The sequence below is a fragment of the Antechinus flavipes genome, chromosome 4 (genome assembly GCF_016432865.1).
Source record: "Antechinus flavipes isolate AdamAnt ecotype Samford, QLD, Australia chromosome 4, AdamAnt_v2, whole genome shotgun sequence".
NCBI classification, from domain to species: Eukaryota; Metazoa; Chordata; class Mammalia; order Dasyuromorphia; family Dasyuridae; genus Antechinus; species Antechinus flavipes.
The window spans coordinates 393216850-394370282 of NC_067401.1; the positions used below are offsets into that span (position 1 = coordinate 393216850).

The 1153433-nt window shown below is 32.9% G+C and overlaps 3 protein-coding genes and 1 pseudogene across 6 annotated transcripts; 2 read left to right on the forward strand and 2 right to left on the reverse strand.

Annotated features, from left to right (window-relative positions):
• The first annotated feature begins 14631 nt into the window (after positions 1 to 14631).
• Positions 14632 to 51530, forward strand: F13B (coagulation factor XIII B chain). Its single transcript, XM_051998717.1, has 11 exons — positions 14632 to 17736; positions 28392 to 28577; positions 29932 to 30108; positions 30784 to 30960; positions 34143 to 34322; positions 34413 to 34598; positions 35305 to 35487; positions 45173 to 45379; positions 47697 to 47879; positions 48598 to 48808; positions 50645 to 51530. Exons 1-11 carry the CDS (start codon positions 17550 to 17552, stop codon positions 50676 to 50678), a joined length of 1911 nt encoding a protein of 636 aa, XP_051854677.1. The 5' UTR covers positions 14632 to 17549; the 3' UTR covers positions 50679 to 51530.
• A 63664-nt stretch (positions 51531 to 115194) lies between these two features.
• LOC127562765 (complement factor H-like) lies at positions 115195 to 233205 on the reverse strand. The gene is made up of 23 exons (XM_051998718.1): positions 232729 to 233205; positions 202106 to 202291; positions 201638 to 201743; positions 197195 to 197271; positions 196317 to 196508; positions 193130 to 193300; positions 191508 to 191681; positions 182098 to 182313; positions 165665 to 165841; positions 159926 to 160105; positions 158311 to 158487; positions 156395 to 156571; positions 154686 to 154868; positions 154378 to 154557; positions 139836 to 140000; positions 136370 to 136546; positions 134794 to 135003; positions 132425 to 132598; positions 130674 to 130850; positions 125894 to 126070; positions 119582 to 119764; positions 116673 to 116883; positions 115195 to 115447 (listed from the first exon to the last, which is right to left on the reverse strand). The coding sequence occupies exons 1-22, from the start codon at positions 232784 to 232786 to the stop codon at positions 116687 to 116689; spliced, it is 3714 nt and encodes a 1237-aa protein (XP_051854678.1). The 5' UTR covers positions 232787 to 233205; the 3' UTR covers positions 115195 to 115447; positions 116673 to 116686.
• Positions 233206 to 305180: 71975 nt separating this feature from the next.
• Positions 305181 to 888225, forward strand: KCNT2 (potassium sodium-activated channel subfamily T member 2). 4 transcript variants are annotated; one of them, XM_051998719.1, is made up of 29 exons: positions 305181 to 305864; positions 472560 to 472639; positions 478263 to 478362; positions 505273 to 505321; positions 505919 to 505978; positions 527109 to 527183; positions 528470 to 528553; positions 531466 to 531560; positions 636938 to 637118; positions 639279 to 639443; positions 642369 to 642505; positions 645146 to 645209; positions 662545 to 662653; positions 690851 to 690959; positions 742356 to 742505; positions 743735 to 743964; positions 747097 to 747310; positions 748995 to 749100; positions 758225 to 758397; positions 766150 to 766221; positions 770381 to 770515; positions 798399 to 798510; positions 830158 to 830259; positions 832658 to 832741; positions 834106 to 834234; positions 844615 to 844635; positions 851706 to 852006; positions 879854 to 879938; positions 885200 to 888225. In XM_051998719.1, exons 1-29 carry the CDS (start codon positions 305770 to 305772, stop codon positions 885309 to 885311), a joined length of 3429 nt encoding a protein of 1142 aa, XP_051854679.1. In that variant the 5' UTR covers positions 305181 to 305769; the 3' UTR covers positions 885312 to 888225. The 4 variants fall into 4 exon arrangements, with proteins under 4 accessions (XP_051854679.1, XP_051854681.1, XP_051854680.1 ...); XM_051998721.1 differs by lacking the exon at positions 766150 to 766221; XM_051998720.1 differs by lacking the exon at positions 844615 to 844635 and having other exon boundaries at positions 305183 to 305864; positions 885200 to 888223.
• A 139781-nt stretch (positions 888226 to 1028006) lies between these two features.
• Positions 1028007 to 1030627, reverse strand: LOC127561593 (transmembrane protein 9B-like; annotated as a pseudogene).
• Positions 1030628 to 1153433: the final 122806 nt, after the last annotated feature.

A 1153433-nucleotide genomic window follows, 5' to 3' on the forward strand; every position in this document is an offset into this window, starting at 1 on the left:
GTCTGTTCTTGATCTGATTGCATCATTTTCTAATTTATCTCTTTGTTTCCTCTGCAGTAATAATATGAGATATTTTGTCAGAAACTGCTAAACTCTAAATAACAAAGTAAAGTGACTACCTGAAAAGTATCATACATCCAACTCCCACATACCTATGCTAAGAAAAACCATGAATTTGCATTAGCTTAAATAATAACCTGTAATATTCTCTCTAAAATGTAATGTTCTCTGTTGAATTTTTCTTGGGGTCTCTGGGAGCAGCCTTTGTTTCAGTTCAGTAATCACAAGTACAGCAAGGTGTCTTTATTATCGCTTTCAAAGTCTTGTCTCCTTTCCTGGAGCCCAGTTATCTTTCTTAGAGGCCTGTCTCTCTCCTTGGTTCAGAGAGCTTGAGCTTCCGCCTATCTTCTTTGCCCTCCGAATCTCTCCGAATCCAAAGGTTTGTGTTTCAGCCTCCAGCCACCAGAAAGGTGGACGATGGAACGAATCTTTCTCAGCCTCCAAGAGCTTCTAGTGTGTTTGTCTTTTTTGGCCCTGAGAGCTTCTAGCTTATCTGCTCCACACTGAGTATACACCAATCATTATATCACTAGGAAATCATTACTTGTTGTAGGATTAAATCAGTGCTAAACTAGATTTAACCACTGTTTTCTCAATTCCATTTAGTACTTTGTTTCAAGTTCTAGCCCATAACATCTCCTGCTTTCTTTTGTTTTTAGAGCATGGGTGGTCATGACCTCCCTGACTTCTCAAGGAGGTGAGAACCCCAAAAAAGAAGGTGATCACGCCTTCCTTGACTGCTCAAAAAAGGGGTGAAAACACCATAAAAGGAGGTGATCACACCTTCCCTGATGTCTCAGGAAGGGAGATGAAAATACCAAAGGAAATGGGAAATCAAATCAGATTAGCAGGTTTATGAAGGGTTTCATTCTTAAAACAGTTATACATAAATCCATCAATATGGGAAATATTACACATAATTACATAAATTACATAAGCACATAGTAGCTCAGGCTAGTAGTGATGTAACAAATAATCAACATGATGGATTATACATGTCCATAAGTCATAGAAATAGTTCAAAAAGAATCTATTATCCATTACTTCATGTGCCAGGAATCCAATGATTCCTACAAGTTTTGAAGTCCTGCAATAGTCTTATCATGACTCAGAGAATCCAATGATTCCTTCAGATTTTGAAGTTCTGTAACAGTTTTATTATCAGCCATACTCTTTGAGTGTCAGATGTTTCTTAGGTCTTTGTTGTGAGGTTTTTCTTTTTTTTCTGTCTCTCTCTGATGGATAAGGTGAATACAGCTCGTTGGCACCCATCTGATTCCTTTTCCATCTGTAAAGCTATAAGCAAACCCTTTCTCCCAAGCAGGTAACCTATCTTGTCCCTTCTATTTTACCACTTTCTGGATCTCTCCTCATCACCTGGCAATTACATTGGAGCTGCTCAAACTGGACACTGCCCTGCTGTTGGGTTAAAAAAGCCTATATTCTCCCCAGTTGTAATCCCTTTCTGCTATCTGATTGCTTTTCTGCTGATTGATCATGTAATCCTTTTCTCCTATCTGATTGCTTTTTTCTGATTGATCACAGCAGAGTCCTGAACTTCGAAAGGTGTAACCTCAACTGCCATCATGCCCCACCTGTCTTTTGTTTTGATATCTTGAAGCTGGGTCCTGCCTCTCATTTCTCTGGGTCAATCTACATTCTTAGGCCCAGTGGAAACCTCAGTTGCATTTTGGACAAAGGGGTTTTAGGTCTTATTCTCTCATCCTGTCCTCTCACTCTATCTCTATACCTACGTTGAACTCTCAGATGTCCTATTTTTCCACATTGAAAGCATTGACGACTCTTGCCAAGAGGGACCCTGTCTTCCCATGTTCATCATCATCTGAGTATAACAAGCATTTGTGCCTACTGTGGCACAGCATCTTATGATCTCCTCTAAAGTAGCATCCTTATGTAGTCTCCATGTAATTCTTCTGCAAACCTCATTAGCTTTTTCCTTAGCCAGTTGTCTGATCATAATTCTTATAGCTGCATTTTCTCTAGTAGTTCTTGTAACAGCTGTTTGCAGACACCCCACAAAATCAGCAAAAGGTTCATTGGGACCTTGCTCTATTTTTGTGAAAGTTCTCCATCTTTTTCTGGGAGGAAGCACTAAGCTTTGATAGCAGCAGCAATTTGCTCCTACGCTGCTATGGGGTAATTAGTCTGTGCTGAATTGTCTGTATACTGATCTACACCTTCTAGTTGGTCAAAGGTGACTTCTATATTGATTTCGGTTTGCCTATTTCGTTGGGCTTGTACCCTGCATAGTTCATTATATTCTGAAAGCCACAACAAATTTTGTCCAGGTTCTAAACATGTCCTTGCTATGGATTTCTAGTCACTAGGGGTTAAGATTTCATAAGCCAAATTCTCTAGTAACATCTTAGCATAAAACGATGTAGCCCCATAAAGAGTGCAGCCCTTTTTCAAATCCTTAATTTTTTCCCGATCAAAAGGAATGTATCTTCTCCTTTGTTGACCTGAAGAGTCGAGGTCTTCAATCACAGGGTATGCATTTATTAAATCAGAGAAAGCCTGTCCTTTTTTTGCCTTAACCAGTGTCTTTTGTAATCTTGTCATAGGCTGCTTCATAGGTGGTGCTGATTATTTTACTGCCTCTCCCCCTCCTCCTTCTCCCTCTACCCATGAAGGGTTAATTGAGGAGGGAGGATCATGAGATGAGGAATACCCTAATGGCTTCTGCTGTGAAGCACCACACTCAGAATTGTACTTAACGCCATTCTTAATTGATTTTTCATCCTTTTCACCTAGTTTATCAATTTCTTCCCCCTCCTCTTTTTGCTTTTTTCTTGTTCTAATGCTTATATAATTTCTTAAAGCCAGTTGTATTAAATTATATGTATAAAGTGTTTCTTTGGAAATTGAGTCAGGTCCATTATCATTATAGTATTCACAAAATACTATACTAATTGCTCTTATACTAATTTCCATTCGTCTGGATTTAATTCTTTTTCCTTAGAGAACCAAGGAGATGTGTACTGTACTGTTTCTAAAAGTTCAATGATCTGCTCCCAAGTTACAATTAAACCTTGATTTTTTTATTAGTTTGACCAAGCTTTCGATACATTTTCCTTTTGGTGGAGAAATCTCTTCTCTAAACATTTGTCCCATTTTAGTTGGAATACTACTTTAGCCCTTTACAAAGTTTCCTTCTTGTACTTACCCTAATTTCTGGGTCAGGGAGACTTTCCCACTAAAATCAGGATCATGTCAGCCTCATGTTCGGATGCCAAAATGTAATATTTTTTCTAAAATAAAATGTTCTCTTTTGAAGTTTTCTTGGGTTCTCTGGATTCTTGGGAGCAGCTTTCGTTTCAGTTCAGCTCCTGCCCCCAGCTTCTTGAGGCCTTCCTGAATGTGTCTTGGTTTCTGTGGAGAAGGCAGGAGGACACCACCATCTCTGTCTTCCAGTTCTGATTCTGGCTGAATTTGTCTCAGCTTATATGCTCTCTTATCATAGGTGTGAATCTTGTGGAACTATATTAAGTACTAAGTACATGTACTGAACTAGAGAACTGTTAAGCACCATGCTAAACAATCATTGTCTATATCAATTCCACTGAGAGCACTTGTAAGAATCCTTTGTTTCAAGTTCAGAGTTCTGGCCCATAACAGCAACCAATTATTCTAAGAAAAAATTGCAGGAAGTGACTGCCACAAAAATATGTCATGGTCATAATCACCTCATCCTGCAAGATCACAGCCTTGCTATTCTGTCTCATTTCCTCTGCTTCGCTAATTGAAGGGTAAGACCACAAATTCCAAGACCTCTAAAATTCAACCCAGTAAAATTTTATTTCTCACCTGGCTGTACTACTCATCATTTCTTGATGTCACTACAGCCCTAGACTGAATACCTTTGGAGGTTCTTCTCTCCATTTTTCAGGGTGTTGTCATTAGATTATAATCTCTTTAAGGGTGGAGACTGCCGTTCTTTTGTTCTAAGTATCCATCATAGTTAAAGCACTTGGCACATAGTAGAGCTTAATAAATGCATTATTCACATGACTATGAAGTGAACCAAAATGAATAACCCTCTGAGAAAGCCTGAAGTGCTGAAGGAATACTGGGAGAATTAAGACTCAAGGGCACTGATATCCAATACTCTTTTCTTTAGAGCCTAGAGAGAGCTCTGGAGTTCCAGGACTTAGAACTTAAAAAATTATAGTTCCCTAATCTTGCAAGGGCCTAGTATGCTAACTAAAAGTGCAGCAAAGGTAGACACTGGCACTAGCACAAAACATGAATTTAAGAACTCATGCTGGAGAGATGAATAAGAAAACAACCAATATCAAAAATAACTGCAAATCTATAAGACACCTCTTCCCCCAAAAAAAGCAAGAAGGTAACATTCACAATATGAAGTAGAGGCTCAAGGGAAAAATGGATTTTTCACAATGACTACATGAATAGGACAACACACTTTGTCTTCAAGCCTTACTCCACCATTCTGTGGCAATAAATACATATCTTTGGTGGCAGCTAGGTGGCACAGTGGATAAAGCACCAGCCTTGAAATCAGGAGGACCTAAGTTCAAATCTGGACTCAAGACACTTAATACTTCCTAGCTGTGTAATCCTGGGCAAGTCACTTAACCCCAATTGCCTTAGCAAAAAACAACAAAACCCACATTTCTCAATTCTACCCAGCTACTCTCTAAGGAGGGGAATGTATAGGAGGCTGGGATCAAACTACCTGGGGTGGCTGCACAGAGAACTAAAGAATGAGGAACTTGGGAATGAAAACTATAGAATGGAAATTGGTATCTAGTTAAGACAGATCTTGGCCCCAGAAATCTCTTGAGTAGTATTTGAGGATGTTAAAAGTGAATTCTTGAATATAAGAGGAGGTTGAGAAAGTTTTTAGTTTCAGTTCCTAAATGCAAGTATTCCATCATAGGGAATGAAGTGAGAAAGTGATAGAATAATATAAGGAGAAAAGACTAAAACTATCAAAGATCTCCAATAAAACAACTAAAATCTAGTGAACAAGCAGATAAATGAAAACTGAAGAGAAAATGGCTGCTAAGGTATCTAAATGATTATATCTTCAAATGTATTGTAAGAAAAAATGCATAGGATGACATAGGAACATAGCAAAATGCTCCTGAATAATGCAAAAGAGAAATAAGAATCTTTTTCTTTTATAGCTTTTTATTTACAAGATATATGCATGGGTAATTTTTCAGCATTGACAATTGTGAAACCTTTTGTTACAATTTGTCCCCTCCTTCCCACTCTCTCCCCCAGATGGCAGGTTGACCAGTACATATTATATATCTTAAAGTATATGTTAAATACAATATATGTATATATGTCCATACAGTTATTTTGCTGTACAAAAAGAATCAGACTTTGAAATAGTGTACAATTAACCTGTGAAGGAAATCAAAAATGCAATCAGACAAAAATAGAGGGATTGGGAATTCTATGTAGTGGTTCATACTCATTTCCCAGAGTTCTTTCACTGGGTGTAGCTGGGTCAATTCATTACTGCTCTATTGGAACTGATTTGGTTCATCTCATTGTTGAAGAAGGCCACATCCATCAGAATTGATCATCATATAGTATTGTTGTTGTATATAATGATGGCCTGGTCCTGTTCATGAGAAATAAGAATCTTTAAAGAAGCAAGAGGGGAACAAATGGCAGAATTTATGATCTGCCCAGTAGAAATATGTAGTGGAATAGAAGAACTTCAATCCACGGTGGTAATCTGTCAAAGAAGAGAAACAGAACAACTAATTGAGAATATAAATAAGGAGTTAAGAATCTGGAGAAGCAAAGATCAATAACAAAAGAGCATGTTTCTCCTATACAAGCAAAATCCATTGATTTCAAAGACAGACTCTGTAGAGAGAACTTAGGCCTCTCCATTGAACCCAAGTCAAAAACCTAAATATCATGACTCAAAATATAAGAAAACTGCTCAGAACTTTGAATATAGAAAAGAAAGTAGCAATTAAAATGATCATCCCTGGGGAAAAGAACAAAAACCTATATTTTGAAGTATTAAAATAACTCCTCAGACTGGCTAAGATGACAGGGCAAGATAATGATAAATGTTGGAGGGGATGTGGGAAAACAGACACTAATGTATTGTTGATGGAGTTATGAAACGAACCAATCATTCTGGAAAGCAATTTGAAATTATGTTCAAAGGGCTATAAAACTGCAAACCCTTTGACCCAACAGTACTACTACTGGTTCTATATCCTAAGGAAGTCATAAAGGAGGGAAAAGGACCCATATGTGCAAAAATTTTTGTAGCAGTTCTTTTTGTGGTAGCAAAGAATTAGAAAATGAGTAGATGCCCATCAATTGGGAAATTACTAAACATGTTGTGATATAGGAAGATAATAGAATATTATTGTATAAAAAATGATTTTAGAAAGGCCTAGAATGATTTACATGAGCGAAACAAGCACATTTTACACAGTAGCAGCAAGATTGTGCAATGATCAACTATAAACTTAGTTCTTCTCAATGGGTTCAGTGGTTCATCTGTACCCAGAAAAAGAACTGTGGAGATTGAATGTAAATCAACTGAATACCATGTTTACTTTTTTTTTTCTGATTTTTTTCTTCTTTTGTAGTTTTTCCCTTTTGTTCTGATTTTTCTCTCCCAACATGACTCATAAAGAAATGTGTATTTTTAAAAGTTAGTACACATGTATAACCAGAAAAAAAAAAACAAAAACAATTTAAAAAATTTTTGAAGAGTTGGAGAAGAGCAAGGAATTTTTTTATTGGACTACATCACTGAGTGAAAAAGGAAGGAAAGAATTAGATAACTAAGCAGGAAGAAATAAAGGAAGTAAATAAAACTACAAAACTAGGGGAAAAGGTGACAAATGAGAATGGGGGGGGGGGGCGGTGGGTGAGATAAGAGGAAATTCCAAAAGAATAGAGTTGCCTGAAGTTGGATTAAGCAAAAATAATTTTAGGGACAAAGAATTATATTAAAAGAGGAAGAGGAACAATAATTTCCAATTTAGGAGAAAACTCTGCTAAAGGCAAATTAAGTGAAATATAAATTTAACCCATAAAATTAAACCCATAAAACCCATAAATAAAAATGGATTAAATAATCCCATATATGAGAGTTAGAGATGATATAAGGAAAAAAAATCCTGAATTGTTTAATAATGTAAATATCCTTTTAAAAAATAAAGATATACAGAAAATAAAAATCTACCATAAATAGGTGAATCTAAGAAAACAAGAATTGCAGTTACACCATCTGACAAAACAAAGACAAAAATTCACGATGTAATAAAGATAAATTATGTAATGCAAAAGTATCCATAGATAATAAAAAAATCAATTTTAAACATTTCAAATTCATCTAAGCTCATAAAGGAAAATTTAATAAATACAACTATCCTTTTTTGATATGTAATGTATTATTTAATTTATAAGTTACCAAAAAAAACCCTCAAAGTTCAATATCGCCAAAAGATGGTAACAGGGAAATCCATCCCATTCAAAATAACTACAAAATGAAATTTATTAGGGAGCTTCAGCTATGAAAACACATGAAATACTTGCATAAATTCAATTACAAAGTACTCCTTAAAAAACAAATGTCTGGGTATTCAAAGCTCATGACTGCATGGTGCAAATATAAAAATTGCAAGACTGTCAAATACCAAGTAATAAAATTAATGCAATAGCAAACCATTAAACTTTATAGAACTCCATAAATAATGAAAAAATGCATTTGGGAAAATAAAAAAAAAGTAGAATGTTAAGGGAAATGAAAAAAAAGTAATGAAAGATGAATAGCTATATCTCAAATTATAAAGGAGCAGTCATTAGAAATTTTATCCCCCACTTCTATGTTTTTGCTTAGGATATCTCCCAAGTTCTTCCTCCAAGAACTGGCACATTTGCACAGTGCATCATTGCTCAGGCAACTTCCATATATGTATTCAATTTAATACAAAAACATTTAGTAAGCACCTACTTTCTTCCAAGCCCTCTGCTAACTTTTGGGGGTACAAAAAGAGGCAGAAGAAAAGGCAGGGAGGAGATTTCATGTAGAAGGTGAGATTTTAGTTGGGATTTAAAGGAAACTGGGGAGGCAGTTAGTTGGAGTGGAGAAGAGAGGGCATTCCAGGTTTGCGGGAAAGCCAGAGGGGAAAAAAAAATGCCAGGAGATGGAATGTTTTGTTCAGAGAAAAGACAGGAGGCCATTGTAAATGAATTAAAGAGTACATGTTGAGAAGTAAGGTCTAAGAAGCCTGAAAAGAAGGAGAGAGTTAGGTTATAAAGGGTTCTGAATGCCAAAAATAGCATTTTGTATTTGCTCTTGGAGGTAATGGGAAGCTCTGGAATTTATTGAATAGAAAAATGACATAATCAGACCTGAATTTTAGGAAAACCCATTTTAGTGACTGAATAGAGAATGAATTGTAGTGGAGAGAGACTTGAGACGGGCAGATCTACCAGCAAGCTATTTCAATAATCAAGGTGTTAGTTGATGAAAATGTCAGAGAAGATCAAGGGGCATATTTAAGAAATGCTGCCAAGGTAAAATCATCAGACTTTGGCAATAGGTTGGATATGATGGGTGAGAAATAGTAAGGAGTCCAGAATGACAATTCTGTTGAGAGCTTAGGGGTCTGAGAGAATAATGTTGCCTTCTATAATAATAGGGAAGATAGAAAGTGAGGGAGGTTTAGGGGAAAAGATTAGTTCTCTTTCGGACATGTTGAGTTTGTCTAGTTTACATCTAGTCTGAGATGTCTGAAAGGCAATTGGAATTGTGAGAGTGGAGATCAACAAAGAAATTAGGGCTGGAAAGATAGATTAGAAAATCATCAGCATACAGACGGAAATTAAACCATTGGAACTGATGATATTACTAACTGGAGTACTATAGAGGAAGAGAAGAGAACTAGGCAACTTATTGCTTCGGCAGGGTTAAGATGATGTAGAATGGAAGGGCTTTTAAAAAATGGTGAAATATATAGATTGCTTGTAGCTAGTTCCAGTCTCAAACCATGTAGTAAGAAGAAGCTTTTTTTTTTTTTTTTTTTTTTTGGGTTGGCTACACAATCAGAACTTAGATCAAGCGTATAAGTCAACCTTGTCCTTGACTTTTTCATGATCTTTAGCTACACTGTAATGATTTGGCTTCTTTGCTGAAATCAGTCAGAAAGAGAGAGACAGAGACATAGAGATAGTAAGGGAACATACTCTGGGGCTTTCTATCAATGCCTTGTGGTCCCAAGAAGGAGACCTTACTCAGTGATTTCTGCATTTCTTTTTTTTTTCTCTTCCAAGTGAAAGAAATGGAATCTTTTACTTTATGTGTTTTCAAAGGTCAGGTGACCAAGCGTCCAGGATCCTTCACATCTGGGGTCTTACCACCAGCTCCTTATCATGCCCCACAGAATAACGACTGACCTTGCATGAGTGACCTTCAGGATCTAACTCAGTGGTAACTGAGATGAAGACCCGTTCAGCAGTTATGCTAACTTTGAATTTAAATTTGAACTCTGTGGAAACAAGGTAGAAATTGAGGTAAAAGTGAGACCAGGATTAGGGAAGGAAGAGTATGTCCCTGAGATTTTGTGAGGGAAAATTTTGTTATTCCCCCTCCTCCCCACTCCCGTTATATATATGAAATTAATACTCCTCTGTAAAAGCTAATTTATGTAAGTGGTTTAATGGTACTGGGGCATTAGTTACTGGCACCTAATGTTGACATACAAGGACTACTGAGAACTTGTAAACACAGTTAATAAAATACAAAGCACTTGATGAATTGGATTTAGGAACATTTAGCAAATAATTACTAATACAATACTAAGAGAAGTCTTTAACATATTGGGATTTTCACTGCTTGAATGGACATGAAAGCACTTGTTCCATTCTGCACCAAAGCTAATTTTCACAGAGAAAACCAAAAAATTTATGCAGCTTCTTCACTCCTCACCAAGTTCCTTTTGAGCTCACCCATGGCCTGAGTTCAATTCTTAATTTTCTTGGAGGCTTTGGATGTAGGAGCTTTGACTTTGTGGTCATCTTGTGAGTATGTTTCGCTCCTTCCTTGTTTTCCATAATTATTTCCAATAGTCAGAAACTTTGTTTTCTGCTTATTTTCCTAGCCTGTTACTCTGCTTTTAACTCTGTTAAAGTAGGATGTTGTTTCCAGGGTGCGAGGGTGCATTGTTTCAGGCTTCAGGGTTTTGTGCAGCTGTTTTCAGAAATCCTCCCAGGAATCTGACCACAAGCCCTTTTTTCTGCCCCCATAGCTGTTAGGTGTGTTCTGCCCCACTGTGCTGGGGCTTCACTGGCCTGGGCTTCACTGGGACTGCATACCAGACTCCTACCTTATTGTCACAGGCTCTCTCCAATCTGCTGAGTCCTCCCTGGGCTAAGTCCCAGAGTCCCAGAGATAAGAGGTAAAGAAGCCTCCAGCACTGCTGCTGACTTAAAAGTCCTGTCTCGCTGTTACTGGAATCTGGGCTGGAGCCGGGCCGGGGTCAGACGTGTGCTGAGATTGCACCCAGCTTCTCACTATAGTTCCACAGACCTTTTCTGCTGACCTTCCAGCTCCTGTTTGGTGTCTCAGAGTTGAGAGATCTGGAAGCCACTGATTTAGAGGTTGGGCAGGGCCAGGGCAGGTTCTGGATCTGGGGCTGGGGCTGGTTCTGAACGCGGGATTCCCACTCTAATGTCACAGACCTTTTCTGGAGAACTTCTAAGTTGCTTTCGGCTAGAAAATGTTCTCCATTTTTTGGGGTGTTCTGATGCTCCAAAATTTGTTTAGAATCATTATTTAATGGGCCATTTTGGGGGAGAGATTGGACAAGCTCCTGCCTTTTCGCCACCATTTTGGCTCTGCCTTTCTCATAGTTCTTAAAAAACAAACTTCTCCCTTGCAGCAAAGCCTAAGAAGATATTGGATAGTTTGACTGACTTTTAGGAATCTCCTTATATTTGAAATACATTTATTGAAGTAAGTTTTTTTTTGCTTTTTTTGGGCCGGGGGGAATAGTATTTGGATAAATTGGGAAAGCATATATAATTTATGCTAACTGAAATTTAATGGGTTTGGAAGTAAGAAATGTTAAACAATTTTACTTTAGACAATATGTTGTCTAGAAAAAATGAAATAACATTCTAAAATTTGTTTTATTTAGAAAAGTTTTAAGTTTAAATGTTTATAAAAGTTTTGTTTTAAAAGCTTTGCAAGTGTCATCCTTATTGTTTGACTGTAACTAACTCAAGTTACCATTAGATGTCAGCATAACCTCAATTTAACATGTGTGTATATTACTATACTAAATTATTCAGTTTTATACAATTACATTTAAACTGTATACTCACATTTCCTGAGAGAAATCCAACTATCCAGAGTTGAACAATTTCACAGCAAGGTTTTATTTTGTTTTAAAATTGTTCAGACCATTCATTTAATCAGTATAAGCAATTCCCAAAATGGAAATTTCTTCCTGTGGTGTAAATCAACACTTTTCTATAACTTATTGTCTTAAGAAATGATTTGGAAGTATTGAGAAGTTAGATATCTTTCATATAGTCACACAGCCAATGTATATTTGAGGCAAGAATTGAACCCAAATTTTCATGATCCCAAAGCCTAGAATTTTTACTTTTAAAAGAGATTAATTGACATCTAACTAACATTTGTAGGCTCCATTTTGTTTATCTCTTTGAAGTATATGTTATTGCTGCTGCTGTTGCCATTGCTGTTTACTTAAGTTAGCTTTATTAAAAAACATTTTTTTTTCCTTTGTGAATTGTCCTCTCTACAATTCATTTTAAGGCTGCTCCTTTTTTGGGCTTTGCTTGTCCAAGAGTTAAACTATCCCAGATTGTGGTATTGCTTGTTGCCTGCTAATGGGACTATCTCCTATAATGTGTCTTTCCTATTGCTGTGGGAGAACACTTTGTTAGGAGTCAGAGAATATTCCCACAGGAATCTCTTTGAATCAAGGCTTTATTTTGCCAAAGCAGGTAGGCCAAATAGTAGAGATAACTCTTTGGCAATTGGGCAGGGGTGAGGGTGGAGAGGAGAGGGAAAAAAGTTTATATCCATAATTATGGCTCTCAGTCAGATTAGGAATACTCAAACCACTAAAAACAGAATCTTTTTCAAACAGATGCTTAGTCACAGGATCTGTTAAAAACAGAGTTAGTCAAAACAGCAACTGGTTGCTTGGGTTCAAGGTTCAGTTTATGGGACAAATGTTCCTTCTGTGGACCCAGCAAGTCTAAACATAATCTTAGTGATTTCAGAAAATATTGGTGTTAATAATTTTCATAAATTAGTCAAGGGCCCAAGGTTAGGGTCCAACATGTCCATCTTTTCATAGCTCTTTCTTGATTTTTCTTTATCTTTCATTATTCATAACTCAGTTAATTGTTACCATGTATTATACACAAGCCCTCTTTACCTATCCCACTTTCTTTAGTTCTTGCCCAGGTACGTCAGGAAAATATTTTTTTTTCCCATTCAACCTAACTCTTTTTACAGTTTTAAGTCCTCCCTCTGTCCAATAATAAACCTAAAGAAAAAGTGAGGCATCCATACTTTCTTAGAAACATTTTTTGTGGAAGTCACTAGTGCATTGTCCAAATACCAATTTGGTTAATAATAGAAAGAGAAATTGGTGGCACCAATGGACTTTGCTCTATGGACTTGGTTTTTACTCAAATTTAGGATGTTAATTTTTCTCCTCCTTTAAAGGTTGTCAGAGTTAATTATTTAACAACTCTGCTTTTCCCTATAATGTCAGGATATTAAAATAATGTTGGGCAATTTAATCTTCCTATTTGAGTATAAATTGTTGAATGATTTAAGTGAAATATGAAAGTTATGTTTAAAAAGAAATATAGATAACTACTGTAAATGATTAACTTTTTTCCAGAGAAATTCTATATATGTTCATTAAGAAAAACTTCATTGTGCTTTCAGCATAGTTCATGGCTTTGTTAAACCAGTGAAGATGAGGCTAAAAGGATTGGCTTTTACCATGATACTGATTTTTTCAGGAGAACTCTTTGCAGAAGGTAAAATTATACCCTTTAAAAATATAAATCTAAAATATCTAACCTGTGTGTTTGTGTGCTCTTGTTGTCCTTTTGCCCTCTGAAAAACATTATTATGTTCTCTGTAAATATTATTTTCCTTGTTATTTAGCATAGATATTTTTCCTTGAATGAAATGGTAATTTTTCTTTACAAAAAATTACCTCATTAAAAAAAAATTTCAAAAGTTAGGAATAATAAAAGAATCAGACATTGAAATAGTTGACAATTTTTATAAGAAGTTGAATCTAATCCAAATACCATTTATAAAATTTCAGTATTTTGACCTTATAGTCTATATAACACAATAGATTAATATGACAAAAATGTCCAGAAGAATAGAAATGTTTAAATTGACCTAGCTTCACAACAACCTCAAAAAAGATGGTATTGCTAGTATTATCTTCTTTTAATAAAAGAAAAAACATGTTACTAAAGTTTGAGTAATTTGACTAAGATCACACAACTAATAAGTATTAGAGCTACCTCTTGTAACCAATTTGCATATTAATACTTTTATATATTTTGCCCTGTCATCCTTTTTATTTCCTTTTGTGCCTCATTCTTAGAAGTATCAATTCATGAGAGAGGAACTATAGATAGAAGCAGAGTTATATGGAAGAAATTGTTCTGTATACCAATTTGTGCAGTCCAATTCTACCACTTAACTTCCCCATGATGATTCTCTTTATTATTAGTTTCACATCTCATCCCTCAATTTATAATCTCTCCAATTCTTGTGGGTACCAACTACTCTTAGGAGCTTTCATTTCCAGTCTCTTGATGCAACAATTTTTTTCTATAGAGATAAAATTCTCTCAAAAATTGAGAAAGAAAATGTTTTACCAAACTCTTACTTATGAGACAAATATAATCCTAATGCATAAACCAGGGAAGGGTAGAGAAAAGAGAGAAAGACCAATATAGATTATAGATTATATTATTATAGACCAATATGATTAATAATAAATCCAGGCAAAAAGGGACTGCAACAATATATCTCCAAAACATCCATTATGATCAAGGTGGATCTATTATCCCTTATCTGTAGGGGAATAATATTTGGTTTTATATTTTTGTATTGGTTTTCTACCTTATCCTGGGTATCAAATTCTTATCCGAGATATTTGGTACAAAGGTGTTTTTTTTTTTTCTCAGTCAACTACTATTCTTTTTTATCTGAATAGCATTTTGCTCACACTAAAGTTTTTCAGTTTCATGTAATAAAAAATTATCTGTATTAGTCTTTGTAATTGCTTCCATTCTTTGTTTTGTTAAAAATACATCCTCATACAGAGCTGTGAAAAATATATGGCCTCTTTCCCTTCTGATTTTTTATGATAAGATCTTAAATATTTAGTCAGTTATTCATTTGCAATTTACTATGAAATATGCTGTAATTTGTTCATCTAAATCTAATTTTTGCTAAGCTGTTTTCCTATTCTTGCCACAATTCTTTATTTATTCCTTTGGAATTAAGGAGGGCATGTTCTTTTTCAAGATTTTTACTAAGTTGTTTTATTATCTTTTTTTAAACATCACCAAGATTTTCTCCAATCTCAATTCCACCATCTCTCCTTCTGAAATACTCCAAATAATTTAGAAAATGCAACAGATCAAATCCTGATGAGGAGATTTCAGAAAATTCACAATCATTTCTGCACAGAGAAGCACACAGTTCGGTGGACACTGGGGAAGGGGTGTATCCATTGTTCTGTAGAGCATTGCAATGAAGAGAGAGACAAGGCAATAAGAAAAGGGGAGGTCCTAGAGCCATACAGGGTCACATCATGTAGAGTACCAGAACAGATGTCAACTGAAAGCTTTTTCACTCACTATCCTGCCTCAGTTATAGATAGATCCAGGATAGACTGAGAAAAGATCTGTCCTCAAGGGTGAAGGGATAAGGGTATTCAGGAGTAAGAAGTGGTGGAGTGTAAGGCTGATTTTCATAATCTAGTGCTAATAGTGTGGTTTAGACCCTACAAGAAGAGTAGTGTCTCAGTTCCAGACCAGCCTGAAACATGTAAGGAATAACTATGGTAGGAATACCAGACCAAAAAGAAGCTTTACTTATGTCCAAGTAAGAATTCTCTAAAAATTAGAATGGATCAAATAGAAGTCAATGATCCCATGAGAAAACAAAAAAAAAAATTCAAAACAAAGTTAAGAGACTAAAAAGAAAATGTAAAACATCTTATAGCAAAACAACTGAGCTAGAAAATAAATCAAGGAGAAAATTTTAAAAAAAACTCTTAGACTGTTTGAATGCAATGACAAAACAAAACAAAAAAAAGGAAACTAAACACAATATTTCAAGAAATTTTAAAAGAAAATTATTCATATATTTTAGAATTTAAAGGCAAAGTGGAAGTAGAAAGCATCTACCAATCATTTCCTAAAAGAAACCCCCAAATAAAAATGTCAAGAAGCATTATAGGTAAAATCTAGTACTTCTAACCAAATTAAAAAATTCCAAGCAGTCATAAATAATTTAAGAATGAGTAGCCATGTCAACATCACACACAAGTTAGCAGTCACTTGTATTAAAGAAGGAGAGGCCTTAGAATATGATGTTCCAGAAAGGCAAAGGATATAAGTTTACTGCCAGGGATAACTTACTAGTAAAACAATATAATCCTTTTTGGGGAGATTATTTGTTCATTCATTTTTAGTTGTGCCTGATTCTTTGTGACCCCATTTTTATTATTTTTTTTGCTAGAATATTGGACTCGTTTGCCATTTCATTCTTTAGCTCATTTTATAATTGAGGAAATGAAGCAACAGGGTTAAGTAATTTGCCCAGGATTGCACAGCTAATAGGTGTATTGAAAATGCCTTCCTCTTTCCAAGTACAGTGCTCTATCCACTATATCATATAGCTGATGAATCTATAATTCATCATATAATTGCTGATGAAAATTCGAGAGCCTCATAGAAACTTTCAAATTTAAATACAGGAGTTAAGAAAAACATAAACAGATATATACATATGAATAATAAGGGACTAAACAAGAACAAAGTACTTACAATCTTATATGGAAACATACATGTTTCCCTATCATTGTCTGGAATGATAGAGAAAGATTAAATAGAAGGGCTGAGAATGGTTATGATATAGCTTAATGTTCTTAAGAGAAGAGTAGGAAAAGAGGAGAAAAGAACAATATAGAGATTGGGAACAAAGGAAAAGAAAGGTTAGGGAAATATGGAGATAGCTTTGAAAAACTTAGGCACTTGGCAAAATGTTTGTGGCAGCCCTGTTTGTAGTGGCTAGAAGCTGGAAAATGAAAGGATGCCCATCAATTGGAGAATGGTTGAATAAATTGTGGTATATGAATGTTATGGAATATTATTGTTCTGTAAGAAATGACCAGCAGGATGAATACAGAGAGGACTGGCGAGACTTACATGAACTGATGCTAAGTGAAACGAGCCAGAACCAGGAGATCATTATATACCTCAACAACGATACTGTTTGAGGATGTATTCTAATGGAAGTGGATCTCTTCAATAAAGAGAGCTTTAATTGATCAAAGATGGACAGAAGCAGCTACACCCAAAGAAAGAACACTGGGAAATGAATATAAACTGTTTGCATTTTTGTTTTTCTTCCCAGGTTATTTATACCTTCTGAATTCAATTCTCCCTGTGCAACAAGAAAACTGTTTGGTTCTGCACACATATATTGTATCTAGGATATACTGTAACCTATTCAACATGTAAAGGACTGCTTGCCATCTGGGGGAGGGAGTGGAGGGAGAAAGGGGAAAAATCGGAACAGAAGTGAATGCAAGGGATAATGCTGTTAAAAAATTACCCTGGCATGGGTTCTATCAATAAAAAGTTATTTAAAATAAATAAATAAATGAATAAATAAATTTAAAAAAAGAAAGAAAGAAAGAAAAACTTAGGCACTTGGGACAGCTGGATGGTGCAGTGGATAGAAGATCAGTCCTGGAGTCAGGAGGACCTCACTCAAATTTGGCCTCAGCTACTTGATGCTAACGGTGTGACGCCAGACAAGTCATTTAATATTGATTGTCTTACCATACACACAAAAAAAAGACTTAGGAACTTGAATCAATGTAATAATCAACCACAATTCTAAATGACAAATATTTAAATATGTTACCCCACCTCCAGAGATAGATGAAGTACTCAGTACAGATTGATACACACATACATTTTACACATATTTTTCTTTAGGTATAAGCAATGTTGAAATTTGTTTTGTTTGTTTATACATTCTCAATTGGGCAGAGGTTAGGGATGGTGTGGAATGGGAGGAAAAGAGAATTTTTGTTGATTAAAAATAAAATCTTATTAAAAAAACCCCAACAATATAAAAATAAAATCTTTCTCACTCACCTCCACTTTTTTTAGATATATCCTGTGAAATGCCTCATGTTGAAAATGGAAGGATTGCTGAATTTTACTATACTTTTAAAAATCATTACTTTCCAATGACCCTGGACAAAAAGCTTTCTTTTTTTTGCTTGGCTGGATATACAACTAAGACTGGGAAACAAGAAGATAAAACTACATGTACATCAGAAGGATGGTCTCCAAAGCCAGAGTGTTTCAGTAAGTCAGCTTTCATTTCTCAACAAAATGTTTTTGATTATGAATGCAATTAATTTGAATATGTCAGGGACAAAATAAAACTTTATGAATTGCTTAATTTAAAAAAGCATGTAGGATAGAAAATAGAATCTGGGCTTAGAGTTAGGAAGAGGTATCTTCATATACTTCCTCAGATACTCCTGTGAGATTATGAATTATAATACTTAATTCTCTAAGTGCTTCAAGCAATTCTCTAGGATTTATCTATCAAATCACAGATAAATTGCAGGGATTGAATTCTATATTGGTGGAAGAAGTGTCCACATCAGGATTTTCCCTCTAGAGAATAACTAATGGTCATAAAGCAAGTCTGAGGACTTGACACAAAAATAGATTGGCTATTGATAATTTAGATGTCTGCTTTCAAAAACTATAATCTATCAGTTGGGAAATGGTTCTTAAATCTCATAAATTTGAGTCAGTTCCCTATATCTCTCTAAATTGAGATATTATTGTCACAAAGATTCCCCTCCCTGCATTTATCTGTTCTCTTCTAATTTTAGATGCATTAAAAAAATCTTTTTTATTTTAATTGATGAAAATTATTCATTTTAGCTCTTGTGAACTTTTCTATTTCTTGTTTATTAATGAATGTATCCCCTATCTATTTATCTGACAAATGTAACTTTAATTTCTTTGTGAAGTCATATCTGGTGTTGTATCCATTTGGAACTTATCTTGGTATCAATATGGGATTCTGGTTTATAACTAACTAGTTTTTATCATATTGATGTCTAACTTTCTCTGTGGTTTTGGTAAAACAATTAGTCCAAACCCCCATTTCTGGGGTTTTTGGATTTATCAACACTACTACTGTGCTTAATTCTTTCTATGTACTATGTGCCTAATCTATCCCACTGTTCAGATTTTCTATTTTTTAACCAGTAAAAACTTAGCTTTTTTTTTTTGATGATTATGACTTTGTAGTATAATTTGAGATCCCATATTACTAGGCCCCTTCCTTCTACTTTTTTTTCATAAATTCTTTGATGTTCTTGGCTTTTGTTTCTCTAATTGCATTTTGATATTATTATTTTTTTAGTTCTATAAAATAAACTATGGTAGTTTGATATGTATAGACTCAACTAAATTAAAAGATGATACCATATTTATTAGACTGCCTAAACTTACCTATATTTTCTGTGATCATTTAAAATGGAATTTGTCTTTCCTTGCTGCATTATGTTAGTAACAGAAATGATGATGATTTCTATTGGTTTATTTTATATTCTGAAACTTTGCTGAAGTTAGGTTGTCTGATTTTGTTTCCTTTTTCTCCTATATTTATTACTTCAACTTCTTTTTATTGTTTGAGGGCTGAAGCTAATATTTTACAATTATGTTAAATATTAACGATGTTAATAAACATCTATTTTTACTCCTTTACAAAGGTCTTAGCTTATCTCCATTACAGGTAAAGACAACTTTAATTTTAGATACTTAATTACTTATCATTTTAAGGAAAGCTCCATTCATTAGCTTTCTAGTATCTTAGGAAAAAAAAAAAAAAACAGGAATGGATATCCCATTTTGTCAAGTTTTTTCTTCATTGATATAATTGTATGTTTTTTGTTGCTTTTATTATTAATTTTCTCAATTATTTTTAATTTTCTTGATATTGAATCAACTCTTAATTCCTGATATAAATCTTCCCTAATCATAGTATCTCTCACCTTGCTTCTATGTTGCTATATATTCCTTGATAATATTTTATTTAAATTTCTTTCATCAGTATTCATGAGGCATTAATCGAAGAACTGTAATTTAATGGTTTTATAAGGATTTTTTAGCTGCATGGCCAGTTCATTGATTTTCCTTTTCTTCTATCTATTAATAAAAATATTTTGAGATGTGAATTTCCCCCCCAAGCACTTTTTTGTTTGCATCCCAAAAGTTTAAGTATGTTGTTTCATTGGTTTTATTGCCTTTAATGAAATTATTGATTGTTTTTATAGTTTGTTCTTTGACATATCCTTTCTTTAGGATTAAAATATTTTGTTTCCAATTAATTTTTAATCTTTGTTTCAATGGCCCTTTATTGAATATAATATTTTATTTTATTGTAATTGGTTAAAAATGAATTTAGTAGTTCTGCTTTTCTGCATTTATCTGTGTGATTTTTATGCCCTAACACATAGTGAATTTTTGTGAAGGTTCTATATAAAGTTTAGTAATAGATATATTCCTTTCTAGTTCCATTTAATATTCTCTATAGGGTTTTTGTATATAATTTTCAAAAAATTCTATTCAGACTATTTATTTATTTATTTATTTGGGAGTATAAGGGAGGGTTAGAGAGAACTGATAGGAATAAACTAAGTTCCCCTAGTTTTACAATATGTTTCTTCTTATAAATATTTTTTTTTACAATATGTTTCTTCTTATAAATATTTTAGTTTTTCTTTTAATAATTTAAATGCTATATCATTTGGTGCATATATGTTAGTAGTGATATTAATTTATTAGCTATAGCTATTTATTATATAGCTATGAGATTATTAATTTTTTTCACTTGTGACCCCTTTTTGCTTAAGAAATTTTTAAGCAGCCCTAGGGATATAGGTATATATAATAAATATACAAATCAAACATTTACTGACAATAAATCATAAAGAAATTTTTTAAAAATAATTCTTTGGTATACATATTTTATCATTTACTAGAGATGAAAGCAAATTTGTATAATAATGAGGTGAGTATGCTTGTTTTATTTTTACATATAAATTAAATCTTGGAAGAATAGTGCTATCTTATTGGAAGAATTGCTATCTTTTGAATTTGTTTTAATATTTCTTGAAGTTTCATAAAAAAAATTGTTACTGTTACCAAATTTTTTGCAACCTTCACATTCACTTACATGACCCCACATGGGGTTGTGTCTCACAATTTAAGCAGCTTTGATCTGTAGTGCTTTTCAGGAAAATACAGCTTTTAATTAGGACTATTTTTGCTGTTGTTTTGCTGAGATCATATTTGCTACTACTGACTTTATTTTTACTTTAGTTGATTCATAATATATTCTTTTTAGCCCCTTATTTTAATTTTGCATATTTTTCTGTTTCAAGTATGTTTTTTATAAACAACATAGATTCTGGCTTGTAGTTCATTTTGCTACCCTATTCTATTTTATGGACGAGTATATACAGTCTACATTTACAGTTATGATGGTTAATTATGTGTTACCCTTAATTTCATTTTCTTATATTGTTTCTTTCTTTGTTTCCTGATCTCTCTTTAAAAGAGATTTTTTTTTTTGCTTCTGACTAATCTTTTCTTTGATGCACAATCCCTCCGATTTAACCATTCTTCCTTTCACTTAACACTTTTCCCTCCTTTATCCCAGTTTTCTGAAATGTATTTCTGAGCCCAATTGTGTGTCTATTTTTGTATTCTTCCCTCTTCTGACCAGTTAGGTGATGGTAAGATTCAAGTTTTGTCTGTACTCCCCACATCTTTTTTCTTATATAGACTTCGAATCACATATCTCATCTACGTAAAATAACTTTCACATTTTTCTTCTTCCTTCACCATCCTCCCAGTGTATTCTTCTTCCTCTACTTTTCCATCCTTTTTAAGATCATTAAAACATAATCAATCTTCAGTCCTCTATCTCATTAGACTTCATTTTTGACTACTAATAATGATAATTCTGAGGGAATATATATGCCATCTTTCCATATAAAAATGTAAAATATAACTTTGTTAAATCCCTTGTGTTAACTCACTTATAATTACTATTTTGATATTTTTCTTGAATCATGTATTTGAATATCAAAATTTCTACTTATTTTGGTCTTTAAAAAAAATCAGAAATGCTTAGATGTAGACTATTTCTTTAGAAATCTTACCCCACACACACACACATACCCCAATTCCCTTAAGATTATACTGTTTTGTTGCTAAGTTATTTTTGGCTGTACAAATGGGTCTTTGCCTTCTGGAATCCTATTCCAAGTTTTCTGCTTCTTTATTGTAGTGGTTGCTAACTCATAAGCTAATTGTGCTTCCTTAGTAATTCATTCTTTCTTTTCTGGCTTTTTTCAATATTTTCCTTTGGTATAGAAATTCTGGATTTTGGCAGTAATGTTCCTGAAAACTTACATTTATGGGTTTCCTTCAGAAGGTGATGAGTGGATCATTTCAATTTCTAGTTTTCTCTCTGAGATCTGGGCAATTTTCTTCTATGACTTTTTTGAAATATGATATACAGACTCTTTTTTTGATCATGGCTTTTAAGTAGTACAGTGATTCTTAAGTTTGCTCTCATTAATCTTGATTTCCAGGTGTGTTTTTGCTGGGAGATACTTCACCTTTCTTCTATTTCTTGCTATCTTTTGAATTTGTTTTAATATTTCTTGAAGTTTCATTAAAAAACTTTCATAAAAGTTTCATTAGTTTTTATTTGGTTGATATAATTTTCGGGGAAAGCTTTGTACTTCTTGTGTCAAACTGTTAATTCTCTTCTATCATTATTCCCTTTCTCTATATTCTTCCCTTCCCTTCCCTCTCCTCCTCTCTCCCCCCCCCCCCATTTTTTCCTTAACTTCCGTCATTTGGCTTTAAAAAAATCACTTTTTATCCCTCCTTTTTAAACTCTTGCTTTTACTATTTGGAGAATTCTGTTTGGACTTCTGTCCAAATTGTGTTTTCCTTAGAAATTTTTGTTGTAGATGTTTTTGCATTATTCTCTTCTGGATTTGTGTCTTGAGTTTCCTTGTCACCTCTTACTGGTGGAATTACTTTTGTGATTGCTTATTTTTCCAGACTATTTCTGGACTTTAGACTTTATGCTAGTGCTGATTTCTGTACATTTCTGGGAGGAAAATCTATTCTAATCTTTCCTTTGCATCTTTTCACTGCTTTCCCAGCTTGGGCTTACGTGTAAGCTATGTTCCCAAATGATATGATTCATGGACACTATTCACTGACTTACTGGTTTGAGTCTGGCAAATTCTTGATGTAGAGTTGAATCTATTGCCTTGTCCTTGTTTGCTATTGGATTCAGAAAATTGCTATTGGATTCAATCACTGTTATCCTGGTAGAAAGTGCTACAGGTTTAGAATGACCTTTTGTTTGTTTGTTTTAATAAGTAGTATTTTATTTTTTTCAATTACATATAAAGACAGTTTTCAACATTCAATTTTTATAAGATTTTGAGTTCTAAATTTTTTTCCTTCCTTTCTATTCCCTCTTCCCAAGAGGGTAAGCAGTCTGATGATCAGCATTTTTTAAAAAATATGACTATAGATAGATTAAATTTATTTATCTGAAAATTGTCATTTATATCTTTGGGCCATTTAGCAACTGGAGAATGACTTGTACTTTTATAAATTTGATTCAGTTCTATATATATTTGATAAATGAAGCCTTTATCATAGACGTTTCCTATAAAAATTTCTCAGCTTTCTGCTTTCCTTCTGATTTTGATTGCATTGGTTTTGTTTTTGAAAAGCTTTTTAAATTTACTGTAATCACAATTATTCATTTTGCATTCATTTTTATTTGCTCCCTATCTCTTGTGTGATCATAAAGTCTTCCCTTCTTCATAGACAGATAAATTATGTCTTGCTCTCCTATTTTGCTCATGGTATTTCTATGTCTAAATCTTGTACCCGTAATCTTGTACCATGTGATAATGGGCACTCTTGTTTCATCCCTGATCATATTGGAATGTTTATTTCCATTACAGATTATGCTTAATGATGCTATTAGATAGATACTGTCTATCATTTTAAGGAAAGTCCCACTTATTTCTGTGCTATGTAGTATTTTTAGTAGAAATGATTGCTGTATTTTGTCAAAAGCTCTTTTCTGCATCTATTGAGATAATCATATGATCTCTGTTTTTTTTTTATTGATATGGTCAGTTATGCTAATAGTTATTTTCTTAAGCCAGCCCTGCATTCCTGGCATAAATCTCATTTGGTCATATTGCATTATCTTGGTGATAAATCCCTATAATCTCTTTCTAATATTTTATTCAAAATTTTTGCATCAATATTAATTAGGGAAATTGGTCTATGATTTTCTTTCTCTGTTTTGACTCTTCCTGATTTAGGTATGTATCAGTACTATATTTGTGTCATAATTTAGTAGGACTCCTTTTTCCAGGTATTTATATTGTATCAGAATTAATTGATGCTTAAATGTTTGGTAGAATTAACTTGTAAATCCATCTGGTTCCGGAAATTTATTCTTAGGGAGTTCATTGATGGCATGTTCAATTTGTTTTTCTAAAATGGGATTATTTAAGTATTTTATTTTCTCTTCTATTAATTTGGGTAATTTACATTTTTGTAAATATTCATCCACTTAACTTATATTGTCAGATTTATTTGCAAATAGTTGAGTAAAATAGCTCCTCCTAATTATTGCTTTAATTTCCTCTTCATTAGTGGTGAATTCACCTTTTAAATTTTTATTCAGGTAATTTTTTGGGGATACATTAATCAAAGGTTGTTTTGTTTTATTGTTCTTAGGTTAATAGTTGTTTTATTTTCAGTTTTTAAAATTTCTCACTTGTTATAATGTCTAATTTGGCATTTAATTAGGGAGTTTTAATTTGTTCTTTTACTAGCTTTTTTAGTTGCATACCCAATTCATTGATCTGCTCTTTCTCTATTTTATTCATGTAACAATTTAGAGAGATAAAAACTCCCCTAAATAATCCATAAATTTTGGTATGTTGTCTCATTATTGTTATTCTTTTTGATGTAATTATGTATTCAGTGTTTCTATGATTTATTGTTTGACCTACTCATTTTTTAGTATCATGTTATGTAGTTTCCAACTAATTTTTAATATATTTTTCCATGGCCCTGTACTGCACATAATTTTTATTGCTCATGATCTGAAAATAATGCATTTAATATTTCTGCCTTTCTTTATTTGATTTTGGGACTTTTAAGCCCTAATGGAAGGTCAGTTTTTGTGTAAGTGCCATCTATCACTGAGAAAAAAGATATATTCTTTTCTAATTCCATTCAGTTTTTTCAGAAGTCTACCATATCTAACCTTTCTAAAATTCTGTTCAACTTCTTAATTTCTCTCTTGTTTATTTTTAATTCATTTAGTTCTGAGAGGGGGAGCTTGAGGTCATCCACTAATATAGTTTTGCTGTCTATTTCTGTAATTCACTTAATTTCTCCTCTAAGAATCTAAATTTTATAGTACTTGATGCATATATGTTTAGTATTGATATTAATTTATTATTTCTGATACCTTTGAGCAAGTTTTAGTTTCCTTCCTTATATCTTTTAATTAATTCTATTTTTGCTTTTTCTGAGATCAGGATTGATACCCCTGATTTTTTAAAACTTCAGCTAAAGCTCAATATATTCTGCTCTAGTCTTTTATCATTACTCTCTGTGCTTCTCTGCTTCAAATGTTTCTTGTAAATAATGTATTGTAGTGTTCTAGTTCCGCGCCCCCCCCCCCCAATTCTGCCATCCACTTCTGCTTTATAGGAGAGTTCATCCCATTCACATTCAATTATAATTCTATTCTCCATTCTATTTTCCTCTTGTTTGTACTTTTTTGTCTCTCCTTTCACTCTGTCATTCCACATCATTGTTTTGCTTCTGACTCTCATTTCCCTCAATTTGTATTCCCTTCTATCAGCTTGCCTTTCCCCTTTCTTTTCTCCCTTCCCTTCCTACTCCCCTATAAGCCAAGATAAGATTTCTTCATCTAAATGTGTATGTTGTCCCCTTTTGAGCTAAATTCAATAAGAATAACGTTCAAACAATGCTTGCTCTCTATCTTCTTTTCCCCCACAGTAGGAGTATTTCATGCTTCTTCATGTGATATAATTACCCATTTTGATTTACCTTTTCTTTTTCTCTCAGTACAATAATTTTTGAACTCCTTAATTTTTTTAATGTCATATCAAAATCAACTTATACACATACCCTCTGTCTATATATGTTCCTTCTTAACTATCCTAATACAAATATTGTTCTTAAGAGTTACATGCATCATCTTCCCATGTAGTATGTAGACAGTTTAACCTTATTGAATACCTTTTGTTTTTTTACAAATCTTTTTTATGCTTCTCTTGAGTCTTGTTTTGAATATAGAATTTTCTGTTTAGCTCTGTACTTTTTGATCAGAAAAATTTCAAAGTCCCCTTTCATTGAATGACTATTTTTTCCCATGCTCAATGTTACTGGGATAGTTGATTATTGGTTATAATCCAAGATCACTGCTTTCCAGAATATCTTATTCCAAGCCCTTCAATCCTTTAAGTTCTAAGTAATCCTCACTTTGGCTCCTTGATATTTGAATTATTTCTTTCTGGTTGCTTGCAGTCTGTTTTCCTTGATGTTCTGGAATTTGGCTAAAATATTCCTTGGAGTTTTCATTTTGAATTTCTTTCAAGAGGAGATTAGTAGATTCTTTCAGCTACTATTTTGCTCTCAGTTTTAGGATATTTGGTCAATTTTTCTTGATAATTTCTTGAAAGATGCTGTCCAGGCACTTTTTTGGATCATGGCTTTCAGGTAGTCCTTTAATTCTTAGATTGTCTCTCCTGAATGTATTTTCCAGGTCAGTGGTTTTTCCAATGAGGTATTTACATTTTCTTCTATTTTTTGTTATTTTGATTTTGTTTGATTGATTTTTGTTGTCTGATAAATTTGTTAGCTTTCTCTTGCTCATTTCTAATTTGTAAGAAATTATTTTCTTCAGTTAACTCTTGTACCTCCTTTTCCATTTGGCCAATTCTACTTTTAAAGAAGTTATTTTCTTCAACTGATTTTTTTTCATTTGACCAGTTTAATTTTTAAGTTGTTTTCTTCAGTCAATGTTTGTGGTTCCTTTTTAAAGATGTTGACTCTTTTCCCCCACAATTCTCTTACATAATTCTCATTTCTCCCCAATTTTTCTTTTACTGTTCTTACTTGATTATTAAAATCTTTTTTGAACTTTTAAAATTTGTATTCCCTTCTGAGACTTTGCGTGTGGATATTTTAACATTGTTATCCTCTTTTGTGTTTATATTTTAATTTTCCACGTTGCCAGAGTAGTTTTCTACAATCAGAACTCTTTTTTGGGGGACATGTGTGTTTATTTTAAAATTGAACTTTGTTCCTGGGATACAGGGAGCATTGGTTGAAGTTTCTTGTAATGGAAACTAGGGACTTGATCACTGACTTTGTGCCTTGCAGCATCTGGAACTGACCAGTTGCCCCCTATGCTAGGGTAGTCTCAATTGTCATTTAAAAGATGAATGATCCTTTTCCACTCCGTAACAGGGGCCCTCAGTCTTCACTTGAAGACCTTAAAAAATAGCAGACTCTTCTCTGGAGACAGTCAAACCTGGTCTAATTTTGCCTGTTGTGCCCTGTGTTCCAGGGCTGGAAGTTTGCCTCCTAGGCTGGGACTGGAGGTTTCACCGCTGGTTTGCTATGTGGGGCTTCATGATTACCATTCTCTTCTATAGTTAAGAGCCTTCCTCCTGACTTGCCTAGACACCACTTGAGATGGCTATGTCCCCCTTTTATCCAAGTGAGACAGAACTTTCTTGAAGCCCTTCTAAGTTATTTTGGCCTAGAAAATTGTTTCCCTCCATCTTTTTGTGGATTCTGTCGCTCTTAAATTCTCTTGGAGGCTTAATTTAACATTGTTTCCAAGGGAAACTGGAGAGAATTAAGGTAACTTTCTAGCTCCTCTCTGCTATCTTAGCTCTGTCCTTTAGGCTCCCCTTTGTTCTAAAACTCTTGCCCTAGTTATTCCACTGTAGACTTCAGTTTGGGCTGGAGGCTAGAATGGAGTCCCCACTCCATTCCTGGGATCAGAATTATCCATTCATTGGTTGGTTGTACTGCAACTAATTCTCTCTGCTAAGTGCAAATTCCCTTTTACTGTCCCCAGTCCAATTCAGAACTGAGTAGTGGATATTTCTGCCAGATGGCATCTGTTCTGCATCTGTACTATTTTAGAGAACTACTCCATCCACCCAGTATCTCTTTCAGCCTTTGTCCTTCTTGTCCTAGTACATAATCTTGGTTCTCTGTCAAGTCTTTAGCCACTGGATTGCTTTACAAGCCATGTACTCTTTTCTGGACAGATTCTGTCCTCAGAATATACCTACCTCTCTGTTTGTCCTCCTAATCTGACCTGGGCTAGAAAAATGAGTCTTTATGACTTCCTAGATTTCTCAATGAGAATTTGTTCTAGTGCATTTTCTAGATATTTGTGAAGGAGATTTGGTGGGAAGCTAGGATATACTCCTTTCTGATATTCTTACATCATGATTCTGTTTGATACAATATTTTGTAACACCATATTTGATAAAGATAGTTGATTTATTCATCTTTAGTGACATGGAAGAAAGAAGTTTGGATTTGTATGTATAGAGACAGGAAATGCAAAATTTTAAAATTAAAAGCATCTTTGCATGTCCTATTGTTTTTTAAAATTATTTTATCTGGAAAAGTTATTCTAACTTCTTAGAATCTAGAGTTTTTCAAAATTTAATGAGAGCCTAAGAAATTTAAACAATTAAATTCAAATACAATTTAATTTCCCTCCACTTCCTTAAATTCATCATTTATGTGCAAAAGAGCTTAATTGCATTATTAAAACTGAGGTAAAATATTTCTTTTTACTACAGAAAAATGTAACAAACCAGTCTTGCATAATGGCTTCTTTTCTAATCAGAAGATGTTATACAAAATTCAAGAAACTCTTCATTACAGATGTACTTCAGGATATAAAACTACTGGAGGAAAGAATGAAGAAGTGATACAATGTCTTTCCCAGGGATGGTCTTCTCAACCAAGTTGTAACAAGGAACTTGGTATATGCTTCTGAATTCCTTCTGATATGTCTAGATAAGTTCCTTTACTGTTATTACTTTTTTTTGGAAGGGGTGTGTGTGTGTATGTGTGTGTGTGTATGCATGTGTTTATAGGTAAAGTACAATCTTCCCCTGAGACTAAAGCTATTGAAAATTAAGGAATATTATGAAGACTTTTATTGAAGAGACAGGCATTCAGATGAAAAAAACAAAGGTTAAAGAATTACTTTGGGGATCATTTAAATGTTGGATAAATATTTTAACCTCTCCATTACTCTGACAGCATGATAACAGTAACAAAACAGTGAACTTAAAGTCAAAAGATCTGAGTTTAAATCTTGGCCTTTCTCCTTACTACTTGCATGATCTTTGTAAAATGTGGGAGCTGACCTAGGTGGTCACCATGGTCTGTTTAAAATAGAAATCTTATTATCCCATACCTTTACATATAAGAAGGGCAGCAATTTATTTGATAGCCCCCAATCTTCCAAAATATAGCTTCATGTTAAAAGAGAACACCTTTTTTTTTAATCTATATGGATTTATAATTGATACATTTTAAGTCTATGGAAGGTGTACAATAGTAATAGCAGCTATAAGATTCAAACTGATAGCCCTTGATTACAAGTCAAATGATTTTTTAAAAATTATTGTGAGTCTCAATTGAGTTGGAAGGAGAGCAAAGAAAAATAATTTTAAGATGTAGTATACTTTGGGAAGAGAATAGTATGGCCTCTGTGCATACTGCAGCTTTTTGGAGCCACAGGTAAAAGATGGATGACACGAGGACAACAAAGATGGATGAGTGGCCCTTAAAAGGGCTAATACTAGAGGTCTAGTCCTTAGAGCTTGGTCAGACGTTGAAGATGCCAAGATTATCCTAGGCCATACCTCGTCTTGACTTTTGTCTTGCTATTGAACCTTGATTACTCTGGAAGACAGAGGCTGATGACTGTGCAACTCTACTTCACTTAAATCTAACTCATATGTAAGTCAAGATATCACCAAGTGATGTCATTAGTCCTCTTTGAAAATGAAAAATGAGTAACAACAAGAATAGGATGAAGTGGAGCAGTAGAAAGTAGTCATGCTCAAGTGAGTGGATGAAAGAATGAAGAAAGAGAGAGTAATGAATGTCAAAGATTTACATCAAGTGCTTAGAAATGTTTCTAAGCTTACCCTGGCCAAATATTATTCAATATCAGTAGTCCAGGATTTTGAGATTTCTTAGTATTCTACATTAAGTGATAATAGATTTGAAGGTTTTATGTATATGTGTCTGTTTGGTGGTGGTAGTTTGTTTTTCCAGAAAGTGACCTCAACATGAAATTTTTTGGGAAAATATTTTTATTAGAAACCTGCATGGTCCCTGAGTTATATAATGGGAATTACTCCACCATCCAGAAGATCTTCAGAATAAAAGAGAAACTGCAATATATGTGTGATGATGGATACTTTACTCCTGGGGGAAAGAGATTTGAAGAGGCAGAATGTCATCCATATGGATGGTCTCTCACTCCAAAATGTACCAGTAGGTGATAGCTTTGAAAAAATTTCCTTCTGTTAAAAATTTTTTCCCTTTGTTCTCTTTCATTTTATATAATCTATCTTATTGATACATACTATATTTCATAGGCTTTGCTTTGTTTTTAGCTAATGATAGTGAAAAGATATGGACTTCAAAAATTTAATAGAGGCAGCTAGATGGCACAATGGATAGAACACCAGACCTGAAGTCAGGAGGACTTGAGTTCAAATCTGACCTCAGACACTTAATACTTCCTAGCTATGTGATCCTGAGCAAGTCACTTAACCCCAATTGTCTCAGCAAAAAATATTGATACAGTTATGAGGGGAGACCTTTAAATTCTATTTTAAAAGTTACATTAAGGAACCTAGTTGTGTCATCTTTAATAGAAGCATTTTTGGACATCATCAAGTTTCATTTTTTTTAAATTTTAAAATCCTTGAATGATTATTATGTTATCATTTAGAAATAGACAGTAAATACTTATTAAGTGTTTAGTATGTATCAGACAATGCTAAGAGATAGTGATACAAAAAAAGGCAAAAGACTATTCCAGGTTTCAAGGGACTCACAGTCTAATGGGGAAAACAATATCTGAACAATAACATATGTAAACATTAAGTGAATTTTCTTTGTTGCTGACATTAACTTCTTGATATTTTCATTCATTGTTTTCAGAATTAACCTGCTCTCCTTTAAGAGTAATAAAAAATGGACACTTTGATCCTGTGAAGAAAGCCTATGAAGAGGGAGATGTAGTTCAGTTTTTCTGCCTTAGCAATTACTATCTCAGTGGGTCAGATTTAATTCAATGCTATCATTTTGGATGGTACCCAGAACCTCCAGTGTGTGAAGGTAATTTTGGTTTTTTACTTAATATTCATAAACATTAAAATAAAATTTATCAATTTGAATCTGTAGGAGCTTTCCGAACTCTGAAATAAATCTTTAATGATTTCTAAATTTTGATTTAGTAATGTAAAATTATAAATGTTTACAAACACTCATACATGATATATAGTAACTTTACATATACATCACATATGTTAAATAATAACATATATCATATAAACACATATATACACATATACATACATATATATGTATCATTTCATTTCATTTCTAATAAGTACATCTATCTGCCACTATCCTTTCTGCAATTTGTAATCCTAGTTGTCTGAGACACTGACACTTAAGATGATTTGTCTAGGATCACAAAATCAGTATATGTTGGAAACAAGGCTTGAATCCATATCTTCCTAACTCTGAGCCAAGCTCTTTATCCATGCTGCTTTTCTAAATGTTTTGATAGAATCTTAAAATAATGAACTCTTAATAATTGCAAGAAAGTATAAACCAAGAGATCTCAAAATAATGTGGTAGATTGGTGTTGACAGCAACATTTAGCATTGCATCTTGAGTGCTAGACTTTTTTACTGCTGTACATAACACCTGAATGATTATTTTTAAATGGCTTGGTTCTTAAATCATGTTTATGGTCAAATTCAGTTGTTTCCTTTATGAGGAAATACTGTGTTTTTGAGCCACTAAAAGCTGACAGTTTCTAAGATACCAAACTGCAACTGACATCTTGGCAACTTTTATCCTTTGCTTTGAATTCTGTATTGTGGAATTAAGTATAGTAAATCTCTCTTCCTTGTGGCATTTCTTCAGATACTTAAATACAGTTATTATGACCCTCTTGAGTCCTCTCTCATTTAATCATTAATTTAAAACCTTCACCATTTTGGTGATCTTTCTTAATCTGTGGTACTTAGTTTAGATGTAACCTAACCACAAAATGGACCATTTCATTGTAGAAAGTTATTTTTATTTATTTATTTTTCGTGATCTTCCACCTATTAGTCCTCCCCTCTAGCACCACAAAGAATAAGTTGTAGGCTTGTTTTACATTGTATTTCTTCCAAATTTTGAAGATAGTTCTCTTTTCTCTCCTTTAATTTACTTTTTCTAGACTAAATATTGAGTTCTTCCAGTCATTTTTGCCCTGGAACCATGTATACAAGTGTAGGGCATAGACCTAAATTATGGAATTGATAGCTTTATGTAACAAAGAATTACAATTTTTACTTAAAAATTTAATACTGCAGAAGTAGAAATCACTTTTGCTTTCATATATATGTATTTGATATTGAATTTATGCTACAAACATTAATTTAACTTTAATCATCATTGAAAAGGCAAAAATTAGTCTTTGTTTTCAGCCTTGAAGAAGATTGTAATAACCTGTATAAATCTTTTATTTATTTATTTTCCATTTATTCATCTCTTATTTATTTACTTACCATTTTATTAATTTTTAAATTATTTATTTTATATTCCTGATTAGGATGAAAAATAATGTATTATAACCTTATGGCAAAAAGTATTATGCCCCAGTGATTTACTTTGTTGTCTTCTAAGTAGATATTTTTTTTTCTTGAATATAGATTCACTTAAAGTTTGTTCCAACTCTCCAAACCAATGGTCTTGCCTATTATGTATCATAATAAGAGTTGCATAATGGTATGATTTTTTTTGGGAGAGAATTGTTGGAATAGGAAACTGTCATTTTCTCTATCCATGTAGACTTTCAACTGTAGCTTTTTTTTTTTTTTTAAAGCATGGATTGTTAACCTGGAGTCTGTTAATCTATTTTATAAATATTTTATTTATTTCCTTTTTAATCAAATGCATTGTATTTTAGGCATTTAATAATATTATTATGAAGATTCCCTAGGCCTTATTAGGTGGCCAAAAAGGCACAAAAAATAAGTTCTTCTCTTTTAGAAAATGTTTGAGAACACTAAAATTTGGTGACTTACAGGCTAACAATGCTATTATGTAAGAGATGTGAGATTTAATCACATCTCTTACAGCCTCCAAAATCATTCCTCTTTCCACTAGCAATTTTAGCTCATAATAATAATAATAACTCACATTTGTTTGTTAAACAAGTAAGAATTTATTAATCCCTACAATATACCAGACAATGTGCTAGACATACAAAACAGAAGTCTCTGCCCTCACATAATTTACATACCATTCTCTTTTGCAATGTAATTTCCACAAGGACATGTGGGCATATACACACATACACATGCGTAGACACAGTTGCATATAAAACATACGTGTGTATATAATAACATATATACATTTACATAAACACATATATTCTTGTTTATATACAAAAATATAGTATTGTGATGTGGTAATCAGGATTTTTCAACCCTTCCTATTACTATCACTCTAATTTTGAATCATTACTCAGATGTATTTTCTGGTCTAAACACTCTACTTCCATTCTGGAAACTAATATCAAAAGATCTGTAATTCTCATTATCTTTTTTTCAGCTCTGAGAATCTAGTCAGAGAAAGTGTTCTGGAAAAATACTTTATTGTAAGGTTTATTTTAATGACTTCTGAAAGTTAGTTCTCTCTCAGCTGCTTCTTCCCAATTTTATTTTCAGCAAGCACATTCCAACAATAAAATAACAATAGTTAACTGTTTATAAAGACAAAGTAGACATTTAAAACAAAAAAAGATAAATAGACTTTCCTCTTGCCCAGAGGTTCCTAAAAAGAGAATCAAGGGGAGAAAGATCTAGTATTATTGCTTTGGGACAATGATATAGTTTTTAGGGGTTTCAATGACAGAATTTCTCAAGCCTCCCTGCAAGAATCTTGGACTATGGCTTTGTGTCAGCATTGGATCTACATTCCCAGGTTCAAGAGTCTTTCTACAGCTCCTCTTTCTCTTGTTTCTTTCTCTTCTACTGGTCCTATCAGTAGTTGAATACATCTGAGTCTGTCTCCTGAATAAAGGAACTGACTTTTAAACTACTTTCCTTACAATTACTTGAAGTGCAAAAAATCATTACCCATATTTTTTAATATGAGGAAACTGAGACTTGTAGAGGTTAAGTGACTTAATCAGAGTCTCACAGCAGCTGGTACCAATTTTTCTGATTGTAGTAGAATTCCCCTTCCCCCCACCATGTCTTATATAACTAAATGTACAAGTTTCTTTTCTTAAGAAAGAAGAAATAGATGTCCTCCGCCACCATTGCCCCCAAATGCCAAAATGCAAACTCATTCCAATACCTTCCGGCATGGAAAAGTAATTCACATAGAGTGTGAGCTTAACTTTCTAATGGAAGGATCAGAAGAAATACGCTGTGAAAATGGGAAATGGACAGCGCCTCCAAATTGCATTGGTTCGTAATAATCAGTCAAGATTTGACCAGAACATCTTTCACATAAGTAGAGTCTTTTCTCTTTTATTTGTGGGGATTTTTTTCCCTTAGAAATAAAGGATAAAATACAATGTGGGGAACCACCTACCATCATGAATGGTACAGCAAATCTTCTTTCTAAGATTTATTACAATGGGGATAAAGTGACATATACTTGTGAAAATGGCTACCATCTGAAGGAATCTGATGAGATAATTTGTAAAAATGGAAAATGGACTCTACCTCCCAAATGTGTTGGTAAGTATGTTATATTCAGGATAGATGTTATGGTTGATTAGATCAATATGCCTTCTGGTTTAGCAAATTTAGTTATGTACCTCTAGCAAGCACGTATTGGTTGAATTAGTTATGAATAATTTACTGTCCTACCAACTCTTATACTTGGGATACTACTCTTCACATTATGCTAAGACTAGAAGTAATACTGTGGTTTATGAACAACAGGAAACAATAGATTGAAAGAGGACATTTGACTAGGATTGTTCTTGTGATCAATGTAATTGATAGTTTTCCTTACTGAAACAAATTTTAATTCAAGATACTCCTAGAGCAGGGCTTTTTTATATCAATAGACAAAGTTTTTCAATAATATTCTCTATAATCAGAAATCCAAATGTGAATTTCATGAATTTTTTCATATTTATCTGTTTATAGTGAAATCTAGCACAGTGTACCATTCATCTTAAAGTGACTTAATAAAGACCTGTTGAGTTGCATTGAATGGAATGGTGAAATATTTATTTAAATGTTACCTATTTAAATATAGATTTAAAAAACTATAATACAAATTCTGCTCAGGTTTTACTGATTTCAAGATCTGTTCTCTAAGCACCATGATAAATGATTGTTTTTTGAATAAAGTTTTAAGAAGAATGAAAACAGAAGAAATTATGCATTTAATGAATGCTTGTTACATTATTTCAACAATTAACCTTTTTCTTAGAAAACAATGAAAACTGCAAACCACCACCTGAGATTGAACATGGGATTATTGTTAATGAATTATTGCCAAGCTATGTAACAGGGTCCTCAGTGGAATACAGATGCAATATATATTACTTATTGAGTGGATCCCCAAAATCGCAGTGTGTACAAGGAAATTGGTCAACTCCACCTATTTGCTTAGGTAAGATCTTTCTATTGTGTATGTTTTAAGTAATAGTCTTCTTGTATCTTCCATGTTATGATAGAAAATAATTATTTAAATCTTTTTTCCTTTGCATTTTCCTCATCATTTCTCCTAGATGAAAATTCCCCCAAGCTTCACCTAATGTGTTGTTTTTATTTTTTTAAATAGATTTTTGATCTTTTGCTTTTATATTGCCTAAAATTTTCCTATCTATTCCTTTCTTTTCCTTCTTCCAGAGAACCATCTTTTATGATAAATTTTTTTAGAAGGAGAAAATAAGGGAGAAGAAAAATTCATCAAAATTTCAACAAAAGGTCAATGCCTGAAAAAACATATTTGATATTTCCTATCCCTCAGTCTGTTTCCTCATTTTTTCAAAGTAGTAGAGAGGGGTTGGGAGAGAAACTTCTTTATAGTTCTTTTTTTTAGGCCCAACTGTGTTTTGTATAGTTTTGCAACATTCATTTTTATTGGTTTGTGATGATTATTTCCATTTAAATTATTTTAGTCATGAATATATTATTTCTTGGCTCTGTTCATTTTTCTGGGAGTCTTTCAAATCTTATCAACAAGCATTTATTATTAAACACTTATTCTGTTATAGGCACTATGCTAAGTGCTAAGCATGCACAGAAAGACAAAATAATCTCTGCCCTCAAGCAGCTCACAATTATGTTCATAATTTCTTATACCATGGTAAAATTTCATTATATTCATATACCACACTTTGTTTGGCTAATCAACAGATATTAATTTTGTTTCTAGTTATGTGTTAAAACAAAAATTGCTGCTAAAAATGGTTTGTAAATAGAGAGCTTTTCTCTTTGCCAATGTCTTCCTTGGGGTATAGGTCTAATAATGGAATTTCTGAAAAAAAGAATATGGACATTTCAACCACTTTATTTACAAAATTCCAAGTTATTTCTCAGAATGATTATTCACTTCTCAGATTTACCAACAATGAATTACTGTCTGTTTTCCCACAAACCTCCAATATTGATGTTTCCATCTTTTGTCATCTTTGCCAATTTGCTGAGGATGAGGTAAAATCTCAGGTTTATGATTTGTATTTCTTTTCTTCTTAGTGATATAGATTATTTTTCTTCTATTTGAGAAAATTTTACAATTCTTCATTTGAGAACTTTTGGTTCATATTCTTTGTCCACTTATCTACTAGAAAAATGGCTTTTGGTTTTATAAAATTCTTTTAATTTTCTATATAACTGGAATGTCAAATCCTTATCAGAGATATCTGAGTCAAAATTTTCCCAGTCTATTTTCACTTCTTATCCTAGATAAATTAATGCTTTTGTGCAGAAACTTCTCAGTTTCATGATATTAGAATTATCTGTCTTAAAATTTTCATCACATTTTTTTACTTAAGAATTCACATCCTACCTATAGTTATGAAAGATACATGAATTGTTTCTCTTTAAATTTTATTGTGGTATGATATTGAATATTTAGGAGATCAAAGGCAGAAAATTTTAGGATTATTGTCTTTGGGTATCTTGGAATTTCATATCTGTTTTGAATTTATTGTGGAATATGGAACAACATTTTGCCAAAGATTAATTTTTATTAGACTCTTTTCTAGCTTCTCCTAGTAGTTTTTGTCAAATAGGTAATTCTTTCCTAGGTAATTTATATTTGAGGATTTATTGAACACTCAGTTGTTTGTTAAGTTCCATTAGTTCTGATGAATGTATTGAGAATAAAAAATTCTGAATTTTGAGTCAAAGTATATGAGTCTGATTCCCAGCTTTTCCAAGTTTGTATGTGCCCTAAGGCAAGTCATTTATCCTTTCTGGGTCTCAGATTTCTCATACAGAAAATTAGGGAATTGGATTAGATGATCTTATAAAGTCCTTTATAGCTTTAATTCTATGATCATATGATCCAAAAGAAGCAACAGAAGACTAAAGAACATTAGTTCTATGTTTGTATCCAATAAAACTAGTTACCAGAAAAACCTTAATACTTGATAGATAATAAGTGAACTTAGCTTTTTATTTTGGTGTATAAGCCTATTTCCCTTTCTGTTCTTCTATATTCTTATTTCCATTCAGCTTAATTCTATGACTCTCTAGTTCCTTTTATCTTCTGTTTTACCTTTCCATGGCACTTCAAAGCCCTATACTTGATTGTTAAACAAACTTCTCTTCTTCCTTGGTATTATTACTTTATTCTTTTTCCATCTTCTGGTAACTACAGAAACCTGGCTTTCTCCAAAAGATATTATTTGCCAGGCTGCTCATTTCTTACCTACTTAATCACTGATTGGGTCATTGTCTCAGTCAAACTGAGACCTGTTAAAGGCCTCAGGTAAAGGTCTCTACTGCATCCAGGACCATTTCAAGTTGTTCTGATCTGTGTCTTGCCACTGGACTTGAATGGTTCTGGAGTTTAAAGTGAGATTGGTGATCTTGCATGGCCCTCCCTCACTTAAATCCAATTCACTTGCATAATATTGGCATCAATTCCCCAATATTATGGCATTCTTCAAGAACAAAGGACAAACAACATATCGTAGGTACTCTTTTTAATTTTGTTTGTTCCTTCTTTTGTGCTCCCTGTAACTGAGCCAAGAAAAGGAATAAGTAAACTATCTGTTCCTCACTGCCACTTCAAGATGCCTTGTCATCATCATTTTAGGGAAATCTCTCTTGAGATTCTTTCCAACCTACTTATGCATACCTTTGGTTTTGTGAGCTACCAATATCAAGGTTAACCCATCTTCTTTTTTTTAAGAGTACTTTATAAAACAGATCTGGCTCAAAATCTGTTCAACCCACTTCTTTCCCCAAGTACATGGGGATTTACTTTTCTTCAGCCACATAGAGATTATGGAAACACTTGATTTTTCATTGTTTGAAGGCATGAGACAGGTTGTAAAAATTTCAAATGATACATAACTATATGGGATAACCTCTTTAGGAGCAATATTTATCAGTTAGGTGACAACTATCAGTAATAAATCTTGATAAGTCAGATTGGCAATGGAGAATTAATGGAATAACTGGTTAGGAATCTCTCATTAACCCAATTATTTGAATGTTATAATCATAACAATTAGTATAGTAGATGGAGAATTGACCCTGAAGTGAGAATTGGATTCCAGTTCTGCTTCTAATATTTAGTAATTGTGAGACCATTGATAAGTTAAATAATCTTGGCGTTCGAGGAAACTCTAAGACTTTAAGTCGCAGATGAGATAGAAAATCTGCATTGATGGAGAGAGTTTCTATACTAACAGTTTCTACATTGCATGAGATGATAGATCTGAATGCCAAAAAAAAAAAAGGTACAGCAACATCAGAATTTATGTGTTGATCACAATTGTTTTTTACTAAGTCAATTCAGAATGTGCATATACTTTATATATTAATGTCCAAAAACATTTAACTATTCAAATTGATCTGAGAGCTTGTAAATTTGAATATTTTCATTGAGGATTATTGCCATTCATTTTTATCTGCTCATTTTTTGTTGCTCTTGTCCATGTCTTCCAATAAGATCATGACAAAGGATTTACTCAACATGCTGGAACTTATCCTCTCTATTTTCAACTTATCAAGGATATTGGTAGAACTCTTGGGGTATTCTCCTAGTATCTATTGTTCTTACTAAATAACAAGTCCCTCTGATCTTTTACTTCAGTCTCCTCATCCACACCCTTTTCTCAGTATGTATTTCTCCGCTGTCCTCTTTGTGAAATCATTTTCAATTCCAAAGTCACTGTATTCTTCTGTGACTCAATGTAATACATTATATCCTGAACTATTGTGGAAATTCCTGGAAGAGAAATTTGTAAAAACTCAAGAGTTTAGCTAAACTGTCCACACAGGAAAAATCAAGTGAATAAAGAATATTGCCCAAATTATGAAATGGGTCTAGATAATCTGTAGTTTGTTCATACATATAAGTATGTGTATATACACATATGTATATTGTCAAGATTTTTAATGATCTCAGACTTCTAGGAACAAAAACTCATCTCTCATCTTTTTTTTAAATACTTCAGAACAATGTACCTCCAGAACAACATTTTAAATAAGAACGATTTTGGTTTGTTAAGAGTAATGAAATCAAGACTTCTGAAAATTGAAGGAGGCAACCCAGGAATTTCTTGCCAGGGAGTTGGGGTACATTATTACTTTTCACCCACAAAGCTAATGTATCACTAGACTGGTTGGTAGTAGGATCATTGACTTGTAGAGAGTATAACTTGGCTAGATTGTAGTGGTGGGAAGTAAAGAGAGGATGTTTTCTCCTTCTCATTGTGTCTTCTTAATCTCCTCCCCTCAATAAACTTTTTTTCCTTCTCCAAGTCTTAACCTTAATTGTAACTTTGTTTAGGCTTGTGATTTTAAGAAAGGAATCTGTATATAATTTTTCTTCATGAAAAGCAGTTTATTTAGAAAGATCTACTGGTATGGAAACCATATTTTCACCCTTAGTGAGTATGAAAGATTGGAAAGTATTCCTTGCAACTCATTAGTTACCTGTGGAATTGCTTTTCACAACTAGCAATAAGGCAGCCCAGAGGCTGGGAAGCAAAAAATCTCAGGATTTATGTTCACAGTTTTCTTTGGACAAAGGAGGGCCTTCAGCAAAGGAGTTATATTTCTAAGTTTCAGTAAGTCCAGTACTTGTGATTTCCAAGTAAAGTGCTTGTCAAAAACACAAGACTTCCTTTCTACATTATCAGTGAAGTCTCTTCAGAATCTACCCAAGCACCTTCTAGGTATATATGGGATGGGATGAGATGAGGCTGAGGGGACCAAAAATACTAGTAAGAAGAAAGGAAGGATAATTGGGACAGCATATTTTGAAAAGATCCACAAACTAAGAACAAATCATTAAATTTAATTTTATCTTGAAAAATGCTTTGTTTTAAAAGCCTGTAGGCTCTGCACATGGCTTTGCTTCAGTGTCCCCACCTACACATCCTGTAACAAGAGCCTAACCCTTTACTTTTTCATTCTTTTAAGAAGCTTTAAATACATACAAAGAGACTTTTTTGATGGAGTCTCTGGGTAAAACTGACAAAGGTTCTGAATATCTGTTTTTCATTGTTTCAACAACCAACCAGCAGTAGATTTTCTCATCATGTTTTTGATAAGCTGTCAGGTATGATCTTGAATAGTAAGACACTAAGACATCACCCTGAGAGCTGTGCTTGGCACCTTGTTTTCTGGTGCTATCTGATCCACAGTGGCCATTCTGAGGGCATCAGAGAGAGGGAAGAACAGTCCAGTTGAAGGGCACACTGAAGTTCTGTTTCCAATTATGTTAGGACAAATTACCTAGGAGGTCATATGATTCCATTTGCATCTATGGGTTAAAAAACTTTCTAAAGATTTCTGAAAAGAAGCATATGGATTTAAGGCCTTAAAGTAATTGTTGGTAAAATAAATCTGCCATCATTAGATTACCTGAACCTGAATATTTAATAAAAAAGCATTTATTAAGCAATGCTACAATTACTGTGCCAAAATTGAGATAGTCCCTGGTCTGAAGGAGCTTACATTCTAATTAAGGAAATCAAGACATAAAAAGGAAGTTCAGTTGCACAGTAGATGAGAAGGTCTGAAATCCTAAGGTTTATCAGAATTAATAGCAAGATCTGGGGGTCCTTAGGTTATAGATGAACTATTAGTTCAGTTGACAGTGGAAAGAGGAAGCAGTCTGGAAGTTTTAGTGGCAGACTAAGGAGAAATGGTAAGGTCTACAAGTCCTCCAACTCATTGAAATGAATAGAATTGGTGAATGCTATATAATTCTAGCATTGTGAGTTTACAAACAGTGCAGATGGGAAGATAAGGAGGACAAGGCATGCCCCAGTGATGAAGGACCTGTCCACCACCTGACCATCAAAACAAAATTTATTCATGAGATTGAGTACCCATACTGTTAAATTTTTATTATCTGACAAACTGTTAATCTGTTTAATTACTAAAACTGATTATTGGTCTTTGAACTAGAATGCTGAAATTAATATCAATACTCTTAAAGTGTATAAACGTTGAAACTGGGTCACTTTATTGCAGTAATTGATGCTCATTGTAATTTTCAGAGAGATAAATGTTAAATTCTTATTAACACTGAAAAAATATTTTATTAAGTACTTCATTTCTATACAAAAGGCAAAACGAGTTTATATTCTAGAACTCAACGTTATCTCAACTAAATGTTGAAGAATTCTGTTTAGGATAGCATTTTTCTCTATGAATCATTTCAGATGCTTTTGAATTTAGATAAGACATATTTTGCTTGGATTTTCTCTGATAAGAATTTGAGAGTAGAAGGAAACTTAAATGAGTAATGTATAAGGTAGCTCATAGAATGTTAATGGGTTTTTGTTTGTTTTATAAATTTAATTTAAAAATCAAGTTTGAAATTCTCTTCCTTCTTCTAAATGCTCCTCTACTCATTCAGAAACAATCAAAATGATATCATTTATATATGTAAAATAATGCAAAACATATTTTAATATTTATTTATATCTCAAAAAAGCTAAAGAAAATAAAGCAATTTGTAGTTAGAGTTCACCAATTCTCTGCAGGTGAATAGTATTTTTTCTTTCACCTTGAGTCCTTTAAAACTATTTTGGATAATTAAGTTGATTGGAGAAGCCAAATTTTTCACAGTTGGCCATCATTATAATATTGTTGTTACTATGCCCAATTGTTGTGAGTCCAAATGTTGGAGTTTGTTCTTCTCAATGCACAGCTGGTTTAGAGGCTTAGAGCCCTTCGGATGTCTCCAAATCCAAAGGTTCTGTCCTTCAGCCTCTGCCTCTGCTTTCTTCTGCCTCCAACCAAGACAGAGATGGAAGGTCTCTCTTATCTCCTTCTGGGGAGCCCAGCCACCAACTTGCCACGGAGAGAGGGCTTCTGGCGTAGCTCCACTGAAATCCATCAAAGTGTTCTCTGCACCAGAGTCGTTCCTCTCGAGTCCAGCGCGATCAGCCAGCCAAGAGGAAAAAATGTATTCTGCCATAGATCCCTCATCGCTGGCCTTTTATATGCCTCTTCTGAGAGAATGGGATTATGGGTTTTCTCCCATAGTGCTCTCTGGCCCAATGAGCTTTAAGGGAGGTGTAGAAAGTGTACTTTGTGAAGCTAGCATACTTGTGGACTCCAGTGAGTAAAGATGTGAACACAAGCCTTGTCTTAATTAGTTCTACTTAGTACCTTGTTTCAGGTTCTGGCCAAAACAACTTCTTGTAAGATTAGATCAACTCTAATTACTTAGCAGTTAGTAAGGATTCCAACACCCAATGATTTTCTTCTTCTCACTTAATTTTGCATTAGTTCATAAGGTCTTGCCACGTGTTTTGTCATTTCTTATAGCACAATAATATTCCATCATAATTATATGCCAGGATTTGTTCAGCCATTCTCTAACTGATGAGCATTGCCTCAATTTCTAATTCTTTGCCACCACAATAAAAAAGCTACTGTAAATATTTTGATACATATTGGTCCTTTTTCTTTTTCTTTGCTCTTTTTGAGGGTAGAGGCCTAGGAGTGGTATTGCTAAGTCAAAGGGTATGCAAAGTTTTATAACTCTTTGAGCATAATTCCAAATTTTTGTCCAGGATGGTGAGAGCAGTTTAGTACTCCAGTTTATTAATGTACTTATTTTTCCTCATCCTCTGAAATGAGTAAAAACCCTAAAAGACAAGAATTTTTAGGCAATAGATAATAATCTATTAATTAGGCTAGCTAAAAATAAACAAATTAATGGTCAATGGTTTTTCTTGATAAACCTTTAATTCCTTTCAAAAGGGAACTCTCCCTACAGATGAAAATTAATACTGATTGGTAGACACAGTGAGGAGGTAGACTAAACATTTTCACTCTCTCCTGCTGAGAATGTGACTTGACCATAAGATTGAGCAGGTCCAAGGCATCTGGGCAGGGAAAATCATATCCATCTAGAACTCTCTAGTAAGTTTTTTCCCCCTCAAGAGCTGAATGGACCCAAGGGACCAAGAACAAGATGTTCTCCCAGAAAAAGGCTTATTCAGACTGAATTCTGTTTATATTCTAAACAGAAATTAAGTTTCCTAGTTAGCTGGACTCCTATGCCTTAACTAGCATGTGCTCTGAGGGGTAGAAGCAAATCTCATCGCACTCAGTCATTCCCATCAGCAGCTGACTGACATTTTCAGGAGTTATGTGTTAATAGAAACTAAAGCAAAAAGGTAGATCACAAATTAATAATTAATTATTAATATAGTGTTAACATTAATTTTTCTTATCCCTCTAATATTTACCATTTCTGATAGATATGAAGTAGTACCTCAGAATTGTTTTAATTTGAAAAATTTTTAATAAGTAATTACTTAGAGCATTTTTACATAAGGTTATAGATAGCTTTGATTTTTTTCCCCCAAAATTATCTTATCCCAAAATATATTTTATCCCCAAAATATCTGACTATTTATCAATTGGGGAATGGCTTTTATATTCATAAATTTTACTCAGTTCCTCCACCTATTTGAGAAATAAGTTCTTTGTCAGAGAAACTTGATATGAAATGTTTTGATATATAATTTTCTGGAGTACCTTTTAACAAAATATAGTTTTTCTGATTCTCTCTTTTAATTAGATCTATTTTTACTTTTGCTTTGTCTGAGATCATGATTGTCACCATGTATTTTTATTTTAGTTGAAGCTTAAATATGCTTAATGCTCTAGCTCTTTATTATAACTGTGCTTCAATTATGTTTGGGTAAACAGCATATTGTTTGATTCTAGTTTCTAATACATTCAGTTGTTGCTTCACATTTATGTTTACTAATTGCATTTTCCTCCATCTTATCTACTTGTTTATGCTTCTCTCTTTTTTATCCTATTCTTCCTCTAAATATTTTGTACAATATTTTAATTTTTAATTCAAAATTGATTTAAAATTTAATATATAGAAAATAACTTTTTAATCACTTTTCAAAATATATTGTTTCTAGTTTCAGATTCAATACTACCCTTATTTTTTCCTAACTTTTAATTTTTCCATAAATTTCTAATTTAGGATTTTTATCTTCCACTATATTTCCCTAATATATTTTTTCCTTCTTTTGTCTAGTTCTTCATTGCACTATTTAGTATTTTCCAACTATGTTTCAGTCTATTGCTATTGTTTCTTTCTCCTATACATTAAAAATCATAACTACTATTATTAATCTTATATTAAACATTTTTTAAGCCATCACCCTAGATTTGGACTTGTCTTTCCCCCCTGAACTCAAGTTTATACTTTTACCCTTTTAAAAACTAAATTCATTAAATGCTTTGATTGATTTATCAACACCAAAAATTTGGTTAAAATTTGATCTGAAAAATTGGATTTTCTTTTGGTCTATTAGTTTCGTGGTTTTTGTATTCTCATGTCCCCCTCGCTCCCCAATTTCTTTTGTTTAGATTGTAAGCCGTCCAAGCAGGACCATTTCTTTTTCTTTTTTAATTACACAGCTTCTGTGTTACCATTATGAGTGCTAAAAGATAAATGGTTTGTGTATATGATGGGTTCCATATATATCCCCTGGCAGTACTAAGAAGATTAAGAAGATTTTAAAGAAAATCTTTAACATAAGATAGCATAAATTAAAATAATGTGTCAGTGGGGGGGGGGGAGAAAGTATGTGAAGACTTTTTTTTTTGTCTTGCAGAGCCATGCATTATTAATGTTGATCATATGAACAATAATAACATAGAAATGAAATGGAATACTGAAGGAGAGAGATATTTTTTACACGGTGATATTATAGATTTTATATGTAAACAGGGATACAATTTATCACCATCAACCAAGCCTTCTGAACTGATAGTACAGTGTAACAGAGGAGAACTGAAATATCCAACATGTGTTAGAAAAGGTAGGAGTAATTTTGACAATTTTTTATTAACCTATGATCTTTCTTTGGATTGTTAAATCTTTCTGAGCCTCAGTTACAGCCATAAAATCACAGGTTTGGACTAGATAAAATAAAATTTCAGAACTATAGTAATTCTAACATCTGGGGCAAGTAGGAATAGGGGTGAGAAGTGTGGGTAAGACTGAAGGAGACAAATTAGATATGAGGACACAGGTCCAATGGGAGGGAGAAACACTGGGATATAACTTCTTTTGGAGACTTATGGGTCTCCTAATACTAGGAGTGCGCCTAATACTAGTCCCACAGTTCATGTTTAATGATGGAACAAAATGAGCTAACTCTTTAAAGAACTAACAAAAGGAGGATTACTTGGCTATATAGAGCAAGAATATGCAACATGGATACAGTTGCAATGTGACAGAATTGCTGGAGAGTATATTGACTAGGGTACTGATGTCAATCACCACTCACTAACAGAGATAGGGTAGAAAGACTGAAGTTTGTCACATTAGCAAGATGGTAGGCTTCACTGCACACTAACCAGTAAGTCCTGAATGTAAGTTTTGGCAGCTTTATCTAAAAGGGGAATACAAAAGTAGAATAGGTACAATGGGATTTTACAGAGAGCAGATGGATTTCCACATCAGAAAACAGACAACAGAAAAAGAAGATAAGGATGTCTGCACCAGAAAGATCAGGGAACTAGCTGGTTAAAATAAGAGCTGTCTCAAGCTTGATTTTTGCAACTTGAATAGGGTATATAACCTCCAAGCAAACAGTGTTAGAAAGTTGGGGTAGAGGTGGGTTTTTTTTTCTTTTTAATGGAAGCAAGAAGTCTGAAGCAGAAATTCTTTTATCATAGCACTTAACATCTTATACAGGCCCCTTTCATGTCCACATGGCAGCTCATCTCTTCAATTGTTCAGGGTATGGTCTTTAGATGAAAGGCCCTCAATCCTATTATGGTGGAACCTTTTATGACCATAGGAAACCAGAAATCTATTTCAAAACAGCCAAAGGCAACCAGGAATCTATATTAAGGGAGCTAAATCCTTTCAATACTTCATGCTGGCTTTGTCTTAACCCATATAGGGAGGGAAGAGTGGAACCTAGGTAGATATTGTTCTATGAAAACCCTAGAACACAGACAGGATTTTGAGGGAGGGAACAAGGTAGGACTGGATAGGAGTGGGGAGGTCTTGTAATCACATCTTAGCAAGTACCCATAACTTTTCAGTTTTTTGTATTAACTATTATTAAGTAGTTATTAAGTATTTACTATGAGCCAGGTACTGGGCTTATTCTTTACAAATATTTATCTCACTGAACTGAGATTAGGGGAAAGGTACCTGCCTTAATTCATTAATGATTATTTAGGTTTCTGATATTGAAAGAAATGGGTAAATTCACCTTCCAGTTCTTAAGTTTTTCTTTATTAGGATCCATAAAACATATCTATGCAAATGGACTCATAGTAAATAACAATTATATTGCTCATGTGGTATTGAAAAACTTTTGCTGCAACAAAGATGACCTACAATAGAAAAAGTGTATAAAAGTGTCTTTTATGATTATTGAGAAGTTATCAATAGAAGAGGTTACAGTAAAACAAATATACCAGCTTATGTAATATTGAGTTGAATCAAATCAAGAAGAATTTAGTCAGTGCCTACTATGATGTTTCAGGTACTATGCTAAACATTAGCTATGAAAGCTAGCATTAAAAGGGACTATAAGAAAACAAGCATACAGCCTCTATGCTTTAGAAGAACACTGTTAGGTGGTATTGTAAGATAGGTACTCTCAAGTCTCCTTTCTCAAATTGTTCTTAGTTAAAGTATGGTGGTGAGAGACAGAAAGACAAAAAGACAGGGAGAGACAGATAGGAAAGAAGGAAAAGGAAGGAAGGAAGGAACAAAAGAAGGAAGAAAGGAAGGAAGAGAAGAAGGAAGGAAGGAAAGGAGGGAGGAAGAAAAAAAGAGAAAGCATTTCCTTAGAGAATAATTTCAAGGAAGAAATTAGTAGATTTTCTTTTTTTGGACCAGTTATGAATAAGAAAATACAGCTGTAAACATTAAATTTTATATGTATAAAAGCTAATTTAAATGTTAGAAGATGACATTTTAAAAGTAATATATTATTGATGATGATATACTTGGGATCTTTGATAAAATTTTTGAATTTCATATTTAAAAAAAGGTTAAATGGTTTAAAGGTCTTTTGTCTTTTAATTGCCTAACGATTTGAAGAATAATCATTTTTTTTGACTGTCTTCTCAATTTGATATAAACAACTTAAATTATTTTTTTGTGTGTAGAATTTGAAGGAAAATGTGGGTCTCCTCCAATAATTAGACATGGCATTGCTATTGGCTCATCACAAAAGAGTTATGAAAATGGTTCCTCAGTAGAATACAGATGTTTAGATTATCATTTCCTGCAAGGATCTAAGACAGTCTATTGCTTGCAGGCACAGTGGACAACACCACCATCATGTTTAGGTATGTATTTATTGAACTATTTTTATTCAATTACACAAACTGTACTGAATATGGGTTTGTATATAAAACAAACAAAACTTCAACCAGCTTCTTTTGGGCATATGTGCCATTCTATATGCCAAGAACATTTTGACTTGTTTCCTACTTAGAATAGCTGTAAACAGCTGAAAGCCTCATCTTGTCTATGTTAGATATCACTTGGAGTACATTGGAAATCCATAAATATTTACATCTTAGCATGATGTAACTGAACTTGAATTCAGAACTATCTATATAGATTCTTTTAATTATTATTTATTTTTGAGGCCCTTTTAATTCTCATTTCTTCCACTTAACACTGTCATAATTCTCAGCAATGATTTCTTCCTCACTGAAAATCAAAGATGGGAAATTGTCCAGTATCCAATATAGGACTAGAGCCTGAGGAGTTAATTTTAGCTGGTCTCAATCATCTTAGAAAAGGAATACCTGCCTGACAACATAAGTCTTCAATGATCCTTTTTCTATTTGGATTTTCTAAATGGATTTTAACAGTTTACCTACTCTGATAGGCAGGAGCTATGTGACTTAAAAAAATAAGTCGCTGAAAATCAACTAAGGTAGACTTGTCAGTGACTAAAACAAAGAGTAGGAAGGGCGTTCTAGATTTTTTCTTTCTGTTATATTAGTACAACTTTTGTCTTTCATTATTTCCTTTTTAATCTCTTTCCCTCTTTAGAACCTTGCGTGTTATCTTCAACTGAAATGGAAAATAATAATTTACATTTGAAGTGGAGTTTTGACAACAGGCCTTATTTTTTTCATGGCGAGTACATTGAGTTTCTCTGCAAAAGGAACAGTTTTCTAGCGGCATCTTTTACAGAATCTGAATTGAGAGTGCAGTGCAACAGAGGACAATTGAAATATCCTCAGTGCATTGAAAGAGGAAGGTACGATGAGATCTCTAGCACTACTTCTATGTTTGCATAATCATTTTTTAGTCAAAGAAGGCTGTCATATATACTGCAAAGGGGCCTGCACTTGCAGTCAGGAGACCTGGATTGGAACTATCACTTACTAGCTGTCTACTCATCTTTCAGACTGTAGACTTTTCCATAATTGAGATAGGGTTAGAATGCTTGCACTTTTATATTTGATAAGGTTATATTTGAAGAAAATATTATTTCCATAGTCAGTGTTCCAAATCTCACCTCTGCATCTTTTTCAAGTTATTCCCTCTTAATGCTCCCACCCTAGTGTAGTGTGCTCTTCTTTTTCTAAAATATAATAGTTCTCTGTGGAGCAGGTTTCTTGGGGGGCTTCTGGAGGCAGCCTTAGTTTCAGTTTAAAGTAATAATCACCTCAAATGCAGCCAGGGATTAAAGTACAATCCTTTATTGTCTCTTCCAAAATAGCCCGGTAAGCTTTCCTTGGTTCTGACAGTTCTTGTTGCTAGTCCTTTGCCTCTGCTTCTGCCAGCTTCAGCCTCTCCTCTTCCGAATCCCCAATTCTGCCTGACTGCAGTCTCTAGCTTCTCAATCTCCTCAACTAACTCCTGACTGAAGCTCTAAGACCTTCTTATATATGATCTCTTGAAGGTGTGAACCCAAAGGTTGACTCCTCCTCTGAGAGAGTGGGATTGTGGGAGGTGTAAACTTGTGAATCTCATACTGAATCCTGATTTGTGAATCTCCCAAACTTGTGAACTAATGTGTGAGCTAATATGTGAACTCTCAAAAGTGTAAACACAAGCATTTTTTTCAATCAATTCCATTGAGTTAACACTTTGTAAGGATTCTAACACCCTAGTCTTTACTATCTCTGGTTTTTAGAATCCTTATCTTTCCTCAAGGCTCAATTCAGGAACTATCTCTTCTATGCAATTTCACTCTTTTCCCCAGTTGTTAAGGTTGACTCTCTCCTTAAATTATTTTGCATTTATTTATTTTTGTAAAATTTTATCCCTCTAATAGAATGCTTCCTGGAAGGGCAGAAGTGTTTAATTTTATTTTGTATTAATTAACCTTTTACTGCTTAGTCGAATTGAAATATATTTTACATAGGCTGCTAAAACTGCAAAGGAGCTTAATTGATTTGTCCATTCCATAGCCAATCCATTTCATAGATAATGAAACTGAGTTTCAAAGAACCTAGCTACTAAAGGTCAGGATCAAACATTAGTGACAATGATAAGACTTTTACTCAGGTATTCTGACTTTGCATCTGGTGTATTATATATATATACACATACACACACACAGAGACAGACAGACAGACAAACAGACAGAGAGAGGGAGAGAGACAGAGAGACAGAGAACAAAGAGAGAGACAGAAAGAGAGACAGAGAGAGAGAGACAAAGAGAGAAGGAGAGTATACTATGCTGCCTTCTTTTCTTGAGTAATATATAAAAAAGTTTCAATTCTGTTTAGATGACTAGAAATCATGGACAGCATTGGCACATCTTCCAGAAGCACTATCTTGAATGAACATTCCCAGTACATTACAAACCTAAATATTTAATATATGATATTGACAAAATTTTTAGTGATTAAACTTTGTCATCTCAATAATGTATAGTAATAGTCCTAGATGGTTATCATAAGAACTGATGAATTTTTAAGTAGTTCTTTGAAATTAATAGGTACTTTAACCATGTATGACCACTTGCCAACATTGCTGCGTCATCAAGAAAAAATAATTCTTTAAATAAAAGATTGACAAGTTAAAATGTTAACTTTTTAGTTAGTGGGAACAAAGCTCATATATATTCTTTTTCTTTTTAAAGGATTCAATACAATCAACAACCATTAAGGATATGAAAAAATGATGGAAAGAAGAGGTATATTTGAGAGCATCATAAAATGCAATCTACTTAAAAAGAATAAAAATATCACTTAAAACAAATTATTAATTAGCTATTTACAGCTTTCAATCAAAATGATATGTTCTGAACATTTTCTCATTGTTTATAAAAAGTTTATCATAGAAACATGAAAGGGATCTTAAAGCACACTTAATCTATTCCCTTCATTTTAAAATGAAGATTCATTAGCTACTGAAAATCTATATCTTTAGTGCACAGGGGATACAAGTAGTACTGGGCAGCAGTTGTCATGAATTTTACTCATGCATACCTTTTGAATGTAAAACACAACAGGGCAAACTGCTGTACTTTCACTATGCAAACACATGCCTATCTCTCACATGCATATTATGCACATTTGTACAGGTAAGCCTTTCTTCATTTGATATTCAAAAATTTTGAACTTCATATTTATTACAGAATTGAAATAAAGACTAAATGGTGTTTTGCTTATTCTGGAAAGATAAAGCTCTGTCAATAATATAATCCTAGAATTTATCTAGAGTTTGTAACAATATCTTTCTTCTAATTGATCGGATACTCTTGCATAAAGCTCAACAAAAACTGACTCCAAAAAATATAAACGGAAAAGAAATGAGGCAAGACAGCTATGTGTGTTTTTCCAAATGAAATATGAGAAGGATCTAAAATTAGCAATAGTGCCACAATGAATGATGCAAATTTTATTGTCTACTTTTGTGGGGTTCTGTTTTACTTTGTTTTATTGCCTTTCATTTTTTTTTACCATAATATAGAGTTCTTCAGATATTATTTCTACCAATGAAGATTTTTCAATTAAAAAAAGAGATTTATTTACCTAATATTTAGGGATTTTTTTTTTTTTGCTTAATCTAAAATTTGTAGAGAATAATATAGAGTAAAACCAATTATATGAAACAGTATCTTATTGGATCTGCCAAAATAAATTTCTCATATAAAAGAGATCTCTTTTTGATAAGGAATAAAGAAGAACAAGACAGAGGAGAATGATATTTGTTGAAAGTAGTTCATGTGCTTAATTCATTATATTGTATTTTCCCCATTTTATGGTCACAAAAAATTTGCTTAAAAAGTCAGCTGTAGGCTAAAACTTACAAATTCTAAGGGTCCTCTTAAGTGGTAAAATGAAGGATACCAAGAACCAAAAAAATGAAAGGCAACGAGCTGAATCAAAACACTAGAAATTATTTAAAAAATGTTTCAGCTTTGTTTGATTTGATAATTAACTCTTTCATTGTCTGTATGTTCCAGTATGTAGTACAAGCAATTCCTAATTGCTGTGTTAGGATGCAAAATAGTCTCATTTCTCATAATGTCTAAAATTATACTTTCTTCTAATGGGGGTGTAGTTTAGTACATTTAGCTCAAGTCCACTCTCAAGATTTCTGCCATCCAACTCTGTTTTCAGAGTGACTTTATCACTAGGTTATAGAGCATTCTATCATTAAGAATAAGGTTTCAACTTGATACATTTGGGTGGATCAATCACTAAATCATTTAGTATGCAACTGTGCATTTAGAACTTGACTATTCTTGATTTTTGTTTAGTACAAAAAAAATCCAGACATTTAATATAGTCCAATACAGTTCATTCTGGTTCAGTCTGATCAGATCTAGTCCTAATTGTTTCACTCCAGTTCTATCTTATTTAGACCAATTTAATTACGTTCAATCCAGTCCAAATAGGTTTAATCCAATTCAGTCTCATCTATTACAGCTTACAAACATGTCAATGTCTTTTCCATTCTTAGTAAATCCTAATTTGTTTTGTTCATCTTTATCTCTTCTCCTCCTTACAAAACTCTCTACAATATATGATTCTACTTTATTTTCTCTTACTCTCTCCTTAACTATCTAAATAGTCTGGCTTCCAGCCTCATCTTCTAAATGTCTCTCTCCAAAATTACCAATAATCTCCTAATCAACAAATCTTAATGGCATTTTTCTAATCCTTATCCTTCTTGATCTTTCTGCTGTTGTTAACACTATTATTCTCTACTCCTTGATACTGTCTTCATGCTAGGTTTTTATGATACTATCTATCCCAATGATGTGATTTTATACAGTTTAATTTTTATACATACATACATACATACATATTATATATATGTACATATATATAGTATAACTTTTATACAGTTATTTGTATGTTGTATCCCACATTAAACTGGGAACTCCTTGAATGTTTTTACCTTTCTCTCTAAATCTAATGCTTACAATCAAAAAGGTTGTTCACTTTTTCTTGGGACATAGATGCTATTTTGGCATCAAAATCTGACAATAGTGAAATATCATCAATACTCTGGAGTATTGGAATGCTAAAACACTCTTTGGACTTTTTACATTGATAAATTCTTGGAGGTTCCACTTTACCTAAAATGGAAGCAAACAAAAGCAAAGACTCATTTCTTGGAGACCTTGTGGCCTTAGAGGAGAAAGTCCCAAGGCTTTCTCCTTATAGCACTATCCTCACTGAACTCCATGAATGAAGAGATCCCTGAATGAGGTGAAAGCCAATGATTCTATGGCTGAGATTGACAGATCTTTTTGAATCCCTTTGCAATTTTTTGATCATCACTCATGAACTGTTTGCAGAACCATCAAACAACAATGTTGTTTCAAGAGGAGAGGAAAAGTTTGGAATGAGAAAAAAAATAAAAGTCATTGGAAACCTCTGCTTCTGAGGTCAACTAGTATGGCACCAGGGCTCTGAATTAGAGATCAAAGATTTACCCACATGACTTTTGCCCTGGGTAATCCAAAACCTTTTGATTGTTCTGCCTAGTTCTTCACAAAGGCACTTAAAAATTTCAAGGGGAAATGAAGAATTCATAGAAGTTTCTTTTTCATCTGTGAAAAACAGTAAGATCAAAACATTTGAAAACATTATACATTAATTTGACCTCAGGGGAACCAAAGAAAGTTGTTAAATTTTTTTTTTAAAACATAGCTACTCTATATAATTCTGTTCCATTGAACAAACATTAAGTGTATGCTATATGTAGCATGCAACAGCTGCTATATATTCACTGAGAATACAAAGATAAAAAATGACATTGTACCCTGATCAAGAAGCTTTTCTGCTGGAGAGAATACATAGTAAATATACAAATTTAATCATTTACCTGAGATAAATGGGAAGCCCATGTGCCCATTGCTTTTCTTCTACTTTGGGAATGTGAATCTTCACTACAGGATAGTTCCAAACATTAGTCACTTGAAATTAGCACTGTATATTATGTTGCCATTGGATGGAATCTGTTATCTATTTTTACTATTGTTTTATGATAGTATGTAGTGCTAAAAGAAAAAAAAATGAAAATATGTTGCATTTCCTTGCAAATCTTAAAAGTTGTCAAAGTTTTCAAGAGTGGTGGGAAAACTAAAAGGATAGTATTTATGTTTACTATGTTGCTCTCATATAACTTGGAAGAATAAATAATTACAGTTAATCAAAAATGTTTACTTATATGGATCAAGGATCTCATGGATATGTCTGTTCTCTCCATTGGTACAGTACATAAATTCCCCTTGCCTTTCAATTCTCCATCAAGCATGTATGCTAAGTGCTGGATTATCTCCTCTAATATTTTTAAAATCTTAGGCAAGTAATAATGCGTTGCTGTAGTATATTTCTGTTCTTTTTTGTTGTGGTACTGATCCACTTCCATTCTATTTATTTTTTACTTGGCTACCCAACAATTTATTGAAGAAGAGAATTCAGAAGGAGGGATAGTCAATAAAATAAAGAAAGGTGCTTTGTTATTTTAAAATAAACATGAAAAATACTTTATGTGAACTGATTCTTTAAGCAAGTTTGTTTTGCTGAATTTAAGTGTTTTACCAATAAATGATAAACAACAAGATTTTAATCTTCTCTTTCCTCTAATTGGCAAAACAATATAAATTTAGAAGAAAAATTACATTAAAGAGAATATATTGTATAAGATTACACCATCACCAATCTAATCTCTCTAAATTATCAACTTTAAAAAATGGGAAATGGACAAAACAATAGACATTGACCTTGAATATCACCATTTCTTAAAAACATTTAGCAAATATATACCAATTGCCACAGTAAACCAAAAAAAGAATCCTAAGGAGGATAATAAATAATTGTGAAATTGAACAGAGCTGTTTTAATTTATATAACATTTATTCTCACCACCATTGATTTCATGACCATCACAAGTGAACTCTATTACCTAAAAATATAATGTGCTATTGTAGGAAATAGAAATGATACTCATGTATTTTTACCATATGGTATAGTTGAAATTGCACTATGTTTGGAGAGCTGCTATTTCTTAACTTGCATATCCTCAGGGAAGTAATTTATCTTTCTGGTCTTCAGTTTCTGTATCTATAAAATAAAGGAATTAAAACAGATACATCTCCCAGCTCTAAAGTCTATTATCCTGCAAATTTGAAGTGAGTGGTTGGACATGACCCAAAGATTACAAAAAAAAAATCATATTGGATGTGACATAATTTAAAGGTATAAGAAATTTGAATTTCAAGACATTCAATATTTCTCTTTGGGATATCTTGAAATTCAAAGCTCTTACACTTTATATAAAAATATTTTAGAAGAATAGAAAATATTTTATTGTTATAATAATTATAATGTCAATTATAATTGACACATGCCCCAAGTACTTCTGATGATGTCTTTCCACATAGACACTCTGGGTATTCTGTTCCCAGGTGAGTTGATGTATGAAATGAAAATATCCTGAAGAGACTGTGAAGAATGGCTAGGTATTCTGCAACTGGCTAACCATGTAGTTGAGAGAAGCCTCTTTTAAGTGAAGGGTAAGTGGAACTTTGAAGGCATTCAAAAGGTAACTTCTTCACTCAGAGTGTCCAATGAGAGACTGTGGTATAAAGATAAAGGCATTGTTGTCTGATAAAGCACTGTGGCCACCCGGAAATAGATTTCAGTTGTATTAGGAACATATCTTAACTCCTCCTTCCATGCAAATTTGGCCAATAGTGTCAAGGTCTTCCTCAAGACTTTGTTGGTATAAAGGTGTATAAGTTCATACAGCAGTATGTTACTTCTTCATTGGCTAAGTAGTAAGTCATTAGGGAAAAGCTCCCAGAGCTCTCCAAAGCTTAGCTGGCGGATCATATGGTACATCTTGGAATGCAGCCAAAAATAAATTACCCTGCTAAACTGAGCATTTTCTTTCAGGGAAGAAGATGGACATTCAATAAAGCTGTTGAATTCCATGTATTTTTGATGAAAAGACCAGAGCTAAACAAAAAATTTGACCTCCAAATATAGAACTCAAGAGATGTAAAAAGAAAAAAAAAACTCTTGAGAACTATATTTCTATTATGGGTATACATTTAGAATACATGCATAATCTAATTTTACTGTTATAATATAAAAAAGAAACTAGAGATGGAAAGGGGATTGTAACAGGAAAAAAAGAGAAAGTGGAGGTAAAATGAGAGAAATTATGTCTCAGGAAGAGGCAAAAAAAACATATTATAATTAAGGGAAAGATGGGAGGGTGATGAATATTGTGTGAACTTTACTCTCATCAGATTTGGACCAAAGAAAGAATAGTAGATATATTTGGTTTCACCGAGAAACATCTTTCCTCTTATAGAAAAGTGGGAGGGGAAAGGGGAAAAGGGAAGAAGTAGGCTGAACAGAAGGGAAAAGAGAAATAGTAGAGGAAAGGTATAAGAAGGGGGGAGGGTGTCTAAAGGGGGAGGATTGCTTGAGGCAAGTAGTGCTTATAAGTAAAATACTGGGGAGAAGGAAAAGAAAAGGAAAGAGAAAAGTATAATTTGGGGTTAATAAGATGGCAGGAAATACAGAATTGATAGTTTTAACTGTAAATGTGAATGGGGTGAACTCCCTCATAAAATGTAAGCGGATAGCAGATTGGATTAAAAGCCAGAATCCTACAATATGTTGTTTACAAGAAACACATTTAAAGCAGAGTGATACATACAGAGTAAAGGTAAAAGGCTGGATTAGAATCTATTATGCTTCAGATGAAGTTAAAAAAAAAAAAAAAAAAAACAGAGGTAGCCATCCTGATCTCAGATCAAGCAAAAGCAAGAATTGATCTGATTAAAAGAGATAAGAGATATCTTGCTAAAGGGTACCATAGATAATGAAGAAATATTAATATGAAACACATATGTACCAAGTAGTATAGCATCTAAGTTTCTAAAGAAGTTAAGAGAGCTGCAAAAAGAAATAAACAGCAAAACTATAACAGAGAGAGATCTCAACCTTGATCTCTCAGAACTAGATAAACCAAATCATAAAATAAATAAGAAAAAAGTTGAAGAGGTAAATAGAATACTAGAAAAACTAGATATGATAGATCTTTGGAGAAAATTATAGACCAATCTCCCTAATGAATATTGATGCAAAAATCTTAAAATATTAGTAAAGAGATGACAGATAATCATCCCCAGGATAATACAAAATGCCCAAGTAGGATTTATACCAGGAATGCAGGGCAGATTCAATATTAGGAAAACTATTAACATAATTGACTATATCAATAACCAAATTAACAAAAATCATATGATTATCTCAATAGATACAGAAAAAACATTTGATAAAATCCAACACCCATTCCTATTAAAAACATTAGAGAGTATAGGAGTAAATAGATTTTTCCTTAGAATTCTCAGTAGCATCTATTTAAAACAACCAGTAAGCATCATATATAATGGGGATAAACCAATAAGATCCCAATAAGATCAAGGGTGAAACAAGATTGCCCACTATCACCATTACTATTCAATATTGTATTAGAAAAGTTAGCCTGAAAGAAGAAAAATAGATTCAAGGAATTAGAGTAGGTAATGAGAAAACCAAATTAACAAGTTTTGCAGATGGTATGATGGTATACTTAAAGAACCCCAGAGATTCTACTAAAAAGCTATTAGAAATAATCCACAACTTCAGCAAAGTTGCAGGATATAAAATAAATCCATCAGCATTCTTATACATCACTAACAAAATCTAACAGCTAGAGATACAAAGAGAAATTCCATTTAAAGTAACTGCCGATAGTATAAAATATTTGGGAATTTATCTGCCAAGGGAAAGTCAGGAACTATATGAACACAACTAAAAACCACTTTCCACAAAAATAAAGTCAGATCTAAGTAATTGGAAAAACACCAAGTGCTCTTGGATAGGTCGAGCAAATATAACAAATATGACAATACTCCCTAAATTAATGTATTTATTTAGTGCTATACCAATCAAACTCCCAAGAAACTAGCTTAGCGAATTAGAAAAAATAACAACAAAATTCACGGGAAGAACAAAAAGTCAAGAATTTCAAAGGAATTAATGAAAAGAAAAGCAAATAAACATGGCTTAGCTATATCAGATCTAAAACTATATTATAAAGAAGCAGTCATCAAAATCATTTGGTACTGGCTAAGAAATAGACTAATTGATCAGTGGAATAGATTAGGTTCACAGGACAATCTCAGCTAATGACAATTTAGTATTTGACAAACCAAAAAGCCCCATATTTTGGGATAAGAATTCACTATTTGACAAAAACTGCTGGGAAAATTAGAAACTAGTGTGGCATAATGTAGGCATAGACCCACACCTAACACTGTATACCAAAATAAGGTCAAAATGGATTCATGATCTAGATATAAAGAAAGATACTATGAACAAATTAGAAGAACATAGAATAGTTTACCTCTCAGATTTGTGGAAGAGGAAGGAATTTGTGCCAAAGCAGAACTAGAGATCATTATTGATCATAAAATAGATAATTTTGATTATATTAAGTTTAAAAGTTTTTGTACAAACAAAAGTAATGCAGACAAGATTAGAAGGGAAGCAATAAACTGGGAAAACATTTTTACATCCAAAGGATCTAATAAAGGCCTCATTTCTAAAATATATAGAGAATTGACTCAAATGTATAATAGTTCAAGCCATTCTCCAATTGATAAATACTCAAAGGATATGAACAGACAATTTTCAGATGAAAAAATTGAAACTATTTGTGGCCACATGAAAAGGTGCTCTAAATCACTATTGATCAGAGAAATATAAAGCAAGACTACTCTGAGATACCACTACACACTTGTCAGATTGACTAAGATGACAGGAAAAAATAATGACAAATTTTGGAGGGGATGTGGGAAAACTGGACACTGATACACTGTTGGTGGAACTGTGAACAGATCCAACCATTCTGGAGAGCATTTTGGAACTATGCTCAAAAAGTTATCAAACTGTGCATACCTTTTGATCCAGCAGTGTTTCTATTGAGATTATATCCCAAAGAGATCTTAAAAGAGGGAAAGAGAACTACATTTGCAAAAATATTTGTGGTAGCCCTTTTCGTAGTGGCAAGAAACTGGAAACTGAATGAATGCCCATCAATTGGAGAATGGCTGAATAAATTATGATATATGAATGATATGGAATACTATTGTTCTGTAAGAGCAACCAGCACGATGATTTCAGAGAGGCTTAGAGAGATCTACATGAACATATGCAAAGTGAAATGAACAGTACCAGGAGATCATTATTCACAGAAACAACAAGACTATATGATGACCAATTCTGATGGGACATGACTCTCTTCAACATTGAAATGATTCGGACCAGTTCTACTTGTGCAGTGATGAAAAGAACCATCTACACCCAGAGAGAGAACCATGGGAACAAAAGGTGGAATACAACATAGCATTCCCACTCACTCTGTTATTATTTGCTTGAAGTTTGTTTCTTTTTTCTCAGTTTTTCTTTTTTCTTCCTTCTTGATCTGATTTTTCTTGCACAACCGGATGGCTGTGTGAATATATATACACATATTGGATCTGGCATGTATTTAGACATATTTGGCATGTATTGGACTGCCTCCTGGGTGAGGAAGCAGACAAGGAAAGAAGGAGAAATTTTGTGGCAAGTGATTATGCAGGGGTCAATGTTGGAAAAATTATCCATGCATATGCTTTGTGAATAAAAACCTTTAATAAAATTTTTTTAAGTCATATAATAAAGATAGAAGAAAAGTAAGAAAATAAAGAGAGGTATGCAAGAAAGAGTCAACAGTTTGGAAAACTAAGGCACTTCCTTTAAAAAAAAATACAATTGGCCTAATGTAAAAAAAAATCTATTCATAGGTAAACCATGCCTAAATTAGTCTACTTGTTCAGTGCCATACCAATCAAACTGCCAAAAATTATTTCATAGAACTAGAAAAAAATAACAAAATTCATCTGGAAGAACAAAAGGTCAAGGATATCAAGGGAATTAATGAAAAAAATACAAAAGATGATAGCTTAGCAGTACCAGACCTAAAACTATATTAGAAAACAACAGTCATCATAACCATTTGGTACTGGCTAAGCAATACAATAATGGATAAGTGGAAGAGATTAGAAACACAAGACACAAAAATGAAGGCCTATTATAATCTAGTATTTGATAAAGACTCAATCTCCAGCTTCTGGGTTAAGAATTTGACAAAAATTCTGGAAAAATTGGTGGAAAAACTGGAAAATAATGTCAGACATTCAGCATAGACCTACATCTCTCACCTGATACCAAAATAAGGTCAAAATGGGTACATGATTTGGGCATAAAGAGCAATACTATAAGCAAATTAGGAAAGCAAAAGATAATTTACCTATCAATCTTTGGAGAAGATCTAATTCTTCACAAAGAAGAATTAAAGAATATTATGAAAGACAAAATGGACAACTTTGATTACATTAAATCAAAAGGTTTTTGCACAAACAAAACCAACAGAAATAAGATTAAAAAGGAAGTACAAAGCTGGGAAATTTTTTTACAGCCAGTGTTTCTGATAAAGGTCTCATTTCTAAAATATATAAAGAACTGAGTCAAATTTATAAGAATACAGTAATGGATAAGTGGAAGAGATTAGAAACACAAGACACAAAAATGAAGGCCTATTGTATTCCCCAATTAATAAATGTCAAAGGATATGAACAATTTTCAGATGACAAAATTAAAGCCATCTATAGTCATATGAAAGAAATGCTCTAAGTCCTATTTATTAAAGAAATGTAAATTAAAATAACTCTGAAGTACCACTTCACACTTCTTAGATTGGCCAAGATGACAGGAAAAGATAATGATAAATGTTTGATGGGATGTGGGAAAACTCGGACACTAATGCATTGTTGGTGAAGTTATGAAATGATTCAACCATTCTGGAGAGCAATTTGGAACTATGCCCAAAGGGCTGTCAAATTGTGCTTACGCTTTGATCCAGCAGTGCCACTATTGGATCTGTATCCCAAGGAAATCATAAAGGAGAAAAAAAAACCACATATGAAAAAAAAGTTTGTAGCAGTTCTTTTTGTGGTAGCAAAGAATTGGAAAAGGTGTAGATGTCTCTCAAGTGGGGAATGGCTGAACAAGTTGTGAGAAGATAATGAGAAATTATTGGTATGTAAAAAATGATGAACAAGCTAATTTTAGAAAAGCCTGAAAAGATTTACATGACCTGATGCTGAGCAAAACAAGCAGAACCAGGAAAACATTTTACACAATAATAGCAAAAAAGCCATGAAAGATGTAATTCTTCTCAATGGTTTAGTGATCCAAAGCAATCCCAATAGACATCTGCATTCACAAAAAGAATTATGGAGACTGAATGTAAATCAACACATGATATGTTTACTTCTTTTTTCTGTTTTTATTTCCTCTTCCATGATTTTTCCCTTTTGTTTTGATTTTTCTCTCCCAACATGACTAATTAAACAACGTGTATTAAAAATAAATAAATAATATTTTAAAAAGAAGAGTATTTTAAGGAACCAGATGTGGTAAGCATCTACTGATATCACACATACACACACAAAATTTTATTCCTGAATTAAAATTTAAAATATTAGAACTCATTGAATGTGAATATAGTAACTCATTAAGACACATAATCATTCTGGGTCTTAGTTTCTTTAATTTAATTTAATATTTTTTAAATTTATTTTTAAATTTTATTTAATTTTTAATTTATTTAATATTAATTTAATTTTAATATTTAGTTTTATTTAATTTTCATTTTTTTCATTTAAAAATTTATTTAATGATTTTTCAATAAATAAATAAATTAAAATGATTTTTAATATACTTTACAGCTCTCAATCCTAATATGATGAAACTCAACAGAATAGACTATAGAAAGTCTTAAACAAACAATAGATACCTTAACAGTGGATTTTTAAAAAAATATTTAATTTAAAGAAGGAAGAATGAGGGAAAACAGAAGGATAAAAAATATTCATTAAAATTATTTATCTGGAAAAATATTTGGATTCTAAGCAAATGAAAGTAATGGATATTGAAATTAGAGAAGAGAAAAAATTCAAGAATTATTGGGCCACCTGAAAATTATGAAGGAGTAAAACATCTTATTAGTGTATTTCAGCAAATTGTCCAGGAAAATTTTCTAATTTGCCATATAAACTTCATGAAAATAATGATAAGGAAATGATTTTTACAAATAGTTAAGAATAAAGATTTCATTTATTACATAATCATAGGAATTTTAGTATTGGAAGAAACCTCAGTGGTCATCTAAATTTAATCTATATCCAAAAACTGAGTCCCTAGAACATTTAAGAACTCTTTAGCTTCTGTTTGAAGATTGCCAAAGAAAATAAGGAAGTGAACTATTGAGGCAGCCCATTTTAGATTGTTTTAATTGGTAGAAAGCTTTTCTATCATGAAAGCCAAATTTGCCTCTTTATAATAATTATTAATTGCTCTTAGTGATGTCCTCTGGGGGCTGATAAAATAAATTGAATCTCTTTTCCTTAAAAATGCTCAAATATTTGAGAAGCAATAATATCAATTATCTGGGATCTTCTCTACTTCAGATTTAATTTTCTTAACTGTTTCAAGTTTGTATGACATAAATACTAGGACCTTCATTATTTCACTTGACCTCTACAATGTCACATTGACAAGGACATCTGATGTCATTGGTCCTCTTTGACAATGAAGAACAAACAACATTTTTCCTAATGTGGTGTCTAGGAATGGACTCTATAATCCATATGTAATCTTACCAGAGAAGATTATGGTAAGATTATCTCTTCCCTGTTTCTGGGAGTTATGCCTTCTTTTTAAGGAAATCCAAGACTGAATTATCTATTATGCTACCAAATCACGTTGATGAGAGACCCTCAGTTTAAAATCCTGTGATTTCTTCATCTTGTAATATAAAGTCAGTTTTGTTAAAGCTGTGAACTTCACATTTTCCCCTACTAAATATCATTTTATTAGATTTAATCCACTGTTTTAGATTATAAAGACCTTTTTGGATCCTTAATCAGTGATGCAGTATGCTAGCTATCTCTACTGGCTTTGTATCACTTGATTTTATTAATAAGCAAACTCTTCTTTGAGGTCTACTAAATAGGGACATATAACTTTTGCCACATCCTAGTGACAGTTGCTTACCAGTTTCCAGGTTATTTTTCTCTATTTATTGATTGGAGAAGGACTCTTAGTCTTTTTTGTTTATTTTCATTTTTTTTCTTTTTTTTAAATTATAGCTTTTTATTTTCAAAATATATACATGAATAATTTTCAACATCCACCCCTACAAAACCTGTTCTAATTTTTTCCTTCCCCTCCTGCCCCATCGGAAAGTAATCCAATATGTTAAACATATAAAATTCTTCCATACATGTTTCCACAAATATCATACTTCACAAGAAAATAAGATCCCAAAGGAAAAAAATGAAAAGAAAACAAAATGCAAGCAAACAATAACACAATAAGTGAAAATACCATGTTGTGGTCCACATTCAGTTCCCATAGTCCTATCTCTGGATGCAGATGGTTTTATTCATCACAAGACCATTGGAACTTGTCTGAATCAACTTATTGTTGGTGAGAACTATATCCACCTGAATTGATCATTGCCATATATAATGATCTTCTGGTTCTGCTCATTTCACTTAGCATCAATTCATATAAGTCTTTGCAGGCCTTTCTGAAATCATCTTGCTGATCATTTCTTATAGAACAATAATATTCCATAACATTCACATACCATAACTTGTTCAACCACTCTCCAATTGATGGGTATCCACTTAGTTTCCAGTTTCTTGTCACTACAAAAAAGGCTGCTACAAATATTTTTGCACATATGAGTCCCTTTCCCTTCTTTATGATCTCTTTAGCATACAAGCCCAGCAGAAACATTGCTGGATCAAAGGCTATACACAGTTTGATAGCTCTTTGGGCATAGTTCCAAATTGCTCTCCAGTATGGTTAAATCAGTCCACAACTCCACAACAATGCATTAATATCCTAGTTTTCCCATATCTCCTCCAACATTCATCATTATTTTTTCCTGTCAATTTAGCCAATGTATAGTGGCACCTCAGAGTTGTTTTAATTTGCATTTTTCTGATCAATAATGATTTGAAGCACCTTTTCATATTAGAAATGGTTTTAATTTATTCATCTGAAAATTGCCTATTCATATCTTTTGATCATTTATTAATTGGAGAATGGCTTGAATTCTTATAAATTTTAGTAAATTATCTCTATATATTAGAAATGAGGCCTCTATCAGAATCATTGAATGTAAATTTTTTCCTAGTTTATTGCTTCCCTTCTAATTTTGTTTACATTGGTTTTGTTTGTACAGATTTAATATAATCAAAATTATCCATTTTGCATTCAATAATGTACTCTAGCTTTTCTTTGGCCACAAATTTCTTCCTTCTCCACTGTTATGAGAAGTAAACTATTCTTTGTTCTTCTAATTTGTTTATAACATTACTCTTTATGTCTAAAACATTAATCCATTTCAACCAGATCTTGGTATAGAGTGTTAGGTGTGGGTCAATGCCTAGTTTCTGCCATAGTAATTTCCAATTTTCCCAGCAGTTTTGTGAAATAGTGAGTTATTATCTTAAAGCTGAGGTCTTTAGATTTGTCAAACATTAGATTACTATAGTCACTCACTATTTTGCCCCATGAATCCAACCTATTCTACTAATCAACTACTCTATTTCTTAGCCAGTACCAAATGGTTTTGATGACCATTACTTTATAATAAAGTTTTAGGTCTGATACAGCTAGGCCACCTTCATTTGCATTTTGTTTCATTAAGTCCCTGAAGTTTCTTTTCTTCTTCCAAATGAATTTTGTTATTGTTTTTTCTAGCTCTGTGAATAATTTCTTGGGAGTCTGATTGGTATGGCATTGAAGATAGTATTGTTATTTTTGTTATATTATCTTGGCCTACCCATGGGCACTTGACATTTTTCCAAGAGATTAGATCTAACTTTATTTGTATAGAAAGTGTTTTGTAATTGTGTTCATATACTTCTTGACTTTATCTTGGCATTTAGACTCCCAAATATTTTATATTATCTACAGTTATTTTAATTGGAATTTCTCTTTGTATCTTTTGCTCCTGGACCTTGTTGGTAATGTATAAAAATGCTGATGATTTATGTGGATTTATTTTGTATCTTGTAACTTTGCTAAAATTGTGAATTATTTCTAGTAGTTTTTAGTTGATTCTCTAGATTCTCTAAGTATACCATCATGTCATGTGTAAAGAGTGATTATTTGGTTTCCTCCTTACCTATTCTAATTCCTTTAATCTCTTTTTTCTTCTCATTGCCAAAGCTAACATTTCTAATACAATATTGGATAGTAATGGTGATAGTGAGCAATTTTGTTTCACCATGATCATATTGGAAATGTTTATCCCTATTACATCTGATGCTTGCTGATGGATTTAAATAAATGCTATTGATCATTTTAAGGAAAAGTTCATTTATTCCTATACTCTGTAATGTTTTTAATAGAATTTGGGTGTTGTTAGTCTTAAACATTTGAATCAATTCTTTACATATCTTGGGAATTGAACTTTTATCAAAAGAACCTGTTGTGAAATTTCCCTGCCCCCCCATTATCCGCTTTTCTTCTAATTTTTATTATATTAGTTATTTATGAAAAACTTCAATTTTATACTATCAAAATTGTTTATCTTATTATGATACTATCTTTATAGTACTTGCTTAGTTATGAATTCTTCCCTTATATTTAGATCCTAAAGGTAATTTCCAAGTTCCTTTACTGTGTTTATGATATGACCTTTAATATCTAGGCTTTGTGTCCATTTGAGGTTTATCTTGGTTTATTGTGTATAATGCTTATCTAAACCTAATTTCTTCCAGTTTATTATTCATTTTTTTCTCAGCAGTTTTTGTTAAGTAATTAGTTTCCCCCCCATAATTGGGGTCTTTGGGTTGATAAAACACTGTTACTGTATTTGCTTCTGTATATTGTTTACCCAAATTATTTCACAGATTGAACCACTCCTTTTTAAAAACAATACCAAGTTATTTTAATTATTAATCTTTTGTAGTACACTATCTGGTACTGATAGGCTCCCTTCTCACTTTCAAAATTACTACCCTTGAAGTTTTTTTACCTTTTTTTCTCTAAACATATTTCATTATTATTTTTTTGAAGTCTATAAAATTGTTTCGGTAGCTATTCAGAGAACAGAAATAAATGTTGGATTTTTTAAAAAGTTAAAATATATTGATATCATTGCATGATTTTTATTACTTATTAACAAGGTTTATTATATTCATAGGCTTCTTTAGGTTAAACTAACTTTGCATTCTTACTTTGCAATTCTAACTTTGCAGTCATGTATTGTTTTTTTAATAGGTTGTAGCTTATTTTAAAACATTTATTTATATTAAAATTCAATAAAGATATTGTTCAGAAGATTTTTTCATTGCTTTGTTTATCTGTAATTTATGTATCAAGACAATTTTTATATCACATAAGGTAATTGAAAGGGTATCTACTTATTATTTCAAAAAAATTATATGGTTTTGTAGAAAATGTATTAGTATAATAAATTGTGTATATCTCTAAATTATCAGTTTGTTAATGTAAGAAAATATACCTTTGTGAAATCTCTAGTGTGAATTGGGATTATCAACACATAGGGAACTGTCACATTGACTTTTCAAAAAGATAAGGGAATCAATGAAAGGAACTTGTGCATAAGCAAAGAACTGATTGCAAAAATACAAATGAAATGAACCTTGATAAGAAGTGACCATTCCACCTTAAAAGTTGTGATAGAGGAGAGAAAACCAAGCATTGTGTGACATAAACAGATAGGGGTAATGGATATAATTTTCAGGGAGATTGATTTCAGGTATATTCAAGGAAAAACTTCCATCAAGTAGTGGTATGTTAAGGACTGCTTCCTTAATAGGTATTGGATTCCCTCTTCTTAGCAGTCTTCAACTAAAGAATGATTGCCTTTTTAGAGCTATTGTAGAAGAAATTCTCCTTACAAACAAGAAATAGATGTTTTGAAGTTCTCTCTAATTCTGTGATCCTGTGGGTTACTTAGAAATTTGCTAATATCCATATCTGTATGAATATTAGCAGTTATATGTGGTGAGCTTTTTCTTCTCAAAATGCAGCCAGGTGATAAAAGTTCAGATCTTTTATTATCTCCAATATAGCCCGGTTAGCTTAGAGGCCTATCTCTCTGCTTGGTTCCAAGAGCTCTTGCCACTTTGTCCTTTGCTTCTGCCTCTGCTTTCTTCAGCCTCCAGAGCCAGCACCGCTCTTCATGTCATTCCGGTGAAATCTCGACTTGTAGCTTCTTCCTCTGAAGAACTTCTTCGACTGGCCCATTGGCCTATTTATGCTCCTTCCAGAGAGAGGGATTATGGGTTTTCTCCCATAGTGCTCTCTGGCCCAAAGAGCTTCAAGGGAGGTGTGAACTCATTGAACTCCAATGAGTAAAGGTGTGAACACAAGCCTTGTATTAATTAGTTCTACTTAGTACCTTGTTTCAGGTTCTGCCCAAAACATCTTCTTGTAAGATTAGATAAACTCTGATTAGTTAGCAGTTAGTAAGGATTCCAACATCTCCCCCTTTCTTTTGTTAGATGAAAACACCAAAGGAAATAGGAAATCTAATCAGATTAGTGGGTTTCTGAAGGGGTACACATAAATCCATCAATATGGGCCAGAACTTTGTAACCGATATACATGGTATACATAAATCCATCAATATGGGAGGCATTATACATAATTTACATAAGCACATAGCAATATAACACAGGCTAGTAGTAATGTAACAACATGAATCAACCTGAAGATTTACACATGTCCATAAGTCCTAGAAATAGTCCATAAGCAATCCATTGTCCATTAGTTCATGTGCCAGGAATCTAATAATTCTTGTAAGCTCTGAAGTACTGCAAAAGGTCTCATCAACAATTTTTCATCTCAGGGAACCCAATGATTCTTGCTGGTTTTTCAAGAACTAAAACAGTTTCATCTTGTGTTAGGAAATCCAATGACTCCTGAAGATTTTAAAAGTCTTTTTAACAGTCTTCTTGTCAGCCATTTGATTCTTTCTCCATTTGTGGAAATGTAAGCAGATCCTCTTCCCCAAGCAGTTAATCTAATTCCCTTCTATTTACCAAATTTGGGGTTTCTCCTCATCATCTGGTAATTACATTGGAGTTGTTTGCACTGGATACTGCCTTGTTGTCTTAAAAGGTCTGTATTCTTCCCAACTGTAATCCTGATTGCTTTTCTGTTGGTTATTGACATCAGAGTTCTGAATTTCTAAAGTCTCTCTGGGTGTAACCTCAGCTGCTATCATGCCCCACCTGTCCTTTGATTGATACTTTGGAGCTGGATCCTGCTGCTCATTCCTCTGGGTCAATATACATTTAGAGGCCCAGTGAAAGCCTTGATTACATTTTGGACATGGAGTTTTGGGTTTTCTCTCACCCTGTCTTCTCACTCTATCTCCATTTCTACAATGAGCTCTCAAATGTCCAATTTTTCTGCACTGAAAACATCGACGAGTTTCTCTAGAATTCCTCTGCCAAGAAGGACCTTGTCTTTCCATGTTCATCATAGTTTGGGCATAATAAGCATTTATGTCCACTGTGGCACAGCGTCTTATGATCTCTTCCAAAGGAGCTTTTTTGTCTAGCCCCCATATAATTCTCTTGCAAATCTCATTGGCATTTTCCTTAGCCAAATGTCTAGTCATTATTTCTGTTGCTGCATTATCTCCAATGGTTCTTATTACAGCTGTTTGTAAACGTCCCACAAAATCTGCAAAAGGTTCATTGGGACCTTGCTCTATTTTTGTGAAAGCATTATTTCCATCTTTCTGTCCAGGGAGAGAATTCCAAGCTTTTATTGCAGCCTTAGAAATTTGCTCATACACTGTTATGGGATAATAAATTTGTTCTGAATTCTCTGCATACTGACCTTCACCAGCTAGTTAGTCAAAAGCAACTTGTACAATAGCTCCTGTTTGTCTATTGCGTTGGGCTTGAATCCTACATAATTCATGAAACTCCAAAAGCCACAATAAATTTTGTCCCGGTTCTAGACAAGTTTTCGTTATGGATTTCCAGTCATTTGGGGTTAGGATTTCATAAGACAAATTATCCAGTAACATCTTCACATAAGATGATGTAGCCCCATAAAGAGTGCAACCCTTTTTCAAATCTTTAATTTTTCCCAAATTAAAAGGAGTGTATTTTCTCTCTTTTTGACCTGAGGAGCTGAGCTCTTCAATCACAGGATATGCATTTATAAAATCAGATATATCTTCTCCTTCATTTTTTGCTTTAATTAATGCTTTTTCTAATCTTGTCAAATTCTGCTTTACAGGAGAAGCTGACTGTGTTTCTGTCTCTCTCCCTCCCCCTTGTTCCATACATGAAGGGTTAATTGCAGGGGGAGGGTCATGAGATGTGGAATCATCTAATTCCTCCTGCTGTGAAGTATCACACTCAGAATTGTAATTAACTCCATTCTCATCTGATTCGTCCTCCTTTTCACCTAGTAAAGTTGGCACTTCTTCCTCCTGTACTTTCCTTTTCATCATTCTATCACTTAAATAACTTCTTATAGCCAATTGTATTACATTATATGTATTAATTATGTCTTTGGAAATTGAGTCAGGTCCATTTCTATTATAAAAAAGATCCTCTCTTTCTAATGTCCACTGCATTGAGTTTGAATTAGATCTGTAGCATTCACCCAGTTTTTCTCCAATTAATTTCCATTCATCTAAATCTAATTCCTTTTCTGTAGAAAACCAAGGACATATGTACTTAACGATTTCTAAAAGTTCAGTGATCTGCTCCAAAATTATAATTAAACCTTGGCTTTCCATAATTTTGACAATGCTCTCTAAACATTTTCCTTGAACAGAAACAGGCTGTTTTCTAAATATCTGTCCCATCTTAGCTGAAATTCTACTTCAACTCTTCTAACAAAATTTCTTTGTTGCACTCACCCTAATTTCTGGGTTGAAGAGTCTTTTCCACTGGATCAGGATCAAAGGCTTTTCCACTTGAATCAGGATCGGAGCTTTTCCACTGAAATCCACTGAGGGGGTCTGTTAGCCCCATGTTCAGGGCGCCAAAATGTTGTGATCTAGTTCAGATGGATCTGAATCGGTCCCTGTTCAGGCGCCAAAATGTTGTGATCTTTTTCTTCTCAAAATCCAGCCAGGTGATAAAAGTTCAGATCTTTTATTATCTCCAATATAGCCCAGTTAGCTTAGAGGCCTATCTCTCTGCTTGGTTCCAAGAGCTCTTGCCACTTTGTCCTTTGCTTCTGCCTCTGCTTTCTTCAGCCTCCAGAGCCAGCATCGCTCTTCATGTCATTCCAGTGAAATCTCGACTTGTAGCTTCTTCCTCTGAAGAACTTCATTGGCCTATTTATGCTCCTTCCAGAGAGAGGGATTATGGGTTTTCTCCCATAGTGCTCTCTGGCCCAACAAGCTTCAAGGGAGGTGTGAACTCATTGAACTCCAATGAGTAAAGGTGTGAACACAAGCCTTGTATTAATTAGTTCTACTTAGTACCTTGTTTCAGATTCTGCCCAAACCATCTTCTTGTAAGATTAGATCAACTCTAATTAGTTAGCAGTTAGTAAGGATTCCAACAGTTATACCTCAAATAAACGTCAAGAGAATTCAATTGCTGGGAGACATTTGGTTCTCTCCAGATAGAAAACTCATAGTTCTGGAGCAGATGGTTATTTCTCCTTTTGATATAAAAAAAACAAAACAAAACAAAACAAAAAAAAAACTTTTCCTCTGCTCCCCTAAGTAGTTGTATTTTTGATACCACAAAGAGATGTCTCTAGAACATACAGCATAAAAGTAGTGATGTCTTATTCTCCCATTCATCCCTTGCTCATTGTCTTCAGTGAAATTTCTATACCCTTATGTGGGCTGTAGATTCCCTTTGGGTTATCTCTATCTAAGAGTATTTCCCATTGACCATTCTGTAAAATTTGTTATGTTATGAATATAATGTAGTTTATTCACTGAGCTTCAGAAATACTATCATTGACTGTACTAAAGCTTACATGATAAACCAAAGAAATGCCGAGAAGACAATGAATAAAATTTCAGAGAGCTAAGAGAGATGATGGTGGACCAAACTTCCAATAATACAGTCCCCAGAAGTTTTTTGTGCAGTGTTTATTTAGATAAACTTTATTTATGTTGCTATAATAGTATGAATAAATATTTCCAAACAATCAGGTGACAGACACATAATACAAAGAGTACCATAAAAGGGGAAACACACAAAGAATAAGATAAGACTAATGAACTAAACACAGTTTGCTTAAATCTTAAAATGAAAATTTGTGAAAGAAATTGCTTAAAAGATTTTTTCCCTTTTTCTTCAGGTTCATGTTTCTAGAAAGACAATGGAATATTAAATCAAATTTATCCTTTGTGGATATGAATTTGGTCTTCTCTGATTGTGTAAGATCCCGTTTCCATTTTCCATTCCCATGTAAATTCCATGCCAGTTCTAAGCAAAGTTTATCTTCATGTTTTTGATGCCCTCCCATTTTTCTTTTGTATTTTACATACTCCCAGGTGTCTAGTGTCCTCATGCCAGTATTTAGTTGTCCAATGGCTTACATATAAAAAAATCGCCCAACCTCCCTTCCATAATAAAATTTACATTTCCTGGCTTCTGCCCATGCTTTGGACTATGGCAATATTAGGTATGTTAATCAGGGTTGATTACAAATATGTTACCACTTGCAGTTAGTAAGTACTTGAATCTAGTTAAAATTCATAACACTCAAAAAAAAATCTAAATTATGACTTAAAGCTACGATTTCAGGCATGCTAGAAGGGAAATCTGAGCAGGTAGGCATATTTGTTCACTCTGTAGTAAACCAAAAAGTCATTTATCTACTCTATCTACACATATGACTTGCTTTGGGGATAATGATCTCTCTTGTTTAAGACTCCTTTCCCAATCACCTTTCCCTTGAAATGAATTTTGTAAAGCAATGGAGTGAATCTGATTGTGAAGAGGTTTTGAGTCAGCTTCCCTGAAGCATGGAGTCTGGGTTTAATGAGTAATTGTGCTCTAAGTTCTCTGCTTCTCCCTAGATATATTCCTCCTCTGTCCCTACTTGCTCTGAAGATGTTAGTTTTGGGCCCAAGTGTGATGAAAATCAATGGATTACCCTAGTTTGAGTTATCAATCTATGATCTCATTGGATCACAGGATCTTAGTACCATGGATTTGAGTTGAAAGAAACCTTAGAGATCATTGAGTTTGTAACTCTCACTTTGCAGGTGAGGAAACATTCTAAAAGAGGCTAAATGACTTGTCAATTTGTAAATGTCTTATGTAGGGTTTAAACTCACTTTCAGTACCAGGATATAGAGAACTTCAGTGCGATGTCCTTTTACTTTTTAGAATCTGACTTCCCATTTGGGTTTTCTACTAAATGCACCAAATAAAAGGATTCTTTTAAGGGATACTTTAAAATAAAAGAATCCAAATAAAATGATACTTTTAACATTGACTTAATTAAATTATCTAATTTTTCTGTTTAGTTTCAGCCACAGACTCTGAGAGCTACTCTATTCTACTTTACATCTACTCTAGTCATACCAGACAGCTTACTCTCCCTCTAGTGTTTTTTTTTTTTTTTCTGATTCCTTTTCTTGGCTCATCCATATAATCCCATCTTTTAAGACCCATCTCAAGTGCCGTTTCTTTTCATACTCTTATTAGATAGTGGTGCTTTGCTTCCTCAGAACTCACACAATACTTTGTTAACTGTAAGTATTGCCTGGCCTAGAGCTATCATTCAAGTGAGCAATTCCTGTGGATAAGAGACTTGTCATTCCCTCTACCACCACCATCACCACCATTGTCACTCATTGACTAACTGAAATCACATGAAGGTAGTTCCAAAATCTCTGGAAATAGCAATGCTTTCTAATATTCATTTTTCTAGCCCCTAAGATCCAGGGCTCTGCTTCTAACCCAGTCCTTGTAGCTTTCATCAACACCTTGTGCTGGTAAGATCTGGCATCTTTCTTTTCAGGTGCTGAAGTTCCAACATCTTCAGCATATACAATTATTTTAAAAAATTAATAGCAAAACCCTAGATCTATCAAATGGTTTAAATTCAGAAATGTCTATGGTTTCATCAATGGAAATGACACTATAGAAGCTACATCACCATCTGTCTTTATGAACCCTCAGGAACACTAAATCTTTCCATTTCATTGTAGCTATTATTTTATTTGCTCTCTTCTCTCATTAGTGAGGTCATTTAGAGCAAGTATTATGTTTTTTTCTATTTCTATCTTCAGGGCTTAACATAGTGCTTTGCATATGTTAAATGCTTAATACATGAGCTTTCATTCATTTATTCAATTCATTTATTTAATTTTTCATCCATTTCATTCAATTCATTCATTCATTCATTTGCAAACTAAACTTCAATTCTAAATCACTAACTAGCTAATCACCATTTCTAACTATCTGTTCTATAAGCATTTGAATATACTGAAAACAAACTCATTACTTTTCCTCTAAAACTGGTTCTCTTCCTAACTTCCCTATTTCTGTTAAGGGTACCATCATGTTTTCAGTCCCATTGATTCACAATGATAGTCAACATCAGTCCTTCCCTCTCCCTTAATATTTCCATCCCATATCCAATTACTTACCAAATCTTGGCAACCTGAGCTCCAAGAAATCGCTTCCAAATCTATTCCTTTGTCTATAATTATTAGGTCTTGTCTCTTGTTTATGAAAGTATTACTTTCTTGCCTGGTTTATTGTAGTGGCTTCCTAATTTAGTCTCTTAGTTTTCTCTGATTTTTCCAATTCATCACCTCAAAGTTCCCAAAGTGATTCTCTTAAAGGACAGATATGATTATGTCACTTCATAGGTCAAAAAGTTCTAATGGATTCCTGTTGCCTTTATGACAAAATAAAAACTTCTGTTTTCTCTTAAAAGCTTTGAACAATCTGGTTCTATGCTACTCTTCTAGATTTGTTGTACATTATTCTTCTCCATACTTTTTCTGTTCTAGTCAAACTTTTCCTCTCTTGTCCAATAGGAGCATGGGACCTTCTTATGACTATTTAGGTCACTGATGGTGATAACTTGTACCATTTCTTCCTGCCCAAATTAAGAAGAAGCTTGTCCAACTGTTGTGGACATATTCCTTACTTCACTCAACTTGTAAGCCTACTGACATATTATTTTGTATATTTTAGCTTATGTGTCACATGTCAATCAATGGAATCATTCTGTATTTGGAATAACTGTTCTAGAATGACTGAACATCTGACCTTACAAAAATAGAGCCCTCAAAAGAAGAGGCATCTCAGATTGTGGAGAAGATCTGAATTCCACTTCATTAGAGGGAATTATGAACTCTTTAATGAAAGGTTTGCCTCAGTCTCTCTTATTGTAAATGGGAATAATTTTAAACTCCATATTACTCTTTATCCCTGAAATAATGTATAACAACTTAACACCTTGGAATTGACAAAAGAGTCTGTTAGGTTCACTAAAGATGATATAAAACTCTGCTTTTTCAAAAATGATAGTTCTTTTTCCATTTATCATTAAAGAATGGGATCGATTTTGTACATTAAAACCTTTCAGAACATTTTGTCACTACCATTATTCCTCCATTTTTTCTTTGACCACTTTGTACCTCTTTCTTTAGGTTTCATGATAAATATTATCCCAAACTGTTTCCTCTTCAACTTTTCTCACTACTTCTTCATCTCTATCCCCAACCTTTTGTGGTGAATGTTTTGAAGGTTTTGTTCTTGGTAATTTGATCTTGTTCTATGTTCTTCAATGAATCTTCCTACTTTTATGATTTACAGTGCTCAAATTCAGTTTGCTTAATGATGTTTCATCTTAGTGATCTTTTGTTTTCTGAAAGGTAGAGGAACTGGTGAAGGAAGCTGTTATTCTGGGGGTGATTTTTTATTTTTTTACTGAGGCAATTGGGATTAAGTGACTTGCCCAGGGTCACACAGCCAGGAAGTGTTAAGTATCTGAGGTCAGATCTGAACTCAGGTCCTCCTGCCTTCAGGGCTGGTGCTCTATCTACTGTACCACCTAGCTGCCCCTGGGCATGATTTTTAAAACAGAATATGGTTACTGACCTCAGGGAGATTATAGTTTCAATGTTGATTATATAATATATGTAAGATACTCTTCAAACCTTAAACTTATCTATTTTACTATGTTGATATTTTGTTCATTTATTTCTCCCTTATTCATGTAATTAATTGCATTTATTTTTGTCCATATTATTTGTGGTATATTTGTATTATAATTTCTGCTTCAGTTGATAACCATCCAAATGGTCTTGAATCTCACCTCTGGTTTATATTTTTCACCATATGAGTATATCTTTTTTTGATATATGATAGTTCTTTGCTCCCTAATGTAGAGAAGACAGAAGAGTAATAGGTTTTGGGAAGATGGTTAATTTGGTTTTAGAGTATATTAACTGATATGATTATGTAACAGTTGAGATACAGAAAAGAAATGAGATTATAGCTTAAGATTTGGACACTACCTCCAAAAAAATGATAATGGGGGGGTGGGGAGGGAGGAGAAGTAGCTAGGTGGTGCAGTGGATAGAACACCAGCCCTGAAGTCAGGAGGACCTGAGTTCAGATCTGACCTCAGACATTGAATACTTCCTGGCTGTGTGACCCTGGGCAAGTCACTTAATCCCAATTGCCTTAGGGGGAAAAAAGATAGCTAAAGACATAAAAGTACATTAATTACCTAAGTATAGGGAAAGGTCAGGAGTATCAAGAATCAAACTTTGCAAATATATAAAATAAGTGGGCAAATAAATGAAGGAAATAGGAGAAATAAACTAGAATATCATTTTCTTTTACCACTTATCTAATCCCATATCTTCTTTAAGCCAAAACTCAAACCTCCTCTTTCATAAAACTTTAAACGGCCTTAATAACCTATAATGATCTCCATTTCTTATTTATATTTTGAATTTCTCTAGTATGTATTGATTATACTATCCATTCAGCAATAAAATACTTCTCATTTTGTCTTTTTTTGTTTAATAGATTGTAAGTTTCTTGAGTGTGGTGTTTTTCTTCTTTAAAATAATATATAATGGTTGTTTCTGGGAGCAAGTTTCTTGGGGAGGTTTTCTGGAGGCAGGCTTAGTTTCAATTAAAAATAATTACCCAATGCAGCCAGGTTCTAAAAGTTCTGATCTTTTATCATCTCTAATATAGCCTGGTTAGTTTTCTTAAGAGGCTTCTCTCTCTCTCCTTGGTTCTAATTAGGAATCTTGAAGTAGAAGTTTATCTTGGACTTAAAAGAAGCGAAGAAAGCTAAGAGGTGTATAGGAGGAAGGAAAGCATATCATATATGGGATATTTATAATTTTATAATCTTCCTTAAGTTTTTTTTCTTTCTCTCAATTATTTCAAATTTATCCTTTTGTTTGTACATAGTTGATTCCATACTGTGCTCTCCATTAGATTGGGAGATTCTTGAGGACAGGAAATGTCTTGTATTTTTCTTTGTATCCCCATTCTTAGCACAGTACCTGGCACACAATAGGTGCTTAAAATTTTTTTATTGATTGACTAGCCAGTCTTTTTCTTACACTGGAGAAATCTCTAGTCTTCTGACTTCCTCTTCTGTTTGGTAACTGTATACTTGGACTATAATTTCAGGAATGGCCCCAGCCATGTTTCACTTTATTCCTCATTTGACAATTCTTCCTTCTCACCAATTCCTTTGTCCTGGTGTGGGGACTCTCACTCCCCTTAAATCTTCATTTATAGCTCCTCTTTTTGAGTTGTGTTTAAATGAAGGTAGAGATTGTCTTTTTTATTTTTATTTTTATAATCAGAGTTTAGCAAATGCCTGGCATAGAGCAACTTGGAAAGTATTTACAAATGTTCTATCTATCTATTCATCTATCATCTTTCCATCTATAGAAAGTAGAAATTCTATGGAAAAATGGAAATGCCCAGAAATAAGTCTAATTTGACATTATGTTCGAAAGTTAGTCATTTAATTTTACTTGTGATTCTTTACTATAAAATCAAATAAATTTGAAGTTGAAAAAATTAATATAAAAGGGAATAATGCTTACTGACATATCTAGGATACTCCAACTTTTTTTCTAGACATTGTACTTGAAATTGTGATATTTGTAAGTCTTTCTGATATCCCACATTGCAAGAAAATTGAGTGATACTTCCAGTTTTAGTATACTGTTTTTCTGATATTGTCTACTTCGCTTTTATATTGTTTTCCTATAAGTCTTCTAAGGTTACCATGAATGATTTTGCAAATCAGAGGGAAAGAATAGTAATTTATAATATATGCAGCTAACATAGTTTGCAGAGTTTAGTAAATGAATAATGGCAGTAGCTTTTAATAACTGGAATCAGAAAACAAAAGGTAGAACATTGTGTGGAAATTTAGAGACTGGTTTCTGCTACTAGTCTAAGGTCTCTTCTGAAAGCTAGTAATTGATCATTATTCTTGTCAAATTATCTGCCTCCTTCAAAAAAAATTGGCTGCAATTTTCTATTTTCACCTCTGAGACTCTAAACTCTTGGACTTCTGGCTTCAATTTGCTTCAGAGAGATATGCTATCAATAGCTAAACTAATTCAGAAATAAAAAAAAGAAGCGATTTGCCATCTCAGAGAAATGGACTCTGTTCTGTAATGTTCTGACTAGCTTTTTGGAGAGCCTTCAGACTAGCTTTGATCTCAGCAGAATAATCACCATGAGAATAGTCAGGGATAAAGTCCAAAGTCTTTATTGTCTCCTTCAGTCTCCCAGTCTGTGTCAGCAGTCTCAGTCAGTCAGCCATTCAGTCAGCCAGTCAGCAATCTGCACATCTCCTGTTTCCGTCTGACTCTGACCTCTTAAATTATTACAATATTACAATTAAATCAATTCATCATACTGAATATAAGCCAATCATTATATCCCTAGGGAACCAATTATCTCATCAATTCCATCAATATCTTGTTGTAGGATTAAATCAATCATACTGAGCCTTAAATATACCTTTTCAGAGTTCCTGACCTCTACATGTTCAGCGCCCAAATTGTCTTCTTTTGAAAAAAGAAAAGGGAAAGCATTCCCTTCCCAAGTTGTATTTAAGGATTTTACTTCAAATGAAGCTTTGATAGTTCATGACTATAATATGGTATTAAATGTCACATGTGAAAAAAAGACAGGCATCTGTGATGTGGTGAACAGAAAAAAGTATGCTTGGAAACTGTCTCTATTTGTCCACATGATTTGTGCTTCTCATAAATCAAAAGCTCATGAGAATATTGGTAAGGTAAGGAGTTTGAGTAACAATTGGAAGACTACTTAAAATTATCTTCAATCAAGAAATATTTGTGGAGGAATATGTGTGAGGCATTGTGTTAGGTGTTGAAGAAGGAATAGATCAAAAAACATTTTTTCTCATCTCAAGGGGCTTACAGTATTCTCAGTAATCATAATTAACCCAGTACTTATTAAATAAAAATTATGTGCAAGGCATCTCAATCACTTGCAATAGCCAAGAATCATTGCTATGCTTTGTTTACTCCATGCACCAACAAACTATTCCAAGCATTCCTAAACATGATGGAGAAGCCACTCAATAGACACATCACTCTAGAGGATTCTTCCATTTTAGAAAAGGATTGAAATTTGTATTCCACTGATGATCCTGAGGAATATTCCTTTACCAAGAAGGAGGTGACATCTCCATGGTAAATAAATTAAGTTTTTTGATTTTATTTTACAATTTGTGACTTGAGAATAACTACTGTGGTGGCTGTTATAGCTGCAGTGGGAACTGCTGTGAATAAAATAATGTTTTTGTTTTGAAAAAGATAGAATGAATGTATTGGACAACAATGAAATAGTTGAAGCATTCCCAATGAAAATACCAATGTATTTTGTGATTTATGTTAAGTATTAAAAAATCCAGAGAATAATGTATTGAGAATTCTTGGAAGAAATCTCACTACCTTCAGGCAAATTATACCAGATTAATTATAAAGAAATGACTTTGAGAAAGCTTAGCTTGAGGCACAGTAGATTTCTCAGTAGTCAAAAAACAGTGTTTACTATGCAGTAATAATTAAGGTAAAGAAATAGACTAATAACCAATCAACAAATATATATTAATAAACTTTGGTATTTGAGGCAGTGTATTAAGTATGATGGATTCAAGGACAAAGTTAATTTAACTTCATGTACTCAGGGAGCTTGCATTCTATTGAGTGAGACAATGTATACGTATATGTGTGTGTATGTGTATGTAAACTCAATATATACAACATATATGAGATGATTTCCAATTCTATGCCTTTAAAATAAGTTTCCTATAGCCAGTAACATTTTTCATCATTCAGAATTTTATACTTAATTTGTTTAGGTTTCACTCTGAGATCTAAACCATCTTTTATATCACAATAAAATAGTTGCAGAAGGCATTATTGAACTAAATTAAAGAAAATGGATATATTATCCTGTTTAAATTCTGAGATGCTGACAAATATATCTGTAATATTTAGGTGGGTGATGATTTGCCTTTGACTCAGAATCTATATTTGTAGTCAAGTGTTCTAGTTCATAGTGCATTAAGTAAAATGTAAACTAACAGTGGAATGATGATTCCTAGATTGAATCATCTTTCAAAGGAGAAAAGTATTCTACTATTTGCATTCTACCATGCAAGAAAATTTTGTGAATCTAATTTCCACTTTCTTTCTTAAAGTTTTTAAAACAAATATTTGTTGTTTTAATAAAAACAGTTACTTTAAACTTTTCGCTTTTGAGACTAAATGATGTTAATTCAGGTCACCAAGCTAGACAATAATGAATATAAGGAAAAACACCTTTTGAAATATTTATTGCAGATTTTTTTAATAATGTAGCTTTCTGATACCACTGTCAGTAATATTGCAACAATTGAAAAAATAAATGACATCTTGAAGAAATTAAGGTGGAAGTCTTAAAAACAGATCCATAATCTGCTATATTAATGCTTTATAGAGCTGAAATTCAAAATGTTTGTCATGGGCACACAGGATAAAAATATGGTGAATAAGAAAGACCCTCTGTTTTTTCTTTCTTAATTTCAATTGTATCATTTTAATAGACCTTTATTTTGAGTGTAAAATGGGAAATTACATATAGCACTTATGTTTTGCCTTCTTGCACAAGGTTAATCAAAAGCTAAACAGACCTCCTAAATAGTGTCTTCATATGGAAAATAGTTCACATTCAGAAGCTCAGGTAACCTATTTGAGTCATTTCTCTTTGACAAATGATATTTCTCCCTGCTTAGTCTTGTAACAAATAGGTTTTAAATTGTAATAAAGGATTGTTTATTTTTTTCCCTATGGAAAAAAGTACAGTTAGTTGAGGTGGGGGCACAGGCAACATTCAGGAGGATAGATTACTTGAAGAGCTGTGGGACTAAGGGTGAAGACCCTAGGTTACCATAAGACTGCTGTTCACTTAGCCATCTGTAGGAGAGAATATGTTCCATGTCCTGCTTATCATTGTTAACATTAAATTCCAGAGAAGGTGCCTATCAGCACAAACAAAGGAAGTTTCCTTACCTAGAAGTTCCATACATCAATGAAATCACAAATTCAATCTCTACCCTATTGTCTGAGAACCTTGCCTCATATTTTACTAAAAAAAATCATCAAGAGCTCCCTCTTCTCATCTCCTATCACCAAGAAACCTTCTGCCACTATCTTCTCTTCAATTAGATGGTATAATTGATAGAATGTCAAGCCTAGTGTTAGGAACTCCTTGTAGTCTGTGGAGTTGTATTAAGTGGGTACTGAAGGGCTAAAAGATTTGCCTATGGCTACACAGCCACTATGTGTGAGAAACATGGTCTTGGAGATCAGTCTGGTGGTTTAGAACACACGGTTACATGTTGGGGACTCCATCCATATTCTACACTGCCATATCATTGAATTAGATCCCTCCAGGCATGATGGTCTTAGCATGTGTATTCCATCACAGATCTTGCTTTATATTCCTACATCTCTGGTGTGATATCACCATTTTTAACAGATGGTAGGTATAATATTCTTTATTTGGCAATAAAATGGTGCAATCAGGAAAATAAATTTTGAACATGTCCTCATACCTTGAAATTATTGTTGCCACTAATATTAATCTGAATGATTTATAATATCACTGTAATTCTGGCTGGATGTTCACAGGAAGCCTTCCCAAATCCTTCTGAAGTCTAGTGCTTTCTCTTTGTTGAATATTATTCTTTTTAAGTTGTTCATACATATTTGTCTGCATAATTAGAATGTGAGTTCCTTGAGGGTAAAACCTGTCTTTTGCCAATCTCAGTCCCTCTAGTGATGAACACAGTATCTGGCACATAATAGACACTTAAAAATATTTATTGACTAACTAATTTTTAATTTCTTATTCAAACACCCATCTTCTCCAAAACATATATGCAGACTCAACCCACATCCACTCTCCCTCTACACAAATTTTAACTATGTAGAGCTCAAAACTAAAGACATAGTGGTGAGATCTGTCAACAGTTGGTATTTACTCACTTAGCCTTTGAGAATCCTAGGATATTCTGATAAAATGGTAGGGGATCAGAGTAAGACATCAGTAGAGAAAGAGATTTATCCCTCCTAGTTAAAATGAAATAAAAAATTGAGCAGTGACCTAGAGTTTTTTAATGTAATATAAGCAAAAATAAATGTAAATTTAAAAAAAGGTATATGGAAGGCACAGATAGGGGATGAAGAATTGAGCACTTTGGTGAATTAAACAAAAATGCTATTGACAATGTGGTACTTATCATTAGAAGTATTTTATATTATAATATATTATAATGGCAGCACTTTCTCATATTTGCAGAGAACTGGGAATAAAATAGATACACACAAATTTATAATAGCTGAACAAATAACAGTATTAAAATAGGGGATTGGAGAGGATGTGGGTTTATGATTTCATATAAAGAGCTTATAAAGAAATCTCTCTACCACTTCAAGTTGATATCTTTTCTGAAACTTGAAGTCTTATAGAGTTTTCTACAGCCATATATCAAGCTCAACAATTTTTAAATTATCTCTTCTGGTTCTATTTTTCAGATCAGTTATTTTTCCAGTGAGATATTTCACATTATTTTTCTATTTTTCCCATTCTTTTGGTTTTGTTGTGTCTTGACTTCTCATAAAGTCATTGGCTTCCATTTTCTCAATTCTAATTTTTAAAGATTTTTTTTCAGTGAGCTTTTGTACCTCCTTTTCCATTTGACCAACACAACTTTTTAAGCGGTTCTTTTCTTCAGTGGATTTTAGTAACTCTTTAGCCATTTGACCTATTCTGTTTTCTGAAGTGTTATTTTCTTCAGTATTTTTATATCTCCTTTATGAAGCTACTGATTCTTTTTCCCCATAATTTTCTTGTATCATTTTAATTTCTTTTCCCAATTTACCTCTATCATTTTTACTTGATTTTCAAAATCCTTTGTGAGGATTTCCTTCCATGGACTGAGACCAATTCATATTTTTCTTGAAGTTTTGGATGTAGGAGATTTTACTTTATTATCTTCTTCTGAGTGTTTTTTTTTTTTTTTTGATCTTCCTTGTCACCATAGTCACTTTCTATAGTCATACTGTTTTTCACTTGTTTGCTCATTTTTCCAGTCTATTTTTTGACTTTTAACTCTTTGCTAAAGTATGGCTCTACTTCCAAAATGTAGAGTGTACTGTCACAAACTTCAGAGTTTTTGTGCAGCTTTTTTCAGAGATAGTTCTAGGAATTTGTAAGTTTTTAATTCTTCCAAGGTGGTACAATCTAAGGAAAAGTATTAACTATTGTTAACTATTAACAAGCTCCAGGTTCCTGGTGCTTTTCTTTACATTGGTACCCATACCTAGGATTGTGACCCAGATCTGAATATGGGCAAAGCAATAGAGTCCTGCCTCAATGTCAGGAAAGAAAGTTTGTAATCTCCTTCTAATCAACTGTTTGACTCCTCCCTTCCCTTTCCTCCCTCCTTTCCCCTCTCCACCCCACCCCCCCAGATTTTCTGCTGGTTTAGCTCTCTGGAACACCTGCTGTCATTGTGTATTCAGTGGTAACCAAGAACAACTCCTCATTTCCTGGGGCCCCATCTATGCCAGAGTAGTCTTTACCATATTGTGCTCTACTGTTACCTGGGTATATTAAACCTTTCCTGATAAACTTCTCAGTTGTTTTTGACTGAAAATTATTTCACCCTGTCCTTTTATGGGTTCTGCTACTCCAGGAATTATTTCATTAACATTATTTGAAGGTGTTCAGAGGCATTTGGGGAAAACTCAGGCATGTCTCTGCCTTTTCTTAGCCATCTCCTTCTCAATTACTTTCACTTTGGTTTTTAAATTTAATTTAATTATTTATTATTTTTAATTTAATAGAAAATGGAAAGATGGAAAGAAAAATAAAACAAAACAAAGCAGAACATTGTCATGTTCTCAATAGAATATCAAAGGGAACTTATGGGCATTCATTCAGTTTCCAGTTCCTTGTTACTACAAAAAAAAAGGCTGCTACAAACATTTTGAACATGTGGATCATTTTCCCTTTTTCATGATCTCTTTGGGATATAGATTTAGTAAAGACACTGCTGGATCCAGGGATATGCACAAAACAGTCTATTCTTGAGAAAAGAAGAATGACACATTTTTGGAATGTAGCTCAGGTTATACACAACTCCTTAGTGAAAGGTGGGCCCCAAATCTAATCAGTTCACCCAGGGTAAATTCATTGTAAGTCTATTTTGGTGATTTATAATCCATGCTATAAAGCTTATTAAACTTTGGTTTATAAAATTCCTTATGACTATTAAAACCCTGATGATATTATTTTTCGTAATCCATTTGGGGATTTTTCTAAAACAAAATCAAATCTAAATAATAACAACAACAGAGGAGTTGTGTCGAGGACAGTTGTCCCAAGATAGTAAATTGAGCATTCCTTTTATCTATTGAGTATTTAATAAATGTCTACCATGTACTAGACACTGTCCTAGGAGCTGGGCACACAAAGACAAAAATAACATAGTCCATACTCTCAAGAAACTTACACTATATAAGAGGAGAAACCATGCACATATATAAGTATAAACAAAATGAACAGGAAAATAAAACATAATTAAGGGAGAACACTACCAGTATCTAGCTGACTCAAGAAGATTCCTATAGAATGTGGTGTTAGAGTTGAATAAGACTAAAAACTGAGGAAAGAAGGCAAGATCAATGATATCTCCCTCCTCTTCTGGACTGTCTTTGTTCTATGTATAAGTGAAAAAACCATCCCTTTTATCCTTTTTCATGTAACATGTAGGCTTTTTCATAATAGAGAGCAAATTGTTTACTTGTATATTTACATACTTGTACATATTTACCTGATTCTTAGTGCAGTTTCTGAGATGTAATAAGAACTAAATAAATCATCTATCATCTATCATCTATCTTATCTATATATCTACCTACCTATCTACCTTTCTATCTCTCTCTTTCTCTATCACTTATTTGGAATACCCAGAAAAAAAATTATATATATTATATATAAGACTGGCACCTTCTTTGCATCTTATAATCTTAGAGTTGCCTGTAGACTAATTGATAGGATCACATATCCACTATGTGGCAAAAGCAAGACCTGAACTCAAGTCTTCATAACTCTGAAGATATCTATATATTCACTACATTACAGTGCTTCATACTGTCTTCATATACTTGTTGATTTGAATGAAATATAGCCTGTTTAAATTCATTTTACATATAGAGTATTTAATTCTTTGTATCTTCAAATATCTGAGTACAACAAGTACTGAATATATTCTTTTTAAATTGATTAACCTTAAGGAAAAAATTTTAATACTTGCATTTTTCTCAACTCAAACTAACTGAAAAATTTAAGCAGGGTTACAGTTACTTTGAAATTTAATTTGAAGTTGAATGTGTCTCTTTATTTCTAGGAAACAGTGGGAAGAACCAACCCTAACTAAATATAACAATACCACACAGTTAATTTTTTTTACCAGCTTTAAAGTTTATGAAGTATTTTATTCAAAATAACTATGAGATAGTTAATTTTATTATTATAGCTGTCTCTACCTCTTTCATAGAAACAAATGAAAGAGGTGATAACAAGTGTAATGGTTATTTAATAGGGAAAGAAACAGACAAGAAATTAAGAGAGAAACCCAAGATGACAAAAATAATATGTTATGATTTGAATTCAGATCATCTAGACATAAAACCTAGTAATCTTTGTCCTACATCACACTGTGTGATTTTACCTCTTTTCCCAGACTTCGCTATGGTGGCCTTATCTTAAAGTGGTATTTAATTCTTGTCATTTCTCAACTTCTTCCTATCAACATCATAGTTAAGTCACAAATTTAGATCAGAAATACCTTTGCAAGGAATGGAGAATCTTTAATATCAAAAATATCTCCATATTTCATCTATCAAAGTTATTTGGCTTCATGTAGAGGCCTTTAGTTCATTGTTTTGCAGTTGTGTCCCACTCTTTGTAACCTCATTTAAGAGTATTTTGAAAAAGATGTGGCTAAAGGGTAATTAATCTGTACTGAAATTTCTGCATAAGAATCTACACCTGTTAAGTGGTCACAGGCGTTTGGAGGATTAAATCTACTTTGACTATTTTGTTGAGGTTTTATCCTCCAGAGCTCACTATATTCAGAGAAAGCCACAACAAGTTTTGTCCAGGTTCTAAGCATGTCCTTGCTATAGATTTCCAGTCCCTAGGGGTTAAGACTTCATATACCAAATTCTGTAGTAACATCTTAACATAAGCTGATGTAGCCCCATAAATAGTGCAAGCCTTTTTCAGGTCTTTGAGGATTTCCATATCAAAAGGATCATATCTTCTACTTTCTTGACCCGAAGAGTCAAACTCTTGAATCACTGGATACATTTCCAGTTGCAAATCACTTAAATTCTGGCCTTCTTCCCTGGTTTTAAGTATTGCCTTTTGCAATCTAGTCATAGGAGGGGATGATTTTTTGGGGGGGAGGTGTTGATGGTATCACAGCCCCTCCTACTACTCCTTCCCCCTCCATCCTGGAAGGTGAAGTTGATGGGAACCTGTCAAGAACCAGTTCCAGTTTAGGCAGGGTTGAAGCTGCTCTGTGAGAGGAGAATCACCCCACCCTTCACCCTCACTTAACTCCCTTGCCCTCTGGTGATGTCACCTTTAATTCCTCATTTTGTCCTCTTCATTTTCCTCATATTTCCTCATCTGGCCATTCTGAAAACTTTTCTTTTTTCTATAATTTACAGAATTTTTTAAGGCCAATTGTATTATGTTGTATATATATAGTGTTTCTTTGGAAAGTGACTCGGAACCATTATTATAATATTCACATAGTTGATTTCCTACAAGTTTCCAATTATCTAGGCTTATCTCTTCTTCCTCAAAGAACCAAGGGGACATATGTTTTAATGAATCCAGGAATCCATCACTCTGCTCCCAAGTCATAAATAAGCCCTGTCTCTTTATCAGTCTGAGTATGCTTCCCGCAGATCTCCTTTGGAGTGGGGTTGGGGTTGGGGCTGGGGGAGAATCTTTTCCCAATATTTGCCCCACTTCAGCTAGAAAAGGATACTAGTTTATTCCTTAACAAAGTTAAGTTCCCTGTTTGTCTATTTAAATACTCACCCTATTTCCTGGTCACTAGAGATTTCTTCAGTGAAGTTAGGGTCCTCGGTTCCCTAGGCGCCAAATGTGACGACTGGGCTAGCACCCAGGACACTCCAGAATCAGCCGAAGTCAGGATAAGCAAAAGTCCTCAATCTTTATTCTTGGTCTTAGACGCAGGATTGAACAGGATGGAAGCAGAATCTCTGCGACCACCTTCCCCCAAGTCTACCACCAAGAGTGTGTCCCTGGCTAGCTTTACTCCACCCCCTAGTCCATCCTACAATCCTCTATACACCAATCATTGAGCCAGCATGGATAGTGGAAAGGACCATTTTCCAAGCATATGCCCACAGAGTATTGTCCAATCAGTAGTTAGCCTCAGTGCATTAATTCAATAGTTTCAGCCCTCTACAGTATGCTATATTATCATATTAATTAAACTGTCCAGAGACATAATCACTGCAACAATATGGTGATCCAGTCAATTTCCCTCCAGAACATGTTATACAGCTTGAGCCTATATTTTGAAATCCTTCATGAAGTTGATAGTGCACTGCTTCTCTAGACAGATAACTCTGCTCAAAACTGATATCAGCATTATCAAACTCTGGAGTCACTTCACATTCTGTGTCTGAAAGGGGAAAAAAGTCATAAGATGATTATATTTGATGAGGTAGTTCAATGAATTATCATATTTGAGTAAGTTATTTGTAATATTTCCCAATAAATAAAAAATTACCTAAACAAAAAAATCCTACACTTAATATGTTTATGAAAAATTGTCACATTTAGAGTAAATTACTTGTAGTATGTCACAATAAAATCCAAATGGCCTAAACAAAAAATCCTATACTTAGATAATGTGTTTGTGAAAAATGTTAAATGAACAAAATGAAGCTAGATTAACCATGGAGAACAACATGATGTGATGGAGGAAGGGGGACCTGACCTTGAGTTATAACATTTGAATTCCTGTTCCAGCTTTGTCCTTTATTAGATATGTGGCCCTAGGGAAATTTCTCATGCTCATCTAATGCCATCATTTTTAACAGATGGTGAGGTGCTGCATTCTCTGTCAGTAAATGGTGCATTTGGGGAAATTTTCAATATTTTGCCAATCTGTTAATTAATTGTAGTTCCCATCAACTCTTAAGATGATAATGTCTTTGATGACAATATTATATGAGTTCCAATCATATAGCATTACTCATTCTCTCTCCAAAACCATTTTAATTATGCAGTTTTTAAAACTAAAATGATGATGGTGTCTGCCAGTACTTGTACTCTGCTGGCCCATTTTCCCAATAACCATGTTCATCTTAATGCTAGAATGAATCAACAGAGTAGGACATTATTAAAGAAAACATCAGTCCCAAATAAAACAAAACAAAACAAATACAACACCAATGAGAGAAAGGGAAAACTTCCCTTGATATTTCTGCAAAGATAAATAGAAAGATGAAAAAAACTGGGTTCAAATCATGACTTACCTTTGGGTCCTAGTATATTTTCTGACATCTTTGATGTTATAAGATCACTTTGATATATGGGAAAAATAGAGAGGCCAATAATCTTTCTCTGACAATTTAATAATACTTTAAGGAAAATAAATGATCAACATGTTGCCATCCATAGAGATGAAATTGACATCTCTTTAAATGATGGGGTCATTGATGACAATGCTTCTTATGTACTGCTAATGTTTTGTTTGATGCTTTTCCTCAAAACTAAAATCATTTTAGTGAAATCTGCTGTTCTGCCCTGCTAGGAGTCATCTCTAAGCTACAATGAGGCATTCAAGATGGGCATGAGTGGAAGCAGAAAGTAGAATTCCAAATTAAAACACATACACACAAGCCTTATGATTGTAAAAAAAACTGAATACACTCTTTGGTTTTCCTATGAATAAAGGATAAATGAAAAAGTCAGGGAAGGTAGAGGAAGAAAGAGAGAAAGCAGGAGAGATAGAGTGAAAGAATGAATGAAGACTTTAGGCACAAGCAATGTGAAATTTCATGACAACTTCTACTGCTCCTCTTCAGTATGTCTGTCTGCTTTCTAAATTCTTTTAATCCCCATTTTGGCTTGTGCCCTTTACAAGCCATCCCTAATTCCTTATAGAGAGCAAGTTAAATCCTACTCATCATTCTATTCTGTGCTTCCTTTTCATACTATATCTTCTTTCTTGCTTTTTTTTTTTAAAGAATGGTATTTTGAGTTGCCATCAGATGTTGTCACTAGGGTTTCAAATCAAAGACTGCACAGAAGAAAGAATAAGAAGAAAGTAACAAAAGTTTGCTCATTAAAATTTAGAGTTTAGCTCTAGAAGAGATTTTTGTGTGAATAGATACTTTCAAGGAAATGCTGAACATCCTAAATCTCAAGTCTTGACAGTCAAAAACACAGCTGAATACTATCTTATGAGAGAAGAATTCACTGAAAAGCATATTCATATAATGGAACACTATTGTGGTCATCTCATGGAAATTCAGTCAGTGAATTATGTGTTCTGGAGAGACAGCTTTATATAGAGACCTGGAATTACTGGAAATACAGTCACCAGGGCCAGATGGGAACATTTTGAGTTAATGGTTTACAAATTTTAACAACATATTCTTTCCCTCACTTCCTATTGCTTTTCTTTTAGCAAGGAAATATTTTTTTTGACATACTGTTACAAACAGTACTTTTCTATCACATTATATAGTAAGCAAACTGCTCTAGTTTGAGTCAGGAGAGATGGCTTCTTTTCTTGGAACTAATTGTAATAGCTATTGACCATACACAATCCATGTCTGTCTTTGCACAGAGCCTTCTGTGCTTCAGTTTCATCATCTGGGATGTTGGGAATAATGCTGTTTGCCCTGTGCTCATCAAATGGCTGACACAAGGAACATGTTTTGACATCATCATCTATGAGTGATTACTACGAGCTTTATTTTTTGGTTCATATTGGTATTTGTGATTTTGCATGCTTGAGGAAATCTCTTAAACAATGCAGATCATCAACTCATCTGCAATCCATACTTTTTAGAGAGATGAGAATTGAAGGGTTAAAGGATTTTCACAGGGTCATAAGTATGGGTGAGAAATATGGTCATAGAAATCCATTTACTAATTTTTCTCCCAATAAAGGGTGGGATAAACATACCTTTTACATTTGGGGTGTTCTGCCCACATTCATTAGCATGTATTTTACCAAGTTCCTCCAGGCTGTTATGGTCTTGGTCTCTGTATTCCACTGCAGAACTTACTGCATATTCTGACATGTCCAGTGTGATGATTGTCACTGTTTTCAACAAATGGTGGGACTGTATTCTTTATCTACTATAATAAAATAACTCATTCAAGAAAATAAATTATCAACATGTCATCATCACTGTAATCTTAATCCATCTCAAACCCAGTGCTTTCCCTCTATTGATTACATCCTATTTGTCTTGTTTATAGCTTGCCTGTACAGTTGTTTTCCATAAAACATAAGGGGTTCCCCTTAGATGAAAGTAGGATGATAAGTATTCCATAAAAATTTGCCCTCAACTTATTTTTATAGAGTTAATGAAAGTAAAAGAAGAGAGGTGAATTTTTTAGGCAGTCTGGTTTTGGCATCATATATTTAGGACATTTTCCTACAAAATCTAATGATTGGGATAAATGGTTTTTTTTTTGTGTGTGTTTTAATCTTAATTTAATACATACTTTATTTGCTTGTTTGTTTATTTATTTTAATTATAACTTTTTATTGACAGTACATATGCATGGGTACTTTTTTACATTATCCCTTGCACTCACTTTGTTCTTCTGATTTTTCCCTTTCCTCCCTCTACCCCCTTTCCTAGATGGCAGGCAGTCTTATACATGTTAAATATGTTATAGCATATAGATACAATATATGTGTGCAGAATTGGATTCAGAAGGTAAAAATAACCTGGGAAGAAAAACAAAAATGCAAACAGTTTACACTCATTTCCCAGTGTTCCTTCTCTGGGTGTAGCTGATTTTGTCCATCATTGATCAGTTGGAATTTAATTAGATCTTCTCTTTGTCAAAGATATCCACTTCCATCAGAATACATCCTCATACAGTATCGTTGTTGAAATATATAATGATCTCCTGGTTCTGCTCATTTCACTCAGCAATAGTTCATGTAAGTCTTTCCAAGCTTCTCTGTATCCATCTTGCTGTTCATTTCTTACAGAACAATAATATTCCATAACATTCATATACCACAATTTACCCAACCATTCTCCAAGTGATGGGCATCCATTCAATTTCTAGTTTCTAGCCACTACACACAGGGCTGCCACAAACATTTTGGCACATACAGGTCCCTTTCCCTTCTTTAGTATTTCTTTGGGATTTAAGCCCAGAAGTAATACTGCTGGATCAAAGGGTATGCACAGTTTGATAACTTTTTGGGCATAATTCCAGATTGCTCTCCAGAATGGTTGGATTCATTCACAACTCCACCAACAATGCATCAATGTCCCAGTTTTCCCACATCCCCTCCAACATTCATCACTATCTTTCCTGTCATCTTAGCCAATCTGACAGGTGTGTAGTCTTAATTTGCTTTTGTCTGATCAATAGCGATTTGGAACACTTTCATGTGAGTGGTAATAGTTTCAATTTCATCATCTGAAAATTGTCTTTTCATATCCTTTGACCATTTATCAATTGGAGAATGGCTGATTTCTTATGAATTAGAGTCAATTCTCTATATATTTTGGAAATGAGGCCTTTATCATAACCTTTAACTATAAAAATATTTTTCCAGTTTGTTGCTTCCCTTCTAATCTTGTTCACATTAGTTTTGTTTATACAAAGGCTTTTTAATTTGATGTAATCAACATTTTCTATTTTGTGATCAATAATGATCTCTAGTTCTTCTTTGGTCACAAATTCCTTCCTCCTCCACAAGCCTGAGAGGTAAAACTATCCTATGTTCCTCTAATTTATTTATGATCTCATTCTTTATGCCTAAATCATGGACCCATTTTGATCTTATCTTGGTATATGGTGTTAAGTGTGGGTCCATGCCTAATTTCTGCCATACTAATTTCCAGTTTTCCCAGCAGTTTTTGTCAAATAATGAATTCCTATCCCCAAAATTGGGATCTTTGGGTTTGTCAAACACTAGATTACTATGTTATTGACTATTTTTTTCCTGTGAACCTAATCTATTCCATTGATCAACTAATCTATTTCTTAGCTAGTACCAAATGGTTTTGGTGACTGCTGTTTTATAATATAGTTTTAGATCAGGTACAGCTAGGCCACTGTCATTTGATTTTTTTTCCATTAATTCCCTTGAAATTCTTGACCTTTTGTTCTTCCATATGAATTTTGTTGTTATTTTTTCTAGGTCATTAAAATAGTTTCTTGGGATTCTGATTGGTATAGCCCTAAATAAATAGATTAGTTTAGGGAGTATTGTCATCTTTATTATATTTGCTCAGCCTATCTAAGAGTACCTAATATTTTCCCAATTATTTAAATCTGACTTTATTTGTGTGGAAAGTTCTTTTGTAATTTTGCTCATATAATTCCTGACTTTCCTTTGGTAGGTAGATTCCTAAATATTTTATGCTATCGACAATTATTTTGAATTTGTATCTTTTGTTGTTGGATTTTGTTGGTGATGTATAAAAATGCTGAGGATTTGTGGGGATTTATTTTGTATCGTGCAACTTTGCTAAAGTTGTGTATTATTTCTAATAGCTTTTTAGTAGAATCTCTGGGGTTCTCTAAGTATACCATCATATCATCTTCAAAGAGTGATAATGGTTTCCTTGTTACCTACGCTAATTCTTTTAAACTCTTTCTCGACTTTTATTGCCGAGACTAGTGTTTCTAATAAAATATTGAATAATAATGGTGATAGTGGGAAATCTTGTTGCACTCCTGATCTTAACCGGGAAAGATTCTAGTTTATCCCTGTTACATATGATGCTTACTGATGGTTTTAAATGGATGCTCCTGACTATTTTAAGGAAAAGTCAATTTATTTCTATACTCTCTATTGTTTTTTGTTTTTGTTTTTGTTTTTAGGAATGAATGTTGGATTTTATCAAATGCTTTTTCTGTATGTATTGAGATAATCATATGGTTTTTGTTAATTTGGTTATTGATATAGTCAATTATGCTAATAGTTTTCCTAATATTGAACCAGTCCTGCATTCCTGATATAAATCCTACTTGGTCATAGTATATAATCCTGGGGATGATTTTCTGTAATCTTTTTGCTAATATTTTATTTAAGATTTTAGTATCGATATTCATTAGGGAGAATGGTCTATAATTTTCATTCTCTGTTTTTGTCCTACCTGGTTTAGGTATTAGTACCATGTCTGTGTCATAAAAGGAATTTGGTAGGACTCCTTCAATCCCTATTTTTAAAAATAGTTTATATAGCACTGGAGTTAATTTTTCTTTAAATGTTTGGTAGAATTCACATGTAAATCCATCTGGTCCTGGGGATTTTTTCTTGGGCAGTTGATTGATAGCTTGTGCTATTTATTTTTCTAAGATGGGACTATTTAACCAATTTATTTCTTCTTCTGTTAATCTGGACAAGCTATATTTTTGAAGGTATTCTTCCATTTCATTTAAGTTATCGAATTTATTGCCATAAAGTTGGGTAAAGTAACTCCTAATTTTTGCTCTAATTTCCTCTTCATTAGTGGCAAGTTCTCCTTTTTCATTTTTAAGACTAACAATTTGAGTTTCATCTTTCCTTTTTTAAATCAGATTTACTAAGGGTTTGACTAGTTTGTTGTTTTTTTCATAGAACCAATTCTCAATTTTATTAATTAATTCAAGAGTTTTTTTTTCTTTCAATTTTATTAATCTCTCCTTTTATTTTTAGAATTTCAAGTTTAGTGTTTGACTGGGGGTTTTTAAATTTTTTCTTTTTCTAGCATTTATAGTTGCAAGCCCAACTCATTGACCTTCTCTTTCTCTATTTTATGCAAGTAGGCCTCTAGAGATGCAAAATTTCCCCTTATTATTGCTTTGGCTGCATCCCACACATTTTAGTATAGTCTCATTATTGTCATTTTCTTGGGTGAAGTTATTAATTATGTCTATGATTTGCTGTTTCACCCAATCATTCTTTAGTATGAGATTATTTAGTTTCCAATTATTTTTGGTCTATTTTCCCCTGGCTTTTTATTGAATGTAATTTTTATTGCCTTATGGTCTGAAAAGGATACATTTGCTATTTCTGCTTCACTGCATTGGAGTTTGAGGTTTTTATGTCCTAATATATGGTCAATTTTTGCATAGATTCCATAAACTGCTGAGAAGAAAGTGCATTCCTTTCTATCTCCATTTAGTTTTCTCCAGCAATTTATAATATTTAACTTTTCTAGTATTCTATTTACCTCTTTGACTTCTTTCTTATTTATTTTGCAGTTTGATTTATGTAATTCTGAGAGTGCAAAGTTGAGATCTCCCACTATTATAGTTTTGCTATCTATTTCTTCTTACAGCTCTCTTTATTTTTCTTTTAAGAATTTAGATGCTACACCACTTGGTGCATATATGTTTAATATTGATATTGCTTCATTATCTATGCTACCCTTTAGCAAGATGTAGTGCTTTTTCTTATCTTTTTTAATTAGATCAATTTTTGCTTTAGCTTGATCTGAGATCAGGATGGCTACCCTTGCTTTTTTGACTTCACCTGAAGCATAGTAGATTCTGCTCCAACCTTTTACTTTTACTCTGTATATATCGCCCTGCTTCAGGTATTTTTCCTGTAAACAACATATTGTAGGATTCTGGCTTTTAATCCATTCTGCTAACTTCTTCCTCTTTATGGGGGAGTTTACCCCATTTACATTTATGGTTAAAATTATCAATTCTGTATTACTTTCCATCTTGTTAACCCTACTTATGCTTTTCTCCTTTCCTTCTCCCTTACCCTCCTCCCCAGTATTAAACTTTTGAGCACCACTTGCTTCTCACAGCCTTCCCTTTCTATTACCCCTCCCCCTACCTTACAATTCCTCCCCCATCTTACCCCTTTTCCTCACAATTTCTGTATTCCCTTCTGTTATCTTACTCCTTGCCCTTTCACTTTTCCCCTCCCACTTTTCAATGAGGTGGAAGCCGTTTCACCATTAATCAAATATGTCTAATATTTTTCTCTTTAAGCCAATTCTGACAAGAGTAAGATACACACTATGTTCATCCCCCTCCATTCTTTCTCTCGGATATGAGATGTAGTACCCCCACTTTATCTTTTTTTGGTACAATTTCCTTTCCACTTCTAGTTTCTAGAACAAATTATACATGTGTTCTTTATATATCTTTATAACAGAAATATAGTTCCCAAGATTTCTTTTTACCATTTTAGGTTTCTCTTGAGTGTTATATTTGGAGATCAAACTTTTTGTTTTGTTCTGTTTTTTCATCAGAAATAGGTGAAATTCACTTATTTTGTTGAATGTCCATCTTCTTCCCTGGGAAAAAAAATGCTCATTTTGGCTAGGTAAGTTATTTTTGGCTGCATACCAAGTTCCTTAGCTTTTTGGAAAATCAGATTCCAGGCCCTTTAATCCTTTAATGTGGATGCTGCTAGATCCTGGGTAATCCTTATTGTGGCTCCTCTATATTTGAATCAGTTTTTTCTAGCAGCTTGTAATATTTTTTCCTTGATTTGATAGTTCTGGTATTTAGCCACTATATTTCTTGTAGTTTTGATTTTAGAGTCCCTTTCAGTAGGTGATCGATGAATTCTTTCAACATCTATTTTACTCTCTGCTTCTATAACTTCTGGGCAGTTCTTTTTGATAATTTGAAAATAGTGTCCAGGCTCTTTTTTTTCATCATATTTTTTATGGAGTCCAATAATTCTCAGATTGTCTCTCAGATCTATTTTCCAGGTCTGTTGTTTTGCCAAGAAGGTATTTGACATTTTTTCCATTGTTTCTTTTTTTTTTTTTTGGTTTTGCTTGACTGATTCTTGTTGTCTCCTCAAGTCATTCAATTCCATTTGTTCAATTCTGATTTTCAATGAAGTATTTTCTTCACTCACTTTTTATTATATCTTTTCCCAATTGTCCAAATGAGTTTTTAAATGAGTTGTTTTGTTCTATAGAATTTTTTCCATTTTGCCAATTTTATTTTTTAGAGAGTTATTTTATTTTTCTAATTCACTAATTCTGTTTTTCAATGATTTGATTTCTTTATCCACCCTCTCTTTAAATGAGTGGGATGACTTAAACAGACTCTCTTGCCAAGCTTCGCTTTCCTTTTCCTAATTTTCTTCTAGCTCTCTTGTGAGAGCGTTTTTAATTTCTTCTATGAGAATCTTGTATATTGAGGACCAGATCATGTCTCCCTTTGGGGTATTCATCTGGAGATAGTCTGTTTGTAGTCTCCTCAGGGCTAAAGTCTGCTCTCTGTCCATATAGAAGCTATCAATAGTTAGAGTCCATTTTAATTTTTTGCTCATTTTGTCAAAGAAGAATCAAAGAAAACAAATTAGCAAAAAAACAAATGCAGTCTGCTTTTTTTTGGGGGGGGGAGGGGAAGGGGACTGGATGGTATTACTGAGCTTTCTCTACAGACTGGGGGGAGTGGGGGCAGCAGTGAGGCACTAGCAGGATAGCAATGGCTGTGCTGCATCTGTGCTCTGAGATTCTGAGCCACTGAGAGCATTCTGAGACACTCCTGGTGGGTGTGGCCAGGTTACAAGAGACCCTAGCTTTTTGGGGTTATGTTCTTTACTTCCTGTGTTTATAGCTCCTCTGCTAATCTACTGGCTTTCTTCCAGGGCAAAGTATCCACACTATGGTAAAGATTTCTCTGCAGAAACAGCTGAGATCATATCCCACCTTCCTAAGGTCAGCTCAAGGTGGGCTGCCTGCCATGCTCTCCCTGCCTGCCCTCAGTCTGTGCCTGATCTAACTATCCCTACCTACAAGCCAAAGCAGACAATTTCTGGCAAATTTCAAGCATATCTTCTGTTGGGTAATTATTTGTGGGTTTTTTTTCAGTCAAGCACTAATTCCGAGGCCTTGTCATGAAATAAATTCTGAGAGCAAAAGACGGAGATTAAGTAGATGTGTGTGTCTTCTCTGCCATCTTGGCTGGAAGTCTTCTGAGATAAATGTTGATGGAAAAATGATTAATTCTTACAGATACATCTGGTTACTTCAACTGTCCTTCTTAACATTGTACTCAAAATTGTGATGTTTATGAACCTTCTGATAGCCATTACAAGCAAGTTTAATGAAACTTCTAGTTTTAATATACTACTTTTCAGATTTTGTCTAAATCTGTTTTATATTCTTTATATCTTCCAACCTTTAATGGATTTCTGGTATTATTTCAGACATGGTTTCTAAAACACTGATGGCAATAATACCATTGGAGTTCAACTTGCTCAGATCATATTTGAAGTATTAGATTCTGTTCTAGATACTATATTTTAAAAAGAATAATCTTCTTAATAGATATGAGTTCAAGAATGCCTAAAGGAAGCTGACAAGTATGGGAAGGAGAATGGATAACATGACCTAGAAGATGGGCTGAAGTAATTAGGGATTTAGCCTAGAAAACATTTGAGGGAGAGAGATATAGAAGCAATTTACAAGCATTTGAAGAGCTATTTATCAGATAGAAGAGAAATTTAGACTTGCTTGACATAGGAGGGCAGTTGAGCAAAAGGTGACAATTATAGAGAAGTTGGATTTTAGCTCATTTTTCTCTTTCTTGGTTAGATATCAATGGAGATCTTTAAACTGAATCCCCACTTTTAAGAAGTGTTATAAAGTTGATTCCTATTAAAACACAAGTTAGACTAAATAACCTCTAAGATTTTTTCCTTCTTTGACATTCCATGACTCTGTAAAGGATATATGATATAAAATGATTACTAAAAGAAAATTGTCATTTCCTGCCACTTAAAACAAAGATCATTTAAAATGAGAAATCCACTCTTTATATACAAATGACATTGCTAAACTTTACGGTCTTTCCTTTTTAAGTGAGCAAAACATTTCCCTGAATACTTTATACATTTTCTTATTAAATTCCTTCCTAAGGAGAGCTATAGTAAACTTCTGCCAAATTCTAGTTCAATAATTCTGAACTTATAAAAGTTAAAGTAAAATAGGCCTTATTAGCTTGCCAATAAAAAGCTTATAAGAATGAATACAAGCATGACCTTGTTTTACTATTTTTAGAAATAACTTCATCATTAAAATTTTTTGAAAATCAACACAAATTTGAAGTTAACTTTGAAAAATTAAAAAATGTGGCCATTCAAATAAATTTAATTGAATAAATCCACAAAGAGAAGACCCATATGAAGATATGTAGTAGTCTCTTAAATATGGAAAACAATAACTGTGTTTCTTCAAAAGATAAGGAAATTCCTTGCATATTTGAAGTATTCAGTTTATAGAAATAATAATTCATGGTAATCTTAGAATTTTAGCATGGGAAAGAACCCCAGAAATCATCTCTTCTAGGGATTCTTAATATGGATCCAGAGATTCCCAAGTTGCCCATCAAGGGTTCTGTCAACATGAATGCGATTTAAAAATTTTTATTTTCACTAACCACTGCCTACAATTTAGCATTTTGTAAAATGGTGGATTAAAAAACCCATTATTTTGCAAAGGACTCCTCACAGGGGCCTTAATGCTGAAAGGTTAAGAACTCTTGATATAGTCTAATCATTTCATTTTACTGTCAGAGAAACTAAGATTTTACTGTCAAGTTATTTATGAAGTCACAAAGATAGAGGCAAAACTGGAACTAGAACTAATGTCTCCTAAGTTCTAGTTTATTGCTCTTTCTTCTATAGCTTTCTGAAACACATTGGTTGACTATTCAAAGCAAGATTTATCTATAGGTGAAAATAATTTGTACAATTTTAAATTTGTTTAAATTTGTTTGTATCATCATTTATATAATAGTAATAAATTTGAGGAGCTTCGAAAAAAACCTTCTTTTTTATGATAGAAAGTATGTTACTTCTTAAACTTTTCTTACACACTCTGGCTTAGGTGTCCATTCACCATTATTGCAAATTATTATTGGTGATTTTAGATTCAAAATTGTTCTCAGACTGATAATAGTCATTCTATTTCTAAACTCTTTGCCCTTTCCTGAGAAGACAAAACATCCATTCTGAAGTCACTGAGGACAATTCACAAGCCTGAATCTTAAAACAAAAAGCAAAATACAAAGATGTCATATGAGCTATAGAAACTTTTGAACAATATTTTTGAAAATTATTTGCAAGATTTAAAAAAATATCTTTCCCAAATGATTTATATCTTTATCACAGTCATAGGAATGAATAGTAATCCCTCCCAACACTATTCCATTTCTTATTGTCTATGATAGAGAAGAATGATATTTAGTGATTTCTAGGAAGTGAAAGATAATGGTTATTTTCATCTACCTATACATCTGGGAAACACAGTTTGATTTCACTTTGAAATCCAATTTGGACTGAAGGGTATATCCTGATATAAACGGAATTTCAACGAAATCTCCTACTTCTAGATACCTGCTTTCATTTTGGAATCAATTTTTTTTTCTTTTCTGTGTCATTTCTTCTACTGTAACAAAACATGGATCTGAAAAGAGAGATTTAGTTCCAAAGTGTGAGTACTTTATCATTAGAGTTTTTAGGTCTCCAAGTATAGATTACCATCATGTCAAATAACTTTCTAGTTTAGAATGCTTCTGATAAGAAATTCTCCTAGAAGCTCAAAAGGGCAGACCTTCTCTTTATTTCCTAATGCTCCTTTGGTTCTTTCTGGTTTTTTATCTCTCTCTAGAGGAAGTATGCTATTATTAAACAAACCTTGAAATTGGAATTGGAAGACCATAGTTAAAATTCAGGCTCTGATACCAACTGTGTGACCATTTTGCTTGCATGTTTCAATTTCCTCATAATAAAATGGTAATAATAAGACTTGAACTAGTCAAAAGTAAAACATTTATTAAGAGTCTATTTGTGTCAGGCCTAAGCTATAATATCAGGATACAGATAAAGACAAAAAAAGTCCCTACTCCCAAGAAGCTCACACTCTAATTAGAGGAAGAATGTATAATCAGTTAGGTACAAATAAGCTCGCTCTCTCTCTCTCTCTCTCTCTCTCTCTCTTTTTCTCTCTTTCTCTTTCTCTTTCTTTCTCTCTCTCTTTTTCTCTCTCTTTCTCTCTCTCTCTCTCTCTCATATATATACATATATATATATGTATTCATATATACATTATGTGTTATGTTTATGTTATAAAATGATGAAATGGAAATAATTTTAGAGGGAAGGCATTAGCACCAAGGGGGAATCAGTAAGGATTTCTTTCAGAAAGTAGAATTCAAGCAGAACTATACATACCATGTGTAGACAACTTACCATTGCTTCTCCTGGTTGGGGAGAATAGCGGGGATAAATCCCCCTTTTCTTTCCTTTTGCAGCAAGGTATATCAACTATGTCAAAGAACAAGTCCTCAAGAACTTCCAGTTTTTGAACATACCAAGCTTGCTTTTAGAGACAATGAAGGCAACTTCTTCCCAAATAAGAAGTTTCCTGTGTCCTATTATCTTTACTAGAGGTGCCCCTAACTCATGTTTCTAATATTCTTCTTCTAGTTAAGTACTTTAATAAGTCAAACAAGGAAGCTAGGAACACTTTCATCCATATCCCCAATTGTGGACTGTTTTCTAGTAGCTTGGGGAGGACCATGAAGTTCAATAAGTACAGTTCTTAATGACCTTTCCTAATGCTAGGAGCACTCTGAATATAAACTCCTAGATGCAGAGTTTAGACACTCCCAAATTTAAGTTGTTTTTTTTTTTCTTTTTTTATAGGGCCAAGACTTTTTGGATGTTCCATTTCATACCACATGAATCTTTTTTTTTTTTCTGTTTTCTATCTTTCTCATGACTTTGGTTTGAGATTTGTGATTTCTATCATCATCTGGAGTCCCGGGTTCTCTAGGTAGCTTTTTGAAGAACTCCCTTTTCCAATGCAGGACAGAACCTTCTCTGTTAAATGTAGACTTAGAGAGTTGCCCAGATCCCTGAAAAGTTAGCAGTGCTGTTCTAAATGTATTAAGATTGGGGCAGCTAAGTAGTACAGTAAATAGAGCATTGGCCCAGGAGTAAGGAGAACCTGTCACTACTTTATGAGGATACTAGCTATGTGACTTTGAGCAAGTCAGTTAACTGCTTTGCAAAAAAAAAATACTAAAATCAGAACCTTGCTTTAATGATTCAAATATTAGGCCAGAAGCATTGTGGTATACTGTTGACTGGCACTAGTACACATAGTCAGAGTGCATAATACTTTTTCTGTAACACTTTTGATGCAAATAAGCTTGACCAGGTCCTTGTTGCCTAGAAGAAGTGGACTGATCTGGAGTGACTGATAAATATACTAGGATGCAGTCCCTGATACCAAGGAAATTTTGCATTTAGCCTTGTTTGATTTATCAAAAAAATGGTGCATTTGTTAAGAGACTCCAGATCATCTTTTCTTGTGTCTCATAAATTATACATTCCTTAGAAGCTACAAGCTAACCAGCAATTAGGCTATTATTGTCAGGATAGAGCTGACCTTTTAGGGAATGAATAAAAATGAAGCTTCCTTTTCTTAGGGCCAGATATACATATGTATATATACTTATGATATATACATTCATACATGTTCATAAATATACATATACATTTGTATAAGCACACACCTATTTACAGGTATATATGTATAAATATAACATGTTACTCTAACAGATATACACACATGTGCTCTAACATTCATTCTGTATGAATGAATATGTCCCTATTGTGTATAAATTATCCAATAAAACATATTCAGCTCAACCTAGTGCAAGGTTAAATTTATGTTCCTCACAATCCTGAACTTGACTCTTTGTGGCTTTAGAAGAAGAAGAAGAAAGCTGTATTCCAATTAGTATGGGGTTTGAATTGATAGAAAAAATGGTTTTGTTGTTTTTGTTTGCTATTAATGGCCATTTTGACCTCAGTCTTAGATCTGTATAAGATTAACACTTTCATGTGGGTTACACAAAGCCTGTACATTTATTTCCCACTTGCTTCCATTCTATGTTGTGTAAAGTTGAGAAGCATTTATGTCTCAGAGATTTGCAAAAGGTGATCATGAAGTTTCCTAATTGATCATTGACTTGTTATTCAGTAGATATACAAAAAGGCCACTTTTCTTACCTCTTCACTTTGACTGAAATGTATGGATTGCTTTAAAATGCTTTCTGAGAACTAGGTGGGGGAAGGCCAGCAAACTCCATTCCCCCATCTGTCATGGGCACATCTGTTTCTGGTGTATGCTCTTTCTTTTGCTCAAGTGAATAAGCATTTTGAGTTGAGAATGTCTAGTTGATCTTGTGTTTCAAAAAGTCTGTAGGTTTGTGACTACACTAGCAGAGGCAAAAATGAGATATGCTGGTGTGGAGTATCTCTTAAAGCACCTAGGCTTATGGAAGTGACCTTAGGGACCAATTAGTCCAAACACTCCATTTTACAGATGAGGATACAGATCTAGGAAGGTTAAGTGACTTGAGTAAGGTCACATAAGTGCCAGAATCAGAATCTGAACTAAAGTTTCCTGACTGAGATCCAGAGATCATTGTGCTGTACTGTGCTGCCTTGCAAGAAAAAAAAATAATCTGCATCAATGTAAAGGATGGATTAGAATAAGTGAAAGAATAAAAGTGGAAGGATAAAATAGGAGGTTTTGCTAATGGCTAACAAAAAAATACTAGAATCTTACATGTATTTCAGTGGTAGGTTTTAGAAAGCTATTCCATGGCCCTCACTAGTCTAAATGAAAGGTTTTATTTCTGTGGTGGAAAATGTAGATACTTGGCAACTGAAATTTCACATACTATATAGTATGTGAAATTTCACTTACTATAAGGTTCCAGTGAGTGGTAATATGGACAGAGGGCAGTGGGTCTTAATCTGGAGTCCAGAATTCAGAAATAGATAAATTTCAAGTGATCTGTGAACATGGAAGGAAAAATATTACATTATTTTATAATTTTTATTAGCTCCTGACTAAAATAAGCATTTCCTTTAATAATGAATGTAGATAAAAACCTATTCTGAGAATAAATCCATACTGCCAAGTAAGCCCATCACACACACACACACACACACACACACACACACACACACACACATAGGTTAAAAACTTCTGGCACATGACTACAGTAGTGAGAATAGAGAATGATAGATAGATCAGGAGAAAATAGTGGTAGAAATCTGGAGATATGTTAGAGAAAGCTCATATCTGCTCATGAGACCTGATTTGTTAAATTTTCAGCATGAACATTTAAATGGACTCTAGAAATTAACAAACACTATAAATTAAGACTGGTTTTGATGTTTTGTTGATTGTCTAGGTAAGAAAGCAATGGAAAAAAATACCAATAATGCACATGAAATTTAAAAGTATGATTTTTGTTTTAAAAAAGGGAGCAAGTATTACATCTTTACTAGCACAGAACTGGTGATAGAATCTAAGAATTAATCTGAGAGATAGTTTAGGTAGCACAGTATACAGAGTTTTAGGTCCAGAGTCCAGAAGATCTGATCTCAGACACTTACTGTGTGACTCTTAGCAAATCATTTAACCCTGTTTACCTTGGTTTCCTCAAATGCAAAATAAGCTGGAGGAGGAAATGGCAAACCACTCTAGTATCTTTGCCAAAGAAAACCTTAAATGGGAACATGGAGAGTTAGACTTGGCTGAAAATAACTAAATAACAACAGGAAGTAATCAATATAATATAAGAAATGAGGAAAGAGAAAAGTGAAAGAGTAATCCATAACTTCAAAGAGAGAAAATCTGAGTGAGTGGTAGTACTAGAAACAAAAAAGCCTGGGAACACGGTGAGGGGGAAATATAATAAGCTCTATTTAGGGCACATTGAATTTGAAGCGTTGGGTGAAATATTTGTGAAGAAACAGGTAATGTCTGGAAATATAGTTACTGCAAAGCTGGGAATAAACTTATGTTTATGTGTCTGATTAGTTATACGTTCACAAAGGACAGAAATTCTGGAGTTTCCCTTTAGTAACCTCATCTATCTGGTATTGTAATATGCAAGGAATGGCTGATATGCACAGATTGGGAGAAAGAAATTATATAATAAAATATATAATAAAATTATATAATAAATATATAATAAAAGTTGAATGGAGTCTGTGTTTTATTAATTATATTAGAATTCTGTGGCCCAATCTGCTTCTCAGAGTACTCTGCTAGTAATAGAATGGATGTTCAATCATTGGTATAGACAAAACAATCCTTAGGGTCTGGAAAACCAGGCAATCTATACAAACCTCTTCCTCTTCTTCACTTAGTGCCTCAAGTAAGAATATGTGGCTCTTAGTTATCTGTGCTAGAAAAACAACAACAACAACAACTGAGGCTCCAATATACTTAATTAGACTGAAAAGACCTCAGTTATTAAGGCAAAGCAAGTATAAAGGCCTCTACTCTTTCATGATCCCTAAATCTTGTAAATTATTATTAGTGTCACCTCTTCAAGGAAAGAGACTATCTCATATATGCAATTACATTTCCAGCACCTATTACAATAGGTATTTACTAGCAAATAGAAGATATTTATTAATAAATTATTGTAAATAAATTGGGTATCCAATTCTTTCAAGCTATTAGTTTTTAATATAACACTATAGTTATAAAAATGCCATCTGTGCTCTGTGGTGGTTGTTACAGGGGAGAACATAGCATGATTTGCTCCAGGCCCTGCATTCATAGTGATAACCCTAGAAATATATCAGTTAAGTAAAAACATCCTAAGATTAATTTGCTATCTCTAACAGGTACAAAAGATTGGGGAGTATCCTGTTAGATTCAACTCCTGAACATTCCTGGATTATCAGGATTTAGACTTCTCTGAAAACAAACTACATTGAGAGTAATGAAGCAATTAAATTTTAGGTACAGAGAAATAAAACATTCCTATGAAAAACACACCCTCATGTTTTCTTCTCTAAATTTTGTTTTTAAATAACTGAACTGTTGGTAGGAGTGCTCACAAGAATGAGACCAGAGGGTCATCCAAATATCCTGAAGATATTTAAAATGTTGATACAATATTTCATACACATATATACATATTACATGTACATTACTACAAAATTGAATATATGATATATGCACACCTACATTATCTGCTTCAGAGAAATATCTTAAATTTATAGCAAACAGCCTATTATAATAATATAGGATAATAAATTTATATTAACTTTTAAAATCTTTTTTACTTTTTGAGATTTAATTACTTGAGTGACTTTTTTATTTGAGCAAAATATTTTGTTTTATTTTATGTTTGAGGAAAAAAAAAGTCAGTTGAGAGCAAAAGTGGTTAGCAAAAGTAAGGCAACATCTGGCACATTCTTCCTATTTCTATTTGTAAGCTTAAAAGCCACCTAAACAGTCCTTAATTTGGGAGAGGGTAATAAAGAGAGATCTGTTTAGTTTTCTGTTTAGTTTGTCTTCTTCAATGTTTTAATGGGTTAATGATCTCATCATGCAAATATCCCTTTTGGCATTGATTGCAACCTATGTGCTTCTGTAGATCTTTCACAGAGCATCCATTAAATTTATTGGGATCTCTCAATCTCTCTCTGCATTTCATGGGTTCTGAAGCAGCACTCAGATTATCCACCTATTATCCTTTATTCTTGTTTCTCCAGCAAATATGTGTCTTGGATCTCCCACAAACTCTATAGACAAATTCCAAACAGAATTTATAGAAAGGTACTTTACTGAGTTGTAATGAGATGTTTCGCCTAATAAAATATCTACATGTGGGTATTTGTGTGTGTGTGTGTGTGTGTGTGTGTGTGTGTGTGTAAGTTTGATTTGCATATATTAGTATCTGTGAAATTAAATAAAAAGGCAAAGAAAATGAGGAGACATGAGAACTATTCAATATTTTCTTTTTAAAACATATCAATAGATAGTTTTCAACATTGACCCTTGCAAGACCTTGTGCTCCAAATTTTTCTCTCTCTCCCTTTCCTCACTCCTCCTAGATGGCAAGCAATTCAATATACATTAAATATGTGCAATTCTTCTATACATATTTCCACACATATACATATGTGTCATGCTGCACAAGAAAAATCAAATCAAAAAGGGAAAAAAAGAAAAAATAGCAAAAGGCAAGCAAATAACAACTAAAAAATAAAAATCCTATGTTGTGACCCACATTCAGTCCCCATAGTCCTCTTTCTGGGTGCAGATGGCTCCCTCTATCACAAGACCATTGGAACTGGCCTGAATCACCTTACTGTTGAAAGAATCCATGTCCATCAGAATTGATCATATATAATCTTATCATTGCTGTGTATAATATTCTCTTGATTCTACTCACATCACTTAGCATCAGAGAACTATTATTTTTGAATAAATATATTAAATATATTGTATAATGAATAAGTCTGATTTTTTTAGAGTGATCTATCTAGAAATGGATGGGACTCTTTAATCTTTACATTTTTATGAAGATATAAAGGTGTCAAAGAAACTCAAAAGCTTTGAATATGACAGAATGAAACTTTACTTGAAATAATAGTATAAAATGGAGATAGAACATCAGAAAAATCTAGGCTTAATTAAAACATACCTTGAAAAAGTTATATAAAACACATCTGAGAGAATTGATTTTCTGTCTAACCTACTATGCTCTCAATGGAGCTAAATGAAATCTCTGAAAACAAAGATCAGATTTTCATCCTGTTCCTAAACAAACATTTTTTTCAGTAGTTATTCATCTAAGTTGTATGTAATTTTCCTTATTCATTTCTTTATGTACTATATGTGTCTCTGAAAGATGTAGAGAATACATATTTACATGTTATAATTAATAATAAGTGTTCAAATTTACATTTTCCAAAGTAATCAAGAATATAAAAGACATTTCTGCAGTAAAACTGTAAATTACTGTTACCCACTTCTATCCACAATGCAGGGCAATAACATATGATTAGACGTGGAGACTACTAACCCTGAGTAAATTATTTCAGACTCTGAATGAGGGAATGGAACTTCTCAACTCAATGGGATATTTTAAATCAGAGATAATCAAAGTAAGCTCCTTTGGATGTAGAATGGATGGAGTGGGAAAAGCACAAACAGAGGCAGAGAGAACAGTAGCATTGGAGGACATTTTTTAATGCGAGCTGGAAAGAGAATTGGAATGATTGAGAGCTTCTCCTAACTACTCTGCTTATTGAGAAAATTCTTCTGGGAGATGATGGAACTGCTTTTTCACAAGGCACTTTAGAAATAAGATGAACTACCCCACTCTCTGATTTTCTCTGTATTATTATTGTTGAACTTTTTTTTATTATTACTAGGCATTTTCCTGTTCTTTTAAATAGTTTGTTCACTGTTTTGATATAACTTTAAATTGGATTTCTCTTGATAAAGATAAAATTTGATCTCATTTATTTTATTTGAGTGAATATTTTTCTTTGCATGAAGTTGAAATGGGGAGGGACACCTAGTGGTTCCCCAATTCATATATTAAACAGGTCAGGGATTTTCATCTTGGGGAAAACTATTATGGAATTTTTTTTCTCTGAGCAGTAGTTCTAGAATTATATTATGATGTTTTAATAAGAAGAGTTATGCTGATGTTTTAATAAACTCCCCAAAAGATCAGAGAGGAAAGCTATTAGATTTGGGTCAATTCATTCCAACTTAAAATTTTAAGTAGGCTCTTTGCCTGTAGCAGAGTAGATTTAAAAATTGATGCATGAGGCAAGAATCTACAGCTCTAGAAGTAAGAGAATGAAGAAGGGAGAAAGGAAGTATATGACTAGAGATAAGATAATGCCCAAAGCCAGCTACTGGCAGGAAATAGGGATATTCTTAGAGTAAATGGCCTTTTTAATTATCAAAAAGGAAGAAGGAAAGTTTTCCTTAGCTAAATCATTTTCTATAGCATAACCTGCTGGTTACACAAAGACTTAAGGTGCTCCACAATTTGCTTCATACCTGCTTTTCTGGATATGTTTTTTTCTTTTCCTCCCTTCATATAATCCAAGATCTATTTTAATTGAATTCTTACATATTCCTTGATTTTATCTTGCCCTCTTTATTTCTGTGCATTTACATAGGTTTTCTTTCATTTCTAGTTTGGGTTGTAGATTAGCAGTAATACTCATTGAGCAGTAATTTAAAATCTTAATGATTCTAATTTCCAAAGTAGAAGAAAATGAAAAGAACACAAACTCAAATGCTGAATCATGAAGTATACATATTTAGAAGGACAGATGAGGAAATGAAGTCAGAAAATGAGATTGAGAAATAAAAGTATGAAACAGGGGATTATAATGCTTCAGAAGCTAGATCAGGAAAGAGTTTATAGATTCAAAGGATAGAGGAAAAACTCTTGAGAGCCCCTTGCAACTATTTTCTCCATCTTTCTTTTACTCATTAGAAATGGTCCTACTTCTGGGCCATTTTCCACAATCTTATTGAAGAGGGGACCCTAGAACTCAGAAAATCCTTGAAGATTTTCTGAGTACCAGGATCCCCTCTTCATTATCTCCTCAGATTTTAGAATCCGTTATATGCTGTTCCTCCCCTTCTGTTCCCTCCCCCTACTACTTTTCTCAGTCTTGGAGCTGATCAGGTTCAAAGTTTTATTCTGTGTGGGCTCTGTTCCTTGTAGTCATACTGTGTTTCCCCGATAATAAGACACTGTCTTATTATTTTTTTGGACAGGAAAAAAAAACACCAGAGGGCTTATTTTCAGGGGAGGGCTTATTTTAATGAACATTGACAGCAATTTTAACAAACAGGTAAATGTGAACAAAAAAAGTACCTTTATTCAATAATGATCATGTCATCTTCTTCAACAACATTGTCATAAGTGTCCGTACCCTGAATTCCATCCTGGATGTCTTGCACCTCTATTTCCTTCAGAAGAAGTGGACCCATTCTGTCATGTCCAGCAATATAGCTCTCTTTAAATGAACATATCTTGTCCAGGTAACCTGCTCGTAGTGCCTTGGTGACACAGCTGTCAATAATTTTATCCCATGACTTCTTCACCCAAGTCACAACTTCTTGCAGACAGGGCTTCACAAAGTTTCCATGCTGATTTCTTTCCATTCTATTTTCAATGTAGTCATTGACTTCCATGCGCAAATGGTCCTTGAATGGCTTGTTTATTGCAATATCAAGGGTCTGGAGATAGGCAGTCATTCCTGCAGGAATCATTACTTGATCTATTCTTCTCTCTGCAAGGAAGTTCTTCATTTCTTTACCGCGATGAATGCTGGCTGAATCCCAGATTATCAGACCTCTTTGGTTACCTCATATAACAAGTGGCAGCATTAAATCAACCCACTTTCTTATAACGGCTTGTGTACACCAGGCTTTTTCGGTTTCAAGAACGTAAATGCCTCATACATGTTCAATCTTATCTTTCTTGCCCTTACTGATGATTAGAGGTGTGGCTTTCTTTCCATCCAAATGAATTGCCAAAACACAGGTGATCCGTGCAGACTGAATAATAAAACTATGACCATCAGTCCTTCTTTTCACTACATCATGTCCCTCAATAATGTTTTAACCCCATCATGCTCTCTGACTGCTCCTTCTATCCTCCATGATGCCCCCTGAGTTCTTCTTTTATCCTCCATCATGCCCCTTCACTCCTGCTTACATACCGGGTTTTTATGTTGTCCTGCCTCAGCTCTCCTCTGCGGCACTGCTCTCAATGGTGCCAGCAAGCAAATCACTGGGGAAGAACAGGATGATGCGCTCACTGCTGCAGCTCTGATTAGATGCAGCTCGGAGCGCGGCCTGCGTTTCACCTGGGGGGGGGGGGAGGGAAAGAGGAGGAGAGGGACGGTGCATACAAATGGTACCATAATGTAGCGTGTAGTGCAGGGGATCACCTTTACTACAGTAGCAATCTCAATAGGGCTTATTTTCAGGGGAGGGCTTATTTTAGAGGAATCTTACACAGTAAGGGGAGGGCTTATTTTCAGGATAGGTCTTATTATTGGGGAAACATGGTAGGTTAAGCCCTAAAGGCAATGACTAAAGATGTAATTTTCCCTTTGGATTTCAATGGATTAACAAAGTGTTCCCTATTGATATGTATAAGTGGGGTGGTACATATGTCAGAATTGAAGGCTACTGAACTTGTCTTGAGTTTTGTTTTGTTTTGTTTTTGAAAGAATTGGCTTGCAGTGATTTTTTTTCAGCTCCTCTTCTAGCACAGTATTCTCACTTATCTCTAGTTGTGGTGGAAGAAACTATGTTTTACATTTCATACACTCCATCAACTTTCAGGAATCTCCTCCCAACACTCCCAAATATAATCTGCTAGATTTTTAATAAAATTGATTGAATTACATTGTCCTCAAATAAAGCTAGAAATGTCATACACTTGCTTTATGAAAAAGATTCAAAATTAAATTTCATCTTATAAGCATGAAGATAATATATGGTATAAGTAAAAGACAGGAATACAGGTAAAGTTTGTTTGTTTTTAGCAGTAGCCATGGCTGCTATCTTGTGTTTCCCTTAGTGATCAAAAAAGTGCCAGGGTTACACCAAGACCTCAATAGATCTATGATCACATGGTTGTGAATACTTTCTCAGTGGTATAGATTTCAGTTTATCAAATGTCTTCTTATTCTGTGCAATTCTTCTTCATAGCTTTGCTCATTTTTGATAATCTGTGTGAATATGGACTTTTTGTTTTTTGGCAAATTTTGTATGTAATAATCTGATCACAAGGATAGTGTTCAATACTCACTACACTTAAACAAATGGGGAAAAATGATTAAGATTATAAAATTCCTTGAGAGACTGGGTAATATATTTTAACATTTCCTACAGCAGTTAGACAATGAATGATATGTTTAAAATAGATGAAAAATTGTGTAATAGAGACCTAAATAAATTCTTTTTATTTTCTAGAACAGAAACTGACTAAACAGTCTCTTTCTGTAGTAAGGAAAAGAGATAGTTGCATTATTTCTCTGTCCCTGAAGTTACTGATTGTCACGGACAATTCAATACCAAACTATAATGAAGTGCCTGGAAAATATGTAAAGACATGAAATGGGAAGAGGGAATTTATTTATAATTTCATTCATATAAGGAGCTCCTGGGTGAGAAAATCTTTCCTATCAAAACAAGTCAGGACTTTCTCTGCTTCGTGTAGCTCTAGAGTTGCTTAGTATGCTGAGCAGTTAAGTTCTTCTTCCAAATCACACAACCAATGTGTGTCCAATATAGACCCTGTACAAAAGTCTTCCTGGCTTCAAGTCTAGTTATCCACTTTATACTTACACCTCTCTTGAAATCATACAATAATAAAAATATTTCTTGAATAGATACATAGCAGAACTTAGGGAAAAAGAGACCTTGGCTATACAGAGTAAGACAGATGAAAAATTTTGCAGATAGAATTGATAGGATTTGGAAATGGATTAGATGAGACTAGTTTAAGAGAAAATGAGTTGGGGATGATTACAAGATTGAGGACCCATACAATTGAAAGCATAATTAATGTTATAGCTTGAAATATTCTTTTTTTGAATCAAGATTATACTCAATATTGTTGGTTAAGTCATTCTTGGATGCAACCCAGCTTCTTTGCTTTTTAAAATATCTTTCAAGATCTGTGGTGTTTTAGTGGAGAAACTGCTAGGTCTTGTGAAATCCTGACTGCATTTCCTCAGTATTTAAATATTTTTTCTGATTGCTTGTAATATTTTAGGAGAAGGAAAATTAAGTATAGAAAATGAATTCATTTGGGAGTCTTTAAAAATCTTGAAAAAACATTCAACTGTCATTTATTAAGCACCTATAAAATGTCTGCATGGTGCAAAGTGCTGAGAATATAAGGAAAAGCAAAAACAAATAATCTGTCTCCTAAAGGAGCTTACAGTTTACTGGGTAAGAGTATATACAGATAATATACAAACAAAATATTTGCAGAATAATTTGGAGAAAGATAGGAAAAAATTAATAAGATTAAGGGGAAATAGGAAATACTTCTTGAAGAAGATGGGACTTTAGTTCAAACTATGAGACATCTGAGTAGAGCTGTCCACAGGCAAATGTTTATGAGACACTTGATTTCAGGAAACAGATTGATAACAGATATATAGATCTTCTAAGCTTTCCATAAAACAATAACTTATCTAGAGATATAAAATTTCCCCTAATAATTACTTTGGCTGCATCCCGTAAAATTTGACATATTGTCTCATTATTGTCATTCTCTTGGATGAAATTATTGATTGTGTCTATAATTTATTGTTTCATCCACTCATTTTTTTAGGATTAGATTATTTAGTTTCCAATTAATTTTTGGTCTATTTTCCCCTGGCCTTTAATTGCATGTGATTTTCATTGTGTCATGATCTGAAAGGAATATATTTACCATTTCTGAAATTTTACTTCACCTCAAGTATAGTGGATGGACTTTGCCTCAATCAAACTGAAGCCTGGGAAAGAATCTTACCTTAAAAAGGTCATTGTATCTGGGACAATCCTTTGGTACCATGATTATGGATCTCTGATAATTGAATTATTTCTCTCTAGCTACTTATATATTTCTTCTTGGTTTCAGAAATTTTTGGATTTTAATGTCATGTTTCTGGGAGTTTCATTACCTCTTTCAGGAGGTATTAGATAGATTTACTCAATGTCTGTTTTACTCTTTGGTTCTAGGATATCATGACAGCTTTCTTTTTTAATTTCTGAAGTATGATGTCCAGGTCTCTTTTTTGATCATGGTTTTCAGAGAACTCAATAATTCTTAATTTTCTTTCCTGGATTTATTTTTCCAGGTTAGTTCCATATTTTCTTCTGTTTTGTAGTTGTTCTTTTGATTTTGCCTGATTGAGTCTTAATATCTCATGTAGTCACTGGTTTCTATTTGTCCAAATCTAATACTTTAGGAGTAATTTTCTTCAGTTTTTTAACCTCCTTTTAAATTTGATCAGTTTTACTTTTTAAAGAGTCCTTTTTATTTTTTGCTCATCTTTTCCAACTTAATTCATTACTTTTAACCTTGAACATTGCTCCAGGATGGAAAGGATATTGTTTCAAGTTTCTTCTGATAGAGCATGCAGACTATGGTTATTCATTTACTGCTGCTCTGCTGCTACTTAAGTTTTGCAGGGGACCATCCTGCTATGCTAGGACTACCAGTGGCTGGTGCCTTCCCTTGCCTTTTCTAAGAGGGTTATATATGTGGAAGGACATAAGTGTGAGGATGCTGCTGGTGCTGGTGCTGCATGGTGCTGCTGTGTGATGTCTAGGAGCTCACCTGGTTTTGTGATAAGGGTTGGCCTGGTGTTGGCAGCGACTGTTTGCCCTTTGCTGTGCTGAAGCACATAGTAGGAGTTGGTGCTGGCTTCTGGTTGCCCACCTAGTACTATGTTTTTGCATATAGGGGTCTCATGCCAGGCTTGAACTTGTCTGGTGTTACTGGAAAGCAGGGGTTTGAGTCAGGGTGTGGGAGCCAGATGCCATATGGTGCCTCAGGCTTCTGGCTTAATAGCTCAACTGTAAGTAAAGGTGGTAGGGTGAGCCAGCAGTATGGGGGAAAGGACTCCTGTTTCACAAATCTCCAAAAGTATACTAAACTCATAAAGTCCTTTGGTTCTGTTCTTCTATGTTACAAATCTTTATTTCAAGAAAGCAATCATATCTCTCAAAATCTTTGACTAGATAAGTGTTCTCAGTTCCTTTAATTAATGACTGATTGGAAGTCAGAATCTTGATGCCTATCAATATCTTAGTTGGACAGGTTCCAGTATATTATTGTACTTCATATGCATAGTGTTCAAAAGTGAATACAATATTTCAGATGTAATCTGAACAAGACAAAACACAATAGGTTGAAATGATAGCATTTCCTACTTTCCTTCTATTAAAAAAGTCTGAAGTGTCTATATAAGTTGTGAAAAAGGTAGTAATTTACATTGGCAGAAGGAATAATTCACTGGAAATTGCCCAAACTGATGAAGTCACAAATCTGTTCAAAAGAAAATATCTCAATTAGCTTTTATGGTAGCTAAATTACATTGCACATTTCCTCAGCCTCTACTCAGAATCCATGGTTATTTTCCAACCTCAGATACAATTCAACAATTTCTTCCACAAAATCTCCTTATATAAGTCTCCCTTTCTCAATTATTTTGTATGATCATTTGCTTGCTTGTAATAGTCATCTTCCTTCCCCCTTCTGCTATATTTTTTAAGACCAAGATGTTCTTTAATGTTTGCATCCACATTGCCTATACAGGGCTTTGCTCAATCCTTGTCAAATTGAATAGAAACATATTAAACTAGCAATATATTTAAAAATTGAACTATTTCTATTCAACGTACAATCTAGATATGTATCTTCTTAATTATCAGTAAATATTGATGTTTTTGAATCTCAGTTTATAGATTTAAATTTATTTCTATTACATTTAATTTGAATGGATTTAATTTGATGGTCAATTAAGCCAAGTATTTTCAAAATCCCAGTTCTCTCATTTAATGTGTTAAATAGAAATTTGATAAATATTTGTGTCCTTAAGTGAGTGACTAATAAAAAATGGTGCTAAACATATGGCTGGATTTATCCCTGAAGCATTCACCTGGAGACTTTTCTTCTAGCTGATTGCTACCATTCATAATTAGTCTTTTGTCTAGGAATTCAACCAGTTGCAAACTTAACTAACTCAACAATTATGTGATCCCCAATTCTCTGTCTTATCTCCAAGTATCTCAGGAAGGACTTCACAATGTTTTGCTATGATAAATAAGGCTGAATAGGCCTTACTGGCCTAGTAACCATATTAAACAAAGGAATTCTATTAATCTTATATTACCTATTTTTCATGTAGTCATTCTCTTTTTGTGATCATTGCTTCTGTTTCTAGATAATCCATAATTTCTTTCTGATGATACGTTAAAATATTTTGCTAGGAATGGAAGAACATTTTCCTGGCTCATGACTTGTTGATTTCATACATTGAATTTTTTAAAACTGGGATAATATTTGGGTTTTTTTCTGAAGCATCTTTCTTTGTCTTTATGATCTTCTGATGATCAAGAACAATCATTAAACATTTTAATAAAGAAAACACTGGCTTGTTTAGATAAAATGAGCACTTGAAAATTAAATGTAACCAAAGTTATTGCACACCCCCAAGACATACTTATCTTCCTCTGAAGACTGCTAATCTTTTGGATTTAGTACAGAATAAACACCCTGAAATTTACTCCATAAGCATATAGAGAAGTTATGACTCCAGGTAGTTAAATAACACAGAGTTTTCTTAAAGTGAAGATTTTATTGATACTTAATGACTGTTTCATTCTTTAGGTTTGTGCTTTAAAAAGTGAACATTTCAAAGTCAGAAGTATATTGAATGAATGATGGACCATCTGAGTAAATACAATTAAATCAAAACATTTATCACAATGTAGAAAGTAGTTAAATAGGACAGGTTGAAGCTGAGCATTTGTCACAGTCATGATTTCCAAATGGTAGTAAGAATCCTGCATTATCTCCATAGCTGAGTTCCTAAGGAAATAATATAACCAAAAGCAAAAAAAAATAGTAAGTGGATGAAAATATTCCCCATAAACAATCAAAGAATTTGTATAGAGGAATGGTGCTATAAAAATGCTTCAGTATTACATTTTTGAAAAACAAAACATGTAGAAAGTTTTGGAAAGGCAGAAGACAGAACTGTTTGTTCAGGACAGATTTGTTTTAATTGATTAAAGGAGATTAAAGAAGTTTCTATTAAAAAGAAATTCTCTAAAGATAGCATAAAGTTTGGCAAAAAACAGATTGTCCTTTGTTTCCTTCCATTTATACCTGGCCTATATCATTGTTTCTTTAAATGGGTCTTGACATATTGATATAGAGTGAAGAAACTCTAGCAACAGTGTTAAGAGAAGTGGTGTTAATTCCATTATTCTCTTCTGTATGTTGAATACTGTCTCTCTCTTTCTTACCATTGCCCCATCCAATCGTTCCATTCCCTATAGGACTTTGAAAAGTTTAATAAACACAACTGCAAACTGTATACAATGATGGTTCATATTACAATGAAGGTGTCACAATCTCTTAGCAAAGTTAAACTAATTAAATCATTTTTTGACAAAGGGAAAAAGAGTTGTAGAACCCATGTTATGTCTTCTGATAATGAGAATTTGTTAATGCTCTTTTTTTTTTTTTTAAGTGTCAGGACATGGGAAAGATCGTCAATCTTTGTCCTAGAGATTTTGAAAATAGGTCAAATAATAATCTCTTAGATTCTTAGAACTGAATTGGGTGGATTTATCATCTCCACATCTTTTCATCCTGATGATAACATTGAAATATTACAGTAATAATATAGAGAGCTGAAACTCCTGAGTTGTTGCACTGAGGTTGGTTCAAGCACTTAGGGCTAATTACTGATAGACAATACTCTATGGGCATGTGCTTGGGGAATGGCCCTTCCCACTATCCTCTGGCTCAATAATTGGGGTATACAGAGAATTGTAGGAGGGACTAGGGGGTGGAGTCAGACTAGCAAAATCACTTTGGCGGTGGATGAGAAAGAAGGAGATCCTGCCTCCATCCTCTTCACTTCTACCCCTAAAGATCAAGAATAAAGACTAAGGACTTTTGCTTATCCTGACTCCAGCTGATTCTAAGATATCCTGGGTGTTAACATGGTCATCACATAATAAGAATATCAACAAATAACAACAGAAGTCATATCAGAAAAGGTTTGAAATAGTTTAAAACTCACCATAGTGAATTCTGTTATTCACATCTGGGATAAATGATTTCCCCTTCTATACACACTGTTCTTAAAGGAGGAGATCCTGAAGATAAACGATATCCCCTTTTACAACTAAATTCAGTCTCTTGTCCTGTTTTTGAATAAATTTTTTTAGTTTCTCTCCATCTAAGTTCTAAATTATTTTCCTGCATCTTTTCTTTTGATATTGTACATGCCTCTGAAAGATAAAAAGAATATGTTACAAGTGTTAATAACTGTGTACTACTTTACATTGCAAAATAATTGGGAATAAAGAACATTTCTACAGTGAAAAATGTCATTTTCCCATTCAATTCTATCCACAATGCTGAACAATAAGACACTAAATTCTGAATAATTATTCATAATCAGAACTCTGACCAGTCTTGGTAAGGGCCTTTTTTTCTGTCCTCAACATAAGATGTGCTTCCTTTCCATAAGAGTCAAGTGACTACCTTCACTGTGCTTTTCAGTCCATACCTAAATTGGATTGGGCAAAAAAGACAGGCCTTAGGAGAGGGTAGGACAGCAGGGTCATTGGTACTTTTGGGTTGTTCAGTGGTTTAATTCATGTCTAACTTTTCATGACACCATTTGTAGTTTTCTTGGGAAAAATATTGAAGTTGTTTGCCATTTTCTTCCCCAGCTCATTTTGCAGATAAGGAAACTGAAGCAAACAATATTAAGTGATTTTCCCAAGTTACTTAGCTAGTAACTGTTTGAGGGTGGATTTGAACTCACATCTTCCTGACTCTAGGGCTAGAGCTCTATTCATTCCACCATCTAGCTGTCCATGTATTAAGAAATTTTGGGAGACAGAAAAGACAACAGGACACTCTCTTCATATTTCAGATTGTCCTTAGAATTAATCTACTTGTTTTTCATACCCACCCAAGATCTTACCAAACCAATTGTGCCCCAGATGCTAGGAATCTTTATTAGTGCTTGGCAGCTTTTACTTGAAAATCATTCTTGCTAATTTAGGACAGATATTCCCATTGTCACATATATTGCCCATTCCATATTCTCTCACATTTGGTTAGATAGTCTTGAACCAGGTAATTATCTGAATAAACTGTGGTGCCATTTTAACAGTCTTATTCTTAAATGTACTTGGCTTCTTTTAAATAACTGGATACGGATAGAATTACTGATGTGATAGAATTACCAAATTACCATAGGTTAAGCCTGATACCAGGCTTAACTCTGGGTCAACTTCAGACAGATAAATCCTTCTTGTAAGCAATTGGATTTTGCCTGGTGGATACTACTAGAAGTGATGCTAAGAATGTGTAGCATAATTCATTACCAGAGAAGCTTCTATATATAATTTCATGTGTTCATGCTTTAGTCTCTTGGAGGAAATGCTGCCTTTAGCAATAAGGCAAGGAGAGAATAAAGGGATTCAATAAGAGCAAAAAAAAAAGTTACAGATTTTAGGGCATATATTTAGAAAATTTGAAGAAAGAAAATTAACCAAGAACACATGGCTACTCAATATTATCCAGATAGAAAGCTTAAAAAAGCACTTTCAAGATCATTACTAAAATAAGAAAAAATCAAGAAAAAGAGAAATAACATAGATTAAAACTTCAAAATGTTTCATATACTTAGCACTAATTTTCCAGGAGACATGTATGACTTATATGAACAATTATCATTAAGAATTACCTAATATTAATGCATGTAAATGATCATTAAAAGCAAAATTTTCAAAAATTGATATAAAATATAACAATATCAATCAATCAAAATGATTTGATAAAATGAAAAAAATTCTCTATAAGAACAAGTGAAGAAGAATATAAATTGGGATTATGAAAAAAGAAAAGAAGAATTGTATCATCGGATAACATATAGCAAATAAGTTATTTCCAAAATTATTTAATGCTCAATATAAAATAAATTTATTTAATACTCAATAAAATAAGTGTGGAACAGAATAGCTCATTTACATTTAGAGATATAAGACCATTTCATGTGTGTGTGCTTTTTTTTTTTGGGAGGGGGGTTGTTCTATATAGTCAGCATGTGTCAGAACCTTGTACCAGGTATTATAAATATCATCTGTGTCCAATGTCTTGAATAAACTATTTCCATCTTTCTTCCTTGGTGTTATGTCCTTTCATAATTTCCCAGAAATATATCACCATTTCACTATTTTTGGTGTCCATACTGATTTACAAATAATCAATGGGAATTATGAATACAGAGAAAATAGAAAACAAAATCTCAGAGAATATCTATTCTTCACCAAATATGTGCAATAATTATCTTCATAACAACTTTGAGAAGTGATCAGATGGCTTCCTTGGGAAGTGACTGTTCCAAAATCTGTCTTTTGAAGACAATAAAATAATTTTTTTTGAAATTTTGAAAATGAAATAAAAATCAATCAAATTTGCATTTCCCTGAGTAACCAGCAAAGTGCATTAAAATTGTATGAAGTATCTTATACATTATGCTGTGTTAAAATTTAAATGGGTAGTAAATGATCTTAGGGGGAGTTAATTTGGTCTCTATTTTCAAATATGAAAGATAAAGAAGATTTCTCCTTGAATATAAGGGGAAGGAAACATATGATTTCTTTTTCTCTTAAATTATCGATTCCAGCAATGAGGACATGATCAAATTGGAAGGAAAACCCTGAGCCACAAGTCTTTAATAAAAACAATTCTTAGCATCATGGCAGAAGTTTATTATATTGGATTCATTGGTCATGACAACAAGCATGGGTACCCATATATTTCTTGGAGGTTTACCACTGAAGTTTGTTTTGTTTATTGAGATTTACTCACCTATAATACTATCCTGTGACATTTTAAGTATAAATGCCAACTAATCAGATTCTTTATTAATGACATTTTCCTTATGTACTAAGTCTATTTAGCACATACCTAGGCATGTTGGTTTCTCTGTCCATTCTCCATTTTTGCATGTCACAAATTTGGAACCCCGAAGCACATAATATTGTTGACATCTGTACTCCACTCTTGATTCTGGAGCATACTCAGGTAACAAGAGAGAGATGGTGTCTCCATTACTAATAGATGGAGGTGGTCCACATTTCCCTGTTTCCTCTGAGAATGAATTTACAGATAGGAGATAGAATAAAAACAAGAAACATGAATTTGATCACTATCCCCTCTCCCTCAGTTTCTCAAGGTAGTTAACCCTGCAGCACATGTATTTAAATTCTAATTTGCATCAAAGTGATTTTTGTATATGACTTACTCTCCACCCATAATCGATGTACATCGATTATCTGTCCTCCATTTCCACATATCCCATCCTGATTCTCTTATATGATCTAACACTCATCTTTTGTAAATGGCTATGAAGTCAGTCAGTCAATAAATATTAATTAATCATCTACTATGTCCAAATCATTATATACACTGCTAGATAAAAGAATAAATAGGGCCATCAATCAAAGGAAAGCATCCATGAAGATGAGAATTCTGTTTGGTAAAGAAAACTAATGGGGCAGTTAGGTGGTACAGTTGACTGAATTCCAGTCCTGCTGTCAGAAAATCCTGAGTTAAAATCTGGCCTCAGAGACTTTAGTAGCTGAATGACTGTGTTTAAGTCACTTAAACCTATTTGCCTCAGTTTCTTCATCTATAAAATGAGCTGGAGAAGAATATGGCAAACCATCCCAGAATTATTACAAAACTCCCCAATGGGATCAAGAACAGTTGGATACAGTGGAAAAATGATTAAACAAAATGAGGAGTAAAAAAGAACAGAAAACCTGAAGGAAAGAGTAGTGTTAAGAATCTTAGACTTCCTTATTTCTAAAATTAGCCTTCTATCTAAGTACACATTGCAAAATCTTAGATTCCTACTTTAAGCCAATAACAAAGAATTCATGATTTTCATTTATCTTCATGGAGAATGAAGATAACACAATGTAACTTTTCTCAGAAGTTCTGTCTTTTTAAAATATACTTTGTGATGTTCAAAAAATTAAATAAAGAATTATCCAGGATCAGCTGAATGTCATGAAAGCAGGAAAAACTCCATCACTTTAATTGCTTGCTCAAGGACTAGTTATCAGAAAGGAATGAGTAACAGCAAGTTTAGTTTCAAGTCAGGAGAATAGGCCTTTTTAGTTATTAACTTAAGTCACTCAGATAATCATAACAAGTAAAAAATAATAACAAAAACTCATTGTGGAAAGAATTGGAATGATGATTTTTAAAATATAATATTTAAAATAGATTAATGATATAAATAGACTCAAAGCCAAATACTGTAACTTGTTACAGGTCACATATGTTGTAGCTAGGATTTTAGGACTTAAAAAGCACTTTACATATCAGATTTGATTCTCAAAACAATACTGTTATTATATTATTATTTCTTTTTTTTTGTATATAAGGCAATTGGGGTTAAGTTACTTGCCTAGGGTCACACAGCTAGCAAGTATTAAGTAATCTGAGGCCAGATTTTAATTTAGGTCCTCCTGATTCCAGTCCTGGTGCTTAATCCATTATACCATCTAGCTATCATTATTATGTTATTTTTTAAAGTCACCATTTTACAGATGAGGAAACTGAAACAGCAAGATAAAGTGTCTTGCTAAGGATCACACAACTGTGTGATGCAGGATTTAAATTCAGGACTTTCTGACTCCAGAGCTTGCTTCTATAATACATAACAAGTATGTGCCTCAACTAATAAATTCAGAAATTTGAAACAGAGTGAGGTGACTGAGATGAAGAATAAAAAAGTGGAGCACTTCATTTGAAAATACTCCATAGGTGTTTTAGACCCTTTATCACTAGATTATAACACTACAAGCTCCTCTCATGAGTTGTTGTTTTCAGGAACAATATTAGTTCTAGAATTAGAATACTAGTTCATAGAGTTTGTTTTATTTCTGTAAAAATCAGTGCCTGGTCTTCAAACTTGATGAAGAAAATTATAATTGGCTTAGGTAGCATAAGACCACTTGGTAATAGCGCTACCATTGTGACAAATACAGTGTGGTTTTGTATCAACAAATAAGTAAGCACACTCAGCAACTCTGTCATTATTTACTCAATACACTATAACTTTTATCATATTTCAGAAAGAAAGTGGAGGAAGAGAGGAAGGAATATTTGTAGTGCTGCTTTTTCCACCAGGGTCCTATGAGCACTGGCTGCCAGAGTCTTGCTACTGTGTATAAAGAAATATCTTAGAGACTGTAAATGAAATCAGAAGCTGTTGGTGAATTTGTTTTATAGATTAAGCACCAGCCAATTGTTTGATCTGCTCTGTGTTTAACATTTTAGGTAGTTTACATCATATTCCAACACAGAGAAATGCATTATAACAGGAAAAGCCAACCCCCCCAAAATAGTTGCTCAAAGTCACTATATCACATCAAAAGAGGGGAAAAGGTTTATCTGCTTCACAAATTTGCTCTCTTTCCTACAAAGATATTTAGCTCTGTGCTCAGCATTCCAATGAGATAAACAATAAATTCTGGGTTTTTAAAAATCTGTTTTTTGTCAGAAGTTGCAAGGAAAGCCCATAGTATTCAGGGTTATCACCTTGAACTCCTCTCATGCTTTCTCTATAGGATCAAATATAAAATCTTTTGGGAGCCCAAATCATTCATGATATTCCCTCTCTTACAAACATTTGTAGTTTTTTTTAACTTTACCTCCATCCACTCTATGATTCAGTGACAGTGATATCCTTGCTGTTCTTTTGTTCTCCAATATATTTTCCCAACAAGTAATCCTCAGTTATATGCAGTTTTTTTAACATTTATTTTTAAACATTTTGAGCTCCAAAGTATTTGCCTCACTCCCTCTCACTCCCTCACTCCTTATTTCAAATGGAATTTCTATTTCTATCTCTTGCTTTTGGATTTTGTTGGTAATATATAAATATGCTGAGAATTTATATAGATTTACTTTATATACTGCAACTTTGCTGAAGTTGTTGTTTCAACTAGTTTTTCCATCGATTACCTAGAATTCTCTAAGTATACCATCATCTTGTAGAATGTTCTCTTGTCTAAAATATAATTGTTCTCTGAGAGCAGGTTTCTTGGGGGGGGGGAGCTTCTGGAGGCAGCCTTAATTTCAGTTCAGTGTAATAATCCCTCAAATGCAGCCAGGAGTTAAAGTCCAGTCCTTTATTATCTCTTCCAAAGTAGCCCAGTTAGCATTTTTAGAGGCCTATCTCTCTCTCCTTGGTTCCAAGAGCTCCTTTGCTAGTCCTTTGCCTCTTCCAGCTTCTTCTGAATCCAAAGCCTCCAACCCACACAAAGGTGATATATATGGAATGAATTGACTCCTCCTCCCAGAGTGGGATTGTGGGTTCTCTGTGATTTGTGAATCTCCTCCACTGAATGCTGACTTGTGAATCTTCCGAAGTCTTTAGTTGACTTGTGGGCTTCTGACTTGAGAATCTCCTCGACTTGTAAGTCTCCTGACTGAATCCTGACTTATGAATCTCCCTGAATGCCTATCAATTCCAGGGATTTAGCAGCTTGTAAGAATCATAACAATCTTGTCTGCAAAAAATCTTACTTCTTCATTGTCCATTTTAATTCCACCCATTTCTTTTCCTTTTCTTTTTGCTTTGATGGCATTTTTGGAACAATATTGAATAATAGTAGTGATAGTGGCTATCTTTGCCTTACCTCTGATTTTATTGGGAGGTTTCTAGCTCAATCTCATTACAGATAATGCTTGCTGATGATTTTAGATAGAAATTGTTTCACTGCCTCCTTCACTTGAGTTTAAACTCTCACCTTCAATAAGGAACCTTTATTTCCTTTTGTTATTGTCAATAAATCCTGTATATATCTTTTTTTTACATAGTTGTTTATATGTTGTCTCCCCCATTAGGATGTGAGCTGATATCAGAGATTATCTTTTTCCTTCCTTTATAGCTCTTAAAATAATGCCTGGCATATTATGGGCATTTAATAAATGTTGAGTGTTCATTCATTGGTTGCTACCTTTCTTACTATGTTACTGTTCAGGTTTTAAAGTCTTTTAAAAATTAGGAAATCAATCTAAAACAGGATGATTGCAAAAAAAAAAAAAAAACAGATTCCAAGGGGTGGTAAAAAAAATTGGATATAAGTCAAAGTCCAAAGATAGAGAAGTGAATTATTCTTCATTTATCTGCTATATTTGTAGCTTTCCTCTGCTTTCATTTATTATCTGTGAATTGGGAATATGAGTTCTATTTACCCCCCAATTATTATGGGAATTGAATGAGAGAATATACTTCAAAATGTTATGACAGAGAACAAAAGTTATGCAAATAGGTGTTATTACCAAACTGGGAGGTAGAGGGAAAGATAATCCATACAAAGTACAGAGGGTAATAATAAAAAAGTAGAAACTACTGGCTTCTGCAATATCAGATAGAGGATTCAAAGTGTGAGAATACAAAAATATGGCTCAGGTAGTAAAAGTGATTTTCAAAAATAATAAATAGTTAATTTTTAAAATGATTAATTATTTCTTCAAAGTCATTACTTATTAGCAAAATCAGAGAGATGGGAAGATAGTTATGGATTCATGGACTTTCTATATAATATATGATTAGAAAAAGTCTCTATTTTCACATACACATAAATATATCATTATTTATCTATATCTATCTATATTTATATCTATCTATATAGATATAGATATATAGACATAGATACATATAGATATATAAATATATATATTTAACATATAGCTTGTATATATGTGTGTATATATATATGTGTGTATATATATATATATATATATATATATATATATATATTCTTATAACAAAATGTTAGTGACTTTAAGGAGAGCACACTATATCTCTAGGCTGGTGATTGTTTACTATGGCACTTCCAGCTCAATATAAAATAAAGTTGCTAAAGATTTCCCTGGTCATTGACCTAAATGGGTATTTCTTGCTCCTAAAGAGTCCAAACATAGCTCCGTCCTTCTAAATTTACAAGAAGGAATATTGCAAACAGAAAATTTATATTTTCCAACAAAACCTTTTTAAATATTTATCTCACATAAGGCCACTCAGGGCCCTCTCAAGGAAGGAGGTAGTCAAGGTACTTTTATTTCTGTTCCTCAAATATTACTTAATTTCCATCTTATATATTTGTTGGTGTTGTTTCTTACTAAATTGATATACCCCAATCCTTGGCCCCTTCATTCAACTTTGCTTGTTCAACTCCTTTGTCCTTTGGATCCCCCAAGGCCCACAATTAATGCCACCTTCCCTATAGAATCTTTTCTAATTCTTTTCTCTACAATCAATTTCTTCCTGCTCTTGAGAAATACAGAACTTTATCTCCATCATTCTGGTTTCATATTTTGCTATGTATTAAAATTATAAATTTCTAAATCATTTGAACTGAAAAAAAGACTTTAGAGGTAATTTAGTCTAAGTTTTCATTATATAAAAAATGAATAAAATGAAGACAAAGAGGTTAATAAATAAGTTCCCAAGTACATAAAACTCATGGTAGATACAAGTGAGCCCATCATGACAAGCAGCCTTCTTACACTAGATTTTCATTCTTCCCTATGGCCTTGGCATTTTGAAGATCATTTTGCACTTTTTTTTTTCCACTTGGTCAGTTCCTCGAAGAATCTCCATTTTAAGGCAAGTACCTAAATTATATTTAGTTATATTTACTCCTTCATTCCTTTTTTCCCCCCTCCATTCCTTTGTAAACTCAATTCCTGATTCTTCAGTCTTTTATTTCCACCATGCCCATTGGATCCCTTGCCCCTTTGATTTCAATTTCTATTTTCCCTCTTTCTTTCATGTTCTTGTCTTCCCCATTAGAATATAATGTCCTTGAAGGCAGGGATTATTTTTCTTTTTTATTAGATTTGTATTTTCAGTGCTTTGCTCAATTATGGGCACATAGTAACCACTTCTGCTGACTTTCCATTGCTATCCTATTACTAAAATCCCCCCCAAAATGTGAAGATGAACTTATTCTTTTTGTTCTCATACCAAATAGGCATCCAATAATTATTAACTGAGAGTTATTTAGTTAACTATAACACAGTGGTGGGTCCATTCTCTCCAAAGGATCTAGTTTGAAACATAGTTGCTATATTTTAAAAGTAATATTTACATGAAACCTCTCTATTTTTTAAAATAATCATGGCAAATCATATACTTCATTATCCCCCTGATACTTTTATTTATTTATTTTAAAGTAAACTATCTTACTATACCTTTGCACTGAGGAAGTTCTGTCCAGGTCTTATTTGTACAAGTTATGTATGATTGTCCATACATTTTAAGAGATCGAACACACTTGTAACTCACTCTGTCACCAGGTTGATAACGTTCCTTTAAACCACTAATAATTTCAGCATTTTCAATTTGGGGTGCACTTTCACAAGATTTATCTAAAAAGGACCAAAGAAGTATAGCTCTAATTAATTTTGAAATTAGTTATTAGACATGAAGGTCTTTGGAGAGAGAATACAGTTTCCCACATTATTGAAATATATGAAAAGAGTTTTGAAGGCAAATAGAAAACCCTGGACATGCAAATAAAATCTACAAAAAAAGTAAGCAAAAATAACAAAGAAAGTAGAAGAAGACATTTTATAGTAGGTGTATTCTTTATACAAGGTTTATAGAGAGACAGATAAAAATCATACAGAATTTGAGAAATTAGGAACTAATTACAATATGCTTTGTTTTGGAGGCCAATGAAATACTAAAGAAAGATTACAGAATCTATTAAAGAAGAGATGACATCATTATCAAGAAAGAATTGATTTCAAAATTTATAGATTCAAAGTCACTCTCTAACATTATGCCAAATTGTTGACCAGAATTGAATCTGCAACTATATTACTTTCCCCAGTTTTATAAAGTGAAAGTTTTATCCTATTTTTCATGAGCAGTAAATTTGTGAAATTTTCCATATTTCCATGCTAATACTATTAAGATTAAAAAAATCTCAATAAGTAACTAAAAAGTATTTGTTAAATAATTATAATTATCCAAAAATGTCCATTTGAATCTGGAAAATAAGCTTTTGTATTCAGAACTTTTTTTAAAAAAAATGGAAAGAAAGCACACTAACTTGGGAGTCTTAGGTATTAGGGGTCTAGATGAATACTTGTCATTGTCAATCTAGATGATTTTAAGGATTTAAGGATTTTAGATTCCTCTCCAAAGGATGGACATTTCACCTATATTTGATTAAAATGTTAGAAAAGCAAACTGAGAAAGTAAAGGAAAAGTAGAAAAAATAGAAAGGTGCTAAACCTGATTTCATCAGGACTTTTTTTTTTGGCAGATCAAATCTATTTAACATTATTTTTACAGTTCTAGTAAGTAAGTAATCTACTAAGTAAGTAAGAATCTACTAATTATCAATTAGTCAGACTTATTAAAATAGCATTAGAGTAAGGAGATTTACCCCAAAACTTATGTTTAGATATCTAGACTACATAATTTACTAAGGCTAATAAAACTCACTACAACTAGTAGAAAAATTTATTTTTTATCCATACTCAAAAATAAATAGATATAGATATGGATATAGAGTTACTTACTCAAATTTTAAGCAAGTCAGTAAAATGAGATGTCCTTGGGAAATCAGCAAACCAAGAATGGGAATGAACAGTGGTGGCAGTGGCAGCTTTCAGAATACCCAGGTCACAGGAGGTCTCTTTCTTAGCAGTGAGAAAGATCTCTGTTGCTTTAGCAACACTAGAGTTTACCACTACAGTGGGAGAGGACACTCCTAACTAATAGTGCTTATGATCAGGTCCTTAGAAAGATTTCTGAAAATAGCTGCTCAAAATCCCTGAAACTTGGGACAATGCACCCTCTACCCTGGAAACAGAGCCCTACTTTAACAAAGAGTTAAAAGCTGAAAAATGGGCTAGAAAAATGAGCAGACAACAGAAAAAATTTCTGACCATAGAAAGTTACTATGGTGACAAGGAAGATCAAAATATATGAATTTTCAGAAGTTTTGAGTTCCAGATTTTTTCTCTCATCCCCAGGTCCATTGCAAAAGCACATGTGAAATTATGCAAATAATTTCCATAAAACTAATGTAAAAATTGTTTTGACTGTAACTGGGAAAAATAAATAAATTTAGGAAAAATACTTAGCAAGTGATTGGATCTATAACATGAGGCAAATTGAAGGGTTGAGAATAATTCAGTTATAATAAAGCTGTGACACTAGAAAAATAGTGATGCCTCTAACTGAATTAGGGAAGTTTAGAAGAAATTTAGAAAGATAAGTTCAGTTATATAAATGTTGAGTTTGATATGTCTCTGGGATAGCAAATATGAATTGTCTAATTAGGCATGAAGGATAGCAGCACAGGAGAGAAATGGGTTGGACATAGAATTTTGTGATTTCCATGCAAAAGAGCTATGATTGTCCCATGTCAGTTGAGGAAAAAGACACATAGAAAGACAGACCGAAATATAGATGCATGAAGAGAAAGAGAAAGACACAGAGAGAAGGAAAGAAAATAGAGAAAAAAGCAGAACATTATAAAATATCTTCAGTTATGGACTAATGAGCAAATAAAGGAGAATGAGAAAGAGTAAGCTGGACAGAGAGGAGACATGCCAAAGGAGAGTAGTTTCACAAAATCCAAAAAAAAGACACTATCCAGAAAGGGATAATAGTGAACAATATCATATATATGTAGCATACAATTTCAGAACTGGTACTTAGGAAGAAAAATTCTGATTTGGCAAGTAAGAAGACTGACAGCTTTGGAAACAGGAATATCTCTGCTAAGTGATAAGATTGGAAGCTAGATTGCAAATTATTGAGAAGAGAGAGAAACTATAGGTTCCCCCCACAATTTGGTTAAGGAAAGAAAGAAGAGATATTGATTTGAGGATTTTTTTGTATCCATATTTTCATTTTGATTTTGCTGCCACACACACACAAAAATGGAGCATTGATTTTGTTAAATTTAGTGACTATCCTTGTATAATTTCAAATTGTTTTCCAAAATATTTGCATCAGTTCACAATATCACCCACAAAGAGTTAATGCAACTATACTCATGCAGTTTCTCTAAAACTGATTCTTTAAGATTTGAAATTTTTTCTTTGTTAATTTGATGGAAATGAGTTTAGTCTTCAGATTTTATATAGTTATATGTTATGACAGAAAAGGAAACTAATAAATGTTGAAAGAGAAGTGGGAAAACCAGAACACTAATGCAACTATTGGTAGAGTTGTGAACAGATCTAACAATTCTGGATAGCAATTTGCACTAGGCCAGAAAGCTTATAAAATTACATATTGCTACAGCAACAATACTACTACTATGTCTATATCCCAAAGAGAAAAAAAAAAGTAGGAAAGAGGACCTTTGTGTACACAAATATTTGTAGCAGAACTTTTTGTGATAGAAAAGAAATTAGAAATTAAGGTTTATGTTCATCAATTTGGGAATGGGTGAAAAAGTTATGATATATGATTATAATACAATTCTATTGTGCTATAAAAAATGACAAGCAGAATGATTGGAAAGACTTACAAATGAAGTAAGCAAAACTGGAAGAACATTGTATACAGTAAATCAATATGATTCATTATGAATGATGTAGCTATTCTCAGCAATAAAATTATTCCAGACAATTCCAGAGCATTCATAATGAAAAATATCACCTAACTCCAGAAAAAGAACTAATGCAAACTTAATACAGATGAAGGGATTTTATTCTTTCACTTTGTTTGAAGGGGGATGAAAAAATGTGCATGGGACAGAGACAGGCCAACAATGAATCAATGAGCAGGAAAGGAGCAAAAAATGTCACCATAGAAATGTTTAACCAAAAGAACACTTGCATTGGTCATAGATTATGAACAAAGAATAAGTATGTAAATGCTATATGTTCCAATGATACTTTCAAAATATTAACAGAAAACAAGGAAAGCCCCTAATGTTCAAGATTCTATGGAAATAATTGTACCAGTATCATATAAGATGGGAAGATATGAATGGATTTCAATCTACATAATTGGAGAGAACTTTCAATAAGAGAACATAGCTACTTGACCTGAAATATGGACAAAAAGCTTTTTCAAATGTCTCACAATGGAGCTATGTATGCATAGATTGAAATCTGTATCATTCATTGGATTTATATCAATAAAATGACAGATCTCCTAAAGTAAATTTCAAATTTTTCAAGAGTTTCAAATTATAGATGGGAAGAACTGTGGAACTAGAAAGAAGATAGTAAGTCAAGATTGAAAATATAAAATGGAAAGTCAACCATGTACAAGGGAGAGTGAAAAGCTTCCTAAGAAAATTTTAAAACTAGCTCTCAGCTAGAGGAGACACTGATGATTAAAAGAAATTTTAAAAAGTAGGGAAGCAAAGGACACAGAAGAAGGAGAAAGCCAAGAATATGCAATGTTATGCAAGTTTAAAGAAAATAACAAAGAATTTAATCAATAGATTCAAAGATATCAGAGACATTTGTAAGAATGAAGACAAAAACGAAACCATGTTTGGTTGGAACTATGCAATGGTTTCATTTCATTTCATCCCTCTGACTGAAGGCTGGATCTCAAAACTCTTTTTAAAAAATTACAATAGAAATATTACTTAAATATTTTTGCAGAAATAAATTGTATTATATTAACTCATATTATTTCAATTCAACAAATATTTTAAAAGGACTTGATGCATAAAGAACCTGAAGAAGATACAAAATTTAAGTTTCTGCCAAAATTTTAGACAGTTGCTTCTTTCATGGAGCTCATGATCTCATGAAGCAATTTGTTTTTAACCACTTTAAATCCATTAATTTATTCACTTTGAATTACAGTGATTAGCTTAATTATTTTTAGTAAGATACAGTATATAGAAACTCTGTATTGGAATCAGAGTGACTTAGATTAAACTCTCATCTGTGATCTCTACTGGTTGATAAAATTCCTTGTAATTATCTAGACACATTGAATCACTGGGGAAGTGAAATAATCCAAACAAATTAGTACCTCTGCATTGTGGATCCCCTTTCCAGTGGCCTTCTATACAAGTTACTTCAGTTAAGCCTTCAGGCTGGAAATTTTGTAAACACTGATAAGTCACTTTGTCCCCTGGCAAATAATAGTGTGTTAAAACACCAATCATATCAGCATTATCAAACTGGGGTGGAGGTGCACATTTCACATCTGAAAGAAAAAGTATTATTTGTGTAATTAATCATATTTTAAAGAAAGATGACCAAATAACTGTGATAGTACCAACTACAATACCAACAATAGTAATAATACCAACAAAATATACTTTTATTCTGTAATGCACTTATGTTAATACCTCTAAAAAGTGTGATTTTATCACTGGTTTTTCCCAGGAGCAACCTATCCAGATATAGGGATGAAAGGGGATCCAAAGTTAAATGAAAGTATTAAGTCCAGAAAAGAGCCATACTAAGGACACTAGTAGCAGGAAAAGGGACTTGCAACAGACAAGAGCTACTTAAGTTACTTCTATGACAAATGTGTTCTCTATACCTACACCTTTCTGTAAGTCTACTTGTTGAGTTTGTGCCTACCCTCACCACTGACTCTATGTGTATTTATGGAAGGTTATGCTCCAAATATTTAGGGAGGTGTTTGTTCTTTGTTCCAATCTAACTTTGCCATCTCAGTAAATAATTTTTCCTTTAAATTTTTTAAATTAACAAGCATTTACTTTTTGTTCTTCCCATCTTGCCTTTATTTATATTTACATATAAATTTTAATATTCATATATTTATTACATTTTGTATAAAATTTTTAAAAAATCAAATACTTGTAACAAATATACTTAGTCAAGCAGAACAGATTCCTACATTAGCTGTTTCCAAGTTGAAGCTACTGACCAATACTCAGTAAAGCACACTAGATGGCATTAAACTCCCAAGCTTCTCAGAATTACCCTAGAACCCTGAGTATAAACATAGATGTTAGCCAGTCTCTAAGGCTGGAAGAATGAGTCCAAAGGAAGTGCTACAATAGTCACCTGCTCTTTTCCTTGAAATGAGTAGTGAAACATATGTAACATTATAGAAACAGAGTATCCAGAATCAGAGATTTGACTGTGAATCTCAAATTTTACTGTTATCTGTGTAACACTGGAAACTCACTGATTTCTCTGAATCTCAATATACTTATTTTAAGGTGGACTTAAAAGTAAATCATAGATACTCTGTCTAAATTATAAATTCTTGAAACAAAGAAAGTGAGAATTATCAGCATCAGTATAAAGCAAGTTTTATTCTGCTTTTTTCCTTATGGAAAAGTATGAGTTTAAGCTTAAAGAAATTATCTGATATCTGGGAATGTGTCCACACACTCCTTTGGTTCTTTGGGGATTATTAACTTTGTGCAGAGTAAAGTTAATATAAGGAAACAATTAGAATTTGTTGCTTTATTTTCTGTCCCCAGTATACTGTGATGCATAAAAGAAATTGTATACATCATTTGACTTTTAAAAGTCAAATTATTAAGAGGACAATCTATTTGATGACCGTTAGGTTGTTATGTTACAATTATTCTCTATTTTGCATTGAATTTTCAGCTTTCTAGTGAACATCTGAAACACTAATTGAAAAGATGTCTTTAGGAATTCATATCTAGTTTTGCAATTTATGTTTCATATTATTTTGGTCATGCTAGGTAGGATTACTATATCAGAAATAACTTCTGAGCTAGATTTAAGTATTCAAAAAATGTTCTGGAAAACAAAAGAAGAGCTCGCTACCTTTACACTGTGGTGGACTAGGCCAAGTTCCTCCAATACATTCTATAGTTGCTGGCCCATTGATGCTGAAACCCTCAAAACATTTGTATGTCACTCCTTCTCCAAACTCATAAGTGTCTAACTCATTAAGAATGATACCATTTTGTATTAGAGGTGGTTTTCCACATGGAAGTCCTGAAAAAGAATGAAAAAAGTCATTAATTTTAATTTTGAATAGACTATATATCTTATTTCAATCAACTAAGTTAATTGGGAATAATATTAAGTTTTGACCAAAAGCTATAAAATAATCAAAACTTGTTTATTTTTCTGGTGAAATTGGAGGAATAACAACCAGACAATGTCATCTTGACATTTATTGAAATGGAATCCAACATGATAGCTTTATAGAAGGCCGCTTTAGAGGCAGCTAGGTAGCAGGAAAGCAGGACTTAAAAGTCTGAGTTCAAATTAGCCTCAGATAATTTTTGCTATGTGACTATGGAAGTCACAACCTCCATCTACCTCAGTGCCTTTAATGCCTTTATCTGTAAAATAGGGATAATAATAATAGCACCTATCATGGAGGAAAGTTGTATGGAAAAACTGAGCTAAAGCTTATGAAGTGCTTTAAAGTACATTTATACACTTTAAAGTATATAAAGTACACTTACAGTACTACATAAACATTAGCTATCACTATTAGAACATTCAATAGCAAAATAAATAAGCATAGTTATGCAGTAACACTTTCACTTCTCTCTCTTTCCCCCCCCCCCCCCCCCGAGGCAATTGGAGTTAAGTGACTTGCCTAGAGTCACACAGCTAGGAAGTGCTAAGTGTCTGAGGTCAAATTTGAACTCAGGTCCTCCTGACTTCAGGGCTGATGCTCTCTCCACTGTACCACCTAGCTGCCCCACAGTAACACTTTCAAAGTGTGTTTTCAAATATTTTCATCTGATTAATAATAATTGATAGTTTTATGTTGACTTGGAATTTGCTGAGTACTTGCATTTTTGTCTCATTTGAGCTTAGTAATAAATCTGTGAGGTAGATACAGAGGGATTCTTATTTTTCCATTTTCCATTTTACAAATGAGGAAATCTGAAATTTAGAGAGGTAGGTTGATTTGCTCAGGATAATACAGTTAATAAGTATTCGATATGGGGGCAGCTAACCTAGCTAGGTTAGGTTGCTTTAGCAAAAAAAGAAAAAAAGTATTAGATATAGATTTCAACATATGATCATTTATATTCTAATTCCAATATTTATACAGGTAAGATTCTTGTTATTGTCTTCTTAGAAAAATATGCTGCAAGTCACTGTGTCCCATGACCATGAATGAACATTATTAAAGAGAATGTAGGCAATCTATCCCTGATATTCTATCAATCTCTTCCCACATAGAAAATTTCACTCACTCAGCAATCATTGTACTACATTTTGGGGATACAAGACAAGGTCAAAGAGAATATGTGCTTTTACAAGCTCAGTCTAATGAGGAGATAACATGCAAACAGCTAGGGACAAACAAGACAAATGCAAGATCAATTTGAAATAATTACTAGAAGAAAGACACTAGAATTACAGGAGATCATGAAAAAATTCTTGTAGAAAGTCAGAGGAACTTAAAGGAAGTTGAGAACTAAGAGGCAGAAATGTAGAGAAGAGTATTCAAGACATGGGAGAAAGAAAGTGAAAATGCACAGACTAATATTTATCAGTGTTAACAGTTGATGGAAAAAAGCCATACATACAGAAAAGGCATCATGGTATATGAACAAAGCTTTGGAGTCCATCTATACATAACCAGATAGCACTGAATAGTCCAAAGAGCTGTCAAATGAGAGATAGAAGAATTCCAGACCTCATTCTGCTATTAAATTGCCATATTACAGTGATTAATCTCTATAGTCCTTTTGGACCTCAATTTACTCATCTTTGACTGAGATGACTGAGAGGAATGAAAATAGTAGAAGTTATGCCTCACATTTAAATATTTTTTAAAGTTCACAATGTAATTCACTTACTGAAGCTTTGAATAGATAATGTATAAGATACATATAGCTAGAGAATACATTTTTATTACCCTTAACTATTTTTTTCCTTTTAATAATTGGTAAGTACAGAAGTATATGACAAGGCAATAGTGGGTGAGTAGAAAGAATTGTTCTTCTGAGTCAAGAAAACCGAATTCTGATTGTCTAGTTGAATAATAATCAATATACTTTGCATCTGCACTAGGCAATATTTTCCCAACTGATTTGTAAATTTCTAGCACAATGCTTTGGCATACTACAAGCAATTAATACATTCTTGTTGACTGATCCTATTCTGAATATTTAGAGCTACAAATTTGTATAAAAATATTCTCCAAGAAGTATCATTACCAACACAATGAGGAGATGAGCTCCATTTTCCCATATTGCATGTTATCTCCTCTCTTCCTACCATCTTGAAACCTTTTTGACACATATAATTTACTGTAGTGCCATGTGCATAGGTACTGGATTCTAAATTGTCATCATCTGCTTCTGAACTTCTTACTGGGTTAATAGCTCCATATGGTATAGCAGATGGTTTGGAACATGGCTGTTTTTCTATATGGAAAAGAGAACATAGTTATAAAACATAGTAAAAATATAACTATAAAAGATTTTTTTTAAATCCTCTTGAATTTAAAAATAATGGCAACTTTTTATTTTATTTTATTTTTTAATTTTTAATAGCTTTTTATTTACAAGTTATATGTATGGGTTAATTTTACAGCATTGACAAGTGTCAAACCTTTTGGTCCAATTTTTCCCCTCCTTCCCCCCACATCCTCCCCTAGATGGCAGGATGACCAATGCATGTTAAATATATTAAAGTACAAATTAAATACAAAATAAGTATACATGTCCAAACCGTTATTTTGCTGTACAAAAAGAATCGGACTCCGAAATATTGTACAATTAGCCTGTGAAGGAAATCAAAAATGCAGGTGGGCAAAAATATAGGTATTGGGAATTCAATTAATGATTTTTAGTCATCTCCCAGAGTTCTTTCACTGGGTGTAGCTGCTTCAGTTCATTACTACTCCACTGGAACTGATTTGATTCATCTCATTGCTGAAGATGGCCAGGTTCATCAGAATTGATCACTCATTTCACTCAGTAATGGCAACTTTTTAAAAAAATATATAAAATATGTTATAGAAGTAGGGATATGGAGATCCCTGATTTTAAGGCCAGAGAATTTGAGTTCAAATGTTAGCTTTTTTTCTTTATTGCCTAAGTAGCCCTAGGCAAATTGTTTACATTCTCAGTCACAGGTTTCTAATCTAAAAAGGGATGTTATTGGACTTTACATGACCTCTAGAATTCTTTCCAATTCTAGATCTGTGATCTCCCTTCTTTCTTTCTGTGATTCCTCTTTCTATCCACTATTTAACCCACATGACTGACTCTTTCTTTGTTGTGGAATATAGAAGCACCAGATAGAAGCAAAAATATAGGTATTGGGAATTCAATTAATGGTTTTTAGTCATCTCCCAGAGTTCTTTCACTGGGTGTAGCTGCTTCAGTTCATTACTGCTCCACTGGAACTGATTTGATTCATCTCATTGCTGAAGATGGCCAGGTTCATCAGAATTGATCACTCATTTCACTCAGTAATGGCAACTTTTAAAAAAATATGTAAAATATGTTATAGAAGTAGGGATATGGAGATATATTTTCATATAACTTTTCATATAATAGGAAATAATACAACAGTGTTGTCTTCTGTCTCACTTTCCTGAGCAGTTTTCTAAGAAGCAAATTTGCTCAAAAAGTAATTTAGAGTAAATTTGCTAAACAATAATTTAGTTCCAGGGGATTTAAAAATTATACTTTTTTAATTGTCACATAAGCCACTAGAAATTACATGTAGAGGAGTCAACATTACTTTGAAGGAAGATTATTTAGCAAGATATTAAGTACTAACCAATGCAACGTGGTAATGAATTCCATTGTCCATCTTTACATATTATCTCTTCTTGTCCTCGGAGAAGGTAATTTTCTTTACAAATAATAACTATTTTTTCTCCATCCTGGTAGCTCACAGTTGTGGTCATATCCTGAGCATTAGGTATTTGAGGTGGAGGAGCACATAATTTCATTTCTGGAAGATATTAATATTGTGTATTACATATCTTATTATTAACAATTACGTTTAACTTGTATATCAGGGGCCACATGCACAGAACTCATGCCAGGTTCATGTTGAATGATGACATCCTATAAAAGTTATACAAAATTATTGGTCTAATTATTATAAGAACTATCTATTTACTCTCTACATTTCCTAATAGATGTTTTCTCTCAATATTTCTGTGGATCTCTAAATTACAGATAGCTTTGGCAACTCCTCACTAAATGCTATTCCTATGATTCATGATAGTGAGACAGTGACTCTAGCAGTTTCTCCTCTTGGGGATAGAATTCAACTGATGTTCTGGCTAATAATTATAAGATTCTTAAGGACAAGATTAAATAAATGTGGAAATACTGGACAGTTGATGATTAATTCTTAGGTTATGTTAAGTCAAGAAGCCAGGGAAAAATAATCCCAGTATTCCTTAACTGCCTTTTGCTTCTGCAATGATGATGGCAAACTGGAAGGACAGGGATCATATGGTTTCTGGGCTACCTGTAGATATCAGTTTAACCACTAATACACTAAATGTGAAATGGTTACTATCAAATTAACCCATCCCTAAAGAAATTGAATCATCTTAGTCTAGACTTTGCTGTTATAAACAGAGCCAGAAGACAGAAGAAAATTGCAATCAAATAAATGATGTGTTCACAACTTTCTGTAGAAAGATAACTAATAGAGTTGGTACAAAAGGTCTTAACATGCATTGAATAGCAAGGGGACTTCATGCAAAACTTGCTCAGATTGGAGGCATTCTTGGCTCCTTTCTCCTTCTCTTTCTTCATATTAAGTGTTGATGATTCTATTTCCATAATGTTTTTGACTTCTTCCTCCTGTCCATTTTCAGGGTCATTATGGCTCTCACAAGCTCTTAGTAGACTATTATTATACACTATTGAATAGTTCCCCTACAGCTAGTCTTCCTTCTTAGGAAATCCTCCATATAGGAGATTACTGAAATAATCTTTCAAATAAACAAGTCTGAAAATGTCTCTTCCTTGTTCAGTATCATTCATCAATTTTCCCCTGTCTCTAAAACATAATACAAAATCATTAGCCTGGCATTATGGAACTTTGCAGATCATTTTATATTAACTCCCCATTCTCTAAATTTTAGCAGAACTACACAAACTGTTCTTCTAACTCATTTTCCCATGTTCACACTCTACTTATTTGAATTTGCCACATTCTAGAAGGCACTGAATATCACAGTGGACAGAGGACATGGTTTGGCATCAGGAAGATATGAATTCAAATCCAGCTCCAGACATTTCCTAAATGTATGACTTTGAGTATGTGACTTAACTGTGGTATTCCTCAGTTTCCTCATCTATAAATCAGGAATACTAAGTATTTCCCTTTACTATTGTACTAAACAAAATAGAGAGCCATGGCTTTTGATGAATAGTCAGATCTGGGTTTAAAGAAAATCACTTTGGCATAAATGTGAAAAATAGACTAGATCAGGGAGAGACTTGAATCAAGGAAACCTTGAAGAAGGCAATTACAGCAGTACAGGTGAGAAGTATTGATGGAACTAGGGTGATAATTTTGTATGTGGAAAAAAGGGGTCAGATATAAGAGATGAGGGGACTCAAAAGGCAAGATTTGGTCACTGTTGGCTATGCAGGATGAAGGAGTGTGAGCCATTGAGGCCTATTTCAAGGTTTCACATGTAGGAGAGTGGAAAAATGGAAATTTCTTTAATAGTAATAGGGAAGTTTGGGAAATTAGAGTATTGGGCTGTGTGTGTGGAAAAAAATTAGTTTAGTTATGAATATATTGAGCTTGACATAGTTTCAAAGCATCTAGCTTAAAATATCCATTAGGGAATTAGTGATGTGTAACTAATGTTAGAGAAGAGAATGGACTTTTTATTTAAGAATCATCTGCACAGAAATGCTAATCAAATCAGTGGGAGCTAGTGAGTTTACTTGGCTTAGTACAGTGACTAATACATAGTAGGTGCATAATAAATGATTACTAAATGAAAAAGAATGATTTTAGAGAGGAAGGCCCAGAATAAAGTCTGAGCAAACATCCATGATTATGGAGAATGAAATAAGTGACAAGTCACTAAAGGAGACTGAGATGAGCCAATAAATGAGACAGTGGTTAGAGGAGAGTCAGGATTAAAACTTCCAGAGAGGAGAGAATGCAGGATAAGTTACTCAATAGTAGCAAATTAAATAGGATTGAAAAATATGGGAACAGAGAAGAGACTACTAATTAAAAATATAAAATACAAAAAATACCAATGAAAAGGTCACTGGCAACTTTGGAGAGAACAATTTCAATTGAGTGATCATGTTAGAAGATGATTGCAAGAATATTGAATGAGTGAGAAAAAAGAAAGTATAAACAATAAATATTAAGAGCTTTTCCTAGAAATTTGACTGAGAAAGGGAAGACAACTATAGAGATTATTCAAGTACCATTGAAAGATTTGAAAGATGATAGAAGCCCCTTTATACCTCTTATAAACCAAGTATTATTTCAAGATTTAGCTCATGTTCGGACTTCTGTGGGTCCCTATCCCCTAAGAGATTATTATCATTTTCTCCCTCCTCAATTTATCTTGTATTTATTTTCCTACATATATGGTAAATTATTTCTAGTAGAAAGGAAATTCATTGAAAGAATAATTCATATTTATCTTTGCATACTTGGTAACTTACAGTTCTTTGTATGTAGCATGTAAATGATGCTTATTGAAACACAATCCTAAGTAAAAGGTTATTGTAAGACATAAATATCTATGCTCCTAGCCTCTAAATGACTGATTAGAATTAATACCAATATTGGTAACTGTTATTTGTGGCTAGCAAAATCTCACTGAGGTCAATAAAAATGTTAGCAAGTAAAAAGAAAGTTAATATATACATGTCATATACCTATACAGAATAGCTCATCAGAAATAATGGAAAACAAAATAACATTAACATTTCCCCATTTATATTTAAGACAAAAATAGTTGGTATGACCAATTTTAAAAATAAATTGTTGGCCTTGTGTGAAGCCAGAAAAGCCAAAACATTCTGTAACTTTGGCTTTCATATTGGCAAAACATGGATAATAATACTTGAATTATCTACTTCACAGGATGATTTTGGGAAAAAAAAAACACTTGAAAATCCCAAAATGCTACAGAAATCTTTTGCATTGTTATGGGTGTTTTCTAAGTTTTCTATTTTGTGTTTTTTTTTAAGTTAAAGAAGTTTTATTTGCTTCAAGGAATTAAGAAAAGACTTACTTGGACATTGTAGTTCAGGAAGCCATTTCCCATTTGTACATTTTGTACTTATGAATTCTGAATTCCAGTTACATCTATAATTAACAGCAATATCATCTGATACATCGAGGTTGACTTGCAAATCTTCAAAAAATTTTGTTGCGCATCTCCCAAGTAGACTTGTTTCTAAATAGAAGGCAAAAAATTTAAAATTAGGCTATGTCATTTAAATCAGAGGCTTCAAATATGGAATCCACAGGCTCAGTGTTCATTAATTCATTCAATACATTTTACTTTAAGTCCAACTTAATTGAATTCCAATTGCAAGCATCAAGAGAAGTTTCATTGACAAGGTTGAATTGAATTGAGATTTGAAGAATGAATAAGGTATTAAAAAGCAAATATTACACTAGGAATGAAAGATATATCATCCATGTTAAATAAAGGTAAAGTACTAACAAAGTTGGTAGCTAACATACAATTAAGCCAACATAGGTTGGAAAACGTTTCACTAAATGGAATTATGCACTGAATAAATATTTCTGGTTATATTGGATGATATGAATTTTAGCTTTAATACAATACAATTGAAACCTGCTGATTAGAATATCTGTCAATCTGTTGAGATTTTTGTGCTTTTTATATTTTTGGTGGAAAGACAAAAAAAATTTTATATAAAACAAATAGAAAACTTAATATTGCTCTCATATTGACTTAAAATATTTATTACCAATACCAACATATATAGTAACAGTCATATTTTTGTGAACTGAGCAGTTGGAAAAGTTTAACCCATGAAAATGTTATATTAATTTCTACCCTAAATTTAATAGCAACAAGAAAGTTTTTAGACAGTGAGCTGTAGGTATGAATTCCTTTGTTTTGTTATAATGATTCTCAAATGGTTGGAGTCAAACTGTAGGAAATAGGATAGCATACTAAGACTTAGAGCAGATTAGATTTCCCCACCACCACCACTACCAACAGAACAGTGAATGCTAAAAATGTACCAGAAGAAACAGTGATAAAGAAAACCAAATATCTATGAGTTTTTTTATCCAGTCCTGAATTTCACCAAAAGACTTGACAGGATTTTATAGAAATTTTGAGCATGTAAAGTCCAAACTGAATGGAAGATGATGTAAGGAAAAGCTAACCAGGTAGGAGTCCAAGCCATAGGATTCAGGCAGCCCAGTATCTGGACAATCAAAAACCCAAACCAAAGCACAAATTTTAGGAGGAGAAAGGGGCAACGCAGCCCCTAAGAAGCAAAACATCCTATGGTCTCAAAATAAGCCTGCTATTTATAAAGATATCTTTCTGGAACCTGTCAGAACCAAAACAAACAATAAGCCAACTGTAGATTTAGAATCAGATAACTAGAATCTGACAGTCAGCAAGACTCTTAAGTTTCAGAATGAATGAATGATTTTAGGATATTGAAAAGTCTTGGTGAACAATGCAGAATGAAGTTAACAGAATCAAGAGACTGATTTATACAATAACAACAGTATAAAGATACTATGACATAGTTAAGAACTCCAGTTACTGAAAGGACTATTTGTAATTCCTGAAGACTTATGATGAAGCATGCTATTGACCAGATATAATGGGCTTAGAATTCAGAATGAGACAAATATTTCAGGACATGGCCAATGTAAATTCTCCTTTTCTCAACTAGACATATTTTTTACAATGATTTTGTTTTTCTTTCCTATTTTTAATTGAGGTGGTGGGTGGGCAAGATTGAAAATTATTTTTCCTCCTGAGGCAATTGGGGTTAAGTGATTTGTTCAGAGTCACACAGCTAGGAAGTGTTAATTGTCTGAGACCAGATGTGAACTTTGGTCCTCCTGACTTCAGGGCTGGTGCTCTATCCACTGAGTCATCTAGCTGCTCCAAGATTAAAAATTCTTAAGTAAAAATTAAGTATTTTCAACTTGGAGATTAATTGTATCCTAAATAATTGATAGAGCTAAGAAGTCATAGAAATAAGAATTTTCATTAAAGAAAAGACAACAATAATACAATATAGAAAAACTTAATGATAAAATAAAAGTACTCAATAATGGTTATTTATGTCTTCAAATCCTTTCATTAAAAAAGAGAAATGGAGGGTGGAGCCAAGGTGGTGGAGAGGATGCAAGTGTTTTTTCTGAGCTCTCCTCTATCCTCAAACTACTTTTTTTCAAAACTCAGCCTCTGAATTAGTGCTTGACTGTCAGAACCCACAAATATTGGGAATAAAACACATTACTAACAGAAGATAATCTCAAAATTCACCAGAAAAAATCCATTTTGGCTCGTAAGCAGGGATAGAATAGGGCTAGGCCAGGCACAGACTTAGGCAGATAGGCAGTGAGAGCATGGAGAACAGTTTATGCAAAGCAGATCAGAGAAAGGTGGAGCGTAGTCTCTGCCAGTAGAAAATCTGCAGGGAGAACTTTACCACAGTGTGATCTACTCTGCCCTGGCAGCAAGCCAGTAGATCAACAGAGAAGGTATAAACACAAAAGGTTAAAGTCTCTCAAAATCTAGCCACATCCATCCAGCACTAGCAGGGACTAAGCATGATCTCAGCAGGCAATCACTAATCCCAATGCAGCCATTGCTGTCCCACTGCCATTTCACTGCCATTTCCTGTTGTCTGTAGAGGAATCTTGGAAAGGCCTCACTGCCCCATAAGCAGACCATAGTATTTTTTGTTTTTTGTTTTTAAAATGAGTAAAAAGGCAAAGCAGGCTCTAACTATATATAGCTTCTATATTGAAAGAGAATAGATTTCAAACCCTGAGAAGACTAAAAACAGTCTGTTTCTAGATGAAAATCCGAAAGTGGATATTATCTGGTCCTTACCACATAAGGCACTCACAGAAGAAATTAAAAAGGCTCTTGAAAGAGATCTAGAAGAAAAATGGGGAAAGGAAAGGGAAGCTTTGCAAGAGGATGTCCAAAGAGATGACATACCAAAATGTATGGGATGCAGTCAAAGTGGTAATAAGGGGAAATTTCATATCTCTAGAGGCCTATTTGCATAAAATAGAGAAAGAGAAGGTCAAGGAATTGGACTTGCAATTAAAAATGCTAGAAAAGAAACAAATTAAAAACCTCCAGTCAAACACTAAACTTGAAATTTTTTTTAAAAAAAGAGAGATTAATAAAATTGAAAGTAAAAAAAAAAACTATTGAATTAATTAATAAAACTAAGAGCTGGTTCTATGAAAAAACCAACAAAATAGTCAAACCCTTAGTAAATCTGATTTAAAAAAAGAAAAGAGGAAATTCAAATTGTTAGTCTTAAAAATGAAAAAGGAGAACTTGCCACTAACGAAGAGGAAATTAGAGCAATAATTAGGAGTTATTTTGCCCACTTTATACCAATAAATTTGATAAATGAAATTGATGAATACCTTCAAAAATATAGGTTGCCCAGATTAACAGCGGAAGAAGTAAATTGGTTAAATAGTTCCATGTTAGAAAAAGAAATAGAACAAGCTATTAATCAACTCCCTAAGAACAAATTCTCTGGACTAGATGGATTTACATATGAATTCTACCAAACATTTAAAGAGCAATTAACTCCAATGCTATATAAACTATTTGAAAAAATAGGGATTAAAGGAGTCCTACCAAATCCCTTTATGACACAGACATGGTACTAATACCTAAACTAGATAGGACAAAAACAGAGAATGATCTCCCTAATGAACATTGATGCAAAAATATTAAATAAAATATTATCAAAAAGATTACAGAACATCATCCTCAGAATAATACGCCATGATCAAGTAGGATTTATACCAGGAATGAAGTGCTGGCTCAATATTAGGAAAACTATTAACATAATTGACTATTTCAATAACCAAATTAACAAAAACCATATGATCATTTCAACAGATACAGAAAAAGCATTTGATAAAATCTAACACCCATTCCTATTAAAAATACTAGAATATAGGAATAAATAGACTTTTCCTTAAAATAATCAGTAACATCTATTTAAAACCATCAGTAAGCATCATATGTAATGAGGATAAACAGGAACTATTCCCAATAAAATCAGGAGTGAAACAAGGTTGCCCACTATCACCATTACTATTCAATATTGTATTAGAAATGCTAGCTTTGGCAATAAGAGATGAAAAAGAGATAAAATGAATTAGAGTAGGTAATGAGGAAACCAAATTATCACTCTTTGCAGATGATATGATGGTATACTTAGAGAACCTCAGAGATTCTACTAAAAAGCCATTAGAAATAATCCACAACTTTAGCAAAGTTGCAGGATACAAAATAAATCCACATAAATCATCAGCATTTTTATACATCACTAACAAAATCCAACAGCAAGCAATACAAAGAGAAATTCCATTTAAAATAACTGTTGACAGTAGAAAATATTTGGGAATCTATCTGCCAAGGGAAAGTCAGGAACTATATGAGCAAGACTACAAAACATTTTCCACACAAATAAAGTTGGATCTAAACAATTGAAAAAATATTAAGTGGTCTTGGATAGGTCAAGCAAATATAATAAAGATGATAGTTCTACCTAAACTAATCTATTTATTTAGTGCTGTACCAATCAGACTCCCAAGAAACTATTTTAATGACCTAGAAAAAATAACAACAAAATTCATCTGGAAGAACAAAAGGTCAAGAATTTTAAGGGAACCAACGAAAAAAAATCAAATGAAAGTGACCTAGCTGTACCTTATATAATACTATATTATAAACTACTATAAACCAACTATTATATATATATATATATATATATAATATATATATATATATATATATATATACATGATATAATATAAATACAATATAAAATATATATAAATTATAATACCATATTATAAATACCAAAACCATTTGGTATTGGCTATGGAATAGACTAGTTGATCAGTGGAATAGGTTAGGTTCATAAGACAAAATAGCCAATAACTATAGCAATTTAATGTTTGACAAACCCAAAGACCCCAACTTTTGGGATTAATATGTCAAAAAAAAAAACAACTTTTGGGATAAGAATTCGCTGACACTGCTAAAAAAATTGGAAATTAGTATGGCAAAAACTAGGCATTGACCCACACTTAACACTTGTACACCAAGATAAGATCAAAATTGGTTCATGATCTAGGTATAAAGAATGAGATTATAAATAAATTAAAAGAACATAGGATAGTTTACCTTTCAGACCTGTGGAAGAGGAAGGAATTTGTGACCAAAGAAGAACTAGAGATCATTATTGATCACAAAATTGAAAATTTTGATTATATCAAGTTAAAAAGCTTTTGTACAAACAAAACCTTTGTACAAAACAAACTATTGTCTGTTTAATGCAGATAAGATTAGAAGGGAAAATTGGGAAAATATCTTTACAGTTAAAGATTCTGATAAAGGCCTCGTCTCCAAAATATATAGAGAATTGACTCAAATTTATAAGAAATAAAGCCATTCTCCAATTGATAAATGGTCAAAGGATATGAACAGACAATTCTCAGATGAAGAAATTGAAATTATTTGTTCCCAATCACTATTGATCAGAGAAATGCAAATTAAGACAACTCTGAGATACCACTTCACACCTCTCAGATTGGTTAAAATGACAGGAAAAGATAATGACAAATGTTGGAGGGGATGTAGGAAAACTGGGACACTGATGTATTGTTGGTGGAGTTGTGAAATGATCCAACCATTTTGGAGAGCAATTTGAAACTATGCTCAAAAAGTTATCAAACTGTGCATACCCTTTGATCCAGCAGTGTTACTACTGGGTTCATATCCCAAAGAGATCTTAAAGAAGGAAAAGGGACCCACATGTGCAAAAATGTTTGTGGCAGGCCTCTTTGTAGTGGCTAGAAACTGGAAATTGAATGGATGCCCATCAATTGGAGGATGGCTGAATAAATTGTGGTATATGAATGTTATTGAATATTATTGCTTTGTTAGAAATGACCAGCAGAATGAATACAGAGAGGCTTAGAGACTTACATGAACTGATGCAAAGTGAACTGAGCAGAATCAGGAGATCATTATATACTTTAATAATACTATATGATGATCAATTCAGATGGAAGTGGCTATCTTCAATAATGAAAAGATCCAAATCAATTCCAACTGATCAGTAATGAACAGAACCAGCTATACCCAGTGAAAGAACACTGGTAAATAAATGTGAACCACAACATAGCATGTACAGTCTTTCTGTGATTATTAGCTTGCATTTTTGTTTTTCCTTCCAGGTTATTTCTTACCTTCTTTCTAAATCCGATTTTTCTTTGTGTAACAAGACAACTGTATAAATATATATACATATATTGTATTTAACATGTACTTTAACACACATGTATGGGACTATCTGTCATCTAGGGGATGGGGTGGAGGGAAGGAGGGAAAAAGTTGGAACAGAAGTTTTTGCAAGGGTCAATGTTGAAAAATTACCCATACATATGTTTTGTCAATACAAGCTATAATGAAAAAAAAGGAAGAAAAAGAGAAACAAATTAGGTATGCAATTGAAAATTAGAAAACAGAAAATAAAGAACTCAAAACATATATGAAAATAAAATTTCTGAAACTCATAGAACAGATTAAACCCTGATAAACAAAATTAAGAGGACTTAAAATTTTTAATAAAATAGTTTAAAGGAACAGTCAAGGCAAGAAGGAATTATAACCTATACTGATTAAATTTTGAGTAGAAAGTGGCTCACTTTGAAGAAAAATCTGATAAACATAGAAACTAGAAGCTTCCAGAATAGACTGGATAGGTGGATAAGTGAAATGAATAGTAAGCTTGGGTGTCTGGCAAGTTGTTGATACTCTCAACAATAATAGGAAAGTAAGAGGAGAGGTTTGTGAGGAAAGGCGATGACTTCTATTTTGGACATACTAAGTTTGAGATAAGACATCCAGTTGAAGGTAATGGAGGATTGGACCTTAGAAGGACTGGATAAGCAAATACGAGAATTATTTGCATAGATGCAAATTGAACCCACAGTAAGTGATGAATATTTGTTCTCAGGATCATGAGAGAGCCTGAGAGGAACTCATGACTAGGGTGTGCAACATATTTAATGTTCAAGTAGACATTGAAGTGATCAAATACATAGTAAGGAAAATAAGAGAGAGTGATTTCATGAAAAGTCAGGAAAAGAGAAAATATTCAGAAGGAGGCAATCAACAATGTCACATTCTAAAGAGGTCAAGAAGAATGGGGACTGAAAAAAGGTCTTAGGTATTGTCATTAAGAGAGCTTTAATAATTTTAGAGAAGTCATTTTCAGTTAAGCTAGATCATAGAACACTTAATGCAGATACAAAGTTGAGATGAAGAGAAATGGAGGCAATTTTTAATGAATGGTCTTCTGAAGAGGTTTAAAGAAGCAGGAGGAGAAGAAATATAGAACTAAGGGTGATGGTTCAATTGAATTTTTTTAAAGAACATTGATAACTTGCTTTATATTTTACAGGATATATTGAGGCTATTTGCCACAAGATTTTTCTTCTCCCTTTTCCCTCCATCTTGTTTTGTTCATATGACTTCTTCTCATAACTTCTCCTTTACCTCTGTCTCAAATGAAAAGGTACCTCTATTGTTTGCCAACATTAACTCCTTCATCTATATACATGATTTCATTCCATACCATCCTTCAAATGGATTATCCCCTCTGTCATCCCTTTACCACCATTTCTTTTTAATTTCTTATGTTTTCCTAGATTCTTCTCTACTGCCTACTAACATATCCATATTCCCCCAATACTCAAAAAACTTTTACTTGATCCTTCCATCTCCAATAATTATCATCATACTTTTCTTATCCATTTTGTTGCTAACTCCTTGGGTGGGGGGGAGATTTACAATAATGACCTCCACTTTCTCTCCTCTCACTCTTTAAACCTCTCATAATTTTCCAAACTCATCATTGCACTAAACTGCTTTCTTCAATATTACAAATTATATTTTCTCAATCTTCATTCTTCTAGATATCTTTCAGCCTTTGATACTGCTGATTACCCTTTCTTCCTTTATACTCTGGTCTTAATTTCAGTTATTTATATTAACTTATCCAGGGCAAAGTCAACTCATTTCTCTTTTTCCCACTACATATAAAATGAGAGATATGAGGTAGAAGGCCACTTGGCCCCTGTATACTCCAAATTTATGATAAGACATTTATTTCTAGCTAAGGAAGAGAATATCCTGGAAGAAAGTATAGCTATTATGAACAGACCAGGACCCCATTGAACTATTCCAACATGATGTTCCAACTTCCAAAATAAGTTTTAGAGTTTAGAGTCAATAAAAGATTAGAGAGAGATATTTGTCTAGCCTAAGGTGGCTTGAGTGGGTATAGGTCCATAATGTGTGGCAGGAGCAACAATTGTGGGACTTGAAGAGTGGTCATAGAAGCTGCAGCTTTGGGAACTCTCAGTCTAAAGGAAGTAAAAAAAAGTCAGGTGACTAGTCAGAAAGATTACAGGGACCTTTGCTAGCCCTGGTGCAACTGGTATTGATCAAAAACTCTATTGCCATAAGAACAGTTCCATGTAGGCAAGGAAGTTTCCAACTGGTAATTCTTCCTAGATCAAGAGGAGTACTAGCATTTGTGGCTTCAGGAAAGAAGACAATCTGGTCATAAGACCAGTACCAAGGGCACTAATACTTGCAGGTACAGGACAGCAATGGCCATTCCTAGGTATAAATGAGATGACAGATCAAGAGAGCAGTGACCACAACCTCTCCCAAAATAACACCACCTGACTAGAATCTTAGAAAACTTAGATATAATAGAGTACTGAGAAAATTGAATGAGAATAGAAAGGAATATACCTTTTTCTCAGTAATGTATGGAACTTATACAAAATTGACCATGTATTAAGGCATAAAAACCTCACATTCAAATGCAGAAAGGCAGAATACTAAATATATCCTTTTTACATCTCAATGTAATAAAAAATTACACTTAATAAAGAGTCAGGAAAAAACTAAAAACTAATTGGAAATTAAACAACCTAATGCAAAAGAATGAGTGATTCAAACAACAAATCATAGAAACAATCAACAATTTCATACAAAAAAATGTTGGTAATAAGACAACATATCAAAACTTGTGAGATGCAGCCAAAACAGTTCTCAGGGAAAATTTTATATCTCTTAATGCTTACATGAATAAAACAGAGAAAGAGGAAATCAACGAATCAGGCAACTAAAAGATAGAAAAAAATTTAATTTCCAATTAAATGCCAAATTAAAAATTGTGACAAAGGAGAGATTAATAAAACTGAAAAGAAAAAAAAAACCTATTGAACTAATAAATAAAACCAAGAGGAGGTTTTATGGGGGAAAAAAACACAAGGTAACATCACCTTGAAAGCACTAAAATCTTAGAGATACCTGAATCTCCAGGATGAAAAAAGCCTAAATTTTGCACAGTGCTTCTCTACACTAGTTGAACAGAGGTCAATTTTAATAAAGTTCAAACTGAAGAAATAGTTCGAGGAAGTTAGCAAACCAATCAAAATAGAGAACTTGATCATAAAAAAAAAAAGCTGTGGTAAAAGAGATCAAGACACAAGTTAAGAAAACAAAAATGTCAAAACAGGTACAATGAAGACGTCAAAGAATAATGCTAATTGGAGCCCAACCATCAATAATTCCTTGAAGAGATAAGAGTGGTAGAGGAAAAATTGGACAAATAAATGAGAGTGATAGTATGAAAAGAGAATAAACTTTGTGAAAGACACACAAAAATATACCAAAGAAACTAATAACTTAAGAGAGAAATCTACTTTATATGCCAGTCATGTTAATATTATTTTAGATGCATGTATATGGATATGTTAATGTGAATATATTTATGTCTGTACATATGTGTGTATGTGTATGTATATAGGGTAAGTATGTTAGAGATATATGTAAAGGTGTAGATATGAATATACATCTTCAGGGAAGTGGTGGGGCTATGAAAAGGGGGGAAATAAAGTAAAAAAATAAAGTAAAAAAAATGTAGAACAGAAGAATAACGTATAAGGAAGCAAAGATGAACAGTCATGAATATAATGTTTTTTATTATTACATATACTTTTCTGAAAAGGCAATTTATTATTACATATTTTGAAAATCCCCTTCCCCCCCGTGTTCCACAGAACATGTAACAATGCTTTATTTTTATTTTTCTGTCTTTCTTTTTCTATTATTTTTAAATTTTGTCTTTAGTTTTAGATAAACAAATAAAATTTAAAAATAATAGCGACTTAAAAAGGAGATTTGGCCTAGTGTTAAAAAAAGATAAAAATTCATCAAAGAAAAGAAAATTTAATTAGAATACATGAAATGGATGGTGGGCAGGAAAGGTACAGTAGTTTACTGAAGAAAGTAATTCCTTAAAAATTAGAATTGTATATGTAGAAACTCATAACTCCACAAGACATTAAGAAACAAACAAACCAAAAAAACCAAAGTTCAAATGAAAAAAAAAATAGAAGAAAATGTGTAATTAACATATATTGAATTTCTTGCCATTGAGGGGAAGGGGTTGGGGGAACAGAGGGAGAAAATTTGGAACACAAGGTTATGCAAGGATGAATGTTGAAAATTATCTATGCATATGTATTGAAAATAAAAAGTCTTAATAAAATTTTTATTTAATTAAAAAAAAAAAGAAGAAAATGTGAAATATCTAATTGGTAAAACCAATGATTTGGAAAACAGATTGAGAAGAGAAAATTTAGGAATTAATGGACAACCTGAAAATCATAATGAAAAAAGACTCTCTACATAACATTTCAAGAAAATATAAAAGAAAACTCCCCATAGTATCCTAGAAACAGAGGGTAAAAAAGAAATTAAAAGAAATCCATCAATTATTACCTGAAAAAGATCTCAAGATGAAAACTCCCAAGAATATTATATTCAAATTTCAGATCTGCTAGGTGAAGAAGAAAATATTGCAAGCAGCCAAAAGGAAACAATTCAAATATTATGGAAACATAGTCAGGATCATGCAAATGGAGAGCTTAAGATATGATATATTGAAAGACAGAAGAGCTAAAGATTACAACTAAAGTCACCTACCCAGAAAAACTGAGTATATTTTTTAGTGGAAAAACAGTTTTTTAATGAAATAGAAGACTTCTGAGCAAGAAAAAACCAGAACTAAATAGAAACATCCAAACAAAATACTCAGGAGAAACATAAAAAGCTGAATATAAAAAAAGGTAAACATGATGAATTTAATAAAGTTAAACTGTTTGTATTTCTTTATGTTATATGCAACTCCTAAGAATTTTATCATTACTAGGGCACTTAGAAGTATATATAGGCAGAGGGCATGATTGAATCAGTAGATAGGGGTATAGCAAATCAACTATATTGGGATGATCTAAAATATATTTAAAAAAATAGGAAAACAAATAGGAATGCACTGTGGAGACGAGGAAGGGAGAGAAAGAATGGGAAAATTTTTATTTTATAAAAAAGAAGCATAACTAAGAGCTTTCAATATGGAGGGAGAAATGAAAGGGAATTGGGCAATGCTTAAACCTTCCTCTCACTGGAATTGCTTCAAAGAAGGAAGAAGGAACACACACACACACACACACACACACACACAGACTCAGGTAAAGAAGTCTATGTTATCTAAAAAGGAAATAGGAGGGGAAGGGAATAAAAAAGATAGGATGGTGATCAAGGGGAGGGTAGATTAAGAGAAGCAATAGAACCAAAACAGGTTTTTGAACAGGGAGAGGATAAAAAAGAGAAGGATAAATAAAAGAAAATCAGATGAAGGGGAATACATAATTAGTAATCATAGCTATGAATGCAGATAGAGTGAAATAATCCATAATATGGAATCATATAACAGAACTGATTAGAAACCAGAATCCAAGAATTTGTTGTTTACAAGAGATACACTGAAAGAGAAACATACACAAATAAAGTTAAAATAAAGGGTAGAGCATTATCTAGTTGGGTCAATTGAAGTAAAAAAAAAACAATCATGACCTCAAACAAAGCCAAAACAGACATAGCTAAAAGAGATAATCAGGAAACTAAAAGATAGAAAAAAATTTTTACAGCCATTTTCTATAACAAAGGCCTCATTTCTCATATAGAAAACAGTCAAATGTATATATACATATAAAAATAAGAGCCATTCCCAAATTGATAAGTTGTCGAAAGTTATAAATAGCAGTTTTCAGAAGAAGAAATTGAAGCCATCTATATTCATATAAAAAGCTTAAATTACTATAAATTAGAGAAGACAAATTAAAACAACTCTGTGGTACCACATCACGCTTATAAGAAATGAGAAATGCTAGAGGGGATGAGGGAAAATAGGTACATTAATGAATTGTTGATAGAGTAGCAAATTGATAGAGAATGGTCTGGAACAATTCTCATAGTTTTATAAAATAGGGCATACTCTTTGATCCAGCTATATTACTATGAAAAGGGAAAGAAGCTAGATATATAAAAAATATTTACAGCAGATCATTATGTGGTGTCAAAAAAAAGAAATTGAGATAATGCTCATCAATATGACTCCATAAGTTATGGCATGTGATTTTGATAAAGTAATATAATGCTATAAGAAATAACACGGGAATTGGTTTCAGGAAAAAAAAAATGTGGCAAGACCTATATGAATGGATGTAAAGTTAAGTAAGAAGAACTGGGATATCATTGTGCACAGTAACCACAATGTTGTAATGATCCACTCTGAAATTCTTGGCTACTCTCACCAATACAATGATCCAAGACAATTCCAAAGCACTTATGATGAAAAAATATTAACTACTTCCAGAGAAAGAACTGATGAACTCTAAGTTTAAATTGATATATAATTGTCTCACTTTATTTGGGGGGGTTTGTTTTATGATATGGCTAATATGGAAATATGATTTATATGATTTCACATGTTTAAAAGAGATTATATTGTTTGTCTTAATGGGTGGGGAAAGTGTGGAAGGGAGGGAGAAAATTTGGAACTCAAAATTTAAAAAGGAAAAATGTTAAGAATTAATGTATTTTTTAAACAAGGAAGGGGTACATGGTGCCATCTATAGTTGACATAGCTCTTTATATTTCATATTGTGAAATTTTTTTACAATATGGATTGTGAAAAGTATTGTAAAGATGAGTTGTGGACTTCAACTGGTTATTTGTACTAATATAGGGAGAGAAAGAAAGGGTTCTCATTGGATAAAATAAATGAGGGAAAAAACCTCAGAAATTCAAGATTTATTTACCCTTTAGAAAAAAAAAATTCTAGGGGTAGCTATGTGATACAGTGTAATAGTGCACTTGATTTTCAGTCAAGAGGACTTGAGTTCGAATTTGATGTCAGATATATGACACTTAGTAGTGTGATCATAGGCAAGTTACTCCCTCTCCCAAAAGAAAATAAGTTCTGTTTTTCCACCCTTTTATGGTAGTATCTGGCAGAAAATTATAACAATAGCTAGCTTTTATTCAACACTTTAAAAGTTTACAAAGAACTTTACATATCTCATATAATCATCAAAGCAATCCTGAAACATGCTTTTATTATCCCTATTTTGTAGTTGTAATATAGAAAAGAGAACAGGTTTGACCAAGATAACAGAATTAATAAGTATCTGGAGTAAGATTTAGACTCAAGTTTTGTTGGTTCTATGTCCCAAACTGTATAATTTAGACCAACTAATGTAAGTTCAATTGGAAAGGGTTTTGCATGGATGAGGGCAGCAGGGGTTGCCCAAGAAGGGTAAAGTTTTTTTCTGTAATCACATTTTTCTATTTTTCCTCTCTCAAGTGGAACACTGTATTGTTTAAGTCCATTTTCACAATAGCTAGGATATGTAAGAAGTAAAGATGCCAACATACATTGTTATTTTGCCCAACAACAGTCCCAATTCTTTTTTTTTTCAATGCTCTTAAAGAAAACACAGAGTAGTATTGTTGACAATTTTGGGAACTGCAGAAAGAAAGAAAATTTACATAGGAAGATGACAGTTTCTTGTGGCCACTTACACTTCAGAATAATTTTCAGCAAGAGAGTAGAAGTTTAAGGAGTTCTTTTCTAAAGTTTACTTCTTATTTTGAAGACTACTACATGATTCAACAGATAAGATACCTTTGAAATGAATTTTACATAAGTGTGGCTATGAAACATTTGTCATGTTATCCATTGCATATTAAGTAAAAAGTTTGATTAATATTTTAATTTTAAGAGATATTTCATGACATGAAACCTTGCCAAATAAAGGAATAGGATTTACATGAGATGAATAATTGCAAAAAAAATTAGGTTTATACTTCTTTATAAAGGGAAACTTTGCAATACAAAAAGACTCTGGGAATAATATATACTTGTCAAATTCAGAAGCATATATGTGCTTATTTTGCCACACTAATTTTGAATTTACTAATTAATGTGTCATTAATTAATAATAATCAACATATTAAGACATTACCTTAATATTATTTCAAATATAATTTTTAAATATTACAAAGAAATATAAATATTTTCTGACAAAAGGTTGTGGACAATATCAAAATTTTAATCATTTACCAATGCATGTAGGGAGTTGTGTCCAATTTCCATGACTACATGTAATTGTCTTGCTTCCAACCATTGTAAAATTATTTTCACAGCCATATTCCACTGAAGCCCCGTGAGTATTTGATAGATTAATAGTCTGAACATGACCATGGACAAGTTCAGGTACTTCAGCACATCTTCTTTTTTCCTCTATGTAAATTAGACACAAATATGATTAAATTATATTTCAAAAATAAAATCCCTTTCCCTATATATACCTGTATATATGTGCACACCTGGACAAAATAGGTATACAAATGTAGTTTACAATGCATTACCAACACAAGTGGGTAAGGTTGTCCATTGTCCATCATTGCATTGTATTTTCTTTGGTCCTCTCATTTCAAATCCAAGATCACAATTATACTCTACTACATCTTTATGACAGTATGTCTTTGGGTTTGAGTCCTTAGGTGCCCCATTCACAAGTTCAGGTGGCTGCTGACAACATTTTACTCTCTCTATAATAGAAAGGCAATATAAGTATTTTTATAATTGTATACATCACTGGATTATTGATTTAAACTTAGAAGAGATCTCAGAGGTCATTGAACCTAATTCTCTCATTTTACATTTGGAGGTCAGAGAACTTAAAGAATTTGCTTAATATTATACAAGCAGTAAATAGTGAAGCTAGGATTCAAACTTGGGACCTCTGACTCAATCTAGTACTCTTCGCACTGAACTATACTTGATTCTGTCATCCAGTCTTTTACCTACCAACACTGCCCAGTTTGATATTCTCTGAAAATTTTATGAACATGATATCCAGGCCTTCATCCAAGTCACTAACAAAACTGTTAGACAGCAAATAGTGAGGCACAACTCCCTAGAGACTTTGGTGGTGCCCTCCATCCAGGATGATGGCTAACTCCATTATACTTTTTGCATTTAGCCATTCAAACAACTCTGAATACATCTGCTTTTAATGTTACCTAGCCTCACATCTTTATATACTACATGAGTAGCATAAGAAATTTTTATCAAACCCTTCCATTACAATTTACTTTAATGATTCTTTTCTTTAGCAGTTTCTTACCACTACTCTATGCACAGTTATCTTTATAGTCAGTTATGACCTGGACAAATAGACTTTCTGATCAATTTGCTGTGCATCACATGGGAAGCCCAAAACAATATACAAGTAGGACAGCAATTGCTATCATGCCTATCCTTAGGTCTGGGGGATCTGGTCCAGTTAACTTGAAAACAAATTACCAACAAGTCTATCTAGACACTGACAAAACAATGAATCAATTCCTGATTAGTGGGGAGTCCTCTGCCCTACCAGTAGAGAAAACACTATACATAAATCCTATGTTACACTAATCTGTGCTGTGATATGCTAAAATTAATTGACTGAATTCTTTTCTACTCCTGTTCTCCCCAGCTGAAAAGGAAGAATATCTAATCCAAAAGAACCTATGTACTTGGCTACCATAGAGACAATTCTAATATTGATTAAATTGACATACTTGTAGATTTTTTGGTTTCTTGTCCAACTGGTGCTCATACCTCGATGTACCACAACCCTGGATTACTCCCACCATGGACTTCCTCCACTCTTACCCACATACTTATGAATGAATTTAGAGAAAATCATTTAACCATGCTAATTAACTTACTGTATTTCCTTTTATTTCCTCTAGACCATATAGAACGTCAAAAAAAAAAAAAGAGAAAGAAACACAGCTTACATACTCAATATAGATAGAAAAACTCTTCGTAATATCCCACTGAGCTCTTTGGAGTGGATTTTTCTTTACATATAATAAAATTCAAATGTTAAAATGAAACATCTTCTTAATCAAGAATGTCAATATCACTCCTCTTCTAATACTTTAATTTGTCTTTTTAGTAAGCTAAAGCAGATATGAATGATCACATACTAACCTAAAATATTTTATAGGAAACCTACAGCAAAGATACAAAGTTGTGTAAAAATTATGCCATAATTACTATCAGGAATTTGAGAAGAAATGTTTACGTTTACATGTAGGAACTCTGGGGGACCATCCAAAGTGGTAACACTGCACTGAAAGTGGTCCAACTAGTTTAAATCCATTGATACATCGAAATGTCACTACATCTCCAACTTTATATTTCTCTTGCCTGAGATCAGGATACAAATTTTGTTGTAGAAGAGGGAGCCGACATGCTTTTTCTAAAAATAAAAACAAAATAGTGTTTTAATTTTTTAAAAAGTCCATCAACAAATAATTTATTATGATCTAAAACATTTTAAGCCAACAATCTAACTAACTAAATATGCAATTTTACTTAGTGTTTATCTGGTAAATATCAATGAAATAAAGGTCTCTTTTTCTCAAATATATTAGATTAAATAAGCTAATGGCAGTGGAGAGGTATAAAAAGAGGATGTATAGAAAACAAAAGTAACATAAAGATAATTTTTTTGTGAGTGGGTTGGAATTAAATGACTAAGTTGGAATTTAATTTCAGTATTGGAAGAAACAAGTGGGAAAACAACCTAGAAAATGAAATCTTGGAAAATTATTTAAAATATAATATGTTTGTTCAATAGAAAAAGATATGTTTTTGTAAAGATCATATAGGTCAACTCTCTAATTAGACTGATGACTAAATTAAAACATCATGTAGCCATTAATTGATAATCTAAAATCAGATTATTGTACATTATTGTACAATGTCCTTTTCTAATTATTGAAAAAACAACATACAATACATATATACATTGTGCAAGTATGTTTATACATAATACAATCTCTGATTTAATCTACAAACATATTGTATAATACTCAAAAATATGGTTCTTGAATGTTATTTGTTTTATGAAACCTCATATTTTAAATTATATTCAGACATAATCTAAACCATTGATTTATATCATAAAATTTGACATGATTTTCCATAGGAAAAATATTTTGTGACATTCTGAAGACATGACATATTAAATCATGCATTTAAGGTATATTTGTGACAAAATAATGCTTGAGTCATTAAAATATGAACGACCAGCAATTTCTAATGTAAAATACAATAGTTTAATGATTTAAAGGAAAAATAATGACAATTTAATTAGAAAAGATGAAGTAAACACACTGAATGTAAAGGGGCTGGCAGCTACAAAGACTGTCAAACCTACTTTGGAGATGAAGCAACTTCAGGAGGAACTTCGACAAGAAGTCTAGAAAGTCCCCAGTGGCATTGGCACCCACATAAAAGAGCCAGAAGATGAAAGACATTTTGATAATAAGCATTAATGTCTGAATTTATTTAGGGAGTGACTAGTAACATTTGTAAAATGCTTTTAATATTCAAATATTATTCCTCAACTCATCTAAATGCTTGCATTGCTCACCAAAGCATTCTTATATGCTAGCTCTTTAGGCTGATCTGAAAAATGTCTATTTATTTCTATCCGAAATAATTCTGTAAAAATAGCTTATATTATGAGCATTAATTTTGGAATTAGTGTGATTATCCAGAAATCCATCTAGTAGAAATGACTTGACAACTTCTTCTGTAGATACTGCATCTCTCATTACCTCTAGAGCAATATGACTTGGAAAACAAAGTTTTTTTCCTACTAAAATGTTATCAAATAATTCAATAGCTGAAACTTGGTTTTGTCGAAAATAAAATGATGCATGACTATCTGTCTTGATTCTGAAGAACCACTTGTCCTGCCTCTGAAGCCTCATTCATAGGTGGCCCCCTTTTTCAGAATAACATGATAGTGGGCACTGTGATAGTGGGAACCCTTTTATCTCTTCAGCCTCTTAACTAAGCACTTTGCTAAGTGCTTAGCACATAGTAAGTTCTTAATACTTTTTTTTGTTCATTGAAAACATTAACAATTGAAATCCATTCATCCATGTCCCGCCCAACTTTTGTCTTAACTCAGCAAAAGTAACTTACCATAGCATTCAAGTACTGTAGGCCAATCATCAGTATCACATACTTTGAAACCTGTAGTTTTTCCACTTGTGATTTCATATCCATCAAAGCATTCATATTCTAATTTTTCCTTAGGCTTCAGAAATGTCTTATTTCCCTTATATCTGGCATTTTCAAATTGTGGAATTTCACAAATTTCTAAATGAAAAGAAAAGTTGGAATTTTGTCTCTGATGTAGCCTCATATATATTTAAACTCAGCAAATCATACCTCACAAGAAGCCATGTCTTCATTGCTGGGTTTTTAAAACAAAAATGAAATAAAGTACTGTACATTAAACAATAAGCCACATATTTTGCCATTTCTCCCTCTGGAAATTGAATTTCTAGGAATCCATTTCAGGACTTTATCCAAGTGCATGTTTCCCAGAGGACAAAGGTTTGTGAACCATATATTATCTATCTCATAATATTATGTCTAAATTAAGTATAGAATTTTGAAAATGTTTCATATAGATTGCCAGCTTTTCTAAGAGAAATCTAAAATCAAAAGGGAGTACGTGACTAATACTTATTTTTTGTCATATCCTACGAATGTGGCTCATAAAGCACTAGGAACAGAAACCTCATTTTTACAAATGTTATCAGTAAGTATTAATCTTCTTGTGCTTCTCATGCCCAGTTAAAAACCTAAGAGCTTTATTGTAATGATGGTCTTTTTTCAGGATACTAAGGCATCATTTGATATGCATGAAAATTAATAAACTGAACTAATGTGATTAATTGTCTTTAGGAATTAAAGTGATTGAATTCCCAACTTGTGAAAACAAGTGAATACTAAGTGAAAACTTGATCATCAAGGAGAATTGATTAGCATATTTGCAGGTTGAGGTCTCAAGTTCAAACCCCAAATTTATGAGCTACCTATCTGGTGTCTTGAATAAAATCACTTAAGATCCTTTGGCCTCAGGTAACTTATCTGTTTGAATAAAATAAGGAGGAATGAACTAGATGATTTTTAGGAGTTCTTCCAGTTTTATTTTGTAATACAATAAGCTATGTATTAATATGTGAAATTTTTGCTCATGAATCACAAAAAGGGAGAATGTAAAGTAAAATTCAAAAGGTAAAATAAGAAATTAAAGATAAACAGTAAAATCTGAGCTGCCATTTATTACTTAGACTTCATTATAGATAAATCCTTGTTATCTATTTTTCATACTGAAAAAATGTGTCACAAACTGAGATTATGCAAGATTATAATCTTTGGAGTCATTCTTATAAATTTAATCTCAACTAGGCTTTTATTTGTAGCATGTTTATCAGATACCTACTATAAGACAAATTTTGTGATGGAGTTGAGAATATGAAGATTAAAATGAAATTACCTCTTTCAAGAATTTTATAGTTGATTGAGGAGACAATATGTGCATATATATATATATATGTATAAGTACATACAAAAATAGAAGAGGCTGACTTTCAAATTTATAAGCATTTAAAGTGGGCTCATCCAGACAATATCTGCCTCTTATAGAATCAAATGAAACCATTCTTTCCCTAGAGGTGAGGTAGAGTAGAAGATGTATCCCTAACTACCTTCAGGAATAGAATAAATAAAACACTAAATTACTCACTGATACAACTTGCTTGATTTAACCATCCATGTTGCCCACATTTGATAAATCCTTCTTTTTTTCCATCTCTTGTTGCATATCCTTCTTTACATTGATATCTTGCTACTGTATTGACAGGATAATGTGTTTTTGATTCAGAAAAAAATCCATTATTGAAATAACTTTGCACTAAGCATATTTCTGAAAGAGAAGGATTACAAGCAAATTATTGACATTGGGCTCCTTACTGTCTTTATACAAAACCAATAAATAAAACAATGGTACCCCCCCCAAAATGAGTCAGTTTTATAAAATCCAATCTGCTTCACTCGTTGATGACCTGAATAAGGTATCCTATTAACAGTCACTTCTCCCATTGTCGAGACCTTCCCCATCATGAATCGAGAAGCCATAGTCTACTCCTGGTAGTCTGAACCTCTGAGGAAGTACACAGTTACTGACTATTAGGTTATTAAGGTCAATGGCCAAGGAAGATGTTTTGGATGGTGGCTCTGATCTTCCCATGGAATTCTGATGCAGATAATATTTTCATCAGTGTTTCAGGAGAATCTGGAATGACTTGGGTATCTCTAATATCCTAAGGCAATCATGAATTTGCTAGGATTTCCCACAACCAATCTGTTAACTTGAGAATTTCTAGACAGAGTTAATTTAGTCCAGAATGGGATTTTTCTCCATCACTGCAATTTAAATACCTTGAGGCAGCTGACTACTGGACTGTGATCTGCAAACCACAGGACATTAACATTTCAGATTTGTAACATACTACAAGAAGAATCTAGTCTGGCTCATAATGAAGTAATCATCCTCTCTAAAACATTCTCCATGCCTAATAATCAAGCTTGTTATTGAAGATTTCCATTTATTTGGAGTTTATTACCTGGGAGGCTAGCCCATTCTACTTTTTAAGAGCATTAACTATTAGTTACCTCCAACCTTTGTCTTCCTCTTTGCATGTAGACCTGTCCTCTAATCAAAATAATTCTAGTCCTTCTTCCATATGATATCTCTGCCTCACACTCAGTCATTTAACAAACATTTCCTACATGCCAACTACTGTGCTTAAGCATGACAATAGAGACAAAAAAGTCCCTATTTTTAAGGAGTTCAATTCTTAAAAGGAAGAATATTCCATAAATAACTAAGAACATCCAATATGCGATGGATAATCTCAGAGAAGAAATTGTTAGAAGTTGGGGTGACTAGAAAAGACTTCCTGTAGAAGGTGGAAATTGAACTGGATCTTGAAGGAAGACAAAATAACTAAGAGATCCAAGTAAGGAGGGCAACATTCCAGACTTGAGAGAACGGCAAACACAAAGGCATAGACATTAAAAGAGGTCAGTATAACTCCATGTCTATAGTATGTAGAAGGAAATAAAATGGAAGAAAAGTAGAAAAGTTGAAAATAGGACAAGGTTCACTTGTGAAAGACTTTAACTGGCATAGAACTTTGTCTTTAATTTTAGACATATTAAGGAGCCATTGGAGTTTCTTGAGAAGGGAAATGACATTTTAAAAAATCATTTTCTCTGCTTATTAAATGACAGATTGGAGTGATGAAAGATTTAAGGCATGGTGACCAACCAGAAGGCTAAAGTAATAGTCTAGCAAATGGTAATTAGGACCTTAACTTGGATATTGGCTATGAGAAGTGGGAAAAGGAATGTACATGAGATATGTTGTGAAAATTGAAATGACAATATCTAGCAAGAAAGTGAATATATAGGCTTGGTGAAAGTGAGCTGCTGATAATAACTGGGTTGTGAGCCCCCAAAACTGTGAAAATGGTAATGTTCTTGATGCTCCCATGGAAGCTTAGAAGAGGGGAGGGTTAGGGATAGGGAATATAATTATTTCTGTGATTGACATAATGAGTTTGAGATTGCTATGAAATATCTAATTTAAGATATCCAAAAATTGTTGGTAATTTAGGACTTGAGCTTAGGAAATATATTAGCACTGGAGATACAGAGCTGGGATTCATCTGCATAGAGATGATAATTTAACTCCTGGAAGCCAATGAGATCACTAAGTGGTATATTATAAATGAAAAAATAAAAGCGGATGGAGAACAGAACTTTCATGAACAATAGGTGTGTGATGTCAATAAGGAGTAGTCATAGAGGTATTGACCTATTGATGTAGTAGACCACTAAAACAACCAGAATTCTTCCACATTACCTATTCTCTCATTTAACTCCCCCATGCATCTATATAATTGAAATCCTTTTAAAAATTATATATGCCTTTACAATTGACATCTAAAGTAGATTCTAAACTTAGAGAAATATGGATCACCATGGGGAAAGAATCTGTTCCCTACACCTAATTTAGCTCTGAAAAATATGTTTCTCAAGACTCAGATTTGAGATAACTAGCCACTGCAGTACAGCTATATATGTGAAAGTGGTTAAGAAAAGGAGAATGTGTGAAACAAGGACTATCTTTTAATGACCTCATATCATTAGCATTTCAATGAGTTATTTGAAAGGATTTCAATATTAGAGGTTTCTATTTTTAAAAATTTTATTTCTTAAGATCTATCTTATAATGTTAAGTCCCTAAAATCAAATCACCAATTAGATGACTTAAATCATAGAGTTTACCTTAGAAGAAATCTTTCTGTAATATCCTGAATATATATTTTACATTTTTGTTAAATACCCTGACAGATTGCCTCTTCATTTCTCAACAATGCTTATTTTAATCGCTTTCCCAAATGGGATTGTGGAAATATCATATTTCTTGATTTTTTGTACAAGTACTAAAATAACATTCAGCCTTTCAAGCCTCAGCATAACTGCCATCTACTAAGATAAATCTTCTTTGATCATCTTAAGTGTTTGCTTTGATCTCTCTCTTCAAATTATCATGTACCAACATAGTTACATGTTCTAGTCCTCCAACAGCATGTGAACTACATATTAGTGGGGATTTATTTTTATTTTATTTGTCCTATCCTATCACCTTAGATAGTTTGGTGCACAAAAATTTCAAAAATGATTATTAGAATGGATTTGTAATAATTCATAATATCTCGATATTTCCTCTATGTCCTTTCTCTCCTTGTATTCTTTCTCTTCTTTTTCTCTATTTCTTCCTTTTTTAAATTTTTTATGCCTTTTATTTTTTAGTTTCCTCCATCTTGTCCTTCCATAGTTTCCATGCATGTGTCTGTTTTTCCTTTCCTTTCCTTGATATTTTTCACTTATTCTTTCATTTCCTTTGTTCTTTCAATTCCTGCCTATTTTCTTTCCTTTTCTTCAACTTTCTCTTCTAATTTATCTTTACTTTTTTCCAAATCTTCTATGGCTTTCTGAACTAAAGACAGCAACCTATTTGTTGAATCTTTTTTGTATTGAGTATTGATATAAGTAATTGTAGTGTCTCTGTGAACAAAATAATTGTGAATTGTTATCCAAGACATCGTTTGACCCTCAACCACATCTCTTCCTTTCTGATTTGACTGTTTCATTCTCTTTGGGAGACGTGTCTGTCCACTTGCCTTCTCTAGGCTATTTCAAAAGGCACTGTTAAGAGTAGGGAGGAAAAGTAACTTTATTCTACCAAGAAATAATAGCAGTACTCAAGAAATTATTTTGTCCTAAAAAAAAATCTATATAGACAAAACTCTAGTTGTAGACATTTTGAAAATAGATCTCTTGACCCACATTAACTTCAACTTTATGACTCTTGTCAATTGTCCTTAATGTGAAGAGAGCCAACCTTACAGAAAAATTCACAATTTTTTTTTCTCAGAGCTCCTTTTAAAGATTGCTAATTCAATGGCAAATAATACTTTATGTCAAACTATTTTTTCCTATATGTGACTGAGTAATGAAGAGAGATGTTAGGCTTATTTGAGGGATTCACCATTGCAGAATCACTTGTTTGTAGAACACTTGAATGTTGGTAATTGATTAAAAAAAAACTTCTAGCAAATATTCTTGTCATTTCCTGAGTTATGACATATTTCATCTATGGAGAACATTAAGGCTGATGTACTTCACTTCTACCATTACAATTATTTCCTCTAGCAACTGTTGCTTTGTGTGTGGAAAGAAAAATCAGGAAAAGGAAAACATGATCTTTCTCCATAAATGTTCCCTGGGCTCCATCAAGAATAACCATAAGATAGAAAAGAGAACCCCATCTTCCTGTACAAAAAGAATATAAGAATTCAAATATATAATTTCTTCTATAGGCTTGGGGGGGGGAACAAAGTAAAAATGGTTCATTCAGAATTTTTGTTCCACATATGGAACAACAAAGAATTTCCTCAGCTCATCAGATAACTTAGTGTTTTTTTAATGAAAAGATTAAAATTCAGCCTATGTAATCCCAGTATCTCCCTTCTCTTATTCTGAATAAAGTCACATATGCAAAAAAAACAAAAAAACAAAAAAAAACCTCTTACATTCTTTGTCTCAAAAAAAAAAAAAGTAAAGACCATATGGTCTTTTAAACCATGCCTTTCAAGCTTATTGCACATTATTGTTCATGCACCCTACATGACATCTAATCTGGCCTTCTTACTGTTTAGCCTGTGCTCAACACCTCAGCTTCTCTCTCTGTTTTTGCCTAGGCTGTGGCTTAGTTCTGGAATACTCTCCTTCTTTCATTGTCTTATGAAATTCCTCTCTTCCTTCAGAGAAGGGTTACCTTCTATAGGAAGCCTGTCTGTATATATTTTTTATTTAATTTTTCTGGTAATATGTTGTTTCCCTTCTCAAAAATCTATGCCCTCTTTGAGACCATTGTGCCTAGCACATGGTTAGAACCTTGATAAATTGTTGCTGAAAAAAAGAATGTATGTATGTATGTATCTATTTAGATATATATATATACACACATATATATGCATATAATTATGTCAAAAAAGAACAAAAATATGAATCTATCACATGTAGTTAGCATAGGTTATATTATTTTAAAGTTTTTAAAGTACAAAATGAGGAATAAACAGATATTTGCTAATAAATCTGATATATTTTGGTATTATGTCTTATAGCTTGTTAAATCATTTGCTTTGTTCATCTTTATATGAAGTTGTAAAACATTTATACATAATGAGATAGTCTCTCAAGTTTGATACCAAATGTCTTGTGTCAGGCTTACACTTTGAGGTTCCTGCTCTAACATTTTTTGGAAGGAATTGTTGATTAAACAGTTCTGCATTTTCCAGAAATACTTTGTCATTTCACTGAACAGTTTGCTTTGTGTTTTTTCTTGTAGAAGTCATTTGCTCCTTCAAGTGTCTTTTCTCCCAGGCTTCTTTTCTCCAAAGCTCTTCTTAAAACCAACCTTTTTTTTCAGTCAAAGACCACAGTATGGTTGGAGAAACCTAAAGAAGATGGCTTTCACAGATTCCATTTTTCTTTTCTCAAGCTATGGTATATAAACTTCTGAGAGGTGGTTGTATGAAGTTTGAAGCAAAGGATTACACTGTTAAGCATTGCTGAAGGATGGTCACATGTCAAATTTTTAATAAATTAAACTAGTTTGGCAGCAGGAGAAATAATGGTAATTGAATATAACTGAAATGTTGTTCAGAGAGAATGGAAACAAGACACAGAGTATTGGGACAGTTTTGGAAAGTTAATGAAACCAGAAAAGTAAGAAATCAAATGATTCCTGTGGAGGCCCATGACACAAAGGTGACCCCTTCTATCGATGATTTGCTTTTTAAAAACAACATACATACAGTGAAGACTGCCAATCCCATAGATTACTTACTGATCTTTTTACAATTTGTTTCAGTAGACCAGCCTTCTTTGGTACAGATAATTTTGTCTTGATTATTTGGAAGACTGTAGCCTTTGTCACATTCCACTGTTATTTCTTCACCTTCCACATAATGACCTTTTTGGGGCCAAAAATGACCATTTGATATTTTATAAAGGATACACTTTCCTGTAGATGAAAAAATTAAAGAACAAACAAATAAAGAATTAGAACATGAAATAGTATGTTAAAAAAGAGAAAGGCTCACATCCATATTTGTAAGAAAAAGAGGGCAAGTTATAAAGAAAAAAGAAATTCATTAAACATTCATTCAATGTAAGGTGAGAGAAGATATTCATTAAATTATGTGTAGGTGTTGTGATAAACATTCCATTCAAGTGAAGAAGACAATCATATATATATAATAAAATAATAAACATTAGAGAATTAATAAAATGAATATAAAGAAATTAAATACAAGGTATAGTGTGAAGGAAAGTATAAACATTTTTGGAGAAGACAAAAAATTTCATATAGAAAGTAAGGCATTAACTATGTTTTGAAGCGAGGGATTTTTATGAGGTCAAGTAATTAAAAATGCTTTCAAAGCATGGGTAGCTACTGCAAATGCATGAATTGGGATAGAGAATAAAATAAGTGAGGAACAGAGAGGCCACTTTGGTCTGTGAAGTAAAATTCAATGAGATTGAAAAAATAGGTTGGTACCAGGTTGTAAAGATCTTTAAAACTAAAAGGGGCATTCTGGGAAGATGGAAGAATAGACCAGAAATTTCTAGGCTCTCCAACTTTCTTCCACAAAAAGATAAAACATTACCATGAAATGAATGTTGAGTAGTAAAAGGGGTAAAGTAGCTGTCCTCCCTGAGATCACTTGACAGAACCCCAGGAAAAATATGACCTCTAGAAGCTTAAGTTTTGGCTCATGAAGTGCAAACATCACCAGGTTGGCTTTGTTAAATTAAAAAAAGCAGGCATGTTTCATCCCAAAGTAGACTAAATTTCAAAAAAATTCACATCAGGAACTTTCAGCTCATAAACTTTTACTTCACAAATTTTTGCTTAAGAAACAACAGAGGCTGAGTGGGGGAAGATTGAAGGACAATCCCCATTCCCATACCCCATTTCTGGATGCTAGACTTAACAATGCTTTCCAAAAGTGATCCCACACTGTGACTGTGAGTAAGGAGGAAGCACATTTCTGCTAGTACAGCAAAGGGCAAGAATATTTTCTAGACAGCATAATTGGGTGTCCTAACTGTGACTTAGAGGAGAAGAAGAGTACCTGAAGTTGAGCCACAAGAAAGAATTCTGAAAGTAGCAGTAAGGAGGATCTGAGATATAGGACATCATTATGCACAACCGAGGATTTAAACATGATTGCAGACTTACATAAACTACTAAAATAATTTTTTAAATATGAAAAACAACCTGACCATAGATAACTATTTTTGGTAAAAGATCTGGATTTAAAAAAAAAGATCTATATTCATAATGAGATATAGTATGGTAAAAAAGCAACTCAACCCTAAAAATAACATGGAATGATCAGAAGCACAAAAATAGGTTTTGAAAGATTTTTAAAAGGAATTTTAAAATAATACAATAGAAATGGAGGAAACATTATGAAAAAATAAAAGCAATTTAAGTAAATTATTAAAAAAGTTTAACACTTAGAAGTTCCCAAAATTTTAGGAAGAAAATAACTCTTAGAAATAGAATTGGGCAAGAGCAATAGAATGACATTATAAAATGCAAAGAAATAAGAAATTAGAAAAATAGGGAGTGGAGTCAAGACAGTGAAGAGAAGATACTGATCACCTTCTGAAAGAGATCCTCAAATGAAAACTTTGGGGAATATTGTAGTCAAATTTCCAAATTTACAAATAAAGGATAAAATATTGCAAGCAACCAGAAAGAAGCAATTCAAATATCAAGGAGCCAGAATCAGTATTACCCAGGAAATAGAAGGTTTTATATTAAATAACTAGAGGGCCTGTAATGTGATATTCCAGATGTCAAAAGAGCTTGGACTACTATGAAAAATCAACTACCCAGCAAAAGTGAGCATAATCTTTAAGTAGAAAAGATGGATATTCAATGAAATATAAAACTTTTAATAATTTCTGATGAAAAGAGCAGAACAAAATAGAAAATTCAATTTTGAAATACAAGACTCAAGAGAAACATAAAAAGGTAAACAAGAAAGAAAAAAAAAACTAAAATTATTTAAAGGTTTCCCAACTTGGGAAAATGATACTTGTAATCCTTGAGAAGTGTATCTGTATTATGGCAATTAGAAGGGAATATATTTTGACAAAGCATGTGAGCATAAGCTGAATTTGATATGATGATATAAAAAAGAAATTGAAGAGTGGAAAAATTGCACTGGAAGAAGAGTAAAGGGGAGACAAAGATGGGGTAAATAAAATCATATGAAGAGGCCCAAAAGACCTATAACAGTGGGGGGAAAGAAAGGTAGCGGTGAGTATTTAAACTTTAATCTTACTGGATTTGGCTCAAGAAGAGAATAACAACACACTCAGGTATAGAAATTTGTCTTGCTCTATAGAGAAATCAGAAAAAGATAAAAGAAAAGGGAGTGAGGAGTAGAAGGAAAGGAAAAAATAACCGAGGAAAGGGAAAAGAAAAGGAAGAAAGACTGATAGAGTAAAGGGCAGATTGATGGAGTTGAGAGATCAGAAGCAAAACACTGGTGAGGAGAAATAGGGAGAAAAGAGAGAAAAATTATAAACAAGAGAAAATAGGATCAATGTGAATTAGATTAATTTTCCCATAAAAAAGAAGCAGATATCAGAGTGAATAAAAAAGCAGAATCCTACGTGTTGCTTAAAGGAAACAATTTTGAAATAAAGAAATACCACAGAATAAACGTAAAAGGCTGGAGCAGAATATATTAAGCTTCATCTGAAGTAAAAAACAACAACAAAAGTAACAATTATGATATCAGATAAAGCAAAAGAACAAAAGAGATAAGGAAGGAAAGTATATCTTACTAAAATGTACCATAGACAATGAAATAAAATCAGTACTAAATTATTTGTACCAAGTAATATAGAATCCAAATACTTAGAGAAGTTAAAGGAGTTACAGGCAAAAATAGATGGCAAAACTATACTAAGGGGCAACCTCATTCCCTCCTCAGAACTAGATAAATCTAATGAAAAAATAAAGTTAAGGAGGTGAATAGAATGGGAGTAGAAAGGAATATACCTTTTTCTCAATGGTATATGATATCTACCCAAAAGCTGACCATATATTAGGGCATAAAATCTCACAATCAAATGCAGAAAGATAAAAATATTAAATGCAGCCTTTTCAGATCATATCGCAATAAAATTTATCTGCAATAAAGGGCCATGGAAAAATAGACTAAAAACTAATAGGAAATAAAACAATCAAATCCCAAAGAATGAGTGGGTAAGACACCAAATCCTAGAAACAATCTGTAATTTCATCAAAGAGAATGAAAATAATGAGACAACATGCAAAACATATAGAATACAACCAAAGCAGTTCTTAGGGGAAATTTTATACCTTTAAATACATGAATGAAATAGACAAAGAGAAACATATTAAATTGGGCATATAACTAAAAATGCTAGAAAAAGAACAAATATACCAAATTAGAAATTGGAGAGATTAATAAAAGAAAAGTAAGAAAAATATTGAACTAATAAATAAAATTAAAACTGGTTTTATGAAAAAGAAAAACAGTAAAATAGATAAACTTTTGGTTAATTTGAGTTTAAAAAGGAAAAAAAAATTACCAGTATGAAAAATGAAAAGAAAGAATTCACCATCAATGAAGAAGAAATTAAAACAATAATTTGGAGCTATTTTGCCCAACTGCATGTCAGTAAATCTGATAATCTAAGTGAAATCAATGAATATTCACAAAAATATAAATTGTCCAGATTAACAAAAGAGGAAATAAAATATTTAAATTACTACAATTTAGAAAAATTAAACAAACCATCAGTAAACCTCCTAAGAAAATATTCCCAGGGCCAGATCGATTTGCAAATGAATTTTACTAATCATTTAAAGAACAATTCATTCCAATATTCTATAAACTATTTGAAAAAAAATAGCCAAAGGAATCCTACAAAATTCTTTTTATAGCACAATTATGGTATTGATATCTAAACCAGGAAAAGCCAAAACAGCAAAAGACAATTACAGACCATTCTTCCTAATAAATATTGACGTGAAATTTTTAAATAAAATATCTATCACTATGCTGGATAGGATTTATAGCAAGAAAATGGGACTGGTTTAATGTTAGTGAAACCATTAGCATAATGGATTGTATCAGTAACAAAACCAACAAAAATCATGTGCTTATCTCAATGGATGCAGAAAACGGCTTTGACAACATACAGCACCCATTACTATTAAAACACCACTGAGCACAGGAATAAATGGAGTTTTCCTTTAAATGACAAGCAGTACCCCAAATTATCAGCCACCATTATCTGTAATGGGGATAAGCTAGAAGCCTTCTCAGTAAGATAAGGGATGAAACGAGGATGCCTGTTATCACCACTATTATTCAAAATATTTCTAGGCATGTTAGTTTTAAAAATAAGAGAAAAAAAAATTGAAGGAATTAATAATTTGCAGATTACATGTTGGTATAATTAGAGAATCCTAGAGAATCAATGAAAAAACTAGTCAAAATAATTAACAATTTTAACCAAGTTACAAGATATACAATAAACCCACATAAATCATCAGTATTTCTATACATTAATAACAAAGCCCATTAGTAAGAGAAAGAGAAATAATTCAAAATAAGAGCAGATATAAAATATTTGGGAATCTACTTGTAAAACAGACCTAGGAACTGTATGAACACAATGACAAACATTTCACACAAATAAAGCAGACCCACACTTTAGAAAAATATTGAGGACTTCCGGCTAAGATGGCGGAGAGGAAATACACTTCTGTGTAACCTCCGTGTTTTTCTCTCACTATTCATTTCATTTCATGCCTCTGAATTAATGCTCGACTGAAAAAAAACCATACAATTACTTACCAAGAGAAACCATCCTTGAGACTCGTCAAGAAAGGTCTGTTTTTGCGCGAGGGCGGGGATGGTATTTGGAAGCAGTCTGCGGGCAGCAGCAGCTGCAACCAGAGCACAGATAGCAGCTCAGAACCGGGTAGAGCGGAGAGGGGGTGGGGCGCGATCGCAGCCGTCTCTGCGGGGAGAGCTTTGCTACAGGAGCAAGTCAGCAGCCCAGCAGAGAAGCTAAAAACACCGGGGGTGAAGAATACAACCCCAAACAGCTGGAGTCTCTCGGGACCTGGCCACCCCTCCCCCACAGTGTCTTAGCCCGCTCGGATCTCAGAGCGCTCGGATCTCAGTGCCCAGGCGCCATAGCACAGTAGGACCCGTGCCTCACGAATACCCTGCCCCTCCCCCAAAGAAAGCAGCCTCCATTCAAGGGGTTTTTTTCCTTCTGTTTCTTTGATAGTTTGTCTTTGATAAATAGACAGAATGAGCAAGAAACTGAAAAAGAATTTAACCCTGGATAGCTTTTATACAGATAAAGAGCAGACTCCAAACCCTGAGGAGACTAAAAACAAACAGTCCCCAGGTGAATCCCCGAAGGAGGAGACCTCATGTCCCTCAGCACAGATGAATCTCATGGAAGAAATTAAAAAGGCTCTCACAAGGGAGCTAGAAGAAAAATGGGAAAAGGAGAGGGAGGCTCTGCAAAAGGGGAAGGAGGCTTGGCAAAAGGCGAAGGAGGCTTTGCAAAAGGAGAGGGAGGCTTGGCAAAAGAGCCTGGAGAAGTCAGTTAAAGAGAGAGTGGATAAAGAAACCAAATCCTTGAAAAATAGGATTGGTGAACTGGAAAACAAAATTGGCGAAATGGAAAAAAATTCCACAGAACAAAAGAACTCAATTGGACAATTAGAAAAAGATCTTAAAAAAGTGAGTGAAGAAAATACCTCACTGAAAATCAGGGTCGAACAATTGGAATTGAATGACTCGAGGAGACAAGAAGAATCAGTCAAGCAAATCCAAAAAAATCAAACAATGGAAAAGGATGTGAAATACCTTCTGGGGAAGACAACAGACCTGGAAAACAGATCCAGGAGAGACAACCTGAGAATCATCGGACTTCCAGAAAAGTATGATGAAAAAAAGAGCCTGGACACTATCTTCCAGGAAATTATCAAAGAGAACTGCCCAGAAGTCATAGAAACAGAAGGTAAAATAGTCATTGAAAGAATTCATCGATCCCCTACTGAAAGGGATCCTAAAATCAAAACACCAAGGAATATAGTGGCCAAATGCCAGAACCCTCAGGCAAAGGAAAAAATACTGCAAGCGGCTAGAAAAACCCAATTCAAGTATCAAGGAGCCACAATAAGGATCACCCAGGATCTGGCAGCATCCACATTAAAGGATCGAAGGGCCTGGAATATGATATTCCGAAAGGCTAAGGAACTTGGTATGCAACCAAAAATAACTTACCCAGCGAGATTGAGCATCTTTTTCCAGGGAAGAAGATGGACATTCAACGAAATAAGCGAATTTCATCTATTTCTGATGAAAAAGCCAGAACTTAACAAAAAATTTGATCTACAAGCACAGAACTCAAGAGAAATCTAAAAAGGTAAAGATTAATCTTGGGAACTATATTTCGGCTGTAAAGATGTATAAAGAATACATGTATACCTTGTTCTAGAAACTAGATGTGGAAAGGACATTGTACTAGAAAAAAGGGAAAGTGGGGGTACTACATTTCATGAAGAGGCAAAGAAAACCTAGTATATCTGAGAGAAAGAATGGAGAGGGATGAAAATAGTGAGTATTTTACTGCTTTCAGAATTGGCATTAAGAGAAGAATTTTAGACATATTCAATCTATGGTGAAACTTCTCCCACCTCATTGAAAAGTGAGAAGGGAAAAGTGAAAAAGGAAGGAATAAGCTAAGTGGAAGGGAATACGGTAACTGGGAGGGAAAGGGGCAAGTTGGGGGGGGAACTTTAAGGAGGGGGGAGGGATACTGAAAAAGGGAAGGCTGTGAGAAGCAAGGGGAGCTCACAAGCTTAATACTGGGAAGGGGGATAAGGGAGTAAGAAGGGAGAAAAGCATAAACCGGGGTTAACAAGATGGCAAGTAATACAGAATTGGTCATTTTAACCATAAATGTGAACGGGGTAAACTCCTCTATAAAGAGGAAGCGGTTAGCAGAATGGATTAAAAGCCAGAATCCTACAATATGTTGTATACAGGAAACACACCTGAAGCGGGGTGATACATGCAGGTTAAAGGTAAAAGGTTGGAGCAAAATCTACTATGCTTCAGGTGAAGCCAAAAAAGCAGGGGTAGCCATCCTGATCTCAGATCAAGCTAAAGCAAAAATTGATCTAATCAAAAGAGATAAGGAAGGGCACTATATCTTGCTAAAGGGTAGAATGAATAATGAAGAAGTATCTATATTAAATATATATGCACCAAGTAGTGTAGCATCTAAATTCTTAAAAGAGAAATTAAGAGAGCTGCAAGAAGAAATAGACAGTAAAACTATAATAGTGGGAGATCTCAACCTTGCACTCTCAGAATTAGATAAATCAAACCACAAAATAAATAAGAAAGAAGTCAAAGAGATAAATAGAATACTAGAAAAATTAGATATGATAGATCTCTGGAGAAAATGTAATGGGGACAGAAAGGAGTACACCTTCTTTTCAGCAGTTCATGGAACTTATACAAAAATTGATCATATATTAGGACATAAAAACCTTAAACTCAAATGCAGTAAGGCAGAAATAGTGAATGCATCCTTTTCAGACCATGATGCATTGAAAATTACATTCAATAAAAAGCCACAGGAAAGTAGACCAAAAAATAATTGGAAACTAAATAATCTCATACTAAAGAATGATTGGGTGAAACAGCAAATTATAGACATAATTAATAACTTCATCCAAGAAAACGATAATAATGAGACATCATACCAAAATGTATGGGATGCAGCCAAAGCGGTAATAAGGGGAAATCTCATATCTCTAGAAGCCTATTTGAATAAAATAGAGAAAGAGAAGGTCAATGAATTGGGCTTGCAACTAAAAATGCTAGAAAAGGAACAAATTAAAAACCCCCAATCAAACACTAAACTTGAAATTCAAAAAATAAAAGGAGAGATCAATAAAATTGAAAGTAAAAAAACTATTGAATTGATTAATAAAACTAAGAGTTGGTTCTATGAAAAAACCAACAAAATAGACAAACCCTTAGTAAATCTGATTAAAAAAAGGAAAGAGGAAAATCAAATTGTTAGTCTTAAAAATGAAAAGGGAGAACTCACCACTAACGAAGAGGAAATTAGAGCAATAATTAGGAGTTACTTTGCCCAACTTTACGCCAATAAATTCGACAACTTAAATGAAATAGAAGAATACCTCCAAAAATATAGCTTACCTAAACTAACAGAGGAAGAAGTAAATATCCTAAACACTCCTATCTCAGAAAAAGAAATAGAACAAACTATCAATCAACTCCCTAAGAAAAAAACCCCAGGACCAGATGGATTTACATCTGAATTCTATCAAACATTTAAAGATCAATTAACTCCAATGCTAAATAAACTATTTGAAGAAGTAGGGATTGAAGGAGTCCTGCCAAACTCCTTTTATGACACAGATATGGTACTGATACCTAAACCAGGTAGGCTGAAAACAGAGAAAGAAAATTATAGACCAATCTCCCTAATGAATATTGATGCTAAAATCTTAAATAAAATATTAGCAAAAAGATTACAGAAAATCATCCCCAGGATAATACACTATGACCAAGTAGGATTTATACCAGGAATGCAGGGCTGGTTCAATATTAGGAAAACTATTAACATAATTGACTATATCAACAACCAACCAAACAAAAACCATATGATCATCTCAATAGATGCAGAAAAAGCATTTGATAAAATCCAACAGCCATTCCTAATAAAAACACTTGAGAGCATAGGAATAAAAGGACTTTTCCTTAAAATAGTTAGGAGCATATATTTTAAACCTTCAGTAAGCATCATATGCAATGGGGAAAAACTGGAACCTTTCCCGGTAAGATCTAGAGTGAAGCAAGGGTGCCCACTATCACCATTATTATTCAATATTGTATTAGAAACACTGGCATCTGCAATAAGAGTCGAGAAAGAGATTAAAGGAATTAGAGTAGGCAATGAGGAAACCAAACGATCACTCTTTGCAGATGATATGATGGTATACCTAGAAAACCCCAAAGATTCTACTAAAAAGCTATTAGAAATAATTCATAATTTTAGCAAAGTAGCAGGATACAAAATAAATCCCCATAAATCCTCAGCATTCTTATACACCACCAACAAAATCCAAGAGCAAGAGATACAAAGAGAAATTCCATTCAAAATAACTGTTGATAGCATAAAATATTTGGGAATCTACCTACCAAAGGAAAGTCAGGAATTATATGAGCAAAATTACAAAAAAGTTTTCACACAAATAAAGTCAGACTTAAATAATTGGAAAAATATTAAGTGCTCTTGGATAGGCCGAGCAAATATAATAAAGATGACAATACTCCCTAAACTAATCTATTTATTTAGTGCTATACCAATCAGACTTCCAAGAAAATATTTTAATGATTTAGAAAAAATAACAACAAAATTCATATGGAACAATAAAAAGTCGAGAATCTCAAGGGAATTAATGAAAAAAAAAATCAAATGAAGGTGGTCTAGCTGTACCTGATCTAAAATTATATTATAAAGCAGCAGTCACCAAAACCATCTGGTATTGGCTTAGAAATAGATTAGTTGATCAGTGGAAAAGGTTAGGTTCACAAGACAGAATAGTCAACTATAGCAATCTAGTGTTTGACAAACCCAAAGATTCTAAATTTTGGGATAAGATTTCATTATTTGATAAAACTGCTGGGATAACTGGAAATTAGTATGGCAGAAATTAGGCAAGGACCCACACTTAACACCACATACCAAGATAAGATCAAAATGGGTCCATGACCTAGGCATAAAGAACGAGATTATAAATAAATTAGAGGAACATAGGATAGTTTATCTCTCAGACTTGTGGAGGAGAAAGAAATTTGTGACCAAAGATGAACTAGAGACCATTACCAATCACAAAATAGAAAATTTTGATTATATCAAATTAAAAAGCCTTTGTACATACAGAACGAATGCAAACAAGATTAGTAGGGAAGTAACAAACTGGGAAAACATCTTTACAATTAAAGGTTCTGATAAAGGCCTCATTTCCAAAATATATAGAGAACTGACTCAAATTTATAAAAAATCAAGCCATTCTCCAATTGATAAATGGTCAAAGGATATGAACAGACAATTTTCAGATGAAGAAATTGAAACTATTACCACTCACATGAAAGAGTGTTCCAAATCACTATTGATCAGAGAAATGCAAATTAAGACAACTCTGAGATATCACTACACACCTGTCAGATTGGCTAAGATGACAGGAAAAAATAATGATGAATGTTGGAGGGGATGCGGGAAAACGGGGACACTGATGCATTGTTGGTGGAGTTGTGAACGAATCCAGCCATTCTGGAGAGCGATCTGGAATTATGCCCAAAAAGTTATCAAACTGTGCATACCCTTTGATCCAGCAGTGTTTCTATTGGGCTTATACCCCAAAGAGATACTAAAAAAGGGAAGGGGACCTGTATGTGCCAAAATGTTTGTAGCAGCCCTGTTTGTAGTGGCTAGAAACTGGAAAATGAATGGATGCCCATCAATTGGAGAATGGCTGGGTAAATTGTGGTATATGAATGTTATGGAATATTATTGCTCTGTAAGGAATGACCAGCAGGATGAATACAGAGAGGCTTGGAGAGACCTACATGGACTGATGCTAAGTGAGATGAGCAGAACCAGGAGATCATTATACACTTTGACAACGATATTGTATGAGGATGTATTCTGATGGAAGTGGATTTCTCTGACAAAGAGACTTAACTGAGTTTCATTGGAGAAATGATGGATAGAAACAGCTACACCCAAAGAAGGAATACTGGGAAATGAATGTGAACTATTTGCATTTTTGATTTTCTTCCCGAGTTATTTTTACCTTCTGAATCCAATTCTCCCTGTGCAACAAGAGAACTGTTCGGTTCTGCAAATATGTATTGTATCTAGGATATACTGCAACATATTTAACATATATAGGACTGCTTGCCATCCTGGGGGGGGGGGAGGAAGAAGGGAGGGGAAAAAACGAAACATAAGTGATTGCAAGGGATAATGTCGTGTAGAAATTATCCTGGCATGGATTCTGTCAATGCGAAGTTATTATTAAATAAAATAAAATTTATATATAAAAAAAAAAGAAAAAAAAAAGAAAAATATTAATTGCTCATGGATCAACTGAGCCAAAATAACTAAAGTGAAAATTCCACCTAAATTGATTTACTTATTGAGTGATGTACCAATCAAACTACCAAAAAACTATATTGTAGAATAAGAAGAAATATTACCAGAATTCATGGAAGAACAAAACATCAAGAATATCAAGGGAATTTTAAAAATGCAAAGGACAGAAGCCTAGCAGTCAGTCATCAATATCATGTGGTATTGGCTAAGAAATGGAGTGCTGCTAAATCCAGACTCCAGCTTCTGGTTTAAGAACTTACTATTTGACAAAAATTTCTTGGAAAACAGGAAAATAGTATGGCAGAAACTTTGCATTGAGTGAATGAAGTGAGTCAAATTTATAAGTATACAAAACATTCCCAAATGATAAATGGTCAAAAGATATGAATAGACAATTTTCAGTTGAAGAAGTTAAAGCCATCTATAGTCACTATTGATTAGAGATGCAAATTAAAATAACTCTGACATATTACCTCACAACTATCAGATTTACTAATATCAGAAAAGGAAAATGATAAATATTGGGAAGGATGAGAGAAAATTGGAACATCAATGCAAAAATGATGGAGTTATGAATTGATCCAATTATTCTGGAGAGCAATTTGAAGCTATGCTCAAAGATCTATAAAACTTTGATCCAGCCTTTGATTTACATTACACTTTGATCTAGCAATACTACTACCTGTTTTGTATCCCAAAGAGATCATAAAAAAGGGATAGGGACCAACATATACAACAACTACCTTTGTGATGGCAAGGAATTGGCCAACTTTGAATATAAGTGGGATGAATTCCCTATCAAGCAGAAAAGAATAGCAGAATGGATGGAAAATCAGAACCCAATAATATGTTCTTTAATAGAAACATGCTTAAGAATGAGAGATACACGCAGAGTTAAAAAAGAAGGTTAAAATAAAATTTATTATTCTTCAGCTGATACCCAAAAAAGCAGGGGAAGAAATCATGATCTCAAAGTTAAGGCTTTATAAGATTTGAGAAAAACAGAGTAACTACATTTTAATTAAAAGTCACATAGACAATAAAGCAATATTAATACTGAATCAATATGCACTAAATACTATAGCACCTAAATTTTAAAAAGAAAACTTAAGTGAATTACAAATGGATATAGATAGCAGTGAGAAAATTTAGTTTTCCTCTCTTAAACCTAAGTAAATCTAACAAAAAGTAGAAAAGAAGTCAAGAAAGTAAAAATAAAATTTAGATAAGTTAGATAAGCTAGATAACTGGAGAGAAATGAATGGAAACAAAAAAGAAATATATATTTTTCATGGTGGTTTATGGTATCTTTACAAAGATTGATCATATAATTGATCATAAAATTTTATATTTAAAATGAAAACATTAAAAGGATTCTCATCAGATAAAATGCAGTCAAAATTATATTTCCTAAGGGAAACATAGCTTGAAAACTAATTTAAGGTAAAACAAACTAATTTTAAAGAATAGGTAGGTTAAAAACAAATTATGGAAACAACCAATATGATATTCAAAGACACCAAGAAATAATAAAACAAAATCAAAGAAATGGAAAAAATGGAAAAGGAAGTGAAATATCACATCTGAAAAACAATTGATTTGGAGAACAGATTGAGGAATTATAAGAATAATCAGACAATATGCAATTTAAAAAGAATATTGATATAATATTACAATAAATTATTAAGGAAAAATACCTTGAAATTTAAAAACAAGGAGCCAGTGTAGAAATAGAAAAAAAAAGATATTCCAGGATGAAGGTTTTCAGGAATATCATAGCCAAGTTTCAAAGCTTCCAAGTTAATAAGAAAGTATTGGAAGCAACAACAACTACAGAAACAATTTAAAAATAATAAAGCTACAATAAGAATTATACAAGATTCAGCAGCTATGACTTTAAAGGACTTTAGGTTTTGCAATACTATGTTCCATAGAGCAAAAACCTAGGGTTACTACCATGGGTAACTTATCCTGCAAAGTTAAACACATTTCTGAATGAAAAAAAAAGGACATTTAAGAAATTGAAAAACTTTCATTTTTTTTGTGACAAGAAGTCCAGAATTTAAGAGAAAATCTAATATAATAGGATACAGAAGAAATATAAGGTAAACATTAGAAACTAGTTTTAAGGGATTCAATGAGTTCAAATTGTTTATTTCTTATATATGAGAATATTATTGGTACTGTCATCATTATTTGGGTAATTTGAAAGAAAGGACTGATCAGGTTAAGATGACTTTGATGGGAGTGATTCTAAAAAAAACCAAAACTGAATTGAGAGGAATAAAAAACAACTAAGTATCTCATACAAATGAGGCATACAAGGAAAAAAAAACTGTTACAGAAGAAACTAATAAGGGGGAGACAAGGAGTACTGAAACATTACCCATTGGGAATGGGTGAAAGAGGGAAGAATCTTTATATATAAAAAGGCATGAAGGTCTTTGGAAAGAAATAAGGGAAAGGGGATAAGATGGGGGAAGAGTATAAGAGAGGGACTTATAGAGGAGTGGGTAGGTTAGGGAATAGGAGGGCAAGGTAGTGGATGGAAGTAAAGCAGAGGAGTAAGGAGGACTAGAGGAAATAGGGTAAGAAGGATACTGAGGAAAAATAAGAAAGAAGAAAATATGATTTAGAATATGAATGGGATGAATTTACCCATAAAATAGAAATGTATAATAGATTAAAAATTTGAATTCAACAATACGGTGCTTTCAGGAAAACACCATGAACATGAGAAATATATATAAAGATAAAAGGTAGTAGAATTTATTATGTAAAATAATCAGGGTTAATAATTACAAGCTCAAAGTTAAAGCTAAAATAAATTTAATCAAAAGGGAAAAATAGGGAACCTACTCTATATATCAGTGATATCATTCAATATTATCTTAGACTATCTAAAATAACTAAACAGTTCAAATCCCTTTGTGTATACTTACCAGACACAAGAACTATATGAATATCACTATTAAAAAACTTTTCATGTACATAAATTCAGATCTAAATAATAACTGAAGTAATATTTATTATCCATGGACACTTAGAGCCAATGTAATTTTTTAAATGACAATTTTATCTAACTAATCTATTTAATGTCATCCCAATTAAATTAGTAAAAAAAAAAATTCTTACTGAGTTAGAAAAAATACTAAAGTTTTTTTGGAAGGAAAAAAAGGTTAAGAATTTCAAAGACACCAGGGCAAAGAGATGCAAAGAAAGTAGACTAAGCAATATCACATCTTAAAATACATTATTGTGTCAAATGAGTTATCTCAATTATTTTAAATTTAAATAATTTTGCACAAATAAAACCTATGTAGTGAAGAAGAGAAAGAATGAGAAAATTGGGGGAAAGCTTTCACTGACAATCTCTTAGACAGGATGGGATTGGGTTGGAATATTGCTGTTTTTTAGGAAAAGATAAGCCATCTGGCTTAGAAAAACATTGAAAGACTTGAGTTTATGAAGAAAGATGATATGCACCTTCAGAGAGACTGATGACAATTGGAAGTAAGCACAATATGGATCTCCATATATGTGTATAAGTGTATATGTGTATGTACATGTGTGTATTTGGACAGTGTTCTTACCAAAACCAGAAAAAGTGAAAACAGAAAAAAACACTATAGACCAATTTCCCTAATGAATATTGCTGCAAAAAATTTAAATAAAATACCATAAAGAGATCACAGCAATATGCGACAAAGATCATTCCCAATGGCCAGACAGGATTTACACCAGGAATGTAAAGCTTGTTCAATATTAGGAAAACTATCAGCATAATTGAGCATACTTATAACAAAACCAATAGAAATCATTTGATTATCTCAATAGATAACAGGAAAAAATTTTCAGTAAAATACAACATGCTTTCCTACTTAAAACATAACAGAACATGAAGCTTTACTTAAAATGACAAGTAATTTTTTTTAAATGAAAAGTAATATTTATCTAAAATAACTAGCAAGGATTATCTGTAATTAGAATAAACTAGAATTCTTCTCAGTATGATTGAGTAAAACAAGAATGCCCATTATTACCACTATTATTCTAAATTGTACTTTAAATGTTAGCTATAACAGTGAGGGAAGAAAAAGAAATTGAAGTAATTAGAACAGGAAATGAGGAAACAAAACTCATTCTTTGCAAATTTGTTGGTATACATAGCGAGTCCTGGAGCGTGAGCTAACAAATTAGTTGAAACAAAAAATTCAGTAAAGTTGTAGGATATAAAATAAATGCACATAAATAATCAACATTTCTATATATTATTATGAACAAAGCCCAGCAACAAGAATAGAAGAAATTCTATTTAAAATAACTATAGACACTAAAAATCACTTGGGAATTTACTTGCAAGACAAACCCAGGAACTATATGAACACAATTACAAAACACTTTTTATACAATTAGATTATATCTAATCAATTGGGAAAAAAATAAATTGCTCTTGAATAGGCTAAATCAAAATAATAAAGAAAATTCCATTTAAATTAATCTACTTATTGAATGGCATAATTTTATACAGATAGTAAATAACCATAGTAATTTAGACTAAGACTGAATTAAAAATTTTCTTATAAATTAAAGACAACTCAGAAGACAGTGTAACAGTCATACTGTCAGACAATAAGCACTTCCATAAGAGAATAGACAGCACAATAAGGGAAGCAGAAAGTGATACCAGAGTTCAGTGATATTGAACATAGCAAATTTCATTTCATGGTAATGAGTTATGAAGGGTATATGTGCTATTTTAAAGAGAGTTGAGAATGTGTAAAATTCATTGGTTTTCTTTTTGCAAAATTATCTTTCTTCTGGTAGATCATATCCAATGTGTATTTGGAGAGAATCCTAATCTTCTGTAAATGTTCAATGAGGATATCACAAAGTTCTTACTGTTATGAAATGTTATTTCCTTTCCAAATATAATCTAGGACTTCCTATCACATGTGCCCCTTACGATTAAGTTTAAAGAAGCATACTCACTAAGGCATTTTGGCATTGGCGACCATCCTCCTGGAGTACATGAAAATCTTGTCCAATAGTCTGAGGGACGTGCATAAGCAGATACATAATTTTCATTACAACGGTAGAACATCTCTTTTCCAATAGATTCTGGAAAGAAACTTCGAAAGTATTCCTCGGAATACCAAGACTTATAAAGTTCTCCATTTTCAATTTCTGGATAATCACAAGGTCTCACTTGGGGAAAAGTAAAGTAAAAATAAATTATTTTTCTCATCAAAAATTCAACTGGATAATTTTAATTTCTTATTATGAATGCATATAATATAATAGAATATAACTGCACTCTTTTCATTTGAAATCTCAGAATATGGATAGATTTGGAATCAAAAAGTCAGAAGGAATTTGAGAAAGTTATCTCAATTCAATTCAACAAATATTTTGAAATTCCTATTACATATAAGACACCATACTATGCAAATAGAATGCAAAGACAAATGTAACATTTTTTGCCTTTGAGTATTTATATTCCACCAGATTCTCTGAGAATGATAACATCTAAAATGTATGAGATGGTTGGTAATTGTCTCCTTTTAATGTTTCTCTGGAGAGATTCTACAATTTCTCAATAATCCACCCCAGGATCAAACACATTTCTATAGGCTTCGCCAAAAAGAGTTTTTCACTTTTTAATGACTCATCCACATTCACCTCAAAGGTACAGTTAATTTTGAATAAAAATATTAAAATATTATCTAAACTCTTTCCAGCCTTTTCCTTCATGAATGAATAAATTAGAATGTAAATCATTTCTTCAAGGAACAATACTTATACAAGGTTGGCCAGGAAATAATTACTATATACCTAAAGAGATTAAAATAAGAAGGTTAGTCTGGATGTTACATCAGTCATTAGTTATGATATGGAGATGTTTTGTTTATATAGAATGTCTACTCCAACTATACTCTTATCCCTTGGCCTATATGACATCATTGTCTTGCTTATCTTTGTTTTTGTTTGTGATTATTCCTTCTTAGTTATCTCTAGGCTTTGAGCAGGCTGTTTTTTCTCTTGGACATACTTTTCCTCACCTTTGCTTTCTTAAAATGCCATCTTCATTAAAAACTTAGGTCAATAGCTATCCCCTACATGAAACCCCCAAGTTGTTAGTATTTTTTCCCATTTCATCTTGTGAAATATGAGGATATAATGAAATTTGATAATCATAGTTTACTATTCTCAGATTTTTTGATAGGGGGAGGAAACTATATCATCCTTTTCTATAGGAATGAAATTTCAGATTAAACAAAAGCCAACACAAGAAAAGCTTTTAAAAATACATTTAGAGAGAGGGCAGAGCCAAGATAGTAGAGAGGACACATGCTTCTTTCTGAGCTCTCACATTAATACCCTCACATTAATTACAAAATTCAGCCTATGAAATAGTGCTGGACTAGCAGAATGTACAAATGTTGGGAGCACAGCAAATTACCAGCAGAAGATAATTTCAAAGATGACCAGAAAAGGTCTGTTTTGATTGGGTGCATGCATGGGAGGAAGCCAGACACACTCAGGGAGGCAGAGCACAAAAGCCAGTCCATGCTGAGCAGATGGGGGTTTGAAAGGAAGGCAGGTTGCAGTCTTTGTAAGGTGGAGAATCTATGGGGAGGACTCTACCACAGTGATGACTACTTTGCCCTAGTTGCAACTCAGTAGATCAGCAGAGAAGTTACAAAACATCCAACACAAATGCAAAGGTAAAGAGTGTACCCCAAATCTCCAGAGTCTCATGAGACCTGGCCACACCCACCCATCACTGGGAGTGACTTAGTGTAATTCCAGCACAGCTGTTCTCACTTCCTGTTCGATAGAGGAAACTTGGAACCTCCTTGTCCTAAAAGCACAGATCCCAACTTTTTTTTAAAAAATTGAGTAAAAAGGCAAAGCAGGATTTAACTATAGATAGCTTCTATAATGAAAGAGGGCAGATTTCAAACCCTGAGGAGACTAAAAGAAGATTGTCTGCAGACGAAGACATAAAAGGTGATATGACCTGGTCCTCACCACACAAGGCTCTCCTAGAAGAAATTTAAAAGAATCTTAAAAGAGAGCTAGAAGAAAAATGGGGTAAGGAAAGGAAAATTCTGTAAGAAGGTTTGGAAAAGGCATATAACTCATTAAAACAAAGATTTGATAAAGTGGAAAAAGAAAATAAGTCCCTGATATGTGACATGGAAAAGGCAAAGAACTCCCAGGAAAATAGGAATTTTTGTGTATTGGAAAAAATTAAAGAACTCTCAGGAAAACAGAATTTGTGAGTTGGAAAAAAAATAACTCCTTTAAAAAATTGATGAAATGGAAAAAAAATTCTATAGAACAAAATAACTCACTTTAAAACACAATTGGACAAATACAAAAAGAAGTAAAAAAGGTAAATGAAGAAAATAATTCATTAAAAATCAGAACTGAACAAATGGAAATGAATGACTCAATGATATATCAAGAATCAGTCAAGCAAAACCAAAAAAAAAAAAAAATGAAAAAATAGAAAAAAAAGTTAAATACTTGGGAAAACAAAAGACTTGGAAAATAGATCTAGGAGAGATAATCTAAGGATTATTGGACTCCCTGAAAATCATGATGGGAAAAAAGAGCCTAGACACTATTTTTCAGGAAATCATCAAAGAGAACTGCCAGATGTCATAGAATCATAAGGTAAAATAGCCATTGAAAGAATTAATCAAACACTTCCTGAAAAAGATCCCAAAATGAAAATTCCAAGGTGTAATGTGGCTAAATTTCAGAACTATCACACCAAGGAAAGAATATTACACCAGCCAGAAAAAAAAAACAATTCAAATACCGAGGAGCCACAAAAGGGATTACTCAAAATCTGAAAACGTCTACATTAAAGGATTGAAGGGTCTGGAATCTGATATTCTGAAATGCAAACAAACTTAAAATCCAGTCAAGAATAAATTACCCAGCTAAACTGAACATTTTCTTCCAGGGAAGAAATGGGTATTCAATGAAACAGGTGAATTCCATTTATATCTGATGAAAAAAACAGAGCAAAACAAAAAATTTGACCTCCAAATATAGGATTCAAGAGAAATATAAAAAGGTAAAAAGAACTCTTGAAAACTGTATTTCTGTTATGGGTATACATAGAGAGTACATGTATAATTTGATTTTACTGTTATAACATCAAAAAAGAACTAGAGGTGGAAAGCAGATTGTACCAGAAAAGGGGAAAAGTAGAGGTAAAAAGAGGTAAATTGCATCTCATGAAGAGGCTAAGGAAACCTATTATATCTGAGGAAAAGAAGGGAGGGGGATGAACATTGTGTGAATCTTTCATCAGATTTGGCTCAAAGAAAAAATATTGCATTGGTTTACAGAGAAATTTCTCCCACCTCATTGATAAGTAGAAGGGAAAAGCATAAAAGAAAGGGGTAGGCTAAATAGAAGGGAATACCAAAATAGTAAGGGAGGTTCAAGGTTCAAGGAGGTAAAGGTTCAAGAAAGGGGGAGGGACTCTAAGGGGGAGGGAGAGATTCTAAAGAGAGAGGGTTGAGTGAGGCAAGTGGTGCCTATAAATTTAATACTGGGGATAAGGGATAGGGGGGAAAGGAAAGAGAAAAGTATAATTTGGGGATAATAAGATGACAGGAAATACAGAATTAGTACTTTTAACCATAAATGTGAATGGGGTGAACTCTCCCATAAAGCAGAGGCAGATAGCAGACTGAATTAAAAGCTAGAATCCTACAATATGTTATTTACAGGAAACACATTTAAGACAGGGTGATACATACAGAATAAATGTAAAAGACTGGCGCAGAATCTATTATGCTTCAGGTGAAGTAAAAAAACAGGGGTAGCCATCCTGATCTCAGATCAAGCAAAAGCAAAAATCAATCTAATTAAAAGAGATAAGGAAGGGCATTATATCTTGCTAAAGGGTAGCATAGATAATGAAGCAATAGTGATACTAAACATATATGCACCAAGTGGTAGAGCATCTAAATTCCTAAAGGAGAAATTAAGCGAGCTGCAAGAAGAAATAGACAGCATAACTGTAATAATGGGAGATCTCAACATTGCACTCTCAGAACTAGACAGATCAAACCACAAAATAAATAAGAAAGACGTTAAAGAAGTAAATAGAATACTATAAAATTAGATATAGTAGATCTTTAGAGAAACCTGAATTAAGACAGAAAGGAATATATTTTCTTGGCAGGTCATGGAACTTATACAAAAATTGACCATATATTAGGACATGAAGACCTCAAAATCTAATGCAGAAAGGCAGAAATAATAAATGCATTCTTTTCATATCATAATGCAATAAAAAATACATTTCAATAAAAATCCAGGGGAATAATAGATCAAAAAGTGATTGGAAACTAAATGATCTCATCCTAAAGAATGAATGGGTGAAACAGCAAATCGTAGACACAATAATTTCATCCAAGAGAATGATAATAATGAGACCACATACCATAATGTGTGGGATGCAGCAAAAGCAGTAATAAGGGGAAATTTTATATCTCTAGTGGCTTATTTGCATAAAATAGAGAAAGAAAAGATCAATGAATTGGGCTTGCAAATAAAAAAGCTAGAAGAAGAGCAAATTAAAAATCCCCAATCAAATACCAAATTTGAAATTCTAAAAATAAAAGAGATTAATAAAATTTAAAGTAAAAAAAAAAACCTATGAATTAATAAATAAAACTAAGAGTTGGTTCTATTAAAAAAAAACAAAATAGATAAACCTTTGGTAAATTTGATTAGAAAAAGAAAAGAGGAAAATTAAATTGTTAGTCTTAAAAATGAAGAGGGAGAACTTTCCACTAATGAAGAGGAAATTAGAGCAATAATTAGGAGTTAATTTGCCCAATTTTATGCTAGTAAATTCAATAACCCAAGTAAAATAGATGAATACCTACAAAAATATAGGTTGCCCAGATTAACAGAAGAAGAAGTAAATTAAACAGTCCCATTTTAGAAAAAGAAATAGAACAAACTATTAATCAACTCCCTAACAACAAATCCCCAGGACCAGATGGATTTACATGTGAATTCTATAAACATTTAAAGAACAATTAACCCCAATACTATATAAATTATTTGAAAAAAATAGGGAATGAAGGAGTCCTACCAAATTCCTTTTATGACACAGACATGGTACTGATATCTAAACCAAGTAGGACAAAAATGGGGAATGAAAATTAGACCAATCTCCCTAATGAATATTGATGCAAAAATCTTAAATAAAATATTAGCAAAGAGATTACAGAAAATCATGCCCAGGATAATATACCATGACCAAGTAGGATTTATACCAGGAATGCAGGGCTGGTACAATATTAGGAAAACTATTAGCATAATTGACTATATCAATAACCAAATCAACAAAAGCCATATGATCATTTCAATAGATGCAGAAAAAGCATTTGATAAAATCCAACACCCAGTCCTATTAAAAACACTAGAGAGGATAGTAATAAATGGACTTTTCCTTAAAATAGTCAGGAGCATCTATTTAAAACCATCAGTAAGCATCATATGTAATGGGGATGAATTGGAACTATTCCCAATAAAATCAGGAGTGAAACAAGGTTGCCCACTACCACCAAAATTCAGTATTGTATTAGAAATGCTAGCCTCGGCAATAAGAGTCAAGAAAGAGATTAAAGGAATTAGAGTAGGTAATGAGGAAACCAAATTATCACTCTTTGCAGATATATGATGGTATATAAATCTAGAGAATCTACTAAAAAGCTACTAGAAATAATCTACAACTTTAGCAATGTTGCAGGATACAAAATAAATCCACATAAATCATCAGCATTTTTATACATTGCTAACAAAATCCAACAGTAAGAGATACAAAGAGAAATTCCATTTAAAATAACTGTTGATAGTACAAAGTATTTGGGGATCTATCTGCCAAGGGAAAACTACAAAACACTTTCCACACAAAGTAAAACCTAAACAATTTGAAAAATATTAAATGCTCTTGGATAGGTTGAGCGAATATAATAAATATGACTATACTATCTAAACTAATCTATTTATTTAGTGCTATACCAATCAAACTCCCAAAAACTATCTTATTAACTTAGAAAACATAACAACAAAATTTATCTGGAAGAACTTTTGTTGAATTTCAAGAGAACTAATGAAAAAAAATCAAATGAAGGTAGCCTAACTATACCAGATTTAAAACTGTATTATAAAGCAGCGGTCATCAAAACCATCTGGTACTGGCTAAGAAATAGACTAGTTGATCAGTAGAACTAGATTCACAGGACAAAATAGTCAATAACTATAGCGATCTAGTGTTTGACAAACCTAAAGACCGCAGCTTTTGGGATAAGAATTTACTATTTGACAAAAACTGCTGGGAAAATTGGAAACTAGTATGGTATAAACTAGGCATTGACCCACAACCTAACACCGTATACCAACATAAAGTCAAAAATGGGTTCATGATCTAGACATAGAGAATGATACTATAAACAAATTAGAAGAACATAGACAGTTTACCTCTCAGACGTGTGTAGGAGGAAGGAATTTGTGATCAAAAAATAACTAGAAATCAATAATGATCACAAAATAGAAAATTTTGATTATATTAAGTTGAAAAGTTTTTATACAAATAAAACTAATGCAGGTAAGATCAGAAGGGAAGCAATAAACTGGCAAAATATTTTTACATTCAAAGGCTCTGATAAAGATCTCATTTCTAAAATATAGAGAGAATTGATTCAAATTTATAAGAATTCAAGCCATTCTCCAATTGATAAATGGTCAAAGGAGATGAACAATTTTCAGATGAAGAAGTTGAAACCATTTCCAGTCATATGAAAAGGTGCTCCAATTATTGATCAGAGAAATGCAAACTAAGACAACTCTGAGATACCACTATATACCTCTCAGATTGGCTAAAATGAGGAAAAGATAATGACAAGTGTTGGAGGACATGTGGGAAGGCTGGGACACTGCTACATTGTTAGTGGAGTTGTGAATGAATACAACCATTCTAGAGAGCAATTTGAAATTATGTTCAAAAAGTTATCAAATTTTGAATACCCTTTGATCCAGCAGTGCTACTACTGGGCTTATATCCCAAAGAGATATTAAAGAAGGGAAAGTGACCCACATGTGCAAAAATGTTCTTGGCAGGCCTTTTTGTACTGGCTAGAAACTGGAAATTGAATGGATGGCCATCAATTGAAAAATGGCTGAATAAGTTGTGGCATATGAATCCTATGGAATATTATTGTTCTGTAAGAAATGACCAGCAGGATGATTTCAGAGAAACCTAGAGAGACTTCATGAATTGATGCTAAGTGAAATAAGCAGTACCAGGAGATCATTATATATGGCAACAACAAGATTATACTATGATCAACTCTGATGGATGTGGCTCTCTTTAACAATGATTTTGTTCAGTAAAGAAGAGAATAAGCTACACCCAGAAAGAGAACTATGGGAAATGAATGTGAACTACAACATAGCATTTCCATTCTTTCTGTTATTGTTTGCTTGCATTTTTGTTTTCCTTCTCAGGTTTTTTCTTTCTTGATCCAATTTTTCTTGTGCAGCAAGATAACTGTATAAATATGTATACATATATTTTATTTAATATATACTTTAAGATTAACATGTATTGGATTACCTGACATCTAGGGGAGGGAGTTGGGGGAAGAAGGGGAAAAGTTGTTAACAGAAGGTTTTGTAAGGGTCAGTGTTGAAAAATTACCCATACATATGTTTTGTAAATAAAAAGTTATAATAATAAAATAAAAAAATACATTTAGAGAGGCAGCTAGATGGCACAGTGGATAGAGCACTGGCCCTGAAGTCAGGAAGACCTGAGTTCAAATCTGGCTTCAAACAATACTTCCAAGCTGTGTGACCCCTGGCAAGTCATTTAACCCCAATTGACTTAGCAAAAAAAAAAAAATTTAAAAAGAACATAATTTTTAAACAGATCTCATAGTGATATTTTTAGTATTCATACTCTCATTTCTGAATAACACATGACATCTAAGTATAAAGTAGCAGTATTAGTTGTTTCTTTTAAATACACTAAACTTCAAACATTCATTTGTAGAAATTGTTAGGATTATGATGGTATTTCCCTCACTCAGAATATTTTTTTAAAGTTCTATATTAAAAATTCCCTCATACTCAATTTGTAAGTCATTTTGAGAGAAGAGAAAACAGAGTGGAGAAGACTTGTAATTTCATGCTATAATTTCCAGTGAATAAGTCACATTTTAACAAAGCAAATCAGCAACTGCACTTCAGTTTCAAATTTTAGAATGTATCTTGGGGTACCGAGAAGCTAAGTGCTTTTATCAATCACATGGATAGTATGTTTTGGAAGCTTCAATTGGTTTGGTTTCTTGGAAGAGACTTGTGATTTTACTGGTTTAGAGACTCCTGTTAAAAAATTCAATGCTGATTAGATATTTCTTCTGCAGTTTACAATTTTAGAGGTTTTTCTGTGAGGAGAGGTTAAATGACTTTGCTGAGGCTCATGTTGCCAATGTAATTCAGAGGCAGAATTTAAACTGTAGTCAAACTCTCATTATGCTACCTTATGGTTATAGGTCATGTCAGAAAAAAAACCTAATTAGTTAGATGTTGGATATCGAAGCAATTTTTATTTTTTAGAATGAGACAATACCTTAAAATGTGCCTACTGATTTATAGTTAATTTGTGACTTGAATTGATACAAATTTTTATATCAAGAAAATAATAAATTCTTTATTTCAATGAAAAACAAATATAATTTCAGGTGCTGGTTTCTTATTTTATTAAATTTATAATCATTTCCCTGAATTCTGGCCTTTGAGAATTAGCACACTTTCATCAATCATTGATCTAGTTCAGGCTCTCCACTTTTTGTCTAGACTATTGCAATGGCTCCCAAATTTATCTCTCTGCCTCAAATATTTCCCTTTTCCAGTTTGTTTTTCACATGGTTGCCAAAGTAGTTTTTCTAAAGATCAAGTTTAATCATGTCATTTTAATCAATAAAACATATATACTTGAGAGACTTTTCTCTTTCATTCTGTTATGATAAAGCAGCTAGATGGCATAGTGGATAGAGTACTAGACCTGAAGTTAGGAAGACCTGGGTACAAATACAGCTTTGCACATTTAACACTTCCTGGCTGTAATGACTCTGGGCAAATCACTTAACCCCAATTGCCTTACCAAAGAAATAATAAAGTATGTGTCATGCTGTTCTGATGGAGCTAGGTAATTCCAAATTACTGAACGATGGCTACATATAGGATTGATATTACAAAATCAAGAAAACCAGATGTGACTTAAAATGTTTTTAGATCAAATCAACAATTTCATAGTTTTCAAAATAGGACAAAGAATGAATGAAACTTACAATTACATCTTGGAAGAGGTGACCAGCCCTCAGGGGTACATGTTGCTTTGTTTCCAGTAAGTGGTGGGTAATAATTTTCTTTGCATGTAAATGAGATTTCTTCATATCCTCTATATTTGTTTGCCTTAGGAAATACATTCCCATTAGACAGATGTGGGGGATCACATGTGATTTCTAAAAAGAAATATGTAATTAGGTCAATTAAAATATAGGGTTACCAGTCCATTAAGATTATGAAATATACCAAATAACCCAATAGATTTTAGTCTCGCTCACTAGCAGCATTTAAATTCCTCTTCATTCAGAATGGTTAAGTCATGCTATATTCTAATAACTCATATGGCCTTTTTGAAAATCAGTATATTCACCATAGATGACTAATTTTCATATCATTTTGATACAGAAAATATATTGAACTTATTTTTATAGTATTTAATAATCTTTCAGTATCTCAGAATCAACATTATGAATATAAATCATATGTATATGGCATATATATACATATATTATTATGTATGTATATGTAACAGTAGAAAATGAATGTTTTTAGCTTCTTGGTTGTAGAAAGTTTTATTTTTAAATTCCAGATGAATGGAAATTGACCTAATTAGGTTATATTAATGATAGGTTTTCTCTATTAACATTGTTAGTCAATTCCTCATCTCACCATGGAAACTGGGCTTTGTTGCTTGTTGCTTGACATGATAGTGCTGGGAGATTTAAAAGTCTTGTCACATGGTATAAGATAGCTATGTACCTAACTTTGTGGATCTCTTCCTTGGTTTCCTCACATTCTTCCCCATGTGTGCTATGAGGATACAAAGTTTATCCTTTGTATCTTTTATCTACTAATCATAGGTTTTTTTTTTTCTGCTAGAATAACAGAATAAATTTTTTCTCTATTTCACGTAAGAATCATTCAAATAGTCGAAGATAGCTACCACATTCTTCTCTGTTTTTTTCTTTACAACTAAAAGACATTCAAATCCTTTAACTGTTTTATGACATAATTTGAAAACTCTTCATCATCAGAATAGCTCTCTTTTGGATATACATTTATTTGTCACTATCACTTTAAAAATGCACTGATCAGAAGTAACTACAATTTTGGAAATTCATTCTTTTTAGTGAAGACTCCTGTGACTGTCCTGATCTGGATACTAATACATTTGTTTTAATGATGTGATTATTATGTACAAAATTGCATAATTGGGTTATATTAATCTTGTGATCCATTAAACCCTTGTCTCTTTCAGATAGCCTGCTATCCCCAAAATCTTACCCATCTTATGCTTATATGATTTTCTAGGCTTGTATGTAGAAGCAAAACTGTGTAGGAAAAAAAGTTCTATTTTTATCTGTCATTAACGATCTTCTATGACTTTGAGAAAGTCCTTTATATTCTTTAGTTCCAAGTTCCCTTGCTTCACAAAAAAGAAGTTAGACTAGATGATCTCTAAAGTCTTTTCCACTTCAGTAAATACTAACAACTTTCATCTTACTAGTTTTAAGTATGCCAAAATAACCATTCTATTGAGAAGTAGAATAGTTTTAAAAGCAACTAAATATGCAATTATTCAATTAAATAAAAATGAATTTAGATAATAAAGATAAATAATGACCTATACATAATAAAGCTGGACTCCAACCATATTTAGTACACGTGGAATCTGCTCTTTCACCATGTGCAAAACCAGGATTGCATATATATTGCAGCCGTTCGTTCTCCTTGTAAACTGCCTTCCCACCTAAAAGTTTTCCATTCTCAATTTCTGGTACTTCACAGGAAATTCCTAATAAAATAGAGAAAATATCAAAATGTTTTTAAATGAATAGCAAAATAATGTTAAAAGAAACTAATCATAGACATAATATTTAAAACAATAGTTATATTAGTTGAACAGATAAGTAACATAAATCTTACTCAATTCCTTAATATTTCATTTGTCTTTCTTTTTATCTGTTTCCTATGACTGCTGAAGGATTTAAAACATATTGACAAAATTCATTGCATTAGAAGAGTCAGGAAAATGAGAAAGGGAAGAGGAGTGAAGGAATCTTATTTTAATCAGAACTGACTCAAAGAGGAAATAACATACACACTGGAGAAGGTAATACAAAAAGAAAGGAGGCGATAGAAGAGAGAGCATATTAGGGGAGGAGGTGGTCAGAAATAAAACCTTTTTGAGGAGGGAATGGGTGAAAGGAGAGATAGAAAATATAAAAAGAAGGGGGGAAATACAGTTAGCAATAGTAATTGCAAAAAGAATTTTGAAGCAAGTTTCTCTGATGAAAGCTTAATTTCTCAAACATTTAGAAAACTGAGTCAAATTTATTTAAAAAAAAATAAGAGCCATGTCTCAACTGATATATGATCAAAAGGTATGAACAGTTTTCAGAACTAATCAAGTTATTTATAGCCATATTTAAAAATACTCTAACTCACTATTGATTAGAGAAATGCAAATTAAAACAATTCTGAGGCACTACTTCATACCTATTGTTGACTAATGGGTCAGAAAAGGGAAATTATAAATATTGGAGGAAATGTGGGGGAAATGAGGCATTGTTGATGGAATTGTGAATCATTCAACCATTCTGTAGAGCAATTTAGAATTATAACCAAAGGGCTGTAAAATCATGCATATTCTTTGACCTAACAATACCATTACTAAGCATGTATCCCAAATGAGATTTTAAAAAATCTAAAAAGAACAAAGGACTTATATATTAAAATATTTATATTTATAATTTTCTCAGGGCAAAGAATTGGAAATTGAGGAGGTGCCCATTAATTGGGGACTGGCTCAATAAATTTTGATATGTAATTATAATGGAATACTATTGTTGTATAAGAAATGATGAGCAGGATGCTCTCAGACACACCCAGAAAGTCCTCTATGAGCTCAAGCAAAGTGAAATGTGTTGTGTACAAATAGCAATCTTCTGGAACGATCAGCTGTGAACAACTTTGTTCTTCTCAGCAATACAATAATCCAAGATTACTCTAAAGGATTTATGAAAAATGCATTCTATACCAAGAGAAACAACTGATTGTATCTGAATACAGATTGAAACATGTAAAAAAAACACTTTATTTTCTTGAGGATTTTCCTTTTTTTTTTTTTTTTTTGGGAGGGGGTGGATCTATGTTTTCATTCATAACATGATTTCTTTTACAATTTTCTTGTCAGATTATAATGAAGAAAAAAGACTGATAATACACTTAACATTATTTTAATGTTCATTGCTTTGGACATTAATGTTATATTTCTGTAATGGAGAAGAATAATATGAGATATGGAGTAAAGGGAGCAGATTTGTTTTCACCTTGTTTGCTTTGAGATTACAATGTTTTTCAGATAGCTTGCCATAAAAGAGTAGAATTGAAAGGAAAAGTTCAATATTAGATAGGCAATTTAGAAAGAGAACGATCTTTAAGAGACCACTAACACATTTTGGTGAAAGTTGCCAATAACTTTAATTATGTTGATGGTAATAGTAATGTAAAGAAGGCGTATATGCAACAGATATTTTGGAAGTATAATTAGCTAGACTTTACAACACATTAGATGTATGGTTTGCAGTAGGAGGAAGAATAAAATATTATGTTCAGTTTACATATACATATTAGGAGAATGTTAATGGCATCAAAAATCAGGCTAGTTGTAGAATTTAGAATGAGAAGGAATGCAGATTTTAATTTTTAAGTTGATATTAAAATGCCACTGAACTATCTAAAAGGAAAAGTCTAATAAGCAGCTTGCTAGTACAAACTGAAACAGAGATCAGATAGCATGATTTAGGAATTGATTGCTTATTGGTCATAGATAATCATCTGCATAAGAAAAGATATAGAAGTAGGTGAAAAGGTAGAGTGAGAAAATAAGCAAAATGAGAACAGAACATTTATTAAAGGGAGGTGGTAGAGAAAAATGAAAATGAACCAATCAAGAAGATAGAGAAGGACTAGAAAAGTGAATAAACTAAGAGAATCTCTGGGGAAGTAAAGAGAAAATATCAAGGAAAGAAGAGTTAATCCATATAGTTAAATATTATAGAGAAGATGAAAGAAATGAAGAATGAGAATAAGCAATTGAATATAAGATTAAAAGGTAATTGATAATCTTTGGAGAAGCAATTTTAGTAATGGAGGTGAAAGCAAGATTTTGAAAAGATATAGGGATAACTCATGGTGAGGGAAGTGAAAGAGAAATATAGATTAAAGAAATAAAGAAAATTATGAAGAAATTTATCATCACTTAACCCCAATTGCCTCAGCAAAAAAAAATTAACAAGGAAAGGATGAGTAATCATGGGATGGCATTTTTAGAGATCAGTGGAATAGAATTGAGGAAAGAAGAAAAGGAAGAGAGTAAAGAGAGAAAGCCAAAGAAATTAAAGGGAGAGATGGAAACAGAATAACAGAGAAAGAGAGATAGAGAGACAGAAACAGAGAGACAGAGGGAGGCAGAGACAGAGACAGAGATATTCACATGAAGATAAATAAAAAATGAAATGCAAAAAAAAATTAAGAGAGAAATTGCTTACACTCTTGATTGGCATCTAAAAGCAAGAGTAATCTTCTGGTAAATTATTTCTTGTTGTAATTGTTAATGAATGGTAGCAAAATCATAACTGTCTAAGACAAATATCTTAACCATCTTCACACACACACACACACACACACACACACACACACACACACCCTTTAGCATTCTCTTTATATTATACACATAATCCAAAAAAATTCTAAATTACATAAGGACAAGATGTAAATGAAGCCAAATAAAAGTAAACTTTTCTTACCCACACATTGAGGTTCTTGTTCATTCCAATCACCACTTGTTGAGCAGTGTATTTCTCTAGGCCCCTTCAGCTTAAAACCTGGATTACATTCAAACTGTACTACCTGGCCAAAAGTAAATTCCTCTTCTGGGTCAAGTGAACTTGTGACAATTCTTCCATTCTCTGGTGCTGTCACTGGTAAGCACTTAACCACTAAAAATGTAAACATATACTTATAGAAGTAGTTAAATAATTTGCAATATCTATTGTAAATGAAATTCTAACGTAAAAATGGATTTATAAAATAACAAAATTATTTGAATATTTCAACCGCAGAGATTTTAAGACTGATTATATCTATAATGATATAATCTATGTTATTTAACCAATATTTATAATATCCATCTTTACTTCATTAAAAAATAACATTGTTTTTTTTTAACTTGGATGCTAATAAAAAGAGCATTGAATTTTAAATCAAACAACATGGATTTAAATGTTGCCTCATTTTTCTAGCTATGTGACTTTGAGAAGCTAATATGGACTTCTATGGATCAATGATGAAGAGGTCGGAATAGGTGGCTCTAAGGTCTCTTTCAAGTCTAAAATTATGATTTATAGTCTATGATAATCTTCAGTGTTCCTAAAAGTCTAAAAATAATAATATTCTAATTGCAAGTCTGTATGATGGTTGTGATGAATTTAAATGCCTGAAACATTAAGAAACACTAGTTACCATTTATTTATTATTGGCTACAAATATAAGCAATGGTGAATTTTATTTTTAAAAATATGTAGCAAAGAAGTTTATTGATTTATAGGAATATTAAGCATAAGGAAATGTTTATTTAAAATTCTCATTAAAATCATTATAAAATATATTTGTCACACAAATGTACCTTCACAGAAAGGGACATCATTGCTCCATCCATCTGCTTCACATACACGAAAATTGACTGGACTTATTAATTGATATCTGTAAATATAAAGCAATTGAAAGCAAGATCAGGTTTGTGTGTGGTTCATAGCACTTTTGAAGCACCTTTTAAAGAAAAATAACAATTGAATATTAATTAGCTTGTGGCCAAAATTCCTTTCAATGAAAATAAAATTTCATAGTTCAATGATATAATAATAATAATGATAGCTTGCTTTTATATAGAAGTTTAATGTTTGCAAAGTACTTTAAAATATCTAACTCTATCTCACAACAAGCTTTAAAATTATTGTTATTATTAACTCCATTTTGCAGATAAAGAAACTAAGGAAAACAGAGAATGATTTGCATGGGTAACCCAGCTTGTAAATGTTTGAGGTCAAGTTTGAACTCAGGTCTTTCTTCCTGATTTCACATATAACAATTTGTACACTGTGCCATGTAATTTTGAGTACTCCTTCAACAAAGCATTTTTGCAACCAATTCAAGACATGCTTTATAAACAATTGTCTCTGTCCTTGATAAATCCTCCATGTGTTGTCCAAAAGAAATGGGTGGACTGGATGAAGAAGTATAGACTCAGTGTTTCTTGAGGCCTTCAAGCTAGATTTCTTGATATAGTGTAGATATTTGTAAATAATATAGGCTGCCAATCAGGTATTAGTTCACTTTTGTTGAATAATTAGACTTGCTCCTTTTCTACTAATACATCTCCCTGATGACATTATTTGTCATTAGCCTTGTTCAGTTTTTGTTGATATTAATCATCCCAGGGGATGGAGCCAAGATGACAGAGAATAGACAGGACTTTGCCTGAGTTCTTTCTGGTTTCCCTCAGAATCAACACTAGATCAAGTCTCTCAATGGATTTTAGAGTGATAGAATCCATGAATATTTAAATGTGACAAATTTCCAGCAGAAGATATCTTGGAAGGATTCAGGAAAGATATCTCAATTGGGCAAGGGGGATGTGGCCCAGTGCAGCAATTCAGGGAGGTCCTGGGTGGAGCAGCCCCATGTGAGGAATCTAATAGGAGGCTCTTAACCAAAATACAGTAGTGTTAGCTACTCTGTCCTTGTTCAGAAGGCCAGTGGATAATCAGACTAGTTATGAAACCAAATAGTATAGCAAATAGTGATCCCCTAATCCCAGCATAACAGGTAGGACTTGGTCAGGCCTATCCAGAACAGGGGAGAAACATGCTTCAACCCCAGCCCCAGTGCAGTGTGAAGCTCCTGTTGCCCTGTAAAGTAAGTTTGGGACAATCTTCCCTGTGTCCTAGGAACAGACCTTAACCTTTAAAAAGGAGCAAAAAAACCAAAAAGAGCTCTGATTATAGATAGCTATTGTGGAGACAGGGAAGAACAGAACTCAAATTCTGAGGACACTAAAAACAAACCACCTCTAGATGAAGTGTCAAAGAGGGATATAACTGGTATTCAACTCAAAAGATTCTTTTAGAAGAATTTTAAAAAGATATTTTAAAGAATTAGAAGAAAAATGGGGAAAGAAAATGAGAACTTTGCAAGAGTTTGGAAAATGGAACAGAAATTAACCAAAGAAAACAACTCCTTAAAAAATACTAGATTCTAAAAAATTTTTTTAAAAATACTGAAGACAACCACTTGTTTAAAAATAGATTTGGTGAAATGGAAAAAGAAAATAACTCCTTAAAAAATAAAATTGGTGAAATGGAAAAAAATCCAATGAAAATGATTCAAATCTAAAACAAAATCCCCAATGGGGAATTTTTTAAAAGTGTAAGTGAAGGAAGAATAATATTTCTAGAATAGCACTTCCAGATATCAAAGTCTATTATAAAGCATTGGTCAATAAATTTATATTGTATTAGTTTAAAAAGTAGAGAGGAAAATGAATGGAATATATTAGACAAAGGAGAATTTTAAACAAAGAAATCAGTGACCCAATTTTTGATAAACTGTAAAACAAGTTTCTGTGGAAAGAGCTCCTTATTTCATAAAAATTGCTAAGAAAACTGGAAAGCTAACTAGAAAAAAAAGTATTGCAATATACTTTATATCACACATATAATACATAATAAATTATAGATGGATGTATAGCCTTAATATTAAAAATCATAAAACAAAAATAGAAAAAGACAACAGATTATATGGTTTAATAGATATATGTAGAAATTATATTCTTCATCAAATAAGTGATTGAGACAGTTATAGAAGATAAAACTCTGATTATATGAAATAGCAAAGCTTTGATACAACACAACTAATGAACTTAGGATAAAAAGTGAAGAATACAATTTTGAAAAAAAATTGTCAAAATGGATGGATATTCAAGATATGTAAACATCCTCCTTCAACTCTATTGTTCAACAAAACAAAGAAAATCCATAAGCCTTTTCACAATTGTTATTGTCAAGGGAAAGGAATATACATACACAAAATTACAACCTATTAGTAATCATATGAAAGAATGGTCCAAATGACTATTACTAAGTAAATTTCAAATTAATATAACACTAAACTTTTGATCTATAATCTAAAAACTGATAAATATGACAAAATATAGGAACAGTCACTTTTTTGGAGGGGTTATGGAAAGATAGTTACACTACTAATAAATACATTGTTGCTAGAACTGTAAATAATTTCAAATATTTTGAAAATTAATTAATAATCAAGAAAGTAAAATAAACAAAATAGCTATTTAATTCAAAGATTCCACAATTAGGCATGTATTTCAAAGAGGTTGTATTGATATGATGAAAGTTATCAAACCCAGCAAAATATTCATAGCAGCACTTTTTGTGATGGCAAAGAATTGGAAACAGCATAATTTGGATACAGCCTAAACAAATTTTGGTATATGAATATAATAGAATATTTTGCATTAGAAATGATGAATATAGATAAACATAATATGATTGTTATGAAATGGTGCAAAGTAAGTAAACAGAGTTTAGAAAGCAATATATACAATGATTACAGCAATATATAAAGAACCCACCAAAAAAAAAAAAGAAAGGGAAAGATGAAAAATTAGAAAGGACAATATAGCATCAAAAGAGACATTAAAAAATGATAGTGGGGCAGCTAGGTGGTACAGTGGATAGACCACCACCCCTGAAGTCAGAATGACCTGAATTTCCATCTGACCTCAGACACTTAACACTTCCTGGCTATGTGAGCCTGGACAAGTCACTTAACTCCAATTGCCTCAGCCAAAAAAAAAAAAAAAAGATAATGCTATCCTTTGCAGAGATAGGAAGTCAACAAAGAAGGTAGAGTATACTTTTTCAAACTTTTTTTTATCTATAGAAATATTACTTGTTGCATGGAATAGTTCTATGGAAAGGAAAGGGAAAAAGCTACTGGGAGAAATTTTGGTGATTAAAAAATAAATCTATAAAATTTATTTTAAAAGGCAAAATTAGAAAAAATGGATTTGGCAGGTCCTCATAAAAACATATTTAGTACCAAAAATTTACCAGTTAAAGTCAATCTGCTAAAAAATGAACATCATCATTTTAAGCAAATAATAAAAATGTTTCTTTGGAACTTAATCTTTAAAATTAAATTAACAATAACAAAAATAATTAATTTTGCATTTTAAAGCAAGCTATGTTTACAATTTTTTCTATTAAATCAAAGATGACAAAATGGTGATTTGGGGAGTGTCATTTCTTGACAAATTTAAGTGATTACATGTCTGACTTTCTCATAGAAGGATGAAAAGCAGGTAAACATTATTATAAAGCAAGAATATTTGAAAACTAATTCCATAATTTTCTTTTTGGCAAGGAAATTGGGATTAAGACTTGCCCAGTCACACTGCTAATAAATGTTAAGTGTCTGAGATCACATTTGAATTCGGGTCCTCCTGACTCCAGAGCCATTGCACCATCTATCTTTTCCAAGAACAGATTTTATAAGTGTTCTATTAATTAGTGAATATTTTCAAGTGAAAAATATTTTTGCTGCCCCATTCCATTCTGTAGAACAGCCCTATGGTACAGTAAAAAGCCCTCTTAAGAGGAGGAAGATCTAAGTGCATTATATATTTCAAAATATAATAGTTTTGTCACCCCAAGAAAGTCACGAAACCTCTGAGTGCTCCATATACCTCTCTAAAATTATAAGATCCAGAATTTTGCCCTCACTAAAACCTTTCACTTTTGAAATTACACTGACACCTAAACCACAAAGATGACAGGTTTCCAACAAAATAAGACAACTTCCTAACTGCAGGCATTTGAATAATGACACTAGTATAGCTAGAACCTCAGTGTTTACCCTTTCATCATTTACTATCTCACCATAATTCTTCTGCTTACATATCTCTAAAATATGTTTTAAAAAAATTTATTAGTTTATCTGTTCACTCTGATAATTTTGCTACCAGTAGTTTAAAATTCTTTACACCTACCCTTCATTACATTTATATACAACCCGGGATCCAAATAAAAATTCAGTATCTTCCAAAAGTTCAAAAGAACCAAACGGAATATCTCCAGGGTGACCACAGGGCTTTCCTAAAATAAAATGATAAAATATAAAATAATGATATGGCAAATAAAAATATCTTTTTTTGTCCCTGTTATTGAGTGAGATGAACATAACTCTGCATTATGCAGAGACTTGTTTTTTGGTAGATGTCCTAGAAATCAATTTTTACATAGTGGGAGCATGCTTGAAATTTCTCTATAGACAAATACAAAGCATCTTATAATAAATATTCTGGGGTTTTTTGCAATAATTCAGTAAAATTATTTCTTTTTAGGAACATAACTTTTTATGTAAAACACCATAATGTTTAAATTTTTCAACATATTGAAAAGAATTTGAAGTATGCATCTAAATAAACAGAAATTATATAAAAACAAGAAATACTCACTCATACAAACTCGAGATGGGTAAAGAGACTCCCATTTTCCATGCTTACATTCCATTACTATACTTCCAAGTGTTCTATATCCAGGTCGACATTTGTAAGTAGCACGTGTACCTTCTGGATATACTGACTTAGACCATGTCCCTGATAGAATTTCTGTAGGTTTTCTTGGAGGAGCATCATTACAGTCTGTGGGAGGGAGGGTGAGAAATGCCAAGTTAATTAACTAAAAATAAAAGAGTATAATTTTTGAGCTGCAAGAGATCACAGAGCTTCCTTCCAATGAGTTTATCTTACATATAAGAAAACTGAGGTTTATTCATATAAGTAAAGTGAATTGCCCAGGATCAAACATCAATTAATAAGTTAGGTTAATTAATAGCAGAATGTGGACCTAAATGATCTTCATACTAGAGTGCATAACCATTAGAAAGGGCTTCCTTCATCATCATAGTGAGGACAAGAGCTGAAATAAAAAGTATTTTAAGGTTTGCAACAACTTTGATTTCACAATAGTAAGATTCTATTATTATTCTCATTTTACAAATGAGGAAACTGAGACTACATAGAAGTTAAGTGACTTGACTATGGTCACATAGTATGTATTTGAAGCAGAGTTTGAATTCATATTTCTGATTTAAAGTTTAGAATTCTACATACTATATATCAGGGCTTCTTAAACTTTTTCCACTAAGTTTTTGCATGACACCAATTATATAGGCATATTAAATTGGTATACAAATCAAACTTTAATCATAATAAATCAGAATTTTGTGACCCTCTCATTCAGTTATATGGTCACACATGGGATCATGACTCACAATTTAAGAAGCTTCACACTATATCATGCTACTTCTTATAAGAGGAATTATGTAATTAAATAAAAGTATGGCCTTTATCCATGTATGCAAAATTCTCTTCAGAATTTAAAGCTGTATATGAATGGTTATTATGTATTCATATTATTTACCAAATTCATATTACAATTGATATATACTTAGAGTATGTATTAAAATTATTCTACCAGTAGTACTCAGATTCTCATATACCTAACCTGAAGAGTGATTCACTTTTGTCTATGATGGAAGCACATGGAATAGTGAGGAAAAATGTGCTTGACTCATACTAAGTACTACATAAATATTATTATTCTTAGATGAGGACATATACCTAACCCCCAATACCAGCCAAATCAGCTCAGATGATCAATTAAGCGCTTTGTTATTATTATCACCCTTTTACAGAAGAGAAAGCTGAGACAAATCAAAGTGATCTGACTTGGCGAGGTTTATACAAATAATAAGTGTTTAAGGCCACTTTGAACTTAACTCTTTCTGAGTCCAGGTCTAGCATGCTTTCCACTGCACCACCTATCTGCCTCTAAAACATTTCTAAAACTATCAGTTCAAAATAATGAGTAGACAACCATGAAAATAACTACAGCTTATGTAATAATATTGATTGCACAGGATGGGGAGATAAAGAATTTCTAAAAACTTAATAAGATACTCCAGATAAACATACATCCTGACATATGGTGTCTTTAAGAAGAAAAATTGGAAAAATATGAGAATGGTGAGATTTGTGTGAGAGTACAGTTTAGAAAGGATGAATTAGAAGATCAATGATTTGTTGAAAACACAGCAGCCTCATGTCTTTACACCAAGAATACTTTATCTGAAAAAAAATAAGCATATAGTGAATATATGAAACATTAAATAGTAAACAAAAATGTAACATTATATTTTAACAGATAAGACATATCAATATGGTAGTTATCCTTGAATCAGCTGTCTTTATATAGTCAGATCACTTATCTATGAGAGAAAATATTGAAAGTAATACAAAAGTAATAAAACAAATATTACTGAGAAAAATATGATGCACAATTGAAACAAGAAATCAGAAATATTTCAAAAGTAACTGAAAATGAAGAATTGGAAGTAAGCAACATAAATTATGTCAAATTGATTATAATTATAATTATATACAGAGGTTTAATCATTACAAGGCCACCAAAAGAGCTCAGAAAGACTCCTACTCATCAAATACTTGACTTAATCAACAAAGTAATTTCAACCAAATGCAATTCCAGTTTGGAATGTAAATTCAATTTATAAAATAATGCCAAAAAATGACAATAGATAATAATAAGCAGTATCTGTAATGGGCTGAGGCTTGAGTTGATGCACTGAGGTCCCAAGCACATGAGGCTAAATAGTAATTGGACCATACTCTATTAATATGTAAGCTTGGAGAAAGAATGGCCCCCACCCACTCTTTGTGCAAGTCCTGATGTGTTGTATAGGAAATGACGATTTTGGTGGGTGGAGGCAGGGGAGTGGAAAAGTAAGGGGAGGAGAGACTTTTGGGACGGCCATTGCCACGGTTGCCTCCACGGTTGCCTCCACGGTTGGCTCCACGGTTGGCTCAGCTCGCATCGCTCTCTCTTAGCTGGCTTCCTGTCGCAACTGCCTATATTTGCTATTGCAATCTTTCTTGCCTATATTTGCTATAGCAATCTTTATTCACCTCTTCACTTCAATAAATATTGAAGATTTTTCCCTTAACCTGAATTCCTGACTCCGGCTGACTTTAAATACGCGGTCATTACATTTGGCGCCCAACGTGGGACCTGATAAGATATACACCTTTTACACCAATACACAAATTAATGTGTGTTGTGAGACCATCCCAGAGTGGCAAATTTTATTAGCCATGGCTCCCAATTTTATACATGGGTCTCCATTAAAGATAACCAGACTTTTACATAATTGGCGATGGATTCTTGAAGAAAAAGTTTCTAAAGTTCCTCTTAAAGGACCAACTATCTTTACAGATGCATCCAAAGACAATATTTGTGCTGTATACTCTCATGACTTAACTATAAAGAGAGTAGTCAGAACTCCTTTTCAGTCCACTCAGCAGAACGAATTATATGCAATCATGTTAGCTCTCACTTATTACCCAGGAGACATAAATATAATATCTGATTCAGCCTATTCAGTAGGTGTGGTACAAAGAATTGCCACAGCCCAAATAAAATTTGCAGCTTCTAATATATATCAGCTCTTTAAGGAACTTCAGGAGCAAGTAAGAAAACATCCAGGTAAGATTTATATCTTGCATGTCCACTCACATAGTGGACTCCCAGGCCCTATTTTTGATGGGAATTCAAAGGCAGATAGCCTTTTAACTATGTTAGCCAGTACGCCTTTATTTCAGGAGGCCCAGGAATCCCATTCTAAGTACCATCAGGCTGCTCAAGCTTTGCGTTTACAATTTGGGATTACAAAAGAGGAAGCTAGGAGCATAGTAAAAAGCTGTACAGCTTGCCTTCCTTTCCATGCTCCTACACTGCCTCCAGGGAAGAACCCTCGTGGTTTGAGACCCAATGAAATCTGGCAAATGGATGTGACCCATTATAAATCTTTCGGTCGTCTGTCTTTTATCCATGTTGTGGTAGACACCTTTTCAGGATTCACTTTTGCCATACCAGCAGCAAAAGAGACAGCCCGAGTGGTCACTGAATTCCTCATGCAAGCATTTGCCATTATGGGTGTGCCACAAGCAATAAAAACAGACAATGGTCCTGCATATACCTCCAAACATTTTGCACACTTTTGTGCACAGTATAAGATTTTACACACCACTGGCATACCCTTTAATCCTCAAGGACAGGCAATAGTAGAGAGGAGAACCAGAGATATTAAGACGCTGCTCCAAAAACAAAAGAAAGGGGGAGCCACAGGTAACCCTAGAGAGCTTCTAAATCTAGCACTTTATACTATTAACTTCTTGATTTTTGACAAAGATGCACTGGCTCCGGCAGACAGGTTTTATAACCCACCGGAAGGGCAATGTCCAGTGCGAGCAGCTCCACTATCTTTAGATAATCGCCAGGTGATGTGGAGACACCCAGAAAGTGGTGAATGGAAGGGACCAGATAGGCTAACTGCTTGGGGGAGAGAGTTTGCTTGTATCTCTACAGGTGGAGAAGGAATCAGATGGGTGCCAACGAGCCGTATTCGCCTTGTCCATCGCAGAGAGACGGAGCAGACCCTTGAAACGAAGGAGAAGACCCAAGAAACATTGGGTGGTTCTGTTGCTGATTGTGCTCACCATTGAAAGAGTGTGGCAGTTATGGCGTTTGACTCATGGACATAGAAAATCATTGGACTTCAAAACCCTCAGAAATCATTGGATTCTCTGAGACAGTAGATTGTTGTAGGACTTTAAATCCTTCAGGAATCATTGGATTCTTTGAGACATAAGACTTGAAAGCCCTCAGGAATCATTGGATTTTCTGAGAAATGATAAGACTGTTACAGGACTTCAAAATCTGCTGGAATCATTGGATTCCCTAAGACAAAAAGACTTTTGCTGGACTTCAAAAACTTGGGGGGATCATTGGATTCCCTGATATGTGAAGCAATGGACAATAGATTGGTTTTGGACTATCTCTTGGCTGCTGAAGAGGTGTATGTGTGACTGCTGTTTACATACTCTCCTTCTAGGACTTCTGGCAATCTTTTACAACACAATGTTGATTTATATTGTTTGTTATACCGTTACTTGGGTGTATAATTCATGTTTGTTACACCACATCAAGCCTGCACTGACTGTGGGGAGAGTCATCACTAATAGTCTCTGCGTTGTTGCTATGTGCTATGTGTTCCCATGCTGATGGGTTTGTGCATAATAAGACCCTTGAGCCCAGAAACCTGCTAGCAACCCCACTTCCCTTTGGTGCTTTTCATCTCCCTTCCTGAGATGTCAGGGAGGGCGTGATTATCTCCTTTTTAGTGCTTTCACCTCCCTTCCTGAGAAGTCAGGAGGGTCGTGATCACTTCCTTTTCAGTGCTTTCACCTCCTTTCCTGAGAAATCAGGGAGGGTGTGATCACCTCCCCTTGGGGGCTCTGACCTCCCTGAAGAGTCAGGGATGGCATGATCACCTGTGTTCTAAAACAAAAGAAAGCGGGAGATGTAATGGGCTGAGGCTTGAGTTGATGCACTGAGGTCCCAAGCACATAAGGCTAAATAGTAATTGGACCATACTCTATTAATATGTAAGCTTGGAGAAAGAATGGCCCCCACCCACTCTTTGTGCAAGTCCTGATGTGTTGTATAGGAAATGATGATTTTGGTGGTGGAGGCAGGGGAGTGGAAAAGTAAGGGGAGGAGAGACTTTTGGGACGGCCATTGCCACGGTTGCCTCCACGGTTGGCTCCACGGTTGGCTCGGCTCGCGTCGCTCTCTCTTAGCTGGCTTCCTGTCGCAACTGCCTATATTTGCTATCGCAATCTTTCTTGCCTATATTTGCTATAGCAATCTTTATTCACCTCTTCACTTCAATAAATATTGAAGATTTTTCCCTTAACCTGAATTCCTGACTCCGGCTGACTTTAAATACGCGGTCATTACAAGTATCATGTCATAAATCTAAAATAGAGGATAATACAAATTAAAGTAGAACTTAGGTGTTATAGCTAAAATTGTGACATGAAAGGTTGTAGAGGAGTTTTTTTCACATAAAGCCCTGTAAATATCTGAAAAGAACACCAGAAAGACCAATGACAGAGAAAAAAAAAAGAAACAGAAGCAAGTTTCTCCATTCAATCTAGAAATGCATGAAAAATATCCAGAAGTAAATAGAACCTGATGTGCCAGATAAGCCAATGCTTAAAAAGGAAACTAGTTGAAAGGAATGCAATTGAAACTGTATATACTCCACTTTATTCTGTATTATTTATTAATTGTTGGTTGCAGATTGTTTCTAATAACTGGAATCACTATTTATTTAAAGGATAGTTTGATTTAGTTGATTACTTAACATTAAAAGGTATGACCATAATCAAAACATAATTTCTTCCCCCTCCCTGCTCTAAACTGCAACTTGAACATTTCTCCCAGAAGGGAGAGGAAGCAGATAAATGCTTGGATTGATAAGGTGATTTGCCTTACCATCAGTAAAGGATTACTTAACACTGGAATTTCTAGAGAATAATGATTAATTATGTGTTTTACTTGTCATAGATCTTGAAAATCCCCTCTTTATTAAGTCAGGTTAATTGTAAGCACCCTACTTTTACAAACTTTATAAAATATTGTACTGCCTGTTTTAATACATTTCTAGTCACTGAGGGGCCACTGATCTCTACAACTGGCAACTGATCAGAACATTTGTGCCTCTATTTCTCTTCATCACAGATTTTTATCAGCCTATGATGGGATTTCAGCAAGGGCCCCTACTCCTTCCTTCCCCGCCACAGACTTCCCTTCAGAACTCCTTTTAGTGAACTGTTCTAGAGGCTAAACTTCTCCTCAGGTCTCAAGCTAAATTTTCTCTGAGCAAAGCTAAATTCCCCCTTTCTTGGGGATGATTTAGGTAAGCCTCTATTTTATGGGAGATAATTTAGATTTAGTCTCTAATCTGCTTTTATTCTTCTCAGTAAAAATAAGTATTTTAAGATAGTAAGGGAAGTCTTTTTTCAGGCAAAAGATACTCTAAGCTTCAGTTTTAGTAAACTTACTCTTTCCTGTACATATACTTTCACAAAAAATCTCAAGGAATAGAATTTTAACTTTAGATGTCTCTCTTTTCTATATATATTTCCAATACTGGCCATGTTGGAGATTGCCAAGATAAAAGGCAGATACAAAAACTATTTAGAAGCTAAATTTGTTATTGCCTACTGAAAATGTCTAAATTATGAATTGGATGTTTTAGGAGTATTTTGATGAGTTTTAGGATCTCAATAAACATTGTAAAATTTGATGAAAACAAATATTCACAGATCACAGCTCAGGAGACTAGTAAACATTATGTTTTCCTAAATCATATTGCCTTAGAAGAACTAAAAACTAAAAGATCCCCAGAATTATCTCTGAAAACAGCCTCATAAAAAACATGAAGTTTGGAACAGTGCTCCTTCCACTCTGGCAGCAGAACCCCACATTAGCATAGAGTTAAAAGTCAAGAAATAAGCCGGAAAAGGAGTAAAGAGTATTAAAAGGTCCTAACTATAAGAAGTTACTATGGTGACAGGGAAGGTCTTTTGACACAAACTCAAAAGAAGAAACCAAAGTCAAAATTGTGACATGCAAAGTCTTAAAGAAAAATTTGAATTGGTTGTAGGCCATGGAAGAAAAGGATTCTAAAAATGAAATAAAAGAGGTAGAGGGAAAATTTGAAAGACAAATGAGAGTGATATAAGGAAATCATGAAAAAAAGAGTCAAGAACTTGGTAAAGGAAGCACCGAAAATACTGAAGAAAAAAAAAAAAAAACACCTTAAAAGATAGAATAGATAAATGGTAAAAAGAAACAAATATTGAATGAAGAGAAGAATGTCTTGAAAAAGAATTGGCCAAATGAGAAAAGATATACAAAAATTATCCAAAAAGAAAAATTAGCCAAATAGGGGGAAAAAAGCATGAAAATACACTGAATAAAAAAAATTCTTAAAAATTAGAATTGGCCAAATGGAAATGGAGGTACAGAAGTTCCTTGAAGAAATAATAACAATTTAAAAATTAGAATTCAGCAAGTGAAAATAATGACTTTATAAGCTATCAAGAAACTATCAAACAAAATCAAATGAATGAAAAAAAAACAGAAGGAAATGTGAAATATCTCATTGGAAGAACAACTGACCTGGAAAATAGGTTTGGTAGAGATAATTTAATAATTATTAGACTACCTGAAAATCACAATAAAAAATCCTATAAATCATCTTTCTAGAAAATATCAAGGAAAATTGTGTTGATATTCTGAAAACCTCCTAAAAAGAGATCCTAAAATGAGAAATCCCATGAATATTATAGCCAAATTTTAAAACTCCCAGGTCCAAGGAGAAAATATTATAAGCATCCATAAAAAATTTTTTTTAGTGGAACCACAGTCAGAGTAATATTGCAAACAGCAAAAAAAGAAACAATTCAAATATGGTGAATTCTCAGTCAGAATAACACACAATTTAGCAGTTTCTAAATTAAAGAATGAGAAGATTTGAAATAAATCTTCCATAGGGGAAAAGAGCTAGGATTATAACTAAAAATCACCTTTCCAGTAAAGAGAATCTTCAGGGGGGAGAAATGGGCATCCAATGAAATAGAAGACTTTTAAGTATTCCTGATGAAAAGACCAGAGCTGAATAGAAAATTGCCTTTCATATACAAGTATAAAAAGGTTAACAGGAAAGTGAAATCATGGAGGATTCCATAGGGTTCATCAATTTGTATTCCTGTATGGGGAAAATTATACTTGTAACTCTTAAAATCTCTCTTATTATTAGGGCAGTTAAAATGGTTATACTTTAGAAAGAGAATGGGCACAAATTGAATATGATAGGATGATTATTTAAAAATAAAATAAAATTAATGGATGAGAAAGGAATACATGGAGAAGGGGAAAGGTAAAGGTAAATTATCTTATAGGGGCACAAAAGAGCTTTTATAGTCGTGGGGAAGATGGAAATTGAAGGGAACTCATGAACCTTAATCTCATTGTAATTGTCTCAAAGAGGAAATAACATATACTCAGTTGGGTAGAGAAATCTCTATTACCTCTTGAAGTAGAAAGGAAAAAGGATAAGAGAAGGTATGCTGATAGAAGAGGAAATGAGGAAGGTTAAAAAGGTAAAATCAGAAATTTAACACTTTTGGGAATGGATGGGGTGATAGGAGAAAGAGAGAGAGAGAAAGAAAGAGAGAGAGAGAGAGAGAGAGAGAGAGAGAGAGAGAGAGAGAAGAGAAAGACAGAGACAGAGACAGAAAGACAGAGAGAGAAAAACAGGGGAAAATAGGATGGAAGGAAATACACAGTAATCATAACTGTGGAAAACAATTTATGGCAAGTTTCTCTGATAAAGACCTAATTTCTCAACTATATAAACAACTGTCAAGTTATAGAAATAAGATCTATTCCTCAAATCCTCAAAAGTGATCAAAAGATATGAATAGGAAATTCTCAGATGAAGCAAAGTTATCTATAGTGACATGAAAAAAATGCTCAAAGTCCCAGCTTCTTAAATTGTGGATTGTGACTCCATATGGGGCCTTGTAACTGAATGTGTGGGGAGGAGTCACAAAATTATGAATTATCATTAAATGATTAATTTGTATACCTATTTTATATATTTATATGCCTGGGATTATGAAAAATTTCTTAAAAAAGCAGTTGCAAGTAGAAAAAGTTTAAACATCTCTGCTTTGAATAGCTATCAATTAGAGAAATGAAAATCAAAACAACTCTGAAGTATCATCTCACATCTTAGATTTGATAATATGATGAAAAGGAAAATGATAAGTGTTCAAAAGGCTGTGGGACACTAATGCATTGTTGTTAGAGTTGTGAACTGATCCAACTATTCTGGAGAACAATTTGTGATTTTTCCCCAAAATGGTTTTCCAAACTATTTTCCAAAATAGTTTTCACAAACTATTAATACCCTGTGATTCAGCAACACTGCTTCTAGATCTATATCCCAAAGAACTCATAAAACAGAGAAAAAAAATAAGATGTACAAAAATATTTATAGTAGCTCTTTTTATGGTGGCAAAATTGGAAATTGACTGAATGTCTATCAATTAGAGAATGGTTGAACAAGTTGTGATATATGAATGTTAGGGAATAATATTATACTACAAGAAATTATGAGCAGGTAAATTTCAGAAAACCATGGAAAGATTTACAAGAACTGATGCTGAACATAATAACAGCTAAATACAACTAAATATAATAATTATATGATGATTAACTATGAATGACTCAGCTTTTCTTAACAATTTATTAATCTAAGACAATTCTGAAAGATCAATGAAGACCAATGTATTCAGCCCCAGGGAAAGAACTGGTGGAATCCAAATGCAAGTTAAAGCATACTTTTTCTTCATTTTTTTTAATCTGCTTTTTCCACAACGTGACTAGCATGGAAATATGTTTTGCATAACATCAATTGTATAAACAATATCAAATTGTGTGCCTTCTCACTGAAAGACCTTGGAACTCAAAAATTAAAAAAAAAATTCTAAGAATTATATTGAGAGGAGAAAGATGGTATAATTCTTGAAGTGAGAAGGAATTCCAGTATGACTCCCAATACTTATACTAGCTATGTGACTCTAGGATAGTCACTTAACTCCAATTGCCTCGAAAAAAGGTAACAAAGTTATGGATCACCATTTAGATCCCCAAAAGAAATATTAACAGATTAATAAGTTTGTAAAAAAAAGTATTATTTTTACCTGTATTTAGGGGGAAATGAAATATTAAATTAAAGAAATGTGATAGAGGAAAGACTCCTTCTCTGACCCAGATGGTGATAGATATCGAGGGAACACATGTGTCATCTCTCCGTTTTAGAATGTAAACAAGTTTGTCCTTTTTAAGTCCTTTATAATTACTAATTCATTTACTATTGAATGTGTTTTGATTCCTGTGTTTGTACTTCAAAGTTTCTTTGCAGAGCTCTATTTTGTTTTATCAGAAGTGCTTGGAAGTCCTCTATTTAATTGAAAACTCATTTCTTCCTTCCTCCCCCAAAGAAATAATGCAAAATTTCATCAAAGAAAATAACAAGAATGAAAAAGATAGACAATTAATAAAACTTTAAAAAGGGAGGAAAAGAACAAAGCACAGATAGTGGAGTAAAGGCGGGAACTCACCTAATCTTACCCCTAAATTGCTCCAAATTCCTTTAAATAATAACTCTAAACAAATTTTATAATGTCAGAACAGCCAAAAAGATGGAGTAGAAATTTTCCAGCCAGAGACAACTAAGAAAGTCAGCAGAAAAGGTCTGTGACATAAAAATGGGAATCCAGCATGCAGTCCCACAGTCTTGGCCCTGGCCCCATGCCAGCAAAGTAGGAATGAGTCTAGTGACCTCTGAATCAGCAGAATTATAGCTGGCTTCCAGACTTGTTAGCCCAAGGACAACAAAAAAGATTTGTAAGGTCAGCAGAAAAGGACTGTGGAATCAGGGTAGGAGCCCATTGTGCAATTGCAGTGCAAACTGCACCAGTACAGTCCTGGCTGCAGCCTTAGCCCCTGTACCAGCAAAGTGGGGCCTTTGAATCAGCAGCAATATTGGCAGTTTCTAGACTTCTCAGTCTAAAGAAACCAAAGAAAACTTGGAAAGTCAGCAGAAAAGATTCATCAGTAGAATAAGAGAGCTTTTAGAAACCAGCAAACCAAAAGTGGGAGTGGGCAGTGGTGGTGGCAGCTTCCAGAAACCTCAGCTCACAAACATTCATTAGCAGTAAGGAATGTCTCTGTTGCTTTAGCAAACTAGATCTTATAGCTATAGTGGAATGGGAACACTCCTAATTCCAAGACAGAAAATAGTTTTTGTGGTCAGTTCCCTAGAAGGATCTCTGAAAACAGCTGTTTAGAACTACTGAAGCCTGGGACAATGCACCCTCCACTCTGGCTTTGTTAAAGCCCTACTTTAACAAAATATTAAAAGCTGACTAATACACTAGTAAAATGAGCAGAGAACAGAAAAAGTTTCTAGCCTTAGAAAGTTACTATGGTGACAAGGAAGATCAAAATACACACTCAAAAGAAGATAACAAAATCAAAGCTCCTACATTCAAAACCTCCAAGAAAAATAAAAACTGGTCACAGGATTTTGAAAATCAAGTAAGATTTGATAGAGGAAAAATTAGGAAAAGAATTGGAGTGGTGGAAAAGGAAATAACAAAAACCTAATTAGGAGAAGAACACCTCAAAAAAGCAAAATTGGCCAAATGGGAAAGAAAGTACAAAAGCTCACTAAGGAAAATAATTTCTTAAAAATTAGGATTGAGAAAATGGGAGCTAATGACTTTATGAGAAATCAAAATACAATAAAGTAAAACAAAAAATGAAAAAAAAACAGAAAAAAAAAGTGAAATATCTCATTACAAAAACAAGTAATCTAGAAAATAGATCCAGGAGGATGATTTAAAAATTATTGGTCTACCTAAAATTCATGCTCAAAAATCATGATCTAAAAACACTGAGTTGAATATGAAGGGATATCTTTTAAAAATGAAATTAAGTTTCAGAGAGGCCTGGAGAAATTTACTTGAACTGATGCTAAGTGAAATGAGCAGAACCAAGAAATCATTGTACATGGCAACAACAAAATTATATGATGATCATTTCTGATGGACGTGGCTCTTTTCAACAATGAGATGATTGAAATCAGTTCCAATGATCTTGTGATGAAGAGAGCTATCTATACCGAGAAAGAGGACTGTGGGAACTGAGTATGGATCATAACGTAGCATTTTCACTTGTTTTTGTTGTTTGCTTGCTTTTTATTTTTTTTTTCTCATTTTTCCCCTTTTTGATTTGATTTTTCTTGTGCAGCAAGATAATTGTATAAATATGTATGCATCTATTGGAATTAACATTTTTACCATTTTTAACAAAAAAAATGAAATTAAGAGATGAGAGAAGAATGTACTGAAAAAAGGGAAAGAGAGGAGTAGAATGGTTAAATTATCTGACATAAAAAGAGACAAGGAAAAACTTTTCCAGAGAAGGATTCTGGGAAGATAGCAAAATAAGTCAGTAAACTTTGAGCTCCCCAGTTTCCCTTCACAAGTAAAACAAATTTTTTACTCCCTGGTGAACATAGACCAGTGAATAATCAAGAAGATTTGGGGCAGAACAGGATTCCTTCTGCCACAATCCAAGATCTGAAGAAAGACCACAGACTGTGGATTAACCTGAGCCTCAGCAGAAACCACAGAAACTTTCATCTCCTAGTTTGGGGTCTGAGCCAAGAAGACTATAACATTTACTGATTAGGAATGCCAGGTCCAGTGTGATGCGGAGGTATGGACCTGGGCAAGAAGGAGCCAGCATACCTAGTGAATGCAGAAGCAATGGGCATGGATGCTACTGGCTGCTGACACTTTTAGGAGGGGAAAACTTTTGGTCTGGGGTTCTAGGTCAGAGGGGAGAGCTAAAGTGAAGCTAGAGGCACCATCCCTGTCACTCACAATTAGAAGTGTGTATATTAATACTTTTCATTAAAAAAAAAAATGAACCAGCAAAGAAAATACAGCCATAGAAACTTATTATGAGAAGTTACTATAAGAAACTTACTATAGAGGAGACTAAGATTCATCTTCAGAAGAGGACACCAAAGTAAAAAAAAAAAAAAAAAAAAAAAAGCTTCATCTATCACAAAGAATAACGTAAAATGACTTCCTGTTCAGAAAGAATTTATAGAAGAACTCAAAAAAGAATTAAAAATCAAAGACATTGAAGAAAAACTGAAAAATAAAAATAAAAACTATCCCATAAAAACAAGAATATTATGAAAAAAGTATACAAAAAGGAGATACATACTCTTAAAGATGAAAATAACTTGAAAAAACAGTGCGATGGAGCCAAGAAAGCAGAGAATATATAGGTCTTTGTCTGAGCTCTTTGTGGCTTCCCTCTGATCAACACCAGATCAAGTCTCTGAATGGGTTTTGGAATGACAGAGCTCACAAATATTTGGAGTGTAACAAATTTCTAGCAGAAGATATTTTGGAAGAACTTCAGGAAAGGTCTGTCTCAATCAAGCAGTGGGGAACATTGCAGGCCAGCACAGGATGCAGTGCAGTGCAGTGTAGTATTGGGAGATCTAGGCCAGAGAGGCTTTTATTTGCTTGAGGAATCTAGCAGGAGGCTTTTATCCAAAATACAGCAGTATTTGCTACTCTGTCCTGGTTCAGAAGCCAGTGCATCAGCAGACTAGCTATGGGATCTCCAACACAACCACAGAAGGCAAATAGTAAGCTACTGAACCCATAAAGTGGAACTTGGCCATGCCTACCCAATATGGGAAGGAAGTCATCAGCACCAGGACCATAGCAGTATGAAACTGCTGTTGGCTGTAGAGGAAGCTTGGGACAATCTCCCCTTTATTCTAAGAGTAGGCCACAACCTTTAAAAATGAGCAAAAAAAGCAAAAAGAGCTCTGACCATAGATAGCTTTATGGAGACGAGGAAGAACAGACCTCAAACCTGGAGGATACTAAAGGCAAAACATCTCCAGATGAAGCCTCAAATGTTGATATAAGTTGGTCTTCATCTCACATGACTCTCTTAGAAGAATTCAAAAAGGATCTTAAAACAGAGTTAGAGTAAAAATAGGGAAAGGAAATGAGAACTCTGGAAAAGAAAACACAAAAAAATTGTTCAAAGAAAAGCACTCTTTAAAGAATAGTTTTGATGAAATGGAAAAAAGCAAATAACTTCTTGAAAAACAGAATTTCTGAAATGGAAAAAACCCAGTGAACAAAAAGACACATTTAAAAGTTCAAATGGACAAATGTAAAAAGAGATAAAAAAAATCTAATTAAAGAAAATAATTCACTAAAAATTAGAATTGAACAAATGGAAGTGAAAGACTCAATGAGACATCAAGAATCAGTCAAACAAAACCAAAAAAAAAAAAAAGAAAAGAAAAGAAAAAGTAGAAGAAAATGTAAAATATATTTTTGGAAAAACAACTGATTTGGAAAATATATCCAGGAGAGACAATCTAAGAATTATTGGAATATTTGAAAACCACACCAAAAAAAGAGAGCTTAGACACATCTTTCAAGAAATCATCAAGGAAAACTACCCTGATATGCTAGAATCAGAAGGTAAAATAGTCATTGAAAGAATCCACTGATCATCTCCTGAAAGAGAACTCAAAGCGGAAATAACATACATACTCAATATGGATACAGAAATCTATCTTACACTGCTAGAAAATAGGAGAGAATAGTATACAGGAAAGGGGGAAGGTGATAGAAGAATGGGAATATTGGGGAAGGGAATGGTCAGTAGCAAAATGCTTTTAAAGAAGGACAGAGTGAAAGAGAGAAAGAGAATAACATAAATGGGGAGGGATATAATCATAAGAGAGAGCAAATCATAAGTGACATTATTACTTAGCAATGGTAATGGTAAAAAGAATTTTGAAGTAGTTTCTCTGATAAAGTCTCATTTCTCAAACATAGAAGGAACTGAGTCAAATTTATAAAAAAAAAAAAATGACCTATGCCTCAATTGATAAACGATCAAAAGACATGATCTATGCCCAAAGAACTATAAATTCATGCATAACTTTTGACCTAACAATGCCACTATTATCTATGAATTACAAAACAGATTTTTTAAAAAGATAAATTTGCAAATTATAGAAACATTTAAAGAACAATTATTTCCAATACTATATCGTGTATATAATATACTTTAATATATAATATATTATATACTTTAATATATATAATAACAAAATAAGACACCTTCTTTCTAATCTTTCTATACAATACAAATGCCTAAACTAGAGAGAGACAAACCAGAGAAAGCAAATCACATATCATTATAGCTAATGAATATTGGCACAAACATCTTAGAATGATATACAGCAACATCTTAGAATGAAAATACACCAATAGCTGGTGGATTTTATACCAAGTATACAAGTTTGATTAAATGTAAAAAATATATAATATTTCTCATTAATAATATAAAAATAAAGATTATATATCAATAAAATAATAGATGCTTTGGCAAAGATGCTTTTGGCAAAATCTAATAACCACTCTATTAAAGACACTAGAAATTCCTATGAATAATAAGATTTTTTTTTAACTAACAGAGCAAACATTACATATGATAGTTAAAAGCCAGACCCAAATGTAGTCAGACTTTGGGAGTTTAAGTTCAATATTGGAATAAATTAAGACATTTTTAGGTTATTTGACAGCTAATAAGAGAATTTCTTAACCATTTCAGAAGAATATTACATCAAGGATTGATCATTGGTTCAACTTGATTCAACTGATCAAAGCTCCCATGCCTGAAGTTGCCCATGGAAATATACCAGTTAAATATCAGAGTATCTCTGGAGCTCTCTATAACTGTTCTGTACTCCATCTATGAGAAACTGACATCAATAGTTTGAGTTAGTCCCTTGAGTCAACCAAACATCAACGAAAGACTCACTAATTTTGAATGCAATAGTTCTCTGAAGGAATGACTGAATCTGGGAAAGTCTCTGGCATAAATGAACCCCAAATCTAAACAATCAAATATATGATAGCTAATGACGAATCTTTGTAACTCAGAATTGTTTTCTCAATGAAGGAAAAGAGGATAAGAGGAGATAAAAGTCAGAAACTAAACACTTTTGAGGATGGATAGAGTCTGACATTACTATGTTTATCTGAGGTACCTTGAGGAAAAAATTCATTACTTCACTGTCATTTCATTGTGTTCTATCTCTAATTCACTTAAATGCTGAATATATTGCTCAAGATTTTATTCAGTTTAACAAACTTAAATTCGTACAAGCCACATGATATACTAAATTCTGGAGATACAAATACAAAATAATACAAACCTTGCCCTCAGGGAACTCACATTCTATATAAATAAATTAATGGAAAATTAGTACAAAGTCACCTCAAATAAAGATGAAGGGATTGTACTAATCATCCTAGATTTAGGAAAGAACATGTTTAGGTAGTGACACTTGGGGATCCCAAGTGAAGAAAGTATTCCCTGAATAGGAAAGAAAAACCTTTGTGAAAGCACCCAGGAAACAGAATACTTTTAACAGGAAAGGAACAAGTAGGCCAAACTGAGGGCTTTAATGCATTTTAATATTTTGTTGGGAATGTGAGAAATCACAATTTTGTTTTGAACTCCCCCAACAAAATATGCTTTTAAACTTTAAATTAAAACTAATGTTGGAAAGTTACCAGGAATCAACAGAGGTTTTCCGACAGTGACAGTGAGCATTCTAAAGAAAATTTAATTCTTGCCATAGTGTAGACATTTCTTGGATAACTTATTACGCACATTTTGTAATTTCTACTATTTTTAAAAATGGACCATGACAAAATACTTTTGAAATCATGTAGATTCAATGCTCTGAGATGAGTATTACCAAGAAATTACTTCACCACTATTTCAGATATAGGCAAAACTTGAAGAGTCCACTAGAGGGTATCCATGGTCTATCAGAAAAAAAATTGTCACAAAGTTGATTACCTACTTTGTTTCTGACTTTTTTCCTCTTATAGAATAAAAATTTAATGTTTTTTTTTTTTTAAACTGGAAAGCAGTTAGTAGTGCACCATTATGAAATACACATTTTTCCTATTTGCCATTCCTAACCTTCATAACATTCTATTTCCTTGGAGTAGGGGAGGAATTAGATAATTTCCAAACCAAACAGCAGGATTTTAGCTGGAGGAAACTTTATACACACACACTAAAAATATTACAGATTTAGGCCTTTTCCTTTTCTTAACTATCTGCGATGACACACACAAATTTTCTTCCCTGAGGGAGTGACTGAATCTGAATGAGAAATAGGAAAGTCCATGTCCTAGGTCTAAACAAGCAAATGATATTCATAATAGATCTTCAAACATCATGTTATAACAAAGATGATGAAACTTCTTACATTAGTCTCCAATTTTCCTCACTGGCCAGGAAGCATTATCCCGTACTGTAACAATTTATTGTTGTTCCTTAGCCTACCAGTCAAAACCTCTCTCTTGGGAGTTCTATAGTGATAGAGTTGGGATGATACAAAACCTTTGCCACATGTAAGGTCTCTGAGGATCTGTCCTCTTTTCCAGTAGAAGCTGAGCAGAAATTTTCCCTCTTGTTATCAGAAAACTAAACCCTTTTCAATAATACTACGTACCTTGATTCTCTAAGCCCTCCCTGAGAGAAGTTGTATCAGCAGCAACAAAGAAATTAATCAGTATCACATTACAGTAAACAATGGGCTATAGTAATCAATCAACAAACATTTATTAAACATTACGTGCCAGACACATTGCCTAGAAATGGAGATACACAAAGTGCTGCTCATAGTTTAATGGAAGGGACAACAAGCAAATAAACATGCCCAGATAAGCAATATGCCAGATAGAAACACAAAGTAATCAAAATTATTAAGATCTTAGAATTTAGAGGATAGAGAAAGCTTCTTGTGGAGGAAGATTCTGCAAAGATGGCAAAGTAGGTCAATAAATTTCAAGCTCTCCATATTTCTCCCACAAACAGAACAAATTTGCTCTTCAGGGTGAACACAGACTAGTGAAAAGCAAAGTAGAATTGGAGCAGAACAGGGGTTCTCCTGGGACAATCTGAGAACAGATGAAAGACCCCCAGGTGAGGGGTCTGCGAAAGTGCAAACACTTCCAGGCTAGCTCCACAGAAACATCAAGTGGGGATCCCTTGGGTTAAGCTAGGTGTGACTGGAACCTCAGCAGGAACCATAGACTTTCACTTTCTAGACTGCTTGTGGAGTCAAGAATCTGAGTGCAGGTAGATTTAGGGAATCTCTGCAGATTAAGAACACCAGGTGCAGCTGTGCTGCAAAGATACAGCTCTGGGCAAGAAGGAACCAGCACACCTGGGAGAAAAGAGGCAGCAGGGCAGAGATATTGCTGGGTGTGAGTACTTGCAGGAGGGAAAAGGGTTTGGAGTTTCAGGTCAGAAGGGAAAGATAAAGTGAGGCTAGAGATAGCACCTCTTACCCCACAATTAGAGGTGCTTACACTAATACTTTTTACTTAAAAAAAAAAAAATTGGCAAAGACGAAAGACTCCAACCACAGAAACTTATTATGGGAATAGGTTAAGAATGGGATTCATTTTCACAGGAGGACATTGAAGCAAAAAAAAAAAAAAAAAAAAAAAAAAACAAAGATTCTTCTACCCCAAAGAGTAAACAGAAATGGCTCCCATTTCTGGGAGAGAGAATTTGTTTAAAAAAAAAAAAACGAAGAAGAAGAAGAAGAAGAAGAAGAAGAAGAAGAAGAAGAAGAAGAAGAAGAAGAAGAAGAAGAAGAAGAAGAAGAAGAAGAAGAAGAAGAAGAAGAAGAAGAAGAGAAGAAGAAGAAGAAGAAGAAGAAGAAGAAGAAGAAGAAGAAGAAGAAGAAGAAGAAGAAGAAGAAGAAGAAGAAGAAGAAGAAGAAGAAGAGACTAAAAATCAAATGGGAGAGATTGAAGAAAAACAAAAACAAAAATAAAAACCATTCAAGAAAAACAAGAAGATTATTGGGGTGGAGGGGAAATTAACCAATTTTCCCAAAACAAGGGACAGAGGTTTAAAGAAAAAAATAATTATTTGAAAATTAGAATTGGGTAAGGAGAAGTCAGTGAATCTATAAAAGACCAAGAAATAACAAAACAAAATATAAAGAATGAAAAAATAGAACAGAATGTGAGAAAGCTCTCTTGTAAGAGATGATGGTTTTAGTTGGGAATTCACAGAAGTTTCAAAAGTCAATAGATAAAGATGAAAAGGGAAGGCATTCCAAGCATGGAGAATAGCCAGAGAAAACAGTTGGAGCTGAGAGGCAGTGTCTTCTTTGTGGAACATCACTGACATCAATGTTACTGGGTTGAAGAGTAAGTATGGGGGAGTAAAGTATAAAGAAATAGATTAAGACAAAAGAGGCTAGATTATGAAGAAATTTGAATGCTAAACAGAGGAGTTTGTACTTGATCCTGGTGGTGATAATAAGAGCCACTAAACTTTCCACATTATTCTCCATTTTCCATTTGCTGTTCTGCCTGTTTTGACTCCATATAATGTTCCTCTCCTGCTCCCCACCATTTTGGAGCTTCCTTTTTGTATACTGTCTTCCCTCATTAGATTGTACTTGAGGGCTGCGGGGACTATCTTTCTCTTTCTTATTTGTATCCCCAGAGTTCAGCACAGTGCCTGGAACATAGTGGGCATTTAATAAATGTTTATTGAATTAAATTGAATTTGAAATTATACTTATCTAAGAACAAGGGAAAGCACTAAAAGTTTCTGAGCAGGAAACTGATATAGTCAGTCTTATTTTTGGGGAAAATTATTTTGGTACTTGTAAAAAAAGTGGATTAAAAAGGGAGAGATTAGATAAGGGTGATCAGGTAAGAGGTTATTAGAGTTGTTTATGGAAGAAGTGATAAGAGACACAATAACTAGGTGACAATTTGAAGGGAGAGATGAGAAACTATAAAAGAAATACTGTGGAGATCTCATAAACAAACTCAGCACTTGACTAGATGTGAAGGATGAATGAAATGAAAGAATCAAAGGTTTTTCTGTTCTTTCAAAAACAGGTAACTAAGATAAAGCTTATGCCACCAACAAAAATAGGGAAGTTAGGAAACACTAAAAGATTTTCTGGGAAAGATAATGAGTACAGTTTTGGATTATGTACTGGGATGTGCTCAGTAAGGAAGAGATGTCCAGGAGAAAGGCAAAAATGAGATCCTGAGGAAAAGAGGTTGGGTACAAATAGAAAGGATGGGAGAACTACTATTAAAAAATGAGAGAATCTTTGTGAAAGCCATGTGAGAGAAGAAAATTGAGGAAAGTGACTAACATTGTCATATGGTAAATAAAAATCAGGGGAGATGAAACTCAGAAACAGTTACTAGATTTATCATGTAAGAGGAAAGAGACTGACAGCTTGAGAATGAAAATGACTATCAAACATGGAAAGAACAGTTTCAGTAAAATGATGGAGTTTGAATCCAGATTAAAAGGCTCAAGGAGAAAGTAAAAATAAGGAAGTAAAAGGCAATTTTAAGACTTTCTAGGAGTGTAGTAATGAAATAGAGGAAAATATAGACTGACAGCTTGAGGAGATAATACAATATTATATATACATATTTAATATATACATATACACATATACACACATACAAATATAAGATACATACTAGATATATGTATATGTATGCCATTTTTTGTAACTATATTTCGTTCTAATTCCAATTCCACATTTTAGAATTCTTCCTTCCTCAAAAGCTTTGTTCAAATCACAACTTCTTCATTATCTTCTGGAGTTGTTCTTTCCCTTCTTAAATTTTTCTAGTACCTTGGATGAATACTTTGTCTTTATCAGCGTAAACCACATATTTCACGATTTATATGCTTGTCATATTCCCTGTGGGAGATTTTAAACTCCTTTTGTGTATGAACTATGTCATTTTCATCTCTGTATCTCTTGCATTTAGCATAGTATTGAATCAAATTGTCACCAGTATGTCATTCCTTTAAAATTAAGATACCTACAAATGCAAAAAGAAAGTGTATACATATATATATATATATATAATTTGTTGTTGTTGTTATTCAATTTGTTTTATTTCTGGTGCTAAATATTCACCTCCTCCAACCATTGAGAAGGTAAAAAATACAAAATCCTTTGTAATTTGAAGCAATGCAAAACAAATTTCTACATTAACTATATTTTTTTTCCTGAGGCAATTGAGGTTAAGTAATGTGCCTGGGGTCACACAGCTAGGAAGTGTTAAGTGTCTGAGATCATATTTGAACTCATGTCCTCTTGACTTCAGAGGACTAACTACTGCCCCACCTAGCTAGCTCAATTAGCAATATTCTTAAAAAAAGAAGAAAAGAAAGAAAGAAAGAAAGAAAGAAAGAAAGAAAGAAAGAAAGAAAGAAAGAAAGAAAGAAAGAAAGAAAGAAAGAAAGAAAGAGTACATACTTAAAGAAAGAAAGAAAGAAAGAGTACATACTTAAACTGACACTCTAAATCCATAGCTTCTCTGTTTGGGGGTGAATAGCATTTTTCATTATGAGTCCTTTGGAACTATGAGTGAGTCACTGTTGATTAGAGTCACTATGTCTTTTATACTTGATTATCTTGATAGTATTCCTGTAACTATGTTAGTTGTTTTACTGAGTATATTTACTTTGCTTTGTATCAATTTATATATATATGTCTTGCCAAGCTGTTTTTGTTTTTGTTCTTGTTTCAAATTATCCCCTTTATCATTTCTTATAGCATAATAGTATTTACACATTTATATATCATAATTTGTTTAACCATTTCCCAACTGATGGGCAACCCCTCATTTCTAATTCTTTACCAACACAAATAAAAAAAAAATTAAACTAAAGCTTTTAGTTTGTATGTGTAGACACAATTTATTCTCAGTCAACAATCATTTATAGCAATGTACAATCCTATATACTATTTGAATTATTTCCTATTTTCAAAAGGACTTGAAGCAATTACTTTGCCCATTTTCTTATAAAATAGAAGCATTCAGATTTTAAGAAATTATTGTATTAACTTTTTTTTTAACAGCATTATTACCCTAAACATTGAAATTAGTTAAGTTCTATTTAGTGAGAAAAAGAACAGGAAGAAACAAAAAGAAACTAGGGATGATTGAAAACAGGACTTACATTAGCCTTCAAAAATTCAATGCCAAATCTAATTAATCTCTTGAAAACAGATTTTTTGAAATATGCCACATATATGAATAATTTATAATCCCATTATGAACTACTGTTACAATTATATGCTATCTTTACATGAACAGAGTGAGTTTTTTCTAATTCTTAATTGTTATTTTAGGTTAATACTTTGACCCTCTTCAATTTAGATTTTAATTTATAATTCAGAAATACCCATACTATATTTTTAAAATATAGTAACTGAATTTAATGACACATATATGTAACACACACACATATATATATGGTATTTAATAAGAGTCTAGCATATTCTTTTTTTTTTCCATCAAAGGATATAGATAATAATACACCTAGCTTCACATCTAATAATAATATACCTATGTTTAAATCTAATAATTGTAAATTATTATATATTTATATATAACAATTATCTTATATATTATATATGCATATATAGAATTATTATGCATAAAATACAAAAGATAATTCCCCAAACTAAATTTTTATTATTAAAATCATGTCACATGATACTTTGAAAGCTTTTTTATATGGTTATTTAGTAGATACTTATTGTGGTGATGTAATGCTACTATATGTGCCAACTATAGCTCAATGTGCTGTACTGAAGTAATCATACTAAGGTATTTAGGGGCTGAGAGGACTTGAAATAAATGGATTCCATCTTTGACCATCCTCATGGGTTCCCTGCTTCTTCACTCCTCCACTAAGACCAAGGATTTGGGCTGGTCCCAAGATCCTCCAGAGAGCTAGACTGGATGGTATATTTTGGCACTCCAGGATGGGGGCTCTAGAAAGCATAGTACATTTTGGCACCCCAATTTGGGGGCTCTAGAAAGCACACTACATATGTCCATCTGTTTATGACCCTATTTGGAGTTTTCTTGGCAAACATACTAGAGTGGTGTGTCATCTCCTTCTTTTCTGTTTCATTTTATAGAAATGTATGTTTCCTCTATTTTGAGGAAACTGAGGTAAACAGAGCTAGATGAATTGCCAAGGTTACACAGTGTCAGAGGCCAAGATTGAACTCATAGGTTTTTTCCCTTTGTTTTTAAGGTTTACATAAGTTTAAAAAACTTTTTTTTTGTTTTTTGCTTTGCCAACAATAACAAAAAAAGCATTTTAAATAAAATTCAATCTTTTAAAAATATTTTATACTGTTTCATTTATTTCAGTGCTTTTCAAAATAAAGATTTTTTTTGCCCCATGGGGGTTGTGTCTACTGACCTAGATGATAGTTTCTAACAAATAGGTGACACAACTGATAAAAGTGCTGCTTCTGAAGTCAGGAAGACCCAAGTTCAAATCTGCCCTCAGACACTTCCTAGCTGTGTGACCCTGGGCAAGTCACTTCACCCCGTCTGCCTCAGTTCCTCATCTGTAATATGGACTAGGGAAACAAGTAGCAAAGCATTTTAGTAACTTTGCCAAGGAAACCTCAAAGGAGCTATGAAGAGTTGGATATAACTGAAATGATTCATCAACAATATAGATAGCTTCATGGATGAAGCCCATTTCTTAGTAGCAGTCAGGATAATTTCTTTTTATGGATCTCTTTTCCTCTCTTTTCATTTTTCCTCTCACCACATTTTGTAGATATTTTACTCCTCCTCCTCCAGCTTTCAGAAACGTGCCAAATGAATTTGAGATGAGAGTAGATTCTATTTAATCTACACCTATGTATACCTACATATACTCTGTGAAATAGAGATATATCATTCCCCACCTCCAAAATCTTCCTGTATCAGTTTACTAAGTTCTTAATATTACAGATTCATTTCTTTGATTAATGCCAGCAGCATTAGGATACAATATTAGGCCATCAATACTTTATTATCAATCAATCAACCAACAAAGTTTATTAAAGACCTACTATGGATCAGGCCCCAGGGATATCTTGAATTAGTTTATAAATTCCAGGAATAAAAACCTCACAGCTATAAAATAAGAATAAGAACAAAGTCATTGCTGTTGTGGATGGGTGAAGAAAGTCAAATATTTGGAGGCATGAGACACAGTCTTAAAAAGAATAATAGCTAATACACATCTAGTATTTTACAGAGTTATAGCGAGGAGCATATGAGAAAATATTTGTAGTCTTTGGCAAACCTTCAAATGATATATGTTAGCAATAATTTACTAGGACTATATCTATTTTTGTCATTTAATCCTCAAGATAAAGCATATTCTTTAGTGGGCCTTCAGAGTTCAACAGTAGAAAACTTATTCAAAAGGGTTCTGGAACCACCCTAAATCCCTGACTTTGAGGCACAAATGATCCTAAGAGGTTGAGATTAAGTATCTATTGTAGCAGCAAGAAGTTTTCTGTTTCTTTGTGCCCCAATCCTTTGGGATGAGGCCCTAAGGTTGGGCTGGATTTTGAGTTTAGGCTTTCTATTAGAGTTCTTCCACCTTCTCCCACTCCCTGCTTTCTCTCTACTCCTCAGGATTTGGAGCAAGAGGCTCTGACATTCTCTCCAACTGACTTTGATGCTCACTCTACATAAACCTCTGAAGAAGGGCTCTATTCAAATGGGAACCAAATGGTTCCTTAATAGGCAAATTTCCATTTCCTGTGTCCCTCATCTCTGTACAAGGAAGTTATGTGCTAAGGAAAAAATTCTGTGTCCCTTCTCTCGATTCTTATATCCCACCTGAGTCCTTCACTTCCATATATTATCTTAGTCCTACTATATCATTATATTTCCTAGATTCTTGGCTCTAAAGCTAACAAACTCTCCTTCAATTTGAATTTCTGCCCTCTCTCCATCAAAATCAAGAAGAATGAGGATTGTTTTTTAAAGGCCTAGATTTGGCAATTAAAAGATCATTAATAATTTTGGAGAAAATATCTTCAGTTGAATAATGAAAAATGAAAACCAGATTGTAGAAAACTTAAGAAGAGAGTTAGAAAAAAAGAATGCCTTTTGTAGAAAGTCTTCCTAAGGAGTTTACAGAAGGGAGAAATATAAGGGAATCTGCATTCATTAAGGAACTACTATGTGCCTGGTACTGTGTTAAAGCACTTTATAAATATTATCTGACAAAAGAGATGACAGATATGGGACATTATCTACCAGAGGTAAATGGATCAAGGGGGTTATTTTTTGGGGGGGAGGGAAGGGAGAGGGAGGAAATGGGAGACAAAGACTTTGTAGGCAGTAAGAAAGCAGCCAATAGGAAGATTGAAGATTAATGACAAGATGGGGATGATAGAAGGAGCAATCTTTAGAGAAGATGGGAGAGCAGATTGCCTTGACAAGGGGCATCACTTTATTACTTAAGATGGGTGAAATGTGGAAGGCAATGGGTGATATGAGATGAAGAAGAAGAGAATAGCACTTGCTGAAATATGAGACAATGATTTCAATTAAGAAAATAAAGGGAAGAGGTACCATAGGAAGATTAGGGGGGAAATTAAAAAATTTGAAAAGCCGCTGTGGTGAATGGGAGAGTGATTCAATTAGGGAAATGTAAAGGAATTGCTTTTCCATATTCACTTAAATTTACTTGAAAGTTTAGCTCAGATATCACTTTTTATCACTTTCCTAAACCACTAATGCAATGGTAATGCAATCTTCCTCCTGAAAGTATAGTCAATTCTCAAATTTTAGGAGTAACACTCCAAGAAAACTGCATGAAAATCAGAATGCAAATGTTAATATATCAAACCTATAGAAAATAATACATTTTCATGGCCAAAAATAAGTATTCTTTCACTAGAGATTGTTGAAAATACCCTTTTCTGAATACAATACTTTATAACAAATCTTTAGTTCTGATAATATGCACTGTTCCTACACTAGTAACTATGAAATAACTCATAAAATATAGTACTCAAAAAAATTGTTAACATTTTTCGTTAGTAATTCCTTAGAATTCTGTGACTTTTTCTGCTAACATCTAATTTTTTTAAAAAAGTTTATTTCATACAATATTCATTTTTCAATGTACATGAAATCTACAACCATACATTTTTCCTCCTTTTTTTTTTTTTATTGATACAATGCATCATTGATTTGCTAACACCAAATTCTAGGAGATAATGGTTGCAGACATTCTGGTATGAAATTTATCTAACACTTTTATTTTCTAACTAAGCTGAATCAATGACTTTGTACACTTGGTATTAGAGTCCAAAGGACTTGCACTATTCTTTGTGGACATAATTGCAACACAAAGTTTGAGTTTGAAAGGCAAACAAAAGAAATATGCAATAAATGTATAGGGAGCTCTGTAAAGCAATACAGTGAACAAGATCAGTGAAGCACTTAGTAAAATACCCAGTTGTTCCACCAACAAGTGTATTATGCCTTAGTTTTTTTTTCCATCTACTGCAGTAAGCCTCTAATTTGAAATTGCCAGTGCAAATGTAAATGTGGATATTAATAAAATCACACAAATGTGAGCAAATATTGAGGATTGGGTGTATTTCATATTTATCTTCTAAGTAAGCTTCTTAAGACCAACAGCTTTTCTTTTCCAAGTCAGTATTTTTACCTCCAGTTCCTACTATTGCTTTGCATGCTGTAAGTGCTTTAAAATGTTTATTAAATTGCATTGGACTTTAAAAGCTTTAAAGGCTTTACTATCCCTGTTTTACAGATCAGAAAACTGAAATTCAGAAATGTAAAGTGATATCCACAACATATGACTTTAGAGCTCAAAGTTGCTTTAGAAATCAATTTGTCCAACCCTCGCATTTTATAGAGGAAGAAACTGAAGCCTAGAATGGGTATGAGTATTTGCCCAAGAAATCATAATATTGTGAAAGGTAGGGTTGAACCCCAGATTTTCATTGCTCTTTCCATTATTACATAATGATATTTCCTTTCAAACAATCAGATAAAAGCTACATTTGATGGATACCAAAGCAACAAATCTTTCCAGAGGAAAATGAAATTTGATTTTGGTATCAGATCAAAACAATATGAATTATCTTTTTCTAGTAACCATTTTGGATATATCAGAAAATTACAGAGATCACTTGGCCACATAGTTGCTAAGTGGCAGAGCTAGAACCCAAACTCAGTTCATACAACCACAAATTTAGAGTTTGAAAAAACCTTATCTAATTTAAATATGTCCCTCAAGATTTCTAACAATGCACCACAGAATTCATTTTACTAAATATTTATTCCACATTCTGTCATCAACTTAGAGGAGTCTTGTTTAATTCAATACCACATCTAGTTCAACCACCTTATTTCACAGATAAAAAAACTGAGTCCCCTAGAAGTGAAGAGACTCACTCAAAAATCACATAGATAGTAAATACCAGAGCCATTATTCTAATTCAGATTTTCAAGCTCCAAGTTCAACACTTATTCCATCATATCTTTCTGACTTTTTCCTCCTTTTCTGTTCTTCTATTATACCATTCTGTTTCTTTGACTGGAACATCAACGTGGGGCATACTGGGAAGTCATGGAATATTAGGAAAAGGAGCATAAAACACTAGGAGAAAGGTATTGAAAGCAGAGAACAGAAACCAATTTTTGCCCATTTATAATTTGTTATAGTGCCCATCAATGAACTTATGGAAGCTAAACATAAAGAAAGAAAAGAGGGTGAATAAAGGATAAGATTTTCCCAGAGCATTAGTCAAAGACATGGAAATTGAGAATAGAGACAAAAAGTTTTACCATGGAAAATAGAATGTGCAGAGCTTGTTATTTTTTCTTGATTTGAAGCAAAACAGTCTTCAAAAATGTGTTTTTCAGTATAGTAGATCACAATGAACCCTCACCTATCTGACTATAGAAATCTGGTTGAGTCACCCAGATATTTTTGTCTGGAATTAAAGGTAAAACAAAAATACAGAACAAGATCCAAATATAAAAGGGGGCTGGTAGGATGAAATTTCTTAAGTGGAGAAGGACTAGGATGAAGAAATGTGGCTTTAAGTAGCAGCACAGCATACTCCACAAAATTGTTATGGACATGGATGAGAACCATGATTAATAGCATAACAGTGTATAACAGGAAGCAATAGAGAACAATAATCTATTCTATTCAGATTTCCATATATATATGATTGTTCTCAGTCCTGAGCAACCTTAAGTATTTGAGTTTCCACATCTATACTTTAAAATAATCTTCATTTTTCAAAAATGTTAGTCAAATTCTTATTTGACATTTTTGTAAAATAAAGTGGAAAAATATGGGATACATGATAGACCTATCAGATAAATCCACAAAAATTTGGACTAGATATGCCTAAAGAAATTTCTGATAATTTGCCAAAGGACTCTGCCCTCAAAACGGTACAGTTGCTTCATCTTTTATCATCAACAATTTAGAGGAGTTCCATATAATTCAATTATATATATATATATATATATTCTACTCTATGCACAATAGTAAATTAGGTGCTAGAAATATAAAGATGACAATAAATGAAGTTCTTATTCTCAAGGAGATTATATTCCACTAGGAGAGCTAAAACAGATAAATAAATAAAGCAAAAAGTAAAATCTTTTTTTTTTTTTTTTTTGCATAGGATAATGGGTTTTAAGAGAAATTAAAGGATAGTTTTGTCCTTAGCAAAGAAAGGAGAGAAGTAAGCATTTGCAACTTTTCTCTACAGCCAAGCTGGGTCATTGTAAATATATTTAACTTTGTTTTTATTGTTGTTGAGCCATCTTTCCATTTTTGAAAGTTGTATTAGGCTCTCTTATTCATGTCATATATGTAATCAATTAATATGTACTATTTATTTGATCTTCTTTTATGCTCCCTACCCCTACTACTTATGATAATATCTCCTCATTGCCACCTACCTCATAAATATATAGATAGAAAATGGAACATTTTAAAAAAAGAAATACACAAATGGATAATGTTCCAACTCTTTAGACTTTACATTCAGGATACTTTAAAAATTGGCACCACACTACCAGTCCAATCTTTGTGCCCATTACTTGCTTTGTACATCCTCTTATCTTTCTTATCTGAACTGAATTACCAGATCCCTCATTCTGCTCTTCACCATCTCCATCCCATCTTTAAGATGACTAATGCTTCCCTATATTAATTTATTCCCCTCACTTATTATTTCCTATGCCTGGAATTTCCACTAATACATTCCCTACCTCTACACACATACATGCTTGCTCATTGAATCCTTAAATCAACCTTTAAATAAAGAGTTTCTAACCTGGGATTAGTGAAATTTTAAAAGATACATATAAAAATGATATGTAGATAGCACATTTCTGATAATCAGAAGAAAAATAATAGTTGACATCTATATAGTGCTTTAAGGTTTGTAAAATATTCTACATATATTATCTTATTAGATCATCACCAAGATAGGTACTAAGGTTATAATTGTCCCCATTTTGTAGATGAGTCAATTGAAGCCCAGAGTAATAATGTGAATTGTTCAGTCACACATTTAGTCAGTGCAAGATTTGAATCCAGATCTCTGTTGACTTCATATTCAGAACTTTTCATATTATATCATGATTTCCTCCTCAAATTACCAAAAATGCTTAAAGTAATTCAATGAAATTGATATATCAAATATTAATAATAGTTATCACTTATCTTAGATGTACCATCAAAGTAAATGCATCAATTTGTTATGAAATGCTAGAACTCACTTAATATATATATGATAAGCCAAATTTATTCATCAGTTTTCTCACTACAATGAGAAAGGCATGTCTCATTCTGTTTTCTTACCAGAATATTGCATTTTGTAGATTATTTTCATAAAATTTATATTAAAAAAATAATTCCTTGAAAGGACTCTAATTATCAAATGAAATTATTAATTCATAGGTTGACTTTTCTACTAACTTGAATTGATATTTTTATAGAAGTATTATAAAGTATTTCTGTTCATAATATATTTGAATTATTTAAAAAAAGAAAACCAAGGGCATTGGAAATTGAAAAGAAATACATTGATTTCTAGACAGAGATACCATCTAGATTAGTTAACAACCCAGTACTTATAGTGTGGATTTTTACTATTAATGGGATTTCATGTAAAAACCCTAGAAAAATAAAACAATAACTCAGCAAAATAAACTTTTCCAGCAATATTTTAATTAATGAATCAAGAATGGGTACTTTTTGAGAAACATAGTAATTCAAAAATGACTACTTAAAAATAACTTTATAATATTTACCTGGAAATCAATAATGAAAAGAAACATCTAAATGTGCTACTGAAACAGTTAACAGAATTCTGGCATATTCATATGTGCATGAACTATAGAACAAAATTTTAATTATAATCTTTAATTTGATCTTCCTAGTCCCTCTCCTCTTAGCACTTCTCTGTAAAGCATGTTAACAAATGTTTCTTAATTTCTTTAGAAGGAACCAAAAGGTAAGATCCCCTTACCTTGTGCAGCACAGATAGTCCAAAATAGAAGTAAAACAATTTTTACTGCAAATTTCATTGTTTAGACCTGGAAGCAAGATACATTTAGGAGCTAAATATTGCTGAGACTGTGTAATATTCTCTTCTAACTGCTCCAATTGAAATCTTGTTTCAAGCAGAAGTTGAAAAAATCCTGCCTGAATAAAGTCCACTCACCAAATGTTCCACCTACTAGAAACTTGAGCAAAGCTAAACAAAACAAAACAAAAAAACCCTCATCTAACAAATATCAAATCACAAAACTTAACAAATCTTCACTTATTCCTTGCCAGAATTCTGAACAGAATTCTCTGTGTTTTCTCACTGTTAAAGTTGTGACCTCCACTATGATATATTATTTTAAAAAAACAGGCATGTTCTCAGTTGGATTATTTTCAAGTTCACAGATTGTGCAAAAATCAGTTAAAGGAAACTTTCTGTATAAACCCCACCTCTTATTTACTGCAACTAAATGACTACTTAATTAAATCTATTCAAAAAAGAGAGCAGTAAGAGGAAGAAAGGGAAAGTAAATAGTGACCTTGTTTTTTATAATCTTTCATTTACAATACTTCAGATTGGCCAATGCTTTCACAATTGACTCAGATAACTTGTGTAAACTTTGTGAGGAATGCAGTTTTGACCTATCCTGTTGCCTGCTTCTTTGGCAACACTTTAATTTTATTCCCACCCCAGCAATATTATATTTATTTTTAAAGCAACTGATTCCCACTCAGTCCCAATAAATTGTGTAATAATCAAAAACATGAAAAATAGAAAAACCAGTTCCTAAAGTACAAAAATCTGACAAAACACACTTTTTCCTTTTTCTCCATCCAGCATAATTTTATATGTGTTTTATTTCCCAAGTCAATGTGTTGCATTTTTTTTCTCAGTTAGGCACAGGTACTGGATTGGTTATACTACTATCAGGAAGAAAAAAAAAAGGAAACAAAAGATATAGAAAAGTAAGTTATATTTGAAATCTCAGCCATCATTTAAAATTTTTAAGTAATGTTCTCTAATGATACTTGTTTTAACAAGATATATTCATTTCATTCTTCCATTTACCCTTCCAAAACTGCCATCTTAGCCTTGCAATTATCTCTAAAGTGAATATCAGTACTTCTTATAAAACATTTACAATGTGCAAAAACACATTGAAGAAATAGAAAATTTACTAAAACAAAGTCTTGCTCTAAAGGGATTTATTATACACTACAGTCATAATTTAAATTTGGGTAAAAAAGAAAATCACATGGAACTCACTTATTTTTTTTTAAGATCCTTTTATTAGCTTTAATAACTACAAGTTTTCTCTTGATACATTTAGTATATTTGTATATCTTGGAGGAAATTTGAGGTATAGGACAATATTAAATTAATTCTAATTTAATTAAATTAATTCTAATTAATATGTTTGATCTGTTATTACAATGCATTTATTTGCTAATTTTCTTTCATCATGTTTCTATGAAACATTCTATTTATCCCATCTTTTTATTTCATTTAATTTTTAATTTTTCAAGCATTTTTTTTCCACCATGTTCTCCACTCACTGAAAAAAAAAGAGAAAGAAAAAGGCCTGTGAAATTAAGCACTGTCAAACATAACAAATTTCTATGTTGGCCAAACTCAAAAAGATGTCTCATTCTTTATTAGTTCATCATTTCTCAGTCAAGTCTTAAGTTCTCTGGAGTCATGATTGATCACTGTGTTTAGCAGAGTTCATGTCTTTTAAAAAAATATTTTTGAAAATGTTGGTATTATAGGATCAATTGTTCTCTTTGTTTCGTCCTTTATTGAGTATAATTGTTATTGCCAATTATCAGCTCTCTCTACCATTCCTTTTGCAGCTATCATTTCTGACTGACTGGAACTTAAAAAAATAAGTCATCCTTCCAGGCTTGTTTCATGGATTGGGACTTTGTGTTAGGGCCAGGCTCTGTTTACTTCTATCAGGTCTATCAGAAGGCCTATATTCCTAACCTGCTTTGTCTGGGTCTTGCTATATGTTAGATACTGAGCTCTAGGTTTTGTAAGAATCATAAGCACAGTTTTGAATAGAGAGCTGCAAATTTTCAGCAAACCCCCATGAGTTTGGAACAAGTGATTGTTCTTATTCTTGAGCTTTCTAGACTCTGGGGCTTCTATTTGCTTCTAGGCTCCATAGCTGCAAACTTGCCTCTGCTTGGTGCTCCCTGGGAAAGTAGTTGGTTCTGTAATGCCAGAGAAACTGAGGCAGGAGAGAGATTAGAGAGTTTTTAATATTTTATTAATTGGAGAGCATAATTGACTGGACAGGACTCTCATCTCAAATTATCCAGTCAGACAGAGATTAGGATGGAGAGATATACTGGTACCAAGGGATCCATGTTGGTCCCAGGGCTGGAGAGGACTGTCATCTCAAAGAATCCAGCGTCTAGCATCCAACGATGAATGGGAGAATCTCAAACTCTTAAATACCTTTTAGAAACAAAGAAGAGGGAAAGGGCGCAAAAACTTCTGTCAGGATAGTGGAGGCCATAAATCCTAAAAACCAGAGACAGGATATCTGAATACACAGAAATAAAGATGTCACTGAGGTATCTTGGAATATTTTAGGGGATATTGTAAATTCTGGAGGACAGAAAAGAGTCAGGAGGTCTACTCTCTTGTTTATCTTGCTTGCATTAATAATTTATAAGCCCAGAGCAAATGGTCCCCAATCCCTCTAAAGGGGGAATTTTACAGCTTAGGGGATTGAGACAGAACAGTTAAGGAAACGGAGACAAGGGAAATAATGCAGGAAAACTGAGTAAGGACAGTTAAAGAGAACTGTGGCAAAACAGTTCCAACTCCTTTCAGCTTTCTGGAAGTTTAAGAAGGCACAGGATTGAGTTTATGATCCACTTTTGATATGTTACTTGCCTAGAACTCCAGGCCTGAAGTTCATTCGTACTGTTTGTGATCTTGCTGGACTAGTTAAGAAGACTGACAATTGTCTCTGGTACTACAAGTGTTTTTGGACTAAGTTGGAGCTCTGGGGATTGAAATCCATGATACCAACATATACCAGAATTCCAGAGTTACTCTCTTAGTCATTTGCTTGTTTCCATGTTGTGATGGAAAGATGACTCACTATAATTTCTCCTTCATTAGCTGACTTTCTTCTTAGATTGTTTTTGGAGTAGTTCTGATCTATCCTCCTATCTCATAGACATAAAGATAAAAAGAAAATATATATTTTTAAAACCATTTCAAATATGACCTTTTTAATAAGCAAAAATTAGTTTTCCTATTTGAGTTTATAAATAGTGCTATACTTGGGTTTCAAAAAAGATTCAACTAGTGGCTTATTTATTTATTTATTTTATCTCTTGTGTTTGAAAACTAGGAAGTTATATTTTAAGAGAAAAAGTAAAACTGAACAAAACTAACTCCCCAAATTAAAAAAAAAAACTTAACTTTAAATTTCCCTTTCTAAAGAAAATCTAGAATTTAATGACATTAATTAACAACAATTAGGTCTAGGTTGGAGAACAAAAAACACAAGATGCAGCAGTTACTCAGATTTGTTTTTACTGATGATGGTAATACTAATACTCATTATTTTTTCAGGCTTATTTTAATGACTAAAAAACAATTTGATCCTACTTCTATTCCTATTAGCTTAACATTGACTTGGAAATATATAATATTTCTATTACTATTACTAAATAGTAAAATAATCGTACCAAATTTACAACTTGTCATGAATCCTATTTAAAGAATGAGGTGACAGTGATGATGATGGTAATGGTGGTGCTGATGTTGATGGTGGTGAAAATGATGTGGTATAGCTCCTGGGGAGAATGTAGCAATAGGCCTAAGTTTGTCCAGACTTGGAAGTGCCACAAACAATGCTGGCTGTCGGATAATAAACTGTTAGTAATAACAAAGTTTCTGAGGCAATCTAAGCCAAGGAATTCATTAGTGGGGTGCAACTCCACCTCTAAACCACAGATGTCAAAGATGGGATACAACTTCACTTGTAAGCTCTAGAATTCAATACTACTAAATTCCACCTTTAAGACTACTTCTCAATTCTACTTAAAAGTCATAGAATTCAATAATGGGTACAATTCCCACCTCTGCCACTACTCAGTTCTACCTCTTAGTCATAAAATTAGCATATCAGTAACTTGAAATATCTGATCTTTCTTTTTTTCCTATAAATTTATCTTCTTGTTTCTGATTCTTTGCTAAATGCTTTATGGAACTTAGCCCACTGTTAGCAGCATAATAAATCTTTGTCCCTTAACTTGGAGCCAAACTGAGTTTGTGAATTCTTTTGCCATACTCACAACACCAACCTGGGGACCCCATTATTGTTGGAATGTCTTCTGTCTCAACAAAAACATCATTTCAAAACGAATGCATATTACTAATGCAATTGTACTGATACATTTTTAAAAATTAAGAAAATTATTTTTAATTGATGTCACCATACAAAATACTCATACTCTATAAAGTCTCTAAGTCTCTCCAGTTGTCTTGATCTATGTCTTACAACAGGATCCAGATGGATCTGGAGGGGAAAGTGAGGCAGGTTAACTTGCACTGCCCTCCCTCACTTAAATCCAATTCACTTGCATATCCTAGCATCACATCCCTGAGGTGATAGCATAGTCTTCTTCAAAAACAAAGGACAAACAACAACCTCTGTGAGTAAAATTGGCCCACAAACTGGAATTGATCAATTAAGAGACTCCCTCTTTTTCCTTCCCTTCCTTCTTTTATCCCTCCCTCCGTCCTATCCTTCCTTCTTCCTTTGTATCTCCAGGGCCTAGAACAATGCCTGAAATTAAGATATTTCAAATATGTTTCTTGAACATGTTGAATTGAAAGCTATGATAAATTTATCATTCGTATGTCATAGTTTCAGGCTGTACGAGATAGCTATGATTGAATACCACAACTATAAGACAAGAACTTGCTCCAATCATTATTTGTCATTTGGATTTTTTTTAGCAGAAATATCTATGTATTATCTATGTTTATATAACAATACTAGTTACAAGATTTGGAAGCATCAGGGACAACTTTGATTCACTGAAATTCAATTTCTATGGTATTAAATATATATATATATGAAAAATGGATAGAGAATAGGAAACTGAATGTTGAGTAAGATTATCAGAAGCAGCATTAATGTTTTTCTTATTATATTCTGGAGATACAAATATATATAAGATAATGATCTTCTAAAGTATTTGTAATAGAGTAGAGAGATAGGACATATATGTTAAAAAAGGGAAATAATAATAGCTAATATTTATCTAACACTTATTATATGCTCAATACTCTGCAATTATTATTAGCTCATTTGTCCCTCACAACCCTACCAGATAGGTCTTATTATTGTCCTCATGTTATAGATGAGGAAATTGGGACAAAAGAAAGTTAATGATCTTCCCTTGGTCACTTAACTTGTAAATGTCTGACAATGGATTTAAATTTAGGTTTTGTTGACTCTAGGTCTATCACTGTATGCACTGCACAGACTAAGAAGGCATATGTTTCAGTTTACATGAGTGGGAGAGAAAATAAATACTTCAGGTATATCAAAGAGAAGAGGATCATGGAATGCTGGGGTTGTCCAGAAAGTCCAGAATTGGAGCAGACTTTTAAGAAAAGTAGAATTAGTGTTGGAGAGAACAGAGAAATTGTGTAGCAGGAATTTTTGCTGAGTAAGAAGGATCGACTTTTGATAGATAGTGAATGAATGTTTCAACTTAATTCAGTAGGCATTTATTAAGCATTATTATATGCTTAGCATTATGCTAAGTAATGGAACTACAAAGAGAAAAGCTTCCTTCAGAAGCTTACAGTTTCTACATAATGTTGCCCTGACCAATATTGTTTTTACAATAATGTCATTACATTTTATTCAAAACCAACAAATTGTGGTAAATCTGATGGTTAACTCAAAGTTTCTCAAATTATGGATTGCGAGCCCATATGGGTAGTGTCACTGAATGTAGGGACCACAAAATTATGATTATCAATAAATGTTTGATTAGCATATTTATTTTATATACCCAAGATCATGTAAAATTGTGTTGGGCAAAAAGGGTATGAGAGTGGAAAAAAATTTGGAAAGCCCTGGTCTGACTCTGTAACATTATTTCCTTGAATATTATATTTTCTTTGAACAAATTCATGATATTGGGTAGGCTAGCATTCAACATGTTTATAATTTGGGGTCCATAAATATTTGTGAATTATAGATTTTAATTCCTTTATGTATTGGGAAATAACATTTAGCTTGAAGATAATGAAGAGACAAAGTTATTATTTTTTAAAGAAGTGTGTGGTAAAACAGAGTGATAGATGTTACAAAATGACCCAATCTAGTGGTTGTGAGAAAACATTAAGAGCAGCTGTTCTATCATGACATATGGCATGTTTATCATTCCACTCACCTACTGAATCTCTGCCACTTGGAAATTATTTGTACATCTGCTCAGATAGATATAATTGGTAGATTCTCTTTGGAAGTTTTGCTAGTGGTATTTGCATTTGACACATCCTTTTAATTTACTCTTTATGTTTCAGGCCTACCTTAGCTTTCATAGATTTGTAAGTCTATCCCTGGCACAAGCAGTGTCTTATCTAACCTTTATGTTCATAATTAAAGCTTTTGTTTAACCCTAATCTTTGTCTAAACTTAATCTTGTCTGAATTCATAGTCCTGTCCATAATTGAGCTAGTGCAAATCCTTGATTTCCTTTGCCCTGGTTCAAACAGTATTATCTTAAAATATGAAATATATTGAATCATGCTGAAATTTTCAATGGACTTAAATCAACCTTAGAAATGAACTTAAATAGATCCATAGCACTACAAACTTTTTAAAAAAATCATCCATCGATTTGCATGCGATAGTGGATATACAGATGACTTTAAAACTAAGAAGATCTCGGTTTGAACTCTCTGCCTTTGATACATACTGATTGTGTGATCCTGGTTAAGTATCTTCCTTTCTTAACACTCTGCCTAACAAACTGTTTCAGACAATGAGTGGCCACAAAATTTCCAACCTTCATTGGTAGAAGGAGATCCCTCATCTGAGAATTCCTTTTACTAATAAAATCAGAAATCCAGTCTCTTTCCCTGTTTTTCTTCCTAATGTCTAGAATTATATGATTAATTGGAATCAGGTAATTATGACTACAAAAACAGGCTGTGATTTAATTTAATTTGTATTTACATTAAACACTAAAATTTAGTGCTATGATTTCTCATTTCAAAACTATAGTTTTAGAAAGTCAGATAAATTATTTACTGAATCATATCAGAAGACTTTAGAAAAAAGTGAATTGTGATATGCTCTCATGGGTTGAAAGGAAATGTTTAAATGTTAAAGGAATCTAAGTTCATGTTTAGTGGATAAAATACGAACCTTTCTTCTTGATATATGACTCCAATGGACATCATATCAAAGAGGAGGCTCCAATTTTAGTTTCATCTCTTATTTAGATGTCTTATTGAATCCTGCACTTAAAAGAGAAAAAGAACTTCGCAGCAGGTGAAATATAACTTAAGAAAGAAAACCTTTGACTGAAAAATGGAAATTTTCTCAAATTTCCAAAGATCACAAAATGTCATTCTAAAAGAACTTCCTAAATGACAGTTTTACACAAAGCCACCATCTCTTGCAGTTAACAGAAGGCAATAAGGTTTGAAATTCAATACGAGAATTAGCATTTCATTTGACCAATAGGGGGAGAACTCTACTCATTCCCTGAGAATACTATCCAGTTTTCTCATTTAAGATATTTTTGCAGTGAAATGATTAGAAATAATTTTATCATTGATGTGATGATTGATGGTTTAAAATGTGGAGTTTGGCACCAAATATCGTGGCTCAGGAACCAAAATCATGTATGTGATGGAGACACCAGATGATACAAGAGTTGGGGTTTGGTCATGTGAAGAATTCAGAATGGCCATTCTTTTTTGGGAAAAGGTAGATTTATTTAGGGAAGTGGTTACAGACAAAATTAAGGGATATATTAGACACCAGGAATGGTAAATATGAAATAGAGTGGGAGAGCATATAAAGGGATTTAAATAATTAATGATGGAAAGTACAAGTTTCCTAGTGGAACTTGCCATTTCCCAGGAGAAAGGAAACACCCCATGAGGTTGGAGCATGCCCTTAACTGGCAGGCTAAATCCTGAAAGGGGCATAACACCCCCAAAAGAGTGAGTGAGTTATAAGGAGGAAAAATGGGGTTGGGAATAGTGGAATTAGGAGAGATGCTATGTGGCATGGGGCAAGGGGAAGGGAAAAGACACCAGGAGGTACAGTGCCATGGTGGACTGACCCAAAGGAAAGCAGCAGCCATGGGATGGAATTTTACAGGGAAAATTTAATGTAAGGGACATGACTGAGATTTCTGACAAGACATGGCAAAATGAGACTGTTCCAGACCTCTGCAGGAAGTGAGTCTTAGGAGTCTGACATAGCTTAGATTTCAGGCTGGATCACTTCCCCAAAGATGGAATTATGGTGCTAAACTGTTTTCTACCAGAGCTTCTCCCTGCCAGCCTCAGAGATCAATTCCTCTGCTAACCACACCTAATACTGAAGACTTCATCAATCATAGTCTCCAATTCTTTTTACATTAAAACTTAGCAATTTGAACTCTATCCAGGATAAAAATGCCATATAGGAAAGTACAAAGATTAGGGTATTACTGCTTGTACATAATTGACCTGAAAAATAAAATAAACATTTATGTTTTGTTCCACTTAGTGATTCTAGATCTGGGACATATTTTAATGATGTCTTCCTTCTATAGATTATTGGGATGAGAATTACTACTCCAACATAAAAATCATGGAATACTTACTTGTCTTATACAAGATTAAAAAAATTTATTTTTCTGAACATTGGAACTAAAGAAAAAAATGGCAGCAAGAAATTAATTCTCAAATTGTAGTAGCACAGCTGGGTAACAATTCCTCTGCTTTTAAGGAATGATGTTCAAAGTCAAATGTGATTTGTTTTTGAGAATCTAATGGTTGCTGGAGATTGTTGAAGTCCTGAATTAGCAGTATCTTACAAATAGGTAGGACAGAATAGTCTTTCAGGCTAAATGAAGTCTGCGTGGGATAGAGATCACCTGCTCAAATAAATCAAGGAGATTTCTCAAGATAAAAACAGAAAGAAATTTTATTACAATCTTCTGAGAAAGGATATCTCCCTTCCAACAAGCAGTCAGACAAGGAGAGGTGAGGTACAGGAAGCAAAGAATGATTATATTCAGGTCTAGGGTAACAGTCTTTATAGGCTGGACCTTTGCTGTGATTAGTCTGGACAAATGACCTCACATTCTAAGTCATAAATGAGGAAAAACCTCTAAGCCAATGGCATCTTTAGGATGACTAAATTACCTTATATGGGAGTTTTAATGCCAAGGTGGCCCTAACTTAGTCTCACAAAGAAAAGAGCTATATGATCACATTTTTTGTAAACCACATGATTTCTGGAGAAAGAAATTTGGGCCTAGGACACAGCTGACCTTCACTCAATTTTGAGAACACTATCTCCATCTTGTAAGATAGCTTTTACAATTCACTTCATTCAAGCCTGATAAATGTGTCTGTTTAATCCTTCTGTCATTTTGAGATCCAACCACCATAATGATAAATGATTGATAAACTATCTCAATCTTCTACAAATGGAGCTAGCTATAAAGCAAAACTCAACTGCATTATGTTCCCAATTTAATTTTAACTATGACATATTTATAAATATGAAAAAATGCATTTGGAATATGGAAAGTTGGAAATACACTAAGATGTCTTTTCAAAAATAATGTGGCAAAAAATGTGTGTCTAAGTAGTAAACAGAATAATAGATTGCAAAGCTGATTTAGTCACTTAACATAAGTACTTTTTTTCTGGTGTAGATTTGCTTTTCTACCATGTGCTGAATTTGAATGATAATTTTTCCCCCCATAGAAAATAAATCGGGGGAAGGAGGATGAAAACTGGATTTGGTCCACTGATTTCAGTGGAAGAGGGAAATTCTAGTCTGAAAAATTCGCCCACTGATATAAATTAGCAACATATCTATCTTATATAATCCTAAAGAGTTTTCCCTAGGCACAAAGAGGTTAAGTAACTTTCTTAAAGTCCCCAAAGGCGTAAATATCAAAAACAGGGGTTAAAATTGCATCTACTTCATGCTAACTAGTGGGAGAAATGGATGGGCATTTGGTTTCCGCAGTTATGAAATGAAACTTAAAAAACTGAAACCCACAGGGACATCAAGGAATAATCAAGGATGGAAGCTATCTTCCCCCAAAAGAATGTAAGCTCCTTGGGAGTAGGGACTGACTTTTGTTATCAGGGGTGGTGGCTTGAGATTTGAAAAGAATCTTTTATTCTTTGTCCTTAGTCCTCCTCTGTTACCTTCCCCTCCCTTCTAGAATGGAAGCTTCTTGGGGGCAGGAACTGGCTATGTAATGAGAGGTAGAGATTTATGTCAAATACCTTCTATAATATCCAATTAATGGAGAATCAGGGGAGGAACCTGTGCTTCAGAATAGGAAATAAAATGCTGCCTTTGGAGTTTCAAAGTTGTGCTTAGTCATCTAGGCACCCCTTCTTACAAGAAGGTAAAATAAACCTTTCCTGTATTCATCAGTGAGTCAGCAGAGTTCTTGGTAAGATATTTTGTGTCTTACACTAGCTTTATAGTTAGTACATCATGCTCATTCTTTTTACTTTCTAATGTGCTGTCTTGAAGTTCTCATACTGTTTTTCACTGGGCAAGAGATCTTGGCTGGAGGTGTTGCTTTTCTGGAATTTGCATAGCATGGTGAATGTATATAGTCCCTACCTTGTGGACTATGTTTACATCCTTGGCTAGCAATTTGTAGACTCTTTCAGAAAGAACCAGAACCCTTATGAAAAGACCAACAGAAAGCCTCTTTGCTTCTGCTTCTTCTGAGTATTAGCCATTCTACTTACAATCTCTGACACAGCAGGATCACCTCTAGGCTCAAAGTCCTCTTTCCTTATAAGTGTTTAACATACATTTTTGGAATTTAGGAATATATGTCCCTAAAATAACCTCTCTAGAATGTGTAAGCACAACTTTTCCTCCAGTTACTCACTTCTCTTGCAATAACTCATGGTTGATTAGAGAAGGAAAGGATGGGGTGGAAAAAGAAATTCCTCCTTCCCTACTTGAGGAATTCTAATTATGAGTCCTCCAGAATTTAGAAATTCATTAAGAGTAGAAATTTCCCCTTAATTTTCCTCTCCAGTCTCTCAACCAGACACTGTCCCTCCTTCCATACTCCTTTTAAAACCCTCGGTCTCTCCCATTTGCCTGAAAAATTCTTACTCAAAGGCAAGTCCATTGTCTCTGCCAATCATCAGTCTCATTTCCTGATGTTTTCATATGTAAATTAAACACTCAAAATCTGAAAAGGTTTTTTTGCCTCACATTCTTAGAAACTGCAAAAATGCTTATTCCAGATCTGATCCTCTATAATTTTACCAAATTGTTTGGAAGACTCAATTGGTCAGGCTTCCCCTGATCACCATTCTATCTCCTACCTACTATGAAAACATAATGTTAAAGTAAAATGAGTTTCTTTTACATTTTAATTCTAGTTTATATAGAATTTTAAATTCCCTTAGATCTTCAGCAAACATAGATGAAGCACAATCTAAATCAGAAAGCTATCAGATTTTGGAAAGAAATAACCCAAGGTCTTTTGGTTTTGACCACAAAACCTACAATTTCTGGTAGATCTCGAGCTCAGAAGTTCTGACCTTCAGTGGGCTATGATAGTGGAATGTAGCACTAAAATCAGCAACAATATGGCAAAATCCTGGAGAGGAAGGATCAGCTTCCCTAAGGACAAGTGAAATAGTTCAGGTCATAAATGGAGAAAGAAAAATCTCTCAGGATGATCTATAGTGGGATCACTATCAGTAGTTGCTACATTTTCAGACAGTGAGATGGAGAGGCCCAGTATTAAATAGACAAAAAAAAAAAAATAAGAGCTCAATAACTGTCTTAGAGAGTTTCCTGAGCCCCAGAAAGGTTGTGAATTGACCAATATCATGAAAGTATCTTGAGAGGTGGCATTTGAACTGAATTCTCTTTGATTTTAAATCCATTTTCTGACCTCTTCTCTATATTACATTGCTTATCAATGGCAATCAAAGAGAAATCACAAAAATTTAATGCAATTTTCATGAAACTGCTGCTTATAAATTGATATACTCTGGTGTAATAGAGATTTAAAGATTTCAAGCTAGAAAGGTGTAAAAGTTGAGCCAGACCTAAAAAGAATGTTATATTTTAGACTAATAAAAAGAATAGGGCATTCTAGATATGATAATACCTAGAATTTCAGTTAGGGTTTCATCAAATTTAGTTAACTCAAAGAAACCTCCTCTGGGGATCTAGCAATGCCTAATGGTAAGGAGAATGGTGCCCATATTACTTATGTAATATCATGAACATATAAAACATGATTTAAAATTCAGACTGAAACTGAAACTCTGAGCAAAGTCTATTTAGGGGTCTAGTTGTGGGCTTGGTTATTCCCTACTTAACTGCTGCTGGAACTCTCTATATATCAGATTCAAAATAGATCTTCATTCTGTTATCTCTTCAATATTAAATCTTGCTCTGATCTAGTAAGAATAGATTATCATAGACTCTTTAGCCATTTATTGTTTATTTAGCTAGCTACTTTATTCTTCATTATTCTTCATAACCTTTAGTCTAACTTGTCTATCTCTTCTTGTAGCATTATTCAACAAAAGACTTATATTCAAACAATTAATAACTGGAACCCCATTATAAAGTAACAGAAAAATAGAGGAACTGCCATTTAGTGAAGGCATCTACTATCATTTCATAACCCTCTCCCTGCGATAGTGGCAGGTTCACCAGTGATTTACAAGTGATAAAATTCACCAACATTGTTTCCTAGGGTTATTAAAGAATGGAAATAATTTGAAAAAAATATTGCTTTTTCCCAATTGAGTCCACAATCTAGGTACAGAGTTCATAATTTAAATATCCTATGAACATCATAATGGACACAAGGACACCAGAAATTTTAGCTGCTAGTATGTGGTTAATCTCCATTTCTTTTTTTAAAGATATATTTATGCATGAGCAAATATATAAAGGGAAGGTAGATGGCACAGTGGATAGAATGCCAGGCCTGGAGCCAGAAAGACATCTTTCTGAGTTCAAATCTGACCTCAGACACTTACTAACTATGTGATCTTGAGCAAGTCACTTAACTCTACATGCCTCAGTTCCTCATCTATAAAATAAACTGGAGAAGAAAATGGTAAACCATTTCAGAATATTAGCCAAGAAAACCCTAAATGAGACATGACTGAAATGATGAAACAAATTTATAAAACCCTGTTCATAATAAATTCCCTTATCATAGAGGCTAAGGAATAATTGTCTCAGAGACAGCTTAATACTCTTCAGACTAAGTGAATAAATTTAACATGATTGCTCAAGAAAATCACTATGTTATCCAAGTATAACATGACTTTTCCTTTTTCTACCATCAAATTTATCCTATTCTCACTTCACTCTTTGCTCAGTCCAAGGAAACCATGTCTCCATTTCATCATTAAATATATATAGATATACATATGTGTGTATATATGTAGATATTTATACATAAACATACACACATAAACATAGACATACAAAATATGTATCTATTTATAATATATGTATCCACATATGCCTATAGTAACAAAAGTCACCAATACAGTATATGTATGTATACATATATATATTAAACACCATGTTTCTATTTTGGCCAGAAATCCTGAGGGTCTTCTCCTCTGAGTTTGATTTTTTTGGGGCTAAGTAGAAAAGGACATTTTTTTTTTTTGCTTCAATTTTTACCTAGCCTTAATTACTGAATGGCCATTGCTTCAGTCAAACTGAAACCTGTGAAATAACTTAGCTTAAAAGTAGACCAAGGTCTCCCACTGCATGTAGGGCCATCTCCAATCATCTTGATCTTATATTGCCATTGGACCCCATGGCTCTGGAGAAGAAAGTTAGGCTAGTGACTTTGCACAGCCCTCTGTTACTTAAATGCAATTCACTTTCATGTCATGGCGTCACCTCCCTGATGTCATGTTCCTCTTTGAAAACAAAGGACAAACACCACCAAAATATATTCAGATATGCATATACATGTATATTTATAGAAAATACATTATCACAATAGCATGCATATGTATATACATATGTATTAATATAGATCTCTATATATATTACTTACTATATAAAAATGGTCCCTGTTTTCAAGGAACTCATTCTACTAAGGGCAACAACATAGGAACTGCTAGATACAAACTATAAATAAGATACTTATAGGATAAATTGAAAATAGAAGAGAGGCATTAGCATTGAGTGATTGGGAAATACTTCTTTCAAGGAAGCATGAATGAATGACACAGCTGCATTTATATAGAACAAAGGATATATAACCATATTCAAAATCATCATCTGGCTAAAAACTATCTTCCCACCTATCTCTTGCCTAGAAATAGATAGATAATAGATAGATATATTAAAATTATAGGGATCCAAACAATAAAACAATCAAAGACTACATGTGGAGAGAAAGTTTCAGGGTCTTATAAGCAAAATATATACAGAAAACAAGAGATTTAATGAAAAAGCAGTAATTAAGAGTTTACTGTGCATGAGACAATAAAATTTAGACTGCCCTGATAGCACTTGAAATAGCTAAGTTTATCACTTAATTAGAAAGATTGGATGAAGAGAGGAATCGGCCTTGTGGATTTCATGAATGTAGGAAATTCAAAAATAAGAAAACTCATTCTACCAATACATATTGGCATCTGCCCCATAACTGATAGTTTTAAAGGGCTGTTCATAACAATGAGAGATTGTACTCTTCAGGATGTTAACTTAGGTCTTCTGGTTCCAAGGACAGCTCTCTAGTTATAATGCTGTGCTCCTTCTCATAAAGAATAATTAGTTTAAATTTAAAACTACAAGATGGTTGATCTTCCTTCTTCCTATAATTGAATCCTAAGTAATCTTTTCTTAATCCCTTACACTAACTCACCCCACCCTTCCCACTATATACACAGATCTCAAAGTGTCCTGCATTTTTTTCCTCTCTAGTATACTGGGATTTTGAGGATAAACAAAAATTTACTCATTACAATTCTTCAAAGAGCTCATAATGTGTGAATATGAGACTGTAATATTTGTACTACTCAATTAAATATATTAGCATTTCCATTTTTCATAAAGGAACCAAACAATGGATTAGTACAATGACTAACCAATCAGGAGGACTTCTAATGCCCAGCACTGCTTGATATACTGGTGGTTCTTTGTGAAGTAAACTTTAGCTAAACTCAGAGATGTCTGTAATTTGCTTAATTAGCTAAACTCAGAGATGTCTGTAATTTGCTTAAATCATTCCTGACCAATTCATAGAGAAAAGAAAATATCTTGCTTTCTGCCATCTAAAGAACAAAATTCCCCCTACCTTCTAATTTATTATATTTATAAATATCTTCTCCCTAGACTCTCACTTCCTGCATGACTTCCCAATTTATTGTATTTCTCCCTTAACTCTGATTTAGTCATAAATACCTCAAAAAGTAAAACTAAAAATATATAAATACCTCAACTTTTCCCATTCCCTCTGATCAGAACAGTATCTAACCTCTCCATCTTGCAAGCTTCTCAGGCAATTAATGCAGTTCTGGAACTTTGATCATTATTTGTGGAAGGATATGTTAACCTGTATCCCAGGCCATCACTCCTTTATGTGTTTTGTTATTGTTCCATTGCTTCAGTTTTGTCTGATTCTTCCTTATCCCATTTTTTTTTTTTTTTTGGCAAAGATACTACAGTATCTTTCCTTCTCCACTTCATCTTACATATGAGGAAACTGAGGCTAATAAGGTAAAGTTATTTGCTCAAGGTCACACAGTTAGCAAGTTTCTAAGGCTAGATTGGAAATGGGGTCTTCTTGTCTTCAGTCTATTAACTCTATGCACTGTCCCACTTTGCTATCCTTCTTTATGTGTTATTTTACCCAATTAAACTCTAAACATTTCAAAACCAGGGATTGTTTATGTTTTTGTATCTGTGTTCTCACTTTCAATGTCCCTGAATGTAGTGTTCTTGGTTGATTTTCTGGAGATCTCTGGACCAGCCTACCTTTTCAGTAGATTAATCACTATGAGAATAGCCACGTGTTAAAGTCCAAATCTAGTTTCCTTGCCTGGGGCCTGGGCCAGCTTTCTGGAGAGCCTTTCAGACTGGCTTTGGTCTCAGTGGGGAAAGTTCAGGAGGCCAGCCACCAAGGTGGTATGAGATGAAGTGAATGAATTTGTCTCTCAGTCCCTGGATCCTCCAGGATCCAGGAGCCTGACTGAAGATGGAATGAATCTTGTCCAGTCCTTGCTGACTATTATATACTCTATTATAATTACATTATCATAGGTGGGAATCTTACGGAACTGTATTAAGTACTAAGTACATGTACTGAACTAGAGAACTATTAATCACCATGCTAAACTAGATAACCATTGTCTTTATCAATTCCACAAAGTTAGCACCTTATAAGAATCCTTGTTTTAAGAACAGAGTTCTGGCCCATAACACCTGAAAAACTTTGAAACTGATTATATGACATGGGAGATATTTAGCACAGGAGTCTCCAGCATGGGATGCCCTAACAAAAAAAGATCTGTGCTCTATGAGCAAAGCAAAATTAAATTCAAAGAAAAATGAGAAATGCAAATTTAAAGTATCTACCCCAAATGTTCACATGTACTATTTGTGCTGGACCTGCAGTAGAACATTTCACATTCATATTGGTCTGATATAGCCAGCTGGTTGAACACAGTGTGACTCGACTCTAACATAATGAAATCATTTTGGTCCTCTTTCAGAACAAAGGACAACAACCAATCCTCAGGTGTGATAACATTCATTCCTTTAGTGAGTTCAGCCAGAGACAAAGAGTTTACTCTATGGACCAGAGATTACTCATTGGTGTTTACATCATCCCCTCCCTTTCAGTGATCTCTTTTTCTCCCTTTTCAATTTGCTCAATTTCTTCCTATCTTTACTTTTCTTTTATGAAAACCAGTCTTCAAGAAAGTAATATGCACTAAGATGCAAAATGTCAACCTGAATTTTTTTATGAAAACAGTCAATGCAGTCAAATGGAGGTCTTTAATCAGGGCAGAGGGGTTATAGTTTGTAGTAACATATAGCAAATACTGAACTATTCAAGGAGGCTGGGAATGGGATTTATACAAAATTCCGAAACAGAGAGAAGACTAGGCTGCAGGTAGGAGGAGTCAGGCATCTCACAGTTTCAAATAATTTATTTTATACACATGCCAAAGTCTATAAAAGAAACTTGAGAATCTGGGGAGGGGAAAATTTAGGAGATTTACAAAATTGTCAGAGGCCAGAGTAGAATGTCTGGTCAGTCCCTGAAAATTCATTGGCCTGGGCAATGAAACCACTTCAGAATCAGTCAGTATTTAGTCAATTGTGCTTACATTCTCCAATTGATAAATGGTCAAAGTTTACACACAATTTTAAGATGAAGAAATTAAAGCCATCTATGGTCATAAAAAATGATGTAAATCACTATTAATTAAAGAAATGTAAATTAAAACAACTCATCTCACACCTCTCAGATTGATTAAGATGACACTAGATGGTGTTCTGGATCTACAAGAATGTCAGAGGTTAAAATGGGCCTCCCATACAGAAGTTCAAGGGACTAAGCTTAATGTTTTTCCAAGGTACAATATGGATTCTAAGAAGTCCTAATGGGAGGTTCTTCACCCAATTCTCTCCTCTCCAGGAATAGTTTATAAGGACTCGCTTAAGGGTGTGATTCATTTTCTCTACCTTCCCTGAAGACTGAGGCCACTAGGAAGAATAGAGATGATAAGTAATCTTAAATGCCTTAACCACATTTTGAGTTATTTGAGAAATGAAGGTTGGGCCATTGTTGCTTTGCAAAGAGCTGGGCATGCCAAAAACAAGTTCCCACTAGCTTGCCTGTGGATCAGAAGCGGGACTGAGAGTGTTTGGAATCACCCAGAAGGAGAAAGGGTGTATCCTCTTTCTTGGGCAAGGGCTTGTTCCTGCAAGCTATATGAAGGGGTGAAAGAATCAGGGAGTTGGGGAATTAAAGGCGCCATGGTCAGGGACAGACAGGCAGCAGCATGGGCAGTTGAATCTGCAAGCCTATTTCCCATAGCCTGAAGTGAATCCCCCTTCTGGTGTCCTTCACAAAATATAATAGAAACCTTTTTAAGTCCATGGACAGCTTGCAATGTTTGTGGAATTTCCCCTGCATATTTAATGGAGGAATTATTTATTCATTTTTCCTGTCAAAAGTCCCTTTTCATTCCAGATAGCTTTATGAGCATGCAAAATATGTCAGTATAGATGTTTGCTGTCATTCCTTTCTCTAATTCTAAAATTCTGTGAGGATAAAAATGCTCTGAACCTGGTGGGAGGGTTAGAATGTTCAATGATTGGCCTACGGTGAGTTTAGAAGCTTCCTCAATTATTAGAAAGGTTGAGAAAGCTAGTTTCACTCCAAAGACACCAAGTTTCTTTGAGAAGGAAGCAAGGGGTCTGGAATAGGGTCTTAGATATTGAGTCGGGAACTCTAGAGCCAGGCCCCATCTTCCATCAATGTACAGCATAAAAGGCTTTAGATAAGGCTCAGGGTGGGGCAAGAGATTAATTTAGCTCTCAAGATTTTAAAAAGCTTTGGCCTGATCAGGGGAATTGTGTCAGGACCTTGAATAGAATCATAGAAGGGCATAGCAATAACTAGTTAGGTATAAAATCCAGCCCATGTCCACAAAAGTACACAATGATTCAGGGAGTGATTAACAGTCTTCATGCAATGATGCAAAAGGAAGCATCTTTAAGAGTTAAAGTAGGAAACCATTGTGTCCCCTAGAATACTTGTACTGAGCTCATGGCTTCTACTGACCATTTGCTCTGATTATATTAATTTGCTATAAGAGCAGACAGCAGCGACATAATTATATAATAGCATCAAAACAGGTCCTTCAGGCTTCAGCCTGAGAGCACATACGTGACAAGATTAAGTATTCTTAGATCTGTTTGACAGCAGATCTTGCAGTAATGATTCTACCTTATAGTCAGACTCAGGAATAATCAGGTGAGAAACAAAGAAACAGAACTGGGAATCTGAGTCAGAAGGATCCCATATTAAGCAGAGCCTAAGGTTGTACTCCCAACTCTTGCCCATATAAGACAGCCACCTATGACAATTCAGGAATACATTCCTATAGGTAATTCTGGTATTTCTCTGGAATGATGAATTACTGGTTAATGATCAGGCAATCAAATTCAAAACTCAAAAGAATATCAGTTACAGTCCCCAAAGATTTTATCTCTAATAGCAAATTCTTCTAATTACAGTTTAGGACTATATATGTTATATTTAAAAGTTTACCTGGACTTAACACACATGAGGTTTTTATTTCACATGTTTTTTTTTTTAAATTTATCTTGGTGTAAACTATCAATCATTAAACAAGCTTATAGATTCTCAGTAAAAACATTCCTTGTTTAGGAACTACAAATCCTAAACAAGCTCATTTCTCTTTAGCCTGATGATTTCAAGAAAACTGGCAAGCTTACAAATTAAGGGAGGGTGGAAAGAGACCCCAGAGAAGGGGCTGACCTTACTGTTGGTCACCAAACTATTCTTTGTGTTTTCATGGGCTGTACTGTTTGCTACCTCTCTCCCCTTTTTGAAGGGGGAAAAGTGTATGCAACACCTCATACCTGGAAGTAAATTGTTAAGGCTTTCATATCATCCCTCTTGTTCCTCACACAGTACTTACTAACTTTAGATTTAATATGATGACAATAATTCCAAATAAATCAGTAACAATTTTAGAATTTTATTAAGTAAAAGCCAAATAGCCTTACCTGTAATTCTATTCCCTTAAATAAGTTTCCCTTTTGTTTTAGGGAGAAAACAAGATAATTATTAAAATTGAGATAGAAAGATTTTAAAGTTGACTTAACTTTAGTTAATGAGATTCCCTAAATTCTGATCAAATGTTTTAGACAAACTAAATTGCCATTTGGTTATTTTCTAATTCACACAAATCATTTCTTTTTTTGTGAGCCAGGAAAAGGGTTAAGGTGCCAATTTTTACTGACAGGGCCCACAGATGTCTAACTCTATAACTCAAAAGCGGGTTCTTGGTTGCCAGAGTCTTTTAAGTAATAACAAACTGTTTTTCTGTTTTCCTAAAGTTCCCAAACTCTTAAATCTTCTGGTAACACTATCAGTAAAAATAGACTGCAATTTACAAATCCCTTTAGTAGGCTTTAATTAGAGCTCCTTTAAAATTGCTTTTACTATTATATCTCAGATAATGAATTTCCAAATTATTTTACACACACATAGAAATTATTTATCAGTTGGTCACATCAAAAAACCCATAAAGTTATCAAATTATGAAGCAACTATATCCAATAAAGCAGTTAACATGCATATAGCATGTTTTATGCTAAGCCCTTTTGCTATCTTGTGAAAATTATTATTTTTCTTTACAAATCAAAAAAACTGGGCAAAGATAAAATAATTTGCCATAAATTACATAGCTAATACATATCCACAATTGAAACAGAGAATGGTGGACTTAGTGCTTCCAGGGTACCTAGATTCTTACCAGGCAGTTGCTGGACAGAACCTGCTGAAGACTGGCGTGATTGATGTCAGGATCACTCTTTCAGGTGCCAGAGATCAGAAAATGTTGATCATAAAGTCTGACTCCCACTCCATCTCCATTCCCCCAAGCTGGGTTGGGGATACGTTTGGGCTGTGTAAGGTTTCCAAAATTTTGCTGCTTCCTCTATTTCTAAAGGTGAGGCAGAATTTGAGTTTCCCTATAGCTCCTTAGCATTCTCTTTTCTTAGCTTCTGTACTAACAATCTGTCAATGATTCTAAATCTTCTGGCTTTAATATCTGTGCTTCCAAGATCTACCTATAGGAATGGCTTGGAGTGGATAGAATTAAAGGAGAAAAAAATGGGAGGCTTGTCTTGACAAGGAGGGAATCAAACCAGGGAGGCCAGATTCTTCCTGTACTGGGCAATCAAATGTTGAGGTTGGGAAGGGACCCCAGAAGGTTGGAAGTTGCAGACCAATGTCTCAAGGTGTTTTTTAAAAATTTGGAGGCTTGAACCCATATCCAAGTCAAGGGGCAAAGTTTATTGTAATTGTAACACCAATTGAAGTAAGACAAATTCCAAAAGAATTTAGCAAAGAACCTGGAGCAAGGAGACACATTTATCTAGTTTGTGTCATTAATATGCTGATTGTATGATCTACAGGTAGAACTGAGGGTGGTCTCAGGAATTTGTCTATTACTAAGATGAGAAGACTTTAGAATCATTGGCAGAACAATAGCATTCTTAGGTCAGAGGGTCTCAGGATCACAAATATATATCTTCCCTAAAATCTAAGGGAAGAATATTATTATATTTCTAGGCCAGAGCACTTTTGTAATCATTGACAGAGATTGCTAAAACAATGATACTTCAAGGTTTAGGGGAGGGAGACCTTGGAAGCACAGATTCTAAAGCCAGAAGATTTAGAATCACTGACAGATTGTTAGTACAGAAGCATTCTAAGGTCAGAGGATCTTAAAATTATTGCTGTCTCCTCTAGAAGCTGTATTCCATCAGGGGCATATTAAAGACATTCCTGCTATTCCTTCACAGTAAAAACATTAGAATCATTTATTACATTTCTAAAACACAGTTTCAAGTACTTGACACCATTCTTTTAACAATTGAGTCCATAACAATTTAATCCATAATCCAAAAGGATATTGTTCTAAAATTATCAAATATCTATAATATAGATTGGTAAACTGAAATTACATGTTTTAAGATCATGTAGTTAAAAAATTTCCAGATCGATGACATTTTTAAACACTTTGTCTTAATGAAAATTATCACAATAAATTCTGACTTCTAAAAATCATCTTTGCAGAAAACACATTTCACTTAAAATAAGACAGAATAATTTTCATTACAACTGGACCCAAGTTCCCAAATATTCAATTTATCTAAAGCTCATCTACTATTAACATTCCAAAATGAGACTATTATCAATAAACTCATTTTTACAAAAAGTTAAAAACTCTGGTGACTGAGAAACCAAACAGTTCCCAAGAGTTAAACTGAAACTGATCTACAAACCTAGATTTTTAAACTTCTAATATTTGAGATCAATTCTCAAATAAATTTTTAACAAATTTCTTAAAAATAAGTTTAAAAAAAGCTGTAGTTACCCTCTAACTGCCTCTGTATAAATTATCTTTTTGATTATCCTGATTTGAGAATTAGAAAGAATAGTATAAGCAAATAAGGTATTTCAAATTAATTGGTTGGGGAGGAGATAGGGAGCAACTGGCTAGAGGCCTCCACACTCCTACTCTCCTCAGGCTTGGGGACTAAGGGACAAGGGGAAAAAAAGCTGCTTGCTTTTTTTTTTTTTTTAAATGGGGGAACCACTGGGAAATGGCCATGGCATTCTATTCAGGGCCCTCCATCTTTGGGACAGCAGAAGACTAAAGTCAAAAAAGAAACCCCACTGTGGCTAAAAGTTAAATTTTGCCCATTTTCTAAGTACTTGCAAGCATGAATTCCAGACATCTTTTTGGGACCTGTCAGAATAACCATATTGAGGTTACATGGTTCAGTCAGGCTCTTTTCATAACAAGTCATCAGAATGATGGGATTAGCCACCAAAATTTTGGGATATGGGTTGAGACCCCCAAATTATTTTACAGGCCATTGTCTCAAGTCATTCCAAAAGAATGTGTAGGCATAGAAAGAGTAAGATAAATTCCAAGAGGAGATAGCAAGGAAATGAGTTTTGAGTATTAACAAGGGGAAAGACAAATTTTCTAGTGACACTAACAATGCATAAGCTAAGGTGAGGGGTAGGTAGAACTCACAGAGAAGTTGGCGAAGATCTATAGTACGAACAGATCTTTTATAGGTGAAATAACCTCGGGTTCCATCTCATAATTCATCTTTCTGATTGGATATAGTAAAGGTGAGGTTTCTAGAGTCCCCCATCTGGGATAAGTGTTATCAAAAGTTCACTTGAACAAAAGGCCTATCTTATCTTAGACACAATTAAACTTAAACCTTCAATCAAAAGAAATTTATATTATATGTCTATAATGCAGGAGAAACTGAAGCAAGATAGAGACTAGAGAGTATTTAATAATTTATTAAATGGGAGAGATTTACGAAGACCAAATGGATCCATGGTTTGGTCCCAGGGCTGAATGAGATGGTCGTCTCTAAGAATCCAGCAAACAATGTGAGTTCTCAATGACCTATATACACATGGTTCAGACTCAGGGGGTAAACTGAGGCAGGGGTGGAGTCAGGATGCTGAGAGCAGGAACTAGACTCCAACAGAGTGGGAGGAGCCACAGGAGATGGGGAGAGGCATGTTGATAAGATGGTATCTGACATTCTGATAGCATGGGATGGGGAGAGGCATTCTGATATTCTAAAACATAAGATCTTTTATCCTTATCAAATATTCTGATAAAGAGGGAGGGGTAGTTTCCGCAGGACTGACCAGACAATTACAAACTGAAGCAGAACAATAAGGTAAGCTGAGTCAGGACTGGGTCAGGAAAATTAGGGAAACTGAGTCAGGACAATAAAAGAGAACTGGCATAATATGTCAGTTGTACTAAATATTGTTTAGATGCACAAAGATGAGATAAACGTGTATATATATTTGTATCTGAGTATATGTAGATATGTAGGCATGTTGCTATATGTATGGGTTTGCAGATATATGTATATTTGTATGGGTCTGTCGATGACTGTGAATATATATGTATATGTGTGTGGGAAGGTGTGTGTGTGTGTGTGTGTGTGTGTGTGTGTATCAAATGTATCTGTAATTAATTATAGCCTGCTTGGCAGACGTAAAGGGGATGAAAGGGAAAAAAAAAGAATTGTTAAAAAAGTATTCAGCAGAGAACAAAAGAACTGTTGAAGTTAGCAAGAGACCCCAAAAGGTTGGGGGTTGCAGACCATAGTTCCGAGATATCTCAAAATAATTTGTAGGCTTGAATCCATATCCAAGTCAAGGGACAAAATTTATTGTAATTGTAGTATCAATTGAAGCAGGCAAAATTCCAATGAATTTAGCAAGGGAACCTGAAAAAAGGAGACACCTTTATCCACTTCTTCATGTCACTGATATGCTAATTTTTTGACATAGAGATAGAATTGAGGAGTATTCTCAGGAATTTGCTTATCACTGACTGAGGACTATCTTAAAGTCAGAAGACTTTAAAATCATTGACAGACAGCTTATTAGAACAATAGCCTTCTAAGGTCAGAGGGCCTCAGGATCCTTAATATATCTTCCCTAAAGAATAAGGGAAGAAATATTATTATATTCCTAGGCCAGAAGATTTTTAGAATCACTGACAGACAGGTTGTTAGAACATTAGCACTCCAAGGGTGAGAGGGGACTTCAGGATCACAGATTCCAAAGCCAGAAGTGTTTAGAATCACTGACAGATTGTTAGAACAGAAGCACTCCAAGGTTTACTACTCGAAGGAGTTATACTCCTTCAAAACAATCTACAAGAAGGCAAAGAAAAGATGGACATGCATGAATACAATTTCTTCTATTATTATATATCCTTTCTTGAACTGGAAATTCATTGTTATATATTTTGAATCCTTCCTGACATTCTGCTGGGCATATGACAATGTTCTATTCTGTTTTGTGTGTAGTATTTTTATTTTATGTCTTCTTTCTATTTTTTTTTTTTTGATAAACAGAATTTTTTAAAAAATATGACAACTTGAAATTTTTAATGAATATAATCAGTGTAACAAAATGAAGGTCTTAAATCAAGTGCAGGAGAACTTAAGTAAAAGACTGGGAATAAGGTTTTTATAGGGCAAGGCTTCTTAAACTTTTCCCACTTGGGATCCCTTTTTTCCCAAGAAATTTTATTCTACCTTGTCTCAAATCTGAGCCAAGGCATTTCAGGCAGCATTCATTCTAATGAAGTTCAATGATGCAACAAGGCAAACACTGTCAGAAACTCCTCAGATTCATTACATGTTTGATTTTGAATTAATTTTTGGTCATTGTTCGGAAACCTTTTACTGTTGCCAAATTGTTTGCCACCCCCAACAATCAGTTACATGACCCCATCTGTGAGCCAGACCCATAGTTTAAGTTTTGACATAGAGTACAAAAGCAAAGAGAATGGCTAGGTTGCAGGTGGGGAGAGATTGGGTATCTCAGTTTTGCCAGATAATTGGTTTTATTATCATGCAGAAATCCTTGAAGAAAGCTTGGGAATCTGGGTTTTATGTTTAATTATTTGTTTTATTTCTTCCTAGTAGTTTTTAAAATGAGTCAATTTTTAAAAAGTTTTTACATCATATATTTATGCTCTGATGAAAAATTAGAAATTATCTTCTTGGATAAACACCATCTCATAGTGCTTTTATTCCTTCTTTTTGCCAGCACTCACTTTTGCTTTTAAATTGTTAAAAGAAAATCCTGGTTCAGACCTGGCCTGGTTTATGAAAGATAAACTCAGGAAATAAGATAAAAGCTTCTTATTGGAGCCAACGAATCAAACATTTGAAGTAAGGTCAGCTGCCAAATTTGGGCTGCTTTATTGTTGTTCAGTCATTTACAGTCATATCTGATTCTTCATGATTCCATTTGGAGTTTTCCTGTCAAAGATACTGAAGTGGTTCGCCATTTTCTTCTTCAGCTCATTGCATGGTATCTCAGGTTGCATCATTTTTCTTTGCATAGTCAAAAGAATCACATCAAATCTAAGCCTGCAGTTTTGTCACCAAATAGATTATGAATCTAAAGGCAAAAATGACATCTTGAGTTGTCTTGTATATCTTGACCTTTTTTCCCTTAAATTTTAGACTTAAGAATTGTGACCTTCCCAGAATGAAGGATGTATGTTATCATCTACTTACATTAAACAAGTCAATTTATAATGAATTTACTGGTTCTTAGAGTCTCAGTGTCATCCATAGTGATGGCAGGCTCCTTGGCTGAAGGAGAGAGAAGGGTTGAAAGCCAAAAGAATAAGTCTCTTGTACTAGAGATTTGGGTATTAGCAAATTTGAAGGGATGTTTTTGGGGGGAACTAAAGAAGCCTTCCTTGAAAATTTGAATTCACATTGATGAAGTCAGAGTAGCAATTCCTAGTTTGAAATACACATGTGACAAATTCACAGTGGCCATTTTCTTTAGGGAAAGAGCTTACAGACAAAATAAGAGGTAAAATAGGCACCAGGAGTGACAAACAGGGAATAGAATTAGGAGAGCAAGAGAGTTACCAAAGAAAGGAATTTAGAAGAATCCATTAAAGGAATATGCCATGAGGCCTGAGTATGCCATTGAATGGCAGGTTAGATCCATAGGGGAGTATAGCAGACTAATCAGAGTTAGCTATAGTAAGGAGAGGTAATTAAAGGGAAGACACTATGCAGGGGAGAGAAAGAGTAGCTCATAGTGGGGTTCGTTCTGAGAAGGACTTGGCAAAAATCTTCATAATGAGCAGATCTTTTATAAGGGAAATAAAGCATTAGGGGTTTCTCAGAGGAGGAGGGGAAGTGTTAGGGAGCTCAGAGGGAGGGATCAAAGAGGAGTTAGATGAACACAGGTGTCCCAGACCTGTCTAAAGATCTACTAGTCAATATCTCAAAGGTTACTTAAAGATGTACAGTGATAGACAAAGGAAGTTGATAAAGAGTTCCATCCTCTGTCCATCAATTGGAGAATGGCTGAGTAAATTGTGGTATATGAACGTTATGGAATATTATTGTTCTGTAAGGAATGACCAGCAGGATGAATACAGAGAGGCCTGGAGAGACTTACATGAACTGATGCTAAGTGAAATGAGCAGAATCAGGAGATCATTATATACTTCAATAACGATACTGTATGAGGATTTATTCTGATGAAAGTGGATCTCTTCCATAAAGAGATCTAATTCAGTTTCAATTGATCAAGGATGGACAGAAGCAGCTACACTCAAAGAAAGAACACTGGGAAATGAATGTAAACTGCTTGCATTTTTGTTTTTCTTCCCGGGTTATTTATACCTTCTGAATCCAATTCTCCCTGTGCAACAAGAGAACTGTTCGGTTCTGCACACATATATTGTATCTAGGATATACTGTAACCTATTTAATATGTATAGGACTGCTTGCCATCTAGGGGAGGGGGTGGAGGGAGGGAGGGGAAAAACCGGAACAGAAGTGAATGCAAGGGATAATGTTGTAAAAAATTACCCTGGCATGGGTTCTGTCAATAAAAAGTTATTTTTAAAAAATTTATATATAAAGAAAGGGGAGATTGGAAGAGATTATGTATAAAATCCTTTCTGTATCTAAAATTCGGAGACTCAATAATAATAAATAAACATGATTAAAAAAAAAAAAAAAGAGTTCCATCCTCACAATCACTGAATACAAACAGGATAGTTTGGGAACTGGTCATGCCAGATGGGCTTCTTCCTCACAGGGAAAGAGACACATCAATATGACACCATGAATTAAGGATAAAAACAGTCTCCCATACAAGTTAGAATTTTAGGCTTAATTTGGGTATTTCCTCAAAATCTCTTTACACATATATTTTATATCCTATCCATTATGACCCTTAGCCAATATTTTTTCTACTACTTGTCTCTACAATAGTTACTGCCAAAAAAAAACTTGCTTCAACTAAACATTTCAAGGAGCTGTGATTTGACCCTTGTGTGTTTTCTCTCTCTCCTCTCTTCTTCCTAGTAGAAGGTCTTTTCCAGTAGCCGAGGCCATAGAAATTTGTCTTCTCATGGCCAACCACTTGGTGATAAATCTTTTCAAATTTAGATAGGCTGATGCTGATTCAATAGTCACACTGTTTTTAGCTTGCCTGTATTGAAAGCTTTTCTGACTGGTATAACCTGTCATAGATTACATTCCTCTGCCATAGCTTTTGAGAACTTAAAAGTCACAGTATTGTTTTTTAAAAAGAAAGGAAATAGAAAAATATCTGGATCATCTAGTAGATTAGAATTTTATTGTATGTTTCTGGCTCCAAATCTAATCATAACTCAGAAATTACACAAAGTGTGTTGCTTTTTCTTTTGTTATTAAAATATAATTGTTTTAGAGGATAGAAGTGTGGTATTATGTTGGAATGAAAAGGCAATGAATATTTATACAGAGTCTCCTTTTTCCTAGGCACCGTGTAAAGTAATTTTGATGTGAATTCTAAAATCAGCTTATTTTCTTTCCTTGTCAGGAAATGCTAAAATGAGCCCCTCATTCTCATGTTATTAACCATAATCAGTACATAAAAGGGTCAGCTGTTGTCTTATTACCATGCTTAAGACAGTCATGATGTAAACTTTATTAACCATAATTGCATAGAAAAAGATAGTTCTCCCAGAATGTCCTATTAGCATATTTATGACAATGTCAATATCTTAATACACATTTTTGTCACCTCCTAGATCCTACCTTTATTTCCCCTCCCTCCCTCAGAGATATAAAAGGTCACTCCTCTCAAAATCAGGTCTAAAAATCACCTTGGGATTTTGTCTGTGACCTTTTCTTATGAATAAATATATCTTTTGGCAAAACAGAATGCCATTGTGATTTCATCACATGAACCTTGCACCTTACAAACTAGGAATTGCTCTCCTGTCTTCATCATCTGGTGAGCCTCATCATTTTATGAATATTATCTTATTTGATGTTTACAACAACCATGTGTTCACAGCAACCTTGAGAGTTAGGTGCTATTATTATTTCCATTTATTGAGACAAACAAAAGTTAAGTGACTTGTCCAGAGTCATATAGCTAGTAAGTGTCTGAGGCTAGATTTGAACTCAGGACTTCTTGACTCCAAGTTCAGCACTCTGGCCATTAATTTGCACCAGTTGTTGGGAAAAACATATCAAGGATATAAAAAAAAAAATTAGCAGATATGACTGAAAAGGCACAAATGACCATATTTGAAAGACTGCAAAGAACTGAAGATGTGCTCTAGGACTACATTCATTCACAAATTGAAATTAGATGGAGTTTGTCAATTAAATTGGCTGCAATTTGACAATATATTTTTTAATATTCAATGTGGAAACACTGAAAAAAAAGAAGGAATAGAGATCTGAAAGAGTATAGTTTCATGCAGGACAAATTTTAGGATAACTAAGGACAGAAAAGTAAATGCTTGCATTTACCTAGATTTTAGCAAAGTGTTTGGCAAAATCTTATGCTATTTTTGTGGATATGATAGTAAAATTGAGGCTAGATATTGTGACTAATTTATATTAATATATCTATATATGTGAGTATGTGTAAATATACATATGTATGCATATGTATGTATATACACATATACATTATATATGTATACACACATACATTATATATATATACACATTATATATGTATACACACACATACATTATATATATATATGTATATATATATACATATATATATATATATATATATATATATATATATATATATATAGTCTTAATACCACAATAACTTTAGTCAGAAATTCACATTCTGGATAACTTAAAGAATAGAAAATGAAACAAACAGAAAGTATAAATTGTCAGTATCTGTTTCCATAACCAAATATAATTGTAATAAAATAGAGCAACAAAAAGGATATCTCTTATCTTATTATTTCTCTTATCTTATAATTTTAATTAGTATTTCTAGAACCATATTAAAGAATAATGCTGATAATGCCATTTTGCTTACTCTTGATCTTATTATAAAGACCTCCAACTTTTCTTTATTATACATTGTGTTTGATTTTGGATTTAGATAATTTTTTTTTTTTTTTACTGCAATAAGAAAACATTAGTAATTAACTTCTAGATTTACAGTTTCAAGAAAATAGAAAGCAAACTTGGATTTTGTAAAAAAAAAAGTAGATTTTAAAAATCATATATTGCTATAATTGTATTTATACATATTGTAGTATTATCATTGTTACATTTTTGTTTATTCTAATCTTGAACATTACTGATATAAACCAGCATAATATTAAAGCATGCAATATTTTCATATATTCTTTGCCTATTTGGTAACAATTAATTTAAAACTTTTGTTTCAACATGCATTGGAGATATTGGTTTACAAATATTGTTCTCTCCTTTGTCTTTTGATATGAAAAAAAAATTAAATCCTTCTTAATTGTTCCTTGAATATTTGACAAAATTTTCTTGTAAATCTATCTGATCTTAGATATTTTTCCTGGGGAATTCATTTATAGCTTGTTAAATTTAATTTTCTGAGGTTGATTATTTAATTAGTCTGTTTCTTCTTTCCCATATTGGAGTATTTTATTATTTTTTATATTCACTTATTTCTTTTCTTTATTATCAGCATTGTTAGCATATGGTTTCTGGTAATTTTCATTATCTATTCTTTAAATATTGTGAGTTTTCTTGTTCAACTTTTAACATAGATTATTTTTTCTCTCTTTTAGAAATCAGATTAGCTAATTGTTTATGTCTTATTACCTTAAAGATATTCCTAGATTTATTTTCAGCCTAATACTTCTTTCCTTTGTTATATTAATTTCTTTTAATTTCAGATTTTTGTATGTTATTAATTTGAGGTTCTTTTGGATATGCTATTGTTAGTCATTTTAGTTGTATGCTTAATTCATTAATTTGATGAAAGTGCTTGGAGACAGAATAGACAAAATTTATAGCAGCAAATAAATATTGTAACCTTATGTTTGACAAGTATAAAGATTTAAGATTTTGGCATAGAAATTCATTAATTGGTTAAAAAAATGGGGAAAACCAGAAAATAGTAAATCAGAAAATGGGCATATATCATATTATTAACCAAGATAAGATTGAAATGGTTACATGACCTAAAAATATTTGAAGAACATGGAACATATTATTTATCAGACTAAGGGATAGCAAATCATTTATGAATAGAGAGAGAGCAAAGTGAATCATAAAATTAATAATTTCAATTATATCAAATTTTAAAAGCTTTTGTAAAAATTTAACAAATGTAAACAAGTTTACAAAGTAAAACAGAAAATTGTAGAAAACTTTCTAGGCATTTTTTCAAATAAAAGTCTCATTTCAGATATTTTAAGAACTGTAAAATCTATAGCATACAAATTATTCCCCAATGGATAAATGATGGAACAGTATGAATAGGAAGTTTTTGGATAAAGAAATAAAAACAATTTATAGTTATTTTAAAATACTTTAAATCATTACTGATTAGATAAATGCAAATTAAAGCAAACTTGAGATATTCTTTTATGCTCTCAGATTGGCTAAAATGATTTAAAAGGAAAGCAACATATGTTGACAGGGATATGGAAAAATTGGAACACTAATTCATTATTGGTGGAATTGTGAACTGATTCAACCATTTTGGAGAACAATCTGGAATTATGCCCAAAGAGTTATTAAACTATTTATACCATTTGATTCAACAATACCACTATTAGATATATTTCCAAAGATGATTAAGGGAAAAGGAAAAGAACCTATATGTTCTAAAATATTTATAGCAAACTTTCTCTGTGGTGGAAATTGTGAGAAAATTCATCAATTAGGTAATGGTTGAATAAGTTGTGGAATATAACTGTGATGGAATACTAGTATGCTATAAAAAATGATGAATTCAATGATCTTATAAAAACACGGATAGTTTTGATCAACATAATGAAGAGCAAAATGAGTAGAACCAAAGAAACATTGTATACAGTAATGGAAATATTGTTCATAAATAGGGTTGCAAAGACAAACAAGACTGAACAATTCAATAAGAACAATAAAGATTTATTATATCCTTAAGTGATATTATGATTGGAACTACTGCTTTTTGTGGGGGAGGAGGAAATTAAACTGAAGCATAATAGATTTTACTCTAGTCCTTTATTTTTCCATGAATCTTGGTATTTTAAGTATACTCTAGAAAAGGATATAACCTGTTTTCTGCTTTCTTCTGTTTTAGGGGTGACATGCTATTCACACTTATAGTTATGCTTTTTAATTGCATATTTCCCTTGATTCTGTACTCTTATACTTTTTACTGTTTTCTCCTATTTTATAAGAAGGAGGGGATGGGAGAAAAGAATTTTGCTTCCCCCTTTTGGTCTTAGAAGTGAAACAGCCTGTTTCCTTTCTGATATAGCATTTTTCTTTATCCTCTCCTCTCATCCAAGGAAATTTCTTTTTTTACTTTTAGTATCTCTTCATATGTTTTCCTCTAACATTCATTTGTCTTGCTTATTTCCTTTTCTTATTCTCTTACTTATTCTTCTCTCCCACTTTTTTTTACTCCCCTTTTCCCTATCCCTTCCTAGTTCTCGGTATTTCTAACCAATTCTGTTTTTGCCTATATGAAGAATGCTTGTTTGCCAAATTTTGTTCCCTCTTTTGTCTTTTTCACTTGAAAGCAATTTTCCTAGGATATGATTTCTATCCTTATGCCCTCCTTCATGATTTCTTCATCTTATGTCCCTTTATTAAATAATTATAATTGTAATTGTCTTCCTCCTTTCTTTTCCACTATAGACCTGATTAATTCCATTTTTTTTTTTTTTTGGTCTTCTTAGATCATTAAAACAGAATAAAAAATGCACAAAATCTTATAATCTTTTTCTATGACCATTATAAATAAAAGAGTTCTGAAAAAAAACCAAAACATTTATTTCTTAAAATATTTATTTATTTCCATGTTGTTGTTTACTCAAATCTGATTCTTCATAACCCTATTTGAGTTTTCTTGGCAAAAATACTAGAATGCTTTGCCTTCTCCAACTCATTTTACAGATGAGGAAACTAAGGCAAACATGATTAAGTTACTTGTCCAGGATCGCATAGCTAGTGTCTGAGGCCAGATCTGAACTCAGGGAGTTCTTGACTCCAGCACTCTCTACCCATTGAGCCACCTGGCAATTAAATAGTTCATCTCTACATATTCCCTTTCAAGTATACAAATAAAAAGTGCCCTTTCAATTATATAAAAAATTCAGTAATCCTAGGAATTCCTTAATTCTGTTAAATGTCTACTTTTTTACCTGTAGGATTATAATTACTCTTGACAGATACATAAAACTTTATTTTTTATCTTTTTCAATGTCAGAGTTCAAGCTCTCCTCTTCTTTATGTGGATATTGTCAAGGCTTATGTGATTCAGGGCAGCCATATGACAGATAGAGTGCCAGATCTGAAGCCAAGAAATTGTTTTTTTTTTTTTTTTTTAAATTGTTGTTCATTTTTCTTTTTGGCCATGTCTGACTCTTCATGGTGCCATTTGAGGTTTTCTTGGCAAAGAAACTGAAATGGTTTGCTATTTCCTTCTCCAACTCATTTTATAGATGAGAACTGAGATAAATAGGTGACTTCCTTGGGATCACAGTGCTAGTAAGAGGACAGATTTGAGTTCAAGGAGAGGAATCTATCCGATTTCAGGCCTGGCATCCATTGTACTACCTAGCAGCCTTGGAATAAGAAAGACAGTCTCAGACACCGACTAGCTATGTGATTTTGGTTGACTTTCCTCATTTGTAAAATGCAGATAATTACCTCCCAGGGTTATTGCAAGAATCAAATGAGATAATAATTGTAAGGCAATTAAGATGGTATCTTGCACATGGGAAGCACTATATAAATGTTTGCTATTTTTATTGTTGTTGTTTTGTCATTGTCATTCCTTGATATCTGAACTTCTTTTTGTTTAATTGTAATTTTTTTTAACCTGAAAGTTCTGGATTTGGGTTATCATGTTCCTGAAAATTTTCATTTAGAACTTTATTTCCAGAGATAACTGGTAAATTGTTTTTGTTTTTGTTTTTTACTTTGTCCACTAAGAGTTCTGGGTAAATTTTATTTATAAATTCTTTAATATTGTATTTAGATTTTTTTTTAGATAGGATTTGTAAATAGTTAACAATTCTTAGAATATGTCTCCTTGACTTGTTTTCTAGGTCACGTGTTTTTGAAATTATTTTTCTTCCATTTTTTCAATCTTTTTGATTTGATTTAATATTTCTTATTACTTATTGAATTGTTTCCTATCTAACCATTTTCATTTTCAGGATATTAAGTTCTTGAATAAGATTTTTCACTCTTTAGTCTTAAATCTTTATTTTCTTTAACATTCTTTCTTCCCTAGCCTTTTCACTTTATATTTATTATTTTACTTTCTCCAAATACTTTTATAGTTTCTGTGGTTAACACAAAGAAAGGGCTTGTGTGGTCTTGAGTATAGTATAGTAAACTAGGTACTTCCTTAAAGGAACTTTAGAGCTGCTCAGGTTTTAAACTGTATCTAGACTTTCCATATTACCACAGAGTTCTGGTATCTGTAGACTTCATTTGGATTCCTTTCTCACTGCTGCTTGGCTCAAAGGATACTCTTGTGCTGAATTTCCTCCATGGGCTTTAGGGACTCTCAAGTTAGATTGTTACATAGGGCTTTTCTATTGCAAATGGTTCTAAGCCAATGCTGTTTTACTGAACCAAACTGAAATGCCCCAGGGCTGCTCTTTCTGGCTGGGCTCCAGAAGCCACACACTGCTTGGAAAGTTGGGTCTGAATTCCTGCCTAGGGGAAAATTCAATTGTTATCCATTGCTGGACCCAGATTGGAAGTACTACATCCATTGAGAAGTCTCCAGGGCTGCCTGTGCTTCCTCTCTGGGACTATGAAAAGCTCAATTATCTTCAGGATTTTCTCAAGGACTGGTGTTCCCTCTGTTATTAGGTGGATTAGTTTTCTTTGCTTTTTTTTTTTTCCAAGAGTACTTTTTTATTTTTATTTTTTAATAGCTTTTTATTTACAAATATATGCATAGATCATTTTTCAGCATTGACAGTTGCAAATCCTTTTGTTCCAACTTTTTCCCTCCTTTTCCCCAGATGGCAGGTTGACTAATACATGTTAAATATGTTAAAGTATAAGTTGAATACTATATATATATATATATATATATATATATATATATATATATATATATGTATATATATATATATATATTCTTGTCCAAACAGTTATTTTGCTGTAAAAAAAGAGCTGGACTTTGAAATAGTGTACAATTAGCCTGTGAAGGAAATCAAAAATACAAGCAGACAAAAATAAAGGACTGGGAATCCTATATAGTGGTTCATAGTCATCTCCCAGAGTTCTTTCCCTGGGTGTAGCTGGTTCAATTCATTTTTTGTTCTATTGGAACTGATTTGGTTCATCTCATTGTTAAAGTGGGCCACGTCCATCAGAATTGATCATCATATAGTATTGTTGTTGAAGTAAATACTGATCTTCTGGTCCTGCTCATTTCACTCAGCATCAGTTCATGTAAGTCTCTCCAGGCCTTTCTGAAATCATCCTGTTGGTCATTTCTTACCAAACAATAATATTTATATACCACAATTTATTCAGCCATTCTCCAATTGATGGGCATCCACTCAGTTTCCAGTTTCTGGCCACTACAAAGAGGGCTGCCACAAACATTCTTGTACATCCAGGTCCCTTTTTTTTTTTTTAAATCTCTTTTTAAAATCTCTTTGGGATACAAGCCCAGTAGTAACACTGCTGGGTCAAAGGGTATGCACAGTTTGCTAGCTTTTTGCGCATAGTCTCCAGAATGGCTGGATGTATTCACAGTTCTACCAACAATGTATGAGTGCCCCAGTTTTCCTACATCCCCTCCAACATTCTGCATTATCTTTCCCTTTCATTCTAGCCAATCTGACAGGTGTATAGTGGTATCTTAAAGTTGTCTTAATTTGCATTTCTCTGATTAATAATAACTTGGAGCATCTTTTCATATGGCTAGAAATAGTTTCAATTTCTTCATCTGAGAATTGTCTGTTCATATCCTTTGACCATTTATCAATTGAAGAATGGCTTGATTTCTTATAAATTAGAGTCAATTCTCTATATATTTTGGAAATTAAGCCTTTATCAGAACCTTTGACTGTAAAAATGTTTTCCCAGTTTATTGTTTCCCTTCTAATCTTGTCTACATTAGTTTGGTTTGTACAAAAGCTTTTCAATTTAATATAATTAAAATTTTCTATTTTGTGATCAATAATGATCTCTAGTTCTTCTTTGGTCATAAATTCCTTCCTCTTGCACAGGTCTGAGAGGTAAACTATCCTATGCTCTTCCAATTTATTTATAATGTCATTCTTTATGCCTAGGTCATGAACCCATTTTGACCTTATCTTGTGTACGGTATTGTGTGTGGGTCAATGCCTAGTTTCTGCCTTACTAATTACCAATTTTCCCAGCAATTTTTGTCAAACAGTGAGGTCTTATCCCCAAAGCTGGGGTCTTTGGGTTTGTCAAACACTAGATTATTAAAGTGATTAGCTGTTTTGTCCTTTGAACCTAACCTATTCCATTGATCAACTAGTCTATTTCTTAGCCAATACCAAGTGGTTTTGGTAACCACTGCTTTATAATATAATTTTAGATCTGGTACATCTAGGCCACCTTCATTTGAATTTTTTTTCATTAATTCTCTTGAAATTCTTGATCTTTTGTTTTTCCATATGAACTTTGTTATTAATTTTTCTAGGTCATTAAAATAGTTTTTTGGGATTCTGATTGGTAAAGCACTAAATCAATAGCTCAGTTTAGGTAGTATTGTCATCTTTATTACATTTGCTCACCCAATGGTGGATTAGTTTTCAAGAGATTTAAAAAAAATTTCCTACTTGCAATTCTTTATATATATATATATATATATATATATATATATATGTCTTTATGGAACTTCATTTATGTTCTGGCAAGCTGTTATCTTTCTATAATCTCCATTAAATAATATCTTCATGTTAACTTTGAAGGAAATCTCTAATGAAGTGTTCTCTCTCACGCTCTTTGATATTCATCTAGCAAAGGTTGGATAACAATTTATGAGACAAGCTTTAGAAAAAATGCTTCTTTAGATGTTATTTGGCCTACATTGCCTCTAAAGTCTCTTCTAATACTGAGATACTGATTTTGAAATTCAAAAAGCTTAGTAGATCCAAATTATTTGGACCATTACTAATCAAGCAAATTGAACTTACCATCATAACTAGATGAGATACTGGCACCTAAAGAGTTTAAAATTCAAGTTTTTGTACCTTATAATAGATAAATTTTCTGGTCATTGATCACTTAAACCATTACTTAAAACAGTAATGGTTTACTGTTTACTTAAGTCATTATGCCAAGAGACAAATATGGAATACATCTAATTCTTCAAATTAGTTCCAATTTGGTGAATATTATAAAGACATAGAGCATTGAGGGTAAATGAGGAATGATGATTGTCTTGAATTTTACCATTGCTAAATTTTATCTTATAGGAATGGAATCCACTAGATGGCTGGGTGCTCATATTTGAGTTAAAAGATACATTTAGATATTAGGATATAGAGATTAGTCTCATGATTTCATTGGTAAAGGGAATTTTCAGGTAAACAATTCAGGTAAAAGAATACTGTGTGAAAAAATCTGGGGGTTTTTAGTGATCTACAAAAATCAACATGGGTCAACAATGTTATATCACAGCCTCTATATCCCTAAACAGTGAATGTGATACTTATCTAAATTAAGAAGTTTAATCTCCTAAATGAGAAAGGTGAAAATCCTGGAGAAGAAAAAATTGAGGAAGAAGAGTGGTACGATATAATAATTGAATTTAAGTACTTGTAACATTATCTGTTATGTGCTGGAGAGATTAAATTTATTCTGTTTGGACTCAGGGCAGAACTAGGAAAGTAGGTGGAAATAGAAGAAACACAATTTCAGCTCAAAATAAAGAAACTTTTCTCAACAATTGACTATTTAAAAGTGAGCTAGCCTGCATCTCCATATAAAAACTCTCCCTTACTAGAGGTTTTTTAAAAAGAGGCTGATGACCAGTTACCAGAAATGTAAAGGGGATCTGTTCAGATATTTGACTAGACACTCTCTGAGATAGCTTCCTTCTCTGAAATATTAATCAGATTATAGAATTTGAGTCAGAATAGACTTCAACAGCTAGTTAGGATAGCCCCCACACAAAAGGAATCCTTTCTAAAAGAAACATGACAAGTAGTTTTCCAGTTTCTTTTTAAAGACCCCCTTCATCTTCCACTTTTCCATTTCTTTAAACATCAAAGAATTTTGGACAGCTCTAATTTTAAAAGTCTCTTATTCCTGCCATCCCCATTCCCTCACCCTTTTATCCAAGCTTAAATTATCCTCCTTGCAATTTCTGTCATTTTTCTGAGTTGTTTTGGGCCAAAGAGAAAGCATAAAAAACTAATTCTTCCTCCAATTGATAGACTTTACAATATTTGAAGACTTTTTTCCTCTTTCTCTTCTCCAGATTAAATGTATTTAATATTTTCAACTAATCTTCATATGACATGGACTAAAAGCCCTTGTCATCCTGGATAACCTTATAAAGGTTTTTTTTTTAAAACCATGGTGCCAGAACTGAACATAATATACCAGATCAGGTATGAAGAAGAGAGAGCAAAATGGGACTATCATCTCTTTATTCCTGTGATCTACATTTGCTTTAATGTAGTTCCATATTACATTAACTTTTTTGGCTAGAGCTCTACTGTGGGCTCATATTAAACTTTTATTTAGTCATGTTTCAGTCAAGAATGAGTCTTTGTGACTCATTTTTCTTGGCAAAGATACTGTAGTGGTGCCACTATCTTCTCCAGCTCATTTTACAGGTGAGAAAACTGAGGAAAATAGGGTTCATCCAGTGACTTGGTCGGTATTATGCAGCTAGCAAGTGTCTGAAGCCCTATTTCAACTTAAGAAGATGAGTCTTCCTGATTCCAGGCCAAGTACTCTATCCACTGTATCACATAGCAGCTTTTATAATAAAGGCAAGATTAACCTACTTCTTGTTGCTGTTCAATCTTGTGCAACTCTTTGTGGCTTCAGATGAGAGGTTTTCTTGGCAAAGATCATGATGTGTTTTGCCATTTCCTTCTCCAGTTCATTAAGGCAAATAGAGGCTAAGTGGTTTGTCCAAAGTCACATTGCTAATGAGTGTCTGAGGCTGGATTTAAACTCATGTTTTCTGGCTCCAGCCCAAAATTTACCCACAGAGCCACCTAGCTAAATCATATTGAGTTTATGGTCCACTAAAACCCTTTGATCTTTTTTTTTTTTGAATGCTTGTTAATAATAGCTCCACCATTTTATACTTGTAAAATTAAAAAAAAAATATTGTTTACCAAAGGACAAAATTACATTTATTTCTATTGAATTTTATCTTGTTCATTCACTCCTAATGATCAAGATTGTCTAGATCCCTTTAAAAAATCCTGATTCTGTCATCCATTGTGTTAACTCTACTTCCCAGATTAGTCTCTTTAATATTTTATGGGAATGTATTTCTGGTCAAATTGGCTCTCTGAGGAGATAGCAGACCAACCAAGTTCCCATGTAATGACTCCAGCAAAACCCTGAAGTTAGTATCATATCAAATAATAATGATCAAAAAATTCAGTGTGAACTATAGCAAATGACTTTTTGACCACAGTACTGTATCACAAGTGAGCCAGAATCCCACGACCACAAGGAAAAGGAAGTAAGATAGTATTAGCCTAGATTTATCTCCCAATGATAGAAAGGGCAGGAACATAATTTAAAAGGCTCTCTGCCTAGAGAGGCAATAAAAGAGTACAACTCTAACAAGAGGAGCCCTGAAACTTTCTCTCTCTCTTTCTCTTGGATTTTGGGGAGAAAGCTTGGAAACTCCCTCAATGAAGCTCTCCCCTGAGAGGCCTGCCCCAGGGAATCAAGATAAAGTGGTTATCTAGGTGGGGCTAATTGAGTCAGGAACTAGAGGTTCTAACCCTATTGAATTGTAAATTAGCCCAGAGACACTTATTCAGTTCCAAGATTTTTTATTCTGATACCAGCTCAAACTGCAACCCAGCCTCCATCAAGAGTAACTCCCAGCTTCTAGCCATAAAATGAGCCAACTTGGAGCTCAGTCCTTGCAGAGGATCTAATGAGCCATGCCAAGGAACCTGTCTCTCTCTGGCATGAGCTGCAATCCTCTGCCCACTGAAATGATATTCTATTTCAGTGTTACCCCGTCTTTTATCTCTTTCTCATCTATTTCCCTAATAAGACTTTATATCTCTGTGTCGAGATTTCTCTGCTAGAAATATTACTTCTCTGTTGGGACCTTGCCACCAAGGAATTCAATTTTTCTATTCATGGATAGCAAAGGCTGACTTCCCAATGTGAATAATAAACATCTTTTACCAGTCTAGCTTTTGGGTTCATAAATTCCTTTACAGAGGACCTCTGCGTCACCAGAAGGGGTTCCCACAATTTCCTGCCCTGCACTAAATCCTAGGGGAATCTAGGGGAGCCAAACCTCTTCATTTGATTCCCTGAACTTTGAACCTGCCACTAACCTCATCATCTCCACTAAGAAAACCTTAGGGTGCTTAGAAAACTCCAGGATGGGGCTTATATAAGTGAAGGAGAGCCAATGAGCAATCTGGGTTGTGGCACAGTATACATAACATAACTATAAAAGCTCAGGGTTCTAGGGTCCCTAAAACTGTCTTAAGATAGCAATCTAATCCAATCCAGTCAGCATTTACTGTGTACCATGCTAAGTGCTGTGAATGCAACTAATAAAAAAGAAAACAGTCTCTGTCTTCAACAAGCTTACAATCTAAAAGGGAAGAAAGTGCACATGAGGAAGCAAGGAAAAGTATACAGCACTCAGTCTGGAATCAGGAAGACAGAAGTTTAAATCCATCCACAGTCATTAATTGTGCAACCTTAGACAAGTCATTTGGAGCCTCTATATTTTCTTAACTGTAAAATAGAGCTGATAATAGTACCTAACACTTCCATGATTATTGTTAAGATCAGATTAGATCATATTTGTAAAATGTTTATCATGTCTGGCACACAGTAGGTACTTAATATATAGAAGTTTCTTTTTTCCTTCTTGGTCACAAAACTGAATTTAGGAAGCAAAAATAAAGAGAGGAGTAAATGAAAGAAGACACTGATTAGTATTAAAATTTTTTTTTTAGAGATTCCTCCAAAAGAAGTGAATAACTAAAACTGTATCAGCTCTATAAAAATGCAAAGAAAAAAAGAAAGGTTTCTACAAGGACAACTCAAATACCTAGAAAAAATTTTTAAAAAGAGATAAATATTACATTAAATTATGGAGGGAAAGAATTGGAAGGAGAATCAGTAGCTTAAACTTTAAAAATTAAAAAGAACCCAAATAGAATGGAAATGGAGATTTACAAAATCACAGCAAAATGTTCTTTATGTGATCTATTTGTAATGCCGGAGAAAATGAGCAAGATAGAGATTAGAGAACAATTTAATAATTTATTAAATGGGAGAGATTTACTGGGACCAATGGATCCATGGTTGGTCCCAGGGCTGAATGAGGCTATTGTGTCAAAGAATCCAGCTGTGAATGTCAGATACAAGATTCTTTTATAGGCTAACAAGAACAATGACATAATGGGGGAGGTACCTGGATGGGGATGACCTAATGGGGGGAGGAACTTAGGATGACATAATGAGAGATACTGGAGAGGCTCCTGATATTCTAATGATGTCTAAAATGGATAAAGATCTTTATCCCATCAAACATTAAGAGGGAATAAGTATAGCTTAAGGTCTAAGATATAAGACCTTTATCCTATCAAACAGTAAGAGGGAATGGTTATAACCTGAGGCAGAGTAAGCAAATAGGACAATTAGGGAAACTGGGTCAGGACATTAAAAGAGAACTGTGGCACAACATACTGTGTGCATGGAAATACTCTTTTTTGCATTAAAAAGTTAAGTGATTAAGTGGCTTGCTCAGGGCTACACAGTCTGAAGCTAAATTTGAACTCAGGAATCTTTAGGACTCTAGGCACTCTACAATGACTCCTACTTGGGCTTGTGCCACCTAATGTTTATAGCTTCTTGTGTTTTTAAGGGAAAATTTAATTTAATGTGTAAAAAGAACAAAGAGGGACCATCACAGGATAAAAAACCCTAAAGGTCTAAAACTTTAAGGGGAATTAAAAGAAATAAAAGAAAAAAGTGGAAGAGCTGGATTAAAATTCCATGGCCTAAATCCCTTGACAACCTATTAAAGAATCAATATCTTTTATGGAGGGAACAGAGTGGTAAGTTGCTTTAATGAAGTGAGAGGAGGCAAAGAACAGAGAAGAACTGGTAATGCACTTTTCCCAATTCAATAGCTGAATGGTGATGGGATAATTACTTTGATAATTTCTTAAAAATTGGGAGTGGGAAGTTGTGCAAGAATAAGATAAAAGTGAGATCTATGTTTTCTTTTACAACATGACATTTATGGAAATGTTTTGCATAACTTCACATGTGGTTTCTTAATTGGGGATGGGAATAAAGAAGCTAGTCTGGAACTCAAAAGTTTTAAAAACAAATGTAAAAAATTGTTTTAAATTTAACTGAGGAAAATATTAAATAAACAAATTTAAAAATTAAAAAAAAAATAAAAGTAGTAGAGGTCAAGAACTAGGACATAAGGAATAGAACATTCATACCTCAGAAAGAGATTGGAAGAGATATCCATAAAGAGTATTTTCATTTGAGAAAAAAGTATGGTGCAGTAAGAGATAGGAACCTTATAACAGTTTTGGTTTGGTAAAATTTTGTACATTCAAAGTACAACATCTCCAGGGAAAAATGGTAGCTTTTTGGAAAACCTCACACATCAGGAGAGAGAAATATGAGTTTTTAAGAGAAAAGTAGCACAGAGTAATATCAAGGAATGTAGAACCACAGAGAGGACAGCATGATTTTCAGAAATCACAACCTATGTGATCAGAAATCTGATCACAACAAAGGTAGGGGTTATGGCTATTATTGCTTGGGATATAAATATTCAGTTAAGTTATATAATGGATAGATTAATAGACATGAAGTCAGGAAGACCTATGCTCAATTCTTGTCCAAGACAGTAGCTGTATTCTTGGCAAGCCTGTTAACTTCTCAGAATCTCAGTTTCATCATACATATGAGGAATCTGAACTTGAAATCCTCTCACTTTTTTTTCCATCTCTGACTTAGATCATCAAATCCATTTCTATAAGAATGAGAATAATAACATCTATCTCAGAGGGTTGTAAAAATCAAATGAAATATATTTGTGAACTGTTTTGCAAACCTTAAAATGCTACATAAATTTATTATTATTATTATTATAACACTTTTACTCCAACAGGAAGTGGAAAAATTTTCATATTTGTGTTTCTGATAAAGGCCTCATTTCTAAAATATATAGAGAATTGACTCAAATTTACAAGAACACAAGCCATTCCCAAATTGGTAAATATTCAAAGGATATAGATAGACAATTTTCAGACAAAGAAATTAAACAATTTCTACTCATATGAAAAAATGCTCTAAATCACTATTGATTAGAGAAATTTAAATTAAGAGAATTCTGAAATACCACTTCATACCTCTCAGATTGGCTAAGATGATAAAAAAAAAGATAATGATAAATGTTGGAAGAAGGAAAATTGGGACACTGATACATTGTTGGTAGAGTTGTGAACTGATCCAACCATTCTGGAGAGCAATTTGAAAGTACACCTGAAAGGTCTACCCTTTGATCCAGTAATGTCTTTAATGGGTCCAAAGGGATCATAAAAAAGAGAAAAGGAGCCACAAAAATGTTTTTGGCAAAAAGTTGAGGAAAGACTGAATAAGTTATGGTACATGTATATAATGGAATATTATTGTTCTCTACAAAATGATGATCAGACTGATTTCAGAAAAGTCTAGAAAGACTTACATGAACTGATATTAAGTGAAGTAAGTAGCACAAAGAGAACATTGTATACAACAACAATAAGATTATGGGATGATCAACTGTAATGAATTTGGCTTTTTTTAAGGCACTTCCAATAGAGTCGTGATGGAAAGAGCAATCCACATCCACAGAAAGTACTATGGAGACTGAATATGGATAAAAGCATAGTATTTTCATCTTTTTTGTTGTTATTGTTTGTTCGTTTTTTATTTCTCATTTTCCCCCTTTTGATCTGATTTTTCTTGCAAAGCATGATGAATATAGAAATATGTGAATTGCACGTTTAAACTAAATTGGACTACTTGCTGTCTAGGGGAAAGGGAGGGAGAAAAATTTGGAACACAAGGTTTTGCAAGGAATGAATGTTGAAAACTTCCTTTATGTGTATTCTAAAAAATAAAAAAAAGCTATTATTATTATTTTAAAAAGTAAAGTAAAAAGAAACTTAAAAAAACCCAACTTTTACTATCCACCATACTGCTTCCTTCATCCAAAATAGTTTCACTAATGAATTGATGTTTTTCATAGAAAGTCAAAACATAAAAATAGGATAGTTGTAGGATCATTAGATACAATAATATGAAAATCAGATAAAATGAATTGAAAATCTGCCACTTTGTGAACTCACCCTAGACAAAGAGAACATAAGAGAAAGGTCATAAATGTATCACACGTGAATCAGAAGATACAATTCAGAATAAAAAGGAAAGGAAGAAACAATAAGGAGTTCAAAGCAAAGGAAAACTTTTTGTAAAAGATTAGCAATGAAGGAAGATTTTGAATTACTTGTTTAACAGGATGAGGAAGAAAAGAATCAAAAGCAATGTAGAAAAAGCTGCTACTTAACTAACTAGATAATAATTTAAATGAATTCAAAGAACTTGTATTAGAATAAGAATGGGCATGATAGTTGGGTGAGTTGATGGATATAAATCAGCAGCAAAGTAGTATAAGCAAAACAAATGACAGGAATCAAGGAAGAAGAGATTAAAAAATCAATACCAAAAATAATGCAAGAAGCCACAAATTTGGCACCCCACCTTAGTTTAGATGTAAGTGGATTAAACAATTGAATAAAACAAAAGATAGTAACACAATAAATAGAAAAGAAAATTAAACCCACCAACCTGTTAGAGGATAGATAGTAAAAAAGAAAGAAGAAAGAAAAGAAGGAAAAAGAACTTAAGTGCTTACTATGAATCAAATAATTATAATTTCTAAGGATATACATCTTAAGAAAAAATATCCAAATCTGGCAACCTTCATTTAAGGGATAACATAAGTAAGCTACAGATACCCTAGAAAAGGATGAATGTAATGCTGGAGAAACTGATCAAAACACAGATTAGAGAACAATTTAATAGTTTATTAAATGGAGAGATTTACTGGGACCAAATGATCCATGTTTGGTCCCAGGGCTGAACGAGACTATCGTCTCAAAGAATCCAGCCCTGAATATCAGACAGCAAGACTCTTTTATAGGATAACAAGAACAATGACATAATAGGGGAGGTACCTGGATGGGGATAACCTAATGCAGGGAGGCACCTAGGATGACATAATGGAGGAAGGTACAGGAGAGGTTGCTGATATTCTAATGATCTCTAAAATAGATAGACCTTTAACCTGTCAAACATTAAGAAGGAATGATTATAGCCTAAAGATATAAAACCTTTATCTCATCAAACATTAAGAGGGGAATGTTATAATCTGAGGCAGAATAACTAAATAGGACAATTGGAGAAACTGGGTCAGGACATTAAAAGGGAACTGTGGCACAACATTCCACACTCTCTCTCTTCTAACTATTCAAATCTTTGAATTACCTTCCTCTAAAAGACCTTAGCACCCTAATTTTGACCAACCCTATGTGAAGTAAATAGACCAAATAAAAATCAAAATAAAGCTAGAACAATGCAAGGACTTATGGCAAGATCATGTGTCTCCCTGATAACCTCAAAGTTAATCAGCAATATACAAAGTTCCTTATTGCAATCATGTCAGGTCCTCTGCAGTTGGGGAGCATCACTGTGAGTTAGGTTTGTAGTCATTTGTGCATAACTTGGCCTCTGCTTAGAGAGCAGCAGGACTGAAGACAGTTGTGCTGCCTGTTCAGAGGGGCAACCCAATCCAGGGGAGAAGGGTGAGGCTTGGAATAGCTCCACCTGTCCCTGCCCAGAGGAACAGACAGGGCAAACCATGTCTTTTTAAGACACCATCTGGCTCTGGTTTTGATTAGTGTTGAACTGGATGCAGTTGACACTACCTGAGTGTCTCCTAAGACACATATGGTTCTGTGTGCAGTTGGCACAACTCTGGGCATTCCAGAGTATAAATCTGGGTGTTTTTTTTTTTTTTTTTTTTTTTTTTTTCTTTAAGACACTATCTGGCTAAAAACAAACAAACAAACAGAAAACCCAGCAGGCTCTGTTTGGATTATGGGAGGGGAGGGCAGACTGGAGCTGATAGCTTCCCTCAGGGCTATTCTTTCCAGATTGCCCCTGGTCTGTGTTAAGTGTTTTGACTGCTGGACAGTCTATGTGTGCTCTGTGTCTGTAGGATTTATTTGTTTTGTTAATTTAAGTGCTCTGTTAAGTTTAAGAACAATGATCAAATTTGGGGAATAATGGTACTGTTGCCTATGCATGCTACATTTAATTAACTTTAAGTATGAGATATTTAAAAGAATAATAACTTAGTAAAGAAGTTCTGTTAACTTACCTGAAAGGGGTCATGTGCCTCTAATTAGGTAAAGTATGTAGAAAAAAAAAAAAAAAGGATCTGACTTCTGAAGGCTTCAACTCTGGCCAAGTTAGAATTTGGGAGAAATCCATTGGGAATAATGGCCACATGGGGCCAGAGGGAGAGAAAGAAACTATGCTGTTTCATTATTTGAAATATGATAGGAAAAGTAGTTTTGTATTACTGGAAATTTAAAGCTGTATTTAGTTTGGTTCAGAGTTTATTACTTATTTTATAACATTATAAGTTATGCTTTAAATCCATTTCTGCTGGACATGTGGGTTTTATGGAATTTCCCCCACTCATTCTCCCCCACTGATTTCTGCTACTTTAAAGGTTGGATGGGATAGGGATCTTTTGTCTTCAAAGGTAAAGATTTAAACTCATCTTCCCCCCCACCCCCACCCCACCGTCCCCCCCTTGCCCCTGCTTTTACTTCAACTATTAGAGAATCTAGTTAGCCTGGAGTGAAATTTAGTTCGACTTCCCTCCCAACCCTGTTTCTTTGGAGATGAAATGGGGGAAGGGCGACCACATGGAATCCTCTCCTTCCCCCTCCTTTTAAACTGTTCCAGATATTTTTTATCAAGTTGTAGCTACCTAGTTCTTGACTAAAAGGAGCAAACTGATTTGTATAAATATAAGGTATGGTAAATATCTGTTTAGGATTTATCTGAAACTTTGGTTAATGGGATTTGTTATTGGAGGTAAAATTTCTTGGGTTTGTAGTTAATATGTCATTGACTTTTTTCCTCCTGTAACTGATTTCTATAATTAGAGCAATGGTCAATAAGAAATTGTTAATGCAATTCAATTATGTCATACTTTGCTGCTCCCAATCTAGTTATCTGTTATCATTATATCCTAAATACTTGAGCAAATAAGTATTTAGTCTGGTCATCTATTGGTTACTAGATATTGTGTCTGGATATTCAGATTCTTTTTTAAGGTTTATAACTAATGAGAAGCCACATCTTGTAGCAGTCCTTGTGGACCAGTCTTTCTATCTCAGACTGTTCTAACTTTTCTTTGTTAAATTAGTTTTTGTTTTTAGATTTGGTCAATTTACAAATATATTGACTTGCTTCTAGGACCTAGATCAAGCTTTGATTGTCAGCACGCCACACCCCACCTATCCACCTCCCTGGACTGAGCATCTCTGCTCATCTTCAGCAGGAAGTAGCTTTTGAGAAAACCATCACCCCTTCTCCTGATATAATTTGAACTGATATGGGGAAGTGGGAACGTGGTTGAATTGTTAGAATTTTAACTGTATTACTATGTGTTTAAGACTTGGGATGGAAATTGTTAAACTTGCGTAATTATTGCTGTCATGTTTGAGGGATTTTTAGTCTGTTATGTATATACATATGTATATTATTTATATGTGGGATGGTTATTTGATAATTCCTTTCCGTGAAGAAAAATAAAAGGGAGGAAGAAATAGGAAATTGGGGAAACTAGTGTATTTTCTGCCCTACCCCCTATCTTACTAGTTCAGATTTAATTGGAAATCCTTTAAACAGTCCTTTTCATTTTTTACACCTTGCTTAAATTTACTGGACTATGATTTGCTGATTATGCTTTAACTTTTAAATCCCTTATTCTGTTGGAATTGCTCTGGCAGACTCAGTTTTGGGGATTATTTTTTTTAGAAACAACTAGAAATCAGATACCTATCTTGGGACTGGCAGTCTCTATGATCTGTTTCTCCACAACTGTTACCCCAAGTCCTTAATTAGTATTTCAGCATACTTAAAAGGACCTTGTAGTTTGATATCGGGCCTCTAGAAGTTTGGGGTTTGTCTGCCTTGGTCTAACTGTGCATAATCTGCTCAGAAATCTGATCCTTTCTGCAGCCCTGTCTGTTCCTCTAGGCAGGGACAGGTGGAGCTACTCCAAGCCTCACCCTTCTCCCTTGGATTGGGTTGCCCCTCTGAATGGGCAGCACAACTGTCTTGAGCCCTGCTGCTCTGTAAGCAGAGGCTGAGTTATACACAAATGACAACAGACCTAACTCACAGTGATGCTCCCCAACTGCAGAGGATCTGACATGATTGCAATAAGGAACTTTGTGTATTGCTGATTAACTCTGAGGTTATCAGGGAGAAACACAACCTTGCCATAAGTCCTTGCATTGTTCTAGCTTTATTTTGATTTTTATTTGGTCTATTTACTTCACATAAGGTTGGTCAAAATTAGGGTGCTAAGGTCTTTTAGAGGAAGATAATTCAAAGATTTGAATAGTTAGAAGAGAGAGAATGTGGAATGTTGTACCACAGTTCCCTTTTGATGTCCTGACCCAGTTTCTCTAATTGTCCTATTTATTATTCTGCCTCAGGTTATAACATTCCCCTCTTAATGTTTGATGAGATAAAGGTTTTATATCTTTAGGCTATAATCATTCCTTCTTAATGTTTGACAGGTTAAAGGTCTATCTATTTTAGAGATCATTAGAATATCAGCAACCTCTCCTGTACCTCCCTCCATTATGTCATCCTAGGTACCTCTCTGCATTAGGTTATCCCCATCCAGGTACCTCCCCTATTATGTCATTGTTCTTGTTATCCTATAAAAGAGTCTTGCTGTCTGATATTCGGGGCTGGATTCTTTGAGACAATAGTCTCGTTCAGCCCTGGGACCAAACATGGATCATTTGGTCCCAGTAAATCTCTCCATTTAATAAACTATTAAATTGTTTTCTAATCTCTGTCTTTCTCAGTTTCTCCAGCATTACATGAAGAGGGCTCCTGAGTCTACATCATGAGAATTTGTCTCCCTGCTTCAACTGTCTCACCCTTTTCACACAGCTTCTAATTGACATTCCTCAAATCAAATCTGTTCATATAATTTCCCTGTACAGTAAAATGCAGTGGCTCTCATAACCTTAATGATAAAATACAAATTACTCTGTCACCTAAAGCTCTTCATAGTCTGTTTCTTTCCTACCTTTGATGTCTTCATATATCTGTCATCTTAGGGCAACTGCTTCTACTCTTCACACATTACACTCCAAGTCCTATCTTTATGCCTCTGCACTGGCTTCAGCTCTCCTTTCCCCCCTTTGAATCCATTTCTTTCTCATTTCTCCTTATCACAATTTTTACTTTCCTTCAACACTTAGTTCAAGTGCCAATTTCTTCAGATGGTCTTCCCTGATCTTTTTAGCTGCTACTATGACTCCGTTCTTAAAAAACATTACACCATTGAAATTATCCAAAAGTAGACTGGGATGGATGCCTCAGGAAGTAGTGAGTCTCAGTTATGGAGGTTGTAAAACAAAGATTTGTATAGACCAGAATGTTGTAGAAAGAAATATTTTTCTTGTGTTGGTTGGCCTAGATCATACTTGAATTCCCTTCTAATTCTGAAATTCTGTTATTCTTTGATTTTGGTCTCTTTACAGCTTTTGTTAATCTGTTATCTCTTTCTTTCCTCTAACATGGAAACTTGGGAACTAGCTGTATAACATTAAAAGGTATAAAATAAACCCTTATGTAGGTTGTGTCTTCCAACAAAGAACAGCATGTAGAAACTTTGGAATTTAAAAAAATCCTTAAAAATGAAGGAAAAAATATGACATTTTAGGTTATAGAAGGAATGTCTGTTGGAAAGAAAGATGATATAAATTTTTGCCTTTCACCTAGGACTAAAAATAACATAATAGAGTACGGTTGTACAGTGTAGCAATCATTTTATAATATTCATTAGCCTTATAGAATTTTATGATGAAGGTTAACAGTAAGATATTCATTTTTTATTCTTGGATAATATGTTGGCCAAATCCTTCCACTTTATTTAGACACAGCACAAATATTTCTTCAACATCCAGCTTGGATTGGTACAAATTATTTAAAATAGAAGGGGTAAGGTTGGGGGTGAGTGGTATTAACATAACTTTCTTTTGTTTTGGATAAAATCTTCCAGCATTTCCTCTAAAGTCAAAAGACTGGGAAAGCTCAAGTCTAAAATGATTCTAATACTATCTATTCTAGAACAAAGCTAGGAATTGAAGATCCAAAATGTATTGCATCACAGTTTTTTTTTTTTTTTAAGTTCATCAAGTATAAGCATTGAAAATTTTTAAAATTTCAAAAATCTATCATTCTATCTATCACAGAACTTCAAAATTGGAAGAAATAGTAAAGACCTTCTAGTTCAACCCATCCTTGAACAAAAATTCTTCCACTGTTTTCTTGACAATTGGCCAATAAAGTTCTACTTAAAGATATCCCCTATAGGAAAAATATAGTGTTTAATCTTTTAGAATTTTCCAGTTTTGAATAACTTTAGGACAATTCTCTTTGCATCAAATCTCTTTACAACTCTCATTCTTTGGTTTAAGTTCTGAGATCTGGATCTAAATAAAACAAATCTAATTATTCCACATGACATCCCTTTGAATATTCAGAGACAGCTTTTATATGAATTTAATATAAAATCTGAAAAATGTAGTTGAGATAAAAAGTGTTCCCTCCCAAGTTAACAATATAGAGCTTCAGTCTCTAAATGCAAGACAGAAGTGAATAAACAAATAGAAAGAAAAATGACATAAGGACTGAAGAAATATCCCTTTAGCAGTGTTCTGATTCTCTGGAACATCTAAGTTGAGTTGTGAGGAGTATATGACAAGGTATTACAGAAGTAAAAAAAAAAAAAGTTTCACATTGACCATGGCAACGCCATTTCCAATTCAAAATGGAAAGGAGAGTGTGTTGGAAAAAAACCCATGTAACTAGGAGAATGGTTAGAAGAATAAATACAAATATAAAATCTTGAATGGTACTGAGAAAATTACAGATATTTGGGAAGGAGAGGTGTTCCCAAGAAGTGTGGCCCATTCAAGTACTGGTAATTTTGAATGAGCAAAAGAGCATCTGAGAGGAAGTAGCCAGGAAGCAGAATAAGTCACTTTGAATAGAGGAGACTCTGCTTTATAAAGAAACCTGTATTAAATTTACAGGAATAAGTACAGCTCATTAGGCCATAAATTACAAAACTAGATGTTGTAAAATGGAATTAATATTGTATTTAGTAAAGAATAGCAAGGAGACCCATTATTTTTTAAGTACTTTTAAAAAACCTAGCAGGAATTTTTGGGGGGAACCTGAAATTTTGAAAACTATGAAAATTGCATTTACACAAAATGGTTGTTTTAACTCTGTTTTAATTAGGCAAAGTAACAACTAAAGGAATATCCTGATCATTTAAATCTGAGGATTAATTTAAACCAACAAATATTTTTGGGTATCTTCTAGGTACAAAGAGTTATTCTAGGCAAAGTGGGGGATACAAAGAAATATTAGCTATCATCCTTACTCTCAAGGATTTTAAAAAGGGAGAGACAAGATATACATTACGATAAATTTAATAATCATAATCATAATAACAGAGTTCAGTGAAAGTCTCAAACAATAATAGAAGAGATATGATTCAACAACATACATTGCCAAATAATTTGTCTAAACACTATAGCAATTCTTAAGAAAAGAGAGACCACTATAATTTGGCCCAGAGTTTTATTTTCAATTGTCTCTTAAAGAATTATTAAGATATGGATAAGAATCCCAAAGGGCTTCATAATTAGATATGGCTGTGTGAGTGCAGTTTAGTAAGTGAGTTGCTCAAATTATGAAATAAAAAGATCTTTTGTATAGCGGAAAATTCAAGAAGTAATTGGAGATATGCCTATTATTGTAGGTTGGGAAGAAATTAAGTCTAGCCTTGACTGTAAGGCTGAGTAGTTTGGACTTTATCCTAAAAGCTATGGAGGAACATAAAAAGCTTTTAAGCAGGAAGATAACATGTTTTAGGATTTTAAATTTGATGTCATGAAAAGCTTCCTAAGAATTAGAAGTATCCCAATGTGGAATGAGCAGATGTAGTGAATTTTCCCTCTTTTAAGAGGCCTTCAAAAGTTGTATAATCACCTGTTAAGTATATTGTGATAGGGATTTTTTTCTTTCAGGTATGGGTTGAGATTTTAAGGCAATTCTGTGGTTCTTCTGCTAGATGGTTTAGAAAGAGAAAGACTGGGATCTGAGACAACTAGGTGACAATGGATTGCATGCCAGATTTGTAATCAAGAATATTTTCATTCATATGCCTCAATTTAAGCATTTAACTAGCCATGTGACTTCACAAATCACAAATAAACATTTGCTAAAAAAAATCAAAGATAATAGTTTGATGGGGCAAGATGATTAAAGGACTTTCTCAGAGTGGAAATATAGGTAAGTGCTTTAATAGAGCTTTTTTTATTTTAGAGAAACTGAAGATTGAGATGAATATTTCAGATTGGAACACAAAAGAAAGGATTCTAAGACTTCTACAACAAAAGTTTCCATTGAAATATTTACTTAAATTACTTCTAATTAGATCAAATGAATCCATGAAAATGTATAAAAACTGTTGATACTGTTGTAGTTTTAGTCATAATTTCCTGTATAACAGCATGATGTAGTGAATAAAAAGCTGATCTCAGAATTGAGAAGACAATCTCAAATCCTTCCTATGACACTTACTAACTCTGTGATACTGGGCAAGTCACAAAAGCTTTCTGTTTTCCAGATTACTTTCAAGAACTATATTGAAAATTATAGATTAGTTTTCAGTCTGTAGTGGTATAGGAAGTTTCTTCACTGAAGTTCTTGATGCTAAATGAAATTACATCTGGTTCTTCCCCTCCCAACAACAACAACAAAATCCTGGGTGGGCACTGATATAAAGATGCTAATCTTATTTCACCCTTTTGATTAAGGTGACTTCCCCTCACCCTATCCCTGCTGGAGCATTTAGTTTTTAATAAGTTTGGGAATGAAGAAAACTATAGTATTTAGACGGTGACACCTAAAGGCTCAAAGAACTATTTGTAATAGCTAACAGGTCTCATGCTCTAAAATCAGCAAAAATAATCTTCTTAAGGGCAGAGACATTTTTACTATTTATGTCCCCAGCATTTAACATAGTACCTGGCACACAACAGGTATATCATTTTTGATTAATGTATTGATGCTTACTTCTTCTGTAGATGAAAAAGATTGATCAATATTAACTGGTCTATAAGTACTGTGAGAACAAGGATCACAAGGCATATTTCTTTAGTTTTCTTCTTATTTAACCTATAGTCATACCCACCTAACATATAATAAGCATATAGTAGCTATACAATCAGTCATTTAATGAATATCATAAGTAATCTTTCTAATAGTAATGTCATTTTGTGCCATCCAACTCTCTGGCCTAATTTTCTTTAGGAATAAAGACACAGAGTTGGTCAAGACCTGGTTATATAGTATATGTTTATGAAAAAAAGCAAAGTTAATTGGTCTATGTGGGGATTAAAGTTATGACCCTGCCCTCATTAACACCATGTTCTAAGCAACTGAGCTAAGTGGTCCAAGACAGAATATTCTTTAGTAGTAATCCCAAATTAGTCAGCTACTTGTAACTTTATAACTTTTTTAGTCAATTCCTGGAAAAGCAGTATAATTTTAAGTCATGAGATTTGTTGAAAAGAACACTTTTGTTTCTATGATGTCTTTAATATCATAATGAGATTTAGTGTCTACACCATAGAGTAAAACCTGATGATTTTCCTAATGGTTGAGCAATATTAGACTTATGGGGAAAAGGAACTGAAGGAGGAAAATTGAATGGGGAAAACAAAGTTCAATTTGTTACTTGTATTTAGAGATATTTATACCACTTTTGATCAAAAATGAAAACTAAGGCTCTGAAAACTTGTTTATTATATTCCTGATTTTCCATGTGCCATCTGTAGGCAAATACTTCCTTCCATTGATATTTGAGCAGGAGATGGTGAGCTTTTCTTTTTTAATATTGATTTGGCCATCTTATTTACTTTTTTAAATGCTTTCCAGATTGGGTGATTGCCACATCCTTATTTGCTACAGACATAAAGAGTACTTGGAACCTAGTGGGAAATGTGCATTACTCATTTAGCTGTATAACACATGTTCATCATTCTGTAACTGAACTCAATATGGCACAAAGATTTTTAAAATTTGCTTCTGAATATAAGACAAGATGCTTGTTTTAATTTTAAATTCCTACATGATCTGTATTCCAACTAAAGAATATTTAAATGCTCTCTTTGAATATCTTTTTTCCCTTCAAATTTCTATGAGATTTCACAAGAACTAGTAGATGGGCAACTTTTTTGTCATTCCATAAATGTACGATGTTTTTCTTTGTTTTGTCTTCTTTTAAAAAGTAAGCAATGTACAAACAACTAGGTGATATTTCAAAAGTGTTGCTGTTTCATAAATAGGCATAGATGAATTAGTAGTAAGAAAATAAATTTCTTAGAAAATATGAACCCCTAAATCATAAGAAAAAAGAAAAAGAAATGGATTATGTACATATATCAGCAACTGTACAGCAATATTTGCCATTTATTTCATTTGACAAAGGAATGTACTCTTCAAACTTATTGTTCAATTACTATTAATTTTTGATCATTTTCCTTAAAGATTATTGTAAAATTATGACATGCTATTGGAATAGTGATAACCCTGGTATCTTTTAAGTAAATGCCAGATTTGCTACATTTTGCCTCTCCATAGGGGTTATCCAGTACCCTTAAGGCAGTTTGTGAGAAGTCTAGTCTTTCTTCCATTAGCTCAAGCCCTCAGTGGTTGTGTTTCCCCAATTTTATGAATCTCTTGTACTCCAATTATATTTTGTCACTTAACTATCTGAATAACTTTTATACAGGAATATTTACTTCAAATGTGTAAGAAGAAAATTTAAAAACACTTCCCCCTAAAAAAATGTGGAATCACACTTCTGTTCTGTACCACTTATATCTCTGAACAAGGGAAGGGGATTAATAGTTTAATTTAATTTCTATGTAGTATAATTCCACCAAGTTCCAAGTCCAAAGCCCTTCTTGGGCTTAAGACCTAGGCAGTCTAGCTTCTCAGGGTTTCTTTCTGGGTTAGAAGTAACATCTAACCTAGAATCCTGAAGTTATCCTGGCTGAAGTCTAAATTAGAAAATTTTTGTTTCCTTTTGCTAGAATTGAAATACAAAAGAAACTGACCAAAACCCTAAACCTACATCTCAGGGTCATGGGCCTAATAGGGAAAGGAAGAATGTGGTCCTTGTCCCTCTCTAGCTTAGTTCATAGCACCCATTCTATGAACAGAATCTTTATCTACTTTGGACACAGCAGAGGGGAAATTTTATATATATATAGGGAGGAAGAGAGGGCAAGTGAGAGGGACTGAGATTATCTTGGTCTAGTAGTTTTTAAGATGTAGTCTATTCTAAATATGAAGCCAGTAGAAATGGCTTTTTCAGGGCAGCTAGGTGGTGCAGTGGACAGAGCACCAGCCCTGAAGTCAGGAGGACTTGAATTCAAGTCAAGTCAAGTCTAGACACTTAATACTTCCTAGCTGTATGATCCTAGGCAAGTCACTTAACCCCAATTGTTTCAGCAAAAAGAAAAAAGAAAGAAAGAAATGGTTTTTTCCATCTATATGGTAGAGAATGAATTCTCCAAGATGAATGTTCCTGTTATTTCCTACATGAATGCCTCTATCTTAGATGAGCCATATATGCATCAAAATATAATTATATTATTAATATGATGATATACTCAAGAAGTGGTATAATGGATATCATTAAGGAAATGTATTAAAGATATCATTACCAGTTACATGATCCAAGCATGGTGTAATAGGTGTTAGTATGCCAAAAATATAAAATCGTCTTCATAAAAGCTTTCAGACTATGAAGTGGATCATCCGGAAGATTTCTGCAGGAATAGGGAAATGTTGAAGAACTGATTAATGAAAATCTTATTGCAATTGAATAATCCATCAGTACATATACTAATTTGTAAATTAGTATTTACTATTTAATTTAATTTAGTAATTTACTTAATAAAATCCTATCAGGAACTGTATGTGAAATACAATATGTGTATATGCATAATAGACAACCAATGCATGTTGATTCATTTTATTTATAAAGAGAATTCAAACTCCTATCAAAACATGATAGATTCCCCAGTGTCATGTGAGTTCCAATAGATGCATACCTTGTTTCACATAAAAAAAAATCACTGTGGTTACCGAAATAAAAATTGATTTTATGTAGAATCTCTTCACTTCCTACATTTGTTTAAGATCCTATGCCAAAGACATATATTTTTATACTTGTAAATTTGCTTTTATTTGCTGATTTCTGAGTATTTCTACCAGGTATCATGGTTCTATGAAATCTGGCATAAGCATATCAAAGAGAAAAGAAAAAAATAACCACAAGATATTGTCAAAGAAGCAGCTGTCACTAATCCTGAGACATTAATTCATCATTTCTAAAATCCCATAATCTGTTACCATGAACTCTTGAAGATTTCAGCCTGACATACAAAATGTCCCTAGGTACACATGGAAGAAAAGAGAATACAATGAACTACAGGAAAAGCACAGACACTAGAGATCCCTCTAAGTTATACTGTCTGAATAAAATGAGGTTTCATCTATCCTTCTTCCTAATTTTAATATTACTGTGAAGAATAGCACCATCATCCCACTAATCTAGACTCATAATCCAAGATTCATTCTCCATTCCTCATTCTCTCTGACCCTTCTTCCCTCCCATATCCAAGAAATTGCAAAATTCTAGTTTCTACCTTTGCAACAGAGAGAGAGACAGAGAGACAGAGACATAGACATAGACAGAGAGACAGAGACATAGACATAGACAGAGACAGAGAAAGAGAGACACAGATAGATGGATGGATAGACAGAGACACAGAGACAGAGACATTGATAGAGAGACAGAGATTGTCTTTTATGCATATGTACATATAGTCTTCCCCTATTACCATCATATTTTGTAATCCAATGACATTGTCCTCCAAAACCTTCCATTATCTGACTCTTGGCATTTTCACTGGTCTTACTTGCCTGGAATTCTTTCTCTCTTCATCTCTATTCTAACTTTCTTGGCTTTCTTCAAGTATCGGCAACTTAAAGTCCTGCCTTCTACAAGAAGTATATTTAAATCATCTTTATCTTAATGTCTTCCCTCTGAGATTATTTCCAATTTACTACATATATCCTATTTGTATATAGCTATATGCATGATATCTTTCCTAATAGGCTTTGAATTCCTTGAGAGCAAGGATTGGTTTTTGTTGTTAGTGGGGGTCTTTTGTCTTTATTTTCCCCTTTTCCAGCATGGTGCATGGTGCAAACTAAACACTTAACAAATGCTTCTTGATTGTTTAAATGAATGTAAAGCCTAAGCCAGCACCCCAGGAATCATTTTCATTTACTCTTCTTCCCTTCCAATAAAAATGCTCCCTGAATGTATGCTAATAAATGCTTTTTGCAAATCTGTGAAGTTTGACTATCATTTCTTTCTTATCAACTCTATGTATAACAGCAGCAGACTGCATCAGTCTAACAAATACTTGCTCCAATTAAGAGCTATATCCAAAGGGATATAAAATTACGCCATACACTTTTATACAACAATACCATTTGTAGGATTGTATACCAAAGAGATCAAAGGAAGAAGAATATGACCTATAAGCACAAAAATATTTATAGCAGTTCTTTTTTTTAGTGACAAAAAATTAGAAATTAATATATTGCCTATCAACTGGGGAATGGTTGAACAAGTTGCAATATAATGTTGTGATGGAATACTATTGTGCTACAGGAAATAATGAACAGGAGGATTTCAGAAAAACCTGGGAAGACTTATATGATACAAGTGAAGTGAGCAGAACCAGGAGAACAGTGTATATAGCAACAGCAATATTGTGCAATGATTAACTGGGAATAAAAGTCATTTTCAACAATGTGACACAAAACAGTTCCAAAGGATTTGTGATGAAAAATGTCTGTCTACTTTTAGAGAAAGAATTGTTAGAATCTGAATGAAAAACAAAACATACTTTCTTTACTTTTCTTTTTTTCCCTGTTTTCCTGTCCCACATAACTAATATGGAAATGTTTTACATGGTATATTTTACATGATTATATTTAGCATAAAATCTATAGCAAATTGGGGCAGCCAAGTGGCCTAGTGGATAGAGCACTAGTTTTGTTGTCAGGAGGAACTGAGTTCAAATTTGATCTCAGACACTTAACACTTCCTAGCTGTGTGACTTGGGCAAATCACTTAACCCCAATTGCCTCAGCAAAAAAAAAAAAAAAAAAAAAAAAAAAATCTATAGCAAATTGTTTGCTTCCTGAGGATGGATGAAAGGAGGGAGAGAGAAAATTTTAAATTTACAGCTTTAAAAACAAGTGCTAAAATTGTTTTTACATATAATTGAGAAAAAAATAGTAATGTAAAAACAAAAACAAGAACCCCAAATAATAGCCCTCAAATTCTTACCCTTCTGGTTTATATCTGGTGTTTACAATCTAGCTCAAAATAGGGAGGGGATTTATAGATCTTAAGGAACCATAGTTATTACTTATCTTCTTTGCTGCCTTAGCATCCTTAATGAGATGACACTAAGTGAGAAAGCCATAACAAGATATTCCACTGCATTATTAGTTTTTAAAACTAATACTGGTTTACTGATATGTACTTCTTACAAACACTATAAATTATTTATACTTTACTTACTAGATAATTTTTCTAAACTAATTCAAACCATGTTTACTATCACTCTACATATAATTCTAACTAGAATAGCCATATATGGGCAGCTAGATGGTGCAGTGGATAGAGCACCTCACCAGCCCTAAAGTCAGGGGGATCTGAATTCAAATTTGGCCTCAGACACTAAATACTTCTTAGCTGTGTGATCCTAGGCAAGTCACTTAACCTCAATTGCTTCAGCCAAAAAAAAAAAAAAATCTAAATAGTTTCCAAGCCTATATAACAAATTAGAAAGAGCAAATATAAGCATACTGTCAATTAAATGAATTAGCAGTTAAAGTCCTCAAAACAAAAACATGAACAAAAATGACAAAAACCAGAAATGATATACACATCTCCCCAAATTGAAAAGCACAGGAAACTGGGGACATTTAATGTAGAAAAAACCAATCCTACTGTACTTTAATACCCCTGGAGACTATTCCTGCTAGAAAAGAATAATAGTTGTTTATAATAGCACTAAGTAAGGGGAAAAAAGGTTAAATTATGTTCAATGTACCCTTTTAAAAAGTAAAGAAGTATGCAATGCATTTTAATACTATTGGCATCCAATATGCTTAAGATAAAATGTTTTGAGTGCTTAAAAACATTTAAACCTCAGCTACATGGAAAACTTAGCTATCTTAAATACTTTTTACAAAAAGATCTTGAGTTACCTGAAATTTCACTGTATATTGAATTTATTTTTCCTATGGACCTGTATTTGAAAGCCAAGTGATAATGTCAAAAAACCTTATGAAATTTTATCAGTTGATATAATGCATGGCAGTCAGTATCAAGAATCTTCTGACTGTCTTCATTTTGTTAGTTGATATGTAAATTTTTTAAAACAAAAAACACACTTAATATATCCATTTATTCATCATATAGTTACTCCTCAATCTCCTGTGTCTTGGCTTGCATCCTCACAACTCTATTGAAAAAAATCTGAGTCTACAGCAAGCTTAATATGAGTCAGAAGAGGGACATGAACACTAAAAAAAGCTAACTTGATTACATGTGAATGGGACTGATTGGATGAAGTATTTGTCAATATTGTCACATGATCCAGAACTGGGACCTTGAGAGGTCATTTGATCTCTGGAGGGATGAACTTTGAATCTGGAGTTACAGATAGTTGCAGGAAGTGACTTGACCTGTGGGAGGCAGCCAGCATTGAAGACCATTGGTCAAGGATGGTTACATCCTTTTAGTCTATCCAATGAGAAGACTCGAGTCTTTTGCTTTTAAACCCTGGAGAAGCCAGAAGCTGGCCAGGTTCCAGGAGCACAAAGTGAATTGGGATGGCTCCTTGGTGTGTCTAAGCCTCTCCCTGCAGGGATTAAATAAATGCTTTCTCTTTGTACCTGGTGATGTCTCTGATTAGTTAATTGGATTGGGAAGGAGATCTTGCACCTGACCTGTCCCAAACACATGCACTAATAGGAGCCTGTCTCAAGGTAGGTAACAGATTCACTAGACTTTATGTTGACAAGAACACATCTAAAAAATTATAAACAATGTGAGATATCATCTTTTAGGAATAATAACCAGAAGGTATCTAGAAGAGGAGGGGGGAGCTAACTATAATACACCTTACCATCTGATTGAAGGAAGTGAAGATGTTATAACTTAGGAAAGAAGAATCCTAGAAAATGTAGTCTTAATCAGGAATTTGAAATCTCATATTTTGCTTATAGGAAATGCCTTGATGTGATTGGCTTAAATTGGAGATATTCAAGTTCATAGAATCACCTAAGTCCAGAATTTGAAAGGACCTCATTGGCTATTTAGTTCAGCTCAAGCCCCTTGATTGAATACCTCTAGTGAAGAGGATCCTGATATTTACCTAGTAAAGACTATTCCATTTTTGAATAATTTTACTTTTTTTGTTTTTTTGTTTTACTTTATCAAGATATCAGTAAAGTATGTTTCATTGAGAGGTAATAAATTAAAATCTTCAAGGAAAAGTTGCATGGCCACTTTGACAAGATATTGTAGAAAGAATATTTGATCATTTGGGTTGTACTCAATGTCCAATAAAATCCTTTCCATTTCTATTTTGAAAAAAAAAATCTATTTAAAACTAAATTTACAACAAGAAAAAAAAACAATATAGAAAATAAAAATAAAAACAAAACAAAACATTGTCATTTGCCCAGCAGAACATCAGGAAGGATTCAAAATATGAAACAATAAATTTTCATTTCAAGAAAGTATATAAAAAACAGAGTAAGTTAGATTCAACATCTTTTCCATTTCTGAGGACAATTCTTTGTTTTTTCCATAGTCACCAAAGACTTTATGTGGTGAATCCTTTCAACAATATAATCAACAATTGCATGGTCAACAATCAGAAATGATAACCCAAGGAGTTGGAGCTAAAATGGTTGAGAGAAGCCAAGAAACTTGAGTTCTCCCAGTTTCCCTCAGAAACAACATTAAATGAAGCCTTGAAACAGATTCTGGAGTAGTAGAACCCACAAAAAGATGAAGTAAAACAATTTTCCTATGTGGATACCAGTGACCCTAGCATAAAAAGTTTGGGACAGTGTCCCTTGTGCCTTTAAATTTAAAAAACAAGAAATAGGTAAAAATGACCAAGAATTCTCTGAAAGATTTATGATGAAAAATGCTATCCATACCCAGTGAAACATACTGAAGCATACTTTTTTTAAAAACATTTTTTTTCTTGAGGGTTTTCTTTTCTTTTCTTTTCTTTTTTTTTTTTTTTTTTGAGGGGAGATCTAGGTTTTCTTTTACAATATGACTTTTATGGAAATGTTTTGCATCACTTCACATGTGCTTTCTGAAAGAGCAGTGGGAGTGGAGAGGAAGGAAAAGAAAAGTTTTAAAAAGAAATGTAAACATAGTTTTATGTGTAAATAAGGAAAAATAAAAGCATTAAAATAAAAATAAATAAATCAACAAAAATAAGGATTATCAATAATGGGGATAAATTAGAAAGCTTTTCAATAAGATCAATGATGAAGCACAGGTATGTATTATTGCCCTATTCAATATTTTACTAGAAATGCTAACTTTAGAAATTAAAAAAAAGAAACAAATATACATCATCAAAACCAATCAATTTGTTGATTAGCTTGGCTTAACTGGAATATTTTCTGTTTCAAGTATTAGTTTCTGATAAGATAAGTGTAGACTGTACAGGTGATATCTGAAAATATCTAGGATGTAAAAAGAAAATACCTGAACAAAACTTTATGTCAAATAAAATAAAAAATTATCTTTGTGAAAATTTAAAAAAGTAAGAAACAGAAAAGAACCCTTACCATAGTTAGAAATCTACTGTGGTGACTGGAAAGATCTAAACACAGATTCAGAAGAGGACAACATTGTAAAAATGCTTATATGTGAAGTCTCAAAGGAAAACAGGAATTGGTCTCCAGAACAAAAAGTCCTCAAAAGTAAAATTGGCCAAATGGAAAAAGAGGTATAACATAACTAAAGAAAATAATGCCTTAAAAAATAGAACTGGGAAATTGGAAGCTAAAGACTCTATGAGAAATCAAAATTAGTCAAAATCAAAAGAAGGTAGAAAATGGAAGAAAATGTAAAATAATTCTTGGAAATGGTAAGCAAAATGAAAAATGATGCTATTTTTCTTGAGGCAGAAGAGATTTTATGGAGCAAAGAAGGAGTGTGGAAGAAACCATATCAGCAATGCACCATGTCACAGGCACTTAAATTTGACTATCAGGTGAAAGTTTATCTGTCTTCCCACTCTTCCTCTTGGTTGACTATATATAACTGGAATCATGCCAGAGAGAGTGAGTCTGATTTTTCCATCATCTCACTATTCTGGAAACCATGTTATATTGCTTTCATAAATTATATGAAGAAGAAGAATAATATTTTGGCTGGAATTCTTCTAGAAGGTAGAGGTGGAAGGTACTTCCTATAACATATCCAACCCATGGTCTACAAAGCCTATCCAGGATTAATAACTGATATTTCTGTTGTCTTTAAATTTGGTAAAGCCTCACACATATACATGTATATGTAGTTTTCTATAACCTTACCTGGTCATATGCTACTACCTCTCTCCCCTTGGATCTTAAGCAAGCTGAAGACTTAGTTTTGTTTCCATCTTTATATTTCAAACACATCTGTATACTTTAAATACTTGGTAGAATTAAATAAGCCATAACATCTACTTGCATATAAAAATTATAAAAAATATCATCAAGCATATGTGTGACTAGGGATCAAGATTAAAAATATGGACAACAAAAAGTCACCTTAGCATATGACAAAATTCTGTATTTGGAAATTCAGAGGATTTGGGTTCAAGTTTTTCTCTACCACTTAAAAACTGTGATTTTAGATAATTTAAACTTTCTAGAACTAAAGACTCATTTCTCAAATATGTAATGGAAGTCAAAGGTTGGAAAGGATAAACTTTATGTTATCCTCTAGCGCTAAATCTAAGAGGTTTTAAATTGGATACTATTAAATTGATTAGAGAAAGGTTTCCTACATATTGAATATATATTTGACATATATTTGTCAATATATGACATATATATGTCAATATGTGACCCTTTTGGCCAAGATTTGTTTTGTTTTGTTGTGTTTTTTTATTGAAGGTTTTTATTTTAAAAACAAATGCAAGGATAATTTTTTCAATACTGACCCTTGAAAAACCTTGTATTCCAATTTTTCCCCTTTCCCCACCTATTCCCTCCCCCAGAGGGCATGCAATCCAATATATGTGAAACATAATAAAACTAGATAAATTCCAAATAAGCATACATATTTATTTAGTTATCTTGCTGCACACAAAAAAAGTCAGATAAGAAAAGAGAAAGAAAATAAAATTCAAGCAAACCACAACAAAAAGAGTGAAATATTATGTTGTAATCAATCCTCAGTCCCTACAGTTCTCTCTCTGGGTGTAGCTGGCTTTCTTTATCACAAGATCATTGGAACTGGCCTCAATCTCTCATTGTTGGAAAGAGCCACATCCATCAGAATTGATCATTGTATAATCTTCTTGTTGCCAGGTACAACGATCTGGTTCTGTTCACTTAACTTAGCATCAGTTCATGTAAGTCTCTCCAGTACTTTTGGGTCAAGGTTTGAATCAGAGAAGAATGTATTTCCAAAGGGTGAAAAGAGGTTGGAATTCTGTGTCTTTTCTATTAACAGGGGAAATCAGAACACTAGGATCTCTCTTTTCTCTTGCTCTCACCAACTCTACCTTTCACTTAGGGATAGAACATCAAATAAATCAATATTTATTAAGAAGCTCCCATGCAATGGGCCCTTTGAATCAAAGGTTTTGAACTAAAGGTTGCTCATGGGAAAAATGAGGTCCAACAAGATGAAGTGACGTTTCTAAAAATTCTAAAATTATAAGCAATAAGAGTCAGAGGCAGGATTTTAACTAAAACTCTCTGATTTCAGACAAGTGCTTTTTCCCCTCTATAATGATTTATTGATTTCACTTTATGGTATATGGTTTTTACTTACAACAAGACCTTCATATATATATATATATATATGTCAAATGGAAAGATTAAGAGTAGGCTTCCACTGAATAACGTTCTAGCTCTAAATTTATGATCTAATAGCTAAGATATTTCTTAAGTGATTACTATGTAATGTGCAAGATGTTGGAGAAGCTTATCCCCCCTTAGACTCTCCGTGGAATCTATCAGCTCACTGTTATAAGTCCTATGCAGATGAGTCCCAAACCATGTACTGTCTTTTGTCCATAGTGTCTCATAAATCCTACATAGTGAATATATTCAACATGTAGGAAACCTTTCTCTAGTACATTTAGTATTATCCTATTTTAAAACATATTAGATTTAGAGCTAGAGGACAATATAAAGATTATCCTTTCCAACCTCTGACTTCCTTTCATATTTGAGATCTTTAGTCCCAGAGAGTTTAAATAAGTTGTCTAACGTTACACAATTTTTAAGTAGTAAAGAAAGAATTTGAATCCAAATCCTCTAAATGTAAATAACACATTTCCAAATACAAAATTTTGCCTTCATTTCAAGACAAAAACAACTATGGATCAGACATTATATAGAAGCATTTTGTCTACATAGTCTTAGCTAAGCTAGGCATATATGACTAATATGAAGATAATTTTGTTTCTACATCATGAAATTATCATTATTAGCATAGTGAGATGAAGCAATTTTATCTTAATATTATCATATGTTTTAAAAAACATATATATATATCCTTAACAGAAGTTATGGATTGAGTGGGAAATATATTAAATTAGGCAATACTGCTTAACATTCATTATATATATGTAATATTACATATATAAATGTACAAATACATATGTATATTATAAATACTTAAAAATTTAATGTTGTATATATAGTCCTAAATATTAATAGGAAAGAAATTAATTTTTTGTATTGTACACATTAGCCTGATTGCATATGATAAATTGAAGTTTATGGACTTCTCTCTTTTAAAAACTTTGGCTTAATCATCTTAATTTTATTTAAAATATGCAATTAAATGCAATTAAAAACCATCCTTCTTGGCCCATATTATTGACTAGTACCAAATTTGCCAGTATTTGGAGATGTAGATTCATAAACATTGCTTTGTTATTGCTTATTCTCTATCTTTTTATATTTGCTTCATAACTTTTCATTATCTAATTTTGTTTATTTTAACTATTTGTTTTCTCATCTATCCATTTGTAAATTCCTCTTTCTCATAATATTGTTTTCTTGTTAAAGTAGGCTTTACTTTCCTTTCCTCCTCATCACAATCTTTTAATCACTTATATGGCCAGGTGGCACAGTGAATAGAGTGACAGGCTGGAGTCAGGAAAACTCATCTGTATGCGTTCAAATATAGATTCAGACACTGTCTCGCTGTACGACTCTTGACAAGTCATTTAATCCTGTTTGTCTCATTTTCCTCATCTGTAAAAAAATGAACTGGAGATAGAATTTTCTCTACTAAGAAAACCCTAAATGTGGCCACAAAAAGTTGAACATGATTGAAAAATGATTCAACAACAATCTTTTATATTGTCCTCATTCTTTCTCTCTGTATGTGTCCTCACTAAACTAAAGAACAAACCTAGTTTTTTTTAAACCATTTTTTGGAGGAAAATTCAGTCTGTTACAATTTTGGATCATCCCCAAAGAAGTCTTAGGGCTTCAAATACATTTTATCCTACATGATAAGCAATAGTTTTTTCTCAAATTGTCTATTACCAAAAGGAAGAAAAAATCAATGAAATTTAGAATCAATGAGAACAAATAGACAAGGGGAAATGAAACACACAGAGAATATTTATCTCATCCAATTTAAAAATGTTTTTCTCTTCCAATAAAGTATCTTTCACATATTAGTTAAGGTTGAACAAGATTCCTTAATAAAGACCAATAAAGTAAGTCAACATTTTATTAGACAGTTTAACCTAAAAATCCACCTAGGAAAAAATAAGAGGATGAAATATTTAATCTTTTGTTTAGATTATACCAAATTGGGGCCTACTGTTACCTGAGAAGCCATGGTCTGACCTGAAGGGGGCTGTGTCTTGATCCCAATGGGTATGGGTAAAAAGGTTGAAAGTGGGTAATTTCCTACTGTGGACATGATATGCAATTGCAGGGCTTGAGTACAAAACAGCCATGCTCATCCTCATTTTTCAGTACTCATCCAATCTCTTGTCTCTTTCCTTTTTACAAGTATTCAATCTTTTCAGTTCTGCCCTAGAAATCAGCCTTTGGGACAATGGAAATAATTATATTTTTAACACAACCTCATTGTCAATATTAAGTGAGGCACAAAAATAGGGAAATGTATATGCTTACCAATGGTGTTTATCTCCAAAAATCGATGGACTGTCTTTTAATTTGTATTTGTATCCTTAGTACTTAGCATAGTCACTGGCACATAGTAGAGTCTAATAAATGTTGACTTATTTATTGGCCTCTATTAAGGAATCCTATTCAACCTTAACTAATATGTGAAAGATACTGCAGCAGTGATACCCACAAAGTGGGCAGCTAGATGGCACAATGGATAGAGTGTATATCTGCAATCAGGAAGATTCACCTTTCTGACTTCAAATCTAGTCTCAGACACTTACTACCTGTATGATCCTGGGCAAAGCATGTAACTCCATTTGGCTTGGTTCTTCATCTGTAAAAAGACGGAGAAGGAAATGGCAAACCATTACAGTATTTCCATCAAGAAAATTCCAAATGGTTTCACAAAGAGTCAGATACAATTGAAAAATGACTGAACAACAATATCTATAAAGTATAAAAAAGATCTCAACAAAGTTCTTTAGTACATGAGGTAGAGAATAGAGAATATTTAGGAAGACACAGAAAGGAATCACATAGGCATAGACAAATTAGCTGTACTATTTAAGGTAAACATTCCATGTGTGTATTGCTATATGCATATACATATATACATGCATATCCACACAGTGTTTAGACACATAGCATGTACATGTTCATACATCATGCATTTGTGACTGTATGTATGCATGTATATAGACTCTTTTTGACATAGTGTTTGAGTATTATAACTCCTGCCTATTGCACCCTTTAAGGGGAATGAAAAAGTATTAAAATAAGACTGAAAAAAATTCAGAACCATTTTACCAGACATTTAAAAAAAGGATGCATTCTCAGTTTTATCTCATTTCACTATGATTTATACTCAAGATACCTTCACTTTCAGATTTTCCCTTTATATGCAGATACACAAATGATGAGAGAGAAAGAACATTGGACTTGAAGGTCAAAGGACAGGTCTTCAGTGCTGGTTATGCTCCTTACAGGCTATGTAATTAAAGATAAATGAGTCACTTTACTGTTCTGAAACTATGCTTGTTCATCTGGAATAGGGGTGTCAAACAAGCCATATTTGACACTTCTAAGGGCTGCCCAAACCAGATCAAAATGTAAGTAGAAAATATTTAACATAACAAATAAAATAAAATAAAACACAGACAACATTGCATTTAAAAAACTAATAGTCCACACTAATCCTTAGGTATATATTAGTTGCCCCCCCCTTTTGAGGTTGACACAACTCACCTAGCAAATGGAAACACTGAAATTTATATTAAACATCTCAGGAGTTTGTTGTAAAGAAAATCTGAGGTATGCTGGATTTGTAGTTAGAGAATAGGAGTCCAAATCCTTACTCTTTTACTTATTATCCATGTAATTTTAAGTATATCAAAACTTTTCTAAGTCTCAAGTCTCTACAAAGGTAAAATGAAGGGATTGGACTACATGGTCTCTAAGATCCCTTTCAAATTGAAGTATATAGTCACAATGCTTAGGGTTCTGTAAATGTAAAGTACTATAAAAATGAACTATAAGCTTGTCTTCTCTTGACACATTGATGATAAGGATCTCTAGGTGTTCATAAATTTCTTCTTTGACATCATGAGAATTTGTCATGGTGGAAAAATAGTCATGAATGATTTTGGCATGACATTTTCTTTCTCATGGCAGTCACATTATTATGACCCTAGCATTAACTCTTTTTGGTAGGCTTACAAGTTTGTTGACTAGATTAGCTTTGATTGCACAATTGTTATATGCTGTAAACATGGTTAGTGTATCACTGGCATGCCAGAAAACAATCACTTCCATTTAATTTGTCTTAGGAAGATTCTGAAGTTCACTTGGTAGGATAAGGTACCAGACAGATACTGAGGTCCTTTCTTGAAGCAAACTGCTGAAAATTCAAACTCTATTGCAGAGAGTGCAATTTTATTGGACTGGCAAGATTATTTGAATGCCAAAAATACCTTGCTTAAAAGATTATTTTATGGAGAACTCAGAGCAAGCACTCATTTGGTTACCATTTGGTAGTCAGTAAAAGTGATACAAGGGCACTCGTAAGATCTCAAAAACTTTAGAATTGATTGCATGACATGGAAGACACTGGTACAGGACCACCCAGCATAGCATGTCATTATCAGAGAAGGTGCTGTGATTTATGAGCAAAACAGCATTGAAGTAGCTCAAAAGAAATGCAAGTTGTGAAAAGTGATAAAATCCACCCCAAATGTTCATATAAACCATTTGTGCCTCATCTGTGTAGAACATTATGAGCTTGTTACTGGGCAGATCAGCCACAGTCAGACACACTGTAACTGAACTCTAACACAGTGGTTCATTTTGGTGCTCTTTGAGAATAGATAATAACCATAAAAATGAGTTGTCATTATTATATGTCCCAATAGGTTTAGCCATCTCTTCTTGGTTTCCTCCTCCTATCCTCCACATCTATTGCTCTGTTTCTCTTAACCTTCATAAGCCAGATTTTCTGGCACTGACCAATAAATAAATTTAGATTTTCCTGGTTAAATTCTATTTTAGCTGTCCCTTTACATCTTTACATCAATCTTTCAGTAGGGAATTTTCTCATATTGTAAATATTGAAGGAGTTAAGGAGGGAATTTAACTTCAGAATGAGATAGTTACTTCCTTCAACAAGTATTTTTTGAACATCTTATTTGAGAAGGGCAATGTACTAGGTGATCTATGGAATGATATATTAGGAGACAAAGCTATATAAAATATTGGTGGCCTCAAAGAGCCACAATTTTGACAATCACAGATTTAAGATTTCTAAGAAGAGAGATCATTAGGACAGAGATTAATTCTGTGTAGACCAGTGGTTCTAGAGTTGTGGAGAAAGAAGATTATAGTTGACCATTCACTATGACACATATCCTAAATGACTTTTCTTTAAATTTTAACTCTTGATAAACAAGTCACTAAATTTTCCCAGTGCAAAAAAGAGAGAAGCAGAGGAATTGATAGAACATTAGGGTTAACATTGAAAGTGAAGCTAAAAATGATGTGTGAATTGAGGGGGAACTATATGAAGGAAATGAACAGGGAGGAAAGTGAAGGCTACTTATTATTACTATTTAATTTTATTACTATACCTCAGGCGTTATCTACATTTTTAGATAGACAGGTTCTTTTGTGTGATTTAGTCATGAACTGTGCATACAGCAGGTAGGCTTTATTTCTTACAAAACCATCAGGGATCTTCATGAAATTAGATCAATTGTAGGAACACCTTCACAAATCTCCCATCCACCTTTTCTCTTTGTTCCTTAGCTACCCTTTGGAGATTTAATCCCTGTGTTGAATCTGATGTTCTGCCATTCTCCTTGTTCTCTATTGCTTTCTCTTTTCACTGTTGCTAAAATACAACTGATTCTATTCATGTTACTGGGAATGCTTAGAATGTAAGACAGGTTTTGTTACAAATCAAGCCTTTAAAAAATCCTCTAGAGAGAGACCTTCTTAGCTAGGGTCAAGGATTCAGCTCCCTGCTAGCTTTAGCTTTGAATTAAAAACTTGATACAAATGGTCAACTTGGATGGGCCATCACATTTACAAAGAAAGCATGACTATCTAATCAGTGAGTGGTAACTCAATGCTCTCAGCATACCACTAATAGTATAACACCTTTTACCAAGCAAGTAGAGTTTAATTTTTGTTTAAAGTACATTTAAAATATATTGCTGCAAACCATTGTTATGAACAAGTGAGTTGAGAGGTTAGCTGTCTTTCTTTGGCTTCATTGGTGAAGATTAATGAAGCAGTTGATTGATATTCCTCTCACTTCAGATTTAAGAGAGGCAGCAAAGCCTAATAGATGGAGAACAAGTTGCTTTGGAGGACTCAGGTTCAAGATCCATCTCTGGCACACATATATACTGTCTGTGTGAAGCTGGGTAAGTCACTTCTCTCCTCTAGACAATTTTCTAAGATTATATTTTGCTTAAAAAAAAAAAAAAAAAGGTGCCAAACTTCAATTGGTAGAAGGAATGCCTCAGTTGAGAATAACCTATATGAATGAAATCATAGATCCAATCCACATCCCTTAAACTTAGATATTGAAGGAACAAATTTAGGATTGGTCATATTATGTCAAATCTACCCCGATGTTAGCTATTATTATTCACGTAAAGATAATTTTGCATTATTCTGCACCCTAGTGGAGAAAACACTCTATCCTGAGAGAATACAGGTTCAAAGCTGACCTTTGAAGTTTAATTACTACTTGTGTGACTTCATACATATCATTTAAACTCCCTGGATCTGTTTCCTCATCTGTAACTGAGAAAACTGGGCTAGAAAAGATGTTACTCTTTTCTATAGAGGTATGATCCCAAGAATGGAGTTTGTTTTCAGCACCTAGGACAGTACTTTGCACACAGTAGCTATTCCATAATTGTTGGACTAAATTCATCGTATTTTTCTAGCTCAGAGAAGACATCCTGCATACCAAGACAGGTCAATAAAACCTGAGAAGTAGGATTGGACTCAGTCAAGAAATTCTCTGACTCTATTGGTGTGATCCTGGGCAAATCGTTTAATACTTCACTTGTCTTATTCATAAAGTGGAGATATCACTGTAGTAATTAGAGGTGTCAAAGGAACAAATAAAGGTTAAAAAAAATTAAAAATATCCACAAAATTATTATTACATCTCTACTTTACAAAAATACAGTAGACCAATATAAACTCTATATTTGTTAAAACATTTTAATGTTTATTATGTCATTTAATTTCACAACAATTCTCGATTGGTTTTGAATTGGTCCACCAGAATATGTGGAACAAAAGATGCGTATTCTGTTTCCAGGAACAAGAGAAACTCCTCACAGCCTCGAGAATTTGTGAAGGGAAAACGGGGAATTCCTTTGGGATAAGTGGGGATTCCCTCAACCCTCAAGCTGGGAAATCAATTTTCCTTCCGCCCACCTAAGAGGGATGGAAATAAAGGGAGGTACCCAGATGCATAGAAAAAAGACCCAGGCCCAGCAATCAGTGGCGTGGGCGGGTTGCTCCCATCCCTCCCTTGGGGTTGCAGCCCGGGAATCTTCTAATGAGCTCTCTTCTATTGGCTGTCCCCGAGAAGCCTCCAGGTGCCGTCACTGATTTATGCTAATGAGAAATAATTTCATTGGTGGGGGCTCCAGCGGCAGCTCCAAATGACATTTCGGGGAGCAAGAGCTTGGCAGCGTATACGCGACTAAAAAATAACTTCCCCCTCCCCAACCAGACTCTCCTCCCAGCTGAGCTGAGCCGAGCTCGGCTCGGGCCAGCCCGGAGGGAATTGCTGCTGGGAGCCCCAGGCGAGAGGTGCACGGGAAGCTCACCTGCTGCTCCCTGCAGTGCTTTCCTTCCCGGTCCCACCCCTACCTTTCCCCGAAGACCCCTTTCTCACCTTCCTTCTGCTGCACGCTTGCCCCCTAGAAGTAACTTTTGTAGTCTCACCTCGCCTCCGGGTCCTTTTTACCAGAGGCTGCGCCGAGTCGGAGCCCGAGCACAGGAGCTGTTAGGAGCACTGGCTGCTTTTCGCCAGAGTACCACTTTGCTCCTGGCTTGGTTTGCATCACCCGCATCACACCCTAGGTTTCGAGGAACCTGCTTGTCTTCCTCTCAGGCGACCATTCCCTCTCCCCTTTATACTCTCTTGTTAGATCTCTTTCCTTTATCCCCAACCCCATCCTTTCTCTCTTTCTCTCTCTCTCTTTTTTCTTTTCCTTTAATTTTCTTTTTTCCCCTTTGCCTGGGGAAGAATGGTTGACTTGGAGAGCGAGGTTCCCCCTCTGCCCCCAAGATACAGGTTTCGGGATTTGCTGCTAGGGGACCAAGGGTGGCAAAACGACGACAGGTGAGTGGCCTCGTGCACCTATGTTTTGCAAACACAGCTGGAGAAGAATCAGCGCTATCTGTGGGAGAGCAAAAAGGGAGAACAAGGAAATTGGGGGAGGGGGCAAAGATTCATGATTAGGTTCTCCATTTTGACTGGATAGACCATTTAATATTGAGGACTTTTTTTTTTTTTAAGTTTTCTTGCATCTAATGCAATTGTGCTTATTCTGTTTTTTTTTTTTTTTTAATTTTATTTTATTTATGTGTGTGTGTATGTGTGTGTGTGTGTTTGTGTGTGTTCTTCTTGGCTATATATATATATATATATATATATATATATATATATATATATAATGTATGTATGTATAAAAACTGTGTAGTGTTCTCTGCACAATTGAATGGCATGCTGAAACTAATGCTATCCCCCCCCCACCCCAATGTCTCTAAATTGAACAGTTCAGCCTGACTTAATATAGATTGAAAAGCCCATCTTAGAAACTTCCTGCTGTTATGCACCTATTTTAACGCCTGAGTCAGGGTTGCCTTATATACCTAGTTTTCTCTGATAAATTGATGCTATGTAGACTTTGTACACGGGTAGGGAATTAATTCAAGTGGCAATATGTATCCAGCAGCTATTTTTGTGGAAGGATATTTTCGATAGACAATCCTTTGGTGGCTAATCGAATATTTAGGGTACCAATAATTGTATTTATGTAACATTTTTAACTGTGTATTTATCATATTAGTGGTGGGTGTATTTGAAAAAGTTTGAAGCATAAACTTTCAGAAATGAACTTCTTAACCATTAGTAAAGCTCTGCTCAAATATTTCAAGACAAGAAAATCCCTTAGATTATCCTAGCCCTATTATTCAGATTTAAAGCCTATCTTTGTTATGCTTGGTTGGACATGAATTTTCTGGAAGTTCTTTTTTGTCAGAAGACAATTTCCTTGTTTTGTTACAAATATATGCATAAGTGAAGGAATAAAATAAAATGAAATCTCAATTTGATTGAAATTCAATTTTCTTTTGTTGTTTTTTCCCCCAAGTTTTAGAAAATCAGCCCAATTTTGGTCCCTAATAGTGGATGGTAGCCTGGGTCTTATTCTTTTTCCAAAATCTCTTTTTCCTATCTTTTATCTTCTCTCCCAGTTCCTTTTTGTCTCATTGCTAATCTGCACTGGCACATATGTAAAATTACCTCAGTTATTCTTCCATACTTTATATATGAATTATGCAGAAAGGTATGAGATTGAACATAATTTGTCATTCTCCAATTTATAGCACCCTTTAGTTTCCATTTTTTTTCTACCCCAAAAGAACTGCTATAATTACTTTTAAACATGAGGATACTTTCCCCTCTTGCTTTTCATTGTAGTATAACCCCAGTAGTAATTTTGCTGGGTCTAAGTATATATAATTTAATAACTTTTAAAAGTAATTTTTGTTCTTTTTTTGTTGTTTTTCAGTCCTCTTTGTGACCTCATTTAGAATTTTCTCATCAAAGATTCTGGGTTTCCTTCACCAGCTCATTTCATAGATGAGGAAACTGAGGTGAGAAGGGCTAAATGACTTGCCCAGAATCACCCAGCTACTAATTGTCTGGCTCCAGGCCTGGCACTCTATCCACTGAGCCACCTAGCTATCCTTTTAAATGAATAATTTTAAATTAAGAAATTGATCCAAAATAGCTGGACCAGTTCACAGTCCACCAGAAGTACCTCATTGTATCTTTTTATCTTACAGTCTCTCAACAATTGCCATTTTTGATATTTTTCAATATTACCTGTCTGATGAGGGTAAATTGGAATCTCAGAACCACTCTTCTTTAAAATAGGAATAGTAATACCTACTCCATAGGATTGTTGAAGGGGAAAGCATTTATAAACTGTAAAGCACATCTAAATGTGACATTATTACTATCTTTAAAACTTGGAGTTATCTTTTGTTTCCTTATTCCATATCTAGTTACTTGACACACTTTATAATTTTGACAAGAATACTCTTGCATCTACCTTTTTTCCTCTTAAGTCATACTACAAACAGACCATCATTAATTTTGGTAGGGCTTCTAGTGGTTGCTCTCTCTTTATCTAATCTTTTCTTTATAATGAACTTGCAAAAAGCTGCTAATATAATCTTTCTAATGCAATAAGATTATATTTAAGGTCTTCCAAAGTCTAGCTCACAGCTATCTTTCTAGTCTAATCAAAATATTACTTGGCTTATCACATTCTACTCAGACATAAAACTAGGGTTTTTGTACCTGAGACAAGAGTCAAAAAGGTACTTTTAGATTGGGGTATAATGTGAGAAAAAACAAAAACCTTAGGACACTAAGGTAAAATGATGATGGTGGAGAAAATTAAAATAATCTAGTAGCTTCCAGTTCAACTCAATATAATAAGCATTAGTGAAAGTGCCAGACATTGCATTAGGCTGTTCAGATACAGGAATATAATAAGGTCATCCTGCCCTTAAATGGAGATATAAAATTGTGTATGTGTGTATATGCATATACAAATAAAGACACACATATGCATATATGAACTGAACATTTAATTTTATCTCCTCAAATTATCATATATACATACAATTTCAACGGGGGTTCAATAGTAGAGAATTATGATGATGAACTGAATTAAAATAGTGGTCACATGACTAAAGAGATGTGGCCATATCTCCTGAACATGAAAGATGTATAGATAGAAACTATAAGACTTGTCAACTAATTATGTAAAACAGGGGAGAGGAAAGTATAGAGGAATAAACTTTAATTATATATTTCATACCTAAAATAACTATTATTTCCTAAGGCAAATGTTATGAAAGGCATCCCATAATAAGATTCATCTCCCCATTGGAGAAGTTAGATATGGCAAGATATCCTAAAGCTGTCCATTCAAACCCGAGAAATAGCAAGCCCTTTTAAAATTGCCTACATTGAGACAAATTTCCAATCTTTGAAAAATTCCCTGCCCTAGGAAAAATACCTCATTAATCCATTTCTAGACATTATTTTGACTATGTTTCTGTGAAAAACTTCTACACTTGTAGTTTTATGTTTTCATAGATGCTGTCCAATATGAGCTTAAATGCTGAAATTAGAAGATTGAATTTTGTTCTAGAGGTAGTAGAAAAACAGTAAATTTTTTGAACAAGGAAGTGACATGACCAGACTTCAGATTCATTGTTGTGTGAATGTGGATAGGGGTAAAACTTAAAGGAACAGAACAGTTAATTAAGAGACATAAAAGATACACATAGGAGATGATGGAGACCTGAGCTACAGTGGTGACCATGTGAATGAAAATAAGAGGAAGGACACAAAATATGCTGTGGCGATAAAATTGATAAAATCTCATGATATAGGAGTCAAAGATGACTCCTCCCTTATCTTCTTGGATAAATGGGAAAATAGTGGTACCCTAAAGAGAAATTGGAAAAATTAGGAAGTAATGTAAGTTGAAAAGAAAAGCTTTTTCACATCTGAGATACCTATGGGATGTAGAAAAGCCTTGTTACCTGTTGCTAATTCAGGAGTAGAATTCAGAAGAGAAATGAGGTCTAAATATGTCAGTCTTTGAGTCATCTATGTATGATTATTATACTCATGGAAGTTGAATTGAAATAATTAGGAATATAAAGAGAATTGAATAGAGCTCAAGACAGAGTCTGGAGCTACATTCATGTATGGGGGAAGGACAAGGATGATGAGTTGAAATTAAGAGTATAAAGAAAGAATTGAACAATATCCAGGACAAAGCCTGGAGCTACATTCATGTATAGGAGGTGGTGAGATAAGGATAATGATCAAAGCAAAAGAAAATGAAAAAAACATTAGTCAAATTGGTAAGATATAATTATAGCAGAGCAATGTCATCAAAGCTGAAGGAGGTCTGACTACCCAGTAGTATTAAAAAAAGAATAAGGACTAAAAAGAAATCGATAATCACTAAGTCCAATGTCTTAGTAATAAAGTTTATTGGTCACCATAGAGATAACAGCTTCAGTATAGTGATGGAAACAGAAGCCACATTACAAGGGGTTAAGAAATGAGTTGAAAGTAAGAAAATAGAGGCATTAAGTATAGGCATTTTTCTCTCAATGAGTTTGTAGATCAAAGGAATCATAGACAGGGATAGACTGATGCAGTAATAGGGCAAGTGAATATTTTTTAAGGATAATGGGAGATCTGCACATTTTTGTAGGCAGCAAGGAATGAGGCAATGGATAAATGGATAAAAATATATAATCAAAAAGTCAAGGAAATGGGAGATGTTGGGTTCCTGTGTTGAAAAGAGAGATAGTTGTTGACAAAGAGAAGGCCTTCTTCATACTTTATATCTGAACAAAAGAGAAAGAATGGGTGTTGATGATGAGGTAATTTGAAGTATGGAATTGAGTGAGAGTGGGAGCTTATGTTATACAACTTTAATGTTTTCAATGAAGTATGTATTAAGGTTTTTCATTGATGGGGAGAAAGAAGCAAGAGGAATATATAATGTAGGTAGATAAAGGAAAAGGGTTTAGAATATTGTAATTTTCAAGAAATCCACATGGTTTATTTTATTTTTATTAGTATTTACTTCAAAATTGGGTTTAGTTCAAGTTAATGTAACAAACTACAATGGGATAAAACCTTATGCTTGAATTTAATCTGGTCTCTTGGTTAATTAAGGTATTCATTTGGAAAATCTTTTTTATAGTGTAAATCCATTGGTTAATGAACATTTCCCATCTGTGGGGAGGTTGGCATCATTCTTGAAAAGACTGGCATTATTTTAGAAGTTCATTTATTCATTTCCTGTAATGCAAAAATAGGGACATAATACTTTGAATGCCCTATTGGGGCATTTTAGGCTAACCCTTGAGAAAATTTTCTCCAAGGGCAGCTAGGTAAATTTTTTTTTTTTTTTTTGGTCTCTCCAATAGCGCTTCTCTTTTAAAATAAAACTCTAACCTGATTATCAAGCTTTCACATCTTATTATCAAACAGTCTCTTAATTAGTAGCTACAATTTTGATAGAAACTAGTAAAAAGTCAACAAAGCATTGTGATACTAAATGTGGAATTTGGGAAGGCATAACAAGAAGGAAGAAAGGTACTGAGAGAGGATGTAGATAGGTACTAAAGCTTTGAATCCAACTTTGTAATTTCCACTATGGTTCTTTCTACATTATTCAGAATCAAGTCTCATTCATGCCACTTGTAACTCATGTACCAGTACTGTGATTACTTTTAGGCCAGACCTGCTTAGGTTTTCTATAGGGCGTGTATATATGCATAAATATGTATATGTATATATCTCTAATTTACATGTATATGTGTATATATATATATATATGTGTGTGTGTGTGTGTGTGTTTTAAAATCTATAAGAAAAATAAAAAATAAATTATTCAGGCATTTCGCCCATCAAAAATAGGTACTAAAAGCTTTTCATCCAACCAAAAGACACATTAAAATAAAGAATAGAAACCTAATTATTCAAGTTTTTTTTTTTTATAACCCCAGAACTTAGCATAGTATTTGGTGCATAGTAAGTGCTTTATAAATGTTTATTGACTGACTCAAGTCACCCAATCCCACTAAATATCAGTTTTCTCATCTGTAATATAAGAATATTGGACATAATAATACACAAAGTCATTTTCTATTTATAGACCTAAAGTCTCATATCAACTTTAGCACTTGCAACACCAAATTAGTATCTTGATGTTGAATCTGTTATTAAGAAACAGCATATGATTGTAATGGCAAATCACTATTGATTTTATATAATTATGGAATTAGAGAATAATGCCTATGATATTAAGAAGAAATGTAAGCTTTAAAGAGATCACTTCATCATGTTAGATCTGTTATAATTGATTTTTTCCCTCTATTTCCTGCATTATGGAACTTATAAATCAATAGACTTAAATTTGGTTATTTTCTAAAATTTAATGATCAGAAATAATAAAAGGTTATATTTTGATTTTACATCATGTTTTCAATGTTTTTTTTTTAGCTCATTTGGCCCATTTCTTACTCATTATTACTGTGATTTTAAAGATTTATTGAGATAGCTATATCCTTGACCTGGATAAATTGTCACAATTTCCATTAATGTTAATGGACACCGCCTCCTTGTATTCAAAAAAAACAAAGGTTGAATTCCATCTTTATTCCTTATTTTTTTAGAGGTTAAAATCAGTGCTTCCATTATAGTATTTCAAAGATATGTTTTACTTCTGATAAATAAGATTTTAAAAATAATGGGAATAAATCTTCCAAGTTTATCTTGAACTAAGTCGCGAAAAAGTCTACAAAGTCAAGGAATAAGTACAGTTAAGTTAGTTAACAATTTAAAGAATATTTAAGGGTGGGAAAGTTGGTGTAGCTTTGAATCTAAAGGTAATAATAATCCCATAATACTTTTTTTGGTGTAGACAAATAAAACTGGAAAGAATCTTGTTCTGGTTTACCATTTTCATTTTATATATAAGAAAAACAACACAAAGCTACTGGATAAAAAGAATATTTGATTTATTTTGTAATTTAAAATTTCCATTTATAGAAATGCTTTTTTGGGGGTTAATTGAAAGCATGTTTACCAAATTGCTACCTTACTCCTACTGAACAATTAGCTGGAAGAAAAATAAATAGGAGAATGACCTGAATTGCCATAGGAAAACTGAATCTTGTTTTTAATGACCCCCTAAAATAAAAATTTAACTTTTTATTAATAATATTCTTCCATTTATCCTGTGTAGTTAAGAAAAGATAATAGTTACTGAGAGAGCAGGTGCATAGTAGGCATGAATGGGCTATGGAACATAATCAAGCCAGAATGACCCAAAAAAAGGATTGAAAAAGGATATCATTAGAAAGATAGCTATATGATTGAACAAAAAGGTGAACTATTCATTTGGTAAGAGCAAAGGATAACATAAGGACAATCTGTGTATTCTAGTGATAGCCATTCAATGTGATCTATCTTGAGAATTTATGCGTTATGTGGACAGAAAATGAGATGGCGTGAAGGCTTGAGAGCTGCATCCCTGGAGTAAATATTTTTATATGTGAGATCACACGTCACAATCACCACCATCACCACCACTATCATTAATATTTATGCAATGTATCCTGAAGGTCCACATTTTATTTTCAAACTGAAAACTATGTTTTAATCCATCTATTAATACTTAAAATGCACTGAGAATTTTGGGACTCATTCCAATATTATTTATAAGTTTTGGAAAGCACTTTAAGTACTTTAAATATGTTATTTCATTTGATTCTCACAACAGCCCTATTATGGAGGTGCTATAGTTATCTCCATTTTATAGTTCAGGGAATTTTGGAAACAGAGATGTTAAGTGATTTGCTTGGGGCTCAATAGCCATTATAGTATAAATGTAGGAAGTGGAATTTAAACCTATTTCTTCCATGTCTAGTATTTTATCCATTGAACCACATAGAGGCATCAAAGAATTGAATAACCTAGTACTATAATCTCTCATTTGTGTATTTTAAATTATAAAAGCTGAAAATATTTGTTTCTACTAAAAGTAAGATGAAACAGTATGGCATATAGTGGACTGCCTCTGTCAACAACTCATATCAAAACTTTATTTAAATTACTTTTAAGCAATTATTTTTTGTTATTCTGTATTTAACAAACACTAGTAGGAACAGTTCTGTATAAAGAACAGAAAAAGAGGATTGCATATGAAACTGTGAATCTTGACTATAAACAGCATTATGAACAGCTTGTCTCATTTTCACAGCATATAATAAATTCAGTATGTTAATTTCAGAGCTGCCCTTCTTGTTCATTCCTCTTTCTGAATCTCCCTATGTTCTCTATTGCATGTTTTTAAATACTTCATCACTATCATGTGTTTACCTCTGTTCCCCAAGTCCTTTCCCTGAAAAAGAAAACAAAAACCTTCCTTGTATCAAAAGAGGCTTGCCCACCTCCCAAAATAAATCCACATATTTGTTTGGTCTGAAAAAAAAGAATATTTTCATTATGTATCTTGTATTCATTGACTTTCTTCCAGGAGGTGGATAGCATTAAGAAAAATTAATTTTTTTTGAATTTCATTTAAATGAGATTGCCAATTTTAAAAGAAGTACCTTAAATTCCTCCATCCTTAAGCAGTATAATCAAAAGATGATTTTTTTTTTTTTAGGACATGTGGATCATCATTTTTTATATTTGGTAAATATGTTATGTTTTGTAGACTTCCTACCTATATAATTCAGTTATATGATATGAATCTTTATTTAATCTGTATGTATTTACACATTCAATTTAACAAGCATTTATCAAGTTCCAACTCTATAGAGGCATTGTTCCAGATGCTGTGGTGATACAGAGTTAAAAATTAAACAGTCCCTTCCTTCAAGGAGTTTACAATCCACTAAGCAAAAAAATCAAGGATATTATAGAGAGGCAAGGCAAGGGAATAAGCAATTTCATACCATGCATGTACCAGCCACTTTGCTGAATAATTTAAAAATAATATCTCACTTTATTCTCATGACAGTTCTGCAAGGTAGGTGCTGTTAATACTTGCATTTTGGCAGTTGGGGAAAATGAGACAAACGGGGATTAAGTGAAAATAAGTGCAAATCATTTCTTAAAGTCACAAAACTGAAATGTATCAGAGACAAGACTTGAATTCATATCTTTCTACTCCTAGGCTGACTTTCTTTACATTGAGTAATACTATCTTAAAGGAAATAAAAACTAAATTATTCAGAGTTGGGGGAGAGAGGATCAGGGTAGAAAAACTGGAGGATCAGAAGGATATGGCAAATGAGCTAAGTCTTAAAGGAGATAGGGATTACAAGATAGGGATCACAAGAAGTGAGGAGGAAGAACATTCTAAATGTTGGGGACAAGCTGATGTGAAGTCGTAGAGATAGAGAGATGGAAATTCATGCACAGAGAACAACAAATATGATTGTTTGGTTAGAATGGAAAGTTTATGATAAGCATTAAAGCTTGGAAAAGGAGTTCATCTTTTCTGACCCCACAGTCTCCTCATTTGTAAATTTAGGTTATTGGATAGTCTTCTCATTTTTTTCCCTCCAACCCTAACATTCTTTGAATCTATGATGCTAGTATTTTATTTTAAAAATGTACATTTCAGTATATTTGGCTTCTTGAGACCCTTTTATAGTCAGTGCTGTATAGTAAGTATTACTGAACTGACTCAGGAAGAAGTGAGCAATCAGGATTGACCCCAGGTCTTTTGAATGAGAGTCTTGGTTCTTTTTTTTTTCCAGTATATTATGTTGCTTCTCTCAGGGGAATACTACTGATCAGGGGAAAGAAGGATTAAAAAAAAAAAAAACTGGAATAGGTGAAATTTGTCTTCACAGTTTTGCCTGCTGCCAGAGCTGTATTTCTTTAAAAGAATGGAAAAATAGAAATGGTCCAAAGTATCCCTGGAAGGTAAGTACCTAGCTCCTAACTCGGCCCTTCTCTTGGTGAAAAAACTCATAGCCTATCACTTAGGTACTGACTTCAATTTCCCATCACTTCTCCCTTTCAGTAGGAAAATATTCTCTTCTTTTTCACATTTCTAAAACATCTTGTATAGATCCTTCTTCTGTCTCATCATAACTAAAATTATACTTATTTGTGTAAATATAGCTCCTCAGTGGAATGTCAGCATTGAGAGCATCTTTGTAGCAAAAATCATTTTTCTTTTGTCTTTTATATTTAATACCTTGCACACAGTCTTGCACATAGTGGGCTCATTACAAATGTTTGTGGAATTGAATCAGCAGCACTATTGAGTCTCCTGTTATTGCTTGGGGAAATGAGAAGTATTTCTTTGTAACTCTAATCTCTCTCTCTATATATATATTTTTTTTTCTCAAAATTGTGTCACTGAAAATTTGAAGACTATTTAAATTATACAAAAATATAGTCTTTATGATTCTTGAAGTTAGTGTGCATCTACAAAATAATGTAAGCAGAGAAAACAAGTCTGAATCTTTAATGAACTTGGCTTTGTTTAAAATCATAATTAATTTTATTTCAAAATGTTCTCTAACCTGTCTTATAAATCATAGTGTGAATATTAATAAAATTAGATGAACAATTTTCTCCTAATTTGATTCCCCATGGGGAAAATGATTGTCTATATTCAAACAATAACTAGTATTTTCAATGAGCGCCATATGTATAGTTCAGTAATGGACAGCCTGCTGTCTCAGGTCTGCCAAAAATTAAAGTACTATTCAATCCCCTAGGAACCAGATGGAGGTGGACAGTTAATTTCACAAATACCAGTCAACTACTGATAGTGATGACTTTAGTCGTTGTTGCCCTGGGCTATGATTAAATTGGCATCAAAAAGATGGAAGGCTTTTTGGTATTCCATTCCTAAACTGAGCCATTGAAACCCAAAAGAATGTCATTTTTTTTCTTTCCTCTGTATTGGTATTATGACAAATGTAAAGCTAGAGATACTGTATTTGTTTCTCTGTAAGGCATCACAGTATACAGTTAAAATGCAACGTTCTTGGCTGTTTTGAAAGTTGGCACTATATTTGGTAGAAATATTAATAAGGATGGTTTTTGCTGCATGTTTACTCTGTTGGCAATGTTAATTCTGGAGAGAATAGAATGAAATAAGACAATTTTCAAAAATCTGAGATGGAGTAGTTAGCTAGACTGAGACTATGAAATATTTTAAATGTATATTTTATTAGCTTAGGTTAGAACCATTTGATCTTTATTTATTTATTTTTTCTTTTCATTGTTGTTGTTAAATAGGCTCCCTTAAGTGTCATCTTCTATTTTCTTCAGCTAGGTTCAACAGATTGATCCTGGATAAGCTAAATTTCTGCATCTCTGTGCTGCTATTCTGTAGAGGGTGAAATAGTATACTTTTCCAAAGTTCCACCCTCTACACTATTCATTACCATATATTTGAATGTTCTAATGAAATGAGTAATATCCATTAGAATATCTATAATAAGATATTGAAGTCATGGAACATAAAGAAAATCCCAAAAGTCCACATGCAAATTTTTCTTTGATTTATTGGATCTGTGATGCTATTAATATAGGTTCTCTCTCCAGCTCTGTAAATAACAACCTACTTGGGCCCTCTAATTCTATCTGATGCTTGTCTTTTCATCCTGTATATCCCCACTGGTAGTCCACTTGGTGTATTCAGAGGGCTCTGGTGGAGGTGGAAGTTGTTTGCCATTACATTCATAGCAATGAAACACTGAATTTTCTGTTATCCCCCAATTTTACTACATAACTAGCCTAATCTCTAGTCTAATTACTTTTTTTCAGTCACATTGGCCTGATGTCACTTTTTTAAACAAAGATTTCTAACATAATTATTTATTGATAATGCATTGTATTTTGCTTATACCTATCATGAACTATCCATAGTCTTTTAGGTCTTTTCCACTTTAATTCTTGATATATGGCATTATTGAAAAATATTGGGTTAAAAAGATGAGACTTTGATTCTGGGAGAAATGAGAGATTATTGCAAATATTGCACACTTTTCCAAAGGCAATCCACTCCATTTTCCTCCTCCTATGAAATTCCATGCCAAACTCATTGCCTTTGCATAATCTTTGTCCAAAATGCTTGTACTCAGAGCTTGGTTCTGTGATATATTGTCCATTCAGTAGAATATGATTGAACATCAGACTTCTTCCACTTCATCCACTTAGTTTGTCTTTTATGGATAGTTAGGTTGAATTCTTTTGAGCAATTGAGGAATTTAATTATGTCTTTGCAATGTTTCTGACCTTCATAAAAGCAATGCAATGATGTCATCCAGAAACAGAAGCATTATTATCTATAGGAAATCCTTGTTCCATTTAAACTTTTAATTGTTCTTTTTTTATGACTGTAGCAAGTAATTTTAGTAAGTGTATATCTTCCTGTTTCATGCCTCAGTTGTAATTAATAGTTAGAGTGTCAAAGGACAGTATAATTTCTGTTACAGATTTCAAGGAGTCCTGTAAAATTTTGATATGAACATGAGAGATATTTTGTTGTTCTTTAGGACACTGCTTAGCTTGGTTGAATAAATGTGTTTTTATAGTAAACAGCATAGGATCTTCTATTTGGTATGTGATATGATAGCGTAATTTTGTTAATATTAGTCACCTAAGTAACACATTATAAAATGCTTACTTATTTGATGATAAGAATTTACACTGACACATAAATTAAATATAAATTATATTATTTTGTTGCCATTTGTTACTTTTAAAGTTATAGTTACAAAATATCATTCCTTTTCAAGTTCCTGATTATCATAAATATTATCATCATACCATCATTATTCTTCTCCATCCACAGGACTTGATCTGATTGTTTTGCTTTTTTTTTTTTGGTCTTTATTCTTCATATTGAGACAGTTTCCAAGTGCAACTGATTCTTCTATCTCAGGCTGTCTTGGATTTATTTTTGCTTTTATTTTAGATTTTGCTTTGCTTTTGTATTACCACAGCTATCCTTGCAATTTGAACTCTCAGTGCATCATGGTTATATTATTTTTAACAATCACCTCGATGACTCTCATTTCTTCTCCTGAAATGATTTTTTTCATGTTGCCTTCTAATCACCTACCTTTCTACTTCCATCTCATCATTTCTTGGCCAAAGAACCTACATAATCTTTCACAATCATTCCCACTATCATAGCAATGTGTATTACTTAACCTGACATTCATTGTCATCTGTAAAACTTATTTTTTCCCCTTATATATCCCTAACTTTATCTTATAGCTACTAATTCAGTTATTTTGATCCAGTCAAATAAATGTTTGTCCAAATGTTCGACTTACCCATTTTTACCTCAAAGCTTTTTTAGTCCCTACCATATGTCCACAAAAAGACCTTCTTTGTTCCTTCTTTTACTTTCTATTCTTTACCTCTTTTCTTTGATAATATGAAATTCTAAGCCAAACTTTTCTTAAGTAAACTAAAGAATTTAGCTCTAGTCACCTAAGTACAAAGGCATACCTTTTGTTAAATAAATGAGCATTTGCATATGTTTATTAAGCCACCAAAATGTAAAGCTTCTCTTTCCTTTATTCTTATTGTAGACTTTTAATCTTTGATTCATTGTGCTTATACTTATGTATTTCTTCTTTACTCTCTATTCCTCATGGAATTAAAACTTTTAAGATACCTCATTCCCTCTTCTAAATGGTTTCTATGTTATTTTCTTAGAGCTATTATTCTTTCCCTACTTTTTCTGTTTTGCTTTCCTGTTAAAAGTATCAATTCCTGGGGGAAATGGATTCCAGGATATAGAGATAATGGAAGTATTGCCCTCTGGTAGAAATTTTCCTTTGTCCTTGATGGTTCATTTCTATGACTCTGCCTTCTCCATAATCTTTTCCCCCCATTTGCCATGAAATGTCTTTGTCCATTCCCTCCTCCTTCTGGATATCAGTTGTTCCTAGGAATTCTAATTTCTCTTCTGAGAACAGGATACTGTCCTGGGAAATATTGTTCTCTTCTCAGGCATCTCTGTACAATCCAATGCTAATTATAAGGTTCCTATCTCCCATTATAGAATCTTTTTTTTCCTATAGGAATTGTTCTTTACTGGGACCTGCTCCCACCTGTGAAAAAGGATTTCTTCCATTCTTTTCTATATTTTAATTCCTCTCTTTGCTGTCTTACTCATTCTGCTGGTGCTTCTTTTCCTCCTGAGAGGTTACAGGAGTTATTATTATTATTTTTTTTATAGTTCATCTCTGAAACATCTTTTAATGTATTCCTCCAGCATTTGTGTAATTATTAATGTCTCTATTGTTTTATTGCTTGTTCTATTTCGTTGCAATTGTTCTGTTGCCATTTCAAATGCAAGTGAATTTTCTCTAAATATAACCTAACTTATTTGAGCAATATGCTTGTATGTATAAACACAGATATATAATATTTTAACAACTGTATTTCTTTTTATTATTATAATTTTAGTATAATTGATTTTCTTTGTAGTTGTATGTATTTTTTTAGTTTTCATTTGAACTATATCTTTATCCAGACTGCCAAAAGTATCAATGACACAAAAATGTTTAAAACTCTAGATTCCAAGTCAAAGGGAAAAACAATATAGAAAATATGTGTGTATATATATGTATTTATATCTATATTTATATCACAGATAGAAAGTTGGTCTTAGAATCAGAAGATCTACTAGTAGACATACTAGTTGAGCAACTTTGGTGGAGTCACTTAATCTGTCAATTTCCCAGACAATGCTAAAACTGTAAATCATGGAAGAAAGAAAGGATCAGCATTGGTTGAGGATAAATCCTCTCACTGTGAATTCCCTCATGATCCAAAGATAGGGGTGTGTGTGTGTGTGTGTGTGTGTGTGTGTGGTGTGTGTGTGTGTGTGTATGTGCACATGTGTTCTTTTTTTGAAAAATTTTTTTTTTTTTTTTTTGAAATCATACCAAAAGGATATATTTAATCTTATTCTCAACCCAGGTAAATCATTTCCTATGAAAATATGTTTACTACTTTTAGTTTATTATTCACAAGGTACTCTACTTTTGAATAGCAAAATAGAATGTTTCATTCCATGATTCATACTGTGACAGATCAAAGGGCTGTTCCCGAATATTGAAATTTACATAAGGGAGTTGCTCCATGAGAGCTATCAATCACAGTGACAGCCAAAGGGATGATTGTCCAAGTGATTTGTAGAAATGATGTAAATGATCTGAATTTTTTCTTCTCAGATGTTGGTAGTAATACTCATTTATATAAATTGAGAGCAGAGCAGAATTGAAAACTTGTCTTTTACTTCTTAAATATCTTTTTCTGGGAAGCAGTGCTTATAGTAGTTTTTTCCCCTTCAACTTTGTAGTATTTGTAAAAATGTTTGTGTTTTTCTTTACAAAGCAAAGATAATACATTACATGTGTATATGATGATTTTCTAGTTTTTTTCTAAATGTACAAATGGAAGATATGGTACTCAAAATTATGTGAATTATTAATATTCTTTGTACAAATGTACAGAAATGTCATTTATTCCTTGTGTTACTAAAATAACAGGCTTAAGGTTTTTAAAATTTTTATTTTTTTGTTGTTGTTCAATTTGTATATAAATTAATTCTCCCTTAGTCTTGGAAGAAACATGCTTTGCTACCTACAACTTCACTCCCAGTTTATGGAACAATTAATAAAGGGTACAGTTACTATTACTTAAACTGATTTAATACCTAAATGTGTTTCCCTTTACACTAAATGTTTTTACTCTAAAAGCATGCCTTGTAGTGTATAGAGCAATGGAAGTATTTGGAATTCTTAGGTTTGGCATTCAAAAGGACCTTGGGGGTCATCTGGTTGAATCTCCTTGTTTTATAGATGTTTCATTGATGGATTGATGGCCTTAGTGGTAAAAAATGATACTCTCACAGTTATGAAGCAACTTGGTAGCTGCTTTGTACCAGAGTCAAGATTCAAATTCAGATGTGTTGTCTTCTGTGTCAACCTTCTCTACCATTTGTTTTAAAACTTTCTTTGCTTAGCCTATCAACATATTTTGGATTTTGACTCCTTTTTCATTGGTATATTCAGTGTTATGTTTGAATTTAACATGTTTGTACTGCAATTGCACATGGCTTCTCTATAATTTATAGGCCTGTGATTTCTTGCAGACTATAGAGTGAGATAACCTTATGATGATGTAATATATACCCATCTTGCACTATATAATGTGCTGGTAAATGTTTAAGAATGTGCTTTCAGAAGGAAAATAAACATATATCATACACTTTGAAGTTTAATTTGCATTATTAATTTTTCATATTTGAATACAATAAAGGAGAGTCCTATTGGAAGTTTGGGAGAGATGATGAAAAATTCTTAATTAAAAAAATTTTTTTAAAAGCTACAAAAGCACCCCTTCAGATAAAAATGTATTTTTTAGATTTCATAATAGAATTAGTCAATGAGAGAGTTTAATTTATGTTAAAACAACTTGCTTTATGATAACTTTCTTAAAGTTTGTTTTATGGACAAATATTCATAGAAGTAAAATATAGACCTGTAGTTACAATAACTTGTGCAAGTGGTACAAATGACAATTCTACTTTCAAAATATTTCACAATTTTTTGTGTGTTGAATATGATTTTAGGCATTTTCAAAGTCATATGTAACTGAATCCATATTTATATCATTGTCTAAGAAGTTAAAAAAATAGACATATCCCCTTTTCCATTCAAAATTCTTTAGTATTTCTTTTAGAGAAAAAATGCAATATTTAATAAAAAGTTTTATTTTCATAATTTTAAAGATACAGTAATCATCATATTTGTTGAAAATATTTCCCCCTAAATTAATAAAATTATTGTAAACTTGTGAGTCTATGCAATTATTATTTATAGATTCTTAGGCAAATTTTAGTATTTGGCAGGTCCTCATCAATTTACATTGCTATTGCAATAGCTTGTTAGTAAGCCTCCCTTTCTCAAGGTTTGTCCTGTCCAATCCATCCTTCACTCAGCTATCAGATTGATCTTTCTAAAAAATGGAGGATTGATCATTTAAACCCCCTTCCCCTAACACATTCTGTAAACTCCAGTGATTACCTATTACATTCAGGGTCAAATACAGTATTCATTTTGGCTATTAAAATTCTTCATAACTTGACTTCTTTCTAACTTTCCAGTTTTCTTACATCTTACTTTCTCCTATGTACTATGGTATCTATGAATCTGGCCATTTTTTTTTTTTTTTCTGTTCTTCCCCAACTACTGTTTCTCCATGTCCTTCATATTTGGAATTCTTTCCTTCCTCTGCCTTCTTGTTTTCCTGACTTTTCAAGCTCCATCTAAAGAAATCTTCACCTTTTGGAAAAATCTTTCACAGTTCTCCACAGACTGCCTTTCTCCTGAGACTTTGTGTGTGTGTGTGTGTGTGTGTGTGTGTGTGTGTGTGTGTCCCACATTAAATTCTGAGCTCTTTAAGAATAGGGACTATTTTTTAACTTAAAAAAAAAAATCCAGGGGCAACTAGTTGGTGCAATGGATAGAGCACCAGCGATGAAGTCAGGAGTTTAAATCTAGTCTCAGACACTTAACACTTCTTAACTGAGTGACTCTGACCAAGTCACTTAACCCCAATTGCCTCAGCCAAAAAAAAAAAATTTCTAACTTAACACAATGCTTGACAAATAGCAGGCTCTTAATAAATGCTAGTTGACTATCTGATACAATAAATACAGACACTTGATTCTGTCCTTGAATTTTTTATGATATATATATTTAAAAGAGAAATCTTATTGATTAGAAATTTCAGTGATTTCATAGACATTACAAAATAGATATTGTTTCATATTTTTCTTAAAAAAATCAATTATTCAGGTATTTGAAATAAATATTATAGGATTTCAAATTCTATATCCAATTTAACAAATGATAAAAATTTTTTTCAGAAAGACTTCATAAATCCTTATTTATTTTTAATTTTCTAGCTCATAGGTCAATAGGGACCACATCTAAAGATTTATTGAAGTCAAGATGCATTCTATTTTTTTCCCCCTTGCTCCATTGTAGTCACCATTTTGTAATTGCAAGAAATCAAGGAGGCATTTTATGAAGCTGGATGTGGGCTGGATAACTGAACAATTAGATTTAGAACTGTTTATATGGTTAAATGGGAAGAGTAGTTAACTTGGAAGGTTGAATACCTAAGAAATTAAATATCACAGGGCATTTGTGCTTGATTTTGATCTAATTTTATATTCAGTGACCTGGATTAAAACACACTTAGAAAATATGCAGATGATATAAGCTGGGGAGAACAGCTAGCTTATTGACTGTCAGTTGTGTAGTGAACCCAGCTAGTATTAGCAGCACATTGCCCTCTTCCATTGGGAAACTCACCCTTACCATTACCCTATTTTGCTATGATCCATATCCTAAGCAAGCTGTCTCTGTCTTCAAAGATCTAAGGAAGCAGCCCAGATTACATCCTACTTTGTTCTTTGACCCTCTAGGTACCCATTTTGTCTGAGGAGGGTAAAGCAGGGTAACTGTTTTGTCTCCAGGAGCTTGAGCCAATGGGACTCTCTTATCTAATCCTTAAATCTGCAGCACATGAAATGTGCTTAGCTACCACTGCCCCCTACAATTCTAACTGTCCGTGGGCTAACAAGGAGATGAATTTGGATACCAAGGTAGATAATACTGCCATTCACAAGTACCTTCATCTCCCCAGGAGGAAGAAGAGACTAGGCTACCCTGTGCATGCCTCAGGTTGATGCAACGGCCACAACACATCCTTCTGTGTAATATATACTCACCGAAAGTTGGTGGGAAAAGGGGATGGGAAGAGGGCTGAAAACTTTTTGTGATATCAGAGGACTCACATTCTGATTTAATTTTTTAAACTTTTTTTCCAGTTACATGTAAAACATTTTTACATTTATTTTTAAAATTATAAGTTCCAGATTCTCTCCCTTCCTCCTTCCCTATCTCCTGCATTGAGAAGGTACATGTGAATTTAGGCAAAACATTTCCATGAAAGTCATATTATGAAAGAAAACATAGATCTCCTCCCCCCATAAAAAACCCTCAAGAAAAAAATAGAATAAAAATATGCTTTAATGTGTATTAAGACACAATTAGTTCTTTTTCTGATACCATTTTTCATCATAAGTCCCTCAGAGTAGTCTTCTATCATTGTATTACTGAGAAGAACAAAGCTGATCATCCCACAACATTGTTGTTGCTTGTACACAGTGCTTTTCACTTTGTATGATTTCCTGGAGGACTTTGCAGGTTTTTCTAAGAAAAACCTGCTCTTCATTTTTTATAGTAAAATAATATTACAAAATAATTACATACCACAATTTATTCAGCCATTCCCCAATTGATGGAAAACTCCTTAATTTCCATTTCTTTACCCTAAGAAAAGAGCTGCTGATAGTTCCTTTTCCTTTTTTTTTTTTTTAAATCAAAAGATTCATATTCAAGACTAATGCCTCTTACTAATTCTATGATTTTGAGTATGACATTTTTTTCTTTACCTATCTGGGCCTCAGTTTCCTTATCTGTAAAATAAGAGGGTTGCATTAGATGAACACTGAGAACTACTCTAACTATAAATCCATGATTTAATAAAAATCCAGAACATTGGGCCTAGAATGAAAAGATGAAATCTAATAAGAAATGTGAGTCTTATGCCTGGCTTTAAAAAAAAAATCAGCTTCCCAACTGGGGGAAAAACATGGTTAACCAGCAGTTTGTCTGCAAACCAAAAGATTTGGAGGGTGTAGTGGATTGAAAGCTCACTAGGAACCAATAGCATTCTATGGCAATCAGAAAGCCAATGGTCTTGAGCTGCATTATGAGGTAGAATTTCTAGGAATAGAAGTGGCAGAGTTGATTTTTCAGAAATCTATATTTATTTTGCTGAAATATTATTGAGATACTTATAAATTCATTTGTTTGATGAGTTACTTATTTTGTATATTGGCAATATAGTACTTAAAAAAAATTCTTTACTTTGACTAAACTTTTATGTAAGCCTTGGCTCAAAAATGTAGAAAAGTCTTTGAGACTTTTCAACTTCAACCCACTTTGGGCATTTCTAATTTCCAGCTTTTATAGTTGTAAGGAAACAGCCTCTGAGACTGTCAAAGAAAAGACTTTGGGAAGAAAGGAGGTGGGAGTATCCATGATTTCTCTGTTCCCAACTTGCTGTAGCAGAGATCTTGAGGAGTTTCCCTTTGGGTGAGATTTAGAACTTTCTCTTGGTTGAAGTGTCATCTCTTAATGAGAGAGTTCCTTCGCTCTGTATTATGGAATATATCATTCCTTATATATCTTCTTTGATTACTGTTTTGCTATGATTGGAATAAACAGGTTTCTTTGCTATTTGCTCTGTGTTTTTATAGTGGAACTGGTATTTGATAGGAGAAGGATCAAGCTTTGTATATAGAGCTTAGTCTTCCTTCCCCAAAATGAATGACATAACAATTAGAAGTTAAATTGAACCTGATTCTATCACCTAGACTAGTATTTAAGGGAGCAGATAAGTAAAATTCTATCTTGGTTATCTCATCTCTCTGAAGACAGCCGAGTGGCCTCTGGCTTCAACTTCCTGCTTTCCTTTCTGGCAAGCATTAGATTCTTCCTTGGAGAAGAATGAGAGAAAAGAAGCTAAAGATGTCTATTCACCTTTTGAGCTGTATGATAACACCCCTCTTATTACAATTAAGAGTTCCTTGGAGCCTTGACATTTACAGCATAAACATTTATAATAACATTTCATAAGTATGCACACATACACACACTCACTGTGTAGGTATTATCTGACAAACTTTTTATAAAAGCCATTAAAAAATCTATGGTACCTTAACCTGGACTAAGAATTTATCATCTAAACCAGTATAATATATAATAAACCACTTAGATTTTATATTTTTTCACTATACCCAATAGATCATAAATTTTAGATTTATTTATCCCTGTACATGTACTTATTATACTTTAAAATCTTGCTTGCTTGCTTTTCTTCTTTGTTGACATACAGGTTATGACACAGAAAAAACTGGAAGTGAAAATAGGAATACAATATCACTATATCTTGAATCAATTTTTTTCTGGCCAGGAAATAGATCCTTTATCAAATGTCAGGATAGTTCCTTTAAAGTTCCACCCCAAGTTGATCACATTTTGACCTCTGAACATGTGAGCTACAGAGAAACTGGGTTTATAAAGAGCAGTTCATGTTGCTCTTTTGTTATCAATTTGAGAAATAATTTCATTTCTTTAGAAATCTTGTGCAACCTTATAATTTCATGAGTGAGGGGAAGGAGAAAAGGAGAATGTTGGGAAGGGTTGATTAGGGAACTCTTGAATAGTTGACTCAAATATACTTGATGAAATTATTGGGTACCAGACTTTGAGAGACCCATTTTCAGTTTGTTAATGTTACACTTTGAATAGACGTTCAATTCATTTTTGTACGAATGTCAGGAAATAGTAGAGGATTGGCAGAAAAAATGAATTTGCCTGTTGTATGAATTGGCTGCCTTTTTCCTTCTTATTCTCTGATGTTTGGGAGATACTATGACTTTGAAAGAGCCAGCTTGGTGGAATATTGAATTGGCCAGAATCCCTAGTCTGGAATCAGGCAGATCAGAGCTTAATTTATATTCAGACTCTTACTAGCTAAGTGACCCTGATTATGTAATTTTGTTTGCCTCAGTTTCCTCATCTGAAAAAATGAGCTGGAAAAGGAAATGGCCAACCATTCCAGTATCTTCATTAAGAAAAGTCCAAATGGATCATGAATAGTTGGACATGACTGAAAACAACTAAACAAGAGTTTGAAAGCAAAAAAATTAATCCTGGGAGGAGTCATTCCACAAGATAGTCATCTTGAAGAGTTAATTATGAATAAAATAATGAGCTCTTAAAATACTTTCTTATACCTCTCAAAGAATGTAGGAAATAGGGAAGGATATTTTTCTCTCATCTGCTATATGCCTCTGGTAGAAGCACATGGTTTTAGGAGGGAAAAAAATGTGTGTGCATACATCCAGTGAGGAAAATTCAAGGATATTGATTACTGAACTCCAATCTTTATATAGAGAAAAGAATTCAAATTGAGAGAACCAGGCTTCAACAACTCAACAGACCCTAAGAGCTCAAACTTTAAAAGAGCAGAATTGAGGATGTCTGCTGGGGGTTCTAGAGTAAGGGCTCCATATTTCTGAAATAGCTTGGAAAATGAAAAATGAAAAATAATTTTTTGGTCTTCCATTTCTACTCCACCTTGGAGTGAAAAAAAAAAAGGAAAAGAAAAGTCTTAGTAAAATATGCATAGTCAAGGGAAAATAATTCCTGCTTTGGCTATGTATTCTCTTTGATTTCTTCCCCTCAAAACAGACCATATTTTTCTTTAATCATTTATTAATTGGGGGAATAGCTCTTATTCTTGTAAATTGGATTCAGTTCTCCTTATATCTTAAACATGAGATCTTTACTGCAGAAATTTGTTGAATTACTGTTGAAATCAAAAGAGTAAATCGGGGACCTTGCAGCTTCAAATAATGTTCCTTATATTTTAGGGCTCTTCATACTTACTATTTATACTTATTACACCTAGCTAATAGTTTAAAATAGCTAACAATTATGTAGTACTTTCTATATGCCATATGCTACACTAAACTTCTCACAATTATTTATCTCAGGTGATCCCTCACCACCTGAGAGGTAGGTGCTTTTATAATCTTCATTTTATAGATGAGGAAATTTTGGCAAACTGAGGTTGTTACTTAGCCAGGTTCACATAGTGTAGATTTAATGTATGTATTTAATCATGCATTTAAAATGTGAATTTGGGACATTCTGACTCCAGGTCCTATGCTCTCTTCATTGTGCCACCTAACTACCCTAGTAGTCCCTTAGAAGATGTGCATGTTAGTAAAATAGTGTATCATAAATTTATAGGCACATGGAATATTTTATTGTAAATCTTACTATAATGTTCATTTTTTTTTTGTTGTAATTGTGTTGTCTTTGGTTGACTGTTGAAAATTAAATATGCTGAGGAGAATAATGACATATAATTTTATAAAATATAGACCTAAAGAATGCCTTGTATGTGAGATAGACATCTTTTAAGGAATCTACTCTGTGAGTAGAGATATGCACTGAGAAAAATGAAGACCAGAGACTTTGATTGCTCATGTTCATGGCTACTAAATTGAAAATCCCGGGAGCCCTGAATTATATCTCTTTTCACAGTCTTTAGCAAGGAGAAGTAGAGAATAGGGAAGAATGTCAAAGCTAGTTAGCATTTGAAAGTTTTTTTTAGATATTTTAGGTTTTAAATTTCTGGGATTAGGTCTTCTTTTTTAAGTTTTTTTTTTAAATACCAACAGAGACACATATGAATGCGTATTCTCTGGACTATTAATTCCACTTATCTTCATTAGAATGAGTAATTAAAGGGTAATTGTAAGAGGCAGTAACAATGTTAATCATATGCTCGGATAAATGAAATTAATTATTTCATGCTGCTTTTTAATGTTTGAGATTTAAGGGTCAAGATTCCTTTAAGTTAGGCCTTTGAATCTAAAGTATAATACTTATCAATGTAATTAAGGTTGTGCTTGTTTGTTAATCATTAAGTATTTGAGAATAGTGGCAAGTTTTATCAAGTTAAGCCAGATAAACTTATAAATATCCACTTATCTTTACATAGTAGTTTATAATTAGCATGCCAGAAACTTCATTAATATTCTATAATTCTTAGGATAACACATGTTTAGTTAATTTATTAGATTACAGCAAAGTTGATTTAAATTCACTTTTAAAAAGTTTAAAATGCTACCCATTTCCTTTTTTTATCATGTTATTTTGTTCAACTTCTTTGGAGAATTTTTTTGTTTACTGCTGTCTTGATAGGAAAGCATCTGCCATTTTGGATCCCTTAGGCCTGTAGTCATATTAAGGTGATTGAGCAGTAGAAAAAAATACTGTAGGGCCAATACAGCTTTAATTTTTCACAGGCAAAATGACTTGCATTCTTATATCAAAACTTTTATTAAATATTTTAGATGCTCTTCATTTAAGACCTATTCAATTGTTGGAATAAACAAAGAAGGAAAGGTGTCTTCTGTCAGTTAGAAGGCATTTTTTAGGAAAAAAATCACTCATAGACATTGTGCTGAGAGCTGGAATACAAAAAAGGGGGGCAAAAACAATATCCTTAATTTCTAGTAGGGGAGAAAAATTACAAAAATCTGTGCATTCAAGATATAGATAAAAAGGTCTTAGAAGCAAGAACTGAATCTTTAAGGAAATTAGGAAAGTCAGGAAATTAGGAAGAACATTACAGAGTTGGAGGTAGGCTAGGTGCAATCATTGAAAAGGCATAGTGCCTTTTTCCTCTTTCTTTGAAATTTTTGGAGTATAGACTTCGTAATAGTATCATTGAATCAAAAGGAATGCATAATTTAATATGGGGCATATTTCCAAATTGTTTTCAGAATGATGAAATCACTTTGCAAAAAGATAAGTGTAAGATATTAGTGTACCTTTCTCCCTCAGCTTTTCCAGCATTTGTCATTTTCCTTTTATTTTTATTTTGGATTTCATCTTAACCAATCTGATGGATATGAGGTGATACCTCAGTGTTCACAATTCTTCCAATAGGAAATTAGTGTACCTTTTCCCTCATAGCCTTTCTAACATTTGTCATTTTCTTTTTCTTTTGAGTCATCTTAAACAATTTAATGGATGCAAACTATTTCTCTAATTTTCATTACTCTATTAATGATTTAGAACATTTTAAAGATGGTTATTGATAACTTTGATTTCTTCCCCCCAAAACAGACCATATTTTTCTTTAATCATTTATTAATTGGGGGAATAGCTCTTATTCTTGTAAATTGGATTCAGTTCTCCTTATATCTTAAACATGAGATCTTTACTGCAGAAATTTGCTACAAATAGTTTTCTTGGTTTTCTGCATTTTCTGCATTTCTAATTTTAGCTATACTGATTTAGCTCTTTTGTGGTGACAAAGAATTGAAAACTGAGGAGATACTCATTAATGTGAGAATGACTGAACAAATTGTTATTTGAATATGATGGGATACTACAATCAATATTGTAAGAAATGATGAAAGCTATGGTTTCAGAAAAGTCTGGGAAGATTTGTTTGAACTAATGCAAAATGAAGTGAAAAGAACCAGAATAATTTATACAATAGCAACAATATTGTAAATATAATCAATTTTGAAATGATTATTAACTCTGTTCAACACAATGAACAAACACAAACTCCAAAAAACTCATAATGAAGTATGCTCTATATCTCCAAATGGAGAGTTGATATTCAGACTAAAAACTGAAGCATATTTTCTCCTTTTTTTTCCTTTTCCTTTGTTCCTTCCTTCATTCCTTCTTTTCCTCTCTAACACTCCATTTCTCGGTCTCTATTTCTTTATTCCATGATTAATGTAATATTTTTTGTATGACTATACATATTTGTAATGAATATTGTTTTTCCCACCTTCTCAAAGAGTAGAGGAAAGAGGAGATAATTTAGACTAATATAAAATAAAATTGAATATACAAAAAAAAAGGCACAGTGTCCTAATGTGGAGAATCATCTACCTGGAAAAGGAAGGCCAGTATTACTAAGTTATAAAGTATATGAAGAAGAGTTAAGGAAGCAGGCTGTGAAAGGCTTCAAAAGCCTTTAAAATACTTTATATTTTTCTTTGGGGGTTACTGGAATCTTTCAAGGAGGAACATAATCATATCTAAATTTTAGGAAGATTCTTTTGGAATTGAGTATAGAATGTACTGGAATGGGGAGAAATTTGAGACCAGGAGACTAACCAGAAGTTGCAATGTTCCAGACTTGAAGTGATGAAAGTCTACATCATGGCAGTTACTGTGTGACTGAAAAGAAGGAGATGCATTTGAAAGATGCTGTGAAAGTAAAAATGAGAGGACTTGAAGTAAGAGAAAAGTTGAAGATGACATTGAGGTTGTGAGTCTTGAGTGACTGGGACGATGGTAACAACAATAATAGGAAAGTTGAGAGCACGGCTGTGTCTGGGGAAAAAGATAATGGGAAAAAATAATTCTGTTTGGTACTTGGTAAGCTTGAGATGCCTTTGGAACATCCAGATATCCAGGAGGAAGTTGGCCATGTGGAAATGGAGATTAGGAGAAAGGTTAAAGCTAGCTAAACTGATCTGACAATTATCTGCATGGAGAAAATAATTGAAGGAGCAGTGAGATGGGTAATGAAAACCAAGAAAGGATAGTGTCATGAAAACATAGTGAGATGAGAGTATCCAGGAGAAAGAAGAGTAGGAAAATAGTGCCAAAGGTTGTAAATAAATCAAGGATAATGAAGTGCAGGAGGTACAATTCAAATCAACAAACATTTAGAAGGTGCTAATTACAGTTTAAAGTACTATGAGAATCACTGAGCCCTATAAACGATAAAAACAAATATTCCCTCTAGGAACTTAGGATTCTAAGGATTAAGGGGGGGAAATGTTAAAATATGTAAAACAATAAATTTTGTCCAAGATAGTGTTTGATGGGGACAAAGAAGAAAATGAGTTAAGATGGTCTAGAAGAGTTTGAGGAGGAACAGTTTCTACTAAAGAGATGAGAGAAATTTTCTGACTCTCAAAGGGCTACTAGGTAGTACATTGGTAGAGTGCTAGGCCTGAAGTCAGGAAGACTTAAATTTAAATCCAGCTTCAGACATTTCCTAGAAATATGATTCTGGGCAAGTCACAACCCAATTTACCTCAGTTTCCTTATCTGGAAAATGATCTGGAGAAGAAAATGGTAAACTACTTCAGTATCTTTGCTAAGAAAATATCAAATAGGTTATGTAGAGTCATACACAAGTGAAATAACTGAAAAACAAGAAAGATCCTAAAAGATGAATAAGAAAGGCAATGGAGGTGCAAGTTCTTATAGACGCTGTAAAAAATTTAGAGGCAAAAGATGGAATTTTGCATTTATAAATTCCTATATATCAGTTGTATCTATATCTATCTATCTATCTATCTATCTATCTATCTATATATATAAAGAGAGAGAGAGAGAGTGTGTATATATGTGGATGTATATCCACATACATGTGTTTATATTATGTATAGTCAAACAATCAGTTTGTCTGAAACATTGAATATGTGAAGGGGAGGAATGTGAAGTAAGACTTGAAATAAAGGTTTAGAACCTGACTATCAAATTCTTTGAATGGCATATTCAATTGTTGGCTTTTGATTTTAAAAAGTACAGACCCACAGAAGGTTCTGAAATCAGAAAGTGATGTGATCAGACCTGAGTCTTAGGAGGGTTATTTTAGCAACTGTGTAAAGGGTAGATCGAAGAGAAGAGAGACAAATTATGGAGATTAGTTAGGAGATTATTTCAGTAATAGGAGAGAAGGAACAGTCTTATCCAGGAGTTTGGATTATTTTTCCCCTCTAAAAACTCAATTTTGAAATCTAGCTAATCTCTGTCTTTAGCTGTTCATTTCTCCTGCCTAGCTCATAGAGTTGGAAAAAAGCAGGTGAAACTTGGCCTGTAATAGTCTCTACTGACTGTAGGGTAGGGAAATGGCTTTAGGAAGTGCCATGATATATGTTATCTCCCAGTCCCCTAAAAAAACAAAAAACAAACAAACAAAAAAAAACCCAAAGTAGACACATCTCAGAAATGACACTCTCTACAGGGGGACAACAAGTTTGTTGATGTTTCCAAGAAGGTCATAGCCATTTTTTAAAAAATAAGGATGGAATCTGGGTCTGTGATTTCACTGGGATAGAAAATTTCTGCTGTGGAAACCTCTGTAATAATTTTTGATCTGCAATTTAAAGTTTTAGAGAGTTGATTTAGAGTCCTGAGAAGTTGTTACTTGTCCTGCAAAGTCATACAGCTAGTATCTGAAGTCATATTTTAACTCACCTCCTTCTTACTCCAAGGGTAGTCACTGTGCCACCTACCTGCCCCAAAGTAGACACAACCCAAAATTGAGAATGGAAAGAGGGCCATGTTTTATCCACATTCAGATGATAAACATTTTTAAAGTACCTATTAAATTCTAAGTATTGTGCTAATGTTGGAGATGCAGTTACAAAAAAAAAAAAGAAAGAAAGAAAGAAAGAAAGAAGGTTCCTGCCCTCAACTAGCTCACAAACTATTAACCTAATGTGTTGGAATCCTTACTAACTGCTAAGTAATTAGAGTTGATCTAATCTTACAAGAAGTTGTTTTGGCCAGAACCTGAAACAAGGTACTAAGTAGAATTAATCAAGACAAGGCTTGTGTTCCCACCTTTACTCATTGGACTCCACAAGTATGCTAGCTTCAAAAAGTACACTTTCTACACCACACCTTAAAGCTCTTTGGGCCAGAGAGCACTATGGGAGAAAACCCATAATCCCATTCTCTCAGAAGGTTCACATATAAGGCGAGACAGCCATTCCAGAATACATTATTTCCTCTTGGCTGGCTGGTCACAGAAGAAAGTTCAGCTGGACTCGAGAGGAGCGACTCTGGTGGCAGACGAAGGGTTTTCAGAGGATAAAGCTACGAGTGGAGAGTTCAGTGGACAACCAGATTCATCTTCATCTCACACCACTGTAGTTGGTGGCTGGGCTCCCCAGAAGGAGTCAAGAGAGACATTCCATCTCTGTGTTGGTTGGAGACAGAAGAAAGCAGAGGCAGAGACTGAAGGACAGAACCTTTGGATTTGGAGACATCCGAAGGGCTCCAAGCCTCTAAACCGGCTGTGCTCTGAGAAGAACAAACTCCAACATTTGAACTCTTAACATTTGGCGCCCAAGCGTGGGAACCAAGGACCCTACTTTCACTGAAGAAGTCTCCAGTGACCAGGAACTGAGTGAGTACAACCTTTTTTGGCTGAAATGGGACAGATCCTAGGTAAAGATTCTCCATCCCCCACCCCAACCCCCCCAACCCCAGACCCACCCAGGAGTGGTGCTATAGAAAGCCTGCTTAAGCTGATAGAAGATCAAGGGCTACTTGTAACTTGGGGACAGGCAGCTAGACTTCTGGCTACATTAAAACGCACCTCCCCTTGGCTCTTAGAGGAAGAAAAAATCTCTCTAAAAAACTGGGCATTGGTTGGTCAACAGCTCTCCGCATATTACAATGAAAACGGTCCTCGTTCAGTTTCCATTGAAGTATTCTTTTTATATAATACGATACAGATGGCCTTAAAATACCGTACTTGTTCTAGGAGAAAAGGAAAAAACTCTAGGAATAGCCAAAGGGGGAAGCCTGAGATAAAGGAGGAAGACAAAGAACAGATTAATGGCCATATCCCCACAGGGCAGGGAGACTTAAGTAAGGCTCAAGGGTGGGGTGAATCTGAGGCAGCCTCAGCCCCACCTGAGGAGCAGGTAATTGACTCTCCTTCATCAACTCCACCCTCCTGGATGGAGGGAGGAGGGGTAGTGGGGGGGGGCAGTGACAGCAACAGCACCTCCCCCCCAGCATCTAGCACCTCCCCCTCAGCATCCAGCACCTCCCCCCCCAGTATCCAGCACCTCCCCCCCAGCATCCAGCACCTCCTCCTATGAGTAGATTGCAAAAGGGACTAATTAAGGCCAGAGAAGAAGGGAAAAATGTATCAGAATTTCAACACCACATTTTTCCTGTAATTCAACAGTTTAATTCTTCAGGTCAAGAAAGTAGAAGATACTCACCTTTTGATATAGAAATCCTCAAAGACCTGAAAAAAGCTTGCACTCTTTATGGGGCTACATCAGCTTATGTTAAGATGCTATTACAAAATTTGTCTTTTGAAATCTCGACCCCTAATGACTGGAAATCGATAGCAAAAATATGCCTAGAACCTGGACAGAACTACTTGTGGCTTTCTGAATATAGTGAGCTCTGTAGGATACAAGCCCAACAAAATATTCAAAGTGGAGTTCATACTGCAATCACCTGTGACCTACTAACAGGTACAGGTCCTTATGCAGATGTCACAGCACAAATTAGTTATTCTGTAGCAGCATATCAGCAAATTGCTGATAATGCTATCAAATCATGGGCTTCTCTTCACAATAAAGACGACAAGGGGGGGGCCTTCACAAAAATAACACAAGGGCCAAATGAACCCTTCGCTGACTTTGTGGGACGCTTGCAGACAGCTATCATAAGAACAAATGGAGAAAATGCAATAACAGACATCTTGATAAGGCAACTTGCTAAGGAAAATGCTAATGAGGTTTGCAGAAGAATTATACTAGGACTGCGCAAGGATGCTCCTTTAGAGGAACTCATAAGACGCTGTGCCACAGTGGGCACAGGTGCCTTTTATAGCCAGACTATGATGCAGACTTCCCAAAATCCAAACATGCGAAGACAGAGTCCCTCTTGGCAAGGGACTTCCAGAGAGACTCGTAGATGCTTTCAGTGTGGAAAAGTAGGACATCTGAAAGCTCAATGTTGGTATAGAGATAGAATGGGAAGACAAGGTGGGAGAACAAGACCCCAAACCCCATGTCCAAAATGCAACAGAGGCTTCCATTGGGCCTCAGAATGCAGACAGATTCAGGGAAACGGGATGAGGGGCCCAGCCCCAGGGCCCAAGGCAAAAAACACTTGGGGCATGATGGTAGCCAATGGTGCACCCAGAGAGTGCCTAGAAGTCCAGTACCCAGACATGACCAATCAGCCAGAAAGCCATATGATGGGAGAAGGGGATTACACAGTCAACCAGCCAGGAAGCAACCTGATGGCAGAAGGGAATTACAATTGGGGAGAATAGAGCTGTATGCAGCTGGGACAACTGAGATACCCCCTGGAGAGGTGAAATCTGTTCCTCTCCAGCCTATGGATCCCTTACCTCCAGGCACAGTAGGCTTGACCATTTCACCTCCTTGTATGTACAAAACAGTGTCCATCCACACACTGATGTGGGAAACTGGGGAATGTGTAGATAATATCCCAGTCACTAATACAGGTAGACAATGTGTGACTTATCACCCAGGAGACGTAGTAGCATCAGGTTTACTCATACAGAATCCTAATAAGCAGCCTCGTGATAGTCACCCAGGTTCTGACTCCAGACCACAAAAACCAGAAATATATTGGACAGCAGCAGTAACGGCTGACCGACCTATGCTCACTATCTATATAAATGGCCTACCATTGGAAGGATTGGTAGACACAGGTGCGGATCGTACAGTTATTAGAGGTGCCAGTTGGCCCAGTCACTGGCCAAAGATTAAAGCAGATACCTATATGTCTGGAGTAGGAGGATCAATAGCAGCTGAAGTTAGTGCTGCCCCTATGAGATGGACTTTTGAAGGCAAAACAGGAGTTTTTACTCCTTTTATAGTTGAAAAAATCCCCATCAATCTGTGGGGAAGAGACGTTTTACAACAATTGGGGTTAAAAATGAGTACTTTGGTTTTTTAATCAGGGCTGCTGTTGAAGGCCTGCCAACACTTTCACCTATTCCTATCCAATGGAAAACTGATACACCAGTGTGGATAGAACAGTGGCCCTTAAGTAGCAATAAAATTCAGGCCTTATTAGATATAGTACAGGAGCAGCTTGAACAAGGGCATTTACAACCTTCTCTAAGTTGTTGGAATTCACCAGTGTTCATTGTAAAAAAGAAATCAGGAAAATGGAGGATGCTCACTGATGTAAGAAAAGTGAACGAACAGATGGAAACTATGGGAACTCTTCAGCCTGGACTTCCATCTCCTACTCAGCTTCCTAGAGAATGGCCTCTTTGGGTTATAGACATCAAGGATTGTTTCTATTCCATTCCTCTGGATAAGGAGGATATGAAGAGATTTGCCTTTTCGGTGCCCAGTGTCAATTTAGCTGAGCCTTATAAAAGATATGAATGGACGGTTTTGCCACAGGGTATGAAGAACAGCCCCACTATGTGTCAAATGTATGTTGCTGCTGCTCTTGCTCCAATAAGAAAAGCATTTCCAAAAGTTATGCTATTACATTATATGGATGATATATTGGGATGTGCACCTGAGGAACAAATTCTAGAAGCATGTCTACAAAAAACCATAGAAACACTAAGATACTACAAACTTCATATCGCTACAGAAAAAATTCAAAGGCATGCTCCTTTTCAATATTTAGGATATGAAATATATCCTAAGGCACTTACTCTACAAAAACTGTCTTTAAGAACAGAGAGGTTGAACACCTTAAATGATTTCCAAAAATTAATAGGAGATATCCAATGGATGCGTCCAGTATTAGGTTTAACTACCAATCAATTGCAACCCCTATATGACATTTTAAGGGGAGACACTGCTTTAAATTCACCACGCCGGCTTACAAAAGAAGCTCAAGAGACCTTGAGAGAAGTTGAACTGGCTTTATCCAATGTAGTTGAGAGAGTAACTCAAAAACCCTTGGAAATATCAGTTTTTGCTATGAAAGAAGCACCCACAGCAGTCCTTCATCAAGGAGACAGTGTGATAGAGTGGGTGAACCTCCCAGCACAACCAGAACAAAGCCTTACTCCTTACCCAGTGCTTGTGGCTAGAATTCTATTAAAGGCCATTAAGCGAGCAGTACAATTATCTGGGACAAGACCTGACAAGATATATACCTTCTATACAAATGCACAAATTAATGTATGCTGTGAAACCATCCCAGAGTGGCAGATTTTATTGGCCATGGCTCCAAATTTTGCACATGGATCTCCATTAAAGATAACCAGACTACTGCATAATTGGCAATGGATTTTTGAGGAGAAGGTTTCTAAGGTTCCTCTTGAAGGACCAACCATTTTTACAGACGCAGCCAAACAAAATATTTGTGCTGTATACTCTCATGATCTAACCGTAAAAAGAGTAGTCAGAACTCCTTTTCAGTCCACTCAGCAGAACGAATTATATGCGATCATGCTAGCTCTCACTTATTACCCAGGCGACATAAATATAATATCTGATTCAGCCTATTCAGTAGGTGTGGTACAAAGAATTGCCACAGCCCAAATAAAATTTGCAGCTTCTAATATATATCAGCTCTTTAAGGAACTTCAAGAGCAAGTGAGAAAGCATCCAGGAAAGATTTATATCCTGCATGTCCATTCACATAGTGGACTTCCAGGTCCTATTTTTGATGGAAATTCAAAGGCAGATAGCCTTTTAACTATGTTGACCAGTACGCCTTTATTTCAGGAGGCCCAGGAATCCCGTTCTAAATACCATCAGGCTGCTCGAGCTTTGCGTTTACAGTTTGGGATTACAAGAGAAGAAGCTAGGAGCATAGTGAAAAGCTGTACAGCTTGCCTTCCCTTCCACGCTCCTACACTGCCTCCAGGGAAGAACCCTCGTGGTTTGAAACCCAATGAAATCTGGCAAATGGATGTGACTCATTATAAATCTTTTGGTCGTCTGTCTTTTATCCACATTGTGGTAGACACCTTTTCAGGATTCACTTTTGCCATACCAGCAGCAAAAGAGACAGCCCGAGTGGTCACTGAATTCCTCATTCAAGCATTTGCAATTATGGGTGTGCCACAAGAAATAAAAACAGATAATGGACCAGCATATACCTCCAAACATTTTGAACACTTTTGTGCACAGTATAAGATTTTACACACTACTGGCATACCCTTCAATCCTCAAGGTCAAGCAATAGTAGAAAGAAGAAACAGAGACATTAAGACACTCCTCCAAAAACAAAAGAAAGGGGGAGCCACGGGTAACCCTAGAGAACTTCTAAATTTAGTTCTCTATACCATTAATTTTTTAATCTTTGATAAAGATGCACTGGCTCCAGCAGACAGGTTTTATAACCCACCAGAAGAGCAGTGTCCAATGCGAGCAGCTCCACTATCCTTAGATAATCGCCAGGTGATGTGGAGAGACCCAGAAAGTGGTGAATGGAAGGGACCAGATAGGCTAACTGCTTGGGGGAGAGGATTTGCTTGCATCTCTACAGGTGGAGAAGGAATCAGATGGGTGCCTACGAGCCGCATTCGCCTTGTCCATCGCAGAAAGATGGAGCAGACCCTTGAAACAAAGGAGAAGACCCAGGAAATATCGGGTGGTTCTGTTGCTGATTGTGCTCACAAGAATTATTAGATTCCTAGCACATGAACTAATGGACAATGGAATCCTATTGGACTGTTTCTAGGACTTATGGACATGTGTAAATTTTCAGATTGATTCTTGTTATTTGTTACATTACTACTAGCCTGTGTTATATTGCTATGTGCTCATGTAAATTATGTATAATGCCTCCCATATTGATGGATTTATGTATACCATGTATATCTGTTACAAAGTTCTGGCCCATATTGATGGATTTATGTGTACCCCCTCAGAAACCCCCTATGTTTTAAAACAAAAGAAAGGGGGAGATGTTGGAATCCTTACTAACTGCTAAGTAATTAGAGTTAATCTAATCTTACAAGAAGTTGTTTTGGCCAGAACCTGAAACAAGGTACTAAGTAGAACTAATCAAGACAAGGCTTGTGTTCCCACCTTTACTCATTGGACTCCACAAGTATGCTAGCTTCAAAAAGTACACTTTCTACACCACACCTTAAAGCTCTTTGGGCCAGAGAGCACTATGGGAGAAAACCCATAATCCCATTCTCTCAGAAGGTTCACATATAAGGCGAGACAGCCATTCCAGAATACATTATTTCCTCTTGGCTGGCTGGTCACAGAAGAAAGTTCAGCTGGACTCGAGAGGAACGACTCTGGTGGCAGACGAAGGGTTTTCAGAGGATAAAGCTACGAGTGGAGAGTTCAGTGGACAACCAGATTCATCTTCATCTCACACCACTGTAGTTGGTGGCTGGGCTCCCCAGAAGGAGTCAAGAGAGACATTCCATCTCTGTGTTGGTTGGAGACAGAAGAAAGCAGAGGCAGAGACTGAAGGACAGAACCTTTGGATTTGGAGACATCCGAAGGGCTCCAAGCCTCTAAACCGGCTGTGCTCTGAGAAGAACAAACTCCAACATTTGAACTCTTAACACTAATGTGAGAGGGCAAGACACAAAAGGATGCTTAAGAAGTATTTGTGGAGGGGAAGGATCTTGGAAGAAAAAATATCCAGCATTGGATTCTGGTTTAGTGAAACTGGTGGAAAATGAAGTAATGGTTGACCTGATGGCCCTCTTTAAAAGGGTATTCTCTCCCCTTCATTCAAAGGAATTCCAGGGATCAGGATACCAATAAGGTTTGAGTACCAAGGCTGACTGATGTTGCAGGATGATGAGATTTCACTGAGGAAAGATCATCAAGCTCTTGTATAGTTGAATGTATTCATTTTAAAATACAGAAACAAATTATTTCAGAATACTACTAATCCCATAGAATTAAAACACAATTAAAATCCTAAAGAAGGGATTTATTTTTGTCATTCTTTGTGCAGAAAAATACCCATTGTTTGAAAATGATAAATGTGAGTATTTTCTATTTCTATTTCTCCTATCAATTATAATGCTTTATTCAAAATAGGAAATTAATCAGTGTCTTAATGAATTAATGCCTTAATTGGTAAGTGGATGAATAAAGCTTTGGTATATTTACTGAAGAAACAAAAACACTGATATTAGTGGGGACATGAAATCAATTTAAATATTTTAGTTTTACAGTAGAAATCCAGAAGTGCCAGTGATGATGCTCAATTAAGAACTTGAGTGAGGTTTGGATTGATGAACCTTGTGAGTGGGTAGATGGCTATAAGTAAGTAATTATCTTCTATAATATAATCCCAATTATTTAATTTTCAATTCTTCCTGCTTTTTATGATTTTGACATTTGTAAGTGTTCTGGTTGGTTTTCAGGAGGTCTCTGAACAGCCTTGTTTCAGCAAAGTATTCATGAGAATAGTTGTGTTAAAGCCAAATCCTTCATTATCTCCTTCTCAATCTAGTTTCCTTGCTTGGGGCCCAGGGTACCTTTCTTGGAGGCCTTCCAGAGTCTTGATTTCAGTTCTTGATTTTGAAGCAAAGGAGGACAGCCTGCCACCACAGTGGTGTAAGATGGAATGAATCTGTCTGGCTGAGTTTATCCCAGGTTATATGCTCTATTATAATTACATTGTCATAAGTATGAATCTTGTAGAATAGGTGTCAATCTTGTAGAACTATATTAAGTATTAAGTACATGTACTGAACTAGAGAACTATTAATCAGCATGCTAAACTAGATAACCATTGTCTTATCAATTCCACTGAGTTAGCACCTTATAAGAATCCTTGTTTCAAGTACAGAGTTCTGGCCCATAATAGACATTGTTAAATCCAATTTTGTTATCATTATAATAAACACCTAGCTAATTAGAAAACAATCTTGCTTAGGTTTATATGTTCAATTGTTTAAGTGTTTTGATTCAAGTACCAGTTAGATTAATTAAATAACCAGTCAATTCATTGATATGAAATAATAGTCCGAGTGGTTATTTACATAAACCTTGGAGTCAATTTAGTCAAAAGATTAAAACAGTTGTTTGTGTAAACACAGTCTTTATTTTCCAAATATGTATTTATACCTTCACCCAGATCAACTCCCCCCCCCCCAATATCTTTTCGCTGATTCTTTTGGCTCACACTGACCTCTCTGCTCTCTGAATACTAATGTTGCATCTATACCAAACATTTGACACTGAATTTATATTATTCTGTATTATTTATTATGTTCAGTATGGGTTAACGTTATAATAAAAACATTATCTTTCCTTCCCTTCCCAAACCTGCCCAAATGGAGAGAACAAAAAAATCCTAATGATCAAATTCTGGTTCCTAAGATGTATTATGAGAGAGAGAGAGCAAAAAGGAGGTGGGAGTTCTGCTGTATTGTGCCCTGCGTACCACAGCTAGTTTATTGTGTTCAGTACTGAGTTTAATGCTTGAGGAAAGACATTGATTAAACTGGGAATCTAACTAAGTTAAGGAAGGAACTGATGATCATTCCATATCAGATTTAGGTGAAGGAGCTTAGCTATTTAGCCTGTAAAAGAAAAAGATTTAGATATTATCATCATGATAGATGTATTCAAGTTTTTGAAGGTCTGTCATTTAGTAGATAGATTCAACTTTATTCTTGATCTCTAAGAACAAAAGAGAAGTTATGAATGAAAGTTGCACAGATTTCTGTTTCAACAATCAATGAACATTTATTAAGCACTTATTTATTCTTTGCTGAGGCAATTGCTGTTAAGTGACTTACTCAGGGTCACACAGCCAAGAAGTGTCAAGTGTCTGAGGTCAAATTTGAACTCAGGTCCTCCTGACTTTAGGGCTAGTGCTCTATCCACTACACCAACTAGCTGCCCCTTATTAAGTACTTATAATATGTGCCAGATATACTAGGTGTAGGCATAAAGAAACAAAAATAAAACCATTTTTGCCCTCAAGGAGCTGAAAGTTCATAGGGGAGACAATATTTATACACATGTTGTTCTTCAATCATTTCAGTCTTATCTAACTTTTTGTGATTCCCTTTGAGATTTTTCTTGGCAAAGCTACTAGAGTGGGTTGCCATTTCCTTTTCTGTTTCATTTTATAAATGAGGAAACAGAAGAAGTGTTAAATGATTTTTCCAAGGTCATATAGCTCTTAAGTGTATGAAGCCAGATTTGAGCTCAGCAACATGAGTGTTCCTGACCCCAGGCCTGGGACTCTATTCACTGGGTCACATAACTGTCCACTTTATACATATACATACCTATAAAATAAATGCACAATTAATTTTTGTTGGGGAGGTCATAACAGCTAGAGAAATTAGGAAAAGTGTTATGTAAAAGATAGTGTTATAGCAGTATATTTGATATTAAGAAAGCTTAATACTTAGGATGATACAAAGTAGAATGTGCTTCTTGGGAGGTAGTAGATTCCCTTTCATTGGGGATCTTTAAACAAAGATTGGATGAACACTTAGGATGTTGCCAAGGCTGATTCTCATTCAGATGTGGGTTGAATTAGATAGTCTTTGGGGATCCTTTCAATTCTAAGACTTGGTGACTTAGCTTATTAAATATATCTTATTTGTATAATTAGATAATAAGGTCTTTGAGGGCAGAAATCCCATCTTTTTTTCTACCTTCAGCTACCACAAACACAGTACTTTGCATATACATAGTATGTATTTAAGTATTTTTTTGATTATAGCAATTTGTGAATTATGAAAACAAGGATAATTTTCTTAAGAATTTTCCTGTAGACTCATGGCCCCCGAATGACTAGCAGCCTTATTTGTTCTCTGACAGCAGTTTATTTGAGGGAGGATTGATTGTTCTCATCTCAATGTGTGAAGATTTAGAGATTTGTGCCTCCTGTTAATCATCTGTCTTCTGTCTGCTTATGTACACATCTAATAGCAACAAGAGAAGATAAAGGCAAGGTAAAATAATTAGCTATCAAGGTATGAAAGATAGAAGAGAATGAAATATTGGTTATTTGTTAAATGTAGCTTTTGTTAGATAAATTAAAGATAATTCCTACTCAAGCATAAATTTCAGCTTTGGTTAAAGATGAGGGCAGTTGAAGATTGTGAAATTTTTCTCTCTCTTCCTGTATAAGGCTATGCAGCTAAGATACTATTTAGAGCTTTAAAAAATAACTGCAAACGTTGATAGCTCTTATCATAGAAATATTCTTAATTCCCTTAGAGTAATTCCCACTCTTAATAAAATATAAAATAGTCCCTCTAATCCTTGGGACCTGGACCTATGGGGTTAGAGCAGAACTGGACTTGACTGGGGTGTAGGTTTGAGAAAATAAGGTACTGTTCAATGGTATTTGATATTTATCTCAACATATGTATTTTTTTGATTTTCTTAGACTATAGATCATCCCCCTTCCCATTCAATGGACTCTAGTGGCTCCTTATTGTATCTAGGTTAAAATATAGAATCCTCTTTTTTGGTTTTTTAAATTTTTTTAAAATTCTGGCTCACTTGTACCTTTTCAGTCTTTTACATTTTAATCTTTGCCACAAACTCTACTTGATTCAGGTACAATGACTTTACTTAAGATAGTCCATCTCTAATATGTGGACATATTCTGACTCTCCTCCTTGCTTTGTTAAACAGTATGGAGGCCTTTGGAGAATTCCAATGTTAGTGGCAAGGAGGCACCAATGTTCCTATTCATCCCCTTTGATGCCAGTCTTGAAAGCCAGCTTTGCCCTGTTGCAGAAAGAACTGCTGCACTGAGGCTGGACAGAAAAGCAGTCCCTTTCCCAAGACGTGGCTCAGCATGAACACTTTCTGCTCAATGCAAATACCACTTTGCCAGGTAATTCTTTGGAGCTCCTGATGGAAGAACACGGGAATACAAAAGGACACAATCCTAATGAAAGAAGAGACAACAACTTTGAGAGAGAACCAGTCTTCCCTGAGCCTTCCACCAAGACAGTGCACATTATTAATCCTGCTTCTTGGCACAGGTCTACTCTCTCTGCCCCTTATAAATCCTGATGGGTTATCCTTTTAAACTCTGTCATTTCTTCAGCATTACACCTTGGAAGATATTGCCACTTTCTACTTATCCAGAGACCCTACCAAGATGCTGTAATATCCAGAAATACATGACCTATGTCATGGGTTAGGCTTACATGGAAGATACCAGGAAGAACTGATGGACCACCAAGTCAGAGAGAATGAACCGATGAGTGAAAACATCTCAATCACTTGAAATTTCATGGCTGTCCAGTGCTACCAGGAAATAGGGAAGAATTCAATTTTTTTCTTTTTTTAATTGAAATTTTTTATTTTCAAAACATATATGCAAGGATAATTTTTCAACACTGACTTTTGCAAAACTGTATGTTCTAATGTCCCCTCCCTTTTCTCCCTTCCCCTAGATGGCAAGCAATCCAATATATGTTAAATATGGTAAAAATATATATGTTAAATCCAATATAGGCATACATATTTATACAATTTTCTTGCTTCATAAGAAAAATCAGATCAAAAAGGAAAAAAATGAGAAAGAAAATAAAATTCAAGCAAACAATGGCAAAAAGAGTAAAAATGCTATGTTGTGATCCACCCTTAGTTTTCACAGTCCTCTCTCCATGTGTAGACAGCTTTCATCATCACAAGATCATTGAAACTGGTCTGAATCATCTCATTGTTGGAAATAGTCACGTCCATCAGAATTGATCATCATATAGTCTTGCTGTTGCCATGTAAAATGATCTCCTGGTTCTGCTCATTTCACTTAGCATCAGTTCATGTAAGTCTCTCCAGGCCTCTCTGAAATCATCCTGCTGATTGTTTCTTGTAGAACAATAATAAGAATTCAACTTTTCAAGAGTTGATGCATCAAGAATACAGAGATCAGTAAAGCCAGGAGTGAGCTGATCTTCAGGCAAAGCAGCACAGGGAGCTAAGACTCACTCAGTAATGATTATCTTTGTACATTTAGCAGTAGGTCACTGAAGAGATCTGAAAAAGAAAAGTGAGGTGAAATGGCAGGTCATGTTGCAAAGGCAGAAGCCTATGGCAGAGGCTGAACAGAAGGTATTTGAAAGATTGCATTGGAGGAGCCCATAAGGAGCATAGCAACAAACACCAAACCACTGAAGATGTTTTTTTGATTATTAATGAACAAAATGAAGCCAATGAGAGCTGCTAGTGCTGTAGATGCAAAGCCAGCAAGACATGAAGTAGCTGCACATTGCCTTGTACTGTGGCTCTTTTTCTCAGCACAGTAACTGGGAACATCACCACTGCATCTGCAGCCAGGGCTCCCACAGTCAGAGTAAATCATGCCTTCCTTATACTTGGTGAATCCCTGTCACTAAAATCCTTGATGAAAGTCAGAGCGCAGCTCTGGATAAGATTTCAGCAGCTACCTCATGATCCTTAAATCTTTCTTGTGTCATAGCTATCAAAACCAATGAATCCCAAGCAAGGATGATCACCAGCATCTTTTTTTTTTTTTTACCACCATAACTAGCCCTTTGAGGTACCAAGAGAAAGTAATGGTTTCCATTGACACATGTATTTGTCAAACATGTTGTCAGGCTAGACATTAGGAGACAGAGACAAATTCATTATCAGTCTTGTTCCCTAGGCACGATATGCTCAGCAACTTCCCCACTGTTGACTGATGGCTTCTCTGAAGTCATACTGACCAAACATGGCTTTATTGGAGCTATACATATTTTTTTTTCATGCAAGGCAGTCCAGCTGCTCTGCACGGAGGTGGTTTCCATTGCATTCTTCATTTCAGATTATTCACTCAAGCAGCCCTTGACTTTGACTTCCCCATTCTGTATTTCCATTCCTAAGCAGTTTGTTCCATAGATGATTTAGGACCTTTATGTCTTTCTGGACCCATAAGCTTCTCAATATGCCTTCTCCCTAGGGGCTGTGGAATAGAATCAATCACAGAACTACAATATTTCAGTTTTGGAAGGAGCCTCAAAGACTAGTGGCCTCAATCTGTAATTGAACAGGAAGTTCTCCTGTGCTCTCCCTGATTATTGATTAAAATAGTTATGGGTTCCTGCTATATACCATAGAGTATGGTGTCATGGTATTCTCACTCTGATGTCTAGTCCCTGAGAGGTACCAAGGAGCCCAGTTTGCACAAACAGGAAGGATGCAACCTCAGAAACTATTTAGTGTTCTGGTGATCAGAAATTTTGGGCCTGACAGAACCTTTTATAAGGAGAAAGTCACTGTACCTTGCACTCTCACATGCTTCCAGAGCTTAGTATAGTGTCAGCTCAGATTTGGAGCAGGGGGGAGGAACTGAATGTTTCAATAAATGCTTTAAGTATAATTTCTATGAAGGGAATGCCTGGGGTATAGAAAGTTCAAGTGACTTGGCCGGAATCACACAGATAATATTTCTCAGAGATAGTCTTTAATTCCAGGAGGCCAAGTGTCTGCAGTATGCTTCATTGCTTCTGATGTCTTACTATTGGAACACCAAAAACTCACTCTTGTCTCAATGGAATATTTCATAATTTTTTCTTCTAGATGATATAGATGAATGATCATTGGATTTAGAATTAGAAAACTGAGGATAAATTTATCTCTGTCTTTCTCTGATTTTTTTTTTATGTATATGTATATGATGTGAAGCATATCACTTAATTTCTTTGGGTCTTAGGTTTTTCATTGATAAAATGGTTTGATATCTTATATACCTTCTAGATTTAAAGGTGATCAATTTAATGTTTTTATGGCTATATTTCATGACCTGTGTAATATTATTAGATTCTTTATGCTTCTTGTTTATCAGCACAATTCCAAAATGTCTTTATATGATGAATAATTCAAATAGTTCTTATTTAACTTTTAGTTTTATACAGATAAATTATCAGAATGATGAAAACTGGCATTTAAAGAATACATTTTATTTTGTGTGTCTACATGTTTTGGTATGATTTAGATAGACTTTGAAGACTGTAATAAAGGTAGAGGGCTACTTTGTAAGATGCATGGGAATTAACTTAGTACCAATAATGTGTTACTAGGTAGAAGATATATTCTTTTTAATGTTCTAGCCCAATTTGTATTTTGGGTAACATTTTATGTCACTTCTCATTCATTAAGTATAACCAACAAAGCTAGATCTTACTGATGAATTTTTAAAAAGAATATCAAATATATATTATTGTTATCTTTCTGTGTGAATTCTTGCTAATGTCATATACTGTACTTCTTTTTAAACTTTAAACTTATCTTGAAATTTGACCATAAAATTAATTGGAGAAGAGTTTATTCATCTACCTTCTTTTCTGATTATTTGTCATTTATCCTATCCAATTTCAATTTCATGGTAAAGAAGTAGATTATATTCTATTATCAAGAATTCACACAGAAAGATAACAATAATATAATTTGATATTCCTTTTAAAAGATTAATTTTTTAAAAAGTTTCATCAGTTGCATCTAGCTTTATTCATTATATTAAATGAATCAGAAGTGGCATATAGATATATCTTCTGAAAGATAGGACTAGAAAAAAGAGAGTCTTCCTCCTTCCCTTCTTCTCTCCCCCTTTTCCCCCTTTCTCTCTCCCTCTTTCCCTCCTTCCCTCTCTTCCTCCTTCTCTCCCTCCTTCCCTTTCTTCCTTCTTTCCTTCCTTTCTTCCTTTATATATGAGTTAAAGACTAGGTATTCCTATTTGGCCCAACCTGAAAATACAGGGATTATCAACAGACTTCATTTCATTATTTAGCACTACAGAACTATTAATTTCTTCTGCCTCTAAACTGCACTGATTCATCTTTCCTTGGATAACCCTGTGGTCTCCACATGCCTGGGTGCTTACTATATTGATGCTGAAGTTAGTATGGTCTGCATAACCCACTGTAGCACAGAATATATAAAAATAAGAGATGCTCCAGCCTCATGATTTCTGGGAATATACATGTGCTCTTATGTTTATCTGAGGGGGAAAAAAAAGGTTTTTTTTTTTTTTTAAATGATTAGTATTTTTAAAGCCCTTCCCATGCCCTGAAGTTCCCATCCTCAAAAGTCAGGGTTCAGTAGAATTAGCATTAGACCATTTCAGAATCACAGAATGTGAGTTAGAAAAGAACCCAGGAAGCATCTAGTTGAACTCTTCCCCTAAAGAGGTGTCCCTTATGGCATACTTGACAAGTGATCATCCAGTGTTTGTTTGAAAACTTTTAAGACTTTCAACACTGAAGAAGAAACATACTGCCTCTCAAGGCAATTCAATCCTGTTGAACAACTTAATTGTTAGGAAGTTTTTCCTTGCCAATCCTAGTTTTATTTCTTTACTTGCCATTTCAATCTGGCTCCTGGTTCTGCTATACATGTCCAAACAGAAAAAGTGATCTCTTTCATATGACAATTGAGTTCAAGATTTCCCAGAGATGAAAAGCAAATGCAGTAGATTCCCATTTCTTATTGTGTAAAAGAAAGGTGTTCATCTTGATTTCTGATGTCCTTTTAGCATAGATATCCTATAATGAGGTGCCACAGTAGATAGACTATTGAATCTAGAGTTAGGAAGACTGAGTTCAAATCTGGTCTCAGATACTTACTAGCTGTATAAGTAAATCACTCAACTTCTATTTGCCTCAACTTCCTCATTTGTAAAATGGGGATAACACCCTTTGCCTCTCAGGATAGAAGTGAGGATCAAATGAAATAATTGCAAAATTCTTAGCCTAGTATCTGCATATAGTAAACTCTATAAATGTTAGTTATCATTACTTCTGTTATTAATAATAACAAATTAAATAGTTTTATTTTTATCAGCTCTCAAAATTTCTCACCTTTTAAACGTGAGTTTTAAAATAGACTGAAGAGAAGCAAAAGGATATGGCTAAAGCAAAGGACATAGTTAAGTCACAAATTAAATAACTAGCATTTGAAAATCACTTCCTATTTGTTTAGTTGAGCAAAACAACCATGAAAATAGAATAAGACATTACATGCTGTACAGAGAAAGCACGATAAAATGAACAGGGTCATAGAGTACTCTGTGCATCTATTTTTATTCAATGAGCTCTTGAAATGTTCTAATCACATTGCAAAAAGATGCTATTTCATGACCATAAGGAATTTTCTTTAAAGGTAATAAATTGAATAGAAAAGCTAATTTGGAACAGAATCCCAGGCAGATCATTGAGATGTACCACATTCATAACTAGTGTGGAAAACATAATCATTAGAATTATCATAATTCTCAAGCAACAGGTGAGGTAGAACAAGAGTACAAACCTTGGGTGATGGTATAGCTAACACTTAAACAAAAGCAAAAGAAAATCTAGATTTAGATCTATATTATCCTGAGAAAAGAGTCAGATTTTTCTTTGACAGAATTCCAACTGTGACTAGGAGAACTGCCTACCTGCTGACACCTTAATTTTACATTCAGTGGAACTAGTAGAAAATTAAAAATAACAGTAGAGTTCATCGTAGATAGAAAAATTTAAGGGATGGTACAATGTCTTGCATCACTCCCATTATCCTCCCCATTACTTCCTTCTCCATCAGGCAAAAAAATAAAAACAAACTCCCCAGTGTCATATAGCTAGTAAGTATGTGAAGCATAATTTGAATTTGTCTTATTATGCATTAAATCATTGAATGCCAGAACTTAGTATATGTTGAAATCATATAGATTAAATATGGCATAGTAAAAAGAATACTGGATCTACACCAGAGGACTTAGGTTCAAATTCTAGTTTGATAATTTATAAGATAAATTGAAATTCTGGGGGTTTAGTTATTTATAGTTGTATCATTTCACTTTTGTGATTTTTAGATTCTTTTCTATGATTTAAAATATATAATATCTGAGGTATCTTTTAGTTTAAAATCTTGTGAACCTATGAGTCTAATAGTTGTAGTTACATACGACTGTACATTTATGTATACACACACACTGCTGGCCTACTATTAATGTGAATTATAAGTGGTTCCCAGAAGTGGCCACATTGGTTTGAAATCATGCTATTTGAAGTTATAATTATCTAAAATACATCATTATTGTTTCACTTGTTTTTGAGTTGTGTCCAACCCCATTTGTGTTTTTCTTGGCAAAGATACTGTAATGGCTTTCCATTTCCTTCTCTGTCTCATTTTAGAGATGAAGAATTGAGGCAAACAACATTAAGTAACTTATTCAAGAACACATAGATAGTAAGTGTGTGAGGCCAGATTTGAGCTCTGGAAGATGTTATGTCCTCCAATAGAATATAATCTCCTTGAGAGCAGGACTCATTTAATTTCTTTAAAATCTTTGAATCTCTGATGTCTATTTCAGGAGCTATTACATTGTAGGTAATTAATAAGTATTTGCTGACAGATTAATAGAAGCAGATTCTGATACCTAAGTCTGTATTTTTTTTTTTACTATATCTTGCTACTACTCATATTATTTAATTGTCTGCCTGTCAAAGTTAAAGAGGTTGGCTTAACGGGAGCTTCCTTTCATAATCCAGATATTTTTAGTCAAAGGAATGAAGAGCATGGAAACCACTGACCATTATTGAGTGGAGACAAAATAAAATATTTGGTAAGAAGGGCATGTGAGATGGAAGTGAATTGTTCAGAAACAGGTTAGCAAATGCTACTGAAATGGCAAATCAATTGTTAAAAACCATGGTCCTTACTTCTATGTTCAAATATACTCCGCTTTTGGTAGTCTAATTCTAATATGATTATGAAATATAGAGATACATACATAGGTAGAGAAATGAGGTAATAATGATTACGCTCGTGTGGGCAGGACTAGTGGTACTGAACATTCAAACTAGGTCCTTCTTACAGAGAAAGTAACTTTCCATTTCTTATCCCTCATATGGAAGCACATGGTCTCTTTAAGGGCACAGAGGCATGATCTAGAAGTGAAAAGCTTGGTGTTTGACTAAAGTCTGGTATCAATTATAACTCTACCACAATCTATTGCTAAACCTTAGTTAATTCATCAGGATTAGATAATTTCTAATGCCTCTTTAGTTTGAGCATTTTATGATTATGGTAGAATGCTGTGACTCATATGAAACATCTGCTATTTTATAGTCAAACCTTTTTTTTTTACAATAACCAAAAAGACCTTGCTCAAAGCATTGGGAAAAGCTCAAAATCTGCCCAAAGGAATTCATATTTGGACAGATTCCCAAACCTACTTACTCTTTTACTTTTGGGAGTTTAGCTGTGTCTAAAATTTAAATTATTGCTTTTTATCTATTGTGTATTACTGTACAAGTATTTATGTTTTTGGATAATTTTATTTTCAATAGGAAAAGAAGAAATAATGGACCATGACAAATATATTCTATATGACATTTCATATTTTGTACATATTTAATATTAAACAATGAATCATCAGTAAACACTGGACTTCCTCTGTAGACTAAACATCATCACTGCTGTACAAGTTTCTTAGTGCTTTTATGGTGCTTAAAAATAAAGAACTTAAACTATGATTGAAATTCAGACTTGAGACATCATTTATCTCAGTGAAAGGGTAATAACTGTCTTCTCTTAAGCTTGCCACTCCTTATGTATCTTTCCTGGGTATACTGTAATGCAGCATAATGTCACAGCGGTATCACATTAATTTTCCTCATTTTATTTGTCCTTAGAAAGACAGAGTGATTTAAAACTGAGTGAGACAAAGGGAACTTCAGAATTAATCTGACAATGAAATTGGGAGAAAAAAATGGATTGATGGAAAAAAATTATAATACTTCTTAGACATGCTATTCAATGATGTTATACTTAATTAAAAAAAAAAGTTGGTCAGGATCCTGAAAAAGGTGTTGTTTCAAACCCAAATTTTGTGTAGATCAAGAATTATTCTTCCAAGAAAAACATAGGCAAGAAGGGTTTAATTAATTTTGCTAAAATTGTCACTTGTTAAAGAATAGGCCTGTAGGAATTAGTAAATATCACTTATTAGAAAGATTGCACTGGGAATTCATGAACTGACAACCATTTAAAAATTAGACATCCCCAAGCAATGCCCATAAATTAAAAAAAGTTTTACTCTACTGTACAGTACAAACAGATACCTCTACATATAAAGTAGTGTTATTTATACTATTGAAAATAGAAGGTACAGAGAAAATGAGGAGAAAATACCAAGAAGACCTACATAAAACATATTTTCTCCTTTTAAAATGTCATTATTATTTGTAGTTTTAAATATAGGGGTAGACCTTGATTCATCAGCTATCTTATTTTAATTTCCATATTATATGATTCAATCCCTTTTTCTTGCAAGAATTATATCCATTTTCATTCTAAGAATGAACTAAGACTTTCACTGGAAAACATCCTGCAGGGAGCATGGAAAACAGAATAGTCTGATGGAGAGAGTAATAACCAAGGAGTCTTGTTTGCCTGAATTGCTACTAAATCACTGTGATTTTTATGGTACAAAACAAAGAATACTGGCTCTATAATCAGAGAAATTTTGTGATGTTTGCCATCTGATCTTGAACAAGTCACATGAACTCCAATTTCCTCATCTGTAAAATGAGAGCTTTGGCCTAGTTGACATAGATAGTTCCTTATATCTTAAGCTATGAATTCTATCTTATTTCTTTGCATCTCAGTTTTCTTCTTTCCAAAATAGAAATGATAGTGAATATTTTATCATAAAAGCAGTATTGCATAAAGGATAGAGTGATGGATATTCATCTAGGAAAATTTTTGTTCAATTCCTGTTTCTAATATATTGACTTTGTGACCCTAGACATGTCACTTACCTTCTCAGTGCTTCAAGCAACTTGCTAAGATTTGCCATCAGATGCTGAGGTATATTCATTGAAGGAGATTTCTTTTTTTTTTTTTTGTTATTTAATATTTATTTTTCCCAGTTACATATAAAACAATTTTTTACACTTGTTTTAAAGATTTTGAATTCCAGATTGTTTTCATTCCTCCCCACTCTCAACTCCCATTATGCAAAACATTTCCATAACAGTCATTTTGTGAAAGAAAATATAGATAACCCCTTAAAGGGGTTCCTTTAAAAAACCTTCAAGAAAAAAAAAGTCAAAAAAAAAGAATAAGCTTAAAAAAAAGCTTCATTCTGGTAGTCAGACACAATCAGTTCTTTCTTTTTGTATGGATAGCATTTTTCCTCATAAGTCCTTTAGAGTAGTCTTGGATCATTGTATTGCTGAGAATAGCAAAGTCGTTCACAGCTGATCATCACATAATGTTGCTATTACTTTTCTACACAATACATTCTCCTTTTCTTGAGTTCATGGAGGACTTTCAGATTTTTCTGAGAGCATCCTGCTCTTCATTTTCCATAGAACAATAATATTCCATCATGATCTCATACATCACATACATATAAATCACAATTTATTCAGTCATTCTCTAATTGATGGGCATCCTCTCACTTTCCAATTCTTTGTCCTGCTATAAATATTTTTGTAATATAAGTCCTTTTCTTTAAAAAAAAATTCTCTTTTGTGATTCATGACTAGTAGTGGTTTTGTTAGGTCAAAAGATATGCATGATTTGGAGACAGTTAATATCTTTTGTTTATCAATTGTGGAATGCTTCTTCTTTCTCTTCTTCCTCTTCATCCTCTTGTTCTTCCTCTTCCTCTTCTTCCTGTTCCTGTTTCTGTTTTTGTATCTGTTCTTGTTCTTTTTTCTTTACCTCCTTCTCCTCCATCTTTTTCTTCTTTCTTCATTTTTCTTTCTTCTTCTTCATAAATCTGATTCAGTTCCTATACATTTGAGAAATTATAGAGTTTCGTCAATTTGCTTTAGAATTATTTTGCCAATTACTATTTGCTAACTATATTTCCCTTGTTTATTTTATTTTTTTCTCCTTTTACCCTGATCCTCCTCAAACATGTTTTTCTATTGACTCTCCCCCCCATATGCCCTCTCTTTTGTCACTTTCCCCTTCTTACAGGATAAGATAGAGTTCTCTACCCATTTTCAGTGTGTATGTTATTTCCTCTTTGAGTTAATTCTGGTGAGAATAAGATTCACTTACCGAGAGAGATTTCTCTCTGTCTCTGTCTCTGTCTCTGTCTCTCTCTCTCTGCTGAGCCAATTGGGGTTAAGTGACTTGCCCAGAGTCACACAGCTAGGAAGTGTTAAGTGTCTGAGACCACATTTGAACTCAGGTCCTCCTGATTTCAGGGCTGGTTCTCTATCCACTGCACCAAGTAGCTTCCCCTTGAGGGAGATTTCTTAAGGACAATGCCATATATAAATGAAGATACTGTTCTAAGTAATGAATCAGCTTGTTAATAAGTGCATACTGTGTACAAGAACTGAGGATAGAAAAAAAGGCAAAATATACTCCTTTTTTCACCAAGAGGAGACAATACGCAATCAGGTTGGTAGAAACAAGTGATATATAAGGGAAAAAAGAGCAATAAATCCAAATTACTACTCCAACCCCTCCCCTCCCACCAAACAAGTTCATTGTAGGTGACAAGATAATATTTTTATTAAGTAATAATCTCATAGGAATTTGTTGAAGATCAAGTGAGATAAGTATATAAAGTACTTTCTCAAAACTTTAAAACATTATATGTATCAGACAATGCAATAAGCATTTATTAAATTATGAAGATCATACCATAAACAAAAAGAAAAAACAGTCCTTGCTCTCTAGGAATTTCTTTTCAGATGGAAGAAACAGCACAGAAAAGGGAGCCAAAAAAAGGCAGAAAGAACTCTTAAACAGGTATGCTATCAAAACCTAGAAATCCAAATCATAGCCAGGATGAAATGAAGGGTAGCTGACCTGGGGCTTCCTGCAAATGGTGATTGCAGAAGGCACTCACCACTAGAAGAAAGGAACCAGAGCAGAAGGAATTTCTAGTGTAAGAAGACTTAAGGCCCAGTGGTTAAAAATATATTTTTAAGATACTAATAATACTGGAAGACTTTATAGATAGAATTGTTAATGTTTCTTAGAGATGCAAAACAATATAGACAATCATTCTTCACTTGTAGTTATATTTCTAATGGAGTAAAGTAAAGTTCCATTCTCTTCCTCTTCAGTCTTTTTTGCATTCCAAACCTCATCCTGATTCTTTAAGACATGTAGATTTATGCCTTCTTACTTAATGTTCCCAGAGTATGATATTCCTTTTTTCCCTTTTCATTTGGTTGTACTCCATGTCAGAACTACTTTCTCTCTTCACTTCTACCTCTTGATACCCTAGATTTCTTCATAGTTCAGCTTAAGTTCCTAAAAGGGACTCTTTCAGAATATTCCAGTTGAAGGGATTAATTTTGTATCATTAATTAATTTTAATTATTTTATGTTATTCTTGGAGAATAATTACACACATATACATATATATTATATGTATGGTATAGATATTCATTCACTCATGAATTGTTTGCTTCTTCCAAATAAAAGGTAATACCTATTGATAATTATATTTTCAATATAATTGATTTCCTTTGTAATCACATATTTTTTAATTTGTAGATTAAAAAATTACTCTGAGAATACATCAGCAGGCGATATCAGATTGATCAGATATCAGTAGACCCATGATTGTTATGGGCCAGAACTCAACTTGAAATAAAAGATTTTTACAAAGTACTAGGTCGGTGGAATTGATAGAGACCATAGTTGTTTAATTTAGCATGGTGTTTAACAGTTCTCTAGTTCAGTATATGTGCTTAGTACCTACAATAGTTCTGAGATTCACACCTTTGATAAGAGACCATATAATCTCAGACAAGCTCAGCCCAATCAGAATGAGGTAAGACCAGAAAAGGGGGCAGGCTGTCCCTCTTTGCTTCTCCACTGAAACTAAGATTCAGAAGGCCTCCAGAAAAACTAGCCGAGCCCCAAGTGAAGGAGACAACACTTTGAAGGAGACAATAAAGGATTTGGACTTTAATCCCTGGCTGCACGTGTGGTGATTACTGAACTGAAAGGAAGGCTGCCGCCAAAGACCCTAAGAAAACCCCACAAAAGAACATTACATTTTAGAGAAGAATATTACATATGATCTGCAAAAAAAAAAAAAAAAAGTCAAAAAAATCTGCTCAAATCATATGGAAACTACTTGGAGAAGGAAGGCTTTTATTTTTGTTTTTGTATCACCATTATCTAGTACAGTGCCCAACATAATATAGATTTAATAATAAATTCCTGTGTAATTGATCTGAGTAGTATTAATGCCTCTGAAAAATTTGTCAGTCAATAAGAATGTTATAAAATGGGAGTACTAGAGTGAGAGAAAAAAGGCATTATTTGAAAAGACTTATAAAATGCAAAAGACTGAATTATGCTCTAAAAACTCAAGGGGAAAAATTCAGTGAATCATTTTTATTGTCCAGGTGGGCATAAGAGTTGAAAAGAGATCTTTGGATACTGGGGAAGGGTCTAGCCATGAAAGTACTACATGGATACTTCTAGCACTTTTTAAATGAAATAGGAATCTCTGTCAGTCATATTCTCCAGAACTGGGTTTAAGATCCAGTATGGCCTGGAAGAGGAGATCTGTGTCTTGGAGTGTTGAATTAGGGCAGCAGTGGTACTGGGTCTGAAGCAATAAATTGGTTAAGTAGTAAGAGAAAAGTGGGCATTATGTTTGTGGCTTACCACTAGGATGAGATCAGAGTCTCAGTTCCAGCCATCAACCCAGTCTGAAACCTGCAGCTGAATAAACAGGAGGAGCCTCTTGTTCTTTTGTTCTGAAATTGCAGTTCTTCCCAACTACCTTATGGGGGTCAGGCCAAGCAGCAATCAGGAGCTTATAATGCTTATGTAATTATAATGATTAAGCCCATAGTCATTTGAACTGGTCAAAGGAGGAAAGAACACAAATACGCAAAGCTTAATGCAGAAATATATTTCACTTGATGGGGAAACAGGAGGTAAAGAGGATCAAAGATGAGATTGGCAAAACTGAAAGCAAAATAAATTTAAAAAATAATTGATTTTTGATAACAAAACCATTAGGTAATTTGATTAAAAAAGAACATCAAAATTTATATCAAAACCAAAACAATTTCAAAATACATGAAGAAGGAAAGGAAATTATTAGAAACTATTTCTGCTTTTATTTGCCAATTAAAGTAACAGGATTAGTGAAATGATTCGATACGTACAAAAGTAAGAATAAACCAAGACTGAAGATAAGTATAAAAGGACATAAATAACCTGAGAATATGGATTTGAACAAGTGAAAATGTGATTCCAAAGAATACAACATATTACAAGATTTGTAATTGTAAGAATACAAGAATTTGCAAGCTAATTTTATCAAACATCCAAAGAACATTTTGATTCCAATATTATATGACCTGTTCCCAAAAAATGGAAAAAGGAAAGGAGCCTACTACATTCCTTTTGTCATCCATATATGACTCTTTTTGTGTGTGTGAGAGGTAATTGGTGTTAAATTACTTGCCTAGGGTCACACATTTATATGATCTTTTTGCTTATAGTAAGGAGAATTAAAATAGAGAAAGATTACACATATTTCTGATGAACATTGATGCACAATGTGTAAGCAAAATATTAACTAGGGTGACTACCACAACATGTCTCAAAGATTATATGGTATAATCATGTTAGACTTATAGTCAGAAATCTATTGACTCAATATTATGAAAACTAATATAAATCAGTTAATAAAAAGAACCACAGAAATCATGATTACATCAATAGATGCAGGAAAAGCTTTTGATAAGATATAATGCCTATTTTTCATTAGAAAAATAGTACAAGAATAGAAGAAGGATGAATATTCTCTTAATACGATAAGTAGTGTTTATCTAAAACTAGGAGCAAGCATTCTTTATAATAGATATAAAGCAGAAGCCTTTCCAATGATATCAGGGATTAAGTATGAATGTCTATTGATGGTATTTTATATATTTAATATAGTGCTCAAAATGTTGGCTATCGCAATAAAAAATAACCTATGGGAACCAACAAAGACAAAGAAAAAATAACATTATTACTTTTCATATATGAGCATTTACTTGGAGAATATTAGCCAGAGAACAAATTACTAAAACATAATTTAAATATAAGCAACTTAATTTTACCAGAGTTATAATATTGAAAGAAAACCATATAACTCAGCAGCATTTTCTGTACATTATGAACATAACCCAGAGGAAATAAACACAAAAAGGAATCCCATATAAAATAATTTCATAATGTATGTAAGTCCATAAAGCTTTTGGAAGTCTCTTTGCCATGAAGCACAAAGAACCATATAAATACAAAGTTCATCTTTAAACACAAATAAAGGCAAATTTAAATAACTGGAGAAATATTTACTCGCGGATATCATAAATGAGTATGAAAATAGGACACAAATTGATTTACTTTTTCAGTGCCATATGAAAGGATTACTATATAAAACAATAATAATAACAGTAATAACAACAACAAATGAAATCCATAAAGTTGTAACAACAATTCAAGAATATCAGGAGGAATAGTGGGCAAAAAGTGGAAAGTTAAGGGACCAGGCAATAATGAATCTCACATTATAGCTCACATTATACTAAAAAGTATTCGTTAAAATGACGTGGCTGTGGTTAAGAGAAGTTGATCTATGGAACAAATCAGAAATGTAGTATACAGAAGTAAATGAGCATAGTTTTCTAGTTTTGATAGACTTTTAAGACCCTAACTTTTGGAATAAGACTCACTTTATGACAAAACTGTAGTGAAAACTAGAAAGCAATTTTATAGAAATCAGATGCAAACTCGCATCTCATGCTACATACAAGATTCAAATTAGTATATGACTTAGATATATAGAGTGGAATTATAAATAAATTATGAAGCTTCATAAACAAATACCTATAAAGTGTATGGATAGAGAAAAATCAAACATAGAAAGGATAACAGAAGATAAAATGTACAATTTTGAATTTACCCCATTAGAAGTTTTGTGCAAAAAAAAAAAAAATCAATGCACATAAAATTAGAAGAGAAGTGGTAACCAATGGATAGGTAGGATATTTTTGCAACAAACTTATTTGATAAAGTTTTAGTTTCCATATACAGCAATTGATTCAGATTTCTAATATCTAATTTTAAACTGATAATTGGTTAAAAATATGAACAAGAAGCCTTCAGTGGAAGAAATCAGAGTTATTAAAAGATGTGAAAAAATAGTCCAAATTTACTTGCTCCAAATTACTTTAAATTAAAACAACTCTGAAGTTCCACTTCATACTCATCAGATTGGCAAAACTGAAAGAAAAGGAAAATGGCAAATGCTATAGAAATAATCTCATTAATAAATCACTTGCTGCAATTATGTATTATTGTATCCATTCTGGAAAGTAATATGGAAATGCTCTCAGAACAGTAATAAACTGTATAATCTTTGACATAGGAATTAAGTCTATATCCAAAGAGACCAAAGAAAGAAGAAAAGGGTTATTATTGATAATACTTTTTTTTTCATGGCAAAGAATTGGAAATTGGAGGGTTCTTATCAATTGAGGAATGATTGCACATATGTAATACCTTTTGATATGTGGTCTGTTATTATAGATGAGATACGAAGCCTCTCAGCATAAGGTAATTTTTTCAACCTTCACAGAGATTTGCTTTGGAGTATAGTGTGGCATTTAGGTAGCACAGTAGATACAGTACTATGTGCACATCTTTTTGTGTTGAAATCTGACCTCATGGAAACCTGGAAAATTATGACCCTGGAATGACCCTTTATGATCCTGGAAAAGTCACTTCATCACTTTTGCATCAGTTTCTTCATCTGTAAAATGAACTGTTTAAGGAAATGGCAAATCACTACAATGTCTTTGCCAAAGAAACCCCAGATGGATGTTACAGAGTTAAGCATGATGAAAATGACTGGATAACAAAATGATAGGATTGCCCATAATGACAAAAAAAATCATTTATATACTTGTGGCACATTGTATGACCCCATACAATGGGGTCCACTTTATGACAAAACTGCTGGGAAAACTAGAAAGCAATTTGGCAGAAATCAGATGGAAGCTCACATCTCAAAAAGAAAACTTTTTACATAATAATTACATGACAGTAGTAACTATATTAACATTAATTTCTATTTTTATCATGTCATCAAAATTTATTGAAAAATAAAATAAAGTTACTCATGGTCCTAATTAAATTGTGCATTAAATATATATAGGACAATTTCATTATTTCAAATATTTTTTAAAATACATTTATATTAATACATTTTGATTTTACATTGCCTAAATTTTTATCCTTTTTCTAGAGGGCCATCCGTTGTAACGAAGAATAATTCAAAAGAAAAAAAAAGATAGGAAAAAACCATACCAAATTAAAAAAAAATTGAAAATATATTCATTGTGGACTTCCCACCTCTGCAAAGAAATGGGTGGAGGTATCATATTTCTTCTTTGAGGACATACTTATTTCTAATAATTTTGCAGTATTCATTTTTGATTATTTCATGGTTATTCTTTCATTTTTATTATTGTAGTTATTGAACATTGTTATTTCTTGGCTATGCTAATTTCATTCTTCAGGACATGTACAATAGTGGTATCAAACTTTTACCAACAAAACTCCTGACTGCATTCAGACTGCATTGGATTAAAATATAATTAAAAATATCTTCATCTTTCAATTCTTCCAATTTGGACATATGCAACTTTATATTGGTGAAATAAAGGGGATTTTCATAATATAGTAGAAGAAAAAAGTATGAGATTTAGACAGAAAGTATTTTAGAAATGATCTAGATGAAACTTTTAATCTTATACCTTTTAGCTTCTCAAACTGTGGTTTGTAACTCCATATGGGGTCTTGTAACTGAATATGGGGGTTGCAAAACTATGATTTATTATTGGTAAAAGTTTGATTTGTATACAATAGGTTGTGAGTAAAAAAAGTTTAAGAAGTCCTATTGAAGAAAATAAAGCCCAGAAAATATCACAACTTGTTCAAGATGAAAGAAGTAATAATAGTTGATCTGTGTATAGCATTTTGAGATCTAGAAAGTGCTTTATATATGTGATTCCATAGTACTTCACTACTCTGAGTTAGTTGCAGTAACTGTTATTATCACATTGTTTTGTACATTGTCAAACAGACTTAAGAAGGTAAGGTGATTTTTCTTTGATCATACTGATGTCAATGACAGCAAAATATTAAAAAAAATTAATTTAATCTATTTTGGGCCCATTTTAAGTTCTGAGCTGTTTTGCTCCCTCCTTCCTCATCCCATACAACCAACCACTCTTACTTCTGGTGTTCTTTCTTTTTAGATTATTTCCTATTTCTCTTGTAGGTATCTTGCTTTGTATATGTTGGTTTGCATGTTGTCTGCTCCTTAGATTGTTTTTGGGCAGGGATTGTCTTTTGCCTCTTTTTGTGTTCCTATTTCTTAGCACAATGCAACGTACATAGTAAAGGCTTAAAAAATCTTTATTGATTAATAGAGTTAGAATTCAACTCAGGCCTTTTGAACTCAAATTCAACTTCTCTTTCTATATTTCTGTGCTGTCCAAAAAACTAAATATCATTCTATTTGCATCTGCTTAGTAGTCATGAGTTCTTGGAAAATCCTTTATTACTCTGAATTTGTCTTCTGTCAATAAATATTTAAGTGCCTCTTCAAGAAATGTGCTACATTTTCATTTATTTGTTAGATAGATATAATAATAATGACAATCTTGTTTTACAGAGCTGTTATAGTTATCAAATGAAAGCTTGCATATCTCCCCTAATAAAATATATTAAAATGATAAACACCTAAAAAAAATCAATATTTTTTGTATCTACATTTCTAGTATTTAGCACCACAGTAGGTGCTTAATGAATGCTTCTTGAGTGATTGCTATTTTATTCATAATAATTATATTTTTATTTCTTTAAAATCAAGTTTTTAAATAAAATTGTACAGTTTTCAAAAGGAGTTAGTGATATTTAAGTCCCAGATGGAAAAGAAAGGAAAAGAGGAAATTGGATAGGTAAACAAGAGAGGTAATAATGCTTGGATTGTAAAATCATAAGGCTTTGGGCGGCTCAAAATAGACATAAAACAAAGTAGACAAAGTAGACTTATATTAAGTTTCTTTATGGGCCTTTCAAGATATGTGTATTGAATCATTCAAAATAAAGTAGTTTAGTTTTAAAGTAGTTTCAAACAGTTTGAACAAATCATGGGAACTTAGAGGTACTTGGTTAAGGTCAGATGATTCCACACAGAAAATATCTTATAATTGATTCAAGACTAGGTTTTATCTCTTGGCTACAAAGAAGAATGATAAGCTGGCTTAGAAGCAGGAAGTTCAGGGGAACAGTACTTAAAATTTAGGAACTGAGCATTCCAGAGTCCTGAAAAGGATTCTCTTTTGGGAAGAATTAAAGAATGATTCTGTACAGATCGTATTACTGAGAAAACAATACTTGTAAGAGATAATACATACAACTGGGAGAGGAAAAATAGATATTTCACGAGTAAGCAGAAATTCTGAGAAAAGGTAACTGAGAAGCTAGAGGTAAAACTAACTAGGTTAGCTTTGAAAAGTCAGAAGACCTGATATTCTATTGACATTAAATAGCAGCATTCAATGGAGCTGGCAGAAGTTTTCCCAGGATAGGTACTACTGTACCTAATTGCAAAGTCAACACTAAAAGCCAAGAGATCCACTGAAAATCAACTAGACACAGTGAAAAGGAAGCATTTATAAGACTATTGATTTCCTTATCCCCTTTGATTAAATTTTATTTTATTTTAATTTCCCTAGAGGGAACTTCATGAGAGTTTCATGAAGGGAGAAGAGAACTTATAGTAAGCAAGGGCTGTGAATTTGGTACATGTTAACAAAAAATAATAATAAAATAAAACAAAAACCACAATTCTATGAGAAATCAGTTGTACTGAATTTATTACAACAGAAATGAATGTTCATGTGGAACACCTATACCAGATAGCAAAGGAATTTATAATTCAGATATAAGCTTGTATAGCCATAAGGCTTAGTGAGGAGTGAAGGACAATTTTCTTTCAAATGGGAATAGTGCCAGAGGTGTAAAAGAGAAATACAGGTGGAGAAAAGATTAATCTCCTCCTTAAAGAGAGGAGTAAAGTGAATGAAAGAGAGGGAGAACATGAGTAGGTATGATGAGAAAAGCAGCATTCTTTTCTCTTGGGAAGTGCTAGACTGTGAAGATTCAATGATTTGCTTATAAATTCTGACTCATAATCAATAAGGGAGTAGTGGGGACTTATGAACAACAGTACTTTTAATAAGTCAACATTTATTTATTAAATACCTGTTACATGTCTGACACTATGTATTTGTGTTTTTAACTATAAAACATAAAACAACCCATGCTTACAATCAATTTATGTTCTAATGGGAGACAAGTCACATATACATCCTTCTCTCTCTGTAAATATGTGTATGCACAAAACACAAAACACATACACACACAGTGTAAATATATTATGACTAGAATTTCTAGATACCTGGCCAACCAATTTAAGTGTGAATAGGTGGATTTGTGCCAGACATATTAGAATGGTATGGCATATCCTTTCTAGTTCTGAGGAAAATAGTTAAGTGACTTGCTCAAGGTCATTCAACTAATAAATGTTTTAGGCATTATTTAAACTTGTGTCTTCCTGACTGTAGGACCAGTACTCTATCCATGGTATCATCTAGTTGCTCTTGAAATTTGTGAGGTAGGCTATTACTATTATTACCTCCATTTTATGAATGAGAAAACAGCTTAAGTGACATAAAATGACTTAGCTTATATATAAAATTATATCTTTAATAATTTTTAATATATTTTTATTCATGATTTTTCTCATATTTTATAATATCTTAAAAATATTGTCTCTCAGTTGAATGTCTGTCCATACATTAAATACCAGTTCATGAACTATCTCCTCCTTGAAGCCTTTCCAGAATTCATTTTTTGGCAATATTCTTTCTCTTCTTAATCCTTTTATAGCACTTTATTTATACTTCTTTATTAAAAAAAAAATTCTATTCGTTTGCATTCTTATCATATTTCATTAATAGAGAAAAAATTCCATAAAGCATTTTACAGATTAAACAAAAATCTACCCAATACCTATCATGGTGTTTTTGGCCTCTGAGATGCTTAATTTTTGTGGAATTGAAATGTTAGAATTACTGTGCTTTCAACATTTTAAAGTAGGTAATCAAGTCACAGAAATAGCTTTACCTACCTTTTCCAATTATTATATAATGGAACAGAGTGTTCCAGCTCATAGCTTTTCTGTATATGTCTCTCTCTCTGTTTCTGCTCTCTACATATAGATATAATTAAATATATATATTTTCTATAAAGAAATAAAAGGAATAAAAGATACAAACTCATGCATTTATATGTTGAAAAACATCTGGGTTGAAACTGAAAAACATTTTAGATGGAAATTATCTACCTGTGATGTTAAAAATAAAAACCAGAAGATATACAGACACATAAACATATATATGCACATGTTTATATCTTTTATTCCTTTTTACTTCTCAATTTTTTTTTTTTTGGTACTAAATTCACATCTTTTAGAATGCTCCTCTAGTTTAGATTACCACTTTAAATCCTTTTTGGAAGGAGACAAAGTATAAATCTTCAAACACACATACACATACATACACACATATATACATACACTGCCCCTCCCCCACATACACATACAGACACGTAAATATAAGATTGATTGTACAAATAATTTGTGTTAGCAACCATTCTCTGAGACAGGTAACAATAAAAATAGATGATTAAAAAGGAAACTCTATGCTTCAAGATATCATAGATTAAAAAAAATCATAAGTATATACACACACACACACACACACACACACACACACGGGTACGTATATATGTATGTATATGCCCTAGGGGATAGCATCTAAGTGTTAAGGGAAATGATTTCCATGAAAAAGGTAAAGAATATCAAAGTAGAAGACTTGGCAATCTCACTGTGCCCTTAAGAGACTTAGACAAATCTTTACAGTGAATAAACAAGAAAGAAGTTAAGGACCTAAATAGAATTTTGGAAAAGTTAAATATAATTGAATTTTGACAGTTACTTAATGGGATCAGAAATGTGTGTGTGTGCGCGCGCGCGTGTGAGCAGGAACACACACCTTTACAAAAACTGACTGGTATTAAAGGATTTAAACAAAAAATGGAGAAAAATACAAATATTGAACACTTTTTAAAATGTACAGCTGTTAAAAAACACATTAAATCACTGGCCTAAATAATTTAAAACTAAAGAAATGATGAGTCAAAAACAAGTTGTAGCAAATATAGAGAAATTCATCAAATAAAAATGATCTAGCACACTTTTTTGGAAATATAGTCAAAGAAGTCCTGAAAGGGAAAATTTATGTTTCTAGATACTTTAATCAATAATGTGGAAAAAGAAAAATTTAAATTAATTAGGTATGCATTATCAAAAAATTTTAAGAAAACAAAACACAAATAAAATTTGAAAAATCCATAAAATAGATAAATTAATATTGCATCTGATTTGAGAAAATAGGAAAAAACATAAAAAAGGAAAAAATCAGAAGAACCAATGAAAAATAATAGAAATTAAACATAAAACTATTAGGACAGATATACCAATACATACAAAAGATTATACATTTTGAGTAGGTTAGCTTTGTACCATGAAAGCAGGATTTTTTAAATCTTAGTAAAGCTACAACCTTAAACCATTTTAATTATAACAATAAGAGGCATCACATGTTTATTTCAATAAATATAAAAAAATCCTCAAACCAAACACTGATTTCTGTTCAAAACCAAATTATTAGAAAATTATGGTGGTGTCTATGCTAAATAAAGAACTAGTTTTATATATAATGAAAATAAGTTATACCTTTCTATAAAAATTTGAAATAAAAGGTAATGATCATTATTAATACTATTATTTAACACAGATGTAGAAATACTAACCATAGTAATGAGAACAAAATATTGAGAAAATCATAGAAAAAGAGGCAATATAATTTTTTAAGTTATTATGGTGATCAATACAGAGTAACTAAGTCAACTAAAAGTTCATTTATTTATTTATTTATTTCAATAGTAGTTTATTTTTCCAAATACCTGTAAAGATATTTTGCAATATTCATTTTTGTAAAACTTTGTGCTCCAAATTTTCCTCTTTCCTTTCCTCACCTTCCCCCTTCTCCAGACAGCATGTAATATCATACAGATTAAATATGTGTAATTCTTTTAAACATATCTTCATATTTGTCATGGAAGAAAAATCAGACCAAAAGAAAAAAAAATAACAAGAAACAAACAAAAAGGTGAAAATACTATGCTTTGATCCAAAATTATTCTCTCTCTCTGCATTCACATGCAGAGATGGAATTATCCATCCTAAGTCTATTGCAATTGGCTTGACTCACCAGGTTGTTGAGAAATGCCAGCCCATCACAGTTGATTTTCACATAACCTTGTGGCTGCTGTTGTACAATGTTCTCTTGATTCTACTCACTTCATTTAGCATCAGTTTATGTAAATCTGTAGAGGGTCAGATCTCTGGAAAGGTATACTTGAATGAAGGACAGCATGCTTATAGTTAAGCACCTATTGAGTGTGATTGATGGAATAATGGTTCTCTAGTTAAGCATATACTTAGGGTGATATAGTGATGTAATAGTTACAGTTAGTACATGCTCAGTTGCTGTAGTAATGTATTTAAGGTATTTAAATAATGTATTTAGTAATGTATTTAAGGTATTTAAGGTAAGAGGTATTTAAGGGCTGAGAGGACTGGGAACTGAGAGTTTCTCAGTCATAGACACAGAGAAAACTTCAGAATCCAGACTTCAGATTCCAGACCCCATCTTTGACCAGCCTTGTGGTGACTCTCCTGCCTATATCACTCTTCCACTAAGACCAAAGACTTGAGCTGGTCCTGAGGTCCTCCAGAGAGCTAGTCTGGATGGTATATTTTAATCACCCCAGCATGGGGGTTCTAGAAAGCAATGGTACATTTTGTCTATTCAGGGGCTCTAGAAAGCAGGACACTACATAAATCTTTCCTGGTTTTTTCTGAAACCAGCCTGCTCATAATTTCATATGGAACAATAATAATCTATACATGCATGTATCATAACTTATTTAGTTATTTCCAGTTTCTTGCATTCAGCTTCCAGTTCCTTGCCCCTATAAAAAAGGGCTATTATAAACATTTTTGCACATATAGGTCCTTTTCTTTTTTTGATGATTTTTTTGAGATACAGACCTAGTAGAGACACTGTTGGATTAAAGGGTATTCACAGTTTGATAGCCTTTTGGACATAGTTCAAATTGCTCTTCAGAATGGCTGAATCATTTCACAACTCCACCAACAAGGCATTAGTGCCTCAGTTTTCCCACATCCTCTCCAACATTTGTCATTATCTTTTCCTGTTATTTTTGCCAATCTAAGAGGTGTGTAGTGGTAACTTGGAATTGTTTAATTTATATTTCTCATGTCAATAATGATTTAGAGCACTTTTTTCATATGACTAGAAATGGCTTTAATTTCTTTATCTGAAAAATTGCTTTTTTATATTATTTGATCATTTATCAATTGAGGAATGATTTGAATTTGTATAAATTTGAATTAGTTCTGTATAAATTTTAGAAATGAGGCATTTATCAGAAACATTGGCTGTAAAAATTTCCCCTCAGCTTTCTGTTTCTCTTCTCATCTTGGCTGCATTTTCTTTGTTTATGAAAACTCTTTTTAATTTAATGTAATCAAAATGATCCATTTTGTATGTCATAATGATTTCTAGTTTTTCTTTGGTCATAAGTTCCTCCCTTCTCTACAGAGTTGACAGATTTTCCCTTGCTCTACTAATTTGTTTGTAGTATCATTTTTCTAAATCATGAACCCCATTTTGACTTTATCTTGGTATAGGGCATTAGAGGCAACTAAAAGTTTAAACAAAAATTTTAGCAAAGTAACAGATATAAAATAAAATTCTACAAATAATTATCCTTTTTCATAACAACACTTTTCAGGAATAGATAAACAGATATTTCATGTATGATAGATAATTAATTAATAAAATATTTAGGAATCTACTTCCCTAGACATAGAAAGATACTATAGATTATAGATGGCAACAAAACATTATTTATAGAAATCTAGGCAGATTCAAAAAGATGGAGCAATATTAATTGCTCATAATTAAGCCTACCTAAATTAATTTATTTGTATAGTGATAAAACAACTAATAATTATCCTAAAAATTTTGATATCTGGGGGAGAAAAAAATGCAACCAAGATTCTTGTTGGAAATTATGAAAAATAAGAAGTGGGGTAAAAAGAGGTAATGTCCCTTCTCAAACTGCATTAAAAATGGCTATTTGTTTATATATTATTCGTTATATTTATGTATTATGTATATTTACATATATACATTTACATAATATATAAATTATACATTAGAATGTGAACTTGCTATCTTTTGCCTTTGTTTGTATCCTTAATGCTTTGCATAGAGCTTCAGATACAGCATTTGATTTATAAAAGTATGTTGAATAATTGAATGATTTCAAACTATTTGCTATTGACTAGAATTTATGAGTTGATAATTAAATATATATTAGATATACTATGTACAAGTGCAAACAGAGTACCATGATATTCAAGAAACTACATACAAGAAACCACATACTGGGGTAACAACTAATTATTCATCAAGCATTTTTGGAAGAACTTGAAGATCCTTAGAAATTGAGTTCTATCAATTGAAAATAAAAGGCTAAGGCTGCAGTAAAAAGAACTCAGGCAAGGGGATTAGAATTTAGGACATCACACAGCATCAGAGTATTGAAGTGCCTGGGAAAGACAGATGATGCAATGTTTAAATATACTTCAACAAGGAAGGAGTCTCATGGAAGGCACAGCCTTGGGAAGCTGTTACTTGAGTTGTTTTGGGGAATAGCCAAAATTCCACATAAAAAGGCTAGGGAGTCTTAGGGAGTAGTGACATCTAGTTAGAAGATCAGGCTGCAGATACAGCAATGGAAGGTTTCCAGAGAAACCACAAGATTGGCTCCAACTTCTTCAAACATACTCCAATCATGGAGTTTGTCATATAGCCCCTTTGGTGGATGTATCCAACAGTATTAGTTTTGCAAAAATGACAGAAATTGAAAATGACCCAACATTGAACTGTTGGTAGAGCTGTGAATTGATCTAACCATTCTGGAAAGCAATTTGTAACTATGCCACCAAATTTACTAAAGATGCATACACTATGATTTGGTGATCCCACTATTAATTTGTATCCCAGAGGCAAAAACAAGAGGAAACAGATCTGTAAATACAAAAATAATGATAGCAGTCTTTTTTTAAAAGCAGTCTAATTTGATAATAATTTTTAATAAACAAGGGGGAGTGCCTATCAGACTTCTCTAGCCTAAAAATCCCTCATTTTTTCAATTGGCCATCATATGTTATGATATGAAGCCCTTTCATTCTGGCTGTAGTCCTTTAGATGCCTTCTAATTTATTAATTAATTTCTTTTAATGTATCATCTAAAACTGAATGTAATATTCCAGATGCTTCTCTAAAATGCAGGTAAACTTTATAAATAATGTATTCTATGACCCACCATTTCACAAACTTGTCAAAAGAAGAAAATGAGATTTTCTTGGCATGACATATTGATGAATTCATTCTGTTCCCAATCATGGATTCTTTTTCTAGATATTCACTAAACATGTCTTCATCAATACATGTTAGAATTTAACCAGGAAAACAATAAAGCTTTATAGATTACAACTTGCAAACTAATTTATCTTAAAACAATCTGGATGTTTGTACCTCTAAGACTTTGGGATGGTTTAAAGATGACCGTGCTTAATTAATCAGGTTTTTTTTTTTGTTTGTTTGTTTGGGATTTTTTTTGGTGAGAAAATTGGGATTGTGACTTGCCCAGGGTCACACAGCTGGTAAGTATTAAATGTATGCAGTCACATTTGAACTCTGGTCCTCCTGACTTAAGAGGTGGTGCTCTGAATTGCTTCCATTTAAATTGTCTTAAAAAGATTCTGCAGATCAGCTGGCAGTATAATATACCAAACACTGAGTTCTTTTATTGCACTAAATTGCCAAACATTTCAACTCTGTCACAGAGAGTATAGCTCTATTGGGCTGACCATATTGTTGGAATGCCAAATATATGTTTGCTAAAAAAAATATTTTATGGAGAACTCACACAGGGCAAGTGCTCACAAGGTGTCACAAGAAAGAACTTCAGAATTGAATGTATGATATGAGATACACTGGCACAGGACTGACCAGCATAGCTTGCCCTCATCATAGAAGGTGCTGTGTTCTATGAGCAAAGCAGAATTGAATTAGCCCAACAGACTTTTGAGATGTGCAAAAATAGAGAAATTACCCCAAGTGTTCATTTGGATTATGTGTCCGACCTGTGGCAGAACATTCCAAGTTTGTATTGATCTGATCAGCCACAGTTGGGCACACTGTAACTGAACTCTAACATAGTGAAATCATTTTGATCTTCTTTGAGAACAAAGAACAACAATGAACCAACCAACCAGCTTCATCAGGCCCATCTATCAGTATTTTCAGTACCATTGAATGATTCATGAAGCCTTGGTAACCAGCTCATTAAAGGTAGCTTAGACCTGTGAAATATGTTTTTATTTATTTTGAGTTTTAAATTCCTTTTAGCTATTTCACTTTTAAAGAGTTTCTAATGTATGCTGAACTGATTTTATCCATAGAATTTTAATTTGTGGGATTCTACTCATTCTATTTCAGAATTCTCCACTACTTATTTTTTTTTAACTACCAGGCATATATTAGGTTCTTTTTGGCTTTCTTTCTTTGCTATATCATAAATTATAAGATGGAATATTTACTCCCCTCACAAGTTCCCATCTTCTCTACATCTGTAACAATTTCTACCTTATTGTTCAGAATCTGGTTCAGGAGAAGTTTCCTTCATAATTTTTTTTTTCCTGAGGCAACTGAGGTTAAGTGACTTACCTAGGGTCATGCAGCTAGGACCTATTAAGTGTCTGAGGCCACGTTTGAATTCAAGTCCTCCTGACTTCAGGACTGGGACTCTATCTACTGTACCATCTTGCTGCTACTCCTTAACCTTTTGAATAATAATAATAAAAAAAAAACCTTTTTATATCAAGGCAGATGGGAGAGAAGAGAGAGAGAGAGAGAGAGAGAGAAAGAGAAAGTGTGTGTGAGATATAATATATATAGGCATATATATATATTTCTGGGATAATGTAAAATGCTATTTTGTCTTCTCTGGCTCCCAGTGAAGGAAGTATACCATTTATGATGTCATATTGTATATTTAGGTCTCATTATAACATGTTTTAAGGGATAGCCATGTGCAGCTAAATTTCTCTCCTTGCACCAGAAGTTTTAGTTTACTGTATTTCTTATTCATATTTTATGTAGTTGTCCAAAGATATCTCAATTTTGAAACATTGTTTTATCTCCTGTATTTCTTCTTATTCTCTGAATTGATGCTATTCTTTTTTGTATCATGGCTACTTTCCATGATATCTAACTTCATGTTAGTATTTTATAGACTTTCCTCCTTTCATTTCCCTTTCAGGTTAAAGTTTCTTTTTTTACTAATCCCTTAATAGGTACACTTCATCCTGGGTAAAGAGATTATCCCTACTACATTTTAAACCAAAGGAGAATTCACACATATTATTGCATGTTATTTTGTGCATGATTCTAAAAATGTTACAGTAATTAAAAAAAAAAAACAGTCAAAGTAAGTAGTCATTCATCTCATGAAGCAAAAATAAAATAAGAAAAATAATAAATGATATGCAGTTCATTTAATCTACATATACCTAAATAGTTTTTTTAAATCTTGAAACATATAAGACTCCTATTGAAAAATATATAACATATGCAATACATTAGTATTTCATTGAATATGAGAATGGTTTTTTAAGGTATGCACAAAAATTTCATTTTTCTAAAAAATAGAATGTAGAATCACATAATTTGAATGTTGTAAGGATTTCCAGTGGCCTTATAGTCTAGCCCATATATCATAATTCAATCTAGCACCATACACCATAAATATAACATTTGTCTATTTACATGCATAGCTGTGAATCAGCAATTATTAAATGTCTGCAGTATGCCAGGAATTGTGTTAAACATTAGGGAAATAAAGAAAGATAAAAGACAATCCCTTCTGTCAAGGAATTCACAGTATAATGTAGGAGATAACATGCAAACAACTGTTTACAATTAGTTTATTCAAGATAAGTTGGAAATAACAGAGGGAAGTAATTCATTTTAGGAGCAAAAAGACTTCCCAGTGAAAGAAGGATTTTGTCTGAGATTTGAAAACATCTAGAGAAATCAGGGGGCAAAGATGAAGGGGGAAAAATTCCTTGCCTGAGGGCAGCTAGTTAAAATATGGAGAAATGGGACTTAGAGAGTCTTGTTTGAAGGACTATAAAATAGCCAGAGATTGCTGAGTATGTGGAATATAGGGCATAAGGAGCCTACAAATGTAGAATGAAGAGCAGGTTATGAAGGATCAAAAAGGATTTTATATTTGATCCTAAAGGTGATAGGGAGTCACCAGAATTTATTGATCAGAGAGCATGGTGAGACTTGCATATTAATGAGATCACTTTGAAACTGAGTGAAGGGTGAACTAGAATGGAAAGATATTTGAGAAAAGGACACCGTTACATATTATTTTAAGAGTCCAAATATGCAGTGGCAAGGCCCTATACCATGGGAGTGGCTATGTCAGAAGAGAGAAGATAATGAATTTGAGAGGCCTTATGGAGGTAAAATAGACATTCCCTGGCTATAATAGATTGGCTATGATTAAGAGAGGTCGAGAGGATTTGAATATGAGGACACCTAGATTTTGAACACTGGTGACTATGAAGGTAGTAATAAACTCAAAAGAAGAAAACTTAGAGATGATTTAGTTACAAAACAACAAAAAACTATCATTTTGTAATTCTTTCAAATGAATCACATGAAAGTTATGTTTTAATAAGAACATGGCTGCAAAATCAGAAATGATTTCCGACTTTTCCAGTTGCAAATTCAGTATTCTTTCTCCTATACCATGTTGGTTTACATTCTAGTTGATTTTCAAATGAAAGGTACTCATGATACTCTAACAATATTTTGTGTGATTCCTTTACTGGAAAATTATTTGCAAACTTACATTTACTCTAGGATCTTTTGTTTATAGGTGATCTTTAATCACTTGTTTTTGTGTAAATGATCTTTTGTTGATATTTGTATCTTATAATCTTTGATTTCCACATGTTGCTTTTTTAAAAAAAAATCATATTTTTAATTCATATAAATTATACATAAAGTGAACATAGGCACAATATGTAAATAAGAAAACTATTAAATTTTGTATAAAATTGAATTTCTAAGAGCTATGCAAAACTTCAAATGTAACTTAATATAAAGAACATATCACATGATCATAAACTTAAAGCTGTGAGAGACCGATCAATTTCTTATTTTTGCCTTCAAAATGTGGCGTAATTAGAAACAATCCTGATGATTTCAAATAAAGTGAAAGTAACACAAAACTTAGAGTTGAATCACAAAATAGTAAATTCAGTTTTTATCATGAAAACATTTTGCTTAATTTTTTTTCTGTTTTCCCTCTGATAAATTCATGCAATATTAATTTAGATGGAAAGGAAAGGAAACATGCAATTAAGTGCCAACTATGTGGCAGGCAAGTACCTGCTAAATACTTTTACATATATTATATAATTTAATCCTCACAAGAATACTGGGAGAGATAGAAGCTATTATCTCCATTTTATAGTCGAGGAAACTGAGAGAAATAGAAGTTAAATTACTTCCCTCACATTCTATAGTTGTATTTAAACTCAGACTTTTTTTTTTTCATTTCAGTAAGAATAAGCTATACAAGGCTTGCTTTATGACACTGTTTTAAAAGATATTTTTCATTATAATAAGAGAACTATTTCTCCTTTCTGACCAATGCTTTTACTCCCTATAATCCCAACATATATACATTTTAGAGAACTAGAACCAAACTGTCTGGGAATGATACCAAGGGCTTGTCACAATGGGTCAGTAATAGTGTCTCTAAATGAAATTAATTTTTGGATGTGTTCATAAATTGTATGTCAAGTTGATCTTATTTGTTTTGTGATTTATATTAAATTTAAATTTTCAGTGAATTATTTGTTATATATTAACTATCTTATAATGAAGATCATACAGAGACTTGAATAAATTACTACTTAAATATGTAACAGTAAAATCATGAAATTTTTACAAATCTTTACAAAAGTTGATCAAATAATTTTAATAAAACAATGATTATAATTCCTATTATAGTGCTTATGCTGTCATTGTCTGATAAAAGGAAAAAAAAAATTGCCCACACCATTATATCTGTTTGTTTCCAAAGAATGCTTTTATGGAGAAGTATTAGATATCCCACATCATGCCAGGATGTTAATTTGTAACATTTTTGTGACAACAGTGAGATAAAATGCCAGAGAATAGTGCCTTGGAAGGATGTATAATCCTTACCATTCTACAAACTGAAGATAATTAGTTCAGTATCTACTGTGTTCTTTATGGCTCTGAACGGAGATTCTTACAGAGAAATTTGTTTTCTTTGGGGACCAATGCATACCTTAAAACACTAAATATGTAATTTCATTTAAAGTTAATAATTTATTTAGATATATTGAGAAGTTTTTACTTTTTAATCCTCCAGCCAAAATGAGTTGTTGTTTCTTAGTACAAATCATTCACATACAAAGCTTTACCAACTGAGTCTATATTTTGGGAGAATTTAACTTTTTTTTTTCTCTCTCTCTGAATATAGATGATAGTGTTGATGTGACTAGGGAACTGTGGTAGGCAAAGTAGAATTACTCTGTCACTAATTAATAAATACTTTGACCATGCTGGGCCAGCTTGCCATTTTTCTCTATATCATACTATTTTCTTTTCCCCACACAGAGATTCCATTGAGACATACACTTCATGTAAGGAACAAATCAACAGGATTCAACAAGAAATAACATTTTGCCCACTAATTAACAGCAAGATATCCAACAATGAATGATAGAGTTCAATGATAAGGTTCACTGTGATCATTTAGTCTGTAGAAAATGGCATAGGGTATCATTTGGAATCTTTTTAATTAATTTTCACTTATGAATGAGTATGAGAGAGCAAAATTCTAGAGACTATTGTGAAAGGTTAATTTGAGTTTCTAATAAAAATTTTTGTTGTGAATACTTTGGATATTACATAATTTCAGCATTTGAAACACAAAAATCCTTCACTTCATATTAGATAGACTTGAAGATGGAATAGGAGAATAAATTATACAGATAATGAAAAGAAAAAAAAATGCCAGGGGCAACAATAGGAAAGAAAAACTTGAAATGAAGGTTGAAAGCTGAATTATTCATCCTCTGCTGCCAGATAGACAGATCCATTCATCCATCAATCCATCCAACTATATCTGTATATTTTCATCTACATCTTTAACTATCTATTGTATAAATAACTTCCACATTTTCCCTTGCTTTCACTACCTCTTTTCTTTTGACCCTCTCATTGTAGTAAATGGGCAGGGATTGGATTAGGAAACTTTGAAGATTAAATTTCAAAGATCAAAGTGGATTAATATGTAATATTTAGTGGACAACAAACTTCGTATGGGTCAATAATATATCATGGCTGCCAGTCAAGTAAAAACCATTTTAGGCTATAGTAAGAAAAGCGTGGCTTCCAGGAACAAGGAGATCATCCTTATACCTTTTGCCTTAGTCAGTTCATATCTATAGCATAGTATTCAGGCCTGGATAATACTTTTTAGGAATGATATTGTTAACTTTAAGATTTTCCAGAAGAGGTAACTTCCATGATAAACATACCCTATGACAATAATTTTTAAGGAACTAGGGATATTAAGTAGAAAAAAAGGAGCAATATAAATGTCTTTAAGTACAATAGTGGATTAGTTTCTGTGGAAGATTTAGTCTTGTTTTGTTTGTCCCCAGAGAAGAACTAGGAACAAAGTTTCAGAGATAGCATTTAGACATGATATGATATGAGGAAAGAAGTTCCTAAGAATTAAAACTATTTTAAGAGAATGAGATTCTTCAGGAGAGAAGGGATTTCCCATCTCCTTGAAAGTTTTAGAACAGAGGTTAGATGAACACTTATTGGAAATATTGTAGGAACAATATTTGTTAAAAGATAGTACCAATACAAGTTTCTTGATCTTGGGATTTTCCAATAACTCATTTTTTGTTTTTATTATTTTTAGATTCTGTGATTCAATACCAAAATGGATGAATTTAGGCTAAAGACACATTTAAGTGTGGGAAAGCTTGAATTTTCACTCTTTCAAATGAGTTCTGGTGTCTTAAAAATTCATAGGCTATACAAATTTGTGTCTTAATTAAAGAAAGTATGTGTTTGTGTTCTTTCCTGATTCAAGTACTTCTGAAGTGTTATATTGAGTTCTGAAAGCCATATTCTAGAAAGGGACAATGGAAAACTAGAGTGCTTCCAAATCTGTATGCCTATGATAATTAGTTATCTGGAAATGACGTGATGTAGAAGTAATGAGAGTCATGACAGCACTTTTCAAATATTCAAAGAACTGTCTTGTGGACAAGAAATAGATTTGTTCTTGTGTCTTGCTAGTGAACAAAACAATGTCAACAAGTATAAATTAAGAAGAAAAGAAATCAAGGAAAGACTGATGAAAAATGTATTATTCCATAGGAGAATTAGTGGTATTCTAAAGTACTAAGATTTCTCTCTAAGCATTCACATAGAGCCTAAATTATGAAGGAACATTGTGGGAGTATTTCCTTTATTAGAAAATGAGGTGAATCCTAAAACTATTTCACTCAAATAGTTTAGCCATGACTTCTACCAAAAACTCAGATAAAATGGCAAAGCAGATAAAACTTACCTTTACTGCTTCCCTACTTTTCTTTCTAAACTCTTCTCTGTCTTACTGGTGACCATTATTCTTGTGCTTTTCTCTCATTGTCTTTTATCCTACTTACGCCTGCCTTCTCTGGAAGTGCCTGTGTCCCAAGATCCCTTCTATTCTACACTGCCCAATCACATAACTTACTATCTGACAAAGATAATTAACAGGAAGTTATTAATAGGTGTCAGATTTAACTCTGGGACTGGTAGTACACTTACTTTTTTTTTTTTTCCCAGTGGAGTTTGTTTAGCAAAGCAATATCTAATTGATGAACTGAAAGAAAATTTTGATATATTTTGAATACTTCTTTCTTATACTAAATTGAAGTATATTCTTTTTGCTACTATAATCCCCTTAATTTTGCTTTTAAAAATCATTAGGATTAAAATAATTCTATTTGATTTCCAAAATATGCATTGTTTCCACCTACATTTACTGCTATCAACCCCGCCCTACTTTGAGTATTTCTAAGTCAACTTCTACAACCCCCAGATTGCTTAGTAAAGAGAACATAGACATCTGTTTGCAGCAAATAATATATACTCATCATTCTCTTACAAAGAGAGATTTCCATGAAAAGCAAACAAAATGGTAATGGAAATGAAAAGCAAAATATGTTCAGTTTCTTTAGAATCTGCTTCTTTGTATATTTTAAAATCTATGCAAATGAGCAAATTATTTTTTGTTTTAACCTTTGATCCATGCATCAAATCCTAAATTGTGTTAAATATATTAGCAATAGTAAAAAAAAAAAAAGACTTCATCAAAAACAGATAAAACTTCATTTTTAAAAGCTATAGCATTGCCAAACAAGTTCATGTACATCCTTGTGAAGTTTTTTTTTTTTTTTTTAATGTGTGAAAGGCTTTGTATTTTAGTGACAGGACAGTTACAAAGTGTTCTATATTTGAGATACAGTATTTTTACTCCAATGTATTTTATCAGGCACGGTACTCAGAACAAAACATTAAAAGCAACCCTAAACATTGATAATATAAATGATTTTGTCAGGACCTTTGAGGATATAATTTTCTTTCCCCTATTTATTCTTGCTGAGAATTTTATATATTTTGACATTTGAGGTTAATTGAGAAATGTTTTTCCCCTTTGAACTAATAGTAGCATATGGGAGTGGGATTGTATCAGTTGCAAGCTGTTGATTCTTTTAATTTTTATTTTTAAGGTACCATTTTTGGTAAGAACTATTTGAAAAATTTTGAATGCTTCAAGTTGGTGTGGCAGTTATCAGGGTTCAGATTGATTGATGTGTATTAATTCTAAGCATTTCTAATCCTTTAACTTATGGAAGAAGAAGGTATAGTTGGAATAGAAAAGAAATAATTATATAAGGTACTAATTGCTATATAAAAATGGCCCAAGTGACTGTTAATTAGAGAAATGAAAATTAAAGGAGTTCTAAAGTTCTATCTCATTTCTATTCTGTTGGTAAAGCCAATCAAAAAAGGGAGATGGCAAATATTGGTATAGCTACATGATGAAAAAAGATAAATTGATGTATCAGTGGTTCAATGGTGGATTGATCTAGCTATTATTGAAAGCAATTTATAGCTATATCATAAAAGTTATTGAATAGGGATGCCAAGAAGCAAAGAAGAAAAGGATCTATATATTAAAAAAATATTACAGCATCTCTGTTGTGGTAAATAATTGAAAATCAAAGAAGCATCCATAAATGAAGTATATGTTAATGTATATGAATGTAATCAAATAACTATTGTACCATAAGAAATATTGAAAGGTATAATTTCAGAGAAACCTGAGACTTATAAAAGCTGATCTAGGATGATGTATGGAGATGTAAGGAATGATTTATATAATGGCAACAATGATATAATATCAAGCAACTTTGAAACTTATTAACTCTGATCATTGCAATAACCAGCCATAATTTAAAGGTCCAATAAGAAAGTGTTGAAAGAAAAATGTGAGAGATGATAGACTCAAGACACAGAATAACACATACATTTTGTACATGAATGAAATTTTATTTTGCTTGATTGTTCGTATTTATTAAAAGGGTTTTGTTTCTTTCCCTCTTGTCCTCATAAGCAGAAAATGGGAGGGAGAAAAAAAACTTAATAATTGAAAAAAAAAAAGCTCAAAAAAGAAATAAATTATCATTCCTAAAGTTATTTATTCACATTGAATGAACTAGAGAGAGCTTATTATGAAATTATTTAAAATTGAAAATTCAGATTGGAGTTTGCAAATTAGTTTCATCAGGTTTCTGAGTGAGACTGATTATCATTTTCCTCCAGCATGTTCGGAGAGTTGACTGTGGACTTTGTTCTTTGTTAAATTTATTTATTTTTAAAGACATATTACTTTATGAATCATGTTGGGAGAGAAAAATTATAGCAAAAGGGAAAAACCATGGCAGATGAAAAAATGAAAAACAAAAAAAAGTGAAGATAACATGTGTTTATTTAGATTTGGTCTCCTTAGTTCTTTTTCTGGATGCAGATGGCATTTTCTGTCCAAAATCTATTGGGATTGCTTTGGATCATCGAACCACTAAGAAGAAGCAAGGCTTTCATAATTTATAATTGCACATTCTTGTTATTGTGTACAATGTATTCCTGGTTCTGCTTGTTTTGTAGAAATAATAATAGGGTACACACAGTTTTATAGCTCTTTAGCAATAGTTCCAAATTGCTCTTTAGAATGGATGGATCATTTCACAACTCCACCAAGACATTAGTGCCCCAGTTTTCCAATATTCTCTCCAACATTTGTCATTATCTTTTCCTGTCATCTTAGCCAATCTAAGAAGTGTGAGGTGTACCTCAAAGTTGTTTTAATTTGCATTTCTCTAATCAATAGTGATTTAAAGAATTTTTTTTCCACATACAAATAGATGGCTTTAATTTTATCATCTGAAAATTGTTCATATCCTTTGACCATTTATAAATTAGGTAATGACTTGTATTTTTATAAATTTGACATAGTTCTTTATATGTTTTAGAAATGAGATCATTATCAGGAAAACTGGCTGTAAAGATTTTTTCCCAGCTTAGTACTTCCCTTTTAATCTTGTTTCTTTTAGTTTTGTGCAAATCCTTTTTAACTTAATGTAATCAAAGATGTCCATTTTGCATTTCATAATGTTTTCTAGTTCTTTTTTGGTCATAAATTCCTCCCTTCTTCAAAGATTTGATAGGTTTAATTATTCTTTAACTTTTTGATAGAATTCACTTTTGAATCTATCTGGCCCTGGAGACTTTTTCTTAGGGAGTTCATAAATGCTTTTTTCAATATTTTTTTTTCTAAAATGGGACTATTTAATTAATTTATTTCTTCTTCTCTTAATTTAGGCAATTTATATTTTTTTAAATATTCATCCATTTTGGTTAGATTGTCAGACTTGCTGCCATACAGTTGGGCACAATATTTCCTAATTATTGCTTTAATTTCTTTGTCACTGGTAGTAAGTTCACCTTTTCATTTTTGATCCTGGTGATTTGGTTTTTTCCTTTTCCTTTTTGAATTAAATTAACCACAATTTTTTTTATAAAACCAACTTTTTAGTTCAATAGTTTTCTTAGTTTCACTGTTATTAATCTTTCCTTTGTATTTCAGAATTTCTAATTTGATATCTAATTAGGAGTTTTAAATTTGTTCTTTTTTGAGCTTTTGTGGTTGTATGCCCAATTCATTGATTTCTTTCTCTGTTTTATTTATGTAGCTATTTAGAGATATAAAATTTCTCCTAAGAATTTCTTTGGTTGCATTCCATAGGTATGTTGTCTTATTATTGTCATTCTCTTGGGTGAAATTATAGATTGTTTCTGTGATTTGTTGATTGACCCATTTATTTTTTAGAATTAGATTATTTAATTTTCAATTGGTTTTTAGTGTATCTTTCTGTTCCCCTTTATTGAATATAATTTTTTATTGCATTGTTGCCTGAAAAGGGAACATTTACTATTTCTGCTTTTCTGCATTTAATTGTGAGGTTTTTATGCCCTAATACATAGCCATTTGTGTGTGTGTGTGTGTGTGTGTGTGTGTGTGTGTGTAGGTGCCATGCAATGCTAAGAAAAATGTATATTTTTTTCTGTCCATATTCAATTTTCTTCAGAGGACTATCATATCTAGATTTCCTGGGATTCTGTTAACCCCTCCCTAGTTTCTTTCTTATTTATTTTGTGGTAGATTTATCTAATTCTGAGAGGGGAAGGTTGAGATTTGCCTTAGTATAGTTTTGCTGTCCATTTCTTCCTGTAAGTAGGTTAAAATCTTCACTAGGAATTTGTATACTCTACCATATGGTACATACATATTTACTATCATTACTACTTCATTATTTATGGTACCCTTTATCAGAATGTACTTTCCATCTTTATCTCTTTTAATAACATCTATCTTTACTTTTGCTTTATCTGAGAACAGAATTGTTACCCCTTCTTTTTTATTTCAGCTGAAGCATAATAAATTCTGTTCCATGCTTTTACCTTTACTCTGTATGTGTCTCTCTGGGTCAAATATGTTTTTTGTAAACAACATATTGTAGGATTTTGTTTTTTAGTTCACTTTGCTTTTGGCTTACATTTTATGGGAGAGTTCATCCCAGTCATATACATGGTTATGATTACCAGCTCTGTATTTCCCTCCATTGTATTTTCTTCCCTGTATATATCTTTTTTCTCTCTTTCCATCCTGTCCTTAGCAGTGTTTTTCCAACACACCTCACTCACTACCTTATCTTCTATCACTCCTTAACCCCTTTTCTTACCTTTTCTCCTAGTGTTTCTGCTCTCCCTTCTATTCTGATGAGATCAAGCTGCAGACAATGCTTATCTCCCTACTGTCTTTCTGTCTAGCCTAATAGGTCTTTTGTGCCTCTTCATGTAATCTAATTGTCCCATTATACCTTTCCTTTCCTCTTTTCCCACTACAGACCTTTTCCTAGCTCTTAATGTCTTTTTCTTTGATATTATCACATCAGAGTCCATTCACAACCATACCCTCAGACAATGTGATGCTCCACTCTGTCTGCTGCAGAGATACAGTTTCCAAGAGTTTCCCAACTCAAGAGTTACAAATATCATTTTCCCATCTAGAAATGTAAACACTTTAGTCTTTAAATAATATCTATTTTCTTCGGTTTACTTTTCTATGCTTTTCTTGAGTCCTGTGTTTGTAGATTAACTTTTCTATTTAGTTTTGTTTTTCTTTTTCAATAGAAATGATTGGAAAATCTCTTATTTCATTGAAGATCAGTTGTCTTCTCTGAAAGATGATTATGTTTACCTGTTTCAAGTAAAACAAAAGAAAGTGGGAGAAAACTTAATGTTTGGACTAACTTTCTGGAAGACCTCAGGATCAGCCTGAGTCCTTGGTCTTAGTGGAGGAGTGAAGGATGTAGGACAGCCACCATGACATTGGTCAAAGATGGAATGTCTCATTTCCACTCCTTCTTAGCTCTTCTATACCTTATTGTGATTACATCATTACAGCTTTTATTATCAGAATTTGAGGATAAAAAACTATAATGCTTTGCAAATTCACAAATATTTCTTTCAACCAAAAATCAGTATAGTAATTTACTGGAAAAGATTAAACTATGAAATGGATCATCTATATTACTTTTAGTTGTTCAGGTCATTTTTTTTCCAGAAGGAACATCTACTTGGGAAATCAAATTATGATCATAGAATGAGAAGGTTGTTTGATGGAAATAGAGAATAGTAATGATGTTGATAATTATGATAATGACATTAAATATTTTATAAAAATACATCGAGGATTACAATATTATTTCCACTTGGCACTCATGTGAAATAGAATGTGAAATAGCAAAAGGAAAAAAAAAACCTTTTAAAAAATCAAACCCATACTGAATAGATTAGTCATTTCATTTGCTACTCTGGGCACATTTCTCACTTTTTTTTTTTTTTTAACCTTAGATGTACTTGACTCGTACTGCAAATTGCTCTTTCATTTAATATTACATGTAAGTTCATATCTCATGTAAGAGAACCATTAGTAGACAATTGTTATTTGTTCTCAAAGAGGACTATGACATCAGGAAGGTGATGCCATGTCATGCAAGTGAATTGGATTTAACTGAAGGCAGGCTGTGCAAGGTCACCTGCCTGACCTTCTTCTCCAGAGCTATTTGGGTCCAGTGGCAAGATCCACATCAAGACAACTGATGATGGTCCTGGATTAAATAGGAAATATTGGTCTTTTTAAGCTAAGGTCTTCAACAGGTCTCCGATGGATTGAGGATCAGTGTGTGAGGGTAGGTAGCAATTGAGGCAAAGAATCTCTTCCTTCACTTAGTTTCTTCTCCACTTCACTACACCTCCTCCCCCCCCCCCCAAAAGAAAAAAACAACAACTAACTAATCAAATGAATGAAACTGGGAAGGGGACTATCTCAAGCTTTCTGGCCAAAGTAGAAATGATTGCTATTTGCATTCAACCTGAGTCAATTGGGATCCAAACAACGATCAAATAGGATTTGGCCTAGGCTCTATTGGTGTCAATTAGAAAAAGATTAATTTTGATTTAAGGTCTGATTCTTTTTTTTTTAATTTTTATTTAATAATTACTTTATATTGACAGAATCCATGCCAGGGTAATTTTTTTTACAACATTATCCCTTGCACTCGTTTCTGTTCCAATTTTTCCCCTCCCTCCTTCCACCCCCTCCCCTAGATGGCAAGCAGTCCTATATATGTTGGATATGTTGCAGTATATCCTAGATACAATATATGTTTACAGAACGGAACAGTTCTCTTGTTGCACAGGGAGAATTGGATTCAGAAGGTATAAATAACCCAGGAAGAAAAACAAAAATGCAAATAGTTCACATTCATTTCCCAGTGTTCTTTCTTTGGGGTGTAGCTGCTTCTGTCCATCATTTATCAATTGAAACTCAGGTCTCTTTGTCAAAGAAATCCACTTTAAGGTCTGATTCTTAAAAAATAAATCTAGCAAGTAAACCCTAAGATATCGTGGGAAGGTTCAGAGGTATAAAAGACAAAAGAAAAATGCTAAGTAAGGGTATGATTCCAGATGTGGACAGTGGGAGGGAAGAAGGAAGGAAAGGAAGGAAGGAAGGAAGCAGCCTTCCAACTGACCAGTTCTAATTTGTGGGCCAGCTTTGCTCACAGATGTTGTTGTTTGTCTTCCTTTTTCAGAAAGGATCATGGCATCAGGGAGATATATGGTAATCATTCATTTGAGAACTTTCCAGGTTGTGTTTTTTTTTTTCCTGCAAGCATCCTGCTTATCATTTCCCATAGAACAATAATAATTACAATCATATACATACAACACAATTCATTGAGCCATTTCCCAACTGATGGGCATCCTCTCAATTTCAATTTTTTTCACCCTGTGAAGAAAGTTGTTAGGAATAATTTGTGTACATTTAGGTCATTTTCTTTTTTTTTTAAATCTCTTTTTGTATTCATGACAAGTAGTAGTGTTTTTAGGTCAAAGGATATGTATGGATTTATAGCACTTTGGGCATAGATCATATCTTTTGATCATATATCAATTGGGGAATAGCTCTTATTTTATTTTGTTTTTTTTAAAAAATTGAGTCAGCTCCCATTATGTTTGAGAAATCAGGGCTTTGAAATTTGTTTTATAATTACTATTGCTAATTCTATTTAGCATTTACTCTATTCTCTGTCCTTTCACTCTGTCCCTACTCAAAAGTATTTTACTACTGACCATTCACTCTCCCAATATGCCCTTTCTTTTATCATCCTTTTCCCTTTTCATCTCTCATGCCTCTCCTATTTTCCTGCAGAGTAAGATAGATTTCTATACCGCTATCGAGTACGTATATCATTTCTTCTTTGAGCTAGTTCTGATGAGAGTAAAGTTGACTCTCTCATTCTCTCCTTCCCATCTTCCCTTGTACTATAAAAAGCTTTTTCTTGCCTCTTTTTTATAGCAGAAAATTTGCTCGTGCCATTTCTCTCTTTCCTTTTGTCCCAGTACATTCCTGTCTCATCCCTTAATTTTATCATTAAAAAATATAATATCCCTTCATTTTCAACTCATATCTGTATCCTCTGTCTATATATACTCCTTTTAACTGTCATAATAATGAGAAAGTTCTAATGAGTTACAAGTATCATCCTCCCATGTAGAAATTTAAACAGATAAATTTTCAGTATTGTGTGGGACAGTAAGGACCACTAAAACAGTCAGAAGTTTGAGTATGACTGCAGGGAAAAATTTCTTTCTTTCTTATGAGAAAGGATATGTAGTCTCTGACATACAAAGCATAGTTTGAGAGACACATACACCCAAGCAAAGGGTATTCTTTTTTTTTTTTTTAATTCCCTAAAGTGAACTACCCTCCCCAACTCCTATGCTCCTTTCCCCATAGGTTGGCATTTCTAAAGCACATTTTCCAAAAGCCTGAGGCTATTAAATGCTAAACAAGCAGGGTCTTTCCCACTCAATCAGGTCTCTGTCCCCCAAGGAGCTTTTATAGTAGAAGAGGAAACAGTAGAAAGCTAGGAGCAGAGAAGAAAAGACTATTTTCAAATCTCAGACAGGTCTTCTGACCACTACTGCACCTAAGGAGATTTTATTTTTATATTATATTTAGGGAGATAACCTCCAGCCCAACTGCCTTTGTACTCCTTTGTAGACAGGTAAACATAATTATAAATGGAATTATTTTTTGCCAATACTGTGAAAATTGAAGATATTCTGGTTATAAAAAAATTAGCAGATTTTCAATAAAAAAAATTAAGCATTTCCTTGGGCTTAATACTATGTTAATCACTGGAGGGAGATACCCATAAATCATAAGACATGGTCCCTGCCCATAGGAAGTTTGTAACATCATTGTGGAGTTAAGATTAATAGTTAATAGAAAATAGTGTTTTGATGGAATAAAGAAACTGAGTAATTAAATGCAGGGAAGAATATATTTGGCAGTATATTCTGTTGCAAAACAAATTGGATTCAAGGATCTTCATAGCCAAGGAGTCAGAAGCTTGGTCTCTCAAAATTAATATCAATTTGGAAGGAGGGAAAAATAGGAAACATAGGGTTATAGGAATTGAAACATCTGATTTCTTATTGGTGAAGAGGGCAAGCTGGGAGACACTAAGGTGAGGGGGGGCATTCTTAGAGTCTGGAGAAAATGGGGAGGAGTAGTATCGTGAAATCACCATCAGAGAAGGATTCCATCAAGAGAGTAAAATTCAGTGTGTTTGTGGGGATTGTGACTATTCTGACCAAGACAGTGGCAATGGTCTGTGCTCTGTGGATTTAAGATTGATTTAGAAAGGTGGATGGATATTTCAAAGATGGGCCCATGAAATCAAGTCAGGATAGTTTATTTTTTATTTTTATTTTTTTTGATAACTTTTTATTGATAGAACCCATGCCAGGGTAATTTTTTACAGCATTATCCCTTGCACTCACTTCTGTTCCAATTTTTCCCCTCCCTCCTTCCACCCCCTCCCCCAGATGGCAAGCAGTCCTTTACATATTGAATAGGTTACAGTATATCCTAGATACAATATATGTGTGCAGAACCGAACAGTTTTCTTTTTGCACGGGAGAATTGGATTCAGAGGATATAAATAACCTGGGAAGAAAAACAAAAATGCAAGCAGTTTATATTCACTTCCCAGTGTTCTTTCTTTGGGTGTAGCTGCTTTTGTCCATCCTTGATCAATTGAAACTGAATTAGCTCTCTTTATTGAAGAGATCCACTTCCATCAGAATACATCCTCAAACAGTATCATTGTTGAGGTATATAATGATCTCCTGGTTCTGCTCATTTCACTTAACATCAGTTCATGTAAGTCTCGCCAGTCCTCTCTGTATTCATCCTGCTGGTCATTCGTTACAGAACAATGATATTCCATAACGTTCATATACCACAATTTACTCAACCATTCTCCAATTGATGGGCATCCATTCATTTTCCAGCTTCTAGCCACTACAAGGTCAGGATAGTTTAGACATGATATAAGAAAAACATCACTATTAAGATTTTTGAGCAGGAATGTTAGAAAGAAAACAATGGAGTCTAAAGAACATATTTCCAACTTCATGTCTCACTTTTTAAAAAAATCATACAATCAAAGAATCATAATGAGATTCTGGAAGAGAGTGATGCAAGTGTGAAAAGGGAAGGGAATGTGTATACAAAAAATATTTTTGAAGAAAAATTGGCAGAATTTGGTGACATTAAATCTGAGGAATGAATTCATGGGATGAGTCAAAACATAACTGTTGGATTTTAAGCAGAGATGATTTGGAAAATTAGCAAACTTAGAAATAAGGAGAAATAACTCATTTGGGGGAGTAGAGGTCAAAAATGCAAATTTGTACATAAAATCTAGTTCTGGTTCCAGCTGTTTAAACTATCTCTGGGATCCCTTCCTGCTCTATTTTTTTTATGATTTTTTGCTTCTCTGAAAGTCATATATTAAAATATAAATCTTAACTAACAGTAAGTGATATGGGACTGGATTTTTAAAAAAGGGAAAAAGTAACCATATCTTTGCTTATACAAAAGAAAATGTACTAGAAATTAAGTATTATGTTGAGGTTGGGATATTAGTTCTTTAGTCTGGGAATAATTTTAATCCTTTAAGATATTTAAGTGTTTTCTTTAGAAAGGAAAGTTTTGATCTTTTAAGAAAAGATTTTCTGGCTAAATCATATTGGTTAAGCAATCATAGTTCAGAGATTTAGAACTACAAGATAGAGATCACCTAGTCCGAATTCTTCATCTTACAGATGCGAGTATTGATGAAAAGAAGTTAATTAATTTATTCAGGGTTACTTTGGCAGGAAGAAACAGGGACATGGTTCTAATTCAGATTTCCTAACTCCAAATCATAGCAAATTTTAAAATTAATTATCTTTTATTTTATTTAAAAAATTAATATTATTTTATTTTTCAAATACATGCAAAGGTATTTTTCAACATTCACCTTTGCAAAACTTTGTGTTCCAAATTTTTCTCCCTTTTGTCCTTCATTCCTCCCTTTCCAAGGTAGCAAGCAATCTGATGTAGAATAAACATGGGCAATTCTTCAAAACATTTCCATATTCATCAAGCTATACACACCCAAAAAATGAGATCAAAAGGGGAACATAAAAGAAAGAAAGAAAAAATCAAGCAAACAACAGCAACAACAACAATAAAAAAATGAAGCTACTATGCTTTGATCCACATTCAATCTCTTTGGTTTTCTCTTTTGATGTGGTTGGCACCTTCCATCACAAATCTATTGGAATTGCCTTGAATCATCTCATTGTTGAAAAGACCTGAATTCATCACAATGGATCATAACATTATCTTGCTGTTACTGTATACAATGTTCTTTTGGTTCTGCTCATTTCACTTAGCATCAATTCATATAAGTATTTTCAGTCTTTTCTGAAATAAGCCTACTCGTCATTTATTATAAAACAATTGTATTCTATTACATTCATATACTATAAATGACTAACAAGAAGATGCAATATTCTCTCTAAAATGTAATGTTCTCTGTTTCGGTTTTCTTGGGATCTCTGAAGGCAGCCTTCATTTCAGTTCAGTAATCACCACATGAGTACAGTCAGGTGTTAAAGTCCAAACCCTTTATTGTCTCCTTCAAAGTCTTATCTCCTTCATTTGGGGCTTGGCTAGTTTTCTGGGGGCTTTCAGGAGTCTTGGTTTCAGTGGAGAGGCAAAGGTCAGGAGAGTCTTCCACCAAAGTAGTGTGAGATGGGATGAATCTGTCTGAATCCAAGGGTTTGTGCTCCAGGCTTTAGCTTCCAGCCTTATGTCCACTTGTCTCTGAATCTTCCTGGCTGAGGCTTCTAGTTTATATGCCCCACACTGAGTACAAATGAATCATTATATCACTAGGAAATCATTATTTGTTGTAGGATTAAATCAGTGCTAAACTAGATTTAACCACTGTCTCCTCAATTCCACTTAGTACCTTGTTTCAAGTTCTGACCCATAACATCTCCTTCTAGGATCATATCAATCATATTGAACCATGCTAAATTAGATAATTATTGTTTCTATCAATTCCACTGTCTTAGTACCTTGTAAGAATTGTAATAGTCCATACATATATTTTGAAAATAAAAAGCTTTACTTAAAAAAAATGAAGCAGTTTAAGCTTTTGGAAAATAATAAATCATTTTTTATTCATTTTGGTATCCCTTTACCCCTACTCCAGCTTTTAGTATAGCACTTTGCCAATATTATGTACTAAAAAACAAAATAAAAAAAAATTGGTTTGTTGATTAATGTTCATGCTGTAATTTGAGTCATAAACAATAAAAACACATTCCTTTTTTTTTTTTTTTTTTTTTAATGTGGAGAAGCCCTTTCTGGACCTGAGCTTTTACTTTATCTCTTTTTAGTTTTCCTTTTAGAGGTAGTCAATATGTAAAAGATCAAATGGTTACAATTTAAAATGGATTTTTTGCCAATGTTGACTCTGATTTACCATTACCTTTAACTTAATCTTATTGTAATTTAAGGCCATTTATTTACACTCTTAGGTTTTCACAATAGCACTGGATTACACATTAATCATTAGAAAATTGTTTTTGCCACTTGTTGGAAGAAGCATGAAATGATCTTCTATGTGATTTATAAAGTATTTAAAAGCTTATATTCATTTTTATCTTGAAGATGTTAAAAAATTGAACATTTTCATTCAAAATCAACATTGAATTATGTTTATAATATTGATATACATTATTATAATTTGACTGCCCTGTGAAGTAGAAAATGGCATGGAAAATATCTATCAAATTGACTTGATCTATACCATAATCTTTAAATTTATTTTGTAACAAAGGAAATTAGTTGGCACAGTATGCTGACTATTGAACTTGAACCCAGAAAGATCTGTATTCAAATCTGCCTTAGATACTTAGTGTATATATGTGTGTGTGTGAATGTGTTCATGTGCATGCATGTGTGTGTGTGTGTGTGCGTGTGTGCTTAGCCAAATCACTTCATTTTTGTCTACTCACAGGTTCTCATCTATAAAAAGTGGGTTAATAACAGCACCTTCTTCCCAGGGTTGTTGTGAGAATCAAAGAAACAATATTATTAAAGCACTTCATAAACCCTAAATTATTATGATTCTTACAAGGTACTAAGACAGTAGAATTGATCTGATCCTACAAGGAAATGTTATGGGCCAGAACTTGAAACAAGGTACTAAATGGAATTGAGGAGACAATGGTTAAATCTAATTTAGCATTGATTTAATCTTACAACAAATAATGGTTTCTTAGTGATATAATGATTGACGTATACTCAGTGTATAACATATAAGCAAGAAGCTCTCAGGGCCCGACACACAGAAACCCACTAGAAACTTTCAGAGGAGGAGACAGATTCATTCCAACTTCTACCTTTCTACTGGCTGGAAGCTTTGGAGTTGGAGAAAGCTAGAGGCTGAAGTTGGCAGAGGCAAAGGACAAGCAACAGGAGCTCTTGGAACCAAGGAGAGAGATAGGCCTCTAAGAAAGTTAATAAGGCTATTTTGAAGGAGACAATAAAGGATTGAACTTTTAAACAGCTGGCTGCATTTGGGGTGATTATTACTTTGAACTGAACCTAAGATTGCTTCCAGAAGCTCCCCAAGAAACCTGCTCCCAGAGAATATATAATTTAGAGAAGAGAACACTAATTTAGAGAAGAGAATACTATACAAGTTCTAATTATTATAAATAATAATTCCAAAAATTGCTACAAATATTTTCTAAGTATATATTTCTCTCTCTCTCTTTCTCTCTCTATACACACACACACACATACACACACACACACATATACATATATTTCATAAATTATGTCCTCCACCAGAATATGAACAGCAGAATTAGTGATAAAAGTATTTAAACACATCATAGTAGTAATGACGGTAGTAAAAGCTAACCACACGTCAGTATTCCATTTGAGGAAGCTGGTCTGAAAGATGAATTTAAATATTTTCTTATTCTCTGTGCTTCTTGTGGATCATCAGTGAATCAGGCAATTGTCTTGACATTAGTCATCACAGAAAGTAGAGGGCCCTAGGTGATACAGTGGATAGAGCTATATTCACTGGTGTCATGGTGCCCTGAGTTCAAATTGGTTTCAAACACTACCTATCCAAATTATATAATTTCTGTCTACCTCAGCTCCCAGTTCCCTTATCTGTAAAATGGTGATAATATTAGCACTTACAGAATTTCCATGGATGTTGTGAGGATTAAATGAAATAATATGCAAAATTTAAAATGCTATATAAAAATTTTCATTGTCTTCATTAAAATAAATTCTTTGACCTGTGAAATGTAAATTAGGAAATTATTAGTCTAGTTTCTGACCTGAGCTCAAAGATACACATATATATTCTCAAAGATACACATATGCATACATATGTATGTGTTTTTGATTTTGTGTGTGTGTGTGTGTGTGTGTGTGTGTGTGTATGAAAATAAAGCTGAATGTATGGGAGAGAATAGATATTGGGCTATCTGTCAAACTGAAGGTCTGTAGAGCCATTGTGCTGACTTTATTGGTATGTGTGCTATGCCTGAAAATTGAACCGCTTTTATTTGAATTGTCTTAGGAAGATTCTAAAGATTACCTTATAAGATAAGATATCAGACATTGAGGTCCTTTCCTGAATTGAACTGCCAAGCAGTTCAACTGTATTACAGCGAGCTCAATTCCAATGGGCTGGACACATTGTTTGAATGCCAATATGTTTGCCTAAAAGATTATATTATGGAGAACACACAAAAGGCAAGCACTCACATGGTGGTCAGAAGAAAATCAAGGTCTCTATGAAGAACTCTGGAATTGATTATGAAACATGGGAGACATTGGCACAGGGTTGTTCAGAATAACATGCTCACATTAAAGAGGACACTGTCCTCTATGAACAAAATGGGCTCAAAAGAAATGTGAGATATGGAAACTTAGAAACATCTCCCTCCCAAATAGTCAAATGCACTATTTGTGCCCCACCAATGATAGAACTTTTCAAAATCATATTTGTCTGATCAGTCACAGGAGGACACGCTGTGCATTGATCCTGACATAATATCATTTTGGTCCACTTTGAATATGCAGAATGAATAACATGAAAAGTTGAACATCAAACTATTCTTCACTTGAAACTCTATAACTGTCTAGATCAGAGAAAAATTTTTATACTTAAATAATATTTTAATGCTTTTAAAAATGAGACCAAATTTGGGAGTAATCATAAATGAGCGAATGAATTCTGTGATATCAGAATATTGAAGCTAATTTACCACACCTGTCTCTTAAATTAAATGTTGCTGGCACCAAGAATGCACTAATTTTTTTTTTATACATCAAAACGTTTCATTATTAATCTATCAGGCTTCCAATTTGAATAGAGAAAATTTGCTTTTTTTTTTTTTTGATAGTAGTTTCCCTTTAAATGGAATGAAGTTTAAAAACTTTTTTTCTTAAATTGAAAATAGCTAGCAAGAAGGTAGTATGGTGCTGACCTGATTTTGAAACAGAAATTTGGTTATAATTGACATCTTTGTCAGATGGTAATGTCTGACAATACCTGGCCTTATTGCTTATTTATTTAAAGAGTTTTGAAAGAACAAAATATTATACATTTGGCAATAAAATTTAATCAGATTCCTACAAAGTGAATATAATGAATTTGCTAATAAATAATATATTATTATCATAATAATGCCTAATGTTCATAGAACTATTTCTCCCCATTGTGCTTCCCAATGTGTTGGAATCCTTACTAACTGCTAACTAATTAGAGTTGATCTAATCTTACAAGAAGATGTTTTGGGCAGAACCTGAAACAAGGTACTAAGCAGAATTAATTAATACAAGGCTTGTGTTCACACCTTTACTCATTGGAGTTCAATGAGTTCACACCTCCCTTGAAGCTCTTTGGGCCAGAGAGCACTATGGGAGAAAACCCACAATCCCTCTCTTGAGCATAAATAGAGCTTCAGTGGGCCAGTCGAAGAAGTTCTTCAGAGTGAAGAAGCTACAAGTCGGGATTTCAGCAGAATTACGCCAGAAGCCCTCTCTTCAAGACAAGACAGATTCAACTTGGTACTGGTTCTGGAGGCTGAAGAAAGCAGAGGCAGAAGCAAAGGACAAAGCGGCAAGAGCTCTTGGAACCAAGCAGAGAGATAGGCCTCTAAGCTAACCGGGCTATATTGGAGATAATAAAAGATCTGAACTTTTATCACCTGGCTGCTTTTTGAGAAGAAAAAGATCACTACACCAATGTACAATCTTATTTTTTCCCTATAGATGGAGATGCAGAAAAGTGCTAGATTTGGAATCTGGATAACCCAGTTCAGATCCTAGAATTAACTCTTTGGTTTACTAGCTGTGTCCCAAGGGTGTCAACTCACCTTTATGAAACTTAGTTTGCATATCTGGAAATGGAAATACAATGTGTAAGACCTTGCTCAGAGGGTATTGTAAAGAAAAATTCTTTAATAAACCTTAAACAACTGTAATAGTGCTACTCATAGTAGTAGTGATATTGTACTACTAGAATTACTAATAGTAGTAGTAATTTTAATTACTCTTAGGAGTCTCTATTCCTCAGAAGTAATTAGTCAGTTTATAAACACTTATTAAGGGCCTACTATATGTCAGTCATTGTGCTAAGCACTAAGGACACAAATGTTAAAAAGGAATACATTTCTTGTCCTTCAAGGAGCTTACAATTTAATAGGAGAAAATAACATTCAAAAAGAGGCTGAAAAGGAGAGTAATACCTGGTGAGGGGTTATGATGGAGAAGTCCAGAGTTCAGCCAGACGGGAAATAAAGAGATGGCTGGCCTGCACAGCTCAATAAATGAAGTTTTGGGAAGAAATTCTCTAATCAGAGGAGGCCTATGGGGATAAGGTACTAGTGAGATATGAGCATCAGGGCTGATATGACATCACAAGATGACAAAGTTCCTGGGTACATGAAAATCCAATGGAGGTTAGAAATTATACATATACATATACATATACATATATATCACTTAATGTATACATTGAAGAGAACAAGATAATAGATTATGCGACTTGTCCAAGGTCATATAGGTAATTGATAGTAGAAATGAATGAACAGAGTTCTGATTCCTAGTACAGTGTACTAGGAATACAGGGATACAATAGTGTATCCATACTCCATCTAGTTTTAAATGTTTGAGCTTTCCTCCTTGAATTTCATGTTCCTCACTTACATACAAACCAGTTTTACCTGTCAAAATTAATTTTTTAAAATATTTTCCAATCTAGTAAGTCTAGCTTCTGGTCAGACTTCATGTAAATTTTTGCTTACATGGCTATTTGAATCTTATTAATTTTTGAAAAAAGATTCAATTGAACTCCATTCTCTTTCATGAAGACTCTACTGACTATTCCATTGCACAATGATCTCTTATATAAACAATTTCCTTCAACCTTTAAAGACTACAGCACCATAATTTAGTATGTGATAATATACCTCTCTCTATTGTTCTTATTTATTTTGTCCCTCAAGGATGGGAATATATCTTATATTTCTCTTGTATCTTCCTTCATGTCTGGTGTAATACTGCATAAAGAATAGACTTCAGTAAGTTCAATGGAAGGAGATGGGAATGTTTGCTAATATAAGAGAAAACTCAGTGGGTGTATCATAGCTGTCTGGAAGTATCTGAAAGATTACTAAGAAGTGGGATTTGATTCTTTGTTGTTGTTCAATTGTGTTGGAATTTGGGATTCCATTTGGGGTTTTCTTAGCAAAGATACTAGAGTAGTTTGCCATTTCCTTCTCTAGCTAACATTGTAAAGTGACTTACTCAATGCCACATAACAAATTTTATTTTCACGACTCCAGGCCCTGCACTCTGTCCATTGTACCACCTAACTGTCCTACCTTTTTCTACTTAGGTCTAGAAGGCAGAACTAAGTACAATTGCTGGAATGTATAGAAAGATACAAATTTTAAAAATAATTCTTACTATCCTCAAACCCATCAGTTTCCTTAACAGTATAAAACAAAAAGCAAAACTTAAAAGTTAAAAACTCATTTTCATTAACTTATGGTACATTTACCTAAACTTTTGTTTTTATGATATTAAAACTTTTATCTCATTTATTTTATTGTCTTAGTTTTAACATTGGATTAACATCTGCTTGAGGTTTTTTTTTTTTTTTTTTTTTTTTTTTTGGTATCCTAAATCCTTAGGAAGATGCCTTATGCATAACAAATATTTATTAAATTTATATTGAATTTAATTGAATATCCCAGCTATAATGTAACAAAAATGAATGGTAAAAAAATTTGTAGTCATTTCAGATTAAAATAAATAGAAAGCTCCACAATTTTCTTTTCAGACTATTAGTCTAAGAAAAACTTTGGTAAAATTTTCTACTACTAGGTGGTACTATTACAAGAAATAGTGTTATATTTTCTGATTTGGTTTTCTTGGGGTCTTTGGGACAGCCTTCATTTCAGTCAGAGTAGTCACCACAAGTGCAGCCAGGTGTCAAACTCCAAATCCTTTATTGTCTCCTTCCTTTCCTGGGGCCTGGTTAGCTTTTTTAAAGGCTTCTGGAGTCTTGGTTTCAGTGCAGAAGCTAAGGAGGAGAGCCTGACACTAAGATGGTGTGAGATGGAATGAATAAATTTAAGTCCAAGGGCTTGTGCGCCAGCCTTCAGCCTTCTGTCTCCTTGTCTTCTCTAGCTCTTTGAATCTCTCCAAATGAATTCTGACTGAAACTCCTAGCTTATATGCTCTACACTGAGTATAAACCAATCATTATATCATTAGGAAACCATTATTTGTTGTAGGATTAAATCAATCATGCTGAACCATGCTAAACTAGATAGCCATTGTATCCTCAGTTCCATTTACTACCTTGTAAGCATCCTTTGTTTCAAGTTCAGAGTTCTGGCCCACAACATCTCCCCCTTTCTTTTGTTTTTAGAATATAGGGGATTATGTTCTCCCTGACTTCTCAAGGAGGCAAGAATCCCCAAAAAGGAGGTGATCACACCTTCCCTGACTCCTCAAAAAAAGGGATGAAAACACCATAAAAGGAGGTGATCACAGCCACCCTGATCATCTCAGGTGATGAGAACACCAAAGGAAATGGGGAGTCAAATCAGATTAGTGGATTTCTGAAGGGTCTCACTTGAAACAGGTCAACATAAATCCATCAACATGGGAGGTATTACACATAATTACATAAATTACATAAGAACATGGTAACATGAGCTAGCAGTGATGTGACAAATAATATGAATCAACATGAAGAATTATACATGTCCCTAAGTCCCAGAAATAGTCCAAAAGGAATCTATTGTCCATTACTTCACATGTGTAGGGAATCCAATGATTCCTGCAAATTTTGAAGTCCTGCATCAGTCTTATCATGTCTCAGATAATCCAATGATTCCTGCAGATTTTGAAGTACTGTATCAGTCTTATCTTGTCTCAGGGAATCCAATGATTCCTGTAGATTTTGAAGTTCTGCAACAGTTTTATCAATAATTTTTTATCTCAGGAAATCCAATGATTCCTGCTGGTTCTGAAGTTCTGTAATAGTCTTAACAACAATTTTTTATCTCTGGAAAGCCAATGATTCTTGTGGGTTTTGAAGTTCTGTAACAGTCTCATTATCAGCCATGTTCTTTCAGTGTCAGATGTTTCTTAGGTCTTCTCCTTTGTTTTGAAGTTTTTTTCCTCTTTTTCTGTCTCTCTCTGATAGACAAGATGAATACAGCTCATTGGCATCCATCTGATTCCTTCTCCATTTGTAGAAATACAAGCAATCCCTTTCTCCCCAGCAGTTAACCTATCTAATCCCTTCTATTTATCACTTTCTAGATTTCTCCACATCACCTGGCAATTACATTGGAGCTGCTTGCCCTTCTGTCACTTTAAAAAAGCCTGTATTCTCCCCAGTTGTAATCCTTTTCTGCCATCTAATTGCTTTTTTGTTGATTGATCACGTCAGAGTCCTGAACTTCTTAAGACTCTCTGGGTGTAAATTTGGCTACCATCATGCCCAACCTGTTTTTTGTTTGAGGTCTTGGAGCTGGGCCCTGCCTCTCATTTCCCTGGATCAATCTACATTCTGAGGCCCAGTGCAAACCTCAGTTGCATTTTGGACATAGGGTTTTAGGTCTTCTCTCACTCTGTCTTCTCACTCTATCTCTATGCCTACCCTGAGCTCTCAGATGTCCTACTTTTCCACATTGAAAGCATCAGTGAGTCTCTCTAGGAGTCCCTTGCCAAGAGGGACCTTATTTTCCCATGTTCATCATAATCTGGGTATAATAAACATTTGTGTCCACTATGGCACAGCGTCTTATAATCTCCTCTAAAGGAGCATCTTTGTGTAGTCCCCATATAATTCTTTTGCAAACTTCATTAGCACTTTCCTTAGCCAGTTGTCTAATCATTATTCTTGTAGCTGCATTTTCTCCAATGGTTCTTGTGACAGCTGTCTGTAGACATCCCACAAAATCAGCAAAGGGTTCATTGGGACCTTGCTCTACTTTTGTGAAGGTTTCCTCTCCATCTTTTCCTGAGAAGAAACCCCAGGCTTTTATAGCAGCAGCAGCAATTTGATCATATGCTATCAAAGGGTACTTAATCTGTGCTAAAGTGTCTGCATACTGACCTTTACCTGCCAGTTGGTCAAAAGTGATTTGTATATTAACTCCGGTTTGCCTATTTCATTAGGCTTGAATCCTACATAGTTCACTATACTCTGAAAGCCACAACAAGTTTTGTCCAGGTTCTAAACATGTCTTTGCTATAGATTTCCAATCACTAGGGATTAAAATTTCATAAGCCAAATTCTCTAGTAACATCTTAACATAAGATGATGTAGCCCCATGAAGAGTGCAACCCTTTTTCAAATCTTTAATTTTTTCCAGATTAAAAGGAGTGTATCTTCTCCTTTGTTGACCTGAAGAGTCAAGGTCTTCAATCACAGGGTATGCATTTATTAAATCAGAGATAGCCTGTCCTTTTTTTGCCTTAACCAGTGCCTTTTATAATCTTATCATAGGCTGCTTCATAGGTGGTGCTGATTTTGTCACTGCCCCTTCCCCTCCTCCTTCTCCCTCCACTCATGAAGGGTTAATTGAGGGAGGTAGTTCAGAGGATGGGGAATGCCCTAATGTTCCTGCTGTGAAGGACCACACTCAGAATTGTACTTAACTCTATTCTTATCTGATTCTTCATCCTTTTCACCAAGTTTATCTGGACACTTCTTCTCCTGCTCTTTCTTCTTTTTTCTTATTCTAATACTTATATAATTTCTTAAAACCAGTTGTATTAAGTTATATGTATGGAGTGTTTCTTTAGAAATTGAGTCAGGTCCATTATTATTGTAGTATTCACATAATTGCTCTCCTACTAATTTCCACTTATCTGGAGCTAATTCTTTTTCCTTACGGAACCAAGGAACTGGTTCTGTACTGTCTCTAAAAAGTCAATGATCTGCTTCCAAGTTACAATCAAATCTTGGTTTTTCATAAGTCTGGCAATGCTCTCTATACATTTTCCTTGGTTTGGAAAAAGCTGTTTTCTAAACATCTGTCCCATTTCAGCTGAAGAACTAGTTTAGCCCATTACAAAGTTTCCTTCTTGTACTCACCCTAATTTCTGGGTCACAGATGAAGGTTCTTGGTCCCTCGTTCAGGTGCCAAAATGTAATGTTCTCTGCTTTGGTTTTCTTGGGGTATCTGGGGTAGCCTTTGTTTCAGTCAGAGTAGTCACCACAAGTGCAGCCAGGTGTCAAACTCCAAATCCTTTATTGTCTCTTCAAAGTCTTGTCTCCTTCCTTTCCTAGGGCCTGGTTAGCTTTTTTAGAGGCCTTCTGGGGTCTTGGTTTCAGTGCAGAAGTTAAAGAGAAGAGCCTGCCACCAAGGTGGTGTGAGATGGGATGAATGAATTTGAGTCCAAGGGCTTGTGCTCCAGCCTCCAGCCTTCTGTCTGCTTGTATTCTTTGGCTCTCTGAATCTCTCCATATGAATTCTGGCTGAGACTCCTAGCTTATATGCTCTACACTGAGTATAAACCAATCATTATATCACTAGGAAACCATTATTTGTTGTAGGATTAAATCATTCATATTGAACCATGCTAAACTAGATAACCATTGTATCCTCAGTTCCATTTACTATCTTGTAAGCATCCTTTTTTTCAAGTTCAGAGTTCTGGCCCATAACAAAACACATCTTTCCAATGAATTAATTTTAAAGGAGAGATGATTTTTGAAATTCTTGTTGTTTCTTTGGGATAGGGATTTCAGTCAGATTTGTGATTTAATTAGTGAATGCAGCTCCCAGGGCTGAACCTTCTTCTTCCAATACTGATGAGCACCTATTTTACAATTTAGAGTCTTAGAAAGTTGCCTGAGAAATTAATTTTAGATTCAAAATATATCAAAACCAAATTCTAATAGTTATTGTATAAAGGCAGGTATATTTTATATCAGATCCTTATCCCATAAACTTTTAAAATACCCTATAAATTGGTTGTTGAACTTAGACTCTATTAATTTAGTGCAAATATCATTCATTTATAGTTGACAAAGAACATAGGAGAGTTAAAGCAAAATTTGCTCCACTCCAATATTCTAAAAAAGCCAAGTCAAAGGATGCATAACTCTTTTCAAAGATTTCATTTGATAGAAATATTTTAAATTAGGTATTTTAATTTAATCATTCATTAGTTGATTTCTTACTGTAACCAGCTATATAATTTTCTTATAATTTCTAACCTTCAAAGAAATGTCTCTTAGGAAAGCACTTTATATATAACTTTGAATTTGATATTTTTTCTTCTGGGAATTTTGTGCTTACAATGAAAGCAAATATGGACAAATTATTTTCAGTTTGTAGCAACATTGCAAAGTGGATCTTTAAAGTGGGACAAGATTTGTTTGAACTATCCAATGAGGTTAAATTAATGAAATATTAAAATATCTATTTTGCTTCACAAAACTAATCCATCAACAAAGGAAACCCTGAATATACTGCAAAGATACCATTTATATTTCCCTTGTAGATGGCAGAATATGACAAGTAAACAAAAGATAAAAACAAAATAAAATACACTAGTTTACTTTTATTGTTGTTGTTGTTGCAAAAGTAAGACCATGATTTCCAGAATATTTTGTTAGACATATCACTTAAAAGTAAGCAAGAGAATTCTGAGAAAATGATGGAGTAGATCAGAAAATTCTAAGCTCTCCAGTTTTCTCCCCCCAAACAAGACAAAACTGAACTTCAGGGCAAATGTAGAGAGGTAAAATAACAACAATACCAACAGCAACAACAACAACCATTACAATTTGGGGCAGAACAGTGATTATCTTGGGACAACCAGAGCATTTGGAGAAAAATTTCTAGAATGAAGTTTGGTCTATTCAAAGTGTAAATACCTCCAGGCTAGGTCCCTTAAAACAGTAGGTAAGCCTTGGAGCTAGCTGCAGTGAGATTGGCACACAGGAATTTTCATCACTCTGTCAGTCTAGGGAGTTAAGACTTTTGAATATGGGAAACCTGAGGGGAATACTGCTGATAAAGGAAGCCAGGCTTAGCTGTGCTAAGACCCAATCCTTGGCAAGAAAGAACTATCACAAGTCTTGAGTGTAGAAAGAGTAGAGCTGGAACCTGCTGGCTGTGAATACTTATAAGAAAGCTGAGTTATTGGTTCCAATTAAGTGCCAAAGAGGAGAACTGAAGAAAGCCTGAGGGCAGGGGCACTATCCCCCTCCCCCAATACTAGGTGTGATTACAATAACAAACTGCTAAAAATAAAGAAAAAGAGCAGGCAAAGAAGAAAGAACTCAACCATAGAAAGTTACTATGGGAATAGGGAAGACCATGGTTCTTTTTCAGAGGAGTATCCTGAAGCAAAAAAAGCCTCTGTTACCTCAAAGGGTGGCATGAATTGGTCACTGTTGGAATCCTTACTAACTGCTAAGTAATTAGAGTTGATCTAATCTTACAAGAAGTTGTTTTGGCCAGAACCTGAAACAAGGTACTAAGTAGAACTAATCAAGACAAGGCTTGTGTTCCCACCTTTACTCATTGGACTCCACAAGTATGCTAGCTTCAAAAAGTACACTTTCTACACCACACCTTAAAGCTCTTTGGGCCAGAGAGCACTATGGGAGAAAACCCATAATCCCATTCTCTCAGAAGGTTCACATATAAGGCGAGACAGCCATTCCAGAATACACTTTTTTCCTCTTGGCTGGCTGATCGCGCTGGACTCGAGAGGAATGACTCTGCTGCAGAGAACACTTTTGACGGACTTCAGTGGAGCCACGCCAGAAGTCCTCTCCCCCAAGCAGTTAGCCTATCTGGTCCCTTCCATTCACCACTTTCTGGGTCTCTCCACATCACCTGGCGATTATCTAAGGATAGTGGAGCTGCTCGCACTGGACACTGCTCTTCTGGTGGGTTATAAAACCTGTCTGCTGGAGCCAGTGCATCTTTATCAAAGATTAAAAAATTAATGGTATAGAGAACTAAATTTAGAAGTTCTCTAGGGTTACCCGTGGCTCCCCCTTTCTTTTGTTTTTGGAGGAGTGTCTTAATGTCTCTGTTTCTTCTTTCTACTATTGCTTGACCTTGAGGATTGAAGGGTATGCCAGTAGTGTGTAAAATCTTATACTGTGCACAAAAGTGTTCAAAATGTTTGGAGGTATATGCCGGTCCATTATCTGTTTTTATTTCTTGTGGCACACCCATAATTGCGAATGCTTGAATGAGGAATTCAGTGACCACTCGGGCTGTCTCTTGCTGCTGGTATGGCAAAAGTGAATCCTGAAAAGGTGTCTACCACAACGTGGATAAAAGACAGACGACCAAAAGATTTATAATGAGTCACATCCATTTGCCAGATTTCATTGGGTCTCAAACCACGAGGATTCTTCCCTGGAGGCAGTGTAGGAGCTTGGAAGGGAAGGCAAGCTGTACAGCTTTTCACTATGCTCCTAGCTTCTTCTTTTGTAATCCCAAACTGTAAACGCAAAGCTCGAGCAGCCTGATGGTATTTAGAATGGGATTCTTGGGCCTCTTGAAATAAAGGCGTACTGGCCAACATACTTAAAAGGTAAAGATATATCTGATTTTATAAATGCATATCCTGTGATTGAAGAGCTCAACTCCTCAGGTCAAAAAGAGAGAAAATACACTCCTTTTAATTTGGAAAAAATTAAAGAAAATGTGGTGAGCTTATTTGCTAAGCCTGCACACAGAGGCTGAATCCTTATACTCAGAATTGTAATTAACTCCATTCTCATCTGATTTGTCCTCCTTTTCACCTAGTAAAGTTGGCACTTCCTCCTGTACTTTCCTTTTCATCATTCTATCACTTAAATAACTTCTTATAGCCAATTGTATTACATTATATGTATTAATTATTGAGTTAGGCCCATTTTTATCATAGAATTGACAAAGATCCTCTCCAACCAATTTCCATTCATTTAGATCTAATTCCTTATCAAGAGAGAAACAAGGACATATGTCCTTTACAGTTTGTAAAAGTTAAAATTTCTTTGTTGCACTCACCCTAATTTCTGGGTTGAAGTTTTTTCCACTGGATCAGAATCAGAGGCTTTTCCACTTGAATCAGGATCGGAGCTTTTCCACTGAAATCCACTGAGGGGTCTGTTTGCCCCACGTTGGGCGCCAAAGTGTTGTGACCTAGTTCAGATGGATCTGAATCGGTCCCTGTTCGGGCGCCAAAATGTGGTGAGCTTTTTCTTCTCAAAACGCAGCCAGGTGATAAAAGTTCAGATCTTTTATTATTTCCAATATAGCCCGGTTAGCTTAGAGGCCTATCTCTCTGCTTGGTTCCAAGAGCTCTCTCCAAATGTCTTTAAATCCAAAGGTCTGGTCCTACAGCCTCTGCCTCTGCTTTCTTCAGCCTCCAGCCAGCTCCAGTCTTCATGTCATTCCGGTGAAATCTCGACTTGTAGCGTCTTCCTCTCTCCAGCACTCTCCGACTGGCCCATTGGCCTATTTATGCTCCTTCCAGAGAGAGGGATTATGGGTAGTTCTACTTAGTACCTTGTTTCAGGTTCTGCCCAAAACATCTTCTTGTAAGATTAGATCAACTCTAATTAGTTAGCAGTTAGTAAGGATTCCAACAGGTCACCAAAAAAGAATTCATGGAAGAAGGTTTAAAAGACTTTAAAAAATCAAATGAGAAAATTTAAGGAATTTTTTAAAAAGAGAACAATCCAGTTCTTGTTTTTTTGAAATAGAATCTTAGCTTTCTATTTTTTATTAAAGCTTTTTAATTTACAAAAGATAGGCATTGATATTTTCAACATTAACCCTTGCAAAATCTTTTGTTTCAATTTTCCCTTCCTTTTCCCCATTCCCTCCCTTAAATAGCAAGAGATCCAATATATGTCGAACATGGTAAAATATATTTATATTTATACATATTTATACCATTATCTTGCCACACAAAAAAAATCAAATCCAAAAGGAAAAAAATGAGAAAGAAAATTATAAAGGGCAGAACTCTGGAGAAATATACTTGAAAGAAGGTATTAACTCAGTGGAACTGATAAGACAATGGTTATCTAGTTTAGCATGGTGATTAATAGTTCTCTAGTTTAGTACGTGTGCTTAATACTTAATATAGTTCTACAAGATTGACACCTATGATGATGTAATAATAGAGTATATAAGAGCCAACAAGGACTCAATGAGGGGCATTCCATCTTTGATCAGGCTCCTGGTGACTCTCCTTCATTTCTCCACTGAAACCAAGTCCCGTCGGAAGGCCCTACAGAAAGCTGGCCAGGCCCCAAGTGAAGGAGACAGACTATGAAGGAGATAATAAAGAATTTGCACTTTATTCCTGGCTATTCCTGTGGTGATTACTCAGCTGAAAGTCCAGAGATCTCCAGAAAGCTAACCAGAACATTACAGAAAATAAAATGTAAGCAAACAACAACAACAATAAGAATGAGAATGCTATGTTGTGATCCACACTAAGTATCCACAGTCCTCATCATCACAAGGTCATTGGAACTGCTCTGAATTATGCCATGTTGAGAAGTGCCATGTCCATCAGAATTGATCATCGTATAATCTTGCTGTTGCCATGTACAACGATCTCCTGTTTTGTTCATTTCACTTAGCATCAGTTCATGTAAGTCTCTCCAGGCCTCTCTGAAATCATCCTGCTTATCATTTCTTATAGAACAATAATATTCCATAACATTCATATACCATAGCTTATTCAGCCATTTTTCAACTGATGGGCAGCCATTCAGTTTCTAGTTTCTTGCCACTATAAAAGAGACTTCCACAAACATTGTTGCACACACAGGTCCCTTTCTGTCCTTTAAGATCTCTTTGGGATATAAGCCCAATAGAAACACTGCTGGATCAAAAGTTGTGCATAGTTTGATAGCCCTTTGGGCATAAGAACAATCCAATTCTTAAAAAATAAGAAGATTATGCAAAAAATCAACTTACAGGAAAAGAAGTTCCAGAATCTTAAGGAAGAAAATTACTCCTTAAAAATTAGAACTGGGCAAGGAAAAGCCAATGAAGTTATAAGAGGCCAAGAAAAAACAAAACAAAATGAAACAGTTCATAAAGAAAACAATTTATCTGGAGAACAGATTGAGAAAATATAAGAATAATAGGGCTAGCAGAAAGCTATAATCAAACAAAGAATCTTGATATAATATAAAAATAATGAAAGAAAACTGTCCTACAGTGTTACAACAAAAGGGGAAAAGTAGAAATAGAAAAAAAAAAAGCACCACTTGAAAGATAGTCTATTAGGAAAACCTACAGGAATATCATAGTCAATTTCTGAAACCTAGCTCAAGGAAAAGAAAATATTATGAATTGCAATAAAAAAATTAATACAGTGGAACTACAGTTGGAATCATAGACGACCTTGCAATGGCTACATTAAAAGACTGTAAGTCTTAGAACCCAATATATCAAAAAGAAAAAGAACTAGGGCTATGACTTTAAATATCCTATTTAGCAAAATTAGGCATAATCCTATATAAAAATGATATTTAATAAATTACCAGACTTTAAGGATTTTATTTCAAAAAGACCTGAATTTAATAGAAAATTTGACATATAAAATCCAAGGGAAATATGAAATAAACATCAAAGACTAATTACAAGGGACTTAATAAAGAAAGTATTAGAATCCTAGTGTTAACTCAATGGAATTGATAGAAACAGTACTTATGTGCTTGGGTTTACACCTTTGGAGTTAATACCTTTGGGAGAATTCACACATTAGAACTTACACATTTAAGAGAGTTTACACATTGGCTCACACATTGGAGTTCACACATCGGGAGATATCCAAGTTTACACCTCCCATAATCCCACTCTTGGAGGAGGAGTCAACCTTTGAATTTACACCTCTAAAAGAGCATAAAAAGGAGTTGAATCAGTGGAGTCAGTCAGTTCGGGAGATTGACAGAGTAAGGAGTCAATGGAGATATGAGTGGAGGGGTCAGTTCGAAAGATTGCCAGGAGTTGGAGTTGAGCTAGAGGCACAAGCTGGCAGAGGCAAAAGACTAGCAACGAGAGCTCTTGGAACCAAAGAAAACTAAGTGGGCTATTTTGGAAGAGACAATAAAAGATTGGATTTTTAACTCCTGGCTGTATTTGAAGTGATTATTACTTGGAACTGAAACTAAGGCTGCCTCCAGAAAACCTCCCCAAGAAATCTGCTCTCACAGAGAATGATTATATTTTAGAAGAGACCACCACAGAAAGACTGTTTATTTTTTATATTGTAAAGTAAACCAAATGTCTAAGATTGTCATTAATAATTGGTTAGATTGTTTTTATTCTATTTCAATATTTTATTTTCCCAGTTACATGTAAAACAATTTTTTACATTTGTTTTTAAAACTGAGTTCCAGCTTCTCTCCCTTCCTTCTTTCCCCCGATCTCAATGAGAAAGCACATGTGAAGTTATAAAAGACATTTTCATGAATGTCATGTTGTGAAAGAAACCACATTTTTTCCAATAGCCCTCAAATAACCCACAGGAATAAAGTTAATAAATGTTTTTTTTTTTTTTAAAGGGATGCTTCATTCTATATTCAAACAACCAATTCTTTCTCTGGCCATGAATAGGATTTTTAATTGTAAGTCCACCAGAGTTGTCTTGGGTCATTGTATCGCTGAGAATTGCAAAGTCATTCACAGTTGATCATCCTAGAACACTTCCATTAATTTGTACACATCATAGTTCACTTTGCATGAGCTCATTGAAGACTTTAGAAATTTTATTGAGAATATCTGGCTCACCCATTTGTTATAGAACAATAATATTCCATTATAATCACATATCACAATTTATTCAACCATTCTTCAATTAATGGGTATCCCCTTAATTTCCATTTGTTTTGCCCTGAGGAAAAAGCCACTATGGATATTTTTTGCACATACAGGTTCTTTAAAATGTTTTTATCTTTTGTAATATATGTCTGATAGTGCTGTTGTTTGATCAAAAGTATGCATAATTTTATGGCCGTTGGGCAAAAATCATATCTTTTGATCATTTATCAATTGAGGGAAGGCTTTTTTGTTTAATAAATTTGACCCAGTTCCCTATACATTTAAGAAATGAGGTCTTCATCAGAGAAATTAGCATCAAATATTTTATTTTTCACAATTACTATTACTAACTGTATTTCCCATCTATTTATTCTATTCTCTTTCTCCTTCTACCCCAGCTCTTTTCAAAAGTGTATTGCTTCTGACCTTCCTCTCCCTTAATATGCCCTGTCTATATTCCTTCCCTCTTTATTTTCTTGCAGGGTAATATAGATTTCTATACCCATATTGAGTGAGTATATGTGATTTACTTTTTGAACCAATTCTGATGAAAGTAATGCTCACTCACACTCCCTCCTTTTCTTTCCCCTCCATTGTAAAAATCTTTTTGCCTCTTTTGTGGCAGATAATCTATATCATTCCACCTCTCCCTTTCCCTTTTTCCCATTACATTCTTCTCACCCTTTAATTATATTATTATTTTTAGATATTATCCCTTCATACTCAACTCACATGTATGCCATCTTTTTATATATTTTATATCTATATCTATATCTATATCTATCTATCTATATATATACACGCACACACACACACACACACACACCTTCTTACTGCCCTAATAATGAGAAAGTTCTTATGAGGTACAATTATCATTTTCCCATGTAGGAATGTGAGCAGATTAATCTATATTAAATTCCTTATGAGTTCCCTTTCTTTATTACCTCCTTATGCTTTTCCTGAGTTCTTTATTTGAAATTCAGATTTTCTATTCAACTCTTGTAATGGGCTGAGGCTTGAGGCACTGAGGTCCCAAGCACATGAGGCTAAATAGTAATTGGACTATACTCTATTAATATATAAGCTTGGAGAAAGAATGGCCCCCCCACTCTTTGTGCAAGTCCTGATGTGTTGTATAGGAAATGACGATTTTGGTGGGTGGAGATAGGGGAGTGGAAAAGGAAGGGGAGGAGAGACTTTTGGGATTGCCATTGCCATGGTTGGCTCGGCTTGCGTCTCTCTCTCTTAGCTGGCTTCCTGTCGCAACTGCCTATATTTGCTATCGCAATCTTTCTTGCCTATATTTGCTATCGCAATCTTTATTCACCTCTTCACTTCAATAAATATTGAAGATTTTCCCCTTAACCTGAATTCCTGACTCCGGCTGATTTTAAATACGCAGTCATTACAAACTCTGATTTTTTCAGGATAAATGTTTGAAAATCCTTTATTTCAGTAAGTGTCCACCTTTTCTCCTGAATGATTATATTCAGTTTTGCTAGGTAAGTGATTCTTGGTTGTAATCCTTAGATTCATTGTTCTCCAGAATACCACACTCCAAATTGTAAGATCCTTTGATGCAGAAGCTGCTAAATCTTGCCTTATTTTGACTGTGGCTTGAATCACTATACTTGGATTATTTCTTTATGTATTCTTGCAATATTTTCTCCTTGACCTGAGAGTTCCAGAATTTGAATATAATATTTCTGAGAGTTATCATCTTGGTTTGTCTTTCAGGAAGTGATTGACAGTCTTTCAATTTCTAACGTAATGCTGGTTATAGAATATCAGGGCAGTTTCCCTTAATAATTCCTTGAAAGATGATATCTAGAACCTTTTTTTTTTTTTTGACCACAGCTTTCAGTAGATCTGTAATCCAAGTGTGGGATCTGAACATAAGCAAAATAACAAAGTCCTGCCTATTATCAAATTATAGGATATAAGATGATTTGAAATGCTTCCCTTTAGAAACAAATTAGTCACCTTATTTTCAGGAGAGTCCTAGTAGAATAGCTCTAAAAAGTATTTAAAATATTGAGCCTTTTAAAGAGAATTTCATGTAGAATGATTTTTTTTTTTGCTCAGCCTTGCCATGTTCTGACCATTTTTTTTTGTTCAACACATTGTTTAGAATATCCTCTTAAGTTAACCTTTTTCCCTAAGAATTTCATTACAGAATGACATATTCTAATCACAAGTGTAAAAAGTCTTCATAAATATATCCTATATTGAACTGAAAATTGATAAACTTTTAGAATTATTTCATATTTTGTTTTACATTTCTTTTTAAAAATTACTTTTGAAAAGTTTGTTTGGTTTGACTTGAATTGCATGGTAAGAGTGATCTGGGAGAGTAAGAAAAGACTGAAGGAGTTAAAATTTTCCCTTTATAGAATTAGTTTGTGAAGGCTTCGCTTTACACTGCAGAAGTACATGATACTATGCATAATTTAAATGTCCTGTGGCAGGGATAATAATAATTATAACAAAAGAGATTGATGATTCAGGTTGGTGAATGAAAATTGTGATGCCTTCTAGCATATTTGTTTTTGGCTTTTTCCCTGGAGAAGTCAAAATGCAGAAGCCAGCAAAGTAGAATGAACTCCATTAACCAATTTGCCTTTTCTTTCTTTGAATTTTTAAGGCTATTTAATATGAAATAATAGAAATGAACAAATTCAATTTGCATAGATTCTGAATTTGCTCTATATGGTGCCAGGCCTTGGTCATTTAATCAAAAGATTGAGATCAAAGGCTTTACCTTAATTTGTGTTTCCTTTTTCCTATGCTGCAATCCATGTTCCTAGGGCTAAAATACAATCCTCCTTGTTGTTCTACTTAATACTGTTTTAACGGGATGCAGTTTTTCTGGTTTCTCTATTTCTTTCATATTATCCTTTTGAGAATAATCTAGGAACTTAGGCATTTCCATAACAGATCAGAGAATTAGTCTCCTAAGCCTAACAAATACTGTACTAATAATAAGTCTGAATCTTGTAGATGGTCTTTATCTGGTATATTTTTGCACATATAGGTTCTTTAAAATTTTTTTAATCAAAAGACTGAGAAAATTTTTTCACTTTAATGTACTTATCTAGTTGTGTAGTTGCAAATACAAAAACAATTATTTTAAAGGAGTCTTTCTCTTTTTTCTTTTCTTTTTTAATATAATTTTATTTTTTATTATAGCTTTTTATATACAAAACATATGCATGGATAATTTTTCAACATTGACCCTTTCAAAAACTTCTGTTCCAACTTTTCCCTTCCTTCCTCCCACTCCCTCTTCAGATGGCAGACAGTCCCATACATGTAAAATATATTAAAGTATATGTTAAATACAATATATGTATACATATTTATAGAGTTATCTTGTTGCACAGTAAAGAGAAGATTTAGAAAGAAGGTAAAAATAACCTGAGAAGAAAAAAAACAAAAATGCAAGCAAACAATAACAGAATTAATGGAAATGTTATGTTGTGGTCCATACTCATTTCCTAGTGTTCCTTCTCTGGGAGTAGCTGGTTCTGTTCATTACAGATCAAGTGGAACTGATTTGGATCCTCTCATTTTGAAGATATCCACGTTCATTAGAATTGATCATCATATAGTATTGTTGTTGAAGTGTAGAATGAACTCTTTGTTTTGCTCATTTCACTCAGAATCCGTTCATGTAAGTCACTCCAAGCCTCTCTGTATCCATTCTGTTGGTCATTTCTTACAGAACAATAATATTCCATAACATTCATATACCACAATTTACTCAGCCATTCTCCAATTGATGGGCACCCACTCCTTTTCCAGTTTCTAACCACCACAAAAAGGGCTGCCATAAACATCCTGGCATATACAGGTCCCTTTCCCTTCTTTGTATTTCTTTGGGATATAAGCCTAGTAACAACACTGCTGGATCAAAGGGTATGCACAGTTTGATAACTTTTTGAGCATAATTCCAAATTGCTCTCCGTAATGACTGGATCTGTTCACAATCCCACCAACAATGCATCCTTGTCCCAGTTTTCCTATATCCTCTCCAACATTTGTCATTATCTTTTCCTGTCATCTTAGCCATTCTGAGAGGTGTAAAGTGGTATCTCAGAGTTGTCTTAATTTGCCTTTCTCTGATCAATAATGATTTGGAACACCTTTCATATGAGTAGAAATAGTTTCAATTTCATCATCTGAAAATTGTTCATATCCTTTGACCATTTATCATCTGGAGAATGGCTTGATTTCTTATAAATTAGAGTCAATTCTCTATATATTTTGGAGACGAGGCCTTTATCAGAATCTTTAGCTGTAAAAATGTTTTCCCAATTTATTGGTTGTTTGCATTAGTTTTGTTTGTATAAAAGCTTTCTAATTTGATATAATAAAAATTTTCTATTTTGTGATCAGTAATGATCTCTAGTTCTTCTTTGGTCACAAATTCCTTCCTTTCCCACAGGTCTGAGAGGTAAACTATCCTATGTTCTAATTTATTTATAATCTCATTCTTTATGCCTGGATCATGAACCCATTTTGATCTTATCTTTGTGCATGGTGTTAAGTATGCATCAATGCCTAGTTTCTGCCATACTAATTTCCAATTTTTCCAGCAATTTTTGTAAAATAATGAATTATTATCCCAAAGGCTGGGGTCTTTGGGTTTGTCAAACACTAGATTGCTATAGTTATTGACTATTTTGTCCTGTGAACATAACCTATTCCACTGATCAATTAGTGTATTTCTTAGCCAATATTAAATGGTTTTGGTGACCACTGCTTTATAATATAGTTTTAGATCAGGTACAGCTAGGCCATCTTCATTTGATTTTTTTAATTAGTTCTCTTGAAATTATTGACCTTTTGTTCTCCCAGATGAATCTTCTTGTTATTTTTTCTAGGTAATTAAAATAATTTTTTGCGAGTCTGATTGGTATAGCATTAAATAAATAGCTTAGTTTAGGTAGTATCGTCATCTTTATTATATTCGCTCAACCTATCCAGGAGCCCTTAATATTTTTCCAATTATTAAGATCCAATTGTTTAAATCTGACTTTATTTGTATGGAAAATGTTTTGTAGTTTTGCTCATATAGTTCCTGACTTTCCCTTGGGACATAGATTCCCAAATATTTTATACTATCGACAGTTATTTTAAATGGAATTTCTCTTTGTATCTCTTGCTATTGGATATATATATATATCCAATATATATATACATATATACATATATATATGTGTGTATATATATATAAATGCTGATGATTCATATAGATTTAATTTGTATCCTGAAACTTTGCTAAAGTTGTGGATTATTTCTAATAGCTTTTTAATAGAATCTCTGGAGTTCTCCAAGTATACCATCATATCTTCTGCAAAGAGTGATAATTTGGTTTCCTCATTACTTACTCTAATTCCTTTAATCTCTTTTGGTTTTAAAAAAAATGCTATTGACTATTTTAAGGAACAGTCCATTTATTCCTATACTCTCTTGTGTTTTTAATAGAAAGGGTGTTGGATTTTATCAAATGCTTTTTCTGCATCTATTGAGATGATCATATGTTTTTTGGTAATTTGGTTATTGATATAGTCAATTATGCTAATAATTTTCCTAATATTGAACCATCCTGCATTCCTGGTATAACTTACTTGGTCTTAATGGATTATCCTGGAGATGATTTTCTGTAATCTTTTTGCTAAGATTTTATTTAAGATTTTTGCATTGATGTTCATTAGGAAGACTGGTTTATAATTTTCTTTCTTTGTTTTCTTCCTACCTGGTTTAGGTATCAGTACCATGTCTGTGTCATAAAAGGAGTTGGGTAGGATTCCTTCAATCCCTATTTTTTCAAATAGTTTATATAGCATTGGAGTTAATTGTTCTTTAAATATTTGGTAGAATTTGCATGTAAATCCATCTGGTACTGGGGATTTTTTTTTAGGGAGTTGATTAATAGCTTGTTATATATCTTTTTCTAAAATGGCATTATTTAACCAATTTACTTCTTCCTCTGTTAATCTAGGCAATCTATATTTTTGAAGATATTCATCCATTACATTTGCGTTATCAAAATTATTGGCATAAAGTTGGGCAAAGTAACTCCTAATTATTGCTCTGATTTCCTCTTTATTAGTGGAAATTTCTCCCTTTTTGTTCTTAAGATTAACAATTTGATTTTCCTCTTTCCTTTTTTAAATCAGATTTACTAAGGGTTTGTCTATTTTGTTGGTTTTTTTCATAGAACCAACTCTTAGTTTTATTAATTAATTCAATAGTTGTTTTTTTTTTTTACTTTCAATTTTATCGATCTCTCCTTTTATTTTTAGAATTTCAAGTTTAGTGTTTGATTGGGTTTTTTTTAATTTGCTCTTTTTCTAGCTTTTTTAGTTGTAAGCCTAATTCATCGATTTTTTTCTTTCTCTATTTTATGCAAGTAGGCCTCTAGAGATATAAAATTCCCCTTATTACTGTCTTAGCTGCATCCCACACATTTTGATATAATGTCTCATTATTGTCATTCTCTTGGGTGAAATTATTAATTGTGTTTATGATTGTCTGTTTCACCCAATCATTCTTTAGGATGAGATTATTTAGTTTCCAATTACTTTTTGGTCTATTTTCTCCTGGCTTTTTATTAAATGTAATTTTTATTATATCGTGATCTGAAAAAAAATGTATTTACTATTTCTGCCTTTCTGCATTTGAATTTGAGGTCTTTATGTCCTTATATATGGTCAATTTTTGTATAGGTTCCATGACCTGCCAAGAAGAAAGTGTACTCTTTTCTGTCTCCATTCAGTTTTCTCCAAAGATCTATCATACCTAACTTTTCTAGTTAAATTATATATATATATATATATATATATATATAAATAGAACTATTTAACTCTTTAACTTCTTTCTTATTTATTTTGTGGTTTGATTTATCTAGTTCTGAGAGTGCAAGGTTGAGATCTCCCACTATTATAGTTTTTCTGTCTATTTCTTCTTGCAGCTCTCTTAACTACTCCTTTAGGAATTTAGATGCTTTACCACTTGGTGCACATATGTTTAATTTTGATATTGCTTCCTTATCTATGCTACCTTTTAGTTAGATATAGTGCACTTCCTTATCTCTTTTAATTAACCAATTTTTGCTTTTGCTTGATCTAAAATCAGGATGGCTACCCCTACTTTTTTGGCTTTACCTGAAACATACTAGATTCTGCTCCAGCCTTTTACCTTTATTCTGTCTATTTCACCTTGCTTCAAGTGTATTTCCTGTAAACAACATATTGTAGCCTTTTATGCTTTTAATGCAGTCTGCTCTCTGCCCTGCTTTATGGGGGAGTTTACCCCATTCACAAAATTACTATGGTGAAAATTACTAATTCTGTATTTTCTTGCCATCTTATTATCACCAAATTATGCTTTTCTCTTTCCTTTATTCCTTAGCCCCCTCCCCAGTATTAGATTTATGAGCACCATTTGCCTCACACAGCTGTCCCTCTTTAGAATCCCTCTTTCCCCCTTGAAGTCCCTCCCCCTTCCTTAAACCTTTTCCTTACTATTTCTGTATTCTCTTAAATTTACCCTAACCCTTCCCTTTTCATTTTTCCACTCCCACTTTTCAATGAGGCTGGAGAAATTTCTATGTAAACCAAATATGTTCAATATTTTGTCTTTGAGCCAAATCTGATGAGAGTTAAGATTCACACTATGTTCATCCCCCTTCATTCATCAGATAAAATAGGTTTCTTTTGCCTCTTTGTGAGATGTAGTTTCCCTCTTTTTTTATTCCCAATTTTCATGAGTTTTGACAGTCAAATACTAATTCTAAGGCTGAATATCGTTTAAAATAGATTGAGGGAAAAGGAGAGTTTAGGAAGATGCGTATCCTCTCTGTTATGTTGGCTTTGCCCTCCAGGAGTTTTTCTCTTAAGGACTGAATCTGTTATAAGATAGATATCCATCAAAACCACTTAGTATTGCAGTATGTAATATCATAAAGGACTTTTTAAAGTAAAATTCATTTATACAATATAGGCTATTTAAAATATTTAAACAATATTGTTTCTATTCTGATGCCTAGATTCTTCCTGACCAGATCATTTTTTATTGAATTCTTTGACTTGCAAAAAGAAAAACAGGACTTGGGGCCATTTACCACACTGAGATAGCTGTTATTCATCTCAATGAGATGTGGAACTTTTAAAAAGTTAACTTTCTGTTGCTCTATATTCATTTTGTGATATCCTTTATCTTGCATCTCTTCTCAGTGTTGCCATCTTCCTGCAGGCTAATTTTTCCTGATGAATTTCAAATGATCATCCATCCTCAAGTTCTATTTGCTGCTCTGAATATTACTCCAAGGCTGTGTTTCAAATGTCTACAATTCTGGCTTAAGCTGCTTATACAAAAGTAACTCCTCTCAAACTTCACACTTTGAACTCCTTTTCTAATGCTATCTACTCTCACCTCACTTTAACCTTAGTATAATTAATAGAATCCTAGAATTTTGGAAATGAGAAGAATTAAAGATTATATAGTCCAAACATCTTGTTTTGATATATGAGGAAACTTAAGAAGCAGATAATTCATGCTGGACTAAGTTTTATTTTTTTTTTGACAGGTATAGAATCCAGGACAAGGCAGTAGTATAGATTGACAGGCACTGATAATGCTAATGTATGTTGTTCTGGACAGACTTATTTTGAACACAAAATGTAGTTCTTAGCGATGATAGGCTAGAATTAATTCAAAGCATAGAAGTTAGGATGGATTGGTAAACATATCAAAAAAAGCATTTGAAGAATTGTTGTTTATCCAGGTTGAAAAAGATATTAATGTAGGAGATAAAAGAATTATCTTTAACTATCTGAAAAGTTGGTATGCCAGGAAAAAAGTTATTCTTGTTTTTCTTGGCAATAGAAAACATTTCAATAACCAATATTTGAGAGGCATATTTCAACTCCATGCAAAGAAAATGAAGTAATGACAAAAGTGCCTAAAACAAAATGAACTAATTGAGGAATGGTAAATGCCCAGTTATTGAAAGTCCTCAAGCAAGGGCAGGATGGAAGATATTGTTTGGAGTAATTCTTGCTCTGAAGTGGGTTTGTCTAAATGTCCTCTGATATTAGATATTCAGGCCCAATCTGGAACAATCTGGTAGTAGGAACCAAGAATAAAATGTTTTTTCTCCTTTTTTTTTTTAAACTTCACAAATGTGGGCCATGCAGTCTGGAAGAACTATGCAGTTTCTCATACAATTTGCATTAACTGGGGGTCTCCAACTATAAATTTTTCCTTGTTGGTGTAAACCTTGCCACAATGCTTACAAAATACTTGGACACTATCCTTTGATCTGTTGTGCAACTCTTGCCATCTACTACACTACCGAATCTTTAGGACTTTTGGACCTTCTGTCTGTTTCCTTTAAAGTAAATTCTTGTATGTTTTGTTTTCTGCAGTTAGAAACTGCATTGTTTATTTATTTATTTATTTATTTTGAATTTATATCCCTAATGCTTAGCACAGTGATTGGTGCATATTAGGCTCTTAATAAATTAATTTTAACTCACTTGGACATCAGGTTACTCATTTTATCCTGAAAATGAATATAAAAAAGAATATATATGTAATAATATTTTTCTCAGTGATAGTATAAGTATTATGTTAACCAATGACATTGAACTTCAAATTAATTTAACAAGCATTTATTGAGTTCTTTTAGAATAGCTGTTGCAGTTGGATTGCCACAGTTCTTCATGAAGAAAGTCAATTCCATCTTCATTTTACAAGAGAGGAGTGTTAAATACAGAAAGATTAAATTGTCTGGCATTACCTGGACAAAACTAGTGAATTCTTATCTGGCCTCCTAATTTCAGTAAATACTTTATTCAGAGCATGATACTTTTGTGACTATTATAAAAAGTTCTGTATCTTAATTTTAACTCAGTATTTTAGTAGTATAGGTTAGAATATCCTAATTATCATACTCATTTTACATATGGATTATAATTATTACATTTCTTCTACAGATGAAAATAGTTTAGATCAAGCCACAGAAAATAATTCATGATATATACGTCTGTGATTATTGATATCAAACACTGACTGCATGCTGTCAAGGAAATGGATTGGCTACTATTTCCCTGATATTTGATATGGTTCTTCCTTGCTTTTTCTCATCTATTCATTTTCACACATGTAAGTAATATTTATTGTAGTTTAACTTTATAAATAGTTAGTCCTATGAAAGCAGCTAATGCATATAAAAATCTATTAAGACATTGTCTTAGCTTTCAAGTATTTTGCTTCTTTTTTCTTCCTCAACATCCATCCCTACACTATTTTCTTAGTTCTATAATAATATTAAATTCAAATTAAATTTTAAGCAAAAACTTCTATAAACAAAACTTCTCATAATTTCCCCTGCAGAAAGTGACCAAAATTGTAAAAGTACCTATTTTATGTTTGTTTTCTCTTAGATAGTGCTGGTACTTCTGACACCATTTAAATAGTTAAGCTAAACTGTGGCATGTAGTGAGCATATGTGGCACATCATACTGATTTTATAGTTGCTTCTCTTATGTCCAGGGTACATGTTCCATTCACTTAAATATTCTTTCATGACTTTTTACTCATTTAAAGGGATTTGAAATCATGGTACTTAGATTTATCACTGATGGTAAAATTAGTTCTTCTTTCCTTTGTTTACTGTCATATATATATATATATATATTTTTTTTTTTTCATACACACATTAATGCGTCATGATGTAAATTTTTGATGAGGGGAGAGCTTAAACTTGCTGAAACCATTTTGTGTTCTAGTATTTGATCTTAGAAAATCATGCTACAAATCTAAAGGCTGTTTAGTGAGTATTTTGAATCAGATCAAAAAAGTTCCAAACTGGCCAAACCAATCAAACTCTCTTGATTAGCAATTAGTGGGCATCTTTTATCTAGTTAGAGCTGGGGACACTTCCATAAAATTCTATTCTAAAAGATCTCCAAAAACAAACTATATTCTTCTTTACTCTTTTGAATATGTTACATTATTTATATGACTGGAATCCTGATCATTGCAGAGATGTGTATTAAGATAGGTATTGTCTCTTTCAATCTCCTTATTTCTGATTTTCTCTAAATAAGGAGGGTGTATCTACACTTATTACAAACTATAATGATTCATTTCTCATTAACAGATAAACATTGTCTGTATGATAAAAATAAGATAGTAGGGAAAGAGACCAGATTTTAAAATTTAGGTTTTTAATAAATAGTTTAGTATTGATTACTTATATTTTTGCTGTTTTTTTCCCACTAAAATGAAGTGTTTTTACTATCCTTTCCCCAATTGATATAGCCTTAGTGTCTCACTACAGTGATTTGTTTACTTGAAATTAATTCCCTAATTCTGTTTAACAAGTGACAGTTTGCAGGTTATATTTTTAAAATAATGGATAAGATCTGTATTTAAAATGTCAGGCAACCTAAGATATGAATAAAGAAATGAGGAATAGAAAAATAGAGATGATAAGAGTATTATGACAACTCATTTGCTACTAATGAATGTACAGTGCTCTGTAAAATAATCATGTTAACTAGAACACTGGTCTTCCTGCCTCATCTAAATTTCCTTAATAGTCTGTCAAGTGAGGCTGATTCAAAGATAGCTGTAAAAGAAAGTAGAAACAACTGCTGAAAGGTTTATATGTTTCAAAAATACGTATAACAACAATGAAAGCAACTAAAAGAAGCTTTCTCTGTGGGCATGCAACTGGACTAAAGGAATATGTTTGGTTATAAACAAATTGGATTCTCTTCATCAGATTCATAAGAAGATCATTATGTTTCCAAAGCTAGTTCCTTATGGAGCTACATTTGTGCCTTTTCCACGACTTCAACCATCAATATCTGATTCAGGAAAAAGGTATTGTAGAGTCATATATATCATAAAGGTTTTGAAATTATGAGAAAATTTTGGACAGTTTTATTGGTATGCTTACAACTGTAATTCTTTGAATTTTACTTATTCTTTCATCCAAAGTAGAATAGATTCTCATAAAGTACAAGTTTCAAATAAAATATAGCTGAAATTGTCTTAAAATTAGGTTGTAAGGAATATAAATGTTTTAACTTTCACTAAGATAGGTACATATTTTAGAAAATTGTCTCATTAGAGTCTTCATGGTTCTCATTTTTTTTAAAGCTTTAGTATATTGTTAGCAGGTACACATGTTTATTTCTGTTTAAAATCATCATCCTAAAATGATCTTCTTTTAAAAAATGAGAGAGAAATTTTTTTTTCCTAACATCGTCATTTATATAGTTGGTGATTTAAAGATATATGACTGTAACCTTTGTGCTAATGAGTAACTGCTTTATTTTGAAAATAGATTCATGATTTACATATTAATTTTAAATACCTTAAATACAAATAGGCATTATATTACATAAATATTTGAAATCTGATTCCCCCTCTACTGTTGAAGAGGATAATTCCCTCACAATCTCAGTTTCTTTTCATTTCATCTGTCAGCATTGTGGATGAAACTGTAACAAATGTGTTGATGTCACTAGTCAGGGGAATAATTCTACGTAATGAGCAAAAGGAAGTGCTAATGAATTTCTTTTAGTAAAAATGAGCTAACAGGAAACCTGAGTTGCAAGGGGAAAAATTTCCCAAAGATGAAATCTCCACTTTATTTGGTGGTGAACATTTACAACATAAAATCTCCTTTTAATACTGGATTATTGGAAACTAAGCACATATATAATGACTGATGACTGAAGCTCATTGGCTGTACATTCAATAGAAGCTTGATTTAGCTTGTGTATGATAAGCAAAACATCAATTAGATTATTTATGGCTTTTAAAGGATACATAATTATATATTCTTAATCTTGGCTATTCTGTTCTTCACTCCATCTACATTTCTCCCCTGTACAATCTAAAGAGGAATTTTCTGCATATTGTCTGCTATTTTGCCTCAGAAATGAGTTAGGGACAAAGTTGTTGCCACTGAATTATCAGTTTGTGTTTCTTTGTCGGTTTCTCCCTAGTATACAGCAATATAATGCAATGGATTACTAAAGATTGTGATTCCAGCCTTGAAAATATATGAAGAATTGCTGTGCATCCTTTGCATTCTTTAGAATGTAAAACGAGGATATATACACATAGAATTTCTGTATAGACGAGAATTTCATTTTATATACTATCAAAGTAATTTTTGTTAAATAAAAACTCAAATATGAATCTCCTCTATTCAATCAAAACCACTAGTTTCCTATTGTCTCAAGGAAAAAGTATAAACTCCTCTGCTTTGCCTTTTAAGACCTTCCTAACCTTGTTCCAATCTATCATTTAAAACTCATTGGGTGTTACTCTTTCTTTCATATTTTATAATCAAACCAAACTGTTCTTCTCTTTGTTCTTCACATACTCAACTCCATTTCCCATCTCTGTGCCTTGATACTTGCGATTTTCCACGTTTCTAATGGAAATCCTTCTCATCTCTGCCTCATAGATTCCCTCTCTTTCTTTTTATATATCTCAATTATCATCTGCCTGATGTCTTCCCTAATCCCCTCAAATATTATTTCCTTTCTTTCTAAGTTATCTTGAATTCAACTAATATGTATACATATAGTACTATTGTAATATTGATTTATTAATATTATATCTAAGATTATATATAAAATATGTATATATGTATGTTCTCTACGATTTAAAATGTAAGCTCTTGGTAAAGAGGGGCTGTTTCATTTTTTATATTTATATCCCTAATGTCTGGCATGTAATTGACCCTTAGTAAATAGTTGATTAAACGACTGATTAAATGTGTGTTTGGTATTAAGCTCATAGTATTTCATGAAGAAAAATGAACTTTATTGGTCCTATCCTATGGAAGCATAAACTTTGAGGGAAACTCTCACCAACAATGACGATTTAATAAGCTAAACCCAGTTAGCTGTCTAATGGAGAGTTCTTAAGTTACTTGCATTGGGCCATATATGTCAGAAAAGGCATTTGAACGTGGGTCTTCTTACCTTCAGTTTAGCACTATATCCTATTATTTCTATTTCTCATATGCTCATTTTTTCCAAGTGGCTTGGTTATTGTAAGCAATGATAGTTTCTTGAAAGAAAGTTATTCCTGTTTTTAATTTCTTTAGAAGCATTTCAATGCCAAATTCTTCAAGTAAGTAAAGTTGGCACTACTCATAATACCCATTATTAAGCTTTGCATCCCATGAGAGCTCAATATATTTTGATGATGATTGCAGGAGAGGTAAATGTAGTCTCTAATGCTCTTTTAAGTCAAGCACTGAAGGAATCCATTATAGTTATTGGAATGAAAATGATATGAGTATAGTTCCTATGTAGAATTTTCATCTAGCAGCTCTCTTTTTATACATCACAGTTACCTTAGTCTCTAATTTCTAAGTGGAAATAAGAATATTGATAGACAAAAATAGGTTTACTTGTATAATGTCATTAGCCTAATCAATTCATATGTACTAAATTCCCATATAGTGTAAAATATTTGGAAAGGATAACAACTTCCTAGAAGATTAAATTAGAAAGTATATAGAGCAAAGAGATTATTTTTTTTCATTTGAGTTTTATCTTAGTTTAAGGAATCTGTTGAAATGAAAGGGATCTATATTTTGCACCTATTGAGTCAGAGAAAGCTTCGCTTGTATAAGGTGAGATTATAGTCAGATTTAGAAAATTGGAAGGAAACTTTCCTTCATTATTTAATTTATTATTATTATTATTTTTTTGAGAGCTTTAACAATTTATTTGGTTTTATTATGAAAATGAATAAAATAGATAATGTTTTGGACTGGATCACTTGGGAGATTTTTTTTTTTTAGTCTCATTTCAAAATATCTCTTAATTTAGCTCAGCATCTTCTTAAATTAGCAGTTGGCCTTGACACATTCAATTCACAGTTTAAACTACATAGTAGTCATAATTTTTTGTTTTCTTATAGAAAAATTTGCTTTGTGTAGTGATCACATCTTGTCTACTTCTTGGGAAAGTGCTTTTTCTCTTAAACATAGATAAAACCTTTGCCTTCTTGTAGGGGGAGTCATGTATTCCATACCTTCTGCAGTGTGTTTTGTGGGTTTTGAGGATGTTAGTCATTTTAGAGGGCAGAGTTTTTAGTATAACTTTTTCATTTTGCATCATGGCTTGTTAAAAAGGGAGAATAAATATGGTCACTGTCACTTTTTGGCATAATTATTATTGTCAGAAAGGGAGATTCAATCTGTGAGGGACAGTTGACCCTCACCTTTGCAGGAGGCTTCCCACATATTTGTGATAGAAGGACAAATTATATCAATTTAATTTTTTAAAAATATAAAACATAGGGTGGACAGGGATTTGGCAGGATGAGTATGCACTAGATACACCTGTTTCATCCCAAAGTAATGATTTTTAGTAAGAGATTAGATTAGTGTCATCACTGGAGAAGCACGAATTATCTCATTTTCTTTCTTTTTTTGTGTAATTTTTAAAAATTATAGCTTTTTGTTGACAGAACATATGCATGGGTAATTTTTACAACATTGTCTCTTGCACTCACTTTTGTTCCAACTTTTCCCTTCCCTTCCTCCACCCCCTCCTCTAGATGGCAGGTAGTCTTATACATGTTAAACATGTTAAAGTATGTCCTAGACACAATATATGTGTTCAAATCCATATAATTCTCTTGTTGCACAAGAAAGATCGGATTCAGAAGGTAAAAATAACCTGGGAAGAAAAACAAAAATGCAAGCAATCCACATTCATTTCCCAGTGTTCCTTCTCTGGGTGTAGCTGATTGTATCCAGCATTGATCAATTGGAACTGAATTAGATCTTCTCTTTGTCAAAGATAGCCACTTCTATCAGAATACATCCTCATGTAGTGTTGTTGAAGTGTATAATGATCTCCTTGTTCTGCTCATTTCACTTAGAATCAGTTCATGTAAGTCACTCCAAGCCTCTCTGTATCCATTCTGTTGGTCATTTCTTACAGAACAATAATATTCCATAACGTTCATATACCACAATTTACTCAACCATTCTCCAACTGATGGGCACCCACTCATTTTCCAGTTTCTAGCCACTGCAAAAAGGGCTGCCATAAACATCCTGGCACATACAGGTCCCTTTCCCTTCTTTGTATTTCTTTGGGATATGAGCCCAGTAATAACACTACTGGATCAAAGGGTATGCACAGTTTGATAACTTTTTGAGCATAATTCCAAATTGCTCTCCATAATGACTGGATCTGTTCACAATCCCACCAACAATGCATCCATGTCCCAGTTTTCCTACATCCCCTCCAACATTTGTCATTATCTTTTCCTGTCATCTTAGCCAATCTGAGAAGTGTGAACTGGTATCTCAGAGTTGTCTTAATTTGCATTTCTCTGATCAGTAATGATTTGGAACACTCTTTCATATGAGTGGTAATAGTTTCAATTTCATCATCTGAAAATTGTCTGTTCATATCCTTTGACCATTGTCATTTGGAGAATGTCTTGATTTCTTATAAATTAGAGTCAATTTTCTATATATTTTGGAGACAAGGCCTTTATCAGAATCTTTAGCTATAAAAATGTTTTCCCAATTTATTGGAACCAAAATTGGCTCCCAATTTTATTATATAAAATTATAATTTGCATTAGTTTTGTTTGTACAATAGTTTTCTAATTTGATATAATCAAAATTTTCTATTTTGTGATCAGTAATGATCTCTAGTTCTTCTTTGGTCACAAATTCCTTCCTTTCCCACAGGTCTGAGAGGTAAACTATCCTATGTTCTAATTTATTTATAATCTCATTCTTTATGCCTAAATCATGAGCCCATTTTGAGTTTATCTTGGTGTATGGTGTTAAGTGTGACTCCACTTTTAGGCACTTAGCATGCCTAGTTTCTGCCATACTAATTTCCAATTTTTCCAGCAGTTTTTGTCAAATAGTGAATTTTTATCCCAAAAGTTGGGATCTTTGGATTTGTCAAACACTAGATTGCTATAGTCATTGACTGTTTTGTCCTGTGAACCTAATTCCACTGATCAACTAGTCTATTTCTTAGCCAATGCTAAATGCTTTTGGTGACCACTGTTTTATAATATAGTTTTAGATCAGGTATAGCTAGGCTGCCTTCATTTACATTTTTTTTCATTACTTCCCTTGAAATTCTTGACCTTTTGTTCTTCCATATGACTTTTGTTAATTTTTTTCTAGATCATTAAAATAGTTACTTGGGAGTCTGATTGGTATAGCACTAAATAAATAGATTAATTTAGGTAGTATTATCATCTTTATTATATTTGCTCGGCCTATCCAAGAGCACTTAATATTTTTCCAATTATTTAAATCTGACTTTATTTGTGTGGAAAGTGTTTTGTAATTTTGCCCATATAATTCCTGACTTTCCTTTGGTACATAGATTCCCAAATACTTTATGCTGTCGACAGTTATTTTGAATGGAATTTCTCTTTGTATCTCTTACTATTGGATTTTGTTGGTGATGTATAAAAATGCTGAGGATTTATGTGGATTTATTTTGTATCCTGCAAAATCTCCTAGTTTTCAACTGATTACCTAATGGGACTCTGCATATGAATAAACATATCAGTGGAAAATTGAATGAGAGAATGTGATAAAAGCAGAACTATGTATGAGAGTTATACTTCACAGTGGTGTTGTGTGATTTAAATATATGTAAAGCAATATATAATTATGAATTTTTCTTATCTTTTTGTTATTCAGTCATTTCAGTTGTCTCACTCTTTGTGACCTCAATTGGGGTTCCCTTAGGAAAGATACTGCCTTTCCCTTTTCTAACTCATTTTACAGATGAAAAAACTGGGGCAAACAGGATTAAATGATTTGCCCAATGCCACATAGCTAGTAAGAATGTGAGGCCAGATTTACGCTCAAGAAGAGAAGTCTTGCTGACTCCATATTTGGCACTCTATCTACCGTGTTACCCAGTTGCCTATTTTGATCCTTAGCAAGTCAGAAAATACAATTTCTCTTAAAATACCTAAGATATCTTCATGTCAGTCTATCTCTAAGAATAACAGCAGAGGGTTGATATGATGTTATGGACTATCAGAAAGAACCATTTCCTTGTTTCTAAATAATTGCTAGGTCCTCTAGGCAGTAGACAAAGAAATTAGTGTTGCATACTTTGTTACAAACTAAATAAGTTGGTCACATAGACATGGTCTGAGTTAAAGTTTGACTAAACAAAAAGTAAAGGAAATAATAGGGATAAAAGAAATTAAATGTCTTTAAAATCAGTGATAAGGATGATAGTTAAATAATAGGTTATTATCTTTAACTCTAGAATTTTTGAGTGATCCAGAAATGAAAAAAAATACTGTAGAACAAATGAATTAATTTGGTGGGATTGCTTGGAAAATAAAACTAAATTTGACCAAAGCATTGGTGAAGGTGTTTATAGGAAGACATTTTAAAGGAAGCATAAAAATATCCTTCCCAAAAACCCAACCCTATGAGGTGAGTAGATAGACCATGTAATATTAAGTGGTTGGCAGTACAGGGAATTGAATGAGGCCCTAAAGCCAGGAACAGTCATCTTCCTAAATTCAAATTCAGCCTCAGACACTTAGTAGTTGAGTAATTCTGGGCAACTCATTTAACTGTTTTATCTCAGTGCCTTATCTGTAAAATGACCTGGAGAAGGAAATGCAAAACCAATCTAGTATTCTTGCCAAGAAAATCCCAAATGGAGTCACAGAGAATCTGGTATGACTAAAATGATTAGACAACATTAAACAAGTAGTACTCCATTCCTACTGATGAGGACACTGACTCTGAAAAGTTTTAAATTGTTCATGATCAGGCAGATAGTAAGTATTCAAGGAAGCATATAGGTCTTCATGATTCTGTTTTTTATACTAATACATCATTTAGTATTCCATGAGACAAGTCTCTCTACTCTTGTAGAAAGTGGGATTGATTTGAGTTTTCAAGGAAATTGAGAGGTATAGGTGAGGTAGGAAAGAATTCAAACATAGGGATCAGTGAAAACTTGGGCAGGGAATAAATATTTATTAAGGATTACTATGTGTCACGCACTGTTAAATTCTTAGGATACAAAGAAAAGTAAAAGTCTCTGTCCTCAAGGAGCTCATAATCTAATAGAGGGAAGACAACACAGAAAAATGAAGGTAAAAAATGTGGGAGAAGGAGGGGATCTTGTGAAAGGGCATAAAGGAGTCCAAAGATATGTTGATGAGTGGTTAATGACCTAGATTGAGTGTCACATGTCAGGGACAGTAAGAAATCAGGGACTTGCTCAATCATAAGGTAATTGGAAAGGAGTATGGTGTAAGAAAGGCAGGTAAGTAGCTCAGTAGAGCAAGTACTTGGCCTGGTCAGGAAGTTGAATTTGGCCTCAGATATTTACTAGCTGTATGATCCTTTGCAAGTTGTTTACTTCATTTCCTCATTTTTAAATGAGTTGAAGAAGGAAACAGCAAAACACTCCAGTCTTTGCCAAGAAAATGACAAATGGGGTTATAGAGAGTCAAGTATGACTGAAACAACTGAACAAAAACAAAAATATGAGAAGATTGGAAAGGAGTTCGGATGTAAAAGGCTTTAAAAACCAAAGATTTTATATTTAAACTTGGAAGTGATGGGGGACATTATGGTTCATTAAATAGGAGGCTACATAGGAGAGATATAGTGAAAGTGGAAACTAACTAAACTTAGCACCAGATTATTTATGTGTGAGCTGAGTACAAGTGAAGAGTCAAGGGTAAAGCTTTCTCCCCCCCCCCCCCCCTTTTTTTTTTCTTCCTTTTTGGGAATTTTTCTTTTTTAAAAAATTAACATTAGTTTCTAGAATTTTCTTAATCTTTTCACTCTCTACCTTTTATTTTATTTTCTTTTTTCCCCATAGCTTTTTATTTACAAGTTATATGTATAAGTAGTTTTACAGCATTGACAATTGCCAAACCTTTTGTTCCAATTTTTCCCCTCCTTCCTCCCATTCCCTCCCCTAGATGAAAAGATGACCAGTGGATGTTAAATATATTAAAGTATAAATTAGATACACAATAAGTATACATGACCACACCGTTATTTTGCTGTACAAAAAGAATTGGACTCTGAAATATTGTACAATTAGCCTGTGAAGAAAATCCAAAATGCAGGCAGGCAAAAATATAGGGATTGGGAATTCAATGTAATGGTTCTTTTGCTGGGTGTAGCTGGTTCATTCATTACTGCTCCACTGGAGCAGATTTGGTTCATCTCATTGCTGAAGATGGCCAGGTCCATCAGAATTGATCATCATACAGTATTGTTGTTGAGGTATATAATGATCTCCTGATCCTGTTCATTTCACTCAGCATCAGTTTGTGTAAGTCTCTCCAGGCCTTTCTGAAATCATCCTGTTGATCATTTCTTACCGAACAATAATATTTCATAATATTCATATACCACAATTTATTCAGCCATTCTCCAATTGATGGGCATCCACTCAGTTTCCAGTTTCTGGCCACTACAAAGAGGACTGCCACAAACATTTGTGCACATACAGGTCCCTTTCCCTTCTTTACTATCTCTTTGGGCTATAAGCCCAGTAGTAACACTGCTAGATCAAAGGGTATGCACAGTTTGATAACTTTTTGAGTCTCTGCCTTTTAAATAATTGATATTCTTAAAGTTATTTGGATCATGAGACAGTTGGTAGTGTAATGAATAGAGTGGTAGGCCTAGAGTTAGGGAGATTTGAGTTCAAATCTAGATTCAGACATATATTAGCTTTGTGATACTTGAAGAGCAATTTAATGTCTGTTGTTTTTTCAAAAGTTAAATGTGGAGATAAATTTAAAATTGGGGACAAAAGTAATACCTTCCTCTCAGAGTTCTTTTGTATCTCAAAAGAAATAATGTTAAAAAAAAACAAAACAAAAAACAAAAAACAAAAAAACAACTCGCACTGTGCCTGACATAGAGTAGATGCTTAATGCTTGTTCCCTTTTTTATTCTTTCGTTTCTGTCAAGGAGAGCTTAAATGACATATATAGAGTCCCCAGGGGCAGCGTTTAAATGTATTTCCTTCCAGGTACTCCTGAATACAAAGCTAGCTTTATATCTAATACTAAACTACTTCTCAATGTAATTTTAGGCTGTTTTAAAGGAACCTTAGTGTCCAAAAGTAAGGAAATGATAAGCCTGCTATTTTCTTCTTTGTTCAAATCTCTTCTGGAATACAATCTTCTGTTCCAGGATTGCCATATAGAAAAATATTTATGTTACAGAACATTCACAAAACGGTAAAAAGAATAGTAAAATTCTATGAATATGCATATATATACACACACATACATAAACCCACACATATATAGATATATAACTGAAGTTGAAAATGTGAGACTTGGTAAAGACTTGGGGGGTGTTTATGATTGTGGTGGTACATAAGAATTGTGTTCAAATACATGAAGATTGTTAAGAGAAAGAGGGATTAAACTCTGTTCACTGATCCTTCAGATCAGAAGGAAGATGTACATTATAGGGGTAAATTTAGTCTTGAAAAAAGACAAAACTTCTTTAACTGTTAGAATAAAAAAAAATGTATTTAAATCCTGGTTCTGCCATTTGTATAACCTCAAGCAATTGACTTAAGTTCCCAGGACCTCAGTTTCCTCTTCTGTCAAGTAAAGGAACAATTTGATTAAATGATGTACAAGAAATGATGTGATTCTGAAGATAGTGATACATATAATAAGTTTGAATGGGAATAAAAAAAATAGCCTAAATTGGACAGACTGATTTAACTAAAGATTTCTGTAATATACTCTTACAATGTTGAAAAAAATGGGTTTAATTAATGATAGCATAATTTTTGGATAGCATAATTATGTGATAATGATAGCATAGAAAGATTAAAAAAATTTATAATTGAGAATTAGAAAAAACAAATTAAATTACAGTCTTAGAGCTCTTAAATACAGTTTGAACTTAAAAGTAATTTTAGCATTCAGTAACATAACTTTTTATAATGAAATACAGTTTTAATAAGTTTGCAGGTAATCTTCATATTTTGGTGATGAAAGCAAAAATATAAGTTAATTACAGTAATCACATGCTGGTCCATGAGAAGAATAATGATTTCCTGTTAATATTACTCCCCATGAAAGAAATTCAAGCAGCTTTTTAAGTACTTGAGACGGTAAGGATAATGGCGTCATTTTCTGAAATATTTAATAATTAATCTTTCATATCTTATCTCCGTTACTGAATTTGAGTGCCATTATTTACATGTTAGCTATCCTGAAAGCATTGTTGGAAGATTGTGCTCTAACTTGGTTGATCTGTAATGCTTTGTAAATTTGTTCCTTTAGCTATTGCTAAATTTTAGAATTTTAAAAAGATAAGTTGTTCAAGCAAACTCTACCTCTCATTTATATAGACAAAAATCTTTTTCTTTGTTTACAAGGATATAATTCATTAGATATATATGTATTTTATTTTATATCTAGTATAACATATAAGTGACTAGTAATGGATACAATGAGAGAATGAGGCACAGTCCCAACCTCTCATGATCTTATAAGGTATATGGAAAAACAAATCATACATAAATGACTTAATTAATATGAAGGAATATATAACCACATCCAAAATAGTATCTGGTATAGGAATAAGAAGAAAGATGGAGTCAACATAATCTGGACTTTCATATGTGAAGGCAGGTTGGCCTTAAACGTAAAGGAAGAAGAGAATTTAAATGAAGGGAGGAAGAAGACAAAAAAAATTTTCTCTTTCAATATCTCATAATAACAGAAAGGATAAAATATTTAAAATCTATAGTAATAAAACAAGAATGCTACCTCATGTTTTTCCCACATCATTCCTATTTCAGATGAATGCAACAAATATTTTGTTTTTCTTTATGTAAGAAAATAAATAGTTCTAGTTATTATCAAGCATGATACACACACACACACACACACACACACACACACACATTCCATTACTAAACTGGAAACTTCATGAGACAAAGGCTGATGTCTTATCTATACATTTGATCTTCCCTGATACCTAGTACAGTGCTCAATTTAAGAGTTTAAGAAATATTGAAATGGACAATAATAATGGATATAGTTGAGACATACGAACTGGATATTCAATTCTAAAATAAAACAATGAATTAAAGACAACATGTTATCGAAATATAAAGCTTTTTAAGGACACCACATAAACATTTAACTCAGTTTTAGATTATAAAATCAGAACTACAATTTTGATTTATCTCTTCTGTCTCCTCATAAAATAGTTCCAGATATGATTTTTATGTATAGTGGAACAAGCTATTTGATCCAGTTATATAGGTAGGTATACAGAGAATTCAAAAGTGACTTGCAGAGTTCAAATTATATATAATCCATTAATAAATGAAAAAAATCCTTCAATTATAATTCATCTGTTTTATTAAATTCATTCAAAATAACAGAATATTTTTATTTTAATCTCTTAACAGAAAAAACAAATTAGACTAAGTGAACTAATCCTGTCTCTCTTCCAACCCAATAACATATTTTGGTAGTTTCAAACAAGTTTGAATTGAAAGCTACAGTTATCATGTGGTCATAATGGTTTATTTTTATTAAAATTTATCCACTCTTGCAGTATGATTTTTCTTAATATTTTTTCATTCTTTTCCCCATTGTGTCCATTTCACTTTTTATTGCTAGTTTAATTACCAAAATTAAGCTTGGAAAAAAACATCAGGCTTCTCCAGGACTTAATATAACTTTCTTCTTAAAAAGAAAATTGCCTTCCTCAGACAATGAACTTGATTTTTTAAAAATTAATTTAAAACAAATTCAAAATAGAAAAAAATATTGCCTTATGCACAGCAAAATATGAGAGTATTCACAATATAAAACAATAAATTTCCATTTCCAGAAAACCTATATAATAAATACTACACTTTGCAGTCAGAGGTGTCTATCTTTTCTTAGCTTCTTTTGTTCTCTGCTGTATATTCTTTACTTTACCCCACCATACATATCCCACAAGAAGACTATAAGTAAGTGTGAATATATTTATGTGTACACATATACATTATATGTACATACATATTCATAGATGTCTGTAACCATACATATGTATACATATGTAAGGCTGTACTATGCTTGTTTGTGCTCTGTTTCTCTAAAGATGGATAACATAATCCTTCGTAAGTCCAAGTATTTCCATAGTTCTCTAAATCTAACAACTCGTCATTTCCTACACTACAGTACTATTCCAACCTTGTACTTTCCAGTTATTTAAATAGTCTAAGTACATTAAATAGTCTAAAACATATTGATTAATGTGCTTGAAAAATAGTGCAGTTTTCCTATTTTTCTTTTTTGATTATATCTATTTTACTTTTAACTTGAGATAAAAAAACTACTTTTTTTCTAATATATTCTACTTTTGATCATTATTGTAATGTTTATTTCCAGTTGACACATACATACACATACACACAAAATCTGTTATATTTAGCTACTATAATATACTGAATCACTTACCTGTTTGGTAACTACTTTAGACTAAGTATTTTTTAAAGTTTATTATGCTGTTACATTTTTATAAAATCAATTAGAAGTAGTATTGCCACAATTAATCCAATTCTTTTTTTTTATACCTAAGCTATATCCTAAAACACAAATATATATCCCACTAATCCATTTTCCTATTTTCTCCAATTATTTCTCTACATTTTTCATTGGTTTCTACTTCCTGTTCTCTCTGTTTCTGTTTTAGATGAGAAAGGCACTTTAGCCACTCTTCCTTTTTCTTTTCTGATTTATTGGATTGCAAATCAAAACATTCATATTCTTGTTCGGTTTGCTTACAGAGAAATCATAGGATTTCAAAAGGAAGAACATATATGAAGGATTTACTCAACACATGGATAAATTTAATGATTCTCCTTTAGGGACCTGCTTCTACTATGGATTCAGAATATGGAATCCTTATTCCCTTTTCATAATTAAGATGATTGTTTAATTATGTACTAGATATATTACTAGTATATTGAATAGTCAAAAAGACTCTACTCAATTTTAAAAATTGAATATTGAGTTCAAATCCTTACTCAGATTCTTATTATCTATATCACATTTATTTTGGAAATTTATATAAGCATTAATTATTATTGTTATAATTAACAATGATAAATGATTATACTGAAAATCTCAACACATAGTTTCCCTTATATAGGGATGTAATATTATCTAAAAGTATATGCATCAATGCTGAAAATGTTTATAACTTTTGCAATTAAAGCACTTTAAATACTGAAGTGAACTAGGATTTAATTGTTGTAGTTGTCATAGTAGTGATATAGTATTGGTGGTGGTGATAGTGGTAGTTGTAGCAGCAGCAGCAGCAGCAGGGATAGTAGTATTATTAACAATTAATGGTAATAGTCATAATAGGAAGATAAGAGACAAGGAAGAAGAGGAGAATGAGGAAGAGGATGGACAGAGGAAGAGGAGAAGAAAGAGGAGCAGGAGGAGGAGGAACGGCAACAGCCGCAGCAGCAGCAGCAACAGCTACTGCAGAAAGAGAATCAATTTGTAGCAGTTAGAAAAACAGTCTTGCAGTCAAGAAGATTTTGTTCTTGAACATATCCTGACTTTGGGAATCTAGACAAAGTTATTGAGCTCTCACTATTCAAGGTATTTCTCTTAAGAGAGATTATTTACCTTTTTTTGTGTTGTGGGTCCTTTACAAGTCTTTTGCAGGCAAGGGAGCCTTGTTCAGAGCTATGTTATTAAGTACACAAAATAAAATACACAGGAAAGCAATTATATTGAAAGACAATAGTCATAAAAAATTCTGTTATAAAACATAAAACTATAGATTGTGTGTTCATCTGCATTAACAGGAAGTATTTTTTCATTGGGAGTTGCCTATAGCAATGAAATCCATATAAATAGACTCATACATATGTGAATCTATTTATGCATAGACATACATATATGTGTGTTATACCGATAGTCTACATATATAATACTAAGCTATTAGAGCTTAAAACTGTACTAATTAAAACAGACACAAACTATGCACATATACTCACTTATGCAGGACAATGCAATATTAAACATACATGTAAATGTGTTTACACATATATGAACATATATAAACATACTAAGTTTATATTATGTATAAATATACCTAAAATATGCTATGTATAGAAATAACCAAATATGAATAAAATAGTGATAGCAGTAGTGAAAGTAATAGAAGCAGTGATAGGACTCATACTGGATCAGTTTCCCCAGTTGCATATGAATAAAAATATAATATTGCCATTTTTAGATTAGTTTGAGAACATGTGTGAATCACAATTGGTACAATGTTTTATTTTGGTCATTTCTGGCATTTCTGAACACAAATGGTTGTTTTCTAGGTACAGAAAAATTTAATTAACAACTTATATTTCTATGGTGGTTTAAGGGTCACAAAGTGCTTTTCACTGAGCAATACAATATATCTATTTTTTTAATCAATAATTGCTAATGACTCTAGTTAGTTTTTCCATTTTAGTGCAGTCCATGTCTTAAACTAATAACTCATTTAAGATCCGTGAATTAATTTTCTTTATTTTACTATTTTAAATTTAAACTATACTTCTTTGCAACATTCTACAAACTCCCAGGAAGCCTCTAACTGCTGCTGCTCAGCCATACATACGTTTACATACAATAAATTAATTTTAACTTTAAGGGGAAATAGAAAATCTAATATATTACATGATTTTTAGTATATTCCATGTTACCCCAACTTCACTGCATGAAAATTCTGCTCTGTATTGTACTTAAACTATCTTAGTTGCTTTGAAAATTAAGGAAGGAAAGTGGATGTGTGATGTGTCTCTGTGCTAGTACTTGGGTATATCTGTGGTTTTAAATTATAAATTATTTACCACTCCAGCCTATATTTTAATGTTTTCATAACAGAGGAAAAAGGTAGTTGTTTTGCCTTGCTAAATTGACTATTAACACTTTTTAGGGTGTTTACCTGGATTCCAATTTTCAAGATATAATGATGTTGGGATTCCAAAACTAAGGTACCAGAAGTATTTTTGTTTGGGCTGTGAATTATTCAGTTTTTATGAATGGATCTTATTTTTTAAAGATTACCAACTCAAGAATATGGATAAAGTGAATAAAATTTAAAATGGCTCATCAAGGGAATAAAATAAAAGATAAATGAATCTCATCAGATTTTCCTTTGAAAAGGTTTGAAGATCAAAAACTAAACATTTTTTTAAAACTTCAAAAGCTAATTAATAGACAAATTTTTTTTAGAAGTTAGTTAAAGGAAGGACAATAATTGGTTTGTATTTATTGGTAAGAGAAAACTGTTTCCATATTCATTCACTTCATTAAATGGGGGAAAATGGTGTTGTTGCTAGGCATTTTGGGAGATACCTCTTTCCTATAAGTATTAGATGGGACAATGAATGACAGGATTTGTGAATTAGAGATACTGATTTTGATTGCTTAAAGAAGATAAATAGGGCTGTTAAATCAAGGGAGAAAAGAAATTGATAGGGACAAAAGAATTATTATACAAGGAGAGCAAGAAATGTCTTTCTGTTTACCATTGAAGCGATATGGTATAGTATATTATGGTAGGGGCTCAAATTCCAGCTCAGCTATTTACAAGCTGTACAAACTTGACCATGTCACTAATGTTTTTCTTCAAAGTTTCATTTGCAAAATATTGTTGATTTCTAAAATCTTATTTTCTAACCCAAAATCCATGATCTTATTATAATTAGACCCCCCTCAAGAAAATGTTAAAGGATGCTATTATTGGTTACTAAGATTTTAGGGAACTAGAAACCAAGATTTGGGCTCTAAAAAAAAATGGGAGTATCATTTTATGATCACTCTTAAGTTTGAGATAAGAAATAAAGTAAACCTAAAACATATTTTTAAAAATTTCTAATAGATAACTGGAATCATGTCGTCATCTCTTTCATTTTATTTTTCCCTTTTATTTTGTTTATATTAGGTTTTAATGAAGATTATCTTGTTAACTGTTTTCAACCCAATTTGCAATTTGTCATATAAAATAATTGAGGGAAAGAGAATATAAACAGAATAGCCCCAGAATTTAATAGGAAATACATTTTAAAGCATTAATAAAATTATAACCAAAATAGCTAGCAGGCTCATTAACTCAAAATTAAGAGTGTCTGTTGTGATTAGCCAAAGAGAAAAGAGCCAGGGGTTCACATTGGGGCCAGAGCAAGAGTTATAATCCCCTTAGGGAACAGTATACTTGGGCTTCTCTAGTAATGCTATCAAAGGGGGATCCAGAACCCCGCCTTAAACTATGTTGAGAGAGTGATACAAGTGATCTGTGAAGATGGGGAACAGAAAGTATATTCTGTTCATCCAGCATAGATAGCGGTAGAGTCTCTGCCTTTTATTTTTTGAAAGTATCCTCTCTAGTCAGAAGGAAGAGACTATTTTCATATTATACTTTGACTGATATGAATAAAGAGTCAAAAAGTCAACCTCATGTTGCTACTTGATCTGGTAAAAAATCCAAGATATCTGGAATTACAGAACTTTAGAATATAGGAAAAATATAGGAAATTATACATCAATTAGTCTAATTCTGTCTTTTATAGATGAAGATGACTTGCTTCATGTCACAAAGATTGTAATCAATCAAGGTCAAATAAACATTATAAGGTAAATAGTTCTCTTTTATCTAAAACTTTAGCAATGTAATAATAAATGTCATATATGCATATTAATTTGTAAAGCATTTATGCCATTTCTTTATATATGCTCAAAACTTAAATCTTGGCTCATTCAGTGAATTTTTCTCCATCAGCAACCTTGTCTCATTTCTTTCTTCTTTCCCTCCCTCTCTTCCTCCCTTCCTCCCTCCTTTCTTCCTTGCATCTTCCCTTCATTCCTCCCTCCTTTCCTTTTTCCCTCTCTACCTTCCTTCCTTTTTCCCTTCCTTCCTTCCAATTCTTCCTTCTAAGACTAGAAGGTGATAAGACTTCCTTTTAGTCTTATCACCTCTATGAAAGAGTTGGTAGCCTCTTAATTCTTAAGGGAAAAACAAAATTTATTCTAAAAAGAACTAACATTTGTAAGCAATTTTTAATATTCCTTATATAATTAGAGTGTCATTCATTGTTCATGGCTAGATCATACCAATATAAATTTTAAAATAAAGGTTTTGATATCTAAACTAATTTATTAATTTAATGTTATATAAATTAAATTATGGAGTAATTACTTTACATTGTTAGACAGAATTACAATTACAGAATGGATTGGGAGGAATAAAAGGTTTAGACAGCGAGTCTAAAACTTTTTTCTTTTCTTTCTTCTTTTACTTAGGCCACTTGCACCTTATTATAAGAAGTTTCAGCAAATATTTTATTTGGCAAGAATATGAGAAAATAGGGACACACACACACACACAAACACACACGAACTTTTCATTCAATAAAAAAAATGATCATTAAGTTTAATTCCTTGTGAGTTTAGTCTGAGGTATTTTGAGGTTAGTGAATATATGTTTATTTTCAGAATGCCATGATTAGTTGACTATGTATTCTTGGTAATATTTATATTGAACACAATTATTTCTAAAAGTTTTTTCATAAAAATAGCAACCAAAATCCCATGGCTAGAAAACTCATAGCACAGGTATGCTCTGTCCTACCTATTGATGAGTGTCAAGGGAAATATATATGAGAGAAAAGAAATAATGAAAGAAAGTACTACTAAATTTCAAACAATATTATAAAACAATGATCATTGTCTTAAACTGTGGTTCTTGACTATGTATAGGATCTCATAACTTCATGTAGGGCTTGTAAAATTATGCTTTATTAACACTAAATGTTTGGTTTGTATTCCTATTTTATATGTCTATATCTTTGGGTCATATAAAAATTTCTTGGACAAAAAGAGGTCATGGGTGGAAAAAGTTTAAGAAGTCCTGATATAAATCCTTGTTACTTTAAAGAATGTAAAAGTAAAATAATGGAACTGACAAGTTTGAATCAAAAATTCTTGAATTTAATAGTCTTGTGTTAAATAATCCCAGTAATTAATATACTTTTTTTTGGGGAAATGACATCTTTGTCAACAAAAACTAATTGGTCAACCAGAAAGTAGTTGGCAGACAAGAAGTTTAAATCAGTTTTTTGAATCATATGCCAGAATAAGTTTGAAATGGCATCTAAATATAATAATCCAGATCATAAAAATAGAGGAAATTTCAAGCTGCCTTTCTCAAATCTAATGTGATAGGTGAGGAAGATACTTCCTTCCTTCGTTATAAATCAATTATTCTTAATTTTATAAAAATTTTTGAGTTTTAAATTTTCTTCTTCATTCTAGTTTCTCTTCCATCCCAACGAGAAGACAAGCAATATATCAATTATTAATGTGAAGTAAAGCAAAAAAATTAGAAGAGGAATTCTTCATAACAAGGAATAGAAGAGCTCATAAAAATTGGATAGATGACAAAATCAAAGCAGCTGGGATAAGGAGGGAAATTGTTAACTGATAAATATCTTTGTAATAAATATCCTTGAACTTGAAGTAGAAAAAGTTCAGATAGCTAAGATTTAGGAAATTAATATAAATATGTCTAAAGGTCAATCCCCAATTAATAAGTACTCAAATAATATAAAAAAATTCTCAAAAAAATTTCACTAATAGTCACACAACCATGTTTGCTAGTTATAGCCTATATTTCTCCTCTTTTTCATATCTAACTCTTTGAAAAAGGCATCTACACATCACTTCTACTTCCTTTCCTCACACATGCTTTAAATCTACTATGATCTCATTTCTAATCTCTTCATTTAACCAAAATAATGTTCATCAAAGTTACCAATGATCTCTTAATTACCAAATTTAATGAATTTTTCTCATCTCTCAGCTTTCTTAACCTTTCTGTAACCTTTGATGCTGCTTATCACCCTCATTGGGAAATTTTCTTCTCTGGTTTTCATTACACTTTCCACTAGTTTTCTTCCTTTCTTTGTAAGCTATTCTTTCCCAGTCTTTATAGAGTCTTCTTAATGATCATGTTCTTTAACTGTGGGTTTTTCCCCAGAGTTTGTCCAGATCAGATACTTCTTTATCCATTCTAATTCACTTAGTGATCTCATCAGATCATATTGATTCAATTATCATCTCTATGCAGATAATTCTCAGATCTATACATCCATCACTTAACTTTTTCCTAACCTAAACTCTCATTAATAGTTGTCCATTAGATATCGTAAGCTCAATCTAGATATCCATTAGGTACCTTAAACTCAACAGAACTTAAATAAAACTCATTATTTTCCCCTCAAAACTCTCCTGTCTTTCCAAGTTAATTGTTAGGATTGAGGATGCTACCATTGTCGCAACCTATGTGTTATCCTTGACTTGTCACATTTTCTCATTCCACATACCTATTCTTTTGCCAAATTGTGATGTTTCTACTTTCACCACATCTCTTGCATATAATTTGTTCTCTCCACTATCATAGCCACCATCTTTTTTTAAAATTTTTATTTAATAATTACTTTATATTGACACTCGTTTCTGTTCCGATTTTTTTTCCCTCCCTCCCTCCACCCCCTCCCCTAGATGGCAAGCAGTCCTTTATATGTTCATAGCCACCATCTTGATGTAGGCCCTTAGCACCTCACTCCTGAACTATTACAAGAACCTTCTGCTTAATGTTCCTGCCTCCCAGTCCCCCTCATTCTATTCTGTCTTCTTTATAGTTAACAAAGGAAATTTCCTAAAGTGCACTTTTTACCATGTCTACCATGCTCAGTATATTCTACTGGTACCACATTACTTTCATGATCAAATACAAAATTCTCTATTTGTATATGAAATAAACTTCATAAACTGAGACTATCTTTTTATTCTTTGTACCACCTCCTGGGTCTAGATACTGTATAGTTCATTGACATTGGTTCAATTATTTTCCCTTGAAGAGGACATTCCATATACTGAACCTTTCATTTTCTATCCCCATATCCTCCCCCCGGACACTATCTGAACACTGTCTCTCAGCTTCCTAGAGTTCCTTAAAGACTTTTGACAAATTGTATCTTTGCAATAGTTCCCTTTACTTGTTCTCCTCTCTTCACACTGACAATGTATTCCCTCTGAGATTATACTCCTAGATTGGATATAACTTTGTAAGTGCATTATGATTTTCATGTCATCTTTCTTATTAGAATAGAAGCTTCTTGAAGGGAAGAATTATATTTTTGCATTCATTTGTATCCCTAAGTTACCATGTCTGGCACAAAATGAGCAATTAATAAATGCATGTTATTATAGACATAAATCACTAATAATAAGAACATCCAAATTAAAATGACCTTAAGTTTAATTTCAAAACTAGCAAATTTTTAATAATAAAATATAGAAACATTAATGTTTGGGTATTATTATATGAATACATGCACATTTTTGGTGGTGATGTGAACCATTCTAACAATTTTGGGAAAATTTAGCTTTACATGATGAGAATAATGAAAATTTCTACTCCTTTTGATTCAGTGATACTTCTCCTGGGGAATTACCCTAAGAAGGTCAAGGAGTGGAAGAAAAATCCTATATGTACCAATTTATTTATAACAATATCTTTTGTTTTTAGTAAAATAATGGCAACAAAGCAGGTACTAATTAGAGAATGACAGAAAAAAAATAGTATATAAATATAATGAAATATTTCACTCTAAGCAGTAAATAGTAAAAGGAAATGAAAGTATTTAGAGTAATAAAAGCAGTCCTAGGAAAATAATACCTACTATTAATACTAAATAGATCTGGATACATTTGAGTTTGTTCATGTAAATGTGTTTCAGTTTTATATATCTAGTCATATCTATTTCAACTTATCTGTTTTTATCAAAACTAGCACTAACTAATTTTAATGAAGACTGCTTTAGAATATAAGTTGAGATCTAGGAGTGCTATTCTCCCTTACTTCCTACTTTTCTCTCCTCATTTCTAAGTCAAGTTCATTAGTTTTGTCAGTTTAAAAATACAATGTGTTACAGTTCTCTATGACAATATTTTACTCTGAGCAAAACGTTTCAGAACTACTATTTGAGACCTTTTGTTTCTTCTCAATTAATTCTGGGATAATTTTGCATAGTAATATGAAATAATGCTTTGATAGTTGAATTAGTATAATATAATATTTATATGTTAATTTAGAAAGAATTTTTAATATTATAGTGGCATGGTTGAACTATGATCAATCAATTCCCTTATAATTATATAAAGATCATTAAAAGTTGCTACAATTATTGTGTTATTTATTAAGACTTTTGAGGTCTTCCAGTTAAGATGGCGGAGAGGAGGCTCACAGCTGCATAAGCTCCGCGCTTTCTCTCACTATCCACTTCATTACAAGCCTCTGAATCAATGCTTGACTGAAAAAAACCCACATATAGTTACCAAAAGAAGCCATCCTTGAGATTCTCCAAGAAAGGTCTGTCTTTACTGGAGGGCTGGGACGGTTTTAGATCGGGCGCAGGCTGAGGGCAGCGGCAGTGAGAGCACGGGAGCAGACTGGAGAGGGGGTGGGGAGTGATTGCAGCCGTCTCTGCGGGGAGAGCTTTGCTACAAGTTTGGATACTTTGCTCTAGCAGCAAGTCAGCAGCCCAGCAGAGAAGCTAAAAAAACCGGGGCTGAAGAATACAACCCCAAACAGCTGGAGTCTCTCGGGACCTGGCTGCCCCCCCCCTCCTCCCCCTCACAGTGACTCAGCATGCTCTGGGATCTCAGAGCGCACGCGCAACACAGTCCTGCTAGTGCCTCACTGCTGCCACCGCAGTCTGGAGAGGAAGCTCGATAACACACCCAGCCTCTCCCCCAAAGAAAGACTCCAGTTTTTTCTGTTTTTCTTTGCTAGTTTGTCTCTGATTATTAGACAGAATGAGCAAGAAGCTGAAGAGGACTTTAACTCTTGACAGCTTCTATACAGATAGAGAGCAAACTCTAAATCCTGAGGAGACTAAAAACAGACAGTCCCCAGGTGGATCCCCAAAGGAGGAGATCATCTGTTCCTCAGCACAGGTGAATCTCATAGAAGTAATTAAAAAGGCTCTCACAAGAGAGCTAGAAGAAAAATGGGAAAAGGAGAGGGAGGCTTGGCAAAAGAGCCTGGAGAAGTCAGTTAAAGAGAGAGTGGATAAAGAAGTAAAATCCTTGAAAAATAGGATTGGTGAACTGGAAAACAAAATTGGCGAAATGGAAAAAAATTCCACAGAACAAAAGAACTCAATGGGACAATTAGAAAAAGATTTTTAAAAAGTGAGTGAAGAAAATACTTCACTGAAAATCAGAATTGAACAATTGGAATTGAATGACTCGAGGAGACAAGAAGAATCAGTCAAGCAAATCCAAAAAAATCAAACAATGGAAAAGAATGTGAAATACCTTCTGGGGAAGACAACAGACCTGGAAAACAGATCCAGGAGAGACAATTTGAGAATCATTGGACTTCCAGAAAAACATGATGAAAAAAAGAGCCTGGAGAAGTCAGTTAAAGAGAGAGTGGATAAAGAAGGGCACTATATCTTGCTAAAGGGTAGCATGGATAATGAAGCACTATCTATATTAAACATATATGCACCAAGTGGTGTAGCATCTAAATTCTTAAAAGAGAAATTAAGAGAGCTGCAAGAATAAATAGACAGTAAAACTATAATAGTGGGAGATCTTAACCTTGCACTCTCAGAATTAGATAAATCAAACCACAAAATAAATAAGAAAGAAGTCAAAGAGGTAAATAGAATACTAGAAAAGTTAGATATGATAGATCTCTGGAGAAAATGTAATGGAGACAGAAAGGAATACACTTTCTTTTCAGCAGTTCATGGAACCTATACAAAAATTGACCATATATTAGGACATAAAAACCTCAAACTCAAATGCAATAAGGCAGAAATAGTAAATGCATCCTTTTCAGACCACGATGCAATGAAAATTACATTCAACAAAAAACCAGGGGGAAGTAGACCAAAAAATAATTGGAAACTAAATAATCTCATACTAAAGAATGATTGGGTGAAACAGCAAATCATAGACATAATTAATAACTTCACCCAAGAAAACGATAATAATGAGACATCATACCAAAATGTATGGGATGCAGCCAAAGGGGTAATAAGGGGAAATTTCATATCTCTAGAGGCCTATTTGTATAAAATAGAGAAAGAGAAGGTCAATGAATTGGGTTTGCAACTAAAAACGCTAGAAAAGGAACAAATTAAAAACCCCCAGTCAAACACTAAACTTGAAATTCTAAAAATAAAAGGAGAGATCAATAAAATTGAAATTAAAAACCTATTGAATTAATTAATAAAACTAAGAGTTGGTTCTATGAAAAAACCAACAAAATAGACAAACCCTTAGTAAATCTGATTAAAAAAAGGAAAGAGGAAAATCAAATTGTTAGTCTTAAAAATGAAAAGGGAGAACTTGCCACTAACGAAGAGGAAATTAGAGCAATAATTAGGAGTTACTTTGCCCAACTTTATGCCAATAAATTCGACAACTTAAATGAAATAGAAAAATACCTCCAAAAATATAGCTTGCCCAAACTAACAGAGGAAGACGTAAATATCCTAAACAGTCCCATCTCAGAAAAAGAAATAGAACAAACTATCAATCAACTCCCTAAGAAAAAATCCCCAGGACCAGATGGATTTACATGTGAATTCTACCAAACATTTAAAGAACAATTAACTCCAATGCTAAATAAACTATTTGAAAAAATAGGGATTGAAGGAGTCCTACCAAACTCCTTTTATGACACAGACATGGTACTGATACCTAAACCAGGTAGGCTGAAAACAGAGAAAGAAAATTATAGACCAATCTCCTTAATGAATATTGATGCTAAAATCTTAAATAAAATATTAGCAAAAAGATTACAGAAAATCGTCACCAGGATAATACACTATGACCAAGTAGGATTTATACCAGGAATGCAGGGCTGGTTCAATATTAGGAAAACTATTAGCATAATTGACTATATCAATAACCAAACAAACAAAAACCATATGATCATCTCAATAGATGCAGAAAAAGCATTTGATAAAATCCAACATCCATTCCTAATAAAAATGAGCATCTTTTTCCAGGGAAGAAGATGGACATTCAACAAAGTAAGCGAATTTCATCTATTTCTGATGAAAAAGCCAGAACTTAACAAAAAGTTTGATCTACAAATACAGAACTCAAGAGAAATCTAAAAAGGTAAAGATTAATCTTGGGAACTATATTTTGACTATATAGATGTATAAAGAATACATGTATACCTTGTTCTAGAAATTGATGTGGAAAGGACATTGTACCAGAAAAAGGGTAAAGTGGGGGTAGTACATCTCATGAAGAGGCATAGGAAACCTATTATATCTGAGAGAAAGAATGGAGGGGGATGAATATAGTGGGTGTCTTACTGCCTTCAGAATTGGCTTTAAGTGAAAAATCTTAAGACATATTCAATCTATGGTGAAACTTCTCCCACCTCATTGAAAAGTGAGAAGGGAAAAGTGAAAAGGGAAGGAATAAGCTAAGCGGAAGGGAATACGGAAACTGGGAGGGAAAGGGTAAGATAGGGGGAGAAACTTTAAGGCGGGGGGAGGGATACTAAAAAGGGAGAGCTGTGAGAAGCAAGTGGTGCTCACAAGCTTAATACTGGGAAGGGGGGAAGGGGGAAAGAAGGGAGAAAAGCATAAACCGGGGTTAACAAGATGGCAAGTAATACAGAATTGGTGATTCTAACCATAAATGTGAACGGGGTAAACTCCCCCATAAAGAGGAAGCGGTTAGCAGAATGGATTAAAAGCCAGAATCCTACAATATGTTGTTTACAGGAAACACACCTGAAGCAGGGAGATACATGCAGGTTAAAGGTAAAAGGTTGGAGCAAAATCTACTATGCTTCAGGTGAAGTCAAAAAAGCAGGGGTAGCCATCCTGATCTCAGATCAAGCTAAAGCAAAAATTGATCTAATTAGAAGAGATAAGGAAGGGCACTATATCTTGCTAAAGGGTAGCATGGATAATGAAGCACTATCTATATTAAACATATATGCACCAAGTGGTGTAGCATCTAAATTCTTAAAAGAGAAATTAAGAGAGCTGCAAGAATAAATAGACAGTAAAACTATAATAGTGGGAGATCTTAACCTTGCACTCTCAGAATTAGATAAATCAAACCACAAAATAAATAAGAAAGAAGTCAAAGAGGTAAATAGAATACTAGAAAAGTTAGATATGATAGATCTCTGGAGAAAATGTAATGGAGACAGAAAGGAATACACTTTCTTTTCAGCAGTTCATGGAACCTATACAAAAATTGACCATATATTAGGACATAAAAACCTCAAACTCAAATGCAATAAGGCAGAAATAGTAAATGCATCCTTTTCAGACCACGATGCAATGAAAATTACATTCAACAAAAAACCAGGGGAAGTAGACCAAAAAATAATTGGAAACTAAATAATCTCATACTAAAGAATGATTGGGTGAAACAGCAAATCATAGACATAATTAATAACTTCACCCAAGAAAACGATAATAATGAGACATCATACCAAAATGTATGGGATGCAGCCAAAGGGGTAATAAGGGGAAATTTCATATCTCTAGAGGCCTATTTGTATAAAATAGAGAAAGAGAAGGTCAATGAATTGGGTTTGCAACTAAAAACGCTAGAAAAGGAACAAATTAAAAACCCCCAGTCAAACACTAAACTTGAAATTCTAAAAATAAAAGGAGAGATCAATAAAATTGAAATTAAAAACCTATTGAATTAATTAATAAAACTAAGAGTTGGTTCTATGAAAAAACCAACAAAATAGACAAAACCTTAGTAAATCTGATTAAAAAAAGGAAAGAGGAAAATCAAATTGTTAGTCTTAAAAATGAAAAGGGAGAACTTGCCACTAACGAAGAGGAAATTAGAGCAATAATTAGGAGTTACTTTGCCCAACTTTATGCCAATAAATTCGACAACTTAAATGAAATAGAAAAATACCTCCAAAAATATAGCTTGCCCAAACTAACAGAGGAAGACGTAAATATCCTAAACAGTCCCATCTCAGAAAAAGAAATAGAACAAACTATCAATCAACTCCCTAAGAAAAAATACCCAGGACCAGATGGATTTACATGTGAATTCTACCAAACATTTAAAGAACAATTAACTCCAATGCTAAATAAACTATTTGAAAAAATAGGGATTGAAGGAGTCCTACCAAACTCCTTTTATGACACAGACATGGTACTGATACCTAAACCAGGTAGGCTGAAAACAGAGAAAGAAAATTATAGACCAATCTCCTTAATGAATATTGATGCTAAAATCTTAAATAAAATATTAGCAAAAAGATTACAGAAAATCGTCACCAGGATAATACACTATGACCAAGTAGGATTTATACCAGGAATGCAGGGCTGGTTCAATATTAGGAAAACTATTAGCATAATTGACTATATCAATAACCAAACAAACAAAAACCATATGATCATCTCAATAGATGCAGAAAAAGCATTTGATAAAATCCAACATCCATTCCTAATAAAAACACTTGAGAACATAGGAATAAATGGACTTTTTCTTAAAATAGTCAGGAGCATATATTTAAAACCATCAGTAAGCATCATATGCAATGGAGAAAAACTGGAATCTTTCCCAGTAAGATCTGGAGTGAAGCAAGGTTGCCCTCTAGTACCATTATTATTTAATATCGTATTAGAAACACTAGCCTCGGCAATAAGAGTCGAGAAAGATATTAAAGGAATTAGAGTAGGCAATGAAGAAACCAAACTATCACTCTTTGCAGATGATATGATGGTATACCTAGAGAACCCCAGAGATTCTACTAAAAAGCTATTAGAAATAATTCATAATTTTAGCAAAGTAGCTGGCTACAAAATAAATCCCCATAAATCCTCAGCATTTTTATACATCTCCAACAAAACTCAACAGCAAGAGATACAAAGAGAAATTCCATTCAGAATAACTGTTGATACCATAAAATATTTGGGAATCTATCTACCAAAGGAAAGTCAGGAATTATATGAGCAAAATTATAAAAAAGTCTCCACACAAATAAAGTCAGACTTAAATAATTGGAAAAATATTAAGTGCTTTTGGATCGGCCGAGCGAACATAATAAAGATGACAATACTCCCTAAACTAATCTATTTATTTAGTGCTATACCAATCAGACTTCCAAGAAAATATTTTAATGATCTAGAAAAAATAACAACAAAATTCATATGGAATAATAAAAAGTCGAGAATCTCAAGGGAATTAATGAAAAAAAAAATCAAATGAAGGTGGCCTAGCTGTACCTGATCTAAAATTATATTATAAAGCAGCAGTCACCAAAACCATTTGGTATTGGCTAAGAAATAGATTAGTGGATCAGTGGAAAAGGTTAGGTTCACAAGACAGAATAGTCAACTATAGCAATCTAGTGTTTGACAAACCCAAAGCCCCTAACTTCTGGGAAAAGAATTCATTATTTGATAAAAACTGCTGGGATAATTGGAAATCAGTATGGCAGAAATTAGGCATGGACCCACACTTAACACCATATACCAAGATAAGATCAAAATGGGTCCATGACCTAGGCATAAAGAACGAGATTATAAATAAATTAGAGGAACATAGAATAGTTTATCTCTCAGACTTGTGGAGGAGAAAGAAATTTGTGACCAAAGATGAACTAGAGACCATTAGTGATCACAAAATAGAAAATTTTGATTACATCAAATTAAAAAGCCTTTGTACAAACAAAACTAATGCAACAAGATTAGAAGGGAAGCAACAAACTGGGAAAACATCTTCACAATTAAAGGTTCTGATAAAGGCCTCATTTCTAAAATATATAGAGAACTGACTCAAATTTATAAGAAATCAAGCCATTCTCCAATTGATAAATGGTCAAAGGATATGAACAGACAATTTTCAGAGGATGAAATTGAAACTATTACCACTCATATGAAAGAGTGTTCCAAATCATTATTGATCAGAGAAATGCAAATTAAGACAACTCTGAGATACCACTACACACCTGTCAGATTGGCTAAGATGACAGGAAAAAATAATGATGAATGTTGGAGGGGATGCGGGAAAACTGGGACACTAATGCATTGTTGGTGGAGTTGTGAACGAATCCAACCATTCTGGAGAGCAATCTGGAATTATGCCCAAAAAATTATCAAATTGTGCATACCCTTTGATCCAGCAGTGTTTCTATTGGGCTTATATCCCAAAGAAATACTAAAGAAGGGAAAGGGACCTGTATGTGCCAAAATGTTTGTAGCAGCCCTGTTTGTAGTGGCTAGAAACTGGAAAATGAATGGATGCCCATCAATTGGAGAATGGCTGGGTAAATTGTGGTATATGAATGTTATGGAATATTATTGTTCTGTAAGAAATGACCAGCAGGATGAATACAGAGAGGACTGGCGAGACTTACATGAACTGATGCTAAGTGAAATGAGCAGAACCAGGAGATCATTATACACTTCGATAACGATATTGTATGAGGACATATTTTGATGGAAGTGGATTTCTTTGACAAAGAGACCTAACTAAGTTTCAATTGATAAATGACGGACATAAGCAGCTACACCCAAAGAACGAACACTGGGAAACGAATGTGAACTATCTGCATTTTTGTTTTTCTTCCCAGGATATTTGTACCTTCTGAATCCAATTCTCCCTATGCAACAAGAGAACTGTTCGGTTCTGCAAACATATATTGTATCTAGGATATACTGCAACATATCCAACATATAAAGGACTGCTTGCCATCTAGGGGAGGGGGTGGAGGGAGGGAGGGGGAAAAAAATCGGAAAAGAAACAAGTGCAAGGAATAATGTTGTCAATATAAAGTAATCATTAAATAAAAAATAAAAATTAAAAAAAAAGACTTTTGAAATTTTTTTTTCTGTTAGATATTTTAGATGCCGTCCTCTTTTGTACACAGTTAATAATGGTATTGTTATGTTATATATTAATTATTATTGTATTCTTCAAGTCCATTTCAAAGGGAAGCACCTTGTGACAGTCTTTACCAAACTGTTAAATGTTGAGTATTAACTGGTAACAAACTGCATGCTTGTTACCCAATCTAACATGCACATTTTTGAACAGGTTCAGTAACTTATAAACTAATGGATATTGAGTTGATTTTTATCTCTAGCACTTGTCACCTAAATAATAGAATGGCTGCAATATGAACATAGGATTATAGCTTTTGAACTAGATTACAGTTCCAGCCATTGAGAAACTTTCTAATCATATCAGAGATGAGATATGAAATGCAAAACACCAAAAAATGTGAAAGGATAGGCAGGGCAACTAAAGGCCATGAGAGAAATGAGTTTCATAAGAGGCTTGTCTGGGCATAGACTTCATAAAGGAGCACTGATTTGAGCTAAGAATGGGAAGTGTTTGAATGAAGATTGGAGAGAGGACATTTTGGATGCAGAGAACAACATGAATCAAAATATGGCTGTGAGCATATCAGAAATCATATTAGGAGAAGAATGAGGGATCTCTGGTCAATAAATCAATTACAATGAGCTGGCTAATATATACTAGAATCCCTAAAATCTGTTTCTATGTGATCTATGGTGAGGATTATGTTATCATTTTCAGGAGGTGTATAGATATTCCTCTAATAAGTAGAATAGGCCACAACTGCCTGCTGTTTTTTGTACAGAGATGGACTCTTAATTAGAGCTATGAGATGATTCAATGTTGACAATATATGGTTAGGCATTAGGGGCAACAATAATATTCTGCTCGCTATTCTCAAGGGTTGATTGGAGATATTTTTTAGAATTCAACTGTCAAAATTGGAGGAGATGCATATAGTTGATAAAAAGCTTAAAACTGAAGATATAATTGAAAGTCTTTTCTACTTCTGCCATCCTGATACTTCTAGGAATGGAAGAATGCTAACAAAAATCCCCAGCAGGGGAAATGAATGTGAACTATTTGTATTTTTGTTTTTCTTCCCGGGTTATTTTTACCTTCTGAATCCAATTCTCCCTGTGCAACAAGAGAACTGTTCGGTTCTGCAAACATATATTGTATCTAGGATATGCTGCAACATAGCTAACATATATAGGACTGCTTGCCATCTAGGGGAGGGGGTGGAAGGAGAGGAAAAATCAGAACAGAAGCGAGTGCAAGAGATAATGTTGTAAAAAAAAAAATTACCCTGGCATGGATTCTGTCAATATACAGTTATTATAAAATAAAATAAAATATATATAAAAAAAATCCCCAGCAGTGCTGTGTGTGATTATCTAAATGCTAAGTTCTACAATCCTTACCTCTCTCGTAGTAATTCTTTCCTTTTTTCTGTCCCTGATTTCTTGGTTTGTGGGAGCTTATGCTGTGCCTATACATTTGATAAATACTTTTGGGGAATTTAGCTAGGTGATATGGAGTTTAATTGAATATATTCTATCTGCTGCCTGAAATTTTCTCTTTAAAGTAGTATATTTGCATTGTAAATTGTGGCATTAGTATAACTATTCATCCACCAGGTAATAACAAACAAGTAACTTTTAAATACAAATATGATAGGGAATAACAAATAACTTAAAAAAAACACACATTACATGCACATAAGTTGCCTAAGGTATTTGTGATTAATAATACACACGTAAGATTTTGTATGAAAACATTGTGAATAAGAGTTCTGGACTTGTTATCAGGAAGAACTTGATTCAAATCTCATTTCTGGCACAAACTTATTGTGTAGTCAAATGGAAGGCATTAAAACTTGAAATGCCTCTTTCAGCCCTGTAAGACTATAATTAAAAATGAACTATGGTTCTGCAGTAATGAAGGGAATAATCATAATGAAATTTGTTTATACTATTGAAATCACAAATCTGGAACAAAACTACAACATAGGATTAACTTTTGACCACAATATATATTAATATTGTGGGAATTCATTACCCTGAAATATTTCTTTAATAGGAATAGAAGGATGCAAATATATGACAGATTTATGATTTTATCAGAATAGGAAACTATCATTGTGGGGATACCCAGAACTGACATAAAATGTAACCTAAGTATGACTCTTTGTAACTCGATGAATTTAATATTAATATTTCTTTCTCCATAGTTTTAACAAGATATTTATGTAATTAATTCTTTGAGACTGAATTCAATGAAGTCATTAAAGCACACTCCTGTTTTTTGTTCTTTAACACTATTGCCCCATAGACTCTCACATTTTCCCTGTGATGCTGAAAAAAAAATCCAAACATGGATTAATCACAATCTCATTCATTATTAATTGGGTTGACTACCAGGCTGTTTGGTAAATCATTTGTCATGTGTACTGTGCATCGTTTATTACAGAGAATTATTTCAACAAATAGCAGTCTTCTTGAAAATCTTTGCTGCTTTCTGAAGTTATTCAAATGATAGACTTCAAAATCAAATAATATTTATTGCTGTAGTTCATATTATCTATTGGTTTTTTCCACCCAGAGAGGTAATAAAATTGTCCCAAGAAAATTGCTTCTTTCCTACCTTGATTTTATTTTTATTGCATTTATTTCATAACAATTGATTTTGGCATATCATTAACAGTTGAGCTTTGTTTCAAAAAAGACAAAAATAAATATTTGAATATATTTTACTGATGATTAACTGCTTTGTGGTATAATACTAGATATGTTTTCTTCCTAAACACCCAGGTTAAAGAAATAAGATTTTATGGTTTCTATGGCACTGATAATATTTTTCATAACCTTGTTCACTATTTCCTCAAATTAAAACTGACTCTTTTATTTAAAGGATTATAACACTTACTTTATCTTGTGATAGTTCTTCCTATGTAGAAACATATGCATGCAGACTTGTTAGTATTTATGAAATAAGCTAAAATCGCCTTGAACTTTTCCAGTGAGTGAGTTGTTAGTATAAGAAAACTTACCCTGTCTTAGACTGAGTGCTTATTAATTCAAGATTGCTTATTAAAATATGTAATTTTCCAATGTTAGGTTCATTAATATTAATATAAGAAACAGAATATTTGTACATTCTTAAGAATTGCTTGTTTAGTTTATGATAAAGAAACTTTCAAATTGAATATAATCAAAGCATATGTGATTTTGATTTTAAAAATTAATATCTATTTCATAATGTTTCTCATATATTGATATTTTTGCAAATGGCTCACTATAAATAGTAAAATGATCATTTCTACCCTTTAGCAAAGCACACATTGATCAATTTTTTTATAGTTACTTATTACATAAAATTTTTTTTGTAATGCATTATTTGACATTATGATTCTAATAACATCAACCAACAACTAACAGTTTAAAAATCTCTCTTATGTAACATTTGCTGTGGGAAGCACTGGAGATACAAATAATGAAATAAGCCAATCAACAATTATTTAGCACATTGGCACTATGTGCCAGGCACTATGCTAAAAACTGAGAATATAAATACAATCAAAAAGACAGTCCATGCCTGTGAGAAGCTTACATTTTAAATTAAATCCAAAAGAAAACCAAAAAAGATCATGTGTACCCAAATGGCAACATCGAAGAGAAAGTCCAGAGAGTTAGAAGATGAAGCTGGAGAGAAACTGAAGACAAGAAATTAAGCAATTTAGATAGAGGAGAAACAAATATATATGAAGAAAATACAGATAAAAAATAATGAAAATAAACACTAGCTAGTTAAATATAAAGCAGTTAGGGAGGGTTAACTATATCTTGAAGGGAGAATGAAACTCTATAAAGTAGGGGAAAGAGTTTTTTCAAGACATGGAGATGATCAATACATCTCTTGCTCGGCCTGGTTTCAGCATAAGTTCATCATTCAGGATAAGTTCATCATCTCTAAACCTACCCCATGCTACTAATTCAAACCTTAATTGATGCTTTTGTTTCAGCCTTCTCTCCCCACTGAATGTGAATGGCACACATTGGAGTGCCAAACTCTTCCTAATGCCATGCTTTATAGAGGTCAAGAACTGGATTTGGTTCATTCCACTTTGCATCTACTGCCCTGTCTGCTTTCGACTCTAAGAAAAAGTCTTAGTTTTAACTAGCTAGTATTTATTTTTATTATATTTGATATGTATTTTTGTTTTGCCTCTTCTTCCTCCTCCTTCACTAAAATTGTTAGGAATTTTTTTTTTCTTAAGATCATGCAAAAATTTGGCACTTTGAAACTTTCACCCATTGTTACTGTTTTTGCACTTTGAATCCAAGCAGATTTCCTAGAGATAAATCTTGCCTTTTAAATACTTGAAGAATACCCTCTGAAGCTTCTCTCTTCAAGTCCAAACATTCCTATTTCCTTCAACCAATCCTCATAGGACATGGCCTTTTATCTTCCTGATTTGCTTTCTTTGAATACCTTCAACCTATTGTTTCCTCATCTACAGTGCCCCAAAGTGAACACTGTACAATATTGCAGATGTGATGTGATGTTATTAGTACAGAACAGAGTACTGAAGAATTCTCAGCTCATTATTTTTAGGAATTACACATCTCTTAATTCAACCTTAAATAGCTTTCCTCCAATAATTTAGAACTGCAGAACAAATGAACTTGCAGCCAAATAAAAACTCCAGTACTTTTTTTCCCCAGGAAAACAAACAAATCTATTTGAACCTCTTCTATCATATAGTTATAAACATAATTCTTGGGCAGAAATGTATTTTGACATTTGTTTCTAATGCATTTTTCTTTGTAGGATTACTCTAATCCTCTAGGTATATATAACTGAAAACTGATTAAAATGTAATTGGGAAATAGTTAACAACAATATTGTATTGTAAAAATGCAATAAAACATAGATAATGTCAACATGTGCTTTTGTATAGGTTTTGTATAGGTTAATGGCCTGTTTGCGTTTGAGTTTTTTCCCAAGAAAGAGAATAATCTATTTTTTTGTTTATTTTAGCTTCTCATTCACTTTATTTTTTATGCAAAATCATCCAAAACTTATTTCTATATTAGTCACATCACAAAAAACCCTAAGAAAATTGTACTTTAATTCGTGTTATCTTTTCTTTATCATCTTAGCTGATTTGAGAAGTGTTGCTTTTGAGTATGGCAGTTCTCTGGCATGCCAAGATATAATTTTTTTCCTCCTGACTATCATTTATTGTAATAAGCTATTTCTCTAAGCTTTGAGAAAACTGAAAATTGCTGAATGCTTGCATGTATTTTTTCCCTCCTATCATTTATTGTATTAGCTTCCTCCTGACTATAAATTATATATATATATATATATATATATATATATATATATATATATCCTTTCCTTTCCTTTCCCTTTCCCTTTCCCTTTCCCTTTCCCTTTCCCTTTCCCTTTCCCTTTCCCTTTCCCTTTCCTTGTGAATTTTGTTATCTCTGTTTCATATACTGGCATTGCTTTCTTTCTAGAATTTTATTTCAAGGCTGCTACAGGTAATTATGTTGAGCCCTTTGAAATTTCTTCTTCTAAAATCTAGAGTACACATGCTAACATTCTTGGCTTTTCTCTTTATTTCTCTTTTTTGAACTTGAGAAAAATATGGTCACTTCCTTTCTCATCCCAATTACATGAGATTCATATCATTTTAACCTCTATAACCATTTGTGGTTCATTTGTATTTACAAGGATAATTCTCTCAGAGGCAAGGCAAAGATTTTTTAGCAATTCTACATTTGTTAAGCATTATACTAAATGATATGTCTAGGTAATTTAAAGTTCTCTGTCACAAATATAGCATGCCACAATTCTAGGCTTGTTACTCATTTTCCTAACTACTCATTGATTTCTTTCTTTCTTGATTTCTTTCTTTCTTTCCTTCTTTCTTTCCTTCCTTCTTTCTTCCTTCTTTCTTTCCTTCCTTCTTTCTTTCCTTCCTTCCTTCTTTCTTTCTTTCTTTCTTTCTTTCTTTCTTTCTTTCTTTCTTTCTTTCTTTCTTTCTTTCTTCTTTCTTTCTTTCTTTCTTTCTTTCTTTCTTTCTTTCTTTCTTTCCTTCTTTCTTTCCTTCTTTCTTTCTTTCTTTCTTTCTTTCTTTCTTTTTCTTTCTTTCTTTCTTTCTTTCCTTCCTTCCTTCCTTCCTTCCTTCCTTCCTTCCTTCCTTCCTTCCTTCCTTCCTTCCTTCCTTCTTTCTTTCTTTCTTTCTTTCTTTCTTTCTCTTTCTTTTCCAGAAGGCCTTTAGAGTCCTCCAATTACAAGATCACTTCTTTTTTATACCTTTCATTCTTTGTCTGTACGACAATATCATGATGTCTTTTATTGACTACCATGACTCCTACTTCCAATTCCTGTATTTCCTTGCTTGAATATACTATTGTATATTCAATACAATCTCATTTTATCCAACTTTTGAATACTCATTTCAGTCATGACTTTCATCCCAGGAAGTCCCAGTGATACTTCTTTTAGTTCATATTTGCTCCTTGCTGTAGCATATATTTGACTAGATAACCTCTGGCTTGCCTTTCAGCCCTTAGTCCTATGATGATATCATATGAACTGAGATTCAGTGTAGACTCTCTCTTCTCACAGAGATATTTCCAAGATGATTTCTTTGGAAGTTGCTAGGACACAAGTATGGATTCCCTAATAATTTTATTATTTATTTTTAATTATATATACTCTGGTTCTCTCCTTTAATATGGAACACTGATTCTTTTGCATTTTATTAAAAAATTTATAGAACAATAATATTCTATTATCTTTAGATACTACAACTTGTTCAGCCATTCCCCAATTGATGGGCATCTCCTTAGTTTTCAATTCTTTGCTATCATAAAAAGGCTATAAACATTTTCACATATACTGGTCCTTTCCCTTCCTTTATGATTTCCTTGGGATACAGACCCAGTAATGGCACTGCTACATCAAAGGGTATGCACAAATCCCCTCTAACATTTATCATTACATTTTCCTGTCATTATAGTCAATCAGAGGTGTGAAGTGATACCTCAGAGTTGTTTTAATCTGCATTATCTCTAATAAATAGTGATTTAGATCATTTTTATATGACTATAGATAGCTTTAATTTCATCATTGGAGAATGACTTGTATTTTTGACACAGTTCTTTATATATTTTAGAAATGAGACCTTTATCAGAAACACTGGATGTAAAAATTTCTTCCCAGTTTTGTATTTCCCTTTTAATCTTCTTTCTGTTGATTTTGTTTGTGCAAAAAAAAAATAATAGCCTTTTATTTACAAGTTATATGTATGGGTAATTTTACAGCATTGGCAATTGCCAAACCTTTTGTTCCAATTTTTCTCCTCCTTCCCCCCACCTCCTCCCCTAGATGGCAGGATTACCAGTAGATGTTAAATATATTAAAGTAAATATTAGATACACAATAAATATACATGATCAAGCCGTTATTTTGCTGTGCAAAAAGAATTGGACTCTGAAATATTGTACAATTAGCCTGTGAAGGCAATCCAAAATGCTGGCAGGCAAAAATATAGGGATTGGGAATTCAATGTAATAGTTCTTAGTCATCTCCCCGAGTTCTTTCGCTGGGCGTAGCTTGTTCAGTTCATTATTGTTCCATTGGAACTGGTTTGGTTCATCTCATTGCTGAAGATGGCCAGTTCATCAGAACTGGTCATTGTATAGTATTGTTGTTGAAATATATAATGATCTCCTGGCCGTGGTCGTTTCACTCAGCATCAGTTCATGTAAGACTCCAGGCCCTTCTGAAATCATCCTGTTGGTCATTTCTTACAAAACAATAATATTCCATAATATTCATATACCACAATTTATTCAGCCATTCTCCAATTGATGAGCATCCACTCAGTTTCCAGTTTCCGGCCACTACAAAGAGGGCTGCCACAAACATTCATGCACATACAGATCCCTTTCTCTTCTTTATGATCTCTTTGGGCTATAAGCCCAGTAGTAACACTGCTGGATCATGCACAGTTTGATAACTTTTTGAGTATAGTTCCAAATTGTTCTCCAGAATGGTTGGATGTATTCACAATTCCACCAACAATGTATTATTGTCCCTGTTTTCCCACATCCCCTCCAACATTTCGCATTATCTTTCCCTGTCATTCTAGCCAGTCTGACAGGTGTGTAGTGGTATCTCAGAGTTGTCTTAGTTTGCATTTCTCTGAATAATAATGACTTGGAGCATCTTTTCATATGGCTAGAAATAGTTTCAATTTCTTCGTCTGAGAATTGTATGTTCATATCCTTTAATCATTTATGAATTGGAGAATCAGCCCTGCATTCTTGAGATAAATCCCACTTGGTCATAGTATATTATCCTGCTGTTAAGTTGCTGTAATCTTTTTACAAAAATTTTATTTAAAATTTTTTCAATATTTTTTAGGAACATTGGTCTTTAATTTTCTTTCTCTGTTTTGGTTCTTCCTGGTTTAAGTATCAATACCATATTTGTGTCATAGAAGAAATTTGGCAGTACTCCTTCTTTAACTTTTTCCAAATAGTTTACATAGTATTGGAAATAATTGTTCTTCAAATGTTTAGTTGAATTCATGTGTGAATCCATCTGGCTTGGAGATTTTTTATTAGGGAATTCATTAATGATGTGTTTGATGTCTTTTTCTAAAATGGGACTATTTAAGTAATTTATTTCCTCTCCTGTTAATCTGCATAATTTATATTTCTAAAATATTCATCCATCTGGGTTAGATTATTGGACTTTATTTTATTTACCATAAAGTTGAGCAAAATAGCTTCTAAATAGTTCTTTAATTTCTTTTTCATTGATGTTAAGTTCACACTTTTCGTTTTTGATGGTGATTTGGGTTTTTTTCTTTTCTTTTTCTGACCAAATTAACCAAAGATTTATCGATTTTGTTGGTTTTTTAATAAATTCATTTATTTATTATTTATTTATCAGTTCAATAGCTTTCTTAGTTTCAATTTTATTAAACTCTCCTTTGAGTTACAGAATTTCTAATTTGGTATTTAATTGGGGTTTTTTAATTAGTTCTTTTTCTAGCTTTTTTAGTTATTTGCCCAATACACCTCTTTTTTCTCTATTCTATTCATGTACCTATTTAAATATATAAAATTTCCCCTAAGAACTGTTTTGACTACATCCCATAGCTTTTGGTATGTTGTCTCATTATTGTTATTCTCTTGGATGAAATTATGAATTGTTTCTGTGATTTGTTATTTTACCTATTCATTTTTTTTAGAATTAGATTATTTAATTTCCCATTGGTTTTTAATTTCTTTTTCTCTGGCCCTTTATTGAATATAATTTTTTATTTTATCATGGTCTGAAAAGGAAGTATGTAGTATTACTGCATTTCTACATTTAATTATGAGATTTTTATGCCTAAACATAGTCACTTTTTGTTAGGTTCCATGTTTTTCTCAGAAAAAGGTATATTCCTTTCTGTCCCTATTCAATTTTCTCCAGAAGACCATCATATTTAGCTTTTTTAGGTTCTATTAACCTGTCTAGTTTCTTTCTTGTTTATTTTTGTGGTTAGATTTCTCTGATTCTAAGAGGGGAAGGTTGAGTCAGAGAGGAGAAGGTTATGGTTCCCCACTAGCATAGTTTTGTTGTCTATTTCTTCCTGTAACTGGCTTAAAATGTTCTCCAGGAATTTGTATCCTCTGCCATATGGTGCATACATATTTAGTATCCTTACTACTTCATTGTTCATAGTACCCTTTATCAAGATGTATTTTCCTTCCTTATCTCTTTTAATAAGATCTATTTTTACTTTTGCTTTATCTGAGATCAGGATTGCTATCCCTGTTTTTTTATTTTTTACTTCAGCTGAAGCATAATGAATTCTGTTCCAGCTTTTTACCTTTACTCTGTATGTGTTTCTCTATGTCAAATGTGTTTCCTGTAAACAAAATATCATAGGATTCTGTTTTTTTAATCCACTCTGCTATTTGTTTCCATTTTATGGGAGAGTTCATCCCCTTCACATTCACAATATGATTACCAGTTCTGTATTTTCCTCCATTCTATTTTGTCCCCTGTATATATATTTTTGTTCTTTCTTTCCACCCTGTCCTTAGTAGTGTTTTTTTTTAACCCACCCTACCCTCTACCCTATCTCCAGTCACCTCTCCCATTTCTCTTAGTAGTGTTTCTTAGTAGTGTTTTTATCACCTTCATCACCCACTACTTTATCTTATATTATCTCCTTCTCCTGTTGTCTTACCTTTTCCCCTATTGTTTCTGCTGTCCCTTATATCTGACCTCAGCCTTTTGCTTCTTCTTTCTTTTCCTACTTCTTTATAAGGTTAGATAAATTTCTATACCCAACTGAATGATTAAGTTGTTCCTTCTTAGAGGCAAAACTGATGAAATCAAGCTTCAGACAAAATCTCATCCTACTCCCTTCTTTTCCTGAATTGTAATAGGTCTTCATGTGATCAAATTGCTCTATTATACCTCTCCTTTCCTCTTTTTTTAGTATAGGCCTTTTCCCACCCCTTAATATTTTTTCTTTGATATCATCACATCAGAGTATATTCACAATCATACCCTTAGTTCCTGTGATCCCCACCCCCCACTGTCTGCCTTAGTAACAGATACAATTCTCAAGAATTACAAATATTGTTTTCTCATCTAGGGATATAAACAGTTTAACCTTTAAATAACACATGCATATGTATATATTTCTCTATTTGCCTTTCTATGTTTCTCTTGAGTCCTGTATTTGTAGATTAAATTTTCTCTTTACGTCTGTTTTATTCAATAGACATGTTTGAAAGTCTCTTACTTCATTGAATCTCTATTATCTCCCCTTACAGATGATGCTAAGTCTTGCTGGGTAGATAATTCTTAGTTGCAACCTTAGATCCTTTTTCTTCTGAAATATAGTATTCCAGGTCCTCTGATCTTTTATTGTAGAAGCTGCCAGATCCTGGGTAATCCTGACTGTTGCTCCTTGATATTTGAATTTTTTTTTTTCCTGGCAGTTTGCAGTATTTTTTCCTTGAGACTGTAGTTCTGAACTTTAGCAACAATGTTGTTTGTGGTTTTCTTTATGGGATCAAAGGTGATTGATGAATTATTTCAATGAATATTTCCTCCTCTGTTTCTAGTATATTGGGGGCAGTTTTCTTTATGTTTTCTTGAAGAATGCTCTCTAGTTTCTTTTTTTGCTCATGGCCTTCAGGTAGGCCAATAATTTTAAAATTTTCTCTTCTGGATTTGTTTTCTAAGTCAGCTGTTATTCCAATGAGGTATTTCACATTTTCTTCCACTCTTTAATATTCTTTTTAGTTTGTTTGATTCATTTTTGTGTTCTCACAAAGTCATTAGCTTCCATTTGCCCCATTCTAGTTTTTAATGTGTGATTTTATTCAGTTAGCTTTTGTGTCTCTTTTTCTATTTGGTTAATTCTAGTTTTTAAGGAATTGTTTTCTTCAGTAATTTTTTCCCTTCCTTTTCCAAGATTTTGACTCTCTAATGCATATCCCTCATTTCTTTTCTCATTTTTTTTCTTTCTCTCTTACTTGTCTTTTAAAGTCTTTTATAAGCACTTCTAAGCAGCTTCTTTGGTCTTGAGACCAAATCATATCACGCTTTGAGATTTTTTCTGTGAACATTTTGTCGCAATCTGAGTTAGTGTTTTGGTCTTCCCTGTCACCATAGTAGCTTTGTATGGTCAAAGTTCTTTTCTGTTTCTTATTCATTTTCTTTCCTTTTCTTTTTTTGTCTTTTTTGGTTGAGCTTTGCTTCTGGGGTAAAGGGAACTCTATCCCAAGCTTCTTGTGCAGCTCTGAGCCTTGGCTTTGAGCATGGAACCCTTTGTGTTTGCTGGGTGTAGCTTTGGCTACTCTTCTGAGGAAACAGCCTGGTTTCCTAGAGTTTGCCTTTTGATCTGGAACTGGAAATTGCAACATTGATCTGCTTCCCTATTGAGTTAGGAGTTTAGTGTCTTAGTTGCTGTCTTACTGTGACCCTCTCACTGGCTTTCACAGAATCTGTTTGAGCTGAGATAAACACCCTTTTCATCCCAGTAAAACTGATCTTGCTTGAAGTTTTTCTTGTCTATCTTGAGCTGACAAGTAGTTTCATTACATCAGACTTTGTTCAGAGACTTGGTTTCATATGGTTTTTCGAGGGAAACTTGGAGAGCTCACATGGTTTCCTGGCTTTATTCCACTATTTTGGCTCCTCCACCATATCCTTCCATTTTCAATTCTCTTCTCCCTGAAAATACATTTAATTTTCTGATGCTTTTGCTATTTGAAGAATTTCTTTGGATCCTACTTAGAGATTTCAGAAAAAAAAATATATTTAAAACAAAACACTAAAAATTCTTCCTACTTGCTCCCCCACCCAATTTTGCTTTTTATTTTTACAGATGATTGTAGTTCTGGGAATGGGAAGAAATTGCAATTCTTATATTATTTTCAAGTGCTATGTGTGTGCCACTTTCATTTCTTCAAACACAGAAAAAAAAATCTACATTCATTTTGTTTTCTTTTTTCTTTTTTTTAAGGTTGGCAAAAAAAGGATTTATTGTGACACAGAGTTCTCTGCAGGCTAGGATCCTGATTAGGAAGATAGCCCTACATTCATTTTGGAAGATTAAAAATGTAAACTTTGGTTGTGTCATAATTCACTTTTATTTGTAGTATGTACCCAAAAGAAAAATGTTTATTAATCATAAGATATCCTAATATATGACTTTTAAATAATATAGTATATTATTTCTTTTTAGTAGAAACCTTTTGAAATATATTAAATGCTATTATATTTTTACAATTTTGTATTATACTTTTAGAGAAGTAATTGAATCATTTATTAGAATTCCTAATATTAACTTCTATAAGCAAATTTCAATAAATATTATAAAACTGAAATATTAATTGGAGATATTTGAGCATTTTATACCATTTAATACAAAGATAAACCATGTAAATTAATTTCTTATACATAGATGCATTTCATACACATATATACAGCTTTAAGGTTAATAACTTTCATTAGTTCACTTGATTATTATAAATATTGAAGAATTTTTTTCCATTGACATTTTGATTAAATTTGAAATGAATGAATATGGCTCCTTTTTGGAGATGGTTATAGAATATGACAGTTATGAATGGTTTGATGATATTGCAAAAACATACATGGAAGAGATCATAGCTCCTGAGACTATGGAATATTGGACTGCTATCTTCAGTGCCTTGCCATAAAATACCTCACTGTGCTTCACAAATTTCCATTCATTAAACAAAGCATTGAAATTTGTTAGAGAATACATGGAAATTGATTTTCATCCACACCTGGAACAATTAATATATAGATGATTTCAAGAAGCCAAATAGAAATAAACCAAAGAATACCTGCCTTGTGTTGTTTTCAATGCAATGTGCTTATGGTAGATTACAAGTAATATTTTCTATAGTTATAGAACATGTATGATTTTGTAGTTTTAATTCAATCTCACTCAAAGCTAATAAAATCTTTAAAAATAGTGTTTCCTTTCCTTAATACTTCCAGGATCATTTCACTACTTTACTAAAAAAAATGTAAGAAGGGAGAATCAGAATTTTAGAACTCATTTTAAATCCCTTTTAATTAGGCATAAAGTATCCCCAGCAGGCAATCTAATATTCTATAGTCCTTTTTAATTTTACACATTTTTTGCAAGGATATATAGGGAGAAGTAATCATACAAACAGTAGAGAATAATTTGTGATCTTCAAATACTAATCTGCTTTATTGTTTTTATATATGATCTTCACTACTAAAGCTATTCCTTTCCAGTAGCTCATTGCTCTGGTTTATTGATCCCATAGGATTTCTGTTGTCACAGTAGTAATAGTGAGTTTCTTTTTCAAGTTCCAATTTTATTTTATTCTTCAAAGAACATCAAATAATATTTCAAGTGTCAGTTACAAACTTATTGTGTTTGATACCACAAAACATCTGGATCTAAATAACATTGAGTCTAGATTTAAATAATTGACATCTAAAAGACAGACAAAAGTGTTTTTTTTCTTGACACACATCTGTAAGAAGGAGCTTCTTTTAAATGTTTTGTTAATGCAAAGAGGCAGAAACACTCACAGTTATTAGAGAAATACTAGAAAAACTCAGACTTTCAAGGGAAAATCTACTTATTTGCACCAAGGATTATGTGTCTTTTTTTCTCAACATCTAATTTTCATGTGATTAACATGTAGAGTTTGAATTTAATAGCTGAGTAAAAATTGGTTTCTTGAATTGCCTGATGTCTATGGGATAAATGCTTACTTATAGTATGGGTGACAGATATGTAATTTTTTTATTAATTACTATGAAAAAGGGGTGAGTTTTCTCACTAAACTGCCTTCTCTTAGACCAATAATATCACTGAGTTTGGAAGAAGAGATCACAACTGAAAGATGATCAAAGAAAGAGATTTCTGGTCCTGATTAGGTCTCAGAAAAAACTATTTTTATTGTCATGCTGATGAAGAAAGACGGATCAATATTCATGAGCCCAGATGAGGGAGTAATTCTTAAAAAGTAGATCTAAAATGTTCTGCTTTTGCTGAAAGAATGTTACAATACTTTAGTAGTGCAGAAGATTTGTGGTTTTAATAGAACATGTTATGAATAAGCAACTCTGTCCATCAAAAATTTGTTGCGCAGACTGTTTTCTGAGTAGGGAAAAAAGGACGTCATGGTCAACAGTCCAGAGTTGTTAATTTTCCTACTTCTAGATGTTAACTATTCCATATGCCTCTCTGCTATGTTTCTGTAAGTTTGTACCTATTATCCCCAAATAGATACCGTATTCACCAGTGGGATAGTGTCTCTATAGATGTGATGTTATATTGTTATTATTCTTGATTTGGTTTCTGTTTAATAAAAATTTCTTATTAATAATTGGTGTTTCTGATTAAGTGTTAATGGACTTCATTTTAGTTGATATGTTAAATTGGAAAGATAGCAAAAGCCCCTGTCATGTTATATTGTACAGTCATAATAGTATATAACACTCCAGCAGGGTATCACTAAGAACTTGACAGCTAATTTTAGCAGTAGAAATCTCTTCTGAACCCCTGTTTTGATAGCGTGTGTATAGAAGTTCCATGAGCAAACTAAGTGGGGTAGAATTGGATGCTACATTCATTTTACACATTTAAATAATTTGCAAGTCTTTTAAAAGTAAATTTTTACATTGATCTTCCATAAAAATTCATTGCATAATCTATTATGTCATGTAGATTTTGTGTCAGGGGGATGAATCTTTAGATACAAGGACATTAGGTATGGGTGGTTCTGGATTATTTTCTTGGATGATACTGTTTTTGATGTTTCAAATCAATATTAATATTTTAGTTTTTTTAATACTACAAGTTCTCATCATAACAAGAGACTTCAAACACTATTTAATTAAACTTCACTTCTTCAGGATCATGCCTAATAAAAGAGACAATGATGTGTTTCTTTCTAGGACATCTTGGCAGTGCTTGCTAACTATTCCTTAATGACAAATGTTTATCTCAAAGGGGACTGGGTAATAGCTCTACTTTATTCTGCCCTGATCATCTCACATCTGGAATGTGTGTTTCATTCAGAGAATCACTTTAAAGCATGATTATAAGAGGGTTAGTATTCCAAAGAGTTACTACCAGAATGGCAAAGTATGGCAATTTTTTTGCCATATTAAAAATGGTTGAAGGAAGTAGAATTCTTTTTAATCTGTACAAGAGAAAATTAAGGGAAGATAATAAAAGTGAGACTTGTCTTAAAATTCTAGAAATATTATCATATGTAAAAAAAAAGATCAGATTTGTTTTGTTTGAACAAACTCATAAGACAAAATCAATAGCAATGAAAAAAATGACAAAGAGGTCAATTTAGTCTTGATGTCAGGAAAAAAAAAAAAAAACACAAGCTTACCAGTATCAACTCTTGGAGTAGAATTGTTTGCCTCACTAAATAGAATTGTTTGCCTCATTAAGTAGGAAATTCTTACTCAATAGAGATCTTTAAGTAAAGGTGAAATGATGAATTATCTGATTTATTTGAATAGAGATTCCTTTTTAATTACAAGTTAGACCAGATGATCACCAAGGTTTCTGTCCATTCTAAAATTCTTTGATTCTATTTTGAAAGAATAGCTTTTCTTTCTTTCTTTCTCTTTGTTTGTTTCTTTCTAAGAACTGTTTAGATAGGTCTCTTTCATCTTGTGCTTAAATACTTGACTTGTTGAACTCAGATACATCCTTTATATTGATTTCAATGGAAGTGCATTTTATTATATTTGCCCTACTATTATAGCTTGTCAAGATATTTCTGCTTCCAACATATCATATATCACGGTGATTTCTAGATTTGTGTTATCTATAAATTCAAAGAACATCGTTGTCTATTTTTCATCTTTGAAAAGAAAACAGCTAAATGCAAAGCATATGGTTTTTGCTTCTAGTTTGACATCAATCAAAGAAACATTATTCTTTGGATATGATCTTTAATAAATTCCATCTTCATTAGAAAATTAAGTAGTAATATTGTGAGAAACTTTTTTGGGGTTAAATTTCTTACTGAAAATCTAATTTGATATTTTCACAACTTTCAACAAAAAGAATGAGGTTTTTGTTGTCATGACATTTTCTAAAATCCCATTCTGGTTTATAGTGATTACTGATTCTTTTTATAAATTCCCAGTTACTATGTTTTAAATAAGCAGTTTGAAGGTGGAACTATGAATTGGGCCAACTATTTTGGAAAACAATTTGGAATTATGCCAGAAAGCTATAAAATGTTCTCTTTTGGCCAAGAGATTCCTTTACAGAACATACACCCGAGGAAGGCAAATGCAAGGAGCAGGGGGGAAGTTCCAAGTGGACTTTTTTTTTGTTCAAGATTATAATCTAGATACAAAGTAAAAGTATTAAAGTAGGTGATTTCTGCTGTTCTTTCCAATTCTCTTTATATGGCTCTATGAATGAAGAATAGTTGAACAAATTAAGGTATGCAAATATATCATAAGAAATATATTAAGAATACAAAGAAATAAAGAAATACTTGTATGAATTGATGTTGGCTGACAAATACAGAAGTTTTAGAACAACATGCACAATGATGCCAGTATGCCAAAGCAAAGAGCATTACAACAAAACCAAACTCTAAAAAATTTCAGTCATCAAACTTGACTTGGGAGAGGAATTGGGGAAATCCATTTTTCTTCTTTCCTTAAAGGAGCAAGGAATTATAGATGCAGAATGCTGTATATATGATCTTACATGATCTTTGCTTAACTAGCTTTTTTTTTCAACTAAAAGAGAATCCTCATTTGTGGAAAGAGGGGAAGGGATTCCAGAAATGAATATGATTTTTCAAAATTAATGATTTAAATGAAAACAAATAAATAATTAAAATTCATATAAATTCCAAAATTTACTTTTTGATTTTACTTTTGTGATATGTTGAAGATTTTGCTTTTATTTTTGTTTTTAATTTTACTTTGTGATATGTTGAAGATTTTGCTTTTATTTTTGTTTTTAAAGTGATCCATTTAATACTCCAGTCTTGTGGCATCATTTCATGTATTTCTTGTATTTGTTGTCTTGATAAGCATACATTTTTTCCATTACCTAAAACTGAATTTTATTATGGATAAATTGAAGTAATATTGTGGTATTAGTGCATTATAGTCTTCCTGACTAGATGGACAGATTGATCAAGTTCTTGATATATAATGCTATTTTTTCCAAATAAGATATAGCTTTTCTTGCTTAAATGTAAAAAGTCAAATGTTAACAAGACTAGAACACTTTAAGTTTAGTACAGGTTATTTTACTGTCCTTTGAGAAATGATCCTCACAAAATACTTTCTACAAATATTTCCTACTACTGAAATTCAAATGCTGGAAGCAATACCCAAACACCACCCCTCCCCTAAAGTCCAACCAAGTTAGTAGAATTTTCCCTTAAAAGATATTGAAGTTGTATTGAAGATTGGATTGACTCAGAGAATTAAGGTCCACTCCATCACTGACTAACTTTTTGGTTACCTAGGTACAAAAATACCTAGGGCAAAGCAGGTAGGAGCCTCACTGAGGTTTTATCTTATAAATCAGTTATAATGCTCAGTGGAAGCAATGGTTCATCTGAGATGAACATCCCTTCCCCAATCTGAATGTCCATTCCCTCCTATGGCTAAGTAAACATCTCTTTGTTAACTGGATTATCTGTATGCACTTTCATTCTGTTTTTGGGCCTTAATTATTAAAGGATTGTCCTGAGTTAGATTCAACTTATTTTACTTCCAATTTCAAGATTATTGATTTATACATAGGAGTATTTCCTATTAATAGACAGTTCTACTCTGTCTTCCCTTTAATCTGTTCCTTTTATAAATAAGCTGTTCCTTTCCATGGCAATATAAATGGGTAAGTGTCTTATTGGATAGTGCTGGGTCTGAAGTCAGGAAGACTCTTCATAGTAAGTTCAAATCTGGCATCAGATACTAGCTATGTGACCTTGTTTGTTTAAGTTTTGTTATCTGCAAAAAGAGCTGAAGAAGCAAATGGCAAACCATTCCAGTATATTTGCCAAGAAAATGCTAAATGGGGACACAAAGTGTCAGACATGACTGAAAAACAATAAAAAACAGCAAGAACCAATTGCTGTGAAAATCTAACTAGGAGCTAGGAAATTTCATCTTTTAATAAGATTCATAGCCTTATTATGCTCAATCAAGTTTCTGATAACTCCATAGTAAAAAAGCAACATTGAAGCAATAATGATGCATTGTATACTCATAATTTGGCTTTGGGCCACCAACTTTCATTTAAATTTAGCCTTACTTACTAGTACTGGAATCCTTGATAAGTCACTTAATCTTATTTTCCTCAACTGTAAAATGAACTGAAGAAGGAAATGGCAAACCACTCCAAGTATTTACATGAAGACCTGACTAAAATGACTAAACAACGTCTTAATAAGATGATAATACGAAATTCACAAAATTAATTGGTCTATCCATCTAGGCACCTTTTTAGCTATGGACAATATGATATATGGTAGACTGAGCCCCACATAAAAACATATGGTTATACTTAAGAAAAAGAGAGGAAGGATGAATTTAATGAGAACTAAAGTATCATGTATTATCAGGGAATTTTTCTAGCTTAAAATAAATATATAAATTCACCAAAATGATATGTCAATCAAGAAAATAATTCCTAAGAATAACCATTGCTTTGTATAAATTAATCGGTTTTGCAAGACAAAAATCACATGATTCTTCTATTGCTTCACTTGGTAGCACTCTGCTGCTACAGCTATTCCCACTTCACACCTTTTCTATAAGAAAATATAACAATTTTTATAGATGAAGAAAGTCTCAAAAATATTAAGTAGCTTGTCTGTAATAGTATCAAAAGTAGAATTTGCACACTAGACTTCTAATTGCAAAGCAATTGCTCTTTCCATTAAATTATATTTTCTATTAAAAATGTCTCATAACACATTATTTTAATATAGTTCTTCCTAGTTCACCAAATAATTAACATGCATTATTGCATTTTTCCACATTTTCTGAAATGAACATCTTTAATTTTCTATAGTACTTGTTACTGATGTTCACAGTCACCTATTGTATGAAATTCACTTTTTATCTCCCTTTTTACTTTCCCCCCTTCAACACTAAAAAGAAAAACAAGTTCAACTAATTCCATAGTTGATAGTTTTGTGTCTTGAATTAGGAAGACTTGAATTCAAATCAGTCTTCAAATATTTCCTAGCTGTTTAACCCTAAGCCAGTGATTTAACTTTTCCATGCATCAGTTACCCTATCTATATAAAATGAAGATGATAATACCAATTCATTCCAGGGTTCTTTTGAGGTTAAAATAATATTTGTAAATTTCTTCACAATCTTCAAATCATTAAATAAATGAGTTAATTATTTATTTTATTTTTATTATTATCTAACATACATTTCTCACCATTTTCACCATGTTTTCTCTTTTTCATTGCAGTCATATTATTTTGTTCTTGCCTTCTTGTAGGTATCCTCTTTTTTATGGGTTAACTTAGTTTTATTACAAATGGACTAAGTATGAAATTAGATATTCACCAAGATGACATTTGTGTACAGATAGTAGCTGATATGTGTGTGTTTCCTTTATCTTACATTAAGCAATGACATAGAATATCAAGAAATGTTTTGTTCTTTGTAAAATATAATGAATTAGCGTTATAAAACACTTCCATGACCCATGTCTTACAATTTTTAAACTGAACTAGATTTTAGTTGAATCAGGATTGCTTCAACTGAAAGAAAGACTTGAATACCAAAATGCTGTTAGTACTACTTGTAATCCATTTTACCATGGAAACCACTACATTGTATATTCTTCTATACCAGGGAGTGTGATTGCTAGGGAAAGGAAAGAGGAACCAAAACTGTTCTTAGTTTTCAACATTATCCATAATAAAAGGTAATTGAAGAATGATTAGAGCATACATTTCCTTTTCTTATCATCATGAAATCACCCCAGACATAATATTTTCTTTCCCCCTACAAATTTTATGCATATATGTATGTGTGTATATATATTAACCTGAACTGTGTTATAATGTTGGCAGAATTTAGACAAAGAAATTATAGGTCAAAAGTAGTTAAATACTTTCAGCATGATTTGATTAGACAGTGAATTTAAAAATTATCAGTAAAATAATTTCAGAATTACCCTGTAGGAACTCCGAGTGAGGATTTAAAAAAAAAAAAATTGATTCATTGTGTATATCAAAGGTAGGCAATGAGCCTTTAGTAAGGCTACTTGAGGATCATATTGAATGGAAAAAATGAAACAAAAAACATACCAATGGGTTGAAAAGGTGTCAAAGCTTTTGACTAGATTCTTATGTTAAAGGCTACTTTGTATTTTGGTTTCATTTATTTAATTGAGAGCCTCCAGTATTGGGAGGGATGTTCATGAAAAAAGAGATGGCTAAGAGATAAGAAATAAAGATCAAGATAAACCTTTCTCTGGAATTCCATGGAGGTTTTGATTTGGCTTGAATCAGATCAGAAGTAGAAAGGAACCTAGAAAGCTTTTATTTACATTAGTATTCAAGTTCTGGAAGAAATACATAACAATTGTAAACATTTGTTAATTGTTATATACTAGATCCTGTAATAGAGTCAAAAAAGACAAAAAACAAAATAGCTCCTAATGCAGTTTACATTCTCTTGGGTGAATGTAAATTGCAAAAAACAAACCAAAAAAACTTCAAATTTTCTTTGTGTATTTTTAAAAATTCTAGTTTAGTAATTTAATTGAGCTAAGAAAGGTCCAGAAAATGGTAGTGTCATGTGAAGTACATAGTTAAAACATCATACAATTGTAATTAGGGAATCCTAGGTTAATATCCTGACTTTAGAACTTAAAGGTTGTGTGGTTTTGTAAACTATAAAATAAAGGTGTGATGAACACCTACTTTACTGGATTGTTGTGAGGATCAAATGAGATAATATACATAAATTACATAGCACAATAGCTTAAACATAGCAGGGACTTAATACATGCTGTCCTCTTCTCTCCATATTTTACCCATGTGTAATTTAGGAATAATACTGGTATCACTGAGAAATAACTATGGTATAGCAAATAGAGAATGGGCTTTGGATTAAGAAAGATTTGGCTTCAAGTTTCGCAACTGATATATACTAATCCTCTCTTTAGGACTTTTAAAATGTAGAACTAGTGTCAATATGCATTACTGCATAGGTTCCTCACCAGGAGTTCTGTACATGGTTGAAATACCAAATCCAATTAAAAAGCATCATCACTATGACCACTACCATTAGTACCCATTGTACTTATCTTATAAAGTTATGAAGTTCAAATGAAATGATATGCTTTTTAAACTTTAAAATTCTTGATAAAATTAAGTATAGTTATTATTGAATTTGCCAAGAAAATGGAGATGGTGTTTCAACAATTTTGCAGAGTATAGAATCAGAAGAGACCATCTATTTTATAACTGATGAAAGTAAGGTGAAGAGAAATGGATTGATTTTCCCAAATCATAGAAGATTAAAATAAAAGTATAAATTCCATATCCTTCTGTGACCAACTAGATTAGTTCTCTGCCTGTGCTCATCCTTTGGAGAATCATAGCTATAAGCATTTTGTGGGAAGGTATCATTTTTATTCATTTTTGTGTCCCCTTAGTATCTGACATATTTGTAGAATGAATGAATAATGGGCTGAATGAACATGTGAATTGATCAATAAAATAAAAATGAAATAAAAACATACTTTTATTTAGCTTGAAAAAGAAAAGGTAAATGATGAACTAATTCAATAATATTGTGAAAAATGTAAATACACACACACATACACACAGGCACACACATGCTCAATTTATTTGAAAGTTGAAATTGGAAAAGATTAATAGGTATAAAACTAGAAATAATACTGTAGCAAACTAAGATACATCAGGCTGCAAAGGTAACAAAAGTATAGATATATGTCTCTCTCTCCCTTTCTACACAGATATATGTATGCCTATACATATATGGATTCAACATGCTGTATTTGAATATGATAAGGCATCTTAGGTTTATAAAGAGGGAGTTGACCTCAGTGGTAGAAAGGCTTGGATTCAAGTCTTAGCTGTGACACATATTGGCTTGGTGCCTGTTGTTGAGACGCTTTGTTTGTCAATGACCCAGTCAACTATACAACACCATAAATTATAATATAGATCCCAATTTGCATTGGTGTCGGATGTTTCCTCACCCAGAAGTTTCTTAGACTAATGTAATCACAGGTTCTATACCTACCTCTCTACCTCTCATTTTCAAATTTTACACACACACACATTTACACAATGTATATATGATTTCCTCATTTATCTTATAAAATCTCAATATTTATATTATGAATATTTTAATTATGAAAAATATGTTGGTAATTTTTTTTCCTTCTCAAATGGCCAATTAATTTTTTTTCTAGAGATATCAACTTGGTTGTATAACATTTATATTGGATTTTTAAAATTCTAGATAGCATTTGTAAAGGCAAAACAATAGAAGGAAATGGGAAAATCAAAACAAGTCAACAAGAATTTTATGTATATAAAAGAATTTTCCTTAAAGGTAATTCTGATAAAAGTTGGAATGGACTCAATATGGTAAAATATAAACAATTTTACTTTGGTTAAATCAGAGATAGCTTTTTAAATGATTCACAGAAATTCTGGAAAATGTATCATATAAAATCTGATTTTTAGAAAACAATCAACACAACTTTTTTAAATGGACACGAACAGAGAAAACACCTATAAATTTCATGTTAAAATTTGTGAAAAATTTTTTTGCAATAACTGAAATAAGGCATATTTTCAATAGTCATGATGGTTTTTCTTCCTTTTTTGGAGGTTATATTGTAAACCTTTATACTATGGTATGAATCAATTGTACTTTCCTAATGGTTTTGAAATCCTTATTTTGACAAATGTTATAGATGGAATTCTTGAGGACAGGGACTATTTATTTCATTTTTCCCTTTCTATGATGAGACCCTAGAAATAGTCCCTCAATATATACTAAGTGCTTTTTAAATTTTCTGCAATTGAATTATATTGGATAAATGCAATTTAAAAGATTATTAGAAACATGTAAAATGAAGGTCAAAATTTAATATCATTAAACATTTATTATCACTTACTATGTTCCGGTCAATGTGCTAAACACTAGTTATCAATTACTTTGGTCCAACTAACCATTTACCTCCTTCTTTCCCTCCTTATCTTTCCCTCCCTCTCTCTCTTCCTTCCTTCCTTCCTTTCTTTCTTCCTTCCTTCCTTCTTTCCTTCCTTCCTTCCTTCCTTCCTCCTTACCTCCCTCTCTTCTTTCCTTCCTTCCTTCCTTCCTTCCATCCTTGTTTTTCTCTCTCCTCTTATCCCTTCCTTTAATATTTGCTGAGTATCTACTTTTTGGAAGGCATTATTCTAGATTCACAATAACAGAGATATTTATAGACTTTTGCAATAGGTTTTAGTGGCATTTCTGTAGCATTAAATAGTGTAATTAACACAATTATTTATGTGTTGTTTAGATTATTTGCAGTATATCTGAAAAAATATACTGATTCCTCATAAATCACAGTGTATAATTTATTTATTTCTCTTTTTAAATAAATATTGGATATCATATTTGTAAAATTAATGTCAATAAAAGGTTAAAAGAGTTAATATTTAAATTATCCTTTATCAAAATAATTTAACATACCATTTGAACATGATCTTTACTATTTTTCTTTTTCAGAGTACAAGTTGAATTCTACATGAATGAAAATACATTTAAAGAGAGGTTAAAATTATTTTTCATCAAAAATCAGCGATCAAGTAAGTAGTTAGTTTACTTTCTGTGTATTACATAATTTTATTTCCCTAAAATAAAAACTTAAATCTTTTTCTAATACTATTATTTAATTTACTTAAGACTTTGTTTATATTCTGAGAGAACAGGAAGAGTCAGAAATGTTTGCTCAGGCTTCTGAATCTTTTTCTTTCTCCTAGAAAGTGATAATCTTGGAGAGATTATAAGAAAATAAAATAAGGAATAAACAATTTAAATCAGAAGTAGTCAAACTTTTTGCAGTGGAGAGAATGTGATCAATGGAAAAAGGATATTAAATGATCATGGAGGTGGTAGTGCTGATGAACTGTGAAGGTTAGGGAGCTGCTGCTTCCTATGCTCTTTATGGTATATATAAAGCAAAGAATAGTTCCTTGTGGGTTCTAACATACATTGATGTTACAAGATGTGATTCCATCCAATTTAATTCAGTTTATAAGATGGCATTAAGCACTAACTGTGTGCTTGGAATTATACTTAGTACTAGAAATATAAAGGAAAATCTAGATAGTTCCTGACCTCAAGGAACTGATAATCTATTAAGAAGACCTGGGTTCAAATCCCATGTCTAACTCACACTGGTTATGTAATCATGGACAAGTCACTTAAGCTATCAGAATTGTCTATATAACTTGTATAAGAAACAAAGAAGAAAATAAGGATTAATTAACCATCTATACCAAATACTTTACTAAGCACTAAAGTGCTTAGTGATTTCATATTCAGAAGTCTGTGAGGTAAGTACTTATGCTTCCTAATTTCCAGTTAAAGAAACTGAGGCAGAAAGCTTAAGAGACATGCTGGGATCATACAGCTAGCAAGTATCTAAGGTCAGATTTCCAGTTCTCTCAGGTTCTAGGTCTAGTATATTAATTACTGTGTGATTTACTTACTGTGGGATATCACTTTCTTATCAGAGATATTTTATATAAAAATTGTGTTCTAGTCAACTCCTTCTCCTCTAATTCTAGTTGTACTAATTTTGTTCATATAAAAACTTTTTAATCATATATAATTGAATCTATCTAATAATTTTGCTATAATCATAACATCTTGTTTAATCACTTACCATATAATGCTAAATATGAAGGTGATATATTAATTTTGCATTTGATACGGATATATATATATACTTTAACTAGCAGTCTAAATTTTATTTTTGCAATACTGCTAACACATATTGGGTAAGTAATCCTGGTTAATTCATCTAACCTCTTAGTGGTCAAGCAGTTCTCTAAGACTGTAAGTTTCAGAGACGATGTTACCATGTAAAATTAGGAGTTTCATGTGCCAATAAAATTGCAGGACTAGATTCTATTCCTTCTAAATTTAGGCTAGCCTTTTGTAATTATGCATCTTTGTTATGAAAATAATCATTAAAAGTTGCATCACTGAACCAAATAGTAAATTCCTTACTCTTCTCCTTAGATAATTTGGGGAAAAAGCTTCTTAGTTTCTTGATTATTATACTAATGTTAATCTGAGTCCTATTAAATATTGCAAAATGACATAGAGCTTTGCTTCTAATTAGAGTAGAACTTGGACAATAGAAACTTATTAGTTATGCCTAGATCCACAACAGTAGCTTTGATTTTAAAGTATAAAATAATGTGGTTATTTATTTTTTAATCAAAAGAGGAAAAAAAGGAAATTATGTGCCTACTAGAGAAGTAATTTTGATAGGGAATTTTTAATATGTTTGAATTGGGAGAGATGCCATAAGCTTTTGTTTTTTTGACAAGAAAGAAGATAAAAGAGCAGATGGAGGGAAAGAAAATATGCTTCTTTATAAGAGTCTAGGCATCCAGTGATTAGTTTATTATTATTAAAGTTTTAGTTATTTCCAATAGTTGTGAAATTTTAGATTCACTAAAGTTCTACACTTTCAAAGGAATCCCAAGGCTATGTGTTCTGAAAATGTATTTGAGATCTTTATATCATCATAAAATTATAGTTATTATATGTTTGGGGATAGAAGGGGCATTCAGTGTCATCTAGACTGATCTCTTGATTTTACAGATAATGAAACTGAGTCCTAAAGGTTCTGCAAGAAAAACATCAGAGTCAAGATTTGAATCTATATTACAAAGCCAGTGTTCTTGCTCTATACTTCTGATTTTCTTATTTTCATTCATATTCGAAATTCAGTGATCAAAATCCAGGATCACAGTCATTTGGAAATGTGGTATAAAAATGGTAGAGGATGATATGTAAGTAAGTGGTATGTTGCTATTGGTGTTGTACTATGGATTAACAATAAGTGCAAAAAAACCCCCAGATTTTCATTATAATGGTCTATACAAGGCAGAAGCTTTGGAAATGTTTTATACATTAAATGTCATTTAATACAAAGTTCATTGAATATTTTAGTAATTAAAGTTCAGAGTGTAAGTTCTAATATTATGTGTGTGCCCATGCATTCATGCATGCATACATACATTTAGATCTGTGGTTTTGGTAATGTTAGGAGATCACAGTGAGAAAATTCCCTTTACCAATGTCAGCAAATATTTCAAAATTTGAATTCTTTCGTGTTTGCTGAGGGCCCTAAGAAATTTTATGACTTGCTCAGAGTAGAGGACCAGAACTCTGGAAAAGTACACTTGAAGCAAAGATACTTACAGCTGATGTTTATTCAGTGTGATTGATGAGATAATGGTTCTCTAGTTCACATATACACATAATGATGTAATCACTGTAGTTGGTATATACTTAGTGTGATATGGTGATGTAATGGTTCTACAGTTGGCATATGCTTATTGTGCTCTAGTAATATAATCGTACTAAGGTATTTAAGGGTTGAGAGTACTAGAGATGAGAGTAAGTGTGTGCTTGAGCTAGATTTCAGACTCACAGACTCTAGACTCCACACTCCAGACTCGATCCCTGACCATCTTCATGGTGACTCTCCTGCTAAAACCAAGGCCCATCCAGAGAGCCTCCAGAAAGCTAGCCTGGACATTACAGCTCAGCATCCCAAAGCTAAGATTTATCAATTAAGACTTGAGCTCATGTTTTCTTAACTCTGAGGCTTGTTGTCTTTTCATTATAATTCACCTTACTTCTTGAGATCTGGCATAGATCTATCAATGAATTAGTAAATATAAAGCTATATATAATATTCAGCATCTATTATAAAGTAGTTTAAGGTCATTTTAATATGCTATTTTAGTTGGTGCTCTTAATAACCCTTTGAAATAGTTGCTGTTACTATCTCTTTTACAGATGAGAATACTGAGGCTAAAAGGTTAAACAACTTGCTGAGGGTCACATAACTAATAAATATTTGAAGTGAGATTTCAAATCAGGTTTTCCTCACTTGAAAAGTTAAGCATTCTAAGTATGGCACTATATTATCTGTTATTTTTTGCACTAGATAGTATTTTTTCAATTACATGTAAAGATAGTTTTCAATATTCATTTTTGTGGGATAGTTAGTTCCAAAATTTTCTCCATCTTTCTCTTCCCTTCCCTCAAGACAACAATTCAATATAGTCTATATGTACAATTCTTTTAAACATATATCCATATTAATCTTGTTATGAAAGAAGAATCACAACAAAAGAAAAAGTTATGAAAAAGAAAAAGAAACAAAATTTTAAAGAATGAAAATAGTTTACTTCAATCTGCATTTAGATTTCATACATCTTTTTCTGGATGTGCATGGCATTTTCCCTCACAAATTTTTCAGAATTTTTTTGTATCCATGTATTGCTGAGAAAAACTGTATCTCTCATAGTTTATCATTTCCCAGTGTTACCATTACTGTCTTGTTCTGCCCATTTCATTCAACATCAGTTTATGTAAGTCTTTCAGGTTTTGCTGAAATCCTTCTGCTCATCATTTCTTATAGAATAGTATTTCATTACATTCATATGCCACAATTTATTCAGCTATTCCCCAACTGCTGAGCATCCTCTCAATTTCTAATGCTTTGCCATCACAAAAAGAAATGCTATAAGTATTTTTGTACATGCGTATCCTTTTCCTTTTCTTATGATTTCTTTGGGATACAGATCTTGTAGTGATATTTCTGTAGATAGTGTCTTCATTTGCTATTGCCTCAAAATCAGTTTTGCTTTATGTCAATGAGCAACTAGCTCCAATCTGTATAGTACCTTTGTAGTTGCTCTTGAGATGAGTGTTTGCTGCTACTATGCAGTCTTACTAGTATGAAACAGGGGAATGATTCCTTGAAATGCTGAATGCTAATTCCTCTGTGACTACAGAATGTATATAATAGATCAACAATGATGAAATTGCTTGGCTCAGTGAAGTTCCTCATTGAATTCTTTGAGATCTGGTCACTTTAGTCCTTGTTTTTCAATTGGCCTTATTAAAGTTAAATGATATATTATATATGCAAACGTACATACATGTCTATGTAGGTATTGTTTATCATGGAGTTTTCATTGGTAGCCAATAGCTCTTTCTTAAAAGTCACTTTAGAAGATTAAGACATAGTTCTCATAATTTAAGGGGTAAGGGGAAGGGAGAGAGGGAGGGAGAGAAGGAAGAAGAAGGAGAAGGAGAAGGAGAAGGAGAAGGAGGAGAAGAAGAAGGAGGAGGAGGAAGAGAAGGAGGAGGAGGAGGAGAAGGAGGAAGTAAAGGAGGAGGAAGAGGAGACGAGACAGAAATAGAGAGACAGAGGCAAAAAGAGACAAAGACAGACGTACATTTTTCACTTAATATTAATAGTATATGTATTTTTGTTATCATTAGCAAATCAAAGTATTTTTATTCATATGTATCATGTGTAAGATCTTTTAAGAGATCTTTGCAAAGTCACCTATTTTTAAGAGATTAGATTTAAGATTTGGCTTTTGAGAGAAAAAAAGAGAAAAGTAGATTCTGGTAAGAAATTTAATTAATATAACATAGAACACTGGGTTTGTTTAACATCTAATTTTCCCAATATCAAAAAGAGAATTTCTTATCTTAACTAGACTATTGGATACTAGACTTGTATTGTAGACTTAGGACTTTAAGTCTTGTGTTCAAACTCTGCTTCAGACTCTTACTAACTGGGTGAATAGACAAGTTTTCATTGTCATTTGCCCTGTTTTTGTAAAGAAAATAATAGTAACATTTATCTTAAAGAGTTTGTGTGAAGATTATATGAGAATACACATTTACATATGTGTATGTTGTTTAATAAATCTTTAAGTATTGTATCAATATGCATTACAAAATTATGAGCATTATTATTATATTAAGCATGGGAATTTCTACCATATAGACAACTCAAAGAGTTCTGCCTTAAAAGACTATGTGTATAATCTCCTCTAAAATATTCAGGGAAATATTTAAGTACCTGAGATGAACATGAATTTTATGCTGTCTTAATTCTTGGGTCTGGTAACTTTAACTTTTATTTATAGTTCATGTACTCTGTTAGACTCACATTTTTAAACATTTGGGTAATTGAAATTCATCTTCTTCATAGAAATATTCCACAAAGGTTTCTGAATATTTGAATAGTATAGGTTCTAAATATCAATCAATATAAGCACTTTACTCAGAATTGGATTTTTGACATTTCTTTTAGGCTTTTGGAATAGAATTTAAATTTGAAACAAACTGATTTTTTTCTCTTCTTTTTTGTTAAAGGTCTAAGAATACGCTTGTTCAATTTTTCTCTGAAAGTATTAAGCTGCTTATTATATATAATTCGAGTGCTTCTGGATCCTCCACCACAAGGAAATAAATGGTAACCTTTTTTTTTTTTTTTTTTTTTTTTTTTTTAGATTTGCCCTTGCAAATTACTAGTTTGATTTCTTTGGAAATGGATTATGTACAGTATTATTCTTACTTTGTGACATTTGGAATTTTTCTTACAGAAAGTTTATCTTTTAAGAAATAAATTAATTCTAGTTTTCAGGCATGCCATGACAATAAACTATTGTGGCTATTCTCGTGTGTTTTTCATTATTTGTATGAGATAAGTATGTGTCTGACCTTTGATTTTTTTCCTGTGGGGAACTCTAGGTTTGCTAAAATATATCTTAGTTCCTGAAACAGTGAGAGATTTATTAAAATGACCAGCTCACAGTCTGAGCAATGGCATGGATTTGAGCCTCCTTGATTCTACCCCTAGCTCTGTTTTTTTGTACTTTCTTCTATTCATTTAATATAAGATGTAAGAAGTCTGAAAAAGTTGAAGCTAGCTATCTTTACTCACTCTTTTAAGATTTAGTGAAAATGAACTCTAGCTCTTCAAACACAAATTTTTTACTGCTTCACAGAAGTATGTCCTAAATCCTTATTAACCTGTAAGAACCAAAGATCTTGAAGAACCTTGAGCCAATATATGATTAACCTATCTACACTTCAAGGGCTCTGCTTCGCTGCTGTTTTCATCTTTGTAGCTGCTGTCCACAGTCTGGGTTGCTGTTTTTTGAAAAGTTCAAGCATGATCTTAAGCTAATCTTATTTATATCTTCATTTGTTTAACTTCTTGCCCACTGCCCTGTAGTTCAACTTCAGTTGTACCTCTGGCAACCTCACCATACTGTTTTTGGCCCCTCATTTCTAATCTAGCCAGAGAGGACATACATAAAATATCTTCATCTCACTCATGAGTGTCAGGATTATAGAATTAGCTTTATTGTTGGAATTGATCCCCTCTATTCATTTCATTTTACAGATGAAGAAATTAGAACCCTAAAAGTTAAATGACTGCCCAGAATCATATACATCAAAAAGCTAAGCCTTAAACTCATGTCCTTCAGTTTAATTCCATATTATTATGTAGTCATTAATCAGTTTAATTGAACCCCAAATTTGGAAACATAAAGGAATATTTTGGACTTCTTAATAGGATCTCAGATAAGCTAAGCCTGTTAAGCTTAAATTTCTTGAGTGTATGGAATGTAAAATTAATTTTTTTCTATGTGTGGGTTTTTTTTTTTTTTTTTCATTTTAATCATTATATTCCCCACTACCATGCAAAAGGTCTCATATAATAGTAGATCTTTAGCATTGGTCTAGTGAACTGAATTGGATCTCTTCACTTAGATCTTTGGAGTTACTTTACACTTTTCCACCTATTAAATGATAGTTCTTATTCTCTTTTTAAATTAGCAAGTTGTTGGCTTATGCGATATAAATAAATGCTCTTTTCCTATTTTCCTTGTATATGTTTGACCATTCTTTCTCAATCTTTGTTAGATCATTCTCCATGTCCTCCAGAATATGATTATATACTTGGGCTTTATATGCCTGGTCTTATTTTTCTCTGTCTCTGTCTCTCTGTCTCTGTCTCTTTACCTCTATATCTCTTTCTCTTTCTCTCTGTCTCTGTCTCTCTCTCCTCCCTCTCATACTTTCTTTCTTTTCCTCTCTTTTCTGTCTTTTTTCTTCCCTTTCGCATTGGTGATCTTATCAATTTCCTTGAGTTCATCTGTTATCTGTAAACTGATAATTTCAAAATCTCCTTAACTAGTCCTCGGCTTTTCCAAGGACTCTGTTTCTACATCACCACCTGTTTGTTGGACAGTTTTACCTACATGACTCCTAAGCAACTTCAAAGAAAGAAGCACTAGATCTGGAGTCAGGGGAATTTTGTTTAAATTCTGTTATGCCTTAACTCTATAACATAGAGGCAAATCAACTTTTTGTATTTCACTTCATTTATATAATGAGATATTGGAACTAGGGTTCCTTTCAGTGTCAATCCTATCATTTTATATCTTTGTAAAAACTAATTTTATTTCCTTTTCTTTATAACTTCCTTGTTCCTATCAAGGTTGCCACAATTCTTCTACTCCCCAAGTATATAAGCTCACAATAACTTTGTTCTCCCTTACTCTCCTATGTGCAGTACTTACCAGGATCACTGATTTTTATTCTAGGGCATCTCTTGCATCCATCTCCTTGTCTCCTACTTTTGCCTAGACTACTGCAATAGCTTTCTAAGGGGTCTTCCTGCATCAAATCTTATTCTCCACACAGTAAATTGCTATTACTAAAGCATAGATCTGATTATATTAACCACTTGAACTGTAAGCCCCAGTAATACCCTAATACTTTTAGGTTAAAAATAAATTCCCAATTTTTACTTTTAAGGTCCTTCCTAATATGTTTACAACCTCTCTTTCTAGATTGATTGCACATTATTTCTTTTTACATTGACTGTGCTTCAAACTGCCTTGCTTTTCATTCCTTTTATATGATTTCCATTTCATTATCTGCTTCCAAAGATTTACATGTCCTTCTTCCTTGTCTAGAGTATTCTTCCTTCTCACCTATTTTTGTTGGAATTTCTAGTTTCCTTTAGGGGCTCTAATGTTGCCTCATTTGTAAGGCCATTTTTAGTTAGTGCTTTCCCTGTTATCAGAATTAGTCTTTATGCTTGGTTTTACTTATTTGAATAAATGTTGTTTTGCTTGAGGGCAGGGGCTGCATAATTTTTGTAATCATAGGCCTTAAGAGAGTAGTGGTAAATTATAAGCATTTACATACTTGTTGAATTGAATATAGCTGAATCAATTATTAGTAAAAAATCTTGATGATTGATTTCATATTAAATATTGCATAATAAATCCAATTGAATAATATTACTTTACATGACAATGTAAAGTCATTTACAATGACAAATTTCAGTGAAATAATTATACCATTTCCCCCCTGCTAGTCAGTTTTTCAATGTATTGCATAAATTATTTAGGGACCTGTCTAAGTCCCTTTTCAAGTCGTTATTAGCAGAAGCTGTCAAATTGACATTATGTAGATGTTTGCTGTTACTGCCTGCAGGAAACATCTATTTATGTTAAGTACATTTTTTTAAAGCCCTGACTCTAAATCTGTGACTTCCTAAGGGAGTTAGAGGTTCCTAAGTGTTCCGTATTAGAACCATTTATGTCCTTACACAGTTCCAGTCATAGAAATGGGACTCCAGGGGGCAGGAACATATGTGTAAGAAGAGCACTTTTGAATAAAGGCAACCCTCAAACAATCTATGTATGTGTTATAATATTATAGTATTATCACTATACATTATACTAAATGTGTATATTTGCTTTTAAGGAAGAGATTATATAAAATGGAAAAAAAATTGAGGGTTTATATGCAGTAAAACTACTTCCCATACATACTTCTCCTGGCACTCTGAAGGCCTCTGACTGAAGACAACAGGACAAAAATAGGAAGATATGGATATTGAAAACCTTTCCTGGTTTCCCCTTGCTCCAGCTGCCTCATTTACATATGAATAGTATAATAACTTTTCTCATTTTGTACACTATGTTTCCATTAACACAGCCAAATATCATATTAACTTTTTTCACCAAGTCACATTGTTGATTCACATTTAATTTTCATCACATTAAAATGTCTTTTTCACTGAACTGATGCCTAGGAATATCTCCCTCATCATCTCCTTATGAAATTGAACTTTTGAACCTTGATGTGAAACTTTATTTTAAATCCTAATAAATTTTTTGCTATTAGCTTTGTTCCACCATACAGTCAGTTAACAAGATTTAATAAATGAGTACTTTGTACCATAAACTGTGATAAATATGGGGATGCAAAGAAAGAGAAAAGGCAGTCCCTGCTTTCAAGGAACTCGTAGACTAAATGGGGGAGGGGGAAACAACATGAAAATAACTATGAACAAAAAATGTTATATACAGGATAAATGAGTGCTAATCAACAAAGGAAAGTCACGAGCATTAAGAGGGGTCAAAAAAGTCTTTTTTATAGAAGGTAAGATTTTTATCTGAGAATTTAAGGAAGCCAGGAAAGCCAGGAGAGCAAGAAAGGAGAGATTTCTAGCCATGGAAGACAATCAGTGAAAACATACAGAATTGATAGATGGATTGTCTTGTCATTGTTGGAATCACAAGGAGGCCCAGTGTAATTGAATCTTAGAATACATGAGCACAGGTAAGATATAAGAAGACTAAAATGTTAGTAGTGAGCCAGGTAACAAAGGGTTTTAAATATCAAATATAGGATTTTATATTTGATCCTGTAGTTGATAGGGACTTATTAGAGTTTATTGGGAAAAGGTGCTATGGTCATACTTGTGTTTAAAGAACATTATTTTGTCAGCTGAGTGGGGATGGACTGAAGTAGAGAAACTTGTTGTCAGGGAGACCAAGAAACAGGCTATTCTAATAGTTTAGATGTGACATGATGAGACCCTGCATCAGGGTTATAAAATTATCAGTGAAAAGAAGGTGATATATATATAAGAAATGGTATGAGGATACAAATCAAGAGGACATAGCAACATGTTGGAAATGGGGTTGTACAGATGAAAGAGTAAAAAGTAAGGATGACATGTAGGTCTTGATCCTGGGTGACTGGGAGGATAGTGGTAATATAAGGAAACTAGCAAGAGGGCAGCCTTTGTAATAAGAACAATATAACATAGATAGTTTTGGATCTGTTGAGTTTAATACACACATATACATACATACATACATATATGTATATGCATATATAATTATATATATGTGACATCTAGTTTGAAGTACCTAATAGGTGAGATGAAATATGAGACTGGGAAGCATAAGAGAATTTAGAGCTGGATCATAGATTTAAGAGTAATTAGCAAAGATGATAATTGAATCATGGGAGCTAATGATATCACCAAGTAAAATAGTATAGAGTAAGAAGAGACCTAGTCCCAGGAGTGGACACTTATGTGTAGCAACTATGACCTGGATTAAGATTCAGCAAAAGAGATTTACAAATAGGAAGAGAACTGGGGCAGAGTAGTGTCCTAAAAACCTCTTCAAGGAGAAGAGGCTACAGAAAGATCAAGAAGAATGAGGATTGAAAAAAAGAGACAGTATATTTGTTAATTAGATCATTGGCAACTTCAGAGAAAGTGGTTTCAGTTGAATAATAAAATAAAAATCTAGGTTATAGAGAATTAAGAGGAGTGATATATATGGATTGTAGACGACCTTTTGGCCATAAAAGTGGGAGAGGAGATCAAGTGCAGGATTTTTTAGTATGGAGCAAACATGGGCATTTTCATCAGCTGTATTTGTTAATAGACAAGGAGAAATTGAAGAAAAGTGAAAGAAACAAGCCAAAAAGATGAGTTAAAATAGGAATACTTGTTCATGGTTGCACAAGTAAGGAGAAGGGTAAGCTCTTCATAGAAAAAGGACTGAAAAAGATAATTGCCAAAGATACCTGCATCATATAAAATAAGAAAGAACAGGTAAGGAGGAGAGCTTAATGAATGACCAGTGTTTTTTTTTTTTTTTTTTTCTCCCTGAGTTTATTGGGGTTAAGTGACTTGCCCAGGGTAACATAGCTAGGAAGTAGTAAATGTCTGATGTCAGAATTGAACTCAGGTCCTCCTGATTTCAGGGCTGGTGCTCTATCTACTACACCAACTAACTGCCCCATGACCACAGTTTTTAAGGCAAATATGAGGCAAGTTCTTATGGGAAAAAAAAAACAGGGGAAAGTGAGCTATGGGAAACTAGAGAAGAAAAGAAAATTTTTTTGAAAAGCTATTTTGGTGAATGGGATATTGAATCAACAAAAGTTTGTAAAAAAAATTGCCTTTATATAGTGAGGGCTCAGTTAAGATTATGTAAAATAAATCTGTAACAGACCCAGTCAGCATGTTTTGTGATTTTCTTCATCTTCATTTAGTAACCAAGACTGAAGAGAGCAGATGCTGGGAGTAAGCTAAAATTTGTGCTTGGCAGGGTAAAATGACTGTGGTAGGGCACATGAACAGAAATAGAATAGTGTATAATTGTATTTATTCTCGAAAGAGTTAAAATGGGGAAGGAAGGAAGGAAAATATTGATTGTAAAAAATTATGGTTTGGGAAATATATAAGGGATTAAAGGATTGGAGATTATGGTAAGGGCAAAGATGCTTTGCAGTTTAAAAAGCAGAGAGAGAATGATTAGAAATTTTGATCAGATTGAGGTTATTTCACAGTTCATGAACATGGAAGTCGCTCATATGTGGGTGATGGCAAAATCAAAGATATGATTTTCTCACTCTGTAGCTGAAGTGAGGAGGAGAACTGAGTAAATCCCAAGAATTGAATAAGCTGAGGAACTAGAATGTTAGAAAGAGTATTCATATTCATGTTGAAGTACTATAATAAGAGAGCAGGAATTGGAAGAGAGGAGAAAAATTGTGAACTGGGTACTAAACTCATTGAAGAAATAAAAGTAGTAGCCTCAATGTCAATAGATAATCGCTACCTGAATTATGATTGAGTGGTAGATATGGATTGAATGTAACTTAGTCTAACCTGAAGAAATGTTTTTATATCCCAATTTAGTTATCTAACAGTTATCTAAACTTGTTTGTTATTCAGATTTGATAAGTATGCCTTCATATATTCATGCAAATCAGTGGTAATTTTCATATATTAAAGGACTAAAGATAAAGCCTTGGGATACTTCATTAGGAACCCCTTTCTTCCCTCACTATTGGTGCATTGATGAGCATTTTTTGACTTAGAATAATCATTTTTGAGGGCAGCTAAGCATGCTGTCATAAAACTCATCTCAGCAATTTCTATCACTTACTATCGTCTTGCTTCTGGGGAGCAAAAATACTATATTCTCAATATTTTTCAGAACTACTTGGTTAAGAATCCTGTCAAAAAGCTAAATTAAACTTAATTAAGTATACTTTATTTTAAATCACTTATTCTGACTACTAGTTACCATTTAGAATCATAGAATCATAAATACAGAGATGAAAAGAATCTTAGCAGCCCACCTCTGATTTTATACATGTGACTTCTCAAGTTCCTGAAAGGTAAGTGATTTGCTCAAAGTCACAAAGGTAGTATGCACAAAGGAAGATTTAACCTCAGGTTTTTAACTCTAGAGTCAGCAATTTCCCCAAGATCACAGAGGCAGTAACTTTAGAGACAATGATTTTCCCCCTAAAAACTATTAGCAAACTCTATTTTTTAATAAGGCATTCTAGAATTTTACTAAATAAAACTAAATCTCCATCACCCAAGTTAGAATGAATCTGTTTATAAAAGATTCTTGATATCAGTTCAATAATTACATCTCTAAGGGTGTCATTCTTCTGCAAATGAGGTAGTGGGTTTTGTTCATTGAGGACAATTAGGTGCTTTCTTACTATCTTCTTTTATTATGAGTGTTTCAATTTTCTATTAGCTATTTCCAATCAGTGAAGTTCTTTTTCCTTTATGAGAAAAAGAAGCAATATAAAATTTGATTTTCTTAATTTTTATTGCAAGATTCATCAGTTTGGGTTTTGTCTTACCATTATTTTAGGACAATGTAATTTAAAGAAAAGAAGTTCTATGATCATTCATTAAGTGTTTATCCGATAGTCAGCTAGAATTATTACAAGTGCAAGGAACTATAATAGGGACTGGTAGATAAAGAAAAAAATTTTGTAATAGTTCTTGCCCTCAAGGATCTTATAGTCTACTAAAATTTTGCCAGTTTTTTGTTATTTATCTTCATTTACTCTTTAAAATCAGAGCTGATCAGCAAAATTCCTGTACTCCCAAAATCATCCCTTTGAAATAATGTGATGTGTCATGTCAACTTGACATGACATGCCATTCTTGAGAATATGCCATTCTTTTATTGACTTGACATGTTTTGTAGTCATGTATCTAGAGAATGCAATCTATACTAATTATCTGAACACTAAAATTTCCTTTCTCTAAATGTGAGGCTGATTTCAGATGATCCCAAATGTCTCCATCATTATGTATCATGAATTCAATGATGGCATAATTATTTCCTCTTAAAATTCTTATCATTTCTACTTCTGTAACTAAATCTTTCAGGTAAGATCTCATTTATTTGTTACTAATGGCTTTGCTTTTAGTTGAGTGAGAAATACCTTTAGTAGATACTTAGTCCCCTGTCACTATTATATCTTGATTCTATGCCATCTCTATAATTAGCATCTAAAACTCATCACCCATTTCTCATTTTTTGATCTGATGTTACAATTATTGTTTCATCATTTCAGTTGTGTTCAGCTCTGTGATATTGAGGGATTTTATTGGCAAAGACACTGGAGTGGTTTGCCATTTCCTTCACCAGCTCGTTTTTATAGATGAGGAATTGGGACAAATAGGATTAAGTGACTTACTTGGGGTAATACAGCTAGTAAGTGTCTGAGGGTGGATTTGAACTCATGAAGTTAAATTTTCCTGATTCCAAGTCCAGTTCTCTATCCATTATACCAAATAGCTGTTCTTTTGTTACAATATATTCTCTCAAAGATTTAACTTCTTTTATTTGCTCTGTTAATCTTTACTCAAAGACATTCTCTTTTCTCCTTTTCATATGTAACTGTTAGCACAATACCTGGCACATAAGAGGTGCCTAATAAATAATAAATAATAAATCTTTTTAATATACTATGATGCTCTAGTTGTTTTCATCTTCTTTTCCATTAGAATAAGACATTCCTTTTCTATTGTGATATTCAAATAATGAATCAGATTTGCTCAAGTATTAATGATACCTATAAGGTAGAGCTTTTTATTATTATTATTATTATGATGTCTATTTTACCTTGTTTATTACCCATACTCTACATATTTGAGTATAGGCTCATAAAACCATAAATATTATTCCAACCCATTTTATTGTGTGTTGCTCCTGAGAATTATTGGATCCTTTCAACCAGTATTCCTCTTCTTATGTTGAACTTGCCATTCTCCAACTTGTCTTTCTAAACAATTACACATGTTTAGTTTCTTTTATCATCCATTTTAAAAGTCCCTATATAAGAGAAGCCTCAAATATAACAAATTCCAACAATGGTTTATTTATTTGTCCTTTTCATTTTCCTTTTAATGTTTCACATCCCACAATCTTCCAACACATTTGGATTCTTTATTGACTTGTTAAGTTTTTCTTTCTTTTTGTTTTCTCCCTGAATCATTATGTCTCCAAGAAATGTCAAGATGTCTTTTGAAATAGGCAGGGCCGTCAAGCAGAAAGGCAATTAGACTTGTTTTACTTGTCCTGGGAGGAAATGACTTTGGTCATTTGGTAGCTGTGGCAGAGAGACATGTTCAGGCATGTTATAGGGCTTTTTAAAAAACCTTCCCAATGATAGTAATAATTAGCATTTATGTAGGGCCTTAAGGATTGCTTAGCACATATAAGATCATATAGAATTGTCAAAGTAGACTAGATTGCCGGTGGGGGATCATTGGTTTCCTATGCCTAAAGTCTTGAAGCATATGTCAATTGACCAATTTTCATGTTTATTTTAAAAATATCCTTCAGGTATGGATTGGATGAAATGATAACTGAAACATTTTCTAACTCTGACAATCTATAAATTTCAATGATTCTTATTTTTCAAAAAACATTTCATTCTTCCTGATATGCCAAAGAATGAGAAGCCTTCCAACTCCTTTACTTCTACTATCACTCAATTAATAAGCATTTATTAAATATTTGCCAAATGAGAAATACTGTACTAAGTGCTTTGAAATAATTAGCTCACACTTCAATGGAAGAGGCAACATGCAAACAACTGTGTATATTTAAGACATATACAGTGTAAATTGGAAGCAATCTAAAATTCCTTAATATTTTAAGACACATACTAATTGTCTTCAGTTGATATAAAAATTGGGACTTTCAAGAGGAAACTATGTAAGAAAAAACAGAAGACCAAGGACTTTGCTGAAATTTAGAAAACAGGAGTAAAAGAGAGTCAAGTGATATAGTGTCACAGAACCATAAGAAGAATAGTGTTTTAAGATAGAGGGGTCATAGTGATAGGTTTGAATCCCCTCAATTAATGGTAGTGATGAGATTCATAGCAATGAGAAAGTTGTTAAAATCCCCTTTTATTTGGCTGCAGGTTTAAAGTGAAATAATTCACTTATTCCTGAATTTATTAATTGCAAAATGAAAGTTTATTGTTGAATAGGAAAAAAGTTTGCTAAGAATCTGACTTCTATAGTGGCAGAGTCACAAAAATTGGGAAATGGAATTTTACGCTGAGAATCAGTGGGCAGAGTCCTAACAAATTGCTTGTGCCTTCTGCAAGGAGCTGAGCCAAAGGAAGCCTGCTATATGGGCATCCTGGTGAGGGGCTAGGATAGCCTGAGCTTATCAGACCAGGATTTCTATGGGAGTTGATTTGCCCTTGAATAGTACTGATTCTCTTATCCTGGGAAGATAGGCCTTCTCTAGACTCCTTGGAGCCTGGAAGATCCTGATCTTGGCGATCAGAAAGAGGACACAACACAGTTTAGTGATAATCTTAAAGGATACACAACTTCAGTAATGGGAACAGTTTCCCTCCCTCTTCAATAGGATCATAAACCTAGAGCTGGAAAGTATCTCAGATTTCATTAGACAGATGAAGAAACTGAAGCCAAGAGAGATTTAATAATTTGTCAAAGATCAAGCTGGCCAGTGTCACTGGTAGCATTGAAAGTCTCCTGTCTCCAGAGTTCCATTCTTACCCCATGTTAAATTCCATAATAAAGATGATCCATGGTTTGGTTCCAGGGCTGAATGAGACTATCGTCTCCAAGAATCCAGCAAACAATGTGAGTTCTCAATGACCTATAGAAACATGGCTCAGACTCAGGAATAGAGTGAGGCAAGGGTGGAGTCAGGGTGCTGAGAACAAAGGGACTCTGAAAATCCAGTTCTGACAGGGTGAGGGGAGGCAAGAGGGATATCTGATAATTGGGATTACAGAGTGGGGAGAGGCACCAAACATTCTGATGATGCCTAAAATAGAAGATCTTTCTTCTTATCTGGATCATCATGATTAGGAGGGAGGGGTGGTTGAGCAGAACAATTAGGGAAACCCAGGCAGGACTGGGGTCAGGATAATTAGGGAAACTGAATCAGGACAATAAAAGAGAACTGTGGCATAACACTTTAAAGATCAAAAAGAGAAGCTTAGGGGCAGGTAGGTGGCACAGTGGATAGAATACCAACCCTGAAGTTAGGAGGATCTGAATTCAAATCTGATCTGAGACACAAATACTTCCTAGCCATGTAACCTTGGGCAAGTCACTTAACCCCAATTGCGTCAGCAAAAAGAGAGAGAGAGAGAGAGACAGACAGAGAAGCTTATACCTTAATGTAAAAACCACAAGAAACAATTGGAAGTTTTAATTTTTTTCTATTTTAATGTTATAGTATTTTTTCTATTTACAAGTAAAGATGATTTTCAGCAGTCATTTTGGCATGATTTTGAGTTACAATTTCTTTTTCTTCCTCCCTCCCTTAAATCCCTTTCCCCATGACTGCAAGCAAATTATATAGGTTATATATGTACAATCAATTTTTAATCCATTTCTATATGGGTCATGTTGAGAAATAAAATTCACAATAAAAGGGAAAAACTGCAAGTAAAAAACAACAAACAACAAAAGGGTGAAAGTAGTATGCTTTGAAACATATTCAGTCTCCATCATTCTTTCCCTGGATATAGATGGCATTTTCCATTCAAAGTTATTGGAATTGTCTTGGATAACTGTATGGTTGGGAAAAGATGTCTGTCATAATTGATCATCACAAAAATCTTGCTGTTACTGTATATAATATTTTCCTAGCTCTGTTCACTTCATTCAGTATCAATTCATGTTAGTCTTTCCAAGTTTTTTTTTTATAATCAGCTTGTTCATCATTTCTTATAGAACAATAATATTCTTAAAGAAATAATATAAAAGTACCAAAACTTATCAAGCCATTCTCCAATTGATCAGCATCCACTCAATTTCCAATTTCTTGTCACCACAAAAAGAGCTGCTACAAAAATTTTTGCTTATGTAGGTCCTTTTCCTTCTTTTATGATCTTTTTGAGATACAGATCCAGTAATGGCATTACTGGATCAAAGGGTATGCACTTTGGACATAGCCATTGGAAGCATTTTGAAAAGAGTAGTGACATGGTTAGCTTTCTATTTTAGTACATCACTTTGGCCACTATATAGAAGATGAATTGGAGAAGAATGAGACTAAAAACAGGAAAAACAACTTAGTGGACATTATAATAGTTTAGAAAAGATAGAATGAGGCCTAGACTAAGGTGGTTAAGGTTGAGGTTTTTGTAGAGTGAGTCTTTGAGCTAAACCTCCTCTTTGGGATTTTTATAGAGAAGATGGGTGAAGATACAAAGATATTTTGAAACATAGAGGAGGTCTTACATTATAAAGTCTTGTCTTCTTATGAAGAAGAAGCCACAATTGCCTTTTGAGAATGTTCAGAGTAAGACTGTTCTAAGAATGAACAGGACAGGAGTGGGGGTGGAATTTTGAGGAATGTGAAAAAAAAATAGGTTTGGAAAAGCTCCCGTGGTAAAAAGACAAGGAACTGAAAAGGTTCACATGGTGAGATATTGATTACAATGCCAGGGCTGTCAAAAATTAGTCCTGGAAGGCATCGTCAAGAGAATACTTAGCATTTGAATTTTGAGTACCAAGGATGAATAATATAAAACTAAATAGAATGCATCACTCAGTTTCTTAATTCAAGTTTTTTTTAGTGTATCCTATCTTTTACTGTTAGAAGATTCATTGCATGAAGCACACTTAAAACTAAGTACTTGTCCATGTGCTTTGCTTCATAAAGTCAAACATTAAGCTTTTTAGTATCATGTTAAATAAATGATTTGGGTGTTTTAGTATTTCTATTTCTTAAAGATTTTTTTTTTTTTACTATTATGTAGATACCTCCATAGGGAGTAAACTCATATTCTAAAGGCAGTAAGTTTATTTCATATGCAAGACTGAGTCTTTCTAGAAGATATTATAATATAAAGTCCAAAATAAAATTCCTGTCTTATAGTTATGAAAAGTGATTTTAAATATTTGCTGATTTGTAAAGACTATACATTTTCCAGTCAGAGACCAAGAATTTAGGGTTGAACTGTAATGAAAATCTTGCTAATAGTTTGGGAACAAATAAAGCATAAGGGCTGGAAAACTAGCATTCACTGAAATCTTGCAAATGAGCAAAGTTCTATACATGTAAAATCAATTTTTAACCCATTTTATATGGGTCATGTTGAGAAATAAAATTCACAATAAAAGGGAAAAACTGCAAGTAAAAAACAACAAACATCAAAAGGGTGAAAGTAGTATACTTTGAACCATATTCAGTCTCCATCATTCTATGGTCTATGTGTCTATGGTGTCATTTAGCATGTTAAATTATAAGCACAAAAGATATAAACTTGAATCTATAACAAAAGAACTTTGCATTCTGTTTTGAATAAAATGTTCTATTGGTGTCCATCTTGGTTAAGTAGGTTAGATGGATCTAGGTTAGATGGATCCATTTAAAATTAATGAATCTAACTTTGCAAAGAGACTTATTTAATGATAATTTCTGATCTGGTAAACCTGTAGATTTTCATTGTAGTTTTTCTGTATTATATCCTCTCCTTGAGAAGTCACTAATGGAAATGAAAATTTTGTAGGCACAGACAAATTTAAAGATATGAATGGAGTTGTAACATTAAATGCATGAAATTATGACAATAGCTTAATAGAATACACTAATTTCTTGAAGTCACAGTAATATAAAAATTTAATGATAAATAGGGGCAAGGATAGGCACCAGACTTGTGATTGCATAAGGGAATTCCTAGGGGAGAAAAGTCGCTCTACCAATGCATAGTCACATATTCTCTATGACTTAAAACATTAATAAATTGACTAGACCACTGAGCCTTGTAAGTGACTTGTCCCAGATTTCACAACTGATAATTGTCATAGGTAAGAATTTTTCTTTTTAAAATCTAACTAAAGGGAAGGAAAGCCCAAATATGGATGTCCCTGACCATTCTTGAAGTGGGATTTAAAATATAGTGGGATTATAGTGCTTGGCAAATATTAGTCACTATATTTTTCAATGATTTTAATAAAAATGAACAGTTCTCTGAAATGTGTACATTTTTTCATATTTAAGGCAAGGTTTCTCATATGTATACATACACATATATATTTATATATGTCTTTTGTTTTTACATCATTTTTATTTCCAAAGATATCACTCTTCCTTCCCTTATCCATTCAATCATTTGATCAAAGGATTAAAAAATAATTCAGCAAAACTAACATATCATCAAAATCTCTCAGTCTTTGTATTGTATTTTACCCACAATCCACTCTTTATTCTGAACCTTTTCCGAGAATGGAGGGAGTTCATTTTCTCACTTTTTTTAATAATCAAAGTTAACATATATTTTTGGCTCTTGATGATCCATGAGGATTAAACATAATTTTGAATTTGAAAAAGTTATTTTGTTTTTTGGTATTTCAAATAACTCTCACGAATATGTGGGAATAACTTTTATGATTATCCACCAGCCATTATGAAAATGAACAAATAAAGAAATTACAAGCCTGTGTTATTTTTACTAGAAAGCAAGCACTTTTAAGGCAGTCTCACACAATGAAAAGATAGTCTTTATGCCATAAAAGTCTTGGGTTTACCTTCTACCTCTGAAACCTATTAATTGTGTGGCCATGGGCAAGCTGCTTAACTTTTCAGCATCCACAAATAAATCTCTAAAACTATGTTACAGATAAAAATTCTCATATGTATTAGTGGATGGAGTTTCCTAAATGGGAGTTTCACATACTTATGAAATTATAGGTCTAGATACCCCTTCAAAAAAAATCAGACTCTAGAACAGTGCTTCACATATAAGTACTTGTTATATTAAATCCAATTTTCTATTCAGAATAAGCTATAGAAATAGTCTATAATTTAAAAAAAAAATCTTTTAACCACCAAAGAATAAACGCTAACTTTGTATTTTATACTACTTACTATATGGTAAGAGAGGTGTGAGATAATACCTCAGAGTTGTTTTAATTTGCATTTCTCTAATCAATAGTGATTTAGAGCATTTTTTTCATGTAACTATAGATGGCTTTAATTTTGTCATCTGAAAATTGTTTGTTCATATCCTTTGATCATTTGTCAATTGGGGAATGACTTATATTCTTATAAATTTCATGCAGTTCTTTATATACTTTAGAAATGAGACCTTTATCAGAAATACCGGCTGTAAATTTTCCCCCCCAGTTTTGTACATAACTTTTAATCTTGGTTCTGTTGGTTTTGTTTGTGCTAAACATTTTTTAATTTAATGTTATCAGAGTTGTCCATTTTACCTTTCATAATATTCTCTAGTTCTTTGTTGGTGATAAATTCCTCCCTTCTCCAAAATCTGATAAATAAATTATTCTTTATTTTCCTAATTTGTTTATGGCATCATGCTTTATTCCCAAATTATGTATCAATTTTTTTTATCTTATTTTGGTGTGAGGTGTGAGATTCAAGGCTATGCAGAGTTTCTTGTTACTTTCCAGTTTTCCAAGTAATTTCTGTCAAATAGTGAATTCTTATTTCAGAAGCTGGAGTTTGGGGGTTTATTAAATATTAGATTTCTGTGGGCCTTAATCATTGTGCTGTATATCTAATCTATTCCAGTGTTCTGCCACTCTATTTCTTAGCCAGTACCAAATGGTTTTAATGACTGCTGGATTATAATATAGTTTTAGGTTTGATACTGCTAAGCCACCACCATTTGTATTTTTTTCATTAATTCTCTTGATGTTCTTGAGTTTTTGTTCTTTCAGATGAATTTTGTTATTACTTTTTCTAGTTTTATAAAATAAAGTTTTAGTAATTTTATTGGTGAAATAAATTGTTATTTAAGAAATAAATTAAGTGAATAAGTTAAGTAGACTAATATAGGCAGAATTGTCAATTTAATCATATTAGCTCAGCCTAGCTATGAACACTTGATATTTTTCCAGTTGTTTAGATCTAACTTTATTTATGTGAGAAGTGTTTTGTAACTGTGTTCATAAAGTTCTTGAGTTTGGCTTGGCAGGTAGATCCCCAAATATTTTATTTTGTCTACAGTAATTTTAAATGAAATTTCTCCTTTTATGTCTTGCTGATGGACTTTGTCAGTAATATATAGAAATGTTGATGATTTGTATAGGTTTATTTTATGTCCTGCAACTTTCCTAAAATTTTGAATTGTTTCCAGTAGGTTTTGAGACGATTTTCTAGGATTCCCTAAATATATCTGCAAAGAGTGATAGTTTTACTTTCTCATTGCCTGTTCCAATTTCTTTAATTTTTTTTCTTTTCTTATTACTAAAGCCAGCATTTCTAGTTCAATTCTGAATAATAGTGGTGATAATGAATATGCTTGTTTCATCCCTGATCTTATTGGGAATGTGTCCAGCTTTGCTCCATTACAAATAATTCTTGCTGTACATTTTATATAGATCTGCTTAATATTTTAAAGAAAGCACCTTTTATCCCTATGCTCTTTAGTGGTTTTAATAGGAATGGGTGCTGTATTTTAGCTAAAGCTTTTTCTGCATCTATTGAATTTATCATATGATTTCTGCTAATTTTGTTATTGATATGGTTGATTATGGCAATAGTTTTCCTGATATTGAACCAGCCCTGTATTACTGGTATAAATACTTCTTTGTTGTAGTATATTATCCTGCAGATAAATTGCTGTATTCTCTTTGCTTATATTTTATTTAAAATTTTTGCATCAATACTCATTAGGGAGATTGGTCTATAATTGTCCTTCTCTGTTTTGGCTCTTCCTGGTTTAGGTATCAGTACCATCTTTGTGTCATAGGAGGAATTTGACAGGACTCCTTCTTTACCTATTTTTCCAGATAGTTTACATAATATTGGAATTAATCATTCTTTAAGTGCTTGGTAGAATTCACTTGTGAATCCATCTGACTCTGGAGATTTATTTTTAGGGAATTCATTAATGACTTATTCAATTTTTTTTTCTAAAATGGGACTATTTAAGTAATTTATTTCTTCTTCTGTTAGTCTGACAATTTATATTTTTGGAAATATTCATCCATTTCATTTAGATTGTCAAATGTGCTGCCACACAGTAAGGTAAAATAGCTCCTAATTATTGCTTTAATTCCTTTGTCATTGGCGGTAAGTTCACCTTTTTCATTATTGATATTAGTGATTTTTTTTTTCCTTTCCTTTTTCTCATCAAATTAACCAAAGGTTTATTTTGGTTTTTTTTTTTTTTTCATGAAAACAATTCTTAGTTTTATTAATTAGTTTAATAATTTATTAGTTTCTTTTTTAATGATCCCTCTCTTGAGTTTCAGAGTTTTTAGTTTGGTATTTAATTGGGAGTTTTTTATTTGTTCTTTTTCTAGATTTTTTAGTTGAATACCTAATTCATTGATCTCCTCTTTCCCTGTTTTATTTATGTAGCTACTTAGAGATTTAAAACTTTCCCTAAGAACTGCTTTGGCTGCATCCCTTTGGTTTTGGTATGTTGTCTAATTATTGCCATTCTTTTGAATGAAATTATGGATAATTTCTGTGATTTGTAGTTTGACCCACTCATTCTTTAGAATTGTTTAGTTTCAATTTGGTTTTTAGTCTATTTTCTCCTGGTCTTTTATTGAATATAATTTTTATTGCATTGTAGTCTGAAAAGGAAGCATTTATTATTTCTGCCTTTCTGCATTTGATTATAAGGTTTTTATGCCACCCTTTGGCATGGTTTAGTTGTTATGTACTGTCATACTCTTCATGTGAGCTAATTTTCCCATTATACCTCCCCTCTCTTCTTTTTCCAATGCATACCTTTTCCCACCCCTTAATGTTTTTTTCTTTGATGTTGTTACATCAGCGTCCATTCACAATCATACCCTCAGTCCATGTGATGCCTTCCTATGTCTGCTCCTGTAATAGATACAGTTTTTAGGAGTTATAGATGTCATTTTCCCATCTAATGATGTAAACAGTTTAACCTTTAAATAATATATTTTCCCTCTGTTTACCTTTATATGCTTCTCTTGATTCCTGTGTTTGTAGATTAAATTTTCTGTTTAGTTCTATTTTTTTTAATTGAAATGATTAAAAGTCTCTTACTTCATCGAAGCTTCATTACCTCTCCTGAAAGATGATACTAGGACTCATTGGATAATTAATTCTTGGTTATAACCCTAGGCCTTTCACAATATGGTATTCTAGGCCCTCTGATTCTTTATTGAGGAAGCTCCCAGATCCTGGTTTAGCCTGACTGTTGCTCCTTGATTTTTAAATTGTTTTTGTCCAGCAGCTTGCAGTATTTTTTCTTGAGATTGTAGTTTTGGAGTTTTACAACAATGTTCCTTGGGATTTTCCTTGTGAGGTCTCATTCTGAAGGTGATTGATGGATTTTTTCAATCAGTATTTCATTCTCTGTTTCTAGAGGTTGGGGGCAATTTTCCTTAATGATCTCTTGTAGAATCCTATCCAAGCTCTTTTTTTTTTTTTTTTTTTTTTTTTTTGCTCATGGTCTTTAGGTACACCAATAAATTTAAAATCATTTATTCTGGATCTATTTTCCAGGTCAGCTGTTTTTCCAATGAAGCATTTCACATTTTCTTTCATTTTTTCATTCTTTTTAATTTGTTTTCTTTTCTAAGCTGTTGACTCTCTCCTGCATATATCTCATTTCCTTTCTCATTTTTTTCTCCTATCTCTCTTATTTGCCTTTTAAAGTCTTTTACAAGCACTTCTAAGAAGCATCTTTGGGCCTGAGACCAATTCATAGTACTCTTTGAGATTTCTCTTGTGGACATTTTGTTCTGGTGTGAGTTTGTATTTTGGTCTGCCTGCTCACTATAGTAACTTTTTATGGTCAAGGTTCTTTTCTGTTTCTTGTTCATTTTCTTTCCTTTTTTTTTTTTTTTTTGGTATTTTTTTCTTTTTTTTTTTTTTTCTTTTTCTTCTTCTTCTTCTTCTTCTTCTTCCTCCTCCTCCTCCTCCTCCTCTTCCTCCTCCTCCTCCTCCTCTTCCTCCTCCTCCTCCTCCTCCTCCTCCTCCTCCTCCTTCTTCTTCTTCTTTAACTTTTATAGTTGAGCTCTGCTCTTGGAGTACAGATAGTTCTATGCCAAGTTTCCTGTGCAACTCTAAACCTTGGCTCTGAGCACAGGGGCTCCTTATGTTTGCATGGACTAGCTTTGACTGCTTTTTTTCAGGAAACAGCCTGGGAAGCATCTTTGTTTCCAAAGTTTGCCTTCTGAGCTGAGACTGGAAGCTGCCTCACTGATCTGCTTCACTACTGAGCCAGGACTGAGGATCTTAGTTACTGCTTTGCTGTGATTAAGATCCTCCCACTGGCTTTCCCAGAGTCTTTCTGAGTAGAGCTGAACACTCTCTTCACGCTAGTGAGAATGACCTTTCTTGAAGTTTTTTCTAGTATATCTTGAGCTTGAGAGTGTTTTCATTCTGTCAGACTTTTGTTCAGAGGCTTGGTTTTATGTGGCTTTTGAAAGAAACAAGGAAATTTTGAGTAATTTCTTGCCTTTATTCTACCATCTTGGTTCCACCCTCAAGGTAACTCCCATAGCAGTTCTTTTGACAAAGAATGGTCTACTTTATGATGCATATTTCTTTTCTGGTGAAGCCCACAGCTTTTAGGTAATTAGATAATAGTTTATGGAGATGTGAGGAAGGAAGGAGAGATCAATCTATTAAAACAGATAAACTGAACCATACTTTGTAATCAGTGGGATGAGAAATGTCATATCCAGATTATTCTTAAGTTTAAGAACTATGTGTTTTAGCTGAGAAAAGCACTTTATTAACCAATAGATTGTTTTGTCAACCAAAAAAGCAACAATAACAACAAAACCCAAAACTTTCCCACACCACTTCCAAAAAAATAGCAACTTAGAGATTCAATGAACAGAAGTACAAAGAAAGAATGTCTTCATGTTCTGATTGGTCAAACAAATATGGTACCTGAAGTATTATATGTAGTTTGTATGCCACATTTTAAAAGAAAAATTAAATATATGGCATCAAAAAAGAATTACTAAAGTTGTGAAACTTACGCTAAATTATCCTTAGAGAGACTGGACATGTTTAGCATGGAATTAAAAGGCTTACTGTATATAAGACATAATAGCTATCATCAAATTTCCAAGTCTGCCATGAAGAAGAAAAGAGATTTTTTTTTTTCCTGTTTATCCCCAAAGACAGAACTGGAACAAGTGAGTGGATTAAGAATCACAGAGATATTTCATATAATTCATTATAATATGGGGGGAAAAAGACTTTACAAAACACTTATCTACCATTTAGAGCAATGCAAAAATGAACTAAGTAAGCTTATGATATAATCCTCCCTTTTTAGCTGCAAGTATTCTAGAAGATGCAGCATGATGGAAGTGGTATGAAAGAAAGAATAGCTGCACTTGTTGGGAAATTGGAATGAGTGATGTTGGTCTAAATAAATTCTGAATTTTCTACAACACTCAATCTTTTAAATTTTTAATCATGATAGTATATAGAGAACCATGTATATCTCACTTCTCAAATCCTGGCCTCCTCAACAGTAAATCATTTAATTTTTTTCTAATATTATTTTTAATAGTAGCTTTTTATTTTCAAAATATATGTAAAGATAGTTTTCAACATTTACCTTGCAAAAACTTGTATTCCAAGTTTTTCTTCACTCTCCTTAACCTCTTCCCCAGACAGCAAATAATCTATGTTGAAAAGAGCCATGTCCACCAGAATAGATCATCACATAATTTATTGTTGCTCTGTACAATGTTCTCTTGTTTCTATTCACTTCACTTTGCATTAGTTCATGTAAATCTCTCTGGGTCTTTATGAAATCAATCTGCAATCTTTTCTCATAGAACAACAGTATTGTATAACATTCATGTACCGTCACTTATTCAGCCATTCCCCACCTGATCCGCATCCATTTATTTCCCAATTCCTTGCCACTATCAAAAGGGCTGCTACCAAAATTTTTGTACACATGGATCCTTTTCCTTTTTATGATCTCTTTGGGATAGAGCTCTACAAATCTACACAATACAAGGCAGTATAAGAGAGTAACAAATGGCAGAAACAAAGTACCTAAGGAGATCAGAGGAATCATATTTTGTACAGCTATGCTGTTTCAGACTATTTTTGGTTCAGAATGACAGATAAACATGGTTTCTTGAATAAGAGTCTTTTTTAGGTTAGGAAATTGCCAACAACTATGCTCTGGCCACCCTATTGCCATCCACTTTTCTTTAGTTCCTATCCAATTTTTGTTTCCATCTTTTATTCTGGGATCAATAAGCAAATCAAAGCTAACATTATTTTTAGATAGCCTTTATCAATTAACTTCCATATTTCTTCAGTCATCATATTGATATGATGCAACTTCTAGTCATTATCCCATGGCTTCTGTTACTTATGAAAATATAATCTTCAAGGTAGGGACTGTCTCACCTTTTCATTTATCTCCCTAGCACTTCTCACAGTGCCTGGCACATGACAAGTGATGATTTTATTCAATTTATTCATTAATTTTTAATTAAATTACTTGACTTAAAATCCTGGAGATGCTATTCCTACATATGTGACCTCTGGCAAACCAGTTCACAGTACTGATTCTTAGTTAAATGATGAGATTCAATTAAATCATCCTTGAAAGTTTAAATTTTTATCATTCAATTTTTTAATAGTTATGTTTTGTTGCTTTATTTTCAATAAAACTCTTCCTTAATATTATGAATTAGTTTCTTAAAAGAGCAGTTGATGTCATGCTGAGTGTCAAGTTGCAGTTTCTTAGATCTGAGAGTGAACTCTGATCTCCAGAAATGAGTCAGAGGTATCTGATGAACTACAAAACGGATGCAGATGCTGATTTGCATGAAGTGACCTGTTTTTTAAGCTTCTTTGCCCCGGTGGAGCTAAGGATTTCAGTGTTGATGATATGGACTAATTGAAAAAGGTTTCAGTAGAAAGATAACATTGGAACTGAACCTTAGAAAGTGGATAGAACTTTGATAAGCAGAAAGGAAGAGTTTGTTATTTGAAGTTGAGAGCACAAAAGTGGAGATAGAATATTGCAAATAGCTTTAGGGAATGGATGATAGATCATCTATCAAGCTAGAATTTAGGCTTTCTATAGAGGAATAATGGGAAATAAAACTTTAAAAGTAAATTAAATTTTATTTTAAGGATCTTGAACACCCAAATAATATCTCTGTATTATATTCAGTAATATTTGCTGGAGGTTCTTTTAAAAAATACATTTTATTTCTCACAAAAATCTTAAGGGGAAAGTAGTATAAAGAAGTTCATGGAAGTTGAAAGACTTGTGCATTGTTCAACAAGTAAGTAATTGACCTTTGAATCAAATGTAGATATTTTTGCTCTAAATTCTGTGCAAGTAAGTACCAATATCCATAAAACAAGGAGGAGCCATTAAAATCCAAACTATTTGCTTTTTATGTTCTGTGAGGATTGTATGACTACTGAGATCTACTCTCACTCCCACTCAAATTTTGATTTTATGATTCTCTGAAGTTTTTTGAGCATAGGAGTAGTAAGATCAAAGCAATGCTTTAAGGAGATTAATCTTCCAGAATAAATAATGACCTGATTAACTATCAAGAGTGAACACTAAACTTCTAAGTTAATTGAAAACTGAGCACTTTTAACATTTCAATCATCAGAGGAACTACAGGATTTTCTGTATGATTTTAACAAACAACAATTAATAGAAGGCCAGAGAAGTTTGTTCAGATCATAGGGATGACTTTTAAAATTCAATTAACTTCCAAGAATGAACTTTTTTAGGTTTAATTATATGAGTACAAATAGTTACATGTAGTGACATAACATATAATTACAATAATAGTGGTAGCTTACATTTATATAGCACTTTACAAAAGTACAAATTCAGAAATCTGTTAAGTTAGGTATAATCTTAATTATGCATAAGGAATTTTTTTTTTTTGCATAAGGAATTTGAAGAATTGAAATGTGAATTTCTTGTTACTACACAATTCTTGGTAGAACCAGGGAAGGTCATTGTTTTGACTCTATATCTAGTGCACTTTATATTATACTTCAATGTTCTTTAATAATATTACTGTCCAGTTATATTGTTTTAAACCATTATTAAGATGATTACTTTTGTAATAACAGATATATTTAAAATTTTCAAATCATATTTCATTTCCCTTTAATTATAAGTAAAATAATTTAAAACATTTTTAAAGAAAAGTTTTACTTCTCATATTTTATGACCACGTATGGATAGCATGAATTGCCAGAGCTAGTAATGCAGACTGTGCCCCATAACAAAGCAATTGACTGATAGGGATAGGCATAGAAACTAGATGTGTGATTTCATTGGTATTTAGAACTCTTAGATTTGGGAATTCCTTCTATCAGTGTAAGAGGTAGAGGTGGAAAAACAAATAGGGCTGAACATTTTCTACATCACAGTAACAGAAAGATGCTCAGGAAGCTTAGAAGTTAGGTGGCTTGCCTATAGCCAATATATGTCAAAGAAGGGACTGACCAATAGAAAGACAAAACCTGCTCTTGCCAGTTAAGATTTTCCAGTAGTAATATTTTAGGAATGTAAAGTAGAAGGTAGAGTTCATAAAACAGCTGTCTAACATGTAGAAATATAATAAATAATCTGAGTTATTTTGCTTGTTCCAATTCCCCATCCCAGAAATATGTATGCTTAAGTAAATTAAACAATTCATTTTTATAAGCACTTAATAAATGCCTTCTATGTTCAGGTCACTGTTAGAGCCCAAAGAACAAAAGATGAAAGTAAATAAAAGCATCTGAGCTTACATTCGGTTATGTAATGTAAAGATAAAACTTTATAATGTCATAATGCTTGATTCTGTATCTTATTTATGCTTCCTTTACCACTAGGACTACCTTCTCTTTCCTCTCTTTAATCAATGACTTTCCCCATTCCCACTTACATTCTGAATATAATTAAAGATTCCCTGTTTTATGAGTAAATATTTTGCCTCTGCAGCTACACTGGCCCTTCTGAGACTAGGTTCTGTATTCAGGAGCTTCTCTACAAATTAATGGCTACTTCAAGAATATTTCTACTCTACTAGACATTGACTAAAATATTTGTTCATTCAATTTGGTCTCTGAGATTTAGGCAAATTTAATAAAGGACTAGAAGAAAGTGAGGAAAAACATGAAGGAAGACTAAAGGATTCAGGGCTATTTAGAATTTCAATTCACTCAGCAAACATTTATTAAGAAACCAAAATACCTGTAAGTAGAAAATATTGAAGGTGAAGGTGAAAGGGGAGACTTCACAAGTGTCATTAAGTTATCCTCATCATGTCAAGTAGTAATTATCTGTTTCAGCTGAAAAGAGGAGTGGAGAGATTTGAATGAAGTTGTAGAAAATACTTCTTGATTATAATTGATATATCATTAAAACAGCTCACTCATTGAAAATTAGAATCTATTTTTTTTTTTTTTTTTTTTTTTTATAATAAATTTTATTTTATTTAATAATAACTTCGCATTGACAGAATCCATGCCAGGATAATTTCTACACGACATTATCCCTTGCAATCACTTATGTTAGAATCTATTTTTAAAGTCTTTAAAAAAAACAACTCTGGTATAATTTAGATGGAGTATTGTCTGAAAACAAGTAGATGAACTAGATGATGTCTATAAGTACTTTCCAAAAGATGTCTATGATACTAGAGAATATATTAGTTTAAAGATTGATTATCTATTTACTTGTAGTGCAAGGAGATTTCTAATTTAAATTTATATTGACTAACCAAAATTACTTTCTATCATCAAAGATCTAATATATATGATTAAAGTTCATTGTTATTACCATCCTTTACATAAAAATTGAGTGTCTTTCAAACTGAATTCTTTTTGAATACTTCCCACAAATCTAGTCATATTTATATCTATAGAAGAACACACTGACATAATTAGTGGAAGACAGGCTAATAATCAAGGTAGTTAGATGGCACAGTGGATAGAGTACTTGACCTAAAGTCAGGAAGATTCATTTTCCAGAGTTCAAATCCTGCATCAGGCATTACCCTATTTTTCTCTTTTCTTCATCTGAAAAATGAGCTAGAGAAAGAAATACCAAACCACTTCAATATCTTTGTCAGGAAAATTAAGTCACAAAAAGTTGGATACTACTGAAAAGTCACTGAAAGTGACTGAACAATCTTTCATACAATAAGGCTTGTCTTCATAAGTTGATTTTATCGAATGCTAGTTACGTAACCAGGAACAAGTAAATTAGCAACTTAGAACTCCATACAGTTCTTTAAGACTACAAATAAAGTTATGACTGATCTTCATTGATAAATGGAATTTTCATGACTGGAGTTCATGTTAATAAAATCACAGGTTTGAAACAACCACAAAACACACAAAGTATGTTTTAGTACAGTGTGAGTTATAGGAGAATTCAATTTATAAGATCTATGCATTTTCCAATTTGCAATCTCAATTGTTTAAATCAATTTTCAATTCCTTCACATACAATACTAGGTATTGATTTAGGTCTATGAAATGTAACTAGTAATTATTTATAAGACAATATTGAAGCTAAATTATATCTAATTGTAATAAAGCAGAATTTGTCTACTCTCAGTTGTATTCATGTACTTTTAATTATATTTGTATATATATGCATACATCTGGTACAAAATCTTACATTTTATTTTGCAGGGTCAGTTCAAACAATGATAACATTATTACATGACTAATGTTTTTGATATGAAAAAATAGCACTCATACATTTTTTTTTTTGTATTTTACCTTTCAGCTTGAATAACAGGCTTTCAAATTAAATAGGAAATACTATCACACAGTAATCTGAAGAGTATAGTTCTTCCTACCTTTGTGAAAGACAGCAGTAGCATTTTTTTGTTGTTGTTCTCAATAGGAAACATAAATAATATTAACACAGTTTGGTCAGGAAGAAAAATACACATGTTTCTAGACAAGGATTGAAAATTATAGCTTTTGTGAGTTTATATTCATTGGAGACTAAATTTTTACTGCAACATATGTGATTTCCTCACATTCTGAATTTTCTGGCTTCAACAAATACTTCTTTGCTCCCTCCCTCCATTCTCTCCCTCCTTCTTTTGTCCTGCTTTTTCTCATTCTCTCCCTCCCTCCTTTCTTTCTAGATCTATGACTAGAATAAAAAGGAAGCAGACTTTTGGCTCAAAATAAGGAAAATAGCCCTTACTAGTAAGATGAGTTCAAACTGGTGCCATAAGTTTTCAGGAAGATAAGGCCAGAGCACAGGTAGAAAATTCTTGAAAATTGAATATTTTAGGTCATGGATGATCATCTGTTGCTATTATTCTAGATAGGATTTTGAATAGGCAATTTTTTAAAACTTCCTTCCAACTCAGAATTCGAACTGTTTTCCCATGATGTTGAATGTGTTACCAAAACAGAAATTATAGTATAGTGTGAGTTATGGGAGAATTCAGTTTATAAGGTCTATGCATTTTCCAATTTGCAATCTTAGGTGTTTAAATCATTCTTCAATTACTACACAGACAATACTGATTGATCAATACAATATTGATTTAAGGCTATAAAATGTAACTACTAATTCTTTATAAGACAATATTGAAGGTAAATGGTATCTAATTGTAATAAAGCAGGAATTTGTCTAATCTCAGATGTGTTCATGATATTTTTATTATTGTTTTACAGATCATTTAAATATTATGAAGTTTATTAAACTATTTTCAATTATGAAATAATATACTGAATCTATGTTATCAATTTATCATTTTTCTTCACAGGTATCATATCTTTTGGGTGACGAGATGTCTACCATTATGGGGCTTACAGGTTATATTCTAACTTTTCTAAACCTCAAATGTTTTTGTTTTCTCCATATTCTATATTGCTTGGCTTATAATATAATTGGTTGAGCTTTCAACATAATGGAAAAAACAATTGTCTTTTTAAAAGCTATATTTTTTTAAGTTCCAAAAACAGGAAAGACTTTAATCTAATCTCTCACTGATATATATATATATATATTTTTTTCTGTTAATAATTGATCTTGTTCTATAAAATCATTTTTTTCTAGTGCCTACTTTTTTTTTCTTTTCCTATGTCTTATCCCAATAGCTACTATATATATATATGTATATTAGTGAAAGTTCTAGTTTACTTTAACCATTACTATTGATAGTTTTTTAAAAAGAAAAAATAGCAGTAAATAACAACCTTTATGTTACTGTAAGTAATTTTTTCCAATGAGATAGTTTTACTCCAGATGTGGCATTTGATATACTAGGCAGAGAATCTGTACTGGGGAGAGTTAGAAATTTAAAGTGGTAAGGTAACAATTAACACATCCATTACTATATTTTATGTTTTTATCTATCCACGAGTAACTGTACTAATTACAGTACTTATTTCTTACATTTTATATTCTAGGTTTCAGTGGCCTTGATAAGTCTCTTTGAAACAGTGTTACTAGGTTATCTGAGTTATAAGGTAAGTCCTTTTATGTAGTCATTTCTCTGAAAGATAAAACTTTTTTCCGAATTATATGATTTAGAACTGAAAGGGTCTTTTGAGCTCATTGAATCCAAATACTAATTTTACAAATGAGGAAATTGAGGCCCAGAGAAGTTGTGCCTTTCCTATGTTTACATAACTTATATATATATATATATATATATATATATATATATATATATATATATAATTGAAACCCAGTTTTTCTATATTTGGGTATGTTATCCCAATGTTTTTCAACAATGTTTATACACATATCTATATATATATATAGCATATATATATCTTTGATGACAAAAATGAGAATATACCTCTAATTCAGGTTAATTTGCTTATTATTATCTATATGTATCAATGTACTAATATATTATAAATAAGATATAGTTCTGACAGGATAAAAATGGCCTGATGTGATAAACTGTATATTCATTGACAGAGGACAAGTGTGGATAATTATGGGGATCACAGGGATAAAGTTTTAAATAATAGAAAATCTTAAAGATTTTCTACTAAGTTAAAGAATGAGAATCTCCATTATTAGAGCAGTGATTTGCAGATGAAAACTTTCAAGTATTACTTTCTCCATTACAATTTGATTTCCTTGAGAACAGAGAACACTTCTTCCTAAAATTCTTTTCTATTTGTATCTTCAGAACTTAGCACAATGCTTTTTTGTTGTTGTTGTTGCTGAGGCAATTGGGCTTAAACGACTTGTCCAGGGTCACACAACTAGGACGTGTTCAATGTCCCAGGCCAGATTTGAACTCAAGTGCTTTGTTTTCAAGGAAGCAATCCATTAATTTATTCATTCCTTCAGATGGTTATACCAGTGAAATCATAAGTTATTAAGAAATAAAAATATTATTATTACAAAAGGATCTTTATATCTATACATGGGAGAGATTAAAGGCTCCCTTAGAATCAGATGCAATTTAAGAAAAATCAAAGCAATGGTATCAGATCCTGTGTCTCCAAGTTTGTGTGGGGGAAGGAAAATTCTTCTTCACCATGGGGAATAGGAGATAAAATTTAAAAAAATCAATTGGTTTCAGAATATAAAGAAGGGGAATTTGCATTTGAACTCTACTGGCCTTCATGTACGTGGGGGGAAGTTATTTGAAAATATTCAGAAGGGATATGGAAATAAGGGATTGGTATAGAGTAGAAGGTTCAGATATGGATAAATATGTATTATTTACCTAGAATTGAGAGTTGAAGCAATGGAAGTAGATTAACTCAAGAAGAAAGAGTATAAAGGAGTTAGGGATAAGACTTGTATTATGGGAGCAACCTGTTAGTGGCTACTGGGTATCTAATCCTGACCAGCAGAATAGATCCCTTTATGTGAGAGGATAACAAAGCAAGGAGACTGGGGCAGTGGCATTCTTTGACCTCTCTCCTCTTCCCTCTTGCCTCTGATTTATTTCATTCCCAATTCACAAGCAACATCTGCGTCAATAAATTTGTTAAAAATAAAATCTGACTTGCAACTCCTTAATTCTATTCTCAAGTATGTTATGATTCATAGCGTGGGGACTTCAGAGAACCAACCAGCCCCTTAATGGTACAGTCCCCTTTAATCCTTTACAAGCTTTCTGGATTTTGAACTTAGGTGTGGTCCTTAACAACTTTGGAAGATGCCTACATTTAAAAGACAGAAGAAGAAAGAGGAGCCAGTAAAAAGGTCTGAAAAAAAGTGATTAAAAACAGAAAGAAACATATATTGCAGTGTGAAAAAAAATCAAGGAAGAAAATTCCTAAAAATAAGGAATTAACAGGAAGAAAGAGAAATAAGAAAAGGACAGTTAATATGGGGATTAAGGAGTTCTTTATCACTTTTTAAAAGAAGAATTTTATAGAACTGCACAATTGAAAACCAGATTTCAGGAGTTTAGGAGCTATATCTCTAGTGATGAAGTGAGAACAGTAAATATAGACTATTAAAAAACATATTGCATGTTACCAAAAAGAGAAAGAAGATAACTGTCAAGAAATCCCCCCATACACATATGTATATATCTATATATTCTTTACATATAGTTATATGCATAACTTACATATAGCTATTTATCTTAAGCTGCATTCATTAAAGCTTTACTCTATGGCCTCATCATGATATAGAGATTAATCTAGGCTCTAGTGTCCATCCTCCTTATCTTGAAAGAATTATTTATATGGAATGTTTGACCTGGAGTTAGGAATACCTAAATTCAAATATGTCCTAACTTACTTGCTAGCCACGGGACAAACAGATAACTACATCTTTCTGTGTCTTTGTTTCCTTATCCATAAAATGGCTATCATAATAGCAACTACCTCCTGAATTGTGATGATGAGACATTGTTTTTAAAGTTCTATGTAAACTCTAAGGTACTAAATAGATATTATTAGTTTTTTTTTATTCTGTATATATTTTTATTAGTTATAAGTTGTCTTTCTTGATAAATTATCAGTTCCTTGAGAGTAAGATTGGTTTCAATTTTTAAAATTCATGTCCCCACTATCTGCCACAGTACCTGATACATAGTAATTACCCAATAAATACTTGTTATTTTCTTGGTTGATCAAAACTATGCCAAGGAATATAATCTATCACAATATGGGAATAGTTCTAGTATTTCCCTGGCAACTTATTTACCGTCTTATTCAAGAACACACCTAGTTATGTCTGGAAAATTATATGATTAGAAAGTTGGCTACTAAATCATCATTATTTAAAATAGCTTACTATTCCTTTCAAATATACAGCAAAATTATCATGTAGTTAAAAAAATTCATGCTTCCTCCAATATCTTTTTTAAAAGACCACTGACAAAAGCATAAAGATTTGTGTTTTGCTCCAAAGGAGAATAGATCTACATGGCTAATATTTTGAAATATTGAAGGATAAAAGAAAGATGAAAAAAATTAAGCAGAGCAAGAGAGAGAGAGAGATTCAGAAAGACAAAGAAAGAGAATATGTTTCTATAGAGATGTAATGTTGGACTTCAAGTATAGCTTTCAAGAATGAGGAGGTAACATTATTTTGCTGCCCTGGCCTAATCAAATAACATCTAAAATATCATTTTCAGTTTTAGATATAACAGTATAAGAAAGATGTAGGTAAGCTAGAAAATATCAAGAGGAAGACAATTAATGTGGTGAAAAGTTCTGACTATGTCATATTAAGATCTCTTGAAGAAATGTGCAAGTTTAACCTGGGAAAGAGTTGAGGATCTGGTAGCCTATTTGAAGGGGTGGAGGGTAGTATTTGCACTGTTTAACCAAATAGGAGGAAAAACAAACAAATAGGAGCAAGGAATAAAAGTTTATTAAAAGACAAATTTAGGCTCATTGTCCAGAAAACCAATGAGAACTTTTCCAAATTGGAACAGGCTACCTAGAATTGGGATAAAATTCCCATCATTGACATTCTTCAAAGAAAGACAAATGATGGTTTTCTGTGTTTATTTTAGTATGTATTCTATTTTAGGTATCACTTATCTGAGTTCAATGACTGCTGAAGTCCCAAGTCTGTTTTCATATTTTTGTATATTCAAAAGACAGAGAAGAGACAAAATTAATTGTACAAATTTAACCTTAGAGAATAGGAATCAAAAGCACAGGAGAAAAACACTTATTATTATCACTATTATTTTGGAAAGGATATTTCTTAAAATATGTAAGTTGGAAGAAAATGGATTAATTTCTTGAGTTAATGAAAAATATTTATTAAATTCTTTCTATGGGTCAGACATTGTGCTAAGGGGTAGAAATACAAGTAAAAGCAAGCAACATAGACCATGTCATCAAGGAGCTTCATTTTAATGGGGAAACCATAAAAGAGAGAGTTTAAAGAAGATGGTAGGCATTGTTACTTGGTTTAGAAATGGTTGGAAAATGGTGTAGTGATCTGATTCTGGGTAGGATTTTGTAAAATTCATGTATCAGAGCCCAATGTCTCAGGAGTAGAATTCAAATTCTATTGGGAAGAGAGAAGTAAGATACAAAAACATCTTCAAATGAAGGAAAATTAAATAAAAAGAGCTTGGGTTGGTTTTTATTGCTTAGGAATGTAAAAGTTATGCAATCTTCCAAGAAGAAGTGGAGAAGGTTTGAATATCTATTTCAGGGAAATAAAATTATTAATAACAAAAGTATGTGCAAAGTATCTTGACATTTATTTTAAAATGATTCTGTAGTGAGAAATATAGTCAAATAATGTAGAGCTTTAAAGTGATTTGCTCATTTTTAAAGCCTAAGAAAGAAGATTGGATATAATTCACCTCTGAGGTTATGTGAAGTTAATCTATAGTTTTCATTTCAAATACTGGCTACATATGTTTATACACACACACACACACACACACACACACACACACACACACTGATACTTAAGCTATCTAGAAATAAGAGAAATTGATTGAACTAATTTGAAAAAAAAATATGTATAGTTTAAAAAGTCTTTACTCATTATAGCATTAGCTTTATAGACATAGAGCTTGAAGGGATATTAAGGATCATTTAGTCTCATCTCCTCATTTTACAGTTGAGGAAACTAGGACTTCTTGGGCATACTTACTAACTTGCCTAATAGTGTACAATTAGTAAATAGTAGAGCTGGAATCCAAATTCATTGTTTTTTGTGTGATCTTAAATGTTTAATGAAGAACTTAAAATTCTATAAGATAATTAAAATTAACCTCCTATTATTTTACAGCTAAATACCTACAATTATACCTAAGCCATGGAGTTAACAAGGACACTCTAATTTGAATTAAAAAACAAAACAAAAACAAAAACTTGGATTTCAAGTACTCATGAGTAGTCATACTAAGTAACATTGGCCAAATTACAGCTTTCCTGTGTGTGTGTTTTTCTGAGAAATTGGAATATATTTCCTGCTATTCAGAGTTATTTTAAGAATAAAATGAGACAATTCATGTAATTGTGGCACTTGGGGAAGTCTCCCAATTTGCCAAGTTGTTTCCTTAGACAAGGCAACTGCAGAAGTTCAGTGTACTCAGTAGAATTATATCTACTCAAAACCTTGGCTCCCGTTGATGTAATTACTTTTATTAATCAGCTAGAGAATACATTTAGTTCAAATCAAAGACATTTAGCAAAGTTGAGGAGAAAGAAAGGCACTAATAAAAAGTTTTTTTCTATAAACCTGTTTATCTATCTTGGAAATAAACACATCTTTAGTGGGAAAAATGGGCACATTTAAGGAACACATGGGAAGGCACACATAGAGAACAGTATGCAAGAGAAAGTTGTGTCTCCAGTCTTAAAGTTATGCTACTGTTTTATGCTGTCTTCATATTGCTCTGATTAGAGCTACTCCTCCCCACTCTTGACTCTTCCTCCATTATGTGTATTACCTCTGCTAATTCCATAGTTTCTGTAGCATGCTATTAGGCCTTTGCTGTGGACACTGTAGGTCATGACTATATTGGGCACATTATTCTGTAATTTCTCTCCCCTTCAAACTTCCTTGTAGTCCTTGACTAGAATGTTTTTTCTTCCTCAGGAGAAGTATGGGATCTGCCATGGTTTCTGTCCTTCATTCAGAAAAGGAATAACCCTAAATACACTGATCTATCATATCAGAAACCTAGGAGGAAAACTTACGGACTTCATTGATTTTTGTCCCCTCAAGAATGGGAGGGATCTCTCTGGCCTTTCAAAGTCTTGTCTAGGACAGAATTTAAAACATTTTTTTTTTTTATCCTGGTGCCAGTCTCCTCAGAATACAGAGCTGAATCATTCTTGCATAAGAATGATAGCTAACACATCTTTGTTTTTTGTTTCTGTTTTTTTCTATTAAAAAAAAAAAAGAAAGTTAAAAAGTAAAACAATAATTACCATACTTTCTCTGCCTTCTTTTTCCTACCCCTTCCTTCACCCAACTTTTATCTTCAGTTCTGGCTTCCTTTTTTTCTCTACTTCTACTCACAGAGGTGGTACTCAGCTGAGGAAATGAAATTATCCAAAATATAAGAAAAATGATAAAGAGAGAAATCTAATTATATCTACATTTAATATTAAAATGAGGAGATTTGTGTCCTTTGTGTTCTGAGCTGATGGGTTTCATTCCCAATTCTTTTAGCCAAATTGGGAAAAGAAATTTCTGATGTCACCAAAGAATGCCTTAATGATGTTATTAAAACCAGATATTTCCTCTATGTCTGGTAATTCTTTACTTTAGTAAGTCTTTTCCTTAGAGTAAGAGAGGATAGTGTAGGCTTTGATTATCCCTCTGAAATGAGGTTTAGTCATGAGAATACTTATCTATTCTGATCTACAGTATAGATATAACTGATATATACTGATATATGCTGATAAATATATACTGATACAGTGTAGATAAGTAGGAGGTTATTGGCAGGATGATCATGTGGTGATGATGTGCTTGTATGTCTGAGGGAAGGGAATAGGCAAAATAGTGAAATGAAACTAAACCTAGGTGAAAATTTTAAATTATTTCCTCTTCTTTGTAGCCAAAACTTTTGAACATAAGAGTATAGATTTAGAACTGAAATGGTTTTTAAAGATCAAGACCAGTTCCTTTATTTTATAAAATGAGGAATCTTAATACACAAAGTTCAGCTACTTGCTCTGGGACATGTCTAGTAAGTATTTGAGATAAGTCAAGAAAACTTAGTTTTAAATCTAAGCCCAGTAGTCTATTCACTACATTACATTCTTTCAAGATTTGAATTTTTATTACATCAATGTGCAAGACTCTCTTCCCAATCCAATTAACTAATCAGAGACATCAGGTACAAAGAGAAAGATTTATTTAATCCCTGCAGGGAGAAGCCCAATCACACACCTGGGAGCCATAGTTCCCAACTTCTACCATGTGCTCCTAGAGCCTAACCTGCTTTGTCCAGGGTTTAAAAGCAAAAGACTCAAGCCTTCTCATTGGATAGACTAACAGAATGTAACCGTCCTTAACCAACGATCACTAATGCTGGCTGTCATGTCACTTCCTGCAACTTCCTGCATCTTCAAGTTCAAAGTCCATTCCTTCAGAGAACAAATGACCTCCCAAGCTCCAAAGTTCTGGAAACAGGGATCATGTGACAATACTGAGAAATATTTCATCCAATCAGTCCCACTCATCAATAATATCTAACTATAGATGATTATTATCAACTTCTAGTCAATTCTTTGTAGTGCCATTAAATGAAAATTTGGTTATTATCATATGAAGTTGAAAGATGGATATCCCACATGAAAGAGGAATAGGATGAGAGCTGAATCATGGCTTGAATAGAGGCACAGAAAGGTCCAAACTTTTTTTGAGCAAAGAGGAGTAATATACCTTCATCTTCTAGTCCTCTATCTATTATCTAGAAAATGATACCTTTTTTGAATATGTAGAACATATCCTCCAAGGTTTGAAGGAAAAAAGGACTTCTATACTTAAGTGAAAGAAGAAATAATATTAAACAAAATTAAAGGAAGTAAAATTTTTACAAGTTAGCTGCTAGACTCAAGAATAGCCTAAATTGGGAGGGGATTTTAATTCAAAATCAGTTAAAGAGAATAAAGAGATTTTTTTGTTTTTAAATAATTTAGAACTCTTGCATTAATATAAATCATCAGAAATGGCCTGTATAAAGAGAATCTGGCCTGAACATGAATCTAAATTTATGAAAATGTTTTCTCTACCTTACCAGCTCAAAGACAACATGAAATTAACATTGGCACATTTTACAGAATTCACAGCCCTACTTTAAAATGTCAATATAAAAAACTGTATTCAAATTAATTTTCCATTGCAATGCCATGGCATTTATAATTAATTATCTCATGTCATTCAAAAATAAAACCAGAGTTTAATGGGGCTTAACTGGCATTGCTCCTGTGACACAAGTTCATTTTTCCCTTATGATCTTTCCTTACAACAATTCTAAGCTTTACAACAAGGATAAGGTTTACATGGAAGTATTGTGTGAGATGAATTTGGATAGAGATTTGGAAATAGAGGAAATGCTATAGGTTAAGAAGTGGAATAGAAAATATGGCTTTGATGTGGAAGTGAGAGAGAATAAATACTAAGGTTTTCAGAAATAGGAACTGATAAGGAATTCTCAAATTGGTTAAGTCTTGTTGCTATCAAGATTTAGGCTTAGGAGAGCTATCTGAGGCCTGTCTTTAAGTGAAAAAAATTTACAACTTTGGAATTCTCTATCTATTTAATACTAGGCCTCTCTCTTCTACAGAATTACTTTCATAAGTTCAACATGGCCACTAATAGTTGCTTTTAAAATTGAGCACACAAAACAGAAACAACACCAATAAGAAGAACATGTAAATTTAATGATTCTGCATCAATTCCTATACAGTGATCGATCCTCAAACTTTAAAAATAGGGGGCCAGTTCACTGTGCCTCAGACTGTTGGAGGGCTGGACTATGGTAAAAACAAAAACTTTGTTTTGTGGGCCTTTAAATAAAGAAACTGGGTGAGGGGATAAACGTCCTGAGCTGCTGCATCTGGCCCGTGGGCCGTAGTTTAAGGATCCCTGCATAACCTTTCCCACCAAAAATTTCTTCCTATAGATACATATGAATAAATACTGACTTGATTTGGTATAAACAATCAATCAAAAATATTAAATGCCTATTATGTGTCAGGCACCATGGTGGGTCTTGTGGATGAAAAACTCCTTACTCTTATAGAATGTATCTTCTCCATGATGGAAGTAGCATAAATAAAATTAATATACATTAATCATTTGAAGGAAGATACTAGTAGAGGGGGCATGGGGTTATCAGCTAAGGTTTCATTTAAAAGATGGTAATTGAGCTGAATTTGGCAACTAGGGATCCTAAGAGACAAAGAAGAGGAGGGAGCAAACTCTAGACATGGGGAATGGTCAATGCAGAGCCAAAGGTACAGGTGATTGAGTAATTGTGAGGAATTCCAGCAAAGTCAGTTGATAAAGCAAAGAGTACATGAAGGGAAATATATAATTAGTCTGGAAAGATATATGGGAGCCAGGCTGCAAAGAGCTTTAAATGCCAAGCAAAGTAATTTTGATTTGATCTTAAAAATCATTTTTTTGAGTACTGAAGTTATATGATTAGACCTCAGTTTAAGGGAAATTTTTCTTGTCAGCTCTTTGAAAGGAGCATTAACATATGGAGAGACTTGAGACATAACCAGTCTTTTCAGCAGTCCAGATAATAAACAGTTGAATTCACATGTGTTGACAAATATATCAAATTTCAGGGCTTCCCTTAAAAGGTAGTAGCAGTATTGACATCCTTCTTTGGATATCTTATGTGGTCAAGCCCCAATGCCTAGATTTCTCTTCCGCTCTCATATCTTAGATCTTTGAACTGAATAGGCTAACTAAGCCATCCCTTTAAGTTTTCAATGAGCACATTGAGATGCAGTCGTTAAATACAATAAAGGTGTTGAAAAGAGTAGAGCTGAGATTCAAACCCATCATCTCTAATACTAAATGTGGGTTTTCTGTTCCTAAGACATTCTTCCTTTAGCGGTGGCTTAGAAATATAGTCATTCAAAAAGAAATAGAATATCTAGTGGAGACATCCTGAATTTGCAAAAGTTCAATATACTTCTGACATTCAGATGCTTTAATTTATGAATGGCCACTAAAGTTTGAAAGACAAACAAGTTAGATCATAACCCCAATACAGTTAGCCTCTTTGAAGTCTAAATAAAAGATGTCATGGATTACATAATTACTCTTACACTAGAAATTGTGTTAATTTTTTTTTCCTATTCTACATTGGCTTTCCCTGAAGATTCCAATATTTAGTGTCAATATCAAAAAAATCTCTTTTGATTTGTTTCAATTAAATTCAGAAAAATGTTTATTTATTGTTTACTAGTTTCATTTATTATGTATTTGGCTACATATATATATATATATATATATATATATATATATTTTAAAGTCTGTACTTAAAAAGCCTACATTCCACTTTATTTATGTGTTTTCTTTCTGTTTAGGCAATAAAGTAGTTTGGTGCATAGAACACTGAGATTGAACTCAGAAAGATGAGTTCAAATCTGGTCTCAGACATTTACATTCTGTGTGATTCTCTCTGCCTCAATTTTACCTATAAAATAGAGATTATAAAAGCATCCACTATTTATTTGTGTGTAAGGCTGTTGTGAGGCTCAAATTACATATTTAATAAGCATTTAATACAATGCCTGGCATACGACATGTTTAATAAATGATTATTTTCATCTTTCTTATATGCAAATTGATGGCTTTCTAATCTCAAAAATAAAATTCACTATTATTTCCAATTTTTTAATTACTATTTTTAGAGGATGTCTTCTATTAATGCAAAGTAGTACCTGTTCTACAGTTTATAGTCTAAGATAGTTTCCCGAGGAAAAAAAGCTGAAGTGACATACTTAAGGCAACACAATCAGACTGGTCTAAAAGGGAATTTTAATTCAGGCCTTCTAGATTCTGAGACCAGGTCACTGACTATTAAGCCATAATGTCAATAATGCTTGATATTTATGTAGCATTTCAAAGTATGCCAAACAATTTATATATTTCATATCATCTGTGAGTCACAAAAGAGTCACTATTAGGTAAATGATGCAGGTATTATTTTTCACTGAGACTAAAGAAGTGTTTAAGTGACTTGACAATGATCACATAGCAGTGATATTAGTGAGAATGGAACTCATATTGTCTTGATTCCAAGTCCAGAGCTGTATCATTATTCATTATTTTACCTTTCTTTGAAGACTTAGAGCTCTATTGATAATGAAATGAGAAATCTGCAATGAGAAATCTGCATATTTATTTAGAGTTTATTTCAGAGTTAGTAACACATGAACCTAGAATAAAAAAAAAAGGCAAATTGTTTTGGGCTTTCTGCCATTAATGAAAATTTGTCTTCATTTGCTGTTTCATTTAGATTTATACTTAGTATGCAAAATATACCAGTTATGATCACCTTCAGCTGTCATCATAAATAATCTCTGGATCTTTGCTTCCAAAAATTACTTCTATTTATAAATATGCATAAATACCCATAACATAGAAAGCAAAAATAAAAAATTGAGAGCAATAGAATTCTGAAAAATATTCCCTGTACATCATTACATTAAAGAAGCTAAGTTACATGAACACTTTTCCTATAAATCTTTCATTTTCTGTATTTTATTTAAATAAGGTTTTACTTATATCTTATATTTCTTACATCATCATCATCATCATCATCATTACAAGTATGGCTCATTCTTACTATCAGAAGATCAACCCATATAATACTTGTTAGAAAGGAAAACAGTACTTTTTAGAGAGGAAAAAATAGATTCCTCTATTTTTAGTACTGTCATTAATCAGTACATTGAAAAAATCCAAAAACATGTGCTATGTATAAGATCTATGTACCTCCTACCTTCACAGAGGAGTTGATTGGGAAAATGTCCTCATATCTCTTCATTCATTCCTTCTTGAGTTTTATAATTTTTTGACAGTTACTCAATTTTTTTTTTTGGGTTTGTAGTTCTATTTACATTGCTGTAAATAGCCTCCTATATTTATAGTTTTGGTTGCACTCCAATTTTTGTCAGTTCAAATTGATCTTTCTGTGCTTCTATGCATTCATCCCCATCGTTTTTTAGAGCACAGTAATATTCTATTAAGCTTATGTACCACAATATATTTAGTCTCCAGTTGATGGGAATCAACTTTGTTTCTGATTTTTAGCTATCACAAAAAAGTACTATTAATAAATAATTTAGATTATTTGGGGACTTATTTCTTATTAGTATTGCTTTGGGAGATAATGTTAATTATGACTGTTTCAAGGAGATATGACAGTTTTAGTTACTTTATTTGCTTATTTCCAAACTGTTTACCAAAATGGCTGTGCCATTTTTATACTTGTAGTAACTATATATTATTCTGCAGCCCATGCCACACTCTCCTCCAACATTGATAATTGCCATATTTTTGTCTTTTCCCCCCTTATTGGCAAGTGTGAGGTAAAATCTCAGGGTTGTTTTGATTTGCATTACTATTATTTGCCATGAAAAAGCATCTTTTGATGTGGTCTTGAATACTTTGCAATTCTTTTGAGAACTATTTTTTTTCATATTTTTTGGACACTCGCCTACTGAAGGATGGTTAGATTCATTTTTATGTGTATATAGATATACAGTCATATGAATACATACATACATTAGTGTGTAAGATATTTACATGTATGCATATATTGTTAAATATCTTATGTTAAAATCTTGTCTGAGAAGATTGATACAATTTCCCTTCCATTCAACTACTTCTTTTTTTATGCTAGGGACATTGATTTTGTCTTTGAAGAAACTTTTTAATTTCAAGTAATCAGAATCTTCTAAATTTTGTAGTTCCTTCTGTCTTTTAATTGTGAGAAGTATATGATGGTTCTATTCAATTTTTATAGCATGATTTTAATCTTACTTTGCATATCTATTTAAAATATATTATGGAAAAAGGTGTTGGTATAAATTTAATTTCTCCCAAACTCCCTTCTAATATTTCTAACTTTTTTTTAATCAAATAAGGTTCTTTTTTTCTAATTTATGTTTTCTCCTTTATAAAAAACTCAGTTATTGAGTACATTGCATTTTTTTTTTTGGTACTATTGTTTCTATTTCTCCTCTATTTATCCTGTTCCACTGATATAGCTCTCTATATTTTTAACCAATACTAGGTGGTTTTTGACAACTGCTGCTATATAAAATAGTTTGAGATTTGGTTTCTTAAAATGTTTTCAATGTCTCTTTATTATTAAACTCCATCTTTTTTACATGTGATGAAAATTAGATTGATGGGAGAGGTTACTCTGGATTGCATCTTGAGCTCCATTGCTTTTAGAACACCATCATTCCATTCGATACCATGTTTTCTGGTGTATGCAGCATGATCTTGAACTATTTCATTTTATTTTTCTTTTGTATTTAAAGTTCTTTCTCATGATTGTTTGAAGAACTTATTTCAAAAAATTTAACCACTATATGTCTTGAGATTTTTAGCTTTTTTATATTCTGTTCTGCTGCTTAAACTATGATCCTAAGATTATATATACTGCCCTCCAGAATAGTATGTATTATTTATATAGAGAACATGTTTTATTTTTTTTTCTTTTCTAGATTGTCTTTCTATCTAGGTTTCTCTTTTTCTCGATTATCTTTCAATTGTATATAATTTGCATTCCTAATCTATTCTTTTTCCTTTGTTTCTTAGGTGAAGCTTGCTATTTCAGATTCCAGTTTTATTCTTCTTCTTTTTGCTTTTGTGTGCAGGACATAAATTCTCCTGTCACAAAGAACAACATGTTATAGTTCCATATTCTCATGTTCCACAGGATTTTTCTGTCTCATCAAATGTTGAGTAACACTCCTTTATTTTTTAGCATTGATTTATAGTTGCTTGAGTTAATTTATTAGACCTGGAGGGCATATTTTCTCCTGTTGTTGTTTTCCATCTTGATTTATTGGTTTATATTTTTATTTTTTCCTGAGATCGTGGGAGTTTTAGTCTGTTCCTTCCCTCTAGTACTTCCTCCTATCCCCCCTCCCCAGCCATTTCTCCTAATTCTCTTTCTGACTCCATTCTGATGGTGATTTCTTTGTTAGATGAATCTCAAAATACCTCAGCCTTTTCCCACATTGAATAATCTGAAGTTTACTATTCACTAACCTAGATATCTGCTTCAAAAGACCTTTTGGTGGTTAAATTGGCAGCAGCTGAAGACTCTACTTTCTCTTTCCCATTTAATAAAGTGCTACAAAATCCTATGCACAGTGTCCTGTCTGGTGATTCCTCATGTTCTCTTTGTTCCTTAGTTCTCTTGCATAGCACTGGAAGTTCAGAGAGCTGTTATTCTGTTGCTATAAGGTTGTGTACTATGGCACTGGCAGTTCAGAACTTTGCAGCAATTTTCTCCCTCTCCATTTACTTACTCTGCTACACCCTAACCTCATTCCAAACTTTGCTCCTGTGTTTTCTTTTTGATGCTAGAAACAATAAGAGGAAACAGGAATGTGTGGATGGGTTTTGTTGAAGGCCTTTGTCTTGGGACTGCTGGTATAGGCTCATTACAAGGGAATAGAGGGGTACTGAGGTGAGGTCAATTAATTTCAGTTCACGATTTAAGAAAATCTCCCTTTGAATAAGTGGGTGGCTTGGAACATGGAGACAGCTGTATCTTTGACACATGATTTCTGTTTCAGAGAGTTGTAAGAATTATGGGAATCAGAGAAAATACTATCTTCCATCTTGTTTAGATGAGCCAGAATCCCTCCCTAAATTTTCTTTAATTAAATATTCCTATTAGAAAAAGTAATGGTAATCCTTATTGTTAACTTTTTATTCCTGTATGTAAGAAGTAATTCTGTGCTGAGTTTTTATTTCCTTTAGCAGAGTACCTTTAGATTAGTTGGCAATTAGAGAATTAGAGAATCAGGCAGTATTGCTTGATTAAAGGAGTGCTGGAGTGGAAGGAATAAATCTGGGTTCACTTCTGCCTCTAACTGCATGACCATAGGTCCTAACTACTCAGATGCAACTTTTTAAGAACATACATATATATATATATATAGCTAGATTGGGATCTGATTTAGTGAATTGCAAAATAAATTCTTATATTTCCTAGAATCTTAGATAATATCTGGATGGGATTTTAGAGCATATTCCCTCTGTCCCAGCTCCCTCAATTGACATATGATAAAACTGAGACCCAAGCAATAGAAGTGACAATAGTATCAGAGAGCCATTAAGTAGAACCATGTCTTGTGACTCCCATTTCCATGGATATTTTAATTATATGCTCTCTCTTATTATGTGATATATTTTGCATAGGAAAAAAAGATATCCTAGCAAATTAGTTCATTTTTATGTTGAAATAAAGGGGTTTGATTTAATAAATTTCAACATGAAATATATTATTTTTACTCGTGGGATTGATATTCCTTCATGTGTCATTTTTGTTCTAAAATTTTCTATTTACATAGAAAGGAATTTAAGATGTAATTTCTTATATATTCCCCCTCCCAAGGCCCTGTTCCCCAAGAACTTCATCCTAGTTTTCTTTTATTGCTGTAATTTCCATATTATGCATTCTTTTCCAGCCAATTTTCAGAGCCAAAGTGAAATTAAAAGTGTAGATGTTTGTCTAAATAATTCAGATTCCCCTCATCTCTTTTATGTCTCCACCTCTCAAACAATAAATGAAAACTTTTCTACTTAAATGAGCAAAATGTTAAAAGAAACCTTTCATTTCTCTTTGTAGTAAATACATAAAAGTTGAGAAATTTTACATTATTCTTACTATTTTAATTAACAAAATGTTACATACTAAATGTTTGTAGGATGATTGAATTGTTTCATATTTATGTGGATTCTGAATTGACTTAAAGAGAAAGAGACATGATATACTTTAATGCTCAAATAGTTCTACTCATAATTTTAAATATATTTTGTAATTTTGAAATACCCAACATTGAGAATCCAATGATAGGGGGCAGCTAGATAGCACAGTGGATAGAATACCAGCCCTGGAGGTAGGAGGACTTGAGTTCAAATCCAGCCTCAGACTCTTAATATTTACTAGTTGTATGACCTTGGGCAAGTCACTTAACCACAAATCCCAAACCAGAAAATAGTTTTGGGGAGAATAGGATGACAGACAATATCAAAGGCAGAAGAAAGATCAAGAAAGATAAAACATGAGGAAAAGCCATTTGATTTGTCAACTAAGAAATCATTGGATTTTTTTTTGGTAGACTTGTCTGTTTTAAACATTTCTTCATATGTTAACTTCTAGATATTTTATGCATCTCAGAAATTTTGAATGTTTTCTATTTCAATTGTTTTCATTGTTTTTATCAGTAATATATAGAAAGTATGGTGATTCATATGAATATGCATTATACTTTACTTCTTACTTTTACTTTACTGGATTCAATCATCTGGAATGTTTTTTAAGGGTTTTTTTTTTTTTTTTTTTTTCTGGAGTGCTCCAAAATAAAAACCTTACTTCTGTGACTAGAAATGTTTATCTCTCCTGTTTTTCACTGTTTATTCCCTTAATTTATTCTCTTATTATTATAGTTAAATTTCTAGAATAACATCAAATAATGAAAGAAAAACCAGGAATCCTTTCTTTATTCCTGTGCTTAGGGAGGAAGTTTTAAGTGTTTCTATGTTGCAAATAGAGCCAACTCTTAGTTTTGATATATTCTTTTGATGATATTAAGAAGAGGCCCTTTAATGCCTATACTTTTTGGAGTTTTCAAAAAATAATGTTGCATATTGTCAAAGGATTTTTTCTTTTTTTTCTAGGATTTTTTCTATATGCATTGATGTAATTAACAGAAAAATATAGTATATACATTATTATTCTATTCTTCAGAAAGACCTGACTTGGAAGTTAAATGTCCATTTTGGCAGATACTGGCTCAGTAACCCTGGACAAATCACTTAATTTTTAATTATTTAGGAAATTCTTTAAGATTTTAAGTTGCAGACAAAGTGCTGACATTTCTTGGTAAAGAGAATTTACTTATCTGGGAATTCCTGATAATTGTGATATTACAGATGTGGTTCTAATCTTAAAAAAAATATATTGTTTTTCATTATTTACATGTGTAAGAATTGGGGCCCAAAACATCGTATTTGGCCCTGGGGAAAAGTTATAAAAAATGCATTAGACCCAAGTGTCCAATGCCTTTATATATAAATAAATCAATTAAACCCATTGATTAAAAGATCTTTCTAATCACTTTGTTTAAAAGATAGATGCAAATATTAGAGGAAACAGTAAGTATAGAATTAAGGGAAGACTGAGCTATGGTAGAGAAAAGAGATCCTGAGGACAGTGCTTTGCTATATAAGAATGATAAAGATGATTTAATCTGAGGGAGTTACTAAGAAAAATTTGGATCTTTCTTAAATTTTCTCTCCTGATACTTGTCTATCTTGAGATACTATGATAGAAATATTTTTTACTTCTTTACACATATTTTCCCAGTTTTACAGGGAATTGAATTTTACTTAACAATAAAAGATCCAGGATTAACTAGAGATAGATATAAAATATAAAGTTAAAAAGAAAATGGTAGGTATTGTTTGGGTATTAGGAATTTTTCCCAAGTAGAGACTTGGAGCAACTGAGAACTTTTCATTTAATATTATCTTCTAAAGTTGAAGTGAAAAAAACCAAGTAAACTTTAGCATTCAGTATATTGTCTCTTCAAGGCTTAAATTGAAATTATTTTCATGGAAGGCTGTTACTTGTGGTTAGTTATATTCATATGTAATGGATATACTATAGAGAGGATCTTTTTCTCCCAGAAATAGGGAGGTGGGGAGAAGTAAATGTAAATTTGGGGGTTGGGGGAAGCATTATGTGTGGACAACATTGAGTTTAAAAGTACTGTCATATGGTGTGGGCAGGAAAATTGGATGTAAGAAGACTAGAAAGATAGGAACAGTCAGATTGTGCATAATTATAAAAGTCAGATTAATTTATAATTGATGTTAATAGCAATTAGGAGACATTGAGACTAATGGCATTAGGGACAGAACTATGATTGGGTCTATGTCAATGGGGGAAAAAGGAACATATCCAAGAGATACTATAATGAATAAATTTTTAAATTTTGACAACTGATATGTGTTGTTAGTCAAAGTAAAGAATCAAAAATGGTACCAATGTTTGAAACCTGGGTGACTGAAATTTTGACTGAAGTGGTTTGGCAGAAGATATAATCCACTTGTTATTTTGACATGTTGAGTTTGCAATGCCTAGGGGACAATCAGCACTAAATACAAAAAAGAGTTAGTGGTAAAGAACTAAAACTTAATACTAGAATAGGCTAGAGAGTTAGGAATCATCCATGTCTAACATTCATTAAAACCATGGAAATTGAAGAGATTTTTTAAGTAAAAGAGTTAAAGAGAGAAATGAGAGCAAGGCCAGAACAGAGGCTTTGAATATACCCAAAGTGAATGTGACATAGATGAAGCCCAGCAAAAGAGATTGAAAAAGAATAATTCAGACAAGTAGCAGGAGAACCAATAAAGACTTTTTTTTTTTTACAAATTTAGAAGCAAGAGACCAGTTGAAGGCAGAAGTAAGATTGAGGGAGAGAATGAGAATAGAGAATTGTGCCAGAAAGGAGAGGAAAGAGTGAGTCTTTAGGTTATATGTGTATATAGAAAAGTTGGTGTTGGCAGGAATAAGGGCCTCCTCTTCAACATCAACTAGAGTAAAGGAGGAGACAATAGGAGATAATGCTAGAGATGAAAAGAAAAGGAGTAAATGGAACTCTCTTTAAATAGCTGTATTTTATTTTTTAATAAAGTATGAGATAAGTTTGATAGTTGAGGGGTAGAAGGAGGAATAATCTGGCAGGAGTGAGGAAAGAAAAGGTTAAGAACAGAAGTTTTGGTCATTAGGATAGATAATGAATTTGGAAGACATAGCAGGATTGCTTGTTACCATGAAGGACCACTTTAGTAAACTTGCAGATTTGTAATAGATCCAGTCAATATGGTTCCATGATTTATATAGTTCTTTCCAGCAGCATGCATACAGGAAGGAAGGAGTTAGTTATATCTTGTGGATAATCCTGTGTAGGCATTTGAGAAGACATTTTCCATGATAGGAAAAGGAAAATAGAGAATAATGAAGAGTTGAAATGGTCCATGCAGAGTTTGATTTTAGGAAGAGAGATCAGAGTAGATATTATGGCCTGGAAAAGTATGGAGGAGAAAAGGGATTGGAATTCTTGGTGATGGTGAAGAATAGATAGTTTAGGAGTGGTATGGCAAAGCAAATGATGGAAAGATGAAATTATCATCAAATATTCTACTTACTGTGAAAGATGAAATTATCATCAAACATTATACTTACTGTGATCATTACCTTATTTGATTCTTTTTTGGGTTTCTATATTAAAGCAGGTGCTTCAGGACCAAGTGTAACTTATTCCACCATCTTATCAGGTCTCATAGATATATTCATTTTTTTGCTCAAACAAGAAAAAAAAAAGATACCAGATAAAATTCAGTAAATATCAACTGTGACATTCCTGCTTCTTAGAATCAGTGTAATCTGTCATTCTTTTTTCCATGGTCATGTCCTTTGACCTTTTGTCATTTTACCAGCACAAGGCTATTTATTCTGAAACTAAATCTTGTAGGTTTCCAAATGGAGATTGATGTGATTGTCTCATTTACTTTATTAAGTCCTCAAAGTTACTCTTTTGTCATTCATGTAGATTCATGATGAAAATGCATCAGAAATTTGTAAAAGCTAACATGTCCCAAGGGTAAAATTAGATGTAAATATTTGGGAAACTATCTGTACATTTTCCTTGCAAAGTACACTTCACTAAACTATAGTTTTCAGCAGTTCAGTTTATTCTTGATTAGAAGAGTGTTATCAAATAACTAAAACTTCCTGGAATTATTAGGTATGTTTTAGATGTAGACAAAAATAATCTAGAGATTTTAGAGCCTTTTAGTCCACTTAAATTTTATAGATAAATAAATTGAATTATAGAAAAATTTGGTGACTTGATTAGGGTCCTATGTACAGGGTTAGAAGTGAGATTTGAAGCCAGTTTATATGATTCCAAAGCCAGCACGCTTTCTACTAGACTATAGCAATCAAGATTAAATACCTATTGTATGCCATGTACCACACTAAGCACTGGACACCATGCTCAGCACTCTGCTTACTCATGTCAGAAATGAAATCATTCAGAATTAATTAAAAAAACCATTATGTAATAAAATTTCATTAAATCTCTAGTAATTGTTTTGCTCACCAAAAAATTCTAATAGCAATTTGTCATTGCTAGATTAATATTTTCATATTAGTGACTATTTGTTTCATTTTAATATTTTCAAGTGGTAATTGATATTTCTGTGGTTCATATGGGTAAATGTGAAAGTCTGCCTTTAATTTCAAGAATTTAGCAGTTCAAATTAAGGACATAAATTTATATGAATTAACTGAAATTAACTCAAATGTAATACCCAGATTAATCAACACATCAGCAAATATAAATAATCATTGTATCTAATATAGGTCAAGTAAATAATAATGATAATATTTATTTAGTATTTATTAATTTAATATATATTAATTAATTTATTAAGTATTAAATGTTATTAATACTTAATATAATTATAATTATAATTATAAAGACATAAATGCATAGAGAATTGATTGCTAGACTTAGAATCAAAAAGAACTGGAGTCTAGAACTGGTGTTAGTATTCTGACACATAATAACACGTGACTATGAATAAATCACTTAATCTCAGGACCCTTAGTCACTCTTTGAGATTATAAATTATAGATGAGTTGCTGGGCTACAACAATGTAGTGAATGGAGTTTCCATTCCTAAAGTTGTATAATAAGGAAGGAAATATAGGTTCCAATTAAAATATAAAAATCAAACAAAAATAATAACTGATATTTATATAGTACTCCAAGGTTTGCAAATCAATTCTCACAAATTATGTAATGTCTTTGATCATATAGAGTATTGTATTCAAGTCTGAGAATCAAAAAATCAGGCATCTAGAAAAGAGCTGCCAGCACATTGAAGGCTTAGAAATAGAACTTATCAATATGTTCCAATATCTATGAAATATCTAAGTGGAACAGCTTGGAAGAGACAATAGTATTAGAGAAATAATAGCTATCTTTGAATGTTTTCAATTCATGGGATTTGAAAAAAAAACAGATTATTTTGTGTATTTTCAATGCAGTTTTTCATTAAATAAAATTTTGGAATTGTCACCAGTAGGACAAATTTCTAATCTATAATTTTGTGCCCATAAAAGTTGTACAATAAAAACAGCATTAATATATTCTCATTAATATGAATTAATTTCTTAATTTTACAGAAATTTTTGGGAGTAAAATTGCTTATACGGGACTCAAAAATTTAGTTGCTAGTATACTTTAAGTTCTAAAAAATGTTGCATCTTATTAATATGTACATTGTTGCAGCTAGAAAAAGGCCAATACGTAGTCATTTTTCTTTTCTTGATAGGATTCAGTATACATTTCTTCTCTTCCTATTTTTTTTTCTTAAAAGGGAAATATTTGGGAGCAGATTTTACGCATACCTTTCATCCTGGAAATCATTAATGCTGTCCCCTTCATCATCTCAGTAAGTCTGCTAAAATAAAGAAAAACTACATGCCATTTCAGTTCAATTAAGACTTTAAGGATAAAAATTGCTAATAAATAAGTTAAATATTTTGGATGACTGATACCTATAAAAAAAAGATATGTGTGTGTATATATGGAACCTATGATTAAATGATTAAATTAAAACCAATGGGGATACTGCCTACAGTTGCAGAATGAAGCACTCCAGATCAAAGCTCATGGTTGGTTGGTTCATATTTATACACCTTTAAATCTGTAAATTTACAAAAACTGGTGCTTAAATATCTTCTACTAAGGTCAGTAGCAGAACAGAAATAATTGCATTTATTTTAAGAATATTGTATAGGAATGATTATATGGGTAAAATAAGATGATTTTTCTTAAATAACTTATGCATTAAAAATCACACTGATTTATGCATTTTTAGATGTTCAACATAATTTGCTGAAATGGATTCTCTACCTAGTACAGAGGCTGCCAGGAAATTGCCTGGAAATTCTTTCCATCTAGAATTATCCATGAATATACAGCCTTTCCAATGTACTTTCCAATGTACAAAAGAGTATTTCAGCTTAAATGAGCCATTGTCTCTTTATAAAGCAACTTTGTATGAATTCAGGGTTTGTAATAGTTTAACAAGAGGTGATATATTTTTTTCTTCTTTCAATCATGACCTAAATTGGACTAAGCTACATATCTATTTATTAATATAAAACTCTTGAACAACCTCTTCAGCTGTTGCTCAGATCAGATCACTTTTCATTTTGAATAACTGATATAAGCAAAACAGCTGGGGTTTTATTAAATTAAATGAATGGTTTAGATTTATAACTGATTGAACATTGGCTAATTCAAGGTCTTTTAAAATACTTGAAGGCCAGATATGGAAGCAATGGAAGCTTTGTCCTCTCATATTTCCTAATGCTACCTTTTGTAAAACAACGATATCTAATGTTTATTTAGCTTTCTATGGAGAATGTTTAGTAGAACAATTCATTTAGTTAGACTTCATTATTTATTGGTATGTGTTTCTATGGTTTTCCACTTTTTATTTTAAAAGATGTTAATGTTTCCAAAATTTAATTGCACCTGCCATTTATCTGTTGCTCATTACTTCTTTAGCTACATTAAGTAAAGGGTATTTGAGGTGTACTTTCAAGTTGTACAGCTCTTCTATTAGTGTAATTTTTAAATCTTAACCTTATTTGCATTGAAACACTTTTCAAACTAATTGATGTCATTTTTTTCTCTCAATAATTATTTTAGTTTTAATTTGTTTTCCAGATATTCTGGCCTTCCTTAAGAAATTTATTTATCCCCGTCTTTCTAAATTGTTGGCTTGCCAAACATGCTTTGGAAAATATGATTGTAAGTACAAATTGAAATTGTGATTTTAAAACATATTATTTCAAATTTGCTACTATTATTTAAATTAAAACAAATAGATTATGATTTAACAACTTCTTTTATGGGGCTTTATTAGTTGTTCTTCTTTGGCTTTTCCATACCCCCTTCACAAATAATTTATTGATGCCAAATTCATTCAATTTAAATATAATATGAAGGATTTCGTATTGCAATAAACTTTTTTGTGTTTTTTCCATATCTTCTGTTGAATACAAATTGCTTTACAAAAATAAAAGAAAATCAGCATCTTGAAATGAGGTTTTGTAAAAAAGATAATTAGGAAAGCAAGAGTACTTAAGATAAAAATGCCCTTGCTTAGTGATTTTTGCCAAGTTTTTCCCCATTCTGACCATTTAGAACTAAATTAGAATGGGAATATTCCTATAATTCTGAACCATTAAATTTACCAGTCTCTATTATTTAATACTACTTTCAACCTAACCTCATTCCTGTTGTCTGCAACCACGATAGAATTCCAACATGGCTAGCAAGCTAGATACTAGGGTAATGAAGATACCATGGGCAGCAATAGTAAAGTCAGAATTAGGAGATTCACAGTTAAGAAGACAGCTAACACAGCAGCTAGGTGGCACAGTATGATAGAGCACCAGCCCTAAAGTCAAGAGGACCTGAGTTCAAATTTGATCTCAGACACTTAACACTTCCTACATGTGTGACCCTTGTCACTTAACCCCAATTGCCTTACCAAAAAAATATAAATATATTCTTAGATAGTAGGAATTTAATAATTTTAGGGAAATTATAATAAAGATTATTATATTTATATAGGTCTTTCAGAGTTGTAATGTATTTTCCTCACAAAAATAGCAATAAGGAAGAATAATAATATAATCATTTCAGAGGAAGGAATTGAGTCTGGGAGCAGTTCAGTACCTTGCCCATGGTCATACAGGTATTAAATTATAGAGTTTGTATTGAAACTCAATTGTATTGTATCTGGTAGTTTTGCAACTAAGATCTAGAAAATAAGCAAACATCTTTGTTTATATATAGCCAAAGATTTCATGAAATTTGTTGGAGAATTGTTGGAGAAAGATTAAGTCCTTTTTGGGGGGCCTCTGGTTTGCTACTCACACTGTTTAGGAAAGATGATGTATGACCCCAAGTAAATGTCTATTACTGTTTTAGGAACTTGGAATCCTAGAAGGAGTGCTCAAAAGGGGAAGGTGGGGGAAGGTGAAAGTGAAACAGAGCAAGAAATAATGAATTAAGAGGGTGATGATGGATACTTTTTTTTAAAGTAGCCTTTTTACCCCAGCTTGACCCTAAATAGATATGGGACAATATCTAAGAAACATATCAAAAGTAATTAACTAAATGACTTTTTTATTTTTAAATTTTAAGCAACTAATGCTTGGTAGCTGAAAACAGCAAATGGAATTTCCTAGTGGCATCCAGCTTATTAATGGGTTATATCCATCATGAGGAAGAAACAAGAATACCATGGCCAAGGTCACATTGGAAAATAAAATCTTGTGGGGGAAGATAATCGTGTTTCATACATATCCTAACAAAGTGTGTTCTGACACAAGTTTTGGCTGTCAAAACATTTTGGAGAACATTTGGGTTTTCATAAGTGAGCAAATGTTTTAAAAAATATCTGCAGTCACTTGAGTATCATGTAAGCTTTTAACCAATGATTAAATAATATAATAGGGGAATGACTGACTGTGGAATATTTTGCAGGGCCATTTGGCTGTCTTTAATTGTCAAAAGGGAAATATTTGTTTCACTAAATACAGATTACATAAGTTTACATTTGAAACAAAATAACCTTCTGACAACTCACATTACAAATAGTTACTTGGGAAAGTTACATAAATGGAAAAAAATAACCTACTGATTAAAATTAAAATGGAGAGATGGTGTAATATAGCCAATTTTCATTTGTGTATAGATCATCCATTTTGGAAATATTTTTGCCTTTAGCTTCTCCCTGCTAATGATGATCTTTTATCCTTTTTTTCTGTTCATTAGCCTCTCTTCCAGAAGGAAAACAGAGTAAGGCTAAGAAATGAGTTTCAAATCAGTCAATTTAATTATATTTTAAGTGCTTTCTCTAAAAAAGGAAGTCTATTGGAGAAGAGGTTTAAATTGACACCTAAAATAAGGTTTTTAAAATAATTAGTTAATTTCTCCTTGTCAGGCTATTATAGTAATTAATAACTAAAATTCATCATATATTTTCATGCCATTATCCCTCCCTTCCTTTGGCTTCTTGGATTTTTAAAGAAGAAAGACTTACTATTAGCATTTGTTCAACAAGAAGCTATCATTCACAAAGGGTTACCAAAAAAAACATGCTGAGGGGTTTGGAAAGAGCAGAATATAAACTGTCAAACATTTTTTTTTTTTTTTTGATGATGGAATCAATGAACCCTTCATTTTCTAACAGGGATAATATTTGTCAGCTACTCATCTTTTTGTTGTCATGACAACTAAAGTAGCTATCTATATATGAGATCTGAGAAACTGCATAGCACAGTTTATGGAAAGCTGGCCTTTGAAATAAGAAAATTTGTATTCAAGTGAGGCCACTGTTGCTTACTTAATGTAACCCTGAGTAAATCAATTAGCCTCTCAATTCTCCAGGGGACCTTTTAAGTCTATTTATTATTTGCAGAACATTTGGTGATCTGCATTGGCAAAGAAGTAGTTCCTTATAGTGGAAGTCTCAGGTTAGGCCAAACAATAATTGTAATATTAGAGAGGCAAAAAAAGTAGAGGTACAGTGAGATCTCTAAACAAATATTATCTTAATGATATCTGTATTTTGGAACTAAGATATTGTATAAACAGTTGTAATTTTTATGTATGCCAAGAGTAACTATTCCTCTTTACTTTTACTTTAGAATGATCTTCATAGAGCCATTCAGCGTACCCAATCGGCAATGTTTAATCAAGTTTTGATTTTAATATCCACATTACTTTGTCTTATCTTCACCTGGTAAGATGCAAAGTGATCTTTTATTTGTTTTTTGATCTTGTTAATGAATCATTTATAATACATATGTTGATTTTCTTCTGTAAAATATGGAAATTTTTAAAAGTGATTTTTAATAGTTGGTTTCAAAGAGCATTTGTAATTGATATTTAGTATGAAAAATGACTCATAAGAAGTGAATCCTATTAAGAAAGTAAAATAAGCTAAGGTTTTGTTTTTACTTTTCAAATAGGACAAGTGAATATAACTTTCTCATATAGAAATCTTAATTCCAGCTCAGGCATTTTAGCAGTCATGTATGCATCACTTAACTCTTTCCTCAGGAAGAGGATATTCTACTTCAATGGAGGCATAATAGGATAGAGAAAAGAGGCTTGGTTTGAATTCTGAAAGATCTGGGTTCAAGTTCTGCTTTTTACATATTCTTGTTGTGTGACCATGGAGATGACACTTTACTTTTCAGTGACTAGGCAACTATCTAAGACTATAATATCTACACTTTATGGTATTTATCTATAATAATCTATAATAGTTACACACTGAAAGTTTCCTATATTAATGAAATGAAATGTGCATATGACCACACCCTACAAAAATAAATAAGCTATTGATTTATTTGGAGAAGAGAAAATGTAGTCAATCTATCCCAAATTTTGATTTTTTTCCATAAAACAACTATTTGCAATATAGCTGACTAATGTGAGCATGGAGATAACTTTTACTGCTGGTGCTTTTTAGATGTGTCTAATGACTCCATAGTACATGAAGAGAGGATAGAGAAAGAAACAAGCCTTTATTTAGAGTCTACTATGTGCCAGACACAGTACTAATCTGAATACTTGACAAATATCTTATTTAATCTACACAAAATAAAATGGAATTTGGAAATTGCTAAATTTAGTAATGTTAAATAAAATAATGTTTTTTAGGCCTGTTATGGTTCTTATTACTATTAATATATCAAATTATCAAGTTTTGCTTTGACTACTGCCCTGTCTTCTTTGTGTGCTATGGGAACTTAACTCAAGATATTTGAGATGGGAAAGATTCGTTTAGAAATTATTCATTAACCAAACATTCTCAGTCTACCTACTGAGTACTAAAAATGCTTGTTCTATTCATTTGTTTTGAATGTTGTATTTCTATTTAAAGTGGATAGCAAATGTTCATGAAAAAAATGCAATATATTCAGAAATCTTTGGTAACCAAGTATATTATTGAAAACTAGGTGATGCAAATATTACAAGCCATTTTTGTTACAGCACATGGATGTTTTTGACTAAAGAAGAAGGATCCTATACCTCCTTTCTAAGTGTTTTAAAGTATAACGATTTCTAAAAAGAAAACTATCATTTCAGGCTAATGTTACTACTACCATTTTATCTGTGATGATGTTTCTATGAGGTCCTAGATTTTGGGGAAAAAAACAGACACTTATGCATCTATGTCAATAATCCATGTATGGAATTTTGTTTTATTCTAGAAAGCAAAGCTATGTCCATCAACAGTTCAAGAAGTCATAGGCTGATATTTCTACTTGAAATAGTGTATTTCATTTATAGGCCTTTGCTATTGTGAATACAGGAAAAAAAAAAAACAAAGCAAAAAAAAAAAATCCCAGAAAATGACAACATGACCACTGATAATTACATCTATGTTAAAACAGTTCCAGATACAGGCAAGCTTATTATGTATCCCTGTTTGCTGACCTGGGTTTGACTTTACTAGAAAAGAAAAAAAATGAATAAAGAAGTAAAAACATTGAATAATTCAATTGCAATTTGTAAGATAGATTTTTTTTTTTAACCAGCAGGATTTGTTTCCTTAAAATTAATCAAATATTTAATGTTAATTTATGAATACCTAGAAAACTTTAAAAGATATAAGCATATTTTAGGACCAAGAAGATGCTAAAAATATCTCCCCAGAAAACCTGGCACATTAGAATTCTGCATCTTTAAGCTTCTTTACCTCTCTTAGGAATAACTGACCTCCAATCTCATGTCTCTAGCTGCCAATTAGACGTCTCGAACTGTATGTAATTATTAAATTATTATGTTGAAAATATCTCATTACTTTTTCCGTAAAATTCTTCCCTCTTCTCAAATTCTCTTTCACTATTGACTACATCACTAGCCTAATTATCCAGACTCTGAATCTTGGATTTCAGAGTCTACTCCTCATGCTTACTTTCTCCTACATATCTAATCTGTGACCAAGTCCTGTCATTTTCACAATTTCTACTGAACTAGCTATCAGTTTACCAATTGTAATAATCCATTTGTTGGTCCACTTGCCTCAAAATCTTCTCTAGTCCATATTATAGTTACATGGCAAAAATATTTACCTAAAGTCCCTATCTAACTATATTAGCACTTCCTTTTTTTCCTGTAAACACCAATTGTAATGTCCAGGCTAGCTTTCTGGTGGTGCTCTGGACAGAACTTGGTCTCAGCAGGATAGTCACCATGAGAATAGTCAGGAAGAGAGTCTAGTCTTTATTGTCTCCCTCACAGTCTGTTCTCTCTGTGTCCCCAGTTCTCTCAGCTCTTAACTACCCTATTACAATTACATTATTACATCATATTGAGTACGTGTGAATTAGAGTGATTATATCATTATATCAAACTAGAGTGATTATATCATTATATTATACTAGATATATATGAACTAGAGAACCATTTTCTCATCAATTCCACTGATTTAACACCTTGTTGTAAGTATCCTTATTTTAAGTATACTTCTCCAGAGGCTCTGGCTCTCTACAACCAGTGGCCCCTATTATATTCAGAATCAAATATAGAGTTCTCTGTTTAGCTTTTAAAATCTTTAACAACTGGGTGCCTTTCTACCTTTCTAGTTTTCTTACACTTTACTCTTTTCCATTCAGTCTATTTCAGTGTCTCCAGTTGCTTTGCTTTCCCCTACGAATGTCACTTCATCTCTCAGTTCCATTTATTTTCCTGCCCCCCTTGTCTGGACTGCTCTCCCTTTTTTCTTACTCTTGGATGTCCCAATTTCTTTCAAGATTCCGCTGAAAAGGTATCTTTTGCAAGATGATTTTACCACTCTATTCATTTACCCTCCTATCCATCTTGTTACTTCAAGTGTACCCTGCATCTATTTTATGTTACATAGTTGTTTACATGTAATATCCCCCTACCCTGTTAGATTGGGAAATCCTTGAGTACAGGAAATTTGTCCTTCTATTTTGCTTTGTTTTTCTGTTTTCTCTTTCTTTGTATCCTCAGTCAGTCAGTAAATTTTTATGAAAATGTACTGTTTGACAGACAACACGATTAGCACTGGGGATACGAATAAAGGCAAAAGACTGAGGAGACATGCAGGGAGCTACAATATGTGGTCAACTATCCAGAAACACTTAAATTCTTGTTATTGTTTAAATAGGAAATAGAAAATACATAACTAATAATTTATAAAATAATATTTGTTAAAATAAAGTATAACATAACTATATATCATTAACTTTGAAAGGCAGCTGATACTATGAATTAAAAGTGAAGAATTCTAGAGCAAGAAAAATGCTCTGTCTGGAGTAGGCACCTAATGAATATTTATTCAGTTTTGTTTGAATTGAATCAATGGATGTGGAGCTATTTCAGGAATCCCATGAGATTTTTGAGCTGAAAAGGCCCTCAATGGGCATCTAATTCATACTAAACCTCAAAGTTTTATGTAGAAGAAACAAAGTTTAAGAGGATATAAAGATGTAGGTTTAATAACTGTTGTCAAGTATGTGAAAGTTCAGGAGATAATGAGTTTGCTCCACTGGTTCCAGGGAGTTGAATCAGGATAAACAGCTGGTGTCAAAGAGAAGTAGATTTATATAATTCTTTCTACAAGCAAAACTTTTTCAATAATTAGATTTTCTCAAAGAGAAATCGTTTACTTCTGAGGAATTTCCATTCATTAGAGATCTCCATACAAAAGCTGTATGGTCAATTATTTAGAATATTTTAAAAGGGATTCCTATTCAAGCCTTGGCTGAACTAGATGACTTTTGAAGTCTCTTTGAGAGTATGTGATTCTACATTTAGAAAACTATAGAATTGATATTCTGGATTTCATTCCACCAGCTGAAAAATTAGCATAACATTTGTAAGCATAACATTGTGTTCTTTATTTTTATTTGCCCATAGCTACTGATTGTAGAAGTTTCTGAAGGACAGTTATTGGTATGCAAAATACTCTCTTGTTCATGAACTGAAGTTTTCTGATTCAGCTGCTGAGCAAATAGCCCTTTGCAAATAGATATAGTAAAAAAAAAAAAAAAAAAAAGATATCCCTTCCACAATGATTAAGAGGCATGTTATATATTTTTTTTTTCTATGTCATGCATCACCCATAATGATTGTCACAGAGTGGATGGAAATTTCAGACATTTGGATTTCCACTATGTGTTGGAATCTTTACAAACTGTTAAGTCATTAGAGTTGAAAGAGACAATAATTATCTAATTTAGCATGGTTCAGTATCATTGATCTGATCTTACAAGGAGATGTTTGGGGCCAGAACCTGAAACAAGGTACTAAGTAGAACTAATTGATACAATGCTTGTGTTCACACCTTTAGAGAGCTCATATAAGCAAGAAGTATTTAAGTACTTATTGGAGTTCACAAGTATGGGAGATTCACAAAGTAAACTTTGAAACTTTGTGAATTCACACCTCCCTTAGGTGTGCCTCCAGAAGGAGGAATCAACACTTTGGGAGATCATATATAAAGAGGCTCTTAGCTTTGGGTTAGTTAGTTACTTCGGGTTAGAGAGAGTTACTTTGGAACATTGACTGGGGTTGGAGAGGAGCACTCTGGGAGGAAGCCCATAAGCCCTCTCTCCGAGGCAAGAGAGATTCATTCCATTTTCCACTTGGCTGGCTGGAGGCTGAAGAAAGCAGAGGCAGAAGCAAAAGACAGTCTGCAGCAGAGATATAGGCCTCAACTAACTGGGCTGTTTTGGAAGGAGAAAATAAACGTTTGCATTTTTATCAGCTGGCTGCATTTTGGATGATTATTACTCTTAACTGAAACTAAGGCTGCCTCCAGAAAACCTCCCTGAGAAACCTGTTTTCTCCCAGAGAGAACCATCTATGTATTTTATTATTTTAAAGAAAAAGAATACCACAATTATGTTCAGTGATTATCAGTATTAAAAAAATTGATGCAGGAAAACCAAATCAAACCAAACCAAATCAGCTTTAAAAAAAAAAAAGAAAAGAAAAGAAAACAGTTCAAAAGGTATCTGGAATTCTGAAGCAATAACACAAGTTTTCCTTTAAATCTTTTGATACCTTCAAAACCAACCTAAGCATACCTAATTCATTCAAATGGAAGCCCTTCATCATCTTAGATACTCTCCTTTGTATTTTCTTCATATTATCATTACCCTCTGCATGCTTCCTAGAGAACTCACGTGATTAGATTGTGTAGTTAAATCTTCATATCTGATTTTTTGTACTACATTAATATTTCATCATATTGACTTATCACGTAACTATTTCCTAATCAAACCATTTCTTTATTGGGTGAGTTATTTTCCATTCCATTCCATTCCATAGAATTCCATCTAATTCAGGGAAAGATTAGTTAGGTGACTACTTTGTTTATCATTGAGGGAATTTTTTTTTTTTCAGTTTATGTAGGGTTAGATGACTACTAACATTTCTTCCCACTCTGAATTCTTATCATATGAGTAGATTGAGTCCACAAAGAAAAAAATACTTCCACAAATTAATATGTAGATTCAAAAAGAATTCCAATCAAAATTATTTTTGTAACTTTATAGAATTAGGTAAATTGATGATACTTATGTGAAGGAATAAAAAAGACAAAAATATAAAAAAGGGATTATAAAGAAAAAGACAAGAATGGGACAGCTAGGTGGTACAGTGGATAGGGCACTAGCCCTGGAGTCAGGAGGACCTGAGTTCAAATGTGGTCTCAGACACTTAACACTTCCTAGCTATGTGACCCTTGGCAAGTCACTTAACCCCAATTGCCTCAGCAAAAGAAAAAAGAAAAAAAAAAAGAAAAGAATTGTAATGTCATATCTCAAGTCATAAAGTAGACATTTAACAAAATTATCTAATTCTCATAAAGATGAAACATTTAATTAATGGTTTAAAGGAATAATATATAGCATACATTTCTATGATATTGGTCGACTATTGGTAGGGTAATATAATGTATAGAATAAAATATAATGTATAGAATAAACATATATACTTGTATAATTGATATTGACTTATTGTTGATAGGATAATATAATATAATATACATACAATCATACACATATTATATTGGCTTACTGTTCATAGGATGGGTGCTCTAAGTTATTTTTCCCATGAAAATAATGAAATTTTGCTAATCCATCTTTACTTTCACTAGGTCCCCTTTTGAACTAATAATACACATTTAACAGACAGCTGGCTTAGTATCTGGCTGTGAAATAAAGCCAAGTACACTGGTGCAAATGGGGATCAAGCACATGACTTTGGCTTATTATAAATGTTCACTGAATAGAAGAGAATAAAATTAAAAAAAAAAAGATTTAACCATACATTCTAAGCAATTGAGTTCTCTGGCAGAAGATTCTTATAGCTGGTATACAAATAAAAACCCAGCAAATTATTCAACGAACTCATTATTGCAGGTGTTTTGTCCCTTTATTTTCTATATTTTATGTATATTTTCATGAATTCAGCACTCTTTATGTAATTATTATTCATGATTATGTGATTTACATCACTCATTTTAGAGATTTGTATTTTATATTTTAGTCCAAATTTAATACCTGAATAAATATACCAATGTCCTGCTGAGACAGAAACTAAATTCACCCAACTATTTTCTTAAAGTTTATTCTACTTAGAAGTGATTAATGCTCCCTGTTCAAGTTTATTTGAGACTTTCTTGGTAGGTGTTCACTTATTAGTGAGCATTTGAAGTGGATCATTGAAGGACAGTCATTAGTATGCAAAGAACTTGCTACTGATTCAGTTGTTAGGCAAGTAGACCTTTGAGATTATTTACAGAGAGAAGATAGGCACTATTGATTGAAGCAGGTAGATTAATATACAAAAATGGCATTTTTCATCAAGTCTGCAAGAATGCACAGTTCATGGTGTTATAATATAATTTTATACCGGCAATGAATGACAGTCACAAAGAAGCTTTGAAACAGATGCTATAAAAATTGCTGACTAAGGCTAGATTTATATATTATTTATTAAAGTAGAAATATGGACAGTGAATTAACTGGATAATTGAGGAAAAATAAATATCTTTTGGCCTCAGCTAGCACTCCAGGCAAAGATAGTGTTGAGAGGGCTGATTTAACTGAAAAATAACTATAAAGAACTGGCCTAAAGTTATTTCTGCTGATCTTCGTGGTTGTGATTGACGAATTCCATTCTTTTAAGAAGAACCATGCATAACCTATATCTTATGAATGAGAGCAGAGTTATTTCAGGCAAAACTTCTTAGCTTAGGGTTGAAAGGGTATTATTTGCAAGTTTTATCTTCATTTATTCATCTGTGGATGTGAATTAGAAACCCATAGGAATATGTATATTATGGTATTTTTTACTTTATGGTGGCTTAATTAAGGTGGGTTTATTTCAATGCTTCATAGATTTTTTATTTTATTAAGACAGATATTCCTATCAGGTTTTTTTTTATGACAGTAAAATGAAAGAGAGAAGAAAATGCCAAGTCACTCCAAGATCTTTGCCAATAAAATCCCACATGCATGAGAGTTGGACTCAACTAAAAATGTTGAACAACATCCCGCAGTTAGTCTTCAAGAATTACTATTATGGAAAACATTTTCATTTTGTATTCAATATAATGATGATTCTTTGAACTTAACTAAGACCATATGTATAATAAATAACAATAAATAATAATTATAATAATAACATTTATATAGTTCTTTTGGATTTGCAAAGTAATTTAAAATATTATTTGATTTTATCTTTACAAAATGCTTAGAGATCAGATCTATTATAATTTCTATTTTACAGTTGAGAAAACTGAGGTAAACACTTAAAATGAGTTAAAATTTGAAAGTTGTCAATAGACATAATCAAAGTATTTCCAGTTTGTTTGGGTCTTCTACATTGCCATTACCTTTGGAAACTGGGATCATCTCAATGCCACACCATTGTTCTTGTTTTCCTAAAGCCTCTTATATATTCATAATAACTTATGCAGGAACCAGGCCTATAGACTCTAGGAGACTATCAAAGTCCAGCTAGGACTCATATCAATAAAAACTAGGCCAAATTAAGTTATTATGAAAATCAGACCTTTTTCCCACTTCCATTTTCCTTCTTTTGCTACATTTAATTAAAATGCTCAGAGATACCAAAACAAATGCTACTTTCACTTTCACATCTATGATGCAGATGTACTAAATAATGCCTTGCTTCCTACTGATCACTCTCATAAAACTCCTTGAAGTGAGAAAAGTTATTAAAACACTAAGGACACATGAATAAAGGCCCTCAGATGGTAAAGACATTGCAAAAATAGAAAGCAAAGTAGCTGAACCACATTGGAAATGGACAAGAATAGGCATGGTGACAGAGTACAGAAAGAATATTGTCATTGTCAATGACAGAAGGAAAAAAAAGCAGAAAAAAGTGAAAAGGTATTGCAGGTATGTGGAGGGAGAGGGCAGGTCAAAAAGAATAGTCCAGTCCTCGTAATTCTGCAAAAGTACTGCTATTGAGGGATTGCTAAATTGAATGACTAAGTGAATGGATGAAGTATATGTTATCCTTACTACTCCAAAACCTTAACTAAAATTGATAAGTTTTTCTCTAGTGAGAATATAATTTCTCAACCTTAGTTGCCATTTAGTTCATTGCCTTTTTATTTAATAGCTAAAGAAAATAAAGCCAGGAAGACTTATGTGTACATCCTAAAATCACACAGTCTTGGATCCAGAGTTTGGATTCATTTATATAAACATTTATACACACACACACACACACACACACACACACACACACATAGTGGTCCTCGAAGTTTTGTTCTCAATATTTTTATCCTATTAAAAATGATTGAGGATCTGTCCAAAGAGTTTTTGTTTATTTGGCTTATAGTTATAGATATTGATCACATTAAAAATAAAAATTAATTATGAATTTGTAGACTCTCTGAAAGGATTTCAGAGATTCCCAGGATGCCCTGGACTAGACTTTGAGAACCACTGGAGTGTGTGTGTGTGTGTGTGTGTGTGTGTGTGTGTGTGTGTGTGTATACACACACACACACATATATATATATTTCTTCAAAGGCCAATGTGTGAAAATAAGAAGACCTTGTAAGAGATGTAAGAGACCTCTTCTTTTCATGCTTTTTTACCTTATATACGTTACTTAAATTTCTTTGAATATACTCTTGGACAACCAGATCAAGTGACAGTCTTAGGATGAGTTGATTTCTGGTTGATGTATCTCTTAAAAACATAAATGGAAAAACACTAGTTCCTGTACTATGGAAGTTTTCAGATAGCCTTCCATGACATCTGCCACTTATAGATAAGATAACCAAAGTACATACTTGGTTCTCTTTTTCTTTGATCTTCCTAAATACCTTTTCTATAAACAACAATAAATCTTCATTCATTAGTATTCTCTCATTAGAGAGTCTGTTTATCACATAATTTTGTAGAAAACTATTTTTTAGTTTTTCTCCTCACCTTTCCATTGAATCCCCATACAAACAGAAATACTTTGGGAACACAATTCCTTATATTCAATCACCTTTCAATTTGATATCACTTTAATAAAAATCTACAAATATTCCTACTGAGGCTTTCCTTGTTCAAGAAGTCTAAATGTATTCTACCATCCTACCAAATTAAAACAAACAAAAACTAAAAGTAATTGTTAACTTTTCTTCTTTAGTTCTCAAAATTTCCAGAGGGACATTTTTCATGGGAATAAAACATCTACCAAAATCTCTGAAAAGTTAATATTATTCCCTAAGTGTTTTTCCAGTATTGATTGGACCTGAGAAATACATCTGTCATAACATATATTAAGTTAAGCATGTTTCAGTTCCATGGAAAAATAATTTATATTTAAAGCTTTTGAATGTGAATCAATATTATTTTGTTAAATCTTCTGAACCCAATTTATTTGTGTGTCTTATTTCTAATTAGCTATGAAAATAAGATAAACAGATCAGAAAAATAAAACTTTCCTTAATAATATGCCTCTTGAAAGTGCTTCCTAGCAAATTAGGTAATTTCTTAGTTAATCTTTTTTTCTTCTTCCCATTTCTCCTCTAAAGATTATAGTGCTTATCTCAAATCTTTTCAGAATAATAACTCACCCACAGTAGAAGCAAAGTCTCTGATAATTAACTTCAATCACCTATATTCTCAAACTACTTGTTTCTCTATTGTGCAATGTCGTAAGATACTTTCCTAGAAATTATTAAAGGCAGTTTAATCCTAGGACTTAGGTTTCCCCCATCACACACACACACACACACACACACACACACACACACACACAAACAAAACAAACAAAACAAAACAAAAACACTAGGAACATGAATCAGGCTATGTGTTGGGCAGCACCAAAAGTCAACTTGTTCCTGAGGATTTGACTTTTCATATCCACTTGAATATGGAGAAATTTTAATAGTAATTCTTTCAAGAAAATGGACATTACTGGAATCATAAGGTCATAGTTTATGATGTCTTTTCTTGACCATGTTAAGAAAATTACTATGTTACACTTATTCCACATATATCATAGCTTAAAACAGCTATTTTCTTTTTGTAAGCAATGAAATGGAAATATATTCAAAAATGGGTAAAAAAAAAAAAGAGCTTAGAGATATTTGAAGTAGCAGAAGAAGAGTTAGGCTTATTCCATATGCTTTCAACTCTTCAGAACTAAGGACAATGTATGGAAGATAGAAAGAAGCAAATTGAAACTTGATATCAGGAAAAGCTTTCTAACAATGGAACTAATGATAAGGGAAGTAGGCTGCTTTCCCTTCCAAGTCTTTGAGAGGCAACAAATGACCTTATGTTGAATATGTGATAGTAAGCCTTCTATTTTCATTATTGGTTGGACTCTATGGCTAATGTAATCTTCCTAAAAGTCTTTGATTTTCTAAAGTTAAAAATTGGTTTTAGTGTGAACTAAAATATTTATTGTTGCTGCTACTTACGCTTCTGGCTAGTGTGTTGTTTTTGGAATAAAGATGTTAAAGAAGGACAAGCCTTTGTCTCTTCCTAGATAAACAGAATTAAAGTAATAAAACAAATATATAGAGTTTACAGAAATTGTGTTCTGATTAATTATATATTTGGTAATCAATGCATAAATTATTGGCCTTTAGGTAATAAGAATATAACAAAACAGCAGTAAAATCGGTGTTCACCTTTTAAATATTTTGTTTATTTTATTTATAATTAAGAAAATAAAGTTTTTGCATCCAGCATACTCTTCTAGCTACAGAATGTATAGGAAAAAAAAAGATTAGGTTGGGGGTAATAATAGATTACATTCTGAAGGCCTAAAATTTGAAAACTTCTCAGGTTACCAATTTTTTGTAGTATGGTTTATCTTTGATTCATGTTTTCTGTGTAAAAAAAAACAAAACAAAACTAGCTCTAGATATCTGAGCTTTCCTTTTATGTTAAGGATAATTACAACTATTTTATTTTGATATTAGAAAATATAAGGTTATAATTTTATTTTTATGGTTTTTTCAGTGCTTCTTTGTGGGATAGAGCAAGTTATGGCAATAAAGTATAAGTTTGGTCAAGTTTTTCTATTTTCTAAACTGTCAAGTATGTTCCTGGCAAGAGATTGTGTGTTTTTTTGGAAAGTCCATGCTAGCCAAACAAAATGAAGTTCATTTTTTGGTGATGAAGTTTTGGGCCAGGTCAACCTTTGGAACAACAACCCAAATTGTAAAATGATCTTCAGTTTTTTGCTTTCTCCTTCTGTTTTTGCCAATGATGGTTATAGAGTAGAGTGAAAAGGAGCAGGGTATGCCAACAAAAACTGTTTCTTGACCTTTTGTTCATATTTAATTTTGCAATCCTGCAGCATTGATTTCCTGTTTTTTCTCACACATGACTGCCTCTCTTGATTCCTAAATGTTTTCACTGGCTGTCCTCCCTGCTTGGAATTCTTTCTCTTCTCATCTCTGTCTCCTGTTTTCCCTGACTTCTTTTAAGTCTCAGCTAATACATTGCCTTCTTCATGAGCCTTTTTAATTCTCTTTAATTTTAGTGCCTTCTCTCAGAGACTACTTCCACTTTATCCTCTATCTTATTTGTACAGAGTATTTTAATATTGTTTTTCCCATTAGATTGTGAGCTTCTTGGTGGCAGGTAATGTTGGTTACCTATTTTTATATCCTCAGAACTTAGCACAATGCTTAGCATTTAGTAGGGACTTTGATTGATTAGCTATTGATATTTTAAAGGTGACATGTTTGTCCATTCATTCATTAATGAACATACACTGGAGGAACTAAATAATATCGCTCATGCCATTTTTACTACAAGACAAAATGAACATGTAAGTTAATGGAAGGAAAGATTATCTTTGGAGAAACAAATAAATGACTTTGCAGAATTGGTTTTATTTTGTGTAACAAGGCAAGAAAAAACATGGTTTTGTGGGTTATTTAATTATTTCATAATGTAGCATTCATGACACATATTTGCAAAGAAAGAAAAAGAAGGGGAAAAAAGAGAAAAAAAAAGCTCTAAAAATAATTGCATTTTGTTAGATGTGCAAAAAATGTGTAATGAGATCACCTGCCCTGCTAGAGTGCCTAAATCTCTGTTTTTACTGGAACCATTGAAATAGATATCTCCATCTCCTTTCTACCATGTTGAAAGAGATGCAGCTGATTGCTGTGGATTTCCTACTTAGGCCATGGAGAAACAAAATATGTAACAGCACACATCAACAATTCATATTAAGTAGCTTAACAAGAAGTCCAACTTTCACTGTTGAAGCATTGTGCAAAGGAACTTCTGCAGCCCTGTAATACTTGAGACTAAACATTTCTTTCACTTTTCCATACTATTCAAGCTTTTTATTTTTTATTTTTATCTTTTTATTTTTCTTTATGAGGATGGCTACCCCTGCTTTTTTGACTTCACCTGAAGCATAATAGATTTTGCTCCAGCCTTTTACCTTTACTCTGTATGTATCTCCCTGTTTTAAATGTGTTTCCTGTAAACAACATATTGTAGGGTTCTGACTTTTGATCCAGTCTGCTATCCACCTTCTCTTTATGGGAGAGATCATCCCATTCACGTTTACAGTTAAAATTACTAATTCTGTATTTCCTGACATCCTAATATCCCCAAATTATGCTTTTCTTTTTCTTGCCCTTCTTCGCTCCTTCCTATTCAAGCTTGAATAAAGCATGAACTATACTACCACTCAGTGGTCTATCCAATGTAGGTCTGAAAAACTGAGGTCTACATTTTAAATACTAAAGACTGAGAATTTTAGTCTTGCCATGGCTCTATTTGGATATTTCAGCATTTATTGTGTTTTTATTGGGCATCTTATAAACTAGTTTTTTTTTTTTTTTTGTAGTGAAGAAAGTAATCATCCTAGCTTCTTACATTTGGATAACTTTTTTTCTGTTTTATATTCTATCCTCTCCCTCTCCTAAAATCCAATTCCTCTTTTAAACCTATTAAAGATCTCTGTGTGGAAAAAGTGAAGAAAATAATTAAATCTTTTGCTCCAGTATCTATGTAGAGGTAAGGATGTAAATAAATTTATTTTTTTTAAATTGCATAATCATCTATATTAAATATAGATACTTTAACATTTCAATGAAATGATGAGCAAGAGGAAAGTGAAAAAATATATGAGGAAACATGGTTTAACAGAAAGAAATATATAAAGCCAGACTTGTAAACTTTATACATAGTTCACGTTTGCAAAAAGAATGGCTTCTTCTTGCATCAAATGCCATAATTGAAAAATAAAAATGATATTTTGATAGAAAAATAACCACTGATTTACCAATGTGGGAGTCATTTCCAAATTAATTGTCTTTATAGAAGCTCAGCTATTGTAGAACAACTGTTCTACATTGGTAGAGAGAGTTTTTCCACTGGCAGTTTCCTACATCAATGAAATCATAGGTCTGAATTCAAAGAATGAGATTACACAAGAAAAGAAGATATAATTTCCAAGGGAAGCAATTTCATTCTTAACTACATCAATAGCCTCCTGAAATATTGAGAAAAATATTTTAAAAATCATTAACATAGCCTGTCATACTTTCCTAAGGAAGTTTTCCAAAAGCAAACCATTACTCTCTTAATGGCAGATCAAAAGTACCAAAAAGTCCAAAAAAAAAATTGATTCTTCTTGTCAAGTAGTGGTGGATAAGAAGAGCAATACTGATTTGGAATATAAACAAATTTGTAGAATTTAGAGAGATGGTTTCTGGATGAATAGGAATACTATTATATCATAAAGTAATAATAATAAAAAAGAAACATTCAGAAAGCTTAGTAAAAGACTCAGTTAAGCCAAGTAAATAAAAAGAGATTTAAGAGTGAAACTGAAAAGAGGACAATGAATAGAACAAATGGATAAAATCTGTGTGAATTTCTATATTAAATTCCTTTTTCCCTTAGTTACAAAGGAATTACCATATTTGGATTCTAATATCATAATCCTTACTTTCTTTAATCCTTACATAAGTAGAAACATAACAAAGAAAAGAAGACAAATAATTGAAGCAAGAAGAAAAGCTCTGGTAAGTGATAGGATTTTGAGGCAAAATTTCCACAAAAACAAGAATACAACTTGCTTATATTCATTAGGTTGGGAAATATCTATGAATTAGCCCAAGTAAGGCAACAAAGCCTCAGGTGAGATGATCTTCATTGGATGGCAAGAGGGAAAAGGAAATCAATGATTTATCATTTATAGAGTTATATAAGAGCCTTCCAAAGTAAAAAGTGAACAAGCTGAAGGCACAGGGAGATCTATGTGATATATTGATTATGAAACTCCGGTTGAATTGAGACAATAGAGAGATTACAGACACATAGTGAACTATACTATCTGTTGGGAAAAAGGGTAAGAAATGGAGATAAACCCATCAGTAAATAAAAAGAAAACTTACTAAGAAATACTTTCATATGCACTATAAATTCAAAAGTCTCTGATTCAAAAATGATAAAATAGAAGATGTTTTAATTATGTTACCTGGCTTTTTTTTTCAATACCAGCTACAATTTTTTATATTCTGTAAGAAGTCTTTCCCCATGTCCCTTAATCTTTTTCCTTCCTTTAGTGATTAGCTCTGGTTTATCTTATATTTATCTTGTTTATGCATACATTTTTAAGTTGTCTCCCCTATTAGACTGTGAGTTTCTTGAGAGTAGAAGTAGCTCTCTTTTCTCCCCTTCCCCCACCCTGGGTTTTTGTCTCCTCACTACTTAGCCAAACATATTGTGGCTACTTAATAAATGCTACTTTACTTTGATTTAAGATTGAAATTCAGAATTGACAAGTTATTGAGTAATTCAGTCCTATATTCAGTATCATTTATTAGCCTTCAAATATCTTTTATGTGCTGTTTGATGTCAGATGTCCCATTTTAAAGATACAAATTAGATTCCTGTGATAGGAACAGTATATACTAGGTCCCTTCCAAGTAAGCTATGCTAATTTTCCTTAAGTCAAATAAACTGTTCCTGATGTTGTTTGGTGTAGAGAAGCAGACTAGAACTTTTGTCATAACTTGTCACCTAAGTGATACAACTAAAAACCCCACAAGGAATTAAGTGCCACCTTGATAGATGATCAAGACATTTGCCTCACTGATGTGCAAATTAACACATCCTTGTAGAATGTGCTATATTGAAGTTAAGTAAACTTTATTTTTGTTAAACATTAAAATAATCTAATATTGTCTCATTTAATTTCAATTCTGAACATAAATCACTGGAAAGTCACAATGGGATCTGTCCTAGAACAAGTTTGGGGACTTATGGGGAAAAATCACTTCATATAAATATTCCTCTTCTTGTACTTCTTCGTCCTCCTCTCCCCCCTTCTACTACTACTATACCATGTTGTTGCTGCTGCTGCTGCTACTACTACTGTTATCACCACCACCCCGCCACTACCACCACTACTACTATTACTATTAGCATTATTACTCCTCCTTCTTTTTCTCTTCCTCCTTCTTTTTCTCTTCCTCCTCCTCCTCTTCCCAGCTATGGATGGTGTCTACTTTAGGCCAGGCATTTTGCTAAATGTTTTATAATTATTAATTCAGTTAATCTTCACAACAAATCTAGGAAGTAAATGCTATTATTACCCCCATTTTACAAGTGAAGAAGTGAAGAAATGAAACAAAGAAGTTAAGTGACTTAGCCAGGATTATACAGCTAGTAAGTATTTGAAGCTGGATTTGAACTTAAGCCTTTTGGGCTCCAGACCTGATGCTCTATGATGTAATGGATGCTTAGGTATTGTGAGACTTGTTTTTAAATCCTGTTTCTGATGCTTCCTAATTGTGTGACTTTGAATAGAACTGAAATTTAGTTCTAGTTCTCTCATATTTAAAAAGAAGATAATAATGGGTACACTCTATAAAAAGTCATCAGAGAAGTACTTTATAAAATGCTTAATTACATATAGATGTCAACTGTCATTTAGGAAATAGAAATCTCTGCACAAAAGTATTTTGCTTTTTTTTTTTTTTTGGCTTTAATTATCTGTATAATCATTTGCATTCCTCAGTTAACAGATAATTGGTCCCCATCTGAACAGGAAGTTTAGTCACTGATCTGATTAGAATTAGGAAAATGATCTTGTACACTAGATATCATCTTTAGAAGGCTTCAGACTTATGATTTCATGATTTTTATGAATAAGTAATTCCTTTTTTTTAGAAAAATATTTTACCAGATCCTTTGTATTAATAATGCTATATCTTTTCAGGTTCTACAACAGACTGATGAGTTTAATAGGGGATGACTAATGTGAAAGTGGATTCTATTGAAATTCATTATCTACTCTTAAATCACCATTACATATTACCTTTTCTTTCTACCCTTAAATTAATTAGCAAAATACTTAACATTTTTCTTACTTAATAATGTATTAAATGGTTTCTTAAACTGATTAGAAAAAAAAGCAAATCAAGTAGTGGACAAATTTTAAAATATAATTTTAATTAACATTGGAAAGTAGATGTAATTTTTTTTTTTAGAAAAAATCAAGTCACTTGGGTGTAAATCATAAACCAAGTGGGCAATACTATTTTGACTTAAAATGACTGAAAATAAAGATATGTTTATTTTTATCAGAATGCTTTTTAAACTGATTATAACTACTTCTGCTCTCATTTTTAATAGGTTCTCTAGAATCAAAACTCTCAAGGAGTTTATAGTTTTCTGGGTACTGATTCTGATAACAAGACAACTTAAAAGAACATTTTTTTTCCTTAAGATGAATACAAGAAGACATTTCTAAAATACTAGACCTCTATGGCTTTTTTAATATCCACCTTGGAAAAAAGTGCATTCTTATTCTATTATCCTCCTTAATCTCTCCTCAAATCTTGTTCTTTCTTCCTTATTTCTTCTAGTAATGGATTTGAACTCCTGAAAAATAAATATTACCTTTAATTTTTCTATTAAAATTTCTATTTGAGAATGGGGAGTAGGGAGAGTTTTGCCTTACTTATTAAATTTCTCTCTGTTGATTAAATCCTTAATTATATGAATTATTTATTCCTTTTGCCTGTATAGACACAAGAAAATTGCTCTACAATTCATGAAAGATTTCAGAAATAAAGAAAATTGACTTAAACATTTCTTCAATATTTTATTTTTCCTGAAAAATTTTTGATACAAAATATTTTTGAGAGTAAGAACAGCCATGTGTCCATCCATACATGAGAACATATGACTATGAATAGTTTTGGGTACCTAATAGATTATTTGCTAATTGGTTAAAAAGAATAATGCATGTGCTAGGTTCTACTGATATGAAGACTGAAAAGGGAAAACAATCCCTTATTTGTTTAGTTAATTACAAAGAGCTTAATTACATTCTACTGGTTAATTCAACAAATATTTATTAAGAGTCTATCTTTTGGGAGGCCCTTTGCTTAAACAGATAAAATACATTGACAGAAGAGAGATAGAAAAAGAATAAGTGCAAAAGAGAAATAATCATAACTTCTTACATTGTTTTTGGTTATTAGGTTTTCAGCATAAATCCAATAAGAAATGAAAATAATTTTTGCAGCAATTGAAGAAAATCTAATTGGTATTCATTCAGTAAACACTAAAGAGGTGCAACTCCTGAGCTGATTTAAATGCTGAAGACCTAATACCAGGCATGAAATCAAAGTGCTAGCTGTTTTCAGAATAGAATGTAGCAGCTAATTAAATTTCCTCAGTAACAGAGCAAAGCAAAATGATTATTCATATGTTTCCAAAAGGATAAAAATTCATATAGAGTTCATGGGTATTTTAAGGTTATTAATTCCTACCACATGATTTCCTCACTTGCAAAACAGTTTGTTGTTTTATTTGATTTTTTTTTATTAAATGCAATAAAAATTTTACTAGCTCAATGATTTTTTTTTATCATTTGAATTGAATTTTATTCTTAGTAACCATGCTAAAACTTGAAAAACATTCATCTTTGAATGAATGGCTTGTGTTAAAAAATGAATTATGTTGTTTATTTTTTGTGTGAAAAAAATTAAAAAGTAGTGGCTAAATGCTTTATAATTATTTTGTCTCTATTGTATCAAAGGAGTACTTACATAAGAAAATTAAGCATAATGACACAATTTAAAAAACATATTGAATGTAGGCAAAATGATGAATTGGACTTTAAATTATAATCAAATTTTCTTTAACAAATGGATTTTGAATACTATAATATTGATGTTCTTTGTATGGTTTTATTTAAAAGATAACCCTGTGTGAAATAGCTGTGTATAGATGTACAATGCAATCTAAATAAGACAACTCGCAGCATGTGTTATATCCAAATGTAACCACTGTAGGTGGCTAATTTGAAGCATCTTTAAGATAAAATTCATATTTTAAGAATACTTATGCTGACACAGATATTTTCCCCCAAGATACTGTTTCTTATCTTCTAAAAAATATCCAGCAATAAGAAAGCAGAAATCAAATAAGCCAATCAAGAGAAGACTGAAACCAGCATTATTACTCATTTTGCATGAATTCTTTCAGCAGAAAAGTGAGAATAAATATTGTTTTCTGCACATTGAGTGTAAACTCACTCCTGGGCTTAATTCTATATCCCTTTTTTTTCTACCTGTCCACTGATTATTATCTTTTACCTAAGCTTGTATGCATGCCATGTCACCCCTAACAGATTGTAAGCTCTTTGAAAGAAGTGATTATATATGTTCTGTTTTCATATCTTCCATAACGCCTAACTAGAATAGGGTATTGCTCATAGTAAGGACTCAGTTAATTATTTTTGAATTCAGTGTCTAATTTTTTTTTCCCTAGTTCTGTTTCAAGGATACCATTTACCAAAAATATTATGAAGGTTAAATGACTTCATTTCTTTCTTTCTTCATTTAATAAATGTCTAATAAATCCATAAAAGTAAACTGGGAAGTATGAAAAAATACAAAAGACGATGAGCTTTCTTTCTACAAGGAACTTGTTAGCTAATCAGAAGAAGAAAAGAAAAGGAATGGACACATGAATAGTTAAATATCAACTTAAAACAATAATTTAATCTAATTGAATACCCATTTAAGAACTAAACTGAGTTAAAAAGAATAGAAATTATCTTCAGGCCCATTTTTTTAAATCAAGGAAACACATTAGTGACTCATAAGGAAGGCCAACAAAAATATTTTATCTATTGAACATATATAATTTTCTTTTTTGGACAAGTTTCCACTATTCCACATAGGTTTGAAGTATGGTAGCCATTTTTGGTCCTGTCCCATTACTGATCAAAGCACAATAATTTTGACCTATTTCATCACCATCCTGGGGAAGTTTGCTGCTCTTTAGATAGCATGCTTTCAAACTTCTTTCCATTACCTCATCTCTCTAGTCCAGGGAGGTCACATGTTAGAGATTGATTCAGTGTAGACACCTGATTGACTTAGTTTACTGCAGCTTGGAATTCCAAAGCTCAGGTAACTTACCATCCTCCTCTTTGATAGCAGAAATTACAGGTTTAACTCATCACATGGGATATGATCATTTGATTTTGAGACAATGTAATATAGTAGATAATAGGCTGATTCAGAAAGAGTTGCATTCAAATCCAGCCATATGACCAAGGGCAAGTGAAAAGGGGGAGGGGGGGAGGGAGAGAGAAGAGAAGAAGAGAAGAAGAGAAGAGAAGAGAAGAGAAGAGAGAGAGAGAAGAGAAGAGAAGAGAAGAGAAGAGAAGAGAAGAGAGAGAAGAGAAGAAGAGAAGAGAAGAGAAGAGAAGAGAAGAGAAGAGAAGAGAAGAGAAGAAGAGAAGAGAAGAGAAGAGAAGAGAAGAGAAGAGAAAGAAGAGACAGACACACAGAGAGTGATAGCAAGGGACAGAGATAGAGAGAGAGAGAGAGAGAGAGAAGAACCAGATATAGATATTTAAATGTAACTAAATTTTATTCAGGTCAACTCTCTGCTGTTCTACATATTAGAGAACTAAGTCATAGGGAAGAAAAAGAACTTTTACCCAAATAATAAGAAAAATGAAATTCAAATTCAGATTATTTTACTATAATAAATAGATAAGTGGCCTTTGTCTTCCTATTGATTATTGGGCTGTCTATACATTTTCTATTATAATTAAGTGAAATTTCCAGACTAAAAATTCCAGGAATTTATTTATACTGTTTAAACATTTAAAGTAATAATTACATTAATGTAGAGTTATGCCAATTATCAAAAATAGTCTGCTAACTGCATTGGTAAGACATTTCAGATACTGTAGAAATAGAGAATGTAGCACAGTAAAGATTAAAAATTGTGTAAGATAAAATTATGACACATGATTAAAGAGATGTATATGTCAAAAAAAGGATTGTGGATTATGGAATCTTTTAGAGAAAAAATGGGTTTCATAGATTTTAGAAATTAGATAAATAATCAAATGAATATTCAAAATCAATAACTAAAACAAATTAACTATTTTCAGTTTTTAAAGGATTCTTTATCTCATATAATCTTTTTAGAAGGTAGACACTGCAGCAAACAATTGACCAATCAATTTCTGAGTTATTCATTCTGAGACTTTATATGATACAAATCTTACTTAAAATTTAGGCTGCATTCAAATGTTTTAGATGCATGATGAATTTCATGATCTTGATTTTTTTAGTCTAGATGATTGTACTAGCCAAATTTTCAAGGAAATGTTCTTGTCTTTGGACAGATCTGAAATTGTTAGAATCCTTACAAAGTGATGTCAGTTGCCTAATTTAGCATGGTACTTAGCAAACCCTCTTCCCCATGTAGTTAACCTATCTTGTCCCTTCCATTCACCATCTGGATCTTTACTCATAACCTGGTGATTATCTAAAGATAGTGGAGCTGCTTGCACTGGACACTGCCCTTCTGATGGGTTATAAAACCTGTCTGCTGGAGCTAGTGCATCTTTATCAAAAATTAAAAAATTAATGGTATAGAGAACTAAATTTAGAAGTTCTCTAGGGTTACCTGTGGGAATAAAAATGCAATAAACATACTTAATACATACAATTTAATACAACTGGCTTTAGGAAATTTTATAAGTTTTACCCCTTCATGGGTGGAGGAAGAAGGGGGAGGGAGAGAGGCAAAAACACAATCATCTACTCCTGTGAAGCAGAATATGACAAGATTAGAAAAGGCATTAATTAAGACAAAAAATGAAGGAGAAGATATATCTGATTTTATAAATGCATATCCTGTGATTGAAAAGCTTGACTCTTCAGATCAAAAAGGGAGAAGATACACTCCTTTTAATTTGGAAAAAAAATTAATGATTTGAAAAAGGGTTGCTCTCTTTATGGGGCTACATCCTCTTATGTTAAAATGTTACTAGGTATCTTATGAAATCTTAACCCCGAATGATTGGAAATCCATAGCTAGAACATGTTTAGAACCTGGACAAAATTTATTGTGGCTTTTGGAGTTTCATGAATTATGTAGGATTCAAGCCCAATGCAATAGGCAAACAGAAGCTACTAGACAAATCACTTTTGACCAACTAGCTGGTGAAGGTCAATATGGAGAGAATTCAGAACAGATTTATTATCCCATAACAGTGTATGAGCAAATTTCTAAGGCTACAATAAAAGCTTAGCATTCTCTCCCTGGACAGAAAGATGGATGTAAAGCCTTCACAAAAATAGAGCAAGGTCCCTATGAACCCTTTGCAGATTTTGTGGGACATTTGCAAACAGCTGTCATAAGAACCATTGGAGATAATACTGCTACAGAAGTAATAACCAGATATCTGGCTAAGGAAAATGCCAATGAGGTTTGCAAAAGAATTATATGGGGACTAGACAAAGGTGCTCCTTTAGAGGAGATCATAAGACGCTGTGCCACAGTGAGCACAAATGCTTATTAAACCCAAACATGATGAACATGGGAAGACAGGGTCCTTCTTGGCAAAGGAATTCTAGAGAAACTCGTTGATGTTTTCAGTGTGGAAAAGTTGGGCATTTGAGAGCCCAATGTAGATATAGACATAGAATGAGAGGACAGGGTGAGAGAATAAAACCCAAAACCCCATGTCCAAAATGCTACCGAGGCTTTCACTGGGCCTCTGAAGGTAGATTGACCTAGGGAAATGAGAGGCAGGGCCCACCTCCAAGGTATCAATCAAAAGACAGGTGGGGTATGATAGCAGCTGAGGTTACACCCAGAGAATCTTTAGAAGGTCTGGACTCTGATGTGATCAATTAGCCTAAAAGTAGTCAGATAATAGAAAGAGATTACAGTTGGGGAGAATACAGACCTTTTAACCCAACAGGGCAGTATCCAGTGCAAACAGCTCCAATGTAATTACCAGATGATGAGGAAAAATCCCAAAAGTGGTAATTAGAAGGAAATTATATAGGTTAACTGCCTGGGAGAAAGGGTTTGCTTCTATCTCTACAGGTGGAGAAGGAATCAGATGGGTGCCAACGAGCCATATTCACCTTATCCATCAGAGAGAAAGAGAAAAAGAGAAAAAACCTCAAAACAAAGGAGAAGATGCCATGGGTAACCCTAGGGAACTTCTAAATTTAGTTCTCTATATCATTAATTTTTTAATTTTTGATAAAGATGCACTGGCTCCAGCAGACAGGTTTTATAATCCACCAGAAGAGCAGTGTCCAATGTGAGCAGGTCCACTATATTTAGATAATCGCCAGGTGATGTGGAGAGATACAGAAAGTGGTAAATGGAAGGGACCAGATAGGTTAACTGCTTGGGGAAGAGGGTTTGCTTGTATCTCTACAGGTGGAGAAGGAATCAGATGGGTACCAATGAGCTATATTCACCTTGTCCATCAGAGAGAAACAGAAAAAGAGAAAAACCTCAAAACAAAGGAGAAGATGCCACGGGTAACCCTAGAGAACTTCTAAATTTAGTTCTCTATACCATTAATTTTTTAATTTTTAATAAAGATGCACTGGCTCCAGCAAACAGGTTTTATAACCCACCAGAAGGGCAGTGTCCAGTGCAAGCAGCTCCACTATCTTTAGATAATCGCCAGGTGATGTGGAAAGATCCAGAAAGTGGTGAATGAAAGGGACCAGATAGGTTAACTACATGGGGAAAAGGATTTGCTAAGTACCATGATAAATTAGGCAACTGACTTATCACTCTGTAAGAATTCTAACATGAAGTAATACTAATAATAAAAAGAATACATCATTAGGAATTAACTATATATACAAATAAGAGAAATGTACCTTCCCTCAACCTGGATATTTAAATATCTAAACAGATTTTATATATAATTCAAAGCTATGCTAATAGATGTGGTAATAATCAATGGTAATACAATTTCTAGGGAGTAGATTAACTACCTAGTCTACTATTAATTTTGGAGTGATTGTTTATTAGCTTGACACTTTCACCTGTTGAAGATTTCCACATTGAAATTTCAGATGTGTTACAATGTTTAATGTTTTGTTTTTCATTTTAAAATGAGGCTTAGTACTGTTTATATGCCTGAATTTGAAAAATAAAGTCTATGACTAAATGTAGGCTAGTTTCATCTTTGGCTTAGTCAAACGGGGATAGCTTATAGGAATAACAAAAGTTCATAATAACCTTCATACTTGTAACAAAAATCCTGATTTAGAGTAAGTGCTATGTTATAATGAAGCTTTAGTGAATTATTTGGCCTTTTGTTATACCTATTTGGCTTGATAGAACATCTTTAATCTTTTTCAGAAATCATAAATTCAAATTCAACTTCAGAAAATGTAAGATACTTTATTAATAAAAATCTCTTAAGTAACCCAGCATTGATTATTTATTTCTACAGATCATGATATATCTATACTTCAGAATTCATAGTGTCTATTGATCAGTGAGACAATTTGGGTTGTAGTCTATGATAATAGAACTAAGAAATTTTTATCAGTATATGTTTTGATCAACATTATATGTCTTTTAATCCGTGAATAGCTAGCACTTAAAGTTTATTGACTGAGTTCATGAGATAAAAGAGTTGTCTACAGTATTAAGCAACTCTTGAAATTATTCATTCTTATTTTAACTATTTAAAGAATAGTAAGTTAGAATAAGATAACTGGAGTTGTTTTTTGTTGTTGTTGTTGTTGTTGTTATTATTATTATTTTTTTTAAATTTGGGCAACTTCAGAGGCTATCCTGGACAGTTAGGTGGCTCAGTGGATAGAGTGTGGTGCCTGGAGTCAGGAAAAATCATCATCATTTCATAATTTATTAAGATGTCACCTTTCCAAATCTGTAATTCTTCTTAATGCTCTTCCTTCTCCTCTTCCACTGTTATTAAGAACTTATATGTTGTTTCTTTCTCATAACTTTCCATTGAAAATTCCCACCTCTGACTTTTTATCTTGACTTGCCAAATTCTATTAATTTTTCAGGTTCACCTGAAATCTTAATTCCTTCAAAATCCTTTTTTGGACCATTTCTATCCATTTTTATTTCTTTTATCTTTGACATTTTGTCAGTAAAACTTGTTGATAACATGTGAAAACTTAAGAAGGTAATTTATGAAGCAGAGATGGAATCCACTCTTTCTATTCCCAGCAAGTGGCTCTAAAATATTCTTGTTTTCTTTCTTGTTTCTTTTCCATTTGGAAGTTTCTCCCTGCAAATTTCCTTTTAGGACCTTACCAAAATGACTTTTCCTAGGCCTCTTTTGTGGTATTACGTAGATAAGTACATGCTTCAAATTGATTCAATTCAACAATCATTTACTAGATAACTACTATGTGAAAGCGACCAGATTACATGCTGGTGATAAAAATGAAAATAGTTTTTGAATGATGAATCTTAGAATCATTCTTTGCATGTGATTTAAGTCATATCCTGCTAATTTTATGTAGTAATAAGGTCATGTAAATCTTGTTCAATAAAGAAGAACATTACTAAGGAGAAACTTCCTCCCTTCTTCCACATAGAAAATCATTGTAATTAAATAAAAACATTCTATAAGAAAGGAAATATAGAAAAATTCCATGGGAAATTTGCACCTCAAAAATTATTTATATATTCATATTTGAAAAGACAGACATATGTCATTTTTTCTTATAATTCAAACTTGTAAAGCTCAATTATACAATTTAAAATTAAATGTTCAAAGGTCTATTTAAACTCTTTTAGGATTAAAAATGGAAAGAGAGTTGAAGCACTGTAAGGCTGCTGTCTCCATGGCTATTTTTAGATGTGAATGCATACTGGAATAAGGCTGAGTGGAATTAATTAAAACTGCATGAAATAATTAATTAATTTTAAATATGGAATCAGTGCAGAAAGAAAGCTCATATTATAACTTAGTTAATTTCCTAATGCAACCATAACAGTAACCAAGGTAGGCAAAACAGATGTTTGTTCAGTTCCTAATAAGCAATGGAAAAAAGAAACTTATTTTGTCCTAATTTTCCTGTTCCCTGATATCTCTTAAAGACTCTTTTTATTGCAATTGTCCTTACAGCTATCAATTTCTATTTTATGTCCATATACATACTTTCAATATTTCCTGGTTTTCTTTGTGCAATTTTTAAGTTCTTGGCCTGGTGGCACGTCATTGAGTTTAGTCACACTGGCATCAAGAACATTTTAGATATTTCATCTGATTATTTTGTCTTGCAGAAGAACTACCTCTAATGGATAAATTTATGCTTAAATAAAATTGCATTGTCAGAACTATGTAAGAAGAAGACATACTTGGGACAGGGAAACTAATTAATAGGCTACTTCAGTAATCTAGGAGATAAAGTGCTCAGAATCTGAAATAATGTGGTATTTGTTTGAGTGGAAAGGAATTAAATGAAGGAGATGGTGTGAAGGTATAAATGATAAGCTTAGTTTACTATGTGGTAACAGAGTGAAAAGATAAGGATAGTGCTGAGATTTTTGAAGGTTGAGGCACTAGAAGGATGGTGGTACTTTCAGAAGAAATAAGGAAGTTTGAAAGAGGGGAAAGTTTATGATAAAAAGATATTGGGTTTAGTTTTAAACATGATGAATTTAATATCTCGGAGAAATTCAATTTTAAACATCTGAAAGAAGATTAATGATCTGGAAATTCAAGGAAAGAGTGGGGCTTGATGTACTTATCTGGAAGATACTGATTAAGAAGTCGCACAGGAAGAAAGCAGGAAGAAATAATATCTCAACAATCTGAAAGAAGACAGTGTCTGGGGGAGAAAAGTGGTCAAGAGTACCAAATACTGGGAATCTTAACAAGATTCTATTTTGCCAAGATCACAAAAAGACTCAGATTTGGTAACTTTAGGATAAAAGTTTCAATTAAGTGATAAAGTTGGGAACCAAACTGCAAAATGTTGAGGAGTGATTTTTTTTTTCAAGGACTTTGACTAAGAAGAGGAGAGTTTATGATGATAGCTTGAAGTAATGGTTAAGTCTAATCAAAGCACTTTTTTTAAGTATAGGGAAGATTTGAGCATTTTTGAATATAATATAGAAGGAATTTATAGAAAAGGAGAGCATAAAGATTATAGAATAGAATAAAATAGAATAGAGCAGATTTACAATCTGCTGGAAAATATAGGAAGTAATGGAATGCAATCAGGAGTGGTCAACATTGGCAAGAATGTGAGACACTGGACCTAGTACTTTATAGTTTATAGAACTCCTTCCATACAACATTGCGACCTAAGTGGAGTTGGTGTTATTTTACACATTGACAAATGAGAAAACTGATATTTGGGCAAAGCAACTCTACAATAGTCACAATTCATGTTAGGTTTTTTTTTTTTTTCCCCCAAATCCATCTCTCATCCAAGACTTTCCTGATTCTGGAAAGATTCTGATAGATACTTTTCCAACCTTGGATTCATTGAGAGTCAAAATCTGTTTCATCTTCAATTCCTCACTCCCCCTCACCTCATTTATCTAGTTAGTTACCAAATATTGTTGTTTCTATCTGTATTTCTTGTACATATACTCCTTCATCATCCCTCTCCTAAATTATTGCAACCTTATTGAGCTCTCTGCTAGTCTCTACGCCATACAAAGACTTTTTCAGTCTGCAAATACGGCTCAAAACAAATTTTAATTGGGAAATGTTGAACAAAATAAATGAAAATATAGAGCACAAAATATTAATATGTAGGATTTTAATTCAAGATAGTGCCTGCAAGGATCCTCATTTATCCTTTCATAGCTTTATTTCTATTTGAGTTTAATATTGCTGGTCTACATATTATGCAGTGTTTACTCAGTCACTTCTATCAAACCATATCCTCTATACCAATTATGTCAAAAATGGGGTCCCTGCAAATTGACTAAGAAAATCACAAATAAATATTATCTATGTTCTATTATAATTTTATTTTGATATAGATTTCCTGATTGCATTTTAATATTATTCTTGGAGTTTTACAGAATTTGACACCTCTGCTTAGATCTTTCTCAGTGCATAAGGGTCCTTGAAGGTCTAAAAATATTACATATCAAAATTCTTGATACTCTTGTATTTTTATTTATTTTTCTAATTATTTCCCAATCACATTTATTTTTTGTTGAATGTTTCTCAATTACATTTTTTCAGTATTTAGTATTTTATTTTTTCCCAGTTACATGTAAAAATATTTTTTTAACATTTATTTTTAAAACTTTTTTAAGTTTTAAAGTTTAAAGTTAAAGTTAAAAAGTTTAAAAAAATTTAAAAATTTTTTAAAACTTTGAGTTGCAAATTCTCTCTCTTCCTCCCTATCCTCTTTCATTGAGGGACACTGGTGAAGTAATACAAAACATTTCAATAAGTCATGCTACAAAAGAAAATACAAGTTTCCTTCTCCCCCCCAAAAAAAATTCTCTAGAAAAATAAGGTTAAAAAAAAAGTATGCTTCAATCTGTATTCAGATATAATTGGTACTTTCTCTGGGTATGGATAGCATTTTTTATCATAAATCCTTCAGAATAGTCTTCTCAAATCTAGTTTGGCTGCACTCTGGAGTATTATCACATCATTGAGAGTCTGATTCCTTTGTCTATACAACCACCAAAATGATTTCCCTAAAGTTCTGAGACCCTTACTCAGTTAACTCCAATGATTCTTTTTTATCTCTAGAATAAAGGAGGAACTCTTCTGATTAACATTTAAAGCTCTTGACACAAAACCTCTGCCACCTTTCCATCCTTCTTTCACTTTATCTCCACACAGTCTGTAGTTCAGTCATATTGATGAGGTTTAGGTTTTGGGGTTCCCTTTAGTAGGGAACCAAATGATAAGATTTAGATTTAGGGAACCAAAATGAGATTAGGGTTTCTGGTGGTCAGGGAGTTAAGTAATAAGGTCTAGTAGCAGGTTTGGGGTTCAGGGAACCAAATGGAGAAATTTGGCTCCCTTAAACCCTCTTGGGATTCGGCACAAGGATAGGGAGATTTGGGGAACTCCTTTCTGGCAGCATAGAGATTTTCTGTAAAGGAATTTACAGACCCGAAAACTTAGATTGATTGATAAAAGAGATTTATTATAGGAATTGGGAAATAAGGTTAGAAATCCTGACAGAGAAAGAAGCATAAAATCTGGTTAGGAAAATAGGTGAGGATAGAGAGAGGGTAGCACTGGAAAAGAATATGATTCAATGGGCAAGGAATCCTTGGCATGGCATGGCATGGCATGGCATAGCATGGCATGTTTGGAACTTCTGCAAAGAGAGGATTTTTAGATTGGCTCTTTTATAAGAGGAGCTTTGGCTACAAGCTGAAGGGGGCTAATGGGTAGAGACCCAAGTTGGCTCATGTACTCCCTGGGTTTCAGCTTGAGCTGGAATTTGAATAGAATTCAATGAGTTTCTTGAATTCAATAGGATTGGAATTCCTTTTGCTAGATAACAGAATGAAACTGTCTTGTTTGCTTTCCCTCTGGTGGGGTCCCTCACTGAGGCAGAGTTGAAGGAGATTTTTCTCCTTCAAAGATTTTTAGAGTTTTGGGGTCCCTTCTTCATTATTGGCCTTCTCACCATTTCTTATATATAGGCCTGTTGCTTTCTAGGCCAAAAATACTCTTACTCCTTCCCACTGAAATCTCTGATTTCCTCAACACTTAGCTGAAGAATTGAGACCTTTTTTTGAAGGAACTTTCCCTGCCCTCTCATATTAGTACCTACTCTCCCAAGGTTATCTTGATTCTGGTTCTATGTTTTGCATGCTTTCTTCCCCTTTAGAATGAAATTTGCTTGAAGTCACTTTTGTTTTTCTAACTCCTTCTCCTAGTACCGGGTCTGCCTGGCATGTAGTATTTTTTTGTTATTCATTCATTTTAATCATGTCCAATGCTTCTTGACCCCATTTGAATTGATTTTGGCAAAGATACTGGAATGATTTGCCATTTCTTTCTCCAGCTCATAATTTACCCCTGAGAAAACCGAAGCAAGCAGAGTTAAGTGACTTGGCCAGAATTGCACCATTTGTAATTTTCTGAAATCAGATCTGAATTCAGAGAGATGAGTCTTCTTGACTCCAAACCTGGCACTGTATACATTGTGCCATCACCTAGCTACCAATGGAGTTAACAGACACTTAATAAATGCTTGTCACTTTTAATGAGATTAATGTTGAATTTAGAAAGTGATTCCCCATATGTAGTCTTTACTCCATAAAACTGTTAAATTGACATTCCCAAAATGAAGTTCTGATTATATCACTCCTCTGTTCAGCAAGCTTTCATGATTTCCCTATTGTGTTTAGGATAAAATGCAAACTTCTTTTTTTAAAGCCTTTCACACTCTGTGTCCAACTTAGTTTTCCAGGTTTCTACATGCTCCCTTATCATTCACTCTACATTTCAGCCAGAATGGCCTATTTGCTGTTTCCTGTGCACTTCATTTGCACATTCCATCTCTGCCTTTGCACAGTTTGTACTTCATGCCTAGAACATTCTCCTGCCTCAGCTCTGAGTTGGATCTTGTATTTCCATTGAAAATTCAATTCAGATAACATTTCCTTCAATATGACTTTCCTGTTTCCCTCAGTTATTACTGACACTGTCACTTTTTATATATTTAGCCATGCAGTCAGTTCACATTTATTAAGTACCTATACTCTGCCAGTCTAAGTGTTGGGGATACAAAGAAAAATAAGAGACAGTCTCTACTTTCAAGGATGTCACACTTTGTAGTTAACCTGCCTTACTCTCTGTGAATATATTGTACTATCTCCATTACTGCACCGTAGAATGTTAAGTTCCTTAGCACCAGAAAGTATTTCATTTTTGCATTTTTATGCCTGTTACTTAGCATAGTACATAGTACTTAGTGAGTTATTATATTAACTGATCATTTATAGGAAAATATTATTCAGAGATCTTAAATAATATATTCTTAATATATACTTTCATGTTGAGAGACTAAGCTATATGAGAACTGATCTCAGATCTAGATTCAGTTCTGAATGACATAAATTAACTGACTTTGCTGGGTCATCTAAATTCTTAGGTCATTTGTTGATTCTCTAAGAGTATGTGTTACAGCAAAAAGTTTGTTAGTCTGCATTAGAAGAAGTGCCATACTAGAAGAACTTTACAGAAATGACATTTCAGTTCCAGTAAGATAACAGGCACATTAAGCACTTCCTATGTTCCAGGCATCATGCTAAGCATTGGGAATACCAAAAAAGTAGAAACAGAGCTTTCAAGAAGTTCACATCCTAGAGAGGAGGATACATCCAGGAAGTACATGTGTATTCCTGTATGTATACACATATGTATGTAATATACACACATATATACAATACATAAAACATAATACATACATATATGGATGCATACCTATACAAATGTGCACATGTAATTTTTATGTTGCTTTTCAATCTTTCAAATATGCATGTATATATATATATATATATATATATATATATATATATATATATATATATATATGTTCAGAGCCATAATTTTATTGTCTTTGTATTAGATTTATTTACTTTTAATAGAAATAATTATTTCAGTTATCTATCATCCACATTGTTTTTCATGAATTTTTTATTTTTTTCTTCAAACTTAAGTAGTATGTGAATTTTTCTGAATAGTGATATGTTATCCTTGTTTGTGGTCCCTGTATACATAATATTGTTCTTTTGATATTCCTCTTGAATACATTAATTTTTACAGTTTACTTGTGCAAAATTGTTATTGTCACTTCTATTTTAACTGTATTTGATTTTCAAATAGTTTTATTTTAGTCTCTTATTTTTACTATGCAAGAATCTTTATCTTTTAAATTGTTTCATCCATGAAGCATATTGTTGAATTTTGTGTTTATTCATATTTTTCCTTTTAATTTTATTAGAGTTTAACCTATTCACATGGAAATTAATGGTTATGATACTTGCATTTCCTCCATTAAATTTTAATTTATATATGTATTTATAAATGTATATATGCCCACACATATATTTTGAATCCAACTAGAGACATATATATGTATATGCAATATATACATACATAAAGTTTGTTTTAAAGTAGCACTAGGTTCTGGGGGTTTATATGCATTTCATTTTAGTTACATTCTAGAAGCTTCCATTCTACAAAATATTCTTCCGTTGTTCAAGTGTTTCACATTCAACTCTTCATGACCATATTTGAGGTTTTCTTGGCAAAAATATTTGTTTGTTATTTCCTTCTCCAGCTCATTTTACAGTTGAGAAAACAGATAAAATAGTATCTGAGGCTGGATTTCAATTCAGGTTTTCCTTACTCTAGTTCTGGCATTCTAATCCATTGCATCACCTAGCTGCCTCTTCATGATAGTGTACCAAATCGAAGCAAATTTCTTGAAGTTATTTTTATTTAGCTCCCCACTACGCGCGCGTGCACGCGCACACACACACACACACACACACACACACACAATTTCCCTTTCTCCATCGTTCAGTCTCTGATTTTGATGCCATTATCTAAAATTACTTTTTATGAAAATATTTATTTAGTTTATACTTTACTCCTTCTTTACTCCTTCTTTCCCTTTCTGGGATATTCTAGTAGTAAATGTTAGTTTGTAATTAAAATACAAGTTTTGGTTTCTGTAAAATTAAAAGCTTTGTTCCCTTCTCTAATCATTTCAACAGTTTCAATTGCTTCTCCTTTTCCATTCCTTCCACACTAATTGTTTGAAGACCTTTTTTCTCAAATAAGCCCTTTTCCCCAAAATAAGAATTTATCAGTAAGGCACTGTGGTGCCATGGAAAGAACACATATTCAAAATAAGAGAATCTTCAAAATCATTACTCTATCATTTTCAATAAAGTGGATATCATCAAAATAACCTGTTTTAGTGAGAGATTTTTGCAGAAAAGAATCATATGTAATGTAGTGATTTTTTTCTTATTAATTTTTTCTGAGTAATTACAATTTATTTTGTAAATCCAAAAAGGAGACATTTAGTGATAATAGAGAATTGTTCTTTGAGGCAGAAAGACTTTTAGGTTTATGTCTTTCTTGTTATTGAGATTCAAAAGGAGACCCCAAAATGTTGGGATTGCACACCAGTGTAATGAGTTTCCTCAAAAGAATTTGCAGGCTAGAACCCGTCTCCAAGCCAAAGGGTCTCTTATTGATGGACAATGAGAATTAGATCAGTTTTGCTTTAAGGCTTAGTCCTTAAGAAAGAAATCTAGCCAGTAAATCCTAAGATATCTTAGGAGGGTTCAGAGGTGCAAAAGGAAAAAAAAATACTTTTAAGAACATCTGTAGGTAAGGGTATTATATACTATGTAGACAAATAGAAAAAGAAGGGAAAGGGAAGTAGGGAGGGAAGGAAGGAAGGAGGAAGAAAAGGAGAGAGGAAAGGAGGGATTCTTCCAACTGACCAACTCTAGTTTCTGGGTCAGTTTTATTCACATAGGTTGTTGTTTGTACTTCAGTCTGGAAAAAGACCATGGCATCTGGGAGGTGATGCCATGACCCTGGGCAAGCATTTTTATCTCTCAGTGGCCCCAAGCAACTTTCCAAGACATTTAAGTTACATAGCCAGTGTCAGTTTGTGCTGGCAGAGAGACTTTCATCACTGGGAGTGTCTAATGCCATTGAAATAAATCCTATAGTTCCTTACTTTTATCCTAATGCTCATAAAAGTTGAAAAGTAAAAATACTATCATTATCAATCAGTAGAATTGAAGGAATATTTTAAAACTGAAGCTAAATTAGAATGACAGAATTGCATTTATTATTTTTTTTTAAAGAAAAGCACTTGAAATATTCCATGATTATCATTTATAATGGGAAAAGGGAAAGTAGAAAGACAGGTTTTCTTTAATCTTAAGTGTAAAACTTGTTCCTAAGTCTATAAGAATTTAAATAGCCTGATGGAAAATGTCCTGTAAACAGAGAAAGTGAAAATCATATTACTCAGAAGTACAAACTACATTAGATAAACATTAATTCCAACTACTTCTGCCAGTTAATTTCTGTAATCTGAAAGGTGGCCTCTTGAAATTGTCCTTTGAACAGATATTTACAACAAGGAAAACAACTGTTCCAGTAAAGAAAGGATTCCGGTAAAGAAAAAATAAGTGTTTGCTTAGGCTGTTCAACCTACATAGATACCAATGTACTTGGAAACAGATTAAAATCAATATAGTAAATACCCAGCGGAGTTGTTAGTCAATTGAATGTTTGCCTTAAACTAACAGATGTTTCATTTGCTACATAGGGTTTTATTTAATCTTTCATGGTGCTGCAGGAACATTTATAGTGTTTATGACAGGAATGGAGAATCTCCTAATAAATTTAATTGGGAATGTATTTTGGAAGTAAAGATGGTTCTTAGTCCAAAATTTATCTGATACTAAAGACATAATGTATTAAAGTCATCTATATTTTAAATTAAGTTAAAGCAAATAATTATCTGAAAAATGGATTATATTTTGTAAGAAGAATAATCAATTTGAACGTTTGTCAGACTTTAGTTTTGCCATATGTAAAATGGCAATTGGACTAGATGACATTGAAAAATCATTTCAAGGTTAGCTTTCTAATATTGTATTGGATTCCAGTGAGCAACAATTGTCTTTTAATAACTGTACCTTTTTATTTTCAGAAGATAGCTAATGAAACTTCATATCTTTGTAAAACCAAGAATTGGGTCCTAACTCAGCCTCCTGATTGTTTTTTTAGGACATGTAGTCAAAAATCAATTTTGACTATTTGAAACTTTTAATTTAAACTTGCCTTATGACTTACCCAACACTAAAGCTTTTTTTAATGAGCTAAGAAGTGTTAGAACTTTTTGTTTTCAATTAGTCAGTCCTGGGAATCAATAAACATTTATCAATAAGGTGTTGGAGCAACTTCTTTTAAAGAGATAGTAATATCTCTACTGTTAAATATAAATCAGAGCAGCTAAACATTTTCTGAAAATAGAAAACATTCCTAATTCTCTCCCTTTGCTCTTAGAGTTATGCTCATATGCTGGCAGAAATGACAGACAAACTGCTCTAACAAGGCAAAATGTGGATTCTGAAGGAAAATATTTGTTATGTTTTTACTAAACTTTTCAATTTTGCCTCTGGGGCCATCTAATTCATTTGAAAAAAATATGATTCAATATTCATTAATTCACTCTCTTAGTTTCAACATAAAAAAGGACCATTGAGATTTCTCATTCACCCCTTTCTTTTAAATTCAGAAAATTGGTACCTAGAGCATTTAAAAGATTTCCCCAGAATCATAGAGATGGTAAGAATCAGTATTTCAATCCAGTTATCTTGACTCTAAATTCAATTCTTTTTATACTGCATTAATTACTTCCAAATATTTGCTTAATATCCAACTTTTCAGAAATAATTTTTTGTGTGTTTCTTTGAAGACATCAGTTCAACTTTTTTCAGCCTTACATTCCTTATCTCTAAAATGGAGTTGATTTAAATCATCTCTAAATTCTATGATGCTACATTAAAAATGATATTTCTTCTAGCACTAAATCCTGTGATTCTATTGTAAAAAATAAAGTAAACATATATAGTAAAGTTATAGGCACAATTCCAAGGGAACTCAATAGAGTATATACTAGAGAACATTACATGAATCCTTTATAACTTTTTCTTAGCCAGCAGTTAGCACTATTCAATAGTTCAGCTTGTATTAGGATGCTTCACAGGATCAGAGCCATAGAGATGATTAAAGAGGAAGATCTACAAGGAAAGGTTAAAGGAACTAAAATTATTCAGACTGGAGAATTGAAGTCTGGGGGAAATACAGTAATGTTTTTTATGTATATGAAAAGCTCCTACAGAAGCTAGTGACCAGCTGTTTTCAGTTTTATTGAGGACAAAAGAGGAAATCAGGTTGCATGAAAGGGCATATTTTATGACCATTTTATATGTGTATGTGTGTGTTATATTTATGTAAAATGCAGGAGCTTATGGATTTTCTTCAAGGAAAATTTAATACTCATTAGTCTGTTTTGCTTTTAGTGTGGCTTTGTCTATTAGTCTTTTTCAGGCTTATAGTGAAGTATTCACATATGGATAAATCAGGAAAAGGAGGTAGAATTCAAATCGGGTAATTAGGCATCTTTAAATGGAAGATATTAATTAAGATGCAAGTTCAGAATTTAATTTATTCATGCTACTCACTTTTCTCATTTTCAAAGATAATCAAGAGTTGTCTGTTTTGTAATTTCTGAACCACCTAGGTCTAGGTCTATCTCATTGAATATTCCTTATCATATTTTTCAATTAACATATTTGTGATTTTACCTCATGGTTTCATAAGATAAGATATTTACTGAAAGTACGCATGATGAAGTACTATAGCGAACAAATGAAAAAAAGTGGCAGCTTTATTTTTATTCAATATCTACTGGTGAGGTTCAATTTCCATATGAAGTGAGTTCCTTTGTGACTGAAGTTTGAAATAATTGCAGTTCCTTCAAAAGTCTTCCTAGTTTTTCCAGCCTTTTTTATGGGCAGAGGATGGAAGATAGATCTATCCTGGCTTAGTACCAAGTATTATCCCTCTAGAGGTACTATCATGAATTATTTTTGCTTGCTAGATGAGTTGGGAGTTGGGATAAGTCTGTAAATTTTTGCTTGGTAGCATGTCATTTAAATTTATGCTATAAATAAAGATGCTTTTTTCTGCCTATATATGTGTATCTCTTTTGGTAAGGGAGGAATTGTATCTATTCTTTATGAAATATTTTGAATAAAATTATGAACATGCATATAATGAAATACCAAGGAGAAGTGGTATTACACATAGAGCCTGAGTCTGTAGAAAAGTCGAGGATGAGGAATGAGAAATGGATGTACAGAATCAGTTGAGTAAAATCAGAAAACAGGCTAAAGATAGTTGAGAGGAAGAGGAAAGAAACTGGTGACCTGGAATGTAGACAGCCTTCTTAAAGAGGTCAGCAACAAAAAAGGAGGAATGATATAAGATGATAGTGGGGATGGATTGATCAAATGAGGGCTGTTTTTTTGTTTTTGTTTTTGAGGAGGAAGAGGTGTCCTTTTAGGGAAAAGTCCGTAGACAAGGAGAGATTGAAGGTAAGTAAAAGGTCAGAAATGGTAGTGGTACTAAATCAGCACTAAATCATCTATTTACTTTTGGGGACACTACTTTCTTCTGGTTCTCTTCCTACCTATTTGATCACTTCTCAATCTTCTGGTTTTTTTATTTTTACTTTAATCTTTAAAGTTTATTTTTAATTTATGGTATAAAACAAACATTTCCATAACCCATTACAATAAAAAAGATTGTACATGAAACTCCAAACCTACCATGTACAACTTGCTATTCCTTTCAAATATACAGCAAAATTTTCATATATATTTTCTTTTTTCCCCTTCCCTCCTACACCCCTGCCTTAGAGATAGTTCCTATCACACACAAATAATCTTCTTAGTCTTCTTTGCTGGATCCTTATGCTGGTCATATCCATTAATCTAGGGTTTCTCTAAGGGCTTTTTTTGGCAGTATCTTCTCTTTTTTTTCTATTTCATTTGGTAATGTGATCAGCTCAGTATTAAATTATGATCCCTATACTTCTGTAGTCCTAAATCCTCTAGTCTTGCATCTTCAGTGGCCTATTGGTGGCCTAAACCGAATACCCTATGGACATTTTGAACTCTGTGTCTTAAATGGAACTCATCATCCCCTATGCCCATAACCTCTCCTTTCCTAATTTCCCTCTTACTTTCAAGGCTATCACCATCTTTGTAGTCACTAAGGCTGACAACTAGGCATCATAGCTGACTCCTTACCCTCTCATAGTCCATCATATTCAATCTGTTGCCAAGTCCTTTCATTTTTATTTTCAAAACATCTCACATATATATCAAATTCTCTTCCTTGACACTGCTATCAGTGTGGCTAGGGTCCTTATTATCTCAGGTTTTTACTACTACAGTAGCCTTCTGGCCAGTCCCCCTTTCACAAATCTCTGCCCTTTCCACTAAGCTATTAAAATCATTTTCTTAAAACCTCTGATCTCTTGTTATCGCTGCCTTCTCAATAAATTCTAGTGGCTCCTTTCTCCAGGATCAAGTAAAAATATGGTGTTTAGCATTCAAAGCCTTTCATAACTAGCTTCTTCATGCTAATCACTTTCCTCCAAGTTTTTCAGTCTTATACTTTACACTCATACTCTGAAATTTAATGACATTGACCTTGTTATTCCTTTACTGACTCTCCATCTCCTGATTGGGCAATTTCTTAACCCTTTGCATGGAATCTTTTTCTACCTAAACAATGCCTTCTGGATTCTCTGGCTTCCTTGAAGTTCTAATCAAAATGCCACCTCTATAAGAAGTCTTTCCCTATCTTTCTCTATTTACTTCTCCCTCCCCTATCCTGGACTCTGTGCTAGTGTCTTCCTTCTGTTAATTATCTCCACTTTATCATTTAAATATCTTGTTTGTGTGTAGTTGTATGTATTTTGTCTCCCACACTGACTGTGAACTCGAAAGAGGGGATTGTCTTTTCCTTTTATACCCAGTAATATCTAATACGATGTAGGTGCTTAACATATGTTTATCAATGACTTATTGACTTATTGACAGTCACTTTTTTTCTTGTGCTCATACTTCTTGACTTCTTTGTAGTCTGATATTTCTACCCTCTCCTTTTTGTTTTTGACTAAATCTAATAATATGTTCCATTGATTTTTCTTTAATGCCTCTAACCACTACTGTTTATTTGCAGAATTCTTATCTTCCTCATGTCCTATTTATAAACCCAGATATTTCCATATAATGCTTAACTTCCATTCTTTTCTTCTTTTCCTTCACATTCACCCCTTTGTTTTAGAGATGAGAAGACATATCCAGAGAAGTTCAGGGGCCTGCCCAAGATTGAATAGGTAGTAAGTGACAGGGTCTGGATCAGAATTCCTCCAACTCCAGTTGAAGAGATCTTTTCTCTCACTCATGATTCTTGTTCTTTGAATAACAGACTGAATATTACCCCTTAAGATTTTTATCAGTGCCACAAACTCAAGACATGTCAAATTATATGCATTATCTGCAGATCCAAATATTTCTATTGTAATTTATAATGCTCTATCCTTTCAATTAACTGACTTGAACCATAGAGTCATCTTTGACTGTTTTACCTTTATTTCCACAGTTTATCAGTTGCCATGTTCTATCAATATTACTTTTCTTTATTAAAGGAATAACAAGAAGGCCAATGTCATTGAATTTCAGAGTATGTGGAGGGGAGTGATTAGGGTGAGGAAGAAAGTAGTGAAAGGCTTGGAATACTAACACAATATTTTTTCCTTAATCCTGGAGGTAACAGGGAGTCACTGGAGTTTATTGTGTAGTAGTGGTAATCCTGTCAATTATTTGTATCTATCATCCTCTTTCCTCTCTAGTGAAAGCTATTTTAGTTTTGAACTGATAATTTCTTGCCTCAACTATTTCTTAGTAATCCTCTTAATACACTCATTGGTTTCGCCAATGTTCTCACTAAAAACATTCAATGGCTATTAATTTTCTTTCAATTAAATTACAGATTCCTGAGTCTGGTATTGAAAATATTTCAAAGTTTTAATTAACTGTGTGATCCTGAGCGAGACATTTAACTTCTATTTTTATAATTTTGGTAACCCAATATGGGCTAATTTATGAGATTAAATAACTCAAATTATTTAAATCTTTCTATAAATATAAATATATTCATAATAAAAATAAATATAAATATAATTTCCATTATTTAGTCTTCATTTTTGTGGATCCTTTTTAGGTACCTTTAGGAAAGATTACACAAGGCTACTATTGTTATTTAAGCAAGCATTGGAGATTTGTCCACAATTTTGTTAATATTTCATCTTTGATTTACATTATTTATATATTTGTATCTGTATGTATTTGTAAATATTTATATATTTTATATATTTTTAATTTGCTGATTTCTTATTTTGTGGCATGTTGGGTGCACTTAAATATAATTGTAAATAAATATATTTTACAAATATAAGTATATAAATATATTTAAATATAAATATTTAAATTCTACCTAAGTATATTTTGGTAAGTTAATTCCCAGTTATCTGATATCTTTTGTAATAACTTTGAATGTTTTCATAAAGAAAATTGCATTATTTTATATCTTGCTGTTTTACTTTACAGTTGTTTTGATTTTTTCCTCAAAGCTAAGTATACCACCCTAACTTCTGCATATAGAAACAATTGTTTCCTTTTTTCTAAGCTTTTCTCCTCATTTAAAAAAAATCTTATCACATACTAGAATTTCTACAATTATACCAAGTAATAGTGAAGAAGAAAGAAATGCTTATATTATCAGTGATTCAATTGTTACTCAGTCAAATAGGCATTTATTTAATGCTTACTGACATGTATACTTTTTCCATTACAAATAATGCTATCTAGGTCTTAGTTTTTTTTTTTTTTTTTATTATTATCACTTATTTCATTAAGGAAAGGTCAGCTTATTCAACTCTGTTGTTTAGTGTTTTAATGTCTTTTGCCAAAGGTTATTTAAATTTTTTTTTTCATATACTAATGTGATTTCATGTCTTTTTGGCTAAAATAGTCTGTTATGCTTATAGTTTTTATAACATTGATCAGTCTCTGCATTTATGAAATAAATCTAGCCTAGAGTTAGTATTATTTTTTGGAAAATATTGCTAATATTCTGTTCAATATTTTGTATTCAGATGTATGAATATTTTTGCTTTATATCATTATTCTCTTCTTTATTTTTCCCTTGCTTTGTAAAAGAGGTCCATATTTGTTTCATAAAAAGAGTTTGGTAATATGCTTTCTACTTCTGTTTTTTACAAACTTTCTATGGACAAAAATTACCTTCAGGTTGAATTATGTTATCATTTTTGAGATTTTCCTTTCTGAGCTAATTCATTGATGATCTTTCTAATTTATATTTTTAAATTGAGGTTTTAGTTCCATAATAATGAATAATTTATAATTTCTAAATTTCTCCAATTTTATTTCTTTTTTCAGTTTTATTTAACACATGTTTGGGTATATTTCTAAAAAAAACAATTTCCATTATTTACTCTTCATTTTTGTGGATCCTTTTTAGGTACTTAAAAAGTACTCTGTAGAAGAGATTACAGAAGGCTCCTATTGTTATTTAAGAAAGCAGTAGATATTTGTCCACAATTTTGTTAATGTCTTTTCTTTGGTTTGTATTATTTATATATTTGTATTTGTTTATACTTATATTTTTTTATTTTGCTCATTTCCTACTTTTGTGGCATGTTGGATATACTTAGCTGTAGAATCAGATAATTTTGTTTCCAGTTAAATCTGAGAAACTGTTCTTACTGTTCTTATTTTTCTCGTATTAAATTGAAATTGTGGTATGTGTAATACTTTTTGGTTTTTTGATATGTTTATGAATTTTTCACCTATTAGCTTATGGTCAATTTTTGTAAATATCCTTTAACATCTGAGAAATGTATATATATATATGTCCTTTTCAGGTCCTCTAATATTTATTACTTTTCTGTTAAATTTTCTTTTGTGTGAAAAGGACATATTAAATTCCCGGAAAGTCATTTTTACTATTTCTCCATTTAATTTAAAAATATAGATATTAATATCCTTCTAACATATAGAAATTAATAATATATTTTCATTTACCATGATGCTTTTAAGTAACTCATATGGAATTAAAATATTATTGGGACACATCCTTTGTTAAAAGTTAGGTACTGTATTTAGTACATTGGAAGCAATTAATAAATACCTCTTAAATGAATCATCTGGAATTTTATCTTCAAGGTTTTACCCTATATGAGTTCTCTGTTGTATTAGTAGTTTTCTTTTCTTTTCTTTTTTAAATTTTTTGCTGTTATCTTTATCCCTTTGTCATGTGAAAATCTTTCTTTTTGCAATTGGTGCTACTTACAGATTTCCTTGTTTTTGTACTTATTTGAACTACATTTCCTCTAATCCCTGAGTGCAGGCCTTGTGGCAGAACTAGTGGGCGCAAATAGGTGCATTAATTTTTCCTTACTTGACCAAAAGCTAGTAAACTTAAATGATATCAGCATCTTGGTTATTTCCTTCTGCAGTAGTATTGGTCTAGTAGAACTAAGGCTCAGAGATTGTAATTCTGCATATGATAGATGAAAAATCCTCCCTAAACAGAGAAGTAATCCTACCCTCTATTTCTTCTCTCTCCCATGTATGAAGATGGAATTCTATGGGCCTCACACTGTGCTAGGCCCAAACAGTACAAATACCAAAGGAAAATAGATCCAGTCCTCAAATAAATTTACTTTCTAACAGAGAAGGTAACATAATAATATGTAGGTAAGGCAAACATATACAAAGCAGATAATTTTATGGGAAAGGATAATCAAGAAAAATTATACTTTAGAGTTCTGTAACTTTAAATCTTAAAGAAAATTAGACATTCTAAGATGTGGAAATAATGAAGCACACAAAAATGAAGTGAATTAGCCATGAATACCCATGAAGTAGAATCAGAATTCAAAACAAGATCCTTCTGATGCCAGATCCAGAAGTCTTTGGATCATGCCTCATTAAGTCTTAGGCTGAAGTTTAAAAAACCCTGCCCCAATATAGGATGGATGAGACTCATTTCAAGATTAGCAAAAAATTGCTGACTTCAAATTCAGTAAACAATGTGACTCGCCAGCCAAAAAAAAAGTTTATACAATTTTAAGCTGCATTAATAAAAGCATAGCTTCAAGAAGAAGAAAGGTTATAATTAATTTTATTTTGGTCTATAGTGGTTAGGCCATTTCTGGCATATTGAATCCTTTCTCTCAGGGAGCAACAGTAAGAAGTTACTTAGAGGCAATTTGGGTCTCTATATAAGGAATGACTTCCTAGCAATAAGACCTGTCTAAAAGTAGAACTCCTGCAAGTTCATAAATACTGATCTTAAAGTATTTTTTCTAATCTAAAGTATATTTCTAGAGAAAGGAATCCCCATTCATTTCAATTTTTTCATTGAAACTGCTGAACATGTATGGAGTTTATTAACAAAATCATCTTAAGATCATGTTGGACAAAAGGGTCTTTGACATTTCTTCCAACACTAGGAATTTGAATTTATGAACTCTCCCACTAAAAGGATGATCTCTTTCCTTAAATCTCTCAAAGTACTCTTTGTTGACCTCTTTTAATGACTGAATGCTATTCTCATCTCTTGTGTTTTGGGTAAAAATCTCTCCTAGCTTACAAACTCCTAAGGAAAAGGTCAGCATTTACCCATTCATTAATTTACATAGTTTTGATTGATTAATTTGTCTTATTTTTCTTATTCTTGTTGATTTGTTTGCTCATTTATTTATTTGTTTGTTTTGTTTATTTATTTATAACCTTTGTATTCCTATCAGCTAGGACTTTGCCTTGAAAAATTTGTTTTCTATTTTGAAGGTTTGAATTTGTAATTTCATTAGCTTATGGAACTCCATCAACTCATAGTAAGTAAATAAATCAAGTGTTTTTTAGACATTTGCTATATGCCAAGTCTTGTGTTACATACTGAGGACACAAATAAACGTAAACATGGCCCTTACTCTTAAGGAACTATTGTTCTCATGAGGCATACACCATGAAAACAACTATGGACATATAAAAAACATACAGGGTAGATTGGAGATACTCTTAAAAGTAAGGCATAGGGATTGGGAAAGCCAGAAAAGACCTCTTACAAAAGCTGGGATTTGAGAATAGATTTAGGGGAAGCCAGGGATTATAGGAGATAAAAATATACAGGGAGAGCACCTTAGCAGAGTATACAAGCAAGTAAAAAGGCACATAGTTGTAAAATGTAGTGGCCTGTGCAAAGAACACTTAGGAGGCCAGTGTTAATTGATCATAGAGTATACTGTGAATAAAGTGTAACAAAAAGATGTAGAGGGAGAAAAAACTGTTCTATTATGTTTATTCAATTCTGTTTATTTCAATTTCTTCAACTGAAAAGTGGGAACGACTGTAGTACCTATCTTATAGGGTTGTTGTAAGGATTAAATAACCAAATAATTGTGAAATGGTTAGCAAAGTGCCTGGATTAGTAGGCATTATATAGATAATAATTCTCTTTCTTGACTCCATGACCAAAACTGTATTTAATATGCCATGATGAGTCATCATCTTGCATGTTATGGGTGATTAATCTTTCTTTCTTAATGCTTTTTGAAGCATTCTAAATGTCATCAGAAATATACCAGTGTATTTTGTGTTTGTACCAACAGTTTTTTAAAAGCTTTTTATTTTCAAAACATATGTGTGAAGACCGAGTTAGCACCCTGGATATGTTAGAATCAGCCAGAGTCAGGATAAGCAAAAGTCCTTGGTCTTTATTCTTGGTCTTTAGGGGTAGAAGTGAAGGAAATGGACACAGGAACTCCGCGACCTTCCTTTTCCTCCTCCACTGCTAAAGTGACTCTGGCTTGTCTTACTTCATCCCCTAATCCTTCCCACAATTCTCTGTATACACCAAAAGATTGAACCAGCACAGAATAGTGGGAAGGGCCATTTTCCAAGCATATGCTAATAGAGTATTGGCCAATCTATAGTTAGCCTTAAGTGTGTCCTACCTCAGTGAATCAACTCAGAGTTTCAGCCCTTTACATATATGTATTGGCAGCCAGATTAAGAGCTCAAAGTATATGACCCCTTTGATCTCAGAGGAGATCTGAATGAGACAGGAGACTCAGAGTATAAAAAGAATTCCAGTTTATTATGTCATACAGCCTTGTTGATATACATTTTTGAAAATGTGATCAGAACATGAACAGTAGGCAATCCCTAATCATCATTCAGAGAAACAGCTCATGGGCATTGCGTGTGCATAGTATCTGCTAATGGGAGGAGAGCCAATCCAGAAATTTAGCAAACTGCTCACAAGCAAGAGGTCCTGTTAAGGCATCCCTGCTTGCCAGCAACTAGCTGTGACCCTCAGACCAAACCCACTCCTATGGTCATGAATCATTGCTCCTTGCTCAACAGAAGCATTTCTGCAAAATGGCAGAAAACTTATTGTGTACCAAAGGTTGAGGTGACCTTTGTACTCCCTCTCAGCAGAGTTCCACACACTAGCACTTATGCATGGATAATTTTTCAACACTGACCCATGCATAGCCCTGTGTTTCGGCTTTTCCCCTCCTTTTCTCCACCCTCCCCTCTAGATGGCTGGCAATCCAATATTTGTTACACATGTTTAAACATATGTTAAATCCAATATGTGTAAACATATTTCTGTAAAAAATATTTATCATTTATTATATTTTTTTGTTACACACAAAATAATCAGCTCACAAAGGAAAGAAAATGAGTAAGAAAACAAAATGCAAGCAAACATCAAAAAGAGTGAAAATGTTATGTTGTGATCTACATTCACTTCCCACAATCTTCTCTCTGGGTGTAGATGGCTCTCTTCATCACAAGACCATTGGAACTGTCCTTAATCATATCATTGTTGGAAAGAGCCACGTTCATCAAAATAGATCTTCATCAACATATTGATGTTGCTGTGTACAATGATCTCCTGGTTCTGCTTATTTTGCTTAGCATCAATTGAAATAAGTCTCTCCAGGTCTCTCTAAAATTATTTCTTATAGAACAATAATATGCCATAACATTCAGATACCATAACTTATTCGGCCATTCTCCAACTGATGGGCACCCACTCAGTTTCCAGTTTCTTGCCACTACAAAATGGACTACCACAAACATTTTTGCACATGTGGGTCTCTTTCCCTCTTTTAAGATCTCTTTGGTATATAAGCTCAGTAGTAACACTGCTGAGTCAAAGGGTATGCACAATTTGAGAACTTTTTGAGCATAGTTCCAAATTGTTCTCCAGAATAGCTGGAGAGTACAGTTCCACTCACAATGTATTCGTGTCCTATTTTTCCCATATCCCCTCCAACATTGATCATGATCTTTTCCTGTCATCTTAGCCAATCTTAGAGGTGTATAGTGATGTCTTAGAGTTGTCTTAATTTGCATTTCTCTGATCAATAGTGATTTGGAGTATCTTTTCATATGATAAAAAATGGTTTTGTTTCTTCATTTGAAAATTGTCTGTACATATCCTTTGACCATTTATCAATTGGTGAATGACTTGAATTCTTATGAATTTATTTCAATCAATTTATATATTTTAGAAATGAGGCCTTTATCAGAACCTTTAAATGTAAAAATGTTTTTCCAATTTATGGCTTCCCTTCTAATCTTGTCTGCATTAGTTTTGTTTATACAAAACCTTTTAACTTAATATAATCAAGATTCTCTATTTGATGTTCAATTATGAATTCCAGTTTTTCTTTCAACACAAATTCCTTCCTTCTCCACAGAAATGAGAGGTAAATTGTCCTATGTTTTTCTTATTTGCTTATAATATCACTCTTTATATCTAAATCATGAACCTATTTCAAAATTATCTTGATATATGATGTTAGGTGTGGGTCAATGCCTAATTTTTTCTAAACTAGTTTCCAATTTTTCCAGCAGTTTTTGTCAAATAGTGACATAATGATCAGTGACATTATTTAAAACCACCAGTCAGCATCATATGTAATGGGGACAAACTAGAACCATTCCCAGTAAGATCAGGAGTGAAAAGGCTGGGATCTTTGGGTTTGTCAAATTTGCTAATGTTATTGATTATTTTATCCTGTGATCCTAACCTATCTCACTGATCAGCTACTCTATTTCCTAGCCAGTTCCAAATGGTTTTGATGACCCCTGCTTTATAATGTAGTTTAGGTCTGGCACAGCTAGACCACCTTCACTGGCATTATTTTTTCATTGATTTCCTTCAAATTTTTGACCTTTTGTTTTTCCAGATGTACTTTAGTATTATTTTTTCTAGGTCTGTAAAACAATTTCTTGGGAGTTTGTTGGTATGTTACTAAATAAATATATTAATTTAGGTGGTATTGTCATTTTCATTATATTCCCTTGGCATATCTATGAGCATTTGATATTTTCCCAACTGATTAGATTTGATTTGATTTGTGGGGAAAGTGTTTTATAGTTGTCTTCATATAGTTTCTGACTTTTCCTTGGCAGATACATTTCCAAATAATTTATACTATCGACAATCATTTTGAGTGGAATTTCTTTTTGTATCTCTTGCTGCTGGATTTTTTTGGTAATATATAAAAATGCTGATGATTTATGTAGATTTATTTTGTATCTTGTAACTTTGCTAAAGTTGTGAATTGTTTCTAATAATTTTTTAGTTGATTCTCTAGGGTTCTTTAAGTATACCATCATATCATCTGCAAAGAATGACAATTTGGTTTCTTCATTACTTACTCTAATTCCTTTAATCCCTTTATCTTCTCTTATTGCCAAAGCTAATATTTCTAATGCAATATTGAATAGTAAGGGTGAGAGTGGGCAACCTTGTTTCACTCCTGATCTTATTGGGAATAGTTCTAATTTGTCCCCATTACATATGATGCTTGCTGATGGTTTTAAATATATGCTACTGATCATTTTAAGGAAAAGTCCAATTTTTCCTATACTCTCTAATGTTTTTAATAGAAATGGGTGTTGGATTTTATCAAATTCTTTTTCAACATAACCATATGATTTTTGTTATTTTGGCTATTGATATAGTCAATTATGCTAATAGTTTTCCTAATATTGAAATATCCCTGCTTTCCTGGTATAAATCCTACTTGATAGGATCCTACTCTGCAATCTTGTTGCTAATATTTAAGATTTTTGCATCAATATGCATTAGGGAAATTGGTCTATAATTTTCTTTTTCTGTTTTCACTCTACTTGGTTTAACTATCAGCCCCATATCTGTGTCATAAAAGGAATTTGGTAGTATTCTTTCTTTCCCTAGTTTTTCAAATAGTATTTAAATGTTTGGTAGAATTCACGTTAGGAAGTTGATTAATAGCTTCTTCTATTTCTTTTTTTCTAAAACGGGACTATTTAAATAATTTATTTCCTCTTCTGTTAACCTGGGCAATCTGTATTTTTGTAGATATTCCTCCATTTTACTTAGATTATCAAATTATTTATTGGCACAAAATAACTCCTAATTATTGCTCTAATTTACTCTTCATTGGTGAAAAGTTCTCCCCTTTCATTTTTGATTTTCTTCTTTTCTTTTTCTAATCAAAATAACTAAAGATTTATCTATTTTGTTGGATTTTTTTTTTCATAAAACCAACTCTTAGTTTTATTTATTATTTTTTTTTTAACTTTTAATTTTATTAATCTCTCCTTTTATTTTCAGAATTGCAAATTTGATATTTAATTGAGGGTTTTTAATTTGTTCTTTTTCTGGCTTTTTTAATTGCAAGTCCAATTCTTTGATCTTTTCTTTCTCTTTTATGGAAGTAAGCATCCAGAGATATAAAATTTCCCCTAAGAACTGCTTTGGATGCATCCCACAAATTTTGGTATGTTGTCTCATTATTGTTATTCTCTTGGATGAAGTTATTGATTATGCCTATGATATGTTGTTTTGGCCATTCATTTTTTAGAATTAGATTATTTAATTTCTAATTGATTTTGGTCTATTTTCTCCTAATCTTTTATTGCATGTGATTTTTATTGCATCATGATCTGAAAGAATGCATTTACTATTTCTGCCTTTCTGCATTTGATTTTGAAGTTTTTATGCTCTAATATATGGTCAATTTTTGAATAGATTCCATGAGCCACTGAGGAAAAAGTAAATTCCTTTCTGTCTCCATTCAATTTTTTCTAAAGACCTATCATATTTAACTTTTCTAACATTCTGTTTACCTCCTTTACTTCTTTCTTATTATTTGATTTATCTAGTTCTGAGAGAACAAGGTTCAGATCCCCCAATATTATAGTTTTGCTGTCTATTTCTTCATGCATCTTAACTTTTCTGGGATTTGGATGCTATAACACTTGGTACATATATATTTAGTATTGATGTTGTTTCATTATCTGTGGTGACCTTTAGTAAGATATAGTTTCTTTCTTTATCTCTTTTAATTAGATCTGTCTTTGCTTTTGTTTTATTTGAGATCAGGATTGGTATCCCACTTTTTTTTATTTCACCTGAAGCATAATAGATTCTGCTCCAGTCCTTTACCTTCATTCTGTATGTATGTATGTATTATTCTGTTTTAAATGTATTTCTTGTAAGCAACATATTGTAGGGTTCTGGCTTTTAATGCAGTCTTTTATCCATTTCCATTTTATGGGATAGTTTTTCCCATTCACATTCACAGTTGAAATAATTAATTCTGTATTTCCTGCCATCTTATTTACCCTAAATTATGCTTTTCTCTTTCCTTTCTCCCTTGCTTCCTCCCCAGTATTGTGCTCCTGTTCACCATCTCCTTCAAACAGTCTTTCTCCATTAAAACCCCTCCCTTTTTCTTACACCTTTCCCCTACTATTTGTGTTTTCCCTTCTATTAGCCTTCCCCTTTCTTTTCCCCTTTCCCTTTCCCCTATTTCCCCATTTCCCCTCCCACGTTCCTATAAGGTGAGAGAAGTTTCTTTGTGAACCCAAATATGTCTAATATTCTCTTTGATCCAAATATGATGAGATTAAGATTCACATAATGCTCATCTACTTCCCTCCTTTCCCTCAATTATAATAGGTCTTCTTTGCCTCTTCATGTGATGTAATTTCCCTCATTTTATCTCCTTTTTCCTCTTTTTCCAGTATAATTTCTTTTCTACTTCTAGCTTCTTTTTCATATCCATAACAGAAATATAGTTCTCAGGAGTTCTTTCCTTTTTACCTTTTTATGCTTCTCTTCAATTCTGTTTGGAGATCAATTTTTTTTTTTAATTCTGGTCTTTTCATCAGACACAGATAGAATTAACCTATATGATTGAATATCCATCTTCTTCCCTGAAAGATAATATTCATTTTAGCTGGATAGCTTATTTTTGGCTGTAATCCATGTTCCTTGGCCTTTGATCATATCAGATTCCAGAAGCTTTGATCTATAAAGGTGGAAGGTGCTAGGTCCTGGGTAATCCTGATTGTGGCTCCTCAGTCCTTAAATTCTTTTTTACTGGATGCTTGCAATATGTTTTTCTTGATGCTATAATTCTGAAATTTAGCCACAATCTTCCTTCGAGTTTTAATTTTGGGGTCTCTTTCAGAAGGTTATTGCTGAATTCTTTCCATGGCTATTTTATCTTCTTATTCTAAAACATCAGGACAATTTTTCCTTTATGATTTCCTGTAATTAAATGTTTAGGTTTTTTTTTTTTTTTTTTTTTTCATCATGGCTTTTAGGAAATCCAATAATCCTTAGATTGTCTCTCCTGGATTTCTTTTGCAGGTCAATTGTTTTTCCTAGGAGGCATTTCATATTTTCTTCTATTTTAGGAAATTTATTTGATTGACTCTTAAAGTCTTATTGAGTCATTCACTTCTATTTGTTCAATTCTAATTTTTAGTATATTAATTTCTCCAGTTACCTTTTTTAGCTCCTTTTGTATTTGGCCCATTGAAAAGTTTTGTTCATTACATTTTTTTCCATTTCAAAAATTTTGTTTTTGAATGAATTGATAGCTTTTTCATATCTACTTTATAAGGAGTTATATGCTTTTTCCATTTCATCAAATCTATTTTGTAGAGAGTTAAATACTTTCACTGTCTATTTTTGCAAAGATCCCATTTCCTTTCCCCATTTTTCTTCTAACTCTCTGTTAAGAGTTTCTTTATGAAATCTTTGTGAAATCTTCCAAGAAAACCAGCTCATATCTCCCTTTGGGGTTTCATCTTGAGTTGATTTTTCTTTTGGAATCTCAGGATTTGAGGTCTTTTCTCTCTCTCCATAAAAGCTCTCTATGGTGAGAGCTCTTTTTGTTTTGTTTTTTGCTCATTTTTTTTAAAGGCTTGAGATCTGCTGTTAACTCAAAGGAGTGACAGATGCTTTAGTTTTCCCTGGAATAGTTCTGCTGATTGACTACTCATGCAGGGTAATCATGGCTAGATCCCACATTCTTCTAGTACTCAGTGGTTTACAATTTGCCTTTTGTAGCAAATCTGCTAAATCACCCACTTGCAACCAGGACAGAATAGTCTGAGAGGCTCATAGAAGATTCCTAGGTGCATGCAATCTGCAATGATCTGATTCCCCACCTCAGTTCCTTGCCCTGGACTTCCTGTGCTGTGGTCTGGGCTCAGTAGACTGTCCTCCTGCCCATTTGAAACAGACCTGTTCCAAAGTTCTTCCAAGGTATTTTCTTCTGAAAATAAGTTGTACTCCAAATATTTGTGGGTTTTGTGACTCCAAAAGTAGATTAGAGGCTTAATCTACTGTTGGTTTGAGAGAAGGTCAGAGGAGGTCACAGAAAGTCATGTCTCCTCTTCACCATCTTGGCTATGCCATGTGCCAACTTTTTTTTTTTTTTTTGGTCCAGTGAAAAGAAAGAGAAAGTTTAAATCTGAATTGTTCAAGACGAGCAAGAACAGACCAGTAAGGAGAATCCATGGAGCAGTTCTAGGGACAATACACTATGTTCCTAGTTATCAAGTACCAGAGGTCTCATCCCAAGTCCTTTAATGAACATCATCTCCAAAATTTTTTTCCTGTTATAACTTTATTATTTCCTGCATCAAAAACCTGCTAGAGGTTATAATATTAAATAAAACTGAAATAAAAAAAAATTAAGTCATTGCTGTGTATTAAGAACTGTTTCAAATGCTAAGGTTATAAATAGAAAAAATAAAGTCTCTTTTCCCAAACATCTCACATTCTAAACAGGTGAGATAGCATGTAGTGGAGATTTCAGTTGCAGAGCAAGTGGAGAAGTCCAGTGGTCTTATAGTATAGAATCAGTGATATAGGCCTGGTACTGGTAAAGTCAGGATATTAGAACTTACCGTCCCAACAATAACAGTTGATCAACAGTGGAAGTTCAGAGAGACTGCGGTGGTGAATAAACTTCACAAAGTTTATTCCCTTGGAGGATGAGTATACCCAGAATCAGGGCTCATGGTGGGGAGTAGAAGGTTGAGCATTAGAAGTTTTGGTATTTCTTTTCACATGATATTTTTTGATGCAAGTCTATCTCCTCTAAAATATAAAGGAAAGTGGTTGTGTATAGTAGCTGATGTGGTAGAAGTGCTTTGACTTAATCAGCACCTGTCACCTCTTATCTCTCTCTTACAGTACCTTGCTGTTTTCAGCTAGGCTGCATTGCTTGACTTGGTGGTATCAGTTAGATGGCAATTAGATGAAGTGAATGAAGTCAATGCTCCTTATAAGGATCAATCCCTTGGTTGGATGTAAGGCGAGCTGGAGGTTTGGGGAGGGGCGAGGGGATAGGGAAGGGAAGAGAATGAGCATTTTTATAGCACTTATGACATTCTAAGTACTGTGATAAGTGTTTTCATATATTTCATTTGATTATTACAATACAAGGAGGTAAGTGGTATTATTATCCTTGCTTTACATGAATCTTCAAAAAACTGAGGCAGAGATTTGCTAATGGTCACACAGCTATTAAGTTCCTGAGACCAAATTTGAAGTGGGTTTTTCTTGATTCTAGGCCCAGAACTCTGTATAGTGTCTGTCCAGTTCGGGGTAAAGGGTGTTAGTGAAAATACTTCTTCCTGGAGCATATGTGGAATTTCTATCACCATGCGGGTTTTTGAAATTTAAAATTCTAAAGATCACATTTAGAGTGGGGGGAATTTATCAGAGTGCTGAAAAACAGTATAGGTAATCAACCAATCAATCAACTTGATTTTTACTTATTTTACTTTATTTTTATTAAGCTATGTCCCAACATTATACTGTGTGTGATGAAGATCATACAAAATTCATCCTTTATATTTATCAGATACCAAGTCTTAAGCCCATTCTTTGTCCCTACATCTTATCATCTTATGTGATGAACATTTCCCTTCCCTTCACTGAATTTTCCTTATATGCAAAATGAGGACAGTTCCAGGATAGCAGCCAGGCATAAGGGATAAAGAATTTACTTGGGATTCAGTAAGATCTGAGTTAAAGCCTTCCCCTACACACTGAGATACACACACACACACACACACACACACACACACACACACACAGAGTTTGTTATCACAAATCGCTGAAACTGTGAGTGCCCCACCAATCCTCTAAAACTAAATAGCCATACCACAGGTGCTAATCTGTATTGGTATAGTTTCTTTGGAGACCCCTATGATGATGAAAAATAATAAATATGATCCCAATACAAAAACATCTGCATTGCCTACCTTCTAGGATTTTTGTAAGGAAAGTGCTACATAAACAGTAAAATGCTATAGGTGCCTCTGATTTCTGCTTGTGAAATTCTCAAAGGATTATATGTGCCTAGTAATAGATTTGGAATCAGTACATCTGTTTTAATATCTTGCCTCTGCCAGCATGAACTTGAGCAAGTCAGGAAGCTTTGTTTCCTCATCAGAAAAATCAATGATTTCTGAGGTTCTTTCCAAATCTAAATCTTTGGGTTTATTTTTCCACTAGTGCATGCTCTTTGATGGTAAATTATACCTCAGTAGAATTGGCTATGGGAATTATCACTAATAATGACTGTCCTGTGAGGAAGAGCCTTAAAAAAAAACAACAACATACAAATGAGCTAAATGAATCTCAATCAGCCTTAATTATAATATTTCATGGGATCATTGTTTTTCAAGTTGGACAGGACCTCAGAAGCAGGTAAGAAGAGAATAAACGACCTACTACAAGATCACAAAGCAATGCATCATATTAGGTGATAAACACTATTTAAAATAATGGACATAAATAATAATCCTCACTTTCTTTTTTTAATTTTATTTTTTATTATAGCTTTTTATAAACAAAACATATGCATGGGTAATTTTTCAACATTGATGCTTACAAAACCTTCTGTTCCAACTTCCTCTCCCCCCCCCCCCCATGGCAGGTAGTCCCATACATGATGAATATGTTAAAGTATATGTTAAATACAATATATGTATACATATTTATACAGTTTTCTTGTTGCACAGGAAAGATCAGAATAATTCTCAATTTTCAAATGTCTGAAGAAATTCATTACAGTTATACATACCACATCTTCCCATTGCAGTTTTTATATACTATGGATTGCCATAAAAAATTAAAACTGAAATTTAGGGGAGTTTTGTGGAAGTTATGGATATCATGCAAAAGGAACAGATGAGATAGAAAAAGTTTAGAAACTCAGAAGTGAATAAAATAAGTTTAGAGTATTGTATATCAACCCAAATTTTGCAGAAAGCTACTATAATCACCCTATGAAAGGAAAAGAAACAATGCAGACTTCTCTGATGCAAAGGGAGAGTCAAACATTATTTGTAGGGGTTTTTCAGGTCAGTGGGGCACCACACCCCTAACCCTGGCAATGTGGAAGGAATAACTGTATTTTCTTGCAAGATGTTTTTAGAGATTAGAAATTCTATTATTTTGGGTTTTGATTAAATATATTTGTTTTAAGGTTTTATAAATGTAATATGTGGCATTGCAGAGGTAAGATGAAATGAGTTGAGTATAGATACAACAAGTACATTTTCCTTGTTTACTTAAAGATTATTCAATATGATCACAAACCAGGAAGGAGAGGATCATTATATCTTGTTCTTTTTTCTGTTTGTATTTGCTCACCTTTCTTTGGCTACATTCTTTTGGTTTGATTCCCTAGCTGTAATTGTGTTTGTACTGATAATACAGCAAAAGTCATAATCCAAAGAATGTCAATGAAAGTTTTCACTTGAATGTTTCATAAACTCTCAAATGTGTGTATATATTTGTACATGAATCTATATGTATATATATATATATATATATATATATATATATAACTTTTTATGCTCATTTGTAATATGAATATTTGCAGCCTATACAGATCATGTATATATATATATATATATATATATATATATAGCTAAATTATCTCTTTAGAAACATTGACTAGGCAAATATTTTCTGTAGTAAGGTTACCTACAGCAAGTAAGAATTTCCCTTGATAGAGTTTTGTTTTTTTTTAAACAGAAAAACAAATCCTCTGAAGGAAGATTTTTTTTTTTCAGAGCAAATCCTATGTTTAAAAATAAAACAAAACACAAGTGGTTTAGGAGACAGGCTTGCCTTATGCATAGGTGGAGTAGGCAGTATCCCATATGGTATGATTTCATGATTTCTGGAAGAAGAGGTTTTCTGCCAGAAAAAAAAAAATCACCCCAACAGGATGCCTGAATTTCTGAAATTTCTTTTCCCTTTGTATTATTGTGTTCAAGACCTAAAATGAGACCCACATGCAAATAGAACCCCTTGAAAACACTGGCACTGGACAAACCTGGATTAATATTAGAAACAGGTATCCAAGCATGGAGAACAGGCTAATTTAGTGTAAGCTAGGAGACATACTATAAATGAGGCACCCTGTTTAGAGAGAAACAAATGGACCTTGTGTGCTGCATTTTGGACTTCTTTGACAATCTGGTGAAACCTAGATCCCCTACTTAGGATAATATTTTTAAATTCATAAAATAAAACACATAGGATTATAAGAAAAAAACAAATATATCAAAATCACTATGGACATACTGAAAAGAAACCACATCTTTATCGACATTTTACAAAATCCTTAGGAGTGAGGATATCAAAAATAAGATGTAGTAGATAAATTGGAATGAAAGAGCAACTGGAGTTTGAAGTATTTCTTTTTTTGTAGTTTTCCTCAAAATTGGACCTGCTAAAGGACATTTTAAAAACATAAATATGAAATATAACTTTATTACGACCTAAACATAAAAAAATGGGAATGAAAGAAACAAATAAGATTCACCACTGAATATTGTGATAGGACTGAAATTTAAGAACATAATTGGGATCCAGAACAATTAAATAACCAGATCTAAAATATGAACTATTTTCTTCATTTTGATATTTGTTAAATAAAACAAATTTATTTGAATATAACTTATTTTATATTTTTAAACTGCCAGATTCATTTCATTTCTTTCAGCATACCAGCATTCTGCTTAGTTATATAAAATGACAGATATAAATAAAGTGGCAAATATGCTATTCATTAACATCACAGGATATTTACTTATTTATTGCTGAGTCAATTGGGGTTAAGTGACTTGCCTAGAGTCACACAGCTAGGAAGTGTTAAGTGTCTGAGGCTAGATTTGAACTCAGCTCCTCCTGACTTCAGGGCTGATGCTCTATCTACTGTGCCACCTAGCTGCCTTAGGATACTTATTTATAAGACTAAACCCTCCCACACTAAATATCACTGGATTGCCTATCAGGAGCATGTATCAATAAACTTGATGCTACTGCATCTTCTGAGTGATGGCACACATTGTCTACCTGTATTAGTGCCTGGGATATTAGCTACATAATCCTCAGTTTCCCAAATCAGTGTGTAAGTACTGTTTTGTAATCATTGTTTTGTAAGCACTCTCAAGGTGAAATGGTCAAGCCTTGCCTGGAGGCAAGGGATCTATAGGCAGCACAGGGACAGATTTTACTTTCCCAGGGAATATTTCAGTAATCCCAGCTTCATACAACTCTATTCTCCTCAATTGTAATCTCTTTCCCCTATCAGGTTGCTTCTCAGCTGATTGATCATGTTGATTTTTAAAGACTCTTTGGGTGTAGCATCAGCTGCCATCATGCCTCAAGTGTTTTTTGCTTGGGGCCCTGGATCCAAGCCCTGCTTCCCATTTCCCTGAATCAATCTACATTCTGATGCCCAATGGAAGCCTCTGTTGCATTTTGAACATAGGGCTTTGGGTCTTGTTTTCCCATCCTGTCTTTTCACTCTATCTTTATGCCAACATTGAGCTTTCAAATGCCCTACTTTATACATTGAAAGCATTAGTGAGTCTCTTTGGAAGTCCCTTGCCAAAAGGGACCCTGTCTTCCCAAGTTCTGATTTTGAAAAGTCTGCATCATAGCCTGGGTATAAAAAGTATTTGTGCCCATTGTGGCACAGGATCTTATGATCTCCTCTAAAGGAGCATCATTGTGTAGTCCTAATATAATTCTTCTACAAACTTCATTAGCATTTTCTCTAGCAAGTTGTCTTATCATAATTTCTGTTGCTGCATTTTCACCAATAGTTCATATGACCGCTATCTGCAGATGTCCCATGAAATTAGCAAAGAGCCTTCGTGAAGGCTTCCTCTCTATTTTTTCTTCCTGGGAGAGTGTCCCATGCTTTGATAGCAGCAGAAGCAATTCGCTCATATGCTACTATAGGGTAATTAATCTAAATTAAAGTGTTTGCATAAGGACCTAAACCAGTAGTTGATCTAAGGTGAGTGGTATATTAACTCCAGGTTGCCTATTTTATTGGGCTTATATTCTACAGAGTTCACTATACTCAGAAAGCCACAACATGTTTTGTCCAGGTTCTAAACATGTCTTTGCTATAATTTCCAATCAGTAGAGGTTAAAACTTCAAAAGCCAAATTCTCTAATATCATCTTAACATAAGATATGTAGACCCATAAAGAGTGCAACCCTTTTTCAGATCTTTGATAATTTCCAGATTAAAAGGAGTATATCTTCTTTCTTGACCTGAAGAGTCAAACTCTTCAATTACAGAATATACTTCTATTCTCAAGTCAGATATATCCTGTCCTTCCTCTTTAGCTTTAACTAATGTCTTTTGTAACTGTGTCATAGGGGGTGGACAAAACTGCTACATGGGTGGTGCTGATGGTGTCGCTGTCCCTCCCACTCCTCCTCCTTTCTCCACCCAGGAAGGTGAAATTGAGGGGGGAGCATCAGGAGATGGGAAACACACCAAGGGCACCTGCTGAGAAGTACCACACTCCTTAAGTTCATCAGCATTGTACTTAACTCCTTTCTTGTCTAATTCTTCATGCTTTTCAGCTGCTTTGTCAGTATCATCCCCCTCCTGTTCTTTCTCCTCACCCCTCCTTGTCTGGCATTCCATATTAAATTTTTTCCTTATTTTAAAATTTGTTGGATTCCTTAAAACTAATTGTATTATGTTGTACATATAGAATGTTTCCTTAGGAATTGAATCAGGACCCTTAGTTTCATAATATTCAATTAGTTACTCTCCCACTAGTTTCCACATATCTGGCTTTAATTTTTCTTCCTTAGAGAAACAAGGAGACATGCATTCTAATATATTTAAGAGTCCAGTGATCTGCTTCCAAGTTACCAACAAACCTTGCTTTTTTATTAATCTAACTATCCATTCTACACACTTCCCTTGGTGTGGGGAAGGCACTTTTCTTAGTATTTGATGTAGAGGATCACAGATATTGGGGAACTCTAAGAAAAGTATACTTGAAGCAAAGATACTTATAGCAGGGTGATGTAATGGTTCTCGAGTTCACACATATTTAGTGTGGTGTAATGATATAATCATACTGAGATATTTAAGGGATGAGAGGACTGGAAATAGAGACATTCTCTTTGACGTGGTTGCTGTCCTGCCTCCTGCCTCTTGCACTCCTCCACTTAGATCAAGGCTGGTCCCGAGATCCTCCAGAGCGGCCTTGGTCTAAGCAGGATAGTCACCATGAGGATAGTCAGGAATAGCATCTAAAGTCTTTATTCTCTCTTTCACAGTCTATTTCCTTCACAGTCTGTTCATTTTGACTGACTGACTGACTGGCCCTGTCCCCAGTTCTCTCAGCCCTTAAATACCCTATTACAATTACATCATTACAGAATACTAAGTATTTGTGAACTAGAGAACCATTGCATCACCATACTAACTACTAAGGATATGTAAACTAGAGAACTATCATCTCATCCATCACACTAAGTGTTAACACCTTGTTGTAACTATCCTTGTTTCAAGTATACCTCTCCAGAGTTCTGGCCCTCTACATTCTCTTTTAAGAATGTAGATGCTATACCACTTGGTGCATATATGTTTAATACTGATATTGCTTCATTATCCAAGCTACCCTTTAGCAAGATATAGTGCCCTTCCTTATCTCTTTTAATTAGATCAATTTTTGCTTTAGCTTGATCTGAGATCAGGATGGCTACCCCTGCTTTTTTGACTTCACCTGAAGCATAGTAGATTTTGCTCCAACCTTTTACCTTTAACCTGCATGTATCTCCCCACTTCAGGTATGTTTCCTGTAAACAACATATTGTAGGATTCTGGCTTTTAATCCATTCTGCTAACCACTTCCTCTTTATAGGGGAGTTTACCCCATTCACATTTATGGTTAAAATGACCAATTCTGTATTACTTTTCATCTTGTTAACCCCTGTTTATGCTTTTCTTCCTTCTTTCCCCCTTCCCCCCCTTCCCAGTATTAAGCTTGTGAGCACCACTTGCTTCTCACAGTCCTCCCTTTTTAGTATCCCTCCCCCCCCCTTAGAGTTCCTCCTCCTATCTAACCCCTTTCCCTCCCAGTTTCTGTATTCCCTTCTACTTAGCTTATTCCTTCCCTTTTCACTTTTCCCTTCTCACTTTTCAATGAGGTGGGAGAAGTTTCACCATAAATTGAATATGTCTAAAATTTTTCTCTTAAAGCCAATTCTGAAGGCAGTAAGATACCCACTATATTCATCCCCCTCCATTCTTTCTCTCAGATATAATAGGTTTTCTTTGCCTCTTCATGAGATGTAGTGCCCCCACATTACCCTTTTTCTGGTACAATGACCTTTCCACATCTAGTTTCTAGAACAAGGTATACATGTATTCTTTATACATCTTTATAGCCGAAATATTGTTCTCAAGATTAATCTTTACCTTTTTAGATTTCTCTTGAGTTCTATATTTGTAGATCAAACTTTTTGTTAAGTTCTGGCTTTTTCATCAAAAATAGGTGAAATTCGCTTACTTCGTTGAATGTCCATCTTCTTCCCTGGAAAAAGGTGCTCATTCTAGTGGGGTAAGTTATTTTTGGTTGCATACCAAGTTCCTTAGCCTTTCAGAATATCATATTCCAGGCCCTTCAATCCTTTAATGTGGATGCTGCTGGATCCTGGGTGATCCTTATTGTGGCTCCTCGATACTTGAATTGGGTTTTTCTAGCCACTTGCAATATTTTTTTCCTTCATCTGAGGGTTCTGGTATTTGGCCACTATATTTCTTGGTGTTTTGATTTTAGGATCCCTTTCAGTAGATGATTGATGAATTCTTTCAATGACTATTTTACCCTCTGTTTCTATGACTTCTGGGCAGTTCTCTTTGATAATTTCCTGGAAAATAGTGTCCAGGCTCTTTTTTTCATAATACTTTTCTGGGAGTCCGATGAGTCTCAGATTGTCTCTCCTGGATCTGTTTTCCAGGTCTGTTGTCTTCCCCAGAAGGTATTTCACATTCTTTTCCATTGTTTGACTTTTTTTGGATTTGCTTGACTGATTCTTCTTGTCTCCTCGAGTCATTCAATTCCATTTGTTCGAACCTGATTTTCAATGAAGTATTTTCTTCACTCACTTTTAAAAAATCTTTTTCTAATTGTCCAATTGAGTTCTTTTGTTCTATGGAATTTTTTTCCATTTCGCCAATTTTGTTTTTTAGAGATCTATTTTCTGTTTCCAGTTCACTAATCCTATTTTTCAAGGATTTTATTTCATTATCCACTCTCTCTTTAAGTGAGTGGGATGACTTCTCCAGCCTCTCTTGCCAAGCCTCCCTCTCCTTTTCCCATTTTTCTTCTAGCTCCCTGTGAGAGCCTTTTTAACTTCTTCTATGAGGTTCATCTGGGCTGAGGAACAGATGATCTCCTCCTTTGGGGATTTACCTGGAGACAATCTGTTTTTAGTCTCCTCAGGATTTAGAGTCTACTCTCTATCTGTATAGAAGCTGCCAAGGGTTAAAGTCCTCTTTAATTTTTTGCTCATTTTGTCAAAGAATCAAAGACAAACTAGCAAAGAAAAAAAAGAAAGAACTCCTAAATGGAATCTGCTTTTTTGGGGGTAGCGGCTGGGTGGTGTTACCAAGCTTCCTCTACAGACTGCGGGGCAGCAGCGAGGCACTAGCCCGACTCTGCTGTGCCTGCACTTTGAGACGACTCCGAGAGCGTGCTGAGACACTGTGGGGGTGGCCAGGTCTGGAGAGACTCCAGCTGTTCGGGGTTGTATTCTTCACCCTCCTCCCCTTTCTCCGGTGTTTTTAGCTTCTCTGTTGGGCTGCTGGCTTGCTGCCAGGGCAAAGTATCCAATCCTGTAGCAAAGCTCTCCCCACAGAGACGGCTGCAATCACACCCCACCCCCTCTCCGCTCTACTCCCGTTCTCTCGCTGCCGCTGCCCTCAGCCTGTGCCTGATCTAAAACCGTCCTCACCCTCAAGCAAAAACAGACCTTTCTTGGCAAGTTTCAAGGATGTCTTCTCTTGGTAACTATTTGTGGGTTTTTTTTCAGTCAAGCATTAATTCAGAGGCTTGTAATGAAATGGATAGTGAGAGAAAACGCAGAGCTTACACAGCTATGTGCCTCCTCTCCGCTATCTTGGCCGGAAGTTCCCCCTCTACATTCTCTAACTTTATTTCCTTTATAAGTTAGTATCTTCGAGGAGAGCATAGTTGTTTGAGCAATCTATAAGCCTTGGTTACACTGTGGTGTTAATTCTGGGTCCATGACAATTTCTGGCGTTGCAAGAGCAGGTTTAGCAATAAAAAAAGAAATTGAATGTGCAATAAGTTTCCTAACAAGCCAAATGAAAAGAGTCTAGAAATTAGAATTATTTTTGGCTAAAATATCATGGTACTACAGATCTTTCTTCCTATGGAAGACAATAGACTGCATTTTGGCTTTTCCATCCCTAATATTTACTTTGTTGCCAAACAACATCATAGAGATATTTTTCACATCTTTATAACAGATGCCTGTGCCAGTTAGATATGTTTGTGTAAGTAATTTTTGACATTATCACAACTTTTATAATGGCATACCATCTCTGAGACTACCACATTTCTTTTGGCTAGCTTAATCCCATATTTTAATTTAATAAGATATCTGTTAATATGGAACATGAGGAGAAAGACCACAACCCCCAAATGTGACTATGTACTTCTTGAATTCACCAATGAAGGGATTTTTAAAATGTGGCTTTTCTAATTCTCCCCCTCACCAACTGCATTCCTTGGGCATCCATTGTGAAGGTTCTTCCAGAGCCATAAATATCTCTATTGATTGAACCACTAGAAACATTTAAATCCTTTTATCTTGGGAATAGTTATCTACCAGATAGCTAATGAAAAACATACCTAAAATTGTTCAGAGTTGTCTTTTTGGAGTCAAGAACACCTAAGTTTAAATCCCTCTTCAGATATTTGCTAGCTGTGTGACACTAGGAAAATTATTTAAGTGTTTGCTTGGTTTTTTAATTTCAAAAGTCAGAATTGTCTACCTACCAGGGTGGTTGTGAGGATCAAATGACATAGCATTTGTAAATCTTAAAATACTATATAAAATGCTATATATTATATATAGCTTAAAATGCTATATAAAACAATTATTTTTAATTAATAAAAATTGTTAATTATAATTGTTAGTGATAATTCAGTGAGTACCCCATTCTGAGTAAGAATTGGAGGTTATTAAGCAATTGTTATTATTAAAAAATAATAACAATAGTCAGATTCCAATTATCAGTGAACACAGAACTGAAAGACTGAATTAAGGGATGAACTTATCCATCTCAGTTCATCTGTACCATTATTATAAGGATTGTTGATGGCAATCTAAGATGTCTTTTTCATCTGTGTAGTTTCTTCATTCACATTATATCAAGAATCTTGTCCCACTTCTTGCTCTAAATGAATCCTCTACTTGTGCATGTTCCTTCCCTCTCATAAACACATAGTTTATACTTCTCCTGAGAACAGTAATCAAAGCAGCACTATTATTCTTAGAAAAAATAAATTGTTAATCACTTGCCCTATTTCTCAACTCACCATTTTTGTTACTTCTCAGAGCAAAGCATCCCTGCTTAGCCATATTCCCCTATAGGTATTGTCAAAGTAAACTCCTTGAAGGCAGTTACTTTTATTGTTTTTGCTTCCCTCTGCATTTGTATCCTTACTGCTTAGCATACTGATTGGCAGAGAACTCTTTAAAATGATTTTTAAAAATTAATTCATTAATTCACCTGACATTACAGAATTATCCTATTTTTAAAGAAATAGAAACACATTTTCTTTGAGGATATTTGAAAAAAAGAGGAAAAGGAAAGTTTATTGGAAAGGGGAAAAGTGGGTAGAAAAAATGAAAGTAAATGTCTCAATAAGTATAATTTTATTAACTTATCTATGGTCATACAACTAGTCAGAGTCAAGACTTCAAATTTGATTTTCCTGACATCAAAATGGTCATATGTTCACTATTCGCCTACTGCCTCTCAGTGGTCCTAGGTAACTTTCTAAAACCATAATTAGTTGCTGATCTGCTTTGAAGGAGTGGGTTTTCTGTAATACAATGATACAAACACGGGTCCTTAATAAAATAACCCACCACCACATCATCGATAAACCCTCTAATTTTCAAAGTCATCAGCCTTATCAGAATATATTTATATCGTTTGGTCTCTGGTCAATTTTATTCTTTTAAAAAATGAAATAGACTGTATTTAATGAAATTAATTTTAAAACTACATATGGACATTTTGTTGTGGCTGTTATAGATCAGTTAGTCAGTTAAGAAGCAGTTATTAAAGTACTTGCTCTATGCCAGGGATTGCTTTAAATACTGGATTACAAAGAAAAGGGAAAGTACTAGCATTAAAGAAGATAAAGAAAGCCTTGTTATCAAAGATGGGATTTTAGCTGGAACTTGAAGGAAGTCAGGGAGGCCAAAAGAGGCAGAGTAGGGCAAAGAACACAGGATTATATAATAGTCAATATTTATTTAACTACTAATATGTTTTTGAACCCAGACTTTGTAGGACAACAGACATAATCTCAGCAATTGCTTATTTGCCCTTTTTTCCTGCAACTTTTCATTTTAGAGTGAGCTACTGTACCATAGCAACTAAAATTACTTATGACAGTCAGAGCCAAGAAAGACTGGAACACTGGGCAAACAAACAATCCCTTTAAAATCATCAAGTCTGATAGTTTTGCCATGGGATCAGAGAAGTTATTTTGCACATATATATATTTATAAATTCTCATAAATGCTTATCTATTACAGCTTTTAATATTGCCATAACATACCCTTTAAACATGATTGAATTCTGGTAACACAGACCATAATTTTGTTTTTATGTTGTTATTTCTGGCTATAGCTGCTTGAAAAAATTGAATTAATTAATAAAAGTAATAGATTAATTTCTTTTCAGTTGAATTTCTTGCTTTTAAATGCAGTAAATGATTATAAAAGCCCTTTGAAAATTAATTTCTAAACAAGATATTGACATTATGGCACATGGAATCAATGGCTAGTAATTTTTTTCATTTATTATAATTATTTTAACAAGAACTAGAGACAACTTCCTGTAAATGACCAAATTAGCTCTCCAAAGTCCAACTAGTATCAACATCATTACTCTTAGCAAATATTTGAAGATTGAAGGTCTATAAATGCAATTTCCAAGTAGTCTCTGTTGTGGAACATGTGTAATAATACTCTATGAAGTATGTAGATGTGATTGTTTCTTTTATTAAGAGCTGATTATCCAAGCTTTTTTAAAGTAAGAATTTGATTTTGTTTTCAAGATAATTATAGTACTGCCATAGATGTGTTCAAGTGGTTATTTCCACAGATAGTATAAATCCAAGGTGTTAAACTGAAAAAGAAATAGAGGTCACTAATTAGCACAAAAAGATCCCTACTGGTGTTTTGACTTAGTTTTAAAATGTGATATTATCTATTTTTATTGCATTTACATTTATTTTGTTAAATATTTATTTGTAGGACTGTTGCAACTTTCCAGATGTATGCTTGATATCCCTTTTCCCCACTGTTGTAAATGATTGTATTCTAAATGTTTCTTTGAAAACATAGCTCCATTAAGGAAAGAGAATCGTTTCAGATAATTTAAAAGTGTGTATGTATTATTAATTTCTAAGCCCACTTATTCTAATTTGCCACATTCGAGTACATAAACTCTATCAGTATATTCCAGGATTATTCTATCTTCCATATCTTTCCCATGTAGCAATAGATGAAAAGCATTGCAACTCATCTTCAGATTGTTTGTTTTCTAGTGTAAGAATAGAAAACCATAAAACAAATAGGTATCAGGCTGTCACAGGGAATGTTCATTGAATCTGAGGGAATGGGAAAACAGTTAAGACTGAGGAAGCATAATACAATCTATGTACAGAGGCTTAATACTATGTAGGCAGGAGTAATAGCAGGTAAGTGATCAGTGGGTCAGGCAATACTCAGCAATGCAGGGAGGAGCAGAGGAATTGAGGAAGCAGATTCAAGGTACAGAGGAGATATAGACTTCAAGTATAAATAAAGAAAGAAAGAATAAATTAAAAGTCAGGTCAGAAATTGATGAGTTTACTTTGCTAATCATCTGCCTTTATAAATACTTACACAGGTGAGAATTAACATTTGGCAAGTTTGATTTGGAGGCCTATTGATGAAAACAGCTCTCTTTAATGGTGTTTAAAGTAACAGGATCCGATAAAATTAATTGACAGAGGTTTATTAATCAATGGGAAAATTGTAACAGATTTGCAGGTAGGTGGCACAGTGGATAGATCATTGGATTTGGAATAAAAAAGGCCTAAAATTGAATTTGGCCTCAGATATATGAGCCTGACTACAGCACTTATTTCACATCTGTTTAAGTGTCTTTATCTGTTAAATGTGGATAATAATAGAACCTGCTTCCTAGAGTTGCTGCAAAAATAAAATGAAAATATATTTGTAAAATGCTTTGTGGATCTTAAAATGTTATATAAATGCTAGTTATTGGAATCTCAGACTTTGAATAGACATATAAATGATAAAAATTCTTTCCCCTGTCAACTTATATGAGATCTTAAAATCAACACCCCCTTTGCATCTCCAATATCTCTCTGGTTTAGGGCTATTTGGGAAGGAGGGCTATATTGACTATATAAGTATACGAAGGAGGGCTATATGACTGAACTAGAAATCTGTTCTTTTTGTATAGTTAGATATTTTTATCAATGGCTTAGATAAGGCCTAGCTAAAAGGCTTTTCAAATTTGCAGATGCCACAAAGCTGAAAAAGATAATTTATTCATTGGGTGATAAAATTATCACCCAAAAAGATCTCAGCAGACTAAATCCAATAAGTAGAAATGTAACAAGAATAAAATTTAAGTAGTTCTATACATAAGTGTTTAAAAATGAATTTCATAAATACTAGAAAGGAAAGACAGCTTGATAGCTGTACTTTTGGGGAAAATAAACTGGATTTTGTAGATATAAAATTAAAATAGTATTAGATGGTAGCTTTACCAATTATATGTTAATATAAGAGCCATACTATTCAGAACTAGAGAACTGATGGCCCCCTTTATACATCTGGGGTTAAATCACATCTCAAATACTGTGTCATTTCATTTGCCTCTAAGGGTGCAATGCCCTTTGTGAAAACTACCATAAAGGAGAACACGCAGAGGATTGTTATCAGGATGGTGAAGGAATTTAAGGTCATACTATATGTTTACTAGTTAAAGCAATCTGTGATATTAAACTTTTAGAAGATTTAAGTGGTATATGAAAGCTATCTTCAGTTATTTCATAGGTTATTATGCAGAAGTAGTCACATTTATTCTATTTGGCCCAGATTATTAAATTAAGAACAATGGTTGAATGTTGAAGAGATATCAGTGCAATATAATAATAACTAATATTTATATAATGCTTTGAAAAATACCTTACCTACATTTTTTTTTCTCACACCAAGGTTGTGAACTAAATTTTTCTTGGTATTAGTAATATTTTTGTATGCATCTGTGATCTCATTGATCTAAACATATAATGGTTAGGAAATAGCCCACTAATGAAGATCAGCAATTATTTTGCACCTTGTCATTTTAAGATTTTCTGAAGTTAAGGAGAAATTAAATGACTTACCCAGAGTCACACCGCTACTATGTTTTTAGAGATGGGACAGGTATTTCAATTTCCACGATGAGAATGAATAAACTTGCTAACAATTACAGTTAATGACAAATTCACTGAAGTTTTTCAAGCATAGTAAGGATGTCCAATTATTCTAGGAATGATTTTAGAAATAATTCTTGTTCAACTTTGAATTATATGAATGCCAAAAATCTCTTCTGGGTGTTAGAATTTATGATTCAGTGATCTTCACTTCCAGGCTCTTTTGGGAAAAAAGAGATATATTGGAAGAATTTCTGGTACTATGAAAAACGAAAGATAGTAAAAAAAAAAAAAAAAAAAAAAAGATTTTTAAAGACAACTTTAGAGGTCAGTATGGAATAGTAGTGGATAGATTTCTGATTATCATCCTCTGAATCTTTCCTTAAAGTCTCTTTTCCTAAAAATGTCAAAATCTCCCATCTCAAAAAGTGCAAACACACACACACACACACACACACACACATACATACACATACATACACACCAGGCACTGTTCTAAGGTCTTAAATAAAAATAAAATCCTTGTCTGAAGAATTTCCTAATTTGATTACCACATAGAAGAAGGCAGGAAAGCAAATTGACAAAAGGCAGAGCAGCCTAGAGTGGAGAGCCAAGAAGTCCAATTTCTGCAATCTGAAAATTAAGACATTGGATAGAATTTGGTACTTCACTTTCCAACTAGAGGGAAAAGGAAGCTGAAGGAGTTGGTATCAATCAAAATTTAGCAGAATAATGGTGAGATTAGAAGTGATCATAGTTTTCTCCTCAAGGTTAAAAAATGATTACAAAAATAAATTCCATGGATTTTTCTTATTCTCTATGGCTTTTGACACTATTGACTACTTCCTCCTTCTGAATACTCTCTTTATCTTATCCTCTACCTGAATGTTCTACATCCCATATTGTTCTATTTTGGTTCTTTTCTTCTTGTTATCTGATTTTCATCTTTCTCCTTTGTATGTGTCAGCATATTTCTATTTAATTATTTATTTTCATTTATTTCAGATAAGCGATGTAATGGCTAGTGAAGAACTTGAATTCAAGACTTAAGTGAACCTTGCCTCAGGCACTTATTAGACCTATGATCTTGGATAAGTCAATCAACCTCTGCTTCAGTTTGATTGTTTAAGAAAATGGGGATAATAGCACCTACTCACAAAGTTATTTTGAGGATCTAATTAAATTTTAAAAGCTTTGCAAAACTACAAGTACTATGTAAATGCTAATAGTAGTAATAGCATTGCTACTACTACTATTAGCATTTAGTAGAACAGTACTAGTAATAGCTGTTATTATCATTTTTAATATTATTTATGGCCTGCTCTTTATCATTGAGTTGTCTCTTTTCTTCCTGTATACTCTGTCAATGATTTCATCCACTGCCATGGGTTGAATTATCATCTTTATGAAGACGACTCTCAGATATATATTCAGCTCTCATTTCTTTGCTAACTCTTTATCTCCAACTGATGGTTAGTATATCTTACCTTCATGTCCTATAGGAATTGCATGTTGAGCACAATTTTTTTCCCCCAAGTCCATCTCATTTTTTTTAACATTCTTATTTCTATCCAGAATAGTCATTTTTTCAGTCTCTTGGGCTCACAGCCTGAATCATCACTAATATTTTAGTCATACTTTTCCCTCTCCCCAAAATCAGCAGCTCATTGATTCTAATCATCTCAACATCTATCATATCTGTCCTGATGTCTATCAATACTCAAACTACCCTTCAGGCCTTCACCACTTATTGAAAAGATTATTGGAGACAAAATGGCAGTAGCATGGAAAGAATATTGAATTTTTAGGAAGAGGAATTGAATCTAAGTCCTGGCTTTGATATTTTCCAGTTATATGACCTGGTGCAAACAATTTCAAAATTGCTTCAAATTTCATCATTTGTAAAGGGAAGAGGCAGATTAAATAAATACTATCACCCTAGGATCCTATTTCAATATAAAACATCCTGGTTTTCTTGCTTCATGCCTCTAATCTCTGTAATAACTCCTCTACAGAGTTTTTTCATAGATATTTCAAAATTATAGGTCTGCTCATGCTGCTACCCTGTTTGAGAAGCTACATCACTCCTCAGTGCTTCTTGGAAAAAATACAAACTCCACTGTTTGTTATGTAGAGAAACTACTGTATATTTTTTCCAGATTCATTACATAGTAATAAGCACTACCCTAATAGTAATACCCAAATTGGGAACTAACTTTTATAAATGAATGTTTATATGTCTATGTACAGTACATATATATGTATAGTATGTAAAGTTACATGTAGTTGAATGTATATGTATATGCATATTTGTGTGTGTGTGTGTGTGTAGTAACATTCCTATGCCCTCTCTGCTGTAGTGTAGACTTGTTTTCCCATTCACTGCATCGCCCACCTCTATGAATTTATTTAAGCTGTCTCCTACACATTCAAATGCTCTGACTCATCTTCATCTTATGGACTTTTTAGTTTCATTCAAGACTGTCATGAATGAATGACAATGTCAAATGTAATTTCCTTTAAGGTCTGTTCTGATTTTACTGTTAGGTAGTTAGTGCCTTTCTTTCTCTAATTGCTTTTGTGTTTATTTTTCAAATATCCTGAATTCAAATATCCGCAAACATAGAGTTTCTTCTTGGGTAGAATGTAATAATTAAAACAGTCCAAGTGCACTCTTCAAATAAACTGCCTCAGGAAGTGGGTGGAATTTTGCTAGGAGAATGAAAGACAACTTGTTGAATATAATATTGTGGTACCTTCTTTTGTGTATGGATTGAAATAGATAATTGCTGACATCTCTTTCACCCTTAAAATTTTGTGATTTCTTTTCTCTTTTTTCTTTTCCTTTCTTTTTCTTATATCCTCATTGTCTTTTAGTACAGTTATCCACAAGTAAAAACATTTATTAAGCTTTATGAAAGGTGATGGGGATACAAATAAAGTTAGAAATAGTACTTGCCCCTTAGGAGTTTATATTGCATAGGGAGAGACAACATGTGAATTATAAGTGCATAATAAATGCTTATTGACTTGCTGTTATTATCATTTTGGTTGTTATATTGTTTATTTAAATCAAGAACATTCTTTGTCTTTACATTTTTCAAGATATAAAATACATGCATAATAGCAATAAAATATTTATAATATGCATTGACATTATTAAAGATCACTCTCATGATTTAAAATGTATAGATATTTGTTATAAATTACTGAGATTGAAGTAAGAGAATTGTAGAGATGTAATGGGCGTTTGTAATTTTCTTCAGAGAAAAACACCATTAACCATATTGTATCAACTTCATGCAAAATCAATTAATCAAAAAGATAAAACATGGCATGATTATTTTGTGATTCAAATGTTTAATAAATAATATTTAGGACAAGAAATACAAGATAACTTTTTTTCTTAACTCAGTCCTTTCTAATAGCCTGGATTTTAGAATGTTAAAGAAAGCCATTATTTTTATTTAATATTAAAACCAAATGAAAGTTAGTGATCTCAAGGAGATTTGAGGAGAAAATAAGATCTAATGGTCTTCTATAGCTATGATAATTTCCAGATGCTGGCTTATTCAACTTTTTTGCAATTTCCTTTTTAGGCCTAATTTGGAAGAATATGTTTAGATCTCAAATTAGGGACTAAAAATACTTCAGACTTTTAAGGGTACAAGAATGGATAAATGACTGTGAGAAGGCTGTTGAACATATATACACAGATTTATTTTAAATATATCTAATGTTCCTGCCTGATATATATCATCACCTCAGGGTACAAGTAGGAACAAACTGTTAATTGAAATACATAAATCATGAAAGTGTTGAAATACAGACATTCATTCAGTAATGATTCTATAGCCTTTGTGTATGGCACAAGATTGTAATCTAAATTAAAAGGGAGGTTATTCTAGCTAATTACTTTCATATCATTAGAATAACATAATGTTAAACCTAGAAAGGAGAAATGTAGCAGATTTTCTGCATTTTTTTTTATGAAGAAACTATGACCCTAGTGAAGTGAAATTATTTATCTAAAGTCAGTGGCAGAGCCAGTACTGTATTGTCATTCAGTTCTTCTACTGATTCAAGCAGAACAGAAATCTTTTCATTTCTCTACTCAATCTTATGTTTATAATTTTTTTTTTCGGGGGGAGGACTAAAGTAGATAGGAATGAATCTGTGATTTAATCAGTGTGGAGAATTTCTAACATGGATCTCCTTCTACTGTAACTTATATTCTTATAGTATTGCTTCAACTTATTAAGAGGTTAAGTGATTTATCCATGACTATAGAGTCAGTATATATAAGGAATTGAGTCCCATTCTTCTTGACTTCAGATCCAGCCCTCTATCTACCACAGACAATTGCTTCTTACTGGTAGCATTATACTTTTCAATGTATGTAAACCTGACATGCCATATAATCTGGCAGATCCAGTTTAAAAGCCATGTTTCTCCAAGTAGAGTCAATTACTTCACTTCTGAATCCTATTTTTCTACCTTTTTTTTTTTTTTTTTTGATCACTGAATTTTTAATATTGTGGGTGGTTGGTGATCATCTAATCTCCAAAAGCAATGAAATTTTGCTCAGTTTTCAACCTCTTTGATTTATTATGTGCAATTTTCAACATGGTTGACCATTCTCTAATTCTTTTTTTTTTTGTTTTTTTGTTTTCAATCAATCAATCAGTGAGTATTTATTGAGTTCTCCCACTGAGTGCTCCACATAGGTTTAGCATCCCCTACAATAAAAGGGAAAAAAAAACACACAAAAGAAATGTAAGGCATGAACTCTGCTCTAAAGAAGTCATTAATATATTTGGGGAGAGAGGACTAATAATCATAACACTGCTAATTTATATAAGATATTTTATCGCAACAAATTTTTGAAATAGGCAATATAATATTATTGCTCCATTTTACAAATGAGGAAACTGAGGCTTAGAATTAGGCATAAAACAATTAAGATGACAAATTAACAGAAGTAACGCAGTAAGTAATGAAGTAAATAAATAGTTCAGAGAATAGATGTACTGTAGGATTTTAGTAGGATGTGATAAGTTGATGTCTAGCCTAATTTTATAATGGAGGAAAATGAGAAACAGAGATCATAAGTAACTTTCCTGAGTTAATGACCATAACAATAATAGCCATAATTATTATGATAACAACATTCACCCATAAAAATTCAAGAACAATGCTTTTAATAGACATTGCTTTACCTGCAAACTTAATGGGGTGAAAAGATCTCAAAAGAGAGAGAGTTAGCACAAACTGAAATCATATGGGAGCAGACGCAATACATATCCTCATCATCTTGTCTGCAACTGGAATCTTTCCTTTTTTTTTTTTTTTAATTTTTATTTAATAATTACTTTATATTGACAGAATCCATGCCAGGGTAATTTTTTTACAACATTATCCCTTGCACTCATTTCTGTTCCGATTTTTCCCCTCCCTCCACCCCCTCCCCTAGATGGCAAGCAGTCCTATATATGTTGGATATGTTGCAGTATATCCTAGATAAATTATATGTTTGCAGAACCAAACAGTTCTCTTCTTGCACAGGGAGAATTGGATTCAGAAGGTATAAATAACCCGGGAAGAAAAACAAAAATGCAGATAGTTCACATTTGTTTCCCAGTGTTCTTTCTTTGGGTGTAGCTGCTTCTGTCCGTCATTTATCAATTGAAACTCAGGTCTCTTTGTCAAAGAAATCCACTTCCATCAAAATATGTCCTCATACAATATCGTTGTTGAAGTGTATAATGATCTCCTAGTTCTGCTCATTTCACTTAGCATCAGTTCATGTAAGTCTCGCCAGTCCTCTCTGTATTCATCCTGCTGGTCATTTCTTACAGAACAATAATATTCCATAACATTCATATACAACAATTTACCCAGCCATTCTCCAATTGATGGGCATCCATTCATTTTCCAGTTTCTAGCCACTACAAATAAGGCTGCTACAAACATTTTGGCACATACAGGTCCCTTTCCCTTCTTTAGTATTTCTTTGGGATATAAGCCCAATAGAAACACTGCTGGGTCAAAGGGTATGCACAATTTGATAACTTTTTGGGCATAATTCCAGATTGCTCTCCAGAATGGTTGGATTTGTTCACAACTCCACCAACAATGCATTAGTGTCCCAGTTTTCCCGCATCCCCTCCAACATTCATCATTATTTTTTCCTGTCATCTTAGCCAATCTGACAGGTGTGTAGTGGTATCTCAGAGTTGTCTTAATTTGCTTTTCTCTGATCAATAATGATTTGGAACACTCTTTCATATGAGTGGTAATAGTTTCAATTTCATCCTCTGAAAATTGTCTGTTCATATCCTTTGACCATTTATCAATTGGAAAATGGCTTGATTTCTTATAAATTTGAGTCAGTTCTCTATATATTTTGGAAATGAGGCCTTTATCAGAACCTTTAACTGTGAAGATGTTTTCCCAGTTTGTTGCTTCCCTTCTAATGACCATTCTCTAATTCAAACTCTCTTTAGTCTTGACATTCATTACAATGCACATTCTCCTATCTCTTTTATAATTCTTTCTTTTTTTCCTTCACTAATGCATCTTATTTCCATCAGGTAAATGAAGGTGTTCCACAAAATTTTAGCATCATTTCTTTTGTCTTCCACCTCTAAGTCTTTATCCACAAAGATCTAATTCACTCTCATACCATTAACTGTCACCTCAATTAAAATAATTCCAAAATCTCTCCTTTTTTTGCTTCTGAACTTCTCAGTTCAGGATCCCCATTTTTCAAATTCCTGGTTGACATTTCCAACTGAACAAAAGCATTTCAAATAGAAACTTAGATTTCCTTTCCTTTCTACCTATAATAATTTTCTCCATTACTCCTATCTTTGGAGATTTTATTAAAACTCCAATGACCAGTTCAAATGCTGTCTGTTTCATGAAACCTTCACGGTCCTCATCAATTTGTTAGGACCACATATACCTTGCACCTCATTTGAATCTTGTTGTTTTTTATTATGGAGCATTTCTGACTTGTCCTAGAGGTATGTTATAAATGCTTTATCACAAGGTCCTTGAGGGCACAGACTTTGTATTTCAGTTCTATACCTCTATAATATCTAATATAATGCCTTGGACACAATAAGTACCAAAAATTTGTAGAAATCATTTTGATAGGTCCCCATGGCTTTTCTTTTTTCAAAATGATGAAAATCATATCTACCCAGCTGGCCTGAGGAATAATTGTCTTTTATTCCTTTCAATTGATAGATAGAATAGTCAAGTTCTATAAAACATGGTTATAGTTAAGTAGTGGGGTATTACAGAGAATGAAATAGAATTTTAAAATGTGGAAAAATGTATGCTCAAATGACATTTCTTTCTTTCTTTATGGTTTAACATTCTCAGGCATGTGAGCTAAAATCAGAATACTTTTAAGTCAGGAATTCAAAAATGTTCAGTCAGGTAAGGGATGAGTGGACAAAGTATTATACTTGGATTAGAAAGACTTGAGTCTGAATCTTGCCTGAGACCTTGGAGTCATCCAATCTTTTTGATCTTTGATTTTTCATCTATAAGAAGGAATAATAATAGCATCTACCTCAGAAGAATGTTATGAGGTTTAAATGAGGTAAAATATGTAAAATGTTTTTTATTACCACATGCTTGTTTGTTATAGTTATTATTATTATTAATCCTTCTATATTCCTGCAAAATTAATATTTGGGGGGGAATAAGATGTGTTTTTGTTGCTGTATAATAAGATTATAACCTCTTTGTTTTATATCATCTTGTAAGTAAGGAGTTAGGTTTGAGAGATTATATAGTATATTTACATAATATTTTAGCCAAGAGAGTGAGGCCTTAAGAGGTAAAATAAGTTGTCCAAAGTTATATGGCTACTAAGAAGAGTCTAGAGTTGACCCCAGATTTCTCATTCCATGTCCAGTCTTTCTACGAGCCTAAAAAGGCTCATTTTATTTCTTGTTCAGTGCCAGCTTAGTAACTGAAATAAAATATGGGCTTAAGAGTTGACACTTTCCATTCCTTTTCCATCCTCTTTTATTCCAACCCAGTAGTCCATCCATGATGGGACTTTTAACTTACTTTATTAAACCCTTTTGGTACATCTTTCCTTTTCCTACATCTTGTATGAATGCAGCTTGTGCCTATTTTGGTACTGATATAATCTCAGCTAATTATAAAGAAGAAAGAAGATCATGTGTGAAATATCTTTAGTCTGAATGGCTTTTGTGTACCACTAAACTATCACAGGGAAAAGGAGAAGATAGCTATGAAAATAAAATCTTTTTTCTGTGTCTCCCAGCCTTTTTTATTAGAGAAATATCATCATTCAGATTTATTCTACAACCCATCTAAGTCCTTTTTTCCTAAGGAAAAAAAAGGAAAATAGAAGGAAGTCTTCTATCTCTAAATTAAACTTTATTTACCCAGAAGGAACTAGGGCTATTAATTGTATGACAGTTTGATTAAAAAAATCCAACATACTGCTGCCTTTATTAATTAAGCAAATCATGTACACAAGATATGATTTAGAACAGCTTGGGCTTTAGTTTAAATGAGAATTTAAAGATGTGTGAAAACAGCTTTGACTATGTGCAGGAAATCTGGTCCATATGCTAAGAAATGGCATTTCCAACTTTCTCATATGTACTAAACCTCTAAATCTAAAAGTACACTTTTGTTGTTGTTACGTAATTATCTCCTTAGAGGACCCCCTTTGAAAGAGTTAGATGGATAGATAGCTAGAAATCCATCCATCATAGATTATATTGCTTAGATACTTTTATCAAGTGTGTGGATGACATAAGGCCATGAAGGAATAACTGATATATTCAGCTATTTTGGCTGATCTTCAAAATCTGGAACTGTGATGCAAAGTAACAACAATGAAATGAAAGGGAGCCAGGATAATGAAAAGTCCTACATTTAGCTACTTATATAAAACATTAAAAAAATGTACAAGTACAAAATGAGAGAGAGTTGACTTAAAAGCAGTTTGTATGAAAAAAAAATATGTGGATGTTTTAGTCGATCTCAATCTGGAACTCATTTGCTTAAAACAAAGAAGGAAAAAAATTAAGCTATGGCAATTGAAGCTGTATTAACAGAAGTATGGCATCCTATCAAAGAAAGTAACTGTCCTACTACATTATGATTTGGTCAGAACAGATATAGAATAACAGGGTAGATAATTTACCTCAACCTCCTTGCTTTATAAACAAAAAAACATAACCCACACAATGGTCCCAGGTACCAGCAAAACTGGTAATAGCATTCATACTTATTGCTTTTCATCTAGTCTATTTTCCCCATTATATTAGAATGCTGATATACTATATTAAGATCACACTTTAATAGGACTGATGAGAAACTAAAATTCCTCCAGGAAAGAACAACAAGGATGTTGTAAATGGTCTGAAAATTCTGTTATATATGAAGCAGATATTAGTACTGGGAGTGTTTAATCTGAAAAAGACAATAGTAAGGAAAAAACATGATTCATTTCTTCAACTATTGGGGGAACTATGAGGTAGAATAGGGAATAAATTTCTCTTGAGTTGCTCCAGAGAGCAGAATTGCCATTTTACAGTTGATTGTATCAGAAATGAAGACATTTCTAACAGATTGAACTTTTAATAGATTATGATAGCTATATTACTATTTGAACTACTGCCCTTTCAGTTATTAGGAATATTCAAATGGAGAGCATATGACTATTGAATACCATGTGGTAAAAGATATTGGAAGAAAACTATATTATGTGACCATAATTTTCATTTCTAAGATTATATGATTTTATTTTGCTCTCATGAGCATCATTGACACATAGTGCACAGCTACTAAAAAACTAAAATAGAAAGGCATGTCCATATTCAAGAGGAGCTGAGATGATAAAAGCAGAAACAAAGATCATGTTATATGTCTATAAAGTATAGAGGAAATCTATAAAGTATTTTTGAGAGCTTCTAGGTGAAATATAATTTGTGGAGAAATGCTGTTGAGTATCCTAATGACCACCAAGGCAAAAGAAAGAAATAGATGATGATTACTATAAACAGATAACAAGGTTAATATACTTATATGTATTTTAACCTGATGAATGTCAGTTAGAGATTGGATTTCAATTATGATGCATAAGGGATCAATTATGATGTAAATAGACTTTATAGATATGATATAAATGAAGATTTATTTGAAGGATGAACATTAACAGGTTATCATTTACAAACTCCTTATACCAGTGGATACAACCATTTCAGGTTATGTTAGGTAGTTGTGCTGTGAGTTTTGCTTAAATTTTTATTTGCCAATGATGAATTTCTCTTGGTCCATGATCTCTCCCCACTCTGATAAATCATGTTCTTCCTACCTCTTTAGCCCTGACAGTCTCGTAAACTAATCACATCATAATCTAAATTTTCACACACTAAATTTTCACTGACATGGCAAACTTTATCAATAAATAATTGAACTCTCATTTGCTGAATAACTTACCTCAAAGGAGCAATGGATGGAAAAGTACTCATACCATCTTTGTGCCATCCCTTCAAATGGTATTGGACAAGTCATTCAAGACCAATCAGTCAGTCAATAAATTTATTAAATATCTGGAATGCACTGTACTAAGTTCTGGGGATGCTAATATCAATTTCAAAAATTAAATCCTTGATTTCAAAAGAATCTAATGGAGGAAGACAACACAGAAAAGAAAGTGGAAAATTGAGCCATGGAAGTGGAAAGGGGAAAGATATCTATCATGGGGACATGTTGGAGAAGTCCAAAGATATCATGGGAAATAGGAAGAAGATTGAATGAACTAGTTTAAAATGGAAACCCTAGAGTCTGTGTTCCTCATTTAAAGAGTCCACAGAGGCAGAGGATACTGATGAGATCTGAATTGCAGGAAGTTTCAGTCTATCAGGATAATGAGATTTCTTAATGATGAGTTTCATGGGAAAGAAAGGCGTGACAAACAGGCCCAATGAAATCCTAAAGCAGTATAGCTGGTGGGAAATTGAGAGAGTTGGTTCAACTTCTTTCTTAAGTAATCATCTCAATGGGGCTAAAGAGGTAGGAAGAACATGATTTATCAGAGTGGGGAGAGATCATGGACCAAGAGAAATTCATCATTGGCAAATAAAAATTTAAGCAAAACTCACAGCACAACTACCTAAATATCATATATGCTGGAGTCAAACTAACATATAATGGAGTCAAACTAACAATATACTACTTCTGTCCATTTCAATATGTAATAGGGTTGGGGAATGTTATCTGTCCAATTACCTATTGTAAGTCCCTTTCTACTAAAAGCAAAGCATTTAAGAAAGGGTTCAAAGTATATGAAGGATTTCACAGTCTAAAATTGTGGAGTATATAAAATTGAACATAATAAAAATAAACATGATCCTAAAACAATAATACTAAGAAAAATACATTCTAAAATCAATTATGATTTTAAATTAATTTTATTAATGACAAAATTGCTATTTTAGTGAGGGGAAGGTCAAGGAAGGAATAAATACAAATCCTTGGGTTTGAGGGGGAGAACAATAATGGAAAAGAGAGAAGACTGACCTACTCACATAAATTGTATTTAAATTGTTTTCTCTACCAAGGGAAAGATCTTCAGATTGTAGTATATAGATCACAAAAGATTTAATATCATCTACCATATGTACATTACATTAATTTAACCTTTAAAAATTGTACCCTTTATTTTGATATAACAATAACTTACCAATAAATGACCACTTTTCCTAATATTTAAAAAAAGAAACAAAGAAAAACCCAAGCAAAATTACATAATACAATCCTAAGTGATGTGATGGTCAGAGATATGGATTAGGAGTCATAAAGATGAGTTTAAATCTGGCATTACTTAGCTACATGACTCTGAGCAAATTATTCAACCTTTGCCTGCCTCAGTTTCTTCAATTGTAAAATGGAAATAATAATAATATGTACCCCCAGCATTATTGTAAATATCGAATGAGACAATATTTTTAAAATACTTAGCATGATATCAAGCACATAACAATTGCTTGATAAATTCTTATTTCAGTTGTGGTAAGGATCAAATGACATTTTATATATATATATTTTTGGTTATCCTTAAATCTCTACATAAATGTCAGTGGTTAGGGGGTGATATATGTGTTAGAGAATTCCAAAGTAAAATGTTAAGTGAAATTCAAGCAGTAAGTTTGCTATTTCAGGGGGAGGTATTCAACAAAGACTGGACTTTAATGAGTCAACAAGGATTTGTTAGGCAAAGTGGAAGGGATATTTTCTCGACAAGAGATATATTATAAGCAAAGGCAAGGAGAATAGAAAATACAAAACTTATTTAGTCTATAGAACTTTGTTCACTTTGGAATGTAGAGTAAAAGCCAAAGGGAAATAAGATACAGCCTGGAAAGGAAGAAGGGTGCCTTATTGTGCAGAGGGCTTTGGATGCCAGACCAAAAAAAATTAAATTTTGCTCAATAGGCAACAAATATGAAGCCATTTAATATTATTGATCAGAGGAATGATAAGATAAACTAGAGAACATTACTTTGGAAGGAATATTTGATTCAAGGAAGGGGAATGGGAAGAAAAACCCTATTAGGAGGCTATTAATATTATTCAGATAGATGACAATGGAGGCTTGTAATCAGAAAGTATTGGTATTGGAAACAAAGTGCATGAATGGTAAGTGGGGAGTTAGGATGAAAAGTGAGGAGAAGTTAAGGACTAGGTAATAGTCAAAAATATCTTCAAAGTATAAATGAAAATTTATAAGTATAAAATAAAAAAAATAATTGAATTCTTTCTGTGATCTTTTTAGGGAGTGAAGATGGGGAGAAAAGCTGTTATAGAACTGGGAGTGACAAATATTGAGATTTTTCAAAAATGGAAAGAAGAGGGATTAGCATACAGGCTAGCAAGGTTGAATTTATTATGCATCTATTAACTAGATGACTTGTATGTCTGTAATTATTTGTTTTCTCTTCTGTGATTATCTTTTTTCCTTATTTGGTCATGAATCTGAATCTGAAAGATAGCTTCCTATTCCTGTAATTTCTTTATGATTTCACAATTTGCATTTAGATACAATATACATTCTGAGTTTATGTTTGTATATGATGGAAGATATGTTTAAACCTTTAATTTTGCCAGAATGTTATCCAATTTTGTCTAATAATGAGATCTTATCCAAATAGCTAGTGTCTTTGAGGTTATCAGACACTCTACCAACAGGTTTTTGTCTTTTGTGTGTTTTATACATCATATTTTCCATTGATTGACTTCTATTAGATTTTTAAACAATCAATAAATAGTTTTGAATGCTACTACTTTGAAGTATGAGATATGCTATTACTAAGCATTTTCCTTTCCCACTTTTTTTATTCCCTTTGAGATTTATAATCTTTCATTCTTCCTGAAGAATTGTGCTATTATTTTTCCTCAAAGATTTTATATAGATGAGAACATGAGTATATACACCACTTAGTGTTTTTTCAGTCATCTTCTTTTTTGGATTGACTAAGGTCTGAGATTATTCTCCCTAACACACTCTCTGTTTTCTATAATTTCTTTCTCTTCTTTTGAAGTGCCACAAATTAGTCCTCCAATACTCTAGAAATTGTATTTTTCCCAGCACTGATCCTTTCTATTTATATCTGACTCAATATAGCTGTTTTCTCTTCAGTGCCATTTATACTACTGGGAGTAAGCAGAACCTGAACAGAATAGGTCCAATATTCTTGGTGGAGAAAACAATTTAACAAAATAACATTTATAAGCCTTTCCTGATTTTATAATATTTGTAGTCCTCTTTCATGACCTTATGATGATTTTTAGCTGTCTATTTTGTCAAGTTTCTTTAGATTGGTTTTATCTTTCTTCTCCTCCATATTTTATAAGATAAAGCTTTTTATAACTGTCCAGAATAGGATAGACTTTAGTATCATCAACTCAATTTGATATATAATTTAAATATTTTAAAAATTATTTTTGAACTCTTTTTGTTGCAACAATTAATTCATATTGGTAAAACTTCTTGATTAAATTACTATAATCAGTGTTCAAGCTGTTCTATTGCCCACCCTCCCTGTGGTTTTTCTTTTTTTGTTTGTTTGTTTAGCTTTGTTTTCAATTGACTGCTTAAATAAATTAGGAATTAAGTTTTCTGAGTTGTGAGAGGAAGTGTAAAGGTGTAAAGGCCACTCTCCATCTTCAACTTTTCCCATTTTTGCATTGAAGTGGCCAAATATCAAAACATATATTGATTTGATTTTGAAAGCTCTTATAAAATTCTTTACAAAATTTCTCAATCACTTTTTTCATCAACTGATATTATCAAAGCTGCCATTATTTTCTTGAATTTTTAGCAAATATTTATCATTAATCACATAATACATGATGACCAAATATCTGATGGAAAATCATTTCTTATAATTTTGATTCATAAGATAAAACTCCCTCTATTCTTCTCTTTGCCTCCACAAAGAAGCACTTTTTTAGAGCCATTGTTCCATCTGGCTACAACTTCTTTGTCTTTCAAATTTATTTTTAAGAATAACATCAAGGATGATATGATTCAACTCCTCTAACAATATGTCTGCTCATTAATCCTTAGAAAAATGTCTTAATTCAGAATTCCAACAGCCAAATTAAAGTTTTTGATAATTTTTAAATTGTAATTCTTAGAATTCTTAGGCCTTTTTATCACCTTCCCTATTAAAGAAAAAAAGTCTACATCGGGGCACACATGACTGACAGGCCTAAATGCCATTCTAAACTTTTACCTTATTTTATGGATTGCAATGATTTATTTTTTCAAGTTTTCAGCCTATTAGTGATATATCACTTGGAGACTAGCTAGATTGGTTTTTAAAAGGTAAATTTGCTTTGTCCTCAATGTCATGTTAAATACTTTCCTAACAGGATAGATACTTGCAGAGCCTACATTCTACTATCATAGACTTAGAGAACACAGGTTCACTTTAATGCCATGATGAAGCATCAGAGTAGGACTCTTATGAATAACATACAAATATTGATTAAAAGACTATGAGGTACACAGTACTACAGAATCATCATTTTCTGGTGATGAAAAAATATAAAAACAAAACAGTTCTTGATCTTAAGAAGCTTATAGTTTACTAGGGGGATACAGCATACAAATACAAAAGTTAAAAGTTTCTACAAAGCAATACAATGTAATTTCATGAAGGAAAAAGCATCAAAAACAGAGAACACATTTAAAGGTTCTATATGGAAGATACAAACTGATCTGTACAATTAAGAAAGCTAGGGTTTCTAAATGTCTGAGAGTGCAAAGGTATATAGATAGGAGATGATGTTTTCCTTTATAGGAAAGAACCAACTTTATTATACCTAGAATAAAGTCTGTAAAAGTTACTAATAGGAAATGGAATAATTGTAAGTATAGGTGAGAGCTCTGTGGTGAAGACTTCTAATTGACAAGTTGAGATATTAGTATTTTATCCAAGGGATAATAGAAAGCCCCTAGTGATTATAGAATAGGAGAATGCCCTTATTATATCTATCCTTGGGAAGAATATTTTGAAAGCCATAACAGATATTATGGAGCTAGAATTTACAAACCAAGAAATGGGTCAAATATATGGTGGAGGGAGTAAACAAGAGTCAAAAGTCTAAGATGATTCCAAAATTATAATCCTGGGGGATGTGAAAGATAGTTGTGCTCTGAAAGGAAACTGAAACTTGGGGGTGATTTAGGAGAGAAGAAAAGTTGAACATGTCTATCCAGCAAGAAATTTGTGGCATTGGACTAGACTTCAGGAGAGATTGGGGCTAGCTATTATAGCTCATTGAAATCAATATTTGATCATTAATAGAGAGATTATTGGGAGAAAAAAGCCAGAATTGAATCTTTTGAGACACTTTAATTGGGCGGTCCTTAGATGAGCAGCCATCATGAAGGATGAATGATAATCCCACTTTTTTTTTTTTTTTCATTTCATGAGTTATTCCCTACCAAGATTTAGTCTTAGGGTCACTTACACTCTCTGCTGGATGAATTCCAGTAAGTATGCTGTTGAACAAAGATAAAGAATATCATTTGATTATTGTTACTGTAATTTGTGTTTCAAAACTTTAACTGGGCCCTTATTGCTGCTTGCAGTACTTCTAGCCTTTCCTAATGGACTCATTATCTCTTTGTGGCTCCTTCTCATTTCTTCTCAAATGTCCTATGATATCCCTTCCTCACTCTCTGAAGTAACTTTATAAAGAACAAAGAGAACTTTGTCTTATACTTCACTTATAAAATTGAGACCATTCACTGAAAGCTGCTGTTTCTCCCCTTTTCCTCTCATCGCATATCATTAAATACCTTCTGCCACTTTGTTCTCCTTTATCCTGTACTATATAAAGAGGTGGTATATTTTCTCAAGAAAAGTGTTTTTATCTTTACAAGTAATCCCATTTCCTGAATAGATTTCCCTTGTGTTTCCCCACTCTCTCACTTACCTTTAATCTCTCTATCTACTGACTCCCTCCCTACTGAATAGAAACACATCTATGTCTTCCCCATCCTCAGAAAATCCTCTTGATTCTTCTATTCCATCTGTCATGCTATCTCTTTCCTTCTCATTAGTGGCATAACTTCTTCAGAAAACTATCTTCAACAGGTAGCCTCACTTTCTTTCTTCTTACTTTTTTTTTAAACCCTCACAAGTCAGCTTTCAGCCTTATCATTGTTCCTTCAAAAATTATCAGTGTTCTCCTAAATAAAAATGTCAATGGTCTTTTCCCCGAATCTTTCTTTTTCTTGACCTTTCTGCAGCTTTTGAAACTATTGATAACTTTCTTGCTGGCAGTCTCTATGGTCTTGATTTTCAGGACACCATTCTCTCTTGGTCTTTTTCCTACCTTCTTCTCATTCTTTCCTGGATCCTCATCCAAGTTATACCCACTAATCATAAATGTCACAAAGAATTCTCTCCTGATATTTCTCTTTTCCTTCTATTGTACTTCATTTGGTGATTTTATTGGCTTACATGAATTTAATTGTCATGTTTATGTTAATTGTTCTCAAATCCATTTATCTAACTGTAAGTTCTCTGCTGAATTCCAGTCTTGCATATATAACTGCCTTTGAGATATCTCAAATTGGATGTCTAGTTTTCATCTTAAATTCAGTCCATCTGAACTCGCTATTCCATTCTGGCTCACAATCTAGATGTTACCAACAATTTCATCCCCTATATCTACTTTGTTGCTGAAGCTTAACAATTTTATCTTCATGACATCTCTTGTATGTATCCCCTTCTTTACTCTAATATTGTCACTATTCTACATCGGATACTCATCACCTCATATCTGGACTATGACCATGCCCTGTTGATTGAACTTTTTTAGTTTCTCTCAAATTCCAGCTAAAATCTGACAAGAGGAAATTTTTCCTAATCCTTTAAATTCTAGTGCCTTTTTTCCTATTAATTATTCTCCATTTTCCTATGCCTAACTTTCTGGGATATTTTTATCTTCTTGTTATCTCTCCTATTATATTGTGAGGTCTCAAAAGCAAAGACTATCTATCTATCTATCTATCTATGTATATTGCTTTTTTGGATCCCTAATCACTTGCCATAATGGGAGCTTTAAATGCTTTTGATTGAATGACCTCTTAATGAGCTGCTATAACTAAAAATGCTTTAAAAAATCCTGTGATCCTGCGTGGGATCTTGTGTGAGGAAAACCTATAAACTCAGAATATTTCCTAAAAAACAGACACATACCCTTACAGATGTTCATCATTGGATCCCATGCTGGGAGCTTTGCCAGAGTTTATGAGAATTAGTCAAATAATTAATTGTTGCTATATCCTTAGGGAATAAAGGTCACTTCACTGACATATTGAAGGATCAGATTAGGTCTTTAATGAAGAAGTAGAACAAATGAAAGTTTAGAGTTAAATATAAAATCTTGCATTCTGATTCAGATGGCCAGGTATATAATAATTCATATAATAAGCCTACTATGTTACAAAATCAGTATGGATTTGCAAGGTGACATTATACTTTAAAAGTAAGCTACTTCCAACTAGACTTCATTAACAGAAGTAAAGTGTCAAGAACAAGTGTTATGACATACTTTGTCCTGGTCAGACACATGATATGTATCTTATTCAGTTTTAAGTCCCACATTTTGGGACAGTAATTGGCAAGTTAAAAAGTACAGTAAGATCAAATAACACATAGCATAAGAATAAATTCAAGAGCTGTCGATGTTTGGCGTGAGTAGAGGAAACAAAATGAACATTATGGGTATCTCTAAATGTGGAAACACTAAAGTTGATTTGGCTTGAATCTTGGGGAAGAACTTAGGATAAAATCTTGAAGCAGTAGAAAGATAGATATTTGGTTCAACATAAAGAAAAACTTCCTTCTAATTAGAGCTGCTCAAAATTGGGAAATACTGTATTTGTTGGTAGTACTTTTTCTTTTTAAAAGAGGCTGTCAAGTTGGATGATCACTTGCTAAGAAGGTTGATTCCTGCTCAGGCTTAGGTTACACTAAAAGACCTTAAAAGTTCTTTCAAACTGTCAAATTTGATGATTCTTTTGCATCTATATTGACTATTCCCAAATCTTCATTTCTAGTCTTATTTTTCCATATCACATTTTTAACTTCTTAAAGAACATTTTCATAAATACTCTCTTATCCTCTTAAATTAAATATTTTCCCAATCATTTATTTTATTTGCTCCCTTTAACCTCCAAATTTGTATTCCTCCCCAACCACCTCATTTGAGTATCTTTACCCTTTTGTCCTTTCTATATTGCCAAGTTATAAACTCAAATATAGTCTTTGTTCATGTTAAAGTATTTCCTCCTTCACTACCCATATGATCTTTGCCAAATAATTTAATTTCTCTGGGTCCTGATTTCCTGCTCTATAAAATGAAGGCATTGGATTATCAGATAATCTCTAAGGTCCTTTTCCAACTCTGTCTTATTTCTTCTCTGTCTTTTTCCCTTCATTGAAGTTTCACCAAATTCTGTTGTTTCTTCCTTCTTCATACCCAAAGAATAACTATTTCTTCCCTATTTCCAGATTTTTAACCCTAATTCAATGCTTTATACACTTCTGTTATAGTCTGGCTCTCCTTTCAATTTTCTTCTTCAGCCATATATTTTTCCTATACTGTTGGAAAAATCTTATTAAAATACTGTTTTCAGTAAAAGATAATTGAATGCCTTTTTCTATTATTTCAAATTCAAACATTTCAGAATGATTCTCACAGATTCCATTTAGAGACAACTTGGCATTGTGGACAGAGTGCTATACCTACAGTTAAGAGCACTTGGAGTACAAATTCTAAACTTGATACTTTAAAACTGCTTAATTATAGCCAAGTCATTTAATTATTGAGCCTCAGTTTCCTATTTCACTCCAGCTTTCACATAATTACAAAAGCAATTTTCCCTAAAATGCAGTTCTGATTATATCACCCTTCTTCCTCCCTCCATTCCCCTAAATTTTTAGTATCTTTAAAAGTTCTAAGACAAAATATATGCCATTCAAAGATCTTAATAACCTTACTTATACTTACCTTTTTTTGGGCTGATTAAAATTAAAGATAATTCTCTATCACCACTGTAAAGTCTTACTATAATAGTTTTCATATAATACTGTAATTCCCTCTTTTTTTTTTCCTTTCTCACATTTATTTTTAGCACCCATTGCTTTATGAATCATGTTCAGAGAGAAAAATCAGAGTAAAATAGAAAAGCCATGAGATAAAAAAATAAAAAAAAAAGAAGTGTATGTGTTGATTTAAGTCTCCTTAGTTCTTTCTCTGGATGCAGATGGCATTTTCTGTCCAGAGTGTATTAAGATTGCTTTGAATCATTAGACCACTGAGAAGAACCAAGTCTTTCATAGTTGATCGTTGCACATTCTTGCCTTTATGTTCTACAATGTACTCCTGGTTCTGCTTGTTTTGCTCAGCATCAGTTCATGTAACTCTTTCTAGGTCTTCTAAAAATCAGCTTGTTCATCATTTTTTTATAGAACAAAAATATTCCATTACTTTCAGATACTGCAACTTGTTCAGTCATTTCCCAATTGATGGACATCCACTCATTTTCCAATTTTTTTCTTACTACAAAAAGAGCTGCTATAGTATTTTTACACATGTGGATCCTTGTCCCTCCTTTATGATTTCCTTGGGATGCAGATCCAGTAATAGCACTGCTGGGTCAAAGGTTATGCACAGTTTGATAGCCCTTTCAGCCAGATTGCTTTTGAGAATGGTTTGATCATTTCACAACTCTATCAACAATGCATCAGAATATTCCAGTTTTCTCGCATCCCCTCCAACATTTATCATTTAATGTCATCTCTGCCAATCTGAAAAGTGTGAGGTGGTATTTCAGAGTTGTTTTAATTTGAATTTCTCTAATCAATAATGATTTAGGGCATTTTTCATATAACTATAGATGGCTTTAATTTCTTCATCTGAAAATTGTTCATATCCTTTGAACATTTATCAATTGGGAAATGACCTGTATTCTTATAAATTTGACACAGCACTTTATATATTTTAGAAATCAGACCTTTATCAGAAATATTGGCTGTAAAGGTTTTTGCCTAGCTTTGTACTTCACTTTTAATCGACTTAATGTAATTGAAATTGTCTGTTTTACCTTTCATAATATTATCTAGTTTTTCTTTGGTCATAAATTTCTTCCATCTCCAAAGATCTGATGGGTAAATTATCCTTTTTTCTCCTAATTTGTTAATGGCATCATCTTTTTTGCCCAAATCACATATACATTTTAATCTTATGTTGGTATGGTGTGTGAGATGTAGGTCTATGCTGAGTTTCTAACATATTATTTTCCAGTTTTCTCAGCATTTTTTGTCAAATAGTGAGTTCTTATTCCAGAAGCTTGAGTTTGGGGGTTTATCAAATACTAAATTGCTATAGGCCTCGATTATTATGTCATGTGTATCTAATCTATTCTATTGATCCAACACTCTATTTCTTAGCCAGTAGCAAATGGTTTTGATGACTGCCACTTTATAACAGAGTTTTAGATTTCGTATTGCTAAGCTACCATCCTTTCCTTTTTTTTTTCCATTGATTCTCTTGATATTCTTGACCTTTTGTTTTTCAGATGAATTTTGTTATTATTTTTTCTAGGTTCTATAAATAATGTTTTGGCAGTTTAATTGGTATGGCACTGGAAAAGTAGATCAATTTAGGCAAATTGTCAGTTTTATTATATTAGCTTGGCCCAGCCATGAACACTTGATACTTTTCTAATTGTGTAGATATGACTTTATTTGCAGAAGAAATATTTAGTAATTGTGTTCATATAGTTCTTGGCTTTGTCTTGTCAGGTATTTTATTTTGTCTACAGTAATTTTAAATGGAATTTCTCTTTTAATCTTTTGCTGATGGGTTTTGTCAGTAATATGATGATGATGATGATTTGTGAGAGTACATTTTATATCCCGCAACTTTGGTAAAGCTGTGAATTGTTTCCAAAAACCTACTGGTTTGATGATTTTCTAGGATTCTCTAAGTATATCATATATCATCTGCAAAGAATAATAGTTTTATTACCTTATTGCCTATTCTAATTCCTTTAACTTCTTTTTTCTTTTATTATTGCTAAGGCCAACATTTCTAATACAATGTTGAATAATAGTGATGGTAATGGGCATCTTGTTGCACTCCTGATCATATTGGGAATATGAACACTCTGTAATTCTCAAAACTTTTATGCTGATTATCCATCATGCCTTAAAAGTATGTCTACCCTACCTTCATCTATTATAACTCCTAATTTCTTTAAAGTAACATGTTCTAAATGAGAAGTGTATTTATTTCCCCAGTTGCTAATACAATATACTATCTGAACTGAGATCTAAATCCTGTCTCAAAGAAGTCTGTTTACCTTAGGAACAGGAGGTGGGCTGTTACTCTCTCATCTATCTCCAAGAATGATGTTGGGTTAGAATTATTATTTACTACATCTCAGATATTGGTACTACAGAGGTATAATTCTTGGGCTATAAGATAATGTCAGTTTCTCTGATTTTTCTCATGGATGAACTAATACTTAATTATTGACAGCTTAACTCCCTCCCACCAATTGCTAGTTGGTTATATAAATAGCCTCTGAGAGTATCTAAACTCTTTAATTAAGAATTATTAATTATGTCCTAGATTTATATAATTAATATACTAGAATAAATGTAAAATATTTGGGAGTAAGATGGAAGAACTTCAGCAGAGCCAAGAGGAAAATAATCTCATTGAAGGGGGATCAAGCTTAAGTGTTTCTAAGAATTTGATCACTGAAAGCTAGCTAATGCAGTATGAATAGAGTACTGGGCTTGGAATTAGGAAAATCTGAGTTCAAATCTAGTCTCAGACACTTAGTAGCTATATAACCCTGTAAAAGTAATTAATTTCTATATCTCAGTTTTCTATTCCATAAAATGAAAATGAGTGCCTAACTCCTAGGATTGTTATGAGGGGGAAAATAATGCTTATAAAGTGCTTTGTAAAACTTAAAGTTATATATACTCATGATGCATAGATGAAAGATAATGGACTGGTAATGTTGCTGTGATAGGGGGTTGAGCTCCAGGTAAATCTCCAGTCTTTCTTTGAAAGGTCAGAATTTACCTTTCCAGACTGTCTTTTCCAGATAGCAACTCTCAATGGTTTGTAATATCTGCTCAACTATGCTGTGGTTGAATTTGTTGCTCAGAATTTTCTCAGCCAATCAGAAGTTGTATCTCCTTATGTACATAATAGAAATGAAAGGGCTATCCTTCAGGAAAACCACTCCAGGCTTAGATGGAAGTGGGGTGGTACCTATAGAAGTACATATCTGGCTTTCTAATTAGAAAGTATAAGCTTCTTAATGCTATGCAGTTTTGTTTTATCAGTGTATAACCAGTTCTTAGAATTGCCTGTAGCACATGCCAGATACTTGATATGTGTTTGTTGACTGATTCATGGATCTTGAGTTTAACCCCAAGTTTAAAATCAAAACCCTTAAGATCCCTTCATTTCTAAATCTATGATCCTTTAGGATCATTATTGTCTAAATAATTTGCTTAATGTAGATTTTTTTTTATAGTAAGTTCTCTTATTATCTAACTTACTAAAACTTTTATTCCTTTGGTATCTACATTGCTCCTAATATGTTTGAATATTGTTTTATACTTAACATTTTCTGGGCAGAACTTGCTGCAATGACTATAATAGTTAACATTTATATAGTAATTTAAGCTTCTTCAAAGTGCTTTACCAAGATTTCATTTTAGCCTTATTTTACAATTTAGAAAACTCAGCTAGACAGATTAAGTGACTTATAGGTCACATAACTAATGTTTGAGGCAAGATGTAAACTAAGATGTCCCTGACTCCAAGTCAAAGCTCTATGAAAATAATGAAAAAAATAAGAAAATGTATGATACCTCATTAGAAAAATAACTTACTTGGAAAATAAATCCAGGAGAGATTATTTAAAATTATTGGACCATCTGAAATGCATCATCAAAACAAAAGTCTAAATATCATCTTTCATTAAATTATCAATGAAAACTGCCTTGATCTTCTAGAAACAGAGGGTAAAATAGAGATTGAAAGAAACCCCAAGATGAAAATTCCTATAAAAATTATAACTAAACTTCAGAGCTCCCAGATCAAGGAGAAATGTTTTAAATAGTCAGAAAGAAATAATTCAAGAATTGAAGAGCCACAGTCAAGGTAACACAAAATTTAATAGCTTCTGAATTAAAAGATCAGCAGGTATGAAATGTGATATTCTGGAGGGCAAGAATCACCCACTAAAACTAAGTTATACTTCAAAAATGGATATATAGAGAACTCCCAATCATTCCTGATAGAAAGAACAGCACTGAATAGAAATTTTTGTTGTCAAATATACGACTCCAGAAGAGTATAAAAAGGTAAAAGGAAAGAGAGATCATAAGGCATTTAATCAGGTTAAGCTATTTATATTTCTATAAGGGGAAAATAATACTTGTAACTTCTAAAAACTTTCTCATTATTAGGGCAATTAGAAGGAATATATATATATATATATATATATATATATATATATATATATATGGACAGAACAGTATGAATTGAAAGGATATCATCTAAAAAAATAAAATTAAGGAGTGAGAAATAGGAATGTACTAGGAGAAAGGGAAAGGAAGAGGTAGAATGGGATAAGTTGTCTCAAATGAAAGAGGCAAGAAAAAGACTTTTATAGTAGAGGGAAAGATGGGGACTATAAGGGTAAATGAGTGAACCTTACTCTGATTGGAATTGTCTCAAAGACAGAATAAATACACATTCAATGGATATAGAAATCTATCTTACTGTAAAGATAAGTAGGAAGTGAAGGAGATAAGAAAAAGGAGAGTGATAGAAGGGAGGGCAGATTGGAAAAGATGATAATCAGAAACAAAACACTTTTGAGAAGAGACAGGGTGATAGGAGAGGGAATAAAATAAACATGGTGAGAGGAGAAACAGCAGTAATCAATGTGAAAAAGAAACCTGAAGCAAGTTTTTTTTTTTTTTTTTTTTTTTTTTTTTTTCTGATAAAGGGCTTATTTCTCAAATATATATAGACTGGAATCAAATATTTAAAAAAAAACTATTCTCCAATTGACAAATGACTGTATTAAAAGAATTGTTTTCAGATGAAATAATCAACATCATCACCAAATAAAAGGTTCTAAATAACTATAGATGGGGGAAAGCAAACTGAAACAATTCTGATGTACTACTTCATACATATTAGGGTGACTAAGAAGATAGAAAAGGAAAATCACATGTTGGATGGGATGCAGGAAAAATGAGACATTAATACATTGTCGATGGACTTGTGAATTGATTTTTACCATTCCTTAGGGTAATTTTGGAACTATAGTCAAAGGAAGTATAAAACTATGCATTTCCTTTGATTTAGCAATACCGCTACTAGGTCTGTATTACAAAAGAGATAAAAAAAATTAACTGAAAGGAAAAATACCTATATATAAAAAAAAATTTATAGCAGCTCTTTTCTGATGACAAAGAATTGGAAATTGAGGGAATGCATCAATTGAGGAATGGCTGAATAAATTCTTCTATGTGATTGTAATGGAATACTATTGTGCTATAAGAAATAATGAGTAGGTTGCTTTCAGAAAAACTTGGCAACCACTTACATGACAATGCAAAATAAGACTTACTGTGTATAAAGCTAGAGCAATATTGTAAGATGATTATCTATGAATGATTTAGCTATTCTAAGCAATAAAAATATCCAAGAGAACTGTGAAGGACTTATGATGAAAAATGTTATCCATGCTCAGAGACAGAATTGATGATATATGAATATAGAATGAAACATTTTTTTAAACTTTATTTTTCAAAAGTTTGTTAGTTTGTTGTTGGTCTGTTTTTTGTCATAATATGAATAATATCAAATTATATTTTTCATGACTACACATGTATGATCTATATTAATTTGCTTGTCTTCTCAAACAGGATGGTAGTAGGGAGGGAGCAAGGGAAAATTTAGAACTCAAAGTTTTAAAAGCAAGTGTTAAGAAATGTTTTACATCTAATTGGGGAAAAATAAAATACTAATAAAAAAAAACAACTTTAAATTACAATGACAAGGACTGACAGAAATAAAAGATCTTTTTTCTAAGTTTCCATATTAAAACTGAGGCCAGAGAGCATAAGTGGCTTATTCAAAATTATATATCTAGTAATAGATTGAACTTGGGTTTAAACTCAGAGGGTCGATGGATCAATCAATAAGCATCCATCAAGTGTCTGGCATGTATTACATCCTATTCTAATTGTAGAAATGAGCATATACATGCATAAGTATAACCACATATCCATCAAAGCCTGGAATGGTTTGCCTGAAGGAGGGCCCTTTCACTTTTATAATGCATAAGGAGATATAACTAATGATTGGCTGATATGGTGCATTATGAAAGATGCCATGGTATATTGGTTGACATTTGTCAATTGGTTCCTAATTTCGAGGAATCTTGGGGTTAGGAAGATCTGGATTCAAGCCTTATATTTCACATGTAATAACTTTGTGATCATGGAAAGTTAATTTAGTCTTTCAAGGAAACTAAAAAGTAGTTTTAAATTGGTTGTAGATGTATAGCAGAGGAATCCCTATACTCATATAAGCATTGATCCAAATCTTATCTTCCCTTTCTCTCTGTCTCTGTTTTTGATATGAACATGCATGTACAGGCATGTATTTATTTGTATATATTTGTGCACATATATTTATGTATGTATATTTATAAAGTAAATTAAATAAACATTATACAAACTTTCATTGCTTACTTCAGTTCACTTTTTATAAATATATTTCATTTGAATCTCACAAATGAATCCAGTAGTGCCAGAATTATTGTTTCAGATGAAAAAAAACAGGAGTTTAAAGAACCCAATATTTTTTGTATCATGTTCATACAGCAAGTGTCAGACTGAATTTGCCTTCTGATTCTGTATCACTTATAAGTTTCACTGTACCAAAATTGTCTGTCTTGACTTTTTTGGAAGATAATTTACAATGTCATAATTAAAGATTGGTGGAAGGAAGGGAATTTGAGACCATTTCATTTTATAGATCAGAATTTAGAGGATCAGAAAGATTGACTTGCTCAAACTATTTCAGTGGAACTAGAATCAAAGTGGGTTAAATTCCATTTTGGATTTTTCTTTTCAAAGGAGCACTCTTAGTATTGTCATGCTAAACATATTACATAATAATTCTCTGGACCCAGTTCTCTCGACACATATTTACCACTCTGCATGTATCTTCTTTTATGTCCATGGGAGTCCTAAGAGTGGAGGTGGTAATAAACACTGGGTTTTATAATTGTTTCTAAATGTAATTCAAGGTGTTGTTTTTAATCTCAAAGTCCCTACATGGTGTTACTCTAGGAAACCATGGAAACAGTATCACTCTCTGTATGATTTGAAAAAGGATTTAATAATATAGGTCCTACGATTAGGCAATTGGAGGTAGTTAAAGAAGTACTAGTCAGTATTGACTCTGATTCCTTGTTAATAATGGAGCCATTTCATTTGAATAGTACATGTAAAGGTCAAACTTGATGATTGAATTAAGTAGAATTATTAAATATTATTATAAATAATAGTTCTGGATACTTTATCCCATAACTTCTTCCCTAAAACCAGATAATTTTCTTGAAATATGTAGAAATTTCAGAATTAGCACTTGAACGCAGCTCTTATCATCATTCTAAATATAGAATTATGATTTTGAATCTCTTTCCATGATAAGAAAGCTGTTTTACTTTTAAAAAAATCAACAACTTAAGGGGCCCAGATTTATAGAAATTTATCATTAGAAACACAGAAAGAGACTATCAAGTAAAACTACCTCATTTGACTGGGACTCTGAAAATGTTTTGCAGTTTTGGGAGGGTTTTGACTGAAGAACTAGCATTTATTAAAATGCCAAAGATAAAAGATAGTAATAAATAATAGTATTCATTTTGTGCTTTAAGTGCTACATAAAGTGCTGAAGTACTTTACACTAATTATCTCATGTGATCATTATAACAGCTGTGTGGAGTAGGTGCTGTTATTGTATTCATTTACAGATAAAGAAACTGAAGCTAATAACTTAAATGACTTGTCCATCATTAGACAGCTAAATAAGTCTGGCAGGATTTAATATCAGGTCTTCCTGACTCTAGACTAAGATTCTATTGACTGAGGTGGAGATCACATTTTAATGAAGGTGATAATATGTAAATAACTAGATATGTACAAAGGATATATAACAATTAAATAAAAGTTAATCTTAGATGGGACAGCTCTAGCAGCTAAAGCAGGATTAGGACTAAGAAATATTTATTAATATTTGAAAATATGGAAGATTGTGGATCATACAAGTTCACTATCGCAAAAACAAAATCACAGTTCTTATTTCTATATAATGGCCTCATCAAAACATCTTCCACTTGCAAATTATGAGATTTTAGACAAGTTACAACTTTATTTGTTAAAAGAAAACAATAGTATTTATTTTTACTACATATCTCAGAGAGTGACTGGGGATATCAAAGGAGATAATACATAGAAATATTAAAGTATAGTTTTAATGTAAATAATTTTTCCTTCATGACTTTAAACATGCCTCATGAGGTATCTTCTTACACAATCAAAAGGAAATTCAGTATTCATCTTGAAACTTTTCAAATAACTTGAGCATATAGTTCCTCAACTTCTAACCTCACTTCAATCATACATAGTATATGATTCAACATCATATGCTGTTGCCTTAAGTGCTGCATTGTTTATTTCAAATACACCAATTCAGAGTTTCAGACCTCTACAATCTGCATATATGCATATTCATGCCTAGAGCTTCATCATTTCTAAGTTCCTGAACTTGGAAATTCCATTCTCCAGCTAGTATAAATGGTATCCTTCTACCTGTTTGATGTTTTTACTCACTAAAATTCTATCCTTTCTTCTTTGCTTCAATATTCTTCCTTGATCCCATGTTATACCTCTTTATATTTCACACTTTATCTTATACTTTAGAATCCCTTATATCTCGACTCTCCATTGTTCCACACTAGGTGATTTTTCATTTGCTATACTTGAGATCTCAAGTATCACTATGGGAAATTTAAAAATTAAATTTACCACCTATAGTGATAAAAATAAATTTCATTATGTATAGCTTTCTAATCATAATCCTATTTGACCAACATTGCTGTTAATATTCCCAGATACATGACTTGGGAAAGTATTTTTCAGATGTGACAGATGATGAAAAGAAAGGAAGGTGAGAACAAGATGAATGATGGTCAATATTTTATATTGGATAGAAAATAATATATGGGAGCTCAAGATTGTAGAAGAAAGTTAGGAAGCTGCTTGCTCTTTCCCCCAGTTTCCTTTGGAAACCAGAGTGAAATCAAGCCTCTGAACAGAGTCTAACAGATTGAAACCTCTTGCTAGCTCAAAATAGACTGGAAAAACTTCAAGAAAGTTCAGTATCATTGGGGAGAAAAGTGTGTTTGGCCCAGGTCAAATAGACTTTGGGAAAACAGTGAGAGGGTCTTAATCATAGCAAGCAATAACTAAGACCCTCAGTAGAAGACCAAATCAGTGGGACAACTTTCAGTCCCAGCTCAGAAGGCAAATTCTGGGAAACTAAGCTGTTTCCTGTAAAGAGCAGGCAAAGCTACCCTCTGGAAACACAAGGAATTCCTGTGCTCAAAGCTTCAGAGCTACACAGGAAGCATGGGATAGTGCCCCCCTTTACCCTAAGAGCAGAATTCAACCATAAAAGTAAAAAAAAAAAAAGAAGAAGAAGAAGAAATACCAAAAGAAAAGGAAAGAAAATGAACAAGAAACAGAAAAGACCCTTGACCATAGAAAGCTACTGTGGTGACAGGGCAGATCAAAACACAAACTCACATGAGGACAGAATGTTCATGGAAGAAATCTCAGAGAGTGATATACATTGGTCTCAAATCCAAAGAGGCTTCTTGGAAATGTTTATAAAAGACTTTAAAAGACAAATAAGAGAGGTAGAAGAAAAAATGAGAAAAAAATTAGAGGTATGCATGAGAGTCAACAGATTGGAAGAGGAAAGAAAAAATTGTCTGAGGAAAACAATAGAATTACCCATATGGAAAAAGAGCTACAAATGCTAACTTAAAAAAATAACACAATAAAAACTAGAAACAAAATAAAAACTAGAGCACATGGAAGCTAATGTGTTTGTGAGACAGCAAGAATCAGTCAAACAAACTAAAACAAAAGGAAAAAAATGGAAAAAAAAATGTGAAATTCCTTATTGTCAAAATAGGCAACTTGGAATAGATCCAGAAGAGATCATTTAAAATTATTGGCCATGACTAATAAAAGAGGCCAGATAGCATATATAAAAGATCATTCAAGAAAATTGCCCCAAAATTCTAGAAACAGAGGGGGAAATACTGATTGAAAGAATCCAGAGATCACATTCTAAAAGTGACCCCAGAAGGAAAACCCCAAGGAACATTGTTGCAAGACTCCAAAATTACAATCTCAAGGGAAAAAATACTGCAAGGTGCTGGACAAAAACAATTGAAATATCAAAGAGAAACAGTCAGGAATTAACCAGGATCTGGCAGCTCCTACAATAAAAATCCAGAGAATCTGGAACACCATATTTTGGAAGTCAAAGGACGTCAGGTTACAACCAACAATTAACTATCCAGCAAGATTCATCATGATCTTCCAAGGGAAGCGATAGAGTTTCCACAAAGTAAGAGACTTTCAATCATTCTTATTAAAAATAAAAGCAAAAAAAAATTAATCTACAAACAGAGGATTTGAGAGAAATATAGAAAGGCAAGTAGGGGAAATTATATATATAATTAAAAGGTTAAACTGGTTACTTCCCTAGATGGGAAAGTGATATCTGTAATTCTTCAGAACTGTATCCGTCACTGGGGCAGACAGAAAGAGGCATCACATGGACTGAGGGTATGATTATAAATGGACTCTGATATGATGACATTAAAGAAAAAGACATTAAGGGATAGACAAATCCCTCTAAGGAAAAAAGAAGAAAGGGGAGGTATAATGGGAAAATTAGTTCTTATGAAGTGATCCAAAAGACCTATTACAATCATGGAAAAGAAGGGAGTGGGGATGATCACTGTCTGAAGCTTGACATCAACAGTTTGGGCTCTAAGAGAGAATAACTTAATCATTTAGTTGGGTTTAGAAATTTATCTAATCTTATAAAGAAGTTGGAGGAGAAAGGAGAAAAGAAAAGGGAGGGATAGGATAGAAAGAAGGGAAGAAGCACTAAGGAAAAGGTAAGAGAAGAAAAGAAGGGTTGATAGAAGATAAGGTAGTGTTTGGAGTGGGTTAAAAAAAGCTTCTTAGAGAAGCAGGGAGGAGTGTTAGGATATAAGCTAGTGGGTGGGGTGGTTAAAAAAACTACACACAATCAAGGACAAGGTAGAAAGAGAACAAAAATATATGCAAGGGCGAAAATAGGATGGAGGATAATACAGAGCTAGTAATCACAACTGTGAATGTGAATGGAATGAATTTCTCCCATAAAATAGAAGCCAATTGTAGAATGGATGAAAAAAGAGAATCTTATAAAATTGTGTATACAAGAAACACATTTGAAACAGAGAGACACATACAGAGTAAAAGTAAAAGACTGGAGCAGAATTTATTATGCCTCGGATGAAATAAGAAAACAGGGATAGTAATTCTGATCTCACATAAAGCAAAAATAAAAATAGATCTTATTAAAAGAGATAAGGAAGGAAAGTACATCTTGATAAAGAGTACTGTAGATAACAAAGTAGTAAAGATACTAAATGTGTATGCACCAAGTGGTAGAGCAGGCAAATTCCTGGAGAAGATTTTAAGCCAATTACAGGAAGAAATAGACAGCAAAACTATGCTAGTGGGGGACCTCAACTTTCTCCTCTCAGGCTCAGACAAATCTAACCACAAAATAAACAAGAAAGTAATTAGTGAAGTTAAGAGGATCCTAGAAAATCTAGATATGATAGACCTATGGAGAAAATTGAATAGGGGCAGAAAGCAATACACATTTTTCTTTTTTTCTTTTTTCTTTTATAATAACTTTTTATTGACTGAATCCATGGCAGAGTAATTTTTTTTTCACATTATCCCTTGCATTCGCTTCTGTTCCGATTTTTCCTCTCCCTCCCTCCACCCCCTCCCCTAGATGGCAAGCAGTCCTATATATGTTAACTATGTTGCAGTATATCCTAGATACAATATATGTTTGCAGAACTGAACAGTTCTCTTGTTGCACAAGGAGAATTGGATTCAGAAGGTAAAAATAACCCGGGAAGAAAAACCAAAATGCAAATAGTTCACATTCATTTCCCAGTGTTCTTTCTTTGGATGTAGCTGCTTCTGTCCATCATTTATCAATTGAAACTGAGTTAGGTCTCTTTGTCAAAGAAGTCCACTTCCATCAGAATACATCCTCATTCAATATCGTTGTTGAAGTGTATAATGATCTCCTGGTTCTGCTCATTTCACTTAGCATTAGTTCATGTAAGTCTCTCCAAGCCTCTCTGTTATTCATCCTGCTGATCATTTCTTACAGAACAATAATATTCCATAACATTCATATACCACAATTTACCCAGCCATTCTCCAATTGATGGACATCCATTCAATTTCCAGTTCCTAGCCACTACAAACAGGGCTGCCACAAAAATTTTGGCACATACAGGTCCCTTTCCCTTCTTTAGTATTTCTTTGGGATATAAGCCCAGAAGTAACACTGCTGGATCAAAGGATATGCACATACCCTTTTTTGGGGGGCATAATTCCAGAAGCAATACACATTTTTCTCAACAGTACATGGAGTATATGTAGTGTACTGTACATATATAATATACAAAAATTGACTATGTATTAAGGCATAAAAATCTCACAATCAAATGCAAAAGACAGAAATAGTAAAGGCTTCTATTTCAGACCACAATACAATAAATATTATAATCAATAAAGATCCAGGGAAAGATAGAAAGAAAGAAAGATAGATAAAAAAACCAATTGAAAATTAAATAATCTAATTCTAAAAAATGAGTAGATCAAACAACAAATCACAGAAACAATACATAATTTCATTCAAGAAAATGACAATAATGAAACAACATACCAAAAGCTATAGGATGCACCCAAAGAAGTTATTAGAAGAAATTTTATATCTCTAAATAACTACATGAATAAAATAAAGAGGCGATCAATAAATAAGGTGTGTTAGGAAAGTTAGAAAAAGAACAAATTAAAAATCCCAAATTAAATACCAAATTAGAAATTATGAAGCTCAAAGGGGACATTAATAAAATAGAAACTAAGAAAACTATTGAATTAATAAATAAAACTGAGTTAATTTTATGAAAAAAAACACAAAATATATATATACCTTTGATTAATCTGATCAGAAAAAAGGAAAGGAAAAAAATAAATCACCAGCATCAAATATTAACGGGGTGGACTCAGTACCAATGATAAAAAAAAAAAAATGAAGCAATAATTAAGAGCTATTTTATTCAAGTTTATGGCAGCAAATTTGATAATCTTGTTGAAATGGATGAATATTTACAAAAAACATAAATTGCCCAGGTTAACAGAAGAGGAAATAAATTACTTTTAATAGTTCTGTTTTAGAAAAAAGAAATTGAACAAGTCATTAGTGAACTCCCTAAGAAAAAATCTCCAGGGTTACATGATTTCACGAGTGAATTCTACAAAAAATTTAAAGAGCAGTTATTTCCAACAGTGAAACTATTTGGAAAAATAGATGAAGAAAGAGCACTGACAAATTTCTTCTATGATGTAACAGTATACCTAAATTGTACAGTGATTCCTAAACCAGGAAGGGCCAAAACAGAGAAAGAAAATTTCAGGCTAATCTCCCAATGAATACTGATGCAAAAAAATTAAGTAAAATATTAGCAAAGAGAATGCATCAACTTATCTCAGGATAATACACTATGATCAAGTGAAATTTATACCAGAAATTTAGGTTCAATATCAGGAAAACATAATTGACTATATCAATAACAAAACTGACAGAAATCACATAATAATTTCAATAGATGAAAAAAAAAGCTTTTGGCAAAATACAGCATCCATTACTATTAAAAACACTAAAGAGCATAAGGATAAAGGGAACTTTCCTTAAAATAATAGGCAATATCTAGCTAAAATCTATCGCAATCATTAAGCAACAAATAAATAAAACTATCACTCTTTGCAGGTAATATACATACACATAGAAGAACCTAGAAAATAATCCAAAAACTTACTAGAAATGATTCACAGCTTTAGCAAAGTTGCACGATATAAAATAATCCCACAGAAATCATCAGCATTTCTGTGTATTACTAACAAATCCCATCAGCAAGAGTTAGAGAAATTCCATTTAAAATTACTGTAGACAAAATAAAATATTTGTGGGATTTACCTGCCAAGATGAACTAGAGAATATTATGAAAGCTAAAATGGACGATTATAATTACATCAAATTTAAAAGGTTTTGCACAAATCAACAGAAAGAAGATTAAAGGGGAAGTACAAAGTTGGGGGAAATCTTTATAGCCAACATTTCTGATAAATCTCTCATTTCTAAAATATATAAAGAATTGTGTCAAATTTATAAGAATTTATAAATCAATACATGCTATGTTTACTTTTTTTTTCTTTTTAAAAAATCTCTCCCATGGATTTTCCCTTTTGCTATGATTTTTCTCTCTCAAAATGATTCATAAAACATGTTAAAAATAAATAATAAAAACTCAATAACAAAAACCAAACTAATGTCTGGAAATGAGTTCCTTGACATAATTTTAGAATGATAGCATCATAGATTTAGACCTCAAAAGGATAAGAGGCCCTTGGGCACAATCAGGAAACAAAATACTGAGAGAGATTAAGTGATTCATCCAGAATGACAGAGCTAGTGACTGTAATAGTATTTGAATTCAAGCTTTTTTGAGTCCATAATCTCTTCTGTGTATCTCTCTGTTTTACTTCCATACATCTCTCACCTGTTTATTATGGATAATTGAGAATTTGCTATCATTTTAACTACATTGCCCTGATGAAAATATGATTTTAAAACACATCTCTAGTTTTCTCTCTAACATGCAATAGGAACAGCTTATTTTCATTAACTTAAATCTCATTAGCCTTTGTTTCCATAAGAATTTATGACTTATAGGGAATAATTATCCTTCTAGTTTAGAAATTATATTGGGTTACTGATCTCTATACAGTTCTTCAAGGTTCATTATTTTTATATTCTATTACTTCAGAGAGGTAGAGAAGTTATACTTCTTAGTTTAAAATATCAGTTCATTAAAAATGGAATTGTCATAAAAATACATAATGGTGTATATAGGAGGTGCCCAGAAGAAATTAGTTAGTGGATATAATCAGAACCAGGGAACAATTGAATAAGTAATTTATTGAACTTTACTTTCTGCTGAGGCTTTTTTCATTAATTTCTATTTGTTTGTATTGTAACTGCAATCTTTCCTGAAGAACAGTGATGGTATTTTTAATGTAATAATACTGTAAACAGTAAAAAGTAGAAACAACTTGAAGATTAAATGTACTATTGCTATATTTGTGCAAAATAAATTTTTCAAGTCATATGGAATTTTTGGCATATTTAATGATTTTGAGAAGAAAAAAAAAAAACAACAAACCTCTATTCCAGGTTGGACTTGCAAATATCAAGAATGGAATAACTGTAGATGGCAATTCATATTCATTATTTCATTCATTCACTCAAAATTGAGATTGTTCATTTATGGCAGTACAATTTGAATAAATACTCTCAATTATCTATAATATAAGCGTTGGAAGTGAGAGTTGGAGTGGATAAATAAAGAGAAGAAATTCCCTGAGTACTTTGTAAACTTCTTTTAAACTTTAAAAGTTTAACTTTTAAAGAACTCTTTTAAAAGAATATCTTGCTGGCACATCAAACAACACACAGATAACTGAATTGATAACTCTTAACTGTATTATAACAACTAAGATTTCTTCCTTACTCTTTTACTTTACAAATCATAGTTTATGACATATTTTGTTTTTGTTACTTCTGACTATAAAAATTATATAATAAAAGTAAAAGTTAGTTTTCAGATATGTCTATTAAATTTAACAATCTTTTTTTTATTGCCTAATTCTAATTTCTCATTAGATCATAACTATATAGAAAATTCATATTAATTTTTAAGACTGAGACTACAAAGTTAAATTTGCTTAATTGATCAGACCTTCCTTCCTAACAGTAATTCTATATGTGCCCCCTTCAATTTATTAATAAACTTTTTGACAAAACTATCAACACCAAACATCTTTACTTCTTTTCTTCTCACTTTCATCTTAACCATTTGTGGTCTGACTTCTAACTTGATTATTTAGCTAAAATGAACCTCTTCATATTTGCAATATGTCTTAATTATCTTATGTCAAGGCTTTATCTTAATTCCTCCTGACTTCTCAACAATAATTGATATCATAAGTAATTTTCTTCTAGACATTCTTTTCTAAGTTTTCATGACATTGCTCTCTTTTGGTTTCCATCTGATTACTTTTCCCCAGTTTTCCTTGTTTGTGTCTTCATCTATGTCATGCCCAGTAATGTTGGGTATAGCCCAGTAATCTTCAGGACCTTCTTTCTTGCCCCTTATATTTTTTCACTTAATAATATTATAAGGTCTCGTGGATTCAGTTTTCATTTCTATGTTGATGATTTCCAAATTCTCTTATTCCACTTTAGTCTCTGTCCTGTACTACATTTTTGTATCACTAACTGCCTTTTAGAATACTTCAAATGGTACATTCCACTTGCATTTTATACTAAAAAATTCCTAAGACAGAGTTTATTATTTTCCCTCAAACCTTCTCTTCCTACCCAAAATACCAAAACAGAATTGATCATTTTTCCCTCAAATTTTTTCCCTCTCAAATGTTCTTCTTACTGTCAAGAGCATAACCACCACTCCAGCCACTGAGGTTTGTAACCTTAAATTAATCCTTATCTTCTCATTCTTACATACTCCATCAGTCTGTGGACATGTTGATTTTATTAATCTTCTTGATTTTTATCAACACAAAATTTCTTATAGATATTCATTTCTCCCTATTTCCCATTATTGCTATCCTAGTTCAATCTCTTATTATTTCTCATAAGAGCCATCTAATTGGCCTCCTTACTTCCCATTTCAATCCACTCTTAACACAGTACTAAAATAATTGTCCTTAAGTCTAGGTCTGATCTTCAGTACTTACTAATCTACAGTGACTCTAGATTTCTTCCAGAATCAAGTATAAAATGATATGTTTAGCATTTATAGCCTTTCACAATATGCTCTAATTCTTACTTTTCTAGTCTTGTTATATTTTACTTCCTTTCTTTACTGGTCTGCCTTCTATTCTTTAACATTTTACTTCATCTCTCATCTCCATGCTTTCATATTGGTATCCTCCCATACATGGGATACTCTCTCTTCTTAGTTCTAGTATCTTGATTTTCTAGATTTCCTTGAAGAAGATTCCCAGGTTTCCCAACTATAATGTCTTCTCCTTTATGTACATCATTTCTTTACTCTATACACCTCTTTCCAGCCCCTCTCACTTATGTGTGTACTTAGTATGGTGTGAATGAAAAAAAAATTCTTTCTTGTTACTTATAATATGAGCTCTGTAGAGATAGTATTTTTGCCATTCTTTGTATTACCAGTGTTTATCATAATTCCTGGAATATAGTACCCCTAATAAATATTTTGTTGACTGACTTATTAATAGTTGCTCTGATGATTGAAAATCCAAAAACAAGTATAGTCCCCAGGTTGATGTAGTGAATATGTTATGCTCTATTATGAATATATGAGGCATAAAGCAATTTCAGAATATAGAGGGCAAAGGAGCAAGAAGAGGATTTAGCTTTGATTTTTCTGGAGAAAAAACAAAAAAAAATTCCCTTTATCAGTGCTTTTAGCTTTGTCTTCTATTTTAGTGATAGGTTGGAATGTGTCACACACACACACACACACACACACACACACACAAGATTATAGCTTCACAAAGACATCTGGAGCACTGAAGAGGTGAAATCAATTTGCTTTGATCCTTAACTAGTCTTTTTCAAGAGATAGAACTTGAACTCTTTTCCCAATGATTCCAAAGTTGGCCTCTTACCTACCATGTCGTATTGATTCTAAAAATGAAATATAACAACATTTTATTTATTTCACAAGCCACACATAGATATTGTTCTTAATTGCTTTATATTAGGGTTTATGTACATTGTTCCTGTGTTTTCATCAGAACAAAAAAAAAATTCTTTTATTTCTGACAATTCTTTTGTGACCAACTATTAATCAAGACCTGCTATGTAATTATAATTAGAAATATAAAAACTCTTAAAATATGTTATGGAAAATAAGTTATTTTATAAAACATTTTAAAAGTATGATACTATCTATTTAAATATTAAACTATTTTATGTGGATTTATTCATCTTTTAATAAAATGATGAATGCCTAGAATGAAGGTTTTCACCTCAATGTTTTTCTCTTTATATACTATAGTATTTGTGGAATTCAGCATCTTGAGCGAGCAGGGAAGAAACTGACTCTCTTTGACTCCCTTTATTTCTGCATTGTGACCTTTTCTACTGTGGGCTTTGGGGACGTCACACCTGAGACAGCACTGTCAAAGCTTTTCGTCGTCATTATGATATGTGTTGCTCTTGTAGTCTTACCCATACAGGTGAAACCCAACTCTCTTATATTTTATGGAGCTATATAAATTGTTACAATGGCTAGTATTTTATTCTAAATTTTTTTACTAAAAAATATAGAACTTTCTATTATCTGACCAAATAATAAATGCCTAAAAATATTGTCATATATAAAATTTGAATAACAATGACAAGGTCAATGTTTTTTGTCACTTGATGAGAGCAATGAAATTTATATTTACTTTTACTTTTTAGGAACAAGGAACTTCCATTTTTTATAACATGGTTTAAAACAATATTTTCATTGATATCATATAAAACATATTAGATTTAATAAGTCCTTTGAATAAAGTACCAACTTTTGAAAGTATGTTTACCCTTATTTTCTCAAAAAGGAAAACAAAAAGAGAAGGGGAGAAAATCTGTGCTGCCAGCTTCATTTTCAGCAAACATTTTAATTTCTACATTGTTTAAATGAATGAAATATAAATTTAAAGAGAGTATTCTTGTGTTATTCTATTAAAAATAACAAATAACAGATAGCCAGTGGTCTTAGTATTAGGAAGACATGGATGTAGGTTTTGCCCCTGACAAGTATTGGCTATATAATTCTGAGGAAGTCACTTATGGGTTTTACCCACACTTTAAGTATATACTAAAACTCTCATAATCTCAACCATCTCTCTAAAAGTCAAGGTTATGAAACCAGTATTGGCAATTAGGGCTTCCTCATTGGCAAAACTTTACTCCAATAAAATTAGAAGTCTTACTCAAGACCAAACTTAAAAAAATAAATAAAAAAATTAACCTCTGGCTTGGAGGAGAGGAGAATAGGAAAGGAAAAGGAATATTTATTTGAATAAAAATGAATGCATCCCAGATCAACTTGACAAATAAAGGAGAACATTTTTTCTTCTCTGAATGGAGTGGATCTCTGCCATTGATTTGGGTCTTACACTTGTATAATGGAGATCGTTTTGGACATTTAAAAACTGTATTTTATAATGCAAGAGGATTGGTAAGTTTGTATAGGGGAATTCTTCCTAAAGCTTTCTCTCCCTTTATAGCTTGGGAAGGTATAGTTAAGTGAAGGGGGAGAAAAAGGGGTATCTTATAGCTATTGTATAGTTAACATAAGACTACATATAATGTTGAGAATCTTTTGTAGATACAAATGAATTATATATATCTGGAAAACATGGGAAGATTCAGAGATTTTCCTTTTGACACTGCCCAAAATGCTAGATTCAATGCAAATTATCAAATGAAAAGTGAAATCCAATCCTTTGATAGCTGCTATCACTGTATTCACTGTACCTGGTTGTATATTGGCACGATTATTCCTATTCTGTTTTGGCATTGAATTGTATAATTTCCTGAGCAACTAGGTAGTATCGTGGATAGAGTGTAAGACCTGAAGTCAGGAAGACTCATCTTTGGTTCAAATCTGACCTCAAACATTTAATAGCAATATGACCTGGGCAAGTCACTTAACCCTATTTGCCTCAAATTCTTCATCTATAAAATGAGCTGGCATAACTTCCATTCCAGTATCTTCATCAAGAAAATTCCAAATGGGGTAACAAAAAGTCAGACCTGACTGCTAAGTGACTCAACATAATAATAGAATTTAATAGGAAAAAGCCATGTCTAGATACTATTTAGCATAGTGAGTGAATAGAGTGATGCCCTTGGAATTAATGAGACTAGAGTTTCAAATTCTGTCTCAGATAATCAACTAGCTGTATCACCAAAAACAAGCCTCAACTACTCAGTGTCTTCAAACAACTCTAAGAAAATTAGTTAAAGACAAGGTTCCCATTTACAATATGGAATGACTTTTCATCCATGATGAATCCTTAAATGATAAAATTAAAAGTCTAGATAGAAAGAAAACTAAACAAAAACCACTCTTCTCAAAAAAATTTCCAACCAAATAATAAACTACAACATCAATCAGGTAAAGTTTTTTTGTTTCTTATAACCTAAATATTTTAGAATATTTGACCAAAGATTTTATTTGTTCCCTCATCAGTTTTCACGTGAAAGAATTGTTGAAAGGCAACAAAGATACAAATATCAGGAATTTCCAGTTAACAGAGAATAAACATAATAAAACACTAAATGCATTACATTAATCTGTATTTCAGAACTGATCATCTTTATTCATATATAAAAATTCATTATAGTTTGAACAGCTGGCCTTTTTGTGGATGGAGAGACAGAAGTCTGGTGGAAACTATAGCCGCCATAGAGCTCAAACAGAAAAACATGTTGTCCTGTGTGTTAGCTCCCTGAAGATTGATTTACTTATGGATTTTTTAAATGAGTTCTATGCTCATCCAAGACTACAGGTAACTTTGATGTAGAATATTTATTGTACTGGATTAAGCAAAGTAAAAAAAAAATTAGATTAAAAACTGATGCAGTCTGCCTTCTGGAAAATTGTCATTTATATCACAGGATTTAATAAGGAGTGAATAAAGATGCTGTAGTTATAATCAGTAGCACACATAAAATAATGCATACATTCATTGTATTTAATGCTGCTTTCTGTGGCTAAATAGACAAGACAGATGGAATTCTTATCACAACAGAGATTTCTGTGAATTAAATGTTGTCCCTTTCTCCCTAGTTCAGGCATAAGTAATATTTTCATGAAACATTGAGTTTTAATATACAATAAAATAAACAGTGAAATTTGGTCCTTTGACCACCATTTCATTTGAATTCTGTGAAATTCTAACAGGTGTTACTAAGAGAGAAATGTCAGACACTTTGTACTTCTTTAAAGAAGAATGCAAGTCATATCTTTGTGATAAAGTGCTACCTGGAAAATTGGCACTAACTATATGGGTTTAGAACATATACAAAGCCAGTCTAAGAATCAAAAAGTTTCATAATTATATATGTCTATGTATATGGAATGCAGCCTTTCTTGCAACTTTGTTTTGACACATGACTACTTGCCTTTTTTACTGAGGGCTCCTTAAAATGTAACTTAAAAATATAAAGAGGAGGTTTAGCATGAATGGATATTGATGAATTTGAGTAGAACAGACTAGTACCAAGATATAAAGACACCTTTGTTTAAAAAAAAGTTAATACAATTCACAGCAGGAGATGTACGAGTTCAGGCTTTGTGATACATTTCCTATTCTTAACAGTCTTGTTTATAAGTGTTAAGTAAAATCATGTAAATATTTGAGATACAATTCACATAATTATGTATTTATTTGAACAAATCCACATTTATTTTTTGTATTTTTTCCTTGTCACATTTATGCTGGGAAATCTGCCAAGTATGCCCATGATATAGTGTAAAAAAGAATCAGTCTGGGGGGAAAATAAAACAAAATAACATTAAACATGAGAGAAGAGAGAGAAGAGAGACAGACAGACAGACAGAGATAGAGAAACAGACATATGGAGAAAGAGACAGAGATAGAGACAGATGAAGAGGGAGGGAGGGAGAGAGGAACAGATGGAGAGAGGAACGAAGGAAGAGAGGGATAGAGGGGGAAACAGAGGGGAGGAGGGTAGAGAGAGAAAGAGAAGGAGGGAGAGAGGGGGGGAGAGAGAGAGAGAAGGAGGAAAGTAGGAAGAGAGGAAAAAGAGAGAGGGGAGAGAGAGAGAGAGAGAGAGAGAGAGAGAGAGAGAGAGAGAGAGAGAGAGAGGAGAGGAAGGAGGGAGGAAGAGAGAGAGAGAGAGAGAGACAAAGACAGACACAGAGACAGAGACAGACAGAGACAGAGACAGAGACAGAGACAACACAGAGAGAGAGAGATTTGGAAGTTAACAATTGTTATCCTGACCTCTGGAGAAAATCAGATAATTTTTTTTTTTGAATTCTAGACAGTATATACCAAGGCAGATTCTCTTAGGAGCCCATGGTAGATGCAGCCTAAGAAAAATTGGTGACTAATAAATTTATACCATTATACGATATGAAACTAAATTATAATATTTTAATTTATATTGTTCTGAAATCACTTGAGAATAGCTCATAAACAGGAATTTATTATGTAGGTGCGAATTCAATGCCCTGCAAAGGCACCACTGGAGATGGTGACATTCATAACCTATGCTATACTCCTCCTTAGTTATGAAAGTATTGTTACATTCTTTTCTGGAATGACATCTTAATCCTTTCACATAAGACAAGAAAATAGACCACATTTCTGACACGCTTTAAGATTTACAAAATATTTTCCTCCCCCAAACCCAGTAAAACTGAGTAAGTATAATTCTACCCATTTTATAAGAATTAAAGGAAATCAAGTGATTGTTCCAAGATCATACCTCTAGTCAGCATTGGAGCCGGGATTTGAATCCCAGTCTCCAATTTCATATTTTTTCTTTTTAATTTATCATTTATAGCTCTTTTAATAGGGTTTCTTAGCCTTGGAGTCATGAGTATGGAAAAATTCCAGGGAGTCCATGAACATCTAGCTGAAATAGAGGATTTCCTTCCATTATTAAAAATAAATTTTTGTAGTGATCCAAGATAATTTCAATAGACTTGGGATGGAAAATATCATTTTCATTCCAAGAGAATTGTGGAAACAAAATGTGGACTGAAGCACAATATTTTCACCTTTGTTTGAGTCTTCTTTCTGGTATTTTTCTCTTTTGTTCATTTTTTTCTTGTACATGACAAATGGGGAAATATGTTTAAAAGGATTGCATATGATTAACCTATATCATATTGCTTGCTCTCTTTGGGAAAGAGGAGTAAAAAAAGGGATGGAGAAAAATTTGGAACACAATCTTACAAAAGTGAATGTTGAAAATTATCTTTACATATATTTGGAAAATAAAATACTATCAAGAAAAAAGGTGAATTTTAGTAATATTGTTTAATGTTAAAATGAACTAATATTGCTAAAAATGCAAGACACATGTAACTCTGCCTTTTATTATTTGTTACTTTTGACAATAGATATGTTGAACAAGGAGGTTCATGTGAGATTATACATTGAGAAAGCTAACTATAGTTGTATAGTTCTGGGTAAGTGGTGAGAGATAACTTCTCTCTCTGTCTGTGTCTCTTTCTCTCAAATAAAATGCAGACAACTCAGATATATCATGTTTACATGAATAGAATATATGCCTTTCATTTTGTGACATTATAAAATCAAGTGTTCGTTATAAAGATGCCTTTTATCAGGATTTTCAATTTTAATTGTTATCATTATTTAGAAAATTAATTCACCTAGAGAGTATACGCCAAAATGTATTTTTATTTTCCTTCATGGACTTGCTTTATTTTTTTACAGGATTATTATGTAGTAATTTTATGTCCAACTGAAATAGATGTTCAGGTTCGAAGAGTCCTTCAGATTCCAATGTGGTCCCAAAGGGTTATCTACTTACAAGGTTCAGCCCTGAAAGATCAGGATTTATTGAGAGCCAAGTAGGTATTTTAAAAAATATTTTTCTTATCCTGTCTATATTTAATTACTATCCCGTGATACTATTACCACTAGTCTGATTATAATCACTGGAAAGTCCATCATTTATCTTAAAAATTGTGTATTCTATTCAATTCTAAGAAGAGTACAAGAATGTCCCAAGTTGTTATATACCCCAGAGAGCTAGCAAACACTTTGTTGCAGCTCCTGATTTTATCTCTGCAGTTTTTTGTTTATTGTACGTTCTCTCTATTCACATGAACCCTTTTAGTTCAGGTTCTTTTTAAGTAGTCAAAAACATTTATTATGAACCTGCTATGTGCTAGGCACTATGCTATGTGGTAGAGCTACAAAAATGCAAAAAAAAAAAAAAAAGTTCCTGTCTTAATAAGTTTATAGTCTAATGGGGAAAATAATGCAAATAATTATGCACACACCATATAGATAAGATAAATTGTAGAGAATCGACAGAAGACACTAGTAGTAAAGCAGGTAAGGGAAAGACTTCTTAAGATTGTATTTTAGATGCATTTTTAAAGAACACAGGAGACAAGAAGGTAAAAATGAAGAGGAAAAGAATCACAAGGAATATAGGGGTGAGGAAAATAAAGTGGTAGATGAGTAGAAAGCCTGAAGAGGGGAACAGCTTATAAAAGATTTCAAATGACAATCAGGCAATTTTATATTTTATATTGTAGACTATATGGAGCCAATGAACATATTAAATAGGAGATTGACATGATGAGGAGTGGGCTTAAAAAGATCACTGACAGATGAATGGACAATAGATTAAAGTGGGGAGAAACAACTCAAAGAGACCAATCAATAGATTATTTATTACAATAGTCCATGTGATGAAAGCTTATATCAAGGTAGCAGTCTCATAGGAGAGAAGGAGCAATATACAAAAGTTATTCTGAAGGATCAATAATTAAATTAGATATGATTGATCAAGAAAGAGTAAAGAGTTGAGGATTGTAACCTGAGCTCTGATCTTGAGTGATTGGGAGAGTGGTGGTACTTTCCAAAAGCAAAAGGAAAGTTGGAAATAGGGGAAGGAGAGAAATACTGATTTCACTTTTTGTCTTGTTGAGATTAAGATATTTACATGTTATCCAGTTTGAGGGACCCAATAAACAGTATAAAATGACTCTGGGTGGTAAAGTTAAAATGATGGAGAAAGGGCAGGGATTTGCCTAAGCTCTCTTAAATTTTCTTCCAAATAACTCTAAATAATACCTCAAAATTCTGGAAAAGAAAAACCCATGTCTTGCTAAATTAATTAGTTTCCTATTGGGCCACATGGCCTCAACCCTTTTCCCATTCAAGACAATCCTGCAAATGAGTACCAGAATAATTTTTTTTTTCTAAAGTTTAATCCTGATCTGTCAGCCTATTCAATAAACTCTATCACCTCCCTATTAACTTAAGAAAAAAAATAAAACAAAACAAAAACAAATTTTCCAATCAATAAATGCCAGAAGCTCCTGATTATCTCTAGGATGAAATAAAACTGATATTTAAAACTTTTCACAAATTTGCCCCTCCCACCTTTCCATACTTCTTATGGAAACAATTGGTGGTTCAGTACTTAGAATATATCAAAAAGACCAGAGTTCAACCTGATCTCAGATACTGTGTAGCTATATGACCATAAGTAAATCACTTAAGCTGTCTTTCTCAGTTTTCTTAACTGTAAAATGGGGATATTAATAACACCGGTCTCCCAGGATTGCTCTGAGAATCAAATGTAATAATATTTGTAAGAAGTAATTATCATAGTGCCTTATACATAGTAGGAATTATATAAAAGCTTAACACCTTTCCCATCATCTTCCCTTTTACATTTCACCCCTCCACAGTCTACGGGCCAGCCCTACTAGTCTGCTTTCTGTGCACACACTTGATTACTCTTCTCCATGATTTTGTTTTGACTTTCTCCCTGGGTTGAAATGAGCTTTCTCACCTCTTTCACAGCTAGGAATTTCAGTTTTCCTTTGAGATAGCTTAAGTTCTACCTTATGCAATAAATCTTTCTTAGTTTCTTCAGGTCCTAATGTCCTACTTCTAGGGTTACCTCCCTCTGTCTACTTATATTTATCCATATATTCCCTGTTAGAATAGAGGCTCCTCTAAGGGCAGTGACTGCATTACTTTTCTCTTTATATTCCTGAAAATTAGGTGAATACCTGGAACATATTTGTAGTCACTGAATAAATACTTATTGATGAATTTGATTGATTTTTAGAATGGGAAGGGTTATTGTGCAAATCAAATCAGATGATGGAAGTAAAATGCTATATAATGTAAACAATTGGCATTGACACAATGTGAAAATTTTTCATAAAGAATAATATTAATTTCCTGATTTAATTAAAACATTAATGTAAAATATAAAAAATTTCTGGAATTGAGAAAAAATTGGCACTATAGGAAATAATGAGTTAATTCTGACAAGTATAGTGGTATATAATAGTTTTAAAAAGAAGCTTATATGATAAAAATGATCTGTTAGATATTCAGTTTCTACTATTTATTTGTGTACAATAACAAATTCTATGTGATATACTATAAACCTGGATTTCACCAAAACTGTAATATAGATTTGAGTACATGGTCCCTTTTTTTCTGTCTGTTTTTAGAATGGATGATGCTGAGGCTTGTTTCATTCTAAGTAGTCGGTGTGAAGTTGACCGGACATCATCTGTAAGTATAGAATTCTCCTCTAGAAATTCATATTTCCTACTGGTTATACTTTTGTGCCTTACTGCTTCTTCAAGTAGAAGTTATTTTTATTTTTTTTCTGTTGTTTATTGAACCTAAATGATAACAATGTGCTTCTAAAATCTCCTCTCCAAAAAAGGAAGTTACCATGTTGACTGAGTCGGTCTGAGGGTTTTTGAACTTCTTCCCATTGGTTTAATAATTTCATGCACAAAGTGAGATAATAGTTATGCAAATTGTAGTGTTGTTATTTTATTTATTCATTGAATATTCAATACAGCATTTGGAAGTAAAGTTGCTCAATGGCTTCCATGTTTTTATTTGTAACAAGAGAATGGGTTTAAATGTTTTAAAAATCCCTTTCATTTCTAAAATTCTATGACTCTGTTAAATTTATACATCAATGGCAGTTTATGTAGGTAGGCAACTTTCCTTGAAGTACATTAATATGGTGTTGTACAATGCAATCTAATTATCTTGAGGAAATAATATGAATGATTTGCAAGGTTAGCTAAATGACCACACAATCTCAACATTGCATATGACAGCCACTTAAATGTTTGGTAAATTGATTTGAATCAAAGGCATACAAAAACATTGTGTATGTGTATATAGATATTTATATACATCTCTCTGTCCCTTTGTTTCTGTTTCTGTTCTCTCTCTGTCTTGGGTTTTTTTCTTTTGCTCTCCATCTCTCTCTCTCTGCCTCTCTCTCATTTCTCCTTCTCTTTCAATAAAGCCAAATTATCTCAACTATCTTATTAAATCCACTTCTTCAGAGAGCAACATATCTTGCAAGTTTTGTGCTTTTCCCTTAGAATGATAGCAATGCTCTATCATTACTGAGTATTCAACCAAGGGATTCCAAATATTTGTCCATTCTTTATTCAACCACCAAGGTACACAGAAGTTTATATTGGCCTTTGCAATAAAAGAAAATCTATATTCTAAGATACCTTCATTTTAGATTTACCTCTTTAATAAGGAATACTTTTCTGCAAACATACCTATAAAAACAGAAGCATTAAAGAACATGCTGAGCTTATTGTTTTGATGCAATAGATATGTCATAACATGCCTTCTCAAGATAGAATTTTCACATATTCTACATCCTGTAAGATAGTTGTAGTATTTCTTTTAGAAATACCATACTTGCCCAAGATTAGAACTTTTTACCTCTTAAATTAGACATCCAGGAATTGTTTGCTTTAAGGATAAACCTTATGTACCACTATGTAAGGATACACATACATGTATATACTATCCATATCTTCTCTCCATGTGTATTGATATACTCATATATATGTATGTGTGTGGATATATGCACACATGCAGAGAAAAATAAATATGCACATAAATATTTATATATACCAGTATCTTCTATATATGTTTATATGTATATAGAAATATGCCTATATCTTCTATGTATATGAATATATATATTATATATATTAAGCTCGCATATACCAATATCTTCTATATGTGTATAGGTATATACTGATATCCTCCATGTATATCTTCATTTATAATTATATACATTTATATGGTGTGTATGCACAGATAAACATATGTATATAAGTATACATATATATCGATATATTCTATATATGTGTATATTTATACAATGTATACCTGTATTATATAATACAAATATACATAAACACACACATATATGTATGTATCTGTATCTATATATAAATATATATCAAACTATAGGGAGATTCTTCCCCTACCAACACAGTAGGATCTTGTCTTCAATTCTTTGTCTTGAAAAATTTTCTTAGGATCCTGAGATATTAAGTGATTTCTCCAAGGGACAAGTTAATATGTGTCAGAAATGGGAATGAGATCTTCTCTGAGTAAAGTACTTCCTCTATCCATACAATCCAAATGTGATTTCATCCATATAAGGAATTTTCAGTGAGAAATTTTTCTCTATCAGTGTAAATCAGAATCTTTTCTGTAATTTAAATCACTAGAGGATTGCCTCACTTCATTGAAAGATTAACTTTTTTCATTGATAGACACATAATGCTGCCTCTCAAGTAATAATAAGCAAAAATTAATCCATATTTCTTAAATATATCATATAATTTCAGCAAAAGTGAAGAGATGAAAAACAGAAGTGAGAAATACTATTCAAATGAAAATCACTGCCTTCCACCCCATAATAAATAGTGATTAAGATTTTACTAACAGGTTGTACTTGCTTTAAAAAGCTCAAAATAATGTGATTGTGCTGAACTCTGTTCCTTCCAACTTTCTTTACATCACTCCCCTTTGTTTATCCAAATTGTATTAACCATTATCCTTTGAAGATCTCAAAGTATATTAGTATACTTTCTAGTATATTACTTAAATACTATTTTCATAGTCATATTGATGAATCATTTAGTAGAATGAAAAGATTTTTTTTCTTCTTATGCTTCCTGAAAAATAATTTATTCATTGATTATAGAAAAATCATTTATTTTGATCATTATGATAGAAATCATTTGAAGCTAGTACTTTTAAATGAAATTCTCTCACCAAAAATATCTGTTACTAAGCTATTCTAGCAATTTATTAAGAGCTCCCATGTATACTTTTAAAGTTAGGTTTAGACTTGAAAATATTGATTGCATAGTCTTTTTGACAGATAGGATGCTGTATTTTTTTTTAAGCTGACAGTTATTTGATTGATGACACTGCAAAATTTAGTGAATCATTCCTTTTTGTTTTTTTAGAAGCAGTGTTCTAGAACCAGGAGCAATATGTCCAACCCTAGAATTAATTTCTGTACATTTTTTGTTTTGTTTTGGTTTGTTTTTTGGTTTGTTTTGTTTTGCTCTGAATTAAATCAAACTGAAAAAAATGAATAGGTAGCATAAAGACTCATGCCCTGGAATTAATAATATTTCATGAAAATGACTGCATTCATATGGTAAACCATCTCACAAGATGTCTTTATTAAAATGGTTACTTTTAGAAATTCACAGTTAAATCATGGATATGAAAAAAAGCACAGCAGCTGTTTTGGTGGTTTGATTGTTCTGCTTGATAAAGGACTGGAATCTAATCAAAAATTAAAAAGCTTTATTAAGGTCAAAATACTTTCTGATGTTGTAGGAAGAAGAATGGCTCATTTCTGGGTGGATTTGAACTATAGAAGGCTAATGAATAGGAAATAAATTTGCGCATATACTTAGTCTTCTATAGAAGCACTTATTTAAAAAAAAATACTGATATTTAAGTCAGAGGATAAATAAGATTAGGGGAAAAACCCTAATAGAATAATGCTTGAGGCCATGTTGATACAATTGATACTTTTTAAAAAGTTCCATTTTATTTTTCTTTAAGGTATAAAAGTAATATGATAGCACAAACAAGGGACTAATTGTGGATCCTCTTGTCATATCCACATGATTAAGTTTGCATTTGTATGACTCATTTGGGGCCTTACTATCTTTCCTATTATATTGACTTTACTGATAGTTAAGCAAGCACCTTGAAGACAGGATCATTATTCTATGTAGCTTCCTGTAGGCCCTCCTAAAGCCAAGAATAGTGCTTTACACATAGAAATTAAATATTTACTAAAATCCTATTGTGCAAGGCAATGTGCTAGGTGCTAATAATAAGAAAAGGGAAAAATAAAATTGTCTCTGATTTAAAAGATATTTCATTCTACTATACACATGCAATCAGTACATGTGTAATTAAACACAAAATTTAAAAACTTATCTCAAGAATGAAAGAATGCTAACAACTGAGTGTAATGAGGAAAGGTTTTCTAGAAAGTAGCCACAACTAGATGTGATTTGGAAGATACTAGGGGTCTAAGATGCACTGGTACAGTAAGAATGATAGTAGCTAATGATCAATTTATAATTGTTATCTATTTATTTATATAGGATAACTCTTTACCCTGTCCTTTCCATATTTTCTGCAACTATATATTATAGATATGGTCAGTGATTTTTCAGGATTATATGGACATATATTGCATTCTATCTATCTTGAAACAAATACAATGTATTTATCAGCTATTTCTTCCATTATTACTAGTGCCCCATAGTCATTTTATTCTTCTTTCCTCTTTTCTCATATTCTCCTTCACATCGAACACATTTTCATGTGTTCCTATTCATTCGATCTTTTTATATACATAATTGTCTTTCCTCTTCCCCCAGTCTTTCCCGTTTTTCCAAACCCATCATGAATATAACTGACCCTTTACCTATTGATACAACACATGGATATAGACTTTGAGTCAGAAAAATAGATATGTTTCTTATAAACAGGATCTATCTTTTACCTTTCTTTTTATACCCACTGTTTAGGACAATGTGAGGAACACATCAGGTGCCTAATGTTTACTGAGTAACTGAGTTTGAATCTTGTCTCAAACATTAATCATATGACCCTGAAACAAGTTATTTAATTTTTATTTAAACTTCATTTATGAAATGAGATAATATATAAAGCATTTTTCAAAGCTTCAAGCACTATATAAATGGCATTATACTTATTATCATTATTTTTCATTCTTTGTTTTATTTTTCCCTCTTAATAAAGCCTGTGTATAGTATAATTTAACACATTTTTCATGTATTGATTTTTTTCTTTTCTTTTCTTCTTTTTTTTGCTGAGGTAATTGGAGTTAAATGACTTTCCAGGTTCACACAGCTAAGTAGTCTTAAGTATCTGAGGTTAAATCTGAACTCAGGTCCACCTTCAGGGCTGGTGCTATATATTGTGTCACTTAGCCACCCCTGATTTTTTTTTCCATTTTTGTTTCTATTTTAGATCTCCTGCTTGTTTTATGCTTTCTGTTTTTCATTTCATTGTTGCATTCATGTTATGAGAAGTAAACAGCAATAATATGTATGTAAGAAAAAGCGAAATAATATCATGGTATTGATATTGGTAATGAGAAAATGGTGATTAAAATACACAGTTGATACTGTAAGTATCTGAGGTGAGATTTTAACTCATTTTTTTTTTTGCCTTCAGGTCCATTATTCTATCCATTATATCATCTAATTGTCACTAAAAACCATTAAATGGAATAGAGGAGTGTTTGTTTTATTTTAGAGGCAGGTAGGAGACATTGGAGTTTTATAAGCAATGGGATGACACAGTGAGACATGTAATATGAATACATATTTGGTAGCAATATGCAGAATAGAATGGAGAGGGAAAAGACTCTAAAGAATTAAAGACTATAATTAGGAGGCTACTGGAATCCTTCAGGTGATGAGTGGTGAAAGCATGGCCTAAAGGCAAGAGATTAAAAATGTGTAATAGTTGGAGGCCATTTGCATATGAGGATTGAGGGAAAGAAAAGTCAAAGTTTGCAAACCTAGGTGTTTAAAACATCTTTAAACGCAACAGAAATAGGGAGCAAAAAAGAAGATAGGGATATTTGTTTTGTAAACTGTGAGCTTGTTTTTTGTTATTGTTGTTGTTGTTGTTGTTGTTTGTTTGTTTATTTGTTTGCTTTTGTTTTCTTTGTATCCCTATTATCCAGAACAGAGCCTTGCAAATAATAGGTTCACAATAAGTACTGATTGCATTGATTCTTCTCTGTTTATTTTACAGGATAATCTAGTTCTGTCTTAATCATGTTTATTCTGCTCTTTTCATTTTGAAGAGCACCTTCCTTGGTAGAAAAGTTGGAAACAAAATAGGAATTAATGAGTGCCATTATATTCTTTCATCTTTTATCATTTCTTATCCTATTCTTATTCTGATTTAAAGTGGTTTAAGAATCCATGTTTAGAAAATATGATATTTTGCAAACTTGTTTATCCTGGGCTTTCGATTTCCTGATTTTAGTCTCAGAAATTTGTGCTGGGTTTTCCATATTTGTCTTTGGTGACTTAGTCCATCTTTTATAATATTCTTTTAAAATATGAAGTCATTAGAAAACTTCTTGTGCATCATATTTATGCTTCTCCATTTTCTATCTCATTGTGTTTGTATGGTTATACTTTTGTATTTTAGAAATAACAATTATCATAAATATTATTTTCATTAAAATTTTTCTTATTGTGTACCTATATTTCCTACTGAAATTTTGTAGTATCATCACCAAAAAGTGTATAACTTTTAAAGAATAATAATAAGTATAGTAAGAATTAAGTGTTCTTAGTAATCTTTTAAATATAAGAAATGCTAAGTGATAAGGTCACTTTATTCCTAGCTTGTTGTCATTTCCCTATTGTCAATAACTACTTCTTTGGGTGGAAGTAACAATTCTCCTTGACATATTCTCTATTTTTTCAAAATAAATGTTGAAGCAAATCCTTTACATCAAGTCTTAATTGGTCTCTCAAGAAACCTCCACCAATTGCTCCTATTTCTATGTGATAAGGCTACAGTATTACACATCTAAACTTCCTAGACAAAATAGTCTCTAAGTACTTGATGAAAGCCTTGATATTTCCTCTAAATATTCTCTCTTCCCCAAAATATATATCCCTAGCTACTTTATCTGTTTTTTGTGTAGTTTATCTCAAGGTCTTTTTATCTTCCTATGCATTTCCTCTGAATACTTTCTAGTTAATTAATATCATCACAAAATATGAAACCTGGAACTAAACACAAAAACAATATTATAGATTTCTTTGAATATGACAGAGTATATCAGGATCATCAAAGTGTTGATTCTGCAGCTCAGTGGTTCAGTGGAGAGAGAATAGGAAGATATGAGTTCAAATCTCACCTCATATCTGTCTGACCCTATAGACTGCTCACTTTACTTAAGTTTCCTCATATGTAAAATTAGAATAATAATAGCATCAACTTCACAGGAATGTTCTGTGGATCCAATTATAATATTTGTAAAGCTTTCAGCATAGTACCTGGGTATGTAGTTGATATTTAATAAATGTTTATTCCCTTCCCTTATTCCTTATAGCCATTATACAATTTTTGATGAAGTTTAAGGTTACATTATTTTTTTGGGGGGGGGGGTTGCCATTAATTTCTGATTAGTATCAAACATATAAACCCATAAGCCTCAGATTTTTTCAAATAAATCGTTTTTTAGTCATACCTCCATATTTACAGTTGCATGAATTATTTTTGAATTCAAATTCAAGATTTTATGTACATTTTATTCAATTTCATTTAAATTAATTGAGTTCTGTTTTATAGCTTGCTGAAAATTTTGGGGATTCTGATTTTGTCATATGATGTATTAGCTCTCCCTCTTAGCTTTGTATACTTGAACATTTTTTCTTTGTCAGAGAAAGTGACAAAAATATTGATGAGGCAGTTTTGGCATAGCAGAAAATACATAGAATTTGTTATGCTTGATTTGGAATAATGGAATTTGATATCAAATCCTAACATTACCATATACTGTCCATATCCCTTGGGGCAAGTAATGTAACTTTGTTGGGGCTCAGTTTCCTCATCTGTAAATGATGGTCACCTAAGATTTCTCCAAATCTGTAATCTGAGATGTTGATATAGCATGATGGCAAAAATAAATCTCTGGTATAATCAGTTAGTGAATTCTTTTAATGTTGATATTGACCCATTGTAGGTTGTTTATGTAACCTTTTTAAAACCTAACTGATAATATGATCATCTAGCTTACACCTACCTGTTCATCTCGTCCACAATGATAGCATGAAAAAATTTTGCTAAATTTTTGTTAAAAGTTAGGTAAAATATATCTGTAGTGCTTTCTTATCTAAGTACAAAGTCAAAAAAAAAAAAAAAGGAAAATGAGAGTTTAGTCTAAGATCTGTTTTTGATGAGGTCACACTGACTTGTTGCATTGGCAGATTATGTTTGGAACTAGATATAACTTTATGGTGTTCTATTCATGAAAGAATGTTATGCCATCCAGTTTTGGTAATATCTACAAGACAGTGTTTGTTTTCTTCTATTAAAATCTCAAGCTTGTGTTATTATTTTAATCTATGCATTGGTCTACTCCAATCCTCTTTCTTATTATCTTCCCCTCAGAAATCATGGATACCTCTTTTATTATTGTTTTTATTTTTATATTTTTTACTGTATTCATTTCCCACTGTAATGTTTTGACTTCTTTCTGTGCCTTTTGACTCTTCATTTTAAGATTTAGTTTAAATCCCTTGAGCAGGTGAGTAAGTCTCTTTCTCATCTTTAAAGAAGTCTTTTGCTAGAAATCAGTTTTCCTGATCTTGTAAGCTATCATGCAAACAAAACTTCCACCACTACAACATCATCATCATATCCTGTTCTTTTAGACTGTCCCATGATTGATTATTCACTTTCATATCATTCTTTTATTCCAGGGTCCTGAACTTAATTCATAAGAATTCAATTCAACAAATAGATATTAAACACTTACTATCTAAAGAGCACTGTGTGGGAAAGATACACTGTGTGTATATTGTGGGAAATATACATATGTCTTAAATGTAGAGTTTGTCCTCAAATAGTTTATAGTAATAAGATATGGCACCTACTTAAATAGCTATAATACAAAATATGAGTAGATAAGCATATAAAAAGTATAACTAAGGTATAAGGAAATGGATTTCTTACTGGGACTTCAAGATAGAATGAATCACAACAGTCAGAAATAAGGGAGTATGGGTTTTTTTTTAATTTGTATTGTCATGGATAAAGGCACAGAAAGCTTAGGGATGGGTATAGAGGATTATATTATATAGCACATGGACCAAAGTAATATGGAATAAATTTGGTGGAATAAAAGCAGAAGAGATTAAACATAGAAAGCAGAGTGAAGATAGCAAGGGTTTATATGAGCTCTCCCCAAAATCCCTTCAAACAACTTTATGTGATTTCCCCCAAAATTGTAGAGTGACAAAACCAACAAAAGGACTGGGTTAACTAATTTCCCTAGGCCAAGACAACTTAGAAATCCAGCAGAAAAGTTCTGTTGTGTTGTCAGTGTTTGGATCTGGGTTGAAGTCCTGGGTCTCAAAGTGAGGAGTCGCTAGGACATCAAAGCTTGTAACTGTGGGGAAACTGAGACTCTGATCACACTTCCATGGCCAGAAAAGGTTGCTTACCAACACAGAATACAGTTATAGTAAACATACCTTTTTTCCCCTAGATCATACCACTTTGGAAGAACCCAAAATTTACAGGTTTCCATAATTATCTCTGAAAACAGGTTCCCTTAAACCCCCCTTGAAGAATGGGAACAGTACTCCTTCTACTCTAGAAGGAGAACCCCTTCCCCCCCACCCCTTATACTATAGCATAAGTTCAAAGTCAGGAAACATATTGTTAAAATGAACAAACAGCAGGAAAAAGATCCTAAGTATAGAAAGTTAAGAAGATAAAAGCAGATGCAAGAGAAGACAACAAAGTCAAAACTGATACATACAAAGCCTCAAAACATAAAATTGGTCTTAAACCATGGAAGAGCTCAAAGGGTATTTTTAAAAATGAAATGAGAAGTAGAGAAAACATTGAAAACCATTATGAAAAAAAATCTTTAAAAAGGGTCAATAGCATGGTAAAGGAGGCACATAATTAATGAAGAAAATAATATTTAAAAAAACTGAATAGGCCAAAAAGGCACAGAAATCCACTGAAGAGAAGAATACCTTAAATTGAATTGAATTGAAGTTGGCCAAATAGAAAAAATGTATGTAAAAATTTATTAAAGAAGACTCCTTAAAAAATAGAATTAGCCAAATCGGTATGAGGGTGGAGAGAAGATACAATAAAATCATTGAAAAAATTCCTTAAAGATTAGAATTGGGCAAGTGGCAATTAATGATTTTATAAGACATTAAGAAACACTAAAATAAAATAAAAAAGATTCAATTTTTAAAATGTGAAATAGTTCCTTGGAAAAACAATTGACAAATAAAATAGATCAAGAAGAGATCATTTAATAATTATTGGGCAACCTGATAACCACGATTTAAAAAAAAAAAGCCTTAATATCATCTTTCTAGAAATATCAAGGAATACTGCCCTAATATTCTAGAAACAGAGGGTAAAATAGACATGGAAAAAATCCACTGATCACCTCCTTAAAGAGATTCTAAAATAAAAATCCTCACTGTGTGGGACAAGACCAACTCAAATAAATCAAATAAATTAAGAAGCTTTCTCAAGGCAAAAGCAGAAAGGAATTTTATTACAATCTCTAAAGAAAGGATGTCACCCCTTTCCCCTCACCAAGCAATTGAGCAAGGAGAGGCAAGGCCCAGTTAACAGACACAAATTAAATACGGGTCAGGACTAACACTCCCCATAGGCTGGATCTTTGCCCTGATTAGCCAGGACAAATGATCTGACATTGTAACTCATAAATGAGGAAAAACTTTCAGCCCAACCAACATCTTTAGGATTACTAAATTACCTTAAATGGGAGTTTCAATGCCAAAGTGACCCCAACTTAGTCTCACAAAGAAAAAATCCCACTCCTTGTAAACCATGTGATTTCTGAAGAAAGAAACTTGTCCTGGGGCAAAACTGACTTTTACTCTTTAAAACACTGTCTCCATCTTGTGAGACAGCTCTCCAACTCACTTCATTCAATTCCCCCTTCTCTTTCATCAGTTGAAAGCTTCTCACACCAAAGCTTATACATTTCTTCAACTCCCTGATCACCTTCATCTTCAGAGTCTGACCTATCCTTCCAGGCTCCAGTTCCCACCCTTGTCTCTTAAGCACCATAGATGGTGCTAATTGCATGACCATACCTTCTATGTTAATAATTTTGTGCAGAGTTTTCTGAACTATATTGGTAATACATTACATCATACAGGGGAAACATAACTCTACTGAAGACTATCAGGAGAAACCATAGAATCTGTCTCCAACAGGCTCCTTCAAACCAAGACCACCAAGAGGCATTAAAAGGGGAGGTACAAGTTTAAATCAGAACATATATTAATTTTCTGATGTGTTTCTATATGTATGTGTGTATACACACACACACACACACACACACACACACACACACACATATATAGTTTTAAATAACCATAAAAAGATAGTTATATCTTTTACCAAAGCAATAGTCAGTATTTTCTGATGGGAACATAGTCTTTTCTCATGGGAATATTAACTATGAAATCAACCAGACAATTTCCTTCCTTCCTTGCTCTTCATTCTAATCATCTTGGATAATACAGATTGGGAATAGAAGGATCCAACCAAGTGCTATGAGGAGAGCCTTCCACAGATATCTCCTTCCTGATGGTAGTTTTCTTCCTGGGCTCAAGTGGTAGGGCCAATCATCCCAACCAGTTATATCCTGTAAAGGGCTGAAACTCTGAATAGCTGCACTGGAATCAGACAAGGGAGCACTTAAGGTTAATTACCTAAGGCTATTACCTATCTCTTAGCATATGCTTGGAAAAATGGCCCTTCTCACTATTCTGTGCTGGCTCGATCTTTTTGTGTGTACAGATAATTGTAGGAGAGATTAGGGGGTGGAGTAAGACAAGCCAGAGTCACTTTGGAGGAGAAGGAGGAGAAGGGGGGTCAGTAGGTGTAGAGCTTGTGGCAGTTTCGTCCATCACCTTTACTTCTCCCCCTAAAGACCAAGGACTTTTGCTAATCCTGACTCTGGCTGATCCTGAGGTCACCAGTGGCTAACCCAGCTGTTGGAGTTCAAATGTGGGGTTCTTGTTCTTCTATAAAATATAAAAGTTCTCTCTGGGTGCCTTCCCTGGAATCAGGATTTTGTCGGTCCCTGTTTGGGCGCCAAAATGTGGTGAGCTTTTTCTTCTCAAAACGCAGCCAGGTGATAAAAGTTCAGATCTTTTATTATCGCCCGGTTAGCTTAGAGGCCTATCTCTCTGCTTGGTTCCAAGAGCTCTCTCTGAATGTCACCAAATCCAAAGGTCTGGTCCTTCAGCCTCTGCCTCTGCTTTCTTCAGCCTCCAGCCAGCTCCACTCTTCATGTCATTCCGGTGAAATCTCGACTTGTAGCTTCTTCACTCTGAAGAACTTCTTTGACTGGCCCATTGAAGCTCTATTTATGCTCCTTCAAGAGAGGGATTGTGGGTTTTCTCCCATAGTGCTCTCTGGCCCAAAGAGCTTCAAGGGAGGTGTGAACTCATTGAACTCCAATGAGTAAAGGTGTGAACACAAGCCTTGTATTAATTAGTTCTACTTAATACCTTGTTTCAGGTTCTGCCCAAAACATCTTCTTGTAAGATTAGATCAACTCTAATTAGTTAGCAGTTAGTAAGGATTCCAACACCCAGCCTTCCCAATAACCCCCATAATTGGAGTAGGTAACCTTTCACAAATGAAGATGTTTACCACAAAAGTCAGCAAAAACAGAGATGTTAAAATAGACAAATATATGCACCTAACAACAGATGGAAGATTAGATCAATACTCACTTACTTTAGGATATAATGAACACATTTTTTTTTTTTTTGAATGGTGCTCATGGCTTCTACTGACCATTTGTCCTGATTATAAAAACTTGCCAGTAGAGAAAAAAAGCAGGGACATGATACCATCAAAACAAGTCCTTCAGGCCTGATCTGAGTGCACATACAAGGTATAGGATAAAGCATACTTTACTCAGTTTTAGCCAATATATAACTCCTTAAAAACTTATCCTTTGTTTCAAAAGGGGGTCTTTCTCTTTCTTTTCCCAAGTAGAATAAACCAATCTCATATAAGGAGAGTCCCAGGTCACATCTGGGGACAGTTCTAATTCTTTAATAAAGCAAACATTTGGTCCAAGGCAATCTAGTCTCTTATGTCAATTTAGTAATCAGTTTCTTAAGGATCTGATTCATTCTTTCCACTTCCCTGATAAGGGGAGATGCCCAGCTGTGTGCAATTGCCACTCAATTTGGAATCCTTCCCCATTATTTCTTATAAACCTAAAAATAAAATATGTTTCTATCACAATCAATTATCTCTACCAATCCATACTTTGGTACAAATTGTTCCAGTGTTATTTCACTATCCCCTCTTAGCAGCAGAGCTCAGAGGAAAGCTTCCACTCATATGCCTACATCTCTAATTCCCCATTGGTATCATTTCATTACAGCCTAAACTAAATATTCTGGATCCAGGCTCCATCTCTCTCAAGGGTTACCTCCTCAATATTTCTTATTTATTTTTAGACATGTGACACACCTTTTAGATACATTTTGTTCTTCAATTATACACATCCCTATATGCCAAATTTCCTTGCTTTTACAAACCTTAAGATTAATATTCTAAATAACTTTGGATCAAATTTCATAAAATTTATGCCACATGTCTAGCTGATGGGGGAACCCTGAAACTGTCCTGACTTTGGGGTAAATGCTTGAGAAGTCCTTGAAGGGGAGAAATTTTCCTTGAACTGTCCTGGGGGGGGCCTCCCTCAGGGAATCAAGATAAAGTGGTTTCATACTGTTATTTTGGTGGGACTAGTTGAGTCCAGGACTACTCCCTACTTAGCTCAAACTTAAGTAATCTTATTTAGCTGGAGATTTAGATTTCTATTGACCCCTACTGAACTGAAGATTGGCTCAAGACCACTCTCAGTAAGTGGTCCCATTATACTGGAAATCTAGACCTGGGGGCAATAACCTCATTCCATTGAAACTTCTGTCTCAAATCTCTTAAAAGAGCAACTTTTGGGGTCATTTCTTGGCAGAGGCCCAAAGCCAGAACATGCCAGTCTGAGGGACCTCTCCTTGGCATAGCTGCCTATGAGGACCCCTTTCCTGCTGAGAAGACACCCTTTTCTAAGAGTTAACCCCTCTTTATCTCTCTGCCAGGATTTCTCTGTTAGACCTTTACTTCTCTGTCGGGTCATTGCCACTGAGGATGTCAGCCTCCTAGCAAAAGCTGACTTCTTAGTGCCAGTAAACTACTTTTTGCCAGTCTAACTTTTGGGGTTCGTAAATTCTTTTACAAAGGACCTGCACTGACCAGAAGGGATTCCCGCAACTCTCTGTCCTGTGATGAACCTCATCATAGCTGGGCAGAAGAAATGTTAAAACACAGCTCACAGAAGTTTTATAAATTACCCAATATACAATTTAGCAAGCAACATAGTAGCTTAAATATATTTCATCTAATTAGGACATACAAACATGTGATTTCTTTAGGTAACTTCCTAGAGACCAAAATTTTAAACTTAAATCAAATATAGATATAAATTTCTAATAGCAATACTTCAGTATCAGTGCACACATTTCTAAATTCTTATACCAAAATAAACAAGTTCGTACTTTTAAAGTTAATAGTAATTATCCCTTACAATTTCAGAATCAGAATTCCAGTGTAAATCACACAGATACACAGAAATCTATTTCACATACAGATTTGGACATACTCAATTACCCTGGGAGCATCCTCATATACAGAGTAATCATTTTTTTGGCTGTGGGAGACTTTTGGCTGAGCCTTCCCATTTTGAATATTTGACAAGACTTTTCAGAGCACTCCTCCAGAGTTTTTCTACTCAAGTGTGTCCCAAAAGGCCTAATCTGTCTAGAGCATCCCTCTAGAATCCATAGCACCCCTCCAGAGTCTCTCTCAAGTCAAGGGCAGATTCAAGGGTCTCACAGGTCAGTCTCTCAGCTGAGTCACTTCAAAAGCCCCAGTCACCCAAAAGGCCTGTCCCCACCTCCAGAGTCTATAGCACCCCACTAGAGTCTGTCAACTCAAGGATGGACTCAAGGGTCTCACAGGTAGGTACTCACACTTTTGGCATTCTGTGCATGAAAGTTGCCTGACTAATTCCATGCCCAATTCCTGCCACTTGTGTTTTGCAGCAGAATCTGCTAATTTACTTACTTTCATTTCACTTTTAGTCTCTCCTCATTGGGCCATTTGATCTTGGAAGCAGGAAAAGGTCCCAGAAGCTGCCTAAAGATGGCAGGGTGCCATCTTGCTAGCTCTACAGATGTGAGCCACTAACCAAACCACATGATACCAGACAAGCTCTCATAAACTGTGTGGGACAAGACCATAGGCTCAAATACATCAAATAAATTAAGGAGATTTCTCAAGGCAAAAGCATAAAGGAATTTTATTACAATTCTGGGAGAATGGGTATCTCCTCTGCCACAAGCAGTTGGGCAAGGAGAGGCAAGGCCTAGTTCAGACAAGAATTATATAGGGGCCCAGGCTAACATTCCCTATAAGCTGGATCTTTGTCCTGATTAGCCAGGACAAGCCATAAGTGATAATTCTAAGTCATAAATGAGGAAAAACTTGCAATCCAATCCCATCTTTAGGATTACTAAATTATTTTAAATGGCAATTTCAATGCCATGGCCCCAACTTAGTCTCACAAAGAAAAGACTCCACTCCTTGAAAACCAGGTGATCTCTGGAGAAAGAAACCTGGCCCCAGGGCACAGCCGACTTTTATTTTTTAGAACATTGTCTCCATCTTGCGAGACGTTTTTCACAATTCACTTCATTCAACAGGAATAGTACAGTCAAATTCCAGAACTCCTAGTTTAAGGAGAAAATATTACAAACAGCCAAAAAGAAAAAAAAAAAACAACTTAAATGCAATGAAGACTCAGTATAACACAAGATTTAATAATTTCTACATTAAAATATCAGGCAGTTGTGATATTCTGGAGGATAAAAACCTGGGATTATAACCAAGAATTCAATAAAACTGATTATAAGCCTTTGAGGGGAAATGGATATTTAATAAAACTGAGGATTTTCAAGCATTCCTGATGAAAAGACCAGAGATGAACAAATATATTGATTCTTAAATACAAAACTCAAGTGAGGTATAGGAAAGAGAACTCATAAGGGAATTCAACTACATTAAATTGTTAACATTTCTATCTGGGAAAATATTTGCAATTCATAGAGCCTTTTTCATTATTAGGGGTATACTTTAAAGGGCACAAGTATGAGTTAAATACGATATGACAATTATCAAAATTATAAAATTAAGGGGTGAGAAAGAGACCCTGGGAGAAGGAAAAAAAAGGAGAGATAGAATGGGGTATGTTAAAACAAAACTAACAAACAAAAAACCTTTTACAATGGAGAGGAAGATGGGAGAGGTGTAAGGTGAGACTATATGAACCTTATTCTCATTGGAATTATTTCAAAAAGGGAATATCATACACAGACAATTAGATATAAAACTCTGTCTCATACTTTAGGAAAGTTGGAGTGTCAGGTTTTTAGACCAATAAAGAACTGGAAATTGAGGGGAGGCCCATCAATTGGGGAATAACTGAATAAGTTGTGTATGTTTGTAATGGAATACTATTGTGCTACAAGAAATGATGAATAGGATACTCCCAGAAAAACCAGGAAAGACTTATATGAACTGATACAACATGAAAAGAGCAAAACCAAAACATTGTATATAATTAACAGCAATATTATATGGTGATCAATTATAAATGAGTAGGTTATTTTTTAACACAGTGATCCAAGACAATTTTGAAGGACTTATGAAAAATGTTATCCATTTCGAGAGAAAGAATTGATGGACTCTGAAGACAGATTGAAATATACTTTTAAATTTTTTTTCTGTATCTTTCTTTACAACATGAATAACATAGAAATATGTTTTGCCTGATTGACCATGCATAACCTATATAGAATTGTTTTCCTTTTCAATGAAAGGGAAAAGAGATAATTTAGAACCAAATAAATTTTTAAAAAAACAAATGCTAAATTTTATACACATATAACTGGGGAAAATACAAACTTAAAAAAAAGCAAACAAATAAATTAAAACTTGTATCCCCATACCCTCAAGTCCTTAAATGTCTGCAAGATTTAAAAGTCACTAGACTTAGAATACAAGTTTCTTCTTGATAATTCATGCCAATTTGAATTCTCAGGAATGGGCAACAATCAGTAGGTTTGATGAAACCTGTAAGATTCTCTGTCATATTTCTTATACACACTTCAGGGAAGTACATGCTTGGTAATTAACAATGTCTGTTCTACATCTATATACAACTGTTCTTCTTCATTTCATCAGGAAATCACCAAGCAACAGCATATATTATTTCTTTTTTGAGTTCAAAATTAAATTCTTTATACCTGTTAGTGATAATGGAACCTCATTTTCTATTCTAGGTTGAATAGGATTCTCATTTCTTTAGAAGTCCAGATTAAAACAACACCAACAATGACAATACCAACAACAAAAATCAAGAAACCTCCATGCCTTTTGCTCTTCCTGTAATAATGCTTACTTTCTTCTCTTTTTTATCTGTGTCTATGTACCTGATTCTTCCCCTATTTCACACCCCAGGTAAAACTTGCTAGGCTATTGACATGTTTCCTCAGATCTCCATTTTTAGCTACATCATCATCATTATCATCATCATCATCATCATCATCATCATCATCATTATTTATTTTGATTCTTTTAGGATCACCAAACAATTCTGAGAGCATGGGCAGTTAAAGATTTTGCTCCAAATTGTCCTTTGTATGTCCAGATATTGAAGCCTGAAAATAAGTTCCACATCAAATTTGCTGGTAAGTTTAGAATTAACAGATTTAGTTTTGTTTTTTTTTTAAACTCATTGAAATGTATTTTAATTGGTGAATACTTAGTATATTGATAATGTCCTAAACAAATTGATATGTGTTTTCTCCAACTTGTATAGATAGTCTTTATTTTTTCCATAATTATATGCTACTATTTTAGGCTGATTTGTTCATTGTGTTTAGAATACAGTCAGCTAATTGCTGGTTGATTCATAAGAATAATTTCAATCCTGAAAAAGACAATATAGCATAGTTGATAGAAGGGTGACTTAAATGTAGGAAGAGCTGGATTCATATCCTACCTCCGACACATATTAGCTTTGTTACCATGTACAAAAATTCTAAATGCCTCAAACATATCTCTTATGACTTTAGTTATAGATTAATTGTAAACCTGCATCCCAAGATAGAGCTTGCATGGAGTTTCTTTACCCTAAGAAAATCACAAATATGGAATAAACAATTAAACAAATTAACATTAAAAAATTAAATAAAAACTGAAGTAATTGGATATAACTAGCCAATTAAGAATGAATCTGAGAATAACATACTGCATATGATATATATGTATGTATATAAAACACCAATTAGATCATTGGGCGCCAAAATGTTGTAATCTTTTTCTTCTCAAAAACGCAGCCAGGTGATAAAAGTTCAGATCTTTTATTGTTTCCAATATAGCCCGGTTAGCTTAGAGGCCTATCTCTCTGCTTGGTTCCAAGAGCTCTCTCCAAATGTCTTTAAATCCAAAGGTCTGGTCCTTCAGCCTCTGCCTCTGCTTTCTTCAGCCTCCAGCCAGCTCCAGTCTTCATGTCATTCCAGTGAAATCTCGACTTGTAGCGTCTTCACTCTCAAGAACCCTCCGACTGGCCCATTGGCCTATTTATGCTCCTTCCAGAGAGAGGGATTATGGGTAGTTCTACTTAGTACCTTGTTTCAGGTTCTGCCCAAAACATCTTCTTGTAAGATTAGATCAACTCTAATCAGTTAGCAGTTAGTAAGGATTCCAACAAATAACCTTTACTATATGCAGTGAATTTTGTGTAAGTAATAGCTAACAATATTTATTTATATATGTCGTTGAAGATGACTTTGAAAATAGCACCAAAAATGAATACTATTGTATTTTACATTTTTTTTGACACTTCAGAACTTAGCACATTGCTTGGGACAGAGTAAAAACTTAATACAGGTTTTTTGATAGGTTAACAATAATATTATTAGGGAGGGAATTGAGGGTAAAGTAATCATGTTGATGAAAAAATATAGTATCAATTGAAAGAAATGAAACTGTTTAACTTGGATGACTGAAGATTTAGGCATGGGGAAAAGGTGAGGCAAAAGAATTGATACAAATCATTTGAAATATGAAATAGGGATTAGACTTATTCTATTTGGATCTTATATCTTGGGTGCTTTAGAAAGATGAATTTACATTTTAATGTTAATTAAATAATAGAATGTACAAGTATTCTCCATGTTGTTCTTCAACTGTAGTGTATTGTTTGTGCCCTCCAAAATAGATTAACATATTTTAATTTCATAAATTAAACACTTTCAATCTAACTTCATTGGCTTAAATTTTGATTTTGCCCTGGTTTGACCAAAAATATTGATATGAGTGAATCTTTTTTTTTAATTGTTTTGTTGCTAGAATCACTTTTAGTATTTCATTTTTATGTCACCTCCTGAAATTCCATTTTATAGACTCACAGTATCTGTATATTTTAATGGCTGAGATTAGAACTTCTCAATAAGACTGTATTTATATTATGCAGTGATAGAAAGTACCTTACCTTCATTAAAATGCCATGAAAAGGGCTTGAGAGTGATCTGTAGAGTTCTTAAACCATTAAAATGGCTTCTGTATTTAAGCATATGGTGAAAAAATAATGTGAAATTGCTAAGGAAGACAGCGCATTTGTGGTATCACTTAATATGCAGTAAATTAAATATCATCTGCTTTTATTTCTAAATCACATCCATTTGGTAGCATTCATTAAGAATCATTATCTTGCATATTCATGAATCATATGCAATAGTAATTCTAATTATGCTATATGGAGAATAAAGCTTAATTTTATTCCATTTATTTGAAAATGTGCCTTGTTTTTATCTTGAATTGTGCAAATATTATTAAAGATTTACATATGTATTCAGTAGTCTTTTCAAAAAAATATAAGGAAGTTCATTTTATAAAGTTAAGTTCAAAAACAGAGAAATTTCATTGATCTATTACAATAAAAAGATAAAGGTTTTAGAGAGCCCAAAATGTTGCAAGCCAACAACTTGTTCTTCCTAGATATAGAACTTATCTCCAGATAAATATGCTCTTTTAGGGGGACTGAATATATGGCAGTTAGTATGGTTGGTGCATAATCCCTTTACCTCTAGATAAGCCAGTGCTCAAAGTGCTGGAATCACAAAAGATGCTGAGAATAAAGAAATTTATGTGTTTCTGTTTCTGCCTTTTGTTTGTTTGCCTTTCTGGGCTTTATTTTCCCTTCAATAGTCTTGATATAATGCCTCTCTCTCCTCTTAAACAAAAATCTACTTTATGTTTTCAAACATATGATAATTATTTTAGTATTTAACAATTATCTAAACAATATCTTCCTTATTTCTTATCTGGCAACAAAATTTGCCCCCAACTATGCCATTTCTACCTCTGAGTAGAATGCTGGACATGAAGTCAATAAGATCTGAATATTAAAAAATACACACACACACACACACACACACACACACACACACACATATATTCCATGTTAGAATATGTACTAATTTGAAGACTATGGGCAATTCATTTAACCTCATTCATTTTCAGTTTACTTATATATAAAAAGGAGAAAATAGAAAGTCATACTTTGTTGTGTTGTGGGGTTGGGATAATATATTTATAATGTTTTGGAAACTCTTAAGCATCAGATCAATCTTCATTGCTATTATTATTTCTGAGAAAATGTGTGCTATTCCAGGTACATATAAATTCCTCCCACGTGTATACAATGTTCAAGCATTGCCTCCTTTAAGAAAGATAACACTGTAATTCTGCTATCCGTAGTCACTTAAATAAACGTGAACACTTTTTTTTTTTTTTAGTTCACAGGCTTGCAAAATAACATATCTAGAGCTGCAATTTTTTTGAAAATTTGAAGAAAGGAAGGCATTTTTTAAAAATGGGAATCTGGGGGGAAATTCTGTAAGTCTTTAAAAACTCTCTTAATAGCTCTAAAGTTAGTTTTAAAAGAGCAGAACATATGGAAAGGAGTCAGAAAAGGATTCCCTTTTACAGCATCTCCAGCACTCATTCAGCCTCTGTTTAAATACCTCCAGAAACGAGGAGTTTACAATTTTCATAAAGAAGCCTTTTCATATCAGGATTCAGACAAGTCAGAATTTAATTCTCAGTAACTTCCATTTATTGGTCTTAGTTCTACCCCCAGGACTAACTACTACTAATAATAATGATAATGATAATATGGAAAGTATAATAAATGAGAAAATGTACTAAGCAAAAACAAGACAAAACAAAAATATATAATATTAACAAAGTGGGTACTGATAGAGTAGTTAAAGAAGTTTTAAAATATACAAAGTCTTGCCCTAAGTAGAGAAACCTAGCAGTAGAAATCAGTCATGTGGGAATAATTTATCATCTTCAATGCTACTAAAGTGATACAGGCAGCTAGATAAATCAGTAGAAAAGAGTGCTAGACCTAGAACAGGAATATATGATTTCAAATATAGCTTTAGATACTTATTAGTTTGTTGGTAGTATTCATTTAGCTTTATTTTATTTGTTACATTATTTTTTAAATGGGGGTAATAATCATGGGATTCTAAATGTTACCTCCATATTTTTGCTGCTCCTAGCCCAACCCCACAGAAATTCTTTATCATGGCTATCACCATAGCAAGAAACAGGACTTCATGACCAGGATCATAGCATGTGGTTTAAACATAATACAAAAATCAACCATGTAGAAGAGGATTTTGTACCACAGAAGGGACTTTCCCCATTGTGGCACTTGTGCAGTTCCCCTTTTGTGCTCTCCTTGGTGAATCTATGATAGTTATAAATATCATTACCATATATTAATTAAAACTTCCCATATGCACTCGTGAGCTTTTCTTTAAGTATTCTGGGTGACTATATGTACAGTTCACCAAGGCTATAGCAAATTTTTCCTATAACCTCAAAATTTACATGTCTTGTGATATAATCAGCACCATTTACTGTATACAAATTCTTTTCTTGCTTTACTAGGCTGCTAATTCCTTCAGGGATGTTAGCCCACCTACAGAGTGCATAAATCTCAATAAATGTCTTTATCTGATTTGGAGATGGGCTGTGTCCTGAATTATTTCAGGCATGACATAGAATAACTTATCTAAATCCCAACTAAAATAGTACGTATCTTCCCAAGTTGTTGTGAGGATCAAAAGAGATAATATTAACAAAGAAGTTAGTCAATCTAAAAATGCGGGTTTATTAATGTAACAAAACAGGATTATAACTTAAAAACAGAAGCAAACAAAAAAAAACCCCATAAACTTGGGACACTGTATATTGTTAATTCAACATATGTTATATTATCTTTTTCTTTAGTGACTATGTTACGCTATTGATTCTCTAAACTTGAAGTTCACTAAAACTTCAAAATCTATTTCAGATAATATATTGACTGGTCATACCTCTTCTATCAATCAATCTATTTTATTAAAATAGATTGTGCATAGCATTTGTGCTAAGTGCTACAAATACAAAAAGAAGTAAAAGCCTCTGCTTTGAAGGAGTTTACAGTCTAAAGGCAGAGACAACATGAAAACAAATAGATACAAATCAATCTATATACAGAATAAATAAGAAATAATCCAGAGAAGAAAAGCACTAAAATTAAGAGATATTGGGAAGGGCTTCCTGTAGAAGATGGGATTTTACTTGGCATTTAGAGGAAGCCAGGGAGGTCCATAATAAAATGAAGAAGGAAAAGAGTTCCTGGGATAGGTCACAACTGGAGAAAATTTCCAAAGTCAAGAGATGCAAGTCATTATTACTGAATTGAGGAGCATGTTTTGGGGAATGAAGTATACAAAAAAGATTGGAAACATAGGAAGAAATTAGGTTATGAAGAGTGTTGAATGCCAAACAGTATCTTACATTTGTTCCTGGAAGAAATAAAAGTGACTGGAATTATTATTGTGTAGTGAGACTGGTATGATCACACCTGCATTTTAGGAAAAATCACATTAGTGGCTGAATGAAGGATGAATTGGAATGGAGAGAGATTTCATACAGGCATACCCACCTGTAAGATATTATAATAGTCTAGGTGTGAAGGGATGAAAGTCTGTACTAGAGGGGTAACCATATTAGAGGGGGAAAGGGAAATTATTTAAGAGATGTTTCAAAAATGAAATTGACAGGCCATGGCAACATTTTGAATGGAGGGGATGAGAAATAGTGAGGAATATCTATTTCATTTTGTAGTTCTGAAATTTACTTCTTTCTGAGTTAAAGTGTAAGACTAGCCAAAATTCAATTAATTTTATTTGGTTTATTCTATGATTTCACTTGCCAATAGTGTTCCAGATTCTATTTCTGCCATACATTAAATGATTTGAGAGAAATAGCATAGTGCAATAGAGAACTGTTCTTAAAGCAGGAAGACCCAGGTTTGTTATGGATAAATAAATAGATAGATGATAGAGCATTTATCAAGTGCTTACTATGTTGTAGGCACTGGGCTAAGTATTGAGAATGTAGTAATAAACAATTTTTTGATCAAGGAATTTATGTACTAGTAGAGTAAAGCAATGTATGATAATATATGGAAAAGAGTTGAATAGGGAAAAGATGGGATGGGGGAGAAATAGAATGAATAGTCATGAACTGGTCCAAGTTTGAAGAGAACATGGTTGGTAGGTGTGTCCTCAAATGGAAGTTCCAGGAGGAACTCATGAAAAAGATGAAAAGGCTTTTGCCTTAGAGGTTTTTATAATGTATTAAGAAGGATGAAGGATGCGGAAGTGGAAGTGAGGAGTAAGTCAGGAAAGTCATGGGCTGCTTTGCCTTTTAAATATACTCACTATGTGATTGGGAAAATCACTTAATCTCCCAATATTCTCTCAAGGAATTCTATAAGACATTTAAATTGTATTTTTTTTTTCATAAGGACCAACCTTTCTCCCCTCCACTTTCTTTATTATTTACTTCACTCTCTGGCATAAAGTAAGTAATAAATAAATTGCTTCCTTCTCAGAATATTTGTATATGCATAAAACACATTATATTAAAGAGGAAACCAAATACATTGAAATACACCTATCAAAATAAATTTCAAAAATTCTACTGACCCTTTTCCATGAATTAAGCATACCTTATCTAAAGTGCTAAGAAAAAGTTGATTTATGTCGGCAGATGAAGTAAAATTTCAGGCCTACTAAGAACAACAACAACAACAACAACAACAAAAAAAAAAAACCAAAGAAACAAAAATTATGATTAATCTGTCAATCAAGAATGTATTAAGAACTTATATTTTTGAGGCATTGAGGCAAGTTTTGAAGACACAAAGATAAAATCAAATCAGTCTTGCTTGGACTTTAAGAACCAAAACAACTAGTCCAATAACATTGTTAATGAGGAAAATTTATTTAGACTGGTGTCGCTTTTTGACAAAAGAAAGAAAGGAAAAATAAAGGCAGAAAGAAAGGAAGGAAATAAAAATAAAGAAAAAAAAAGAAAGAGAAAGAAAAAAGAAAGAAGGAAAGAAGGAAAGAAGGAAGAAAAAAGAAAGAAGGAAAGAAGGAAAGAAGAAAGAAAGAAAGAAAGAAAGAAAGAAAGAAAGAAAGAAAGAAAGAAAGAAGGAAAGAAATAAAGAAAGCAAGAAAAAATGATGGAAGGAAGAAAGGAAGGAAGGAAGGAAGGAAAAAAGGAAGGAAGGAGGGAAGGAGGGAGGGAAAGAAAGGGATGAGAGGAAGAAAAAGGGAGGGAGAAAGGAAAGAAAGAAACGAAGGAAAGAAGGAAGATAGATATTTATCAGTCTCAAAACCTATAAAATTTTACAATTTTTTGTTCATAGCTTAGTTAAATAATTACAACTGGCAGCATTTTCATTATCTGGTGAAGTTTTTTTTTGTTTTTTTTTTGGTTTTTTTTTTTTTTTGGCTGAGGCAATTGGAGTTAAGTGATTTGCCCAGGGTCACACAGCTAGGAAGTATTAAGTATCTGAGACTTCAGGGCTGGTGCTCTATCCACTTCACCACCTACCTCTCCTGGTGAAGTAATTATTGTGGACCTGGTCATTTGAGCTCATCAAAGGTAACTATGTTTTTCACTATTTCATAATTTATCTTCAATCGCCAGTTCCATGTTAACTAAATTTGCTTTTTCCTCTTTAAATATCTCAATCATTTTTTATTGGGGTAGAATTTTAAAGGATTATATGTTAATGACAATAATAACAAGAATAAGAACTCAACTTTATATAGTACTTTCATAAAAATCCTGTAGATTATATAGTAAAGGTTCAAATACACACACACACACATACACAGCCTCAGTTTGTATATTTATCTATATCTAGATGAGGAAACTAAGGCTCAAAGACAAAAAATGATCTGACCAAAATCTACAATTATTGCAACTGGAATTTGAGGTTTTGATATTTTTACATCCAGAGTGACAAAATTTTATTTCCTTCAATTTGAAGGACAAAAAAAAAATAATGATCATTAGAAAAATCACTTTCTACCTTCTTGAATGTGCAACTTTAAATTTATGCTCATATAACTGTTTTTAATATCACAATTACATGGGAGATCTACTTCTACTATTACTCTTACTCCTACAACCACTACAAGCACCACTATTGATGATGATGTTGATGAAGGTAGTTATTTTACTTATGGGTTGTGATATAATTATAACATTTTTAGAATACTTACATAAAACAAAACTTTATATTTTACCTTTGCTATGCAATCATATTTCCCTGATAGATTAATTATTTGCAAGTTTCTGAACCCTTTCTCAGCCACATGCTTCCTTTTTCCAGGTAATTTTTTTTCTGCTACTATAGCTCAAAAATCAAATGGCTCTTTTATGAATCTCATAAACAAAGACATTTTTTCCCTACAAGATAATGCTTTTAGTAAAAGCGGTAATTGGACATTTATATAGAAGTTATATATGGCATGAAGTAAATAAAAGGATAATTCATTAACTAGTGACATAGAAAGATATTGTATTCTATTCTAACATTTCAATTCAATTATGACAATTTATGTTCCAGGTTAGAAGTCTCTGCTGAAGTCCTCTTGATAGAAAGTCATGCATTCTGCTATTGACACTTCTCTACCTTTTCCAAATTAACATTTCTTTCTTTAGGTTCAGATTTTTTGAGTAAATGAAATCTAAGTTGAAAATATTTTCAAAAAAGGATAGGTTATAATTTGTAGCTTCAAATGCTAAAAATTAAATCTAATTCTACCTCTCTCCAAATGGGAAATCTTATTTTATTTTGTTCTATTTCATTTTAAAAACTAAGCATTAAAGAGATTACAACAAAGGATAATACATTATGATGAAATAAGATTTATACCAGGAATGCAGGGCTGGTTCAATATTAGGAAAACTATTACCATAATTGACTACATCAATAACCAAACTAACAAAAATCATATGATTATCTCAATAGATGGAGAAAAATGATTTGACAAAATTTAATGCCCATTCCTATTGAAACACTAGAGAATATAGGAATAATGGAATTTTTCTTAAAATAATCAGTAACATCTATTTAAAACTATCAGCAAGCCTCATATGTAATGGGGATAAATTAGAACCATTTCCAAAAAGATCAGGGGTGAAACTAGGGTTGTCCACTATCACCATTACTGTTCAATATTGTATTAGAAATGTTAATTTTAGCAATAAGAAAAGAAAAATCAATCAAAGGAATTAGAGTAGGTAATGAGGTATTACTGTTTGCAGAGAAAGTGATGGTATATTTGGAGAAATCTAGAGAATCAATTAAAAACTACTAGACACAATTCACAATTTTAGCAAAGTTGCAGGATACAAAATAAATTCACATAAATCATCATCATTTTTATATATTACAAACAAAGTCTAGCAGCAAGAGATACAAAGAGAAATTCCATTTAAAATAACTGTAGATAATATAAACTATTTGGGAGTCTACCTGCCAAGGCAAAGTCAGGAACTATATGAACACAATTGCAAAACACTTCCCGCACAAATAAAATCAGATGTAATCAATTGGAAAAATATTACATGCTCATGGGTAGGCTGAGCTAATGTAATAAAAATGACAATACTGACTAAATTAATCTACTTTTTCAATGCCATACCAAATTTCAAAGAAATTATTTTACAGAGCTAGAAAAATAATTTTTAAAAAAGTTCACCTGGAAGAACAAAAGATCAAGAATTTCAAGTAGTCCAGTTATACCAGACCTAAAAGCATATTATGAAGCAGTGGTCATCAAAATCATTTGCTACTGGCTAAGAAATACAGTAGTTGATCAGTGGAACAAGTAAGTTCACAAGACACAATAGTCATTGAGTAGAGTAATCTAGTGTTTGATAAAACCAAAGACATAAGGTTTTGGAGCAAGAACTCAGTATCTGACAAAAATTGCTGGGAAAACTGGAAATTTATATGGCAGAAATTAGGCATTGACCCATACCTAACAACCTATACCAAGATAAAGTCAAAATGGGTTCATGATTTAAACATAAAGAATGATACTATAGGCAAATTAGAAGACAAAAAAATAGTCTATCTCTCACATCTGTGGAGAAGATAAAAAATGTGTTTCCAAAGAATAACTAGAGTATATTATAGCATGCAATATGGACAATTTTGATTATATTAAGTTTAAAAGGTTTTGTACAAACAAAACCAATGCAGACAAGATTAGAAGGAAAGCGGTAAACTAGGAAAAAAATTACATCGAAGACTTTTGATGAAGGCCCCATTTCTAAAATATATAGAAAATTGTCTCAAATTTATAAGAATTTAAGCCATTCTCCAATTGATAAATGGCCAAAGGATATGGACAGACAATTTTCAGATGAAGAAATTAAACCATTTCTAGACATAAGAAAAAATATTCTAAATCACTATTTATCAGAAAAAAATACAAATTAAGACAACTCTGAGGTACCAGTTCATACCTTTCAGATTGGCTAAGATGAATCCACACAGATTCAGATAATGATGAATGTTGGAGGGGATGTAAGAAAACTGGGACACAAATACATTGTGGGTGGAGTTGTGAACATTCTGTATTCAAACATTCTGGAGAGCAATTTGGAACTATATACAAAGTGGGTATTAAATTGTGCATACCCTTTGATCCAGTCATGTTTCTACTGGCCTTGTATTCTAAAGATATCACAAAGGAGGGAAAGGGACCCACATGTGAAAAAATGTTGTGGCAGTCCTTTTTGTAGTGGCAAGAAACTGGAAACTGAGTGGTTGCTCATTAGTTGGAGAATGGCTGAATAAGTTATGCCATATGAATGCTATGGAATATGATCAGCATGATGATCAGCATTATGGAAATGATCAGCAGCATATTTCAGAGAAGCTTGGAGAGATTTACATGAACTGATGATGATTTAAATGAGTAGGACTAAAGAACTAAATGAGTAGAACTAAGAAATTAAATGAATAGAAGTAAGGTAACATTATACATAGTAATACAGCAAGATTATATAATGACCAATTCTGATGGACATGGCTCTTTTCAACAGCAAAACGATTTAGGCTACTTCCAGTGGTCTTGTGATGAAGAGAGTTATTTGCACCCAGAGAGAACTGTGGGCACTGAGTATGGATCACAACATAGTATTTTCACATTTTTTTTGTTGGTTGCTTGTATTTTTTTTTCTTTCTCACTTTTTTTCCCTCAAACAAATCCCTTGTATAAGATTTTTCTTATACAGAATGATAATTGTGGAAATATGTATAAAAGAATTGCACATGTTTAACATATTGGATTACTTACTGTCTAAGGGAGGGGGTGGGGGAAGGGAAGGAAATAATTTGGAAAGTAAGGCTTTGCAAGGGCATTTGTTGAAACTTATCTGTACATATTTTGTTTTTTCCCCCTGAGGCAATTGGGGTTAGACACTTAATACAGCATAGATGTGTGACCTTAGGCAAGTCACACATCTATGCTGTATTAAGTGTCTAAAGCCAGATTTGAACTCAGGTCCTCTTGACATCAGGGCTGGTGCTCTGTCCACTGTGCCACTTAGCTGCTGCATAGGCATATGTTTTGAAAATAAAAAGATTTAATTAAAAAAAGACTAAAGCATTTAGGTTTCTTAAATTTTCAGCTATTTTTAAAAAACTTTTTTATCCAAAGATCTTGAATGATGCTATAGGATAAATTGTTTTCAGATTAATCACCTGCATCTGCTATAGTTTTGCTGCATCTTCTTGGCAGATGAAATCACTTAGGAAAATCAGTAAGAGTCTGTCTTCTGTTAAAGCAAATAATTACTACTTAAATTTAAGTTAACACTAAAAAACAGAAACAGATCAAAGACTCTCCAGGTCAGTTTTTTTTTTTCTTTTCACCTTTTGTTTTGTTACAATTCATTTAGCCATTCCATTCATTTTTTTTTTATTAGAGGGGAGAGGAAAACAAACTTATGTGGATTTATATTCAGACTCAGTTAACAGCTTTTATAAAGAATAGGAAAAGCCAGCAGATCTACTGAGGCTTTGGCTTGTGAGTTTATCTATGCTTTGACTTCACAGAATTTTCCCCTAATAGTAACGAAAAAGTTGTAGTTCATGAATAAAAGGAAAAAGTATAACTCACAAGGAAAAGCATTGACTGAATGAAATATTTTTTTGCTTTCAAATTGAAAAGTGACTAGGAGAGTGAATCATTATGCTAGATTAGTAGGAGTTAGATCTTCTGGGAATTTAAAGATGTGTTTCCAAAATCAGAAGAAAGGCTTAAAAAAATCAGGTAAAATTAGTGTATTTTTAATGACACTGTTGACCATATTGTATAAACATTATCTTCTTATAGTTCACTATTTTCACATCAATAAGATTGTTGAAAAGCACACATCTTGTCTCCAAGTGGGCAAGTTATACAAGGAGAAAAGAATCAGTAAGGGAGAATATCTATCAGGGAAGACTGCATTGGGCAAAGAAAGAGTTCTAAGTCAAGATCCTCTCTATTTCTAGATTATTTATATTCCTGTTCTTTGTTTTGCTTTGTTTTTGCTTTAATTGTTGCTTTGCTTTTTATTTTCAAAATACATGCAAAGATAGTTTTCAGCATTCAAGCTTGCAAAACCTTTTGTTCCAAAATCTTTCTCCCTCCCTTCCCCCCACCACTTCCTTTAAATGATAAATAATTCAATATAAGTTAAATATGAGCAATTCTTCTATATTTATTTCCACACATTTATTATGTACACGAAAAATCAGATCAAAAAGGGGAAAAATGAGAAAGAAAAAGAAAGCAAGCAAACAACAACAAAAAATACTATGCTGTGATCCATATTCAGTCTTCATAGTTCTCTTTATAGATGCAGATAGATGTCTCTTTCCATTACAAGTCTATTAGAATTGGGCAGAAGCATCTTCATGTTGAAAAGAGCTATGTTCATCAATATTGATCATCACATAATCTTGTTGCTGTGTACAGTGTTCTCTTGATTCTACATATTTTACTTGGCATCAGTTCATGTAAATTTATCCAGGCCTTTCTGAACTTATCCTGCTGATCATTTTTATAGAACAATAATATTCCTTTACATTTATATATCATCACTTATTCAGCCATTCCCCAACTGATTGGCATACACTCACTATCCAGTTCCTTGTCATTACAAAAAAGGCTGCTACATTTTTGTACATTGGAGTCCTTTTACTTTTTTATGATCTCTTTGAGATATAGACTCAGCAGAGACACTGCTGAATCAAAGGGCATACACTGCTTGATACACCCTGGGCCAGTTCCAAATTCCTCTCTAGAGTGGTTGGATCAGTTTATAACTCTACCAACAATGTATTAGTATCTCAGTTTTCCCACATCCCCTCCAACTTTATCATTATCGTTTACTGTCATCTTAGCCAATCTGAAAGGTGTGTTGTGGTACCTCAGAGTTGTCTTAATTTGAATTTTTCTAATCAATATTGTTTTAAAGAATTTTTTCAAGTGACTAGAAATGATTTAATTTCTTTATCTGGAAATTATCTGTTCATATTCTTTGATCATTTATCAATTGGAAAATATTTTATATTTTTATAAATTTGAGATAACTCTATGTTTTAGAAATGAGGCCTTTTTCAGACCCTTGAATGTAAAATTTTTCCCTTAGTTTTCTGTTTCCCTTCTAACCTTAGCTTTCCTGTTTTTTTTTTTTCCTAGAAGAGGCCATCTGCCCTTTTTATGCTTATTTTCTCTCACATTTCCCACTCTCCCTACCAAAAAATAATCAGAATCAGAGACTTTCACTGTACTTTAGTTTGTTCTTGGTAAGCACAGCCTTATGCCCAGTTATATCCTTTCAAACTCCTCAAAACCTTTCCTCCAAGACCAAATATTATGGGTTCTTTTCCACATTTTCTTAGGGCCTTATCCATGGCAAAAGCTAATCTAATACATTCTATAAACAACAGTGGATTAATAGCTTTGTTATAACTTTGTCCAGGATTTAGGGTGTAAAGGGTTGAAACTCTGAATAGGTGCACTTGAATCAGACAACCAACCACTTAAGGTTTATTACCTATTGGACAATAACTCTATTAGCATGTTTGGAATTTCTCTTCTCACAGTTAATGCTAGATCAATGCTTGGAGTTAAGAGAATTTTAAGGAGGGATTAGAGTGTGGATTGAGATGAGCCAGAGTCACTTTGGAGGAGGACAATGAGAAGGAAGATTGGTGGAGAGTTTGTGGCAGTTTTGTCCATCCCCTTCATTTCTCCTCCTAAAAATCAAGGACTTTTGCTTGTCCTGACTCTGGCTGATTCTGAGGCTCCCAGGGAGCTAACCTGGCCTTCACATTAGGGATTAAGGGCTGATTTTGAAGCCAGGAAAGCTTGGAGGTATTTTCACATGGGGAGTTTGGGACCATTATGCTGAATCTATCGCTTACCTCCTACTTTCACATACACATTAACACCCACATACTTTTTTTTTCAAGGATTTGTAAAGGTCTGCTTAGAAAAAGCAACATCCAATGAAATGAATATTTAATGAAGGAATTTCAGTAATTATGGCTGGTGGGAGAGGGAGTTTTGAAGAGAAGAGGTTTTTCCTGGGATTACTCTACAGGTAGCTGCCTAGTTTCTTTATTTTGACTTTTAAAAAAATTCAAAAGGAACAAGCAAGCATGCATTTAGCACCTACTCTGAGAGTACTGTGGATACAAAAATAGGTATGTGTATGTGTGAAGGCTTACAAATGAACTTGGGCTAATGTTAATAAGGTAGAAGATTAACTAACTCATTAGAAATATTTGAAAATGATTTCTAGACTATTTGGAAACCTTAGTTTCCATTTAAGTCTCAGGTTGAATCCAGACATTGTTATTGTCTGGTAGAAATGTCATGTTTATGTTTTCTAAGTTTCTCTGATCTTAGCATTCCATTTTGTGTCAAAAGGTCATTTTGTATTTTTGAATATTGATAATTGTTATTAGGAGACAGGCTTTTAGTTAAGCTAATGATATAATCTCATTTGAACCACAAATTAGACCCATCCTGATGAATCAACTAATAACTGTTGCCTTTTTATGTAGCCTTTGTCCATCTGCCACAAAACTGGGTATCTTTTTAATGACATATGATTGTCTTGCCTGAGGAACTCCCAGTTTTTCAGTTCTCTACTTCAACTCAAGAGGTACTTAGATAAATCCTGGTGAGTAACCTGAGGAAAATGAGTGTTAAATGACTTGTGAAGTAACTTGTGAATAATAATTCAGTTATTAATAAATCAGTGAGTAAACACTGAACTTACAAATACAAAGATGGAAACAATCACTAGGTAATGTATGGTCATGCAATGTATAGAACATGGTTCTAGATTTAGGAAGAATAGAGTCCAAACCTGATATTGGATACTTACTAGCTGGACAAGTCACTTATTCTCTCAACTGTAGAATGGAGATAATAAAAGCACCTAACTCATAAAGTTGTTATTGAAGATCAAAAGAGATAATATTTGTAAAGAGCTAGCATAGTGCCATAGCATACAGTAGCTGCTATGTAAATGTGTATTCCCTTCACCTTCTTACTAGCTTACTAATCTTGGGCAGGACAGTTTATATTTTCAAACCTCAATTTCCTTATTTGTAAATAAGGGTTCTGGAGGGAGGTATTAGACAAGATGGCCTCTAAGATCTCCTAAAGCTCTAAATGTATGATCTCTAGATAAATAAAAAACTTTTCTTCCAAATGTGCATTTTATAAATTTTCAACATTTTTCCTCCCTCAAAACTGTAAGCATATGTAATGAGATTAAACATTCTACAAAACTACCTTTTTCCTTTGAAAATTAAGTTTATTAAATAAGTATATGAAAAATAACTACATATATACATGTATATATATTATATATGTATATGTGCATACATGTGTGCAGGTATATTACATTTGGGAACTGAGATTCTGTTTAGGTCAGCACCATGAAAATGAAGTGGACATGCATTTCTCTCCCCTACCTTCACTTGCTTCCCTTTATTTCCCCCCAAAAGAGGAAAAGAAGCCTGGATATTGACCTTCAGTTACATCTTTCTAATTTAAGATTTCATATATGTATGGTTCACTATGCTGAACCATACACTTTCCCCAAGCTCTAATTCTTTGTTTTTAACTGAGATTCACAGGGAATAGAGGTCCTATATGGCATTGTAGGATTAAGGATGGTGTGTGGTTATAATGTTAATATGACATTATTCTTTGGCTGATTAAGGGAAATTGTGTGTCAGATATGTACTCTGTGTGAATAGTGGGTTAGACGATACAGTCATTAAATATTTCAAAAAAAAATCACCACTCCTTTTAGTCATAGGAAAAATTTCAAAACCCATTAGCTATCCTTCCAATGTTGATCATCACTTAATCCCTCTAAGACTCATATTTTCCATTGATGGATGCCACTACCAACAATAATAACAACATAACAATCTACCAGCAAGAATCTATAAAATGCCTATTTTGTGTTAGTAACAATAGCAACTTAAGTTTTTATAATAGCTTAAAGTTTGGTAAGGTCATATTTTATTTCATTTGATTATCTTATCTGTAAAATTAGAGGTCAAAATCTCTGACAGCCTTAATTCTTTGATCTTAAATAGTGCAATTTTGGAGGCCCCTAAGTAGTATAATAGTTAAAGCACTTATCCTGGAAATGGAGATATCTGAATTCAAATTTGGCCTCAGATACTTATTAGATGTGAGACTCCTGGGCAAGACACTTAAACCGTATTTGCCTCAGTTTTTCACCTGTATTGGTGGATACCCTAAAGAAAGAAATGGCAAACCAATCTAGCATCTTTGCTAAGAAAATGATAGGACTTTGTCCATGGGGTCACAAAGAGTCAGACACAAAAGAAGAATAAAAATAATAATAACTTTTAGAAGAAAATGAAACTCATAGAATCTAAGTTATTTAGGAAAAAATGAAACTCATAAAAAGAGATATTGTTTCAGAATCAGGATTTGAACATCAGTCTCTAGATTCCAAGTCCAGTGCTCTTTTCAGTAGATCAAGCATTAGATTTTTTCTCTCCATTTGTTTTTTCTCTCCTCAGATCTAATTTTACTTATATTTTTAATGAACTCTGTCTAGAGATTGAGACTTATAAATAAGTGTGTCAAAGCTCAACTGTGATACCCCTCTTTATAAATGAAATTGAGGGCTATACAAATATAGCTATTAAGTGCCCTAAATTCCCATTAATTAATTTTGAGCATCCCAGCTGCTTGTCCTGATTTTACTCAGACTCAAAAGAGATGATTTTGTATAACTATCAAGTTTTCGGCAAGTAGATCTATTAACTTCTATAACTGTACATGTTATTCCTTTTCTACATACAGCAATACTCTCCCTCTCTCCCCCAAGAGAAAAGCAAAATAAAAAAATGCAACCCTTTTACAACAATATAGTTTTTTTTAACCAGAAGATGCAAATCAGTGATAATATATAGGTAAAGCTATGATAATTTTTAGTAATGTTATGATTTATATCCTACTTTAAAAAAAATTGGGGATAATTCAAAATGAATAAAATGGGAAAATTAAAAAAAAAAAAACAGAGCCACCACCAAATAAAAGGAAAATGGGGTATTCTAGTGATTTGAGATAAGTATATTTTTGCAACTAACCACTGAATTTAATGATGATCTTTCTAAGATGATAGGCAAAAAGAAGAAAAAATGCAATTTTATATAAAGTGATATTTACACAATTCTTAAAAATCTTAGGGGAGAAATTTTCCTCCATTGTATCTGATGAGTCTTAGTATCAAGAAATTTATGATAATCAGACATAAAACCAAATCTTCCTGCAATACAAATATTACTTAGATTAGATGCATAAATATTTTTGGTAGTCTCAGAATAATTCTGAAGTGAAAAAATTACAAAATATAAGGAGAAGGGAGTAGTCTAGGATTACCAAGTTGTACTTTAAATCTTTTTCCTTAACTATTTTCCATACTCTCTTTAGAAGAAATGTAGGAATTGGATTGAAAGGCACTGAGCCAAACTAAAGAAATCATCACTTATAAATTGGATTTGGTGAGACTAGGATAATTTGGGTCAGGCTATGTTTTTAACCTTTCAATTAAGATAATTTAATGAAAATATGATCAATTTTCATCAGTATTTTTCAGGCTATCTGCAAAATTGCAAAGTAGGCAAATCTTTTTTTTTTTTTTTTTTTTTTTTTGGTAAACCCACTCTTTGTTTCATTTCCCCCCTAATCCGTATATAAATAGTTCTCTCAAATTCCTCCTTGCTTTAAAAAGAAATCAGGTATCCTTCACTTCAGACTCTTTTTGTGTTTCCATCTTTTACACAAAAGCCTTTGTCTGTAGATTACAATACTGGGTGTAACTTCTTTTGCACTATAATGAGCATTAAAGATGTGTCTTGACTGAGAAAAGAACTATAGATACCTACTTCAGATTCATATGCATAAACATGATTGTTGAATCCATGGGGATAAATGACTTTTTCTAGGGGGAGGGAGTAGAGAAAGAGAAGAGAAAAATGTCAGTATAATCACTGGGAGAACACACATTAATTGCACTGGCATTTTAAGGCCATGAAAAATCAATAAAAAAGACAGGGACCAAAAGCAGGTAAAGTTAGTCAACATGTCTTTATTATAAATGCTTACTATATATCAAACACCAGAGTTAAGAACTGGTGATTTAAAGAAAGAACAAATAAGCAAAACTATCTATGCCCCTTCAGAAGCATGGAGGAAACAACAAATAAATATGCAAATAAAATATATGCAGTGTTCAGTCATTTTTTTTCAGTCATATCTGACTCTATGACCACATTGGGTTTTTTTCTTGGTAGTGATGCTGGAGTGGTTTGCCATTTCCTGATCACAACTTATTCACATAATATATATGATTCTATAAAACCACGTGGTTCTATAAATCTTTTTTACATGCAACATTCCAAGAGTTTTCCTATAAGATGCAACATTAAACAACTCAATTCAGCACAGGGGCCTTCAATCTAATCTATGACATAATCCAAAAGTGTAATAGAGTTCCTTGAAAGGCAATTTATTCTCTTTCTGAAAATCTTGTAGGAGTTTTTGATCACTTATGAGGAGTAATCTAATGGAATTCCCTTAAGTATGAATTAGACTCAGTAGGCAGTGAGGTCCTGTTCAATTCTGAGATTCTGTTATTGTGTGACAGTGTTCTTCTCCTTGATGTATTTTATTTTACTTCTGGCACATAATTCAGTGTTGGCAAGATGTTCCAGCCTATTTATGCTTATCCCTCAGATCTCTAATACCCTTTGGATAATATGTAATTTTAATTCTTCAGAGACTACAATATTCATATCCATATATAGAAAGGGAAGAGAATAAACATGCATTGAACACTACTATATGCACAGTGCTAACTTTACAAATATTTTATCATTTGATCTTCTTTATCATTTGATAGATATATGATCTTGATGAATAATTGTCCTCATTTTACAGATGAGAAAAACTGAGGAAAACAGAGGTTAAATGACTTTCTGAGAGTGACATGGATAGTAAATTCTTGATTCTGGATCTAAACAGAGATTTTCCTTTGCATTCAATGCAATGCTGTCCAAAAAGAATAATCACCTAATTCACATAAAGAATCTCTCTTTTTTTGAAGTTCTGCACTGGAATTTTCTGTGAAAATGACAAGTATACCTTCCAATCTAATTTTTCTCTCTTTTATATTTTTCTCAATAGTACTTAATTAAAAAAATACATGTAAAAATAATGTTGAACATTCATTTTTGTAAAACTTTGTTTCAAATTTTTTTTCACTCCTTCTCTTACCTCCTTCTTCCCTAAGACAGCAAATAATCTTTTATAGATCCATTGTGTGCAATCCTTTTTTTTTTTTTTAATAGCTTTTTATTGACAGAACATATGCATGGGTAATTTTTCAACATTGTTCCTTGCAATCACTTCTGTTCCAATATTTCCCTTCCCTCCCTCCACCCCCTTCCCTAGATGGCAGGCAGTCTTATATATGTTAAACATGTTAAAGTATATCTTTAATACAATATCTGTGTATACATATGTACAGTTCTCTTGTTGCACAGGAAAAATCAGACTCAGGAAAGTAAAAATAACCTGGGAAGAAAAACAAAAATACAAGTAGTTCACATTAATTTCCCAATGTTCTTTCTCTGAGTGTAGCTGGTTCTGTCCATCATTAATCAATTGGAACTGAATTGGATCTTCTCATTGTTGAAGATATCCCCTTCCATCAGAATATATCCTCATATATTATTGTTGTTGAAGTGTATAATGATCTCCTGGTTCAGCTCATTTCACTTAGCATCGGTTCATGTAAGTCTCTCCGAGCCTCTCTGTATTCATCCTGCTGGTCATTTCTTACAGAACAATAATATTCTGTAACATTCATATACCACATTTTACCTAACCATTCTCCAATTGATGGGCATCAATGCAATTTCCAGTTTCTAGCCACTACATAAAGGGCTGTCACAAACATTTTGATATGCAGTCTTTTTAAACATTTTTTTTCATATTTTGCATGTTGTGCCAAAAAAAAGTCAGATCAAAGAAAAAAACACAAGAAAAAAACAAAGAAAGAACAAACATGTAATGAAAATACTGTCCTTTGATCCATATTCTATCTCCACAGTTCTTTCTTTGGATATGGATGGCATTTTCCATTCCAAGTCAATTGGAATTGTCTTGAATCATCACATTGTTGAGAAGAGCCAAATTATGTGATCATCACATAATCTTACAGTTATCTATATGCAAGATTATCTTGGTTCTGCTCATTTCATTCAGCATCAGTTCATATAGGTCTTTTCTGAAATCATCTTATCATTTCTTATAAAACAATAATATTTTATTTCATTTGTATACTATAACTTATTCAGCCATTCCCCAACTAATGGGCATCAACTCATTTATTAGTTGCTTGCTACTACAAAAAGAGCTGCTACAAACATTTTGGCACATGTGGGTCCTTTTTTGTCTTTTATGATCTCTTTGGGTTTCAGACAAGGTAAATAACAGTACTAGATTAAAGGGTATATACAGTTTGAGAGTCCTTTTGGGGATCATATGAAATTGCTCTCCAGAATGGTTGGATCATTTCACAGTTATACCAACAGTGCATGAGTGTCCCAATTTTCCTACATCCCTTCCAACATTTATCATTATTTTTTCCTGTCATTTTAGCCAATCTGAGAGATGTAAAGTGGCAACCCAGGTTGTCTTAATCTGCATTTCTCTAATCAATAGTGATTTAGAGCTTTTTTTCCATGTGACTAGAAATGGCTTTAATTTTTAATTTTTTAAAATTGTCTGTTTATGTTCTTTGATCATTTATCAATTGTTTCCCCCCCTTTCATCAGTAATCAGAGTATCACTGAACAAAATTTTTTCTTTTGGAATTCCTCTAAGGGAATTTTAAAATCAACATATGTAAGTTGAAATTTGTGGGAAGGAAAGAATATTTAAGACAATATTTTCTTTACCAAACAAGTTTTTTTTTTTAAAGTTGTACTGATTTTTTGTTTCTTTTAATACGTTCATTCTATTATAGAAATTTTATCTATTTTTATCTAGCGATATATCTATCCATTTATTTCTCTGTGTACCATTTCATCCCACTCCAGATTTGAACCCATTCTTAGAGAGCAATAAAAATGAAAACAATTGATACAGTAACCATAAATAAAATTAAATGTAACATTCTTCCTTTACTTTTGAGAGAAGGGATATGTGTTTAATTTTCATTCTTCAGAATCAATATTGGTTTTTAAAATTATTCATAGATTGGTTTCATTTCAGTTTTTTTTTTTTTTTCATTTACATTTAGTGGTGTGCTGGATCCAACTTATATCAAGTGACTAGAGACAATTTTCTAAAATGTCAGTGTAATGATTTATATTTCATAATTCAATACATACTATATATAAGTGATTCATTTATTGTTTTGTTGCTAGTCAAGAATTAATAAAGTGATGGAGAAAATATTAATAACAGATTAAACTTTAAAAAGTGCTATATGTATATTTAGATCGGGCATCACAAGTAGTGTTGGTTATCAAACATTTACCATCATATGCTAGCTTATATTGTAAAGAAATCCCATTAATAGAACTCCTACTTCTGGGTCCTTGTTAAATTATGATCATTAACCATAGTAATTTGAATGAAAGTTAGACATGGAAATTTGATTCCTTTTTTCTAGCCATTTCATTTCCTGAATTTGATGGCAAATGAGTGATTATGTGATCAATCCATATATGCAACATCAAAGGAAAAACAGGGGGGGAAGCATATTTATTTAGGAATTTATATAAAATTTATTAAGAGATATCCTTTTTGCTAACTTAAAGAACAATATAAATTCTAGCTCGTTATAATTGTTATATTTTTATTAAATATGTGAATGCATGTATAAATTCTCTAAAAAGCAGTATGAGTTCATTTGCATTCCCCAGAAGGAAGAAGGCACTAGAAGGTACAAAAATTATAAGAAGCAAACATATCCTTTTAAAACATAAAAGGGGGGGCATAGCCTTCTATAACAGATTATAAAAGAAATTTCAATAGTCACATTAAGAGGCCATACAACATATTAAATTGGTTATATCTTTATTCTTTATATATATATATGTCAAACTTTTCTGCTTCTGTTTATTTTTCTCTAATGTCTAGTTATAGACTTTTTTCTCATATTTTTAAATTTCTCATATATATAATTTCTTGTTATATTTATATTTTTCCATTTCTTCAGATGTTTTAATTATCAACAAAGGATAAGATAGCAGAATCTTATATTCTTTTTAACATTCAATTTTGTGACTAGTAGAGAATGGTTTCCTCTTATTTCTGAAAGTTTGCCCCTTTCTTTTTCATTAAATATGCTCTCAATATGTAAAAATCTCATCTCCCAAAAGATTTTGTATTGATGAGAATATATATAAATCAGTGATCATTAATCATTTGTTGTATTTTTTCCCCTAATATTAGGACCTGTGACTTTTTTTTCCTTTTTCAGAGTTATATGAAAACTGATCTACCAGGGCTCCGATATTCATATCACTTACACTGACAGCACTGACTTCTCTATCTCTCTGTCTGTCACTCTCATCCATCTATCTGTTTAATGTATACATATATACACACACAAGGCTGTTTTCTTATCTTTATCTTATCTTCACCATATCTCATATAGCACATCAGAGACCATTACATAAAAGTCTAAATGTGGTGGCCCTCCTGCCTTAATAATAAAAATATTTTGTTGATAGTTTTCAATCTTTTATTGTTCATTTCTTGCAAGAAAAACTATGAATCAAGGAGTATGTGGCTTGAAAAGAGTCAACTGAACTTGATGAATAGAATCTCTTTGAGGACCTTAAAGTGAAGATTTTCAGTGTGGTGGTAGAGACAAGTCTTTCTGTAAAGTTTGAATTCTCCTGGTTTACCTTACTTACAGGAACCCTTCAGCTTTAGTTTAATGCTTTGGCAATCATAACACATTCTACTTTTGGAGCACTCTAGGAATTGATAACAAGTACTTCTTTATCAGGAGCTAAATTGTGTCTCTAAAACTTCTATATATTTTCCTAAGGTTTTTTTTTTTTTGGTATGTATGCACATATATATAATATATATAGTTCTATTTAAAAAACAGATATCATTTTTCCTTTACTTTGATTTATTCATATCAATATGATACGAGGTAGGTTGGTAGGCAAATTGCACTGTTGGTTCAATTTAATTCACAATTAATTACATTTTCCAGACTTAATTTCTTCATCCTTGAAATGAGGAACTGGGAAGAGATTTCCTAATATCCTTTACTAATATTATATCCCATTTTAGATTGTCTTTATTAGTTCAAATCTGAATTATTATGCGTTATTGTTCAACTGTTTAGGAATCCTCCTAATTGAATTATTATATTGTCCAAATATTTCCTTTTTCATCATAAAGATAACAAGAGACTCTGCTAAATGTATCATTGAAGTCAGGCATAATAGGTCCATGGAATTATCCTCACCAGCCCTAATTAACTTAATAAAAGAAATGAGGCATGACCTATCATTAATGATCTCATGGTACTAATTACTGATCAACTCTTCATTTTCTAATTGTTTAAAGTTCATTCCTTTAATCACTTTTTCTAGAATTTTGCCAGGATTCAAAGTCCCACTCATTGCCTACACCCCATTACTGGAAATCATTAGAGAGAAATCAATTTTTCCATATAAAATATTAAAAAGGTAGTACTACCAAGAATTTGTGTCACAATCCTCATAGACCCAAGTGAGATGGATATATGAGGTATTAAATACTAGTATGTTCATTTTTCATGAGGCTTGAATGTTCGTAGAATCACATACATGTGAGTGATACCACTGGCTTTCATAATTCCTTATGAATTGCTACCAGTCTGATCTGGTTACCTACAGAATTATTATTTTCATTGTAGTAGTGACTAAAACAGATTGACCAATGAAAACTAAACTGATTATTAGAATTTAACAATAGTTGTCTAATAAAGAGAATTGAATTTCATAACAACCATTCTGCTGAGCTATCACATAAAAGATTTAGGCAAAGATAATGTCTCCTTTTTTGATAAGCATTTTTAGATGGTCTGAAAACTTCCTATGCTTATATAAAATGCAAAGCATAAATAGCAACCATATTTTTAAAATGTTGTAATTGTTTTCCATTTAGTTAAAAAATCCTTTCAAAAAAAGAAATATTTGATTTTTGTCAAGCAAGATGGAACTACTTCATTCTATGCATGGGCCCTTTTGTTTACAATCTTCCAAAGAGCTGTTGCTTAGCAACTGCATTGAAGAAGCTCCTAGTGCTCTAAATCAGAGCCTGTATTCATACAATTTAAGTTCTCAAAAAAGGCTAGATTCTATGGAGAGAGATTTTGATATTCAGCATTTTGAATACATTGGCACTAATTCTTATTCACCACACATGCATAAAAATAGATTTGAAAGAATGTATCTGTAAATATTCTATTTTTTTAATAGCTATCTAAGTCTACACTGTTTAATCAGTATTTGTTCATATTTTTTCCCAAGTCTATTGTTTTAGAACTTATGTGACAATAATGCACTATGTAGTCATTTGTATAACCTAAAACAACTTGGTAGCAAGAAAATCATGATTTATTTAAAATAGCTATTATTTGGTTGGAAAGCATTTACAAATATTACCCAAAAATCCTTTTGGCTTCTTTTATTGCTAGAATATCATTTTGCATAGATAGTTTGTTGGGTGCAGGGGTTGGAAACCCATAATATTAAAATTATTTCATTTCTTTCTTATCTAATAAGGATTCTAAGCCAAGAACAGGGTGTGGTTGGTTAGCTTGTGCCATACAATATCTTTTAATTTTGTAGTTTGTGAGTCTCAGAAGTGTTGTCTATGTAATAGTTCATCTAAATTGAGATATTATACAAAATTATTTTATCTCATAATAATCATTTTTGATGCCTGCATGTCTTTTATATTTTACTATATAACAGATTTCTCCAACCATGCCACTATAATCAAAGGATCATTTGTCACAGAGTTGGAAGGGGCATCAGAAAATATCTAGTTCAATTTCTTATTTTATCAATGAGGCAACTGAGTATCAGGTTAAGTAACTTGACTAATGTCACATTAAAAGCAGGAAAATTAGAAAAAGATAAATTTATAATTGTTATTTATTATGATTAATCTATTTCCTCAATATGCTAAATAATGACTAAAATGTAAAAGTGGGAAAAGGGATCTGGTTATGTAAAAAGTAGCCCCTGAAAAAATTAAAGCTCTTTTAATGATAATGATGATGAACTAATAATAGTAACATTTATGGCATTTTCAGTTTTGCAAAAAAAACTTTGCAAATTTTGTCTCATTTTATCTTCACAATAACCCTGTGAGGAAACATCATTTAACATCCTCATATTATTCCCATTCATATGAGAAACTGTGGGAAGCAGATTATGTGACTTACCTAAACTCTCACTACTAGTAAATGTCTGGGGATGGTCTTTGAACTTAAGTTTTCCTGACTCTATGTCCACTGTTCTAGCTCTTCTGTATCACCTTATATCTGCAACTTCCTTTGAAAGACAGGTCCAGAAGAGATTGGCCTCCTTTTTGATGTTGATCACCTTCAAGAAGTAACATCTCCTCAAAACCATTGATAGAAAATTATAATCATGGTGCTCTAAGGCGAACCTTATTTACAGCTTAGGTTCTAATAGCTTAAAGTGACACTAAGACTTTTTGGATACCCTGTATGTGATTTGTACCTCTTATCAGACTTTTTACAACACACACACACACACACACTCATACACACACACACTTAACCCTCCTTACAGAATGAGTTGTTTTCATTTGGAAATCTAGTATGTTGTAGAATTTCATTCATATGTAAGTTGGACTTGATGAGTTCTGAGGTTCCTTTTTTCTCAGAGATTCTGTGATTCAGAGGGATTCACATTTCTATCTGTTCTCCTACTTGAGAAATCATAGTTGGCTTAAAAGTTGGAGACTACTTTTTCTTGGGAATTAGAAAGAGGGATCTTTTGTAATTACAGTTATGTCTTCCACATCATGACATTCCCCATCACAATTTCAATATATCATGAGTCAGCATAGGAAATTAAACTGGAATTCTTGGGGAGTTTTTTGGAAGCTGCAGATAACAAAGGTCAACAGACAACACAAAAAAAGTTTAGAAATTCAAAAATATATAAAATATATTTATACTATTGAATAATTCCAACCAAAATTTTATATTAAGATACAGTGAACACTCCATAAAAGAAAAAAGAAAAGATCAGACTTCTTTTCTGGTACAAAGTGGATTCTAGAAAATTTTATATGGATTGTGGGGGCACTATACTTCTCTACAATATGGAAGAAATAATTGTATGTGTGTGTATGTGTACATACACACACACACATATACACATACACACAGACACAGACACACACACACACACACACACACACACACATATATATGAAGTATGACTATCAGGACCTGATAAAAAGTCTAATCATGCAATCACATTTATTACTTTGTAGCTGTACTTTAATGCATGCAATGATGAATTGAAAAGAAAGAACTCTTTGGATTTGGATGAGTCATATATTTCTATTTATTTATATGCTGGGGTATTAGGCAGTCACTATCACTATTAATTCTATTTTTAGCTCTTTCATCTTTATCTCTCCATAATCTATAGCTTTATAAATATAAATATCTATCTATTTTCTAGTATACATTTCCCAATAATTAAAATTCATATGACTTCTTTCAGAATGTAAGGAACATGGACAAATAATGAAATATCTCTGAAAATGTTCTTGAAGGAAAATGATTTGTAGAGGGCTAGGTGACATCAAGAAAAAAAAAACAACTTAGTTTCATATGCTACTTCTGATTTATATTAGCTTTGTGGCCTTGAGTAGGTCATTGAATCTTTCAGTATGCAGATAATTCCCTAAAGTCATAAGTTGTTTTAATTGTTCATCTATACATAAAATTTCCTGCACAGTGGTGATCCTAACTATGTTCTAACTCTGCCTCTTTGGTCTCTCTCTCTCAATTTATGTTCATCTTTATTTGTTATGGTTCTGAAAAATTAAGTCTTGTTGTAGTGCTATTCCCAGAGAGAGAGGGGGAAAGCAAGATCTCTTTAAGAAGAGGAAGTAGGGAGAAGGTTTAATGGCAAGGTCAAGTTCCCCTGTGTCTATTTGATATGGAGCATCCAAATGTAACTTTTTCAGATAATTGGAAATTACCATATAGTCTAAAAATATTTTTGTTGTTTTGAGGGGGGTGGGGAATAATTTGCTTTAGGTGTAATGAAAAGAGCACTGGATTTTAAAATTACATTTTAATCCTGTTTTGCTCCTCACTAGTTTTATGACATTAGGTTAATCATTTAAACGTTTTGAGCTTCAGTTTCCTCTTCTATAAAACAGGAATAATATTGTACTACCTACCTTCCCGAGTCTGTAAGGATCAAATGAAATGATGGATTTTGAGAAAATTAAATGAAATGATAGTGCCTTGAAAACTGTAAAGTATGATGTGAATATATCACTTAAAGGTCAAAGCTGTTTATGTATCTAATGAAATTTCAAAGACTTTTAAGATGTTTCAAAATATTTATGCCATGATGTCAGGGTTTTGTGAAACCAGTTTCAGTCTGCTATTTTTGTCTTTATCAGTTAAATCAAGTATAAAATTGTCTAAGTGTAATTTGTTTAAACAAAAATTGTTAAATATAGGTTAGAAATATGAAGAAATGAAAAGAGTAAAGAATTTAATTTTAAATTTTAACATTTTAAAATGATAAATGTGAACTAATTCACCTGCATTGTTTTGAGCAGATCATGTTGTTTGCGAAGAGGAGTTCAAGTATGCCATGTTAGCTTTAAACTGCATATGCCCAGCAACTTCTACCCTTATTACACTATTGGTCCATACCTCCAGAGGACAGTAAGTATCTATACACATGTTTTTTCCAATAATAATGGGATCTTCAAATAAACATGAGTATGACTATAATTTGGATATTTCATGAAGCAAAGATTTTTCAACTGGAATTTAGACTGGTATTGCATAAAATAATATTACTGAAACTTAGGATTAAAATAAATTCAATTACTGACTCATTTGCAAATCTAAATTATTTTATCCATTTTTAAGATTCTAGCTTTTACCAGTAATTTGTATATGCCCTAACAGTAAAATCTTTAACCAACTTCCAAATTCATTTCTAAGTGATTATATATTGCATAGTGATTATAATTCAAAATGATACCTTTTATCAAAGTAATGAAGTTATTTAACAGGGCAAAAGGAAAAACATACTTTTCTGAGAAGAAAGATAACTTAATTGGCACCTTTATGTTAGGTTCTTTTGGCATGGCATAAAATTCAGAACTTGTTTTTGACTTTCATTTTGTGAAATATATTGTAAATAGAGAAATTTCATACTCCTTACTCACTAGGTAAGGCAAAAATCTAAATTGCCAAATCAAATACATTTATTGGTAAAGTTTGTTTTAATTTTTCATTTCACATATTTATGATCTCTACAGTTAGACACATTTGATAATGTAATTCTGACATAGTCACATCTAGAATTCACACACACACACACACACACACACACACACACACACACACACACTTCTATTTCCTGGATTCCCTGACTTCCTTCCAGTCCCAGTTAAAATCAAAATGAAAAAAGTTTTTACTGAGCCCCTTCAATACTAGTGCATTCCTTCTATTGAGTATCCAAAATTAATGTTTTATCTTGTGTATAATAGTTGTTTGCACATTATCTCTGTAAATTCCTTGAGAAGTAGAAGTTGTTTTTCCCCCAAGGGGGAACTATCCCCCATCCCCAAATAGTTAATTTGATGCTCAGTATATAACATAGGCACTTATTAATAATATGATAATTATTATTATAATATAATATGATATAACATAATAATAATATAATAATATTATTATAATAAAAATAAGCACTTAATAATAATAATAAATCTTGTTGATTTGATTTAACAAAGCTCTATTCAGGTAAGAGCAAAGCATATGGTCCTTGGAATCAGATGCAGCCATGCTGGCATGGAAAGAGGGAAGAAAAATAAATACAATTTAAGGTTTATTATGTGCGAATCACTTAATAGAACTTTATAAAAATTATGTCATTTGGCTCTCCCAACAATGCTGAGAGGTAGGTGCTCTTATAACTCCCATTTTATAAATGAGAAAACCAAGGTAGACAGGTTCCTACATCTAAAATGAGTCTGGTCAGATTTAAATCCGACTCCTTCTAATAGCCTCAATACTCTATTCACAACACCATCTAGCTACTTCTAAAACATGGTACTTAGAATTTAAAATATATGGGCATGAAGAATGAGGAAGTTGGACTTGATGGCCTGCCTCATGGGTACTGTTTATGCTACATAATCAAAAAAATTTAGAATTGCATAGGATCTTTAGTATCATCCAGTCTAAAATTTTGATTATTTAATTCAAGTAAGTGACTCTCAGACAGATTAAGTGATATAACAATTGCTAGGTAATGGTAGAATGAGGGTTTTAACTTAGTCTGCTACTTTGAGTTTATTGTTCTTGTTTATACAATATGGCCCATTTGTAGAATCTAAGAGAGTGACTTGGTAATATCTAGGACTGACAAAGGATTTCAGGAGCTATTCATCTAAAATCACAGACCACCAAAGTGTATTTTCCATACTGAGCTATGACATATTTGTTTTTTTCCTTGATAAAACATTAAAGCTTCCAAAAAGACTTGCCTTCAATTTTGTTTAATGCTATCATGACTATAGATATGAGGTATAAAACAATATTAATTGTAGCTGTTAGGTAGAAATTAGATTCTCTTCAATAGGTAGGAGATACTGCCCCCTTTTTGTATCATACATCAATAAGGAACACATATTTTGATTTGAATGATTTTACTTTGCAGGTAATTTTCCAGAATCACACCTGTTTCATATGATGAATAATACCTAAAAATACAACACATAGATAATTATATGTAAATAACTCATTTGGAGATGACCTTGATTCCTAAATGTATGTTTTACTTTATTTGCATAAAGCAGAATAAATTCTTTGAATTTTTGTATGTTTAAAAATATAAAGGCAAAAACTGTCAGTATTTTTCCAGATAATTCAATTAAAATGCTTTGTTTTTTGAAATTCTTAGCATTCTTCAAAGCTCAACTCCGGTGCCACTTCTTATATAAAACCTTCTATGATTACTTTAATTTATTCTTAGTATGTTTTCTTTTCTCGAATTGTTATTATTAGCTGTTTTCAGATTGTTAAACCTTAATCCTTAACCTAATGGAATGTAAGTTTCTAAGGAAAGAAACTGATTTTTGTTTTATCTTTGAATCTTCCAAGAGATAATTCTGTCCTTTCCACATAGAAGACACTTAGTAAAGTCTGGTTGAATTAATGAAAATAACTAAATATGATACACCTGGCAATTTCCAACTCCCAAAGTTTGTTTTTCAACAATATTTCTTAACAAAATAATCCAAATTTTGAATTTATAGAATCTAATCTCAACAATGACATTGTAGTAATAATGTTGAATGTTTAATGCTTATTATCAAGATAATTTCTTTTAAAATTTAAGAATTTTACTCTGCATAGTTCCAAAATAAATTTTATTTAACAGAAGTAAACATTGTAACACTAGACAATTCAAATATAAATATGCATATATATTCATGGACTTAGTAGTATTGAGCATTACAAATGACTTTTATTTATTTATTTATTATTATTGTTATTATTATGTTGCTGAGACAATTATGGCTAAGTGACTTGCCCAAGGTCACAAACTAGGAAGTGTTAAATGTCTTGAGGTCAGATTTGAACTCAAGTCCTCCTGACTCAGGCCTGGTGCTCTATTCACTGTGCCACCTAGCTGCCCCAACAAATGATTTTTATACATAATATGATATTTTCCATTTTCCATCAGAGAAACTCTGTGATTGTTGGAAAAATCTTATTTGCATAAATCTTCTACCCTGATTTTGTGTGTGCTTTTTAAAAAGTAATTTATAATGGAGAAAGTCAGCTTGATATCTCCACATTTCCAAACTCATCACGAAGAACTACTTGGTTCAGAATAGTTTAAATGTAAACAAGTTAACACATTCTTTTGCTTTATAACAACTTTATCTCCTACAATATCAGTGAACTTACTTTTATAATGTGTATCTCTGTGTGTACACACACATTATTAAAAGTTAAACTTGTACATATGTGCACATTAGTAAACATGTTCACTTGATTCTCCCAAAATTCACACCCATTTTGTTAAAATAGCACATTTACAGTGACCAAATTATCTCAATAAAATATGTACTTAGAAAGTATTATTAAAATATTTTTTAAAAATTTAGGTGGAACAGTAGAAGTGGTCATATTTTTGTGTAAAAGTCATTGAAAATGTTTGTTGCAGACAAATGATATATAATATATTTAACAGTAATTGAATGTTAAATTGCATATTCCCACATGTGCATGCAAGTACACAATGCACATATATAACACATGCAAGCATAGTATAGATATATACAAATATAAATTCTTATAGATACATATTGGTATACATATATCTATACATATAGATACATATATCTATATATGGGAGCATCAAGTGTGACATGTTTAATTAATTTTAGGTATATTGAACTATCATTTGTCTTTCAAATAAAGAGTTTTTAGGAATTACTTTGTTTTGTTTTTTACCCCAAAAACAGTACCACTTCTTTTGTGCCTTCAAATTTTTCCTCTTAAATATTTAAATAAAATCTTAAATAAAAAGGTATAAGCAAATTGTTTTATGATTTTTTTTCTTGGAGATCAACATTATTTACCAAAATGTGTTAATTTAATAAGAAAAATGAATTGTTACTGTACTGTGAGAAAGGGTGACTAGACCAACAAATGCATTATGCATATTATATTAAACCACTAATTGAATGTAAAATTAAAGATAATGGTCAGTGATTTCAACACGTGCACATACTCATTCTCTCTCTCCTTTTTACTCTTTCTCTTTTTCTCCTCTCTCATTCTCTTTCTCTCTCTCTCTCTCTCACACACACACACACACACACACACACACACACACAAACAAAAAACAAGTGGAGCTATGCTATCTTGATTTCAGCTTTAGTTAAGATTTTGTTTAAATTAAAAGATTCTAGTTATGATATTTTTTATTTCACAATTGTTTTCAGAGGAATTGTCCCTGAAAACTAAATGATGAGTATATTTATGTTATACTTAAAATGTATCTATTTTTTGAAAATTATGGAAAATATGCAATATGCATATGAAAGTATAATTCTCACTTGTTAGAAGAACAAAGAATAGTTGAAAATTAAATCAATGTGCATTCAGTTTTTATGTACATAACAAGAAAAGCTTTAAAGGAGAAATCAGGAATTACATTTTTATTAAAACCTCACTGATTCCATTTAAATATTGATTTGTGTGTATAAAGAAAGTTTCCCTCGCTTTAAATAATGTCATTAATTATGACTATCACCAATTTTAGGGATGTTGTAATTGTACTCACTGTCACATAGATTATTTTATGTGATCTTTAAAGTTCCATCTAATTTTAAGATTTTTCTTTCTTTCTTTCTTTCTTTCTTTCTTTTTTTTTTTTTATTCTGAGATTGTGTGACTTTTTAGATGGCAGAACACAATAGTAGATAAAAGTACAACCAATAAGGGGGGATTCTGTCCTTGATTTATTTTTGCTGTTTGATGGTATAAAAATGATTGGAGACCTTGTGGGGAAAGTGACCATTTTCATATAGCATACATGGTAGAAGGTGAGAGAAAAACTAGTTATGGTCTGAAATACACACACACACACACACACACATATTCCAGGAGAATAGATTTCAAAGGATTAAGAGAAAGCTAAATATGATGCCATGGATTAAAATTTTAAAAGAAAAGTTAGGCCAAAAGGGATAGGAAACTCAAGAATGAAATTCTGAAGTCAATTTAAATGTAGTGGAAGAGAACAGAATTCACCTACACAGAACAATTCAAATGAACAAAGCAGTGGTATTGAAAGAACTAGTATATGTCATTGCCAAATTATTTCTATTGATATTTAAGTTTATGAGAAATGGGTAAAGTAGTTAGGAAAGGACTAGAAAAAGCCAAATATCTTGATTTTTTTTTTTAAAGAAGAGAATATAGAAGCCTGTGAGCATTACTTTGATTCTAGAATGGGTTATCAAAGACATGATTAATAAGTATCAAGAAAATAAAGCCAGGTTTATAAAAATCTGGCATAGTTTCATCAAGGACAGATTGAGTTAAACTAAACTCTTTTTTTGGCCAAGGTTTTAGATCAAGGGAATGTTGAATACATACTTTACATATATATATATATATGTGTGTGTGTGTGTGTGTGTGTGTGTGTGTGTGTGTGTATGTGTGTGTGTATTAGTAAGGCATTTGATAAAAGTATATCATAATGTTCTTGGGGGAAAGAATAGAAAGATGTAGACTACATAATAATATAATTACATATACTTGGAACTTTTGGAAAAGACAGCAAGGCACTAGATGACTAAGTCAATATTCACAAAGGTCTTGGCAAACGGATTGGACTGAATTACAGTGAGATGAAATTTAATAAGAGGAAAAGTAAAATCATATATTTGTGATGAATAGTCAATTTCACAATCTGTTTGGAAATATATATATATTTAAGTGAACTGCAAACTTCAGTATGATACAATAATATTATGTGGCAACTAAAATGCTAGTGTGATCTTGGGTTGGCTGTGTTAAGAGAAGAATGCCTTTCAAGAAAAAAAACACTTGATAATCCCATGGTATTATTGTCAGCAGTGTAGTGGATTTTAGATAACACATTTTAAGCAGGGAAGTCTGTTGTTTGAGATCATCTAGAGAGGGTAAACTAAATTAATGAAAGGCCTAGAGTCTATTTCATATGTTAATCAGTTGAAGAAACAAGTGATATTTAGCCTTTAGAAGAAAAGAATTAGGAGGGACACAATAGTTTGTTAATGGTCTGCTGGAGTCAGCCCTAAATGGCTTGCTCATTATTAAATTGTTGTTCAATTTCCATTTGAGAATTCAAAAATCAGAAACCAGCCATCTAAAAACCAGAGAATAATTTATTGCTTTGGTGATTATATAGATTTACAAAATTATTAGTAATGAAGATTAAAATTTTTGTGCATATACTTTTCCTTTGGGAAGGGGGAGAGATTACTTATTAAACATTTACCAGTCCAACCATTTTTTTTTTTGCTCTGTAAACATTTCTTGAGCTCAGTAAGAAAGCAATAGAAGACTCAGAATAAAGTCAAGAGCATACTAAAGGCCTGGTGAGCATAGGCTAAAAACAATAATGATAGTAACTATCATTTATCCTTTGATTTAAGGTTTCCAAAGTGCTTTGCCTCTATTATCTCATTTGAGGCTTTCAACATTCCTGACAGTGTTCATATATTTAAGAACTGTCAAATGAAAGAAGGGTTAAACTTATTGTGTTAAGTCACAATGGACCAGAATCAGTGGCTGGAAAATATCAAACCGGGTTTGATGTTGGAAACAGCTTTCCAATGATTTGTGTTTCTGATAGTACAATGCATTGCTCTGAAAGTTGTTGATTTTCCCCTTGTTGGGGGTCTTTAAGTAGAATCTAGATTACTACTTACCTAGCATATTATTCTGGTGATTTGTTTTTGTTTATGGATTGGACTAGGCGGACTACAATAAAATGCCTTCTCATTCTCAAATTTTGTGATTAAAATAATAGCTTGTTAAAAAACAGTTGTTAATGTTTCAATGTCAACATGGCAGGAGGTCTGCAATGAAATTTTCTAAAGACCTTGTGCTCTTTAATATTTTATCAACAATTTGGATAAAAGCAGAGATGGCATGTTTTTCATAATTGCATATAATGAAAATTAGAAGGAACACATAAACCCAGGATGACAGAATCAGTATCTAAAAAATAAGTTGATAGGCTAGATATTGAGTTAAATCTTATAAGTTTTGATAGATATAAATGCAAATAACATCTTATATATAGCTTCAAAATCAATATCAGATTATCACATGGAGGAGGTAAGGTATAACTGGCAGGGAGAGGTCTGGAGATTTTATTGGATAGCAAGTTCAGTATGAGTCAGCAATATGTGACACTGCTAGTATTATTTGTAATGTGATGAGAGAAAAGAATTTTTTTGTGGCCTCTATTCTTCTATTTTTTCAGACCTTAGTATTTGTTTTTAAATAAATGGTTAGTTATGCTCTTTTGTTTACATATTGATATAGATATCTTAAAACGACCACGCTAGCACCCAGGATACTCCAGAATCAGCCAGAGTTAGGATAAGCAAACGTCCTTAATCTTTATTCGTGGTCCCCAGATGCAGGTTTGAACAAGATGGAAACAGAATCAACCCAATCACCTTTTCCTTGTCTACCACCGAGAATGTGTCTCTGGCTAGTTTTACTCCACCCCCTAGTCCCTCCTACAATCCTCTATACACCAATCATTGAGCCAGTACAGATAGTGGAAAGGACCATTTTCCAAGCATATGCCCATAGAGTATTGTCCAATCAGTAGTTAGCCTCAAGCACTCCACAGTCCTGACGTCAGTGTATTGATTCAATAGTTTCAGCCCTCTATATCTCCTGCTTTCTTTTGTTTTAGAACACAGGTGGTCACACCATCCCTGACTTCTCAGGATGGTGAAAGCCCCCAAAAAGGAGGTCATCACCCTCTACCCGCTTCTTCTCAGGAAGGGAGGTGAAAGCACTAAAAAGGAGATGATCACACCCGCCCTAACATCTCAGGAAGGGAGATAAACAGCACCAAAGGGAAGTAGGGATTGCTAGCAGATTTCTGGGCTGAAGGCTCTTATTAGAAACAGGTATGCACAAACCCATCAGCATGGGAGGTATTACATGAGCACATAGCAATAACGCACAGGCTATTAGTGATCACTCTCTCCACAGTCAGCAAAGGCTCAATGTGGTACAACAGACATGAATTGTATATGCAAGTAGTAATATAACAAACAATATAAATATGGCATTATAAGAGATTTTCAGAAGTCCTAGAAGGAGGGTATATAAACAACAGCCACACATATGCTTTCTTCAGCAGTCAAGAGATAGTCCAAAACCAATCTATTGTCCATTGCTTCACATATCAGGGAATCCAATGATCCCCACAAGTTTTTGAAGTCCTGCAATAGTCTTTTTATGTGTTAGGGAATCCAATAATCCCAGCAGATTTTGAAGTCCTGCAACAGTCTTATCATTTCTCAGAAAATCCAATGATTCCTGAGAGTTTTCAAGTCTTACAACAATCTTATCATATCTCAGAGAATCCAATGATTTCTGAGGGTTTTGCAGTCCTACAACAATCTTATCATGTCTCAGAGAATCCAATGACTTCTGAGGGTTTTAAAGTCTTACAAACAATCTTATCCTTTCTCAGAGAATCCAATGATTCCTGAGGGTTTTGAAGTCCTACAACAATCTTATCATGTCTCAGAGAATCCAATGATTCCTGAAGATTTTGAAGTCTAACAATTTTTGATGTCCATGAGTCAAACACCATAACTGCCATGTTCATTTCAATGGTGGACACAGTCAACAACGGAACCATCTGATGTTTCTTGGGTCTTCTCCTTTGTTTCAAGGGTCTGCTCCATCTCTCTCCAATAGACAAAGCTAATATGGCTTGTTGGTACCCATCTGATTCCTTCTCCACCTGTGGAGATACAAGCAACCCTCTCCCACAAAAATGTCTATATAAATCTTACTTGGATGCTTTCTCACTTGCTCTAGAAGTTCCTTGAAAAGCTGATATATATATTAGAGGCTACAAATTTTATTTGGGCTGTGGCAATTCTTTGTACCATACCTACTGAATAGGCCAAATCAGATATTATATTTATATCTCCTGGATAATAAGTAAGAGCTAGAATGATTGCATACAGTTCATTCTGCTGAGTGGATTGAAAAGGAATTCTGACTACTCTCTTTATAGTTAAGTCACGAGAGTATACAGCACAAATATTATGTTTAGATGCATCTGTAAAGATAGTTGATCTTTAAGAGGAAAACCTCTTCAAGAATCCATCACCAATTATGTAATAGTCTGGTTATCTTTAATGGAGACCCATGTGCAAAATTTGGAGCCATGGCCAATAAAATTTGCCACTCTGGGATATCTATCACAGAGTCTTATGATCTCCTCTAAAGGAGCATCCTTGCATAGTCTTAGTATAATTCTTCTACAAACCTCATTAGCATTTTCTTTAGCAAATTGCCTTATCATAATGTCTGTTACTGCATTTTCACAATTAGTATGATAGTTGTCTGCAAATGTCCCACAAAATCATCAAAGGGTTCATTTGGCCTTTGTGCTATTTTTGTGAAGGCTTCACCCTTGTCGTTCTTATTGGGAAGCGAAGTCCATGCTTTGATAGCAGCAGCAGCAATTTGCCCATATGCTGCTAAGGGGTAATTAATCTGTACTGAAATTTCTGCATAAGAACCTACACCTGTCACGGGTGATTGGAGGATTAAGTCCATTTTGACTATTTTGTTGGGCTTGTATCCTACAGAGCTCACTATATTCAGAAAGCCACAACAAGTTTTATCCAGGTTCTAAGCATGTCTTTGCTATAGATTTCCAGTCTCTAGGGGTTAAGACTTCATAAGCCAAATTCTGTAATAATATCTTAACATACGCTGATGTAGCCCCATAAAGGGTGCAAGCCTTTTTCAGGTCTTTGAGGAGTTCTATATCAAAAGGAGCATATCTTCTACTTCGACCTGAAGAGTCAAACTCTTGAATCACTGGATACATTTCCATTTGCACTTAAATTCTGGCCTTCTTTCCTGGCTTTAACTACTGCTTTTTGCAATCTAATCATAGGAGGGGGTGATTTTGGGTGGGGAGGTGCTGGTGGTGTCACAACCCCTCTTACTACTCCTTCCCCCTCCATCCCGGAAGGTGAAGTTGATGGGGGTGTGTCAAGAACCAGTTCCCGTGTAGGCGAGGTTGAAGCTGCTTTGTGAGAGCCAGAATCACCATGCCCTACACCCCACCCTTCATCCTCACTTAACTCCCCATGCCCTCTGGTGATATCGCTTTTAATCCCTCCTTTGTCCACCTCATTTTCTTCATGCTTCCTCACCTGGTCATTTTTAGAATTTTCCTTTTTTCTATAACTAGCAGGACTTTTTAAGGCCAATTGTATTATGTTGTATATATATAGTGTTTCTTTGGTAAGTGACTTGGAACCATTGTCATTATAATATAGGCAAAGTTGATCTCCTACAAGTTTCCAATTATCTAGGCTTATCTCTTCTTCCTCAAAGAACCAAGGGGACTTACGTTCTAATGTATCCAGGAATCCCTCAATCTAATACCAAGTCATAAATAAGTCCTTTCTCTTTATCAGTCTGAGTATGCTTCCTGCAGATCTCCTTTGAGGTGGGGTTGGGGTTGGGGGTGGGGCTGGGGCTGGATCTTTTCCTAATATCTGCCCCATTGCAATTAGAAAAGGTTACTAGTTTAGCCCTTAACAAAGTTAAGTTCCCTGTTTGTCTATTTAAATACCCTATTTCCTGGTCACTGGAGACTTGGGCACCAAATGTAATGACTGTGCTAGCACTCAGGACACCCCAAAATCAGCAAAAGTCCTTAATCTTTATTTTTGGTCCCCAGATGTGGGATTCAACAGGATGGAAGCAGAATCAATCTGACTGCCTTCTCCTAGTCTACCGCCAAGAGTGTTTCTCTGGCTAGTGTTACTCCATCCCTAGCCCCCCCTACAATCCTCTATACACCAATCATTGAGCCAGTACGGATAGTACCATTTTCCAAGCATATGCCCATAGAGTATTGTCCAATCAGTAGTTAGCCTCAAGTGCCTGGCAGTCCTGACCTCAATACATTGATTCAATAGTTTCAGCCCTCTACAATATCTTGTCCATTAACACACAAATTATTGGGGCCTTAAGATCTTTATTTTTTCCATCAGAGTTATGAGAGTGTCTTTCAGGGGCTTGGTTTCTTGTATTAAGATCACAAGCTCCAGCTTCTCTCTTTTTGTTTTCTTTAAAAGTTTGCCAATGGAAAAATTATATACTATCATCCCCAAACAAATCCTTTGACAGCACTACCAGAAAAAAATGGGGTGAAACAATCTCCCAACCCCAAGAATCATGGAAGTTTGACAAGAAAGGTCTGTCTCACTTGGGCAAAAGGGAAGTGCAGTCCAAGATTGGAAACATCCTAGCAAACTCGCAACAAATTCCACCTCAGCAAACCAGTAGGAAATCATGAGTCTAAGAGCAGTAGAGCAGGTAAAAGCCAACATCAGGATCCCACACATGCTTTAGTATAGCCAGGGGAACAGACTCCAGCTTCAGGAATTGCCACCTGGTTTAGTGTAGCATCAGGCAGACAGCATTCAAAGGCTAAGATACAGCCTGTTTTAGTGTAATCATAGAGAAACACAGAAACACTTTATCCTGTCTCAGTGCAAGACAGACATCATGAGGAACCTGGCTTAGCACCAGGGAAGTTGCCAGACCCCTACATTCTCCAGCACCATCAACTATCCACTTCTGTCCTTCCTCTTAGCATAGCACCAGATGTAAGAGGTATGCCATATGCTCAGGACAACATCAGGAGAGCAAGGGGAAGGTAGAGCCAAAATGGCAGAGTAAAGTCAGGAAGGTGTTCAAGCTCTCCTAGTTTCCCTTGAAAACCACATTAACCAAACCTCTGAACAGTCCGATGAAATAAAACCACTCTTCAGCTCAAGATAGAATGGAAAAACTTCAAGAAAGGTCAGTCTCACTGGGGTGAAAATGGTATTCAGAGGAAAGGGACCCACATATGCAAAAATGTTTGTGGCAGCAGTTTTCATGATGGCAAGAAATTGGAAACTGAGTGGATGCCCGTCTGTTGAAGAATGGCTGAATATGTTATGGTATATGAATGTTATGGAATAGTATTGTTCTATAAGAAATGAGCAGGAGTATGGTTTTAGATAGGCCTGGAGAGACTTACATGAACTGATGCTATGTGAAATGAGCAGAACCAGGAGATCATTATACATGACAATATCAATATTATGTGACAGTCAATTCTGATGAATGATCAATTTCCAACAATGAGATGATTGATGCCAGTTCCAATGATCTTGTGATGAAGAGAGCCATCTATACCCAGAGAGAGGACTGTAGGAACTGAATGTAGATCATAATATAACATTCTCACTCTTTTTGCTGTTGCTTGCTTGCATTTTGTTTTTTTCCTCATATACTTTCTTTTTTTTTTTTTGTTCTGATTTCTTGTGTTCAGCAAGAGAATTGTATAAATATGTTTATACATATTGGATTTAACATATATTTTAACATGTTTAACATATATTACAGTACTTGCCATATAGGGGTGGGGAAGGAAGAGAAAATTTGAAACACAAGGCTATGCAAGGGTTAATGTCGAATTGCTCGTGCATGTTTTTTAAAATAAATAGCTTTATTACAAATAATAAAATAAAAAGAAAATGGTGTTCAGGCCAGATCAGATAAATATAGGGAAACTAGTGAGAGGGTCTTAAACTCACAATATCGGCAACTAAGACCTGCAGTTCTGACTCAATAGAGGAGCAAATCAGTGGGGCACTTTTCAGTCCCAGCTCAGAAGGCAAACTCTGGGCAATCAGGCTATTTCCTGGAAAGAGCAGCCACGCTGCATCCTACAAATGCAAGGGGCCCCTGTGCTCAAAGCCAAGATTCAGAACTGCACAGGAAGCCTGGGACAGGACTAGCTTTACCTCAACAGCAGAGTTCTACCTCAAAAGTTAAAAAAAAAGAGGAAATAGCAAAAGAAAAGGAAAGAAAATGATCAAGAAACAAAAAAGAAACTTGACCATAGAAAGCTACTATGGTGACAGGACAGACCAAAACACAAACTCAGATGAGGACAGATTGTGCACAGAAGAAATCTCAACGAGTAAGATAAATTGGTTTTAACCCCAAAAAGGCTTCTTAAAAGTGGTCAAAGAAGACTTCAGAAGGAAAATAAGAGATGTAGAAGAAAAAATGAGAGAAGAAATGAGATATGTATGAGAGAATCAAGAGTTTTGAAAAATTTGAAGAAAACAACTATTTAAACAATAAAATTAACCAAATGAAAAGGGGATATAAAAGATAACTGAAGAAAATCACACATTAAAAACTAGGACTTTGTGAGACAGCAAGACTCAAATAAACTAAAAAAAAGTGAAAAAATGGAAGAAAATGTGAAATACCTCATTGGCAAAACAGCCAATTTAGAAAATAGTTCCATAGGAGACAGTTTAAAATTATTGGCCTACCTGAAGGCCATGACCAAAAATTTGCCTGGAAAGAATTCTACACGAGATCATTAAGGAAAATTGCCCCAGTATTCTGGAAACAGAGGGGGAAACACTCATTGAAAGAATCCATCACTCACCTCTGGGAAGAAATCCCACTAGGAAAACCCCAGAAACATTGTTGCAAAACTCCAGAACTATAATGTCAAGGAAAAAATATTGTAATATGCCAGACAGAACCATTCAAATGTCAAGAAGCAACAAACAGTCAGGAATTCCCAGGATCTGGCAGCTTCTACAATAAAGGAATGAAAAAATTTGGAATACTATATTTTGAAAAGTAAAGGACTTTGGGTTACAACTAAGAATTAATTACCCACCAAGACTCACCCACTGACAGGATTGACGAGTTCAGTGGAGAAGTCTCTGTGACCTGTGAAGACTCTGATCATCCCCAGGTAGCAGATAGAGCCCAAGGAGAGTGTGACTTCTGGCTTTCCCATGACCTCCATTCAGAAACCAGTGACCTTCCAGGATGTGGCCGTGGACTTCACCTGTGAGAAGTGGAGGGTCCTGGAGCCTGCCCAGAGGGCCTTGCACAGGAACGTGATGCTGGAGAACTATCAGAACCTGGTCTCTGTGGGGATTCCTGTTTCCAGACTGGATCTGATCTCTCTGTTGGAGAAACAAGAAGCAGCTTTGAGTCTCAAGAGCAGAGAATATATATACATATATTCCACAGAAGAAAAAATGGAACTTCAAAGAAGTAAGAGACTTTTAATCATTTCTATTGAAAAAATCAGAACTAAACAGAAAATTTAATCTACAAACACAGGATGCAAGAGAATCACAAAAAGGTAAATGGGAAATATATATAATTAAACTGTTTAGCTCCTTAGGTAGGGAAATAATATATGTAATTCGTTCCAAATGTATTTGTCACTGAAGCAGAGGGGGTTACTAACTGAGGTTACTAACTGAGGGTGTTGTTGTGAATGATACCTAATGTGATGTGATGTGATGAAATCAAAGAAAAAGATCTTAAGTGTTGGGAATTGGCTATAATAGAAAAAGAGAGAAGGGTACATATAATGGGAAAATTAGTTGACATGAAGAGGTTAATTGAATAGGGACAGAAAAGAAAACACCTTTTTCTTGGTAGTACATGGCATCTTCACAAAAATTGACCATGTTGTAGAGCATAAAAACCTCACAATCAATTGAAGAAAGGCAGAAGTAGTAAATGCTTCCTTTTCAGATCAAAATGCAGTGAAAATTATATTCAATAAAGGGCCAGAGAAAGATAGACTAAAAACCAATTGGAAATTAAATAATCTAATTCTAAAGAATGAGTGGGTCAAACAACAAATTACAGAAACAATCCATAATTTCATCCAAGAAAATGACAATAATGAAACAACATACCAAAACCTATGGGATGTAGACAAAGTAGATCTTAGGGGAAATTTTCTATCTCTAAATAGCTACATGAATAAAATAGAGAAAGAGAAACTAAATGAATTAAACATGCAACTAGAAAAGCTAGAAAAAGAGCATATGAAAACCCCCCAATTAAATACCAAATTAGAAATACCAAATACCCAAAGATTGAAACCAAAGATATTAATAAGATAGCAACCAAGAAACTATTGAATATAAAACAAAAACCAATTAAGTGTTGGTTTTATGAAAAAACTAACAAAATAGATAAACCTTTGCTTAATTTGATCAGAAAAAAGAAAGGAAAAAAAATATTATCAGCATCAAAAATGAAAGGCGGAACTTATTTATCATCAATGACAAAGAAATTAAAGAAATAATGAGCTATTTTGCCCAACTGTATGGCAGCAAGTCTGACAAAATAACTGAAATGGAATATTTACAAAAATATAAATTGCCCCCATTAACAAAAGTGGAAACAATACTTACATTGTCCCATTTTAGAAAAAGAAATCAAACAAGTTATTATTGAACTGCCTAAGAAAAAGTCTTCAGAACCATATGGATTCACAAGTGAATTCTTCCAAACATTTAAAGAACAATCAATTCCAATACTATGTGAACTATTTGGAAAAATAGGCAAAAAAACTAGTGTCAAATTCCTTCTATGATACAAATATGGCACTGATATCTAAATCTGGAAAGGCTAAAACAGCGATAGAAAATTACAGATCAATCTCTCTAATGAATATTAGTACAAAAAAATTTAAATAAAATATTACCTAAGAGATTATAACAATTTATCATCAGAATAATACACTATGACCAAGTAGTATTTATGCCAGGAATGCAGGGCTGGATATATCAGGAAAACTATTATCATAATCGACCATATCAATAACAAAACCAGCAGAAATCATAAGATAATCTCAATAGATGCTGAGAGAGCTTTTGAGAAAATACATCATCCATTCCTATTGAAAACACTAGAGAGCATAAGAATAAAGGGAGCTTTCCTTAAAATAATAATAAGCAGTATCTATCTAAAACCTATAGCAAGCATTATTTGCAATGGACAGAAGCTGGATATATTCCCAGTAAGATCAGGTGTGAAAAAAAGATGCCCATTATCATCACTGTTATTCAACATTGTACTAGAAATGTTGACTTTAGCCAAAAGAAAAAAAAAATTAAAGCAATTAGAATAGGCAATGAGGAAATAAAACTATCACTCTTTGCAGATGATATGATGATATACTTAAAGAATCTTTTAAAAATCATCCAAAAACCTACTGGAAACAATTCAGGAGCTTTAGCAAAATTGTTGGATATAAAATAAATAAACCCACAAAAATTATCAGCATTTTTATGTATTATCAACAAAGCCCATCAGCAAGAGATGGAGAAATTCCATTTAAAATTGCATAGACAAAATAAAGTACTTGGGACACTACCTGCCAAGCCAAACTCAAGAACTATACAAACACAACTACCAAATACTTCTTACACAAGTGAAGTCAAATCTAAACAACTAGAAAAAATATCAATTGTGCATGGCTGGGCAGAGCTAATATAATAAAAATGCCCAATTTGGTCTATTTGTTCAGTGCCATACCAAACTGCCAAAAAAGTATTTTATGGAATGGGAAAAATAATAAAAAAAATATATCTAGAAAACCAAAAGATTAGGAGTATCAAGAGAATTAAGGGGGAAAAAAAGCATAAAAGGATGGTGACTTAGCAGTACCAAACCTAAAATTATTATAAAGCAGTACTCATAAAAATCAAGAGTTGTGTTTTTTAAAAAATGATGAACAAACTGATTATAGAAAAGCCTGGAAAGATTTACATGAAGTGATCCTGAGTGAAACCAGCAGAACTTGGAATACATTGTTCAGAATAACAGCAAGAATGTATAATGATCAACTATGAAAGTTTAGGTTCTTCTCAGTAATTCAGTGATCCAAAGCAATCCCAATAGACATTGGACAGAAAATACCAACTGCATCCAAAAAAGGAACTATGGATACTGAATGTAAATCAACACATGATATATTCATTTCTTTTTTCTGTTTTTTTTAAATCTCTCCCATGGTTTATCCTTCTTACTCTGATTTTTTACTCCTGTGGTGTTTTTCTTCTTTAAAATATAATATAAAAATAATGATGGTTCTCTCTGGGTGAGAGCAGGTTTCTCAGGGGAGGTTTTCTGGAGGCAGCCTTAGTTGCAGTTCAGAGCAATAATTACCCCAAATGCAGCCAGGTGATAAAAGTTCAGATCTTTTATTGTCTCCAATGTAGCCTGGTTAGCTTAGAGACCTATCTCTCTGCTTGGTTCTAAGAGCTCCCTCTGAATGTCTCCAAATCCAAAGGTTTGTCCTTCAGCCCAGCCAGCACAAAGGTGAATCTGTCTTGCCTCTGAAGAGCTCTTGCAGCTTTGTCCTTTGCTTTTGCCTCTGCCTCCGCCTCCAGCCAGCACCAAGGTAAAAGTTGTAATGAATCTTTCTTGCCTCCGAGAGAGGGCTTCTGGCTCTCCCAGAGTGCTCTGTGTCTGGCCCAGAGTGCTCCTCTCCAATGTAATTCAGCTGAACTGTCTTCTGCCACCAGCCAGCCAAGTGGAAAATGGAATGAATCTCTCTTCAACAGCCTCTGTCTGTTTCTTATATATGAGAGAGAGGAATTGTGGAATATGAGAGAGAGGGATTATGGATTTTCTCCCATAATGCTCTCTGGCCCTAAGAGCTTCAAGGGAGATGTGAATTCACAAAGTTACACAGTTAACTTTGTGAATCTCCCATACTTGTGAATTCCAATGTGTAAAGGTGTAAACACAAGCATTGTATCAATTAGTTCTACTTAGTATCTTGTTTCAGGTTCTGGCCGAAAACATCTCAACTCTAATACTTAACAGTTTGTAAAGGTTCCAACATCTCCCCCTTTCTTTTGTTTTAGAACATAGGGTGGTCATGATCTCCCTGACTTCTCAAGGAGGTGACAACCCCCCAAAAAAGGTGATCACGCCTTCCCTGACACCTCAGGAAGAGAGATGAAAACACCAAAGGAAATAGGAAGTCAAATCAGATTAGCAGGTTTCTGAAGGGGCTCACTTAAAACAGGTACACATAAATTGATCAATATGGGCCAGAACTTTGAAACAGATATACATAGTATACATAAATTTATCAATATGGGAGGCATTACACATAATTTACATAAGCACATAGCAATATAACACAGGCTAGTAACAAATAACATGAATCAACCTGAGAATTTACACATGTCCATAAGTCCTAGAAATAATCCAAAAGGAATCCATTGTCCATTAGTTCATGTGCCAGGAATCCAATAGTTCCTTTAAGTTCTGATGTACTGCAATAGTCTCATCAACAATTTTTCATCTCAAGAAATCCAATGATTCTTGCTGGATTTTCAAGAACTGAAAGCTGAAGATTTTAAAGCTTTTTTTAACAGTCTCATTGTCAGCTATGCTCTTTCAATATCAGGTGTTTCTTAAATCTTCTCCATTGCTTTGAGGTTTTTTTCTCTTTTCCTGTTTCTCTCTAATGGACAAGGTGAATACGGCTCATTAGCACCCATCTGATTCATTCTCCATCTGTATCTTTCTCCATAAAAATACAAGCAAACCCTTTCTCCCAAGCAGTTAACCTATCTAATGATCTCCTCTAAAGGAGCATCTTTGTCTAGTCCCCATATAATTCTTTTGCAAACCTTATTGGCATTTTCCTTAACCAAATGTCTAGTCATTATTTCTGTGGCAGCATTATCTCCAATGGTTCTTATTACAGCTGTTTGCAGACATCCCACAAAATCTGCAAAAGGTTCATTGGGACATTGCTCTATTTTTGAAAAAGTTTTATTTCCATCTTTCTGTCCAGGGAGAGAATTCCAAGCTTTTATTGCAGCCTTAGAAATTTGATCATACACTGTTAAGGGATAATAAATCTGTTCTGAATTTTCTCTATACTGAGCTTCACCAGCTAATTGGTCAAAAGTGATTTGTCCAATAGCTCCTGTTTGCCTATTGCATTGGGCTTGAATCCTACATAATTCATGAAACTCTGAAAGCCACAATAAATTTTGTCCCGGTTCTAGACATGTTCTAGCTATGGATTTCCAGTCATTCAGGGTTAAGATTTCATAAGACAAATTATCTAGTAACATTTTAACATAAGAGGATGTAGCCCCATAAAGAGTGCAACCCTTTTTCAAATCTTTAATTTTATCCAAATTAAAAGGAGTGTATTTTCTCTCTTTTTCACCTGAAGAGATAGCTTTTCAATCACAAGATATGCATTTATAAAATCAGATATATCTTCTCCTTCATTTTTTGCCTTAATTAATGCTTTTTCTAATCTTGTCATATTCTGCTTTACAGGAGAAGCTGATTGTGTTTCTGCCTCTCCCCTTCTCCCCTCTTCCTCCACCCATGAAGGGTTAATTGAGGGGGGAGGGTCATGAGATGTAGAATGATCTAATTCCTCCTGCTGTGAAGTATCACACTCAGAATTGTAATTAACTCCATTCTCATCTAATTCATCCTCCTTTTCACCTAATAAAGTTGGCACTTCTCCCTCCTGCACTTTCTTTTTCTTCATTCTAACACTTAAATAACTTCTTATAGCCAATTGTATTAAATCGTATGTATTAATTATGTCTTTGGAAATTGAGTCAGGTCCATTTCTATTATAAAAAAGATCCTCTCTTTCTAATGTCCACTGCATTGAGTTTGAATTAGATCTGTAGTATTCACCCAGTTTTTCTCCTATTAATTTCCACTCATCTAAATCCAGTTCCTTTTCTGTAGAGAACCAAGGACATAAGTACTTAACAGTTTCTAAAAATTCAGTGATCTGCTCCAAAATTATAATCAAACCTTGGCTTTCCATAACTTTGATAATGTTCTCTAAACATTTTCCTTGAACAGAAACAGGCTGTTTTCTAAATATCTGTCCCATCTTAGCTGAAATTCTACTTTAATTCTTTTAACAAAATTTCTTTGTTGTACTCACTCTAATTTCTGGGTTGAAGAGTCTTTTCCACTGGAATCAGGATCAGAGTCTTTCCCACCGAGATTAGGATTGGAGCTTTTCTACTGAAATCAGTCCCACATTCAGGGTGCCAAAATGTGGTGTTCTTTTTCTTTATAATATATAATATGATGATGGTTCTCTCTGGGAGAAAGCAGGTTTCTCGGTGAGGTTTTCTGGAGGCAGCCTTAGTTTCAGTTAAGAGTAAATAATCACCCAAAACGCAGCTAGATGATAAAAGTTCAGATCTTTTATTGCCTCCAATATAGCCCGGTTAGCTTAGAGGCCTATCTCTCTGCTTGGTTCCAAGAGCTCCCTCCGAATGTCTCCAAATCCAAAGGTTTGTCCTTCAGTCCTCCAGCTAGCCAAGTGGAAAATGGAATGGATCTCTCTTGCCTCGGAGAGAGGGCTTCTGGCTCTCAATCTCCAATATAGCCCGGTTAGCTTTTCTTAGAGGCCTTTCAATTTAATACAGAAAAGCAATCAGGATTACAGTTGGGGAGAGGCAAAGAGAAAAGAGGCCTTTTAAACTAACAGAGTAGTGTCCAGTGCAAACAGTTCCAATGTAATTGCTAGATGATCAGGAGAAATCCCAAAAGTGGTAAATAGAAGGGAATTAGATAGGTTAACTGCTTGGGAGAAAGGGTTTGCTTGTATTTTTACAGGCAGAGAAGGATACAGATGGAGAATGAATCATATGGGTGCCAATGAGCCATATACCTTGTCCATCAGAGAGAAACAGAAAAAGAGAAAAAAACCTCAAAGCAAAGGAGAAGATTTAAGAAACATCTGACACCGAAAGAGCATGGCTGACAATGAGATGTTAAAAGAACTTTAAAATCTTCAATTTGTGCCCACTGTATTATGTATTTTATGTAATTGCAAGAATCATTGGATTTCTTGAGCTGAAAAATTGTTGATGAGACTATTGCAGTACTTCAAAGCTTACAGGAACTATTGGATTCCTGGCACATGAACTAATGGACAATAGATTCCTTTTGGATTATTTCTAGGACTTATGGACATGTGTAAATTCTCAGGTAGATTCATGTTATTTGTTACATTACTACTAGCCTGTGTTATATTGTTATGTGCTTATGTAAATTATGTGCAATGCCTCACATATTGATAAATTTATGTATACCATGTATATCTGTTTCAAGTTCTGGCCCATATTGATGGATTTATGTGTACCTGTTTCAAGTGAGCCCCTTCAGAAACCCGCTAATCTGATTTGACTTCCTATTTCCTTTGGTGTTTTCATCTCCTTTCCTGAGATGTCAGGGAGGGCGTGACCACCTTCTTTTTATGGTGTTTTCACTCCTTTTTTGAGCAGTAAGGCATGATCACCTTTTTGGGGGGGTTCTCACCTCCTTGAGAAGTCAGGGAGGTCACAACCACCCTATGTTCTAAAACAAAATAAAGGGGGAGATGTTGGGATCCTAGTGTTAACTCAACTTGAAACAAGGTGATAACTCAAGGGAGATGTTAGAATCCTAGTGTTAACTCAATTTGAAACAAGGTGATAACTCAAAGGAGATGTTAGAATCCTGTGTTAACTCAATGTAATTGATACAATGCTTGTGTTCATACCTTTACTCATTGGAGTTCACACATTTGGGAGATTTCAGGGTTTAGTATGAGATTTCCGAATTCACACCTCCCTTGAAGCTCTTAGGGCCAAAGAGCACACTGGGAAGAATTCCATAATCCCTCTCTCTCATATCCCACAATTTTGTTCTCTCATATATAAGAAACAGACAGAGACTCTCGGATAGAGTTCAGCTTAATTACATTGGAGAGGAGCACGCTGGGACAGATGCAGAGTACTCTGGGAGATTGAGAGCCAGAAGCCCTCTCTCAGAGGCAAGGCAGATTCAACTTGGTGCTGGCTCTGGAGGCTGAAGAAAGCAGAGGCAGAAGCAAAGGACAAAGCTGCAAGAGCTCTTAGAACTAAGGAGAGAGAGAGGCCTCTAAGAAAAACTAACCGGGCTATATTGGAGATTGAGAGCCAGAACCCTCTCTCCGAGGCAAGAGAGATCCATTCCATTTTCCATTTGGCTGGCTGGAGGACTGAAGGACAAACCTTTGGATTTGGAGACATTCAGAGGGAGCTCTTGGAACCAAGCAGAGAGATAGGCCGCTAAGCTAACCGGGCTATATTGGAGGCAATAAAAGATCTGAACTTTTATAATCTAGCTCCTTTGGGTGATTATTTACTCTTAACTGAAACTAAGGCTGCCTCCAGAAAACCTCGCCAAGAAACCTGCTTTCTCCCAGAGAGAACCACCATTATATTATATATTATAAAGAAAAACCCAACACACTCCCACCATAATTCATAAAGCAATGCATATTAAAATATATATGAAATTACTATAATTAAACAAAAAACAAATCTGAATCTGACCTTGGCAAGTAATTATGATAATAGAGAAGATCAAGACAAAAATTTAGAATAGGACAACATTGTTTAAATGCCTATGGGTAAAACTCCAAGGAAAAATGGGAAGTGGTCTCAAGCCCAGAAAGAACTCATTGTAGAACTCAAAAAATGAAGATCAAATCATATAAGAGAAGTAGAAGAAAAATTGGGGAAAGAAATGAGGGAGTAATGTAAGAGAATTATGAAAAAAAAGAGTCGAGTTTAGAATGACTCTGAAATATCAGGAATAGATTAGATACACTTGACACAATAATCAAGGACTTTCAATCTAGTATTTAATAGCCCCCCAAACTCCAGCTTCTGAAATAAGAACTCACTATTTGACAACATTGCTGGCAAACTAGAAAATAATAAGTGAGAAACTCAGGATAAATCTACATTTCACACTACATACCAAAATAAGGTAAAAATGGATACATGATTTGGGTGTAAAGGAGAATGCCATAAACAATTTAGGGAAACAAAAGGTAATGTAACTATCAGATCTTTGGAGAAGGGAGAAATTTTTGAACAAAGAAGAAATGGAGAACATTATGAAAGGCACAACTGACATCTTAGATTACATTAAATTAAAATTGTCTTGCACAAACTAAATAAATAGAAACAAGCTTAAAAGGGAAGTGCAAAGTTGGGAAAAAAATCTTTACAATCAGTGTCTTTGATAAAGATCTCATTTCTAAAATACATAAAGAACTGTATCAAATTTATAGGAATATGCCATTTCCTAGGTTGATAAAAGGATATGAACAGACAATTTTCAGATGACAAATTATCATTTATACTTATATGAAAAAATACTTGAAATCACTATTGATTAGAGGAATCCAAAATGAAACAATTCTGATGTATCACCTCATACCTCTCAGATTGGTAAGGTGACAGGAAAAGATAAATACTGGAGGGGGTATGGAAAAAGTGGTACACAAATGTATTGTTGGTAGAAGTTGTGAAATGATCCAATTATTCTGAAGAGCAATATGGAACTATATCCAAAGGGTTATAAAATTGTATATATCCTTTGCACCAGTAGTGCCATTACTAGGTCTTTATTCCAAGGAAATCATAAAGGAGGGAAAATGTGCAAAAATGGTTGTAGCAGTTTTTTTGTCAGTAAAGAATTGGAAAACAAGTACATGGCCATCAATTGGGTTATGGCTGAAAAAGTTGTGGTATTTGAAGGTAATGGAAGATTATTGTTTTTTTAAAAAATGATGAACAAACTGATTATAGAAAAGCCTGGAAAAATTTACATGAAGTGATCCTGAGTGAAACCAGCAGAACTTGGAATACATTGTTCACAACAACAGCAAGAATGTGTAATGATCAACTTTGAAAGTTTTGGTTCTTCTCAGTAATACAGTGATCCAAAGCAATCCCAATAGACTTTGGACAGAAAATGCCATCTGCATCCAGAAAAGGAACTATGGATACTGAATGTAAATCAACACATGATATATTCATTTCTTTTTTTTTTTGTTTGTTTTTTTAAATCTCTCCCATGGTTTATCCTTCTTACTCTGATTTTTCACTCCCACCATAATTCATAAAGCAATGTATATTTAAAGATATATGAAATTACTACAATTAAAAAAAAAAAAAAGAATAGTTCAGTTCAAGGTAAACAACCAGGTTGTGCAACTATTGACACAAGACAGTTCCCCTTCTACCTCCAGGACAGAACTCAATTTTTCTTTTTTTTTTTTAATTTTATTTTAATAGCCTTTTATTTATAGGTTATATGTATGATTAACTTTACAGCATTGACAATTGCCAAACCTCTTGATCCAATTTTTCCTCTCCTTCTCCCCACTCCCTCCCTCAGATGGCAGTATAACCAGTAGATGGTAAATATATTAAAATATATATTAGATACACAATAAGTATGCGTGACCAAACCATTATTTTGCTGTATATAAAGAATCGGACTTTGAAATATTGTACAATTAGTCTGTGAAGTACTCAAAAATGCAGGTGTGCAAAAATATAGGGATTGGAAATTCAATGTAATGGTTCTTAGTCATCTCCCAGAGTTCTTTCACTGGGTGTAGCTGGTTCAGTTCATTACTGCTCCAATGGAACTGTTGGTTCATGTCATTGCTGAGGATGGCCAAGTCCATCAGAATTGGTCATCATATAGTATTGTTGTTGAAATATAATGATCTCCTGGCCCTGCTCGTTTCACTCAGTATCAGTTTGTGTAAGTCTCTCCAGGCCTTTCTGAAATCATCCTGTTGGTCATTTTTTACCAAACAATAATATTCCATAATATTCATATATCACAATTTATTCAGCCATTCTCCAGTTGATGGGCATCCACTCAGTTTCCAGTTTCTGGCCACTACAAAGAGGGCTGCCACAAACATTCATGCACATACAGATCCCTTTCCCTTCTTTATGATCTCTTTGGGATATAAGCCCAGTAGTAACAATGCTGGATCAAAGGGCATATACAATTTGATAACTTTTTGATCATAGTTCCAAATTGCTCTCCAGAATGGTTGGATGTATTCACAATTCCACCAACAATGTATTAGTGTCCCTGTTTTCCCACATCCCCTCCAACATTTCGCAATATCTTTCCCTGTCATTCTAGCCAGTCTGACAGGTGTGTAGTGGTATCTCAGAGTTGTCTTAATTTCTCTGATTAATAATGACTTAGAACATCTTTTCATATGGCTAGAAATAGTTTCAATTTCTTCATCTGAGAGTTGTCTGTTCATATCCTTTGACCATTTATCAATTGGAGAATGTCTTGATTTCTTATAAATTAGAGTCAATTCTCTATATATTTTGGAAATGAGTCCTTTATCAGAACCTTTGACTATAAAAATATTTTCCCAGTTTATTGTTTCCCTTCTAATCTTGTCTGCATTAGTTTTGTTTGTACACAAACTTTTCAGTTTGGTATAATCAAAATTTTCTATTTTGTGATCAATAATGATCTCTAGTTCTTTTTTGGTCATAAATTCCTTCCTCTTCCACAAGTCTGAGAGGTAAACTGTCCTCTGTTCTTCTAATTTATTTATAATCTCATTCTTTATGCCTAGATCATGAACCCATTTAGACCTTATCTTGGTGTACGGTGTGGTGTTAAGTGTGGGTCAGTGCCTGGTTTCTGCCATACTAGTTTCCAATTTCCCCAGCAATTTTTGTCAAACAGTAAGTTCTTATCCCAAAAGCTGGGGCCTTTGGGTTTGTCAAACACTAGGTTGTTATAGTTATTGACTATTTTGTCCTTTGAACCTAACCTATTCCACTGATCAACTAATCTATTCCTTAGCCAATACCAAATGGTTTTGGTAACTGATGTTCTATAATATAATTTTAGATCTGGTACAGCTGAGCCATCTTCATTTGATTTTTTTTTTTCATTAATTCCCTTGAAATTCTTGACCTTTTGTTTTTCCATATGAATTTTGTTGTTATTTTTTTTAGGTCATTAAAATAGTTTTTTGGGAGTCTGATTGGTATAGCGCTAAACAAATAGATTAGTTTAGGTAGTATTGTCATCTTTATTATATTTGCTCACCCTATCCAAGAGCATTTAATATTTTTCCAATTGGTTAGATCAGACTTAATTTGTGTGGGAAGTGTTTTGTAGTTTTGCTCATAAAGTTTCTGATTTTCCCTTGGCAGATAGATTCCTAAATATTTTATACAATCAGTAGTTACTTTAAGTGGAATTTCTCTTTGTAACTCTGACTATTGGATTTTGTTAGTGATGTATAAGAATGCTGATGATTTATGTGGGTTTATTTTATATCCTGCAACTTAGCTAAAGTTGTGGATTATTTCTAATAACTTTTTAGTAGAATCTCTGGGGTTCTCTAAGTATATCATCATATCATCAGCAAAGAATGATAATTTGGTTTCCTCATTGTCTACTCTAATTCCTTTAATCTCTTTCTCAAATCTTATTGCCAAAGCTAGCATTTCTAATACAATATTAAATAGTAACGGTGATAGTGGGCAACCTTGTTTCACTCCTGATCTTATTGGGAATAGTTGCAGTTTTTCCCCATTACATATGATGCTTACTGATGGTTTTAAATAGATGCTGCTGATTATTTTAAGAAAAAGTCCATTTATTCTTATACTCTCAAGTGTTTTTAATAGGAATGGATGTTGGATTTTATCAAATGCTTTTTCTGCATCTATTGAGATGATCATATGGTTTTTGTTAATTTGGTTATTAATATGGCCAATTATATTGATAGTTTTCCTAATATTGAACCAGCCCTGCATTCCTGGTATAAATCCTACTTGATCATAGTGTATTTTCCTGGGGATGATTTTCTGTAGTCTTTTTGCTAATATCTTATTTAAGTTTAGCATCAATATTCATTAGGGAGATTGGTCTGTAATTTTCTTTCTCTGTTTTCAACCTACATGGTTTAGGTATCAGTACCATGGCTATGTCATAAAAGGAATTTGGCAGGACTCTTTCATTCCCTATTTTAGCAAATAATTTATATAGAATTGGGGCCAATTGTTCTTTAAATGTTTGGTATAATTCAAATATAAATCCATCTGGTCCTGCGGATCTTTTCTTAGGGAGCTGATTAATAACTTATTCTATTTCTTTTTCTGAAACGGGACTATTCAAGCAATTTACTTCCTCCTCTGTTAATCTGGGAAGCTTATATTTTTGGAGGTAGTCATCCATTTCACTTAGGTTATCAAATTTATTGGCATAAAGTTTGGCAAAGTAACTCCTTATTATTTCTCTAATTTCCTCTTCTTTGGTGGAAAGTTCTCCCTTTTCATTTTTAAGACTATTAATTTGATTTTCCTCCCTCCTTTTTCTAATTAGATTTACCAAAGGCTTATCTATTTTATTGGCTTTTTCATAGAACCAACTCTTAGTTTTATTAATTAGTTCAATAGTTTTTTTTTTTTTTTACTTTCAATATTATTAATTTCTCCTTTTAATTTTAGAATTTCAAATTTAGTATTTGATTAGGGGTTTTTAATGTGTTTTTTTTTTTTTTTTTTTTTTTTTTTTTAGTTTTTTTAGGTGCAAGCCCAATTCATTGATCTTCTCTTTCTCTGTTTTATTCAAGTAAGCCTCTAAGGATATAAAATTTCCTCTTATTACCACTTTGGCCGCATTCCACAAATTTTGGTATGTGTCTCATCATTGTTATTATCTTGAGTGAAATTATTAATTGTATCTATAATTTGCTGTTTCACCCAATCATTCTTTAAGATGAGATTGTTTAGTTTCCAATCACTTTTTGGTCTATTTACCCCTAACTTTTCGTTGAATGTAGTTTTTATTGCATCGTGATCTGAAAAGAAAGCATTTACTATTTCTGCCTTCTTACATTTAATTTTGAGGTCTTTATGTCCTATTATATGGTCAATTTTTGAATAGGTTCCATGAACTATTGAGAAGACAGTATATTCCTTTCTGTCTCCATTCAACTTTCTCCAAAGATCTAGCACACCTAATTTTTCTAATATTCTATTTACCTCTTTAATTTCTTTCTTATTTGTTTTGTGGTTTGATTTGTCTAATTCTGAGGGTGCAAGATTGAGATCTCGCACTATTACAGTTTTGCTGTCTATTTCTTCTTACAACTCTTTTGACTTCTCCTTTAGGAAGTTAGATGCTATACCACTTGGTGCATATATGTTTAGTATTGATATTGCTTTATTGTCTATGCTGCCTTTTAGCAAGATATAGTTTCCTTCCTTATCTCTTTTAATTAGATCAATTTTTCCTTTTGCTTGATCTGAGATAAGGATGGGTACCCCTGCTTTTTTGACTTCACCTGAAGCATAATAGATTTTGCTCCAGTCTTTTACCTTTATTCTGTCTGTATCTCCCTGCTTTAAATGTGTTTCCTGTAAACAACATATTGTAGGGTTCTGACTTTTGATCCAGTCTGCTATCTGCCTCCTCTTTGTGGGAGAGTTCATTCCATTCACATTCACAGTTAAAATTACTACTTCTGTATTTCCTGCCATCCTAATATCCTCAGATTATGATTTTCTTTTTCTTGCCCCCCCCAATCCTCTTTCTCCATTTTATACTTATGTGCCCCACTTGTATCACGCTGCTCACCTTCTTTAGAATCCCTCTCTCCTTCCCTTTGAATCTCTTCCCCTTTCTTGTACCCTTCCCTTATTACTCTTTTTCTTTTCCCTTTTCTTCTACCCCTTTTTAATGAGGTGAGAGAGGATTTTCTCTAAAATAAGTATGTCAATTATTTTCTCTTTGAGCTAAGTGGTGAAAGTGTCACTGCCCCAGGCCAGAACCCCTTGTGGAGCTGAGGGTATTAGCAGCTGACCAGGAGTAGCCTGGCTAGGACTGGAAGTCTCTGTCCTGAAGCAAATCGCTCTGCTCTGCTAAAGCTCTATTGCGCCAAGCTTAGCCCCCCCACTGTGCAGATTAGAGGCTACCCTGGGCTGTGGCGCCCCAGGTTCGCAACTGTCCCAAGAAAAGCCCTGTATTGTAGGTTGGGGCTGTGAGCTTGTGCTCTGATCTGTGCTCTCACTTCCGATTGGGCTCCTCTTGGAGCCCCTAATTCTCTCCCTGCCCCCACTGATCTTCTCCCAAGCCCCAGAGAACAAACCTTTTCTGGCACGATTCCAAATTATCTTTGGCTGGTGAGTTGTTATACTTCTAATCTTTATGAATTGTAGCAGTCAAGCCTATTTTTGAGGCTGAATATAATATTGATAGTGAGGTTAAGAGAAGAGCTTAGAAAGTCGTGTGTGCCTTCTCCATCATCTTGGCTCTACCCCTTTCAATTTTTCAAAAAAAAAAAAAAAAAAAAGGCAGAAAAGATGAGCAAAAAACAACCAAAAAAGAATCTGACCATGGCAAGTAATTATGATAATAGAGAAGATCAAGACAAAAATTTAGAATAGGATAACATTGTTTAAATGCCTATGGGTAAAACTCCAAAGAAAAATGGGAAGTGGTCTCAAACCCAGAAAGAACTCATTGTAGAACTCAAAAAATGAAGATCAAATCATATAAGAGAAGTAGAAGAAAAACTGGGGAAAGAAATTGAGGGAGTGATGTAAAAGAATTATGAAAAAAAAGAATCAAGAGTTTAGAAAAAAATAATTACTACTTAAATGACTCTGAAATATCAGGAATGGATCAAATAAATTCAAACAAATAAAATAGAAGAAAACATAAATTATCTCATTGGAAAAAAAATTTACTTGGAAAATATAGATCCAGGCTAGACAATGTCAGGCTCATTTGCTACCTGAAATTCATAATCCAAATGAAAATCTTCACAGGTCTTTCAAAAAAGGAAAACTCACCTAATATTCTGAAACCAGATGGAAAATTGACATTGAAAGAATTCTTCCATCACCTTAGGAAAGAGATCTCAAAATAAAAATTCCAGAGAACATTATAGTCAAGTTTCAGAAGTATCAGGTCAGATGGAAAACACACACATACACACACACACACACACGTGTGTGTGTGTGTGTGTGTGTGTGTGTGTGTGTGTATGTGTGTGTGTGTGTGTGTGTGTGTATTTCAAGTGGCTAGATAGAAACAATTCAAATATAGGGGAGCCACAATCAGTATTATACAGAATTTAGCAACTGCTAAAGGATCAAGATTGTAAAACATGATATTCTGGATGACAAAGGAGTTAGGACTACAACCAAGGGCACCTATCCAGTGAAATTGATAATCATTTTTTCAGGGGAAAATGGTAATTCAAAGAAATAGAAAGAATTCAAACTTTCATAAAAAGTAGAGCATATTTAAATAAAAGATTTGATCCCCAATATCAGACTCAACAGAAGCCTAAAGAAGGAAAAAGAGAAGGAAAAATATAATGGATTCAATGCAGCTGAATTGTTTGTATCTCTATTTGTAATTTTTTTAAAAATTGGAACTCTTCCCAAAGGAGAGTCCACTTGTATATATATATTTTTTCATCCAGCAATAACATTCCTAGATCTATATCCTAAAGAGATCATAAAAAAGGCAGGAAAAACCTATGCTTATAAGGTTTTATAAGGTTATTACTTGTGTATAGCCATCTCAAGGTTGCTGCTCCTTTAATGAGGGCAGCAAATTCTAATGGGAAGGAGGCATTCAAATTTTCAAAGCTACCACTAGCAAAGATGAGAGGATAATTCCTGTTAACTCAGTTCTGAGGAAATACCTCCTTTTGAATTATATTTTGAAAAAAGTGTTAAGGGTGTCCCTTCCATATAGTTTGTCTCAATATAGTTCCATATAGTTGTGTCTCAATCACCAATCAGTTCTTCTGACTCCATAGACAGCCATAAGATTTTTATCATCATGTAGTGCCAATCCCTTAACAGTGGAAATAGTATGGAAAATGACTTTCCCTCTCTCTTCCCCCCACCCACAATTTTCTACAAGTAAACTTAAGACTGAAATCACATATGTTATATGTTTCAAGTATGGCTGTCCATTATCAAGTTCCTTACTACTCTCTTATATAGATATCTATCTCAGAAGTTTCACAAAACAACCTAACTTTTGCAATTACTTCTTGAAAAAGAATCACAAAACTTTTAGAAAAGATCATGTACAAATATTATTTGTACTAGCATAGTTCTGTACTAGTATAGACAAGTTCAGTTTGACCTCTCATAGGTTACTATGTCATTAGTATCTTGGATAATAGATCTAAGAGCAGCTTAAAGTTATATTTCCAGTAAATGGAATGCCAAGCTTTGATAATCCAAAATAATAAGTAATATTATTTAGATTCAGAACAAAGTTTAGCAGATAACATCTAGACTGGATTTGTAGGAGTTAATAAGTTATTTTTGATGTTTAAATAGTTTCAGCATTAATGAACTATTTTCCATTATTTGTGGTATTTGTGAAAAGTTTGAGGTTTTTAATGATGAGAGGCTTGTAAAATGTTAAATTGAGAGAAGATTCTCTGAACATGTGGCAGAAAACAGGAAGATGAAAGGCAGAAGACTCAGAGAAAAGGATAGTTTGGTGAGTTAGAAATAAATAAATAAATGGAGCAAAATAGCCAGAAGTAATGATTAAAGGAAGAGCTGTAGTTGAATTTCTGTACAAAGACATAATGGTAACAAGGAGACAGAATCTGAGATTTATTCAGATGACAAAATGGCTAGAGATGGGTTTTGAAAATAGGAATGTGGTAGATGATTTTTTTTTTTAAGTATTCTGAATAAGATGAAAAGAGAAAGAGTGAGAAATCTCTATGCCACATTCTATAAATAAATGCTCAATGTAGGGGAAATGTAGAATGTTTCCAAAGCGTGCTGTACAATTTTAGCAGAAGCAAATTAAAGATGACTTCAATTCCCTTAAATACATCTTTAAAAGTCTGTTGTAACTTAGTACTCTTTATTTGATGAAGAACAGTTTATTTACTTACTGGACCTCTTTGCTATTTTAATCAATATGTTCTAGAAGAGGAAGACTGATGTGTCTCTAGGGCTGTTTTAAAGGAAAATGAGATTATGAAAAAGAAATATTAAGATGAGACCATAACATTCAAAAAAATATGTCCAGGTAAATTAGAGAGAAGGGAATGTCCAGGATCTATAATTTCATGTTTATTTGCTTGGTTAATAACATTTCACTATGCCAAAAATTCAACAATATGAGGGATGATATAGAAGAGTTATATTATATTGAAAATAACTTTTCTCACAAAAAAGGTCCATATAATATGCTACGTAATTCTTAAATAGACTTAAAATATACTCATTTAAATTTTGTTTAGATCTTAGTTTTTTTAAATGAATATTTAATTTCAATCTTACTTATAAATTGCCTGTTTTGAGGATCAAATATAAAGTCATCTATTTGGCTTTTAAAACTCTCAGTAACCTGTATTCTTCTTGTCTTTCCAGTCTCTTTACTAATTATATGCTTCCCTCTACTACACACACACACACACACACACACACACACACACACACACAGTCTTATTTTCTCATATTGGCTTGCATATTCTTTCCCCCATTATATCATAAGCTTTTTGTTAGCTGGAATTGTCTTTTACTTTTCATTGTACTCCTAGCTCTTGGCACAGTTACTTGTCACATAGTAGGTGCTTAATAAATATTTCAATGACTTACATGTGTGTACAATTATAAAATAACTATTTTTAATTTGCTTTATGGATACTTACCTTAAAACTTTATGGTCATGCCTCATTATTTCTGTGATAGGTATAACTGTTTTTATTTAAAGAAATCAAACAAAGTGTAAAAAGAGCTATGAAAACATTCCAAGAGAAATAGTAACAACTTAGGCCTTGACAATACAAGTGTGATGATTGGGGAATTTATTGAAAATATTGAAATTCGGGTTGTAAAAACAATCTTTATTATGCTAGCTTAGATCAGAATGCATACAAAAAGTGGAAAATAATTAATTACCACAATACTGGAAACAAGAGCAATAAAAGTAGAACAAATGATGTTTTTTAAATTATGAATTTGAGTGCCATTTTTATAATCTGGAAAGAAATTTGTTTTCAGGATACATTTCTTCTCTTATTGTTCACAACATATATGTATGTATTTGCTCTCAATTAAATGGAATGTCTAGAGCAAGGGATCTTAAGATTTTTCTATCATGGACTCCTTTGGCAATCTGGTGAAAACTATGGCTTCTTCAAGGGGAAAAAAAAGCTTTAAAGTGAATAAACTAAAATACAAAAGATTACAGAGAAAAGCAATGACATTAAAATATAGTTTTCACAAAAACAAAGACAAGAAGCCCACAGACCTCTGGTCCAGATGTTCCTAAAAATCATGTAAATCAATAGTTCAATTTTCAAACTTCCCAGCCATGATTGAGATAACTCATTGAAACATATTGACATCTATTTTTCCTTCATTTACATTTCCTATATATTTCTCTCTCCCTTTTCCAAAGTCAACTCATAAAATGAGTAAATAATAGACATAAACATAGTTCATCAAAACTAATTAAAATATCAATTAAATTAAAAATAACATGCAGTATCACATCTCTATAGTTCACTTCTGCAAAGAAAAGAGTTAACTATGTTGTCATATCTTTTCTTTAGGACAAAGTTTGGTCATTATACTTTCCCATCATGAATTTAATTTGTTTTAGAGGTGGAGTTCCATCAATTTACAATTTTGTATTCATTATATATGTCATTTTTTCTGGATCTCATTTCACTTTGTATCAGTTCAGAGAAGTCTTCACAGTCTTCTCTGTAGTCATCAGATCCATTACTTCTTATACCACAGTAATATTCCATTAAAGTACAATAAATTTTCTATCCATTGGCCAATGAATGAGTATTCATTCTCCCCTCCCAAACCTCCCAAACCCCACCCCACCCTCTTCCAGTTCTTTGCATCCTCAAACAAAATGCATTACTTTTTTAATGATTTGATTTTTTAAAAATATCATTGACTTCCTTAGCATAATTAGAATTTGTTTTACAGCATATTAATGTGCTCTTCTTTCAACAATTTTTCTTAACATTGTCCAGTTTCACTTTTTTGAAATTCTCCTTGCCAATTAAATTGGTCATTAAGTGAAAGCTCAAAATGTTTCTCATTTTTAAAAGATGAGAATAAAAATTACACAACTAAATTTATATTTCCTTAAAACAATTCTAAGAGAAAAGTTTCAAAATGAAAACTTTATTTATGAAAAACACTTTAATATTTTAGCAGGTTAAAAAAAAATGCCAGTTCCAATAGAATTAGTTTAAAATTTAGAATGAAGACCAATTGGTTATGTGGTGTATATATATTGAAAAATTAAGAATTTTCACTTTTTTAAGTGCAGAAATCCCTTTAATCAAATGCAGATTATAGCCAGTATATATTTTTAGTTTTAGAACTTTCATTGATAGTTTGGTTAGAAGAATAGCAATAGAGGCTTAATAGAATAATCATATGTAAGAGATTGCAGAAAAATGAGAAGAGGAAGAGAGAAAGTAACAAAGTTCTAGAAAAAGGAGGAGAGGTTAAAAAAAAAAGGAAAAGAATAGGAAACAAGAAGAAAAAAAGGGTGAGAAGAAGGAAGGAGAGGAAGATACAGGATATGAATAGATCCAGGAGATCCAGGTTATCTTAAGAGAAAAAAATAGTCCCAAGATGGGTTTGTAGGATCTTGCTATCTGCTACATTTAGAAAAGGGGAAGCAGATGGATAAAATTTCAACAATGGAAGATACATTAGCAATATATTTTGTCTTAGATGTGATCCCCAACAAGACAAGTAGTAGTTGAACTGAGCATCACAACACTGATCCTATCATTTTCAATTGGTCCTCCTTCCTTTAAGACTGTCATTTTACTGTGTGTGATCAGAATGAGATAACTTAATGTTCCAGAGCCCTGGGTTCATGGTTTTTATTTACCCATTTTATTTAGTACTGTGTTTTATTTCCCCTCAATTCCACATAAAAACAATTTTGACACTCATTTTTTTTTAATTTGGATTTCCAAATTCTTTCCCTATCTCCTCTGCCCGCATTGAGAAAGCAAGCAATTTGATGTAGTAGACACATGCAGTCACACAAAAGATATTTCTATATAATTTATGTTGTAAAAGAAAACAGACAAAAAAAAGAAAAGAACAAGAGAGTAAAAAAAAAAAACATGCTTGTGTCTGTATTTGGACATCAGTCCTTTCTCTGGAGATGTATAGCATTTTTCATCAGAAGTCCTTCAGAATTGTTTGAGAATAAATTAGTCATACAATATTGCTGTGATTGTGTACAATGTCCTTGTGGTTCTGCTAAATTTACTTTGTATTAGTTCATGTAAGTTTTTCCAGGAGTTTCTGAAATCTGCCTCCTCCTCATTTCTTATAGTACAATAGCATTCTGTCATAATCATATACTACAACTTGTTCAGTTATACCCCAATTGATGGATGTCCCCTCTATTTTCAGTTCTTTGCCTCTACAAAAAGGCTGACACACACACACACACATACACACACACACACACACACCCACACACACATAAAACATTAAATCCTTTTTGTAATCAAATTTCTAACTCTAAAACTTAGTTGTATTATTTATTTTATATGGTATTCATGGATTCATGTGTTTTAATTGTTTAGAATTTAAAATTTGCTGACATTAAAATTAATTAACATTTGTTATGAGCAGAGAGAAAAGTTGTATAATGATGAAAAGATATATAAGTATATTAGGATTGCTAGTGCATATTTTAATTAAATGTAAGCAACTTTGATTTATTAAAACTATTTTTAAATCACCAAATCAATAACCAGACAGTATTATGAACAAAAAAGAAAGAAAGACTTTCAGGAAGAATAATTAGCAATGTCAGTTGTCACTAAAAAGAATAGTTGTAATAGACAACTTTTTTGAATTTTGACAGGATATGACAGAACATAAAATTCTAGCAATTTCAGAACAGTGTAGATAATTTTAATGACTGATTCTATCTTCCAGTGATATATCTAGCTGTCTTTTTAGTATCAATTATATGAAGGTTTAATTTGAATATCATGTGTGTGGTATGCTTCAAAAGTAATATGCACAATTAAATGAGCTAAGAGTTTTCATTAATTTGCAAGGTTTAAAATTCAATAGGCTAAGGGCAGCTAGGTGGTGCAGTAGATAGAGCACCAGCCCTGAAGTCAGAAGGACCTGAGTTCAAATATGATTTCAGACTCTTAACACCACTGAGCTGTGTGACTCTGGGCAAGTCACTTAACCCCAATAGCCTCAATAAAAAAAAAAAATTCAATAGGCTACATGCATATGAAGTACATTCAGAATTTACTCTATTCTTCATATGAAACTTTTAAAAAAAATCTGTTATTTGTTGGAGAAACACAAGATGATAAGGAAATAGCCATGGAATCAGAAAAGATGAATCCAAAGTCTGTCTTTGACATATCTCAAGTCCCCTTGAGGTGTCTCTCTTTGGGATCTTAGACATATAGCTTAAACTCGTAATTTCAATAGCTTAAATTCGTAATTCAATATTTGTTTTTTGTTTATATTTGTAACATTATAGTTTTAATTATTATGAGTCATTTATATTATGTGATACCATAATATTATATTATGTAGAAATATTATATATATATGTATATGACCATTGTAGTATACATATTTATGCTATTAATATAAATACAAAGTAAAAACTTTATAGTCAGCATTGTGCTGTGTTCTACAAAAATAAATAAGGGATAGTCCCTGAACAAGCCAATAGAGAGCATAGGTAATCAACTTTTAATAACCTATAGTAATAAAAAGGCAAGTAATTGTAAATAAATAAATAAATATATAAATATATACATACATACATACATATATATATATATTGGCATTTGTAATACATTATACTACCTTTGCCCTGCCCCTTTGAGGGATAATTTATTATTTAGTTTTCACTTAATTCAAGATAATGTTAATCTGCCTATCCTGAAAATAGACAAATTGAAAATATAGGAAAGGTGACTTCAAGTTTCCTTGTTGACAAGCCAATTTCTGATGTTTTTTTTTAAAGAAAATGCACAAAATGTATAATGTAAATAGGCATAAGGAGAATTTATAATACTTAGCTATGGTGCAAATTTGTCATAGCTATTTTTCTCTATTATTGTTTATAGATTGTCATCTGAGTAGAACCAGGAAGGAAAGTTGGAAAAGTAGAAGATAATTTTTTTCTAGAATTCAGGCAATAAGACAAAACAAGAGGGATGTGGTGACCTTGAAAATTGGGAACAGAAACGAATGTTCCTTAAATTTAGAATTCTACATTTATACCTGAATAGTCAAAAGGGTCACAAGTTAAACCTAGGAATTTTGGTGTTTCTGAGAGACACAGAGGAATTTATTACATAGAATAAATGAGAGAATATACCCAATTATATTTTGTCTCTTTTTTTTGCTACTTGAAACCTGAAAAAGAATGGAAATTATGAACATGTTGCAAAAATCATCATAAAAATATTTTTTACACAGAAAAGTAAAATTAATTAGACTTAGGTTAAGCAATTTAAAGAAATTCATTTGAATGATTTTGAAATATATTTGTGAATATGCACATGAATATAATTGGATAAAGAAAATGAGGTTCAGGGAAGTTCAGTTTGCCTTACCAAAGCTTACATAAACAAGAAAGGGTAAATGCCTGACCTTAATACCAGATCTTCTAATTCCAGTTTTCTTTGCATTAGTTGAATCTCTGGTGGCAGAGCATTAGGAACAACAGCTATATATCATTTCTGGGCCAATTCATTTGTTTTTGTTTGATTCTTTGTTTTGTATTGTTTGTTGTTATGAAACACCTTTGGGTTTAAACTGATGAGTTTAGTATAATTTACTTAAAATTCAGAAATTGAGCAATGCAGGGAAGAAAAAAGGGATAAGAAGCTAATATTTGTGTTTTCATAAATAATGCAGGGAAGTAATTTCATTGGTAGTGCTTGTATTTTGGAATATAGATATGTGGAGTTTTGATATGATATAAAATATTTTTTGATCTTCAATGCTGTGCATTTAGTTTTCCATTGGTCAGACATGGTTGATCATTAAGAGAGACCTTGATTACAAAAGGAGACAATAGCTATGAAAGCAGCATTTTTTCAAAGTGTACATGACCTGCTTTTATGTCTAAGCATTTTTGCTTTCACTTTCACTGAATTTCTCAGGAAATGGTTGCTGCTTAAAATCCTTGTTAAAAAAATAGATTCTTTATTGTACTCTTCATCTTTACTATTGAGTTTTTTGTCTTAGGAGACTTGGAAAATAGTTTCATATTTCCACCTAGTGGCAGAATATTGAAAACATTTAAGCTTGTTAATGTTTTGTAAAGTTTAATATTTCTGTTTTAATGATTTATGAGAAACCATAGAAGTATTTAAGCTGTTTCAAAATAAAGATATGGAAAGGTTCCTATATTACAACTTTGTTATGCCCATTTTGTGGAGTTTGAGAAAACTATACCTAAATGAGTAATGCATCATTATTTCTAAGACCCATTTTTTCTCCTTTTGTTCTCCTTATTTCAAGAAAGAAACCTAGCAAGGGAGGGTAAGAGTTAAGTAATGTCTATGGGAAGTTAATTTGCTGCTTTATTAAGAAGCATGGAGAAAGTGGAAGATGTAATCAAAAGAGACCACAGTTTCAATTTTTCCTCCTATCTTTGTTAGTTTTACAATTCATATAACAGGCATTTACTCTCATTTACAAAGTATTTATTGTATTACTCATTTGAAAAGTAAGTATAGCAATAAATAGCATTTCCTCTGCAAGGTTATTGTGAGGCTCACATGAGATAAAATTTTAAAAATACTATAAATAAATAAAACTTATTTGTTGCATTTCATATGTAGGAAAGAAACTATTCCAAACAAATTTTCAATCATGTATTTTAACTGTTTAATTTTTAATTTTACAAAATTCTTCCTTAATGATAATAATAGGATTTATATGGCATTTTTAAGTTTGCAAAACATTCCACAAATATTATCTCATTTGGTCCTCAAAATAACCTTGGGAGGTAGATGCTATTTTTATTCTCATTTTACAGAAGAAGATACTGAGACAGGCAGAGGTTAAATGTCTTGTCTAAGGCTACACAGGTACTAAGTATCTAAAATTGGATTTGAACTTAGATTTTCCTGATTCTACTTTCACTACTTTATCCATTACATCATGTAAATTTATAATATTTAAAGTAATGTCAAATACAAAATTACATTAATAGGTGTATGTTTTATTCTGTAAATAAAATGAGAGTTTATTAGTGTTTTTGAATTGATATGCTTCATATGATCTTTGCAGAACAGCACCCTGGGAACCTTTTAAACAACTAACTGGAGCCAAGCAGACTTTAAAGAGGTGACATGCTTTATCATAGGGCAAAGATTAAAATCTGCCACATTCTACTTTTGATTGTATTCATAAACTTGTGATCACCTAGTTGACAATATTTTCTTATTTTCAATCAATATCCATATTGCATCCATTCATCCATCCATTTATCTAATATTTATTCAATAGCAATTATGTATAAGATAATGCTCTAGTTATCATTGGGAATATAAAGAAACTCTTGTTTCCATGACTTACAGTTTAGTTGAAGAGATTTAAAAAGTAAACAAATAACCATTAATAGAAAATAATGTGAAAATAAGTGGTTTGATTGAGAAAGGGATAATTTCTGAAAGTTAGGTTGGGGTCAAAGTGGAAATATGGGATGATGATTTCCGAAGAAGTAGGAAAAATAAGAAAAAAACTGCACAGAAAAGGACATTTGACCTAGGCTTTAGGACAACAATAGAAATTGGTGTCTTATGGGATCTATCAGAACAATCAATACTCACAGTAGGAACTAAAGCCTTTCTTTTATCTTTAATCATAATTATCATTTTATACCTTTAACCTATATTTACAAATGCTAATCCAAGTTGATTTTTTTTTCTAAGGTAATCATTGACTTATGGATATATAAAAATAAAACTTCTAACTTTTCAGAACAGTAGCAATTCATTCCAGAAGTGATATTTCATATAGTTTAAGGATTCTGTTTGGTTGAATACTCATGCTACTATCCCAAGTTACAGTCTCTCTAATACCTTGTAGATAATCTCCAGAAATTATTAAGGTAAAAAAATCTCAGTACCCTTTTGCCTAACCTAGTAAAGAATCTCTGAATTTTGCTAGTATGGTCCTCAAGATTGTAGTCATCAGTGAGTCAATACCTAAAAGCTTGTAGAACTTGCTGGATCTTGTATCCTTCTAAACTGGCCTTCAAGAAATCAGGGTCATGTTCAGACCCCGATAAAGACATTTATGGAGATGGAGACTGTTAGATTAGATAATAAACAAGTAATCAAACAACAGTTCTTTGCCTCTGAAATACTATTATCAAAGTAAACTAATTTGGCAATGATATTACTTGAATTAACTTGAAATAATACAGTAAATAGACATCTCTAAGGAACAAGAATATGTAACACTGTGTATTTATATTTTATCAGTTCATATTTTGGCAAAAACTACAACCAATTATTTGACATTTGATATTATTACTGAGGAACTAAAGAGAATAAAATGCGAGAGCCAAGATTATCTAATACTTAGAATAAAGATTTGTATGTATATCACTGTAGAGGTGAGAGAGAGAGAATAGTTTCCAGTTAGCATGCTCTATACTTTGGAGCATTAGAGTACTTGTATTAGAGTATCCGTATACTTTATATTCTTGCATGCTCTTATACCTTTATTCCATGTATAAAATAGTATAATAAATGTCTGAGATAGCTTTAAAATTTTAATATCATGGAATCAGTCTTTGAAGAGATCTCAAAGATTACCTTGTCCAATCTCTTAAGACAAATCTCTACCACATGATTGCCACAAGTTCATTCATATGCTACCCAATTTGATGCTAATCTTTCTTGGAATACATATAACACTCAAAAAAAGTCAATTGATCAAAATAATTTAATTTTTTTCTGGACCTATTATTTCATGTTTAAAGGCAATCCCTGGTATGACAACTTCCTCTACTGATGCAGATAAATAAGTGTCTTTCAAATCATAGTTTTAGGGGGTTTGCTTGAATCGGTAAGTGTCTTGTTCATAGTCATACAAACAAGCTTGTGTTTGAGAATGAACTTGAATTCACTTCATCCTACTTTGAGTCCAGATCGCTATTCATTATGAATTCTCTGTTTTAAATCTGTGAATACAAATTTCACAGAGACCTAAGTAAAAATTTCCCTCTCTAATGCTTCCTATCTTTGAGAGATCTTGAAGGCCAATTGATTGTCCTGTGCCTCAGCTTCTTCATCTATAAATGAGGAATTGATCTAGTTGGTCTGAGGTCCTTTTTATCTCTCATTTTGTGATCATGATCTCCCTTTATAGATTAAGTTAAGATAAACCAAATATATTTATTATATATGAAAATTGAAGGGCATAAAAATCAGTTTCTCCTGTTTTCCTCCAAAATTTGTTTGGGTTTCCATTTATTTTATCTTTTATAATCTTTACTAGTGTTCTAATTTTAGTTTGTTATATGTGTCTTCTCAGTAGTAGTCAAAATGTTTATATAATGTTGAAAGATTTGAGAAGTACTTTATGTATGTGTACACACACACATACACACACACACACACACATACTCACATAAAGGCACAAAATCCTTAAATCGTTATTGTCTAGGTGGAATATATACTTCTTGAGAAGCTTTGAAGCACATTATGGATAGTAAGAAAATGTAATTTCATTTGATCCTCACAACAATCCAACATAGCAAATACCATTATTATTGCCATTTTACAAATAATGAAATTAAGGCAAATAGAGAATAAGTGATTTGCTTGGTGTCATTCAGCTTAAATATCTGAGGCTCAATTTGAACTCAGATCTCCTTTACTCCAAGTCTATCACTCTATTTACTATACCATCTACTATGTGCAAGTCACTATGCTTGTAAGTGAAGATACTAAGACAAAAACAGTCCTCTTAAAAAGCTTACATTCTAAAACACTTTCAGTCATTACTATTCATTAAAAAAAAAAAAAAAAACATTTACTGTGTCCTCTTACTGTTTACAATTTTAGATTTTAGAAACTGAAAACAATACAAAGACGATCCCTGAACTCTAAATGTTCATAATCTAGCAAGAGATCATGAACATGTAATCATGGGATCACTGGTGATCATGGGATCATAGAATCAGAACTGGAAAGTACTTTAAATTTGATCTAGTCCAAGTCTCTTGTTTTATAGATAAGGAAACTGAGGCCTAGGGAGGTTGTAGCTATTTCTCTCTAATCATAGTCACTACTCTCATTCAGGCTCCTATTACCTCATGCCTACCCTATTGAAGTAGACTTCTGTTTGGTCTCCCTGACAAGTTTTTCCCCAGACTAATCTCTCTTCCACTCAACTGTTAAAAGTGATTTTCCTCAAGTATAGATGTAGTATTATCACTTTCCTAGTCAATAAACTCTAATGGTTTCTTATTACCTCAAAAAGAAAATATAAAATGTGCTATTTAGCAATTTAAAGGCTTTTATATTCTGATCCCTTCTGATCTTTCCAGTCTTCTTACAGTATTTCCTTTCACATATTCTACAATCTAGCTTGTGCCCTATTTACTCTTCCTCTCTCGATTTCTATACTCCATGTCTTTTTACCAACTATCTGAGATATTCTTCCTTCTCATTTCTGTCTCCTGACTTCCCTGAATGCCTTCAAAAATCATACTCAAATTTTCTATTATGTAAGAGACCTTTCCCAGTTATTCCCACTCCCCAATCTCCCATACCCTGTCACTACTATTACTTTCTATTTACACTCTTTATATTTTGTATGTGATCCAAGTGTTTTGGCAAAACTCAAGTACATTTTGCACATTGTCTCTATAATTAGAGAATGAGTTCCTTGAGAATAAGGATTATGGTTTTTGCAGGATTTACCACAGTGCCTGGCATGAGTAAGTGCTCAGTAAATACTTGTTGAATGATATAGTGTGTAAACTATACTTAGTATCAGAGACACTGTCAAATACATGCCCTTCTTTCATTTTTTTTTTCATTTTTGTATATCTAAGGTTCAACAGAGAGCCAGGGCCAAATAAATATTTATTTAAATCAAAATAACTATATACTAGCTATAACATAAAAAAAAATAGTAATAGGTAGGTAAAAAGTGCTATGTACGAACTGAAGGGGGAAGAACCATTTCTAACTAAGGAAATTAAAGTAGATTTCCTGGAAAGAGTAATGTTTGTACTGGATTTTCAAGATAGGCAAACACTGAGAAAGAAAAAGAAAGGGAAAACATGGAATAGAACATTATAGGGACAAAAATAACAAGCAAAATCAAACAGCATTGAGCTAAAGGCTCAACTTATTTTTGTAAACTTACAAATTCTAAATCTCTGAATTAGTATTAATGAGCTATAGGAATACATCAGCCAAATGATAAGCAATAAAAATTATTTTGTAATATTTTATGAAACAGATGACCCTATATCAATCATTTAAAAATGTGAAAAAAGATTATAACCTCTTTCACATGACTAAAACTTCTCACTCATCTTAATGATCTCTTTGGGTTTCTATTTACAAGGGTAGAGAAGATAAGAAATAATCCAGGAAATAGTCTTCTAATGATTACTAAAGAAGCCTCCAAGATCGCACATTTTAAATGCTAACTTTTGTCATAAAGAGGAAGGATAAAACATCCTGAGAGCATTGATTCTCTGTAAAATGCACACATACACACACATACGCAAACACACATGTATGTGTGTATCTCCTCCCTAAATGAATCAAGACTGATTAACATTTTTCCTTTCTCTCTTCAGTGACAAAATGAGGATCAAAAATGAGGTCCAACTGAAATTGAATCATTGAAATGAGTAGCTTTTACCTTTGTCTGAATCTTTGTGAATCCATTTGGAGGTTTCTTGACAAAGATACTAAAGCTGTTTGACATTTATTTCTCCATTTCATTTTGTGAAGAAGAGGATTTTATATTTGATCCAGGAAGTGACAATGAGACACTAGAGAGACACACAGTGAGACATCACTTTACCTGTGCTTTAGAAAAATCATTTTGGTGATTAGTCACTGAATAGAAGGTGGGAGTGAATTGAAACAAGGCAGACTCACCAACAGACTATTGCAATAGTCTAAGAAAAATGTGAAGATGGCCAATGCCAGTGTAATGTCAGAATCTGAGGAGAAAAAGAATCATATTTGGAAAATGTTACAAAAATAAACTTGACAAACCTTACCAACATATTAGATATAAGGCAGGGAGGGTTTTTGAGAATGAGGAGAAAAAATGACATATGATTTGTGAGCCTGTGGGATAGAAAGATAGCTTTGCCCTGGGGAAATTTTTTAGGGGGCAAGAATGAGTTTGGTTTTTAGACATGTTGAGTTTAAAAGTCTACTGACCATCCATTTTGAGATGTCTAAGAGGCCAGTGAAGATGTTATATTGGAAGCCTGCAGAGAAATTTAAGACAGGAAAGATTTCCTGTGAGGTTAGGAAGATTTGGGATAACTAGCATAGAGGTGGTAATTAAATCCATGAACACAGAGAGAAGAGAGGAGAGGAACTAGGACAAAGCCTATGGGATGCCTGTGGTTAGAGGATATGAATTTCACATGAATCCAGCCAAGAAGATTCAGAAGAAACAGTCTGTTTGATAAGAGGAAAACCAGGAGAGAGTAGTGTTTCAAAAACCTAAGTTAGAGATATGTTAGTTTTCAGAGACATATTGTTTTCCATGTTGGTCTCCTATTCCCACTCAGATAAAATTATAGATCTTGAGGTATTGGTAAATTTTACAATTCTTAACCTGTTGAAAAGAAGTCCTATGATTCATTTTCATAAGAACTCTTTGTATAAATGAAACCAGAAAACAAAAGCTAGAAAATAAAAATTTAAGCAGGTTTATCAACTGTCTTAGAAACATTAATTTTATTCAAATACCCTGCTATTTAAAAAACTGTTTTAAGAAAGTGAATACAGACAAGACATTCTTTAATTTCATTGTTAGAGTGATTATGTTTAACAAATGATCTATTTAGTCCACAAACAATTTTTTTATGCTTCTTGATAATATCCTGGATAGTAGAGGGTTTAAAGAATACAATGCAGAGTCTCTTCTTTTTCTGAGTGTATAGTATGATAGGGATATTGAGGCAGCCATACAAAGTGCTCTAATGCAAAGTAGTATTTGAAATTTCAATAAGAAATAAACATGTAAGCATCAAAAAGTGGAATTATGCTACTCAAAAAGCAATCTATTCCCCCTCTTTATAAATCGTCAAACAAAAAATAGATGACTACTTGGAAACATTTTATGGTCAAGATTCTTTTATTAGTTGGAGTAGATGGCATCTAAATTCCTTACAGATCTAAAAGTTCGGATTCTTGGAGTTCATTAAGTAGAAGTGTTGAGGAGAAAGTCATTCCAAGAAGATTAGGATTTCCCCTGGTTGGCACTATATTTGGTGAAAGAATTGCACATAGAGTTTGTCTTCAAGTTAAAGGATAAAGATTTATTACACTGTTTGACACTAGGCTAAAATTTCAAAGGAGTTTAGCAAAGATGCAGAGGCAAGGAGATAATCATGCTGTCAATTGAAGAGGACTAAAGTTCCAAGGGAATCTAGCAAAGACAGAAGCAGGAAGAAATGGTGCTGGTTGACAGTGGGCTAATTCCAGGGGAATCTAGCAAAAAGTCAGCATCAAGAAGATAATTTCATGGGAAAGAGAAATGAAGATAAGGTTAAGATGCTAATATTATAATTTAGAGGTAATATTAATTAGCATTAATTATCATAATTAATATTATAGATTAGAGGTATTATTAAGTACCATAATTGCTGAGTGATAGGTCTGGTGTAGTTCCCATCATTGAGTTCTAAAGCTTATTGATAACAGAACAAATTTTGAATTACTGCTATTAGCCATCATTGTTAGTGGTTCTCCCAAGGTCAGATGGCCTTAAAGTTTTGTGTGCTACTCCCAAGGCCAGCTAGTCTTAGGGTTTCTCAGGTCTTGCCATTTTCTCACACTTCTTTCCAAGCAAGTTTATGTGAATGTATAGATGTATAGAAATTAGACAAAGCTTGAGCATAGATAGCATTGGTAAGGTGAACACTTCAGGACGAGGAAATAACTGTGAGCAATGGTATTGAGGCTGGAAAGTTTCAGGACATGTTTGGGGATCAGGAAGTATCCTACTTTGGCTGGAGCATTGGATGTTTAAACTATTTGGAGAAGTCACTGGAAAGTTAAATACTACTTTTTAGTTTTTTTTTTCTTTTTTAACCTTTAATGGTCATGGTCTGCTTACAACTTAAAGTTCACTTGCTCTGAATATAGAAATATGCTAAAGAGAAAAAAGAAGGGACTGGACAAAGTATCCTTAGTTGTTTGACTTCAGGTATAAAAACCACAAATGAATTCTACCCCCTTGCTAGATTCAGAAATAGGTGGTAATCATTCCAATAGAAAGGAAGACAATTTTGGGAATTAAGTTAGAAGGGTCTGATCTCAAGTAGAGCTCAAAAAGCCATCCTTTAAATTCCTTCTTTGCCCAGATGAACAAATCTCCACCTTTTGCAGTTCTGTGACATTTCTCTGGGATGGTGGGTTTTCTGATTTATTGGTCCTCTCCATAACTGGATTCAAAGTCAAAAAATTAATTAATTATAATTCCCTGTAGAGAGCCAGAACTCTGGAGAAGTATATTTGAAACAAGGTGTTAACTCAGTGGAATTGATGAGATAATGGTTCTCTAGTTCATATATATAATATCTTAGTACTAAATATGGTAATGCAGTGGTTCTCTAGTTCACACATAATCAGTATGCTGTAATGATGTAATTACAATAAAGTATATAAACGCTAACAAGTACTGGAAGATAGACATTCTATCTTTGATCAGCTTCTTGGTTGTTCTCCTGCCTCCTGTACTATGGGAGAGACTGGTTCAGACTGGGAGACTGAAGGAGGCAATAAAGACTTTGGACTTTATTTTTGACTATTATCTTGATGTTTATACTGTAGAGACCAAGTGCCTTCTGAAGGTCCTCCAGAAAGCTAGCCCAAATATTACAGTTCCTCCAAATTTTTCTCTCAACCCAATTTCTTATCAGAGACTATAGATCTAAAAAAAAAAAAAGCTTACAAAACATTATGCCTTACTTAACATGTATTGGTCAACCTGCCATGGCGGGAGGAGATGGGAGGAAGGAGGGGAAAAATTGGAAGAAAAGGTTTGGCAGTTGTCAATGCTGTAAAATTATCCATGCATATAAATAAAAGGCTATAAAAAACAAAACAAAACAAAAACAAACAAACAAACAAAAAAAAAAAACCATTATGTCTATACTTATTTCAGGATTATATGATGGGAGACAATAAACAATGAGACCATGATGCACTTAATAAAATATTAGATAATTTGCTGAATGAATTTTGAAATAACCATTATCAGAAAATTTCCCATTAACCAGACATCTAAAAAGCTTCTCTTAGAAGTTCCTTGCATTACTAAGCAGAACCTTGATACAGCATCTTATTTAAGTGATCTTTAACATTACAGAAATTGATGAGGTCTCAATATGGGGTATCTAAATGAAATTAGAGTTTAATTGAGGTTTAGTGGCAGGTCCGGGGTACAGGGAGTCAAATAGAGCCCCACCTCTGCAACCCATTGGATTCGGCACAAGGATATGGAGTTAAATAAGTTTAGGGGCGGTGCAAGGGTTCCCTTAAAGGAATTTATTGGCCCAAAAAGCTATACTGATAAAAGAGGTTTATTATGGGGTTTGGAAGTAAGGTTAAAGTATAGTTAAGGAAATAGGTTAAAGATAGAGCTAAAAAGGGCACTGGACACAGGATTCCAGTGGACAGAGGGTCCTGGCATGCCAGGAATAAGGCTAGCATGTTTGGGACCTCTGCAAAGAGGGAGTCCCAGCTTGGCCCTTTTACAATGGGAGATTTAGCTAGAGGGGCTTGTGGGTGTAACCCCAAGTTGGCCCAGATCCGATGGGGTTGGGATAGGCCTGGATCTTCTATTGGAATTCAAAGGGACCAGGATTTGTGAATCAAAAGGTCCTTGATTGATAATTACATTAGCTAGGAGGGATTGGGAATCAAAAAGAAAGGAATAAGGCAATTCTTAAAGGGACCACACCCACATCAAAATGATTTTGCTCTTAAAACAACCACCACAAATCTGAAAAATAAAAACAAATATTTAGTCATTAATACTTTGTGAACATAGGCTGAATTTGTGTGTGTGTGTGTGTGTGTGTGTGTGTGTGTGTGTGTCAAGGACCATTTTTTCCCATGTGGATAGCTTGGTGGAAAGCTAGTATTAACTTCCACATAATGGATTGAGGAATGAGTAGCTGTCTTGTTGGGGGAACTGTTAAAGTTAAAGAAATGTAATCTAATCAGAAGAATGAGGCCCAAAAAAAGGCTGAGCATGAGTAGGATTCTTTCCACCTCCCCAATGATCAGTGAAGTGGGGAGAGGGCTCAGACATTAGGATCAGCCACACTCAGGGAGAGAAGAGTGAAACTATGCCTTCATATATAATTATGCTGTTGTACCAAAGTTCCCTTTTAATGTAGTGACCCAGTTTCTTTTAATGTCTTGACCCATTTTCTCCAATTGTCCTAATTAGTTATTCTGCCTCAGGTTATAACCTTTCCCTCTTAATGTTTGATGAGATAAAGGTCTACCTCAGTTGCTCTGCCCACAAACCCCCAGGCTATAATCATTCCCTCTTAAATGGTTAAAAGGTTTTATATCTTTAGGTTATAAACATTCCTTTTTAATGTTTGACAGGATAAAGGTTTATCCATTTTACGTGTCATTAGAATATCAGTAACCTCCCTCCATTGTGTCATGCTAGGGGCCTCCCCCCCATTAGGTTATCCCGACCTAGGTACCTTCCCCATTATGTCACTGTTCTTGTTATCCTATAAAAAAGCCCTGGGACCAAGATGCATCTGGTCAGTATCTCTCTCCATTTAATAAACTATTGAATTGGGCTCTAACCTCTGTTTTGCTCAGTTTCTTTGGCATTACAATGCCAACTGATCTAAAATAAAATGATAGTTTTCAATCCTAAATCTCAGATTTTGTCTGCTGAGATCTTTTATCAAGGTGGTGATTTAATCTGGAGAATCTTGGACCTGGAATCTCTCCTCCAAGGAGAGAAGCTTAATTTATGAAAAGTTCAGGTTAGTTTGAATTGCAAAGACAAGGCCAACTGCCTGGGAGGGGCAAACAATGCAAATAAAGATAAACTATACAGAGAAAAGTATGCTTTTAAATTCTTAGATAGACAGATGTTATATTACTTCCCTTTGCAATACTGGAAACTCAAAAATCTAAAATCATACCCTTAAGCATAGAGAAGTGGGGGGATATGCAATTCCCTCTCCCCATTTTCAGATCTATTACTCAATACCCAGTGAGCAAAGTGGTTTCCAGCTGTGATGCTGAGGTTGAGAAGGAGGGCCCCCAGAAGTCTCAGACTGATATTGAGAGGTATCTCAAAAGAATTTGCAGGCTTGAATCCATCTCCTAGTCAAGGGGCAAAATTTGTTAAAAGCAATGTGACTCCATTACTGGGAGGACTGAATTCTAAGAGAATCCAGTAAAGAGACAGAACCAAGGAGAGACATTTTATCTGCCTTCTACTTTAGATAGGTTAATTCTATGACTCAAGGGTTAGGGAGTCCTATTATTGGCATGTTAATTCTACAGCCCAAAGGTAGGACTAGAGAGTAATCTCCAGATGAATTCCTGGTAGTTTCTGAAATTTGATCATCACTGACCAGATCATCAGTCAGCAACAAAATAAATCAGACAGATTGGTTTTGGGAGTTTCACCAAACCAAAAGTTTTAGAGTTTCATATTATATCAGTGACACCCTCCTTTAGAGGAACTTTGGGGTTTGCATTTCTTACCTTTTGTCAAGATGAAGGCCAAGGATTTTGATGTAATCTCTGATGTGGGGTTTTGGCGTCAAAAGTTGGGGTTCTGTCATATGAAGAATTCACAATGACCATTACCTTTGGCAAAAGGTAGATTTATTTAGGGAGGAAGTTACAGACAAAATGAAGATATACAATAGATGCTGAGAATGGCAAATATGAAATAGAGTGGGGAGAGCATATGAGAGACAAGTTCCTAAGGGATCACCTCATGAACTTGGGACATGTCCTTAACTAGGAGGCTAAATCCTGAAAGGAAATTAACATCCTAAAAGAGATATTTGGCTACTTTTTGCAGTGGCCAGAAACTGGAAATTGAGTGGATGCCCATCAGTTGGAGAATGGCTGAATAAATTGTGGATATGAATCTTATGGAATATTATTGTTTTGTAAGAAATACCAGCAGGATGATTTCAGAAAGGCCTAGATAGACTTACATGAACTGATGCTGAGTGAAATGAGCAGGACCAGGAGATCATTATATACTTCAACAACAATAGTATATGATGATCAATTCTGATGGACGTGGCCCTCTTCAACAAGGAGATGAACCAAATCAGTTCCAGTAGAGCAGTAATGAACTGAACCAGCTACACCCAGTGAAAGAACTCTAGGAAATGAGTATGAATCACTACCTAGAATTCCCAATCCCTCTATTTTTGTCTGCCTGCATTTTTGATTTCCTTCACAGGTTAATTGTACACTATTTCAAAGTACGATTCTTTTTGTACAGCAAAATAACTGTATGGACATGTATACATATATTGTATTTAACATATACTTTAACATATATAACATGTATTGGTCAACCTGCCATCTGGGGGAGAGGATGGAGGAAAGGAGGGGAAAAATTAGCAATTGTCAATGCTAAAAAAATCACCCATGTATATATCTTGTAAATAAAAAGCTATAATAAAAAAAAAAAAGGAGAGAGATAGTTGGCTATAAGAAGGTGGAGTGGAATTGGGAAGCATAGTGGAGTTAGGGGAGATTCCTCAGGGTGGGGGTAGGGAGGGTAGGAGAAGAAGTAAGGAGAAAGACACAGAAAGCAGGGTGAGATAGTGAGATAGTGGACTGATCCAAAGGAGGGTACACAGCTAAGCCATGAGCCATAACTTCTTTTTAGGGAAAATTTAGCCTCAGGGTCTTGACACATTACTTGGATTTATGACTGGATTATCTTTAGAGGATAGGACCACTAAAGAAAACTGATTTCTATTATTAGTGCCTTCTTGCTGGACTCAGGATTAAATTTTATCAATTTGTCTGCTAACCACATCTAACATTGAAGACCTCATTAACCATACATTAATTTCCATAAGGAATTCCAATAAGGAATACACAAATGTGTATATATATATATATAGAAGGAAATTCTTTTCTATCATTTTAAAACTATCACATTTGCATATAAGTAAAGGCAGTATACACACACACACACACACACACACACACACACACACACATGAATCTTCTTTGTGTCTATATTTCAGAGAAGGCCAGCAGTCACCTGAACAGTGGCAGAAGATGTATGGAAGATGCTCTGGTAATGAAGTGTACCACATTATCATGGAAGAAAGTACATTTTTTGCTGAATATGAGGGAAAGAGTTTCACATATGCCTCTTTCCATGCCCACAAAAAGTATGTTCCTGTTGTCAAGATTGTTTGAAAATATAAATGACTTACTTTTATACATAGCTTCCTAAATCAGGTTACTTTACAGTTCTTTACAAATTTGTTATTTGGGGTTTTGTATCATTGTTAAGGAAATTTAAGACTTTTCTAGAGAAAGTTTCTCTCTCTTTAAAAAGAATAAATAAAAACAACATTATATTTTTAACTATCAAGTGTGCTCTCCTTTTTCAGCAATTAAAAACTGAAAAACAAAAGGAAAATAATCTAATCTCCCAAGGAAGTTTACAGATAAAAATAAAACAAATAATTTTGAATATTGAGATATTTCATGTTATCAAATATTATATTTTGGGTTATCTTCCCTTCTGATCAAAATACTAATGTTTTGTTTCCCCCTGTCTTTTAATCAGAGAACCAGAGAATGGTCTTCTCTGGAAGGAAATTCTTTTCTATCATTTTAAAACTATCACATTTGCATATAAGTAAAGGCAGTTATGAATCTATTTCTTAATGTAGAACTAACTTTTAAATTCAAATATGACTATAATAATTAATATAAATATGCATTTCCCCTTGGGGCTCTATAAAGAATGCATTTAGCATTTTGAATTTTTCAAAGTCCTTTAGGAACAAATTAATATTTAGAATTTTTCTCAGAATTAATAAAATAATTTTTAGATAAAATTATTTATTAGAGAAAAAAATTCATTTTCATTTCTCAAAGGTCTAAAGTTATATTTTTGTATACAACTTAGAGCATGTACAGCATGCTATATATGACTATACACAACTACTATGTACATATGTAGTATAGACACATATATACTACATATATGAATAAATAATACAAGCTCCCTATGTAGTACTTTATGCTTATAGACTATCATTCCTCATTTCTAAATCAAGTTATTGTAGAAGAATAGTTTTAGAGACTTATTTCTTTATGATAACAACAACAATAGTAAAGTAGAAAAAACATTGGTCAAGGAATTAGAAGTGGGTTTTAGTCCCATCTCTGCAATTTACTACTCCCTGTATAACATCCTGTTTCTATCCTTTCAGTGTCAGTTTATTCATTTGTACAATATGCCCTTTCCCTTATGATTCAGAAATTCTGTGAATCTGACTATAAAATGACTCTAAATATGATTGTTTTCTGTGAATTAACATTCATTAACTAGTAAATTATAATCTTCACATTATTATATTTTTTGTTTTTTGTTTTTTAAATTAAGGTTTGGCGTCTGTTTGATTGGTGTTAGAAGGGAAGATAATAAAAACATTTTGCTAAATCCAGGTCCACGTTACATTATGAATGCTACAGATACATGCTTTTATATTAATATCACCAAAGAAGAAAATTCAGCATTTAAGAATCAAGACCAGCTAAGACGAAACAATGCATCAAGGTCATTTTATCATGGACCTTCTAGGTTACCAGTACATAGTATAATTGCCAGTATGGGTAAGTTTTCAAAATATATTTCATTAAATTTACATCCATTAAGCACTCAGTATTTATAAAAGGATTTAAGAGTAGAATGGATTAGGTACTATTGTAAAGTTACAGGTCTGATGAATAATCTGACTTTTTAAAAATCTCAATTAGTAAATTTTTTTTATTGTTGTTGATTGATGACACAAAAATTGTGTTTATGAAACATTGAGGATTCAAAAAAAAACTAAAATAGCAAAACTTATAGAATATCAATCATAAAGTTTCTGCCTTTTACAAAACCAAGCAATGCAATATAGCTAGCATCTGCTGAGCATCAAAACATAATATACTAGCTATCACTTACCCTGAATAAGTCATTTACCTTGTTCTTGCCTTGGTTTCCTCAATTGTAAAGTGGGAATAATAACAATTGCCTTTACCCCATTGAGTTGTTGTGAGAATAAAAGGATAATCTTTCTAAAAGTGCTTAATGTAGTAAATGTCACTTAGTAGGTGCTACATAAATGTATATTTCTATTCCTTCCTCAATTTGGTTTGATAGACATAAGATATATTTTCAGACTAATCAATACAGAATGACAAGGTACAGTTTTTCATAAAATTGTCATTCTGAAATATTTATTTTCCAAAAGGAATATTCCCTTATATTGAACACACACACACACACACACATACACACACACACACACACACACACACACACACACACACACACATTATCCTCACCCTACCATTTCCTAATTGATTATAAATTCTTCGAAGATAGGAACAGTTTTATTTTTGTCTTTGAATATATAAAAATTCTTAGTGAAAGCTTTTAAAATTATGAGTAATCCATGTGGAATTATAGTATTGTTTGTAATAGGATACAGACAGAAGATATACAGGAACATATAGTAAAAAGTAAGATATATAGAATATATTTTAGAAAGTAAAGAGCATATTATAGAGACCATGAACGTCTTTACAATCTGTAGCATACCAACTTCCTCCTCATAACATATTGCTTAGTTTTGTTTGAAACTAGTTTTATTGTTAATAAAAGGAGGGGGTGGACTTTCTTTTTTAGGGCTTTCAAATCTATGGTTTTTATTGTATTCTTTCAAACTTTGCTTGCAAACATCATTCTAAATTTACATTTTAAAAAATTGCTGTTTTCAAAAAAAATCTGTTTTACCCTTTTTTTTGCAGTCATTATATCATTCAGTAGAAAACATGCTATTAATTATAAATTAACTTGCTTTTTTCAGTTAACTCACCTTAGTCATAAAAATGGTAGTATCATTTTGTAATATAGTAAACTAAAAAAAAAAATTAAAAAAAACTTTACAGAATAAATTATTAATGACTGATCTGCGGTTAGAGAGGTTGTGAAACACCAATGAAATTCAGACATAAACCAATCCTGCTTTAATTTTATACTTTCATATACTTTAAACTGTGCTTCTACAGATACCCAAATAACTATTTGAAAAGCAAATAAATTGCCTTCCATTATTGTCATGTAACCAGTAGAAGCTACTTCACTAGATACAAGTTTCTATTGTAATGCATTGTATTTATTTTTTTTTTAAATGATCTTACATGGTCTAGCTTGTTTCTATATTTATCCATATCTGTGTTGATATATTGATATATCTGTTCAGTCATTCAATTATGTCTAACTCTTCATGGCTACCATGTAACATACTGTTTATAAAGCTTCCTTGGCAAGGATCCTGGAGTGGTTTGCCATTTCATTCTCCAGTGCATTAAGGCAAACAGAGTTTAAATGACTTGCCCAACATTAGACTTTAAAAAAAAATTATATCTTTTTATTTACAAAACATATGCATGAGTAATTTTTTCAACAAACCTTTGCAAAACCTTCTGTTCCAAATTTTCCACTCCTTCCCCCCACCTCTTCCCCTAGATGGCAAGTAGTCCAATACATGTTAAATACAACATTAGATTTCTGTCTGAGGCCAAATTTGAATTCAGATCTTCCTCTCTTCAGGTCCAGTATTCTATCCATTAGCCTTTTAACTGCCTCCTTGTCTCTCCCTCTCCCTCTTTTTACCACTCTCTCTCTCCATCTTCCTCTCTTTCTCCCCTTCTCTCTTCCTCCTTCTCTCTCTTTCCCTTCTTCTCCTCCCCACCTCCCTCCCACTCTCTCTTCCCCTCCCTGCCTCTCTATGTCTGTCTGTCTGTCACACACACACACACACACACACACACACACACACACACACACACACACATATACACGCTTTAAATGTGGTGCTATCTTCAGCATACAATTCAATTAAAAAAATAAAATAAAACTACTTATTCTATATAAAAAATAGTGGTAGTCCCTGAAGATTATAGATAAAAACGAGTAGGAACCTGAATCATTGAACTTACATTTTTGATAGTCAAAAGATAAGAAAATACAATGTATCTATGAAGTTATACACATTTGTTACAACAAGAAGAGAATACTAACAACTGGTTAATTCAAGAAAGGCCTTGGGTAGAAGATAATACTTGAATAAAGATAGGGGAAAAAAAAGAGAATAGATTCCAGGCATGAAAGACTACTATTGAAATGATGCAGAAATGGGAAATAGATATATTACATGTGGTTTACCTAATAGACTTGTTTAACTGGAATGGATGGTGTTCAAAGAAGAATAATATAAAATAAATGCTACATTAGAACTACTAGCAGGAACAATGGGATCTGGGACATTAGTTAGAAGCCCAGCATGGTTTTATTCCTCAGAGAAGCAGCATTTTATAAGAAAGATTAGTTTCTTGTTTCTTAACTCTGAATCTTTGTGTTCCCTACCACAATTACCCTAGGGGAAGACTTAATTAAAACATGTATTACATCATGTCTAAGGTCTCTTCTAAATAGAGGATAGAGAAATATCTAATGTCCATTGTAAATCAGATATAGGACAAGTATTTATTTTCTTTACTCAAAAGAAATGCTTAAAATAAAAAATTCTCAAAAGCACACATTTACAGAAAAGCAAAAGCTTAAACTAATCAATATTTAAAGACTATTAAAATAAGATTTGTATATTATTGATAGTTTCTTAACCACACTGAACATTAAGTTTAACTTTGATATTTGACCATTGAGTTGTGGATTTTTGTTTCACCATTCAGGCACAGTGGCTATTGACTTACAAGATACAAGTTGTAGATCTGCAAGTGGCCCTAATTTGGCTCTGCCTCCAGAAGGGAGCAAAGAAACCAGAAGACCTAGTATTGCTCCTGTTTTGGAGGTTGCAGACACATCATCAATTCAAACATGTGACCTTCTAAGTGATCAATCTGAAGATGAAACAACACCAGATGAAGACATTTCTACTAATTTAGAGTATGTATAATTCTTCAAGGGATAACAGATTTGAGCATTTTTTTGTATGGGGAAACAATGAGGAAATATCCTCATTGGAAATTTTTTCATTGATTATAGGTTTATATAATGCCCCCATTTCTTACAAAAAATGTCTCTTTCCTTTATTAACATACCAGCAAAATATAAGTAAGTCATTTTGCTTCAAGACTTTATGGTGGAGAAAAAAAAAATGTACTAAGAAAGCCTGCAGTTTTCTAGGAAGGGCAGAGATAAATGACTTCATAGAGACTATAATCAGATATTTGTTCCTGAATATATTTTGATTAATTAAAAAAGATAATTTTGTAAGCTTATTCTTTTACAACATGATCTGGAAACCCTTTTCTATCTGTTCACCTACTTTTGGTTGTTTTCTAGCTTATTGTCCTTCTTCCTAAAATATAATTCTGAGATCTGAAGTACTCCAAGTTTTATCTGACCAGAATATGAGAAAAAGGATCCTTACCTCCATATTTCTCAACAATGTGCTTTGCTTAATTGAATCTTATGTTAAGAAATCTGTAATTGCAATATTGCTAGCCATTTTAGTTTTGTTTTAGACTTTTCAAACTGTGAGATAGTATTCTTGGTTAAAATAAAGGACTTACCCAGTCAGACCTGTGGAAAATTAGGGTGGGCTTAGTAGATCTGCAGAAAAATTTTGTTATTAATTTCAAGAAATCATTTCTCTAGTCATTTTTAGGGCATTCATAGAAATAAGCCTCTAAGTGTTATTATTTAGGATGCTTTTATTATGTGTTTCACAATTGCCTACATAGGAAAACAACATGGTAACAAGTCCTAGAGAGAAGTCCTTCTACTTGCCATAGGACTGACAAGTCAATTTTGTGTCAGGGACCACTTTGACAGTCTGATAAAGCCTATGAATTCCTCATCAAAATTATATACATACACACATAATATGTATGTACATACACATATATAGTAAAATACATATATTACAATTATAATGTAATATTATAAATGATATTGAAACAGTTATCAAAATATTTTTAAAAGTTCATAGACCTCAGATTAATAAATTTTTAGATAAAGTTTTAAACCTGATTTAAATAGAAGTCTGGTTTATAATGTACATTTACCTAAGAAATTTACTAATAATCCTCTACTTATTTTCATTATGAATATTACATATTGATCATATTAGTATGAATAATTAGCTGGTAAATATTATCTACTGAGGAAAGTGAATAAGTAATGATTGTTACAGAGTCGACATGCTGGTCTTGGAGTCAGGGACACATGGTAGAAGTCCTATCTCTGGCAAATATTGTGTCACTACAGACAAATCAATTAACATCTTAATGACCTAGACAATTCCCTAAGAGAAGTCTCAGAAGAATTGCCAAACTGTATTGGTTGAGGATGTTTCCAGACAAAGAATTTCTCTAAAATGGAATTAAAGATAATTTTCAAACTGCTTTGCAAACGTGATAAAATGAATGATGATGTTTAATATTATTAAAAGACTTCAGGAACTCTGGAAATATTTTTTGTAGAAATACATTAATGAGAAGCAAAAAAAAAGTGTATTTTTTAATAGACTCTACCTATAACAGAATAGGAAAAAAATCACAATAGCTTAATTCATTGTTATACTATTGCCTGACTTACTCAAAAAATATTTCATATTATTTTTCAGGTATGCTAAAGGTTACCCTCCTTATTCTCCATATATAGGAAGTTCTCCCACTTTTTGTCATCTCCTTCATGAAAAAATTCCAGTTTGCTGTCTAAGATTAGACAAGGTAAATGCTATTTTTTTTTATGGATACCTGATGTATTCAATTACTTAATTAGTATGCAAAATTATCATTTGACTATTTAAATGTGTACCCATTTTGAAAAAAAAAAAGTTTCTTTTTAGAAAGACATATAAGAGGAAATAATCCTATGAATGGAAAATTAGCTTGAACTTTAAAAATCAGTTAATTTTATACACATTAGAGACAGTATATTATAGAGAAAGTTTGGATTTCAATTAAACAAATTCCAGTCTCCTTGTTTCAGTTTCTTAATTTATAGAATTAAGAGGTTACATTGAACATTATTTAAAGATATGCTAGGTCAATTTTCTGTGAAATTATTTAAAATTTTTTCTTAATGTTATATAAAATATCATAAATTTTTGGTACTCCCACCAAGTAGAAATCTTATAATTAATTTCTCTCTTGTTGAAATGGTCAGCAGTTTCTAAACTCTGATTCCTATGCATATAATGTTTTGTTTTACAAATGTTAAAATTTATACTATGCTTTTCTCAAAATAACTCTTTGGGATAGGGGTTCCAAATATTATCATCATTTCCATTTTGTAGATAAGAAAACTGAAGCTTAGAGATACTTGTCCAATGCCAGTAAATAATAAATATCAGAGCCAGGATTCAAATCAGTGTTTGTCAATATCTATCATTTCCCTTTCCAGTACATTTTGCAGTCTTTCCATTCTTTCACTTGATATTGACATATATTAATATCATTCAGGGTCATAGTAAACTGGGTCATTTTAGCAGAGGAAAAAATATCAAGTCATTTAGCTCTTAATATTTCCAATTTGCCATGGAAAGAACCATACATTCAGACTTTCACAATGTCATTGCCTTCATAGTAATAATTCATGTGATTTCCCAACCTTAAGTTTCAGTAGCATTAATCTTGAGTAATAACTTTATTAGCATAATTTAAGTACACATTACACTTTACAATTCCTTCTAATCTTGTTTCTTCACAAATGTTTAACATATTTATTTTCCCCTTTCTTTTGAGAATTAAAAATATTTTTCAACTTAAGTTAAAACTAGAGACAGTGGACCAAAAGACACATAGTCTTGGGCTAAAGAATATTGTACTTTCCTCCTACTAGATTTTCAGACGAACAGAACTTGTGCTTGATTGGAGATATAGAGTCATTAGGCTTCCTCTGGTAGACAAATCATACCAAAGACCGACTTCCTATGTTCCTTGACCAAACAAAATTTCTTTGTTGTATTTTTTAACAAGTACTAAAACCAAAACCAAAACAAAACAAAACCACACTTCTCTCTACAGCATCATACAGAAAAGAGGACTATCACATGAAACTACTAATCTCTTACATGCAGCTAAATTTTTTAAGTATTAAAAAAGTCAAAAATAAAGTCAATAAAGTGAAATTTTTAAAGCTGCCCTGCTTGTCAGATTTTAATTTTTCTTTAATTTTATAATGTTCCAATTATCACATTTTCTTCTTTTTTTGATATTCATATTGCAAATCTATTCCCTCCCTCACCTCTCTCCCACTAACAAAGGAAAGAAAATGAAAAAGGAAAGTTTTGTTACTAATATGCATAGACAAGCAACACGGATTCCCATATTTTCTGCCTAAAAATGTTTGTCTTATTTTTCATCTTGATCTACCACCTCTCTGTTGGGAGGTGAGGATCATATTTCCTTTAGAATATCAATTTTTTAGAATCATTATTATCATTGTATAGATCTGAGTTCCAAAGTCTTCCAGTGTTGTTTTTATTTGTAATATTATTGTTGAAGAAATATAATTTTGGTAATGAACTAGAATTAGAATGAAAAGGCAAACAAGAAGAGTACCAGATGAGCTACTCTAATTGATACCTCCTGTCTACATTTTTACTTATCACAACTCTTTTAAAACAACAAAGTGAGTTTGAATCCTGAATACAAAAAACATTTTGGGATAAGCTATGGATGGAACATGGATAGAAATATGCCTAGTTTTATTTAGTTCTTTATTATTGTGTATAAATTAACTATTTAATTTTTCATGTAAGAAAAATCTACAAATTTTCAATTAACTGATTTGGTTAATTATACTAGGTTCTGAGAATTCAAAGATATGTATGATAGCTTGGCTCTCAAGGAATGTAAAATTTATTAAAGACTGAAGATAAATTAGAGAAAAGAGAAGTGAAATCTTCTAGGAAGGAAAAGAGTAATGGAATGTGTGATATCTGAGTTAGGCCTTGAAGAAATGGTTGAGAATTAATAGTAGGATATAGAGGTGGATAAATGGAGAGACAAGAAAGAAGGAAGTGTTTTCTTAGTATAGGGGATGGTGTGAGTAGTAAAAGACATGAGTATAGAAAAGAGTAAGATGATAATGGAAGATTGAGACTATTCAAATTTGGCTAGATTTATCCCTTAAATCACCTCCTTATCTGAATGTTGGACAATTTAGAAATGAAATACTCTTTTTATTTAAATATATATTGTTGGGAACTAGAGAAACAGGAAGGAAGAAACTAACTGAAAAAAAAAAATAAATGTTAAGTATTATCTTTCTGCTGAGTATTTCCACAAGATATAGTAAATGTATGTTATGGAATAAAGTTTTTGTTATAAAGTGAAATTTCATTAGTTCAAAAATAAAAAAAAAGTTATTTGATGGGCAGAGCCATTATGCTGGAATAAAGAAAGGGACTCATCCAAGTTCCCCCACAAATCCCTCAAAATAGTTTAAAAACATGACTCAAAACAAATTCTAGACCAGCAGAATCCATAAAAAGATGTAGAGTGAAACAACTTTCTAAGCCAGGACCATTTAGAGGGTGGTCAGGAAAGGTATGTTGCACCAGAATGAGAATGGAATGCAGTCCAGCCCAGGCAATGCCAGCACATGCCCTGCTGCAGCAAACAAGGAGCAGGCTTTGAGAGCCACTGAATCATCATTGACAGCAGACACTTTTGGAGCTCTCAGTCCACAAAAAGTAAAGGGACTGAATGACTGGCTAGAAGAAGATTACTAGAGTCTCTTTGCTTGCACTGAGATAGGACACTTTTTTTGCCTATTATTTAGCAACTTCTACACCAAATCACAGTTCTGGGTGGCAGTCCCAGAACAAGGAGGAGCACTTGCACACCAGAGTTTATAGCCACAGTGGAATGAGAACTCTTGTCCCTGTTCCAGGGCAGACAAGTGTGCTTGTCATCACTCACAGAGCAGAGCATAGGCCAAGAGAAAAATAAACACACTTCTCCTTAGATCATACACTTTGGAAGAAGTAAAAATTTACAGATTCGTAGAAGTATTTCTGAAAATGACTACGTAAACCCCTGAGGCATGGAACAGTGTACCCCCCCATCCTGGAAACAGAGCCTTTCTTTAACAGAATTCAAAGCTCAGCAATAGCAGGGGAAATAAGAAAACAACAGAAAAAAAATTCTAAAAAGTTACTATCATGACGAGGAAGATCAAAACACACTCAGAAGAAAATAACAAAGTCAAAGCTCCTTCATGCTAAGCCTCCAAGAAAATATGAATTGGTTTCTGGCCATGGAAGAGCTCAAAAAAGATTTTGAAAATCAGGTAAAAATGCTAGAGGAAAAATTGAGAAGATAAATTAGAATGATTGGAGAAAATTATGAAAAATGAGTCAGTAACTTGGTGAAGGAGACACAAAAAATATGAAAGAAAATAGCACCTTAAAAGCAGACTAGGTCAAATAGTAAAGGGAGTAAAAAAAAAAAAATTAATGAGGAGAAGAGTGTCTAAGCAGGACTGGCCAAATGGTAAGAGAAGCACAAAAATTTACTGAAGAAAAATTCTTTAAATACTCAAATTGGCCAAAATGGGAAAAATATCCACTGAAGAAAACAATGCCTTTAAGAGTAGAATTGGACAAATGGAAAAGAAGGTACAAAAACTCAATGTAGAAAATAATTCCTTGAAAATTAGAATTGAGTAAATGGAAGCTGATGGCTTTGTGAAAAATCAAGAAACAATAGAGAAAAATGAAATGAATGGAAAAAAAAGTCTGTGAAATATCTCATTGGAAAAACAAGTGACCTAGGAAATAGATCCAGGAGAGATAATTTAAAAATAGTTGTCCTATCTGAAAGTCATGATCAAGAAAAATCTAGATGTCATTTTTCAAGAAATTGTCAAGGAAAACTACCCTGACATTCTAGAACAGGGGTAAAATAGAAATTGAAAGAATCTACTGATCCCTTGTAAAAGTGATCCCAAGGTGAAAACTATCAGGAATATTATAACCAAATTCCAGATCTCTGACATCAATAAGAAAATATTGCAAGCAGCTAGAAAGAAACAATTCAAGTATTTTGGAGCCATAGGCAGGATAGCACAAGATTTATCAACTTCTACACTAAAGAATCAGAGGACTTGAAATATGATATTCCAGAAAGCAAAGGTGCTAGGATTACAATCAAGAATCACCTAACCTAGCAAAACTGAGTATAATCCTTCAGGGAAGAAATGGACATTCAATGAAATTTTCAACCATCCTTGAGATCAGGACCGAATAGACAATTTGACTTTCAAATACTATAGTAAAAATGCAAACAGGCAAGAAAAATTGCAAGGGACTTAACAAGGTGGGACTGTTTACATTCCCTTATGGGAAGATACTTAAAACTCACAAGAACTTTCCCATTATTATGACAATTAGAGGGAGTTTATTTAGAGAGAGACTCCATTATTAGTGGAATGTAAGGGTTGATATGTAAAGAAAAAGCAAGAAAACGTTTTTTACAGTGGAGGGGGAAAGGGATGAGATAACCGGGAGTGAATGAACTTTACTCTTTTCAGAATTGGCTCGAATTAAAAAATAACATACAAATTCAATTTGGTATGGGAATCTGTCTTACCTTACAGAAAAATAGGAGTGGAAAGCAATAAGGCAATGGAGAGTAGTTAGAAGGGAGGGCATATTAGAGGAGGAATTAGTCAGAAGCAAAAATACTTTTGAGGAGGGATAGGATGAAAAGAGAGAGAGTGTGTGTGGAGCAAGCAAGGAAGAAAGAATTAGTAAGAGTATTTTTAATATTGAAGAAAATTTCTCTGATAAAGGCTTCATTTCTCAAACATACAGAGAACTGAGTTAAACTTTTAAAAATAAGAGCTATTCCCCAACTGATAAATGCTTAAAAGGCATGAACAATTGTAATCCAGAGAAATTGAGCAAGATAGAGATTAGAGAACAATTTAATAATTTATTTAATGGAGAGATTTACTGGGAGCAAATGGATCCATGGTTTGGTCCCAGGGCTGAATGACACTATTGTCTCAAAAAATCCAGCAGTGAATGTCAGATACACGATTCTTTTAATAGGGTAACAAGAACAATAACATAATGGGGGAGGTATCTGGATGGGGATGACCTAATGAGGGGAGGCACCTAGGATGGCATAATGGGAGGTACTAGAGAGGCTCCTGATATTTTAATGACATCTAAAATGGATAAAGACCTTTATCCCATCAAACATTAAGAGGGAATGATCTTTATCCTAACATTAAGAGGGAACAGTTATAACCTGAGGCAGAGTAACTAAATAGGACAATTAGAGAAACTGGGTCAGGACATTAAAAAGGAACTGTGGCACAACACAATTTTCAGATGAAGTAATCATAACTATATGGCCATATGAAAAAAGCTCAATATTGTTTGGAAAAATACATATTCAAATAATTCTGAAGTACTACCACATATTTGTTAGACTGGCCAATAGGACAGAAAAGTAAAGTGACAAATATTGGGAGGGATGTGAGGAAAATGAAACATTAATAACCCAGTGCAGTTGTGAACTAATTCAACCATTCTATAGCACAATTTGGAACTATGCCCAAAGGCCCATAAAACGATGAATACTTCGATCTAGCACCACCACTATTAATAGTCTGTGTTCCCAAATGAATAAAAAAGAAAAAGGAAAAGTATCTATTTGTACAATTTTTTTTTTTACAGCAGCTCTTTTCTAGGGGGAACAAATTGGAAATTGAGGAAATATCCATTAATTGGGGAGTGACAGAATAAATTGTGGTAAATGGTCATAATGGTACTATTTTATGTACTATTGGCTTATAAGAAATGATGAGTAAGATGCTCTTAGAAGAATCTGGAAAAAACTTCCATGAGCTGATGCAAAGTGAAATGTACTGTGTACAAAAAAGTAACAGCATTGTTATAAAATGATCAGCTGTGAATGATTTCACTATGCTCAGCAATACAGTGATCCAAGACTACTCTGAAGGACTGAATGCAGACTGAAGCATCCTTTTTTGATTTCTTTATTTTTATTTTTATTCTTTCACAGCATGACTAATGGGGAAATGTTTTACATGACTACACATATATAACTTACATCAATTTGCTTCCATTCTCAGAGGGGAGAAAGATGAGAAGAAAGGAGGAAATGAAATCTAGAACTCAAACTTTTAAAAATGAGTGTTAGTTTTTATATATAACTGGAATAAAAGCAACATGTTAAATCACAAAATCAAAAGATAAAATATGATGGAGAAAATAAATGAAAAGTTATTTGATCAAATATTTCAGTAATGAAATGAGGATATGGAACTTTAAACAAAAATAGAAATGCTTTCATGGAATTAAAGTCAGGAATTATGATTAAATAATGACTGATGGGATGCAGAGCCATTACTTTCTACAACTGTTATGTAAAACATATCTCTCACTAAAATATTAATTTTAAAAATATCAGTGTCCTACATAATGAGTTACTAGTATTTGCTTAAAGATTCTCAGCCCTTCAAAAACAATTTATTTCACTATCCTTACTTTTGTTGTGCCACAGTTCCCTTTTAATGTCCTGACCAGTTTCCCCATTGTCCTATTTAGTTACTCTGCCTCAGGTTATAATCTTTCCCTCTTAATGTTTGATGAGATAAAGGTTTTATATCTTTAGGCTACAATCATTCCTTCTTAATGTTTGACAGAATAAAGTTCTATCCATTTTAGACATCATTAGTATATCAGTAACCTCTCCAGTACCTCCCTCCATTATGTCATACTAGGTGCCTTCCTCCCCCCCTCCCAATTAGGTTATCCCCATCCAGGTACCTCCCCCATTATGTCATTGTTCTTGTTATACTATAAAAAATCTTGCTGTCTAATATGCAGAGCTGGATTCTTTGAGACGATAGTCTCATTCACCCCTGAGACCAAACATGGATCATTTGGTCCCAGAAAATCTCCTCATTTAATAAACTATTAAATTGTTCTCTAATCTCTGTCTTTCTCAGTTTCTCCAGCATTACACTTTTTGCAAATGTCAAGATTTAAAATCCCAATAAACCATATTGATGTGCCTTTACATGTATATTTAAGAGCTATCAATGATGGATTTATGCATCAATGTAATGCCTAACACTGCTCAGTGTGTGGTAGGAACTCAGTAGTTGTGTATTAATATTGTAGATATGTGCCTTATAATGCTATTAATATTGCAAAGTTTCATATTCACTATTTATTCTGGAATATGTTTTGTGATTAAATTACAGAACACAGTAGTCTTGGGGAAATTGCCAAAGACAAAGGAGAATTATATGTTTATGAATAAGCAGAAACACATTCCAAACTAGAGTAGGCAAAGATACGTAAAAGATGTTATTTAAAGGAATTATGAATGAAAAAGGAACCTCAGTTACCCACATGGATAAGGCAAAGGATGAACAATGGATAGCTTGAGTATTCAATACTGACAATATCTAGAAAAGTCTGGGTTAGGGACCTATCAAATTTTGTAGGGATTCCCTGTGACTACCATATAAGAGGACATGGGTGAATTGTTTATAATGATATTCAGGGATGAATGTGTTATGATCTGCACATCTGGAGGGGAGTGCAAAAATTGATGAAATAATAAGATTCTTTTCAATATAATAAATAAAATAGATTATAAGATTTTAATGTAATGTACTTTAAAAATAGAACTACAAGATGTCATAAACAGGTTTCATTAAGTTGACATTGTTGGTTTATATATTTGAAAACAAGTTTTGTTTTTTTTTTTTTTCTATGTAATTTTTTTTTTAAAGCAAAAAAAAAAAACAGTGAAAAACAATGTGCTTCAATTTGCATTGAGAATTCATTAGTTCTGTCTTTGGAAATGAGCATCACTGTCACCATGAGTACTTTGGAATTATCTTGAATTCTTGCATTGATCAGAAGAACTGTCTTTCGCAATTTATAATCCTTACAATATTGTTGTTATTGTGTACAATGTTCTCCTCTTTCTGTTCACTTCATTGTTTTGTATCAGTCCATATAAATGTTTCCAGTTTTTTCTGGAACCATATTGCTTCTTATTTCTTATACTATAATTACATTCCATCATAATCATGTACCATAATTTGGTTAGCCATTCCTCAATTGATAGGTATTTCCTCCATTTTAAATTCTTTGTTACCACAAAAAAGAGCTTCTACAAATATTTTTGTAAACAAATTCTTTTATCTTTTCTTTGATCCAGACCTAGTAGTAATATTTCTGGGTCAGAGCTTTAAAGCCCTTTAGTAATAATTCTAAAATGTTCTCCATAATTGTTGGACCAATTCACAACTCCACCAACAGCATATTAGTGTACTTCTTTTTCCACATTCCTTCTGGCACTTATCATTTTCCTTTTCTGTCATCTTTGCCAATCTGATAAGTGTGAAATGATGCCTCAGAGTTACTTTAATTTGTATTTCTCTATGATTACTGACATTTTTATATGACTATTAGGACATATTTATATGATATTTATATGACTTGATTTCTTCTGAAAGATGATTGTTCATATTCTTAGTCCATTTATCAATTGGGGAGTAGCTCTGTCTTAAAAAAAAGTCTCAATTCCCTTTATATTTGAGAAAAAAAGAAACTTTTAATTTTCCCCATTTCTTTTCACTACCTTATTCATTAAAATTATTTTGTACACAGATATACTAAAGCATATTTTAATTGTTAGTAAATAATAGTGTATTTTACATGAATGTGGTCATTTGAAAAATGTTTTGACTTGACTGTATATAAAGCCTCCATTTTATTTCACATAATATTTTTGTATCAAATTCCAGTATTACTTCAAAATTGTATTTTGTCTTTTTTCCCTCTAGAGTTGTCAACATAACTATTATGAGGATGCAAAAGCTTATGGATTCAAAAATAAACTAATTATTGTTGCAGCTGAAACTGCTGGAAATGGATTGTATAACTTTATTGTTCCTCTCAGGGCATATTATAGACCAAAGAAAGAACTTAATCCCATAGTCTTACTATTGGATAATCCGTAAGTATGTTTTAAAATCTGTTAACAGCAGAAATATTTTATTAAATTATGTTACATGCATTACTAATGTTTTATTATTATTTGCATGAACTATTTTAAATCAGAAACATTATGGCACATAATTCTTTGGGAAATATATACTGTGCTACTTTACGCATGAAAGAATATTCAGTGCAGCATCAATGAATTACTTAGAACATTTATTAATAGGCGATTTGCAAATGACCATCATCATACAAAAACAGCAGGAAACACATGGCTGAGAAAATAATTACAGTAATTTTCATTAAATTAATCAACTAGCTCAGAAAATCTCCACAGAAACTGAAAAATTTGTCCTCTTTCTTGGGAACCATTAATTAGTACAGACATATAATAAAGTTTTATTCTTCTTTTAGACCAGTCTTTGAAGCATCTTCTTAAGTAAATAGTTACAATTAAGCCACTGTTAATCAAATAAAAAGTATAAAATTTGATAATGTGAGTTCTTAGTTTTTATTATATTCTTTTATTCAGAAATGTCAGACGATTCCCTGAAATTACATGGTGTGCCTATAAATTCAGGTGCAAGTTCTAATCCATTCCATTCTTTGGCATTCCTCAGAATACCCCTAAATCCATTAAATTTGAAGAATTAGATGAGTGAGTGTTTTTGCCACTCTACTAGAGATACTTTTGGTCAAGCAGTTTTTAAAGCTGACTTCTCCAGTATGATAGTATATAAATACACACCAGATTAAGAGAATCACTGGAATATAAGGCCAGAGTTACTTATAAATGAAGTGAGAGATACCTTTCTTCATGGAAAGTAGCAGACACACCTATGTTAGCCCATGGATCCTGAAAATGAGTCAAGAAAGTCTGAGTAGGGGGCTTAGTTCATACTTCTACAAGCCTGTATGATTAGTTGTGGACAGCAGAGGGCATCATGTTTCTATTATCAAATAACTATTTTAGATTTATGCTTTTTGGGGAATAGCATATTAAGTGACTAGAGAAACAGGAATTGAGAATGAATCAAAAGAAATCAGGACTAAGGAACATATATGGACTTGATTTTTAAAGCAAGCTGTCAATAAGAAATAGATTCCAAGACAAAGGAACAAACAAAATACCATCATTAAAATATTTTTGAAATGGGACAGAAGAAACAAAAGTAGAGAATACAAATGGTTCTTGTTAATATCCAACATATTTACTTCTTTAAAAAAAAACTACGTAAGAAAAGTTTAATCTCTTTTTAAAACTTCCTTCTTGTTCTTTGTACATTAAAAATGTTTGTATTTTCTGAGGAATATTACATTAACAATTTTTAAAAGATTAGGACAATTTACCGAATGTGTGAATCACAACACTTTGACCTGCTAAGGCATCACTTCTGCTTCCCTTGGGGTCTTAAAGTACTTTTCAGTCAAAGACAAGGGTTCAAATTCTAATTGTTAGTATCTGTGTGATTTAATCAATCTTGCTCATTTAATTCTTTTACAAAGGACCTCCTTTGTAAAATTGGGGGTGGAGTAGGATTAAATTAGATGTTCTCGATTGCCCTTCACATTCTCAACCATTGATCCTGTGAATCAGTGTCTACTAACAAGAAACTTGTTAGGAAGGGGAGAGGAACAGTGGCTGTTTTCCTTCATGCAGCCCAAGAGAATGCTGGGGATACTCCCACAGGTCCTTCAACCCTTTTCTCCTCTCATGAGTGGCAGGATGTTTTGTACCTACTTTTCTAATTGTAGGATGCAAGACTTTTATTTGCTGGATAATCTGATTGTCCAGAATTAGAGTTTCATTCTGTACAATGGAGAAAAACATCCTTGAATGTTAGTCACCTATCAGCTTGCACATGAGTACACTCTCCCTGAAAAACATCCTCTTCTAGGTTGAGGTGATCTAGGATCTGGGACAAGGTTTCAAACGGATAGGCTAAGGATTATCATTATCTGTTAATGGCTTACAAAATATTCTGTACCATAAGGATGTGTTTGCATAGTTCCTGGAATGTAGCAGGCATTTTCTAAATGCCTATTTACTTGATTTAGTGACTGAAGGCACAGTATCCCTTAACATTGGTAGAGACCATGATAGATTTTTGCTAGTCATTTTCCTTGACAAAGTAGTTTGGAGGTTTGTCTTTCCAGAATTTTTTGTTTCTAAACCTTCAAATTCATGTGTGAGCAGCTAGACTTTCTGTCAGTTACTTTTCTATAATGGTTTTCTCACAATCAGTTCTTCTTGGTCTTTTTGGTCCTTTGCCATGACTTGGTGTGGTCATCTCACTCTAGAGTCACTATTCATAGAATGACAGAAGAAATGTTCTTGCCTAATGGCTCTGTAAATTAGATTCGTGTGAAAATTCTTATCCATTCCATTCTTTGACATCCCTCAGAATACCCCTAAATCCATTAAATTTGAAGAATTAGATAGTTGGGTGTTTTTGCCTTGCTACTAGCAGCCTTCTATTTCACACACACACTCACACACACACACACACACACACACACACACACACTTTGCTCATCTATTTTTCCTCAAGCTTTAAAACTTTTTTCTCATTTGCTTCCTCTTCTGAAATTACACTCTCCCCCCCCCCCCCTCATTTTTACTTGTTCTCTCCATTTTTTTTTTTTTTTTTTTTGGTTTATGGAAAGCATCTTAGTAAATTATAGCCATTGTAGATGCCTCTTCTACAGATCTGCAGGAAATAGATTTCCTAAAATGCTGATCTAATTCTACTACCCCTTCCAATACTCCTTCCCCCAATATATTCAAGTGCTTCATTATTACCTATAAGATCAAATATTCTTTTTGAAATTTAAAGCTCTTCACCCTCTGGTCTGCTGCTATTCGCTTATACAACTTTTTCACTTTTATATACAACATGAAATTTTCTTTCTTCTTGCCTTTGCACTGACTGTTCCCTATGCTCCTAGGATATTGAAAACTAATGAACTAATGCCCATTCCATATGAAGGGGAATTGAAGAGAAAAGTAAAGATTTGGTGCCATGAGTACATGGCAAGGGAATGATATGAAAAGATAGAAAGGATGTAAGTTCAGTGCACACTTGCAGACCTGATTCTAATAATAATTGTCATGGAAGCTTTAACTTTGGTTGTTTGCTCCCTCCTTAAGCAGAGAGTAGCTCTTATCTTATGGGATCACCATATTAAGATCATAGAGGAGACATTCAATCATTTTTAACTGTACTACATCTCAGAACTCTAAAACTCAAGTGGTTCATGAGCTTCAGCCTCCACCACTAGAAGGAATTATAGATAAGAGCCAAATTGCCTGTGGCCTGTTCAACCTTTTCCCCTATTCTAATCACTGCTCTTATACTTAGGGATTTTGATTTACATACAGACACCCTCTCAAGTATCTCTGATTCCCTCATGTCACCCTTTTCATTTCCTATGTTTCTTAATTTCACTTTATCAAAGCTGTAAGACAGTGATGGACATACTCTTGATCCCATTACCATCTCTGTTCTGCCTTTTCATTCCATAACTCTGAAATTTCTTTATATTACCAACACCTATCCTTTCACACATCTCTGTATATCATTCCTCTCTTCTCAATAGAGTGATTTTGCCATTTCCTGCTTTAATAGTTTTACTTTCCTTCCTTCAAAATCCTTATCCAATAACCAATTTGACTTTGCATATTTCTCCAATCCTAAATTGCTTGCCCCATTGTCCTTTTCATATATGCACTTTTATAAATTTCAACTTTGGATTATTCCTCCCATCTCTCTTTTCTGTTCTTATTCATAAGTTGTTGAATGATGCTGGAACAAGTTATGCAATTATTTTGACTCAGTCTATTGCAATTTTTCATTTTCTAATTTTACCTGGCCCTTACTTGCTTCAAGCTAATGTTTTGTTTTTGTTTTTTTGCTCATCCTTAATTAACCATCTGTTATATTCTTTTCACATCATTGGTTCTAAACATTGTTTTTTTCTTCTTCAGCCATCTTCCTCCCTTTAAGCAGAAGACTTTGCCTTATATTTTGCAGAAAAAAAGAACACTTATTAGTTCCTTCTGTTCAATTCCACTTCTTAAATCACCTCAGAATCATTCTGTATTCTCTCTTTCATTGTTTCTTTTCCATCTCAGACAAAGTCTGTAGTCATTCCAGTGCAAAGTCAATCCCTCCAGTTGTGACTTGAAACCCATCCTCTCTCATTTCCTCTCAATACCTGATCTGGAGTAATTCTTCCTCCCCTTTAATTTCCAACATTGCTTTATTAAATGTCTCTTTCCAAGGATTTTTTCAATTATAGATTTTTCAAAATTCTCTCACTCAAGTTATTATTTACATCGCATTGTAATTATGAATTCTAAGCATCTTCCTGTTGCATTTTAGCAGAATTTTAATATTTAAAAATATTTAAATTATTTTAAAGATATTGGGGGGAGATAAGTAGATAGTGTAATACTGTAATTTGTTTAGTTTAAAGAAGATATGACCTCTAAATTACCTTCAAATTCTAAATATATAATATTTTGTCTAATTCTAATTAATTACTGTGGCTGGCAAAGATTACTTGATTTAATAGTTAAATTTCATAAATTGAAGTCAGGAAAGCCTAATTTAAAATTAATTTTTATACTGTGTGCTCAAGTATAACATTTAATCTGTTTTTCTCTTCTAGTTTTTTTTTTTTTTTTTTCTTTTGTTAAATGTGCTTTAGTTAAAATAGTCTCCTACTTTCTTCTATGACTCCTAACTATCAGGGCATTACACAGCATCATTATATATATTTTCCATTGATATAGTCACCTTCAACCTGGGTTATCCAAAATATTATTTTTATTTTCCAGCAAGGTCTCTTGCCAGAATATAGGTCTTTATTTCTTAAGCAATGTTGATAATCTTGTGGAGCTTGACATTTCCATTTTATTTAATATTTTTTATATCACAGAATGGCTAACTCATGGATTTCTTGATAAAGTGACAATATATAGGTGACTGCTTTGATTTGAATGTATTTATTCTGAATATGAGTATCTTGTTTAGAGTTATCTATTAAGTCTTAGGTAGTTTGACTCCAGCAGTGAAGGGTTACATACTCTGATAAAAGTCTTAGATTTTTCTTAGACTATTACTGATATTTTGTTATATTGTCAAAATATCAATACTTTTATCACAAGAATATTGCTATCATTTCAGTTAGTTTGTATAAAATTACTTTTGCTTCACTTTTGAAATAACTAATTCATGGCCAAAGTACAATGCCAAGAAATATGTTCCCAGGTTGAGGTTAACTCAATGATTAAAAAATAATATTGCAAAATAATTGTAAGAATGGAGACTTTATTTCCAGTAGGAGTATGAAAATGCACATTTATATGTTTATATTGTATCTACTCTGTGTCAGACACTGTACTAAGCACTTTAAAAATATTATTTCATTTGATTTTTAAAGAAACAAATTTAATATTTTTATAAAAATGATGATAAGATTATGTTTCAAAATAGAACCATCACTGGATTTGATTTATTGGAGAGAGAGGTAATTCATTTATAGCGATCATCTATGAATACAAATCAGTGTGATACAAATCTTTACATTTATAAAGTCCTCAAGAGACTTTCTGGAGCTGATATCTCCCATTGTTTTTCTTTGCTTTACAAGTCAGGAAACCATAGCATAAATAATCCAAATGGATATATGCAAGGTCAAAAAGAAAAATTGTAACAGAGCCAGGGCTTGAAGCTAGGTTTCCTAACTCCAGGTCACTAGTTTATTATCATTATGCCTTTCCTTTAAAAAGAAAACATTCTTGAACAGAGCAAAATCCTATCTATATAATAAAATTTTCTTTGTTAATTTAAAATTGCTTCTTCAAAGATAATGTAAAAATCAGTGTAAGCTCAGGCCTGAAGACCATCTCATTGAAATATTTTTTAATACTTTTTCAATCATTCTGTGTCTTTTGATGGGTGGTATTATTCATTTGTGAAAATTTAATGTGTATGTTTCAAGATAATAAGAAAGATTAGTATTAATTTATATCAAATTTTACATGGAAGTGATATGTGCTCCCAGACTCCATGAATTATACTGCTGAAAGGAAAGTGCTTAAGTACAATTCCAATTAAGCCATATATTTTATAAATATATGTGTACCGGACCATGCTCATAATTTTAAACATGCATGCATATATTGCTATGTACATAAAAAAAAACATATACAATTTAATTAATTGCAATTAAAGTCTCCTCCTCCCTCATTAGTCTTACATTTATGGAAAATACTCTTGTGGGATAGTTTATCATCAACTGGTTCTTAAAATGAAAATTGGAAAAACCTTAGAGGCCCTGTGGTCTATCCTTTTATTTTATACTTGAGGAAACTGATTCTCATAAAGGTTAAGGAAATTGCTCAAAGAACCATAGTTCTTTGTTAGTTAGTATAGTTAGTATTTAACTATTTTATGTACATATATACATGTATGGGACTTCTTACCTCATTTATCTTCATCTACCTACATTTTACAGTGTGCTGATTAGGAAAGAGTGATTCAAATAAAGCTTAATTCATATATTATCATTATTATCACATACATATGAAACATATATTTTAGTATTATGAGATATTTATTGTGATCATCCTTTAAACTAGAATGATTTATAGCAAAAGCAACAAAAAACGAAAGAAACCTACTAATGTATAAGAATGCACTTGTTTCTTTTGGGTTTTGTAAATTTCATGAAGAATGAATTTAAATGTGTAATTTAATAATATAAACAAAAGTGCCCTCTGCTGTTTTTAATCAGAGTAGTGTCTATGTATATCTGTGTGCATGCTTGCATCAACACACACACACACACACACACACACACACTCTATATATACATATGTGTACATATATACAAATAAATGACACTTTACATGATATAGTTGCATATGTCTACATATATATCACTAATTCTAAAGCTTAGTCTATTACTTTTTTTTTGCCAATTTCACTATTAATAGTAGTAAACTTGGCAAGGAAGTAATAGATTACCCTTATTAATAGTAAATTGCTTTTGTGAGAATATTATTACCACTTCACCAAATTAGGCTGTACAACCTGTACAAAGGAATAATTGAATTTAGAATTGTTGTCTATTGTCACTCAGGATTTCAGTATAGCTACTGGAATTATAACATACCTTTTTATTTACTTGAGAGTATAAATATTTCTCATAGGTAACTATGAGCTATCATTAATATATAAATATGCATATGTAAATATTTTTCAAATGTTATACATTGATATTAATTGATGCAGTGATTCATTTTGCATATCTTTATGAGAAAGTTCTCTTTAGATTAACTTAGAATGCATATATTATTTGAATTATGATGACTTTATGAGTAGAAAATCATTAATTCAATATCTTTTTGAGATCCTGATTCAAAATTGTTTCCTAGCAATGTCTCTTTATTAGTCATTGGATAAATTTTATTGTCAAAATATTTTTATAGGATCGTGCCATCTTGTTTCTGTTTTTGAAAGTTCAAAAACTCTTTTTATATTTTCAAGTACATTTTATTTTGCTCATTCTTTATGACAAGTACAAGATAGTTTCTTTTGCAAGATAAAAATATAAATTGCTTAATTTTCTTAAAAATAAATTTGGTCATCAGTGACCATTTTGTCAGTGTAAGTTAAGCCAATTTAACTAGATTTCATTCAAAGTGCTGCAACTGTTGTGATGTTGTGTTTCATTTTGTAACCCATCTGTTACGTAGGCCAGATATGCATTTTCTGGATGCCATCTGTTGGTTTCCAATGGTTTACTACATGGTGGGCTCTATTGACAAGTAGGTGACATAATTCTTGGCACAATAAACATTGTAGTGTTCTGTGATTTGTTGTATGCTCTGTTTTGTAGCTGCATGATTAGTGTATGGTGCAATGCCAATATTTCAAAGGTGGTACACTTTGCATGAAGAGCTAATGTTCTTGTATTTTAGTTCTTGTATTTAAAATTTCTGTCCAGAATCCTACCCTCAACAATAAAATAAGAAATTTATTGCATGCCCAGTTTTGCTCAATTTCCAAAGCTTGCTTCAGTGTTGTATCTTTGGCTGAATGAAATCCTTGGAATTTTTATAGTATTGGCATCATTAATGTCAACGATATGCATTATATAGTGACGGGAAGAATTGAAATTCTTGTGATTTCATTGTTATAGAGATAGAAACATCTAAATTCAGAGATTCCCCAAATACTTTTATCTTGTAATCTTATTAAATGGGGGAATAATTAGAAAATTAATATACATACACACACACACACACACACACACACACACACAAACTTTTTCCCAAGCTGAAATGATACAAAAAAATCTCTAAAGCTGTAACATTTTATCTAATGTTTACCATACTCTTATAATTCCTATATCTCAGAAGCTGAAATTTCCAAAGTTTAAACTATTTTATAAATAAACTATAATAATAGGTCTTGTGATGTGCTAGGGTTGAAATGCAATTATGAGTTGACTTTTAAAAATTCAAAAGGTTAGTTACCATTAAAAGTCTAATCATATAAATATACTTTTATCTATTTTAATCTCAGTTCAGAGGCCTTCCCAAAGGGGGAAAAAAACCTTTTGCATTTTACTTTTGTTTTATGCCCTTTAATGCTTGTGTTCTTAAATTTAGGGAAAATGCATTATTCAACTTTAAAAGTCTCAAATTTATTACTTCAGTAATTAAATGTTTTGTCAATAACTATTGATCTTTTTTTTTCTGAAAACTTGAAAGTGTCTTTTGGCTCCTGGATGAATTTAAAGCTGTGCATAGACTAAAATTTTTTTCCCCATTTTATTCATACTATTTATATTGTAATTTATATTTGTATTGTATTTATATTGTATTTTGTACATTGTAATTTATATTGTAATACATTGCCATATTAAGAATTTAATTCAGAATTATAAAGTCATTTAATACACATATTATTTATATATAATATCTATTCATTTGCCTTCCCAAGTCTCTTCCTTACAGAAAAAATAGCCATTTTTTCAATTGTGCTTTCCTTTGCAGTTTTGCAATGAGCAAAAACAAAACAAAAAACAAACAAACAAAAAAAAAACCTAAAAAAGACAATGAATCACTGATGTCATTTTTGTTGTTTTTTTAAAATTTATATTATGGAATACAATGCCATTTTTCTTCTTCCATAGAATTATGGATATAGATCAGATTATTGTGGGTTTTGTTTTTTGATAAAAAGCCTTTGTGATAGAGGATTAAAACTTTCTATGCATAAATGAACAAAAACAGATTCACATACACAAAGTTATACCCTACATCTCACCCTTAAAAAGGATACAATTGGGTATTATCAGGGAAAGATATTGGGGAACCTATAACATGTAGAGAAAACTAACCTGCATCCCTCTGTTGTGAATGAGACTTTTTTTGCTCCTACCAAGAAACTTAGAAGGAGATGTCTGTGAATGTCAAAATTTCTGTACTTGGCAAGGACCTTACTGGTCATATAGTCAAAGCTATCCTAAGTGCCTTGGAAAAGCATAGAGAAGAAAAGCAGCTTTTTTTTTTCCCTATCACCACTTTCTCTGAGATAAAGTACTAGCATTAATAACTATTGCCGTTTTAAAAAGATTTTTCTCTAAATTCAGTTTCAGGTAAAATTGGGCACAGTAAATCTCTACTGACAAGGAGTAGTATGTGTTTTCCTTTAAAAAGACAACAGAGTGACACATAAGAAATAATTAGAAAGCAGTTATTTATGGGTTGGAATAGATCAACTCATGAATAGAAATAACCTGTTTGATGGTGAAAATTTTAACAATTTATTAAACAAATGTGTGTTAAATATCTTTTATGTGCAGTTAATTGTGTTGTGTTGATTATTTGTTTCTATTTATTCATTACATTTTCAAATGTTATTTCCTACAAATTACTATAACTTTTAGTCCCAATTCAGAGTAAAAAATGTATCATTCAAATTGAGAATTATCTCATACATTTGGGCATGGTTATTTGTTTCTTTACACAGGAATTTATTTTTTGTTACAAAAAAAATTTCACCTAAATAATAATTTTTGTAATTTTTGGTGAAAATTTTGGTCTCTTGTGAGATCAAATACAGAGTGATATATTAATAGATATAAATATAGTATTTCCACCATATGCCACATTTACTATTGAGTGAATTTACTTTAACTGTTCATTCATTGTTTTTTCCCATTCACGGATAAACTTGTTCTTTTATGTAAATGGTCATTTTTTGTTATATTGATTCTTCTTAATGCATTATTTTATAGTCATATTAAGATCTTAATTTATACTTATCTTTTTTCTATCTTTTTGAATATGATATGTTTCATGAATACACTGTTGCAGAACAATATTGAAAGATGGTGAAGTGACTTGACAATTCATTAAGGTGGATTGAAGTCATCTAAGCAACTTAGATGTAACTTTTATGGTGAAGAAATAACTATCACTTTCATTTACTATCTTTTCCTATTTATTTTGGTAGATTCATTGACAAGTCTAAATTTCCTAGGTTAAAAAAAATGATTATGCATAGGAAGTTAAAAATTAATCTTATTGGGATGTTATAGTCCTGGCCCCTCTCTCCAGAGGAGATTTATTTGGAATAACATTCTGTTTTCACAGTTTTAGCCTTAAAATCCCAGCCACAGAACCTTGTTCCTGATTCAAGAGAAATATTTTTTATGGTCTACTCCTGGGGAACATGGACCCACAGCTTTGTTAATACCCTCTCATTTTTTAACAGAGTAAGCAATCCTGTTTCCCTGCAATATCATGAAAGGAAAATGGATCCTAATAATAATGTATGGCTAATCCAACTCATCATATGGTTACAAAACATTCTAAAAGAGTTGCCACTTCACTCAATTACTTAAAAATACCTTTAATTTTATGTATTCTACTTTTAATCAAAAGAGACAGCAAGACTTACTAATCTATCTCTCCTCATGTGCCTTCAACAGACTTCCTACTAAAGCAGTCTTTTCACTTTCCAATCTGGTCACTCACTCTTGCATTTTACTCCTTTTTCTTGGTTTGTATGAAACAGAGACACAATGAAAGTATTATTTCCTTTAATAACAGTCAGTGAATTTTATATTAATAGAATACTAAATCATTGAATGAACAATAATCAGTATTTATTGTGGTATATAGGCTACATTTGTTTTATAGTCTCCAAATAGTCATATCCAGATTCTTTAGGAAAAACAATTATTCAAATTTGTTGTACTGGTGTATCAGAATATATCTATTAGATATATTACATATACTTGATAGTAAGCCTAACATAAGCTTATTCTATATCAATTGTGCATATTGACATGCAAGAAAAGAATTAAATTTTACAAAGTGAAAATTTTACATATTTGTCTTTATTCTTTTTACTTGATCCTCCCAAGTCATGTATTAATAACTTTCTTTTCATTTCCTAATATCTTTAAGAATAAACTGTTAAGATGCTTCATCTTTAAGATTATATTTTGTTTGCACAGTACGGGTCTGAAATGTTCCAATTTTATTACTATTTTGTTGTGAAATGATTAGCATTTTTATTTCATTTTTCCATATTGCTCAATCTTTTAAAACACATATTTTTAACAGAAAACTAGCAAAGTGAAATTCTTCTCTAATACTAATTTAATCGGGGTTATAATTATTTTGACACTGGAGCAAATGCAAGGTGTCCCAAAAGCATTAATTCAATTTAAAGATAATATAAAACTGCACTAAGACTTCTGGCTCATCCTACATAATAGCAGAGTTCTCATTTAATTTGCTTGGTACATCTTCTGTGAACACATTAACTCCTGTACTTAGAAGGATAACTGTATAGGAGCTAAAAGAAGCAATTAAACCTTCCAGAATAAGCATATTTTAAAATAAATTGATTCTAATTCTGTACTATTTTTAAAAATTTGTTTCTGTCTGTTCATTTTTACAAAAGCTTAGATGACTTGCTTAGGTGTGGAGTGACATTTGCTGCCAACATGGTGGTTGTCGATAAAGAGAGTACTATGAGTGCTGAGGAAGACTACATGGCAGATGCCAAAACTATTGTAAATGTGCAAACTCTCTTCAGGTAAGAATCAGAAAAATCAGACAATACATTTTCCTTAGGTAATTTGGGGTAAAAAAAATCAAGTTGTATAGATGTGTCTATGAATGATAAATATAAGAAATTAGCTTGCTACTTCCAGCTAACTTGACTATACAGAAATTGTACACACCACCTTGTCCTTGCTTATTACTATGCTATATGCATCCAAACACACATTATATCTCTCTATATATTTATCTATCTATATATATGTATGTAAGTATGCAAGTACATGTGTTAATATATTTTTAAAATTTTAATTTAAGTACTATTTCAAATACTTTTAAGCCAGAATTGAAATTATGTAATTTTCATGTTGATCATTTTAGAAATCTGAATTTTCTTCTTGTGAACTTTGTCTTTCATTGATGGGAAGTTTGAGGCAAATTCTCCTTGCTAAGTGGAAAGATGATTGTGACATCTCCTAATCTTTGTCTGTATATTTTCTTGAATGTTGGAAAACTCAATCAAACAAACATCACAAAAGATAGGCCTCAGATTAAAGAATAAGAAGTCCACAGAAATCCTCTAGCCTTAAATACTTCTTGGCTAGTGACAATGTCAGGCCTATGTTATAAGGAAAATGGATATATACACTGATTATAATATAATGAAGTTAATGATTGAGTTATTTTTGAAAGCAAACTCACATATGTAGCAAATGTAATAAAATTGAGAATAATTCAAGGATTGTAAAACTATTTACAATAGTAATGATGGGTTTAGCTGAACCACTTGCACAAGGTTGCCCTATAAACAATTTCAGTCAATAACCAGAGTTAAAAATAAGCTTGACTTTATAAATCTAACTGATCTAGACAGAGAATGTAGGTACAACTTTCTCTTTGCTAATTTTTGTGTTCCATGTAACAGAATTTATTCAAATACAGTCTTCAATTTACTTTTCTTTTAGATGGAATGAATAATAATGAACAGATGCAGGTCATTATTATAAGTCAACTTAAATCCCTTATCTTAAAATTATAATATCTACTTATACATATATAATGGTACCCAATATATAAATATATTTCAATGATATGTTTACTTTTCTGAGTATTTTTAACTGTATGAGATAAATATATGTTTTCTGTCTCATTGGGAGGTGCTATGGCAAAGCAGTGCTTTAGAACTCAATTGACTCCTGTCTTTGTATAGAATATTAAAGTTGAAAATTATTCTAGAAGTTATCTAATTAAACCTTCTAATAGATAGAGAAATCTTCTCTATAATATATCTAACATGTAGATATCTAGTTATTACTTGAATATTTCTATTGGCAGGAAATGCAACAATCTCACCAGGCAGCCTGTCTCATTTTCCTTGAGTACTATGTTCCTAGTCACCATTCAGTAGGAAGCTTTGCCCAATTACCAATTACAAAATGCTAATTTGCAACAATCTCAAAGAGCAATTGGGTTAGTGTTGAGAGTTGTATTATTTCAGAACAATAGAATTCCAATTTATATATGCAGCATTTAGCTATATAAAAATTATGCTAGTGATCTGTTATCAATAAAAAATGTACTTTGAAGTATCTTTCTAACAGTAATATAATTAAGGGAACATTGAATTAGAAGGAAACTTTCACATCTTCTTATCTATGGTCATCAAGCAATATAGATTTCTGAGTTTAAGTGGACAGTGGCTGAAAAAAAATATTCTTTGTATGAACTACTCTACACAGAAATTAATAATCATTTTCTTATATGAAATCTTTATTGTCTAAGGAAATTAACTTATTCCAGACTACCTAAATTCTCACTTTATTCTATCTTCAATATTAAATTAAATGTTTCTTATTTTCATATAGCCATCCATGATCCTCTCAAAACAGAAATTATATCTTTCCTCTATGAACAGACCTTTATACTTAGACATTTTTATACTTTTCTTGAATAGCATACAGTAGTATAGGAGGTTGTAGAGAAAATTTATTTTCTTTTGATTTTTGCATCCTTTGCAATTTTTAAGTTTCCATGGCAAGACAGCTACTTGAAATAATGCTAACTTGTAATTAAATCACATTATCATGTAATTTTTCACTGAATTAAATTTTAGAAATCATGTAAAATTTTGTCATTTTATACCAAAAAAAAAAAAAAAAAAAGAAATATATAGTGGTTAAGTGATAGTATTGCCAAATTAGTAAATGGCTAAGATTTGACTAAAATTCACATCTCTTAATCTCTGGTGATGTTGTTCTTTCTACTATACCACACTGACTTTTAATTACCTTCAAAGTCAGAATAAGGAATATTTAACAACTAAATCAGCTATAAAGATAATTTTTCTATATAAAATATGACAGAAAATTAATTTGGAAGGATGAGGTTTCTGTCCAATATTCAGAGTAAAACTTATATTCCATATAAGTAAATTATAGTTTCAACAGCAAAGGTATAGTGATTGTGGACTAATTCTAGAATTTTCATTTTTATTATGCTGAGAATTATAATAAAAAGATGTTTATACTGTAAATGAAATACCAACAGTTGAGCTTGTCTAATGATGCTTTATCTTTTTCCTGATGAATTCTTAGTGACTTTATAGAAAGATGTGAGCTTTTATAGTAGAAGAATAGCATTTGTCTTCCCAGCACTTTGCTTGTTTCTTTTTCTGTAATAGGCAATATATAGTGTATTATTGAATTTTACTGATTTATCCTCATACTTTCTTAATAATAAAAGGGAAGTATCAGCACTAGTTCCATATTCAACTTTAGGAAACTTAGGAAAGTGTACTCAGTAGCAGCATTCATTTAAGATCTCTTTGTGTGTGTGTGTGTGTGTGATGCACATATATGCACAAGCTTTAATTGCTTCAGTTATTAAGGAGGAAATAGGTATCTACCCATATTATTCAGATTTCTTTATCTATATTGGCAAAATCCTACTATTTTGGCAATTAATTTTTCTATAATGTAAATAGCAAACTCCACAATTCAGTTGAGATTCAATGTCCCTAAATATTTAGAATATCCTTTCTCTCAAAATCAGTCAAGTAATCAATTAATCTCCTCTAAAAATTGAAACTGAAAAGGATTTTAGCAACTAATTCTATCTCTCATTTATAGATTCAATTCAGCAAAGGTTTTGATTACCTAATATATGCAAAACACTGTTAGATGTTTCTTGAGATAAAATATGTGGATAAGACATTATGGGGCTAATATTATATTATTCAGTCATAGTCCTTTTCAAAATCTAGTAGTATGAAGTACAGTTTGAACACAGGTTTATTATAAAAACTGGTTAAAAAATTACATTAGCCTATGTAAGCGGCAATGTGCAATTGTACTAGGATGATTTCTGTGGGAATTGAGAAAAGAGGGAATGGGTGCAAAATATTTTCTTTTTCTTTCTTCCTTTTTTCTTTCTTTTTTTTTTTTTTAATGAGGCAATTGGGGTTAAGTGATTTGCCCAGAATCACAGTTAGGAAGCATTAAGTATCTGAGGCTGGATTTGAACTCAGGTCTTCCTGACTTCAGGGCTAGCACTCTTTCCATTGCATGATCTAATTGCCCAGCACAAAATATTTTCTTTTTTTTTAATATTTTATTTTATTTTATTTAATAATTACTTTATATTGACAGAATCCATGCCAGGGTAATTTTTTTTACATTATCCCTTGCACTCGTTTCTGTTCCGATTTTTCCCCTCCCTCCCTCCACCTCCCCCCCCCCCAGATGGCATGCAGTCTTATATATGTTAGATATGTTGCAGTATATCCTAGATACAATATATGTTTGTAGAACTGAACAGTTCTCTTGTTGCACAGGGAGAATTGGATTCAGAAGGTAAAAATAACCCAGGAAGAAAAACAAAAATGCAGATAGTTCACATTTGTTTCCCAGTGTTCTTTCTTTGGGTGTAGCTGCTTCTGTCCATCATTTATCAATTGAAACTCAGTTATCTCTCTTTGTTAAAGAAATCCACTTCCATCAGAATATGTCCTTATACAATATCGTTGTCGAAGTGTATAATGATCTCCCGGTTCTGCTCATTTCACTTAGCATCAGCTCATGTAAGTCTCGTCAAGCCTCTCTGTATTCATCCTGCTGGTCATTTCTTACAGAACAATAATATTCCATAACGTTCATATACCACAATTTACCCAGCCATTCTCCAATTGATGGGCGTCCTTTCATTTTCCAGTTTCTAGCCACTACAAACAGGGCTGCCATAAACATTTTGGCACATACAGATCCCTTTCCCTTCTTTAGTATCTCTTTGGGGTATAAGCCCAGTAGTAGCACTGCTGGATGAAAGGGTATGCACAATTTGATAACTTTTTGGGCATAATTCCAGATTGCTCTCCAAAATGGTTGGATTCGTTCACAACTCCACCAACAATGCATTAGTGTCCCAGTTTTCCCGCATCCCCTCTAACATACATCATTATTTTTTCATGTCATCTTAGCCAATCTGACAGGTGTGTAGTGGTATCTCAGAGTTGTCTTAATTTCTAGCACAAAATATTTTCAACATGACTTTATAACTCATTAAATTTGAAAGGGGAGAAAGAAGAAAGAGCTAAAGATTAATAGTTGAATGTAGAAGTTTTACCCTTGACAGAACATGAAAGAAGGAGCAGGCATGCAGGAGATAAGAAGCTTGACTTCCTATATTGAGTTTATTGTAAAGGTGGGCCTTCTATTTGGACTTGCTCTGTAAACTGTTGATAATTCAGAAAGGGATTGAACTCAGGAAGGAGTGGAACAATGGGACTGTAGATATCAGACTCATCTGACTGAAGTGATAGTTGAAGCTATCTAAATGAATGTGATTGTCAAGAGAAGGAAAATAGAAAACACACACACATACACACATACATACACACATATACTTTTATCTCTGAGGCAATTTCAAGACTATCTTCTTATTAGAAATTTTTAACCATTAATTTTAATTCCATATTATTAATGATGATAATACATAATAATAGAAGTTTATAAATAAATGCTCTAAGGTCTCAGAGCCCTTTGTATGCATTATTTTGTGTGATTTTCATCATAATACAATGGATTAGAATCCTGCTTCTTTGATCATTCCTTTTTTTATTATTATTATTATTTTTATCTCTACTAGTTTAATGCATTAATAGTACTCAGAAACCTCATCCTTTAAGAAAAAAATTTTTTCCATCCTCCCATACCTCTCCTATCTTTCACTGCCAAAATCACAGAGTAATTTGTGTGTGCTCCTTTTTTTCAGTTTCTTGCTATTTGGCATATGACCCCAACACTATAATAAAACTACTTTAATATTTTTCATAATCTTGTAATTGTCAAACCCAATGGCCTTTTATTAATCCTTATCTTTCTGGAACACTGCAGTTTTTGTCACTGTTGAATAATTAAGTACTCTTTAATATTTTCAATTGTTTTGATTTGTTTATCAATGCTTTCTTCCTGTTTGCCTCCAACATTTTATTTTTTTTTTAAATGCACATTATTTTAAGAATCATGTTGGGAGAGAGAAATCAGAATAAAAGGGGAAAAACATGAGAGAGTAAAAAAGAATAGAAAAAAGTCCAAATCCTTTATTGTCTCCTTCCTAGAGCTGGGCTGCTTTCTGGAGAGCTTTTCAGACTGGCCTTGGTCTTAGTGGAGAAATGCAGAAGAGTTTGCCACCAGTAGCCTGACTGAAGATTGAATGAATGTCTGTCTTTGGTTCTGAGAGCCTGAGTCCCGCTTGTCTTCTCTGCTTTCTGAAAGCTTCTCCTCTGTGGCTCTCAGTCCCTGCTTATATGTTCTACACTGAGTATAAACCAATCATTATATCACTAGGAAACCATTATTTGTTGTAAGATTAAATCAATCATACTGAATTTAGAGTACTTATTAATCACCATGCTAAACTAGACAACCATTGTCTTTATCAATTCCACTGAGTTAACACCTTGTAAGAATCCTTGTTTCAGAGTTCTGGCCCATAACAATCTTAGCCAATCTGAGAGGTCAATAATATATAGAAATGGTGATGATTTGTGTGGGTTTATTTTATATCCAGGAACTTTGATATTTCTTTTTTTTGTTATGTCTTATCTTCTGAGAATAGCCCTGCTAAACTCTTCTTAACAGAGGGAATTAAACAAATAAAATATCTTCCTCTTACACTATTACCATAAATTCTCATTCTATCTTTTTTTATACCATCATTTCTATATTTCTAAGATCATCTGTGTTGCTGCTTCAACTTTCTCATCATCTTCTATCTCCTCAGTTATTTGCTTTCATATTGTATCTCCACTGCCACCCTGATACTTCTCTTTCAAAAATCAATGACCTCTTCATAGCCAGTTTAAAGGCATATTATTGACAAAGCCCATCAGCAAGAGCTAGAAAGAGAAATTCCATTTAAAATTACTGTAGACAAAATAAAATATTTGGGGGTCTATCTGCAAGATAAACCCAGGAATTATATGAATGCAATTACAAAACACTTCTCACACAAATAAAGTCAGATCTAAACAATTGGGAAAATATCAATTGCTCATGCATATGACAAGTTAACATAATAAAAATGGCATTTCTGCCTAAATCTGTCTACTTGTTCAGTGCCATACCAAATTGCCAAAAAATTATTTTATGGAAATAGAAAAATAGTAACAAAATTCATTTGGATGAACAAAAGGTCAAGAATATCAAGGAAATTGATGAAAAAAAATGAAGGATGGTAGCTTAGCAGTGCTAAATCTAAAATTATATTATAAAGCAAGATTCATCATCAGATGTATTTGGAACTGACTAAGAAATAGAATGGTGGATTAATGAAATAGATTAGATACACATGACACAATAATCAAGGCCTATACATATTTGATAAACTCCCAAACTCCAGATTTTGTAATAAAAACTTGCTATTTGACAAAAATTGCTGGGAAAACTGGAAAATAATATATCCAAAATTCTCTATAGATCTAAATCTCATACGTCATACTGAAATAAGGTCAAACTGAGTACATGATTTGGGCATACAGGATAAATGAATTAGAATACTAAGGGATAATTATTTATCAGATATTTGGAGAAGTTGACCAAGAACTAGAGAACAATATGTAATCCAAAATGGAGAACTTTGATTATATTAAATTAAACAGGTTTTGCAAAAAAAAAAATAATAACAGAAACAAGATTAAAAGGGAAATACAAAATTGGGGGAAATCTTTAGCCAGTGTTTCTGATAAAGATCTTATTTTTAAAATATATAAAGAACTTTGTCAATTTTATAAGAAAATAAATCATTCCCCAATTGATTAATGGACAAAGGATATGAAGAGACAATTTTCAGATGAAGAAATACAAGTCACTTATAATCAAAGAGCAAAAAAAATGCTCTAAATCACTATTGATTAGAGAAATACAAATTGAAATAATTCTCCACTGCCATACTGATACTTCTCTTTCAAAAATCATCAATGACCTCTTAATAATCAGTTTAAATGCATTTTCTCCATTGCTACTTTCCTTGACTTCTATTCAGCATTTGATGGTATTTGACCCTCCCTTTCTTGTTTCTCCAGCACTTCTTCATTTCCATGATATTATTTTAGGATTTTTTTTCCCAAGTCTCTGACATGACACTGATTCCTTGTTTCCCCTTCTTTCTCCTCCTTCCAAAATACTAGCATTTCTCAAAATTCTACCCTTGACTCTCTTTTATTTTCTTTCTATTCTCTCTCTTGACAATCATATTCCTTCAGTCAATTTTTCTATATGGATGCCTCTCAAATCTTCCTAACTCCAAGACTGACTATTTCAATTAATGCTTCTCTTAAATAATCCACTCCTTTTATGAAGAAATTATGCATACACATTTTTGTGTATGCATGCATATGTGTACATACAAACATGTGCATATATACACATTGCTAGTTATATCTGTATCTCTACAGCACATTTCATTCCATGAAAGCCCATGGAATATAAATGACTTGTCCAAGATCACTTAGGTAGTTAATAAGAGACAGGATTCAAAGCTGGGACCTCAACTGTGAATCCAGTATTCTATACAGTAGACCATGTTGCCCCTTATGAAGACAGACAATTTACTTATAATTAACCTGGATGATTGGTTTTAGTTTGGTTCATTTACACTTGTGTAGGAAGAAAATAACATTACTTAATTTTTAAGATTGATGTTGTATAGTGTTTTCTTATATTGCACTTACAAAAAAGGGTCTATCACATGGAAGAGGGATAATATATTCTGAATTAGACTGGAGTGATTTCTAATGGTCCCTTCCAACTCAAAAATTCTATTAAATAACAGGTTTTCAGTAGCTGAAAAAAGAATAGTTATTTTTAGAGGGTTGCATTTGTTCTCATGCCCAGAATTTCAGAAATCATTTAATGTGTTTTAGGAGAAATGTATCTAGTACACTGAAGTAGATTATTTCAAATGCTTAAATGCAGTGTATGTGTTTTTACAAAATCATTTTTGGCATTCATAGTGGCTGGCACAAACTTATATAATTAGGGAATACTGAACCAAAATAATATTGGTCCAAATTGCATACAGAATATTTATGATAATTGTCAATAGTTGATGCATTTTAAGGTACAAAAAAATGATATTTTATTAGTTAAAGACTTCTTTTTTAAACAATGAAAAAATAAATATTTACAAATTATTCCTCATGAATTAGGGGAAAGGAAAGAAAATTGTACAAGATATAAAGGACTCAAAAATTACTATTTTTTCTTATTCTGAGTTTCTTCTGGATTTCTAGATTCTACTTGCTTTTTCTATAAAGTTTTAGAATGATATATATATATACATACATGCATGTATATATAACAGTGTGGTATAATATAGAGAACTGACTTCTGAGTCAGGAAGACCTGGATGCAATTTGTACTTCTTACATTTGATTAGTAGTGTCCTTCAAAACAGTAAAATAAAAGAAAAATTGAAGAAATATTTAAATAATTACCTCTAATATGTTTAAATTTTAAAATATTTACTAAATAGCTGCTACAGAAAAAGTCTATGCTGACTCCTGGAGATTTTTTTAAAGCTAAAAATAACCTACTCCTTGTCCTTAAAGAGCTTAAGATCTAGTTGAGGGTATAGCTATGTATGTAGATTTTACATGGAAGGGAGTGTTGATGGCAAATGAATATTGTCTAGTAAAAAAAGTCTGAAGAAATAGGAGCTATGTTATAAAAAGCTGTAAGCTAAGAAATTTTTCTTTTTTTTTAATTTGGATTCATCGTATTCATTCATTTGTTTATTCTGCAAGCATTGATTAAGAATCTACCATATTCAAGGTCCTGAGGAATACAGAGACAAAAATAAAACAATCCATTCCCTCAGGTAGTTTATATTCCCTGGTACTCTCCTAAAGGAAAATAAACCACAGGGGAAAGCACTTAGATTTCTGAAAATAATGAACGAGTTGGGGAAAATGAATTTAATGAGTTCTTACATTATGTGAAACCCTGTGGTAAGTGCTGGGAATACAAATAAGAAAAAGACAGTTCTTGCTCTTGACTAACATTCTAATTGTAGGATATGAAACCTCAATCATTGGATAGGTTAATAACTATTTACATTTTAATTAAATAAGTAATTGACCAATACTTTATTAATTATTGATTAATTTGAAATTAATTGAAAATTTAATTTTTGAATAGTTTTGAATAATTGAAATTTGAAAATATGAAGAGGTAGAAAATGAATTAAACTTGTATTTTGGAAATATTCATGGTGTGTCATACATTAATAAATGTTACATAATACAAATAAACACTACAAAGAAAGAAAACTATAACTACTGCCACATACTACACACACACACACACACACACACACACACACACACATTTACACAATCCAAAACTAAATCAAAATAGAAACAGTGTTGTGGAGTTGGGTTGTCATTAGACTTTGTTTTAATGTGTTCTTCATTATACATAGATAATTTTCCATGCAAAAATACATGTATTCACTATATATTCATTCATTACTAATGTGTCTATTTTAAAGAATTTAATCCATTTGCATAGAGCAAATGAGTCAATGAAGTAGAGGGCTAGAACTCTGAAAAGGTGTATTTGAATCTGACAGCAGAGCACTTAAGGCTAATTACTTATTCAAGATGTGATAATGATTCTATAAACATATGGTGATATGATGGTTCTCATGATTGATGCTTGCTGAATGTTGTGATGAGGTAATCAGAGGCAAGAATTGGAGGGCTGAGGGAAAGGGTCAGAGCCTCTCTGCCACAGCACACTGAGGAGAGAGAACATCAGGGTCTAGACTCCAGAGTCCGGGATTCATCTTTGGCAAGCTGTGTATCAGCTTGCCTGCCTCCTTCTTCTCTTCCTAAAAGACCTAAGGACTTTTACTGATCCTGACTCTGATCCAGAGGCCCTCCAGAGAGCTAGCCCAGACATTATATATTCATGCCAACATGGACTAATGACCTGCACGCAGCTTGATTATAATTCCAGTGAGAAGTCCGTGTTACCTGGAAATAGGGTGAGTATTAAACTAGACAAGCAGGAAACTTTGTTAAGGGCTAAACTAGTAACTTTTGTTTTCTAGCTGAATGGGGAAGATACTAGGAAAAGAGTTTCCCCTACCCCCACCCTAAGGGAAGTCTATAGAAAGCATACTTAGACTAATAAAGAAGCAAGGTTTGCTTGTAACTTGGGAGCAGATTGGCAGAATCTTAGAAACATTAGAATGCACGTCCCCTTGGTAATCTAAGGAAGATGAATTAGAGGCAGATAAATGGAAACTAGTAGAAGAACAACTGATTGAATATTGCAATGATAATGGTCCTGATTCAGTTTCTAAGGGAACATTTTATATATACACAGCATAATACAATTGACCTTAAAGAATTCCACAAGTTCAAAAAAAAAAAAAAAAGAAAAGAAAAGTTTCAAGAACAGCCAGACAAGGAAGTGTGAGGAGATAGAAGAGAAGAAGAGGGATGGTAATGAAAAAAATCACCGAAACGCATGGAGAGTTGAGTGAATTTAAAGGGTGTGGTGATGCTCACTGTCATAGTTCAATTTCACCTCCCCCTCCACCCAAGCAGGCTCTTAATCCCCTTCCATCAATTTCACCTTCCTGGGTCGAAGGAGGAAGAAGAGTGGGAAACGCAGTGATACCACCAGCAACACCCTCCACTCCCCTAGCATGACTTGATTACAAAAGGCACTACTTAAAGCCCAAGAAGAAGGTCAGGATACAGCTGATTTAAAATTGAAGCATATCCTGTGATTGAAAGAGCTTAACAAGATATACTCCTTTTAATCTAGAAATTATCAAAGATCTGAAAAAGGCTTGCATGCTTTTTGGGTCTACATCTTCTTATGTTAAGATAATTATTTAAGATGTTTATGTTAAGGTGATTATGTTAAGATGTTAAGATGAAATAAGATTATTAGAGAATTTGGCTTTTGAAGTTTTAACCCCTAATGACTGAAAATCTATAGCAAGGACATGTTTAGAACCTGGACAAAACTTGTGACTTTCTGAGTATAGTGAACTCTATAGGACACAAGCTCAATGAAATAGGCAAACTGGAGTTAATATACAATTCACCTGTGACCTATGAACAGGTATAAATCTTTATGCAGACACTTTAACACAGATTAATTACCCCATAGCAGCATATGAACAAATTACTGCTGCTACTGCTATCAAATCATGGGGCTCTCTCCCAGGAAAGCAAGATAGAGGGGAAGCCTTCCCTAAAATAGTACAAGGTCCAAATGAACCCTTTGCTGATTTTGTGGGACATTTGCAAACAGCTGTCATACGAACTATTGGTGAAAATGCAGCAACAGAAATTATGATAAGACTTGATAAAGGAAATGCTAATGAGGTTTGTAGAAGAATTATACTAGGATTACACAAGGATGCTTTTTTAGATGATATAATATGCTGTGCCATAATGGGCACAAATACCTTTTATACCCAGGCTATGTTGCAGATGTCTCAAGATCCAAACATGGGAAGACAAGGTCCCTTTTGGCAAGGGACTTCCAAAGAGACTCGTCAATGCTTTCATTGTGGTAAAGTAGGGCATTTGAAAGCTCAATGTTGGCATAAATATAGAGTAAGAAAACGGGGTGGGAGAACTAGACCCAGAACCTTATGTCCAAAAGGCAACAGAGGCTTCCATTGGGCATCAGAATGTAGATTGATTCAGGGAAAAGGGATGCAGGGCCCAGTCCCAGGACCTAAGGCAAAAAATCACTTGGGGCATGATGGCAGCCAATGATACAACCAGAGTCTTTAGAAATTCAGTATTCCGACATGATCAATCAGCCAAGAAGCAACCTAATGGGAGAAAGTGATTACAATTTGGGAGAACAGCATTGTATGCAGCTGGGACTACTGAGATATCCCCTGGAAAGGTGAAATCTGTCCATTTCTAGCCTATAGATCCTTTGCCTCCACATACTGTAGACTTGGCCATTTCACCTCATGAGAGTGCTTACAAAACAGTGTCCATCCATACACTGATGTGGGAAACTGAGGAATGTGTAGATAATATCCCAGTCACTAATATAGATAGACAATGTGTGACATCAACCAGGAGAAGTAGTAGCATCAGGTTTACTGATAGAGACTCTTAATAGGTAATTTGGTGATAGTTGCCCAGATTTTGACTCCCAGCAACAGAATCCAGAAATATTCTGGACTGCAGCTGTTATAGCTGATCAACCTATGCTCACTATCTATGTAAGGCATACCATTGGAAGGGTTGGTAGACACAGGTGAAGATTGTACAGTCATTAGAAGTGCCGACCCAGTCATTGGCCAAAGATTAAGGCAGACACCTATATGTATGGTGTAGGAGAATAAATAACAGTGGAAGTTAGTACTACCTCTTTGAGATAGACATTTGAAAATGAAACAGGAGTTTTTACTCCTTTTATAGTTGAAAAGATCCTCATCAATCTATGGGGAAAAGACATTTTACAACAGGATTACAAATGAGTACTTCAGCTTTTTAGGCAGGGCTGCTGTTGAAGGCCTGCCAGCACTATCATCTGTTCCTATTCAATGGAAAACTGATAGAAACAGTATGGATAGAACAATGGCCCTTAGCTAGTGAAAAATCCAGGCCTTATATCATATCGTACAGGAACAACTTGGCCAAGGACATTTATAACCTTCTCTAAGTCCTTGGAAATCCCCTGTATTTGTTGGAAAAAAGAAATGTGGAAAATGAAGGATGTTGACTGATTTAAGAAAAGTAAATGAATAGATGGAAACTATGGGAACTCTTCATCCTGCCCTTCCATCTCCTACTGAATTGCCTAGAGAAGGGTCTCTTTGGGTTATAGACATTAAGGATTGTTTCTATTCTATTCCTCTAGATGCCTTTTTAGTGCCCAGCATTAACTTAGCTGAGCCTTATAAAAGATATGAATGGACAGTTTTGCCACAGGAAATGAAAAATAGCCTACTATGTGTCAAATGTATGTGGCTGCTGCTCTTACTCCAATAAGAAAAGCATTTCCAAAAGTTATGTTGTTACATTACATGGATGATATATTAGGATGTGCACCTCAGAAGCAAATGTTAAAAGCATGTTTATAAAAGACCATAAAAACACTAAGGAACTAAAAATTGCATATTGCTCCAGAAAAATTCAGACATGCTCCTTTTCAATATTTAGGATATGAAGTATATCCTAAGGTGCTTACAGTACAAAAACTGTCCTTAAAAATAGAGAAGCTAAACACCTTAAATGACTCTCAGAAATTGCTAGGAGATATCCAATGGATGTGTCCAGTGTTAGGCTTAACTACCTATCAATTACAACCATTATGTGACATTTTAAGGGGAAACAATGCTTTAAAATTATCATACCAGCTCCCAAAAGAAGCTCAAGAGACTTTGAGAGAAGTTGAACTGGCTTTATCCAATGTGGTTGAAAGAATCACTCAAAAAGCCTTGCAAATATCAGTTTTTACTTAAAAAAAAAAGGGGAGGGGCACCTACAGCAGTCTTTCATCAAGGAGACAGTGTGACAGAGTGGGTGAACCTCCCAGCACAACCAGAACAAAGTCTTACTCCTTACTCAGTGCTTCTAACTAGAATTTTATTAAAGACCATTAAGTAAGCAGTACAATTATCTGGAATAAGACCTGACAAGATATATGCTTTTTATACCAATGCACAAATTAATGTATGCTGTAAAACCACACCAGAGTGGCAAATTTTATTGGCCACAGCTCCAACTTTTACACACGGATCTCCATGAAAGATAACCCGGCTATTACATAATTGGGAAGGGATTCTTTAAGTAAAAGTTTCTAAGGTTCTTAAAGGACCAACTATCTTTACAGATGCATCCAAACATAACATTTGTGCTATATACTTTTGTGACTTAACTATAAAGAGAGAGTAGTCAGAACTCCTTTTCTATCCATTCAGAAGAATGAATTGTATGCAATCATTCTAGCTCTTATTATCCAGGAGATGTATATATAATATCTTATTTAGCTTATTCAGTAGGTGTGGTACAAAGAATTGCTACAGCCCAAATAAAATTGGTAGCTTTTAATATATATCAGCTCTTTAAGGAACTTCAAGAGCAAGTGAGAAAGCATCCAGGTAAGAGTTATATCTTGGATGTTGACTCTCATAACGGACTTCCAGTTCCTATTTTTTGTGGAAATTCAAAGGCAGATAGCCTTCTAACCATGTTAGTCAATACTCCTTTATTTCAGGCAACCCACGAATCTCATTCTAAATATCATCAGGCTGCTTGAGCTTTATGTCTGCAATTTGGGATAACAAAAGAGGAAACTACGAACATAGTAAAAGCCTGTATATCTTGCCTTCCTTTCCACCCTCCTATGCTCCCTCCAGGAAAGAACCCCCATGGTTTGAGGCTCAATGAAATTTGGCAAATGGATGTGACTCATTATAAATCTTTTGATCATCTGTTTTTTGTCCATGTTGTGGTAGACACCATTTCAGGATTCACTTTTGCAATACCAGCAGCAAAAGAGACAGCCTGAGTGGTCACTGAATTCCTTATACAAGCATTTGCAATTATGGGTGTGCCACAAGCCATAAAAACAGACAATGGTCCTGCATATATTTCTAAGCATTTTGCACACTTTCATGCACACTATAAGATTTACCTTTTAATCCTCAAGGACTACAATAGTAGAGAGGAGAAACAGAGACCTCAAGACACTCCTTCAGAAACAAAAGAAAGGGGGATCCATAGGTAACCCTAAAAAACTTCTAAATTTAGCTCTTTATACAATTAACTTATTGATTTTTGATAAAGGTGCACTGGCTCCGGCAGACAGATTTTATAACCCGCCGGATGGGCAGTGTCCAGTACGAGTAGCTCCCCTATCTTGAGATAATCACTAGATGATGTGGAGAGATCCAGAAAGTGGTGAATGGAGGGGAACAGATTTTTAACTGCTTGGGGGAGAGGGTTTGCTTGTATGTACAGATGCAGAAGGAATCAGATGGGTGCCAATGAGCCGTATTTGCCTTGTCCATCAGAGAGAGACAGAGAAGACCCTTGAAATGAAGAAAACCCAAGAAACATGGGATGGTTCCATCCCTGACTGTGTTCACCACTGAAAGAGCATGGCAGTTATGGCAATTGAGTCATGGACATCAAAAATTGTTAACAATACTAATGCAGGACTTCAAAACTCTCAGGAATCATTGGAATCCCTGAGACCTGATAAGATTGTTGTAGGACTTCAAAACCCTCAGGAATCATTGAATTCCCTGAAACATTATAAGATTATTGCAGGATTTCAAAATCTGCAGGAATCATTGGATTCCTTGACACTTGAAGTAAAGGACAATAGATTGATTTGGGACTATCCCTTGCCTGCTGAAGGAGATGTATATGTGACTGTAATTTATTTACCCTCCTTCTAGGACTTCTGGAAATCTTTTATCATAACATGTTGATTCATATTGTTTGTTATATCACTACTTGCATGTACAATTCATGTTTATTATACCACATTGAGCCTGCCTCAGCTGTGTGGAGAGTCAAGACTATTACCCTGTGCTATATTGCTATGTGCTTATGTAATACCTTCCATGCTGATGGATTTATATATACCTGTTTCTAGTAAGAGTTTTCATCCCAGAAACCCGCTAACAATATCTGGTTTAACTCCCCACTTCCCTTTGGTGTTTTTCATCTCTCTTCCTGAGAAGTCAGGGAGGGCATGATCATCTTTTTAAAGTGTTTTTCCCTTTCTTCCTGAGAAGTCAGGGAGGGTGTGATTACCTCCTTTTTGGGGTTCTCACCTCCTTGAGAAGTCAGGGAGGGTGTGACCACCTGTGTTCTAAAACAAAAGAAATTGGAAGATATAGAGGGCTGGAACTCTGAAAAGGTAACACCAGGGCACTTAAAGCTAATTATCTACTCAAGGTGTGATAATGGTTCTATAAACATATGGTGATATGATGGCTCTCCTCAGGATTGTCACTTGCTGAATATGTAATCAGAGGCAAGAATTGGAGGGCTGAGGGAAAGGGTCAGAACCTCTTTTCCACAGCACGCTGAGGAAAGAGGACTTAAGGCTCTAGACTGTCCAGGATTCATCTTTGGCAAGCTAGCCCAGACATTATAAATGAGGGCCATGCTCATATTAGAAGCTAATTTCAATATAGAGTTGTGGAACATTGCCTGTAAATACAGCAACTCTTATTTATGACTTGCTTAAAACATGCATAACCTTTTCATTTGGAAACTCTAATGTTTCCTTGTGCCATCAAAGCAAAAAACAGCACATTTCAGATTCCTTCAAAGCATAATTACTCCCTTTCTTGCAAAGGGAAATAAGTGATGATAGGTGATACTATCTAAGCCAAATACTTACACGAAAAATTCTTAGTTTCAAATAGTCAAGTTTTGCCCCTTAGAACCCAGTGAAAAAATATTCATAAATATATAAGTAACCTGTTAGAAGTTCCCTAAACTTGTTCAACCCCTATTCTAAATTTCTTGTTTCTATTGACTGTACCCTGGTTCTTTATTTTCGACTCTTCCCTTTCCTAACTTTCCATAATGAGTCAGTGTTCACATAGTATTGAGTCTATCTCCATGTTAGTGCTTTATCTTTAATTTTCCAATGACAGTGTGGCATGGTGAAGAAACTTCTGGATTTGAAAGCAAAGGATATATGTTCAAATCTGTGTTTGTCTGTTTTTTTTTTTTTTTCTTTTCCATTGATTGGAGTGGAAAGGAAGAAAAAATAGATTTTTATTAATTGAAAAAATATCATTAAAAATCCTAGTTCAGCCACTCAATATCTATGATTTTGGATAAATCAGATAGTCTCCCAGATTTCAGTTTCCTCATCTGTAAACTAATTTAGCTCAGGCCCAGTCAACTCTCTCTCTCTCTCTCTCTCTCTTTTTTTAATTTAATTTAATTTTCTTTTATTGTATTTTATAATAACTTTATATTGACAGAATCCATGCCAGGGTAATTTTTTTACAACATTATCCCTTGCACTCGCTTCTGTTCCAATTTTTCCCCTCCCTCCCTCCACCCCCTTCCTTAGATGGCAAGCAGTCCTATATATGTTAGATATGTTGCAGCACATCCTAGATACTATATATGTTTGCAGAATCGAACAGTTCTCTTGTTGCACAGGGAGAATTGGATTCAGAAGGTAAAAATAACCTGAGAAGAAAAACAAAAATGCAAATAGTTCACATTCGTTTCCCAGTGTTCTTTCTTTGGATGTAGCTGCTTCTGTCCATCATTTATAAATTGAAACTCAGTTAGGTCTTTTTGTCAAAGAAATCCACTTCCATCAGAATACATCCTCATACAATATCGTTGTCGAAGTGTATAATGATCTCCTGGTTCTGCTCATTTCACTTAACATCAGTTCATGTAAGTCTCTCCAAGCCTCTCTGTATTCATCCTGCTGGTCATTTCTTACAGAACAATAATATTCCATAACATTCATATACCACAATTTACCCAGCCATTCTCCAATTGATGGGCATCCATTCAATTTCCAGTTTCTAGCCACTACAAACAGGGCTGCCACAAACATTTTGGCACATACAGATCCTTTTCCCTTCTTTAGTATCTCTTTGGGGTATAAGCCCAGTAGTAGCACTGCTGGATCAAAGGATATGCACAATTTGATAACTTTTTGGGCATAATTCCAGATTGCTCTCCAGAATGGTTGGATTCGTTCACAACTCCACCAACAATGCTTCAGTGTCCCAGTTTTCCCGTATCCCCTCCAACATTCATCATTATTTTTTCCTGTCATCTTAGCCAATCTGATAGGTGTGTAGTGGTATCTCAGAGTTGTCTTAATTTGCATTTCTCTGATCAATAGTGATATGGAACACTCTTTCATATGAATGGTAATAGTTTCAATTTCATCATCAGAAAATTGTCTGTTCATATCCTTTGACCATTTGTCAATTGGAGAATGGCTTGATTTCTTATAAATTTGAGTCAGTTCTCTATATATTTTGGAAATGAGGGCTTTATCAGAACCTTTAACTGTGAAGATGTTTTCCTAGTTTGTTGCTTCCCTTCTAATCTTGTTTGCATTAGTTTTGTTTGCACAAAGGCTTTTTAATTTGATATAATCAAAATTTTCTATTTTGTGATCAGTAATGGTCTCTAGTTTATCTTTGGTCACAAATTTCTTTCTCCTCCACAAGTCTGAGAGATAAACTACCCTATGTTTCTCTAATTTATTTATAATCTCGTTCTTTATGCCTAGGTCATGGACCCATTTTGATCTTATCTTCATATATGGTGTTAAGTGTGGGTACATGCCTAATTTCTGCCATACTAATTTCCAGTTATCCCAGCAGTTTTTATCAAATAATGAATTCTTATCCTAAAAGTTAGGATCTTTGGGTTTGTCAAACACTAGATTGCTATAATTGACTATTCTGTCTTGTGAACCTAACCTTTTCCACTGATCAACTAATCTATTTCTTAGCCAATACCAAATGGTTTTGGTGACTGCTGCTTTATAATATAATTTTAGATCAGGTACAGCTAGGCCATCTTCATTAATTTTTTTTTTCATTAATTCTCTTGAGAGTCTCGACTTTTTATTGTTCCATATGAATTTTGTTGTTATTTTTTCTAGATCATTAAAATATTTTCTTGGAAGTCTGATTGATATAGTACTAAATAAATAGATTAGTTTAGGGAGTATTGCCATCTTTATTATATTCGCTCAGCCTATCCAAGAGAACTTAATATTTTTCCAATTATTTAAGTCTGACTTTATTTGTGTGGAAAGTTTTTTGTAATTTTGCTCATATAATTCCTGACTTTCCTTTGGTAGATAGATTCCCAAATATTTTATACTATCAACAGTTATTTTGAATGGAATTTCTCTTTGTATCTCTTGCTCTTGGATTTTGTTGGTGATGTATAAAAATGCTGAGGATTTATGGGGATTTATTTTGTATCCTACTACTTTGCTAAAATTATGAATTATTTCTAATAGCTTTTTAGTGGAATCTCTGGGGTTCTCTAGGTATGCCATCATACCCAGTCAACTCTCATATGGATTATTGAAACATCTGATTTGTGTCATTGGTTCAAATCTCTCACCACTAAAGTTCATCCTACATATTTATGAAAAGTGATTTTCCTTAAACACATACTTGATCATGTTACTTCCCCAGTCAATAATTTAGTGACTACACAGTGCCTTTGGGATGAGCTCCTCTGTTTACCTTACAAAAAAAAAAAAAAAACCTTCACAAGCTGATTACAATTTAATAAACTTAATATCCTAACTTTACTAAACATAATTCATCATACTAAACAAATTGTTCCAATCCAGGAAAACTTTTTTTAGTTCCTCATCCTGTCTGTCCCTTCAGTCTAGTCATTCACGATAGTTGGAATGCCTTTCTTTATTCCCTCTACCTCATATAATCCTTCTGTTCAAGATATAATTTAAGTATCATCTCCTGTGTAAAGCCATTTCTGATCCCTCCAAAAAACAGTATACTACTTCCCAAACTACATTGCAATGGACTATGTTGTACTTATTCTTTTTAAATCTATTTTCTGTATTCTTATAATGTACTTGTATTTTTTCCCATTTGAATATAAACTCCATATAAATAAGATTATTTTAATTTATTTCATTTATAACCTGGCACAGAAGTCTCTTAATGAATGCTTGTTGATTGATTTATTGATTGACTCCAAATGACTTGTAAGATCCTGTGAATACTAAATTTATGGTATAGTGAACTTCTTACTCTTGTGGTGAGAAAAATCTCAACTTGGAGAACTTAATTAAGTAGTTCATAGTAAAATAGCTAATACAATATTGACAAATAATTTAACATCAAAAGTATTAAGGTGTTATGTTTTAAAACTTATAATTACATTTTTATAATTTTTAATTATTTTTAGCCATTCATACCAGTAAATACTATATAATGAAGTGATATGATGAACAAAATGTAATAATAATTAGATACCATAATTAAATAATTATTTTTGAGATGGTTTCTTTGTAACTAGATTTTCACTAGATGGCAGCATTGCATTTCTTCAGATTAAAGCATCTTTTTAAAGAAATAGTTCATTCCTGTAGAAGTAACATTTCATGTAAATAGAAGTTATCATAATCTAACCCTTTTCATGACTTACTGAAACCATTTGACTGGTTTAGTATTAACTTCTTTTTTAAACTATTCTATATATTATATTAGTGCTATACATTATATAAATGCCTGCTGAAAGCCATTTACTCTGATGGGTCTGCGATTTTATCCACACAGGTTCTGCATCAAATGGTGCAGAGTGGAACCCATCCATGCCTTCTCGTTCTGTGAGTCTCAATCAACCTATCACTTAAGAAAAAAGTGGTTTTTTTTTGTCTTCCTTTTTGTCTTTTCAAGGATATATTCTAAATGAGCTTATTCATCATTTTTATAGAGCAATAACATTTCATTTCTTCCACATGTTGTAACTTATTCAGCCATTCTCCAATTAATGGGCACATATTCATTTTCCAATTATTTGCCACCACAAAAAGAGCTGCTACAATCATTTTTAGACATGTGGATCCTTTTCCCTCATTTATTATTTCCTTGGATTGCAGAGCAAATTGTGGCATTGCTGAGTCAAAGGTTATGAACAGTTTGATAGCCCTTTGGACATAGTTCCAAATTACTCTCCAGAAAGATTGGATCACTTCACAACTTCACCAACAATGCATTAGTGTCCCAATTTTCCTATATCCCCTTCCACATTTTCATTATCTTTTTCTCAGCTCGTTTAATCTTAATGATATTGGAAGAAGTATAAAATCATAACTTTATTTTACTAAGCATCTGTGACTATTGTAACCTAAGAAATTTTAAATATTTGCAATATGTAAAAAGAAAGTTCTCTATCTGACCATTAGAATTCTAATCTTTGTTTAGAACATAATAAAATCTAAGTTGGACCAATAAAATTTTTGTATTGTGATAAAATTATTTATCATAGTTACCTATCACTTGAATTTCAATGTGAGTTTATTTCCTATAACAATATTTATTGATAAAAATCTAAGAACAACTTTTAATACTGAGTGACCTCTCAATTATGTGGAATACTTAGATCTCAAAATATAAGGAACTAGCAGAAAAAAAATCAGAAAATAAGGAAATCATCTTATTTGGAAATAAGATGAAATAGCTTTCATCCTGAGCATGTCTGTTACTAGAGTTATCATGAAAATGCATTCAGTGAACCAGGAAATGAACTTCTTAGCACTTTACAAAAAGCCATCATTTTCTCTATCTGTGCAGTGGTATGCAAATGTTAAACAAAATAACAATTGAACAATAGCAATTTGTCCCAGTTATTTCTATTTGAAACTCATATAGTATAAGAAGAAAATGGGAAGAATGTAGTTGATTTTAATATCATACTTTATGATTTGTATGGTTTATGAGATAAATAATACATACAGATGAGAAACTAAAGAACATAGAGAATATTTGTTTTGACTGAAATTATATAGCTAATAAATGTTGGAGAAAGATAATGACTCAAATTATCTGACTGAATCCAATGATTTTTTCCAGTTCTGCAGATTCTTGTCTTATGCTTTACAGGAAATTGAGTGGCCTGTGCCCTCTCCCATGTTCATCTATTTAAAATCACTTTGCTTTCTCCTCTTATTCCAACCAAAATGATTTTTTTCTAAATGTCGGTTTCAAAACAATTATTTAGCAATGTTCTATACTTATATTTGTCTTGTTATGCATTGCAGTACATTTATTTTTTGTTATTTTCTTACTCTCCTTATAGTATTATTTGATTCTTGATGGCTACAATCATATTTTTTTTGAATTCCCTACAATTTATGTATTATTTTATACATCATATGCAGTAACATTGAATTCTAGTATTGATTATTCATTTAAGTATTTTTTCCCTTTGTTTTGCTTCTTTGTTGACCTACTTACATTATAAGTATATATACTGTAGTCTCTTCTAGACATGAAAGAATAGGAGGTGAAATATAAATCATTTCAAGATACCACCTTTTAATAACTTTAATCAAAAATAATTTAGTATGTGCTGGGAGTGGAGATGGAATGGGATGTATCATTAATTGACTAAATTGAAATTGTTAGGCTGTAGACTTTGAGTAGATCCACATTATATACAACATTAAATTCATACTTCTAAATTGATTTATTACATTTATTATCTGACTCCAACCTATCTGTCTAGCTTTCTTTCAAGATACTCTTCTTCATGTGCCATAATCTACATTCCATTATTCACAGAATAGCTCTCATTCAACCTCATCCTAATCTTGCCTGTCTGATGTATTTGTTCAGATTTTCTGCCATGCCTGGAACTCCTCATTTCTTCTATATCTCTGTCAATTTAACTCTTTTTATTTCAAAGTCCATATCTAGGAACATTTCCTCCAAGAATTCTTCCCTGCCCTTCCCACATAAGACAGATTTCTTACATCTCTTCTCCTTTCTTTATTCCACTTATTATACATATTTTGTTATGTTATGCATTATGTTATTTTCAACATATATTCTTAGTTTCTGGAAGAAAGATTGTTCTTATTTTTTATTTTGTACCTTTAAAACTTTGCATAGTGCTCATATATATTAAAAGCATAATAATTGTTTGTTGAATTGAATTGAACTAAAAGAATCTACTCATTTGGAATTGTTTTGGATAATTGAGAATTGACAATGACAATTTGCAGTAGAGTAAATGTATTTACTCTGTAATTCCTCAAGAGAATTTTCAGATAAATGCATTGGAAGCTGCCATATGGCTTGAGATCTGGCATTTGGTAGATAGATTTGCTAGATGGAGATATTCTGGGCTAAGCTTCAACTGATAATTTTTCCCTTTAGGCCTTTTCCTCCCCTACTGTGATGGAACTTTCCAGCAGATGAATTTCATGTGGCTATATTTTTTGCCAAGTCTTCCCTTCCCCAAAGCATGCCCCTACCATTTCTTCTTAGAATTCTTGAGTGAGTGATAGAATAAGACCAACAGAAGAGAATCATGTAGTGTTCATTTATCTACACCAAACAACATGGTGTTGGAGAATACCACAAATTTTGAATGTTATATTGTTATAAAAATATTGGATACAGATATTTTCCCTAGACAGTTTTTTCCCTTTTTAATCTAATTATGTTATTTTTACTTGTGCAAAAGCTTTTCACTAACATAACTAAAATTATCTATTCCATTATTTTGTAATTGTCTCTAATTGTTTTGTATGCTTGAGAATTCAACCTTTAGTTTTGGTTTTGGAAGATATATAATTTATTTTTCTTCTAATATGTTTTACAGGTATGGTCTTTAGTCAAGTCACATATCAATTTAAGGTTTATTGTAGTGAGTGGTAAAAACTATTTCTTTTTCTGTTTTTTTTTTTTTTTGGGGGGGGGAGGTTCCCGAATCTTGAGGCAATGGCTTGGAACTCAAATTTCATGTTTGTTAAAATTACATAAAATATATTTACATTACTAGTAAACATATGTTTTTCAACTCAAAAGCCATCTTAATCATATTATGGATTAATAAAAGCTCTCATTTATTTAGTCTCAACTTTCTAAAATTTTAATTTAGTTTTATTGTTTTCTTTATTTTTTCATTTGTATATGTGCATTAATTATTTTTAAATACACATTTCTTTATGAATCATGTTGGGAGAGAAAAATCAGAACAAAAGGGAAAAAAACAATGATAGAAAAAAAGGAGAAAAAAAAGTGAGCATTACAAGTATTGATTTATATACATTCTCCCTCATTCTCTTTCTGGATACATATTTTATTTTTTATCCAAAATTTATTGTGATTGCCTTGGATCATTGAACCACTAAGGAGAACCTCATCTTTCATAGTTGATCATTACACAAGGTGTTACTTTGTACAATATATTTCTGGTTCAACTTGTTTCCTTTTTTAATTGTATTAAGTTTGTTAATTTTTAATACACATTTCTTTTTTGAATCAAGTCTCTTAACTTTTAAATAGCTTTCCTATATATAGGAGTTCCATTATATATCTTCTTAGTATCAAGTACAAGTAATCTGATAATACTATTAAAACTATAATATTTATATCTCTTTTTTGTTCTATTTTTAGTAAGCCATGTACTTAGAGTCTACCTTCATGTGGTGACCTTGATGAATGAATAAAATGCCTTTTTTTCTCAGTTTATCCAAACCACAGAAAATAATTATCCTATATGTCTTCTGCATACATTCTCCATGATCAACTCAGGCCACGTTGAATTGTCCTGTTCTGTAATTTACCATACAACTCTTATCCATCTATCTACCCATCTGTTTGCCGGGCCTCTACAATTTTATTTATCAATATACCTACAATTTGTGGATATTTGAATATGTATTAAAATTTAATCTTATTTTCTTTTGTTTAAAAATGTCATATATATGTGAATAGTTTTTTCCCCAAATGACATTGTCACATCTTTATAGTCCAAAATTGGAGCCCCAAATTGTCCAGTAGTATAATAAATGAAACGCCTCTGAGCCAATAGCCCTTTATTAAATTTTTATTGAAATGGAATTCAGTCCTTCTTTATAATCTCAGATGTTATCTGTTTTTAGGGTCTTAGTTTTATAGTACTTGATACTCAGACAAAAGGGTAAAGTAAAGGAGAGAGTCTCATAGGATGATATATCTTGATATACCAGGAAGATAAGAAATGACACATTAGCATACTTACTTGGTTACAGGGTAGATAAGGCAGGTATTATTTTCTCTAAGTGGTCAGAAGAAGAGCCCCTCATCATTTTGAGCAAAAGAGGTCAATCTGAAGGCACAAAAATAAGTTGGAAGACATTATATATCATGTCAAGATACTCTACTCCCATTAGATATAGTCACACACTCATCATTCAAAAGGGTGGAGGTCCTCTAGTCAGCATTCTTGTGGTTAGGCAAATGAACTTTATAATAGGTTAGCAAACAGTAGACTTATAGCTTAAGAAGCTATTTATCTTATAGTTTAAAGTTTAGAGACTCTAATAAAAAATAATCTATCTTATCTAATTATCCCTAAATATAATGTATGTAATTCCTATCTTGATTTTAGTTTACTAGATTGACTAAATGTCTTAAGAGATAAGTATAACCACTAAGTCTATGGAATTACATTGAACTAATTAATTCTAATTAGAATAAAATAGGGACAAAATAAATCATTTTTCTCATAGTGAAGACTGAATGCATAAGTATGCAGTAATTACTTATATGAATACTATCTTTTCAAACATTTCTTTTATCTTCATTTTCCATTTGTATCTTCTGAAACAGATATCCAGATGACACAAAACAGTATCAATCTTTCCCTATTATAAAATGTCATGGAAATATAGACTGGCTTTTGGTAGTTGTAGCATAATATGACAGCAGCATACTATAGTAGAAAGAGCACTAGAATTGAAATAAATAACCTGAGGTTAAATCTTGGCAACTATGGGAACTTATCTGAATCTCACTTCTCTCTGTTAAGTGGGTACAATAAGGACTTATTTTACTACCTCAGCTCAAATTTATTATGAGTATTTTTTCACTTAAAGTATGTTATCAATATGAGTTTTTATTATGAAGTTTTAGTCATATTTGTATAAGCCACAGGATTCAAAATATAATCTGTTCCCTGACACATACAACAATTGGTTTGCCTGCATATTTGTTATTAAGGGATGCTCTGAAAGAAGTAAATTAGCATTTTTATAATGGCCTTAGAAGCATTAGATGCTCTATAATTCTTCATCTGACATATCCTGAATCCCAAGAATTCAGGTGAGGTCTTTTTCTGGGGTTCTAAGGTAACCAAGTCAGGATCCCTGGTAAAATGAAAAGGTCTTTCCCCCTTGTTAAAGTTTGCATTTAAATAGATTTTCCATATAAACATTAATTATGTGTGACTAGTCTTGAGGTCAACCTAGGGTATAGATACTTCATATATAGTCTTTGCTGGGAGCCTAAGTACCAAGGATATTCTGAAGCTCAGAAAGTTCATTGAAACAGGAGAAAAATAATTTTGCCAGCTTCAATAATGAAAATTTTCTAAGAAAGTACATATGACATTTCTTCCCTCTGAAAGTCATTTTTGAGTAGACAAAGTCACATGTTTTATAGCTACTTGTCTAAGTCTTTCAAAGGGGATTCTATTCATGACTGCAGTCCATTTTCTAATATAATATAATTCAAATATAAATTTTCAAATATGACAGCCTTAAAATCAAACCATTGGGAATCCTACAATGCATGTTCCATTTAAATTTAATATCTTTCTTCTGCATAACATTTTTTCTTGATGATCACTGGTAACCTTTCACTTCTTGTCCTTGCTAATTCAAACGTTTATATATAAACTAACCAAAGCAATTAAATACCTTGTTTCCCTCTTTAGTTCAGGTAGAACACAATGCTCTAAATGTCTTTTAAGATATATTTAATAATTTTTTTTTCATTGAGTAGAAAAGATAGGGATTAGGAGCATGATGGTTCCATGTAAATGAATAGAATCTAAACATTCCCCCCAGTAATTTATCTATTTTAAATTTGGAGTATTTGGCTGAACTTAAATATTTCTGAACTTAAGTATTACATTGATGAATTTTTTTGCGCTCAAATGTACTGTTATTTACTATTTACTATTGCAAACCCTTAATCAACTTAATAAACTGAAGCCATTTTATGTAAAATGATTGATTTAAAGCAACTACACATATGAAAAGAAGATTTGGAGACTGATGTGTAACAGATCATAAATTTATAGATAGAAGGGCTTAAAGATCTCTGTTCCTACTTGAATGTGATGATAAGATTTTATATGTAAAATTACAGGCTGCCTAGGAAAGAGAGTTATAAGACATCAGCAATCTTAGTTAAGAAGCTCATTATATGCAAATTATGTCAATCAAGATATTCATCCTATAAATTTTCATTTTAATACTTTTCATTTTGAGAAATATAATCTACAACTACCTATAATCACCTTAAATTTCTTCAATCAGCTTTACAAATTTATCTTACTTTACTGGTATGTGGATTTAGAGAAAATAATTCTATGTCCAATTACTAAAAATAATTTCTTTATTTTGCTAAAATGTTGAATTATTTCTTCTTTAGGTAAATGTGTCATTTATTCTCACAATCTGTAGGAATAATTTCAAAGATAAATGCTTATGATTATCATGTAATTTTTTGTTTTTTTAAATACCCTAACTAGAAATCACACAAGATTATATATATATATTTTAAAATAATTCCATTCAAAATGTACTAATGCTGGATTATTATTGCTTTAAGTATAACTATGATGTTTCTTTAAAATTCAGGTTATTTTCAAGTCTAAGTATTATCACGGAACTCACTCACCCAGCCAATATGAGATTTATGCAATTCCGAGCCAAAGACTGTTACTCTCTTGCTCTTTCCAAACTGGAAAAGGTAAGATTATTATTTGAAAGTATTTTTTAACCAATTCAATTGAATTGAAGGACTAATTTCTTTTTTTTAAAATTTTTTCTCCATTAGGTAATTTACTTTTAGGAATGGAATACATATGAATATAATGAGTATAATTTCATAATTATAAAGAATTGTTGTTACTCTTGAATGTAGACTTTTCTGAATTTTCTTGATATAGCTTCCAATTTATAATGTGATGACCGTATATTTTAAAATCAGCTGGAGTCAGGAATTCAGGTTAAGAGAAAATCTTCAATCTTTATTCTTTTTGAAGTGAAGGGAGATTAGCAATGTGAGCAGCTGCAACAAGACTCCAGCCAGCACTCTCTTTCCTCTTCTCCTTCTGCCCTTCTGCCTCATTTTAAAATGTGCTGGAATCATTGGATTCCCTAACACATAAAAAGACTTTTGCAGGACTTCACAAACTTGGGGGGATCATTGGATTCCCTGACATGTGAAGAAATGGACAATAGATTGATTTTGGACTATCTCTTGGCTGCTGAAGAAGGGTGTATGTGTGACTGTTGTTTACATACCCTCCTTCTGGCAATCTTTTACAACACCATGTTGATTTATATTGTTTGTTATACTGCTACTTGCATGTACAATTCATGTTTGTTACACCACATCGAGCCTGCACTGACTGAGGGGTGGGTCATCACTAATAGCCTCTGTGTTATTGCTGTGTGCTCCAATGCTGATGTGTTTGTGCATAATAAGATCCTCTAGCCCAGAAACCCAATAGCAACCCCCACTTCCCTTTGGTACTTTTCATCTCCCTTCCTGAGATGTCAGGGATGGCATGATCATCTCATTTTCAGTGCTTTCACCTCCTTTCCTGAGAAGTCAGGGAAGGTGTGATCACCTCCCCTTGGGGGCTCTGACCTCCCTGAGGAGTCAGGGATGGCATGACCACCTGTGTTCTAAAACAAAAGAAAGTGGGAGATGTAATGGGCTGAAGCTCGAGTTGATGCACTGAGGTCCCAAGCACGTGAGGGTAAATAGTAATTGGACCATACTCTATTAATATATATGCTTGGAGAAAGAATTGCCCCCATCCACTCTTTGTGCAAGTCCTGATGTGTTGTATAGGAAATGACGATTTTGGTGGGTGGAGGCAGAAGAGCAGAGGTATGGAGAATCTTTAGCTAGCATTATAATATGGCATATATTCTAATACTATTTATGGATTTAGAAATAGCTTCATTTGGAAAAAAATTTAAAAAAAAATTCCATAAATATCAGCCATTTACATCATTATTGAATAATAAAGGAACAGTTCTGAGATATAAGTTCCTTGAGGGCAAGGAATTATTTTTTGTATCAATTTATTTTTTAAATCTGCATATTATAAAACTATAAAATCAATGTATTGAGACAAAACAATATATTTATATTTCATTAAATTTGATGTTAGAAAAATATAACATACATATTTATTATGTAATATATGTCAGTGCTTTCAAATAATTTCATATGCATAATGTAACATTAATGATTAAAATGATCTCCTCAGGAAGTTACAAATAACTTGCCCAATGTAATTTAATTCTTAAATAGCAAATGTAATATTAGAACTCGAATACTATAACTCTTAAGCAGAATTCTTTTAATCATACCATAACACAAAAGTCATTGCAGAAACAACTTTGGAGGAATAAGAACAAAAACAACAACAATAATTATATAAAATGACAATAATAATTACCCAGTTCAGTGTCTATAAAATCACTTGGACCAATGATTCTGTGGAGGATTTAATCCCAAAATATTGGGGTTCTGGTAGGTGTGCCAAGGTGCCTTGAAAGAATTACAGGCATACACCCATCTCTAAGTAAAGGGTCTCAACCAGCGAGATTTAGTTACTTGTAGGGGTTTTGAGGAGGATCCAGCCTGAGGAGAAACGGGCGAGAAAGAGGAGGGAGACCAAGCTGATTGTTGCCAAGGTCTCAGTTTATTGCTCTCAGGATACAACTTATATAGGAAAAAGCATGGGAAAGAGAAGTAGGGTGGTCTGGGAAAGAACATGGGCTATAGCTGGTCCAGTGAGCAGGAACATAGTGTGGTGACAACTCAAGATTGATTCTCAAGACCGTTTTGCCCAGTTGCAGTTCTCAGGACTGTTTGACCACCTGCGCGATTCTGTTGCAGCAAAGGGTGGGGAAAAGGCACCTGGGCTAGGGCCATGAGAAAGGCACCTGGGAGGGGGCCTTCAGCTTCCAACATGTCCCCCTTTTTTCTTTCAAAGGCAAAAGGAGAAAAAGAAGAAAAACTTTTGTCAAAGGCTGGTGGAAGGTCTCTCTTAGGCTATGTGGCCTGTATCCATATCCAGTACCTAAATAACCAGGCCCTCAGGGCCAGGAAAAGGCAGGGCCTCTGTCTTAGGCTATGTGGGCGGCATCTGTCCCAGCACCCCAGCAAAAACCTGCCGGGGTGTGCATCTGGAGAACAGACCCACAATAATCCCGTCATTGGGTATTCCTGCAGCCATAAGGTATGATGTTCCTGGATAATGGGGCCACAATATTCCCATCATTGGCTCTTCCACAGCAATAGCCTGAAAATTATGGATGAGATAGTGTCTCCCAGAGGTGCCTCCACACCCTTAAATACCACGGAGACTCGATTTCGATGGCCAAGGTGGAAAACTGGAGGCCCTCAGGGGCAACGGTGGGGGATGGGAGAACCTCACGAGTGTTGATATAATGGATTGCAATAGGTTTTCGCAGAGCCAAGTTGACCTGTGACTTAACAAAGCTGGTTAGTTTGTCATTTAAATCTTTCCCAACCTTTTGCCATTTTTTGGGATGGATGTCTGGCCCATTCACAAGAAACCGAGGGCAGGCTTCGTCAACAAACAAAAAGAATTTAACTAAATCTTTCTTTTTAACCCTAACTCCTCTTTCCCTGAGGGAGGCCTTCAAATCCTTTATGAAAGCCTGTTCTTTAGACAACTTATGGCCCATTTCTTATGAAGCGGACGAAATCACTTACTGAGGACTGGGGCCTTCCTGAGCGGCGAAATTAATCCTCAACTCGGGGGCCAGGAAAGGAGCTCTGCAGAGAGCCAGCCAAACTCCCACCATTAGTGAGTGTCGGCAATTTGTCAAGCTCTCTACCGAGTCCCTCTCAGCGGCCGAAATTTTAAACAATAGGGGTCCGGATGACTTCTCTGGGGGTCTGTCTGGCAAGCGTCTGTGCCTCGAGCCCCACGTTGGGCGCCACCTGTCTCGACCGGCGAAAATTAGTTACTCGTAGGGGTTTCGAGGAGGATCCAGCCTGAGGAGAAACGGGCGAGAAAGAGGAGGGAGACCAACCTGATTGTTGCCAAGGTCTCAGTTTATTGCTCTCAGGATACAACTTATATAGGAAAAAGCATGGGAAAGAGAAGTAGGGTGGTCTGGGAAAGAACATGGGCTATAGCTGGTCCAGTGAGCAGGAACATAGTGTGGTGACAACTCAAGATTGATTCTCAAGACCGTTTTGCCCGGTTGCAGTTCTCAGGACTGTTTGACCACCTGCGCGATTCTGTTGCAGCAAGGGGTGGGGAAAAGGCACCTGGGCTAGGGCCATGAGAAAGGCACCTGGGCGGGGGCCTTTGGCTTCCAACAAAAGGGGCAAAATTTATTATAATTGTAATGCCAATTAAATCAGGCTAAGTTCCAAAACAATTTAGCAAAGAACCAGAATGAAGAAGATGCAGTTATAGGGAAAAGGTAGAGTAAGAGGTGCTTCATGTCACTGATGTGCCCATTTTATGGCTTAGAGATGGAATTGAGGAATTGTCTGGTGCAGACTTTCTGTGCAGATGCATACCCATAGACGTTTGGGCAGAGTTCATGAAAAGGACCTTCTGGAGGTATGTTTTGAGGCCTAAAACGTCACTTGGTCAAGTAATAGACCCCAATTTTGTTCTGTTCCTGCCTTAACTTTAAATATCTCTGAAACTAATTCTCATTAGTTCAGAAACTCTGACCAACAGACTGTTACCTGACAGCTGGCAATATGTATGGCCTTAGTATCCTGGTCATATAGAGTAAACTGGGACAGATAGCCTAGGGGAAGCAATATATTATTTCTAACTATATCACTCTCAAAGGCAGGTGGTCTTAGGATTGTTGCTACATCCTTCCCAAGGGCTGCACCAAATCAAATCCATCAGCAAAAACAGTCAAAGGTTTTTAGAATTCTATGAGCCCTGGCATGATTTTATATATTCTGTAAATGGGATAGTTTCCCTACTGTAGTTATTAGAAATTATAAATTGTTATTTCTAATGAATCAGGATCACCATTAAAGAAAGAGAAGTTATTTACATTTATAAGGAATGTGTGTGTATTAGAAAACATGTGCCTTCATTTAAAAAAAAAAAAGTTTTTGTGGGCAGTATCCTTTCCACTTCAAGGGACTTAAGAGTGCAGCACCTCCACAATCTGGAAATTCCATATAAAATTTTTGAGGCATCGCTTCATTCTAAAGAATAATTCTGGGTAGAGCCAAGATGGAGTGAAGGCCACTCCTCAAATTACTCCAGGTTATTTTAAATAATGACACTAAATAAATTTTTGAGGGTTAGAGCACACACACCCACATACAAAACAGAGAACATTTTCCAGCAGAAGACAACTTACAGTGTCATCAAGAAAGGTATATGATTATCATGGTGGGAGTGGGAGTCCAGTGTGTAACCCCTGTGCTAGTGAAGATCTAGCCCCAGCCCCAGCACCTCCAAAGAAGATTTCTACATTATTATAACATTGAAAGATAAAATACATTAATATCATATAATAACATGCATTTTTTACATTGCTGAGTTTCTAAACTTTTTGTTTTGTGTAGTCTGCTTGCCTTTGCATGTTTTCTATAATTTCTATAATTTCTGAAAAACTCCCCACAAATATCCATGTAATTTCTTATAAAATATAAAATTCATGTTGGGGAAATTGTGATGTGAAAGGGATAACTGTAGTGTTTTCCCAAGGATATGAAAAGAATATTATATCTTTTTACCCAAATAATTTATTCCACCTAATATGGATATATGAAAAAACAGTTTTCTTTTGTTTTCTGAGCCAGATATTTAACTACATTGATTTATGGATTTTTTTAGTCAGAAAACCTACTAAACAATTCAGACAGATGCCTGCTCTGAAATTTGTAATCTTAGATAGTTGCTTGGGGCATTATGAAGTTCACTGACTTATGAAGGTGGACACACATATACACAGTATTAATCATAGGAAGAACTTGAATCTAGGATATTCTGTTCAGAGTAGCTCTCTATTCCTTATGCCAAAGACTAACTATATTCTCTTTCTTACTATTGTTGTTAATAATAATAAAGGAATAAGTTTATTAATAATAATGGCTCACCTTTATATATCATATTAATGATATCACTGTCCCCAAGTAAACTCTGAGTCTCATTTTCTTTACCTCTAAAATGAAACTAATACCATCTACTGTACAGAATGGGGGGGGGGAGAAAAATTATATGGTATATATAGATAACTCTGAAAACATTAATATGAATATCCTAGATTCAAGGATATCCTTGCATATCCTTTGATCCAGCAGTGTTAATACTGAGCTTATATCCCAAAGAGATCTTTTTTTTTCTTCTTTTTATTATAGCTTTTTATTGACAGAACTTATCCATGGGTAATTTTTACAACATTGTCTCTTGCACTCACTTCTGTTCCAACTTTTTCCTTCTCTCCCTCCACCCTCTCCCCTAGATGGCAGGCAGTCTCATACATGTTAAACATGTTAAAATATATCTTAGATACAATATATGTGTGTAGATCTGTACAGTTCTCTTGTTGCACAAGAAAAATTGGATTCAGAAGATAAAAATAACCTGGGAAGAAAACCAAAGAGATCTTAAAGAAGGGAAAGGGACCCACATGTGCAAAAATGTTTGTGGCAACCCTTTTTGTAGTGGCTAGTAATTGGAAATTGAATATATTCCAATTGGAGAATGGCTGAATAAATTGTGGTATATGAATGCTATGGAATATTATTGTTCTGTAAGAAATGACCAGCAGGATGAATTCAGAGAGGCCTGGGGAGACTTATATGAACTGGTGCTAAGGGAATTGCTAAGTGATTGCTAAGTGAATGATCCAGGAAATCTGATCAGTGTGCCTCTCTTCAACAATGAAATGATTCAAACTAGTTCCAATTGTTTAGTAATGAAGAGAATTAGCTACACCCAGAGAGAGAACTATGGGAAATGAGTGTGTACCACACTTTCCACTCTTTCTGTTATTGTTTGCTTGTATTTTTATTTTCCTTCTCAGGTTTTTCTCTTTCTTTTGAGATCTGATTTTTTTTTTTGTATATCCAGCAGGATATCTATATATATCTATATATATAAAATGTAATATGTTGTAACATATAATATGTATATTGTATATATTTTATATGTAATATGTATATTGTACATATAAAATATGTAATATGCATATTATGCAATATTAACATATTTAACATTTTTTGGACTACCTGCCATCAAGAGTAGGGGTGGGGGAAAGAGAGGAATAGTTGAAATAGAAGGTTTTGCAAGGGTCATTGTTGAAAAATTACCCATGCATATGTTTTGTAAATAAAAAAGCTGAAATAATAATAAAAAGTTATCTCAAATCTCAAAACTTTTTAAAAATGATGACATGTTATATCACATATGATGTGAAATAAAAAGGCATATTTATGCATAAAAGGATGGTCGTGTGGCCATCTTTCTTAGACAAAAGAATCCTAATGGTGGTGAGCTCCCAGTTTATATGTCCTTCAAAGAATAAGTGTTACCAACACTTATATGCATATATATATGAATAATTACTACCAACACCAACACTATGGGATTATTAGCATTAATTGCTTAATGATTAATTAAAATGAATATTATAATGAGAGGTAAACTATATTAAAATGATATTCTTGAGGTATATGACTTGGATCATCCAAATCTTGGTCAAGGACACTTCAGAATTTCCATATAATCTGTCTGACAAAACCTCTAAAGTCTTTCAAAATTATTTTTTCTTTGATAATGTCATTTTTGTATAAATTAAACTTCTTAATTTCACAAAATATTAATGCATAGAAGTCTTATCAGTTTCCTTTGAAATTTCTGTTTCATCATTTCTTATGGATAAGGATATTCCTTTACATTCAAACAAGATTTTTAAAAATTCATTCTCCTGTAGGAGGGCAACACCTTATTTCTTGTTTTTAGCTACAATGAAAATAATTAGTCCAACTATTTTTGTCTTTTCCTCTTTGAGCTAATGTGGATTTTTAGTGACAGGCACTTTGAATATATAAAATAAAGCATATTAAGAAAGCACAGTAATATGGCCCCATGTGGCAATTGTGTGGTTAACAAAATATTGTATATAAGATGATAAAACTATTTGGCTGAAAATATTAACTGACATAACTTTAATTAATCTATCTTATTATATATAGAACAATAGATTAATTGGATTAAGTGGAATTTCTTAATAGCATTTTTTGTTAGCAAAATATACAACCATCACATTGAATGAATTATCTTTAATCACTCTTAGAGAATATAAAAAATTATATAAATGCTGTTAGATGAAGGGCACATGTATATACATGTATATAACAAATACCTAGTAAGTTCATTACTCAGTAAGTTCTAGAAGAAAGAAATTCATGGATTGCTGAAAAACTGCAGTTGGCATTACAACCTAATGTTCTCATTTCTTCTGTATTGCAAGATTGAAATTGACATCATGCAAGGCAAAACTTTTTACTTAAAATAAACCTAGATGATGAAAAATACACTTACTTCTACCCAAGGACAAGACATTTTTATTATTTCTTTTTTCTTGGAACTCTTTTCTTCCTACTTCTCTCATGATGGTCACATTAAAAGAAACATTAAACAAAACAAAAATTTTTAAAAGCACAATAATAGGAGCTATTTTGAATCAGGGCTAAAACACTGAAACTCAGCTGGGGTCAGAACTTTCCTTCCAGGGGTTACTCAGAGTTTTGAGTAATGTTGCTAAACACTACCAAAACAACTTTAAGGACAAAGGAGTTTTGTTTGTACAAAAACTTTTTAACTTAATATAATCAAAATTATCTATCTGGTGTTCAATTATGACTTTCAATTCTTCTTTGGGCACAAATTCCTTCCTTCTCTACTGTTCTGAGAGGTAAACTATCTTATGCCTTTCTAAATTGCTTATAAGATCATTCTTTATGTTTAAATCATGAATCCATTTAAAATTTTTCTTGGTATGTGGTGTTAGGTATGGGTCAAGCCTTAATTTCTTCGATACTAGTTTCGAATTTTCCCCAACAGTTTCTATCAAATAGTGAGTTCTTATCCCAATAACTGGGGTCTTTGAGTTTGTAAAACATTAGATTGATATAGTTATTGACTATTTTTTCCTGTGAACCTAACCTATTTCACTAATCAACTACTCTATTTCTTAGTCAATTCCAAATGATTTTGATGACCACTGCTTTATAATATAGTTTTAGGTCGAGTACAGGTAGGCTACCTTCATTAGCATTTTTCCCATCAATTCCCTTGAATTCTTGATCTTTTGTTCTTCCAAATGAACTTTATTATTATTTTTTCTAGATCTGTGAAATAATTTCTTGGGAGTTTGATTGGTATGGCACTAAATAAGTAGATTTCTTTAGGTATTATTGTCATTTTTATTATATTTGCTTAGCCTACCCATGAGCATTTGATATTTTTTCCAACTGATTAGATCTGACTTTATTTGTGTGGAAAATGAACTATACATTTCCCTGGACAGATAGATTTCCAAATATTTTATACTATTGACAATTATTTTGAGTGGATTTTTTTTCATTTCTTGCTACTGGACTTTGTTGGTAATATATACAAATGCTGATGATTTATGTGGATTTATTTTGTATCCTGCGACTTTGTTAAAGTTGTGGATTATTTCTAGTAATTTTTTAGTTGATTCTCTAAGTATACCATTATATCATCTGCAAAGAGTGATAATTTGGTTTCTTATCACCTACTCTAATTCCTTTAATCTCTTTTTCTTCTCTTATTGCCTAAGTTAACATTTCTAATATAATATTGAATTATAATGTGATAGTGGGCTGCCTTGTTTCACTCCTGATCTTATTAAGAATGGTTCTAGTTTGTCCCCATTGCAGATGATGCTTGCTGATGGTTTTAAATAGATGCTACTGACCATTTTAAGGAAAAGTCCATTTATTCCTATACTCTCTAGTATTTAATAGGAATGGGTATTGGATTTTAACAAATGATTTTTTCTGCATAAATTTAGATAATCATATGATTTTTGTTAGTTTGATTATTGATATAGTTAATTATGCTAATAGTTTTTCCTAATAATGAACCAGCCCTGCATTCCTGGAATAAATAGTAGTTGGTCATAGTGTATTATCCTACAGATTACTTTCTCACTGCTAATATTTTATTTAAGATTTTTGCATCAAATTTCATTAGGGAAATTTATCTATAATTTTTTTCTTTGTTTTCACCTTAATTGGTTTAGCTATCTGTTACACCCCTATGGATTACTCTAACCTGGTAGCTCCTCTTTGAGCTACTCTTAATGCCCATTTGTCAATGGCATGGCTAGGCCACACTTACCCATCTTCAGGCACCAACCCGGATCCCACAGAGACAGACCACCAGGAGGTAGGGGTGAAGCGAAAGAGAACTTTATTCTTAGATAGCACATATTTATACCCCGCTGAAGATCTGGGGGAAGGGGAGGACCTCTAGGAACTTGGCATAATGGGATTGGCCCAAGAAGAAGGAGGGAGGCATGCTAGGCTTTGAGATCACTAAGGAGAGAGATGTGGTACCTGGGGTCAGACACCACCTCCTGGGGCTATGCCCCACCTCCACATAGGACTTGCCTGTGCCTTAGAACCTCTCATCCCTCAGGTCCTCCCACATGCCTTGAAATGCATTCCTTGCTCCTAGAGGCTTTTTAACTCTTACAGCTATCAGCACCATATCTGTGTCATAAAATAAATTTGGTAGTCTTCCTTTTTTCCGTATTTTTTCAAATAGTTTATATAGTATTGGAATTAATTGTTCTTTGAATGTTTGGTAGAATTCACATGTAAATACATCTGGCCCTGGAGATTTTTTATTAGTGAGTTGATTAATAGCTTGTTCTATTTCTTTTTCTAAAATGGGACTATCTAAATAATTTATTTCCTCTTCTGTTAACCTGGGCAATCTCTATTTTTGTAGATATTCCTCCATTTTATTCAGGTTATTAAATTTATTGGCATATAATTGGGCAAACTAACTGCTAATTATTGCTCTACTTTCCTCTTCATTGGTGAAAAGTTCTTCCTTTTCATTTTTGAGACTAACAATTTGATTTTCTTCTTTCCTTTTTCTAATCAGATTAACTAAAGGTTTATCTATTTTGTTGTTTTTTTTCATGAAACAAACTATTTATTAATTCAATAGATTTCTTATTTTCAATTTTATTAATATTTCCTTTTATTTTCAGAATTTCAAATTTGGTATTTGAGTGTTTTTAATTTGTTCTTTTTGTAGCTTTTTTTTTGTTGTTGTAAGCCCAATACATTGATCTTCTCTTTCTCTATTTTATGCAAGTAAGCATGTAGAGGTACAAAAATTCCCCTTATTACTGTTTTGGTTGCATTGCAAAAATTTTGCTATGTCGTTTCATTATTGTCATTCTCTTGGATGAAAATATTGATTGTGTTTATGATTTGCTGTTTTACCCATTCATTCTTTAGGATTAGATTATTTAATTTCCAATTAACTTTTGGTCTATTTTCTCCTGACCTTATATTTCATGTGATTTTTATTGCATCATGATCTGAAAAAAATGCATTTACTATTTCTGTCTTTCTGCATTTGATTTTGAGGTTTTTATGCTCTAACAACACATGGTCAATTTTTATATAGGTTCCATGGACTACTGAGAAAATATAAATTCCTTTCTGTTTCCATTCAATTTTCTCCAAAGATCTATCATACCTAACTTTTCCAACATTTTGTTTACCTCCTTTACTTCTTTCTTATTTTATTTTGCTGTTCAATTTATCTAGTTCTGAGAGATGAAGTTTGAGATCCCCCACTACTATAGTTTTGCTGTGTATTTCTTCTTGCATCTCTCACAACTTCTCCTCTAGGAATTTGGATAGCATACCAGTTGGTGCTTATATGTTTAGTATTGATATTGCTTCATTATTTATGGTACCCTTTATTAAAATACATTTTCATTCCTTATTTCTTTTAATTAGATCAATTTTTAATTTTGCTTGATTTGAGATCAGAATTGCTATCCCTGCTTTTTTTTTTTTCTTCACTTAAAGCATAACAGATTCTGTTTCAGCCCTTTATCTTCATTCTGTATGTATCATCAGGATTCAAATGTGTTTCTTATAAACAACATATTATAGGTTTCTGGCTTTTAATCCAGTCTGCTATCTACTTCCTTTGTATGGGAGAGTTCATCCCATTTCCATTCATAGTTCTACTAATTCTGTATTTCCTGCCATCTCATTTACCCTAAGTTATGCTTTTCTCTTTCCTTTTCCCTTTCACTCCTCTCCAGTATTTTTCTTTTGTTAACCACCTCCATCAATCAGTCCTTCCCCTTCAGAGCTCCTCACTCTTTTTTACACCTTTGAAAATAGTGTAGAATAGAAGCCTAATACTTGTCTTTTCCTTCTATTAGTGTTTCCCTTTCTTTTCTCCTTTTTCCCTCACACTTCCATATTAAGTGATATAAGTTTTTCTGTGAAACCAAATACATCTGACATTCTCTCTTTGAGCCAAATCTTATGAGAGTAAGATTCATAATGCTCACCCCCCTCCCTTCTTTCCCTCAATTATAATAGGTCTTCTTTGCCTCTTCATGAGATATAATTTTCCTTATTTTGCCTTCTTTTCCATTCTTTTTCCAGTAAGATATCATTTGTACCTCTAGTTTCTTTTGTTAGATTATCATAAAAAATCAAATTATACCCACATGTTATATGTATACTGATAAGAGAAATATAGTTTTCAAGAGTTCTTTCCTTTTTACCTTTTTATGTATCTCCTGAGTTCTATGTAGATCAAATTTTCTGTTCAGTTCTCATCTTTTCATTGGAAATAAGTGAAATTCCCCTATATCATTGAATGTCCATCTTTTTCCTTGAAAGATAATGCTCATTTTAGCTGGATAGCTTATTCATGGCTGAAATCCAAGTTCCTTTGCTTTTCAGAATGTTAGATTCCAGGCCCATTGATCCTGTAAGGTAGAAGCTCCTAGGTTCTGGGTTATCCTCACTGTGGCTCTTTGGTATTTAAATTGTTTCTTTCTGGCTGCTTGCAATAAGATTTTCTTGATGCAACAGTTCTATAATTTAGCTATGATACTTCTTGGGGATTTAATTTTGGGGTCTATTTCAGGTGATTAGTGAATTATTTCAATGGCTATTTTACCTTCTGATTCTATGATATCAGGGCAGTTTTCCTTTATGATTTTCTGTAAGATAATGTCTAGGTTCTTTTTTTCATCATGGCTTTCAGGAAGGCTAGTAATCCTTAGACTATCTCTCCTACATCTATTTTCCAGGTGAGTTATTTTTCCTAGTAAGTATTTCATATTTTCTTCTTTTTTTTTCATTTTTTTTGTTTTTGTTTGACTGATTTTTGAAGTCTTATTGAGTCATTCACTTCCATTTGTTCAATTCTAATTTTTAGCATATTATTTTGTAATTGGCCAGTTGAATTGTTTTGTTCATTGCTTCTTTTTTTCCATTTCACAAATTTTGTTTTTCAGTGAATTGGTGTCTTTTTCATATCTATTTTTAGGGCAATATATGCTTTTTCAATTTCATCTTGCAATGATCTCATTTCCTTTCTCCATTTTTCTTATAACTCTCTTTTAAGATCCTTTATGCAATCTTCCAAGGAAGCCTTGTGAAATGGAGAGCAGCTCATATCTCCCTTTGGGGCTTCATCTGGAGTTGCTTTGCTTTTAGGAACCTCTGGATTTGAGCTCTGTTCGCCTTCTCTCCATAAAAGCTGTCTATGGTGAGAGTTGGATTTTTTTTTTTACTCATTTTTTTTATTCATTTACTAATTTTTCAAGGCTTGAAGTCTTCTCAGTGCAAAAGAGAGCCAGATGCATTAGTTTGCACTGGGACAGTTCTGGTGATTCAATTCAGGTGTGGGGTAATCTAGGTCCAGAATTCTACCAGGGCTCAGTGGTTTACAATTTGTTATTGTAGCAAATCTGCCAAACCACCTGCTTGCAACCAGGGCAGAGCAGTCTAATAGGGTCACAGAAGATTCCCAGGTGAGTGGAAGCTGTAATGCCATGACTTCCCCTCCCCCCCTCGCTCCTTTCCCCAGTCTCTCTTTGCTGTGGTCTGGGCTCAGCAGACTGTCCCGCTGTCCCTTTGAAACACACCTGTCTTGAAGTTCTTTCAAAGTATCTTCTTCTGGGAATGTGTTGTACTCCAAATATTTGTGGGTTCTTTGACTTCAAAACCAGTTTAGAGGCTTAATCTGTTATTGGTTTGAGAGAAGGTCAGAGGAAGTGTCTGCTTTCTGCCATCTTGGCTCCAACCCCTCCCCTGCCACAGTTGTAATGTTAGATCTAGTACAAAAATAGGGACTCTATATTTATCAAAGGAGAAAGGTTCATTACAGAAATCTTGATGAAGCTTTTAATATTTTAATCTATTATTCTTTCATATCCTCTTGAAAATCTGGCTTTATAATGTCCTTTTCCAAAATTTTATGAAGTGATTTTCCCCTGACTTATGAGGCAATATGATAATATGAGGCAATTTTGATAAATCCTATGAAAAACATTTTATTCTCACTTGTTTTTGCTTTTGACTTTAGTATCTTTTTACATGTCAAGAAGATCATCTTTTTTGTCAATAACACTAACAACTTCTGTTATGTATCACCAGACCCTTTCTTCATCATCCAATCTCTTGACCCTGGAATGAATTCACTTCTGCTTCTTTAGATTTTTTTTTTATTTTCACTTTGAAGCACTTTTATTCTATCAAAGAATAACATTATCCTTGATAAAGAAAGTTGGATAGTATTAATTTTCTACCTTCTATTTTAGTATTTAAGAAAAATCAACACACATTTTGTTCTACTTATAGTTGATTGTTAATATAGGCAAAAATATTAACATGACCCATTTTCTCTTTCTGGGAATTACCCTTCACCTTCACATTTTTTGGGGAAAGAAGACACTCAGTTTTTTGTTGTTTTTGTTAGTAACTCTGAATATCATGTCTAAATTGACTTTTTGTTATGTATATGTACTGGACCAATAATGCCTAATAAAAAAATTTTTTATATAATGAGTCTTGATTGCTAAGAAAAAATCTGCTGCCTTTGATCTATAATTAATAGCACCATTGTGGTCACTTCAGAAAGGTGTATAAACATCTATCTACCTAAAGATCACCAAATAGGCAGAGATTCCAAACATGGCTACCATGTGAGGACCCTCTGTCCACTGGACCCTCTGTCCAGTGCCCTCTTTATCTCTTTATCTTCACCTATACTTTAACTTTGCTTACCCAATAATAAACCTCTTTTATCAATCTAATAAAAAAAAGATCACCAAATAATCTTTACTTCACCCACTTTTCTTACTACTAGGCTAGTAAGCAGGAATGCTGATAATCAATTCTCTCCTCTCTCTCTCTCTCTCTCTCTCTCTCTCAATATAGACAAAATAACAACATTTAGGTTTTTAATCAGTCTGAGGGAGTTGTCCTGGGAACAGGGTTTATGCAAGGTAGTAAGCAGAGGGAATGACAATGCTGCAGGTGGAAGAAATTAGAAAGAAGAAATGGCCAACTTGTAGGTGGGTGGGGTTAAAGGCTTCTCAGAGTTTCACAATATAGTTTGCTTGGGTACCAAGCAAAGGTCCACAGAGAAAGCTTGGGAATCTTTTGGGGAAAGTTTGGGACCTTTACACAATAGTCAGAGGCTAGACTTGATAGAATCTGACCAATGTCAGGGAATCCATTAGTCTAAGAATGGGGACAAAATTAAATTCAGTCAGCTGAGTTTTACATACAACCCCCATCTCCATTGTTGTTCAGTCATATCCAACTCTGTCATCCTGAGGACATTACTATCTATGGAATTTTTTTTTATTACATTAAACTTAAATACAAAATAAGAACAGAAAAAAAAGAACATTTCCATGAACATCGAATATGAAATATTAAATATAAATCAACCAATTTTTATTTCAAGAAAGCCTATATATTAAAAACTATTCATTGTGTTCAGAACTGTTAATCTTTTCTTTGTTTTCTTACAGGTTTCCTTTTATTCCCTGCTGGTCATTTTTTACCTTTTACACCCCACCCCATTTTCCCAGAAGGTTACCATTAAACACAGATATAAACAAATGTGTTTGTGTGTGTGTGTGTGTGTGTGTGTGTGTATAAAATCATAAGAATATTTGTAAAACCATACTGTGCTTATTTCCAGTTATGTACTTTTTTTTAAAGGTGGATAGTATGTGCCTTCATTATATCTCAATCTCCAAATTTTCCCAATTTACCAATTCATGGCTGATATATAATACAATTTCCCTATTTTGTTATTGTTGTTGTTATTAAATATATTTTAGCTTTAACTTTGTCTGGGATTCTGATTACTCTCCTAGATCTATTTTCCAGATCAGTTGTTTTTCAAAAAGGCATTTTACATTTTTTCACTTTTTTTTTCTTTTTTTCTTTTTGGTTTTGTTTGATTGATTCTTGAAGTGTTTATTGAGTCATTTACTTCCATTTGCTCAATTCTAATTTTTAATGAATTGTTTTCTTCAGTTAGCTTTTTTAATTCCTTTTGCATTTGACCAATTGAGGAATTGTGTTCATTGCATTTTTTTCCATTTCACAAATTCTGTTTTTCAATGAATTGGTTTCTTTTTCATATCTATTTTGTAAGGAGTTATGTGCTTTCCCCCCCTTTCATCAAGTCTATTTTTCAAGAATTTTCTTCAGATAAGTTTTGGCTTTCTTTTCCCATACCCTCTTACATAGAACTCATTTCCTTTCCCCATTTTTCTTCTAATTCTCTTTTAAGATCCTTTTTGAATTCTTCCAAGAGAGACTTGTGAAATAGAGACCAACTTATATGACCTTTCTGGGCTTCATCTGGAACTGCTATGCTTTTAGGATTCTCAGGGATTGAGAATTGTTCTTCTGTTTTTCCATAAAATCTTTCTCTGGTTAGAGTTCTTTTTGCTTTTTTGTTCATTTTTAAAAAAAGGTTGAGGTTTGCTCTTAATACAAAAAAGTAACAGCCACTTTAGTTTGTGTGGTGGTGGTTCTGGTGACTGACTTCTGACTTCATCTTGGTGCTGATGGCCAAGTCCAGCATTATTCTGGGGCTCAGTAGCTCACAGTTTGCCTTTTGTATTTGTTTTGGAAGTCTTACAGCTATTCTGCTGATCTACTGGCTTGTAAACAGGACAGAATAGCTTAAGAGTCTTGCAGTAGATCCCCTGGTGTGTGGATGCACAATACCCTAGCTTTCCATCCCAGCTCATTGCCCTAGGCTCCCTGCTTTATGGTCTGGGGTCAGCAGCCTTGACCCCTTCCTGATTGAAACAGACCTTTTCTAAAATTTTTCCAAAATATCTTCTTCTAGATATATATTGTACTCCAAATAATTGTGCCATTACAAAACCAGTTCAGAAGCTTAATCTGTTGCTTATTTGACGAAAGCTTGGAAGAGATCAGAAAGATACTTGTCTACTCTCCACCATATTGGCTCTGCCCTGCCCCCATTCTGATTACTATCCCTGTTATTTTTACATAATAAATTCTACTCTCAATATTTCTTTTATGCTTGTGTGCATACCTCATTTTTATAATATTTCTTGAAAGCAACATATTGTTGAATTCTAATTTTTAGCCTATTATCTGTTTCCATTTTATGGGGGAATTCATCCAATTCACATTGTAAGCTATAACTGTTTGTTGCTTAGTTTTTTCCTTCTTATATTCCCTCACTATCCTTTTCATCCTACTTTCATCCCTTCTCATTCCTTTACTTTAATTCTACCCTCTACTTTGTCCTGCACCTATTCCTTAACTCATTGACTCCTCCAAGAATGAGAATGACTCCCTTATCCTCTCCATCCACCTTTCCCCTTGCTTTCTTGCTTCTTTCTGAATTTAGAATACTTATACCCTTTATATATCCACATCATCTCCTTATCTATCTATATTCATTTTTTAACCCTTTCCCAATGAGAATAGCTTTCAGCACTACCCACCTTTCCTTAGTATCTTCTTCTGTGTGTCAACTTTTCCTTTTCTGATTCATTTGTATGAAATAATTACTCCTATATTCCCCTATCCTTACAGATTTTTTTTGTATCACTCAATCATACTCAGCTCAGTCCAAGTCTTCAAACTATTGAAATAAAATAACAGTCATAAAAGAACTGATAATATTTTCTATATAAGAAACAAACAATTGACCTTATCAAGTCCCTTATAATTTGTCCTTAATATTTATATCTCTCTTGGATGTTATGTCAAATCTTAAATTCTGCTTCTTTTAAATCACAAAACCTGACAGTTGATTAATAACTGCCCCCCGCCCCCTTTCAGGATTACACTAAACTTTGCTGGTTATGATACCCATGGTAGTAACCCCATCTTTTTGCTCCTTAAGTAATCTTTAATGTATTTCCATAGTATTCAAAATTTTTTCTTGTTGCTCTCAACATTTTCTCCTTAACCTGGGAGTTTTAAAATGACTATGATTTTCCTGTCAGTTTTGCTCCTGTCAGAATGGGATTTTTTGGCAAAGATACCAAAGTAGTTTGCCATTTTCCCTCCAGAAGATTAAGGTAGAGGTTAAATAATTTGCCCATAGTGACAGTTAGTACCTGAGACTGGAATTGAACTCAATTCCTTTTGACTCCAAGCCTACCACTCTATCCATTGAGTCTACCAGCTACCTTTAATAAAGGCAATATGATTGGAAAAGTCAGTTAATAAAATAAGTATGTTTACATAAGAGAATAAGAGAATTGGGAGGTGAAAGGGACATAATAGATAAAGAATAAATATTTTGGATATAATTAATTTGTTTTCCCTTCTCACTTTTAGAATGTAAATTAATAATTTCCCCTTAATTGTCAGTAAAATTTGGCTGTTATTAGAGCCAAGATAGATATGAAAAAACATCATTTAGGAATAAGAGCATAGAGACAAGATAGAGCTGCACAGGAAACAGCTCCCCTTACCCTAAGAGCAGAGCTCAATCATAAAAGTAAAAAAGAAAAGGAAAAAAAATGAACAAGAAACAGAAAAGAACCTTGACTATTAAAAGCTTCTATGATGACAGGGGAAACCAAAACACCAACTCAGATGAGGACAAAATGTCCACAGAGGAAATCTCAAAGGGTGATATGAATTGGTCTCAAGCTCAAAGAGGCTTCTTGGAAGTGCTGGTAAACGATTTTAAAAGGTAAATAAGAGAGATAGAATAAAAAATGAGAAAAGAAATGAGAGATATGCAAGAAAGAGTCAATATCTTGAAAAGGAAGGTGATTCCTTAAAAACTGCAATTGGACAAATGGAAAAAGAAATCTGTGAAGAAAACAACACCTTCAAAATAGAATTTATTAAATAAGAAAAGAGATAAGAAGTTAATTGAAGAAAATCACACATTAAAAACTGGAGTGGGGCAAATGGAAGCTAATGCCTCTATAAGACGTCAAGAATCAGTCAAACTAAAAAGAATGAAAAATTGAAGAAAATGTTATATATCTCATTGGAAAAACAACTGACCTGAAAATAGATTTAGGAGAAACAATTTAAAGATTATTGCTCTACCTGAAGTCCATAACCAAAAAACAAAGTCTAGATAGCATTCTTCAAGAGATCATTAAGAAAAATTGCCCTGATATACTTGAAACACAGAGAGAAATAGTCATTGAACAAATCCACTGTTCAACTTTAGAAAGAAATCCCAGAAGGAAAACCCCCAAGAAATATTTTCACAATATTCCTATACATATAAGAACTATAATCTCAATGAAAAAATATTGCAAGCTGCAGACAAAAACACTAAGAGAATGGGTAGAAGGATGATAGAATATAGGGCAGGAAGAGAATAGGGTGGACTAAAAACATTATCAAGAAAGGACATGGCAGAAAGAGAGAACAAAAGTCTATACAGGGGTGATAATAAGATGGAGGGAAATACAGAGTAGGTAATCATAACTGTGAATGTGAATTGAATGAAGTCTCATAAAATGGAAGCAAATAGCAGTGTGGATTAGAAAAACAAAATCCTACAATATGTTGTGTACAAGAAACACATTTGAAATAGAGAGATATATAAAAAGTAAATATAAAAGCACGGAGCAGAATTTACTATGCTTCAGCTGAAACAAAAAAACACAGCAGGGGTAGAGACAAAATAATTTGGAAGTTTTAATCCCAGCAAACTGAAAATTAATATGCATTTTTGGAAAATTTGATTAAACCTAACAGACATTCAATAAAAGCCAGTGTTCAAAGTCTTTTGCTAAGTGCTACATGTAGGAAGATTGGTCTTTTATTCATTTAAAGTTGAAAAGCAGCAAGTAGCCAATCTACTGAACATATCCTAGATCGGGAATTGAGTAAGCCTGAATGAAAAACCAATTTCAGATACTCATTATGTGACCCTTTGCATGTCATTATTTCCCTGATGTCACAATCCTCTTTGAGAATGAAGGACAAACAACAACAAAAACAATCTCAAGCAAATCAGTTACCTTTTGGTTTCAACAGTTTCCTGATTTGTAAAATCAAGATAATAGTACCTACCAGTCAAGGTGTTGCATGAGTAAAATAAAATAAAATTTATAAAATTATTTGCAAATGTAAAATGCTACAGAAATGCTAGTTATTATGACCCAAAGTCATATCATCATACTTACATTTCCAAACTAGCAATCATGCATCAGGGGCTTATTATTTATTGGTGAGATTCAATATAAATCCAAAAATGGACATTTTGAGAATGCCAGTTTATAATTATTCACACAAAAGTGGATACACAAAAATGTGTGTATGTATCAACACAGTTAAAAGATCCATGTTTATGTGAACATATATGTATATATAAATATATATAATACATATATACACTATGTATAAAAATACACATATAACACATAACACATGAATATAACACTCATATGAAATATAATACATAGATGTAACATACATATAATATATAGATATATGTGTAATCATACACACACATAATCATTGGCTTTTATTTAATAATACAATGAGGAAGCATTCAAAAACAAATATTTAAATTGGTAGGCTTCATTAAAAGAGATATATATATCTTAAAAGTTCTTATTCATTCAAGTAACAATAACTACATGCTTTTATTCATGCAAAGAATGAGATTTATCCAGTAGAGACCCAGCAAAATCTTCTTTTTATATAACTTGTTTATATTAGCAAAACCATTAATATCAAATTGAGATTAGCTGATAATCTTTAGATTTTTATATTTCATATAAATTCAAAATAAACTCCTATGTAGAGTAGGATCTCATATTAAAATCACTCACCACAATAATCTTAAAAAAATAAAGTAAAATAAAAAATAGCTAAGCTTAATTAAGCTAACTTGTTATTAAAAGCAATGTATATAAAATTATCAAAATCTTTCTCCTCAGATGCTATTATCAGTTAAAATTATCCTTTTCATTGTATCTTTTAAATGGTGTATGCCTAGCTGTGGTATCCTAGACATTGAAAATGAAATTGTTTCTTTTCTAGTGTCAAATCAATTGTTTCATCTTGTTACATTTTTGGAGAAAGTAGAATAACTGAAAATGCCTTTAAATAAATATTACTCACATGAAGAAACTATGGTAAAATCTTTTCCCATATGAAACAATGCTATCTTTAGGCACAACAGTGGAAAACATCTACACAGTACTTGTTTTTAGAAGGTTCCATTCACAATTTTTTCACTATATTATATTACTCATTTTTTTCCATTTATCTTATAGCTTTATACTTCCTTCTTCCAACATTGTGTGATTATATCCCTCAATATATACATTTACTCATCTTTCAATTTTATCATTCTCAAGTTTTTCTTATTTTTCTCATCTGTTGAAAGATTGATCAGCCATGTAATACTTGATGAAGGAACATGACTGTGAGATATATTTGCATGCTTATTAAGCTGGAAAGGGAAATGGCAAACCACTCCAATATCTTTGCAAAGAAAACCATAAATGTAGTCACAGATAGTCATATATAACTGACAACACTGAATAACAAAAGCACCTAGCACTATTATCATTAGCATAATAGTATGCTATAATACAAGGAATAAAACTTTCTGCCCTTGAAGAACTCATATTCTATTGCAAGAAAATAGAATATGCATAGAAAATTAAATGCAAGATACATGCTAAGTTTATGTCTACCAATTAATCAACAATTTTTTTTTTTTTTTTTTTTTTGCTGAGGCAGTTGGGATTAAGTGACTTGTCCAGGGTCACACAGCCAGGAAGTATTTAGGATTGAGGCCAGATTTGAACTCAGGTTCACCTTATTTCAGTGCTGGCTTCTATCCATTGCACTATCTAGCATCCCCATAATCAACAAAATTTTGATAGTTATTATTAAATGTGCTCTGTGACTGGTAGTTGCACTATTAGATCAAAGAGTATGGCTTTGGGCATAGTTTCAAATTACTCTTCAGAATAGCTGAGTAATTTCACAGATCAACCAACAATGCATTAGTGTCTCAGTTTTCCCACATGACTCCAGAATTTATCATGATCTTTTTTCTGTCATTTGAGCTAATTTGAGAGTCATCTTAGTGATCTGTGAGGTAGTACCACAAAGATGTGAATTTTGCAAAGAAATTTGCTTTTCTCTAATCAATAGTGACTCATGACTATAATTTCATCATCAGAAAATTGTCTGTTCATATCATTTGAACATTTATCAATTAGGGAATGACATATTCCAATAAATTTGACAGGTTTTTATTTATTTTAGAAATGAAACCTTTATCAGAAACAATGGCTCTAAAGAATTTCTCCCAACTTTGTTCTTTCATTTTAATCGTTTCTGTTGGTTTTGTTTGTCAACAAAACTTTTTAATTTAATGTAATCAAAATTATCCTTTTTTTCATAATGTTCTCTAATTATTCTTTGGTCATATATTCCTCCCTTCTCCAAAGATCTGATAGGTAAATTATCCCTTGTTCTTCTAATTTGTTTATGGTATCATACTTTATTCCCAAATCATGTACCAATTTTGACTTTATTTTGCTATGGCTTGTGAGATGTAGGTCTATGCCAAGTCTCTGACATTATTTTCCAGTTTTACCAGCAATTTTTGTCAAATAGTGAGTTCTTCCAGAAGCTGGAGTTGAGGGTCTATCAGATACTAGATTTCTGAAGGCCTTAATTAGTGTCATATGTAACTAATCTATTCCACTGATCCACAATTCCATTTAAGTTTTTTTTTTTTCAAAATACATCCATAGGTAGTTGTCAGCATTCACCTCAGAAAAACCTTGTGTTTTAAAGTTTATTCTCCCTCCCTTCCTTAATCCCTTCCCCAGATGGCAAATAATTTAATATATGTTAAACGTGAACAATTCTATACATATTCCCTCAATCATTATAAAAGTACAAGAAAAATCAGATCATAAAGGGAAAAATGAGAAAGAAAACAAAAAGCAAGAAAACAACAATTAAAAAATGAAAATGCCCACAGTTCTCTCTCTGGGTACAGATGGCTCTCTCCATCACAAGTCCATTGGAAGCGCCATGAACCACCTTGCTATTGATCCCTCAGAATCGATCAGTGTATAATCTTGTTGATATGTACAATGTTCCCTTGGTTCTACTCACTTCCCTTATAATCAGTTCATGTAAATCTCTCCAGGCCTTTCAGAAATCATCCTGCTGATCATTTCTTAGAGAATAATAATATTCTATAGCATTCATATACCATAACTTATTCAGCTTTTCTCCAATTGATGGGTGTCCACTTAATTCCTTGCCACTACAAAAAAAGGTTGCAACAGATATTTTTAAACATATGAATAATTTTCTCCTTTCTATAATCTTTTTGAGATATAGGCCCAGTAGAGATGCATTTTTAATTGTTGTTTTCTTGCTTTTTGTTTTCTTTCTCATTTTTCCCTTTATGATCTGATTTTTCTTGTACTTTTATAATGATTGAGGGAATATGTATAGAATTGTTCACGTTTAACATATATTAAATTATTTGCCATCTGGGGAAGGGATTAAGGAACGGAGGGAGAATAAACTTTAAAACACAAGGTTTTTCTGAGGTGAATGCTGACAACTACCTATGGATGTATTTTGAAAAAAAAAACTTAAATGGAATTGTGGATCAGTGGAATAGATTAGTTACATATGACACTAATTAAGGCCTTCAGAAATGTAGTATCTGATAGACCCTCAACTCCAGCTTCTGGAAGAACTCACTATTTGACAATATATATATAAAACCACTGTATCAGTGTCTCAGTTTTCCTGTATTCCACCTCCCCCACATTCACTATTATCTTTTTCTGAAGGACTTAAATTGTTACATTATAGGTACACAATAATATTGTGAAGGGAAAGCACTAGACATTTTGTAAAAACATGTAGAATTTGGGTGAGAAACAACTGAGTCATTTTAAATAAAGGAAATTGTATCAGCAAAAAGCATTAAATCAGGAAAATGCCTACAAGAATTGATGAACAATTTTCAGACTTGATTACTAAGAGGACTGATGTAAACTAGTCATAGGAGATTTTTAAAAAATTTTTCTTAGAAAAGGTTTTATTAGAAATATAGGAATTCAATTATTAGAATAATATGATAATTTAACATACAGTTGAATAAAATACTGGAAATATGATATAAAGAAGAAAGTAAAAATAACCAACCATTTTGTGTACATTTAAGAGTATAATGGGCATTATTTCTGGGGGTGGAACCAGAATGGAGGAGTTAAGCCAGGAAGCTGTTTGAACTTTTCCACTTTCCCTTGAAAGCCATTGGAACCAAGCCTCTGAACAGAGTCTGATGGAATGAAACCACTTTTACCTCAAGATAGATTGGAAAAACTCGAAGAAAGCTCAGTTTCACTGGGGTAAAAGACGTGTTCAGTCTAGCTCATTGTCTAGGAAATCCACTGCTAAACATAGCAGATCAGCTACTGATACTGTTAGTCCTGACTCAGTTGAAGAGCAGACCAGTCCCAGCATAGAGGCCAAATGCCAGCCCAGAAAATCAGGCTGTTGTCTGAAGAGAGCAATTAGGGCTACCTATCATGGGCATTCTGTGGGCATGACACCAAAAAGGTGGCCTTGTGCTCAAAGACAAGATTCAGAACTGCAAAGAAGCTTGGAACGGCATCCCCCTAAACCCTTTATGCAGGGCTCATCTTTAAAAATAACAAAATAGAAAAAAAAAAGAAGAAGACATAAAATAACCAAGAAATGAAAAACCTTAAATAGAAAGATACTGTGCTGACAGCAAAGACTGAAACTCCTGGTTCAGAAGAGGTCAGAATGCCCACATGGAAAATTTCAAAGGATGATATGAATTAATCTCAGTCCAAAGATGCTTCTTAGAAGTGCTTGCAAAGGAATTTGAAAATAAATAAGAGAATTAGAAGAAAAATTGGGAAAAGAAACAAGAGGTGAGCAAGAGAGAGTGAGCAGCTTCAAAAATGAAGAACAAAATTGAATAAAGAAAAGAATTGCTTAAAAAACATAATTGAGCAAATGCAAAAAAATATCCATTTAAGAAAACACCTCTAAAAGTAGAATTAATCAAATGGAAAAAAGAAATACAAAACTAAGTGAAGAAAATCATATATTGAAACAGAAGCAGCTACACTCAAAGAAAGAACACTGGGAAATGAATATAAACTGCTTGCATTTTTGTTTTTCTTCTCGGGTTATTTATACTTTCTGAATCCAATTCTTCCTGTGCAAAAAGAGAACTTTTCGGTTCTGCACACATATATTGTATCTAGGATATACTGTAACCTATTTAACATATAAAGGACTGCTTGCCATCTGGGGGAGGGGGTAGAGGGAGGGAGGGGAAAAATAGGAACAGAAGTGAGTACAAGGAATAATGCTGTAAAAAATTACCATGGCATGGGTTCTGTCAATAAAAAGTTTTTAAAAAATTAAAAAAAATCATATATTGAAAACTAGAACTAGGCAAATTAAAGCTAATGATAACACGATATACCAAGTATCAGTGAAACAAACTTAAAAAGAAGGAAAAATGGAAGAAAAGCCAAAATAACTTATTAGCTGACCTGGAAAAGAAATCCAAGAAACAAATATTTAAAATTATCTGAAGGCCAAAAAAGAGACTAGATAATATTCTTCAAGAAATTATCAAGGAAAACTGCTCTTAAATACTTGAAATAGAGGGAGGGAAATTCCATCGATCACCTTTGGAAGGAGAGCCCATAAGGAAAATCTCAAGAAAGACTGCTACAAAATTCCAAAACAACAACCCCAAGGGGAAAAAAAAAAAAAACACTGCAAGCTATCATACAAAAAAAAAAAAAATTCATCAAAGGACTACAATCAGGATTACCCAGGATCTGGCAGTTTCTCCAATAAAGAATCAGAGAGCCTGGAATAGCAAATCCCAGAAGGCAAAGGACCTGAGGTTACAAGCAAAAGTTAACTACCCAGCTGGACTCAGTATCATCTTTTAGGGGAGGTGATGGAGCTTCAATAAAATCAGGGACATTCATTAATTTTTTATTGAAAAAACAGAAGTAAACAGAAAATTTCATTTTCAAACACAGGATTCAAGAGAAAAATAAAAAAGGGTAATTGGGATAAAACAAACATTATTTAAAGATTAAACTGTTTACATCCCTACATGAGAAAATGATGATTTTAACTCTTCAGAACTGTATCTTTTTTAGGTGTCACTAGAGGAAACATAAATAGACAGAAGATATGGATAAAATTGACTCTGATATGATAAAATTTAAACTAAGACATTTAAAGATTGGCAAAAAGATTGTACTGGGAGAAGAGGAAAGGAGAGGTAAAATGGTATAAATTAGATCCCATGACAAGGCAGAAAAAAACCTAATACAGTAGAGGAAAAGAAAGGAGGAGGATGAGCATTGTCTGAAGCTTAATCTCATCAGTTTTGACTCAGAGAAGAAATAACATATTCACTAAATTGAATGTAGAAATTTATTTTACCCTATAAAGAAGTAGGAGCAGAAAAGGGAAAGAAAAAGGAGGAGCTTGAGAGAAAGGAGAATAGAAACACTAGAAGAAAGGTGTAAGAGAAAATAAGCAGGGTGATAGAAGGTATATTAGGTTGAGGAAGGAGTGGGTCAGAAACAAAAGACAGGGTGGAAAGAGAGAACAAAACTATATACAGGGGAATAAATAAGATAGAAGGGAATACATAGCTGCTAATGGTACATATGAATGTGAATGGAATTAATTTTCCTATAAAACAAAAGTGAATAGCAGAATGAATTAAAAAAAAAACACAGAAACCTATATTATGTTATTTATAAGAAAGACATTTGAAACAGAGATACATATAGAGTGAGGATAAAAGGCTGGAGCAGAATTTATTGTGTTTAAACTAAAGCAAAATAAAATAGGAGTAGCAATTCTGATCTCAGATAAAACAAAAATAAACATAGATCTGATTAAAAGAGATAAGAAAGAAAAGTATCTATTTAAAGGGTACCATAGACAATGAAGTAGTATTGATACTAACTGTATTTGTACCAAGTGGTGTAGTATCCATATTCTTAGAGAAATTAAGCCAGTTATAGGAAAAAATAGACAGTAAAGCTATACTTGTAGGGCATCTCAACCTTCCCCCTCAGAATTAAATAAATCTAACTGCAAATAAACAAGAAAGAAAAAAAATAATAGAATCTTAGAAAATATGATATGATGAACTTCTGGAGAAAATTTAATAGTAGTAGAAAAGAATATACTATTTTTTCAGCAGTATATAACACCTACACAAAAACTATGTATTAGAGCGTAAAAACCTCACAATGAAATGCAGAAAGGCAAAACTGATAAATACTTCCTTTTCAGACTACAATACTATAAAAATTATACCCAAAAAAGGACTAGGGAAAGACTAAAAGTCAATTTGAAATTAAATAATCTCATTCTAAACAATGAATGAATCAAACAGAAAATCATAGGAACAATCAATAATTTAATTCATGAGAATGACAATAGACAACATGTCCAACTTAGGGGATGCAAGCAAAGCAGTTCTAAGGGAAAATTTTATATCTCTAAATATTTATGTGAGTAAAAAAGAAAGAGGAGACCAAAAGGACAATAAAAACATACCAAATTAGACATTTTGAAAATCAAAGAAGAAATTAATAAATTTGAAATTAAGAAAAGTATTGAACTAATTAATAAAAGTAAAATTTGATTTTATGAAAACCCCCCTAACAAAATAGCTAAACCTTTTGTTAACATTATTAGAAAAAGGAAAGAAAAATCAAATTTCTTGCATAAAAAAGAAAAGGGGCAAGTTACTACTAAGGGAAAAAAAATAAAGCAATAATTAGGAGTATTTTGCTAAACTGTATGTCAACATATGTGAAATATGAAATCTAATTGTAATGGAAGTACAATCCAAAATATAAATTGCCTGCATTAACAGAGTAGAAAAATTATTAGAGTCTCATTTTAGAAAAATAAATTAAACATGTTATTGATGAACTTCCTAAGAAAAAATTTCCAGAGCCTGATAGATTTACAATAAATTCAACAAATATTCAAAAAACAATTAATTCCAATTCTATATAAACTATTCAGAAAAACAAAGGAAGATGGAACCCTACCAAACTCCTTTTATGATACAAATATAGTACTGTTACCTAAACTTGGATGGTTAAAATAGAGAAAGAAAATTATAGATCAATTTCCCTAATGAATATTGATGCAGACATTTTAAATAAAATATTATCAGAGATTACAACATTTTTTTCAGCAAGATAATACACTATGATCAGGTGGGGTTTATAAGAAGAATGCAGATCTGTTTCAATATCAAGAAAACTTTTTATCATAATTGACTATTTCAATAATAAAGCTACTAGAAACCATATGATAATCTTAATAAATGCAAAAAAAAAAAACTTTTGACAAAATATAGTATCCATTCCTATTAAAACATTAGAGAAAAGAGAATAGAGGGAATTTTCCTTAAAATGAAAAGTGGCATGTATCTGAAACCTAAAGCAAGCATTATTTGTAATGGAGAGAAGCTAGATGCATTGCCAGTAATATCAGGGGTGAAACAAGAGTGGTCATTATCACCACTGTTTTTCAATATTGTACTAAAAATGTTGACTTTAGCAAAAAAAAAAAAAGAAATTAAATGAATTAGAATAGGTAATGAGGAGATAAAATTGGCATTCTTTCCAGATGATAAGATGATATATTTACAGAATTCTAGAGAATTGTAATGGGCTGAGGCTTGAGTTGATGCACTGAGGTCCCAAGCACATGAGGCTAAATAGTAATTGTACCATACTCTATTAATATATAAGCTTGGAGAAAGAATGGCCCCCTCCCACTCTTTGTGCAAGTCCTGATGTGTTGTATAGGAAATGACGATTTTGGTGGGTGGAGGCAGGGGAGTGGAAAAGGAAGGGGAGGAGAGACTGTTTGCTTTTGACATTGCCACGAGCTTTCTGTTTGTTTCTCTTCTTTTTTTTTTTTTTTTTGCTTTTACTGATGCAGTTGGGGTTAAGTGACTTGCCCATGGTCACACAACCAGGAATTGTTAAGTGTCTGAGGCTGGATTTGAACTCAGGTCCTCCTGACTTCAGGGCTGGTGCTCTACCCACTGAGCCATCTCCTCCCCTTCCTTTTCTACTCCCCTGCCTTCACCCACCAAAATCGTCATTTCCTATACAACATATCAGGACTTGCACAAAGAGTGGGCGGGGGCCATTCTTTCTCCAAGCTTATATATTAATAGAGTATGGTCCAATTACTATTTAGCCTCATGTGCTTGGGACCTCAGTGCATCAACTCAAGCCTCAGCCCATTACAGAGAATTATCCAAAAAAAAAAAAACTGTAGAGGCCCAGAACTGTGGAAAAATATATTTTAAAAAAGGTGTTAACTCAGTGGAATTGATGAGATGATAGTTTTCTAGTTCACTTACATACTTAATACTTACTATGGTGATATAATGGTTCTCTAGTTTATATATATTCAGTATGCTGTAGTGATATAATTTTAGTAAGGTATATGAGAGCTGAGAAGGACTGGAAAAGAGCCATTCCATCTTTGACCAGCATCATGGTGGTTGTCCTGCCTCCTTCACTCCTCCACTAAGGACTTAGGCTGATTCCAAGGTTCTCCAGAAAGCTACTCCAAACATTACAAAAAAAATCAAAAAATAATGAACAGTTTTAGCAAAGTTGCAGGGTATGAAATAAACCCACACAAATCATCATTTTTCTGTTACTACCAAAGCCCAGCAACAAGAGATAGAGAAATTCCACTTAAAATAACCATAGACAAAATAAAATATTTGGATGACTTTCTGTCAATACAAACCAGGAATTACATAAACAAATTACAAAATCCTTTTCACACAAAGTCAAATCCAAACAATTGGGAAAATATCAGTTGCTCAAATATAGGCCAAGCTATTATACTAAAAATGACAATTCTACCTCCATTAATCTACTTATTCAGTGCCATGCCAATCAAACTCCCAAAAAATTACTTTAAAGAGCGAGAAAAAATGACAAAATTCATGTGGAAGAATAAAAGATCAAGAATACAAAGGGAACTAAAGAAAAAAAATGCAAAGGATGATCCCCTAGCAGTACCAGATCTAAAACTCTATTATAAAGTGGCAGTGATCAAAATCATTTAGTATTGAATAAGAATAAGTATCATTAATAGAATGATGGATTAGTGAAATACGTTAGAAATGTATGGCACAATAATCAGTAATTATAGTAATCTAGTGTTTAATAAACCCCAAATTCCAGCTTTTGTAATAAGCACTTATTTCACAAAAATTATTGCAAAAACTGAAAAATAATGCCATTAACTTGACATAGATCTATATCTTAATCACCATAAAAAACAAAATCAAAATGGGTCTATAATTTAAGTGTTAAATGTGATAATGTAAGCAAATTAGGAGAGAATGGGGTAATTTATCCATCAGTTCTTTGGATAAGGACAGAATTTATGAACAAAGAAGAACTAGAGAATATTATGAAATGCAAAATGGACAACTTTGATTACATTAAATTAAAAAGGTTTCGTACAAGCAAAACCATTGCAACCAAGATAAAAAATGAAGCAGAAAACTGGGGAAATTTTTTTTAGCAAGTGTTTCTGGTAAAGGCCTCATTTCTGAAATATGTAAAGACCTGTGACAAATTTACAAGAATACAAGTCATTCATCTATTGATTAATAATCACATGATATGAACAGACAATTTTCAGGTGAAGAAATTAAAGCCATTTATATTCATATGAAAAAATGCTCTCAATCATTATTCATTAGAGAAATCCAAATTGAAACAACTTTGAGGAACCACCTCACTCCTCCCAAATTGGCTAAGATGATAAGAAAAAGATATTGATAAATTTTGGTTGTAGTAGTGGAGTTGTGAAATGTTCCACCTATTCTGGAGACCAATTTGTAACTATTCCCCAAAGGCCATAAAACTGTGTATATACTTTGATCCAGCACTGCCATTACTGGTTCTGTATCCCAAGGGAAACTTAGAGAAGGGAAAAGGACTAACATGTTCAAAGAAGTTTCTAACATCAAAGAATAGGAAAATAATCAATCTTTAGAATCTTACTAGTGAGTTCCTAGACTCTGTAATAAAAAAATGTCCAAAATAAATTTGGTCATTGTTCAATCTCTGACTCATGTCTGTTTCCCTATGTACATGCATGAGTGTCTGTTTTAATGAATAATTTTTATATCTGACCAATTACTTCAACCATGTATCAAGTTCCTTGATTGTAATGATCATGTCTTACCAGTTTTTGAATATCCAGCTTCTAAAAGACCTTCTTGCACAATCAGTCACTCAACACATTTTCTTAGTAGAATTGATATTAGACCAACAATTATCAAAGAAAGTAAAATATTTTAAATATTGTTGTCTTAGAAGCAGAATAATGGTATAATCATTATATATATACATACATATATACATATATATATATATATACACACACACACACACACACACACACACACACACACACAAAATTTTGACTGTAAAAATTAGGGGTCATATTTGACCAATTGAATCCTACTATTTTCTGCCACAAAAATAAAATCAGGAATCATAATTTTGAAAGATTAAGTAAAACACATCTCTTTTAACTGGAAATCTGGATTAAGAATGTTTGCTTTACAAAGATGTCTCGTCTGCCTTGTGTGGAAGTTAAATGCTTAAAGTGTGAGGAATAAATTGAACTGACAAATGATTTTCATTTTAAATTTGTAAACAGAAAGAACGGGAGAGAGGTTCTAATTTGGCATTTATGTTTCGACTGCCTTTTGCTGCTGGGAGAGTTTTCAGCATCAGTATGTTGGACACACTTTTGTATCAGGTAGGTTATATTTATAAATATGCAAATTCTTTGATCTGAGATTTCACTGAAATGAACCATTTATGTCAATTTCTCCTTATACCTAAATTAGTATCAGCAATGCAGGTCCAATGAACAAATAACACATTAGACATAGATATATTAATGGCACAATTTAGTGCTTAAAAAGCATTTGGAAGTTACATATTATTTTTGGGAAATATGTATAGAACTTTTTGCGACTGGTGGGTGTCTGAATATTTTGCTTTAATTGTGATTTTTAAAACAAATTTTGAGAATTGCATTAGTGTCTTTCCTTTATATGATAAAAAAGGGAAAATACTGTTTTCTTCTCATTTCAAATGTTTTTAGCTTCAAAATCAATAAATAACAAACTCATGTAAACAAATAAGTGATAAATCAATAAAATCTTACTCTTTAATCACTAAAGTAACTTAAAGAAAATAGCAAATCCATGTTTAGAAGGTAGTTAAGGAGCAACATCCTAATCATTTATCAATTGTGCATGCTTTAGAAATATTATTATAGTTGACTTTTCACTAGTATATTTTGACCAATTACTGAATGCCATTATTAAATTAGAATATATAAACCAAATAGTTGTATTGAGATCACCTCTTATTCAAATCTATTTTTATAATCTTTGGGTTCTGCCAATACTAAACAACCACAATATTTCATATTCATTTCTTTAGGTAATCAACCATGCTTTTAATATTAAATAACTTTGATAGAATTTAGTAACATTAATTTTAAAATAGGAGAAATACAACAGCTTCTGTTGGGAATTCTATGTTTATAGCTTTCTTGGGGCTGACAACTATATTCTGTTAGAGTTTTATTGAAATTATACTTTTTTTTTTGTTTTATTTATCTTTTGATAGAGTTTTATTGAAATTATATATATATATATATATTTGTTTGTTTTATTTATCTTTTGAAAGAGTCAGTAATAAGGCTTAGTGAATGGAGTATAGGATTTGAGAGTCGAGGAGACTTGAGTTCATATCTGAGCTCAGTAGCTCAGTAAACCTGAGCAAGACATTTCTCTCACATTCAGTTTTCTTATTCTATAAAAGATGGATGAACATATTATCTAACTCAAAGGGCTATTGTAGAAATCATATAAGATGATATATGTAAGGTTCTTTGTAAAGCTTAAGGTCCTATAAACACTAACTATTATTGTAATCATTTTTGTACAGCAGAATGAAAACAGTTATACAAAAATGAACATCTTAACTTTAGAATTTTTGTCTAATTTTGCCCAAAGACATGCCTATTGGCACTGTTTCAGATAATCTTGCAACTTTGGTCGCAGGGAGAAAGGGGGATGGGGTGGAGATATCATATCCTTTGTCATATCCAGTTAGCATGATTAGGCACCAAATATTCTTTAAATTTGTCAGAGACTAAATTCTATCTAGTAACTCTAGTAACAAAATAGCTTGATTTTATATTGCCCTTTAATTTTTGCAGAGTACTTTACATTTGTTATGCCATTTGATCATAATAACCTTGTAAGGTTGGTGTTACTATCTCTATATTATTGAGAAAATTGAGGCTGAGAGAAATTAAGTGATCTGAGGAGAGGGGCTATATAGCAAGGAGCAGGCTGAACTGGATACCTTTGTTCTCCTAGTGATTAGCTGTATTGACATCATATTATTACAGCAAAAATGAAAGAATTACAGATATAAAACTGGATTGGACACTTCTCTATCTCTTTCTTTGTTTCTGTCTCTCTCTCTTTCATGAGTTGAAAGATAACTGACCTCTTCAAGGGAATGAAGAGGATAATTGGGATTACCCAACTTTTCTTGTTTGAAATCTAGTACTTTCTCTACTGCACCTTGCTGGATCCCATATCTGAAGTTGTTCTTTTCACTTTTTGACATCTCTTTGGTCTTTGAGAAATTATTGAAGTTGTCCTTTCTATGTGATAGTTATTTGTCTTGATACCATATTCTGTTAGATAATCCACTTGTCACTACAGTATACATGCCCTCCAATTATATTCATGAAGATTTAATAGGAGTAAATTATTAGGTGTGTTTACAACAGAATTATGTGTTTCTATTGTTATGGTGTTTACTATGATCAGTTCCCAGCTTGCCTGACTTTCATTCATAATATTCAAGAATATTGAGAGATCCTAGTAGGTAATTACTTTTCTAACTTAAAAAAACCTAACAAACCCACCCAGCAATTTTAGGGGCAAATCTTGAAGAGAGACTACCAAAGCATACTATTTGTAAGGATTTAATATCATGTATTATGAGTAAATATTTTCAAAAAATAGAAGATAAATTATGTAGTTTGAGACATACTTATGCTAATAAATTTTAATTACTGACCCATAGGTGCAGTAAATCTTTTTTAACATCTATTTTTTTAGTCATTTGTGAAGGATTATATGATTTCTATCACCAGACTTCTGTTGGGATTGGATACTACACCGGGATCAGGATTTCTTTGTTCTGTAAGTTAAGAATATCATGATCAGTAAATTCCATAGATAAAAGGTTCTATCTAATAACTACAAATATCTTTAGATGGCTGTAATATATTTTTGACTTTTTAAAAGCTTGTCCAAATCTGATTTTATATTCTTTTGAGCATTGTCAGAAAAAAATTTGGTACAGCATTAATAATATCTTAGTTGATAATACAATTTCTTGCATTTGGATAACTGATCTCATATCTGATTTTACATACAGAAGAGACTCTAGAAAAAATGTTTGTTTTTTTTTCTAGTTTGATCTTTCTATTTGTCAAATGGAAGTTTCAAGTTTAAATGAGTAGTTCAAGCAAAGTAATTTTCTAAACACAGCAAAGACAACTTTCATGTACCTGCAATCTGATGTTTTCCTATTTTTTGAAATATGTATTTTTTTCATTTTAAATAGGATTATAATAAAAACTAAGAGATCATCCTATTTCTGAATTCATCCCTGTGTATTTTATATTTCTTCTCACTTCCAAAAAGTGAGAAACCAAAAGCAGTTGTAATTAAGATTTGGTGTGAATAAAGTAAGGATATTATTGCCTCATCATATTTCAACTCACTTGGATTTTTTCTAGACTCAGTCACTAGAAAATATTTAAACAAAATAATTGTCCTTTATTGCTCTTGATGTGAGCAACCACACCTGATATTTTATAGAGAAAGCAGTCAGAACTAGTGGAACTTAGTTGTAAACTGCTAGGTGTCAGTTTGAGCATTAATTCTATCCAGTCACAGTCTAGAACATGAAGCAGGAAAGGGAAACATTCAAATAACTAGAGAAGATACTAAGAAAGTGAACAGTTTTTCAAATACTTCTCTGCTGTCATATAGATTGGCTTCATTGCATTTTTAAATGTCAATTCCCACAACATAATCCATTACCAAATTTAATTGCAACAGTTCCCATGATGAAAACAAATACAGATGACTGAGATTATTTACATGATTGATTTTTTTTTTTGTGTGTGTGTGTGTGTGTGGATAGTGACAAAATCATCATATAGCAGTAGAGGAAGGTTAAGATAGAGTGATTTAATGGCTTGCCTAAGGTTACTCAGTTAATTATTTCCACAGAAAAAATTTCCTGTTTCTCTGTTCCATGCAATTTTTGCTTCCTTTAATTATCTCCAAAGTGTACTTTCCCATAGTCTAATTTGTAAAGTTAATTTTACCTGAATTTTGGGTTAGCACCCCAAGAGATTAATATATAATTTTGCTTGAGAAAATCAGTTTTTTATACATTTAACTGAGTTACTTTTAAGGGATGTGATGAATTATATTATTCTCTTTATATTTATTATCTTAAAAATATGAATACATTATTATCTATATTTTAGATGAAAATCACAGAGGATGATCTATGGATCAGAACATATGCCAGGCTTTACCAGAAGCTATGTTCTTCTACAGGTGATATCCCCATTGGAATCTACAGGACCGAATCACAAAAACTTAGAACATCTGAGGTTTGGACAATTTTGTATATTTCTTAATTTTTATGTCATTTAATTTGTTTCTATACATATAAAAAGTGACTAGTTATCAGACTGAAATTCATTAAGAAATTATGATAACTGGGAAAACTCAGGAACTCATGGAGTAGTGCAATATATAGGCTATTCGTGCTAGGATTCTATAAGATTGAAATTTGGAAATGATTATTTCAAAACTAAGAGAAGTACCGATTTTGGGAGTTTTTAAGATTTTATTCCAAATTCATCTTTAAAAGTTTCCTGTAGTTCTAGTTTTAATCAGCTCCCAAAATCCAGAATATAATTAGGAAATATCTGAATTCTAGGACCTCACACCTAGATATCCTATAGGATGTGAACGCTAGAAGGGATATTAAAGATGATCTTGTCTCCATGAATTGATGAAAATTTCAGATGAATAAGATGATTACAGAAAGATAGTGAAGAGAGATATCTCAGCCATATTTCAGCCCATCCCACTCCTTTTATAGATGAGAAACTCAGGGCTTCTCAGGCTCAGGTTAGTGACTTGGCCAAAGTAATCCAGATAGTAGCAGAACTAGAACTAAATCTTGACTTTTAGGTTCTTAAAACTATAGAGAACTAACTCATCTTAGGAATTAAGTCCACCTTTCTAGAGTGGGGAGCTATTCTAGAATGCATTCCTGAGAAAATATCCAAGGTGCAATTCTTTACTACGATAGATTCATTGGATCTGTACCATCTCTGCAGAAGTTCTAGACATCTAAGATTTGTCCATGTCATATAGATTACTTGCCAACCATTGGGACACTTAAAATTTTTTTTTTGCGTATTTTGATTATAGCTTCATCAAATGGTTCTATTTTTCACATTATTTAAATAACCCCTGGGAGAAATTAAATAGCATTCTGGCTTTCTGAGTAGCATCAATTACTGATTAAAATGGGAAAACACAGATGTTTTTGTTAGTTAATAGCCTTTATCATTGGCATCTTTTCTGTTGAAAGAAAGATTGTATTTAACATGGTAGGATAATTAACACTTACCTATCAGAACATTTCAGAGTAATTATTTTTATTCTTCTGATTATCTATTCACATCTAACATTTTCTTGCTTCATTTGAAAAAATGGAGGGTATATTATAAGTACACAAGTTAGAAAGAACTAATTAATGAGAGGTACACATGAGAGATAGTGAGGTACAAAGGATAGAGAAGTAAGTGGTCTTGAAATGAAGATAAAGTTTCAATTACCGAAAGTCATACATTACCTTTGTGATGCTCTTGGTCCTCTTCAAGAATGAAGAAAAACAACAGCAGCAAAGGGTTTTACCTAAGATCTCTAGGCAAAGAGGACTTCAAGAGCAGGTGTGGGAATTAACCTTTGTCACATATATTTCTTAGACATGTGCCTCGCTACTATTATGTATAAGTTTAAACTCAGTTCTCTCAAGGATGTTGTGTATATTTCTGGGAAAGAGTGAACTAGGTTTTTAGAATTTAATTTAAAAAAATTTTTATCTGATTTTATCATGTTATTTGAATGCAGTACTACTTGCCTTTTGGGGAATCAAGCTGCCAATTTGAGCAGATTTTAGGGATTGATATTATGCCTCCCTCCCTTCCTCTCTCCCTCCTCACTTCTCTTCCTTTCTTCCTTCCTTTCTTCCTTCCTTTCTTCCTTCCTTCCTTTCTTCCTTCCTTCCTTCCTTCCTTCCTTCCTTCCTTCCTTCCTTCTTTCCTTCCTTCCTTCCTTCCCTCTCTTCCTTCCTTCCTTCTTTCCTTGCTTCCTATTATTTAATTATTTAACAATGCCTTTAAACCCAAATCACTCTGACTCTCATTGAATGGCCAATAATAGATCTAGCCCAAACCTCTGTAGCTTAACTTTTAGGTTTAATGGTTTAGAATAAGTGTAAATCAGAATTGTTTTTTATTTTGGCCAGAAATTCTGAGGGTTTTTTACTCCAAGATTGATATTTCAATGATGATAAATTGTTCATCTTTTATCTAGGATTCTCAGAACCTTAATGATTTAATGAGCATTGCTTCAGATAAATTGAAAGCTGTGAAAGGTTTTAATTTGAAAAGGCCAAGATCACCCATTGCATCCTGGGCCATCACCAGTCATTTTGCCTTTTTTTCTTGCCATTGGACTATGGAATAGTCTGAAGAAGAGAGTGATACTGTCAAATTAATTCAACTCTGTCTCACTCAAATCCAATAAGACATCATCCTTGTGATGTCATTAATTCTTTTTGAGAACAAAGAACAAACAACAGTGATCCTGGGAAAGCAGTTAACCTTGTCTTCTAGGAAACACTGTAAGATGGCAAGTGTAAGACAAAGTGATGGTTGGCATTTGGTAAAGAGAGTTTCTTCATCTGAGAATTCCTTGTGTCAATTGAAATCACAACTTTATTTCTCATGCCTGTTAAATGTAAAACTTATAATTGCAAAAAAAAAATCTGTATGATTACTTGTATTTAAAGAAGAAAATGACTTTCATATTTAGGGGAAGAATTTCTACTTCAGTACTGTTAATTATGGTCTGTCAAATATATACTTTACAACATAGATTAAAGCACCATTACACAGAAATGTTTTCTATAACAAAGCCATTTCTATGTCCTACCAGATGGCTCATAGAAATTTTGCTTAGTCAATCAGGTCACAGTGAGTTCTAGTCCATGAATGATCCTATTCGAATTAGTCTCTATAAAAGTAAAAAGTAACTTCTTATAGTGAAAGAACATTATTATGTGCTGTTTGCATTAAGGTAGAGATTTTGTAATGGATGAGAAATTAGTCTTCAACTAATGTCAGTTCTTCCTAGCTCAAAGAAATGCAACTAAATTCACAAATAGTTTACCATATGAGGGGGAAAAAAACATAGAATAACATATAGTTGAAAGGAGAAAAGGAATTAGAGTTCAATAACATTTAATTTCAACATAGGAATTGGACATTCAATCCATCTATACTAGACTAGATTGTATAGTACTTTTTTTTAAAGTAAATATTTGTGGGGCACAGTGAATAGAGCACCAGCCGTGAAGTCAGGAGGACGTGAGTTCAAATTTGACCTCAGACACTTAACATTTTGTAGCTGTGTGAACCTGGGCAGGTCACTTAACACCACTTGCCTCTAAAAAAAAAAAGTAAATTTTGCACTTTTAGAATGACAGACAAAAATTAGTGTTTTGTAGAACTTAATAATACATTTTTGACATGCTGGTTTGGTTGTCATCTTTCACTTCTAGGTATATAATAACTGCTTTATAGCATCAGGAAATTTTAGTGATTGTGAAAGTATTTTCATTTCAAACAATGTCTATGTATAAATTAGATTTTAAGATTCTAAAACTTAATTATTAGCTGTAAGACAACACTGATAACTATCACTGTTTGTCACTTTCTGCTTCTGAAAATACTGTTGGTTTGCCATTAACTGAATTATGCTGATGTGCTAATTGTTCTACCTCCTACAGTTGTTCTGTATCCTTAAATACTTGGGCATCCGTTTCAAGAAAATAAACTCCTGTATACAATCTCTACTCACAGTATGATAAATATGAATCAAGTATGTCATTTTTGTCCACAAAGTTTTCTCTAAATTTAAGATTATAATTTTTAATTCTTAGTTGGACTGGGCTGAAGTTTGAAATTGATTCTCTAATTGTCATGCATGATCTTTGGCTTCTAAAGTCACAACCAAATAGTATATATGTAGGCAGTTGAAAATAGACTTGAGGCAATGATAGATATTGACATAATCAGTAAGTAAAATAAATGAAATGTGCACCTCACTTTCCTATTTTTCTATTTCTTATATGTTTACTTAACAAATGGAAAGTAATTACTATTATACAATTCAATAAAAAGAAGGTAAGAGGAAGGGATGCATCTGTATCCATGGAAAATTATTACAACTTTTATTTTGATCTTTCCAGAGAGAAAATATCTACATCCATCCATATACCATATAAAGTAAGCATTTAAGGGAAAAAAAACTCTCTGGCAATTCTTTTGCTATACTTATTTTTCTGCTATCCCTGTATAACAATTAGAATAAATTTACCTTCAAATGGGCCTATTTCACTAAAATGGCATGACTCAGTTCTGATATGCAAAGGATATGGCAGAAATCCCCATTTTCTCATTAATAAGTTTTAGAATATTTCCGATTTAAAAATTCTCCTGAAGATTATTTTTAAGAGAAAAACATGTATATTTGTTTATAACCTTTAATTTTCCATTTTTCTAAATGGACATTGTGAGTAGGATGGTCTTATTTGCTCTTTTTGGATTCCTGATTCATCTGTGGGCCATCTCAACTCACCGCTAAGGAATCACCAAATAAACTCTTTGTCAAGAAAAATCTCATTACAGATATTGTAGTGCATCAAGATTCAAGTTCCAAGTGTACAAGGAGCTGAGGAGCCAAGTCCATTACTTAATCTTGTGATTACTGTGCACAATGTTCTCCTGGTTCTGCCAACTTCACTCAGCATCAGTTATGAATCACTGATAGTTGACTCATCTATCAGTATGATAGATGTTCAGTAAATTTCATTAAAATACTTTAAGGGATTATTCTTGGATGGGATACCAATAGGTTATATATAAATGATAACAAAATTGTAGCTTAATTCAAAGGTCTGCCTCTAATATTTTTCCACTGTGTTAAATAAAAGACTTTTGAGAGATAATGATAAAATTATACCAGATCACTTTCCACTTGGCCTTTGCTACCAGTTCATCTTCTTTTTGGTCTAAGAATGGGAGAAAATAAATCAGATACAATTAGTAGCACTTTTATTACTATATTTAGATGAGGCTTTTCTGCCACATTATTTCATGAGTTTAATATGGTCAGTATTATTACAGGCAGGTATATGACACAGTGGATAAAACACTCCACCTGGAGTTAGAAATATCTGATTTAAATGTGACTTCAGACATTTATTAATTGTATGAATTTGGGCAAGACATTAATTCTATTGTCCTCAGTTCCTCACCAAAAAAAAAAAAAAAAAAAAAAAAAAAAAAACTGAGAAGGAAATGTGAAGCAACTCCTGCATTTCCTCAACTGTAAAATAGGAAGGTAATAATAGCAATACCTCCCAGGCTTGTTATAGCAAATGAAATAATTATAAAGCATTTAGCACAGTATGGCCACCACACAGTAAGCACTTAATAAATGAATGTATCAAATATTATGATTATCTAATTTGGAGAGGAAAAATGTAGAGATATGATAGAAATTTATAAAATCATGAAGAATATGGTAAAAGACAACTTTCCCCCAAATGCTAGAGCAATGGGGGAGGAACAATGTGATAGAAGCTTATTAAAGCTCATTTTAGAATAAATTTTAAAACTTAATAATCTTTGCATGACAGACAGTAAGCAACACATAAAATAATTTTCCAAAGATGTTATTCATATTCATTATTTGCATTACTTTAATTTACTGGAGATATGGCATTCTCTTTTTACTCCACTGGTCATATATTAACTAGCTGTTACATGTGTGTCATAGCATTAAGTTCTATTGAATGAATCATAGACTTTCAGATAGGAGAAACCACAGAAGTCACTGGGTCCAAGTATATATGTGCTAACATCCTGTCTAGCTCAGCCCAAATGAGTGTTCATCCATATTATGCTTGGAAACTCTAGCACAAGGAAAGGCACAACTTCTTTTGGAAGCTATGTTTTGCTGTCACTAATTAAAATCATTTTTGTGTAATGTTTATTTTTTAATTATTACTTTCCCCAAGTTCCCTAACTGGAGAGACATTTAACAAAATCAAACCAAAAAAAAAAAATAGAAATGAAAGGGAAAAAATTCTATAAAATGAAAACATATGCCAACCAAAGTTGACATTATGAAGCAATATTTTTTTTACTCTTTTATTTTTGCACAGCTTTTTTTTAAAACACACCTTTTTAACGAAAAGAGGGAGATTAATTCAAATATCTCTTTTTTGGGGAAAGTTAGGGACATTATAATTACAAAGAATTCAATTTCAAATTTCATTCTTGTGATTTTCTGTTTTTATGATAATTTGTATTGTTTTCCTGGTTTTGGTTATTTCACTTTGTTTCAGTTCATGTATATCTTCCAAAGCTTTCTGTATTTTTCACTTTTATAATTTTTCATAGAACAATAATATTCCAATAAATTCAAGCAAAACAAATTATTTAGTGATTCTCTAGTCTTTTAACATACACTTTCTTTACAGTTTGCTGCCCCCCAAATTTGGAGAGCACCAACCACTTAGATGTTTTCTTCATATTTGGCCAAAAACTATCTATCTGCAATCTCTAGACACTGATGTTAATTGTTGTTGGAAAAGGTCTACTCTGTGGTACAGTAGCTGCAACAAAGGTCCTGGAATCAGGACTCAATTTAGTTGAAATTTGGTTTCAGGCAGTTATTTACTAGCTATGTGATACTGCACAGGTCATTAAATCTTGTTTGCCCCAGGTCTTCATCTGTTAAATGAGCTGAAGAAGAAAGTGGCAAACCATTCCAATATCTTTGCCAAGAAAACCCAAATGGAGATTCAGATATGACTAAAGACTGAAACAACTAAACAACTGATGGGAAAACTTTTTTCTCTGTTGTTCTAGCTACACGTTGACTTCCTCCATTAGATACCTGTATGGCAACATCCTCAGAACTACTGTTATTTTAATCACTAATTTCTGGATATCTGCCAGATTTTCAATGTCTTTCCAAAATGTCTTCCTGACTCGACTATTTTTTTTCTATTTTGTTGCACACCTGCTACTCTAGTTATGGTCTAATCAGGGTAACAGAGAATCATATATTCTATATTTCTGAACTATATATTGCTATACATTATCCCTAACATTCCTTCAAGAAGCACTACTAAAAAGTAAAAAGAATTGGCTTTAGAATGTGGAAATCTGGGTTTAATTCCTAACAACAGATGCTGGCTATATGACTAAAGGCATGTTATTGAATTTTGAAGTATCTCAGACAATCTTGTTAAAGTAAATCACAGAAGAACCCTACTTTGATAGAAGTATCCTTAATAAGAGTTTCTTATACAGCTGAAGTCAGAGATTTTGATTTCCAAAGGGAAAAAAAAAATATTTGTTTGGTTTTGGTCACCATTTTTATTCAGAAGACTTAAATTCAGTTTGCATGCTACTTACCTTTTTATCATTTGATCTGTAGTGAAGGTCCCTACTATATCTTACACTTGTACAATTGAAATTTAAATTTCATGGGTATTTTTATATTTGTCTTGAATTTTTTAAACACCTATGTAATTCTTTAGGGTTATGTTTTTGTATTTAATGTTATACCTTGTTAGGCTTATCCCACCATTCTAGTCTGTTGATCCTGACTCTATCATGGAAAATATAACCTTTGTGTCTACTATAAATTTGTTAACCATGACTTCTGTGCCTAAATTTTCATTTATAAAAGTGTTGTTCAGACTACTTGGGGACAAGGAAAGTATACTGTGATATTCTGGCATTAAAGTGGAAATATTTATCTACTTGAACACCATAAAGGATTCATGAATTCATCAATATGTTTATTCTTTGCAACAGTACAGATTGCAATCCATCCATAGCATCTCATTTTAAATGACTGTCATCCATGTCCTCCCATAAATCGTTTATAAAGAAGATTTTATATATATATATATATATATGAAAAGTATCTGAACTTGACTAGTCTCCTGTCAGACATTAGATTTAGAGAATCAATAAAAGTTATTTTAAACAGAATTTTATCGGGAAATACAAATATTTTTGACAGAAAACAAGAAAATTGTTGACATAAGACTAAAAAATAATTTCAGGGGAAAAAAGAAATAGTAAAGTATATACTTATTTTCTTTGTTCCATCATTATGGAGGCTTTTCACTTAGGAGCATTGCTTTACAAAGGAGGTATTTTTACTATAAGAATTTTCTCTTTATATGTTGACTTGGACATTCTGTGTGTAGAACGAGTATAGTTCTGCTCTGTTATCCTCTTCTCTAGCTTCATGATCTATAATTCAGTTTCTCATCAGATGTTTTTCAAATTAAGTTTGGATTCTTCTTTCACATGGGTTGTTTGTAGTATAGTGTGCTCAAGTATAATCATGAGCACATACATTTTTGTACTCTTCTTTGAGTTACATACAATTTGGACTTTTGAAGATTTTATTTCATTGGTTCATAGCCCAGTAATATTGCATCATCAAAACAATATTAATATTAAAATCTAGATTATGACAGGGAGCAATTTGGGAATCATTGAAACCCTGTCAATTTCCTAAATGCAAAGCATCATTCTCTCTAGTTCTTGTTCTTAGAACAGCTCATTGTCTATTTAGCTTAACATTTCAATGAATATGTATGCATGATGCATGCTTATTGTGTATATGTGAATAAATGTACATATTATGTGTATATACAAACATTCAGGGAATGCCCAATGAAAAACATCATTTTGTTAAATTTTTGAATAATTCAATACTTTAAGGAATTAAAATTTCATGAATTTGATACTTTTTCAACTTTGAAAATTTCAGTCTCTCATAATTTGATATTTTTTACAGTATTGTGGTCAAAATTTTGCCATGGCCAAACTTAGGGAGTGTGATCGCAAGAGAAGTGATCTATACTCCACTACTGCATTCATATTTATAGCATGATAGAGTTAACAGATAGAGTTAACAGTATTTTGCTGGAATTGAGATCCTACAGTTAGCTCCTCAGTTTGATTTGGTGTCAGAACAGAACTTTATTGGGGAAATACAAATATTTTTGACAGAAAAAAAGGAAATTGTTGACATAAGACTAAAAAATAATTTCAGGAGAAAAAAGAAATAGTAAATTATATACATATTTTCTTTGTTCCATCATTATAGAGGCTTTTCACTTAAGGGCATTGCTTTACAAAGGAGGAATTTTTACTATAAGAATTTTCTTTTTATATGTTGACTTGGAAACTTAAGACTCGGGGAAGATTAGAATCTATTGGATATAAATTTCAAAATACTAGTGTTTATTGTCTATTTAAAATAGAATATTATTATTTTGTAGAAAATTTCTTCCATAAAAAAGAATGCTGGTGATTTAAAGTATCAGTATCTTAAGTATCAAGGAAATAAGATGATCAAATATTAATTTCATCTTAAATATTATTTAACATGTTCATGCTCATACTTTGCCCATTGGATTTACTGCAAATGCAGAATTTATGTGTCTATATGTTTGTATGTATACATACAATACATATATATGTATATATACATATATATATATGTATTGTATATATATTTGGTCACAGTAAAAAATCTTATGTAAAGAGAAACTGAAAGCAAAGTTCTGAATGTGATCTATTTATTGGTGCGGTTAGCAATTTCCTATAAAAGCATATCAATGGATCCTTAGTAGTCAGAGACCCATTTGACCATCAGAGCAGCTTTTTATGTAGTTACATAAGATGCAGTGATACAAACTAAACAAAAGATGTGACTGATTTATAAGAAAGACAAATTGTGCATTTACATTTTGGTTATTTATGCTCATTTGCAAGAGGAGACATGCATAATCCCTGGCAATAGGAAAATACAGGAAAATCTTACGATAGGCAAACATCTCATGATCAGATTGATTCACATCCCTCCATGGTCAGCAGAAGCTCACAGCTTCCAGAGGCTACCATTTAGATCTATACAATCAAATCCAATAAGTTTTGATAAACAATGATTGCATAAAATTCTTAATAAACAATAAACAAAGCAAAATTTATAAACAATATCAAATAAACAAATAAACAATAAAAAACTCAATAATAATATAGATAAACAATAAAAAACAATAATAAACAATAAAAACAGTAAGTTATTAGTTTTTAATTTCACTATATGTAGTGTGTATTATATATGTGTGTGTATGTGTGTGTGTGTGTATAATACATATGCATTTCCATACATATATGTATATATTTATACATCCATATACATAGTTTGGAAGTTTTTCTTCATTTGTACTTAAGAGGTAGTAGAAGTTCTCAATTTAAAGCACAGGCTTACCAAAAAACCCTAATATAATATACAATTAATTTCCCCACTCTAATAGGGTCAATTCTTTCCCTAATTTCTCATACTCGTCTTCCCCAAATCTGCCATTGACTATTATAGAAAAAAGCAAATTAATATAAACATTCTTTTCAAATGATAGATGATCTACTTTTGGGAAATTTGTTATTTGGTAAATATGCAAAGTTGATATATATCTGTTTGTATATGTGTGAAATGTTGTTATTGCCTCTGGTCTATGTGTGTTTTTGTTTAGTCATTGTTTAAAATGTATTTTGTTTTCTTTCTCTTCCCCTTTGGGTCAGTCACGAGAAACTGCATCACAAGTAAGTATATGTTGGTTGTCTCCTTTTTTCCATCACTACTCTCGTGAAAGAAAATTCACTTTAATAGGATGTCAGAGATTAAAATCAGTACCTGTTGCCATTTCTCAGCTAGAGCCATTTAACTAAGGTTATATACATACAGCTTGATTTCCCAATTTAGTTATATTTCCCCCATAAAAGTTTGCAATTAAAAAAAAATTGGGAATTAAAAAAATCACAAACTGAACTTTACAAGTTCAAACAAAATTTAACAAAATTTGAACTTTAACAAAATTGAAACTATTATCAAAACATATTTTGTATATCACACACATATTCATATTGTTTATATGTATATATACATTATGTATTTATTTTACATATGTATGTCTATATATGTATATAAACATTTTAATATTTTTAGATGAGGGAAGCTTGAAAAGTTTCTACAAGTTCCCTACAATGTAATTATTTTTGTCTAACAAATTTGCATGCATCAAGGTGGTACAGTGATAGACCTCAAGGCTTGGAATTGCAAGACATTCTCATGAGTTCAAATCTAGTACCAGATACTTAATAACTGTGTGACCTTTGGCAAGTTATTTAACTCATTTGCTTCACTTCTTCCTCTGTAAAATGAGCATGAGAAGGAAATCACAAACTGTTCTAGTATTTTTACAAAGAAAATCTCAAGTGCAGTCATGAGCAGTTGAACAAAACTGAAACTATCCAGCAGCAACAACAAAATAACAAAATAAATTCTCTAGTGTTCTCATTTGTATGAGCATTTTTTTAAAAATCAAGCACAGTGGTATGTATATCAAGTATAATTTTTTCAAGATTTCATGGTCATATGTGACTTTTCCTTTATATCAGTTCTAATTTCATTTTTAAAAATAACTTAGTAGGACAGCTTTTGGAAGATATCTCAAAACAGGAAATATATATATATCATATTCCTATGCAAGTTTGCCTTTATAAGCCTATATCTGTAAATACTGAATTTAGTTTCACTTGCTATTGTATAACTGTGAAATTGTTTCATTTGTCCTAATTAATGAAGGATCCTCCCAAATTGTGTTATGATTATTGAAGTGAATAGAGAATTAGTTTCTTCCTTCCTTTATTTCTTCATTGCTTTCTTCTTTTCATTCATTATTTTCTTTTCTTCTCTTTTTCTTTCTTTCTTCCTCTTTTTATTTCTTCCTTCCTTCCTTCCTTCCTTCCTTCCTTCCTTCCTTCCTTCCTTCCTTCCTTCCTTCCTTCCTTCCTTTCTTTCTTTCTTCTTTCTTTCTTTCTTTCTTCTTTCTTTCTTTCTCTTCCTTCCTTCATTACTTCCTTTCTTCCTTCTCTCTCTTCCTTCCTTCTCTCTCTTTTTATTTTTCTCTTTTTTTCTCTCTTTCTCCTTCTTAATTTCTCTTTCTCTCTTTTCTTAAGTTACTGCAAATCATTAAGGCTAAGCAAATTCTGCAGGAGCCTTGAGCAGGGTCAAAAAAACAATCCTTGTATACTTTTTAAACATCAAGGATTGCCTTGTTAAATAGCTACTATGAGATCAAGTGAATAACCCTTATTACCTAACACTATGATAATTCCTTTTAGTAATTAAGTTGAGAATCTGTGTATCTTTGAGAGAAATCATTTACTCTGTTTTTCTTATGGGCTCCAATTAATGAATAATTATGTATCAGTATGTATAGAAAATTATAATCTAAGTATTATAGAATATTATATTTTTGAGCTGGAATTATAATTTTTCTCTATTTGGCATCTATATTAGGTGCTTTAGAATCCTTGACTCAGTAATATAGAAAGCTGAATAAGACATTAGAGATTAATTTTACATATCAAGATATGCAAATTGGTCAACATCTTTGAAAAATAGCTCTTTACATAATTATCAAATTAATGTTTCTAAATTTTATAACTATACTATAAAATGTTTGTGTAACATAATATATTGCTGAGTTTTGATGATCTGCATTAATATATGCATACATACGTTTTACATATGTAAATGTATATGTGAATGTATGAATGATATGCATATATTTGAATGGACATATGATAGATTATTTCATTAACTTTCCTGAAAAAAAAAAAAAAAACAAGCATGATAATTCCTGACATAGAAGTATTCTTCCTAAAATTATTTTATGAAGTAACACTTCAAATATTTTGAATAAAGTGGATTTGCCTATTGTAAGTAAGGGGAAAAAATAGAGTGGCAGAAATAGGGAGAAAAAAGTTTGAGGAGTAGACAATCACCATGGAAAATCTATACATAAACTCACTAATTCGCTGTCTGTCTATCTGTCTCTCTCCATCTCTCTCTCTCTTCCTTTTCATATGTAAATGTATCTCCAGGATGAATTTGTCTTTTCCCTAAGTTTAACCATGTTATATTATCACTAAACAACTATTCCATTTAGCCTTTTTGCATCTTCAGATATAAAATAGGTGAATTATTACAAATTTATTTACTTGGAATGAGAATTGAAAAAAATAAGCCATAAAATAGAATTTTTTTGTATTTGACATTTTAGATATTTAATTTAATGATCCTTTTATTCTTTAATCACATTATGTATTATTGTTTTATATTAATTTTTATTGGCTTTCTTTTCTAAAATATCCTCTTTTAGGGAACCATATTATAGATAAATAATTATATTTTTCATCTCTAAATTGAACAAATGCTCTAAAATTTTAATGCAGTTGGTGAAACACACACACATCTAGATTGCTTGAAAAAAATCTTTGATATAGAATTCAGAACTTTTTATACAATCAATGAAACTTATTATCTTATATGCAATTAAATTTCCTCTTCTATTGAATATATGACTCAGCAAATTAATATTTCCTTTTTGATTTATATCGTGGTGTCATTATCTTGTTTGCATAATGCATTTATTAGCTTTTGTTTTCTCTTCTTCCTCTTCTGAAACCCTAGTAATCTGGATTCTGACCTCAACATTTAATTGAAATTTGTTGTCTTAATTGCTAAATTTAGCTAACCCTTCCTCAGATATCATTCTTTCTGACTTCTCAATAGCATTTAAATCTCTTGATCACCTCTTCTTCCAGGATATTCTTTCCTAAATCTCCTATTTGTAATATAGCATATTCTCCATTTGATGCATCCATATCCATTTGCTGTATCTCCTTCAGATTATATTCTGAAACTTTTTATAACATTTTCTTTCTATTTACTTTTACTCTCTGGCATTTCATCAGTTACTAATGGTTCAGTTATCTCTAATTTGATGGGTCTAGAATTTATATATTCTGTCTCAGTCTATTCTCTGAGTTCCATCCACTCCCTTATCAATAACTATCAGACAACTCCACCTAAATGTACAACCTCAAATAATACACACTTAAAACAGAACTTAAGACAAAACAAAATAAGCAATCAAATAAGGCCAAAAAAAGTAAAAAAAAAAAATCTGCCCTTCAAAGTTCATTATTTGTGGTAAAAGTCATATTATCTTTTTAGCCACACCAGTTCATAACTTTGAAGTCATCTTCAATTCTTCCTGTAGACTCCTATATTGAATTTTTTATTTCAACTTTAAAACATCTTTTACATACATCTTTTTCTAAGCAGATGGTCATTGTTATAGTTTAGGCCCTCATTACTTGGACCTTATTCAAATGTCTTCTTAATTCAATGTATACTAAGCCTATGTCTTCTAAATAATTATTCCAAATTATAAGTCTGACCATATCATTCCATACTCAAGAAATCTTAATGGTTATCATTTTCTTCTAGGATGCAATAAAAACTCTTTAGCTTGACCATTGGGATTCAGTATACTTATTGTACAAAACTTCTTTCTATATTTCAGCCAAATTGATCCGTTTGCTATTACCTAAACTCATCATTTTATGTACTGACTCTGCTTCTTGACCTGTCAATACTTCATGATTAGATTATACTACTTTACATCTAATTCTTAGAAACTAGTTTCTTTCAAGGCTTAGTTCATGGGTCATTTTTTCCCTGATTTGTTTACTTCATTACTTTTTCATTACTTCTCATTATTTATATAGTTATCTGTTCACATTTTGATTCCTCCTGTCAATTACAAGCTGTGGACAAGAACTTTTACATATTTTCTCTTTTAAAAATACCACTTAGCACAGTGGCTTAACATGTAGTAATACTTTATAAATGCTTCTTGACTTAGCATTATACTTTGTGATGTGATGGATGCTACTCCTTTATTGCCCCATAGAAAATGTCAATATTTAAAATTATATTATATGCTTTATAATTTAGATTAAAATATTGTTTGCCAAATTATTTGCTTTTTCCATAAAGTTTTTTTATGGCCTCCTGTTAATTATTCCTTTCAAATATTGTTTGCTTTCAAACAAGGCTAACCTAGCTACAAAATAGTGAAGTTAAAAGTATATTTTATAGGAAACACATTGTTTTATTTTAGATTTATTATATTTGAGATATCTATAGTCATTCTATTTGAAATGTTCAATAGAGGGTGAAAATTTTAGTTCTGAAGGTCAGGAAATTAAATAGAATGTTATCTGAGAATGTTTTATATATCAATGATAATTAGGCTCATAGTAGATAACAAGGTTACCAAATAAGAGAGCTTTCAGTGATGAAAGGACATGGGACAGAGTTTTTATCCACAAAGATAGAGAATGTGGCCAGGATGATAATCCAGCAAAGGAAGCTGAAGAGTGGACAGAAAAGAGAAGAACCAATGATGATCAGAGACAAGACCATTAAGAGTTTTGCAAGTTATACAGATAGGTAAAGAAGGATAAAAATTGACCAAAAAATTCATTTGATTTCAGAATTAGGAGATCATTGGTAAGTTTTAAGAAAGAACTATTACTTAAATGAGAGGACAAAAATCCAAATATATAAATACTATAAGTGTTTCTCTTTATGCCATCAAAATTTAATTCTTAAAAACTTGCTATACTTCTGGGGCACACTTTCCTACATTAAAATCTTAGGTTATATGATGCTTCCAATATTTTTTTTCAGAAAATACTAACAGTTCCAGTTCTCAAGGAACTTCCATGCTAATGGAAGAAGTAAGCATATAAAATGAGGTTAAAACATTGAGGTGGAGGGATAACCTTATGGGGTTATGAGGAAAAGTCTGAAAGCCTAGAGAAAAATCAAGACATGACCCACCTTAAAATGAAAGTCCTGACAGGAACTAGTCAATCTGAGGTAGGGCCACAGGTGTGGTATGAATTTACAGTCTGAGAAAACAACTGTTTTCAACAATGTCAGATGTTGCAGAGATGTTAAGTAATTAAGAAGAGTGATTGAGTGGTGACTATTTGATTCAGAAACCAAGAGATTATTAATAACTTTGGATAAATTACATAAGTTTAAGAAACGAATGAGAGAAAAGGACGTGGCAGTAATGGCTGTGAAAAAGAGCCAGTATATAGAATGATAGATTGTTTGGATGTCAGAATCTAGTATGGCTCTGCTTGTGGGGTTTTTTTTTCCTAGTAAAGGGGAGATAGTCGTACTTATATCTTAATAGGGGAGGAAGTAAAAAATAGGAAAAAAACTGAACATTAACAGGAAATTGGATTGTGTGTGGGGGGGGAGGCCGGGGGCGGGGACTATGGAGATAATTTGCTGCAAACAAACTGTGAGGATTGGATTAATTCTAGGCCATAGCTGACAGAAGTGATTTCATGATTGATTACTGATTGACTCACCTATGAACTGGGAAGTTGTATACTATGTACATAAGGTATATACTATGTATTATATGTATTATATACACAATTACTATGTGTACTATGCATTACAATAACTAGCTTGGTCAGTTACATAAAGAGTTAGGAATTGATGTTGCTAAACTTTCAATTTAGCAAAATTGATCTAATTCTTATGTACAGGGTTAGCAAACTTTCCTTATCAACTGTGGAGGAATGCAGTAAAAGTCTGATCAACCAGAGGATTAACTATCTGTAAGATCCTCCTTCATTTTACTCCTTACAAATGTACCTAGCAATAAAAATTAAATAAATCTGGGCTCTTGATCAGGATATCTATCTCAGGGTACTCATCCCATCAAACCCCCAATTCACTGTTCCTTTGTGTCTTTGTGGAACTTTAGGGCTTGAAAATTAGATACTTGCATACTTATGAATATAATATACCAGAGACAAGATTCTTTCATTGTTTACATTCCTTCCAGACACCTCCTTAACTATGATCACCTCATAGTGCTTTGATTAGTGTATCCACTCATTAAAACTTTTATTGATTTTATTTTCTTGCTATGAAATGTGGCGTTCATGAATGAAAGCAGTTTTTATGTAGTAGTTTGTAGTTATATGAAAGGTTCTTAAGGAAATAATTAAATTTGGTAATAAAATTTATACCAAATAAAATTAACAGATTATCTAATCATTCTTGGCTCTTTGAACTTTTGTTGTATTTAACTTTTAAAGTTGTGTATTTATTCAGTTTATAAAATATCATGCTTTCATAAAAAAATTGGAAATCGCTTTTTAAAAGTATTATAATAATACTCTCTAACACATAAGGAAGATAAGATATTGTAACAACAAATAAAAAAAATATAGTGCATAATAAATAATGAACGTGTGCTTTAAAGATTTCCATCCTACTAATAAATCATTTTTAGTCATTTAAATTCAGTGAGAAATATTAATACTATATTTAATTAAATCTATTAGAAGGAAATAATTTTAATTCATAAAAGAACTGCCTCACATTTTTTTGTTCCAAATGCCCATTCTGTAATTAACCATGTAATTTTATTATCATGTTTAGTTCATGAATTAAAACCTTTAAAGAAGACCAAAACTTCTGTTTCAGTGAGAAAAGACATTTCATTTGTTTCATACAAAATGAAGTTCAAAAAAATTGTTTACAAAATTATTTTTAGTAATGGAATAGTAAGAAGTATTTCTTAATGGAGTTTTGTTCTTTGGACAGATGTTCTCATTAATAGCTGTGTAATTATGTCAAGATATCTTAAAGGTTATGATTATATTTTCTAAATAGCTGCATTTCAAAAAATCTAATTGTTAACATTAATTTCCTTTAATAGTCACAAATATCAATCAGTGTAGAAGACTGGGAAGACACCAAAGATACCAAAGAACAAAGTCATCACCGCAACAACCATCGCAATTCAACTTCTAGTGACCAATCAGACCATCCTTTGCTGAGGCGAAAGAGCATGCAGTGGGCACGTAGGCTAAGTAGAAAAGTTCCAAAGCACTCTGGTAAAACAGCGGAGAGAATAAGCCAACAGCGACTGAACCTGTATAGGAGATCAGAAAGACAGGAGCTTGCTGAACTGGTGAAAAACAGAATGAAGCACCTAGGTCTCACTACAGTGGGATATGGTATGGCCTTTAAAATTATGTGTGTGTGTGTGTGTGTGTGTGTTATGGACTTGATTTTTTTTACCCCTTAATTGGGAACTTGGGAACTATTCTGGGGGCTATAAATAAATCAAGTCATTTAAGATGGCTTCAAATAGAACTAATTTAATTAACTTCTTTTTCCTTTTTGGGTAATACTTTAAATTTTATAATTGAAGAGATACAGATTATTAGAAAGGTTTTGACATCTTAAATATAGTTCTGCCTCTTCATGTATAAGCATTCACTACACAAATCCATACCATTGAGTGGTCACAAAGTTTTTGTAAACCCTAAATTGACCAGAATGGTAAAATTAAATTTGTTCAGACAGATTTGCTAGAACTCTTCTAAATGGTCATGTGTGTGCAATAATTTTGGAGCTGGGTTAAGATAAGGAAAATGGCAAATCTGGGCAACCAAATATTGTGTCCTTTGTTTTGTCTTATCTTTACAATTTTCCTGAGATAATTCAAGGATAAATTATCACTATGTTCTTCCCTCCCCCCATTTTCACCCCTAAAAAAATTAACCAGAATCACCCAAATGATGAATATTTCATGTATTCATATTTTTTTACATAAAAGCCTCTGTAAATGGGACCATTAATACAGAAATAATCACAGTGAAACATTTTCATTTTGCACTGATTCAGGCTTCATCAGTAATATGTATATGAAAACATCACTCAGAAACTTTGATCAATCTATGATGTCATAAATGGGATATACTTTCCAATGATACAGATTATAACTTATCCTTAACTTTTCATCTTAGCCAATTGTTTTCTACACCTTTTCATATATTCTTGTAAAAGAACCCAACATGCTCGAGCACATTCTCTTTTTTAATTTCATGGCTGACTGTTGCCTTCTGGCCATCTGTCTCTTAATCCTGGGGGTAAGTCACTTGGCCATAGTTATGCAGCTAGTAAGTGTTAATATCCCTTGTCTACATTATTTGATTGTCTGACTTTCTTTCAACCCTACATCTCCATGATGAAATCTTACACCTCATATTTTCTTGATCATTGATTAGAGCCTAGTCTCTCCAACCTACTCAGAGCTATCTTCTATGTCTCTGTGGTTCTTTGAGTTTCTTCAAATAATCCTTCTGAAATTGTGATCTTTAACAATTGGCAGATAGGTAGAATATTGAATGGAGTATTGGACTTGGAGTCAGAAGATCCAAATGTCTTAAGATTCCAAGCTCTGAGCTCTATTACCATAACACTTGTTGCATACAATTTTTAAAAAATATTTTATTCATTCATTCAATTTTTTATTAATTCTTTCTTTATTTTATTAAAGCTTTTTATTTTTCAAAACATATGAATGGATAATACTTCAGCATTAGCCCTTGCAAAACATTGTGTTCCAATTTCCTCCCACTTCCCCCATGCCCTCTCCATATGACAAATACTCCAATACATGTTAAACATGGCAGAAATATGTGTTAAATACAATATCTACATACATATTTATACAATTATCATGTCCCACAAGAAAAATCAAATTAAGCCAATAAAAGAAAAAAGAACCAAAATAAAATGCAAGCAAACAATGACAAAAAGAGCAAAAATGCCATGTTGTGAACCACACTCAGTTCCCACAGTCCATGGCTCCCTTCATCACTGAACAATTGAAAATGGTTTGAATCATCTTATTGAAGAGAGCCATATCCATCAGAATTTATCATCATATAATCTTGTAGCTGTGTATAATGATTTCACTTAAGTCTCTCCAGGCCTCTGAAATCATCCTGCTGGTCATTTCTTAGAGAACAATAATATTCCATAACATTCATATATCATAATTTATTCAGCTTTACTCCAATCGATGGGTATCCATTCATTTTCCAGGTTCTTGCCACTATAACATTGGCTGCCACAAACATTTTTGCACATGTGGGTCCCTCTTCCTTCTTTAAGATCTTTTTGGGATATAAACTGCTGGATCAAAAATTATGCAGTTTGATAACTTTTTGAGCATACTTCCAAATTGCTCTCCAGAATGATTGGATCCACTCACAGTTCAACCAACAATGTATTAGTGTCCCAGTCTTCCCATATCCCCTACAACATTGATCATTATAATTTCCTGTCATCTTAGCCAACCTGACAGGTATCTGTCAGTGTACAGGTATGTGTAGTGGTATCTCAGAGTTGTTTTAATTTGCATTTCTCTAATCAATAGTAATTTGGGGTACCTTTTCATATGACTAGAAACAGTTTCAGTTTCTTCAGCTAAAATTTCTCTATTCATATCCTTTGACAATTTATCAATTGGAGAATGAATTGAATTCTTATAAATTTGAGCCAATTCTTTATATATTTTAGAAATGAGGCCTTTATCAGAACCTTTGAATGTAAACATGTTTCCAGTTTATTGCCTCCCTTCTTATACTGTCTGCATTAGTTTTGTTTTTTACAAAACCTTTTTAACTTAATATAATCAACATTTTCTATTTTGAGATCAATAATGATCTCCAGTTCCTTGGTTACAAATTCCAAACTCCTCCACAGATCTGAGAGGTAAATTATTCTATGTTCTTCTAATTTGTTTATAATATCATTCTTTATATATAGATCATTAAGCCATTTTGACCTTATCTTGGTATATGGTGTTGGGTCAATGCTTAATTTCTGCCATACCAGTTTCCAATTTTCCCAGCAGTTTTTGTCAAATAGTGAATTCTTATCCCAAAGGCTGAGGACTTTGTGTTTGTCAAACACTAGATTATTATAGTAGTTGACTATTTTGTCCTGGGAACCTAACCTATTCTACCGATCAACTAGTCTATTTCTTAGTCACTACCAAATGGTTTTGATGATCACTGCTTTATAATATAGTTTTAGATCTGGTATAGCTAGGCCACTTTCATTTGCATTATTTCATTCATTCCCTTGGATTCCTGATCTTTTGTTCTTCCATATGAATTTTGTTGTTATTTTTTCTAGGTCAGTAAAATAGTTTTTGGGAGTCTGATTGGTACAGCACTAAATAAACAGATTAGTTTAGGTAATATTGTCATCTTTATTATATTCACTTGATTGATCCAAGAGCACTTAATATTTTTTCCAAATGTTTAGATCTGACTTTATTTGTGTGGAAAGTGTTTTGTAATTGTGTTCATATAGTTCCTGACTTTCCCCTGGCAGATAGATTCACAAATATTCTGTACTATCGACAGTTATTTCAAATGGAATTTCTCTTTGTATCTCTTGGTATTGGATTTTGTTAGTGATCTATAAAAATGCTGATGATTTATGTCGATTTATTTTGTATCCTGCAACTTTGCTAAAATTGGAGATTACTTCTAATAATTTTTTAGGTAATTCTCTACAGTTTTCTAGGCATACCATCATATCATTTGCAAAAAGTGATAATTTGGTTTCCTCATTACCTAATGTAATTTCTTTAATCTCTTTTTCTTCTCTTATTGCCAAAGTTAGCATTTTAATACACTATTGAAAAGTAACGGTGATGGTGGACAACCTTGTTTCACCCATGGTCTTATTGGGAATGTTCCAATTTATCCCCATTATATATGATGCTTGCTCATAATTTTAAATTGATGCTGCTGACTGACTTCTTTCCCTATTTTTTCAAATAATTTATATAGTATTGTTCTTTAAATATTTGGTAAAATTCACATGTAAATCCATCTGGCCCTAGAGAGTTTTTTTTAGAGAGTTAATAGCTTGTTCTATTTCTTTTTCTAAAATGGGACTATTTAATTTATTTCCTCTTCTGCTAGTTTGGTCAATCTATATTTTTGTAGACATTCCTCCATTTCACTTAGGTTATAAAATTTATTGGCATAAAGTTGGGCAAAATAATTTCTAATTGTTGCTCTAATTTCCTCTTAATTAGTAGAAAGTTCTCCCTTTTCTTTTTAAGTTTTAAGTTTTAAGACTAATAATTTGATTTTCCTTTTTTCCTTTTTCTAATCAGATTAACTAAAGGTTTATCTATTTTGTGGGTGTTTTTAATAAAACCAACACCATTTTTTATTTATTATTTCAATAAGTTTTCTACTTTCAATTTTAGCAATCTCTCCTTATATTTTTAGGATTTCAACTTTGGTATTTTATTGGGGGCTTTTGATTTGTTCTTTTTCTAGCTTTTTCAGTTGTAAGTGCAATTCATTGATCTTCTTTTTCTCTATTTTATGCAGAAGCATTTAGAAATATAAATTTTCCATTTATTTCCACTTTGGCTGCATCCTACAAATTTTGATATATTGTCTCATCATTGTCATTCTCTTTGATGAAATTCTTTATTGTGTCTATGATTTGCTGTTTCACCCATTCTTTAGTTTCCAACTGCTTTTTGGTCTATTTTCTCTTGGTCTATTTCCCCAAAACTACTATTTTGGTCTTTTTATTGAATGTAATATTTTGCATTGTGATCTGCAAAAAATGCATTTACTATTTATGACTTTCTTCATTTGATTCTGAGGATTTTATGCCCTAATCCATGGTCAATTTTTATATAGGTTCCATATACTGCCAAGAAGAAAGTTTTCTCTTTTCTGTTTCCATTCAATTTTCTCCAAACATGTATCATACCTAACTTTTCAAATATTCTATTTACCTCCATAACATATTTCTTATTTATTTTGTGCTTTGATTTAGCTAGTTCTGAGATAGCAAGGTTGATATCTTCCACTATTATAATTTTGCTGTCTATTTTTTTCTTGCATCTCTCTTAATTTCTCCTCTAGGAATTTAGATGCCATACCACTTGGGGCATATATGTTTAGTATAGATATTGCTTCATTATGTATGTTAACCTTTGACAAGATATAGTTTCCTTCCTTATCTCTTTTAATTAGATCATTTTTTGCTCTTGATTGATCTGAGATAGGGATGGCTACCACTGCTTTTTTTTTTTTTTTACTTCACTTGAAGCATAATAGATTCTGCTACAGCCTTTTACCTTTACTCCATATGTATCACTCTGCTTTAAATGTGTTTCATGTAAAAAGCATATTGTATGTTTCTGGCTTTTAATCCAATCTGCTAGCCCCTTTCACTTTATGGGAGAGTTCACCCCATTCACATTTACAGTAAAAACTACCAATTCTGCATTTTCCCTAATCTTCTTTATTTAAAATAATACTTTTCTCTTTCCTTTTCCTCTTTCCCTCCGCCCCCCCCCCCATATTTTACTTATGAGCACCACCTGTCTCAAGAAGCTTTCCCCCTTTAGAGTCCTTTCCCCTTTCTTATAATTTTCTCCTACTATTCCTGTTTTCTCTTCTATTAGGCTACCCCTTCCTTTTTCCCTTCCCACTTCCTTTTAAGGTGAGAAAGGTTTCACTGTGAAAGCAAATATTTCTAATAATTCTCTTTTTGAGCCAAATCTGATGAGAGTAAGATTCATATAATATTCATCCCCCTCACTTCTTTCCCTCAATTATAGTTGGTTTTCTTTGCCTTTTTATGAGTTGTACTTTCCCTCATTTTACCCCAAACTTCCTCCTTTTTGGTACAATCCCCTTTCCACCTCTAATTTTTTTTTTAATACTATAATTGTAAAATCAAATTATACATTCATATTCTATGTATACCCATAACAGAGATAAAGTTCTTAAGTCTTCTTTTCTTTTTACCTTTTTATACTTCTCTTGAGGTCTATAGTGTGCTTTCTAGAGCCCCCAAGTCTGGGTGACAAAATGTACCATTGCTTTTTAGAACCCCCACATTGAGGTGATTAAAATATACCTTCTAGACTAGCATTCTGGAGGACCTTGGGACCAGCCCAAGTCCTTGGTCTTAGAGGAGGAGTGATGAAGGCAGGAGATTCATGAGGATGGTCATAGATGGAGTCTGTTTATTTCAATTTCTCTCAGTGCTTAAATACCTTAGAAGGATTACAGCATTACAGCACACTGAGCATGTGTCAACTGTAGAACCACTATAGCACTATATCACATTGTGCAAGTATCAATTATAAGCACTCTGCTATTGGTAAATTCCTCTTACTGTAAGTATCCTTTGTTTCAAGTAGAACACAGATGGTCATGCCTTTACTAACTTCTCAGGAAGGGTGAGAGGCACCAAAGGGAGTTGGGGAGCCAAATCAGACAATGTTAGCATGTTCCCTCTGGGAGGAAGGGTCTTATATCTTATCCAGAGTTCCCCCACTATCTGTGGCCCTCTACACCTCCTGCTTTCTTTTGTTTTAATTGGAACAGGTATACATAAATCCATCAGCATGGGAGGTATTACACAAGCAAATAGTAATATAACATAGACTAGTAGTGATGTAACAATAAGCATGAATCAACATGAGGAATCACACACACAAATGGTGATGTAACAAACAATATGAATCAGCATGAGAAGAATCACACAAGCAAATAGTGATAGAATAAATAGTATGAATCAGCATGAGAGGACTCACACAGTTAAGTCATGATGTAACAAACAATATGAATCAATATGGTATTATAAAAGATTTCCATGAGTCTTAGAAGGAAGGTGTAGAAAATAACTATCAATTCGCAACTACACATACACTTCCTTCACCAGCCAAGAGGTATTCCAAAATCAGTTTATTGCTGCTCATGTGTCAGGGAATTCAATGATTCCTACAGGTTTTAAAGTCCTGCAACAGTCTTATCATGTCTCAGGGAATCCAATGATTCCTGCTGGTTTTAAAGTCTCATCAACAATTTTTGATGTTCATGAATCATTTACCATAACTGCCATGCTCTTTCAGTGGTGGACACAGTCAGCAATGGATCCACCCGATGTTTCTTGTGTCTTCTTCATTTCAAGGGTCTTCTCTTTTTCTTTCTCTCTCTGATGGACAAGATGGATATGACTTGTTGGCACCTATCTGATTACTTCTCCATCTGTAGAGATACAAGCAAACTCTTTTCCCCAAGCAATTAACCTATCTTGTCTCTTCCATTCACCACTTTCTGAATCTCTCCACATCATCTGGAGTTTATCTAAAGATATTGGAGCTGCTCATACTGGACACTGTCCTTCTGGCAGTTTATAAAATCTGTCTGCCGGAGCCAGTGCATCTCCATCAAAAATTAAAAAAAAAATAATAGTATAAAGGATTAAGTTTAGAAGTTCTCTTGGTTACCTGTGGCTCCCCCTCTCTTTTGTTTTTGGAGGAGCATCTTGGTGTCTTTGTTTTTCCTCTCTACTATTGCCTGTCCTTGAGGATTAAAAGATATACTATTGATGTGTAAAATCTGATACTGTGCACAAAAATGTGCAAAGTGTTTAGAAATATATGCAGGTCCATTGTCTGTTTTTATTGCTTGTGGCACACCTATAATTGCAAATGCTTGTATAAGGAATTCAGTGACCACTCGGGCTGTCTCTTGCTGCTGGTAATGCAAAAGTAAATCTGAAAAGGTATCTACTACAACATGGAGAAAAGACAGATGACCAAAAGATTTATAATAGGTCACATCCCTTTGCCACATTTCATTGGGTCTCAAACCAAAAGGGTTCCTTCTTGGAGGCAGTGTAGGAGTGTGGAAAGGAAGGCAAGATGTACAACCTTTTACTATGCTCCCAGCTTCCTCTTTTGTTATCCCAAATTGCAAATGTAAAGCTCAAGTAGCCTGATGACATTGAGAATGAGATCCCTGGGATGCCTGAAATAAAGGATTATTGGCTAACATGGTTAGAAGGTGATCTGCCTTTGATTTTTCATAAAAAAATAGGAGCTGGAAGTCCACTATGAGAGTGGACATGCAAGATATAATACTTACCTGGATGCTTTTTCACTTGCTCTTGAAGTTCCTTAAAGAGCTGATATATATTAGAAGCTGGGTGAGCATGGCCACATCCTGTAAAATTCTGGTGTTTCTGGGTTTACTATTTACTTTATGTGTTTGTGTTGGATGTTTTATAACTTATCTGGTCATCTATTGGCTTGCAACCAGGGAAGAGTAGCCAACACTGCTGTAAATTCCTTCCTATAGATTCTTCTGCACATGAAGCCCATACCACCCTGGGACTGTGTGCTCCTAGCACTCTGAATCTGTGCTCAGCCTGCTTGTGCATCGTCCATCTCCTACTGTGTCTGATTGAAACAAACCTTTTCTGGAGATCTTCAAAATTATATTCTGCTGGTAATTTGTTACACTCCTAATATTTTTGGGTTCTGCAGAATGAATTTAGAGACTGAATTTGCTAGTTAGTCTTGAGAGTCTTGGGAAGAGGTCAGAAGAAAATATGTGTCCTCTTCATCATCTTGGCTCTGCCCCCCATACAAATTCTTTAGACAGAAATAATTACATTGTGGGAACTTTTAGAGTTTTAGAGAATTCATCCTAAGTGTTCAAGGGGACTATTTGTATCTGACTTATGGCAGAGAATTCTGTATGTGTATTGATCTGATCATCTACATAGCACTTGACTCTAACATAGTGATATCAGTGGATTCCTTATGGACTATTTCTAGGACTTATGGACATGTGAGAAATTCTCAGGTTGATTCATGTTATTTGTTACATTATTACTAGCCTGTGTTATATTGCTATGTGCTTATGTATTTTATGTAATTGCAAGAATCATTTGATTTCTTGAGATGAAAAATTGTTGATGAGACTATTGCAGTACTTAAATTTTCATGTTGATTCTTGTTATTTGTTACATTACTACTAGCCTGTGTGCTTATGTGAATTATGTATAATGCCTCCCATATTGATGGATTTACGCGTACCATGTATATCTGTTTCAAAGTTCTGGCCCATATTTATGGATTTATGTGTACCTGTTTCAAGTGAGCCCCTTCAGAAACCCGCTAATCTGATTTGACTTCCTATTTCTTTTGGTGTTTTCATCTCCCTCCCTGAGGTGTCAAGGAAGGCATGATCACCTTTTTTGGGGGGTTCTCACCTCCTTGAGAAGTCAGGGCAGTCATGACCACCCTGTGTTCTAAAACAAAAGAAAGGGGGAGATGTTGGAATCTTTACAAACTGCTAACTCATTAGAGTTGATAGATTATTGATCTGATCTTACAAGAAGATGTTTTGGGCCAGAACCTGAAACAAGGTACTAAGTAGAACTAATTAATACAATGCTTGTGTTTACACCTTTACTCATTGGAGTTCACAAGTATGTGAGATTCACAAAGTAAACTTTGTAACTTTGTGAATTCACACCTCTCTTGAAGCTCTTAGGGCCAGAGAGCACTATGGGAGAAAACCCATAATCCCATTCTCTCAGAAGAGTCATATATAAACCAGTGAAGAGGAATTCATTGGAATATATTTTCCACTTGGCTGGCTGGTGGTGGAAGAAGAGTTTTCAGAGGAAGAAGCTACGAGTCGAGAGTTCAGTGAAGATTGAGAAGACTCTCTCAGAGGCAAGACAGATTCAACTTGGTGCTGGCTCTGGAGGCTGAAGAAAGCAGAGGTAGTGGCTGAAGGACAAACCTTTGGATTTGGAAACATTTGGAGGGAGCTCTTGGAACCAAGCAGAGAGAGAGGCCTCAACTAACTAGGCTACTTTGGAAGGAGAAAATAAACATTTGTATTTTTACCAGCTGGCTGCATTTGGGGTAATTATTGATTTAAACCGATACTAAGACTGCCTCCAAGAAAACCTCCCCCGAGAAACCTTCTCACCCAGAGAGAACCATCATCTTATATTATTTAAAGAAGAAAAAGAACACCACAACTTCCTTTCTCCCTTAGTGGGAAAGTACTACCACCAAAGTTCCTAGAACTGGAGGGGTGCATTCATGGCCATTTCCATTCCTGATTTATATCTTAAAACTGAAGCCAGATAACTCTGGAAGAGAAAGTGAGGCTAGTAACTTTGCACAGCTCTGAAATCCAATGCACTTACATGTCATAGTATCACCTCCCTGATGAAATGGTCATCTTGGAGAATAAAGTAGAAACAACAACATGTTCAGCAAATATTTTTAAAGAATTTCAACAAATTTTTGTCTCAACCCAAAAATCTATGAATCATAATTAAAAATGAAGTTACTTAAACTTATTTTGGGTTTGCTGACTCCAAGTCCAGCACTCTATTCACTGCCCTATCTATCTGTTAACCATTAAACATGGCAATTTGAGAAGGATTAATATTTCAAGATACTCAAAGGGCCATAGAAAGACAGAAGGTAGAAGTAAATTGCCTGAAGAATCTGACCAATGATGAACAAAACAGGACTTCTAAAATATTATCTTAGAGCTCTAGGGTTAGAAATAATATCTTTACTGAAATTCTGTTGTCTTTTCATAATATATATTCATTGTTAATTATTAGCTTGCTTCTTATTTCATGAGATATTAAGTTACTGTACATCTTTGTTATTTGACAAGCCTATTGATGGTTTACTGTTTTTGCTTGTTGATACAGAAAAGTTTATAAAATGTTTTATATTAAAAATATGACAAATTTGCAGTTAACTTGATTTTTCCTTCTTAAGTGGGGCTTATAGGCTTCTGCCAATTACAACTGTATGAGGAAAGAAATGGTACTAGTGTAACCAAGAACTCTCAATGCAATCACTGCAAACAGAGCTGGATCTGAGCAAAAATATCAGATTGGAAAATTTTGTGGTTATCTTCTCATTTTCATTCTCTTTCCCCAAACTTTCATCCTTTCTTGGCCCCATCACACAGTGAAAACTTTAAACTATTTGCTTACCTAGTAGATAGGGTACTGAACTTGGAATCCAGAAAAATTGAGTTGAAATCCTATTCTTGAATTAACTTATGTGACTGCAAAATATTCAACATCTCTGAATTTCAATAGTTTGAAAGAGGTAAAAGCATTTACCTTCTTTCTACCTTTCAAACTTTATTTTATTTCTGGCATTTCACTTCACTCCTCATGCTCTATAATACAGAATTGCTGTATTTCTTATTGTTCCTTTCATACAGCACTCCAAGTACTAATTGTACTTTTTCACTGGCTAATTCTCAGGAGAATTTTTTTCCTCTGTCTTTACCACTTAATTTCCCTGTTTTTCTTCATGACTCAGATCAAGTCTAATATTTTGAAAGAGATTTTTCCTTTTCCTGCCAGTTCTATGTCATAATAATTTTAGAATGAATCTCACCAAATATAAGCAAGGGCTTCCTGTGACCTTTGTTAATTGGATTCTCAATTCCAAGAACAATATTTTGGAAATGCTGATGAATATAGGACAAGCTTAGAAAATAACAGCATCTGAAATCCTATGTTATACCAATAAGAATCGAAATTGAGTAGTTAATTAAAATTTCAAAAGAGCAATTTGAAGTTATGTTTATTGTATCCAATGTTAATACAAATTCCAAAATTATATTAATAACAACATAAATGATAAAAGGTAGTGGTATCATAAGTGATTTTGAAAATCAACAATGGACTTCCAAAAAGCTCTTTGTAAGTTTGATAAAATAAAACTAACAGATAAATTATACCAAAATCCACTATTTTTAAACTGTTATTTTATATAAGAAACATGAATAAATTAATTTTCTTACTGTATTCAACAAAAAGTGTAAAAAGATTTCAGGACCTACATATAGCAGTAGATACAGTAACTCTTACCACAGTAAGCTGAAACTATCAAGTAATACCCTTTTTTTAAAAAAATAACTTTTTATTGACAGAACCCATGCCATGGCAATTTTTTACATCATTATCCCTTGCACTCACTTCTGTTCTGATTTTTCTCCTCCCTCCCTCCACCCCCTCCTCCAGATGGCAAGCAGTCCTTTACATGTTAAATAGGTTACAGTATATCCTAGATACAATATATGTGTGCAGAACCGAACAGTTTTCTTGTTGCACAGGGAGAATTGGATTCAGAAGGTATAAATAACCTGGGAAGAAAAACCAAAATGCAAGCAGTTTATATTAATTTCCCAGTGTTCTTTCTTTGGGTGTAGCTGCTTCTGTCCATCCTTGATCAGTTGAAACTGAATTAGCTCTCTTTATCGAAGAGATCCACTTCCATCAGAATACATCCTCAAACAGTATCGTTGTTGAGTTATATAATGATCTCCTGGTTCTGCTCATTTCACTTAGCATCAGTTCATGTAAATCTCACCAGTCCTCTCTGTATTCATCCTGCTGGTCATTCCTTACAGAACAATAATGTTCCATAACATTCATATCCCACAATTTACTCAACCATTCTCCAATTGATGGCCATCCATTCATTTTCCAGCTTCTAGACACTACAAACAGGGCTGCCACAAACATTTTGGCACATACAGGTCCCTTTCCCTTCTTTAGTATCTCTTTGGGGTATAAGCCCAGTAGTAGCACTTCTGGATCAAATGGTACGCACAATTTGATAATTTTTTGAGCATAGTTCCAAATCGCTCTCCAGAATGGCTGGATGTGTTCACAATTCCACCAACAATGTATCAATGTCCCTGTTTTCCCACATCCCCTCCAACATTCCGCATTATCTTTCCCTGTCATTCTAGCCAATCTGACAGGTGTGTAGTGGTATCTCAGAGTTGTCTTAATTTGCATTTCTCTGATTAATAATGATTTGGAGCATATTTTCATATGTCTATAAATAGTTTCAATTTCTTCATCTGAGAATTGTCTGTTCATATCCTTTGACATTTATCAATTGGAGAATGGCTTGATTTTTTATAAATTAGAGTCAATTCTCTATATATTTTGGAAATGAGGCCTTTATCAGAACCTTTGACTATAAAAATGTTTTCCTTCTAATCTTGTCTGCATTTGTTTTGTTTGTACAAAAACTTTTCAATTTGATATAATCAAAATTTTCTATTTTGTGGTCAATAGGGATCTCTAGTTCTTCTTTGGTCATAAATTCCTCCCTCTTCCACAGGTCTGAGAGGCAAACTATCCTATGCTCTTCCAATTTATTTATAATATCAAGTAATACCCTTAAGAATAAATGTCAAAAACTACTACGACAGAAGTGATTTGAGAGAGCTATTAAAAATCTGTGGAAAGAGATTGGGAAATCCAATCAATATCTAGCTATTATGCAAACTTGAATACTATATTGCACAATAAAAGCAAAGAAAAAAACTTACAGAAGGGATTTAGAAAATAAAGCATATCTGAAACTTTCAGTTCTATTAGTAATTAAAAATAAAATTCAGAAGTTCAAAATGATACAAGGAGTCAAAGTAGCCCTCATCCACCACCAATTTTTAATGTGTAGAGCAATAGAGAAAATGAGAAAAAAAACCAGGAGGAGAGAATGGAAAGTGTATTGTCACTTATATTGTCAAAGTGACATCTAACACAACACAAACAAGTTGGATAAAATATTTGAGTTGCACTTATGCATAGTTTTTAAAAGGAATGACAGTACAGGTATGTCTAAAGCAATGATTGAAAAAATACCTTCTCTGCAATGCTAGAAAAGTGACCAGAGAAAAATAAGAAATAAAATATCTTCAATGTTTGACAGTAATTAATGACATGACTAAAAGTCCTAACATTTTCTGCTTATTCTTGATTCTGATTTGATTTTTCCTCAAAAAAAAAAAAGGTAACACAAACTTTACCTATTATTGAAACATGAGACTAATAGTGATCTCTCCATATATAGGCCAGTTACACATCTGTGTACTTTATGAAAAGCATAAACTGTTATATATCTACATATGTAAATAGACAAAAAATATGTTTATGTGTGTATACTTTTAGAAGAAAACAACATGAACTGAGGACCAAAAAAGAGATAGCAAAATTTAAGGTGTATGACAATTTATTATTAATTTGGAAATTGCTGAACAAGCTACCCAAAATGCTATTATATTTGTTTATTAGCATGTTATTAATCACTTGGTATATCAAGACATATTAGTCCCTGGAGAAGTACATTAATTACCTTCTTCATTTCACAAAAGCTTTCTTTAATGATATCAAAATATAATTTTGAATGCAAAAATCTTAATGTATGCCAAGTAAAACCAGAGATCAAATACTTCAAGCTTTAACCTAGAGGTTTCATTGAACCACTTAATGAAGGTGATAGTTGTAAATATATTGATATCCGTACTCATATCAAGCATAAACATCTCAAGAATGCTTCATATGTTGAAACTTACTGGGCTTTTGAAATTAAAAGTGAAATTGGAACATGTTTATTTTTCATTTTTTTCTATTAAAGCATTTTATTTACAAAACATATGCGTAGGTAATTTTTTTCTATATTTACCCTTGCAAAAGCCTTTTGTTCCAAATTTTCCTCTCCTTCTCCCCACCCTATCCCCTAGCCACCAGGTAGTCCAATACATGTTACATTATTTGTTAAATCCAATATATGTATACATATTTAAACAGTTATCTTGCTGCACAAGAAAAATCAGATTAAGAAGGAAGAAAAAGAAAAACTGAGGAAGAAAACAAAATGCAAGCAAATAACAAAAGCAAGAGTGAGAATGTTATGGTGTGGTCCACATTCAGTTCCCACGGTTCTCTCTTTTTGGGTGTACATGGCTCTCTTCATCACTGAACAAGTGGACCTGGTTTGAATCATCTCATTGTCAAAGAGAGCCACATCCATCAGAATGATCATTGTATAGTCTTCTTGTTGCCATGTATGATGATCTCCTGCTTCTAGTCATTTCTCTTAGCATCAGTTCATATTAAGTCTCTCCAGGCTTTTCTAAAATCATCCTCCTGATCATTTCTTACAGAATAATAATATTCTATAACATTCATATACCATAATTTATTCAACCATTTTCCAATTGATGGGCATCCATTCAGTTTCCATTTTCTGGCCTCTATAAAGAGGGCAGCCCCAAATATTTTTGCACATGTGGGTCCCTTTCCCTCCTTTAAGATCTCTTTGATATATAATCCTGTTGTGATCTAGTTCAGATGGATCTGAATCGGTCCCTGTTTGGGTGCCAAAATGTGGTGAGCTTTTTCTTCTCAAAATGCAGCCAGGTGATAAAAGTTCAGATCTTTTATTATCTCCAATATAGCCTGGTTAGCTTAGAGACCTATCTCTCTGCTTGGTTCCAAGAGCTCTCTCCGAATGTCGCCAAATCCAAAGGTCTGGTCCTTCAGCCTCTGCCTCTGCTTTCTTCAGCCTCCAGCCAACTCCACTCTTCATGTCATTCTGGTGAAATCTCGACTTGTAGCTTCTTCACTCTGAAGAACTTCTTTGACTGGCCCATTGAAGCTCTATTTATGCTCCTTCAAAAGAGGGATTGTGGGTTTTCTCCCATAGTGCTCTCTGGCCCAAAGAGCTTCAAGGGAGGTGTGAACTCATTGAACTCCAATGAGTAAAGGTATGAACACAAGCCTTGTATTAATTAGTTCTACTTAGTACCTTGTTTCAGGTTCTGCCCAAAACATCTTCTTGTAAGATTAGATCAACTCTAATTAGTTAGCAGTTAGTAAGGATTCCAACATAATCCCAGTAGAAAATCTGCTGGATCAAAGGATATGCATAATTTAATAACTTTTTGACTATAATTCCAAATTGCTCTCCAGAATGGTTGGATCTGTTCATAGTTCCACCAACAATGTATCAGTGTCCCACTTTTCCCACATCCCCTCCACCATGGTATTGTTTTCTGTTATCTTAGCCAATGTGACAGGTGTGTAGTGGTATCTCAAAGTTGTCTTAATTTGCATTTCTCTGATCAATTGTGATATGGGGCACCTTTTCATATGACTAGAAATAATTTCATCTGAAAATTGTCTATTCATATCCTTTGACCATTTAGCAATTGGAGAATGGCTTGAACAATTCTCTATATATTTTAGAAATAAGGCCTTTATCAGAATCTTTTAATGTAAAAATGTTTGGTCAGTTTATTGCTTCCCTTCTTATCCTGTCTGCATTAGTTTTGTTGGTACAAAAACTTTTTAATATAATATAATCAAAATTACCTATTTTGTGATCAATAATGATCTCTAATTCTTCTTTGGTCACAAATTCCTTCCTCTTCCATAAATTTGAGAGGTAAACTATCGTATATTCTTCTAATTTATTTATAAAATCATTATTTATGTCTAGATTATGAACCAATTTCATCCTTATCTTGATATATGGTGTTAGGTGTGGATCTATTCCTATTTTCTGCCACACTAGTTTCCAGTTTTCCCAGAAGTTTTTGTCAATAGTGAATTCTTACTGCAAAAGCTGGGGTCTTTGAGTTTGTCAAATACTAGATTGCTCTAGTCATTGACTATTTTGTTCTGTGAAGGTAACCTATTCCACTGATCAACTTCTCTATTTCTTAGCCAATACCAAATGGTGTTGATGATTGCGGCTGTATAATATAGTTTTAGATTTCATACAGCTAGGCTACCTTCATTTTTTTTTTCATTTATTCCTTTGAAATTTTAGAAAATGTTTAAAGCAATTAACCCATGTCATATTTGTTTCAATATTCTTTTTCAGAACCAAAAATTGAACCAACCAACTATAGCATGCATTTAGAAAGTTTTTCATTTCCTTATCAAAATGAGGAAGAAAATTAAAAACATTCTAAGAACACATTAGAAGGAAAAACACATAGAAATATGTGAACACATACATTCACAAAGCAATAGTAAAGGCTTATAATAGGTACTTTCTTTTGGGTTTGATAAAGCTAATGAAAAAATAACTTCTCAGGTAGTCCTATGAATTATATATGATGAAAAGCTACAGTTAAAATTTTTTCCTACGGAAAATGTCTACATGTACACAGACAGCTAAATGGTGTCAAGGAAGCATTGAACAAATGGCCAGCTAATACATACTTGTTTGGAAATTAAGGTGTTTATGGTGGCAATTCAAGACTAGGTCTGCCAGAAGAAATTGCAGATGTATGATCCTTTAGGAACCTAGTTTTGATGATCATTCCAGGTTATGTTTGCTTTTTACTTACATGTTGAAAAAAATACAGTATTCACTGAACTTATGAAAAGACATATACTAATATTTAGAATTACACTGCAGAAGCACACTTTATTTCTGTAGTGGACAGATAAAAGACTCCATACTATAAATATAAGACTTATATAATATCATGGAGAAATCAACATAGAGAATAGAGTGTACTGGAACTGAACTGTTTCCATAGACAGGATTATTGCCTGCAACCACATAGCTATCACATTGATCAGCAAATTTAAGCAGAATTAATAGACTTTTTCATGATAAATATCAATTATGTTCAATCTATATGGGAAAATGACTTTCAACATAGAGAAACCTACCAAAAAAGAGCATCAAAACCATGTAAGAATATGAAGAGGGGAATCCTTATTATCCTATTGCTAGAGATTTATAATTTTTTTAACTCACTTTCAGTGAGTATAGAGGGATGAGTAAAGTTTCTAGTCTTTTTAATTTAACCAGAAGAAAAAATAATTATCTAATTCATTTGTGGAAAAGAACATTTACTAAATGTACTAAAAAGAATGTTTACTATAAAACATTAGCAATATAAAATTTTATTCTAGGCTTTTTTGTACTTTAATCCAATTAAGAAAATTCATTTTTTCCTTCCTCCCTCTTTTCCTTCCCTCCCTTTCTTCTCTCATCCCTCCCTCCCTTCCTTCCTTCCTTTCTTCCTTCTTTCCTTCCTTCCTTTCTTCTATTCATCCATCCATCTATTAATGTATCCTGTTATTTTGTAAGTAATACATATATAAATGTAATTTAATGTAGATAATGAGATATTTAAGACAACATATGATAATCCATTTTAGTTTCTTTAAAATATTTTATTGATATATATATTCAAATAAAATGGAAAAAAAATTTAATGGATGTCAAGGATTTCATGAGGCAATGCAAATTTGAAGCATCAGAAACTTCATATTTAAGTGAATAGAACTTAAATTGTTGAAGATTTGAATCAAAATTTTTGTTGTAATGTGGATTTGTAAATTAAGAAAAACAGAAATGGAATGAAAGATAATTAACATATTCACATCATCTTGGTACTGTTTTGATTAGCTGTGTCAATTTGTCAACCTGTTAATAAGCCTTCTTTGAGAGTAATAAACATTGTGATACAGCATTTTACCATTCACAAAACTTTTGGACTAAGGGCCATCTATTTCTGCATATTTCTGTAATATCTAGAGAGGCAATATAAACTCTTATTTCTTTCTTATCAAGCTAAAGGATAATAAATCTAACTAAAATATTTGTTAATGTATTGGTGGATAATTCCTAATGTTTGCATAGTATTTTATGACTTCAAATGATTTCATATATTCATATCTTGGGAACTGGGGTAACATTTTATTTTTTAATTAAGGTAATGAAGTTAAAGTTTCACAGAGAGGTTAAGTGATATATTTGTTACATAACTACTAAGTTAATTATCCAAAAAAATCAAATGCAACTTTTTCAATTTAAGTTTAGTAATTTTTCCATTCCATTATGCTGTTTCTCAAATAGCTAGAGAGACAAACCTAGAAAATCAAAACATTTAATTTTATTAATTTAATTTGGCTTGATTCAAGAAAAAAGGACTAGATGGAAGAACTCATTAGGAGTTTGCAATATTTCAAATTGATGCTAGTTATCTTGAACTTGTCCTAAGTTTTTTTTTTTTTAAACATGAACAATAAATACATCACTTTATTTCTTCATATGAACGGTTACCTTTTATATAACTGAAATAAACAATTACATTAATAGCATTCCAGAAAAATGTAGCAATAAAAATGTAAAATTATATTTCTAATAACTTGTTTCATAAATGTGTTATCAATAATGATTATAAAGACTCAAAATTTCCAGTGTAGATTTGCAACATGTTTTTGCATTTTATTTGAAGTATTTGGGAAAAATCAATTTATCCTCATAAGCTATTTATAAGATACAGCAGAATAAATATATAAATTGAGGGTTATTTTAAATTCTTTCCATTTAGAGAAAAAATATCTTGTCAATACACAAATTAATGAAGCTTTTAAAAGGATAATTGCTGATATGATAATGAATTACAATTAAAGAAAACATTTGAGCACTCAATTTTCCATCATTAATTAATGAATCAAAATTTAAAAATTTTCCCTCACACATTTATATTTCTCATACTTTAATTCTCAATGATACATATATTTAAAACAAATATGGCCCTGTCTTTTATCTTTTTCTGGAGAAATAAAAGGGGTATAAAGTATGGTTAAATCGACATGAAAATGCTTTCCAAGAACTTTTAAAAAATTGAGTGAATATTATATTTTGTAAACTTAAAAAAATTTTTTAGGTACAGCGGTCATGAATAATATGACAATATGTGGTAAACAACAGTTGGCAGCAGCCAGTTATCAAGCAAATTATGACTAGGTAGTACAAAGATAGCCTAATCAACATAAAATTAAAATATTTTCCAGCCTAGAATTCTGAGACAGAAAAGAGCAATTTAATTTTTAATTTAATTATTTAATCTTATTTTAATATATTTGTTAATGTTTTAACTAATCTTGAAGGATGAATCATTTTCGTGAATGCAAAAAAAGACAGTCTATCAAATTTCCAAGTAAAATTAGTAAAATTATTATAACAATATAATATTGAATATAGAAGATATGGGCAAATGTTACTGAAAATTAGAGAAGTCAGATAGGTGGTGGTTATCCATATTGTTGTTGAGAGTACCTACACTGATGAACTTGGAACTAATAGGAGAATAAATATAATAAGTGAAGACTACTAAATTAATTTTAAGTGAAGTTTTATTAAATAAGACTTTAGATTGGTTATTTTAAAGAAATTAATTAAATCTATAAGCCAAATTTTGCAAAATACTGATGTGTATAGACAAAACATTAGAGTTTATTGAAACATCATGAACAAATTACACCATTTATACAAAATCAAGTAAAGTAATGATGTGCTAAAGCTCATTTCCAGAATATAGAAATATAATTTTTTTCTCCTTTGTTATCCTAAAGAAGCAGAATGGAGGAAGAGATAGAGTCAGGAAAAACTGGATCCATATCTCATCTCTGATCCTTATTGCTTATGTGCATCGTGGCAAAATATTTCCTCAGTGACCATGTACACATCTCTAAGGCTGTCAGTTTATAGATCCAGTGTTGATCTGTATTAGTAATAGTTTCCTTAATCAGACTTTCCTGTAGTAATTAAATGTTAGGTTCTATTAAAAAATGATTCAAAACTAACTACTGTAAGAAAAATGGCTTTCTCATTTAATTTGTCTTATTTACTAAGGCCACAGACTTAAGTTAGGTAGTATATATTTAAGGGTCATAGGTAAGAGAAATATTATATTAAGTTTCAGAGTATTTTTAATACAGAATTATGTTATATGTTCCTAAGTTTTAAAACATATTAATATTTATTACACAAATATTAGTGTTCCTTTTAAAATAACATTTGCATTTATAGAAAGTCATCCATGAATTATATGAAATGCTTTTGATATACCACATTTCTATTTCTTTGTCTACTTCTAAGTGTTGAATACTACTTAGTACAACAGATTTCAATTTATGAACAATTTAATAGATAAAACTTTGAACGTTCTTTGAATGTTATGGGGAAGTATAGCTTGAAATCCCAGCTACATGGTAGGCAGAGATAGAATTTCTTCATTTTTGGAATTATTAGGTGCTGTGTCCTCATTGGATGTCTGTATTTAGTATCATTAAAGGGGGGGGGGGGAGTGATTGAAGGCACCAGATTGCCTAAAGAAGGACAAACTGGCCTATTTAAAATTGGAGCAACTCAAAAGATCCCCAATTAATCATTAATTTTTGTTAGCTTATGAGTAATCCCTACACTGACAAACTGAGCAAGATGGGGAAATGAAAGAAAGAGAGAAAGAGAAAGGAAAAAAGAGGAGAAGAAAGAATTCATGTGCCCCTGAGAGTTCAAATTGCTTTTAAATTGGCATATTTTCCCTTAATCTCATACTCTTCAACTTCACTTGCATTAAATAGGACTCAGTAATGGAGCTAATTGTTCATTGCTTTCAGTCTACCATCACACTTACATTCAATGTAAAAGTTGACTTCATATTAAGAAGTGGTAAGTAGAGCACTGTGCCGGAAGTCAAGAAGATCTGAATTCAAATATGACACAAAAGCTTTGTGACCTTTTTCAGTTGTGTCTAACTTTTCATGGCACAATTTGGAGTTTTCTTAGGAAAGATGCTATTTTCTTCTACAGCTCATTTTAAAGATAAGCAAACGGAGGCAAACAGGATTAAATGAACTGCTCAGAGTTACAAACCTAATAAGTGTATGAGGATGAATTTGAACTCAGGAAGATGAGGCTTATTGACGGGAGACCCTATATTCTATCTAGTGTGCCATGTAATTATCTTTTGTGACCCTAAGAAAGTCATTTTACCTCTACTTCAGTTGCCTACTATAAAATGGTTGATAATAGATTGATATTATTATATCTATCGCTAAGGGTTATTGTAAGGATCAAATGAGAAAATTTGTAAGTATTTTTAAAATTTATTTGTAAGTACTTGATATTTGTGAAAATCATTTTGCATGATTCCTGGAGTATAATAAACACTATATAAATACTTATTCTCTCTTTTCCCAAATCAAAACTTTATTCTTGCTTTTGATATATCCTTTAATTAAGAAAATTGACACATCGGTACATCTTTTGTATGGGGAAATTTGAAAAATACAAAATGAACATTTCCTCATACTGCTAATAAGAATATAAGTGAAAATTATTTCTCTTCAAGAATAATTCCATTTTCTTCATTAAGAAAAACAATAGGTCAATTATGATAATGCTAAATCCATGAAGAAAAATCTTGGGCAGTTTTCCATCTTTATTTTTAAACCTAATGCCCCTCCCTCCCAAAAAAAACTCACAAACCATCTAAAATGTGGACAAAAAAAGAATCTCAGTTTTCTGAAGTTACTTTTTAAAAATGAATTTAATTTCAATTTTGAAATTGTATATCATGGAATCACTGAATTCCAGGGTTTTATGCAACCTGAAAGAACAGCTAATGCACACTACATTTGAATCAAATAACCTTAATTCAACAAAAATTTATTAATCACCTGGAATGAAAAGTATAACAAATTCTCAGCAGAGAATATCTTGGTAAATCTTCAGGAAAAGTATGTCTTAATTGGATGAGAGTAGGGAGTGGAGTTGAGAGAATAGAGAGGGTTGCAGCTCAGTCCTGGTGAAGCACAGTGCAAGGATACCCAGGATGAAACAGCCTCCACCTACAAGAATCTAATGGGAGGCTCTTAGCCAATACAGCAGTGTTGTCTCCTCTGTTCTAGTTCAGAAGCCAGTAGATCAGCAGACTAGCTACAAGACTTCCAACACAACTACAGAAGGCAAATACCCATGAACCCCAGCATAACAAGCATCAATTGGCTGCACCCAACTAACGGGAGAAGGAAGATGGCAGCCCCAACCTCTGGGATGCATAAAACTCCTGTTGCTTGTAGAGGAATCTTTGAACAATCCCCCCTTTTACTCTAGGAGTGGATCTCAACCTTTACAAATAAGCAAAAAGAAAATATGAAGAAAATCATTCCTTAAAAGTAATTTTGGGAAATTGGAAAAATGAAACAACTCTTTGAAAAACAAAATTTGTAAAATGGGAAAAAATCCAATGAACAAAACAATTCATTTAAAAGTTCAGTTAGACAAATGCAAAAGGAGATTTAAAAAAGCTACTTGAAAAAAATAATTCACTAAAAATTAGAATTGAACAAGTGGAGTGAATGACTCAATGAGCAACTACCCTGATACCCTAAAATCAGAGAGTAAAACAGGTATTGAACAACTCCACCAATCACCTCCTGAAAGAGACCCCAAAATGAAAACTCCAAATAATACTATAGCTAAACTTCACAATTATCACATCAAGGAGAAAATACTTCAAGTGACCAGAAAGAAACAATTCAAGTATTGAAGAGCCATAATCAGGCTTTCTTAGGAACCAGCAACTTCCACTTCAAAGGATCAAAGGGCATAGAATATAATATTTCACAGGGCAAAAGAACTTGGACTGTAGCTAATAAACCACTATCCATCAAAATTAAACATCTTTCAGATAAAAAGAACATTGAATGAAATAGGAGATTTTCATTTATTTTTGATGAAAAGACCTGAGCTGAACAGAAAATATGATCTTCAAATATGGAATTCAAGAGAAACATAAAAAAATTAAAATGAAAAGAAAAAAAAATGCTTGAACTTAAATTTTTAAGTTTAAATGTATTTAAGTTTTAAAGAAAATTCCTATATGGGAAGATGATATGTTTAGCTTTTGAGAACTGTTTCTTTGTTATGGGTATACTTTGACTTTACTGTGATGATATAAAAAAGAAAGCAGGAGTGGAAAAAGGATTGTACTGGAAGAAGAGGAAGGGGAAAGGGAATCTGAAATGGGGTAAATTACATTAAGATGAAGAGACAAAAAGACCTATTAAATTTGAGGGAAAGAAAGGAGGGGGATGTGCATTGTTTGAATCCTAATATCATTAGATTTGGTTCAAAGATAGACTATCACAAATATTTAATTTGATAGAGAAAGTTGTATCACTTTATGGGCAAATAGGTTAGAAAAGGGGAAAGAAAAGGGGGAGACTAATGGAAGGGAGAACAGAAGCAGAAGGGGAAAGAGATAAGAAAGAGGGAGGGACAGATTGATGGAGGTGGTAGTCAGAAGCAAAATGCTGATGAGGAAGGAAAGAGGGAAAGGAAAGGAAATATATATATATATAATTTGGGGAAAACAAGAGTAATTTTCACTGTGTATGGGAATGGAATAAACTCTCCCATAAAACAGAAGCAGATAGCAGACTGGATTAAAAGCCAAAATCCTGTAATATGTTGTTTATAAGAAACACATTTAAGGCAGAGTAATAAGGTAAAAGACGGAAGCAGAATCTTTTATCCTTCAGCTGAAGTAAAAAAAAAAATCAGGGATAGGGATTCTAATCTCAGGTGAAGCAAATGCAAAAATAGCTCTAATTAAAGGAGATAAGGAAGGAAATTACATTATGCTACCATAATAGTATAATCTATATAGTACATAGATAATGAAGTAATATCAATACTAAACATATATGTACTAAGTAGTATAGCATCCCAGTTCTTAGAGGAGAAGTTAAGAGAGCTACAAGAAGAAATAGACACCAAAACTATAGTAGTGGGGGATCTCTACCTTGCTCTATAAGAACTAGATAAATCAAATCAGATAATAAATAAGAAGGAAATATAGCAGGTAAATAGAATTTTTAGAAATGTTAGGTATGATGGACCTTTGGAAAAAACTGAATGTGGACACAAAGCAATATACTTTTTTTCTCAATGGTACATGAAACCTACACAAAAATTGATCATGTATTAGGACATAAAATCAAATGCAGAAAGGCAGAAATAGTTAAATGGATCTTTTTCAGATAATTATGCAATAAAAATGACCTGTAATAAAGGGCTAGGGGAAAATAAACCAAAAATGAATTGGAAACTAAACAAACTAGTCCTAAAGAATGGGTGGGTGAAACAACATATCATAAAAAAAAATCACTAATTTCATCCAAGAGAATGGCAATCATAAAACAACATACCAAAATTTATAATTTATAGGATGCAGCCAAAATAATCCATAGGGGAAATTTTGTATTTCTTCATGCTTATTTGAAAAAAAAATAAAGAAGATCCATGAATTGGGCATGCAACTAAAAAAATCTTTAAAAAGGACAAATTAAAACCCCCTAATTAAATACCAAATTTGAAATTTTGAAACAATAGGGGAGATTAATAAAATAGAAAGTTAAAAAAACAAACTATTGAACTAATAAACAAAATAAAAAGTTGCTTTTATGAAAAAACCAATAAAGTAGGTAAACCTTTAGTTAATTTGATTAGAAAAAAGGAAAGAAGAAACTCAAATTGCTAGTATCAAAAATGAAATGGCTGAACTGAGAAATGAAGAGAATTGTAGAGCAATAATTAGGAGCTATTTTGCTTACAAAAATATAGAGTGCCCAGATTAACAGAGGAGGAAATAAATTACTTAAATAGTCTCATTTTAGAAAAAGGAAATTGAACTATCTCTTAATCAACACCCTAAGAAAAATCTCTAGGGCCAGATGGATTTGCAAATGAATTCTACTAAACATTTAAAGAACAATTAATTCCAACACTATGCAAACTATTTGGAAAAAGTATGGAAAGAAGGAGTCCTAACAAATTCTTATTATGACTCATATATATTGTTGATACTTAGACAAGGTAGGGTCAAAACAGAGAAAGACAATTATAGACCAATTTTCCTAATGAATATTAATGCAAAAATCATAAATCAAATATCAGTAAAGAGATTACACCAAGTTATCACCCACATAATATACCATCATCAAGTAGGATTTATACCAGGAATGCAGGACTGGTTCAGTATTAGTAAAACTATTAGAAAAATTGACTGTATCAAGAATCAAACTAACAGAAATCATATAATTATTTCAATAGATGCAAAAAGGTATTTAACAAAATCAAAATTATCTTCCACAAGTCTGACCTGGTTAACATGTCTATCAAGAGTTTATCAACTTAGTTGTTTCCTCATTCCTTCTAACATTTTTTAAAATCTTTTTTATAAACTCTGAAAATTAAATTGGTATAAGGTAGAACTTTGATCTTCTTTTAATTTGCATTTATTTAGTCACTGGCAATTTAAAGACATATATATATATATGTATAATATAACTATAGATATACATATAGCTTGTATATTTAAATATAAATTAAATATAGGTTCTTATATTACTTCGTCTGAAAACTGCCTATTCATATTTTTTGACAATTTATCAATTGGGAAATGGGTCTTATTCTTATAAATTTGAGTCAATTCAATGTATATCTCAGAAATAAGACATTTCAGAATAACTCATTCCATGGATTCCACCCGAATATACTGCTTCTTCTCTAATTTTAGCTGACTTGTTTTGATTTGTGTGCATTTTTTAATTTTTCAAAATTTTTCTTTGTGCAATTTTTAAAATTTTTAATATTTTATATAACTAAAATGGTCAGTTTTTGCTCCTCTTTGCCTCTTCAGTTTTTTTTATTATAGCTTTTTATTTACAGGATATTTGCATGAGTAATTTTTCAGCATTGATAATTGCAAAACCTTTTGTTCCAATTTTTTCCCTCCTTCCCCCCACTCCCTCCCTGAGATGGTAGGTTGACAAATACATGTAAAATATATTAAAGTATAAGTTAAATACAATATGTGTATATGTGTCCTTACAATTATTTTGTTGTACAAAAAGAATCAGACTTTGAAATAGTGTACAATTAAACTGTGAAGGAAATCAAAAATGCAGGCAGACAAAAATAGAAGGACTGGGAATTCTATGTAGTGGTTTGTAGTCATCTCCCAGAGTTCTTTTGCTGGGTGTACCTGGTTCAATTCATTACTGCTCTATTGGAACTGATTTGGCTCATCACATTTTTGATGAGATCCACGTCCATCAGAATTGAGCATCATATAGTATTATTGTTGAAGTATATGGTGTTCTCCTGGTTCTGCTCATTTCACTCAGCATCAATTTATGCAAGTCTCTCCAAGCCTTTTTGAAATCATCCTGTTGGTCATTTCTTACAGAACAATAACATTCCATAATATTCATATACCACAATTTTATTCAGCCATTCTCCAATTGATGGCATCTACTCTGTTTCCATTTTCTAGCCACTACAAAGAGGGCTGCCACAAACATTCTTACACATACAGATCCCTTTCCCTTCTTTAAGATCTCTTTGGGATATAAGCCCAGTAATAACACTGCTGGATCAAAGGGTATGAACAGTTTGATAACTTTTTGAGCATAGTTCCAAATTGCTCTCCAGAATGGCTGAATGTATTCACAATTCCACCAACAATGCATCAGTGTCCCAGTTTTCCCACATCCCCTCCAACATTCTGCATTATCTTTCCCTGTCATTCTAGCCAATCTGACAGGTATGTAGTGGTATCTCAGAGTTGTCTTAATTTGCATTTCTCTAATTAATAATGACTTGGAGCACCTTTTCATATAGCTAGAAATAGTTTCAATTTCTTCATCTGAGAATTGTCTGTTCATATCCTTTGACCATTTATCAATTGGAGAATGGCTTGATTTCTTATAAATTAGAATCAATTCTTTATATATTTTAGAAATGTGCCTCTTCAGTTTGGATGAATTCTTCCTTTACTCATAGATTTGTCAGGTAGTTTCTTTCTTGCTTCTCTAATTTATGATGTCACCATTTTAATATGTCCTGAAATCATCTGGGTCTTGTCTTAGCAAATATTGTGTAATACTGATCTATGCCAATTTGGTCTGCTTTTTAGTTTTCCTCAAAGTATCTGTCAAACCTGAGTTGCTGCCCTGATATTTAGAATCTTTGAGTTTATCAAAAACTTTATGAACTATAGTGCTCATTTGCTTTTGTATATTATCTATCTCATCTGTTCCACTGGTTACCCTCTCTATTTTTAAATAACCAAATTATTTTTGATGATTAATTCTTTTGGAATATGGTTTGAGGTTTGATACAGCTAAGTTCAAATTCTTCACTTCCATTTCTTGTCATTTTCCTTATGTGTTTTCTGAAATTGTAAAAGTAGGTGATGGTAGAGGATATAATTATAAATATTAACAGCATTTCACATATGGGTATAAGAAGGATGCCTTTTATTTCATTCCTAAAAGCTGTGACATTTATCCTTAAAAATGCATGAAAAACATTTCCAATTTTGATCATTTAAAAATACTTTCCTCCTAAAAGATCCACTAAACTCTGTTGAAAGCAGAACTTGCTAGAAATTTCTATGGTTGACTCATTAAAAACAATCATTCCTGCAACTTGTAAATAATATAATTTGGTCTTTATATGTTTTACAGATGAAATGAATGATCGTCAAGGCACGCTTTCATACATCTTGATCAATCCTTCTCCTGATACAAGACTGGAGGTTAATGATGTTGTGTAAGTTGATGGCATAAATGTATGAAAATTAGAGTTTCAAACTATAATTTTTGTGAAAAAAGTTATTTCTTTCTTTTCTAAAGGCTCTTATTCTCTTTGAACTTACAAATTTTTAGAAAGTATATGCCTACTTACTTTCAATTTAATAAGGATTACTATGTATCATGTGTGGATCCAGAATTATGTTGGTAGTGGAGAAATCTAAAGGAAGTCAATAAGGTGCAATTTTTATTCTAGAAGACACAATCTATTTGAGATTCAGTTTCATGTAGAAGAAACTCTAAACTTGAATTCAGGACTGTTACAGTGGGAGTCTTGTGTAGGAGGTGTTGTTTGAGCTAAAAAGAAAAAGGAAAAATATAGATTCTAAGATTTAGATATGAGGGTAGAATGCTTTCCAGTCATGTGGAATTACCTATACTGATACGGAGAGTCAGAGAATTGTTAGATGTGAGGAACAGGAACAGTTTAGTAGAATCAAACAATGTGCAAAGGGAAGTAATATATAAACAGATGTTGAAGGTTGAATAGAGATGGGTTGTACATTCTTGGAGATTTGAAAAAAGAGAAATTTGTATTTGGTTTTAGAGTTAAAATGAAGATACTGAATTTTATTAATGGAGAAATGATATAGTTTAATGAGTGGTCACTAAGATCAAAAGTCCATCAATCTAATGAAAGATGAATGGTTAGGGAGGAAATTAAAGCAGTTGCTTTAAGTTACTCTTGTGTGGTGTTTAAAACTGAGGAAGAGAAAAAAAATTCAATTAGCTTGAGGAGATATTTTGATTTTGAAGATAAATACAAATGTGAATAACTATAGGTAGTAATGAAGTAGCCAATTCATATGAATTGAAGATGAAATAAAAAGATGATGATGGCATAGGCACCCAATTGAGAGAGGAATGGAAACAAGACTCCAGTGGAATGGTGAACTTTGACAAACAAAAGGATTTCTCAGTCTTTTAACCGGGAGCAAAAATAAAAGATGATTGGGATTGTATAGCATTTTTTAAATGGTGTGGAGAAAAAAAAAAACACGAACATAAAATGATTACAATTATTATCAAGAGTTAGCTATCTTAAGGGGCAGCTAGGTAGTACAGTGGACAGAGTACCAGCCCTGGAGTCAGGAGAATCTGAAGTCAAATCTGACCTCGGACATTTAACATTTCTGAGCTGTGTGACCCTGGGCAAGTCACTTATCCCCAATTGCCTCAGCCAAAAACAGTTAAAAAATAAGGTTATTTTAAAAAAGAATTAGCTATTACAGCTATTAATCATGGAAGCTTTGAGCTTAAGCAAAATTATTCTTAATATTTCATTGTGTTTTTATTCAAAGGTTATCAATGAAGGAGATGCTATGAGAATATTATGGTTATAAAGACAATAAAATATGAGTTATGTTATAGAAAGGTGAGAAATCACACAGACTGTGTATATATGATACACTAAAATACTGAAAGCCTTCTAGTGTGGATAAATATCTCTCCAACTCTGCCCTTCCTGGAGCTCTCAGCAAGTCTCAATTCCCATTTAAATACTACCCGTACTCAATTACTCCATGATAAACTTCAGCATCTCTTGCCTTCTCTACCTCTTATTCATTTGAGAGTTTCCCTATTTCTAACAATGTTACCCAGTTACCTAGATCAAAATCTTCATGATATTTTGCTCTGCGTTGTCCAATCTTATTTCTGGGAAGAATTGCCTTGATTTCATTAGTAACGGGAAATTCTGATGAGTAAACTACTATTTATAGTATAGTAATCTGTTTCATATCACAACTTTCCCCATTGCGATTTTCATATATTGGGGGTCAGAATAAAAATTTAAATGGGATTTGGGGGGAGTTTTGTGAAAGTTACAGACAATGTATGAAGGCAAACAGATTGATCCAAAAATTTTACAAATTCAGAATACATAAAATATAATATAATATCTTCCCAAATCTTAAAATAAGTTTAATATGAATATCCCAGGAAATAAAAAAAAATTCTGACTTTTTCTCTGGACTAAAGGAGGGGGAAAAAATCTTATGTGGATTTCATGGCTCTTAGGGGAATATCTCTAACCCCTGCAATGCAAAAAAGATAACTATCTATTTACTGAGTAATCTATCTTTGACTTTTATCAGTTTTGTTGAAAAGTTAATAAGTAATTTTTTTATTCTTTCTGAAATCCATTTTCACAGCATATAGGATTATTGAATGTTCACTATTTTCCTCATTGACAAAATTGTTAAAACCATGAAGCATTGCATATTATTTATAAAATCCTATAATGAGATCTGAATTAATATATACTTTTTAAATTTAATAAAACTGTATAGTGCTGTGGTTGCTAGAATAATTTCTTCTGATTCTTTGTATTAAGAAATATATTACAAATCAATTTTTCAAAGTTCACTGTCTTTATACTACGTTTTTAAATTAGTTCTGTCTTCATTTTTTAATCTACTAAAATCAAAATGAAACAACAGAATGACAATTTCTGTAGGAGTAATAGCATAAGGAAAGTTTTATATCTGTAAATATAATTTCTCTAAAACACCTATTTCTAGTAACTCCATGCCCCCTTTTCCTATATGGTGCTTACAATAGCTTTTTTCTTTATTTTTCAACTTATAATTCCACATGAACCCTCTACTCAAGTCTTTTACCCCTCCTCCATTTTCCTTAAGCATTTCTTTCACATTCTTATCACTGAAAATTTCTGCAAACTACTCATTATAATTGCCTGGCACACAGTAAGAGCTTAATAAATACTTGTTGACTAACTGACTTATGATTGAAGATGGGTCTGGGGTTCAAATAGCCTCAAATGCTTATTGTCTGACCAGGGGGAAGTTATTTTGTTTCTCTCTGCCTCAATTTCTTCAACTGTCAATGTCAAAATGGGAATAATAAAAGTACCTACCTCATAGGGCTATTTTGAAGAACAAATATGATATTGTAACATAACCACCACCACCAACAATAACAATAAGGAAAGAAACAAAACAAAATATTTAGCATAATGCTTATAATATAGTAGTTGCTATGTAAATCCTTACTCCCTCCCTTTTCCTACTTAAAGTATAAAGTAGAAGGAACACTAAAGATAATCTTGTAATGAGATCACAGACACTATCAGACTAAGATAATGAGTTTAGTTTTTCAGTTTAGTTTCATTCTTCATTACCCCATTTGGATTTTTCTTGGCAAAGATACAGAAATGATTTGTCTTTTCCTTGTCCAGCTCATTTTATAGATAAGAAACTGAGGCATACAGGATTAAGCCCAGGGTCACACAACTAGTAATTGTCCAATTTGAACTGGATGGATTTGAACTCATGAAAACGGGTCTTCCTGACTTCAGGCCAAACATTTTAGCCACTGTGCCACCTAGCAGACTGAGGTTCTTACTCTAACCCTAATCCTGAGGTCTTTCTAAAATGCTGTATTTTCTACTACTCAGGGATTACCTCCTCATCTCAACTTTGAACTCATCTTCTTAGACATGAAGTGATTTTTATTGTGTTTGTTTAAATAATGACTTATGCTATATTAAAAAAAATAAATGCAGAATTTGGTTTGTGGGTCCTATGGCTCCAATCAAAATTTGGCTTATTCTGCTCCTTCCTATTCCATCTTTTTTCCTGGAGCAGAGAAAATGTTTATTGCCATTTACAATAACAATAATAATCAAATAATTTGCATTTCATTTCAAGATATATATTGGTTATTAATAGAATAAACTAAGCTTCCATAGTAATTATTTATTCCAGTCACTTCACTTATTTTAAAAATAAATGGGGATTTGTTTGTACCTTTTCATTCACCTTTCATCCTATACCAATCATTCACAAGATATGTGTACATCATTCTTTTAGCTCTTCATTTATCTCTGTATTCTTTCATAGAACTCTTTCCAGGTTTCCTCCTATTTGTTATCTTTTAAAAATATCATTATAATACTCTGTTATATGAACATACTATGAATTCCTTTTCCCACTCATTCTACATTTAAAGTTGTTTCCAACTTTAAAAAAGTATGATATTTCTCTGAAAAAGATTTTTAAAAAATAATAACTAGCTGTTAAAATAATTGATTATTCTTTTTTCAGTTATAATTGTGAAAATGGAAGATTACAAAGTGGATGATTGTATTTGCAAATTTTATTACATATTTTTAGGTTGATCTACAGAAAATATTCTGGAAGTTTGCAATTCCATCAGAAATGAACGAGTTCACATATTTGTGTTATATTCTAGTTGTCACCTAGCATTATTTCCTCCATGTAGTATTCATAAAAATAAGTCTTCTGATCATTGATTATAGTTTACAGTGAAAAGTGAATATTTATTTAATGATAATTTTAACTTGTTTGAATAAGTATTTGTGAATGAAAATTTTCCTATTTGTCTCTTGGTGGAATATGTTTTGTGAGAGACAGAATAGCCTAATGAAGAGCTCACTGATTTTCATGTCAGAAAAAAAACATGTTTCTAATTTTATTTGAAACACTTAATGGATAAAGTTACTGGCCATCTCTGAACATCAATTTCCTCATTGATATATGATTTGGATAAAAACAGCTATGCAACACATATTATTGTGATAGTCAAATGATAACATTATGCAAAGCACATTGTGATACATAAATATACAATGCATAAACCTGAGCTATTATTATTTTATACTACAGAAGTTTAGTTCCTTTGAATTTCTTGACAGTGATCATAACCTGAATATGATCAGGTCAACTAATAATAAGAATGATTGCTGCACTTATGTGGATCAGTTCATGGAATTGTCAAATTTTGAGTTTTGAGATCATCTATTTTATCACTTTTTTGATAGATTAAGAAACTGAAACTTTAAAAAGAAAAAAAAAAGATTTCTTAGGGTCACAAAGATAATTACTGGCTAGTTAAGCTCTAGAACCCAGGCAGCTTTGATGGAAATCATAAATATATCAATTTCCAAAATTCTGTAGTCAACTTTCCCTTGCATGATTTTTCATTCTTCATAGGTAGAATTTTGTCAGTTGTGGAGAGCTGATGATATTATCCTTGTGATTCACTGACCCATTTATACAATAAAATTTTTATTTATATTAACTTTTGCTGCAGTTCCTTAGATGTAGATAGTTTGGACATTCCAGAAATTAAATTAATATCATGTTTGAAATGAAACTCTAGAGAGGTTATGTAAAACAATTTTGATGTAATTGCATTTCACTTTCCTAAGTATAGTAATATGTATTCTTTTTTTAGGTATTTAATTCGACCAGATCCTTTGGCATACCTTCCAAATACTGCACCCAGCCGAAAAAGTAGCATCTGTAATACCACTGGAGCTGACACTCGAGAAGAAACACAGCTTTGATACAACTTAATAATAATAATTTAAAAAAACTATTTTTTTTCTACAGAGTACCTTGATTCCATCAATACTACTACAGGAAAACAATGCTGCTGGCATGAAATAAATAGAATATAATTTGTTCTATTCTATTAACAAAACTCACCTTGAATCTTAGAGTATTTTAAAAGCTATGTTTTACTTACCAATGCTATTTTTTCCAGTGGATATTCGAAAGGCATTAATGGAGTGATGCTTAAGAGCAAAATTCAGATACAAGACTAAATATGAAATTTATCAAGGCTTCAATATTGATCATGACAAATGGAAGCAATTTTTTAAAATTAATATTTAATGGAAGCAAAAAGAAATTCAAAATATATACCATACTCTACATAGAAAATTATTTTTGCTTTAAAAAGGCATTAAATATACCAATATATGTTCTTTAAACTGCTATTTCACAAAAAAAGACAATTCCCCAGCAATGTCTTTTGCTTGCAAACCCAGAAGCAAACTATGTTGTGTGTAGTTGTTATCAGAACCATAGCTTCAATTAGAATACTTATTCTCATAGCATTTTTGTCTGTCTTTTCCTATGATAATATATTCATTTTGGAATTGCACTAAAACTCTCTGCAGCATGCCTTATTGCTCATATAAAAAAGCCAAGGGAACAAAGAAAAGGAAAGGAAACATGAAGTATGTGACTTTTTCTTTTTATAATTGTGTTAAGACACATTTACCTAAGCCAGGAAAATAAGATTGAACAGAAAAATACAATGCTGGATAGCCATATATGGAACCTTAGCGTGGAAAATGTTAGTGTAGCTTTCTGACAGTATACTAAAGTTGTCTTCATTTCATTTTTGTTTTTCAGAATTTATCATCTATTTACATAATTCATTAGAAAAAAATAGATTGAAATTTAAAGAGCAAATACAGAATTATTTCACTGTGTATTTTTTAAAAAAATGAAATTTGGAGTATGTTTCAAATTATTGAAAGAACTCCTTTATGTCTTTGGTATTGAAATAATCCTAATGATAATTATTATAATAATAAAAACTTGTGTGGAGAAATTGGTTTACTCAATTTAAAAAATAGATAAATAGAAGGATAGAACATTTATCAAATGCTATGTCAAACACTGTACTAAATGTTGATGATAGAAGTACAAGCAAAGAAGACAGTCTCAACTATCATAGTGTTTGCCTTCTAATGGGGGAAGGGACCATGCATAAAGGGGAAGGAGTAAGAAATTGAGCAGGGGAAATGAGGAGACACACAAATGTACTGGTGAATTTTTTTTTTTAAATCTTCAGAGTAAAGAATGGAATAGGAGTGAACATATACTGGGTGCTTGATAAAACTGTGGTTTTAACCAGATACTCACAAATTAGAAGAAAGGGTGTAATGACCGAGTATTTAAAATCAGCCAGAGTCAGGAATTCAGGTTAAGGGAAAAATCTTCAATCTTTATTGAAGTGAAGAAATGAATAAGGATTGCGATAGCAATATGGGCAAGAAAGATTGCTATAGCAATATGGGTAGCTGCGACAGGAAGCCAGCTAACAGAAGGGGATCTGAGCTGAAAAGCCATCGCAATGGCAATGCAAGCAGTCTCTCCTTCCCCTTCCATTTCCACTCCCCTGCCTCCACCCACCAAAATCGTCCTATACAACACATCAAGACTTGCACAAAGAGTGGGCGGGGGCCATTCTTTCTCTAAGCATATATATTAATAGAGTATGGTCCAATTACTATTTAGCCTCATGTGCTTGGGACCTCAGCACATCAACTACATCAGGGCAGCAAGAAAGAATTTTATCTATAGTAAAAAAAAAAGGCAACTGCTAGGAAAGTAGGAATGCTTGGAGAATAAGAAGTGGAATGAGGGAAGTATTAATTATATTTGTTCTCAGAATCCCTTGCTAATGTCACTTTAGTCCGATAAAAGGCTGCCTGAGTCTGGGAAAAGATATAGATGTTATTTCATGAGATTATTTAAAAATATTTGGTTTTATTCTTTTAACCTTCCAAGGTAATGCATGAAACCCTGTATACAGATAAGGCATGCTTATATGGTTGATCCCTTTATGACACATAAATATAATTTGTGTCCAAGAAAATAAAGCTGAGATTCCAAATAAGTAGAAGCTAAGCCAAGATACTAATTGAATAAGTTCATACAGATCACATATCTGTAGACTAGGAAGATAAATATTGTCATACAGAGAAATGTCATAACTTGGGGATAGATACTACCTGGTCTTTGGGAGCAAAGAGAATTTTTCTTTCCCCTAAAAAAAAAAACCCTGAAAGTATTGGATGCAAAACTAAAGTGAGTATGAGTGTGTGAAAGCTAATCACTAACTTTCATCAGGGAAGAGAATCAGAGAGTTGGCTGGCAGCATCTTCGAGTAGTTAAATCATTTCCAAATTGGAAAGGTTGCTTAAAGTTGTCTGCTGCTTTATTTGCACAAAAATTTCTCCACAGCAATGGGTAGTGTGGAATAGTAAAAAGAGCACAAACTCTACATTTGAAGGAATTGAGCTGAAATGTCTTTTTGATAGTAACTACTTTTGTATCTTGTTTAAGTACCTTATTCAATCTGGGCTTTACTTTCTCAACTTGTAAAATAAGTGAAGTGGAGTACATGGACTATGATGACTTTTCTAATCCTAGATCTGCTGTCCTATAATGCCTTTTAGTGGACCAATCTTTGCCTGAAGGTTTCTAATGAAGAATCCCAGGACAATAACTCTAATTATTAGAGAATTTCTTCTGGTTTCAAATTAAATATATCTTTTTTCAGCTAGTAACCAATATTCCTTGATGCACGCTCCAGGTACAAATAAAAACACATAATATACACATGTATATTCACATATGTGAACACAGATATTATTATATATGTATATGTATATATACATTTACATAGATACACATACATATATACATATATGTATATATTCACAAATACACACATGTATACATTATTTATATACGTGTACATATGTATTATGCACGCTCACATTCCTTTTGCCATAAACAGCCTATGTACAAATACTTGGGAAGAATCATTATATTCTTTCAAAGTAGAAATTTGTCCAGACTAAACATTCTCAGTTTCTTCAACCAATATTTCGAAAAATGAAAACAAAAACACTTCTCTGCAGCACAGATATGAAGAGGAAAGGGAAGTGAAATGACTTAAATAGTATATTATGTGTTGAATAAAAATGCATAAAATACAAAATACCATCATCATAATATAATTTGTGATATAATTTTAAATGTTTTATTGTATATTTTGATCTCTGAATTAAATAAATTATATATGGGCCACAGTCTTGCTGCTAGGCAGAAACTTTTATAAATTCATTACATTATTTTTTTTTTGTATTTTGACAACAAAATCTACTTTTCTTAGTATTTGTATCATGTGTGCTACATTGTTATGTTTTCTCCTTTTGATCATTTTTATTTTAAAATCCTCCTCTGCCTTATATACTCTCAGATAATGATGATATGCACAGTATTGGTTTTTTAAAATCCAGCTATGTTCTACATTCTCATTATTTTTGGGTAAAAGGGTGATCTAGAGGTAATAAATTTTACTTCTTTTTTTCAGATAAATTCAAGCCATTTTTTATAATATTACTAAGGAACACATAGTTCATCACAAAATTTAAGCCTGATCATACTTTTTAAAAAATAAATTATAGAAATCAAGTTGAAAATAACCTTATAGTATTGCATTTATGGAGTATTGAAGCATATTGTTCAGTGATTAGCAAAGATGCTTGTGGCTAAGTATAGATAGATACATAAAGTATCTGATTATTACTGATAATCCATCTAATTAAAGTTTTTCTGTTAACATTATCAATTTTTTTCTGTTAATATTATTGAAATTTTGATGAGCATTTATTAAGCTATTATGTGCTATGCAAACTTGTGGGAATTTAAATACAAGTAGAAAGAAAGACAGTCTCTTCCTAGTAAGAGCTTTCTTTCTAATGTAGGAAGATAATTCCCAGAAGCAGGGAATAAAGCAAAGACAGTTGTGGGGGTAGGGTTACTTGTGAAGGAACATGGTAGAGAAAGTTCAGAGAACCAGGAGGCAACCTGTATGGGGAAGAAGACATTGTGATTTCTTTGTTCTCCTTAAATTGGAGATTAAATAAGGGGCAACCAGTCAATCAAATGAAGAAGCTATAGAGGCAAAAAAAAAAAAAAGTATTTTCTATGTGTGAAATGTGAACTTTACAAATAAAGAGATTTCTATTACATGGTGCAAAGAAAGTCAGACACATAGTCTAAAGAGGGATGCTATTCGTTTTCACCATCTTAAAAGAAATCTTACAGAAATACCATTGAAAAGATAAAAATTAAAAATAGCTATCATTCATATCTTCCTGCTTAAAATAATCATCCCTAAGTCCTTTTAAAAGTGACATTATAGATGAGTAAGGATTAAATTAATAGGTAATGAATTGCTTAATAAATAGGGAATCTAGATGGAAGAGTAACATGAGTAATAAGAGAAAATGGGCAAAAGTGCTTACAGTAGACAGTGTATCAATTTAGGAAACATAAAACATAGTCTTTAAGCTCTTTTTAAAGGGAATGCTGTATACTTATTAGAGTAATAAATAAATTAGCAGCCTTTTATGTAAGAAGCCAATTTCCTGGTAGGTTGCAAAAAAATGGCAATATCTTTTGTTCAGAAATAAAAGAAAAAAAACAAGGTTTTTAAGAATGAACAGAAATTTTTTACCAATATACATCTAGCCTGAAAGGACAGTGTGGATGGCCATGGATTATTTGATGTTTCATTATTTTTTTAATACCATAAGCACATTTTAAGAGAAAAACATATGAATGATTCTTCATTAAAATTGTAAATAGTTTTGTGATTGTAGTAGGAAGCACCACCAAATTTGAAATAAATTGGATTAATTTGCAGTCAAGGGGAATAAAAATTATGAAGCAAGTAGCTGGAGGTAAATTTGGCTTTTGTAGTTAGAACCAGATGTTAATACTAAACACTGATGCATGAAGTGCTTGGACAGTTGCTGGAAGTGCTGAGCAATATTGATTTCATCTCAATACTCTGGAAACCTTAAACTCTGAAACCTACAGGGAAAATGTGTCTGTGACAGCAGGAGTAGAAAATAAATTAAATTCATATTTCATATGCAGAATTTATTTTGCTTTTTACAGATCTATAGTTTTGAAACTGTTAGGGAAATAGCTATTTCAAAGATAATAAAATGGAATTGCAAGTATATACAACAAATAAAAATTATAGTTATTACCACACCTCCTCTCCTAAAATTATATACCTAAATCTGTACCATTAGTAGAAACACTCTTTAATTCTCTTCCCTTGTTTTAGTCACTATAATATTATATTACTGTCTTGTTTTCTTTAATAACATGATTTATAGTCAAGATTTCTAGATAAGTAATAATAGTTCATTTAGAACTTCAATAATCTTGTTTGTATGCATTTTTAAAGCAAAAAAAAGGTTGAAATGGAATGTTTGGAAGCATAAAAGCTGAAGAAATATTAAAATGCCCATATCTAATCTGTTAGCAACATATTCACATATAAGATTTTTAGATTCTAAGGACAGTTATAGTTATACAGTCTAATTCCTTAATATTACAGATTAGAAATCTGGACCCTGGAGAGGTTAGGTGACTTGGACAAAGTTATACAGCTAATAAACAGCAGGGAAAGGTAAAATAAAAGAGAGACTGAGTCTACTATAGAAATGGATGATAGCTATAGAGACTAGCAGAAATAAAAATGACAGACAGGTTAACAGAGAAATATAGAGAGACAAAGAAATAGAGGGGAAATAGTAGACAATTATCACTAAGTAATATTTAACCTTATTAACTTACTATTGAGCAAACTAGTTAAATTAATTTGCTTCATTTCTTCATCTATAAAATGAGCTAGATAAGCAAATGGCAAACCACTCCAATATCTTTGCTAAGAAATCCCCAAATGGGATCATAAAGAGTCAGACATGACTGAAATGTCTCACATTATCAACAAATATTTAAGCACAAATTTTCATTAAATTATTCATGAAATCTCATTAAAAAGACATAGCAACACATATATCTGACAATTAAGAGAGGATCATTTAGTACAAGGGAAATTTATATCATAAACACAAGGGAAATTTTATGTCAGAGATGCAATGATGATAAAGAACAGGAATTAACAATCACCTTACAACAAAACATGCCTAAATTTTTATAATTATATGTATAGATAATGGAAAATCATTATACAAGAGGACACTCATGTATGCTAAACTTTCCATGCTAAACTTTATAAAGGGGTTATTAATATATAAGTAAAAAGGTCATATCTAAAAGTAAAAGACTGTATTATATTAAAAAGGAAATATTAAAAGCTTTTTTTAATTAAATAGATGAGGAATAATTGTTCACCTTCTCCTGGCTACTATATAGCATAGTTCTAGAAATGCTACCTAATGGCAATTAGATAAAAAGTCAAGCTAACTCAAGTTAGCTTTTATTTATAAATTCACTACTGTGTGTCAAGTCCTAAAAACACCAAAACATTACAAAGCACTAGAGCACTAAAATACAAAGAAATAGAGAAATAAACCCTCTTCCCTCTGTGAGCCCATAATCTCTTGGGGTAGACAATATGCAAATAATATTGTTCAAACAAGTGATTAAAATTGGGTTAAAAATTGGAGATTATCAATAGAGGTAAGACATTTGAATTCCTAGGAAAGGGGGAGATGAGATTTTAGCTGAGACTGAAAGAAAGATGTGTGCCAGGAGGCACAGATAAAGAAGAGGGAATTTTAGGAATGGGAGACATTCAGTGAAAGTTCATAGATGTGGGAGATAGAGTGCCATGTATGAGGAGCAGAAATATTCAATAACATTGGAATATAGAGGACAGGGAGGGAAGTAAAATTTTAAAATATTGAAAATGTTGGAAGGGCTTAAGTTTTAAAGAGTTTTAAAAATCAAATAGATGATATTTATTTGATTTGTAATTATAGGGAATTAGTTTAGTTTATTGACCAGTTATTCAATAAGCTTTTATTAATGCCTATGATGTACCAAGTACTGTGCTAAGCTCTAAAGATTGAAACAAAATCAGAAAATGGTCTTTGTTCTCAAGGAATTCACAGTCTAATGGGGGAGACATGAAAACATGTCTTTGTTCAATATGAACATGAAAACCACCATGTACAAAGAAGATATGTATTGAATAAATTGAAAATAGTAAATAGATGGGAGGGCACATGTATTAAGGGAGATCAGGAAAAGTTTCATATATATGGAACAATTTTAGCTGGGATTTGAAAAAAAAAATCAGGAAATGATGTTGCCAGTTCCTTGGTTTAAGAAATTCAATTAGAAAGCTGAGTGAAAGATGGAGCTGAGTTGAGAAAAAAACTTGAGATAAGATGGTAGTAATATTACTTTGGAAGTTAAGAACAAGGAGAATTTGTGAGGAGAGATAGTAACTTGAATTTTGGAGGTTGAAGTGAAGTGATTTGAGGATATCTAGTTTGAGATGTTTAAGAATGAGTAGGGAACATGACATTGGAGGTTGGAAGAGACATTATACCTATGAAAATAGATCTGTGAAGCATCAATATAGAAATGATCCCTGAATGGAAGCTGACAACCTGGATGAAAATCCAGCAAAGGAGATTAAGAAGGATTGATCAGTCAGATAGAAAAGAAACCAGGAGAGAATAGTATCACCAAAACTTAAGTCAAAAAGAGTACCAAAGAAAAGAGAATAGTAGTGTCAAATGCTACAGAAAGAACAAAAAAGTGAGGACTGAAAAAAGGTCATTAGATTTGTTGTTTAAGATATCCCTGATAACTGGGTAGAGCAATTTTAACTAAATAATGAGCTTGGAAACTAAAATTCAGTGATAAGCAGAGAGTGAGAGGAAATGAAACAGAGGCACCTATTGTAATTAGTTTTCTTAAAAAGTTTAGTCACAAAAAAGTAGTGAACTATAAGACAATAGGAGATGGATGAATCACTTGAAATTTTCTTTTAGGGTAAAGGAGATATGAACATATTTGTAGGCACTAGATAAGCAACCAGTATATAGCAACAAATAGACAATAGGAGATGGATGAATCACTTGAAATTTTCTTTTAAGGTAAAGGAGATATGAACATATTTGTAGGCACTAGATAAGCAACCAGTATATAGCAACAAATTGAAGGTTGAGAATGGGGATGATAAAATATGGTTAAAAAGAGATAAAATATTGACAATGTGAAAATAAAAATATCACCATTTGCTGATGAAATTATGGTTTGCTTAAAAAATGCCAAAGAATTAGGAAAGATGCCAATGGACACAAATTAATGTGACTTTATACAAAATAAAGCCATAATTTTTGAAAAGCTTTTCTATATAATAGTAAAATCCAGGAGAAAATAACACAAATAACAATCTACTTCAAACTATCAAAGGCATAAAATATCTATGAATAATATTGCTAAGAATAGTTAAAATTTGTAGAGGTTGAATTATAAAATACTCCCCAAAGAAATAAAGAATGACATATCACTGCAGTATTCAGTTCTTGTGACTATGATAATAAAAACAGTAATACAACCTAGATTTAATTGCATACTCTTAGATGTACCAACAAATCTTTCAAAAGGATACTTTATAAAGCTATACAAAATTATCACAGAATTCACAAGGAAGAACAAAAGGTCTAGAAATTGTAAGGAAATATTGAACAAAGTAAGACTTAAAGATGAAGAGCATTTCTAAACCTCACATTCTAATAAAAGGAAATCACCAACATATTTTCTGCTGATTTAAATAGCACCAAAGTAGATTTGTGAAACATATTTTAAAAAGGAAGATTGAACTCAATATTCCAGTGATGGAAAAATGGATATAATATTGCTTGGTAAAGAGTTCTCTGACAAAAATTGCTAGGGAAACTAAAAAGCAGATTGGTAGAAAATGGTTTTGTAACATTATATATAATATACTAAACATCTTTAAATAGACACACAATCAGAATATTAAAGGTCACAATATAAGAAAAAATTAATAGAATTAGTTACCTCAAGCAATAACTAGGAGGAAAATTATTTATCAAGCAAGAGGTGTATGTGACCACAAAAAGTAAAATGTTATTCAATTTTTGAAATTTAAAATCTTTTGTATTAACATAGTCTTTGTAAATAATATAAAAGGCAAATGCATTTACACTGAAAAGTCATGTCAACTATATCTAACAAGGATCTGATACCCAAGATACATAGATACATAGCATAACTATATAAATCCAATAATCATCATCTAATGGATAGGTGGTCTAAGCTTAAAATATGAGTTCTAAACATATTAAAACTATAGCCATATATTAGCCAAAATTGCTTCAAAATATTTGTATAAAAATAAACAATAAAAAGTCTGAAATATTACCTCATATTCAGTAGATTGACAAAGATTAGAAAAATAAGTATAGTTAATATTAGGTTTTGTAAATATGAGCAGAGTAACACTCTGTGGATAGAGCAATAGAAAAAAACATTCTGAAATCTATTTTAATTTTTTTTTCAAAAAGTAAATTTTAAGTCAAAAACCTTTAACTAGAGATCTCACTATTAGTAAAAGAATTCTTATTATAAGGAAGTGAAAGAGGTTCCAAGCATAATACTTTTTTATTTTTTATTTTTTGTAGGAAAGAGCTAAACATTTACATTGTACTTTTCCATTATTTGAGAAGTGACTAAAGAAATGTTGGTCTCTAAATGAAAAAGCAGTGAAATATCACTGCTCTGCTTGGGCAAAGCTGCCCCCTAAGACCTAATTGGACTTATTCCCCCAGAAAGAGCTCCCTTCCCCATGTTTTCAGCCAAAATGGAAAGCTAGGTCAAAGTAACCCCTGGAACCTGAATGATCCTGGTTTCCTTAATGTTATCTCACTGCATACCTTCAAAAAAAGACTGGATTGCAAACAAGCCACAACAAAGACAACTTCAAGTCATAGAAGACAGTTTAAATTGTAACTCATGCAGAAAACAGACATGAAATCAAATATAGTATAATGACAGGATCAACTGTAGGTTTTTGTTTATTTGTTTCTCATAAAGGATGGCAGAAATTGGAAATGTTTATAGTCAATGTGCAAAAAAAATCAAGTCATAGAAGACAGTTTAAATTGTAACTCATGCAGAAAACAGACATGAAATCAAATATAGTGTAATGGTGGGATCAATGGAAGGTTTTTGTTTGTTTTATTTGTTTTTCATAAAGGATGGCAGAAATTGGAAATGTTTATAGTCAATGTGCAAAAAATGAATATTTAGGGAGATATTAGTAACAAAAAAGAGAAAATGACTGTAAGACATGAGATAAAGTGGGATTGGGGACAGAAATAAAGGTTTTGGCAAAGAACAGAGTTGTCATTTTCCCTGTAAGAAAAGAGTAAATTCAGATAAGGAGGCTCTTCAGAAGTAGAGTACAAAAATGTAATATTTCCTTATTAATTAAAATATAAACCAAAGACACATTAAGGAAGGTGATGGAAAGGAAAGCTGGTGTAGAAGGTATGAAGAAAAAGGAAAAGATTTGGAATTTCTCAGAGAAGTGTTATCAAGTGTCAAGCAAGTAAAAATTAAATAGTGACCTTATAGCACTGATGTTACAGCTAAAACTAATTATGGAATAGTTCCTTAATAGCCATATCTATATTTTAAATCTATATTCATCATGTTTCAGTCTATATTGGAGAAAAATTAATATGAAATAAGAAATAACAGTACTATTTAAGATTCATGTAATGTTGAGACTGAACCATGAAAAAAAAAGACAGAAAATTATAGAATCACGTATCAGATGCCACTTAACCCAAAGTTTGTTGGAATAAGAATTTTACAATAATATCACAATACATGGTTATATAACTTTTTCTAGATGATCTCTAGTAAGAGAGAACCCAGTACCTACAGAGGCAGTCTCTTCTACTTATAGACTGCTCTTTTCAAGACATTGAGTTAACACCTTTCTCTAATATGAATTTTAGGGAGTATAGCATGATTATATTTGTTCAATAGTGTACTGTAATACAAGAAGCAAAGCAAAGATGATGGGAAAGATGTTTCAGGGTCAAGGATTAGTAAGAATTTGAAAAATGGAAGGCAGCATATTCTTTTGATTTTACATTTTGCTTTTTGTTGTGAACTTAAAGAGCAAATAAAATTAACATTTACATATAAAAATAGAACAGGAAATAGAAAACTAAAATGCAACTTTATATTACATTGAGCTTGATTTTTCTTTTAGAAAAAGGAAGAATAAAGATTTTTAAGAAAAAGCTGTGGTACTGTAGTGGGAATCACTTAAATATATCATAAATTCACCATGTCACTTTGAAATTTATCCTGCTTATTTTTTTTTTCATCTCCTCCCTTCCTTCCCTGTATTCTCTGTTCTGTATTTATTTGGCAACCTCATTGAAATATCTCTTCCCTTCTTCATACTTTTTTCATTTTAAAATTTCTAAAAGAAGGGAAGCAAAATCTTGTAATAAATATACCTGTGGGAAAAAAGGCAGACATTGGCTATGTCTCAATATGATTTTTATATTCTATCATAAATCTACCATTTTTCAGGTGGTAGATAATGTTTCATGATCAATTCATTGGAATTATTTTCTTTATGATGCTATTATATAAATTGTTTTTTCTAGTACTGTTCTCTTTAAAAACATTAATTCAAGTAAGATTTCTGGTTTCACTAAAATGACTTTTCTCATAATTTTCTTTGTAATAATATTTTATTACATTTATTTGGTATAATTTTATTCAGTTTTTCCACAACTTAGAGGTACCGCCTTAATTTTTAGTACTTTGCCACTACAAAAAGAACTGCTATAAAGATTTGCCCATATGAATTTTCATTGAATTGAGTTAATACTTTTCTCTAATGTGAATTTGTAGGGAACATAATCAGCATCATTATTTAACCTTTAAGGAGATATAGGTCACATAGGATGCAAAAGTTAGAGTGTCTGGTGGTATAGTTACTAATTACTCTCCAGACCAATTCATACTCAATCAATAGTTATACTTGTTTTCTCATAGTCCCTCCTGCAATTTTCATTTTACTCATTTGTCATCTTTGCTTATCTGATGGTTATGAGATAGAAATCACAATTGCTTTAAGTAGCCTTTAACCAATAGTGATTTGAAATATTGGTTTATATTTGATGATGCCTTATAGTCTTCCTTTGAAAACTGCTGAGTCACGTTCTTTCACCATTTACATATTAAGAAATTTCACTCCTTTTCCTTGTCATAGTAATGGTGTTAGATTGAAATAAAGGAGAACAAAGTGCTAAGGAACACATACTTCTTAGACTATTAACAAAAAGTACTTTTATTTGTTTTAATAAGTGTTCAAAGAACTCTGAATTGCTATGTTGCTAGGAAAAAAATAACTGTTACAACCATTTTCTTCACTGAGATTTCATGATACTAGTGAAATTGCTGATGATTGATTTAATAAAATTTGGTTTAAAAACAGTAACAATATTTATTACAAAAATTAGAATATTTTAATGTAATTTAATTGATATTATGAGGTCTTGATGAAGAAATTCCCTCTGCTAATGTAGGTTGGTATCTGATCTTCAACATTAGCCTTAGAAAGTTCTAAGGGTCACTGAAGGATTAATGACTTATTGCAGTATCCTTACTATAATGTATTAAAAAAGTATCTGAACACAACCAAACCTTACTAAAAGCAGGTTATACATTCACAACATTATTCTTTCTCCAAAACAATATGTCCTTACTATAGAGATAATATAATTTTGATTCAAAAGTAGGAGAGGAAAATGAATGAAATTTCTTTTTACAGCTATTGCTAAAGAGAGAATTCTTTACCAATCCAGAGTAAAAGCGATCACTAAAGGTACATTTTTAAATAATTCGTTGAGTCTAGCTCTTTTTAATGTGCACAATCCCTTTTTAGGATTAGTTGGTCAATGTCATAATCCCCACTTGCCAAGATTTAATGGTGTCTTTTCCCTTTTTAATTGCTAAAAGCCCTTTCTTTGATTAAAAAAAGAAAGAAAACAACAATGGCAACAGCCACAAGAAATCCTTATGTATTTAGAATGCTCTTAGTAGTGTAAAAAAATCTTTGTCCCATGATTTTGAGATCTGAGACTAAAAATTCTTTTAAGACAAATGACACTGATGTAATTGGGGTTACATATACTTTTAGGATATCATTCCCATAGTCTGTCATTTGGTGACTAGCTCCATAATTTTGGTGGGCTTAAAGAGGGAGACTCTGAATGTATCCCTAAATCCCAACACTTTGGTAGCCTTGTACAGAGACAGTCTGGCATTCCCCCCCCCCCCCCATTTCAAGGTAAGTCCCTTTTTCTTTGTTGTCTTTCTATAACCAGGACAGCTCAAAACCTCCTTGAAGACTTGTTGGGTTGATGGTAAGCTTCTAAGTTCATTGAACTCCATACTCAATCATATTTCCTTTGACTGGGAACCACTGGTCTTGGGAACACATGCTGGGTTTTGTCATACTTCCTTTGGGAACATATTTCACCTACCTATGATGTTTCAAGGGGACATGAATTGATGTAGGAATAGAAACATTTTAGTGACTTTTGGCAAATATGGGCAATCCATTTCTATTCTATCTCTAAAGACTCTTTTCCAGTCTTCCTCTAAAAATGAATGAATAAATGAACAAGTAAATTAATAAATAAATATACCTCAAGACAAATTTGGCCTTTATGATTTTATGTTTGCAGATTAATTCCCATCTTAGGGCAAAGCCAAACAAATAACACAACAACAAAAAACACAAACCAAAATATATATTTTAAAGGTTTTGAAATTAATCATTAAGGAGGTTGACGATTAGGCATTTTAAGATTGAAAAAAAGCGCTATTGAGATTATGGTAACTTCAAACATTTACCTCTTCTGAAACACTGGCAAATTTTGGGGTATCATTCCCTCTGTGAGCTCCTCTCCCTAAAAGAAGAGGTCAACAGTGTGTATCATACCTTATCCTAAGTAAGTGCTCAAATAAATGTCCTTAATTGGAGAGGGCTTAAGTCTGAATTCATACTTGATAACTTTATATGGATTTGTAGATTTAACCAACATATATTGCCAATTTTGAGATAAATGATTTTCTGTGTAAGGAATTTGGAAGCACATTCAGCTAAATTAAAGTCAACTGATTGGTAATTAATGGGATCCTAAAATGTGGACTGCCAGGACATAGGAGGATTGTTGTTGTTTGTCCTTCATTTTTTTTTCACTATTAGACACAAATTTGTTTATTTATGTATACATATATATATATATATATATATATATATATGTAGAATCATTCTATGCATACTATCAGTTCTTTCTCTGGATGCAGATAACATCTTCCTTCATATGTCCTTTGTAGTTCATTTAGGTTTTTGTAATAGACAAAATGATTTAGTTGCTCAAAATTGTTCTTAAAACAACATTGCAATTATTCTTTATAATATTCTCTTGATCTCTGTTCATTTTGCTTTTCATTATTTTGTGCAAATCTACCCATATTTTTCTAAGATCACCTGCTTATAATATAGTAGTATTTCCTCATGATTATATACCATGTATTGTCCAGTTATTCCTCAAATGATGGAGAATTTCCAAGTTCTTTGCCACCACAAAGAGAGGTGCTCTAAATATTTTTTAAATAACTTTTTATTGGCAGTTTGTTCTTTATTCTTAAAGAGGACACTGGCATCAGGGAGATGATGCCATGACATGCAAATGAATTAGATTTAAGTGAGGAAGGACTGTGCAAGATCAACTGCCGCACTTTCCTCTCCAGATATGTTGGGATTCAGTGGCCAAATATAAATCAGGATGACTGGAGATAGACATAGTGGCAGGAGGATAAGTGCATAAAGCGAAGAGAATTTTTTTTCCCTCTTCCTCCTCCTCTATCTTATTTTAAGGGAACACAAAGAGGTAGGTCAAGTCATCTTGAAAAAAAAAAACCCTCCCAGAACTATAGTAGCAAAACTACAATGGGGCTCTGCTAACCCTATTTTATAGTGCTTTGTATCTGTCTTTTAGGGAGCTGAATATTTTCACCTGTGATTGTAAGTGTCAAGGAAGTTATAGCTAAGTCAAAAAGAAAAAGAAGAAAAAAAATCACAAATTGAAAAGATCTTATGAACAAAATCAATTAAATGAATAATAATACAAATAAGATTAAACATAATCTTTCAATGGATGAGTTTTTTTTTCTTTTTTTTAAATAGCTTTTTATTTACAAATTATATGTATGGGCAATTTTACAGCATTGACAATTGCCAAACCTTTTGTTCCAATTTTCCCCTCTTTCCCCCCATCCTCTCCCCTAGATGGCAGGATGACCAGTAGATGTTAAATATATTAAAGTATAAATTAGAAACACAATAAGTATACATGACAAAACCATTATTTTGCTGTACAAAAAGAATCGGACTCTGAAATGTACAATTAGCCTGTGAAAAAAGTCCAAAATGCAGGCAGGCAAAAATATAGGGATTGGGAATTCAATGTAATGGTTCTTAGTCATCTCCCAGAGTTCCTTCACTGGGCACAGCTGGTTCAGTTCATTATTGCTCCATTAGAACTGATTTGGTTCATCTCATTGCTGAAAATGGCCAGGTCCATCAGAATTGATCTTATGTTGTTGAAGTATATAATGATCTCCTACCCTGCTCGTTTCATGCAGCATCAGTTCGTGTAAGTCTCTCCAGGCCTTTCTGAAAATATCCTGTTGGCCATTTCTTACCAAACAATAATATTCCATAATATTCATATACCACAATTTATTCAGCCATTCTATAATTGATGTGCATCTACTCAGTTTCCAGTTTCTGGCCACTACAAAGAGGGCTGCCACAAACAACATGCACATACAGATCCCTTTCCCTTCTTTAGATATCTTTGGGATTTAAGTCCAGTAGTAACACTGCTGGATTAAAGGGTATGCACAGTTTGATAATTTTTTGAGCATAGTTCCACATTGCTCTCCAGAATGGTTGGATGTATTCACAATTCCACCAACAATGTATTAGTGTCCCTGTTTTCCCACATCCCCTCCAACATTCCCATTATCTTTCCCTGTCATTCTAGCCAGTCTGACAGGTGTGTAGTGGTATCTCAGAGTTGTCTCTGATTAATAATGACTTGGAGTATCTTTTCATTTGGCTAAAAAATAGTTTCAATTTCTTCATCTGAGAATTGTCTGTTCATATCCTTTGACCATTTATCAATTGGAGAATGGTTTAATTTCTTATAAATTAGAGTCAATTCTCTATATATTTTGGAAATATCAGAACCTTTGGCTGTAAAAATATTTTCCCAGTTTATTGCTTCCCTTCTAATCTTGTCTGCATTAGTTTTGTTTGTACAAAAACTTTTCAATTTAATATAATCAAAATTCTCCATTTTGTGATCAGTAATGATCTCTAGTTCTTCTTTGGTCATAAATTCCTTCCTCTTCCACAGGTCTGAGAGGTAAACTATCCTGTGTTCCTCTAGTTTATTTATAATATCATTCTTTATGTTTAGGTCATGAACCCATTTTAACCTTATCTTGATGTTTGGTGTTAAATGTGGGTTGATGCCCAGTTTCTGCCATACTAGTTTCCAATTTTCCCAGCAATTTTTGTCAAACAGTAAGTTCTTATCCCAAAAGCTGGGGTCTTTGGGTTTGTCAAATACTAGATTGCTATAGTTATTGACTGTTTTGTCCTTTGAAAATAACCTATTCCATTGATCAACTAATCTATTCCTTAGCCAATACCAAATGGTTTTGGTAACTGCTGCTGTATAATATAATTTTAGATCTGGTACAGCTAAGCCACCTTCATTTGATTTTTTTTTTCATTAATTCCCTTGAAATTCTTTACCTTTTGTTTTTCCAAATGAACTTTGTTATTTTTTTCTAGGTCATTAAAATAGTTTTTTGGGAATCTGATTGGTATAGCGCTAAACAAAAAGATTAGTTTAGAAATATTGTCATCTTTATTATACTTGCTTGCCCTGTCCAAGAGATTTAACATTTTTCCACTTGGTTAGATCAGACTTAATTTGTGTGAAAAGTGTTTTGTAGTTTTACTCATAAAGTTTGTGATTTTCCCTTGGCAGATAGATTCCTAAGTATTTTATACTTCTCTTTGTAACTTTAACTGTTGGATTTTGTTAGTTATATATAAGAATGCTAATGATTTATGTGGGTTTATTTTGTATCCTGCAACTTTGCTAAAGTTGTGGATTATTTCTAATAACTTTTTAGTAGAATCTCTGGGGTTCTCTAAGTATACCATCATATCATCAGCAAAGAGTGATAATTTGGTTTCCTCATTGCCTACTCCATTTCCTTTAATCTCTTTCCCAACTCTTATTGCCAAAGCTAGCATTTCTAATACAATATTGAATAGTAATGGTGATAGTGGGCAACCTTGTTTCACTCCTGACCTTATTGGGCATGGTTGCAGTTTTTCCCCATTACATATGATGCTTACTGATGGTTTTAAATAGATGCTACTGATTATTTTAAGGAAAAGTCCATTTATTCCTATGCTCTCAAGTGTTTTTAATAGGAATGAATGTTGGATTTTATCAAATGCTTTTTCTGCCTCTATTGAGATGATCATGTAGTTTTTATTAATTTGACTATTAATATGGACAATTATATTGATAGTTTTCCTAATATTGAACCAGCCCTGCATTCCTGTAAATCCTACTTGACCATAGTGTATTATCCTGGGGATGATTTTCTGTAATCTTTTTGCTAATATCTTATTTAAGGTTTTAGCATCAATATTCATTAGGGTGATTAATGTATAATTTTCTTTTTTTTTTAATTTTTATTTAATGATTACTTTATATTGACAACATTATCCCTTGCACTCGTTTCTTTTCCGATTTTTTTCCCCTCCCTCCCTTCACCCCCTCCCCTAGATGGCAAGCAGTCCTTTATAAGTTGGATATGTTACAGTATATCCTATGTTTGCAGAACCGAACAGTTCTCTTGTTGCATAGAGAGAATTGGATTCAGAAGGTATAAATAACCCGGGAAGAAAAACAAAAATGCAGATAGTTCACATTCGTTTCCCAGTATTCGTTCTTTGGGTGTAGCTGCTTTTGTCTGTCATTTATCAATTGAAACTTAGGTCTCTTTGTCAAAGAAATCCACTTCCATCAAAATATGTCCTCATACAATATCGTTGTCGAAGTGTATAATGATCTCCTGGTTCTGCTCATTTCACTTAGCATCAGTTCATATAAGTCTCACCAATCCTCTCTGTATTCATCCTGCTGGTCATTTCTTACAGAACAATAATATTCCATAACATTCATATACCACAATTTACCCAGCCATTCTCCAATTGATGGGCATCCATTCATTTTCCAATTTCTAGCCACTACAAATAGGGCTGCTACAAACATTTTGGCACATACAGGTCCCTTTCCCTTCTTTAGTATTTCTTTGGGATATAAGCCCAATAGAAACACTGCTGGATCAAAGGGTATGCACAATTTGATAATTTTTTGGGCATAATTCCAGATTGCTCTCCAGAATAGTTGGATTCGTTCACAACTCCACCAACAATGCATTAGTGTCCCAGTTTTCCCGCATCCCCTCCAACATTCATCATTATTATTTCCTGTCATCTTAGCCAATCTGACAGGTGTGTAGTGGTATCTCAGAGTTGTCTTAATTTGCATTTCTCTGATTAATAATGATTTGGAACACTCTTTCATATGAGTGGTAATAGTTTCAATTTCATCCTCTGAAAATTGTCTGTTCATATCCTTTGAGATCTATAATTTTCTTTCTCTGTTTTCAACCTACCTGGTTTAGGTATCAGTACCATGTCTATGTCATAAAAGGAATTTGGTAGGACTCTTTCATTCCCTATTTTATCAAATAATTTATATAGCACTGGGGCCAATTGTTCTTTAAATGTTTGATAGAATTCACATGTAAATCCATCTGATGCTGGGGATTTTTTCTTAGGGAGTTGATTAATAGCTTGTTCTATTTCTTTTTCTGAAATGGGACTATTCATGCAATTTATTTCCTCCTCTGTTAATCTGGGAAGCCTATATTTTTGGAGGTAGTTATCCATTTCACTTAGGTTATCAAATTTGTTGGCATAAAGTTGGGCAAAGTAACTCCTTATTATTTTTCTAATTTCCTCTTCATTGGTGGAAAGTTCTCCCTTTTCATTTTTAAGACTACTAATTTCATTTTCTCCCTCCTTTTTCTAATCAAACTTACCAAGGCTTATCTATTTTATTGGTTTTTTCATAGAACCAACTCTTAGTTTTATTAACTAGTTCAATAGTTTTTTACTTTCAATATTATTAATTTCTCCTTTTAATTTTAGAATTTCAAATTAATATTTAATTGGGGGTTTTTTAATTTGGACTTTTTCTAATTTTTTTAGTTGCAAGTGCAGTTCATTGATCTTCTCTTTCTCTATTTTATTCAAGTAAGCCTCTAAGGATATAAAATTTCCCCTTATTACCGCTATGGCTGCATCCCACACATTTTGGTATGACGTCTCTTCATTGTCATTATCTTGAGTGAAATTATTGTGTCTATGATTTGCTGTTTCGCCCAATCATTCTTTAAGATGAGATTGTTTTGTTTCCAATTATTTTTTGGTCTATTTACCCCTAACTTTTTGTTGAATGTAGTTTTTATTGCATCATGATCTGAAAAGACAGCATTTACTAGTTCTGCCTTCTTGCATTTAATTTTGAGGTCTTTATATCCTAATATATGGTCATTTTTTGAATAGGTTCCATGAACTGCTGAGAAGAAAGTATATTCCTTTCTGTCTCCATTCAGTTTTCTCCAAAGATCTATCACACCTAATTTTTCTAATATTCTATTTATCTCTTTAATTTTTTTCTTTATTTGTTTTGTGGTTTGATTTGTCTAATTCTCAGAGTGAAGGTTGAGATCTCCCACTATTACAGTTTTGCTGTCTATTTCTTCTTGCAACTCTCTTAATTTCTCCTTTATGAAGTTAGATGCTATACCACTTGGTGCATATATGTTTAGTATTGATATTGCTTCATTGTCTATGCTACCCTTTTTCAAGATATAGTTTCCTTCCTTATCTCTTTTGGTTAGATCAATTTTTGCTTTTGCTTGATCTGAGATAAGGATAGCTACCCCTGCTTTTTTGGCTTCACCTGAATAATAGATTCTACTCCAGCCTTTTACCTTTACTCTGTATGTATCTCCCTGCTTTAAATATGTTTCCTGTAAACAACATATTGTAGGGTTCTGGCTTTTGATCCAGTCTGCTATCCATCTCTGCTTTATGGGAGAATTCATCCTATTCACATTTGCGGTTAAAATGACTAATTCTGTATTTCCTGCCATCTTGTTATCCCCAGATTATGTTTTTCTTTTACTTGCCCCCATCAATCCTCTTTCCCAGTTTTGAACTTATGTGCCCCACTTGTATCATGATGCTCACCCTCTTTAGGATCCCCCCTTCCCAATTTGAATCTCTTCCCTTTTCTTGTACCCTTCTCTTATTACTCTTTACATTTTCCCGTTTCTTCTCCCCCTTTTTAATGAGGTGAGAGAAGATTTTCTGTAAAACAATTATGTCAATTATTTTCTCTTTGAGCCAACTCTGATGAGAGTAAGATTCACACAATGTTCCTCTCCCTCTCTGAATTCCCTCAGATATGATAGGTTTCCTTTGACTCTTCGTGGAATGTAGTTTCCCTCTTTTTATCCCCTCTTTCACCCTTTTTTTTGCATTATTCCTTTTCCATTTCTAATTCCCTTTTTTATGTTATATCAGTAAAATCAAATTATACATGTAGTCTTTTTGTATATCCACAACAGAAATACAATTCTCAAGAGTTCCTTTTACCTTTTCTGCATCTCTTGAGTCCTATGGTTGGAGATCAAATTTTTTGTTTAGTTCTGGTTTTTTCTTTAGAAACAAATGGAATTCCTCTGTTTCATTAAATGTCCATCTTCTTCCCTGGAAGAAAATGCTCAGCTTGGCTGGGTAGTTTATTCTTGGCTGCATTCTAAGTTCTTTTGCCTTTTGGAATATCAAATTCCAGGCCCTCCGATCCTTTAATGTGGAGGCAGCCAGATCTTGGGTGATCCTTATTGTGGCACCTCGCTATTTAAATTGTTTTTTCTGGCTGCTTGTAATATTTTTTCCTTAATCTAATAGTTCTGAAATTTGGCCACAATATTCCTTGGAGTTTTTATTTTAGGATCTTTTCCAGAAGATGTTTGATGAATTCTTTTAATTTTTTACCTTCTGATTCTATTACCTCTGGACAGTTCTCTTTGTGATTTCTTGTAAAATAGTATCTAGGCTCTTTTTTTCATCATAATTTTCAGAAAGTCCTATAATCCTCAGATTATCTCTCCTAGGTCTATTTTCCAGGTCTGTCATTTTTCCAAGTAGATATTTCATGGTTTTTCCAATTTATCATTTTTTTTTTTTGATTTTGCTTGACTGATTCTTGCTGTCTCAATGAATCATTAGTTTCTATTTGTTCAGTTCTGATTTTTAACATTATTTTCTTCATTAGCTTTGTTTTTACTTCTTTCTGTATATGTCCAATTGAGTTTTTAAATGAATTGTTTTGCTCTATGGAATCTTTTTCCATTTAACTATTTTTTTTTAGTGAATTATTTTCTTTTTCCAACTCACAGATCCTACTTTCTTGCAAGTTCTTTGTCTTTTCCAATTCACAAATCTTACTTTCCAGAGATATTTTTACTTTTTCCTATTCACAAATTTTGTTTCCCTGCACTTCCTGAGAATTTTTTTTTTATCTTTTCCAATTCATATTTCAAAAATTATCTTTCCTTTCACCATTTTTCTTCTAACTCTCTTTTGAGACCTTTAAGGGTCTCTTCTAGGAGAGCGTTATGTAAAAGCGAATAGGTAATATTCCCCTTTGGGGTTTTGTCTGGTGACTGTTTGCTATTAGTCTCTTCGGGATTGCAGACCTGTTCTTTTTCTGTATAGAAGCTGTCCATCATCCTTTTAATTTTTTTACTCATTTTTTACAGCCTTTAGGGTCTGCCTTCAGGACAAAGGGGTTACCAGCTTCCTCTGCAGAGCAGGGAGAGATGAACCTGGCTTCAGGTTCTGAGGTGTGGGAGTGCTCTGAATGAAAGTTTCCCCTTCCCCCAACTGGAGGTGATTTAGCATGGCCGAGCTATGGATGTGCCCAGTTGAGCTGTGTGGTTTAGCAACTGTCCTAAGGCTAGAGACTAAGTGGTCAAAATGTCACTTCCCCAGGCCAGAGCCTCTTGTAAGGCTGTGGGTATTAGCAGCTGACCAGGGGATAGCCCCGCTTTGACTGGAAATCTCTACCTGGAAGTCTCTACCCGGAAGCAAATCGCACTGTGAAAGTTCTATTACCCCTGGCATAGTCCCACACTGTGCAGATTAGAGGCTGCCCCAGGCCATGCCCCCCTGCCATGCAGATTTGCAACTGCCCCAAGGAAAAGCTCTGTACTATGGGTTGGGGCTGCAAGCTTGTGCTGTGATCTGTACTCTCACTTCCGGTTTGGGGCTCCACTTGGAGCCTCTAATTCTCTCTCTGCCTGGGCTGATTTTCTCCCTAGCCCTGAGGACAAACCTTTTTTGGTGAGATTCCAGATTATCTTTGGCTGGTGAGTTGTTGTACTTACAATCTTTATGAGTTGTGAAAGTCAAGCCTATTTTTGAGGCTGAATATAATATTGATAGTGAGGGTAAGAGAGGAGTTTAAAAAGTCATGGGTGCCTTCTCTGCCATCTTGGCTCCACCCTCCAATGCATGTTTTCAAAAGATATAAGCATATAGTTTAAAAACAAAAACAAACTATTAACAACTACTAGTATTATTGCTCCAGTCAACTAACATGTTAAGAGAAATGGAAATGAGCTCTCTAACATTTTTCTTTATTCCCAAAATTTCGTTGTTTCAAAATATTTACTATTGGAAAAGTTATGGGAAGAAAGGTTCATGAGAATATCAGTGATAAAGTTATGAATTGGTCCTAAAGTGTGAACCAATAATTTAGAATTGTGTGGGAAAATGATAACTATTTCCTTAGAGTTATTACTGCTAGTCATAAACTGCATTGAACACAAAGGTGTAAACATAAGCATTGTACTAATTAGTTCTACTTAGTACCTTGTTTCAGGTTCTGGCCAAAATCTTCTTGTAAGATTAGATCAACTCTAATTAGTTAGCAGTTTGTAAGGATTCCATCTCCCCCTTTCTTTTGTTTTGGAACATAGGATGGTCATGACCTCCCTGATTTCTCAAGGAGGTGAGAACCCCACCTAAAAGGTGATCACGCCTTCACTGACATCTCAGGAAGGAGATGAAAACACCAACGGAAATAGGAAATCAAATCAGATTAGTGGGTTTCTGAAGGGGTACACATAAATCCATCAATATGGGCCAGAACTTTGTAACAGATATACATGGTATACATAAATCCATCAATATGGGAGGCATTATACATAATTTACATAAGCACATAGCAATATAACACAGGCTAGTAGTAATGTAACAACATGAATCAACCTGAAAATTTACACATGTCCATAAGTCCTAGAAATAGTTCATAAGGAATACATTGTCCATTAGTTCATGTGCCAGCATTAACTGATAATACTGCAAAAAGTCTCATCAACAATTTTTCATCTTAAGGAATCCAATGATTCTTGCTGTTTTTTCAAGAACTGAAACAGTCTCATCTTGTCTTAATCCATTGATTCCTGAAGATTTTTAAAAGTTCTTTTAACAGTCTCATTGTCAGCTATGCTCTTTCAATGGTGAGCACAATCAGCAACAAAACCACCCGATATTTCTTGGGTCTTCTCCTTTGTTTCAAGGGTCTGCTCCATCTCTCTGCGATGGACAAGGCAAAGGAGGCTCGTAGGCTCCCATCTGATTCCTTCTCCACATGTAGAGATGCAAGCAAATCCTCTCCCCCAAGCAGTTAGCCTATCTGGTCCCTTCCATTGACCACTTTCTGGATCTCTCCACATCACCTGGCAATTATCTAAAAATAGTGGAGCTGCTCGCACTGGACACTGCTCTTCTGGTGGGTTATAAAACCTGTCTGCTGGAGCCAGTGCATCTTTATCAAAGATTAAAAAATTAATGGTATAGAGAACTAAATTTAGAAGTTCTCTAGGGTTACCCGTGGCTCCCCCTTTCTTTTGTTTTTGGAGGAGTGTCTTAATGTCCCTGTTTCTTCTTTCTACGATTGCCTGACCTTGAAGATTAAAGGGTATGCCAGTAGTGTGTAAAATCTTATACTGTACACAAAAGTGTTCAAAATGTTTGGAGGTATATGCTGGTCCATTATCTGTTTTTATTTCTTGTGGCACACCCATAATTGCAAATGCTTGAATGAGGAATTCAGTGACCACTCGGGCTGTCTCTTTTGCTGCTGGTATGGCAAAAGTGAATCCTGAAAAGGTGTCTATCACAACATGGATAAAAGACAGATGACCAAAAGATTTATAATGGGTCACATCCATTTGCCAGATTTCATTGGGTCTCAAACCACAAGGGTTCTTCCCTGGAGGCAGTGTAGGAGCATGGAAGAGAAGGCAAGCTGTACAGCTTTTCACTATGCTCCTAGCTTCTTCTTTTGTAATCCCAAACTGTAAACGCAAAGCTCGAGCAGCCTGAGTACTTGGAATCCTTACAAACTGCTAACTAATTAGAGTTGATCTAATCTTACAAGAAGATTTTGGCCAGAACCTGAAACAAGGTACTAAGTAGAACTAATTAGTACAATGCTTGTGTTTACACCTTTGTGTTCACATCTCCCATAGTGCTCTCTGGCCCAAAGAGCTTTAAGGAAGGTGTGAACTCATAAAGTTACAAAGTTTACTTTGTGAAACTCCCATACTTGTGAACTCCAATGAGTAAAGGTGTGAACACAAGCCTTGTATTAATTAGTTCTACTTAGTACCTTGTTTCAGGTTCTGGCCCAAAACATCTTCTTGTAAGATTAGATCAACTCTAATTAGTTAGCAGTTTGTAAAGATTCCAACACTGCATGGAGGCAAAGATAGAAGTAAAACATTTTTTAAATATTTGAACCTATAATTTTTTTGTGGGAACAAAGATTTGGAAACAAAAATGTGTGGCTATCTATCAGAAATGGCCAAATATAATGCTGTACTTTTAATGTAAAGGAATGCTATTCTATTATAAGAAACAGTAAATGTGGAGTTCAAAGGATAATGAAACATGAAAAACATATGAACATATAAACTAAGTTGAATTAAGACAACAATAAATACAAGAATTGCTAGTATAGAAATGTCAATAATGGTAAAATGAGATAGGTTGTATAATTATGACTAAGCTTGAGGCAGAATAATAAGTTTTAAATGTAGTTTCTCATAATAAAGGAAGATTCACTCAGTGAATGCATATACAAATATATTCAAAGATGACAAACAAAATCACAAAGTTGCATATATTTGTTTGATCATTAGATCAAATAAGATTGTAAACAAGGTTTAAAATATTAAAATTCTATTTTAAAATAGTTCTACCTTGTGAATATATTTTTAATAAAGCTTTTTATTTTCAAAACATATGCACAGATAATTTGACAACATTGACCCTTGCATAACCTCGTATATCAGATTTTGTCTTCCTAAACCCATATCCCCTATATGGCAAGCAATTAAATATATGTTAAACATGTTAAAATATACATTAAATCTAATATTATAAACATAGTTATACAATTCTTTTGTACAAGAGAAATCAGATCAAAAAAAGAAAGTAAATGAACAGGAAAACAAAATGCAAGCAAACAACAATAAAAAGAGTGAGATTTTTGTGTTGTGATCCATATTCAGTTCCTACAGTTCTCTTTTTGGGTGTAAATGGCTCTTCATCACATTGGAACTGGCATCGATCATCTCATTGTTGGAAAGAGTCATGTTCATCAGAATTAATCGTCATATAATATCAATATTGTTGTGTACAATGATCTATTGGTTCTGCTCATTTTACCTAGCATCAGTTCATGTAACGTCTCTTCAGGCCTTTCTAAAATCATCCTCATGATTGTTTCTTATAGAACAATAATATTCCATACCATTCATATACTATTATTCAGTCATTATCCAACTGATGGGAAGTTTCTTGCTACTATGAAAAGGCCTATCACAAACATTTTTGCACATGTGCGTCCCTTTCCATCCTTTAATGTATCTTTGAGATATAGGTCCCGTAGAAACACTGCTGGGTCAAAGAATATGCACAGTTTGATAACTTTTTGAACATAGTTCCAAATTGTTTTTTAGAATGACTGTATCTTTTCACATTTCCACCAACAATGTATTAGTGTTCCAGTTTCACACATCTCCTCCAACATTCATCCTTGTCTTTTCCTGTCATCTTAACCCATCTAAGTGGTATATCAGATTTTTCTTAATTTTCATTTCTCTGATTAATATTAATTCAGAGTACCTTCTCATATGATTAGAAAGTTTTAATTTATTCATCTGAAAATGGTCTGTTCATGTCCTTTGACCATTTATGAATTCAAGGTTTGGATTCTCAGGAATAAATTCTCTATATATTTTAAAAATGAAGCCTTTGTCAGAACTCTTAAATATAAAAAATTAGTTCTCATTTTATTGTTTCCCTTCTGATCTTGTCTGCATTAGTTTTGTTTGTACAAAACCTTTTTAATTTAATATAGTCAAAATTATCTATTTGGTGTTCAATTATGAGTTCCAATTCATCTTTGGATACACATTCTTTCCTTCTCTACACATCTGAGAGGTGTACTATCCTATGTTCTTTTATTTTGCCTATAATATTACTTTATATCTAAATCATGAATCCATTTAGATGTTATCTTGATATGTAGGGTTAGGTATGGGTGGAGCCCTAATTTCTTCCATACTAATTTCCAATTATCCCAGCAGTTATTGTCAAATAGTGAATTGTTATCCCAAAAGCTGGGGCCTTTGGGTTTGTCTAACACTAAATTGCTATCATTATTGACTATTTTGTTCCGTGAGCCTAACCTATTCCACTGATTGATGCTCTATTTCTTAGTCAGTACCAAATGGTTTTGATGACCACTGCTTTATATAGTTTTAGGTCTGGCACAGCTAGGCCATCTTCATTAGTATTTTTCATTAATTTCCTTGAAATTCTTGACCTTTTCTTCTTCCAGATGAACTTTGTTACTATTTTTTTTTAGATTTGTAAAATAATTTCTTGGGAATTTGATTGGTATGGCGCTAAAGAAGTAGATTAATTTAGGTAGTATTTTTACTACCATTTACTATCATTTTTAATATCTTTGCTTGGCCTACCATAAGTACTTGATATTTTCTCAACTGATTAGTTCTGACTATATTTGTGTGGGAAGTATTTTTGTAGTTGTATAGTTCTTGACTTTCTCTTAATAGACAAATTCCCAATTATTTTATACTATCAACAGTTATTTTGAATGGTATTTCTTTTTGTATCTCTTGCTTCTGGACTTTGTTGATAATATATAAAAATGTTGATGATTTATGTAGATTTATTTTGTATCCTGCAATTTTGCTAAAGTTGTAAATTGTTAGTAGTTTTTTTAGTTGATTCTCTAGGGTTCTCTAAGTATACCATCATGTCATCTTCAAAGAGTGATAATGATTTTCTCATCACCTACTCTAATTCCTTTAATCTCTTTTTCTTCTCTTATTGCCTAATTGAATATTGAATAGTAATGGTGATAGTGGGCAGCCTTGTTTCACTTATGATCTTATTGGTAATGGTCCTAGTTTGTCCCCATTGCAAATGATGATTGTTGATGGTTTTAAATAGATGCTATTTTTAGAAATTTTCAGATAAAGTCCATTTATTCCTATATTCTCTACTGTTTTTAATAGGAACGGGCATTGGATTTTCATCAAATACTTTTTCTTCATCTATTGAGATAATCATATGATTTTTGTTAGCTTGGCTATTGATATAGTTGATTATGCTGATAGTTTTCCTAATATTGAGCCAGCTCTACATTTCTGGTATAAATCCTACTTGGTCATTGTGTATTATCCTTGGGATGACATTTTTTAATCTTATTGCTAATATTTTATTTAAGATTTTTGAATAAATATTCATTAGAGAAATTAATCTATAATTTTCTTTTTCTATTTTTACCATACCTGGTTTAGCTATCAGCACCGTAACTGTGTCATAAAAGGAATTTGATAGGACTCTTTCTTTCCCTATTTTTTCAAATACTTTATATACTATTATAATTGATCAATTGTTCTTTGAATGTTTGGTAGAATTCACATGTAAATCCATCTAGCCCCAGGGAATTTTTTCTTGTTATGTTGATTAATAACTCATTTTATTTCTTTTTCTAAATTGGGGCTATTTAAACAATTTACTTCTTCTTTTGTTACCTGGGAAATCTCTATTTTTGTAGATATTCATCCATCTTATTTAGATTAGCAAATTTGTTGGCCTTTAGTTGGACAAAATAACTCTTAATTATTGCTCTAATTTCCTCTTCATTGATGGAAAATTCTCCCTTTTCATTTTTGAGACTATTTGATTTTCTTTTTTTCTTTTTTCTAATCAAATTAACTAAAGTTTTATCTAATTTGTTGGTTTTTTTCATGAAAACAAGTCTTAGTTTTATTTAATGATTCAATAGTTTTCTTATTTTCAATTTTATTAATCTTCCCTTTTATTTTTAGAATTTCAAATTTGGTATTCAATTGAGGGTTTTTAATTTGTTCTTTTTCCAGTTTTTTTTTTTTTTAGTTGTGAGCCCAGTTTATTGATCTTCTCTATCTATTTTATACAAGTAAATGTCTAGAGATATTAAATTTCCTCTTATAAATGCTTTGGCTGTATCCCACAAATTTTGGTATGTTGTCCCATCATTGTCATTCTCTTGGATAAAATTATTGATTATATCTATGATTTGCTGTTTCATCCATTCATTCTTTAGGATTAGATTATTTAATTTCAAATTAACTTTTGATCTACTTTCTCCTAGCCTTATATTGCATGTGATTTTCATTGGATCTTGATCTGAAAAAAAAAAATCATTCAGTATTTTTGCCTTTCTGCATTTGATTTTGACATATTTATGCCATAACACAAGGTCAATTTTTGTATAGGTTCCATGAACTGCTGAGTAAAAAGTAAAATCCTTTCTGTCTCCATTCAATTTTTTCCAAAGATCTATCTTACCTAACTTTTCTAACATTTTGTTTACCTTAACTTCTTTCTTATTTATTTTGTGGTTCCATTTATCTAGTTCTGAGAAAGCAAGTTTGAGATCCCCAATTAGTATAGTTTTGTCTATTTCTTCTTGCATCTGTCTTAACTTCTTCTCTAGGAATTTGCATATTATAGTACTTGGTGAATATATGTTTAGTATTTATATTGATTCATTATCTATGGTACCCTCTAGTAAAATATAGTTTCCTTCCTCATCTCTTTTAATTCGATCTATCTTTGCTTTCACTTGATCTGAGATCAGGATTGCTAACCATGTTTTTTTTTTTTTTTTTAACACTTCACCTGAACCATAATAGATTTTATTCCAGCCACCCTTTATTTTCATTCTATATGTATCACTATGCTTTAAATGTATTTCTTATAAACAACATACTGTAAGACTCTGGCTTTTAATCCAGTCTGCTAGACATTTATGCTTTATGGGAGAGTTCATCCCATTCACATTCATAGTTAAAACAATTAATTCTGCATTTCTTGCTATCTTATTTGATGTAAGTTATGCTTTTCTCTTTTCGTTTCCCCTTCCCCTTTCACCAGTACTGTGCTTTTGATGATCACCTCCTTCAAATAGTATTCCCCCTTTAGAACCCTTCCCTTTTTTTATACTTTTCCCCAATATTTCTGTTTTCCCTTCTATTAGTCTTTCCCCTTTCTTTTCCCTGTTTCTTTCCCACTTCCTTATAAGGTGAGACAAGTTTCTCTGTGAAACCAAATATGTATGATATTCTCTGTTAGAGACCCTAGAGAACTCCTAAATATAACCCTTTATACTATTAACTTCTTGATTTTTGACAAAGATGCACTGACTTTGGCAGAAAGGTTTTATAACCCACTGGAAGGGCAGTGTCCAGTGCAAGCGGCTCCATTATCATTAGTTAATCTCCAGGTGATGTGGAGAGACCCAGAAAGTGGTGAATGGAAGGGACCAGATAGGTTAACTGCTTGGGGGAGAGGATTGCTTGTATCTCTATAGGTGAAGAAGGAATCAGATGGATGCCAATGAGCCATATTTGCCTTGTTCATCACAGAGAGATGGATCAGACCCTTGAAATGAAGAAGACCCAAGAAACATTGGATGGTTCCCTTGCTGATTGTGCCCACCACTGAAAGAGCATAACACTTATGGCGTTTGACTCATGGACATAGAAAATTGTTGGACTTCAAAACCCTCAGGGATCATTGGATTCTCTGAGACATGATAAGATTGTAGTAGGACTTGAAAATCCTCAGGAATCATTGGATTCTCTGAGACATAAAAGATTGTTGTAGAACTTGAAAGCCCTCAGGAATCATTGGATTTTTTGAGAAATGATAAGACTGTTGCAGGACTTCAAAATCTGCTGGAATCATTGGATTCCCTAACATATAAAAAGACTGTTGCAGGACTTCAAAAACTTGGGGGGATCATTGGATTCCCTGACATGTGAAGCAATGGACACTGAATAGATTGGTTTTGGATATCTCTTGGTTGCTGAAAAAGATGTATGTGTAACTTGTTTACATACTCTCCTTCTAGGACTTCTGGAAATCTTTTACAACAATATGTTGATTTATATTGTTTGTTATACTGCTACTTGCATGTACAATTCATGTTTGTTACACTACATTGAGCCTGCACTGACTGTGGGGAGAGTATCACTAATATCCTCTGTGTTATTGCTATGTGCTTGTGTAATACCTCCTATGCTGATAGGTTTGTGCATATCTGTTTCTAGTAAGATCCTTCAGCCCAGAAACCCCCTAGTTATCCCTACTTCCCTTTGGTGCTTTTCATCTTCCTTCCTGAGATGTCAGGGTGGGGGGGGTGTGATCACCTCCTTTTTGGTGTTTTCACCTCCTCGTCTGAGAATTCAGGGTGGGTGTGATCACCTCCCCTTGGGGGCTCTCACCTCCCTGAGAGGTCAGGGATGGTGTGACCATCTCTGTTTTAAAACAAAAGAAATTGGAAGATGTAATGGGCTGAAACTCTTGAAGCTCTCATTGCACTAAGGTCCCAAGAACTTTAGGCTGATTAGCAATTGGACAATACTCTATTAATATATGCTTGGAAAAAGAATGGCCCCATCCACTCTTTGTGAAAATTGGCTGTGTTGATAGGAGATTGCAGAGGATTTGGTGGGTGGAGTGAGAGGGGCAGGGGCACTGCTGGCCAGGTTCGTATCGCTATTGCTCTCACTTCATATCGCCATTGCTCTCACTTTGTATCGCCATCCCCTTCCACCTCCACAAAGAATAAAGATCAGTGATTTTTCCTTATTCTGACTCCAGCTGATTTTAATATGCTTTGGGTGCTAAACCTGGTCATCATAGTAATTCAAGTTCCTTTGCCTTTCAGAATATCAGACACTATGCCCTTTGATCCTTTATGATGGAAGCTGCTAGGTCCTGGATAATCCTAATTGTGGCTCCTCAGTATTTAAATTGTTTCTTGCTGGGTGCTTGCAATATCTTTTCCTTGGTTTGATATTTCTGAAATTTAGCCATGATATGATTATCTTAATAGACACTGAAAAAGCTTTTGACATAACACTCATTTTTTTAAAATTTTAATATCTTTTTATTGATAGAATGCATGCCAGGGTAATTTTTTACAGCATTATCCCTTGCATTCATTTCTGTTCCGATTTTTCCCCTCCCTCCCTCCACCCCTTCCCCCAGATGGCAAGCAGTCCTTTACATGTTGAATGGGTTACAGCATATACTAGATACAATATATGTGTGCAGAATCGAAGTTTTCTTGTTGCACAGGGAGAATTGAATTCAGAAGGTATAAATAACCCGGGAAGAAAAACAAAAATGCAAGCAGTTTATATTCATCTCCCAGTGTTCTTTCTCTGGGTGTAGCTGTTTCTGTCCATCTTTGATCAATTAAGGCTCTCTTTATCAAAGAGATCCACTTCCATCAGAATACATCCTCAAACAGTATCGTTGTTGAGGTATATAATGATCTCCTAGTTCTGCTCATTTCACTCAGCATCAGTTCATGTAAGTCTTGCCAGTCCTCTCTGTAACCATCCTGCTGGTCATTCCTTACAGAACAATAATATTCCATAACATTCATATACCACAATTTACTCAACCATTCTCCAATTGATGGACATCCTTTCATTTTCCAGCTTCTAGCCACTACAAACAGGGCTGCCACAAACATTTTGGCACATACAGGTCCCTTTCCTTTCTTTAGTATCTCTTTGGGGTATAAGCCCAGTAGAAACACTGCTGGATCAAAGGGTATGCACAGTTTGATAACTTTTTGAGCATAGTTCCAAATTGCTCTCCAGAATGGCTGGATGTCAACACTCATTTTTTATTAGAATATTAGAGACCACAGGCATAAAATTAGTGTTCCTTAAAATGATAAGCAGTATCTTTCTAAAACCATCAGCAAGCATTATCTGTAATAAAGATAAGCTAGAAGCCTTCCTAATAAGATCAAGAGTGAAGCAAAGATGCTCATTATCACTACTGTTACTCAAAACAGCACTGGAAATGTTAGCTTTGGAAATAAGAGGAGAAAAATAAATTTAAGGAATTGGAATAATGAGGAAACAAAGGTATTACGTGTTTGCAGATGATAGGATGGTATTCTTAGTGAAACCTATTGCATCAACTAAAAGAAAAAAACACTTGAAATAATTAATGACTTTAATGAAATTGCTGAAAATAGCATAAGCCTATACAAATCATCAGCATTTTTCATGTGACCAACAAATCCCAACAGCAAAAATTATTTAAAAATTCCATTTAAAATAACTTTAGATGAGCAGTTAGGTAGGACAGTGAATAGAGCACCAGCCCTGAAGTCAGGAGGACCTTAATTCAAATTTGGCCACAGACACTTAACATTTCTTAATGGTGTGACTCTGAGCAGGTTACTTAACCCAATCGCCTCAGCTAAAATAAATAAGTAAATAATTTTAGACGATATAAAATATTTGGGAGTAAAATATTTGTCAAGACAAACACAGAAACTACACGAACACATTTACAAAATAACATTTTCATAGAAATAAATCCAGTAGGAAACATTAGAAAAATATAAGTTGCTCATGGATAGACTGAGCCAATATTAAACATGACAATTCTACTTAAAGTAGTTTACTTATTCAGAGCCACACCAATTGAACCACCAAAAACTCTTATAGAGATAGAAAAAATAACCAAAAATTCATCTGGAACAAGAAAAAGTCAATAATATCAAGCTAATTAATGGGAAAATCAAAAGGATGATGGCCTATGGCAGCAGATCTCAAATCATCTCATAAAACAGTAAATCATAAAACTTTCTGCTACTGGCTAAGAAATAGAGAGGTGGATCAGTGGAATAATTAGGTACACAAGACATAGTAGTCTGTTAGAATCTTTACAAACTATTAAGTCATTAGAGTTGATGGAGACAATAATTATCTAATTTAGCATGGTTCAGTATGATTGATCTAATCTTATGAGGAGATGTTACGGGCCAGAAGAAACAAGGTACTAAGTAGAACTGATAGACAATAATGCGTGTGTTCACATCTTTAGAGGGCTCATATAAGCAAGAAGTATCTAAATACTCATTGGAATTCACAAGTATGGGAGATTTACAAAGTTAACTGTGTAACTTTGTGAACTCACACCTCCCTTGAAGCTCTTAGGGCCAGAAAGCACTCTGGAAAGAAACCTATAATCCCTTTCTCTCTCACATCCCACAATCCCTCTCTCTCGAAAGAGCATAAATAGAGCTTCAATGGGCCAGTCAAAGAAGTGTTTCAGAGTGAAGAAGGTATGAGTTGAGAGTTCCGCTGAATTTAGATTGAGAGGGGAGCATCAAGTGAGTTCAGCCAGAAGCCCTCTCTGAGTGAGGAGTTTTACTTCAGACCTCTGACTGGGGTCGGAGAGGAGCACTCTGGGAGATTGAAACAAGAAGCAAATGACAAAGCTGCAAGAACTCTTAGCACCAAGGAGAGAGAGAGGCCTCTAAGAAAAGCTAACCCGGCTATATTGGAGATTGAGAGCCAGAAGCCCTCTCTCCAAGGCAAGAGAGATTCGTTCCATTTTTCACTTGGCTGGCTGGAGGACTGAAGGACAAACCTTTGGATTTGGAGACATTCGGAGGGAGCTCTTGGAACCAAGCAGAGAGATAGGCCTCTAAACTAACTGGGCTATATTGGAGGCAATAAAAGATCTGAACTTTTATCACCTGGCTGCATTTTGAGGTTTATTACTTCCAACTGCCACTAAGGCTGCCTCCAGAAAACCTCCCTGAGAAACCTGCTCTCCCCCAGAAAAAAAAATTTATTTATATACTTAAAAGAAGAAAATCACCACAGTAGTCGATGTCCAAAATAACTTAGTGTTTGATAATCTCAGAGACTCCAACTTTTGGCATTAAAAACTCACGATTTGACTAAAACTTCTAGGAAAACTGGAAATCAATAGTATACAAACTAGGTATACATATAACTATTCATAGCATATACCAAAGTAAGATCAAAATAATTATATGATTGAGACATAAAGAGTAATACAATAATTAAATTAGGAAAACTTGTAAGGTCTATGGGGAGAAGAAACTTACTGATTAAACAAGAGATAAAATTTACTATGAAATACAAATTAGATATTTTTGATAATAGCAAATTAAAAAACAAAACTTGTTCAAACCAAACCAGTACAAACAAGATTAAAAGGAAAGCAGGAATCTAGGAAATAATTTTTACAGTTTGGAGATTAAAATTATCCCACCAACAAAAAGAGATTGAGTTAGAGGTCTGAGCCAATGATACTTTATTAAAGGGTCCATGGTTTCCTCTAATGAATGGACCTCAGATCTTCCTCATACTTTGAGATAACATTTCTTTTTAGGGTTATAATTTTAAAGGGTTACAGCAATACTATATATAGAACAGCTATTTCAGTAGTTAACATACAATATATATGCTAAAATATGAATTCCTGCAGGAATACAGGTTGGGTGAAGATATCAGTTAGTGACCTAAGTGTCATAAGATGGTCACTTGCTTTTATTGGACAAGTGATTGGTCTGGTGGTACAAAACTATTTGTGAGGACTTTCCATGCTTCCATGCTACACTGGACTTGGTCAAACAGGGGTGGTAGGGCTTTATTTAACTTCCTATAGTTAATCAAGTGAACTTAGAATCTGCAGCTCCCATCTCTGGGGACTAATATACAGAACTTTGATATGATTCTATCAAATTGATGCTGATTGGAATACAGTAGGTGTCCAAGTGAATTATTTCTATCAACAACAAGTGTCTCTAATAAAGACATCATTTCTAAAAGACATAGAGAACAAAATAAAATAAATATAAGCTATTCCTCAATAAATAAATGGTCAGAGGATATAACCAAGACATTTTTGGAAGAAGAAATGAAAGCTATCTATAGGCAAATGAAGTGGTCTAAATAATGTAAATTGAAACTAGTCTGGGATACCCACCTAACACCTTTTAGATTGGCCAATATGACAAAAAAAAAGAAGTTATAAATGCTGGAGAAGATGTGGAAAAATTGGAACACTAATGCACTATTGAAGTTTTGAACTGATCCAACCATTCTGGGAAACAATTTGGAACTATGCCTAAAATATACCCAAACTTTGCATATCCTTTGACCCAGTAATACACTACTGGGTCAGTATTCCAATGAGATCATTATAAATGGAAAAGAGCTTACATGTGCAAACAAATATTTTCAGTAGCCCTTTTCTTGGTAGCAAGATATTAGAAACTGAAAGAACATCAATTGTGAATGGTTAAATATGTTATGGAATTTGAATGTAAAGGAATACTATTGTGCTATAAGAAATGATGAACAAGCAGATTTTAGAAAAAAAACTATAAATAATTGTACAGACTGATGGAAAGCAAAATGAGCAAGACCAGGAAAACATTGTGCACTATATCAGCAACATTGAATGATGATCCACTATAATTGACAACTCTTCTCAGCAATACAGTGATCCAAAACAAGTATAAAGGACTTAAATCCAAAAAAAAAAAAAAAAAAAAGGAATTGAGGGACTCAGAATGCAGCTTAGAACATATTTCCCATTTGCTTTATTCTTTCTTGTATTTTCTTAGTCCTTTTGATCTGTTTTTTTCTTTCACAATTATGACTAATATAGAAATATGTTTTACTCTCCTTAATCATTAAATGGGTGCAGCCTCAATTAAACTGAAACCAGTTAAAGATCTTAGCTTAAATAGGCCAAGATCTTTTATTTCATTCCGGGCCATTTCCAGTTGTCTTGATCCATATCCTGCCACTGGAACCAGATGGCTTTGAAAGGGAAAATAAGACTGGTCACTTTGCACAGTTTTCTCACTCTTAAATTCAATCAACTTGCATGTCATTGTATCACCTCCCTGATGTCACGGTCCTTTTCAAGAATGAAGGACAAACAATAATATTAATAAACTAGATCGAGTCACTTAATATCATTGGACAAGGGGAAAGGAGGGATGGAGGAAGGGAGAAAACTTTAGATCTCAAAATCTTGTAAAATTGAATGCCAAAAATGTTTTTGTCATGTATGTTGGGGAAAATACTAGTACATTTTAAAAAGAATAAAAAAGGCATACTTCAATAAAAAGAATAATTGGAAACAGCAACATTATTCTGAGTACAGAATGTTTGAAAGAAGAGGATAGCCACTTTCAGAGTAAGAACTGATAAGCAGAAGTATACAGAGTATAGTTTTACATATATTTTAAAATCTGGTTCAAATATTGGATTTCTCTAGTGTAGGGGGAGAAAAAAAAGGAAGAGAGACATATGATAACTTAAAATGCAATAAAAATAAATTTAATTTTTAAAAAAGAAGTCAAACATATTGTGGCGATAAGATTAAGCCACTGGAGTTATTGAATGGAGTGATGTAGTCACATCAGTACTTTAGAAATTTCAGTATGACATTGATGGATTTTTCTTTATCTATCACTTATCCCTAGCTATTCAGCAATAGGTACAGTTTATCTAGCCTTCCCCTGTTAATGTTATCATCATGATTTCATATAACTTTGCATAAATTGAAAAAAACAGTTTCTGTAAAACAAGGCTATGAGGTAAGAAGGAAAATGTCATAATTGCTAATTTTTTGGAAAAAAAATAAGGTTTAGTGAGATTAAGCAGTTTGCATCGATAATGAGTGTTAAAGCAAACTTTGAACATGTTTTTTAACTTTAGATTCACTGCTATTTCTTACCCACCCTTTTGTATTTATAATGTCAGCACTTATTAGGTGCCTAATAAATGTTTATTGAGTCACTGAGATTATATAAATATTTTTGTGTGTGCATGTACATAATAAAAAAATTCATATTTTTAATGTTTTCTTAAGTTTCCATCTTGTTTTCCTTCATTTTTTTTTAGTTCCAGAGATTTTTAAGGAATGTTATTTTCAAGCAAAAGTTACCTAGATTGTAGGAAGGATTCAGAGGAGATAGTTCCAATCTTGGATCTGCCACTTATTAGCTGTTTGATTTTGAAAAGCTTCATTTCTTTCATTCTTAGTTCTTTCCAAGCAATTGATCAATTAATAAGCATTTGTTAAGATTTCTCTGCTACATTTTAAGTGTTGTGTTATGTTTCAGGAATACATAAGACAAAAATGAAAAACTGCACAATATCTTACTTTCTCTATGAAAAACATGTACTCTCATAATTAAAATATAAAAATGAAACATAAATGCAAAGATGAAGGTTGCATACATTTATTTGTGGAGAATTAAAGGAAATTTTTACATTTCAAGGATGTATCAATTTGATTTGACATACTCAGGAAGAGAATGTTTTATTTATCCAAAATATTTCTTAACAAATAATACAAAATAAATACATGTAAGAAATGAGGTAATGACTGACCTTAAGGAGTTTATATTCTATTAAGGAATTTTGCAAATATAAGGAAATAGTAAGCAGAGAAGGGAGTTTTGAGGCTGGAACATCATAAGGCTGCTTATATCTTTGTATATATGTGCCCTTTTCAGAAAGAATGGTTACCTTGATTTGATCCATATAAATGTTTGAAAAAATGTAAAAACAAAACAAAACAAAACAAAACAAAAACAGAAGCTGTGGCATGAATTGTATGCATAATATGAAAGTAATAACAGTAGCAAAGCAGATGGCAAGATGGCCAATATGGATGGCAAGTTGAATAGTAAAAAGTATGGGCTCATTTGGAGCAGGCTTGACATAGTAGGCTATTTGAAGTTGCTCTTACTAACCAATGAAAAACAACTTATTTTAGTTATATGTGAACTTCATTTGCTAGGAAATTCTCTTATTGCTGCCACACTATTGGCAGAATTTAAAAAGTCATCACGTGGGACTATCAGTGAGACGTTCTTTAAACTGAATTATCATAGGATATTTTCTAAGAAAGCTTGGATAAACTTTCAAGATAACTATATGGCTAAATATTATTTCTACATATGATTAATTTTTATTATAAATATAAACAGGAAAAATAAAATGTTCATTTATTAAAATTGGCAGTTTATTTTCCTTAGAACATTTCTGAAGAATAATGTATTGGCTAAGTCCCATTCAGGTCTAAATCCAGTATGAGGGTACCCTACCTTCTCATAGTGCCTTCCCTCTAATGGCATCTCTCTTCTTACTCTAGCTAACTCTGGTTAATTTGTTAAAGACTTCCATGGATCTAATCTTCCAGTCAATGGATTATTCCAACCTCATGAAGTACTTCCTTTCTCTTGTTTAATTGTGAGTTCCCCTAGGAAACTTGTTTTCTATATGCTGTCCCTAATTTATTTCATATCTACCATTTTGTATTTATCATTTATATTTACCATGTCTATTGTATCCCTTTATTTTATCTGTAAATTATTTCCTTAAATAAATCTACCCTTTGCCAAAGTGGGAATAAAAAGAATGATGTGCTTTGTTTAATCAATTTGTGTGTATGTGTGTGAAAGAGAATGAGTGCATGCATGTGTGTGTGTATGTGTGACTTCATGGTCATTTTGGAGGCTTTAACCTACCTAGGCAAAAATTAGGGCAATAGTCCTTAACTTTTCATATCCAAAACCCCTTAGGCAATCTTGTGATTCCTAAAAAAATAAGAACAATGTTAAGTATATAAAAGGAAATATATTAGATTACAAAAGAAACAGATCAGTGAAATACAATCATTAATTAAAAAACAACAACAACAAATTCATAGTCCCTAAATCAAAAGCCATTGAACTAGAGCTTTCTCAGGAGATGAATTATTACCTCTCCCTTAGCTTGAACATCCATCTTAGAAAATCTATAAAATGGATAAAAATAATAAGTAGTATTTGTGTTATCTTTATGGTTTGCAATACCATAAGCTCATAAACATCATATTATTTTATCCCCATAATAATACTTGTGAACTGCTATTATTATTTTTATTTTACAGGATTAGAAAAGTGAGGTTAAATGACTTTTGGCAAGCTGCACAATAAATATCTGAGGCTGGATTTGAACTCACATCTTCCTAAGTCAAATACTATATCCACTGTACCATGCAGATGTAAATTTCTTAGCATTTAACTATGGCAAGAAAAGTTAAGAATTGAATGCCTCCTATCATATCTATCTTTGTTGGGGGGCTCATTACAGGGAATTCATCTGTAAAGAAAGGGTTAATTACATAATACTAGTTAGTATAAAAATCTTTCTCTATCCTTCCCACCTAGTGTAACAGAAAATATTAATGATGTTTATTGCAAAGATTTTAGGGGAAAAAAAGCTAAATTATATAACAAAACAAAAGCAAGGCAGGTCAGGTAATAATAATAATAATAATAATAATAATAATAATAATAATAATGATCAAATTACAATAATGTCATTTTATCACAGAAAGTGGATGATAACTTTCACTAAGAGATTTTTAGCTTCATTTTTTCCCTCATACAAGTAAAATTAGAATTACACTGAAAATCAAAAGCTCCTAGAGTTATTATTATTATTATTATTGGTATGTTTGACTTTCATGAAAACATCTACCAGTGAAATTTAATAGAGAACATTGAAATGAATAAAAATCCCAAGTTTTTGGTTATTAATAATCAATTTATGAATTGGGCTAGGTAGCAATAAAATGGTTTCTTTTGCTAACCAAATGTAAACTTTTGGAGACTCTGAAAACTCTAAATAACCCTTCTGAAAGGGAATTCCATTGACAAGTGAAATCAACCCTGATTGATGGACATTTAATGAGAAAGTGCAGACTAATAGTGTTTAGCTCTTCCTGCTGAGAACATGACCTGATAATGAGATTCAGTTGCCTTTAGCAAACTAGACAGGAGAAAATTCATCAGAATTCATCTTGTTTTATTTTGTTTTGCTTTATTATTTTTTTTTGCAAATTTTCAGATGAAGTTTTCTTCAATCTATAATTGTGAATTAGCCTCCTCAACAAATTGTTCCCCCCCCTTTTTTTTCTCCAAATGGTTGCCTAAGGTCCCACTTTAATTTTTAAAAAGTGTGTTATTTGAAAGTATTCCTTAAGATAAACCTGGAAATTAACTTATCTTTAGAACCAAAAAGTAGAATGCTTGTTTCCAAGTAAATCCACATTTGGTCATTTGCATCTTATTGGCATATATGTATATAAAGTTAATTTTGCATCTTGTGTTGACAATCATAATTCCAAAAATATAAAAAAAGGAAAACTCATCTGAAATTGTATCCAAATCCAACATTTTTTAATAAAGATGGGGTCTCTATTGAATTTAAAACACTAAGTGAAAGGAAGGAGGAATAAACAATCAAATACAATTTACAAGGTGCTTGATATTGTGCTAAGATAATTACAAAGATCTCATCCACTAGATGAACTAGTTAAGTACTCATTATTAATTTTTCACCATTGGGCCTTTCAGAGAAGTAATACAGATGATATTATTTCCTTAATATTTGGGAGTTATGTATGAGGATAGTGAATATTTTAAAACTCTCCAAATGCTAAATAGAACCCCTTTGCTGATGACTGATTCTTCTGCTTAACTGGGAAAAATAGATAAAGGGAGGAAGATTGCCACTTGAAATTTGAGAACAATCATGTTTTTTCTTTTGTATTAGATTCCAAAAAATAAGCAATTCATTGGGAGAAATATAATGGGATGTGATAAGGTTGTTATAGACACAAGGATTAAAGGGAACTTTAAATGGATTAAATAATGAAATTCTTGGTGGTGATGACACCATGACTCCAATTTTTTGAAGGCAGAGACCTACATACACATCTTCCAAGTGTAATAATTTTATACCAAATGATACCTTGTATATCATGGTAGCCAAACTTCCAGAGAACACATATCCGGTTCCAGAGCAAAAATCTGGGTAGATTTCTCCAGGGTATAGGTCAAAAGGCATATACCATTTGTTCTCACTGTTTCTTATAGGATGATATTTCCTCATAGGAAAACCAGTAAAATAATGATCTGAGGTTGATATTGTAACTAATAGCTTTTGAATTAGGTATTTAGTATTAACAAACATATCAGAATCTGTTTTCATGACAAAGCATGCATTAGGACAATAAGAAGAAACCCATTTCATGCCCATCAGGACTTTGAGGGTTAGATTATAATAGGTGTCTTGAAAATCCTGTTGAATGATGTCCCGATATATCCTACTTTCTTTCCTTATTTCTTCAGTAGAACCTTGCTTCTGGACACCTAGCATAAATAAACGAACCACAGAAAATCCTGGTACCAGACTTTCATTCCCCCAAGTTTTTCTAATATTATCCCTTCTTAATTTTTCATCCTCTTTGGTACATATTAAAAACACCAGAAACGGAGCAGACTTTTTACATTTGTCTTCCTCCTGGATTAGAAATTTGTATGGTACAGGGTCCTTGTACTTTCCCTCATTTTTTGAAGTTGTTTTATTGGCCTTCTCATGGGACAATGTGGTGAGCTGTAGCTTCTGGGTTGTAATATTTTCATGATTTTTAAGGTGTTTTTCTCTTGTGGCCTCATGGGGCAAAGATATTCTCTGGAATGAAATCTTTGCTGAATTGAAGATCAGTTGCTTTGTTGCTATGATTGATGTTTTAGCAACTTGAGGTGTGAAAAAGAAGTAACTAATCCCTGAGCAAATGACACTAATCAAGAGACATAGTTTCATAGAGGGCCAAGAATACAATAGGCCTTTTTTCTCATGAGCCATGTTACATAATTTCCAAATCTTCTTTGCCTAAATATCATTCATCAGACTGTAGCTGACTCTCATCTACTTTTCTTTTCTTCTTAAGGAAGACAGCTGGCATTTTATGAATTTTCATTAATCTTTTGTAGAGAATTTTTCACCTGAGGAGTAAAGCAAAACTATGATAAGGGACATAATAGAGATATTAAGGACTATCATAATGAATGTGTAGTTCAATTATTCTATTTAAATTTAAACAGAACATTTGGTCCCTAAAAATGTACATTATATATTACATATGTATAGAAACATAAATGTACATGTATATAGTTTATGTATTATCTTTTGTATATGTTTATTATAAAATCTTTAAAAATTATAACTACTTCCTAAATAACTTGAAGATGGTTGTGAGTTGAAACCCAGTGTAAAATGTTGTGATAATAAGAAAAGCAATTTATATAGGGCACATTAAGATGCTTTATATACTCTCTATATTAATTTGTTTAATAAAAATCATATAAAAAGGATGCTATTGTTAAATCTATTCTACAGATGAGGAATTTAGGAGTATTGTGGATTAAGGATTTAGCTTGAGAATGAGGAAATGGTTGGGTGGAGCAAGTAATATGCTTGAGGAGCAAGCATATGAGGAGCAAATGATAAAACCATGCAACCAAAGAAGTTGTTAGGGGAAAGTTCAAAATGCTTATATACTATTTTCTATGGAAAAGAGAAATTACAATTTTAAAATGATTTGTTGAATAAAAGTGACAAATTAATACTACTCAAGTGAATGAACTGGAAACACAATTTTAAAAATTAGAAATCCAATAAATCTCAACTAAATTAAAAAAAAAAGAAATTCAGAACATTAAAAACTAAATTAACAAAACTTGAAATAAAATTAAATTAATACATTAAATTGGAATTATTTTTAGAAAAAACCCTCAACAACTAGACTAACCATTCTATAATTTTATTAGAAGAAAAGAAAAAAGTCAATAAAATTAGCCAAAATAAAATATTTATAACAAATGAAAAAAGTAATAAAACTATTGTCAATCTTTTGCTCTCTTAGTGAAATAAATGAGTATTTCAAAACATGAAAAATTACATCAATAAAACAAAAATAGATAATAAAACAAAGAATTTAAGCAATTTAATTTTTGAGAAAGTAATAAAACAAGTAACAAATAAAGTTAACAGAAAAGTTCTCCAGAAATAGATTGATTTACAAGTTGATTTTATCAAGTATTGAAAGAACAATAAATTTAAAATTTAATAAATTGTTTGCAAAAATGCTAATTAAAGAACCCTTCTCAATTCTGTGATACTGATGTTGCCTTGATAAATTAACAAGGGACAATAAAAAAAGAAAAAGCAAACTATAAACCAATGTGACTAATGAATATAACTGGAATGTAATCTGAATAAAACATAGCAAAAATATTAAAAACATTAAAATATTCTAATTATAATAGGAATGCAGGATTAATTTAAAATTGGAAAGATTCTATATATAGAATTAACAATTATAATCAATCAAAATGTAATTTTATCAATAATGAGGGAAAATGTTTAAAATTTCTGTTTAAAAATAGCATGGATTTTTCCTTAAAATAATTATATGATATAGATATAGATATAGATATAAATATAGATATAGATATAGATATAGATATAGATATAGATATAGATATAGATATAGATATATGTGGTGTTCGCCTTCTTTAAAATATAATACAATAATGGTTCTTTCTGGGAGCCAGCAGATTTCTCAGGGAGGTTTTCTGGAGGCAGCCTTAGTTTTGGTTAAGAGTAATAATCACCCAAAATGCAGCCAGCTGGTAAAAATACAAAAGTTTATTTTCTCCTTCTAAAATAGCCTGGTTAGTTGAGGCCTATCTCTGCTTGGTTCTAAGAGCTCCCTCCGAATATCTCCAAATCCAAAGGTTTTTGTCCTTCAGCCTCCAGCCAGCCAGGTGGAAAATGACATGAATTTCTCTTGCCTCCAAGAGAGGGCTTGTGGGCTTCTGTATCTCCCAGAGTGCTCCTGGTTCTCAATCTCCCAGAGTTCTCCTCTCTGACTCTTGTTGATGTTTCAAAGTAATTCTCTTGACTGGCTCCCCTCTCAATCTACTTCAGCTGAACTCTCTCCGAGAGCCTCTGTCTGTTTCTTATATATGAGAGAGTGGGATTGTAGGATATCTCCCAGCATGCTCTCTGGCCCTAAGAGCTTCAAGGGAGGTGTGAATTTGGATATCTCATACTGAAATCTCCCAAACGTGTGAACTCCAATGAGTAAAGGTGTGAACACAAGCATTGTATCAATTAGTTCTATTTAGTACCTTCTTTCAGGTTCTGGCCCAAAACATCTCCTTGTAAGATTAGATCAAAAATCTATCAACTCTAATGAGTTAGCAGTTTGTAAAGATTCCAACAAATATATATATAAAACCAAGATAAATGGAAATACACTAGAATTCTTTCAAAGAAATTTTAAAATGAAATAATTATGTCAATTTTTGCCAATTCTATTTGACACTGAACTAGAAATATTGTGATATGACAGAACAAAGGGGGGAAAAACTGTATTAGAGGACAAGAATAAAAATTGAGAGCAAAAGATGAATGAGCAATTAATCAGCACAAATCAAAGGATGAAGAAATAAAGCTAAAGAGAATAAAACTAAAGAATCAAGAATCAGGTTTAGGATAAAATGATTCAAGATAGACCCAACCACCAAGAGTTGAATATTACAGTGAATGACAGTGTTATATCATATATATAGTACTGGATATCCTAGTGGTGCATCATTTTATGGCAGGTTATATTAGCCATATTTGTTAGTTCTTTCCTTAAAAAGAAGCACTATTGAATATGGTGATTCACATATATCTTACCAAATCACTGAACTAAGAATTTGAAGGGACCAGTAGCAATCTGGTCTCCAATCAATCAATTTATCAATAAGGAATAATTATTAAGTAGTCATTTTATATTGGGCACTGTGTTAAACATTAAGGATAGAAAGAAAATACAAAAATAGCTCCTGCCCTCAAGGAACTTAAAGTCAAAAGGGAGATAAAAATAGGTTCATACAAAATACATATAGTGTATACAATTAGGCAAGATGATATATGATGAACCAGCTGCTTAAGAGAATTTTCCTACTAAAAATGACATTTAAGCAGATGCTTACAGAGAATAACGGGGACTCCAAGAGGCAAAGGGGATGAAAAAACAAACAAAAAAGAAGCAAAGAAATGGCAATCCAGGAAGGGGTATTAAGCAGATCAAAAGCAAGGAGACAGAAAATAAAATATTATGTATAAAAAAAGTAATTGATCCAGTATACATAGATAATAAAAAACATTAAGTGGTAGAATAGAAATTCTGAAATTGTCTTACTTCTTCTATTCCAAATCCAGTGATTAAATTCTATCTTGCAATGGCTTCCCAAAGAAGTTATTTCTTGCTGACAGGGAGAATGAAGGGATTCTAAAGGCAACAGATATAAGGTTTTATTAAGAGATCGTAACCATGACCAACCAAGAGCCCAGTCAGTCAGTTTCTGAATCATAGCAATAGACAGGTTAAGCTAAAAATTGATTAGCTTGGTGTTTCAATAACATTTACTATAGACACAGTTTGACTTCCATTAAGAGAAATGATCAGTGAAGCACCTAGAAAGCAATGTAATGCGTAATACAGATAAATTCCAAGAATATTAACATCTAATTTAGACCATTCAGTTTTACAACAAGAAACAAAACCAGATCTAGATTTAGAATGGAGGAGACAAGAAAAAAGACCAAAGAACAAAGTGACTAAAAGATTGGAACCAAACTCAGGAATTCAGCAAGATATTGGGTTTTGTTCAAGTCAATACATTCAAAATCAAAAAGCATTTGTCCACAAAATCCCAGTAGGAATTTGAAATAAACAAACCACTTTAATAATTTAGCCTGGTAATATGTAAAAAACAAAGAAAAAAATACCATGTATAAATGTTATGGCTTAAAAGATACCCAGAAGCAAACCTAGAAGAGAATAAATAAATAAAAATACCAAGATCTTCAGAGGAAAAAAAATGACACAAAATTACAAAAGTACCAGGATGGGGATGAACCTTTATATATAATGAGAATTTCTAATTATTATTAAATTAGATTATAATTGATGAAACTACCAGAATTGTGTAAATACTCTGAAATGCAAAGGGAGTCGAGAGAACAGAGAAGCAATTTAAGGAACTACATGACAATATTCTTTCTTTTATTCCTTTAAATTGTTTTATTTTCCTATAGTTATACATGTATATTAACTTTTGAAATGCACATATATGTTTTAAATTTTATTGAAACATTTTTATTTACAAAACATATGCATGGGTAATTTTTCAACAATGACTCTTGCAAAATCCAAATTTTTCCTTCCTTCCCCCCCCACCCCATTCCCTAGATGATAGGTAGTCTAATATATGTTAAATATGTTAAAATATGTGTTAAATCTAACATCTGCATACATAGTTATACATTATCTTGCTGCACAAGAAAAAAATTGATCAAGAAGGAAAAAACTGAGAAATAATAACAAATTGCAAGCAAATAATAACAGAAAGAGTGAAAATGCTATGTTGTGGTCCACATTCAGTTACCGCAGTTCTCTCTCTGGGTGTAGATGGCTCTCTTCATCACTGAACAATTGGAACTGGTGCATCATCTCATTGTTGAAGAGAGCCACATTGTTGAAGAGAGATCAGAATTGATCATCCTATAGTCTTGTTGTTGCCCTATATAATAAATGATCTGTTGGTTCTGCTCATTTCACTTAGCATTAGTTCATTTAAGTCTCCCCAGTCTTGAAATCATGCTGCTGATCAGTTCTTACAGTAGAATAATATTCCATAGCATTCATATACCATAACTTGTTTAACCATTCTTCAACTGATGGGCATCCACTTAGTTTCCAGTTTCTTGCCATTACAAAAAGGACTGCCATCAGCATTTTTGCACATGTGGGTCCTTTTCTCTTCTTTAAGATCTCTTTGATATAATAACACTGCTGGATCAAAGGGTATTCACAGTTTGATAATTTTTAGAGTATAGTCCAAATTGCTTTCCAGAATGGTTTGGATCCATTCACAGTTCCACCAACAATGTAACAGCATCCCAGTTTTCCCACATCCCCTCCAACATTTGTCATTTGCTTTTCCTGTCATCTTAGCCAATCTGAGGTGTGTAGGGGTATCTCAGAGTTGTCTTAATTTGCATTTCTCTGATCAATGGTGATGTGGAGCACCTTTTCATATGACTACAAATAGTTTAAATTTCTTCATCAGAAAATTGTCTGTTCATATCTTTTGACCATTTATCAACTGGAGATTGGCTTGAATTTTTATAAATTTGAGTCATTTCTCTATATATTTTAGAAATGAGCCTTTATCAGAACATCTGATTGTAAAAATGTTTTTCTAGTTTATTGCTTCCCTTCTAATCTTGTCTGCATTAGTTTTGTTTGTATATATTTTTAATTTAATATAATAAAAATTATCTATTTTGTGATCAGTAATTATCTCTAGTTCTTCTTTGATCACAAATTCCTTCTTCCACATACATGAGAGATAAATTATTCTATGTTCTTCTAATTTGTCTATAATATCATTCTTTATGTCTAGATCATGAACCTATTTCATCCGTATCTTGGTATATGGTGTTATGTGTGGGTCAGTGCCTACTGACTTTCTGTCATACTAGTTTCCAATTTTCCCAGTAGTTTTTGTCAAATATTCTTATCCCCAAAGTTGGGGTCTTTGGATTTGTCAAACACTAGATTATTACAGTTATTGAGTATTTGGCCCTGTGAACCTAACCTATTCCACTGATCCACCTGATACACTGGATCCATTGATCCACTCCACTCTATTTCTTAGCCAGTACCAAATGGTTTTGATGATCATTACTGTATAATATAGACTTAGATCTGGTACAATGAGGCCACCTTCACTTGCTTTTTTTCCCTTTGATTCCCTTGAAATTCTTGACCTTTTGTTTTTACAGATGAATTTTGTTATTTTTTCTGGATCAGTAAAATAGTTTCTTGAGAGTTTCATTGGCATAGCACTAAATAAACATATTAATTAAATAAATTAATGTGTTAATAAATAAATATAATTAAATTAATTAATTAATACTAATAAATAAAAATACATATTAAATAATTAATTAATGTATTGTCATCTTTATTATATTCACTCTATCTCTCCAAGAGCACTTGATATTTTTCCAAATATTTAGATGTGACTTTATTTGTGTGGAAAGTGTTTTGTAGTTTGCTCATATAGTTCCTGATTTTCCCTTGGCAGATAGATTCCCAAATATTTTATACTATTGACAGTTATTTTAAGTGAAATTTTTCTTTGTAAATCTTGTTGTTGGATTTTGTTAATGATGTGTAAAAATTCTGATGATTTATGTAGATTTATTTTGAATCCCACAACTTTGCTTAAATTGTCATTTATTTCTAATAGTTTTTTAGTTGATTCTCTGGGGTTCTCTAAGTATACCATCATATATCATCTTCAAAGAGTGATAATATAGATTCCTCATGACTTACTCTAATTCCTTTTATCTCTTTTTCTAATACAATATTGAATGTAAATGCCAATAGTAGGCAACTTTGTTTTACCTCTGATCTTATTGGGAATGGTTCTAGTTTATCCTCATTACATATAATGCTTGCTGATGGTTTTAAATAGATGCTACTATTTTAAGAAAAAAGTCCATTTATTCCTATAATCTATGGTATTTTAAATAGGAATGGATGTTGTATTTTATCAAATGCTTTTTTCTGCATCTATTGAGATATTCATATGGCTTTTGTTAGTTAAAGAGGTAAATAAAATACTAGAAAAATTATATCTTTGGAGATAATTGAATGGAGACAGAAAGGAGTACACTTTCTTTTTGGCAGTTGATGAAACCTATACAAAAAGTGATCACATATTAGGACATAAAGACCTCAAAATCAAATGTAGAAGGCAGAAATACACATTTATTATGAATCATGTTGAGAGAGAAAAATCAGAACAAAAGACAACAAAAGAAAAAAAAGTAAACATAGCATGTGTTGATTTACATTCAGTCTCCATAGTTTTCTTTCTGCGTGTAGATGGTGTTTTTTATCCCAAATTTATTGGTATTGCCTTGGATCACTGAAGGACTGAGAAAAGCCAACTCTTTCATGGTTGTTCATCACACAATCTTGTGCTCATGTGCAAAGCATATTCTTGGTTCTGCTTGTTTCACTCAGCATCAGTTCATGAAAATCCAGGCTTTTCTAAAATCAGCTTGCTCATGGATTTTATAGAACAATAATAATCCATTATCTACATATACCACAATTTATCCAGCTATTCATCCATTGATAGGAATCTATTCATTTTCCAGTTTTTGTTACTACAAAAAGAGCAGGTACAAATATGTTTTTGCACATGGTTCATTTTCCTTCCTTTATGGTTTCCTTGGGATACATGTCCAGAAATGTCACTGCTAGTTCAAAGGGTACAACACAATTTTATATCCCTTTGGACATAATTCCAAATTGTTCTTCAGAATGATTGGATCATTTCCCAACTCCACCAACAATGCATCAGTATTTCAATTTTCTTGCATACCCTCCAAAATTTATCATTATTTTTCCTGTCATCTTATCCAATCACACCAAAGAGGTATGAGATGGTACCTCAGAATTGTTTTAATTTGCATCTCTCTAATCAATAATCATTTTGAGCATTTTTAGATGACTAGATATGGCTTTAATTTTGTCATCTGAAAGTTGTCTGTTCATATCTGTTGACCATTTGTCAGTTGGGGAATGATTTATATTCTTATACATTTGACATAGTTCTTTATATATTTTTAAAATGAGGCCCTCATCAGAAAAATTGGCTGCAAATTTTTCCCAGATTTGTATTGTGCAAAACTTATTTAATGTAAAGTAAGCAAAGTTGTCCATTTTCCATTTCATAATGTTCTATAACTCTTCTTTGGTCATAAATTGCTCCTTTCTCCAAAGGTCTGATAAGTAAATTAGTCCTTGCTTTCCTGATTTCCTTATGGCATTACTCTTTGTGCCCAAGTCATGTACCCATTTTGACCTTATTTTGGCATGGGATGTGAGATGTAGGTCTATGATGAGTTTCTGAAACTATTTTTCAGTTTTCCCGGCAATTTTTGTGAAATGGTTGAATTGAAATTGGAGTTCAGGGAGCTATCAAATACTACATTACTATAGTCATTGATTATTGAGTCCTGTGTCTCTAATCTACTCCACTGATCCACTCTATTTCTTAGCCAGTCCCAAATGGTTTGATGACTACTGCTATACATACACACAGTCTCTCTCTCTCTCTTTCTCTCTCTCTCTCTCTCTCTCTCTCTCTCTCTCTCTCTCTCTCACACACACACACACACACACACACACACACACACACACACACTATAGTATTGTGTCTAGCATTGTTAGGGCACCATTCTTTGTATTTTTTTTTCATTAATTTTCTTGATATTCTTGATTCTTCTTCATTCTCTTATTGAAGTTTGTTATTATTTCTTCTAGCTGTAGAAAATTTATTTTGCATTTTGATTGGTGTGACACTGAATGTTAATTTTATTATATTAGCTCAGCCTACCCATTAGCAATTGATATTTTTCCAGTTGTTCCGATCTGACTTTATTTGTGTAAGAAATGCTTTGTAATTATGTTCATGTAGTTTCTTAGTTTGTCTTGGCAGGTAGACAAGCAAATATTTTATTTTATCTATATATATTTTAATAGTTTCTTTTTCTAATTCTTGCTGCTGGACCTTATCAATATTATGTAGAAATGTTGATGATTTGTGTGGGTTTATTTAATATCTTGAAACTTTGCTAAAACTGTGGTTTCAAGTAGGTTTTTGGATGATTTTCTAGGATTGCATAATTATATCATCATATCATGTGCAAAGAATCATAGTTTTATCTCCTCATTGCCTATTTTAATTCTTTTAATTTCTTTTTTTCTTTTCTTATTCCTAAAATCAACATTTTTAGTACAATATTGAATAATAGTGATGATAATGGGCATCCTTGTTTCACCTATATCTTATTGGGAATGCATCCAGATTCTTTCCATTACAAATAATACTGGTAGTTTTAGATGGATGCTGCTTATCATTTTAAGGAAAACTCCCTTTATCTCTATGGTCTCTAATGCTTTTAAAGGAATGGGTCCTACATTTTTTCAAAAGCTTTTTCTGCATCTATTGAAATTATCACTATTTCTGTTGTTGTTGTTGTTGTGTTTTTTTTTTTTTTTGATTTGGTCAATTATGACAAAAGTTTTTTTTTTTTTAATATTGAACCAGCTCTGCATTCCTAGTATAAATCCCACTTGGTCATAGTGTATTATCCTGCTGATAAGTTATTGTAATTGTTTTGCTAATATTTTATTTAAATTTTTAAAATCAATATTCATTAGGGAGATTGGTCTGTAATTTTGTTTCTTGGTTTTGACTCTTCCTAATATAGATACCAGTACCTTTTGTGTGTCACAGAAAAAAAAAAGAAAATTGACAGGCTTCCTTCTTTACCTATTTTTGCAAATAGTTTACATGTTATTGATATTAATTTATCTTTAAATATTTGGTAGAATTTGGTAGAATTCACTTGTAAATCCATCTGGCCCTTCTTCATTTGTTTACTATTAGCAGAGTGTATGATGCATATAACACTTCATATCTGAGATTGTTGATAATTTTTTTTCTGGAAGCTTTAATTCAAATTTTTAATTTCTATAGCTTGACATTTGGTATGAATGATGTGTTCTGGTTATAAGGTAAATAAAATAAAGTAACAATACACAGCCTTGTTATACTCCTTTTATGAGCTTGAACTATTCAATTGTTCCATTCATTTCTGTTGTTTCTTGACCCAAATTGCTCAGAAGGCAAGCAAGATGATCATTTTTTGAGAACTAGCAAGTATTTTGCCTTAATGCACGTTGTCAAAGAGTTTAATGTTGCCTATGTAGCAGAAGTAACTTCCCCCTATCAGAATATAGTGAATACTGGCAATTTGATATGTAGTTTATTTGTCTCTTTGAAAAACAGCCTATTCCTCTATTAATTTTCAGTTCACATATTACTGAAGCTTAACTTGCAGAATGTTAAACATTACCTTGTTGTTGTATAAAATGATCACAATTGCTAGGTAATTTGAATATTCCTTAGCATTGCTTTTCTTTAAGATTGGAAAATAAACCTATCTTTTACAATCCAACAGCCATTGCTGTGTTTTCTGAACTTTTTGACATATTGAGTACAACACTTTAACAGCATCATCTTTCAGGAATTTTACTAGGTTTCCTGTAATTCTATCATCTCCACTAGCCTTATTGTTAGTAATGCTTCCTAAGGTTAACTTACTATCATTCTTCGTAAATCAATAACTACAAAATTGTGGTTACTGGTGATGTTAAAATATTTATTGTACAGTTCTTTTATGTATTTTTGCCACATCTTCTTAATTAATCTGCTTCAGTTAAATGCTTACTTTTTTTTTCTTTTGTCATGTTCATTTTTGCATAAAACTTTCTTTTGGAGTTTTCCTTAAAATGATAATTAATAACCTATCTAAACCATGAGTAAACATTACTTGTAATAGAAAGAAGCTGGACATATTCTCAAAAAGATCAGGGCTCAAATAAGAGTGCCCATTATTACCATTAGTTTTGAATATGGTACTTAAAATATTGGATTTAGCAATAAAACAAGAAAAGAAAAAGAAATTAAAGCAATTAGAAAAGTCAATAAGGAGATAAAACTCACTCTTTGGAGATGATACTTTTTTTTTCAAGATTACACACTTGGAGATTCCTTCAGAATCATCCAAAAACCTACTTGAAATATTTAACAGCTTTAGAAAAGTTGCAGGATATAAAATAAACCTATACAAATCATTAGCATTTTTATATCTTAATGACAAAAGCCAGCAGCAAGTGATAGAAAGAGAAACTCCATTTAAAATAACTATAGAGAAAATAAAATAGTTGTGTGTCTACCTGTTAAGACAAATCCAGGAGTTATATGAAAAGAATTACAAAATACTTTTCACACAAATAAAGTCTGATCTATACAATTGGAAAAAAATATCAATTGCTCTTGAATAAGATGAATTAATACAACAAAAATTGCAATTTTATCTAAATTGGTCCACTTGTTCAGTGCCATACCAATCACACTGCCAAAACATTTTTATAGAACTAGAAAAAATAATAACACAATTCAGAGCCGGCTCTGATTACTGCTTTCACTGGACATGGAGCTGATTGGATTTTTTCTCTCACCCCTTTTGTCTATTTATTCAATAAATTCCACTCCTAGAGAACGAAGAAGAAGAAGAAGAAGAAGTAGAAGAAGAAGAAGAAGAAGAAGAAGAAGAAGAAGAACAACAACAACAACAACAACAACAACAACAACAACAACAACAACAACAACAACAGAGTGTTGAATCAGTGGAATAGGTTAGATACAGATGACACAATAATCAATAACTATAGTAAACTAATGTTTGATAAACCTCTAAACTCTAGTTTCTGGAATAAGAAGTCACTATTTCATGAAAATTGCTGAAAAAACTAGAAAATATTTCAGATACTCACTATAGACCTACATCTCACACCCAAAAGAAGCTTAAAATAAGTATGTGAGTTGAGCATAAAGAGTGATAACATAAAAAAAAAAAATCAGGAGAGCACCAGATAGGTTTCTACTCAATCTTTGGAGAAAGAAGGAATTTATGATCAAAGAAGAACTAAACAACATTTAAAATGAAAAATGGGCAACTTTGATTACATTAAATTAAAACATTTTTTCCCCAAACAAAACAAACTCAAACAAGATTAAAAGTGACACATAAAGCTGGGGAAAATTTTACAGCCAGTGTTTTTGATAAAGGTCTCATTTCTAAAATAAGTAATGAACTGTCTCAAATATATAAATGTAATGGACTGAAGCTTGAGTTGATGCACTGAAGTCCCAAGCACATGAAGCTAAATAGTAATTGGACCATACTCTATTAATATATAAGCTTGGAGAAAGAATGGCCCCCACCCACTCTTTGTGCAAGTCCTGATGTGTTGTATAGGAAATGACAATTTTGGTGGGTGGAGGCAGGGGAGTGAAAAAGGAAGGGAAGGAGAGACTTTTTTACCTTTTAGGTAGTCAAGATGGCTCCCAAGCAGAGACTTTTTTTACCTTTTAGGTAGTCAAGATGGCTCCCAAGCAGAGACTTTTTTACCTTTTAGGTAGTCAAGATGGCTCCCAAGCAGAGACTTTTTTACCTTTTAGGTAGTCAAGATGGCTCCCAAGCAGTCTCTCCTCCCCTTCCTTTTCCACTCCTCTGCCTCCACCCACCAAAATCGTCATTTCCTATACAACACATCAGGACTTGCACAAAGAGTGGGTGGGGGCCATTCTTTTTCCAAGCTTATATATTAATAGAGTATGGTCCAATTACTATTTAGCCTCATGTGCTTGGGACCTCAGTGCATCAACTCAAGCCTCAGCCCATTACATATAAAACTACAAGTCTTCCTGAAAAGATAATGATAGACGTTAGAATGGATGTGGGAAAACTGACATACTAATGCTTTGTTGATAGAGTTGTGAAATGATCTAACCATTCTGAACAGCAATTTGGAACCATGTCCAAAAGACTACAAATTTGTATTTATCCTTTAACCTGGCAACGCCACTACTGTGTCTGTATCCCATGGAAATTATGTCAGGGGAAAGGATCCACAGGTACAAAAATCTTTTTAGTATCTCTTTTTCTGGTGGCAAAGATCTGGAAAATAATTAGATGCCCATCAATTAGAGTAAGGCTGAATAAGTTATGATATATGAAATTAATGGAAATTTTTAAATAAAAAGTGATTGATAATCTGATTTTAGAAAGGCCTATAAAGATTTACCTGAATTGATGCTGAGCATAAACCATGAATACATCATACATAGTAATAGCAAGATTGTGTGATAATCAACTTTGAAAAAAACTTGATTTTTTTCAGTGGTCCAGTGATCCAAGGCAATCTCAAAAAAATTTGGATAGAAAATGACATCTGCATCAAGAGAGAGATCTATGGAGACTTAATGTAAATCAGTACATGCTGTGTTCACTTGTTTTTTCCTTATTTTTTTTCTCTCATGGGTTTTCCTTTTTGTTCTGATTTTTCTCTCCCAATATGATTCATAAAATATATGAATTAAAAATTAATGTAGATACAAAAATAGAAAAAAAAATTTAAAAAAAAGAATTTTCCCCTTGATGTCTCTAATTTTCTCAAAGAGAAAACTTTGTCTTTCCATAGTTTTCTTCTATTTCTTTGCATTATTTAATACAATCTTCTCATCTCTTTATCATTCTCTGGAAGTCTGCATTTTAGTTGGGCATATCTTTCCCTTTCTCTTTTCCTTTTTGCTGTCCTTCTCTCCTCTACCATTTGTAAAGCGACCCCAGACACTCTTTTTGCTTTCTTGTTCATCTTTTATTTTGGAATTTGTTGTTATTGTTACTGCTGCTTCCTGTTTGCTTATTGCAAACATAATTTTTAGATATTTTAATTTATTTTTTATGAGTTTGCATATGTCCCTGGTTGAAAGAATTCATCATTAAAGGATCAATATATCTGTTTTTCTGCAAGGCTGTTCAACAAAAATTAAACAATTTATTGGTAGGAACTTAAAGCTTTCCTGCAAAATAAATCTGTGAAAATGTGTGCTCCACTGGTCATAGGCTTCTAGATTGAAAAATTTGCCTTCATGTCATCATAAGGCATCTGAAATAGAACTTACTTTGGAGAAGTATACTTGAAACAAGGTGTTAACTCACTGGAATTGATGAGATAATGGTTCTCTAGTTCACACATATCTAGTATGATATAATGACAAAATCACTTTAGTTTGATATAATGATAGAATTGCCCTAGATTGGCTTATACTTAGTATACTGTAACTATATAATTGCAATAGGATATTTAAACTGGGGACAAAGTCAGATTCAAAAGGAGACTAGTTGAGACTGATAGACTGTCAGACTACTAGAAGAGACTGGCTCAGACTGAAACTGGGCAAGACTATGACAGACATAGACTATGAAGGAGACAATAAAGACTTTGGACTCTATTCTTGTCCATCCTCTTGGTGACTATCCTGCTGAGACCCCGGCCCTTCAAGAGGACCTCAAGAAAGCTAGCCCGAAGATTACAGCTATCCAAAAATATTATAATTCTTTTCATGCTCATCTCCACTTCCTTGTTTCCTTCAAGTTCTAGCTAAAGTCTTTATCTTCTACAATAAAGTTTTTTTCTAAATAATCTTAGTCCCTTTCTATTTGTTGATTACCTACAATTTATCCTATGGCTTTTATATGATACATACTTGTTTGCACATTATCTCCCCTGTTAGATTGTGAGTTTCTTGAAAACAGAGATGATTTTTTTTGTTTTTCTTTCTATTCTGAACACTTACCAATCAATCAATGAATATTTAGCAACACACACACACACACACACACACACACACACACACACACACAGCACTATATGCCAAGTACTGTGCTAAATTCTGAGAATGTCAAAAGAGGTAAAGAAGAATTCATTCCTTTAAGAATCTACAATTAAATGGGTGAGAAAACCAGCAAACAAATATGTACAAACAAGTCATCTAGTAATTTGGAGGGAGATTCAATTTGTTTATTGAAATCTCCTAGTATGAAAAGAGAAATTGGGAAGAACAAATAATAGTCATGCACCAAACTCACTAAACAAAGAAACGGAGTCATCTGGGGCTCTATATTCAACATTGTAGATAAGAATAGCAGGAACCTCAAAGAAAGAGAGATTATAGAGTGATAAGAGCTGGGAGGAGACTCTATTAGTGGCAAGTGGAACAACAAATACTCCTAATGATCCAGTTCAACCTGTAAGCAAAGTGAATGTGCATCTGGGACTGGATAATTTAGCCAGGGAGACTGTGTCACTTGAAGGGAGAAGGGGGGGAAGTTTCATTAATAACTAGTAGATGAAAAATAAAGGACAAGTTTTGGGATGAAGAGCAATTTTTTGTTTATGTAAAAAGCATTCTAGAATACATTGGGCAAATAATATTTGCTTAATAAAAGTTTGTTGACTTAAGGACATACTTATTGGAAAATTAGCAAAAATCAGCCATTCAAAGAATGGCTTTTTCTTATATTTTTATAACAATATCTGGGTTAGGGTTTAGGTAAAATTGGGTTAATATTTGTCCCTGTTCCTGTTTGGATGTTTGAATTTACTTGTGTTTTTAATTTGAATTGTAGAGGAAGTGCCCAGGTATTGGGTAGTGCATGTTGGGTAGCAGGAGTTGAGTACACAGAGTTAATACTACAGTAAAAGATTTTCTTTTACTTTCTTACTTACTGGTTTATTTAATATTTTCCTAAGAAATCCTGTTTTCTATTGCATTCTAAGGCAATTGTCTTTGCTATTTGTCTTCCTTTTCAATCATTTCTTTTACCCTCTTTTCAAGGAACACCCCTCACCTCACTCATAATTATTGGTATCAAATTTTTTCAAAGGATTCTTCTTTCTCTCTACTGATAATTTCTTCTAATATCTACAAATGGGTTTAATGAACCCTTCTTTTATCTGGGACTGTCATGGAAAATTTTGAAAGATATTGGGATGTGCCAAAAACAAAAACAAAAACAAAACAAAACAAAACAAAACAAAACAAAACAAAACAAAACAAAACAAAACAAAAAACTATCAGGAAGATTCTATAGCACTCTAGAACAACTGATAAGTCAATTAACAGGTACTTTTCTCAAACAAATTAAAGTAAAAGATTTAACTTTCCAGCATAACTCACCTAAATGACTGAACTGACAAGTAAATGTAAAGAGACAGCTGCAGATTTTTATCTTGTTTGACCTAAACCAATCTATTTTTGGAATAGACTAGTATGTCATATAAATGTAAATGCTGTTCAAAGCAACTCTAAGTGTTTTAATTGGTATTTTTCTAAATGCCAGCAGTTTATATATCTAACACATTTCACAAAATTTATAAAAGAAATTTTGAAGAGATGAATGAAATAAAATGGTGCCTGTACTCAAGTTAAAATGTGAGCAAGTGTGATCACTTTCTATATACTTCACTGAACATCATCTTGAAACCATATGTTTTGGAATTGCTGACTGAGAACTTTTAGCAATTAATGTTCCAGTTAGATCTAAAGAGATCAGGAATTTTTGTTTGCTACTCACATTGTTTGTATTTTTCCTCTAAATTTATAAGAATACATTAAGAATCTACAAAATAATATTTTCAATGTCATAGAACTTGCAGGGATACTGTCACATAATTTCCTTCAAAGTGTATATATGGCATCTTCTACAACTCACCTTTTGGGATCTTCTCCCTTCAAACTCCAACTCACCTCATTCATATTTTCTCTTCTATTAATAAATACTTTGTATGTAATTTTCTGAGTTCAAAATTTTGATGCTGTGGTGCCAAATGGTAGAATAGAATTTCTTTAAGTAGAAGATCTACTTAATATTTGTCTTTTTAGCCCCCAAGCCTACCACAGTGTGTGAGGCACTGTAGGTTTAGAATTAATTCTTGTTGAATTGAATTCAGTTCCTTCTGGAAAAAATATTTAACAACTTTATAAAGAAAATGGGGACTGCATAGAAAATTCAGTGATGGTGATTGTGCTGGCAAATGCTTTCTTCCTGGTTCTATTCTTACTACTTACTTAAATGTTGATCTTCAAAGTTGGTATTCTAGTGAATCCAATAAGTAAAGTGAGTGTTGAATACATAATAAAATTTTTGAGGAAATAGCTTTAAAAAAATCTGATAAACCTTCTTGAAGGATTTCTTGGATCATGCTTAATCCCATGTTTGATGAATTATGTTCGTGTCTTTTCTATTTTATATAGTAAAGATTTTTTTTCAGGTATATTATTATATCATAGGAAAACAATTTGAATACATGACTTCTTGTTTTACTTTCAGATATTTATTCACCTTATATTAGTCATGATGAATCAATTTAGTATTATTTCACAGGAAAAGAATTTTCCATTAAAAAAATTAATATAGATTATATAGAAGATGGCCAAGACATGCTCAGTGAACAGAATGATTGCATTAATGTGAAGAGACAATGAGCTCTTGTAAGGAAGACTAAAACTTTTCTCTGTTTATATCTGAAAACCTCTAGTTTAGCTACACACATCCAAAAGTAGTACAGTTTATTTTTTAATAAAAATTTGATGATTAAATTATAGTACAGTGTAACTGAAAAAGTTTAGATTCAGGAGACCTAATATAAATACCACTTCCACCATCATCTTAACCAACCTAAATTATGTCACTTCCCTTCACATCTCTATTATATTTCCTTCAGGAAAGTTATTGTTTCTTTTATTTCTTTGTAGTCTTAGCCAGTCTGAGAGTTGCATGTGGTACCTCATAGTTGTCTTAATTTGCATTTCTCTGACCAATAGTGATTTAGAACATTTTTTTATATGTTTGGAAATGGTTTTAATTTCTTCATCTGAAAATTGTTCATATCCTTTAACTAGTTATTAATCAGAGAATGACAAATTTGAATCAATTCTCTATATATTTTACAAATGAGTCCTAGTCTTTACACCTTATTATTCCAGTAAGGTCTTACTCATTATTTATCTTTCTTCTTGTTTCCTGATTCTGTTACTTTTTTATCCATAAAAAAACAATCCCTAATATAATGTTGTCACTGTTTTTTCTTTTTCAAATACTTTCTTAAAAAATCAAGTCAAACCAATATGAAAGATTATGTAAACTATTATAACCATTGGTTTTCCTTTATCCATGGAATTTAACAAATCTTTTGAGGGTAAATGATTTTAATGATAATGTCATCAATTTTTCAAGGTTAAATAATTAGCAAAGGATCCAGTAAATTGAACCCAAGCTTTTGAATTCAAATCTGAGGTTACATCGACAGTAATTGGATATCTTTAAATATCATTCATCAACTTACTTAAAAATAGTTTTTTTTAATACATTTCAATATGATCGATTTCCTTTGTAATCTTTTCAAAGTGTTTTGCAAAACTTTTAATGTAACCTTAAGTTTTCATTTGAAAAAATAGCTAAAACAGAGAGTTTTGAGTTATGATGTATTTTCTTTTGGGCACTTAAATATATTATTCTGAGAAGGAGCCCATAGCATACAGCAAGACTGCGAAAGAGATACATGACACAATAAAGTTTGAGAACATCTGTACTACACCAACTTAGTAGTGAATTTATATTCCCCCACTCCTGAGAAAATTCTAATAAAATGAAAGTTGGTTGGCACAGAGAATATAGGGCTGGGTCTGGAGTCAGAAAGATCAGTGTTCAAATTTGGCCTTAGGTATTTGCTAGATGTGTGTTTCTGGGAAAGTCATTTAACTTCTGTTTGCCTCAGTTTCCTCAAACAAAATAAAAATTTATTATAGCACTTACCTGTCAGTACTATTATAAGAATCAAATGAGATATGCTTCTTTAAATAACTTAGCTAAATGCCTTGCACATAGTAGACAATTTATGCTTTTTTTCTTTTTTTTTTTATTAAATCAAGTATTATTTCCCTTTATGGAACCAAGTAAAATCATGTTTTGACTTTTGTTTTACTTGAATATGTCAGGGAAATGTGATTTATCATTGTAGTACTGTTACATTATGTATATCAAAAGCCTTTCTTTGTAAATACTCTTTGGAAATTTGAGTGGTTGAAAATTTCATCACCCTAGAGTTAAATTGGTAATAGTAATATCTGACTAATTTAAGAAACTCATCTTTACAAAATAAACATCCAGTTTAGTAATGGATTCAAAATCAAAGCTCTTATGATCTGGTCAGAACTAGTAGAATACGATTGATAGTTAAGGGCTAACTAAACAATGAGTACATATAGAATAATATTTTGATGAAATATTACCATTCATTGGTAATGTTTATTTAATAATTTCAGATCTTACTCTTTATTATAGATGCTGATTTTTTGCATTGGTACTAAACATTAAGTTTGTTTCTATGTACATAAAACACTTTAATTGTTAAAATAATTTCTTAGGAAATTATTTTAATCAACTTTTCCATTGTTGTTTTGTCATGTCAGTGTTAGTTGACTCTTTATAACTTTATTTGGGGTTTTCTTGGTAAGGATAAGTGATTTGCTTTTCTTTTTTAGATCATTTTACAAGTAAGAAAATGAGCCAAACAGGCTTATATGACTTGTCTAGTGTCACACATCTAGTGAATATCTGAAGCCAGATTTGAACACACAAAAAATGAATTCTGATTCTTGATTTAGCACTCTATCCATTGTACCCGGATACCTTTATATTCACTACTTTTATTTTTTTACTAATTTCTTAGAGAAGAACATTAACCTTAGCACACACATTCACTTTCTCTTTTCTTTCCCTCCATTCCTTCCCTCTCTCCTTTTTTCCCTCTCTCCCTTCTTTCTCTCTTTCTTTTTTTTCCTCTCTCTCTTTCTCTGTCTCTTTCTTTCTCTTTTTCTTTGTCTCTCTATCTCTCTCTCATACACACATACACACTGTGTGGGTGTATGTTTTGCTATATACTAACTTTCTTATTTTTATATTAATCCTCTCCCTTAACTTAGCCTTTCTAACAGTTCCTATAAGCTGTTGAGTGCTTAATCTTTAGTTCTTCACTGTTGTTTCCATTTCTATCCCTCTACTATAGGTTCCCCCCCCATTTTCCTTGTTTGCCTTTTACATTTTTATTTGGGGATTTTCTTTCCTTTGTTCTTATTTTTATTATTTTTCATCTTTGATATTTTGCTTCATATATATGCTTCCTGTCTCCCAGTCTCATTTTGCTGTGTATTATTTTATCCTATGGAACACCTGATAGTCCCCTCTCTTCTAGTCAGTATAGTGTGTAAATTTGAAAATAGTCAATGTAAAGGAACAATAAAAGGAAATAAGAATGAATGTGGAATCTAGATTTATTGTGCAAAGTCTTTCAAAGATCAAAGGAGTATAATTTGTGAACTATCACATTAACCAGAAATCATATTCTGCATTTATGTGCTAAATCATCACTTTCCATTTAGCGTATTTTAAGGGTCTTTTGATGCTATGATATGCAAATCTCAGATAAGTTCAGACATCCACAGTAAGACCAACTGACAATTTTGATAATTTTGAGATGAAATGGACATATAAACCTTACAATTTAACTTGCCACTTTGAGATGATCTAGGTACATTAATAAACTAACTCTTAAGTGGAACATATAATAATCATTTCCCAAGAAAGCCTTATAAAAATAAGATCTTAAAATCCTGATGCAGTGCCCTACACACTTCCATCATGCTGCCAAATTCTCCCAGTTGCAATATATAGTTATGTGATATTCTCTGCCTCTTTTTCTTCTAAATCACTTCCACACAATTACCTGCCTTTATGACATCATTTCTTAAAGTTCCTTTTTTGCCACTTATCTCTGTGCTTTCTATGACTATTTTCCTGTACCTTTGCACCTTATTAAAGTATGACATCAGCTTCATTTCCCAGGGTGTGCCTGCTACATCTCATAAAATCATAAATAAATTAGAAATTCAGAGTCAAACATATGTGTCATTCAGAGGGACCATACAATCATAGATTTAAAGCTAGGAGGTATCTTGTTGGTCTTACCCTACGACTTAAACATTATAAAATTGAAATTCACACAAAACTTGTGAATGCTATATGTGTAGTAAGAGACAAGACTTGAATACAGATTAATTTCCTTTGCCTCAGATCTAGTATACTTTCCATTAAGCTTTAAATATTTTTGGAATTACATGCTCTTCTCTATTAATTTGTTTTCATTCATCTACTCATCCATTCATTCATAAAAAAATGTCTCTGGGCCAATTTCTACTATGTTCATTAAAAAAATCTGATAATGTGTTTAAAACAGAAAGTAGTTCTAATTATAGCATTATTCAAGTTTAAACTGTGGTGACTAGATAATCAAGCAAACAAGCTCAGCTTGGTGGCTCATATGTTATACTTCAGGAAGTATCCATACTATGCAAATATTTTCTCAGATTCAAGAATTTAACACCTGGAAATATTTCTACTTTAATTGATATTCTCATTCCCTTCTTGGAAATCACATATTAAATAAACACATAAATAATGTATTAAGGTAAATAATATTTCAGTAACTTATGTATGCATGTATGTACTTATAGATATAGCATATAAATGCATATATATATATGTATAAGCATAAAATATCTGTAAAACAAGAATAACTACATTCAGCTGCAATTAGAAAGGTGTAGTCTTAATTCAAATATAATATTAGAAAAATAAAAATAAATTATAAAGATAAAAAACTTCTTTTGTAGTTCTCTACCACAGATAATAATTTGCACTGACTTTAAATGAAAGCCCATTTATTTCAATAGGTGAATATACTTTGAAGCACTAAGTTTACTCATTTCACAGAAAGATTAAAATTTTGCTATTCAGATGAAAAAATCTACAGAATGATAAATTAAAATGTTATGCTTTCTAAGGCAAGCAAGAAATATTGCAAGAGAGAGTTTCAAATTCTTCACCTATTAGAATGATACTTGTGAGAAGATAAATATTTTCCCCTACAGCCTTTTGGATTATAGAAAGATTTTGCTTTTCTCATTAATAAAGTTGCATTCTGCAATGTTTAATAGTTGAAATGGGCCACTAGGCACTTCCCCTACTAAAAATTGTATCCTAAATTAATAATACCTATGTGAATTTTTATTGATTATCTGTATATATGCATAAATATAATATAGATAGTTTATGTAGTATAACATTTTCATTTCCTTTATTTTACTTATTTGGCTAAGCATTGGGAAAAGCATTAAACCTGTCACTGTACTTCACAATTTAGTTATTAACTTTTCATTTTATACTTTTGCAAACTTTTATGTTGATAGAAATAATATACATTTTTGTTATCTCTACTACAACAATGCACCATGTATTTTATACTATATTAACCACTTTTAAGGAACAGATTTTCCTTCCCTACTTCCCAATCCTAGTGTGGAAATCATGGTTATCACATAATTATAATCACATTGAAAAGGCACTAACCACATGAAGGAATTGAAATGGGTAAGAAAAACTTATAAACTCTGTTCATTTTAACATCCTCAGTAGAAATTATTAATTTAATCTAAATAAATATTTGCATCATATTGTAGGCTTAACATTTTGTAAGGCCAAATAAATTTTAAAAAATCTTAAAATGTATTTAGAAGCAGTAAATATCTTACTATGCTTTGTTTTCTTTTAATCAGTAAGTAAATTTATAAAAAGCAAGAGAAAAAATAAGTAATAAGCCTAGAACAAAGAAAAAAGTCAATAACATCTATGTATAACATACTTTAGTACAAAACTTTACCCACCAGAATGAATAATATAAATACATGATCAAATATCATTTACTTTTAATGATGATTATATTTACTTTATTGACAACTGTATTTTGAATAAAATATTTACCACTATATCTATGAAAATATTCCTAGAATAAATGCATAAATCAGTTTTAAAGGAGAGATTATTCTTACCCAAGTTGTTCTGTGTTCATTTGAAAAACGACTAATGTTAGCATAGGTCTTTTATTTTTACCCAAGTAAATCTTCAGTTGTCACTTAACAATGACTGAAGGTAGTATATCTTTTTTTCCTTTTGTAGCAGGATAAGGTGTGTCTTTAGACACTGGTTATATCACTTAAAAATATACAAATATTTGCCACATAATGACAAGGTTATAAAGTCTTTGAGTTTATGACTTTCATTTCAAATAATATTTTTTGTGACTTCATTTCCTGAGTGAAATACAATTACAGGATAATTTTAAAACTTAGATTTCATTCAGTTAAAAAAATATTTTATATTTCCTCTCCAATCATTTTTAAACAATTGATTTTAGAAGAAATGCAATTAAAATATAAATACTTTTCCATAAGATAAGTGTTTTTATCACAGATTCAAGTTCTGGGGTTTCCAGGGTTTCAACAAATACAGAATAAAATTAAGAAAATGTAATAATAATAAAACCAACAACAACGATGCTGTTTTATTCTCAGTTAAATGAAACAACCTGATGGATAATGAAATTAGAAAGGAGGTGAAGTAAATATTTAAAAAGTACAACAGATTCCCCTAGGTACTACTAGTTTCTTGATCATGAGAGTTCTCTAAGCAATTTAAGAAAGCAACTACAGCAACTGGAATGAGGATTCATAAAATCTGAGGATGTTAAAATGAACAGAGTTTATAAGTTTTTCTTACCCATTTCAATTCCTTCATGTGGTTAGTGCCTTTTCAATGTGATTATAATTATGTGATAACCATGATTTCCACACTAGGATTGAGAAGTAGGGAAGGAAAATCTGTTCCTTAAAACTGGTTAATATAGTATAAAATAAATGATGCATTGTTATAGTAGAGATAACAAAAATATACATTATTTTTATCAACATACGATGGAAGGGAAACATGTCACTGAAGAGCCCTTACTTTGAATTAGTAGAGTAAATGATTTTTAGGTTTCAAAGAAAACTCATAACTGAGATTTTCAGAAGAGACTTCTGCTCTAGGAAGTGATGGGGATGCAGAAGAGGAGGAGTAGAGAAGAAGAAGTAAAGAAGATGAAGAGCAAAGAAGAAAAGAAGAAAAAAAGAGGATGAAGATGAAATTGGAGAACAAAAAGAAGAAGAAAAAGAAGAAAACGAAGAAGGAGAAGAACAAAAAGAAGAAAAAAAAGACTTATGCACAAGAATTAGAGCAATTAACATTTGTCTCCCCAGAACAGGAAATTAAGAAGTTGATATCAGGATTGTAAATTAAATCTTTAACATGCAAAGTCAGCAACCTTCTCCAATCAACCTCTACATTCCAACTGGGCACTGAACTGATTTAGGAATCTTATTCCTGCTCCTGCCTGGTCCATCACATCAACATCCTATTGAAATAAGCAGTTATGACAGTCACTTGTGGAGGAGAGAGTTACACAAGATACATCTTACTCTACTTGGGGTAGTATGTAGAATAGGAAAACTTAAAGTAGTAGAGTATATGAGTATTAAACATATTCTACCCTAGTTGAAAACATGAAGAAGCAAAACCAAGCTGATACTGACCCATCCTAGCCAAAAAACTTAAAATGAAAGGAATTGGAGAAGAGAGCCAGGATACCGGAATGCACTAGATCTAAATGAAAAGAAATGACTGCTCAACTGGGGCAGGTCCTGTTTCTCCAGAAGTTATTTGGGGTAGAAATCATGACCAGTGAAAAATGAATTCCTTTACATGAGAATAACTTAAGGAAAATTTGAGGAAACATACCCTCTCCCCCAAAACCTGGTGGTAAATTTAACATCAATGAGGAAAGAGTCAGAGATAGGGTCATTCCATTTTTCTCTCCCTGCTCCCTGGCAAATTTATTTGGATGGGATAAAAACCAGTGAAAAGTGAATTTCCTAATGTGGGAAGAAGCTGAGATATGTAATAATGATGATAAAGATGATAATTTAAATACCTCTAGGTAAACTTGAGAATAGCCTAATATCTAAAAAATAAGTCAGAAAAAAAATGACTATATGGATGAGGTGCTGAGGAAGAATTGCAACAGAGGAATTTGATGGAAGAAGAGGACTTATAATTCTGAAAGCCTATTGATATCAAACTGGATTAAAGCCAGAATAATACATTACACACACATATATATGCATAATGTATATGTGTATATGTGTGTGTTTGCATGTGTGTGCATGTGTATCATGAAGGTATAGTACTCTCTAAAATTGATAAAAAAATAAGGGTGGAGGGAATAGGATAAAGTGGGGAACAGAAGAATGTATAGGTATATAGCAGTGAGACTAGGTGTATAGATTATTGGGAAAGGGATAAAGAGGAGGAAAAGAGTAGCATAGGATAATTGGAGTCCAGTAGGATGTTTAGATTAAGGGGAGTAGGATAAGGTGTATAGATTAATGAGAATGGGGTAAAGAGGGAGGGAAAGAGTGGAGAAAGTAATGGAGAAATCCATGGATTGGGGAAGGTAAAGTAAGAGCAAGGCAACTCAAGGAGTGCAGCTAAAATAGAAGAGTTATCAGATATAGGAATAAAATATAGGAATAAGAATATACACAAACACAACAATCATCAAGAGTAGAATTACTCAGGAAAAATAGTAGGGCTAGTTATCATTGATCTCAGATAAATTCTAACTTAAAGATTAAATCCAGAGAGAACTCTATGTTAAATGTTAGCCATATTATTATTATTTTATGTTTGTATATGTATGCTTGTATATAGATATATGTATTTGTGTATGTATGCATAGAGACATAATTGTATATAGATATATATATTTATGTAGCTATGAATATAAAATATATCTACACATATATGTATAAATAAGTGTGAAAATATATATCTATGCATCATGTATTATATATATGTATGTGTATGTATGTATGCATAAATACATCTGTGCTTAGCTTGTTTTGAGGAGGTAGAGAGAATGAAAAGGGAAGAAAAATAAAGTAAAAAGTACTCAACAAGAACAAAAGAATAACTTACAAGGAAGCAAAGAAAAGATGGACATTCATGAATTTCTTTTATTATGTATGCTTCCTTGAAATGGAAAGTTAGTGTTACTACTTTGAATTTTCTCTGCTGGGCAGATAACAATGTTTTGTTTTGTGTTGTGTTGTATTGTTCTTATTTTACTTCTCACTCTTTCTTTTTTATTTTGTATTTAAATTTTAAATAAGGAATTAAAAAAATATACATTAAGACAAATCCAAGACCATATGAACATAATTATAAAATATTTGGGTGGAGGCAGAGCCAAGATGGTGGAGAGTATATAGAACTTTGCCTCATCTCTTCCTGGCTTCCTTCAGAATCAACACTAGATCATGGCTCTGAACAGATTTTGGAATGACAGCCCACAAATATTTGGAATGTAACAAATTTCCAGGGGAAGGTATATTAGAAGGAATTCAGGAAAGGTCTGTCTCAAATGGGCAAAGGGGTATGTTGTCCAGTGAAGGTGAGGTGCAAGGAAGCTCAGGATGGAGAGGCCTCATGAGAAATATAGTGAGAAGCTTTTAACCAAATTACAGCAGTATGTGCCCTGGCTCAGAAGCCAGTGTATTAGCAGACCAGCCGTGAGAACTCCAATGCAACTACAAAAGACAAATATTAAATATTGGATCCCCAGCATAACAGATGGGGCTTGACCAGACCCAATCAATTTGGGGAAGAAGTCTGCAGCACCCTGGCTCTAAGGGCAGTGTAAAACCCTAGTTTCCCTGTAGAGGAAGCCCAGTACAAGCTCTCCTGACTCTAGGAGCAGACCTCAACCTTTAAAAATGAGCAAAAAAGCAAAAAAAAAAAAAATCTGACATTAGATAGCTATTAAGGAGATAGAGAAGAATAGCACTCAAACCCTAAGGATGCTAAAGGCAAAATGCTACCAGATGAAGCCTCAAAAGGGATATGGACTGGTCTACAACTCAAAAGGCTCTCGTGGAAAAATTCTAAAAGGATTAGAGAATTAGAAGAGGAAAATGGAGAAAGGAAGTGGGAGCTTTGCATGAGAGGTTGGAAAAGGAAATATAGAAGTTGTCTGAAGAAAACAACTCCTTAAAAATACATTTGGTGAAATGGAAAAAAATATATATAATATATATATGTATGTATGTATATATATTATATATATATATGTATGTATGTATACTGAAGAAAACTATTTCTTAAAAAATAAATTTAGTGAAATGAGAAAAATTGCAATGAACAAAACAACTCCTTCAAAAGTTCAATTGACCAGGTAAAAAAAAAAAGCTAGCAGAAGAACATAATTCACTAAAAAATTAGAAATGTGTAAATGGAAGTGAATGACTCAATGAAACATCAAGAATCATTCAAACAAAACAAAAAAAAAAAATGAAAAAGTAAAACAAAATGTGTAGCAAAACAACTGATCTGGAAAATAGATCCAGGAGAAGAATTATTGTACTAACTGAAAACTATGATGAAAAAAGAGCCTGTACAAAATCTTTCAGAAAGTCATCATGAAAAACTGCCCTGATATTCTAGAACAGTAAAATGGTTATTGAAAGAATCCAATGATCACCTGCTGAAAGAGTCCCTTTATTGAAAACTCCAATGAATATTCTTGCTAAATTCCAGAATTATCAAATGAAAGAGAAAATATTGCAAGCAGCCAGAAAGAAAAATTAAAATCTTGAAGAACAACAATCTGGATTACACAGGATCTAGCAACTTCCACTTTAAAGGATTGAAAGGTTTGGATAAGATATTCTGGTGGGGAAAGGAGCTTGAATTGCAGTAAAACATCATCTGCTCAGCAAAACTAAACATTATCTTTCAAGGGAAAATGGACGTTCAATTAAGCAGTAGATTTTCAATTTTTTTTTTTGATGAAAAGGCCAGAGCTGAACAGAATATTTGATCTTCAAATAGAGAACTCAAGAGGAACATAAAAGGGAAGAGAAAAAACTTCACACAAATCAAGTCAGAACTAAACATTTGAGAAAATATCAATTCCTCATGTATAGGTTGAAATAATATAAGAAAAATGACAATTCTATCTAAATTAAGTCTACTTGTTCAGTGTCATACCAATCAAAATGGCAAAAATTATTTTATCCAGCTAGAAAAAGTAATAAAAAATTCATCTGGAAAGAGAAAAGATCAAGAATATTGAGGGAATTATGAAAACAAACAAGTAAACAAAAGATGTTGGCCTAGCAGTACCAGACATAAAGCTGTGATGATGATGTTAGGCATCATCAAAACCATTTAGTGCTGACTAAGAAATAGAATGATGGATCTTTGAAATATGTTAGATACATATGATATAATAATCAATGACTATGGTTATCTAGTATTTGATAAACCTCAAAACTCCAACTTCTAAGGTAATAATTCACTACTTCACAAAAAATTTCTGGGAAAAGTAGGAAATAATGTCAGAAACTCTAGTATAGACCTCATACCCCCATACCAAGATAAAGTCAAAATGGGTCAATGATAGGATGATGCCATAAGCAAATTAAGAGAGCAAGGGGTTGTTTACCTATCAGATCTTTGGAGAAGGGAGGAATTTATGACAAAAGAAGAACAAGAAAACAATGTAAAATGTAAAATGGACAACTTTTATTACATTAAATTAAAAAAGATTTTGCACAAACAAAGCAAACTGAAAAAAAAAATTAAGAAAAGGGAAGTACAAAGCTGGGGAAAATCTATAGTCAATCCTTCTGATAAAGGTCTCATTTCTAAAATGTATAAAGAACTCTGTCAAATCTATTAGAATAGAAGTCATTCCCCAATTGGTGAATGATCAAAAGATATGAATATATAATTTTCAAAGGAAGAAAGAAAATCATTTCTAGTCATGTGAAAAAATGCTCTATGTCACAATTGATAAGAGAAATGTAAATTAAAACAACTCTTAGGTATCACCTCACAATTCTCAGATTGGTTAAGATGACAGGAAAAGATGATAAATGTTGGAGGGGATGTAGGAAAACTATACATGAATGCCTTGTTGGTGGAGTTGTGAACTTATCCAACTATTCTTCAGAGCAATTTGGAACTATGTCCAAAGGTTTATCAAACTGTGCACATCCTATCATCCATCAATATCTCTACTAGATCTGTATCCCAAAGAGATCATAAAAAAGGAAAAATTACCCTTATCCAAAATGTCTATACAAGCTTTTTTTGTAGTGGCAAGGAACTGGAAACTGAGTATATGCCCATTGGTTGGAGAAGGGCTGAATAAATTATGGCATATAAAATTATGGAATATTATTTTTCTATAAGAAATTACTAGAAGGGTATTTTCAGAGAGGTTTGGAGAGACTTACATGAAATTATGTTAAATGAAATCAGTAGAACCATGAGATCATTGCATGCAGTTTTTTTTTTAATTGCATTAAACTCTAAAGACTCAGGAAGAGTGTAAGACTGAAGACCTTGTGCAAATTTGTCTCACTTAAATTCAGTTCACAAGAAATTCAATATAGTATGTAGTAATTTCATTGATCCTCTTCAAAATGAAGGATAAAAATGTGTATTACAGATATTTCAGAATAGTCTTCAGCAGTTTTTCTCTTAGAAACCCAAGGGCTCTTATCTTTTATTTTAATCTTACTTGGGAAATTCAGGTGAAGCATGGCAAGATTGAGACAATGAAAAAGGAAAAAAAGGAAGGCCTTATGATACATAAGAAATATTATACATCTTCTAAAGTATTTGATGTTTGAAAGATGAAATTCAGATGAAGGTGGGTACTTCAAATTCCTTGAAGCCAGGTCTATATATTCACCTTTGTTTGTAGACATTCACCTGCATAAAATCCCCAAAAGTGAATTTAATTGGAATTATTCTCCATAAATCAAGGTAGAGTAATTTGGTAAGGGATCTGATTTTAAAATAGAAAGAATTGTCCATTAATCTCCAAACCTTATAATTTCTGCTTTGATTTTCATCCCCATTCCCCCTCCCCCTCACTCCCTGCCTCCCACCCTGGACTACTCCTATTTATAACAAGTCAAGTTATATATAGATATTACTTTAAAATATGTGATGACCGCATATTTAAAATTAGCCAGAGTCAGGAATTCAAGTTAAGGGAAAAATCTTCAATCTTTATTCTCAGTAGAGAGAAGTCTCAGTATAGGTGAAGGGGGATTGCGATAGCAATATGGGCAGCTGCAACAGGAAGCCAGCCAGCAGAGGTGAAGGGGGTGAGGGGGTCGCGATAGCAATGCAAGCATCTGTGTCAAGAAGCCAGCCAGTCTCTCTTTCTGCTTCCCTTTCCACTCCCCTGCCTGCACCCACCAAAATCGTCATTTCCTATACAACACATCAGGACTTGCACAAAGAGTGGGCAGGGGCCATTCTTTCTCCAAGCATATATATTAATAGAGTATGGTCCAATTTACTATTTAACCTCACGTGCTTGGGACCTCAGTGCATCAACTCAAGCCACAGCCCATTACAAATATACTTTAGTTCTGAAGTTTTTTGGTTATCTGCTTTATATTATGGAAACATATAACTTGAAAAATTGCATGACAAGCCTCAGAGAGTCTGTGTGTCTTAAATACAGAGACAAACAGTATCAGTTTCCCCGTAAACAGCATAAACATAGCATAAACAAATTTTCAGACCCTATTAAAAATAGCTATAACAAAATTATATAGATTCATTAGTGAGTATCAATTATTTCAGTAATCAAATTGACAAAACAGAGAGGTGCCATTTGAGGTTCTAAGGCTATGTCAGTGCACTTGATGGTGAGTTGAAGATGGCACCAGTTTGAAGGACTGAGAGGATGGCTTTGGCTAGGACATAAACAAAAATGTTAGGAGGGTACTGGGAATTTAGGGGAATAGAAAAATGAGTTCAATTTTAGACATATTGAATTGGAGATGTATACTGATCATCCAGATTGACATATGAGTCAGATAGAGACATGAAAATTAAAGATCAGCAGAGAGGTTATGGCAGGATAGATTGATATGAGAATCACCTGTATGGATATGGTAATAAATCCAAGGGAGCTGATGAGATCACAAAACAAAATATAGAGTGAGAAGAAAAGAGAGCCTAGTATAAAACCATGTGAGACTCTTATGGCTAGAAGGTAGGCCTGAATGAAGATACAGCAAAGGAGATGGAGAAAAAAATTTTTGGTGGGAAAGAGGAGAAACAAAGAAGCAGTTCACGAAAAGCTGAGCGAGCAGAGAATATCAAAGAATACTAAAGAGAAAAACATGATCAAGAGTGTTAGAATCAGGATTAAGAAAAGATCATTGATTTTTGGAAATTAAGAGATCATTATTAACTCAGAGTGAGCCTTTCTAGTGGAATTATGAAATCAGAAAGTGAACTGCAAGAGGTTAAAAGATGAGTGTGAAGAGAGAAAATAGAAATATCTATTTTAGTTCATTTACTGAATATGGACTTTACAAGGAATTTGGCCACAAAGGGCAGAAGATATGTAGCCTGATAATTCCTGGGAAGGAAAGGATCAAATAATACTTTTTTGAGGATGGAGAAGACATAGACATATTTGTAGAGAATATTCAATAGAGAAGTAACCAGTGGAAAGGGAGAAATGAAAGATGAATGATAGAGTGATATGACAGAAGGTACAGTCTGTTGGAGGAAGTGATAAAGAATGAAATCACTAGTAACAGTGGAGGGAGGAACCAACTCTGAATCTTGGGATTGGTGTAACTGAATGGAGAACAAGGAGTTAGGGTCAAAATAATTTAGAAGGAAAGAACTAATGCCCCATGTGTAAGAGAAGCAAAGAGAAAGACAAAAGTGGGACAAGAATGGCAGAGAAGGGAATGACCTGTAAGGAAACAAAGCAGAAGGTTGGACAGAAAATCCTGTTCTTTCTCTAGCTTCTCCTGGTACTTTCTATTAATAGATACTGTGAAATACCCCATTCCCTTTTTTAGTCAAATACTTCTATTAACCTTAATTTTGCCTCTACCTCAAAGAGGGTAAAGGGTGTTTGGATATAAATATAAATTTAATTAACATCGAGTCAAGCTTCTGCTTAAATCTTCAAATGGCTCTGAAATTTCCTGGGGAGCCATTGATCCTCCTTGATCTCTATTTCCTATAGCATACCTCATCCTATTTTTTATTTCTCTTTTCGATTATTGCTCCTATACTACTCATTATTTCCTTTCATTTCTTTAGGTCTTGGGTTTTGTACTGCCAGACACATAAATCCCTCAGACCTGACTTGGCATGATAGTTTATACAAAACCCATAAGACACAACAGTTAATAGTTAATCAACTGGTTATATATGTCTCTATATATCAGGATCCAGAAAATATGTACTTGTTCTTTTTTTTTCTACATGATTAATTAGATTAAAAAAACAGTTTTTGAGTGATTATGGACCTTACTTAAAATTTTTTGCAGTGATCATGATCTTGATGTCATCAATGAATTCTGAAGCTCAAAAAAAATGTGTCTGGAAGATTTCACAAACTATAGGGAATTTCTTTTCCATTTGGATGCTGGGCCACAGAGGGCCATGCTCCTTTGCTGCACATTAATTTTTCTTTATTGTCTTTTAAGTTTTCCATAAGTGCCTTTCCATCTTCTCAGCTTATATAGTTAAATTTATTCAAAATTCAAAAGTCCTACACAGTAGTTTTGATCAATTTATTTCTCTTTATTCAGTGCTAGTCTTTCTATACTTCAATTCTTTTTGCCTTAAAATTTTATCTTCAATAGATCAAAGTTAAAAACCGGAAAGATTTATGTTATAAGAACCCCTTTATCTCATCAAAGAAGACTTTGCTGTTTGCATAATTCAAAAGGAATTATTGACTAGGGAAGAACTAGTAAGCCACTTTCAAATGGTAAATGTAGACAGGTTCATTCTATTCAGAAAGAATATATATTTTTTCCTTTCAAGGGATATTGACAATTCAGTCTGAATCATTTCCATCTTAGAATAGAGGCAATTACCAAGCTTGTAATGTGAACAAGGTCCAGATTATTTGCACTGCTATATAAAACACTAGTTCATTAACTCATAGGATTCTAGGGTTGATAGTTTTTTTTTTCTGTTTATGAATAATACTCATCATTCCAAAGAGTGAGTGAAAGCAGATGTCAGTTTATATAGGCAAGTAAAACTCTTAAGTGCTTTAGAATCAGACTAAAATATGAATGGGAAATGTTTAACAAAATAAATTAAAATACAATATAACATACATAACATTAATTTGTAATTTTGAGGTCGACTTGCATTCTGCAGGAATGCATTTCTACTTGAGTTCAAAACCATTGGAATAAAGAATCATCTTCCTTTATATCATTGCTCAGAAAGGCCTATGTTGCAAACTATGAAGAATGTGGCTTATTTCAGTTCAATTCAATTTCAAAAACATGTATTAAATATCAGTTTAAGGTAGTGTGGAAGCACAAAGTTCTAAACCTCAAATAATTTGCTGTTCACTAGATAAAAACACTTGTGTATTCATATAAATAAATGAAATTCATTAAACGATACTTTTTTTTTTTTTTTTTTTTTTTTTTTTTTTTTTTTTTACCTAATAGTTAACTTCAAGGAAGCTTGGAATAGATCTTCATAAATTGTGGAAGATTTCCCTGTCTTAAATTTATGGTCCAGTCAGTTGTGCAAATACAGTAAGTAATGAGGACACTTGCATAGTGATTAGGATAAACTACTGCTACCTTTTTCATCTGATAAGTGACAGCCACACCTGTTCATTTTAATAGAAGAACTTCGCTCCCTTTCTGTTACAAGTTTACTGCTCTTTCTATAATTGTGAAATCCAAACAAACTGACATACTGATGCACGTAGGTTAATTTACCTTCTTCCTCCCCTTCTTTTATTTAACAGTCAGTTGTGCAAATAAGGAGGGAAAAGATAAATAGATGATGAATAGGGAAAGTCACTCGACTCTTGACTTTGCTTTAATGAAAATTGCTTTTAAAAAAACTGTTTTCTGAGATTTTTAACACACAAGGTAGTTAAAGTTGGCATGAAATAGCATAGCCATTCTGCAGCAAATATAATTCATCTTCAATTTGTATTTGAGATTTGATAAATTTCTTAAGCAATAATCAAAACAGGGTAGGGTAAAGGTAGGGACTCACCCGAGCTTTCCTCTAAACCCCTCCTCGTACTTTTAAGTAATGACTCTAAAATATTCCAGAATGTCAGAACCCACAAAATTGTGAAGTAAGACTTATTTTAGGCCAAGATAAACTTAGAAGGTTGGAATGAAAGGTCTGCCATGCCAGGAGGAGAGAGGCGCTCAATCTACACAGGCTGAGACAACATAATTCCTGCTCTAGCAAACCAGAAATGAGACTGAGTGACTGATATAATGTAAATATTTTACTGGTTTCTAGGCTTTTGATCCCAAAGACAGTAAGGGGATCAATAAAATGCTCAGAAGGAGATTACAAAGGTTTCTTTGAGGGAGGACTCTGTTGCTTGAATCTGAGTCACAGTCCTGGATGGTATCAATGCGAGGAGAAACACTAGCATACCACAACTTCCAGTCCTTGGTGGGCAATATTTTATTGGAAAAATAAGTGATCTGGAAAATAGATTCAGGAGAGATAATTTTAAAAAAAATGAACTCCCTGTAAGTCAAGATTAAAAAAAAAAAGCCTAAACATCATCTTTTGAGAAATTATCAAGGAAAACACCACTGATATTCTTGTGCAAGAGATTAAATTAGAAATTGAGAGAACGTACCAATCTTCTTCTGAAAGAAATGCCCAAATGATCATTCCTAGGAATATCATTGTCAAATTCTAGAACTCCCAAGTCAAGGAGAAAATATTACAAACAGTCAAAAATGATACAACTATTGTGGCTTCACAGTAAAAATACAGAAGATTTAGTAGCTTCTATATTAAAGGATTTTAGGGCTTAGAATATTTTTTATGGAAAAAGAGTTAGGATTACAATCAAGAATCACTTGCTCAGCAAAACTGAATATAACTCTTCAGGGTAAAAGTAGAAATTCTATGAAATAGAAAATTTTCAATTATCCTTGATGAAAAGATAAGAGCTAAATAGAAAATTTCACTTCCAAATACATGGTTCTAGAAAGCATAAAAAGAAACAAGAAACAAAAATCATAAGGATTCAATAAACCAAACTATTGATATTCCTAAAGAAAGATGATAATTTTAACTCATAAGAACTTTCTCAATATTAGTGCAGTTATAAGGAATATATGCTCACAAACTTTTAAGTGTGTGTGTGTGTGTGTGTATGTATTCACCGAAGTCACATGTGTGAGTTGAATGTGAAGAGATGATACCTAAAAAATAAAATTAAGGGATGAGAAGAATGAACTGAGAGAAAGGAAAGGAAGAGACACAATGGAGGAAATTATCTCACATAAAAGAGATAAAATAGCTTTTACAATGGAAGGTAAAGAGAAGGAAATCAGGGGGAGTGAGTGAACCTTATTCTCATCAGAATTGGCTCTCCGAGGGAATAACTTGCCTGAGATAGCTTACTTTTCTTCATCTGAAAACTGCCTGTTCATATCCTTTGACCATTTATTTATTGGAAAAGGGCTTGCATTCTTAGAAATTTGCCTCAATTCTCTATTTACTTAAACAAAATGAGGCCTTTTCAAAGATACTTGCTTAAAAGACTGTATCCTATCTTTTTGATTTCTTTTGAATCTTGGTTGAATTGGTTTTATTTGTAAAAATCTTTTTAATTTAATAATTTTGCATTTTGAATTGCGCTCTCTCTCTCTCTCTCTCTCTCTCTATTTATATATATATATATATATATATATATATATATATATATATATATATATATATTTCTTGCTTGATCATGAATTATTCCCTTCCTCAAAGTTCTGACAGGTAAACTGTTCTTTGCTCTTCTTCTTTTTCTTTTTCTTTTTTTTTTTTTTGGTCCTTTGATCTTTATTTAGTTTCTTTCTTTCTTTCTTTTTTATTTTTATTTTATTTAATAATAACTTTGTATTGACAGAATCCATGCCAGGATAATTTTTACACGACATTATCCCTTGCAATCACTTATGTTTCGTTTTTTCCCCTCCCTCCCTCCTCCCCCCCCCAAGATGGCAAGCAGTCCTATATATGTTAAATATGTTGCAGTATATCCTAGATACAATACATATTGGTAAAAATAACTCTGGAAGAAAATCAAAAATGCAAATAGTTCACATTCATTTCCCAGTATTCCTTCTTTGGGTGTAGCTGTTTCTGTCCATCATTTCTCCAATGAAACTCAGTTAAGTCTCTTTGTCAGAGAAATCCACTTCCATCAGAATACATCCTCATACAATATCGTTGTCGAAGTGTATAATGATCTCCTGGTTCTGCTCATCTCACTTAGCATCAGTCCATGTAGGTCTCTCCAAGCCTCTCTGTATTCATCCTGCTGGTCATTCCTTACAGAGCAATAATATTCCATAACATTCATATACCACAATTTACCCAGCCATTCTCCAATTGATGGGCATCCATTCATTTTCCAGTTTCTAGCCACTACAAACAGGGCTGCTACAAACATTTTGGCACATACAAGTCCCCTTCCCTTTTTTAGTATCTCTTTGGGGTATAAGCCCAATAGAAACACTGCTGGATCAAAGGGTATGCACAGTTTGATAACTTTTTGGGCATAATTCCAGATCGCTCTCCAGAATGGTTGGATTCGTTCACAACTCCACCAACAATGCATCAGTGTCCCCGTTTTCCCGCATCCCCTCCAACATTCATCATTATTTTTTCCTGTCATCTTAGCCAATCTGACAGGTGTGTAGTGATATCTCAGAGTTGTCTTAATTTGCATTTCTCTGATCAATAGTGATTTGGAACACTCTTTCATGTGAGTGGTAATAGTTTCAATTTCTTCATCTGAAAATTGTCTGTTCATATCCTTTGACCATTTATCAATTGGAGAATGGCTTGATTTTCTATAAATTTGAGTCAGTTCTCTATATATTTTGGAAATGAGGCCTTTATCAGAACCTTTAATTGTAAAGATGTTTTCCCAGTTTGTTACTTCCCTACTAATCTTGTTTGCATTCGTTCTGTTTGTACAAAGGCTTTTTAATTTGATATAATCAAAATTTTCTATTTTGTGATCGGTAATGGTCTCTAGTTCATCTTTGGTCACAAATTTCTTTCTCCTCCACAAGTCTGAGAGATAAACTATCCTATGTTCCTCTAATTTATTTATAATCTCGTTCTTTATGCCTAGGTCATGGACCCATTTTGATCTTATCTTGGTATGTGGTGTTAAGTGTGGGTCCTTGCCTAATTTCTGCCATACTAATTTCCAGTTATCCCAGCAGTTTTTATCAAATAATGAAATCTTATCCCAAAATTTAGAATCTTTGGGTTTGTCAAACACTAGATTGCTATAGTTGACTATTCTGTCTTGTGAACCTAACCTTTTCCACTGATCAACTAATCTATTTCTAAGCCAATACCAAATGGTTTTGGTGACTGCTGCTTTATAATATAATTTTAGATCAGGTACAGCTAGACCACCTTCATTTGATTTTTTTTTTCATTAATTCCCTTGAGATTCTCGACTTTTTATTGTTCCATATGAATTTTGTTGTTATTTTTTCTAAATCATTAAAATATTTTCTTGGAAGTCTGATTGGTATAGCACTAAATAAAGAGATTGGTTTAGGGAGTATTGTCATCTTTATTATATTTGCTCGGCCTATCCAAGAGCACTTAATATTTTTCCAATTATTTAGGTCTGACTTTATTTGTGTGAAAACTTTTTTGTAATTTTGCTCATATAATTCCTGACTTTCCTTTGGTAGGTAGATTCCCAAATATTTTATGCTATCAACAGTTATTTTGAATGGAATTTCTCTTTGTATCTCTTGCTCTTGGATTTTGTTGGTGGTGTATAAGAATGCTGAGGATTTATGGGGATTTATTTTGTATCCTGCTACTTTGCTAAAATTATGAATTATTTCCAATAGCTTTTTAGTAGAATCTCTGGGGTTTTCTAGGTATACCATCATATCATCTGCAAAGAGTGATAGTTTGGTTTCCTCGTTGCCTACTCTAATTCCTTTAATCTCTTTCTCGACTCTTATTGCAGAGGCCAGTGTTTCTAATACTATATTGAATAATAATGGTGATAGTGGGCAACCTTGCTTCACTCCAGATCTTACCGGGAAAGGTTCCAGTTTTTCCCCATTGCATATGATGCTTACTGAAGGTTTAAAATATATGCTCCTAACTATTTTAAGGAAAAGTCCTTTTATTCCTATGCTCTCAAGTGTTTTTATTAGGAATGGCTGTTGGATTTTATCAAATGCTTTTTCTGCATCTATTGAGATGATCATATGGTTTTTGTTTGGTTGGTTGTTGATATAGTCAATTATGTTAATAGTTTTCCTAATATTGAACCAGCCCTGCATTCCTGGTATAAATGCTACTTGGTCATAGTGTATTATCCTGGGGATGATTTTCTGTAATCTTTTTGCTAATATTTTATTTAAGATTTTAGCATCAATATTCATTAGGGAGATTGGTCTATAATTTTCTTTCTCTGTTTTCAGCCTACCTGGTTTAGGTATCAGTACCATATCTGTGTCATAAAAGGAGTTTGGTAGGACTCCTTCAATCCCTACTTCTTCAAATAGTTTATTTAGCATTGGAGTTAATTGATCTTTAAATGTTTGATAGAATTCAGATGTAAATCCATCTGGTCCTGGGGTTTTTTTCTTAGGGAGTTGATTGATAGTTTGTTCTATTTCTTTTTCTGAGATAGGAGTGTTTAGGATATTTACTTCTTCCTCTGTTAGTTTAGGCAAGCTATATTTTTGGAGGTATTCTTCTATTTCATTTAAGTTGTCGAATTTATTGGCGTAAAGTTGGGCGAAGTAACTCCTAATTATTGCTCTAATTTCCTCTTCGTTAGTGGTGAGTTCTCCCTTTTCATTTTTAAGACTAACAATTTGATTTTCCTCTTTCCTTTTTTTAATCAGATTTACTAAGGGTTTGTCTATTTTGTTGGTTTTTTCATAGAACCAACTCTTAGTTTTATTAATCAATTCAATAGTTTTTTTACTTTCAATTTTATTGATCTCTCCTTTTATTTTTTGAATTTCAAGTTTAGTGTTTGATTGGGGGTTTTTAATTTGTTCCTTTTCTAGCATTTTTAGTTGCAAACCCAATTCATTGACCTTCTCTTTCTCTATTTTATACAAATAGGCCTCTAGAGATATGAGATTTCCCCTTATTACCGCTTTGGCTGCATCCCATACATTTTGGTATGATGTCTCATTATTATCATTTTCTTGGATGAAGTTATTAATTATGTCTATAATTTGCTGTTTCACCCAATCATTCTTTAGTATGAGATTATTTAGTTTCCAATTATTTTTTGGTCTACTTTCCTGTGGCTTTTTATTGAATGTAATTTTCAATGCATCATGGTCTGAAAAGGATGCATTCACTATTTCTGCCTTACTGCATTTGAGTTTGAGGTTTTTATGTCCTAGTATATGGTCAATTTTTGTATAGGTTCCATGAACTGCTGAAAAGAAGGTGTACTCCTTTCTGTCCCCATTACATTTTCTCCAGAGATCTATCATATCTAATTTTTCTAGTATTCTATTTATCTCTTTGACTTCTTTCTTATGTATTTTGTGGTTTGATTTATCTAATTCTGAGAGTGCAAGGTTGAGATCTCCCACTATTATAGTTTTACTGTCTATTTCTTCTTGCAGCTCTCTTAATTTCTCTTTTAAGAATTTAGATGCTACACTACTTGGTGCATATATGTTTAATATAGATACTTCTTCATTATTCATTCTACCCTTTAGCAAGATATAGTGCCCTTCCTTATCTCTTTTGATTAGATCAATTTTTGCTTTAGCTTGATCTGAGATCAGGATGGCTACCCCTGCTGTTTTGGCTTCACCTGAAGCATAGTAGGTTTTGCTCCAACCTTTTACCTTTAACCTGTATGTATCACCCCGCTTCAGGTGTGTTTCCTGTATACAACATATTGTAGGATTCTGGCTTTTAATCCATTCTGCTAACCTCTTCCTCTTTATAGAGGAGTTTACCCCGTTCACATTTATGGTTAAAATGACCAATTCTGTATTACTTGCCATCTTGTTAACCCCGGTTTATGCTTTTCTCCCTTCTTTCCCCTTTCCCCCCTTCCCAGTATTAAGCTTGTGAGCTCCACTTGCTTCTCACAGCCCTCCCTTTTTCAGTATCCCTCCCCCCCCTTAGAGTTCCCCCCCCAAATTGCCCCTTTCCCTCCCAGTTACCGTATTCCCTTCCACTTAGCTTATTCCTTCCTTTTTCACTTTTCCCTTCTCACTTTTCAATGAGGTGGGAGAAGTTTCACCATAGATTGAATATGTCTAAAATTCTTCTCTTAATGCCAATTCTGAAAGCAGTAAAATACTCACTATATTCATCCCTCTCCATTCTTTCTCTCAGATGTACTAGGTTTTCTTTGCCTCTTCATGAAATGTAGTACCCCCACTTTCCCTTTTTTCTAGTACAATGTCCTTTCCACATCTAGTTTCTAGAACAAGGTATACATGTATTCTTTATACATCTTTATAGCCGAAATATACTTCCCAAGATTAATCTTTACCTTTTTAGATTTCTCTTGAGTTCTGTGCTTGTAGATCAAAATTTTTGTTAAGTTCTGGCTTTTTCATCAGAAATAGATGAAATTCGCTTATTTCGTTGAATGTCCATCTTCTTCCCTGGAAAAAGATGCTCAATCTCGCTGGGTAAGTTATTTTTGGTTGCATACCAAGTTCCTTAGCCTTTCAGAATATCATATTCCAGGCCCTTCGATCCTTTAATGTGGATGCTGCCAGATCCTGGGTGATCCTTATTGTGGCTCCTTGATACTTGAATTGGGTTTTTCTAGCCGCTTGCAGTATTTTTTCCTTTGCCTGAGGGTTCTGGCATTCGGCCACTATATTCCTTGGTGTTTTGATTTTAGGATCCCTTTCACTAGGGGATCGATGAATTCTTTCAATGTCTATTTTACCTTCTGTTTCTATGACTTCTGGGCAGTTCTCTTTGATAATTTCCTGGAAAATAGTGTCCAGGCTCTTTTTTTCATCATACTTTTCTGGAAGTCCGATGATTCTCAGGTTGTCTCTCCTGGATCTGTTTTCCAGGTCTGTTGTCTTCCCCAGAAGGTATTTCACATCCTTTTCCATTGTTTGATTTTTTTGGATTTGCTTGACTGATTCTTCTTGTCTCCTCGAGTCATTCAATTCCAATTGTTCGACCCTGATTTTCAGTGAGGTATTTTCTTCACTCACTTTTTTAAGATCTTTTTCTAATTGTCCAATTGAGTTCTTTTGTTCTGTGGAATTTTTTTCCATTTCGCCAATTTTGTTTTCCAGTTCACCAATCCTATATTTCAAGGATTTGGTTTCTTTATCCACTCTCTCTTTAACTGACTTCTCCAGGCTCTTTTGCCAAGCCTCCCTCTCCTTTTGCAGAGCCTCCCTCTCCTTTTGCCAAGTCTCCCTCTCCTTTTGCAAAGCCTCCTTCTCCTTTTGCCAAGCCTCCTTCCCCTTTTGCAGAGCCTCCCTCTCCTTTTCCCATTTTTCTTCTAGCTCCCTTGTGAGAGCCTTTTTAATTTCCTCCATGAGATTCATCTGTGCTGAGGAACATATGATCTCCTTTGGGGATTCACCTGGGGACTGTTTGTTTTTAGTCTCCTCAGGATTTGGAGTCTGCTCTTTATCTGTATAAAAGCTGTCCAGGGTTAAATTCTTTTTCAGTTTCTTGCTCATTCTGTCTATTTATCAAAGACAAACTATCAAAGAAACAGAAGGAAAAAAACCCCTTGAATGGAGGCTGCTTTCTTTGGGGGAGGGGCAGGGTGTTCGTGAGGCACGGGTCCTACTGTGCTATGGCGCCTGCGCGCTGAGATCCGAGCGCTCTGAGATCCGAGTGGGCTGAGACACTGTGGAGGACAGGTGGCCAGGACCCGAGAGACTCCAGCTGTTTGGGGTTATATTCTTCACCCCCGGTGTTTTTAGCTTCTCTGCTGGGCTGCTGACTTGCTCCTGTAGCAAAGCTCTCCCCGCAGAGACTGCTGCAATCACGCCCCACCCCCTCTCCGCTCTACCTGGTTCTGAGCTGCTATCTGTGCTGTCGCTTGCAGCTGCTGCCCGCAGACTGCTTCCAAATACCGTCCCCGCCCTCGCGCAAAAACAGACCTTTCTTGATGAGTCTCAAGGATGGTTTCTCTTGGTAAGTAATTGTATGGTTTTTTTTCAGTCGAGCATTAATTCAGAGGCATGAAATGAAATGAATAGTGAGAGAAAAACACGGAGGTTACACAGAAGTGTATTTCCTCTCCGCCATCTTGGCCGGAAGTCTTTAGTTTCTTTTTTTTTTTAATAACTTTTTATTGATAGAGCGCCTGCCAGGGTAATTTTTTACAGCATTATCCCTTACATTCACTTCTGTTCCAATTTTTCCCCTCCCTCCCTCCACCCCTTCCCCCAGACGGCAAGCAGTCCTTTACATGTTGAATGGGTTACAGTATATACTAGATACAATATATGTGTGCAGAATCGAAGTTTTCTTGTTGCACAGGGAGAATTGAATTCAGAAGGTATAAATAACCCGGGAAGAAAAACAAAAATGCAAGCAGTTTATATTCATCTCCCAGTGTTCTTTCTCTGGGTGTAGCTGTTTCTGTCCATCTTTGATCAATTAAGGCTCTCTTTATCAAAGAGATCCACTTCCATCAGAATACATCCTCAAACAGTATCGTTGTTGAGGTATATAATGATCTCCTGGTTCTGCTCATTTCACTCAGCATCAGTTCATATAAGTCTTGCCAGTCCTCTCTGTAATCATCCTGCTGGTCATTCCTTACAGAACAATAATATTCCATAACATTCATATACCACAATTTACTCAACCATTCTCCAATTGATGGACATCCTTTCATTTTCCAGCTTCTAGCCACTACAAACAGGGCTGCCACAAACATTTTGGCACATACAGGTCCCTTTCCTTTCTTTAGTATCTCTTTGGGGTATAAGCCCAGTAGAAACATTGCTGGATCAAAGGGTATGCACAGTTTGATAGTTATTTTATTTTATTTTATTTTATTTTTAATTTGCTGAGGCAATTGGAGTTAAGTGACCTGTCCAGGGTCACACAGCTAGGAAGTGTTAAGTGTCTGAGACTAGATTTGAACTCAGGTCCTCCTGACTTCAAGGCTGGTGCTCTATCCACTGTACTATCTAGCTGCCCCTTCTTCTTTTTAATTATTATTTTATTTTTGGCAATATATGTACATTCAGTTAAAAAAACATATTTCTTTATGAATTATCTTGGGAGAAAAAGTCAGAAAAAAGGGAAAAGTCACAAGAGAAAAAAGGAACAGAAGAAAAAAGAAAAAAGTGAACATAGTATATGTTGATGTACATTTAGTCTCCATAGTTCTCTCTCTGAATATAGATGGTATTTTCCATCCAAAATTTCTAGGGATTGCCTTGAATCCCTAAATTGATGAGAAGAACAAAGTCTTACAGAGCTGATCATCACATAATTTTGCTGTTACAGTGTGCCATGTATTTGTGGTTCTGCTTGTTTTGCTCAGCATCAGTTAATGTCAATCTTTTCAGGCTTTTCTAAAAATCAGCTTGTTCATTATTTTTTAAATAACAAAAATATCCCGTTACTTTCATATATCATATCTTATTGCCATTCCCCAATTGATGGGCATCTAGTCATTTCACAATTCTTTGATACCACAAAAAGAACTGCTACAAACATTTTGTACATGTTGGTCCTTTTCCCTTCATTATGATTTCCTTGGGATACAGATCCAGTAATGGCACTTTTAGGTCAAAGGGTATGCATACTTTTAAAACCACTGGGCATAGTTCCAAATTGCTCTCCAGATTGATTGGATCATTTCAAAACTCTACCAAAAATGCATTAGTATTCCAGTTTTTCTGCATCTCTTTCAACATTTATCAATAATTTTTTTCTGCCATTATAGCCAATTTTAGAGGTGTGAGGTGGTACCTCAGATTTTTTTTTTAAATTTACATTCCTAGATGGTTTTAATTTCTTGTTCTGAAATTGTCTGTTCATGTCTTTTGACAATTTATCAATGCAGGAATGACTTGGATTCTTATAAATTTGATATAGTTTTTTTTTTTTTTTTTTTTTTTTTTATTTATAGAGATTAGGCCTTTATCAGAAACAGTGGCTGCAAATCCCCCTCCTCCCTGCTTTGTGCTTACTATTCTTTTTCTTCTAATTTTTTATGGTGTCTTCCTTTATGTTTAAATCATGTAGACATTTAGACTTTATACTGGTAGGTAGTGTGAATATGGATCTATATCTATTTTGTGCTTTAATGTTTTTTTTGAATTTCCACAAGATTTTTTTGTCAAATATTAAGTTCTTATCTCCGAATATGGGGTCTTCAAGTTTATAAAACACTATGTTGTTATGGCCATTGTCTACGTGTAGCAAGTCTATTCCACTGAATCACCTCTCTATTTCTTAGCCAGTACCAAATAGTTTTGATTACTCTTTTATGTTATATTTTGTGATTTGGTATTGCTAGTGCAACTTCCTTTTTATTGTAAGCACTTAATTTTCTTGATAATTTTGATTTTTTTTTCTATTACATATGAATTTTGTTGTTTTTTTTCTAGCACTATTACATAGATTTTTGGTAGTTTGATTAGTATGGCACTGAATAAGTGGATTATTTTAGGCATAATTGTCATTTTTATTATATATAACAAATTTTATTATATATTACCCATGAACAATCAATATTTTTCTTATTGTTTAGATTATTTATGTGTATGAAAAGAGGTTTTCAACTCTGTTGATAGAGTTCCTGAATTTGTCTTAGCAGATATATTCCTCTTTTTATAAGATTTTACATTTTACATGATTTTTTTTTTCTGTCTCTTGTTGCTGGACTTTGTTGGTCATATAAAGAAATCCTGATAACTTATGTGGTCTTATTCTTATGTCCTACAACTTTCCTAAAGTTGTTAATTATTTCAAGTACTCTAGGATTCTCTATTATACCATCATATTCTCTACAAATGGTAATAGTTTTGTTTCTACATTGTCTATTCTAATTCCTTCATTTTTTCCCCTTTTCTTATTGCTATAGTTAACACTCCCAGTACTGCATTGAATAATGAGGGCCATGATGAGTATCCTTGTTTCAACCTTGATTTTATTGGGAAGGCTTCTAGCTTACCCCTATTATATATAATACTTACTGATGGTTTTAAATGTATACTGCTTGTTACATTAAGGGATACTCCCTTTATACCTATGTTCTTTAGTGTTTTAATAGGTGCTGTATTTTGTCAAAGCTTTTTCAGCATATATTAAGATATTCATATGATTTATGTTGGTTTTCATATTGATGCAATCAATTATATTGATAGTTTACCTAATATTGAACCAACATTGCTTTCCTGATATAAATTCCACCTTGAATTAGTATATAATGTCTCTGATATGTTATAGAAATGTCCTTCCTATTTCTTTGTTCAAATTTTTTACATCAATATTTATCAAGGAAGTTGGTCTCTAATTTTCTTTCTCTACTTTGTCTCTTCTTAATTTAGGTGTTACCAAAATTTTTGCATCATAAAAGTCGTTTGATTGGTTTCTGTATATTTTTTTCAAATACTTTATATCATATTGGAATTGATTGTCCTTTAAATATTTGGCAGAATTCACTTATAAACCCATCCAAGCCAGGGAATTTTTTCCTGGGGAATTCATTAATGACTTGTTCAATTACGTTTTTCCTATGATAGGGTTATTTGGCTTTTTAATTTCCTGATCTGTTAATTGGGGTAATTATATTTTATGAATATTTATCAATTTCACTCAGATTGGCAGATTTCTTGCCATATAATTTGGAAAAATATTTCCTATTGCTTGCTTTAATTTCTCCTTTGTTGATGATTTCATCCTTTTTATTTTTGAAACTGGGTATTTAGTGTTCTCCTTTTTAAGAAGTTAGCTTCTTTTCCCAAGGTTTTGTCATCATTCTCTTTTATTTTCCTAATTTTTTTTCTATTTCTTTTATATCATTTTAAATCTCCTTTTTGATCTGTTCTCTGATTTATTTGTGGTCTTTAGTCTACTCACTAGTTTTCTTTGGGATTTTGTCCACAGATATTTTTACATTGCTATCCTTTTTTGAGTTTGTGTTTTAACTTCCCTCTCACAATAACAACTTTTTATGGCCAGCTTCTTTTGTTGCTATTTTGTTCATCCTTTTTTTTTTCTTTTTCCTTTGATAAATTTTGATTTCTGTTCCCAGAGTGAATGGTGGACTGTCTGACTTCTTGTCATAGGGTCTGCAAGTGCTGGATGTTTACCTGGTGCTATTTCCCTGAGGCTCACTTGGGATCTTCATATGTGGTGCTGTGATGGAATGTACATGTGGTGTTTATGTGATTGGTGCTACTGAAGATTATTAAGTATCTGACAGCATATCTATTACTGAGGTGGAGTCCTAGTGGTGATTCCTAGTATATCCTGAGCTTGGTGGGCTTTTTTATGCATTTTCCCAAGTTACCCTGGGGTGGTCCGGCTACTGGATGCTGCCTGTTTGCTCAGTACCATGCTGAAGTATGTTAGTCTGCCCACTGGAGTTTTCTGCTCTGCCTGGGGTTAGGTTGAAGCAGGTCAAGTTTGGCCTCTTAAGGAAGCCTCTTTTGGAGTATGCTGAAGCACCTGATGATTCACAGAGCTGGAGTCTTCCTATTCCCCTAGATATATTGAGGCACATGTGGGGATTCTTGTGTTGATATTTGTCTGTTCCACTTCACTGAGCTTGGGATTGATCACTGTTTTTCTGAAGTGAGATTTGCTCCTGACTTGCTGGAATGCTGCCTGTCTTGCTCTGTATTTCTCTTTTATGTGAGTGATACACATCTTTCTTGCTGAACTTCCAAGCTCCTTAGGTGTCAATATTTTTCTCCCATCTTTTGTTTGTGGATTGGTTTTTCCAGGATTACTTTTGGGTGCTATGTTATGGTGGTTTGGAAGTGAAAATGGAAGAGTTATGGCAATTTAAAATTTATTCCATCTTCTTGGCTCCCAGAAGCCCTTGCATTCATTTTAGACTAAAATGTTTTAATTTTTTTAAAAAATTGTTTATTTTGTTTTTAATTTCTGAAACAATACAAGAATTTCCTCTTTTAACAAAAAGATGATTGCATATGAAACTTTAACTCTATTATGTATAACTTGGTATTCCTTTTAAATATATGACATTATTATGTATTTTTTCTCCCTTCCCTTCCAATAAAAAGAATAAACTGGAATATTTTAATGAATTCACAGACTATTTTCTTATTTCAGTGTGATTTCTCTGCAATTCAACTTCTATAAAATAATTGAATAATATTTTACCATATAATTATTAAATGACTTTAATTTTAAAAGTTATAAAGTTACTCAATACTAAATATATATGCAGCAAGTGGTAGAATTCATAGAGAAAATATTAAGGCAGTTACAAATATTAAGGCAAATAGCAAAACTATTTTATTAGGGGATTTCAACTTTCCCCTCTCATAATCAGACAGCTCTAACCACAAAATAAACAAGAAAGAAACTAAGGAGGTTAATAGAATCCTAGAAAACCTAGATTACCATAGACCTTGGAGAACACTGAATAGGGATAGAAAGGAATACAACGTTTTCTTGTACATAGCACCTAGAAAAAAATTGACTGTAGTTTAGAGCATAAAAACCTCACAATCAAATGCAGAAAGCAGAAATAGTAAAGACTTATTTTTCACACTATAATACAATAAAAATTATATTCAATAAAGGCCCAGGAAAGACAGACTAAAAACCAGTTGGAAATGAAATAATCTAATATCTTTTTAATATTATAATTTTTTTTATTGACAGAACATATGACTGGGTAATTGTTTACAACATTATCCTTTGTACTCACTTCTGTTCTAACTTTTCCCTTCTCTCCCTCCACCTCCTCCCCTAGATGGCAAGCATTATTATACATGTTAAATAATATAATATAATAATAAATAATATATAATATAATAAATATAAATATAATAAAATAATAAATAACATATAATAATATGTTATAGTATATCCTAGATACAAAATATATGTGCAGAACCAAACAGTTCTCTTGTTGCACAGGGAGAATTGGATTCAGAAGGTAAAAATAACCTGGAGAGAAAAACAAAAATGCAAATAGTTTACACTCATTTCCCAGTGTTCCTTCTCTGGGTGTAGGTTCTTCTGTCCATCATTGATCAATTGCAACTGAGTTAGATCTTCTGTTTGATGAAGATATCCACTTCTATCAGAATACATCCTCATACGGTATCGTTGTTAAAATATATAATGATCTGGTTCTGCTCATTTCACTTAGCATCAGGTCATGTAAGTCTCTCCAAGCCTCTCTGTATTCATCCTGCTGGTCATTTCTTACAGAACAACAATATTCCATAACATTCATGTACCACAATTTATCCACCCATTCTCCAATTGGTGGACATTCATTCATTTTCCAGTTTCTAGCCCCTACAAAAAGGCCACCACAAACATTTTGGTACATACAGGTCACTTTCCTTTCTTTAGTAGTTCTTTGGGATATAAGCCCAGTAAGAGCACTGCTGGATCAAAAGGTATGCACAGTTTCATAATTTTGGGGACATAATTCCAGATTGCTCTCCAGAATGGTTGGATTTGTTCACAACTCCACCAAGAGTGCATCAATGTGCCATTTGTCCCACATCCCTCTAACAGTCAGCATTATTTTTTCCTGTCATCTTAGCCAATCTGACATGTTGTAGTGGTATCTCAGAGTTGTCTTAATTTGCATTTCTCTGATCAATAGTGATTTGGAACACTCTTTCATATGAGTGGACATAATTTCAATTTCATCATCTGAAAATTCTGTTCTTATCCTTTGATTATTTATCAATTGGAGAGTGGCTTGATTTCTTATAAATTAGTGTCAATTCTCTAAATATTTTGTAAATGAAGCCTTTATCAGAGCCTTTAGCTGTAAAAATGTTTTCCCAGTTTGTTGCTTCTCTTCTAATTTTGTTTGCATTAGTTTTGTTTGTACAAAGCTTTTTAATTTGGTGTAATCAAAATTTTCTATTTTGTGATCAATAATGATCTTTAGTTCTTCTTTGGTCACAAATTCCTTCCTCCTCCACAAGTCTAAAAAGTAAAATATCCTATGTTCCTCCAATTTATTTATGATCTTGTTCTTTATGTCTAAATCATGATTCCATTTTGATCTTATCTTGGTATACGGTGTTAGGTGTGAGTCCATGCCTAATTTCTCCCATACTAATTTCCAGTTTTCTCAGCAGTTTTTGTCAAATAATGAATTCTTATCCCCAAAGTTGGGATCTTTGGGTTTGTCAAACACTAGATTGCTATACTTATTGACTATTTTGTCTTGTGAACCTAACCTATTCCAACTATTCTATTTCTTAGCCAATACCAGATGGTTTTGGTGACTGCTGCTTTATAATATAATTTTAGATCAGGTATAGCTAGGCCACCTTCATTTGATTTTTTTTTTCATTAATTCCCTTGGAATTCTTGACCTTTTGTTCTTCCATATGAATTTTGTTTTTATTTTTTCTAGGTCATTAAAATAGTTTCTTGGGAGTCTGATTGGTATGGCACTAAATAAATAGATTAGGGAGTATTGTCATTTTTATTATATTTGCTCAGCTTATCCATGGGCATTTAATATTTTTCCAATTATTTAAATCAGACTTTATTTGTGTAGAAAGTGTTTTGTAATTTTGCTCATATAATTCCTCACTTTCCTTTCATAGATAGATTCCCAAATATTTTATACTGTCGACAGTTATTTTGAATGAAATTTCTCTTTGTATGTCTTGTTGTTGGATGTTGTTTGTGATGTATAAAAATGCTAAGGATTTATATGGATTTATTTTGTATCCTGCAACTGTGCTAAAGATATGAATTATTTCTAATAGCTTTTTGGTAGAATCTCTGAGGTTCTCTAAGTATACCATCATATCATCTGCAAAGAGTGACAATTTGGTTTCCTCATTACCTATTCTAATTCCTTCAATCTCTTTCTCGACATTTATTGCTGAGGCTAGTGTTTCTAATACAATATTGAATAACAATGGTGGTAGTGGGCAACCTTGTTGCACTGCTGATCTTACTGGGAAAGGTTCTAGTTTTTCTCAATTACATATGATGCTTACTGACAGTTTTAAATATATGCTCCTGACTATTTTAAGGAAAAGTCCATTTATTCCTATCCTCCCAAGTGTTTTTATTAGGAATGGATGTTGGATTTTATCAAAGGCTTTTTCTGAATTTATTGAGATGATCATATGATTTTGTTAATTTGGTTATTGATATAGTCAATCATGCTAATAGTTTTCCTAATATTGAACCAGCCTTGCATTCCTGGTATAAATCCTACTTGATCATGGTATATTATCCTGGGGATGAGTTTTTGTAGTCTTTTTGTTAATATTTTATTTAAGATTTTAGCATCAATATTCATTAGGGAGATTGGTCTATAATTTTCTTTCTCTGTTTTCAGCCTACCTGGTTTAGGTATCAATACCATGTCTGGGTCATAAAAGGAATTTGGTAGGACTCCTTCAATCCCTATTTTTTCAAATAGTTTATATAGCATTGGAGTTAATTGTTTTTTAAATGTTTGGTAGAATTCACATGTAAATCCATCTGGTCCTGGGGATTTTTTCTTAGGGAGTTGGTTAATAGTTTGTTCTATTTCTTTTTCTAAAATGGGACTGTTGAGACTATTTCTTCCTCTGTTAATCTGGGTAAGCTATATTTTTGAAGGTATTCTTCCATTTCACTTAAGTTATTGAATTTATTGGCATAAAGTTGGGCAAAGTAACTCCTAATTATTGCTCTAATTTCCTTTTCATTAGTGGCACATTTTCCCCTTTCATTTTTAAGACTTAACAATTTGATTTTCTTCTTTTCTTTTTTAAATCAAATTTACTAAGGGTTTGTCTATTTTATTGTTTTTTTTTTTTTTTCATAGAACCAACTGTTGGAATCCTTACTAACTGCTAACTAATTAGAGTTGATCTAATCTTACAAGAAGATGTTTTGGCCAGAACCTGAAACAAGGTACTAAGTAGAACTAATCAATACAAGGCTTGTGTTCACACCTTTACTCATTGGAGTCCACAAGTATGCTAGCTTCACAAAGTACACTTTCTAACTTCAAGGGAGTCCACACCTCCTTTTAAGAGCTTTAAGCTCATTGGGCCAGAGAGCACCCATTCTCCCATAATCCCATTCTCTCAGAAGAGGCAGATAAAAGGCCAGCGATGAGGGATCTATGGCAGAATACATTTTTTCCTCTTGGCTGGCTGATCACGCTGGACTCGAGAGGAACGACTCTGGTGCAGAGAACACTTTGACGGATTTCAGTGGAGCTATGCCAGAAGCCCTCTCTCCGTGGCAAGTTGGTGGCTGGGCTCCCCAGAAGGAGATAAGAGAACCTTCCATCTCTGTCTTGGTTGGAGGCAGAAGAAAGCAGAGGCAGAGGCTGAAGGACAGAACCTTTGGATTTGGAGACATGCGAAGGGCTCTAAGCCTCTAAGCCTCTAAACCGGCTGTGCTTTGAGAACAAACTACAAATTTAACCAACTCTTAGTTTTATTAATAAATTCAATAGTTTTTTTTTTGACTTTCAATTTTATGGATCTCTACTTTTATTTTTAGAATTTCAAGTTTAGTGTTTGACTGGGTTTTTAAAATTTGTTCATTTTCTAGCATTTTTAGTTGCAAGCCCAATTCATTGACCTTCTCTTTCTCTATTTTATGCAAGTAGGCCTGTAGAGATATGAAATTTCCCCTTATTATCACTTTGGCTGCATCCCACACATTGTGGTATATTTCATTATTTTCATTTTCTTGGGTGAAGTTATTAATTATGTCTATGATTTGCTGTTTCACCCAATCATTCTTTAGTATGAGATTATTTAGGTTCCAATTATTTTTTTTCTATTTTCCCCTGACTTTTTATTGAATGTAATTTTCATTGCATCGTGGTCTGAAAAGGATGCATTTACTATTTCTGCCTTACTGCATTTGAGTTTGAGGTTTTTATGTGCTAATATATCGTCAATTTTTGAGTAGGTTCCATGAACTGCTGAAAAGAAAGTGTATTCCTTTCTGTCTCCATTACATTTTCTCCAGAGATCTATCATATCTAACTTTTCTAGTATTCTATTTACCTTTTTGACTTCTTTCTTATTTATTTTGTGCTTTGATTTATCTAATTCTGAGAGTGCAAGGTTGAGAACTCCCACTATTATAGTTTTGCTGTCTATTTCTTCTTGCAGCTCTCTTAATTTCTCTTTTAGGAATTTATATGCTACACCACTTGGGGCATATATGTTTAATATTGATATTGCTTCATTACTTATGCTAGCCTTTAGCAAGATATAGTGCCCTTCCTTATGTCTTTTAATTAGATCATTTTTTTTTTGCTTGATCTGCGATGAAGATGGCTGCTACTGCTTTTTTTACTTCACCTGAAGCATAGTAGATTCTGCTGTAACCTTTTACCTTTACTCTGTATGTATTAGCCTGCTTCAGGTGTGTTTCCTGTAAACAACATTTTGTAGATTCTGGCTTTTAGTCCATTCTGCTAACTGCTTCCTCTTTATGGGGGAGTTTACCCCATTCACATTTATGGTTAGAATGACCAATTCTTTATTATTTGCCATCTTGTTAATAACTGCTTATGCTTTTCTCCTTTTCTTCCCCCTTACCCCCCTCCCCAGTATTAAACTTGTGAGCACCACTTGCTTCTCACAACCTTCCCTTTTTAGTATCCCTCCTCCACTTTAGAATTTCTCCCCCTATCTTTCCCCCTTTCCTCACAATTTCTGTATTCCCTTCTGCTTAGCTTATTTCCTCCCTTTTCAGTTTTCCCCTCCCACTTTTCAATGAGGCAGGAGAATTTTCACCATAAATTGAATATGTCTAAAATTTTTCTCTTTAAGCCAATTCTGATGGCAGTAAGATACAAACTATGTTTGTCCTCCTCCATTCTTTCTCTCAGATATAATAAGTTTCCGTTGCCTCTTTATGAGATGTAGTACCCCCACTTTACCCTTTTCCGGGTACAATTTTATTTCCATCTCTAATTTCTAGAAGAAAGTATACATGTTTTCTTTATATATCTTTATAGCAGAAATATCATTCCCAAAATTTCTTTTTACCAGGTTAGGTTTCTCTTGAGTTCTATATTTGTAGATCAAACTTTTTGTTTAGTTCTTATTTTTTCATCAAAAATAGGTGAAATTCACTTATTTTGTTGAATGTCCATCTCCTTCCCTGGAAAAAAAAATACTCATTTTGGCTGGTAAGTTATTATGGGCTGCATACCTAGTTACTTAGCCTTTTGGAATATCATATTCCAGTCTCTTCAATTCTTTAATGCTGCTACATCCTGTGTAATCCTTATTGTGGCTCCTCTATATTTGAATTGACTTTTTTTCTTGCAGCTTACAGTCCTTTTTCCTTCATCTGTTACTTCTGGAATTTGGCCACTCAAATTTATAAGAATTCAAGGCATTGTCCAAATGATAGTCAAAGGATATGAACAGACAATTTTCAGATGAAGAAATTTAAATCATTTCTAATCATATGAAAAGGTGCTTCAAATCACTATTGATCAGGGAAATATGAATTAAGACAACTCTGAGATAACACTACACACTTCTCAGATTGGTTAAGATGACAGGAAAAGATAATGATGAATGTTGGAAGTTGATGTGGGAAAATTGGGACACTGATGCATTGTTGGTGGAATTATGAATGGATCTAATCATTCTGGAGAGCAATTTGGAATTATGCTCAAAAAATTATCAAACTGTGCATATCCTTTGATCCAATAATCTTTCTATTGGGTCTATATTGCAAAGAGATGTTAAAGGAAGGAAAGGGACCTACATGTGCAAAAATGTTTGTGGCAGTCCTTTTTGTAATGGCAAGAAGCTGGAAACTGAGTGATGACCATCAGCTGGAGCATGACTGAATAAGTTATGGTATATGAATGCTATGGAATACTATTGTTCTGTAAGAAACAATCAGGAGGATGATTTTAGAGAGCCTGGAAAGACTTACACTAGTGCTAAGTGGAATGTACAGAACCAGGAGATCATTTTACACGGTAACATCAATATTATAGGATGATCAATTCTGATGAACATGCCTCTTTCCAAGAATGAGATGACTAATGTCAGTTCCAATGATCTTGTGATGAAGAGAGTCATCTACACCCAGAGAGAGGACTGTAGGAATTGAATATGGATTGCAACATAACATTCCCACTCTTCTTATTGTTCACTTGCATTTTGCATTTACTCATTTACTTTCCTTTTTGATCTGATTTTTCTTGTGCAGCAAAATGTTTACACATATTAGATTTAACATATATTTTAATATGTGTAACATATTGACTTGCTTACCATCTAGGGAGAGGGTGGCGTGAAAGGAGGGGAAAAATAAAAAATAAGTTTGTTAAATGAAGAATATAGCAAAATAGATAAGCCCTTAATTAATTTGATTAAAAAAAGAAAAGAGAAAAGCCAAATTAATTGTCCAGATTAACAGAATAGATTTACTTAAATTGTCCCATTTTAGAAAAAGAAATTGAACAAGCTGTCTATGATTTCCATAATAAAAAATCTGCAGGGTCAAATGGATTTATAAGTGAATTCCACCAAAGATTTAAAGTACAGTTAATTCCAATACTGTGTAAACTAATTATAAAAATAGCTAAAGGAGGAATCCTGCAAAATACTTTCTAAGGACACAAATATGTTAGTGAAGAATCAAAAAAGAGAAAAAAAATTACAGACCCATTTTTCTAAGAGATATTGATGTAAAAATTTGAAATAAAATGTTAGCAAAGAAACTACAACAAATTATCATAAAATAATACACTATTAGCAAGTGGGATTTATGCCAGGAATACAGGGCTAGTTTAATAATTTATATTATGGACCAAATCAATAATTAAAAACAACAGAAATCATATCATAATCTCAATAGATGCAGAAAAAGCTTTTGACAAAATACAGTTCTTTTTCCTATTAAAACACAAGAGAGAATAGGGATAAAGGAAACTTTCCTTAAAATAATAAGCAGCATTTATTAACATCAAGCATTATTTGTAATGGGGAGAAGCTGGACACATTTCCAATAAGGTTAGGGATGAAACAAGGATGACAGTTATTACCACTATTATTCATTATTGATTAGAAATGTTGGGTTATCAGTAAGAAAAGAAAGAAAATTAAAGAAATTAAAATAGGCAAGGAGGAGATAAAACTATCACTGTTTGTAAATGATATGTTGATATACTTAGAGAATCCTAAGGGAAAAAAAAATCCAAAAACCTACTGGAAACAATAGCTTTAGGAAAGTTACAGGATATAAATAAACCCATGCAAATAATCATTATTTTATATGTTACTAGCAAAGCCCAATAGCATGAGATAAAGAAATTTCATTTAAAATAACTATAGACAAAATAAAATATTGATCTGTTACCTGCCAAGACAAATACAGGTATTATGGGAACACAATTACAAAGCACTTCTCACACAGTCAGATTTAACAGTTGGAAAACTATCAGTTGCTCATGGGTAGTCTGAGCTAATATAATAAAAACAACAATTTTGTCCATTGGTCTACTTGTTCAGTGCCATACCAATCAAAGTGCCAAAACATTATTTTATATAATTAGAAAAAAATAATAACAAAATTCATCTGGAAGAACAAAAGGTCAATGAAAAAATATAAACCATGGTGCCTTAGCACAACCAAATCTAAAATTATATTATAAAACAACTGTGATCAAACCCATATGGTACTGGCTAAGAAATATATTGGTGGTCTGGTGAAATAAATTAGATACACATGACACAATAATCAATGCCTATAGTAATTGAGTATTTTATAAAACCCCTAAACTACAACTTTTGGAATAAGAATTCGCTATTTGACAAAAACATTTCTGGAAAAACTGCAAAATAGTAAATCAGAGACTTGGCATAGACCTATATCTGACACCCCATCCCAAAATAAATTCAAAATGGATATAGGAATTTGGCATAAAGAGTGATACCATAAGCAAATTAGCTGAGCAAGGATAATTTATCTACCACATCTTTGGAGAAGGGAGGAATTTATGATCAAAAAAGAACTAGAGAACATTATGAAATGTAAAATGTACAACTTTATTTCCATTAAATTAAAAAGTTTTGCACACACACACACACACACACACACACACACACACAACAGAAAGAAGATTTAAAAGGGAAGTATAAAGCTGAGAAAAAAATATTATAGCCAATGTTTCTGATGAAGCTCTAATTTCTAATATATATAAAGAACCATGTGAAATTTTATAAGAATACAAGTCATTCCCCAATTGATAAATGGTCAAAAGATGAGAAGAGAGAGTTTTCTGATCCTAAATTTAAAACAATCTATAGTCATATAAATTTTATCTATATCCCTATTGATTAGAGATATGTAAATTAAAATAACTCTAAAGTACCCTCTCACATCCCTCAGATTGACTAAGGTGACAGGAAAATATAATAGTAACTACTGGAGGGGATGTGGGTTAACTGGGATACTAATGTATTATTGTTGGAATTCTGAAACGATTCAACCATTCTGCAGAACAATTACTTTTTTATTAAATCTTTTAATTTTTTAAAACATACGCATAGACAATTTTCAACATTCACCTTTGCAAAACCTTGTGTTCTATTTTTTTTCTCTCTCTCTTCCCTCCCATCTCCTCCCCTAGATGGCAAGTAATCCAATATATGTTGAATATATACAATTCTTCTATGTATATTTCCACAGTTATCACAATGAATAAAAAAAAATTAAATGAAAAAGGAAAAAATGCTAACAAACTACAAAAAGTTGAAAATACCATATTGTCATACACACTCCATGCCCACAGTACTCTTTCTGGGTGCAGATGTTTCTCTTCATCATAAGACCATTGGAAGTGGTCTGAAACCCCTTTCCTCCTCCCCCCGTTGAAAAGAGCCACATCCATCAGAATTGATCATTTTATAATCTTGCTATTGTTGTGTACAATGTTCTTCTGGTTCTACTTACTTCACTCAGCATCAATTCATGTATGTCTGGGGAACAATTTGGAACTATGCATACCCTTTGACCCAGCAGTGCCATTACTGGGTCTGTGTTCCAAGGAAATCATAAAGACCAACATATGCCAAAATATTTATAGCACTCCTTTTTTAGTGATAAGGAACTGGAAACTGAGTGGTTATCCATCAATAAGGAAATGGCTAACTAATTTGTAGTCTATGAAAGTAATAGAATATTATTGCTTTATAAAAATGATGAACAAGCTGATTTTAGAAAGGCCTAGAAAGATTTACATGTTGAAGAGCAAAATAAACAGAACTAGGAATACACTGTACACAGTAATGGCAAGAATCCATGAAAGACTTAGTTTTCCTAACTGCTTCAGGGATCCAAGGCACCTCCAACAAACTATGTTTAGAAATTTTCATCTGAATCCAGAAAAAGAGCTATGGAGAGTGAATGTGAACAAACATATTCTATGTTCATTTTTTTTTTTTTTTTGCATTTTTTCTCTCCTGTAGTTTCTTCTTTTGTTTTGATTTTTCTAGCCTGATTTGTATGTGTATTAAAATAATAATACATTTAAATAAAAAAAAACTGTACTATATTATTACTTAGAGAAAATATCTTATTCATATATTCAAAGCCCTCTAAAAATCTAGCATTAACCTACCTGAGCAGTCTTAATTCATATAACTGACATTTGATATAGTTTCTTTACATTTTAACTAAACAATTCTCTAACATTTTCCTACCTCCCTCTCTAATCTCATCTTCTTTAAATCTTAGTATTCTTACTTATAAAAATGGAAATAATCTATGGTGTGTATGTTGTGTGTGTGTGTGTGTGTGTGTGTGTGTGCATATGAGTACTCATTTCAAATGAGATTATGAGAAAAACTACTTCTATGACAATTTTGACTAATGACCAGAAGGGAACCTGGACATAAACAAACTTGAAAATTACTTGACTTCTCTAAAGAGTTAAAAAAGCTAAAGATAATTGTTTCATTTGACAATAATCATAATATTATTATCAGACACCATGAAATACCACGTGTCAGAGCCTAAATAGGGGCCTTTGGGCTAAACAGGAATGATATGAGGGCACACATATTTGTAAACTAGATTATTGCCAATATTATAAATGTGAGATCACATGCTATATGAGGTTTAGAAGATCAAACAGATCTGGTAATGTTGGTTTAAATAAGATAGTGAGTACAGGTACTATTAATCCCATTTTGTTGCTGAGGAAATGAAGATTCACTGTTTAATTGACCTAATCATAGATAAATGACTGGAAATTCTTAGAGTTGTAGATCAAAACTTAATTCATTTTATTCTAAATCCAGATCTCTGCTTACTATGTCCCATACTAATATATTGAACATGAACAATTTAAGAGTCATAATCAAAATAATAGAAATTTTGAAGAATGGGGCTAAATATAGTCAGTCTAGCATCCTGACTATGTTGTAAGACAGAAAGGCAAGCCATTTTGGAAGAACAAATATATTCTATAATACTTTAATTGTACTGCTTTCACTATTACCAAAATCCCTTTTAGGTCAAATAAATATAGTTCAGGTTTTTCTGAGCATGCCTTGTTCTAACATTCTACTAAACTTTTTGAACTTTTGAGCATGTCCAGCTTTTCTAAATTGAACCCCTGCATCTCCTATGACTTGTGTGGGAATAGCTTCCTATGATTGGCTTCCTAATTTTTAAAACTGGTGAGACCAAGTCCTTCACTCTTTTTGGTGATTCTTATCTGTTGCACCCATAATGGATATCATAAACTGAAAGCATGAGAGGGGAAGAAAAAAATCTTATTTATCCATGCTTTGAGAAATGGACCTGGGAATATTGACTTCTCTGTTTGAAGGTTCTCTCCTCCACTTTTGAGGTGTCAGTTTTATCAAATGTAGAATAGCTAGAATGCTAATTCCTACTGAAATGTTTGTATTGTTCTTTTTGCATTTAAGCAGATCTATGAAAATTGGCTTCTATGAAATCAAACTGCCCCTCACTTTTTTGGGTTATTCAGTGTAAAAATACTTGGTTTTCTGTGCTACTTCTTTTAAGTGATGGCACATAGATCTTTTGAGCTCAGGAATTCTAAACTACTATGAGCTATGATTGTTGACAATCCATGCTAAATTAATCATTAATTTGGGGATTTTCTAATAATAGGGATCACTCAAATTATTTATGAAGGAGAGAAGTAGCTTAGATTGGAAACTGAACAGATTTTGTACATATAAAAAAGTAATAAGTTGTAAGATAATAATGAGGAATTTGAAAATTCACCCTGAAGAAAAGTATAGATATAAACAAAATAATAAAACTCAGTTTGGTTTATCTTATGAACAGCTTTGTGATACCACCATCTTGTGGTCAAATATAAAATATTTCTCTAACTCTGAAATCCAGAATGCTCTTAGAATGCTCAATGCTTTACTATGATTTTTGCTATGAGACTTTCTTTGCCAAATGCCAGTCTGACTTTGAGGGAAACAGTGCACTTTTCTTCATAGTATTTTATTGACTTTTTCCTTCAACTCATTCAATTCCTCATCACTTCACTCTTAGAATATTGCCATAGGCATCTAGATTGGGGTTTCTTAAACTTTTTTCCACTTGTGACCTCTTTTATTTGAGAAAATTTTACATGACCCTGGATATAGAGACATATAAAATAGGTATATAAATCAAACAATTACTGATAATATATCATAATTTTGTGACCCTCACACTCAGTTACAGGAACCACTATGGGGTTATGATCCACAATTTAAGAACATGGAATTTAGATCATTTCCCTTCCTCAGATGTGCCCAGTCTACTTCATCATCCATTCAATTACGAATAATGTAATGTTCCTTATAGCATGCGTCTGACAATATCCTTTGTTTCTTCTTTTCCAAGGATTAAATATACGTGTTTATATTTTGCTTTAAAAAACCTTCATAAATATATTTCCTACATTTTCAATCTTCTTATAATTTATTTACTTCCATATATTGTGCAATGCAGAGCCCTATATAGGCCTTCTTATTCTTCCTTGAATTTTACAATCCCTCTCTTACCTTCTTTTCTTTTAAAAGTCTGGCTTTCATGTCTGGATAGCTCTTTCTATCACTTGGGCTTCCAGCTTTCTCTAAGGAATAAGTTCCAATCCTATCTTCTGCAGGAGAAATTTTTTTTTCATAATCTATTTATTTATTTTACAATAGCTGAGAGAATGTTAAGGAGAAAGATAAGGATTCCAAAGTCATTCAGTGACTAAGATTCACCAACACTGCATGAGAGACATCTTTTCTGGTCTTGTTATACCCAGAGGTCTCTATGCTAAATCTAAGGATTAGAAATTATGGTTTATGGCTAAACATTCTCCTATAAATGGCTAGCTTGAGTTAGTTAAAAGCAGAGTTTTTTAATCATGTTTATGCCATAGACTGAATATGGCAGTCTGTGGAAGCTTATAAACATCTTCTTGAAATAATATTTTAAACAACTAAAATAAACATAATATATTGCATTTATGTAATGTTCTTATCTAAAACATAATTGTTGTCTGGGAGCAGGTTTCTCAGGGGGCTTCTGGAGGCAACCTTCCTGTCAGTTCAGTGTAATAATCACCTCAAATGCAGCCAGGAGTTAAAGTACAAATCTTGTCTTTCCTTGGGCCTGGTTAGCTTTCTTAGAAGCCTATCTCTCTCCTTGGTTCCGAGAGCTCTTGTGTAGTCCTTTATCTCTTCCAGCTTCAGTTTCTAGCTCTATCTGAATCCAAAGCCTACAGCCAGCACAAAGGTGGAAAATGGAATGAAAGTACATAAGCATTGTCTCTATTAATCCCAGTGACTTAGCACCTTGTTTCAAGTTCTGGCCCATAACACATTTATATAATGTTTTATGGTTTCTAAAGTGCTATGTGTATTCTACTTTATTTAAGCTTTACAAGATAGGTGCTATTATCCCTATTTTGCAGAGAATAAAACTAATTGTGTATGTGTGTGTATCTATATTTTATATTAATATATAATATGTAATAAATATGAATATATAATGATCATATATATTTTATGTATACATAACATATATTTTCATTATGTATATGGGGAACCTGAGAATCAGAGCAATTAAATGACTTATCCATGATCACACAGCTAGGGAAAAAAAAATCACAGACTGTGTTTGAACCCAAGTTGTAAATAAAAGGTTATGTGACTTCCCCAAGATCACATAGATAATAAATGGCCAAGATAAGATTTGCACTCAGGTCTACCTGAATGAAGGCAGGCAGGCAGGCAGGCTGGAAAAAAGGAAGGAAAGAAGAAAGAAAAGAAGTAAGGAAAGAAAAGGAAAGAGAGAAGGAGGAAAGGAGGGAAAGAAGAGGAGAGAGGAAAGAAGGAAGGAGGAAAAAGAAGGGAAATAGGAAGGGAGGAAAAAAGGGAAGGAGAAAGCAAGAAAAGAAGGAAAGAAGAAAGGGAAAGAGGAAGGGAAAGAGAGAGAGAGAAAAAAAGGACAGCAGCAGAAAAGAAGGAAAAATGAAATAAGGAAGGAAGGAAAAGAGGAAGAGACAAAAAAAAAGCATTTATCAAGCACTTACAGTGTGCTTTCAATTCTAAGCTTTTAAAAATATTATTTTAGTTGATTTTCACAACAATCTTTGGAGTTCAGTACTATTATTATCCACATTTGTTATTTGATGAAACTGAGGTAGACAAAGATAAAATAACTTGCTCAGAGTCAGACATCTAATAAATGTTCATCTTCCTGATTTCAGGCCTAGCATACTTTAGCTGTTCTGCTTTATTGGAAATAAAAATGAGATCCATGTTCACATCTTTTTCAATGTATCATATCATGCAAAAAGTATATAACATTTTGCACTTTTTAAGGCTTCAAACCTCTGCTTATATCTCTATTATATTAGCATATTGATATAATATAATATAAATGCATATTAGCATTAATTACATAAAGAAATAAGCAGTTATTGGATTTACATCTTATTTGTTTTTTGTTACTCAGTTGTTTCAGCTATATCTGACTATTTGTGACCTCATTTGGTGGTTTCTTAGCAAAAATGCCATAGAGTACTATACTATACTATACTATAAGAAATATTATTTCTTTCTCCAGCTCATTTTACAAATGTGAAAACACAGGATTAAGTGACTTACCCTGGCTCATACAGCTGGTAAGAGTCTGAGGCCAGATTTGAAGTCAAGAAGATGAATCTTTGGGATTTCATAGCCCATGTTTTACCTACTGCTCCATTTAGCCGCTCCATTTATCTAATACAATGAAAATGCAGAGGAGTATAAGCAAAAAGTAAAAATGTAATTAAGCACTGATTCTTTTTGGCTAACTTCCTAGAGACAGAAACCCATTGTTTTCAATATGTCCTTTCCAAAACATGGAGGAAACCAGGTGAAGCTGGTAGTGTGTTCTATAGTTGATCTGGAAATTTAGAGGGTTTGGAATATTCTCTAGTGAAAAGATATAAGAATTGAAACCTCAATTTTTTTTTTGCCAGATAAATTCTGATTGCCAAAATCTTATGACAAAGCCCAGAAAGATCCTAGTAAACAAGGGAATAAGATAGAAAGAAAGATTATCCATTTCCAGTAGGTAACTTATTCACATCCCAGGCCATTCCTTAGCTTCTGCAAGATTTTTAAGATGAAATTTCTTTAGACTTCTTGTGAGTTTCAATGCCAAGTATGAATAATGTTATTAGACTTGAGAATTAGGGGAAAGAGTCTATTCAGTAACTTTAAGGACTGAGATTTTTATGACAACATTCATGACAGAGATCTGTGCACCAAAGTGTTACAGATAGAAAATGTCCATTAATTGGGAGCAGTTCACTCACCTCAACAATCTATTTTACTCCCTACATTATGCCTTTGCTTTTGAAGTGATTCTGATAGCAGGTGAATGATTTTTACCTTTGGGAAAGTCCACCAGATGGTTTCAGACTAAAGGTACAGAAATTTCAGAAAACTGACAGAAGGAGAGGGACGTAAGATGCTATGTTTGGTGCCTAGTGCCATTCTGAGATTGCTCAGGCTATGTCAGAAAACACTTGCCCAAATGGTTTTGTTTCTTACTTGAATTAATAAAGCATCTAACTTTGGATGCAAAAGAAGTAGGGAGGGGGAAACTTTTTTTAATCAGCTCCTAAATAGAAGCTTGTCTGAATTCAACTTCTAGTTCTTATTCCTCATCTAAGAAAGGAATAGAGGAAAGGAATTTCAATTTAGAAAGAATTTCATGCTTCTTAGAAATTAAGAAAAAAAATTTAAAAAAGGAAAAAAAAAGAAAAAAATAATTAAAAAAAAAGAAATTAAGCCCAGAGATCTAATGGCATGTGTAAATTTATGTGTAACTTTATATGTTTGAGTAATACCCAATATGATTTTTTTTATTATTATAGATTTTTATTTACAAGTTATATGCATGGGTAATTTTACAGCATTGACAATTGCCAAACCTTTTGTTCCATTTTTATCCCTCCTTCCCCCATCCCTTCCCCACCATGGCAGGTTGACCAATACATGTTAAGTATGTTAAAGTATAAACTAAATACAATATAAGCATATAGGTCCCAACAGATATTTTGCTGTACAAAAAGAATCAGACTTTGAAATAGTGTACTATTAGCCTATGAAAGAAATCAAAAATGCAGGCGGAAAAGAATATAGGGATTGAGAATTCTATATAATGGTTCATAGTCATCTCCCAGAGTTCTTTCACTGGATATAGCTGATTCAATTCATAACTGCTCTATTGGAGCTGCTTTGGTTCATCTCATTGTTGAAGAGGGCTGTGTCCATCAGAATTGATCATCACATAGTAGTGTTTTTGAAGTATAGAATGATCTCCTGGTTCTGCTCATTTCACTCAGCATCAGTTCATATAAGTCTCTCCAGGTCTTTCTGAAATCCTCCTGCTGGTCATTTCTTAATGAACAACAATATTCCATAATATTTTTCAGCCATTCTTCAACTGATGGGCATCCACTCAGTTTCCAGTTTCTGGCCACTACAAAGAGACCTATCACAAACATTCATGCACATACAGGTCCCTTTCCCTTCTTTAAGATTTCTTTGGGATATAAGCCCAGTAGAAGCATTGCTGGATCAAAGGGTATGCACAGTGTGATAACTTTTTGAGCATAGTTACAAATTGCTCTCCAGAATGGTCCAATATGATTTTTAAATTTGACTTATTCAGATAACATAAATAAAATTAATTCAACCAAGACTAAAAGAGAAGCAGGGGAATATAAAGGGGAAAGAATTCGAGGTAAATTTTCTAATAAAGGCTTATTTTCTTTAATTTATAAGAACTAAATCAAATTAATAAGGATACAATTAATTTATCAAGTCATAAATGTTCAAAGTAGATGAACAAGCAGCTTTCAGAAGAAGAAACCAATGATATATAGTAGTATGAAAATGCTCTAAGTGAATATTAATTAAAATCTAAATTATGAGAACATTGAGATACCACCTAAAAGTTATCATATTAACCACTATGATAGAAAAGGAAAACTACAAATATTGGAGAGAACTAAGAAAATTAGGATAAAAATATTGTTGTGCACTGATCTAACCATTATGGAGAGTAATGTGGACATATGTCCAAATGGCTAAAAACTTTGCTAAAAGTCCAAATGGCTAAAAAACCTTTGACCACAAATATAAAGGCTAACTCTATATCTCAAAGAGGTAAAAGAAAAAGAACTTATAAATTCAAAAATATTCATCACAATTCTTATGGTAACAAAGAACAATGTGATAGAATATTTTTGCTTAATAAGAAAAAAAAAACTAGACAGTTTCAGAGAAAGTTAGGGAACACTGGGAAAAATTATGTTGAGTAGAACCAGAACAATTTCTATATAACAACAATGTATTAAAGAAAAAGAACTTTGAAAGATTCATACTCAGATCAATGAAATGGCAAACTATAATCTTCGAGCAGTAAAAACAAAATAAAACAAAACAAACAAACAAACAAAAAACCAGTATACTATCCACTTCTAGATGATGGAAATAAATTAGGAAATATCAAATACATGTTTGGACATGATAAGTGTGAGAATTTGTCTTGCTTGACTATGCATATTTGATACATGAGCTATGTGTATGTGTGAGCAAATCTACATGTGTTTCCCATTGTGAGTGGTGGACAAGAGAGAAAATAAAATGCATACAAGCAAAAAAAGAAAGAGAAGAAATGAATAAAGGAAAAGGGAAAGAAGAAAGAAAGGAAGGAACAAAAAAAATTAACAAAGAAAACAATTTTAAAAGGAAAAGATAAAAAAGTATTTGAATTAATTTTTTTCTAATTCAGAGAAGAGACCATAAGGGAAGTAAAAAAGAAATACAGGAATGATTTAAGAACCTAGCACATATACAAAAGAAAAGCTAATTGCAGTATCATATACAATCTTTTTCATATATATATATATATATATATATATATATATATATTCTATGTATATATATAAACATTAATTTTATTTATTATGATGATGAATTCAGAAGGAAATAAAATAAAAGTAAGAGTTCTTGTGAATTATGTGTCAAATCTTATAAGAGACCTTTTACTATATGGCTTATATGAGACCTTGGAAATTCATGTGTGCTCATTATTTTGGTATACATTGTATATTTAAAATTACCAATAATTTTTACTTTTATACATATATTTATATTATACATATATATATATATACATTTTATATATCTTGTATAATATATATATATATTTCTCATCTTACCAAAAAAAAAAACATTTCCTTATAAGAAATAGTTAAAAAGACTTCTGAAAGTGAAGCAAAGCTGGTAGAAATCCTCCCAATAATCTTCTTTAAACAACTTTAAAATAGTGTACTATTAGCCTATGAAAGAAATCAAAAATGCAGGCGGAAAAGAATATAGGGATTGAGAATTCTATATAATGGTTCATAGTCATCTCCCAGAGTTCTTTCACTGGATATAGCTGATTCAATTCATAACTGCTCTATTGGAGCTGCTTTGGTTCATCTCATTGTTGAAGAGGGCTGTGTCCATCAGAATTGATCATCACATAGTAGTGTTTTTGAAGTATAGAATGATCTCCTGGTTCTGCTCATTTCACTTAACATCAGTTCATGTAGGTCTCTCCAAGCCTCTCTGTATTCATCCTGCTGGTCATTTCTTACAGAACAATAATATTCCATAACATTCATATACCACAATTTACCCAGCCATTCTCCAATTGATGGGCATCCACTCAGTTTCCAGTTTCTGGCCACTACAAAGAGACCTATCACAAACATTCATGCACATACAGGTCCCTTTCCCTTCTTTAAGATTTCTTTGGGATATAAGCCCAGTAGAAGCATTGCTGGATCAAAGGGTATGCACAATTTGATAACTTTTTGGGCATAATTCCAGATTGCTCTCCAGAATGGTTGGATTCATTCACAGTTCCACCAACAATGCATCAGTGTCCCAGTTTTTCTGCATCTCCTCCAACATTCATCATTATTTTTTCCTGTTATCTTAGCCAATCTGACAGGTGTGTAGTGGTATCTCAGAGTTGTCTTAATTTGCATTTCTCTGATCAATAATGCTTTGGAACACTCTTTCATATGAGTGGTAATAGTTTCAATTTCATCATCTGAAAATTGTCTGTTCATATCCTTTGACCATTTATCAATTGGAGAATGGCTTGATTTCTTATAAATTTGAGTCAGTTTTCTATATATTTTGGAAATGAGGCCTTTATCAGAACCTTTAACTGTGAAGATGGTTTCCCAGTTTGTTGCTTCCCTTCTAATCTTATTAGTTTTGTTTGTACAAAGGCCTTTAAATTTGATGTAATCAAAATTTTCTATTTTGTGATCGGTAATAGTCTCTAGTTCATCTTTGGTGACAAATTTCTTTCTCCTCCACAAGTCTGAGAGATAAACTATCCAATGTTCCTCTAATTTATTTATAATCTCGTTCTTTATGCCTAGGTCATGGACCCATTTTGATCTTATCTTGGTATATGGTGTTAAGTGTGGGTCCATGCCTAATTTCTGCCATACTAATTTCCAGTTATCCCAGCAGTTTTTATCAAATAATGAATTCTTATCCCAAAAGTTAGGATCTTTGGGTTTGTCAAACACTAGATACCTATAGTTGACTATTCTGTCTTGTGAACCTAACCTTTTCCATTGATCAACTAATCTATTTGTTAGCCAATATCAAATGGTTTTGGTGACTGCTACTTTATAATATAATTTTAGATCAGGTACAGCTAGGCCACCTTCATTTGATTTTTTTTTTCATTAATTCCCTTGAGATTCTCGACTTTTTATTGTTCCATATGAATTTTGTTGTTATTTTTTCTAGATCATTAAAATATTTTCTTGGAAGTCTGATTGGTATAGCACTAAATAAATAGATTCGTTTAGGGAGTATTGTCATCTTTATTATATTCACTCGGCCTATCCAAGAGCACTTAATATTTTTCCAATTATTTAAGTCTGACTTTATTTGTGTGGAAACTTTTTTGTAATTTTGCTCATATACTTCCTGACTTTCCTTTGGTAGATAAATTCCCAAATATTTTATGCTATCAACAGTTATTCTGAATGGAATTTCTCTTTGTATCTCTTGCTGTTGGATTTTATCAAATGCTTTTTCTGCATCTCCTCCAACATTCATCATTATTTTTTCCTGTTATCTTAGCCAATCTGACAGGTGTGTAGTGGTATCTCAGAGTTGTCTTAATTTGCATTTCTCTGATCAATAATGCTTTGGAACACTCTTTCATATGAGTGGTAATAGTTTCAATTTCATCATCTGAAAATTGTCTGTTCATATCCTTTGACCATTTATCAATTGGAGAATGGCTTGATTTCTTATAAATTTGAGTCAGTTTTCTATATATTTTGGAAATGAGGCCTTTATCAGAACCTTTAACTGTGAAGATGGTTTCCCAGTTTGTTGCTTCCCTTCTAATCTTATTAGTTTTGTTTGTACAAAGGCCTTTAAATTTGATGTAATCAAAATTTTCTATTTTGTGATCGGTAATAGTCTCTAGTTCATCTTTGGTGACAAATTTCTTTCTCCTCCACAAGTCTGAGCTAATAAATATCTAAGACCAGGCTGCAATTAACAGATCCAGTTCTTTATCTACTGTTACACTTTGAGGACATCTAAAGTCCTTCATATTAATTCTGAAAGATTTAGGTAATTTTTAATAAAAAATATTTAGCTAAATTGATCAAAACGATGATCCAAAGCAATTTCAAAGGACCCATAATGAAGATATCTACCAAGGGGGTGAGAGAGAGAGAGAATAAACTGATAAATTGAATGCATACTAAAATATATTTTTCAGTATATTTTTCAAGGAGTTTTTAAAAATATATTTAAACATAGTTAATATGGAAATATATTTTGCATTTCTTCCCATGTTTAATCAATATATTGCTTGACCTTTCAAGGGATGGGAAGGAGCGGGTGGGAAATAATTTAGAACTCAAAATTTAAAACACAATGTTTAAATTTTTAAAAAAATATATGTGGACAATATTCAAGAAACAAATACAATATATTTCAAAAGTAAATAATTAAAGGAGAAAGGGGGGATGGTGGACTTTTGGGAACCAAGATGGCAGAATAACAATGAATCATTGTAACTCTCTCATGTTCATGTTCTGTCATTATAAGACAGGTATGAGAGTCATGAAACTAGGAAGGAGACAAGGTGAAACAATCTATTAGCTGAGGAAACTTGCAGCATTGTCAAGAGGAGTCGATATCATTCAGGAATAAAAGGGAAACAGTTGAGGGCAAAAAGCTTTCTAGTGGACTGGCAACAAATCTCACCTCAGCAACCAGCAGGAGATTCTGTACCCCAGTATAATGGAGCAGGAGAATACCAACACCTGCTGTTCCTCCACCATGTGCCTTGATATAGCCAGAGGATCTGGTGGCTCCAGGTCTGAGAACACTAAATGCATTGATGTAACCCCAGGACAAGTAGGCATCGTCCAACTTCCAGACAGCCTCATGCTTGAGTACAGTTCCAGGAAACAGAGAAACACCTCCTTTGGCCTCAGCAGTCATCATTATTAGCATTATCAGCATCAGATAAGCTAGCAGCACTAGCCTCCCCACACACACCATCAACTTAGCCATCAACAGATACAGAGGTTCCCAGGGGCCTCAGAGGAGCATCAGCGCAACACTAGATTAACAACCAGGGTCTGCAAACATTGTCACAAGAAGCATGAGAGAATATTCCTTCCATCTACAAAGTAGGGCTCAAATTTAGAGACAGAGACAGACAAAGACAATGAGATGAGATGAGCAAAAAATAAAAAAAAATGAATCTAATCATATAAAGTTATTAGAGTGATGAGGAGAAAACTCAGAAGAGGAGAACAATGTCAAAATACCTAAAGCAAATCTCCAAAGAAAAATGGAAAGTGTTCTCAAGCTCAGAAAAAATTCATGGAATAACTCAAAAAGGAGCTTAACAATGATATGAAATATAGAAGAAACATTATGGAAATAAATGAGAGTAATGTAAATAAAACTATGAAAGAAAGGCAATGGTTTCAATAAACATTATTTTAAATTTCAGAACTAAGAGGTAAAAGAAAAATCATTACCAAGGGCCAGGATGAAACAATTCAGATATCAGGAATCACAATAAGGATAAAACCAATTTTGTCAGTCACAACATTAAAGGACCAGGGATAATAGAACATGATATTCTGAAAGGCCAAAGAGCTAGGACTATAGCTAAGAATCACTTACATGAAAAAATTAAGTATTAAAGTTAAAAAATTGTCATTCAAAAAAATAGAAGGATTTCAAGCTTTCATAAGAAGACCACAACTAAACCAAAAATTGGATCTCCAATATCAAGACCCCCAAAAAAGCATAAACAGGTAAAAAGGGTAAAGAAAACATAAGGAATTCAAATAGACTATTTAGATCTTTATGGGAATATGATACTTGCAGTTCTTAAAAAAAGTATTACAAATAGTACATCTCTATAATAAACATAAAGTGTATGTGTATAAGGTAAATTTGAGGGAATGACATTAAAACACTAAGAAACTAGAAAGAGAATTATGGTGGATACAGAAGGAAGGAATTCATACCATTGGTAGAAATGATATAAATTCTTTCACAAGAAGAGGAGTGAAAGACCTATTATAGGAGAGGCAGGTTGTAAATTGGAAGACAAACATCATTTGAATCTCACTTTCATCACTATTGGCTCAAAGAGGAAATAATATACACAATCATTTGAGGATAGGAATCTATCTTACCCTATAGAGAGGTTAGAGGGGAGGAGATGAAGTAAAGAGGATGGTGGGGATTGACAGAATGGAGTTCTGTCATATTAGGGTAAACAGAAGAAAAACATTAATAAAGAAGTAAAGGGTAAAAGAAAAGATATGACAAAATGGAGCAAGAATAGGATATAGGGAAATACACAAATAGTAATTCAACTCTAAATGTGAATAGAATGAACTGTAACATAAAATGAAAGTGGATAGCAGAGTGAATCAAAGCACAGAATCTTCCAATATGCTGTTTACAAGGAAGGCACTTGACGCTGAGAGAGACATACATAGAGTTTAGGGGTTGGAGCAGAATTTATTCTGTTCCATCTGAAAAAAGGGGAAAAGGCAACTTTAGCAATTCTGATCTCAGGCAAAGCAAAAGTAGACCCAATTAAAAGAGATAAGGAAATTATATCTTGTGAAAAAGTACTCCAAATAATGAGGCAATATCCATATTAAATATATATGCATCAAGTGATAGCATGCAGATTTCTAGGGAGAAGTTAAGTGAGCTACAGGAAGAAATTAACAGCAAAATTATGCTACTAGGGGGTTTTCAACTATCCCCTCTTAGAACTTGATCAATCCAATAAAAATAAACAAACAGAACAACAACAACAAAAACTAAGAAGGTAAATAGAATATTGACCACCATAAGCAAATTAGAAGAGCAAGGAATAATTTATGTGTCATATCCATGGGAAAAGGAATATATTCATGACCAAATGAGATAGTGAGCATTACAATATGAAAAGTAGATAATTTTGATTATATTAAATTAAAAGGCTTTTGTACAAACAAAACCATTGTAAAGGTATATTATAAAGAAAGCAGAAAAGAGAGGAAATAATCTTTACAGTAATAAAGGCCTAATTTCTCAAATACATAGAGAACTGAGTCAAATTTATAAGATTACAAGGCATTCACCAAGTGATAAATAGTCAAAGGATATGAAGAACATTTTCAGATGAAGAAATCGAAGTTATGTGTAGACATTTTAAGAATTGTTCTAAACGACACTTACAGAAATGCAAGCTAAAATCACTCTGGGGTACCACCTCACACCTATCAGATTCATCAATTTGACAAACAAATGCAAGTAATAAATACTGGAGAATATGTCAGAAAATTGGGACGTTAATTCCCATTGGTGGAATTGTGAATGAATCCAACATTCTGGAGAACAATCTGGAACTATGCCCAAAAGGCAACAAAAATGTGCATACCTTTTGACCCAACAATACAAAAGTATACTTCTCTGTATACCAAAAACACCATAAAAAAGGAAAAGGACCTACATATATAAAGGTGTTTCTAGCATCCATTTTTGTGATGACAAAATATTGGAAATTGAAGGGAAGCCTTTTAATTGGGAAATGATTGAACAAGTTGTGGTATATCATAACAGTGGATTATACAGGCAGATTTCAAAAAAAAATGAGGAAAGCCTTATATGAACTCATGCAAAGAATCAGGAAAATATTTTACCCTATCTCAGAATGTGAAAATCAACTATGATTGACTCAGCACTTTTCAGCAATACAGTGATCCTAGACAAGTACAAAGGACTCAAAAGGAAAATGTTCTTTATAACTAGATAAAGAACTGAAAGACTCTGAATTCAGTTTGAAAGGTTTTTTTTCAGTTTATCCTTTCTTATTTTTTTGTACTTGTGTTCTGTATCTCCTTTCCAAACTGTGATTAGAACAGATACATGTTTTACATAATAGTAAATGTATAAACTACATCAAAATCCCCACATCTTTGGAAGAGAGGAGGGGAGGGAGGGAGAAAGAAGAAAAATTCATAACTCAAAATCTTCTAAAAATGTATGCTAAATGTTTACTTTTTTAAATTTAATTTAATTTATTTATTTTATTTATTTATTTTTATATTGTTTTTTTTTTCTTATTTTATAATAACTTTATATTGACAGAATCCATGCCAGGGTAATTTTTTTTACAACATTATCCCTTGCACTCACTTCTGTTCCATTTTCCCCCTCCCTCCCTCCACCCCCTCCCCTAGAGTGCAAGCAGTCCTATATATGTTAAATATGTTGCAACATATCCTAGATACAATATAGGTGTGCAGAACCGAGCAGTTCTCTTGTTGCACAGGGAGAAATGGATTCAGAAGGTAAAAACAACTCAGAAAGAAAAACAAAAATGCAAATAGTTCACATTCGTTTCCCAGTGTTCTTTCTTTGGGTGTAGCTGCTTCTGTCCATCATTTATCAATTGAAATTGAGTCTTTGTCAAAGAAATCCACTTCCATCAGAATACATCCTCATACAATATCGTTGTCGAAGTGTAAAGTGATCTCCTGGTTCTGCTTATTTCACTTAGCATCAGTTCATGTAAGGGTCTCCAAGCCTCTCTGTATTCATCCTGCTGGTCATTTCTTACAGAACAATAATATTCCATAACATTCATATACCACAATTTACCCAGCCATTCTCCAATTGATGGGCGTCCATTCAATTTCCAGTTTCTAGCCACTACAAACAGGGCTGCCGCAAACATTTTAGCACATACAGGTCCCTTTCCCTTCTTTAGTATTTCTTTGGAATATAAGCCCAATAGAAACATTGCTGGATCAAAGGGTATGCACAATTTGGTAACTTTTTGGGCATAGTTCCAGATTGCTCTCCAGAATGGTTGGATTCGTTCACAGTTCCACCAACAATGCATCAGTGTCCCAGTTTTCCCGCATCCCCTCCAACATTCGGCATTATTTTTTCCTGTCATCTTAGCCAATCTGACAGGTGTGTAGTGGTATCTCAGAGTTGTCTTAATTTGCATTTCTCTGATCAATAATGATTTGGAACATTCTTTCATATGAGTGGTAATAGTTTCAATTTCATCATCTGAAAATTGTCTGTTCATATCCTTTGACCATTTATCAATTGGAGAATGGCTTGATTTCTTATAAATTTGAGTCAGTTCTCTATATATTTTGGAAAAGAGACCTTTATCAGAACCTTTAACTGTGAAGATGTTTTCCCAGTTTGTTGCTTCCCTTCTAATCTTGTTTGCATTAGTTTTGTTGTACAAAGGCTTTTTAATTTGATATAATCAAAATTTTCTATTTTGTGATCGGTAATAGTCTCTAGTTCATCTTTGATCACAAATTTCTTTCTCCTCCACAAGTCTGAGAGATAAACTATCCTATGTTCCTCCAATTTATTTATAATCTTGTTCTTTATGCCTAAATCATAGACCCATTTCGATCTTATCTTGGTATATGGTGTTAAGTGTGGGTCCATGCCTAATTTCTGCCATACTAATTTCCAGTTATCCCAGCAGTTTTTATCGAATAATGAATTCTTATCCCAAAAGTTAGGATCTTTGGGTTTGTCAAGCACTAGATAGCTATAGTTGACTTTTCTGTCTTGTGAACCTAACCTTTTCCACTGATCAATTAATCTATTTCTTAACCAATACCAAATGGTTTTGGTGACTGCTGCTTTATAATATAGTTTTAGATCAGGTACAGCTAGGCCACCTTCATTTGATTTTTTTTTTCATTAATCCCCTTGAGATTCTCAACTTTTTATTGTTCCATATGAATTTTGTTGTTATTTTTTCTAGATCATTAAAATGTTTTCTTGGAAGTCTGATTGGGATAGCACTAAATAAATAGATTAGTTTAGGGAGTATTGTCATCTTTATTGTATTCCCTTGGCCTATCCAAGAGCACTTAATATTTTTCCAATTATTTAAGTCTGACTTTATTTGTGTGGAAACTTTTTTGTAATTTTGTTCACATAATTCCTGACTTTCCTTTGGCAGATAGATTCCCAAATATTTTATGCTATCAACAGTTATTCTGAATGGAATTTCTCTTTGTATCTCTTGCTGTTGGATTTTGTTGGAGATGTATAAAAATGCTGAGGATTTATGGGGATTTATTTTGTATCCAGCTACTTTGCTAAAATTGTGGATTATTTCTAATAGCTTTTTAGTAGAATCTCTGGAGTTCTCTAGGTATACCATCATATCATCTGCAAAGAGTGATAGTTTGGTTTCCTCATTGCCTACTCTAATTCCTTTAATATCTTTCTCGACTCTTATTGCAGAGGCTAGTGTTTCTAATACGATATTGAATAATAATGGTGATAGTGGGTAACCTTGCTTCACTCCAGATCTTACTGGGAAGGAGTCCAGTTTTTCCCCACTGCATATGATGCTTACTGATGGTTTTATCTTCATTCCATTATTTTTTCAAATGTTGAAACTGTATTTCTCTCTCTTTTAGAGCAATTTTATAATTCCTAGCAGCCTGGATCATAAAAAATGTGATTCTTGAGTTCTTTCATTGGAGGGCAAGAACTTCCAAAATGGAGGAAAAACTATACTTGAAACAGATAGCAATAATTGGTTTTAGGATTGATATAAACATGATACATTCAATTTAAGTCACTACAAAATTATCATTGATTTCTATCACAATGAAAATTGTTTTTCTTTTAAATGTTTATACTTCACCCTTAATTACCAAATTAAGTAAATCCTTTACAGTTGTCATTTCATAATTGTTTGAAAGCCCCATTCTTAATTTTTCCTATTTTATACGACTCTATACACTTGTTCAACTTTCCTCAGTTCTATCTCAGTAATCCCCTATTTTTAAACACTTTTCTTTAACCACCAATCTACTCTTGACAATTTACATTAATCTATGATACATTCTTTTGGAGTTTTCTTAGTTACTTCTGCTATGCATAGGTGTAAAAATAAAACTGAGTTGTTATTAATATGTTTATCAGAACTAAAGTTACTTTAATAAAACTTCCACTCATCAAAACTGAGTTAAAATTTTGTTGACAATTTAACAATACAATCATCAACTCTTCTCTGAACAAGCCTCCAGTTTAATTCCTAAAGCTCTAGATCTATCTGATATCTAGTACTCAAAATGAGTTTCCTTCTCTGGCTAGCTGTAGGCAGTGTGTCTCCTCCAAAGATGAAGTTCTTTAAAAAAAAAAAAAAGAAAGAAAGGATGTTCTAGCTCTTTTCTTGCACTGTTCAATGAGTCTATCTTCAGAAGCACAAATTTATGTTAATATTATCTATCTCCAATCTTTCCTAATAACTATATTGTTCATCTCCTAGTGATGTCATTACATTTCTTTGATCTCGAGGCCCAGAATTCAAAGGGATAACTCTAATCTTTTTTGAGTCAATGGCAGCTCATTTCCTAAATCCACCCCTTATCTTTCTGGAGACATTTAGCACAGTTTATTCAAATAACCTCAAGAGATATTTTCTGAAAAATTGTCAAAAGATTGGGGAAAGAAAGAACCAGGTGCTTCTAGAATATTCACAGAGGTAGAGTTTCCATCATTAATATTTGAAGTATCAGGATTTTTGAAGATTATTTGAAAAAAGTTTCTTTTTTTCAATAGAGGCATGTCCTTTAAGAAATGCTTCTTAAGTCAGACTGAAAGAGAAATTTCAGTGATGGGGTATGAGTTGAGTCTACTTGTTTTTGAAGAATTTTTCTTTCCTATTTCTGTAAAGTAATCTTTCTATATCATTTAATTTTCATTTCACTGTTTACAAGTACATAGAGTTGAATGACCAACTTCTTTGCCTGAGCTAGATCCTAATGATCTAAAAGTAGACCTATTTTTTCTGATGAAATTTCCTGTGGCTCTTAAGCATTTGAATATTGTAAGCAAACATGCATGCCAAACTACTGACAATATTTTTATATAACTCATTTTTGTCTTCTACAACATCAACATGTAAACTTCATTCTCATTGCAACAGATTGTACTTTACATTAGCTACTTGCATAAAAAGTTGTTTTAAATGATGCATGCAGATTGAATCACCATAGTTTGTTGTAGTAAAATTTCTAATTGTAAAATTTATCAAACTACTAAAAATCAGCACAACAAAATCAGAAACATAGCTAAATTCAAATGTGTTCTTTATAGCAAGATAGAAACTAGGAAAAAAAAAGTGACCAAGCAAATAAAATGAATTTATGGTATCCCTATCTTTAGAGTCTTTTACTCTCTTTATAGAATTCCCTTTGTAAATAGTCTTCACCTGCTAGGGCCTAAAGTTGCTCCTTAGCTGTTATAATTTCTTAAATGTAGGTCATGTAAACATGACCTCTCTGAGGAAATACTTTCACATATTTTATGACTTTCTCCCTTTTTCCCAAATAACGTGCTTGTTTTATGTCCCATTCCCTAATAGTTTCACTCTAACCTAGAATATCTAATAAAAAGGAAACAAAGTTTTTAATTAATAATATAGATCAAAGACTCAGAAGAGAAGGGACAGAAAGTTGGAGAGAAAGTAAAAGAAGAGAGGGAATAGATGAAGAAGGGAAGATATGAGGTGGGAACAGGAGAAGAAAGAAAAAGGAGCAGGGAATAACAGGAAAGAGTTGAGGGACAGAGAGGTAGAGCAGAAAAAAAAAGGGTAAAGAAAGAAAGAAACTGAGCTGTAGGGAGGCAAGCAGAAGAAGAAAGGAAGTAAAATCAGGGAAAGGAGGAAGAAAGATCTAGAAGGAAGAGGGGAACAGCAATAGATGGGAGAGCTAATTGAAGAAAGAAAACAAGATTAAGGTTAAACAAAAGAAACTGAGAAGTAGAAGAAGAGAAAAGTAGCAGAAAGAAAAAATAAAGATGAGGAAAGTGTAGGTGCTTTTAATATATTAATGACATTTTTGTTTGTTACTATGAAACCTTGATGTATCAATTTATCATTTAATAAATAATTGTTTCCACTATGTGCCAGATACTAAGCTAGACACTAGGGATATATATAAAAAAAAAAAAATGGCACACAATTTTTAAAGTCAAAGAGCTTAGATTCAACTAAAACCTTTTTTGTCTTTTGTTATTTTTTTCTCATTTTTTAAAATAATAAAACAATCATCAGTGTTCCTAAAGATAGCAATCAAATAATTGATCCTTTCCGCCAATGCCTAAATGAAAGAATGTGCTTACTTTGAGAGAGGTATTCACGGTCATATTACCTGCTTTAAATAACAGTTCTCCAGGGGAATCAACCAGGAACCAATGATTATATTTCTTTTTGAGGTAACATAAGACAGTCTCATTTTCTTAAAGCTTATTTCCTCACTGAAACATACATTTACCAGCTCTCTTGATATATTGCTTTTTTTTTTTAATAATGCAAATTTGACATTTTTTCTAATAGTCATATTTTTTGTGGAATATCATTTTCGTGACTAACATATACTTTTTTTAGATATCTTGAATAATAAGTAATAGTCAAAATTATGTTAAAATCAAGGTTTACCTGCAAAATCCCATTTTAATTCATTTTATAATTAGGTGTTAAAGGAAAATCCTCAAGAGTCATTTACTAATCTAGTGTGAGTCTGGCAAGCAGTCTCTTTTAGGATACTCTAGGTGGTAGACTACAAATAGAGGGAATGAGAAGATTTCACTTTTTGTTTCCATGAAATAAGTCCCTTAATTTAATCTAGTTGCAATCTTTAAAAAAAAAAAAAAAGTTCTCTTATAATCACTGTAGTCAAGATTGATTTGCAATAGAATAGCTCTTGGTATGGCCAAGCACACATAATGTAAGATCCCGAAAGACTGCATAATTGTAATTCAATCAATAAAATTCAATTTTAATTAGATTATGAAGAAGCATTTCTTTACAGTATCTATGTGTGTGCTCCTTTTTCGTTACTATAACTGAATTCATTTTCACATTTTCATTATTTCCAGAGTAAGATTTATCACTGGTACAAAAGATAAGGTGCTCTTAGATTTGAGATTATTTAAGAGTAGAGGGCATACCTTTTACTATCTTTGTAAACTTTTCTTACTAAGCAATATATGTTAAGCTTCAATTTGCCTAGGAAATTGCCTTGTGCCTAGTAAAGAGTCAATAAAAATCCAAAGAAAAAAGGGGGAAAAGGAGAGACACAGAAAAGGAGAGGAAGGGAAGAAAAGTGAAAATGGGATAGATGAAAAAAAGAAAGAGGAAAATATAACAATAAATAGGTTCATAGAATGAGAAATTAGAAGTGAAAAGGACAATGGAGGCCATTGAATTTGAATAACAGTCATAGTTATTATAATTACTAGTAGTAATAGCATTTATATATGACTTTTCAGTTTGCAAATATATGTAATTTCATTTGATTTAGTCTAATGCTTTTATTTTGTACATGGTTATTCTGTCAACTACAAAATGCCACAATGAATTTTTAAAAATTTAATAGCCTTTGCTTTTTTAATTACATTTTAAGTTTCAAACTGTCTTTCTCCCTCCTTCCTAGATCTTTTGTAGTTGATTTTTAATATTTTTAATACTGAGAATTATAATTATGCACAATTTTTTTGAAATAATATTGCTTTTACTATGTTCAATATTCTCTTAGTTCTGCTCATCTTACTTTTTATTTCATACAAATCTTCATCATTTTACTCATCATTTTAAAAAGTCCAGCAGTATTTCATCTTTATCATATACCACAACTTGTTTAGCCATTATCTAATTAATGGATATTCTTTCCATTTCCAATTTTCCTTCCACAAAGAAAATTGCAATAAATATTTTAGAATACATAGATTCTTTTTGTTTTTTCTTCATTACCTTTAGAAACAGATTAATTATAATGTTATTGGATCAAATGAGGTATATAATTATATAACTCTTTGGCATAATTCCAAATTGTTCACCCAAATGGTTGGATCAATTCACAATTCCAGCAACAGTATATTTCTCCCAATTTTTTCATGTCTCCTCCAAGATTTATTTTCCCTTTCTATCATTTTAACCAATCTCATATATAAAAGGTGATATCTAAATGTTGTTTAATGTGCACTTCTATAATCAACATGATTTAGAGAATTTTATATGACTATTTAGCTTTGATTTCTGCATGAAAATATTTCCTATTCATATCCTTTGATTAGTTATCAATTGAGATATGAGATTTTTATCTGAAAAATTATCTATAAAATTTTCTAATTTTGTGCTTTTCTTCTAATGTTGGCTACATTGGTTTTATTTGTACAAAACTTTTTAAATTTAATGTTATCAAAATTATGCATTTTACATCTTACAATGCTATCTTTTGTTTATTCATAAATTCTTTTATTCATATGACTGATGAGTAATATGTTCCACTATTTTCTAATTTATGTATGATATCTCCCCTTATATCTAGGTCATATATGCAGTTTGACTTTATCTTGATAAGATGCTTAAGATATTGGTCAATACCTAGTTTTCTGAAATTCCAATTTTCCCAACAATTTTTAAATTAAATAGTGAGTTTTTATTACAGAAGCTTAAATATTCATATTTGTCAGAAACAAATTTTTGTTTTTCTATCAAGTATTATATGCCTACACTATATTCCATTGGATCGCTTTTCTATTTCTTAGCCAGTAAAAGATAATTTTGCTAATTTCCAATTTATAATAGAGTTTAAAATCATGCTGCTAGAATGCCTTCCTTTAGATTATTTTCATTAATTCCTTTGATATTCTGACTATTGGTCCAACAAATTAACTTTATTAGTTTTAGCTCAATAATAAATTTTTTTGATGATTTAATTGGGATGACATTGAACAAGTAAATAATTTTAGGTAAACTTATTTTTATTATGTTGTCTCTGCCTATGCCTTCTCAAATTATTTAAATCTGATTTTATTTCTATAAAACTATTTTAAATTATGTTCAAGCAATTCCTGAGTTTATATTGGCAGATATCTTCCCAGGTATTTTTCTTTCTATGGTTATTTTAAATGGGCATCTTTTACTATCACTTCTTGCAGAGTTTTGTTGATGACATATAGAATGTTGATTTATGTGGGTTTATTTTACATCCCACGACTTTGCTAACATTATTAATGTTTAACTAGTTTTTAATTGAACTTCTATTATTTTCTAAGTAGATCACCATAAATTCTGCAACAAGAGATAGTTCTTTCAATTATTTTTCTTCTCTTATTGCTTTTGCTAGTATTTCTAATATAATGTAAAATAATAATGAGCATCCTGTTGGAATCCTTACTAACTGCTAACTGATTAGAGTTGATCTAATCTTACAAGAAGATGTTTTGGGCAGAACCTGAAACAAGGTACTAAGTAGAACTACCCATAATCCCTCTCTCTGGAAGGAGCATAAATAGGCCAATGGGCCAGTCGGAGAGTTCTTCAGAGTGAAGACGCTACAAGTCGAGATTTCAGCGGAATGACATGAAGAGTTGGAGCTGGCTGGAGGCTGAAGAAAGCAGAGACAGAGGCTGAAGGACCAGACCTTTGGATTTGGTGACATTCGGAGAGAGCTCTTGGAACCAAGCAGAGAGATAGGCCTCTAAGCTAACCGGGCTATATTGGGATAATAAAAGATCTGAACTTTTATCACCTGGCTGAGTTTTGAGAAGAAAAAGCTCACTACATTTTGGCGCCCAACGTGGGGCTCGAACCCACGACCCTGGGATTAAGAGTCCCATGCTGGCTAACAGACCCTTCAGTGGATTTCAGTGGAAAAGCTACGATCCTGATTCAAGTGGAAAAGCCTCTGATCCTGATCCAGTGGAAAAGACTCTTCAACCCAGAAATTAGAGTGAGTACAACAAAGAAATTTTGTTAAAAGAGTTAAAGTAGAATTTCAGCTAAGATGGGACAGATATTTAGAAAACAGCCTGTTTCTGTTCAAGGAAAATGTTTAGAGAGCATTGTCAAAATTATGGAAAGCCAAGGTTTAATTATAAGTTTATAGCAAATCACTGAATTTTTACAAACTGTAAAGGACATATGTCCTTGTTTCTCTCTTGATAAGGAATTAGATCTAAATGAATGGAAATTGGTTGGAGAGGATCTTTGTCAATTCTATGATAAAAATGGGCCTAACTCAATAATTAATACATATAATGTAATACAATTGGCTATAAGAAGTTATTTAAGTGATAGAATGATGAAAAGGAAAGTACAGGAGGAAGAATTGCCAACTTTACTAGGTGAAAAGGAGGACGAATCAGATGAGAATGGAGTTAATTACAATTCTGAGTATGATACTTCACAGCAGGAGGAATTAGGTGATTCCACATCTCATGACCCTCCCCCCGCAATTAACCCTTCATGGGTGGAACAAGGGGGAGGGAGAGAGACAGAAACACAGTCATCTTCTCCTGTAAAGCAGAATTTGACAAGATTAGAAAAAGCATTAATTAAAGCAAAAAATGAAGGAGAAGATATATCTGATTTTATAAATGCATATCCTGTGATTGAAGAGCTCAACTCCTCAGGTCAAAAAGAGAGAAAATACACTCCTTTTAATTTAGGAAAAATTAAAGATTTGAAAAAGGCTTGCACTCTTTATGGGGCTACATCATCTTATGTGAAGATGTTACTGGATAATTTGTCTTATGAGATCTTAACCCCGAATGACTGGAAATCCATCACTAAAACATGTCTTGAACCAGGACAAAATTTATTGTGGCTTTCAGAGTTTCATGAATTATGTAGGATTCAAGCCCAATGCAAGAGGCAAACAGGAGCTATTGTACAAGTTGCTTTTGACCAACTAGCTGGTGAAGGTCAGTATGCAGAGAGTTCAGAACAAATTTATTATCCCATAACAGTGTATGAGCAAATTTCTAAGGCTGCAATAAAAGCTTGGAATTCTCTCCCTGGACAGAAAGATGGAAATAATGCTTTCACAAAAATAGAGCAAGGTCCCAATGAACCTTTTGCAGATTTTGTGGGACGTTTACAAACAGCTGTAATAAGAACCATTGGAGATAATACTGCCACAGAAATAATGACTAGACATTTGGCTAAGGAAAATGCCAATGAGGTTTGCAAAAGAATTATATGGGGGCTAGACAAAGATGCTCCTTTAGAGGAAATCATAAGACGCTGTGCCACAGTGGGCACAAATGCTTATTATGCCCAGACTATGATGAACATGGAAAGACAAGGTCCTTCTTGGAAGAGGAATTCTAGAGAAACTCGTCGATGTTTTCATTGCGGAAAAATTGGACATTTGAGAGCCCAATGTAGAAATGGAGATAAAGTGAGAAGACAGGGTGAGAGAAAACCCAAAACCCCATGTCCAAAATGCAACCGAGGCTTTCATTGGGCCTCTAAATGTATATTGACCCAGAGGAAGGAGAGGCAAGGCCCAGCTCCAAAGTATCAATCAAAGAACAGGTGGGGCATGATAGCAGCTGAGGTTATACCCAGAGAGACTTTAGAAATTCAGAACTCTGATGTCATCAACCAACAGAAAAGCAATCAGGATTACAGTTGGGAAGAATACAGGCCTTTTAAGACAACAAGACAATATCCAATGCAAACGACTCCAATGTAATTACCAGATGATGAGGAGAAATCCCAAATTTGGTAAATAGAAGGGAATTAGATTAACTGCTTGGGGAAGAGGATCTGCTTATATTTCCACAGATGGAGAAAGAATCAGATGGCTGACTATGAAACGGTTAAAAAGACTTTTAAAAGCTTCAGGAATCATTGGATTTCCTAACACAAGATGAAACTGTTTTACTTCTTGAAAAACCAGCAAGAATCATTGGGTTCCCTGAGATGAAAAATTGTTGATGAGACTTTTGCAGTACTTCAGGGCTTACAGGAACTATTGGATTCCTGGCACATGAACTAATGGACAATGGAATCCTATTGGACTGTTTCTAGGACTTATGGACATGTGTAAATTTTTAGGTTGATTCATGTTGTTACATTACTACTAGCCTGTGTTATATTGCTATGTACTTATGTAAATTATGTATAATGCCTCCCATATTGATGGATTTATGTATACCATGTATATCTGTTACAAAGTTCTGGCCCATATTGATGGATTTATGTGTACCCCCTCAGAAACCCCCTATGTTTTAAAACAAAAGAAAGGGGGAGATGTTGGAATCCTTACTAACTGCTAACTGATTAGAGTTGATCTAATCTTACAAGAAGATGTTTTGGGCAGAACCTGAAACAAGGTACTAAGTAGAACTACCCATAATCCCTCTCTCTGGAAGGAGCATAAATAGGCCAATGGGCCAGTCGGAGAGTTCTTCAGAGTGAAGATGCTACAAGTCGAGATTTCAGCGGAATGACATGAAGAGTTGGAGCTGGCTGGAGGCTGAAGAAAGCAGAGACAGAGGCTGAAGGACCAGACCTTTGGATTTGGTGACATTCGGAGAGAGCTCTTGGAACCAAGCAGAGAGATAGGCCTCTAAGCTAACCGGGCTATATTGGGATAATAAAAGATCTGAACTTTTATCACCTGGCTGAGTTTTGAGAAGAAAAAGCTCACTACAGCATCCTGGTTTTATTCCTGTTCTTATTAGAAGCTGGATGGAAGAGTTACAGATAATGTTTGATGATGGTTTGAGGTAGAACTTTTTTTCTAAGAAAAAATCTGTTTATGATTTCAAGTGATTTTTTTAATAATAGGAATAAATGTAATTTGTAATTGTTTTCTTCATCTATTGACATAATTGCATGATGTTTGTTATTGAAAAAAATAAATTCTACTAATAGTTTTCCTTATACTGAGTCATCTCTTCAATCATGTATAAATTCTATTTGGACACAATGTACATATTTTTTGTTATATTATGGAGTTTCCTAGCTAGTATTTTATTTAGGATTTTTTCATATATATATTCATTAATAAAATTGGTTAAAAGTTTTCTTTCTTTGTTTTTGCTCTTCCTACTTTAGGAATCAGCATCATATTTGTTTCATAAATTTAGTTTCAAAGGATTCTGTCATTGCCTGTTATTTCAAATAATTGATTTAATATTGAATTAGTTGATCTTTAAAATTTCACTTGTAAATACTGATGCTTTTATTTTCTTAAGAAGCTCATTTGTGACTTTTTCGATCTTATTTTTTAAAATAGGTGGATTTAGATATTCTATTCATTCTTCTGTTAAATCAAGGCAGTTTATATTTTTGTAAGCTCTAATGAAAATAAAATTCTAGTATTACAAACTCTCCATTCTCTCCTAGCCTCCACTGTAATATTTCTGCTATTCATGCCTCATTTCAGTGAGATCATTGCTCCATTTTAGCTTTCCTTTATCCAATTTAATTTTTTAGAATCATCCCATCATGATTAATTCAGTCCCAACCTACCTACCTGGATGGTCTTTTAAACTAACTTAGTAATGATAACATTCTTAAGAGTTACAGATGTTTTCTTATATAAGAAGTAAACAGTAAGTAAAACCTTATTAAATACCTTATAATTGATCCTTCATGTTTTCCTTCTTGTTTTTCTCCTAATTCTTGTAGTTCAAAATTTCTGTTCAGTTGTGGTCTTTTCCTCAAGAGTATCTGAAAAGAATTTGATTTAATAAATATCAATTTTTTCTTGTGGAATTATCCTTCATTTCCCTGAGTACATTATTCTAGTCACAAACCCAGATTCTTTGCTCTTCAGAACATCATGTTCCATGTCCTTCCATCTTTTAATGTAGAAGCTGTTAAATCTTGTGTTGTTTTTAATGTAGCTCTACAATATTTAAATTGTTTCTTTCTAGTTGGTTTACTGTTTTCTCCTTGATATGTAAGCTTTGAAATTTAGGTATAATATTCCTGGGATTTTGGGGAGTGATTGGTGCATTTTCTTTTCAATTTCCATTTTACCCTGTAGCTCTAAAACTTCAAGAATATGTTCATAAAGCATAATGTTTAGAATTTTTTATCATAAATTTTCAGGTAGTCGAACAATTCAGATCAAAAAGGAAAAAAAAGTGAGAAATAAAACAAAATGCAAACAACAACAGTCAAAATACTATGCTGTGATCCCCATGTACTTCCCACAGTTCTCTTTCTGGGTGCAGATGACGCTCTTCATTCCAAGATCATTAGAGTTGACCTTAATCATGAGCTATAACTTATAGATAATTCATGCTCTGCTATTTTCTATAAACAGAATGGCCTAAAATGTATGTGAAGATATGATTTATATTATAACTTGAAAATCCTATATAATTATGTGAGCAGAATCATGGGAATAATTTCACACTGTTCAAGAGTCAGAGACAGAGAAAGACAGCAAGAGAAAGTGAGGGAGAGAAAGAGAGAGTGAGAGAAAGAGACAGAGAAAGAGTGTGAGAGAGAAAGAAAGAGAAAGAGAGAGAGAGAGAGAGAGAGAGAGAGAGGTTTTGAACATTTTTTTTGAGAATGTTAAAAATACTTTTTACATATACTAGAAAAAATAAATTTTATCCAAAAAATTCTTGCATAACCTATCCCACTTGGTAATTAAGAAGAAATTCCAAACAAACTTTAAGATCCCTTACAAGAATGAGTTATTATGATTTTATACTGTCTCTCTTAGCTCATTCTGAATTTTTGAAACTCTAAATTAGGTAAGCCACTTGAATTATCTGAATTCTTTAGAGCAATTTTAAAAATTAATCCTACTTTTCCAAATAAACAGAGATTTGAAACATCATCAACACACACACACACACACACAATTCAATTATTTTTAAAGGTTTATTGTGAAGATGACTTTATCAACAATTAATAAAATACATAAAATAATACAATTGAATGTCAGGTAATCATACATTGCTGAATTATTTTGTAAGAGTAAATTATTAAGTATTAATATCCTGAGCATAATTCAATCAAGTCAGAATAGGAATCACCCTTTAGCCTTTAAACCCCCATATTTTCATTAATTTGTTCCTTTCTATTCCTTTTTGCCAACCTTTATTTTCTTTCATAACTAAGGCGAGGACTACTTTACTTCATTATCTGAGAAGGTATAGGCCTCTGAGAAACAATATTGTTTCTAGACCTTAAAATTAAATCCTCTGTCGTTTGCAGTTCTATTCACAGTTTGAGTTGGTAAATATTTGTATTTTATTTCATTTTCTAGGAATAGAAGTTGAATTAAACTGAGGAAGAATGGAAAATTCCATTGATTCTTGAAGAATTGTACCCAATTGAAGTTAAAGAAAATGATTTGCATGATTTAAGATAGTGAGCTTAATAGATTTCCAAAAGCTTGAGCTAAGGCAGCAGACTGTGATATAATTTCATTATGAAACACTGTTATGAGTATTCAGCTCACAGGTGAACCAGCAGGAGCAAGAATAGGCATTCAGGAGGGAAAATGAGGACAGATGGCAGATTTGCTGAGTTCTTTTCCTCAAAATGAAGTGGGATGTACAGCTTGACTTGTAAGCCAGATAGTAATACATTTTTCATTTAGTTGGGCCACTAAGGTTTTATTGTTGTCACTGATTATGTTTCTAGACAATTCCATAATAGCAGATAATTTATTCAGAAGCTAAAATGGATTACTAAAATTAAAATAACACTGCCAGAAACTTGGAATTAATCACTCAGGTAAGAGTAAAATAAACAAACAAACAAACAAATAAATAAAAGATTTTGCATGAAACACATATTAAGAGATTTTTTTTCTGTTTAGTTACCTGCCTGGGTGACTTTGTAATTTGCTACTAATTTCTTTAAAGTATAAGGCTTCAATGGTCTCAACCTATTCATATTTTGTTTCCCAAGATGCTAATATTTGGGGGGAGGGAAGGAAATAAATCAAATGCATTTAAAGTTTTTAAACTATATTGGCTTAATTGATTTCTAGATGCATATGAAAGTCTAACTAGATGTTCTGATTACAATAATTTCTAACTTAAAATTATACTGATAGCAAAGAAAAGTTTAGTTGCCTTAATAAATGAAAGTAGAGCTAAAAATAGTTCTTAAAATGAAGACTTATGGCTCAAAGATCTTTTAATTGATCCAAATTCATTCTCCAAAACTTATTGGTAAAACTTTTCTCATATAAAGAGAAAACAGGATTGACAAAGTTATGTATATGTTTCAAGGTACCCAAATATGTTGTCAAATATTACTGACATTTAGGCTGTTGCCAGTCATCCTGAAGCAAATTAGCCTTCTTATTTCTAAATTTACATACATGCAATCATTGAATTAAAACAATTGATTTGTTTTTGTTTAATTTTTCAGTAATTTTTTACCAAATATTTTCATCATGGTACAGGTAAATGAAATAATCCTGAAATTATATACTCACAGAACAATAAGAAACTTTAGAGTTTAATTTATCCATTTTATAGGGGATCCAACCAAGGTTCAAGGAAGAACAGTGACTTGTGTGCCATTAATCAGATGATTAGTGGGAGAACTGGATCTAAAATCTATACCTTTGGACTTATATTCCAGAATTTTTTCTCTTTTCACTACCCTATTCTGAAATACTATTCAAATTAATTTTCTTTAAGAAAAAAAAACAAATATGTTTTATTGATATATTTGTTTATGCACCACCTTCATTTTAAATGCATTCTTTTCCTTTTTCCTACCGGTGAGCCCTTCTTCATAAGAAAGAATAATTTTTAAAAAGTAAAAATAGTAATTGGGCAAAACTAATCAATATCTCAACTGAATTTGGAAGCATATACAATGTTCTAGAAATATAGTGCTCTGTTTCATTTTTTTAAAATGACAAGTTCCATTTTCTCTTTTCTCCTTTGGATCTAAGCTTGTTTATTATAATTATATAGCATTCAATTCCAGAGTATTTGTTTTTTTTGCTGAAGATATTAGAAGTAATAACTATTATTGGAACTCATTCACATTGCTCTTAATCTAAGTTAATAAATATTTATTGACCACTTACTATGTGCCAGGGTCTCTATGAAGTGCTGATGACACAAGAAAGGCATAAATAGCCCTTGTTTTCAAAGAGCTCACAATCTAATAGTAAAAATAATAGGCAAACTCAGCTCAAACAAAGTTATATATGGGATAAAATAGAGAAAATCTCAGAGGAAAGATAGGAAGAGCAAGATGTAGACAATGATTTTCTTGCAGACAATGAGAGCTTAACTGAGACTTGTAAAAAGGCAAGGAAATTAAAAGACAGATGTTAAAATGAAAAGTTCCAAGCATGGTATTATCCAAACATGCTGGACAACCAGTGATAATGGGTTTTATCCCCAAAAGTTTCTGTCTCAGATTCTAAGGGCAAACTTGTAGTATCATGTTTTTATTAGCATATACCATTAGCCCCAACCTGTGTGGTTCCTATTAACTACAAGATCCTACGGCTTATTTGTCTCCATAGCCACCTTTCTTCTCTGCCCTGGTTGGTCCTATTCCTTGATGTTATTTCTTGCTTTGAATAATCACTTCTCAATATCTATGAATATAAGTAATGTGTATCTCTGATCCCTGCTAGAGTCAGTATCTCCATTTGGTCAAATAGCTGAACTCTGCTTTAAAGTAAAACATTAGATAGAGGATATGAGGAGAGAAAAGCTCTCTTTTCATCTTTCAAGACTAATTCATTTTAAGTGGCCTGATTGTTTCTCTATGTCTGATTTCCAGATCATAACCTTTTTTAACTTCTCAGACCTTAGCTAATTAAAGTTCCTGTTGGCATGGATTTGTTTGCCTTGTCAATATTTTTTTCCTTTTTTATTTACAAAACATACATATGGGTAATTTTTCAACACTGACCCTTGCAAAACCCTTTGTTCCAAATTTTCCCCTCCTTTCCCTCACTCTTTCCCCAGCTGGCTGGTAGTCTAATACAGGTTAAATATGTTAAAATATATGTTAAATCCAATATATGTATACATATTCATACAATTATCTTGCTGCACAAGAAAAATCAGATCAAGAAAGAAGAAAAAACTGAAAAAGAAAACAAGATGCAAGCAAAGAGAGATTGAGAATGCTATGTTGTGGTCCACAATCAGTTCCCATGGTCCTCTTTCTGGGTGTAGATAGCCCTCTTCATCACTGAATAAGTGGCATTGGTTTGAATCATCTCATTATTGAAGAGAGCCATGTCCATCAGAATTGATCATTGTATAGACTTGTTGTTGCCATGTATAATGATCTCCTGGTTCTGCTTATTTCACTTAGCATCAGTTCATGTAAATCTCTTCAGACCTCTCGGGAATCATCCTGTGGGTCATTTCTTACAGAATAATATTCCACAACATTCATATACCATAATTTATTCAGCCATTCTCCAAGTGATGGGCATCCATTCAGTTTTCAGTTTCTTGCCAATACAAAAAGGACTGCCACAAGCACTTTTGCACATGTGGGTCCCTTTTCCTCCTTTAAGATTTCTTTGGGATATGAGCCTAGTAGAAACACTGCTGGATCAAAAGGTATGCATAATTTGACAACTTTTTAAGCATAGTTTCAAATTGCTCTTCAGAATGGTTGGATCCATTCACAGCTCCACCAACAATGTATCAGTGTACCACTTTTCCCACATCCCCTCTAACAGTCATCATTATCTTTTCCTGTCATCTTAGCCAATCTGACAGCAGTGCAGTAGTATCTCAGAGTTGTCTTGATTTGCATTTCTCTAATCAATAGTGATTTGGAGCACCTTTTCATATGACTAGAAACAGTTTCAATTTCTCCACCTGAAAATTCTCAGTTCATATCCTTTGACCATTTATCAGTTGGAGAATGGCTTGAGTACTTATAAATTTGAGTCAATTCTCTATATATTTTAGAAATGAGGCCTTTCTCAGAACCTTTGAATGTAAAAATGTTTTTTGAATTCATTGCTTCCCTTTTAATGTTGTCTGTATTAGTTTTGTTTATACAAAAACTTTTTAACTTAATACAATCAAAATTATCCATCATACACAACAAGTGGGATTGGTGTGGATTGTGATAGTCGTGAAAATGATAAACTTTTTCAGTTTAGGTAGTCAATCAAATGAAATAATTTTCCAAAAAATTCTGCATAGTTGTATATCTATCACATACCTAAAGTTGTAAGAACTGACGTTTGGCATGATCAATGTGTTTATTATATCTGTCTTCAAATCAGACATAAGATCTGCTTACTAAATCAGTCATGCAACAATTCCTACTGGTTTTTAAGATGGTGGAAACAAATTAATGTACATGAGTAATTTCTGCTAATTTCAAGCTTGTGGCTATGACTATATCATTTGACATAGAGGAAAATAAAATGAATTAAGTTTATTGATCAGAATATTTGAAGACAGATCAACTGGATGATCTTGTACTAAAGAATGCAACTATCTTTAATTTGGTTGTAAAAGAGAAGAATATGCTTGATATAAAGAACTCCACAAAAAGCATGCCTTTATGTGAAGTAAAAGGAGGAGGGAAAAGAATTGAAAATAAAGAAAAAAAAGAAATGTATGGAAAGACTCTTGAACATAAATTTTATAAGCTTTCTAAAAAGATAAAAATAAAGCATTAGAATTGCAGTCCTCCCTAAGAGTCTTTCCACCACACTCTGCTTCCGTGTAAATTGAACAGATTTTAACTGGGAGAACTTGGGGTTTAATTGTCTACTCCTATCAAATTATTTTGGAAGACAGAATAAAAATATATTACAGATGGCATAGAGAAAGTTTTCTCTGCCTTTTATTGGATTTAGATTAGAATTTCTAGAGGATTCTGCTCTCTTCTTTCCTAATTTCTATCTTGGAAGTAGCATTCTACTCACACAATCATTTTGGTGGTATGCAATAAGAACACACTGAGGTGAAATTCAGTTTTAAGGAAGCTGATTCATGAGTCATCTTTCAAGGTAAAAATACTCATAAAAAGTACCTCAACATTTAATTAAAGGGCTTCTTTGAAACCTGTCCTGACCTGCTCACTGGAAGAGTTTGTTACCAGTCTGTATCCTGATCATGGGTAAGGAGTGATGAGGTGGAAATCACAAGGATAGTCAAACAGGAGTCCATTCATTCAAAAAATTCTGAGCCTTATATACCCTATGTTTATGTAATATACTTGCATAATTATAGGATATTGTGCATAAGGGACCACATAAATAACTTGCTATTTTGTGCAGATGTTTCCTTGTCATGTTAGCATAACACAGATTGACTTCTCAGGAAGGTGAAGATGCCCTTATGAAGGAATGGGGGGACAAACCAAACACTGTCAGCAGGGTTCCCTATTGGATTAAAGGGTCTTATACCTTGCCCAGAGTTGCACACTATCTGTGTCCTTCTACATCTCTCCCTTTCTTCTTGTTTTACTTGAAGCAAGTATACATCAGTGGTTAAATCCATAAAATGGCAGATAACAAGTTTCAGCACAGGAGGAATCACACAGGCCAGTAGTGATATAGCAAGCTATATGAATAAGCAAAATACTATAAAAGACTTCCATGAGTCCCAGAAGGAAGGTATAGAAAATAACTGTTGTCTTGCATTCTCATCCATTGAGCCATCTCATGTAGAAAGTGTACATTTGTGGCCATTTGCTATGTTATTTATATACACACAAGAGGAATTCACAACCACACATATACCTCCTTCAGTAGCCAAGAGATACTCCAAAGCCAATCTTTTGTCCATTGCTTCATGTGCCGGTGAATCCAACAAATCCTGCAGGCTTTGAAGTCCAATATTAGTCTCATTAGTAATTACTTTTATGGTCATGGTAATATTCATTAGTCAATTGTCATATACATAAGGCTAACAACCATCCTCTTTCAGTGGAGAGTTTAGGCAGAGAGGGAACCACCTGATGTTTCCTCGATCTTCTCTTGGTTCAAGGGTCTTTGTTAGAGTTCAAATGTTGGAGTTCTTGTTCTTCTCAAAGCACAGCCGATTTAGAGGCTTAGAGCCCTTTGGATGTCTCCAAATCCAAAGGTTCTGTCCTTCAGCCTCTGCCTCTGCTTTCTTCTGCCTCCAACCAACACAGAGATGGAATGTCTCTCTTGACTCCTTCTGGGGAGCCCAGCCACCAACTACAGTGGTGTGAGATGAAGATGAATCTGGTTGTCCACTGAACTCTCCACTCGTAGCTTTATCCTCTGAAAACCCTTCATCTGCCACCAGAGTCGCTCCTCTCGAGTTCAGCTGAACTTTCTTCTGCGACCAGCCAGCCAAGAGGAAATAATGTATTCTGCCATAGATCCCTCATCGCTGGCCTTTTATCTGACTCTTCTGAGAGAATGGGATTATGGGTTTTCTCCCATAGTGCTCTCTGGCCCAATGAGCTTTAAGGGAGGTGTGGACTCCCTTGAAGTTAGAAAGTGTACTTTGTGAAGCCAGCATACTTGTGGACTCCAATGAGTAAAGGTGTGAACACAAGCCTTGTATTAATTAGTTCTACTTAGTACCTTGTTTCAGGTTCTGGCCAAAATCTTCTTGTAAGATTAGATCAACTCTAATTAGTTAGCAGTTAGTAAGGATTCCAACATCTCCCCCTTTCTTTTGTTAGATGAAAACACCAAAGGAAATAGGAAATCTAATCAGATTAGTGGGTTTCTGAAGGGGTACACATAAATCCATCAATATGGGCCAGAACTTTGTAACAGATATACATGGTATACATAAATCCATCAATATGGGAGGCATTATACACAATTTACATAAGCACATAGCAATATAACACAGGCTAGTAGTAATGTGACAACATGAATCAACCTGAAAATTTACACATGTCCATAAGTCCTAGAAATAGTCCATAAGGAATCCATTGTCCATTAGTTCATGTGCCAGGAATCCAATAGTTCCTGTAAGCCCTGAAGTACTGCAAAAGTCTCATCAACAATTTTTCATCTTAAGGAATCCAATGATTCTCGCTGGTTTTTCAAGAACTAAAACAGTTTCATCTTGTGTTAGGAAATCCAATGATTCCTGAAGATTTTAAAAGTTTTTTTTAACAGTCTCCTTGTCAGCTATGCTCTTTCAATGGTGAGCACAATCAGCAACAGAACCACCCGGTATTTCTTGGGTCTTCTCCTTTGTTTCAAGGGTCTGTTCCATCTCTCTGCAATGGACAAGGCAGATGCAGCTTGTCGGCACCCATCTGATTCCTTCTCCACATGTAGAGATGCAAGCAAATCCTCTCCCCCAAGCAGTTAGCCTATCTGGTCCCTTCCATTCACCACTTTCTGGATCTCTCCACATCACCTGGCGATTATCTAAAGATAGTGGAGCTGCTCACACTGGACACTGCTCTTCTGGTGGGTTATAAAACCTGTCTGCTGGAGCCAGTGCATCTTTATCAAAGATTAAAAAATTAATGGTATAGAGAACTAAATTTAGAAGTTCTCTAGGGTTACCCGTGGCTCCCCCTTTCTTTTGTTTTTGGAGGAGTGTCTTAATGTCTCTGTTTCTTCTTTCTACTATTGCTTGACCTTGAGGATTGAAGGGTATGCCAGTAGTGTGTAAAATCTTATACTGTGCACAAAAGTGTTCAAAATGTTTGGAGGTATATGCCGGTCCATTATCCGTTTTTATTTCTTGTGGCACACCCATAATTGTGTTTCAGGTTCTGCCCAAAACATCTTCTTGTAAGATTAGATCAACTCTAATTAGTTAGCAGTTAGTAAGGATTCCAACATCTCCCCCTTTCTTTTGTTAGATGAAAACACCAAAGGAAATAGGAAATCTAATCAGATTAGTGGGTTTCTGAAGGGGTACACATAAATCCATCAATATGGGCCAGAACTTTGTAACAGATATACATGGTATACATAAATCCATCAATATGGGAGGCATTATACACAATTTACATAAGCACATAGCAATATAACACAGGCTAGTAGTAGTAGTGTTAGAGTTCAAATGTTGGAGTTCTGTTCTTCTCAAAGCACAGCCGATTTAGAGGCTTAGAGCCCTTCGGATGTCTCCAAATCCAAAGGTTCTGTCCTTCAGCCTCTGCCTCTGCTTTCTTCTGCCTCCAACCAACATAGAGATGGAATGTCTCTCTTGACTCCTTCTGGGGAGCCCAGCCACCAACTACAGTGGTGTGAGATGAAGATGAATCTGGTTGTCCATTGAACTCTCCACTCGTAGCTTTATCCTCTGAAAACCCTTCATCTGCCACCAGAGTCGCTCCTCTCGAGTTCAGCTGAACTTTCTTCTGCGACCAGCCAGCCAAGAGGAAACAATGTATTCTGCCATAGATCCCTCATTGCTGGCCTTTTATCTGACTCTTCTGAGAGAATGGGATTATGGGTTTTCTCCCATAGTGCTCTCTGGCCCAACGAGCTTTAAGGGAGGTGTGGACTCCCTTGAAGTTAGAAAGTATACTTTGTGAAGCCAGCATACTTGTGGACTCCAATGAGTGAAGGTGTGAACACAAGCCTTGTATTAATTAGTTCTACTTAGTACCTTGTTTCAGGTTCTGGCCAAAATCTTCTTGTAAGATTAGATCAACTCTAATTAGTTAGCAGTTAGTAAGGATTCCAACAGGTCTTCTCTTTTTTTCTGTCTCTTTCTGATGGATAAGGTGGATATGGAACATTGGCACCCATTGGATTCTTTCTCCATCTGTAGAGACATAAGAAAACCCTCTGCTCCAAGTGCTTAACCTATCTGGTCTCTTCCATTCCTGGCTCTCAAGATCTCTCCACATTACCAGCTGATTATCTAAAGATACTGTAGCTCTCAGCATGGAGAGGTTATGGCTCACTGGAGCTCTAGTTCTAGGAGAGAGAAGAGCACTTGCCATTGATTAAAAAGGAGCAGGGACACTGATTGAAGTTCCAAGACAGAGAAGAGTGCTAGCACTTACAGCCACAGGGGAGCAAATAAATAAAACCATGAAAATATAACACGTTAAAAAACATAATAGGTCCCATAAAAAACATAAAAAAGGTACAAAAATTTTTTTTGAGGAAAAATACCTTTTACAAGTGGATTAGATCAAACAGAAAAGGAGGTACAAAAATTCAATGAAAGAAAATGCCTTAAAATTAATATTTAACAAAGGGCAATTGATGATTTCATGAAACACCAAGTCACAATAAAACAAAAGTCAAAGCATGAAAAAAGAAGAAAATATAAAATTTCATGTTGGGAAACAAGTTGTCTGGAAAATAGATTTAGAAGATATAATTAAAGAATTATTGGACTCTCTGAAATTATGATCTTTCCAAATAAGTCCGTAAATGTCCTATTTCAAGAAAATGTAAGAGAAAATTTTCCCAATATCTTAGATCCAGGGAGGAATTAGAAATTGAAAGAATTCACTGAATACCTCCTAAAAGATCTCAAAATGAAAACACCAAAGTATATTTAAAAAAAAACAGAGCTGTCAGGTCAAGGAGAAAACGTTGCAACCAGTCATAAATAAACAATTCAGTTTGGTGCCATAATTAGAATTATACAAGGCTAATTACTATTCATTAATTATACAATTATCATGCTACACAAAAAAATAGATAAAAAATATGAGAAAGAAAACAAAAAGCAAGCAAACAAAAACAAACTAAAAAAGAAAATACTATTTTGTGATTCACATTTAGTCTCCACAGTCCTCTTTCTGAATGCAGATGGCTGCATGAGAAGTCTTTTGGAATTAGTTTGGATTACCTCATTGAACAGAGTCCATCAGAGTTGATCATAACACAATCTTTTTGTTGCTATGTACAATGTTCTCTTAGTTCTACCATCAGTTCATATAAGTCTCTCCTGGCCTTTCTGAAATCATTCTGCTGATCAGTTCTTATAAAAGAATAATAATTCATAATATTCATATATCATAAGTTATTCAGCCATTCTTCAACTGATTGGCATCTATTTAGTTTCCAGTACCTTGCCACTACAAAAAGGACTGATCCAAGCATTGGAGGTAAATACACAGTAATACAACTATGTATTTGACTAAGATGAGCTCATCCATAAAATGGAAGCATGGAAGAAAAGGGAAAAAGGCACCAAAATCCACTAATATGTTGTTTACAAGAGTTATAGAAATAGAAAGACACATGTCATGTTAAAGAGCTAGAACAGAAGCTAATATGCTTTAGCAGAACTGAAAAAAACAAGGGTAGCAATTATGATCTCATACAAAAGTATGAATATATCTAAGCCAAAGAAATAATCAAATGAGGTACTTTTTCCTTTAAAAGAGCAAAATACACATGATATAAAAAGTTGCAGTAACTTTCTCTGATAAAGACCTCATTTTCCCAAATTTATAGTTCAGTTGATAAATGATTAAAGGATATGTACAAGCAATTTTCAGTAGAAAAAATCAAAGTTATATACAGTTCTATAAAACATTTTAATGTTAATTAAATTAGTCAATTAATCAAACAATTAGAGAGATGCAAATTAAAACAATACTAAGATACTGTTTCACATCAATGAAAAGTGACAAGTACTGTGAGATATGAAGGAAAATAGATACACTAATAAACTGCTGGAGAAACTGACAAATTGTTCTGATCATTCTGGAGAAGTTTAAAACTATGCCTAAAGATCTATAAAATTTTAGAAATACCCTTTGGCTCAGTAATTTTACTCCTAAATCTGTACCTTAAAGAAATCAAAGTAAATGGAAAAGGAACCATGTATACAAAAATTTATACCCGCTTTGTTTTGTAGTGACAAAGAATTGAGAAGTAAGGAGGATGGTTTGGGGAAGGAAAAAAAAAACACAGAGCAAGATTTATATAAAGTGATACAAAGTGGAGTGAAAAAAATGGGGAGATCTTTATTCATAGTATCAGCAATGTTGTATTGATGATAAGTTGAGAAAGACTTAGGAACTTTGATCAAAACAGTGATCAAAGCCAATTCCAAAAAACTCATGATTAAAAAAAAAGTTAACCACCTCCAGAGAAAGAACTGATGAAATCTGAGTAAAAAAAGTTTTTTCTTCCTTCCTTCCTTCCTTCCTTCCTTCCTTCCTTCCTTCCTTCCTTCCTTCCTTCCTTCCTTCCTTTCTTTTTCCTTCCTCCCTTCTTTCCTCCCTTTCTCCCTCCCTTCCTTCCTTCTTTCCTTCCTTTCATTTCATTTCATTTCTCTCTCTCTCTCTCTCTCTCTCTCTCTCTCTCTCTCTCTCTCTCTCTCTTTCTTTCTTTTCCTTTTTTTTAATGATATGGCCAATATGGAAACATGTCTTCTATAATTTCACACATATAATTAATAACATTTGTTTACCTTCGATAAGGGTGAGTGGGAGGAGAGAATTTGAAGTTCAAATTAAAACAAATAGAAAAATAAGAAATTTTAAAAATGAAATATATTTATATTCTTTCACCTCTTAGTGAAATTATTCCCCCCTTTACCTTGGGTATTAAAAAAAAAGGTAACTGAACATTAATATTTATGTCACTTCTTTATTTAAAAAGACAGTGTTAAATAACATTTCATAGATTTCCTGGCTATCTCTTTGTCAATTTGGAATTCTTAAATAATATCAGAAAGGTGATATTATATAGGCTTTTCAGTGTTAAGTTTTATCAACATCTTTCAAAATGTCATGATTTTTAAGAAGAAAAAAGCCTAATAGATTAGCAAGACAATGACTTTCCTGAACATTGCACTGATTTACACTTATGATATGTTTAACATTTCCAAAGTAGACTTCTATACGATATCCCTTTAATATCTTAATTTTCCTGTCACATAAGCTAGACAGATATTAATATTCTAATTTCATTAATGAAGTACAGAGTAGCTAACTAATTTTTTTAGTCCCAATTGATAATTGATAAGAAAGCCAAAACTAAACAAAAAATGACTTGTCCTTGAGGCCCATGAAACAATCAAATTTCATAGGACCATATCAAAAAAGCAACATTTAAAGATAAAAGAAAATTTAGAGTCTATTGAATCCAATCACATTATTTTACAGATGAAGAAACTGAGCAATTGAGAGATTGATTTGTCCAGAGTCATGTAGCTTCAAATTGTCTACGATAGGATTTAAACTCAGGTATTCCTAATTCTAATATTAATATGGTTATCCATTACTCCATTCTTCCTTGTTTCCTCATGAGTTTTTAAACTAGAGAAAAGGAAGATAAACATAGGATGATGTATACCTTCTGTATAGTTTGATTGGCTAATGTTTTTCTATAATGTGTGACAAAGGATTGTAGGGCAGGCAAAGCAGATGGTGATTTATTTTTTTGGTCCTCTTTGGCTCCTCAACAGTATTCCTTCCTCTCCAAAAGAGTTGCTATGAACCTGAAAAAATTCAGATTGTGTTCAGAAGACTGCAAATTTATTACAGATTTGCTAATTAATCACAAATGTTTGAAAATCTTCTATTTCAGTGAACATCTGCCTTTGCTTCTGAAGGATTATACTCAGTTTTGGTGGACAGGTGATTCTTGCTTTTAATCTTAGCTCCATTGCTCTCCAGAATATCATATTCCAACCTCTCTGGTCCTTTATTGTAGGAAGTGTTAAATTTTGTGTTATCCTGACTGTGGATGAACTATAATTATTATTTCTTTCTGGTTGCTTGCAATATTTGATTATAATATTCCTGGGATTCATTTTGGGATCTCTTTCAGAAAGTAATTGGTGGATTCTTTCAGTTACCCTCTGGTTTTAGAATATCAGAACAGTTTTCCTTGATAATTTCTTGAAAGATGCTGTCTAGGCCCCTTTTTTGGTCATGACTTTCATATAGAACAATAATTTTAAAATTATATCTCCTGAATCTATTGTGTAGGTCAGTTGATTTTCTAATGAGATATTTCACAATTTTTCTATTTTTTTCATTTTTTTTTTAGTTTTGCTTTATTGTATCTTGACTTCTTATAAATTCATTAGGTTTAATTTGCTCAATTCTAATTCTTACAGCATTATTTTCTTCAGTGAGCTTTTGTACCTATTTCCCTAATTAGCCAACTTTGCTTTTTAAGGTCTTCATTTCCTCTCCTCTTTAGATTGTGTATTTTTTTTTGTACCACTCTCAATTCTTTTCCTAATTTGTCTCTCTGTCTCTGTCTCTGTCTCTCTGTGTTTCTCTCTCTCTCTCTTTCTCTCTCTCTCTCTCTCTCTCTCACTTTCTCATTTTTTAAAAATTAATTTTTATTTTTACATTCCAAAGAGGATATAGAAAATTAAAGAACCAGTTATCCAATAATTATTATAGCTCTCAAAGTGGGGAGTCCAGGATTACTTAATCACTTACAATTCAAAGACATAGACAACAAAGCCTGAAGGCCATCTCTCAGGATAACTGGAAATGCTGAACAATGTGCTCATTCAGAGAGGCTTAAATTTTAAAGATGGATTTCTTTACCATATATTTTCCAAATCTCGAGGTTTTGCCCCTAAGTCCATGAAAAAAGTGTAAAAAGGATGTTCTACACCAACAGCATTTGTTCAGTCATTGAGAAAACTAGCAAAGGGCCATTCCATACCAGAATCCTCTGCAATAGACTGTACAATTTATCTACATCACAGTACCAAAATAAATCTGCATTTCTATCAGTAATATTTCACAGCCAATTTACCAAGTGTTCCCAAGAGCCAATCATCTGCTTAGGATGCAATAAGTGCTAAAATTCAACTGAGTTAGTCAGCATTTCTAGCAGTCTGACTCCATTGAAAATGAGACCAAGCACAAAAATAGTATAGGAAACGACTGTTTACAAAAATCCATGGAATAAGGATCATGAGAAAGTTGTATTTCCTTCTCCCTAAACTTGAAGAGTGTGAAAGTTGTCCTGAAAAAAAAAACATTAGAATTAAGGTAAGGAAGAGTACAAAAGAAATGAATGGTTGCCAGAGAGAAAGGATTTCATGATAATCCATAGGTAAATTTAGCTTCATCAGGAAAAGCCAACAAGAACTGTTTGTGCCTTTTTTAGCTTTTGAGAAATGCACTTTTAATTTTTTCCAGTTAATACTTTTTAAATTTTTTAAATTAAAAAACCTCCTCCCCACTTCCAGTTTTGAACCATCCAACAAGTTTGTTGAAATTTCTCAGCAATGGTTTAAAAAATCAGAAAGATGTAAGCAGTTCCCCCCCCCCCCTCCACAGCCTACTTTCCTTCCAGTCACCTTGGCATTGAATCCTGATTAACTGAGGACCATGTGATGGTCTAATGCTTGTTCTTTAAGTTGAAGTGTCTAATGTTGCTGGGCATACTTCACTTTCTTAAGCATATTATGTTGGCTGCAGGATTGGGCTAGCACATCATGGGCATTTGCAAAGGTCTGGTCAAACTCAATATCATCCTCATGTTTTATCAACTGGGAATGTTCAAAGATATACCTCTTTAAGATAGGATAACAAATCAAAAGTATACCATGTACAAAACAAGCAAGTCCAGAATACACATATAGATTATAATTGTAAATTTGATGGTGAAATTCTTTCTTCATATTTGCATTCACAATGCAGACAGTAAGCTTCTATATCAGGTCCCAGGACTGGCATGGGTTCAGCAACACATAGGCAATGACAGTCTTTCTGAGTTGCATTCTTGTTAAAAATGTACCCAGAATATTATTTTTAAGGAGGACAAATGTATTTGCACCAGACATCCTCAGAATTCTGCCACAGTCACCAGTTGCACCAGCTACATCTGGGTTCACGCCAGAAAGGAATGTTGAACAGGAAGCAGAGCTACAAGAAGCTGCTCCTAGCCATTATCCTAGCTGCTGCTACTATCCTGGCCTAGTCACACTTAGCCTCGATGCTTTTCCCACTTCCTTCACTGACAATATCTCTTTTGCTTGGTTTTCAAAATCCCTTCTGAACTCTCTCATAGCTTGAGCCCAATTCTTATTTTTCTTGGTGGTTTTCAATATAGGAACATTGACTTTGTAATCATCTTCTGAGTGTGTGTTTTGATTTTCCTTGTCACCGTAGTAACTTTCAGTGGTCAGAAACTTTTTTGTCTGTTTGTTTTCCTAGGCTATTACTCGACTTTTAACTTTTTTTTTTTTTTTTAAAGAAGGGCTCTATTTCCAAAGTGGAGGAAGGACTGTCCCAAACTTCAGAGGTTTTGTGCAGCTGCTTTTAGAGATCCTTATTTTCTGTCTTGGAATTGTTAGGAATGTCTCCACCACACTTAGCTGTAAGATTACTAGAATAATATCTGACTTTGCTGATTCTAGGGCCGAGGTTGGGGTCAGGGTTGTGTTAGTATGACCTGTTCTGGGACCACAGGCAAGATTCCCACTCTCTTGTCACAAATCCTACTTGTTAACCTTCTAAGTCTTCCTAGGTGTTCCCCCAGTGGTCCCAAGTGGTCCAAAAGCCACCAGCACCACTGTCCATTCATTAGTTTGGCCTTGCTGATGCTGAGGCTATGCTGTAACAGGAGCTAGTGCTGGAGCTGGGGTTACACTGACATGGCCTGCACCAGGACTGCAAGCTGGACTCCCACCCTGGTGTTACAGATCTTTTCTTCTGACCTTCTAAGTTGCTTTGGGCTAGAAAATGTTTTAATCCATCTTTTTGGGTGTTCTGAAGCTTTAAAATTTATTTAGAGTCATTATTTAAAGGAATTTGGAGCAGTGAGGGAGAGAGGTTAGATAAATTCCCCCTTTTACTCTCCCCATTTTGGTCCCACCTCCTAAATATTTCAAATGATAAATTAATTCTTCTATGTTGGCAGTCTCTCCACTGTTGATCAATATTCCTCTATATTTTAAAAGATAGTTTATGGAGTTGCTGTGGCAAACAAACAACAACAAAAAACAACCAACCAAAGACATGTTCTTGGTCCAATATTCTCTTGATTAGTCTCCCTGGGCTTAGTAAGTCCTGGTAAGAATTAATTGGCACTCACATTTTATGTCTTTTCAGTTTGGAAGGACTTTCAAAATCCTCATTCCATTAGGGTATATATATATATATATATATATATAAAGAAAATAGGGCCTTTGTAATGATGAGATAAAAGCCTTATGTTGAACTTCACGTTGAGAGAAGTCCAGAAAAAGTGGCAAAAAACCCCACTTGGAATGTTATAGCCTAATCAACTAAAGATTTACTTCAAATACTATCTCCAAAAGTATTTGAGGAATATGGATTTCCAAAAGGAAATGGAAAAATGCCATGCTGCATGAGGGAAAAATCACTAATATAATGGGTCAATCCTTTGCTGTTATATTTAGTGTTTTGTAGTATTTATATGCTTGAAAAATAATATAAAAGTTATGAGAGAATAAAATATTTGCTATAGATGCAGAAATGTCAAAAATGAAATATAGTTACCTTGTCTTTTTTGGGAGGAATGATGTTTATTTACTTTTGGAACTTCCAATTTAAGAGTTTTCACTGAGATCAGTATCTGTCTGTCTATCTACTTGTCTAACTATCTATCATCTATTTAATCTAAATGAGAAGGGCATAGGGACTGGATTTATACTTCACTGGTATAGGCAGTTTCCTAACAAGGAAATTTTTTCTTCTAATGATGATTCTCACTTTCTCTGCAACTTCCTATAACCTGAAAGTTTAGGTAAAAACATGACATAGTATATGGAATCATCAGATTCCAACTCTTTCTCAAAATTTTTCCACTTTGTCTTCCCTATCCTCTCTAATTACATGTATCTGGTCCTCATATATAAAACTATGAATATGGTTGTCTATATACCATCTCGTACAAAACCTGAATGAAATTTTCAGAATTATATGAAGAAGGGTTATGTCCCAAGAATTCCATGATATCTCCATTGTCCATCTCTATAAAGAAAAAGAAAATTGCTGATACTGTGGCAATCATAATGGAAGATATTTTTAGTCATTGCTAGCAAGAGTCGTATGTGAGTCCTCCTTAATAGGTTGATCTTTTATCTGGAAGAGGGTCATCTACTTAAGAGTCAGTGCAGCTTAAGAAATAGCTGAGGAATTGTTGGTATAGTGTTTGTTTCTTGACAACTTCAGAAGAAATTTCAGGAACATAACAGAGTTCTATATACAATGATCATAGATCTGACCAAGGCCTTTGATATTATCAGTTATGAAGGCTTGTAGAAAATCATAATAAAATTTGATTGAATTGAAGTTCATCAGTATTGTATATAAGTTTTATGATGGAATGCTTTTATGAGTTTTGAAAAATGAATAATGCTCTTGTACTTTCCCAATTATCAATGAATTAAAGAAGGGCTATATGTTTGTTTACATGCTTTTTAGAATGATATTTTCAACAATATTGTCAGATGCCTTTAAGGAGGATGAAAATGGCATAAAGGTCAGCTATCACACTGATAGTAAATTATTTAACTTATAAAGTCAAGATTATCGATATTACAATGAAAGAATTTGTTTTAGTAGACAAATATGTTATGAAAATTTTATTTTGTCTTTCTTTTACCCCACAATGGAGTGGAAAGAGGGATAAGAAAGAAAGAAAACAGATCTCCACAAATGAAACAAAACAGGTGGAGGGTGCTAGAGATGTAAAATGATGGGTTCACTTTTAGATGAGATTACTCTATTATAAAATTGTTCATCTAAGCTTTAAAATGTCTAGCTTAGGATCACTTTTGTATGCTCTAGGAGAGTCACAAACTTACTTTTAGGCCAGTCCCGAGGCTTTCTCTCCCATATGTAAGCAGTTGCTATTTTTGTCAGTGTGGGAAAGGGTACCTGGGTCCTGGGCTCCCCATAGGCCATTCAAAACCTCTTCACTTGAAAAATACATATATAACTTAAAGATATTGCAATACTAATTATTCAAATTTGTTTTCCTGGTGATTCTTTGTTTCTCTTTGTTGCTTCTTCTCATTCCCTTTCTCTGTTGACTTTGTGTACCAATCTCTGACTCTCACTCTTGTTCTCTCTTGCTTTTTTACTTCAGGGTCAAGATTAAAGAAGCTTCGGATCCTCATTTGGAACTGTATGGGAATAGGAGGAATTTTCCATATTGCATATAATGACCAAGGACAGGTGGAGAAATCCAAAGGCTGAAAATAGGTTACCTCTTTGGAGTTGCCTGATGTATCTCACTTTGCCATTTTACTATGCAAATTAAGGAACTATGCTTGATTTTTTTCACTATTGCTTTTTTTCCCTCAGAATTTATGGAACATATTTTCATAGATTATTCATTTTATAGATCATATTTATTTTTAATAGCCATTGGCATATATATCACACATATTTTAACTCATGGGTCAGAAAACATTTAAATTAAAGATATACACTTCTATGCATACAATGTAACGAGTATATTTGCTCATCTCTTCAAATATTTCTGGAGGTCCTCTGGAAGGGCCTTGGTCTCAGCAGGATAGACAACACAAGAGAATGAACAAGAATAGAGTCCAAAGCCTTTATTTTCTCTTACACAGTCTGCATCTGTCATAGTATGACCAAATCTCTTCCAGCAGTCTGATAGTCTGACAGTCTCCCCATAGTATAAGAGTCAGGACAGCCACCATGAGGCTGGTCAAAGATGACCTTTCTGTGGCTGATTTTGTCCTCAGTATAAATACCCTTTTACAATTACATCAATTGTAGAACTATTACATCACCATGCTAAGAACTAAGTATATACAAACTACATAACCATTGTCTCATCAATTCTACTGAGTTAACACCTTTTTTCAAGTATACTTGTTTCAAGTATACTTCTCCAAAGTTCTACCCTCTACAGACATTTTTTCACTATTGCTTTTTTTCCCTCAGAATTTATGGACCATATTTTCATCCATCACTCATTTTATAGATCATATTTATTTATAACAGCCTTTGTCATATATATCGCACATATTTTAATTCATGTGTCAGAAAACATTTAAAATTAAAGATGTACATTTCCATACATACAATGCACCTGGAGTATATTTGTTCATATCTCCAAATCTTGAAAGGGACTTTAGACTTCTAGGTATGATCAATCAAGTCCTGTCCTTTAGATTTTCTTTTTTATTTTTTAAATAGTATTTTATTTTTCCCAATCACATGACAAGACAATTTTAGTATTAAAGTTTTCAAGATTTGAATTCCAAATTTTCTCCCTCTATTTCTTTTCTCTTCCTATGGTGGTAGGCAATTTGATTAAAGTTATATATGTGCTATCATCTAAAACACATTTCTATATCAATGACAGTTGTGAAAGAAAAAAATACATTAAAAACACAAAAAGGCAAATTTTAAAAAGTATGCTTCAATCTGAGTTCATCAGTTGTTTATCTGGATGTGAATGGCATTTTCCTTTATGAGTCTTTTGTACTTGTCTTGGATTACTATGCTGCTGAGAAGAGCTGAGTCATTTATAGTTGATCATTACACAATGTTCCTGATTATGTGTATTTTTTTTTCTTAATTCTGCTCACTTCATTTATAATCAGTTCATACAAGTCTTCATTTTTTCTGGAATCTTCATGTTCATCATTAGTTATTGCACAGCAGTGCTTCATTACCTTCATATATCACTGCTTGTTAAGCCATTACCCAATTGTTGGGCATCCCCTCAATTTCCAAGATTTCATCACCAGAAAAAGTGCTGTTATAAATAGTTTTTGAAAAATTCCTTTTCCCTTGTAAAATATTTCTTTGGGATATAGATCTAGTATTTCTGAGTCAAAGGCCCTTACCAGTTTGGTTGTCCTTTGTGCATAGTTCCAAATTACTCTCCAGATTAGTTGGATCCATTCACAACTCCACCAACAGTGGATTATTGTTCCAGTTTTCCTAATCATCTCCAACATTTATCATTTACCATTTTCTTGTTTTATCATATTAACAATACTGACAGGTATGGGGGGAAAAAACCTCATAATTTTTTTTGCATTTCTCTAACCAAAAATGCCTATAGATAATTTTGATTAGCTCATCTTAAAACTGCCAGTTTATATATTTTGACCATTTATCAATTGAAGAATGACTTGTACTCTTTATAAATTTGACTTACTTACAAAGAGATGTAAATATAATATCTGATTCAGTTTATTCAGTAGGTATGGTACAAAGAATTGCCACAGCCCAAATAAAATGTGTAGCCTCTAATATATTTCAACTTTTTAAGGAACTTCAGGAACAAGTGAGAAACCACCCAGCTCAGTATTACTTTATGTATGGCACCTCTCATACTGGTCTTCAAAGACCTATTTTTTAAATATAAACTCAAATCCAGATTTCCTTCTTACCATGTTAGCCAACACTCTCCAATTTCATGCCACTCATGAATATCATTCTAAATATCATCAGGGTGCATGAACTTCATGTCTGCAGTTTAGAATAACAAAAGAGGAAATTAGGAGCATAGTAAAAGCCTATACAGCATGTCTCTCTTTCCCCACTCCTATGCTCCCTCCAGAGAAATTTAGCAGATGCATGTGACCCATTATAAATTTTTTAGCTGTCTGTCTTTTATCCCTGTTGTCATGGACACCTTCTCAGGATGTACTTTTGCAGTACTAGCAGCAAAAGAGATAGCCCAAAAAAAATGGACCAAGTGGTCACTGAATTCCTTACACAGGACTTTGCAATTATGGGCATGCCACAAGCAATAAAAATAGATGATGCACCTGTGTATACTTCTAAACATTTTGCACATTTTTGAGCATGGTATCAGATTTTTACACACCATTGGCATACCCTTTAATCATCAAGGAAAGGCAATAATAGAGAGAAGGAAGAGAGATATCAAGATGCTCCTCCAAAAACAAAAGAGAGGGGGAGACACAGGTCACCCTAGAGAATTTCTAAATATAACCTTTATACTATTCTTTTTTTTTTTTTTTTGATGAAGATGCACTGGCTCTGGCAGACAGGTTTCAGAATGCACTGGAAGGATAGTGTTCAATGTCAGCAGCTCCAGTATTCTTAGATAATTGCTAGGTGATGTGGAAAGATCTGAAGAATGGTGAATGAAAGGGACCACATAGATTAACTGCTCAGGGAAGAGGGCTTGCTTGTCTCTAGAGATAAGAAGGAATCCGATGGGTGCTGACACACTGTATCTTCTTTATCCATCAAGGAGAGATAGAAAAAGGGAAGACGAAGAAGAGGACCCAGGAAACACTGGGTTATCCCATTTCTGACCACATCTACCACTGAAAGGCCATGGCAGTTAGCCCTATGTGTATGGCAGTTGACTAATGAATATTACCTTGACCATGAAAATAATGCAGGACTTCAAACTGATGCAGGATCTCAAAACCTGGAGGAATCATTGGATTCCCTGACACATGAAGGGATGGACAATAGATTGGTTTTGGACTATCTCTCATTTGCTGAAGGAAGTGTTATGTGTGCTGGTGAATTAATAGATATTTTCTATACCTTCCTTCTGGGATTCGTGGGAGTCTTTTAGATATCTTGTTTATTCATATTGCATGTTATATTATTACTTGACTGTGTGTGTCCTTCCATGCTAACAGATAAAACCTAGTTTTGGGGATAAAACAAGTTTTATGGATTTAACTGCTGATGTATATCTCCTTTAATTAAAACAACAAAAAAGTGAGAGATGTAGAGGGCTGCAGATAGTGGAGAACCCTGGGAGAGGTAGAAGACCCTTTAGTGTAATAAAAGGAATCCTGCTGATATGTCTGGTTTGGCTTCCCATATCCCCTAGGGGGATCTCAGCCTTTCTGAGAAGTCAAGGGGCATGACAATCTGTGTTGTAATTAAAGCATAGTTATACTAAAGTGGCAAGAAGACATTTGCACACAATAGCAAGTTATTTATGTGGTCCCGCATGTACAGTGTCCTATAGTTAGTTCATACACAATAGGTTATAGTTACATAAGTATATTAGGATATAAAAGTCTGAGAATATTTTAAATAAATGGAGTCCTGTTTGACCATCTTCATGATTTCCACTCCTTCACTCCTCTCCCATAATTAGGATTTAGGCTGATATTGAAATCCTCTAAGAAGCAAGTCTGGATAATTCCTTTCTTATACTTTTTTTAATTAGGTCTATTTTATCTTTCGCTTTGTCTGAGATCAGGATTGCTCAGCTAAAGCATAGTAGATATTTACCCAATGCTTTACCTTTTTTCTGTGTCTCTCTGCTTCAAGTATGTTTCTTGCAAATATCATACTGAAGGATTCTGGTTTTTATTCACTCTGCTATCTGATTCTGTTATATGGGAGAGTTCATCCCATTCACATTCATAGTTTTAATTATATCTGTTTATTTCTATACATCCTATTTTTCCTTCTCTTTATCTCCTCTCTTCTTTCATCATTTCCTTCCTCACTCATGTTTTACTTCTGTTTCTCAACTACCTCCCCTAATCTGCCCTCCATTCTGTCAGTATTCCCCTCCCTCCACTTTTATTTAATCTTCTCTCCTCCTACTTTCCTGATGGGTGAGAAGGGTTCATATGTCCAACTGGTTGTATATATTATTCCCTCTTTGAGCCAATACTGAATAGAAAAAAGTTCAAATGATGCCCATTACCTACTCTCCCATATTTCTCTCCACTATAATAGACATTTTGTGCCTCTTCATGTGAAATAGTTTAATGTATTACACTTCTCTCTATCTCTCTTCTGTACCAGGCATACTCCACTTTTTCATTATTTAATTATTTTTATGTCGTTCCCTCATATTTACTTTATATCCATGCCCTCTAAGTATTTTCCTTCCAGGTTTACTATTAGTGATACAATATCATCTTCCCATTTAGGGATATAAGCAGTTCAGCTCCATTGAATCCCTTATGTTTTCATTTCCATTTTTATTCTATGTTGTCTCTTGTGTCAAAATTGGACATCAAAATTTTTGTTCACTTCTGGTCTTCTCCTGAACAAATCTCAAAATCCTTCTGTTTCATTGAATGACAATTTTTCCTGCTTGAATTATTATGCTCAATTTTGCAGGCTAGGTGATTTTTGGTTATATTCCTACCTTTTTTACCTTCTTCAGTATTATGTCCCATGGCCTCTGATTCTTTAATGTTCCATTTATCCTATGTATTTTTGAATATGGTTCCCCAATAATGAATTTTCTTTTCTTTCTGGGTGTGAAGTCTGGGTTAGCTCCCTGGAAGCCTCAGAATCAGCCGAAGTCAGGATAAGCAAAAGTCCTTGGACTTTAGGGGGAGAAGTGAAAGGGATTGACAAAACTGCCACACACTCTGGACTGACTTCTCTTCTCCTCGTCTTTCTCCAAAGTTACTCTGGCTTGTCTTACTCCACCGCCTAATCCCACCTATGATTATCTGTATATATCAAAAGATTGAGCCAACACGGAACAGTGAGAAGGACCATTTTTCCAAGCATACTAATAGAGTATTGTCCAATAGGTAATTAGCCTTAAGTGCTTGATTGTCTGATTCCAGTGCATCTATTCAGAGTTTCAGCCCTTTATATCTGAGTACTTACAATATTTTTTCATTGACCTGATTGTATTAAAATTTTGCTATAATATTCCTTGGAGTTTTTATTTAAAGATCTCTTTCTGAGGAGAACAGTGAATTCTTTCGAAGTCTATTTTGCCTTTGGTTCCAGAATATTAGGGAAGTTTTTCTTGATCATTTCTTGAAAGATGTTATCCAAATCCTCCTTTGGATTATGACTTTCAGATAAACCAATGTTGGAATCCTTACTAACTGCTAAGTAATTAGAGTTGATCTAATCTTACAAGAAGATGTTTTGGGCAGAACCTGAAACAAGGTACTAAGTAGAACTACCCATAATCCCTCTCTCTGGAAGGAGCATAAATAGGCCAATGGGCCAGTCGAAGAGGCTCTGGAGAGGAAGACGCTACAAGTCGAGATTTCACCGGAATGACATGAAGACTGGAGCTGGCTGGAGGCTGAAGAAAGCAGAGGCTTTTTGAGAAGAAAAAGCTCACAACATTTTGGCGCCCTGAACGTGGGACAAACAGACCCCTCAGTGGATTTCAGTGGAAAAGCTCCGATCCTGATTCAAGTGGAAAAGCCTCTGATCCTGATCCAGTGGAAAAAACTTCAACCCAGAAATTAGGGTGAGTGCAACAAAGAAATTTTGTTAGAAGAGTTAAAGTAGAATTTCATCTAAGATGGGACAGATATTTAGAAAACAGCCTGTTTCTGTTCAAGGAAAATGTTTAGAGAGCATTGTCAAAATTATGGAAAGCCAAGGTTTAATTATAAGTTTACAGCAAATCACTGAACTTTTACAAACTGTAAAGGACATATGTCCTTGTTTCTCTCTTGATAAGGAATTAGATCTAAATGAATGGAAATTGGTTGGAGAGGATCTTTGTCAATTCTATGACAAAAATGGGCCTAACTCAATAATTAATACATATAATGTAATACAATTGGCTATAAGAAGTTATTTAAGTGATAGAATGATGAAAAGGAAAGTACAGGAGGAAGAAATGCCAACTTTACTAGGTGAAAAGGAGGACGAATCAGATGAGAATGGAGTTAATTACAATTCTGAGTATGATACTTCACAGCAGGAGGAATTAGGTGATTCCACATCTCATGACCCTCCCTCCGCAATTAACCCTTCATAGGTGGAACAAGGGGGAGGGAGAGAGATAGAAACACAGTCAGCTTCTCCTGTAAAGCAGAATTTAACAAGATTAGAAAAAGCATTAATTAAAGCAAAAAATGAAGGAGAAGATCTATCTGATTTTATAAATGCATATCCTGTGATTGAAGAGCTCAACTCCTCAGGTCAAAAAGAGAGAAAATACACTCCGTTTAATTTGGGAAAAATTAAAGATTTGAAAAAGGGTTGCACTCTTTATGGGGCTACATCATCTTATGTGAAGATGTTACTGGATAATTTGTCTAATGAAATCCTAACCCCGAATGACTGGAAATCCATAACGAAAACTTGTCTAGAACCGGGACAAAATTTATTGTGGCTTTCGGAGTTTCATGAATTATGTAGGATTCAAGCCCAACGCAATAGGCAAAAAGGAGCTGTTGTACAAATCACTTTTGACCAACTAGCTGGTGAAGGTCAGTATGCAGAGAGTTCAGAACAGATTTATTATCCCATAACAGTCTATGAGCAAATTTCTAAGGCTGCCATAAAAGCTTGGAATTCTCTCCCTGGACAGAAAGATGGAAATAATGTTTTCACAAAAATAGAGCAAGGTCCCAACGAACCTTTTGCAGATTTTGTGGGACGTTTACAAACAGCTGTAATAAGAACCATTGGAGACAATGCAGCAACAGAAATAATGACTAGACATTTGGCTAAGGAAAATGCCAATGAGATTTGCAAGAGAATTATATGGGGGCTAGACAAAAATGCTCCTTTAGAAGAAATCATAAGATGCTGTGCCACAGTGGGCACAAATGCTTATTATGCCCAGACTATGATGAACATGGAAAGACAAGGTCCTTCTTGGAAGAGGAATTCTAGAGAAACTCGTCGATGTTTTCAGTGCAGAAAAATTGGACATTTGAGAGCTCAATGTAGAAATGGAGATAGAGCGAGAAGACAGGGTGAGAGAAAACCCAAAACTCCATGTCCAAAATGTAATCAAGGCTTTCACTGGGCCTCTAAATGTATATTGACCCAGAGGAATGAGAGGCAGGACCCAGCTCCAAAGTATCAATCAAAGGACAGGTGGGGCATGATAGCAGCTGAGGTTACACCCAGAGAGACTTTAGAAATTCAGAACTCTGATGTCATCAACCAACAGAAAAGCAATCAGGATTACAGTTGGGAAGAATACAGGCCCTTTAAGACAACAAGACAATATCCAATGCAAACAGCTCCAATGTAATTACCAGATGATGAGGAGAAATCCCAAATTTGGTAAATAGAAGGGAATTAGATTAACTGTTGCTTGGGGAAGAGGATCTGCTTATATTTCCACAGGTGGAAAAGGCTAACAATGAGACTGTCAAAAGAACTTTAAAATCTTCAGCTTTCAGTTCCTGAAAAACCAGCAAGAATCACTGGATTCCCTGAGATGAAAAATTGTTGATGAGACTTTTTGCAGTACTTCAGTGCTTACAGGAATTATTAGATTCCTGGCACATGAACTAATGGACAATGGAATCCTATTGGACTGTTTCTAGGACTTATGGACATGTGTAAATTTTCAGGATGATTCATGTTATTTGTTACATTACTACTAGCCTGTGTTATATTGCTATGTGCTTATGTAAATTATGTATAATGCCTCCCATATTGATGGATTTATGTATACCATGTATATCTGTTACAAAGTTCTGGCCCATATTGATGGATTTATGTGTATCCCCTCAGAAACCCCCTATGTTTTAAAACAAAAGAAAGGGGGAGATGTTGGAATCCTTACTAACTGCTAAGTAATTAGAGTTGATCTAATCTTATAAGAAGATGTTTTGGGCAGAACCTGAAACAAGGTACTAAGTAGAACTACCCATAATCCCTCTCTCTGGAAGGAGCATAAATAGGCCAATGGGCCAGTCGAAGAGGCTCTGGAGAGGAAGACGCTACAAGTCGAGATTTCACCGGAATGACATGAAGACTGGAGCTGGCTGGAGGCTGAAGAAAGCAGAGGCTTTTTGAGAAGAAAAAGCTCACAACAAACCAATGATTTTAAAATTGTCTCTCCTGGCTCTATTTTCCAGGTCAGTTGTCGGTTTCCTATTTCTTTATTCTTTTGAATTTGTTTTATTTTTGATGTTATATTAAAAAAATTCATAAGAGGCTCTAGCTAGACCCATAGGCTTCACAGTAAAACAGCAGTATTGCCAACACCCAGAATGCTGTGCTTAACTCAATCAACTATATGTTAAATAATTGTACTTTTTTCACTTAAATGTCCTTTCCATGAATTGTTAGAGGGACTGTAAATATCTCGATTCTTTCCAATTGTTCCTAAACTGCCAGATCAAGATGGTAAATCTAATATGCAATGTTTATTCTAATTAAATATTTTTTAAAAAATTTATTCCAGTGACCCAGTAATTTTTGTCAATGCCCAAATATGTACTAATACATAAACACATATACATAAAACATCTATGTCAACATATGTATGTGTCATATAAATCAATAGCTAAATAACATGTTACTTCAAATATATTTATTGGTATATAATTTGCATACTCTGTTGTCCAGTCATTTTTCAGTCATGTCAAACTCTTGATGACCTTTTTTGTATTTTTATGTCAGACACTGCATTGTCTTCTCCAATTCATGGTACACTTAAGGATACTTAGGCAAACAGGGTTAAGTAACTTACCTATAGTTATATAGACAGTAAATACCTGAGGCTAGATTTGAATTCAGATAGATGAATTTTTCCTGACTTCAAGTCCAACACTATTATGCCACCTAGTTTCTACTAACTTTCAAACTTACTAAGGTTATATCTTATAGTAAGGTGATAAAACTTAAATTCCCCATCACTGAAAAAGTTGATCTTTTATAGCTATTTATCAAATTTGTTTGAAACAGCTTTTTAGAATGAATGAGATATTAGATGAGATCATCCATGTGATTCTAAACAAATTTATGATTCAGCAATTCAGCAACTTATAATTTAATTTTCATGGAAAATACAGGAATGTTTACTGAAAGATAAGTAATAATACATCTATTTATTACATTTATTTTAATGGAGTTATTATTATATATTATATACAAACATGTATTATATATAATTATCATAATTAATATACATATTATTAAGTGATACATTTATTAAAATCTGAATCATAAAGGCAATGATGAAATTACTTTAACTCAAAGAAATCTGGATCTGGGGAAAATTTAAAAAATATTTTTTCATTTGTAAATTTGTAAATTTTTTATTTTAAAATAATTTGTATCATAGGATTTATACCATTGCATATGTGTATGTAGATGCATATGTATTTATATATACATTTATGTGCATATGAATATGTGTCTGTAGTTACAACTTTCTCTTCTCTATTGTATGGGAGTAACATTTTGTGGCTCAAAGGGAGGCAGAATAGATATCTCTAACTTACTCTTACACTATTCTTTTCCAAGAGAGAATTGATTTCCTCTGAGGAAGGGAAGAAGAATGTTGGAAACAGTGTTGGCTACTTTGTTCTTGATGAGAGGGCATATTGTCCTAAAAATTATATCTAACTGTTCCCTTAAATATTTTTAATTTAAAAATTGGGATTTTCAGGTTCAAGTTGTACTTTTAATCACTGTTTCTTAAAAGAAAAATGAAAACTCAGGCTTTATATTTTAAACTTTAATTTTTTTCCACTATGTTCTAGTTCCACAATGAACATGCACAGCAGAAAAAATAAACAAAAAAACATTTATCCAAATCAATAGCAAAATAAATATCTTAGAAACTATACTAAGAACATATGTCAATCAATAAGAAGTGAAGCTCTCTCACTGGGAATAAGTAACAACTTAAATAAGATAGAGAGTCCCAGATCTCTGCCAAAGGGAAATTCCTGAATTTTCTACTCCAGTGAGCTGGTGATTGGAGATATGATAACAATACCCAGTCCCTCTTATTCAGTTTCTTCCTAATGTTTTCCTTTAGCAACACATGTATACAAAGAAGTAGGGTTGGTGAAATCCATCCTCTCTCACTCAAAACTTAAAGCCATAAGCACCTGACATGACTGCAGAATCCAAAAAAATATAAACTCAAAGTGATTCAAAGATCTTGGTGTTCTCATCTATTCTATTATCAGCAACTTTGCCATGATCCTTATGGTGGCACAGGGCATTTATCAAGACCAATGAGAAGAAAACCTCATTGCTATAGATTTTGGGATTTGGGTTACACACACACACACACACACACACACACACACCCCTATCCTAATATATCAATTGTCTGTAAACCTTTCAAGAGGAACAACTGAGAATAAAAATATTTAAGATAAGTATATCAAAGTAGAAAACCACAAGAAAACAAAACACTGTTCCGTTTATGTAAGAAATCATGGAGCACTGTTTTACACTGAAAGAAATATTCTTTATATTTATTTAATAAGTCTAAACTTTGTATTTGATATTAACCATATTCACTTTAAATCTTATTGAATTTTCTTTCTATCATTCTCAAGATGCACATGAAATTCAATGGTTAGACCTTGAAGTAGGAAAAACCAAAGAAATAATTTATTTCAAGACAGTCATTGTAACAAATTGGGAATCCTTTGAATTTTTAATCCTAAATTTCATTAAATATATACACACAAATAATAAGAAATAATGTTATTGCTTGTAGTTACATTTAATTATCTCTATTCAATATTCATATCCTCATGTCAAAAATATTTTATAATAAATGTAAAAATATAAAATCTATTTCAGTGTCCTCTCCCACATAGTCATGGCATGAGGAAGAATAAGAGAGCACACAAGCTTTCTTAGATGCTGACATTTTGAAAATGTCATAGTTTATGAGGAAATAATGAAAATTCAGGTAACATGGCAGAACACTCTGACCTTTAAACAGAGGGATTGATATAAGTTCTTAGGCAATCTCTATAAAGCAAATCAAAGGTAAAAATTCAGTTACTAATAAGTAATTGACTTCAAAGGTCACAACATTTGCAGTAATTTGGTATACAAATTGGAGCATGGAACATACCTTAGTTTTTCAATTATCAGGTTCTCCCTCCTTCTCAGAAATAGCTTTCTCTTGTACAGTATATGTTTTGTAGAATTTGGTAATCTGACTGCTTGGTTTCTGGTGTACTGATAAATTTTGTTTATGATCCTCATCAAACATTGAAAGAAAAATAGTCTTTTTATGTCCAATTAGACTGTATTAATATCATCTTTAGGATATAAATTCAATTTTTCAAGAATTATATTCTCTTGCTTATAATGTTAGGCACAATGAAACACTTTTAAAAATTGACAGTTATGAAAAAGTATTACTGTTAAGGACTATGCTTAAGTGCAGTGTAAGGGACAGGTCAATTCTCTGAGAGCCTCCACAGCTGTGAACATCTGAAGGCATTGCAAAGCAGTGTTTACTGACACAGGTGTTGCTTATGAACTGGGAAAATAAATTGGAGGCAGAGGAAAGAGGAGAGAGGTCAGACAACACAACTGCCTCTCACTCTCCTTGAATCACCATCATCTTCTCACAAGAACAGAAGAAAAGATCTGCCAGAGGTAAAGCAAAGTTACATATTGTGTTCCCAACATGTTATAATAGAAAGGATGCTGGGTTTTGGAGTCAGAAGATCTCAGTGAGGACTATACTTTTAATAATTACTATCTCTGTTACATTAAACAAATTGCTTAACCTTTCAGTTTTTTCACTTGCAAAATGAAATTTGGAGCAAATAAAGTTTGACATCCCTTTAAGAACTAAATTAATGATCTGATGATCTTAAATGATACTTCCTTAGCCTTGAAGAGTTAAAATATCTTTTTGATGCCTAATTTATATTTTAGGTGACTTTAAGCTCAGAGCACAGTGAATTGTTAGGTTAGGAATACAAGGAATATAATTGATTTCCTTTTTCTAAAGAATGTATGTTTGGAGACTTCCGGCCAAGATGGCAGAGAGGAGGCACACAACTGTGTAACCTCCGCGCTTTTTTCTCACTATCCATTTCATTTCATGCCTCTGAATTAATGCTCGACTGAAAAAAAAAAAACACACAATTAGTTACCAAGAGAAACCATCCTTGAGACTCGTCAAGAAAGGTCTGTTTTAGCGCGAGGGCAGGGACAGTTATTAGATTGGAAGCAGGCTGCGGACAGCAGCTACAGCGAGAGTACGGAAGGCAGCTCAGAGCTGAGCAGAGCGGAGAGGTGGTGGGGCGTGATCTCAGCAGTCTCTGCGGGGAGAGCTTTGCTACAGGATTAGATACTTTGCCCTGGCAGCAAGTCAGCAGCCCAGCAGAGAAGCTAAAAACACCGGGGGTGAAGAATACAACCCCAAACAGCTGGAGTCTCTCGGGACCTGGCCACCCCTCCCCCACAGTGTCTCAGCACGCTCTGGGATCTCAGAGCACAGGCGCAGCACAGTAGGGCCAGTGTCTCACTGCTACCCTGCAGTCTGTAGAAGAAGCTCGCTAACACCACCCAGCCCCTCCCCCAAAGAAAGCAGCCTCTACTCAAGGGCTTTTTCTTCTGTTTCTTGGCTAGTTTGTCTTTGATTATTAGACAGAATGAGCAAGAAACTGAAAAAGACTTTAACCCTTGACAGCTTCTATACAGATAAAGAGCAGACTCCAAATCCTGAGGAGACTAAAAACAAACAGTCCCCAGATGAATCCCCAAAGGAGGAGATCATATGTTCCTCAGCACAGATGAATCTCATGGAGGAAATAAAAAAGGCCTCACAAGAGAGCTAGAAGAAAAATGGGAAAAAGAGAGGGAGGCTTGGCAAAAGAGCCTGGAGAAGTCAGTTAAAGAGAGAGTGGATAAAGAAATCAAATCCTTGAAAAATAGGATTGGTGAACTGGAAAACAAAATTGGAAAAATGGAAAAAAATTCCACAGAACAAAAGAACTCAATTGGTCAATTAGAAAAAGATCTTTAAAAAGTGAGTGAAGAAAATACTTCACTGAAAATCAGGGTTGAACAAATGGAATTGAATGACTTGAGGAGACAAGAAGAATCAGTCAAGCAAATCCAAAAAAATCAAACAATGGAAAAGAATGTGAAATACCTTCTGGGGAAGACAACAGACCTGGAAAACAGATCCAGGAGAGACAACTTGAGAATCATCGGACTCTCAGAAAAGTATGATGAAAAAAAGAGCCTGGACACTATTTTCCAGGAAATTATCAAAGAGAACTGCCCAGAAGTCATAGAAACAGAGGGTAAAATAGACATTGAAAGAATTCATCGATCCCCTACTGAAAGGGATCCTAAAATCAAAACACCAAGGAATATAGTGGCCAAATGCCAAAACCCTCAGACGAAGGAAAAAATACTGCAAGCAGCTAGAAAAACCCAATTCAAGTATCGAGGAGCCACAATAAGGATCACCCAGGATCTGGCAGCATCCACATTAAAGGATTGAAGGGTCTGGAATATGATATTCCGAAAGGCTAAGGAACTTGGTATGCAACCAAAAATAACTTACCCAGCGAGAATGAGCATCTTTTTCCAGGGAAGAAGATGGACATTCAACGAAGTAAGCAAATTTCACCTATTTTTGATGAAAAAGCCAGAACTTAACAAAAAATTTGATCTACAAGTACAGAACTCAAGAGAAATCTAAAAAGGTAAAGATTAATCTTGAGAACTTTATTTCGGCTATAAAGATGTATAAAGAATACAGATATACCTTGTTCTAGAAACTAGATGTGGAAAGGACATTGTACCAGAAAAAGAGGAAAGTGGGGGTACTACATTTCATGAAGAGGCAAAGAAAACCTATTATATCTGAGAGAAAGAATGGAGAGGGATGAATATAGTGAGTATTTTACTGCATTCAGAATTGGCTTTAAGGGAAAAATTTTAGACATATTCAATCTATGGTGAAACGTCTCCCACCTCATTGAAAAGTGAGAAGGGAAAAGTGAAAAGGGAAGGAATAAGCTAAGTGGAAGGGAATACGGTAACTGGGAGGAAAAGGGGTAAGATAGGGGGAGGAACTCTAAGGGGGGGGAGGGATACTAAAAAAGGGAGGGCTGTGAGAAGCAAGTGGTGCTCACAAGCTTAATACTGGGAAGGGGGGTAACGGGGTAAGAAGGGAGAAAAGCATAAACCGGGGTTAACAAGATGGCAAGTAATACAGAATTGGTCATTTTAACCATAAATGTGAACGGGGTAAACTCCTCCTTAAAGAGGAAGCCAGAATCCTACAATATGTTGTTTACAGGAAACACACCTGAAGTGGGGAGATACATGCAGGTTAAAGGTAAAAGGTTGGAGCAAAATCTACTATGCTTCAGGTGAAGTCAAAAAAGTGGGGGTAGCCATCCTGATCTCAGATCAAGCTAAAGCAAAAATTGATCTAATCAAAAGAGATAAGGACGGGCACTATATCTTGCTAAAGGGTAGAATGAATAATGAAGCAGTATCTATATTAAACATATATGCACCAAGTGGTGTAGCATCTAAATTCTTAAAAGAGAAATTAAGAGAGCTGCAAGAAGAAATAGACAGTAAAACTATAATAGTGGGAGATCTCAAACTTGCACTCTCAGAATTAGATAAATCAAACCACAAAATACATAAGAAAGAAGTCAAAGAGATAAATAGAATACTAGAAAAATTAGATATGATAGATCTCTGGAGAAAATGTAATGGGGACAGAAAGAAGTACACCTTCTTTTCAGCAATTCATGGAACTTATACAAAAATTGACCATATATTAGCACATAAAAACCTCAAACTCAAATGCAGTAAGGCAGAAATAGTGAATGCATCCTTTTCAGACCACGATGCATTGAAAATTACATTCAATAAAAAGCCACAGGAAAGTAGACCAAAAAATAACTGGAAACTAAATAATCTCATACTAAAGAATGATTGGGTGAAACAGCAAATTATAGACATAATTAATAACTTCATCCAAGAAAACGATAATAATGACACATCATATCAAAATGTATGGGATGCAGCCAAAGCGGTAATAAGGGGAAATCTCATATCTCTAGAGGCCTATTTGTATAAAATAGAGAAAGAGAAGGTCAATGAATTGGGCTTGCAACTAAAAATGCTAGAAAAGGAACAAATTAAAAACCCACAGTCAAACACTAAACTTGAAATTCTAAAAATAAAAGGAGAGATCAATAAAATTGAAAGTAAAAAAACTATTGAATTAATTAATAAAACTAAGAGTTGGTTCTATGAAAAAACCAACAAAATAGTCAAACCCTTAGTAAATCTGATTAAAAAAAGGAAAGAGGAAAATCAAATTGTTAGTCTTAAAAATGAAAAGGGAGAACTCACCACTAAAGAAGAGGAAATTAGAGCAATAATTAGGAGCTACTTTGCCCAACTTTACGCCAATAAATTTGACAACTTAAATGAAATAGAATACCTCCAAAAATATAGCTTGCCTAAACTAACAGAGGAAGAAGTAAATATCCTAAACACTCCCATCTCAGAAAAAGAAATAGAACATACTATCAATCAACTCCCTAAGAAAAAATCCCCAGGACCAGATGGATTTACATCTGAATTCTATCAAACATTTAAAGATAAATTAACTCCAATGCTAAATAAACTATTTGAAAAAGTAGGGATTGAAGGAGTCCTACCAAACTCCTTTTATGACACAGACATGGTACTGATATGTAAACCAGGTAGGCTGAAAACAGAGAAAGAAAATTATAGACCAATTTCCCTAATGAATATTGATGCTAAAATCTTAAATAAAATGTTAGCAAAAAGACTACAGAAAATCATCCCCAGGATAATACACTATGACCAAGTAGGGTTTATACCAGGAATGCAGGGCTGCTTCAATATTAGGAAAACTATTAACATAATTGACTATATCAATAACCAACCAAACAAAAACCATATGATCATCTCAATAGATGCAGAAAAAGCATTTGATAAAATCCAACAGCCATTCCTAATAAAAAGACTTGAGAGCATAGGAATAAAAGGACTTTTCCTTAAAATAGTCAGGAGCATATATTTAAAACCTTCAGTAAGCATCATATGCAATGGGGAAAAACTGGAACCTTTCCCAGTAAGATCTGGAGTGAAGCAAGGTTGCCCACTATCACCATTATTATTCAATATTGTATTAGAAACACTAGCCTCTGCAATAAGAGTCGAGAAAGAGATTAAAGGATTTAGAGTAGGCAATGAGGAAACCAAACTATCACTCTTTGCAGATGATATGATGGTATACCTAGAGAACCCCAGAGATTCTACTAAAAAGCTATTAGAAATAATTCATAATTTTAGCAAAGTAGCAGGATACAAAATAAATTCCCATAAATCCTCAGCATTTTTATACACCACCAACAAAATCCAAGAGCAAGAGATACAAAGAGAAATTCCATTCAAAATAACTGTTGATAGCATAAAATATTTGGGAATCTATCTACCAAAGGAAAGTCAGGAATTATTTGAGCAAAATTACAAAAAAGTTTCCACACAAATAAAGTCAGACTTAAATAATTGGAAAAATATTAAGTGCTCTTGGATAGGCCAAGGGAATATAATAAAGATGACAATACTCCCTAAACTAATCTATTTATTTAGTGCTATACCAATCAGACTTCCAAGAAAATATTTTAATGATTTAGAAAAAAATAACAACAAAATTCATATGGAACAATAAAAAGTCAAGAATCTCAAGGGAATTAATGAAAAAAAAATCAAATGAAGGTGGTCTAGCTGTACCTGATCTAAAATTATATTATAAAGCAGCAGTCACCAAAACCATTTGGTATTGGCTAAGAAATAGATTAGTTGATCAGTGGAAAAGGTTAGGTTCACAAGACAGAATAGTCAACTATAGCAATCTAGTGTTTGACAAACCCAAAGATTCTAACTTTTGGGATAAGATTTCATTATTTGATAAAAACTGCTGGGATAACTGGAAATTAGTATGGCAGAAATTAGGCAAGAACCCACACTTAACACCATATACCAAGATAAGATCAAAATGGGTCCATGACCTAGGTATAAAGAATGAGATTATAAATAAATTAGAGGAACATAGGATAGTTTATCTCTCAGACTTGTGGAGGAGAAAGAAATTTGTGATCAAAGATGAACTAGAGACCATTACTGATCACAAAATAGAAAATTTTGATTATATCAAATTAAAAAGCCTTTGTACAAACAGAATGAATGCAAACAAGATTAGTAGGGAAGCAACAAACTGGGAAAACATCTTTACAGTTAAAGGTTCTGATAAAGGCCTCATTTCCAAAATTTATAGAGAACTGACTCAAATTTATAAAAAATCAAGCCATTCTCCAATTGATAAATGGTCAAAGGATATGAACAGACAATTTTCAGATGATGAAATTGAAACTATTACCACTCACATGAAAGAATGTTCCAAATCACTATTGATCAGAGAAATGCAAATTAAGACAACTCTGAGATATTACTACACACCTGTCAGATTGGCTAAGATGACAGGAAAAAATAATGATGAATGTTGGAGGGGATGCGGGAAAACGGGGACACTGATGCATTGTTGGTGGAGTTGTGAACAAATCCAACCATTCTGGAGAGCAATCTGCAATTATGCCCCAAAAGTTATCAAACTGTGCATACCCTTTGATCCAGCAGTGTTTCTATTGGGCTTATACCCCAAAGAGATACTAAAAAAGGGAAAGGGACCTGTATGTGCCAAAATGTTTGTAGCAGCCCTGTTTGTAGTGGCTAGAAACTGGAAAATGAATGGATGCCCATCAATTGGAGAATGGCTGGGTAAATTGTGGTATATGAATGTTATGGAATATTATTGCTCTGTAAGGAATGACCAGCAGGATGAATACAGAGAGGCTTGGAGAGACCTACATGGACTGATGCTAACTGAGATGAGCAGAACCAGGAGATCATTATACAGTTCGACAATGATATGGTATGAGGTTGTATTCTGATGGAAGTGGATTTCTATGACAAAGAGACCTAACTGAGTTTCAATGGATAAATGATGGACAGAAACAGCTACACCCAAAGAAAGAACACTGGGAAACGAATGTCAACTATTTGCATTTTTGATTTTCTTCCCGAGTTATTTTTACCTTCTGAATCCAATTCTCCCTGTGCAACAGGAGAACTGTTCGGTTCTGCAAATATGTATTGTATCTAGGATATACTGCAACATATTTAATATATATAGGACTGCTTGCCATCTTGGGGGCGGGGTGGAGGGAGGGAGGAGAAAAAACGAAACATAAGCAAGTGCAAGGGATAATGTTGTAAAAAATTACCCTGGCATGGATTCTGTCAATACAAAGTTATTATTAACTAAAATAAAATTTAAATTAAAAAAAAAAAAAGAATGTATGTTTGGCTTTATAGGATTTCTCTTCTCCAAGGGAGAACCAAATTCTATGTCAGGACATCTGTTCCATACAGGAGAATATTTACACATATACAGAGGATTCTGGAAGATGGTAGAGTAGGTGAGTAAATTTCAGCCTCTACAGATTTCTCCCACCAACAGAACAAATTTATTCTTTAAATATATATATATATATATTATATATATATATATATATATATATATATATATATATATATCCTGGCATGGGTTCTGTCAATAAAAGGTTATTTATATATATATATATATATATATATATATATATATATATATATTTACAACATTATCCCTTGCATTCTCTTCTGTAACGATTTTTCTCCTCCCTCCCTCCACCCCCTCCCCCAAATGGCAAGCAGTCCTATACATGTTAAATAGGTTACAGTATATCCTAGATACAATATATGTGTGCAGAACCAAACAGTACTCTTGTTGCACAGGGAGAATTGTATTCAGAAGGTATAAATAATCTGGGAAGAAAAACAAAAATGCAAACAGTTTACATATATTTCCCAGTGTTCTTTCTTTGGGTGTAGCTGCTTCTGTCCATCCTTGATCAATTGAAATGGAGATAGATCTTTGTCGAAGAGATCCACTTCCATCAGAATACATCCTCATACAGTATCATTGTTGAGATATATAATGATCTCTGGTTCTGCTCATTTCACTTAGCATCAGTTCATCTAAGTCTTGCCAATCCTCTCTGTATTCATCTTGCTGATCATCTTACAGAACAATAATATTCCATAACATTCATATACCACAATTTACTCAACCATTCTTCAATTGACAAACATCCATTCATTTTCCAGCTTCTAGCCACTACAAACAGGGTTGACACAAACATTTTGGCACATACAGGTCCCTTTCCCTTCTTTAGTATCTCTTTTGGGTATAAACCCAGTAGAAACACCGCTGGATCAAAGGGCATGCACAGTTTGATAACTTTTTGATCATAGTTCCAAATTGCTCTCCAAAATGGCTGGATGTGTTCACAATTCCACCAACAATGTATCAGTGTCCCCGTTTTCCCACATCCACTTCAACATTCCACATTATCTTTCCCTGTCATCTTAGCCAATCTGACAGATGTGTAGTGGTATCTCAGAGTTGTCTTAATTTGCATTTCTCTGATTAATAATGATTTGGAGGATATTTTCATATGGCTAGAAATAGTTTTAATTTCTTCATCTCAGCATTGTCTGTTCATATCCTTTGACCATTTATCAATTGGAGAATGGCTTGATTTCTTATAAATTAGAGTCAATTCTTTATATATGTTGGAAATGAGACCTCTATCAGAACCTTTTCCTGTAAAAATGTTTTCCTAGTTTATTTTTCGCTTCTAATCTTGTCTGCATTAGTTTTGTTTGTACAAAAACTTTTCAATTTTATATAATCAAAATTTTCTATTTTGTAGTCAATAGTGATCTCTAATTCTTCTTTGGTCATAAATCCCTTCCTCTTCCATAGGTCTGAGAGGTAAACTATCCCATGCTCTTCCAATTTATTTATAATCTCATTCTTTATGCCTAGGTCATGAACCCATTTTGACCTTATCTTGGTGTATGGTGTTAAGTGTGGGTCAATGCCTAGTTTCTGCAATATGAATTTCCAATTTTCCCAGCAATTTTTGTCAAATAATGCATTCTTTTCCCCAAAACTGGGTTCTTTGGGTTTCTCAAACACTAGATTATTAAAATTAGTTTTGTCCTTTGAACCTAACCTATTCCATTGATCAACTAGTCTATTTTGTAGCCAATACCAGATGGTTTTAGTAACTGCTGCTTTATAATATAATTTTAGATCTGGTACAGCTAGGCCACCTTCATTTGATTTTTTTTTTCATTAATTCCCTTGAAATTCTTGACCTTTTGCTTTTCCATATGAACTTTGTTGTTATTTTTTCTAGGTCATTAAAATAGTTTTTTGGGAGTCTGATTGGTATACCGCTAAATAAATAGATTAGTCTAGGTAGTATTGTCATCTTTATTATATTTGCTCGCCCAATCCAAGAGCACTTACTATTTTTCCAGTTGGTTAGATTAGACTTAATTTATGTGGAAAGTGTTTTGTAGTTTTGCTCATAAAGTTTCTGATTTTCCCTTGGCAGATAGATTCCTAAATATTTTATACAGTCAGTGGTTACTTTAAATGGAATTTCTCTTTATAACTCTAACTGATCGGTTTTGTTAGTGATATATAAGAATGCTGATGACTTATGTGGGTTTATTTTGTATCCTGCAACTTTGCTAAACTTGTGAATTATTTCTAATGACTTTTTCATAAAATCTCTGGGGTTCTCTAAGTATACCTTCCTATCATCAGCAAAGAGTGATAATTTGGTTTCCTCATTGCCTACTCTAATTACTTATTATTACCAAAGCTAGCATTTCTAATACAATATTGAATAGTAAAGGTGATAGTGGGCACCCCTGATCTTATTGGGAATGGTTGCAGTTTTTCTCCATTACATATGATGCTTACTGATGGTTTTAAATAGATGCTACTGATTATTTTAAGGAAAAGTCCATTTATTCTTATACTCTCAAGTGTTTTTAATAGGAATGGATGTTTGATTTATCAAATGCTTTTTCTGCCTCTATTGAGATGATCATATGGTTTTTGTTAATTTGGTTATTAATATGGCCAATTATATTGATAGTTTTCTTAATATTGAACCAGTCTTGCATTCTTGATATAAATCCTACTTGATCATAGTGTATTATCCTGGGGGTGATTTTCTGTAGTCTTTTTGCTAACGTCTTATTTAAGATTTTAGCATCAATATTCATTAGGGAGATTGGTCTATAATTTTCTTTCTCTGTTTTCAATGTACCTGGTTTAGGTATCAGTACCATGTCTGTGTCATAAAAGGAATTTGGTAGGACTCCTTCATTCCCTATTTTTTCAAATAGTTTATATAGCATTAGGGCCAATTGTTCTTTAAATGTTTGGTAGAATTCACATGTAAATCCATCTGGTCCTGGGGATTTTTTCTTAGGGAGTTGATTAATAGCTTGTTCTATTTCTTTTTCTGAAATGGGACTATTCACATAATTTATTTCACCTCTGTTAATCTGGGAAGCCTATATTTTTGGAGGTAGTCATCCATTTCACTTAGCTTATCAAATTTATTGGCATAAAGTTGGGCAAAGTAAGTCCTTATTATTTCTCTAATTTCCTCTTCATTGATGGAAAGTTCTCCCTTTTCATTTTTAAGACTACTAATTTCATTTTCCTCCCTCCTTTTTCTAATCAGATTTACCAAAGGCTTATCTATTTTATTGTTTTTTTTCATAAAACCAACTCTTAGTTTTATTAATTAGTTCAATAGTTTTTTTTTACTTTTGATATTATTAATTTCTCCTTTTAATTTCAGAATTTCAAATTTAGTAATTGATTGGGGGTTTTTAATTTGGTCTTTTTCTTGCTATTTAAGTTGCAGGCCCAACTCATTGATCTTCTCTTTCTCTATTTTATTCAAGTAAGCCTCTAAGGATATAAAATTTCCCCTTATTACCACTTTGGCTGCATCCCACAAATTTTGGTATGATATCTCATCATTGTCATTATCTTGAGTGAAATTATTAATTGGGTATATAATGTGTTGTTTTACCCAATCATTCTTTAAGATGAGATTGTTTTGTTTCCAATTTTTTTTCATCTATTTGCCCCTAACGTTTTGTTGAATGTAGTTTTTATTGCATCATGATCTGAAAAGACAGCATTTACTATTTCTGCCTTCTTGCATTTAATTTTGAGGTCTTTATGTCCTAATATATGATCCATTTTTGAATAGGTTCCATGAACTGCTGAGAAGACAGTATACTCCTTTCTGTCACCATTCAGTTTTCTCCAGAGATCTATCCTACCTATTTTTTTCTAATATTCTATTCACATCTTTAATTTCTTTGTTATTTGTTTTGTGATTTGATTTATCTAAATCTGAGAGTGCAAGATTGAGATCTTTCAGTATTAAGTCTATTTCTTCTCGCAACTCTCTTAACTTCTCCTTTAGGAAGTTAGATGCCATACTACGTGGTGCATATATGGTTAATACTGATATTGCTTCATTATCTATAGTGCCCTTTATCAAGATATAGTTTCCTTCCTTATCTCTTTTAATTAGATCAATTTTTGCTTTTGCTTGATCTGAGATAAGGATGGCTACCCCTGCTTTTTTTACTTCACCTGAATTATAATAGATTCTGCTCCAGCGTTTTACCTTTACTCTATATGTATCTCTCTGTTTTAAATGTGTTTCTGTAAACAACATATTGTAGGTTTCTGACTTTTGATCCAGTTTGCTATCCACCTCCTCTTTATGAGAGAGTTCTTCCCATTCACATTTACAGTTAAAATTACTAGTTCTGTATTTCCTGCCATCCTAACATCCCCAGATTATGCATTTCTTTTTCTTACCCTCCTTCCCCCCTTCCCTAGTATTAAACTTATTGCTCCCAATTGAGTCATAAGTCATGCAGCTCTCCCTCTTCCCTTTGAATCCCTTCCCCTTTCTTGTACCTTTCCCTTATTACTCTTTTTCCTTTTCCCTTTTCCTCTCCCACTTTTTAGTGAGGTGAGAGAAGATTCTCTGTAAAACAAATATGTCTATTATTTCCTCTTTGAGCCAACTCTGATGAGAGTAGGATTCACACAATGTTCCTCCCCCTCTCTAAATTCTTTCATATATGATAGGTTTCCTTTGCCTCATCGTCACATGTAATTTCCATCTTTTTATCTCCCCTTTTCCCTTTTTCTGACACTATCCCCTTTCCATTTCTACTTCCCTTTTTTTGTTATATCAGTGAAATTAAATTATCCATGTGGTTTTTATGTATATCCCCAACAGAAATACAGTTCTCAAGAGTTCCTTTTACCTTTTTCTACTTCTCTTGAGTCCTGTTGTTGAAGATCAATTTTTTTTGTTTAAGTCTGTTTTGTTTTCCTTAGAAACAAATGGAATTCCTCTGTTTCATTACACGTCCATTTTCTTCCATGGAAAAAAATACTCAGTTTAGGTGGGTAGTATATTCTTGGTTGCATTCGAAGTTCTTTTGCCTTTCGCAATATCAGATTCCAGGCCCTTTGATCCTTTAATGTTGAGGCAGCGAGATCTTGCGTGACCCTTATTGTGGTACCTTGGTATTTGAACTGTTTTTTCCTGGCTGCTTGTAAATTATTTTCTTTAGTCTGAAAATTCTGAAGTTTGGCCACAATATTCCTCGGAGTCTTTATTTTAGAGTCTTTTTCAGAAGGTGTTCGATGAATTCTTTCAACACCTATTTTATCTTCCGGTCCTGTTACTTCTGGGCAGTTCTCTTTGATGATTTCCTATTAAATAGTATCTAGGCTCTTTTTTCATCAGAATTTTCAGGTAGTCCAGTGATCCTCAGATTATCTCTTCTAGATCTATTTTCCAGGTTTGTTGTTTTTCCAAGTAAATATTTGACATTTTTTTCCCCAAACTTTCATTTTTTTGGTTTTCCTTGACTGATTCTTGATGTCTCATTGAATCAGTCATTTGTATTTGTTCAGTTCTGATTTTTAGTGAGTTATTTTCTTCATTAGCTTTTTTTTTACTTCTTTTTTGTATATGTCCAATTGAGTTTTTAAATGAGTCGTTTTGCTCTATGGAATTTTTTTGCATTTCACTAATTTTTTTTAATGAGTTATTTTCTTTTTCCAATTCACAAATTCTGTTTCCCTGCACTTCTTGGAAGTTTTTTCCCTTTTCCAATTCACATTTCAGGAAGTTGTTTTCTTTTTCCACTTTATCAAATTTTTCTTTTAGTGAGTTATATGCCTTTTCTGTACTCTCTTGCATAGCTTCTCTTTCCCCATTTTTCTTCTAGTTCCCTTTTAAGGTTTTGAATAGTCTCTTCTAGGAGAGCCTTTTGTATTGGGTACCAACAATTGTCTGGAGACTGTCTGCTATTAGTCTCTTCAGGGTTGAAGCTGCTCTCTTTTTGTATAGAAACTATCAATCGTCCTTTTGATTTTTTTACTCATTTTGTTAAAGCCTGTAGGGTCTGCCTTCAGGGCCAGGAAGTTACCAGCTTCCTCTGCAGAGCAATGATAGCTATATGGACAGGTAGCTGTCCTGCCAGCTGGCTACAAAAAGCAGCAAGATACTAGAGTGCTCTGGGAAAGAGTTCTCCACCCATAAGTAACTCACACCTGCAGGGCCGAGGTGAGAAAGTGCCCTGCAAAGAACTCCCACTCTGTGGGATAACAACTGCCCTGGGGCTAGATGCTGAGCATTGAGAGTTTCACTACCCCAAGCCAAAGCTGGCCCTGGGGTTGTCAGTGTTAGCAGTTGAGTAGTCAATGGATTTGCAGGGACCGGAAGTGTCTCTGCCTGGGGGAAGCACAGTCTGCTGGGGAAATTCAATTGCCCTAGCCCAAGTCCCCTACTGTGCTGATTAGAGGCTGCCCAAGCTGTGTCTCCCTGCCATGCAGATTTATAACTGCCCCGGCAAAAGCCCCAAACTGCAGGATTTGCCTGCAGGGCTGCATTACAGTCTCCTGAGTCACTTCCGGGTTTGAGTGGTTACAGCCAGATCTTGTTAGGTTCTGGTTTTTTTTAGAGTACCCTCTGTTTTAGGCTTTAATTCCTCTGCCAGTTTATTGCTTTGTAATCAAGGCAAGGTGGTTAACCTAAAGCAGAGTTGTCTCTATAATTTCTCTAGCCACAGAGATCACCCCCCGCCCCTGGTCTGTTCAGGAAGCTAGTCTCTCATTGCCTGCGCTAGTCTGTTCCTGGCCCCTCAGGACAAACCTTTCCTGGGAATCTTCCAGATTGACAGGCTGGTGAATTGTAGTGCTTCTAATTTTCATGAATTTAAGCAATGAAGAGCTATTTTTGAGGCTGAATTAAATAGTTGGTTATGAGGGGAATGAGAGGAGCTTAGAAATTTGTGTGTGCCTTCTCTGCCATCTTGACTCTGCCCAACAAATTTGTTCTTCAGGGTGAACATAATCTGCCCAAGAAGACTTGGGGTAGAGCAGGAATTCTTCTGGCACAAACCAAGAAAATCCAAAAAGATAAACAAGTAGGGAGCCCTGGGGATAAATGGGTGTGGCTGGAAGTTTAACAGGAACCAAGGACACTTTGATCTCCTGGACAGTGTGTGGAGTCAGGACTCTTGAGTCTGGTAAGACTGAGGAAATCTAAGCTGATTAGAACAGTCATGTTCACCTACACTTCAGAAACATAGTCCTGGATGAGAAGGAACCAACATATATAGTGAGTGCAGAGGAAGTAGAGAGGGGAAACTTCTGGCTGTAGGCACTTGTAAGAGGGGGATGGAGCTTTTGGTTTGAGGTTGTGTGTCAGAGGGAGAGCTGAAGTGAAGCTCTGCCACAATTAGAAGTGCTTACACTAATAATTTTTATTAAAAAAAAAAAACAGCAAAAAGAAAGAGTCATAGAAACTCACTATGGTTATAGAAAAGACCAGGTTTCATTTTCAGAGGACAGTGAAGTAAAAAAAAAAAAAAAAGCCTCCTCCTCCCCAATAAGTACCATTAAATGATTTTCTACTCAGAGACAATTTATAAAATTAAAAAACCAAGTGAGAGAGATTGAGGAAAACCCAAAATTGTTATAATAATAACTTTCCAAGAAAAACAATAAAATTATGAAAAAAAAAAAGCTTAACCAATTACATAAGAAATACAGATCTTAAAAAAGAAAATATTTTTTTTGAAAATTAGAATAAGGCAATGGGAAACCAGTGAAGGTAAAAGAGACCAATAATTAACAAGCCAAAATATAAAGAATGAATAAATGGAACAGCATATGAAACATATAAGAAAAACAACAGATTTATATAATAGATCAACAAGAGAAAAAATATAGAATATTTGGACTATCTGAAAGCAGTGACCAAAAACAGACCCTTGAGACAATAATGCAAGAAAGAAAACAAGAAAATTGTCCTAGAGTGGGAGAACATGACAAAAAAATAGAAAAGGGAAAAAATTCACTAATCACTATTTCAAAGAGCATGACAGTTATGGCATTTGATTCATGGACATAGAAAATTGTTGGACTTCCAAACCCTCAGGAATCATTGGATTCTCTGAGATATAAGATTGTTGTAGGACTTGAAAACCCTCAGGAATCATTGGATTCTTTGAGACATAACACTTGAAAGACCTCAGGAATCATTGGATTTTCTGAGAAATGGTAAGACTCTTACAGGACTTCAAAATCTGCTGGAATCATTGGATTCCCTAACACATAAAAAGACTTTTGCAGGACTTCAAAAACTTGGGGGGATCATTGGATTCCCTGATATGTTAAGCAATGGACAATAGACTGGTTTTGGACTATCTCTTGGCTGCTGAAGAAGGCGTTTGTGTGACTGCTATTTACATACTCTCCTTCTAGGACTTCTGGCAATCTTTTACAACACAATGTTGATTTATATTGTTTGTTATACCATTACTTGGGTGTACAATCCATGTTTGTTACACCACAACAAGCCTGCACTGACTGTGGGGAGAGTCATCACTAATAACCTCTGTGTTATTGCTATGTGCTTGTGTAATACCTCCCATGCTGATGGGTTTGTGCATAATAAGACCCTTCAGCCCAGAAACCTGCTAGCAACCCCCACTTCCCTTTGGTGCTTTTCATCTCCCTTCCTGAGATGTCAGGGAGGGCATGATTATCTCCTTTTTAGTGCTTTCACCTTCCTTCCTGAGAAGTCAGGAGGGTCATGATCATCTCCTTTTTGGTGCTTTCACCTCCTTTCCTGAGAAGTCAGGGAGGGTGTGATCACCTCCCCTTAGGGACTCTGACCTCCCTGAAGAGTCAGGGATGGCATGACCACCTGTGTTCTAAAACAAAAGAAAGCGGGAGATGTAATGGGCTGAGGCTTGAATTGATGCACTGAGATCCCAAGCACATGAGGCTAAATAGTAATTGGACCATACTCTATTAATATGTATGCTTGGAGAAAGAATGCCCCCCGCCCATTCTTTGTGCAAGTCCTGATGTGTTGTATAGGAAATGACGATTTTGGTGGGTGGAGGCAGGGGAGTGGAAAGGGAAGCGGAAGGGGAGACTGCTGGTGTCTTGACACAGCTTCTCGCATTGCCATTGCAATGGCCTTTCATCTCCAATCCCCCTCTGCTAGCTGGCTTCCTGTCGCAACTGCCCATATTGCTATCACAATCTTTCTTGCTCAGATTGCTATCGCAATCCTTTTTCACCTCTTCACTTCAATAAATATTGAAGATTTTTCCCTTAACCTGAATTCCTGACTCCAGCTGATTTTAAATACGTGGTCATCACACTTTGCAATTTACTTGTTTAGTTAAATTCATAGATGAGGAAACCGAGGCCAACAGGATTTATTGATTTGTCCAGGGTTCCATAGTTAATAAGTGACTGAGGCAGGATATGACTCAGGAAAATGAGTCTTTCTGACTTCAGAAAGAAATCTACTGTAATCTAATGCAGCACCAAAGTACCCAAATGCAGTATTCTTCTTAGAACATTATTATAAAAATCTCTAGTAAAAAAATGAAAATGGTTAATGTCACTTCATGATTAGGCGCAACTATTTTTTTCCAAGTGGAAAAAGAAATTATTACACTTTCTTGAGAAACTTTAATGTCTTCATGACATTTGAAAAGTTCTTATCTATTTTCTTTTCTTAACATTGTAGAATGTGAATAATTCATTAGATTTTTAATGCTACTTTCAGTTATAAAGTTTTGCTTTTTATGATTACTTTCCTAGATAAAAATTACATAATCTTGATGCTGTTTATTCTTATATTCTATGATTCACACAATCTTATACAACTTTCAACTTATTTGAGGGACCAGTAAAATATCTTAGAATCAAGAGATACAATTTCCACCAGTTCACACCCATTCTATTTTAATTTAAGTATTAAAAATGGATCAAAAATGTTAAAAGTTTTTCTAAAAGGTTATTTCCATAAGACATATAATAGCAAAACAAAACATTGCTGTACTAGTAGATTTTGAACTCCTTTCTAGTATAAAAACATATTTTACCTATTGTACATAGATTAGTGATGACAGCTGTGAAATTAATTCTAAATTCAAAATTCCAAGACTTCCTTCCTATGTGTTTGCCTCTGTTTCTCATTCTTTAAGGAAACATTATTATAAACATACAGGAAAAGCTAAAGGCAACAAACTCCACAAATCATTTACTTAAGGAACACTTTCTTAATAAGTAACTATAATGATGCTATCTGACATGACATTTTGCACACTTAAAGACTCCTTACAACCAAAGGTCTTGCTGTGATGGATTGAAGTTCAGTCAACTAAACTGTTTCACATTCATCATGCTTATGACCTATGGTCAAAAATCTTGCAGAATGCATTCTGAAGCACTGCAAGCTTTCCCTTTGAAAAGTTACTATCTTTTATTAGAGGTTTGCAGAAACTGCCATCATATGCAGTCTGCCTTTGTCCTGCCTTATTGTCCTGCCTTATTGTTCCAAAGCATGAATATCACTGAATCTCAGTGTTCGAGGTGTGTCCAAAGGGTATAATGTCAAGTCAATAAGTATTTTTATTAAGCATACACACATATTTATCTTATTTATCTATCAATCTAGCACTCTATCATCTATCTTTCTTTAAGTGGGAAGGGGCTTGCACTAAAGGAGGTTAGAAAAGATTTCTTATAGAAATTGGATATTAGTTGAGACTTCAAAGAAGCCATTGAAGCAGAGGATTAAGGTTATGAGATAAAGCATTGTAGGACTAGAGGACAAACAATGAAAATTCACAGAATTATGAGGTAGTATATTGTACTCAAGGAGATTCATTTGTCACTGTATCATAGGTTATTTGGGGAAAGAATAAGAAAACAAAACTGAAAATGTCAGAAAGGCCCAAGTTATAAGTAGTTTTCAGGTGAATAATTGATTCATGTAAAGAGAAGTTTGAATTAGGGAGACCAACCAGATGGCTTGCAACAGTTTAGTCAGAAAATGATTGAGGGCCTGAATTAATATGGTGTCAGTATTAGAGAAGAAAGGAGGACATATGTGATATGTGAAGGCAATATCAAAAGAACTTGGTTACAGATTGAATATGAGGACAGGTTAAAGAAAATGAAGAATTTTTCTTTTTTTATTTTTGCTGAAGCAATTGGGGTTAAATGATTTGGCCAGAGTCACACAACTAGGAAGTACTAAGTTCTGAGACCAGATTTGAACTCAAATCCTCCTGAATTCAGGGCTGATGCTCTATCCACTTTGCCACCTAGCTAGCCCAAGAGTGCAGAATTGAGGAAGAAAGCTAGATGATAAGCCTGGAAGACTAAAAGGTTTGTAGTGCCATCTATAACAAGAGAGTACTTAGTAAAAGGTAGGGGTTAAAGAAAACCAAGGTATTTAGTTTGGGGATGTTCAATTTGGCAGCTATAAGATATCCAGTTCAAGACGTCTAATAAAAAAAATGGAAATGTAAGCCTTGAGGTAAAGAGAAAAGTCATGGCTATATGAATATATTTTAGAGTTATATATATATATATATATATATATATATATATATATATAATTGGATCCTTGGTAACAATGACTTGTCTCTGTCTCTTTCTCACGTACACCCACAAACACACACACATACTCTTATACATGTGTATTTATATAGATACAATAATATGTGCTTACACACATGCACAACACATGTACACCTAAGTGCATATAACTATAGGCTCACATAAATGTGTACAATACAATCACAGTAAGTATACATGCATACACATATGTGCACATAGACATGTATATATATACATATATTCCTATCTCTAGCTGCCTATCATCTATTATCTAATTCTATAACTGTCTTTTAGAGGAAGGAGAGAGATGAACATTGATACTGGTAATAATTGATTTTCCTAAACACCAACATTATCTTTGTAAGAAAAAGAGAATGAGTGAATTGTGTCAGTTGTTTTTCCTTTGCTTTTGAATTGCTCTGTGCTTCATTATCTGAATTTTTCTGTATTTCGTTACTTGAAATTTGAAAAAGGTAAGTTCAAGGTGTTGTGCCTATTTCAATAGTATTCAAGAGTAGGATAGGATATGACATTACTAAAATATAGTTGTTATTCTTTTAATGCTTTCTTAACTTAGAAATTTTAAAATTATTAATGATTTTGTTTAATTATTATAAAGTACCTTCCTTTTAGAGGAAAACATGAGCTGTATAATTCATTATATATATATCTTACATTTTGGTATTTTATATTTCAAGTAACTGAATTATCACGTATTTCCCCAAATTTTGCATTTCCTATTACCTATCCATTATACAGCAATGTGTTAAAGCTTTTACCAAATATTTATTAATACATGGAAAATAAATCAAGTATCCTCGTGTCCATTCACATAGGGGGAACACATCCTGGTTGTGCAATGGTCATTCCTGACAAGTATCTTTTCCTCTTTTAATCATGCTCCCTGATTCCTGTGTCAGAGTCTGATATATATTTGCATTTGTTCTCTACTACATTACATAGGAAGGGAAACATGTTGATATTACACACACACACACACACACACACACACACACACACATGCATACAAAGTTAAGGAACAAAAATAACTTCCAATGTCAACTGTGGGGGATTTTAGTTTAATCTAATTCCTAATTAATTTACCTTTTTATTTACTAAATATTTATTAAACATATGAAGAGAGAGAAAATTAATTAATTAATTAATTAATTCAGTCTCCTTCATATAGTTTACAATTTAAATATGAAATAGTATACACTCAGAGGCAAAGGATCATGATTTTAAAAATACATTGTACAAAATTAATAAAGAAACAAAACAGTCTTCTATAATGGGAAAAGATCATGTATATTCACATATTTACATTTTTCATATATACCATCTTTCACCAATTTCTTCTGTGGAGCTGATAGTACTTTAGATAGAACACTGGAATTTGAATGAGAAAGACCTGCATTCAGATCTGTCAACACACATTTATTGGCTGTATGGTTTCAGTAAGTCCCTTACTCTCTGTTTGCCTTGATTTCTTCTTCTGTAAAATTATGCTAATAGCACCTATATCCTAGGGAATTTGTGAGAATCAAATGAGATAATATTTGCAAAGAACTTAAAACAGCATATGATACATAATAAAGAGTTATATAAAAGTTAATCTCTTCCTTTCCTGTTTAATATTCTATAGTATGATTGCATTCACTATTTAAGAAGAATAGTACCTTTACAAAACAAAATGCTTTACAGATATTTTCTCATTTGATCTCTCTTTAAAAGTGTAGATCATGAGTAACCTTCAAACAAAAAAATATCCCAACTCTATTGAGATCATATTTTGCAGCATGCATTATCAGAAATAAAAAGACCAACATAATTGTGATATACCTCATATTCAAAACTTTGCCATTAACTCTCAACCTTGTGTTACATGATAGTATAAAATGGTGTTCAAATCAAATCAGCAAGAAGGAAAGCCAATGGAATAAACATTCCTTTGGATTTTCTTTGGAAACAATCTAACACCTGTTAATTCAATGTCTATGTAACAAAAAAAAATTCCACTGGCTTTTCTGACTCATTGGAACTGTTGCAAAATCCAAATTGGTGGATTAAGATCATTGGAAGCCTAAGGTATCTGGGGAGCTTGTGCATTCTAGCATGGCATCTCTGCTTGTCAGATGTCTCAACTACATTGAAAAGGCTACACTAGCATGTCATAAATGGTACTAGTTGGATGTTTATAATGCCTCGGGGACTTGATGTCTGATGCAACATAACCTCACTATCCCCCTTCTAAGTAATTTGTATCTAACAACTTTCATGTTTTCAGACAATGAGGCATATTTTTTTCCATGTTATTTATCTTAAAGTACCAATGCACTACATAATTAATTAGTATTCTTTACAAGACATTTTAGACATTTTCATTTTAGAAATTAAATGGAACAAGCTTGTTTACAGACCCACAACCACATTCTCCTCTGACTGACAAGAGTGTATACATTATATATTGCTTGCAATTTTATCTATTACAATATAATTATTTTAATTTTCCTCCAATACATAGAATGCCTTAGCTCTAACGCCTTTTGAAGAACCGAAATGGAATTTAGACATAGGAAAGTGTTGGAAATATCAGAAGAAAGCCAATAGGAAACTATTCATAATATTCTGGCAATAAAATAGGGATATTTTAGACAAAGGGACAATTGAACATTCTGAACAGAAGTCTTAAGGACCATGCCTTAGTGAGGGGCAGGTCAATTCACTGAAAGCCTTAACAGCTATGTATCATAACATCTGAAAGTGTTGCAGGGCAGTCTTTGCTGAAATAGGTGTTGTGGACTGGAAACGAAATAAATTGCAGGCAGAGGGAAGAGGAAAGAGGTCAGACAATGCAACAGTCTCTCAGTGGTGAGATCAGAGAACAGCAACTGCCTCTCAGTCTCCTTTTATCATCATCATCATTCTCTCAGATGAAGAGATCCATTCTGTGGTCTGAATTAGACCTCCAGCAGCCACTGGAAGGTGGCTCCCATAGCATAACATAGAAGTATGATGTAGTTTTTGGACGAAAGAGCTCAGAGAGGATGTGAAGCAGTTTATGAAAAATAGGAACTATCCAAAAAGTGGTATAAGAAGCTGAATTATGAGTATCACACATGATTATAATTTACTTTTGAAGATCTAGGACAAGAGTAGCAAAGGATAATTAGATATGAATACATATAGCCACATATGTGTACATGTTTGTGTAAAGGCATATTTTCATGTGTGTATGTACATGTACATATGCTTATCTGTGAAAGGTGTGGAGGGAAGGAGAAAGGGAGAGGGAGAAAGAACAATAGTTCAAAATCAGTTATTTTCAACATTGTGAAATGGTGAATATTACCATAGAGAATGGAATAATGTAGATAATGAAAAGTCTAATAGCTTGGGAATATAAATTGCAGCTTTTCCCCAATTGCAACAAGATTTATTATTTTTTCTCAAGTTCTTTTTATTGTACTTGTAAACCATGTTTGTGTTTGTGAATTTTCTCACAATACCAGTGTGACATGAAAGTCATTTTTATAGTAAATCTTCTCCAAAATGTGATGGTTTCCATCATTTTCAGTATTCTAAAATATATTGAGTAAAATATTGTTTCCTTGACCTAGATGATGAAAGACAAAAAAAAAAAAAAAATAAGAGCAACAACAGAAACAGAAGCAAACAGCTTTTTTATTTCTTTTTGAAAAATTTTCAATTAGACTGACAAATAGTAGAAACTTTTTAATTAACTGATCTATTTGAAATAAATTCCTCCTTAAAAATAATATATTGCTAACATTTTTATTTAATGGTTCTACATTTTAAAATTAAAATGAAAGTAAAGTATTAAAATATGGAAAACTTTCACTAATTCAGTAAAAGAATATCTTTTTAGCACCTTCAACATACATGTGAGCTTCTTTTCAGACATATTTTGTGTGTGTGTATGTGTGTGTGTGTGTGTGTGTGTGTGTGTGTAGAACAGTGACACTTATCCAAATTGAAATCAGAGACTTTCAAGGTAAAAAGCAAAAAAGGACTTATCACAATCTCCCAAGAAAGAGCAACTCCCAACAGAGAGAAATACAGAGCACAAACTGTAAATACAGAATTATATAGACCCTAATACAGAAGTCCCCATCCCACCTTTTTGACCTTTCTCCTATTGGCTGGAGAGCTCTAATTTACCCAGAAAAAGCTAATAAATAATGTTCTGGGAGAGAAGGAAGAGAGAGAGAGAAGAAACAGGAGGGAAATGTTTATATAAGATAATCGTACATGTGCACATACACAAACACATATATAGATGTTTGTATTATTTGTTATTTGTATGGTTTGTATTTTTGTATGGTTTAATCCTAGAAATGTAAATGGTCTGATATGCTGAAGGCATAGTAATGTGTTTGTTTACTTGTTTGTTTGTTTGTTTTTTGAGGGAAGGAACTTCAGAAAAAATAAAACCTGTTTTAAACTGAGCCCTCACCAGTGTTTATGTCCTCAAATAAAGAATGAATTTAGATAGCCATCTTTAAATGGCTTTTAGAAAGGAGTATTTACTAAGGCACATTAAAAAACTGCTGGATTAAAAACAACCTCCCAATCACTACCCCACCAAAACAACCAAACAAAAGAACCTGTGACACACTTTCCCACAGTGGTGGGGAATGTATTCAAACTTAGTGTACACAAATAAATTGCAAAGGACCAACTCACAATTGAAATTCCTTATTTTCCCATTCATGGAGGAGTACAATAGAAATTTCTCTTCACTATGGCATAACCTTTTTGCTGGACTCTTTGTAGAGCTTTGGGTACAGTTTTTATTTGTTTGCTATTGTTGCTTTAATCTCAATGAGGCAGATATTACTCAGAACTCATTATTTAAAACACCAATGAGAATTTAGGGGCCATTACTTTTCTTAAAGTACAAGGCTAGGACACTAATAAAGAGATGATTAGGTTCTACATTTTCCAGATTCTCTGAAATAGTCAAGGTCTTTCTTTGGTTAAAGGGGAGTGGAATTGAGAGTAAGGAGACCTGACCAAGACCAAATCCAGAGTCTCCCCTATCTCACCAGGCAGTTCTATCTCAAGATGTTCAGCTAGAATTATATAAACTTAATACAATTTCTGGAATTTCTTATTTTTTTCCCAGCTTGATGAAGAATTTATAGATGAAAATTGAGGTGTGGCAAAATTATCTACAAATTTATTATCTACAAAAATGACTTTTATGCAACTTTCTAGAAGACTTTTTTTCCCCATTTAGTCTAAGGCAGGAGTTTATCACCTGGGAATCATGAAACCTGTTTTAAAAGGATAGGTAGATAGATAAATCATATTTCAACAGAGTTGATTTCTTTAAGAACCTTATGCATTATTAAATTTTAAAATATTTTTCTAAGACGGTATACATACAGATTTCCAAAGAGATCTGTGTGACAAAAAATGAAACTCAGTCACTATGGTCATTTTAGGTAACATTCATTAGCGTGAACAAGGAATTCTTTGAAGTAATCACACTGTTTGAATTTGTACTATATCTACATTGTATTGGAACCTATTGCTATATTTTACATAATTATAACTTCAAATATTTCAAATTCTAAATTTTGTACCACTTGAAGGTGCATGTTTGATACATGTGAATAATAGATTCATTATTCAAGACCTAGTTCTAATTGATTGATTGAGAGTCATTATCATCTAGATAAGAAGTCAAAGCAAAAATGTGTATATTTGTATTACTTTTTTATGGGGTGTCATTTAATGATCCCTCCTCCACCTAGTTAATGTTCAATATAATGCTTAGTAGGGCATGGCATTAAAATAAATAGTTATTATGTTGAATACCATCACTAAATACTTTGAAAGTTGCAATGAACAGATTATATGAGATCTTGGGATGAAAGCTAGATTTGGGTTCAAATCCTGCTGTTCTATTATCTTAGCTGTATGACTATGGACAAGTCACTTTATATCTGTGTGTTAATTCCTCACCTATAAAATTAGAAAGTTGAACTATGTGAACTATAATGTCCTTTTCAGTTTGAAATCCATGATCCTATGTCCAATTTGAATACAGGAAAGTTAGAAAAAGTTCCTTAGGTCTTAAAAAATTCACAAATTAAAAGAAAAAAAAAAAAAAGAAGAAAAGCATCTCCGCTTAAGGCACAATAAAAGCATTGGCACAGTGATGTGAATGGAAAAAGCATTTTCAAAATTTATATATTTCAATTTGATGAAATCAGAGGACCTATGGCAGGGGATCACATGAAATAAACTTTTAAAGGTGAATTATTTCAGAGTATATTGCATTCCTTGATTATCAGGCAAAAGAATTTGAGCTTTGCACAAAAGATGATAGGGAACCAATGGACATTTTATTTTTTAAGAAATAAGAGATATATTTTGGCTGATATAGAGAAAAAAAATATTCTGGCAGATGAAGGAACAATAGACTGGAATTGGAGAGGGGAAGGAGTAGAAGGATATGAAGTAGAGATGATTTAGTAGCTTAATTTATCTGAAATGTGAGAGAGAAAATTAAAAAAAAATCCTTATGGACCACTTGAATGATGGTGCCATCCACAAAACAAAGAAATAACCCCTCCCAAACAAACAAATAAATGAACAAAATAAAAAACAAAGAAACAAAAAAAAAGATATTGTCCAAAAGATAGAGGTGTGGGCCTGGAATCAGTAACCCCTGAGTTCATATCCTACCTCTTACAATAGTTATCTGACCTTGATCAAATCACTTAACCTCCGTCTTCCTCAGTTTTTCAACTGTGGATTGGGGATAATGATAATATGTACCTTCAAAGGATAGTTTGAGGATCAAATGAGGTATTTATATTTATTTAATATAGTGCCTGGCACAAAACAAATGTTTTTTTTTGTTGTTGTTGTTGTTGTTGTTTTTGTTTTTTTTCCCCCTTTATTCCTCCTCCAAAAGGAAACATTAATGTTTACCTGTGTGTGTGTGTGTGTGTGTGTGTGTATGTGTTTGTGAGTGTGGGTGAGTGTGGGTGTGGCCAAGAGTGTTGGAGAGCAAATTGTATTTTTGATTTCATAGGATCTGTATCTGTAGTTATAAGGGACCTTAGATGCCATCTAATCCACCCCCCCAAATTATATAAATGATGAAACCAAAGCCCAAGAAGTGACCTGTTTAAGTTCATTCAAGTATTAAACATAAGAGGCAGAAACTGAATTCTAGTTCTTCAAAACCATATTTTGTGATGATGATTATGATGACTGATAATAATAATAATGATTGCTATTATTCCAACCAATATCATTTATTTTAGTAAAAAAGCCTTCTGGATTTCATCTGCTTATCAAAAAAAAAAAAGGTTATCTTAGAATGCTAATAAACCAAATACTCTCTTATGCATAAGATATAAATATAAGCAGTGTGAACATCATAACCTACTGAGGCCTTATAGAATTAAATTTTCTGCAGAAATTTTTATTTGTAGAGCAGTTATCTTTTCTAGTCAAATTTCTTCAGTGCTTTTAAAAATCAATTAATTAATTTTAATACACATTGCTTGATGAATTATATTGGGAGACAGAAATCAGAAAAAAAGGGAAAAATTACAGGAGAGGAAAAAAAAACAGAAAAAAGAAGAGAACAGAACATATGTTGATTTACATTCTATCCTCAAAGCTCTTTTTCTGGGTGCAGATGGAATTTTCTATATAAAGTCTATTGGGATTGTCTTGGAGAGTAGTTATTTTTTAAAGGAAAGGTTACCTAATGCTATTTGTATTATAGAGCTGAATTGTAATGATTTGGAAATTATAATCAGCATACTATGGTTTATTTTTCATATTTAATTATTTTTGATTAAAAAAACAATTTTTTTTCAATTAAGAAAATTCTATTTTCTCTCCTTACTCTCCTTCATTAGGAAAAACAAAAATAAAAAAAAGCTAACAAATATAAGTAATCAAGATAAATGAATTATTCTTGTGACTTATAAAAACCAATATTATAAAAAAATTCTTAGCAGGAAAAAGATCAATATTTTGGCTAACTCTTTTGTTTTTAGAAATCTTATATACCAAATGAACTCTTTAGTCAATTTAGAACACAGTTCACAAATATGATTTACTTTGAAAATGGTCTAAAAAACATTTACTAGAAAATAATAGACCAATTATTTTATGAATATTTTATAGTACACTGGAAAGAATGAATTAGAAGAGTTCCTTGGATGTAGATCAAATTTGAATTTAGGTCTTTTTGACTCCAAACCTAGTTCTCTATCCACTGTATCACTTAGCTTTCTCTTTCTTTTTCTATTTCATCTCTCTCTCTCTCTCTCTAACTTACATCTGCATCTTCTATTTCTCTGAGCATATTTTATTCAACATAGATATTGGTATGATATATATTTATATTCCCTATTTATTCATATGCAAATACAGATAGACAAATATCTAAATGAACGTCTATTTCTTATCATAAGCATATGCATATATGGACATTATGTGCATATAGCGATATAAATATTTTGTCACACCATTTCCACATTAGCTAAAAATGGAGAGGATATTTTTAATTTAAAGAATGAAAATTTGACAATGAGATTATTATGAAATACATACCTATTCAATCAATAAGCATTTATTAAGATTATTTTATGTATAGGGAAGTGCTAAGTGCTAGACACAGAAAGACAAAAAAGAAATACACACACACACACACACACACACACACATATATATGAAAAGCCCAAATGAAACAATATCTGCAGTCAAAGATTTTTAGTCACATCTGGTGAGAAATTTAGATATGTTAGTCTATGCAATATAATTTCTAAGTAATGCAATGTTGTTAGAATGGGGGACACTAGTGGTATAGTGATCAAGAAAGGGAATACAGTTAGAACTAGTATAAAGGCATAGAGATAGGAAAAAAAAATGAAGAACAGAGAAAAAGTTAACCTAACTGAGACTGCAATTGAGGGAGGGGAGTGATGTACAATGAGGCTGAAAAGATAGCCAAGTTATGTAGAGCTTTAAAAAGGCATTTAGATGATTTTATATTTCTTTGTATCAAGCAAAATTTACAAACTGCATTCATGTTACCAGAAATCATATTTATCATCACAAATGATTGATTCTCAAGTTAATTTAGATATTACATGATTTTTTAAAATCCAAACTTATGGTTTCATTCCTGAATATGTCTACTTGGTGAGAAAACAAAACAAAACAAAACTCCCAATTCTAATGTTGATTAGCAACTACTCTATAACTTAGAATCTTAGAGATTATCTGGGAGCAATGAAATGTGTGAATTATCCAGTATCACACAGCCATCATTTAACAGTGACAGAGGAAGAAACTGAAAGATATTCTTTACTCCTGGTTATTATTCTTTACAAGAGATTCCATGCTTATGGAATATCTTTAGGCACTAAAATTTTCCCCAAATTAATCATGTTCTCTAGTTACTTCTCTTGATTTTTAAAAAAATTCTTTTGTGGATATTTATTATTATTTGTTATTTTCCAGGGTTGCCTTTGGATATCTTTGCTCTCATTGGGTTCTCTAATGTGCCTTCACCCCTCTGATTCCTATGGTTTTACCCATAAATCCTGTGGTAACAGCTAATATTCATTGTTGTGGGAATGACACTGACATTTAAGATTTACTCCATCTACTTTCTCATTCTACAGATAAGAAAATTTCCCTTTGAGAATAAAAATGCATTTAAACTATAACAATAGCAAACATTTTATTAAGATTAAAATGTCACAACTGACCAAAACATAAAAAAATAAGTTATGCCAGTGAAAATTCTAACAATAATTCATGAGGACTCTTAGCTCTTATTTTGTTGCTTCATGGGCCACATCACTCTTTTGACCTTGTTTGTAAATTTTTTTGGTTTATAAAATTGCACAAAGTTCTGGGCCAGAGTAATCTAGAATTAAGAAAGAAGAGATAAAGAACAAAGCAGTTCTTAAATGCTTGGTTTTTACAAAATAATATGGTAAACAATGGAAATTCAAATAGATTCAGTTAAATGGAGCAAATCTGGAGTCAAGAAGACCTGGATTTTAATGTAGCTTCAGACACTTGATAATTATGTGGCTCTGGACAAAACACTTAATCTCTGTAAATCTTAAAATTATATAAATATTATTCTTGTTGTTTGTTGTTACCTTATATACTATTGGGGTATATAAATACAATGCACAAGACAGAGTAGGGGCCAAGAAGGTCCAGAATGTTACAAAAATTGTTAGTAGAGCCCTGGGAGTAGAGGGTGGGGTCAAATGGTACATCCCATTTAGAAACAAAAGAATATTTGATTGGATCATGTTTCATTGTTACAGTTATGATGATGGAAAGGTGTGTTGGGGAAAGAAAGTAAAAGTGACAGCCAGGGGATGGACAAGTGACAAGAGAGGAGGGAGTGAATTTCCAAGGCTTTCCTAAAATAAATAAATTAAGATTTTGGTTTTGTTCAATTTCAGTTAACTCATATAAGTCTTCCCAGATTTCTCTAAAGACATCTCTAAAATCATTCAAAACCATAATCTCTCATAGCACAATGACATTAAATCACATTTAAATAACATAATTTGTTTAGCCATTCTCTAATTTGTGGAGTTTCCCTTATTTGCTACCTCAAAAGGAATTATAGTTTTCACCTTCCTAGAGTCTGTTTCTTTTAATCTGATCTGTTCCTTAAGCTATTCTCTCACTCCTTGCTTTTCTCCCATTTTCATTTGACTGATACATATTTATTTTTAAGGTTTTTTTTTAATTTTCAAAACATATGCATGGATAATTTTTCAACATTGACCCTTGAAAAAATTGGGTTCCAAATTTTCCCCTCTTCCCCCTACCCCCTCCCCTAGATGGCAAATAATCCAATACATGTTAAACATGTTAAAATATATGTTAAGCCATATATATGTGTGTGTGTGTGTGTGTGTGTGTGTGTGTCTTTTACAATTATCTTGCTGCACAAAAAAATCAGATCGAAAATGAAAAAAATGAGAAAGAAAATAAAATGCAAACAACAAGGAAAAGAGTGAAAATGCTATGTTGTCATACCAACATAGCATAGTCAGTTTCCACAGTCCTTTCTCTGGGAATAGTTGGCTCTCCTCATCAAAAGAACATTGAAACTGGAGATCATTGAAACTGGCCTCAGTCATCTCATTGTTGGAAAGAGTCACGTATATCAGAATCAATCATCTTATAAATGTGTTGCCATATATAATGATCTCCTGGTTCTACTCATTTCACTTAACATCAGTTCATGTAAGTCTCTCCAAGCCTCTCTAAAATGATCCTGCTGATCGTCTTTTATAGAACAAAAATATTCCATAACATTCATATACATAACTTATTCAGCCATTCTCCAACTGATAGGTATCTACTCAGTTTCCAATTTCTTGTTATTACAAAAAGGGCTGCCACAAACATTTTTGCACATGTGGGTCCTTTTTCCTCCTATATGATCTCTTTGGGATTGGTATGGCCCAGTATAAACATCGCTGGATCAAAGGGTGTGCACCATTTGATAATGTTTTAAGCATAGTTTCAAATTGCTCTCCTGAATCACTAGACCCATTCACATTTCCACCAGCAATGCTTTAGGGTATCAGTTTTCCCACATCCCCTCCAACATTCGTCATTATATTTTCCTGTCATCTTAGCCAATTTGAGAGGTATGAAGTGGTATCTCAGAATGTTATTTCATTTGCATTTATCTGATCAATAGTGATTTAGGGCACCTTTTCGTATGACTAAAAATAGTTTTAATTTATTCATCCAAAATTATCTGTTCATATCCTATGGCCATTTATCAATTGGAGAATAGATTGAATTCTTATAAATTTCAGTCAATTCTCTATGTATTTTAGAAATAAGGTCTTTATCAGAATCCTTTAATGTAAAAAAAATATGTTTTTACCAATTTATTACTTACCTTTTAATTTATTTGCATTTGTTTTGTTTATATATAAACTTTTAAACATGATATAATCAAAATTATCTATTTGGTGCTCAATAAGGGGTTCCAATTCTTCTTTTATCACAAATTCCTTCTTTCTCCACAGATCTAAGAGGTAAACTATGTTCTTCTAATTTGCTTATAATATCACTCTTTATGTCTAAATCATGAACCTGTTTTGCCCTTATCTTGGTATATGGTGTTAGGTGTGGGTACATGCATAATTTCTGCCATATGAGTTTCCAAATAGTGAGTTCTTATTACAAAAGCTGGGGTCTTTGTATTTGTCAAACACTAGATTACCATAGTTATTGACTATTTTGTCTTGTGAACCTAATCTATTCCACTGATCAACTACTCTATTTCTTAGCCAGTACTATATGGCTTTGATGACTGCTGCTTTATCATATATTGTTATATCTGGCACAGCTAGGCAACCTTCTTTGGCATTTTTTTCATTAATTCCCTTGAAATTCTTAACCTTTTGTTCTTCCAAATGAACTTTGTTATTATCTTTCCAGATCTGTAAAGTAATGTCTTGGGAGTTTCATTGGTATGGCACCAAATAAGTAAATTAATTCAAGTTTTATTATCATTTTTTATTATATTCACTTAGCCTACCATAAGCATTTGATATTTTTCCAACTGATTAAATTTGACTTTATTTGTGTGGAAAGTGTTTTGTAATTGTGTTCCTAGAGTTCCTGACTTTGTCTTGGGAGATAGATTCCCAAATATTTTATACTATCAACAGTTACTTTGAATGGAATTTCTCTTTGTATCTCTTGCTGTTGGACTTTGTTGGTAATGTATTAAAATGCTGATGATTTATGTGGATTTATTTTGTATCCTACAACTTTGCTAAATTTGACTATTTTAAGGAAAAGTCCTACACCTTCTAGTGTTTTTAATAGGAATTGATATTTGATGTTATAAAATGCTTTTTCTGTATCTGTTGAGGTAATCACATGATTTTTTTGTTAGTTTAGTTATTGACATAGTCAATTATGCTAATAATTTTCCTAATATTGAAACAACCCTGTATTCCTGGTATATATCTTACTTAGTCATGGTGTATTATGTGGGGATGACTTTTTTCTTTCTTTTTTATTATTAAAGCTTTCTCTTTTCATAACATATGCATCGATAATTTTTCAACATTTTTTACTTCTTTTTTTTTTCATTTTTGTGTTTCTGTCTGATTGATTTTTTAAGTCTAATTGAGTTATTCACTTTCATTTGTTCAATTTTAATTTTTAGTGTATTATTTTCTTCAATTACCTTTTTTAGCCCCTTTTGTATTTGGCCAGTTGAATTGTTTTGTTCATTGCATTTTTTTTCCATTTGACAAATTCTGTTTTTCAGTAAATTGGTATGTTTTTCATATTTATTTTGTAAGAGTTGTATGCTTTTCCATTTCATCAAATTTATGTTGTAGGGAGTTATATGCTTTCCCCATTTCATCAAATCTATTTTTTAAAGAATTTTCTTCAAATAATGTTTTTTATTTTCCATATTCCTTTGAAAAGATTTCATTTCCTTTCCCCATTTTTCTTCTCTCTTTTAAGATCTTTTTTTTTTTTTTTTTGAAATCTTCCATGAAAAATTTATGAACTGGGGCCAGCTCAGATCTTCCTTTGGGGCTTCATCTGGAGCTGATTTGCCTTTAGAAAACTCAGGAAAAGCAGTCTATTTTCTCTCTTCATAAAAGTTGTCTGAGGTCAGAGTTCTTTTTGCTTTTTTGCTCATTTTTAAGGGTTGAGATTTGCTCTTGTGGGAAACAGGTGACAGTTGCTTTAGTTTGTCCTGGACCAGTGTTTTTGACTGATTTCTGGTGCTGGGTAATTATAGCAGGTCTCGCATTCTTCCTGTCCTCAGATGCTCTCAATTTACCTCGTGTATTGGCTTCTGGGTGTCTTGCAGCAAATTTGTTAAATCACTGGCTTTCAACCAGGATAGAGTAGTTGTAAAAGCCTCACAGAATATTTCCTGGTGTGCAGACACCACAGCTCTGGCTTCCTGTCCCAGCTCCTTGCCCCAGGCTCCCTATGCTGTGGTCTGGCTTCAGCATACTGTCCTCCTGCTTGATTGAAACAGACTTGTTATGAAGCTCTTCAAATGTATCTTCTTCTGGAAATGTGTTCTACTCCAAATATTTGTGCATTCTATCAGTCCAAAACCAGTTCAGAGACTTAATCTGCTGTTGGTTTGAGAGAAGGCCAGAGGAGGTTACAGAAAGCTGTGTCAACTCTCCACCCCTCAACATATATTTCTTTATCCAAGTTCATGTTTCATCTTTCCCTTTAACTAATTCAGATGAGATTGAGACAAAAATGTCTGCCATTCCTCCCCTTGTTTGCATAAATGTATATTTGTGCTCTTTGAATATGTGATATATTTCCTTTCAATTCACTTTCCTCTTCCCCTCATCTGGATACTTAGTGTCAAGATTATATCCTTGCTCCCATAATTTAAATATTTATATATGATCTACTGATCAGTTGTATAGTGATTACTTAATACTAATGACAAGTATGTTTGTATATTTCTGAATTTTCCAGTATGGCATGTAATTCAGACTTTCTATTTACTAACATCTTATGAGTACTAAAGCATACAAAGGGAAATTTATTATAAAGGAAATTCTAACCATTATTTAACTTCACTTACAAAGAGCTATACCCTTACTCCATAAAATTAAATTAATGAGGGCGATTTGAATGTGTTTTTATTCCCAAAAATAAAAACAAGATAACTGAAATCAAAGAGATTAAAGCAAGGTTTGTATGGTTATGGGGTTCCTATGATGCAGAACCACCATGTAAAAATATATTTTTTTTACTCCAAGTCTACTTTTTCCATTACTGTAGCATATTGTCTCTGAGATTATATGCTGAGAGAACATAATCTCACTGATTAATGGAATTTTTTTCTCCCCTCTGAGTAACACAAGCAATGATTAAAATTATTTTTTCTGGTCATTAAAACATTATATCTGATCCTTTGATCTAGCAGTGTTACTACTGGGCTTATATCTCAAAGAGATCTTAAAGAAGGGAAAGGGACCTGTATGTGCAAGAATGTTTGTGGCAGCCATCTTTGTAGTGGCCACAAACTGGAAACTGAGTAGATGCCCATCAATTGGAGAATGGCTGAATAAATTTTAGTATATGAATATTAATGGAATATTAATGTTCAGTAAGAAATGACTAACAGGATAATTTCAAAAAGGTCTGGAGAGACTTACATGAACTGATGCTGAGTGAAATGAGCAGGACCAGGAGATCATTGTATGCTTCAAGAACAATACTATATGATGATCAATTCTGATGGTCCTGGCCATCTTTAGCAATGAGATGAACCAAATCAGTTCCAATGGAGCAGTAATGAACTTTACCAGCTACATAGAATTCACAGTCCCTATATTTTTGTCCACCTGCATTTTTTATTTCCTTCACAGGCTAATTGTACAATATTTCAGAGTCCGATTCTTTTTGTACAGCAAAATAATGGTTTGGACAGGTATATTTATTTTGTATTTCATTTATACTTTAATATATTTAACATGTATTGGTCATCCTGCCATCTAGGGGAGGGGGTGGGAGGAAGGAGGGGAAAAATTGGGACAAAAGGTTTGGCAATTGTCAATGCTGTAAAATTATGCATGCATATAACTTGTAAATAAAAAGCTATTAAAAACATAACTGATCCATTATCATCCCTTGTTTGACACTATATGCTTCCTTATTCCATGGATCATCATAAAGAATTACATTTAGACCAATAGAACATTTATGCCCATATGCACACATTGTTGGCAGAGGGGATGTTGGCAGAATTATATATGTAGAGCTATAAAGGATCTAAGAGACTCTATGATTTAATCTCTAGGGAGTTTAATGAATTTGGCCAAGTTCTATAAGTGATTCTTTTTCAAGGCATTCCTCTAGGAGCTGAGAATGTAAAGACACAAATGAAATGTCATAACCACTCTCCTAAACCTAACATTCTATTGGAAATAGCACATTCAAAACTTCAAATAATATATACATAAAATGTGTTACTAAGGCTGCACATTGATATATCTGTACACATGCATGTATGTACTTATACACATTGATCTAAAGATATATGTATGTGTGTGTGTATATATACACATGCATATATATATATATATGTATACATACATACATACATACACATATGCGTAATGAAAGGAAGAAAGAGACATCAAATCACCACAGTCATATATAATGAAGAACCCTAGTATGAGCAAGTGGGAAAGAAGAGCATACTGTCTAGGGACAACTAAGGAAAGAAAACACATGTGAATTCAATGCAAGTCATTGGAAAATTCTTCCATTTCTCCTATAGTTTTGATAATAAGGACCCTGGAAGCTAGCTTTTTAAAATTGAACATTAACTTTTAATGAAGACCAGTCATATAGTTTTTGACTTTTTCATATAATGATAGAATGTCAATACCAAATAGAATAAAACATCTTTGATTAGGAGCTTTCTTTAGAGAATAGAATTTTGTGCCTTGAATAAAGACTATATATTAGGCTGAGCACACAATGTAAACACTGGTCAAATTATCAGATGACCAAGTCAACAGTGCAACTTTAATATTCTTGAACCAACATACTTTATAAAATTATTTAGGGCCTTTGCCCATTTGTGTCACATGCTCCTTCTCCCCCCTTTTTTGTTAAGAATGAATAAGAAACTTCACAGAGTTCCATAAAAATTCTTTTTTCTTTTTCCTTGAATGATTTGTACAAAAGTAAGTTTGGCTTTTCAGTGTGTCAATTTAAATCAACTTTGAGAACAGAATTCTGACTTACTATCTACAGGATGGCAGCAATATGTTATGTGATATCTTGAATGTGACAAAGTCTATGTCTTCAGGGAAAGGAATTCTAACAAAGTTAATAGGATGGCACCTGCTGTCTAAATGTCATTCATAATATTTCTGAAATGGAGCTGTTCATTTGCAATCTCTGATGTGCAGTTTTGACTGAGTGAGAATACATAGAGAAAAATCTGAGCTATACAAAATGCCTTAATTGACTTTGTATCTAATAACTGTGAGAAAATAAGAATAATCCCTATCTTCTAATCATGTTACTGTTATTAGAAACTCAAATTTTAAAATAGGAAATTTTGAGTTTGGTTTATTAACATAAACAAACACTGGTCACTGTGAAGCCCATGTTAGTACTTTGGATATTTTAGAATCAGCCAGAGTTAGGATCAGCAAAAGTCCTTGATCTATAATCTTTGTGGAGGTGTACAGGAATCACGACATGAATCTGGCCAGCAGTGACTCTGGTTTTCTCACTCCACTCACCAACTCTTCCACCCAATCTCCTATACAATAGATCAAGGCTGCAGTGTAATGGGCAGGGCCATTCTTTTTTTTTTTTTTTTTTTTTTTATTATTATTTTTTAAAATAACTTTTTATTGATAGAACTCATGCCAGGGTAATTTTTTACAACATTATCCCTTGCATTCACTTCTGTTCCGATTTTTCCCCTCTCTCCCTCCACCCCCTCCCCCAGATGGCAAGCAATCCTTTACATGTTGAATAGGTTACAGTATATCCTGGATACAATATATATGTGCAGAACTGAACAGTTTTCTTGTTGCACAGGGAGAATTGAATTCAGAAGGTATAAATAATCCGGGAAGAAAAACAAAAATGGAAGCAGTTTATATTCATCTCCCAGTGTTCTTTCTTTGGGTGTAGCTCCTTCTGCCCATCTTTGATCAATTGAAACTGAATTAGCTCTCTTTATCGAAGAGATCCACTTCCATCAGAATACATCCTCAAACAGTATCGTTGATGAGGTATATAATGATCTTCTGGTTCTGCTCATTTCACTTAGCATCAGTTCATGTAAGTCTCGTCAGTCCTCTCTATATTCATCCTGCTGGGCATTCCTTACAGAACAATAATATTCCATAACATTCATATACTACAATTTACTCAACCATTCTCCAATTGATGGGCATCCATTCATTTTCCAGCTTCTAGCCACTACAAACAGGGCTGCCACAAACATTTTGGCACATACAGGTCCCTTTCCTTTCTTTAGTATCTCTTTGGGGTATAAGCCCAGTAGAAACACTGCTGGATCAAAGGGTATGCACAGTTTGATAACTTTTTGAGCATAGTTCCAAATTGCTCTCCAGAATGGCTGGATGTGTTCACAATTCCACCAACAATGTATCAGTGTCCCTGTTTTCCCACATCCCCTCCAACATTCCACATTATCTTTCCCTGTCACTCTAGCCAGTCTGACAGGTGTAGTGGTATCTCAGAGTTGTCTTAATTTGCATTTCTCTGATTAATAATGATTTGGAGCATATTTTCATATGGCTATAAATAGTTTCAATTTCTTCATCTGAGAATTGTCTGTTCATATCCTTTGACCATTTATCAATTGGAGAATGGTTTGATTTCTTATATTATTTTGGAAATGAGGCCTTTATCAGAACCTTTGATTGTAAAAATGTTTTCCCAGTTTATTATTTCCCTTCTGCATTTGTGTTGTTTGTACAAAAACTTTTCAATTTGATATAATAAAAATTTTCTATTTTGTGGTCAATAGTGATCTTTAGTTTTTCTTTGTTCATAAATTTCTCCCTCTTCCACAGGTCCGAGAGGTAAACTATCCTATGCTCTTCCAATTTATTTATAATCTCATTCTTTATGCCTAGGTCATGAACCCAATTTGACCTTATCTTGGTGTACGATGTTAAGTGTGGGTCAATGCCTAGTTTCTGCCATACTAATTTGCAATTTTCCCAGCAATTTTTGTCAAATAGTGGATTCTTATCCCAGAAACTGGGGTCTTTGGGGTTGTCAAACACTATATTATTAAAGTTATTGGCTGTTTTGTCCTTTGAACCTAACCTATTCCATTGGCAGGGCCATTCTTTCTCCAAGCATATAATGATAAGAGTATTATCCAATTGGTAATTGGCTGTAAGTGCTCTGACCTCAGTGCATCTGTTCAGAGTTTTCAGCCCATTACAGGTCACATTTTTCCTTTTAGATTATTTGTATTAAAAAAAACTATTCATTTTATGACATTTGCAAAGGAGAGATATACATCATTAACTAGAAAATAGTGAATTTAGCTATTTAGTGGGACGATCTCACTAGATATTGCCCTGCCTGTTAGTATAAAAATCAAAATACATTTTAAATGTTCATATATGTATAATTGTATAACTCAATGTAATAATATAGAAAGATAATGAGAGGGCAGAGCCAAGTTGGTGGAGAGTAGACACATTCCTATCTGAGCTTCCCTCAAGTCAACAACAGATTTAGTCTCTGAACTGGTTTTGGAATGACAGAACCCACACATATTTGAAATACAACAAATTTCCAGGAGAAGATTCTTTGGAGGAACTTTAGAAAAAAATTCTTTTTCAATCAGACAGGGAAGAGGCAGCCTAGCCCAGACCACAGTGGGAAGACAGGGTGTTGAGGAGTCTGCTTACCAGGGAACCTACCACAAGGCTCTTAGGCTACTTTGTCCTGGTTGCAAGCTACCAATCTAAAGATTATTGGACTTCCTGAAAACCATGATGAAAAAAAGAGCCTAGACATTATCTTACAGGAATCATCAAGGAAAACTGCCTTGATATCTTAAAATCAGAAGGTAAAATAATCATTGAAAGAATTCACTGATCACCTTCTGAAAGAGACACTAAAATGAAAACTCCAAGGAATATTGTAGCTAAATTTCAGAATTATTAGACCAAGAAAAATTTTGCAAGCAGCTAGAAAGAAAACAATCCAAATATCAATAAACCACAATAAGGGTTATCCAGGACCAAGCAAAAAGAAGAAGCTTGCTGAGGATGCATAGGTAGAAGGTAAAATCTTCATATCCTGAAACTTATCCCAATTAAGAAGACTAACTCATCTTCAGAGAAGAGTTCTAATAGTAGGCTTAGTAGCCTGAGAAAAAAAAGGAAAAAGATGAAAACAACTGACAATATGTTAGTCAGCAGAAGTTAATAATTATTAAGAGAATTGCTTAACAACTTTTAGGGCCAAGTTGATTTTAGGTAGCATGAATTTATAAAGCTATAAGCCCACAGCAATGTGTTTCTTCAGAAGTACTCAAAAACCTGGAACTAGTACAGAAGATTAAGAGATCATGATTAGGGTCTGGCAAAGTAGTTGTGTTAAACAAATAAGTATTATTCTATGGCCTAAAATACTACAAGGGAAATAACAATAGGACAAAAGGAAAGCCACAAAAATATTCAATTTAAGAAAAAAATGAAACACATTCAAAGCAGAGTAAAAAAGGCATATCTGAATCTACTGGAAAGGGAAGTTACCAAAATAACTTAGGTTTTAAAGTCATGTAAAGAAGAGTGTAACAATATAAATAACAAGTATATAATAGAATATATGATATATAATATAATATAATGATATAAGGAACAATATAAGGATAAAAGTTCATCATAGTACTTTTAACAGTGAAGAGTTTGCAAAGATAGGTAAGAAGAACAAAAGGTCATGATATATTTATTTTTACAAGGCAAAAAAAACACATTATAGGGAAAAACAGGAGGTAAAAGGAAAGGAAAAAACTCATATTAAGAGTACATGGAAAGTGGATAACTAATGAGAAAAGGAGGACTGAGATGCTTAATAATTATTTTGTTTCTGGTCCATCCTTCCCCTCACTCAAATGATCATGAGAATGATATTTGAACAAAGAGAGAAAGAAGAAAAGCATCTAATCAGCAATTCGTATATAAGATACATAGACAGATGATAATTAATTATGAAGATTTTCTTGACTTATCCAATTCCTCTGATGCAGACAAACTACATCTTGGATAATGATAAAAGTATAAAATGTGGTTGAGGAGTCATCATTAGTGATTATTATTATTTATCTGTGGAAAAAATGTAGACAATGAAAAAGCATCACAAGCCCAGAGAAGGTGAAACAATGTTCCAATTTTCTATGAGGAAAAGTATGTAATACCTAAAATAAAGGCCAATGAACTTGACTTTCATTTTAGAACTATATTAGAAGATTTAAGGAAAAATAAGGCATAGTCAATAAATCTTAGAAACATGAGTTTTGAGTGCAAAAAGCCTATATGATTTCATTAGAATATTTCTCCTTTTCACAGGGTTAATAAATTGGCATACTATGAGACTGAATTACAATTTAGTCTAGTTTTATCAAAGCATTTGATAAAGTCTTTCAGAATATGCTTTTATTGAAAAAATTAATTATTGTTCTGTAAGGAATGACCAGCAGGATGAATACAGAGAGGACTGGTGAGACTTACATGAACTGATGCTGAGTGAAATGAGCAGAACCAGGAGATCACTATATACCTCAACAACGATACTGTTTGAGGCTGTATAAAGTCCTCTTCGATAAAGAGAGCCTTAATTGATCAAAGATGGACAGAAGCAGCTACACCCAGAGAAAGAACACTGGGAAATGAATATAAACTGCTTGCATTTTTGTTTTTCTTCCCGGGTTATTTATACCTTCTGAATTCAATTCTCCCTGTGCAACAAGAAAACTGTTCGGTTCTGCACACATACATTGTATCTAGGATATACTGCAACTCATTCAACATGTAAAGGACTCTTGCCATCTGGGGGAAGGGGTGGAGGGAGGGAGGGGAAAAATCGGAACAGAAGTGAATGCAAGGGATAATGCTGTAAAAAATTACCCTGGCATGCGTTCTATCAATAAAAAGTTATGAAAAAATTTTTTAAAAAAAGAAAAAATTAGAGAGAACTAAACTAGAAAACTGAGCTTTCCACTTATGCTCTTTTTTGGCCTGAAAAATTTTAAGTGACCCGAGTATATAAAATAAAAATATATAGTAAATATTAACTGATAACAAATCATACTGTTGCTATGCCCATGTTCAGATATAAGACCCCATATAGAGGCATGGACCATGCTTTAAGGAGCTGGGAGCTAAATAATGACATGGATGAATTCAAAAGAAGTTAAATTATTGGACCCAAAGAGTAGTCATTAATGGTTTAATATCAAATTGACAATATCCACAAATTTTTCCTTGGATCTGAGGTATTTTTTTTATCAGTGACTTGAGTAAAGATATCTTATCAAATATTAATGAAAAGATAGGTTACACATTGGATGAAAGACTAAAGATTCATAAATGCTTTAACAAACAAGAGCACTGATTTGAATCTAATAAGATTCAGTTTAATAGACACAAACACTTTGGTATAAACAACTAATGCAACTATGGCATGGTCAGACAAAATTTTGTTTGAAGAAGTTCTGATACTTTGATGAACTAAAAGCTCAATCATGCCAATCCCCCTCCCTCCATTACTGTTGGTTGTGATGGTGTTGCTGCTGCTGTTTTTAGTATAATTATTAATTATATCTTTGATTTCATTAAGATATGAATAAAACAGTGCTAGTCCCACTATATACTTTCTCCTAATTAAATCATATCTATTTTGTATACTACAGTTTGGGAAAGATGTTGGTAGACTGAAGATCTTTTAGAGAAGGGCAATGAAAATACTCAGACTTTTATATTAAGATATTGAGAAGTGGAGAAGAAACTATTCAGACAAAATATAACAGTTGTTTTCAAGAACATGGTTATCATGTTCTAATTTAAAGAGATTCACTCAATAAATGGATATAAGTTGTAAAGAAGCAAATTTAATTGTAGTGAAAGCAAAAAAGCCACAACAAAAAACAAAATCCGTCCTAATATTTATTGTTGTTTAGTAGTTTACACTCATATGGTATTATTTGTGACCCTATTTTGGTGAAATGACTCTGTATAAAAGCTCAGAAATCATGGGTTTAAATCTTGATATCCTTATCATATGTCTTTGGGCAGTAACTTAATATTTCTGAGGCTTACTTGAGTTATCTGTAATATGGACTAATAAATAGACTCTATACTATATAGGACTTATACAAAGAAGCTACATAAATGTAAACTATGAAGGTAGTTGTTACTTTTATTATGAGGACCTGCAAAAATCTCAGTGACTGAACTAGATTTAAATGTAACTGGGAAAAAGCAGTTAAGTTGTGCAATGGCTAGAACACTGACCCTGGGATCAGGAGGACCTAAGTTCAAATCTGACATTAGATACATATTACCAGCTGTGTGACCCTGGAGAAGTAACTTAAATTTTCCTCCAAAAAAAAAAGTAGACTAGAAAAATGTGTAACAAAATAACTAAAAATATAATATAACATAGAAATATTATTTAATAGATTTATAAGTCAATATGTGGCCTAGATGAATTCTTTCTTATTTGAATTTGACACCATTATCGTATACACTTATCTAAGTATTTCAGTTCTCCCTTAAAAACAATATGCAAATATATTTATGACAGTGGCCAGGGTTGTGTTTTATATTTATCTTGTTCTTCCCACAGTGGTTACTATGATTCTTGGTCCAAAGTAGAGGACAAGTTCCTTGAGATAAAGGACTGTCTTTTTTCAGTTTTCTAAACTGTCTTGCAGCCTAGCATCTTGCTCAACTGGATGCTGACACTTCTTAATTGCTTATTGGATTGAAGTGAATAATTAGCACTTAATAAATACTTGACAAATGATTAATTTAAATTTTAAAATGAAAAAAAGCTCAATAGCATGTAGGGATGTCCTCAATTGCTTAGAGACAGTCTTTGAACCATGTTTATTGTGAGAATAATGTAAGCAAAACAGTCAATAGAAAACATTTCTATAATCTTATTTCTGTAATATTATATCTGCAGTTCATAGGACTAATAAAAGCTTGTTTTAAATATTAGACAATAAATTCACAGCATACAACATAATGAGCAGAACTGTGTGACATAGCTGAGCACAGAGTTTTATTTTTATTTTAAAATCTGTTTATGACATTTCTGGAATGTTAGAAAAATATGAAAGTGCATTTTTGGCTGACTTCACAAAAACGGGAATATTTAATTTGATCAAAATACACAGTAGAGAAACAAATCTTAAAGAGTGGTACCATTTTATTTTAGTTAATATAAACATAAATAACAATAGAATGAACTTGTAAGATATAACTGGACAAATATTCCTTTGGCACCCATTTTTCTAGTCGTTTCAAGCAGTTATTCCAAGAATAATGGCAAGAATGTGGGTTTTGTTAAATTATTATGTCCATTTAACTGTGAAATGAATCCCCTCCAATGTAGCCTTATTACCTTCTATCCCAGGACTAGAACTGAGTACAAAGCTATGTGGAAAATCATTAGAGTAGGGCAGAACTTAATGAAATGATTACCTCCTTCTTTCTTGGGTAGCATGTCTCTTTTGATGCATGTCTAAAATAACATTAATATTTTTGTGATCATGATATCCCATTATTTCCTATTGAGATTTCAGTCCAAAAAACATCTTTTTGATAGGAAAATAAATATGAAGTGAATTTTAGGTACCAAGACATAGAATATTACATTCATTAAAAAAAATTTTGACATCCAAATCTAACTTACCAAGATAATTTTTGGATATGGTTTTTGTTAACTTGTATGTCAGCCATTTCTGCCAACAAGCAGAGAAGATGCAAAGTGCTAAGGAAGCAAATGCAAGAGAACGAAAAGACAGTTATTATCTTTAAGAAGCTTATATTCTAATAGGCTAGCCAAGACATAAAATGAAGGTGAAAAGGGACTGGATTATAGCCAGTAAGGAAAACTGAGCAAACATGGATAAGTCAGAATTATAGTCTGTTACCTATCCCTCACAGATTTGTGTCATCTGCAAATTTGATAAACATATTATTTATAGTTTAATCTAAATTATTGATAATAATTTTGGAGTATAAGACCCTGGACAGATTTCTAGGTCACTCTATAAGAGACCTTCTTGTAAAGTAACATAGTTTACTTAATCATTTCCATTTTGATTCAATTGTGGTGTCAGTTCACAATCCCTCTGTCTAGTTGTATCATTCTATATTTCATAGAAGTATATTGTAAAAAACATTCTGTAATTCTTTGTGGAAAAACTATGAATATAGCATTATTAAATGTATAAATGTATTAAATTTATACTATTGTTATTTTAAAACTGTGAAAACAGTTTTCTCATGATCTATCCATCTGATAACCTTATCATAAAAGATACAAAATTAATGTGACAAAACTTGTACTTGATGAAATGGTATTGGATCCTTATAACTAATATTTCAAATGTAAAATTCAAGATGACAATTTTATCAAGTTTCAACTATTTGCCAGCTGTGTCAAGCACTGGGAATGCAAAGAAAGACAAAAATAATTGCCCTTCCTCTAAAAAATTAATCTCATAAGCTAGACAACATGTAAACAACTAAATAAAAACAAAATATTTATGCTGGATAAATTGGAGACAATCTTCGAAGGAAGACACTAACATTATGGGACATGAAGAAAAGCTTCTTGCTTAAGATGATATTTTAATGGAGATTTGAAGGAAGCCAGAAGGTAGAGAATTGGATGGAAAATATACCAGATATGGAGGGCAGCTAGTAAAAACTTATGAAGTCAAGGGTTCTTAATGTATTTTGGAATTTTGTTAGAAGGAAAAGTAAAGTTCATTTGTCTATTTGTATCTTCCTTTCTATCTTTTAATAAAATGGAACAAAATATACATTTTTCAAGTTCTCCAGCATCTACTCCACTTTGCAAAATCTTTTAAAAATCACTGACAGCAGCTCATTAATTGTATCTGTCAATTCTCGTAGGACTTAGAATAAAGTTTAATCAGTCCATGTCTCGTAAAATAAAAAATTTTTATGCTGGTTAATATTTTGAAAAGAGATCCAAAGTTGAATTTTGGGAAAGCAGAAGAATTAAAATTCAAGAATAATAGTGAATGCTGATATGATTGTCAAAAATTAATAATAAACATATGGAACATTCATGGGGCAGTTAAGTAGCTCAGTAGATAGATTGCTAGACCTGGAATCAAGAAGACCTGAGGTTAAATTTAGCCTTAAATTCTTTCTAATTATGTGTTTTAATGTTGTCATATGTAAAATAATGATAATATTAGCACATATCTCACAAGGTTATAGTGATGATCAAGTGAGATGGGATTTGAAAGATGCTGTACAAATCTTATGATGCTAAATAAATTATTAATACATATATGTATAGATATATGTATAAAGGTACATATTTATATAACATATACTTCAATTTTCTTCTCTGTGATGAAATTTTATTTTCTGTGATGAGATTTTCTTTTCAGAGTACAAAATTGAAGCACATTAAAAGTTTCTGGAATCATAAATATTAGTGCTAGACAGGGTCCTAAATATTGTCCTTACTGATTTTTGCAGATATAGAAATATTGCTAAAATTATTAAAACAACCTCAAAATCCTTTTTTGGTGGTTAATGTTGTCTAGTACAAGAAAACTGTCAGTAAGAAAGGCAGAATTCTCTTTTAAACATTTAGAAATATAAAATTTCTTCTGGAGACATAGTGGAATATATATTAATCAAGAACAATTCTAAACAAACAAAAAAAAATGAACACAGGTTTCTGAATATGGCTGTGGCAAAATTCTAGATTTTCAAACTGATGTGTCAGTAATAGAAATATTCAAGATTTCATAATAGTATGCAAGTTTATAACACAGAAAGTAAATCTGAAGAATTTATAAGAATATGAATTTGAGATAATTACATATATATATATATATATATATATATATATATATATATTGCCTTGAAGAACAATTCATTTGTTTTATATATTTTTAGAAGGAAATAAAGATAATGAGATATCATTGTCAAACATGAATCATCTTACACTTATATTCCTTGTCTCTATTTCCTTCACATCTATCTTGAGTAGAAATTATAACAGTGTTTCCTAGTATCTCCAGCTTTTTGATAGATTTCCTTTGTGACATGTCCCATATGTTTATTATTCACTTTGTGATTCTTATATCTGAATTTACTGTTCTTGAATATTAATTCTTTTGCTTTCCCAAATTTTAAATATATGACTCTTCACTTTCAAATGCGTCATCAGTGATATATATATATGTGTGTGTGTATATATATGTATATATATATATATAAAAATCAGGAAAAATTCTAAACAAAAAAAAATGAACACAGGTTTCTGAATATGGCTGTGGCAAAATTCTAGATTTTCAAACTGATGTGTCAGTAACAGAATACCTTTTGATCCAGTAGTGTTTCTACTGGGCTTATACCCCAAAGAGATACTAAAGAAGGGAAAGGGACCTGTATGTGCCAAAATGTTTGTGGCAGCCCTGTTTGTAGTGGCTAGAAGTTGGAAAATGAATGGATGCCCATCAATTGGAGAATGGTTGAGTAAATTTTGATATATGAACGTTATGGAATATTATTGTTCTGTAAGGAATGACCAGCAGGATGAATACAGAGAGGACTGGTAAGACTTACATGAACTGATGCTAAGTGAAATGAGAAGAACCAGGAGATCATTATATACCTCAACAATGATACTGTTTGAGAATGTATTCTGATGGAAGTGGATCTCTTCGATAAAGAGAGCTAATTCAGTTTCAATTGATCAAAGATGGGCAGAAGGAGCTACACCCAAAGAAAGAACACTGGGAGATGAATATAAACTGCTTCCATTTTTGTTTTTCTTCCTGGATTATTTATACCTTCTGAATTCAATTCTCCCTGTGCAACAAGAAAACTGTTTGGTTCTGCACACGTATATTGTATCCAGGATTTACTGTAACCTATTCAACGTGTAAAGGATTGCTTGCCATCTGGGGGAGGAGGTGGAGGGAGGGAGGGAGGGGAAAAATCAGAACAGAAGTGAACGCAAGGGATAATGTTGTAAAAAATTACCCTGGCATGAGTTCTGTCAATAAAAAGTTATTAAAAATAATAATAAATAAATAAATAACATTATTTAATATATTAAATATTAAATATGTTTTATTTTATTATATTTAATAATAAATATTATTTAATATTCCATTTCCAGGTTCTTGTCACTACAAAAAGAGCTGCCACAAACATTTTTGCACATAAGGGTCCCTTTCTCTCCTTTATAATCTCTTTGGGATAAAAGCCCAGTAGAAACACTGCTGGAGAAAAGGGCATACGCAGTTTGATAACCCTCTGAGCATAACTCTAAATTGCTCTTCAGAATGGTTGGATGCATTCACAATTCCAACAATGTATTAGGGTCCCAATTTCCCACATCCCTTCCAAAATTTATCATTATTTTTTCCATTCATCTTAGCCAATCTGGGAGGTGTGTAGTGGTATCTCAGAGTTGTCTTAATTTGCATGTCTCTGATCAATATTGATTTAGAGCACCTCTTCATATGACTAGAAATTATTTCAATTTCTTCATCTAAAAATTGTCTGTTTATATTCTTTGACCATTTAGCCATTGAAGAATGGCTTGAATTCTTATAAATTTGAGATTCTCTATATATTTTGGAAATGAGGCTTTTATCAGAATCCTTGAATGTAAAAACGATTTCCCAGTTTATTGCTTCCTTTCTAATCTTGCTGCATTGTTTAGTTTAGTTTAGTTTTGTACAAAACTTTTTAACTTGATATAATCAAAATTACTTTGTGCTCAATAATGATCTCCAGTTCTTCATTGATCACAAATTCCTTCCTTCTCCACAGACCAGAGAGATAAATTATCCTTGGTTTTTCTAATTTGCTTACAATATCACTCTTTTTGTTTAAATAATGAACGCATTTTGATCTTATCTTCGTATGTGGTATTAGGAGTGAGTCAATGCCTAGTTTCTGTCATAGTAGTTTCAAATTTACCGAGAGGTTTCTGTCAAATAGTTTTTATCCGAAATTCAGGTTCTAATATTGTAGCTAACTGTATAAAAAAACAAAGGGAGATGTAAAATTTAAGAGGCACTACCTCTACTCACGTAGGTTACAATTAAAGAAGGTGTTAATGCTCACAAAAATATCACATTGTAAATGGGTAAGTAACATATTAAATAAAATTTAATAATGGATCAGAAACAACATGTAAGTTGCTCTAAAGGATGAGTACAAATTCAACATATGGAGTGATAGAAAAAGGCTTTTGAAAGGATGATTTCAGAAAGACCTGGAGAGACTTATATGAAGTGATGCTAAATGATGTGTGGAGAACCAAAAGAACATTGTACACAGCAACAATGAGATCATATGATGATCAATTATGAAGGACAAGGCTCTTTTTAACAGTGAGGTGAGTTAGGCCAATTCCACTGGTCTTGTGATGGAGAGAGCAATCTGCATTGAGAGAGATGATTGTGGGGACTGTGTGTGGAACACAACATAGTATATTCACTTTTTTATTGTAGTTGTTTGCATTTTGTTTGCTTTCTCATTTTTTTTCCCTTTTTGATCTGATTTTTCCTGTACAACATGATAATTGTGGAAGTTTCTGTGGAGTAATTACAAATGTTTGAATTGCTTGTTGTCTGAAGGATGGGATGGGGGAAGAGAGGGAGGAAAATATTTGGAACACAAGGTTTTGCAAGGGTGAATATTGAAGACTATGAATATATTTTGAAAATAAAAAGCTTTATAAAAAAAGAAAAATGTTTTTGAGGCATAGGAAACTGTCTTAACAAAGTTGTAAAAGCAAAGTATTTGTATATGCAAAATGGAAAACTACTATCTTTCTGGACTCATTCTTCAGAGCAGAGCAGGATAGCTTCTAACACAGGCTTCTAATGGAAACCCTGTGGAGTTAGGTTATGAATTCTCTACGGGTACTGGCTGAAGGTCCTATTTAAGAGGGGTTACCTCTGACCTTAGCCAGTCAATCAAACATTTTTAAAAGTGCTTCCTATGTGCTAGATGTTATGCTGCCATGATGATAAATGTACAAAAAAGAAAGACAAGGAGCTTGTATTTTAATTGAGAAAGACAACACACACAAAGAAGTAAAAAATGGGGAAGAAGCAGCAAAGTAGGTGATCAGACGAAAGACCATGATGGAGAAGTTCAAAGAAATCTAAAAGCAATATAGCTGTTGAAAAATGGCGGAATGGTGGGATTGTCTATCACTATACTAATAAATAACACCACAGCTCCATTTAAGCCATTACAATTAATGAGATTTTTCACAGAACTATTTACTTTTAAGATATACTGTAGCAAGTGCAAAATTAAAAATATTCCTTTCCCCCAAGATTTCTGGGCACACAGTTTTTCCTATACCATTACACAGAAAATGTTCTATTAAAAAAATGAAGGTAGAGAGATTTCTAAGGATGGAGCCAACAAGGCAAGTAAAATCAGGAAATTTCTCTAGATCTCTCAGTTTCCCTAAAAAAAAAAAATACATTAAACCAAGCCTATGAATAGAATCTGATAGAATGAAACCACTCTACAACTCAAGATAAGACTGAAAAAAAAATCATTAATTGTCATTGTTACTGGGGTGAAAAAGATGTTCAGCCCAGTCAGATAGACCAGTAGGAAAGCCAGTGAGAAGGTCTTAATCACAGCAAATCAGAAACTAAGACCCTCAGTCCTGACTCAGTAGAGGACAATATCAGTGGGACAGCTTATAATCACAGTTCAGAAAGCAAACCCTGGGAAACCAAGCTGTTTCCTGAACAGAGCAGAAAAAGCTACCTCTTACAAATATAAGGAGATCCTGTGCTCAAGGACAAGTCTCAGAACTACACAGGAAGTTTGGGATAGCCGCCTTACCCCCAAAAGCAGAGCTCTTCATTAAAAATAAAAAAGAAGAAGAGGAAGAGAAAAAGGAGGAAGAGGAGGAAAAGGAAGAGGAGAATCTTGACCATAGAAAACTACTATGGTGATAGAGAAGATCAAAACACCAATTCATATGAGGACAGAATATCCACAGAATAAATATCAAAGAGTGAGAAAAATTGGTCTCAAAAATTGGAAATGATTATCAAAGACTTAAAAAGGCAAACAAGAGACAGAAGAAAAAATAAGAAAAGAAATGAGAGGTATGGATGAGAAAGTCAACAGTTTAGAAAAGGAAAGAAAAAATTGCCTGAAGAAAACTACTGTAATAATAGAATAAAACAAATGGGAAAAGTGATGCAAAAGATCACTCAAGAAAACCACAAATTAAAAACTAAAACAGGACAAATGGAAGCTAATGACTTTGGGAGACAAGAATCAGTCAAACAAACTAAAAAGAATGAGAAAATGGAAGAAAATATGAAAACCTCTTTGGCAAAATAGTCGACCTGATGAAGACATCCAGAAGAGACAATTTAAAAATTTCTGGCCTACCTGAAGTCCATGAACAATAACAAAAAAATGTCTGGATAGTATTCTAAAAGAGGTCATTAAGGAAAACAGCCCCAATGTTTTATTTTATTTTATTTTATTTATTTTTTTAATTTAATTTATTTATTTTTAATAACTTTTTATTGACAGAACCCATGCCAGGGTAATTTTTTACAGCATTATCCCTTGTACTCACTTCTGTTCTGATTTTTCCCGTCTCTCCCTCCACCCCCTACCTCAGATGGCAAGCAGTCCTTTACATGTTAAATGGGTTACAGTATATCCTAGATACAATACATGTGTGCAGAACCAAACAGTTCTCTTGTTGCACAGGGAGAATTAGATTCAGAAGGTATAAATAACCCGGGAAGAAAAACCAAAATGCAAGCAGCTTATAGTCATTTCCCAGTGTTCTTTCTTTGAGTGTAGCTGCTTCTGTCCATCTTTGATCAATTGAAACTGAATTAGCTCTCTTTATTGAAGAGATCCACTTCCATCAGAATACATCCTCAAACAGTATCATTGTTGAGGTATATAATGATCTCCTGGTTCTGCTCATTTCATTTAGCATCAGTTCATGTAAGTCTCACCAGTCCTCTCTGTATTCATCTCGCTGGTCATTCCTTACAGAACAATAATATTCCATAACATTCATATACCACAATTTACTCAACCATTCTCCAATTGATGGACATCCATTCATTTTCCAGCTTCTAGCCACTACAAATAGGGCTGCTACAAACATTTTGGCACATACAGGTCCCTTTCCCTTCTTTAGTATCTCTTTAGGGTATAAACCCAGTAGAAACACTGCTGGATCAAAGGGTATGCACAGTTTGATAACTTTTTAAGCATAGTTCCAAGTTGCTCTCCAGAATGGCTGGATGTGTTCACAATTCCACCACCAATGTATCAGTGTCCCTGTTTTCCCACATCCCCTCCAACATTCTGCATTATCTTTCCCTTTCATTCTAGCCAATCTGACAGGTATGTAGTGGTATCTCAGAGTTGTCTTAATTTGCATTTCTCTGATTAATAATGATTTGGAGCATATTTCCACATGGCTATAAATGGTTTTAATTTCTTTGTCTGAGAATTGTCTGTTCATATCCTTTGACCATTTATCAATTGGAGAATCAGCCCTAATGTTCTAAAAACAGAGTAGAAAATCCTGATTGAAAGAATCCATCCTTCACCTCTGGAAAGAGACCTCACAAAGAAATCCCTAAGGAACATTGTTGCAAAATTCTAAAACTATAGTTTCAAGGAAAAAAATACTGCAAGCTGCAAGCAATACTACAGAAAAAAAAATATATATATATATATTCAATTCGTTTTCTAAAATAAGACAAAATAAAATACTTAAATAGTCCTACGTTAACCTGGGCAATTTATGTTTTTGTAAATGTTCATCCATTTCAGTTAGATTGTCAAACTTGTATCTCTTTTTCATTGGTGATAAGTTTAGCTCTTCCATTTTTGATGCTGGTGAATTTTTTTCTTTCCTTTTTCTGATCAAATTAACCAAAGTTGTTTCAATTTGGTAGTTTTTATATAAAACCAACTCTTAGTTTTGTTTATCATTTCAATAGCTTAATCTCACCTTTGATTTGCAAACTGTCTAATGTTTTAATTGGAGATTTTAATTTCTTCTTTTTTTAGATTTTTAAGCTGCATGCCTAATTCATCGATCTTTTTCTCTCTTATATTTATGTAGCTATTGAGAGATATAAAATTTCCCCTAAGAATTGCTGGTTATTTTAGAAAATGAAACCGAACAAGACCTACCTAAGAAAAAATCTTCAGGGCCAGATGGATTCACAATTGAATTCTACCAAACATTTAAAGAACAATTATCTCCAATATTATGGAAACTATTTGAAAAAATAAGTAAAGGAGAAGTGCTGCCACATTCTTTCTGTGACACAAATATGGCATTGATGCCTAAAACAGAAAGGGCCAAAATAGAGAAATAAAACTAAAGACCAATTTCCTATGAATATTGATGCAAAAATTTAAATATTAATAAAAAGATTACAACATCTTATCAGCAGGATAATATACAATATCAGGAATGCAGGATTAGTTTAATATCAGGAAAACTATTACCATAATTAACCATATCAATAACAAAACCAACAGAAATGTCAATATATACAGAAAAAGCTTTTGATGAAATAAAACACCCATTTCTATTAAAATCCTAGAAAACATAGCAATAATGGGAGCTTACCTTAAAATAATAAGCAATGTCTATCTAGGTTTTACCACAGGAAGTATTATGTGGAGAATGTGGAGAAGCTTAATGCATTCATAGTAAGATCAAGGGTAAAATAAGGATGCCCATTATTACCACTATTATTCAACTTTATACTATAAATGTTGGCTTTGGCAATAAGAAAAGAAAAAAGAAATTAAAAGAATTAGAATAGGCAATGAGAAAATAAACATCACTCTTTGCTTATGCTTAGGTATGATGATATGCTTAGAGAATTTTAGAAAATCATCCCAAAAACTATTTGAAGCAATTCCCTGAAAGAAAACCTTCAGGATATAAAATAAATCCATACAAATCATTAGCATTTCTGTATATTACTGACAAAGCTCATCAGCATCCCATTTTAAGTTACTATAGAAAAAATAAAATACTTGGGGGTTTACTTGCCAAGACAAACCCAAGAACTATATAAACACAATTACAAAACACTTCTCACACAAATAAAGTCAGAGCTAAACAATCTGAAAAATATCAGTTGTTCTTGGCTGGACCAAGCTAATATAATAAAAATAACAATTCTGCCAAAATTGGTCTACTTGTTCAGTGCCATACCAATTAAACTGCCAAACATTATTATAAATATCTAGAAAAAATCATAACAAAATTCATCTGAAAGAACAAACTATTAAGAAAACTAAGAGAATTAATGAACAAAAATACAAAGGTTAGTGGTTAAAAAGTACCAAACCTAAAACTATATTGTTTTAGCAGTAATCAAAACCATTTGGTACTGAATAAGAAATAGAGTGGTAGATCAATAGAAGAGATTAGGTACACATGACACAAAAATTAAGGTTTATAACAATCTACTATTTGATAAACCCCCAAATTCTAGCTTCTAGAATAAGAATTCATTATTTGACAAAAATGGAAAACTTTTATTACATTAAATTAAATTATGAAATTAAAACCATTTATTGTTACATGAAATTTGTTTCAAATCACTATTCATTAGAGCAATGCAATTTAAAAAATAACTCTGAGGTAACTTCTCAGATGGAAAAGATAACAGGAAAAGATAATAATAAATGTTGGAAGGGATGTGTGAAAATTGATACATTCACTAATGCATTCCCTGATGGAGTTGTGAAATGATCCAACCATTCTGGAGAGCAAGCTGGAACTATGCCTTAAGAGTTATAAAGAGTTTTACAAGCCCTTTTACCCAGCAGTGTCATTACTGGGTCTATATGCCAAGGAAATCATAAAGGAGAGAAAAAACTCTTATGTGCAATAATGTTTATAGCAGTTCTTTTTGTGATAGCAAAGAATTGAAAAAGGAGTGGATACTCATCAATTGGATAATAGCTATACAAGCTGTGATACATGAAGATAATGGAATATTATTGTTCTATAAAAAAATGATGAAGAAGCTGATTATAAAAAGGCCTAGAAAGATTTGCATGAACTGATGCTGAGTGAAACAAGCATAACCAGGAATACTTTGCACATAATAACAGCAAGAATGTGCAAGGATCAAGTATAAAAGCATGCATTATTCTCAATGATTCAGTGATCCAAAACAATCCCAATAGACTACGAATAGAAAATGCCATCAGAATTCAGAAAAAAAAAATCTGAGGAGATTAAATGTAAATCACCATGTGCTATGTTCACTTCTTGTTTCTATATTTTCATCTCTCCCATGGTTTTTCCTCTTTGCTCTGATTTTTCACTCCAACATGATTCATAAAGCAATGTGTATTAAAAAGAAATAACTTACTACAATAAAAAATATAAATGAATGTAAAGTCTACTTCTTTATTATTTTTATTAGTAATATATTTTGGAAGGTTACTGTTACCAGTGATTCTGCATGTTATTTCATTATTTTCATTGTCTATCATATAATTATTTTTCTATGTATTTTTCTCTGTGTTATACTTTTTCCTATTAGGATTTCATTGCTAAGTTTTCATTTGAGTGTCTTTCAATTATATACCTGGACTACTTATTTTTTAGTGTGCTATGATAAATAAATTATGTTTATTGTTTCTGTGTCTGTGACATAATACATGGCTAATTTTACTAAAAATTCCATGTTATGCTCAGAAATACGAATATCCTCTTATAGTTCTAATTACAGTATTCAAAAAAGTATCTTAGTTGTGGTTTCTCCAGCAATTTATTCAATTCTTAAGTTTCCTTTTTATTTATATTTCTGTTAATTTGGCAAAACAGAGAATGCCATGCTATTATTATATGATTCTGTTCTTTTGTTCCTTTACAGATTTAGGTTCTATGATATTTGGATCATATGATTATAAAAATAAGGAATAAACAAATCTCAAATACTCACAAAATAATAAGTTTCCCCTCATCGTTGTCCTTTTTGTTGTTGTTGTTAGTTTTGTTTTAGACTGGTTTCTCCAGGCTGAGAGTTGCCACTCAATAACCTGGTCATAGCACTGATGTCATGGAAGTTTTAATTTGTAGGAACTTTCCTAGTCTATATCAATTTTCCCCTCCTTAATCAATCTAGTGACCCTATATAGTATGAGAATTCATTATATTTATGTAGAATTTTTGTGGACACCTGATTGGTTGCTTCTGAAGTAAGATGTTGTCTAAGGAGAAACTATACTTTCTAGTAGACTTTTGAATCACAAAAGGCCTACATATTATACTCATTGTTTAGTCTCAATATGCCATTACAGACTATCATTTCCTCCATGGGAATGTGTTTCAGTGCAATTCCTTCCCTCTAGCTCATTAAGATATTATCATTTCTTTTGCTCGTTTTTTTTTTCTTTGCAACCTTACTCGTTGTTCCATTTTGTAATTCATTTAGCAGAAGTGAAAACTGATGCAAACAGGGTTAAATGATTTGCCTAGGATTACACAGATAGTAAGTGTTTAAGGTTGGATTTGAACTTATCTTTCTGACTCCAGGCTTGGCATACTATCTGTTGTACCACCTAACTGTCTATTCTTATATAACTCTTTCTTCTTAAGGAGAACTATTTTCCATTCATTTTTTACCATTGATTAGATTAGACTGTATTAATATTTTCTTTTAAATTTTAGTGCCCTTTTCTTATTGTTCATTTTATTTTGCAATTTGGTCACAAAAAAAATGATTCATTTATAAGAGTTTTGAAGGAGATTTAGTTCATAATTTTTTTAATCATTTATCTTATTTCTTAACTTTTGCTTTCATCTTTAGTATCTTGTGTCTTTTTTTAATTTCTGAATCATCCATCTTCTGTTTTTTTTTTAACTCATAACCTTTTGTTATGACAAAAGGATAGAAAACTGTTCCTAAAGAACTACACTGATGCACACAATTGGTAGCTATGGGAGTAGACCAGATTTGAATGGGAAACAATACAGGGGATGATTTTCATGGTCCCAATTTCATAGAAAGAGTAATAATTCAGTCATGCAGTTGGCCACCCTGATTGAAGGACCCAAGCCATTCAGGGCTCAAACTTTTAGAGAAAAAAGTTTTTAGACAATGAAATAATGTGGCATTTACATTAAGTTATCCCATGACCAGGGAGACAAGGAAGTAGGATAAACTGGAACACTGAAATTACAGTTGACTTGAAGTTGCTTAATAAGAATGAAGGGTAGGAACCTAGGAAACAGCTGTAATTGTTACTTAGGAAGCAAGTAGTCATTTTTTGGGGGGAGGGAGCTTTTCATTCTTTAGGTTACTTAAGCCTTAGGATTCATGTATTCTGGGAGTTGTAGCAAAACAATAGTAAAAATATATTTTGTTGGTTCACAAAATCCTAAGTGTCTTTCTCTGTCTACTTGTTTATACTTTTCAATAGTTTCTAAAGTAGAGCTCAATAGTTTATTTTATTAGTCATGCCTTCCTTGATAATTGTGTCCCTGCTGTTTGAGGTATTTTCAAGTTAAAAAATCGTGTAACTTTGTCATTTGGTATATTGAATGGTCACTTTGAAGAAATGTTAGCTCCAAAAGGCTAATAGCTGTTTATTCTTGATCTCTGTCCAATGCTCTGCTTAGCCTGGAAAGAGACTTTCAAAAAACACAACCTTATAGGCAAGGATTATTTTTAAAATTAAAGCTTTTTGTTATAAAAATATATGCATAGATAATTTTCAACATTCACCTTTGCAAAACTTTGAGTTCCAAATGGCAACTAATCCAATATGCTAAATTAAATATGTGCCATTCTTCATACATATTTCCACAATTATCATGCTAAACAAGAAATATCAGATCAAAAAGGAAAAAAAAAAAAGAGAAAGAAAACAAAATGTAAGGAAACAGCATCAAAAAGAGTGAAAATACTATATATGATCCACTCTCAGTCACCACAGTTCTCTCTCGTTGGATGCAGATGGCTTTTTCAATCACAAGACCATTGGAACTGGCCTGAGTCACTTTGCAATTGAAAAGAGCCATGTCTATCAGAATTGATCATCCTATAATCTTTCTGTTGCTATGTATAATGTTCCCCTGGTTCTACTCACTTCACTTAGCATCAGTTCGTGTAAGTCTCTCCAAGCTTTTCTGAAATCACTGTGCTGATTGTTTCTTATAGAACAATAATCCAGTTGAATATTGCTGGTGAATACTGCATTAGGATTTTTCTACTTGATATATGATGGAAAGTTTTCCTCTAGTAAAGCAGTTTTTACAATCTCTGTGACACTTTACAAAGCCTACACAGAGCAAGTTTTCTACTTTTTCAGACCTGGTGAATTCTTTATTCTGTTGCGACATCCTTTTTGTGTGTCTTAACTAGGGTGTGAATTAGAACTAAATAAGCATATTCTTTTCTAACCCACTTTGTGGTATAAAATTCACATAGGAATGGGAGTTACTAATCCTTATATATACTTAATTTAAAAATGTAATATTTTTGTGTTTCTGTTGTTGTTGATTTTTCTGAATATTTCCCAAATATATTTTGATCCAATCACTAATTGGCCAGTTCCACAATTGATTAGCAGAGAATCTGTGGACCTTCTTGGGCAATCTGATATTGGATATGGTGTGGACAACTGATTGACTTTAGCATTACTCTGGTATTTCAGAAACTTGAACTCAAAGGCCAAAACATTTATAATTAATGAACAGATTTGGCAATGGATTATTAAATTAAAAGCCAGAAATGGAAGTGAAAATTGAAAGGGAAAAATAAATTTTCTGAGAAGATAGTCACTGTTCAGTTTTTGATATAAGGTACATGAGGTTGTTAAATGTAGAGTTGAACTTTTTTTTTTCTCATTGTTTTAAGGATAAGCATACATATTACAATTTCTGTTATTTTAAATTCATTTATCTGGCCTCTCCACATTTTGTATTGAGCTATTACATTAATTTTGGTGGTATGATCCTGAAAGAATATAGCACTTTGTATGTTACATTAATTGTTCAAAACTTTAGCATCATTCTCCCACTAGTTAATGCCTTTTTTATTGCTCATGTTTCCCAGGCACTTGAGAAAGATAAATTTAGATTTTATCCTTCCCTTCCCTACTTTTTAGGGTTTCAAACAAAGATTTTATGACACTGTAGAAATCATTAACAACAATATAATTAATTCTTTTGATGCAGAATCTTAATATCAGTCATAACATTTAAAATACACTTGAAGAAAAATCTATTGTCAGTTATAACAACAGATTTAGCAAATGCTATTCTCTGAATATAAATGAACATCTACACTTAGCTAGATTGATATTATATGGCTTTCATTGTGTTGGAGGAATTTTTTTGGTCAATATAGTAAAAAAACAAACAAACAAACAAACAAAAAAACTAAACCTCTAGTTTCCCCATTTGTGATTCATGCTCACCAATGGCATACTTACCAAAAGATTCTAAATGAACAGATGTTTGGTTAAACAATAGCATTAAAAAGAGAAAATTAAGACAACATCTAATAAACCTTTCAGAAACTGACCCAGATCAACCATATCATTGAGTACTGAAAGAGGTTGTACATTGAATTTCTGAACCATTCTGGTAATATTTGAAAATTGTGGAAAATGGAAGAGGTATCAAAATATTGGAGAAAAAAAATAGGTCTCATTTTCTTTGTAAGTGAAAAAGAAAAAAAAATTGCAAACTATAAGCAGAAAGGCTTGTTCTTGATTCCTCGAAGAATTCCAGAATTGCTCTTTAAAGGGATGGCTGGCAAATACCTAAAAAGGGGAAAAATTACTATGATTAGTAGAGTTAGTGAAATTTCATGAATAATACTTTATGCTATCTTTTCATTCAGCAGTGCCAAAGAAATCATAAAAGAGGGAAAGGATTAAAGATGTAAAAATGTTTGTGGCAGGTTTTTTTTTTTTGTGGTGGCAAAAAAAAAAAAAAGGAAAATCAACAGGTGCTCATAAATTAAGGAATGTCTGAGTAATTTAAAGTATAGAATATTACATTGTTCTACAACTAATGATAATTAGAATATTATTATTCTATAAGAAATGATGACCAGATTTTAGAAATGCCTGGAAAGATTTACATGAATTGAGATTGAGTGAAACAAGCAGAACTAGAAAAACATACACAGCAACAGCAAGATTGTGCAATGATCAACCCTGATAGACTTAGCTCTTCCCAGTAATCCAGTGTTCTAAGACAATTCCAACAAACTTTGGATGTAAAATACTATCTGAATACAGAATGACAGGACTATGGAAATGAAATGCAGATCAAAGCACACTATTTCTTCTGTTTTTTTTTTCTCTTTTTTCCCTTTTGTTCTGATTTATTTCTCCCAACATGACTTGTGGAAATATGTTAAAAAATGAATGTGTAACCTATGTAAATAAAAAATAATGAAAGAATATTTTTGCCACACTAATCTCATTTCTTTTCTTATAAAATACCTTATAAAGTGCTTATAAAGGTACTCTTAGATGAAAGAAATGCTATAATATGATTTGCCTAGATTTTTAATTAAGATTTTGATGAATTAACTCAGTAATCAAAGAATAGTTTTATCATGTAAGCTAAAAAGAAGGTAACTTTTCAGAAAAAGGAATACTATGGAAACGTTTTTTCCTATAATCATGCAAGGCTAAATATTTGTATATTATTTGAAGGGAAAGCTTTCAAATGAAGGCTTTAGTCAAGATTAATGGATGTATGTGGATATGGGAGATTAATGGAGCTACACAAATTAGACATGATAATGGAAGTATATAAGTTTAAATCACTGAAGCTCAATCACTCTGGGTGGCAGGTTGTTGGGATGTTCTAAGATAGAGATAAAATAGTTTAATGGATAATTGATCACAGCCAATAGAACACACGCTTCCATTGTCTTGAAGAAAATAAGATATCCCATGGAAAAGAAATATAACCTATCCATACTTTGTTCAGGTTAGCAATACCTAGGATACATATAGGCTTTTGTAGTAATATCAAGCTTTTTATCTGCAAAAAATAATTAGGTCTATGAAAAAAATATCTAGGATCCTGATTCCACTAAAGTATCTCACATTGTCTCTGAAGGCAAATATGGACTAGCTAGATATATCAATATCCATGCTATTAGGAAAAGCTGAGGATGGTAGATCATTTGAGTTTAGGAATTCATAATTATAGGACTAAAATTGTTTAAGTACCTGTTAGAGATCAGGTATACCAATATGCTGAGATGAGAGAAGGAGACACACACACACACACACACACACACACACACACAGAAAGAGAGAGACACACACACATTTTCCCTGCAAAAAATGGAAGAGGTACTATCTCATATCTCTTCTCTGGGATCAAACCTAGTTGTCCTTTCCTTTCATATAGAAATCTTTCTATATATTGTTTTCTTGATTATGATTTGCTTTCAGATAAGTTTCTCGTATACCATAGAATATGAGTTTGTTTGTGTATTCTGTTATTATATTTCATTTTACTGGAATATTTGGTTAATTTAATTGTAAAAATATTGGAATAAGGCTTATGATTTTTTACCTTCTTTATGAAGATAATTCTTAGATCTATTAAGTATCGACTTTGTCCAAAAGATCTTTTTTTTTTCGTAAATGTTAATCTCAACTTGTATGGAATATTACTTATTATCCCTGCAAAAACATAAAAAGTCCTACTATCTTACCTCATTTTTCATTTTACAGAACCCTTGTCCTGACTCCATTGTTGTATGCTTGTGAAACTCGGATAGTCTACCACCACCAAGCCAAAAAAAAAATTGAACTACTTCCATTTGAATTATATTAGGAAGATTCTGAAGATTAGATTGCAAGATATGGCACCAGAAAGTAAAATTTCTTGTGCTGAACTACCAGGCATCTAATCTCTACTACATATAATGCAACTTCAATGGTCCACATAGCCCAAATACCAAGCATATATTTACCTAAAAGACAATTTTACATATAACTCACACATGGCAAGAACTCACGGGAGGTCAGAGGAGGCAATACAAGGAGTCCCAAGGTATCTCTAAAGAACTTTAGCATTAATTGTGAGAACAGGTGATGCTGACACAGAACTGTCCAGAGGTCTATATCATCCTTTTATGGATAGACTATTTCTCCCTTCCCACACCCCCGTCTTAGTAGTGTTTTATTTTTTTTTCTAATTACATGTAAAGATAGTTTTCAACATTTACTTTTATAAGATTTTGATTTCTATTTTTTTCTCTCTCCTTTTCCTTCTCCCCAAGAAAGCAAGCAATCTGATATTGGTTATATATATATATATATATATATATATATATATATATAATCATATTAAACATTTCCACATTACTCATGTTGTTAAAGAAGCGTTAGAACAAAAGGGAAAAAAAACCTATGAGAAAGAAAATAACAACAGCAGCAAAAATGAAATCTATATTCAGACTCAATTTTCTTTTTTCTGGCTGTGGATTGCCTTTTCCATCGTACGTCTTTTGGAATTGCCTTGGATCACTGTATAGCTGAGAAGTTGATTAAAAAGTTATCATCATAAAATGTTGCTGTTACTGTGTACAATATTCTCATTTCACTCAGCATTTGTTCATTTAAATCTCTTCAGGTTTTGCTGAAACTCATCTGATCATCATTAATTTTTATAACAATGGTGTTCTATTACAATCATGGGCTACAATTTATTCTGAATATTTCAACAATCTTCTGGTCGGTCTCGTGGATTCAAGTTTCTCCTCACTCCAATTCATTCTTCATTTAATGGGTGTTCCATAGCAAAGGTCTTACTAAGTCTCCAAAGCTATCTCCCTTTATTCATTATAATCACTTTTCAATCAGTGTAATATCTGATGCTATTTCAACCTAGGCATATGCAAAATTTTAGTTTACATAAAAGTGTAGCTTATATATAAACAAGAGAAACTGAAAAGGATATTTTAATTATAGAGTGTTGTTCCTGGAGAAGAGAAGAATGATTTTACCAAGATTAAATCTGAACACACACATTTATTAGTTATAGACCCTGGACAATTAACTTAACCCTGTATTCCTCAATTTCCTTATCTTTAAAATGAACTGGAGAAGAAAATGCAAAATCTCTCTTGTATCTTTGCTAGGAAATCCCCAAATGATGTTATGAAGAGTCGGACATGATTGAAATTGACTGAACAACAATATGTAGATATTTAGTAAGAACTATGAATATATATTACCCATCTTACATACATAATCAGGAAATTATTCTGCTTCCATATTAGTTTTATTTATTTTTCCAACTTTTTTTGAATGCCAGAGAGAGAAAATTAAAAATAGTTTTTCCATACTCATTGAGCTATTCCTAAGCCCAGTTGCTGCTAAGGAGAAAACAAAATAAAACAACAACAAAAATTAAAAAAAAAAACCTGAATTCTACTTCTATTATCATCGGTTGCTATGTAAAAATAGGTATTAAAGTATATTTGAATGATATGATAATGAAGAGTAAGCAATCATCTACACTTTCTGAATGTAAGACTTGAATTTTCGAAGTTAAAAATACTTTTCCCCTCCTCTAAAATGGGAACAAACAGTAGTTTCAATTAAGGGAAACTAGCAGTAACTATTTTTCAATCCAATTATAGTCATTAAAGTTTTAAAAGAGAAACATCTGTTGAAACCTTGAATTGCTGCTTGCTGACTGAGAACAGCAGGAGCACTTGCAGTTAATCATCTGTACTCCTACAAAGAATCACTCCAGCCAATGTGAATTACTAAGGAGGGCTTCCTGAGCGATAAGAGAAGCTACATAGTCTCCATCTAAAAAGCAGTAAAAATCACAGCAGGAAAAAAATGTAAAAGGCACTTAAACAAAAGGAGAGTAAGTTCTTGATAGTCACAATGGTGGCTTGGAGGTTTTCATCAGCATCATTTTGGATCATACAAGAGGAATGCCTGCTGCATAATGAGGTATCAGTATCAAATATAGTAAATAAATTAGTGGATTTCCTGTATCTTAACAAGGTGTTAACTTGAGAAAATAGCAGGTTGTGTAAACCTGCTTAATTCCTATGCATTTATTTGAAAAGGAAGCCAAATACCTCTTCTTTGTTAAAAAAAAAAAAAAAAAAAAAAACAATTCAAACATAACAATTGAATTTAATTTAACACACATTTATTAAACCAGACAACCAGTCAAAAACATTTACTAGGTATTGGGTACTGTGTTAAGTGATAGGGATATAGAAAGATGTAAAAGTCAGTTTCTGTCTTCAAGGAGTTCACAATTTAATGGGGAAGAAAATCAAACCTCTATGTACAAACTATATATGGGCAAAAATAGTTAGTTATAAAAGAGGGAAGAAACTAGAATCAAGAAGGGTTGGGAAAGGCTTACTGTAAAATACCTACTGTGTATCAAATGCCTGGTATACAAATATTCCTATATGCACATTCATGGCTTCATAAGACCATGAATCTACAGCTGGAAGGATCTATTTGAAGTGTAGAGAGATTGCATGACTTTTACAAAAAGCAGGCTACCAAAATTTCAACTCAGGTATCTGATTTCAAATCTAATTAATGCTAATTCTACTGCATTGATTTCCAAAGGACTCAGACCTGTAAATGCTCTAAATATTAGTAATGAATTGATAATTTTAAAATCTTGTACCAAATTAGAATTGCACCAAATATAGAATTAAGGAGTATTTTAAAAATTAATGATCAAATTTAAATCATCTGGTAAACAAAACAATTTCCCCACTATGTACACACATCTTTCTCCACCATCCCTCCCCGGGCAATAGGGTTTAAGTGACTTGTTCAGGGTAACTAAGTAAATGTCTGAGGCTGGATTTGAACTCAGAACCTCCTGACTCAGAGCTTTATCCACTGAAACATCTGTCTGCCAAAAATCTTTTTTTTAATCTCTAGAAAAGAGATATTTTATAATTTCTTCAACTACTATTGTTTATTAGCATCATCCTTTCTATATTTAACCAGAACAGCATCTCTAATATTTTCCGCAAGATCCTACTCAATAAATTTATAAGCTTTTCTATTGTTCCACATTCATATGTTGGCATGCTTTAAATTTTTTGTTAGGGGAGCACCTAGGTAGGGCAGTGGATAGAGTACCAGCCATGAAGTCAGGAGGACCTGACTTCAAATCTGATCTCAAGCATTTAATACTTCCTAGCGGTCTGAGCTTGGGCAAGTCACTTAACCCCAATTGTCTCTGCAAAAAAAAAAAAAAAAAAAAAAAAAAAACAAAGCAAAAATTTGTTAGGGTTAAAATAATTTGCCTGTCTTTTGACAGCTAGCTTTCTGAGGAAATTATGGTACCTTTTAAATCTATTAGACCAATATCTTGCATGCAAGTCATGCAAATTGGGAAACTTCTACAGAGGATCTATCAAATAAAAAAGGATGAGAAAATATGTATCAAGGGCCCTTTGTAGAAAATAATGTCCATAATAATGAAATTATACATTTAGTAACATTTTAAAGTACAATAAATTCAGAAGTAGAATTTGGATTCCATGGGTTCACAAAAAATTCCACAACAATGGACAATATGGGAACATTGCTTTCATGACATTTTCAAAAGGAAAGTACCCTGGATGGGAAATTGTGAAATTTCTTCATTATATATCTTTCTTAACTTCTTCAAATCAATAATTATATATTTTACTTAAACAATAAATGTAGCAACACAGCAAATTTAATTTACATCAGGGATTTATTCCTATAAAAATATTTTCCGACAGTAATTCATATTTTTTTCTTTGTGGACAGGAACAAATGGGATGGAAGAATGAAAGACAATTATTTCCTTAAATTTACCTTTTGTTACTAAATATATTAAAATTCTCCTGATTGTGTGAAAATACCTAGCAATATACCTCTTGTACATAATAGGGCTTTTTTGTTCTAGTATGAATAGAGTGATTTTCTACAGGCTCTACCATTACCATTTGGTACTCAATGTGGAAAAATAAAAATTTCAGTCATTCAAGATGCATTTAAGTGCTTATTTGATTGATAGATTGTATTAGAAATAGCCCTTCTTTAGAAGGGGTTTATATGTTATGAATGGAAACAATACAAAACAACAACAAAATGTAGATATTAAATGTGTGAATTACATTGAACTTAGATCTTGACTGAAAACCTAGTGCTCTATCTACTAGTCAACTATTTTGCAACAGACAAAAATTAAGTATATTATCTCATTCAATTCTCAAAGCAGAAATGAGTATTACAGATAATACTACCCCATTTTAAATCTATGGAAATTGAGGCTTTGAGAGGTTAAGTGACTTGCTCCATGCTATATAGCTAATAAATATCTGAGTCAGAATTTGGACCTAGTGTTTCTGAATTTCAAGTCTGGAACCTTATTCCCTTTATATTATTTTAAGCATATTCTATCAAATTTTATTCATTCATAGTAAAGGGAACTAGGAAAAAGGTAGATAATTAAGATTAATAGAAAATCCCATTACACAATTTTAAATTAGTATAAATTATGAATTTCATTCTATCAAAAATATAAACATATACACATACATAGATATGCATATGTGTATATATGTGTATATACATAAATATCTCTGTATATGTATATATGGTAAACAAAAACAACACAATAGTGTAAAATTCTTATTGCAAATTCAGCTCATTTTATTCACCTTGCTTGTCTCTGCTTGCTAATAATTAATGAATTGTAAAATGACCAAAATTTGGAATTTAGGTACTCAAAGCAAAATCATACAAAATGAATAATAACATTCTGAAGAAATGAGTATAGGCTGCATCACTTTAGATTTCTATAGCTTTTCCAAGGCTAGAACAGTAATAAGCTTCTACCACAGAGAGGTGCTCTTAGACTTATATCTCTGATACCTATAAAATATCTGAGTTTCAAGATACAAGTTTTCAAATGTAGGAAGTATATAAAATTGCCCCATTCCATACTAAATGAAAGTATTTTATTTAACCTCTCATAAAAGTACATACATGTTATTTAAAGAAACAAATGATATTAGCCATATAGGAATATCAAAATGCTTCCCTATGACTCATACCTTTTTTTCTCCTTTTGACCATATATTTTGAGGGGAAATTGCTTATTTAATATATTATCATATTAATTTTAGTTTCTTTTCTATCTTCTTGATATGGATAAAATCATAATTGTGAGGTTTGAGATTAATGTATTTTTACCATAATATAAGCGTACACAAAGACAGTATTTATTTATCTCATCCTTTCTTTTTTCTTAGGTCTGCTTCTTTCTCTTGATCCTAGAAAGTATGTTTTAGGTTAAACTCATTACCTGTTGAGTAATCACATTATTCCTACAGTCAGCTTGCTCTATATCCTGGTATTTCCATGGACAAAAGGATCCCTAATTGCTTTTGGTTACTACATGAGGGCTTTCTTTTCTGTACATTCACATGTCCTAGAAGTTTTTTTTTTTTTTTTTTTTTTTTTTTTTATGAAAGCCAACAAAAGTCACTTTTTTTTTTTTTTTGGTCTGGATCTATGATTTCATCAAATCAGGAACATACAGAGTGGAAATTAAAGTGATTAAGCAATTCTTTTGTAACATAATTTTTACATACTAAATTGAGATACTGAGTAAATTTTAGCCATTATATATAAAATAAAATAATAATTTATAACCAGATGCTTATCAATTGTTAGCCTTACCCAAGGTCAAACAGGAATTTTAAGAGGAGTCCCCCATTTTTAGTAGATTCGTAAGAATCCCTTTGAATTTGTGAATGGCTAAGAGGTGACTGAATATTTTAATCAAATACAGCTTTTTGAAAGTCAGGTACAGGCATATAATTGCTTTTCTTAGGTCTCTAATAATCACAGATAAATTGTAGAGAATTTCAGCCAAAAGGAATGCAGATTGTAATTTACCATACCACACCCCCCAAAAAGCTATTTTCCTTAAATTTTCAACATTATTATGCACTTGTTTTACTTTGTGCAAGAAGCAGAATGTATACATAAATACATGTAAGACATACATACTGTATACATACATGTGTATATGTATACACACATATTTATGCATATATGTGTATATATACATATATACATACATGTATATGTATATATGGGTATATATATATATATATACACATACATATATATATGTATGTGTATATATATATATATATACCCATATATACATATATATAAATCTCAGAACTTCCAAGTCTTTCTGCAAAAATTACAAGATTACTAAGTCTCAAGGTTGTCTGAATATTTTTTAAGTATCAGCTTATCATAGTTCTTCCACCTGAATAATTCCCCCCAAATTACATTGCCAACATCTGGTTCTTTTTATTACTCCATTCCAGTAGCATATTTCTTTTGTGCAGCATAGCAGATTAAAAGCCAAAACCTGAGTGTACTCTTTTAGGAAAACATCATTTTTCCCCCCTTCTCCTCCCCACTCACCCTAGCATATCTACATAATTTCCATTTTTGTATGCATGGATGACTTCTTAAATGGTCTTTTAAAATTTATATTTATTTTTACATAGACTGATAGGGTCTTCTGCAAGGAGAGTTGATTACTGTCCTTCATTCACAAATGGGACTGCATACTGTATTTCATTTAAGTAGTGATGCATTTCTTTGTTTGGAGATTATCTATTAAATTTCATCTCATTATTTACATTTTTCATTTCACTCTTGAAATCTCTCTCAAAAGACTTGTGTGTGCAATTGTACTTCATTTATCACTGATAGTGATTCTGAGTTTAATGATATACAATCTGTTTAGAATTAATCATCAGTTGCTTGAGCTAACCAAAACCATTCATTCCTCAGTGATTATGGCATTTTTCTGAAAAGGATTCTGGAAATTTGAATAATCAAGAAAGTCAAGACACATAAAAAGTATGATTAAGTTCAATTAGCTATTTTTTAGGTAAGTCTCTTCCCTCACCTCCCATTCTCCTGCAGATTAGAATCACCTGACTATTCAATGTGTTGAATGCTCCATGGAGTTTTGGCAGGGAATTTTTTAGCTACTGGGAAGAAGCCTGAGCATAAGAATTTAAGTCAGTTTTTGAACTAATTCCACACAATTCTATAATACAATCCCTGATACAAGTACTGGGATGGAAACCTTCCACAAAAACAATAATAACAACATGGGAAAGCAAGTTCACATTGGTTATATATACATGGACAAATGGAACACTGAGAAGAGTGTGAATTGCTGATACAAATAAATCATAAAATATTCCCTTCAGATCTCTTCATGTTTCTTTATTTTAAAACATGTTTACAACTTTTAATGCAATGTGAGTGTATGTATGTGTGGATGTGTATATATATATATATATATATATATATGAATAAAATAAAACAATAACTATTCTGGTTGCAAAAAAATAAAATAGGGTCCATGCCTATTGATGATCAATAAATGATTATGTTTTCATATTTATGTATGAATGAAAAGCATTATGACATAGGCACTCAAGTATATTTGTAATTTAGAGAATCTTGGAAAACTCCATAGGAACTCATGTGGAATGAAGTAAAACCAGTAGGATAATATACATAGTTATTACAATATGGTAAAAAAAAAATAGCCTATATTAGAATTATAAAAATCAGTGCACTCTGTGGGCCCACCATAACTCATGAAATATTATTCTCCCCATCACGCTTGATTACTGAAAGAGAAATGGTTGACTACAGGTACAGAGTGAGACATACTCTATTAGACATGTCAATCTGTTGTTGTTGAGTCTAACTTTCTTTTTGTTTGTTACAAGGCATTAGTGGAAAGTCATTTTTAATTCTATGCTCTTTAATTTGATAATCACTTTGTCAGAAGACAGAAACTAAGTTTCAACTGATTTCTTTCTGTTCTCTTAATAGTACTTAACCCACCCAAAACAGAGGCTGAAGTATTAGAATCATATTTATCAGCTGTACTTAAAACTCATGCATTTCAAACACTATTCAAATTATAAATTTCAGATAAATGATTCCAATAAATTGGTACTCTAGTATCTAAAGAACTCCAGTTATTATAAATTACCACATGTGACAGTCTATTTTATTTTTGAAAATCTTGATTTTATGACGAAGTTGCTGTTTAAGTTGACATGAAATCAGCCTCTTTTTAATTTTACATATTAATACAGATTCTGTTTCTGGGACTAATCAGAATAATCTTTTTCTCTCTCCCCCACTCTACTCCCTTTCTTACTGCTGACCTTCTTGGGTTCCACTTACTCAATTTTAATCTGTCTGCTCCATTGTAGCACAGATTCTAGACATACTTTATCAACCCATGTCATCCTACTCCCAATTCATATTTGCAGACAGAAACCCTAAATCTCAACTAATACATATCTCTCCACAGAATTACAGGACTAGAACTGTGGGGTTAATGTTATCTTTCATCTGCTACTGATATGCTTCATTCTAATGATCAACAGTTAATATCACATAGTTATCCATACAATTAGTTTTTAGAAAGGGTTTGTTTGCTAAGATTATATAGGAATGGAAATTAATATAAAACACCCTCTCCCAAAGTTTGTAATGTTCTCCTCCTACCATTAGTATATATAAATGAAGGTTCTTGGTTATTGAAAGTCCTTTTTCTCCCTTGGAAACATGCATAATCTGTTTTGGGATGCTGCTATGATTAGCCCTCTGATTGGAAGTTAAAAAATCCCCTTATTCTCCAAAGTTTTAGGTCATTCTCTGATCAGGATGGAGAGAATGCTTAAAGGCACACTTCTCTTATTTACCCAAGCAATTCCTTCTTAAAGACAACTAACTAGGTTAGGAATACATGAGTTTAGATGTGACATTTCAGGAACTTTTTAGTTGTGTGACCCTAGGCAAATAACTTAATCTCTCTTTGCTCTACTTTCCTTAATTATAAAATTCCAAAACAAACTCCAAAATTTAAAAATTTTAAAATTTTAAAATGAAACCTACCTTGGAGGGTTGTTAGGAAAATCAAATGAGCAAATATTTAAAAAGAGCTTATAGAAGTGTATAAAACATAGGAAGCACTACATAAATGATTAGCCCCTTCCCGGGAAGGCTTCTATCACTGTTAGTAAATGCTTAGATGCTTTTTAAAAAGCTTGTAGCTTGTCAAATTGAAACAAATTTTCTGTTCCGCTCCTTTGAAATGACTGATTAATTCTAGACTTGAACAGGTCCTATTCATATCTAAGAGTGATTGAATATATTTGATTCTTAGATATTAAAGATATCTTAGGTAAGTGGGGAAGGCTTGTTTGGTAGATTGACTCATACACCTATTCCTGCATAGATATGGAATGACATTAATTTCCACACTATTTATTAAGTTTTTGTTAAACCCCAATTGTTCATTGTTTCTTTATTTTTTCTTATTTCTTTATATTTTTATTTACTTTTTCATTTGTTGTTTTTTATTGAAGTTTTTTTTTAGTTTTCAAAAACAGTGGACAATTATTTAACATTAGCCCTTGTAAAACCATCTGTTCCAATTTCCTCTCCTTCCCCCATGCCCTCCCCAGATGGCAAATAGTCAAATATATGTTTAAAATGGTAGAAAGATGTGTTAAATCCAACACATATATATATACACATATTTATATAACTATTGTGTCACACAAGAAAAAAAAAAGAGAAACAAAATAAAATGTAAGCAAACAACAACAAAAAATGAAAATGCTATGCTGTGAACCACATGCTGTTCCCTCGGTCCACTCTCCGGGTATAGATGGCTTTCTTCATCACTAAACAATTGGAACTGGTTTGAATCATCTCATTGTTGAAGAAAGCCATGTTCTTCAGACTTGATCACCATATAATATTGTTGTTGCTGTGTATAATGATCTTCTGGTTCTGCTCATTTTATGTGGCATCAGTTCATGTGAGTCTCTCTGGAATCATCCTGCTGGTTGTTTCTTATAGAACAATAGTATTCCATAATATTCACACACCATAATTTATTTAATCATTCTATAATTGATGGGCATCCATTCAGTTTCCAGTTTCTTGCCATTACAAAAAAAAAAAAAAAAAAAGCTGCCACAAACATTTTTAGTACACCAGGGTCCCTTTCCCTTCTTTAAGACTTCTTTGGGATATAAACCCAGTAGTAGAAACAGTGCTGCATCAAAGGGTATGCACAGTTTGATATCTTTTTGAGCATAGTTCCAAATTGCTCTCGAGAATGATTAGATCTGTTTACAGTTGCACCAACAATGTACCACTATCCTACTTTTCCCACATTCCATTCAACATCTGTCATTGCTTTTCCTCTCATCTTAGCCAATCTCAGAGGTGTATAATGGTACCTCAGATTTGTCTTAATTTTTATTTCTCTAATCAATGGTGATTTAGAGCACCTGTTCATATGACTAGAAATAGTTTTAATTTCTAAGCTGAAAATTGTCTGTTCATATCCTTAGATCATTTATCAATTGGTTAATGGCTTGAATTCTTATAAATTTGAGTCAATTCTCTATATATTTCAGAAGAGAGGCCTTTATCAGAAACTTTGAATGTAAAAATATTTTCCCACTTTATTGCTTTCCTTTTCTACTCTTGTTTGCATTAGTTTTGTTTGTACAAAACCTTTTTAATAATATAATCAAAATTATCTTTTTTGTGATCAGTAATGATCTCCAGTTCTTCTTTGGTCACAAACTCTTCTCTCCTCCACAGATCTGAGAGGTAAACTATCCTATGTGCTTCTAATTAGTTTATAATATCATTCTTCATGTCTAGATCATGAACCCATTTCAACCTTATCTTGGTATACAGTGTTAGGTGCGTGTCTATGCCTATCTTCAGCTATACTAGTTTCCAGTTTTCTCAGCAGTTTTTGTCAAATAATGAATTCTTATACCAAAAACTGGGGTCTTTGTGTTTCTCAAACACTAAATTGCTATAGTCACTGACTATTTTGTTCTGTGAACATAACCTATTCTACTGATCAATTGCTCTGTTTCTTAGCCAGTACCAAATGATATTTTGATCTGTTACAGCTAGGCCATCTTCATTTGCATGTTTTTCATTAATACCATTGAAATTGTTGACCTTTTATTCTTCCAGATGGATTTTGTTGTTATTTTTTTCTAAGTCAATTAAATAGTTTCTTGGGAGTTTGATTAGTATAGTACTAAATAAATAGAATAGTTTATGTAGTTTTGTAATCTTTATTATATTAACTCAATCTATCTAAGAGCACTTTATATTTTTCCAGTTATTTAGATCTGATTTTATTTGTGTGGAAAGTTTTTTGTAGTTTTGCTCATATAATTATCTGACTTCCCCTTGGCAGATAAATTCCCAAATATGGTTTTGTTCCATTGAATTATTTTAAATGGAATTTTTCTTTGTATCTCTTGCTATTGGATTTTGTTAGTGTTGTATAATAATACTGATGATTTATGAGGGTTTATTTTGTATCCTGCAACTCTGCTAAAGTTGTGGATTATTTCTAATAGTTTTTTCAGTTGATTCTCTATGGTTCTCTAAGTATACTATCATATCATCTGCATAGTGATATTTCAGTTTCCTCATTACCTACTCTGATTCCATTATTTTTTTTTCTTCTCTTATTGCCAAAGCTAGCATTTCTAATCCTTTATTAAATAGTAATGGTGATAATAGGCAAACTTGTTTCATCCCTGATCTTGTTGGGAATGGTTCCAGTTTCTCCCCATTACATATGATGCTTGCTACTCATTTAAAAAAACCTGCTACTGACTATTCTAAGGAAGAATCCATTTATTCCTATACTATCTAGTGATTGTAATAAGAATGGATTTTCAGTTTTATCAAATGCTTTTTCTGCATCTATTGAGATAATCATATGGTTTTTGTTGATTTGGTTATTGATATGGTCAATTATGTTAATAGTTTTCCTAATATTAAACCAGCCCTGTATTACTTGTGTCAATCCTACTTAGTCATAGAGTATTATCATGGAAATGACTTTCTGTAATCTCTTTGCTAATATTTTATTTAAGATTTTTGCATCAATTAAGAAAACTCTGAGATACCACTATATCCTATCAGATTAGCTAAGATGACTGGAAAAGATAGTGATGAATGTTGGAGGGAATGTGGGAAAACTGGGACACTGATGCATTATTGGTGGATTTGTGAATGGATCCAGCCATTTTGGAGGGCAATTTGAAATTATGCTTAAAGAGTTATCAAACTGTGCATGCCCTTTGATGCAACAATGTTACTATTGAGCTTATATCCCAAAGAGATATTAAGGAAGGGAAAGAGACTTGTATGTACCAAAATGTTTGTGGTAGCCCTTTTTATAGTGGCTAGAAACTGGAAATTGAATGGATGCTCATCAGTTGGAGAATGGTTGGGTAAATTGTGGTATATGAATGTAATGGAATATTATTGTTTTGTAAGAAATGATTAGCAGGATGAATACAAGGAGACTTGGAGAGACTTACACGAACTGATGCTAAGTGAAATGAGCAGAACCAAGAAATCATTAGGTACTTCAACAACAATACTGTATGAAGATGTATTCTGATAGAAGTGGATATCTTTGACAAAGAGAAGATCCAATTCAGACAGAATCAGCTATACCCAGAGAAGGAAAACTGGGAAATGAATGGTGGACTACTTGCATATTTGTTTTTCTTCCCAGGTTATTTTTACCTTCTGAATGCATTTTTTTCCCTGTGCAACAAGAGAACTGTATGAATCTGCACACACATATTGTATCTAAGATATACTTTAACATGTTTAACATGTATGAAACTGTCTGACATGTAGTGGAAGGGGTGGAGGAAGGGAAGAGAAAAGTTGGAACAGAAATGAGTGCAAGGGACGATGTTGCAAAAATTAGCCATGCATATGTTCTGTCAATAAAAAGCTATAATAAAATTAAAAAGAAAAATATCTTTGCATCAATATTCATTAGGGAGATTGATCTATAATTTTCTTTCTCTGTGTTCATCTTATCTAGTTTAGGTATCAGTATCATGTCTATGTCATAAAAGGAATTTGGCAGGAGTCCTTCTTTCCCTATTTTTTCAAATAATTTATATAACATTGGAGTGAATTGTTCTTTAAATGTTTGGTAGAATTCACATGTAAATTCATCTGGCCCTGGAGATTTTTTCTTGGGGAGTTGATTAATAAATTGTTACATTTATTTTTCTAAAATGGGACTATTTAAGTAATTTTTTTCCCTTTTCTATTAATCTGGGCAATCCATATTTTTATAGGTGTTCCTCCATTTCACTTAGGTTACCAAATTTGTTGCCATAAAGTTGGGCAAAATAACTGCAAATTATTGCTCTAATTTCCTCTTCATTGGTGGAAAGTTCTCCCTTTTGATTTTTGAGACTAACAATTTGATTTTCCTTTTTCCTTTTTTAAATCAACATAACTAAAGGATTATTTATTTTATTCATAAAACCAGCTCTTGGTTTTATTTAATTCAATATATTTTTTTTATTTTCAATTTTAGTAATCTCTCCTTTTATTTTTAGAATTTCAATGATTGGGGATTTTTAACTTGTTCTTTTTCTAGTTTTTTTATTTGCAAGCCCAATTCATTGATCTTCTCTTTCTCTATTTTATGCAAGTTAGCATGTAGAGATACAAAATTTCCCCTTATTACCGCTTTGGCTGCTTCTCACAAATTTTGCTATGTTATGTCAGTAATGTCATTCTCTTGGATGAAATTGTTGATTGTGTCTATGATTTGCTGTTTTACCCATTTTTTTTTAGAATGAGATTATTTATTTTTCAATTACTTTTTGGTATTTTTCCCCTGATCTTTTATTGAATGTAATTTTTACTGCATTGTGATCTGAAAAAAAATATGCATTTACTATTTCTGCCTTTCTACATTTGATTTTGAGGTTTTTTGTTCTAAATTATGGTCAGTTTTTGTATAGGTTCCATGAACTGCTGAGAAGAAAGTATACTCCTTTCTGTCTCCATTCAATTTTCTCAAAAGACCTATCATACCTAACTTTTCTAGTGTTCTATACCTTCTTTACTTCTTTCTTATTTATTTTGTGGTTCAATTTATCTAGTTCTGAGAAAGCAAGGCTGAGAGCGCCCACTATTATAGTTTTGCTGTCTACTACTTCTTGCAGCTCTCAACTTTTCCTTTCATAATTTCCATGCTCAACCACTTTGTACATATTGCTTTATTATCTATGGTACCCTTTAGCAAAATATAGTTTCCTTCCTTATCTATTTTAACTACATTACTTTTTGCTTTTCTAGATCTAAAATCAGAATGGCTAATCCTGCTTTTTTTTAATTTCAATTGAATCATAATAGATTTTGCTCCTGTCTTTTACCTTTACTCAGTATGTATCATTCTGCTATAAATGTGTTTCTTGTAAATAATGTATTGTGAGAGTCTGGATTTTAATACATTCTGCTGTCTATTTCTACTTTATGGAAGATTTCAACCCATTCACATTTACAGTTAAAACTACTAATTATGTATTTCCTGCCATATTATTTACCAAAAATTATCCTTTTTTCTTCTTTTTCCCCTTTCCCTCCTCCCCAGTATATTAGTTATGAGCACCACTTTCCTTAACTAGCCCTCCCCTTTTAGAATCACTCCCCCTAGTTATATATTTTTCTGCTATTTCTGCTTTCCCGTCTCTTTTAGCCTACCTCTTCCCTTTTTCCCATTCTTCTCCCACTTTTCTTTAAGGTGAGATAAGTTTCTCTGTAAACAAAATATATCTAATATTTCCCTTTGAGCCAAATCTGATGAGAGTAAGATTCACACAATATTCATCACCCTCTCTTCTCTCCCTGAAATATAGTAGGTTTTCTTTGTTTCTTCCTGAGATGTAATTTCCCTCATTTTACCCCACTTTTCCCTTTTTTGTGATACAATGCCCTTTCCTCTTCTAATTTCTTTTTTTATATTATAGCAGTAAAATAAAATTATACATGGCTCTCCATATATACCCATAACAGAGCCAAGATGATAGCGAGGACACACATTTCTTTCTGATCTTGTCCCTCTTCTTTCAAACTAATTCATGGATATTATGAATGTAAAAAAATTACCAGTAGAAAATAATTTTGAAGCTCTCCAAAAAAAAGACTGTTGCAATCAGTCATGGAGGGAGGAGGGCCAAGCATGAGCAGGTCAAACACACACTCTGGGGAGTACAGACAGCACAGACCCAAGGTAGTATGTGCCAGAGAATCTATAGGGATGAATCTACAGCACTGTTGGCTACTCTACCTTGGCTACAAGACAGTATATCAGCAGAGAAGTTATATGACATCCAACACAAATAAAAAGGGTAAATAGTGAACCCTGAAACTCCAGAATTTCATGAGACCTGGCCATGCCCACCCAGCATCAGTCAGCAAACACTGACTTGGAGCAGTCAGAACTGACCCAGAGCAGTCAATACTGACCCAGAACAGTCAGCACGCACCAAACCAGTCAGGACTGATCCAGTATAGCTGTTGCTGCTTATAGAGAAATCTTAGACAATCTCCCTTGTCCTAAAAGCAGATCTTAGCTTTTTAAAAAAAAAATGAGGAAAACAGCAAAAAAAAAAAAAAAAAAAAAAAAAAAAAAAAAAAAAAAAAACCCTGACCATAGATAGTTTTTATGGTGAAAGAGAAGAACAGATTTCATACCCTAAGGAGGCTAATAGCAGATTGTCTCCAGATGAAGGCCCAAAAGGTGATATAAATTGGTCCCCATCTCACAAGGCTCTCCTAGAAGAAATTAAAAAGTACCTTAAAAGAGAGCTAGAAGAAAAATGGGGAAAAGAAATGAAAACTTTTCAAGAGAATTTGAAAAAAAGACAACACAGAAACTATCTGAGGAAAATTCACCATAAAATAGACTTAGTTTAATGGAAAAGCATGTAACTCATTAAAAGATAGATTTGACAAAATGGAAAAAGAAAACAACTCCCTCAAAAACAAAATTTATGAAATGGGGAAAAATCCATGGAACAAAACAACTCATTTAAAAATTCAATTGGACAAATACAAAAAGGAGTAAAAAAATGAAGAAAATAATTCACTAAAAATAAGAACTGAACAAATGGAAATGAATGATGCAATGGGACACCAAAAATCAGACAAGCAAAACCAAGAAAATGAAAAAAAATAGAATAAAATGTAAAATATTTACTTGGGAAAATAACTGACCTGGAAAATAGATTTAAGAGAGACAATATAAAGACTATTGGACTTCCTGAAAAATCATGATGAAAAAAAGAGCTTAGACACTATTTTTCAGGAAATCATAAAAGAGGATTTCCCAGATGTCATAGAACCAGAAGGTAAAATCGCCTTTGAAAAAATTCACCAAACACCTCCTCAAAGAGAGCCCAAAATTAAAAATCCAAGGAATATTGTGGCTAAATTTCAGAGCTATAGAACCAAGGAAAAAGTATTACAAGTAGCCAGAAAAAAAATTCAAATATCAAGGAGCCACAATAAGGATTACTGAAGACCTAGCAGCTTCCATCTTAAGGGATTAAAATCAAATTATACATACACTCTTTATATATACCTATAACAAAGCCACAATCTGATATTTTGCAAGACAAAAGAACTTGGAATGCAGCCAAGAATAAACTACCCTGCTAAACTAAGCATTTTCTTTCTGGGAAGAAGATGGACATTCAATGAAACAGATGAATTCCATTTATTTCTGATGAAAAGACCAGAGCTAAACAAACAACAACAAAAAAAAAATTGACCTCAATATAGAATTCAAGAGAAGCATATAAAGGTAAAAAGAAAAAAAAAACTTTTTATTTATTTTTAATACACAGTACTTTATGAATCATGTTGGGAAAGAAAAATAAGAGCAAAAAGGAAAGAATCACAAGAGAGAGGAAAAAAAAGAAAAAAAAAAAGAAATGAACATAATGTGTGCTGATTTACATTCAGTCTCCTTATTTCTTTGTCTTGATGTAAATGGCATTTTCTCTCCCAAGTCTATTGGGATTTCTTTGAATCACTGAACACTTAAGAAGAACCAAGACTTTTATAGTTGATTATTGCACATTTATTTTATTTTGTACAACATATTCCTGGTTCTACTTGTTTCACTCAGTATCAATTCATGTAAATCTTTCCATCCAGCCTTTTCTATAATCAACTTGTTCATCTTTTTTTCTTTCCCTGAGGCAATTGGGGTTAAGTGACTTGCCCAGGATCACACAGCTAGGAAGTGTTAAGTGTCTGAGGCCAGATTGAAACTCACATCCTTCTTTTGACTTCAGGGCTGGTTGTCTTTGCATTGTACCACCTAGCTGCCCTTTGTTTATCATTTTTTATAGAACAATAATATTACATTAATTTCATCTACAATAGCTTTTTCAGCTATCCCCCAATTGATGGGCATTTTTTCATCTTTCAATTCTTTGCTAACACAAAAAGATCTGCTACATTTTTGCACATGTGTGTCATTTTCTTTTTCTTTCTTTCTTTCTTTTTCTTTCTTTCTTTCTTTCTTTCTTTCTTTCTTTCTTTTTCTAATGATATCCTTGCGATATAGACCTAATAATGGCAAAATGGGTTAAAGGGTATGCACAGGTTTGTAGCCTTTTGGGAATTGTTCCAGATTGTTTTCCAGAATGGTTGGTGCATTGCACTACTCCATCAACAATGCATTAGTGTCCCAGTTTTCCTGCATGCCTTCCAATATTTATCATTATCTTTTCCTATCATCTTGGCCAATCTGAGACATATGAGGTGGTGCTTCTGAGTTGTTTTAATTCTCATTTCTCTTATCAAGAGTGATTTAAAACCCTTTTTTTGTTTTATTTTTCTTAGTATTTTTATTGTTTTCCAGTAAAAATAATTTTAAAATACATCATTGTAAGATTTTGAGCTCCAAATATTTCTTCCTTATCCCTTCTCTCCCTTCTCTCCAACACAGCAACCAGTCTGAAATTGACCTTCAGAATAGTCAGATCATTTGACAATTCCACTAACAATACATTAATGTCTCAGATTCTCCACACTCCCTCCAACATTTATTATTATTTTTTCCTATCATCTTATTCAAACTGAGAAATGTGAAGTGGTACCTTTGTGAAGTGATAATTTGTATTTCTCTAATCAATAGTGAATTAGGCCATTTTTTCATATGACTACAGTTGACACCAATTTCTTCATCTTAAAATTGTCTGTTCATATCCTTTGACTATTTTATCAGTAAGGGACTTCTTATAATATTTTACAAATTTGAGTCAGTTTTCCATATATTTTAAAAATGAGGCCTTTATCAGAAACACTGGCTATAATAATCCCCCTCTCCAGCTTTCTATGTCTCTTCTAATATTGGCTGCACTGGTTTGTTTGTGTAATTTTTTTTTTAATTTAAAGTGATCAAAATATGAATATTTTGCATTTCATAATGTTCTGTAATTCTTCTCTGCCCAACAATTCCCCCCTTTTTCACAGATCTGGGAAGTAAAGTATCCCTCATTCTTCTCATTTGTTCTCCTAATTTACTTAATATGTCCAAATCATGAACTCATTTTGACCTTATCTTAGCATAGTATGTTACAGGCTGGTCAATTCCTAGTTTCTTCTGTTCAATTTTAAAGGTTTTTCAGCAATTTTTGTCAATAGAAAGTTCTTATCCCAGAAGCTGGAGTCTTTGGGTTTATCAAACATTAGATTGCTATAGTCATTTTGTTCTATTTTGTTCTGTGCACAGACCATTTTGTTCTGTGAACTAACTTATTACACTGATCTACTACTCTGCTTTTTAGCCCAGTACCAAATGGTTTTGATGACTGCCACTTGAGATTATAGTTTTAGGCTAACTTTATATATATATATATATATATATTTTCCCCCACACTATTAACTCCCTTGAAATGCTTGACCTTTTGTTCTTCAAAATAATTTTTTTTTTGTTATTATTATTTTCTCTAGTTCTATAAAGTAATTTCTTGGCCGTTTTGATTTATGGTAGTGAATAGGTAGATAGATTCAGGTAGAATCTGGTTTAGATATCAGCATTATATATTATAAAATGAATTTGGTAGGGGTCCTTCTCCCCCATTTTTTTCAAATAGTTTATAGAGTATTGAAATTAATTATTCTTTACACATTTGGTAGAATTCAATTGTAAATACATTTAGTCCTGGAGATTTTTCTTAGTGACTTCATTAGTGGCTCATTCAATTTCTTTTTTTTTTCCTTCAAGTGAACTATTTAAATATTTTATTTTCTCTTCAGTTAATCTTGACAATCAGGAGCCGAGATGGTGGAGAGGAAACATGCTTCATTCTAAGCTCCCCTGCTACCCTTACTACTAATTACCAAATTCAGCCTTAGAAATAGTGCTTGACTGGTAAAATCCACAAATATTGGAAGTACAACAAACTACCAGCTGAAAATAGTCTGGAAGATCCCCAGAAAAGGTTTGTCCTGATTGGGCAGGAGGAGGCCAGCACAGGCATGGAGGCAGAACACGGCGGCTAGCACACTGAGTAGACCAGGGACGGATTGCAGTCTCTATGGATAGAGAATTTTCAGGGAGGACTCTACCACAGGTTGGTGCTCTGCTTTGGTTGCAAAAGCAGTAGATCAGCAGAGAAGTTACACAAATGCCAAAGGTAGAGTGTACCCCAAAACACTAGAATTTAACAAGACCTAGCTACACCCACCCAGCAACAGAAGTGATTCAACATAGACCACAGCACAGTGGTGCAGCCACATTCTGCAGTATGGGGCTTTTGTCGAGGGCACGCACACTCTTGCATAGTAGGGGGGTTCTGCCCAGGGCAATGAAACTTCCACTGTGGGACTCTTCCCAGGGCTCTTCTGCAGCTTGGCTGCTCTTTACAGCCCATTTGCAGGATAGCTACTGTCCATCTATCTATACCTGTTCTGTAGAGAAAGCTGGTAACCTCCTTGCCTTGAAGGTAGACCCTAAGGACTTTTTAAAAAATGAGTAAAACAGCCACGCAAACTCTATTGATAGCTTCTGTACAGAAAGAGAGCAGGTTTTCAACCCTGTAGAGACTAATAGCAGACAGTCTCCAGACAAAACCCCAAAGGGGGATGTAATCTAGTCCCCATAACACAAGACTCTCCTAGAATAAATTATAAAAGCTCTTATAAGAGAGCTAGAAGAAAAATGGGGAAAGAAAAGTAAAGCTCTGCAAGAGAGCATGGAAAAGGCATATAACTCACTAAAAGAAAAAAATTGATAAAGTTAAAAAGAAAAACAACTTTTTGAAATGAGAATTGGAAAAGTAAAGAACTCCCAGGGAAACAGAATTTGTGAACTGGAAAAGATAAAGGACTCTCAGGAAAGTAGGATTTGTGAATTGGAAAAAGAAAATAATTCAGTTAAAAAAAATAGTGAAATGGAAAAAAATTCCATAGAGCAAAACAACTCATTTAAAAACTCAATTGGACATATACAAAAAGAACTTTAAAAAAGCTAAGGAATAAGATAACTCATTAAAAATCAGAACGGAACAAATAGAAATGAATGATTCATTGAGACATCAAGAATCAGTCAAGCAAAACCAAAAAAAAAAAAAAAATGGAAAAAAAGGAAAAAAAAAGTTAAATATCTACTTGGAAAACAACAGACCTGGAAAATAGATCTAGGGGAGATAATCTGAGGATTATTGGACTTCCTGAAAATTGTGATGAAAAAAAGAGCCTAGACACTATTAAACAGGAAATCATCAAAGAGAACTGCCCAGAATTAATAAAATTAGAAGGAAAAATAGGCATTGAAAGAATTCATCAAACACCTTCTGAAAGAGACCCTAAAATAAAAACTCCAAGGAATATTGTGGCTAAATTTCAGAACTATCAGACTAAGGAAGAATATTACGAGCAGCCAGAAAAAAACCCAATTCAAATATTGAGGTGCCACAATAAGGATCACTCAAAATCTAGCTGTGTCCACATTAAAATATTATAGGCCCTGGAATCTGATATTTTGAAAGGCAAAAGAACTTGGAATGCAGCCAAGAACAAATTATCCAGCTAAGCCGAGCATTTTATTCCAGGGGAAAAGATGGACATTTAATGAAACAGGTGAATTCAATTTGTTTCTAATAAAAAAACCAGAGCTGAACAAAAAACTGAGCTTCAAACATAGGACTCAAGAAAAGCAGAAAAAAGTAAAAAGAATTCTTGAGAATTGTATTTCTGTTATGGACATACATAGAGTGCATGTATAATTTGATTTTTACTAATGTAATATTTTTAAAAAGGGAAGTAGAAGTAGAGGGTAGTATCAGAAAAAGGGAAAAGGAGAGATAAATGGAGGGAAATTACATCCCACGAAGAGGAAAAGGAAACCTATTATATCTGAGGAAATTTAGGGAGAGGGAGGAACATTGTATGAATCTTAATCTCATCAGATTTGGCTCAAAGAGAAAATAATAGGCATATTTGGTTTGCAGAGAAACTTTTTTCATCTCATAAAAAGTGGGAGAAGAAAAGGGAAAGTGAAAAGAGTAATAAGGGAAAGGTATAAGAAAAAAGAAGGAACTCAAAAAGGGTGGAAGGGATTCTAAAGAGGGAGAGCTGCATGAGGCAAGTGATGCCCATAAGTTTAATGCTGGAAAAGGGCATAAGGGGAGCAAAAAAGAGAGAAAAGCATAATCTGGGGATAATAAGATGGCAGAAAATACAAAATTAGTAATTTTCACTGTACATGTGAATGGGATGAACTCTCCCATAAAGTGGAGATGGATAACAGACTCGATCAAAAGTCAGAACCCTACAATATGTTGTCTACAGGAAACACATTTAAAACAGGGAGATACATACAGAATAAAAGTAAAAGGCTGGAGTAGAATCTATTATGCTTCAGGTGAAATCAAAAAATCAGGGATAACCATTCTTATCTCATATAAAGCAAAAGCAAAAATTGATCTAATTAAAAAGAGGTAAAGAAAGAAACTGGATTTCCTAAAGGATAGCATAGACAATGAAGCAATGTCAATACTAAACATATACTCACCAAGTGGGATAACATCTAACTTCCTAAAGGAGAAGTTAAGAGAGTTGGAAGAAGAAATAGATAGCAAAACTGTAATAGTGGGAGATCTCAACCTTGCACTCTCAGAATTAGATAAATCAAACCACAAAACAAATAAGAAAGAAATTAAAGAGGTAAATAGAATATTATAAAAGTTAGATATGATAGGAGATTTGGAGAAAACTGAATGGAGACACAAAAGGAAAATTTGATAAAATTGAAAGTAAAACAAAAATATTGAATTTATAAATATAACTAAGTGTTGGTTTTAATAAAAAATGAAACAAAATAGATAAACCTTTGGTAAATCTGATTAGAAAAAGGAGAGAGGAAAATCAAATTAATAGTCTTAAAAATGAAAAGGGAGAACTTTCTACCAATGACAAAGAAATTAGGGCAATAATTATGATGTACTTTGGCCGACTTTATGCCAATAAATTTGATAACATAAGTGAAATATTATATAAAATATACAACTATAATAATATAAATATAATAAATATAAAATATAGATTGTCCAGATTAACAGATTAAATTGCTTAAATAATCCTATTTCAGAAAAAGAAATAGAACAAACTATTAATCAACTCTCTGAGAAAAAATCCCCAGGATCAGATGGATTTACATGTGAATTCTACCAAACATTTAAAGAACAATTAACTCCAATACTATATAACTATTTTAAAAAATAGGGAATGAAGGACTCCTAACAAATTCCTTTTATGACACAGACATGGTACTGATATCTAAACCAGGTAGGTTGAAAATAGAGAAATAAAATTATAGACCAATCTCCCTAATGAATATTGATGCCAAAATCTTAAAAAAAAAAATATTAGCAGAAAGATTACAGAAAATCATTTCCAGGATAATACACCATGACCAAGTAGGATTTATACCAGGAATGGTTCAATATACCAGGCTGGTTCAATATTAGGAAATTTTATTAGCAAAATTGACTATATCAAAAACCAAAATAACAAAAACCATAAGATCATTTTAATAGATGTAGGGAAAGCATCTGATAAAGTCCAACATCCTTCTTTATTAAAAACACTTGAGAGTATAGGAATAAATGGACTTTTCCTTAAAATAGTCAGTAGCATCTTTTTAAAACCATCAGTGAGCATCATATGTAATGGGAATAAACTGGAATCCTTCCCAATAAGATCAGGAGTGAAACAAGGTTGCCCACCATCACCATTACTATTCAATATCAGTCAAAGGTTCTGATCAAGGCCTCATTTCCAAAATATATAGAGAATTGACTCTAATTTATAAGAAATCAAGCCATTCTCCAACTGATAAATGGTCAAAGGATATGAATAGACAATTTTCAGATGAAGAAGTTGAAACTATTTCTAGCCATAAGAAAAGATTCTCCAAGTCATTATTAATCAGAGAAATGCAAATTAAGACAACTCTGAGATATCACTACACACCTGTCAGATTGGCTCGAATGACAGGAAAATATAATGCTGAATGTTTGAAGGGATGTAGGAAAACTGGGATACTAATACATTATTGGTGGAATTGTGAATACATCTAGCCATTCTGGAGAGCAATTTGGAACTATGTTCAAAAAGTTATCAAAATATGCATACCCTTTGATCCAGCAGTGTTCCTACTGGACTTATATCCCAAAGAGATAGTAAAAAAGGGAAAGGGACCTGTATGTGCAAGAATGTTTGTGGCAGCCCTCTTGTAGTGGCTAGAAACTAGAAACTGAATGGATGCCCATCAATTGGAGAATGGCAAAATAAATTGTGGTATATGAATGGTATGGAATATTATTGTTTTGTAAGAAATGACCAGCAGGAAGATTTCAGAAAGACCTGGAGATACTTATATGAACTGATTATGAGTGAAATGAGCAGGACCAGGAGATCATTATATACTTCAACAACAATACTGTATGATGATCATTTTTAATGGACATAGCTCTCTTCAATAATGAGATGAACCAAATCAGTTCCATTTGTTCAATAATGAATATAACCAGCTACATCCAGGGAAGAACTCTGGGAAATGAGTATGAACAACTACATAGCCTTTCTAATCCCTCTGTTTTTGTCTGCTTGCATTTTTTGATTTCCTTCTTAGGGTAATTTTACATTATTTCAATGTCCGATTCTTCTTGTGCAGCAAAATAACTGTATGGATATGTATACGTATCATGTTTAACATATACTTTAACATATTTAACTTGTATGGTCTACCTGCCATCTGAGAGTGGGGATGGGGGGAAAGAGGAGAAAAGTTGAAACAGAAGGTTTTGCAAGGGCCAATGCTGAAAAATTACCCATGCATGTATCTTGTAAATAAAAAGCTATAATAATAAAAAAAAAAAAAGAAAGAAAAAAAACCAATTTGGACCTCAAAATTAAAAAAAAATACTAAAAATAAATGCATAATGTTAAATAAAAACATCTTGGCAATCTATATTTTTGTAAATATATTTCTATTTTACTTAGATTGTCAGATTTCCTGTCATACAATTGAGCAAAATAGCTCTTAATTATTACTTTAATTTCCTTTTCATGATTGGTAAATTCACTCTTTTTATTTTTGATCCTGGTAATTTGTTTTCTTCTTTCTCTTAGTAATCAAATTAATTAACCCTTTATTTTTCCATAAATACAATTCTTGGTTTGTTTATTAATTCAATAGTTATCTTACTTACAATTTTATTAATCTCTCCTTTGCTTTTTAGAAGTTCAAATATGTTATTTAATTGGGGGTTTTTAATTTGTTCTTTTTCTGGCTTTTTTAGTTACACACCCAATTCATTGATCTTCTCTTTTTCTATTTTATTCTTGTACTCATCTAAAGATATAAAAATTCCTCTAAGAACTGCTTTGGCTGCATCCCCTAAGGGTTGGTATGTTTCTCATTGTTGCCATTCTCTTAGATGAAATTATTGGTTGTTACTATGTTTTGTTGCTTTACCTACTCATTCTTTAGGGTTAGATCACTTAGTTTCCATTAATTTTTGGTCTTTTTTTTCATAGAATTTTATTACACATAATTTTTATTGCATCATGACTTGAAAAGAATGCATTTACTATTTATGCTTTTGAGTTTGAGGTTTCTTTGCCCTATTATTACATCTGCAATTCTTTGTGTAGATTCCATTTACTGCCAAGAAATACATATATATTCCTTTCTGTCCGCATTAAAATTTCTTCAAATATCTATCATACCCAATTTTTCTAAAATTCTATTTATCTCCTTATCTTTATTGTTTATTTTGTGGTTCAATTTATCTAGTTCTGAGAAGGGATGTTTAGATCCTCCACTAGTATAGTTTTGCTGTCTATTTCTTCTTGCAACTCACTTAACTTTTCCTCTAAGATTTCAGATAATATACCACTATTAAACATATATTTAATATTGATATTACTTTGTTATCTATGGGACTGTTTAGCAAGATATATTTTCCTTCCTTATTTCTTTTAATTAGATCTATTTTTTTCTTTAGCTTGATATGAGATCAGGACCACTATTTCTGCTGTGTTTCTTGTAAACAACATATTGTAGGATTCTGTTTTTTAATCCACTCTATTATCTGTCCATTTGGGAAATTCCATCCCATTCACATTCACATTTATGATTACTCACTCTCTATTTCCCTCCAACCTATTTCTCCCATGTATATTTTTCTCTCTCATTTCACCCTGTCATTCTTCACTAGTGTTTTACTTCTGACCACCACCCCTTTCAATCTGCCCTACCTTCCAGCACCCCGTTTTTTTTTTCATTCCCCTTTCTTCTCTTATTCCTTCTATTAGTCCTCCTTTTTTTTTTCTTTTTTCCCCCTTCACTCCTCCATAGCCTACTTTGGCTAAGGTAAATTTCCATATCTAACTGAATATGTATATTCTTCCCTCTTTGAGCTAAATCCAATAAGAATAATGTTCAGGCTATGCTCACCTTTATGTGATATACTTATCATATCTGCCTCACTGTTTCTTCTTCTCACTTCAACTCTTCCTTTTAACTCGTTGATTTTTTATATATCATCACATTATATTTTATACCAACTGTCTATGTGTACTCATTCTAACTGTCTTACTACATATATAGTTCCCATGGATTCCAAGTGTCACCTTCCTGCACAAGGATATAAACAGTTAATTTATTTAATAACTTAAAAAAAATTCCCTCTTTACCTTTTTATCCTTCTCTTTAGACTTGTATTTTATGATCAGATTTTCTGTTTAGTTCTGGGCTTTTCATCAGGAAAATTTGAAAGTCCTCTATTTCATTGAAAATCCAGATTTCCCCTGAAAGATTATGCTTAATTTAGCTAGTAGTTAATTCTTGGTTCTAGTCTATGCTCCTTTGCCTTACACAATATTATTTCCCATGGTTTTTTATCCTTTAATGTAGAAACTGTTAAATTCTGAATAATTTTGACAATGGCTCTTTGGTATTTAATTTTTTTTGAGCTGCCTACAATATTATCTTCTTGACATAATTTTGGAATTTGACCACAAGTTTCTTTGGAATTTTCATTTTGAGATCTCTGAAAGAGACTGGTATATTCATCAATAACTACTTTACCCTATAGTTCTAGGATATCAGTGCAATATTCCTTGATAATTTCTTGTAAGATCCTTTCCTTTTTTCATTTTGATCATGGCTTTCAAATAATCCAATAATTCTTACATTCTCTCCTGGATGTATTTTTCCAGAACAATTATTTTTCCAATAAGTTATTTTATATTTTTTCTATCATTTCTTTCTTTTAATTTTATTTGACTAATTTTTGTTTTGTAAAGTCAGGCTCAGTTGTCCAACTTTGATTTTTAAGGAATTATTTTCTTCAGTTAGCTTTTGAATCTCCTTTTCCATTTGTCAAATTCTGCTTTTAAAGGAGTTACTTTCTTCATTTTTTGTGCTTTCTTTTCCCAGGGTTTTAACACTTTTTTTCATAACTCTCATTTCTTTTTCCATTTTTTTAAACCACTTCTCACTTAATTATAAAAATCCTTTTTTAATTCTTCCAAGATGACTTTTTTGGACTTGAGAACAATTCATATTCCTCTTTGAGCCTTCACATGAAGACATTTTGAAAGTATTATCCTCTTCTGAGTTTGTATTTTGATTTCTAAGACTGGGCCTTTTTTTTTTTTTTTTGTTTCTTACTCATGTTTTAGTCTATTTTATGAGTTTTAAAGTAGAGCTCTGCTCCTGAAGCACAAGGGGCACTGTTCCAATGCCCCACTATAGTTTATTAAAGACTTTTTGCTTATAATTTTTCCACATCACAAACCCCTTCTTCCATTTAGCTTTTGTGATACTTTTCTTCAGTATTTGGGTTATTTCTTTTACCTTCTACTTATATTGTTTCCATCTACTTAAAATACTTTTTAAACTCTATCATAAAAGCATTTAAAGAACTATGTTTCCTTATCTCCTTTTACTTTTCATCAGTTATCAATAATGATTTTATCATAATTACCTTCTTATAAATATTCTGAATCATCTATTTTTTTTTTAAATCCCAAACCATGGAACCTTAATTTTCCATTGCCTGAGTTTTAGGAAACCCGCTCTCCCTTTGACAATTTCAAATATTGTCTTCTCCTCTTTTTCCTCTTCCCTCTCCTCCTCTCTTCCTTGTCTGCTTCATTCTCATTCTCTTCATTGTCCTCCTTCTCTTCATTCTTTTTTTAAATTTTTCTTTATCTTCTCCTTTTGTCTTCCTCCTCCTCCTTTTCTCTTCTTCCTCTTTTCTTCTCTTCTTTCCTTTATCTCCTCCTCCTCCTTCTCTTCCTCCCTTGTTTCTTCTTGTTGTTCTTGTTTTTGTTCTTCTTCTTGTTCTTGTTCTCCTTTTCCTTCTATTTCACTAGATATTTATTAAGACCTTATTGTATGTCAAATACCGAGTTTCTATAAAAATTTTTAAAAGAGCACCTGCTCTCAAGGTAGTTAAATTCTGAATGAGACAATATATAAATAACTAAATACATATACCATGTATACAGCCTTTATATTATTTTCATGTTACCTACATCTCACTGCTCTACTAAAAAGCCTGCAATGAGCAAACTGGAGTCCTGGCAAAGGAGCTATGGTATCGGAACTACTCTCTACCATCTGACAAATTAGTCTCCCCTCTGTTATGTGGCTTACATAATTTGGCATCTGCCTTATATATGGACTCCCTTGAAGGTTAAAGTAAAATTTGAGTAGTTTTTTTTCCATAGAGAAAATCTGAAATCTCTTCTGAGCTTAGGTCAATCTGGAAAGGGGACTAACAACCATCAGCCTACACTCTCTATTTCTTTCTCCTTTCCATTTTTGACAGACTTTCAAAAAGTGGATTAAACTCATTTTATCAAGTAGTTTCATATTTAATCACATTATTGTTTACAAATGTATGTGTATATATTTGTATATGTATATGTGTATACATAAATGTATATATACATATATATATATATATGATTTATGAAGGTCCATCATATCTCAGGTGAATTATATGATTATTTGTAAAAATGTTTCCAAATATTTACTTGTACTGTAGTAACTGGGACATATGCATGCAACCTTGTTAAATGCTTTTTTTTTTTTTTACTGGAGTTTACTGGTATAGAAGCATTGCTGCTTTTTGCAGTAGATAGAGTTCTGGAACTGGTATCAGAACGATTTAACTTCAAATCTTTCTTTAGAGACTTACTAGCTGGGTGATCCTTACTAGATGTGTAAGTCTTTGAAACTCTACCTGCCTCAATTTCTGTTTAGTAAATTGAGAATAATAACATTGCAATACCAAGATGATTGTGAGCATAAGATAAAATAAGCTAGTTAGTCTATGGGATAGAGCTCTACACCTGAAGTAAGGAAGACCTGAGTTCAAATGTAGCCTTAGACAATTACTAGGCAAGTCACTTATCCTTTGTCTGGGTAGGGAGTTACATGATTTAGTGGATAGAATGTTGGTGCTGGAGTCAGGTTGACCAGAGTTCAAATCTGACTTCAGACATTTAATAGCTGTGTGACCCTGAGCAAGTTACTTCACTCAATTTTCCTGTTTTCTTATCTGTAAGTGGAGATAATAATAACTTTTACCCCAAAAGTTGTCATGATGGTCAAATGAGATAATAGTTGTAAAGCACCTAACAATATGTTTGGTACATAGAAAGTGCTATTTAAATGTTAATTGTTGTTGTTATAGTACATTGCAAACCTTAGAGGAATATATGAAAGTATGCTATTTTCATACTCAATGTGATCCATTAGGGATGTTTAAAACATTAACTGATAATTTCATAATTCCATAAACTTATTGAAATAGTTTCCTAAACACATTTATGTTAAAGTTAGCAACTAATGTAATTAGCATTGGATTATGATACAGACACCATGCTATAACTACACACCACCAAAGTAAAGATGTCCAAAATTGTCCAAAATTAAGTCAAGACAACCAATAAAACTGGTGTTACTTTTTTCCATTTAATGAGTTGAAATGACTGGTTACTCTCTCTCTTGTTGATTATTATTTTAGGTATTGGAAACCTCAGATAGCTAGCAATTTTTGACAGAAGAACAATGTACAAAACTACTCTTTCTTCATTTATTTCTTTTCTTGCATGCCCACCTATTCTTCTCCACAATTATTATCTCCCAGCCTGCTCATTCAGTATTTATTTTCAAATATAATATTGAACATGTGTTTTTGAAATAACCTGAAAGAAGTTAAGACTGGAAAGAAGTTCAGCTTTAAGGAAACCATGTATTGAGTTTTGTAATTTAGCTCATAATGCAATCATTTTTTTTTCTTTTTTCTTCTTTTCTTCTTCTTCTTCTTCTTCTTTTTTTTTTTTTTTTTTTTTTTTTTTTTTTTTTTTTTTTGCATAAAGAGTCAACTTCAGTAAGACTTGCATCTATGAGTTGCCTCTGACACATATTGGCTGTGTGACACTAGATAAGTCTTCAAAACTATTAGGACTCTAGGTAATTCTTTAAGAATATATGTGGAAGAAAATTTGCTGGCATATGTTGCTGTTTTGTTTTTGTTTTTGTTTTTTTACCATGGAAATTTCCTGTATCAATTAATGCCTGGCTCAATCTCAGTAGACAGCTAGATGCACAATGGACAGAACAGATTCTGGATAGAAAACTGGTCCTTGAGTCAGGAAATTCTAAATTCAAGTATAACTTCAGTCAAAGTTGTTAGACCTTAGACAGGTCATTTAAACCCTATTTTTCACAAATTCCTCCTTGCTAAATTGAGAATCTTAGCACCAACCCTCCAAGATTGTTCTGAGGATTAAACAAGATAATATTTGTAAGTCATTAACACAGTTCTTCACACATAGTAGACATATGTTAATTGTTTATCTCTTCCCTCAACACCAAATCCCAACACTTATAGAAGGAGAGTTTAAAAACCAAATGTCTTTTTCCTTAGTTTGAATCAAAATGAATATGGCCACGTCTGTCAAAGTTAAATCAATTATCCTGAAGGAATGCTCATTTTTCCTGGTACAATTCAACTGGGAATGCACATTGTGTTATTTTGCCTTTAAACTGCAATACTGCCTAATGGACTTTAAAAATAGACAAAATATCAATACTACAGCAAAATCCCCTCAGTAGCACGCTGGTTAATAGCTAGGTTGTATTGTGTGTTCTGAGAAGCTTGAATTTCTATTAAAAAGTAATGTAACTGCTAGAAAAGCAATGGGCCAGATCCTGATAGGTGAGGAAGTTACTTCTGAAGTGACCATTAAATATATTTAATATAGAAACCAATGATTTTGTGACATGTTCTGTTTGACTGACAATAGGCTTTTCCTATAAAAATCTTCATAATGTGTGTTAGGAAATTTTCAAATGTAACTATGTAATGCTCAGAAACAGGCCATAAAATTCAGTGGGAAACCTGTCTTAGATATAGAATATTAAAGTTGAAAGAGATATTGGTAATCCGGATGATGAGGACAATACATTCTCACCCAGAAGAGCATCTGCATTCCCTGGGAAAGACTCTCTTCCCATGCATTATGCACCTTTTGGATGCAAAACCTACATTCCCTGGGAAAGACTCTTTTCCCACACCCTATCTCAAGTATGTTCCTTTAGCATGCAAAATCCAAATTGTTTTGTTTCTGTATAAAAGTAAGCCCTGAGAAAATGTCTTTTGGCAATTCTTTAACATTGCCCACTAAGAAAATATTTTGGTGTCTCTCTCTTTAATAAAGTGCCTTTTCTTATCATAGCCTTTTTTGTGCAGTGTTTTCTCTCTGCGAACCCATTCTAACTTGGTGTTATGGAGAAGTAGGACACCAACTCATTTTCCTGCCGTGATCCATACCTCATCACAAAGTATGTCATTTAATAGGTAAAGAAACTGAGGACATAGAAAAATTAATATCTTGACCTATTGATGACAGCTAGCTACTGAAGTAACAGGACTAGAAAGAATCCATTACTTTCAGCCAATACATCAAAAAACATTTATTAAGTAACTACTTTGCTATTTACTATGTTTCAAGCACTGGACTAAGTTCTGAAAAGATAAAGGTAAAACAAAACAAAACAAAAACAAACAAACAAAAATGCAAAATACAGTTCTTGTCCTAGTCTAATGTAAGAGTTAATATGCAAACAAGATATATGCACATATATGTATAAATAAATACATGCACACATATAGACTTACTCACTTTCTTTGCCTACAACAAGATGACACATTTTGGGTTATCAACATCTCTTCCAATTCTAATATTCTATAAATCTAAAACAGATTTCCCATTCAATTATCTAGCCAGCTGTAAGAATTTTATGGTCTCAGATATAGATAAATATAGGAAAACCAGGTCTTCCTTTGAAAGGAGAAGAAGTGCTTACTATGGACCAGACACTGGCTAAGTAAGCTTTTTATGAATATTTTCTCTTTTTTCATATCATTCTCTCCTTACAACCCTGGGAATTAGTTGCTATTATTTACCTATTTTTAAATGAGGAATTTGAGGCAAAAAGAAGTGACTTGCCCAGAGACACAGAGCTAAGAAGTTTTTGAAGCTAGCTTTGAACTCTGATCTTCCTCAATTGACATCCTGAGCTCTACTCACTCTACAACCTGTTTCTATCCTAATAATGTGTATATACACCCTAGTTATTGTAATAAATATTTACTAATATTTTACTGAGTATCTATTACATGCCAGGATTTGTGCTGAGATTTTGTGAAAAAAAAAAAACAAACAACAAAAAAAGCAAAGGACAATCAGATAACAGACAAAAATGCACAAACAAGCTCTAAACATTGTAATCAGAAAACAATTGAGAGGGAGGCATTAGAATTAAGACAGATTGAGAAAGCCTTTCTGTGGAATATGGAATTATAGTTGATATTTCCTCCCTGTAGTTGGTTTGCTTCATTCAGTAGTTGTGATAAGGTGCAAATGATGAGATTAGTGGTAGTTATGATGAGGTGTGAGAATTGGAGTGGGAAATCCCCTCTGGTCTGTGCAGGTCCAATGCAAAAGAATTTGCAAACCCAAAATCTGTATGTCAAAAGAAATTTTCATTGGCATTGAGAAGCCCACCTGTCAGGAAAACAGACTTCTCAGTGGGCAAAAAGTCCTGTTAAGAAGGCAACAAAGGTTAATACTGAGAAGAGAATATCTTCACAGGCAGTTTTGCCAAGAAGAGAATTTCCTTAGTAAGCATAATCCTCTTTATGACTTCTGCAAAGATTTGCGGTTCAGAGTTGTCTTTTATTAGCCATTTGAGGCTTGGGCTTCCATTCAAAATTGAATGAGATTCCTTCAGTGTTGTGTATGCCCAGGGCTTAGATCTCTAATAGAAAAGAGATCACTTATGTTAGGAGTTAGAGCTATTGGGAGTGGTTCAACTCAATAGAGGGTGCAACCAGTCTCTGACTAAGATTTCCAAATGAGTGAAACCACTTATCATGATTCCCTGAGGGCCTCTCCCAGAGGAGGATTTCTCAGGTTCACCCCCATTATTTTCCCCCAAAAGATCTCAGTTTACTTCAATTGCATGTAACTAAAAGTTCCCAGTAATTCTATTAAGCTTAGCAATGTGTTAAAATAATATAAAAAATCTCATTGAGCCATGCTTTGACAGTTTGGAATTTTTTTTTTTTTGATTTTTTCAAATTGTATAGAAATGATAACCACTTTCCTTACAGGCTTTTTCTAAAAAAAAATGATTTGTCAGGGGAAAAAAGACACCTAAGAACATGGTCCAAGTTGGCAGGAAAATTATCCAAGAATTATAAGATAAGGATAATTTGTATATGATGCACTGAAATGACATAAGATTCCCAAAATGCCTTGAGTGTAATTTAATTTAATCATTGACTCTGACATACAGAGCTAGAGTGTCATCAATCATCACAGATAATATTTTTTCTAAGTCACCAAAACTAATTATACTCACTAATCTCTAGTCACTGAAACTAATCACAGCACTGCATTAAAAAAATCAATCCTTTAACGTGGCACTGTGAAGGTCTGTCAGGTATAGTAATTTTTCAAGATCCTCAAAACCTCATGTTAATTACATGAAGACTTGCATATACACGTCAAGAGCTGACTCCAATTTATCTTCCCCAGTGACAAGAAGCCATGAACCACAGGGAATTGTCGGATATTTGTGCTATGTAGAGACAATTTTAGTTTGAAAACATCTTCTAAAATCAGGCTTGTTTGTTGTTCCAACAGTATTTGGGAAGGGTTTTGATTCATTTTCTGTTATAAGTGCTTAAAATCATGGAGGGTAATGAGCAGAAAAATCTGTTATCACATTTGTACTATACCTAGGAGGGGCAACACATAAATTCTGAAAAGAGACCATTCTTGACTAGCACTGTTGCAAATGGCATGCAGAAAACTGATATTTAAAAGTAAGCAATAAGCGCAAGCACCTTTTTCCAACAGAAATCAGAGATAAGGAAAATCTCATGCATATAAATGAGAAGAGAAGGCTTTAATATAATAACTTTGGTGTTCTATAATCCCTTAAAGTTTACAAAGTCCTTTCTAAGTATTCAAAAATTTGGTCCTCAAAACAACCCATTTTACAGATGAAGAAATGGATAGTGAGATGTTAAGTGACTTTTTGTGAGTTATATTACTAATAAGTGTCTGAAGAAAGATCTGAAATCAGATCTTTCTGACTCTAGATACAATGTTAAGAAAGCATTAACCACATTAATTTATTTCTCTCTTTCTAATATGTAATAAGAAATAATGAATTTGGCCAGTCTGAATCATACCTCTATTTGTGTGATTCTAAAGTACTGACCTCTCTTCTGAAGTTCAGACTCAAATTTCTTAATTGTCTACTTGCCAAATTCATATAAATATTCCATTAGCATCTCAAATTCAACATATCCTAAAAATATTTTCTATCTTTCCCACCAACTCTTGTTCTCCTTCTAGCTTAACTATTTCTGTCTATGATATCTTTCATTCAATCTATCTCCTTCATCTTTCATATCCTATCAGCTACAAAGACCTATCAATTTCAACTCTGCAATATTTCTGGCATCCTCCGTTAGGCCCCATTACCCACTGATAGTCAGACAATATATATGCATTTATATGCTAAGCACTATCATTCTGGTCCCTGAGAATAAAAAGACAAATATGTAAACATTTCTACTCTACTAGGAGAGATAATAGATATGTAAATGAATATATCCTAAATATAGATGTTACTCATGAACCAGAACCAGAAGGACCTCCTCCCAGAAAAAAGAAAGAGACAAGTCTAGAGGGGAAAAAAATACACATACATACATGTTTTTTTTTTTTTTTTATCAAATTTTGACTCCTTATCTTCCTCTGCAGAGCAGAATCTTAAAGTATGTCTCATGTTTAAAATTTCTTCTAAAAGGAATTCATGAATGTCCTTCTAGAAAGGTACTAACATTACAAAACAATATATATCAGTTATAGGGCAACTATTTCTTTGAACACAAATGAACAGTTTAAAATAGGGGAAAAAAACCCATAAAAAACAAAAACAATGAAACTCATAGGCACACCAATACAAATCCTTTAAAAAGGAAATACTTTGTGGAACTACTTATCACTTGTTTATTCACTTTTTCTGATTTTACTTTTTGAGCAACTCTCAATTGCAGATCTCTTGACAAAGTAGATACAGCTTGGAAATTAGAATGTTAGCTGAAGAATCTTCCAGATGGTGGTGCTTTCTCCCTAGAGAAATGCTACAGTTGAAGGAAACTTCCCTTCCTGCTAGCATTCAATACTTGACTATAGAACTCCCAAACTCAAACTCACAAGGGACTTAAACTGAGGTGGGAAACACACTTCTCCCAGAAATGCTATAGACACACATACAAAACACAAACAAACACACACACACACAACCACACCCTGAAGAGGTAACCAGGGAATTCAGTTCTTGTTTAAGTTTCACACCTGGCAAGGACAAAATTTTATTGCAAAATTTTCAATAGCTGCCACAATTGCAATGGGTTTGTAGAGTGAGCAATCTCCTTCCCCAATCAGGGAGACAAATTGACAGAGTATGAAGTTATATTTTCTAAGGAGGGACTATTGGAAATGGCAAATATATGTATTTTTTCTTCTTGTAAAGTTTCCTGAATATAAGGTTGTTTCTGGCTTACTACAAAATCATCCTTGACACAGTCAGTTGCAGTTGAATAATATTTTCAAAGAAATAAAAGACTTTAAGAGACAGAAGTGAGACTATTGGTTAGAGAAATGCAAATTAAAACAACTTTAGTATACCACCTCACCTTATCAGATTGGGTAATATGACCAAAGAAAAAAAAGGCAAATTATAAATGTTGGAAAATACTTGGAAAATTGGGACACATGGACTGTTGGTGGAGTTGTAAAGTGATCTAACCATTTCAGAGAGCAATTTGGAACTATGCACAAAGAGCAATCAAATTGTACATACTCTTTGACCCAGTAATAATACTACTAAGTCTGTATCCCAAAGAGATCATAAAAAGGGGAAAGAATCTACATTTACCTTTTTTTTTTAAGCTGGGAGCAGCTAAGTAGCATAATGGATATATTGTGCCACAGTTCTCTTTTATTGTTCTGACTCAGTTTCCCTAAATTGTTCTGCCTCAGTCCTCATTATTCTGTTCAATTCTGCAACACTACCCCTCCCTCCTAATCATAATGATCCAGATAAGGAGAAAGATCTTCTATCTTAGACATCATCAGAATGTTAGATGCCTCTCCCCATTCTGTAATCCCAATTTATCAGATGTCTTCCATGCCTCTCCCCACCCTGTCAGAACCAGATTAATAGTCCCTGTTCTGGCTCTCAGCACTGACTCTACCTCTGTCTTGGTCTACCCCTGTAATTGAGCCACCTGCATATATATACATATATATATATATATATATATATATATATTATATATATATATAATTGAGAACTCATGTTGGTGGATTCTTGGAGACCATAGTCTCATTTAGCCCTGGGATCAAACCATGGATCCATTTGATCCCAGTAAATCTCTCCCTTTCAAATAAAATATTAAATACTCTCGAATTTCTATCTTGCCTTACTTTCTCCAGCATTATAGATAGAGCACCAGCCTTAAAGTCTGGAGGACCTGAGTTCAAATCTGGCACTTAATATTTCCTACTCAACTCCAATTTCCTCAGGGGGAAAAAAACAGATTTTTATTTTCAAAACATATACAGGGATAATTTATCAACATTGAACTTTGCATAGCCTTGTGTTTCAGATCCACATTTACCAAAAAAATATTTATAGTGCCTCTTTTTGTGGTGGAAAAGAATCAGAAATTAATGAGGTACCGATCAGTTATAATGTTTAAAGTTGTGGTCTATCAATGTAAAGGAATACAATTGTGCTATAAGAGATAATGAGCAAAAGGATTTCAGAAAATACCCAAAAGATTTACATGATATTGAGTGATGTGTCACTGCAAGGAGAACACTCTATAAAGCTATAGCAATATTGTTCCGTGATCTTCTTAGCAATGCAGTGATCTAGAATATTTCCAAAAGGATCAGGATGGAAAAAAGTCTATAGGGAAATCAAAGTATAGCATTTTCTCTTTTGTTTTGTTTTGTTTTGGTTTTTTCCTTTCCCATAGTTTTTCACTTTTGTGTTGATTCTTTTTTCACAATATGAATAATGTGGAAATATGATTAGCATAATTGTATGTATATAAATTAAATCAGATTGATTGCAGTCTTGAAGAGGAGGGAGAAAATTTTGAAATTCAAAGTCTTGTAAAAGTGAGGGCTGAAAACTATATTTACACAGTTTTGGAAAAAATAAAATACTGTTAAGTGGAAGGAAGAAGGGAAGATATAAATGAGGACATAGTATATATCAGGCATGAAACTAATAAATATGTAAGTCAGAGTGGGAAATCAAGTATTTTTCTAATGCCATGGAACCCATTGAATGAAAAGACATAACTAGTTATAATGTATATAAAGTTTTGGGGAAAAGATAAATTTTGGATATGTTAAGTTTGAATTACCTGTGGAACATCAAGTGTACAATATCCAACAGAGAGATAGAAATGTATGAAAACTCAGGAGAGACTTTTGGGTTGAATTTGCCAATTTTTGAATCATCCTATTAGAGGTGATAATTAAACTTATTGGAGATTATTGTCTCTGAGGGAGAGAATTTAACAGGACCACAGAAAAGGGCTTAACAAAAAGACTAGAACAACACTTAGTTAGACAGATTTTTATTGATAAGGAGCTAACAGAGCAGCTAAAGAAACTGAACCAGGCTCATCTTCAAAAATCATGTTGGAAAAAAGGATGGTCAAAGAACAAAAAATATGGAAGAATTTTAAAAGCAAGATACTGACACTCCACAATGGCAAGCCATTGGAAGGAAAAAGATGACAAGAGCAAATAGAATGCCGACTCCATCCTGCCCAATTCCACATATTCAATCCAATAATCTAATAAGTATTTATTAAGCATCTACCATGTGCCAGACACTATGCTAAGTACTAAGAAAATACATTAATAATAATAATAAAAGACCCCTGCCCTCAAGGAGTTTACAATCTGACAGAGGGGACAACACACAAATAGAGGCAGGAAAGTCAGAGTAGGGGCACTAGGGAGTATCAATCACAGAAACATTTTGTTCCATGGAATTGAAGAAATCAGAAAAGTAGATACAAAATAGAATAAATTGAGAATCTGGTTTCTTCCTTCTATAAAGAATGGGAGGAGTTTGATATTCTCTTTTCTAGGCCTCTAATCAAAGGAAAGAGGAAGCTGAGAGAAGTGGTATTAAATCTTGAGTTAACAGCATGATGGTAAGTTTAGAAAAGATGAACTCATTTGGTCATCTGATCAGCTATCTTGGCAGAGGAATCCAATAGGATGTGATACAAAGTGATACATAGGCTACTGGAGGATAATAGGTAAGTTGCTTAGATGCAACAAGCTAGAAAAATCTGATCCTAGGCACCAAGCATCATAGGGATCAAATTGTTATACTTAAATCAGAATAATAGACTCAAAGACCTTAAAAACTTTCTCTTCTGTAGCAATAAAGTTTATAGTCTTTTGCTTGGCATTTAAGGTTCTTCTGCCTTATGTCACTTTCTTCTCCACACGCATTATATTCTATCCCAAATGGACTGCTATGTGTCTTGCCTCTGCCCAAATACAACCTTCACTCTCTTTTCTTCCTTCCTTTCCTTCTTTTCTTCCTTCCTTCCTTCCTACCCTCTCTCCTTCCTTCTTTCCTCCTTTCCTCTCTTTCTTCCTTCTCCCTATCCCTCCCTCCCTCCCTCCCTTCCTTCCTTCCTTCATTCCTTCTTTCCTTCCTTCCTTCTCTTCTTCCTTCCTTCCTTTCTTTTTTTCTTCCTTTCTTCCTTCCTTCCTTCCTTCCTTTCTTCTTTCCTTCCTTTCTTTTTTTCTTCCTTTCTTCCTTCCTTCCTTCCTTCCTTCCTTCCTTCCTTCCTTCCTTCCTTCCTTCCTTTCTTCCTTCCTTCCTTCCTTCCTTCTTTCCTTCTTTCCTTCCTTCCTTCCTCTCTTGGATGAAACATTTTTTCCCCTGGAAAACAAATTACAGAAACTGATAACTATTTGGCCACTGATTATATTCCCCAATTCTATGGAATAATTAATGCAATCATTAGTATAGGTGATAATAGTTAGACTAGGCAATAGACAATAGAAAATAGACTAGTGATTGTACTTGAAAAGAATTATCTTGGTGTTTCTGAATAAGACAAGAAACATAGGAAGCATAGCTAGAAATTAGGGAAATATTCAGAGAGGAAGGAAAAATGCAGCATGCACTTTATTGCTTTGGAAAAAATATTAGACAGCGACTCCATAGACCAGTGTTTGAGTAGCTGTTCTAATGCATCTTCCCTTCTTCTTCCATTGCTCTCTTTCAAAGCTCGATGTACTACATTTCAATTTTTTCCAGGGCTCTCTAGTTCCCTAAGGGATTTAGGAGGTGTCTCTCATTTCCAGTATTGACTGAAGTCTTTACCAATTGTGCTTCCACAATTTCTTTAGAGTAGAAAGTCATGCATTTAACTATTTGGCACTTAGATTACCTTCTATAGAGGGATAGTTTCTTCAAGTGTACAGCAAAAACAAGCATACAAACATTTTCTGCAATACCTCAGGGACAAAAAATCTTTTTATACAATCTTATTCTCCAGGGAAAGGAGGGAAATTGGGTTTATAGATTAGCTCAGTATCTACTTAAATTAATCTTATTAGATCCTAAATTACTAGCCTCCTTTTCCTTCACCTTCAATTCATCCCACACCCACATTCTAATCTCTGACTTCTCAAAGCTTCTTTGCCTTGGTTGGTGTTCTTTTTGTTCTTTGAATAAGATATTGCATTTCTTAACTGTGAGCGTTTTCACTTATTGCCCCCTTGCCTACAATTTTCTCCCTCCTAAATCTATCATTTGAAGTCAAAGAATACAAGCATAGCTCTCTTTTCTCCTCAGTTTACCTTCAATATGCAGAGGGTCTCAAAGATCCTCTCTCCATCTTTATCCCCTTCTGGTTACTATGTTTCCAGCCTGACATTTTTGAATTTGAGGAAGTAATGGTATGGTAAATGAAGACCAGCTTCTGAAAGGGGGTAAGTAATTTATAGTCATGGGAATAAATATGATCATCAGAAGTGAGAATTTAATGTGAGATTACCTAAGATGTCAACAAAATTTTGGAATGGAATGTAACACTGTTTTAGTGTTAAAGAGATAAAGAATGACAGGATTATATTCAGTCAGAAAATAATTATTATTCATTTTTTACTTAATCTTTTATTGAATAATAAGAAAACTCTAGCTATATTGTGGATATAAAGGCAGTATTATAATTAGTTTTGTACTTCCCAGTATTTATTTGATTATCATTTTGAATCTGAATCATACAGAAGTTTAGCAGACCAACTCATATTGCATACATACATAAAAGTTTCTTTGTTTCTCATGTTCAAAACTGAAATAAGACTTCAGTTTATAATATCCAATACTTTAATAATGCCCCCTTTTCTGAACTATTTTATACATTCCTTCTGCACATTCAATATAAAATGTGCCAATGTTCCACAGGACAAAGAACAAGTGTTTTTCTAAGTATTAAATGATCATTTTACTAAAATTGGTAAATCTACAATGGAAAATAATTTTATGGCTGGCATATAATGAGTTTCATCTCTAGAAATAGGAGAAAAATATAATAATAGTAAGGGACTATTGCCTCAGTATTACAAAGAAAGTTATTTTCAATTGCACACCATTATCAGCCAAAGAAAATGTAGGGACTGAAGTGGGAGGCACTGTGTCTAGCAGTCTGAGCAGTGCCATTATTTCAGAGAAAAGATCAATGTGAAAAGGAAGAAAAAAAAAACTTAAATTATCTAAAAAAGCTGTAGTATTAAAAGGAATGGGTAAGGGGAAATGAAGCTACAGTTTGATGAAAATTATATACTTAGAAAAAAGAGTTAGTTATTGTCTACAAGTCAATGTTAAAATCTCAGAAGACTTTGGAAGTTACTTGTTTTTTACTTGTAATTTAGAAATTAAGTTTAAAAAAAGAATTTGCTCTCCATTCCCATAGCATTAAGCTATATTCCTTTAAAATTTTTCAAGAGGAAAAAGCTTTAACCTATTCTAGGCAAATCATTACATTTTTATTATAAAAAATTGAAACATATACCAGAAGTACAAAATTATATTCATAATGTTATTGTCATGCATTTATCTATTTTCTTATTAATTTCTCTTCCTTTCTTCCTTTCTTCTTTTCTTCCTTCCACCTCCCTCCCTTTGTTTTCTTTTTTTCCCCCTTTTTTTCTCTCATAAGTCAGTGAATCCAAATTCTTAAGTGAGAATTCTATACCAGTGGATTCTAAGAGTCACAGTCCTCATACTTATTACAAACTCTCAAAGGCTGTCAGGTTCAACAAGTAAATGGCTAGAAGCAGAATGTTCTATCACCAAACAATGGTTATTTAGGCTCTTTTTGAAGGCCTTTTATAAGGGAGAATACACTAATTATGATAACTGACATGATATGATAATATCATAATTATGCTAACATGATAGCTAAGACTAACTACATGGCACAGTAAAAAGTATGAGTTTTGAATTAGGAAGACTCATCTTCCTGAGTACAAATCTAGCCTTTACTAGCTATTTGACTCTAGACAAGTTACTTACTTCTGTTTTCTTTAGTTTCTTCATTTGTAAAATGAGATGGAGAAGGAAATGACAAACTAGTATCTAGTATTTTTAGAAAGAAAATGTCAAAATAAATCATGAAGACAGACATGATTGAACAACTCACCATCATCATCAACAACAAAGGTTAACTAATTTTTTTAATTCTAAATATTTTGTCCCAATATTTTAAATATTTTTCATATATATGCGTAAGTATGTATACAAATACACACACCTATACACACATATTTAGGATATTCTCTTAATTCCAATGGGCCACCGTTTTTTTAAATTTGTGAACTTGGTGACATGAGAATACTGAGAAGTTAAGAATCATACAACCAGTATGTGTCAAAGGTAGAACTAACAAAATCTCTCCAGCTTAATATGGCTATTTTTATACTATTCAATATTATCTCTTGCTCTAGATATTATTATCCTCATTTAAAGATGAGGAAATTGAGACGCAGAATTGAAAAGATTTGTACAGCAAAAAATAAAGAGGCAAAATTTGATCTTTTCTCTTTGAAACTCAAAGTCTAATAGTTTTGCAATTGTATCATATCACTTCTGAAAGCAGCCCATCACTCTTACTTTTGTTCTTTGTAGTCAAGCAATACAAATATAACTCTACTTCCTTATGAACAATTATTTATATTCATATTGAGCTATCATGTCACATTATTTCTCTTCAGGCTAAAAATCTCTGTGCTCTTCTACTAATCTTCATATGGATTGATATTAAATCCCTTCAGGATTAGCACTGAGGTTCTCTCTAAATTCTATAACCAGAATGGTTGCCAGTCTCTGAATGCTCCCTACCTGGAAAGAAATAACAAAAAATTAAAAGCCATGACTGCAGGTTATCATTGGAGGGTCTGAGACATCTCCAAATAAAACAGTACATTCAAATACTTTTTGTGAGTGAAAATAATGATCTCTATCAAGTTGTGTTTTCTTTTTCTGTTTTTTTTTTTCATTCCCATTGATATGTGCCAATAAATATTTTACTGGAAAATTCTGAATATATAAGAATTTCTTTGAATAACTTTGATGAATCAGACCTTGGCTGAGTATTACTGTAATGATTCATTCATACACACACACCCACCCACACACGAAAGTAGTGTGCATATTTCATGAGATAAAATATACCAAAATCACCTGTGGAATTCCAATGAGCTAAGACATGTTTAAAGTTTATTCTTGACCATACATATATCAACAAGTGATATGGTATGAGGGAATAAGAAGTGCTTGCGGAGTCAAAGAACATGCATGAAATCCTCTTCTCTTATGCTTCTATTCTTTATGATATTGGGCAATTCATTCAACCTTCTTTAATCTTAGCTTCCTCATCTATTAAATGAGGATAATAATAACTATGTTTTCCCCTCATGCTCCAAGACTAAAATCAATGAATGTGGTGTTTCTTGTTCTTCTCTTAAAATAAGTAGAATAGTTCTCTCTGGGGGAGAGGTGCAAGTTTCTCGGGGAGGTTTTCTTGGAGGCAGCTTTCGTATCAGTTGAAAGTAATAATCACCTCAAAACGCAGCCAGGTGATAAAAGTTCAGATCTTTTATTGTCTCTAATATAGCCCGGTTAGCTTAGAGTCTTCCGAATGTCTCCAAATCCAAGGGTTTTGTCCTTCAGCCTCTGCCTCTGCTTTCTTCTGCCTCCAGCCAGCACAAAGATGGAATGAATCTCTTGTCTCCTTCACTTGGGGCTTGGCTAGCTTTCTGGTGAGTCTTTCAGACCAGCTTGGTCTCAGTGGGGGGAGTGCAGGAGCCCAGCCACCAACTACAGTGGTGTGAGATGAAGATGAATCTGGCTGTCCGCTGAACTCTCGACTCATAGCTTCTTCCTCTGAAAACTCTTTCTTCCGCCACCAGCCAGCCAAGTGGAAAATATTCTGGAATAGATCTCTCTTTACTGGCCTTATATCTGACTCTTCTGAGAGAATGGGATTATGGGTTTTCTCCCATAATGCTCTCTGGCCCTAAGAGCTTTAAGGGAGGTGTGAATTCACAAAGTTACAAAGTTTACTTTGTGAATCTGGCAAACTTGTGAACTCCGATGAGTAAAAGTGTAAACACAAGTATTGTACTAATTAGTTCTACTTAGTACCTTGTTTCAGGTTCTGGCCCAAAACATCTTCTTGTAAGATCTGATCAACTCTAATTAGTTAGCAGTTTGTAAAGATTCCAACAAATGAAAAATAATTTATAACCTTTAAGCTGTCATTAAAATGTCAATTATTTGTGCCATTATTAAATGTTTTATTTTAGTAATACAAAACTAATGAAAAAATTTATATTTCCTTCAGATATCTTGCTATCCCAACACATTGGGAGAGATCATTCTCCTGGTTTGAAAAAAAAAATTGTCTTTGGTTATGTTAGCTTATCATAATAGAACTAGAAATTTAAACATTACCTTCTAAAAGGTAACCCTCTTAAAGACTCCAAGGTCTGTTTTCTGTTAAAACATTCTACTGAGGAGGCAAGTGTCTGAAAATCCTGGTGCCTGAATTGATTTTGACATTTTCATATATTGTGCTATTTCTAAGAAATAATTTCATGGTATTTTTAATTCAGATTATGTTGAAAAATAAAACATCAAGCTTAACTCTAACCTATTCAGTGCTGCAATCAAAATTATGTAATTATATATTTCTACAAAAAATATTCTCAGTTTTTCATTTCTAGATGCAGTCAAAACCCAGAAATATTTAAACATGCTTCAAATAATTCCCCAAACAGTTGAATTTCTATTGTGTTCTCATTAACTAGATCTTCAACAAGGTTGCTTATTTATGTCTTCTTTTAAATTGGATTTTATTTAATATTTACATTTTTAATTTACAAACTGTCTTCCTCTTCTCTCTCCATACTACAGTAAAGAAAGCCAACATTTGATATAAATATGTATGTATATATGTATGTGTGTATGTACACACATGTATACAGATATATGTTTATGCAAAAGCATACTATGCATGCTTCCATTTATCTGTTCTTTGTTTTTTTTTACATTTTTTTTATTATACCTTTTCATTTACAATACATAAGAAATTTTTCAACATTGACCCTTGCAAAATCTTCTGTTTCAAATTTTCCCCTTCTTCCCCCATCTCCTCCCCTGCTTGGCAGGTAGTCCAATGCATGTTAAATATGTTAAAATATATATTAAATGCAATATATATGTCTGTGTGTGTGTGTGTGTGTGTGTATATCTATATACACAGAGAGAGAGAGAGAACTGTTTAAATATGTATGTCTCTCTCTCTCTCTCTCTCTCTCTCTCTCTCTCTATATATATATATATATATGTATGTCTCTCTCTCTCTCTCTCTCTCTCTCTATATATATATATATATATATATATATATGTATGTCTCTCTCTCTCTCTCTCTGTATATATATATATATATATATATTTCCCTGTAGAAACACTACTGGGACAAAGGGTATGCATAGTTTGATAACTTTTTGAGCAAAGTTCCAAATTGCTCTTCAGAATGGTTGGATCTGTTCACAACTCTACCAACAATGTATCAGTGTCCCAGTTTTCCCACATCCCCTCCAACATTTTTCATGATCTTTTCCTGTCATCTTAGCCAATCTGAGAGGTATGTAGTAGTATATCATAATTGGCTTAATTTGCATTTCTCTGATCAATAGTGATTTGGAGCATTTTTTGATATGACTAGAAATAGTTTCAATTTCTTTATTTGAAAATTGTTCATATCCTTTGACCATTTATCAACTAGAGAATGGCTTGAATTCTTATAAATATAGTTAATTCTCTATATATTTTAGAAATGAGGCCTTTATTAGAAACTTTGAATGAAAAAAATATTTTACCAGTTTATTTCTTCCCTTCTATTCTTGGCTGTATTAGTTCTGTTTGTACAAAAACTTCTTAACATAATCAAAATGAGCTATTTTGTGATCAATAATGATGTCTAGTTTTTCTTTGATCACAAAATCCCTCCTCTACCACAGGTCTGAAGGTAAACAAACCTATGTTCTTCTAATTTATTTATGCTATCAATCTTTATGTCTAGTTCATAAACCCATTTTGACTTTATCTTTGTATACAGTGTTAAGGGTGGATCAATGCCTAGTTTCTGTCCGACTTGTCTTCAATTTTCCCAGCAGTTTTTGTCAAATAGTGAATTCTTATCCCAAAAGCTTGGGTCTTTAAGTTTGTCAAATATTAGATTGTCACAGTTCTGTGAACCTAACCTATTCCACTATTCGACTAGTCTATTTCTTAGCCAGTACCAAATGGTTTTGATGACAGCTACTTTATAATATAGTTTTAGATCTGGTACAGTTAGGCTACTTTCATTTGATTTTTTTTTTCATTAATTCCCTTGAAAGAGATAAAAGAACTTCCATTTAAAATAACTGTCAATAGTATAAAATATTTGGGAATCTATCTGCCAAGGCAAAGTCAAGATATATATGAGTAAAACTACAAAATTCTTTCCACATAAATAAAGTTAGATCTAAACAGTTGGAAAAATATCAAGTGCTCTTAGATAGAGCAAATACAATAAAGATGACAATACTACCTAAACAAATCTATTTAGTTAGTGCTATACCAATCAAACTCCCCAAAAAGTATTTTAATGATGTAGAAAAAATAACCACAAAATTCATCTGGAAGAACAAATAGTGGGTAGCCTTATGGCACCCCTGATCTTATGTGGAATCATTCCATTTTATCCCCATTACATATGATTTTACTGATGTTTTTAAACAGATGCTTCTGACTTATTAAAGTAAAAATCCATTCATTCCTATACATTCTAGTGTTTTCAATAGGAATGTGTATTGGATTTTACTCATGCTTTTTCTGAATCTACTGAGAAAATCATATGATTTTTCTAAGTTTGATTATTGACATAGTTGATTATGCTGATAGTTTTCATAATATTTAACCAGTCCTGCATTCCTGATATAAATCCTACTTGGCCACAGTGTACTATCCTGGGGATGACTTTCTATAATATAGTTGTTAATGTTTTATTTAGGATTTTTTTGCATCAAAATTCATTAGGGAAAATCCATCTTTTATTTTCTTTCTCTGTTTTCATTCTACCTTGTTTAGGTATAAGCCCCATATCTGTGTCATAAAAAGAATTCGGTAGGACTCCTTCTTTCCCTATTTTGAATGTTTGGTAGAATTCACATATAAATCCACTTGGCCCTGGAGATTTTTTTCTTAGTGAGTTGATTAATAGCTTGTTCTATATTTTTTTTTCTAAAATGGGACTATTTAAGTAATTTATTCCCTCTTTTGTTAATCAGGGCAATCTATATTTTTTGTAGGTCTTCCTCCATTTCACTTATCGAATTTATTGGCATAAAGTTGGGCAAAATAACTCCTAATTATTGCTGTGATTTCCTCTTTATTGGTGGAAAGTTTTTCCTTTTCATTTCTGAGACTAATAATTTGATCTTCTTCTTTCCTTTTTCTAATCTATTTAATCAAAGGTTTATCTATTTTGTTGGTTTTTTTCATAAAACCAATTTTTACTTTTATTTATTTCAATAATTTTTTTAACCTTCAATTTATTAATCTCATTTTATTTTTGGAATTTCAATTTTGATATTTGATTGGGGGTTTTTAATTTGCTCTTTTTCTAGCTTTTTTTAATTGCAAACCCAATTTATTGATAATCTCTTTCTTTATTTTATACAAGTAAGTAACTAGAGATATAAAATTTCCCCTCATTACTGCTTTGGCTGCATCCCACAAATTTTGGTATGTTGTCTCATTATTTTCATTCTCTTGGATGAAATTATTGATTGTGTCTATGATTTGCTGTTTCATCTATTCATTCTTTAGGATGAGATTCTTTAGTTTCCAATTACTTTTTGGTCTATTTTCCCTTGGCTTTTTATTTAATGTAATTTTTATTGCATTGTCGTCTGAAATAAATTTTACTATTTTTACCTTTCTGTATTTGATTTTGAGGTATTTGTGTCCTAATATGTGGTCAGTTTTTGCATAAGTTCCATGAACTGCTGAGAAGAAATTGTACTCCTTTCTGTCTCCATTCAATTTTCTCCAAAGATCTATCATACCTAACTTTTCTATCATTCTATTTACCACTTTAATTTCTCTTATCTATTTTGTTGTTTGATTTATCAAGTTTTGAGAGAACAAAGTTGAGATCTCCTACTATTATAGTTTTGCTGTCTATTTGTTCTTGCAACTCTCTTAACATCTCCTTTAGGAATTTTCATAGTATACCACTTGGTGCATATATATAGTATTGATATAGCTTTATTATCTATGGTACCCTTTAGCAAAATGTAATTTCCCTTCTTATCTCTGAATAATATCAAATTTTGTTTTTGCTTCATCTTTGATCAGGATGCTACCCCTGTTTTTTTGTTTGTTTGTTTGTTTGTTTTTACTTCACCTGAAGCATATTAAATTCTGCTCCAGCTTTTTACCTTTACTCTGTATGTATCATTCTGCTTTAAAGGTGTTTTTTGTAAACAACATATTGTAGGATTCTGGCTTTGAATCCAGTCTGCTATTTGCCTCTGCTTTATGGGAGAATTCATCCCATTTACATTTATGGTTAAAACTACTAATTCTGTATTTCTTGCCATTTTATTATCCCCAGATTATGCTTTTCTCTTTCCTTTTCCCCTTTTCCTCCTCCCCCATATTAACTTATGAGTACCACTTCCTCAAGCAGCCCTCTCTCTTTAGAATCCCTTCCCCTTTAGGGCCCCTCCTCCTTTATTATACCTTTCCCCTACTATTTCTGTATTCCCTTCTATTTGGCTTACCCCTTCCCTTTTCACCTTTCCCCTCCAACTTTTCAATAAGGTGAGAGAAGTTCCTCTGCAAACCAAAAATGTCTAATATTTTATCTTTAAGACAAATCTGATGAAGGTAAGATTGACACAATATTCATGCTCCCTCCTTCCCCCCCACTTCTTTCCCTCAAATATAATAGGTTCCCTTTGCCTCTTTGTAAGACTTAATTTCCCTCATTTTACCTCCACTCTTCCCTTTTTTTCTGGTACCATCCCCTTTTCACCTCTAGTTTCTTTTTTTATATTGTAACAGTAAAATCAAATTATACATGCACTCTCTATGTATACCTATAACAGAAATACAGTCTCAAGAGTTCTTACCTTTTTATGCTTCTCTTAAATCCTGTATTTGGTGAGAATTCCATTTATTTCTGCTTCATTGAATGCTCACCTTCTTTCCTGGAAGAAAACTCTCAGTTTAGCAGGATAGTTTATTCTTGGCTGCATACCAAGTTCTTTTGTTTTTCAGAATATCAGATTCCAGCCACTTCAATCATTTAAGGTGGAAGCTTGTTAGATGCTGGATAATCCTTATTGTAGCTCCTCAGTATTTGAATTTTTTTTTCTGGCTGTTTATAATATTTTTTCCTTTGTCTGTTAGTTCT

Bases quoted from the DNA above. Each gene is read 5' to 3' on its own strand.
- F13B (XM_051998717.1), top strand. From the start codon at position 17,550: ATGCCTCATGTTGAAAATGGAAGGATTGCTGAATTTTACTATACTTTT. The intron at 30,961-34,142 runs GTAATTTTGGTT...TCTTTTCTTAAG, and splicing joins AGAACCTCCAGTGTGTGAAG to AAAGAAGAAATAGATGTCCT. The intron at 45,380-47,696 runs GTAGGAGTAATT...TTTTGTGTGTAG, and splicing joins TCCAACATGTGTTAGAAAAG to AATTTGAAGGAAAATGTGGG.
- KCNT2 (XM_051998719.1), top strand. From the start codon at position 305,770: ATGGTTGACTTGGAGAGCGAGGTTCCCCCTCTGCCCCCAAGATACAGG. The intron at 505,979-527,108 runs GTAAGTCCTTTT...TTTTCTTAAAAG, and splicing joins TAGGTTATCTGAGTTATAAG to GGAAATATTTGGGAGCAGAT. The intron at 844,636-851,705 runs GTAAGTATATGT...TTCCTTTAATAG, and splicing joins CACGAGAAACTGCATCACAA to TCACAAATATCAATCAGTGT.
- LOC127562765 (XM_051998718.1), bottom strand. From the start codon at position 232,786: ATGAAATTTGCAGTAAAAATTGTTTTACTTCTATTTTGGACTATCTGT. The intron at 202,292-232,728 runs GTAAGGGGATCT...TCCCTCCCACAG, and splicing joins GACTATCTGTGCTGCACAAG to ACTGTAATGATGCTCCTCCA. The intron at 193,301-196,316 runs GTAAGAAAAGTT...CTATTTTATTAG, and splicing joins ACAAGAACCTCAATGTGTGG to GAATTTCCTGTGAAGTACCA.